Genomic DNA, 1,122,424 nt, shown 5'->3' with positions numbered 1-1,122,424 from the left:
CTGGGAGCTGGTAAAGGTACGGGGCAGCCTCAAATGCCAGCATCTCGGCCACATCCATGACCGGGACAAAGCGGGAGTCCACCAGGACGAAGGGCTCCCCTTGGGCCGCTGCAGAAGCCACCTCATCCCACTTGGAAGGATCTCTCAGGAGCAGCATGTGCAGGTGCCTGTAGCAGTAGGTGGTACTGTCCTGCAGGCCCTCCAAAGGGAGAGCATTGGAGCTACGGCTCAGTGCCTGCAGCTGCTCAAGGACTGTAGCTGCTGGTACCTGCCGGTCCAGCCCCAAGAAGGATGCAACCTCCTTGGGGAGGCTGAAGTTTTCTCCCAGCATTTTAGGAGCAAATATAGGGTGGATAAGTCCCACTAGTGGGGCATGGAGGTGGTGGTAGAGCTGGGCAGCTGGCAACAGCACGTTTTCGCCAGTGGGCAGTGTACCAGGGAGGAAGGGCACAGTCTGGAAAGCTGCCTGCATGGTGTTGTTCACCCTCTCCTCCACAGCATCCCGAAGCAGCTCAAGGATGCAGGCAGCCCTCTGGCAGCCCTGGGCACGGTCCTCTGTCCAGATAAGCTGCACTGTCTTTGCCCGCTCCAGCAGCTCTGGCAGGGTCATTCTGTCCTTGACCATGCCCAGCCTCTCTAGTTGGCTTAGTACTTCTGGGGAAAGGAAGACATCCCTGGTGGGGAAGCGCCCGTCCTTAGGGTCATACAAAGAGGCAGTGCGGCTTCTAGGATGCACCAGGCAACTGATGAACTGCAGGTGGCCGTGAGGGGTGGCAGGAATGCAGGGCACTGTCTTCAGCACTTTGTCCACATCCTCATGGGACATATCCAGGGCATGGAGAAGCAGCGGGTCCCGGTCAACAACAGAGAGGTCTTCCAAGTTGGGAAGCACAAGCTCACAGTAAAAGCGGGGCCAGTCATAGGTGCCAGCATCCACTGCGTTCCCAAGGCCTCTCTGCACATGCTCCGGCAAGGCCACAGCTAACAGGGGGCGGGGCAGGGTGGTGGCAAAGACATGCTCTGCCACCACACCCAGCTGGGGGTGTCTGACCACAGCCTGGTGCAGGAAGCGGGCGTCCTGCAGTGAGCACCATGAGCAGCCATCAGAAAAGAGCTTGGGGCCATTCCTGGCTGCCACAGCCTGGTAGAAACCAGTCACAGCCTCCGTAAAGGGGTAATGGGCAGTGTTAGTGTCCGGCCAGAAGACATGATAGTCATAGTTCTTCAACTCACCTGTCTCATGCATGGTGCGGAGGTGCTCCAGTGCCCGGAGCCAGGCAACCGGCACAGCATTGTGAAGCAGCACCCGGTTCCACTCACCCCGCTCCGCGGTGTCCCACAGCCCCTTGCGGTTTGAGAGGATGCTGAAGGCCCCGTGCACGTGGATTGGAAGCCCTGAGGTGACTGGCATGGGAAGGTGGCAGAAGACTTGCCCCTCCTCAGCATCCAAACGTGGCACCCACTTGCCATCTGCTGTAAGGGCAAGGGGAAGGGCCACACCAGCCACCGGAGGCAGAGGATGGAGCCCTGCCTGTGTATGCCAGTGACACAGTTCCAGACACTCCCCGTTGCCCTGGCACACCAAAACTAGGTAGTGCCATGTGGTCTTGCATGCCTCCTCCCAGGCCGTGAGCTGCTCGATGGCTGCCCAGCTTGGGGGGTCCCCAGGGGTCCCCAAGTCTCGGATCTCCTTTCGCCGCAGCGTGGCCAGACGCATGGTATCCTCTGCAGAGGTGGCCATGTCTGGCAGCATCTCCAGGGATATCTCCCTCACTCTCTGCAGGAAGAGCAGCAGGAGCCGGTTAGAGCCAAGGAAGCTGGTGCCAAGGGACTGGATGCGCTCTGTGCCAAAGGCCTCCGAGCAAATTTGTGATTTCACAGCTTCCTCTTCAGTGCGAAAAGGCAGGCGGAAAAGGCTCCCTGGAAAGGATCCTGGCTCAGGCAGGTGGCACCCAAAGATACCATGGTAGGGCCAGAACTGCTCAGCAAAGGCACGGAGGATGCGTGGTCGGCTGGAGAAGTTCAGGCGGATGCCAGCGGAGCCAGCCTTGGGGATGTACTTGCCCAGATGGGTGCCATTGGGGTCAAAGATGAGCAGTGTGTCCCCACTCAGCACTGCCGGCACGTCTGTGACACGGTAGACAGAGCAGAAGCCCAGTCCAAAGCGCCCGATCTGGCCTGCTTTGCCCTCCTTTGTAGCAGCCCCAACCCGCGTGATGTTGCAGAAGTCATCCTCTGTGAACAGGGCATTGTTGTAGGTCCAGAGGGCTGGGCCATGGCAGGCAGCCATGCTGGGGTCTAGCAGCCCGGAGGTGGCCTTTCTGCAAGGCCGGAGGTCCAGGAGGAAGCGGCATACAGTAGCTCCAGCATCCTCTGCATTCTGGACGATCTCTGCGAATAGGTCACCCTCCTCACTGTACTCCCGCAGGATGTTGCGAAGCCGTAAGGTGATGGGCTCCAAATGGCCGCAGGCTGCAAATGGCTCCGGCCCCAGCACCCGTGTACTGAGCAGCTCCGTGCCAAAGAATGCGGCTGTGCTGGATGGCACTGCCTCGTGCACCACCTCCTGAACATCTTCCTCTGCCTCCAGCTCCATGTCCAGGTACACGGTAGAGGCAGCCGGGCGGAGGACAAAGCCTGACCCGTCCAGGATCCTCACAGGAACCGGCACCGTGCCTTTACCACAGTGCCCCCGGCTTTTTAGCCACTCCAGGACAGCTGCAGTCACCTGTAACTCTGCTGCAGTGCCAGCTCCGGAGTTGCGTGCGTCTATGTCCCGCCCCAGGCGCTGCAGGGCTGCAACCACCCTCTCCTCGCTCACCCTCGCCTCCACCCCCCAAGCCCTGAAGAGGCAGCTGTAGGGTAGGAACTCAGGGGGCACTCGGGGCAGCAGCATCCCCAGCTCCAGCTCCAGCTCCTCGGGAGAACCCAGCACGGCATCACATGGCGGGACAAACCCGGCCCCAGTCCACACCACAGCATCATCCGGGGCAGCCTGAAAAGTCTTCAGGTTTTCCTGCATGTGCCGGTAGACAGGCTGGAGTGCAGGACCTACCTCACCCGTGGCCCTGCTCCCTGCCAGCTGTTTCAGCTGCTCCCACACTTTCTCTGGCGGTGGCGCCTGGCTCAGTCCCAGCTTCTTCTCTGCCTCTGGCACAAAGGCATCGGTCAGGTGCATGGCAAGCCCCACCAGGGACTGGTACTGGGTGGACCGCAGCTCCCTGGGGGGCAGGAAGGGCTGTCCAGGCTTTCCAGTGCACTTGGAACGAGGTACCCATGGCAAGGTCTGGAGCTGCCTGAGATTTGCCGCGCTGAAGCCATCCAGTGCCTTTGGGGAGTTGCAGACCTTGATCAGTGCTTGAGCCCTGTCCAAAGCCGCTGCATCACCCTGACTCACATTTGCTGCAGCCTCGAGGATGTCCAAAGGCACCAGGCACCCCTCACCGTGCCGCAAGCCCAGGGCCCTCAAGGCACGGAGGACGGACGGACTGCAGAAGGCAGCAGGAGGAAAGCACTCCGGGCCCAGCAGTGCCTGCAAGGTGCTCTCGCAGGGATCGTAGAGGTCTCGCGGGCACTTGGGGCCGTTGGGGGTCTCCAGGAAGGCCAGCCTGCTGCAGGCCTTCTGGAGCGGGGGGCTCTGTGCAAAGAGGACGTCTCCATGCTGCAGCACCCAGAGCAGCAGAGCCCGTGCCTCAGCCACTCGCCCTGCATAGGCACCCCCAGCCACTGCTCTGATGGCCTCCAGCGCCACTTGGGCTGCACTGACAAGGGACCGCCGGAGCCTCCCCAGGAGCCGCCGGTCAGCTTCATCGCGACATCGCAACGCGGCCTCCGGCAGCACCACGTCTCTGGGCAGCTCCAGCTCTGGCTCCAGCGCTGGGGTGGTGCTGGCAGGTACCAGCTCCGTGGGCTGCGGGGTGGCCAGGCAGGGCAGCGGGCTGAAGAGGGGCAGTGCAGCCAGTGTGGCCATGTCACGCTCTGTCAGGGATGGGATGTCTGCCAAATAGAGCCGGAGGGTGACCACGTCCGCAGCAGGCAGCGAGACCAGGCGGGAGGCCACAACTGCAGCCCCTTGCCTGCCCAGGGCCCGCAGGGCATTGAGAGGGGATGGAGGCAGGACATAGAGGGACAGGGAGCGGTGCCAAATGCCTGGTGGCACCACTGGGCAACCTAGGACCTCCAGGACAGAGGCCACAGCAGGTGGCAGGCACTGGTCCTCCCACGCCTGGAAGATAAGACTGGACTGGGGTATCAGCGGAGCCAGATGTATGCTGGGGGCACCCAGTGGGGACAGGGGGATGAGAGGGAGCCCCTCCAGAGGGCCCAAGTCTTCCACGTGTTGGGCCAGGAATTGCCACAGGTTTGGGAGCCAGGAGGCTGGGGGCTGGGGTGGGCCTTGGGCTGGGCACCAGGTCACTGGGGTTGAAGGCTGGGATGTCCAGGTGGGTGGCAGAGCCAAGCGTAGGGTCTGGACCATCACGGCTGGGTCCAGCAGAACCAGGTTGGGGAAGAGACCTGTGTGCGAGAGGCAGAGGCTGGACAAGGAGCACATGGGTCCTGAGACCTGGCAGGGGAACCCAGGATGTGGGGGAAAGAACCTGAGGTCTGCAGGGCAAGGGGGCCCCCCATACTGGGAATGGGGGGACCTGGGCTCTGGAGGGACCGTGGATACCCTGAGTAGAAGGAACAGGGGAACCCCAGACTGGTGGAGGTAGAGGAGATGTGAGAGGGAAAGAGATTTTAGGGGGACTGGGTGGACAGAGGTCCTCAGATGGGGAACACAGGGAGACCCAGGATGTGTGGGAGCACAGAGGGGATGGGGGAATGTGGGAAGAACTGCAAGGATGGGAGGGTCCCCAGAGACACAGGGCGATGTGGGATAGGAGAGGTGCCCTGGACTCAGATAACGCACCCTGAACCGGAGAGACAGTGGGGATCTATGGCGCTGTTGAATGGATGGGGCAGGCCTGGAGAGGGGCCTGGGTGTGCGCAGGGAGCATCAGCACGGGACAGGGGGCTATTGGGGATGCAAGGTTGTACAAGGGTGTACAAGGGTGCCTAGGGGTGTTGGGGTTTCGAGGGAAATCAGGGGACCCAAAGGTGGCCCAGAAACCCCCCGTCTCTTACCCGCCTTGGCAAGGCCCTGCAGGAGGCTGGCCAAGCCTGGCTCCAGGTCCGAGGGCAGGAAGGACCCGGCCAGGCCCGGTAGGAGCTGCCTGTGGGGACAAATCCAGGTGCTTGGGGGAGTAGAGGGGTAACGGGGGGCAGGCAGCTTCCTGCACACCTGGCTCAGCTCCCACTCAGTGAGACTGGGGCACAGGAAGAGGGTGGTGAGGCACCCAAAAGTCCCTGGCCCCGCTTTCAGCTCAAGAGTGGGAGCTGGGCAATCGGCTGGCCTGCCCGCTCTGGAGGGAATGGGCTGCCCGGGGCCGCGGACTCACCTGGGGCAGTCGGCTGTGTCCGCGTAGACAATGGCTGATGCAGTTCCAAAGGCCACGAAGGTCCTGTCGGTGCGAGGCAGGAGGGGGAGACCCCGCAGCTCAGCGTGGCGCCCGTCCCCGGCCACGTAGCGCAGCAGGGAGAGCCGGGCGGCAGCTGGGAGCCCTGCGACCCCGTGGCGCCGCAGTACCTCCCGCACGTGGCCCGCTGTGGCCTCCCGCACGCCCTCTGCCATCCCCAAAGCCAGCGCCCTCCGGACATGGGCTGGGACCTCAGCCACCGGCTCCCTGGCTGCCACCAGCAAGGCCTGGACCGCCTGCCGTGCGGCCGCGTCCCCTGCAGCCTCTGGCAGCAGCACAGCCTCCGAGGCCCGCAGCCGCTCTGTGGCCGCCTCTGTGGCTGGCATCAGGGTGCGGGCAGCTGCCAGCTCCTGGCAGACACGGGTCACCAAACTGTGGATGCGGCCACAGCTCGGCGTGCGCTTGGGGTCCGGCCAGATGCTGTAGGCGTCTACGCCAGGCAGAGCCATGGCCACGGCAGCCATATGGCTGTAGACCCGCGGCAGGAGGCCAAGGAGCAGCAGGGCGTTCCAGCAGGCGTCTTCCTTGCCCTCCTCACCCTCCTCGGGCCAGCGGAGGTGGCGGCGGTCGTCGGAGAGGAGGAAGGAGGCGCTGGCGTGGACTGGCAGTCCTGTGACCGTCTCGTCTGTGGCTGGTAGGGGTAGGAAGCAGCACAACCGCCCTCGGCAGGGCCCACGGAGGGGGTGCGCCAGGCTCAGCTCAGGGCAGCACCCTAGCCCTGCGCCCAGCGCCACGGCCGGCCCCTCTGTGGCCCTGCCCGTGGCCACCAGCCACTCGCTCCCATCACCCACCCCATCTCCATGCAGGGCCACCAGGCACCATGCCAGACTCAGCCCCTCGTCCTCTGATGGCCCTGGGACAGGGAGAGGCTGAGGAGAGGCCTCAAGGGTCCCCATGAGGCTCTGGACCCCATCAGGCGCCACGTGGTGCAGAACCACGCGGCGGACATGGCGGAGGAAGAGGAGGGCAAGAGGGGCCTCGGTGAGGAAGGCCTGGAGGAGGCTACGGAGGCGCTCAGTATCAGAGACCCCTGCAGCGATTCGCGAGGGCTGGCGACGGAGGGGGAAGCGGAAGAGGGTGCCCTGGGCAGAGCCACGATGCTGTCCCACAGCTTCCAGTCCAGCCCAGAAGGGCTCGAAAAGGCCAGGAAGGTCCTTGGCTGCAGAGACGTCCCAGCGGGCGCCGGCATCTGGCAGCACCCGGCATTCGGGGTCCAGTACCCCCAAGGATGGGGGGCTCAGCACACCTGGCAGGTCTGGGGACATGGGAACCATGAGGCCACAGGGATGGCATGGACACCACTGCCTCCCCAGTTCATCCCAACCCATGCGTGCCCCAAGCGCCCACCCACTGCCCAAGCACCCAGTACCCTCAAGTTCAACCCCACAGTGCCCCCCGTGATCCCAGTTCATCAGCCCTGCAGTTTGCCACTGCAGCCCTGCCCTCTGTTGCCCCCCAGCCTCCCCCCAAGCCTCCTGGTGCTCCAGATTTCTCACTTCAGACACAGCCCTCCATTTTGCACCCCCTCAGTGCCCCCCAGTATGCCCCAGCACCTATAGTTCAGTGCCTCCAGTACAACCCATGTGCCCAGTTCAGTTCCAGCTGAGGCCCCCAGTGCCGCTCACCCGTCAGGTGGTAGACCGAGGAGAAGCCCAGGCCAAAGCGCCCCACAGTGCTGGGGTCCTCTCGCTTGTGCGACACCCCTGGGCGCAGGAGCCCTGTCCAGTCCCGGGGGGACATCACGGCGTCATTGTAGGCCAGGAGGGCTGGGCCTGGGGGAGTCAGGACCAGGGGTTAGGGGAGACTTGGGCCATGGAGGGGGGAATGCCACCCACACTCAGTGTCCCCACTCCAGTCCCACAAAATCCCCCTCAGTGCCCCCAGTACCACTGAGCCCTCCCAGTCCCCTCAGTGCCCCCAGAATACCTCACTGGTTCCAGTTTCCCTAGTCCGCCCCAATCCCTCTTCAGTTCTTCACCAGAATCCCCCAGTCCCTCCCAGTATGTCCCAGTGCCACCCCTGCACTTGGTCCAGTCTCTCCTAGTGCTCGTAGCACCTCTTACCCTGGGCTCCCTCCAGTCCCCCTCCAGCGACGTCAAACTCCCGCTCATCAGACACAAACACGACCTCGTTAGCGCCGGCATCATCCGCATTCTGCACCAGCTCCTGGGTTTGGGGATCAGTGCTGGGACACCTGGGCCTCCCTGGTCTCCGCAGTACAGCACCCACTCACTCTCCCAGCTGGCCAGCAAGGTCTGGGGACCGGTGCTGGGCGAGGACCACCCCCACCCCAGCTGCCAGCGGTCTGCCTGCCCAGCTGAGCCGCATGGTTGGGTGTCCGGGGTCCCACCTTGAGGATCTGCCCCCCGTCGGGGTACTTCCGCAGGATGCTCTGCAGGTAGTCGAGGAAGAGGGGTGCGCGCTGGCAGAAGGCCTCCCTGCAAGGCAGAGCGAAGGGGCAGGGGCGGGGGGTGGGGGCCTGGCCTCCGTGGGGAACCAAGGCTCCCATTTTCTCCTCAGATGCCCCAGGATATCCCCCTCCTGGGGGCCAAGGCCCTGCCTCCTCTCAGGACCCACTGAACCAACGGCCGCCAAGGACGCCCCCACCCCAAGGCCCTCATCTCCTCCTGGGATCCTCCAGCAATCCTGAAACTCCCCCATATGCCCCCTGCAAGCCCTGAGCCCCCCACAGTCCCCACCCCCTTCAGTAACCCTTCAGGTCTCCCTACTAATCCCTGAGACCCCAGTCGCACCAGTAGGCCCCAGTGTCACCTGGAACCCTCCAGCCATCCCCCCCTAAAACCTCAATAACACCCCAGTGCCCCCCTCCAGCCCCACTCACATGTCCAGCTGCCGGAGGGCCATGATGGACACTGCAGGGGGACACACGGGTCGCTGCCATGGGGCTGCCCGTGCCGCTGCTCCTGGACGAGATGCCAGAGATCCCCCAGTGCGGAGGCCTTGGCCCTGGCCCCGCCCCTCCGCCCAGCAGTTTCGTTTCCCTGCAGCACACGCCTCTCTGCTCTTTTTTAATAGAAAAATTGCAACAGAGGAGTAGGGAGGCAAGTGGCCAGGAGGACACAGCGATGGATCACGCGTGGGGCCGTGGCGATGGGGCAGGGACATGGGGATATGGCTATGGGGCAGATGGCTGTGGGGCCCTGGCAATGGGGTGGGAGCCACGGGTGTACAGCTGTGGGGTGATGGAGGTACGTGGGACATAGCTATGGGGTGGGATTGCTGGGAGTAGGCACACATCCCTGTGGCATTGTGGGACATGGCGACAGAGCTGTGGGGTGGAGCTGCTATGGGTCAGGGAGCCACGGGGGGCATGGCTGTATGGTGGGGCAGTGCAGTGGGGAGAACAGGGAGACACGGAAATGGGGCTGGGAGGATGTGCAACTTGTATACGGGTGACGCGGGGGGGGTGACACGCGGGACATAGCTGTGGGGTAAGGGGGGACTTTGGGACAGGTCTGTGGGATGGGGTTGCTGGGAGGTGGGGGGGACATGGGGACACGGCCATGGGCTGAAGGGCTGTGGTGGGACTGGTGAGAGGGAAGGCTTAGCAGGTCTCTTCCAACTTCCCATGCCCCTGGTGAAAAGGAGACTCTGGGTGACCACGAGCCTACCTGACTCCCTCAGAACGGTCACCTCTTAGAGGGGCGTCCCTGGACCTGGTAGATCCCATGCGGCTTGTCCCCACGGAAAGGCGGCCAAGGGCATCGCCTATTCACAAGAACTGTGTGGGGACAGAGAGGCTGGGAGGATACTGGGACCTGGAGGACACTGAGAAAGGCGGCTCCAGGGACACGGGCACTGGGGAACAAAGGACATGGGCTGCCCCTGTCCTGCAGAGTCCCTCAGCCCAGGGCCAGTCAGGGACAGAGGGCCTGGTGAGGTGTGGGACCAGCAAGGATCCATGTTGTAGACTCCACTGGGCACAGAGCTGGACCTATGGCCATCCACAGGGGTTTCTGGGGTGAGGTAGGACCAGGACATGTGTCCATGTGGGGAATGTGGGACAATACATGTGTTAAGGGTAGGGAGGGACCAAGATGTATCTGGGGGCAACACACGGGAGCCAGACATGCGTGTGGGATGTGGGATATGCGTTTATGGAGGGCACCTCTCCGTGCTGGTTCACACTCTCCCAAGCTCCCTGTGAGCCTCAGAGCTGTGGTGGGACTGGGGACAGCCATGACCATCTGCTACATGTGCCAGTGTTGGGATGTGATGTTCCTCCTCTGCAGGGACGGAGATGGGCCCCCCAGCAGTGCCAGGACCCACTGGCCACCTGGGCCACGTGCCTGCTGCTGCACCAGAAAGATGGAGCCAGCTGTCCCGCTGGAGGCCAGTGGCCCTTGAACTGGCGATCGTTACACTATGTGATAAAAAGCCAGCGCACGGAGCATAAACGAACCATGGCAGGTGGAGGTGTGACCGCTCAGCAATGGTAGTTTGTGACCAGGGCATCGTCTGGTGTGGAAGGTGAGGCTGCCCAGCTGCAGAAAGGGTTCAACTGGCCGGGAGCAGGAGTGCCAGGGACATTGACTCCTGTTGGGAGCGAAACTTCCCTTGCTGCTGAGGGAAGACGTGCAGCTTTGTCTTGTGGCCATCACGGGGCCGCCTTTGGCCAGTGGAGCTGGTGCTGGGGGCTGAACCCACGCTCACAGGATTGGTGCTTCGGCGCTGGTGCAGGCGTGTAGAAGGAGCGGGCTCATGCTGCATCTTTTTGGACTCCTCGTAGAACCGCTTATGGTGGAAGGACTGTGCCCAACGCCTTGGTCATTAAAGCTTTTTGTATTTCAGCTCAAATTCACCTAAGAGGGTACAGTAAGAGGTACATCCTGATCAGCCAGCGAGGAGAGCAGGACGCCATTGGTGCTGTTCGTTTGTGTGAGCGCTCTGCCTGTGTCGCTCTGTGTGTCTGGTCGTATGTACATGTGCACACGCGTGTTGTACGGGTGTGCCTGTATGTCTGCCTGCAGGAACTACGCCAGCGGCTCCACAACTGGTTGGACTGGGGGTGCAGAGCTGTGGCAGCCTCGCCTCCCTCAGGCTGTTGGATGCAGCAGGCCCTGACAGTGGTGACGGAGGGCGAAGCTCTTTCCGTGGTCCCATGCCGTGGACTCTCACCCAGCGGTAGGTCTCCAGCCAGGGGATGTGAGAAACGGCTCTGCGGTGAGGGTCCGGCAGTCCAGTGTGCCCATGGATGGGCCCTGTGGCGATGCCACCGGCTCTCTCCAGGGCTGTGAGAGCCGGGATGGGGGGGGGAGGTTCTCCGGTGGGCACTGGTGAGGCCAGAGCAGTTTTGGTGTCCCTCAGTCCCTCAGTCCAGCGTAGTCAGTGGAGGCTATTGAGATGAATGGGCCTGAAGGGAAGTTGTCCAAGGAGATGCCAAAAATTGGCCTTGGGGAAGGCAAAGATGGGGGGAAGTCAAACAGGACACGTGGCCAGAGGAGGTGCCCCAGAACAAGAGAAGGCCATACAGTACCCTGCTGCAAAACTTCTACCCCATGATATCTCCAAGGGAGCGCAAAGGGGCTGAAGGGGGAAGAAAGGGTCGGGAGGGTCGAGGGGGCCCACATCGGGCAGCCCTGGAGGAGCCCTGTGGCCATTTCGCCTTTCCCCGCTACATTACAGCCACATGAACACCATCGGCATCGCCCCGAGCCCGACCGGCTGAGGAGGCTAGAGCCGGGCTCCGGAGCGGTGGAAGTGAACGGTTATTTGGAGTGAGGAATTTGCCGTTGCTCCAGCGTTGGACTGGGGAGGCCTGGATGGCAGGGCATGGGGCTGCCCTGCGGGGTGGATCCAGACCTGCAGGCAGGAGGCAGCGCTGTCCCTCCGCCGATGAAAGACGCCGTAGGGCAGGCAGGATGGAGCAGCCCCTGAGGAGGCCGGTAGGGAAGCCCAGTTACTTCCCTCCTGTTCCGCTCTGCGGAGCCACCCAACCTGCCCCGGCGCCGTGGAGAAGCGCACGGCAGGACAGGGCACGTGGCTGGAGCCAGTGTCCTTTCCCCCGTGCCACCCGGCCCGCACTGCGGCGGGGGGCGCCCTGCGGGGTTTCTGCGCATGGCGAGGGGGCACGACGTGGTGCAGAGGTCTTCCCGCACACTGGTGAGGAAGGCCTGACAACAGATGGAGTAATGAAATATCTGTTTCAATGGCACAGAGTGAAAAAAAAGGGAAATATACTTAACAAGTAAATCTTGCGCCCCTTCGGATGCTGGGCACACCTCCACAGCTGGGAGTTGGGCAGCACGCCCCTGCCATGGGAAAAGTGTCCGGGGTCCCGCAATGCTGCAGGCAGGTGGGGTGCCCTGCCTCCGAAGGGATGTGCGATTTACTTGCTATCTCTAGATCGCTTTTTATTCTGTCTTATTAAAACAGCTGTTTTATGATGCCACTTGTTCTTGGAATTTTCTTACCAAGATTGAAAAGAAGACTCTTGCGCTATTTCTTCCTCCCACCCTGGTTGCAGAACCCTATTTCGCAAGGGCTGAGAGGAAGCCATTTCCCCACCAAGTGACCACAGCCAAGAAAGAGAAACAAAAAGCCGATAGCTTCTGTCCTAAAGTACACAGGATCATAAGACCAGCTTGTCACGGGTGCCCAGCCCTGGGCAAGTGACTGGGACATTCTGGTTCCAGTTCAACCCTTCAATCGTGTCTGCAGAAACCCAAGCCGTGGGACAGAAGGTGGCTTGCGGCAACGCGGGCGTACCAGGACCCACAAATAGCCACCCGGCTGCTCAGCGCCTCCTGCCAACGCCTTCCTCTGAAGAAGTCCTGCTTGAGCCGAGGACAGAGCGAGCCAAGAGGGACGTGATGCTGCCCGTGACCCTCGTGCTGGCCTTCGGTGAGTGCCAGGGGCTGTGTGGGCTCCGGAGGGGAACACGAGGCATTTGAAGAGGCCACAGAGATGTTACGGAGCTGTTTCTCTTGCAGGTGCTTGGCTGGTGGCACAGAGCAAGGCTACACCAGGTTAGTATCACAAGGAGGCAGACGGGGAGTTTGGACACATCTCTGGGCCCTCGCCCATCTCCCAGGGCTCTTCCCCAGCCACACAGAACAAAACTCGCCCTTGCGTGGAGGTGGGGCCCAGAGCCGGCTCCAGGCTGAGCGCAGGGCAGCTGGGCACGGGGGCTTCCTGTCTGTCTGGCAGCATCTCTTGCCTTGTGCAGGTGGCCCCAGAATCTCCATCTCCCGGAAGCCGCCCGGAGTGATCGCACTGGGAGGCTCCATCACCATCTACTGCAGTTGCCAGTGTGCCAATGGCACTTTTTGGCTGTACAGGAACGGCAAAAACAGCACCCTGAAGCAGCACGGCAGCATGGTCGAGTTCTTCTTGAATGTCACCGAAAATGACACACATGGCTACAACTGCCACTATGTGAAAGGCCGCACTGTGGTTCACAGTGAAAGCCTGGATGTCATGGTGCAAGGTGAGGGACGTGCTGTCACCCTTCCGCGCGGGGTCAGACGCCGCACCAGCAGACTGGCATGCACATAGCCGCTTGGCTTCCCCGGCCACGTGATGGGGTTTTTCTCTTCATTCCTGGCTTTGAGCGGTGGAGACCATCTTCACCTCTGCCTGAGCCAGGCGGTGGAGTCGCGGAGGTCCCGGTGGCTCCTGGCACCGTATCAAAGCCCTGCACCCCTTCTCTCGCCCTCTCCCCACAGAGCTCCGTCTCCCCGCACCTGTCCTCTCTGTCATGCCTGGGCAGGAGGTGGCTGCGGGAGCTTACGTGACGTTCCGCTGTACCACGGCGTATGCCAGCACCAGCTGTTACCTGTACGTGGAGGGCCGAGTCGAAACCTACCTCAAAGGACAAGACGATTTCACGCTCTCCCATGTGCATAAAGGCAACGAGGGCCGCTACAGCTGCCAGTGCTTCATCAAGAACATTTCATTTGAATGGTCTGCTGCCAGCAAGAGCCTGGATTTGGTGGTGAGAGGTGAGACATCCCCCTAGTCACATCCTACCCTTTTTTCCTCCCCAGCATCTGCCCCATCCTGGGGGAACTAGGAAAGAGGATGTGGGGGAAGGAAGCAGCTGCAGTAGGTGTCCAAGCAGAGGGTTAGAGCTTCCGTCAGAGGATTAGAGCTTCTGCTCCGTTTTGAGCCTTGCCAGCTCCTCAGAGACCCTACAGATGACCTGTAGACACGGGATTGCTGGTTGGGCGGGGAGGGGCCGGAGGACCCCTACGCCTGCACCCACCAGCCCCAGGGACACTCATGGGTCTCATTGCAGCCCAGTGGCACCGTCTGGCTCGCAGTGGCGGGTGAGGGCCAGCTCCGTGTTCCTGTCCTCCTCCCCATCTCTGGTGACACTGGCCGGGGTGACAGGCCAGAGACTGTGGGCAGGGGGTGTCCCGGGGGCACAGATGCGAGAGGCAGAGCTGACAGGAGCCCCTTGGGCTCCCATCGTTCCCTGGGACCTTCCCTTCTCCCCTTTTCAGCCCAGGAGCTCTCCAGCCTGGCCCCTTGTCCCCACGTGCCTGTTCCTGTTGCCCCCACAGGAGTCCGCTGGTCTGGGAGCCCGGTGGGGGCTCCTCCCAGGGGCCCCCAGTGACCTTCCCTCCCCTTCCCCTGCAGATTACACCTGGGGCAACGCGGTGCGCCTGGCGCTGGGCGCCGGGGTGCTGGTCCTGCTGGGACTGATCGTGGCCGAGGCCACGTGCAGCCACGGGCACAGGCTGAGGCCCCGCTAGGCCGGGGCGCAGCGAGGGCCCAGCGCACGGGGAGCTCCCAGCGAGTGGGACGGGACGTGGGGCTTCCCCTCAGCGCCTGGCAGCCAGACAGAAACCACCACCGAGAACACAAATAAATGAACCGTCCACCCCAACCCGGCTGCTCCGGGAGTCACTGCAGGGCGTGCAGCGCTGGGGGCCACGGGGATCCCCGGGGTGGGGTGTGGCCCTACGGAACGGGTGGGGCTCTGGAGGGGGTGGAGTCTCTGGAGGGGGCGGGGCTCCAGGAGGGGGCATGGTCCTATAGAAAGGGTGGGGCTCTGACAGGGGGCGGAGCTCCAGGAGGGGTCAGGGCCCTACAGAAGGGGCGGGGCTACGGGAGGGGGTGGGGTCTCAGAAGGGGGCGGGACTCAATAGAAAGGGCGGGGCCTCTGGAGGGGGCAGGGCTCCAGGCCGGGGGCGTGGCCGTACAAAGGGGCATGGCCCCGGGTGGGGGCGGGGCGCTGGGCAGGAGCAGGGCCCTGGGGCCCAGCAGCACCCCCCTGTCTGTGTGTCCGTCTGCATCCCGCTGTCCCCCGCAGGACAAGCGCCAGTCCCCGGGGCGGGCTCCAGCGGCACCCACTGCCATTGCTCACGTCCGTTTATTATTTTCAAACACCGACGACACACATCACACCATGACCTATATATATAAACTTTCACAGCTCTAAATTTATATATATAGGGCCTTAAACCTGCGTACACGCAGGACACAGCTCCAGAACAGCGTCACTGGCTACAACAAAAGTATTTCTGTTATGGAAACACAAAGAGGAGGTGCCAATATCAAAAACGCAGAAAAAAAGAAATCAAAAACAAGTGCAAAATGAATGAAAGTGCAAAAAAGCTTTTTGTTATCAAAATCACGCTCCTTCCAAAACAGCCCACCCACCCCGCCACCACCCTCCGTGGAGGAGCGAGCCCCAGGCCCCGGGTGGGCAGACTGGAGGAAGGGAGCAAGGCTGCAGCCCCTGGGTCTCTCCCTCTCCTCCACTCCGCGGGGTCCCCTCCTGCAGGTTACGGAGTGAAGAATGGGTGTACGGGTGCAGCCAGGTCACATCCCTCCCACGGCCCCCTCCTCTTCTCCAGCGCCCCTCGTTGCACTCACGGCCCCAGATTTGCCTGTGCAGGCGGCAGCTGCACCAAACCCTCAACCCTCCCCGACACTTTCCCTTTCCCTGAGGAAGGAGAAACACCTCCCCGAGGGGCTCCAATTGCTCCCGTGCACGCGGAGGCACCTGCAGACCAGTTGCCCCAGAAGACACTCCTTGCCCAAGGCTGGAGCACGTGGTGGGACATCTCCCACAGCTTCAGCTATGCCCGGCCAATGCCATCCGCAGCCGCAAGGGCAGGAACAACAGGCACACAGGCTGGGGGGCCTCCACTCCAAACATTTGACTTGAAAAATTCTTCACGGACTTAGAAATTTTGGCTGCAGTCACATCCCTCAGAAAGACCCCACAGAGGAACCTATGGGCCAGACTCAGCCCCAGCTTCTCAGTGACACAGCAGCAGACATCCCTGTGAGGAGCCTGGTCAGGCAACAGGGGAAGGATGAAAAACTTTGGTGCTTCTGCCTCAGTCACAGCTGCCCCTGACGTTCCCTGGGCAGGGGGACTCCCAGTCAATGCTCTGTGGAGAAGGAGGACCTGCCGAGGCCAGGGGTGCAGCAAACCTTCCTTCTCCTGGCTGCCCTGCTGGGACCAGAGACGACTTCTGCTCGAGGACACAACGCCCGAGACCCTAGGACCAGAGCCTGCTGCCTCCACAGTCACAGAGACCACCACATCAAAACAGCGACACACCAATGGCAGAGGAAACGGTGTTGTGGTACTGCCACAAACAGCCATCTTCACCGACACACACACAGCGCTTTGGGTTTGGTTTGGTTTGAAAGGAAATGAGAAGATTCAAAGTTTTAACAGGAAATAGCCCTTGACTGCCTCCAAACCCTGTAACTCTCACCCAGGTGAACCCAGAAGCTTTGTACCCAAAGGGCTTGACTGCGCCCAACGGTGGAGCCAGAGCTGGCGGTGCTGGGTGCACCCAGCCTGCGGCTTTGCTCGCAGCTCCTCTTCCCCTTCAGCAGGGACCTTCTGAGCTCACCACCGCCTTTGCTCCCCGGGGCAGCCCTGGGACACAAGGCTCCCCGCCCTGCACGCTGGTTTCAGATCTGAAACCTGGGTAGCAGCTCCTCTCCCAGCACCCAGGGACTGCTTAGTCCCCTCCCCAGTGCGGCAAATGACTTCGCACGAGGGAATGGAGCAGAGGAGAACAGGACGCTTTCAGAAGATGTTTCCCTAAAAGCTCAATAACCACATCCTGCGCAAGGCTATCGAGAGCCGAAGAGGAGCCATTCCATTCCACATGACACTGGGGAGGTCTCAGCACCAGTCACACAGAGTCTCATAGCTGAAGGTCTCGGGTCTCCTCCTCTTCTCCTCCAGCACACGGTGGCCCAGAGACTCCCCATCAACTGGAGAAACCAACTTCAGGACCATTTACTGCAGATCAAGGGTGACCTGGGGAGTGATTGTGGGACCCGGGGCAGGGCTGTTCCTTCCCCCTGCCCCTCTCTCCACAGCTGGCCACACTGCAGCGCTTACAGAGACGGAAGAAAATAAAAAAGGAAAAGAGAGGGAGAGCTGCCTAAATCAAACCCAAGCACTGACAGAACAAATACACAGACTAGTTGCAAGTCCTGCACGAAGAGCAAGCAGCAGACATTTCAGAGCAGGTCAAATGTGACCCCAAATACTCAACCACAAAGAGTCAAAATGCTACATTTCCATGGGAAGCCTAGAACAGATTGACCCTGGTGTGACAGCGGCTCCCAGGGCAGCACTGCTCCCAGCCACGCTGCTGGTGCACTTGCTAAGATCCTTCATCCCTGTCTTTGGGCACGGGGAAAGGGGGAAAATTGTTCTGCTACTGAGACGTCATCCTTGGGTGACAGGAAAGAAAGCGGACATGGGGCTAGGATCACACCACTGCAGACCACGGAGAGCCCTCGGGGCAGGCGCCGCCCTCCAGCGCAGCACTGCCACGCGGCTGCTCTGACAGCGCCCGCAGCGGATGACAGACCATGGTGAGGGCAGCGTGGGGGCTGCCAGGAGACATGGAGACCACCAGAAGCTGCCCGGGACTCTGCCAGGACCCCCCAGGTTTGTTGGCTGTCCTGGCTCCAGTGTCCTAGCCCTCTCCTCCGTTACAAGGGACAGCGTTACACCGGCATTCCCAAAGTGCCCGCACCCTTGTGGAAAACGTGCTACGTTACCCGAAGGACAGAAAAAGCCCAGTTCACTGCTGAGTTTCCTTTAGCTCTGCAGGTAAGGAATCCAGGGACAGCAGGAGATCCTGCACTTCAGAGAGCAAAACCTGGGGGCCTCGCGAGGGCAGAGAAGGGGGAGAAGGCAGCTTGGCAGGATCAAGTCGGCCAGCTCAGGAACGTCTTCCAAAGCAAGCCACGGATCTGCCTACGGAGGAATGGATGCTCCTTGGCCCTGGGAGCCGTCTCTGCTCTAGGAAGGGCTGTGCTCCTAACACATAGGTGGCCCGGCTCTCCTTCGCAGAGGATTTTTGGATCGCTGCAAGGGGAACAAGTTAACCAAGCATGCTTTCCCCAGACACGTGCTGGCCAAGCCTGCCTGAAGGGGAAGAGGAAATAGAGCTTGTTCTGCTCCCACCCAGCCCTGGCCCCACGGGGCCGTGGGGCTGCTGCCTTACAGTAAAAAGGAATAAAGCACAGATGCCGCTCACGGGCAGAGCAGCAGCCGCATTGCTCCTCAGGCAAGAGGTGGGCCACTGGTTCCCAGTGCGGTGAAGGAGCAAAGCGAAGTCATCCTCCGGCCTTAAAAGGGGAAGTCAAAAGAATTCAGAGAAAAAGGCAAAGTAAGCAGAAGCTACTTGAGAGCTTCTTGGAAATGATGTTAACACAAGCCCCCGCAGAGGAACACATTGAGGGGAAAAGAAAAAAAAAAACAAGTCTCTCTCATGTGCTGAGCAGAGCCAAGACCAGCCTTCAAATGGGTGCAAGCACATACGTGGGCAGTCAGTAGCCTCCCTCATCTGGGCGTCTTCAGCAGTGGTGTCAGCCCCCCACTGCAACACCTGTCCCTCAACACCCCCCCGCCCCGAACCGGTGCAGTCACAGCAGGACACGGGGGGCAGCTGCCACGCTAAGACAGGCTACTCCCACGTCCACCCTCCGTGCCTGCAGCCGCCCCCGAGGCCTGGGGTCAGCCTGTACCCAGCGCTGGAGGAAAAGGGCAGTGTGGAGTGGAGGGGGGAGGATGGGATATGGACTGGTGGGAGAGAGGAGATGCAGCATCTGAGAGGACATGAGAGGACATGACAAGCTGAGATCAGTCAGGGGGAATTTCTGTCCTGACCAGACAGTTTGGCAGCACCAGTGCTGAGGGATGGTCCCAATCGGGCCAAGAAAAGTCACTTTAAAGTGTCATCAGCATTCTTGAACATGAGGATAGCATTGTAGATCTTAAGTGCAGGGCCCAGTTTGACACTCATAATCTTGACGATGTCAGCCTGCGTCAGCAAGAGGAACGCCTCGCCATCGATCATCTGGAGAGGAGAGCAGGGACAAAGGCACTCATCGAAAACCCAGGCTGCGTCTTCCTAGGGACAGTCAGCACAGGCGTGACCTGGGGACATGTGGCCATGCTCACCCTCAGCCAGGGGCCACAGATGGAGCAGCACTCCCACGCTGCCAGAGCTGGGGGCTCAAGTGCCCACGAACAGAGCAGACGGGGAAAGGCCCTTCCAGGGGCCACCCCAGGAGCCCACAGTGCAGCCAGCCCAGGCTTCTGTGCCAGAGCACACAGCACAGAGCCAGCAGGCAACCTGCTCTGGGCAAACACCCGTCCATTCCCTGCTCCTGGCCCTGCGTGGAGGCTGCCCCCAGCTCAGCGTTGTGTGCCTGAGCACTCTTAAAGCACAGGGGCCATTTATGAACAGGCTGGACACTTGCTGTACCCAGAGTCCCGTGGATCAGCCTGCCCTGGATGCACTGCCTGTACAAGAAAGCAGCCCCTCTGCGTGAGAGGCCGCAGGCGGGGAAGGATGGATAGGTGAGGAGTAAGCAGCTTCCTTCAGGAGGTAATGGTGCTATTAAGCCTGCAGCAGCAGCAGCATCCTCCTCCTGCTCCCCCATCCTGGACTCCTCAGAGGGGCCCTCACATTGGGAGAACAGGACAAGGACAGATCCTTGGGAGTCAGCATCTCCCTCCTGCCACCGTATCTGTGCAGGCAGACAGCTGCACACCAGAACGCAGTGGGGCTGCGGGATCACTGGGATCACTGCCAGGTGCTGGGCGCACTCTCAGCATTCAGCAACAATCCGTTGCAGGAAGGCCGCTGGACAATTCCTCCCTGCCCTGTTGGCAAACAGCTGTCCTTGGCCACCTGCACTCATCCCCCAGCCCTTCTCACCTCATCCTTGAAGAGCTTTGCTTGGTCCTCGCAACCCGTCAGAGTCTGAACAAAACTGAAGACCTTGGAAAAAATGGAGAAAAATGTCAAGACAGGAGCAATGTTTCTGGCAGGAGACCCCCCATGAGCCCACATCCTCACCTCCACAGAGGCATTTTGCACCCTGTAAGGTAACATGTGGCTGTCAGGGCACAGGCTGCAGCTGCAGCGCCCTCCCACGTCCAGAAATCACCCTTGGACCGGGGTGCAGGTGCTGTCCTCGTCCGGCCCCAGCGTAGCAATGCTACAGCAGCCTCATCGCCAACAAGCTACCTCCAGCACAGCGAGGTGATTCCCTCTGAGTGGCAGGGGCAGGAGAGGGGCACGCCGGAGGGTAACGGGGAAATCAGGCAGGGCTGGCTGCTGGGGCCGGTACCAGAGCTCCAGCTACCCAGGCTTTCAGAGGGGCCATCGCAGATGCCCAAGAAAGTGAATGAAGGTAACAATGAAGAATCTGAGGTAAAGATTTCTTTTTCAGAGAAACAGGGAAGTGACTTCTTATCTGCAGAGTCTATGGTTTATTTTTTTTAACTTGGCAAAGATGAAACAGATTTCTTTGGAAAACTGTAACCTGCTAAATGAAGAGACTGCTGCCTGCCTTCACCTGCCTGCTCTGGGCTAGCGTCACATTCAAGCCAAGCGAGAACCTGGCGCTCTGCTTCCCAGAAGATGCCATCAGGGCTCCCATCTGGCAGCTGTCCACACAGCAGCCCACAAGCATGCCCAGCAGCTCGTGTCTTCGGTAGCCCAGGAAAGGGGCCACTGAAACACCTCCGTGCCTAGTGCACGTACTGTGCTGCTGCACAGCCAGACGGAGTGCTCCCAGCCACGCCAGTGGGCTAGGAGCCAGCACCCCATCTACAGAACCATCTTACCTCATCAATGGTCCACTTGGCCACCGTCGTTGCTGTGATGCCAGCCACCCCCGGCAGGAGTTTGCAGTGCTGCTCCCAGCAGAGCGACAGGGAGCGGTCAGGGTGGGCAGACAGGGCAGACATGAAGAGCGACTGGTGCATATTGTCTGAAGAGATAGCTGGCAATAAAAATGCAAGATGTGATACAAGGTAGAAGGATGAGAACATCCCATCCCACCCTATTGTACAAGCCTTGGGGAGGGCCTGGTGCAGGGGAGGGCCCGCAGCTGGCAGCAGATGGTCCCATGGATCCAGGTATCAGGAGCTAGTGGCTGTCCCTTGAATTAATAGGATATCTGTGTGTCCAAGCATTCAGCTTGGTGGAACTGGGGATGGTGGAGGAAGAAGTTTAGAGACAAGTTTGGCTCTGCCTTGTTCTCACCACCCTCCATCATTCACTGTCTGTACTGAACTAGATTGCAATGTCAAATTTCACACCAGAATGCAACCCCATATCCTCCAGTCCATTTCACTTTTTTAAGAAAGCTTTTCCCTTGCGCTCTGCTCCACGGAGTCAAGGATGGCTCCCAAGAGGAGATCCTCCTCATTCACTCCCAGCGCTGGGGTAGGCAGCAGGGCAGCCCACGGATAAAACGGATACTGGCTGGAATAAATGTCAGTCATCGTCTCATGTCAGTCATCAGAACTAAACGCCAAGCACACTGCTCAGCATCAGTTTCTGCGCTGCAGCAATAATTTGGCACTTCACAACCTCATTGATGTTTGGGGTACAGCAGCGACAGGATGAAGGCACAGCATCCCTGTCCGAAGAGGACAAAGCGCCGGGGAAAATGTACTGCCACAGAGAGAGGATCCTAATTCCCTGCCATAAAACACTCAGAGATCCATAGACATAACCAAGAGACACGAGGAGCGACCTAGCAGAGCTCTGCTAAGAGGCAGGGACCTCCTTGTCAGATGGTCAGCTGTCGACCAGAAGCTCCTCACTGGTGCTCACCTGTGTGAGGTCTAAGTAAGCCAAGGCAGACCTGCCTCCAACAGCCACCACCCCAGCTCCTCCAGCCCTACCCCCGCAACGACACCGAGACACTTACTCTGGAAGTCTTCCTGCTGGATCTTCCGGTACTTTGGAGGTCGCCCTCTAAAGAGACAGAAGACTGATTTCCAACTGGGTTAGGACTGGCCCGAGGGCCCTCCTCCACACCACGCAGAGCAACGCCTTGGCAGTGGGAGCAAGGATTACCTCTCGGATCCTGACCCAAAGGGCTGACAGCTAAAGATACAAAACATGGGAAGAAAACCCAAGAGAGGTGCCCAACAGAGCTGGAAGGACAAACGCCAGCTGCCAGCAACTGTGCTCCCCTGCGGTCAAGCAGCCTCTCCAGCCTGGCCATCCCTCCCAGGGAGGGCAGTCGCGGCCCTGCACGGCTGCATGGGGCTCACCGGGCTTGCCCCTACCTCCCATGGTGCCGAGATTTCTTTCGCTGAGTGAAGCCAATCAGGTTCCTCTTGCGAGTCGAGGCCTCGGTGTCAGACAAGTCTGCCTTAAGCCTGCCCTGGTTCTTCTCTGCCAGCGGGCACCCTGAGAGGCAGTAATGGGCTGTGAACCTCCCAGTCACGTGTCCTGACCCATCACAACCCGGCGTGGGGCACTTCCTAGAGAACAGAGGGGAGGCAAGCGTTGGATCTGGCTCACAGCAGCATGAGGAGCAAGCCAGCAGGGCTGTCCCTCCATCCCCAAGCACAGGAAGCCACAGCCCTGGCCACGGAAAGCCCAGTAAAGATGTGCTGAACAAATTCCAGGGGTGAGGGTGCTGGGTACATGGGCAGGGCACACCCACTCCCTCCAGGTACAAACACCCGTCCCACTTTCTCCGCTGTGACACAGCGACCCTGAGCAAGTCAGCACAGTGCTGAACAAGCAGGTCACTGGGGTTCACAGAGTCTCCGTCTTCCCTTCCTTGCCCCCACACACATCCAAACCAGCCTCAGTGAGGAAGAAGCCAGTGTCACGAGTATGGCCAGTAGAGAAACCCCTGGGAGCCAGATTTGCCTTCCCCATCCACCCAGATGCTCCACCATACTCGCTCCTCTCGATGCTGGGCTGGGGTCGGCACTACACCCTGCCTTGTTTCCCCTGGAAAAGGTCAGGCAGGTGGCTGAGTGTGCTGGGGCAGATGCACTGCTCCTTCTCTGGACTTCCCAGCTCACAACCTCACAGGGAAGGGCATCCAAGAGGCGTGGGAGGAACATTGTCCTCGAAGCTGGTGTCAGAGAACAGCATCTCAGAGGCACTGTCCCCTACGTAGCCCATACATCCCCACAGGTAGATGGGCACACGTAGGGCACCCTCAGGGGCTCTGGGTGCCACAGGACAGGCGCAGAGTAGGAGCTCGCAGGAGTTACGCTAGCCGCGGGCTCCAGGGTGCCTTGGGGCCTGGCCTGGGGAGAGCAAGGGCCCCTAAGCAGTGGGCAGAGTCAGCAGTGGGGTGCAGTGAGGTGCAGGGAAGGGCTGGTGGGGGTGATGGGTGCGGAGGAGTGAAGGATGGGCCAGCACAGCCAGCAGGGAAGCTGTGCCCCTCTGAGCTGCACTGGGGAGCTCACCTGTGGTGAAAGCTGTACTTGGAGCTCTTGCTGTGAGGGAGGCTCTTGCAGCCCAGAGTTGGGCAGCCGCCGTGGGCAGAGGAGGCTGGTTCCTTCGGCCCTAGACCACAGGAAGAAACAGGAGAGACACTGTCACGGCTGCAGCCCCAGGCAGAGTCAGGGGTCTGGGCTCCCTGCCTGCGCCAAACAGGGGGGAGTTTTCCAACTGACAACTCCATGGAAAACCCCTTGCTCCCTGCCCAGCCTCGGCCAGCACCTGCCCTCCCATTTCCGCACACGGGCAGGTGCCGTGACAGCGGGGATCTGGCACGCTTTGGCCCTGGGATAAGGGACTGACCCAGGCATCAGACTTACTGAGAGGAGGCTGCAGTGGGTGTCCAGTTTTTGAGCACCAGCCTATGGGGTGGATGTCTGGATGATCCGCATCAATCCAGAAATCATAGACGTGGCTCCAGCCATCAAAATGGATCTGGGGAGACAAGTAGAGAGGTCACCCTTCAAACCGCAGGGCACCTCCCTGAAGAGCTCTGGAGCCCTCCAAGCTGCCAGCAAGCAGCTGGCTAGAGCTGAACTGCAGCAAGAGGCTCTCCTTCACTCCTGGGACCTAGCACTGGGACCTGCTACCCTCCACATGGCATGCTTCCACAGACCTCCACACACTTTGCCACTGCAACTGGCAGTGAGTTGGGAAGGGCAGGAGCAAGCCAGCACAGTGCCTGGACACAGGCTCAGCACAGACTCCAGCACCCACCTTTATCCTGTGATCTTCCACATCCTCCACACTGGCCACTCGGATAAAGGAAGGAGTCCTCCTGTCCACTGCCTCCAGCTTCATGTTGACCAGGAAGCCATGGGGTGGGCGCTGGGGCGGGGAAGAACCCAGGTCAGTGGGAGCAGGGCCACGCTTCAGGCTCCCGCGCCCCTCAGCAGCTTTCCCAGCAGCACGCACTCCTCAAGCCCAGCTCCCAGCCCTGGCCTGTCTGGTAAGAGCCATCCCAGTTCACAGTGGAACAGGAGAAAGTGGGGACAGGTCTTTCAGATCTGAGCTCTGTTTTAACAAAATGCAAAAGCTGTGCGCAAGGGAAGAAGGTCTCCAAGAGACACATTTTGGGGACCTATATTGCAGCCACACTTGGCTGGATACAGCCGCTGCTGCTGCAGTTGGAGACAACAACTATCAAGCAAACCCAAACAACTTCTCATCATCCAGCTCCTGTCTAGCCAAGGGGATCCTCACATCTCCCATTTTCTAACTATTTGCCCAGGAGAGCCCTGACTCCCGAACCTTAAGCGTAGATCCGAAACTCCAGCCCTGTGGCAGGAGCATACTGAACATCACTCGACTTTCCATAAATGCAAAGACCTGACTGGAGAAAACCTGAATTCCTGCCCAGGCACAGGGGAGCAAATTATGTGTCACTCACCACTTTAAAGGCCCAAGCTGGGACAGCAGATGCTCCAGTTTCCTTTAAGTACTTTTCCCAGGTGAAGTTGTCCGGGTCAGGATAATCTAGAAGGGCGAAGATGCACAAGGTGAGACATGCCTGCAGGAAGACAGCAAGTACCCCAGAATGTCCTGCTGCCCTGAAGGACTAACCAAGTCTGCTAGGCACATGGGAACCTGAGAAACATCAAGAAGTGCTACTGTTTTCTCATGGACCACGAAACCCAGGGTAGAAGGAAGCAGAAACTTCTGGGCCTGTACAGACAACTTGTGCGCTCCTCGTGTCTCCACCTGGCCTGACACAACCACCATGCTGCACCTGACCACATGCACAGGAGCCTTGGCAGGAGTGTGTCGCCCACCTGGCTGTGGCCTTGCTGAAGGGAACTGCCTGGGCCTCCAGACAAGCAAGGGCCATGGGGTTTGCAGCCCCCGGCTTCCCATGCCAGCCTGGGAAGCCTGTCCCCAAGGGGATGTGCCACTGAGGGCTGTGCTCCCAGGCCACTGACTCACCTTGAGGAGGTGTGAGGGGTTTGCCGTGCTCCTGACACCATCCAACTGGGTGGATGTATGGACTGCTGGGGTCACACCTGGAAAACACACCCAAACTCTTACACAGGGCTGAGGTACCCGGCTCACCAGACACTGCGGGCTGCGGGGATCCAGGGCAGAAGATCTTGCAGAAGCTGAGGTCTTCTACAACACCCTTGTCCCTGAGTGACCCAGAGAACCATGGGCCCTGGCAAGGAAAGGGCTAGAGCAGGGGGACTCCAGCTCAGAGGGGCAAGACATGAACACGTCCCGGCTGCAAGCCCTGTCGCAGAGCTGCCCAGGGAACAGCAACTTTTTGCTGTAAGCAGGGAGACAGGCCGTGCCTCGTAGAGCTCGGAGCGGTGAGACCTAAGAATCAGCAGGGCTTGTGTCCTGGTCATGGCTCCCAGTAGGTCACAGCACACTGGGGTGCTGCTGCTTCACAGGTCTGCCCTGGGACAGAGCGGGCAGCTGCCCAGCACCAGCAAGTAAGGAGCAGCTGGGGACAGAAACCGCTGCAGCCTCACAGCTCCTCAGGGCAAGTAAGAGAAGCTCAGAGGGTCTTAGGGCAAGCCCACAGCAGGTAATCACATCTGTCTGCCCCGTGTTAACTACAGGGCCACAGCAATGTCCCAGGAGGTGACACAGAACAGGTAAAGGTTTGTCCCCCAGCACAGGTCCCTCTGCCTAACTGGACTGCTGGAGGCCTGTCTGCAGCAGCCGTCTGGGACTGTCCCATGTTTCCCGAGCACCTCATCACTCTTGCTGAAGCAGTGGCAGTGTCTCCACTGCACCGGTACCCCAGGAGGTCCTGTGCACTTACCAGTAGTCGTAAGTATCATCCCAGTTGTCAAAGTGCACCAAAAAGCGATTGTCCACCACGTCAGTCACTGTGGCAACACAGATCAGGGAAGGGTTCATGCGGTCCACGGCCTCGAGCTTCATGCCCACCTCAAAGCCTGGGGAAGCCTCGTGCTGGGAGAAGAGAGTGGCAGGTTTCATTCAGAGCTGCGGTCCCAGCGCCCTCCTCACGACCTCCCTTGCCTGCTGCAAGGGGGCATCGGCCCAAACCCTCCCAAAAGCAGATCCTTCCTGGCCTCCAGGCAGGCCCAGGACACTGAGGATCCCAGAAGGGGAGTGTCCTGCTGTGCATGCAAGACAAGAGGCAGAGGGTAAGTAACTCAGCTTAGCCACATAGAGAAAGAGGAAAATAAATCTTCAGACTCTCAGGATCTTCTATGAGCAGTAACGTCCAAGAGAAAAACACTTCCAGCTTACACTGATTCAGATCTTGTCACAAAACGCTTGCAGTCATGCTCCTCCAGCTCTAGCAGCAACCAATGCCCTAGGCTTGCCAGAAGGAGCTGGGATTGGGCCCTTCATCCTACCTTGCCTTCAGTTCTTGGATCCAAAAATCTGCCCAAAATGCTGCATCACACACACCAGTGGGACTGTTCCAGCCATGAGCAGGAGAGTTTAGACACTATAAATAACTCGGAGAGGCTGATTTATTAGTAGGTTAAGTTTCCTCTGCAGCTGACAAGAGAAACCAGCCGCATTTTGCACGCCGTCCCTCTTCCCTTACCCATGCTGCCATATGCAAAATAAAGGCAGAGTCAGAACCATTGAAGACACAAAACTGAGACAAAGGAATTATACCAATGAGACATTAACTGAGGGGGTTTGGCAAAACACTTGTTGTGACTTGTTGTCACTTCTCCTCACCAGTTCTTCTGCAACAGATTTAACTGTCCACGAGACTGACCTGGATGAAGCAGTGAACCAGACCAACCCTAATTCTGGGCACACCAAACTAGTGTCCAGCCTACAGATCCCCAGCAGCAGAGCATGCCACATCCCATTAAGCCCCCTCTGCACAGTGGGACTGAGAAGTGTGGGGCGGACAGGGAAAAGCCCTGGTGGAGGCATTCTGCTCAGCTGGAGGGGAAGAAGTCACACCTGAACCTGCAGGCTCTTCTGCAGGCAGGGAGGAGAAGCTGCTACTCACAGTGTTTCGGACCACGAAGAGGTGCTTAGGGGCTGCCTGAGCCTTTGTTATCTTCAGGTAGTTTGTCCAGCTGAATTCTTCTTCCTTATAACCTACAACCCCTCAGGAAGAGAAATGAGAGCAGCGAGTTCACAGAGAGCAACCAGGAGGTCGTGAGGCCGAGTCCAGCCATCCCCAGCCAGCCCTCACCCTGCCAGGCGTGTCCTGCTGTGGGCAGACGGGGTCTACAGCAGCCCTGGGAAACCTGAAGCCCGCGGCTTAGGCCCAAAGGCTGATTTTGAAGGGGCACTAGGAAACGTTAGCAGTAGAATGGAAATCCAGAGCTCAGCTCCTCCCCGGCATCAGTCCCACTTGCCCTGGGGGACAGCTGCTGGCTTTGCCCCAAAACGGGAGCGAGTAGAGGTCTTTGGTGTGACAGGTGCTGAAAGGTTGTCCTGCAGAACACCCCCAGCACAGCAGCATCCCTTCCTGGGCCCCATGGAGCCACTGTGTCCCCATCTCCAGCTCTGCATTTGGGGGCCCACTACTCGTCCCCCTCCTTCAGCAGGGCCCACCAACTGGGACTTGCTAACTCCTTACCTTTTGGGGGCTGGAGTTTGTGCCCCGTTTCCTCAAACCAGCCAGCGGGGTGGATGTCAGGGGAGTCAGCATTCAGCCAGAAATCGTGGCACTCGGAGTAGCCATCAAAGTGGAGGCGCATCCGGTAACCGCACACCTACCAGCAGGGAGGGCAGGAAAAGGAAAGGACCATGGAAACCTCCTGTCATCCCTAGCTGAGCGTCGCACACATGCTCAGCGTATCACTTAGGGAAGCTAAGAGTCAGTAACAGGTCAGTGCGCAAATCAGGAGGCACATGCCAGTCCCAAAAGGTGTCCATCACAGAAGAAGGTAAGCGCAAGGCCACCACAGGGCAGCCCTAAGAATGGAGGTTCAGGCTGGTGCGTGAGACGCCATGGTGGGGCACCTTGCTGGGTTCAGCAAGTGCAATTAGTCCCTTTTCTGCACCCGGAGGAGATGCTGGCACAAGGATTTTGGCTAAATGCCATGCTACTTTGGTGAAATATCTCCAGCAGCAAGAACAGCAGCCACCGTCGTAGGGCTGATCTCCCTGGCTGCCTGAGGAGCACTGTGAGGCAAGGCTGGCTCGGCTGCCACGTGCCTGAGCGGAAAGCCCCACAGACACAAGGAAGAGCAATGGGATGCCTCCACACCCTCCATCTAAAGGGCTCAGACCTGTCTGAGTGGCATCAGCTTAAAGATAAGAACCTGTCGCTATCACCACAATCTCCCCAGCCATGGCCTCTCTACCTCTGTCAGGGTGGAGACCAAATAGGCTGGGGCATGACAACTGCTCCTGCCCCTACGAACTGGAAGGAAACTCCCCGTTTGCTTGACCAAGGTGCTGGAGCACCAGCCCATCTCTCACAGCGATGTGCAGGCGAGGGCCCAAAGGCCGTCTCCTCCACGGGGCAGTGGGCAGCACCTCCCTCCCACAGAGCCTCCCGCTGCACGGGTGCAAGGAGGAACCAGGGAACGCGGGAACCGGAGGCGCCTTACCTCAGCCACTGTCAGGATGAAGTACATAGACGGGTGCTGTGGATCAATCCCCTCCAGCTTCATCCCCACTTTAAAGCTATTCTTGTGCTGGGAAGCTACTTGGTACTGGAAACAAAAAATTAAACCACAATGTAAAAAACGACACAGGTGGTTGGGTCTAGAGCCATCCCAAGAAGCAATCATCAGGCAACGGGAGCTGCTGGGACCAGGAGATTGTGGGCCACAGGCTATGTTGTCATCCAGATTTTAATTATTTTCCCATAGAAAAACACACTCTTCCACCTCCTTGTGGGTTTGTGTCTCTTGCTACTGGCAGGGCAGGGTGAACAGCCGCAGCTGAGGAGAGTGGGGAGTGGGCCTGGCTCCTCTTGCACCCTGGCAATCAGACACCTGGGAGCAGCAACGTGGCCTCAGGAGAGGCCACTCCTAGCTTTGAGGAAGGGCTGGAAAGGCCCCACCACCCTGCCAGCACCACAGGAGTGTCCTAGGTCAACGTTGGGGCACCTGGGATGGGGGACAGTACCCCACTGGGGGTGGGACTTGGGCAAATCAAAACTGGAGGCTGACTGGTCACCTCCAGGTGAAGATGGGAGCTTCCTTATCGCTCAGAGCCCCGCAAAACAGGGAAGCGAGGAAGAGAGGAAAAGGAGGAGGGGTGGGAAAAAAAAGGGAAAGAAAAGAGAAGATGAAAGAGGGAAAAAGACAGGAAAATCCCAACTCACATCCTGGAAGAGATCTAAAGGGGCAGCGACAGCTTTCTGCTCCTCCAAGTAGGACGCCCAAGACCAGCCTTCTTTCTTCTCCTCACTGGCACCTGAGCGCAGCACAAACGCACACACAAGAGGCGCTGCTGAGGGCCCGCTCCAGCCTCCATCCCTGCCTGCCTCGGGGCAGCGCGGAAGGCAGGTGAGCGCAGGGGCTGCAGCCCGCTCTCACGCACAGTCCTGCATCCCTGCCAAGCTCAGCACCATCCTACCAGCGCCCCTTCTCCAGCAAAACTGACCGGCTGTCCGAGGAGGGACAGAGCCAAGAGGGCCCCTCTCACACAGGGCCCCGTGACCCAAATGTCACCGTACGATGCTCTAGTAAGGCACCTAAGGAGCCTGCAGGACAAGCCAGCCTGTGCAAAGCATCAGGACATCTCTGCAACCAGCTCTCCTCCAGCCAGGACAACTGAAGCGGCCACAGCACTGATGGACTTGGGACAGCCAGCGGGATCCCTCCATGGGTCTGGGAATCACTCCCAGCCATGAGGGGCTCCCGGCCAGTCAAGCCAGCAGCGGGCTCACCTCCTGCCGCCGCTCCAGAGGCAGCGGCTCTGCTATCCTCTGCTCCGAGACAACCACCTGAGCCCCCCTAGCACACCAGAGCCACCCTGATGCCCTAGAGATGCATTCACCCTTACGGTATTCATGAAAAGAAGACAGCACCATCTCTTCATAGGCAGGGAGGTGATCCTTCGTGCCTTCAGTCCCTTTGGAAAGGCCACAAAGGCCTTGTCCAAGGCACACAAGGCACAACCCAAGTCTCTGGCTCTCCACTCACTTTCTGTCCCTGCTTCGTAGCGCCTGAAGAGACTCCAGGAGGGCTGTGCCTAGTCCAGCGCTGAGTAATTCACAGCCATGGGTCAGCTCTGGCAGACAGCCTTGGGTAGGGCAGGTCCCAAGTGCAGGGGGAAAACAGACCAACTCCTTCCGCCCTTGGGCTTCAGGGAAGTGGAAAAAAATAGGAACTTGCAGAAGAAATTAAAGCTGTGTGGAGCCAGAGAGTGCAGCACAGCTGTTTGACATGGACAAATTTGGGCTATGTCCTTGAACACCACTTGCTCAATAACAAAAAACAGCAACTAGAACAAGATAAGGAAATACCAAAGGCAAAAATAGTAAAGACAACCAAAAAACTATAACCAATCCAAATGAAATAAGGCGTGTGAGCAGTATATGGCTACCAACCAAATGAGATAATTAAGTGTGTGTGCTTCACGTGTAACTTAGACTATAAAAGACTAATGCTGACTAACAGTAAAGGGTCTGCAACTAGGATCATATTGATACGTCGTTGAGTCCATTGTTTCACTCCTGCAAAGCTGAGCTTCAGTGAGCAAGGTTGCTAACCTAGGTGCTTTGCTAATACTTAAGTGATGGACACCTTTACTACTCTTCAGAACACAGAAAAAAGTGGCAGGCATGTTTGGAAAATCCGTAAGTACAAGCTTTGTGCTTCTGGAGAATGACAAAAACACCTGGAGATAGAGCATACACTGACCGCTGCACTGAAGCATCCAGCTGTGTATTTTGCTTGCTGATGTACTTCTAAAATGAGAGAAAATAAAATGCTGAAGTAAGAAGGCTCAGCCCTTAAGTGCTCAGGGCTCAGACTGCAGAGAAAAGGACCTGGCAAGCGTGAGAGCCCTTTCTAACAGCGGTTCCCTCAGTGAGACATCAAGGGTTAACCTCCAGGTCCTGCTACTGTCCCTGCCTTCAGCTATGGAGAGGAGTATGAAGCTGGAACAGTTTCATTTTAAAATTACTTTGAGTGTGATCTTTCACTATTCAAAAGACAAAAGGTTTCCCATAAAGGTTTATTTTCAGTATTTTCCCAAGTTTTCCTTCCGTCTTGCCCCCCACCACACTGCAGGAATAAAAAAAACCAAAGCAGACATTGCATCCCTCAGCTTGTCTCCTTTCCCTCTGTGTCAACAGCTCTGTGTTTGAGATCTCCTCTGACACGGTCTGGGAACAGATCCCCACGAGATGAGACAACCCCAAATCACCTGGCTTCAGTGGCACTGGACCTACAGGAGCAGCTCCCAAACTTGTGAGCTCCTGATCAGGTGAGGGAAGTTCCCCGTAAGACCGTCCAAAGGAGGCGGGGGCAAAGCCAGACATGGCACGCTATTGCTCAGGACAGTGCCTCTTGGAGCAAACACGGCATCCAGGAGCAAGTAATAAATTCAGCTCCCAAGGGGAGGGACCAGAAAGCACCGTACAGTATGGCCCAGTGCCTGAAGGAGACAGAGCCATATCTGTAAGGGTGCAACCATGTTGCTACAGGACTAGGGGGAGGCAGATTTACATTAGATATTTGAAAAAAAATTTTTACGCTGAGGGTTGTGGAGCACTGGAACAGGCTGCCCAGAGAGGTGGCGGATGCCCCATCCCTGGAAACATTCCAGGCCAGGCTGGCCGGGGCTCTGAGCAACCTGATCTGGTTGGAGATGTCCCTGCTGCTTGCAGGGGGGTTGGACTGGATGGGCTTTAATGGTCCCTTCCAACCCAAACCATTCTATGATTCTATGATTCTATGATCCCATGCAGAGAAAGAGAGGAAAGGAGAGAAATGGAAAGAGACAGAAAGAGCAGGATCAAGCAAGCAGAGGAGCTTACAAGCCTTCAGGAACATGTACCAGTGCGTTGCACTGCGTGTTTGACTCTGCTGAAGCACCAAAATGCTGGCCCAGCACCGCAGTGGGACCCCAAACCCCACCACCCACTCAGCCCCTCCATACCGTGCTGGCTCCCGTTCCATGCATCAGCCTCTGGATTGCTGATGGCAGAGTCTTCCACAGAGTTTTTCCTCTCTTCCTGCTTTTCCTCCTAGACACGACAGCAGACAAAACAGAAACCCATCATGTTGGAGGGCTGCACAAAGGCTCATGCTGTGTGTTGTACCCTCACATCGGTGCCAGGAGCCATACTATGCCTCCACAACATCTATGATTTGACTGATGCTTGGCCCAGAAATGGGTGGCCAAGAGGATCTGATTGGTGCTGAATGGTGGCAATCACACCTGGAGTGGATCTGCTACAGTCAGGGCAAGCAGAGCTTCCTTGTCTTGTCCAGGTCGCCCTCCCTTCCCCAGGATACACCATGCAGACACTCTCTTACTCCAGCACTTACTTTGGTGGCCCAGACTCAAGAGAGCAGTTGAGAGCACTCGATACCGACAGCCCAATCTGGAGCGCTCGGCATGCCAAACAGCCAGCCAAGCGTCTAGAAGCCCTGATTCTCCACACATTCAAGTCTTTTTGGCATTAACAGCCAACAGCACAGCTGTTTGACACACAGCTGACAGCATTGGAAAGCACCGATGAGAACTGCACACACCCGCAGTGTGTACAGGGTGGCCCGTGGCCCACCCTTGACATTGACACGTGCGCACACATGCCCTCCCTGCCCTTTTCCTACCATTTGCTCTGATTCATATTCCTCCTCTGAAGGGCTCTGGTAGTCCTTCCTCTTTCGTTTCTTCACCGGCTTAAGGATTTCGGTGGCATTGGCACTGCTGGCAGAGTTTTCTACAATGACAGACCTGCACGGAGGAAGGGAGAGCAAACTGCTGCGGCACGGTACGTGGCAATGGCTGGGATGTCCATAAGGGAGCACCACTTTCACCCCATTTCTTATCACACAGGCTTCCATACCTCCTAACGTATGCACTCAGGGCACAAGTTGTCAAGAGGTTAGAACCAGGGTACAGACCAGAATCACCCTCATAAGCTTGGGTGCCAGAAACTTGAACCCAGGGATGGATTAGAAGTGATCTAGTTTCATAGCAGGGCTCTAAGCTGCATCACAGTCACACAGAGATGCTGGAAAGCAAGTCCTGGGAGTCAGATACAAGTAAGCAGAGGAGCTGGAAATGCCCTCGTGACCCATACTGCTCAGCCTGGAAGCACCCTCCTGCTGCAGCCCTGCTCTAGCAGATACGTGTTTATGAGGCCACAAACTGGGTAGGAGAAAAGCTGAGTCCTGTGCTCCCTGCTGTCCCCTGGGACAAGTCCTCATCCCCCCACACTGCAGTCAGGGTACTCTGCCTACAGGAAAGATGGAAACAAGTGGGGTCCCCAGTATCTGCCAGACTTGCTCCCCTTGCTAGAGCACAAAGACCAGGGGAGGGAGGGCAGACAGACGGATGGGTACGGCTCTACGTAGAGCACACTCCCCTCTCTTTACCTTTCCTTGAACTGCTGGTGACAGTGCTCGCTGCAGAAGCCCCTGCCTTCCCGGCCTCCATCCGACACGTGTCTCCGGCCGCAGGTATCACAGTGGCACATGCTTTCTGCTGTTGGCAGCTTGGTCTGCTCCGGCACATCTGAGTCAGAGGGAAGAGGAGCAGTAAGGCACAGGAGAGCAGGAGGCAGGAGACATTTGCCTCGCTCAGGGCCTACACCAGACAGCGCCTGCTGGATGATGGTACCCACCCCAGACGTGCCGCCATGGTGCCCTTACCCGGAGCCACAGAAGGATTGTCCCTGCTGGTGGGTGTCACCTCTGAGTCCCCATCTTTCTCTGTGTGATCCTCCTTTATAGCTTCCACTGGAGGCATCTTATCAGCACTCACCACCTTCAGCGTCCCGTACTCATTTATTCGAAACTATGGATCCAAAACCCAACGAAAAACAGTTAACAAGGGGGATAGAAATGTAACTCGATAGCTAGTGGGTAGGTGCGACCTCTGAGAGTGAGAGGGAGGGACGTGCTTTGCATGTGTGTCCAACAAGAAGTTAGCTCTTCCAGTGACAGAGGCAGGCACAGCACCAGTCAGCTCTCCTGCTGCCCCTCCCACGCTGGTGCTGGGCCCGCCAGTGCGAGCACGCTGCCTGCACTGGGTGAGACCAGCACGGGCTGGCAGCAGGAGGGGCAGGGTGATGGCCGGAGGATGCAGTGTCCTGAGGCTGAGTAGGAGCTGCGAACTTGGTGCATTTTGTGCAAGCTGTTTCACGTACCGAGGGGTGCACCTAAAGGCACCTGCTGTCCGATGAGCGCAAGGCCACCATTTCCAGGCTTGAGCGCAAGAGTTTGGTGAGAGCCAACTCCATGGCACAGCTTGGAAAGGAGAGAGGCCCTGCACAGCAGGGAGCATCCCTCTGCCTCCCTGTGCAGGGCAGAGCTGCTGCAGACCCCAGGCACCACGTGTGTGTTCTCCCTGCTAAGCTCACAAGGTGGGAGGGGCACAGGGACAGGGCGCAAGAAGAGCCTCAAAGAGCCGGAACAGCCGAGGGATCCTGCCAGGGGCCACGCCACATCCTGGTGGTCCCTGCCTGGCACAGGCTGGGGGACTGCCACTTTCAAGGGCAAGCAGCCGCGGGGGCAAACAGGGCGGCTCAGGGCTACACTTACCCGCAGGTTACTCCCAGGCAAAGTGGCCACCCCATCCTTCCACTCCAGCACACGAACCGTGCTGCAGGCCTGCACCCCGCTGATCTGGGGAATGACAGCAGCTGTGATGGGCTCGCTCCCTGCTGCCCTCTCCGGCCTCTCAGTCCCCGTGCTTCTCTGTGGCTCCCGGGGGAATCGCTGAATTTCTAAGGTACTGGTGGGAAGGTTGATGGTAGTGGCATTTGCTTGAGAAGGGAAGAAAGGAAACAAACAATGAGAGGCATACACAGAAAGTTAAGTGGTGCAAACATGGCTCAAAGGCAGCACAAAATGACAGAGAGGACGTAGCCTCCCAGCCGAGGGCTCAGTGCTGCGGGCTAAAGCACCCAGAAGCGAGCAGTGTGATCCAACAAGACCCACAGCCAGCAATAGCTTGTGCTGGGGGGTGGCACCAACACCATCCACATTCAGGGGTTCCTACTGCAGCCCAGCCTCAGACTGTTCCATGACCTGGATGCCCTGATGTGGCAGGAGCGTGCTGGCGAGCGCCTGGACTGCATCTGCCAGTTTAGTTTCAATCCAAAGGAATACACTGTGCAGCCCAGGGCCTCTCCGCAGCGGGAACTGAGGTACCAGGAGAAGGAAAAATCAGGAGATTTGCTTCTAAACACCCCTGAACTCATCTAACACAAATCCATGCTTTGCTTGCACACCTCCTGAAAGACCCTGGTCAGCTGGGCTGAAAATGGTCATCCCAGTTTTCAAGAAGGGTAAGAAGGACAACCCCAGTGACTAAAGGCCTGTCAGTCTCCCTTAAGTGCCTGGTAAAATTGTGGAGAAGGTTAGTCCAGGAGTTATTGAAGAACACTTGAGAGATGATGCAGTCATTGGTCATAGCCAGCATGGGTTCACCAGGGGAAAGCCCTGCTGAACTAAATTCCCTTTTATGACAAGGTCACCCATTGAGTTGGCCAAGGGCAGCCAGTAGATGTGGGTTCTCTGGATTTTAGCAAAGCTTTGGAGACTCTCTCTCACAGTCCCTTTCTGGAGATGCCCAGCACACAGTTGGACAAGTCCACAGTACAATGGGTGAATGGGTGGGGCTCTAAGAGTTCTCATAAATGGGATTACACCAGGCTGGCAGCCAGTCACCAGTGCAGTTCCCCAGGGCTCAATTTTAGGGCCAGTGCTCTTTAATGTTTTTATAAATGACCTGGATGCAGGAGTCCAATGTACATTAAGGCAGTTTGCCGATGATACTACACGAGGAGGAGCTGAGGACTCCCTCGAGGGTACAGAGGCCTTACAGAGAGATCTGGATAGACAAGAGAACGGGGCAGTCACCAAGCGTATGGCATTTAACAAGAGCAAGCGCCGGATTCGGCACCTGGGATGGTGTAATCCTGGTTATATGTGCAAACTGTGGGACAAGAGGCTGGAGAGCAGCCCCGTGGAAAGAGAAAGAGATCTGGGGGTCTGGGTTGGCGGCAGGTTGAACAGGAGTCAGCAGCGTGCCCTGGCAGCCCAAAGGGCCGACCGTGGCCTGGGGGGCATCGAGCACAGCACAGCGAACCGGTCGAGGGTGGCGAGTGCCCCACTCCACGCCACACTGCTGCGGCCCCACCTCCAGCACTGTGCGCAGTTTTGGGCGCCTCAGTAGAAGGAGGACATCAAACTGCTGGAGTGTGTCCAGAGGAGGGCGGCCAAGATGGTGAAGGGTCTCGAGGAGAAGACTTAGGAGGAGCGGCTGAGGTCTCTTGGCTCATTCAGCTTGGAGAAGAGAAGGCTGAGGGGTGAGCCCATCGCAGCCTGCACCTTCCTCGGGGGGGAGGTGCTGATCTCCTCTCTCTGGTGACCAGCGACAGGACACGAGGAAATGGAATGCAGCTGCGTCAGGGGAAGTTCAGATTGAACGTTGGGAAAAGGTTCTTCACCGAGAGGATGGTGGCTCCCTGGAACAGGCTCCCCAGGGAGGTGGTCACGGCAGCAAGCCTGTCAGAGGTCAAGGAACATCTGGACGATGCTCTTGTCATGTGGTTTAGTTTTAGGTAGCCCTGTGAGGAGCAGAGAGTTGGACTTGATGATCCATAGAGGTCCCTGCCAATTTGGGATGTTCTGTGATTCTATGACAATGCAGCAACCCTGGAGCCCACGGGGCTGAGCAGGCACCCAGCACACTGTGCCGCACTGGCACAGGGCCCCAGACATCAGGGCTTTGGTTTAAAACTCAAGAGGTTTTGATCGGCCACAAATCGTCCAAGTGATGTGGGATACCCACAGAGAGTGCTGCAACAGCAGCACAGCTTTGCCTCCCAAGGCTTGGGAGGAGCACAGATACACAAGAAGAGTCAGGTACCAATGTGGGGGAGAGGTCTGGGGAGGCACCAGTCAGAGAGGACGGTCCTGTGTACCTGGTATGATGAAGGCAGTTGTTGGCAGGTGGGTGCTCTGCACAGTGCTCTCGGTGGTGACCACATGGACGCTGACCTCCCCAGCAGCATTCCCCTTCGCGCTCCTCACAACTTCCATCTCTGCTCTGCCATCCATCACCTTGCCTGGACACAGAGCGAGACACTGGAAGACAGAAAGAAAGAAATTGAGTTGGGTACAAGCACAAACACCACAAATGAGTGAGAAAAAACTGTAGAGGATGGTCCCTCCCTTTCCACCATCTCCTAGCAGAACCCCCTGTAAGATTATATTAAAGCCCACTGAACCCAACAGCGAACAGCATGAAGGTCACAGCCGGTGCTAACATGACCCAGTAAAGCCCCTGTTGCAGCTCAGAGCCTGCAAACGCCGAGGGTTTTTTCTTACCTGGCACCACCATAAGATGGTAGGAGCACAGCAGGTCCACCTCAAGCTATGGCTGCTCCTGGCTCCCACTGGGGCCTACACCACTCGGACTGTGACTGAGGGTTGGCGAGTCCTACCCTGGCGAAGTCCCTGAAGCTCCCCTTCCAGTTCTCCCGTTGGGCAGTCACCCTCGATCTTCTAACTGGCTGTAAGAGAGAATTTCACAAGTGACAGGAGTTAACTGAGGAGAGCGAGGGGTGATGGGTAACACGAAGTCCCCTGCATGCAGCTGAGTTTCTCACAGGACCGATGATGTTCAATCCATTTAGCCATGAATTTTAAGGAGTAGGCAAAGTGTCAGGGCACTACTGGGACTTACTGGCCCTGACCAGCCTCTGCTGGGATCCCCCTCCATGGGGGCCACCCTGAGGCTGTCCATGCCACGTTGCAGCAGAGCTGGTCCCCAGCCGCTGTCTGGCAGCACTGGGTCCTGACCTGCAGGCTGGCGTCCTGGCCTGATCTAGATGGATCTGGCCACGGTGGCCCTGCCAGCTGCCCTCCTTGCTTTCCTGTCCCTAGGGCAGCAGTTGGCCCCTGCCATGCCCCAGGAGGCAGGATCTGACACTGTCCTGCATGACATCCTTCCCTCTAAACTGGAGATACACGGATTTGACGGATGAACCATTTGGTGGATAAAGAACTGGCTGGATGGACACACTCAAAGAGTTGCGGTCAATGGCTCAATGTCCAAGTGGAGACCGGTCACAAGTGGCGTCCCACAGGGGTCCATGTTGGGCCCGGCCCCGTTCAACATCTCTGTCAGCGACATGGACAGTGGAATAGAGTGCACCCTCAGCAAGTTCACCAGCGACACCAAGCTGTGTGGTGCCGTCAACACGCTGGAGGGGAGGGATGCTATCCAGAGGGACCTGGACAGGCTGGAGAGGTGGGCCCGTGCCAACCTCAGGAAGTTCAACCAGGCCAAGTGCAAGGTCCTGCACCTGGGTCGGGGCAATCCCAGGCACAAATCCAGGCTGGGCGGGGAATGCATTGAGAGCAGCCCTGAGGAGAAGGACTTGGGAGTGCTGGTGGACGAGAAGCTCAACACGAGCCGGCAATGCGCCCTTGCAGCCCAGAAAGCCAACCTCATCCTGGGCTGCATCCCCAGCAGCGTGGGCAGCAGGTCGAGGGAGGGGATTCTGCCCCTCTGCTCCGCTCTGGTGAGACCCCATCTGCAGCACTGCGTCCAGCTCTGGAGCCCCCAGCATCAGAAGGACGTGGAGCTGGTGGAGAGGGTCCAGAGGAGGCCACGCAGATGATGAGAGGGCTGGAGCAGCTCTGCTGTGAGGCCAGGCTGAGAGAGCTGGGGCTGTTCAGCCTGGAGAAGATGAGGTTCTGGGGAGACCTGAGAGCGGCCTTCCAGTGCCTAAAGGGGGCTGCAGGAAAGATGGGGAGAGACTGTTCAGCAGGGTCTGGTGCGACAGGACGAGGGGTGATGGTTTCAAAATAAAAGGAGGTAGATCCAGACTGGACATAAGGAAGAAGTTTTTTTATGCTGAGGGTGGTTGTTTATGCCCAGGTTGCCCAGAGAGGTGGTGGATGCCCCATCCCTGGAAACGTTCCAGGCCAGGTTGGCCGGGGCTCTGAGCAACCTGATCTGGTTGGAGATGTCCCTGCTCCTTGCAGGAGGGTTGCACTGGATGGCCTTGAAAGGTCCCTTCCCACCCAAACTGTTCTGATTCTACTCCATGATTCTATGGTGCCTACACCAGGATGTCCCCAGGCCAGGGCCTGCCTGCAAGCCCGAGGAAAGAAGAGCATTGCTTCCTGGTGGCCTGGGTGCCTCAGCGAGGGAGGGCTCTGGGTGCTTCTCCTGCCCTGGTGAAAACCACAATGGACACACAGAGCTAAGCAGAAAACCAGCAGGATCACCAGATGCGTCAGGGAAGGCAGATCTCTCCATGCCTACTGAAAATGATGGTGTGAGTGTCCCAGAGACGGCTGGAGCCTGAGGACACAGGGCTGGGAAAGATTTTGGACCTGCCCTGTTTCCCACACCCTCTTGAGAGCAGTTGCTGCTGGGATGGAGGCAGGGCTGCTACGGGGCTAAGTAGGGGACCACTCTCATGTCCTGGTTGCTTTTGATGCAACCCGAATTTGAAAAAGACAACAGCCACACGGAAAATGGGACGACTGTCTCAGTGAAGCACGGTTAAATAAAAATTTGGCTACAAAGGGCAAAGCCTGGATTGTAAAACCTGAGACGTGAACGTGAAGATGTTACAACCAGAGGGTAGAGTGGGGCGGTGTGCTCACGGCAGGGGAAGATCTGCTTCTTCCTCTCTCTTAAGAGTGCTGTCAGGTTTGCAATCAGAAATACTCGATGTTCAGCTGGCAGATGGTTTGGACCTTTAAGGCCCTCCAGGAGCAACGTCACAAACGCACTGTGAGGTGTCAGGAGAACCGGAGTAACCAGGCTGGACACCAGACTCCAACGGATGAACGTGGCAGCCAACCTGCCTTGGTGATTCCTAACACTGCCTAGGAAGCTCTCTGCTTTCTCAGGCACTTAAACCTGATATTTATCCTTGATGCATCACTTGGGTCAAACGTTTCAAGGACAACTCCTTGTTTTGTGTGAGCTGTTGGCTTTTTTTTTTTTTTTTTAATTTAAACACAGCTTGGGACTGGAAAGGCCTAGAAAGGAAGAGAAATGACTAGATCCAGCGCTCAAGCTGGGTGATGCTCAAACTCATCTCTGTACAGCAGTCTACGACGTGAGCACAAAAGCAAATCACTGCACAGGAAATAACCAGCAGTAATTATCACGTGTCCAACACTCTCCAAATCCTCGTGGGGCTGCCTGCCCACGCTATCGAAATTGGTCCTCCTGTGTCTTACGAGTCCAGGGTGAATAGAACGAATTTGGGTTATAGGCTGAGGGGCTGTTCCTTAAACTGGGAGAATGAAATAACTGAGGTTTAGGACTTAACCTCCAGACAATCCCTCCTCCAACAGCCTCGGGGCAGGCCTTGCACTGCAAAGGGCATGTCCCCGCACCGCACCACAGCTGGGCAGCCCAGCTCGGGGGGCCAGGAGCCCTCCAAAGAGCTTGAGGAAGGCCGAGGAGCCCATCCAGCCCACAGCGCTGCCCTGCAACAAGCTCTCACTCCTGTTCCTCTCACCTGCCCCTCAGCAGCAGCGTCTGTGCTTCCCCAGCACCTCTGGCCAGAGCAACCTCTTTCTTGTTGGGGGAAACCTCTCCCTAGCACCTTGCCCCAACTCCTGCCCTTCGAGCACACAGGGAGCACGAATTCTGCAAAAAACTCCCCCAGCACGTGTCCTGCTCCATCCCGCAAGGGAGCAGAGACTTTGAGGTCCTGGACACCACAAAACCTCGTGCTTGCAGATGTCTCAAGCCACGTTTCTCTCCTTTTAAGGTCCACAGGGAGAAACAGGCCCAAAACTACTCCAGGGCCACCCACAAGCCTCAAGAACATCGTTGGTGTGAACTTGTAAGCACAGCGTTGCCACAGCTGAAAGCCCCCTGGACTCCCCCACCTTTTGTGAAGGGCTTCCAAGGTGTGAGACAACAACATACCACCAGCACTGCTCACACCGACCATAGCACACACTGTTACACCTTTAACTCCCATGTCCGAGATAAGTCCCGCACAAACAGTCCCACTGCTCTGCAATGCTCTGCAACCTTGCTGGTGGGATTGGCGTGGGGTGACACAACACCCACGCTGCAGAGCTCTATCCCCAGCACGCAGGAGCGAGAATCAGGATCGGAGATATTGTTTGCAGCTCACAGTTTTCAAAACCCTGGCATAAAAGCCCCTGGAAGCCCAACCTGCTGTGAAACATCTCAGGCCAGGAGCAGTGTTTGAGGACAAGGTGGGAAGAGAACAAGCGTCTCCGCGAAGGAGCACAGCCACAGCTACGACCTGCCCCAGCAGGAAAAAGGTGCCGGCACACATCCCTTTGGAGAGCCCTGCTCCCTGAGTGCAGGACCCCTGACAGACATCAGGGAGAGGATGCCCGTGGCTGAGACAAGTCTGCTTGCTTTAGCGCACGGAGCCTGAGCCCGGGCAGGTACCACCACCCCAGAGATCACTTCAAGGGGTCTCCTGCAAGCCCTGGTATGACCCGTTAAGGATCGCAGGATAATTCAGGCTGGAAGGAACCTCAGGAGGTCTCCAGTCCAACCCACTGCTCAGAGCAGGGTCAACTATGGGATCAGGAGAGGAGGAATTTCTCAAGGCAACTTTCATCCAGAAGCGCTCTCCTTCAGCAGCTCAGCTCACCCAAAGCAGTTCTTGCAGTCGCGGTCCCCATGTACGAGTTACGTACGAGCACGTGGCCGCCTGCCTGCAGTCAGACCCCACCAGCCCGACTCAGCAAGATTAGACGTCTCCGTGAGAGCGGTCTCCACCAGAGTAAAACCTTCAAGTCTGGGAAACCAAGCCCCTGCAGAGGATGGGATCTCTGCATTGCCCCTCACCTTGCTGGGGAGGGTGTCAGCGCGGGGCATGGGCTGAACCTCCTGAGCGCCAGAGAGCAGCTGGGGACAGCTGATCTGGGCACACATCTTCACATTGCAGAGGAAACCGGCCGCAAAATACATGTTTTAAGGCAACCAGGCTTCACTGGTTCTGTTCTGCGGCTCACAAAGTTTCTAGCTCATCAAACAAGAAACACCAGGTGTTGGTCAACTGTCGCTCCAGATCAGTGACACAGGTTTGGAAAGCAAGCATTTCTGCGGTTGTTGTAGTCACGAGCCTCCAACTCACACTCGCCCTCTCCAAAACCACGGCAAAGCCAGGGAACGCTCCACTGTTTGAAAAGCTACGCTGCGTGCAACAGGCCGCCAAGGAGCACAGAGAAAAGCAGCTTCCAGCATGGCGGCTCTGTACAGCCCCATCAGCACTTTATAAAGCACAGTCTGGTCAAAACAGGTGTTTCTTCTCATCACTAAATTGGCTTAAAACAATTGTATTTCAAACAATATTAACAAGTTTATTGGCTTTGTGGCTTCTCAGATTTTTAAATATTCCCGAACTCTGCACTGGAGTACACTGGTACACAAGAGCACTGCAGAGACACGGTGGGCTGGGAGCTGCTCCCCTGGATCTTCCCCTGTCTTCTGGCATTGCCCAGGGCAGGTGTTTCCGAGATCAGCGAGTATTTGCTCCGTACACATGCAGCAGTGCACTCAGCAGCACCCTTTGCACAGGCAGGCGGCCCAGCGGAGAACGGCAAACACACGCACACCTCTTCCCTTCCAACTCTGACTGCTGCTTCAAACCCAGGAGGCAATGCCTCGTCTGGAATAAACCAGGGGCCACAAAGTCCTCCCAGGTTCTGCTGCAGCATGGGGTGAGGTTTGCAATGGACCGTGGTATTTATCAACATCTCAAAACAGGATGGAATGACCTTCCGTGCAGTAAGAGGCTGTTCGTGTTGCACATTTCAAAACAGCGAATAGATTCTGTGAAGACAGAGACTGGAGGGAGAAGGGCAAGACAGCAGCAAACTGCCCTCACCTTTAGGTTCAGACACAGCTATCAAAGCAGAGACACTTGGCCTGGTGTCACCTGCTGTCCCCAGGAGTGTCACTGCCCCCAGGACTAGCTCTCGGGCTTGCGGATCTGCTCAGACCCGCAGGTGCGGAGAAGGAGCAGCCACCAGTGATCTCCTGTGCCGGGCTCAAAGTGACACTGGCCAGAAGGCAGCCTGAAGCTGGGGCAGCTCCGACTGGGCGCAGATCCCCAGCCACCCTCGAGAGAGGCACAAAGGGGACACTCACATCCCGCCTTCCGCTCTGCTGCCTTAAGCCACCGCCAGCTGGTAGTGCCAGCCCCACCGCAGCATCCAGCCCTGCACGGAGTTAGGGCATAACACAGGATATGTTTCCGTAAGTACAAGTTACACTTAGAAGCAGGAAGAAACATCCAAAGAGGATTGATACACAATCCCAAAATAGTTCAAAACGTCCAGTTTCTTAGTAAAGAAACACAACCAGAACCTATCCTAGACGATGCAGAGCATGCTCTCTGTAGCCTAGGCTGTTTCTTCTGGGTCCATCTAGGTGACACTAACACCCTCCACGCTGCAGGACCCGTCCAAGGATGCAGCGGCGTCGGCTCCAGCACAGCAAGCACTCGTGCGGTGTTTGAGAAACACCAGGAGCATGGTCAGGAGTCCAGCCTGCGAGGGGCCCCCGGCCTGTGTGCATCCCAGAGGGGATCCCTTGGGAAAGCGAGGGATGAACAGCCCACTCCCTGTCTGTGCTGGACGCCGGGTCACACCCGGGCTGCGCCCCGCACCATATGTGCCCAGCTGGGACCAGTCAGCCCAGTGGGACCGGCGGCCACACCAGTACAGAACTTGTCTGAAGGAAATAGGCACCTGCACGTCCTTTTCAATTTTATTTTTTTTTTGTTAAGATATCCCCACTGCTGGGCGCCGTGGCTTGTCTTCAAAAAAAAAACCACTTTCCCGCACATAAATGTCACAGCCCGAAGGGACCCACGCGGGTCCGCCACCCCGTGGAGCACAGGGCAGGGTGGGCCCGGCAGCCCCGGGCCCGCTCCGCTCCCCGGCCCCCCCCGGGCCTGGGCCGCCCCGCCCGGGCCGGCTTTCGCTACAGGGCGGCAGTGGCGGAGCGGCCCTCCCCCGCCGGCCCGGGGCTGCCCCGGCTGCGGGGGGTGGAGCAGAGCGGGCCCGGGCCCGGGCTCGGGCCCGGCCCCGCCGTCCCAGCCCGAGCCCCAGTCCCGGCCCCGGCCTCGCCTGCGGGGAAAAGCAAAGGGGGCGGCTCCCGGCCCCGGCAGCGCCCGGCCGCGCTCCTTACCTCCACGGCGGGGCCCGGGCCCGGCTCTCGGGGCCGCGGTACGGCTGGGCCTGGGCGGCCGCCGACCCGCCCGCAGGGCCCGGCCCGGCCCGGGGCTGGCGGGGCTGCGAGTGGGGCCGCACCGGGCGGGGGGGTTCCGGCGGCGGGAGGGGCGCTGGGCCGGGCCGGGCCGGGCCGCGCGTGAGCGGCAGCGCGCGGGGGGCGGGGGCGGTAATTGGGCTGGGTGAAAATGCGCTTAATGAGCGCCGTCGCCATGGCAACCCGTGGGTGCCTCCCCGCCGCGGGATTTCGGGGAGCTGCCCCGCGGGGAGGGCAGGGTCGCCATGGCAACGGCCGGGGTCCCGCAGCCCCCCCGCAACCCCTGGCCCGGGACGGCGCCCCCAGCCCCCCCCCCTCCCCGCGTTCCATCGCCGCTTCCCGCGGCGGGGCCGGGGGCGCCGGGGCCTGCAGCGCCGAGGGGCCCGAGCCTGGCGCCGGTCAGCCCCAGGCCGGCGTTGGGGCTGCGAGGTTCCCCTCTTCTCTGGGGGTCCCATGGGGCCCGGAGCTGCCTTTCCTCTGACCTTTGACCCACCGCCCCGGAGAGCAGCAGGCCGCCTCAGTGATGGAAGCGCATCCCCCTCTCCCGTGGGTTCCAAGGGGCCCACAGCCCAAACCCCTTCCCCAGGCCTTGGCTGAGCAGCGAGGCACGGGGAGCCTCCCCCCCAGCACCCCTGCACCGGTGAACCACGTTAACGCGAAATCCCCGAGGTCGCTGGGAAGCAAACGGATCGCACCGGTTCTCTGGAGGAAATGCAGGACTGGGGGTTGGATAGATGGCCTGCAAAGATCCCATCCACCCCACCCTGTCCCATGGCTCTGTGACTCGTGCACAGTGCTGAGCAGCGCATCCTGAGGGCTCTGGTCAAAAACCAGGGCGGCTTACCTGCCCAGCCCTTGGCATTTTGTGGCCACACAAGACGGGTCCCTTTTAGGCGCTGACACAATGTCCCACTTCTCCGCAGAAGGTGGGGAGTGGAAGGAACCAAGACTGGGAGCACAAGGACCAAAATGCACAAAAAGCTGCTGAGAACGGTGCTCGCCATGGTTGGGCCGGCCAGGAGAGGCAGCTGCCTGCTCGCCTGTGGGCCGAACCTGGGGCAAGGACCGTCCTAATCGCTTTGTGGAGCGCAGGAACGAGCTCCTTGTTTCTAGTGTAAGCATTTGCCAGTTTTTTATCACCTTGTGTTTTGTACTCCAAAATTTTTAGTACATTACAGAAGATGAAGCCAAAGACTCCGATGAAGCAATTAGATCCTGAAAATCAGGAAGTAACTACCAGGTGTTTCCTTTGCTGCCACTGCCGTCTTCCCCCTTTTCAAATGAACCTTCAGCGGCACAGTATAGGAAAAGGTCTTCCCACGTAAACGCTTTTGTGCTGCTGCGGGAGGTTCAAACAGACTGGAAACAGGAGCAGGGTGAAACTCAGTCACCTGAAAAGCAACCCAGCATTCACCTTCTCCCAGTGGTTCCCTGTTCCTGGCTATGCTTGCCATAAAAAAGTTGTGAATTCAGAACAGTGAATTCCTGGGAAACGGCTACTTTAGGCAAAAAAGAGGCAGCATTCCCGGCTTCCCAGTGAGCTCTCTGGGTGATGTTGTACCAGACCATTGCTCCCTCCTCTGCCTCCCTCCATTTCCATGACCTCTGTTGTAAGGCATCTGAACTTACATGTAAAAACTGTGGGACGAGAGGCTGGAGAGGAGCCCGGCAGAAAGAGATCTGGGGGTCTGGATTGGCGGCCGGGGCCTGGAGGGCATCAAGCACAGCACAGCGAACCGGTCGAGGGTGGCGAGTGCCCCACTCCACGCCACACTGCTGCGGCCCCACCTCCAGCACTGTGCGCAGTTTTGGGCGCCTCAGTAGAAGGAGAACATCAAACTGCTGGAGTGTGTCCAGAGGAGGGCGGCCAAGATGGTGAAGGGTCTCGAGGAGAAGACTTAGGAGGAGCGGCTGAGGTCTCTTGGCTCATTCAGCTTGGAGAAGAGAAGGCTGAGGGGTGAGCCCATCGCAGCCTGCACCTTCCTCGGGGGGGAGGTGCTGATCTCCTCTCTCTGGAGACCAGCGACAGGACACGAGGAAATGGAATGCAGCTGCGTCAGGGGAAGTTCAGATTGAACGTTGGGAAAAGGTTCTTCACCGAGAGGATGGTGGCTCCCTGGAACAGGCTCCCCAGGGAGGTGGTCACGGCAGCAAGCCTGTCAGAGGTCAAGGAACATCTGGACGATGCTCTTGTCATGTGGTTTAGTTTTAGGTAGCCCTGTGAGGAGCAGAGAGTTGGACTTGATGATCGATAGGGGTCCCTGCCAATTTGGGGTGTTCTGTGATTCTACAAACTTTCATTCGTTTAAACTTTGCTCTTAGAATAAATTAAATAATAAAAGCATTACCTACATGGCTTATCAAACTCTGCTACGCCATTAACGCCACCAGACCTAACAAGTCCAGACTGCAGCAGGGCTGTGCAGCCCCGGCTGCATCTTCCAGTCACCTCCGACTCTGGTGTTACCTGCAGAGCTTTCCCTCCACTGTTTTCAGTATTTTGGGCTGAAGTCGCTGCCTCAGTTCTCGCTCAAAGGCAAAACATCGGAGCAAAACTTAACCACAACACAAAACACGGGGGAAAAGGGTGGATCACCATATTAACAGATAAAGTTATGATCCCAAGAACAGAGTTAAAATTCTTGACCTGTTAATAGCTGCTGCTACGCAAATCAGTATTTCTATTAGCTTTGCTTCTCACCCTGTGAAGTGCCACGTTCGTAGTCGTGTTAAACAGACATTACAAAGTGCACAAGCAGCACAGCAAAGATCTGCTAATTGCGTTGCAGAGCTTTGCCTCCATTTGAACCACAACATTTGAACGAAGTGTATCTCAAATCATCACAGTATTTTGCATCATCTCTCTCGGTCTTCATACCGAATGTCAGCTCAGCTAAATTTTTGGGATTTCCAGGCTCGTGAGCCCAATTCCTGCCTTCCCAGCTTTTGCTCTTTGACTTATGTAATTGCTTTGTGGATGTTACAGTGCCAGCCTGAACTGGGTTCACGTAGGAACTGGAAACAGTTCAAGTGATTCCATGCGCGAACAATAAATCCAGCAATCATGGTTTCAATGCCCCTCCCTATCGCTCATGCAGATGGTTACAGTCTTGTTTGGGAGAGGGGAATCTGCCCATTGTACATGGGCTCTCAAATCACAAAATGTAGAGGCAGAAATGTTAGGATAGGAAAAAGGAGCGTCACCTATTCTAGCCACTGCCAAGCACAGTGACATTGCTAGCTAAGATACTGAATTTGATGGACATCAAGCACAAAAGCTGTGCTCTCCCCTACAGCAAGCCAACACACCGTACCTGTTTTCTCCCAGCGATGTAATGTAAATGGCCATTTCAAATGGGGTGTTTGGTGACAGCACGGTCTAAAATCCTCTTGTTCATAGTCCGTTCTCCCGCTCTTTTTCATCTAGATCAGCAATAATCACATTTTGGAGCTTGCTTCCTCACCGGACCAGGTGCATTAGGGATTTGTTCTCTTCTCCATCAGAGCACTGAGCTAGAAGGCAAAGCTTGGAAGCACCTTTTTGAGCTGGGAAAAAGGATTCTCTTTCGTGACCTCCTGACACAGGCAGTGAAGGAGACGAAGTTCAAAGCACACAAATGACAAGTCACCCAGGGACTCTGCGCAAGAATGGATTTTAATTCCAGATTTCCCCGTTTGTGCGTGACAGCCAGCGTCACTGCTCTCCAAGGAAGATTCCACTTCACTTCCAAGGCTACAGGCGGCTGTGTGGAGCCCTCTGACTCACTGCCTACATGAAGCAGAAACACCGAAAAGGCTAGGAACAGCCTGATTCTAAGTTTCACTTTTTTTTTTTAATGGTAGAGTGTTGATTTCTCCTTCACAATTTGCTATAGGACACTAACATTTTAAGTCAATTCTGCACTCCATATTTGATGAGAAGGCTTTTCAAGAACAAATTTATATGGATTATACCAAACGCAGAAAAAGTGAGTCAGGATGCCCAATACTAAAGCACATCCCTGAAAAGATGGCTCCAGTTAGGTTAAAAACTGAGACAGGAGCAACGCCAGATGGGTTTGCCATTGCCTACTGCTACTACTGCAGGCCAATGCAAAGCACACGCTACAGCTGCAAAACGCAGCAAGCATGCAAGTCCGCTGCGGCCTTTTACTCTTCTGTGAAGTGTAAGACGTTGATCCAAACCACGCTCTGGTAACACCTACGGGAGCGCTCAGAAATAATCACACTTGTGATCTCAAACACACACCGGACTGAGCCCTCACTCCTACAAAAACTGGCGGTGCCAGAGCTAGAGGGATTACAGCGTTTGGGTGGTGTTGGTGGGTTCGTTTGTTATCACAAGCCTTGCACTTAACTGTATTGGCTCAGTATCCAGCACTGCTGAAATCCCATTAGTTTTCCAGAGGAAACAAATCCAGAAGGATGCAAGCCATGCCAAGGTATTCCTGCCTCGTTTGCGCAGTAAAGAGCTGTTTCTCTTTCACACAGCAGCCAAGGGAGACATCGCATGTGGCACCAGGAACAGAAAAAGAAATCTTTGATATTTAAAGGAGTTTCAGGCAAGCTGGTTAAATCCAATCTAGGCTCTCCGAGTAATTAATGAAGAAAGATGTCTTCGACGTAGCCATTGTCATAACAACCTCATTTCAGACAGCTAAGAACATAGCTGGTAAAAGATGCCCTTACGCATCGTTAACCAAGACTGCGGTGCTGATGGCCACTGCAAGGCCAAGACAGTCTCATGCTGGCACTGGAAATCGGTTTTAGAAACAAGCAGTTACGAGTATCTACAAGCATGTGCAAAAAAGTAATTGTTAACATCTTGTTTTATTACTGCAAGGACATAGAGACACTGAAAATATGTATATGCACCTTTTCACCTAGTGAATGCCCAGCACAACTCTTGTTTGAGGAACGCACGTAATTTCACTGCAGCCCCCGAGGCTAATCGGAGCTCTCCATGCAGTCTGACCCACTCCATGACCTGCATAAATAAAATCAGGGGGGCATAACGCTTCTGCAGCAACAAGTTTATGGGAGGAAAAGATTTCTGCAAGTGTAGGTTAGGGCTGTAAACCCACATGGAACTGTTCTTGTGCAGCCTGACATCTGTAGAAAGTCCCCAGAACCCTCCCACATTTGAAACCCAATGCAGAGGTCTTCCCTGCAGGGATCAGAACTACAGCACATCGTTTTTCTGGTTATTTTGCTAAAATGCACCTTAACTAAAACAGCTTCAATTTAAAAAACAAAACAACAAACTTATCACAAATTAACTGAACACAGAACTCACCTCATTCCAGGCGCAGAGAATAAAACTGCGGTACGAAATGCACTCTGCAGAAGCGCAGTCAGTCCTGCCAGAAACACCGGTCAGACTCCATGGTCACACAAAGCAGCACGGGGAAGCACACCTTGCCAGCTCAGATACAGCTGCTTTCCCATGCTTGGGCTGATAACAGCATGGGAAAGCGTTCAGTATGAAAGGAACAGGAACCCCATCTTCTGGCAACACAGCCACACCATCACTTCCCTTCGGGTTCCATGAGGAACGTGAGCTTATCAGGCAAAACGACCTTTGCTCATCCCGGGACCCCTTGTGCTAGCATGGCTACTCATACACAACTAAGGCTCAAGCCTTCTAGATACGATCAGGAAATGCTAAGGAGCTGAGCATTCATTTTCAAGAGAACAGCCTAGAGCATAGAGCAATTCCAGAAAAGCAAAGCGGGCCTCAAGTCGCACTTGAACACGTGCTCAACGGACTCCTCACGCCCAATCCCGTTCATCTGAACAGATGGGTAAAGTTCTGAGCGGTCAGAGGTGCTGCAAGCCAGAAGAGAAGACAATGCGCTGGGACAAACAGGGCCCAGTTCGCTAAGCTGGTCTCAAGCACAACCCAAGCGTGCTTTGAGAGCTGCCAAGCCTTTACTAAACCAAAGAAGTTCTTCCAGCAAAAGGTAAGCAGGATAAACTGTCATTTCCCCAGCACGAGAGGCAGAAGGAGAATCCCATTCCAGCGCAAGAAACACAAGAGTTTGAGTCACCAATTTAATTTTATACAAGTCAAACTACACGTTGTATAAAGAGTACAAGGCAGTTCTAACGTTTGCTATTGCATGTTACAAAAATCAATTTAGCTATAAAGGGGAATTTTTGGGATGAGTCCTATTCCACAATTTAAGTGAATTGGCAACTGTGGTTTAGCAAAGCCTTTGTTAAGACTAGAACTCTAGCTCAAAGAGATTACATTTCCAATAAAGTTCGGACTTACACACAACAGGATTATAGTTCTCCTAGTCTGAAGCAGAATGTTAGCATAAATGAGTCAAAAGGGAGGGAAGACAGTTTTTTTTACCCAGTTTTCATACCCCGTAGGTATTCAGAGGCTGACAAACCATACAACGTACTAGGGATGTGGACCACATCTAAGACACGTTCGTGTCTGACAAGTGAGTGACACTTGATATTCAAGCAAAAAAGGGTCAGAAAGCTTTCATTCCTTCAAGTTTGAAACATGGGATTTTCAGCAATACTGTAGGACACAGGCTCCAGAGTACCTTTATTACCTTTAACGCAGTCACAGCTGGGGGGAATGTTCTTTTGGCAAGTTAAGATACAACAGAAATGCTCCAACTCGAGTTTATTGCTGGTCTAAAATCTTCCCAGTATTGTTACAGGTTCATACAGTTTGCAGCCTGTTTCCACAACTTAAGATAAACCAGAGTTATCTGATCTGCCCAGCACGGCAATCCTGCCTTTGGTAGCAAGCTGTAACCTATTAAGTTAATGATACCCAAAGTTCTAAAACCATGACAAAAAAAGGAAAAAAATGATACTTTCAAAAAAGCCCAGATTGAAGCCTGTTTATGTTCAGTTTATTTTTAATATAAAAACCATTTTGCACTTGAGTAAAGTTACTCCTGCAGAAATGCTATAAAATCAAACTTTTAGCGAATTTCTACAAAAGGGGGACTTTTCCTGCTTTGTACCACCAGCCGATCTCGTATTTTCAAACTCGGGATACAAATTAAACCTTTATGCCTCATTACTTAGGTCTTAGGCCATTCACTCCTGCAAGAGAAAAAACCAACTTCTGAAGTACTAACATAACACTAATGGCCTGACAAGTAGGAAAATGTTCCATAATAGTGTGCAATGTACGAGGAGAGTTCTAGTCTTAATCTCTTGAACTGGATCTTGATCGTGAGCGAGATTTCGAACGAGATCTGGAGCGGGACCTTGACACAGCTCTTTTGGGTGGCGACTCTGAGCGAGCCTTGGCAGACGGCTGCTGCTGCGGAGAATTGGAACGAGACCTACTCCTTGACCTAGACTTAGACTTAGCATCTCCTTTACCATTTTCTTTGGGAGACCGGGACCTGGACCTGGATCGGGACCGAGACTTCTCGGACTTCTCCTTGGATCTGCTGTGAGAGCGTGAACCCCTGTCAGACTTGGGTTTTGATTTGCTCTTTGATCGAGACTTCCTGCTTTTGGATCTGGATCGTGAGCGGTCCTTGCTTCGTGACCTGGATTTAGAGCTTTCAAAACAAGACAGAGTTTAATCTGCTTGAATGGAATATTCACCAATCGATAAGTAGCAATTCCCTTACCAACAGAAAACAAAACACTACCACTTACCGTGAGCGGCTTTTGGAGACGCTACGGGACCTGCTGCGGCTGCTCCTACTTCTGCGACTTCTGCTTCTAGACCGCCTTCTAGATCGTGACCTAGGAACATTTAAAAAGTAATTTGGCACTTATTCGTTGTCTGGTGTGCCCTGCCATACCATCTAACAGAGAGAAGCTGCTAAAGAACTCCTCAAAACCAAGCACGGCCACATCAAGACGTCCTATTAATCCACCTAGATTCGATGTGCTGTCAATGAATGACACCTGATATTTCACATGCAAAAAACTCCCAAATCTGGCTTTGCTGTATTACATAAAATGATGCCTTCCGCATTCTCAGCCATTATCCTGTTCCTAAAATATCAATCGAAGGCAACTACTGCAGGTAGGGCTTGATGCCCATCCTTGATGCAGAGACTGACATATCCCACAAGTTACCTTGACCTGCTGCCAGAGTAAGATCGCCTATGGCTCGACCGTGGCTTGTCTTCCACCAGCCTGATCTTCCTTCCATTGATCTCCGTGCCATCCAGCTTGTCCAGGGCACGCTTCATGTCTGAGTAAGATCGGAACTCAATCACTCCTTCATTTGTACGTTCTTTGTGAGCATCTGCATAGGTCACCTCACCAGCTTGCCTCATGAAATCCTGTAGGGAGTAGACAAAGAATTACATAACCATCCCACACGCTTTCGCTCCACAAGTACACAAGCTTAAGACAAGTCTCAGCAAATGCAAGAAGCATTAATTGCATGTAAACATTCACGCACAAATCCTTCTCAATTACTTCCACCTAAATCAAAACGAACACCGATACTGAAGGAAGTTTTCGCTTCCCGCTGGTCACAACAGGCTCCATGACAGAGCATTCGTACTTACTTTCAAATCCTGCCAACTACAGCGACTGGAAAGGTTTTCAACAATCAGTCTGTACTCTGTACGAACAGGCGGTCCGTATTTATCTCTTCCAGATTGTCTCCGACTGCTATATCCGCCACCACCCCCACCTTTATTATACAAAGAAATGAAGTTAGATTGTCTCCTAGCACAAAAAAAACTAAATGTTCTGAAAAAGTTAGTTAAAACAGTTATATTTACTGGAGTAGGACTTTATTTCTCTAAGCCTCCAATAAACTTTGCAATTTTGCCATAATCTATATCAATGGCAAATCAAACAGACTAAAATCCTACAAGTCTGCGCTCCTAAGATCTGTTAGAGAGTGACTGCTCCTTATTAGATTCACCTTGCTAAGTTTTATTTTACAGAACATTGTAAAATATAAAACTTAACTGATTACATGCATTTCTACATTTTACAAAAACGTTTACTAGTTACACTAAGTACTTACATCACAGTATGAGGTTTTTGGTGGTGGTTTGGCCACAAAACACGCAAGGTAACAGTCACCTAGTTCAGTTTAACCAGTTTTGTCTAACCCTTGGAATCCTCACCATCACCCTGCGTCTAATGGCAAAAGGCTGCTGTCGTCATGGCTTCCGGTAAGGTCAGCCAAAGGGTCATAGGGCAAGGGTCACACAATGTATGGAAAAGCCATGGCCAATCAGGAAAGGCAGTCATCTTAGCCTCAGTGGACACAGCCTCAGCCCCACTGGTCACTTTTAAATTGAAACATCAAGGACTTGTTAAAAAGTTTGAATTGAACATGCAACAATTTTAAAACAACATACATTTGATTCTTTTTAAAAAGACAAGAAACCCACCCCCCCAAACACCATGCCTCTAGAGACTACCGAAAGATGAACCTTAGTACTTTTAATTACAGTACTAGGCCACTTAAGTTCTATAAAGCCCAGCTCAAGAAGCTACATAAGTCAGCCGAGCACAGAAATATTTACAATATCCCCCACAACAGATCCCTGCTTGAAAACCTCCCCCCACCCCTTCTCCATATTCCGCTGAAACATTCAAAGTTCACAGCTGAGTACTTCCACCCCAATTATGCAACGGTATTTATATATTAATACTGGGGACGCAACATCAGCGTTTCATCTACACGCTCCCAAGAAGGCTGGAGCCCTTAAATTAGCAGAGCGTACTGCTTCTGATTAACAAGAAACCCTCTCTAGAAGGCCCCAATTTTGCAGCCAGCTCCGCGTATCTGCCCTCCTAGGTCTCTCAGGGGATAGCCGAGCGCAACGCGGGTGCCAGCAAAGGCGCCCGCAGCGCAGGGCCAGCGGAGCGCGCTCCCCGCGATGCGCCCGGCATCCCCCCCGCTACTGGACAGCGACCCCCGCCCCCCAGGGCTCGGCCCCCTCCACTCCGCTCCGCTCCCCGGCTCCGCCGAGCCGCCCCACCCCGGCCCCCAGCAGCCCTAGAACCGCGCAGGATGGCGGGCCCCTACTCACTGCGACTACTGTAGCTGTACCCATCCCTGTCGCGGCGCGGGCCGCGGGCGTGCTCCACGATCACCCGTTCCCCGCACAGATCCTTGCCGTTCAGCTCGTAAACGGCATCGTCGGCGTCGCGGGAGTCCTCGAACTCCACGAAGCCGTAACTGGCAGCAGAAGAAGGGGCCCGCTCAGCTGCCAGCCCGGCCCCGCCCGGGCCCAGCCGGGACAATGAGCGCCCGCCCCGCCGCAGCGCCCCCGCTCCCCCCCGCGCCGCCGCCATCTTGAGCCGGGCGCCACGCGGCAGTGCGGGCGGGAGCGGCCGGCGGCGGGGAGGGGGGGGCGGCGGGGGGAGGGGGGCGGCGGGGGAAAGGAGGAGGGAAGGCGGCGCGGGGGCTGCGGGGCGGAGGGGGGGGGGGGGGGGGCCGCGGGGCCTCGGCCGAGCGGGGCAGTGCCGGGCCCCGGGGCCGCGGGCCGGCACTCACCCGTTTTTGAGGTCGACCTCGAGCAGGCGGCCGTAGCCGCTGAAGAAGCGCTGGATGTCCTTCTCCCGGACGTGGTAGCTCAGGCGGCCGATGTAGACGCGCGGCATCTCCGCGGCGGAGGGGGGGGGAGAGGGACAGGAGAGAGAGAAAGGGAGGGAGAGGGGGGAGAGAGGAGAGAGAGAGAAAGAGAGGGAGGAGAAGCGGCGAGAGGGGCGCGGGGAGCGGCGCTAGGAAGCCCGCACACTGCACAACCGCGACCCGCTCCGCAGCACAATGGCGCCCGCCGCCCGCCGCCGCTTTTATAGTGGGGGGCGGGGCCCGCTGTGAACGTCACAGCGCGGCCGGGAGGGGAAGGGGGACGCTGCGCGGACGTCATCACACTCTCGCGAGTGGGCGGTGGCGAGGCGGGCGCGGCGGCCGCGCGCATGCGCAGAGCTGCGTGCGTGCGCGCGCTCGCGGGGCGGGAGCCGGCGCTGCGCACGCGCTTGAGCGCCGGCGGGTTCTGGCGAACGGGGCGGGCTGCGCGGCCTTGCGCATGCGCAGGGGCGCCTGCCGTGGGCTGGGGACTACCCCGCGCCCTGAGGCCTGCGGGGCCGGGCGGCCGCACCGCAGGGGTGTGGTGCCCCCTTCATCGCCGCCCCCCATCCCCGCCCCCGCGGCTGCGGGCCAGACCGCGGTCCGGCTCCGTCAGTCGGCTCCGGCCGGACCCACCCGGCCTCCGTCTTGCCTGGCAGGCCCCTCGCAGGCCGGGAGGCCCCGCGGCCCGTGCCTGGAGTTGGTTTCTAAACACGGTTCCACGGGAGCAGTCCCCAGTGCCAGCGAGGAGTTACCCCTGCTGTGTCCTGCTGTCTCTTTAATTAAAAAATCATTCCCATATCTCAATAAAACCACTGTTTCAGTCTGCTGGGCTTTACATTGTAACACTATCATACTGTATAGGATGGTTTGTATACTTGATACAAACTATACATGGATATTATATTCTAATACAACATTTTTGTATTGTATACTATACAGTCTAAATATTTAAGGCGAAAAGGCCACATTTACTCCCAGATTTTTCCCAGCTGCCTGAAAAGCAGCTCGTGCTCTCCCTGTGCCTCAATACTGTGCGCATGGCTGCCAGAACACAGCCCACCAAAGGCACCGTGATTGCCTTCAGATTTCAGGATTTCGCTGTGTTAATCTGTAACAAAGCAACTGCTGAGTTAGAGTTAAAGAAGAGGAGGAAATCTCTCAAGTCTCATTTCTTTCTCGTTTAATAAAAGCTTGATTCCTACACAGACAATGAGTGACCTCTCTTTCGTTATAGTGGCCGGTGCTTGGAAGAATTCATGTGTTCATTGAGCGTTTTCTGTCTGCTTAGAAAGACTTACGCAGATAATTCATTATTACAGGCCTGCTGTGGTTATTTCATACAATATCGCCAGGAGGTACTTTGACTTGTGGGCAAATTTAACCATTAGCCAGGCTGTAGTGTTCATCAGCGCCGTGTAGAGAATTCAAAAGGCTTTTTTTCAGTCCTGAATAGCCCAGCACAGAGGGGAGCAGCCCAAGGTATGCTGTACCTTGCCCTGAGCCTGCTGAAATAAAAGCTCTCCTGGAAGAGCTGGGGTGTAGCTCACACTTATGGTCTTCAGCTTTCAGCTGTTCTATTGAGAGAACAAGCTCTGATGCACCAGCGCTTTCTCAGAAACAGGTAAGTGGGAAAGATATTATAACTATTTGTTGCAAAAATATAATAGTATCTCTGAACCTCTCCAATAAACAGCAATACCATTGCATTGAGTGTTGCATGCACAGAGCTAAGGAATGGCTTCTCCCACCCAAAATGTACAATACAAAAAAAAAATCCATTTGTCTAAGTCATTTGTGTCTTCTTTGAGATAACTGCAGGTTATAATGTCTGATCATAAAGGTGCTCTCCCCACAACAGCTGTATTCTGTTATTTTCCTCTCCTGTTCTCATAAGAGGATAATGATTCACTGGCCTAAATTTTAAAAACCTTAGATAGGAGTGTTTATCTGAAACGCTGCAGCAGGTGTAACCCTGGAGAGACTGCAGCTCACATCTGGTCTGTGCCAGCACCTATGGAGCAGGAGAGCTGCATGCAAAGACTCACTGGAAACAACCCAATTAGATAGTCCTGGTTAAAACATCCTGTGCTTGGTTAAAGATAGCGTGTAAGCCTGTACTGAAGTTCAAGGATCAGAAGGAAAGCTAAGCCTGTTCTTAAGCGCTTCCCTGCAAGTGGGTGCTCTTCAGGATCAGAGCCTTAAATAACTGCGTTTCCTGAAAGATCTGCACTTCTCTACTTCCCTCATGGCCCAGAAAAGCTGCTCTCTTGTAGGTGATGACACTCATTTCAACAACTCTGTCTCTTAGTATAAGGAATTTCTTTCCCCCTTCTGACAGGGAAAAATAAATTCTTCATGACAAATGCCCTGTCCGTGCATCCTCTGAGCTCTGAGACCTCAGCTGATGTTTATATCACTGCCTTTCCTTGGGAGAATATCCCCACGCAATGCCCTAGAAATGGATGAAAAATGGTCTGCTCAGCTAAGGGCTGTGTGGAGCATGAATGAGCACAGGCAGTCCCTGCGGTTTCTGCCCTGTTTTTATGCACGCAAAGAACTGAGCTTGGGAGCTGCCCATCCCGAGCGCTGGGATGTCAAGCAGTAGCGAACAAAAGCAAACGAGTGAGTCTCATCCCCTCGTGGGGTGAGACGATCAGACAAACCCACTCCTAAAAGCAACATCAAGTTGGAAAAAATCCCCAAACGAGTAAGCGACAAAGCAGCGCAGGAGAGCGAGGTGTCGGGAAAGGGCCAGACAGCACTAGGCATGCATTTGCTGGGTCAAGGGAGTGTCTAGAGAGGGAAAGGAGAGACAGTTGGCCGATTCCACCTCTGCTTGGTATGGCTCTTTACTACAACACGTCCCGCAGGTGAGGTCAGCAGGGCCCGCTGAGGCACCGGGGCCCTCCCCAGTTCTGGACCAGTAAAGCACACATGCAGAGCAGCTCTCCATCGTACATGTGCTGAGCACATCCAGTGACGGAGGAGCTGTGCAGGAATCTCCACGTGCACGGTGCCCCTTTCTCCAAAGAAGTATCGGTGCCTGCACCCTGTGTGCTTTCTAGAAGTGTACAGAAGATGTGACCATGTAGGATGTGAAGTCCCATGTTCCATGGGTTACTGATACACCAGCGCTGGCTGCTGTGTCTGTCAGGCTTCTGAAGGCCCCCGTTATATGATGGCCCTCTCTGGGAGGACACCTCAAAGCTCTTGGCAGGTGGCACCAGAGAGAGATTTCCTGAGGCCGCAGGGAAAGTGAGGGAGCATTCACGGTAGGGTCTTGCAGCCTTGTTTAGTTTTTCTGTTCCTATACTTGAGGAGGGATAAAGGGTTTCGAGGTGCCTTCTTACTGGGTGCCATGCTCCATGTCCCCCTCCAATGCCCCCTCAAGCCACTTTCAAATCGTTGATTCCACACCCCTGCTCTTTTTTTCGCTTGGTCCTCCATTACCAGTTATCTACTTTTCACATTGTTTCCTCTGGCCTTCTCCCACCTTGCGGGGGTTGATGGCTGGGTTAGGACCAGCCTGGTGCCTAGAAGGAGAGTGACAAAAGCTCCCTCTGTTCCAAGGCCATTTAGGAACCTGTCTGACCAGCCTGGGCTGTAATTAGAATGGCCTCAGCCCTGTGCTGTCTTATGCCTTCTCTTATGGTCTGTTGGACCCTGGAAGGCAGGAAGTGGCTGTAAAACAGTGACGTACTGACCAGAGTTGAATCTCACCTCTTGCACGGTCCAGGCAGGCTGGGTGCTCAAAGGAGATGCAGACAAGATCCAATTATCTTCTGCATCCTTCTGGATCTGTGGATTCCAGAACTGGAATTGCGACTCTGTAGTTCAAATCTTTGGTGCTTTTTCCTGGGCACCTAAGACAAAGAGAGAAATGGGGAAAGGTAAGTATTGTGGTCTTTTCCAACCACTTCCACAGTGGGAGGTGGGAGGAGCCTCCTAAGAAGAAATTACAATTCATCTTTTTTCCTTCTAAGGGCAAAAGGCTCTAATCTTTCCGTGCGAAAGCTTGAAGTCTGTAATTAATCATAATTGTGAAATACGAAGCAGAGCTCTGGTAACCTTTTACAGGTCTTTTATTGTTAGTCCAATAAAAAGTCTCACATGTCATTTGTCTGTCTTGTTGAAGGCTAATGTTTGGCTAGTGATTATTTCTTACAGTTTGTTGGCAGAGGAGCCCTCGGTGTGAAATTCCTGTTCCTTCTCCAGTCTTTCCAGCAGCGGGTGTGGCCATATGCGAGTGTCTCATGAAAACAGCATCAGATATGCATATCATGAATTTATTATGCACCAGCTGTTTGCTGCACGACTGGCATCTCAGGGTGCTGCTGTCGAGTGTCTGACCGTTTCTGTGACACTTCCCTCTCCCGTCACCTTGTCCTCGTCACATCTGTCTGATGGAGCACCCAGTTCTGAACCTGGGCGCGGCTCAAGAGGTGAAATGGGCAGACTGGCTGGTCTTCTCATGTTTTCCCGTGGCTCCTTTGGGTGGATCCCATCGGTGCTGACACTGCAGGAGAAATCTGGGTTCACGGATTTGCAAAACGTGGGCAAATTCAGCTCAGGTCTTTGGCAGGTCTATCTGGGTACTGTGATCACTGGCTATTTCGCTGCTGTGGTCATACCCATCGTCACTGGGGGTTTTTCTCTGGACGCACCTCCATTTTCATTTTGTTGGTGGGGAACGGAGGCTTAGGGAGACCAGAGGGCGCGAGGTCTCCCTGTGGCTGGCTGGTAGGCCCTGCCTACAAGGGTCTCTTCTTCTCTGCTGTGCCTTGGCAGCTCCTTCGCAGCCGCCATGCGAGGCCAGCCCAGCGCTGACTTATGAGCGTCAGTCCGGGCTTTGCAGAAGATGGGCCCTCCTGACACATGTGTGAGAACTGCTGGACTGGCTGTGACTGCTTCTGTGCACTAGTGGCGAGGATGTGACTTTTTTCTACTGTTTTTTTTGCAATATGGGAGTGAATGTCCCTGTATGCCTTGTGGGTCCCCTCTGGGCACGGTCTTTGAAGCGCCCAGTTCAGGGCAGCAGCCAAGGACAGATGCATGTGGGCTTTGGTGGCTTTCAGTCTCTTTTGTCTCTCTTCTGCAAATGGGTTTTGTTCCCTCATGGACCCTCCATCTGAGCAGGGACACCCAGCGTGGGTCTGAGTAGGTGTTTATACAGCTAGGACTTACGCATACAGGGAGAAATGGATATCTTTGGGCTGTGACAGCGTTTGTTCTCCTCCCAGTAGCACTGGCTGATGTTTTGTGGACTATTGGTTTTCCTAGATGGTCATGGACTCCTGCCAGTGTTCCCTCTCTGCTCCAGGTGGAGGTCCTGCCCGTCCCTGAGGAGGGTCACAGCAGGAATGCCATCCATTCTGGGCCCAGACAAAGCACTAGTTACACTCTGAACCCAAATTTCTTGTATTATTCAATTTTGGGGCTGTATATAAAGGGCTATCACTTCAGCTCATCTGATGTATATTTATGTAAAATCGAGTGAGCTGTCCGTGTGAAGTGCCTAGGTATAGCTGGCACACTGCTGGGTCAATAACGTGCTGGGTTTGGCTGGGAGAGAGCTAATTGTCTTCGCAGCAGTGATGGCGTTTGTCTGCCCAAGTAACCGTTACCCACGATGGAGCCCTGCTTTCCTGAGATGGCTGAACACCTGCCTGCCGTGGGAAGCAGGGAATGAATTCCTTGTTTTCCTTTGCTTGCACACAGCTTTTGCTTTACTTATTACACTGTCTTTATCTCAGCCCGTGAGTTTCCTCACTTTTACCCTTCCCATTCTCTCACCCATCCCAGTGAGGGGGAGTGAGCGAGCGGCTGTGTGGTGTTTAGTTCCCAGCTGGAGTTGAACCACGACAATCCTTTTTGGTGCCCAACATGGGGCCTGAAGGGTTCGAGAGAACAACAGATTTGATTGGAATGTGCTAGATCAAATTTATGGCTGTTATTGCTGCTAATTATTTGACAGGCTCCTGTGCTTGCCATGGGGTGTGCTTGCCTGACTGTATCTTAGAGCCTAGTGCTCATTAGCAGCTGCTTTTTGCTTTTGCCGCTTGCTGCACTGCTGTACTGCTTATCGTGTGACTCCGCTGCGCCTGGGAACATTCTGATAAGAGCCACGGCCGAGCGCTGCGCTGGCAGGTGGCCAGAGCATCGCTGCTGCTCCTGTGCTGCTGCGCTGGATGGGCTGGAACTCCAGTGTGAACTCGAGTGGAAGGGACTGTGACTTGTCCCTTGGATGAGTCCATGCAGGAGCAGGACACCCTGAAGAGTCTGTGGCCATGAATAAGTCCACACCAGAGCAGGTATAACTCGAAGTGTCTGTGGCCGTGGTTGTGTCTGTGCTGCAGCAGGTACAGCTCTGAAGGGATGGTGGCCCAAGGAGAAGTCCATGCCTTAAGGTACACCTCAAAGCATCTGTGGCTGTGGGATGCGTCCATGCTGCAGCAGGTACACCGTGAGGCACCAGCAGCTGTGCATGAGGCCGTGCTGGAGCACCTTGAAGCGTGTGGCTGTGAATAAGGCCACGACAGAGCAGGCCCACCCCCGGAGGGACTGCAGCTGTGGGTAAGGCCACGCTGGAGCAGGTCTGTCTCTGAGGGAATTGTGGCCATGGAGGAGGCCACGCTGGAACAGGAGCACTTCAAAGCGACCGTGGCTGTGGATGAGTCTACGCTGCAGCAGGTGTAACCCTGGAGAGACTGCAGCTCACAGATAAGGCTCCGCTCAGAGCAGGTACGCCCCTCAGGGACTGCAGGCTCTGGATAAGTCCAAGCCGGAGCAGGGTCAAGGGGAGGAGTTCATAGCAATGTTAAACCCTTTGGTCTGGTCCTGAGGGACCAGGGGTGGAGAATGTGATGGAAATACTTTTAAACTGCTGTAACCCATGATTTGAGTTGCGTTGTAGGAATTACTGTGGCAGGAACCGCCCGAGCCAGGGGAGCACAGCCCTCACAGGAAGCAGTGCCAGTGCAGCAGTGACCCCGGCTGAGCTGGCTTTGGCACCCAGGAACTCCAGGCAACACACCATCTCTCCTGCCAAAAGAGGTGGAGACCAAAGTCACAGATGAAATGGACTCCATGGACATTTTGTGGGCATTTCTGGACATTTATGGACTTTTTAGAGGGGAGGGGATCAATAGACTAAGGGAATGATATCTGTGTTGTATCAAAGGATGGGAAGGGGGGTGGTGGCTAATGAGGATATATTGGATAGGGTGGGACTTCAGCGTGGCGTAAATGGTATGGAATAAGGGGTGGAGAAGGTGCTGGTTTTGGCTTGGATAGAGTTGATTTTCTTCACAGTAGCTGGTGTGGGGCTATGGTTTGGGTTTGTGCTGGAGACAGTGTTGATAACACAGGGCTGCTCCAGGCACAGCTGAGCAGCACTGACACAGAGTCAAGGCCTCTTCTGCCTCTTACCCCCACCCCACCGGCGAGTCGCTGGGGGTGCACAAGAAGCTGGGACAGCTGACCCCAACCACCCAAAGGGACATTCCATTCCAGACCGTGTGGCATCGTGCTCAGCAGATAGAGCTGGGGGAAGGGGGGACATGCAGAGTGATGGCATTTGTCTGCCCATTAACCGTTACCCACGATGGAGCCCTGCTTTCCTGAGACGGCTGAACACCTGCCTGCCGTGGGAAGCAGGGAATGAATTCCTTGTTTTGCTTTGCTTGCGCACGCAGCTTTTGGCTTTGCTTATTACACTGTCTTTATCTCAGCCCGTGAGTTTTCTCCCTTTTATCCTTCCCATTCTCTCGCCCATCCCACCGAGGGGGAGTGAGCGAGCGGCTGTGTGGGGCTCAGCTGCCGGCTGGGGTCAAGCCACGACACAGGTGTCACAGAATGCATGTGAAACCTTTGGCTGAGCTTAGACTAAGAAAACCTCTGATCTGGAATATCTGCAAGCCTGAATCTCCAACCTGAGCTGCTTTATGAGAATAAAAAGGATGACTGAGGGTTTTTTCCTATACCTCCTATCCTGCTCTTCTATATATCCGGATGGTGAGAAGAGCAGGGGAAGGATTCCCAGCTTGTTTTTCTTTCAGTGATTCTCCTGATGAAAATCTCCGATTTGATCCTGTCCCCCACAGGCAGAACAGGGCCGGGGGATGTTAGCATGGACTCCAGTTTGGTTGGCAGTATTGCTGGTGGAGATCTTCCACACTGGGAAACTCTTGATGAAGTTATTTTCCTTTCACTAGCATTTTCATTTAAAAAACAAACTCAGGGTTTTTTTTCTTTCCTGCCAGCCCTCGTTCCCACCCGCTGCTGCAATTCTCTGCCGTGTTATTTAGCAATTGTACTGACTGCCCAGCAGAGGAGTGTAGAAACCAATATACAGCTAGCAAACTCGCTCCCGTTTCCCTCATTTTCCCATCCTGCTTCCTGGCAGGCAGCTCCTGCCCTCATTTCAGCCTCAGGGCTGAGGACCGCGAAGTCGCAGGAGCCTGAGGAGCTCCCGGAGGAACTCATTCCCCGAGCTGCAGTGCTGGAATCATCCCTGCTGTCCCCAGGCAGCTGTGGGGCCAGGAAAGAGGGAAATCAGGGACAGGGGGGTGATGGAGGAGAGGAGAAGACACCTGCCAAGCCACCCACGAGCTGGTGGTGCTGTGGCCCGGTACCACTGACCTGCTCCGGGGACGTGCCTTGCCCATCGCTCCCGTGCCGTGGGCAGCACGTGGACGAGACACCGGCCTGGCAGCTGTCTGCCAGCACGGGGGTTTCTGACAGAGAGCATGAGGTGAAGGAAACCCCCTGTTTCAGGAGCTGACAGAGGTCCCAGCTCGTTATTTGCTTGGAGTGGTGTGGACTGGATGCCTTCAGGAGCTGAGAGAAGCTGCCAGCTGTCTGTCAGGCCAGCAAGCTCGAGGCAATGTGCGTGGTATCTTTTGGGAGCCCCGGGTGTCCTTCGACCCTGCTGTGACTGGAGCAGGTTGTGCCATGCTGATGAAAGTCGCGGTGCTCTGCATCCTCTCCTTTCCACCTTAACACTCCCGGCTGGCTGCAGGCTGCTCTGCCGCACAGGCAGCTGCCGGTGATGTGTGTTTTCCTAACGAGACACTTCGGGACCTTCAAATTATGTCCAAATTTCCTTTTCTCCATCTGCTTTCCAGCCTCTTGTCTATCTGCTCTTCGTTTGCATCAGACTTGGCTGGGATTTGTCACCGCAGGATAGCTCTTTGGAGGGGCCCGCTGGGACGCCCCTCGCCGTCCCGTCCCCGACGTGGCCGGTGCCGCCTGCCAGATCCGTGGCCAGGATGGCTGTCACTGCCCGGCCACCACTACCCACACCAGCCCTACCTGTCCCCCTGGCCGTCCCTGCATCCCTGTCCTTGAGACGTGGGCTGCACCGCATCCCATGGGAAGGCCGCTCGTGCCCGGCTCTCCCAGCCCTCCTCGTGCGCAGCAGAGATAAGGGTGCCAGCCACCGGCGTGGAGGGGTCTCAGGGCCGGAAGGGGCTGGTGCAGCCATCGGTTTGCGGGTGGTGGGGATGGGGCTCCAAAACCTCAAGTCTGGTGTGAGGACGGTGACTTGCTGAGTCCCTTCACATGCCATCCTGGGGGGCTTTTGTCCCCTCCTCCAGCCATTCCCCTTCCCCCTGGGGTTCAGCACTCTTTTTTTTTCTGAATAAAAAGCAGAAATTCGCTGGGGTCCAGGAGCTGACTGAGTGGAGGGCCTTTGCAGCACTGTGGCAGAAGTGTTGACTCATTAAACTGACGTCACAGAAAATTCTCTTTGCATTAAGAAGATTAATCACAGCTTTAAAAAAAAAAAAAAACAAAAAACTAAACCTCTTTAACTTCTGTGAATCCTCCTCTGTGCTGCCCATGATACTCGGCCTCCTTGGCTCAGGCTGGAACTTACTCCCAACAGTATTAATGAAACCTAAACCCCGATGGGCCGGAAGTTCAAAGAGATGATTTCCCTAAGAGAAGCAAGCTGCCGGAGTTCCTTCCCAACTGCGGGGAAGGAGCAGGGTTTGCAGCAGCGGGGAGCATGAACAAAAATGTTTCTGGAAGGAAGCGGAGGGTTAAGGCTGGGCAGCAAAGCGCCTGGAACTGGTGGCAGGTGGAGGGTTGGCACATGCCCTTCGGTCTGCCTGCCGGGCAGGAGGCCCTCCTTGGGCAGGGGTTTCAGCCGGAGCACCATGACGAAATAGAGCGGGATCCTGCTGTTGGAGGCTCTGGAGAAGTATGGGGGAGCCCCAGCTCCAGGAGATCTGGGGAGCAGAGCCAGAGGTGCTGGGGAGGAGCAGGCAGGAAGGGTGATGGCGATGGGTGAGGCGATGCCAGCCCTCGGGGACAGGGCTGGTGGGCAAGCGGAGGCATCCTGACACACGGCAGTGGGGCTGGCCTGGGCAGCGGCTTTGAGGCAATGGAGGGGAAAAGTAATTCATCCACTCTGGTAGGACCTCAGAGCGCTTCTGTCACGTCGAGAGGCCAGCAGCCAGCGCTCATCCACTTATCCTGAAAGCCAAACATCTAATGAATGATATAAGACTTTCACATATGTTGCAAGGATAAACATTATCAACTAATTTATTCTCAGATCTTTATATGTGAGCAGAGATAGAGACTTATTCTCAGCAGCACAAACTGCTTTCCATGAAGGTTGTATCTTTGGGCTTTGAATTAAGATGTCTTGAGTTTATTTTTCTCTGCCACAGCTTTACGTGACCAGACTTCAGAATTAACCTGGTAAATCCAGCAAAACATCTCTGGGCTATGCCATGTGAGAGAGAGAGAGATTTAATGCCACACATAGCCACACATAACTAAGGGGAAGAAGGACGCTGGAGCTGGTAACCGCTCGCTCAGTTGGACAGTCTTGTGTGTGCTCACAGAGCACGGGGTGGAAGGTGCTGCTGAAATGAGAACATTTTTGTACCTCTTAAGTGGCTCGGGGTAGGAGATCAGTGTGTCTGTGGATTTTTCAAGAAAGAGCAACCTCTGTAAGAATAGCTTATTAATTTGCCTCTCCCTGGTTTTTATTGAGCTGATGTTTTTTTAGTTCCTTCCATTTTGAAGGCACTGTAGATTTTCATATGAAAAAAAAGATTTTCATTCATGGCTTAATTTTACCCTTTTCCCACAAATTGCTGGCTTGCTGACAAGCCTATTTATAGGAATGGTTTAGTTTTCACTGAGAACAAACCTAGTTAGAAGATCATTTGAGAGTCATTTAATAAGCTAATTTTTTTTTATTTTTCAGTAAAACCTGAAACGCATCCATTGTTCCAGAAAAATAAGAACTGGGTTATCAACCCTGCCTGGGCACTACAGTGACCTCACTACTGTCATATCTGTGGTGGCATGGGTGATGTGCAGGGATTTTCCCGCTGCCTCCAGCATCCGATCCTGCTCCAAGGGGGAGCTGTTATGAGCTGGGCTGGACCCCGGAGCCAGGCATCCCGCATTGCACTGGGGATTGCCACGAGAGCCCCAGGAAAGGCCTGATGACCAGGGGCAGAGACACAACCATTTTGAAGTCGTCGGTATCTTTATCAGGGAAGCGATCCACCAACCACTTTTGAAAGCTTCTTAGATGGCTTGCTTTCCACCTCTGCGTGGTGGTCCTTGGGGAGGCAGCCTTGAGCAGCTAATAAGAGATTTAGGTGCAACTTGGCCAGGTGAATCTGGGCCTTCCAGTCCTTGCAGCAAGTCCGACCTGCCAGGATGCCCTTAAAGTGGCCCTAGGCCAGGCCTTAGTGCAGCCCTGGCTCAGAGCCCCTGTATGGAACATGCTGCGCGGGCGGGTGCAGCCTGGCAGCTGCAGGGACGCACGGGGAAGAGGAGAGCGCGCAGGGTGAGAAGTGATGGCATTGGAGCTGAAGACACATTGTGCTGTCTGCAGGGCCTGTGGGGAAGGAAAGCTGATTTTGCTGAGGTGGTACAGGTGCTGGGGTGGAGCGGCTGCATTTCAGCCCCATGCTCCTGCGCCCGGCCAGGGAGAGCTGCGGGAAGGCAGCGGCCTGGACCCCACGCGTTGTGTGCCCGCGCCGAGGTAAGATATGGCTGAGATGTACGTAAGGGGCAGAGTTCAGCCCAGAAGGTGACACTTCACAAGCAGAATGCCTCACTGGGCGACATGGAAAAGCAATCAGCCTGTCTCGCATGTGATTACCAGTGACCTTCCCTTGCAGCTCCTCTGCTCTTCTTTATCAATCTGGAGACATCAGCACCTTCTAATAATGCTGGAGTTGCTGGGAGGGGGCAGAAAATAGATTGTTTGACCTGATGCTGCCCCATTTGCACACATTTAGTGTCCTCCACCGAGTCCTCCCACAGGCGCGAGGCAGCTGGGCCAGCAACAACTGAAATCCGTGCAGCTCCTGGCGCCGTGGGCTTCCCCCGCCTTGCAGGACAGGACCACTTTGAGACAGGCACTGGTGCAAAGGAATTCACGCTTGCAGACCTTGTCCACGCTCCCTCTGGGCTCCCTGGATGCCGACAGCACGCTGGAAGGGCAGCCGTGGGCTGGGACTTTGTAGTCCACAGGGCTGTACGACCACAGAACAAAAGGTGTTTGCTGTGCGAGTGAGGTAGGGGAAGCCCGACAGTCAGCTGGCGAACACGAGCTCTCTCCTCCCAGGGATAATATAAGGGCTTTCTTCAAATCCCTTCACCACCAAAAGATTTTAAGGTCTGGGCCTTTCCCAAAACTCCTTATTTGGAGTTTTGCTGTCCAAATAACTGTTGGCTGCTGGATCGGCCTCTGCTTTAACCAGCTGACATGGGTTTTGCTCTTTCCATCCTCACTGCTGTCTCTTGCCATGGGCTTAGAGCAGCAGCCACCACGTTACCTCTGAAGCAATTTGCATGTCTTAGGTTCTCCAAGAGCATCACCCCAGGGGCTCAGTTTGCTGATGGTGAGCAGCATTGATTTCCCCAGGTGACTGAAAAAAGCAGCAAGACCGGAGCAGTTCCAGCGCTTACATCCTCAGTACCAAGCAGATGGGACCTGTTAGAGGAGCCTGTGGTCCCTCCAGCCGCAGACTGGCTGGTGCTGACCCCAGAACATCTCCAATTCTTTGAAGAGGGAGCAGCACATGCTGGAGAAGCACGTTGCCACAGGTATATGAAAGCAAGATGGGGTAAGAGCCAGAAGAGATGAGGGTCTAGGAGTTCTGTTCAGGATTCATGGATTACCAGACTTGTGACCTCCTGAGCATCTTTCCTACATCTTTGCCTCCTGAGGTGTGTGCTGAGGAGGAGATGTCAGAGAGTCCACTGGTGAGCACGATGGGCATGGAAGGCCACCACTGTACAGAGCCTCCTGTGGGACTGGGGGAACTGTAGCATCCCAAAACCGTGCCAGGCTGGAGCTCCAGCAAGGAGCAGGGCTGAGCACCAGGCACAAATACAAAGGGCACAAAGGAGAGATTTGCCTTTTTCACAAACCAGGCAGGAGAATGAGAACCAGCAAAATAAATACTTGCCCCTCTTCCAGGAAAAGAGATAAAACTTGATGTGTTTCTGCCTGCCATGTGCTTTAGGAACCTTTGATGGCACGTCTTCTGCCTCCATGTGCTCTTGTGTGAGTGCAGAGAGCAGGTCCAGGACCCGTTCTTGTCCTGGATGTGTCCATGGGCATCCTCAGGGTGAGATTTAAGGGCTGGTCAGAGAGCAGGTGTGGGGTGTGCTGAGCCGGGTAGGGCTCTGATACCCTGTCCTGAGCTGCTGGTCAGCCGTTGCTGGGGCACTGCAGTCACCACTCTTCTCCTTCGAGTTGCCCAGAACTTCCAGCTGTTCCCAGCAGGGCTCAGGGGACTGGTTCGGGAGCAGTTTCCCTGCGGTGGGGGAGGAAGCTGTCCTCCTCTCCCAAGTGGCTCCATCCCCAGCAGACGAAACGAAGCCTGTGGTGTGCTCCTGACATGCTTGCCTGTGCCAGCTGGCTACTAGAGGTCTCTGCATGCAGGAGAAACAAGCAGGCTCACAGGCCATCCAGGGATGGAGATAAGCCCAGTACACCCCATATGCTCCCAGGGGATGCAGAGTGTTTCCAGTTCCCCGGCAAGGCTGCATCCCAGTCCTGCCTGAGCTGTGACTTGCTCCCTGGACCGGTCACAAGCCTGAGTGCCCACGGCTGAATGCAGCCCCTCTCTGACTGCAATGGCTCAGTAAAGCTCTTTGCTCAGGGATGAGCACCCACAGAACACCTCACAAGCTGCCCCTGCTGCCACCCGTGGGAGATGGAGGTGCCCGAGTGCAGCGCTGGGCAGCAGGCAGCTCCCCACCGTCCCACCGTCCCACCACGGGTGAGAGAAAGGGAAGGGAAATCCCCGTGGCGGCAGCCCAGGGTCCTGCGCTGGCTGCTGCCTTTGCAGCCGAGCTGGTGGGCCAAGGAGAGAGCAGTGCTGGGGCAGGAGATGCTCTCAGGGCAGGGGAAGGACATAGCTCTGCTCCTCACCTTCAGAAACGTCGGCGTCAATTCCCTGCTGCAGTGACTACCAAATGGAGAAAGCAGGGAGGATTAATTGCTGTGTTGTTATTTGAGCTGCAGTAAATTTTCCCTGTGTAGAGACAAAGAGAAGGAATAAACCAGCAGCTCAGTCTGCTCCATCCCGTTGGCACGTTCAGCCCTGGCTGGCCTGCAGACCCAGTCTCTCAATGGCTGATCACATCCCAAAGAGCTTCCCCAGGTTTATTCCTGTGGATGGATCACTGGAGACGTCAACTTCCTTGGGAGTGATGTGGGATCAGGTGAGTTTTTCCAGTCTGCTTACTGCCTGTTCCTTTCCACACCAAAGAGTTTGTCTGGTTCTAATATTAGCCTGGCTCTGTGTAATCAGCTCTCACCAGAGACCCAGAAGTGCTCATCTGATGTCTCGCACTTGTGGAGACAGCGGGGCTGTCATCTGGGAGCACCCTCAGACGAGCCACCTCTCACCAGGCAGAGGACAGGCCCTGCTCAGACTTTTTGCCCCTCGCCCTGGATCCGTCTGAACCTGCTTCCACAACTCTGGCTAGGATGGATTCAAAGCACTGCTTCCACTGAGCTTGCTGTGGCCAAGGGCAGGTCAGCCGTTCCAGACATCGGGCCTGCAGCCCTATGCGAGGTGTGGGGGAAGCCAGTAGCAGCCGGGCGGCACTCAGTGTGCTCCACGTGGCTCAGCTGCCGTCCCGGCACCGCAGGGCCGGCCACCGGCTTGCCACCAGGCATCCTGTGAGGGCCTGACTTGGAAGTTCAATCATCTCTCATTAATGTAAAACCTCGGATAATCTGTCGTATATTGCGAACAGTGGTTAGTTTTTGGAAGACCAGCTGCCCAGGGGTTGCCGAGGCATGAGACACGTCTGACATGGGCTATGGCGGAGTCTGGCCCGGCAGAGCCAGAGCTGCCGTGGCTGCAGACAGTAACTGCTGGCTGTGATTCCCAGCAGAGAGATGCTCGTGGGGCCCTGGCTACACACTTCTTGTTCTCTCATCACGTGAGGACACGTTATTCTAGCACGCAGCAAGAAGTGAGGTTTTCACTCCCTGCTGACACAGAAGAGCAGGGTTTCCATCTTGCTGAGTGCTGGAGCGCATGGCGCAGGTGGGTTCCCAAGCAAGGTGTACCCCACGGAGTCCCCACGCCGCACCCTCCCGGCCCTGGTGCAATGACTTTGTCAGCTCCATAACGCTGGGGCTCTGCTGGGCCTTTCTGCTCTCCTCAGCAGTCCAGGCAGTGATGCTGGGAGTTGCTGGGTGCTGCCCACGTGCAGCTGATGTCCTCTGGTCCTCCTACGCGCAGGGACCGGATGGTTGTTAGCGCTCCAGCATCTGCCTCTTGGCTTTCTCTCATTCATGCCGAGTGAGCGCTAAATGATCAAAGCAGCCGGTCAAAACTCTTTATTTTGCCCTACTGATTTTTTGGTGGCAGAGATTTCGATGATTTCCAAGGGAAGAGCTAATTAGCAACTAACTGAATTAAGTGGAAGGTGCAGCACGTGAGCTGACTTTTTGCTGCTTTTGTGGCTGTCGTGAAGATTACTCATGGCAATGAAATAATTGTTTCCATAGCAACTAATGTACTTCGGAGGGGAAGAATTGGAGACACAAATAACAAAGACAAAGGCCAAATCTATAATGCTGAGAGGCATCTGCAAACAGAGTAAAGCACAGCGCAGCACGTCATGGTGGCTTCGGCGTGCTCCGCCTCTGACACCGCACGGGATGGTGTAAGGGGGATTCCACCAGCAGAGGAGGGCGGGGAAGAAACTGGGCAGGGTGAGGGGCTGCGTGGCCGTAACCTCTTCCAGTGAGCTCAGGTGGAGGTCACTGCAGGATTTCTTGCTCAGCAACTGCCACAGCTCCCCTTAAAAGCATGGTGAGCTTAAAGCTGGCTCAGTATGTGCAGAAACAGCAGGGCATTTGGAAGATAAGCAGGAATTAAATCTTCCCCTCACCTCTGCTGTGGGAACATACCTGACTTTATCGAGGTGAGTGATCCACCAGTCTTTTGTCTTATTCTGGCTGCGAGTCCTGTTTTTAGAGCCCTGAAATTCAGTGATGCCATATGCCAGAGTGCCCAGGAGCAGCCTGGCTGCAGCCTGCAGCGCCCAGCTCCTACCCCTTGGCCGTCACTGCAGGTTCAGAACAGCTTTTATGTCTCAGCCTGCCAAAGGGCCTTGTGGAGTCCATCAGCTTGGGTCATCAGGGTCTGAAGAACAGGTTGAACGAGCAGCTGGGAGGGCTGGCCTAGATATATTTATCTTTTGTTGGCGCAAGGGGGAGGATGCTCTGATTTCTAAGATGTCCTCCTGTAAAAACCTACTTTGCAGCTAGTACTTGAGGAGAAGTCCTTCTTATTTTCTGCACTACATTTCTGCCTTTATCTTTGTTCCGAGAGCAGAGTAAATCTGGCCAGGGAAGAGGATTTACCTGTGCAGTAATGCAGCACAAGGTCCAATTTAGTTGCCAACTTTAGCTTGAAATGCACAAACACAAGGTCCTAGCTGAGCCAGAGCCTGGTTTGCTGCCATGACTTGGTCCCAGCACCAGAGCATCGTCATGGACGGAGACAAAGCAAACGAGAACTAGGCAGGCATCTTTGCAACCCCTTGGTACAAATGTGGAACCAGGCACAGAAGGATTGCAGGTCCAGTTTCCAAAGCTCCCAGCATTGCTCAACATCTCCCTGGTAAGAGTCTCAGGCCAGCTTGGTGCCTAAGTGTCTGGGGTTCCTGCTGTTTTGGCTGGAATAAGGTCCAGCCAAGAGGCCTACACACATGAAACTGAGACTGATCCAGGTGTCCTAGGCACTGGAACCCGTAACATCCTGTAACCCATATAACAAGTCCTAGAACCACAAAATACTCCTGCTCCACCACCCCCAGATCTGAAACCCTGGGATGTAGCTAGAGGTTCTTCCAGGCTTTCTGTACCAGAGTCAACTGAAACATGGCAAAGGTTTTCTACTAGTTCTTTAATAAACCAGACAGGTGAGACAGCTGTTCTCCTGAAGTCCCACAGCTAGAGCTGCACGTGCCTTTATGGACAGCACAAGTGCTGCAGGGTTCTTCTTACTGGGAAGGTGCCTCTAACCCAGCAGCCAAGGAGCGCGGGGGAAGTTTGGTGGCAGGGATGGCTTAAGGAACGGATCACAGAATCATAGAGTAGAATCATAGAATGGTTTGGGTTGAAGTGACCTTCAAAGGTCATCTGGTCCAACCCCCCTGCAAGGAGCAGGGACATCTCCAACCAGATCAGGTTGCTCAGAGCCCTGTCCAACCTGGCCTGGAATGTTTCAAGGGATAGGGCATCCACCGCCTCTCTGGGCAACCTGGGCCAGTGGTCCACCATGAGGATGAGGAAGGAGACGCTGTGCTGAATCAAAATAAGCAAACAAGGAGAACTCGTACTGGCGATTCCCTTTTAGCTCTGGACCTGAACCACTGCGAGTGGTGGACAAAAGGTCCTGTCAGGTATCGGACAGGCCCGGAGGTTTCAGGGCTGTGACAGCCCTCTGTGCTCTCGTTTGCAGGCTCTCCCCTTTCAGAGGCAATCTGTTCAAGTACAAGCTGGCAATGCCATGCCTTGTTCTTTGGCCTTTTCTCTGGGGAAAAGGACCCAGAAGTGCCAGCACCGCTCTGGGACTGCTCGCTCTGTCTTTGCATCAGCTCCCTCCTTGCATCCCCCGCCTGCCCGCACGAGCGTATGCTGGGTTACAAAACACACCTCCTCTGCATCCTCAGATGCTTTTGCCTGTTGCAAATATCCCTCAGGTCTCTTACGTAAGTGAGTGCTGGTTTGCTGAGGCAGAACATTTGCAAGAAACAGGAGAAACACCATTGCTCCTTCCCGAGGTAAACCCAAACCCCAGCTTTTCAGGCAGGAGGAAGAAGGAGGAGCAGGTTAGGACTGATGAGCCTGCCCTGCCAGAGCCCCGGCCCAGAGCTCCATCTCCCAGTCCATACCTACCTGCTCCCCTGGCCCCCCGAACTCTCCCTGCGGTCCTGCTCCCGACTTCCCTTGCGAGTCTGCCTCTCCTGGGTCCTGAAGCCTTCTGCCCAGGAGACAGGACTGCGGCTGCCCACCACTGGGTCAGGTCGATGCTCCTCAGCCTCCCGCCGCACGTGTGCGGGCCGTGCTGGGGCTTGTGCGGGAGGAGCTGGTGCCAAGCTGGCTGAGGTCTCACCGGAGCAAGAAGCCTGCGCAGCTCCCTGGCTGTCAGCTCTTGTTGAAGAGCATCTCAGCAGAGATGCCATGCCCGAGCAGCAAGGAAGGTGATGCCTTTCCATCGGCTGTCTCCCATGTCTGAGTGCTGCAGCTAACAGCGATCTGCCACACAAGGTGCTGAGCTGTATCCGGAGTGATGGCCACAGCTGACTGGTTGCTGTTGTCCTCACTTCTCTTTTTTTTAAAACTGGATATGTTCCTTTGGTCTATAGAAAAAGCCTCATCAAGAGAAAAATGTGTACTCCTACCCTCCAGTACCTTTCACTCAATACAACTGCAGCATGTGATTCTCCTGTCTTCAGGGTGCACATCAAGCCTGAGAGGCAAGGGGGACATGTGAGCTGGAGCTCAATTACTTCATGTGCTTGGTCATCCTGCTCCAGGCCATTGTGCAGAGCATCTGCCTTCTGCTGAGGACTGAGGCCCAACACAGCACAGCACGTGATTTTGGGGAAGACAGATGGTTCGGACATGATTCCTCTCAAATCTCACTACCTTTGGCCACCTCCGAGGTATCTGGGCACAGGAAAGGAGTTGGTTCTCTGTGGAGTCTCGGGAAAGCAGCACCCTCCTACAGAAGGTCAGAGTAATTTTGTGTTTACAAATGACACGGGTGATCATCACGGCACAGTGGGCCGGTGGTGATGGCTGTAACATGCGCAAAGGAGTTTATAGCTTATGGGACTGGCTAACTGGGCAATTACAGGTCAGGATTTATTGAAGTTCAAAACTTGATAGACTCTCCTGCGGGAGCCGAACATGCCTGCTGAGGGGACAGGCTCGATGGCTGGGCCCTCCAGCCATGGCCCTGGATGGGACTTTGTGCCCTGCCACAGAGTGACCGACCACACGAGACTGGGGAGTGGCAGTGGGCATGGGGGCCTCCCCAGCCACCTGATGGACACAGCAGCCGTGGAAGAGCATCCACTGGTGCACACCGGCTGGGTTTGCCAGTGTGTTGCAAAGCAGAGACTTCAAGGTTGGGTAACGCCATCATCCCAGATCTCGTGATACTGCTTTTATCACTGAAAAGTCTTTAATCACAGGCTAGCAATTTCCCCCTCGCTGTTTCTGGGGACTGGGACACATTCAAGCAATCACTTTCTCTTAGAAGCCTGTGGGGATTTGTCTGTGAAAGGTGCAATCGTTACTGCTAGGAACAGGCCTGCCCTGGAGAGAAGTGCACTGTGGCAGCACCGCGGCCACAGCTCTGGGCTCTCTGTGGGGCTTTCGAGCTGGAGCTATGGAATGGGTAGGGTACGGTACGGCATGGCGTGGCATGGGTATGGCTGTGGTGTGTACTGTCCTGCACCAGGACACATCTCTGCCAGGCACCGAGAGCAACGCCATGGTCCCAGGAGGTCAGTATCCGGGCGGTTTAGCCCCCAGCCCTGTGCCAAACCGGAGATCCCATCCCCTTGGTCAACTGGAACACAAAGCTGAGCTTACAAAACCTGGTGACAAAAGGCTTTTGGTTTTCACATCTCCCAGCACCTCTGAATGTGATGGTGATATGCTCTCCCTCGGCGCTCTTCATGAAGCGTGAAGAGTGAACGACCTCCAGCTGGTACCGCGGGGCTCACTCAGACACCAGCCTGCTGCCCTGTCATTTCCATTTTCTTTGATTTCCTCATGTTGATGATCTCTGCCTCCCCAATCCCCTCTGATGAGAAAAAGAAATGAACTATTGATTCAGATGCGGCACTCGGCGTTTCAGAGGGAGAGCGCTCTCCTCTCCTTTACTGCAAGTGAGAATAATGAGGCTTAAACCTTGTGGCTGATGCTGGCTCTGGGGCTGGTTTGGACCGGAGTGGGGGATTTAGCCCAAACTGCAGGTTCCCAGTAGCACAGCTCGTGGCTATACAGCACCGTGAGCTCTTCCTGCACCCAGCTCCTGGAGCAGGCTCTGCCTGCCCCTCTGGGGCGGCAGGAGCCGCATCCACGGGTGCGACAAAGAGGTGGCTGAGCCAGAGCAGCTTGTGCAAAGGCTCGCGCCTGCCCATGCCATGGGCTGAGTCACGGCCCTGTGCTCTGACCACCAGAAAGCACTACCTCTCGCCCAAGTGGGACCACAGCGAGTCTTCTGTTCGGTGGGGTCGGGGCAGGTCTTGGACCACAGCTGGGTGAGGAGGCACCCATTATTGCCATGCGCTGTGCCCCTTTCTGATGGCCTTGTACTTGATGCAAGGACCTCCTGGCACAGGGAGCTCTGCAGGTTAGCTGTCCTCTGGGTAAGGAAGCATTAATTTGACTGTTTCCATCTTTCCTGACTGTCATCTCCACGCAGCACTCAGGAGCATGGGACTAGCTCTTCCAATGCGGACCCTGATATTTTCAACGTAGCCTACTTTCCTCCTCCTGTTTCCCCACCTCCTTTTCCCCCCACTGATTATTCTAGGAACAAAATTATTTTTTCCCCCTTCCCCACTGCCTAGCTCAGAGCCAAGCTGCTCAGCTCACTTTGCTGGGGCCACCATGTAGCCCTGGGCTTGGGATGAGGCAGGCTGCGGGGCTCAGGTTCTCATCTGGGTTCTCCATCCCTGGGGACCCTTTGCCCAGACCAGAACCTGCCCTTTGCCCACCCTGCAGCACCCACCCATGGGGATGCTCTGCTCGCAGGATGCCTTGCATGGTCTCTCGCCCTACAGACCGTGCCAGCTGTGGTTCAGACAGAGAGAGGAGGTGGGAGAAGTGTGTTTTGCCCTGAGTGGGGGTTGCACTCGAGGGTTGCTAGCCTCGGTGGGCGAGTGACTCTTTCTGCTGCTTGGCGATGCCTTTCCTGCGCCGGCCAGAGGCAGCCCATGATTTTGACCTGTAGGACGTCTCTGGAGTACTGTGGAGCTTCCCTTCACCAGGATGCACAGCGCTTGGAGTGCTGGAGGAGGAAGGTACTCCAGGAGCAGCCAATTAGCTCAATATAATGATTCTTAAATACTTTCCTTGTCATCCCCCTCTTACAGCTGTTGCCTGCGCTTTCGTGCTCAGGCAGGCGTTCAGGTTTCTGTAGGCATCCACTCCCATTTCTCTGCTTGTGCAATTACTTATAATTCCTGTTTAAATTCTTCTCATTTTCACAGTGTAATTAGGCAGAGGAGCGGCTTTTGTTCTGCAGTCAAAAAGCAATTAGCCGTGCTTTTTCCTTCATGGTTGTTTTTTAATTAGGACTTTGTTGATGGCTTTTGTCCTCAGCAGAAAGTAAGGGCTGAGGCGTTTATGGACTCCAGCTGCTGCCCAGGGCGAGAGGGGCTGCTCTGCCCTCCCCTGCCCTCCCTACTCGAGGTGCAGGACCTGTGGAGGTGGCCCAGAGATGCTACAGCGACCTCCCAGTGCCTAAAAGGGGCTACAGGAAAGATGGGGAGAGACTCTTCAGCAGGGCCTCTTGTGACAGGACGAGGGGTGATGGTTTTAAAATAGAAGGAAGCAGATTCAGACTGGATATGAAGAAGAAATTCTTTTACGCTGAGAGTGGAGGAACACTGGCCCAGGTTGCCCAGAGGTGGTGGATGCCCCATCCCTGGAAACATTCCAGGCCAGGTTGGCCGGGGCTGTGAGCAACCTGATCTGGTTGGAGATGTCCCTGCTCCTTGCAGGGGGGTTGGGCTGGGTGGGCTTTAACGGTCCCTTCCCACCCAAACCATTCTGTGATTCTAGGATTCTATGCTCCCTTTGGTCCCCACCACTTTCCTGTCCTCTGCCCACCGTAACTCAGGGCCTTTCACCTGCCCTTGGTGTTGGGGCAGCTTGCAAAAGTTTTACGCATGGTGGGGGTTTGCCTACCCTTCCTTCTTTAGGACACCAGTCTTTGGCTGTAAGCATTCCCTGGCACCTTCCTGTGGGGCTGGGTCGTCCGCACTGTCAGCAGCCAGCTCTTCTCTCTGAAGTTCCCAGGAGGGGACGGATGCAGAGAAGTGGGACATGTCTCCAGCTGGCTGCTTGGACGCACCTCCCTGGAACTGCAGCCTGGGTGTCTTGAAGTCGTTGATGTGGCTTGGCTGAACCTTGCACGGCCTCCTGGCCATCTCTCACTTGAAGTCTGCTGAGCAGAAATATTCCGCAGGAGAGCTCGGGAGTTTTCCAGCCTTAAAGCTTCTGTGTCCTGCCGGCACATTAACTGTGCTTCTGTGTTTGCTGCTGAGCAGCTCCTGGAGCTGGCCTCGGCTGGCCTGGGGGCCGGGCTCTGCTCCCTGCCGGTAAAAATCACAGGTTTTTGCATGCAGGTTCAAGCCATTCTTGATCTATGCAGAGGAGATCAACATCCCCTCTTCTCCTTCCACAGCTCTCATTTCTACTCTGTGACCTGCATCTCCTGCCCATAGTTTCCATCCTTTATCCTCTGCGATCAGTTTAATCCCAGCTTCTCCAGGCCTTCATCATCCTGGAGGCAGGACCTCTGCTCTGTGTTTGGGCGAGTCCTTCCATCTGGTCGAAGTTTGAGTAGCCCGGAGATCAGAGAAGTGTGTTACAGCTGGGCTGGCAGCAGGCCATCCCGGCTGGTGGTCGGTCCCCAGGGCACCAGCGCCCAGTTTGCCTCCGCCACCCTCCCCACACCTAGATGGAGCCTGGGCTGCCTCAGGGCACCCAGCCGCGGTGCAGGGTATTGGCAGCAGAGGTGTGTGCACCTCTGTGCTGTTTCACAGCTGTATCTCAAAGTGTTTGGTGAAAAATACCAGAGGGTGCCCAGCACCTCCATGGGAAGTGCGGCAGGTGCCGGCGGTGTGTGCTCGGTGAGCATCTCCAACCTTGGCCCTGGCACACTCCTCGGGCAGCCACTCTCGCTTCATCGCCAGCGTGGCTGACCGTGACGGCCAGTTTTGGCTTTTCACGAGGCCACTGGATGATGGGAGCTGCTTCACCCACCAACACCAGTACCACCCTGCTGCTCAACCTGCCCTCCCCAGGGGGCTGCTGGGATTTACTGAGCATTTCCCTGTAGGGAGCACCGCCAGTGCTCTTAGGCAGGACAAAAAACCACGAGATGTCATGCCTGCGCTGAATTGTTTACTGCGTGCTGAATGCTAAGTCAGGTGGTTTTGGGGCTGATTCTGTTGGAAGTTGGGAGATAATTCCGTGTTTGAAACCTTTCGGGGAGCTCGGCTCGAGGCAGCTGTCGTGGCAGCAGGACAGATGGCCCCAGCAGGCCTGGCTTCCCGCTGAAGGGCGCGGACGGGCGCCGATACCACACCAGGCCTAGGCACTGGCCATTGCTCTTGCGGCTGGGCTCCAGGGTCCCGGTCAACGCATGGGCAGCACCTCAGCGGGGACGCTTCCATAACAAACCATCCTCCTGCCCTATGGCCTTTTTTTTTCCCCCTCCCCTTCTTTTTAAGGTTTTTCAGATAATGGATGCAATTGTTAGTTGAATGTTAGATTTCATGTTACAAGCGGCAGGTACTTTCGGATGAAGTGTATTTGCATGTAATAACACAAAGATCCGTCTGCAGACCGGCTCTCCTGCAGAATAATGACACCCTTTGCTGTGCAGGGAGCCGGGACAAAGCCCACTCCCTGCTTGTAATCCCCTGGAAGCCACTGAACAGCACTTGAGCAGGGTGTAAGTGGGGCGGGCTGCGCGCCAGCCCTCTCCCCACAGCCGAGGACGTTATCCCAGATGCATTATTCAACAAAAGGTGTCAGTCCAGCTTTTTGCACTAGCTGAAAGCAAAATCACAGCCATTTCAAGCAGGCTTTTTGGAAACTAAAATTATCTTCCCATCATATTTCTTCTCCGGTAATGCCAGCATTAAATTTTCTCAAATTCTGAGTCAGACACTGGGAAAAGGAGTAAAAATGTAATTGGCTCAACTATCATGAAATCCAGAAAAGGATCACAGTGTCAGGCCGTTTGTCTCCTTTCTGCTGTCTCTAAGCCTTTAAGACACTCTGGTGCTGTGGTTTTCTGTGTGGGTTTGCAAGGAGCTGTGGAAATTTCCTGTTCCTTTACATTTTAAAAGGCCGGTGCTAACCTGCTTTGGCACCTATGGCATCGTCTGGCCACAGAGCGCTCCCTGACCCTGCCCCGCAGCCAGGCCCGGGCCGCACGCCTGGACCCCTTCGTTCCCCATTTCGTAATGTTTCTCCTCACTGTGAGCGCCGCGAGCCTGTAGCACTATAACTGAGTGTCTGCCTTCCAAAATGGTGCTCTGCTTGAGGGCCTAATCCAACCTCCGCCAAAATCCGCGGGGATGCTGCCCAGCAGAGCCAGTGCGCTTTGGACCGCCGTCCTTCCCTGTGTTTCCGTGGTTTCCGGTCCCACGCTGCTGCCTCACCCGGTGTCATGGACACTTAGAGAGGTGCTGAGCACCTTTCTCCTCAGGCACGGCAGTTACGGGGCTGCGCTGCGCGGGCTGCCCTCAGGCCAGGCGTATATCTGTGTCCAGCACATCCATAAACCAGATTTCCAAAAAAATGGGTCTGGGAGGGATTTTGAGATGTTGAGTCCTCGTCTGTTCACCAAAGTGAGAAAAGCACAGGCACCTTTTTGTCACCTCGATTTGGGAGTGGGAGCTGGAAGAGCTGCCCCACCGCAGGTCTCCTGCACCGCAGCGGCTGCACCTATGGGGCCGCGTTTCCCCCCGGTTGTGCTGGGGAAATGCAGCAAAGTCTATCATTCATCCAAAATCTGTGCTGCCAGGGCCCTGCCTGCGACCTGTGCCTCAGAGCAGAACCCAGGACCCGGTCCCATGCCAGCCTGCAGCTGCTGGCCCCACGATGCTGCGAAAAAAAGTGAGTTTGCTTTGCCATCAGCCACAGCTGGGCGCTCAAAAACACTCAGATCTGCTGCTGAAAGACACGGCAGAAATTATAACGTCACTGTCTTTTTCCAGAGCTAGTTCACTGAATGTGCCACCAGCTTTGGGAGCATAGGGCAATCTCTCAACCCGTGTGGGCTGCAGTAGCGATGCAAGTGTTCGTAAGACATGATGCCATTTGATCAGCTCCAGTTGTGGATGAAACCCTGTCTGGCTCAACTTGCAAATGATAAGTCATGTTGGGGTGGTTTTGGGTTTTGGTTTTTTTTTTTCTGTTAAAAATGAAAAGGAAGATGATGCAATTGGAAATGTCAGCTCTGTGTGGCGTGGGCGGGATGCCTGTAATTTAGAATCATAGAATCATAGAATAGTTAGAGTTGGAAGGGACCTTCAGCGGTCATCTAGTCCAACCCCCCTGCAAGAAGCAGGGACATCCCTGACTAGATCAGGTTGCTCAGAGCCTCATCCAGCCTGGCCTTGAACGATTCCAGGGATGGGGCATCCACCACCTCTCTGGGCAACCTGTTCCAGTGCTCTACAACTCTCATTGTAAAAATTTTTTTTCTAATATCTAATCTAAACCTACCTCCTTCTAATTTAAACCCATTACCCCTTGTTCTATCACAACAGGCCCTACTGAACAGCTTCTCCCCATCTTTCCTGTAGGCCCCCTTGAGGTATTGGAAGACCGCTATCAGGTCTCCCTGGAGCCTCCTCTTCTCCAGGCTGAACAGCCCCAACTCTCTCAGCCTGTCCTCATAGGAGAGGTGCTCCAGCCCTCTGATCATCTTTGTGGCCCTCCTCTGGACCCTTTCCAACTGGTCCATGTCCTTCTTGTGTTGGGGACTCCAGAACTGGACGCAGTACTCCAGGTGGGGTCTCACCAGGGCAGAGCAGAGGGGCAGAATCACCTCCCTCGACCTGCTGGCCATGCTCCTCTTGATGCAGCCCAGGATGCAGTTGGCCTTCTGGGCCGCAAGGGCGCATTGCTCACTCATGTTGAACCTCTCGTCTACCAACACTCCCAGGTCTTTCTCCTCAGGGCTGCTCTCGATCCAATCCCCGCCCAGCCTGTATTTGTGCTTGGGATTGCCACGACCCAGATGCAGGACCTTGCACTTGGCCTGGTTGAACTTCATCAGGTTGGCACGGGCCCACCTCTCCAGCCTGTCCAGGTCCCTCTGGATGGCATCCCTCCCTCCCAGCGAGTCGACGGCACCACACAGCTTGGTGTCATCGGTGAACTTGCTGAGGGTGCACTCTATCCCACTGTCCATGTCGCCGACAAAGATGTTGAACAGGGCCGGGCCCAACACGGACCCCTGAGGGACGCCACTGGTGACCGGTCTCCACTTGGACATTGAGCCATTGACCACCACTCTCTGAGTGCGGCCATCCAGCCAACTCCTTATCCACCGAGTGGTCCATCCATCGAACCCATGCCTCTCTAGTTTAGAGAGAAGGATGTCGTGCGGGACAGTGTCAAATGCCTTGCACAAGTCCAGGTAGATGATATCCGTTGCCCGTCCCTTGTCCACCGATGCTGTTACTCCGTCATAAAAGGCCACCAAATTGGTCAGGCACGATCTGCCCTTGGTGAAGCCATGTTGGCTGTCACCAACCACCTCCTTGCTCACCATGTGCCTTAGCATGGTTTCCAGGAGAATCTGCTCCATGACCTTGCCAGGCACGGAGGTGAGGCTGACCGGCCTGTAGTTGCCCGGGTCTTCCTTACTCCCCTTTTTAAAAATGGGGGTTATGTTTCCTCTCTTCCAGTCATCGGGGACCTCACCAGACCGCCACGACTTCTCAAATATGATGGCCAGTGGCTTGGCAACTTCATCCGCCAGTTCCCTCAGGACGCGCGGATGGATCTCATCAGGCCCCATGGACTTGTGCACCTTCAAGTTCCTTAAATGATCTCGAACCTGCTCTTCGAGCACTGTGGGCGGTTCTTCATCCTTGCAGTCCCTGCCTGTGCCTTCCACAGCTTGGGTGGGGAGACAAGAGTTCTTATCAGTGAAGACTGAGGCAAAAAAGTCATTGAGTACCTCAGCCTTCTCCACATCCTGGGTAACCACGACACCCGTTACCTTCCGGAGGGGGCCTACATTCTCCTTGGATTTTCTTTTGTCCCCTACATACCTGTAAAAGCTTTTCTTGTTACTTTTTATATCCCTGGCCAGATTCGATTCCATCAGGGCTTTAGCCTTCCTCACCCTATCCCTGGCCACTCGCACAGTCACTCGGTAGTCCTCCCAGGCTACCTGTCCCAGCTTCCACCCTCTATAGGCTTTCCTCTTCACTTTCAGTTGGTCCAGGAGCTCCTTGCTCATCCACGGGCCTTTTTGCCCGACTTTTTCTTCATCGGGATGCACCTCTGCTGAGCTTGGAGGAGGTGCTCCTTAAATATGGACCAACTTTCCTGGGCCCCACTTCCCTCCAGGGCCGCCTCCCATGGCACTTTGCCCATGAGGTTCCTGAAGAGGCCGAAGTCCGCCTTCCTGAAATCTAGGGCAGAGAGCTTACTGTGCAGTTTCCTTGCCGCCCCGTGGATCTTGAACTCCACCGCGTCATGGTCACTGCAGCCAAGGCTGTCCATCAGTTTCACGTCCCCCACCAGCCCCTCCCTGTTGGTGAGCACAAGGTCCAGCATGGCACCCCTCCTTGTTGGCTCCTCTATCGCCTGCAGGAGGAAGTTGTCGTCCACGCATTCCAGGAACCTCCTGGACTGCCTGTGCCCTGCCGTGTTGTCTCTCCAACAGATGTCAGGGTGGTTGAAGTCCCCCATGAGGACCAGGGCTCGTGACCGCTGTGAGGCTGCTCCTATCTGGCTATAGAGCGCTTCGTCTGCTCTGTCTTCCTGGCCAGGCGGCCTGTAACAGACCCCCACCGTAACATCCCCTGTCTGTCCCTGTCCTCTGATCTTAACCCATAAGCTCTCTGTCAGCTCCTCCCCCATCCCCAGGCAGAGCTCCACGCACTCCAGCCGGTTGCTGACATAGAGAGCGACACCCCCTCCTCGTCTTCCCTGCCTGTCTTTTCTAAAAAGCCTGTACCCCTCCATGTTGACGCTCCAGTTGTAAGAGTCGTCCCACCACGTCTCCGTGATGCCAACAAGGTCGTAGCCCTGCTCGCGTGCACGCATCTCCAGTTCTTCCTGTTTATTTCCCATGCTGCGTGCGTTGGCATAGAAACACTTCAGCAGGGCCCCCGATAAAACCGACTTGCTGGCTGGAGTGACAGGTGTTCTTTTGTATCGCAGATTAGGTTTATTTGCACCTACCTGCGATCCTTCCCTGACTTCTGGGCGCTTGGTGCTGGCACTGGCGCCATGCCGATAGCCGTGGGCTGAACTGTGCTCCCCCTCCCCCAGCAACACTAGTTTAAAGCCCTCCGGACAAGTCTGGCAAGCCTACGTCCAAGCACACTCTTCCCATTCTTGTTTAGGTGTACGCCATCCGGCCCTAGCAGCCCGGGCTTCTCAAAGCACGCCCCAGAGTAAAACTGTGTTATTGAGAAGCTCTGTAAAGGCAGACAAGCTGAAAACATGGATTTTTAAACAACACACAGGAGGTTTACAAGCTGTCATACGCGTCTAATTGGCTTGTATTGTATGTGCATGCTGATAGCCTCCAAATGTGTGCCCAGCCATTTGTCCCCTGTCACTGTGCCTCACGCGTCACCTCCTGTGGCCACCGCCGCCGCCACCTGGCCTGCGAGCTGTCCCCCAGCCGCCTCTTCCCATCGCTCCCCTTCGGCACGGAGACCCTTTCTGCTGGCCTTTAGCATATTGCAGTGAGACGGAATGGCCCCTCGTGTGCCGCGCAGAGAGAGGAACGGTTGTTTCTGGAAGAACGCTGATACAGGACTAGGTGTAATGGTTTCAGGATAGAGGGAGGTAGATTTGGATTGGATATTAGGAAAAAATTTTTTACAATGAGGTTGGTGGAGCACTTGGCCCAGGTTGCTCAGAGAGGCGGTGGATGCCCCATCCCTGGAAACATTCCAGGCCAGGTTGGACGGGGCTCTGAGCAACCTGATCCAGTTGGAGATGTCCCTGCTCCTTGCAGGGGGGTTGGACTGGGTGGGCTTTGAAGGTCCCTTCAACCCAAACCATTCTATGATTCTATGATTAGGAGAAATTAACGAACAGTCAGAGAAGCGATGTGAAGTCATCAGCTGCTGATGGTTGGGTATGCCACCAAGGGAAGGATCATTTGCCCAGGAGACCCCCGCCAGCCATGAGAGCACACAAGAGCTGGGTGGGTATTTTCCTCCAGGACATTTTTCTGAAAGCTGTTTCACTGAAATCAGACTTTCTGTATGAATTGTTGATGTCAGTGACTTCTGGTTTTTAAAATAGTTCTTAAAAAATGCTTTAAAGCACCTTTTTATTCCAAGAGCACATTTTATATTGCAAATTATATTATAATGCAACATTTTAAAGTATCAGAAGGAAATGTATCAACTTGGTTGAAATATAACACTTCCAAAATGAGTTTTGGCACGAAAACATGAATGGGACTTTTTTTCTTTTACCTGTCCACCTTAGGAGGAATTTTAAATGTCAGAATTTCCTGAAAAACGCTGATCCTGCTTCCCTCTCTCCTCTGGCTTCACATGGGAGATCCCCGAGCTTCTCCTTGTGCGGGCTCTCCAGGGGTGGAAGGCAGCTGCCGCGCTCAGAGCCGATGTCGGGCTCCTGTGCACTGGCCGGGTGTCATCGCGTTTGTCCTTTGGGGCTGACGTAAGGCCACTGCCATGGGGGACAATCTGCCTCCTCCAGGTATCTCAGCAAGAGCCTTGGTGGGTGCTCGCTGCAGCTCGCGGGCGTCTTGCACCAAGTGTCCTCTCCGATGTCCGTCCTTTCTGAAGGCAGCAGACGTGGGGACAGAGGCGGTGAGGGCTGAAGGAGGGCTTTGCCCATCAGTCACTGCTTCTGCCCTGAAGCTGAAGAGGGAACCAGGAGGTACAATACTGGTTTTCCAGCCCTTCCTGTCCCTGTCTGGTTTTCCTCAGCTGCTTTGACTCTGTGTTTGGTCTCTCATAAGCACTGATTATCATATCAAAGGGAGCCCTAGCTCCCTCTGCTCTCCTGGGGATGAGAGGTGAGTAACTCCTGCTCTTCCTCCCTCACTGGACATGGCAATTAGATCTTTCATTAGCTACCTTCCATCCTCCAGGACAAAGAGTGTTTCTCCTTTGATGAGACATCTGAACTTGGACATGAAGAACTGTGTTTCAATATCATAATCCCTGCTCACCTTGGCAAGTGAAGTTCATGAAGCTCAAGCAGGCCAAGTGCAAGGTCCTGCACCTGGGTCATGGCAATCCCAGGCACAAATCCAGGCTGGGCAGAGAATGGATGGAGAGCAGCCCTGAGGAGAAGGACTTGGGAGTGCTGATGGATGAGAAGCTCAACATGAGCTGGCAATGTGCCCTTGCAGCCCAGAAAGCTAACGGCATCCTGGGCTGCATCCTCAGCAGCTTGGCCAGCAGGTCGAGGGAGGGGATTCTGCCCCTCTGCTCCACTCTGGTGAGACCCCATCTGCAGCACTGCGTCCAGCTCTGGAGCCCCCAGCATCAGAAGGATGTGGAGCTGTTGGAGAGGATCCAGAGGAGGCCACGCAGATGCTGAGAGGGCTGGAGCAGCTCTGCTGTGAGGCCAGGCTGGGAGAGCTGGGGCTGTTCAGCCTGGAGAAGAGGAGGCTCCAGGGAGACCTTAGAGCAGCCTCCCAGTGCCTAAAGGGGGCTGCAGGAAAGATGGGGAGAGACTCTTCAGCAGGGCCTGGTGTGACAGGATGAGGGGTGATGGGTTTAAAATAGAGGGAGGCAGATTCACACTGGACATAAGGAAGAAAGTTTTTATGCTGAGGGTGGTGGAGCACTGGCCCAGATTGCCCAGAGAGGCAGTGGATGCCCCATGCCTGGAAACATTCCAGGCCAGGTTGGCCGGGGCTCTGAGCAACCTGATCTGGTTGGAGATGTCCCTGCTTCTTGCAGGGGCGTTGGACTGGGTGGGCTTTAGAAGGTCCCTTCCCACCCAAACCCTTCTGTGATTCTATGGCAAGAGTCTAGAACAAAGAGGGGAAGGGGATCTGTGCTGCTCTTTGGAGGGAGGTCACCATCCACCTACCAACCCGAAAAGGCATTGTAAACCCTGGGAGCATCTCACCTACAGCACCAGCTCCTGCATAAAAGTCCCTCTGACGAGCAGAGGTCACAGGTTCCCTTCGCACGCTGCTTTGTGCTTAGTGCTGCAGACGTGCAGTGTAAACCTTGATCCAGGTTCCTAAATCAGAGTTACTCACCTTGTTTTCAGGTGAAATTCAGCTTTTCCTGCCTGGGCAGGGAAGGAATGCCCCCATCCTACAAGCCCTTGCTGCTGCAGGCATTCAGTCCAGGTGGGTACAGTCAGCTGTGACTGACTGTCCCGTCCCGTATAACCTCCTTTCAGCATGCGTGAAGTGCCAACACGCTGTCTTGTTTTCAGACAAGCTGATCAGGAGTGGAGCAAGTGTGCACGGCCGTGCAAGCTGGCGCTGCACAGAGGTGGCAGATGAGGCAAGCCATCCATGCCTGCCTTCCCCACCGAGACTGGCTTTTAAAATTACAACCTATTGATTTCTTGCCTGCCTGAACTCTCTCCTCAGCCCTCAGCATTTAGTGTGGCCCTTTGATTCGCAGGGATCACATTTGCAAAGGCATTTTGGTGCCTGGAGGAGCTGCTTGGGGCCCGGCGGCGCTGAAGTCTTCCTCAGCATCTGCCTCCATCCCAGCTGGTGGTCCGGGCACATTGCTGCATCCGCAGACAGCCCAATGAAAGTCTCCCCTGGGAGTTTCAGTTCAAGTACTCACATCTAGAGGCATCCACAGTCTCTGTCTTACTTAAAACACGGGCCTGTGGCTTCTGCTTTGTAAAACGGGGCCAATGAGCCTTGCCTTCATTTGCAGCCAAGGCGCAGGTCAGTGAGAGCAGGGAAATCGCTGGAAGCTGGTGGAGAAGCCCCAGGGATGCAGGCAGAGCCTGCCCAGGTGCCATGCTCCGGCTGCTCCGAGGGGGCCAGCTGTTGCTTGTGTGGATATTGTCTTCACTGGAAATCCTATACAGCTGCCTGGGGCTGTGGGACGCTAGGAAGGATGGGTGCTGTTACACCACAAAGGAAACCTGTGCATGAGGCTGGCTTTGCTCCTGGCAGCCTTCGGCTCTGAGGGTGGGCAGAGACAGCCCAAAAGAGGCTCAGAAAACTTGGACTAGCGCTTGATTTCCTGGGGAAGCATTTGGATGGCTCCACAGCTGAGAGCAAGGGTCGCTGGCGTTGCTTTGGTATTGGCTAGCTGGTGGAGCACAGCACATCGACCATGATGCTCCTGCTCCACAAAGCAGTGCTGGTAAGATAAAGAAACAGAAAAGGAGCCTTTGGTCCCCTATTCTGACAAATTTAACCTAAATAAAGAAGTCCCAGCAGTCCTCTGTTTCTCTGTGCACGAAGACATCACGGCCTGGCCTCCTGGTTTGGGGCCGTTGTGCTGAGGCAGCCTCACTGGTCTGGCAGAGTGGGGCTGAGGTGGAGATGTCACTCGCGGGTCCCCTCTCTGCTCCCGTGTGCCCAGGTCTCATCCCAGCAACAGTCTCACCACGATCACCCCGATCCCTGCGGCACCCCCAGCCCCAGTGCTGCCCAGAGCTTGGCCCTCTGTGGCGAGCGGCTGTGGCCCAACTGGGTGGCTGTGGAGCCTTGCACCAGTCCCTGAGCCCCTCCAGCTCCTGGTCTCTGCCAGAGCTCCACATCCCGGAGCCTGGTGAAGAGCTTGGCTTTCACCAAGAGCAAAACCTTTCCCCTGCTTGCCGTGGCAGAGGCAGGCTAGAAATGCTGATGGGAGCCCAGAGAGCCAAGGGCAGCCTCCCTGGGAAAAGAGCCTCCTTTGTTAGCTGAGAATAAGTTTTCCATGTTCAGAGAGTCCAAACAGTGCATTCTCAGGGCTCAGGGTTGCGTTTTGCTCCATCCCCACATGTGTGCCCCCAGGAGAGCACGGCTGCCCTGAGCCATCCCTCCCGCAGGCGCGTGGCCGTGCACGCCGCAAGCCGGGGTGTCCTGGGCAGGGAGCACGCGGTGAAAGCCTTCGAGGAGCCATATAAACATCAACCTGCTGCCCACGCTCCGGGGTGAGATGGGGACATGGCTGTCGGGGCCCGGCAGCGTTGCTGATGGAAAGCCATTCTTCGTGCAAGAAAAGCTTCCAGAGCAGCTTCCTCTCTGAATTGCCTCTTCTTTTTTTTTCAGAGGGTGCTGCAGAGCGATGCCCATGCTTTCAGAAATTGTCTCGGCTGGAAGCTAACCCGAGGCCAGGCTGAGGAAGGCTGCGGGAAGTGCTTGGCAGCTCTCTTATCTGGCTGCTAATCCCTCCAGATTGAGAGAGAAGGAAAGTGAAGCTAACCTCATAATGAGCCGGATTTGCTTATCATGCTTCCTTCTTTCCAGGGCTCCCACTGATTTCTTTTCCCCTCACCTGCCAGGGAAGGCAGCGCTAAGGCAGTGCCGGAGTGGGCAGAGCAGCACTTGCCTGCACTGCCGGCTTTGCTGCAGCTGGAGCATGGCTGATGCTTAGAGTCAGACAGCGTGCTTTAGGGGAGCTATGCCAGAGAGGAGAGAAAAAATGATCAGGTGGGCAAAACCTGATGTGAGGCTCAAGGCATCTCCTACCTCCTGTCTCACTTTGGGCAAGTCGCTTCACTTCTGCCTCAGTTTCCCCTATGGAGTGAATTCACATCAGGTGCTTTCCACCTGCCCTTCAAACTGGGGGCTGGAGAGGTTGAACTGGAGGCAGGAGAGGTTGAACTGGAGGCAGGAGAGGTCGAACTGGGGGCTGGAGAGTTCAAACTGGAGGCTGGAGAGGTTGAACTGGGGCTGGAGAAGTTGAATTCGGGGCTGGAGAGGTTGAAACAGGGCTGGAGAACTTCTTCATCTGCGTGGAGCGGCGCTGGGATGATGAGGGCTGACCCTGGCGCACAGAGCAAGCCCTGTGCCCCTGTACCCGTCACACCCCTCCTGGGCAGGGGGGAAGGCTGCTGGATGCCTCTTGGTTTTCCCGAGGCGATTTTTCCCTGTGCGGCGCTGGCGAGGCTGTGCAGTGCTAGCAGCTCTCGGCCTGGTCATGCATCTGTGATGAAAATGGCCTGCCAGACGCCCAGGCAGGTGGCAGGGAAATGTGCTGGAGCACAGCTGGGGACGTGAACATGCAGTGTTGTTTTAACCCTGCTGCCTTCTGCAGAAAGCCCTGCTCAAAGGGGAATGCCAGCCCCCCCGTGCTGGCGTCCATCCATCTCAGCAAACCCCCTTCTCCCCAGGGCGGTGAGGGGTGCTGGCACCAGCCGGAGCTGGGGAGGGAGACGCTGCCCGCGCCACGCAGCCAGCGGCGATGTGCGCTGGGACCAGACTGCCGCGGGGCTTGCTGCGAGGAAGAGCGCTGGTGAAGTTCCCCAAAACGTCCCAGCACAAATTTGGTTGCTGGCTCTGGAGAGCCCAGTGACGTGGTGCAGGTGCTGGCCGTCATGGGGTGCTCCGGGGGAAGCTGTGGGCACCCCAAATCAGCTGACGGGGAAAATCTGCACCCAGCCTTAGGTCTCCTCTTGAGCTATGAGCACCACGGGGATCAGTTACCAGAGGACAAGCGCAAACACGATTGCAAATGGCAGCCCCACTGCCAGGGAAAGCAGGACTAAGCACAACACTGAACTTTTAAGAGCAATTAATACTTTCAAACACTTTAACGAACACGACCTTGTTAAGCCAACCCTCTCAACAAGCAGTTATGTTCACAGTGATTTGCGCACTGCCTTCAACAGTGCAAAATTTACTCAATTTCACTGCAAAATGAACATCCCGATCTCCCAGTGTTTCACTCTGCTTCTGATTGAGGATAGGATTCAACCCAAAAAGGCAAAACAAATTTGGCCCTTCCTTTCTCATCATCATCCTGCTTAGAGCAGATGGCGTTAGCAGCACCAGCGCTGAGCATGTCTCCCAAAACAGAGCGTGGGTGGACTTGCCAGAGCATCGCCACCCTGTGCCACCCTGTCGCTGCCCCCCGTGTGGGACCACCGGCCTCCCCTGACAGCACACGCAGCCCCTGGGGGCTGTGTGCTGCCCTGGTGTTAGGATAAAAGTTTCCCTGCCCATGGATCAGCTTTCTTAGCACATCCTGAATTGTCCAGCCCAGGGCTCTTTGTAGCCCCGGCTTGGCTCCTGGTGGCCTTGCGCAGGAGAGGTGGTTGGTCACCGCGCCACCTCTCAGAAGCGGGGCTGGGTGAGGTGGCCTCTGCTGTGAACGCAGGCGGAACTCCAGGCAAGCGAGAAGTGAGGGCCGCGTTCCCAGCTGATGATCCCTGTTGCTTTTCCCAGGATTGTGTTGCTGGAATGCAGAACACAACTTCACCTCGAGGTTTTTCCTTAGAAAAAGCCACTCCAGTGCTTGTAGTCTTGAACTTCCAAGGTGATTGAAAGATGCAGGCTTAGAAATGAGAAGAGGAATAAAAAAAGGCCCCAAAGTGCTCCGTTCAAAATAACTCACGTTTCTGAGGGTCCGGGCCCTGACTTGGGAACCCCTGAAAGCAGGCTCGTCCGGCTGTAAGAGTGGGTGGTTTTGCCAGAACCGTCTGGAGGCTCAACCTGAGCCCAGGTGAACGGAAACGCGCTCCCCTCGGGGTGCTGGGAGAGCGTCCTCGCCTTTAGCTCAGCCAGCCCGGATGGGTGGCCGTTGCTGGGACCAGCCTGGCCAGCTGACGCAGGACTTTGCTCAGGATGTCACTGAAAGCTGCCTGGGACTGGGCTGTGCCATAAATTCTGAAATGTCACCCGGGGCCACAACGCCGGAAACTTGAGGATGCTGTTGGCCCTGGGTGCTGCCATAAATATTTCACAGAATCACAGAACGGTTTGGGTTGAAGGGACCTTTTCAACCCAGTCCAACCCCCCTGCAAGAAGCAGGGACATCTCCAACCGGATCAGGTTGCTCAGAGCTCCGGCCAACCTGGCCTGGAATGTTTCCAGGGATGGCGTTAAGGCCTTGCCATGTGCATCCTCCGGGCTGTGCCAGCCCAAAGCCGCGCAGCTGCCTCTGGTGAGAGGCGGCTGGAAGAGCATCACCCCAGTAAACTGCAAGGATGCTGTGCCTAAACTTCCCTGTGTGTACACTAGTGGCTGGATTGCTGCCCTGTTGTTGGTACACGCTGCCGTTGTGCTCGGGGGGATGGGTAAGCAGATCCCACTTACATGTAATGTTTAAAACTCCTGCATTAGCAGAAATGAGATCAAAAGAGGCCGAAGTTCCCTGGGCTTCTCATCAGTATTCCGGCTAACAGCTGCAGTTAACCCCCTTTGCCCCGATGTCCTATTATAGGCCTTAATTACCTACACATTTCCTCTTCTCCCAGCCCAGAGGTCTGGCACATCTGAGCAGGACTCTGTAGTTTTTCTTCCCTTCCATCCACGCTGTCTTTGCTGGGCCAGCCGGAGCGTCAGCCAGCATCGCTCCCCGAGCCGCTGCTGCAGCCAGGCAGTCCCTGCACTTCAGGCACCTGAGCCCCCTTCCCTCCCTGCCCCGGCTTCTCGGCTGACCCGTCGTTCTGAGAACAATCCCTTCTCCCTTCCGCATGCCCAGCTGTGCTCGTGATTCCGTTCAACACTTTAATTTAATTTAATTTAATGATGATTTAATTAAGACAAGTTGCTCAGACAGCATATTTGAGATGGGGTCCCTCCACACCCCTTGAACCTTACTGGAGTGTTTTGGGGATATTTTCAATCCAGACAAAGGGTTCCCGGAGCAGGAAGAGAAAAAGAAAACGGCAGCCTAAAACCCTGTAAGGAGCCTTTAGAAAGGCTGCTGCCGCTTGCACACGTGCCGAGAAGCAGTTGGAGCAGCGCGTCGTGTCGACAGGGAGGCTCCTCTGCAGCAGGAGGAGCCGCTGTTCTGGACAGACCCAATCTCCTGCCCGCGTTCCCAGCATGGCTGAGCTGCGGCTGTGCTGGCCGCAGGACCTGCGCGCATCTCTGCGGGGGAGGCTGACAGTGGGATGCTGCCGAAGGAATGGGGCCTGCAGCTGAAGACACCGCCAGAAGAGTATGGTCCTTTCCCGTCTCGCAGAGGATCTGTCAGCCCTTTCTTTGCACACCTGGTGATGTTACACAAGTTACTTGACCCAACAAAGATCCACGGAATTGCTGAGGCTGGAAGGCAATGCTGGCAGTGTCTCGTGATGGGGCTCTGAACAACCTGATCCGGTTGGAGATGTCCCTGCTCCTTGCAGGGGGGTTGGACTGGATGGGCTTTGAAGGTCCCTTCAGCCCAAACCATTCTGTGATTCAACGCCCTGCTCAAAGCACGGTCAAGGGTAGCAGGTTGGTCAGGGCCACTCCACTCTAGGTGGACTTTGGCTTTCCTGACCCCATCCCAGCATACCCAGACAGTGTCTTTGTGTTCCCCCTGCACCATGCTCCCTTCTGCCACCTCTTACACACTCCTCTTCACGCCTGGGTTTTGTTGGGAGTGCCTCATTCAAGGCTCCTGTTGCCTTTGCTTGATTCCCTGCTTGTCAGGGTGGACTGGAGGAGCTGATCCTTGAAAAGGAATCATGTTTCCTGGACACCTTTTCTCTCCAGGACTGCATCCCGTGGGACTCTTCCAAGCAGATCCCTCAAGAGGCCAAAGTCTCCTCTCTGGCATCCAGGTTTGTGATCCCGCTTTTTGCTCTGCTCCCTTCTCTCAGGACCCTGAACTCTGTCATGTCACGCTCTCTGCAGCCAAGGCTGCCCTCAGCCTTCGCGTCCCTGACCAGTTCTTCCGTGTTTATAGGCGTCAGATCCACCAGAGTCTTCCCCATCCATGGAATAAGACAGGGATTTATGGAAAAAAAAGTCATGAGTATCAGTAAAAATGGGGCAAGGTGCTGAGGGAACGAAAGGACACAGCATGGCAGTTCCCAGCTCCGGCGCTGGGCCTTGCTACCGTACTAACCATCTCCGTTCGGCATGCCATCGCGTCTCACATTGCAAAGGAACCAACCTGACAGCGGGCGTCTGGCTCTCCCTTCCTCTCGCATCTCCCTCTGTTTTCTCTATTTCTCTCATGTCTTATATTTAATTCTTCCCTTGTTTTCTGACAGGTTTGATAGCTGCTCAAGTATGGCCGTATTCCCAATGTCGTGCCTGCATTTTCCTGCCAGGCTTTGCCTTCTCTCAGTAGGACGCAGCTTTGTGCGAGGGTGCTGCACTGCTCTGCTTCCTGTGCCACAGCCGGGGTGCGGCCGTCGCGCAGGCTGGCCTTCTCCGGGCACGCAGCGCCGGCTCGGGGTAACCGCCCTGCGAAGGGAAAGGGCTGTAAGACAACGATCTTCACGCAGCCAGACTCGTCAGCGTGGCTGGGGATCTAAGAACAGATGTAATAAATGTGGTGCTGGGACAGCTGCTCCCAATTGGAGAATGTTCCTCCCTCACCCACCCAAGGCACCGCTGGCGCAGGGCCCTGCACCTCCCGCTCCGCTCAGCAATCCCATGGGCTCTGCTCCGTATCAGCTCCCCACGGCCAGATTGTGTGGTGTGCTGTTTTCCTCATGCCATCTACGCGGCTCTCTCCTCCCTCGCTGTAAATCTGGCATGCGCTGCGGGGAAGAAGCCATGGCCGGGAGGCTCAGGGCAGGCTCCCGGATTTTCCAGAAAGGAAGGAGGGACAGTTGGGTACGCAGGGCCCAGGGCTCCCATACATTTCTCTACACTGTGGGCAGAAATGCGGTCCTCGGGGCACGGTGGGTTTGCTTATGTCTTGGCAGCAAACGGAGGGGAGAAGGAGTCAGGCCGAGGTACCCGGGGCTGCACGGTGGAGTTCAGAAAGGCGCCCAGGCAGGTACTGCTGTCACATCTGGGACAGAGGAGCTGCTGAATCCTCCCCGCGTGCTGCAGGGGTTCTAGGAGATGCACACGTATTTCTTTGCCAAAGGTTCCGCAGCCCTGTGGGCGTTTATAAACTTACCAACCTGAGCAGGGCAGGGAGTAATGCCCACTCCTGATGCTCCGCGTGGCCGCATGAGCTGGGGCTTCTCGCCTGGGCTTTTGGAAGGGCTGGAAGGCGGCAGCCAAGCTCCTGAAGTTGTAAATGCGATATGGTTCAAAGGTCCCAGACTAAGTCACACCTTGAAGTGCCCTGCAGAGCAGCAGGCACATGGGATACACGAGGCACAGTCGCACAGCTCAGATGCTCGGTGCGGAGCTCGGGAGCCAGGACCTGTCCCTGCCTGTGCGAGGTGACCCTGTTGGGGATCCCTCTGCCAGGTCCCAGCCGTGAGGTCATGACCACGCGCTGCTCCGACCTGCAGGATCTGATGGCCTACAGGCGAGAAATAACGACCACAGGCTGCTGTTTCTGCGAGAGATTACAAGCTCTCACTCTACTGCCGGTGAGCAGGGGTGGCCCGGGGCTGCAGCCCCTCTCCATCCTTGCTGTTAGCCAGGGGCACTGGGCACTGCGGGGTGTGGAAAGTTTCTTGATGGAGCTGAGAGCTTTGGGTGAGGAACTCAGCCCTGGAAATACAACCAGAATCTCCTTCTGCCGTGGGCTGCGAAGCAGAAAATTGGAACCAGGCTCAAGGCAGGGAGTGAGCCATGCTGAGGCCAGCCCGGGCCCCCGGAGCTGCACGATGGGCTGTCCCTCGTGACAGAGGTCACCCGCTGTCAAACCGAGGGACGGTGGCCACCTTCATCCTATTAACGAGTATCCTCCAGGGACAAGGGGCTTTTCAAGATGATGCATCTACCAGTGCCGTGCTGCTGCAGCGCGCCAGGGAGTGCGGATCGGAGCCTCGCCACGCTGTGCCGTCCACTCAGCCCGGGCTCCTGTGGGCTGCCCCACTCATTGTGTCACCCTTGCCTCGCTCCCTGTCTCGGCATAGCTCCCTGGCTCACAGGAGATGGCTACAGCTTAATGAGCGCTAACAAGGTGCTTTGCTGTGCCTGGGTGGCACTTGCTCTCCTTGTGGGGCAGGTGGCCCAGACTGGGCACCACCAATCCACTGCGGAAACTGGGGTGCCCACAGCCTGCAACTCCCATCGCAGGGCGAAGGCGCTGTGGGACACTGCCTGGGGCTTCGGATGGCCTCTCTTCAGGCCCCCTTCCCCTGCCTGCCCTCGGCACCGGTGGGTAATAGAGCAGCGTGGTGGCTGGGCTGCCGGGTTTCCACACGAGCTGTGGTTTCCCTTTGCCCCACAGAGGTGTCCCACGGCCTCAGCTGCTGTCTTTCTCCTGGCTCAGCCCGGTGCTGAGGGTCCATCCGAGGCACAGCAGAGCGAGGTCCAGCCCAAAGGGAGAGAGAACTGCCTTTCCCGTGAAATCTGACAGGGGATGTTGTGAGGAGCTGGTTTTGGGTGTTCCTCATCCCAGTACTTACTCACTCTTTCTTACTGGTCAGGGTATCTCAAGCAAGTTCTTGAGCATGCCAGAGCCATCACACCATGCAGAACCTGCTCGGCCCCCACAGCTGAGATTCCCAGGCCCTGGGGTCTTCCCTGGCTGAAGCAGTGGGAGCAGGAGCCAGCGGCACGCGGGGGGAGCTCGGTGGCCGTGGTTCCGGGACACCAGGAGCTGGCACTCCCTGGGTGTATTGCAGCGAGGAGGAAGGATCCAGATTTCTAGGGAAATTGCCTTTGTTTGCTCTTGGACTTTTAGAAAAACACACTTTGAGTCAAGAACAAGGCTGATATTTACTTTTTTTTTTCCCCCTCTGCCCTCAGCTGTCAGCTCAGGCCAAAACTGGTGATAAGAAAACCAGAAAACCAGGGAGGAGAGGGATGAGCAGGAGACTGGGGCAGGAACAAGAGAACAGGCAATGAGGAGAGAGATGCTGGGGGATGGTAAAGAAGGAAAGCATGGAGGCCTCCAGCCAAGTCACCTCCTCTCACCTCTCTTTCATATATCATAGCATTTTGGTTTCTCTAAACATCGACAATTCTCACATGAAGAGTTTTTTATCTAATCACCAAGACTGCTAGGTGCAACCCAAACCAGGAGACGTGATGTAAGAACAAATACTTAAACATTAAACCCACAGAAATCACAAGCAAATGCTGCATTTGTGATTTCTACATCAGCCCCAGGAGCTCCGGTGATGATTGGAGGCAGCAGTGGGAGAGGAACCAGCAGAAATCAAGCAGAACCTGGCTAACTTGGGAGGAAGCCAGGAAGGAGAGCGTGGCGTGGGGACAGAACTCGCGGGGAAAGCAGACTCGGGTTCATGTGAGCAGCATCCTACATCAGCAGAGAAACAGGGACTTGCCAGCATTCACACAGCCTGAATTCTGACTCCATTCCATTTGCAGGCTTCATTTCAACCTAGGAACAGTTTTCTGTTTTTTCTAGCCTTGAAAGTTTGGTCATTTGTTGAATGCTGAGTAGAACCCCCAGTATTTACTGCTCTACTCCACCGCAAGCTCTGCATTTCGTCATGAACTGCGTTTAGATCCGTGCAAAATCTGGTTCTGTGCCGTGGATTTATTTTGCCAAGCTGGGAAGCGCTGCTATGTGAAGGATAGCTGGGCACCTGCCGTCCTGAGGGCTAGAAACCTGTCTGGGAGGGAGAGGCACTGGCTCCCGGGCTGGGCTTTGCCGGGGCCGTGAGCTGCCACTGGCTTTACAGTCTCAGCCTGGAGAACCTGGTTGCAGAGGCGCTGAGCCCTTGGCCATGACCGTTTAGAGAGTTTGACCCCAAGTGTCTCAACCTGAGCATTTGAACTTCGCGGCAGACAACCTTTTGGCCAGATTCTGCCACCTCTACCCATTTTCGTAACAGCTCTCAGCCCAGTAGCTGGCGCAGCTCCTTGGCAAGGCTGTGCTGCGGCACGTCTCCGTTCCAGACCCCTCTGAGCCAGCTGTGATGGCAGCAGACGGTGTGTCACCAGCCTGACCAGGCAGCCGCCTCTGCCCACGGGAGATCTCCGGGCGAGGAGAGGGCTGCAGTGTCAGCGTGGTGACACAGCCGCTGCATTCCCGGGAGCTGGCGGCGAAGGGCAGAGGTGAAGGATGAGGGGTGACAGTGAAGGGGTAAGCTGGGGAGGTCTGATGTGCCTCCTACGAGCTGTCATCCCGGCCATACCTGCATTGCCACCTCCCTCCAGCCATCCCTGCTCCCCGCGCCCTGGATGTCACAGCTGCCTGCGGTGGATCTAGAGAGGAGCCTGCAGAAGGAATGACTCACCCGACATCCCGCCGCAGAGCTAATTGCTTCCTCTCCTGACTCACTCACCCGGGGAGCAGGCTGGAGCTTCGCAGCTCAGGTTCACGCCCGGCCTTGAGCATCCCCAAAACTCAAGAGGACGTGCAGCCCAGGCTGGACCAGCCAGCTGCTTTCGGGCATCGCTAGCCTGGCGCGGCCTTCCTGAGGCTGACAGGGTCAGTGCCCTTCCCCTCTTCCCAGGGGAGACCTTCCCTGTGCCCCATGCCCAGAGCTATCAGCCATCCTTGGTAGCCGGCAAGGCTCAGCCCTGCACGGAGCAGCTAGGGGTGGGACTCTCTTTTCGCAGCCTGCAGGAGCCCAGCTGATGAGTGATGCCGTGGAAATGGGTTTGCTGCTGCCCCGTGTCCCTCTCCATTCATGTACCGGGGAGCAGCAAGCACATCCCACTCCGTTTGGGCAGCATCCCCTGCTGCGCCCAGCTGCCAGAAGGTTTGGCGGTGGGAGACCAGTCCTCAGCTCCGTGTTGCTGGGCCGGTGCCACCAGCCGAGCAGCCTTTGCTCGCCTGCCCTGGGGCCTCACAGCCGCCTTTTTCCCAGTTGCCAGCCCTTGTGTGCACTGGTGTGCATCGGCCATGTGGCCCAGCATGGGCAGTTGCTGCAGGGACGGGGCGCTGCAGGGTGGGCGCTGGCAGGCAGAGCGTGGCACTTTCGGGGATTCCTCCCGAGCCTTCTGCTCATCTGCGTGCAGCCCAAACCCATCTGCAGTGAGGGGGTGGAGAGCCTCAAGCGCAAGCAGGAAGCACTGTCAGAAAAAGCCTCCTCAGTGTTGTTATGCCGGTGCAATCATGTCACAAAAACAAAAAGCCATCACCACCTTCAAAAGAGCAGGCGCCAGCTCTGACAGCCTTGGCACTCCCACCCGCATCGCCAGCCCTCCAGGAGACGGGCATGGAGCTCATTCCTCAGGTCCTCGCACTCCGTGCTGCCTGATCTCCAGCCCTTTGGATGCCCCTTCAGCTGACCAAGCCGCTCGGGGTCTCCTCGGCTCACCCATCCCGCAGCCCTGCTCAGAGCCGCCAGCGCAGCCCGCGGTCCTGTCCCATCCCTTGGCCTCAGCACGGACCCATTCCCAGTGCTGCCAGAGACACAGCCGGGGAGATGGGCCTCCTGCTCCACCGGCTGAGCCACGGCAGGGCCAGGCACGGACTCGGGCTCAAGTCCTTTCCCGTGAGCCCTCCTTGTAACTTCCGACCAGGCGGAGACGAGTGCTGTAGCCCAGGGGCAGGGTTTCTGGATGCGCCAACCACATCTGAAGAACATCGCTGCTTGATGCTGCTTGCTGTCCGTGTGCTTCTCCGTACAAGCTCCTGCTGATGCCATGGGGAAATGAAGGGCCATGCTGAGCAGTCCCGCGCCAGTGCCAAGGGGAGGGCTTGCCCGAGCCCTGGATGGTCTGGAGGAAGGCAAATTTGCTCCCTGATGCTGCCTTTTTCCCTAGTCCTGCCCTGGGACCTAGGCAGCGTGTTGGCATATGGGGGCTCCAGGATGAGATCCTGGAACGATAATCAGTGCTTCCTCATTCCGCTGGCAAAGCACTGCCTACCAGTCTGAGCCACTGCCCAGCCACCCGTACCCTCAGCATGGCGGGGGGGTCTCCCAGCAACACCCACAGCCCGGGGATCCCGGGGCACACGGGAAGTACAATGGGCCGCGCATCTTCCTCTCGGCAAACTGGATTTCAAAGCATTCATATGATGTCACTTCAAACCCAGCCTGACAGCAACCAGAGCGACATGTGCTCCATGCACAAATCCAAAGGGATCACAGTCCCAGAGGATGAGCACAGCCCTGACGACAGCTGGCACAGCCTGCAGGAGCAATTCCTGCCAAACCGCTTACCTCCCCAGAGAGGATTCTCACTGGTGCGTTCCGGCATCCCTCACCTTGGTGTTACTGACCAAGGGCTGGTGAGCTGCCTGTGGAGCTGCATACTCACCTCTCTGCTCTGCCACAGCAGCTGTTGGCCCATTCCTGACGGCTGCAGCTAAGCTCTCGGCCTGGCATCCTTGCCGTGTCCCCCCTGCACCACCCAGCAGCCCAGGAGATCCAGTCCAGTAGACGGCTTCAGGAGTGCGCTGAGGATGCCTGGCTCCTGAACCCCAGCACCACGGGGAAAGAGAAGTGGCACCTTGAACCGGCCCATATTATGTGTTTTGGATCTGCTCATCAAACTACGATTCTTTCCACATTGGTAATACTTGCTGACTACACATCAAAACCCCCCCCTGCCTGCGTTCCTTTTCCAGAAGTGACACTTTTGGTTTGTTCCTTGCAGTGTTCCACTTCATGAAAAAATCTGAGATTTCTTTCCCTTTTTGAAATCTGGATAAACTAGGTCTAGGGAGTTTTGCTCTCCAGGGAGCTGAACATCACAGGGACTTGGTGGCACCACACAGGCCAGTACCTCGGTGTAGAAGGCGGAACCTGGGAAAAGGGAACAGTGCAGCACTGCCATACATCAAGGCTGTATGTATAGGTGACTATAGATGAAAACACAAATACAGAGAGACAAAATCAAGCAGACTATGGCAGCAAATGAGTTCTGCCTAGGTGTATTAGCCTAGGGAATAAAAAAAAATCTCTCTGTCCAGGAAAGTCTGGATCAACCAAATGGAACAGAAAGCAAATACCAGATGATACGTGAGATGGCTGAATTGTTTGATATCTTTTATGCTTTCAATATTTGCAGAAGGGTTAACTGTGACGAGAGTACCACTAGTGACAAGAGGCTGGGAACAGGAACAGAATGACACGGTTGAAGAATATAGCGTGGGAATATTCAAATTGTCAAAGTCTGATAAAATTTACCCTGGAGTAGGTAAGGAACCAGGCACAGTAATCTCTGACCCCGTTAGCAATTATGTCCGAAAACACGGAGCACGGATGAGGTCTGTGTGGACTGGAGCAGGACAAAACAGGGTGTGTAGCACAAAGAAGGGAGAAAAGGAAATGTACTGGTCAGGCTAATTTTGATGCCTGAAAAGATACAGAATTAAATTATTACACAATCACACATTAAGCATCTCGAGGATAATACGTGATAAGGAGCAGACAACAAGGATTTGCCAATAATACAACATGTTGAAGCACTCTAACTGCCATCACCGATGGGGCAGCAGCCCAGCTGGTAGCGGTAAGCAGCAGATCTGGTAGGTCTTGTCTTTCACGGGGTTTTGGTGCTGTCCCACGCGACACGCTCTTCAGGAAACATAGGCGATGGAGGACAAGGGAAACATCGCTGAGGACAAAAACCAGTGAGAACCAGGGCTGCTCGGATGCTATTGGTCTGGGAAGTCATGTTGAGTGCGAGGTCTGTCCTGTGTCAGGTCCCGGTCAATATTTTCATTAGCCACCAGGTTGGTGAAATAGTGATTGTGCTGATAAAATGCTGAAATAATAAGAGATAGCAAAGGGCTGTGACTGTTTTGAAGGACATCGTCAGAATTTAAAACAAAATGCAATCCCTTAGAAATGCCTTGCAGTTGATAAAATGCAGTTCATGAGCAGCAGGAAGAGGAAAAGCAAACCAAATCTGTCTAGGTCTGGTGGGGGGAAGCCTGAGCAGGAATGAGAGCAGCTTTCAAAAATGCTGAAAATCACAAGGAAGAGATTTGTGACCATTTACTCTCAGGTCTACCAGGAATATCTTCTGCAGTAATTGGCTTTATTTGCATCTAGAGAGATTTAGGGTAGGTATTAGGATTGCAAGGAGATTCTTCTCCCCTTTCTCGTCTGTCTCTGCCACACCACCCTCTCCTCTCCCGTCTCTCTGTGCCTCTGTTTTGCATCTCCTCCACCATCTTTCTCCTGCTGTGCTCTCCTGCTCTCCACCTTCCCCATCCCTCCAGCTGCGCTACTCCTCCTCTTCCAGTCTCTCCCTCTTTATTCTCCTTCCTTCTCACACCAGCTTTTCAACTCAGCAGCACATTTCTGTTTGAAAGGCTTTCCTGACTCCATCCAGGCCCGGAGCCCAGCCAGGGTGCCGCATCACCAGCCCCGCGTTCACCAGTGTCACGTGGAGGGTGCCGGCTGTCACCAGTGAGCCCATTCTGCACGCGTGGCAGCCGCTCCTGTGCCCTCCGCTCTGGGGCGGCTGTCAGACCGTCTTTCTGGCAAGCGCCAGCCTTGCTGGGAGCGAAGGTCTGGTCTCGCTGGGATGGTGCCAGCTCGGGTACCTGCCGCAAGGCTGGAGGGGTGCTGGGCTCAGCCCGGCCCCTCTGAAGCGCCCGCAGTGCAGGGACGGCCCCAGCTCCATGCAGACCCTGGGAGCAGCTGCTGGGACCTGGCAAATGCTCATGTGGGGGCTGAGGGCTGTAGGGCTGTATTTTGGGGCAAACTGGCCCTTTTCTGCATTTTCTCAAGGCCCTGTGAGCATGATGCTGTGGTCTGCGCAGCGTGCCTGAATTTTTCGTTTTTCACAGCTGTTGCCTTGTCCAGGCTGAAGCGGACTGTCTGTGCGTGGTCCCCAAGGGGCACGTCACCAAGCGCCCTGCTCCCAGAGCCGCCCTCTGCCTGCCCGTCCCCCATCGCAGCGGCTGTTCTCCTACCAGCAGCACCAGTTCAGCACAAGGGCTTTGGTAGGGCCATCCCCGCTGAAACGCCTGCCCCGGCTGTCCTCACGGCAGCCACGCGGCTGGGGGTGCTCAGCCTCATTGGGCCCCTGCCAAGGCAGAGGACAACCGTACCTTGTCTCCCCAAGGCTCTTAGGCTGAGAGGTGCCCCCCGGGCTCTCAGCTCTCCGCGGGCGTGTACCCCCAAACGCCTGCTCACACACACACGTGAGTTCACTACTTGCACATCAGCACACGTGAACATCCATTGGGGACCAGAGCACATCGTGCGGGGGCCGTTGAACCAGGCCTGGACCCACCATGGCAGCTCTTTGGCTTCCCCTGGCCCCTCTGGGGCAGCTGGCTGAGGTTCCCCAGTTCCCTGACCATGAGGATGGAGAGCCAGGAAATCCTGTCCCATGGATAGGAGAGGCCCTGCTGTGAAAGGGCAGGACACGGCGCTGTCCCCAGGTGCACGTCCCCTGGGGTGCCTTGGTCTGGAGGGTCGGGGTGGAGGCCCACCCTCCCCACCTCCTCCTCTCTTCTCCTGAGGCTCATTTGGGTGCTCAGCCTTGCAGAGCTCTACCTCTCTCCCTCATAACCTTGCAGTCTGCCCAGGCTAAATGAGATTTATTATCTCCCCAGCACCAGGCGGACGCACAGGCAAATACCTTCCAGCCTCACAGGGTGTTTCTTTCCTTCTCTATTGGGTGCCAGTTAATGGTTAACTTTCAGGAGTTTTCCTCCTGGCAAACACGAAGCCTTCCAACATTTTCTTTCACCTCTTGGTTAAAGAAAAACCAAGAGCCAGTTGGTATCTGGTGAACTTCTCTCCATGCCAGGTGGAACTGGTGCCCACTTTGTGGACGCCTCCACAAGCGTGCGACCGCCTAAGGGCAGCGGCACGGTACAGGAGAGGGGCCGGGGAGGGCTCGGCTCCTCCGTTTCTCTTAGAGGGCGTAGAAGCTTGGTCTGATGGAGCTGAGGACACGATGGGACCTGGCCACCAGGAAAAGGGCTACGGTCCCTGCTGGGTTGTACATCAAAATTCTGCCTGTCTCCTTCTCCGGGGGCGGAGGGGGTGGGAATAGGATTGGTGCTCTGAGGTACCCAGGGGACCCTCATGTACGTATGAGCCAGGGCAGGCTCATCTATGCCACTGGGTGTCCATTCTCTCTGCCATGGTGAAGAAGCAAACGGGCGAAGAGGTTTTGTGCTTGGGTTGTTGAATTTTCATGGCAATTTAGCAAGGCTGGTTGAGAGTCATTTTCCAGCTAATTTCAGTTCCTCTGCGCTGCTCCTGGGCTGCAGGCCTGGCTGCAAATGTGACAGCAGGGAGCTGTGTGCTTGCCGCTCAGAGTCTTGTCATGGAGAAAAGCTGACCTGGGAAACGCTGTTATCTGCATTTGATAAGAGATGGTAATGCTAATTTTGGTCCTAAAATCTTTCCTTAATAGAACTGATCAGCTCATATTTATCCCAGCAATTACAGCCGCAAAGAGCTCAGGCAGTTAGAGAATATCCATCTTCTGCAGCCAAGAGGGGAGAGGCTTACATGGAGCAGGAGAACTCATGTCCCCGTCAGGACAGGCAGCCTGGGAGGATCACAGAGAGGTTATCCGAGTAGCCAGGGATCAGGTAAGGCAGGCTAAAGCCCTGATGGACTTGAATCTGGATAGGGATGTCAAGGGCAACAAGAAAAACTTCTATAGGTACGTCAGGAACAAAGGGAAGTCCAGGAAAAACGTAGGCCCCCTCCGGAAGGAAACGGGTGACCTGGTTACCCAGGACATGGAGAAGGCTGAGGTGCTCAATGCCTTTTTTGCCTCAGTCTCCACCAATAAGGGCTCTTGTTGTGCCATCCAAGTTGCAGAAGGCAAAAGCAGGGACTGGGAGAATGAAGAACTGCCCACCATAGCAGAAGAGCAGGTTTGGGAACATCTGAGAAACCAGAAGGTGCACAAGTCCATGGGACCCGATGAGATGCATCTGTGGGTCCTGAAGGAACTGGCGAATGAAGTTGCCAAACCGCTGGCCATCGTATCTGAGAAGTCATGGCGGTCTGGTGAGGTCCCCAATGACTGGAAGGGGGGGAACATAACCCCCATTTCTAAAAAGGGGAAGAAGGAAGACCCAGGGAAATACAGGCCAGTCAGCCTCACCTCTCTGCCTGGCAAGGTCATGGAGCAGATTCTCCTGGAAACCATGCTAAGGCACATGGAGAGCAAGGAGGTGGTTGGTGACAGCCAACATGACAGGGATGCCATCCAGAGGGATCTTGACAGGCTGGAGAGGTGGGCCCGTCCAAATCTCATGGAGTTCAACCAGGCCAAGTGCAAGGTCCTGCACATGAGTCAGGGCAATCCCAGGCACAAATCCAGGCTGGGCGGGGAATGGATGGAGAGCAGCCCTGAGGAGAAGGACTTGGGAGTGCTGGTGGACGAGAAGCTCAACACGAGCCGGCAATGTGCCCTTGAGGCTCAGAAGGCCAACCGCATCCTGGGCTGCATCCCCAGCAGCGTGGCCAGCAGGTCGAGGGAGGGGATTCTGCCCCTCTGCTCTGCCCTGGTGAGACCGCCCGCCCTGCAGCACTGCGTCCAGCTCTGGAGCCCCCAGCATCAGAAGGACGTGGAGCTGTTGGAGAGGGTCCAGAGGAGGCCACGCAGATGATGAGAGGGCCGGAGCACCTCTGATCTGAGGGTGGTGGAGCACTGTCCCAGGTTGCCCAGAGAGGCGGTGGATGCCCCATCCCTGGAACCATTCCAGGCCAGGTTGGCTGGGGCTCTGAGCAACCTGATCTGGTTGGAGATGTCCCTGCTCCTTGCAGGGGGATTGCACTGGGTGGGCTTTAGTGGTCCCTTCCAACCCAAACCGTTCTGTGATTCTATGCTAACGAGGCTTTTTGAAGGGAGTTCTCCCCTTGGAGGATAAATCAGCACCCAGTTGTTAGAAGTGGGGCTCTGTTCTCCCATCTGTCCCACATCTGCCTGATGGACGGGTGTCATGCCAGTCCCACTGACGCATCTCTGATGCTTCTGTCCTTGCAGGAAGCGAGAGGCAGGAGCTGGCTCTGCTGCAGCACCCAGCACGGGCTTCTGCTTGAGGTCTGGGTGGCATATTTCAGGATGCCTGCAAGGGGCTTGTGGCAGAAAATGTCCCTGCTGGGGCCTCAGGTCTAGGCGGGCACATGCATCCCAGCCTATGCTCGGCCCCTGCACCCTTCTGAAGTGCAGCTCTGTGGTGAGGCCGAGGCGTCACCGTACCCGTGCCGGGGCACGATGGCTGCTCGCAGATGCTGGCAGCCCACATTTGGCCTGAAGGCTCCGCAGAACGCAAGGCAGAGCACGTATGGGGATGCATTGCAGGGACGCGGGCAGACCTGCAGAGCCTCTGCAGGGTGTATTCTTCAGTTTTGCAGCAACAAGGAATTTTCCAGCCTGCTCCAGCCCTTGCAGCGTTGCAAAGCGCGGTCCTTGCCTCAGCACAGCTCACTGACTGCTTTCCACAGCACCAGCCGTGAACCTTTCTCCTCGGCCCAGATAAATCAATGTGTCCGCAGGGCACTGGGAGCTGGTGAGCGGTGTCAGCCGGCGCTGGTGGGAGGACCGGGAATGCGAGGAGCCAGAGAGGTGCTGTGGAGGAGCGCATCAGCCTGGCTTGTCAGGGTCTCATCTGCCCGCCAGGCGATTTGCCAGCGGGAGGATCAGCGCAGGCACCGAGCTGGTGCGGCCACCCACAGAGGTGCCCCCAGACGCAGCCATGTGCACGGGCAGGGCTGGCACGGGTGCTTCTGCCACGCAGGTGCACAAAACGGCAGGGCTGAAAATGTGTTGTGTGTGCAAAGTACCGAAGCCGAGGGGGCAGGATGAATTCCCCAGTGCTCCCACAAGCTGGTCCAACCGGTGCGAAAAGGGGATCACTGTCATGCCTGTGCTGGTGCTTAGGTCTGGTCCGGGTCTCACACATAACAGCCTCAATTTTGGCACACCAGGACCTTCAGAAATCAGACTCTGGCTGACTCCAGCCGTCCGGGCTTGTCCACATGGACACCTCCAGCGCACAGCCTGCCAGCGCTGCCCACTCGCAGAGCCCGTTAACCATCACCCTCCGTACCTGGTCCTGAAGAAAGGGAGCTGGCATGTGCACTGGTCCCCTCCAGGGTGGGGAAAGGACAGCGCATACACGTGTCACGGATGACGGGCCCTAAGTGGGAACCCTGCTCGGCTGAGCTACTTGCAGGGCAGGTCCCAAGAAAGGAGACGCAGAGCAGGGGCTTTGCAGGGGAGACAGGCAGGAGGTGGAGCAGGTCCCCCTGGACCAGCTGACCATTGGTGCTGGGGATGCCCAGCCCTTCTTATGAAAGGCAAGAGCGCGTCCCCAGAAGCACCCAGCTGCCAGCATCAGCTGGTTGTCCCCGTGCCACCTGGGTGGGCTCCTCACCAGGCTCCAGCACCTCAGAACAGCGATCAGTGAGGGCCTGATCTGGACAAGGGCCGAATAACCACATCTGTCCCTCAAACCGGCTAACTGGAGCATCCCATGGAGCTCTCTGTGGCCACGGCCAGCACTGGGGTCCCCAGCCCTTCTCCTGGGCATTTGGGGCAGGACCAGGGATGAGGAGAGGTTCCTCCGGCACCTCCTCGTCTTGCCCAGCGCCACTTGGGCCATGTGGCCCCTTTGCTGCTGCCAGCAGTTTGGAGGGGGACCAGCCGGTGGTGTGAGGCCTCCATGGCTCCGGTCCTCCCCTGGCAGCCTCCTGCTTTCCTCCCTGAGCCTGTGCTCAGCCCCCATCCCATCAGGCTGGGGGAGCCTTGGACAAGCCCCACCACCATCTGTGAGGAGTCAAGTGGAACCACAGCAACCACAGGAGCCCCAGCCAGGGAGCAGAGCTGGCACCAGGGCAAGCTGCCCTCACAAGCCCCGTCCCTCCTTCTCATTTCTGGTCCCATTAACCAGAATCGGCTGATGCTGGCAGAGGGCCGGAGGTCTCAGCAATGCAAATAAATACCCTGAAAAGAGGACCACAGATCTTTACTTTCCAAATATTATTGGTGACCCTGGATGCGATGAGCAATAACAAGGCTGGGATCTCACTGTGTGCTGCTGCCAGGGCGCCCGGGCCAGGGCAATCAACTGTGGAGGCGTTCGCAGTGCTTCCGCAGCGTGTGGGGGGCTGAGCCCTGGCAGCCCCCTGGCCGCAGCGGGGAGGCTGCTCGCTGCTCTCTGTGCCCTTGGCTGTGGGGTCGGAGGTGGCTCGTGCTGGAAGCTGCAGTGGAGGTTGCTTGGAGTCCAGGGAGGCATGAATTTGGGACAAACCAGGGTTTGTTTCCCCAGCCATGACTTGTCTCATCAGCTCAGCTGTGGGCCTGTGTTCCCACGTCTCAGCGGGGTGGCATCCCCGAGGAGGATGCTCCTCTGGTCCCACGGCATTTGTAGGGCGGAGGCTAAAGGTCCCGTGTCCTCACTGGAGCCTCGCTGAGGACCTGACAACCCCCTTTTCTTGTGCAGTTTGTGGGACTGGGCCCTGTGGGGTGAGCTACCCCTGGCCAGGGCTGCAGAGGAAGAGAGCGCAGCAAGACCCCGGGGCACTGATCGCATCCTGCACGGGGCTTGAGGGGACAGAGCAGGGAGAGGGTGAGCCGGTGCCTTTTGGGGGTTGACACTGCTGAGGGGCCAGGCTCAGGGGTGGCCAGGGTGGGTGCAACAGTGGGGAGGCAATGGCACAGTGCGATACCACCCCCATGCATCTGGGACCCTGCGACTCGGGGGCCCCGGGAGGGTGCAGAGCCCCCGGGACACCCGCAGGCCGTGCCAGGGTCCTGGCTGCGGGCTGTTGGACCGAGGCTGCGAGGAGGGAGTGAGGCGCAGCCTCCCTTGCGCTGATGGATGGAGAGGAGAGCTGATCCCCGGGTTTTGGCAGGGGTTTGGCCCCAGCTGGGACTGGGCTCTGGTCCGGTCCCCGCGCTGCCCTCTTGCCTGCGGGCACAGCCACCAGCGTAGTGCTGGGGATTTGGCCGCTAACCCTCTCTGGAAGAGACAGCTGTAATCCAGCGATATTGGCTCAGGCTTTTCTTATTAACTTCTCCCAGGCTGCCAGATGCTTCTGGCCAGCAGGTCCAGCGTGAGGGACTGCCCTCTCCACACCTTCCCGGGCATTTGGAGTGGGGAAGTGGGGAAAACCGCACAGCACCGGCTGGGTGCCAGGTTAGGGGGGTTCACAGAACCCCCCCATCAGGGGGTTAGACCATTTGGGAGTGAGCCCTGTGCTCCAGGGCAGGACAAATATGAGACAGAGCTGCTTGGAGAGGGCAGCAAGGAGGCAGATGCTTCCCTGGTTGGGAGGCTGGAGAGGGCCATGGCTTCTTTCCCTAACGCCACCGCCTCAAGCAGTGACACCAGCCCAGCTTTTGCCCTGGGTCTCTGTGGAAATTTGCCACCTGGTTGGAGGCCCCAATGCCCGGACATGCTGCAATGGGCCAGGGGTGTCGGGCTGCCCATGGGCACCGGTGGCAGGTGGGACAGGTGGGCAAGTGGGCATGGGGAGCGCTGTCGGAAGAGGAACCAGCGCTGGCTGGGAGCTCGCAAGTGAAGGAGGCTCCAGCTGCAGCAGATGTCTCTCCCTCACAAGCAGATGGGAGAGCAGGCTCGGGTGCTGAGCCGGGCTGCTGCTCCTGCCTGATGGAAACTGCCCCAAGCGCTTGATTTGGAAAGGATGCTGCCTAGGGCTGGGCAACCGACTCCATCCTGGTCGCTCCCTGGCTGTGAGACAGGCAGTGGACCAGTGGCCCTGCTCTCCTGGAGGGTGGCCATGCGGGGTCTCTCATCACAGAAGCCCAGAGATGCCAGCTCTTCCCTGTTCCCCATGCACATCTGCTCCTGCCCAGCTTCCCACTGGCCACGGCCAGGACCTGGCAGCGTCCACCCTGCCCGCTCTGCACTCCCGGTTCAGGATGAGGAAGTTTGTAAGACACTGCTGGAGCAGTCGAGACAGGGGAAGATCAATTTGAAATGAGCCCCCTCTTTCTTCCCAAAAGCAACTTGGGCTCTCGCTGCCCTAATCCCACCAACGTAATCTTGCCGTGCCATGCCAGCCCCCGCAGCATGGGGGCTGTAAGCAGTTTAGTGCCTCTCCTGGAAAAGAAGATGAGTCTCGGGGCTTCTCCATAGGGATCAAGTAAGCAGCAATGCCAAGAGCCCCAGGAAAGCACTTAGTGGTGAGGGGTCTCCTATGCCAACAGGCTGCCAATGCCAACCGCACCACTGCTCTGCTCAGAGAACTCCTCCCAGGCACCCTGCATGGGCTTCCCTGCGGCCTGCTGCCCCGCGGATGGGCAGCAGCGCGATTGTGGCTGTTGGGAAAATGGGGGAGACCGATTTCTTTTCATCAGGGAAGGCTGGAACACCCTGCAGCTACCCTCGGAGCACTGGGACCTGCTTCCAATCAGTGCGATGCCGCCAGGCGAATTTCTGGCACGCGCTCCGGGATCTTTGGCGGGAGATGAGAAGCGTGTGAATCCTGCATCCAAAGCTGCAAGTACCTTGCCAGCATCCAGACCTCAGTCCAGAGTGTTTAGGACCAAATGTGGCTTTAGCAGAGGTTTTGCAAGCTGTTCGGCCCTCCCCACATGCTGATCCCAGGACTAGAGTCCATTGTCATTGTCCCTGGCAGATCCATGCAGCGCAGCCCTCGCAATCCTGTCCCTCAGCCCGCGTGGGTTTATGTCCTTGTGTCCGAGGGAAAAGCTTTCATGGATTCCCTTCGTTCAGAAGGCATCCCAGGGAGACACTGTCAGTAACCATGGGCTGCACTAACTGCTTTGAAGATACCGGAGGGAAGCCTCTGCTCCGTGGGACCCACATCCCTACAACTTCCCCGTCTCTGCATCAGCAGGAAAAGGGGCCATGCCCACCTCTTGGCTGACATCAGCCCGGGTGTGGAGCATAGGACCCTTGGTAAAGAGAGCGTCGCTCTTCCTACCCTGTCCCGGCCCCATCCTCTAGGAAACTGAGTCTCAGATGTGTCTTCAACCCACAAGCATCCACTGGCATCATGTGTGAAGCTGCAAGATTTCCAGCCAGGGTGGGAAGAACCCACCTGGCAGCAGCAGACCGAAGAACTTCAGCTCCTTGGGTGTCTCCAGGGGAATGCCCGGAGGCGCGTGTGGGAGCCACAGGCATTGGGCTTGTGCATGGCGGAGCCCTCTGCACCCAGACACGTGCCGCAAGACCCAGGACTGGCAATCCTGGGTTACGTCTTAGATGCTGCTCGTACAGCAGGGGTCATTAACCTCTTAACCTCCGCAGGACTGCGGTCGGTTCACCCTCACTCCTCGCTGGCTGTCCCTCCCACGAACGAGAGCCCGCTCCACCACCAGTCCCGGCCCCGTGGGAGGCTGTGGGGCCAGTTCCCAGGCTTTGCTCTGCAAGGCACGAGGATGGATGATTGTAGTAGTCCCGCATGGCTTGGTGCCTTTTCCTCCTAAACAGATCCTTAGGTCATTCTTGACCCTCTCTTGGCATGTCTTCTGCCATTCCAGCCTTTAGATTTCACATTTTCCTGCCTTTGCTGTACCCAGAAAAGTTAGAAGCAGAGATTTTTCACACAGTCCCCTGACTCCATGAGCTGGGACACTGGGGGTTGTGACTTGTAATCTGAAAACCAGAACAGATGGCTTTTTTCTTTTTTTTTTTTATTTTATTTTGAGTTTTCCCTTCATGCCTGTGATTCTTAATAGAAAAATCCATAGTCTCAAAGCATTTGCACTGAGAAGTAATAGCTCAGGCAGCACGAGAGATTACACAGCACAAAGGCAGGTTCTTGGGCAGAAATACCATTTTCTGCTGGTGCCGTCCCTCGGGACAGCGGTCCTGCTGTGAGGCTGTAATGAATGTTGCACCTTCCTCTGCGGCTCCCTGGAGCAGAGCGGTTTAGGGCAGGCAGCGCTAAGGAGCATCCTTCCGAAGGATGGAGGGGTACAGGAGCCATGAGAGAGGAGGAGACACTTCCTTGGGGTGTGCTGCGGCACCAACCTAATTTTTCCTGTCTCCGAGCAGTGACATTAGCAGAACAGGTTAAAGGAGCCAATGTGACCGCATCCACTCCCTGCTCTGCACCTCGTTCTTTATCTTTCCCCGCTTTCTCTCTCCTTGGTGCCACAGGTTTATGACGGGGCTCCTAGCTCTTCTCAGCGGGGCAGGCTGGTGTCAGACTCATCCTTGTTCAACCCCTGCCATCTTCAAGCTGGCAGTTAAGGAAGCGGTCGGAGCCTTCCCTTTAATCAGAGCACGTCAGAGCCGTGCCAGGGGCTCCCCTCAGGAGCACTGTGCTTTCCTGGCAGCGCCAGCATGGAAGGACACAGGATATCCCATCGCTCTGCCTGTCTTGCCGTGTTCCAAAGACGGATGGGATTGATGCTCTCCGGGGACTCACAGCCCAGGATTGCGTCCGGCCAGTCCGTGCAGAAAGCCCAGCCAAGGAAGGAGCGGCTCCCACGGGGCTCTCACCTGCAGGGGGCTGGAGGTGCACAGAGGGGCGCCCGGCCCTTCTTCCTGCCCCTTGCAGCTCCCAGGGCAGGAGCCAGCCCTTGTCAGTATCATCGCTATCGTCGCTCTCTTTGCTGGTGGCTCCCAGCCCCATCGCTGACCCGCTGGGGACCGCGTCTGCCCCCGGCTCTGCTGAGATGGCCATAGCACAAGCACTTTCCATGGTTACCTCGTGCACCTCATGACAGCTCTGTTGGCTGGCACCAGGCAACTCACATCTGCCTCAGGTCTTGGGTTCCCTGCCTGTAAACGGGCAAATATTCCTTCCTCCCTGTCTCCTGGGATGCCGCAGTTCTTTCCAATGCAATCCTCCTATCCCTGCGCGGTGTCAGGGTGGGATGGGTCATCACTGTTACACGGGTCATTCATCTCTTTGAGATAAATTTAAAAAAAAATGCATTTCCTGCCCCTTTATACCTGGCTCTCCACCATGTGCAGAACTCTCTGAAGTTGTGCCCAATCACCTGAAGGTCAGCAGGCATTGACGGCATTTGGGTACCTGGTCCTGTTCCCTGGGAAGCAGAGGATGAAGGTGGTGGGAGGCCTGCTCGTCTCCCAAGACTTCAGAGCTCCGGACATGGAGGGATAAGAAGAGCTTGGTCTGACGCCTCCGATGACATCTCAGTGCTGGGGACTTCTTTGAGCTTTGCATCCACTCAAACAGCCTGGAGGAAGATGGCACCAAAAGCTGGAAATGTTTTCTTTGCATGGAATCGTTTGCCCGGAGCTCCTGGAGGTGAAGCAGCTGGAGCTCACAACCCTGTTCCCACCATCCAAAACGCGCGAAGGGCAGTGAGCACCCAGGAGCCCGAGGCGAGGGGCCGTGCTTTCTGTGAGCCCACCCCGGGCCTCCCTGCGGGCAGGGGGATGGAGCCGAGGAGCACACGGGGAGCAGCTCGTAATCCCAGCTGGCAGCCAGCTCCCTGAGCTGCACAAAGGGCCTTTTCATGCCCTGCACAAACAAGCGAGAGGCACGAATGGTTGTTATCGCAGAGCATCAGCGCTAGCAGCAGCTCGGGCGGGGATTCCCAAAATAACCTCCTCTCGAAGCCACACAGACGCGCTCACCCCTTTTTCCTGTGGAACAAAGGTTTTGGGTGCACCCAGCTCCTCTGCGGGACCCTGTAGCCTGGGAGCGGGCCCACAGTCAGGGCTTGACCCCAGGTCTGCCAGCGCCCACAGCCGGGAAAGGCAGAGCCAGTGACGCACCAGCACGCACAAGTGTGTGTGCGTGCGTGCACACGTGTGTGCATTCACCTGTGTTAGAAGGGAGGGAGAACACAGCCAGACTTCAGCTTTCCCTGCACTCCTGGGTTTCTGCACCCCTACCTCGTCTTCTCCATGAAGAGTGGGTTTCTAGGTAGAAATCAAGGGTCACTGCGGGAGGATGCGCCGATCCTCTTCGCTTTCTATCCCAAAAAGCCAGGCCAGAGTTGCTGCAGAGTTAAATTGCCAGGGGAAAACGTGCTGGAAGGAGAGAGCCTGGAGGCTCTCAAGGAGATCTGGCAGCAGCCTGGTGAATGACCTTGTCCTGGCATGGAACCAGGGGACATCTGCAAGCCTTTGCAGTTTATGCCAGTCCTCGTTTATTTGTCTGGGCATTTGTGTTCTCTTACGTTGTTGTTCCAGGCTGATCCTGCTGGACAACGGGAATCTGCCCAGGAGATCCTCACCTGGGCTGCAAAAACGCCCGGACTCCCCAGAGAGGGTTTCCCACGGAGCCGGTGGCCAGCGGTGAGCAGGGCTGGTTGGCTCCTCTGTTGGCATCGCTCAAAGGTTTCCCTCCCGCGCTGCTGGGCAAGAGAGGTCTCCAGTGCCCGCGGGGCAGGCGGCAGCTCCACCCAGCCACGCAACGCTGCTTAAAACTCGCTTTTCTGGACATATCTTTGATTTATCTGAAAAAATAACTGAAGAAATTTTCTTTTAGAGTATGACGGAACCTGACCCTTTGGGCAGAAATGGCTCTTTTTCCTCTGAATGACCTGGAAGATGAAAACCAACAGTAGCAATCCTCACGATGCTGCATGGAGCTACAACTGCAATTATTTTTTGCAACAGTACGGCGCAACTCTTCTCCTGCACACGTTCCCCACAAAGCCAGCACGGCACGATGTGGGAATGATGTCACCTCGCCCCGTGAGGATGCACAGCGGTGGAGGGCCGGCGGTGAAAGCCATGCCTGCGAGGGGAACGCTGGCAGCCGGTTGGAATGTCTTTTACTTGTGAGCAAATGCCCTCCCTCGAGCTTGGCTCCCATGCCATAGGTTAGGATTTTTTTGTTTTTTTTTTTTTCCAATAAGTTTTTGCTATTTACCCAACTTTCCAGCTGGGTTCCCCAGGCACAAAGAGGCAGGACCTGCCCGAGTTTGTGCAGCGAGCCCACAGCTCAGCTGGGGATTACAGCCCACAGTCCCGCTGGCATCGCTGCCTTGGCTGGCGGCACTGGGCTGCATGGCCTCCATTTGTTCCCGGGCCTCTCCGCCACTGCGCGGTTTGTTGGGAAAACAGCCTCAGCACGGCTAGTAAAGGAGGCAATTTATAAAGTAAGAAAATAAAACCCGCTTCGTCCCAGTCGCAGCGGGGTGGGGGTCAAGGTCCCCATGTGAGTGGGGACGGCAGCTCTCCCCACGCACGCGGGACCCCGGTGCCCGCGTACTGCCAGGTGGCGAGGAGCCGTCGCAGGCCAGCCCCGGCCTGCCGAGGGCAAGCAGAGGCAGCCAGGCCGAGTGTTCCCGGGCAGGAAGAGTCCGCGGCCTCCCGCTCGCTGCTGGTGCCCTGCCCTTCCCAGCGTCCCGCACCCGCGAGGCAAAGAGGGCCAGGTGCGCGGCGCACCTCCGGGCTCATCCCGGAGCTCACTAGCACTGATCAGACTTCCCCAAAGGATTCACCTATTGCTGTAGCGGCCACCGCAGCCGTGCTGCGCATCCAGGGCATCCCTGCACCCGGCGCACCCATGCAGCCAGTGCAACCATGCTGTGCATCCAATGTATCCATGCAACCCATGCATCCCTGCACCCAGGGCAGCCCAGCAGCCAGTGTGTCCACGCTGTGCATCCAGTGCATCCATGCACCCAATGCATCTCTACACCTGGTGCATCCATGTTGTGCATGCAGTGCATCCCTGCGTCCAGTGCATGCATGCTGTGCATCCAATGCATGCATGTACCCAGCGCATCCATGCACCCAAAGCATCCCTGCACCTGGTGCATCACTGCAGCCAGTATGTCCATGCTGTGCATCCGTGAACCTCGTGCGTTTCTGCACCTGGTGCATCCATGCTGTGTATCCACTGCATCCATGCATCCATGTACCCAACGCACCTCTGCACCCGGTGCATGCACACAGCCAGTGCATCCCTGCAGCCAGAGCATCTATGCTGTGCATGCACTGCATCCATGCAGCTGGTGCATCCATGCAGACAGTGCATCCCTGGCACCCAGCGCATCCCTGCCGTGGGTGCACGCGCGTGTGTGGAGCAGCTGCCCCCTGCTCCACCTGCACTCCCGCAGGGGGCCGCTGGCCCTGACGCTCCCGATGCACCGGTCGGGTCACCGGAAGGCGCGGATCTCTCGGGGCCGCCTCACGGGTGACACCCCGCACGCCGCGCCCTGGGGCCGCGCGTGGGCAGCCCGGGACCCCCCCGCGAAGGCCCGGTCGCCCCTTGGCGCTGCGGCCCCGGCCCGGCGCCCCGCAGGGGGGGCCGCGGCGGCTCCAGGGGCCGGGCAGGCGCGGGGCTCCCGCAGCCCGCGGCGCGGCCCCCGTGGGCGCCTCCAACGCAGGCGCGGGGCGGGGCGCTGCGGAGGGGGAGCGGCCGCTTCCCGCCCCCCGCCGCGCCCTCGCCGCACGGCGGGCAGGGCGAGGCGCGGGCACGGGCGCGGGAACGGGCGCAGGCAGGGGCGGGCGGCGGCGCGGGGCCGCGCCCGGAGACCTCGGCGGAGCGGAGCGGAGCGGGGGAGCCGAGGTGAGCGCCGGGGAGAGCGGGGGGGATCCGGGGGGTTGCGGGGGGGGGGGTGGTCGGGCGGCCCCAGGTGCGCGGCTGCGGGGCACTGGGCAGGGTTCTCCAGACCGGGCCCCGCGGCGCAGAGGTGGGGGCAGCGCATCCCGCACACGGTGCGGGGCGGGATGCGGAGGGCGCGGCTCCCTGCGGGGCCCAGCCCGGGGAGTGGGGGGCGGGGGACACACACGGGACGGGGCAGACCAGGCTCCCCGCCCGCGAAGGAGCGGAACGCGGGGAGGCAGCAGGCGGGTGGGATCCCCGCAGCGACCCCGAGTTGCGGGTTGCCGTGACGGCGTTGAGGCGCGGGGCTGGGCTTGCAGGGAGACCGGTCGCACTGGAGGGAGGAGGCGCAGGGAGCCCGCAGCGGCTTGGAGCGGCTCCCCGCATTTTTCTGCGGCTGGTTTTGGAGTGGCGTCATCTGGCAGGCGGGGGGCTCCGCGTATCCCGGAGCTCAGCGGTTTCTCCCCGGACCGGTTACCCGGGAGATGGGACCGGGGGGACCTGCGGGGCCCCCTTCTCTGCCCCATTTCTGCACAAACCACGCTTTTCCCTCGCAGCTTCCGCAGCGGCATTGTTTCCCTCCAGCTTTCGGGATGCTGCGGTGGGGACCCTTCTGCGGGCGAACAATGGCCCGGGCGCGCGGCGGAGCGTTCCCGCCGGCTGCGGCCCTCGCCGGTGTGCGGGGACGCCCGACCACCCTGGCTGCGCTGCCGCGGGCGAGGTGCGGCCTCTCCAGCATCCCTGGAGAAACCAGCGCGCGCAGCCGGCTCCTTCCCGCGCTTCGCTGCCGCTGTCCCTCCAGCTTTCTCGTGCTGGGCTTGTCCACAACGATTTTTTTCCTTCCCGACCACCGGAGATGTGGAAGGCGCGCTGTTACCGAGATCTGCTCCTCGGGCCTGCCTGGCAGATCTCCGCGTCCTTTGTGGCCTGCGGAAGGACTCTGCATGCGTCCCATCCTTTGGCCGTGGCTGTGCGGGCCGGAGAGCCGTCCTGGTGGCCTTCGATTCCTGCCCTTGTTGCTGTCGAGCAAGTTTGGAGCTGAGGGAAGGCTGGCTTTGGGCTGTCACCCTCGCAAGAAGGGAATGACTTTTTAACTGTATTTCGGGTAGGCGTGGGGCCTGCCTGCGGAGGCCTCCCCGGTGCTCAGAGCCCTGCTCTCCATGAGGACCCCGCTCTTTGCTGCGTGCAGAGGTGCAGAGTGCGTTCTGGAAGCTGTGGCAGACCCTGGCTGTCGTAGCGTATGGTGGGTCCACAACCACCCTCTTCCTCCCAGAGTGTCCCCTCCTTACGCAGGGGTAACCTCCGTGTTAGATGTCAAAGGACCACGACGTCCCCATCCCTTTGGGGGGGTGCAAGCCGCCTCCCTGCCCGCAGCCCCAGCATTTACCTCCCCTCTCCTTCCTGCGCTGGCCTTGTGCTGCGTTGGGTGCTTTAGCCGCAGCTTCCGACGGTGAGGCAGTCCTTACGCCAGGCAGGAGCGCGGGCAGCAGGGCCCCGGGCGAGGGTGCGGGGCATCCCAGCGGGCGCAACGCAGCTCCGGGTCAGCTGCAGAGCCCATGCGTTTGTGCTGACGGCGGTCTGGCTTTGCCCGCAGCTGGCGTGTTCTTCCTCTGCTGCTTTGGTTGCCTGTTGATGTTGGAGCCAGAACTGTCCAGAATTTGTATTTTTACTGATTTTTGAGAAATCAGCGCTTTTCCAAAACTCTGAGGGGATATGCTTTGTTTTGGAGGAAGCTTCTATAAAAGGTTTTTGAAGTCCAATGCATTTCTGGTCAAAGAACGTGAGTGTAGAAGAGAGTCTCTGTACCTGGCATGCTGAGGGTGAAGGTTTTGGTGCCTTTCCTGCCCGGTGCAGGCATGGGGCTTGCTGGGCCCCCTTTCCTGGGCTGCTGCTGTGGTTGCCACCACCACAGCAACCTTCCAGGGTCAGTGTCTTCTGGCACGTGGTTTATGGGTGGCCAGGAGAGGTGGCTTGGTCAGCTGAAGAAGCCACTGCGGTGTAGAACAGGGAAAATCTTAAAAATCAATTTTCTTCCCCCAGGCAGTTGAGCTCCCAGTGAAGCTCTGGGTGATGACCTTGGTCCTGGTGAGGAGCTGGATCTCTCACTGGTTTACAGAATAACCCTTCACGGTTCCCGCTGGCAGCACCGAGTCCTCGTCCCGTGCGTAACTCCGGTGTCACTCTGTGTTGCCCACGTTCCTCCTCGCTCTAGCTCTGCTCATCTCAAGCATTGCTAGAGGAGGTTTTCAGAGACAGACAGACAGACCAGTCAGGTGCCTGATTAATTTTGTCCCTAAAAAAGAAATCTTTCCTGTAGCTAATTAGGGCTTCTAAATTGGGAAGTCGCAGAGAGTGACCAGTCGGTTAAAGGGCAGGGGGTGGGCTTGGCTGTTCCCGGGCTTGCTCTGAGTTTCCTGCCCAGTCTCCCAGACATCACTTGAGTGTCCTTTGCCTCAATTTTCTTTGGCTATGGACTGGGGATGTTTCCCGGCCGCCTTGGGCGCAGGGCTGCAGCGCCTGAGTGACAGCTGGGGTACCGGCGGGGAAGCGAGCGTGTGCGAGGAGAGGGGCTGAGTACGGGCTTCAGCTTCGCGGCAGATCAGCGTGGGCGTCTGTAAGGCCTGCGTTTGGCTCTGTAGTAGACTTTCGTGCGGTGCCTGTCACTTGGAGGTCTGAGCTGAGTCTGAAGCTCTGTTTTAAGCGTAGATGCAAAAGAAGGAACACGAATCGGCGGAGGTTCCTGAGTCCCCAGTTTCTGGCAGCTCCTGTGCAGGAAGGCTTGTGCAGCCACAGATACGCGGCTCTCATACGGCATCTGAAAATGTGCTCGCGCTGAGCTGTGACAGTGATGGCTGCGTGGCTTATTGTTCTCATTAGAGCAGTCGGGTGGCTCTGAGTCAGCAGGTTTGGATTTGTCACAGCCGGGGCAACTGCGCCGGGGAGCCCTGTGAGGTTCTGCGGTGCCGAGCGGAGGGCTGGTCCTGGCTGTCTCCTCCGGCGTGGGGACATTGGGGTTGGACCCTGGGCTCACGCTTGCTGTCGGCTCGAGCCTGGAAGGAGCTGTAGGTATCTGTGGGAGCTGGAGGCCTGTCTCCTTTGGGAACTCCTTCCCAGCACCTGCTCTGTGCTGTTTGGGTCTGTAATGCTCAGCGTCACTGCCGCCGGTGAGGCAGCTTTCGAGCGGACTAGCCTTTCTCACGCATGTCACCTCATCTGGATTACAGGAGATGGGAAGCGTGGTGGGAGGAGACCATCTTCGATGGGGACATGTTGCAGTATTTCCTTGTGGCTGCAGATCCATCTTTCCTCTTCTCCCAGCCCTTGGGTGGAAGTGTCTGGGTTGTCCAGGACCTAAGTGCGCCTTAAAGGGAAGGGGAGGAGATTTGGGCAGCCATGGAAGCAGTGGCTGCCTCTGCAGCAGCCCTCCCGTCCGCAGAGCGTGCCCCTGGTGCAGAGCGGGACGTTGGGCCCAGGCCCCGTGGGTGTCCCTTGGTTTGGATGACAGTTGCTCCAGGGAGACGCATAGTGCATGGACACACACGTACGGAGAGCTGCTGGGCCGAGCTTTGGCAGGGTTTGCTCTCCTTGCGCTGGACGGGGAGCTGTGGGGCTGTGTGGGAGGGGGGGCCAGCTCACAGCCCGAGGTGGGTGGTTTGGTATGGATACTTCACGTCTGCTTGTCCCCGTGCGCAGCTGAGGGTGCTCGGAAGTGAAGCTGGGGATTAGTCAGTGCCCTGCCTACTGTGCGTGCACGCTCCTCTGCATGCTCGTGCACGCTCCCAGCTTTACCCTCGCTAGCAGACAGAGCCTTAAAATCTGGATCATAGCACTCTGCGAGAGGAATTTCCTTCCATCCTCTGCTGATGGTCCATCCCTTGCCCCCCGAAAGGCAACACTAGCTCCCCTGGGGCTTAGCAGTGCCCCGGCCGGGCCTGCCCCGTGCGGAGCTGCTGCGGCTGCCAGTGGCTGGGGCTGGGTGAGCAGCATCCCGGGTTGGGTGCGATCACAGCGCAGAGCCCGGGCTGACCCTGTCGTGCTCCAAACACGAGACAAGCAAGGCTGAAGCTGCAGATCTGTGGTTGCCAGCAGTTTTACTGGGGCACCTGGGCCTCTTTGTGGAGATGAACTGTGGGAGCAGCTCGGCACCTGCCCCAGCGCCCTTTCGGAAACCAGCCCTCTGCCTGCCGGCTGTGACAGGACCCCGTGGCCCACTCCCCGGGCTCTGCTGTCCCTGCCCCTGCTGTCCCATCGGTCCCCAAGCTTGGTGCTCCTTTGGGAGATATCGGCGCTGAGGTGGAAGCCAGGACCAGGTGCAGACCCCATCCTGCCTTTGGGGTGACCCTGAGGGAAGGATTCGGAGCGCCGCCGGGTTCCAGCCGCTGGCTCACCCACTGCCGGGGCCCCGCTCGCCGCCTGGCAGTGGAGCAGGGATGTGTGCCAGTGTCCTTCCCCGAGTATCAGATGGAGAGGAAAACACAGGGTGGAGTCATCTTGCACACAAAGGAAATGTTGAGGTATCGGTTCTGCCTCCCGTGGATTTTTTAGGTGGCTAGAGAAGGATTAAACAGGGTCCTAACACATTCACAGCCCCCTTCCCACCTCATTTTCCTGTGAATCCGTTGCTGTTGTGGTATCTTTCAGAAGATATTTTTAGCTTTGCCTTTTTTTTTTTTTTTTCCCCCTCTCCTTGTATCAGGCTTTTTGAAGGGACCCACGTTTCTATGGGAGAACAGAACGAGCCATTTCACGAGACATTTTGTTACGGGCAGAAGGGCCGGGAAATCTGATTGTGCGTTTTACGTGACGCGTTCCCCTTTGTGAGCCGCTAATCACGCTCGCTGGGGCGAGCACCAGCAGAAAGCCGTCCTGGCCGGGCCAGAGGCAGGTGGGTACCCGGGCAGGCTGCGGGGTGGAGCGGGGGATGAGCCCCTGGCGTCCTCCTGCTGCCCGTCCTCACCGGAGGGGCTGCAGTGCAGGGAGGGGGCCTGCAGGTTTTTCTCCTTCGTGGTGCTCTGGGGGAAGCAGGACCCCTGTGCGTGAGAGAAGCAATGAAATGTTCCAGTGTGCAGTGTTGATGGGGCTGCAGGAGCTCCTGCTGAGCATAGGATGGCACGGCACCTGACAAAGCTTTGGGTCTCGGCTTTGCTGGCGATGAGAGGGACGTGGCAAAGGTCTCAAAGTGGGAGAGGGGTACTGCGTTGAGGCCTAAGCGGGGGTCATGCAGCTGGGGCTGCTGCTCGCTATGGGAAAGCGCAATTCTTGGCAAAGATACAAACTCAACATTGATGGTGAACTTTTGGGTGGGAAAATTCTAGATTGAATTCTCAGCAGTGTTGCTTTTTAGGAGACTGACTGCGAGTCCTGATGGATGAAGGTCCTGCAGAGTCAGCTGGCTAGAGCAAGAGAATCCTCCCTTGAGGTCTGCTCTGACTCTGGGTACATGCATGCCTACGTGAGTCAGGGGCAGGGCGACCTGGAAGGCCCGTGGTGGTGTGGTCCATGGCCATCTCCTGCTGAGCACTGGCTGGGCTGTTCCTGCTCCCTTCTGGTGAGACCCCTTCTGCAGCACTGCATCCAGCTCTGGAGCCCCCAACATCAGAAGGATGTGGAGCTGTTGGAGAGGGTCCAGAGGAGGCCACGCAGATGATGAGAGGGCTGGAGCAGCTCTGCTGTGAGGCCAGGCTGAGAGAGCTGGGGCTGTTGAGCCTGGAGAAGAGGAGGCTCCGGGGAGACCTTATAGTGGCTCCCAGTGCTGCAGGGAAGATGGGGAGAGACTGTTCAGCAGGGCCTGGTGTGACAGGATGAGGGGTGATGGGTTTAAAATAGAGGGAGGCAGATTCACACTGGACATAAGGAAAAAATGACACTGAGGGTGGTGGAACCCTGGCCCAGGTTGCCCAGAGAGGCGGTGGATGCCCCATCCCTGGAACCATTCCAGGCCAGGTTGGCTGGGGCTCTGAGCAACCTGATCTGGTTGGAGATGTCCCTGCTTCTGGCAGGGGGTTGGAGTGGGTGGGCTTTGAAGGTCCCTTCCAACCCAAACCCCTCTGTGATTCTACGATTCTGGGCTCGCAGGAGCTGATGTGTCCCAGCGCAGGGTGGAGCTGTGCACAGCTGCACCTCTGGGTCAGGCTTTGTGCCCTGGGGCCACTGCGCTGCCCTGCCCTGTTTATGTCCCTGCTGTGGTGGACGTGAGAAGAGGACAGCATGAATCCTTGTCCCCTTCCTTGCCCTTCGTTGGACCCGTCAGAATTTCTGCAATGCGCCAGCCTAGACTGGTGGGATCTGAGCTTGGCGTGTGGCTCCCTCCTCACCGCAGCCGGCCACGCTGGCTAGGACCTGCCCTTGCATGGCCCAAAGCCTTCGTCTGGCTGCTGCTGGTGTCTCGGCGCCTGCTTCTATGGCCAGCGCTTGCGCTCACCCCGTCAGCGCCAGGCCGGATGGTTGTGGTGACGATGCTGTGACAATGTGGGTCACTGGGCTGTCTCCAGCCCGGGGCACTGTCTGCGGCTGCGGTGGTGTAGGCACCGGCCTGGCGCCGGGGAGAGCTGCGTGGCAGGAGGTTGCCATGTGCTCTAGGATGGGTTTTGCCAGCAGGAGCTTCTGGGGAGCCGCGTGTTTGCAGGCAGAAGTGACAGGGTTAGGGGAGGGTCTTGCTCCTGCTGCCTGTGTTCTCAGAGCACTTCATTAGTATGATACTAATTGATGCAGTAGCTCAGATCCCAAAACGTCTATCGCTCGGGGTCTGCTGCGGTGCAGCCAGCCCCCGTGAATGCTGCTTCCCGTAGCAGAAGAGGAGAAGCGGGGATGGTTGGTGGCTGACAGAGAGCACAGGGGCTTTGTTTGGCAGCGTTAATGCAGGAGATTGGGGAGTGTTGCATGCCGCTGCCTTGCCTTTGGTGGCTGCATCCTCCCTCGGAGAAGGACCGCGGTGAGCTCCAGCCTGGTGAGCCCCAGGTCCCGGGGCTGCTGGTGCGATGCCCCTTCTTCTGTCGAAAGCTGGCTGCTCTCGTGCCTGGCTCTACGTATGTGTGCCTGTCTCCGCTGTGTGTCTGTTGACTCACCCTTCAGCTGGGACAGGAGAAAGCTGAGCATACGGGGCCCCTACAGAAATCGCTGGGCTTGGCAGAACAGGAGCAGGGCCACAGGGGCTGCGCCTAAGAAGGGACAGAGCCCCATGGATCCCCGCGGCTTTGTGCGACCGTCTGTGGGTGGGAGCAGGAGCTGCTGGTGTTGGAGTCCGTTCCCCAGATCAGCTCGGGTGGTTGGGGCACCTGTGTGTCCTGCCGCTGGGAGAGGGCAGAGCCCTTCTCCTGGTGGGGCCCTTTCTCTCCCTTGGCTCGTGAGCCTCTGGGCAGCAACATCTGCACAGGAGGACGGGGCAGGTGAAGGAGGGGGAGATGTTGTGGGATGGAGAGGTGTGGGCACATAATTAATGGCATGGGACAGCAGCCTCCATGTGCCAGTGGCATCCCTTGGCCCGTGTTGCATCCCCGCCCTGCTCCGCACACAGTGAGGCAGCTGAGCGGTAAAGCCAGTCTACATGGTGGCTGCAAAGGAAAATGTCCTTGGTGGGAAGGGGTGTACGAGAGTGTGCCCTGCACCAGTGTGCGATGACATCCTGCTTGTGCCTCCCCTCATAGAACCATTGTTCGGTTGGAAAAGACCTCCAAGATGATCAAGTCCAACCATCAACCCAACACCACCATGTCCACTAAACCGTGTCCTGAAGTGCCACCTCTACATGTTCTTTGAACACCTCCAGGAATGGTGACTCCACCACTTCCCTGGGCAGGCTGGTCCAGTGCCTGACCACTCTCTCAGTGAAGAAGTGTTTCCTGATATCCAATCTAAACCTCCCCTGCCACAACTTGAGGCCATTTCCTCTCATCCTGTCACAAATTACTTGGGAGAAGAGACCAACACCCACCTCCCTACACCCTCCTGTCAGGCAGTTGTAGAGAGCAATGGGGTCTCCCCTCAGCTTCCTCTGCTCCAGACGGAACAATCCCAGTTCCCTCAGCTGCTCCCCATCAGACTGGTGCTCCAGACCCCTCACCAGCTTCATTGCCCTTCTCTGGATGCACTCCAGCAACTCAATGTTTTTCTCATAGTGAGGGCCCCAAAACTCAGCACAATTTTATGTTCAGCCCTGTCATGTGACAGCAGCAGCGGGCTGGGACAGGGCCGCGCACGCTGTAACTCCCTCCTCTTTCCGTATCTCTCATGCAAATCATCTGGGGGTGCAGTTTCTCCCTGCTCAACGGTGATTTTGTTTCCTTGGAGGTGCCGAAGCTCCCGACCTTATTGCAAAAGGTTTTCTGCCTGGGGGACAGCGGGGGTCCTGTCCTTGTCCGGAGGGAACGGCCAGAGTCCCACACGGTAGCTGCCCGGCCGTGGATCAGTCGCTGATCAGTCGGGGCCTCCGTCCAAACGCAAAGTGGAGCAGCTTTTGTGCCCCGAGCAAGCTCTTGGGAATGCTGCTGTGGGTCGGTGTAGCGCAGGGCGAGCCGTGTCGGGCTACGCGCGGCTGGTGTTTGCTTGCAGAGAGTGAAAGGCTTTTGCTGAGGCTGTGGGAGAGTTGGGCGCTTTGTGTAGGTGGGTCACCCTGCCTGCTTTGCTTCCGTGCTGGTGGCAGGGTGGCCCTTGCCTGGCGAAGGTGTGTTTGAAAATTAACCCTTGGGAAAGCAGAAGGTGAGGCTGTGCTTCCTCCTCCGTGTCACTGTAGTGTCTGTGGGGCAGGTGTTCCTCCGTTAGATGCGGTTGTCATCTAAAAAGTAGCCCTGAAAACGCCGTTGCAGGATTTGGGCTTTTCCTGTTAAACCTGGTGATTTTACTCCTGGTGTGCCAGCGCTGCCGGTCACCCTGGGACGAGGGAGTGGGGCTGGCTCCCATGGGCCCTGCACCGCCGACCCGTGTCCTCGTCCGGGTACGAGACCTGCTGAGCAGATGTTGCCCTTGGCGTTGCCGCAGGGCCCGCACCGGGGGGCAGAGGGACGGTGACAAGGGGGTGGCACAGATGGCCCTGAAAAGAGAACTTGGGCAGTGGCCGGCCGCGCCAGCCGGGAGGGTATCTGTTTCGCTTCTCGGAGGTGTGTTGGTTCTGCGGCACTGCCTGTAGTAAATATTTGCTTTTATCACTCAAACGAGCAGAGCTGGCTCGCAGCGCGCGCAGCGGGCAGCCTGGCTGCCTGAGAAGGTGCTGGTTTTCACATCAGTCTCTCTGAGAGTAAAACGTCTAACGTAATGTGGAGCTGGCATTCTCAGCGAGCCGATTTGTGTGGAGTTCAAATGCAGCACTCGAGCCGTGTGGGCACCATCTTGTGATGAAGTGCCTGGCTAGCGTCCTTCCGTGTGCTCGCCACCGTCTCTGGGAAGGTTTTTTTTTTTCTTTCCTTTTTAACCAAATCTGATTTCTTCTTTGCAGGTTGTGCACTGTGCCCGAGCAGAGAGCCGAGAGCAGCCCCTGGAAGCAGCGTGAGTTTATCCTGAAGGCTTTTATTCTCCTTCCCAGATCCCACATGAGGCTGAGTGGGTTTTGTAGCGTAGAAGGGGTTGCTCAGCCCGGGGCCGGTGCTGCAGGGAGGCTCGTCTGCCAGAAACCCCCAGCAGGACTGGGAATGTGGCTGCCACCACCACAGCACAAAACTGCGGGGCTTGGGCTTGTTCTGGCTTTCCTTAGGTGTTGGGATTTTTTCCCAGTTTAGTTAGGAGGTGGGTAACAGCTGTTGTGCCAATGGAAAAGCTCCTACCGGCTGCCCCAGTCTTGGCCCGCTGACGGAGCGATGCTGGGGCGTCACGCTCGGTGCTGAGTTTCCGTGTCCTCTTTTGTGCAGAGGATTTGAGGAGGGCGGCCTGTTTGCAAACCGGCCGTTGGGTTTTGTTGGGTGTGGATCGGAGCCTGGGTGTTGGGCAGGGCTGGCCCGAGGCGTGTCCCAGGGAGCCTGGGAGCGAAGGACGGGAGAGGACAGCAATAGGTCTGAGCTGCAGAATTAAATTGCTGGGATGCCTGAAAGAGTCAAGGGCTTGTGGTCCAGGCCTTCTCAGAGACCCTGGGGTCCCTCCGTCTCGATGGGCTGCTCTGCTGCGGGGAGGTGAGGCTGGCTCTGAACGGGGCAGCTCGTTACTTCTTATGAGTGATTTCTCTCCAGTGATGCTATAGGACCGTCCCTCCAGAAGGGCTCTTTGCGGGTCCAGCAAGATGCCAGCTCTGCTCGTGTCCGGGAGCACGTGTCTGTAGGGAAAGCAAGGACAATGACAGAGTTTCTTGTCCCATCTCTGTATGCTGAAGAGTTTGGGTGCTGGAAGACCACTTTTGGAATTGATGGGGGCAGAGGTGCAGGCCCCACTTCAGCGGTGGGTTGCATGTGACCCTGCGTCACTGTGTGCCTCGGTTTCCCTCCAGCGTGGGGCAGGGTGTCTGTGTGGTTCAGCGCTGGGGCTCTGCGCGAGGATGGCTACCTGGGCAGTCAGGTACTGGCCACCACCGGCGCGGAGCGTTTGGCTCCTGGGCGCTGCCTGGCAGGAAGCGTGGGGGTCGGTGGCCCGGATTGGGGTGTCTCTGGATTCACATTTCCTGCTTTTGGTTGCATCTCGTGAGCCAGCACTGGGGGCTTGGAGAGGCACTTGCGCAGCAGCACTGGGTTGTGGCTGTGCGCTCCAGCCAGGCTTGCCAAGCCGTGTGCCGGTCGCCTGCGGGTCCCGGCTTCCTGGCCAGTCTGAGCAAGCAAAGCCTTGCCAGCACAGCCTGGGCCAGCTGCCACTTTGTCCCAAGGGAGGTGTCCCCCCACCTCCGGAAGGTTCGGTGACACTCCCGTCACAGCGCAGTGGTGCTGGCGGTGAGCTGCTCATTTCTCTGTATTTCTACAGCTCCCTCGCAGCTGATGCAATATCCTCCCTCCTGGATGTCGTGAGGGTGTGCTGCTGGGGATTGGTAGGGAGGGTGAAGGGAGAGGACTGGGAGCTTGCTTGGAGGAGATCGTCATCTGTCAGTTGGACTGGATCGTTGTAGGTCCCTTCCAACTGAACTACTCAGTCCTCCTCGGAAGTGGTGCACAAGACATGACCATTACCTTGGGGCAAATGGCAAGTGGTAGCCACTGCGTTAGACCCTAAACAGGGCTCTTCTGGGGCTGCGGGTGAGAGGACGATGGCTGTTGGCGGAGAGCTTGGGCCTTCCTTTGCGACAAAGGAGAAGATGGAAGAAGGCAGAGCTGAGCCTGTGCCTGAGCTGGGCTCCCTTCGGTGGCTCCCCAGCTGTGGGTGCTCCCTGGTGATGGGTGGTCCCCACGGCTTGCAGCACCCCTGCCTGCTTCTGGTGTGTGTCTGAGGTGCCTCGCTGGTGCTGCGCAGCGGTCGGCCGCGGGGCATATCTGCAGCTGGGGGAACTGGGTTCAAAGGGTGCTGGTTGTTACCGTAACAGCCTTTGGCTCAGCCTCCCTCCCTTGGCTGCACCAGAACGGCTGTGGGCTCCACGCCGACGCCATCCCTGCGTGATGGCTGGAGTAGGAGGGGAGGGATGGCTGCAGCTCTGGGGTCCCAGTGTCTCCCTGGAGACCCCGGACCCCGCCTGGGCTGGTTGCTTCATTTGGCCATGGCACCTCTTGGGCAGCCCCTTCCGCATCTGGAAATGCGCGCAGGGGCCAGCAGGGCACGGCCAGCCCCGGCTCCCAGGCAGAGCCCCCTGCGCTGTGTGCACCGAGATGGTTTTGCCCCCGAACTCTGCTCTAATGCTGCAGAGCGCAGAGCAGCACAGAGCGGCTGCTGAGGTCCTTCCCCAGCACCCGGGGCAGGATTAGCAATTTGTTACAGGAACGGGCCCAGGACCCTGCCCCTTTCCCCTGAGAAGCGCCCTTGGACTGGTTTTTGGTTAGGAGGGTGACAGTGTTCTTTCCTCCCTGCCCTTCATGTGCTGCAGCGGTGGGGCCCTGGCTGGGTGGGCAGCGCTGGCGGCACTGCTGCGGGGCGGGCGTTCGAGCGGCGGGTGTCCCAGGCAGTGCCGTGCCTGCTGCCCCCGCCCTGGCTCGGGGCGGCTGGTGCACTTTCCTCTTGATTTGGGGCCCATCCTCGCTGCGAGACGTGCCTTGGTCAGTGAAGCGTGCTCCCTGCCGTCCCAGCTGCTGTGGCCTGGGCAGGTTTTCGCTGTGTGGCAACGCGCGCCCTGAAGGCTGGTGGAGCTGCCAGCTCCCGCAAACTCAGCTTGGGACAGGGCTGGCTTCTGGCCCAACACCCTGCTTGCTTTGGCTGGTGCTTTTAACCTCTTCGGCATCACGGCGGGTAGGAGCTGGGCCATCCTACAGCCCTGGGGAGCGGGGATGCGCACCTGTCCCTGAACCCCTCTGCCTGGCCATTGCCCAAGAGCCGTGCTGGGGCTGGGACCTTGCCCCACCTTTGATGTGCGCCGTCTACGTGGGCGGCAGGAGATGGAGCTTTCCCTGGAAGATGCAGCTTCGCTGCTCCGATGGCCGTGCGCTCGCCTGGGTCCTTGGCAGGTCTCAGCGGGGCAGGGGGCTCTGTTCCCGTGTGAGGTACCACCCTCACCACTGGTTTTGGCCAAGGGTGTGAAGGGTTGGGATGAGCTCCTGCCTTGCTGAAGTGGTGATCCCACCGGGGCTGGGTGGGAAGGAAGAGCTGTCTGTTCTCAGATCCCTGTGGAGGAGGACTGGCCGCCTGGGACTGGCGTTTCAGCAGCTTTCGTGGGACAGCAGGGCCCAAGGGATGCGAAGCCACAGGCAGCGTCTGAGCAGGTGCAGCGTGGCCTGGGGATCTGCGGGACTTGCTGCTCCCAGGGGTGGGTGCGGAGCTGGACCGTGTGCAGGAGAGCACCGGGACCTGGCGTGGATATGCTCCGGGGCATCGTGTTCCCACAGATGGGAGCTGGTGGTGGCACCTCTCTGAGCTTCTTCCAGCCCAGCTCCTCCACAGCCCTTGCTGCTCTCCTTTATTCTGGGACAGAGGCTTTTGATTTTCCTTTCTTGGCTTTCCTCCTTGGTGCTGAAGGGGTTAAATATGTTCTGGGTTCTGGGCCACTTCCCATCCTCAGCAGCTACAAGAGCAGGTGCTGAGAGCTGCAGGTGCTGGGCTCGCCTGTGCCCCAGGCCATGTTCCTTCTGTGGGGCTGGGTGTTGGGTGCGTGCCATGTCTGCGTGCAGCGTCTCAGCCTGCTGAGAGGGTCCTCAGCGTGGCTGGTGTTTTTTCTGCTGTGACATTGCTCAGGGACTTCTGGAAAGGGCCAGTTCTTCATCAAACCGTAGCTGTCCTGCAACTCAGGTCTTGGCTTGCGTCCTTCCCCACCCACAAAGAAGGCAGGACGCTTGGTAGGGCAATGGGGGAGCTGGTGAGGCACTGGAGGGAGCTTTGCAGTGTGGTGAGGAGGTTTCAGAGCCTCTAAGGCCACCAGACGTGCTGGATGGAGCGTGAGATTGGGTCTCCTCGCCACTGGTGTCACCTGGAGGATGCTCATCCTGCTCCCATGCGCACGTCATGACTCAGGCCGTTCAAGGCAGCCGGCATTGAGGCAGCATCCGACATTCCACATGCAGCTGCTGCACAGGTCCAGCTTTCCTCCAGCCGAAAGCCCGGTGACACCCAGTAAACCCCATGGCAGGGGTGGCCAGGGGCTGAGAGGGAGCGCTGCCTCGTGACCCCGTGATGCTTCTTGTTCCTCAGCACAAGGTTACGTTTGAAGGATGAGTTTTGAATGGAAGGGGCAGGAGGGCGAGGGAAGGAGAGGGCTGCCATAACCCTGCTCTGGCTGTTGCTGCACGAGACCGTGCAGCTGCAAGTAAGACGGTGCTGGTACCCAGGTTGCCGGGGAGACACAGAGGTTCGGACGGACGGATGCTGTGGCCCTGCTGGGCACATTGCTGTCCCACCCCTTCGCTGCCACCAGTGACAGCCCCAGTGTCCATCCCTGGTGCTGCTGTGGGGAACGCGGTACTGTGCTGCCTTGTCCAGAGGGGCTCTGGTGATGGAGCCCCACGCCAGTGGCTCCTGGTGGCTGCGGCTGCACCGGCGCCCTGGATGGATGATCTGAAGTCAGGGCGGCTCGGGAGAGACGGACGCCCATGCTCCAGGCCATCTCTGAGTGGGTCCCTTGTGCCGGCCTGGGTGCAGTAATGCTGGTCGGGGGTGAGAAGCTGTCTGGGGTGACAGGTGGCCTTGCTGCTGCTCGGCTCATCCACCCGGTGACCTCCTGGACGCCAGTTTCTCCCTTGGGTTGTGCCATGGTGGGGCCAGCTCGGCTGCAGCGATGGGGTTCCTGCTCCCTGCGCTCAGGCTGGCTGCAGCACCCTCCTGTGCCGGGAGCAGGCTTCTGTGCCTCTGGTGCCTGGATTGGGACCTTCCTGTCTGAGCATGGAGCAGGAGGCACTGGAGATTCCCACGGGCTCTGGCCACCTTGGGGCTCTGCCCTTGGGTGCAGTGGGGAGAAGAGGCTTCATTCAGGTTTGCTTTTTTATTCCCCTTTATTTATTTTATTCCCCCCCCACCAACCTCCTCCAGCCCTTCCTTCTGTTGTCATTTAATTGTCCAAGTTCCCTGAATACCCGTCACCTGCCTGGGGGTGGAATTTAAGACACATCAAAGCTAGATGAGCTTCTGCAGACGCTAAGCGCACATCCTCTGGGAGCTGGAGAGATTAAACAGGAGAGAAAAACAACTGCTCAGGATTGTCCAGGAGGTAAAATGGAAGGGCTGGGGGAGAGTAGGGAAAACCAGCAATCTTTGCTTACTGGGAAATGTCTGCCTGGCATGGAGGGTCCGTCTCTGGGGTGAGGGCTGGAGGGCGCTGGGTGGGGGAGCTCCAGGCTGGAGCGTTCTGCGGAGGGTGCTGGGGGTCTCCGTGCAGCTCTCCCAGTTTTGACCCCGACATGGGTTGGTACAGCCGTTCGTCGGGATTGTATCTGTGCATCGTGGAAATGACACTGATTCCTGCCAGCCCCCCGGCAGGGCTGGCATCTGGGCACGTGGAGGTGGAGGAGCGGTGCCAGGGCTGGAAAGGGTTAAAATTGAGGGGCAAACTTGGTGTCATCCCTGGTCTGGATTCCTGTGTGTGGTCTGCGGGGTCTGCAGGCACAGGGTGGGCAGAGGTGAGTCCAGGCAGCGCGAGTGGGCCTGCCCCCCCCAGCTCTCTGAGCCGTGTTAAACCTGCGTTCAGTGAAGAATGGAGGTTTTTTGTTTGTTTGTTTTAAAAACCTGTAGTAGTAGTCATTTTGTTGCATGAGGTATCTCCTTCCTGTACCTTAAAAAAAACCCAGCCCACCTAGGATATTCTACTCCCCTTCAGAGTAAAACCTTTGTTGTGGATGCTGCCGGGGAGCGAGCTGGGCGTGGGATGCCAGGCCACGCCAACCAGCAGCATCTCCCAGTGCCATCCAGCATGGCCCTGGGTGGGGCTGCCGGGGAAGGTGGGGACCTTTGGAGAGCAGCCTCTGGAGACCCTGCTGCAGGTACCTTGGGCTACTTCAGCGGACAGGGCCTCTGCCCGCTGCGGGGCTGGCACCCGGCGCCGAGCTGCACGGAGGCTGTTCCTGCAGGGCTGAGAGCTCATGGAAGGCTCTCGGCTTTTTTAACGAGACTTTGGGGCAGTGCGTTTGCAGTCGCATCGATTTCTTGCAGCGCTGATGATTAATGAGATTTTCAGGTGCCAAGTCGAGGGGAAAAGCGTGGTTTGCTCTCTAGCTCCGACCCATGAGAGGCTGGACCTCTGCTGGAGACACCAGTGCTGAGGATAGCCTTAGGAAGCCCAGAAGGTCTGTTTCCCAGCCTTGATTTTCCAGGGTTAATACAGCAATGTCCTGCTCCTCTCTCCAGCCAGCTAACCTGTCTTCACTCAGAAGTGAGACGAACAGCACAAATTGCAGGCGGTGTCCAGGAAGACGTTTGCGAGAACATTTCCCTTCCTTGAGCTCCAGCTCCTGCCTGTTTCACTTACTGGTCAGCTGCTTTGCTTCCTGTGAACTGGAAGCATTTTCTTCCTTGCAAAAGGATTTTGGGATGTTTGGAGGGATTTCCCCCAAGTACGTTGGCCTCTGTCAGCTGGGAAGCAACAGCGATGCTGAGGCTTGTGATTTGCCCTTTGCAGCTTGGGGACTTGCTAGGAGGGAGCCAGGCTGTGGAGGATGACGCTGAGCAGAGCACGGGGAGGGGGCTCGGACGCGTCGGTGTCCTGGGGAGATGCTGAGGGTCGGTGCTGAGGGAGATGCTCGTTCCCAGTCAGCCGGGCTGGCTGTTTGAGGTGGGCTCGGAGGGCATGAAGTGGTTTCCTTTTCTCCTTTTCCTTCCCCTCTCTAGCATTTAGCGGCTTCTGGAGGCAGCAGCTGGAGAGGGAGTGGGAGGTCTGTCTCACCTCAAAGCGCTGCTCCCTCTCCTGCAGGGCTCAGGTCCGGGGCAAGGCTGGGGGCTGGAACATGGGGGCCCGAAGGGGTGCAGGGACAGATTGCAGCGGAGCACGTCCCGGCACAGCCAGGCTGCGGGGCTTCAGTGGGAAGGGGGAAGCAGGCGGGTACCGAATGGATGTTTCTGGTCTCACCTCTGCTGCTGGAGCCGTTGCAGCAGAGCTGGTGCTGCTGGCAGGGAGGAGCGGGTGAGGTGGCTCCTGCGGGATGCTGGTCGCTAAGCAACGACAGAGGTGGAGCTTTCTGGGTACCATCCCCAGCGCTGTCTGCTCTCCTCTCCAGCAGCGCAGCAGGAAGTCCTGCCGGCTGCACCACGCTGTCCTGGGGCAGAAGGGCACCCCAGGGCGTCTCTGGGCATCACTGAACCCTGATTTCGGGTTCCTCTGCCCGAATCACTGACACCCTCACCCTAGGGAAGGAAGTGCCTCGTTCGGTGGTGGCTGTGTGGGGACAGGGGCGGTCGGGGCAGTACAGGAAGGCTGGGTGGTGCAGAAGGGTTTGGGGAGGTGTCAGTGGCTGCACTGCTCGGGTGTCCGTACTCACGGTGGCCACAAGCCTGCCTGGGTAAGTGGTGGCCTTGGGTTCCTTTTCTTTACCTTGCCAAGGGTGGGGTTTTGTAAGGCACGTGGAGAGTCTTTGGATGAAGTGATATCCTGCAGCGTGGGAGGGAGCTGTGGCAGTGACTTGGGGGCTGGATGATGGGGAGGTCGCTCTAGGTGGTGGCTTAAACCCTTCGATGCACCCACAGGGCTGGTTTGCCACGCGCCGTCGTGTCGGAGGGTGCTGGGTGCTGAATGTTGAGCAACCCACTTTCTCCGCTGCCCTGTCTGTAGTGCTCCTGCCCCCAGCCGTGCTTCATGCCGGACCTTTGCTGGAAGGGCTTAATGCCCTGGGTGCGCTGTCGTATCGTAAATCTGCTGGCTCCCCGCTGCTGGTGCGCTCTGAGCTCTGCTGACGGTGCACGCCTGCCTTTTAGAAGGTATGCATTTGCCTGGAAGAGGCACATTCTGGGCTTTACAGGGCTGCCTGACGCGGCAGAGGGACAAGCCGAGCAGCCTTTGGTTTAGCGAAAAGCCTTAATGAACCTCCTGCGGCTCTTTCCTGGAGCAGCGGGCGGGATGCGGGTGGGATGCGGGCGGGATGTGGGCGGGATGCGGGTGGGATGTGGGCGGGATGCGGGTGGGATGCGGGCAGCCAGCCGAGGGCGATGCTGGTGGCCGTAGGGTTTCTGGCCCAGGGGCACCTGGTTTGTCGCTGGATCTTGGTGTGAGGATCTGTCCTCGCTGTGCCCTTTGCTCGCAGCATCTGAGCTGCCAGGCGCTCCATCCTGCGCTCCTGGGCCTCAGGGAGCAGGCAGAGCAAACCCGGGGACGAGGGGTGGCTGGGGCGCCGTCTGCACGAGCTCTTTCCTCTCACTGATGGATAGCGTCTGGGCTGCGCTTTCATCTGGAGGAACACAGGGTGTTTGTGCAAGGGCTGAGTCACCGCTCTGCTGACCCACCGGTGAGAGATCTTCGTTTGCATGTTAATGACGGTACATGGAAGTTGGCCTCCTAAGCTGTCTGCTGCAAGAGTCACAGCAATTTTTTGCTGAACTTATTTATTCAGCTGGGAGGTGTCACTCGGAGGGGTAGGAGTGAACCCTTGTTTAGAATGGCCCGAAATTGCTCAGGATTTGCAAAAGGGCCGTGTGCCGCCGCGTGCGGTGGGAGCAGGGCAGCAGGGAGGAGGATGAGCTATGAGCTACTTTTGTCTCCTGGCAGCCTTGGAGGAGGAGGCGCCTCAGCTCTGTCCCTCTCCCCGGAACGCAGCAGGGGTCATGCTCCTCTTCCCTGATTTTTCCTGGTGCCAAAAGGGCTGGGGCCGGAGCATGGAGGGAGCAAGCTGGACGGAGGGTTTGGTCTCTGGGAGCAGACTCTGCCCCGGCTGCGAGACACGATGGGTTGCATCGCTGCCTAACTCAAGGCTGGCTTGGGGGACAGCTGTGCCCTCTGACTGTGAACTCGGTGGCTTCTTAACTTTGCTTATTTTTTTTCCCCTAACTTTCTCATGATTCATTTTTTACCCATGGCACGATGCCTTTGGAGCCACAGGGGAGCTGAGCCCAGCTTCCAGAGTGAAATAAGCCCAGGCTGTGTTATTAACCCTGGTGCCAGGGTGGGCAGCAGATCGCTGCCCGCTTCCCGAAGGCCATGCCGGTGGGGGACCGTGCGCTCCGTGGTGGGGGAGGCACTGTGCTGCCTGTCAGCTGTGTTTGCAGAAGCCCAGCGTCCTGCTCTGGGGTCAGATGTCTCTGCGTTGCCTGGCTCCCGCATGATGAGCGAGCAGATGTCCGGGCTCTTGGCAACTGCTGACATCATATAAATACATAATTGCCCAGACACAGGTTCAACACATGTCAATTAAGTCAGAGCTTGCTGCAGGAGAGCGCCTTTGCCAGCCCCGCTCAGAGAGGCGGGAGAGCCCCATGCCGTGGGTGGATCCACGCGGTGGATCCCAAAGCGTGTGGAGGTGTTAGACGGGGTCACTGCCCTCACATGGGCGTGTTGCCATAGGATCATCTCGTCCTTGCTGCCTTTACTCTCATATTCTTCCCCACTTGACCCGCTTCATCCCTTGGCAGCTCCAGCCTGGCTGTCGTGCGCCCTGTCGATGAAGAGCCACCCTCCGCTTCTCATTGTGGTATTCGGCAGCTGCTTCAGCCCTGGGTTTGACTCCGCTTCCTCAGCTCAGCATCCCTCAGAAGCTCCAGGTTGGGTCAGCGGTTGCAGAGCACCCCGACTCAACAGCCCAGGCTGCCATGCTTCCTTGACTCTAAAGCAACCACCTCTCCTGACAAAAGCGTCTGTACTGGCCGTCACAGCCCTACATTGATTTACGGCCCGTTGATAGGGCAGACTTGGGCCTGTCTTCAGGAGGGGACTGGTCCAGACAGCCTTGGTGAGACCTTCCTGCCCTCCGTCGCCAGGCAGGCTCTGGTCTGGACCTGCCGGACCAGCTGGAGGGGCAGGAGCCGACGTGTCCCCGCGGTGTGACTGGGAGCAGCCTCTTCTGGTTCGCTGGTGGGGATAGATCTCCTCCTCCAGCAACCTCAGACCTTGTTGCTTTTCCCTCCCTGAGCGCAGGGGCGGCGGCAGGGCCGTGTCCTCCTGGTGCGGTGCTGTTGTCTGGTGGGCCAGCCTTGGTCTGGTTAGCAGGGCAAGGCAGCAGAACTCAGCTGGGCCGGGGCGAGGTCTGCTCACAGGCTGGTCAGAAAGGCATCTGAGGGGAAGGGGGAACGCTCACGCCATCCTTCATGTTCCTCGTGCGACCTGCTTGAGCTCGCACTGTCCTGCTGGGCAGGAGAACATCGTGCTGTGCTGGTCTGGCATCTTCTTCCCAAATGCTCCTGGCAAGTGGGTGGGAGGGAGCAGGCTTGGAGGTGATGGGAAAAGGGTGAGTTATGGGCAACGTGGCCGTGAGACACGTGTGTCCAGCGACGTGGGTGGACGCGTGGTGCAAGGCTCGGGGGCGGACGGAGAGACCGTGCCTGCAAACACCTCGTGGTTGCAGGGCGGACTGGACGATGGACATGGCAGTGGCAGGGGATGGGTGAGCAATAAAGCTTCTCCCTGCGCCCCGCTGCCCTGCCGCTTCTGCAGCGACTGAGCCCTGCGCGCGGGGTGCCTGGGGCACGGTGCCCGCACTCCTGTGCTTTGGCCCCTGCCCGTTGTCTGCCTGCCAGGCAGAGGAGCCGGATTGTGCAAACTAGGGGATGCCTTTAGTGTGAGGCGAAGGGGAAACTGCTTTGTGGTAGATGGAGAACATCAGAAGAGGTTCTGATTGCCTGGGAAAAGACTCGGATGCTGAAACATCCGTCTGTGTGACCGATCACAGAAAGAGAGAGAAAATAGCGGGACATGAGGAGGGAACGTGGAGAGGGGGCTTGAGACAAGTGAGCAAGCATGAGGGGTCTTAGAAAGCTGTGGTTACGCACCAGATGGCAAACCTCAGTGCTGCGAGCGCAAAGCCTCGCTGTCCTGGCTAACAGGGATCTGCAGGAGACCAGAGGTGAACCCCGACGTCCATCCAGCCACTGTCAGCAAGAGCATGTGGACCCTCACGGCACAGCCCAGACACTGATGGCAGGAGGAGGAACCGAAGTGGTTCTGGTTTGGACCTGGCAGCACTCGGTGCCGTTGCCCGTGCCTCTGCCAGCTGTTTTCTGCTCTTTCAGGCTCGAGCAGAGCGGAGCCCTGGGGCTGGTCCTGCAGGGACCTCCCTGGCTTTGCCGTGGCTCCACGGCTCTGTGGACTGCTGCTCTCTGAGGGCCTGTGGATCGTCTCTGTGAGGGACCGAGGCAGACCTGAGGATGCCCTTTCCCATCGAGGTGGCCGCAGGTCCTGCTGGTTGAGTGGTGGCCGCAGGGCCTTGCTGTCCCTGGGCTGAGTGAGCTGCCACGAGCGTTGCCTTCTCCGTGCAGGGCCGAGCTGCCACCGACACCGGCTGTCTGCGGGGCTGCTCCCATGGAGGGGTCACGGTGGCCTGGGGGTGGTGGGGAGCTGCAGAGCTTGAAAGAGCGGAAGGGCAGAAGGAGCTCTGCCCTGGCTCCTTGGGACAGGGACAACCACAGCCCAAAACGACAGGGATGCCAGAGGACACCTCTCTGATAGGATGAGGATAAAGCCCTGGCACAGGGAGAGGAGTTTCCACCACAGGAGACCATTAAAGGCTTGTTGGGCCAGTATGGACGGAGCTGCTCCCCGTGTTGAGCCGAGTGGGGTTAAATTAACTCTTGAAGCATCCTCTCCCCGTTGCGGCAGGGGGCTGCTGCAGCCCCTGGGGCTCGCAGAGGTGGTGTGGGCGCCTGAAGCAGGGCGGTCGGCTATCGGGGGCGAGCTCGCAGGAGGCTGCGGGGACCAGGGCTCCCGCGTCAGCCGCATCTGGAGCCTCACCTCTGTGAGTCAGCGTTTCACTGCCGATGATTCACAGCGGCACTGCAAGACAGCCACGGGCTGGCGCAGGGCTGAAATTAATTGTCTGGAAGGAGGGCAGCGCGAGAGCAGGGAGAGAAGATGTTTTCGCTCATCTTATCAGCGTTTCCCAAGCCTGGCTGCGAGGTACGCCAGCACCGAGCTGGAGCTGTGCGCTGCCTGCAAAGGGAGCTCCACCTTTCCCTCCCTTCCCTGGCAGCAGCCGGGGTGCGGGGTTTGGTGCCCTGGCACCTTGGCGAGGTGGTGGCTGCATCCAGCTGTCCTTGTCCCAACCCCGGAGCATGGTCCCCTGCTCGGCTGCGCCTCCTGACCTGCTGCTTCAGGCGCAGGCAGCCCCTGCCCTCCCGCCACCTCCCTCCTCTCCGTGCCCGCACGGGGAGCATCTCCGGTCCCTGCAGACCCGCTGCAGGGCTCCTTGCTGAGCAGGTGTTGCTGTAATTTGGATTAAAAGTGGGGGTCACCTGCCTCCCTTTTCCTGGTGAGCCCCAGCACATCTGGCAGGGCTGTAAATCCATTGCGCTATTCTGAACCAGCTCAAGGATGATGGAGGAGTACCGTTGTTATGCTTCAAAAATATTATTTGGGCATCTTTCCGTGTCCTGTCTGGGCTCGGATACCCTCAGCCGGAGATGTGAACTGTGGGAGCTGCCTGTGGGCTCAGCCCCCTCGTTGGTGCTGCAGCTCACCGCGGGGTCGGAGGCTGACGTGCACGCGTGTCCGAGTCAGTGCTTCCCGGCCTCTGATCTTCTTCTGGAGGATTTGCAGACCTGTCACCCTGCAGCAAGCTGAAGCCTGATGACAGTGGGGTTGGTTTTTTTTTCGGTTGCATTTTGCAAGTCATTGAGGAGTTTTCCGTTTTTCCCCGGTTTGGGTGTCTGTCATGCCCAGGCACTTGGATGCCAAAGGACAAATTCTGCCCAGCTCCATGCTGCTGCTTGCAAATCCCTACTGAAGTGAGACCAGTGAAGTATTTTCTCAGCAAAGTGGAGTCGGAGCTGGGTAAGAAAGGTTGTTCAAGGCCGTGAACCTCTTGCCATCCGTCCCCACTGAGGCGGCCATTTGAAGGCTGTTTTCTGCGGTGGGGCAGCTTGACAGGGGGTGTCCGGCCGTCTGCGCCGCCATCCTTCCCAGCGCCTCTGACCCAGGCTCCTGGTTGCTATTTCTGGCTCCTGCGCAGCCCTGTGACTTGTTTGAGCTCCTTTGACACCTTGTTGGTCCTTTCACATATCTGTGAAACACTTCACAGCATGGAAATTTCCAAGGTACGGTTTTCACCGCAGCAGCTGGAATCCAGCTATGCCGCGCGTGTATTTTAGGACGCGGGTGCAGGAGCAGGCACTGCAGTGCCAGTTGCTGCGGGTATGGCTGGGGACCGTCACGGTGGCTTTGGGACTCGGACCTTCTGAAGTGGTGGTGCACGGCGATGGTGCTGCGTTGATGTATGCAATACATACATTATTTATACATCCTGAATATAAAACAGGCAGGGAAAGCAGCCCAGGCGGAGCAAATTGTGGCTGAAAGACAAGCAGGGGATGGATAAAGGGTGTCAAGCAGGAGGGAATCAGAGTGAATCTGATCCTGGGAACTGGTGGTCTGACGCGTGGGCAAAGCCGAGGCCGGGCTGGGAGGAGATGGCGTCCCAGCTCCTGGGAGATGTGACCTGGTGGGGACCTGATGGGAGAGGAGAGGGGAGCTGGGAGCACGTGGAGCACGATCTGGGTGTGGTGCTCCCCGCAATGGGTGCCTACCCAAGACCCGGATCTAACCAGCACATCTCCTGGTGAGCTTTGCATTAGATCTGGGGGTACCCAGGGGGGTCTTCAGGGACCCTGGGCACTGGGACACTGCCCCAGACAAGCTGGAAACCATGAGGATGGGCAGGAGTGAGCCTCCCAGTGCGGGAGGCCCACCCAATGAGCAGGGCACTGCACTGTCCCACAGGACACGGGGACATGGCGCAGCGTGTCCTGCCCTCCAGGGTGGCGGGAGGCAGGAGGTGGCAGGAGAGGGGTCTGAGTTGAGTTGGGGTGCACCCTGTAGTGCAGTTGCAGTCCTGGGGCAGGACCGAGGTGCCCTCTCCTCAGCACCATTTTTTTTCTGGGCAGTAGCCCCAGATCTGCCCACGTGGCCTGAGCTCCCTGTGTCCCCCAGTGTCCCGTGGTGTCATCTGTGTGGAAGGTCCAAGATGATGAAGGAACCTTGTGTGCTGCTCCCCACCCCACCCTCTGTTGTCCTTCTTCCATCCCTTCTGGCCTTTAAAACATTTATCTCTTGTCTTTGATAATTGCCTGTGAGGCTTGAACATCTCCGTGGCCTCAGAGCTGCCCTTGCCTTGGAAAAAGCTAAAATTCTATTTTCTGCTCGGCCTGGGCACCCACAGAGGGCACACATCGGTCTCTGCAGCAGCCTGGGAAGCCACTGCACCATGGGGACTCAGGGGATATTTTGTGCATAGGACAGGGTTCCTGCTCTCCTCCCCTCCCACTCCTCGGAGCTGCAGGTCTTCACCAGCAGACAGCCTGCTCTCCACTTTGCTCCTGGCCCGGCAGCTCACGCGGGCGGCCCTGGCAGAGCTGGCCTCAGCCATGGGCCTGTGCCCTGACCCAGCTCGTTACAGGGATGGAACAGGTTGTCCAGAGAGGTGGTGGATGCCCCATCCCTGGAAACATTCCAGGCCAGGTTGGCCGGGGCTCTGAGCAACCTGATCTGGTTGGAGATGTCCCTGCTCCTTGCAGGGGGGTTGGAGTGGGTGGGCTTTGAAGGTCCCTTCCCACCCAAACCCTTCTGTGATTCTGTGTTGAACCCCGAGATGGGCAGGGGGCCGTGCTGCGCGTGCTCTTGTTATTGACTCTTGTTCAGTGGTGCTCTGGGGTTTCTTAGGGCCCTGATCCTGCTTCCGTCTGGTGTCATGGGAGGGGTTGTGGTTCATGGCTGCGCAGCCACAGGGACACACATTCTGGACACACATTCCTCGTGGCTGGGAGAGGATGGGATGGGGAGCAACCAGAGTGAAGCCTGCGGTGGTGGCTTTAGGAAGCATGAGCCAGGCATCCCGAAAGCAGGGGAACGGGGGGTGGCAGGCCCGAGTAAGCTCCTGGGTGCAGGCTCTGGGCAGGAGGATGGTTGTAGGATGAGACCCCTCCCAAAGGCCCACGTCTCCTGCTGGGGTGGGAGGCGGGGAGGGAGCAGTGCAGTGGCCGCCACCTGACCAGGCCCCGTGTGCCACGGTTTCCCTGCAAGGAGCCTTGTGCGAGGTGCTGGCTGCACGAAGCCCAGCAGTGAGGCAGTGGCACAGCTCTGCTGCCCTCCCCTCCTTGCCTGAGCTTCCTGGTGTGACGGGCGCCACGTTGCCCGGCTCCCCGTGTCAGGGCTCGGGGCAGAGGGGGCCCGGGGCCCAGCACCGCGCTCCCGCTGTGGACAGCCCTTTGCACCAGCCCTTCTCAACCCTGGGGCTGCGAGGTGTTGGGGCAGCCCCTTGCCGGGCAGGCTGGTGGTGCAGCGCCTTCGGGACACCTTGGCCGCACCCCCGCGCTCCCCTCCATCCCACGTGTATGCCAGAACGTGGGGAGGGTCGTCCTTTGTGAGCCTTCCTTATGGGAGGGATGTGCCCAGTGCTAGTGACCATCAAACGTACATTTTTTTAAATACAGGTTTGGGTGGAGTTTTTCAATGGATTTTCCAGCATTTGCAGGGCAGAGATAGGCTTTGCCAGCCCTTCCCCCCTCACCCCAGGTTTAATTTCTCCCAAAGCAGTCAGAAACATTTTGATGCTCGGAGTCAGAGCTCTGTCTGGGACTGAAAGAAACCTTCAGTCCGTGTGTGGATAGAGCTGCTCCGTGAGGCAGCCGCCTCCCTGTCTTCCTCCGGGTTTGCAAATGCCTCTAGAGCGATTGCCAGGCTTGGGGCAAGGGGATAAGACCATGCCCCTCCAACCCACTTACTGTGATGCTGGACTAAAACCTAAGCCCAGCTTAGCCCTCACCTCTTAGAAGAGTTGAGCTGTGTCCCACCATGGTCAGAGGGACTGGCTCCGCTCCGGTGCCCGAGTCACCGAATCGTGCTTTGGGTGGCAGCGGGTAGTGCAAACGGTCACCTCCTGTGCCGAGCGGGACCGCAGGGACGCCAGGAAACTGTGCTGTGGGGTCAGCAGGGGCGGTGGGAGCGAGGGGGGACGCTGCAGCAACCGCCGTCTTTGCTGGAGCTTGGCTCATGGCGTGGCTCGGGGCTTGCTTGCGGGGCACCTCTGGGGTGGGTGGGTCCCCAAGCTTCTCCCTGCCCCGGGAGGGATCTCGGTGTGGTTTTTTGGTGGGTGAGGAGGAGATATGACTCAGGGCACTACAGCCGGCTTCTTGCTGAGCCTGGCACCACGGTGTTAGGGGAGTTCTGCTGTGGGGTGAGATGGCGGCTGACATCTTTCTGCTGGCCTAAACCCTGCGCTGAAGCGCGCATGGAGGTCTCAGGCTTTGCCGGGACTCTGCTGTCCCCTCCCTTTTAAAGGGACAAATGTGCTACGCGAGGTGGCCTGTGCCTCTCCTTAGGGTGAAAAGTTGGGGAGCTCGTCCATGGGGCAGCTTCCCCCTGCTCCCAGCAGCACGTGCTGTCCTCAGCCGCGGCTTCCTGCCAAGAGAACGGAGCCAGGCTCTTCAGTGGTGCCCAGGGACAGGACCCGAGGCCACGGGCTCAAACTGACACACAGGATCCCTCCAAATGTCACATTTTCACTGCAGGGCTGACCAAGCGCTGGCACAGGTTGCCCAGTGAGGTTGTGGAGTCTCCGCCCGTGGAGATCCTCGAAAGCTGCCTGGTCATGGTCCTGGGCCGCTGGCTCTGGGTGGCCCTGATGGAGCAGAGGGTTGGATGGTGACCTCCAGAGGTCCCTCCAACCTCAACCAGCCTCACATCTGTGATTCAGTCCTCGAGCACAATGTGGCGGCCTCTAGCAGGGTGCAAGGGGTTCAGCAGAGGGGGGACTCTTTGATGGGCCGCAGGGAGCCACAGGGACCAAGGCACCAGCACGGCCCTGTTTGAAACCCCTTGCTGTTCAGGTCTTCCTTGCGCACCCCATGGGTCTCACCAGTGGCAGATTTTGGAGGGAGGCAGAAGGACGTTTCCACAAGCATCTCCATCCCTGTTAGTGGGTAGCGGGCACAGTGGGTCCCTTCCAGCCCAGCACCCCGGGGCCTGAGCACACCTGGCTGGGTGCCTCATTGCTTCTCGCCAGGGATGGAGGGAAGACCCCTTCCACTGTTGTTAGCCCTGGGCTGCCTTGCGGAGTCAGCACAGGGATGTTTCGTGGGGCTCAGCGCTGATCAGAGGAGGGCACAGCCCATGGTCACGGCCTGCTCCCCCTGCCCCCCAGGCTGGCTTGCTCCCCAGGCAGCACTGCCCAGGGCCGAGGAGCTTGGGTCTTTCCCATCCTGTGTGAGGTCCGACCTGAGACATGGCTCTGCTCTCGGGGTCTTTGTCTGCCGCCGTCACTCCCTTTGTCCCCCCTTTTCCTGTCTGCGTTTCGTCTCTCAGCTCTGGGCTGACCCTTCCCTCCACTTTCTCTGTCTCCTCCGTGTTCACGCGAAGGCTCCGGACAAGGAGATTTTACAGTTGTGGGTGCTCGGAGATGGGTGATGCCAGCCCTGCCCGCAGTGGGAGGGGTACAGAGCTGCGAGGGGCGGCGAGGCTGCCCCCGGGCTGGCGGCCGTGGTCCCTGAGCACCCCAGCCCGCGGGTACCCTCTGGAGAGCTCCAGCTGGTGACTACGGCACTTTGTGCTGCTGCGTTACAGGGGGGAGAGGCTCCTCTGTGGCGCGGTACCAAGCCCCAGTGTTGGCTCTGTGGTGGTGTCCCTCCCAGGGGACAAGGCGGGGGACAGGGATCTCTGTGGGCAGGGATGTGCTGGGTGTCACGCTCCATGCTTCGCTGTGGGCAGCGGCGATGAAAGAGCTTCTGTTCAGCGCTGGCTGCTGGTACATCTCCAAGCTGACGAGGGCAAGTGGGGTGCTTGGGGACGCGTTTTGGAGGCAGCGCCGCGTTTGCTGCCCTAGGACCCGTGGAGGAGATGGGGGGGTGAAGTGCCAGGTTCACTTGGGATGGTGATGTACAGTGGGTCCCGCTGCCTGCTGAGCTCTCCTCTGCTGCCGGTGTGTGTACCGGATCCTGGCAGGATCGCAGCCCGCGCCGGTGCCTGGCCCGCGATGAGTCAGGTGTTTGCAGGCAAAGGGGGCGGATGGGGCTGGCACCAGCCTCCACGTGGGACCCTCCCGCCGTGCCAAGGGGCTGCGGTGTGGGCACGGAGCGCCTGGCGAGGGGGGAGCCCGCCGGCGGGATGGGAAGGCAGCCCAGTTCCCAGCTGGGCTGCGGCTGCGGTATGCATCAATCACTGCGCGGGGGTGTTGGGGCTCAGGAAGAGGCGGCTCTGCGGAAAGCGCTGCCTCGGACGCGGCGACAGCCTGGCAGCGACGTGCTGTGCTGGAGGGATGGGGAGCTGGCACCGAGGTAGGGCCGGCCGCGGAGAAGGCCACTGCGCGGGGTGCTGCGCGGTGCTGCGGGCTGCCCACGGGACGTGCTGGGCTTCAGCCAGCACCGGTGCACCAGCTTGGGTGGGATGCACGTCGTGGAGCCCGGGTTGGGGGACGAGGCACTTTTCCAGGGCTGTGCCCCTGCCAGTCCCACATGAGGAAGAGTGGTGCGCAGTCTCCAGGAGCTGGGGGCACCCTGTGGTTCTGACCCCCCCCCACTCCCTTCACCACAGACAGGGTAGCTCACATGATGTTTTGGCCTTGCTGCAGGGCAGCGCAGGAGAGCTCTGGGCTGCCCACCGCGCTGTGGAGCGGTTGGGGATTTGCACGTCACCCCGTGCCGGGGGGCGAGGGCTGAGTGGCAGCGGGGCTCAGGGGTGCTGTGTGTTGCCGGGGCTTCGGGGACCCCTGTCCTTGTTCCGGTGGATACCCAAGGGCTCCTTTCATGTTTCCAGGACGACTGCAAGGCGCTGCCTGTGCTTTCACCCTGCCTGTCCTCGGCCAGCTCGGGCTCAGCCTCTGCCCCTGCATGCTGGGTGCCGTGGCCCCGGCGAGCTCCTCCGTTGCTCTTGGGGGCTGGCAGGTGCCTGGAGCCCCTGCCCGGTGTCACGCAGCCACCGCCACCCCCGCGGGGTGCTCCCTGCACCCAGCTTGCTCCCTGTCTCTGGCTGGCTCCGCGGTCTGTCCCGCAGCGTGGCGGGGGGCTTGCTGCCCCACAGGGCACTTGGCTGCTGCTGAACACAATGGCAGCCAATGCTTGGCTGTCACCCCAGTTGCACCGGAGCCCGTGGAGACCTGGTGGGGCTTTGCGCCGTGTCCGTGACGCTGCAGAAGTGAAGTGTCGTGGTCGGGCAGCATCCTTAGGAGGGAGCGAGGTGGGGAGAGCAGAGCCCAGGAGCGAAGGGGGATGCTCAGCCTGGAAAAGCAGCCCAGCAGCAGGGGGGGAATGGGCAGGGGGAAGGGGAAAGCAGGCTCGGGCAGAGCCCCGTTTGGAGGTGGCAGGGAAGGAAAGGCTCTGGGAGGGCAGCACTGCGGAGGCTGGAGCTGGGATACGCTGGGGAAGTGCGGGGGCAGAGCGTCTGGGAAAGCCGTGAATCCACACTCCAGCTTGAAGGGGAGGAAGAGGAAAACACCAAGGGAAGGAGGAGCAGGCAGGGAGATGATGGGAGGAGATTAGAGGCATGACAAGCAGGTCTACCCCTGATCCTGCTAAGGCTTTCTTTGCGGTCACCATTCTCGTGCCTGGTTTGGTAGCCTGCAGCTCCAGCCAGCTCCAGCTGTTTCACCTGAGGACGATATCCCCCAGCCCATCTGGGGTCCAGCTGCAGGGGCAGCGAGCCAGCCCGTGCTGAACACTGGAGCTGAGCTTGGCACGTGGCGCTGGGGACCGTGGGTGCGGAGTCCTTCAGCCAGCGCCCTGCCCAGAGAAAGGGTCTGGGGAGACGGCGCCTGCTGCCTCCTGCCGCTGCCAGCTTCCGTGCGGGACCTGCTCCAGCTTCGCTCCCGAGGGAACGTGCATCAGCAAGGTTCGGGGCTGGGAAGGGCTGGGAAGGGCTGGTTCCTGCAGAACTGCACCCTGCTCCTGCTGTGGGTGTCACCTAGAAACAAATCAAGTGATTTGGGACAGCATTTCCACTGCTCTCACTCAAGTTTGCTGCAGTCGTGCTCTAAACCTCTTCTAAAGGTTTGTGGTGGCAAATAGATCAGTTTGGCAGCATGCTGGGACCCGTGTCTTTTCTCAACCCATGGCCGCCACGTCAGGGTCTGTTGGGGGCTGTCCTGCGAGGCAGGGCAGCAGGACCTGAGTTTTGCATCTGGAAAAGCGCTGGGTGATGGCAAGCGCTTCGCACGACCGGCTCCTCGCCATCTGAAAGTGTGAAAGTGTGCTTTGAGATCACTGCTGGCCCGAGCCCCGGGGCTGGGTGCCGCTGGCCCCCGGGCTGGGTGCTGCCAGGTGAGGCTGACCCACCAGCCCCGCGCCCCGCAGCGCTGGGGGCAGCCCCGGCTGCACGCTCCCAGCCCCTCTGCTCAGCTCCACCGTGGGCAGCAGCGTGGCCCACGCGGGCACGGCACCAGCGCCGCGCCGGCTCCTGAATGCGGCCGTTGTGGCTGTGCCCGGGAGCATGGCGGTGCCAGCCTGGCCTGCGCTGTGGGCGCCGGGACTGCGCGCATCTGCAGGGCCCAGCTGCGGTGGTGCTGTGCCTCTGCACCGCCGGCTTCCCTGCCGCCCCGTCTCCCTCGGGGCGTCTCCTGGGCCCTCGTACCCGCTGTGCAAGGGACTAGAGCCTTCCCAGCACAGCTGTGAGGTGGGGGAGCATGGAGGGGCTCGTTCCTCCCTCCGTGTTCCATGCTGCTGGTGCAGGAGCGATGCCGCAGAGGTGGGCTCAATGGGCCCACGGGTGGGATAGGGCCCATGGGTGCTTGGGTTTTCTCTGCGCCCGTGCTGAGCCTCGTCTCCCTGCTGAGGCATGGGGACGGGTGGTGCCGGGGAGCCTGCTGGCACCCACAGCACGTGGGGCACCTGCTTCAGCTGAAAGGTGGGGTCCCTGGCTCAGGCTCCTTGTCCGTCATCAGAAGGTTTGAACTGGAGCTCAACAGGCAGAAGGAGGGCTGGGCTGGTTGGAGAGGTGGGATGAGTTCCCAGCCTGCTACCCTTAAACAACCCTCATCATTTCCTCAGGGATCAGTGCTTCCCACTGCAGGGAAAATGTAGTTTGGAAGAAAATTCAAAACCTCAAGTGAAAAACTCAGCATGTTTTTGGCCCGAAGTGATGGTTGTCACTGTAAAGATTTCATCTTGATTGAAAAATTCACACGCTGAGATCCAAACGGAAGCAGTTGGGTAGGATTCAGGGGCTGGAGCTAGGAGAGTGCAGCAACTTGAATTTGCAGTGAAAAACCAGCAGCCCTGTTTCCTCTGTGGGAAAAATAAACCACTGGTGACCTTTGGGATCTTCTCGTGCCCTCGGCCGAGCGCTGGGGTCTGTTAGGAGAAGCTGCAGTGTGTTTCTCAGGGGTTGGTGGCAGGTGGTCCTGCCTGTTCTGGCCAGGGGAGCGTGGCCCTGGGGCAGGGGGGAGAAATCCTGGCTCTTTTGGGTGAACCAAGTCCGTCTGCGGTCACCGCACAGTGCTTGCACGGCCAATGAAGCCGGCAACTGTATTACTGCCCACCAGGCTGAGCCCCGCTGCCGGAGGCCCAAGCTGGCTCGCCATGTCCTCTGCTCGTCCCTGTCCTTGCCTCCTGGCTGTTCCCTCCTGCTCTCGGGACCTGTTTTAGCATTTTTTTTCTGGGTAAGGTTTCACATCTCCCTGTTGTGCTAAGGACACCTGAAAGGCAGAGGTGGGACACGAGCTGTGGTGTGAGATGTGAGGTTTTCTTTGTAAAAGTCAGCAAGTGTGTGGGCGGCACCAAGCTGCGTGGTGCGGTCGATTTGCTGGAGGGGAGGGACGCCATCCAGAGGGACCCTGACAGGATGTCCCATCACTGGAAGTGTTCAAGGCCAGGTTGGACTGGGTTTTGAGTGACTGTTCTGGTTGGAGATGTCCCTGCTCCTGGCAGGAGGGTTGGACTGGATGGGCTTTAACGGTCCCTCCCACCCAAACCATTCTGCAGTTTTACAAGTGCTCTTTCCCTGCCTGCCTTCGGTTGTGGTCCTGACCCGGCTCTTGCTCTCCCAGACCCGCTAGAACAGCATTTTGGTGGTTGGGGCTGCCAGGAGGTGATGGTGGTGGGATGTCCTGTCACCAAGCAACTCCTCCAGCCCCAGAGCAGCCAAGTTCATGGCCTGGAGCTGGAATGGGACCTCATTCCTGCGTTAGTGCTGCTGGGGCTGCGGCAAAGCCTGGGGACTGGCAGCTCAGGGAGAAGCCAGCTCCCTGCCCACGCCACGTGGGCTGTCATTCCAGAAACAGCGATCGGAAATATCTGATGTCAGCTTCGACCCTCCAAAAAAGTGCAGTTTTTCTGGTGTTGCAGGCTTACTGGTGTCTGCTCGTGTGGCTGCTCTGTGGGCAAGGTGGGTGATGTGACCGTGGGCAGATGCTGCCAATGGAGCCAACTCGTCTGGCCGCGGCCTCGTCACTCTGGTGGCAGTGGTCCCAGCTGGTCCCTGCGCGGTGGGACATAGCCAGGGAGCCCCGCGATGGGGAGCTGGTGGGGCCTGAGCAGCCCGAGTGGCGGATGGGTGACGGTCACCAAGGGGATGAAGGGTTTGTGTGTGCACGGGCTGTCCCCGGAGCCCTCGCCAGCCCCACGCAGTGTTTCCATGAAGGTTTCAAAAACATAAAGGTTGCAAAATAGCACCTCAGCACAGAAGGTGCCTTCCCCTCCCCTGTTCCCGGCCCCAGGTTTGTTTTCGCATCTTGCACGCGACAGGCAGCCGGAGCTGGAGGTAGGTTTTGTCCTGCTGCCGCGCAGGCTCCAGCCGCGCCGGCCGTGGGAACCCAGCTTGCTGCCGCTGCTGGGAAGTCCAGAGGGGAAAAACCGCGGCCATCCCGGATGTGTTATGTGGAGTTGTCCGTGTTTGCCATTTCCTGTCAGCGCAGCCCTTAGCCTGACTCGCAGCCCGGTTTTCCCTCCCAGAAGAAAGCCTCCCTGTCGTTAGAAATACTGGTGAAGGTACGGACGGCCCCGGGGCTGGGGGAGCAGGGGGTTCTGGCCGGCCCCGCTCCCTGCTGTGAGCCCTGTGTCCCCACTACAGTGGGTCCCTGTGGCCGGCGGCCCTCTGCACACCGCTGGCTTGTCTCCCCGGGCTCAGCGGAGTACGAAATCCTGACGCCCTGCGCTGCTGCCGCCGGCTCGGCCATGGAGCTGAGTGTCTGGCCGCGGATCTGTGCATGGGAGCAGTGGGGAAGAGACGGGCAGATCCCACGCGGCCAGGGTGTCCCGGGCTGCTGGCTGCCCGGCCGGTGTCTCCGTCCTGGGTGACACCTCCTGTCTTTCTTTTCGGGTGGCAGGGCGGGGTGACCAGCGGCCATGACGACGGAGACGGGCCCCAGTTCAGAGGTGAAGAACGCGCAGGAGGAGGCTTCGCAGCAGCAGCTGGAGGCGACCGCGCACGGCCCTACCGCCGCAGCTGCCAGCCCCGCCGGCCGGGACGCTGAGGTCAATGAGAAGCCTGGGGCACAGTCTGATGCCCGAAATACAGAGCCGGTGAGTGGATGGCGGCCGGTGTGAGGCGTGGCAGAGACAAAGGCACAGCAGAGGAAGGGGACGTGCCCCCGCTCGCCGCTGCCCATCGCTGTGTCCTTGCTGCAGCAGGCCCAGTGCTGCCCGGGCCCTGCCCGCTGCTCCAGGCTGTTGGGCAGGGAGGTTCTGGGTGCTGAACCGACCCCGGGCACACGGGCGTCCGTTTTCCAGGAACCTGGGTTGTGCTGGTGGTGTGGGGGAACTGGGCTTGGCTGTGGAGGCCCAAGGGGTTGTCAGCCTCCCCGCACATCAGCTGCCCTCTTCTGCCTGCTGTCGGAGGGCTTTCCCCATCCATCTGTCCATCCGTCCTGGCAGCGGTGCTGGTAACCCTCTGCATCTCCCTGCTCTAGGGTACTGAGATGGAGGAGAAGGACTACAGTGAGACGGACGGGCTCTCTGACAAAACAACCCCCAGCAAGACCCAGAAGTCACCCCAGAAAACCTCCAAGAAAATGAAGAGTGCCCTCTGCAGAGTGACCCTGCTCGATGCCTCTGAGTACGAATGCGAGGTGGAGGTGAGTCCCAGCTTCAGGGGCTGCGCTGGTGCCGGGGAGGGGACACGCCTCAGCCCGGGGACCCTGCCCAGCCCCATGAGCCCCCGACGCCAGGGGATGTCCAAGGACAGCTTCGTAGTACCTCTCTCCTAGGGAAAAGGATCCACAGAAACAGCCATTTACGTTGAAATTTCAAAATAAGGAAAAAATCTGGAAAGACAGACCCTGGCAGGGAATTTCAGCCTAGTGAATCTAAATTTGGCAGCTACTCACAGTAGAAAACAGCATCTAAAAAGCAGAAGCTTAATAGATGGGGGCTAGAGCTCTGCCTGACAATATGTGCACGACGCATCCACACGCCAGCCTGTCTGCCGACGCCTCAGGAGCGCAGCGTGTTGGCTGTCCCGCCTGCCGAGGCGATGGACGTGCGTGCGCGTGTTGGTGCACGGAGGCTGGCACGCAGGTTGGGGCAGGCAGTGCTGCTCTGCCTGTGGCATCGTCCCGGTGGTAGGGACACTTTTAAGGACTGGTGACTTTGCTTGAAAATGCAGCAGCTGAGGTTGTTCTGGAGCAGAAGTCCCGGAGCCTCTGCCAGGGACCTTTGCACTTGCTGCTGGCGAGGGGGCAGCCGGGTTTTTGTTGGCAGCAGCTCGGGGTTGGCTGCGCAGAGCCAGCCTGCATCTGTATGCGGGTCCTGCCTGCCCCACGTCCCGGCTGTGCAGGGCTGATGATGCTGAGGAGCGTGGCTGCTGGCCGGCTGCGGCTGCCTGGGCCGAGCGAGCCCCTGAGGCAGCCGGCGGTGGGGGGGCCTGGCCCCCTGCCCATGGCACAGGCAGCAGGGCCTTTGATCTCTGCGCTCCAGCAGCCCCGGCTGTCGCTTTAGCGGTAAAATTTGTCACGAAGCTGTGGAGAGATGGGTCGCTGGGAAGATGAAAGCCCTCCTGAAGAAGAAAAGGAGCAGAGACCCCGGCTTGCGCAAGCCCCGGCGGGGTCTTCCTTCCCCTGGCTCCCCCCGGCGTGCCAGCAGAAACCTGGGCTGCGGGCCCGCTGGCAGCTGCCTGCGCACAGCAAACGTCCCTTGCCGGGCAGGGGCACAGAGGATGCGGAGGACGAGGTCGACGTTCAGAGAGCTGCTGCTCTCTAAAGAAGCCGCCTGGGGCACAGGGTTCAGCATAGAAAGGCTGGTGCTGCATTTCTTCTTTCTCTCTCGCAGACCCTGTGGGGATAGTTGTGCCTTGCTCGCGTGCTTAATTAAGACTCAGCTCAGTAAAAGTCAAAAAGAGGAGTCGAACCGTTCAGTGTGACACCCTGGCACGAGCCGCGGGTGAGCCGCTGCCTTCAGAACCCGGGTTGGCAGCAGGGAGGAGAGCCGGGAAGGGCGACCGCGGCTGCTGGAGCAGCTTTGCTGGGCAGCAGGAACCCAGGGTTGCGGCTGGGAGCAGCAAGCCGCCGTGGCCGTGCCGCTTGGCGCCCTGGGCTGGCGTCCCTGGGCGCATGGTGAAGGTGCTCCGGTAAATGGACGCCTTGGAGAGGGGAGATGGGAGCTGCCAGGCTGGAAGCTGTAAACAGGGGAGAAATGCACATGGGAGGGGTTGTTATTCCATCTCCATGAGCAAGCCTGGGCCTCGCTGCCACCGGTGATGAAGGATAAATCTGGGGAACTCAAGGGACCAGCTAACGAGAGTCCCCTCTGTCCCTGAGAGCGGCTCAGGCCCTTTGTGGCTGCCGTTGGTCGTGCTGGGCGTTGGCACCCAGCCGCGCAGCCACGAGGCGGGTGCTGGGAAGGAGCTTGTCCCACCAGCAGCTGCCAGCTCTGGGGCGCGTTTGTCCCAGCTTGCCGGTCCGGAGCGGAGGTGCCTGGGCTGGCTGGCCCCCTCGCTGGTTTGGCATCACTCTGGTGGTGTGATGGGGGGTGAGCCGGGTGCGCACCAGGTCCCCCTGGCCCGTGGGACCCGCTGCCTGCACCGCACCGCCTGGGCTCAGCCGTGCCCTGTCCCTGCAGCCCCGGGCCCACCTGGGGTCCCCAGAGCTGTGCTGCTGGGTGGGAGCACCTTTGGGTGGTCACCTGGAGGGACAGTTCTGCCCTGACCCTCCCGGCGCCCCCTGCCCACACCCTGCGGGTGCTGCCTGCGTCTGCTGGGCCTCCAGCAGCACAAGGGAGCCAGGTCACCATCAGCCTCTCCCTGTCTCCAACAGAAGCACGCTCGAGGCCAGGTCCTCTTCGACATGGTGTGCGAGCACCTCAACCTCCTGGAGAAGGACTACTTCGGCCTCACCTTCTGCGACTCAGACAGCCAGAAGGTGAGCACGGGGGGTCCCTCTAGGGCCGCCCCCTCCGTGGTGGGGCTCCCCTGACCTGCTGTCTCCTCCTTGCAGAACTGGCTGGACCCCTCCAAGGAGATCAAGAAGCAGATCCGCAGTAAGTGCTTGGGAAGGGTCCATCCTCCCTGGCCTGGGGCGTCCCGCGGGGCTACCGGATGGCTCTGCTGTGACTGTCCTCTGGCGGGTCCCGTGCCCACCTGCCCCAGAGGGGACCTTTGGCAGCTGGCCTGGGGATAGGGGTGCTGTTGCTTGTTTGGCTGCCTGTTACCCACCTCTCCTCCTACTTATGACAGGTGTGGGGGGCAAAGGACCCCATCCGTGCCACCAGAGAGCTGACTGAGACCTGGTCCCTCTCTGGGCACCATCCCACCTGCCCTGGGCAGGGGGGACAGGGGTGGGGGGAGGAGTTGGGGCTTGCTGGGACAGGTCCTGGGTGCCTTTGCCCACGGTGTTGCTTTGCTGGGGCAGCAGAAGGGCTTCTGGGACCTGTGAGGCCTTTGCTGTGACATTGGTAGTCACGCTGAGCTGATGGGTCCTGACGTTGTGACACCTTTCTCTCCCCAGCTGTTTGGGGAGGATTAACCGAGTAGTGCTGGTGTCCTGGTGGCTGGTCTCCCAGCAGCTTCTGGACCCCTTTGTGTCTGCCCCATGCCAGGCTTGGGGGGAGCTGTGGGACCCTTAGTGGATGCCTGGCTGCTCCTGCACGCCTGCGTGCAGCCAGCGTGGGTGCTGCCCTTACGGCTCTCTCCCCTCCCTAGGCGGGCCCTGGAACTTTGCCTTCACCGTGAAGTTTTACCCTCCAGACCCTGCCCAGCTCACAGAGGACATCACAAGGTGAGGACCACTGCTCCGTGGGCACAGCTGCCGGGGCAGCTCCCAGGGGACCGGCTGGGAGTGTGCGGAGGGGCAGGGCTCGGGTGGGATATGGGCGGCGGGGGGATGTCTGGGGGCTCGTTGCCCTCTCACTGCGTGTGCTATGTCTACATCATGCCGAGCAGGGCCAGGAAGGTGGCATGGGAGGTGGCAGTCCCCGTGGAGAGCAGGGCAAGCTGCCGTGCATGCTGCCGCTTCCCAGGCAGCCGCAGCCTTCTCCGGAGGGCACGCACCCCCACCCCGCTCTCACCCTCTGCCCCCTCCTGCAGATACTACCTGTGCCTGCAGCTCCGCGCGGACATCATCACGGGGCGCCTGCCCTGCTCCTTTGTCACGCATGCCCTGCTGGGCTCCTACGCCGTGCAGGCCGAGCTGGGTGACTACGATGCCGAGGAGCACGTGGGCAACTACGTCAGCGATCTCCGCTTCGCCCCCAACCAGACACGAGAGCTGGAGGAGCGCATCATGGAGTTGCACAAGACCTACCGGTGAGCCCCAGGAGAGGACGGGCTGGTGGCGAGGAGGGCACCAGACAGCTGGCCCCCGTCTAGTGGGGCGCCCGGCCACGTGTCCCCCTCTCTGTCTCCCTGCAGGGGAATGACCCCCGGGGAAGCGGAGATCCACTTCCTGGAGAACGCCAAGAAGCTCTCCATGTACGGGGTGGACCTGCACCACGCCAAGGTACGGGGCCACGGGGCTGCAAGAGTAATGGCCAGTGCCACCCCATCCTGCCCTGCTGCCTGCACACCGTCCCCCCCCAGCCCCTTCCTCCCACCACGAAAGTTCAACAAGGACGTGGTCCCGGGCAGCCGGCTCTGGGTGGCCCTGCATTGGAGCAGAGGACCTCCAGAGATCCAACCTTCACCAGCCTGTGACTCAGTGACCTCCCTGTCAGCGCGGAGATTCGGTGATCTCTCCATCAGCTGGTCCCCTGTAGCAGAGCACCGAGCAGGACGGAACGTGGCACTGTTGGCCCAACTGGTTCTTACTGGGCAGCTGAGCAATTCCCTTCTGTCCCTCTTGCCTCCTCCAGGACTCAGAGGGCATCGACATCATGCTGGGTGTCTGCGCCAACGGCCTCCTCATCTACAGGGACCGGCTGAGGATCAACCGCTTCGCCTGGCCCAAGATCCTCAAGATTTCCTACAAGAGGAGCAACTTCTACATCAAGATCCGCCCGGGTGAGGTAGGTGCCGTGCGCCGGTGCAGCAGGCTAGGCGGGGGCACAGCAGGATGCCTGCTCGGCGGGGAGGTCCTTGCCTGGCTCCAGCCTCTGCCCTGAGGATGCCAAGTTAATGGTGAGGCTGACCGAGAGAGCACATCTCCTGTGGTGTTTGGAGGCTTTCAGCAAGTACCTCCTTGTTTGCGCTCTCATTTTCTCGCTGGCAAAGTGACTGCGGCAGGCTAGGGGCATGCCACGCTCCTTTCCCCACCAGCCAGACGCCGTGACCCCCTGGTGTAGGGAGGTCCCCCAGGAAGGGGGGTTGAGGGCCACTTTTGATGTCTTCCGTGCTTCACAAAAAAGCATCACGAGGCTTTTTCGTTTGTTTTCTGACTTTATTGTCACTTTTTTCACTGTTATGTGCACTGATGGGAGAATGCACTTCCACCCACGTTTTCCAGGAGGCAGGAGGGCAAGGACGGTGCATCTAAAAGGGAGAGCGGTGCTCTTTCACCAAAACGAGCTGTAAAAGGTTTTTGTTTCTTGAGGGAATTCATCTTGCACTGAAAAGCCGTTTATGGTTGAGGAAAGTGCTTGTGCCAAAGGTGTGGGGGCATGATCCCACCACCCAGTGGGGCTGGGCATGGACTTTTCCAGCCCTGCTTTGAAGAAGATTTTTTTTTGGCATGGTCATGGCTCCTGAGGGTCTTGGCGAGGCAGGTCCCCTCCCATCATGTCCCCTAGGCCAGGATCTGCCTGTAACGGCATGTCTCTGTCTCCCCCAAGTACGAACAGTTTGAGAGCACCATTGGCTTCAAGCTGCCCAACCACCGCTCTGCCAAGCGTCTCTGGAAGGTCTGCATAGAGCATCACACCTTCTTCAGGTGAGGAGACCTTCTCCAGACCTTCTCCAGACCTTCTCCAGGCCTGCTGTCTCAGAGGCAGACGTGCTCCTGCCTCTGCTGCAGTGGGTGCACGTGGAGGGCAGCGCCAGGGGCACAGCTGGGGCTCGCTGACCGCACCCCGCCTCTGTCACCCCTAGGCTGGTGTCCCCAGAGCCGCCCCCCAAGGGCTTCCTGGTGATGGGCTCCAAGTTTCGCTACAGTGGGCGGACGCAGGCACAGACACGGCAGGCCAGCGCCCTCATCGACCGCCCAGCTCCCTTCTTTGAGCGCTCCTCCAGCAAACGGTACACCATGTCTCGCAGCCTTGACGGAGGTATGCCCCAAACTGGGGACGGGGAGGGAGATCGGTCTGCTGGTGGGGGCGAGGGGGATGGTGTTTGTCTCTGCGTGCGGCTCGTTCGGCAGGGTTACAGAAGGCTTCCTTCTGGAGGCTGCCCCCAGCCGCATCCCCATGGCAGAGGGTCTGTCCCCACCCCAAGCGATAGCACAGGCTGCACATGAGCAGGGGGACGTGGGGCAGCTTGGGGACAGGGCTCCCCCCAGCTTCCTGTGCCCTGGGACCCCTCGGGCTGCCAGGGAGCCCTGCGACCCCTGGGACCAGCTGTCCCTGCTGCAGGGCATTCAGGGCTCCTCGGCCCCCAGGTCTGAGCTGGCAGGATGGGGGGCAGGGGCTGGGGGGCTGGGGTGGAGATTGGGGGCGGCAGGGCTGGGGTGACCCGGGCTTTCACCCACGGGCAGAGTTCTCGCGCCCAGCCTCTGTCAGCGAGAACCATGACGCCGGGATGGAGGGTGAGAAGCAGGATGAGGACGGTGAGTTTGGCAGCAGGAGACGGTCCGAGACAGAGGACGAGGAGGTGACCACCCCAACGAAGATCAAGGAGCTGAAGGTACAGGCAAGGCGCAGGAGGGCGGAGGTGGAGGGGGGGCTGGTTCATACCTGGACAGGGCAGGGAGGGGACTGGGCACCAGCAGCAGGGCTGGGCTGCAGGCAGGGTCACCTCGGGGCATGGTCCCCTTTCTCTGCCCGCTGTTCCCCAGGCTGGTGGGAGCCCTGGGACATGGCTCTTGGCCTCACTGGTGCAAATAGGGCTGTCGCAGGGGCTCGGCTCAGCTCTGATTCTCCAGCACCCTCCAAGTCTCAAGGCTCATCCCCAGGCAGGGCTGGACCTGCGAGCAGCTCCACACTGGGACAGGGGTGGGGATGAGGACAGGCCAGGCACACCAGTGCCCACTCGTGCTCACCACTGCCCAGGCACAGCCCATCCGCTCCCTGCCCTGGCCCTGGGCTGGCCCAGGGACCCCCAGCCCATTTCAGCCCCACACTGCGAGGGGAGGGGGGTCCGGTCCTTCTGCACCCTACCAGCCCCTCAGCTTAACTGTGATGTTTGTGACAAGTTCCCTGGACTGACCCTGCTGGTTACTTTTAACCCTCTCTTTGCTGCCAGCCGGAGCACGAAACAACCCCCAGGCACAAGCAGGAGGTATTCTCTCTCTGGAGTATCGTAGTCCTCATCGGTGCATCGTATTGTCCATCCTTCCCAGAGCAACACTGTGTGTCACCCTATTTACTGGAATACAAGATGCACCGGGGCGGGGGGTTGGACGCTAGAGGAGCCCGAGGAGCAGGCAGCTGGGTTCTGCCCCAGCACGCACACGGCATCTTCTATCCCACTAAGTAAGGTGGTCCTGGTCGTATGTGTGAGCAGGAGCCCTCCCAAGGCACAACGGCCAGGCCCCGCGCCCAGTCCTTGGCCCGTTGGGAAGACCAGGCTTCTGCTCGTGTTACCTCCTCCGCCATGTCCTCGCCTCGTGTCTCCTCTCCGTCCGGCCCTGTGGCCCGAGCTGTCCCATGGAGGCTGGTCCCCTCGCTCCCGCTGGTGCCGCGACCCACGCTCTGCTTTTGCCTGACCCAAACTGTCTCTGTCACCTGGCCTGCCCGGCGGCTCTGCTCCCCCACAGCCCCCTGCTCCCGCAGCGTGGCTCCCCTCTGTGGAGAGCCCCTCACCGCGCAAGGCTGCCATCCCGCCTCGCTGCGGGCAGATGAGTCTCCAAGCCCCCTTCAGCGCCCGCTCAGCTGCCTGTGGGTGCAGGCACGGGCACCCACCCCTGTGCCGGAGGGCACCTGCCTGCATCAGCCCGGCCGGAGAGTGGGCTGTCACAGCGAAGAGGGAGGCTGTGCCCTCCCCTGCACAAACTCACGTGGCCGCAATGGCTCCTCATCAGGAATGATTCATCCCAGCCTAAAATCCATGGCTGCTCCACGGGGGTTTCCCCTCCGCTTGCAGCGAGGTGTAGATCCTCGCTGGAGCTGTCAACAGGGGCAAACGCGAGCAGGCGATGGGGTTTGCCCCACAGCCCTCACCGCCCCGCTCCACACCGCAGGGCAGGCCCTGCCAGGACGGTGGGCACCGCTCCCGGTCCCTCCCCTGCCCGCCTCATTGCTTCCCCCGCTGCATGTGCATGTGCTGCTCCCCGGGCGCACCCCGAGCCCAGAGGTGGGCAAACCGTGAAGCATTTCTCCACGGCTCAGACACGCGAGTCCACGGGAGGAATTTTTCCATGAGCTGAGCTGAGCCTTCAGGATCTGGAAAATTCGGTAGGGTTTTTTCATGGGACTCTCTTGGGTCTGTGGGCTGTTGCTGAGGAGAAACACCGGGGAGGTATTTTAGGTGACTCCTTTCGAACCTCAGAAGAGGTTTGAGTCTGAGTTGGAAGCAGAAGCCAAGGTTCTTGCTCTCGCTGGTTCTTGCCCCGAGCGTTTGCCCACCTCTGCGGCAGGACGCGAGAGCCGCCCTGGTGCCTGTACCGTCACAAAGTGATGCTCTGACGCCTCGGCCCCGCCTTGCCCTTGGGCGCTCTGAGCTGTCCTCTCTCCACAGCAGGCCAGACCCCAGCCTGCCCCCGGCTGCCGTTGGGCTGGGCCGTGGTGGGCCAGGCTTGGACCCATGCTGGACGTCTCTGACCAGCCCGTGCCCTCCTGCCCTTTGGCAGAAGCCCGCTCCGAAGGAGCTCCGTTGGAAATGCCATATTCCTGCCCAGCTGGGATGGAGGCTCGGCTCCCTTTGTGCCAGGCACAAGAGAGCAGCAGCAGATGCTGCTGGTATTTCCCATAGGGCCAAATCCCTTCCTGATCCTGAGGGAAACCCACTCTCTTCCCCGGGCAGCTTAGTTTGTCCTCGACAGGCCGTGCTGGAGGTGCCGGAGGGGCGTGCTGTGCACTTCATGGAGGGAAGCCTGCCGCAGACGTTCAGCCGTGTGCCATGTGCTGCCATTTTCCTGCTCCCTGCAACAGTCTGAGCGAGAACTGCAGACCAGGGTGCTCTGACACGCTGTCCCTTTGGCTCGAGACCCTGAATTCAAGCCAGGCGTGAAGCAAACCCTCCCAGCGCCCCTGGTCGTCTCTTTTGCCTCGGCTGGTGCTTTACTCTTAGTTCTCTTCCTCTCTCCTTCCCGCAGTTTTTAGACAAGCCGGAAGATGTTTTGCTGAAGCATCAGGCCAGCATCAATGAGCTGAAACGGACCCTGAAGGAGCCCAACAGCAAGCTGGTTCACAGGGACCGTGACAGGAGGCTGCCTTCCTCACCAGCCTCTTCCTCACCCAAACACGAGGAGGAAACACCAAAGGGAACCCCAGAAAAGGCCAGCAAGGTTTGTTCTGCTGCTTCTCTTACAGAGGGGATCAGGTTGTTCGCGGGGAGGTGTTCCTCAGCTGTTGGGCTCTGGGCCTCTGCCTCCTGTGCTGCGGCGGTGGGGATACGGGGCGGAGGGAGAGGGCCGCTGGCCAGGCCGCTGTCCCTGGGTTTTGTAACGCTGTGACTATTTTCACCACACTGCTGGTAGGGATCTCTCCTTGTGCCCGCACACTGCGTGGGGCTGAGCGTCTCAGCCTTCTCCAGAGGGCTGTGTTCTGGGGGTACCTGAGAGTTGGGCTGTGCCTTCGCTGGCCCCCAAGATGGGGCTTTCCTCACCCCTCGTACCAGCAGCGCTGCCACGTGGCAGCGCCCGGTGCGGCTCTGGCCCGAGGAGCATCCTCGGCAGAGCAGGGCCAGGCGCCCGCGCAACGCTGCCCCGAGGTGCTCCTGCCAGTTGGGACCCGGACGGGGGGAGTGGGCAGAGGGTGAGCCGTGCCGCGCTGCCAGCCTGCGCGCGCGTCCTTCCTTCCTGGCGTTTTGCCTGCTGGCTTTGCGGTGGGGCTGCGAGTGTGAAGGGGAGGCACCCAGGGAGCCGGAACTGGGGGTGCCAGGACAGGCAGAGCCCCCAGTACTGCGTGAGTGGCGCAGACATGGCACAGCTGGGTGCTCTGCGGGCCGGATTCCTGGCTGGCTCGGTGCAGGCAGCATGTGGCGGGGGCTGCCAGCCTGGGTGCACTCTGCCTGCCAGGGACCCTCCGCTCGCGCTGTCCTGGCTCTGGGGCCAGTCCTGTGCCCACACCAGCGGGTGCGGTTCCATGCTGTGCGCGGCGCCCGCTTTGCCCCAGCTCCCTCCCGGGAGAGTCTTGCAGAGCAAGGATGTGGGGCTGGGTGGCAGGGAGGGCGCGGGGGTGGCTGGGCTGGGGGCTCTCTGCGGGGGATTTGCGGTACGCGCATGCGCCTGCTGGTCCGCAGCGCTGACCGGAGCCACAGGGCTACAGGGTGGCCCAGCCAGAGGTGGGCGCACAGCCCCTCGTCAAGGCCCTGGGCTGGGAAGAGGAAGGGGAACTCCACGCCACGTCTCTTCCGCAAGGAAATGGGAAGTGCAGGGATGTAAATGGAGCATCCAGAGCTGGCACAGCTGTGACCTCTGTCCACCCACCCACCCATCACCCGCCCACCTCTCACCCTTTGCTCCTTCATTCCTTCTCATGCTCTCTCTCTCTCTGTGTCTCTCTGTCTGTCTGTCTCTCTCTCTTTCCTCGGGGTGCTGGGGTTTCCGTGCTGGCACAGACGATGGAAGAGGACACGCTAGACGGTTTTGCATCTGAGCGCAGAGCTTCCCTAAGCATGGAGTCTTTCACGCAGAAAAGCCTTGTCTCCTCTCCTGAGGTTCTCACCACCTTCCTTCTCTCCCCACCCCTCGCTCCCACGGGTTGCCGCGCCGTGGGGCCCCCCGGCCTGCTGAGGTGTCCTGCCCTCTGAGTGGAGCTGGAGCCGTTTGCGGGCCCCCTCGGCTGGGTCCCCTCCCCAGCCACGGGCAGGATCCCTTGCCAGGACAGGACTGTGGGTGAAATCTGCTCCCCTGATGGTTTCTTCTGGGCTGAGAGACGGGGTCCTGGGGGAGACCTTCCGGTGGAGCACCCCCGGGGCTGGCTGCATGGGTGAGGGGCTGGAGGGCAGAGCTGGGGGCCCTGCGGCAGTGCTGCCCCACGGCACTGGAGCTCTGCGGGTGTCCGCTCTGGGTGCGTGCAGGCCGGCAGCTACACACCGCCTTTGGCCATGCCTTGTGCTTTCCTCTTGCTTTGGCCACAGTTACAGCTCCCCGGCCCCGGGCATCTGGAGATAGGGCATCTCTGGAGGTGTCAGGGACACTGGACTTGGGCCTGTGCAGAGCGGGGTCACGCTGCTGTCGGTGTCCTTGCACAGCACCCATGGGTGAGGAACGTGGGCCCTCAGCGCTGCTCACCCGCAGGGTTTGTCTCACGCGATGGCTGTTGTTTCCCCAAACAGCCAAGAGAAGATCCCGCTGAGCAGAAGAAAACCGGTCTTTGAGAGTTGGTTGTGGTGTGGTTGGACCCAGTATGGGTGCGAGCAAGGGCTTGGGCACAGCCTTGGGCTTCAGCAAGGGCGCAGGCGCCTTCAGTGGAGCTTGGGCTCTGCAGCAGCATCTCCTGGTCCACGCTGGGACCCTCGGCGTGCCAGTGAGTAGGAGCTAGTGGACAGAAACAGCGAAGGGAGGTGTGTACACATCTCTTGGTTCAGACAGTCTTCCCCTCCGCCCTCTGGAGACCCTCGGGGTGCCAGGGCTGCGCCAGGGTGCAGGTGCCGAGGTGGCCTCACTGGTGATCTCTCTCCAGGTGTTAGTGGCCAAGACTCAGCTGCTGATATGTGGGAAATTGTCTTCTCCTGGCCTGTGGTTGTCATGAGGAGTTTGTGGCCCCGAGAGGGTGATGATCCTGAGGACAGCACATCTGCAGAGCTTGGCGCTGTCATCATGCTCAGACAGAAAGTCCCTGGGTGCCCCTGGGCGTCAGACCCACTGAGGCTGGGTCACCTGCCACCCCTAGCGACAGGCATCTCCACCCTCCCCTCCATCCCTCAGTCCTCTGTCCAGCTGGAGGACCAGAATGCTGGGCTTGGAGGTGCCGGGAGTCTCTTCAGCTTTGGGTGACAAAGCAACGCAGTGTCTCAGCATCTCAGACTCACTCATTCCCTCCTTGTCGTGAGGCTCATGCTGTCCTCTCAGGTGAGCTGGGTCTCCCTGAGGAGCAAAGAAAGATGGCAGGGATATTGAAGGATGCCTCCTGCCTGCCCTGGGCCCTGCTGAGGTTATGTGCTTTCTCGGCTGGGGCAGAAGGATGTCTCTGCTCCGTGCCATTGTTTTTTTCCTTTCTAGCAGCTTACTCTCTCTTGTGATGCGTAGGCCATGGTGAGAATGGCCTTCCCAAATGCTCCTGTTCCAGGAGCAGATGTGTTGGGCAGGGGGGAAAGTGTGAAAGTAAATTGTCCCTTGGGAAGTCGAGGTTGCTCTATGGACAGACCCTTCCCAGCATCATCACTTCCTAGACTCAGCTCCTGCCTTGGCACACACTCTGTCGTGCCAGCCTATTGGCCTCCAAAGCTCCAGAAGTTCTCTTCTTTCGTGGAGAACATATCCAAGTATCCAGATATTTGCTCCACACATCCCCAAGAGTCCTCAAGCTCTGGAGACACAAGGGCTGCCATGAGCTGTGGAACCAGAGCTGTAACAGAACTGGTGTTGAGCCCTCCAGAGCAGAGCTCAGATCGCACCCCAGAGTAGTTGGATGTTCCCTTGGAGTGGGCTGTGTTCATCCCAACAAAGTTTGAGGAGAAAGAAGCTGGTTTGGAAATAAATCTGGAGCTTTAGGGTTTTCCTTACTGGTTAAGAGGTGCTGCCGTGGATGAACACATTGTTCCAAGCTTCAGAAGACTTGTCCTAAGGCTTTTTGATCTACAACATGTATCTCAAGACTTAACTCGGAAAAGGAGCCTGAAGAAACTCATCATCTTTGTCCAGGGAAGGTCTCCTCCAAAGGATTCTGGTTTGCAGCCAGAGAAGTGGGACGAGAAGGCTTCACCGAAGAGATTTGTACATCTCACAACCCATCTGTCCTTGCCTTGGCTGCAGAGGGGGTTCAGCAATGAGACCGCAGTGCAGGAGCCAAAGAGAAGCTGCTGCACCCTCAGGAAAGTAAGCAGTCTTCTGGTGGAATCGCCCCAAGCATCACCACTGAGCGGGAGGGCTGGTGTTGAGGGGGTGCCAGAGACCAGCCTGGGCTTCCCGGCAGGCCCAGCGCACCTGCCAAGCTGGTGGGAATGTTGTGTCGAGGGTCAGACCCTGCTGTGAAAGCTGGGTGCAACATGGAGCTCCCGGCAGGCCCCAGCTGCCTCTGCTGCAATTTCCACAGGCTGGGGAGAAATCCAACCTGCGCTGGAGGCAGGAGCGCAGCAGGGACTGGAGAGGAGATGGTGCTGGGGAGTGCAGGGAAGGGCTGCCGGAGCAGCTTGCGTGAGCCGAGCTGTGGTGGGACAGGCCTGCTGAAGGGCTGACTCCTCCAGCACGGGCGTGCAAGGCTGCGACAGGCACGGTGCCATGGTAGAGCGCCCGGCAAGGATCTGTCCTCCGTCTGCCCCATGCGTGGCACGGCGCACGGTGCAGGCGTGCCGTCCCGGCGGCTGTCCTGGCAGCGCGAAGAGCCTGCGTGCTCCAGGCGAGGCCTGGGCACGGTGCCTGGGGAGCTCTGCTCTCCTTGGCGCCTGGTGAGGAGGGCAGGAGCGGGGAGGTGGCATTTTTCTGCCAGAGGCTTTACCAGTTTCTGATTCCTCTCCTTGTGGAGCCCTCCCGCTAGTAATTTGTTTTCTCCTTTCTCTCTCTCCTCTGATTTCATCTTTTTTATCCTCCCCTCTCGCTCTGCTTCCCTCTGTCCCTGTCCCCCCTTATTCAGTAGCAGCTGTCAGGTTTCCCTTGCGGGTGTAGCTGCTCCAAACGTTCACCCTGGCGTGGGCACAGCTCACGTTTTCCCTGGTTGGAGCGGGGAGCGGGCATCCAGCCCCCTGCTCGCGGGGCCAGAGGCGTGCTGGTGCCACGGAGGGTCGGTCTGCTCAGCCTGCTGCAGCGACGCTGGCCCTGTGCCACAGGCAGAGCCAGCCCCGCGGCAAACTCCACATGGCCGTGCCCGCAGCATCGCCTTCACGCGTGTGCTGCCGGTGGTAGGATGGCTGGGGAGGCTGCGGGGCTCCCTCATCGGTGCAAACGGTCTCCTGCTGCTGTCTTCTTGTGGGTTATTTTCTACCTTTTGTTCCAGAAGCGGATCAATTTCAGCAGTGCTTTTTCCTGGCGCTTCGGAAGTCTTTAGCTGTCCTGCAGGACAGAGCCGTGACTGTGCAAAGCGTGTGCGGTGGCAGTAACCTGGCAGCTCCCCCATGCAGCAGCGCGGGTACGCTGTGCTGTGTGTCGCGTCCCCACCGTGTCCTCACTGCAGGATGTTCCACAGCCTTTGCTTCGTCCTTGCTGCAGTACCTGTAGCTGTCCCCGCTGCCCAGCCTGTGGTCTTTTCGGTTTCTCAGATGACCTTTTACAGGTGACACTTTCTGAACCGCTTGGTTTCAGCATTGCTAGAAACCTCCGCTAAATGATTGCTTCTGATGGAACTTCCATCAGAAAAATTTTCCATCCTGGAAAAGAAGGATGGCCTTTGGAGTGAGTCTGAGCTGCAGCGTCTGGTAGGAAGGGGAAGGGCCCTTTCTGATGCCTGCAGGTGATTTCTGTTCTTGCTCGTGCTCCTGGCAGGCTGATGTAGTCATAGGGTGTGTGGGGGAAGCTGAGCGAGGCTGCTCGAAGCACAGACCGGTGCCTATGATGAAATCTCACCCTTTGCGCGTGGAGCTTGCCAGAGCCGGCTGAACACAGAGGCCTGCCAGTTGGGAGCTGCGTGCCCCTGCCTCCTGCCATTCCCCGATGGCTGTCCACGTCTCTGCTGGGAGCACGGCTCCCACTGCCGCACTGCCAGCCACGCTGCAGGTCCTGCGGGTCCGTCGGTCAGCCACCGCCCAGGGCCAGACGTGGTCCCTGGAGAGGAGAGGAGGCTCAGTCCCGCTCACGACGGCAGCCCCCGTATGTTCCGTCCCTTCTCTCCATCAGCGAGTTGCCAGGCTCTTTGTGTAGACCCTGCCTCCACTCTTGCATGAGCAATGCTGACAGTCCAGCCCTGTCCGAGGCAGAGCAGCCCTCCGTGATGCGCAGCAAGTCGCCGGCAGTCGGGTGAGGGGTGTGTGATGCTAACTCTTCTTGCTCCAATTGCAATGCAGGGCTCGGAGCACTGGGTATTTATAGAGAGAGAAACTCCTAGGCTGGAAGCGGTAGCCCTAAAGAAAGCTCTGGGAGTCAAGAAAGAAGCAGCACATGCAGGTACCTCAGAGGTGAGAAGGAGTACAAGCGCGTCAGAATTGGAGATGGCAGTAGGGGAAGCCAAGGAAGCGGCAGGCCAGGAAGAGCCGGCAGACACAGCCCCGGATTCCCGGACAAGAGCGAAAATGATCGCTAGTCCGGAGGATTTTGAGTCTGTCTGGGAGGATGAGATCTGTGAGAAGGAAACTGGGGGAGAGCCCAACCGGGAGGCAGAGCACCTGCCAGCCAAGAGCGCAGAGGAGGAGCCCCAAGAGCGGGGCGAGGAAGCAACTGCTGGTGAGCCAGGTCTGCCCAAGCCTTGCCAGCAGCCTGAAGAGAGGCAAAGGGCCAAGATTTGGGGGCCAGAGCCTCCCCAGGGAGAAAGCGAGGTGGTCTCCAAGGAGCATGCTTCTGCAGCCTCCGGGAAGCAGGAGGCCAGAGTGCCAGCCGCAGCCACAGAGCTCATTAAAATTAAAGTGAAGCCTAGTGATGACAGCTCGGAGACTTCTGCGACCCAGAGGATCATCTACTTGGGAGACCCGGAGGGGGAGGAGAAGGAGAGTAAAACGGCCCTGCTCTCGGAGCCTGGTGGACAGCTTGGCCGGGAGGAGAGACCAGAAGCCACTGTGAAGACATCCAGGGAGGGATGCGGGCACACAGCACCAGCAGCAGAAGGGTTCCAACCCATTTCCCCAGCAAGTCAGCAACACAGGCCAGTGTCTGGAAAACCTGCAGAGGCACCGGAGCCGCCCGGGACAGGCTGTGATGGGACCAGCTTGGCGGGACGTCCCAGCTCAGGGCGGGAGGACGAGCTGCCCCTACAGCAAGAGAATGCTGGGCTGAGAGGCAGCAAAGCACCCGAGGGAGGTGAAGCCCTCCCGTATTCCCACGAAGTGGGACCGGAGGAGATGGATCTGCAAAGCCTGGAGAGGGGCTTGAAGCCGCGTGGCCTGCCGGGGGATGGCCGCGGAGCTGAGGAGCGCAGAGGGAGCCCGGTGCAGAGCCCGGACATCCGCATGGCAGCCGAGGGGCTCTCAGGAAGGCTTGGAGCAGAGGGTGACAAGGAGGAAAGTGCCAGGGTGGTTCTTCAGATGGAAGAGATAGAGACCAAGTCGCCTCCATCAGCTGTGGCTCAGCAGGGCCACTCTCATACCACCGCGGGGTCGGACGGGGATAAACCCGTCACTCCTGCCCCCACGGCCTTTCCCCCGCAACCCAGCCTTGTCCTGACGGAGCCAGCCCCCGGCACGGAGCCTGAGGCCAGAGACCTGTCCCAGGGCACGAGCCCTGAAAGAGGCGTGGGCATACCCGAGGATGTGAACCCCTCGGCAGAGGCAGCATGCAAGGAGACAAGCTCTGTAGCAGTCCAAGGAGCACCCAAGGATGTGAGCGGCGTAGCAGAGGCGGTGACACCCAAGGACACCAGTCCTGAATCAGGAGAACAATACCAAGATACAGGCTTTGCCGCATGGAAATCACACCAAGATGCAGCAGGACCACCCCAAAACACAGACGCCCCAGCAGAGCCAATCCAGGTCAGAGACCCGGCCACAGGGGAGGTGGCCCAGGCCATGGCCCCTGTCACAGCGAGGGCAACCCAGAGCAAAGGCCCTGCCACAGAAGAGCCGCTCCAGGAGGAGAAGCCCATGATGAAAGAGCTCTCCCAGGACACAGGGCCCCCATCAGGGAAGCTGACCAGAGATGACGGCTGTGAGATGGAGGACTTGTCCCATGACAAAAGCCCTCGCATGGAAGAGCTGCCTCCCAAGGCAGAAGAACCAGAACAGCAGACTGAGGCCATAGTAAGAGACCTGCCCCGTGAGGGTCCCATGACTGGAGGGCTTCTCTGCACTGCAGACCCCAAAGCACAAGAGTCGCCCTGGGACTTGGAGTTTAATGTGGGACAAGATCTGCAGGGCAGGGGTCCTCCAGTAGGAGAAACCATCAGAGACAGTGACCTTGCTCCAAGTCAGCCACCGCAGGATAAGTCTCCTCCCAAAGAAGCTGCTGATGTCTCCAACTCCCACTCCTCTGTAGCAGGATTGTGTCAGGGAAGCAAGATGTACCAGCTCTCTACCTTGATCTGTGAAGGTGGGGAAGAGCTACAAGCGAGCAGTGGGACACATCAAATAGAGTCTGGGTCATTGACGTGCATGGCTGGGAGGACAGGAGCTGTGTCACGGGAGCATGGAGATATCACTGTGACCACCGGGAGCTGGCAGGACAGTGACAGCTACAGGAAAACCTCCGTGGCCTCTAAGATTAAGATGTTCGAGCAAAGCAAAGAGGAGCGAAGGGCAGCCCAGGAGGGACAAGAGCATGTGGCTGAAGCTGAGACATCAGCAAAAACGAAGGGGAAGACGGGTATGGCACAGGACACGCTTTTGAACACAGGCCTCGCCTCGCTGCCAGCGGTGCCAGTCACTCCGGTGGGACCTGCATCCGGTGTGGGCTCCTTGGCCCTCGGGCCAGGGACTGGTTCAGGAGACACCTCCCAGCCTCCCGCTCTGAAGGAAGATGTTTATGTTGACCTGGAGCGCGAAGGAGAAGACAGTGCTGACCTGGTCTCCCCTGACTCCGGCTGTGAACTCACGCTGGCAGAAGCCGTGGTAACTCTTCCGATGAACTGTCCAGACGGAAAGTTCATGCGCATGTTGTGTGGCTCTGTGGCCGTGTTCCGTGGCTCCTCACACATCCATTGACCGACGGCAACCGCTTTGCATCCCTGTCCTTTATGTGTGTGTGTGTGGGCAGGCTTATTTGCTGAATGCAGACACGCTGGCCAGCTGGTTCATCAGCTTTTGTTTTGTGACCCCTCCGACATTTGGGCTCCCTGGAGAATGCCACTCGCTGCACCCGAGAGCGGGCACCCGAGCTTCGTGGCCAGGAGCAAGACCGGGAGACGGGGGGTGGCTGAAGGAGCTGCGACTCCGTCACCAACACGCGTGCGCGCCTAGCAGCAGCGTGTTCACGCTTCCAGCTTCACCCTTGCATTTCTTACATTGATGTCCCTTCTTGCTTAGCTCGCCGACCTCACCCGCCCTCCCCTGTCTTCGCCAAGCTGGTGGCTGGGTGATGAACTGGCTTTCTCCTCTCTTGTAAGCATTCGATCAGCTCCTGTAGCCTTCGTTTCTGTACAACTAACCATTTTCTCTAATCCAGAGCAAATCTCAGGAACCAGGCGGGGAAGAGAAGGATTTATCTGACCTGTCAGTAAAATCCAGCCCGAAGGAAAAGCGTTTAAAGACTGCTGTTCCAGTGGTCTTCCAGGTCTCCGTGCTGTTTTATCACTGCTTCTCACCATAGTACGAGAGCTGACCGTAACAGCTACGGGCTGCGTGCTTCCAGCTCCTCCGCATTGCAGAGCTGTGATGTGTATATCTATACGCACACAGACCCGGTGGGGCGCGTTCCTGCTGAGTTCCTTTGGCACCCTGTGTCTCATACCTCTCAACCTCCCAGCAGCGCCAGGGGAAGGCTGTGCCGGCACAGCCTGGCCCGTTGAGGGATGGCTCTGGCTGCGAACGCTTGGGCCAGGGTCCGGGACAGGGGGTTTCCTCTGGCATCCGTGGGCTTGGAGCTGTTCCTGAGGGAGAGCTGCCTGGAGCAAGACGCAAAGTCCAGCAGTGGGTCTAGATTTCCCAAAATCGAGCAATGGGTCTAGATTTCCCAAAAATCCAACAATGGGTCTAGCTTTCCCAAAGTCCATCAGTGGTTCTAGATTTCCCGAAATCCAGCAATGGGTCTAGATTTCCCAAAGTCCATCAGTGGTTCTAGATTTCTCAAAGTCCATCAGTGGGTCTAGATTTCCCAAAGTCCATCAGTGGGTCTAGATTTCCCAAAATCCAGCAATGGGTCTAGATTTCCCATGGCTTCATGGCAAAGCACGGCAAGGGGAAACGTGCCCTCTGATGGCAGAGTTGAGAGGTATGTCCATGTCTGGAGAGCTAAGGAGGGAGGGCATCCCTTGGCTCTCGTCGTGCTGTCCATTACACTGACCAAACGCTCAAACAGGCCGTCCCTAAGACGCCCCTGGCCGCGGGAGGCTGCTGGAGGGGGAGCCTGGTGTTGGTGGGGCAGATTCACCCCCGCGCAGGTGGCCGCCCGGGCTGGGCTGGTCCTGCTGCCCCTGGGTCCGCGGGGCCCGGGCGGATGCTCAGTGGAATTGGCACGCTCTCTTGCTTCTCCTTCACCCTGCCTGGCTGATGGGGCCCTTTCTTTCAAACTCTTCTCTCTTTCCCTTTGTTTGTTTTTTTTTGAGTGCCCAACCTTACTGACATTCGATAGCGCTGGCGTCTGAGCTGTTTCTGAATGTCTCCTAACCGGCCTGTTCTCCACACATCTGCTGCCACCGGGTGCACTGAGGTGGCTCCAGGCTGGCCAAGCTTTCCTGTGTGACTGACCCTTTCTGGAGATGGTTAATTACCAGTAGGCTTTTGGCAAAATCCGATTGAATAACCCTTCTCCCCCAACCCCAACCCTGCAAAGTCGCTGCTGTCAGAAAGGTTTCAGTCTCGGTGCTTGAGTTGTGTTTGACTCTACTCTGTGATGTTTGCTGCAGCCTTCTTTCTCCTCCTCCTCCTCCTTCTTCCCTCTCCCCGCCGGCACTGCCGGTGCTGCTGCGCCACGCGGCGCTCACCATCTCCGTCTCTCTCCGCCATTGTGTCTCATTCAGAGAGCGGGCTTGAGGGAGGGCGCTGAGGAGAAAGCTAAGCCACCTCGGCACAGGGCTCCCGAGAGCGACACCGGCGATGAGGAGCAGGACCAGGAGAAGGACTCGGTCTTTCTGAAGGACAACCACCTGGCCATAGAGCGCAAGTGCTCCAGCATCACAGTCAGTTCCACCTCCAGCCTGGAAGCAGAGGTGGACTTCACAGTGATGGGCGACTTCCACGGCACAGCCTTTGAGGACATCTCCCGGAGCCTGCCCGAGCTGGACAAGGACAAGAGTGAAACGGAAGATGAAGGCCTGGTTTCCTTCCAGCACACTGACAAAGTAGTTCCTGGATTGGAAGAGGATGCCAAAGGCGGGGAGAAAGTCTCCCAGCCCAGCCCAGATATCTCCCAGCCAGAGGTACACAGGGATGCCATCCACTGAGGCTGTCTCAGCACCATCACGCTCCGTGTTGTGGTTCCCAGTATTGCCTCGCGGGTCTGCGCTCCCACACTGGTTTGGAAGAGCATGCTAGCTTTCAAACCTCCCCCGGCTCCGGGCCGGCATAGGTGTTTTCCCCCGATGCACGCTGCTGTCTGTGTTGCATGGCTCTGTCGTGTGTTTTGTGCCTCTGCTAACCAGGAGAAGTCACCGTCATCTCGTCATCCCTTCTTCCTCCGGCCACTGCAGCATGCCAGCGGCTGGCAGGGGCACGCGTCACTAACCAGCGCCTCTGTCCTTGTGTTTTGCATGAAGTTGGTGACCGGTTTGCATAGCGAAGAGAAACATGTTGCCAGCTAACCTCTCTGGTCGTGCCAGGGCTGGGAGGGGTTTGCCGGGAGGGCTGTGGGAGCCGCTCCGAAGCTCGTGGAGCGTCACTCCCGTGCCAGGAATGATTGTAACAGGGCAAAGAAAAATGCATGCGGCATGTGTATGGAAGTTGGGTGTACGCCACGGGGAGAGAACGGTAGAGCCAGCCCCAGCTCAGATGAAACGTAGCCTTGCCTCTGCGCCAGGCCAGGGCCGGGCCACCTCCTGCGCGGCCAGCGCCGGGCCAGCCCTCCGGCCCTGGCAGGTAAGTCCCCACGCTGCCTGGAGCTGCCAGGCGAGTCCAGACCTGGAGCCAGGAGGAGGCTGCAGAGTGAGAGGGAGCTTTCCCTGAGCCTGCCTGGAAACCCTTGTGCGGAGCATCCGTGGGCTCCGGGATCGCAGCAGGGCCACGGCTGTGGGTGATCAGCTCCACGGTGCCAGGGGAGGCTCGGGAATACTGAGCCCTGGCCGAGTGTTCCCTGTGCAGGAGCCCTTGGCAGCTCCAGTTTCCTGGAGCGGGGGAGCGCTGGAAACCTGTCTCCGTTCCCCCGAGGTTCTGACACCCCGAGTGTAACCACAGCTGCCAGGAGCTGGTGCAGCTCAAAGCTGCTGCGGGGCACTCGGTGGGTCTCGCTCACCTGTTGAAGACCAGTTTGACCTAACCCATGGTGTCTATAAATCTAGCCAAAAAATCCCTGAAAACCCCAGGGGCAGAGCGTCACGGGGTACGTTGGACGCACCGTCACTTTCCGTGGTGACCGTCTGCCCCAGGCAACAGCCTGGCCTCTGGTCCTCGACCAGGCAGGGCTGGCTGTGACGCATGTGGGACATCGTGCGCTTGCGGAGGCGTGGGGCGGTGATGCTCTGCTCAGAGGAGCTGGTGCACAGGGAGCACTCAGGGCTGTTGGCGTCATGCGCTGGTGCCTCACTGACTGTGTTTCTTCTGCAGCCATCAGCCTCAAAAACAGACGCTGTGACCGGCGGCCTGGGGCTGGGCGGGAAGAAGCCCGAAGCAGACGGCACCGCTCCCCACCAGGTCGGCAGCACAGACGCAGCCCAGGTGACGTGGTGGCTCTGTCCCCCTGTGTCCCAGCTCCTCAGTGGCTCTGCCGAGCCTCAGTCCAGCAAAATCTGTCCCCAGACAGCAGCGCTGGGGGGGTGGGTGGCTGAGTGGGGCGGTCGGGGGCCTCTGCTCACCCTTGTCTTGCTGGGGTCCCCAAAACATCAAACCAAAGCCACCCAAGGGATATTCTTTGTGCGTCCCTGGCCCCGTCTGCCGTGCAGCGTGGGGACATCTCCAGAGGGTGACAGCTACCACACATGCTGCACCACGTGTGTCCGTGGCCTCATGGCTTTCCCCAGCTTCCCCTGGCAGCAAGGACGGGGGAAGCAGCAGCACTGTCCCCACGAGTGTCACCGGCTCCCTGGCACCTCCCGGCTCACCAGGGTTCCTTTGCTCGGCAGGCAGAAGGAGGCACCCCGGGCAGCAGAGACGCCACAGCCGCTGCTCATGCTGGCACCGCGGAGACGACGCTGGTGACCTCAGTAAGCGGGGCTGGCCCCTCGAGAGGTGGGGGAGCCGCTGTCCCCTGCGGTCCCTCTGCTCCGGCGAGGGCAACTGGGGCCGGCTGTGCTGGGAGGGACCCTGCCCCACCAGGGATGTCTGCGGAGGGTGACCTGCTGCGTTTGCCCCGCGTTGCCTCCCAGGCAACGCGCCCATCTGCTCTTCTTGCAGGATCACAGCACCAAGGCTGGGAAAGGGGCCGTTCCCGCGACAGACCTTCGCTCCCTCTCACCGGTGAGGGGGGGACGTGGACCCACCAGCCAGGCCAAGTGGTAGGGAGGGAGGGAGGCAGCCCTGTGGGGTTGGGGTGGCCTGGGGTTGGTCCCACAGGGCCCCCTCCCGTGTTCCCAGCACTGGCACCCTCGGCTGCTGTGTCGGTACTGGGAAGAGCAGAAGGATGCTCAGAAGGTTGGGGAGAAAGGTGGCAGGGGACCCCCTGGCCGTGGCCTTTCTCCTGTGCCAGATGTGCACCCTGAACATCTGCTGGAGGAGGATAATTCCTAAAAAACAGCTCAGTCCCTGGTGAAGCCTCATAGCAGGCTGAGATACCCAGGTGTCCTGCCTGGCCGCCCAAGGCCACATGCCATCTCCTGGCTCCCAGTGGAGTGACAGCCGTCACCACTGCCGGCAGCAGGCCTTCCTGAGTGAAGAGTTTTCCGACTCGATTGCCTCATTTCGATGGAGTCAGGCCTGGCCGAACGCCACAGGCCGCCCCTAGGCTCGTCACTTTGTGCAGCAGGGAGAGTGTACCCCACGCTGCGTGGCTGGGGCACCAGCACAGCTTTCCTAGCGCTCGCCACGCAGAGTGGGATGGACAGAGCTCCAGATGGCCTGAGAGTGGCCCTGAGGATGGATGGGGAGGAGCAGAACGCAGCCGTGAAATCATCTCTCGCTGCAGAGGTCCTTTCCTGCAGCTCTGGGCTTGGGGTAGCTGTGGAAACCTCTCCCTGGTCTGGTTGGAAGCACAGGGCAGTGTCTGGTTTTCCCGTTGCTGCTCCCTCCCCTCCTGTGCTTGGCTGAGGAGGTGCATCCCAGTGGAAAGGTCCCAGCTCTTCGGGAGCCAGCACCGGGGGGGCTCCCCTGTGGCGGCCCCACTGATGCCGCTGCTCTCTGTCCCGCAGATCACCAGCAGCTCCGCCGGGAAGGAAGTGCTCACCAGCATATTCAGTGCCACCGCGGAAACCCTCTCCACTTCCACCACAACCCACGTTACCAAGGTAGGGCAGCTCCAGCGGGGGTGGCCGGGGGTTCCTGATGCAAGCTGCTGGAATTTGGGGATGGGAGGGTTTGTACTGTGGTTAGAACAGCGGGAAATGCACCTCTGCTCCTCACAAGCTGAAGAAGTGTCTGCTGTCTCGTGGGGGGTGGCAAGCCAGCACAGCGGCCCCGTGCCCGGTTCAGCCCTGTCCCATCCAGCCCAGTGTGACAGCGGGGAGCTGCAGGCACGGACAGCGGGTGTTGGGTGCTCATCGCCCCCACGGACTGCGGACACGTGATGTGCCCGCCTCGACTTCTTGGTGGTGTGGGAGGGCAGGGAGTCGTCGGGGCGAGAAGGAAGAGCAGCGCGGTGTGACGGCCCTCCTGAAGCCAGCTGCAGGGCAGAAGGGACTCTGAATTAGGCTGCCAGCAGCGTGCGTGCGAGTGTCTACCCGTACCAGTGAGTGTTCCCAGATGTACCCTGACCCCAGGTCCCCCTGGCCCAAGAAGGCCACGGCAGCAGTGCTGGAGCATCTCGCCTTGTGTCAGCTGTGGGATCAACGGTAGCGTGGGGCGATGGCGTTTTTTAGAGATGGAGTGGCACAGGCAAGAGGGAATGATGGCAGGAAATGAAGGAGAGGAGGCTGCAGCAGAGGACCTCACCCATGGCCATTTCATTCCCAGATTAAGTGCACGTAAATGAAAATAGAAGCAGGTGAGGGGCCTGAGCAGGAAGGAGAGGTGCTCGTACCTGCCACTTGGCCCATTTCCTTTCCTCCTCGTCTATGGCCAGCCGTGTCTTCCCCGTTCTAAACCACGCACCGAGTCAAGGGGAGTGGGGGAGAGGCGGAATTACAGAGGGAGTTCCTAAGGTGATGCTGGCACTGTCCCGGCTCCCGTGGGCAGAGCTACATCTGCCACGAGCTGGCTTGCAGAGATCCATGGGTGAGTGCTTTCCTTCTTCTCGTGCAGACTGTGAAAGGAGGGTTTTCCGAGACCCGAATAGAGAAGCGCATCATTATCACAGGAGATGAAGACGTGGACCAGGACCAGGTAGGAGCAGGATGCCCAAGCTTTGCTTGGCTCTGGCTGCCCCTAGCTGCAGCACCACATGCTTCTGGGTCTGGCTTGCACCTCTTTACTCCTTCTCTCCAAAAAACTGACCCCAAACCTACTAGCTCTGCCCAGCAGTGCAGGTCCCCATGGGGTGCTGCGACACCCCTGTGAAGCCGCAGCCCAGCTCCCATCAGCGCCCGCTGCAGCAGTGGAGCAGCAGTGAAGGTTACATACCAGCACTGAGCCCAGTGATGGGGTCGCCTTTTTATTGTCATAAAACAAGTTTCCAGTTGTCCTTTGTTGAAATGCCCCAAAGTGACTCAGGTTCTCCCTTCTTTCCAGTACAATCTCACTGCAGGTTGACTTCAAGTGGTGGTGTTTTGCGTCTGCCTCTGTGGCAGAGGGAGAAAAAGAGAAACTTATGACGAAATGACAGAGACTGACACAAATCTCTAGGGCTGCAGGGTCATTTTCCTGTGGCCTAACCCTTAGGGATTTGTTGCTTAAGAAGAAAAATTCAACAGCTAAAGTATTTAAAAGGCTCTAACATAATTTTTAGGGTTTTTTAGAATAATTTTAATTAGATTGTTATTGTAGGTTTTTCTAGGGTTTTGCTGCAGAGAGAATTGCTGCTGTTCCTTTGTGTGGGTTCAGCAGGGAGCCTGGGACGCAGCGCATCTCTGCAGAAAACGCCAGCAAGAGAGAGGCAGTGCATGAGGCACGGCACTGGTGTGCCAGTCCCCCGTTACAGGTGGGCTCCAGCCTCTTCTGCCAGGCTGCTGTGGGTTCAGCTTTGAACCTCTGCATCCCCGTCCTCCTGGAATCCCACTCAGCTCCAGCTGCTTTCTGTCCGCTGGTCCTGTCTGGCCGAGAGCAACGTACCGGATTGCAGGGAAGCGGTGATAAGCGCTTTCATCCTTCTGCTTTCCAGGCACTGGCTTTAGCAATCAAAGAGGCAAAACTGCAGCATCCCGACATGCTGGTAACCAAAGCTGTGGTGTACAGAGAAACAGAACCTTCTCCAGAGGAACGGGACAAGAAACCTCAGGTGGGTGGCGAGGTTGCCAGCTGTGGTGCGTCCCTGCTGCCTGGGGCTGGCTGTAGCTAGGCAAGCGTCCCTGGCCCCCACCAGTGGCAGGCGTGGGCTGGCGTGGCTGCCCCTCGGCACCAAGGGTGGCAGCTCTCAGCCACCAGTCCCAGTGTGGTGGGGGCTCTGGGCCCACCTGATTGTGGTTAGAAAGCCAGTGCTGTGCCACCAAAAGCAATTCTGCAAGATGTCACCGTGCTGTCCTGCTCAGCAGAGGGGTCAGGGTCGTTTGCAGGTAAAGGAGGAAGGACCTGCCTGTCTGCTGGGGCGAGGAGGGGAAGGGGTGATACCAGGTTTGTGGATGGGCTGAGGAACTGGGAGACAGGTTCTGCAAAGGCAGTCCAAAGTATCAGACCAGTGTTTGCAAAAATAAAAAGGGGGATTTCTCCAGTCCCACTTGGGTTCCCCAGGTTGTCTTTTTCTACATGTGCAGGTGCAGGCAGCAGCACACAAGGTCTGCACCTCCCCACAAACACCCCAAAGCAGTCCCAGCCCCAGACATTTTTCTTCAGGGCAAAGCTGGCCTGAGGAGTCCTGCCCCACTCCTAAGCCCCACTGCGGCCCTGTGCTCCCCCATCAGCTGGGTTGCCACAGCTCTTTGGTGGTGGCACAGCCCAAGAGAGCTCGGTGCCAGGGCAGCTGAGGGGCAGGGGAGCATGAGGGAAAGGAGAGGGGAAGCTTCAGGAGGCAGCTTCACGGCTGAAAAATGTATGAGGGGCTCTGTCAGCAGCCAGGCTGCAGGTGCACTTCAAGAGGCCTCTCTGGAAATGTGATTTTGTGTTTCTTTATCGTAAGGAGATTTTGATTGGCAGCTTTTAAGCTTGGAAAAGCGACCAGCTCTGTTGCAGCTTGGAAGGGCAGAAGAGGCTCTTAGAATCATAGCATCTTAGAATGGTTAAGGTTGGAAGGGACCTTCAAAGCCCACCCAGTCCAACCCCCCTGCAAGGAGCCGGGACATCTGCAACCAGAGCAGGTTGCTCACAGCCCCGGCCAACCTGGCCTGGAATGTTTCCAGGGATGGGGCATCCACCGCCTCTCTGGGCAACCTGGGCCAGTGCTCCACCACCCTCTTGCTTCTGCCTAATCTTCCCTCCTGTCGCACAGTACAAACAAGCAAGCCCAGACACTTCTGCCTCGCTTAGGGAGCCACCCAATTTTGATTGAACGGCTTAAAGCAGGGGAGCAGTGACTCACCGTTACCTCCCCCATACGCCAAGACCAGCCCAGGGAGCCCAGAGTTCCTGCTCGTTACCATGGGTCCTGGTAATTAAGTGCGATCTGTGGCCCCAGGTGTTTGTAGAGTTACTGTTCAGTGCCCTCGTAGGCAGAGGAGCCCGTCCATAGCCGAGAAAACCAGCCCCCCGTGACTGGTCGTTTCCATCTGCCTCGTACAGGAATCTTGACCAACATGTTCATGGAAGTCGGCATCTGTGTTCAAACCTGGAGAACAGTGGAGAAGGAGCCTTCGTGCTGGATTTGTCAGCAAGACGTAGACATCCTGGCTGCAATGTTCATGGCGAGAGACAAATTTTTTTTAAAAAGGAATAGCAAATATATTATATATATATATACATACATACATATATATATATATATATATATATAAACAGAAACAAAACGCATCCTTGCACTGCTGCTATATGCTGGAAATGAATAGCAAACATCACCAACAAACAAAGCCAACCCTCTGCAGATAAATTGAAGAATTTACCGGATTGGTGATAAAATGAGATTTAAAAAACCGTGATAATAACAATAACATTGTTAACGATACAGTAAGCCACCATCTTGCATGTTACATTAAAGGATACACAATCATCAGCTCATTGTTGCACACTGAATGGAAAGGAAAACTGCTTTGCAACAAAGCAAGAAATAAGCAAACTGAAATAAAAAAAACCCACAAGCAGAAGCAAAACCATTCCCCACCTCTGGAAAGAAGAGAGAAAAACATTGAGTTTCTTACCTGAGAGTTATTTTCCGATTCGCAAGCGTCATTTCGCCCTCCTCGCCCCGTGCTGGTTCTCTGGCGTGTCTCGGGGTTCTGTTGGCTCTTCCCCTTCCGTCCCCTGTCCTCTCTGTGCACTTGTCCAGCCTCTTGTTCTCTGAAGGTATTTAAGAACGGGTTTCATTTCAGACAAAACCAACGGTATGTATATGGTTTCTCATTTATACAAAGCAGCCTGTAGGGGTTTCATATGGATGTGCATTTCAGTTATGTATATTATTATATATAACGAAGGGGGAAGGGGGGGAACAATACTGAAATAATTCAACAGTGCTGGTAAACATGATGACAACGTTAAATTATTAACTCTTTGATTGACTGTGGTTGGTGTATTTTGAGACTTAGATCATACGTGGAACTCTCGGTCCTGCAAGAAGAGAACGGGGAGGGTTTCGGCTGGTGCTGTTTAGGGGGGAAGGGGAGAGGGCGAGATGGGAGATGTCCCGCCCACTGATCTGCAGTGTATGGCAGTCGGATTCGGAGGGGCCGGGGTGACTTGGAGGGGCAGGGAAGGAGGTTGAGGCTGCGGCTCTGGCAGCTGTCGGCAGGATCCTCTCCCCAGTCCCCACCCCGAGCCTTGCTGGGAACGAGGTGGCAGCCGCAGGACTGTGTTCGCCGCTCCTCTCCAGCCCACTGAGCCGTGCCGGTGGTTGAGGTGGTTTTGCTTTGTTTCTGGATCCCGGTAATGAAGTCACTTGAGCTTTGTAGTAGGGCCAAAGGCAGAGGGGTTGTTTCTGCCCTGCCTCCCCTGCCGCCCGGGTTGTGGTGGCAGGGGTTGCCCGAGGCGCTGTGGGCTGGTGGCAGCAGTGTTGGGGCGATGGCAGTCCTTCCCCAGCCTGCCGAGGGATGGGCAGACCCTGCTGTCACCGTCACTGCAGAGCGTGCCCAGCGTCCCAGGCCGGACGAGGTAGCCCAGGCCCTCTGCATAAGAACACGCGTGTCAAGGTGTCAGCGGAGCTGCCTTCTCCCAGCTCGGCCTTTAGCCACAGGCTTCCTCTGCGGCTGCCTTCGGAAGGGGATCATGGGCCACGCCCGGGGCCTCGCACACTGTGAACCAGGCAGTTAGGGTAGACTTGGAACCAAATCAGAAGGGAAAGGAAATAAGCAAGTTTCCTTCTTGGAATCATCTCTAGCTCCTGCGGAAACAGAAGAGCCCACGATTCTGCACCATTTTGCCTTCAGTCTCCCACCCCTCACACAGACCGTGCCCAGAAATGGGGGCATTTGGCCGGGTCCTGCAACGGCTCGGGGGAGCACCCGCGCCGCCAGGATGTTTTGGGCAGACCCCGCTCACCGCCTTTGCTGTGCTAGCAGAGAGCGTACTCCCTGGCAGCCGCGGTTCACCGTGTGCTGGTATGGTACGTCCCCGGGAAGTCTGTTCTCCCGGCGGAGAGGTTTCTCCTGCAAGCATGAGAGGCACGAGCACAGGCTGCCTGGGGAGCGGGCAGAGCGCCGCCGGGTCGGGAGGGTCTCCCCAGCTTCCATGCAGCTACCCTTAGAGAGCAGGCTCCCAACCAAAAAAGAGTTAAGGCAGTTGCAGAGGCTACTTTTCTCTCTTTTTTACAATACACCCAAGCCAGCTGTAACCAGCAGTAGCACTTACAGAGAGAGGTGGGCTGGTGGAGGTCTTGTGGTCCGCACACGGCACTGGCGTTCATCAGCGTCCGCAGGGGCGCCCGGCTGGCTTGGACACCTTGACCACCACCAGAGGCTACGCCAGACGAGATACTTGCTTTTGACATTGCGTAACAGTGTTAAAATCCGAGGTTACTGTTAAAATTAGTGGCCTTACAGAGTTAGACTTGATGTGTGCTTGGACTGAACTGAGTTACGTGTGGAGTGAGCAGACCCAGTCCCTGGCTTCCGCAGCGTGTTTAATGGGTGGCAGTGTTTAAAAAAAAAAAAAAAAATTTAAAAAAGGAAAGAAAAAAGCTCACTGCTTGTTCGCCTGGTGAGGTGTGGGTTTCTGCTGCTCAGCAACAGCTGAGGCCCCCGCGGGCTCAGCGCCGCCATCCCGCCCGTCGCCTTGCTCCGTTTCAGATAGCTGACCACTGCTTGTTTTCTTCCAGGGGCCTTTCTGTGGAAAGGGGTGGGAGACACGAGTGCCTGTTTTTACCTGACCCCACAAATTCACTCCAAACCTGGCCTGTGATTGCATGAGTAATAATAACAGTAACAATAACAATAATATTTATTTTTATTTGAGAAGCACCTTACCAACCAACTGCAACGCTCTGTCGTTCCTTCACTAACTCTCCTTTTCTCTTCCCTTGTTCTCCCTCTCCCCCCTTCGGTCACACTCCTTTTCAGTGCTCGGTGGTGTATGTGTGTGTGCTCACTGTTCTTGTATTCAATAAAAGTGAAATAAATGTGTTTGATGCTAAACCAGCTTGGGGCCTCAGCGGACTCTTTCCTAGGGAGAGGATGGAGGAGTGAAGGGGGGATCTTGCAGCCGGGGTCTGCTCGTGGAAATACCGGGCTCCGTCCGAAGCGGAGACGGTGCCAGGTTGGGTTTGTGGCTGCTGGAGCTGGCAGCAGCTTCGGGTGCTGGCTGCCGACCCTCGGACGGCGGTGGGGAGGACCCTCCGAACGCAGAGAGAAGCGGCGGCAGCTGCCCCCGGCAGGGTGGGCGTGGTGCTGCGAGGGCGTGGGTCCCGCTGCGGGGCTCTCAGTCCCGGCTGGGAGCGCTGGGGCCGGGGGAACGGCTGCCAGCGGGGGGTCTGGGGGGAGAGAGGGGGGTCTGGGGGAGCGGGAGGGCGAAGGGGAACAAACGGCCGGGTTTGGGGTCTTGGGAGCCGAGGGGAGCAGGGGAGCCCAGCCCGCTGGGGCTGTGGGCACGGCCGCCCGCAGCGAGGGCCCGGGGGTCCCCGCTCGGGCCTGGGCCGGGCAGTGCCGGCGGCGCCCGGAACTGCCGCGTCCGGAACGGCTGCGCCGCCCGAGCGCTTTTCGGGAAGGACCGGACGGGCACGGCGGCGGTTCCGGGCGGTGAGGAGAGGGTCGGGGGTGCCGGTAGCGGTAGCGGCCTGCCCTGCCCGGGCCGTGGCCATGGCGGGCCCACGGCTGGAGCCCGAGCTGGCCAGGCAGCTCTTCTTCGAGGGCGCGGCGGTCGTAGTGCTGGGCGTGCCCGAGGGCACCGAGTTCGGCATCGACTACAGCAGCTGGGCCGTGGGCCCCAGGTTCCGCGGCGTCAAGATGGTCCCGCCGGGCCTCCACTTCCTGCACTGCAGCGCGGGGCGGGCGGGCGGCGGCCGGGAGACGGGCCCGCGCACCGGCTTCTTCCTCAGCCTGCGGCCGCGGGAGGTGCGGGTGCTGCGCTGGGACCCCGCCAGCGAGGCGCTGGGGCCGGCGGCCGCGGGCGCGGAGGAGGCCGAGGCCTTCAGGGAGAACCTGCGGGAGATGGACCGCTTCCTCGGGCCCTACCCCTACGAGACCCTGAAGAAGTGGGTCTCCCTCACCAGCTTCATCAGCGAAGCGGCCATGAAGAAGCTGCAGCCAGAGAGCGGGCGGATCTGCGCCTTCTCGGAGGTGCTGCCGGTGGCGGCCGGGAGGCACAGCAGGGACCGGGCGGAGCAGCGCCTGCCGCCCTTCGACGCCGCGTGCCGCAGCTACGCCGAAGGCATGGCGCGCCTGCCCCAGATGAGGCCGAAGGCCGGCACCGAGATCCGGTTCACGGAGCTGCCGAAGCAGATGTATCCCGACGGCGCCACGCCGGAGGAGATAACCAGGCACAGCATGGACCTCAGCTATGCGCTGGAGAAGGTGATCAGCCAGCGGTACGCCAGCCAGCCTCTGGACCTGCTCGGTGAGTGCCGCGTGCCGCCCGGCAGAGTGCTCGGGTGCTTGGGGAGAATAAAGTGATTTCTCTGCGAAACGAGGGCCGCGGGATGAAACCTGCCCCTGTTCCCTGGCACCCTGAGGCACCTCTCTTAATTGCGTGACTCGGCAGGACAGCAGTTTGTGGAGATTTAGCGGCTGTGGGCCCCATTCCAGTTGCACTGGGGTGAGGGTGTGGCGCTCAGTGTCTGGAGCGGCCAGCCTGCCACATTTGCCTCTCTCGCTCCTGGGCGCTGCGCTTGGAGCCCTGATTCCCTCAAATTGGGTCAAAAGCAGGGATCGCGGGTCAGACTGAGCCAAAAGCTGCGCCTCACGCAAAGGGGGCCTGGCACCTGACACCAGCCTGGCATCTGCCTGTTCAGTGAACCTCTGAGGACGGAGCTTACGGGGTGCTGGGAGCACTGGATGGGGCTGAACGTCATCGTTTTCAGATTCGTGTTCCCATGCCGGCGGTGAGGTGCTGCGGTTCCCAGGGCAGCAGGCGCCCTCCTCCCTGGCGGGAGCGCTGGCAGCTCAGCGTGTGCTGCTGGCGACTCTCCCTGGCAGCAGCTGGGCTTTGCCAGCCCTGCTGCGGGAGACATCCACAGCGAGGGCCGTGCCTCCTGTCACAGGGCCTTAATTACTTGCCAGCCTTTTTTGGTAACTTGTGATGTGGATAAAGATCTGGGGAGGCCCTGAGGTGTGGTTTTCTTTCGTGACAGGATGGAGGGAGGGCTTGGGAACCCGGCCGAGCTGGTGCTGGGCTGCTGACGTTTAGAATAAGCCTTTGTTTTTTCCTTCTTCCATTTTTTTCTGTATTAATGTTTTACAATTTATTCTGTAGCAAAATTATCAAAGACAACTCTAGGATATACAAAGAACGAGTTACCTTAGGAAATGGTAATGCCATTGTTCTGGCAAAACAGCTGATGCTAAGCGTCCGCTGAGATGAGCCCTGGCTCTTAGTTCAATGAGGAAAAAAGAACCTCTTAATGTACTGCTCACCTCTCCCAGTGTTCACAGTGTTCCCACAGCCCTTGCGTTCAAGGGCAGTAGCGTTTGCACTCCCAGGTGACTCTGGAAGCGCGGGCACGGGCAGAGTGAACGCTGGCAGGTGACAGCAGTCGGTGTCTGACTTCTGATTCGGGGCTCGCTGAGCACAGGATGAGGCTGGCAGTCCTCCGGTGGCCGCGTGCTCTGGTTGCCGGCGAGGTCGCTCTCCAGGGATGATGGCTGCAGTTCCAGGTGCACCTGCCCCGTTACGCTTTGCTTTTTCTCCAGCTGAAGGGCAGAGCATTAGGAAGTAGTCGGTGTTTGGAGTGTTGATTGCTATCAGCAGAATCGCAGAAGGGCGGAATGCAGAAGGCAAATCCAGAGTTTTATGCGGTCGTTTCTAGAGTTTTGGAAAGGACACGTACCTTGGATATGTTTGTAGTCTTATGTGTGTTTTGTTTTGCTTTCCTTTGCTGAATACGCGCAGCTGAGTTGCAGTTTGCTTTCGTCTGCTTCCTGATCGGGAACGTGTATGATGCGTTCGAGCACTGGAAAAGGCTCCTGAACATCCTGTGCCGCTCTGAAGATGCCGTAGGGAAGTACCCAGGCCTTTACATCAATCTCATTTCTGTGCTGTATCACCAGCTCGGCGAAATCCCAGCTGACTTTTTTGTGGACATTATCTCCCAGGACAACTTTTTAACCAGCACCTTACAGGTACGTTTGCGGCTGTCTCTCGGAAAGTGGCAGGGGGAGGAGAGGGCGCACAGGACATCAGAGTGAGCTCAGGGAGAAGCTGCAAAAGGAATGAAGCCGCTGCTGAGCTGCAGGGGAGGCGGTGAGCCTGTCTAAGCACACGCGTATTTACAAAGAAGCATCATTTGCTCTGTGCCTAGAAGCGTCCAGGGCAGTGTGACGCTGAGTTAGGCCGTGTGCAACGGGCCAGCAAAGGGAGGTGGCGAGAGGAAGGGCTGATGAAGATGGCTGCGGCAGAGGGTGGGGGCTGTGCCTTTTTTGTTGGGTTTTCCTCCCAAGCAGTGCTGAAGGTAGCCTGCTGCACTGGCTTGGGCTTGGGGTTCTGGAGCGGTGCATTCGGTGCGGCTGGGCTGTACCAGCAAACTGCTTCTAAACATTTTAAAGGCCTTCGACTACGCTGAGCTGAACAGCTATGAGAGAGGCTCAGCAAGTGCAAGATGATGGCGTTTAATTTTTTCCCAAATGCTATTCGTTCTTTAAAAATAAACAAAACGCCAAACTTTGACATAAAAACCTGATGATGCTGATTTTTGGTCAGTGTGAATGGCGTGCTTAGTGTGCAGAGCCGGTGCAGTGAAACCTGGCTGAGCTTAGGCCATGGATAGTGTTTGAGAAGCTTTTCCGTTCCTGTTAGCTTTAACAAAGCTGATTTTTTTTTTTTTTTTATTTTTGCTGGTGTATTTTTCCATCCCATTACAGGAGTGGAAAAGCTAGCTCGACGCACCGCACGCTCGCAGAGCAACACTTTGCACTGTCAGTTTACAGTACAAAGAATGTGTCAGCCATTCTTTCCATCTGATGGGAATTTTGGAAGCACCCTGTCTTGCTGGTTGTCTTTCCTTGTTGAATACCTGAGTCTTGTATCCCCTTGGATTCCGTCAGTCTGTTTTTTACGTAAGCAGTACAATCTGATGCCTGCGCTGGCTTCAGCGGTCGCTGTTAAGCCCTAGCAGGAACCACCACGTTCCGAGTAACAAAGAAGAAATTCGCCTTATGGCTGAAGTGAGCCTCTCCTTGTGAAAGTTCTCCGCTCCTCTGCTCCTGGGGGATTTCCCTGGGGCGCCGACAGCTCCAGGGAACCTCTGGGATTTGCCTGACCCAGACACTTTACCTGCACAGCGCTGACAGTCTTAACTGGGTGTGGGCAGGTGGAAGGGAAGCGCAGAGCGGTGCGTGTGGGGGAGTGTATCATCTGTGGTGGCTTTTGCTCAGCTTTGAGTACAGCAACTTTATTTTTGGAGTTTGATCTCAGGAGAGGAGAGTACAGCATAACCTCCGCTGAACGTGCAGCCCCGACGGTGTTGATGAAATCACTGATTTAATGTGCCGTTCATTGAGGAGGAGTGGGAAGTATAATCTTTTAATCTTTTTTTTTTTTTTTAATAGCAGCCTTGCTGCGTAAGGGAGTTCTGTTATAAAGAGGTAGTTTTACAGCAGAATGAACAAGGGAAAGGCAAATGATCACAAACAAAGCAATGAACTCTGCTGCTCATTGTCAGTGTTTTACCCGGCTGTCAGTAGGTTTCTCCCGAACAACAGCCTGCGTTTTCCCCATCATGCAGTGGTTTGTTGTTTTTTTTTCCTTTGGCTTTGAAATACAAGTTTCTTCTCTGGAAGTGGATTCTGGACCACGAGTTCAGTAGAGGAGCAGAAGCAGGCTGGCGAGAGACGGGCTCTGCGGCTGAGTGCTCAGTTTAACCGTGCGCAGGTGCTTTAACTCCCAAAGTGCTAACAGAAGCCGTGGATTTGTGAGGAGCTGATACATCTGTGTGTGTGCATGGTGGAGGGGAGCCACCCTTTGAGGTCAGTCCAGATCTCAGTGCCCTGTGCTCAAGGGAGTGGCTGTGCTGGCGATAACTGGACTTATTCCAGAAGGCTCCCATTCCTCTCGTACTGTCGAGGTCGTTTGATTGAGTTTCATTGAGGTGTTGCTGATGCCATATTACAAACATACTCCATCCAGCCATGACAAAGAGGGGTATAATTAATTACCTGTTGGCCTTTTTGACACATGCTGTAAAACTGGCTATGTGGCAAATAAAAACTGATAGTCCTCTTTTTTTCCTTCTGCTCAGACATTTTTCTTTGCTCACACTTCGAGTATTTCAGAACTGCATAGTACATTTCTGATTAATTACATACATACTCCTGCTTGAAACAAGCTGTGACCTTGGGGCAGATATTTCCAACGCTGACTCAGTGGAGTGAAGGCAGGATGACTGGCTGCGGGATGAGAGGAGAAGTGTGGGCTTTGTTTGGGGAGACCCAGAGCTGCAGTGGTTTCCAAGGTGGTAGATCCCTTTGCCAGTGGCCTAACCTGAAACTTTTCCTGGTGCGCCGTGTTGATGATGTCTCTGTAGGACAATGATGTACATCTTGTGCCACGGCTGAGTTCTTACTGACCTCTACTCTGTTCTTTCAGGTGTTTTTTTCCTGCACGTGCAGCGCTGCTGTTGATGGGACTCTAAGGAAAAAGGCTGAAAAATTCAAGGCTCACCTAACAAAGAAATTTAAATGGGACTTTGAGGCAGAGCCTGATGACTGCGCTCCTGTAGTGGTGGAACTTCCTGAGGGCCTGCAGGTGGACTAAGCAAAATGGTCGCTTAGAAGCAAACAGCTTTTTAAAATAACTCTTTCTCCACATCTTCTCCAAGCTTCCTGTCTGTTTCTGACCCTGACTCCTCTTTCTGCTGTAGAAGCAGGTGTGGAAAACCCAGGAGGCTTCCTAACTTCACGAGGAGACCAGAACTATTGGAGGAGTTTGACTATTGTCACGTGGCTACTTTGGACACTTTGTTTTTCTGCCTGGCTCCTCTGCAGCATCTTCTCACTCTGTACTCAGCTGGGCTCTAGGTCCTGCTCCCTTCCATCCTCCTGGGCTGGAGGTGACGTCCTGGCTGGAGAGCGCCTGTGTTGACACCTGAAGCCTTTGCTGCTCTGATCCGACACCTCCCGAGTGCGGAGTGAGCCCCCGTGACTGGTCCCTGCAGATTGGAGAGCCGGAAGCCAGGCGAAGCTGGGAAGTTCTGCTCTCCCTGGGCTTGCGTTACAGGGATGTAACCACACCTGCTCCAGAGCTGTGCTGGGGGCTCCTGCTGCTGGCTGTGATTTATTGCGATGATCTGCTGTGGAAGAGGCCTCAGCCACAGCAAAATTCCTCCTGTTTTGTACCCCTGGTGCTGAGGTGTCTCACTCATCCCGTTCTGTTAAAGCCTTTTGTGTTTACTGCTGGCACGCTGTTTAGCCTGATGTCAAAGCAAGTGAAGTTCGGTAACCGGAAACAGAGTTACTGGCCAGTGGTCACCCAGGTCTGGAAGAAGATAGCCAGCGTGAGATAAAAGGTCAGGCTGCCACGTGAACTGGATCCTCTGGCTTGTTATAGTTGAAAATCTTACGTGTTTTCAGTGGTGACAATCTCCTCTTTCTCTCCATTTCCCACAAGTAGGCTGTGAGAGAACTTGTGCTTATCCAGAGCTGGGTGGGGACGTAGTCCTGCCACGTGCTTGGTACTGTCTCAGCCGTTAGACTCCTCCAGGAATTTGTGCGTGTCTAACAAGATAACACTGTTAGTCTTTTACCGTTCAAAATAAATCTCGAGAGACCTTGCCTACAAAAAACCTTTGTATGAATAGTTTTTAAATTGGTCAGCCAAGGTGTGACACTGCCCTCTCTTCCTTACGGTGATGTCCGGTGTCCCCAGAAGTAACATCACAGTGGTGTTTGTGACATCCAAGGACAACTCTGGGGCTCCGAGGAGACCTCAGAGCGGCCTTCCAGTGCCTAAAGGGGGCTACAGGGAAGATGGGGAGAGACTGTTCAGCAGGGCCTGTTGTGACAGGATGAGGGGTGATGGTTTCAAAATAGAGGGAGATAGATGCAGATTGGACGTAAGGAAGAAATTTTTCACACTGAGGGTGGTGGAGCACTGTCCCAGGTTGCCCAGAGAGGCGGTGGATGCCCCATCCCTGGAAACATTCCAGGCCAGGTTGGCCGGGGCTCTGAGCAACCTGATCTGGTTGGAGATGTCCCTGCTCCTGGCAGGGGGGTTGGGCTGGGTGGGCTTTGAAGGTCCCTTCCCACCCAAACTGTTCTGTGGTTCTATGATTCTAACTCATGCTAGAATGGTGCATGACATGGCACAAAGCGCTGCTGCTCTGGGAAGAAGCTCTGTGATGAGATGTTTCCAGATAATCAGGAGCTTACCGCAGGAATTGGCTCTCTTGTCTACTGCTCAGTGCTGTTTCCTCCCGTTCCTCACGGCCTCTGCTCTCCCTGGCTCTGGTGTCTCGGTTTGTCCGTTGTAACTGCGCTCCGTACTGACCACCGTTACCCCGATTTGGCAGGTGTTCTGTTCTTAAAGCTTTCTTTCCATGCTTCCTTTTCCTTCACGCCCGTGGGGTATTCTGTGCAGTACTTTCACTGTGCTCTCCTCTTGCTCTTTGTATCCGCGGGCAGCACGGTCTTTGCCGGTGCCAACCAGACAAATCATTTGTAACGAGCATTCCCAGCTTTGACGAAGGAGGCCTTTTTTGCTTTGTTGGCTCTTTGCGCCGACCTGATGGCCGGTTCTGTTGCTTTGGAGCAGAGCGCCGGTCACTGGTGGCAGCAGTAGGCAGCGCCGGCAGCGTGGGGCCTGGGGACCCACCGGATGAGCTCTGCTTTCAGCAACTGATGAAAGATAATGTAGTTGTACTCCCATTGTGCATCTTTTCACAAGGTCGCAATAGGGAGAGGTAATGTCTCTTATCAGGCTGACGAAATAGGTGGAGAAGAAACATGCCTGTGGGGACACAGTCCCTGTTAGATGCGAAACAAGCGGCAAACCCTCAGCTAAATACAGGTTGAGGTGTTCAGAATTCAAGTCCATTGTATGAATCAGTTGCAGCCTTTGAGGGAAAAGGGAAGCTGGCACAAATGAAGCAATGTATGCTGGATGTTTGCAAGGCAGGGTTGTAAATTTTGGGAGGGAAAGGGGTGCAGTTATTCTTGTTGAAGTCAGCAGGAAGGAGGGTATGGAAGGAAAGCGGTAACATGTAACAGGAAGAATATTGTCTTGCCCTTGTGTAGCCTCAGGCCAGCTGTGGCTGTGACAGCACTTCCCCTTCTTCCAGCTGAGATGAATATCGTGATCTGAAAGCAAAGTGTGTGTGTGTGGGGGGGGGTGTAAATGTGCATTACTGCGAGCTAATGAAGTGTGAGATGTGATGTGTTTGCAGCGTTGATTCAGCCGTGAATTGGGGGCAGGACAAGCAGCTTTGGGTGCGTTGTGAAGCGGCCCTGAAGCGTGGGGTACGGCGGCCTCCTGCTCCCGTGGAGAGCTGCCAGCGTTGTGCAGTGAGGCAAACTGGCACCGTTCCTGTCCTCTGGCGTGCGCTCGCTGCGGGTTGTGTCGGAGCACCGGCTGGCCCAGCCCTGGAGCAGGCTGATCACGGGTGGGTCGGCAGTGGCCTGGGCTGGCCGCTGGGTACCCCGGAGGTGCACAGCACACTGCATTTGCTGTGCAAAGCCCACTGTGAGCGTATTCAGCCCTGAGAGCTGCTCCTCCTCTTTTCCACTTTCCCCATACGCTCGCCGGTGTTAGCCAAACCGGAGTTCTGAGACTCTGTGGTGTTTATCCTTCATGGGGCCTTCGTGTTCTCTGGCACCACGCCAGCGAGAGCTGGTTCTTGTTCCATCGACCCTGCAAACGCAGAGATGTGGAATGTGCCGCCTGAGGCTCTAGAAGCCGCCTTCCTGTCTTGGCACTGTAGTACGTCCTTTGCTTTTTGGGGAGGGAAATGGCACAGCTTGCTCTGCCAGTTCATGTGACTTCCTTTCCTTCCACCGCCTCCTCCCCACCTGCCCCAAAAGCAGACAGAGTGCTTCTCTCCTTTTTCAGGTGGACTGCTGCCGGTAACATCACGGTGTCACTGCTGAGCATCCGCGGTGTGGCTTTGCAGTTCAAAGTGGTTTTGTGCGGCAGCTGTCTCGGCAGTACCTCACGTCCCGCGACAGCACCGCTTGCAGACCCTGAACGGCACTGGGTTTGTACAGCGTCGATGGCACCCAGACGTGTGGGTGTTCTTCTTGTCCTCTCAACGCACACTGAAGCTGAAGGGGAGCAGGTGAGGAAGCTGTAGAAAGCGCTCAGTGACCCTGTGTAGCTTGTAGTGCTGTGGTTTTAAATCTGAAGTGAGCGCGGAGTTAGTTATTATTTAAACCAGCAGCTCTTCCTTGGTGATCTCACCTTTACTGCTGAACGGTAAGGTGAATTTTCGATTGTTTGCTCCATGTTTTCTTGTGGTAACCTTGGCCCAATGTGCGTCTTGTTTCGGTTCAAGTCTTTTTCTATTTTTGAGGCTTTTCTAGTGTTTCTCAGTATTGTACCCTTATTTTTCTAATCCAGAAATGACAAATGATAGATATCCATTTGCTATTTGTGTCTCTGACAACTAACAGGAGTGAGAGATTTTTCAGGGTCTCTTAGACACGCACCACCTTTGTTTGGAGCAACGTTTATTTCTGCTGCTGCTTTGGCACCTGGACATAGGCTACGCCAGCCGCTGCAGATGGAGCGGCTGGCACTGAGCTCCTGGAATATGGAAAAAGATGAACTGGAACATCTTGATCCCATTCTCTGAAAAAGGAAATAATTTTCCCCTGGTAGTGCTGTTGGTTGTCCAAGGAAGCTACGCCAGTGGCTTCTCCTGCAGCGCTGTTGCTGTAAAAGGGATGTGCTGTGAGTGGCCGTTCCTTCCCCATGTGCTCAGCTCCCGCTGCGGGACCGCGCGCCTCCTGTCCCGCTGCTGGCCGGCCCAGCGTGGGCACCGGGCAGCGCAGGAGCCTGTCCCACGGAGGAGCTGAGTGTGGGCGGGAGGGTGCTCCGTTAGCATGGGCTGGGCCAGGGCCTGTAATTAATGCGCAGGCAGCGTGGACTCTGCAGGGGCCTCATTAAGAGAGCATAAATGAGCTGCAAGGCTGCCTTAGTGCAGATAAACAAACTCCAAATGGGTTGATCAATAGGAGGAAAAATCCATATACAGACCCCGTCAGAGCCGCTGTGTTGGCCCAGCTGGCGGCCACTGCCTCGATGGGCTGTGTCGGCTCGCTCCGAGGGCTTTGTGCTGTCGTGAGGAAGGAGCTGCTGCTGGGGCGCAGCAGAGATGGTCGCGCAGCTGCAGCCTGGCAGGGAGGTGCCAGCTTTGCACCTTCCCGCTTCCAGCTGAGCCGGTGCTCCAGCGGCGCTCGTCTGCTTCGGCTCGAGGGGCTCCACGGCTTTCCAACAAAAAGGCCGTGCTCGTGCTCGTGGTGGCGTGGCTGCAAGCCGAGGCAGCCCCTGCAGGTCTCGACGCTGGGCAGGCAGGAAGCGAGAGGGAGAAGGAAACGATGAGAGCGCTAACGTCTCGTCCCACGCGGGCTGTGTCGGTGGCCTGGCCAGCTGGCAGCGAGTAACTCCCGTGTCCTGTGTGGGATCAGATGGGATGCTGAGCTGTTCGGATCCCTGAAGCCGTAACACTTGAACGTTTTCCCCTCAGCGAGGAATTTTGCAGCTCAGTCGCTATCTTAGAGAGGCCGTGCAAGGAGACCTGGTAAGAGCAAGGTGCCAGCAACCAGGAGCGCTCCTGCAGTGTCCCTTCGCAGCTACTCACTGTCTCTGCCTGAAAAATGGTGTCTCTTCCCAGCACAGTAATTAAACAGTTCAGGAAATCAACTGGTATTTGTGAAGGAAAAGTGAAAAATGCTGGCGTTGCGTGGTGAGCAGCCGGGCCGGTGTTTGCCTGGGGTGTGCGCAGGACTCACCAGGAGCAGAGTTCGTTTTATCCTGTGCTGCAGGTTTCAGCATTATGTTTTTCCCCCAAAGGCAGGTTTAGCCACACTGGATTTGTTTCAGAAGCAGCTGATTTTTCAAAAGCAGAAGTTGCTTCTCCTCCCCAGCTGTGATCACTGTGCCGGAGTTCATTAGGATGAGAGGGCAGCGTAAAGGTAACGACTGTGACTTGTATACATCACCGTAAATGTAAACCCTGACAGGGAGAGCAAGCTTCAAATTTAAAAGTACTTCTTAAAAAAAAAAAATTAGAGGAGATAGTCCTTGTTTTGTATTCAAAAGTCCCCTCCGCCGGGGAGCCGCTGGATGTGTGAGGAGGAGTGGGCGCCATCCAGGGGGGCTCAGCCCAAGCTGCTGAGGTTTGGAGTGGGGGCCATCTGGGACGGTGTTGCTGAAAAGGCTCAGTTTGGGACAGACATTGCTTCCCAGGACTGAACACATCATGTGTTTTAAGACAAACTTAATCATTAAAATTTGTTTGGCTGGAGAAAGCTGCTGACTGCGGAGAAGGGGATTTCAGTGGAGGAGAAGGACCTCTGGGTGGCTCCATCTTCACAGGTTTGGCATTGGCTATTGTAACTGCTGCCTGTGTGCTACCTGAACAGCTTTGTTTTCCTCGACCATCCCTGTGTCTTCAGTACTCAGCACAGGGAATATTCGTGCCTGGCTAACGCAGGTAGCTGGAGACAGTCCTACTCCAGTCAGACCAAGGAACCATCTGTAGCAGGCAGTTGTCACTGGGAGTGCTGCTTGATCTCTGAGCCCTGGTGACATGTCCCGAGTCAGTACTGGGAGTCCCAGCTGGGAAGGTGATGTTTCATGCACATACTGAGGCCGTGCAGTCACGCATCGGTCTGGAAAGTTCAACATCTTTGTTGGTGACATGGACAATGGGACAGAGCACACACTCAGCAAGTTCACCAGCGACACCAAGCTGTGTGGTGCCGTCGACATGCTGGAAGGGAGGGATGCCATCCAGAGGGACCCTGACAGGCTGGAGAGGTGGGCCCGTGCCAACCTCATGAAGTCCAACCAGGCCAAGTGCAAGGTCCTGCACCTGGGTCATGGCAATCCCAGGCACAAATCCAGGCTGGGCGGAGAATGGATGGACAGCAGCCCTGAGGAGAAGGACTTGGGAGTGCTGGTGGACGAGAAGCTCAACACGAGCCAGCAATGTGCGCTGGCAGCCCAGAAAGCCAACCGCATCCTGGGCTGCATCCCCAGCAGCGTGGCCAGCAGGTCGAGGGAGGGGATTCTGCCCCTCTGCTCCGCTCTGGTGAGACCCCATCTGCAGCACTGCGTCCAGCTCTGGAGCCCCCAACATCAGAAGGACGTGGAGCTGTTGGAGAGGGTCCAGAGGAGGCCACACAGATGATGAGAGGGCTGGAGCAGCTCTGCTGTGAGGCCAGGCTGAGAGAGCTGGGGCTGTTCAGCCTGGAGAAGAGGAGGCTCCGGGGAGACCTTAGAGCGGCCTCCCAGTGCCCAAAGGGGGCTGCAGGAAAGATGGGGAGAGACTCTTCAGCAGGGCCTGGTGTGACAGGACGAGGGGTGATGGTTTAAAATAGAGGGAGGCAGATTCAGACTGGATATAAGGAAGAAATTTTTTACGCTGAGGGTGGTGAAGCACTGGCCCAGGTTGCCCAGAGAGGCGGTGGATGCCCCATCCCTGGAAACATTCCAGGCCAGGTTGGCCGGGGCTCTGAGCAACCTGGTCTGGTTGGAGATGTCCCTGCTCCTTGCAGGGGGCTTGGACTGGGTGGGCTTTGAAGGTCCCTTCCAACCCAAACCATTCTGTGACTCTGTGAGTCCAAAGGGGCTGGCTGCTCCAGCACATGGTGTTGCCTGCGCCATGGAGCAGCAGAACAGGCTTTGCACCAGGTAGTTCAGCAATAACCTGCATTTCGAGGGTGGCTGTTCTCTCCAAGCAGAGGTTGACCATTCAGGAAGGCAAATTGTTCTTTTACTGATGTTTGCTGGAGGATTTTATCCAGCTCCATGAATAAGTATTCACTCAATGCTGCTTGTTCCTTCGCTGTGTGAGCTCTGCTGCCCTTCACACTGCGGTGCACTGCCTAAAGAGGTTAAACTGCTGTGACCCAAATGCGTGTGCGCCGAGGGGACGCTGAGCTGGGCCATGGTGCCCGCTTTGCTGATGGAATGGCTCTCCTGCAGTTAGCGCGTCCGCAGCACAGCAACGGTGGGTACAGCCCGGCTCCTGCTGCGGCACCGCGTGTGCCTCACCGCACCTGTGAGACTCGCAGATCTCGCTGAAGTGAGTTCCTGGCGTCTGGGTGGGAGGAGACGGGGCAGGGATGATCTGGCAGGCCTGGCACCAGCCGGGGAGCGGAGACGATCTGACCCGGGCAGGAGCGCTGGGTGGCCTTGCACGCTCACTGCTGCCGTTTGTGCAGCGCGCAGCCTCTCGTCTGGTGGTGGTTTTGTTTTGTTTTTCAAACAGCCACTTGAGGATTTAAAAAGCATCACTTGAGAGTCTGCTGATCGCTGCCGTGAGCTTTACCGACTTCCGAGAGGCCTTCCGTGTGCCGTCCCACGGGGACCTGTTAACGATGCCGCCCATCTGTGGGCTGCGGTCACTCGGGGCTGCTAACGGCTTCGTTTCGTTAGCGGGGCACTGGGGAGGGCTGCGCGTGCTTCTTGTTGCAGGAAGTTCTCACTGCCCAAGGGTGTTCAGTTAACGGACTGATCTTCTTACCAAGACCGATAACCGGTGCGATCTCTGTTCCTTCTGGGGCTCGTGCTCACTTCATTCCTCAGCGGGAGCAGGAGGTCAGGAGCTCCCCTGCATTGGCAAGATGTTCCACCTTCCTTGTTATCCACCCTTCCCTGCAAAGATCCTTTCAAACTCCCAAAGAAAATGTTACCTTTGATTTACTTTTCTTTTTCTCCCTCTTCTTTTGCTTCTTCAGTGACAAAACATTTATTGCTGCTTCAAAAAACCAGACAACTTCTCTTGTCGTGTCGGGGGTCCTGGTCCAATGCTGATGTGACTTTGCCTCCATCAGCCGTTCCCGTGCTTCAGTTCTGAAAGGAACCAGCAGGTTTTGTCTTTGCCAGCAGTAAACTGATTTTTTTTTTTTTTTTTTTCCACGTTCCACTCAGGTCACCACTTGGTAAAAGTATTTTTTGGCTGGCTTTACCGGTGACCCCAGGTGGGGTCCCCAGAGCTGGCTGACCACGTCACACACACCAAGTCGTAGGTGTGCAGCTGCAAGCGAAGCTGAGCTGCCAGCACGTGCGTCGTGCTCCTGGGCGGGCCTGCGGCCTCGAGTAACGGCGCTGCTGCTTCCCCTGGCTCCTGCCAGTGCCCCCCAAAACGCGTGGTGGGTGTCCGGAGGGCTCAGGCCTGTGTTGTTCCTGCCTGGCAGCGTGGGACGGGAGGTGCTGGAGAGAGGCACGTCCGCAGCTGGCCCTCAGTGCTCTGGGTGCAACGCCGAACGTGCTGCGTGCGTGCCGGTGCGAGGCGGGCATGAGGTGTGCGTGGAGTACAGAGCACGTGGGCCTGGGTGTCCTGAGGGTGACTTGGGTAGTCAAAGCGCTGTTGCAAGGCAGCGAAGTCGATTTGTTTGGAACGCGAGCAGAGGGTTGGTGCATCCAGCTTGGCGGCTGCAACAGGACCCGTATGGCCTGGACCGCGGCGCTTGCGTCTGTGAAGTTAAGCCAGCAGCCTCTGTGCTTGTTCCGCAGTTAGCGGAGGTGAGGGAAGAGCCGAGGAGCAGGATCTCCTCCTGCTGAGCTGCTGCTCTTCACCAGTAGTCCTCTGGCTGTGCTCTGGGTTTCAAAGCTGCTTCTCCTCCCCACCTCACTAATTTTCCCCTTTGCTGCTTCTCCTGGCCTCTCCTGATTCTGCCCTGGGGGAATGCAGCGGAGGAGAGGTCTGCGTGTCTTTCCTACCTGTTGCCTCCCAAAGGGAACGTGAATGAGTGGCTGGATGAGTGCCCAAGGCACCAGCCTCCGACCACAGGCTGTCCAGGCCTGTAACGCGAGATTTGGCCCGAGCCCAGCCTGCGTGACTGTGCGTCGGATGCGTAAGCGGAGTGTGCGGGACGGTGGGGTTGGTCGTACGGGGGAAGAGCTCTTTGCCCTGAGGACCCAGCAGCGCCCAAAGCAGGAATGGAGGCTGTGCCTGAGCTGGTTCACTAGTGGTGAGGGCACCGGTTAGATCTGACAAGACATGGCTCGTTGCAGGTCTGATGAAGGTGTGGAGATGCTGAGGTGCTGAGCAGGCTGCTGGTCAGGTGAGGACTGGAGGGGCCACGGACTGGGCTGAGACAGCTCCCAGCTTTGGAGTCCCTCTGTGGCACCAGCAGCCCTGCTGGGTCCAGTGCGTTCTGGTGGCGGGCTCTCCATGAGAGCACTGTGTTGGTTGGACCCCTGCAGATTTAGGGAGGAGAGCAGCGGTTTGCTCTGAAGACCTTCCCCTCTGTGGTGGTGGCCTGTGTCATCAGGAGATGAAGCAGTAGTGGGTTTTCAGAGATGGAAATGTGAATGCTTGCTTGGATTTGGCAGGAAGACACTAGGAATGCGGTTTTGGGAGATGTTTGCATAAGGTGAGGGATGCTGCAGGTGGGATGGGTGATAGGTGACCATGGGATAGGGAGGCAGTGAGACAGGTTGTGTCTGGTATGAAGAAGGGCAGCAAAATCTGACAGAGCTGGAGGGCTGGGGAGGTGGGGCAGAGGAAGATGACCTTTGTGCCCTCCTGCAGCTCTTCCTCGCTGTGATGCGCTGGGCCAGGTGTCCCAGCTCACGCCCAGTGCTGCGACTGCTCCTCGGCAGCTCGGCCCATGTGTGGCCGTGCAGGCAGGCTGCCGGCTGCTCGCCGTGGAGGAGGGCAGGCAGACGGCAGCACGCCCTTCTGACGGGCACCGTCCCGGGAGCTGGGGGCTGCCAGCAGCGCTGGCGCCTGTACCCCTGGCAGGGTCCTGGCAGTAGGACTTCCCTGGGGGGACCTCAGCAGGGGCCAGATCTGGGGTATGACCTCTACAGCTCACAGCAGGGACGGAGCCGTGTGGGTGCCCATGGGAGTCATACAGCAAGTGACCCAGGTGGCATCTAGCGTCACTCCTTGGAGTGGCTTCCCTTTGGGTCGGAAGTGTGCTGGTAGGAGGATGACTCTGCACAGCAGGATTCCCCGCCCAGAGCTGGGGCAGAGCTGCAGGGACATCCCTCTGCGCGCCGCTGCAGCGCAGTGCACTCCCGGGCTGCCTGCCTGGAGAGCAGCTCCTGTGCGAGGAGCGACCTGCCCGGGGGGCCTGCGGTGTCCTGAACTGCGCCGTGTGCTGCGGAGCAGACAGATGCGAAAGCACGGGCTTTCCGTCTGTCCCGCAGGCTGATGGCGGTGCTGGGTCTCAGATGGCTACAAGGGCTCTACAAGAAAGATGGGGAGAGGCTGTTCAGCAGGGCCTGTTGCGATAGGACAAGGAGTAATGGTTTTAAAATAGAGGGGGGTACATTTAGATTGGAAATTAGGAAAAAATTTTTTACAATGCGAGTTGTAGAACACTGTCCCAGGTTGCTCAGAGAGGTGGTGGATGCCCCATCCCTGGAAACGTTCAAGGCCAGGCTGGATGAGACTCTGAGCAACCTGATCTGGTTGGAGATGTCCCTGCTCCTTGCAGGGGGGTTGGACTAGATGACCTTTGAAGGTCCCTTCCAACCCTAACCATTCTATGATTCTATGATTCTATGTGTGGTCTTCCCTGGGCTCGGCACCTCCTGTCAGCACGCAGCGGGCGTCGCGCCTCCCTACGCCTTCTGTCAGTCGAGTCGCCCTTTTGCCGGTAGCAAAAGGCAGCGCTCTGCCTGTCAGTTCCCTGTGCAGGTGACGTGTGCTGTGCAGGCTTCGGGAAATAGCCTTTCTCCTGGTGTCCTTGCAAGTGAGGAGAGCTCGTGTGGAGGGCAACAGGAGGAGCTTTTCCTTGAGGTTGCCTTTCCTGGAACGGTTCTGCTTTCCTTCTGATCCTGCCTGGGCAACATCTGTCAGATTGTCTGTTCTCTCTTCAGGCCTTAGCAGAAACGGGGCCTGAAGAAGGTGCTCGCTGGAGGAGAGCTGCGCTCCCTTGTCATGAAGCTGAGGGAAGGCAGCTCTGATGTTTTAGTGCGGCATAGGGCACGGCTTGAGTTGGTTGCCGTCCTCAGCCTGGTCCCCTTCCCAAAGGACAGCACAGCCTGCGAGCAGCGCCGCTTCCGACAGCCCTGTCAGCAAGTGCCTTCGCAACGCACTCCCTTGTTTATCCATCCCGAAGGCTGGTCCCAGGGAAGGCAGCACCCAGCACGCGGAGGCCTGGCAGAGCTGGAAGGAGAGGGCGGACATCTCTGTGTGGGCAGGACTGGGTCCTGCAGAGCCTGGCGAGGGCTGCTCCGCTTCCCGGGCCACGGGCAGATCCAGTGAGCTGGCACCGGCCGCCATGTGCTGTCAGGGGATGGAGTTCGCAGCTGTCCCTGAAAGTGTGTCGAAGTGGCCCAAGCGCTACAGCTACTGTTTGCCAAAGAGCTGGCAAAGAGTCGTGCTTGCATTTCGCCTGGGGAAACGGGGTGACATGACTTCAGCTTGCACAGCGCAAGTGCGACAGAGCCGGGAGGAGACCCAAGGCTTCTCCAAACATCATCTCAGCTTCTCCTGCTCCTCTGCCACCAGACACCCCAGCCAAGGCTCCGTCTCACTGTGACACCGGTACCCAGCTGTCCCGCAGCCGCTGCGGTGGCTGATAGCGCCGGGACGGGCAGCACAGGCGTGGCGAGAGCGCCCGCGGGCACTCGGGACTACAGTGGCAGCAGGGGTGCAGGTGGGAGCAGCTTGTGGCCAAGCGCCGAGGCTGGGTGGTCCAGCCCTGACCCCTCCGTGTCACGTGGGTCCTGGGAGGAGCTCCCGACCCCGGCTGCGTGGTGTGCCACCGTCCACGCCTACCCGCCTGGCACAGCGAGAGCTCCCTTCCCACGGGTAGCGGCCCCAGGTGCAGAGGAGTTGAGGAGCAGCTCATTGCTGTGCTCTGTAAGAAGGAATAAATAAAAAGGACTTCTGCAAAGAATATCATCTCCTGGGGAAGAAATTGCTGCTCTGCTCCACCCACACCATGCACGAGTGGCCTTCGCGTGCTGACTCATCCCCTCCTTTCCAGTGACCACAGGCAGGGCTGTCTGTGCCCGCTGCTGCGGCTGCTCCGCCGGCCTTGCGCCGTGGGTCAGGACCCTCCCTGCCCCTCTCAGCCCTGTGCTGAGCTGCTGTCCTCCACGGGGATTTCAAGGGACCTGGAGGATTTCAGCTCTGAGTGACTGTGGTTCTCCGGGAGCTCTTGTGACTGCACCTGGCCATGCGAGCCCCGTGGCCCTGCCAGTGCCTCCCCTCGCACTGCGCTGCCGGTGTCCCCCGCTCAGCCGGCGCATCCTGATCCCAGGGTGACAACTGGTGTCGGTGTCCACGCACCCTCTCTGCCGCGACGGGGCTGGGGGTGTGACAGGATGGCAGTGGGGGTGTGCCTGAGTCTCCGTCTCTGGTACGACAGCCACTGCTGAACACCCTCTCTGAGAAACCAGAGGTGTGTGGAGGAGAGGTGGGGTGTGGAACAGCTTCCACGGAGCTGCTGGGAAGCACCGGATGGCCTTGAGAGCGTCCTTCCACCCAGCACCTGATTTGCTGGTGAGGTGCTTCCTGGAGGCTGTTGCAAAGACCAGAACTGTGAGAAGATATTGGAAAGAGAATTGGGAAGTATCTGCAGCCCCTGGCTGGGGAAACACCCAAATGCAGCGTAACATCCGTCTTATTCCCATGCTGTGGGCGCTGGAGAGCAGTCTGTGGGGTTTGCAGGTGACAGGGATGGGTCCTTGTCCTCCCTGAGCCCACGGGAGCTGGTGGGACAGGAGGGCTGTTTCTCTGGAAACACGGCGCTGAGGTTGGAGGCTGACCTGTGGCTCGTCAGTGCCTTTGGCACTGACTGGGGTTTGGGGTGAGCGGTGGAGGACAAGCTGTGGCTCTGGCAGCGGTCCCTCCCCGCTCCGTGCTGACACAGTCCGTGAGAGCCTGCTCTTCGCTGGGAAGTTCTTTCTGTCTGTGCCTCCACCCTCCTTGCAGGTCAAGCCAGGAGGGAGCTCCAGGGCCCGGAGGTGGTCGGGGGGCCAACGGGTGGTTCCCTCTCCATCTGGGGTGTCCTGGTTCTGGTCCCTCGCAGGTGCCCCTCAGGGACACAATCGCAGCGATGATGGGAAGGGGAAGGGGTGGAGTTCCCTTTGCTGCTCCCAGTTCCTCAGCCAGCTCGGCAGCAGAGCCCTGGTCGCTCGGGATGGGGCTTCGCCGCGGAGCGTGGGACACGTGATGGAGGAGCAGCGCCCAGTGGCTCACCCAGAGCTGCAGTTGGTTCTACGTCGGTGTTTGTGGCCTGAGAGCGACGGCTCGAAGCGGCCGGTGCAGATGCTCGCCCGCATGTGCGCATGTGCTGCGCAGGGGGGTGGAAGGCACGTGGCGCGTGACGGACGCGCTAGCGCTGCGCTGCTCATCGCAGCACAATTGCTCTGGCTCGCGCTGAATGAGGCGCCGAGCTGGAGGAGCAGCGGTGAGAACACAGCGTACCAGAAATCAGGTGCAGGGTTCGGTGATGACGTGATGATACAATCGGGGCTCGTACAAGCAGGAACAAGAGACAGGAGCAGAATTCAAGGAGCCAAGCATCTCGTGAGAAAAGAACTGGAGCGCGACGTGGGGAGGACACAGGGAAGGCTGGATGCAGGCTGCGATAGGATCGCTGGCCCCAGCGTAGGGCCGCGGCTCTGGCCCGGGGAGGACGGGTGGGCAGGGGTGGCCCTGTCTGCTGGTAGTGGGACCCCACCCTTGGCTGCTCCGTCACGCACGCAGGAAGGTGCTGGTGTTGCCCCTCTCCTCTGATGTCTGCTCCGGGTTGGCAGGAAGGGGCCGGCTCCCCCCGCCAGGCTGTTTGCATTTTTGGCTTGAGTTTTCTTCTCTTGATAGAATAAAACATTTTGCCGTGCAGCCACCGGTTCAGCGAGCAGGCTGCTGGTGTTTGGGGGAGGCTGGCTAAGCAGGCGGGAAGCAGCACTGGGGAATGCTTCATACGAATGCGTAATATGCATCATTCACCAGGCCATTAACGTAAATCGTTGGCCCAGCCTAACCCCACGTGAAAACCATCAGCCACAAAACCGCGCCTGCAGCTACCTGGAGGTCCCGCTTTCCACCGGAAGCAGCAGGGCTTCCTTCCTGCTGCTGCCTGGCGCCGGCGGGGGTCCCAGCTCGACCTGCAGCACCGGGCGAGGCTGGGAAAGGCAGTTCTAAGAGCTCCCTGCGGTTCTGCAGGGCCACGCAGGAGTTTGTCCTGCGCCTCTGGAGCTCGGCACAGCCTCAGGACTCCTGGCCCTACCGTTCCTTCCAGACACAGGGTACGCTTTCACAGAAGCGGCTTTGTGACTAAATTTCTTTTTTTTTTTGTGCCCTCCATCTTGGGCCCAGCTTATCCTGAAGCCTCTTGCCCCTGCTGCAGCTGTGCAGCAGCCGTACATGACATTATGGTCACCGTTTAAATGGTCTCAGCTGGCACAATGTGGCGTACGAGGCAAGGCTGTGGCACTACGAGTAGGGTGATGTCTCCTGTAACCAACCTCCACTTCTGTGTTCAGCTCCGTTCAGCCCCTCATGCGTTACTGCCCTGCGCCCATCCCACAGGAGCTGGCTCCAAGGGAGTGGAGCCCAGGTCCGACCCCAGAGCCGGTGGCTGTGCCACCGAGGGGACAATACCCCTCTGGAAATTGCTTCAAGCTGTGGCCACTTCTGGAGGCAAACGCATCTGAGAACTTCTCTGAAAGCATCTCCAGGGAGCCTTGTCCACTGAATGCCCCCAGCTTTGGGGGCCGACATCCCTGCCTGTGCCTGTTGAGCAGCACCCCAGCATTTCGGAAACATTCCCCCAGTTCTGGCTCCCTCACCTCCAGTGATGTGGGGTCCCAGCAGCTGTGGAGAAGATGCCTCACGTTGTGGCACCATCAGAGTGGAAGGAGGTGGACGGGAGGGAGGGATTGAGGGAAGGCTAACGCACCGGCTTCTCTCCAGCCTGCCCTCACACCAAGGCAGGAGGCCGGCCCAGGGTGATGCTCTTCCAGCCTGTTTACCTGCACGTCAGCTGCTCAGGAGACACGGGGCGGGCTCTGCAGCATGATAGCGGGTCCCTGTGCGCAGAGCGACGTTTCACCTCTGTCAGCGGGATTAAAGGTGAAGTAGCCACGTCCCCTCAGCACTCTTGCTCTGCCCTTCCCTGGCCCTTCCTCTCTGCGGACACCTTGGCCTTTTCTTCTAGAAACTCTTGAGTTGTCCAAACCTGCAAAAGCCTTCCAGCTCTGCGGTGGAATGCAGGAACTGCCACCTTCCTTGATGGCCGCGCTTGAGCAATCTTTCCTCCCGGAAAATGGGAGACTGAATGGAGAGCATCGACCCATAGTGCAGCCTTCCTTTCTTCTGCTCCTGCCAACCAAGTGACGCAATATCATTAGGGCTCTGAAGCAGCAAAATGCTTAAAAAGATCTTTGAAGTGCTTTCCAGGGCCTGGAGTGAGCTCTCACAGCTGCAGCGCAAGGCTGAGCCCCACCAGATGCTCAGAGGAGCCCTCCTTCCCAGCTCCATGCCAGCAGATGGGACAACCGGGATGCCGCCTCTCCAGGCCCCGTGCAGCTGCGGCCAAAGTCCAGCCTCTTCCCTGGGGCTCACACTGCTCACAGGGACAGGAGGTGTCCCCTGAGGACCCTTGGGAAGTGATTGGGGGTGACTGCATGTTGCAGTCAGGTTTGTGTTTCCCTGGAAAAGCTGACCATGCACTTGAGTTTCTCCATTTCACAGAATCACAGAATGGTTTGGGTGGGAAGGGACCGTTAAAGTCCACCCAGTCCAACCTCCCTGCAAGCAGCAGGGACATCTCCAACCAGATCAGGTTGCTCAGAGCCCCATCCAACCTGGCCTGGAATGTTTCCAGGGATGGGGCATCCACCGCCTCTCTGGGCAACCTGGGACACTGCTCCACCATCCTCAGCGTAAAAAAAACTTCTTCCATAAGGAAGAATCTGAATCTGCCTCCCTCTATTTTAAAGCCATTACCCATCGTCCTGTCAGAACAGGCCCTGCTGAAGAGGTTTTCCCTGTTTTTTGGGATGTCTCATGATGTTTTGAAGCAGGGTGGGGAAGCGTTTGGACTGGGATGCTCCAACCTGGTGATTGCAGAGGATTCACACCTTTCGTTCAGGAAATCAGGACTGGCACATGCGGGAGGTGTACGGGACGCGCTGGGTCCCGGCTCACATTCTGGTGGTGGCTGAAACTCCCTCGGTGTGCGAGATGCGGTGCAGGGCGGGCAGACTGGCACAGGACCAGGGTGTGCTGGGCTGCGGGGAGCTGCGCCGATCCCTGGATGAAAGAGCTCGGGGACCCTGACTCAGAGCCCTGGGTCCATGCTCAACCCCCTCACTCTGCCCCTCTCCCTGCGTCCCACGGCTCCTGTTCCCCGCACACGGCCTTGCTTCACGGAGGAGGGCAGGAGGGGGAGCAGAGACGGGGTCTGCGGGGCACCCCCTTTCCAAGCACCCACTGTGCCAGCGAAGGGGGAGAACGCTGCCGGGCCTGCAGACATCACCTCTGCCTCGCGGCCGCGTTGCATTGCTCATCTCTCGTCCTCCCTGCTGCTGTCCTCATTTGGCTGCTGTTTGTAGATGAAAAGTGGCCTTTAAAATATAGGACAAGGTCACCCTTCCTCCCCGCGCGGCAATCGCCGCCCCGCGCAGCTCTGCCGTGGTGACAGTAGCTCTGCAGAGGCGCTGCCTGCAGTGTGGGCTGTCCCACGGGATGCAGCGCCTGCCCTGACAGCTGTGCCCCTTGCCTGGGCTGGGTGAGGACAAAGGTGCAAGCTGGTGCCCAGGCAGGGTGGCACAGGGCTGGTGGCCAGCGGGCTGGAGCTGGCATCCGGCTGTGCCATCGCTGCACTGTCGCAGGCTTCTCTGCATCACACGTCTCCCACACCCGCTCCTTCAGCCGTACCACTGGCTGTCCCCCGTGACCTACTGAGATCACAGAATCACAGAACAGTTTGGGTGGGAAGGGACCTTCAAAGCCCACCCAGTCCAACCCCCTGCCAGGAGCAGGGACATCTCCAACCAGATCAGGTTGCTCACAGCCCCGTCCAACCTGGCCTGGAATGTTTCCAGGGATGGGGCATCCACCGCCTCTCTGGGCAACCTGGGACAGTGCTCCACCACCCTCAGTGTGAAAAATTTCTTCCTTATATCCAGTCTGAATCTGCCTCCCTCTATTTTAAACCATTTCCCCTTGTCCTGTCACACCAGGCCCTGCTGAAGAGTCTCTCCCCACCTTTCCTGCAGCCCCCTTTAGGCACTGGGAGGCTGCTCTGAGGTCTCCCCGGAGCCTCCTCTTCTCCAGGCTGAACAGCCCCAGCTCTCCCAGCCTGGCCTCACAGCAGAGGGGCTCCAGCCCTCTCAGCATCTGCGTGGCCTCCTCTGGACCCTCTCCAACAGCTCCACATCCTTCTGGCGTTGGGGGCTCCAGAGCTGGACGCAGTGCTGCAGGTGGGGTCTCACCAGAGCGGAGCAGAGGGGCAGAATCCCCTCCCTCGACCTGCTGCCCACATTCCTGTTGATGCAGCCCAGGATGCGGCTGGTTTCTGGGCTGAAGGGCGCATTGCCAGCCCATTTTGAGCTTCTCGTCCACCAGCACCCCAAGTCCTTCTCCTCATGGCTGCTCTCCATCCATTCTCCATTCAGCCTGGATCTGTGCCTGGGATTGCCACGCCCCACATGCAGGACCTTGCACTTGGCCTGGTTGAACTTCATGAGGTTGGCACAAGCCCAGCTCTCCAGCCTGTCCAGGTCCCTCTGGATGGGGGACCTCTCACTTTGCAGGAGAGATGTGCAGTCCTGCCTGGGTGTCTCCAGAGCAGTCCCAGCGATGGGACTCAGGTGGTTGGGTTTGCACTCGCTTTCAGCCCAACGTGAGCTGCTGCAGGTGGAAGTTTGTTTCCACATGAGCAAGAAATGTTCCTCTTGCTCCCCACCTGGCTTGCTTGCTCCTCCTGGCCTTTCCACGCTGCTGACAGCTTTACTCCTCTGTGGTGTGAGTTGGTGGGGGAACCAGCACGCCAGCAGCCTCATGAGTGTTTGTTGACGGCTCGCAGACCAGTGTTGGGTGGGGATGCTCAAGCGTTCTTGCAAGGTTCCAGAGTGGGACCCGCGAGTGCTGTCTGGAAGGGGTCATCAGCATCAGGATGGCCTGAGTCCATTTTATTGCACCTTTCTGCTCCTTTTGTTGCCACTAGACATTGTCCTCTCAGTGCCTGAGCCCTCTGCGCTCCCGCCTGTCACCACACCAGCCTGGCCGAGCCACGGCGCAGCGTGCAAACCAGCTTCCTCAGGAGCCGGCCAAGCCCGAGAGCCCGCTGCGCTCCCCGCAAGCATAAATACATCGAATATAAACCGGCTCGTTCTCCCGGGGGGCAACAGGGACTAAGGAAAATGCCAAGCAGCAGCCGCCCTCCCTGATGAGACGTCTCCTCGTGCCTGTTCCTGACAGCTGGCCAGGTGGGTGCCAGCGCTCCCATAGTGCTTTCAGTCAATGGAGAAAGACAGTCCTGGTGTCCTGGCCGGCGCTGTGCCTGTGCAGCTCCCAGGGCTGTCCAAGCTGCTGACGGCTGTTCTGTTTCCTTGCACTACTGCGTGCTGCCAGGATCTGGCTCCCTGGCTGGTGTTCCCGGTGCCCCCCAGAAGAGGACAAGCTGCTGCCCCAGGCGCAGGGACCATCCTGTTCTCAGGGGTGCCGCAGCTTGCCGGTGGGGCTGAGCCAGGGGTGGAGGGGCAGGAGGCCAAGGGCACCCAGCGCACTTCTGCGCCGAGAAGTGTTGGCTGGGTGCCTCCTGCCTGCAGCCCTTCCGTTGCCATCTCCTGGCAGAGATGCCCTCACTGGAGGGAGGAGGCAGGTGGCCAACCCAAAATAACCAGATGGTGCTGTGCCTCGGAATGTAGGGCAGGGTGGACCAGTAGCTCCCAGTGCTCTTGAACAGTGTCCGAAGGCCTCCCTTCGGATCGCTGAGTAGAAGTGCGAGGCTCGGGTTGATGCTGGCAGCTCCTGCCCCAGGGGAGGATCCAGAGGACCACAGGAGCCACGCGGATCCATGGTGGCGGCTGTGGGTGCCGTGCTGGTGCTGCCACAGGGGTGAACTTGGCCCCCTGGAGCCAAGGAGCAATTCCTGTCACAGCAGCACAGCAGATGATGGTTTTACTGTCTGAGCCGAGATTCTTTCCAACCTGATGGCTGAGAGACAGAGTTGCTGGCGTAGCAGCCCCAGGCACAGTGCCTGCACACCCCAGCACTCGGCGGGGACGAGGGGTGGGCTTCAGCCCTGCTGCTGGAGGAGCAGCCTGTGTGTGCTGATCCACCTGAATTTGAAAATAATAAGCTCAGTGTCATACGAGAGCCCTGGGTGGTGTTCGTCATCCCAGTGGCTTCCAATCTCCTGGACGTGCAAGGCCTGAGACCCTATTTCGCTCTCACATCTCAGAGTTGTGGTGCCCAGACAGGCTTGTATCCTTAGACCCTGTCCAAGTGGGAGTCTTCCATGCCTTAGTCAAAAGGGCAGACCAGCCCTTCAGACTGGGCTTGGGGTAGTTCCAAAAGCTGGGAACCACCTTTGAGTGCTTATGGCGCGTTACAGGTGGGCAGTCCAGCGCTCGGCACAGCGTTGATGTGAGCTGGCTCTCGCAAAGGCTCAGGCCCCTCTGGGAGGCTGATGCAGCGTGCTGATGCACGGGGCTCCAGGCCGGGCTAGGTGGGCTGACAGCATGGATCTGCCGGCAAGGTTCAGACTGGGCTCCTGCCGCCGCTGTGCTGGGAGCTCTGCTCAGGCAGTCCCGAGGGTGCTCCTGCTGGGTTTGGCTGGGAGAGAGTTAATTGTCTTCGCAGTAGTGATGGCGTTTGTCTTCCCAAGTAACCGCTACCCACGATGGAGCCCTGCTTTCCTGAGACGGCTGAACACCTGCCTGCCGTGGGAAGCAGGGAATGAATTCCTTGTTTTGCTTTGCTTGCGCACGCAGCTTTTGGCTTTGCTTATTATGCTGTCTTTATCTCAGCCCGTGAGTTTTCTCCCTTTTACCCTTCCCATTCTCTCGTCCATCCCACCGAGGGGGAGCGAGCAAGCGGCTGTGTGGGGCTCAGCTGCCGGCTGGGGTTAAAACTGAACTCTCTAACCCAGACTATCTAAGTTCAGAATAAAACCCAACAGTAGTTGGTTTTCATACCTAGAGAGTACATTTTGACCATGCTGACCCATTTACACAACGTGCCCACAACTGCACGATGTTGTCTCTGCTGTCTCGTAAGCAGAAGCGCCACGTGGCTCACAACAGCTTGTTCCTCCTGCTGACAAGCCAAGCGAAGAGACACAGCGGGGCCGAGCTCTTCTGCACTCCCTCCACCAGGGAGTCTGCCGAAGAGCGCCGCTGTGAAGTTCGGCACCATCAGCCTTTATTAAACATCACGACGCTTGTCCCAGCGGATCGACAATATGAAACTTTGATGTGGCTTTTAGTAAGGCAGGGCGGAGCTTTTTAAACATCTTCGTCTTGGGAAAGGCGCAGGAAGATCTGTGCCAGGCTAGGCAGTCAGGAAGCAGTATGCTGAAATGACACCGGCGTAATTTCAGGGTGGGTGGTGGCCTGTCGTGGCCCTCCAATCACTGTGCCAAAACCATGCTCAGTTTTCAAGCATCTGCCTGATTTTGGGGCGGGGGTTATAGGAAGTAGCTGCTCGTTGCAGAAGATCCTAGGAACTCTGACCCAAGATGATGCTTTTATTCCTGAACCGGTGAGGGCAGGGGATGAATGACGAGTTTTTAGGAGATGATGTCCCAGTCCCACTGCTGCTCACAGCAACGGCTGGAAACCGGAACCAGCCCATGGCAGACTGCTGCAATTCCGTCACTGCGGGCAGCAGTGAAGAAACTGGTCCCTCTGCATCAGCCTGGCAGTAACTGTCAGCTCGGTGCGACTGGAAAGACCAAAGCTTGTGGCAGAACAGAGCTTTTGTTGCACAGGCCAGCCACGCTGTAAGGCTCGCTCTGTAAGAGCTGAGAGGGTGCAGGATTTGTCCAAACTCCACTTCTGGTTTCACAGCACCCACCGGCACTGCCAGCCCTACACTTTTTTTTTTAAAAAGAGAGAAAAGCTGCCATTCCTCAAAACCATTAGCCTCGTGCACGGTACCTGGACACAGGGGTGTTCTCAGTACTGCTCGGGTAGGAAGGGTTTGCATCCAGAGAGCTCGGCCGGCAGCCAGCGATGCGACGCTGCATGGTGACAGGGACATCGTGGTATGAGTGGGAACTCTCACCACCGCCTCCCGCTCTCCGATGCCTCCCTGATTTTGGGAGGGCGAGCTGGGTTGGTATTTGCTGTGGTGGTTCTGGTGCTGAGCCCCCGGCGGGTCTGTGGGGTGGGTTCCCCCACTCTGTTCACACTGTGCTTTGTGGCCTTATTTCCCATCAGAGCTGTGTCGCGCTGGGCTCCCCCAAGACTTGGCGGGGGCAGAAGCACCTGGAAAGGAGAAGCTGTCTGCCTCCCAGTGGCCTGTGTCAAATGGTCCCGGTGTGGGGTACCCCCAGGTAGGGGCTCTGCTTTGCACTGGCAGTGCCAGACCCACGGCTGGGGACGGTGCCCACATGTTCCCCGCTGAATGCGACAGGATTTGGAAAGTTCCCAGATGTGAGAGCCAACTCAAGTGCGAGTTTTGCCAAGTGACAGACCTGGAGGTTGAGCTGCAACCCGGCAATAATTAATGTAGCACTTATTTTAATGACTGTGGCTAATTGCAGAAGCACCCATGTGTCACCAGCCCTGCAGGGAATCCATGGCTCCTCAGTTTGAGGAGGGAGGAGGGGGATGGGATGCCTGGTTTTTCCTGCTCCCGAGGCCACACGGGGTCACGCTCCGCTCTAACAGTGAGAGTTTACACAAGGCAGCCCGGTGGCAATCTCTCCAAGCCCATCCAACCTCTGGACTCTAGGAACTCGCAGCGTCCCTCTCCCACAGCCAGCCTGGCCCTGACACCGTTTTAAGGCTCCCACCTCACTGGGCTGCCCCCCGGCGTGGGGCACCGGGCCAAAATCCTGGGCTGTGAGACAAACACTCTCACGTGGCGAGGACTCGGAGAGAGATTTAGCGTCTCAGGTGCAGAGACAAGCTCTCCTTTAGGGCATACGAAACAAAGGGTGGGACCTCCTGGGCGTGTATTTGTTGGGGGTCTCGGCTGCTGCTTTGTGTAAAACCAGCCAATTCTTACTGGGGCGCATGGGCTCGGAGGGGACACCAGTGCAGCGAGTGTGATGCAGGTGGGCGTTCCTGCCAGACCCTGCTGCTGTCCCTGCTCTCGGGGACTGAACCCAGCCCCACGCAGCAGAACAAAGGGGGCTGCAGCCCTGGGAGTCCAAATCACGCTTTCTCCTAGGGCTCAAACTGGACGTTGCCATAAGCTGGCGTGTGCCTGACCAAGACCTCAGTCTGCTTTGTGCAGCCCATCCCTCAGCGATCCTTCAGCAAAGCTGTTCCTCTCTCGCTGGCGCTGATGTGACGGGCAGCGTTGTCTCCGGGAGGTTGGTGGAGATCCCTGGGGTAACCTGGTGGTGGGCTCAGCACCCCTCACTGAACCGCAGGCTAGCAATTTGGTTCCTTGGGGTTTCTCAAAATCCTGGCTTGAATGCACTGGCCTTTGCCTGTGCCCAGGGCTGGGATCCCCCTGGGGTGGCTCACACCAGCTCCAGCACTGGTGGCTTTTTCATGTTATAGGGCAAGATGTCGCAAGAATCATAGAAGGGTTTGGGCTGGAAGGGACATTTAAAGGCCATCCAGTCCAGCACCCAATAATTAACACCCTCTTGGGTGGACGCAGGAAGAGGACAGTGAGGGAATCATGTTGCCCATGGTCTTCAAGCTCCTCATCCAAGAGTAGAAAGGGTGGAAGAGGAAAGCTGTTCCCCGAGTCCTTCTGCTGCAGCTGGTCGAGGTCTGAGCGCCGGCTCCGCAGATGAGGCTCCCGCTCCCCTCCACAGCCGGGACCACCTCCTCCTCTGCTGCTGGTGCAGCAGTGCTGGGCACAGGTTACCCCTTGGCGGGCCCACGCTCCACTCCTGGTCCGCGAGCCGCCCCATGCGGCAGCCCACCGCCCACCCCAGCCCCAGGGACAAGCACCGGGTTGCTGAGCCATTAGAGACTTTGCCAAAGCATGGCTGGGGGCGTGCGTGGGGGATTTATTTATAACCTCCCCGGTTTCACCTGTCGGCTCAGTCATAACAGCCCCAGACACGCTGCCTTCCTCCCCCGGTTTCCATATGCTAATACTTCCTCTCACCTGCCATGGGCTGCTGATAGACTGTTCTCAGTCTGACAGCCCTTTCGTTCGCTGGGAGGCTGCAGGAGAAGGCCGCCCGCCTGGTGAGACATGGCGGTCCGGCGGGTTTGCGGGCCGCTGGGGTCCCTGGTGGGTGGTTGGATCCGAGCTCCAGGCAGTTTGGGACAAGCGGCCCGGTCTGGTGGCCAGGGACAGACCACAGCGAGGTCCTTCACCTCCCCGGCACGCTGCTCCCCACGGGATCTCTTCCCCTCCTGGTGCCAGCCTGGCAGAGGGGCTGGGCCCATCCCCAAAGAGCCACCACTCGCCCCAAAGGGCCGCCACTCACCTGGGAGCAGAGCGCTGCCTGCTTGCCCAGCACGCACACGGCGAGACATGAGGATGGGGGAATAGGTCACTTGGGATGGGGTGCGGCAAGGCCCCTTGGAGGTGACAGCAGTGCCTGATGTAGCCTCCATGAAGGGCGGTGGACGCCCTGCACAAGCCCCAGAGCCCGGTGCCCAGCGGGGATGATGGTGCCTGCTCTCTGGCACGTTGCCCTCGGGCACGTTGCTCTGCCAGCTCCTACCTCAGTGTCCCCAGGGCAGGGCCACAGCCCCGTTTTGCCTCAGTGCCTTCCTTTCTGCTCATCTCGAAGCCAAGGCAGCTGTGCTGTCCCTGGCCTTGCTTTAGGTGCCCACAGTAACCTGGATCTTCCCAAAACCAGGCACAGACATGGCGCGAGCCTCCATTCCTTGCCTCTGTCTCCTGACAGCTCTCCACGTTCCCATGGCAAACCCAAATGCTTCCCACTCCTCACCCTTGTCCCAGCTGTCGAAACAGCCCAGCGCCCTGACTCGGACCTGCAGCGAGCTGGAGACATGTGGGCATCCACGCCACGCGGTGCTGGGGCCGGTGCTGCGCAGCTCCGCACCGCCGTTCCCGGCAGGAGGTTGTTTTTTTCTCACCAGACATTACTCTTGTTGAGCGCCTCCCACTATTCCTGGACCTTTTGAGCATCATTTGTTTCCCAGGCGTTCTCCCCCCACCCTTTTATTTTTAAATTAAAGAGAAAAAAAGAGATGTTTCCATAGGAACTTGGTGAGAGGCTGATCCCGACCACGTTATTTGCTCAGTGAAAGGAACTTTATTTTCGTCTGTTTGTGTACATTGTCAGATTTTGGCTAAACCTGCTTTCCTGGCTTTGTACAGTGCGTTCTTTTAATCTTCATTTCAAATGCATCCATCCCCTGGCTTAATTTATCCCGTATTGTGATCAAATTTAGCTGAAAGCGATCTGCTTTGCCAATTCTGAATATTCATCAGCCGCCTCATTCATTCCCCGCAGCCAGTGCGTGCGGAGCTGGTGCCGCTTGCGGGGCGTGCGGCCTTGCTCTTGCCCCCGCGCGGCAGAGGTGCAGCCCGCCATCCGCGCCCGCTGCCGGGGAGCCCTGGGTGCTCCGGGCACTGCCAGCAGCCCCGCGCCGCACGCCCGACTCAGCAGCCGCAGCCAGGCCTGGCAGCCGGCGCGTGTGGGCTCTCCGGCACCGCTATCTTTGGACTCGTCTGAGGAGAGAGGAGGCTGCCGTGCCCACGGAGAATCACAAGGCCTCTTTGCCAGGTTCACCCAGGGGACATGGAGGTGGCTGACGACCTGGACAGGCTGGAGAGGTGGGCCCGTGCCAACCTCATGAACTCCAACCAGGCCAAGTGCAAGGTCCTGCACCTGGGTCATGGCAATCCCAGGCACAAATCCAGGCTGGGTGGAGAATGGATGGAGAGCAGCCATGAGGAGAAGGGCTTGGGGGTGCTGGTGGACGAGAAGCTCAACACGAGCCGGCAATGTGTCCTTGTGGCCCAGAAAGCCAACCTCATCCTGGGCTACATCAAGAGAAGCGTGGGGAGCAGGTCGAGGGAAAGGATTCTGACCCTCTACTCTGCCCTGGTGAGACCCCATCTGCAGCACTGCGTCCAGCTCTGGAGCCCCCAACATCAGAAGGACGTGGAGCTGTTGGAGAGGGTCCAGAGGAGGCCACGCAGATGCTGAGAGGGCTGGAGCAGCTCTGCTGTGAGGCCAGGCTGGGAGAGCTGGGGCTGTTCAGCCTGGAGAAGAGGAGGCTCCGGGGAGACCTCAGAGCGGCCTCCCAGTGCCTAAGGGGGGCTGCAGGAAAGATGGGGAGAGACTCTTCAGCAGGGCCTGGTGTGACAGGACGAGGGGAAATGGTTTAAAATAGAGGGAGGCAGATTCAGACTGGATATAAGAAAGATATTTTTCACACTGAGGGTGGTGGAGCACTGTCCCAGGTTGCCCAGAGAGGTGGTGGATGCCCCATCCCTGGAAACGTTCCAGGCCAGGTTGGACGGGGCTCTGAGCACCCTGATGCGGTTGGAGATGTCCCTGCTCCTGGCAGGGGGTTGGACTGGGTGGGCTTTGAAGGTCCCTTCCCACCCAAACCTTTCTGTGATTCTATGAATCTTTGAGGACACCTCCACCTCCCTGCCCTCCCTACCTGTCTGGGACTCATGCACAGACAGGAACTTTCTGACCTCTCCTGGTGACCCACTTGGCCCCTTCTTTACCCAGAACTGGCTCATTTCGGCCTCCATCCTCCTGGGAGTGTGTGAGTGCAATGATGGGAACAGGAGGAGAAACATTCACACCCCAGAGCCCAGAGGAAAATTCACAAGACCTCTGGAGACACACGGCCAGCTCAGGGTATGGTCTGTGTTTCCCAGTAGTCCCCAGCTGTCACTGGAGCACAAACTGGGAAGGTGCTGTCACCATTGCTCCCTGTCTTGCTTTTGATTCAATGGCTGCACAAAGTGCTGATCAAGGCTGCGCTGGCTGTTTCTTTTTCAAACAAAAACCTGTTCTTTTTCTCCATCCAGCGCGGTAATGTGTTCCGTTTAGGGAGACGTGGCACCCATTTCCACAAACCCCATGCAGCAAGCACGGCTGCAAGAGGCCGTGCCGGGATGGGCAAGCCCTTCTGCGGCTTCGGGGGGCTCAGGGCCCGCGCTGCGCACAGCGGGGAGCACGGGGATCCTGCAGGATCCACTACCCGAGTTGCTGTTCAGTGAGAAGGGGTTTTTTTTCACCTTTATTGTCAGTCTGCAAGTAAATGTGACAAAGCGGAAAGAAAAATGGCTTGACTTTGGTGCTGATGTTGAGGCTTTCAAAGGAGTTTTGGTACAGATGGAGTTGAAAAGCTGTGGGATTATCCCATTCCCCGCTTCGCCTTTGTCTCTACGAATTAGCAGGCCTTCAGTCTATATTTCTTCATCCGTATGAGGCAAAGTCTAACAGGATTTGGATAAAAACTGGTCCTCTTGGTATATTCAGCTGGAAAATGGGGGTACCTGAGGTGTCTCGAAAGGTCAGGGACCAGTCTGAGTGCGGGATGGTGAGCTTCTGTAAGGCAGCGCTCAGTGCCTTCCGTCAGACAGGGCAGTGCTCGCTGTGTCCTGTTCTCCTCCTGGGAGAAATGAAATTAGTTAATTTATAAATAGATGAGGTCTGAGAAGTGCTTCCTGAGAGAGATCGGAAGCTGCAGGAGGCCTGTGGCTGAAGAGCCAGCTGGGTGAGGGACACACCCGTTGAGGTTGCTTTTCAGATTTTCGCAGCACATTTGGGCTGAGTTTGCTCTGTTGGCTTGGGAAGGGGGTGAGTGGGTAGGTTTGCAAGGTCTCAGGAATCTGCCTCAGGGCTCTCACTGGTGCCCCTCATCCCCTTGCTGCGTGGAGCGGGAACCCCTTGGCTGCAGAGCTGGGTCAGGGTGCGGTGTCGGGGATGTGAACAGCCCCCAGCAAAGGCCACAGCCGGAGGGGCGCAGCAAAGTTGGAGGCGGAAGGGACTGAGCGTGTGGTGCATCGCCTCTCTCTGCAGAAGGGCTGGGGTGAGCTGCCCGGAGTGAGACAAAGCAGAAATCCGTGCATAATGCTGCCTCCAGATCTCCCGTTTCATCCATCTCTCTGTATTAACGTCACTTTACAGCTCCCGCGCTCGCGCTGCACTGCCCCTGGGAGACTGGAGAGATTGCTGGGCCGGACGCACGCCAGTGCTTTGTCACTGCTCCCGCAGCCCCGTGCCGCCGTACGCCGGCTGAGCATCTGCCCCTAATCTGGTTCAGCTGCGCAGCTCAACAAAACCTCTAAGTGGATTGTCTTATCTCTCCTCCGCTAACCCAATCTGCCCATGCGATCTGGCTGGTTTTTGCGTGCTGTACAAGTCTGTCACCGGATCGCTCAGGAAATCCGTGCAGATGGGCTGACTGGGAGGCTCCGCGCCGTCCCGAGCTGCCTGGCTCCAGCCGCTCGATGCCATCTACTGCCTCACTGTCGGGAGCTCGCCGTGGTGCGCCGCGGCCCTGGCACTCTTGGGCTGCCCGGCACAGTGAGACGCACCCTGCCCCGGCCCCTCCGTGTCCTTCACAGACCCACATCTCCTCCTGTCTCCCTTGAGTTGTCGCAGCGAGGGCAGCAGCAGGATGGGTCCCTGATGGACTCACTCCCTCCTCTGCAGCCTTGCTCAGTCCGACCAGACTTTGACGGCAGGAGCTGGCAGTGCTGCAGGGGCAACGGTCCCTGTGCCCCCGGTACGTGTAACGCAGCTCATGTGGCCGTCCTGCGTTTGCCTTCGGTGGGACGGCTCCTGCCTCTCAAACCCTGCGGGCCACTGGGCTGGCAGCGCAGCACAACCACCAGTGCTCCCAGCCCGCGTGCAGCACTCGCGCCAGAAGCAGTGGCTACCAGCCGTGCCAGGACGCCACGGTGCTCGGCTGCCTCTCCTGCGTCAGGACAGCTGGGGTGAAAGGCAGGAGGGCAAGGGCTCCATTTGGGCTGGAGATCTCCGGCTGAGCCCCCTTGAGAGGTAGCCCAGCGTGGTGTGGTGCGATGCCCCCAAAAACCAGAAGCTCACATCTGCGGGGAGCGGCAGTGCGAGCACTGAGCAGCCCTGCCGCCACAGCTCCAGGCGCAGGGCAGGAGCAGCACTGTCCCGAAGCCCAGACTGAGACCAAATGTCCTGGACAGAAGCCCTCTGTTTATGTAAAAAGTAAGCACAACCCCAAGCACTGCCCCTCCCAAGGAAAGGGGCATGGAAGCCGGCCTAGCCCCTGGAGGCCCATCTCACCCCATGGGTGGTCGGGGAACGAGAGGGAGCCTCCACAGAATGGAGCAGATGAACGTTCTGCCTGCTGCTTGCTGAGGACCGGCTGCGTCAGGAGCAGCAGCTCTGCAAGCCACCCAGTCCCTGCAGCGGCCGCGTTACACCGGAGACGCGCCTGGCCTCCTGCTACAGCTTTTCGGCTCCCTGGCCTTTCTGGTCACTGGGCTGGTTCCTGTCTATTCCTGTCTGCAGCTGGTGCTGGCTTTTTAATTTCCTGAGCTGCTTGCTAGGAAAGAGCAAACTGCCTGCCGGAATCGAGTGAAGTGGGATGTGTGTTCTGCCGCGGCAGCCACTTTCTTCAGGTTTTCTAAAAGGAAGAGAAAACCCCCAAAGCTTTCAGGGACAGGTTACAGGTTGTTCCACTCCTCCAATTTAGGTCAGGACCAGCTTTTTCTTACTGCGAAAGTAAAAGTCGGAAGGGGAATAAGCTCTGGCCATGCCCTGAGAGCTCTTCTCCACCCAGGTGTGCGTCTAACACAGCTGCAAGCGCAGCACCGCATGCTCGGCTGCCCCTCAGCATCAGTTGCAGAAAGGGATGCGGCAGAGGTGAGCGTTAGATTTGCTTTTTTTTCCCAGACATTGCGACACTAAAACACTGAGAGAGAGTGGCGGCTCTGAGGGTTTGAGCTGGGCATTCCGGCCTAACGCTGCTCCCTCTCTGGAGACCACCGCTCCCTTCTGCCCCACCTGTGAGGCGGTGCTGCTCCGTCTGCCAGCGGTGCTCCCGTCTCTCTCCAGTGAAGCCTGAAAACGGGACTGACAGAACTGGGACCCGCGATTCTCTTCTTTAGCGAACGAGGTACGGAAAAGCAGCACAGCTCCCAAACCCCCGGCCACCTGAGACCTTTACCCCTCGTACAGGGCTCTGCGCGTTCCCCTTGTCTCTCACTTCCTTCGCGTGGACGCAGGCGCGGTACCCGGTGTGGCAGGCTCTGCTCTCGCGCCCCGTCCCAGCACGCCAGCGTTCGGTGCCAACAACAGCTGATCACTGGGCTGACTTGATTTTTAACAGCAGAATGAGGCAAGTGCCGTGCCTCGGCAGGATCTCCCCTTCCTTCCTCAGCGGTGCTGAGGGCAGGAGGAGGCAGCAGAGGAGGAGGAGGAGAAGGTGGAGGAGGAGGAGTGCTCCAGGCTGTGCATCACCCCTTGCTTTTCTGGGGTCAAGGAAGAGTGGAAGGGAGCTTGTGGCACGCTTGGGCATTTCGTGCATGGTGGGACAACCACTCACAACAATTCACAATATTTAGTGAATTTTAGTGATTTTTGTGACCTTGCACAAGCAAAAGGTGGGGCGTGCCTCTTGCTACAAATTGGGAGGGGTTGGGACCCTGCATGAACAGTCCACGGGGGAGCGTTGCCAGGTTCAGCCTCACCATTGGTACCTTGGAATTGGTGTCAGCTCTCATGCAGTGATAGAATCACAGAATCTCAGCATGGTTTGGGTGGGAAGGGACCTTCAAAGCCCATCCAGTCCAACCCCCCTGCCAGGAGCAGGGGCATCTCCAACCAGATCAGGTTGCTCAGAGCCCCAGCCAACCTGGCCTGGAATGTTTCCAGGGATGGAGCATCACGATGCCCTCGCTATGGGGAGGACAGGGGCAGCCAGTGCTAGGCCAGGCTGACGGTGTGCAGTGGCCACAGCAGCGGTGGCTCTGGGTGCTCCTTCACCCGTCTACAGCTGGTCACAGCACAACGGCTGCCATGTGCCCTGCCCACCCCGGCACCAGGCGAGGATGTGGGATGGTGATGCATCTCCTCAGAGGTCACCTCCTCCAGTCCCACATTGTGCAATGGCTCTGGACTGCTCTCTGCCTCAGCTGGCTCTGAGGGGACCAGCATCTCAAAGTCTCCCAGCCCTGGGCTGGTCGAGGATGAAGGCTTTGAGACAGGCTCCATCAACCCCAGGAGCAAGGTGGTCACCTCAACACCTCAGTAATTTGTTATGGGGCTCTTGTGTCCTTAGTCTGTCCACAGTGTGGGTACCCTGATCCTCAGAGCCCCCATGGCCACACAAGCTGAGGTGACTGGCTGTACTGAGGGAGCTGGGTGATGGAGGAGGTTGGATGTGGTGCTCAGAGGAGCCCCTGACTTAAGGCTGCAGGTGATGGTCCCAGCCGTGCTGCTGTTTACACCTGGTGACAAAGACTTTGCTGGTCCGTGCCCCCCATCCTGTGGGGCTGGACCCTGGCTGGCAAGAAGGGATTCAGGTTTGGGGTGTGGGCTTTCTGGAGAGGCATCTTTCTGGTACATCATGCCCCAGGGTGCCTTCCCTCAGCCCATCCTAAACCCTGCAGTGGACCAAAGCAGAGTGGGGTGACACCATCTCTAGGCAGAGGCTGCAGCATCCCTTCCCCTCTGCTGAGCAGAATGAAGGCTGCAGGGGGCTGTGCAGGAGACAGGCCGCCATGTTGTGGCCAAGCGGTGCTGGGAGGTGGATCGCGGGTAACCGCAGCTGAAGGCGCGCACGGAGGTGCTCAAAGCCCTGTGCAGGACACGGCTTCTTGGGAAGGGGGCAGAGTGGGAGGGGTGGCTTAAATGGTGCTGTCCCACTTCTCTGCAAGTAGCGGATGAACTGGAGATGGAAGACTGTGAGATGGCAGCTCTGGAGCACGTGATGTTTTTAATGCTTTCGGTTAAGTCAGGCAGAGGAAGCTAACCATCACAGGGCACCACGGAAAACTGAGGAGTTCCGCACCCCGCACAAAACTCGAGCAGCTGGGCGGTGCCTCTGGACGAAGCACAGAAATCAACGGCAGGCAGAGAAGAGTTTATGGCTCTCGTAAATCTGAAGAGGCAACATTGCCAGGGCTAATGGATCCCTGATACGAGAGGAGATCTTTTAGCATTTCAGAGATGGAGGAAGAGCTCAGAAAGCCACTAGAAGGACATGGAATTAACCACAAACAAATTAGGAGTCGCTCGCCAAAGGAAGACATGCAAATGGGCTCGTGGAGCATGAGTTGCCCTGATGCTCGTGACCTAGTGGGGGATCTGGCGCTAGAGGAGAGGACACTAGCTCAGAGCTGACCCACAGCAGCGCCCAGGTCTGCAGGCACTCGAGTCAAAGTGATGGATGGGGAATGGCTGTGAAGGGCAACAGGTGGTCTCCCTCTGCCAGGAGTTGCCCAGGGTGGGGATGAAGGAGCTGGTTCAGCCTTCACTTGCGGGAGGAGCGCTCTGGAGGGACAACATGCCCCACGGCAGCAGCGAGGAAGCGTGAGGAGCATTTCTGCAAACAGGGATGAGATAAAGCCAGTCTCCCTTCCCTGGTCACTGCTGAGGTCAAGGAGAGCTGAAGGAATGTCGTAATTTTGTCTGCAAGAAAACACGTTCTGCTGCCTCTGCCAGCTCCCACACCACAAATCAGCTCCTGCCCTGCTGTATCTGCAGCACCTGGGAGATGCTCTCAGGGAAAGCCAGCATATGTTTTTGAGGATCCAGAATCTCCAACAAGAGGTGGTTTCTTCGGTGTCTACTGGCATTGTCTTCAGCTCTGAGGTGCTTCACAGAAAACGGTCCATTTTCTGTGGTGGCAGGGCCCAGGTTCTCCATTGATGAGCTTTTGATCTAAGAGAAACTATCAAATGCCACAACCAGCCTCTAAAGAAATTTTGTGAAGAGTCAGGACTGATGAGCTAAAGTAACAAAAAGGCCGTCCTTGGTAAATAACGTGTCTGGGACAGTGAGGGACATGGTGAGGTCCATGCTTGGCTCTGAGCAATCACTGGAAAGAGCCGGTTTGACCAGTGTGGGGGAGACCTGGCCCAATTAGCAGCTGCTGAAGTGGTTTCAGATGAAGTATGTGTCAGCTTCCAAGGCCGCCTGGCAGCAGGGTGGCCATGTGCTCTGCCAGAAGCTGCTACTATCAGAAAGGGGAGAATGGGAAATGTAACTGCCTTAAAAATGCAGCAGCCCCGTCCTCCCCTCCCAGGCTGGAGAGGGTTTCTGCTCACCCCCTCCAGCTCGTCCCCCTCTGCCCAGAACAGGCCTGGACCCAGCACTGCTCCTGACACCCTCGTGCAGGATCCTACTGCCCTGTACGTGCCTTCTCCAGTGCTGGCGTCCTCAGATGTCCCAGGTAAGGTCTGTGGTCTCCAGTTCATTTCATCTGGGTCTCTCTGTCCTTTGTCTCCAGACTTTGGTCTCCCAGAGGCACAAATACTACCAGCACAGCTTGACATTGTTTCCTGAAAACTTCACAGGAAGATAAACCCACCAGTTCTGCTTCTTCTCATGCTCTGAGGAAGACCAGGGTCCTATCCTGCAAGCGTCAGGGAGTCCTCAGAGGCGTGCATGGCGTACTTGTAACACAGACGTGAGAATCAGCCCGTGGGTGGCAAGGGCACCCTACCCCATGGGACAGCGTTGGATGGGCTTTGAGGGCTGGGTCCTACCCCGAGCTCAACCCAGCTCTGGCATCTGGGAGACGAGCTGCAGCTCGCAGTGCAGCCAACCTGGCCCGGCCGCCTCCCACTCTGCTGCGAGTGCTCCTGCCATGCGCATTCCGCCAGTATTGCTTTTGTCACCAACGCAATACCTGGGCAACAGGTCTTTGGAAGCAAAATGACTATCAGCTAACAAACACTGGGACAATGTTTGTGTGCCATGGGAGTGAAACAAGCCGACGCGCCTCATCCTTGGGTTGCTGCTGGCTGCTGAGCCCGGGTGGGCTGCAGGGTCCCATCCCTGCCTGGGGAGAGTCCAAAAGAGCCTTGAACTGGCAGGCTGGGGGTGAGAAAGGGGCGTCCCCCTGCCATTTCCTGCTCCCTGGCTCCCCAGACGGGTCCTTGTTAGGTGTCAGCTGCTGGGAGTCACCTGTGGGGACCAGAGTGACGCTTCCTGGTGTCTCACACAAGGACAAGGCTCTTCAGAGGAGTAGTTCTTGATTTGTGTACCTGAGTTGACACACGGAGGGTAAGCAGCTTCACCCCGTCGCACCGAGGCTGCCAAAAGGAGTTGGCTGACCCCTAAGCAGAGGGACACTGCTTTTCCGGTGCTTGTCACGCGCAGCTGAAAGTGCCAGTGCCACCTTCTCTGCCAGGCTTGTGAGTCATGTTCTGCCATCCCGGCATCCCCACAGATGGGTCCTGAGAGCATCCCCCCACACGGAGGCATGGCTGGCAAGACGCATGGCCAGTCGAGGGTGGCCTCTGTTTTTTGGGGCCCTTGGATGGTGCAGTCCTTTCGAGTGCTGCAGGGGGTTCAGCCAGGGCTGACCCCCTGCCCAACACAGCCCTGAACCCTGACCGGAGGGCTGACTTTCTGGCTCAAGCCCTGACTTGCTTCACTGCCATGGGTCTGCCGGGTGGTCCCTCTGCTGTGTCTGACCCCAGCTGCCATCACCACCTGGTCCTACCCTGGCTCGCTGAGTCGCCTTCCCGGCTTTGCCTTGGACCTGTCTCATCTCCAGCCACTGGCCTGATGTTGATGCCTGATGATGATAGGACGTGGGGTGATGGGTTTAAAATAGAGGGAGGCAGATTCAGACTGGATATTAGGAAGAAATTTTTTACGCTGAGGGTCGTGGAGCACTGGCCCAGGTTGCCCAGAGAGATGGTGGATGCCCCATCCCTGGAAACGTTCCAGGCCAGGTTGGCCGGGGCTCTGAGCAACCTGATCCGGTTGGAGACGTCCCTGCTCCTTGCAGGGGGGTTGGACTGGATGGGCTTTAATGATCCCTTCCCACCCAAACCATTCCGTGATTCTGTGATTCTGTGTTCATGACTCTCGGCTGAGCCTGGCTGCCACGCCTGCCCTGCTCCCTTGCTCGGGCACCCGGGACAGACCCAGGCTGGTGAAGCCCCTGCCCCACCAGCGACGTTACCCTGCCCTCGCTGCACCCTGGCAGGCATTGCCATAGAGTGCAACACTGAAAGGATTATTTTCCTTTGACCTGTGATGCAAAATGAATATGGAAATGAGCCAAAACCTTGCTTTACAGACATACCTGGTAAATAAAATATGCCTCCCTGCATCTGGCTAGGAATTCCTGCTCTGCTTCTGGCTGTGTTCTGCAGCCGGGGGAAGGCGTGATTGGGCAAGCACGCCTTTCCCTTGCAGCTCACTATCGAAGGTCAGGGATAGGAAGTCACACGGTGACCTCTTGCCCGCACTGCACGATACCCACTGCCTTCCCAGACTGCAGGCTACGCGCCGTGCACCTGCTGTGGAAAGAGCAGGGACCATTCTGAAGAGTGGAGGTAGGAATACCTCTGTTAGAGGGTTAGAGGTATTGAGGAAAGGAACATAAAAGCTCAAGGCTTTGCTGCTGGAAGAGTCTCACATATTGGACTGATCCCATCTTGATGAGAAGCTCAACATGAGCTGGCAATGTGCGCTTGCAGCCCAGAAACCAACCGCATCCTGGGCTGCATCCCCAGCAGCGTGGGCAGCAGGTCGAGGGAGGGGATTCTGCACCTCTGCTCTGCTTTGGTGAGACCCCCCTGCAGCACTGCGTCCAGCTCTGGAGCCCCCAGCATCAGAAGGACGTGGAGCTGTTGGAGAGGGTCCAGAGGAGGCCACGCAGATGCTGAGAGGGCTGGAGCAGCTCTGCTGTGAGGCCAGGCTGAGAGAGCTGGGGCTGTTCAGCCTGGAGAAGAGGAGGCTCCGGGGAGACCTGAGAGCGGCCTCCCAGTGCCTAAAGGGGGCTGCAGAAAAGATGGGGAGAGACTGTTCAGCAGGGCCTGGTGTGACAGGACGAGGGGTGATGGGTTTAAACTGGAGGAGGATAGATTTAGATTAGACATAAGGAAGACATTTTTTACAGTGAGGGCGGTGAGGCACTGGCCCAGGTTGCCCAGAGAGGTGCCAGTGTTCAAGGCCAGGTTGGACAGGGCTCTGAGTGACCTGGTCTGATTGGAAGTGTCCCTGCCCAGGGCAGGGGCATTGGAACTGGGTGGTCTTTAAGGTCCCTTCCAGCCCAAACCACTCTATGATTCTGTGAATCCCTTTATTCTCCTTGCCAGCACGATGCCCTATCAAGGAGGATCACAATTCCCTTGCACATTTGTACGGGCAGATCCTTCGCTTTGCACGCTTTAAACCTTCTGGGTGGCAGCTCCTTTGCTAGCCTAGCTCTGGCGCTGCGAGACAGTGAGTACTACTGCTGACTTGTGTTCCTGTCCTTCTCGTCTCCCCATCTGTGCCCCAAGGACACTGCAGGAGCAGGTCCCAGCCACCGGACAGCGTTTGACTTTTCTGATGGGACTGTTCCCTTCAATTTTTTTTTTTTCCTAGAAGAAAGCCTTTCGTACGGCTGAATCTGTGAAGACAAACAAGAAGCGCAGGACAGTCTATGAACCGGTTAACGCTCACACCAGGCGGGCAGCATGACGGCTTCCCAGGGAAGGTGCCGATGCCAGGAGGTGCCCTGCCCTCCCCTGCCCACCCTCCCCATGCTGGCCGACCCCTTCTCTCCCAGTCTGCTCCCACTTCGGCTCCAGGAGGTCCAGCCCTGGGCTGTAGGGCAGCTGGCTGGACAAAACCCTTCCGAACCAGTGGAATTAAGCAAGCTGTGTGCAAGACAAGGAGCCCGGACTGAGCGCAAAGCAGCTCCGTCCCTCCACAGCAGCTCCTTTCTAGGCTGTCAGAGCCAGTTACAGATGTCCGCTGCCGCAGCCTTCTTGTCCTGCAACACGGTAGTAGCCCAAAAAAAATGATGAATAATAGAATTGGTGTTGTCCATTAACTCAGTCTCTCAGGCACATGCTTGTAGAGAATGTTCCTCGCTTGGTGAGGGGCTGCGGCGCCGGCAAATCTCCGGGCGAGCTGGCGGGAGGTGAATCACCAGCCGGATGGATTCAGACAGGCAACTGGCAGGCGAGCACACGGCTGGATACAGAGAGGTGCGGCGCAGAGCTGTGGGTGGAAAAGCGTTAGAGAGCCTTTCACGGCTCATCTGTGGTGCAATAAATAAGAGTCACTGAGAGTGGAGAGCGCAGCTCAGCGTGTGCAGGACTGTGAGCAACGGCCTTTGGCACCATCTGTATGGAGGGACAGTGCGGTCCCTGAGTAATAAAGCCGAAGACGTTTCTCTCCTGTGCTCCTGAAGCGGGTCGTGCTGAGCTGTGAGCTGAGACGTGTGGAACCACGGAGGATCCCAGCTTTGCAGAGCCAAAATTTCTGGTAGACTGGTTTTTCACCTCTGAGATTTTTGTTCTTAAAATTGAGCCTTTCTCTGAGATTCACAAAATGGATCTTCCCATGCTAAGAACAATCCAAATCACGCTTACAACTTTAAATATTTTTTAATCCTTTCCCCAGTGATTAGAGAAACAGGCCATTTTTAATGAAAATATTTGCAGCATTTTGCAAATCTGTTGTAAAAACAGGATGATCCTTGCTTTCAGAGCGAGGAGTGAGGAGACTGGCAGAGAGCATCTCCTGTGTCATCGCGTGTGTCAGTCACGCTGAGCGCAAAAAAAAGAGACGTACAGAGGTGTAAAGGCGAGTGGAGAAATATATACAGGAAAATTAGTGAAGGGACAGATGAGGGTCAGAAAAGGGGAGAAACAGGGAGGCATTTGGGCAAAGCGTACGTAAAAGCAGCGGCAAGTGAGAACACGGTCCACCTGCAGCGCCCAGCTGCCCCAGCGCAGGGGCAAGGCTCTGATTCCAGTTTTGCGTCCCTGGCATCATTATTTTGATGCAGTGGTCCAGCGTACACCGCACCAAAAGACACATCATGGTGCACACAACCACCGCTGACATAGCCTAATAGAGTTGTTTCGCAGTGAAATGTTTTGACACTCTGAACGAGATAGGAAGAAAAGCACGCAGCGTACTAATTAGAGGACCAGCAGTTTTCAATACATTAAATAATTATTTTAAACTAACACAAAGCTATTGTGTCAAAGTATTTCATTAAAACACAAAGAAGCACTTTGATCTGGAAAATAAGATGTTCCAGTGGATTCTAAGTAAAAGCTGCTCGGAATGATGTAAACCAAACACAGGAATGTGAACAAAATAACGGAAGACTGGGATGCCCTGCCGCAGCGCGCACCTGCCGCCTGTTACGCAGAGCTGCGGCTGACACGGCGACTGGCAGAAATGGGAAGAAATACAGTTTGCATCCCTGGGAAAACCAAGAGGTGAAAATTTTCTTTTACATTTTACTTGTGTATTTTGTTTTAAAACACAATTGGCACTTTTGTTTTCTGAACTGTATTTGTTCTGGAATTGCTCATTTTGTAGTTTTTTCCCTGAGCTGGGATTAACACGAGTTTCGAGATGTGACGGTTTCCTATCAAGCGCCGTTTCCGAGTTGCAGCCACGGGCAGGTATGGCTCGTCACCACCCCTCTCGCTGTCCCCTGCCTGCCCATGGCTGGTCAAGGCCTGGAGACCTTCCCGCCCGCAGCGGCGCAACGCCGTGCCCTGGGCCCCCGGCACAGCGCGTCCCCTTTGTGCTCTGAGCCCGGCGACTGTGCCTGGGCTGCGACCGCCTCGCCCTCAGCTCTTGCAGAGCAGCTGAAAACCGGTGCCACTTCCTCCTCCCTTGGGGCTGATGCTCTTCGCGAGGGCGGCAGGCACACGGGGCCAGGGCGGGTGCTGCTGGCTCCTCTCCCAGTGTGGGAACGGGCTCCTGCAGCCGGAGTCTGCTGGGAGCACTGGGATTCTCCATGGACTGATGATGCCATTAGAGAAAACAGCGTCTAAGGGAGTCACAATCAGCCTCTGACATTACCCTTGGGCCCCAGTTTTGTTCCTCGTTCCGGCCCAGCGCCTTTGGGAGGCTGGGTGTTATCCCGGGCGCACCCTGAGCTCTGCAGTCAGTCAGAGGACACGTTTCCCACCCCACGCGCTGTGGAGGAGCAGAGGGCAGCCTGTGGCGAGCAGCCTGGCATTCATTTGTCCTGGCTCCTGAAGATCCAGAGAGCTTCCTTCCCGGGCTGCAGCGTCGCAGGAGACCAACCCTGTGGAGATGTCAGACCGGAGCAACCCGGCCTCCAGAGCCCACCGGCATGAGACCAGGAGCTCCCAAAGAGGCAGACGCGTGCGGCGGTGCGAAGCCTCAGCAGGGCTCACAGCGGCAGGGATGCTCCGCACAGCAGCTTCCCATCACTGTGTTTGAAATGACGCTAAAATAATGAACTGACTGTTCTCCATCCTGGCAGGAATTTCTGCGAGATCCACTCTCACGGTGCACGGATGCTGGGCCCTGTGAGGGGCAGGAGCAATTTCTGTGCCTGTGAAGCAATGCCCGTGGGATCATTTCCGACTCCGCACAGAAGGGCTGTGGCAGCCAGCTCCAGCCACTTTGCCCAGCTAGAGACCTGCATCCCAGCCTGGGGGGCTCAGCTCCGGGGAAGCCCCACGTGGTCACCCCGGTGCCCTCGGAGGCTGTGCCAGGGATGGTGCCTGCTGGGTGCCCCAGTGCACAGTGCTATTGGGCTCAGCCGGTGTCCCTCCCAAAACAGCACCTCTGCCAGCTTGCACGGGCTTCGGACCAGGCGCCGCTTCTCCGTCGGAGACTCAGGAAGGGGCAGTGGGCTCTGCCACCTTTAGTGCACCCAGTCCCACACAGGTAGCAAGATAAAGGAAAAAAAATGGCTGTCAGCGAAGAAAATGTGTATGTCACTAAACACGGCACCACCATTGAGAAAAATCGGCTTTGCTTCCTTCGGCTTTAGCCTTTAGTCGGTGTCCATGCCTTGAACGCAGGATGTGGATTTAAGGGCTTCTGCGTGATTTGAAGATTCAGAAGGATGGATTTGGTACGAAGGGGAGCACAGCACGTAGGGCACACCTGCACCGCTCCATCCCTGCGCGGCTCTGTCCCGCGTGTCCCTGGGCACAGGCAGGGCTCCACCTCTGCACTGCAGGACGAGGTGATGGCCCTGCACCACACTGGTGATAGCCCCAGCTGCTCCCACGCCACCACTCGCTGCCGACCGTGCAGGTCCCTGCCTGCCTCGGGTACCTGGCATGCGGAGAAGCCCCAGCTTCTCCCCAAATTGCTCCCAGGCATCGGCTGTTGGGCTCATGGTTCAGTGTTTTCAGCTGAGGGATTTTGCAAGACATATCTGCTTTCTAGATATTTAATAACCTGCCTGTGGATTTCATTTGTGTTCATCTATTTATTGTTCATACTCGCTATTGCTGAACCCTCATTAATTTCTCTTTCAGGCAGTTTCCTGGTCTCCGTCTGCTCCTGTCCACCTTCAGCGCCTGCGGCATCTCGCGGCTCGGTCTCCGCTCCACTGCAGCGCTTCGGGTTGGCATGAACCTCGCCATCGGCTTTGTTTGGAGTAAGACACCATAAGCTCTCTCCAGGGCGGGTTCCCGTGCGCGCTGAGGGGCAGCGGCACCGCAGTCGGTGTTCACGGCGGCTCTGCCATCTCCTCTCTTCCATGGGTGTTGCGTGCCCAGGCCGAGTGTCGTCTGAGGGGGCTTGGAGGCCTTCAGCTCCTGAGACATCACCGCCTTCCCCGCATTTCACAATGGCCTTTCTATTTCATCTCTAAAATGGGCCTTGTGTGCTGTCTGTGTCTGAAAAATAAAAAAAAGCCAAGAAAGTGGTGTCTCCACACTGCAGGGAGATCATTAAGACTAATAATGATGCATGTTGTAAGTGATTTTAAAAACAAAGCACAGCTATTTCTATTTCTATCAGGCTTTTATAAAGCTTTTATAGGCTTTTATGACGCTTACAGCTGACTTTTGTAGACAATTAACCGTAGCCTACGGGCTGCTGATGCTGCACCTCCAAACCAGCCGCGCACTCCCACCCCGCGCCAGGCACCTCCAGCCAGGGGCACCTCTCCATCCGTTTCACAGAATGCCTCGTAACATTTCTAGATTCTCCTCCACGCTGATATTAAGCTAATTGCTCTGTGACAGCTCAGTGATCCCACATGTTGCATGTTGTGTTTGCTAGAAATCCTTCTTTTCTTGGGGGAACTCAACCTGACGCTTACCCGGAAGCTGCATTTCCCATCTCTCCAGCTGAAAGCCTTTCTCTTGCCCCGGCTCTGCTTTCCCAGAAAAGAAACCCGCGAAAGGGGAAGCAAAGCTTGATTTTTGTTGTCTTTGCTTTGGCCAGGAGCGTGTCTGGAGATGGGAATTGGAGATTTTAGAAAGGCCGGAAGATACTGGAGGATGAGAGCGGAGCAAACGCAGGACACAGCCCCACGAGCGTCCCAGGCCGGAGGCACCCCAGCTCTGCGCTCTGCCTGCCACCGTGCCCAGCGCGGCGCGATGCTCACCACCACCCGCTGTGCCCTCGCCTCTTGGGCCACCACGTGCTGATGGGATGGAGCCAGCGAAGGGAATTTCTGCTGATAGTGCATTAGATAGGTCATTTGTACAGCAGTTGTGTATTTGAACCAGGAAAATGGGGTTTAATTATTCTGTAGTAACGAATTAAAATTTTCTGTTGTGTGCATGATGGTCAAAAGGGTCCCACTGTTAAATCATTGAACATTTTCACCTCACAGTGAGAGGGTGATGTTACAGCATACATGACATAAGACTCTCCATCCCCCCAGAAAAACAAAACTGTGTTGTTCTCGGTGTCATCTATGAGAGGAAACATCTCGCACTGCCCCCTGTCTCAGGGTTGCTTACTCCACCTGAGGAGAATAAGGCATCAAAGTCCTTTTTATAAGAATGTCTTTTACAAGGTAACCAGAAAAGTTAAAAGAAAATGTGTTAGATACGGCCCGTCAGTCAAACATCTTCGGAGACCAGCTGAATACAGCATGAAGGGAGGCAGGCACCGTGATGGAGAAGTCTAGCCCAGCGCCGAGGCTACTCGCCATGGTAAAACATCCCCAAAACAGCCAGAGCCCCTGCCCCAGGGCGTGTGCCGAGCCTGGCATCCAGGGCAAGTGGAGAGGGGTGGCCAGCAGTCCGGTTCCGAAACGGTTCTCTGGTCCGAGCTGGGCGAGCACAACTCCACGGCCATGAGCGCCTGCCCACCTCTGCTTGGCTCCGCAGATGGCGGTTTCGTCATTTCTGAGCGTTTTGGTTTGAATTCAGTCAGGTTGCAAAAATATTCATTTTATCCCTAGCTCAGATGTTGAAACTGAATGTCAGTTAGAAGCAGAAACCCAGAATTATTCTGTGAGAAAATGCTAAAAAGAGGTTCTGCAAACTTTTGTCCGAAAATAAAACACATTTTCCAGGGAGGCAGCTTGCTCCGAGCAGCCCTGCTCTCCGCAGCCTGGCAGCAGGGCCGGCTCTGCCCACGGCGGGGTCCAGTGCCACTGCCCACCCCACAGCACGGCTGCTCGGGACCTTGCCGGGCATTTTGCAGCAGCTGGAAATATTGGTAACGTCCCGCAACCCGACCGCCCGGAGCCGCACTGCTGGGAAGCCTCAGCGCCTGTCCGCTCTCCGTGCCCTGGGCATGATCCCCATGTAGCAAGAGCTTAGCAATACAAATTCTAAAGGTTCGTATACAGGAAAGCAAATACAGCTGCCAACAATTATTGTTTTTATCTTCTCCAAATCTGTAATCCAATGACATGGATTTAAGAAAATAGTAATTTATCTTATTGTACTTTTCAGCGAGGCTGATTTTTTTTCATGCTTAGACTTCACCGTGGGGTTATCTCCTGCTTCTGCCAGGGGACCAGTGCCACAGGGGTCTGGGTTTGCTGCGTCCCCTGCCCGGGCAGAACCAGGAACCCATCAGCGCACCCTTAGACCCAGCTTCCAGGTGTTGCAAACCCCAGTTCCTGGAAGGAAATCCCATCTTCAGCAAGCGTTGACCAGCCATCAGCACAGGGTCCTGGCCCTGTGAGACGACACGGGTACCCCAGGAACGGGGATGCTGCTGGCTGGTGCTGGGCGTGGGCTCTGTCCTGGCAAAGCCAGGCTACCAGCCCCTCCCTGCAGCCTGTCCCCGGTCCGGACCCTGGCAGTTACACCTCATATGGGAAAGCGACCTTACACTGCTGTTGTTTTTGCGGTTAGCACGCTGGCTTTGCTGCGCCCTCCCTGTGAAGCCTTCCTCATTTCTGTTTCTGGGTCACATCCTCAAATCTCCCTTCTTATCAGGTTGCCTCTATTTTTTTTTTAATTGAATGCACTTCTGCTTAGCCAGTGCATATCTCTCACCTGCATCCTCCCTGGCAAAAGCTCAGCTCGTTCCTGGGTGTTCGCAAGCTGAGAGTTATTACCGTGCCCACTGCAGCTGAGAGCAGGGTATAAAAATACCAGGTTTTGGGGAGGGTGTGTAGATTTTGGGTGCATGGTTTTAATTAGAAATTGACATTTCTAAGCCTTTGGCTGCCAAGCAACAAGCATCTAGAGAATGATCTCGGTTGTGAGATGTAGGTACCCAGCGTCCAGCCTCACTGCCGTATTTGAAGCCTCAGAAAGGGCCACCTCACTGCTCCCCGCGCAGGCACTCGATGGTGGCAAAGTTCGCAGTTCAGCTCGGTGGGAACCAAGGCAGAGCAGCTGACCTGGGACCCCAGCACTGCCGGAGTAGCGGAGACTGAAGGTACAATGATGCGGGAATGAGATTTGGTATCGGCGCCGGTAGGATGCTCTGAAACTGCAGTCTGCTCCCCGGCTGAACGGAGCCCCGGCTGCTCTCCGTGGGTCAAGCTCAGGACATCCCGCAGCTTGAGGACCCGGCCCCTCGTTCAGTGGGCAAAGGGGAGCGCACAGCCGCAGCCTGTGGGAACAAAATGCAGCCGGAGGCAGGGAGCACGGAGACGCTTGTGCAGCTCTGCCGTACAGCCTCCCTGGCCTCATCCTCACAAAGCAAGCAGCTTCCTTCTTTATCTTCCCCTTCTGGAAGAGATTCTTGCCTTGAATTCGCTGGCTGACTCACCACACTCTTCGCCAAGCAGCGTTTTGTCCGTTCTTCGCCAAGCAGCACCTCCCCTCGAGCCCTTCAGCCGGGCTGGCGCAGAGGAGAGCAGCAAGTGCCAGCTCTCCGGGAGCAAAGCCCCGGGCCACACCGCGGGCCAGATGCACCGATGGACACAGCACACTCCCCACTGTACAGCCCTCCAACCTCTGGGCTTTCCTGCCCGGGCCTGGCAGGAGGGGCTGTGGCCGCCGCCACTCCCCGGCGCCCATCGGCTGCGAGACGAGCTCCCGGGTGACGGAAGGAAGGCTGAGGCTGCCCTGTTCATCTCCCTCTGCCTTTCCTGGCACAGGCTCCCTTCTCACAGAACATTGCCCAACGCTTTGCAGGTACTAAACACACCGGTATCTCCCAGGGAACAGCTGGACAGCGTCGTGAACCGTGTCCCAGTGCCCAAGCCGTGGTTTCCTGCAGTAAAAACAGTCACCACGGAGCACACCAATGGCCTGCGTGGTCCAAAGATGTATATTTGCTCATGGCAAACACTCCCAAGGAAATAATCATATGCTCTTAACATGCTTAACCATGCAGTCCTGCCCCGGGGGGGCTGGATCCCAGCCAGCCAGAAGCTCTTGGTCTGCAACAGGAGGTCTGCTGGCCCTCATCTGCTTCCCTCCCGGGCCTAAAGTGGCTGCAGATGCTCTTCTTCTCCCTAAGTGCCTAAGCTTCTTTCTGAACCTTGCTGAGCTCTTTCCCTCAGTTTTATCCCATTACTCCTCAGCCTTCCTCCCTGGCATCCCCTCAGACAACCAGGTATGGGCTCACACTCTTGGCCCTCATTGTGTACTGAACTGAATTTGGTGCACAGCAAACATGAGAGAGGTCTGATTGAGTTCAGCCCACTTATTTCACCCTTCCAGGTATTCAGTTCTTGGTGTGCCCTCTCTGAGGTAGGGCACAGGATATTTTTTATTCCAAGATATCATCAACTTCAGGTGATGCACCTTGTCTACATGGAATGTCTCTCTCCTCAGATGTGCTGACGGTCTCCAGCTCATTTGGGCAGGGTAAGAGACCCTTAACCTGCCTGTAGGTGCCCAGGAAATAACCACCCCGTCTGTCCCCAGGGAGAATGTGGACTGCAAGCCTCCGGCGTGGCCACATGGCCTGGAACGAGCCATTCCCTGGTTAGGAGGAATGTCGTGATAAAGAGGCTGAGAGGCCGTTCCTCCTTGGTGAAACAGGCTTTGTAAGAACTGCCGCCGAGCCCACGGCAGGGGCAGAGGACATTTTCTGTGAGCAGGACGCAGAGAGCACGGGAAGAGCGGGGCTGAGGTTTTGGGCTGTGGCTGACTTAGCAGGCTGTTACCCACCAGCGTTTGATTTCTGCTGGAGCAGAGAGGAGAAGAGTTGACTCCCAAGTGATTCACTGACAGCAGATCCAAGCAAACCGGGCCGGCTCTCTGCCGAGCTGGGAGGTGCAGGAGCGATGCACCGTGCCGCGCACGCACCTCTGATGTTTTACAGCCCCCTGCAGATTTCCTGGCCTTTCCCCCCTCAGTGGTCTCCAGAGGAACCTGCAGCACCCTGAATGCGCGGGGGGTTGTAGGATCTCGCTGGAAGAGCCCCATCGGCTCAGAGCTTCATGAGCCCAGGGAATGCCAATCCATCCCGTGCTCAGCACGTCTCCCCTTTTCTGTCCCTCCATGTGTCCGAGAGCACTGGGGCTGGGCCCCCGCCCACAACCGGCTGCTCCCCTGCAATGCCTCCACCTGGCTTCACCATGTCTCTTCCCTGCTCCCAGCACCTAAGTCAGTCATGGTGGCTTGTCTCAGGGTCCTGTGGACCCAACAGCCCCCGTGCTGCTTTGTGCACTGCAGCCGTCACTGCACACCACCACCTCCTCTGGCCTCCCTTGCCATGGGTCGTCCTCCAGCCCCTCCTCAGCTCTGCTCGCTTCCCACGCAGAGCCTGGCTGGGTCCTTTCTCCTGTTGGCAGTGAACGTTGGGTCTGGTGTGACCGAAACCTTCAGTGGCATCTACGACAACAGCAGAGAGTTGCACGCTACATTCAGAGGCTGTCCTGTGGGCTGCAGAGCCACTCACCAGCTAAACTTCCAGGAGGGGAAACCTGAAAGAGAAGGGCCGCTGCGTGCCCTGGGTGGCTTCTCTTCTCACACGCTCCAAGTGCGTGTCACTCACACAGTGCCATAGTGCAAGTCCCAGACTCAAACCAACTCTTCAACTGTCATGGTTCAGCCCCACTCAGCAGCTAAAATACCACACAACCGCTCGCTCACTCCCCCCTCACCACCCCCCAGTGGGATGGGGGGGAGAATCAGGAAAGAAAAGGAGGCAGAACTCCTGGGTTGAGATAAAAACAGTTTAAGAGAACAACACAGGAAAACAAAACAGAGATGGAAATAAAAACCAGTAACAGAATATACTCAAGCACATCATTTCCAGTACCGGAGCTCACAGGGGATCCTGGTGCCAGGCCCCCTCCTGAGCACCAGCACCCTCCCCCCAGCACCCTCCCCACTGGATACCCTGAGCAGACGGCCCATGGGATGGAGCAGCCCTTGGGCCAGTTTGGGTAACCTGGCCCAGCTGTGGGCTCATTTGTGACCTACCCCAGCTGCGTCCCCAGCCACAGGGGCCACCAGCTCCAGCTCCTCTCCCAGCTCTGGTGAGAACTAACTCTGTCCCAGCCAGAACCAGGACATGGACTCAAAACAGCTCCGTTCAGATTTGGTTCTGCCTTCTCCTCCCTGAATGACTCTGTTCCTCTCAGCGAATTGACCTCCCACACAGCATCCTGCCGCTGTCTTCCTAAGGGATGTAGGAGATCCTCACTTGTCCTCTCCTGCTGCTCTGTGGAGGCAGATCTCCCATGCCACCTCAACAGGACTCTCCTGGATCCCTCTGTTTCTCCTGGCAGCCCCATCCCCACCTCCCATGGGGACAGCCCCCTCGCACCCTCCCTCTTCCCTGCTCTGCTCTCTCCCTGAGCTGTGCTAGGGCCCCTCAGGCAAGAGCATCTCTCAGCCTGGAGAAATCCCCTCAGGTTGCTGCCCGCGCTCCCCAGGCCTTCTCCTCCTCCACCTCTACGCTCACGCTATCCCACTCCCTCAGAGCAGAGCCTTGCATCCAGGTTTCTCACGATGGCTTCAAAGCTACACTCAGCATTTGTCTTCGATCTTTCTCCTGGTCTCCACACACCCAGCCACACCAGCTAAGAAAACTGGTCCTTCTGAGCTTCCGCAATCTCCTTCCCTGGTTTTCTGCCTGCCTTTCTCATCTCTGCTTCTCTGCCTTTTCTTTACACCGCCTCCCTCTTCTGCTGGATGCCCACAGCATCCTGTCCTTCAGCCCTTTCCCTTCTCCTTTCCCACGTTATCGCTGGGTAATCTCCACCACCCACGAACTCCAACTGCTATCTCTATGGCGACTCTCAGATCTACCGCACTGTGCCAGACTCGTCTCTTTCTTTCCAAAAAAAAAAAAGAAAAGAAAAATCAGCCAGCCTGGCCGATGTTTCCTGGCAGAGGTCTAGCCCCTCAGCCCCACTCCAGCATTCGTCACCCTCGCCAGAGCCTTCCCTCATCTCTCCTCAGCAGACAAGGCCTCCGTGCTGCGCTGCTCTGCACCGCCTTAGTTCCCTCATCCCAGCGACGCCCGAGTCCCACGCGTTCTCTCCGTGCGCTGCTTCCAGAGAAAGCCTTCCATATTAATGCCTCCAGCTAAAATATTTGTCTGGGCTCAAGTACATCGCCGGTTGGTTACTGCTACGCGTGTTTCCCTGGCCTGACAACAGCAGCCATGTTAATGAATACTCATCGCGCCGGTTCCTGGAGAGATTTTCCCTTTTGACACATTCCCCTTGGACACGTCACCCCATGGCGTCCCCTCCCTTTGCACCAGGAGTGGGAGCCGTTTGTCTTCGCTTGGAAAAGCCTCTGGGGCTGCCTGTGGCTTTCCCGCCTGCGTCCCCATCCCCTCTCGACTCCTGTTCGCCTGAGGGGCGAGGGCCGGGGCTGTTGCGCAGACAGACCTCCCCGCTTGCCCTCCATCCCTGATATCGCGCCTTATCCCACCATCTCATTCCTCCGCATGGGCTTTGCTGGGTGCTCGCTAAAAACACAACGGGGGAGCATGCCGGCCTGCGCAGGCTGCTCTCCGTCCCTGCTGTAGGCTTCCTGGGGCAGCAAGTGGCGTTTCTGAGGAGCACACGTCCACTGCTGGTGAAATCAGCAACAAACAGCATCATCCATACCTTCCTCTTCGCTTCCTCCCGGCAGCTGGGGCCGACGTACGGCTTGGGAGAGCAGGACAACAGAGAAGATGTTGCCCCTCAAAGCCAACAGATTCATGACCGACCTGTCCTGCCGCTGGGATGCAGAAGCCTTCTTGCCCTTGGCAGACACAAAATGCGCTTGGGCCTCCACGGCGGCACAGGGCCTTTTGAGGTAAGCCGCCCGCTCAGCTCCCGCTGTTTTTTGTCCCCACGCCTCTGGGTCCCAGTCTCAGTCACCAACGAACAACTGACCTCATTTCAATTTGGGAAGAAAAATCATTTGGAAGCTGAGAGGCATTTCAAGAGGGGTTTTGAAAGCCCGTGGGTCGCCTCCATTGCCCTGCGAAGGGAACCAGGCACCCTTGGAACTCGGGAGAGGAAAACACCTGGGCTGAGACAGACTTTGGAGGGTGCGGAGAGCACTGTGGGGCTCGTTGTTCCTCTCCGCCCGGTCATTTCCCCTTAGGGATGAACTGAATGGTCAATTCTGTATTCAGGGCTGTGAAGGCAGCTGCACTTTTGCTGAATCTGCTACAGGAAGGAAAACAAAAATCTGTATATTTCCATTTTCCTTAGAGAATGAAGCCTCTCCCCCAGAACATCAAGCTCTCCATTTGCAAAAGCGCCGGGGCAGAGCGATGAGCAAACCATACCGACAGCTGCGCTCCTCCCTCAGGCCTGACCCCAACGCTCGTGGTGGGGAGCTGGAGGCGCACGGAGGCCGCTGCACTAGATTTTGGAAACGGCCGCCGCTCGGCTCCCGAACTCTTGGGCGGCCCTGCTCGTCAGCGAGGTTGGTGAACTGGGGGTCAAGCCTCTCAAACCACGGATACCTGAATGTCCCGGGTGCGAGGCAGCGTCGGAAGGTCAGCACGAGCGCGAGGAACGAGGCCGCTTGCCTGCAGCCCAGTGCTGGCCGCTGGGCCCAGCAAGGTCACCCCCAGCCCACCGCAAGCTGGTGCCTAGGAAGAGGCGCACGCCACACAGTGACCGAAAGCCGTGGGCAAAAGAGGGGCAGCGAGTGGACGGTCAGCCTAATTTGTGCAAGGCTGTAAATTAAAATCACCGTGGCAGATGGCCAGTGGATTAATTTCCAGAGGGCTGAGCAAGACCCAGATTAGGAAAAGCTGAGAAACTTCGATGTGGCATGCAGGACGGTGTCCTGGGGGTAAGGGCACACGGGCCCCAGTGCCTTCTGAGGGGGTCCTGGCTGTGCGGGGGGGCAGAGGACCCCCTCTGAGGATGGCGAGGCTGGGAGGCTGAGAGGGCAAGTGCGGGCTGGAGAGTGCAGGCTCTGCGCTCTGGGTTGGCAACAGGGGCGAAAGGTGCCCCCCGAGCTGCACCGGCCTCTAAAGCCAAGCTCCCGACCCGGGGTGGCTGGTGAACCCTGGCTGGTGCCAGCCCTGGCTCGAGGGGGGACATTTCGGTTTTGCAGGGGGGCCCTGGCACTGCTGCGGCGCTGCAGGGGCTGTGCCCACTGCCTGCGTCCCCCAGGCCTTCACTCGCCCTCCCCACATCCCTGGGTGCTGCACTGGGGTGCCGTACCGGGCTGGGTGCGGGGTGCCATGCTGGGCTGGGTGGGGGGTCCTGGCTGGGTGAGGGGTCCTGTGCCGTGCTGGATGTGGCATGCCATGCCAGGGTGAGTGAGGGGTCATAGGCTGGATGGGGGGTTCTGCATTGGTCTGGGTGCGGGTTGGCATGCCAGGCTAGGTGCGGGGTCCTGGGTGCGGGGTGCTGTGCCAGGCTGGGTACAGGGTGCCGTGCCAGGCAGGGTCGGGGGTCCTGTGCCACGCTGGGTGCGGAGTATGGGGTGCCAGGCTGAGTGAGGGGTCCTGGGTTGGGTGGGGGGTCCTGTGCAGGTCTGGGTGCGGGGTGGCATGCCAGGCTAGGTGCGGGGTCCTGGGCTGGGTGCAGGGTGCTGTGCCGGGCTGGTTGCGGGGTGCCGTGCCAGCCCCGCTCCGCTCCCTGCCCTGCTTTCCTTCTGGAAATCCCCGAATCTCCTGCAGATCCAGCTCTGGTTTTGGGGGCAGCCACCTCCCTCTCCCTCTCTCCTCTTCCCTCCTTCTGCTCTCCTTCCTCCTCCTCCTCCTCCTCCTCCCCTCCTCTCCCCTCCCCTCCGCGCTGTGCTCTCCGGGGGCTCGGGTACCGCCGCAGCACCGCCGGCCGCTCCAGCCCGGAGGCCGGGAGGCGCGGGGAGGGCGGGTTGCGGGGGGGGACAAGCTGAATGAATGGGCATCGCCTGGGTGCCGCCGGAGCCTCCGCATAGGGGCGAGGCGGCCGCACCGCACCGCGGGCACGGGGCAGCGGCGACCGGAGAGCGGCCGGGGCCGGGCCGGGCCCCCCCGCCGCGGAGCGAGGTGAGCGGGGCGCGGGGGGGATGCAGGGTGCGGGGCGTGGAGATGGGGGTGCGGGGAAGGGGCTGGAGGATGCGGAGCTGGGCCGGGTGGTGCTGGGGCCGGGCAGCAAGGAGTTAAGTGGCTGCGGTGGGGCTCGACGCGCGTGTGTGTGTGCGTGTGTGTGTGACAGCACCCACTCGGGGGGGGCGTGGCCCGTCACAGCCCACGGGTGTTTGTGCGCGGGGCGAGCACGGGGCAGCGGGAGGCCCGGGTGGGCAGGTGCGGGTGGGCAGGTGCGGGGCTGCGGCGTGGCCGAGCCCCGCGGCGGAGCCACGCGGAGCCTGCTGACCCTCGCGTCTGGGGGCCACATCGTGCTTACACGCGTGTGCAAGAACCCCGGGCTGAGTGCGTGTGCGTGGGGAGGGGGGCGGACACCCACTGCGGAGCCGCCTTGCGCGGTTGTGCCCGCGAGCGAGACCCGCAGCTGCGCGGGGCGCGGGGCTCAGCGCGGCCCCGTTTCCGCCCGCGGCCCAACCGCGCTGAGCCGCGTGCGGGAGCCAGCCCGGCCCACCTGCGTGTGCGCGCCCGGGACACGCGTGTGTGCGGCGCGGGCACGCGTGTCTATCGGTGGGGGCCGCGTGCCTGCGCGCTGCGGGCTCTGCGCGCTGGGGGCTGCGGGTGTGCGGGATGGAGGGCGCGGACACGCGTGGGGGGGGGGGGCAGTGAGCACCCATGTGCCAGGGCTTGTGGCAGGGCTGCCCCCTCGGCGCGCAGGGGACCTTGCCTGGCCCCAGGCTGGCTCCTGGCACCCACGAGTGTCTGTCCCTGCTCCCGGCCGCGTGCGCCCCGCCTGACCCTCGTCCCCACTCGTGTCAGGGTGCTGCTGCGCTCCCGCAGAGCCGGGGGGGGGCTGTCCCCCCGTGGAAGCGGCGGGAGCGAGGGCTCCCTGTGCCCGTCCGGCTGTAGCAATGGCGTGGAGCAGTGCCGGGGTCATGACACTCGCCGCTGTAGACTTTCGGAGGGGCAGATGAGTGTCCCCCCCACGTGCTGGTCCCCTTCCAGGAGTGAGATGCCACGGAACAAACTCCCACGAGCCCTCGCCGTGACGCAGTTAGGAAGTCCTGGCCCAGGATGAGGCCCAGGCAGGAGCAGGATCCAGAGCCTTGTTGCCATCATTTCCACTGGAGTTTGGCACCAACCACCCCTTTGAGGACCTGAGCCTTTGTCACCTTCCCGACACGGTGCGCCCATCCCGGCGCAGGGCCGGCACCTGCAGCACTGCGAGCAGACGGGTGCGTCCGGATGCGTGGGGGCTGGCAGCCCACAGGACCTGGGCATCTTGGAAGGCTTCCTGCAAAATGGACTCTGGGAGCCTCGCGAATCCGCCTCCAACAGCTTCTCCTCTCAAGAAGCGTAAAGCTGGGCCAGCCCAGAGGCTTGCTACAAGAAGCCAACACCTGGTCGGAGCCACCTCTCCTTGCTCCTGAGATGGGGCCGCTTCTTAACGCCGGCAGGAAAATGGGGGCTTTTCCAAATCCAGGCTCGGCAGCTGGTGTGTGCGAGCCCAGGTCTGATCTCTGCAGCAGCTCGGCTGCCTCGCTCCTCACGGTGTACATGACGTACCGGTACGGTTTGAAGCACAGCTGCAAGCGCTGGAGGAACGGAGCGGCTCCGGGGAAACGTGCCGCTCTGCAGCAGGAGACTTTTGCACCTTCTTCCTGCCCTTGCGCCAGTCCGGTGGTGCTGGGCTGAATTTCACCCTTGGAGCATAAACGTCTGGCAAGCCAGAAAAAAAATGTAAATCAAATAAACATCAGTAGTAATTGGAGACCTGGTTTGAAATTGGTTTGGTACCTGCATGCCTCCCAGGCAAGCTTTTCTCGTGTTAACCATTGTGCATCTTTGCATGAAAAATGAGGCTTTATTTTCAGGCTGGGTAATAGCAGCGCAGCACGGACGGCAATGAACACGCTGTGTCCCCTCTAATCTGTCCACAATCAGGCTTCTCCCAAGCGCTGAGCCGCTGCCGCCCTCAGAGATGAACAGTCCTGGATCCAGATGGCAGGCTGCCTTCCCCGCTGCCCGCATCGTCCCCTCGCCGTCCGCAGAGGAGGGGAGCAGCCTGCCAGAAAGCGTCCCTGGGCGGACCCCCCGTACCGCGGCAGCCGCCTGCATCCCTGCTTTTCCTGCCCATGGCTGAGGCCGAAGTCGTCAGCCTGCGCTCAGCGGCGTCAGCCACAGGCGAGGCAGCGCCCGGTTGCCAGAAGGTGCGCTGAGTTCCCATTTGCCTTTGGACGGGGTTCAAGGTGCTGGTTTGGAGCTTGGCATGGTTTTTCTTCCAGCCCAGATCCAGCACACCCGGGGCTGAAGCTGCAGCTGGGCGGGGGCTCTGGCCAGCCATACCTGGGGCTGGAGGCTGCGGGCAGCCCCTTGCTGGGGCTCTGCGGGCCTGGGCAGCCTCTGTGGCCCCCAGACCATGGTGGGGCGGGTGAGTCGTCCTGGGTCAGTCTGAGGCGTCGCCATCCTCCCCATGGGGAGGCTGCGTTTGAGGACTGGGCTCCGGTCTGTACAGACGGAAAGCAAAGGAGCTGCAGGCAGAGCAGGGACCGTAGCTGGGATGATCAGAGGGGGTTGTTTTGAGCAGGGAGTCTGCTTGTTTATTCTTCATTTGGGGGGGGGGGGTGGTGTTTTTAGGTTTCTGCAGAATAAATGGCCATGAAGGTTCAGCTCCTGTACTTGGGGGGTGAGGGAAGCCCTTGGCACCAGCTGCTGTTCGAGACGATGCGTCCTGCCGAAAGCTGGCTGCGTGACAGCAAGGCTGTGTCGAAACCACGCTCCTTGAGATTCACACCGACCTCGCGCGGCTTGGACTTGGTGTGTCCTGCTGTCCGTGGCATAAAAATGACGATGCTTGGCGGAAGGCAGCTGTATTTCACACTTTGTATCTGCTTGTGTCTCTTGTTTGGGAGCTTACCTGCGTTCCTCTCCGGGTAGCGTCTTTGGCTACGAGAATTGTGCAGTTGTTCGCAGAGTTTCCAGCGGACTCCTTGTGTGACCTCGCGTTACAGTTTTGTGTCTGCAATGGAAAGGGAGTCCTGAGCCCCTTGCCTGCAGAGATGTTGCGCAGGGAGGGCTCCTGCGAGGCTGAGCCCTAAAGTGCCAGCTCAGGTTTTGCTCCGGCAGGCTCTTGCGGGCGTCAGCCCTTCCCAGCTCGAATGGCTGGCTGGTGGGTTTGGACCACGGGCTGTCAGGAAAATTACCTTTCCTGAGAGCTTTTCCTGAATGAGGCCTGGCTCACTGCAGCTCTTGGCAGAGCTTTCCAGCTGCTTGACGGAAGCGTTGTGCAACTTGCGGAGCTGTCGTGGTTTTACGCCCGCTGGGAATGGGGAGGGGGTGTGACAAGCAGCCACAAACCTGCGCTGCTGCCTCCAGGATCCTTTAGATGTCCCCTGGCTGTGGCTCCGGCATTTCCCAGGGGACACAGACCCTTCTGCACGTGTGTGCATAAAATACGTACGAGGCAGGAGTATTAAAGCTGCTCAGCACTGGCTTAACTCTGTGCTCAGGGGGAGCAGCATGAGACCCACAACGAGTGTCACGGAAGTCCCCTTACATCAAGTATTTAATATCCAAATCCCTCAGCCATTTGTCTCAATGTGTCTTGGCAGGACAGCGGCCACCCACACGATTTCCCATGCGAGATGACGAATGCATGACAGCGCGGCGGCTCCAGCCGTCCCCCTTGCTGCACAGCGCTGCGATGGTGGCTGGCAGGCACGGCTGGGGTGCCCGCACCCTGTCCCCACCTCCTCCCCTCTGTTTGCCGCCCTCTCGGATGTGGCGGGGCATTTTCTCCATCCACATTGTCTCAGGGCCCTGGTGGAAGATCTGGCATGGGAGGCGGGTCATTGATTTCCCACGTTCTGTACCCAGGATGGCCCAGCTGATGGCCAGGGCTTTGCAGGGAACGGCTTCCCCCCGTGCCGTGTGGGCTGGGAAGAACATGCAGTGAATGTCCCCGGGGTGTTTCAGGGCTCATTTCTTCTGAGAAGCCTCAGTTGCCACCATCTTCTCCCCTCCATCCTCCCCTGGCTCAGCTCCGTCCCCTCTGGTGTCTCCAGGGCTTACAGAGCTCTTGCCTCATTCCCATGGACCGCAGTTCTCTCCCAGCCCGTAGCTCTGCTCTGGGGCTGCCCTGGGACAGCTCTGCCGTAACGTGTCCTTCTGTCCTTCACCCTCTGGTGAAGGAGGCTCCAGTGGTGGTGATGGCCCCAGGAGGCTGCTGGGGTGGGCAAGGGCCGCGTCCTCCTGCTCTGTGAGCAGAGCAGCACCCCACGAGATATTTATAGGCTCAGTAATGTTATTCCCCTGCCAAACTATTACTGAAATAGGCTCGGTGTGTGTCATAGGAGAGAGGATTTTTAATGGCACAGTTTCTCCGCTGCGGGAATGAAGTTGACGCTCCCTTGCTGTTTCCCTCGTCCGATTAATCATTCCCATGGTGGCGAGGCGCAAGGGGATGGCTGCTCCGGCAGTGCGAGTGGGGCTTCGCAGACCTGGGCATGTCCTGGGGATGGGCACCTCAGCTCCTGATGGGACCCTGGGGGGTGTCCAGCCTGGTGGGAACAGCTCGGACCCCAGGGACCCCGCTCCTGGGGCAGATCTGCCGAGGCAGCCGGGCCCTGGGGCTGGTGTCAGCACCGAGCAGAGCCAAGGTCCCTTTTCCGGCAATTTTCATGTTCTGAACAGTAAGGCAATTTTCCGAATGAGCAGAAAGGGTCAGTTTGGCATTTTCTAAATACCCCCCCCCCCCCCATTTTGTCTCAGCTGGATACTGCTGCTGGTCTGGGAAGAGGGCGAAGTCCAGTGAATGTTTTCAGCAGTGCCTTGAGGAAGGGTTCTGTGACTCCTCAGCCTGTCAGTCCATGAGCACTGGTGTGGTTCCCCGTCCAGTCCCCGCTTGCCATGGGTAGGAGTCTCTGGGGTGGGGAAACCGTTTCCCTGCCAGGTGAGGGCCTGGGTTGTGCTTTCCAGGCAGCGTGCGGGATGTCCTGGCGGTGCACAGACCAGTGCCTCCAGCGCTGCCCACCTGCCATGCAGACACCGCGCTCCTGGGGCCTGCATGCCTTCTGCCCAGGGTGAGCTGGTCAGGGGCCAGTGGCCAGGGGCCGGCGGCCGGGAGGAGCCCAGTGCCCACTCCCCCCAGTGCCCCCGCAGCACTGCCCACAAGCGCAGCAGCCAGGCTCCTGCAGAGACAGCTTGGAAACTGGGAACCGACATGCTAAAGAAAAATGTTCTTCCCACACAGCCCAGCCTGTCCTCCTCCCTCCGCCAGCGCTGCTGCAGGCTCACCGCTGCGCCAGGAGCCGGCAGGTGAGGGTACCCCGCGGGATGGAGAGGGCTGGGTGTGCGCCCCAAGGCAGGGGGTGCAGACGGAGCGGGTAACCTTGGTGGGGGCTTCTCCCGTGACGCCATTGGTGTCTCCTCGGAGCCAGCCCTCCTGCCCGTGGCTCTGCAGGCCTCCCTTCGCCTCCCGCCAGCTCGGCGAGCCGCCTTTCGCCGGAGGTTGCTGTGGATGGGGAACTGGTTGGCGGCTGCGTGGCACGGGGGGCGGCGTCCCTGCCCTGCTCTCCTCTGCCCACACCTCCTTGGCTTCCATCGTCGCCGGCGGTCCCCGCCACGCAGGCTGCCCGGCAAGCTGGACCCCTCGGCCTCTCCACCCCCAGTTATTTTCCGGAAGGTCGTTGCTCTCCCTGTGATGGCTGCGTATCCGGAGATCAATTCCGAGCGCTCTCCTCCTCCTCCTTGCTGTGCTGTCCCTTAGGACAGACCATTCAGCTTGCTCCTCCTCCTCCTTTTCCACTTCATTAATGAATCTCTTTGCACTAAGAAGTCGTGATAGCTGCCGGGGGACCTGGGAGGACTGTGAGGAGCAGCGGGGAGGCCACCAGCACAGCTCCTGGGGTTTGGGACGCTGAGGTGCTGGGGTTGGGATGCTGGGGCGCTGGGGTTGGGATGCTGGGCGCTGGGGTTGGGATGCTGGGATTTTGGATGCTGCTATGGTTGCCTCGGTGCTGGCTGAGCCCCTGGGGTGTGTGGCGCACGGGGTGTGTGGGGCACAGCGTGTGCGGGGCGGGAGGGACGTGCAGTGTCTCGCACATGCTCCCCTGCAGTCGCAGGAGGCGGAGGAGTCAGTTTGGGGCAGCTCCCAGCTGCTCTGCTGTGGTTTTGCCCCATTTCTGCTGCGTGTCGCTCTCCTTATCCGGCTGCACGACTTCTCCTTCGGGGGGCTCTTGTGGGCAGGGGGTGGCAGCCCCCAGGGCGGCCACCCAGCTCCATCCCCGCAGCAAAGCTCTGTGTTGGCCACTGAAGCTCCCGCCAAGGCCCCCGCGTCCTGCAGGAGATTTCTGCTGGCCCTGGTGGGCTCCTGGTCCTGGGGGCTGTGTGTGGGCGGGGGGTGTGGGTCCCGGGCAGCCCCCAGCCCCTCACCCAGCAGCTGGTCCTCCCCGGCTCAGCGCGTGCCAGGTGGCAGCAGAGGGGTGCGTGCGGCAGTGAGGCCTGGGTCAGAGTCGTGCTAACGAAAACTGGACTTCCCAAACACATTTTGTGGGCATTGCTTTAATTTCCTGGTGTCTCAACGCTCTCCCAAAGCTGAGAAACTGAGATGGTTTCTTCTCGGTGGGGAGGGAGACTCCTGTTGTCGCTCTCGCACATATGCACACGCTCACATGCAGAGGCTCTTCTGTCTCTTCCTTCCCACTTTCCTCCACCAAAAGACTTCAAACACTTTATGAAAATGTTATTTTTCTCCCAAACTGTTGCCTTCCTGCCTTGCTCTCCCCAAGCAGCCCACCGGCTTTCCCTACGCTCCCGAAGCGCAGGGCCACGGCGAGCCCAACGTTAGCGACATCCCCGCGGCGACTGCAGCCCAGCCTGCAGAAGGGGAAAGGTGCTCGGGGGGGTGCTGGGGGTGCTGGGCTGACTGGGGGCTAACAGCAGACCGCCCTTCGCTTCTGCTGGGGCTCCTCTGGTCCCTCAAAGTCGCCCCAGATGCGATAATTAAAGCCCTCCTGCGAGGTGGTGCAGCAAGGATGCAGCCGCCCGGCTGTACTCTCCAGGATGCCCTGGAGGTCCCGGTCACCAAGCACCTGATGGGAGATGCCCCCAGCCCCATGGCAGCCTCTGGCAGCTGCTCTGCTCGGGGGTGCTGGCTGCGACGCTGGGCAGGAGCCCTGCTTCCCCTGCGCAGCGGCTGGCGCTGCCGTCTGAGCGTCCTGCGGGCCCGGACGGAGCGGGGACAGGCTGGAGGTGGGCTGGAGTTGAAGAACCCTTTGTTGTCTTGTAGGAAGGGGACTGACTCACTGCTCTCCCGTGCTGTCATAAGCAGATGGATGATTTAATCACCTAGCAACCAAAATAACGTCAGGTGAGGAGCGCTTCCTGATCTGCTCTCGGCCCACAGCCCCTCCATCGGGTTGGTGGCAGGGGCCAGACCACCCCCAGCCCCTGGGCTTCCCAGGGATGAGGCTGGCAGGGAGCCCTCTCCCTGTGCCTCACCCCTGCTCCCGGAGCCATGGCTGAGGTGGGGAGCGCAGAGCCGTGGAGCAGAGTGCCCCGAGGCCAGCAGCTGGGAAGGTCCAAGGGGCATCTCCAAGCGTACACACTGAGGGGCCGTGTCTCTGGCGCTGTTTGGGCAGGTTGCTGACTGTCTGGAGCAGCCAGAGGTCCCACATGAGGAGAAGGGGCCTTGTGCCTGGCACCTCCAGAGCACAGAGAAGTTCCTGGGAGGTGACTTTGGATGGGATCCACCAAGCCCTTGGCACCCCCTCCCCGGCGTGTGCTGCTATGGCACCAGCTCCGAGCGCCCTTGGGTCCTGCCCGGTCCCCTTGCCTGGCACCCTGAAAGCAGGAGAATAACCCCAGAATCGGTGTGTTCATTCCTGTTCTTATAGAATCATAGAATCATAGAATGGTTAGGGTTGGAAGGGACCTTCAAAGCCCACCCAGTCCAACCCCCCTGCAAGGAGCAGGGACATCCCCAACTAGATCAGGTTGCTCAGAGCCTCATCCAGCCTGGCCTTGAACGTTTCTTCTCCCATCGTGGGCGGGAAGGTGTTTGCCGGCCCTGCCCATGCTCATGGTGTAGCCCTGATGGTGTCAATCCTGTGCTATGTGAGACGGCAGTTACCTCCTGATGGCTCCAGCCACCCCAGAGGCTCTTGGCACGGGGCTCCTACAGCCCTGCGGGTGGTGAGGCCTCTGGGACAGGGTCTGAGCTGAGAAGGAGAGAAGGAAAGCAAGTGCTGGCCAGGGAGAGGGCTGCCCCAGCCTGGCCTGGTGGACACGGGTGTGTGAGGACACCATCAGCCTTGGGGTGTTTGTGCCACCCATTTGGAGGGAGCTGGAGTTCCTTTGCTGCAGACCCCTTCTTGGCTCCTGGCATGGGTGCACACGCAAGGTGGTGTGGTGAGGACACATCTGCCCAGGCCACAGACTCCAGCAGCCTTGCGGGATTGCACTGCTGGGCTGCCTAGGGTGGGCTGCTTCCCCCGGAGTGCCTGGCCTGATGCTCAGACCTCAGTGGCAGCCCGACATTGCTCGCGGCCTTCGCGAACAGCCCAGTCTTAGCCACTTCAAGGGCTGGGAGGGAGAGAGGCCACTGGTCCATCAGATGCTGACCCAGACCCAATTGTTCCCCCTGCTCCTAGAAGCAAACATCCACCCAGCGAGCAGTTGTGCCAGGCAAACCTCACTGGATGTGAAGGTGGGGCAGTGGGGAGCTGCTGCTGCCCTCCTCCAGCCGATGAGGCTGAGGGACACGGGGCCATCGCAGTACCTGGGCGAGGGGTGGGCTGGCGCCGCTGCTGCGGCTGCCAGGGACCGGAGGAGGGCTGTGTAAATAGGGCGCCCCATCTCCCAGCTCCGCTTTGTGGGACAGAGCTGATATAATTAGATGATACGCCCTGTTCTGTGCAGCGCACCGAGAAAGTCTCTGTGCCGCCACGGCCCCGGGGAGCCCGGCAGCCCTACTTTGGTGGCACCGCCTGTCCCAGCGAAGGTGAGCCACTTCCAGGTGATGAGCCCTGCCTGGTTTGCTCCCTCCTTCCCTGTGCTGCTCCAAGAAGCATTCCCTGGTCTCCTTGCTAGATGACCTGGTCTCCTTGGCCGTTGCAGGCAAACCGGGGGATGGAGGGGTCCCTCTGAGTCAGGCTCTGAACCTCATTAGTGGACACCCTAAACTGCATCTGCACTGCCCCTGGAGAGCCTTGTCCCTCAAAACACCCATGAAGCTATCGTGGGGTAGCTCCAGAAGTGCAGAGGCTCCTGGTAGCATGCATGTCCATAGTGCTGCTAACGTGCTGGTAGTGCGCCGTTCTGGGGGAGAAGAAAACCCAGGGCCTGCTCTGGCTTGGCTGGGTTCGCTTCTGCTCAGTGCCGCAGCTCTTCACTCAGCACCCTGTTGTGTTCTCGTGTTGGCTGATTAATGACCACAACCTAGGCACTAAGAGGCCAGCTATTGATTTCCACCCCAGAGCATACTGCACGTCCCCGTGTTGATGGGTGGACCCTCCTGGACTGGTCCTGCCAAGGAAAATGAGCTGTAGCTACTTGGGAACTCTTGCTTTGTGTTTCTGGCGTCAAAGCCATCAAATCCAGCTGGTTTTGCCCCTGTCAGCAGCCAGGACTGTGTTTGGCACCCCAACTCCTCCAGCCACTTCCAGTTCCTCCAAAGGGATGGGCTCAGATCAAGCTCCGTCAACGTCCCTCTGCCAAGCCCCCGTCCAGGTCTGGGGTGGCTCCCTGCAGAGTTTGTTGTGGGAGCAAACTCTGGTGGCCATGAGCCGGCAATGTGCGCTGGCAGCCCAGAAACCAACCGCATCCTGGGCTGCATCCCCAGCAGCGTGGCCAGCAGGTCGAGGGAGGGGATTCTGCCCCTCTGCTCTGCTTTGGTGAGACCCCATCTGCAGCACTGCGTCCAGCTCTGGAGCCCCCAGCATCAGAAGGACGTGGAGCTGTTGGAGAGGGTCCAGAGGAGGCCACGCAGATGCTGAGAGGGCTGGAGCAGCTCTGCTGTGAGGCCAGGCTGAGAGAGCTGGGGCTGTTCAGCCTGGAGAAGAGGAGGCTCCGGGGAGACCTTAGAGCAGCCTCCCAGTGCCTAAAGGGGGCTGCAGGAAAGATGGGGAGAGACTCTTCAGCAGGGCCTGGTGTGACAGAATGAGGGGAAGCAGTTTTAAAATAGAGGGAGGCAGATTCAGACTGGACATAAGGAAGAATTTTTTTACGCTGAGGGTGGTGGAGCACTGTCTCAGGTTGCTCAGAGAGGTGGTGGATGCCCCATCCCTGGAAACGTTCCAGGCCAGATTGGCCGGGGCTCTGAGCACCCTGATCTGGTTGGAGATGTCCCTGCTTCTTGCAGGGAGGTTGGACTGGGTGGGCTTTGAAGGTCCCTTCCCACCCAAACTGTTCTGTGATTCTACAGGAGCATCCCCTCATGGTGAATGCCATGGTCTGCTGTGGAAAGAACTGAGGTCTCTATGAACCAAGGTAAATTTCAGAGAAAGAGCAAATGAATTAATTCCAGAAATGCCTGTTTACACTGATCTACTGGTTTACACTGGAGAGGTGAAGCTGCTTTACCCTCCCTTTCTCAGGGGGGTGTAAAGAGATGTTTATGTACCTCCGGCTCAGCACTCTGGCCTTCAGGCTGCCCTCCCTGGGGTCAGGGCTGCTCTCCCGGCTGGGGACAGGCTGATGAACTCACCGGCTCAGCAGCGGCCGCTCAGCCATGTCGCACGCCGCTGCCCGCTCCTCCAGCCAGAGTGCCCACAGCTCCTGGCTCGCTCCAGCCAGAGCCCGTGCAAGCCCCAGCCCTTTGCCTCTCCAGGCGTGCTAGACATGACGTGCCTGTGCCTGCCCCGGGCCCCGGCCCCCTCTCACTGGAGGACCCAGCCCAGGCACCCCATAAGGGGGTCCCCACTGCTCCACAGCGCCTGGCCGGTTGCCATGTGAAGGCCAGGGAGAGCCCCAGGTCGGCCCTCCCCTGCTGCTCCGCGCTGCTCAGAGCTGCTGACTCAGCACAAAAGCCCTCAGAGACCCTGCCTGCCTCACCTGGGCAGAAAGGACTGTCGTTTTCCTTGGCCCATTATAATTTCCAGTGCCATTCCTGCTCTTTCCTCGCTCTGCAGATGTAATGGGATGGCTTTCTGGTCAGCTTGACATTCTTGTGTAGAGTGGCTGCGTTTGCCCACTCCCCCGGGCCAGGAGGGCCAGCCTGGGCTCGGCTCTGCTCTGCTGTCCCCGGCACCTGGATCTCAGCTGGCGTTGCTCAGACAGGGGAATTGCACGGGATTCAGAGGGAGGAGGGAGGAGAAAGTGTATCTGAGAAGGCTCTCCCAGGTCTGAAGCAGGCTCTGACTCTCCTGTTTTCCGAAGGAAAAGGCCAAGTCTGGGAATGAGCCAGGCCACCCGCACCCTGCTCCAAGGGTAACAGGAGGCACCAGAAAGATGAACTCTGCCTGGCCAGGCAGACAGGGGCCCGCTGGAGGCTGGAGACCGGCCCCAGCACCAGTCCTGCAGGAGCCCCTCCGGACGGGAACGGGGGGAGGAGAGGGGGAGCCACAGGCCGAGGTGCTCTGCTGCGCTGGGGCTCGCCGCCATTTCCGTGAGCACTGTGTTCCGCGTGCGCCGTCTCCTCCCCAGCAGAGAAAATACAATGTCTGTTTTTCCATTGAAATTCATAGGTTTTCTGTCTTTTATCATATTGGGAACATGAAATCTTGCCTCCTCATACAGTTCGAGCAAGAGGTTGCTCCACGTCCAACCGGCGCGGTGCAGGAAGCTGCAGTTTGGGCGGTAGGCGCTTTTCTCCCAGCTGTTGTGCTGGCATGGCTGTTAAATCTGCAAAAAACACGCTCAAATGTCATAAAATTGTGGCTGAAAGTCCTGTCCTCTCTCAGATCATATGTTTATGGGCATAAAGAGCTTTTATAGGCAGATTAACTTAATTAAAATTGAAAACACTCATTGATACCACTGTAACTCAGTCTAACACTGCCGTGAGCTGGCCAGGCTCGTCTCCGTGATGAAGCTGCTCCTCTGTCGGTCCCTGACCCTGTCGCGGGGGCTCCCTGTCCCCTCCCTCTGCCTTCACGCCGTGTCCGCCTTCCTGCGCTGGGTGATGCCGGATCAGGGTTGTGCAAGAGGGTCGGTGGGGATCACCCCGGGGCCGCGCAGGGTGGGAGACCGTCCAGGGTGGGTCTTGCCGACGTCGAGTCCCAGCAGGGTCATACTGGGGTGGAGGGCAGGGGCATCTCTGCCCTTGTCCTTGAGGATGCAGCTCACGCTTGTGAGCTCTGGCCCTCTGCTCTCTCGCCCGTGGAAAGACGCGGGCGAGAGAGCACAGAGAATTTCTGGGGGTGGATGAGCTGCTTGGGTTTGTGCCTGTCCGTGGGTCAGGTTTTAGAAGGGGTGTGATGCTGGGGAATTGGGGTCAGCAGTAGGATGACTTTTAGGAAGGCCAAAGCTGTAGAGCAGTTCCAGAGATGGTCCTAGACCCACCTGGTCTCCTGTTTGATCTGGAGCACGTTTCTCACCCAGGAGAGAGGAGCCCAGTCCTGAAAGGAGCTCCGTGGGAAACAGGGGCCCTGCTAGAGACAGCAGGGATTCGGAAGGGGCTGAGGGCAGCTCTGCTCCCCCTCCTTGCCTGGAAGCAGTGTCTTGTCTCCAGGCACTGTTGGGAGAAGGTGTTCAGAGCAATCTCCACACATTTGTTGTGGGCATCACCCAAACCATGCAGGCACAGGGCTGCTTCTGCCAGAGGCCGTGGGGCTGGGGTGGTCCTCTGAGAGGTACGGCCATGCCTATCTGCACGCACAAGGATCCTCATGGATCCCATCACAGCGCGGAGGTGCCAGTCGGGGCTTTCCTCTTGGAGTCCTTCCCCAGATAGCTCCCTGCCATCAGCAGCCCCTCGGGAAGAAGACAAGGGGGGGAACCCCAGGAAGTGGCGTGAGCGGTCTGGGGCGCTCGCTGTGCTCGCCTGCGTGACTTGCTGGTGCACGAGCGGGAAGGAGGGTCCGTGTTCTCCTGAGACAGCACAGGTGGCCTACAGCCCGGCGCCAGGCTGCCCTTCTCTGGCAGCGGCACGAAGATCCGATTTGTCTCCCCTGCCTTCAGTTGGCCCCACTAAGCAGGTTTTAATTTTGTTAAATAAATATGAAGTAATGGCAGCGGGGCTGGGAGCCAAATGGCCTGGGGACATCCTTGAGAGGCAGACGAGCTTTGCAGAAGGGCACAGCTCGCCGCAGGAGCTGCGCTAGCTGGGGATGGCGTTGGGCAGAGCCTTCCGGGGCGAGAGGGAGCTGCCGGCGGCAGGGTGGGCCTGGGCTTGCTGGCGTGGAGCAGATGCGGCCCCACGCTGCGGTGCGCTCTCAGCACCTCGCTGCCTTCAGAGCAATTTCTAAATGGCTGCTAAACATCACTGTCAGAAGCACACTCATCTTCCCTTCCTAATTAGTGGATCAGACAGTAATTTGTAATCCTTTTGAACAGGAAGATCTTAGTGTCTAGCCCTGGAGCTGGGGCAGGACGCAGGATCGGCAGCACGGAGCGGAGCTTGCCCCGTCCGGCGAGGCGTCCAGGCACGGACAATGCAGGAGGGCTTTCTGCAGGCTCCTCTCGGTCTGTGCAGAATTGCTGTCCCTGTCTCTTTGGTCCAGCGCACTTTCCTCTTCCTTCTCCAGAGTTTTGGCATTTTCATTTCTCTTTGTGATACCAAGTGTAAAATAATCAGCATGGCAGCCCCAGCAGCAGGCTGGCTCACAAGTCAGCTCCTGCTTGTCTCCAAGGTGGTGGAAGTGGCAGGGTGGCGTAGCCGCTGGGAGCCGGAACCTTTTGGAGTGCTGGCGAGCCAACGGGGCACAGTCACCCTGGAGCTGGGATGGGCTGGGCTCCGGGAAGCTCCTCAGAGCAAACCTGTTCCAGCGTGGGTCTGGTCTTAGCTGTGCTGGTAAGCGTTTGCATTTTCAAGGCTGAGAATGAAATGAGACCTGGAAGCAGAAGGGGAATAAAAATGCCAACAAGCTGGAAAAAAAAGATGCAAAGGAAGAGGGAATGGGGGCAGGAGGCACAGAGGGCAGGACCGTGAGCAGAGCAAGACCCGGGATAGGTGGACTGGAGGAGGAGGCCAGCATGGAGATGGGCTGGACTGGTGGCCAGCAAGAGCAGCACGTGAAGGATAAGCCTGGTGTGACGGCCACAGCCTATCCCAAGTGTCAGCGTCTCCGTCTGGTCCTCGAACAGACCTAGCCATGCTGCAGGGAGCAAGGCACGGTTGGGGATGGAGGTGGGTGCTCACAGAGGGGTCACAGGAGCTTCCCTGCGCATGCAAGAGCAGCAGAGGGAGAGTGGTTGGTGGTGGGGAGCTGAGCCAGGAGAAGGGCAGCAGGCAGACCTGCAGGCACAGGGTGAGGACGGGCGTTGAGGCTCCTAAGAAACAGCGGTGACAGGCAGGCGTGGTGCGTTGGGCAGACTGAGGGGACCGCGGAGTAGCAGCATGCTGGGAGAGGGTCACGCGGCCCTCATCGCGTTACGGATGTCACCAAGCAACTCCTTGTGCTGGTGTCTTTAGCATCAATTAATCTGGGAAAAGCATCTCTGTCCTGCATGCATTAACCTTTATAAATGGCTTAACACGAGGTGCAGCCGCCGGGCACAGGAAGGGTCATGGGAGTGGTGCAGACGCAGCTCCCGTTGTCACCCCAGCCATGCAGAGTGCCCGGGGCAGGGGGGCACAGCTCTGGGGGGCAGGTGCCGTGGGCAGGCCGGGGGCACGGAGCCGTCCCAGGTCGCAGAGCAGAGACTGTAGTGGAAGGAAGCAGCTACAGCCAGCGACTTCAAGGACCACCACTCTCCTACTGCGTCTGTGCAGGCTTTAGAAGCCGGGGTTTATAATAGCACCGGTGACTCACTGCGCGCGCCTTGCTCCCCGGTTAATGGCTGAGCAGGATTCCAGGGCTCCGGGCGGCTCTGGCTTAGGTAAACTCAGCCTTTCTCCCAGAGGCCCGTTAATAGGGGAGAGCGGTCTGGGGCATCCAGAGAGGGCAGGGGAGCAGCACAGACAAGGAGGGCGTCCTCTTACCCCATCACAGCCCCCACAGCTTCCCTGATGCTGAGGGCCTGCATCAGAGCCAGAGGGAAAAGGAGAAAGCAAGCGATTTCCTAGGAAATGGCACAGGAACAGGGCCACCGTGCAGCACAGGACCTTTCTGCACCGTCAGGGCCCGGATCTGGGGAGACAAGGCTCTGGCTTTCTGGGAGTGAATGTGTCCCACCAGCGTGCCCAGGCTGGCTGCCCTGGTCACGCCCCGGGTGAAACATGGCATTCGGGGCGTGCTAGTCACAGCCTGGCCGCAGCCGGGGCTGCTGCCCCCGGGTCGGCACCGTGCTCGGGAGCCGTCGCGAGTCCTGGCCCTCTTGCTGCACGTGAGCTTCCCCCAGCTCTCACCTGGCCCACTGCGCTGCGCGAGCAGGGAATCATGACGCCGGGGTGAGCAAGTGCTTGCAGGTAGTCACAGGAAGCCTGTCATCACTCTCATGGGCTTCACCCTCCACCTGCCAGGCCTGGGAGGTTTTGGTTCGCCCCAAGCAGTCGCTGGCTGGTTTAGGCAAACCAGAGGCCGATGCTCCGCAGGTCCTCCCCTCCCGGAGAGGCTCTGGATCAAGCCACTCTGCGTGAAGTGGGAGCGTTGACACCAGTGTTGGCACTGGATTAGATGAATGGCAGGATCAGCGGGATCAAAACTCGCTCCCTTCGTGTGCCCCATCATCACACCGGGCTGCGAGGTGTCGCCTCCTCTGAGCGCAGCGACCTGCCAGGGTCAGCCCCAGTGCCTGGCGGGGCAGGGGGGATGTGCAGGACCCCTGGTATCAGCAGGGCCCCGTTCGTCCCTGGCTCAGCCCTGGCCCTGGACATTTGGGGGTCCCAGGTCCCCGGGGAGAGCAGGCTGCCTGGAGGCAGCTCAGTGTGCCTGTGATGGACAGGGAGACCACCCCAAACCTTGGCACTGGGAAGAGAACAAACAGAAATATTTATAGCAGAAATAAGTGGATTGAAGACTTCATTTTAAGATTATTTTTTTTTCCTAGCTTTTCGTTTTTCTCCCTAAATTACCAAATCTGGGCCAGAGAGCTGGCTGTTTGCATTTGCCACACATACACACACTGTTACGTCTATACATTATCTTGACATCAAAGGGAAAGTGTGACGATCCTCTGGCTGTGCAGGCGAGAAAGGACACTGCCTGCTTTTGGGGGCAATTATCAAAGGGTTACAGGCAGCTCCTGGAGAGGAGAATGAGAAATAAGGACTGGGAGCGACGGTGAGGCGCTGCACAAGCAAATCTTCTCCTGGTCTTTTCATCTTCCCTCTTTATTAAAGCAGGGCAAGAGCGAGCCTCTCACGGCATGAACTTAGTTATTATTTTAAGGAAAAAGGATCCGCGAATGTGATAGCTGGATGGAGCTGGGGGATTTTGTTCAGGGAGGAGACTGAAGGAAACCTATCTGCGTACGAAGCTTGACTGCAGCGAGGCTCAAGGTTAAGCCAACACAGGCGCCTTACCCAGCCAGGCGGGCGCTGGGCTCCGCGGGCTGGGGACACTGGTGCTACCGTCTCAGCTCCCCGAGAAGCTCAGCACATTGCGCTTGTGGAGCCCAAGCACCCGAGCGCTCGGAGGGGACATTTCCCAAAGTGCCACGTGAGCCTGGGAGCTGCCGAGCCTTCGGCACCCAGGTGAAAACAAGGCTGGGCCGAGGGAGGGTGTCAGAGGCAGCGTGTGGAAACTAGCCTGGCCGGTTCGGGAACCACGGGCAGCCCCAAGGAAACCCCCGACCCCCGGAGTTCTTCAGCCTCTCCAGCCCGCTGTCCCTCAGCCCTGTGTCCTGCCCGTCCCTGGTGAGCAGGCGGGGGCCTTCCCCGCATCCCCTCCTCTGCCCACGGCAGTGGATAACCAGCTCGTCCCTGTGCACGTCCCCACAGTGCCCGCGACTGGCAGCTGAGCCCTCTCCTTGCGCAGGGTTGTCCTCGCTGGGGCCAGCTGGGCGGCCCGGCCGAGCCAACGGAGCTGCTGCCAGGCAGCTGGGGAGCCAGGAGGAGCCGTCCCTGCCTCCAGCCGCCCAGCTGCTGCCCGCGCAGCCCCCGCGTTTCGCCAGATGCCAGCTCGCCTTCCGCCCCGGGGGTCCCCCAGCCGCAGGGCTGCCGGGGCTTTCCGTCAGTGCAAGGTCAGAGGCTCCCCAGGGCTGTCCCTGCTGTGGGGAGCTGCAGCGTCTTCTGCTGAGTGACCTCCTTTCTGCTCCATCTCTCTCCTCGCACCAGGGAGGAAGCACAGTGGGATAGTGGCAGCCGTGCCGCCCGGCCAGATTGTTTCCTAAAAGACCCCACATCCAGCCCTTGCTCTCCCCCGAAGCTCCTCACACCGAAGCAGCATGGCCGAGCTCCTGTCTCCATGGCACGTACACCATGGGAATGCAAACAAACCCATCTCAGGGCTTTACTGCATAGAACTGGGTATGAAAAACTGGGGAAAAAAGCTGCCAAGCCTCAGGCTGGTGGTGAATCCTGCCCGGGAGTTTCTGCAGGGGGTCCCTGCGGAGGTGACCCGTCCCAGTGTGGGGAGCCGCAGGCCCGGAGCCTCCGGCCACGCACCGGAGCTAGCAGAGCCGGTGCAGACGAGCTCGCAGCAAACCGCAGGGGCTGGATGTGCATGTTGTCCCTCCCGCTGGAAGGCTTCTTGTCTGTCTCAGGGGAAGCCTGGAAGGCAAAAAGGCTCCCGCTGTCCTCTGAGCGGCCAAGGTCATTTCTGGGAGCTGGTACAGATGCCGGCTGCCACGTGGCTCGTGCCCGCGGCACCGTGGGGTAATTAGCTGGAAAGATGATCAGGCAGCATGGGAAATGGGCAAGGAAAGGAAGGAAATTGCAGAGCCGTGTCCAGATCGGGGCCTGAGGAGAACACGCTTCTCTCCAGAGGTGCCTCTCCATGGCCTCCAGCCCCTGGAGCTGTGGGAGACTTGCGCGGGCACCTGTGGGGCCAGGGGTGGGGGCTCTGGCTGCGCCGGCTTCCAAAGCTGCCTTGGTTCTGCATTGGGGTTCTGCGGGCTCCCCACGGTGCCTTCGCAGTGCCCCCAGCCATCCTCCGCGGACAGATTGTGTTTGTTTCAGCTCAGCGCGCTCATTAGATTAAAGTGGAAGAGTCGATCTGATCAAACTTGGAAACACAGAAATAAACGTGCTGGGTTCAGCAGATGGAGGGAACAGCCTGGCAAGTCGGGCGGCTGAGAGCCGTGCCCCACAGCAAGCGCGCGCAGCAGCTGCTTCACAGCAGCCCTTGGCCACACCTTAGCCACACCATGGCACGTGGGGCCTCTGCCCCGCTGCCCAGCACGGCGGGGATGCCGGCCGCGGCCTCGGGACGGGGCTACGGGTGATGGGGTGTGCGCTGGGGGCCGGATCCGTGCCTGGTGCAGCCGTGCCTGGGCCAGCACTCCCGGCGCGTGGGGCTGCAGCTCAGGCCTGGGTTTTCTCCCTTTTGCGTTCCCCAAACCTCCCTGTCTATGAGCCCGGGAACTGGTCCCGCTGCCTCCAGGCAGCCTGGGATGGGGGGTCCTGAAACCCCCCGCACTCTCACTGGTGTTTACTGGGGTTCTGGGTGCTTCTGCCATAGACCTCAGCAGTGTGAAGGGTTATTCCTCATCTCGAAGGACGCTGGGAACAGAGGTGAATGAGCCTGTGCACGGCAGGACAGCTGCCAGGTGAAGGTTTTCTGGGGCATTTACTTTGCTGGGATGCTGAAGTGCCTCTGGAGTGCGAGCACTGCTGAAATACATCTCCCCTGTCCTTTCCAGCTCATTAATGTCCAAATCCAGCCTGGCCCATCCCTGCTTCCAGCCTGAAGCAGCAGTGCCTCTCCTCTGGGGACCTCACGCCCTCTGCGCTAGCAGAGAAGGTCCACCCCAGCTTTCTTGGGAGAGCCTTGTCCCCGGGCCCTGCCCTCCTCCTCCTTCCCTGTGTCCTCCAGGCGAGTGGCATCGAGACCCCTCCTCAAAGTTTCCTAACCACCGTCCATCCTCTCCAGCACTGAGGGAGGGACTCTGCAGTTGAGGTTCCGCCAGCGGAAGCGGAGCTGCTCATCCCCCTGGAGACGCCTCCGATCTGGCTCTGCCAGGGGATGCCCATACATTGTTGTCTGCCCCTCCAATGCTGGAGTCATTTTGGCCCTTAGGTTTGGAGCCGCCTGACCCCTGGGGCTCCTCCTGGCCCAGCGAGGACTGGTTGTGCCTTGAACTTTCTCCTTAGTTCAATTTCTAATGGGTTTTAGTGGGTCCCTGGTCTGGGGTCTCCCGCTGCTCTGGGACTGGGGGCAATGGTTGTATTTCCTGCTGAGCTCCATGGGAGATCTGCCCAGGAGGGATGGCGCTGGTTGCTCAGACCCCAGCACCAGTGTCCCCGAGCACAGGTCCTGCTGTATTTGTGTGCTTGGGGACTGGACTCCACCACTAATATTCCAGGATGCATTTTAAGTCCTCGGTGGGTGGTTTCAGTGATCCTGGCCATAGTGGTCCCAGGAGCTCTCCTCAATGGCTGGGTCATGGCCTAGTGGTTCTCTGTCGTGTGCCTCTTGCTGCGCAGAGCGTGCTGATGATGAACCAGAGAGTTTATTCAAGGAATGACGTTGCACAGGCCGAGTGCCGTCTCACCCAGAGTCCCCATCCCTCTGAGATGGGTGTTCTTGGGGCTGCTCTGGCTCCTGGTCTGCTTGTGTGCTGGATGAGGAGGTCAAGAGTCTGGGCTTTGGGAGATACAAGCTCCATCCCTGGGTCATCCCTGTGACCTCTTTGGCAAGTCATGACCCCTCGGTGCCTCCTGATACCTGGTCACAGGACAGATGTAGGGCTCATCTGGGGAAGGTGTCGTGCAGGGGTAGGATCTGCAGCACGGTGGAGCGTTTACAGCAGGGGCAATAAAATCCCTCTCTGTAGGGTGTGGGGACAGCCCCGGGCCAGCCTCATGCCACTGGGAAATGATGGGGCTGGGACAAATCTTTCTGCTTGCGCTTCTCTGGGAAACCTCCTCCTCCTGGCAAATGCTTCTGGGTTGGCTTCACGGCCTTGCGAATACATGGGATTGTCCAGGACACTGAATCAAACTGGTTTTTGAAGAAAACCAAGTAAGGCTTTGCTTTGTAGCAGGTGACCTGCTTGGGGTCGGGCAGTCACGTCTGCTCTCGCAGTCCCAGCTGGGTTTTAGGGCCAGCAGAGAACGACTTGGGAGGCAGCTGGGACGGGAAGGCTCTGGTTGGTGTTTGGGACTGAGGGAAGAAGAATTGAAACCAGCTGGAGTTCGCCTTGGCCCTGAAGGAAAAGGAAGGGAAACAAGGGGAGACCGGTCGCTGGGCCGTGCCGGGAGGGTGCGGAGGTGGCGCAGGGAAGGCGGTGTGGCAGTCTGCGCTTCCTGATGGGCCTGGGGTGAAATAACCGCAGTGCAGTGCACGGATGCAGAAAGTCACAGGGGAGGGATGCTGGGGGTGACAGGGTGGTGACCTCCCCGGTCTGTCCTTACTGTGGTCGGCAGAGGAGGCTGCACCAGGGGTGACAAGTCTGCCCACATCCCCGTTGCGTTCACTGTGGCTCCTCCGCTCTCCCCGCGCCGTGGCGGAACATAGGCTGCCTGGCGTCACAGCCCCTGCCTTTGCACGGTGGCCTGTGTCTGCTTGGCATCTGGTGCAGAGAGAGGAGTTTTGAACTCTTCTGCCTCATGAACTCTTTTTTGTCATTTTCACCCAAATGTCTTCCCCCCCGTGCCAAGAAAGCTGTCTGATCAGCAGCAATTAGCAAAGCAAACTGCAGGGATGACCTTTACGGCGTGTGCTGTGCGGTCTTTCCGAATGCCCTCCAGAAGATTGCGCCAGATGTTTCGGAATTTTGGCTCTGTGGAGGGAGGGCCAGGACGAGACAAATGCGGTGGGAGATGCACAGGAGGGGCTGCGCTGGGCAGGCAGCAACGCTTGCTCTGCAGAGCTTCACCTGGGGCAGGCCTCGCGTGCACAGCCTGCGCAGGCAGCGATCCCAGCGCTGGGCGGCCACCCAGGCGTGGGCGGCGGGACTGGCACCGGGGTCTCCCACCAGGGCTGGGAATCCTGGAGCTCGGCAGCTGGCTGGGCCTCTTCAACTGCGATGGGTCCTGCAGGCCCCCCGGCTGCCCAGGCTCTCCCGACGGTTTGATCTCAGCTCTTCTTGTCTCGCTGCACATCAGCACATCCAGGAGAACGCTGCACTCAGGCACTGCTTCCCCATCCATCATCAGTGATTCTCGTTTCATTTACTTTTTGGGCTTCACCTTTTTAATCCAGCTGTCTTCTGCCTTACAAATGTTCTTTCCTCAGTGACTTACACCAAGCTGCGGGGCTGGCTCCATTTATCGTGGGAGCGCAGTGAAGCTGTGCGCTCAGACAGGGCCTCGCCAGCGAGAACCTGCACCCTGAGCAGCCCCCCTAATTACACCAAACTGGGTGCACTGGCATGAGTGGTTCCAACCTGCGCGTCCACCACTGGCCACATCCCAGGTGGCTTCTGCCCGTCTGACACCCAGGTCCTCCAGGTGCAAACCGTGCGCGGGAGCGGATTGCTCTACTCAGCCTTCACCAGAAGATGCGGCTTGGTGCTTCTCGTTCCCTCCCTCTCCCTGGTACTGGTGTGGGGATTGTCTCTCCAGGGACGTGAAGAGGAAAATGTGCCTGGCTGTCTCAGAGCAAGCTGGAGAGCAAGCAGCTTGTGTCCGCTTCGCTGCAGCAGCTGTGGAGCTCCTGTCCCCTCCACAGGGCATGGGTTGAGGTTGGAGATCACCCAGGCAAGGATGGCTCTTGGTGAACGCCTCTGAAGGAGGAGCAGAGCTCTGCAGAGTGCACGTTGCCTCTGGCCCCGTGTTCAGGAGGCAGAAGAACATCCCAGAGGGAATCCAGTGCCAGCTTTGAGCTGAAGCGCCGTCAGAGCCGGGAAGGAGGGGCGATGGGGACCTGCTCTAGGGTCTCCTGATGAGGATGGTGCTGTCCTTGTTCCCACCTGGGATTTCAGGCTCCTGCTATGAAATACGGGCTTTTGGAGCAACCCTCTGTGTCCTGTGCCCAGGCCATGTGTGAAGGGAGGTGCTGAGCTGCTCGCAGGCGCCAGGCCACGCCGCAGCCTGGGGACCAGCTCAGACCTTTCCCGCTTTATCCCCACTTCTTAATGCTCTTAACTTGAAGGCTCCCCCCAGATTGAAGCCCAGGCAGACAGTTCCCTCCCTGGATTTATTGCAACGCAGTTTTCTTCCTCTAATCTGCTCAGAGCCTAAGCTGCTCTTTTCGAAGTGCACAGGGAGGCCAGATGTGCATGTCGCTGGTGCGGCGAGCCAGGCTGACTGAGAGCAGCGGAAGGATGCCCCGTTTCTTAGCTTGGTGGCACACTTGGCTGTTTTCGTGGCTTGAACCCCATTTCTCCTCCGAGCCTCTGAGAGCAGCTGTGTGATGTCCCAAGTACTCCAAGAGTCACAAGGTGGAAGGTTTGCTTTGGAGCAGGGTGAGCTGGTCACCGTGCTGGAGTCTATTGACCTTCCTGGAGACCCTCGTCAAGCTGAAGCCCAGTCTTTGGTCTCTGACTGCCGTGGAGACCCTGGGGTTAGGGGAATGGTGCTGTCCATTCCGACAGGACCCCAGTTCAGGTGATACCTGAGGATTTGACCTCAGCAGTGTGACTACCACCCATTCGTGGTGGGTTCCTGATGAGCTTGTGAGTCCACGGCCATGCTGGGACCAGGGCTGGAGAAGCCAGGGATGGACTTGCATCCCTGCCGAGTTCCTTCCTTGCCTCTGCCTCTCGCTCTGCTGAAGGGCTGGGGAGCTGAGACCACTCCTCTCTGCATGGCTGGCTCCCTGTGAGGCTCTCCCGATCCTTCTGACGGGTGCCCTGTGGGTCAGCCCCACTCAGAGTGCTCCCAGGGAAGGTAGGGGCAGATGGGGAGCTGGGGAGGGCTGTTGGAGAGCAGGGCCTGTGGGAGGTGCTGGGTACGGGTGCGCTCTGAACCTGGCAGGGGGGATGCATCTGGGGTCTGAGCGCTTTGGAGCAGGAGCATCTCTGGTGGATCCCTCCCTCTGGGTGGGCCTGAAGGGACCTGGGGGGGAGGAAGACTGGAGGAGGACAACTTTATTGTGATGGGGACTGGGGTTAATCCATGCCTCCTTGGACTCACGCTTGTCCTTGCCCTCCTCAGCCCAAGGAGCCTGGTGAGCACGGTCACAGAGCTGTTGCCTGGCTCTGCCCACCCCGCAGCCAGCGCATGGACCACCAACGTCCTCTGGCTCGCGAATGACGGCAGCGTCCAGAAGAGTCACGGCGGAGAGCAGCGTCTGGACTGTGAGTGCTCTGGGCACCGCGGGCAGGGCAGGGGCTGCGGCAGGACCCGACGGGGTCACAGTCCTGCTCCATGGGGTTTCCTTGGGGTGATGGGGGTGTTGGAGAGCTCTGGGCTTCTCTCTCAGGATGCTGTTGTCCTGCGAGGTGAAAAGCGAGCCTGAGCTCTGAGTGGCAGCAAAGGAGGAGAGGTACTGCTGGCATGGTGGGGGAGATGGGGGCTGTCTGGGGTGCGCGGGCGAGGTGATGGAGGTGCTGGCGTGGCCCCAGGTGCCCAGGGTGGCAGGAGGACTCTGTTACGAGTGTGTCTGGGTCTGTGATGGTGTCTGCTCCAGGTGGTGCCAGCAATGTGGGGCAGTGGCTGGAGCGATGCCAGAGCGCGGGAGTGTCCAGGCTCCTGCTGTGACTGCACGGCAGAGCCCATGGAGGTCAGGCCAGCCACCAGCCAAGTGGCAAGCAGAGCCAGGAGGCACCTACACCCCGCAGGCGTAGGTGCAGTGGGGTCTGTGGGCTGCTCCTCACCACGGTTTGCTCTCTGCTGTTAGCCTGTGGCCATGTGTTCAGCTACACGCGGGGTGGTCCCCCAGGTCCCTGCCTCGCTGCGGGCTAGGGTGCAAGAGGAGGATGCAGACACTTGACCCTCTCCAGCGAACCAGGGAAGGAGACTCCTGCAGGCCTCTCAGGCACACGGAAAGCTGTATTCGTCCCCCAGGGAGAGAGGGGAGCTTGTGCCAAGGGCAGGGCTCAGGATGCCATGCGTGTTGTTGCAGCTGCTACGGTCCGTTGGGAAGGGACTTGTTCTGAGAGCGGCAGACACTTGAGAGGCGGTGACCAGGCAGGGTAAACCAAGGGAGGAATCAATCACATGCCTTCCCCGTGTCAGGAACAATCTCCTGCCGTGTCCCAGGATGTGACACCAGCTCCATCAGCAGCTCAGCCAAACCCAAACATTCAAAAGGTCTTGATTCAGCCTCCCAAAAGGAGAAGGTGCTCATAAAATCCAATAAGCATCAAGAGCGTGACGGAGGATTTTCCCCCACAGCCCTGGAGCCTTGGTCAATGGCAAGCAGCGGTGGGATCCCCGGGGTGGGGGGCAGTGCAGGGGCTGCTGTGGGGGCCTGTCCTGGCCCTGACACCACTTAGAAGCAAATTACGGCTTCCCCAAAGAGCACGGGCTGTGGGGAGCTCAGGACCCTCCCAGCACGTGGCTTTCTCTGTGCAGCAGCTGCTACACCCCTTCTTTGAAGTGTGGTCCCAGAAAAATCCGTGGTGTGTTTAACCAAGTTGATCTGTTGGGTCACCCTCTGGGCCAACTAAAGAGTGTCTTTGTAGCCTTCTGAGGTCACTCAGAAAGAAGAGGCACGTGGTTTTCTGCGGGCTGGCATACTTGGAGGTTTCTCCAAGGCGCTGCAGCGGCCTCCAGGAGATTTGGAGATGAGGATGGAGCAGGGCATACATGCATGGAGCATGGCTGTGCACCTGGGATGGCGACTGCGTTGGCTTGAGGACTGAGGTCATGCACAACCGCAGCTCCATCCCCTCCGCCCTGCAGAACAGACCAGACCTTCTTCAGGCTTCCTCCTGAACAGCCCATGCACAAACAGCAAACCCTACCAACGCAAACCGAGCACGTGGTTTGGTGATGACGGAGACACAGCAACGCTCCAGGCAGCTCCCACACACTGTAGTGCCAAGGACAGGGAACGGACCAGGAGGAAATTAAATCAGAAGCGCTTGGTATTTCCTGGGTGCTGCATCCAGGGGGATGGGTGAGACAAAGCTTGGTGTCTGCTTTGGGAAGGGAGATCTGAGAGCAAACGGTCCCAGTCCCCGTGGTTGCACAGAGGGCCTTAGGGTAGGAGAAACCACTGGGAACAGCCCTGGGCACTGAGAGGCCTCCACACCGGTGGAACTGCCCTTCGGACCTGCGTGGCACAGCGAGAGCGGCAGCCCGGTCCCCTGGCGCGAGGGCGCAGGGCAGCAGGAGCAGGGCTCTCGCTGGCCGGCCTTCCCCGCCTCCCCACGCCCCGGCAACCACCCGTCTGGCTCTTTCCCTTAATTGCAGCTGCTTGATTTCTCTCTGGCTTCTGGTTTTTATGTAGGTGACACATGTTTGGTTCGAAGGACTTAATTACCTCTTGGGATGCATTTCATTTATTCATTAAGATAGAAATTGGAGTTGTTGGGTTTGCTTTATTTTGCTTTTTTTCCCCCTTCTTTTCTCCCTCCTCTATTTTGTAAGGAAAGGGTGAGGAAAAAAAAAAGCACACATCCCTCCAGCATGTGTGTGCTCAGCCTCTCTCCTTTGTGCCGCCCAGCCTCTCCGGAGCTCCTGAGCGGGGATGGGCATGGGGATGGGGATGGGGATGGGGATGGGGATGGGGATGGGGACGGGGAGGAGTGGTCCCCCCAGCAGGCTGTTGGCACACCGTAGCTCCTCAGGAACTGGAAGGCGAATCACGGTGTCGGTGCCAAGCCCGGCTCCCACACTGCTGCCGCAGGAGCTGCTGGGAGGCGAGCGCCACGTGCCAGGTCCTCTGGCACAGGGCAGGAGTGGCTGGGATGGGGGGCTTGTAGCCTGACCCCCTGTGCGCAGGCACCCACGGTCCCGCCTGCAGCAGGCTACTGAGCAGGCTGGGGGGACAAGCCAGGCTGCTCGGTGCCCTCGGCCGCTGCTGGCACGCTGGGGAAGCTGTGTCATGGTGGCAGAGACAGGCCTGCTTCTTCCTCTCTGACCTGGGTGCGAGAGGAGAAAAGCCCTGGAGATGTCTGTGCTCATGTTCCTGTGAGGCTTGAGGGTCAGGGCCGAGGACGTGCTCCTGTGGTGGAAGATACCCTGGCGTGGTGGTGGACTCCACGGTGGCATGGGGGGACGCTGCAGCTGCACCGGGTGTTGGTCTGCGGGCAGGGGTACCAGCACTTAGCAGGTGACGTCCCAGGAGGCGGGTGGCAGAGCTTAGGGCAGCCAGGCTGTGGGGCTGGATGGGCTTCCTGCATCCTTTGCAGCGTGGCCAGGCAGTGGGCTGGCACCCAGGGTGATGGTCCAGCGGTGCTCAGGAGGGAGGAGCAGTGGGCATCTCCCTGCCCTTCCTGCTGTGGAGGACACACGGCGGGAGCAGAGCACAGTGGTGGGATGCATGGTGCCTCTCTGGTAAAAGCCACCACTGGGTGCCTCTGCGCTCCCATGTTGTGGGGCAGGCTGGAGATGAAGGGCCAGCACCCAGGCCCTGCCCCTCTTCCCGGCCCCTTCCTCACCAGGCCTGGCTGGCAGCCTTGGCTGGGTTTTGCAGTAGGTTCTTTTCCCCAGACTCGGAGAGGACACTTGTGCACGGCCAGGCCTGGTGCATGCCCACTCCCAGCCCAGCTCCCCGTGAGCAAGCCTTGGCACAACAGCCGTGCAGGTGGGGATGGAGGCCCCGAGTGGGACCCGGGGCTGCTCTCCTCCATCTGCTCACCCTGTGCCAAGGAGCCCAGACCCCTCCTGGCACCCGTTTAGATATTAGGAAAAAAATTTTTACAATGAGGGTTGTAGAACACTGGCCCAGGTTTCCCAGAGAGGTGGGAAAACATTCCAGGCCAGGTTGGCTGGGGCTCTGAGCAACCTGATCTGGTTGGAGATGTCCCTGCTCCTTGCAGGGGGGTTGGACTGGATGGGCTTTGAAGGTCCCTTCCAACCCTAACCATTCTGTGATTCTATGATTCTATGATCTGAGAGCGGCTGGATGCTTCAGCACCTTCAAGACACAAGATGTTGCTCATGGCTGTCTTAAGCAGGAACCTTCTTGCAGTGTCTGCACGGGTTGCTCGGTGAAACCTGTCTTCAGAAAGGGGACCCAGGCCCTCAGCACTAGTCTGCTTTCAGGACCCTTCTTGAAAGTCCCAGAAAATGCGGGCGTGACGGCCTGTCTCTTGCCTTACATCTCGTCAGGATCTAGTCTCACTCTGCGTTTGTGTGCACCAGCAAACCTGGGGTTTGGTGGATTCCCAAAAGATCTTCATAGCCCAGTAGTGCTGAGTGTCTGGCAAGAGAACTCGCTGTTGGGTGTGTGAATTCCAGGGAATTTGGAACCAAAACAGCCCCTTTCACCAGTGGCTGGTAATCCTACCGCTGCCTGTCACTGGTGAGAAGCCAGTAACTCAGATTAGTTGAAGGAGGCAGGAGAAAAGGAGCCCGGGCCGGGCGGAGGAGCAGGGCTGTGTTTTCCGTGTGGCTGGAGGGAGCTGCCGGCCTGCAGGAGAGTGACGGCAGAGCCTTGTGCCTTGAGGGAGAGAATCTGGGATGGAAAACTGAGGGGGGAGACTGGTTAAAGATGGCAGGGCTCTGAGAAGAGGCAGCTGAGGACTCGTCACTCCTAATGGCCACCCTTGGTGTGTTGAGGAGAAGTTAATCTAAGGCTCCAGTGTTGCTTGTTGACACGTGCTGTGGGCAGAGCCGGCACGTGGGAGTGGGTTTACCCCAGCTTGGCTCAAAGTTGGGGTCCATCTGGGAGGGACTGAGGGCCCTGCTCCCCTACAGAGGCTCGCTCCCTCGAGCACAGAAGGAGGTGGTGGAAGAGGAGGGGATGGCACATCTTGGCCCTGTCCAGCCCACAGCCGGCCCGTGGCTCCTGCGAGAGCAGTGGATGCCCTCAGCATGTCTGTAACGAAGCGTAGCTGAGGACCCATCCTTCCCAAAGTGCTGCTTCCGCAGGGTTGAGGGATGGCTGGGGGCCATGCTCCGAGCCTGGAGAAGCCCAGGACAACACGAATAACGTGGAGCCATGAGGCCTAGCACCTGACTTGCAGGCTCTAGCCCTTCTTTCAAAGGGAAGAGGCCTGGCCTGCTCGTGGAGTCAGTGTCCACATTTGTACATGATGAGCTGGTGGGATTGTTTTGGTTTCTGCAGGCTGAAGGCCACTGCTGGAGACACCTGTACTCCTGGAAGCGTGCTTGCTTAGAGAGTGGGTAAAAGCAAAGGACAGACTTCAAGGCTTGGTGTCTGTGACCCCAGGCCACATGTTTTCAAAGCAGTGTCAGTGCTCAGACCTCTGCAGATCCGTCTCCTGGCTGGCACAGAAGTAGAATAGACCTTCTTCCCTGCAGAGAAACCCACAGACACGGGCTGAAGCCAATAAACGGAGATCCTGGATAGCAGTGGCAAACATTGAGTAAGGTGGCTCCCAAAAACTTTGCAATGGGAGACCTTGTGCATGAGCAAACATGGGGGTTGTCGTGCTGTGGGTTCCCAAAAGATCTTCGTCAGTGTGGCTGGCGAGAGAAGTTGCTGTTGGGTGTGTGAGGCGGGTGCTGGGTGCTGGAGGTGTGCACGTGTGGAGATGCATCTATGGGTTGGGATCATGAGTAACCTGAACAGCTCGTAGGATGCAATCCCTCCTCCAGGAGAGGGGCAGCCACATTCCTGGGGGCTCAGCGCACAGCCCCCTGTAATGACCAGGCGGAAATCAGTAGTTTGCCCAATAGCACACGCCAAAAAAAGGAACAAATCCCCCCAGTGCGGTGCTCTTCCAGCCCGGGTCCTCTGACTGGCGTGGCAGAGGGGCTGCACAGAAGGCACAGGGCACGCTGCGGCACGCGGCTGTGCACCTGCTCAGCTCCAACGCCCTCCCCGACTCGCTCTGGGCCGCACCGCTGTGGGGCCGCAGCCACGCTCTGGGAGCACGCTGCTCCCACCGCTTCTCACGGCTCTCGTTCTGCTGCCAGCCAGCCTCCACAGACCTGGAAACATTCTTCCCTCTGCCTTCTCCTCCTCTCCGCCCGCTTCCCAGACTGGAAAAGAGAGCTCAGCTGGGGCTGTCTGTGCCAGAGAGAAGCACAGGAAAATGGGAACGGACGGTTCCTGCTCCCGGCCAGGCTGTCTGCTGGGGAGGCTTTAGCGTTACCTACAGAGCCAGGCTGTCCCGGGGCCAGTCCCAGGGCCTGCCCTGGGCAGGAGAAGGTGCCCTTGTGGTTCTGGAGCCCTTTGCTCTCTCTCCAGCATGGTTGTTTTCCACCCGAGCAGCACTGCAGCACTCGAATGAGAAGGGATTTGCAATGCAGAGAAAAAACCTCCCACCCGCCACTCAGCAGTGTGTGGGCTGGGAGCAGAGCTGGGAGCAGCTGCGCCGCTTTGCTTTAACTGCCTGGGCCCGACAGTGCCCCGGCTCGTGCCCTCCGGGCTCAGGGCCTCACGGCGTGTCCTGGGTCAGTCCCAGCTCTACGACCCTGAGCCAGACTCACCGCCCTCCTCCTGGCACCTCTGAAGCAGTGAGCCCCAGCACAGGGAGAGCTGCCCCAGGACCGTGGGGAAGGTGATGCTCAGCTCTCGGCTGACTCCTTGCTCTGTTTTCCCAGCTTGCTGAGCAGGGACAGGGCTGCTGGCTTCTCTTGGTGCCTTCCTTGGAGCCCTGGGCATGGAAAGCACCACCGAGGGTCTGGAAGCAGACATAAGAGTGAGATTTTTGTGTCTGTGGTCCAGCAGGTCGGTGTGTTAGCAGAGAAAGTGGGTGGATGGTTTGACAATGAGGCGTCAGAGAGAGGGCCTGGGGGACTCAGGGGTGTGGCAGGCTGGTCCCGCACCGGAGTGGAGGACACCACTCCTGCTCCCCTCAGCTCTGGGTAGACTTTGCTTTCCTGCTGGGAAAATGAGGATGGCTGGTGGAGGCTGGTTTGAAAGGGACGGTGTGTGCTCGGTCTTGGCTGTCCGCCCCGCTGGGCTGGCAGAAATACAAGCAGGGTAGGTAGGAAGGGGCACCATCCTCAGATTTGGAAACCAGTGCTGACCACATGTCCTCTCCTGGGAAGGCCACCGCGTTCTGCACTCCCTGGGGAAGCTTTCGCGTTACCCGCAGAGAGAAGGAAACCCCCTGCCAGGCACAGAGCAGCTATTTGTGCCCTCCTCAGTCTCGGTGCGGCAGGAAAGATTTGGGAATCCCTCATTTGTGATGAGGGACACCACAGTGCTGCTGCTGTGCACTTTGGGCTGCTGACCCTGCCTCCAGCCTGGAAAAAGCGGGCTGTGGGGGCTTACATTGCTTCCCACAAACTGAGGGTGAACCTGGGATGGTCTGCAGGGACAGGGCTGTACATGCGTGGCTCCAGCTGCCCCTGGGCCCGGGTGGGACAGGCATCGCTCCCGCGGCGCTGACTAACGCGCCCGTCCCTGTCTGTCCTCCCCGAACCCAGCCGAACGCAAGGCCTGAATCCCACCTCTGGGCAGCGGGAGCAGAGAGCACGCTTCTCTTTCCCGAGCTGTCATGCCGCGCTGTCGCCTTGAAGAGTCAGAGCCTGGCCTGCGAGGGACCCACTGCCAGCAACTGGGAGCACTGGAGTCCCAGCTGCTGGAGCCACTGAAGGAAGCAAGCCATGGCAAGAAAGCCCAGGAAGTGATGAACCAGGGGGCTTTCACTGCTCCCCTCTTGGTTTGCAAACGGCTGCTGGGTTGCTTTTGCCCCTCTGTACTGGGGTGTGCTGGGTTTTGGAGTGAGCTGGGTTTCTGGGTGAGCTGGGAAGAAGGCGGCTGTGGATGTGGTGGCTCAGCGTGGCGGGGTCTGCATGGCTGCGATTCGGGGTTGGCGCCCAGCCGCTGGCGGGGAGGTGGCTCCTGGAGAGGCTCTGCCCTGCACTGGCCCGTGCTGCACTGGAGGCCAGCGAGGAGAGGGCATGGTCTGAGATGATCGCTTTTTGCCACTGCAAAAGGGAGGAGGAATTGCTGCCCGTCCCCGGGGCAGGGTCGCAGGACGGAGCAGTTGCTCTGGCTTGCAAGGGGAGGCAGGAGACCCCCGGCCTCCTGAGAGCTGACACCGCCAGGAACCTGACTGGAGGAATGTGTTTTCTTGCTTAGAGCACAACTGTCAATGGAAAAGGTTCAGCACAGCCTTCCGTGCTCGGAAACACTGTGGGCTGGGACATTCTGGGGAAGATTTTTAGCTGCAGCAAAGAAATTTGGCAGCTTGGAAGCAATCTAATCATCCTCCTCCCATATGCTTGGTTCTATTTAAAAGGGAGCATGTACCCGATTCCTTCCGACCAGCACGGTGACATTTCCAGAGTGCGTTTGGAAATAAATTTGGCATCCGCTGTCAAAATCTCAGATTGAGCCCAGTGCGGCTAATTTGGGCTCTAAATGCTGTTGCCTCTGCAGAACACCTTTCCCCGCTGGCAGACCCCAAAGGCAGGGCTTGCTCCCTGGCACAGGCACTGGCTGGGCTTTGAGAGCTGAAGGACACAAGTGATTTGGTCGCTGGCTCAAGCCCCTTTCCAACAACCACTGGAGCTGGAGGCCATTCCCGGCTGGGTCGCTCTGTGCCCAGCTCTCCCAAGCCGCTCTCTTCCCAGCACGGAGGCAGAAGGAGCTGAGGATGCTTGGGCTGGTCCTGTCAGCCTCCTGGCAGAGACAGGGCAATCTCCCTCCCCCTGCTCACTAATGGAACACCCCTCCTGCTCCAAGTTCTCTGCTCTCCAGAAATCTCTCGAAAACAGTCCTGCCTCCTCCCATCCAGCACCCTGCCCACTGCGGGGCTGTGGAGGGGCATTTCTGGTCTTCCTCACCTTCCCTCTCCCACCGGTACTGTCAGGTACGCGAGCAGGCTGGCAGGCACGTCTCCATCCAGCGGACGCGTCTCTGCTGTCCCTGGGGTAGATGGTGGTGGCTCTTTATGTCCTGGTCTTTGCCCTCTGCCTGCAGCCGCCCCTCACTCCCCCGGCTTGAGGCCGCGGGCGAGCTGGAGCCCGGCTGGTGGTCCCGAGGGGAGCGTGGGGCTCTGGGGCTGCGCAGCGCCCCGGTGAATGGCCCTGATGGTGACAGCAAGGGGCAGTGCCGGGTGGCTGGGGGGGTGTTTGGAGGGGAGCGTTTCTGGGGCGCTGCACACGCAGGAGGGCGGGTGTCCTGCAGCCTGTGCAGCATGTCAGGCCGGGGCAGAGGGGCTGTATCTAGAGACCACGTGCCACATCGCTGACCGGGAGCAATTCCCTCCCCTCACCCTGATCCAGGTTCCCATTTGGTCGGGGCCCCACCGGGCTCAGACCCGAACCGCTGCGGGTGCACAGAGGCACAAGCGCACGGGGCCACCCGTCCAAGGGGACAAACCTCCTCCCTTCCTCTTTCCTCCCGCGGGTTTCGGTCTCCCCCAGTGCCACAAAAGGGCTTTGGGGTAAGGGCGGAAGGGTGAAGTGGGTCAAACACATACGGTCAGATTAGTGCTTTGTCTCTGCCTCCCAGCCCTACACGTGTTCCTCCTCTGCCTGTGTCATGGGCTTCGTTAGCGCTGTGGAGCGGGGGGTTAAATACGGTGAGCTGTGCAGTGAGCCTTGTTGCAGGAGTCAGTTTTAAGGATTATGGTGAATTATGTAGATCAGAATCAGACAGCAGCCCAGGCATGGCATGGTGTCTCGAGGGGGTGATGGGGCTGGGGCTTGGCCGTTCGGGAGGTTCGCTGTGATCTGATGAGGTGTTCGAACCGACCCTCCTGGCCATAGCTCCGCAAACGCCTGGCCGCATTTACGGCTCCCTTCCCCGCGCTCAGCTTTGCTCAGTCTCTGCGAACAGCAAGGTCTGGGCAAGGTGGGGACAGAAAGGGACAGGACGTGTTGAGATCAGCACCCAGTAGTGGTACTGGCAGTAAAAGCCCAGAAGTGGCCCGAGTCCCAGCAGTGCCCAGACCGAAGCCCATGGCCCTGGCACAGGGCTCACCGGTGGCTGGCACCCTCTCACCAGCACCCTGGGCGTTCCCAGTGCGGAGGAGCTGGGGAGGTGGGCTGAGAGGCTTTGCCCAGGGCTGGGGCTGCAGCACGCAACCAGCACGGCCAAGCCGAACGGCAGGGTGGGCTGGAAGGGGGAGGGTTGGGATCCTGGCCACTTTTGAGTTTCCCTGGCTGAGGTGAGCATCGTGGTGGCCTCCTGGCAGGCACACCAAGGGGCTTCTGCCTGTGCCTCAGGACAGACTTGAGGGCTTGGGATCAGGTTAAAGCATTCTTCATCCAGGAGGCATCTGGGCAGGACATCATCCTGCTGCTCCAGGCTGATGTCTGCCCTGGAGAAGGGATAATGTCTGAGCCTTTGCCCCCCCTGGAAGGGCTCCTCTGGCTGCCTTGGCCCTTCCTTCAGTCTCACACCTTCCTTCTGCAGCATTTCTGTCTCCACTGTAGTAAGGTGGAACACCTCCAAGCACCCCACCAACGTGGTTCTGCCTGCCCACTGCTGCCCCTGCCCACCCAGCTCCTGACTGTTGGGAATTTTTGACACTGAGGGTGGTGGAGCACTGGCCCAGATTGCCCAGAGAGATGGTGGATGCCCCATCCCTGGAAACATTCCAGGCCAGGTTGGCCGGGGCTCTGAGCAACCTGATCTGGTTGGAGATGTCCCTGCTCCTTGCAGGGGGGTTGGACTGGGTGGGCTTTAGCGGTCCCTTCCCACCCAAACCATTCTGTGATTCTATGAATGTGCCTGTTCCACTGCATGGCCCTGACCTCCCCATGGCCTGCAAACACCCACGGCCCCTCGGATCAGCTCCTGCACCCTCCAGGACAGCAGAAGGACGTGCAGGTCACCTGTGATCACTAGCTCCCCTCTCTTTTTTTAGTGTCACTGAAGGAGCTAAAATGAAAGTGTGGGAGAAGTAATAAAGGAAAGTAACGTGGCTCTGGAGAGTGAGGTGGCAAAGCCTTCCTGGGCTACCAAGAAAAACGCTGTAGGTCCAGTTTTTGGTTCAGGCACGGATGATGCCCATGTGTGGATCAGGCTCCAGACAGAACGGTACCTCGGCTTCCCACGCCAGCTTACACCTTGCGCAGCAGCCTCTGCAAAGCCTGTGAGCAGACTGAGGGTTGTTTTAAAGAAAGAGCCCTCGGAGAAATGTGCGGAAAGGGTCCGGTTTGGTTTTGGCAGTGGGCTGTGAGCCCGTGCACTGGCTGGTGCTTCTGCCCGTGGCTCAGTCCCCAGCAGAGCCGGGCTCAGGCTGGCGCGCGAGGACAGCACGGGGAGGCAGGTCTGCGTCACGGACCCGAGGGCACCTGAGCACGGTCCGGGGAAATGTGCGCCTGTCCGCAGCCTGTTCTGGCTTTGCCAGAACAGAACCATCCGGGCCAAATGAAGAGTGATGCTTGCCGTCGTATCTCTTTTTTGTCACTGTTGTTCTTTTTAGCATCAGGCTGTAAATTGCCTGCCTCGCCCAGGTGCTGAAATGCTCCCCCCTTCCCTGGCTGCTGGAAACAGCCTCAGCCTCAGGCTGTTTGGGGGTACACAGAGCACAGCAGCTCAGCAGCCGCTCCGGCCGCGGGGTTGCAAAGGCCGCCCAGGGATCAGCAGCGTGAGCGTGACAGTCCTCCTGCCAGCCAGTTCAGCGGGGCGAGAGGGAAACTGAGGCACGCTGAGAAAAGTGTGGGTGGCTGAGGGTCACCCAGCAAGTGGCAACCACCCGTGGGAAGGGCACTGCCCCGGCTGGACACCAGGCTTCCTCTGCCTCCCCGGGTTGCTGCACTTGGGAGATGCCACGAATTTCACCTCTGTCTTCCCTCGTGAGAGGTGTGTGCGTGCGGGTGGACAACCCCGCCAGCCTCCCAGACCTGCTCTCCTCTGCGGCTGTGACGGCCCCGCTTGTGCCCCAGTGCTCTATGAGCGGCCGGATGCTCAGAGCCAGGGAGGCCAAACGCCCTCCTGTGCCGCCCTTCCCCTGGCTCCTGTCCCAACGGGGAGGCCAGGGCAGCCGGGAGCCCAAGCGAGTCCTGTAACTCGGTGCCAGGAAATGAGGAAGGCGAATTCTGCGAGGCAGGTCCGTAGCGGTGAACAGAGCGTTTCCTGACTTGCTGGAGCCACCGGAGCTGAGCATCCCTTCAGCTCCCTCACCTCGGGGAGGATCCTGCCAAATCACAGAATCACAGAGTGGTTTGGGTGGGAAGGGACCTTTCAAGGACATCCCGTCCAACTCCCCTGCGAGGAGCGGGGACATGTCTGCACGGCGGATGTGGCCCGGAAGAGAAGGAGCTGGTGGTTCATAGCCACGGAGCTCTAGGCAGAAGACGTAGGGACCATCCATACGGAGACCATTGCCTAAAGTCTCTGCTGGGGAAGGGATTCGTCTAGCCCAGAATGACTTTGGTTTCAGCTGCAGCAGTGCTGGGCATGGGTCTGTTCCTGAGGAGTGGTGGAAATCCAGAGATAAGAATCAGGATGACTTCAGCATGGGCCATCTCTGCTCCTGGGCCAACAGCCGCTTCCACTTCAAGCCCAGCAGGGCTGAGGTACCTTCCAGGCACAACACGCCCTGCGTCCCCTCCAGCCCTGGGTCAGGAGGGAGGAGGGTTGGCTGGGAGAGACACCGCTGGGAATCACCCACCTTCCCAGCGCAGAAGGAGAGAAGCGAGAGCAAAATCTGGGAGGGGCGCACAGCAGAAGAGGAAAGGTCTGTCTGGCCTGGGTTATTTAAAAGGCCTGTGAACAAATGGGTGACAGATGTGGTCTCCATGGCAACCCACAGCTGGCTGGGCAGGAATTAAAGGGCATCGTGCTTCAACGGCGTGTCAGCATCTCAGATTCACCTACTGCTAGTAACTCGGGTAATTAGAGATGCACTTGAAAATGTGCAGATCCAAACATGGTCTTGTTTTACGTCCTTTGGAGATAAGCAAACACAAGGAGAATCACCCAAAAGCCTTCTCTTCCACCAGAGTCCCGTCTCCCAGCGGCGTGCCTCCGCGGTCCGTCCCCGGGCACCGAGGGTGGTGGATGTGACTGGCGAGACCTCCTCTGTTTGTTTTCTTGGCAGCTTGCCGGAGGAGGAGAGCCACCGCTGCCAGCACACACGGCTTCTGTGTTTTGCGCCATGGTGTTTGGTAGACTGGTGGCTCATGAAGAACACCCGGGTGCAAGCCACGCAAATTAGCTGCAATGGGTAGCGAGCGATCAACGGCAGGTGTAACTGCGCACCATCGTGCATGGGCTCTGCCCCGTGGCCTGGGCTTCCCTCACGGAAAGGACCCAGATCTGAGGGATTCCTTCCGCCGGGGAGGTTCGTTACCGACGGCTGCTCCGCTCTGAACGAAGGCAGCTGGAAGCAGAATGTGTCCCATTTAAACGGACAAAGAGACTTCATCAATGTAAGGAGGAAACAAATGGAGGCCGGCCTCTCCTCTGAAAAAATCTTTTGCCTGTTATTACTATAATAAGTCTCCAAGTCATGTGTCTGAAAGGGCTGAAGTGAAAAATCTATTTTTCTCCCCGTTTTTTTAGGCTGCTGCCTGTGTGACAGTCGCTCTGCAGTCGCTGTGCTGGCTTCTGCGTAGAGGTAGCCAGTTTTTCCTGTTGCTTGTGTGGGTTTTTCACATGGCAACAGCAGAGAGAAAATCTTTTTTTTTAAGAAGAAGCAGCGAAAGTGATTGTAAAAAGCAACTCAGATTTGCAAGGAAGAGAAGGGAAAGGGGCAGGAGCGCAGCCATCAAGGTACCTCAGTCTTCTCTCCATCTGGGGAGCCACTGCCGCGGTTGTGCTCTCTCAAGCAGCCGCACCTGGGGATGTCGCTGTCACCATCTCCCAAAAAGAGACCCCAGCCTGGGGCTGCCTGGGTGGGTTCCTGATGGCCAAGGCAGAAGCAGGGAAGCCTGAGGCTAAAATTTTGCAGGGAGGCTCTGGAGTTTGGGTGCCTCGGTCCCCAGGCATCCCTCGGAAAGCTGGGATAGCAAAGGGAACCGGGGGGTCTGGCTCTGCCTGGGCCCCGGGCGCAGTGCAGCCCTGCTCGGCCCACGAGGGCCGTGAACGCCCTCGCTGTGCTCCCTCCCCAGTGCCCCCGCTCCGGCCCTGGCCGCAGCAGGAGGCCGCGCGCAGGCTGCAGGCCGCCCTCCTCCCTTCCCAGCAGGCTGTAAGAGCTCGCCGCGCTCCATCACATCGCTCCCATAGCTGAGCCATGTGTCACTTTTTTTCCCCTTCTTCACACAACTGCCCTTTAGATGTTTATATAGTGTTATAGTGTTCCCCCTCAGGTATCGCCTTCCCAGGCTATACAAATTAAAATCCTTTAGTCTCTGCCCATAAGTCGTTCTCTGCAGCCCTTGGATCAATTTGGCTGCTGGGCGCAGGATGGTTTTTCCCTTTCTGTGCGTGGTGTCTCTCTCCCTGTAAAAGCCACACTGGGTATTGCACGTTTACTACCACGGCGTAAAAACAGGATTAGGAGCCGTTTGTCCAGTGAAGGATCGTTCTGGGCTCACACTTGCAAATAAGCCGCCTTTCGGTGGGGTGGCAGCTCACTGCCACGTCCCCACCCGCGTGCTGTGAAAACTCTGGTCCATGACTGCTCTGCAGCCAACCCTGTGCTCGCTTCTCCCTTGCTCTGCGCCCACTGGGGAATCCTGCCTGGATCTCCCGGGATGCCCTCTTGGCTCGGGGTGACCACCCGGAGCTCCTCGGCCTGTGGCTTGTGTTAGCCCCGCATCCGAGCCCTCACCCGGCACACAGCGGGGCACTGCCCTGGGGACGTCCTGTGTCAGGCACAGTGGAGGCTTCTCCAGCTTGGTGACGGGGGGCAGCGCTCGGAGCCGTTATGTTCTGCGGACACTTGGCTGTGGCAGAAGAACGGACAGGGAGGAAAACACGTTAACCTCGCCTGTCCTCTGCGGTGTGACAGAGGCCACACCGGAGCAGTAACAAGGGCCTGACAGAGGGTAAACTCATTCACACAGCAGCTATGTTCTCTTTTATTCACATTTTCCCCTGTAAAATTAGATTTCGTCTCCGGCTGTTTCTACTTTTTTACGTTCAGTGTAAAGCTAACCGCTCACCGTGTGCTGGTGGGTGCCCCAAAGCCATGGGGCAGGGGTCGCAGAGCCTGGCTCCCACCACCCCTCCCAGTCTGCTGTGGTGCCCACGTGTGGTGGCAGAGCGACCTCGTGGGAGAAACTGCTGTAAATTTGGGAGTTAAGAGTTTCTTAGTTCCTGCCACCGTGTTTGGGGGTTTGTCCTTGTATTTTGTCAGGCTGTATGTTCACCCAGAGCTGCTCCTAGGGGGCAGCCGGCGTGCTGGGGTGCAGCGAGCTGTGTCTGGGCTCAGGGCGCTGTTACGGAGAGAAGACAGACAAGTTGTGCCGTGCATCCAGTGGGTGGGTTTGCAGCTGCCAGGTTGCAATCCTTCCTCCTGAAGGATTTTGTTCTTCTCCCTTGATCTCTCCCTTGTTCTTCTCCTGACCTCTCCTCCTGTATGCCAGCTTGGACGTCTCTCTTGGTCATTGCCTACAGTTTGACTTCTGGGGCAGTGGTTTCCGAGATCTGCGTAAGGATTGGGGAGGATCGCTCCGTCCTTGAGTATCCCGCATGCCTCCCTTCACCCGCGTTGCCTACTGGTGATCGTAACCTCCCCGCCGAGGGCTGGCGGGGAGTTGGTGCAGCCTCAAGCGCCTCTGGCTGTGCCCGGCTCTGCGAGCTGCAGTCACTGCCGGAGCGGCGAGGCAGGAGGAGGTTGCGTGGCTTCAGCGGTGTCGTGGGTGTCTGAAAAGCAGGGGTCTCAGCGTGACACGGTGGTTGGGAGGATCCCACAGCTCCCGCAAGGTGGGGAGGCCTCCTCAGCATCCCCGTGGAAGGGGCTAGTTCCCGCACCCTGCGAGGCGCTGGGCTCTCACAGCCGTCCCTCCCCGTGGCGCCGTGGCCCTCCTGGCCCTTGCCAGCCACGGGTGATGGCAGGCATTCGGCGAGTCACTTGAAATGGCGCCATGTTACCATCTCCCTTTCATCCCAGGCATTTCCATATGTTTCATCTTGGAAGGGCTGACATTAGAAAGCATCTCACGAGACGTGATGAGAGGATTGTGGAGGTCGAGTTAATGATGCATTTCCCTTTGCAGCTTCCCTTTAAGCAAAATCTGGCTGGGGTGAGCTGCCTGAACAGGCGGGGACCCGTGAGTGACAACGCACAGACCAACTTGTATGGCTTGTAGAGTTTTTCGCAGCATTACAGTTAATTAAGTACTAATTAACTGAAACACTCTGAAGTACCCTGACATAGCAACCTTGTCTATCGGAGCCTGCCTGATTTATGTTCACGTAAGTTCACATGTTACAGTGAGGCAGTCTGCTTTACGGATTCACTGCAGCTTCATGTGCATGCCCAGCCTGCCTGCAGGCTGGTGGCTCAGGTGGCTCGGGTGGCCCCGATTTGGGAAGGGAATCAAGTGTGTTTATAACCAGAGAGTTGTGCTGAGCCGAGTGGAAATGAAGCATGTGCATGGAAGCCCACCATGGCCAGTAAAGCATGCGTAGGGTGCCAGGGACCTGCCCCTGGCCGCCTCGGCTCTCCTCTGAGACACCAAGCACATCGCATCTCCTGTCCGTGTGTCCCACGTCAGCCAGCGCGGACCCCTGGGACCTGCTGGGGTTCGGCGGAGGAGTGAGTCCCCGCGCCTCAGGTGGGAAACGCGCAGCAGCCACGGCGTGGGCAGCGGGTGCCCGTGGGCCGCGCAGCCCTGCCTTGCTCCTGCGTGTTCGGGACTGCTTGGATCCGGGTGCTTTCATCCTCTTTTCCCTTGAAGGGGAAAATCTCTATGGGATTTGTCCTCTCTTAAATCTACCGCAGCAGCAGCCAGTCTTTGCTCTGCCTTGGTGCTTCTCTGACTTCCCCTCGCTGTCTGGTCACATTGAGTTTGAAGGGTTCTTTTGATGTCTCTGTTTTAATTCAGTCAGGTGATGCCAGAGAAGCTTTCCGCCTGCCGGAAAGCGAAGAGTTACCCCTTTAATGTCTGTGCGAGCCTTTGGGAAGAGTGGAGTTGGGGAGGTTAATTGTGAAATGAAAAAGCCACTCTTTGCATTGGCAAGGTTGGTGAAAAAGGGAAACCATTAAATCAGGGGAAAGGCAGCCACTCTGGGGCAGGAAGAGAACTGGGGGAGCATGTGTAGGTTTGGAAACCTAAGAGCTGCTGCGGAGGACAGCGAGGAGCAGTGATGGTCTGTTTCAGAGCTCCTTGGATTGACTCTGACCGCAGCGGCAGGAGTTTCTCCCGGAGGTAGGGCTGGCAGGTTGTTCCTGCCACGCCAGACCTGAATCCAGCTCTCTGGATTTCAGGGTTGCGGTTCAGCCTCTCTAGATTTCTTTCTGGGCACTGGTGAGTTTCTTCTCCAGGGATACGAGCAACATGAAATCTTTTTTTCCCAAGCTCTTGCAAAGCTGTCGGCATCAACAGGAGAGGCGCAGCATAGGAGCAAGGAGCAGGAGCCCGGATAGCTCAGATCCCGCCTGCGCCGAGTGCCCAAGCATCCAGGCAGGGCAGAGCGAGCCCAGGCATCTGCAGAGCACTGCTCACAAACACAGCATCGCCAAAATGCTGCCCGAAGGGAGAATCCCCGAGAGGGACGATTGGTCTCCATCCCTTTGAACAGCGCAATTTAACCGTTCTCTGTGTTTATTCAGACATAAAGCATCACTTTACAAAGCGGGAGAGCAAGAGTGCATATTACTATGCATGCATGAGGGAGAATAGATTTTCTGCAAGACTGGCAAAGGATAATTCTCAGTTTAGCTGTTATAAGTGATACGTGGCCATCCCAGCTTCTCCCCTGGTGCACGCAGCGGCCGTGGGTGCGCCTGGCCGTGGTCTCCTCGCTGTGTAGGCACATGCTGTGGCCCAGTGCACTTTGTTTTCCAGGTGCCTAGAGGAGCTTTGTCTGTCCCAGGGTGTGCATTGTCTCGGACACCTCCTTCGGGAAGGACACTGCCAAGGGGCCCAGCCAGGCTCGGACCTGGGGAAGGAATGAATTTCCGTAAATACCGGGGACTAGGAGGGGACGGTTACTGGCCAGTACAAAATGGAGGCTGCAAAGGCTGCATCAGTGCAACAAACTCAGGGAAGTCAGAGACGTCGACCGGGATTGGGCTCCCTCCACGGCGCATGTGAGCAGCTGCGAGCATCTGCCGTCTCACTCCGGTGGTGGGATCTGAACCCCCACCCTGCTGACGCCGGGCATGGCCCCTCAGTGCCAACCAGCTCCACTGCTGCCGAGCAGACCAGCCCCCGCCGCTGCCCATCTGCACTGTGGCTGCCACGTTCTCCGCGGACACAGCACAAGGGCTGCGGGATCTGAGGGGGCTGGCGCTGTCAGAGCCTTGGCGGCACAGGGCCACCAGCCCGGGTCGGGCCCTGGGCGGCATGGAGGGTGCTGGAAAGGGCGGCTCTCCACGGGTCAGAAAAGCCCGTTTAGTTTTAGAGACAGAAACTGTCCGGCACTAATGCCAATTAAATTTTACAGGCATCTAAAAATTTAATCTGAGCTTAATCTCCTTTGCCAAAGCCACGAGCCTCTGATAAATATTTTATTTTCCTCTGCGTAAAGAGGCTTTGGAACAATTAAAGCGAACGATGAGCCCTCTTCTCCATCACGCCCCAGCAGCGGCACAGCCGCAGCAGGTCCCCGGCTCGCATGCTCCCCAGCCCACTGGGCCACACAGCAGCCAAGCACGGGCCAGTCGCTCACTGCGCTCTGTGTGCCTTCTTGAGCAACCCGCGAAAGCGGCCTCCATAGAGAATGAGAGCTGTGCTGGCTGTAGCAGCATCTGAAGGAGGAGGGGAGGCAGGCGTGTGAGAAGGTCACTGCTCTCTCTTCCGAGGGTGCATTTTTCCCTTGATGAAGGAATTTGCTGCTTTCCTGGTCATTTGGAGACTGTGCTTGCAGCACAACAGCGTGCTGTGTTCAACACGCTTTGTCGACACTTTCTGCCCTCCTCCGAGTGGGAAATTTTAGCGAGGAGTTTTTTCAAAAGTCATTACAGTTTATGGGAAATGCAGCAGCAATTAGAGATGCCATAGGTGGGACGTCAGACAGGGAGAGCTCTTCCCACCTTGCTAAGGCAGGGAAGAGCTTTCTGTGGACTCGCGGCCACAGCTCCCTACCTGACAACTGAGCAGCAGCGGCTGCAGGAAGATGAACGTGAGGGAAGCAGGCTTTCCCAGGAGGGCGAGCGCCGCCCATGGCACCTGGGCCTGGTGGAGCCTGGCCGAGTTACAATGGCTTTGTCATGGAGCAGAGAAATGATCCTGCCACGAAATCTCCGTAGAGGGAGTCCATGAAAGTCCACTCAGTGCACAGGGATGGAAAAGCACGTCAGCTCGCACAAATCTGTTCACCAGCGAGGACAGCGGGAGGGCTGGCAGCATTTGCATTGGCAGAGAGCGAGGCAGGAGGGGTCTGGAGGAAACAAACTGGGACCTGAGCCCTTCTGCTGCGGAGTCATTCAGCTGGCCTGTGCTTCCCAGGCCCTGGGAGCCTTCTAAGAGCCAGCCCCATGTTGTGGTTTTGTTTAGTGAGGGGGGGCCTAAGGTGGCAGCTTCTGTAGGAAACTGCTAGAAGTCGCTCCCCTTTGTCCAGTGGACTCGGCTGGGCCTAGGGCGGATCTGCTGCTGGCCAAGGCCGAGCCAATTGGTAGCAGAATGTCCCGTGATAACGCCTCTGTGATAATGTATTTAAGAAGGGGAAAACAAGAAAAAAAAAAAGAAGAGAAGATGTGAAGAAGCTGATTGGGGGCAGAGGCACAGAGGGGGAGGCACGAGCCTTGTGGGCCTTGCACCCCTCACCCTCTGGCCTCCCGCCGGGCGGTGACTGGGCCCAACTTGGCCCGGCCTGGCTGCAAGGAGTGGAGAGGAGATGAGATGGATGATGTGAAGAGATTTTGAGAGGCGTCTGCCAGCCTGTTGTGAAGAACTTTTCTTGTGAGAGGAATGGCTGCAGACACCAAGGTCAGTAATGCGGCTCCTGGCCAAGATTCCTCTGCAGCCTGTGGTGACAACCATGGTGGAGCAGGTTGTCCCCCTGCAGCCCGGGGAGGCCCACGGAGGAGCAGAGATCCACCTGCAGCCCGTGGAGGACCCCACGCCAGAGCAGGCGGGTGCCTGAAGGAGGCTGTGGCCCGTGGAGGCCCCGCTGGGACAGCTGTTCTGGAGGGACTGCACCCCGTGGAAGAGATGACCCACGCTGGAGCAGTTTCACGAAGGACTGTGGCGTAGGGGTGGGACCCCACAAAGGAGCAGGGGAGGCATGCGAGGAGTTCTTCCCCCAGCTATGAAGCAGCGGCGTAAAACAACACGTGATGAACTGACCGCAATCCCCATTCCCTCTTTCCCCCTGTGCCGCTCAGGAGGGAAGGTGGCAGTGATACTGTTAAGCTCAGGAAGAGGGAGGGGTGGGGGAGGTTATCTTGTTCCCTGTCTCATTCTCCTGCTGTTTTTAGCAATAAATGAACAGTTTTCCCCAGGTCGAGTCTGTTTTGCCCATAACAGTAACTTTAAGTATTTTCTCCCTGTCCTTATCTCAAACCTTGAGCCATTTTTCTTACATTATCTATTCTCTCGGAGAGTGGGAGGAGTGAGAGAGAGACTGCATAGTCTGGTCCCAATTGGGGCTGAACTACGACACCCCATCACCCCTCCACGGCAGAAGCCACCTCCACCAACACGCTCTGTGGCCAGACAGAGTGGGATGCGGCTCCTGGCGCGGTGCGTGGGGCACGTCAGGGGAAATCAAGTGTCTTCCGCTCGCCCCATCACCAGGCTGCTTGTCAGAGGAGGCTGTGACGGATGGGTGGGTGGCCCCCCACGGTCACCGCCCCCACACGTCGGCCAAACTCAATGGTGTGGAGAGTGAGCAAGGCGGCCGGGTTGGGAGCCTGCAGGCAAACCAGCAACCCTGCCCGCAGTCCCGCGTTCCGCTGTGACGTTCCTCTCTCCCCACTTGCCGCCTCTCAGTCTCCACCAGCAATGCCCCCAGAGCCGTCACAGCTCTCAGCCTGGTGACAGACCCCTGGCACACACGGGCGAGCCAGGCAGGTCGCGAGGCTGAGCTGTCACCCCGGTCCATCGGCTGGGTTACCCGCGGCCGCCCCTCCATCAGCACCAAGGCAGGTGTTGTGCCGTGCTCCCCTCAGCCTTGCCCTGCTGGGAGGAAAATCACTGGGTGCGTTAAGCTGCGTGCTGTTAAGGCTTTTTTTTTTTCTTGCAACTCTTTATTTTTTTGGCTCTCCAGAATAGTGCTTGTAAAAACAGCCATAAAGAAGTTAAAAAGCAATGTGCTGGCTCAGAGGAGTCGTTCTGTGTCCTTATTAAGGATCCGCAGCACTGGAGCCATAACAGTGCTTGGCGCTCAGAGGGCACCTTTCATCCCACGAGTTCAAGTCACTTTACAAGCGCTAATGAATTAAGCTTCATAACAGCCTCGCAAGCAGAGCCTCGCAAACGAATTATTCATCTGTTCTCACAATATAGGCATTAAATAATAATAATAAGCTGGTTAATTCTGTCTCTCCTCTGGTCTGGGGGTTGTCTCTGGGCTGGTATCAGTTCCTTCCCATTTATCCAGCGCTACTGCTCAATATTTCTAACGTGCAGGGCTGGGTGAGCAGGGGTTTGCCAGTGTGTTTGACAGTCAGCCCACGTTAGGGTCAGAGCAAATGTATGGCGGGGCTTCTCCTCTCAGCTCCTCTCGGCTCCAGCCCAGCACTGAGCCGCAGGTCCTGCTGAGGGCCGAGCGCTCACCCTGCCCTGGGTGAGCTCTCAGCCACCGCCTTTCCTTCTGTACGTGAGCAGCCCAGCCAACATCCAGGGAAACGCACCTTCCAGCAAACTCAGTATCTTCTCTGAGGTTTTCCTGGCTGCAGGTTGAGTCACCTGGTGCTTCAGGGGATGAATCCTGGAGCAGGCGGCAGGCGCTGTGCTCACGAAGAAGTGCAGGAGCACTGAATTTGTTCAAACACTTGAGTTAAGCACATTTGGAAGGATCCTGATCCATCAGGCTGGATGAACAGTCCGTTCAGGCGTTGCCCTCAGAAAGTTGAGGCTGTGTGCGGGATTTCCTGGGGCAGTCCTGAGAGGCGGAGAGGGAGTTAGAATCACAGAATCCTAGAATAATTCGGGTGGTTGGTTAGGGTTGGTTCGGACCAAAACAGAAAAAGTGACATTTCCCAACCAAGTAAAACCAAAAATGCCATTCTGAAGAGTGGAAACTGAAGACCCTCAGGCTCCTGGGCACTATCTGATCCTCTTGCTCATGCTCATTTTCTTTTAATTTGTGAGGCTTCAATGTTAAAGCCCAAAACCTTGCCGTTTCAAAATGGCTCACATAATGTTGAAAAGAAAAAGAGCAGCTGTTCCAGCACACCTGCCACAAAAGTACTCATTTAAAAACAATAAAATGCTTTGCAAATTGAGCCTCCCCTCCCCCATTTTTGGCCAAAGCTCTTCACCTGGTATTTGATAGAAGCAACGAGGTTTCGGCTCACAACACCAGATCTCTCCCTCGGTCAGGGCACACTATAGAAAGATGTGGCCTTGCCTTTACCTTCCTGGAGGGACTTGCAGAAATATTGGGGGGCTGAGAGAGAGGGAGGCAGCCATGGGTCAGGCAGAAGGTCCTTGGCCTAATTCCTGAGCTCCAGGAGGGCTGTGTTGGCTGTGGGAGGAGGGAGCTGGATGCAGGGCGGGACATGACTGGGCATCTCTTCCAAGGAAATCTCTCCATCTCTTGCAGAGAAATAACAAATTGTCTTAACTCACTTCTCAGGACTGAGTCACTGGTACAGGTGAGGGTGACACCACCACTGCCCCAGAAATCCCGAAGCGAGGTGCCCCCTGCCCCGTGTCCATGCCAAGCCAGCGGGGAGCCTGGCGCTGATGGCACCACGCACCGAGGCTGTGGCACGTTGGTGGCCAGAGCCACCTGCAAAGTGACCTAGAGCCGCGGCAGACCTCTTGCACCCCCAGCGAGGCTCAGGCTGTCTCCCCACGGCATTTTGCGCGGTCCCCGGGCTGTAAAGATGGATACGCAGGTGTACATCTGTGTGCTGCCTGCCGCGTGCTGCCCATGGGGACGTGATGCTGAGGTGTCCCTGCTCCATCCCTTGGGGCAGCGCATCCATGGGGATGGGGGTTACCCCAAAAGCAGTCATGGCAACTGTGGGGGGTGCTTGCCGTCTCCCAGGAGGGTGGACAGACCGTGCTGACAGCGCTGTGCCACGGCCAGCCCTCTGCGGCAATGGGACGGCGCCCAACAGCCACCAGACCCACATGGTCCTCCCCTCTGAGGGCACTGGATGTGGTCCCTCCCATCCCTACCGGGGTGTCCTCCCATCTCCTGGCACCCATGGCACGTATTTGGGTGGTGATTATAAGGATGCTGGTGATGAACTCATTGCTATATTCATTTGTCTGAGTGCTGAGGTCACCATCTTCACACTGACAATAATTATAGCAATGAACACAGAATAAAATAAATCTCCAGCTGAAGCCTAAGTGTAGAGAGAAAAAATCCCAGAAGCTGTCTCTTTTGCAAGGATGTGAGATAAAGAAACGCTTGCTACCAGGGATCTGCCATTTTCTCCCTGTGATCTGGAGAACACAAGTGTGGAATGTGCTCTGCACAGTGTCTGGAGGGAGCGGCACGCCAGGGTTTGAATTCACATGGGGCTCGCGCTGCTAGGCCCGGGTGGCAGCAGATCACGGAGGCGGGATGGCCCCTGCCCTGGCGCTGGGCGTCGGAGACAGCAGCCCTGCCGATACCAAAGCCTTGGCTGCGCCCGGGCGCTGCGGGATTGCTGACTCAGAAAAATACCAGCACTGAGGAGTCAGGGCGGAGCGGCAGGCAGCTATGCCAGAGGGGTTAGCCATTGCTTCCCGCCTCCAGCTTCTTGCTGGGAATCCCAGCTCCCAGTAGCTGCGGCAACGTTTTTGCTTCCCACATGACCTTGGACAAGTAATCTTTCCTCTGGGGCCCACTGCATCCAGGACAAGGATGCTCCCCTCGTTTTTCATCCTCATCAGGACCCGGCGTTGGAGGCACGCAGGGGTTCTCCCCTGCAGATGCGCTGGGGCTGAGCCACCCGCTCCGTGGGGCAGCTGTGGCGGGAAGCAGACGTGGGGCCGCACGCGCGGATATCGGCTGGGGCGTGTGTCGCACCGCGGTCGTAGTGCTGCCAGCTGGGGCTGGGCACCGCTGCTCTGCCCCGCGGGAGCACAGGGCAGCGTTCCGGGAGCGCTGGGGAGCAGAGCCCGTCCCTCACGGCGTGACCTTCCGTGCTCATTTCTGTGCCACTGACCAGAAATTAAAATTATTTCTATGCCATTCTGAGCATAAAAAAAAAGGCATTGGGAACCAGGAGCAGTGTGTCAGCAGAGGGATAAATGTGTGTGGAGATAGCCTAAGATTAATTACAGGAGCAACAGCTACAATGGTTAATAAATCAGCTCCCGTTAGCAGAGTACCCGTGCTCCTGTAACTATCCACCGTTCTCAAGCTGGGATGAATGAACTGGCTAATTGTTTGCAGTGCTGCAAAGCAATCTTCAGGGAGCAGTGCATTGCATTAAATGAGTCAGCCCCGTGCTGGCAGGACTGTGATCAAATATTGTAATATTTAGCTGGCCAATTCCTACCCAAGCTCGGTGTCAACGGGAAGGGTCTTGCTTTCGTCAATGTAGAAAGGCAGACAGGCATCAGATACTGTTTGTTTCCTGATGAGCGGAGGTCTGGCAAAAAATGGGATCATTTCACTTGTCAGTGCACTTTTGAAATGAGTCATGTGTGTCTCAGCGCTGCTTCCAGAAACTTAACTGAAAGTCTTGGTGTCTGTTGTTGTAAGGGGAGAACCATATGCTGTCGAAAGACATGCCTTGTTTTTTATAGTCCAGGAAGTTTATAAGAGCACTGAATCCCAACTGCTGTGGCAGTGCATTCAGAGAGCGGGAATAAATCTGGGAGCTTCTGCTGTAAGGAGATCAAAAACTTGACGATGACAACAACAAAAAAGGAGAGACCGTTTATGAAAACACGGCTTCGTTGTGCTGTTTGATGGTGTAGGTAATCACTGCCGACTGCTCTGCTTCAGGGGAAACGGCTGTGGGACTGGCTGCCTGTCCGGCCGAGGGGAGGACGCTGTGATGGGACGCAGTCAGTCATTTGCAAGGTGCTTGTGCTCTGGCAACCCAGGCTGCTGGCCCCTCTTTGAAAATCCTGGTTAATCATCCCATGCCATCCCATTCATCCTTTCTTCTTATTATTTGCAAAGCTCTCTTGGCTGGAAAACAGTCAGTGAATAACACGCTGGGAAACAAACAAGCCTTGTGATGCCAGTGTCCGGCAGCGTCAGCAGCTGAGCCGAGAATCCACGGGGCGTGGTGGTGAGAACAGGGCTCCCGGGATCCTTGTTTGAAAGGGACTCCCTCCGCGGCCGTGTCATCAAAGACCGTGTGCGATGGCATGGCGGAGGCTTGCTCAGGCAGCCTCTGCGAAATGATTAAGCGACAGCAAAAACCCTGGCAGGTTTTTTTTTTCCACGCTGCTGGTGGAAGCTGCGTTGTCTGAGGGGAGCCAAGGGGAGGCCGAGGGCGTTTGTGTGGCGTCAGCCCGCAGGGCCCAGGACCTCGTTCATCTGCTGGAGATGTCCACAGGGACAAGTGTCACAAGTCAGAAGTAGCTCTGACGTTGCAGAGCATTAGCAGTTGGCTTACTGAGGTTCGCTCTTTGGCCTTCGGTGGGATTTCTCTTTGGACAGACTGCTAACAGCCCTGTCACTTGCGTGGGGACGCCAGCACAGCCCCACACCTCTCCTGTGCCTCCTCTGCCCCCGGCTTCACATTTAGTCCCTTGCTTCTGCAGCAAAGCACTTAAGTGCCGAGTGTTAAGCATCTGCTTAAACCCCAGCACGACAGCACCCATTTAAAGCAAATACCCGCCTGGAATTTTGGAATGGAAGGGGCAGTTTCCCAAGCAAGGGAGCGTGCGCTGGACTGCCACATCCCTGACCGGCTGGAGCGGGGAGGGCTCTGAGCCTGCGGCAGGACGCTGTGAACAAGGGGGTCCTGGCACGGACCCGCCATGGGTGGGACTGCGGCAGACGCAGCAGTGAAATAGGAACAGCCCCGTCAGAAGGGGGAACCTGCAGGAGCTCAGCCCTCCCCCAGTTCCGCATGGCCCTCTGATACATGTGCCACGTGCTACGGCAGCGTATGTCAGACGACCAGTTGCCTGTGGCAGAATGATACGATACGTGTAACTAGAACACGGGCTTCCTATTTTGGTACATTTCTTCCTTCTTTTATTTCTTTCTCTTTCTTTTCCTCCTTTTGCATGTTTATCAGTTCAGAAAACCTCATTTTGCCACAAAGATGGCCAAGACACCTGCAGCGCTATTCACTGAAAATTGTCCAAGGGTCTGCGAAAATGACTACAATTAACGGCTGAAATGGGGGAAACTTGGCCAAAGTACTGTAACTTCAAAACGTGATAAAATTGAGTGCAAGGTGCTCCTTTCAGTGGGCACAGGTGGGATGTTAACCCCAAACGGACGCTCAGCACTTGGAGGATGTTTTGGAGGGCCCGTCAGAGTCGGTGCCTGAAGCAAGGGTGCTGAGGTCATTGTGGGTACAGTCGGCCTCTCGCCCTGAAGGGTTCCTGGGAGATCTTATGGGAACAAAAAGGCTGCTGTGTTCCTGGGCTGTAATGGGAGACCCAACCAGTAGGGAAAAAATGTTGGATTTTTTTCTGCATTTTTTTTTTTGTGTGAGGCAGAGGAGTAAAATTTCACCTCTGAAAGAGCGATCCTGCAAGAACCCTGTTCTCTGTGAAGGTCGTGGGGCGTCCCAGAGCATGCTTTGCAGACTGAGTGGTGACCGAGCAGAGGAAAGGGTCACAAAAGGCTGGCCTGACCCACGGGGCACAGCGCTGTGATCTGCGGGCTGCTCTCGAGGCCATGGAAGGTCAGCTGTCTATTAAACACACAAATAAAGCGGCTGCTTTGGAAGCCATTCGCTCGCGCCACAGACAAAACGTGGGTATGTCCCGGACACAGATCAGAGCATCAGAGCACTTCGTCCTGGAGCGGCATCGAGCTGCAGAATTTGTTTCCAAGTTCTGCAGTGGGCTCCTCGGCAGCGCGAAAGGCAGGGCAGGGCAGGACAGGGGTCAGGCTGCCGCCTTGCCGGATCCCCGCTGCAGGGCTGTGTCCTGGCAGGGGACAGAGGTCCCATTCTGTCCCAGAGCCAGCGGTGGCAGAGGGCGAGGCAGCAGGCGGAAGGTGCCCGGGCTGCATTTGGGCAGGGGCCTCCATAGCCTCCCCTTCATCTCAGCCAAGTCCTTGGCAAAGCCACCCCTGGAAGGCCCTGGGTACCATGCTGGCCCCCGGGCTATCAGGTTTTCACAAATCTATCGTTCTTTGTGGAAATCACGCTCTTTCTCCTCCAGAGCTGGCAAAGCAGGTCTGGGAGAACACTTCTGCTCCCCGCCGCACACATGAGAGCAGCAGGCTCACCCGCAAGCTCGGGGCCATGCAGGAAAAGCATGTTTTTAATGCTTTGATGGGTCTTTGATTCCAAATTTATGTATATAAATATATATAGCATCATGAGTCATGACAGTGCTCTGGGAGCACCGGAGGACGGTCAAAAGCATGTCTGACCACTGGCTAATTTGAAGATCTCCCCCTGTGCCAGATGCTTGCCAGTGCTGACTCGGTGGCTCACAGGGATTTGGGGGCTCAGCCGCTGTCAGCAGCCAGCCTGCTCCCTCCCTCACATCAAACAGCAGCCCGACAAGGGCCCCAGACGGCTCAGCCTGCCCTGTTGCCTTTCCTTGTAAAGCACCACACTGGTTTTAAGCTGCAGAAAGGACATTTCTGAAATGACCAAGCATCCGCTCCGTCCGTCTTTTCTCTGCAGAGGGAAGTGTCCACCTCAGCTCGCACAAGGGCCGTCCCCCTCTCAGCTCGTGTTCGCCCCTCTGTGTGGTAGCTTTTGGCAAAACCACAATGGCCGTGGTGACCCATACTGAGGGCGCACCAGTTGACGTTCCTCCTGCCCCAGCAGCTTGAAAGCCCAGTGCAGGAGCAGCTGTGCTCCTGCAGAGGTGAGTTACAGCGATGCTGAGGCACGCGGGGGGGAGGAAGGCATGCCAGTCTGTTCCGCTGGCACCACGCAGAGAAGGAGGGCCCCGTCAGGGGCTGCAGGTGCTGAGTTAAATTCCCAGGGACTAGGACAAGCAAGCAGATCATGGGAGGCGCGTTTTAGAGATCCATCTTGTATCTGGAAGCAAAGCCAATTGCAAAAATTGCAAACGGCAAAATGGCAATGGCAAATAAGGTAATTTCTGCCTTTGGTCAGGCAGGCATACAGCTGCAGTGAGGTGGTGGGGGAGGCGGTGGCCTTAAACCCAAGCTTGGGCTGTGGCCCCTTTGCCTGCCAGATTTCGGCCCATGTCTGGCTGCTCTGGCGAGCCCAAAAGCTGCGAGGCCCCGCACGGCAGGCAGGCAGCTCTGTATGGCAGAGCAGTCGGTGCCGTTCTGCATGCCTCCCGTGTCTCCTTGTCTCCGCCAGCAGCTGCGAAAGCTCTGCGGAGACCTGCAGCAGAGCATGTCTTGCGGTGAGGGGGGTCATTCTCACCCCTAATGAAGACGTGGGGGCTGCCCTGGGGCACTGGTGCCTCTGGGAGCACCCAGTAAGGAGCTTTGCTTCCGTTCAAGGGCAAATCAGTGAAGTGGCCAAGCGCAGCTGCTCACAAGCTGCTGCCAGGCAATGCTCGGCGTGCTTGGACAAACCAGATGGACGAAGTTGGTAGAGAAGAGTCATTTGCCCATGTCGCCAGGTCTCTTTCTCTCACTTGTCAGTTAGTGCCGACATTTTATGGTGCCCAAAAAACCTCCAGTCTGTCAAGAAGCTGCTGAAGGAAAGGTCTTGTGAAGGTCATAGCTGCTTGTTTTCTTTGCTGTTTGCTAGTGGTGTATCTCCCCAAGAGCTTCCAGATGACATTCTTGGCCTTCACTATCTTTTGGGGTGAAACACTGCAAAAAAAGCACAGGCTACGATGGCTCCTTTCTCCTTATTAATTGTTTCCCTTGCTGCAGCTGACGTATACACAGCTCAGGGTAAAGGTTTAGTGGGCCATTTGCTGAAGGATCTCCAGGTCCTGCTGACATGATTGCTACGTGGATTTGTGTAGGAGACCTGCGGAGGCAAAGTCTCTAGGAGAAACCACCTGGAATGAAATTCCTGCTCCATAGAGAGCAAGACAAAAATAGTGTATTTTCTGGGTTATTGCAGTGGGAGCTGATTAGCTGTGTAATGTGTAGTGATCTACAACAACGGCACACCCCGTTTATTCTAACATGGCAGAGTCTTTTCCTAATGGCAAACCCAATACATACAGCGCACACTGTCCGCACCACCGTCAGCGGGCTGTGCAGACCACAGAGACGCTGTGCCGTGACACCCAAGCCGTCTGCGCCCAGCCCTCAGCCACCCAGAGAGCTGGGGACTGAGCGTGGCTGGGAGCCGGTGCCATGGGATGAGCTGGCTCCCGGGGACAACCGGCCCCCACTGCTGGCATCAGGCAAGGCCTGACAAATGGCACTCCTACCTGATGGCTTTCCGTGGCACATCTTGGGGTTGTTATTGCAAGGAGCCCAAGGACAAGAAACTCTTCAGCAGGGCCTGTTGTGATATGACGTGGGGTGATGGTTTTAAAATAGAGGGAGGCAGATTCAGACTGGACATAAGGAAGAAATTTTTTACAGTGAGGGTGGTGGAACACTGGCCCAGGTTGCCCAGAGAGGCGGTGGATGCCCCATCCCTGGAAACATTCCAGGCCAGGTTGGCCGGGGCTCTGAGCAACCTGATCTGGTTGGAGATGTCCCTGCTCCTGGCAGGGGGGTTGGACTGGGTGGCCTTTAACAGTCCCTTACCACCATCCTATGACTCTAAGTGCCATCAGCTGGGGTTCTTAAGAGGAAAGTCAAGCCAGAGCCTGAGCAAAGCTCCGGCGTCTGTTACCCCCGAGGCCAAGCAGGACGGGTGGCCATGATTGACCAGAGGAGGCTGATGGGGCCTGGGTGTACCTGGGTGCCTTCCTAGCTCTTGGCATGAGCGTTACCAAATCTTGAACAGCAGCAGCTTGTGCAGTTTGAACCTTGTAGGGGCAGCTCCACGGCATTTCTTTGCAAACAAGATAACACAGGGCTTCAGCGAGAGTGTCCAGGCTCGGCTTTGTGATCTTCATCACTGGGTGTTTACACCTGTTTGTCGTCTCCTCTTCACAGTCGCTTTGATTGTGTGAGCAATTAGCAGGTCTGGCGCTAGGAAAAGGTGCCATGGTGTGCCGAGCCGGACAGGAGCAGGAGTTATTTTTAGGTCTGTAGCGTTGCTATTGCAGCAGCCCTGTGCTGCAGCGACCCAGCACCGCTGAGCCAGCCTGCGCTTGGCGCACGCCTGCGTGGTGCCGCGCAGCCGATACCCGCTACCACGCTGAAACCGGCAGGGAGGGTGGCTCTGAATGAAGCTGGGGTACGTTTTGGGCCAGCCAGGTAGGCCACTGCAAAAAGGCACGTTCATGGCCAAGGAGCAAGTCAGTTGGTTGGTCACCACTGTCAATGCAGAAAGACTACAGTTAAATGAGGGGTTTTTTTCTTCTCATTTGTAAAAATAAATAGAAGTCTGAGCTCCCTGCTGCAAACTGTGCAAATTGAGACCTCGTGCGTCTGAGCCGTGGTTCTGAATGTCAGCAGCTGTCCCTCGAGCTGCTCCTGGTGCAGGATCAGAGGCTGGCAAGCCTTCAGTACCTCTCGCCCCAGCTCAGTCGGGTCTGGGCTCGTCGCAGGAAGGTGACTCTGGACACGCTTTGAGCTGGCAGGAGTAATGTGCTGTCCTGGGGGTGGCTCAGCGGACAGGACCCGCAGGCATGAAGCTGGACACAGTCCCAGCTGCAGCCAAGCTGGAGGTGACAGCCGTCTGCAGGCGCAGCAGCCCCTTGGCCGTCCAGGGAGCTGTCGTCATCCCTCTGGCTTCGGGAGATCCCACGCTGCTGGAGCGATGCGCCGGTGGTGCCCTGGGCGCCCCCCTGGCTGCCGCGTAGGCAGTGGGTGCGGTGCGAGCCAGCCTTGCCCCGAGTGCTGAGACTCAGGAATAAAAAAACCAAACCATCTGGAGAGCGCTGGAGGCCAAGGGCCGCAGTGGCTGCAGGCATGGTGTGAAGCCTCGCCCAGTTCCAGAGGCACAGAGGGGCCCAGCTGGGAGCTGGGCCTGCCCCACACTGCTGACAGCATGGGCTGCCTCGCCTGTCAGGGCATCACGGCGGGAGAGATACAGGTCACAACCAGTATTTATTAGATCCCCTTGTGTTAACGAAGCTTTTCTTGGTGGAATCAGCTGTCAGTAACAGAGCAGCGCTGCTGACTCACGCAGCAGAGCCCAGGCTGGACCCCAGCAGGCTGGCTGGCCCCGGATGGTCGCGGTGATGCGCTGGTGGCTTTTAGGTTCAGAAAGTCCCTCACGGGTCCCTGCTTTCATCAGATGTGTGCATAGCCTTGGGATGCAGCAGCGCGCGCCGGGGCGGGCACGTCCTGCCAGCCACCCGGCACTCGCGCTCAGAGAGAGCGGCTGTTCCCGGCCCCACAGAGCCGGAGGCCCTGCCAGCCCCTGCGCCGTGCCTGCTCCTCGTAGCAAAGCAAGCGTGTTGCTGTCTTCTGCAGTTGGAGATGTCCCTGCTCCTTGCAGGGGGGTTGGACTGGATGGGCTTTAACAGTCCCTTCCAACCCAAACTATTCTACGATTGTATAAGAAGTCTAGGAAAACCATGCACCTCTTTGAGCCTGACAGCTTGATTTTCTGAGGCTGAAGGTCAAAGAATAATTCCAGCTTCCAGGAGGTTGGAGACATTTGGTAAAGTAGCCAGAGGTAAGCAGGAATAATCAGGAGAAGGAGTGAAGAATGTAATGGAGATCTGGGTATTAAAGGTCCTGAAGTGAGCCCTTGTTTCTGGTCCACAAAAGGCAGGCCCAACAGAGCTCCACAGGGAGCTCGGCACCCTTGATTTGGATCTGTTGTGCCCAGTGATGAAGCAAACCACAGGTTATGAGGAGAGAGTGGTCTCAGCGCCAGCTAAGTCGGACTTTGAAAAAATCATCAACTCTAGGAATATTCGTGCTGGTGGCCGAATCCCTGCTGATCACACCGCCAGCCTCAGCAGGGTGTTGCACCTGAGGTGGCTGGCGGGGCTGTTCCCATTTGTCTGATCCATCCATGCCATGCTAAGGTGGTCCAGCGCGTACCACCCCTCAGGAGGCTGGCAATACCGCGGCAACCGGGTCAGGGTTAGGATTCCTGCAGTCTGTGGTGGCATAGCAGCAGCAGCGATGTTCATCACCCCAATGTTAGCGCTGAGCTGACGGTATGGCGTGCAGCCACTCACCCCAGAGAGCGGGGCCAGGCTGAGCGCTGCCTCAGGGGAGAGCAGAAGCAGGGATGGCACCCCTGCATTGGCTGGATGGCAGGTCCTGCAAATCCCAGGAGGTCCCAGCCCATGCAAGGTGGAGGGGCAGCAGGGATCGGGGTCCCAGCTGCAGGACTGCGACACAGCAGGGTGTCATTGGTTATCGCACCCACGCATTCAGGAATGATTGCTGAGAGGGGCTGAATGAAGGCTGTGTGCTCCAGGGAGCTCTGCCCCTCTTCTCTCCCTTGCCAAGCAGGCAGAAGACGCACTGTGCCACGCGCTGTGCCACCACATCACCGACTGCTGTGCCTCCGAGTCCCTCCTCCCCTGCACTCCCTCCCCGAGCCGTAGATGAAATGATGGCGAAGGGAGGAAATACCACTTCACCGCGGCAACGCAGCTCAGCCAGAGATCTGTCACCTGTGGCCAGACTTGCGCCCAGCCACCCCGGTCTGGAGAGCTGCTGGGAGCTTCCCCGGCCGCGTTAGCTCAGCCTGGCGCCAGGCTCCGGTGTGCGCTGCTCCCTGCCAGCGGCCGGGCACTTTAACAGGGACCCAGTGACATTTGCTGCTAGAAAAGTATTTTCTACTAGAAGAGGCTTTTTAAAGCAAAGTAAGAGTGAGGGCTTACTTAGCACTGGCAACGCCACAAACTTGCTCTGTGCGTTTCTGGATGAAAATCACACAGACAACCCCAGGAGGCTGCACGGAGCTCAGTCTGTGCCTTTCCACCTTCCCCACCTCGCCACACCAGCCGGCCTGCTGCCAGCCCGCTCCTCCTCCCAGTTCCCCAGCAGACAGAGGGATCCCGTGCTGTGACGGTAGAAGCAGACTCTGCTCCCACCCCCTCCTGCTACCTGTACTCTTTGGGATGCTGGTCCCTCCTTTCTCAAAGGGACCACCCGCATCGCCCACCTGCAGCTGGCCCAGTCCACGCCAGCGGTGGGACCCCAGGAGCAGAACAAGCCCTAGCCTTTCTTCACAGGCCCTGTGCCACCGGCTCTGTTCAGACTGGGCTCACTCAGCCCACAGTGAGTGGCCGGGGACATCCTGAATGTCCCTAGGCTCAACAGGGAGAAGGTGATGCAGGGGCACCGGGATGAGGGCCATCACTGGCACTGGGGAGGGTGTCGTGGCCCCTCTCAGCCAGGCTCCCTGCCCACAGAAGTGGCCTGGAGGTGCCAGGCTTTGTCTGCAGGGAAGCGAAATGCCCTGCCTGCTCTGTGCTGCCTGTGCTGGAGAGGCTGGTGGGGGCTGGGGACTGATGGAGGGACTGGGGCTGATGGCAGGGCCAGGGATGATGGCAGGACTAGAGCAGTGACAGGGACAAGGCTGATGGCAGTGACCGCAGAGACTGTCTTTCCGTGGTCCATGCGCCCTTCTAGGGGAGCAAGGGACTCTGCGAGTGCCAGCGAGCGCGGCTTTGTGAAGGGGCGCAGTGCCGGTGCTGCACCAGGTCACTGGGGAGACGGCCGGGAGTGCGCGTGCTTCTCTGATGAAGATAAATGAGCACATTTATGTCAGCTCCAGAAAAGTAACATCTGCATGGGGCCTTAATGAAAAGCCAGGTACCTGGTAATATAATTACCGTCTGGATTGTCAACAGCAAATTAAGCCCTGTTTAGGCTGGGGGCTGTCTTTCCTTTGGGGTTATTTTCCGCAGGTAGGAAATCAGCAGAGCTCTTGGGGCGGCTTTGTTGTTATTTGGAGGGCATGTTTACAATCACAAACCCACATTTCTCCCATCCCTGGAGCATTCAGCCTCCTGTCTCTTCTGACGCGGCACAGGCACGAGAGGCGGCTTCGCCCTCCGTGCCTGGTCCTGCAGAGAGATGCTGTCGTGCCTCCACCTTCAAGGGGCCAGGTTTGCAGATTCAAAGCCTGTTCCCAGTCTGGGCAGTTGGTCAACTGCAGGAGAGGCCTCAAGGCACATCCCAAGGGACGCTGAGCACCTTCGGCTCCCCAGGAAGGCAGAGGCGTGGTAGGCACCAGAGCTCGGAGTTTACACAGGGAGTGACTGCTCTGCCATCTCGCTGCTGTGCCCTGCAGAGACCTCAAAGCAAAGGAAGGTTTGATGGATTAACTGGGGCTCCAGAAGCTCCTGGGTTATGGTGACACCAAGCCCAGAGCCAGCGAAGTTCACCCAGGTCCCAGCTTGCTAAGTTAAAGCTGGCACCAGCGTGTCTCTGGAGCAGGGCCAGACAGGCTCCCAGGCAGCGCTGAGCCCGTGGCAGGACCACCCCAGCGTCGTGGAGCTGGGCGCACGGAGGGGTTCAGTGTTCCCTGTCCAGGAAAGATGCTCATGGGCTTCCGCTGGGCTCAGCCTCCCTCGGCCCTGTCACTTCACTGTCTCCGCTTCCAACATCAGCATCTTCAAAAAACCCTTCAGCTGATGGGGGATCTCAGGGGCCTCCTCACAGCCAGGGGGGCTTGCTGCGGCTGCGCTGTGCGGGGAGGTGGGAGAAGGTGAGCAGGCAGCGAGTGACAGTGCGCCTTTGCCCCTTGCACTCTTCCACACTGCTTGTGCTTCCAGCTTTCTTTTCTTCGCCATGCATGACATCATTAACAGCTGTTCTTAGACAATCACAGATGGACGGGAAGCCAAGGCAGCTGGCAGCACAAACATCCCGTCTCTGCCCAGCACTTTTCCTTCCCCTGCCTGCTTCTGCTCTCCGTCCCTCTCTGAGGTGGAGACCTGGGAGCTCTGATGAGCGCGTGGCCTCCCTGCCAAAAAACTATTTTATCCCCTTGATGGCAGAAAAAAATGCTTCCAAATATGCCTTCTGAAGAGTCAAGCAAAGTTTTTAGTGCGGGATGCAGTCACGGGGTGAAGGAGGAGGGCAGGGCACTGGGGATGCAGCGTGTGTGTCCCCTGTGTCCCCAGGGGTATGCATGGGGTGGCTCTGGTGACACTCATCATGCAGAGTGTGTTTGTTCTCTGTGTTTTCACTGGCCGATCGCTGCTGACCGCGTTTCCCTGGAGGAGCTACATTAACAAGTGTCACAGCCTTTGTCCATGTCTCCCACCAGCCCTGGTCCCCAAGTGCAGCCTGAGAGTTTTTAGCCCGGGAAATGCAGGGATCCAGGCATGAATGTGACCTCCCAAGTCCACCGCATGCTTCTCATAGAATCTTGAATGAGCCAGTCACTGCAAAACCTGTGTGAAGCCAGGGTGGAGTATCCCTGCCCCACAGAAGAGCTGAGAAAGAAAAATCCTCGCTGCTCGAATGCGGTAGGACGGCCATGTCAGCTCCGACAGGGACAGCGCTGTGTGCAGAGGTGCAAGTGGGAGATGGTCGGAAGCCATTTTAGGCTGGTGCTCCACGACATCCTGGTGTTGCCTTTCTCTGGAGGTGTTTCTGACGATAAGTCAGCTCATCCTGCCAGGCAGTACATCACACCAGCCAGCCAGCAGCACAAGATGCCCTGATGATAGATAGTTTCAGAGGCAGGAGCAGGTAGGGCTCAATATATTACCATAATACTATTAACTCGCAGCGTCAGGTGCCAAAAAGCAGCTTTCCTGGCACACTTTCAGGGCTGATGTGCCAGACTTGCATCCCAGCTGCAGCTTTGACAATGCTGCTCTCGAGCTGCGCGTGTTCAGGTGCAGCATACAAACCAACCACAGAGCAACCGGGCAATTAACAGGACTCAGCCTGTCCTGCTGCAGGTGGTATTGCTAAGCCTGTCCTTGGCCGGGACCCTTCAGGGCAGTTCAGCCCTGTGGGCTGAAGGGTGCAGGGATCTGGTTGCGATAACAATCTGCTTCCCACCACCGTTGCCAGGTCCTGCCAGCAGCAAGGCTGAGGCGGATCCCCACTGGGCGCACGTCCTGCAGGCCCAAGTAGCCCAGCGCAGAGAGGGCAATGCCCATGCGGGGGACATGAAGAGCCCCATCCTGCTCCTGAGGCTCACAGCTCGGGGAAAAAACCCTTCATGGGTCTCCTCGGTGTCCACCTCCCGGACCCTCGGTCTCTGCGGATCTGACTCCAGTGCTCACTGCCTACCCTGGCTTGAATTTCAGTAGCGGCTTGGGATCATACACACACCCAAGGATGCACCACATGGGAAAATCAGGCAGCAGGACAGACTGCATGCCTGTCCCTCCCTGTTCCACCCGGATCCCTCGCCCTCCCCACTTTTGACCCCTCCCTGAACCATCCTATAGCAAGTACTGTGCAATCCCCAGTTCCCTGGCCCAATCCCCAGACATCCCCAGGAAACCCTGCGCACTGTGTGCAGCAGCCCCGTTAGCGTGCACACCTCTCGGGGTGTTTCTGCCGCTGAATCCCCACGGTGGGGTTGCCACAGCCGGAGAAGTGTGAATGCTCAGCCGCGATGGTTTAGGTGTCTGAGGGTTCGCTGAGGTCGGCACCGCCTCGTTTCCTCCAGCCGCTCTCTATTTTTCTCATCCTTACACAGCCACCCTTAAAGGACAGGCACAGGGACACAGCAGGGAAAGTGCAAAAGAGGGATGCTCATCACAGCCTTAGGTGAGCATGGCTCTCATTTGAGGTGTTGCGCTTCTGTACCGCGTAAATATGTGTGAGCACACAAGCACCATAGCAGCCCTGTGTTTGAAGGGCATTTGTGACCCGTCCCGACCCCTCAGCAAAGAGTCTGCTGTCAAATAACAGCGCAAGATAAAGTGGTGTCTGTGAATGCCTGAGCTGAGACCACCACGCTCATTACACAGAAGTGCAATTTGGAATGGCAGCCTTGGGAGCCTGTGTTGTGTCGTCCCTGCTAAACTCGCGTCTCTGAGCACAGCGTCACACTTCTCCTCGCTAGACACAGCGCAAGTGATCACATTAGCCCCTGACGAGCCCAGGGCCCCGCCGCGCGAGCCAGACACAAATTCATATTCCGAGCCATTTCCAGTCTCAAATGGCTTATGAGCTATCCGGGTAAGGCAGGCAGAGGAAATATCGTAAGCCTTCCTTTATGGATGGGGAATTGAGGCACCGAAAGGTTTACGTGACTTAGTGGGGATTCGGAGAGTGGTATCTCCAGACTGCGAGTGTAGAAGCGTTCCTGGAAGAAGGCCCGACCTTTCAGTGTCCACCTCATCAAAAACACCGGCTGGCACAGAACGCGAGGTACCAGCAGCTACGGATGAGCGTTCAGGCTGCCAGCCCAGCTCCCGCGTGCCCCCAGCTCCTCCTCGCTGCATCAGGAGAGCTCTGGAGAGGGAGAGGGCGTTGGAAGATCCCAGGGAGCTCGTCCTTCACAGGCTCTGGGATCCCGTCTGTCCCCAGCCTTCCACTGTCACCTGGGCTCCCCCGGGGTCTTCTCAGTGGATTTGTCTCCTCTTCTTTGCTCCTCCTTCTCTTGGGGACCTTTCGTGGCTCCAGCTTCTTGTGTCACGGTCTGGGGAACTGCATCAGCACCTGCCCATGTGCACCTGCACACGTATGTGTGAGTGCTGGCATGCGTGTGCAGGCATGTGCGTGCTTGGAAGGGGCGAGGCAATCCTGGCACGCAGGCAGCCTTGCTGGCCCTGGCTTCCCCCATCCTCGATGACGCAGCTCAGGCCCTGACCCCAGGCTTCCTGTGCTCCAGCAGATTTCGGGAGGAGGTCTGCAGAGAGGTACCGAGGGGGTTTTAGAAACAACCTGTGTCACCAGACGTGGGAGACCAGGACAATCAGTGTTGGATGCTCAGATGTCACGTCTGGCTTTCTGGAAAGCCGGAGGTTGAAGATCTTGAAAACACCACATGCTGAGATTTATTTGGTTCTTTCTGATTTTTCGAGCTCTTTGGCTCTTTGGCCGTCACACTGCTGCAATCAGAGGGACAGAGCTCTGCTGCTTGAAATACAGGAAAGCAGGCTGGGTTCTCATGCAAGCCCATGGCTCCCGGAGCCACAGCGCGCAGAGCCCACACCGAATTCTGCAAGCTGAGAAGTTCGCAGGAGTTGGCCAGGCGCCATCTATTTGCGAATGAATAAATTGGCTACTGGGGGAAAACCTTCGGGAATTGCCCATGGAAGTGCAAAGTGGCCCTGCGGCATGTCCAGCCTCAGCCGGCCGGAGGGTCAGCGGGGAGCTGTGCCCACAGAGACCCAGAGGGCTCGGGGGGGATTGCTGTGCGCCAAACTGGCCCCCCTCCGGCCTCACCCCCTGCTCGCGTGGGATGGGACCCTGCCCAGGTGGACGTGGCCTCCAGGCCCGGGGCCGGGGCCGTCGCCCCGTCACCCCGGCGGCAGCAGCAGGCTTGGCTTTGCAAACCAGTGCTTGCAAGCAAAAAAGGAATTTACTGCTGGGTTTTCTCTTCTCTTTTTTTCCAAAGGACAGATGTAACGTGCTTTAGAAAGAGTGGTGGAAGGAGGGCTCGAGGAATTGCTCACGAGAGCAGGTGCGTGGCCGTGTCAGTTATAGCTGTGAATCCTGGTTCTGCAGGCAGTGTGGGGGAATTTGAGACACATCTGCTGCAAATTTGTCGTAAAAGGACTTTGATGGTTTGTAATCTCCTCCTGTGAGGAGTTCATGTCTCAGATTTGTCTCAGCAAATGTGTGCTGTCCCTGTCCTGTTCACGGTGAGCCCAGGACTGCTTCCGATAATCCCTTTCTCTCTTGTTCTCTGCGTTTCTTTGGGGCCTAGCGAGTGTTTGTCTCTGCGCTCTCCATTAATATTACACACTGCACGCTTCTGAGGCTGTTCTGTGCTTTGGCTGAGGGCCTCGCCTAATACCTGGCTGATCTCCTGGCTCAGAAAGATCATCGCCAGGTTTGCAGGCATGCGGGTCACGCTAGAGTCGTGCTCAGGAGCAGATGTCCTGCGTTCAAGGAACGGGATGTCCAAAGTGCTCTGCAGTGGAAGCCCCCAGACACCAAGGACAGATTTGCCTGATGGAATGATGGTTCCACGAAGGGCTTCTGCGGCCTCGGGGCCCTGGGAGCTCGGGATGGGCGCAGGATGCTGAAAGCCAGATGTGGCAAAGCAGCGCTGCCAGGGAGCCCTTCTGCCACGACCTCGAGAGGAGGAACCTGAACAAGAGCTGCTGTGCCAAGGCTGTGCCCGAGCACCCGAAGAGGAAGCACCTCACCAACCCCTGAGACAGGCTGGGTAGGAGGGGTTATAGAATCATAGAATCATAGAATAGTTAGAGTTGGAAGGGACCTTCAACGGTCATCTAGTCCAACCCCCCTGCAAGAAGCAGGGACATCCCTGACTAGATCAGGTTGCTCAGAGCCTCATCCAGCCTGGCCTTGAACGATTCCAGGGATGGGGCATCCACCACCTCTCTGGGCAACCTGTTCCAGTGCTCTACAACTCTCATTGTAAAAAATTTTTTTCTCATATCTAATCTAAACCTACCTCCTTCTAATTTAAACCCATTACCCCTTGTTCTATCACAACAGGCCCTACTGAACAGCTTCTCCCCATCTTTCCTGTAGGCCCCCTTGAGGTATTGGAAGACCGCTATCAGGTCTCCCCGGAGCCTCCTCTTCTCCAGGCTGAACAGCCCCAACTCTCTCAGCCTGTCCTCATAAGAGAGGTGCTCCAGCCCTCTGATCATCTTTGTGGCCCTCCTCTGGACCCTTTCCAACTGGTCCATGTCTTTCTTGTGTTGGGGACTCCAGAACTGGACGCAGTACTCCAGGTGGGGTCTCACCAGGGCAGAGTAGAGGGGCAGAATCACCTCCCTCGACCTGCTGGCCACGCTCCTCTTGATGCAGCCCAGGATGCGGTTGGCCTTCTGGGCCGCAAGGGCGCATTGCCCACTCATGTTGAACCTCTCGTCTACCAACACTCCCAGGTCTTTCTCCTCAGGGCTGCTCTCGATCCAATCCCCGCCCAGCCTGTATTTGTGCTTGGGATTGCCACGACCCAGATGCAGGACCTTGCACTTGGCCTGGTTGAACTTCATCAGGTTGGCACGGGCCCACCTCTCCAGCCTGTCCAGGTCCCTCTGGATGGCATCCCTCCCTCCCAGCGAGTCGACGACACCACACAGCTTGGTGTCATCGGTGAACTTGCTGAGGGTGCACTCTATCCCACTGTCCATGTCGCCGACAAAGATGTTGAACAGGGCCGGGCCCAACACGGACCCCTGAGGGACGCCACTGGTGACCGGTCTCCACTTGGACATTGAGCCATTGACCACCACTCTCTGAGTGCGGCCATCCAGCCAACTCCTTATCCACCGAGTGGTCCATCCATCGAACCCATGCCTCTCTAGTTTAGAGAGAAGGATGTCGTGCGGGACAGTGTCAAATGCCTTGCACAAGTCCAGGTAGATGATATCCGTTGCTTGTCCCTTGTCCACCGATGCTGTAATCCCGTCATAGAAGGCCACCAAATTGGTCAGGCACGATCTGCCCTTGGTGAAGCCATGTTGGCTGTCACCAACCACCTCCTTGCTCACCATGTGCCTTAGCATGGTTTCCAGGAGAATCTGCTCCATGACCTTGCCAGGCACGGAGGTGAGGCTGACCGGCCTGTAGTTGCCCGGGTCTTCCTTGTTCCCCTTTTTAAAAATGGGGGTTATGTTCCCTCTCTTCCAGTCATCGGGGACCTCACCAGACCGCCACGACTTCTCAAATATGATGGCCAGTGGCTTGGCAACTTCATCCGCCAGTTCCCTCAGGACACGCGGATGGATCTCATCAGGCCCCATGGACTTGTGCACCTTCAAGTTCCTTAAATGATCTCGAACCTGCTCTTCGAGCACTGTGGGCGGTTCTTCATCCTTGCAGTCCCTGCCTGTGCCTTCCACAGCTTGGGTGGGGAGACAAGAGTTCTTATCAGTGAAGACTGAGGCAAAAAAGTCATTGAGTACCTCAGCCTTCTCCACATCCCGGGTAACCACGACACCCGTTACCTTCCGGAGGGGGCCTACATTCTCCTTGGATTTTCTTTTGTCCCCTACATACCTGTAAAAGCTTTTCTTGTTACTTTTTATATCCCTGGCCAGATTCGATTCCATCAGGGCTTTAGCCTTCCTCACCCTATCCCTGGCCGCTCACACAGTCACTCGGTAGTCCTCCCAGGCTACCTGTCCCAGCTTCCACCCTCTATAGGCTTTCCTCTTCACTTTCAGTTGGTCCAGGAGCTCCTTGCTCATCCACGCTGGCCACCTGGCCTTTTTGCCCGACTTTTTCTTCATCGGGATGCACCTCTGCTGAGCTTGGAGGAGGTGCTCCTTAAATATGGTTACGGCTATTCCCTGTGATTTACACAGCAAACGTTTCCTTGCTCTGAGCTGCAGCAAGGAGTTGTTCCCAGGACCGCAGACACGCAGACATCAGTGCTGCAGGGTTTGGAGAGGGCCTATCCCGCAGGGAGTGGCATGCATAGTGGGACAGCCGCCGTCCCTCCTGCGTCCCACGCCCCTGCTCTCCCAGCTTCGGCTCAGCCAGGTCTCCTTCAGCCACTGGAGAAAGAAAGTCCTTGTGAGCTGCTTCCAGGTGGCAGGAAGGCCGGGGCCGTGGGGTCAGCCTGCCCCCAGCTCCCCACCGACCTGTGGGCTCTGGCAGGGCAATGACCCCGGAGCCGGGACATGGAGATGTGATGTTCACGCAGGGAGTCAGCTGGTGGTGGCTGCGCTGGCCCTGTTCGTGGATGTCTGCGGGGCACACAAGCCCGGCACAGCTGCCCGCTTGTCCTGTCCGGTTTTATGTCTCAGAAAGAAGGAAATAAATGACCCAGACTGATATTTTTAAAGCTGAAGGACAACTATGTCAGATGTGGTCCTTTTTGAGGCATTCGTCACATCTGCAGCCCAGAGTGACGGCTTTCCCGCGGGAGCTGCTCCAGCTGTGCCCGGTGGGTGACTGCACCCCCATTTCCAAACTGGAGCAGCGTGCCAGCGGCCTGGGGCCACCTGGGCATCCCACAGCTGGAAAGCGTGGGGCTGCAATGCCGGGGCTGGGGACCACTGCTCATCCCGGGGTGTGCTGTTCCCGAAGCACAAAGGGCTCCACGGTCTGCTGATGCCCCCTCTCTAGGCTGCTCTCCTGCTGTAGGTAGCCCTGAGATCCTTTTCTGTTGCAGAACCCTGGGCTCTCCCCAGCCTCCCAAACTGGCTCTCATCACCACTCCACCGTGAGCTGCAGACACGCGCGGCTCTCCAGGGCCTGCTGGGGACCAACAAGGGTCACAGACCCCATACTGGTGGACCCCACAGTTGCATGTTAGGATCAGCATTCTGGCAGACTTGTTTTTTCCCGTTCCTTGCCGTACGACAGACTAAAGAGGAGATTTCTGTCTTCCTGGAGGGGCAGGGAGAGAGCTGGGAAGTCGGACATCTAGGTGCAGCCCTGCAAAGCACGTCTGGGTGTGCTGCTGGGCCTCGGTTTACCCGTGTGTGAAGAGGGGATGGTTGTTCTTGGCTGTTTGCGTGAGGCAGCGCTGCCAGACAGGCACCTAGGGCAGGGTGCTGAGCTGAGCAGCGTAAATGGGTGACTTCAGCCACCCAAAGTGATGGGGAGCTCTGAACCACAGGCCACGCTGGGAAAGGCTCTCGTTGTCCTGTGTCCCCTTCCAGATGGGACACAGCTGGCATGAGAGCAGAGGGAGAGAGCAGACCCCCTCACGTGGCACTGCCTTGCACCAGGGGACACAGTGAGGTTGCGTGGGCCTGGCTGGCGGTGGGGAGCGCGGCTGCAGCACGCCCTACTCACCGCTGACGATCGGTGTGCTTCCTGTTCAGAAATGACAAGAAGGGGATCAAGCTGCTAAAAAGTGGCCTGTTAGAGAGAGAGGGAAGCCCACAGCTCCCTCAAATGGGCCCCAGGTGCCTGGAGCCTGTTTGCCTGCAGTCAGTGGGTTTCTGTTTGGATTTTTCTTTGGAAACAGGATTTCAGGTTTCTGCTTTGCCGAGGAACTTCTCAGGCTGCCGGAAGATGAGGGCGCAGCGTTTCTCACAGGGCAGCTAGATGCCCATGGAGAGCGCTGTCCTGCCCCCTCTGCTCATTTTTACCCTTCTCTTTCCCCTCCTTGTACCTGCTGGGGCACTCCTGTGCCGCGCCAGACCAGGGAGTTAAGGTCTAACCTGATGGGGGAAAACCAGCACCTTCTGGTAATCTGGGTCCCAAACCAGCTCCCTGGGGGACCAAACAGGATCAGGTTTTCTTCCCTCTCCTTGGGCTCCCCCAGTACATGTACTGGGGTTCTTCCCAGGGCTGTCCAACAAGGGCAAAACGTCAGGATAGCCCCATCTCCAAGCGAGCAGCACCAGGACCCAGCAGTGGCACCTGCACGGTGAAGAGGGGCTGCACGGCAGCTCCGGATCACTGAGCTGAGCCAGGGGCTGGCAGGACAGGGGACGCCTGCCTTTGTGAAACACAGCCTTGCACGGCTGCTGTGAGACCTGGTCTGGTTTTGGCAGGGCTGCATCATGCGGCTGCTTGTGTGACCATTGCCGAGCTGGCCGGAGCGTTTACTGAGCGCCAGGGAACGACGCCACGGCGGTGGCGAGCCATGGGCAGGTTGCTCCCATCTCCATCTCCCTCTGGGCGTTGTCAATACATGTTCACACGCTCCACGCGGGGCGGCACTCGCTGCTGCCAGCTCCTGCCGGAGCAGCCGCTGCCGCTGCGCTTGCCTAATGCCTGTGAGCCGGTTGCCGCCGGGGCAGCACGAGGGTGGCTGCCAGCCCTGTCCCTGCTGCCGCTGGCCGGTGTGGCTGGGCGCGATGCCCGCCGCGGGGATCCAGCGGATCCAGCGCCTCATCTCCTGGCAACGGTCCTTCCGTCCTTCCGTAGCAACCGCCGAGCCGCCGAGGGGAGTGGGAGCAGGAGGCCTCGGCGAACCCCCAGGTACGTGTGGCTCTGGCCGGGCAGTGTCTGTTGCTGGATGCTGACGGGCCCGGCCGGCCCCAGGGGTGCCGGGGCAGCATGGGGCCAAGTGTGGCTGCTGGGCTGGGTGGCAGCTCACCCTGCTGGCACGTGGGGCAGCCAGGAGTGGGGAACGGCCTGTGCAGGGGCTGCTGGCTCCCGGCCATCACTCAGGCAGGGGAGGGTGGGTGGTGGGGCCGGCAGGGGCTCCAGCTGGTGGCCCCCAGGTGTGCCCGTGGCCTGGCCAGCCTACCCAGCGGAGCAGGCATGGTAGAGCTTCCTGCGAGGACATCCTTCCCTCGTCCTTCCCTCAGCTCTGCCGAGGCCGAACTGCCCGCTGTACTGACTGGTGGCATCAGCACCTGGGCCCAGTGGGGTCTTCACCAGCCGCCCTCGGTGAGGAAAGCCAGCATCCGCAGACCAGCTCTCCCAGTCAAGCCCGAGCCCCAGTGCATGGCAGCTCCTGGCCTGCTGCTCGCCAAGGCAGGGTCCTCCTCAGCCCTTGGCCCATCTTGGTGTTTTGGCTGCGTGTGAGGCAGAGTGAACGCCTCCATGCCTTGCCTCTGCCCTGCTGTACCTTGTTTTACTGCCAGCCTGTTTTAAGCTGCTCTGCTTTGCACCGCGGTTGCCGCCGCTTTGTCTCAGCAGTGCCTGCACCTGTGGAATGCTGGCTGGTGCACCCCGCCGCTGTCGTTTAAGCTCAGCCTTTTGGTGTCCCCCCCACCTCTCCAAAACCCTCCCCTCCACACCAAGCCCACGGGCGGGCACGTCTCTTGAGCTGAGGCTGTTCCCCTCCCCGGGAGCGGGGTGCTGGCACTAGTGCCTGACTGAGCGTCAGGGCTGGGCTGCAGCACCGGGATGGTGGGGACGTGGCCAGGAGCACCACGGGGAGATCTGTGCCCCTCTGCTGAGCACAGGGCTTACACACGGGACAGAGACGCTTGCTGCTGCTTGTGCTTGGCCGTGCTCTGGCCCTGGAGCAGCCCCCCAGAGAGCTGCTATAAGAGGTGCCTTTTTGTCTGATCTGCGGTTCCCAGCCTTTCTCCGTCCCAGAGAGCACTGCCGTGCCTGCGGGTGCAGGGCCGCTCCCCACGGCGCTGGGGGCTCGGGCCGCCCCACCTCGTGCCACAACTGGCTGAATGCACACAGAGCGCTGGAGCGAGAGCTGCGGCTTGCACCTCTCTGAGAGCGCGCAGGCCCGGGCAGTAGTCATCATGGCCAGAAATGATGCTTTTTTTTTTTTTCCCCGTAACAACAAACAGCATTCATGAGTACAGCGCGCAAAGCAGGCACCTGGAGAGCCAAGGCCAGAGAGAGCAGATGCTGGAGGACGCAGGGAGAGAGCCTGGCCAGGGCGGCCCATTGCAGGCGGGTGGGCGGTGGGGACGCGGCAGGGTCCTGCAGGCACGAGGCGGCTGTGGGATCCAGGGGGAGCGCAGGGCTGAGTCAGCCCACCCCCCTTTCTCCCACCCCTCAGCCTTCTCCTCCGTGCAAGGAAAGCCCCGTGGAGCCAGGGTGGGCCAATGGAGGGGCGAAGGGTGTGGAGAGGTGGTCAGCAAGGTCCAGCCATCACGCAGTGCTGCTCTGGGGCTGTGGCGTGTCTGGCCAGCATTTCTACCAGGACGGCCCCCACGCTGACTGTCGGTGCTTTGTCCTGCTGTCTGGGGACCATGGGCCTCCCCTTTCCCTGGGCCCTGCAGGTGCTCAGATTGGGACATTCATCCGACACAGCAAGCCCCCGGAGACCCAGAACCTGAGCCCAGACACCCTGGCCATGGGGAGTTTCTTGTCAGGGGTTCTGGTGTCATCCCCAAATGGCATGTTTGGTCCAACTCTCCAATGCAGAGTTCCCCAGCTGGAGATTTCCAGTCCCAGAAGTGACTTCCAGCAGCCCTCAGATTTCTTCAAGCTCCCTGCCCATCCCAGGTGAACGGAGTCACTTTGGCTCTTGAGCTTTGGGTCAGCTCCACCGGAGCAGGGCAAGCAGTCAGCTCAGCTTGCAGAATGCAGTCTACCCCATAAACTTGGCAGCTTCCCTCTCTTTCTCACCCTCTGGCCTCTCAGAGTGGCAAAGGAGCTAACCGTTGCCACCAGCTCAGCAGAGGCAAAGGCAAGACGGGGCGTGGAGGGCCTGCGCCCACGTGTCTCCTCTCCATAGCCGAATGTTTGCCCAGTCCCCTGACGGGTCGGAGAGACTCTCTGCGGGTGGGGAGAGCTGGAGGCAGGCAGAGCTGGGGCTGTTGTAGGAAGGACAGCAGAAGACATAGGGAGGTGTCTCTGGTGAGTGGCAGCTGACCTGAAACTTTCAATTAGTGCTTGGTTGATGCAGGGCCCCTTCATAGAACAGGAACTAATTGTACCGGACTTTCTCTCTCAGAGGGACCAGAAAAAAAAACATATTCTTCTACCAAGTGCATCTGTGTTAGTAGGAGATGGGCCCAGCTCTACCCAAAAAGCACGGCCTGCTCTGTGGCAGGTTTTCTTCAGCCTCCCAGAACTGGACGCAGCCGTCTCCAGAAAAGCTCTGTGAAGAGACTGGAAGATCTTGTGCAGATGGACTGTGCCTTTCCAGACCTGCGTGCAGACAAGTGGGAAGAGCCTCTGATATGTTCTTGGCCTTTGTACGCTGCTGTGTTTAAAAATTTAGCAGCTATAATTTCAGACACAGCGGGCAAGTCTCTCCAGGATGCAACTGGACTGATCCAACTGAATTCAACTTCCGAGAAAACAGCAGGACCTTGGCTTGACTTTGGAGATCCCAGACCCCTTGGGATCCAGAATGGTTAGACTGGAGATGCCCAGGAGGCCAGACGCAGAGAACAGGGTGCAACACCGGCCATCGGCAGGTGGCCTGGTCCCCCGCCAGTCTCAGTGGCAACCACGGCGCGGTGCCACAGATGGATCTGCATCGCTTGGCACAGAGGTTTCATTGCAGCCAATGTCCTTTCTAACAGCCGGCTGCACGGAGCGTGGAATGCAGGTCACACCTCACAGGAGCAAGGCGTGGGATCCTGGCATGCAGTGACCTCGAAAAGGATTTAGGGTTGAAGGCAGAGGAAGCATTAAACGCAAGATCCCCATGTGGCCAGTCCTCAGGGGGTCAGGAGTCAACCTGCAAACCTGGAGGATTGTTTGGGCTGTTGAAAGAAAGGGGATGCGACAGCTCTCTATTGGTGCATTATTAGGTAAACACCGGAGCAGAGCAGAGAAGAGTTCAGCTAAAGGACACAAGAAATAGTGCAACGTTTGGAGACGTCCAGACAAAGCAGTCAGCATTGTGGGGAGGTGCTGCGGGGAGAACAGAGCAATCACACCGGGGGCTCCTACATCTCCCCCTGCAATCTGACAGGAATGGGAAGATGGCTCCCTGCCCGCACCAGGCCCCTCAGAATCCCTGCCTGCCTTTCTGGGCTCCGTCTCAGAGGGGATACTGAGAAATCCAGACAGAAGTTGCCTTCCAGAGCGAGAATTAAGGTGCTTGATGTACTGATTGTGTTCCAGGCAGGATAAAGGCTGTCATGGTCAGATGTTACTAGAACCAGCACACAGACGAGATATTTGGTCCCCGTGGCTCGGGAGCACTGCAGAGGGCTGCCAGCGGATGGGGGTCAGGAGGCGAGGCTGAACATGGCCATAGCTAGCGGTGTGATGACTGCATCATGTGACATCCTGGCCCAGCCTGACTGTGGGCTCACTGCAGGTGCGCATGGGTAGCATCCTCCAGCCCAGGTCCCACGGGACCAGGAGTGGTCCCTCTGCTCCCACTAGATCTTCAGAGCTTGGACACGGAGGCCGTGTTGTGTCACTGCTTCAAGAATTCATAGTGCCAGGATGATCATGCTCCAGCAGTAATAAATTGCAGCAATAAGGAGAGATAATTGCAGTTACAACTACTGTGCTGTAGTTAGGATGTTTGATACAAAATAGGTTGCCCAGAGACGTGATGGATGCCCCAAGCCTGGAATCATTCCAGGCCAGGTTGGCCGGGGCTCTGAGCAACCTGATCTGGTTGGAGATGTCCCTGCTCCTGGCAGGGGGGTTGCACTGGGTGGCCTTGAAAGGTCCCTTCCCACCCAAACCCTTCTGTGATTCTATGAAAATGGCAGAAGAGACAATGCTAACGGCAGGGGTACGTTCACTCTTGAAGCCACATGTGATGGAAGGGACTAGAAGGACCAGGAGGTTCCCCTTAGCATCCATCAGCCATGGAGAGGGACTTGGCAGGTTCTCCAAGATGTGCCAAACACCAATCTGCTGTAGATGCTGGAGCAGCCTGGCCCATGCTCCCCTGTCCCATGACCCACTGGTGACTGTCCCCTCTCCCAGCCCTCGCTGCTGGCCTCGGGGAGCAATGCCACATCTCTTCGCCTGAGCCCCAAGACCCAACAGCAGCCTGTCTGCCCACCAGGCCTGTGGAGCAGTGACCAGCTGGACCAGCCAGCAGCTTCGAAGGCAGCAGCAGCTCCTGCAGTGTTTTCTGTGCTGTGCGGCGTGGCAGGAGCTGGCTGCCTGTCCAGCAGCGCACGCGGGCAGCGGAGCACGGGAAGGGCTCCCCTTGCCTTGACTGGGCACCAGCCTGGGCAGAGTGCAGCCAGCTGCCGAGCTCCTCTAAGCCATCACCCGTCCTTCGCCCCTCATCCAATGCCCCTCAGGCCCCTGCGGGCAGCGCCAGCCGGAGGGGTCTCACCCCCCCAGTGCCGCAGCAGGCAGGAGGGCTGTGAGAAGTGGAATTTTTCAGCCAAAATCTTTTTAAGGGGGGGACGGACTGGGTGATCTTTAAAGGTCCCTGCCAACCCTAATGATTCTATGATTCTGTGATTTAAGTGGGGAAAACATTCCACCTTCTGATATTTTAGGTCTTCTGGGGAACTCACCTGCCACGCTAGGCATGTCAAAATCCATTTTTTTAAGTCAACATGCTTTATCTCAATACTTTCCTCCAGGATGCCTCAGCAGCAGTGTCAGAGTTTCCTTCCAGTTTAGTCTAATTTTATTATACTTCTAAAATTTCATCTGGAATTGAAAGCTTTTGCTTGGGCCCAAATAAAATTGTTTTGACTTTCCAGGTTGCTTTAAAAAAATGTCAAATTTAGTGCTGCTCAGCTCAAAATTATTTTCTCCTGTTTTCTGGCTGCACGCGTGCCCCCAAGGCCTCTCCCCGCTGCAGGCAGAGCTGCCGGGGTCTCAGACACCCCTGGGGCGCTCCCCGGGCGAGGGGGTCTTCCCAGTGAACGGCCGCAGGAGCCCCTGCGCTGGCCGCTGCGCAACGTGTCCTGGGGTGCTTCGGCAAACCTCACGTCTGCTGGCTTTGGCAGCGCATTTTGCCGGGGAGGGGAGCCGCTGGAGACGGTGACGCCAAAGGTCAGGCAGTGCCGACTGAGGAGGGAGGGTCTTTTGGTGAGAACACATCGGCCTTGGCTTACCGCCGTCCCCTGGGCCGTAAGGGTCCCCCTTGCGTCTGCATCTCCCAGGGGAGCTGCTCCGCTCCCACCCCGCAGCCTCTGCCTTTACGGCAGCCTGGCCGTGCAGATGACAGGACTCCTCTTCCTCCCGCTCTGCTCTAGTTTTGTTCTCTCTCATGTGTTTCTGCAACACTGCTCTACCTCCTCCGCGTCTGTCCACCCTCCACCGCGCACGCGGCTGGTTGCCCGGGCCGCTGACTCACAAGCCCGGCAGGATTCAGCAGGAAGAGCAGCATGACGGGCGTGACCTGCCCCTTCTGCCCGGCTCCTGGCCCATCTCTCCTCTCTGTATCAGGCGTCTGAAATAAGTCGTGTTAGTGCGTCTCTTAATTAGTTCGTGTTTGCACAGTGCTTTGAAGAAAAGTGCCAAGTGGGATGATGACAGGAGGAGAAATGGATTCTTTCATCCCGTCTCCTTCCTTTTTCCACATGGGCTAATGCCAACAGCCGACGTGCTTTTCCTTTGCCCGGTGGAGCCAGCGTCATCTCCCATTGCAAACCAGGGCGAGGAGATGGCATGTGAGCAGAAATCACCAATGGGCAGGAAATAAAAAAGCAGAGAGAAGGTGGCCAGCTGAGGAAAGAAGCAGGGCTCAGCTCCGGTGGGGTCTGGCACGCAGATGCGTGACGTAGCCCTTCAGAGGTTGCCGCCGGCTCACTGGGTGTGAACTGCACTGGGATGTGTCTGCCTTGAGCGGGGAGGGGGATCGCAGCCCTGCCCCGTGGTACGGCGCCTGGCTCAGTGACCGCCGGCAAATCTGCTACCAGCCAGCTCGCGGAGACATCTGCCCTTGGGGTATAGGAGAGGCAACGCCCTGGCTGTCCCAGGCCCACAGGCCGTTTGGCATTGCTCAGGCAGGCAAGGGGCCGGTGTCTTACTGCAGCCAGACTGGTGCAAGGCCGCGCCTGGCTCTAATTCTCCCAAAACTGAGGGAACCTCCCGCTGTCACTCCCATCAGGGAACAGGCCATTCTCCTCCCAGCGTGAATGTCCCACCTGGGATGTCTCTCTGTCATTGTGGGTCTCACCACCAGCCAGGGTGGGATTCCGCGTCCCAGCCTCCCCGCTCTACTGGTCAGTCTGGTCTCCCAGCTCCTTTCTTTGGCTCTCTGGCTCAGGAGGCTTGGTTTGGCTCTGAGCCTACCTTTCCCATAAAATCCACGTAGCAAAGATGAGAAGAAGGGGCGGAGTGGGAGACGTGACCCCGCACATTTTGATCGGGCAGTGGGGCTTTGGTGGCTGGGACTTGGTGGCTGGGTCTTGTTAAAGCTGCTTTTGGACACGGTGGCCGTGGTCCATGACAGTTTCAGGACGCTTGTTGTTTTTACCAGAATCTCTCTCTGGAATGGCCAATGCTCTTCACTTACCAAAACCACGTTTTTATGGAAAACTGAGCATGACTTTCTCATGGAAAGGATGAGATGTTCTTGTGCGGAGTGGTAATGCAGGAAAGTGTTTCACCCACAGGGCCCTCTTTTCTTCTTTATTCCAAACTATGCAAAAGAGAAACAAGCTCCAGTTGTTTCACCACATTTCTTTCAGTTGCCCGTGCCCGCTGCCCCCGAAAGAAGGCAGCTCAGGGGGAGATGGCAGCAGCTGTCCCCTTCCCGCAGCCACGCTGAGGCAGAGCTCCCTGCCTGAGCAGGACACGGCCAGGGCCAAAGTTTCAGGCTGGAGAATTCCCACCAGCCATGTCCTGGCCCTGGCTCCGTCTCCTTGTACATCAGTAGCAGAGGAGCGCCGGCTTTGTCTGGGCTGGGGAATACGTGTTGTAGCTAGTGATGTTAATTAAGCGGTAACGAGCCTGATGGAGATTTATTTTTCAGGCTGCCTGCTAGAAACTGGTTATACGCATCTGGGAAATGGAAAATTGACCTCCTGCTCATTTCCTGTCTTCTCCAAAGCAACAGTTAATTATTGCGGTAGCCTGCAGAAGCTGTGGGTAGGCTGCTCCGCACAGCTCCCACGGGGCTGCCTGGCCAGGCCTGGCAGAAAGCATCTCTTCAGCCTGGCTCTGGAGCCTGGTCCTCATCTCCCTCCATCCCAGGTCCTGATCCAGGCCATCAGCCCTGAGGCTGGCTGGGGGTGGCCTGGGGTGGTCGCCCAATGCCCCTTCCTTGCCTTCCTCCCACCCCCAGCCTGCGCAGCCCCAGGGAGGAGGAGGCTGCTCAGGGGTGTGGAGATCTTTACGCCTGGAAAGGGGGATGTAGTCAGCACGGGAGGCCAAGCAGGCAGCTGTGGGCTCAGCTCAGCACTCCGGGCACGCAGCACCGCGTCCCTGGGAGCTCTTTCCACAGTGGGGAGCACAGGTGCTGGCCCTGGGCAGAGTTCAGGAGGCTGGAGGTCTCTCCCTGTCTCCGGGACTGACCTTCCCTATCCTATGCCTCAGTTTCCCCTGAGTGATGGTGATGGTCTGGCTGCAGGTGATGGGTTTTGCACCTAGCAGGGCTCAACCTTTAGCTGCAGAAGAGGCCAGCAGCACTCTCTCCAGAACCAGTGGCTCCATCTGGTACAGGATGCTCTGCTTCTCCACACCTGTGCAACAGGAACTGCTCCTCGTGTGTGTTCCTCCATCTGCCTTTGCACGCAGCCTGACTCCCGGACTCACTACCCTTTGCTTTGCTTTCGGGTTCTCTTAACCCTTGAGCTTCAGGTGACTGGCAAACAAAGCCCAGAGCCCACACACAGCCTCCTGGCTAGCGCCAAAAACCAGCACAGCAGTCGCCCATGAGGCTTTTATAATCTGCTTTCTTTAAAATGACTGTTCCCACATACAGGGAGGGGGAGGCGTGATTAATTTTCATTAGCCTGGTAAATAATAAGCTTGTTTCCGCTAGTCTTGCCCTGTAATTAGGGCTCCGGTTCCAGGGCCCCGCAGAAGGAAGCTGAGATTTGCTGGTGACTCACGGGAAGCTGGGCCAGCCTGGGCATCCCACCCTGGGCCAGGAAAAGGAAAGCGGCTGGGGCCCCCTTGGAGAGCCAGAGCTTCCGGAAGGGAGCGAGGGCCAGCCACCCTCCGAGGGGAGAGGGGCAAGCCCGCCCGAAGGAAGCATGGACTGAGGTTTGCACATCTTCATTGCTCGAGTGACAGTGAAAGCGAAACATCTGGTGGGGGCCAGCAGGTCTGCCCCTGCAGCTGGGTGCTGCCTGCGGGTATGGGTTGGTCTCAGGAGGAGTTCAGTGACATAGAGATAAGGTGGGGAAGGAGGACCTGGATATTTGCATTGAACCTGGGGCCAAATGACCCACCGCCAGTGTCCAAGCACGCAGCTTGTGTGGAAAGCACTGCAGAAACACCCGCTCTTGAACCATGGGGCCAACAAGCCTCTGCAGCCACGGGCAGCTGGGTGAGAGGGACCGCACAGCGGTGATGTGTGATCCTTTGGGCACTGAGGTTTGTGTCTGGTTGGGCCACATCACACCGCTTGTGCAGGATCATGGCAGAGCTCGGGGAAATGGCCTTATCCAGAGCAACTTTCTCTTCTGCTGCCTGATCCAGGCCCCTACCCCAGGCACTCAGGGCATGGCAAAGGAGCGTGGCCTGGGACACAGCATCCTTCATCACCCTGCCCCCAGCTCAGCACCTTCTTTCTGCTGTTGAGTTGGCCCTACCCAACCGTAAACCCCATGCCAAGCAGTGGTACCACGCACTCTTCTGTTCTACCCCCCCGGGATCATATATCTCACTGCCACTCAGTTTTATTTTTCCGTAGTCTTACCCAGGTTGTGCTGTACCCTGCCTTGCTGTAGGCTGGATCCTACACCTCTGTTTGACCCTAAATGCCTACTCGCCAAGAGGTCGCTGGACACAGGGGTTTAGCTTAGCCTGAGATGGAGGTGGCAAGTGAACGGCTCTCTCGCGGTATTTGGGAGTGCGTGATTCGTTCCCTTCATCCAACGAGCTGATGTTGCTTGGAACCAGACCTGTCTGAGCATCACGGTTCCCAGTTCCGTCGCTCCCCAGAGCGTTGCGGGTATTAGGCCAGAGCAGAGGTGACACAGCCGCCTTAACAGATGTGCGCGGGGAACTGTAGGTGGAGAATTCAGTGACTTCTAGGAGAGCAGCACTGGCTTTATTCAAGGGGCTGATGGACGATCCCTTCCCACCACGCAGCAGCATTCAGAGACTTGTAGGTGGCAGAGGGGTATCAGTGCTCGAGGCAGGAGTGCCTTCACCCACTCCTGTCCCACAGCATGGGACAACGCTCGGTCCGTCTTGCCCAGGGCAGGAGGCTCATGGCTGAGCACCAGCACTTCATCCCGGCCCAAAAAATTCACATAGGAAGAAATAAAGAGGGACTCATGGGGCTGAGATCTGGGAAACAAAGCACGCCCCAAAGCAGGGAGCTCTCCTCCCTAACACAAGGATGAAGCATCACGGGAAGTGGTCGAGGTGAGATCCTTTTTCCACAAGCAAAATTCTCCTGTGGAACTCATTGTGATGAGATATCAGAAGCACAAAGCTAAGGAAGTTTAAAAAGAGAAAATAAAGGCTGGAAGGGATGTGGATAAGGAGAATGTCTCTGCCTACAGAAAGGGAAAGCCAGTCTTTGGGTCCTCTGGAAAATGCCGTGTCCAGGACACCGCCAGCATGGGGCACCTCCAGGAATGTCTCCATCCTGGCAGCAATCACTCCTGGAATTGCAAAGCCAGGCAGGAGCCACCCATGAAGGGCATGTCTTCTCCAATTCCAGTGTGCAAGAAGATGCACAGCTTCAGCAAGGCAGCAGTCAGTGGTGGCTAAACACCACAGGAGTCAGGAAAATAGTCATCCTGGGTTGGCGTGACCACCTATGTTACAGCCACCCAAAAATCTGAGAGCAGGAAGTGGCTTCTCTGCTGGGTTCTCATCCCTGGCGTGGGCTAGGGACGAGCAGGACCTGTGCCGTGCTCCGCGCACGAGCCCAGTCCTACGGCCTCCACGGCAGGAGCCTCCTGCCAAAGAACTGTGACACAGCCCCTTCTGGGAACAGCACTTTCCCAACCTAGCAGATGCGGCAAAAACCTTTCTTGAAAGAGCTGTTAGCTAAGGAGAAACAATTGGTGCGCTAATTAAAAAGTGACTGATTAAAGGACTGAAAGGGAATTACTCATCTTACTAAAGGCAGGCGCCTGCAGAGCTCTGCTTGCTGTCAGCGTCCTCCACACCACGGAGGGGACACCGCTGCTCGGCAGTGGTGGGCGCGTGAAGCAGCCCTGCTCAGCATGGCGTGTCCTCGCAGCCGGCACAAACCCGCAGCCACCAGCCCAGGCGGGCAGCGCAGCGCAGCACGGCATGGCACAGCATGGCACGGAGCAGCCAGTGCCGTGGGCCAGGCTCGCCAAACACAGCCTGACCCACTGCCAGGCACGCTGCCCGAGCAGCACCAGTGCAGGGGGTGTACGTGCCCACCTTTGCCCCCTCTCTGGGCTGGCTGTTCCCATCTGGCACCAGCGTGGTCTGCCCGTACTTGGGTTTGCCACAGCTGGCTTCTCATCTTTTCCATCCCTTGTGAAGACGCAGCGGTGGCCGAGCAGGGCTCGGGCGAGGAGCGCAGAGACCTGCCCCAGGAAGGTCCAGGTGTTTCTGGCACCCAGTTAGGTGACGCAGGCTGTCCCAGATGTCGCGCCTGGAGCTTTGCCGAAGCACTCAGTAGCACAGGGTGTGGCCAGAGCTGGTGAAGGGACAACGCTAAAGGCTTCTCAGCAGGAGCTATGCCAGTGTGGGGCTTCCTGATGTGAGTGGTTGTGTGGCAGACCTGGAAGCCCCTTCAGACCCCACCCAGGAACAGGCTTCTGGGTTCCCTGGGCGAGGAGAGGAGCCAGAACAGGCGCTGCAGAGCCGCAGGCTGGGAATAGGCTGGGCAGCAGGGGCTCCAAGCCAGATCCTCTGGCCTTCTCTTTACTCTGTGCCCACATTTCAGCTCTGGCTGGCTGTCCCACCTGTGCAATCAAACCCCATGTCCTCTGGCTTTGCACGATCAGCCCAAGGTTAAAGTAAGAGCCAGCAGAGACAGCGAGCCTGTGCCAATCCATGGCTGAACGTAAGTGCAGCTATAGGCACAGGGCAATCTGCTCTTCTTTGGCTTTGGCTCAGTGAGCCTCCACCCTTTTCCACAGTCATGTGTAACTTTCTTGGAAAACCTCTTCCAGTTGCACAGCCACCACTGCAGCGTGTGTCCTGCTTAGGCTTGGGCTGCAGCCAACAAGACTGCGATGCCCTACAGCTGCTCTGCCACTCCCGGAGGGGCTTCACCTCATCCCCTCTCTCCTGGCTCAAGCCTGGTCCTGCCGCAACAAGCGGTGTTCCCCAGGGCTCAGTGCTGGGACCAGTTCTGTTCAATATCTTTATCAACGGTCTGGATGAGGGGATTGAGTGCCCCCTCAGTCAGTGTGCAGATGACACCAAACTGGGCGGGAGTGTCGATGTGCTGGAGGGGAGGAAGGCTCTGCAGAGGGATCTGGGCAGGCTGGGCCGATGGGCCGAGGTGAACTGCGTGAGGTTCAACAAGGCCGAGTGCCGGGTCCTGCCTTGGGTCACAACAACCCCACGCAACGCTGCAGGCTTGGGGAAGAGTGGCTGGAAAGCCGCTCAGCGGAAAGGGACCTGGAGGTGCTGGCCAACAGCCGGCTGAACATGAGCCAGCAGTGTGCCCAGGTGGCCAAGAAGGCCAACAGCATCCTGGCTTGTGTCAGGAGCAGTGTGGCCAGGAGTAGGGCAGTGACCGTGCCCCTGTGCTCGGCACTGGTGAGGCCCCACCTCAAATGCTGTGTGCAGTTTTGGGCCCCTCAGCACAAGAAGGACGTTGAGGTGCTGGAGCGTGTCCAGAGAAGGGCAATGAAGCTGGTGAGGGGTCTGGAGCACCAGTCTGATGGGGAGCAGCTGAGGGAACTGGGATTGTTCCGTCTGGAGCAGAGGAAGCTGAGGGGAGACCCCATTGCTCTCTACAACTGCCTGACAGGAGGGTGTAGGGAGGTGGGTGTTGGTCTCTTCTCCCAAGTAATTTGTGACAGGATGAGAGGAAATGGCCTCAAGTTGTGGCAGGGGAGGTTTAGATTGGATATTAGGAAAAATTTCTTCAATGAGAGAGTGGTCAGGCCAGGTTGCCCAGGGCAGTGGTGGAGTCACCATCCCTGGAGGTGTTCAAAGAACATGCAGACGTGGCACTTCAGGACACGGTTTAGTGGACATGGTGGTGTTAGGTTGATGGTTGGACTTGATGATCTTGCAGGTCTTTTCCAGTCTTAAAGATTCTGTGATTCTATGGGAAAGCATCCACCACTTGAGAAAGGCTGGGAGCCTGCCCTGGCATGGAGGTGCTGTCTGTAGGATGGGCAGGTCTGCAGGGCTCACCTGGGGCAGTGGTGACTTGTCCATCTGATGCTGTTCTGTGTTTGTGGTACTCCCAAATGCTATTTTTAAGAAAGAAGAAAGCCATAAATCTGGTGTCTCCTGGAAGATGTAAGCGTGAAATCAGAGGCCCTGAACTTGTGTTATCACAGTGCCCCAAACCAAAAGTACAGTCACTTTTGGAAAGCAACCAAGGAGGAAATCCCTGAATTTGTTTATCCTTCAGGTGTCAGAACTGCATTTGAGCTGAACATCTTGGGAGAAACCTCCCAGGTAACTTGAGCTTTTGCCCATGGTGGAGAATGCACTGCTATGCTCAGCCAAGCGTAGTCCTTTTTATGGCCAATTGCTCTTGTTCATTAAAAATGAAATCTTTCTTTGCGTGTGGCCTACACTGGACCATCTCCAACTGCCTTCCCCGTGCACATGGGGTCCTGGCTGCAGTGCTCCGTTGTCAGCTTTCAGGGACTGGTGGGCTGCTGTTAGGTTGCTTGTGTTCCTGGTGTGTCCCAGTGTGAGTCGCATCGTGCAGCCATTGCGGCTCTTCTCTAAACCATCTCCAGTTTGTCAATGTCCTCCCAGATACCAAGCTGCCCAAAAAGGACTCTCTTTTTTAGTAAGATGCTGTCCATGCCACACAGGCCCTGCTTCTACTGCAGCATCCTTCACTGATTGAAGCAGAGTCCCATTTTAACCATCATTTTCTACAGATGTCTTGTGTCCAGCTGTTTAGCAACCATGGCCCTCAAGTCCATCTTGGAGTCCTACTAGGATACAGTTCTCAGCACAAGTCTCTCCAGTTGAGTTCCACGTCACAAGGCAACCTCTTCTCCATGCATGTCGCAAAGATGCGTGCAGAGTGGGCTGTTGGGCTCACCAGGATGGGCTGATGGGAAGGCCCCATACATTCTCCATCTTCTACTTCCTCTGCTAGGACACAGATCTGTAAGTTTTGCAGGAGGATCCCTCAAAGAGCTGACCTTGCCCGCCATGATATTCCATATCCCTCTTTGTCCCTCGTTCCTCCCTAAAGGTGTTAATTTTAACATTGGCTGATTTTAACACTCAAATCGTGTGACGCTCCTAGCCAGATTTCAGGAGCACAACTAGGTCGAATTCCTGTCCATACATGAGCAGAGTGTATTATCTAGGCGCCCTGGCATTGGTGTGAAGGCAATTAAAGAACTTCTTCTCTTTGAGTCCCTTGCTGTCTGGGTCAATTTTCTTCTCAACATCATGATGTCACACTAATGAAGGCTCCTCAGTCCCTCCTACCTGCCCTTCTCCTTCATTGTTTCACATTCTACTGGGTCTGTCCTGCACCCCCTGTCCCAGCCTCATGGACACCCATGCATCTGGGCACTGGGGAGGGACAGTGGGACCCCTCAGTGAGAGCACTCATCTTCCCTGTGAGGTGTCCCTGTTGGGCATGATTCTCTCACCACAGGGACTGGAGAGGCTCAGTCCTGCTCCACCCAGCTCCATCTCCCATTCCTCCACTGGGAACCTCAGAGCTGTTGTCTGCTGTTGATGCTGGTAACCTCCACCCACAGGGAACTGTGTCCCCTCCTCTACTCTCTGGTGCTGCTGGCCTGCCCAAGCTTCAACCTCTGGTCAGGCAGAGCAGACCTTAGTTGTCTGCGTGTTTACTGAGGAAATTAATGAAACTAAATTTAATACAAGATCTTATCGGAAGGGAGGGTGGTATTTCTTTCAAATGAAACAGACTTCAGCCAAAAGGTTTATGTCCTGGAGACCTTGCCAGGTTTATCTGTGTACAAACTTGAAGAAGACGAGCATTGCTGTTGAGTCCCCGCTGTGTCTCTGAGGTTCCTCTTGGCTGACAACGAAGTGGGATTTGGAGTCCTTTACACCTCTAGGAGTCAATGGGCATGATGGGTGGATCTTTTGCCTCAGCCTTTTGCTTACGTCAGCCTCCATACATCCTAGGCGAGATTGCTGCGCACTGTGTTTGTGACCGGGATACCTTCCTGTCGGGAGAGCAGGAAGAGGACCAGCACGTGCAATGTGCGGGGACCTTGTTTCCCTCCTCCCACAGCCTGAACACAGCTCTTCTGCTGACACGTTGTCTGTGCTGGAACCTTTTCAGAGCACCAGCCTTCTGGGCTCAGAGGGAAGAACAGGTTCCTGGTGGTTCAGCAGGACTTTGCCACTCTTCCCACCTTTGCCCTGGTTCTTTCACACACGTATTTTTCCATTCATGCCTCCTTCAGAAGAATCTTAATACTGGCTGCAAATCTCTTCCGAACAGCCGTATCTCATCTGTGTACCCCGCTCTCTGCCGCATACTTTTTTCCTTTCGTGAGTGTGAGGCAGTGATAGCTCTCAAATCAAGCCCCAAGCATACTTCATACAAAATTTAATTCTTTCTGGGAGACCCGAAGGAGCTCGGTGTGTTTGTTTTATCCAGAGAAGTGGTTATGAGATTAGAGGCACAAGCACACACACGTATTTGTGTGTGCTGGGGCTGGATTTGCAGAGAATGACAAATGGGCTGTGTCCCGTTTCGTACAGGAGAGCAGGGCAGAGGTTTGTAGTGACTACACCTGGACTTACGGTCTGTAAAGCTATGTGTTAGAAGGAACTCGAGTTCGGAATGATAGCAGGGGAGGGGATCGTCGCATTCATCGCACTTGCCATCACTGGGCCCCTGCATGCCTGGCTCTGCTCCTCACCCGTTTCTTACTGCCCTGTGCAGGACCTGCTCGTCCCCTCCATCCCTGGGTCATCCCTGCTATGCTCGCAAGAGCTTCACTGGGGCTTGCAGCCTTTCTCCCGTACCACAGCTCTGGATCCGGCATGGGGCCAGAGAGGCCCAGGCAGGTCACTTTGCTGGTTCACCGGCACGAGGACTGCGTTCCTTCCCAGGTTTAACAAGAAGCAGACATGGGCAGTTCACTGAGGCTCTTTCAAGTTTGGAAGAGAAGCACAAAGTCCCTGCAGTGGGAGGTGAAGGACTGGCCAGGGAGGGACCTCCCTTTCTCACACAGTCCCAGCCCAAAATGCTACTTTTTGAGCCTAGAACATTTCATGGTGTTTTCACTAAAATTAAATCCCAGCACCTTCCAAGCAATGCCTACCATGAGTGCTCTGCTCAGGTTGTGGCCACAGCAGCATGGCCCCAGGAGTGGCTGACTGGAACGGAAAGACCATCCCACCCTTCGTGTTGTGCTGCCATGCGAGCGGGCTGTGCTTTCCACTGCCAGCTGTGACCAAAACCCTCCTCAGCTTCATCTGGAGACCCCAGCAGGCAAGGGGATCCTTTACTCAGAGTTGGCTCTTTCTGTCACTTAGCTGCAGTCTTGGAGGTCGCAATTCCAGGGACCATGATCCGTCTCTTCAAGGTCTTCTCCAGACACACTTTAGGGGTAACAGAACCATGTGGGCTGCAGAAGGGCAGGCTGTGGCCCTCCTCTCCTGGAGGCTCCTGGCTTGGAGGCTCAATAATCCTGAGCTGATTCAGACCACCCTGGAGGGACCCTTGGCAGCTTCCTCCAGCACCCTGCACCTTCCTTGCCTGGAAGCTCGGGGACCCCAGCTTGCTCCCTGCTCCCCGCTCCCCACTGTTCCCGTCAGTCTGCACCCCGCTTCCCTGAGGTCGCAGCACCTCTCGTAGCAGTGCGTGTCCTTCCGCATGTTGTCTTCAATCTCGTCCCCTCCACACAACAGCCATGACGTGAGCGAGCTGCTCCTGAGAATGGAGAAAGAGGGGAATGGTGGAGGTGGAACACTGGTAGTTAACATAACGTAATTGTGCTGGTGGTACAATTGTTCATTTGCATTTCCTTGGGGCGTTGATGCTGATATTAATTAAAGGCAATTATAGCACTGTTTTCTCAGTGCCACAGTAGCATGCAAAGACAAAAATGTTTCTTCCTCCAGAGCTTTGATGGCATCTTTTATTTTGAGAAATCTGTTGGGTGAGTGGAGGCCTGGAGCCCAGGCACTGCTCCTCCCACCCATCAGTCGCTCTGTGCCGAGGGACCCGAGGGTGGGCACCGTGGTAGTGCTGAAGAGATGCTTCCAGCACAAGTAACTACTGGTGATACAGGGTGCTGGGTGCTAGTGGTGGATGCTCGTGCACCCAGGAGGGATGCTGAGAGCGTTGCTGGCAGGTGCTGATGACTTTCACAATGGCTCTGGTGACACAGGTGTTACCCTTCACAGCAGTACTGGTGCCCTTGGAGCAGGAGAGCAATAGCCGTGCTGCTGGACACTGGCCAATGGATGCTGGCGCTGTTGATGGCTGTAGACAGCCCTAGCACAGATCTGGGCGTGCGACTGGCCACTGCAGGCTCTGCATGTTTGGGTTACGGCTCAGACTGAATTCACCAGGAGCTGGAATTCACTTTTCATGTGGAGAGGGCTGCAAAAGGGTTGGATGGTGTCAACGCAGTTACTGCTGCATGGCCATCTGCAGCACCCAGGCTCATCACACCTGGTCCTGACACGTTTGCACAGTGCTACGCTTAGCACTGGGAGCAGGGGTCTGTTGGCAGCAACCTGCAACCCCATTGACATCTCGGCTTTCGGGAATGCCTGAGTTTGGGATGTGGAATTGGCCCTTGTCTTCCAGGGCTGATGCCTCCTTGGTTGAGGAGGCATGTTTGCTGTGCCTCCAGGATGGAGCATCTGTCTCTGGTTTTCAGAGCTGAGTACCTGTCAGCAGCAAGAAACTCAGAAAACAAGTGTTTTGGTGTAGAAGACAGGTGAGCTCTGGGGACACGAGTGACTGCCCTGTCTGAACAACAGCCGTCTCCTGCTTGGCTTTCCTGGGGCGTGTGCCTTTCCTCTGACCATCTCCTCTGCACCATTGGGCTTCAAGTGGTACAGAGCTAGTGGGAAGGTGAAGAGGGGTTGTACCAGATTTAGGAGAGCAGTCTTCTGATCTTTCCAGGCTTTCCATTCGTCTGTCTATTGGAATGTCCACCATGAGAGTCTCTGAATGCCTTTGAACGCAAAGTCCTCCTGTCTCTGCGTGCACTGTCCCTCCATCTAGTCTCTGCTTCCTGGGGACAGCTTATAAGGAGGGCCGTTGAGCACGTCCGGAAGGAAACATGGTGCCTCTCGCAACCCAGGCACACATTGTACCTGGGACGTCTGTAAGGGCCACCTCAGGCATGAGTTAACCTGGGGAGAAAACCCCTCTTGCTGGCTGGTGGCAGGGTGAGAGAGCAGGATCTCGTGGGCATGGCAGTGCCCACCTCTCCTTTCTGGGGACCAAGAGCTGCTGTCTTATCGCTGGCACTGGGGCACCAATTTGGTCTTCCTCTGCTTCACCAGAGAGGGAGTCAAACCCACCACTCATACACAGCCATACACACAAGCCTACCTTGGAAATTAATTGATGTAAACCCCAAATAATATCTAATCTCACTGATGAAACAGTTCAGGCTGTGTTCTCTGTGGTGATGCGTAGGTTTCTGAGGGCATCAAGAAACACTGGGGGTTTGGGGGGTTTTTTCCCCATCTGTCGTGGTTTTGTTAGTAAGGGGGGGCCTAAGGTGGCAGCTTCTGTAGGAAACTGCTAGAAGTCGCTCCCCTTTGTTCAGTGGACTCGGCCGGGCCTAGGGCGGACCTGCTGCTGGCCAAGGCCAAGCCGATTGGTAGCAGAATGTCCCGTGATAACGCCTCTGCGATAACGTATTTAAGAAGGGGAAAACAGAAAAAAAAGAGGAGAGAAGAGAAGATGTGAAGAAGCTGAGCGGGGGCAGAGGCGCAGAGGGGGAGGCGCAGGCCTCATGGGCCTTGCAGGCCTCACCCTCTGGCCTCTTGCCAGGCAGCCGATTGGGCCCGATTCCGTCCAGCCCGGCTGCAAGAAGTGGAAAGGAGATGAGAAGAAGTGAATAAGATGTAAAAAAAGATCCTGAGAGACATCTGCCAGCCTGTTGTGAGGAACGGCTGCAGATGCCAAGGTCAGTTCAGAAGGAGGGGGAGGAGTAATGTGGCTCCTGGCCAAGATTCCCCTGCAGCCTGTGGTGACGACCATGGTGGAGCAGGTTGTCCCCCTGCAGCCCATGGAGGTCCACGGAGGAGCAGAGATCCACTTGGAGCCCGTGAAGGACCCCGTACCGGGGGAGGTGGATGCCTGAAGGCAGCTGTGGCCCGTGGAGGGCCCGCTGGGACAGCTGTTCTGGAGGGACTGCACCTGTGGAAGAGATGACCCACGCCGGAGCAGTTCCACGAAGGACTGTGGCCCGTGGGAGGGACCCCACACTGGAGCAGGGGAGGAATGTGAGGAGTTCTTCCCCCGACCATAAAGCAGCGGCGTAAAACAACATATGATGAACTGACTGCAACCCCCATTCCCTCTTTCCCCCTGTGCCGCTCGGGGGGGGGGGAAGGTAGTAGAGATAATGTTAAGCTTGGGAAGAGGGAGGGGTGGGGGGAGGTTATCTTGTTCTCTGTCTCATTATCCTGCTGTTTGTAGTAATAAATGAATAGTTTTCCCCAAGTTTAGTCTGTTTTGCCCGTGACGGTAACTTTAAGGATTTCTCCCTGTCCTTATCTCAAACCTCGAGCCGTTTTTCCCTATATTTTCTCTCCCTGTTCTCTCGGAAGGTATGGGGAGTGAGAGAGAGACTGTGTAGTCTGGTCCGATCGGGGCTGAACTACGACACCATCTTTATTTACTTTACATTTCACACAGGGAGCATTTTTCAGCTGTTTACGGTGTAACTGCTGGTGAGTGCCAATGAAGACAAGGTTCTGCTGCGAGACAGTAGCACCTCGTGAGCAGACAGGAGAGATGTACCGTGTGAGCTGCTCAAGCAAAAGGTTAACGAGCAGCATTGGTTGGTGCGAGAAAGACGCAGATTTTGGCAGGTGCGTAGCTAGGCCACACCAAAGGCTGCCAGCGGCCAGCCTGGTTGGGGGGTTTATCCCCAGGATTGTCCCAGGGCTGAGAGCAAAGGCAGCAGCCCAGAAGATGAGGCATAGACAGTGTCCTGGTTCTGGCTGGGACAGAGTTAACTTGAGCTGGGAGAGGAGCTGGAGCTGGTGGCCCCTGTGGCTGGGGACGCAGCTGGGGTAGGTCACAAATGAGCCCACAGCTGGGCCAGGTTACCCAAACTGGCCCAAGGGCTGCTCCATCCCATGGGCCGTCTGCTCAGGGTATCCAGTGGGGAGGGTGCTGGGGGGAGGGTGCTGATGCTCAGGAGGGGGACGGGCACCAGGATCCCCTGTGAGCTATGGTACTGGAAATGACATGCTTGAGTGTATTCTGTTGCTGGTTTTGGCTTCCATCTCTGTTTTGTTTTCCTGTGTTGTTCTCTTAAACTGTTTTTATCTCAACCCAGGAGTTCTGCCTCCTTTTCTTTCCTGATTCTCCCCCTCCCCCGCAGGAGGAGTGAGTGAGTGGTGGTGTGGTATTTTAGGTGCTGAGTGGGGCTGAACCATGACAGAGGGTTGCAGAACCACCCTTGCTCAGGACAGTGAGCTCCTGGCACGGCCGAGAAACAGACAGCTATGGGGAGCGAGGGCATTCCGTGAGGGATTATTTCCTGACAAAGAAACAAGGGAAGGGAAGTGGAAGAGCACTTTCCCACAAAGGTGCTCACCCCAGCCCTGTGCCCTGGGCAAAGAGCCCGGGCATTTTCAGTGTTCTCCTCCCCACCCAGCTGATTTCCAGTCCAGCTTTTTGATCCACGTGCAACGCAGAGGGACATGGGACCCACTTCTGCATCTTCCCCCTCTCCCATGGGGATTGCCTCTGCCTCTTCTCACAGGACGCTTTCTTGCCTTTGCCTTTGCTAGGATTTAACAAAGACAACCTGGGTGTCGGTCAGAGTTGTGTCGGTTGTGGGCTGGGACATTTGGCAGGAAGACACCACTCTGCTCTGTGTGACCTGAGGACGTTTTCCCTCTCCTCTGCCTGGCAGGTCTTCATGACGGACAGCTCTGGAGCCCAGAGGGTCGCAAGGCACGCAGAATGCTGAACCTGGCCTAGTCCCCACACCCAGCAAGCTGTGAGAGGTACAGTATGGCCCAGGGATGACATTGGGGCTCCTCAGAAACAGCCGAGGCGGGGGGATGTGAGCTGTGTGCTCGTGGTACGAGGGGCAGCAGAGCCGGAGGGAGAGGGAGGCTGGGGAAGGGAAGCTGGAGAGGGTGTTTCGATGGCAGCCCTTCCTCCATCCAGTAGTGAGTCCCACAACACGCCCGTCACCAAAATGAAGTGATGGAATCTAATACTGATCGCTATAGTAACGTCAGGCCTCCACGCTGACCCAGTTTGAGACAAGGGAAGTGCTCCCCCAGCTTTGGGCACACAGGCGGCTGCAAGCGCGTCGCAGTCTGTTCTCCAGAAAGAATGGCAGAGGGAGCTGCCGGCTTTTCCGTGCTTGCCTCCCCTCGCCCCAGGACCCTCAGGCAGCATGAGCTGCTTTGCCTCAGGCTCTGAGCAACTCCACTGCTGGAGAGTATCTCCATCCCGCGTCCCGCCGGCGGGCAGGGCCCCACCTAGCTTCATCTGGGCGTTCAGGCAACAGGAGCTGGAGCAAAGCAAAGCCACTGAGACGCGGCGGCACAGCAGCAACAGCCATCGCCACTCGCAGCACCCAGTTACTGCTGCACCACAAACACCCAGGGTAAGGAGCCTGTCCCTGCCCTCCCAGCCATCCTCGCCACCTCTGCCAAGTCCTCGGTACCCCTGGTCCTGGGGATGCTGTGGTGGCACAGTGGGATGGGAGGACCAGCTGGCATTTTGCGGCAGGGTGGTAGCACAGGAGGTGAAGCGGAGTGGCCTGTCGTCTTCTGCATCGCAAGTTTTCAATGCAAGTGTGGACAACCTCCATTTCTGGAAGTCAGAGCATAAAGAAGGTCGAGGGCAGCTGTGTTGACTGCTCTTCATCCTCTGCTTGCTCCATGGAGGGCTTTGCAAACACGCACGCCCTCCTTCAGGCCTCCTGAAAAGCACTGACCCAAACAAATCAGGTTTGGTCCCAAATGATCTCATTAGCTGCTCTTCCAGACCAGCTGGAACAAGCACTGTGTTGTCACCAGCGCGTGCCCCGAGTGCCCTGTAAAAGAGCAGAGACGGCAGGTTGGTTTCCAGAGCCAGTGACCCTGGTCCTGCCCTGGTCCTTCCACTCCATCTCATCAGCTCTCCTGCTCGCTTCCTGAAAAGTCTCCTTTTCTTATCTTGCCTTCGTTTGTCTCATTTGAGCTACTTAAGGCTTTGCATTTCCTTCTTCAGAGCAGATGCCGTCTTCTGGAGAACTTGAGAAACTTCTCTTTAGGGACAGACAAACAGGTGGTAAAGTTTCTGGGGTTTTGCTCCCTTGAGAGTTGATTATATTACCAGTGATACTGGCAAGAAAATAAGTTCTGTTTCTCCAAAGAGTTCATCTGCTCCCCTAGCTTAGTCAACACCTGAAGTCAAAACTCTTTGTCGTATTGCAGACATTGTTTTTCACAGCATTTGGTTGTGCTGCTACCAAAAAAAAGAGTGGTATCTTGAACAGATAAGGAAGAAAAATTATTCTTTGTCTGCTTTGGGATGGCTCCTGTCAGATTTCCCATTAAAAAGGCACAAATCACTTATTCACATGTGAAGTGAGATGTGAGGAGGTCCTTCCACCAGTGACATGGGACTCAGTAGCATTGAGAAATCAGTGCTGGACACTTTCTTGAGCTCCTACGCCAGTGTAGCCTGTGCTGGGATTTGTTTTATCTAGTGTTAGCTGCCTGGAGTTGGATTTGCCATCCAGAGGGACCTGGACAGGCTGGAGAGGTGGGCCCATGCCAATCACATGAAGTTCAACCAGGCCAAGTGCAAGGTCCTGCATCTGGGTCGTGGCAATCCCAGGCACAAATGCAGGCTGGGCAGAGAATGGATGGAGAACAGCCCTGAGGAGAGGGACTTGGGGGTGCTGGTGGACAAGAAGCTCAACACGAGCTGGCAATGTGCGCTGGCAGCCCAGAAAGCCAACCGCATCCTGGGCTGCATCCCCAGCAGCGTGGGCAGAAGGTTGAGGGAGGGGATTCTGCCCCTCTACTCTGCCCTGGTGAGACCCCATCTGCAGCACTGCGTCCAGCTCTGGAGCCCCCAACATCAGAAGGACGTGGAGCTGTTGGAGAGGGTCCGGAGGAGGCCACGCAGATGCTGAGAGGGCTGGAGCAGCTCTGCTGTGAGGCCAGGCTGGGAGAGCTGGGGCTGTTCAGCCTGGAGAAGAGGAGGCTCCGGGGAGACCTGAGAGCGGCCTTCCAGTGCCTAAAGGGGGCTGCAGGAAAGATGGGGAGAGACTGTTCAGCAGGGCCTGGAGTGACAGGACAAGGAGAAATGGTTTTAAAATAGAGGGAGGCAGATTCAGACTGGATATTAGGAAGAAATTTTTTACACTGAGGGTGGTGGAGCCCTGGCCCAGGTTGCCCAGAGAGGTGGTGGATGCCCCATCCCTGGAAACATTCCAGGCCAGGTTGGCCGGGGCTCTGAGCAACCTGATCTGGTTGGAGATGTCCCTGCTCCTTGCAGGGGGGGTGGACTGGGTGGGCTTTAGTGGTCCCTTCCCACCCAAACCCTTCTGTGATTCTATGATTTGTAGATGGGATGGGCAAGACTGTTGGCTCACCTTCAGGCAGACTGGCCCTTGTAAAGCAACTCACCCTCACCTAAGGAGGGGGTTCAGGTAGACAAGACACACAACTCACTGGAAGCCCCTGTCTGCCCTCCCTTGCTGTGTGGAGAGAGAGGAGGAAAGGGCCGATGTGCCTTGGTTCTCCCAGCGATGCTGTCACACGTCTCAGTGGAAAGTCCAGGTGATGTGAACCCAACAGCAGCTCCTCGGGAGACCCTGGCTTCAGCCCCTCTCAGCAGCCCAGGACAGGCAGCTCAGCCCTCCACACCCGCTCCACCCCGGCATGAAGCTGCCCGACAGCACCAGCCGACTTCCCGGGGAGACGTGAGCGGCAGGAGATGGCTGGAGGAAGGTTTGTTGTGTAAGGAATCATTCTAAGTGGAAGCTGGCTATTTTTATCCCCCGCGATTAGATTCTGAGCTCCTTGAATCATCATTAATGCAACGCCCTGGGAGCCGGCGGCCCCCCTCGCTGAGTGCCACACGAAGTGTTCCTGCTAATTCGGGGAACATCTGAACTCACGCGTGTAGGCAGACCGACGTCACCTACAGCACAGCATACAGATTTTTAAGCTGCTTGCGGCAGGATGAGGGGAGTCACTTTTCCTCTGCAGGCTGCGAGTCGTTTATTCCTTACCTAGCTGGTTATTAGCGCCCTGCTAAGTTTCTATATATAAAAGCCACCCATGTGTTTGCACCCGGTTGGGATGGCTGGGCTGAGCTTTATGTGGGAACTGTGGTACGTGGAGCACCGGAAGAGCTGATCAGCAGAGGGCAGGGCTGCGTGTCCCTACAGGGTGCCTGCAGCCCTGTCAGGATGGGGGTTTCTTCCTTCTGGAGCGCTCTCATTTTATGGATTGCTGTATCTGATGCTTCCACCTGCCTCTCCCAAGCAGCCCCTGAGCGGCCTCCTGGCCTTTGGTGGCCAGCCCTGCCTCCGTCCTGGCCCTCCCCAGCCAGCCCTGTCCAGGCCATCCCTGCTTCGAAGGTGGTGATCCCAAGGGATGCCTTCCGACCTAAACAAGTCTGTGGGAGAGTGGCTGGCATCGCCTGGACCAGGGGCTGGCTGCGTGGCTGGTGCCTGGTGTCTTGCAGAGGTGCTGTGGTTTTGTGGTGCGTTGTCGTCTTTAGACGGGACGTGACGGGACGGAGGGTAGGGTGAGAGCGCCGAGCTGTCCCGGGAGGTGCCGCTGCCTCTGCTGCATGTCGGGCTTGTGAGCACCAGCTGACTGCAGAGCCAAATGTCAGGTCCCCTCTAAAGAAAATAATGCATCACATAAGGTAAGACGGGGAGAAACCCTTCAGCAGGGCCTGGTGTGACAGGACGAGGGGAAATGGTTTTAAAATAGAGGGAGGCAGATTCAGACTGGACATAAGGAAGAATTTCTTTACTCTGAGGGTGGTGGGACATTGGCGCAGGTTGCCCAGAGAGGCGGTGGATGCCCCATCCCTGGAACCATTCCAGGCCAGGTTGGCCGGGGCTCTGAGCAACCTGATCTGGTTGGAGATGTCCCTGCTCCTTGCAGGGGGGTTGGAGTGGGTGGGCTTTAGCAGACCCTTCCCACCCAAACTGTTCTGTCATCCTATGAAAGCCAACAGTCCCTAATGTGGTTGGCTCACAGGAGGTGCTCTGCACAGGTGCCTCCCAGGCTTCGTTGTTTTGTGTCTTGGGGCTCAGGTCTGTGCGGAATAGCCAAGGAGCAGCGCCTGTGGATCAGTGGTCCTCTGGCCACTGCCCTCACCGCAGCAACGGGGGAGGAATTACTGTGGGGAGATGGGGCCGGACCCGTGGCCAGCATCCCCTGGGCAGCCGTCCTCCCGAGGGCACAGCTCATAGCCTGGTGGAGCCCCTCTGAGGGGACATGGAGCTAGTTTCCAAGGGTGGAAAGGATGAAGGAGACGTTCTCCATGCGCAGGGTGGACAGGACAGAGCATCACAGGCTGGAGCTGCCACCAGGGAGATCCCAGGTGGATTGTACAACCTTTGGAGCTCTGTAGGAGCAAAGACAGATAGGCGTCTCCAGGCCGGCTCACGGGAGTTCTGCCCTGCGTGACACTTTGACAGGCTTCTCGCTCACGCTTTCTGCCAGGAGTTACAAACTGTAATTTCAGGGACTTACTGAACACTGGCTGGAGGGACAGCCGGAAGCGGGGCCGGCACCTGAGAGTGAGGACAGGACAGACAGCGAGGAAATCGTGGCTTTGCTGGTATCTACGCTGTATTGCACTGTCTCCTCCATCCTGTTCCTTTTGGTTGTCTGCTGCTCTGCCCAGAGTTCAGGCCAGCCTCATCTCTTTGCTGGTGAAAAGAGACAGAAACAAATATTTGCAGTCACTGAAGTATCACTGACAACAATGGAGGCGTCTCAGCTCACAGTGAAGATATGATTCAGTCTTCCTGAAGTGGCGTGAACCGTCTCCCACCAGCTTCGGCAGCCCCTGGACCAGCCCCGTCTCCCACTCACAGTAGATGAGCGCAGCAGTTGTGGGTCCTACAGGAGCTTCCAGGAGGAAGCTGACTCCAGCTGGGGTTCAGAGCGGTTTGGGACGCACAAAACTGCCGTAATTCAGGTCAGGTCATCCACTGCCTCTCAGAGACCTCAGCATCAGCAAAGCCACTGGGAAGAGGAAGGGCAACCTTGAAAAAACACAAGCTGGGAGGAAGGAAGGTGATGGGGCTGTGCAGCAAAACCAGCCCCTTCCCCAGCGCAGGGGTGGCTCCTCTCCAAGCCCTGGCAGCCCCTGCTGTGACCATTTGCGAAGCAGGGTCTTCTCCTGCCGACCGCTCCGGGTGCCGTCCCCGAGGTCAGGGGCCATCCACCTCCTTGCCGTGGTGCCTGACGCGGGGCGGGAGGACACGGCGGGGGCACTGGGCAGCTGTCCTGGGAGACAGCCCTTGCCCAGTTTGCGAGCTGCAGGATCCTGGATTTAGGAGATTTAATCTGGAGCTTTTTCATCCTTCCAAATTAAAAAGATGGCAGGAAAGAGGCTTGCTGGGTTTTTCCCTTCCCTGACCCCATGTCTCAAGGAAGTGCCAAGGACTGCAGAAGAGTAATTGAAATGTAATGAGAACAGTTTAATCCATCTTAGTGGGACACTGGCAGGCAGGGGATGCAGCCAGCACAGCACGGTGGGCACGGGGGGCCGGGGGAGTCCCCGCTGCCCCGCCAGCCCTGGCCCATGGCACGCCCGGCAGCAGGCCGGCACCCCGCCCAGGGGAGAGCTGCTCGGGATGGGCAGGAGGATGGGGACCTGTCGGCAGCCCGGCAAGAGCCCACGGGAGGAAAAGGGAGCAATAAACTCTCGGCCACATTGAAGCGAGTGTTGGCAGGAGCACGCTAGCCTGGGCGGGACGGAGCGCCCTGCCTTCCCGTGCCTTCTGCCCCTCCGCCCCCCACAAACCTCATGTTTCCTCCCTCCCGCTTGTCCCCACAGCCCTCAGCCGCTCCTCCCTGCCGCTCTGCATCGTGAGCCAGGCCGGCCCCCAGCCCCACTCGTCCCTTGCAGGCCAGGCTCTCATCGCATTTCATTTATTTTCATTTTATTTGTTTAATTCCATTTCATTTCCCTATTTATTTTGAGTCCTAAGGCAGTTTCACTTTATTCTCACAAAAAGCAGTGACGCTGATGTGCTTTATGGCGAAGCGGTCACAGGCTTGAAGTCTCTCTTAGGACCGCCTGGGAGATTTCTGCCTGAAATATTGGTTGCCCTTTGTGGGAAAAGCCGTATTTACTGTCAGCACCCAGAGCCATCCCATCCTCACCGAATCAGCGCTGCGGTGTCTCCTTAGGGACTGCCTGACCCCTGTAGCGTAACGTGCCAGGAGAAGCACAGCGTCTGAGCCCGAGCGAAGGACCTTGCTGGGAACCCAGAGCTGGGGCGTGGAAGGAAGGGAGGAGGAGGCCACGGTGGGCAGAGCTGATCCTGGGTGGATTCATGCCCTGGTAACAGCTGTGTTCTCATCCCCAAAATGCATGGGCAACGGTCCGTGTGGTGGAGAGGCTGGAGGGCAAAACCGTCTCTCCTGCACCACCAAAGCCGGGCCGCGTGGCCAGGTACTGGGCTGTGGGCGACGGCAGCTGGCCCGACCCTGGTCAGCCACGGTTCGGGAGGACCCAGCCCGCGGGGCCGTGCAGCTTCCCCAGGTGGGACGGAACGGAGCAGGCCTTGCATGGGGCCACAGGGTCCCCTGGGGACAGGCTCCCGTAAGCGCTGGGGGGCAGCTGGCAACGCCTCGGCCCGGCGAGGTCCCACTGGGGCGGCTGGCAGGACCCCCGGGAGCAGATCCAGAGCAGGGGGTGTCTGTGTCGGAGCGGGATGGGAGCCTGGGCTGCTGCAAACCACTGCTTTGAGAGGACCGGCTTTGCTTTGCCCACCCGCTGGGAGCAAGAGAGTTGGAGAGTTTTTAAAACCCATCAAGCTATGGAATATATTGGACTTCTTTTTTGTTGCGCTTCCAAACAATTATTTAAAGCCCCAGCTGCTTTTCATTATGAAAGCGTTTTTCCCTGCGTGAGGAAGGAAAACAAGTCTGTCCGTTCCTGTCATCCTTCGGTGAGGGCTGACTCCGCTCCCCGCACCATTCGCTCCTTGCGGCCGTTGCTGACCTGCGTGCAGGATCTTCGTGCTGCTGCAGAATGGCTCTTCTGCACCGAACCCTGTCGTCCCTGCTCCCAGTCCCTCCATCTGACCAAGGGGCAGCCCTTCAGCTACGTGTACGTGTTTTGGGGCCCTGGATTTGGCAAAGGTAGTCTAGTATCCCAGTTCTCCAGATTTTTACACCCACAGGATGCTACAGTGTTTGCTGTTTGCCTTCCAGCTGCACTCAAACTGAACCAAAAAGGAAATAAGAAACTAGAGTAAAAGGTGACGGGAAATAAGAATTCATTTATACACCACATGATTTCAAATAGGTTTCAAGTATGGAAAGTTAACACATTGATCGATGAGCTTAACTCACCTGTATGTTCATTGATTTTCTCCAGTGTAACCTGGTGCAGACGAGGATCCCCCCGAGCCGGGCAGGACGGGGTAGGTGCACCGGAGAAACCTCCAGGGAGGAGCTCCCCTGCCCTACAGGGACCCTCCGTGTCCAGCTGCCCCCCTCCACCGCCCCACGGGGACCCCACGCCTGCTGAGGGGGCTCGGGTGAGCAGCCCCAGCCCTTGCCGTGGCTGAGGAGGACCGCGGCGAGGGCCGGCCGGGCTCCCCCGGGAGCCATGCAGCACAGCAGGAATGATCGAGTGAGCAGCAAACAGCTGCTCAGGTTGGGCTCTGAGTGCTCAGAAACCCCTCTGCTCTCATCGTAGCTACTGAAACAATTTCCTCCGGGGTAAAACATGCCAGAAACCAAGGTGCTCGTTGGAGAGGAGACGTTTGACATCAGATCGCATTAGCGCCACTGCACACAACACAGAGCAGGGCTGCCAGCCCTTTCCAAGATCCCATAGCCACAGAAACACAGAGTGTCGTGCAGAAGATGACGCTCGGCTCCAGACGTCCCCGGGCTGCAGCAGGGCCCGCACGCAGTGTCTGACAGCAGGGTTTCCTCTGGCCCCCTGACCCAGCGGGACAGAAGCGGTGATTTGCGGGCAGGGCCCTGCCAGCCTTTGTGATGCTGGCTGGGGACGAGACTCTGTTGAATAAACGTGTGCGGAGACCAGAAAAAGAGCAGCAGCATTATTTAAGCAGCTGAGACACACAAGCACTTTCTTAAACTGCAGCAAGGAAGAATGAATCCTTCCCCTCCTCCTCTCCTGTTCTCTCCTACCCCGTCCTCCCCAGCCCCTGGACTCACGCCCCCGCTCCTCCCCTCCTGCCATGCCATCCCTCTCCCATCTTGCTTCTCTCCTTCATGCCTTAACCTTGGTGGCATTTGCTTTTGGAGCTGGGACGGCCCCGGGGAGGAGAGGGCTGCCAGCGAGATTCTGGGCAGGCTCTGAGCATCTCTCCTCTTCCTCTAGGTGCGGGGAAGGCTGCGGGCAGCGGGGTCGGCGCTCCTGCGAGGGCTCTGCCGCGCCATCCCCGAGCGATGATTTAGGAAACACCGGGACCATGAAGGGCTTAGGAGATAACAGAAGCCGCCACCTCTCCGATAACCTGGACTCCCCTCAAGACTCTCTTTATACTCCCCAGGACAGGAACCCTTATCTCCTCAGCCCCACCGACTCCTTCACCATGGACCCCCGATTCCCGGCCCAGAATACCCTCCACGGAGACTGTCTCCTTCCACTCAACAACCAGATCTCCAACAGCAGCACTTTCCCCCGCATCCATTACAACTCCCACTTCGAGGTCCCAGATGACAACCCTTTTCCGAGCCACGCCCAAGCCACTAAAATCAACCGCCTGCCTGCAAACCTCCTTGACCAGTTTGAGAAGCAGCTGCCCATCCACAGAGACGGCTTCAGCACCCTCCAGTTTCAGAGGAGCGATGCGAAGCACCGGAGCGAGAGCCCTGGACGTATCCGGCACCTCGTCCACTCTGTCCAGAAGCTGTTCGCCAAGTCCCAGTCTCTGGAGGGCCCCACCAAAGGCAACGTGAATGGCAAGAAGGGGGCTGATGACCCCAAGCAAAACCGGAGGAGCAAAAGCAAAGACCGAGCAAAGACCTCCGAGCCGAAGCGCAGGACCAGATCCAACATATCAGGCTGGTGGAGCTCCGATGACAACTTAGACAGTGACACCTGCAGCTACCGCAACCCAATGGGCCTCATGACACTGGGCCGGCAGCCGGACCACAGCCAGCCAAAGTACTTCATGCACGCTTACAACACCATCAGCGAGCACATGCTGAAATCCTCCAAGAGCAATAACGACCTCAAGGTCACCCCTTGCACCAATATCCCCATTAACAATGACTCCAACTACATTAAGAGGGGCTCCTGGTCCACGCTGACCCTCAGCCATGCCCGGGAAGTGTGCCAGAAGGCCTCCGCCACCATCGACAAAGCCTTGCTGAAGTCCAAGTCCTGCCATCAAGACTTGGCCTACCACTACCTGCAGGTGGGTGCAGCAGGGGGGTTGTGGCTTGGTCCGCGCAGGGAGAGCGCAGGAGGACAGGGGACAACCCTCTCGGTAGGCGCCCTGTTGCCCAGTAGAACTTATCAAACACCTCCAGATGGTTCAGCTACCACCCCAAGTCACACGGCCAGGAGAGAGGTGGGGGGGTTACAGGCACCAAGGCCCCAGGGACAGACTACCACACCTCCTGTGAGGACACTGGAGCTGATGCCCAGCTCCCCAGCGGCAGTGGGTGCCCCCAGCCCCCGTGCTGGACTGTGGCAGCGTGGGGAGGAGGTGACGTGCCCTCCTTGCAGCCCCGGCACCCTCTGCTGCGATCCCCATTTTCTGCAGGAACCCAGCGCACCCTCACAGCCCACCCAGACCCCGCAGGTGCTGTGGTGGGTTGCGCTCCTGGGCTCTTGGCATGGAGCTGCCCACGTCTAGCTGTCTGCTCTCGGTGCCCAGGCAGCTGGGCATGCCGAGGGCCGCAGCTCGTATCCTCCCCGGACATGGCTCCCCGGCCTCGGCCAAGCACTGCCACCATCCCACGTCTGAAGGTCACCAGTGATAACTGACGCTCTACCCCTTATATCCACGCATCGCAAGGATGAGCCAGCGTGCCCAGTAAGCCCCGCTCTGCAGAGCTTCCCCGGAGCACTGGTAGGACCCGCAGCTCGGCGGGGCACAGCTGCCTTTGCCACTCTCCCAGCCGCGGGGCAGGGCTGCGGGGCCGGGAGGGCAGTGCCAGCTGCCCCGCTTGCATGGCAGAAGCCTGCATGGCTAACGCTGGGTTGAAATCCCGTCACCAAGCGCGCCAGGCCACGCAGGCGGTTTCAAAAAGGGCGCCTGAGGAACGCGAACCTGGTTGTGCCCTAGAGAGGAATGGAGATAAATAACCAGGCTGGGTGGGGGAGGAGGGGACTGGTCTGTGTAAATCTCCTGCATCCTTTTTAATGCAGAGGTGGCGTGGGCTGCCCCGGCTGCGGCCAGCAGGCCTGGAGGCCATAAAGAGCAGTGAATTACTGAAGTGCACTCTGCTGCCAATACCTTGCTGGCCACGGCTGCAAATCCAGTTTCAGAGGGACTTACTGCATCGGGAACGCCATCAGAAAAACGTTCTCGGCCTGGTTTCTTTTTCTTTGCCCCCTCCTTTCAGTTAGGTGTTAGGAGGGTAAAGAGCCGCAGGCGAAATATCCGCTGCCGCTGCTCCCCCTTTGGGTGTGGCGGCAGAGCCCGGTGCAGGCAGCCCCGGGACCCCCACAGCCCCTCAGCTCCCGGGGTTTGGCCACAGCCGGGGGTTTGAGGCTGCCCTGCTCGTTATTGCCCACCCCTGTAATGAGCCTCCGTTTCTCGACAGCCTGACGGAGGGCTGTGGGCACAACTGGGTGGCGTGAGCCCGGCCAGCAGCTGGGCACCCCAACCGCTCGGCTGGGAGGACACGGGTGCCGTCCCACTGCAGCCGAGTGAGCCCCCGCGGCGGTGGGACCAGCCCCTCAGCCCTGGGCCGACCGACGCAGGCAGCGGCCAGGTAGGGATCTTGTTTTGAGGGGAAGCTTTTACCCAGCTCCCTCCCTGCCCTGACCCTCCTGGGACCATCGACGGGGTCGGCAGCCTGCACCAGCAGACTCGGAGCGGGAGCAGCCTGGGTCGGAAGCGGCCTGGGTCTGGAGCTGCTGGCAGCTGGAGGGGCACTGGGGGACGCCAGGGTGTGACTGGCATCCCGAGCGCCTGGGGCAGCCCCCATGGCCAGCAGTAAAGCCAAGACCCCGGGCACCTCGTCCAGAAAACACGACGTTTGGTGCCTCGCAAGCCGACAGGTCACGGATGCTTGGGCTGACTTGCCCCCAGGTGCCCGGTGTGAGCCCCCGAGGGCAGGGCACAGGGCTCAGGGGCCTCGGGCACGGGAAGGGGACTAAGCCGGCAATGCAGAAGTCAGCTCTGGAGCCCCGTGTGTGGGAAACGTCCTTGCGCGAGGCCACATGTCCCCAGCCACCTGCTCCTCCCTGGAGCAGGACGAGCCCACTCCCCGCGTGTGCCGTGACGAGGGACCAGGTCCTCAGCAGCTGCTGGGGGAGCACGAGGCCCCTGCCCCACTGCAGATGAGGCTGCTGGGAGGCAGTAGTGCCCGGTGGGTCCCCGAGGTGGCGAAGTGCCCCTCCCTGACATGAGGGAGGGCAGGAGGAGTGGGATGGGGACAAACAGGACCCCCCAGGCTCCAAGCCCCCCAGCCTGCTCACCTCCCCTGCCCCATTTCCAGACTCTGGGTAGTGTTGGGGCTCATCGGGGACTATTGGGGGTCCATGTGATGTTTCCAGGCCCATCCCCAGACCCAGGCATTGGAGCTGAGAGTGAGTGATCACCCAGCTCCAGGTCCAGCCCCGTCCCAGCAGGGTGGGGGGTTTTTTGGGAGCAGTCCCCCAGGTGACACAGGACTGTCCTTAGAGCACAGTCCCCACGGAGGGACACTGTGCTCCCCATCCCCGTTCTCCCCTCCCCGTGAGCCCCACGTGCGGCTGGCAGTGCAGGGGAAGAGGCTGAGGGGTCAGGATCCCCATGGCCAAGAAGCTCCTTGGAGCAGAGAGGCCCCAGGCGGGGGGTAAGCAGGAGCGGGCAGGGCTGAGCAGTGTTCCTGCCCCAGCCGCAGGCTCAGACCCGTGTCCCTGGACACCGAGCCCACAGGGAAGGGCTGGGAGTGTCGAGGCTCCCAGGGGACAGAGTCACCCACAGGCACCACGAGCCTGATACATCATCCAGATCAGCCTCCCCAGCCCTGCTTACAGTCAGACCGCACCAAAGCTTGCTTAACCCCCAGGAGCCCCAAAAATAAATTCCTCATCCCAAGTGGGTGGCCCGTTCAGCACCAGCCACTCCGCAGATGCTGGCTTCCCTTACACCAGCCCCACAGAGCTCCCACGGGGCAGGTCCATCCCAGGGGGTACCCTGACATGCTGGAGAGCACACGTATCCCTCAGGACCCCACGAGGGGTCCGGCCCCAGAGGGAGTGGCGGTGTACGTGCATTGGGCGCGGTCTCTGTGTGCTGGAGCCTGGCTGCATGGCACGTGCATCCCCGCGCTGCGTCCAGCCCGCGGGCGACTCGGTGCGTGCATTCATGCGTGGTGCATGTCTGTGTGTGCCGGGGCTGGGCTGCATGTCAGGGCTGGCACACATGCGAATGGAAACCCGATTGCTCTAAAGTGTCCCTTCCCCCAGACCTCACGGAAGCGATGGGAGCAGCGCAGCTCTCTTGCCCCTGCCTAGACCCCGGGGCTTGGAGTTTTCCCCTTCCCTCCTCTCCCCGCTGTTAATGCTCCAGGTGACGGGGGAAAGCCCCAGGCAGAATTAAGGCTGGGGGAAGGCTCTGGGTGGCCCCTGCTTTCCTCTTCCACGCTCAGCTCAGGACACAGAGAGCGGAAGAGCCAGGAGGCTCTGCTTCCTCACAGCACGCAGCGTTGTGGCAGGACGGTGGCAGTGGAGCCCGGCTCCCAGGGACAGACGTGTGCGTGTGCTGGCTCCCACATGCCTGCACCACGGGGCACCACACGGACCAAGACTGAGCAGAACGGAGGATCTGCATCCTGAAGCCTGGCAGAGCATGTCTGCCGTCCATTGCTCCCCTCCCATGCAGCCCCCAGGCAGGGTGGATCCCCGAGCCCGTGCGCCAGCAGCCACCTGCAAGGGCTCTCCACCTGGGCACCCTCTTGCTCCCACCCCTTTCACACCCACCAAACCGTCATGGGCAGAGCCAAGAGCAGCATGGAGGGCAGCAAGGCTCCCACAGCCTGTGAGGAGCCGCCTTCTCTGCTCCAGGCACAAGCCAGCCCCCGTTCGTATTTTGTCCTGTCTGTAACACACGGGCTGCAACCAGAGCGCTGGGCCTCAGCTGCCAGCAAGGTGTTTCCATTGATGTGCTGTGCTGGCCACCATCCAGGCCCATCCCTGGACAACAGGGGATGCTCTGGGCTCTCCACCCCCATTGCAGAGCTTTGGAGACACTGGGACAGGCTCCTCACAGATCCCAAAGGGCACCTGCGTGTCTTGTCAGGTGTGGCCCTTTTGAAGCACTCATCCTGTGCTCTTGTCCCATGGGAGCCAGAGCTGTACAGCTCCTGTGGACTCTGCGCGCAGACTGAGGCAGGACACCACCCAAACCAGGGCACCACAGGGTCCGTGCGGGGCAGGCAGTGGGGTGCTTGGCTCACGCTGCTGTAGAGAAGCTGTACCAGCAGAGACATCCTGAAAACATTGTCCTTGTGTTGCTTTGCCTCGAATGGGGTGCCCAGGCCGATGCACAAGCCCGGGCAGAGCCGAGCAACCCGCAGACCCTGCCCTCAAGCAGCAGCATCAGAGCAGCCACGAGAGCCCGGGGCCTTAATGTCCCTGCTGAGCCCAGCACCCCTCCTGCCCCACGAAATACAGCCTTGCCTCCGCACAGGGGTGGCTGTGTTGTCCCCCAGCCCGCCTGCCCCCTCGCCCCTGCTCTCACTTTGCTGGAACCCACCAGATAACAGCCAGCCACTCCTGGGCTGGGCAGCCTTGCACCAGCCAGCCCAGGCCCAGGCCCAGGCCCAGGATCAGGATCAGGATCAGGCTCAGGCTCTCTGCACCGCGTCCCCCAGCGATACAGGTCCTGGCTCACGGGCGCACGTCACGGCAGGAGCCCCATCACCACAGCGGTCCCACAGGCTGTTTGGGTTCTGCTCCACACAGTGCCAGGGTCACCCCTTGCCTTCTACCGAATGCACAGCGCAAGCAGAAGGCTGGCAGGACACGCGCTGAGCCCCTGGCGCCTTCGGGCAGAAGAAAGCCCTGGGAGTGAGCTAAGCTGTTGAGCCTGGACTGAGCCTGTATCTGGCATGGCCCAAGCTCTCTCGGGAGAACGAGAAGCCACTACCTGCAGATCTGAAGCTCATCTGAAGATGCTGCACCCCAGCAGCAGATGGCACACTCAAGCGGCTCTGGCTCCCACACAACAGCTGGCTGTGAACAAGGAGGGGAGCAGGAACCAGGCCGCGCTTAACGGCTCTGGCTTCTCACAGCGAGCTGCAACACGGCTCTCTGCATCCCCAAAGCGCTGTATAAACACTGGCCGATTAATCCCACAGCCTCCGGGGAGCTGGACAAATCCAACAGCTCCATCCAGCAGAATCAACGCGGATGCGCTCGGCAGCACGAGCTGCGCTTGGTGCGAGAGCCTTGGCTGCTCCCCGTGGTGCTCCCCGACCAGCCTGCTTCCCACAGTGGAGTGGGAGGCCTCAGGCTGTCCCCATGTCTGCACGGTTTGCACATTGCTATGTTCCTCACACCTTCCCTTGCCTCTCCTTGACCACATCTCCTCAGCTCAAGGGCACGTCAGAGCCCAGCTACAAACCAAGTTAGCCACGAAGCCGAGGAAACATCAGCTGGCCCGTCTCTAGCGATGGAACAAGAGACCACGTCTGCCTTAAATTAATGTCAGAGTCGTCATCTCAGTGAGGTCAGAAGTGCTTTTCTTGCACAAGGTTCTGCTCATTTCTGTGCAGAGAGGCCAGCACAAGGTCTGTGTGCCCTAGCTGCTCCAGAGCGACCTGTGAGGGCCTGGCCTGGCTTCAGAAGTGAATCTCAACCACCATCACATCCAACTCCGAAACCTGAAAGGGTGCTGGACCTAGTTAAGGTCTGGGCTCTGATCCACGGGTCCTGGTCTACATCAGGAGCCTTGGCGTGAACAGTATGTGCACTTTGCGTTAAGGGAACATGGGCCGTGCGTTGAGCGAGCGTGTACCACTCCTGTCCCAATGCCGAGCACCAGCCTGGTGAGACCCTTCACTCCCCGTTTCATCTGGCATCGTGCAGCTTGTGTCAGCTGTGTGAGCATGGTGCGGTGCGGAGGTGGTCTGCAGTGGTGGCGGGTGGACGGCTGCAGGGAGATGTGCTAAAGCAGAGGCAAGCAAACGCAAGGCTGCTGGCATGAACTGGTAAGGGAGGGTCGGAACGGAACCGCATTGCCCATCCCCACTGCGCTCCAGCTGGGGGTCCAACAGTTGTCCTCTCCACCAGTCCTCCCAGATCCCCATGGTGCCACTGGCCCCAGAGGTGCCATCCCTCACATCTGCTCATGCTCCCCTTGCTCTTGCAGGTGCCTCAGGGGGAGTGGAACAACACGCTGTCTCGGGACAAAGACAGCGAGATCCCGTGCCGGCGCATGCGGAGCGGGAGTTACATCAAAGCCATGGGGGATGACGACAGCGAAGACTCAGAAACCAGCCCCAAACCATCCCCAAAAACTGCAGCTCGGAGGCAGAGTTACCTCAAGGCCACCCAACAGTCCCTGAGTGAGCAGAGCACCACCCAAAGGTACGCTGGAGCTCCTCCAGGAGCTCTGCACAGGTCCCAGGGACCACCCCCGCAGCCGTCCGTGGGGTCTGGCCAGTGCACCTGCATGGAGACCCCGGGGGGGATCAGAGCCCGGCAGGGCTCCTGCACAGTGGCTCAGACAGAGACGAGCAGGAGAGGAGAAGGTGTGGCAGAGGAATGGAGAGAGCTTTCCATTCTGGTGTGAGGAGCCTGCTTTGGTGGAGCTGCATGGATATTCTCTCTGAGCGCCTGCTCCTCTGCGCTCCGCAGGGATCCCCGCCCTGGGATGCTGTGTAGACGTGGTGGCTGCTCAGCCTGCGTGACTGAGGACACCTGGCACAGCCCACCACCTGCTGGGACTCTGCCCTCTGCTTTGCTCCACAGGCATCCCTGGGACTCTGGGAGCGGGCAGAAAGTGCCCCATTGTCACACCAGGGTGGGTGACACCCTGAGGCCAGGAGGGATGAGCAGAGAGGCCTGGGACCAGCTACGGAGGGAGGGAGACCCGCAGTGGCTTCAGCCAGATAGAGAGCAGAGCAAGGGGAATGCAGCGAAGCTTGTTGGGCGAGAGGCTGCTGGGGCCTGTGGACCGCCTGACCAGGGGGTGATGCCGTGCAGTGTCCCCACCAGCTGCTCCGCTTCCCGGGACAAGGCACCCAGGGGCTGTCAGCACTTCAGATGTTGCGGCTCGGGAGGATGCGAGCAGCACAGAGGGGCAGGAGGCAGGAGCCACCGCAGCTTGGCTGACGTTTGGCAGGCAGAGCCAGACTGAGGGTGCAGCCGGCAGTGTGGAGACCCCTCATGGTGGCTTCAGGCTGCAGACCAGGTGCTGCTTTCTGCTGAGAGACAGCGATAAAATTAACTGCAGGGAGCCCTGGCAATCCATGCTCTGAATCCGCCCTGTTCCCTGCCTTCACATCCACTTTAGGGTGAGCAGAGTTGGGTCCAGGGGTCTCTGATGCCAAATACCCAAGTTGAGAGACTGGGGTTCCTCCTGCCCTGGGCCCATTGTCCGTTCAGTTCATGCCATCGGCATATGACCTCACCCGGGCTGCGGGGTCTGGCCGGCGCCCATGGACAGGCAGCTTTGAGGAGGCGGCTAGGGCAGGGCAGGCTGTTCGAGCAGGAGCAGCAGAGCCAGCCAGGCGTGGATGCAGCGAGGTGGGAGAGGAGGGTCCGGGCCGGACTGGGCTGGCTGCGGCCATTGCTGCAAGCGCAGGAGGTTTGCTGGAGGGAAGGATCCTGCCTGGGCAGGAGAGGGGTCCACAGCTCTGGGCGCTGCGCTCTAGCAAGGGGCATCGCACCCGGGCCTACCCGTCCCCTCGGCCACGGGCTGGTGAGGGTTTGTGCCAGGCGCAGGGCAGGCCAGAGCAGAGCTCAACCACCCCCTCGCCTCCCTCCACACTGAGGAGTTTTCAGGTGGCCTCCCTGGGGTGCTCTGCCAGCCTGGCACACCCTTGAGACAGCAGCGGGGCACCGTGCCCTGGCACAGCCCCACGCCAGCCCTCGCCAGGATCCCCAGTCTCCTCTGCCGGAGCTGCTGGGGCCATCTCTGGGCCCCACCAGCCGAGGGGCACCGGCCCTGAGGTGTGGGACAGGAGGGAGAAGGGCAGCTGCAGCCTTGGGCAGGACGAGGCACAGAGCGGTGAGACACGATCCGTCCCTGCGAGAGGGCCTCTGCCCTTCCCAAGTCTGCTGCCTGCACTGTGACTCGGTTTCCCCGCAGGCAGGCTGCCAGGGTGCATCAGGGTGCAGCCCAGTGGGACGGGCACAGGGAGGCTGGTGGGGACACAAGTCATTTCTCAGTCCACCTCTCACCGCCCTCCCTGACCCCCGGCCGCGGTGTCAGCCTGGTCTATCACCAGGGCTGTGACTGGGGCTGGCACGGATCCCGTGTGCTCCCTGGTTTGGCTGGACTGACCTGGCATCTGCAGTGCATCCCCAGGGGCAGTGGGACCCGAGGTCCTGTCCCCTCTCCTTCCCCTGCACCCCACAACCTTCACCGCCTGCCAGACCCGACAGCTGAAGCCAGGGGCCGGCCAAGTGAGAACGGGCTTCCTCTGCTCCAGGAGCTGGAACAGGGGCCGAGTGCTGGACTCGGTGCCCGGCATCATCTTCGTGCCAGGCGTGCCTGTCCCTGGCAGAGGTGCCGCAGGCAGGGGTGGTCCGGCTCTCGTGGTGGGGCAGCAGCTCCGGCACGGCCCCAGCGCTGCCCTCGCCGTGGGGACACCACTCACACCCTCTCTCTCCGCTGGCAGGAGCCTGGACCGCCTGGACTCTGTCGAGATCCTCCTACCTCCAAAGTTCCCAACCTGGGAGGAAGAATACAACCAGATCTCTGACAGCGCCAACGAGTCCAGTTGCATCAACCAGGTGAGATGGCGGAGTGCTGGGCCCCACTGCACCGGCACGCCCCGGGGAGGAAGGAGCCAGCTGAGGGGAGAGAGGCACATCTCTCCCCCCCTTCAAAACAAGGAGCTGGCAGTGCTCTTCCCTGGCAGCGCTCTTCCCTGGCAGCCTTCCCAAAGTATCAAGGCCAGCTCCTTCCTTCTGGGCGCTAACGGACCCCCCTTCCTCTGGCTTTGCCTGCTCTCAGCACTGCTGGCGCAGCTGAAGTCCCTCTGCCAGGGCCGCAGGTATGGTAGCCCGGAGCGATGCTTCACTGCGATGGGTGAAGCTCAGGGCTGCTCTGAGCACAGGGTCCCACGGTGTCACCACCCAGAAGCCACCCACAAGGCCACTGGCCCCTGCTGCGGGCTCCTTACACCAACTGGGCCAACCTCACCTGTGCAAACGGTGGTGGCCAGCCTGGACCCTGCCGCAGGTCAGCGGGACAGTAACCTGCTGGCTCTGAGGAGCTCCTCCCTCATGCAGCAGGCTGGGCCCAGGAACAAGGTGCCCGTAATTCCAGACTGGCCTGGGGATGTCCCATGGGTATTCCTGGTCCCCACGGGAAGGGCAAAGCCAAGCCTGCCGGTGGGCGGCAAGCCCCTTGCCTCGGGGTGGGCTCACACCCTGACCCCAGCCTCTGGGCTGCAGTGGGCGCACTCTGGGCTGAACTCCCTGTCCCACGCTGCTTCCCCTCGGGATTCCTCTGGAGCAGCTCGGGGCCTGGGTGGCTGTAGGCCAGCTGCCTCAGGCCAGGAAACAGCCCAGCCGGGATGGGGCCTTCGCAGCGGCCCCGTGTGCTCTTCTCAGCCCTGGGACAGTGTGCAGGTGGAGCAACGGCTCAGCAAGCTTCACCCAGCCGTTTCACTGTTGCCCTGGGCCTCTGTCACGTCCCGTCTCTGTTCACACGTGTCTGCATGGGAGCACACGCACACGTGTGGCCCCGCTGTGCTGCTCCGCTCTGTCTGTGCGCAATGATCCAGGGCGGCAGCGCAAGGCAGGGATGGGCATCACGAACCAGAGCATGGAGGAGGGTGAGAGGTGTTCCTCTCCAGGTGCGTGGGGTGCTGAGCCCTCCTCCGCTCCAGCCCAGCCTCTCCTGCCCAATGGCTGGTTTCTCCTGCTGTCATGGAGTGGTTGGAGCCCTCGGTGGAGCGCTCTGGGGAAGGGCGCGGGGTGTTGCTCGCGGGCATACGTGTTCCTTGTGGTCAGTCTCGTTCCTTGTGCATCAACAGCAATGTGCTGGGTGTCTCTGCACAGAGGAGGGGTCCGGACCCTCGCACTCCTGTCCTTTGCGTGTAAGTCCATGTCTGAAGCGAGGTGTCTGTGTGAAGATAATGAGTAGGCCGAGTCTGTGCTCTCTCCCTGCCTAAGGCTGCCATTTAGCACCTGAGCGCAGCACCCCCATGAAGGCCTCACAAGGGTCTTGGAGCTGGAGGGTCTGAGCAGCCCACAGCCACCAGTGTGTGCCGGTCAGGTCCTCTGGCAGGCCTGGCCTGCTCTTTCGTTCAGTGCCCGAGGCTGCTCCCCCGCTGCCCTCACTTTTGTGTGACCTCCAACACCCTCCTTGTGTGTCCAGCAAGACCCTAGTGTCCTCCAGACTCAGCCCCAGAGCCAAGCCTCTTTCCTCGGGTACATTGTGAACCTGGATCAATCCCAGGATGGGTCATCTTGGGCAGCTCGCGCAGGGCAGAGCTCAGAGGGTGGATGTGCTCTGCAGACCGGGACTGGAGAGCAGGAGAAGGCAGCGCAGTGTCTGTCGGATGTCTGTCCTTACGCCGAGCTTGTGCCGTGGCTTTGCTATGGAGAGAAGGCATCGTCGCTTCCGTGTGGCTTCTTCCTGGCGCGGGGACAAAGGAGATAGCAGCGAGGTGGCCAGCCTGGCCCCACTGGGGTGAAGGACGGTTTCCCCGATGTGGAGCGCTCAGACTGCCCACCCGCCGCGGCTCTGCAGGCCGCAGAGGCCCAGCGCTGCTCCTGGCCGCCTCGCAAGGTGCTGGCCAGTGCTGGGGGCTTCAGAGAGTGCCGACTGGGAGCCCCACCAGCCCTCGGCCAGCAGCCACGGGCAACTCGAGTGTGGCACAGCGTGTTCGGCATTGTGTCCCAGCGTGCCTTGTGTATTTACGGACATTTGGCGTGTACAACGGGCCGAATGCACCAGCAGCTTCTCTCGTCTGGAAGGCGTCCCGTGGAGCTTTGCCGTGCCATGTTTGTGCCGCTGTTTGAGGCGCCTGTGCGGCACCTTGCTTGGCATCTTACGAGCTCTGAAGTTTGTACCGAAGTGTCAGCAGTAGTGCCCCGGGGGACGGGCCGCCCGCTCCCCTCGTCCTCAGTCCCTGTGCAGTGGCTGTCTGTGTGAGGGGTTCCCGGTTCTTGGCCTTTAACCTTCTCCAACTCTTTCTTCCAGATCTTTGGACCCCCCTCACTTATCCCTCAGATATTTACCCATGGAGAGCAGGTACCGTCCCGCTGGTGTTTCCCTCTTCCTTCCTCACGGAGCTTTCTCGGGTCAGGCTGGACGCACACGGCAGGGTGCGAGGCAGGCTGTCGGATCAGCCCACGCCCGGGGCCAGCAGCAGGAGGAGGAGGAGGAGGAGGAAGCAGTGCTCCCAACTGCACTGCAGGGCAGCTGGAGAGCTTGGTTCCCCTGGCCCCGTCAGGGGGTTAGGGACCATCAGTTTTAGGAGGAAAATAAATGAACTCTTTCAGCCAAATGTCGTGGAGCTCAGATGCCAGTGCTGGGCAGAAATACTGTCCTCAAGGCCAAAGAAAGGGCCAGGAGAGACGATAGTGGGCAACGGGGCCCAGCCTCAGCACCTCTCATCTGTATTTTGGAACGTTCTGCTTTAGGCTGGCTCTTGTTTAACCTGGGTGAGCCTCTCCTGAGTCTGAGTTTGCCCAGTCGCTGCTATTGGAGAGCAGGGCAGGGCCGGGGGCAAGGGTGGGCGGGAGGTGGGGGCAGCAGGAGAAGCAGGGAGCGAAGCTGCCCCTGCTCGGCTCACACCTCGCGTGGCCTGCCGCGTGGCTTGCCGCCACCTGCCCACCACGGACGGGGCTGGGATGGGTTCCCGATGGTGCCACCCAGACCCAGCCCAGGCAGCCTGTCCCTGGTCCAGCATGGAGGCCCACGCCTCCCGACTTTCTCTCTCCGCGCCGCACCCCGCTGTAGGGCCAGGCCATCTCCCCACGGCCGAGCACAGCAGGGTGTCACGGCCAAGGCCGGGGTCTCCCAGCTGTGCTGTGGGGCAGGGGGACCTGTCAGAGCCTGGACAGGGATTTTGGCCTCACCTGCTCTCAGCCACTCCGTCAGAGGCTGGGGGATGTTTGCAGGCACTGCAGCAGCAAGTCTCTCCTGCTCCACTAACAGGGACCCTCTGGCCTCCAGGGAGGGTCCCTCTCTCTCGGCAGGGAGCCCAGGCATCCTGCACCCCACCAGCACTGACCACCGCACCTCCCGGTCTCGTCTGCCATGAGCGGGACCACGCAGGAGCGGCGGCAGGGAGAGGAGCAGGAGGGGAAGGGAAAGGGCTGCCTGAGGGCAGGGGGTGACTGGCTCTGCCCCTCTTCCCACGCAGGCACCAGAGCCAGAGCTGGGCGAGCAGTACGAGGCGACCTGCGACTCTACCTACAGCGAGGCCGAGTCGGCCGCCGCGGAGGTGCTGGACCTGCCTCTGCCCAGCTACTTCCGCTCCCGGAGCCACAGCTACCTCCGAGCCATCCAGGCGGGCTGCTCCCAGGAAGAGGACACGGGCTCCGTCCGCTCCATCTCCCCTCCACCGGCGGGCAGCCTCAGCGGCAGCAGGACCCTCCCCACCAACAGCAGTGAGTGCCAGCGGCGTGCGGCGGGCAGGCGGAGGGGAAGGGGTGCGAGGCCGTGGGGACGTAGAACACGGCTGCCAATGGCCTGGGAGGTGTCGAGCGTGTGAGGAGCTGGGCTCAGACACCAGTATCTCCAGCCACCGGTGTCCAAGACTTTTGTGGCCTTTCAGGGGCTCGCTTTGTGCCAGGGAGGGAGGCCAGCAGCCAGGCGTGCCGCTAGGATGGCTGGGGCTCGGTCTCCGGATGCGCGCGCTGAAATGGCAGACAGGCTCTGGTTGCTGGGATCTGGTCGGCACGGCTGATGAGGCCTGCAGAGTTCTGGAAGAACTCGAAGTCCTCACTCACTGCGGCTGGCAGCACCCCGCGGGACACCCGCCTTGCCCAGGGTCACCGGCTGCCCTCGCTGCCTGAAGTCCTGTGGGACAAGCAGCCCTGCTGCCCTGCACTGTCAACAGCTTCCGTCTTCCTCCTCCTCTTCTCCACTACACATCTCTTATTATCCCAATCCAGGCTGCTGTTGACAGGTTTGACCTCGCTCTGAAACAAAAAACATCTGTCAGGGACTCTGTCGTTTTCCCGAGGGTCTGCGCGTATCCTGATCTCTGCAGCCCCTCCAGCCAGAGGCAGAAGTCGGGGCTGATGGGAAGAGGAAGGGCAGAAGGCGTCTGCCTCTGTCACTGAATGATGGAGGTGTGACAAGGCCTTGGGGCTCACCATGAACTTCTTTGCAGGTTCCCGCACAGGGCAGGACTGCTGGAAACAGGTCTGGTGGACTGGGTCTGGGGGAAAAGGCGAATGGTGCCAATTTACCCTTCCTGGCCCATAGGGTTTGTGATTTTACAGAGACGGGGGCCTGCGCCGCAGCCAGTGAGGGCAGGACCCCGCCAGCCCAGACCTCGGCAGCGCAGCCCAGGCAGCGGAGTGTCGGACGCGGGGCTGGCCAGCGTGGCTCCTGTGCCATCCAGAGGACAGCCCAGCTCCGTGCACCTCGCTCCCCTTACGGGCAGGGCAGAAGAGGTAACAGGCAGACAGCGTCCCCCTGGTGCACCCAGCCCTCGGCTGCTGCCTAGAGATGAGTCTCTCAAAATCTCCTGCCAGGGAGGTGCCGGGAGCTCACCCTTGGGCTGGATGGCTCCAGCTGCGTTCTCTCCCAGAGACAGAACTGCAGCAGCCACATAGGTGTCTAACGCTTCGAGTCCCCATCTGCCCCCTCCGTCAGGTGCACACAGAGTGGAGACCCCAGTGTCCTCGGTGTGGGGTAAAAACAGGTCTTGCTCTGAGTTTTCAGGCACTAACGAGCCTTCCCGAGCCCCAGAGCCCGGCCCCCTGCAGCCTCGGCGCACTGGGCGATGGGCAGCATTATACTCGGCTCCGGACGCCCCATCTGCCTCTGCTGGCGCTGGGTGTGGGTGTCATTCTTTCCAGGCCCTTCTTCTCTCATTAGTGATTACTGCATGGGACAAGAGCCTGGCTTCTCCTTCCGGTGTGGGTCAGGATTGACTCCATCCCCCAGAGAGGGGTGAGGCTGCGGGCAGCCCCGTTCAGCTGGTGTTTCTCACCAGCTGGGCCATCTCTCCCGAAGGCAGCTCCCAGCATCATGGCAGAAGGGGTCTCTCCGTAAAAGGTCTGGCGGGACCTGGCTGTCCCGCGTGCCAAGCCCTCCCTTCCCCAATGGCTGGAGCAGCCGGCAGCTCTGGGACGAGTCGGGGCTGCCCACGCTCCCGGCAGGTCCGCCGTGCCTGCCTGCAGTGCTGCCAGAGGAGGCTCCTGCGAATGCCCCATGCATTCGGCACCCGGGTGGGAAGTGAGGAGGGTGAGTGCTTTGCCCCAGGATGTAATTTTGCCAGGATGCTGGGGTCACTGGCTCAACACAGCAAGGAACGGCGAGGGCTGCTCAGACCTCGCAGTGCTGGGAAAGCCCAGGAGGAAAGAACTGGTTTTCTGTCTCGTCCAAAAATGAGCCAGTGCTGGTTCCCCGCTGCAGAAACCAGCACCACCCCAGCCTGGAGACGCGTTTTGTGCAGGCCGGCTCCACCAGTGCTGTTCCCAAAGCACGATCCACAGCAGCAGCCTCACTCCCCAGTGGTCCGCACTGCTCCTGGAAAACGCGTGCAAGGGCTGAGGGCGGCAGGGGGGAGCACTGCTCTGGAGACCCTGCTTCTGCAAACGGCTCCTGAAGGCCTGAGCAGAGCCGAGAGGGTCAGGTGTGCGAAGCTGCAGCGTGGGGAGCAGCTCTGCTCTCGCTGCAGCATTTCGGCTGGTGCCAGGCCCTCCCCGGGCGCCGGGGCCGGGGAGCAGGCTCCAGAGAGATGCTCAAGGAAGTTGGCAGGCCCTTGCCAGAAGAGAACCCTGTTACCTTTCTGTGATGCTTCAGGTCACTTGTTCTACATCACTTTTGCATCATTTTCTTCAAGGCAGCCTGTGTCCTTCTTGGCTGCTGGCCAGGCTCGGTGCTCTGGGTGAGGCTTGGCCGTAACACAGAGCACAAGGAGCTGAGGGGTCCCATCCTGGGAACAGTTTTGGGAACCAGTTTAGCAAAGGTGATTCCTTGGTGCTCCCGGAGATGGCGATGCCTGGACATCGTGCCAGGCAAACACCAGAGCAGGCAGGAGGAGTCAGGCATCTCAGCAGGGTTGTACAGTGCTACTGGCAGCATGGAGGCACCCACAGGGACGCCGGGGTCAGGTCCAGCGGGGCAGGCTGCTCTTGGCACGGGCTCTGGTCCCGAACCACAGAGCTGTGGCGGGGTTTCAGAGCTGCCTCAGCGTATCTGCCGCGGGCAAAGCTGCTGGAGCGTGGGAGCAGGCTGTTGGTGGGAGCCAGGTCAGAGCCCCCTCTCGGCAGTGGGCAGAGCGGGGAGCAGGAAGGGGAGCACCTTCGTGCCCGGCTGCCGGCCTTCCCACCCAGACACATGCCTGTGCTTCACGTCTCCCCTTCAGTGGTCCGCGCTCTGGGGTCATCCCAGCCAAAGTCCACAGGATGAGATCCCCTGGGAGGGACGGGCTGCTTGCTCAGCCCCATCCCCCACTTCCTACCACCCTCTCTGCTCTGCTTCTGCCCCACGCGCTTCCCACCCTGGCTCATCCCACTCCCCGCGAGCCCACCCCTGCTCCTTGCTGGCAGAACGGCCGGTGCTGAGCTCAGCCCTGCTGCCAATCCAGGCTAAGACCAGGAAGGAACAGCAGGTGTAGCGCAGAAAGGGGGCTTTCAAAATGACTAGTTGCCACCTCTCTCTGATGTGACCCGGCAGAGATCCGCTGATTTCAGAACATCCTCCAGCCCTTTGTGTTGGCTGCTGGGGCTTGAGGAGGGACACATTTTTGATGGAGGGGGCAGGGAGTGGAGAGGAGCATCTGTGTTTGTGCGTGTGCAGGATGGGGAAGGCAGGAGGCATGGCTGGATGGCAGTCACACCTTTAATCAGCCACCCGGGCTCAGTTCCCCGTGCGAATGCCACTGAGGCTGTAATTGGTTGGTGCTGTACAAGCGGGGCCTCTTGAGCGGCAGACTGGTACCTCGCAGCCTGGCGCCATCAGCCTGGGCCAACAGAGAGAAGCGGGCGCAGCATCGTCCACAGGCCTGATGGTCACTCACGGCCTCTGCTCCACGCAGGGCTCTGGGGTGAAACATCCGAGAGCACTTGCCCGTTCCCTTCCCACGGACACCCTCCGGCACCGGCACCCGTGCGCCAAGCCAGAGCAACAGTTCCCATCGCATACCCGGTCCCTGAGAGGGGGACTGGATTTCTCCTCTGTGGGGACACATCCTGCAGAGGCACCAGAATCAGCGCTGTGGCTGACACTGGCTTCTCGCTCTTTGAGGACAGCGTGGGGCTGAGGACAGCGTGGGGCGTCGAATTGCAAAGCCAGGGATCTGGCCACCAGCCGAGGGCACGAGGAGGTGCAGCGAGCTCTGTTTCCCAGAGGGCCGCCAGTCTGGGGGTCTGTGTGGGGAGCAGGGGGTCTGTGTGGGGAGCGCGGCGGGGTGGGAGAGCCTTGGCAGCCGTCACACCTCTGACAAGCCAGCGCCTCCCACAAACGCCTGTATCACTCGCGCATTACGAGGCAATTAGCTCCCATCTGACAGCCAGCGAGACAGATGACGAGCTGCCCTTGATCAGCCTTAAACAAAGCGTTGTGCCTTGCGAAGCCGGGGACTCAAAAGCCCCAGTGAAACCCATTCATCTAATTGCCAGGCACTCAGCCGACAGCCGCGCCGCTCCCGAGCACCACAAAGGGCTCCCCAGCCCCGACTCCTTCTTATTAGAGGCAGCTCTGGGAATTGCTTGCTTAATAGACTGCTGAGCTGAATATTTGATGTCCAGGGGAAGCAGGAAAGCAGAGGTGAGCGAAGCGCAGCAAAAGGAGGGGAGAATGCCCAGTGGGGAGACCCCAGCCTCCACCCTACGCACCAGTGACAGCCGGGAAAGCTCACACCAAGCCAGTTTCTGCTTGAGCTCTTCCCAGTCCTCCCTGTGACACCCAGTAACGTCACCCTTGCACAGAGCATCCTGCCCAGGGATTCGGCAGCCTGCTCCCAGAAAGCCCAGGTGCCTGGTTCCTCATCCTGTGCCTAAATCTTTGCCGAGCCCAGGCTGGGTGTGAGGGCACTACCTGGGGAAGGTGCTCCCCAAAGTCACGACAGCATAGCCGCGTTCTGCCTCCAGCCTGCCTTCTGTCTTCTTTGTACTGCTTGGTTTTCTTTTCATCATTAAATTAGAGAGATGGCTTCCCAGGGGCCCTGCCCTGCCCTGGGAGAGGGCAGATCCCGGCCCGGTCCCTGGCACCGTCGCTCTCGCAGGGTTGTGCTTAGCAGAGGAAGACAAAGCGCTGGCACACCTCCGCGCGGTGTCACAGCACAGAGCAGCGTCGTGCTGACCCAGTCCCCAGGGGCTGATTCACCGTGGGACGAGTTTCCACGGCTCCTGGGAAAGTCACGCAGCGCTGGCTTGTGAGGGCTGGGTACAAACAGCCTTCCTCCTCCTCTCTGCACGGTGATTACATGGTCTCTGGGTGGGAAGGCAAGTTCTGCTCCTCTCCTCTCTCAGCTGTCCCGGCCTTGTCTTCTTTGCAGGGAAAAAGTAGTGGTGTGAAGGCAAAAAACCCAGGCCAGGCCAGGACACGTTGTTCAGCCCGTGCGCGAGTGGCCGCAGCGGAGGAGTAAACAGCACTGCGGCCCCTTTGCTAATCGTATCAGGCAGAGCTGACCCCAAACGGCCTTTGAGGGGAGAGACTGTTATCGTTCCCTTCAGATTTTCTCCTTCTTTTTGACCTAGATTTCACGTTCCAGAAATAGCTTTCTCTGACATACCAGCAGGAAAGGGATTAGAGAGGGAGCGAGAGTGTGTGTGTGTGCGCGTGCCAGGGAAAGATTTCTGTTGCGTGCTCCGTCGGTGTTTGTAAGGGGAAAAAAGGGTACGTACACATGTTCCATGATCTCTTGGTATGTCTGTAGGACACAAAGAAATTCATGACAAAGTTTCTCCCCACGCTTACCCGTTCACTTTTCACCTCTAATCTTTTCCTTGTTATTATGGAAACTCCCCTACCCAGCCCCGTGCCCCGACAGCACTCCCTTTTTCCCAGGAAGCCTGTGCTGTAGCTTTCCAGCGCCGCCAAAACCAAAATCTCTCTGCCCTTCTGCCCCAGCAAAGCCACTGCCGGGTTGCAGCTCTACTGCAGGCAGCACCCTGCGCAGCAAGCGCTCTGCCTGCTGCCTGCGCGTGTCGCGCCGGCATGCCGGAACGGCCCCGGTGGGTTTGAGCCCCACGGACACATCCTTTGCCCAGACCCCCAGGAAGCAGGGTTGCTTTTCCTCTCCTTCGTGCCCTTCCGTTACTTTTTCCACCTACTGAGCCATGACACGGGTATTCCTGAGGATTCAGGAAGAGCTCGGCTCAGAGCTCCGCAGAGCCACTCGCAGCCCGTGAGCTGCTCGCCACTCCCACGCCTGGAAGCAGTTGATTTGAAAACAAGTTTTCTTGTTTTCCTTGGAAGGCAGCAGCGGGGAGAGGCCCTGGGCTGCAGGTCCCAAGTCTCAGGGCTGCCCCTCTGGTGGGATCCTCCTTCGGCCCCACTTTGCTGCTCTGTTTCCGAGAGCAGAAGCAGCACATTCACAGCGATCCCATCGCCAAGCGCTGCCAGCGGCGGCAGCTCAGGCCTTCCTGCCAGAGTCGGCAGTGCATGAGCTCGGTGCGGTGTTTCCCCAAGGCGCTTTGATCTCCAGCGAGTCATAAATAACCCAGAGCATCCAAGGACCGATGGGAGCAGCGAGGAGTCGGGGTGGCACACGTGCTCCCAGCGGGACCAACACCGCTAGCTGGGAAGCCCCGGGCCCTGCCCGAGGACGAGCGCTCTGCCCGCAGCACTGTTTGGCAGCATCCACACCACGCAGGGCTTGTGGCACCCGCCGCCCCGTCTCCATCAGGCTGCCGCACGCCGAGGCTTCGGCCCCAGAGGTGTCCCCGGCCCCACGGCCTGGGCAAGCCTCGCACTCGGCTCCCCGTGTCGTGGCATGGGGCTGGGGGGACGGAACCGGGTGCAGGTCCAGCACCCAGCACAGCTGTGCCGGGGCGCCAAGCTCAGCGCAGCCCTGCCTGAGCAGGCTCTCCCCGCGGCCGCAGGCCGTGCCGGCCTTGGTCCCCTCCTGGCGCCATCACTGCCTCTCGGGCAGCCTGGCAGGGCGGCACAAACGCGGGTACCAGCACAATGCCCGCTGCGGGGAGACTCCATTCCCTCTCCCTGTGCCTGTCGGGACGGAGTGCAGCCGGCGGGACTGTGATGGGTGGGAAACGCCCGCTCAGGGAAACAGCCCCGTCCCCACTTTCGCATTTATTCGGCTCTGCAATGGAGGTTTTCCTCCGCTGACGGGAGCGATGCCGCAGCGGGGGGTGCCCTAGGCCAAGGTCCTGTGGGAGCACTGCCCACAGCCCTCGCACCCCAGCTCCCAGCTCAGGGTCCCACCCACGCGTGGGGTCAGGGCACGAGCGTGGGGTCTTTCAGCCCAACCCAGGTTTGCATGTGGGTGAAAAACGGGGCCGCGCTGGGGAAAATGTCCCCGCGGCCGTGACCAGGAGGCAGAGCTCCCCCGTGGGGGTGGGAGCGGCGCCCGCTTTGTTCAGCAGCGTTCGGCGCTCCCGGTGCGGGAACGGCACGGCCGCCTCCGCACGGCGGGGCCGCGGCCACCGCTCCGGGCGCGCCCTGCTCCGCCGAGGGACCCAGGCCGGCGGGCAGCGCCGGGGGTAGCAGGGCCGCGCCTGTGGGAGGGCCGCGCGTGCGCGGGGCGGGGCGGTGACGCGCGGGGCGGGGCGGAGGTTTAAGGCGCGGCCCCGCCCGCGGCGCGCAGCCGGAGCGGCGGGCGGGCGCGGTGAGTGCGGCGGTGGCGGCGGCGGATCCGGCTCCGCGCGTCTCCTCCCTCCTCCGGCCGGCGCGGCCCCGGCCCGCGGCCCGCCCTCCCCGCACCGGGCCCGGCCCGTCCGCCCCGCGCGGGGCCCAGCGCCCGCGGCCCTCCCCGTGTGTCTGCGGCCCCCTCCGCCCCTCCTTTGTGTCCCCCATGGCTTTGTGTCTGGAGCTCCTCAAGCGATGTGAGTGAGTGCCCGGGCGGGCGGGCGGGCGGGGGGCCGGGCCCTGCATGGCTCCGCGGCGGGGCTGCCGCGCCCTGCCCTGCCTGTGCTGCCGCTGCCGCCGCCGCTTGCCGGGCCCGCCGCCCCGCCGCGATCGCAGGTGCCGCTGCCGCTTTCCACGCGCGTCCCGCCCCTCCGCGGGGCCGCGCGTGGCCGCGGCGGGAGGGCTGCTGCTGCCCCCGCGCCCGTCCCCGCCTGGGGGGGGGGGGGGTGCCCTGTCCGCCCACGCGTGCCGCCTGCGCTGCGGGGGTTCCGCGGGGGTGGGGGAGGCCGTCCGCGTCCCCCCGCAGGGAAGCGGGGCCGGGCGGGTCGGGCCGGCTCTGAAGGAGCCCCGAGGGGCCGGCGGAGGTGCAGCGAGTGTGCGCTCCCCCGGGGACAGCGGCCCCTTTCCCGAGGGCGCGCCTGGCCCCTTCCTCCGCCCGAGCAGAGGGCATTGTCTGGGCGAGGCACCCGCGGCGGTTGCTGCTGTGGGCTGATGTTCAGCGGCGTGGCGAGCCGGCACCTCCTGGCCGGAGCAGGCTTTGGAAAATCTCTTTTATCTTTATTTATTTATTTAAAGTCCCGGCTGAGGCTGCGTGGTGCTGGAGCCCCCTGCCCTGTCCAGGGGGTCGGGCCGGATTTAACTGCAGGCACGGCTCAGGTGTGGGACTGCTGTGCCGGAGCGTGGGGGTGTTAGGGTGGGTTTTGAGCAGTAGATGAATAGCTCTCAATTTCTACCCCAGTCTTTGTTAAGAGGTCCAGGAAGGAGGATTCTGCCCAGGATGCTGTTGGTAGCACTGACGTTACCTGTTCTGCAAAGGTACAGACCTTGTCCACAGGTCGTGCGGGAAATGTGTTTGAGACAGGAATGGAATTAGGCTCTCTGACTCCCAGGCTGTAACTTGCCACTTGAGGGAGGATAAAAAGAAAAAGGGGGGAAAAAAAAAAAAGCCCACAGCATGTGGTATTGGATCCTAAAATAAATTCCAATCATGTGGGATGATAACAAGCCAGATTGCCAACTCGTGTAAGTTGGCAGACTCGACTCTGGAGGGTCCAAATTATTTAGCTGGTAATTGCTCTTCCAACAGGAATTTGGTGCTGTGAAGTTACACATTCTTGAGCGTGTGGAGAAAAGTGAGCCTAACTAGTGATCAAATCCAGCCTGCTGGTCTGCCAGATTAAGGTAACAGGTGTGCGCACTCTGCAGTGGTACCCAGGTATTCGGAAGAGGGTTCCTGCAGAATTTGTCTGACACGTTGCAGTCATGGGAAACCTAAAGATAACTCTTTAAGGTGCAGGTGCTAAGCTGCTCTGTGCTATTTTTGCATCTGTAGCTCACTGCTTCTGTTCCACTTCTGTCGCGGCAGTGTGAGTATTCCTAGTGTAGCTGAAGGCCCTGGGCTCTGAGAGTTGGCCCCTGCCGTGCTGAGCTGCAGCCACTGTGCAGTGTGCGGTTTTGAAAGGACAAGATGACCCTGTGCAGCCCCCGCCAGACCCTCGTCAGCAGAGGTGGTAATGGAAGAACTTGATTTCAGTTGTGTGCGGATTGACTGGAGAATACGATGGGATTTGGTGAGCCAGGGAGCGCGCCGAGGCCAGCAGGTACCTCATTGGATCTGGATCGGCCGTAGCTGGTGTCCCGGCCCTCTTCGCCGAAGGGCCAGGCATTGTCAGCTGCTGGGGCGAGCTTGCATTGCGCTTCGCAGCTATGTGTGTCAGCAGCTGGGTACTCAGTTGCTTACTCGGTGCATGCAGTTCAGATTTTGGACACCCCTGACTACTTAGCTCAAGGGGGCTGTGCTGCTGCACCAGCCCGATGTGCAGCGCGTGGGAGCCCTGCTGTTCCGTGAGCTCGCTCTTAGCTGTGCATGCTGCCAGAGCAATGTAATTTCAAACGCTTTTAATGGATAACTAATAACTGCCGGGCACCTACAAATAACTGTCTGTCAGTTCTTGTCTCCTGCATAGATTTTCCTGTTGTTTGTGCCCAGCCTCACGTAGTTTGGGGTGAGCTATTCGCCGGACCCTGTAAAAGTTGCTCTGTGACTGAATTTTCCTGATAACGCGCTACACGCCTGCCTGCAGAAGTACGGCTGCGAAGCCACACTGCAGCAGGGCTTGCTTTTGTCTCCTCAGCTGATAGTTTTGCTCTGTGCAACCTGCGCAACAGCCTCAAATATTTTTTAATGGATTGAGGAGGCATAATTGGATTCAGTGCAGTGCAAGTTACGGTAACATATGTGAGCGGGAAGGATTAAGGCTGTGCAGGTGGGTGGCCTTGTTCAAGAAAAATCCACTTTAATTTCTGCAGTGAAAAGTTGTCAGTGTGTTTCCTATCGGGGCAGATTTACAAAGGGAGGGGAGGAATACTAAGTATGATTGCTATTTGCTTTGAAAGGCGATTAGAGTCCAGGCTGCCGGATGAAGTTCTGTGAAGGCTGTAGCTGGGCTTTGGGGATGAGAACGGTGAACTCAGGTCCCTCTGGAAGAGCTCGTCAAAGAACTGAGTTTCTCCGGTCTCTGTGCCAGCCTGTCACCTGGAGAGAGGGAGAGGCGGGGGACAGAGTGACAGCAGGGTTTTCTGCCTAAGCTACCTTTAAACAAGTGGAAGTTAAATTTTGTGCAGATGGGCTAGTTAATGAGGAGAGTGGAAATTCTGTCCGCTTCAATTTGTCTTGCAAAATTAATGAATTGCCAGCCCTCTGGTGAAGATCAGTGCGCTAAGTCATCCTTCTGTCCCCCGGAGCAGCAGTGGGTGCGGGGAACAACAGCCTGATGTCCTGACTGGGCTTTAGCCCTGTGCTTCACGTCTCTGCTCTGCCAGAGCCTGGCTTCTAAATCCAAAAGGCACCATTTCAAACGCATCTGCCATTTCCAGTGACAACAGTGAGGTAGCTGCTCGGGCGCATCTGCCTGTGTGAGTCTGGTCTCTGATTTTATGGGCAGCGTAAGGGAGGGCAGCGCCAGCATCTGCGTGCTGCAGCGTGGGCTGCTGGCCTGCTCCCGAGGACAGGTGACCAGCAGTCCTGGGGGAAGTAATGGTCCCCCAGGATCAGAGATTCTGTTCCACTTCTGTAGAGGACAAGACTGTGGGTTATGCACTGCCAGGCCTCTTGCCAAATTTCCTTGCAGCATTTAAATATTGTGAAGGATGACAGCTGAGTTCCAGTTTCCTCCTGCTCCCCCTGGGGTTCTTGGTGATGGGCTTGGTCTTGCCCTGTGAAATGGCCGGTAAAGGCACGGAGGGGGATACAAGGAGGGTGTGCGATACCCGCGCGAGTTCTGCAGCCTGCCCGCTGCTGCTTCGTCTTAGCAGACACCGCGCACAGGAACTTGGTTACCCGCGCTGCTGGGCAGGGTCTGTGGGGCTCAGTTTGTCAGCTCTTCTGGCAACACCAAGAAAATGAAAACGGCGTTTCTCGTAGGGACTCACCTGAGCCAGGCTGTAGCTTGCTGTATCAGCCAGCAGTGCTCAAAGGGGAGCAGGGTGAGGATGCGTACACTTTAAGCATTAGCACTCGTATTGACAGCAAGGACAGGCTGACTGTCAGTCTTGGGTATCTTATTTAGTACTCCTCGTTAAGACATCCCGGTTTCACTGCAATGATCTTTTCTTCTGAACCCAGTTCTAGGAGATCAAAGCTTAAGCTACCGTCTTGTCTCTCCGGTTTGAAGCTGGCCAAGAAACTGGAGCGGTGAATGTTTCAAAGGTAAATTCTTGCTTGTGGTGCGAGTCTGTCAGAGGTGGCATTAAAGCGAAGATGAGAAGTTGCATATGCCTTTCCACCGTTGCGCTGTCGTGGTGCAGGGTGATGCTTGATGAACCTGAAAGGTATTTAAGAGTTGATAAAAGGGAATTTTTATTGCAAGTTGTTGTCATCAGATTAGTCAAACTTGTAAGAATTATTTGTCTTGTTTTTGATATTCCGGGAGTGGTGGAGGAGCTCACTGAACAGAGCCCCAGCAGGGCGTTTGCTGTGCTCAGGAGGGATCTCCAGGCCGAAGGCTTCCACCCGTGGTGGGCGTGTCTACAGCTGCATTAAATCGAAAGTTAAACTTGGGAAGCTAAAGCATGGACATTACATCCCTCTTAGCCCTTTCACGTAGACAGCTCTCTGTGCCTGAAGCTAGAGAAGGTGTCCCAAAAGCTGCCGTGGAGTTGTCCTGCAGGGGCATCCTGGAAGCTCCTGTTAGGAGCTGTGCTGCTGCCAGAGCAGTCAGTGCCGCTCTTGTGGAGAGCAGCCTGCGTCAGGGCAGCTCGTGAGCCAGCACGCTGTTGTAGAGCTGCTCTCCCTTGCCTCTTGTAAGGTCACTTGAGTAACTTTGTTGGGAAGCTTTCCTTGTTTGAACCCTGAGACTTTTCCCAGCCTCTCAGCTTGGCTCAAACCGGTGTCCTGAGTCATGACGTTTCTGTCCAGGAACTCTTCCAGGCTTTGGTGCGCTCTATTGAACAGCTACCAGCGCTTTCTTGTCTGACCCGCCACTCCAGCAGCACTCCCGGGCTGGGAATTCTGGCCTCTTAGTGCTGCTACACTGAGCAAAGCAAGCTTCCTGGCAGTGGGGAGCTGATGTAATGCCCAGCGTGGACTGGGACTTTCCAGAGAAGAGGTGGATTTGGGGAGATGGGTACTTGTAGAGCAGAGCTGGAGAGCTTTTCCCAGTGCCTGGACAGCTGCTTATTCTGATCCCTTGGAAGGAAAAGGGTGGTGGACAGTGCTTGCACCTCCTGAGCTCCAGTCCTGGACAAAGTAGCTACTTGGATTCAAAAGCACAGAGTTTGTGACCCTCAAGTCTGCAGTGTGCGGAGAGCAAGGCCTGGAGCAGGGGAATCCCAGGGGCAGAGGTCTGCTCACCAGCAGCCTGGTGCCTTGGTGCTGCTGTTGGCCTTTGCACTTGGCACCAGGCTCCAACGTCTGCATCTCACTGTCACCCTGCAATCTTCTCGGGCGTTCCGGAGGCTGCCGCCGCTAATAGTGGTGTTGCGCCGTGCATTAGCTTTTATCGCTGCTCTGTTAACGTGCTGACTGGAGATGAGTGCTGCAAAATGCTCCGGGTTGCGAAGAGGAGGCTGCCAAAGCAGGCTCTCGGGGCGCTGCTCTCACGGCAGTCGTTGGTGCTCAGGTCGAATACCGAACCGGGCTGCTCGGGGGAAATCAGCCCTTTGGGGGAAGGGAAACACAAAAAGCTTGTGTGGGTGTCTGTGTAACTGCTGGTGCAAACGCTGTCCCTGTCAGCTGCGCAAACTGCGCAGTTGTGGGTGCGCTTGTCTGTGACAGGCCTGCGCTTCACCTGGCCCCCATGGTCACCGCGCGGGCGCCGGCTGGGAGGTGCCCCCAATTTTGGGCTGCTCATCCCTGCGATGCTTTAACTCCTTTTTTTTTTTGCGCTTCAGGGGGACAGCGTGAGCGTGGCACCCCGAGCGCAGCGATCTGCACCTTCAGAGAGAAAAGGGAGGCCGCGCGTTTGGAGCAGGCGGGGGCCATGGGCGGCCCCGCGCAGGAGCCCCCCGTCCCCGCAGCCGCGGGCTGAAGCTGCCCCGAAAGGCCTCCCCGGGGGTTCTTCCGAGCCGGCTGCTCCCGCGGCCTCGGCCGAAGCGCTGGGGATGGCTCGGGGGCGGGGCGGCGCTGCGGGGCTCCGGCGCGGTGCGGAGGGCGCGGGCCCGGCCGCGGGGCCTCCTCCGGAGCAGGCCCGGACCCCCGGCTCCCGCGCGCCGCCCGCGCTTTCCGGCCGCCGCTCTTTGCAGCAGGCCGTAGGGCGAGGTAAGCGGCTGGGCGGGGAGCCGGGGCCGGGGCCTGCTCCGGTGGGGCCGGGCCGGGGCCGCCTCCCCGGGCGGCGGGCAGCGCTGACCCAGAGCCGCCCCGGCCTCGGCCCTTGCCGGTTTTTCCGGTTACTGAAGCTCAGGGCGCTTGCGCCGACCTCCGCAGCCCCTCTGGGCTGGAGCCCGGTCCGCGCTCCCCTGAGTTCCGCTGGCGTCAGGCGTGGGCAGGGCGTGTGCCGGGCCTCGCCTCTCCTCACCCGGCCCTCTGGGGAGGGGCTGAGCCGGGAAGGCAGCGGGCTGTCGAGCCTGCCGAGGAACCTCTCCCTAGGCTGTCATCTGGGATGTTAAATCACAGCGAGCTTTAAAAAGCAAGGATGAAAGTCCGTGTCTGTCTCTGTCCCCCGTTAAGGTGCTGTGCAGACTGACAGCCGTCCTGCTGCAGGCCCCGGGTACGGAGCAGCACTTGCGATTTACCCCACACACGTGTGGCCTGGCTCCAGTGAGCTGGTGGGGTTCCTGCGCGCTTGCTGTGGGAGAGCAAAGCAGAGCGCAGACTAATGAGGCCTGCTCAAGTCAAAGGACAGAACTGGGCCACTCACTTAGGCTGCTGGTGTTGTGACAGCAGTAAACTTTGAAGCACTGTCTGCTTTCTTCTGGCACTGCTATTTGTGCACTTACTTTGATTTATTTTTTTCAACGGCTCTGAATATCTTGGGTGCTGGAGGAGACAGCTCTAAAAATAACTTCAGAGGCTGGTTATTTCTGAAGCCATCATTTCTGCTTCTCTCAGGTTTCTTTCCCCTCTGTAGCTGGTGTCTTTTTCTACTGCTGCGAGGCCTGGTTCATTCCTAATCTCATGTGCTCTGCTGCCTTCTAGTTCTTGCTGGGTGAGCAAACATGCTGTGGCTGCGGGTGGTGGTGTGTGTTCAGACAGCGGGTGGGTGGGATTGCAGTTCTGGGTGAACAGTCTGCATCCTGGGAACACTGGGGCTGGGATGAACTCAAACCTTTTTGAAGGGTGGAACTTCAGCTTGTGAAAACCAGGGCTGCTCGGGTGCTGCCCTGCGGGTGGAAGTGTGCAGGAATGTGCGCTTCCAGCTGTGGTCACAGGTGACAGTGGCTGGAGGAAGTCCCGTTTCTCAGCAGCGTGCCCCCGGATGGCTCGCCGTTACTGGCTGGGTGAATCCTGGCGCTGCTGATGCCTTCGCTCCAATCCTGCTGCTGCGTGCGAAACAACCCTACCAGAATGACGTGGGAGCTAGCAAGTGTTGTGTACAAAGACTCCCACTCGGATGGATTATGAGAACTGCTTCTGCCGCAGTTGTTGTTGAGGGTACCTGTTAAATCCTTTGTATGCTAACTCTTGTGGTGTGATGCTTTTCAGCAGCGCTTTCTAAAGCTGGCTCAGTTTAGTTTTAGCCAGCTGTGCCCCTTACCACCAAACAGCTGCTAACCCAATTACTGCCCAGCCTCTGCGTGCCACGGGCTTGTCAGTACTAGGGACTGCGCTCTCTTTCCTGTGCCAAGAGGAACTGTTCCTCTCCTCTCAGTTGCAGGAGAGGAATGGAACAGGTCTGCTCGCCACGGCTCTGGGAAGCAGCGTTACCCTTGGAGGTTTCACCACCGGTCATGAGCGTGTTGGGTGTCGCTGAGCTCAAGCCGCGGTGCTGGGTGCAGCTCTCCTCGCTCCAGGTGACCTGACTTTGTGCTGTACACCTCCAAGCTTGCTTTCTTGGAAAGCGTACCCTAAGTTTATTCATGGACTGCCGCAGCATTTAGGCTTGCTCAAGAAAAGAAAAACACTGTAAAGATACTTCTGAATGTAGCTAGCATGCAGCGGGCTGAATCTGCAGACAGCGCAGAGGTGCCTGAGGCTTACAGCCTGGTTGTGATGCGCTCCAAACAGCTGCTCTGCTCTGGGGACTTCCTGCCAGCTTCGTGTTGCTCCCGGCCACTCCGGAGCAGTGCAGCGGTGGCCGCATCTCTGGGACTGCAGCAAGCGCTTCCTGAGGAGCCTGTGCTGCAGGACGGAGACCGGTCAGGGAGGGAGGGCTGGCTTAGCTGCCCCCAGCAGCACCTAGGCTAGCAGAAATTGCTCCTGCGTCTTACTGGTCTGGAGGCTGAAAACAGCACGATGCAGATACCGGGAGGGCCCAGGTCTTGTTCACATCATCAATTTCAAATCCTGAGCGTGCTCCGTCCCTGAAGGCGCAGTCTTAGCTGGTGCGAGTCACCGTGGCTTGGCAGCCTTGGGTTGGTTTCTTTTGCACGCTCCCCCACATGCCCGCGTGCACGCTAATGGTGGCAAGAGGAAAAGCACGCGGGAGGCTTCGCTTGAGCGTGATGGCTGCGAAGCCTCCTGAGCGTGTGGGCAGGCTACAGTGGAAAGGAGAGCCTGATGTGAAGGGAGAGGAAAAATGATCTGTCTGATCCCGGCTGAGCTCGGTGTTCTTTCGAGCTGGGAAAGAAGCTAATGAGATTGTGGGTTTTCCAGTCTAGGAGGGGTTTTGTGCTTAGCCATGATTTGGGGGTTTGGGGCTCACCTGGCAAACTACAAGCAAGGCTTTTATTGTCGGAATGATATTCCCTCTGTAACAGCTCCTCTCATTTCTGTCAATTACTGTAATTCCCACCACAAAAGAGCTTTCTTGTTCTAATTGGCCTCCTCCTGTTCGGATTCAGTTGTGTTGCTATGTTGCCATGGAGACAATTGTGATGTCACAAGCTAGGGCATCACGGAAAAGTGGCTGGGAGGCAGTGGTTAATGTCCCCCTCAGCCCATCCCGGGAATCGATACCTGGGAGGAGAAAGCAGAACAGCTCAGCAGGTTTTGGGGAGGATGCAGGGCTGTGAAACGAGCCTGACTCACAGCTGTGATTTTAAGGCTGGTTTTGGGAATTTGGATTTTAAGGCTGGTTTTGATGGCGGTGGGGGAAGAGGTGTAACATAATCGCTTTCTCCAAACTGTCTTCAGTGCCGTGTCTGCTGTTGAGTTCACTTACTTTAAATAAGTAAATACATGTTCGCAGGCCCAAAATCTCTAGCTATTGCTGCACCGCGTCACTTGAGCCCTGTTAAACATTTGTGACACCAAAAACCCAAGTACCCGGTGGGCTGGGTTCCAGTCGCAGCGTGGTGGGCTTGGTGCTGCTTCTGGCTGGGGAAGAGGTGTACTGAGCTCGTCTGGCTGGCTCTGACACCAGTCCGAAAGGCTGTTGTATCACCAGGGTGGCAGTCTGAGGAACTTTTGGGGTCTCTTGTCTTTCCAACACTTCTGAGACGGCCGTGTCCACTGTGGGAGTACTTAAGTACGTAATGGGATAGCTGGGCTGCTGCGAGCTGTGTGATGAGATCATGAAAGCCAACAGGATTTGACTCGTGTGCCCTCGCGTATGAGCTCAGTGGAGATCTAACGTAGCAGAGAACTGGGCTCCTGTCATGGCTGAATTCTGTTCTTTGCCAGAGTGCTGGGAACCTTCTTGTTATTTCCTGAAGTGCCGTGACTTGTCACTGCAGAGACCGTGTGTGAGGACGTGTTCTGCTCTGTACGATCTCTTCCATGCATTTGTCCTCAGCTTTATCCGTTTTCTTGTCAGGGGTTTGGTTGAGAGCGTGGCACAGGGTACTTTGATTCTGTGTCTCGAGCTGTAGCGGCCTACTCAAATATTAACTAATCTCCTCCTAATTAATGGGAGGCAGGGCGATCTTCAGTGTGTGACCTGGCAAGCAGGTAGCTAATGCTTTCCAATTATTTGTCATTTTTGACAAAGGGGCTTTGTCGTGGCTATCACAGAAGCGTGCTATCTGTAACTCTTCTGTCTGCATTGCTCTGTCGTTAGGGAGGGAGCATGCAGGTCGTCCCTGTGCACGGAGTGTATCCGGAGCTCCGGGGCGAGGCTGGGGTGCTCCCCTACTGCTGGGCACTGGCCCCCGCTGCTCAGCAGGGACCCCGTGCGCTGCACCCGCGCAGTTTGGCGCGGGCTGCTCTGGGCTGTAATCTGCCGGGGCTGGTACTGGCTTGGCGAGCGCGGTAGTACATCTTCTCCCTTGTGCTTTGCTTGTTGTGAGCAGCCTCGTGTTCAGGCAAAAGGGATAACATTTCCTGTAATGTGGAAGCTGAAACAAGTTGACTTTTTCAGTGTGAGAAATTTCTGGCTGTTTTCTTGAAAGGATCAAAACTGTTTTCCAGCAGTTTTGCTGACAGACTCCTTTTTCTAATTTATTTTCTTGATTGCTGGGATTTTTAAGACGAAAGGGTAGAGCAGCTCGTAGCATGAAAACAAAGTGTTTTCCACCCTGTCTGTTCCCTTGGAACCCTTGGTAATTGTCCTGTTTAGGCGGAAAATGTGACAGGAAGCCCAGTTGCATTTGAATCATGTTAATTTGTAGCGCTGTTGATCTTAAAATAGCTAGCTGTCTGGCCAAAGATGCTCAAAACCTGCTTTTTAACTAACATTGGTTAAAAACTATAGAGGGCAGGAAATGTTTTAAGTCTTTCCTGACATGGTCAACTCTGTCCTGGCTGCAGCGAGGGCTCTGGAGCAGCCCACGCGAGGCTGCTTGACTCTGACGCCCAGCGCTGTAGTTGCTGTGGAGGAGGAAGTGAGTGCATAAAGGTCTAAGATTGCGGTTGTTTAGGACTACAGTTTGCAGACAGATGTTGTTCAGGAAAAGAGTTACAAGCTCATCAGCAAATTATGCATGGTGTGTAAGTTTAGCTGCGTCTTTAGTATCCCTCGGTTTTCAGTGTGAAGACTACCTCATCCATGGGAAGGGTAATGTGAAGTTTCCCTTAATACAGCAAAACAGCTAATTCCTAAGTATTTGGAGATTTCCATTAAAGGCCATGAATAGATTGCTTTCTAGAAGGAACCTAGTCCTTCTGTCTAAACTCATGGGCTTGTCTAAACACAGTTAACCCGACAGATTCCTTTACTACAGGAACAAGTTGCTGTGAAACGGCTTATTCTTTCAGAGTAAGACTCTGGTGGAGTTCCTTGTCCCTCAAACTTGTTTGTGCCCTAAGGGTTTAACTGGGGGTAATTCTGTGGGTGAGTCCAAGATCTGATACACTCAGTTGCTCTGTTCTTACGCCAGCGATGGCTTTTGGTAGATGTGAGTGCCAGTCATAGAGCAGACAATCTGACCCCCATGTAGGCTCCACTGCTGGGTTCTGAGTAAGCCGTTACACAGAGTTTGTTAGAACATGCTGTGTAGGCTGCTTTTGTACCTTTGTCTTTCACAAACATGAAGAACCTGACTGAATTAAAGTTCTCCGGGGGGGACCCTGGAAGCTCTTCTCCTTTTCCTGTTCCTTCTAGCAGCTGACTCTTACTGGTGAGGAACGGGGTCATCCAGCTCTGGAATGGGCCAAACGGGAGCGGCTCTCGTGAGCGAACAGTCTCTGGGCGTTGCTTGGTTCTTCCATGGCTGCAGTTACAAAGCCAAAGGAAAAGTGGGTCAGTGTTGTGCTGCTTTGGGGAGCAAGGGGGCAGCAGGAGGGGCAGAGACCCCCTCCTCTGGCAGTGCTGCGCAAATGCCAGTGCACCGGGTTTCCTTGCTCCTGGCCTGCAGCCTCTGACCTGCTTCCACTGCAGGTCTGCACTGACTGCCTCAGACATCACTGCAGGCGCTTTACCCCCGCAGGTGTGATATCCTCCTCCCCCGTGCCAAACCCCTTCCCTCAGTACTTGCAGGTTTCTTGAGTCCCTCAGGCTGGCTTGGCTGGCATCTGTAACACCTAATGCGCTCGCAGAAGGAAAAACTGAGGTGCTAGCCGAGGTAAGCTGAGTACCTGAAGATGAGAACACAAACATGAAACCTAATATCCTGCAAATTCATGTGGTGTTCTGCTGAGTTCTCTGAAATTCAGACATATGGGGACATACCTGTCATTCAGACAAGTTTTAAAGGATACCTTTGTAGAAGATGGTCAGCTACAGGATGGTAAGCAGTACCAAACTTAAAAGGGAAGAGTGAGTGGGCCCTGACAACTTCTGCAGAATAACTCTGCAAAATATATCTGAGATTAAGGGAAATGGCATTCCTGCCTGAAAGATAAGGTAGTGAAAATCGCAACAAGTTTGTCTGGGCGTCTTTCCAGCACTGTGAAGTTTCAGGCATTCTTTCAGCAGCAGTTGGCGAAGGGTTGTGATACCAAGTGCTTGTTCAGATCGTAAGTCAACAGATTGCATGCTGCAAGCCAGAACCTGGAGAGGAAAATCAAGTTGTCTTGTGTGATCTCTGATAAAGGCTTCGAAACCAGAGCTGCCTGATCCTGTAGCAGCAGTGGCCATGTACACTTGTTCAGAGGTAAACAGAGCTCCTGCAAGCATCACCCAGTGATGGAGCCTAACAAGTACGGATTTGTGCTCAAACTGTTGCAGAGAAGAATAGATGATGCAGAGCTGTCGGGTGCTCATAAGTAGATGACTAAAAGTGAGTTACCAAGGAACAGCTGGCAGCTTCAGGTTCCCATCTAGCTAAGCTGCCGTCCTTCAGGGTGATAGAGTAGGACTTCTTTTTCTTGCTGTGTCTTCAGCTCTTAGTAACTGCTAGTCAGTGAGTGGCAAGAGGTAAGAGTCCTTCCCTTTGCTTTAAAAAAAAAAAAAAATGCTCTAAGTTGTGTACATTCTTTTCTAACCCCTCAGAAGCGGGGTTAGGACCAGTATCCATGCTTGCCTGGGCTCTTTCCAGTCACGCTGAGCACTGCTTACTGACGTGGTGTTGAGTGGAGGGCAAACACAAAGTAGACAAGGGTGGCACTTGGCTGCTTTCTCCTTGTCCAGCCAGTAGTGACACACTGCAAGGATGTGAATCACTCCTGTGTCAGTGGTATTTGCATATTTTTGGCAGGCTCACTGCACTGTGGTTTGTGCAACGCTCAGAAGCTTTAAAGATAGAAGGGAAGCATAGCTGGGTAATACTGTCAGATGCAGTTCTTGGTCTGAGCTCCCAGTGCTGGAAGCTGAGCTGTCCGTTAACTTCCACAGTGTTACGACGGGCTGGTGCTTAGTCCTGCTTCCAGGACTGCCAGAAGCTTGCAACAGCCAGTAAGTTTGAAAACCTGCACCCCTGGCCACAGAGGCCGCATACCCTCCGCAGTGAGTGTCCCCCTCGTGTTTAAGCCCTTGCCCGGGTTTTCCAGAGCCTTTGTTTTCATGGAGAGTGAATGCACACAGGAGGGAGCTGGTCTGTGCTGACGTGGGAAATACCTGTGCCCACTGTGCTGTGACATGGGCAGACCTGCGGTCATACAGTGTCTGCTCTCTCCGCGCGGTCAGCTTCAAGCTGCTACCAGCCATTCTTGTTTGAAGGGGCAGTGGATGCTGTTCAGTTGGCTTCTTGTGCTGAGGTTCTCCGAGCCTGTTCACCCGTACTGCAGCTGATTCACGCCAAGCTCGGCGCTGCTATTGATTGAGTGTGGCCGCTTATGGCTGCGTGGACTTGGAGTTCGCCTTGTGTAACGCGTTGAGGTGCAGTGAGCAGGGCTGGTGGCCTGCCAGTGGAGAGTCTCTTGCTGGGAGCGCTGACTGCAGTTCTCAGCTCCGTGGGCTGGTCCTTTGCTTGCTGTTTTCCTGCGTCTCTAAGCGGTGAGGATCAGAGCTGGGGTTTTCACACAGCTACAATCTTAAATGTAGGAAGGAAATAGTCCAGCAGTGTCTGCTGAGGGGAGAACTTTGCATATTCTGCAGTGGAACTTGTGTAGATGGGAACTCTGGTCTCTGCGCAGTTTCTGCGTGTTCCGGTATCTAAAAACTAAAGATAGGGTTCCTTTTTCCTCGTATGGGTAATTTATGAATAACTTTCTTAGCTGGCTTTATGGTGAAGTCTCATTGATAAACAAGTGCGTGAATTTCCTTAGTACAGAGTTGCTGAATAGGAGGTCTCATTTTTCTGATGCTGGGAAATACTTCCAGAAAGCAGGATGCTTAATAACACATCTGAGTTGGAACTTGCTAGCCTGCTGGGTACCAGGACTTGAAGAGCTGGCCATTGTTCTCAAAGATGCTGGAGATCAAGTGCTGTGATTCCAGCTCTGCGCATGCTCCTCAGAGTGCAGTTACGTAACTGTTTGTGTGCGGGGCTGTGGTTGTGTTTCTTACCTTCAGAGGCAGCGAGGGCTTGTTGCTCGCTGTGTCAGGCTGCACAGCCGTCTGCAGCGCTTGCTGGCAGGAAGTGGAATGGGGATGGAAAGGGGGACAGCTGGGTCATTGTAATGTAGGGAACTTGCGCTTAGTTGTGGTTTGGGATGTTCTGAAGTGTCATCTCGCTCCAGAGTTTCGAGTTGTGCCTTCTGTCTTGCTCTTGGGTTCAGCTTGCTGTCTCGTTCCCTGGTACGTGCAGGCTGACAGAGCCTCCCTCTGTTAAGGGGCTGAACAGTCAAAATGACAGCAGTACGTCGCAGGACAGAGACTGGCTTACCACCCCCCACAACCAGACTGTTGGTTCTGAAACTTCAGAAGCAATTATTTTTCCATGCCATTGCTGTTTGCACTCTATTGCTCTCACACGAAGATACCTAATAGAAATCAGTGACCGTTCTGATCCTAATGCACAGAGGATATGCAATGTATGTATGAAATCTAAGGGAAGTGTCAACTTTGTGGTTTAACCCTAGTCGGCAATTAAGTACCACGCAGCCACTCACTCACACACACACTTCCCCCCCCCGAGAGGTATGGAGGAGAGAATTGGAAAGACAGGAAAACTTGTGGATTGAGATAAAACCAGTTTACTAGGACAGCAAAGGAAAATATAATAGTATCTATAATGGTGATGCTAATAAAATATAGCGATAATGAAATATACAAAATGGACGATGCACAGTTTCTCACTGCCTGACAAGCAATACAGCCTGTCCTGAGCAGTGATCACGGAGTGGAACCCAGAGTGATCTTGAGCTATTCCAAGCAGAGACAGCAAGAGTGGGAGATGTGACCACTGGCCAACCCCCTGATATACTGAGGGTGACATTTGTGGCGTGGAACGCTCTTTGGGCAGTTTGGGTCAGCTGTTCTGGCTGTACCCTCCCAGCTTCCTGCACCTGCACACGAGTGACACCTGGGAAGCTGAGAAAGTCCTTCATCTCTTGGTGACAACTTGTAGTGTGTTAGCAACATTCTTCACATACCAAATCCCATACTAAATCCAAACACAGCAGCTACTGGGAAGAAAATCAGCTCCATCCCAGCCAAAACCAGGACAAACTTAAAACTTGAATGTTTTGGAGCTTCTTGCATCTAATGTGCAAGAACCAAAGCTGAAGGCAGATTTGTTTGTTCTGGAGGCGGTGCTGAATTAAACCATAAAGAATTTCTCTGGTTAGTCAGGTTCCTGAGAGCATTCTCTGGTGACATCCTGGACTTGGGAACTGCAAGATCACTTGCTTACCAGGACCCACCTCTGGCATGAAGTGCTGCTGTGCTGCTCTGTGTTCAGAGTGCTGCGTGGAGCAGCGAGGAGGGCTGCTCCTGCCATCTGGCTGGACAGGCAAGGACAGAACCTCCGAGAATGCAACTTCCATTGGAAACAGTAGCAATCCCGTAGAGCCAGGCTTCCAGTGACCGTGTGAACTCATACTGTGTGAAAATTTCCCTTAAACCGTGTTCGTACTTCAAGGTTGCTGCAGAAGCAAGCAGAGAGAAAGGTCTTTAAGACAATGAACTGAAGGACTGTTTTGTTTGGCTGGTGGTGCTCAGCTTCCCAGTGCGTTCTGGCCTACTCCCTGAGCCGGTGTGTGCATCCACACCGGAGCGTCCGCAGAGCTCGGGTGTGGCAATGCTGTTGTGCTGAATTCACCGGCTCATTCAGAACACCTGGAATTGCTGTGTCTAGGCATTTCCTTCTGCGCTGCTGGAGCATATGAACTCTCCTCCTTAATTTTGGACAGGGAGCACTTCTAAAACTGTCACTCGGACTGGGGGAGAGAGTGCACTGTCCCGGACACACGTGTCCTGTCGGACAGCAGTTTGAGGGTGCGCTGTATTTCAGCTGGGTACGATCCTGGCTCTCAGGAAAGGTGGTACTTAATTTAACAGAATACTCATAGTTGTACTGCAGACTGCCACCTGCTTGGTTTCCTGTCCTAGAGAAACCGTAAATTATGTCTCTGCTTTTGGTGCCTGAGCAGGCTGGATGCAGCTTTTTGAAGCCCTCAGAGTAAAGACTCCCTGGTGTGAAGCCTGAAATCAGTAGGCTGGCCTGCTGTAAGTTACGTCAAAGTGGTGGCCTGCTGCATGTGTAAGGTGACTCCTTTCTGTTGTTACACCCTTTCCCCAAGGACAAGGCATCCCTGCTACGGGGAGCAGGAGGCCCAGCTTGCACCAGGCTCTCCAGCAGTTGAGTCAGATCTCTTGTCAATTAATGTAATTAACAGTTAGCTGTAGAAATACCTCCTCTAACGATCCTCCTGGTTGTGTCTGTGTTAGCGGCAAGAGTAGGAGGGTATAGTCCTGTGGTACCCAAGGGAGATGGCACTTCGCAAGTTGTTCCAAGTGTCTTGCAGCACAGGCTGCTGACGTTGCAGGCTCGTGGAAACGTACTGATGGCGATGATGCAAGCTGCTCCACGCTTGCAGTTAAATAATGCTGCGCGTGCTCTGCTGCTCCCGCTCCGAGCCTACCCGTACGAACGTTCCCACGGTTAGATAACTGGCCACGCGTCTGTTTACAAAACAGTATCCAAAATAAGTTGTTACTGTTTTGTTTCCTCAGCTGTACTGTACGTCCTGGTTACAGCCAGAAAAATAAGAACTGACTCTGTTGCTGAAAGGGAGTTGGACTTTTTTTCTTACCACTGCTTCAATGCAAAGTTGTTTTCACCATCTCAGGACTTTGGCTTGTTGGTATGAAGCTTGGCTGCTGTCACCTCATAGGCATCCTGTGTCTTCTGGATGTCTGGGCCAGTGGTGGAAACAGAGCAGCTTCACATCCCTGTGAAAGATTGGATTCATTCTCGGTCTGCTGATTGTGCTGAAGACGCTAGTCGTAGTGTGTGGGGAACGGTCGCTTGCATAGGAAGGGCTGTCCTGGCCGCTCTTTGCTTTCTCCCTGGGAGTCAGCAAGAGGACAGTCCTTGTGCAGCGGGGTGCCCAGGTGGGGACAGGCGGAGAGGCAGCCCCGCGGGCAGCGTGGTGGGGAGAGGCAGCCCCGCGGGGAGCAGAGGCCCTGAGGCAGCCCCGGGGGCAGTGTGGCAGGGAGTGGGCCCTGAGGCAGCCCCGCGGGCAGCGTGGCAGGGAGCAGGCCCTGAGGCAGCCCCCACGGGCAGCGTGGCGGGGAGCTGCAGCCCCACGGGCAGCATGGTGGGGAGCGGGCCCTGAGGCAGCCCCACGTGTGGGTTGGTGCAAGGCAGCAGCCGTTTGGGCCCCCCTGGTTTCTGGGGGTTAACCCATAGTCGGAGCTGGAGCAAGCAGGAGAGCTTCTGGCTCTTCACCAGGTTTGTATGATTGGAAGACAATAGAAAGCAGACACTTGAAAATTAAAGGCACTTCTTTGGTGTTGCCCACCTCTTCACTGGCCACAGGAGCATTAATTTATCTCCAAAAGCACTTCTGGTTCTTTTTGGCCTTTGAAAGGCTGTTAGGGGATAAAGGAGACTTTTCTCTTGCTGTTGTACCGTGACAGAGCTGAGAACATGGCCGTTTCCTTAGGTGTATTGAAGAGGAAAGTTGCAGTGTGTACTCTGGGTCTCCGTTAACTGGTGCTGTAACGAGAGCAGTTTTGGCACTCCCCTTTTTCAGCTTCTTGACAGCACTTCTCCCTGCTGTTATCGTTCCCTTGCTGACAGCAGGTTCAGTGTTTCTCCTTCCTGGCTGCCGGAAGCCATACAGGGACCACCTCTGGCAGAGTCATCCCGTGCCACTGACCTTCATCTCAACCCTGGCTGAGGCTTGAGAGCAGCTTTCTTCTCCGGAGGCATGGACCTCTGGGTGTTTAGTTGCCTGTTATGAAGTGCCCTCAGCTGGTATCTAGCACGTCAGTCTTAACTCTGCTGGCATGGCCTGGATCCAGGAAACTTGACTGGGTGTCTCTTCCTCTGAAAGTGTGGCTCTGGTACGTAAATAACCCGAATGTTTTCTTGAAAGTACATTCTAGGAAAATGTGGAAGGGATCGGGTTGGTTTGTTTCCCAGTCTGCTATCCCAAACAGCAGGAGTGACCCTGAGCCACTCGAGCAGGCTGCCCCGTTCCAGGCGATGGGGACCACTGCAGCACGTGTGCCGAGGGTCTGTGCTCAGGTGTGGGTCTGAGGCTCAGACTGAAGTGACGAGGGCAGAGCTCTCTCCCTCCCGGCTGTGTCCCTCTCTTGGAGGCACTGTTTCCTGGTGTATCATGCCATACTCTTCTCTAACAGCCGGAGGGTCCTTCTGGCAAATGAACCCCTGGAGCAGAGAGCAGACCTGCTGCTGCGTGAGCTCTCCTTGCCCCCAAGCTCACTGTGCCCCACAAATTCAGTGCTTCTCTAGGTTTGTGTCTACGTGATCACACTTTGGTTATTGTTGTCTGGTGGTTCTTGTTTTGAAAGGCCACTTCAGGTGAAAGCACTTGCTGGACTAACCCCGAGAAGCTGACACAGGGTGAATCTGTACTGGGCAGCCAGCGTAGCTACGCTCTCAGCCATCCCTTTGAGCTAAGCACGGCAGAGGCTGAGTTGGTGACTGCCCTGGAGAGCACGGCATCGAGAGGGTGGCATTTCGTTTGGAAGGGTAAGCTGCGGATTTCATCCTGTAGCCGGTCTTGATGTTGGACAACTGGCATGACGAGGAGTGGCTGCTTGGATGCAGTAATTCATTCCAAGCCCAAAGTTGTGCCCTGGCCAAGTGTGGGGAGATGGCCAAGTGGAGAAATAACTCCAGCCTTGGGCAATCTTCAAAGTGTCTGGCTTGGCTGGGATTTTCAGAGAAGCATAGAGAAGCACAGAGGTGGGATTTGTCACTCAGAGCTGGTGGAAGCATGCTCCCCTTGGTATGTGCGTGGGAGCGAGGTCAGGCCGCCTCTGAACCATGCTGTGGGGTCGGCTCCTTATTGCCAGGAGCTATCTGGAAAGTCTGAATGGGTTCTCTCCAAAACAGTTTCATCCCTGGTTGTGCGAGGAGGTCTCTGCAAGAAGCAGTTTGTTTAGCTTGTTTGCTTCATCCTGCCCTTGCAGGAAGAGCTTCTTGGCCTGAATGCTGGAGAGTTGTCTATAGCTCCATGCTGTAACAGCTGCCCGAACGCTCGGGCTTTGGGCAGGGGGGGCGGAAAGGGAGGAGGTGGGCAGGGACGTGGTTAGCAACAGCTCCAGCACCTGCCTCCTGAAACCCCGGATCCTGTCCTGCGAAGGACTGGTAGCGCAGCTGTTGGGTAGGACTGCGACTCTGAAGACCTCTAGCAACAAGCCCCGTAATTTCCTTTCCAGAGCTTTAGACCTGGTAAGCTCCTGACACAAGAAGCGGGGCTGTTCCCGCTGTAGCTGTTACATTACTTCTGGTACTCAACTGATGGTTTCTGTCAAACTCAGACTCTGGCAGGTCCTGCATTCTTCCGTGGCATCACCTCAGTTACTGTTTAGGTTTACTCTCTTACTGGCGAAAGGCTTCCATGCTTGTTTGGAGCAGGGTCTTTGCAATCAAAAAACCGCGCTGATCTTTGTACTGCCTGCTGTGAGCGCGGATGCCTGGGACAGCCCTGTCAAACTGCTGTACGTGCTAGGAGGGGAAGCTGAAGAGGAACAGGAAAGGCTTTTCAAGGCCATTCTCCGCTGCTAAACAAGCCACCACGGAAAGCCTGCTCGTGACTCATGTTTACAACTCTGTGGACTAAAGACTAGCTGTGTCTGTGCCTAAAGGTGCTGTGCCTGCAGCAGCCTCTCCTGGAGCCTCATCCAGCTCTGGGAGATCAAGTGGGCACACTTTTTCAGGAACATCAGATAGCTCTGATTCGGTAAGGAGTGACTTCTTCTGAAAACACCTCTGGTAAACTGTCTCTTGCTGGAATAACTTCAAACAGTCTGATTCAAGATCATTGTCCTCCTCTTCCTCAAGCCACTGGAAACCAGTGGTGGTTACCTCCTTCCCACGCTGTCAGACTATCCTCTTCCCTTTAGTGTCATGCAACAGGCCAGGAAAGCAAAAGTGCTAGTGCTGAAAGCTCTGCCTCACCTGCGTGTTGGTGTTCAGTGTTTACAGGTGGAGTCCTGGGAGGAGGCTTCCTGGAACGTCCTGCAGAACAAACGTAGCATTTCTGAGTTTGATTTGGATGGCATTTGTTTTGTAGCTGGAGCTATACAACTGCTGAGTTGAAAGGAGTGGAGGGAGAAGAGATCACTGATTTGGAAACAGGAATAAATATAAGCAAGGTGGGAAATGAAGCCAAGAAGTCTTCTGGCTCATAGCTTTCAAGGCAGGAAAATAAAGTTGTCTGTTCTGCAGTTGAGCAGGTTCCTGAAAGCAGCAGAGGATGCTCATTAATACTTTTTTTACATTTAATACATTTAATACTTTTGCTGGAGACTGGATTTTAATGTTAACCCTCCTTGAAAGTCATCCTGTCAAATACTGAATTCAAGACAGCAGGACAGGCAGGAGCAGGTCCTGAGAGTGCCATCGCAGACATAAACGGCATGAGAACAGTGTAACTAAGACAGTACCTCTAGTTTTGTTGCCTAGAAACTGAATCTGTTAAGTTGATGTGGGAGGGATCTTCACTAGCGTCTCCCTCGTGTCCCTTTTCCCGTTAATAGTCTTAGGTCTTCAAAGTACCTCTGTGGCAGGCTCTGCGAGCTGGAGGGCCAGCTGAACGTGAGTGTGGGCGAACAGGTCCTGCACACGTGAACCTGGACCTTCTGCTACGTATCCGTGGCTGAAAAGCAGTGGTCTGGGCTCTCAGTCTGGAGGATTACGGGGACTCTTCAGGACTGTGAACCAAGACCTTGGTGTTTTGGAGTGTCTGGTAAAAGCAAACTGAGCTGTAAAGATGAAAGCTGTCTGATGGCTTGAAGCTATTTAGGTCACAGATGCTAGATCCTCAGATGTGCTTGGAGAAGACTCTGAGTTCACGCGTGTGATTTGTTGTGCTCTTTCATTTCAGAGCTGGAGCCTGCACAGAGGCTCCTTTGTCAAATGGCCCGCTCGATTCCCAAAATGAAGTATTCCAGAAAGTGCTGGCTTTACTCTGGATGTCCCCTCCCTCGGGAGGATGGGAGAAGGGACCATTGTTCTGGAAGTGCTTGTGATATTTGAAATTCTTAAGAAATCAAAGCTGGGGACTCTGGGCCCTGGGAGGGCGGTGTGAGCAGTGTCTCTGGGACGTGTGCTGCTGTGTCTGCGTACCTCTCCGTGCCGAGCTCGCGAGAAAGAAGAAAGCCAGCTCAGCTCTGCTGTCGGCGCAGGTTTGCTCATGTGGGAGCATTTGGAAATCCAAGCAGTGGGAACAGCTGTGCTTTGGAAAGCTTTCTAGTACCCTGCCCAGAAGGATTAGAAGGTTGGGATATTTGCTTAATTGCCTGTTCCGGCTCGAAGGACTTACCTTGCCTCTTCAGATCAGACGGGGTTTGCGGCGTTGCCTGCTCCGGTTGGTGCAGCAGCTCACCACTGTCAGATCTAATGCTAACGAAGAGAGGGAGCAGCCTGCCACGGCCTTTCCTCTGGGTGCTCATGTGATATTTTTAATCTTCTAGCTAATGCCATGGTAAATTGTGAATTAGAATATGGAATAGCTTTCTCTAGCATGCAAAGCTTGTCCTGTGCCTTGGCGAGCAGAAGTTTCCCAGCAATTTTGACTTTGATTTTTCAGTATTAGCATAATGTTGCCACATCTTGGTTTGTACGTACTTAAGGGAGGAAATAGCTGCAACTGAATCCAACTACTGAAACCTCTTGATGATTGTAGCTTTGAAGATGTAAATCTTGGGTGCTGGCTGCCTGACAGCAAATGCCCAAGCAGAAAGACATTCTTGACTAAGGGTTAGATTTTCCTGTAGGCTGGGTAAGCGCAGACGTCTGTTCAGCCTGATGCTTTCCCATCTCCCTTGCGCAGAGGCTGTGTTGCATTGTTGTCTCCTCATCTGCTGACACATGTGCTTTCTCTGGCCCTGTGGGTGCAGGGTGTGGTTTGTTTTTAGTTTACAAAGAATCTCTAGTCATCTGGGTGTGGGGAGGGCTTTTCATAATGTTCTGGCAAAGTCACCTCTGCTGCTCCTGGTGGCATTGCCGAATGCTTGCCCTTGCCTAAAACAGCTGGAACCTCGTCCTGCGTGCGACTGACAACAGCAGACACCAGCAATTGCCTCTCTGAATCGGGTAAAAATCAGGATACAGTAACTGAAAACTGTGATGAAAATCTTGATGCTGAATAAAGCGATGGAGAAATTAATTCTCCTCTTACCTTGAGGTTTTTCGGCAGCAATGGTGGCAATTTTTAGATCTTCTAGGTAGCCTAGAGAATTGCTGGCTGCTTCTGTTCTTGGGGATGAAGCAATCCCCTAGGAGCCTCGTTTATACTAGGGGACCTCAGCTATTGCCGACACCAGCGCAGCCCTGTTCCGTTATCACCGTCTGTGTTGACAAGCTGCTGGCTGCCGTCAGCGTTCTCAGCACCCTCTTGGCCACCTCTTCTGTGAACAGCGTTTAAATGGCGCACTTAAAACAACAGAAACCCATCTACACTGCTTCCTCGGCTGTCTGCTGGTGGGGCCAGACCAGTGCGGCCTCGGTAGCTGTGCACCTTCTGCAAAACCTTCCTGCTTCAGGTGTGATTCCGCTGTACGGGAGGTGGTCATATTCCTGCAGCTGCAAAAAGGTCCTGGACAAAAAGTGAGATGGGTTAGTGGTGGGCTTAGAGGGTGGTCGCGGAGCTGATGAGGAGGTATGCGGGGATGTACTGCGGAATAACTGAGCTGTGTGTACCGTGCTGGATGGGCAAATTCCCCTTTGAGAGGGCAGCAGTTGGGTTGTTTTACTTATTTTGTGCTCCAGATGCAGCTTGAGCCTGTCAATTGGAAGCTTGCAATGTGTCTCCTTTGACACGTGAGGAAATGCTTGGGAATGACTTGGTCTTGTGCTTTAGTGGTCAGCGGGTCCTAAAACAGGACATTTGAGGGGCTGAGCTTTAACACAGGCAGGAACAGACCTGGTTTTCTGAGGAGCTGCGTGATTTCTAGCCATATGGTTTTGAGCGGGTGCAGCTCTGAGGAGGCGTTAAGGTTCCCTGGGCTGCTGCGGCAGCAGAGACGCAAGTTAGCAGCCTCTGCACGTGCCGTCCTCCGAAGGACATGGCATTGCATGAAGTGATGGTGAATGCAAAGGATATTTCCTGCAGCACATAGTGAGCTGGGGGAACTTACTTCTGCAGGATATTCCAAAAACTGCTGGCTTGGAGAGAAACTAATAAGCCTGCCTAATTAAACGGGCTTTCCTAACCACATTGAAGATTAACGCTGGTACCCTCCGTGCACTCAGAAGTGGCTATAGCAGTGCATAAACGGCAGATTCTGCCGTTCCTGTGTTAGTGTCTCCTCCAAATGCCGAACCCTGGTCTGTGCACCTCACCCCTTTGCAGAGCCCCGGCGGTGTAACGTCCCCTGGTAGGGAAAGGCGAGCAGCCTGTGACCTAGTGGCACTGGCTGATTCATGTCTGGTTCACATTAAAGCCCTAAACTCATGTGTGCGCTGCCACAATCCTAAGCAAAACGTGCAGAAAGAGCGGCACTGAACAGGGAGAGGAGTGTGGAGACTGGTCACTGCTGTGCGACAGTGATCCTGTAGCAGCCAGTTCAGACCAGCTCCCTTCGCTGCCTCTCTGCATGTTATCCGTGGCCTTGGATGTCCTGCGTGGTTCTGTCTCCTCACAAGGCCTTTCTGATACAGACGCTCGGGGCTGCGGAGCCAAAACCGGCCTGGACGAAAAGCTTCAGTGTGCAGCCGCAGTAACAGCTGCCCCAGCCCCTCAGCGAAGGGATTGTTATTTCCAGGCTGCTGCTGTATTTAAGAGCAAGGAGGAGTGGGGCCTGCAGTAAGCGCTGTTCCTGAAGAATACTCCTTGGAATGCACATCTCTAGATACCTTCAGTTGCTTTTTCTCTCTCCCGTTCTCTTAGCGGGTCAGTCTTGTCTCTGATTTCCTGGCCCTGAGCGCCGCGTGCTTGTGCTGCACTGCCAGCCAGTGCGTGCTCACAGTCCAACTCAGTCCCTGTGCTGGGGCGGCTGCCGGGGGGGCTCTGTCTGCCACTCCTGGGTGAGACCGCTGCAGGCACGGCTCTCTGGGTCCAAGAGATGCAGCGGGTGATGCTTCGGTGCATCACAGAAAGGGTTGTTGCTCTCCTATTGTGGCAGCATCTTTCAGGGCAGCTTATTCGTTGTTTGAGGAGCTTTTGCCTGATACGTGGTCGTTAAGCTGTGGTCCGTATGCTGCCAAAGTGGTCCTCGTCTCCTGGAGCCCTGCAAGCAGTGATGTGCTGAGCTGCAGAGCAGCTCTGCCGCCCCGGCTGCGCTGGAGGGAGAGGATGTAGCCTGGGTGGGCTCTGCGAGGTGGCGGGTGCTCCAGGCTGAGTCCCGCTTTCTCTTACCAGATGTGAGGTCTGGCCCTGGCTGCAGGGAAGTCCATGTGGCCTTCCTGATGGCGGGGTCTGATGGAGTGTCTGCTGTCTAGAAATCCTCTGCCTCTGTGGCACGGATGGGTCAGAGCTCAGCCCCTTCCTGACGACCCTCTGGAGAGGGCCAGCTGCTGTGTGGGCCAGAACCATAGGCAGGGTGTCACCAGGGCTTCCCTGCCTTCTCCAGGGACAAGCAGCAGCATCGGTTCCCCACAACTGTTGCTGCGTGCACAGAAAGGCTTGCAGCCACCCGCTCCCAGGGATCCTCGCTCTGCCACAGCCAGGGACTCGCCTCCTCCCCATGCCCACCATGACTCACGCCTGGGCCCGCGCCAGAGATGCTGTGTGAATGGGAAGGGTTCTGAGGGGGCGCAGGGGGAGCTCGCTGTGCAGCCGTGTAGGAAACAGGCCGCTGGGTGATGCAAGGCCTGCACAGTATGGGGGCTCCTGGCACTGCTGATGCCCACTCTGGGGTCTGCTCCCCTGCTCTTTCTGCACCCCCTGGCAAAGACGAACAGGAAGAAATGGCGTGTCGCAGTGCGGCTCTGAAGCCAAGCTGGGCTCCTGTCACTGAGAGCCTTCCTGCTTGTAAAACCTGCCGTGGGCTCGGATTATGCTGGCACTTCTCTGATCGCTGTTCTGTGACGCAGGGGTGCTGCGTGGCTGTGACTCCAGCTGGGAGTGCTTGTGCCTGGTCGTGAGGAGGCAGCTGTCTCCAGGCAGGCCTGTGTAGGCTCAGGGAAGCAGACCTGGCAACTCTGCAGCCCTGGCTGTGCTGGTATAGCCGTGTCAGCAGGGGCTGCTGGGGCCGAGGCGAGATCCAGCAGCAGGAGGAATTGGTTGGTGTCTCCATTGCTGCCCAACCCGTGTAAGACAGGGTGGCAGGGCAGGTGCTGGTAGTCCGTGTGCTGCTGCGCTGGGGCAGCTGGGGGCTCTGCTGCTGTGATGGCCAGGGCCATGGCCTCCGAGCGTGGTCTTGGTGGAGACTGCAGGAGCGTGGATGATGAGCAGAGGTCCCGGGGCTCTGTGGATCTGGGTTCCATTTAGCTGTGCTGCTTCACATCTATTGGTGTATAAAGCTCATTAAGTGTTAGCCCTCATTAGGGAGGGTGTCGAGGGATTAAGCATAACCTGACGCAGTACTGAGCAAAGGCACACTGGATCATTCCCTTCACTTCATGCCCTTAGTGGAAAAATGTATGTGCCACCATGTTGTGGTTTAACCCCAGTCAGCAACGAAGTGCTATGCAGCCGCTCACTCACCCTCCTCCTCACTGGGATGATGGGAGAGAGAATTGGAAAGACAGGAGAACTCATGGGTTGAGATAAAACCAGTTTACTAGGATAGCAAAGGAAGAGATAATACTATATACAATTATTATAATAATAACAACAATGGAACATACAAAACTGACAATGCACAATTTCCCCCCACCTGATGACCTGGTGACTGGTACAGCCTGTCCCGCGCAGCAGTCACAGACCAGAACTGAGAGCTATCTCGGAGCAATCCTGAGAGAGAAAGAGAGCGCGTTGCCCACCAGCCAGCCCCCCCTTATACACTGAGCATGACTTCTATGCCATGGAACGCTCTCTTTGGCCAGCTTGGGTCAGCTGTACTGGCTGTACCCCCCCAGGGTTTTGCATCCACAAAGTAATGAAACCTGGGAAGCTGAGAAAGTCCTTCATCTCTTGGCAACAACTCGTAACACCAGTGTATTAGCAACATTTTTCAGATACCAAATCCCATACTAAATCCAAACACAGCAGCTACTGGGAAGAAAATCGGCTCCATCCCAGCTGAAAGCAGGAGACACCACTGAATGGGCAGTAACGGGCCAGCGGGTGAGAGGCGAGGAGCCATGTCCGTGGGGACCCGGCACCCCCACTGTGTCAGAGCTGTGGTTCCACTGCTCCTGGGACCCTGGCTTTTCTCCTCCCAGTGACTTCTTGAGGCAGGGCGGTTGGTTTGGGGGATCTTGGCTCTTGTTAATGAATTAACGTTTGGGCAGGGAGAGGAAGGGAATGCTGCGTGCTAGCCAGACTGGAGACCCGCCCGAGTCCCGCAGGACAGACGGACAGCTTGCTGGATGTGTGTCCACGGAGCGAAGTGGAGTTACCTGTTGCTGCTCCAGCTTGCTTTACAATCCGGGCTGGAAATGACTTCGGGGAGGGTGGGGGGAAACGGCAATGTTTCTTCTAACACAGGTAGAAGCCTGGTAGAGTTGCTGCAGACGGGTTTGGAGCGGCTGTGGCTGGCGTTCGGCAGCACATGTTGCCGTGCAGTAAGCGCTCTGCTGCAGCAGCCTGCTGAAAGGGGGATGGCCAAATCAGTCGGAAGGCCCGCGGTGCAAGAGACAGTATTTGAAACCCCGGCATTCCTGGGTGGTGTCATCTGCTGCCTTGTGCCTCTTTTACATTTGTGCCCTTCTACAAGTGGCTTTTTTTAAAAACAAAAAAAAAGCAAGCTGCCTCGCCTGCCCAGTGTAATAGTTTTCAGTGTGTAAGTGCTCATTATCATTGCTCTGCTCAAACATTGCTGACAGTTCCAAATCAGAGCATCTCCAAGAAGCTCAAACCTCTGTACATTAAAAAAATCTGAAGTCCCTTGTGTAAAGAGATCGCAACCCCCATCGCCTTTCCTCCGCTGGTTAAAGGTTTCTGCTCCCCCACAGCACAGGGTTTTGGGCTCTCATCAGGAGCGGCCGCTACGTTCTGTGCAGCCCCAACCAGGGAGTGCTGCCACCCTTGCCTGTGCTGTGCGGTCCCCAGGCCACCCAGTAGTCATTCCATGCTGTTACCTGATGTCACCATTCGTCTTAAAGGCGTCCGTTGTGGGTGACCAGGGAACACAGGTGGTGGTACGGGGTATTTTGTGGGGTATTTCTGGAGGAAGGCTGTACTGTTGGTCTGAAAACACACAGCTGATATTCAAGGGGAGTGCTTTGCTTCTGTAGTTGCACTGGGGGGGCTCTTTGACGGTAATGTTTGAGAAGCTCCCTTGGGTTTGAGGGCTTTTTCCTGCAGGTATGTCCAGCTCTTTTGTGTCAGTGATATGCAGGAGCTCACCGTACTTGGCAGTTGTCAGGCAAGGGCAGGGCAATCCCTTGTTTTAGTAACAGGTAGCAGATGAATCCATGGGTGATAAATACTGTCCTGCCAGTGTAGCTGAGACCTGCAAGGGTGCTGTGACCAAGGTGGGTACTGAACCGGAACGGGAGCAACTGGTGACAAGCCTTTAACAGCTCTGTGCTTGCCTGACCAGCGCTTGCAAGAGGTTTCCCAGCTGGGAAGCGACGACGTGTTTGCACAGATAGAATGCTGAAGCCCTTGCTCAGCGGTGAGGAGGTGGCAACTGTGTTAGCTTCTCTGGCTGGATTGTGGTGGGGCTTTAGTGAAGCAGGTCTTCCTTAAAGTTATTTCTTTTCCTCTCTCTGCAGTGAAATGCCAGATAGCTGAAACGCAGTCTGCAAACCGGGAGCTGGAGTACGGGTCGAGCATGTGTGTGGGTTGGATGGTGGGTGCTCCCAGAGGAAGCCGGTGTGCCTGTGTGGGAAGAACGGTACTTGTGTGTAAGGGCATCTCCCTGCTGCGTGCTTATCTCACGGGTGTGATGCTGGGCACTTCAGGTGGAAATAGCCATGTCCCATAGCTGTTTGGGTCAGGAGAACTGACTTGAGTACAGTTCCAAGTGAGGTCTGGTCATCTTCCGTAGCTGCTGGTAGGAACAGCTGCAGCTTGCTGGGGTTTCAGGGTACGACCCCAAGCTACTCAGTGGGAGAGATGAGCCTGCAGCCCCTCATCTCTCCTTGGGCTCTGCTGCAGGCCCACCTTTCCTCAGGCATGCTCCCTGATGTGGCTGCAGTGCTCTTGCTGCTGGCTGGGAGGCTGGGGGGCTGGTGTGGGGGGGTGCCCCACTGCTGTGGAGTGGGATGGGGGCAGAGAGCCCCAGGCCTTGTTGTCTGTCCTGGAAACACGCGTCTGTCTTCAGCGGGCTGGGCAGTGGGAGAAGCAACAGCCCGCAGGCAGTGGTCCCCAGTGTCACTCCGGCCGTGCCCAAGCAGGCAGGGCTTGCTGCTCCACCACCGAGCTGTACTGGGGCCAAAAGCTGAGCACGGGCAGGGCAGTAACAAGGGGAATGCAAGGCTGAATTCTCCACCGGCCTCCTTCAGAAGTACTTGAGGTGACTCCGATGTCGGGAGCAGGAGCCAGGCTGGAGGTGGTAGGGCTTTTCCCTGGTGCTGCTGCTTGGGAGGAGCACCTGGAGCAGGCTCTGACCTCTGATTTACGAGCACAGCCTGGCCTGTGCATCGGCTGGGTGACGATAAGCAAACAGCAGGCACGGTAAGCAAAGCGGAGGGCTCTGGGAGCTGGTGAAGTGCTAACAGGGTTCCTCTCGATTATCCGAGAGCTTTGGAAGGGCTTTGCTGGGCTGGTCGTTCTGCGGGTCTCTAAGCGCGCTCAGCCTCCATGGCGGCACGCGGGTTGGACTGTAAGGCAGGCGAGCTGCAGGCTGCAGCGTGGTGGAGTCCGGGGCCCGTCCCTGCCTCCCAGCCTGGCCGCGGCCAGCAATGCATTTCCCTGCGGGTGCCTGTTTTCCTCTGGGTAGTACCAGGGTGAGACTTTTCTCAAAGATCAGTACTACTATGGTTTACAAAGGGAGAACACTGACAAAGCAGGTATTTATAGCGTTTCAATAAATAATCTCTTTGAACTAAGGCAGTCACTTAACTGTGCTTTCCAGCAGTGTGGTTTTGTTTAACCAGTGCAAGACTCTTACAATTTCTGCAGCACGCTGAAGACAGTCATTCTTTCAGAATGAGAGCATCCTTGCATAGCTTCCCTGCCTTGTCTAGATGGAAAGATTTTCCTGGTGATGAATAAAATTTGGGTAGGTTTGTCATCTGTGCCTCTAAACGATGCAGGAATCTTGACCTCCAGTCTGCAGAATACTCAGTCAGGCCAGATGCAGATCTGAGGCCTGCGTGCTGCGGCCGTGCTAGAGGCTAGCAGAAGAATAAGGTCTGAAGTGATTGCTTGAGCCATAAATCAATAACAACCTGTGGTGTCTTCAGCAGCAGTTGTGACTGCGGATCGCTTTCACTTGGACTCTACAAATAAAACATCCTGGAGTTCATTAGAGTTTCAACCTTGAAGTGTTCTTCGAGCTGATGAAAATCCGAGGTCAGGCCGCTTGGAATGCGGCTGTTCCAGTTCCTGTTGCTATCGAAAACTGCTTCTGTGTGCAGCTCCTTCCATCTGGGAGACCCTGTGGCAAACACAAGCCCGAAGTCTCTGAGGGGATAGCGCAGCTGATGGCAGTTCTCATTTGCTGCAAGATTAGTGGGTTGCTTCGTTTAAAAGACAAATGAGCTTGGCTTTTAGTGGGAGAGATTATTTCAGAGCGTGCTGTTTTATGCACGAGGAAATGAGGTCATTTCTCCACGTCTTCCCGTGGAGCAAGGGGGATGCGTGGAGCAGGAAAGTGGTAGCAGCCTGAGCCCTGCTCGTGCGGTTGAGGACAGCCTCACCTGCCGCCACAGCTGACTGGCTCGGAGCCTTTGAGGTAATTCAATCAAAACGACGATGACTTGAACAGCTCCTTGAAGCCACCAGAATGATTAGAAATATCACCGGGCTGTATTGAGTCAGCAGTAGCAACAGAATAACCGGGCACTTCATACTAGGTGCGTACCTGAGGGCAGTTACGATATTTCAATCTTGAACCAAACACCTTGGCCGTGATCCTGGCGGGGCTGCCGGGTACTGAGCGGGGGAGCACGGCCTGGTAGCATCTGAACCTCTTACAGCAGCGCTGCATTTCATATTCTCTTGTGACTCTACGTTTAGTCTTTCAAGCAGCAGGCGCCTGGTTCTCTGGAAGGATCAGCCTGCCCAGCTGGTCTGGGGTCAGCAGGGCTCCACAGGCTCGGACTCTGGAGATGCGGCTCTTCTGCCCGCGGCTGCCGCAGCACGTGCTGCCCAAGCCCCTGCGAGCAGCAGGTAATGTCATGTGGAAGATGCTAATTTGGAAACATGCTGCTTTCTAAAAATAATTATACAAGGAAGACTATAAACAGATATCCCTCCTCCCAAAAATCAATCATCCACAGCACAGTTGTGAATTCTAACAGCTTCCTTAAATAAGCCTTAGAAGCTCCAGGGAGCAGGAGGAGTCTAAGTGCTGCAAAGCTTCAGCAAAACTGCCATGTCTTCTTGTTCTTCTGCACCTTTTTGGAGTGTGGCTGATGTTCACACAGAAACTTAGCTGATGGTGCTGCGGAATAAGGTGTGTGCTCCAGTGCCCACGTGGATTTTGCAGGTCCACATCGTAGCACAAGCTGATTTTAAAATGAAATGGGCTACGACCTGCAGCAGCTCACCAGCAGATTCACACCTTGTTGAGCTGTAGCCCTTCGGAGGGGCTAAGTCAGCAACTGGAACACTCCAAACTGGTGGGACTGACCTCTGAGCCATGAGGGCATGCTGCCTGCTCAGTTGGTCCAATAAAATATGTCTCCTAGAGAAATACCGGGGTGCTCTTGGCTCCCTCAGTACCTTGTCTCTTCCTGCAGATGCAGGAAACACTGTTACTTAGTTCAGAGCTGTGTTGAGGGAGAAGGGCAAACTTCTAGATGGGCTTGCTCCAACTTTTGCTTTTGAAACCCATTTTAGGTGAGGTGTGGCTGCTGGGTTTGCTGCACAGGCAGAAGTCCCTGGTTTCTGGTTGCAGAGGGCTTCAGTGGGGTTCATTTGCAGTGGCACTAATCAAAGCATCTCCAGTTCTTCGGGGCTCCTGATCTTTTTGTGTTTCTTTCAACTGCGGTGTTTCTTAAAGCTTGTTTTCTTGTTTTTATAGCTCACATAGTTGATGCTTTGACTACGTGTACATTAACAGGGGCATTTTTTTGTTGTTGGTACCATGTGATTCCCTTCCAGCAACATCTGTGAGGCTCTTCAGCTGAGGCAGGTGGCATGAAGGGATCCCCAGGAAGGAGACAGGGGAACACGGCAATTTCCCCAGGGATACAGAGCAGCACAAACAGTGTTCATACTGGCTCTTGGCAGGTGGAAGGATGAGTTTGAATCTAGCTTACTGACCCTGAACACCACTGATCTTCCCCAGGAAACTACTGCTTTTCTGTCTGGTGTGCTGCCCTCCTGTTGTTGTGCCTGGCTGTGGTGTTCGATATCAGATGGCAACTGATTGACTTTCCCCAATTACATTACAGCCCTGTGGGTGTAAACAGCAGCTGGGAAATTTGAGCTGTGCTGCTGGTAAACATGCCAGCCAACCACCACACCCCTCCCGTGGTTCAGCTCCGAGCGGGACGGCGTCACGGAGGCTCCCTGTCAGGTGGCAGGGGACCCCGGGCAGCTGGGGCTGGGGGCTCTCCCTGGGGAGGAGCAGGGGCCGCGTGGCGTGGGCAGATGTGGTGTTTAGTTGGAGGGCCAGACGGACAGGCTCTCTGCACCGCCGGCAGCCCAAGGCAGCATGAGCATCCCGTGTTTTGGTGGTGAAGCCACAGCTCGTCCTGCGAGCAATCCTGAGACTGCTCTGCCCAGGCTGCTTCTGCGCTGCGCTGGTGGGGTGGGCTGTGCCAGACTGGGCAAAGACGTGGCCTGGGAGTTGCTGTAGCTGTTTAAGATGGTGCTCCCTGGTCAGCCAGCCCTGGCAGAGTGACTGCGGGGGACTCCTCATCCACGGGGTGCTCAGTGGCTTCCTCCTCTGCGGCTGGCAGGGCTCTGGCCGCCTGCGCCTCCAGCAGCGTCTGCCTGCGCGACTTCGCTCTGGAGGGCAGCGCCGAGGGCCTGAGCAGCCGAAGACATTGGCTGCTCTTGTCTCTAGTGCGTGTCTAGGGTTGAACTCTCCCTCCATCTTCAGAGGCGGTGTCCTGCACGAGCAGGTGTTGGTGGCAGATGACTACTTCCGTAGCGCCCAAGAAGGCCGCTCAGCTGTTCAGCCGGGGAGCGTTCTGCGATGGGGCAAGGCTCTCATCACTGCGCTCGCATGAGGAGCGCTTCACCTGTGTAGCACGCTGTGCTCTGTCAGGTAGGTGCAGTCAAGATTTCTGCTGTAAGGGCAGAGCAGGTCTGTGACAAGGCAGGCTTTAACCTGATCAGACCTGCAGTACAGCTAAGGAAGCTTCTGGGGATGTCCAGCAGAGAACACGGGAAAGGAGGGAGCGATGGGGCAGCGACTGCTGTTCTAGCACCTCCGTGCCTCCTGCCATGCTGGCAGAGTGTGCGTTTCCACGATGAACCAGATCCTGTACAGCAACACCCGTGGGCAAAGGTCAGGCTGGGTGGTGCGGTTCAGGCTGCGCTTGCACGAGTGGTGCCGTCTCACCTGGTACCTCTGAGAGGGGCGTCCCACTGGCAAGCTGCACCTCCCGGAGGTGCTGAGCGCTTCTGAGCCGGTGCTGCTCGAGCATCTGCAGCAGGTCCTGCTGCTGCCCTGCATGGGAAGGGTGCTGAGGTGGAATTGCAGGGTGGGAAGTGAACGCCAGGGCCCTTGCAGTCACCCGTTAGCAATGAGCTTGCAGGGGAGCTGCACGCTGTTTCCATGACCGAATGAGTCCTGGCTAAAGGAGGTGTGTAGCTGTGTAAATTTGACAAGTTGAAGCACTTGCATCTGACCTTTTAGGAAATTATTGTAGGTGATTTTTAAGTACGTAATAAATTCCTGTCCTGGCTGGAGATGCAGCAGCTGTGGCTTAGGCTGCCCTGAGTGCTTTACGTGGTGTGTGCCAGCGCCAGGGGCTGATCAAGCTGAGAAAGAACCCAGTCCCCAGGCTCAGTAGCCTGTCTCGGTTACCTTTCAGCTCTGTGGCTCCCTACTGAAAGTCCCTCCTGCAGCCACGTGGGCCATGTGGCAGGAGGTGGTGTAAGGGCTGGAGTGTGCTGTCAGGATAGGTCCCGCTCTTGCGGCCTTCAGGACACTGCTAAATTTATGCTGGGCTTGGTGCCCTGGGGAGCACTGGTACAAGCTTTGTGCCTTCCTGAGCTCCTGTCCGGGTTCACGCTGAACGGCAGCTTGGTTGGCAGCCCTCGTGTAGGATCCTTGGTTCTGCTGTTGCAGGAGCACCGTGACCATGCTCCTTGGCATCTTGGGACATAGAAATGCTTTAGGAAACGTGGATCTGCTCCTCCTCTGGATCCCCTCCGTTAGCTCCTTCTCTGAAGTGGCACTTCAACTGTTGGTACGGCAGACACTGGGATGTGCAAATACAGGCACGTGTAAGTTCTGTCAGTAAGGCATAGGGTGTAGCTGGGCGATTGCCCCGCTACAGGGGGTATGGCTGGGCTCCCCAGGACACTCAGGACCAGTTTTGGCCCCGCTGCAGGCTGTGAGGCAACTGGAACTCGCAGCGTGGTCAGCCTCCGCTGCAGGCACAGGGGCCTGCTGGGGAGGAGAAGGAGCTGCCGGAAGGCTCGTGTCACCTGAAACACCGCTTCCCACGCCTGCAATCGATTCAAATCAGGCTCATTTGGTACTTCTCAGTTAATTGGGCTAAAATTACGCAGGGAACAGAAGGCACCCTGTGGTGGCCTGAGCCAGAAGTGGTTGTGTCCGATTGCCCCGGAAGATCAAACGGTCTGTCAGGTGCCCGGTGTGAGCTCCCGGGGCCCCCAGGCAGTGCGGTTTGGGGTGGAAGGTAGCACTGGGAGCAGCGGGTGCCTCTGCCTGCCCTCGTGGGCCCCAGGCAAAAGATTCCTGAGAGGAGCGGTCTCTACCCTGGCACTAAATTTGTTAATATGCTGGTGGCTACTTTGGGGCTGGAAATGGTACAGTTAACATCTGTCTCTGTGTGATGAAAATGGTCTGTATCTGTATCTGTCACTGTGTCGGCAGGTTTTGGGGAGGCTTATGGGACTGGGCAGTGGAGTGGGAGGCAGGAGCTTGCAATCTGAGGTGCAAAACTTTACTGAGATCAGGGAATATGGGTTGGAGCAGGGAACCCAAGGGAACGACAGCCCCTGCAGCCATCAGAGCTCTACTAGGAAAGCACTTAGAAACTGGGTTTGGGTCTGTATAGCCCATCTGCGGTGTTGGTTGGGTGACCCAGAGGTGTATGTGCTGGTGTTTGTCAACATAGGCATGTCAAGCACCGGGGACAGGTGTGCGTGGAACAGGGTGGCGCATGGGGTTTCGGTTTGACGGGCAGAACCCCTTTTCTGCAGACCAAGGGCAATGGGCTGGAGCAGGGAACCAAGCATAGCGACAGCCCTGCCACTGCCGAGCTTCCCGCGCCACTGTGCTGCAGAGATTACACAGGGACGCACGGTTTGTTACTGATGATGTGGGGAGGGGGCTGCCCTGTAAACACGCCTCAGTAACGCGCTAACTCACCGTGTCCGGGAGCAGGGACCCGTTTCCTTTTAATACGTGAAGTGTGATTTGGGTAGGCTGACCTGGCCCTGCGTCATCTGGGGTGGTGACGGAGCTGAACTGCTCACAGCCTGCAGCAGCAAAGCTTCCCCCAGCCCGCGGGACCAGAGCACAGCACCGGGACCCAGGGCGCTGCCCGGGCAGCACAGGGTTACCCTGCTCCTGCAGCTCCTGCCCGGGGTGGTGGGACTGTGGGGCTCAGCATGCTGCAGCCCCAGACCTAGGAGCCCCTCGGAGGAGCGTGGCAGCAGCACTGGAGCGTGGCTCTCCAGGAGGTGAAATGCGCGGCCGGGCAGCGCTGTGCACGGAGAGAGAGTGGTGTGAGCCTCTCTAGCTGTGCCTCCGAACGGGGCAGTGTTACAAAGCTCCTCTGCGCACCCGTGAGGGGGCTCAGACATGAGAGCGGGAGGGGGAGTCCAAATCATACCCTGCTGGGCTGCTCCCTGCTCCGACACAGGCCCATCCGCGCAGGCCCAGAGCGGGGATAAGCAGGGACACCCAGTGGCAGGTGGGCCCCTAACCAAGGACCCCTGAGCACTGAGCGCCCCGTCCAGACCCCTCCCGGGGATGTCCCAGCACAGCCTCAGCCCCGGTGTCCAGGCGTGACGCCCATCGCCGTGACCGTGGCGGGCACCTTCCAGACCACCTTCTGGCCTTGCTGCCAACGGCTGGGACTCGTTACGGGGTGCAGGGGAAAAACAACTGGGGATTGCACTGGACTTAATGGGATATTGAGCAGGAAAACCAAAGGTGGGACAAGAAAGGAGTTTTGGTGACTGGGAGAGGAACAAGAGTGGGGAAATAAGGAGTCAGGGGATAAAAGGGGTCAGTTGTGCGTAGGCAGCTGGCTGGTCCGTGCACCTGTCTGGCCATGCCCTGCCCAATACAGTCTGTCCTGTCCGGATAGGAGGTGGGGTAGGACTTCGGCCTCGGGGGTTTCTGTGTCCAGGAACCAGGCGGACCAAGTGCCGGGGCACAGCTGCTGCGGGATCCACCTCGTATGTGTGTTTTCCCTCGTGGACTTCTATCCTGCCAAGCAGAGACAGGAGCGGGATGGGGCCATTGCTGCTGGCTGTGTTCGTGTGGGTGCTCTCCTGTGACCTGTGTGGCCAGCCACGTGTCTCTACATACATGTAGTGGGCGTGTGCTCTGTGTGCCTGCTGGGAACACATCTTCAGCCTGGCTGCTGGCTGGATCTGGGGACATGGAGCAGCAGCAGCAGCAGCCTCACCACTCTTGGGCTGTTGCACCCAGATGATGTATTCTCCTCTAATGCGCAGCAGCTAGGTTTTTAAGGTACTTCACAAATGTTCGTTCCTACCACCAGCCTCTAACAAACTTTGTGGCTTCTTTCCGTTTTTATAGGAAAAAACAGCACCCTGGTCCAGACACTGAACCTTGTCAACTGACGGACACAGAGCTGAGACACGTGGCTGTACTAGGACACTAAAACATAGGGTTTAGCCAAAGAAAATTCCCCATTGTGGAGGCTTACACCTGCCAAACCCTGTAGCATTCTTGGGAGGCTTTTCTATACCTGTTCTCCATTTCCAGCCTTTCACACATCATGGTGTTCCTTTTGATTTCTTTTGCAAGCTAGCTCTGGCTCTGCCTTCCACTTCCCCTTACGCTTTGGTTGGGGTTACCCAGTGTGAGCTGCTGGCTGTAGGCTATTTCTGCATTTCTGCCTCCAGCTTCTACCTGGAGGCTCCTCTTGGATGTTGTGACTGACCTGCTTTTTCTTTCTCTTCTACTGTATCTCTCTCTCCCCAATCTGTCTTTTGCACTCCGTTCTTTGCACCTCCGTCACTGCAGGTTCATCATGCCTAGTGGCGTATAAAAAGACTCCACCTCCTGTCCCACCTCGGACCACATCAAAGCCGTTCATCTCTGTCACTGTGCAGAGCAGCACTGAGTCGGCGCAGGACACCTACCTGGACAGCCAGGACCACAAGAGCGAGGTGACCAGCCAGTCGGGACTCAGCAATTCTTCGGACAGCTTGGACAGCACCCGGACGCCCAGTGTGACGAGGGGAAGCGTCGTGACTCCAGCCAGAGAGACTCCAGAGATACCCCAGAAAAATGCAACTTTGAAAAGTGACAAAGGGACTCTGACTAGCGAAGAGCCGAAAGTGGAGAATATCCCCAAAAGAAAGCTGTCATCTATAGGAATACAAGTACGGAATAGTTTGCTCTCCTTTGTCGCGAGGGAATGTCCTTAACCCACCCATTTAGCGTGAGCGTTCTGTGTGACGCGGCGTGCATCTGAACTCCCTTAGCACAGCCAGGGAAGCTAGCTGCCTTGTCACTAACTTCCCGTGTTCCCGGGGTGAGGTACAGCAGCAGCGTTCCATAGCAGACCAGAAAGGACTCAGTTCCTTTAGTACGTTTCGTAAAGCAGTGGGACCCCGTTAACTGGGGGGGGGGTCCCTCTGGAGAGGCTTTTGCTGCGGGTGTGCCTGTGCTGAGCCTGCGCTCTGTACTGTGTGTTGCTTAACATCCGTCTGCTCCTTCTCCGTCACAGTTCGAAGGACAATTTTTTTCTGAGAGGTGGGCTCTTCTACTTGACATCAATTAGTACGGGCTGCTGCAGTGCCAAATGGTCCCAGGGCTGTAGGCAGGAGGGAGGCATTCCGTGCTGGCCACCATTCCCAGCAGGTTGCTGCTTCTCTTGCTGGAGGCATGTAACTGAAATCGATGGAGATGAGCTGTTGATTATGTAGGCAAATGAGAGCCCAGTGAGTGGCATAAACCCCTGCTTTACTCAGCAGAACTTGCTGTCTGCACTTGTACACTCTTCTGTGGACAAATTTCCCAGTTACGGCTGGCTGGCTGCTGCCAGCACTTGTTCTGCCCCAGAGTGCTGGTTCGGTGCTGCGGGCTGTTACCCACAGAGAGGAACTTGAGCGCTTGGGCAGGTCCAAATGCAGGGTCTGGGCTTTGAGCCACCACGTGCATGCGCTGAGTGAGTTCTCTGTCAGCTTTACAGGAAGGCTAGCTGGCCAGTTAGGTGCGTGTGATAGTGAGGGCTTTTCTGCAGGGCTGGCTGACAGGGCAGCGAGGCAAGAGAACTCACGTTGGAGAGGCTGACTGCCTTCCTCTCCTCTTCCTTTTCTGAGCCGGTTCCCAAGCCACCTGCCCCGCCACCTGGATTTCCTTCCTAAAACCTTCTAACCCTCTTACCCAGAGCTATGGAAGGTGTCAGTCCCCGGGAGAGAGAAAGCTGGGCTCTGCTGTCAGGCTTAGTCAGATCGCTGCCCTCTCGTGAATCTCTTGGCCTTTGCCTGTGTCCGGTGCCACACGTGCAGCTGCTCCCTCGGGGACACGCAGCCCTTCCCCAGCGCGCCACAGCCACGCGAACGGCGGTGGATAGCGGAGCCGAGCGCTCTTAGAGCAGGTGCCTGGCAGCAGCGTGGCAGGATACGCTCCTGATGCTCAGGTGGAGGCAGGGTCAGCGATAGCCTTGCCCCTCTCCTAAGACCACCCTCCAGCTGGCATGTGCTGTCAGCGTGCTGTGTGTGTGTGTGCAGCACTCCTGCTCTATTAACGTGAATTCCAGCAGCAAGTTCTTGTGTCTGTTTTTGTCTGTATTTTTTTTGTTTAATAAGGTTGACTGCCTTCAGCCAGTGGCAAAAGAGGAGCCTCCTCCACCAGTCACCAAATTCCAGTCCATCGGGGTACAGGTAGAGGACGAGTGGCGGTAAGTGAAAGACGCAAGCTTTTGTAGTTTCCTTTCTTTTAAATTGCGCTTCCCCCGCTTTTGCTTAGACCACCTCCCCTTCTCCGTTCCAATGTCAGTGGTGTTGAATGGAGGCCCATGGAGAGCCCTTCCTCCACAGCACACACCCGCTGCAAAAAGCACTTGTTCTGTAAACAACCAAATCAATGGGAGTTTGAAATTAAAAAAAAAAGTACAAGACGTAATTACAGATGTGCGTCAGTCCTCTCAGCTGAGCGACCTATTGCAGTAAGCAGGCAACCTTGTAATTTTGTGTGTCTGAACGTGTGGTGTGTGTGTGTGTGAGGAGGGGCAGGGCGGGCAGGGTGAGGCTCAGCTGCAGGCATAAACAAACGCGTTTCACTGGCAGTGCGTGAGGCCAGCCAGGCTGAGTTCTGCTGTTCAGTATTTGCTTTTGATCTCTCTAGAAACAGCCACTCTCGCAGCATGTCCTCCAAACAGGACACAGACTCTGACACACAGGAACCTAATAACTCTAGCTGTAAATCATCTGAGAGAAGCCTCGCTGAGTGCCCCCAGCACAACAACTCTGTTGGTGTTGATGCCACTACCAGGCAACCAGCGAAGCCCTCACAGATTAAGAGAAACCTCTCCTATGGAGACAGCAATGACCCAGCCCTGGAGCCTTCCTCTCTCCCTCCTCCTGACCCCTGGCTCGAGACGTCCTCCACCTCGCCGTCAGAACCCACGCAGCCAGGAGCCTGCCGGCGGGATGGGTACTGGTTTCTGAAGCTGCTGCAGGCAGAAACGGAGCGGTTAGAAGGCTGGTGCCGCCAGATGGACCAGGAGACCAAAGAGAACAATCTCTCTGAAGAAGGTAGGTGTTGTCAGCCTCTGGACGCCGGACTGAAAGGGTTGTAATTGAGCGTTGGATCAGCTTTCTGCAGTTAAATCACGGATAGCCCACAGAGTACGGGTAGAACGTGGAGGGGAGGATGGGACAAGGAACACTTTTTCTCTGGAAAGGATAAGGCAACTTCCTCTAGCAGATGGGCTAAGAAACAATACTGTGATGCAGCACAGAAGCCTTTCAGGGGATGGTGCAGCTTCTGACCTTTCAAAACTACTGAGAGCTTAAATGGATTGCTTTCAGGGAGGCTGTAGGATCTTCCTCCCTGCTAACCCATTGTACTCGAGCAGGCAGGTGAACGTTTAGCTGGCAGGGGGCAGAATGGACATTGCTTCTGAGCTCGTTTGAGCTGGTCGATTGGTGGACTTGTCTTCAGCAAAGAGGAGGTTTCTTCATATGGGAAAGCTTCACTGAATTTGTGCTAAGTACACCAAAAGCACATGCACGGGGAGCACAAGGCCAATGATTTCGTTGGGTTCAGTCCCAATCGGGCTTGTTTCATTATTTTCAAATGAGTTGACAAAACCTGTGCTTCTTGTGGTGAGAAGGATACCTACCTGTAGTGCATACAGAGTGACGGAAGCGAATGAGCCAGCTGCCGAGGGCAGGATTTTTGTTTTGAGTCTGGCGGGATAGGCTGCGAAAGGTGAAATAGTGGTGAGGCTCAGTTATAGCTCGCTGTCACTGCTAGGGCTCGCGGGAGCTAATCTCTAATCCCATTGCGCTAAGCTGCTGCGCAGGCTGCCAGGCTGGCGGGCAGTGCCAGGGCTCCCTGCCTCAGGGAATGCCCTTCGTTTGCCTGTGGCAAGAAAAGGCACCAAGACCAGTGTGGCATTATAGCTGTGACCTTAGAGTAATCTCCTGGTAGATTCTGTAACGGGGAATTTGGTGAGTACAGAGCGAGCCCAGCTGACACGCGTCCCAGCGAGATCTATGAACATTCCGAACTGGTTCACCGCAGCAGCAGAGCAGGGAGGAGGGGGAATCGGCTCATCCCTGTTCGTGGTGCGGTGGCGCGCACTGTGGGTCTCTCAACCCTGCCTTTGGAAGGGGAAAGCCCATACAGTGTTTCTCCATTAATGAGCAGAGGAACGTTGCCATTCCCAGAGGCTTCTTGGAAAACCCGCTGGGAGCAGCCTGAGGTCCTGGCTGTTAAAAGCCCTAGCCTGCCGCTCTTTTCATCCCTTCTGGTAAATGGAGGCTGGAGACAGTTCTGCCCCTTGCCACCTTCACACCGCGTGCATGAGTGGTGAGCAGGCTGTGATCTGCAAGCAGGTGCCAGTAGATCTGCTCACTGAGACTGCTGGTGGCTTCTCTGATGGGCTGAAGGCACTTTCTGCAAACACTGATGTTCTCAGTCTGGCCTGCTTTTGACCTGCTCTAGAAGCAGCAATAATGGCAAAGACAGATGTGTAGTTTCAGTACTTCTTCCCTGAGAGCAGTTACTTCTCTGCAGGTCTCTGAACCTCCTTTCCTAATGAATCAAGAGTGTTTCTTTCCTCCAGAGCTCCTTGCTGCATTTAACAGTCTATTCAACTGAAGTCTTTTTCTTTTTTTCTTTCTCCCCCATAGTCTTAGGAAAAGTCCTGAGTGCAGTGGGCAGTGCACAGTTACTAATGTCACAGAAGTTCCAGCAATTCCATGGCCTCTGTGAACAAAACTTGGTGAGTCTGGGTCTGTTTCTCCTGGGTTTTGGGAGGGGGTTGTATCTGTTTCAACAGCACTACAGGAACATGGTCAGGTATCGCCAGGCTGCTGTGGCTCACAGCAAAGCCAAGGCAGTGCAGCCCGACCACCATGCCGCGACGGATGGACGCTGAGGTAAAACAGCAGCTGAGCAGTGGGAGGCTGGTTGTCTCAGCGTCTCTTCTGGATAGGCAGTTGTTGGCCTGTGCTGCGCTCAGGCATGAGTGTTTGCAATTCCTCTTGGTGCCTACGTGAGCACCGGGGAATTTTCTTGAACTGCTGATCAGAGCATGCTGAACACACGGAGACTCTGTGGGTCTGACCTGTCAGCCAGCCACTCTGCTCTGTGTCCCGGAAACTGCCTCTCTCCGGTTGCTTCCAAAGGGCTTTCTGAGGTGAACCGCTGAGGTTTTGCCAGACAGGGGGGAATGTTTGAAAAGTCTGTTGTTCTTTTCCAAACACGCTTGCTTTGCATGTAGATTGTGTGGATGGTAAAACTGTCCCAACAGAATTGTCTCTCACTGGTCACCAAGCGCTGTTTGAGTCGGATCTCTTCACCTGGGTTGCGAACAGAGAATCGCAGGCACTAAGTACGCTGGTGTATTTGTAATTAGGGACATGGTTTAGTGATGGACTTGGCAGTCCACAGTTTATGGTTGGACTCTATGATCTTAAAGGCCTTTTCCAACCTAAATGATTCTCTGAATGCAAATGTAATGCAAGGGCTTGGCTTTGAGAGCTGAACAGGGTGGGAATCTGTTTTGGTTTTTTTGTTTTGGTTTTCCCCTCAAGCGTTTATGATGGTATGGATCTCGCAGGCTTCCTCAGAGGTGAATTCCCCTTTACTTGTGAAAAAAAACTTTAGGGAAATGCATAGTAGCTAGGTTTTTAAGATACTTCACAAATGTTTGTTCCTTCCATCAGCATCTAAGACACTTGTAAAAAAAACACTTTAGGGAAACTCGGGAAGGAGGAGGAGGAGAAGTGCTGCGCATCTGCTCCCTGATCTCCGGCTGAGCACCCGCTGCCGGGCTTTCAACAGCTTTGCGCTGAGGTCTGCCTTCGGCGCTTTGTGCGGAGCTGCTCAGCTCTCACCCCATTCTTTCCTGAGGCAGTCCAGGCTGTGGTGGCAGTTCAGATGTCTCAGAGCTGGGAAAATTCTGGTCTTGGGAGAAACTTAAGCTACTTAAAAATTTTCAACCTAGCCTGAGAAGTACTGATACTTTCAGGTTGTTCTGTGGGGGATGTAGCAGTCATTCTCCCTGAATGTGAAAGCTATATTGGCTTCTTTGGATTGCATACTGGCACGCAAGTTCTCCAGCCACCAGAGCTGTGCTTTGCATCGTGTTGTGTCCATTTCCGTTATTGCTCACCCTGAAATCAGGGTCTCTGTGTCAGAAACCAGTGTTCTAGCCCTGAACCCTGCGCTGGTGACCCTCAGCGGGAGGTTACCACTGTGGGATTAGCCCTGGCTGGGCAAGTTTTGGGGAGAATGGGAGCTATCGCTTTCTGCTACGGAGAGTGTCTTCTCCAGGATTCTTCTTCAGGCTCTGGTAGGGGAAACACGGTCGGGATCTCTGCTTCCTGATCTTTGCAGAAATACTTGTGACTATAAATGATGTCATTGTGGCTCTGCATATTTAGGGTTAGTGTCTCCTGTGGGTTCTTAACGTTTCAGTTGTCAGGCAGGTCGACTTACAAGGGGTGAATATGTAAGCTCTGCAGACTGCTCTGCTTGTCAGAAGGGTGTATTCTTTCTGAAAGAACTTTTTCTTAATGCTTTCCCCCCTAGAACCCTAATGCCAATCCCAGACCCACAGCCCAGGACCTAGCTGGGTTTTGGGATCTCCTGCAGCTGTCCATTGAAGACATCAGCATGAAGTTTGATGAGCTGTACCACCTGAAAGCTAATAGCTGGCAATTGGCAGAGACACCGGAGAAAAAGGTGAGTGTGGGGCAGCTAAGAGCAGCCGGAGCACCTCGCAGATGTTTTGGGTATCTGAGGTCTGTTTCTGTCTGCAAACAGATGATCTCTGGGGCTTTCACCACCTTGCACTTGCGCAGGGTAATCTCACAGCCTTGCAATGCACGGAGACCGTTCCTCTCAATTAACAGTGCAAACAGTTTTGGACAAGGGGAAGCGGTGCCACGATGGAGGGAAGCCAGAGCCGTGAGCGGTGTATGCCTAAAGCGGTGATGCAGGGGCCTCTAGCGTTACAGGCACTGCATGAATGGGTTTAAAACACTCCTGTGTCAGCGTCCTGTAAAAAAACCTGCTGGAACGCTGTGAAAATGCAGCGTGGGCTGTGTCCCTGGGCCCGGCCACCCAACCCGACGTGAGGGGAGGAAGGAGGGCTGTGGCTGCGCGTATTAAAACGTTGCAGTTCCAGATCCAGCTGGGTCTTCGTGCATCTGTGGTGTGCTGACCCATGGCTGGGCCAGACACAGTCGGCAAACTCTGCTCCACTTGAGAGGCCTCTGCACCACAAAATGCACAGTGGCACATTTCTGGAAAGCTGGGGAAGCTGATCTGGATGAGTGTCTTGCTCGGGACCTGCTCCTGCTTCTTTCACCTAACGCTCAATCCCATTGCTTAGTCCCTCGTGCTGTATCAGAGAGGAAGCTTCTGTATGTGCATTTTTATTTTATGTTTGGAATTTTCCTTACTGTCTCCCTAAAGGAAGAGAAGAAACCACCCCCTCCAGTGCCAAAGAAGCCAGCCAAGTCCAAATCCCAGCTGAACCGGGACAAAGCCTCTGATTCAGACAAGCAGCGCCAGGAAGCTCGCAAGCGTCTCATGGCAGCCAAGCGGGCGGCCTCTGTCCGGCAGAACTCAGCCACGGAGAGCGCGGACAGCATCGAGATCTACGTACCCGAGGCACAGACCCGCCTTTGAGCAAAGGGGCAGCGAAAGGAACCGCGTGGTTTTTATAAGTCATTAAAAGGAAAAAAGGTGTTCTCTAAACTAGTGTGATTTATTCAGTCTAGAGACAATGAGCCATCCTTGAAAAGGGCTCCTGAGTTGGCTTTTTTTCTCTCAGCTTTAAGTAATGAAGATTTTAAAAAAAGCAAACAAAAAAAAAAAAAAGAAAGAAAAAAATACCCCTTGTTTTCTCACTGGCTGTGGTGTTGCTGAATGGACTGAACAGACTCTGGAAACTCCAGCCCCTCGACTTGGACCTTCAGTCTTTTTACTACTTCTATCTAACGAGAATTACTAGCTTGTTTACAAGAAGAGGACAAGAAAACATGAAGCCTTGAGCACTTGCCATGCTGTGTTCTTCCTCCTCCTCAGTTCTGTTCTTCCTCCTCATCCTTTATTTTTCCCTCCTGCTCCCTTTATCCCACCCTCTGCATGGCTTCGTTTCCCGTGTTAGAAATAACCTCTCTTCCCCAGAGCTCCCAAAGAGAACACCCATTCAGTGTGTACTGCCGTTGCACTCTGCTAGCAAGCAGCCTTTCTCGGGGTTTTCTTTTTTGTTCTCCTTTTGACGGGGGCGGGGTGGGGAGGAGGGGTGGGCAGGGGCAGGGTAGCGGGTCTGTATTCCTCTGTTCTGCTGGAGGGAGAGGATGGCAGGGTCTGTGGAATGTAACGCAGAGGGGTCGGAACGCAGTCCAGAAGCAATGTGCAATAAGCTGGCGAAGGGGGACGGGACGGGACGGTGCTTGGCTGGCTGATCCCGGGAGAGCAGTGCCTTCCTCCAGGCATGGCCGGGCAGCGGGGGAGCACAGAGCAACCACGGGCGCGAGCCACACATTCTTCACTTTGATTTTTCTCCTCTTCCCGTTACAAAATTATTTCCCTTGAATTGCCTGTTGAGAAAGAAGCTGCTACACGGGGGGACCTGTTTCGGAGTGGGCTGGGGAAGGGGAGGGTGAGGGGTGTCAGGGTGTTTTGGGTGGAGGCCCGGATTTTGTACAGAGGAAGGCGCGGGCGGTGGCGGGAGGCTGCCTGCCGGGATGTGTACATATGCACATATACACTTAGCAGTTCCTGTACATTGAGCTCGTACGCGTCTGCGTGCCCGCGCGCACGGCGCACTGACCGCCCCGGGTGAGGATGGGCACATGTACAGCATATATTTTTACATGTACTATATCTAGATGTGTGTAAAAGTGTGTGTAAAAATATATACCCTGTGTGTAACCAGATGACTATTTTTCCTTATCTCCCTGCTCTCTGGGTAGAGGAAGGATTGCTAAATATTTTTTAGCCCATTTTCCCCTTTGTAGGTCTCCTTTTCAGTCTGACTTCCTGAAGCCAGCACTGCCACCGCCGGATTCTTTGCCACCCCCTAAAATAAGCGTTTGGCCCCGTTCTGAGTGAGCTGGCTGGGGATTTTTTTTTTTTCTTCATTCGCCTGAATGAGTTGGGAGATTGTGTGCTACGTTCATGGGGGTGAGGGTGGAATCCCAAAGAAGTTTCAGCTCGGGTGTTGGTGATCCAGAAGGCAAAAAAAATCAATAAAAGTGAAATCCTGAATGACATCTGCATGACTGTTGTCTGCTGTCCGGTGCTGTCCACGTACAGTGCGCTGAGCTTCCTGCTCCCTGCCATAAACCCTCCAATGGGGACCCAGGATCCTGTCACCACTTGGCCTTGTTCTTCTCCGGGCCTGGGAGTCTGTGGGCAGCAGCCTGTCCAGCGGAGCTGGCAAATGATCATCAGTCCCTGGGTGCAGATCGCTCTGCACCCTCGCTCAGTCGCGCGCGCCCTCGTGCTGTGCCCGCAGAGCCGGGGCCAGTGCAGATGGAGGGGGCGCTGGCGCCACCCGTTCCGTGGGCGCGGGTCTCTGGGCAAGGCCGGGGAGCGGGGGGGGAGCGTGTGTGCCTGCCTGACTCCCCATTTTATTTCCTGCCACCTCAGAGAAGAACTTGCAGCAGCAAGGGCAGCTGGCTGGCTTACTGTAAAAAATAATAAACACACACATGCAGTCTGAGTTCACGGCTGCCCGCAGCCTCTCCTGCCTCGCTCTCAGCGGTGTGGTACCCATGACTGGTTTGTACTGGGGCCACACGCACAGTGGGGCTGTGGGGCGGCATTGGCCCCCAGCCGCTGGCGCCCCGAGCAAGATGGCCACCACACTGGAGAGCAGGCAGGGCAGTGACTGATGCCTCTGGTGGATGTCCCACCCCCTCCTGCAGTCCATAGGCTGCTTGCCAGAGAGTCCTGCCCTCCTCTGATCACGTGGTCTGTGGTGATTGGCTGGCAGGGGTACCGCCTCCCCGGCTCACCTGGAAGTACATCCGGTGGGGGAGGGTCCCTTTCCCGGTGTGTGTTGGCGGCGGTGGGGGCGCGGCCCTGGCTGCGTTCCGGCTCCGCAGCTCTGTGCACGTGCGCTGCGAAACAGCGGCACACGAGCAAAGATGGAAGCAGGGATCTGAAAAATCAGTGTGTACCCACTTACACGCCTTTCACAGTAACTGTAGATACGTACACTGTCGAGAAGTGGATGTATTTTTATATCTGAGCACTCCTGGACCCGGTGGAAGGGGGCAGACAGTCACAGGGCTGCCTGAGCACCGCGTGGGTGCGGAGGTGTGAAGCGGCAGCTGCCAGCCAATCACAGAGCTGTATGACGTTTGACGAAATGCCTGCCCCTGCCCTAAAATGGTGGCTGAAACAAAATGGCTGCCCCCTGTGTAGCTGTGGGGTGGGCCTCTGTGTCAGATGTACTTCCGGGTAAACCAGTAGGCGAGGTGGCTGGTCCTGCCAGCCAATCACAACAGACCATGTGACTGCTGGGACCAATGGCTGCTGAGGTTGCTGGGAGGGGGCGGAACTTCTGGCAGAAGCAGGGGTGGGGCACTGCCAGCCCCGCCCCCGCAGCCCTGGGCGTGAGGGGGGTGGCGTGAGGGCGTGGCGGCAGGGTGACCCTGGCGGGCAGGGGCTGGGGCAGGGCGGGGTGGCCAGGGGCACCGCCAGGCCCGGGGTAAGCGCTGCGCAGGACGAGCAGCTCCTCAGCGCCAGCCCATTCTGGAAGGGACGGCAGCGCCCGTGCGCCCGGCCCCGTTCTCCTCAAGCGGCCGCAGCCGGGCAGCCCCCAGCTGGGCAGAAAGCCGCTGGTGCCCGCACTGGGCCTCTGCACGCGGTTTGGGCAGCTTTGGGACCAGCCACCCACTCTGCGGTGCTGTTTTCCCATGAATACTGCGTGCCACAGCTGCGGGAATCCTGTGCCACCAGCTCAGGGTCCGGCAGCGCTGGACCCGGGGTGCAGCCGTGGCACTGGGCTGGTGCTGCCTCACGGAGCTGTGCCAGGGCAGTGGCTCCCTGCGTTACCTGGGTTGGCGGGGCTGGTGCAGCAGGACGCGTGGTCTGCGCCGCGGCTGGCCAGCACGTCCCAGGGGGCTCAGAGACCCCTGTGACACATAACGTTACCTTCCGGGTGTGCTGTTTTGGGGCACAGTGTGATGCCCTGTGCTGCCGCCTTGCCCCACGCAGCTGCTGGGGGGGGGTGTCTCCCAAAGCCTTACCCCCAGGCAAGTATTTTTCGGGCGAGAGAAGTGTGCCAGCGTCGAGTGGACAAGGCTTCTCTGCGCTCAGTGCAACGTCTGGGTGTGCGCAGCACAGGGCATGGGGTGGAGGGGGAGCTGCAGGGCTGGGCCAGGGCTACTGGTGGTCAGCGGGCAGGATGCCTCCAGTCCCAGCTGGGGGGTGCATAAGCAGCTGGGAGGGGATGCAGCTGGGACAGCTGACCCCCAGCCACCCAAAGGGCCGGGCCAGACCACACGTTTGTCGTCCCACGTAACCGTTACCCTGATGGAGCCCTGCTTTCCTGGGGATGGCTGAGCACCCGCCTGCCCACTGTCTTTGGCTCAACCCAGGCATTTTCCTCCCATTTTTTACTCTGCTGATGCTCCCCCATCCCACTTAGGGGAGTGAGTGAGCGGCTGCGTGGGGCTCAGTTGCCGGCTGGGGTTAAACTGCACCATTCTGTCACCGGAGCGGCCCAGCGGCTTCCCTGGAACTGCAGGAGTGAGGCCTGGCTGGCCTCCGGGTGCCTCCATCCTTCCACAGCCCCAGCCCAGTGCCCGGGGTGGGGTGGGGCAGAGTCCCTGGGGTCACCCCACGCCGCAGGAAGGCAGGGGTGAGAGGGCTGCAAGGGAGCCAGGGCACCGAGGCGGCACAGGGACTGCAGCCCCGCCCTGGTGCGCGTGGGACACCGGCGGATGTGCTCTCAGCCTGCACATCCCCACGTGTGTGCATGAGCCCAGCCTTGCTGCGGTGCCCGTACGTCCCGCACGCGCGCTGGCCGTGCAGCCCTTCGGGCCCAGCATGGTGGAGCGGGGCTGGCTGGGGCCGCTGCTCCAGGAGCAGCGCTGCAGGCCCCTGCCCCTCCCCCCGGGCTCTCGCCAGAGATCACGTTTTTCGGCTGCCAAGGGGCCAGCAGCGCTGCCGGCTCACTTCTCCAGCGCTGGCCTGGAGGAGGGGAGACACAACCGCATCCGCCCTCTGCTGCTGCCAGGTGCTCTCTGGCTCCTGGCCACCGGGATCCCACGCTGCGGGACGCGAGTGCGCACCGGCTGTCAGACAGGATGATGGGGGTGCAGGCACAGGCCGGTGCAGGCATCGACCCCCTTTTTTCCCCACCCAGCAACGCTCCTTCACCCCCTTACACCGTTTCGGCCAAGTGTCGGGAGCTGGGGGCCGGGCGTGAGGGAGGAGCGAGCCACCCACCCGTGACATAGCCCTGTCTCACACACAGATCCTATTTAAAAAAAAAAAAAAAAACACAAAACTAAAAAACCTTTTATTTGACACCAGAAGAACAAATGAAAGGATATTTACAGTAGATTTTTGCTCCATACATTTTGTTGCAATGCTCCCTCCCCACTCATCCTGGTCCAGCCCCAGGGCAGCAGCGTGGGGCCGTGGTGCGGGCACTCCTGCCCCGCGGGGGGACCACTTTGGTTTGGCTGGGGCAAAATACGGGGAGGGGACGGAAAAGCCTCTCCCTCCCCTGGGGGAGAAAACAGAACCGCAGGGTGTGACGGGGAAGGGCTACCTAGAAATAAAGGAGGGAGTCCCCTGTTCAGGGCTTTCCCCACAAAGCAGGCAGAGAGCCAAGCTGGGCACAGCCGGAGCTGGGGGAGAGCAGGGGATGCTCGCGGCCGCAGGACCAGCATCCGCCCGGAGCCCTGCCCTCTGCCCAGTGCCAGAGCACCCGGCCAACGCCGCACGCTGTTGGCAAACAGTCCCGCAGCCCTGCTAGCTGGGGAGCTCCTCTCCCCGTCACCTTCCCCCTGCAGAAACAGGCGGGGGAACACCAGCCCCCCAGTCAGTGCTTTTTCCCTTCCAGGCCCCGCCATCCCGCAGCGTGCTGCTCCCCCAGCGCCGCCGGCTCGGGCCCCTGCGGAGCACCAGCTCCTGCGGGCGTTACCATCTCTACTCATGCAGCGTACGCATCCGACTCATTCCCAGGATTGGTGCTTCCCAGCGCAGGGAGCAGAGGTGCGCACATATCGCTGCGTAACTCCGGTCTACAGCGGAACAGCAATGTCACCGGCCCAGGCCCAGCGCAGAGCCAGGCTCCCGCTCAGCGACAGCCAGCGATGCCCGGCCAGGACCTGCCCCCCAGAGAGGGCTCAGGGTCCCAGCCGGCTCCCAGCAGACACCAGTTTGTCCCTAGAGGTCACCAGCAGCACAGAGCCAGGCCCGGCCCCGCAGGGAGGGGATGGGGAGCCGTGGGGCTGGATCCCCCCCTTCCACCAGCGCCTGGCCGAGGAGACAGCTCTGCATTCCAGGAATGGCTGGCTGTGTGCCCGTGCCCACAACACACCTCTTCCCAAATGTTTTAAAAAAATAGAAATAGAAAATAAAGAAGCTGGATACAAAATTTCACAGTCTGGGCTTTGCGTGCCCCCCAGCAGCAGCCTGCGGCCCGCACTGCGCAGGCTCTGCCACGCGCTCCCTGCTCCAGGACACCACGTGCACGTGTTCAGCAGGAACTCGAAACACAGGGAAGGTGTGGAAATGCTTATAGAAGGAAAAAAAAAATCATATAATAAATCACAATTAAAGGGGAAAACGTTTCAACAAAAAATTGCTAAACAGCACCATAGAGATTTCTACTGGCAGCATCCGTAACGCCCTAAGGCAGAAGAGGAGGGTCCCACGTTTTCCGTGTGAAAAACGCCACGGACTTCAGGTTTCCAGTTCCTTGGGCAAGGCAGGGCTCCTGGCCAGCTCAAGGTACCAGAAAAGCCCTCCACAAACAATGGGGAAAGGGAAAAATAAAGGAGTGGGCGAGGGGAGAGATCAGAGATTTGGGAGAAAAAGTTTTCATCCGTAGTCCTTACAACAGACACCAACGGTAAAAAAAAAAATAAATTCTCTCTTTCTCTCCCTGAAGAAACGGCGTTGGCTGGCCCCTTGTTTCCAGGAGGGAGAAAAAGAAGTCAGCAGGTTTTCCACGGGGAGCTCCACCGTATCCGTCAGCGGTGGCAGGGAGAGGCCGGTAGAGCTGCAGAGGTCTCACCCCGGGCAGGCTGCAGCAGCCGCGTCCCGGGCACCGTCCTGGCGCCAAGGGCACCTCCCCAGCAAGGGGGCGGCGGGACGGAACAGTCCTTCCTCTCCCCCCGGGCCGACGGTGAGACCGGAGCCCCCGAAGGCAGGGATCCGCTTCCAAGACGGGCTGGTCGGGGGATGCGGGCAGACGGGTGGCACAAGGAGGGTCGGGCGCCCCCACGGAAGGGCACCCTGCGGGACCCGCCCAGGGTGTTATTTGGAGACGGAGGCTGCTGGGGGCTCAGTCTGGGGCAAGAGGGGCAGCTGCCCACCCTGCCGCTGCGACTCCAGCTCGGCCGCCCTCTGCAAGGCCACCTCCACCAGCAGCTGGAAGCTGCTGAAGTCATCGCCGAAGAGCTCGGGGGGCGTGGGGGGCGGCGTGTTGAAGAGTCCGCTGGTGGGGCTGGCCGCCTCGGCCCGGGCCAGCAAGGTCACGGTGCTGCCGGTGGCAACCAGCGGTGCTTTGGGGACATGGTCCGGCTCGGCTCGCTGCGGGCCAGGGGGCTTCTCCCACTCGGGGCCGTGGGCGCCCAGCACCGCCAGGTTGCTGCCCAGCGCCTGGGCAGGGTGGCACAGTACCTGCGGGCACACCGACACAGAGAGCACCTTGGAGGCCCCCGCCGCCGTGGCCGGAGGTACCACCAGCACCCCGGGGCCGGCCGCAGCCCCCCGCGGCAGGGCCACGTCACCGGCTTTGCCCCCTCGGCGGGAGATGGTGAACTGGTTGGGGTCCTTCCCATCCTTGCGCAGCATGTCGGGGAGCAGCCGCCTCCGGGCGTTGATGAACCAGTTGCAGATCTGGGAGGAGAGAGGGGCGCAGCGCCGTCAGCCCAGGGCTGCCAGGCACGCGCAGCGCCGGCCGGGGACCGGTAGCCCAAAGCCAAGCCAGCAGAAGCTCCCCCGGGCCCAGCAAGCAGCTCCCACGCACCCCAGCTCCCACGGGTCTCTGCCCCGGCCCCACACCTCCTTCCCGCGGGGCTCCGGGGTGGCAGAGCTGCTCCTGGCAGGGATCGCCCAGCCACCCACGGAAACCCCAACGCTGGCTGCTTCCTGCCCGGGGCAGCCCCTTCCTCCCCATGCCCCGTCCCGGCTGCCTGCGGGGCAACGCTCAGCCCTGCCAGCCCGTGCTGGCGGGGACCCCCCGTGGGTGCCAGCCCCCACAGGACGGCCGGCACCTGCTCACCACATGAATGAACAGAGCCCGGGCTTTGGGGCCAAGCCGCCCCGCGAGCCAGAGCGGAGCCACCAGAGCTGCAGTGGCCCTGGAGCGGAGCTGCCCGCTGCCCGGGGAAGGACAGGCTCAGCGCTGAGCCCCCACGCCGCCCCAGAGCCCCCGCCACTGACTGTGCCCGGCCGCACACCGGCAAAGCGGTGCGCAGCTCCCAGCACCCCCCTCACGGGGCGGCAGGGATTCGGGCAGCACGCCGGCCCCTTCCCACGCCGCCGGCCGAGGAGGGAGGTTACAGCTGGCTTGAGAGGCCCTTCCAAACTTCTGCACGCCAAGGAGGCCGAGCTCTGCGGCTACACCTTCGGAAATGCAGCGGCCATGTGCTCAGTCTCAGCCATGCATTGTTTCAGCATCTTTATATGAAATGTTGCATTAAAATAACTGCCTTCCTCCTCAAAAACCATTACAAGAGAATAAATCAGGGGAAAAAAATTACAGATCCTTCCTAAATCAACAGCTACGTAAAATATTTCCCCCAGGGAGAGAGAACTCACCACAGCGTAGATCCCAGCAAGATCTCAGCTGTCCCTTTTTTGTCTTTCAGACCATATCTGGCATTTAACACCCCCAGACACACCAGGCTTGCTCCCTTTTCCCTTCCAAACACCCTCCTTAGCCGGGTCCCCGTGACGCGATCTTGCGATCCCACGGCTGTCCATGGCTGTAATCCCCAACCCGAGGGCTGGACTCTGACAAAAAGCCCAACAATGCCGAGAAGCCCCTCAAAATCCTGCCGGCCACCCCCGCTATGCTCCTTCCAGCATTCAGCTCCCTCCAGAGAATGGCACAGAGACGGGCACACGCAACCACGGGTGACACTGCACCGCGTCACCCGCCTGGGAGCTGCGATATGCCTCTGCTTTGAGACAAGCAGCTTTTTTTTTTAAAAAAAAAAAACAAACATGGCCATCCCTTGGCCCCGTCACCAGTGCACACTGGACCATCACTTTGGGCAGCGCCTGTTCCCCACCACCGCTGTGAGAGCAGCGTCCCCTCCACAGGGAGGAAAAGCCCATCCCCACAGGAGGGCACGGGCTTGGAAACCTGCTTTTGTCCGGGAAGCCTCGCCAGCAGAAGGCATGGCTTTCCTCCCTCCCGACTTTCTGCAGGGAGACACGCGGCTTCCCGGTCTCCCTGGAGACCCGGGTCTGCCGCACTCCGACCCCTGGCCGGGGGTGCACAAATAAACAACCGGGGGGCGTTCAGCCGGATGGGACCCCGCAGCCGCTCCAGCTTTGCCGTTGGGTGTCCCACACCTCCGCCCCAAAAGCCTTCCCCTCCTCGGATGGAGCAGCCCCACGGCACCCTGGTGCGTCACCTCAGGCTGACAAATCCCAGCGACAGCCCTCAGCTGGCCCTGGGAAGCACCACCCTGCCCGGACCCTGCCGGGGGGGTGCAGGGGCAGCCTCCTCACCCGGCACACGCTGCAAGCCCAGACTCCCCCAGCCCCAAACCCATCGCTGCTCCCCCCACCACGCCAACTCAAGCCCTCCCAGGACCACCAGCCTCTCCCAGACCAGCTGCTCGGACACAAAAACCTGTTGCACAGCCAGCTTTTAAAGAAATACATTAAAACGCAATAGAAAGTTTGGCTGGCCGGCCAGGAAGAGGGAAAGCAGCCAGCCACTGCCCACACACCGGCGGCTGGGCCGCAGCCGGGGCGGCCAGGACCACGCGGAGCCGCAGGGACAGGAGCTGGAAGTCCAGGGGAAGCCCCAAGGAGAGGCACTCAGCTGCAACCCCACTGGCACTCACCCTGCACGCAAGAGCTGTTTCCCGTCCCGCTGAGCCCCAGAACCAGAGAGCAGAGCGAAGCCCCTGTTCGTCCCCCACCCTGCCAGGGGATGGGGTGCTGGGCGCACGGGAGCCCCCCCGCCTGGAGGCTGCTGGCCTTGGCACGGAGCAGGGGGGCAGGCAGCGCAGGGGGGCTCCCCCTGCCACCCCAACAGCACGTGGGGAAAAAGCCAAAGCTGGGAGGAAAAGCCCGGCTCACCCCACTGCACCCATCAGAGCCCCCAGCAGAACATCAGCCACTGCTGGGAGTGGGGCTGGGGGACTGGACTGGGCTCCCCTTAATGCAACTGGTGCAACTGGGGCCAGGTGGGTGAGAGTGCTCAGTGCAGCTTATGGCCCACCCGGGTTAAAGCCCAGCCCAGCCCGGCCCGTCTCTCCTGGGATGGCTGCCCCCTGCCCAGCTCTGTGTGCAGGGGCTGGTGGCCCTGTCCCCTTTGGAGGGGGCTGCCCAGGGGAAGAGGATAAAGCAGCACCCCCAGAAATGCTCCCAGCCGTGGCAGCTTTTACTAACACAGGGGTCTTGCTTAGTTACCCCCACCCCAGTCCCTCCGTCTGTAAAACCAGTCCCCGGGGCTCAGACCTCTCCAAAAGAGAGGCTGCCCAACGCGGGGGGCTTTGCTCCCCGCCGTCCCCTGCGTTGCCTCCTCCTCCAGAGGCGAGCGGTTCCGGCACGCAGAGCCCTTCGGGGTCTCCGGTGGGGTTCTCCCAGTCGCGCCCAAGCGCCGTGGCAGGGCCCGCGGGGTGCGGGGGGCCGGCTCCTACCTGCAGCACCGAGAGGCTGGTCTGCCCCGAGAGGCTGAGCTTCTCCTGCTCGGAGGGGTAGGCGTTGAAGCGGTGCTCGTACAGCCAGTCCCGCAGGATCTTCACCGACTCCTTGGGGAGGTTGCCCCTTCTCTTCCTCTTGCTGGCCTGCGAGGGGTCGGGGGACGTGGCGCCGTCGTCCTCCCCGCCGTCGCTCTCCGACATGGCGGGGCCGCCCGCCTGGCCCTCCTGGAGGAAACCTGGCGAGGGGAGCCCGGCGGGCGGGCGTCAGGGGGTCCCGGGCAGGGCAGCGCGGGGGGACGCGCCCACGGACCCACACGGCCGCGGAGGGGGAGGGCGGCCCACCCCCTCCTCGCCGGGCTGGGGGGGGGACCCGGAGTCGGAGCCCCCGGGGGGGGGCAGAGTGGCGCGTGTGTCCCCCCGCACTTGGGAGCCCCGGGGGTCTGCAGGGCCCCGCGCACCGCGTGAGATCCGGGGGGGCACTGGCGGCGGGCAAGGAAAAACCCAAAATTGGGGGGGGGGGGGGGTGTTGAAAAGAAAAATAGAAAAATAGAGAAAATCTCAGCAGGAGAAAAAGGCGGGGGCCGCACGTCGGAGGAGCTGCGGGGAGAGGGAACCACGCGGGGTCATTGTGCGGCGGGGGGAGCTCCCCGCGCGGCTGTCACGGCCCGGGGCTCGGCAGGGCGGGGGGGCCGGACCCAGCCCCCCCCCCCTCCCCCGCCCAGACGAGCTCCGCCGCCCCCCCCGCCCGCAACAGGTAGCGCGCGCGCCGGGCCCCCTCCCGCCGCGGACACAAAGGCGGGGGAGCGTGTGTGCCCCCCCCCCCCAGCCCGGGGGGAGCGAAAGAGAAAGAAAGGGAGGGGGGAGCCCCCCGACGGCCCGGACCCCGCCAGCGGCACCGGCCGGCCCGAAAGTGGCCGCGGCTCCCGCACATCGGCCGAGTTGGGAGCGGCGCGGGAAGGAGGCGACCCCCCCGCCCCCCACACCCCCACCCGCGGCTCCCACAAACTTTCCAGGGCGGGGGCGGCTCCCGGCCCGCACAAAGGCGGCGGGGCCGCGCTGCCCCGCTCCCCGGCCCGGCCTCCATGTTTGCCGCCCGCCCCGGCTGCGCTCTTACCCCCGGGCCGCCGCCGCCGCCGCCTCGGCCCTCGCATGGGCCGCGCCGCCGCCGGAGCCGGTGCCGGGGGTGGGGGGGGGACACGGGGACGTGGGGGGGGGGGGGGGGGGGACACACGGGACCCTCCCGCGGCGGCGGGGCGGGCGGCCGAGGCGCGGCGAAAAGTTTTGGGTGGGCGGCGGTGACAGATGCCGAGACAGAGTTCCCTTTGTTCCCGAGGAGGCAGGAACTCGGCCGGGCCCCCCGCCCCCGGCCCCGGCCCCGGCCCGCCCGCCCCCGGCTGTCACCGCCGCGGCACCGGGCACCCGCGCCCCCTCCCCGCCGGGCCCCCGGCCGGTTCCTGGCGGCGGGGAGGGGAGGGGGCTCTGCCCCCGCTGCCGGACACGGGGCTCGGCGGGAGGGGCCCCGCGGGCTGCAGAAACGCCGGGGTGACCCCCCCTCCCTGTTTGGAGCTGCACCCTGCACCCGCCCAGGGCACCCACCTGAGGCACCCAAACAGAGGCACCCACGCAGGGGCACCTGTGCAGGGACACTTGCACAGGGATGCCCACCCGGGGCACCCACTTGGGGACATCCACACAAGAACATCCATCTGGGGCATCCACCCAGAGGCACCCACTCAGGGCATCCGCCCGGGGCACCCAAACAGGGACACCCACCCAGGGACATTCACACAGGGACATCTGCACGGGGCACCCACCCAGGGCACTCAGACAGGGACATTTTCACAGGGACACCTGCACAGGGACACTCACACACGGCACCCAAACAGAGGCACCCACCCAGGGGCACCCATGCAGGGACACTTGCAAAGAGGCACGCACTCAGAGACACCCATACAGGGGCACCCAAATGGTGACACTCAAACAGGGGCACCCAAACAAGGGCACCCGCACAGTAACACCCACATAGGGACACTCACCCGTTGCACCCACCCAGGGCACCCACACAGGGACATCTGAAGAGGGTCAGCCCAACAGGGACACCTGCACAGGGACACCCACCCAGCATCAGCCGTACAGGGGCACGCACCTGGGGCACTCACCCAGAGGCACCCACTCGGGGGGGGCACCCACATGGAGGCACCTGAACAGGGACACCTGCATAGGGACACCCACCCGGGGACATCCACCTATGGCACCCACTCAGGGCACCCAAGCAAGAGCATCTGCACAAGGGCACCTACCTGGGGCACCCGGACAGGGACATCTGCACAGGGGCACCCAAACAGGGACACCCACCCAGGGACACCCGGATAGGGATACCAACCCAGGACACTTGCACAGGGACACCCAAACAAGGGCATCTGCACACAGACACCCTCCTGGGACACCCACACAGGGGCACCTGAACAGAGGCACCCACCCACGGGCACCCTTGCAGGGACACTTGCAGAGGGACACCCACCCAGGGACACCCCCGCAGGGCACCCCACAAGCCCCTTCCGCCCAGCTGGATCCTGGCTGAGCTCCGAGGGGTTGCTGGTGCCTGCGGGCAGGGAACAGGCAGGCAGAGGTCGCAGTGCCAGGCCTGGGGACAGGAGCTGCTGGGGCTGGTGTGGGTAACAGCCCCAGGGACCTCAGACCACCCAGAGGCACCACCCGTGCTTCGTTTGGTGGCTTTTCACCTTACTAAATGGGAAACCAGAAGCCTCGCACATCACCGCTCCCAGGAAAGCAGAAGGTGTTTCCAAGCAAGGGTGGTGCCGGGGGAGGCACCGGGCGGGACCTTTGCCGTGCCCGTTGCCAACAGGCCGAGGAGCTCTTTGGAGGCCTCCCTGGGCTGCCACGGCCCCCCTGCGCCTCTCCACTGCAATTGCAGAGCCCAAGGTGGCCAACGAGACCACATCGCTCTGTTTACGTGCAAGCAGGCTGCTGGTCCAGGACGTGGCTCCCGCAGGATTTCCCTGTGCCCATATGTGATGCAGCGCTGGGTCACACCTTCACCCTCTGCCAGACGCTCGGGACAGGCAGGTGAGCAGCGCCGAGTCCATCATGTCCACCCCAGGCCCCCTTCATCGGTTGGGAACCAAAGAGGGAGGAGCGGCGCCGAGCAGCGGTGCCGCATTGCGCGGGTCAGGCTGCGTGGACAATGCGCTGAGAAACGCAGGCTGATCCCTTCCAGCTCCTGCGGCGGAGAAGGTGCTGCCACAGGAAGCCAGGATGACCCTGCCCAGCCGCCAGCCCGAGACCCCCCTCTTGGGGATGTCTTCTTTGGGATGCCCACCCCCTCCTGGGGATGTCCACGCGCAGCCTCGCCAAGCCAAGCGCGGCACGTGTGTGTCCCCCCTGGGGACCTGTGTGCTCGTGGGGCACAGCAGCCCCAGGTCACCACGTCCTGCTCTGTCTTTTTCCAGGCAGCGCTGGTTTGCAGCAGGTGTTTGGTGGGATCCTGGTGCAGGAGCAGCTCTCCCTCCTGGGCTGCAGCATCTTTGCAGGCTGTGCTGCAGCCCCCCGCCCTCCCCTCTTTGCAGGCAGAACGATGGGTATCCTTTTGGGCGCTGAGAAAGGCTTCCAAAAACCTTATTTTCTGGTAGGTTTTTGGTTCATGCAAAGGGGATTGCGTGGTGCAATAAAGGACTGAACAGCAAAAAAAGGAGAATTCCTTAGAGCGTTTGTTTAGTTGCTGCTAAACCATCAGTGCCATGAGTGAAAACGTGCCCCCAAACTGCTATTGCTGCGTTGATGCGAACACAGCACGGGCTGGTGAGGCATGGGGCCAGCCCCAGGTGCAAACCCCAGCTGCTGCGGGTTTGCGGCAGAGCCCGGCGTCCCCCCAGCCAGCCCCTTGCCTGGGCTCGCTTCCACCAGCCCGGGCGTCACTGCTGGCTGCGCCCATCCCACCAGCTCTGCTCCCGCCCGTTCCTGGTGGGTGACACCGCAGAGCCCCCAGCCACCCCTGGGCCGTGCCCAGGCAGGACCAGCCCTGCCACCAGCCTGCTTTTGCCCCCAGCCCCTCAAAAAGCCTCACACACCGGTCTGCGACAACCGAGCGATGGTTCCCGGGCTGGGCCCAGAGACCTCCCGCCCTCCCTGGGCCGCAGACACGGGCAGCGCGGGAGCAGCTCTGGAAAAACCCCACCGGCTGCCTGAGTGCGGCATCCGGGAGCCCAAATCCCCGCGCAAGCCCAGCTGATGGGGAGTTGTAGGGCGAGGGGCCAGGGCAGGGGCTGTGGGGCATCTCCCTGCCCGCTGGCCTGCACAGTCCGGGCCCATTGATGCGATAATACTATTAAATTTCAGCAATTTGAAAAACAATCAGCCAGCAGGAGTCCGAAGGGGGCTGCTGGGAACCCGCCAGGGCTGGCCTGTCCCCTCCCTCCCCCCTTCGCCCACCCTCTGGTATTTAGCTGGATTTTTGGCAAGGAAAATTGGGTTGTTGGCTACAGCCCTGCCCTTGGGCCCAGCTCTGGCTCTGCGGCAGCCAGGGTCCTGCTCCCCACTCAGGGCTGCCCGGCTCCCCGCAGGCTGGGATCCCATGGGACTGGTGCGGAAGCGGAGTTCACGGGACTTTCTCTGGCGCACAGCCTGCCCTTGCTCTGCGACAGCCAGGGCTCCATGGCCATGGGCTGGAGGGAAGCGGTGGCTGGGCCCGTCCTTCCCCTGTCCAGCGATGGACGGGCGCCTCGGGCCACTGCGCTGCTTCCCCCAGCTCCGGCAGAGCTTTCAGGGCAGGTTTAAAGGCTGAAAAGCCATCGCTGCCTGCTTGGCGAGGAGACCGGCCATCACATTAGGGTACCAGCAAGGGCTGGCGCGTGCTGACCAGGCGCCGACGGGGAACGTCCCGGTGCCTGGCCGTTGGTGCCACAGCCCCGCGGTGCCGGGCTCGGCCCAAGTCAGCTGCAGCACCCGCTGCTTCACCCCTCCAGCACGTGCAAAGTCCTGGCCCCAGGGAGGAACAACCCCTGCACCAGGATCTGCCGGCACTGCCCAGCTGGGAAGGTAAAGCTTGACAGAAAAGGACTTGCGGTCCCGATGGTCACCACACTGACCGTGAGCAACGGGCCCTCGCAGCGGTGGCGAGCAGTGTCCTGGGCTGCGTTAGGAGGGGCATCACAGTGGTGGAGGGAGGGGGTCCTGCCCCCCTGCCCAGCACTGCTGAGGCCACCCCTGGGGCGCTGGGTGCGGTGCTGGGCTCCCCAGTGAGGGTCTCGTCGGTGCACAGGAATCCCCAGAGGGAGCGTGCGGAGGGACACAGCTCTTCAGTGGTGCCTGGGGACAGGACCGAAGGCCATGGGCGCAAACTGGCACATGGGATCCTTCCAAACCTCAGGAAACACTTTCCCCCTGTGAGTAGCTCTTTCGGATTGTCCCAAAAGGACAGTTATTTTCTTAACTTGGTGCGCCCCTGCCTCAAGCAAACACTTCTGAAAGGAAATGTCTCGTTGTGTTTTGGTGCTGGGTGATACCTTTGAAATGGCTGGGTCGGGTCAGGCCGACCTACTGGCCGCGGTTCTTGTGATGCTGCCCAGGACACGGTCGGCTTTCTGGGCTGCGAGCGCACGTCGGCTCACATCCAGTTTGTGACCACCAGTATCCCCAGGTGCTTCTCCGCAGGGCTGCTCTCAACCCATCCACCCCCAGTCTGTGCTGGTACTGCGGATTGCCCGACCCACGTGCAGGACCTTGGGCTTGGCCTGGTTGAACTTCACGAGGTTCACATGGGCCCAAATAGTTTGGGGGTTTCCTGATGTTTCTTTCTCCCTCTTTGGAAGAAGTGGTTGACCAAAGGGGATGAGGTGGTTTTGGGGAACGCACCGTTGCCAGCGTAGGAGAACAGCTCCATCTGCGCGTGTTGGTGGCACCAGGGGCCTCCCAAGAGCATCAGCTGATGGACGATGTGAGCCGATGTGATCGGGAAGGCTGCCCTCCAGCCTCTGCACCGCAGGAAAAGCCAGGAAGCCAACAGCTGAGCAAAACCAGGGGAAGGGGCTCAGTTAGTCCCACTGCTGAGAAAGAAAGCAAAGCGTAGAAAAGGCTCTGAGCAGTGCTGGACTCACTGGCCTGTCTCCCGGGGCCCGTCTCCCACTGTGGGTAGGAGCAGGTGCTGGAAGGGGGTGGGAACAGAGCCTGTGGGACAGACGCTCCTGGCCACAGGCTCCCCGAGCCAGATGCGGCTCCTGCGTGTTCGGTGACGCCCAAGAACTGCCCGAGGAGGGGTAGGAAACGGCACCGTCCCCACACTGCCGCCCTGCTGCCGTGTCTCCTTGCTGGGCCAGAGAGTCCAGCCTGCCTGGGGCCTCCTGGGGCGGGGGCTGCTCCATGCTGCCAAACCCCCACTTGCCCTTCTCAGGACACTTCCATTCTGGCTCTGGCTCTTTTTTGTATCCACGGCGTGGGCAATAAAAGGACCTAGGCAGTGGCCAAACAGTGGTCTCTTTTTTAATCTCACTTCTTCTCCTAGTAATTCCTAGCATGTGATTTCCTTTCTCCTTTTTTTCTTGATTTTGAGAGCTGCTGAGCTCTGACCTCTCCTTGGGGCTGTCTCGGGGCACTTGGAGCCTGTTGCCTCTCCCACGAAGTCACAGTTGATCTTCCTATCTGCTTCACTTTCCATCAACCCACCTACCACTGCACCTGCATTTCGGCACTTTTCGCCCAGCCTCTGAAGTCCTCCAAGACTTTTGTTACCCAAATAACGTCTTGACCTACCTGCAAGGAGCTCCAGGAGCGAGGGAGGCAAGGCTCCCTTTTGCAAGGGCCAGCTTTACTCTTCCCATCCGCACCCCAGTGTCCACTGACAAAGTTCCTCTACTCTGCTGCCCTCGGTTTATCTCCAGCATCAGCCCTTATGCCCCAAAGTGATGTCTGTAAGACGTTCACTTCAGTGTGCGTCCCGGCGAAGGGGGCTTTTTGAAAAGCATCCTGCCCTCCAGCAGCCCTCAGGCCTGGGCCTTTGCTCTGGAAGTGGGAGAGCTGTGGGTTTTCCCAGGTGGTTTGGGGCAGGTGCTGCTGAGTGCGAGCCGTGACCCTGGGAGAGCACATGTTCAGCCTTTCACGTCTCTGTCCCTGACAATTTAGTTCTTCTTTCATTGTGTTGCCGGTGCCTGGGAAATAGAAGCACCAAGAACCAAGGAGAAGCTTTTCAGCAGTGGGTCGTGTCCCAGGTGGGAGCATCTCCGTCATGCAGGTACCCTCCCCAGGTTCTGTGGGTTTGTCATCACATTTTCCCCCATTTTAAATAAAGACGTGCAGGAACCTCATCCTTCCAGGGCAGGGAGATGGGCTGACTTCCAGCAGCGCTTAAGGCCGTAGCTTTGCAAGGCGGGAGCCTCCTGCGCTTCCACACCCTTGGTGGGATGGTGACAAATAAGCAAGCCAAGGGGACACCCCCCTCCTCATTTCTTACCCTCCTTGTCCCTTATCCCAACCCCTGCCCACTCAGGGTAATGCAAAAGGGTGGCCGAGCCCCTGGGACCCCGACCCAGCTAATGGGGAGCGTGGCCGGCACCTTGCCGAGGATATTACAGCCCACCCGGCATGGGGGCTGTGCAGAACGACCCTCGCCCCATCAGCGAAGGTGGAAAATTATGCTTGACCTGATTTCACACGGGTTGGGAGCCATCTGGCTTCGAAAGCAGGCTGCTGGAAGGGGACATGGCTGGCACGGGGAGGTGTGGTGCACAAACCCACCAGGCAGGTGGGCAGCGTGGCACAGCACGGCACGGCATGGTACAGCACAGCGCTAGCCCACGAGGGAGCCACGCACAGCTCGTCTCCGTATCACACCCGTCAGGTTTTATACATCGTCTCGGCTTCCCAACTCTCAGATCTCAGGCTCTAAAGCCATAAAACAGCCAGGGAGGAGGAAACAAAGTGGGCTTTCTTTCGCGGAGGAAGGGAGTGCGGGAGGAGAGGGGAGAGATGCTTTCTCTCCGTGCTACAGCCCCGAGATGGGGGTCGCTCAGGCTCGAGCCGGCCAAAATCCCCACAGGCAAGTGCTCGCCTGGAATGCTCGCCCCGGCCGCAGGGACCAGCGGCGCGGTGGCTTCGAGGGGGTCCCAGCCAGGCTGGGGGTCCCAGCAGGGTGAGCCTGCGGGTGGGGAGGTCTGGGGCTGACGGACAGGCACGCAGCGGTACAGCGATGGGAGTGTGACCCAATGTGGGGTGCTGGTCCCGGGAGGTATTTCCCACGGGGGGAGCCTGCTGTGGGGCAGCAAGGGGGGTCAAAGGGGCAGGGGGTGTGTGCAGGAGGCAGAGGCGGTGAGCGGCCCCGGACTCTAATCGTCCTTGTCCTTGGCCCCGTGCTTCAGGATGCGGGTGAACTCCACGTAGTTGAAGTTGCCCTTCTTGTCGATGGGCGCCTCGCGGTACATCTCGTCCACCTCCTCGTCGGTGAACCTGTCTCCCATGGTGGTCAGCAGCTCACGCAGATGGTCCTCATGAATGAAGCCTGCGGGGACGTCGAGGGGGTGGCGTTAGCGGGGGACACTGTGGGAGGGCTGCGCGTCTCTGCCAAAGATGCCCCTGCCCAGCTCTCCCGCTCTGGAGCTGCCCGGGGACTGTCCCCAAGGATTTGGCCCCAGCCCTCGTCCTGGCCGCGTGCCCAACGGGCGCGGCGCCTGCACAGGCAGCGCCCCTACCTGACGCCTCCTCGTCGAAGCAGGCGAAGGCGTTGCGGATGACATCCTCCGGGTCGGTGCCGTTCAGCTTCTCCCCAAACATGGTGAGGAACATGGTGAAGTTGATGGGCCCCGGCGCCTCGCTCATCATGCCCTCCAGGTACTCGTCAGTGGGGTTCTTCCCTGCGGGACACAGGCGGGGGTGTGGGTGCAGGTCCCTGTCCCCCCGCGCACCCACTCCAGTGCCCCGGCACCCAGCCGGCTGGCTTTTTTTCCATTTGCTGGCACGTGCCCACCCACCCCAGGAACAGGGGAAGGGGGTTTCCAGTGCTGCCCCCTCAGCATCTCTCCCCATGCTTTAATCCCTGCCGGGGACCGCCTGGAGCCACGCTCTGCCAGGCTCGGCCTTGAGGGAGATGCAGGAATTCACCTGAGGGTTACCGGGAACCATACACAGGGCTTCTCCCCGTTCCCCTGGCAGCTGACGCCCAGCACAACCCGAGGTGGGGCAGCAGTGTCCCTCGTGCTGCCACAGCCCCAGCGCTGCTCCCACCGTGGACGCACCGGCATGGTTTAACCTCCTCTGCTGAGGTTGGGGTGCCCCCAGCGCCCGGCCCCTCTCTGCTCCCAGAGCTCGTGGGGAGGAGGGAAGTCCCCCCAGAACAGGTTTGGCTGCCGGGTCAATCATTGACAGACCTCCCAAAGCGCCTCAGAGGCACCGCCGGGAGTGGGAGCCCGGAGCTGCGGCCCGCAGCAAAGGAGAACTGGGCTCGGGGCAGGGAGCGTGGCCAGACCTGCGAGTCTCAACCAGCCAAGGCCTTGTGCCCATACAGGGACTGACCTCATCTGTCACCCAAGACTGAGAGCAACCAGAGGGCTTTGTCCCACAGGGGCGGCCCCAGGCGATGTTCCTGGGTGAGACTGCTCAAACACTCAACGGCTGTGGCTGGTGGTTGCTCCTAGGGCAGAGCTTCTCCAGCCCCAAGGGTCTCTTCCCTTCTGCGGAGCACGGCTGTCAGAGCAACACACCAAGCTGTGGCCCCTGGTGCCTCCGCCAGTGCACCTACGGGGAACTGCCGCCAGCAGAGAAATTCCACCCCCTGCCCCGAGACTGGCTGGCCCGAAGCAGGAGGACGTTGCCTCAATGGCATCCCACCAAAGCCGGTCTCCAGCGCTGGGTGTGAGGCACGAGGCCGCCCAGCAGCTCTCGCCACTCGCCGATGAGGCGTTCAGGGCCGAGGGGCTGAGGAACACTTGGAGGCGGGCGGGAAGGATCTGCTCACCGAGGGAAGCCAGCATGTCGTGCAGATCCTCCTTGTCAATGAAGCCGTCGCGGTTCTGGTCGATCATGTTGAAGGCTTCCTTGAACTCCTGGATCTGCGACTGGTCGAACATGGCGAAGACATTGGAGGTGGCGCGCTGGGGGCGCTTCTTGGTGGTCTTGGATTTGGCACGTTTGCTGGACATCTTGGCGGCTGGGGTGGTACCTGGGGGCAGGGCAGGGGGCAGGAGCGTCAGGAGGGCTGGGGACAGAGGCAGGGACACACAACCCCTGGCGCCTCCAGTCCCATGCCTCAGCTTCCCTGGCTGTCACACTGTTTGTCAACAGTGAGATAAGGCGGCCGCAGGGTCGGACATGGGGACAGGCGAGGCTCGGGCTCTAACAGGTCCCCTGGGAAGCCACAAGAGCAGGCAGCGCTCACTGGCACCCCGTCCCCAGGGCTGTCCCCACGGGCTGCAGGCAGGGCTCCCACGGTCCCCAAACCCCCAACCCGTTTGTCACCTGTCCCCTTTGCACCCCACGCAGGGAGGGAGATGCCAAGCCCAGCACCCAGCATCCCCCACTGCCGTCAATCCCAGGGGGCCATGGGGATGGGGGCCTCAGCATTTTGGGCAGAGCTTAGCTGTGCCCCCCCTGAACGCCCCCTCCTCTGGCAGGGCTCTCCCCAGCTCCGCTCCCGGGCCGTGGGTCTCCCCGGCGCCCTCTGCGTCGCTGTGCAGAAGCAGCCCTCAGCCGCGTCCCGGGAGGTGGGCTCGGCACAGCACCCAGCACCCAGCGGGACGGGGTTATCTGCTCGGGGCACATTCCTCACATACCTCCGCCTCCCTTCCCCCTTTGTCCCGGCCCCATCCATCCCACCTCCCGGGTCTGGCCAGGCCAAAGGCCACTCACTGCCACGGAGTGTGGGTGCGCCCCACGCTCTGCCCGGGAAGCCCATGGGAAGGGCCCCAAAATGGAGGGGAGAGGGTCAGTGCACCTCTGGGTGCAAGCAACGACAGGACCACGGGGCGCTGAGGACTGGTGCTGTTGTTACAGGTAATGAATGCCAGGAGAGGGGAACAGCTCGGAGGGGCAAAGAGGGGGATGGACAGACCTCTGGGGACACGGCCAGGGCAACGCGTGTCCTCTGGGGGATGGCAAAGGGACCACCTAGAGCAGAGGCACCACCGAGGCAGGAGCACGGCAGGAAACCTGGTCCTGACGCGCGCCCCGCAGAGCCGGCTGGGCAGAGAGCCCGATCCCACCCCGGAGGGTACCCAGGCCCCTCCACAGCCTCCAGGCAGGGGCTTGGAGATATCCACCCTCGCTGCCAGGCGAGGAGCACAGCTGGTGTTTAAGATGCCCCACGCCGTGGGTGCTCGGGACCCAAACAGGATCCGTATGGAGCACTCGGCACCCTCAGCGACCACCAACGCTGTCTGACGGGGGATGCTCAGCCCTCTCCCAGTCAAACCCTGCCAAGCGTAATGCAGCAAGGTGCTGGCGAAGACCAGCGTGGCAGAGGGACGGTGCTGGCTGCCAGCTCAGCATGGCCTCGCAAGAAACCCTGGGCCGAGGTCAGCCCAAGGGGGAGAGATGCTGCTCAGAGCCCTCACGCTTCTGCCGCAGCCATTTCTCCCTCACACACAGCCCCGTGCCTCAGTTTCCCCACCTGGGTCAGCATCTGGCATGGGCGAAATCCCAGTTGGGTGCCAGTGCTGGCGGGGCTGCCCGGCACCGCGGTGCCCAGCCAAGCTCAGAGGGGGCTGGGGACTCTCCCCCGACCCCGACACCCGCTCCCGTCCCACCGTGGGTGGAGAGCCCAGCTGTGCCCAAGGCTAGGTGGGCAGGAGCTGGCACCCAGCGCCGCTGCGCTGCAAAGCTGGTTGGAACGGGGCAGGCCCGCCTGCGCGCCCCACCAGGTGCCGTGGCGCTGCTGGCCCCGAACCAGCCCCAGGCAGCGGCAGGGAGAAGCTCCGCCGAACGCCACGGCTCGGCTGTGCCAGACCAGAGCCAGCAGTAAAAGCTCTGCCGCTGCCCGCGGCGCTGGGCTCGGCTTCCAAAAGTCGCCGCATTATTAGCAGAATTCTTAGCAGACAACTAGAGAAATAAGCAGGAGTTTTGTTCTCACCACATGGATTAATAGTATCCAAATATTTACCCTGCCCCGGCTGTGACCGGCAGCAGGAGCGCGGCTTGGCACCCTCTCCAGAGAGGCGGCTCTCGTTAGGGAGATCAGGGCGATTTTGACAGCACGGGGTTTTGCTGTTTGATCCAAAATACGCCCTGGACGGATGCTTGGTCCCAAGGCCCAGCTCAGCCTGGTCAGCCCCCAATCGTCCTGCCTGCTCTTAGCAGGCCTCCTCGGGCTGGCTGGGACATGGGAGGAGACTTTTGGGTCAGCACGGGGAAAGGTGCCTCTCCTGCGAGACAGAAGTGATTTGCAGCAAGGCCTGATTCAGCAGGGGCGATCCATCCTCGGCATGAGGGCTCGATGGCTGCGCTCCTTTCTGGGATTCCCAAAAGCCGATGCCCAGGCCATTCCAGGGAACGCCCGGCCGCGATGGCCTGCGTGCCGGGCTGGGCTCGGCTGAGCCAACTGGTGCAGCCACCAAACCCCATGAGAAGGGAAGCCATGGAGACTCCTGCACCCACCTCGAAAGCCCCATCGCAGCGCTGCTCCAGCCCCGGGCTGTGGATCTCAGGCAGCAGAGCCACGGTGAGTGCTGGGGCGAGGCCCCCCAGCCTGTCTTCGGGCCCAGGAGTGTTCCCATGTGTTCAGAACCTACGATCCCCCGGGCTCTGCCACCAAGGGTTTCCCAGGGTGGCTCCCCCACAGCTGGCCAGGCAGCCGCAGGAGCCACCTCTGAAAACACCAACGGGGCACCGCGTAGGGCCCAGCAGCCTCCAGCACGGCCAGAGAGGGACATCACCTCCTGCTCGGTCACGAGATCCCGGCAGCAAGACGTGCTGGGTGCTGGGTGCTTCTGGTCGGGGTAGGGAAAGAGCGATCCAAATGGCCTGGGCTGGCCCAGAGGTCACCGCCGCAGGGGGAATGGCGGCCCCCTGGGGGCACTGGGGCTAAATCTCTGCCCAATGGCTCCCCAGGATGCGTTGCTGGTACCAGTGAGCCACAACACAGCTGCCTTTACTAAGAAGGGCAAGCACTGGCCCTCCACGCAGCCAGCCACACCTTGACACATCACAGCACCGCGGCAGGGTAATCGGCGCCGGCACGGCCCCCATCCCCTCTCCCAGGGACAGGAACATCCCCCCGGCAGCATTCCGCGCTGGCACAGGCAGGGCAGTGCTGCGGCCGGGCCATCCTTTCGCCCGTAAAGCTTCTGCTGTCCGCCAGGCACCTCTCCCAGCGCCCAACTGCCCAGCAGCGGCCATCCTGCCTCTGGAGCCAGCGGGACGCGTGGACCAGGGAGTGAGCAGGGCACAGCTCGTCCTCCCTGCCTACTTCACTGTTAAACCATCCCTTTCCTCCAGCACAGCCCTGCTCGGGATGCCCCTGGGATGTGGCGTTGCCCAGCTCTGGCCCTGCTGCCGAGGGGTGTCAGTGCCGGGGACGAGCCACCGTCCTGCTCGGCACGGCAGGAACAGAGGTGGTTGCCATTTGGCTCCTGATTTGGCCTTTTTAGAGACGGATATGGGAAAGGGGGTTTGGAGGCGAGGGGAAAGCAGAACCCAAGCCCCGGGCTGCGTCCCAAGACCGGCCACAGAGTGAAACCAGCAAGCAGGTTTCACGCACGGACAGGAAGCAGCAGCAGGGAGCCAGGGGTAAGGGCGCAATGACCCCCGGGAGGGAGAGCTTGTCCCAGCTCCGCCGCACACCGGCTGTAAGCACGGCAGACGCTTTCTGGGCCAGCTCCTTCCCACGGGAAGACCATGCACAGACATCATCACCACGGAAAAGACCCAGCACCCAGCACTCAGCACCCAGCACCTTTCTGATGCCAGGGAGGCTGGGAAACGGGACCGTGGGGCAGGTCTTCATGGCCTTGGGCCACCAGCATAACACACCCTGGGCTGGGTTTGAGATTTTCTGAGGAGAATTAAGGGGCTCACCTCAGCAGGGGGATCTGGCCGCAGCGCCTCAGCGGGGGAAGTGACTGCAAACTCCTCCTACAGCCACACAGAGCCTGCCAGCAACGAGAGGAAAAAAAACTCAAGCGACTGAAGAAACCCAACCATCTTTGGTCAGCGGCGGGGCTTGTTGACACTTGGGGATGTTCCGCTCCAAAGAATGCTGCTTCGGCTGCCGCCTTCTCCGACACATCCATGTTTTAGAGCCTCCCTGGCTTTTCTCACATCATGACACTTTGTACCAACAGGGCATGCGGGGAGGGGAGCCAAGAGGACCCCGGGTTTGCATGGGCAAGGCTAAACAAAGCACAGCGTTACTCTGGGTTTAAGACTGAGGGAAATGAGCTAAATAAAGCTTTTCCGCCTCAGGACAGTTTGTTGCCTGGAGCTGCTCACGGGTTACTGGGGAGATCTCTGCAGCATCACGCATGCATCTGGATCTCGGCTCTGGCCGTCAGCAAGGAGCTTTGGGGGGAAAGCAGACGTTCCCAGCAGGAGCAGCTCCTGCAAGCCGGGAAGCGGGAGAAGCCGGGGCGGCAGGGTCTGCGCCGGCAGCGCTGCGGTCCCGGGAAGCTGGGATGCCCCAGCTCCAGGTCCTGGCAGAGCTTTGCTCGAGGCCCGTCCCCGCCGGGCCCCGCCGAGAGGCTCCGCGCCCGCCCGGGCAGAGGGTGCCTGGCAGAGCCCCCACGCAGGGCTGAGCCCAGCTCCAGCTCCGCACCCGCGGTGGGGCGGCCGGGGGCGGCTCCCTCCTGCTCTCCCCGGAGCAGCTGCCCCGTCCCGTCCCGCCGCTTCCCCTCCGAGTTGCCCCGGGCTCCATCCCGCCCCGTCAGCGCTGCCCTGGCTCCATCCATCCCACCCCACCGCGGCTGCCCCCGGCCCCATCCCGCCCGCTCCCTCCTGCCCCGTCGGGGCTGCCCCAGCGCCGTCACACCCGGTCCGTCGGGGCTGCCTGCGGCCCCGTCCCACTCGCCCCATCGGGGCTGCCCCGTCTCTGTCCCTCCCGCCACGTCAGGGCTGCCCCAGCTCCGTTCTACCCGGTCTTTCCCTTCTTTTCGGGGCTGCCCCGACTCCATCCTGCCCACCCCACCGGGGCTGCCCCAGCCCCATCCCTCCCGGTCCCTTCCCCCAAACCGGGGCTGCCCCCGCTCCCTCGGCTCACCTGCAGCGGCGCGGGGGAGCTGCGGAGCGGCGGGCGCGGCTCTGCGAGGCCCGGCCGGCGGCGCGGCCCCGGGGGCGGGGGGGCCCGGGGCGGTGCGGCCCGGCCCGGCCCATACAAGGCAGAAGAATGCGGCGGGGCAGGGGCGGCGGGACGGCGCTCCCGGCCTTATATAGACGAAAGGGCGGCGGGAGCGGCCCACGCGTGTCCGCTGCCTCGCAAGGGCGGGGGCTCCGCGGCTCGCAGCGGCCCCCGGGGGGCCTGGGAAATAGGGGCGTCCCGGCGTCCCCGTGGGCGTCCCTGCGGCTCCGGGCCTGGTGACACGGGGGATGGGCGCCCACGGGTGACACCGGCCAGAGGCCCACGGGTGATACTTCACCCGTGGCTTCCTGGGGCTGCGGCAGCGCGGCCGGACAGCGCCCTGCCAGCAGGTGCGGGGTGCCCGCGGGTAGCTGGTGAAAGCCCCCTCGATGGCCCAGCGCGGCCACGGTGGTCAGGAGCAGCCAGCAGCCAGCCCAGCCTCTGCCCGGGGCTGCGAGCCCCCGAAGGAGCCGGTCAAACAGCCCCGCTGAGGAGCGGCCTGGCCTGGAGAGCGGGGGGGACTGCCCCATGCCTGAGGCGTGGCCCAGAGTCTGGGGGTGCAGGGACAGGGACCCCCTGCCTGCGTCCCCCCCAAAAGGCCAGCCTGTGCTGGGGAGGTGGCCAAATGCGGAGACGGGGCTGGAAATGCCACCGAGCGCTGTGCCGGGGAAGAGGCGAGGCAGGGAGAGCCCAGAGCCTGTGCCATGCCCATGGTCAGGCCAGGGGCTCCCAGGAACGTTTGCCTTTTTAATAAAAATAAGAGGAAAGAGAAAAAAAGAAAGAAAAAGAGCACAGAACCCAGGAGTCAGCCAGCCCCAGCTGCCACCCCGTGCCTGGTGCCAGGTTTTTCAGTGCTGGAGGAAAAGCCCGGGCTCAGCCGTGCCCCAGTGGTCCCCAGGAGCCTGGCAGGAGGCAGGACCCGCCTCTAGCCCCGCTGCGCCAGCCACTGCCCCTCATCCAGCTCCGGTTCCTCGCCGCTGGGCAGGCGTCAGGCAGGGTTTGAGGTGGGGGGACTGGTGAAGCGGGACACTATGGATGTGGCAGCTCCCCGCGCGCTTCGCGGCCTCCGAGGCTGCGTGCACAGAAGGGGGTGCAGCTGGGCCCCTTGGGCCCTCCCGTGAGCCCCATCCAGCCCTTCCCTGCCTGTGCCCGGCGCTCCCCAGGTCACCCTTCTCCCCCACTTCCATGTGCCTGCCTGCGCGCATCCCTCACACGGGGGTCTGTCCGTACCCCGTGACATCCTCTGCCACTTCTCCTGCCTCCTCCTCCTTCTTCCAAGGCTAAGTTTAATTTGCTTTTCTCCACAGGCAGTGGATCAGGCAACAGAGATGGAGTAAAACAAGCCAGGTTTTGGGGTTTTTTTTTAGCATGTGAATTTTAGACTGGTGTCTGACCACTGCTTCCGCCCCTGCAAAGCAGCCAGGGGCAGAAGCGCGGAGCTGGGGACAGTGAGACCCCCTCACCCGCCCGGGGCACGGCCTGAACTCCTGGAAGAGATCAGCCCCGGGGTCGCGCGGCTGCCGCCTCCCCCTGCACTCGGTGACCACGTCCGTCACAGGGTTGGAGCAGAGGGGAGGGCTGCCGTGCCCCGGGCACCGAGCAGCGCCCTGGAAAGTGCTGGAAAAGGAGCAGCTGGGCTGCCGAGACGCTCAGCACATCGTGCGGTGGTGAGTTTGTGCGACAGGAAGGAACGCAGGACACTGGGCCTGGGCTTTGTTGGTGGGGAAATGAAACCGTGAGCCTCATCCCGTGCCAGCGGGGACGCGCACGGCCAAGCGGGGAAGGAACAGCTCCGTGTGAGGTGTCCCGGCCGGGGTCAGGCCTCACCCCTGCCAGCAAGACTCCTGGCAGGACCGAGGCCTTCCGGAGGTATCCAGCCCACGCAGATAGAGGAGATTCCACCATTTTGTGTCACCGGCCCAGGCCCTGCTCCCACCCAAGCGCACCTGAAGAGGATCACGGTGAATCGATTCCAGCCAAACACCCTGCCCACCCCAGGCTCAACACGTTTGTCTGTCATGAGGGATGCAACTGTTCGAACACCATTGCTCTTGTAAGGCAAGAACGTAAAAAACCAGACAAATCTCTAGGTCCCCACATGCCATTGTTCTATTTGCACACACTTCCAAGAGCACGTTTCTGCAGACGGCAGATATTTGGCCGCCGTAAAATCTGCTCGAATGAGCCGAGATACCAAGCTGTAGCGCCCTGGGGAGCCGGCTTTATTTTAAAGCCGTTGTGCTCCCAGCACTGCCAGTCCTGCAGCCTGTTCCCGGGAAGGAGCCACCGAGAGTCCCAAATGCACGGCTGCGGGGCTGGCGCAGCCGGAGCAGCGCGATGGAAACACGCAGTCCAAGCATCCAGCAAGGCGGGTAGGCTGTCCCAGGGAATCCCTGGATATTGGGCCAATCTTGGACAATCCCTGTATCCCAGGCTGTCCCAGGGAACCCCTGGATCTCGGGCTGACCCTGGGCAATCCCTGGATTTCAGGCTGTCCCAGGGAACCCCTGGATCTCGGGCTGATCCCAGGGAACCCCTGGATCTCAGGCTGTCCCCAGGGAATCCCTCTATCCCAGGCTGTCCTCTCGCCTGCCCACCGCTCAAGGCCTACACGAGGGCTGCTGTCCCGCCATTTCGCTGAGGAGCGGCCCTGCCAGGCCGAAGCTTCCCCTTCCCCGGCGCGGTGCCTTCGGGGCGCGGTGCCCGAGGCGGCCCCCGGTGCGGGACGAGGCCGCGCCCCACCGCGCACCGAGCCCCTCCCGCCAGCAGAGCGGGCCCGGGGAACCCCGCCCCTCCCTCACCGCGCCGCCTGGCCCCTCTCCCTCGCCGTAGGGGGGCGGTGCTCACCTGTGTCACGTGTGACGGGAGACGTCGCCGTGATTGGCGGAGCGGGGGCGCGGGCGGGTGACGGGGTGCGGCGGCCGCTTCCGGGCCGGCGGCGGGGCCGGGGCGGAGGAGGAGGATGAGCGGCGCGCGGCGCCGGGAGGAGCCGCCGTACGCGCAGCAGCACGCGGTGGCCAACGGCGGCGCGGGCGGGCGCGGCTCCGTGTGGGGCAAGGCCCTGCGCAGCGACTCGGCCTGGCACGACAAGGTGGGGCCGCGGGGGGCGGGGCGGGGCCGGGCCGGGCCGGGCGGGCGGCTCTGGGCTGTGCCGGAGTCCCGTCGGCGGGGAGCGCCGTGCCGCCCGCCGGGAGGGCCCGGGGCCGGGCCCCTCAGCCCCGGGGCTCGGCTGGGCCCCGCGGCCGCGCCGGTGAACGCCGCGCTCCTGCCAGCCCCCGCCGGCCCCGGGGGCAGCGTCCTCACTTCGCCTCCGCTCCCGGGGCGCGGAGCCAGGGAACACGCGGGCTGCGTTTGCAGGCAGACACCGCAGTTGGACTTGGCTTCTGCACTAGGCTCTGCTAGGATTGACTGAAAACGTGCCTTTGTGTAATTAAAGAAAACTAGAACTATCATCTACTTCCAGAAGCTGGGGGAAAAATGTACTTGCAGAGCGTCCTGTCAGGCCTGCGGGGAAAGGGCAGCAGCGGGAGCGGGCTCGCGGGAGTTTCTCTGTTACGGTGTCGCGGCGCCGGGCTCTCACTGAAGGGTCACGTCGTGGCGGCCGCTCAGCTGGCTGCTCTGCTGTTCCTCGCCTCACCGGCCCACGTGCAAGACGAGATTTGGTTTCTACAAAGCGTCTGCAAATGTGTGTGCTCAGCTTGCGTGTTTTGCTCGTGTTTGTCAGCAGGCCTGCAAGCGCAAGTGAAAACCTGGCAGCCACAGACCTCCCAGGTTTTTTAGCCCTAGTGAAGCCTTTTTTTCCTCTGCATGTCTCCTGGGCGCTGTCGCACTCCCAGTCAGTGCCTCTCACTGCTGTGGCCCCCCAGCAGCACACCCACAAGGTTCTCAAAGCTCCTGCAGCACCCCCTGTCCTGCCCTACCCCTCGCAGAGCCTGGGCACCCGGCTGCCTGGATGGAGAGGAACGGCTGCTCCACCTTTGCGTTCAGCACGGAGAAGGTGTGGGCTCTGCCTCGCTCTTCGCTGGGGGACAGACATGGAATCTATGTTGCTTTTGTTCTTATCAGTTGCTGTTTGTCACAGAACTGGTGGGGCTCTCCGGTACCGGACCTCATCCCCCTCTGACAAACTGGGCAGGAACTGTGGAGTTGGCAAGGGGACCCACGCCGGGCTGTGCCAGCGTGGTGACTGAGGAACGGCTGTATGGATTCTGGTCTTCCGTGTGGGACCAAACAGCTTTGCGTGTCCTGCAGTAAAGTCACGAAGGCCGTTGGTGTTTGAGGGGACACGGGGGCAATCCCGTCCTCGGGGAGGCTAGGCAAAAAGAGGCGAGCGCAAGGGAGCTTTGTTTAAAGCGTGGGTTGGCATTGCCCAGCTGCAATGCCTTCAGCTGCATCGGCCCCGTGGACAGTGGGGAGCGGCCACGGCCGCTCTGGAAGAGCGCAGCTGCACTGGCAGCGTGTGCCAGATGGACTTTGCAGCTTGGAGTCGGCGCGAGCACAACTGGTAGCACCTGTTTCTGGGTAGGGGAGGGCCTGGGCACTGGGAGTCGCTGTAACAGTCGTAAAGCATAAACAGGCCTTTAAACTTATTTTTCCAGTGAATTTTTATGGAATTGAATCTTTAGTAAACAAGGAGACTAGATACTTGTTCGCCTCTGCAGTTAGCCTGTTGAAGGACAAAGCCGTGCATCTAATCTGGACGCGGAGAAGCCCAGGGTGCACGATGCCGTGAGCTGCTTCCATGTGCTCCGAGTACAGTATCTTAGGCTCTGAACGGAAAACAACGTGTTCGGTGTGTTAAATTTTCACCTCTTAATTGTGTGATGCTTTACAAAAAGGAAACGTAGTAAATGCCAAAATCTTTCTTGTGCTTTGTCTCCTCAGGACGAGTTTTTAGATGTGATCTACTGGTTCCGGCAGATCATTGCAGTTATTTTGGGAGTCATCTGGGGAGTAGTTCCACTGAAGGGATTCGTGGGAATAGCAGTGTAAGGTTTATTTCCTTTTCTGTCTCGTGTACTTTCCCACATTTGGACTTGACTTGGTGTCTGGTTTAAAGCTGTGCTGTCGCGGTGGGCTGGCCAAACGCAGTCTCTCTGCCACGTTAAAGCCAGCGTTGCATTCCAGTTATTTGTCACGAAATTCATACAAACCATAGCGAGTCTTCATCAGCCTCTTTCTCTCTCTTCAGCCTGATTATTGCTTTTAAAGATGGTTATAATTTTATTATTATTAAAGTGGGCAGGGGTGGAAGGGAAGGAGGGGTTCAGCTGATGGGTGAAGGGGCCCGTTCCTGCACGTGTGAACAGGGGCTAGGAGTCCCAGTGTGGCCACCTGAGATGTAAGGCCCCCGGTGCGGAAGTGCGGTGGTCCTTCTCTTTGCGTCGGGAGCCCTCTGCAGAAAGGAGGCTCTGTTAGTTTCAAAGAGGGGCAGCTTCTCTTTGAAAAAGAAGAAGTTTCTTTGAAACACCAAAGATCATAGGTGACAGGCAGGCAAGGTGGCACCATTGCACTGCTCCTGCAGCGTTCCTGGCTTTCGGCCGTGGTGCGGGGGGAAGGCAGCGCCCAGAAGGGTTCGTAGGCATCGGATCCCGACCGAGACATGGGATTCGGGCCGCTCCCCAGCAGGCATCCGAAGGCTGCAGTGAGCCCTCTGAGTTATGAAAATTTGTTTGGCCCTGGCATGTGCCTGAAAGCCTCTGAGGGACACCAGAGGTGGGAAACACAGCCCTGCTCTCTGAACAGCGGGAGTGGGAAGATGCTGTGTCTGCTCTGGGGAGTCTCCGTTTGCAAACATCTGCCTAGCCAGGGTCTCCTAATAAAGCTCACAGCCTCACAGCTTTTCTGAGGCAAAACCGACCTGTCATCTTGTCCCTCCTCCTGAGCGTCCTGGCTGTGGCAAGGCAGTGGAGGGAGTAGCAGTGAGCACATCTAAGAAAAAACCAAAAAACCCCAAAGTTTGACATTGAGGGAAAAGGGACTGTAAAGCAGTGATGCTCCGAGAGGAACTCGCCAGCTGCATGCAAACAGTTAAATCTGACGAGCTCCCAGGAAAAGGTGTGGAGTAGCTGAAAGCATTGTTCTTGCTTAGTCACCCACTCATTCACAAGGCACTTCAGGCTCCTAAGCCAATTCCTGTGCCTAATGGTCATGAGAAATCAAAGTGATTTGGCGTACAGTGGAAAAACTGAAAGTTTCTAGAACGGTGTGCGTGGTTTCTTTGCGGTGTGCAGTGGCACAGCTGCTCACAGCTTGCTGCCGCTCACTGAACTTGTGTGTCTGTCTTCCTGTACTGCCCTGCCTACGCAGCCTTCCTTCCAGGAAGGGTCCCTGTCGCTTCCCAGGTTGCCCCAGCCCTGATTGGGCTGCTCTAAAGCCAAATGTGTCTAAAGCCAAGCAGGAGGTCACGTTTCTTCTCTCCATTGCAGCGTAACTGCTGGCACAGACTACCAGTGAGTGCCAAGAGTTGAACCCCACTGCTATGGCTCTGAGGGCGCTATCGAGTCTGCTCTGGCTCACTAAGTCACTGCGTTTGGTCGTGGCGTGTGCCACAGGAATCAAAAGCTGAGCGTAGAGCCTGTCAGTCTTCCCTCTTAGCAGCCTCAAAGTCAGGTAGCACACACAGGGAAACTGGATTCTGCGTGGGAGCAGGACTGCTGCTGATCTGCAGGACAGGAAAACGCGTAGGGTTTGCAGATCTGCTGGTACTTCCAGCTCTTGACTGCTGTCCGTGGAGCCTTCCGAGGAGTAGGTCGTGCCTCGTGAGGTGAGCTCCATCCGCACCCAACGTGTGTGGCAGGCTGACCGGGGGCTGCTCTTTCGAGGAAGCGACTGAGCTGCCTGGGAAGCGCTGCAGGAACAGTGTTCCTCTTTGCTTCCTCTCTGCTGCGGATGAAAGACGTTCCACTGCTGTGTTGCTGTACGGCGTGTTGGATGCCTGCGCCCCGTATCACCAAAGTGACGGCTTCTCATCTCTTTGTTCCAGATTCTGCCTGATCAATGCTGGTGTTCTGTACCTCTACTTCAGTAGCTTCCAGCAGATAGACGAGGAGGAGTATGGCGGGACGTGGGAGCTAACGAAAGAAGGATTCATGACATCGTTTGCACTGTTTCTGGTAATGCCTCTTGCTTTCTTTAAGTTGATTAGTGAATTGTGTTGGTACACTTTCTGAGGGAAAAGACCTGGAAGAAAGGCAGGTGAGGTGGTGTGGAGATAGGAGGGAGATGCGTTAACATCATCTAGTAAGTGGATCGATTGGGAAAGAAAATCCCCCAATCTGGTGGCTCCTGGCTGAGAAATACAGCGTTAATGCCTGGGATTCCTCTGTAGGATAGGATGTAGGAACAGGCAGCTGTACTTCTGCAGCTACCACTTAACTGCTGTGCCTTCCCGTGCTCTGTCCCAGATATCCTGCTGGAGTTTCACCTGGAGCTAGTTACACCCGAATGGGTGGTTTGGGTGTCTTTGTTTTTCCCTTACCCTCCTCCCTCAAGTCTCTGCGTACGTTCAGCACGTGATTCGGCGGTGGTTTAAATCACTGGAGGGACTGTGGGGGGATTTTAATCTGGAGAGGCTCGTCACCCCAGCAGGCAAGGAGGCTAAATACCACCATTTGTGGCACAGGGTGATCCCAGTATCTCTCCGAGACCATCTCAGAGCTGGATTTCAGTCCCCAGTCCTCCATGAGAGCAGGGTGTGAGGCTCTGTGTCTGAACGCTCTCCAGAGGCATCAGAATAACCTTCGCTTCCTCTCCTCTCCACAGGTTGTTTGGATAATCTTCTATACTGCCATCCACTATGATTGACACAGTCTGCAGCTTTTGCCTGTTAAATCAGTCGTCAGTAAATCGAGAAGGTTTTAATAAATCCTAGTCCTTAGTGGACTGGTGGGAAGGTGGGGAAGTCAGATCAACTCCCTTCTGTACCAGCGGTCTGATTAGCCTGGAAGAGCCCCAACTCTTCTGCTGGAGAAGCCCGTCTCCGTTTTATATATCCGTTAATTATTGGAACTATTAAAAAGCCATTGGAATTTCTGGAAGTGATCAAGACTGTTCAAATTTGGAACTTTCTGTGACTCTAGCCAGTAACTGTGTGCTGAAGGTTGAATCTGTTAATTTAATGCGTGTATGCCCTTCTGTTTGAAATCTGTCATTAAATCCTGACTTGTCTTCCACTGTCGTCCTGTAGACAAACGGTTTTTAAAAAGCAGATGTAGGGTACGTGGGAGGAAGGCACTGCAGCATGCGGGATCTGAGCTGAGTGGCTGTCCTTAGCCTGTTTTTGTAGTAATCGGATCCGATTTGATTAAACAGACTGTGTTGTTACCATTTCTAATATTTTTTGTTTTATTTGCCAATCAGTTGTCAACCAGAATTTTTAAATGGTCTTTGCCCAAGACAAATTTTTAAGCAATTTTCCTAGAAAGAATTGTGATTAATTTGGTTAATGAAGGTGTATTCAGGAGGCTTAGAAACTCCGCTGCATTCTGCTAGCCTGACTACGAAGTTGCCATCGCGTACCTCAGAGCGTAGTAGTCTTGAAGGACAGTCATTCTGGAGATTCCCTTTTAAATGTTGTTTAAATTCTGTTTTGTTTGGGGTTTTTTTAAGCTCTTGAGTTCAACTGGTCCTTGTTAATAAATGCAGGAGACTAAGACACAATCAAGGCAGCTATTCTCTTAAATACAGAATTACTAACTTGCAGATCAGGCAAAGTACATGGCCTCTGGTTTGTGAGGTGCTTTTTATGAGCTGATCACTTCATAGCTCAGTTCCACCCTAGCTGTGCCCTTTTTGCGCATCAGTGGGGGAGTCTCTGCTTTAAGGCATTTTTAAAGATGTGTCTTTCAGAAATAGCTCTTGGGAAACACGCACAGTCCTTGTCATTGTCAGAGGACCTTGTAGTCTTGTGGCCATGCGGTCCTTGCTTCTCTAAACAACAGCTCAGGCACCCAAAAAGAGTCCTGACCTAAAGCTGCCTTATAGTGAGGAGCTGACAGTTTGTGTGCTCTCGCTGAACGCCTGCGTTGCTTCTGCACTGAGGGAAGCCAACAGCCTGGTTCTCACATGTGAGTAGGCACAGCCAGGGATCTGCATCTCTCCAGTGCTGAGCAAGGGCTTCAGATTCGCCCATCTGGGCAGGCTCCTTTCTTACCAGGGAAAATGCTGTCTGTTCTTGGTGGAAAAGCCACTCCTGGCTATTTTAGGTCCTTGGGGTGCCAAGGGAAGAGTGCAATAGCAGACAGCTTCTGCTGCTTGTGAGTTGCCAATTTAAGCGATCGATCTCAGATAAAAACTTCCCTGTTTTCTCCTTCCCGTCCCAAAAGTTGCGTGGTCTTTTAGTCTGATACTTTATTTCCCTCTCCTTTCAGCTGAAAGCATTAATTTCCCACAAGAATTGCATAGCCTGCTAGTTCTAGGTCACCCTTTCCTACTGGCATCTGTTTGCATCTTAGCTGCTCACAGCCATCAGTAAAATCAATGTATACTTGAAATGCTCTAATAAATGTCGCCTGGGTAATCCACTGTGCAGCTTCTGTATCCTCTGGTCTTTGAAGTTTTGTAAAATGGTGGCAGTGTGGGATTCCTTTAAGAGTTTGGGTTTTGGTAAATATTTAAGCCAGCAGCTCTTTGGGATTCTCACGGCTCTTGTGCTGCAGGCTTGAGTCCTGCGCTGCTAGAAGGGGCCAGAAGCGTTTGTAGTGGAAGTGGTAACTAGTGTGTAGGTCTGTGCTTTGCTGGGTGATTAAGCAGGCTAAGCCAAGCGTTACCTCTCCGTAAGATGTTCTGCCCCTTCGGCACCTGTCCCTGCCCCATGACACGCAGTCACGGCAGAGCCACCGCTGCGTTGCAGAGTGCCCAGTCAGGTCCAGAGCAGGACTTCAGGCACTGCTGTGAAGTGTGCGGAGTCAGAGAGTGCAGAGCTAGAGACTTGCTTACTTGCCCCTTTGCTTTGTTCCTTGCTTGCCTGCAGTCCCACTGGCCAATTTTCTTGTCTGTGCTGTTCTCCGCAGTTCTAGTGGCTGGAAGCTGAGGCAGGACCTGAGCTGAGGAGGATCCTCTGTTGAGGAGGATCATGACCAAGCGGAAGAGACATCGGTCTCAGGATTTCCTCAGGGCTCCTGGTAAATAAGTTAGCGATTGCAGTTGCTCAGCTCCAAACTTTTAATCCCGTAAGGTTTCTGTTCCGTGGGGTGCCTCGGTGGCTAGAAGCAGGTATCCCCAGTGCTGCTCACCAAGAGAACTAAAGCTGTGGCATCTGCCCCTGAAGAAATGAGGTTAATTTTAAGAAGCTTGAGAGGATGTGGCAGCCCCTAGAATGGAGCTGAGCATCTTCCTAAGATGAGCACTGTGAAAACAAGGGGGTTTTGCAGAGACTTGAGAGATTGACGCAGGGATGGTCTAGCAGAGAGCAGGAAGCTGGAGGAGAGAAGAGCAGCAGCTGACAGGAGCAGGCGTGGCAGCGGGGGGAAGAGGGGCTTGGGCAGCACCTCTCTCCCCGGCAGTTTTGGTGTTGGCACAATGAGCACACTTGCTCTGCGCTCTCCTCGAAGGGCAAGGGCCAAAACCAATGGCTGGTGGGAGGTCTGGGCTACCATGGAGCAGTGACTTGGAGAGAAAAAGGTCCTTCCTGCGCCGGAGAGCTGAGCTGTGGAGCCACAGCTGTCGGGATACAGTTCTGCCTGCAGGCCGCGTCCTTATGGGGTCTACGCGATGGCGCAGAGAAGCGGCTGTAGTGCCTGCGGGCCCTCTTGAAGCTCACCGCTAGCTGCAGACCTGGAGAACATCGCTCTGGCTTTCAGCAAAAAGAGGCCAGTCCCTGGCAGGAAGGAGAATGAGAGATCCCCTGGCCTAACCCCGTTGTGAGGAGAGGAGCAAGTGTGTTCTGGTGTAGAACAGGCAGAGAAATTTCTTGTGGTCTTTCTTGGGCTTCAAGCAAGAAAATCTGCCGAAACTTTAATGCAAGTCCTTTTTGGTGTTAAAGGAAAAAATGTTGTGGGTGCAAAGATGCGCTAACAGGTGCTGAGAGGTGGCTGGCATCTTGTGTCTTGGCAACATCAGTTGTCAGACCACAGCCAAAACAGCTGCTGCCCGCTGCAGGGTAGCTCTCAGCGGCCACGGCTGAGCACGCAGCACCAGGTAAATTTGTTGCCTGTGGCTTTGGTCCAGCAAGGGAACGTTGCTGATGTCACTTGTCTTGAACAGTGCTTAGGATCTCCCTAAAGCAAGTGGTGCCTGCTGGGGCTGGGAGCGTGGCACTGAGGAGCCTCTGTCTGCTCCGCGGAGGTGTTGTCATCTCCACATTTCCCCAGTTCAGTTTTCAGGCTCGCAAAGGCTGTGCACAGAGTTGCTGGGCTTGAGCTTCCCGCAGATGACAGAGCTGGTTGGTTTGGGTTTGTCAGAAACACAAGAGCAGGAGAGGCTGGGGTTGGTCTGGAGCAAGCAGGGTCTCAAAAACCCGAGAAGCAGGAGGTAGAGCTTTGTCTTCAAGCACTGTTAAGTCACGTATATCTGACAACTGGGGACAGTGTTTGCTGAGACCTTCTGGGACAGCAGTGTCCCTGCCCATGCTTCCTAGGGTGTCTGTTAGTGCTGCGCCAGGCAAACGTGGGCAGGAGGACGCGGTGTGCACAAAGCCCCCAGCCTTGGAGGAGCCGCTCTGGTGGGGAAGGGAGCACCTCCAGCTGCTGGGGATGGGAAGGTTGGAGAGATGTCTGAAAACGGAGCAGGCTGAGACTGGCTTTCAAAAGCCAAACTATCCTCCCATGAGAATTTAGTGAGTAACTGGCAGTGCCCATTATGCCCTCAAGCTGCTGCAGGGCACTAGCGAAACCTTGCTGCTGCCACAGCAAAGGCTGGTTTACACCTCCCCGTGTTCGGGAATGAGCTAGTGGAGCTGCGCATGCAGGGAAGAGCAGGGGGCATCAGCTGCCCGTTGGAGGATGAGAAAGTAGGACACATACCTCTCGAGTGACTTCCCCAGAGCCAAATAGCCCAGCACTCAACACACTCTGACTCCCAAAACAGCAGATGTCCAGGATAGATCCGGGCAGAGGATGGATTTTTCAGATCTGGCAGACAAACAGCCAAGCACGTGTGCCAAGCTGAAAGGGAGAGGCTGGTGTGGCTGCTGCGGGAAGGAATTTGCACAAACCTGAAGAATTTTGTTCAGCCCAGAACGAAACCACCTCTTCCATATTCCAGTTATTTTACACCTATTTTTCAGTCAACCTCTGAAAGAAGTGTAGGGGCAAAACATGAAATGTTTCAGCCACTTTGATTTCAGAATCGTCCCTGCACACCAGGCCTGCCCTGCCGTATGTATTTCAATCAAAACTCTCTGCCAAAGGGGAGCTGTTGGTAACCACAGCTCAGGTTTGCCCCAGGCACAGCTGGTTCTGTGGCCCTAGTTCGGGCTCTGCCTGCACCAGTCCGACTCCGTTCTGGCCGACCGCGTTGCCTGGCAGCCCCAGCCCGTCCTGACGCGCTGCTGGTGCTGCCGGGGCCAGGGCTGAGCCCGGCCAGCCTCACTGCAAATGCTGCCCGGAACCTGTTGTGCGGCGGGAGGACCACAGTCTCCATCCCTCACCTCCAGACGGTCGCGCGCGGCAGGCCCGCGCTGGGACGCCAAGCTGGCTGGCAGAGAGAACGCCCAGGCTGCTCTGTGGCCACGCCATGCTGTCTCTCACTGATGGTGTCCCGCTGGGTGCTGGACCCCCCTTCTGCCACGGTAATGGGTAAAATGGTGGCATGTCCTGGTCTGAGGGGGCCAGGGCTGATTGTCCCCCTGGTCTGAGGGGGCCAGGGCTGATCCGCACCCTGGTCTGAGGGGGCCAAGGGATTCCCCCCTGGTCTGAACGGGGCCAGGGCAGATCCCCCGCGGTCTCCGGGGGCCAGGGCTGATCCCCCTGCCCCGGCCTCCCCACCGGCTCTGACCCACCGCCTGGGGCAGGGGGCGAGGAGGAGCTCAGACTCGCACGGCCGGGCCCTTCTCCTCCGCCCCGAGCCAGGCTGCGCCTGAACCCCCGGCCCTCCAGGGGGACGCGCCCGCACCCGGGCCTGGGCCCGCCGGGCAGCGCGGCGGAGCGAGCCCAGGGCTGCGCAGCCGCTTCCAGCCCCCTGCCCGAGCAGGCTCCCCCTGCGGCCCCGGCCTCAGGCGCCAGCGCCGGCCGCTCCGCCTCCGAGCCCCGCCGCGGGGAGGAGCCGCGAGGCCGCCCCAGCCCGGCCCGCCCCCTTCCGGCAGCGGCGGCGGCGGCGATGGCGGTGCCGGTGGAGGCGGGGGGCGGCCGGCAGCGGGCCCTGGCCGCCGGCTCGCCCGTGGACTACATGAGCATCACCAGCTTCCCGCGGCTGCCCGAGGAGGAGGCGGGCGGCGCGGCCGAGGGCGGCCTCCGCGCCCGGAAGGAGGAGGACGCGTTCCTGGGCGAGCAGGAGACCGGTGAGGGGCGGCGGCCCAGCCCGCCCGCGGCCCCCGGGTCCCCCCCCCGTCCCTCCCGCGGCCCCATGGCCAGGCCCGGGGGTCCCCTCCAGCCCCCGCTCGCCCCCCGCGCCGCTGTCGGAGACCCCCGGGATTCGGTCCCCGCCGCCGGCTGCAATAAAGCCAGGTGCCCCCTCGGTCCTGGAGAGAGCCCTCCGCCTGTTTGCCGTTGCTTGCTGCCTTCTCGGTGGTCCGGAGAAATCGCTCGCTCTCTCCCACGCCGTTTCCCCAAGCGACGCTGCCCGTCCCCCCCGGCGCGCACGGGCTGGCCTCTGCCCCATCGCCCCCAAACCACAGGCCCGTCTTCGAGCGGGCCCCGCGCACCCCTCGGCCGCCGCCCCGTCCCGCGGAGGACCCAGCGCCGGGTGAGGTTCCCGCTGCCCGTCCCCCGCCATCCCACGCTGCTGCGTGCAGGTTTGGGGGAACAGCTCTTCCGAAAGCGCGAGGCCTCTCGTCTCACGAGTGGAGCGCAAGCGGAGTTTGGTGCGGTTTCGGCTGTGCCGGCGCCCTGCGGGGTATCGGTCTCCCCCATGGCCAGAGGAGCTGCTGCTCTCCTGCCGTGGGGGAACTCGCGCTCGTCTGACACCGGCAACAGCCGGCCGTGCCGCTCCCTGCCACGTTATCTGCCAGACCGGCAGGGACGGACCCCAGACCTTTGGTTTCCAGCGCCCAGATCTCATTAAAAGGAGGAAGCCCCCGTTGTGCTGCCGGCGCTGCGGACAGACGCCCCAGAGGACTGAATGGTCCCGCACCGCAGCGCCTGCCGGAGCCCGTGAGCGGCTCCAGTCTCTGCTGTCCCCTCTGCAGTGGCTCCAGAGCTGAGGTGGCCCTGGTTCCCCAAAGCGCTGATCCCCCGTGAAGCAACGTCTCCTTCACAGCCCCCAGGAAGCCAAGGAGGGCTGGTGGTTTCTCTTTCAAGCGTGGATGTTGGTGGTGGGACGGGCACCGGGGCGTTGCCTCACAGGCTGTTCCTTGCCCTCTGTGCTCCCGACAGACCCCTTCCAGCCACTCCTGTCCCTCAAACTGCGCCCTGCTGTCCCCGCGCAGCACCAGTGGTCGCAGAGACACAGGGACTTGCCCAAGGCCGTGCAGAATGTCTGTGGCGGAGAGTGAAGGGACTTCTGCACGGGTGGCCACGCTGGAGCACCGTGGCCTGTCTTCTCCCACAGTTGCTCCCTGGGTGTCCGTGTCCCCTTGTGCGGGGCTGGCCTGTCACCAGCACTTACAGGAGCAGAGCAGAGGGGTGGGGCAGAGGACCCAGCTCGTTCCTCACTGTTTCCCCACTGGTGGGGCTGGTGCCCTGCCGCAGGGTGCCAGGGGCTGGGTGTGACGTCTCTGCCCGACGGCGTCCCCTGCCAGGCCCAGCATGGTCCCTGCCGGAGGCGCCCCAGCCCATCACCGCCCCAGCCAGGCGTCCCCCTCTGCCTACACGCTGCAGGCCCAGCTCGCCCAGACCAGACGCGCTGGTGAGGGGCTCTGTGTGTGCTCTGAGGCGCAGGTGGGGAAAGCTGAGCCTTCCCCGCGGGCACTCCTAAATCACCGCAGCGTGTGTGAGATGAAATTCACCTGAAGGGGATTCCCTGGCTGCAGGGGGTTTACTTCTGGTTGCAGCATCACTGCCATCACAACTTCACTCCCTGCCTGGCCCCAGGAGAGCTGCACCCAGGAGCTCTTTTTAATGTCACGGGTTGGCAGTCCCCAGGGAGATGCTGCCTGCCAGAGCAGATGGAGAGGCACGATGGGGTGGTGGCGGGTGCGGGGTGTCCTGCTCGCACCCTTTTCCCTTACCCCAAGCCTGGGAAACGTCCCCTGTATGGAGGGACAAGCTTCTCATCTTGTCTTTTCCACTTGGTGCTCCTCTTCCTGCCACCACAGATGCGCAGGGCCCTGCAGCCCCCACTGGCTCTCGGCAGCCCCCCCAGAATTCATCCAGGAGCCCTGAACGATGCCCTGAGCCGCTCGGTCCCATTCTGTGCCCGGCCAGGATGGGGATGTCCCCACGGCTGCACCGGTGGCTCCGAGCGCCCGGCAGCGCCCGTGCACAGGCAGGGCACGCTTAGCGGCGTCCTCCCCGCTGCGAAGGCAGCAGCTGTTGCCAGCAGAGATTCCAGGTGTCTGTCAGAGCCAAACCGAGACTGTTTCATCCTGCCGAGCATCGTTTGCCGTCTGGCGGATGCCCAGCAAACCCTGCCCCGTTGCGTTTGCCATCTCGGAGCTGGGCCTTCGGCGAGTGGCTTGATTTCCCAGTGGGCCTTGTCAGCAGGAGGAAGCAAGAAATTAAAGCAGAGCCTTTCCTGCCATGGAGCGGGTGGATGGCCGAGGCGCTCCGGTTTGCAGGTTTGCTCCCTCCACCCTCGCTTTGCCGTGCTTCTGTAGAGGAATCTCCTGTGCCCAGGCCACGCATTCTGCTTCGCCTCTGGTTCGCTCACGTGCTTTAGCTCAAGCATAGCTCCAGATAAAGCTGCTGGATTTTATTTTTTTTAATGTCTTAATTTCCTCTTCTTCAGTCCCGCTGCATTTCAGAGACCTGTTTGCAAGGCAGTGCTGTGTTAAGGACCCCTCCAAACAGAGCAGTAACTGTGGGCCCATCACTGAAGACCGATGAATGGACTGGAATGGAGCAAAATTCAGGGGGTTTTGCCCCTCTTAATCTGCAGGGAAGTCAGTTTGGAGTAACTAGAGCTAAAGGAAGGGATCAGTAGCAGCACCTAAAGCAGCATCTGAGCCAGGAAGTTTCTTGAGAGCTGGGATCAATGGGGGAGGTAACAGCCTGGCTGGAAGGGGCACGGTGTCATGTTCGCGCTGGGTAAACACTGCAATAGGAGCCCATGTTGCTCAATAACTGACACTTGTTTTCTCCCTGCTGCCCACAAAGACCCAGACTCCTTCCTGAAGTCTGCGCGTCTCCAGCGCCTGCCCTCCTCCTCATCGGAGATGGGAAGCCAGGACGTGTCCCCCCTCCAGGAGACCAGCAAGGACCCTTTCTCTGGAGACTGCAGCTGCCGGCAGGATGGGCTGACCGTCATCATCACTGCCTGCCTGACCTTCGCCACGGGGGTCACAGTGGCCCTGATCATGCAGATCTATTTTGGGGATCCTCAGGTAAGAGAAACAGTGGCTTTTGCAGTGGCACGAAGCTCCCCAGCTTTCCTCCTTGCCAGCAGTTTAGCGGGGCGAATGCTGATGGGCCCCACCTCAGTGGGACCCTGAGTGCTGCGTCTGTGATTCCACCCCAGATTGTCTCAGGAGATTTTTCCTGTGGCTGGGGGTTGTGCTCGGAGAGGTGAGCTGGGCTCTTGGTGCCTGCCCTGCGGCAGGGCGTGGGTGGCTGCGCCTGGCAGGTTTGGGGGTGCTGCCGGGGGAATCGGGCTGTGTCTCCAGCTGTGGTTTGAGCCAGATGTGAGTGCCTTCAGAAAGCAGTCCTTAGTTAAGCAGTCGGCATCTTTCGTACATCCCCACTTGGAGAGAGCTTTAAGGATCTGTATGCCCAGGCTCACCTCTGGAAGGATCCGTCCAGGACCAGGCAGGGGAGCAGCTGAAGACGGAGCTGAGCTTCTGCTGATCTGTCGCACAGAGCAGTGCTGAGTTGCAGAGCAATGGCAGCATGGCCACGGGGTCGGACCTTCCCGCAGAACATCTGCCAAGTACTGCAGCCTGAGAAGGGCCGGGGGCAACCAGCAGTCACCATTGTCTTCTCCACGTGCCACCCAGCAGGGCAGAGCTGCCTGCAAGGCCACGTGAAAGAGATTTGCTTTTTTTTTAATGTATTGCTCTCTCACTGGCATGCAGAATGCAGCCATGGGAGTGGAGTGGCTTGGCCCCGCGGCTGGCTGGGGTGCAGCGCCGGAGGGAGGCTGCGCAACGCCGGTCCTGCCCGCCAGCCTGCCGTGCCCCCTCCGTCTTCACGCTTCCCAGGGCTGCTCTGGCTCGTGCTGAGGTGCTGCAATTTGTACCGAAGGGTTGGCGTGAACCTTTTAAAACCTCCCGTGACTGCATTAGCGCTGGTGCCAGGGAAGGACAAGAGCAAGCCATGGCGCTGGGGGGGATGCTGCATTCTTTGCAGCTGTATTCCCATTTCCAGTGGCCGCATCGCTGCAGCACAGTGACAGCACACATCGCACATTGCTCTCGAGGATTTGTCCCACCCTGCCCTGGGGCTGTGGAGGGCGGGCGAGACGTGGCCCATCCACTCAGCGTGTGTGCTGTTGAAAGCCAGCTGAGCTGGTGGCCACGGTCACGGCTACAGGCAGAGTGGCTGCTGCTGCCCTGGTGCAGGGACGTGCCAAGGGACGTATTACTCCCACCGGCATTCGGAGGCACCCGAAAATGCAGATCAGCCACAGCCTTGGTGCTGGCCTCTGGCTTCGGGTCCCACAGAGCTGGCGGAAGATCTGGGCAGCCCCAGCACCCCTCCTCACGCGCAACCACTGTCCTCTTCCGGCAGATCTTCCACCGCGGCGCCGTGGTCACGGATGCTGCCCGCTGCACGGCGCTGGGCATAGAGGTGCTCAACAAGCAGGGCTCCTCGGTAGATGCGGCCATCGCCTCGGCCCTCTGCGCGGGAGTCGTCAACCCCCACACGTCGGGCATCGGCGGGTGAGTTGATTGCTCACCCCCATGCTGTCGTCTGCAGTTGTCCCCAAGCAGGTGGTTTCCCCGCCAGCTGAGATGTGCCTCCATGGTACCTCGAGTCCCAGCGCGTGGTACCAGCTCTCTGACATCAGGCGGTGGACACGTGCACATCTGCACAGGGATGGGGACTGTTTGTGCACCGAGTGGACAGCTGGGACAGAGACCCTCAGGAAGGGAGAAGCTGTGGCTGCCATCGTGGCTGCCAGGGACGTCCAAGCTTCAGGCTTGAGAGGGTTGAAAAAGTGACCGCAGGCAGCCGAGCCCCTCCGCGAGTGTGCCAGGAGCTCGCAGCACCCTGGGCTCAGTCCCAGTGCTTTCAGAGATCGAGTGCTTCCCTCCGTAAGATCTGCGGCTGCAGCAGCCGGGGAGGCACGGCGGCGAGGGGGGCCTCATCCTCAGGGTGGCATCGTGTGAGCCTGCTGCTCTCGGTGCTGCAGGAGGCCTCGGGAGCGTTGCGTAAAACACCGCCACCTGATAGCTTCTCCAGGCTGTGCCACGCATTGCTGCTGTAAGCAAAAACCTTGTTTTGTTGCAAAACTGCTCGGATTAGAAAGAAAATCTCAGGTAGTCCCAGCCTGGCAGTGGAACAGAGCCAGTGGCCCTCTGGCCCCGCTGGCAGGGACCGATCCGGCCTTGCTGCGGGCTCAGCACAGGGGCTGCCTGTGTCCCATGCCAGAGCGGCCCTGGCTCCGTTGTCCTGAGCCGCTCTCTGGGGAAGGGCAGCAGCGCCGCAGCGCCGGCCCGCCCTGGGTCACTGCTGAGGCTGGGGACCTGCTACGCTGGCCCCGTCATGCTGGGACTGGCCCCAGCCCCAGTGGCACCCAGGCTCTTTGTTTTGGCTTTACGGCAGTGGCTGTTGCAGGGACAGCCAGTGCCATGCCATGACCCCTGTCTTGCTGCAGGGGTGGGGTGATGCTGGTCCACGACATCCGGAAGAACAGGAGCTGGGTGATCGACTTCCGCGAGGTGGCTCCCCTGGGTGTCCCAGCGGAGGGGGACCTGCAGAAGGACACCAAGGTGAGGACCAGCATCCCAGTGTCTCCAGCCCTCCTCTCCCCACAACTCTTGGGCTGAGGGGGAGATGCCTGGGGAAGCGAGAGGAGGCCTCTCCCACCATGGAAGATCCCAGGTCCTACAGACGTGGGGAGTCCAGGGAAAACACTTCTTTGGCAGCCCCAAAACGCGTGGAGTCTGCAGGGCTTGGGGAGTACAGCGGCAGGGGCGGGCAGGGGAATAAGAGTCCCGGGAAGGAGCACAATCCTGTGTCGCTCTGCTGAGTTATTTCTCCTGACCAAACTGGGTTGAGACCAGGATGGAATTTGCCTCTTTCATTCCAAAAACTTTTATTCCCTAATTTAGTGTGTTGCTGCAGTCCTCTTCTCCTCTCCTAAAGACCATGTGGACACTTCCCACGTGAACACAGCTTGCATCTCCTTGACTGCGGCTGGGGACCGTGTCCTCCTGGGAAGGAGACTACTCTTCCTTTTTGTGCTTCCTCTTTTGCAGGCAGGTCTGCTGGTGGGGGTGCCGGGCACAGTACAGGGGATGCTCCAGGCGCACCAGCTACACGGGAGGTAAGGTTGCACAGGCGGGCCATCCTCGTGCTGCACAGCTGTGCCCTGGGGTGCCCGCAGGGACGCTGGGAGCACACGAGTCCTTGCCATCAGGCATGTTCTCAGCTACCAGTCAGAACCATTAGCTAAGGGGTGCTTGGAGGGTTATATTGAAAAAGATGTTTATTTTTTTGGTACTTCATTTTACAAAAGAAAGAATTCAACTTCATCACATTTTCTGCAAAGTGAAATTTTGGCTAACAAGACGGACAACAAATGTTCTCTTAGAAACAGGCGCAGGACATTTCCATGCATGTCTGTGTATTTGCGTTCTCTCTGTAGCTGGACCCTAGAAGTGTGGCTGTCCTTGATACCCTGTTGGGACAGGGAGGGGAGGGATCTGAATGACTTGCTCAGGGATGGGCCTGACTTGAGATTTTGCTGCAGAGATGCCCCTTCCCCTGCCCTTGTGCTGACACTCGTCTCTGGTGCACATCGTGGCGTGCTGAGATGATCCTGCTAAAAAGAAATAGCCCACTGAAAGCTCGCTGCTCATTTTGTCCACCGCTGGCCCCACAGCCTGGGCTTTCAGGAACCGCGTGACTGCAGAGCCATGCCCTGCGCTTGCTCCCCAGCACCCTGCCCTGCTGCGCCCCTCCAAGGCACGTTTCTCCTTGTCCTTTCTCCTTTGGCAGGCTTCCGTGGTCCGAGCTGATGGGTCTCGTGGCCAGTGTGGCCCAGGATGGCTTTAATGTCACACACGATTTAGGTGAGTACCTGGTGGGTGGCCGCTCAGCACAGAGGAGCACGCTGGCCACTGTGCTCAGCTGCGAGGCAGCTGGGGCTGTAGGTGGTTTTTCAGGGCACATTAGGGCTCTCTGGGCCTGGAGGAGGGTGATGTTGGGAGCTGAGCAAGGTGTGAGGGGAGAGCCTGGTGGCAGCAAAACTGGAGCCCTTTCCAGGGCTGCCCAGGGACAGGGCAGAGCAGCGCAGGGCCAGCCAAGGGTGCTGGGGTTTCTTTGGGTATCCTTCCCAGCTGTAATGGATGCGTGATCCAGGCTCCTTCTAGTTTTGAAACGGGGCAAGAGGCAGCAGCAGGTCTCCAGCATCCCCATCAGGTGCGCAGTGACCACAGGTCCCCTGCGCGTTCCTGCACCCTGGCTTTTCTGGATGCCCTTCCCCTTCTCACCCGCAGCCAAAGCCCTGAGTGAACTGAAGGACCAGAACTACTCTGACAAATTTCGGGAGATCTTCCTGCCAGACGGCCAGCCCTTGCTGCCCGGCATGTTCGTTAGGCGCCCGGACCTTGCCGCTGTGCTGGAGCTGCTGGGGGCAGAAGGCGCGTCAGCTTTCTACAGCGGAAACCTGACCCAGGAGATAATCTCCGAGGTGAGCCACGTCTGTCCCCGTCTCTGCCCCGGCCCACGCGGCACAGCTGGGGCTGGGGGTGCCACCTGCCATCTCATCTGCTTACGGTGACAATGTGGAGATAAGCAGTAGCCAGGTGTCAACGCAATGATGGGGACAAAGGTGTGGAGCCTCCTTTTGCTGCCCTGTCCCTGTCACCGCAGTGGTGTCAGTGACACACAGGTCGCTCCCTCGGCCCGCACAATCTCCATTTCCTCTGTAACCAGGACAGACAGTGTATTTGAAGGTTAAAAAAAAAACCTCTCAGTTTCAAGCCCTGCTCTGGGCTGTGTGGGTGTCCGTGACAGCCCCTTTTCCCTGTAACAAGAGGTGCCCCACTGCTGAGAAGCAGATTGTTGTGTTAGTGGGACTGCAAGATACAGACTGCAGGAAGATGGCTGAAAACTAAAGCTGTGAGTGTTGTGAGCGGAGGATCAGGCAGGCGTGGTCCCGCTGCGGGTTGCAGTAGTTTAACTCCTGTTAGAGGTGGTCTGGAAAATATAGGAACAACAAACAAAGTAATTATTCTGGTAAAAAAAAATCCAAACAAAACAACTCTTATCCCTGTGTAGCTGCAGGCAGGGTGCCTGGTGGCACCATTTTTCCCCACCACCGTGGTTCAAGTGATGCACTTTCAGTAGGTTGTCAGTGATCTGCAATGCGTTCATTTAGCTCAAGCCTAAGACATTTGTGAGCTCTGTGTTGGGAAATCTCCTACGGTTCACCTGGACCACAGCAGGGGTGGAGAACAAGGAACAGGAAAAGTCCCAAGCTTGTGGTGCATCTCCACAGCCAAACCCTGCTGTATCACCGGTGGATCTATGATCACCCCCTTCCCCTGACCTGAGGGCTGCAGCAGGGAAGCACAAACTCTCTGTGGAGGAGCAAGGCCCTGGCAAAGGGCCCCCACCAAAAGACCCTGGCAAGCTCTGGGATCAGGCACGCGATTCCAGCTTTGGTTGCAGAGCAGAGCGAAGTGCTGGCTCCCTACAGCGTTTATTGTTCTGGCAAAGGGAGGCCATCAATGTGGTGAAATCAAGTAAAGCTCCAAAACACCCTACCCTTTGTTTCTGTCCCATGGCGGGAAGGCACAGCTGCCAAAAATTGCTCTCTGGGGAACTTGAGATGGTGTCTGCAGTGTGGCTGACCAGGGCTTCTCCCGTTTCTGTGCCATCAGGCTCCTGCCCCGCTTCTCGCTGCTTCGCCTGGGCCTTCCGCTGGCCGAGCCCCAGGGAGCCAGCTCCTGGCGCGGGCACCTGCCTGCTCACCTCAGCCCGTGGGTTCAGCCTGGCCTGTTCTCTGCAACTGGTTTGGGAAGGGGGCAGGGACTGCACGTAGAGGACACATCTTTTGCAGCTTTGGGGTGGTTCCCCATGCTGCCCCCTATAAGGTGCACTGCATTAGCTTTCCTGCTCTGATGATTCATCCGTTTCTGCCAGAGAAGGAGTTCTCTTGCCAAGTTAGCTGGCTAGTTTTAGAAATTGGAGCATGCACAGGTTATTTCTTCTTGCCCATTTTTGGATGGAAATCCAGAGGACTCATAGCAGCAACTGACCCCAGCAGAACCTCTCACCAGGTTGTATGGCTTCTCCGGGTGGAAGGAAGGAGTTGGCGCATGTGCACAGTGGGAGCTGTACACTGACTGAGAGTATTGCCTACTTCAGGGGATTTTGAGATCGGCAGAGTGCAGTTGTGATGGTCCCACCTCATCTCCATCATGACTCAACCACAGAAGACCCACAGTGGAGGGAATCTCCTGTCTGCACTGTGTTCATGAAAATTATCAAGCCCAGTAAATTTTATCTCTACGAGAGTCTTATAGAAAGACCAAGGGTACAGCAGATCCTCTATCATCTGAAATAATTAGAAATAGGGTGGGGATTGCATGCTAAAGATCCCTAGTGATGGTGACCTGCTGCACCCAGGTTCCTTCTCTCCTGGAGCCACGTATGTCTTTTATCCTGGCGGTATTCAAATGCTCCGTAACCTCTAACAGACTCATGCTTACCACCCAGGGGAGAGCAGGCTGTGAGGCAGCACCGGTCCCCATCCTCACGGGCAGGCAGAATGTCTTCAGAGCATCCGTGGGGTGGGTGAGCTTTTGGAGGTGAGCTGTGGTGCCTTCCAGCAGCGGTGAGTGGTAAGCCCAGCCACCAAGGCCATAGAAGCACTGACTTTCAGGGTGTCCTGAGGAACCTGGTGCTTGGCTCGGGAATCTCAATGGTATTTGTTTGACAGCGTGGTGTGTGTTCACCTGGGCCAGCCCGAGGAACGCAGAAAGCCTTGCCTCGGCTTTCTCAGTGCACACTGCTTTGCTCTCCTGCACAGGTCCACAGCTATGGAGGAGTCTTGGCGGAGGAAGACTTCAGCAATTACAGTGCTACAGTGGAGAGTCCCATCCACACAGTCTATCGAGGTAACCATCTGACCCGTGGCTGTGCAGCCCCACTTAAAAGTTTGCTTCCCCTGGCAAGAGGTGGCGACAGTATTTCACAAGAGCTGACATCAAAGCTGCGCTGAGGTCCTTGCAGAAAAGCCCTCCAGGGAGTTTCCTGCTGTTGCCTGCTGGCGCGGTGCCTCACAGGCAGTTCAGGAGGTTCTGGCGCTTTGAGGTGGGCCTGGTTTCCCTGGAGAGTGGCCGATGGTATTTTGATCGTGTTAGTGCGTAAAGGTGCAACATGATCGCGTACCGAGGCAGTGTCTAGAGAGAAGCTGGACTGTAGGCTAGTGCCTACGTCTGAAGACAGTTCCCAAAGTTGATCTACAAGAGAGAAAAACTTACTTTATGCAAAAAGTTTCTAAAATGTCATTGTTTTCTAGAAATCCCTGTATTTGCTCTCCTTATAGCTGTAATGTTGCAAATCCATCTTCTCTATCGCCATTCTTCCATCCTGCAGTCCAGAAACCAACCAATCAACCAACAAGAACTGAATTTCAGATGTAAAAAAAGCATCCCTATTTGGCCGTCCTGCATGCATCATAAAGAAACAAAGTTACGGCAGGAATGTTTTGGGAAATCCGTTTCAAATCGTGTTGCTTTCTGTTACTTCCCCTCAAATCTGGAAGGGTTTCCCTGTCCCCAAGGACGTGGCTTATGGGAAGGCATTATAACTGGACAGTGCCTGACAAAAGCAGCTTCGTTCCTCTCTCCTTCCCTTCACAGGTCATCTCGTTTTCAGTCCCCCACCGCCACACGCAGGTCCTGCACTGGTCACAGCGCTGAACATCCTTGAGGGCTTCAACATCACAAGTCAAGCATCCAGAGGGAATATCTTGCACTGGATGGCAGAGGTAAGAGGAGGTTCAACATTTGGCTGAATTTCTTGTGCTGCTAGAGAATAATTTATTTATTCTTTGGTTGCACAAAAATGTTTGTAGGTAATTGCCAGAGAAGAACGAGCAAATAGACTGCTCAGGTGTAGGTCTGAGCTGTGCTGCTGCCTCAGGTAGGTGCAGATGCTGGAGCCTTCTGCTCAGCTGAGCTCTTTCTTGCTTAGGCAGAGCTTTTTCAGAAGAACAAACTGTGGCTTTTGCCCATTTCTTGTATGCGATCATCTCTTCAGAATGACCCCAGGGCAGCTGAGCGTGGTCCCATCTATCTCCACCTCTTGTGCTCCAGTGGCCCTGCCCATACCAGAGCCCTGCTAGGGCACTGCAAGGAGCGTCAGCAACGCGATGCTGCCAGCAAAAACCCATGCGTGGTGATGACGAGGAAAACTGACCTAACAGTTTATATTTAAAAAAAAATCTTTATCTTTTAATGTGCCTCATGATCTCAGTGGTCCAGATAATGATTTTTCCAGTATTTAGAGCTGTCAACCATACTGAAACATTGCAGCTTCCCGGGAAGTCAAGCAAGTCTCCGTTTCCTGTTCTGTAAGCAGAGTTATGTTCTTAGATGCGTAACAGATCCACAGCTGGGTTTTATGTGTTGGGAATTTTAAGTGAGGATGTAACCACATCCTTGTAGCAGACAGGACAGTGGGTGCTTGGAAGTTATTGCCTCTTGGCAAAAATGCAGCAACTGGAGGGGTTACATGCTGCTAGGCCTGTGCAGAGGCAGAGAAGGTTGACTCACCTAAGTTATTTTTGAGCTCTTTTCAGGAAGCTTTGGAGGAATCTATTTGCTCTGCTTTTGCACCAGGCTGAGAGTTTCACCCATTGGTTATTATGTCCCAGCTGAGGAACAGCAACCTCCAGATAAAGGGCAGTCACTTCAGATGATGTGTCACCCTGATTCCTTGGGATCACTTGGCCAAACACATGGCTGAGATTCAGTGCTAGGTCAGCACCAGACACTCCATCCCTGGGACAGCTACGACCAAGATGTCCTGAACCTGTGCCTGTGCGGTGGACATGGTCTGCGCGTTTCAGCGGAGCTCTTCCTTGGCCACTAAGCCTCCTGTACATCCTTCATGTGTTACAGTGGTCAGGAGACTGTTGCACAGAAACATGAAACGTTCTCCAGATGTTAATCATGTTCTACACTGTACGTCAGAAGATAAATTATGACTCTTCAGAAGAAGTTGTTGATGTGCAGCACATTTCAAAACAGAAGTCACATCTAGCTGTCTACCTGCAGGGTAATGTCCTGTCTGGAATCTTGACTGAAAATGGCCTGAGCTGCCAGCTGAAAGTAGTGCCCTTCTGCTAGGCACAAGCTGGCTTGTGAAGAACACATTTCTCCTCGTGGCTGTCCTCTGGCTACACACTGTAAAACCGGGGCTGGATAATCTGTCTCTTTGAAATTGCACCTTCCCATTTTCAATGGGCTGACTTAGGCAGGATTCTGCATGTGTGAGCAACCAGATCCCTTCCTCTTTTTACACCATCGTTCCCTTAATTGTGCTGGGACTCACGTTTTCTGCTCAGACACTGTGGGTGACTTACAACTAGAACACAGGCAGCAGCGGGGGAGCAGAGTAGCTCACTTCTCCCTGACAGTGGCGCTGTGCCAGTGCAGCTGCTGGCCAGAGGCAGCGGTGAGCCCAGGACCCAGTGTCCCACTGGGATTCAGTGCGATCTCTGCTGCTGTGGTGACCACTCAGGAATGGAAATGGAAAGTGAGTGGCATCCTGGTGACCCTGTCTGCCAGCTGGCAGTGCAGGTGAACCACCTAGCCGGGCTGAGCCAGCGGGTCAGCTCCTGCCAGGCGTGTTCCACCTTGGACAAACACTGCTGGATACGCGCCGCTCCCCCAGCAGTTTGCCATGCCACACTGATGCCCTTTGGTCCCCGTACCCGTGTGTGGCAGCCCTTTGCACTGAGGTGTTCCCAGGACCAGGCTTTTAGACATTTTTCTTCATAGGCTTTAGCCAACATGCCGGGAGACCAGATACCTCTCCCTGTTTGGAGTATCAAAAATTGTATTTCCAGGACCACCTAAATGTTTTTTCCTTCTTTCTTTCTTTGTGTGTTCAATTTAGACATTAAAAATAGCCCTGAGTCTAGCTAGCAACCTGGGAGACCCATCTGATGATGTGTCCGTCACTCACGCTGCAGAAGGCATGGTGAGGTAGGTGGCAGGCACGGTGACAGTAGCAAGGTGTGTGGTTTGGACATTATTCCTGGATTTGCTCTTTTCAGTGCACAGGGAAACCTGAGGTCCTCCTACCTCCCTTCTACCGAGGAAAGGTCAGTCCCTGAGTGTCCTCCTAGGGCTCACTCTTCCACAAGGATCACAGCCGATATCACAGGTCTCTGGGGATGGGTCATGGGACGTCCTGGCACAGAGGTTTCCTGGAGCCAGCTTGATCTTGAGGGTTCCTCCCACTTTCTCACCCCTCTAAATATTCCTTCTCAGCAGGTCAGACAAACAGCCACCTGCATGGTCATGACCACACATGCAGTTTCTGGCTGTCCCTTCCCCGCCATGCCTTTGTGGTACACCCAGACATGCAGGGAGGCCCGGCGTGGGGTTTCAGCCCAGCCTCCCACCTCAGAGCCAGGTTTAGCCACAGCTGGTGGCCAGAGCTGGGCCTGACTTGCCCTCCTCCTGCAGGACTGGCATGCAGCCAGGTGGTGGCACCCCTTGTCATTGGGGGTGTTTACCACAGCAGGCAGAGCCTGGGTGGTCCACAGCCACAGCACTGCCGCTCTGTGCAGACTGAGCATGTTGTCTCCTTCCATCGTGTGAACCGAAGGAGCTCCCTGTCCTCAGTGCCAGCCCCCTCGCCGGCAGCTGTGTAGATGTACTCCCGCAGAGAGACCAAGAGATGTTCAGCTTCCTCGGCTCATGCCTTGCTTTCCTCTTTCCCTCTCTCATTGCTGAAGTAAATCAGAAGCTAATTCCCTGCGCCAGCTGATTAATGACTCACAGTCCTTCTCGTCTGATCTCCGCATGCCTCACTTCTCCGTGGAGAGCGGACCCGCCGCTAGCCAGGTCCTTGTCATGGGACCCGATGACTTCATTGTTGCGGTTGTAAGGTAAAGGGTTTCCTTCTTCTCTCCATAATGTACTCAGAGGGTGGGAGCAGGGAGAAGCAAGCAGGTTCAGCAGGGCAGGATGGGACCGGCCCTGGAGCAGCTGGGCTGCTCTGTCCCAGTTAGTCCTGCCACAGGAGAAACGGGAAAGATGGAGTGGAGATGTGTGCGCTGGTGCTGCTCTGCCCTGTGCAATCCTGCAGCCCTCTGACAGTGAAACGTGTTTGGATTGGCCTGAATCTGCTTCCTGGAGAGGAGGCGACGGCCAAATTTGAGGACCGATGGGGCAATGGAGATGGATCCATCACCTAGAGGGGAATCCTTAAACATGGGGAGGGACAGAGCTGCTATTGCCCACGTGGTTCCTGCTTCTAGGTACATGGAAACTTTCACATCTAACCAGCCATGAAGAACTACTAAAGAGTCTCTGTCACACCAAGATGGGACAGAAAATTGGAGCCCTGAGAGCCCTGAGCTGTACAAACCTCTATGGGAGGATTTTTAATGAGATTTCTTCGTGTTTCTTTTCAGTTCTTTGAATCGTCCCTTTGGCAGTGGAATAATAACACCCACTGGAGTCCTCCTGAACAGCCAGATGTTGGACTTCTCCTGGCAAAATAAAACAATGAACCACTCTGTTCCCAGGCCGGTAATGAACAACATGACAAAGTCTTTATTTGAGCTGTCTGTTCCATTTTTTTCCAGTTTTGTTCTCATCTCCACAACAAGGAGGCTATTTAATGCCTTATTAATAACAGAGAGACAACAATCTGTAGAAAGCTCCTATTTTTCCATTGTATGAGCCACTGAAACAGAGGAAATGGAAGGCTTCATGTGTATCAGTTATCATTACAATGCCATTTTAACGAACGACACTCAGCTACCTATTTTCCCTGCAGTCTAGATGCACTTTGAAGCAACTGGCCTTTTCTGGGGACTTGAATTATGGACTCTTTTTATGCATTTTGTCTTTTCTTCAAATGCAGCAAAATCTCATCCAGCCTCGGAAACGGCCTCTGTCTTTCCTGTTGCCCACCATCGTGAGACCGTCCGAGGGGATGTGCGGGACGTACCTGTCTCTGGGAGCTAACAACGGGGACAAAGCCTTGAGCAGCATCGTTCAGGTCAGTGCTGCGTTCGGGCACCCGCCCTCTCAGAGCAGCTGTTGAGCTCAGTGCAGAGAACGGTCCCCTCCTGCAGTACCGGCTTTCCCTTCCGCATGTCCCAGGCTGTGTTGAAACCGGTGGTCACAGGATCACCAGTTCAGTTGATGTCACCTGTTCCGCACATCTGGTTTTTCAAATCTCTAAGAGCTTCTGATTTACTTCTCTTGCGCCTTTCCTGGTGGCACTGCTCAAAATTGTAGAGGAAAAGCATCTCTGCAAAATCTCTAATGGTTTTGTGTAATTGTGATACTTGTTCAAAGCTCATCTTAGGGATCACTAGGGAAAAAAAAAAGAGCACTTTTTATTCAGAGGATTGCAGGAGAGTGGCAGCCCTTTAGCCCTTTTCCCTATGAAAAGCTCCTTCTAGTGCGTTCCCAACGGAATTCCTCCTTGCTCAGCACTAGCTATAGGTTGGGCAGCTCCTCCTAATTTATGATTTGTAATGAGGTGAAGCCCTTGCCAGTGGCTTGACTGCACGCACAACAGCAATGGATTGCTAAAAAGAAAGGCACAACAAGAATGGCTCCTGTTTTCCTTACCTTTTGAGAGGCATTGTTCAGAGCAGGACTAAAGCCAACCATTGCTTCCTGATGCTTTGTTTGGAGAAGTCATGTGCTGAGCTTTGGCTGTAACAAACACCTATTTAGAGATTACGTCACGTTCCAGACACATGACTCTCCTAATGTAGCAGAAACTATGCAGCAAAAAGCCCCTGCAGTCCTGAAAAGGTGCTGCTTCTCCACAACAACATACAGGCCACATTTCAAGGGCCTCTTTGTATGTGCAAAACCCTGCTTTAGTCCGTGCACTTCGGTAAACGGCTCAAAATCTCCTTTGCCTGCTGCATCTGCAGATGTGGGAGCCACCAATTAGGGGGATGCTCAGGAAGCTGGCTTCTCCTATTCTCATCGCTTTTTTTTTTATTACTGAGGATCTTTTATTCTCTTGCAGGTTTTGGTGAATGTTTTGACATTTAACAAGAATCTGAGTGAAAGTTTGTCACTTGGTCGACTTCACCCACAGCTTCAGTCCAACATCTTGCAGGTTGACAGTGAGTATGGACACTGGGTGCGGCCAGCCTGCAAACCTAGCGTGGTTAGAAAAGGAGCAGGGTTTTCTTAGCACACTGCTGTGGAAGTGCGACAGCCCAGCGTGCAGTTCACCGTGTTTTAGGGTCCCCAGTGGGACCCTAGACCAGCTGAGGGTTTTGGGGAAGACTGAAACAAAAAAAAAAAAAAACAAGACAAAAAGCAGCAACCTAGCTTCTGGAAAGCTTGGAGCCCTTGCTGAGCCATGCCCTCTCCCTCTCGTCTTGGGAATGCTCCCTGGCCCCTCCAGATCTGATGGCGTTGAGGATTCCAGATAAACAAGATTGCAACCACAGCTTCACCCAGACAGGTCCTGAGAGCTAGCAGATCTTCCTGTGCTTTATGACCACTGCCATAAATGATATTATTTCACTTTCCAGCCCCTGTCCCTTAACTCCACCAGCTGGGGAGAAAACAAGGCTTATGGCAAGGCTTGTAGCTTGGCAGTGCTGGAAATGCAACGTCAACGCTGACACTCTGGAGGCTGCAATGCCAGCTCTTGGCCTTGTTACTGCACCTCTGGGTCTGTTTGGTGTTTTCCACAAAGCCCCATACCTTACCAGAGTGAACCATAAGTGAAATTTGTTTCTGATTTCACACAAAATAGCCAAAGTTTCTAGGTGTTCCCATTTCAGAGGAAAATCTAAAAATGTCTGTCGAGTGTGACCTGCAGACTTGGAAACTAGCATGTAATTAAAACAAATTCAGAACTTCAAAAGGCCCTAATTTGTGGGATTGGACACTCAACATCAACAAGATGCATGCTAAGACACATCTGCAATGCATACAGCTTAAATAGCTGTGGGGTTTCTGTGTGCCTGCTGGGTCTGTCCAGCTGCAGCCCCAGCTTCCCATCCTCAGACACTTCTATTCATACAGAAATTGCAAAACATCAGATAAACAAAATAAAAGCAGAAGAGCAAGCAACCTAAGGTAGATGGCTAGAAGATTAAGAAGTACCTGAAGGGGAAGTTGAAAGGCTTATCACAAAGTTTGTCATTTGGCAGCTTGGTTTACTATTGTTTGTTTTGAGCTGCCTTGCATCTAATTTTGACAAACTATTACTACCATTGTTTGTAACTCAGCTCTAAAGAGCGGGGACTGCCTCGTGTCCTGTAAGAAGAATAACTACAGGAGGTGCCAACAATGTATTTTCCCCTTTTTCCACAGAGAAGGCTCTTCCACATCTTTAAATGGTCTTCTGGACCCTCCTGTTTCCCACACCACACAGAGCCTGCCCAGCTCTGAGCAGCCTTTGCTGCTGAGAGCTGACAGACCGCTCCTCGGGGCGGTGGGTGCTGGTCCTCCTCGGCCACCTGGCTCGCCCTCGCTGGGATGCCATCCGAAGGGGCTGCAGGCAGATTCCTTCACACTGCAGGTCCCAACAGGGTTAGAACATCAAAGGCAATAGTGGTTTCAGTTACAAACTCCTTTTCTAAAATCCCTACAGGTGAGTTTCCTGAAGAAGATATTGAATTTCTGGTAGCCAAGGGCCATCAAGTGGATAAAGTCAAAGTGGTCTCCCTGGTTCATGGGGCCAGGAGAACTAACAGTTTCATCATCGGCCTGAAGGACCCCAGGAGCGAGGATGCTGCTGGAGCCACCATACTGTAGCACCTCCCGGGTGATGTGTTCACCAAACCAGGCTTAGACAAATCCGCTCAAGTGACGTGCATGTTCTGAAATAGCCCCTTCTCCATCCCCTGGGCGGGAGCCCCGCGTACGCACTGCTGAGTAGACTCTGTGTGCCCCACCCGGGACAACACCAGAGGGGTTAGCAGCACTGACATACAGCGCTCTGATTTTTTTTTTTTTCATTTTAAACGATTTGAGTTGCAAGTAGCCCAGTCTTTGTCACAGGAATGCAGGGAGCACACTTTTCTTTTGGTAGTCTTGCTAATAAGTCTTGCTAAAAGACTTCAGTCTTTTCAAAAGCCCAGTTCTAGCCAGCATCTTAATTTTAGTGAGCAGGAACATTAGCAAAGGAGAAACCAGCTGGTGATGATACTGTCATCTTCATCTCCCTGTCTTTCCCAGGTTCATCCTTTGCCTCTTGCGTAAGCCAGTCATTAATACAGCTAACGCAGCGTTGGTAGGTTCTGGAGCTGGAATATCAAGCAGTCCTTTAAGACTCCGTATGGGCCAGCTGATTTTACCAGCGTGCAGCCTCCTGTGTTAGTTCCTTTTCTCACATCGCCACATACCTTGAATTTCAGGAGTAAATATTTTGAATCAAGTCATTGCACAGACTCACTGGCAGTCTGATTTTGTAAGCGGACCAGTGGTTTTCAACTAACAGCCTGTGAACCCCGCAGCAGTTTTCTTACTGATGTTCAGCCTCTTCCATGGTGAATTTAAGCTTAGTGGTAATGGGCTTGATTTTCTGAGATACTTTTGGGAGATATCTTAGCAGTATTCCACAGACCTGTAAAAATCCACAGACCATGGCCTGAAAACCACATGGAGAGCGTCTGGGTAGGTTCAGGGCTTTCCTTATGCTGCCCTATCTCAGGCTGCTCTGAAAGCCCGAATCGTGTAATCCCCACAGAGAGGCTTGGGATTTTCTGCGTACTGAATTCAGGCCTGTACTTCAGCTCTGTGTTTGATACTGGTGGCTCTGTTGGAAAAACTGAAGAGAGAAAAGGTGCAAAACAAACCAAACACTACTGAGATAATTTTCTGTCCGCAGCATATAGTGCAAAATGTAAGAATACTTCTGCATTTCCTGTCTGAAATAGACTAAAGAAATAATACCGCATCGACAGCTGCGCCACTTCATTCAGCCCACATCTGGACACTTCCTTCTCTTTTTGCTAGCTAGACAGACAGAGGCACCTGACACTAAAAAATCCTGGAATTTTATCATTTTCTGCAGTCTAAAACTTGATTATTTCCTTCATGGTGGAAGTGCATCTGTGGCCACTGTACATATTACATATGTGTGTCTGCTTATGGTTGTCTTGGTTCGTTTGATGATTACGCCAGTCACCCCCAACCCTCCTCCTGCGGGATGCAGGCACACCCATCTGTTTGTAACGCACCTTCTAACACTCGGTGCCGTTTGACACGGGGAGCGCATGGCTCGTTTTGAGGCAGTCAGGACGCTACGGCAACTAATCGGACTAATTGTTCCTGCCAGCTGAGGATCCCAGAGCATCTTACGTGAAGCCTTGCACGTTGCGCCGAGGAAGGACAGAGATGCTGTTATGCTCCGCTGAAGCGCAGCCACCTATGAGAAGAGCAGGGCAGCTACCTAGCAGATGGGAACGTCAGTGGTATTTTCTGTTACAAACGCCTCAGTGGCCTCAGCTGAGAGACGGGGAAGTACAACGTTGTCTTTGAGAATTGTCTGCTGTGCCACCACGCTGCCTGCAGGGCAAGAAGAGACTTCCTTCACCATAGGGCCATCAAATCTCTTATTTAGTCCTCTGTCATCAGGACTAGAGCTGGTCACTGCCCAAAGTCGGAGCACTCGTAAAACTGTCCGTGTCTTGGAGCAGACCTTTTCAGTTTCAGGGGAAAACGCAGTTTTGTGCGTTGAATCTCACTGAAGGAAATTTGGGGTTTTCTGGTACAGTTCAGCAGTGATCTGTCCGTCAGGCATGGAGGTTTACCGTGCACAGCTGCAAAATACATGGTCACGTCATCGTCACTATGGCACTTTGCATGGAATATCACAAGCCACTTTGAAAGATGAAATTCCTCCTTATTAACTGAATTCACCAACTCACTTCTGACGCTGGAAACGGTGTATTCATTTGGGAGTTAGAGACTCTGGTCTTGATTCAGAAGGGCACTTACACCCCGAGGTACAATTTGACAGCAATTATTCAGAATCTTAAAATAAAGCGTGTTCCCAAGTGCTGCGCTAGATCATGGCCTATGTTGCAAAAAAGAGAAAATTTAAAAGAATTGGAGGATGGGACTTAGACCCCTAGGTCATGGCTAAGAGAAGTAAAGATATTTTGAATTATTCCCCATTTTCTCTATCTAAAAATGGCGTCAGTATAGCACAGATGTATTCGATAGGGAAACCTTTAATCTGATAATTGGCCCAGTGTCTCTGATACTTTGAGTCCATCTGTTGCTATGAGATCTGATGAATTTAATGTGAGGTACTGAGAAATACCCAATGTTTCCTTCTGTACAGACGTGAGATGATAGACATTGTGAAATAAAGGGCCGTGTTCTGGAGACTTGTACGTGCAGAGTAACTGCATTGATTTCAACCTGGGGCTGTTGCAGACGTCTAACAGCTCTGAAGCAGAATTTGTGCTGAAACTTTTACATGAAAGCGTCAGGGAGGAGCTCAGAACACAAGATATAAAGTGGCTGAGAAAAACAATAAAGAAAATTTTTACAAGAAAAAAATAAACCCAAACAAAATAAAGAAAAAAAAAGCCTTTGCCAAATGTGACTATTAAGATGTGGAATGCAATCAGGTGGATTAAGATGTGGAACGCAATCTGCCCATGTTTGCATTGCTCCCCATCGATGTATACTGGTGTTTATTTTGGGGTAAGCTGGAGACAGGCTCTTCGTTAAGTGTTACCTCAGTTTATCAGTATTTCTCACAAAGGCTCGATGCCGTTCATGAGCACAGATAACAAGCAGTGCACGTCGAGCACTGATCGCTGTGTGTAAAGGGGGGATAGGGCAGAAGTCAGCGCCGCTGTCCTGCAGCTGCGGGGATGAGGATGCTCTGGCGCCTTGGCTGTGCTATTTTGTTCCCATCGCTGTCCCGTTCAGTGCCCGGCCCCTGAGAGGGGCTGGATGGGGGCAGGTGCTGATGGGTGGGCCTGGGCACACCGTGTGTTCCTGCGCTCCAGCGAGCGGCTCCGGCAGCATGCCTCTCTCTGTGCCTCGGGGAGCCAGGGCTGCCGGGGACAGGGAGGGCAGAGAGCAGCTGCCATAGCCAGGGCAGCAGGTCCGGGTCCCCAGTCTCTAGGGATGGTGACCCGTGTCCTGCCAGCGTCTCTCTGAGGGGGCCCTCAGCGGGGGCGGCGAGTCCGACAGTGCCTGTTCAGCCTCATGCGGTGACTGGGGGTCCCTCTGGCTGCACCACCTCAGAGCCTCCTTCCACCCGCTCCACAGCTTGACAAGCTTCCACGGCCTGACCCCAACACGGCCTTGCTGGAGAGAAAGGGGAGTCAGGCCTCGGTGCACACCATGAGATGAAACCTGCATCTCCTTCATGAATGCATCAAAAACACTGAAGATGTAAGGTCTTGCAAAGAATCCGGTGGGGCAGGAAGAGCTCCTGTAGCACCCAGGTATTTTCCTCACAGCAGTTTTGGAAAGATCTTCCATCCTTCAGTGATGGACATCTGCATGCTAGCAGGGAAAGGAGAGTTCTCCAGGGCTCCCCACCCGCCGGCTCTCACCTCTCCATCTCCTTGGAGCCAAGGAGGAGAGGATGGCTCCTCTGTCCCCCAACCCTGTCTGTCCCATCTGTAGCCAGTTGCCCAGCTCTCCCTTTCTCGCGGCGCTCGCAGTTTAACAAAAGCCCAGGTCAGAGGTCATTGTGACTGCAGTGCAACAGGTCCCCCTTCCTTCTCTCTGAGTGAGCACCACAGTGGTGTCAGAGGAGAAATTATTTTGTTCAAGTCATTGTATAGTATTTAAGTTTGGAAACATCTACACCTGGTCATGAGCCTCCCTACTTTTTCTGTAAAATACCTTTCCTTTGAAAATACTGTTGTATGAAAATGCACATAAATATAACCACGATTTTGGTTGTTGTGATCTCAAATGCATTTCTCTGTTCTGTGCGCAGAACATGCAGTGGCTCAAACAGCCGTCCCTGCGTGCTGTACGTAGCCCTCCCTCTCTGCAGGTGACGGTCTCTCTGTATCATTTGTTTTGCAGCAAAGCTTCAGGATCCAAACCAAAATGAGGGTCTGCTCACAGAGGGGCTCCACAAACACAGAATGACAGTACGGATCTAGCCCCCCAAAAATCTCCTGTCTTGGTTATGGTGTACAGAGGCCAGGCAAGACCTAGAAACGTTTAAGCTGCGTACGCGGCTCCAGGCTGTGCAACAACCCCAGCTCTGGCCGCAGAGACGCGTTGGCGAAGATAGAGTGGTGGTGCCGGAGCCAGCCCGTATGGCTTCCCCCTCGCACTTCATGCTGTTCCCTTCTCACCGCTGCCAGGTGCCCATCGGTCTCCTGCCACATGCCTTTCGCTAGCTGCAAGACACAGGATGGCAAACCCACTTTGGGTTCCTCCAGCTGCCAGGCTTAGGTGGAGATGCCTCAGAAGGGTCCTCGGTCGTGTCCTACCACCCCGGTGTCCCTTCAGCTCTCCCTTCCCTTTACTTCCTTACGCTTGTGGCAGAGCTATTTTGAGAGAAGGGGGATTAATTTTAATCATGCAGCGTTTGTGCCAGTTCTGGTCTTTCCAAACAGCAAGCAGAAGCATAAGGGAAAAGCCATCATCAGCAGCATGCTACCAAGTGCTAGGTGGATGTGTGAGGCTCCAGGCTGCCGACAAAGAACGGACACGGTGTTTGCAGATCCGTGTGCAATTAGGCACAGGGCAGTTATCTGCGTGGGACCTCTCAACCCGGATCAGAAAGTCACAGCACTTCGAGGGCTCGAGCAGACCTTGGTGAGATACCCCAACTGTGCTTCAGGAAAAGCGGGTTCTGGAGAGTAGCGTTCTACTTGTTGGCTATGGTATATGAGATGATCCTGGTATTAATGTGGAGAATACATACAGAACCAAGCAAACAAAAAAAACTCTGAAGGACAATCTTGTTAAGACAAGCACAGCAGCATCGGTGCGAAACACGGGGAGTTTTTGGAAGCAGGATTTTTGGATCTAATTGCACCAGAGTGGGCAACGCATGAGCCTTTGGGGAAGATCAGACTGGAGGAGGAAGACGTTAAATGCAGCTGGGTTAAGAAGTGTCTCCTGAAACAGAGGAAGGCATGAAGATAAGTGGGGAAGAGAGGTCATTCTCAGGTGCTGAAGACGTCTTCTCTCGGCTTCCTCATATTTCCAGCCTGGCTCAAAAGGCAGGAGCAGAGTAAGGCAAAGCACGGGAACATCCACGCCGATGCAGAAACTCCCCAACAGACATGGTGAACATCCCTTGTTACCCCGGCTCCTCTCCTGACACCTCTGAGGGACGCGGGGGCTCGGGGAAGGGCTGTTCACCTGGCCGGAGCGCACCAGAGAGGTGCCGGAGGTGGGGGCCCTGGCCCAGAAGCTGGAGAAGACATGAACAGAAAAAGGCTTGAACAGCACAATCCTTAGTGCTTGTCTGCCGGCAGGGAGCTTCAGAGCTGCAAATGCGAAGGAGACAGGCAATCTGCTCACCGCTCTCCACACACCTGCAATATTTAGGTAAGCCGTATACTAGCCACAATATTAATTATTTTGTTTGGGTTTTTTTTTCATGGAATGCAGTTATACATCAATTTAAAAAAAGAGATTCTTTTTCTGTGTTGCGAGCTATAGTGACAAATGAGGTGTGGGAATACTGTATGTAAAAGGTTTTGCAAAATAAAGAGCCCGTTTTCCTCTTTTCGGGTCATTTCTCCTGCAGCCATCTGCGCGCAGCTGAGGTTGAGGGGTTTGTGAGGGCTGGCTCCAGCGCCGCAGCGCCCGGCCTGCACCGCCCCGCCTGATGCCAGCCGAGCCTGCTCCAGTCCCTGACGTTAATCTGAGGTATTTCTGCAGGACTAAAGTCTCTGTTTTTCCCACAGAGGACTTTCGATTATTGTACTAGCCTGAAACAGTAATTGCCACGTGTTTTGTTCCTTTACCACGAGCAGGTGAGAGCTTTCTGCTGAAAGCAACGCCTGGTGGGAAGGCAGCCAGGCATTTCTGCAGTGCCACGGCCTTTTATCGTTAATTTATCATTTCTGCCGTTGATAACGGTTCGTAGAAAGAGACAAACTGCAGGGTTCCGTGTCCCGTGGGGATGGGCTCTGCTCGACAAGAGCATCGCGCGCCGGGGTCTGCAGTGGCTCCTCAGCCGCATGAACAGGCTCTGGGTTGGAACTGGGCACCGCGGCCTTTGCTGGCTCCCTGTCAGGCCGCTCTCTGGCTGCTTTCCCATTTCCCAGGGGTAAAAACGAGATAAAAGTGTGATTCATTGATATTTATACAGTTGAGACCTTCCGATGAAGATCGAATGAATTAATCACTTAAAGTTCCTCTGAATTTAAAGCCTTGCCTCCCCCGAGTTTCCTGTGCAGGCCTTCATTGCTATTTCCCTAACTCCAGCCAGGAAGCGCGTTTGTCCCTTCGCAGAGGCGGGAGCCGGCGCCCCCGGCCCGGGCGCGGTGAGCGGCTCCCAGCCGGGGGGCGCGGGGCCCCGGCCGCTCCCCGCCGGGGCCGGGCAGGGGGACGCCGCCTTTTTCGGGGTGTCGTGTCCGCCCCCCCCCCGCCCCGCACCGACCGACGCGGGTCACGGCCCCGAGCCCCCCCCGCCCCCCCCCAAGGGGGCGCCGCTCCCCGGCCCCGCGCGCTCGGACGCAGGCGCGCACGGGCGGGGCGGGGCGGGCGGTCACGTGCCGGCGGCGGCGGAGGGAGGCGGCGGCGGCGGCGGCGCGGCCCGGCCTGCGCTGGGTGTCCCGGGCGTCCCCGCGCCGAGCGCGACCCCCTCCCCCTCCCCGCCCCGCGCCCGCCCCGCTCGCCCGGGCGGCTCCCGCCCTTCTGCGCGCTCTCGCGGCGCGGGCGCGGCGGCAGCAGCAGCGGCAGGTGAGGGCGGCCCGGGCCGGGCCGGGCTCGCGACGGGGCCTCTCCGCCGCCCGTGGGGACCGGGCGTGACAGAGGCGGCGGGGCGGAAGCAGCGCCCGGCAGTGTCGGGGAGCGGGCCGGGCCCGTGGCGCGGCGGGAAGGGTCCGCGGGGCCTGGCGGGGCGCGGAGCGGAGCGTGGGCCCGGGCCGCGGCCGGCGGGGGCCGCCCAGGCCGCGGGGAGCCAGGGGTGCCGGGCCCCGCGGGGCGCCGGGGCAGGAGCCTGTCAGCGGGCGGCGGCGGCCGCGGCCCGGGGCACCGGCGCCGGGTGAGCCCGCTCGGCCGCGGCCTGCAGGCGGGCCCGTCTGTCGCGGCGCGCAGATCGCAGCCCTTCGCCGCAGCCGGTTAAAGCTCGCGTCAGCTCCGGGCCGTCGGTGGCCGGGCTCTGCCGGGCCGTGGCCGGGGCTGCCGTTCCTTTCCCGGGGAGGAAGGCGTCTGCGGCCCCGCCGTGGAGCGCGGCGCGGTGCTGTCAGCCACGGGAACCTCTTCTCTCGGGGCGCTGGGTCTGATTTTGGTTCCTCAGCCTTGACCTCGTGCGGGCGTTGACGTCGACCTAAGGTGTCAGAGAGGATGCGTTGACGTTTCTTTGAACCCAAGCTTTTGTTTGAATTGGCGACTTTAAAATAGTCAGAGAAAGGCTTTGTAACTCCTTGGTTTGATTCCTGCGTGTCTCTAAATTTCGCCTGCTTTTAGAACTTCTCAGAAATCTCAGGGTTCTGATTCCTTCTGACTTATTTGGGTAGTGGCAAGCAGAGAGCTCTTCTGTCGCTCCCCTTGGCGTGGTTGTGAAAGCTGGGGGCAAATCGCAGCGTAATGAGCTTTATCTCTTCATAAGCCCTCAGCTTCCAGACACGCACATTTGTGCTCGTTCCCCTGTGTGAAAACTGTAGTAAAGCCTTTCTTGGGTGAATTTTGTTAGAGGAAAGACTGTGCCTCTTGTTGGTATTTATAATTATTGTGCATTGTCTTTCTTGCTGGTTCTGTAGCTAAAGCATCTTTCAGCGTTTCCCGTATGAGAAAACGACCGCAGAGAACAAGTGAGCATTTTCAAAAATGGTCACCATGTCTAATAACCACAACTTTTGGGTTTAGCAGCTCTTTTCTGTTATAGCAAATATTTGCAGCTTTTCTCTGCACATTGTGGAGAGAGAAACAACGGTCTCAAGGCACGTATCCAAAAAGGCCAGGTCTGCTAGCCTCTGCTCTGAATGTGCTACCTACAGCAAGACGTCAGGGTGACTGCTAGAAATTGATACGCTCTTCAGATATTCTGAGCTGTGTGGCTTCCTTTGAAAATTAACTGGCTTTACCGGGAAATTTTTCACAGTAATACTGTATCCCTACTCTCCTATGAGAAAAAATACAATCAGAATGGGAGAGGCTGCACGCAGACCTGACCTTCTGTTGAGAAATGACGTTTCTTAATCTTTTAAACCTACAGAAGGGTATTCCGTTAGGCTCCGGATTTTGGCTGGAAAAACTGCCAGCGGCGCTCTCCAGCCGTTCTCTCTGGAAAGCCTGTTCTCCTCTAAGACTTGGAGGGAGGAGTTCTTTGCAACAGGCTTTGAACAGATGCAGTAGTTTTACACTATTCTAGTGAAAAAAATAGGTGCTTCCTTAAAATAAAAACCAGTTGTATAGGAGGAAACCTGAGAAATCCAGGCTGCCTGGTGCATCTGTAAACCAAGTGTTAGGCTTTTCATTTTTCAGTGGCTTCAATACTTGGAAAATACAGGGATGTAGAAGTAAATTCTGCTGAACAGTTGTAATGCCACTCTCTGTCCATTTAAATATGACAGTGTCAAAGATTGCATGCCTTTGTAGTAGATGTTAAATATTTCAAACTGATAACTGTTAAACATATTTTCAGTGTATTTTTATTTTCTGATACCAGATTGATTGCTTTAGAGTGGAAGCTGGAATTACAACTGAGTTACACAGACATACTAAATTTGGCGCATTTGTGGTGGCAAAGGGTTTGCTGCTGAAGATACCGAAGAGTTAACGTGCCTGTAGCAGTTTGGTTGCGTTGGGAATAGGGATATTTTATCGGTCGCTAGTGTTTCCCTGAAGGGCAGAAGGCGCGGTGGTGGTGTCTGTTTCAAAATCGTGAGGTCTCTGTTGAGAAATCCAAAGTCTGTGGCGTAGGGAGGGACTACGAGCAAGCAGAACGCCTGTTAGCGTGTAGGCCACTGAACAGCAAGACTTAACCCTGTGCGTCGCAAAAACTGTGTTCCTGTGTAAACTTGTTCCTTAATGCTGGGCTAGAGCAGAAATAAGGGGAGAGAATGCACAGGGTGGGAAAAGTTAAGGGGCGGAAGTGGAAGGAGAAATAATCCTGGATGGCACAGACTTGAGGCAGGGAGGATGTGTCGTCAAACTCCAGGTGAGATATTTTCTGTCTGCTGGCCGGATGACCAGCTCACCTTTGCTTTACTGATGCCGGGGACATTTTGAGTTTTGTCTCTGTGCTGTTACGAACTCTGGTGTCCCATCCAGAGCAGATCCCTGATGTTCTGCAGGAGGAACTACCTGTTACAGATAACCAAGCACTTCAGCCATGTAGTCAGTGTGTTCCTTAGTTTGTACGCATTGAGAGCTGAAGGTTTGGCTCAAGATGGTGCATGAAACTCAGGTTGTCTAGTGTCCTGGCTCAGGGGTTTGGATCAGATTTGTATGAAAACTGAGAAGTACGGGAGACAAATGATGCCTTGTCAGACAGAATTCATTTGTCTTCAAGTGGACCGATAATTTGAGACAGGGAGTTGCTGAGACTGAGTTGCATACGGGGGCGGCTGAGCATTAGGTTTGGTATATGAAAGAGAATGATCTAGTTATTCCCACCAAAAGACGCGTGCTATTAAGTTCTCCAAGTCCTATGGATAACATTGTAATTTTATAATTCTTTGGAAAATCAAATGGCCTACCAAGACTGTGCAGATGGTACGAGGCCGCGTTTCTTGTCATGGTTTCTGGGCAGCGCTGGCAGGGACTGCTTTAGATGTAAGCCTCTGTGTTCTGCGTACACATGCGCAGGCACACGCTCGCATCCTTGCTGGATGATACAAGGAAAATGTGAGTTGTTTCTGCTTTGCTTCCTGATTGGAAGTTTTGACATCTGTAATAACATTGGTTTTCCCGGCAGTGGGTGGAGAGCACGTGAGAGGTGAGATACAAGGCTCGTACTGGCCGTTCTGCTGGGTCTCTCTCCCAGAGCAGTGGAGGAATTAGCAGTGGCAGTCTTGGCGCTGTAGCGGTAGGAGCCAACCTCCCAAGGCAAAACCATTACTAGTTTTTTTTTTTTTGTGCAGCTCAATTAAGAATAATGGTGAACAAGAAATAGTGCCTCATCTTTTGGTGGCAGCATGGGCAGGTGTTCCTTCTGAGGGTTTTCTGGAGTGCTCTTCCCATCCTTGCAGGAATGCATTGCTCTCTAGTTCTCCGCATCCTAGTTTTACCAGAAGGTGCAAAGTTGGCCTGTGATTACGTGGATCTTAATAGCAGTAGTGACAATAAGTAACACTTTTGAAATGTGCTTCTTCAGAAAGCCCAGACAAGCACAAAATAAGCGGCAAATTTTTGTACCATCAGGAAACTCTCAGAACGATCTTGATTTTAGCAAAAGCTATACCTTCTTCTGTTTTATTAAGTTGTTTTGTTTGGGGTTTTTTTTGGTTAGGGAAAACAGTCATCTCATTATTGAGTGCATCATAGCGAAGTAATTACTTTTAAGCTGTTTGTTTTAGCTTACATCTTCTCTTCATACTTTATAACACTACAGAATTTGAAAAATGTAGTGAGATTTCCCAGACTTCCACTCCATGTAAGAAGAACATTGTGATAAACAAGAGGTGCAGTTTTCAGGCAAACCTTAATTCAGGACTGGTAATCACAAGCATACCTGGACTGGTTATGTTGGCATTTATGAAGCTCAGTGAGAATTTGATGATAAAAGAGTACCTGTGGGGCATGTCATCCCGGAAGGATTTGCTAGCAGTTAAATTCAAGTTTAGATAAAAGCTTGTCCCAGCACAAACAATGACTAGATTGCTGCTTCAGTTTTCTTGTAGCCTTTGGAAGGCAAGATTAAATACAGTTTCCTGTCGAGATGCATCTGATTTTAAATAGTATCTCATGTTTGCTCTTTGCGTTGGGGGACCTTTGTGAAAAGTTACATACTGCAAAGCTCTCCCTCCTGACTAACAGGGCCTTGACTGTAATGTTTGTCACCGAACAAAACCGCGACATAGTGTTCATCTGTTACAAGCTGTGGTGGATTTCTTCCAAACGGAAATGTCCTTAACATGTGAAATTAATAACTGAGCTGATGGGATTTGATTGATCAAATATTACACTGTGTTGTCTATAGCTTCCAAGAAAATTGCTGATTCCGAGTTAACTTGTGACTTGGGAAGAAGACTGGCAGCTGCCTTGTGTTGGTATCTCGGCTGCCGAAAGTGGGATTTCAACATTTCTACCCTAGCTGCAGTTGAAACTCATTCCAGAGCTATCATCTCGTTTTTAAAGCAACCCTGATGACTCGTCAGTCAAATCCTGTTGAAATAAAAATGAGTGGCTCAGTTGAGACATGTCCATTGCAGCTTCGCCTGAGTTGTGGGGTTTGGACACTTTATGAAACTTTAACAAACCAATGTTCCACTAAACCTGCTGCCAAAAATACATCAAGATATCACTGCAGAAGGTCGTAGGCATTATAACAACCTGTAATTTTCTTCTTGTCGGAAACACTTGGGTTTAGGTCTTTTATGCTTGAGGGCTCCAGGGCTGCAGCAGAACGGTATGAAGAGTGGCGAGTGGTTCTGTGTCGGAATGAGTGGATGAGGCCTGGCTTCCTGTAGACTTACCTGTCTTGTTTTCTTGACGTTTGGGAAAGCATAAGCTCTAAACAAAACTCTTTCCCTAGCTGGAATGCTTCACAGAGTGGTTTTATGGATTCCTTGGTGTCTGCTAAGGTATGTGTTCAGTCTCTAGGCGTTTCCAAGGTCTCTATCAGATAACTTATTGTAATGAAAGTTGGAGTTAATGAACCAGTGTTGATTAGTTATTTTCTGTAACCAAATTTGGTATTGTCTCGTGTGCAACAGGAATGCAGACAGCAGCAGCTAATTGTTCTCCTTCCCATCACCCGGGCTGACCATCCTTGGATTCTTACTGGAGCTTGCTAGGGCAGCCTGTCTTCCCCAGTCCTCTCTTCTGTGGAGCAGCTGGGTGTCCACAGAATGTCGCATACCCTCCACCCACAGTGAGGGAGGGTCGCCCTTCCCCTTGGAAGGGAGAATTGGAGAACAAAAAGCCCCGTGGCTTTTTATAAAAAAAATAGAACGGGGATGCTTTTTTTTTTGTTTTGGCTTACACTTAATAAATGACTTTAAAATTCCGTATTTCCGATTTAGGTTTTGCTTGTCAGCTCGGTGTCCAGTCGCGGTGTTTAGGCAGGCTTGCATATGGCTGGAAGCAGCAAAGTTGCTGCTTGTGACTTAACCGTGCAGGTCGTCTGCCTGGTACTGCACTGCTTCCTGAATGACAGTGCTTACTTAGAAACAGCAGCAGACACCAGAGGTTGAAAAGTGTGAGATGACTATTAAAAGAGCTACCAAGCACATGTGAGCTCATTTATTGTGAATACGCTTTCCTTCCCTTCCAGTTGCTGGGCTGGCAGAGGTGCAAAGGCTATGGCACAGTACCAAGGCTTTTAAAGCCATTTTACTCTGCCATCTGGAGAGAAGACAGCAAATTTCTGCTTTGTGTTTCTGAGTCTTCTTCCCTCTTCTGCTTCCCCGGTTTGTTTTTGGGTAGTCCCCTTCCTCGCTGGTGAGCAGGCTGGCATGTAAGCAGAAAATCTGCGTCGCAAACAGCACTGGGATGTTAATAAAAATCGTCTTGATTTGAGGGGCAGTGTTCTGTTTTCACTGAAGCCATTAGCTTTACTGCTGTGTTTTCATTACCCTGAGAGGTTTGACTTAATTTGATGAGACCATGGACAGGAGCAGGTTCTGGGCTTGGATTCACCTGGCTTTGTTGGCCGCCTGCAATAACAATACCTGTCTGAGGTGGCTGTGTGGGCTCGTAACGCCTTTCTGGAACGAGCTTAAACCTGGGCCAGTTTAGACGCTTGCTCAGGATGAGCTGAAGTGCATCCTGGCTGTGCCAGTGTCTCCTTTCTGAAGGAGAACTTAATCTAGAAGAGTTTATCTTAGGACTTAAATAAACACATTATTGTAGATAAAACTTGTCCTGTTTAGAAGAGTAAAATGTTATTTCCAGCCACAGGAAGTACTCAGTTTTTTGCCTATAATGAAGGGCTGATTTTTCCAGATTCTCAGGTTTTGCTGTTAATGATTGAATATAGTAAGACGTGCTTTTTCCATTACTATAGAGAGAGTTGGATTTGGTGCAAAATTGCATATTGAAAATCAAGGTATTCACTGTTATGTTCAGTATTTTTGTTATTTTGCCTCGTTGTCTGATGAAACGTGATGGTTTTCTTTCAGGATTACATTTTTGGGAGTTACTTTTTGACCATGCTTGATGGTCTGGAATTACCTGAAGACCTGTTGCATGCCACAAAATACTGAAGTTTTGGAATTTCTTTCGGTAGGTAAAATAAGCATGTGATGCATTTGAATATCTCCTCTTCTTATGTATTCTCCCCCTAACTAACAGGGCCTTGCCTGTGATGTCTGTGTGTGTTTGAAGGGCTGGGCTGTCTCCAGAGCTGACTTTTCAGGCTGCCCTAGAGGGGTCCGGGCGTTTGCCGGCAGGTTTGTAGCTGCTCTCAGACCTTCCTCCCAGAGAGGACAGCTGAGATGGTTTCGTGGTGGTGTCTGTCTCTAACGCCAAAGTTCGAAGTTCTGAATTACCAGAACTGCCCTGGCTAAGTTGTTTCAGAGGAAATTTTACTGCATGTTTAAGTTTATTTTTAGGTGTTCTTTCATATTATAACAGTGATTCTCAGCCTTATTTCGTCTCCTTGTGTAACAGTGTGACACTTGTGTGTTTTGTATATTTTTGCCAAGAACAATTATGACATTTTAATCTCTGTATCATACAATGGTCATTTGTGTATAGGTGTATTTATTGGTGGGGCTTAACGAGCTCCAAGGTCACTATGCTAGGCCACGAAACAGTTGAAACAATTGTAGGAGGATAATAGACTGTTAACAAATTTGCAATAAAACCAGTGTTATGATCAGTCTTTCTGGGTTTTATGGGTGGTAGACTTTAAAAGTATGCCTTTGTGGGTGCATGCGTGTATGTGTTACATATTAAGAGAAAACCGTCTTCTCAACAATATTCTGGCAGTGCTAAACCTTCTCTGTCCCCATTCTGAAAAACTTAATAGACCTTTATGTATTTTCTCACCAGCACCTAAAACAAAGGAAACAAGAAAACTTTTGAGTGACATGCTGCTTTTTTTTTTCTTTTTTTTCTGTATTAAGTTGCTTGAAAATAATTTTTCAATGAAGGCAGAAGCAAGGAAGGTTTTGTATCCTTTGGAAATTATGTTGCTACTGCTATCAAAGGCTTTTTCTCCTCACTCTCAGTTCTGGATTCCCCAAGGGACTTGATTGTAGTCTTGTTTCTGGACAGATTTTTCTTCCTCTTCCCTCTTGCAGATTTGAGTAGTGGTCAGTGTGAGGTGCTTCTCAGTGCTAACTTCTGCCATCTGCCAGTGAAGAACATCGGTCCATCCTTCCTTCTACTCTCGCCCTTTCCAGTGTTTTCTGTAATTTGGAAGAGTACTTTTTCAGGCATAGAGCAAGATTTTAGTGCTTTTTATTTAATTGGCCTCCCTGCATATTTGTTTTGAGAGAGTGCATGTTCTGGTGTGACATCAGTTGTGACAGTGTTTATTCTGAGTTGCCCGAAATGTACAAACAACTTGTAGACTGTGTCACAGAAAACCTCAGACAAGTTGCTGGACAAAGCCTTGTTGTGCTTTACGCGCTTGTTGTAGTGCAATGCTAAGAAGAAAGCAAGGTTTCAAGTTCTGTGCTCGACAAATCGACATAACCCTAAGTTTGGATCAGTTGAGTGGGTCCTGGGATGAGGATACCAAGATATTAGTTGGGTTTTTTTCCTTCCTTTGCTTTTTTTTAACCCAGAGATCAGCCTTTCCATCTGGCGATGCGGGCGCTCCAGAGCCTGCTGGCTTTCTCGTGTTCAGCTGCTCCCCAGTTAGCGACAACTGGCTGTTTCAGGTTTTGCTCTAATCCCGTCTCTCCCAGGGGCTGGATGAGTTTTTCTAAGCATTGCCCAGTCATGGGTGGCTCGGTTTGTCGTGAGGCTACTGTCAGGGCTGTTGGTGGGGGCCAACACCTGGCAGGACAAACTGCCTTTCAGTTCCCGTGGCGTGTGGTGGGACCCAGCTGTCCCCAGGCCCAGATCTAGGCTGTGGTGTCGCTGTGTCCTGCATGAATTCCTCCTCTGGAGAGGCTCCCTCTCGCACGTGTTAGTCGGTCAGTTGTTTTATCCAGATGCTAAGTGTGCCCAGAGCTCCAGCCTCCAGCAGCCCGGGGTGTGCCCTGTACCCTTCCGGTCTTTGTGGGCTGTGCCCTGCCACCCCCTACCCCCTGGGGTACTGCAGGTGCATTTTGGTTACTAGTCTGTTATCTGGCTACTTATCCTCACCTCTCTTACTTCAGTTGCATATTTTTAATAACTAGACTGTACTGAAAAAGACAACTTTGTACTAAAGAGGCGTAACGCTTTTTGTGCTGCTGTAGCCTGTCCCAGGACAGGCTCATGGGTAGATGGTTGCCACGTGGTAGCACTGGACTTGCTCCGAGTTTCCAGAAACAGTTGTGTAATGGGAAATATTAAATTGGAAACTCTGAAACAACAGGGTGCAGGGGCAGGAAGGAGGCCATGCGTGTCCTTTGAACGGAGGATGATATTCGGAGACCTTTTTGTGCTGCCACGTGAGCATGAACGCTCAGGTCCATGAAACGTGGTGTGGCAGTGCAGATGCGTTCAGGTGTGGCTCTCTCTCGTCAGAGATGCTCTGTAGCCCGCTGGGGGTCCAGCTAGTTTACAGGCATTGCTGGATGACCAGAGTTTTACCTGTGTGTGCTTATGCTGGAGGCTTTTGTGTTTATGTGGAAGAGTGTTGAGCGAAGGTACACACTAATTATGGTCATGTGCTGGCTTGTGATTTATGGAAGTCAACCCTATAACCAGGAGATTACAGAATTTGTTAGGACAAGGGGTGCAGCTGGGATTCATTTGCTTTGAGACGGGCGGCTTGCTGAGCTCTCTCTGAAGAGGAAGATTTTGCGAATCATTACTTCCTGCTGTCATACTTGAGATAAATTACACCTGAATGCTGGAACGGACTAAACTGCGTGTGTTTGAGAGGGAGAGAGGGCAGATGGGTGTAGCAGAGATCCTCGAGGAGTGTGATGTGAAAAAAAAAAACAAAACTGCGAAGGAACCTGTAGCTACATGTTCTTATCCAGAAAGTGAAATTAAAAGCTCAGTCTTGTTTTTTTTTCTTAACTCAAGCAATCCTGTGATTTTCTGAGTTAAACGAAACAAGGCCTGTGGTCCTTCGGGATTTAGCAAGCTATGCTGTAATAGTGTTCATGAAGGGCCATCATTTCAACAAATCCTGTCAGATATAGGCACGTTGGGGCGAGGTTGGTGGAATCTGGTCTAAGCTGCAGCATTTTCATAGAGTCGTTAAAACCACCCTTTAAGCAATCTTCCGCTCTTCCACAGAGAAGATGGATGCTTCCAACACTTTGATTAAAAAAAAAAGATTTGAAGTTTTTGTGTTCTTATAGAGAAATTCTGATTTCTTTGGTGTCAGGGATTGTCAGAAGTACTCGTGTTTCTTGCTGCAGGTGGAACACCTCATCCTCTCCAAGTACTTTTACTTTTTCAACATGTAAGAGCCTCTATATTGAGCTGAGATTTCTCTCCCTGATAAACTTACTCAAGATTTTCAGATAAATAATTTTCTATGTAATGTTTTTCAAAGTGTGCTGCTTATATTTCATGGGATGCTTGCCTCATTCAGTGCACAGAATGACTGTGCTTGGTCCTTAAAAAGATTATTTGTGTAGGACTCCCAGCTCCTTTCTCTCTAAAGCCAGTGTATGTATAAGGAATGAAGTAGGAATGTCGAAGGAGAAGGAATTCTCTCCTGGTTGGTGTAAAGCCAGCTCTGGTAAGGAAGTTCACTATCCAAGAAATTATGTGTGAAAATTGATTAAAACAGCTTTTCACAGAGGCTTATTAATTGTGATTCTCATTTTCTGGGCAACTGACGTGAAGCCAAGTAGTTTACCTTAATGGAGGTGCCAAACACTCAGACCTGTAATTTAAATACAGAGCTGGACAGCAAGGAGTCTTGTGGGGAAGAAAGCAGATTGAATTCTCTCCATGTTCACTTGGTAATGACTTTTTTTATATTTCTGTCTCTACTCCCCATCTTTAAAATTTCCATGGTAACAGTAAGTAACTTATGAACGCACTCTGGAAATAGGTCAGTGACTGTGAAACATTTTTACTTACTTTTCTGTCCCAGGACTGCTGAAGAGTTTGTGAGACAAAATTAGCTTTGTTTTTAATCCGAGATTGGAGTAGTGTTTGAGAACGAAGGCCTGGTGCCGCAGTATGAGGAGAGTAACTGTATGTAAAATAGGTGATTAATCTGTAATGCCATTTAGCCTGCCTTGTGTGGTGTAGGCTTGCAAGGGAGAAAAGAGAATATATTTCATAAAATTGCAGTAAGTGTGTGCGTAGAGACCTGACCCAGAGCTGAGGGTACCTTGTGACTTCTGAGTCCTTGTTTTTCTGTTTGTGATGTTGTCCCTTCAGCAACATGATGCGACTGTGCAAACAACGTGAACCTGACTCTGAGCTTGTCTAACGTAGCTGTATTTTTTTAATTTAAAAAGGCTGTTTTCTGGCCAGGATCAGCAGCTCACCTTTAGTCTCAGAGTTGTGGTTTTAATTTGTGTTGGGAACTTGAACCTCTGCCAAAAACCCAGTGTGTCTATTCAAGGGTATGTCATCCCGAACGGAACGTTTTGGGTGGGTTGTGCTGAGTACCGACAGCTTTGGAGTTACGGGGTCTCGACAATCCTGGCTGTTGAATCGATTTGGTTTTGGCAGCGGCGGTCAGGAACAGGTCCCTTTTTTGGTTTTGACATCAGCTTTGGCTGTTGGTATAGATGGTTTTAAACTTTTTAGCGATACTTGCAAAGCATTGAGGGTGGGAACGGAGGTCTCGTCTGGAGGAGTTAGTGCCGTGGCCCTTGTAACGGCTTGTGTTGGAGTGGAAAAATGTGTGTCTCACCTAAACATCGGTATTGTTCACCATACAGGTGGAGATAACTTACTGTAGGTGGTACTTCTGTACACGTAACAGCTTCGATTACTGTCATCATGTCAAGTGAATTTTATTGCAAAGTCTAGACATTTTATAAAGTGAAAAACAGTGACGTGATTTACTGAATTTGTTCTTGTCCAAGCTCAACAGGGGCATGGGGGGTGTTGTGGGCTAGCAGAGGGGGAGCAAATTTCAGGTTGTAACATGCCTAAGCAGCCAAAAACACAAACAAACAAATTTTTAGGAAGAAAGCATAGTGTGCCTGAGAGTTCCCTGAATGTGAGTGCAATGTTTGCCAAATGCTAAATTTCTCCTGGTAAAAATGTGCTAAGGCTTTCTTACTGCTTTGCTGGACAAAGGAGTGACTGTTGCATCTGCAGTTCCTAAAACTAAATTTGGTGGGTTTTCCTGTCTTTCTGTAAGTAAAGTGTTGCTGTGAGTCTTAGAATTCCCTGATAGTGAGGCACCGCAGAATTGGTACTGGGTGCATGCTTGTCTCCTGTATGATACGGAGATGAGTGTAATTGATTTTCTTACTATTTTTTTTTTTCTCCTTTCTGCCTGACTGTCATTTAGGTCAACTGGAACACTTCTCAAGTCACATACAGCAGGATGCTGTGAGGAAACCACTTCTGTTTGTTCTAGTGGACGAACAGCTTGGGTACTGCAATGGCCACCGTTTTCAAAGTCGCAGAGTTTGTCTCGCAAACCCTAGCACTGGGTCACCCGGTAGGTTTTTCTGTCAGTGATCTTACGTGCCGTTGAAAGCAGTTGTTAATGTCTTTACACACTTATTATTATACTCATTATAATTATTTTTTTTTTTCCCTTCCAAGCATCCTCTTAACATCTGACAGGCTCCCATTGTTGGAAACAATGGTTTTGGATGGCCTGCCAAACTTAAAAGATACATATGCCTCCTTGTACTCCTCAGCTATGGAAGACTTAGAGGTGGATTTTGATTCAGGACTGGAGGAAGATGAACTGAAACAGGAGGCTGCTCCTGAGGATTCCACGATCTTTGTAGCTTTTAAAGGAAATATAGGTGACAGAGACTTTGAGCAGAAACTGGATATCATATTGGAGAATGTGCCTGGCCTTTTACACATGGGTAAAGTACTTTCTTGCCTTTTTTAACCGTCCTTAAAAATATTTATTTACGTAGTCAGAGTGCTTGTACAAAGAAATAGATTATATTGTTTTCGAGTTAGTTTGTAGTAAGATTTGCTGTAGTTTTTCATAGTGAATCTGGGAGCTGTTCTTCTCAGAGATGTGGAGTACGGGTTTCTGTAGTTGTTTTATTCTTTAAAACTGATTTAATTAGTGAGTTCATTTCCCATTCAGTTCCCATGTTTTACTTGTTTTTTCCCCTCTTTCATTTCCCTCCATTACACATTGCTGTATACATGACAGTGAAACCAGGCTTGTCCACGCAGGAGATGTTTTTTACTAGCAAAACCATCCAATTTAAACCACTGCAGTTTGTCTGAGGATAGGTTCACTCTCTGTCAGTTCAAGACATAACTGCCCCTTTGCTGCTACACTGACCTACGCTACCCAATTTCTTTATTTTTTCTGATGAGGGACGTGGAGTGCTCTCGTGTTCCCCTGTATGCCCACCGAGGCCTGGGGACAACTGTCTAGCTAGTGAGTGATAATGGGCTTTGGGGACAATAACGTCTTTTACCAGCACATCGAGATCTGGAAAAAGACACCTGTCGACTGTCTGAGCATCTTTGCAAAGGGCCTTACAATGATTATGTGTAGCTGCTCGGTTCTGTAGCCTGGCTTGTTACAAGTAGAATCTTTCTTAAGAGAAGCTCTCCCTTGGTAGGAGTGCAGTGTTGTGATGGTTTGGGTCAGCGTCCTTGGATCAGTGATGTGCTCCCTCCCCACCACCAGTTTCCCCAGCAGTGCCCCTCAATCTGATGTTATTGAACGGTCAGGTTAACGGCTTAGTGTGTTGCCGTGAGTGTAGTTTGCTATAGGAAGAGGTGAAGCCAGGCGGGTTGTCTTAAGAGCAGTGGCAGGAGCGTGTAACCAGAAGAGCCTTGGAGACTGGGACCACAGCCGCACTGATCTGAGTTGGCGTGATGTCGTGGATCTGCAGTGTAAAAGCCATGTAATTGCCTACGCGCTCGCTCTCTCCCTCTTTCTGCTGTTTGGGAACCAAGCTGTTCCTGGTAACTGTAGGTTGCCGTCCCAGCATGCTGCTCTTCTGTTGAAATAACACCACCGTACAATGAAGAATCCACCTTTCTTCTTCCGACAGGCAGTCTTTGTGTTCAAACAAAACTAATTTTCTAGATTAGGTTTTAAAATGTTAATTGAATTGCTTGTTTTTTCAATAATGTAAAATACCTTTTCAGAAAAATAGCCTATGACTTCTGAATGACCAGACTGATTTTCTCTGACACTGTATTCTTTTGTTCCCTTTTTGTCCAGTCGTAGTCAGCGGCTCTGGGGTCAGTTGTCAGGGTCCTTGCCATTGTCTCTCAGGGAGATAAAAAAGCTGGGATAAGACAAAAATACTGTGAAGAAATACCACTGTTGGGAGCTGTATCTTATAAACAATTGGAAGTAGACATAAAACGGACAGATAGCTGCTGGTGTGAAAGGATATGCGTGGTACTGTAGATGAATTGTGTAGTTTTTGATTGGAAACCAGTTAGCTCTGTAGCTGTACGGAGTGGCCTTTGTTGTACGGAGGCGGCTGCATGCCGGGTTTGTTATAAATATTAATGGCAGGATTAAGAGACGTGATTCAGACCTCAGCTGAGAGAGCAGATTTTCAAAATCAATATCAAATTAATTTGCAAATTATCCATCTGACAAGTTAATTAAACCGATTGGAAGCAAAACAGGATATTCAGAATGTCAAGTTAGGAAATAACATCGGTTTAGGCTGAGCAGATGTAGTGTTTGAAAAACAAGAAACACAGATGCTAATATCTAGAATGCTGAAAGTGATAATGCAATTTTTATATGTAAGATATTGGAACATTAATAACAGTAAATATAGGACTGTTCAAACCTCCGCAAAAGGAGGTTTTAAAACTACTCCTGTCATGTTTCCAGCCAAAAACATGTTTGTAGGTAGAAAGAGGATCGACTTAATAATACCATTGCTGTAGCAACAGAAGAGACGTGGTGAGTTAGTTAAGGACAAGAGATTCCTCAGTAAGAATGAGTGGTCATTCTTTAATGACATATTCTTCAGAATCAAAAAGTTAGCAAACTTTAGTACATCAGATGTTAGGGTGGAAGAACTGGCTGATTAAAATTTGGGCCAATTTTTTCTCTTTCCAGAGGGACTTTTTCAGAAAGCTAGAAACTGAAAGGTTATAAATCTGTATTAGAAATTTTTTTTAAATTATCCTTAAATGCATTTTGTAGCAATAATTTAGGTAGGTCCCACTTCAGACAAGTATATCCAACATGACTGCCCACCTAGTTACTAGTTCCCACCTCTTACTTTTAAAACGTCTGACCTATATAGAAACACTCGTGTAGAATAAGTTTTCAGAAAACCTGTAATTAAATGTTTGGCACGACTTTAATTTGCACTTTTTTTTTCAGTGGATTGAACATACCTGTTCAGAAAAACTGAATAATATGTTAGTCTGCTAAAATTGACACTGGCCTTCTAAAAAATAGATGGTTTCACAAGCATTTGTAAAGCAAGTATTTCAGGAACCAGGGTTTTGCTCTTGCAGTCAGTTTTTTCACACATCCATCTGGTTCACTAACAGATTTACTTAATCTCTTTTATTAGGTATTTTCATCTCTTTCCGAAGTAGTTTATCCACAGAATATTTCCATTTTTGAGTGGTATTATCAGGTGATTGTGCTGGCTGTTGCACTGGTTATTGATTGAGTGGGTTTTATATTACTAACTTTTGGAAAGTACCTGAAATGCTTTGGCAGTATCGGTACGCCTGTGCTGGAGAAATCTCCTGTGTCTGAGACTGACCCCTGATCATTTTCAAAGCCAAATAATTGTTTCAGTTTTTTCAGCTGTGCTTTTCTACCAAGTTATTTCATCATACATGTTAGAAAACTGCCTTTGCACTGACTCCGACCATTTTTCTTTTAAGAATCCAACAAGTTAAAACTGCAGAAGATAGAGCCTTGGAACAGTGTCCGTGTTACCTTCAATATACCCCGGGAAGCTGCTGAGCGGCTGCGCATTCTGGCTCAGAATAACAACCAACAGCTTCGTGACCTGGGGATTCTCTCAGTTCAAATTGAAGGTATTTCATGCCTATTTTGCTTCCAAAGGCGTTAAGCTAACATTTAAGTATACTCAACAAGCGATTTTGTGTACTTGGTTAATACTGCAAAACTTCCAATTTAGTAATTTGGAAGATGACTGTAGTGAGAAGATAGATCAAGACTTTCCTATTCTTTCAAGAACAGGTTTAATAATAAAAATGATAGCTGAAAATCCTAGACAGATAGGAGCAGCCTCACAATCACAAGCCCTGGTCCTCATGGGGGACTTCAGCCACCTCAGTGTCTGTTGGAAGGACAACACAGCAGGGCACAGGCAATCCAGGAGGTTCCTGGAATGTGTGGATGATAACTTCCTTCTCCAAGTGACAGAGGAGCCAACGAGGAGAGGTGCTACGCTGGACCTTGTTCTTACCAACAAGGAGGGGCTGGTGGGGAACGTGGAGCTCAAGGGCAGCCTTGGCTGCAGTGACCCGGAGATGGTGGAGTTTGAGATCCTTGGGGCAGCAAGGAGGGCACACAGCAAGCTCTCTGCCCTGGACTTCACGAGAGCAGACTTTGGCCTCTTCAGAGATCTGCTGGGTAAAATGCCATGGGATGCGTCCCTGGAGGGAAGAGGGGCCCAAGAAAGTTGGTTGATATTCAAGGATCACTTCCTCCAAGCTCAGGAGCGATGCATCCCAATGAAGAGGAAGTGAGGCAAAAATGCCAGGAGGCCTGCATGGATGAACAAGGAACTCCTGGACCAACTCAAAACCAAGAAGGAAGCCTACAGAGGGTGGAAGCAAGGACAGGTAGCCTGACAGAGAGATTGTCTGAGTGACAGGGATCAAGTAAGGAAGGCAAAAGCCCTGATAGAATTAAATCTGGCCATGGATGTCAAGGGCAACAAGAAAAGCTTCTTTAGGTATGTCAGGGATAAAAGGAAGACCAGGGGGAGAATGTGGGCCCTCTCTGGAAAGAAACGGGAGACCTGGTTACCCGGGACATGGAGAAGGCTGAGGTACTCAATGACTTTTTTGCCTCACTCTTCACTGCCAAGGGCTCTAGCCATGTCACCCGAGTCGCAGAAGGCAAAAGCTGGGACTGGGAGAATGAAGAACCACCCACTGTAGGAGAAGAGATGTTTGGGACCGTCTGAGGAACCTGAAGGTGCACAAGTCCATGGTACCTGATGAGATCCATCCGTGGGTCCTGAGGGAGCTGGCAGATGAAGCTGTTAAGCCACTGGCCATTGTATCTGAGAAGTTCTGGCGGTCTGGTGAGGTTCCCACTGACTGGAAAAGGGGGAACATAACCCGCATTTTTAAAAAGGGAAACAAGGAAGACTCGGGGAACTCCAGGCCGGTCAGCCTCACCTCTGTGGCTGGCAAGGTCATGGAGCAGATTCTCCTGGAAACCATGCTAAGGCACATGGAGAGCAAGGAGGTGGTTGGTGACAGCCAACATGGCTTCACCAAGGGCAAATCATCCCTGACCAATTTGGTGGCCTTCTGTGACGGGGTGACGGCATCGGTGGACAAGGGACAAGCAACAGACATCATCTACCTGGACTTGTGCAAGGCATTTGACACTGTCCCGCACGACATCCTTCTCTCTAAACTAGAGAGACATGGGTTTGATGGACGGACCACTCGGTGGATAAGGAGTTGGCCGGATGGCCGCACTCAGAGAGTGGTGGTCAACAGCTCAATGTCCAAGTGGAGACCGGTGACGAGTGGCGTTCCTCAGGGGTCTGTGTTGGGCCCGGCCCCGTTCAACATCTTTATCAGCGACATGGACAGTGGGATAGAGTGCACCCTCAGCAAGTTCGCCGATGACACCGAGCTGTGTGGTGCCATCAACACGCTGGAGGGGAGGGATGCCATCCAGAGGGACCTGGACAGGCTGGAGAGGTGGGCCCGTGCCAACCTCATGAAGTTCAACCAGGCCAAGTGCAAGGTCCTGCATCTGGGTCATGGCAATCCCAGGCACCGATCCAGGCTGGGCGGGGAACAGATTGAGAGCAGCCCTGAGGAGAAGGACTTGGGGGTGCTGGTGGACGAGAAGCTCAACAGGAGCCGGCAGTGTGCGCTGGCAGCCCAGAAAGCCAACCGCATCCTGGGCTGCATCCCCAGCAGCGTGGCCAGCAGGTCGAGGGAGGGGATTCTGCCCCTCTGCTCTGCTCTGGTGAGACCCCATCTGCAGCACTGCGTCCAGCTCTGGAGCCCCCAGCATCAGAAGGACATGGAGCTGTTGGAGAGGGTCCAGAGGAGGCCACGCAGATGCTGAGAGGGCTGGAGCAGCTCTGCTGTGAGGCCAGGCTGAGAGAGCTGGGGCTGTTGAGCCTGGAGAAGAGGAGGCCCTGGGGAGACCTTAGAGCGGCCTCCCAGTGCCTAAAGGGGGCTGCAGGAAAGATGGGGAGAGGCTGTTCAGCAGGGTCTGGTGTGACAGGACAAAGGGTGATGGTTTTAAAACAGAGGGAGGCAGATTCAGACTGGACATAAGGAAGAATTTTTTTACGCTGAGGGTGGTTGGACACTGTCCCAGGTTGCCCAGAGAGGCAGTGGATGCCCCATCCCTGGAAACATTCCAGGCCAGGTTGGACGGGGCTCTGAGCAACCTGATCTGGTTGGAGATGTCCCTGCTCCTGGCAGGGGGGTTGGACTATAGGTGGGCTTTGAAGGTCCCTTCCCACCCAGACCATTCTGTGATTGTGTAAAATCCTCTTAGCATCAGAAAACCTCATGAAAAATATTTTCTGAGTGTTAGCTAGCAAAATGTGCTCTGATTTTTTTTTTCCCCTAATTGTTTTGTATGAGGCTTTCTTTAAAACAAGTTTTCAGTGGATTTCACAAGTAAAATATCTGTTCTGGAGAACTGTCCAAGAGCACACTCAGGATGGAACCAAGGGCATTTAATGCTTGTTGTGATGTTTGTTTTTCTTAAAATTGAAATCCAGAAGGTGAAGGTGTTACGATGCATAACCTTGTCGTTCTAAGGTGCGTGTTATAGTTAGTTTGTTCTTCCTTCCTTGACATCTTTCAAATGTCCGTTTGAAAACAGCTGTGTTCTGCCTTTCTGAATGTCGCTCAGCTCACCCAGTGTGCGTTACCTCTAGGGGAAGGTGCTATCAATCTGGCTTTAGCTCAGAGCCGGAGCCAGGATGTGCGGATCAACGGGCCCCTGGGAGCAGGCAGCGCCGTGCGGATGGAAACGGGCTTTCCCATGCAGGGGGGACAAGGTAAATTCCTTTGGTTTTCATTTGTTTGCCTTTATACACTTCAACGTTTGTACTGAGCTGATCATAAAATTTCACTGATTATAGCAACTATTGTTTGCAGAATTTTAATTGCCGTTTTAATTAAGGTGTGTTCTTGTTTCTGTGCTGTCAAGCCACATCCCACATGATGTAAACTGCATAGCTGGCTGCATCCTGTCCCACAGACGTTGGAGTGATTCGGGTGGGGCAGATTGCTTTGATTTGGTGTTTTTGAGGGTTTAGTGTTCAGGGTTTTGTTTTGATTTTGGTTTTTTTTACACAAAGACTATTAGAGCAGATGTGTCTAGTACATTCACTTTGAAATGTGCACAAATACCACCGTTCTCTGTTTGGCCAGCTTTGTGAAAATGAGCATAAACCTTTATTTAGTGTATTTTCTATTGAATCCATTGTAATTATGGGAAGGACAGGACACTGTCATTGTTAGTCTCTTTATTTTCTGATAAACTTTTGAGATCTGATCGTAGACCATTAACTTTTTTTTTTGTGGAGACCTGTAGTTTTATTGAACTCTACATTTTGGAGCATTGTATGTGCATGATGAGTAATTTTAACTACAAAAGTCAGATTTTTATGAAGAGTTAAAAGAAAGCTACTATGTAATTTATTTTAATAGCTGAATCATAAGGCAAAATAAACTAATTACTATGTTAGTAAATAGGATTTAAAGCAATTAAATGGGGAGTGGTTTTTGTCAGAGTTAATGTAAGATGCATGTGTGGCTGTTGATGAGAAGGAATAGAAAGAAATTGCACCTCTATAGAAACCTGATTAAACAGTAATTAAATCATTATGCTTAACGAGGAACGTAAAGCATGTGAGGGAAGGTTTGCTGTGAAGGCAGCTGCTCGGATCTTCCCTGTGGCAGTCGTGGGCTTCGCTCCAGGTCACACAATGTTGCAACCTCAGTACCGTTGTGACTTGCATACAGTCGTGCCACTCTGTGGCCTTTAGCGGCCAGCCGAGCTCCAATCGTTCCGTAGCCCGCGGCGTTTCCCTCTGCAGCCTTTTTAAAGGGTTGGTGCTGAAGGAAAGGCTTCAGCCTGCCCGTCTTTGTTTCGTACCAGGGGATCTGAGCTTTCAGACAGATACCTGTCCTCAGTTTATTCCCGACAAAAAAGTTCTTGAAGTCCAAAGAAATGCTCTATTAACTAATATAATCGTTTTTCGTATTAAAAAAAAAAAAATCTAAAATTCTTTTCTGTGTAAAACCTGCAAAGCATGATCATTTTTATTTTTATTTTTTAAGGTTTAATAAGAATGAGCAATGCAGCTGTCATGATGTCCCAGAGTGGAAATGTGCCCTCCTCCATGGTGGCAAGTGGTGCTAGTTCTGAGCTGCAGCCGAGAACACCCCGGCCTTCCTCACAGCCAGGTGGTAAAATTTAGTCACAGTACTGACCTGAAAACGGTCTTGAATTTTTATTTCTCAGCACACAGGCTTGAGCATGTACTCATAAGAGTATTCCAGAATTGTCCTGGAGTATTTCCCCTGCCCTCTCTGGGAGTTACTCTTTCTGTGGAACCCTCCCTGCCCCGGTTAGTTTGGTAAAACTTCTCAAATAATTGGGCTGCCTAGTAAGTCGCCAGCTTGCTTGGTATTTTCTTCAAATGCGTTGAGCAGCGGCAGTGGTGTTTTTGCAGTAGAATTGTTGTGACTGAGCTTTATGTTTAGCTAAAGGTGAGAGAAGGATTGCTTGGGTGAGGCAGAAGTCTCCAGCAGGAAGCAAATGCAGCAGGCTGAGCACGAGTGCTTTTCAGGAGGGGTAGGTAGACTGGAAGTTTCAGGACTGGGGATCTGGGGAGTGTCAATGTTTAGCGTTTATTCTTCACAGTTCTGTCAGTAAATTACATGCATTTTGGGACTACACAAAGAGAGGAGGTTATTACTTGTCCCTCCGTAAGACAGTGGCAGTACTTGCCAACTTCTGTAGGACTGTATTCAGTATTTATTCTTACAGATAGCATTTTTCACAAATGTTTTAAATATTCCAGGAATATTAGTTTATGGTACTACCTTAATTCCTCGTTATGCCACTTTTTTTTAACTTCTAGGGATGATAGCCCCGGCAAGTGTGTTATACATACAAATTGGGGGACGAGGGGCTGGAGAGCAGCCCCGCGGAAAGAGAAAGAGATCTGGGGGTCTGGGTTGGCGGCAGGTTGAACAGGAGTCAGCAGCGTGCCCTGGCAGCCCAAAGGGCCGACCGTGGCCTGGGGGGCATCGAGCACAGCACAGCGAGCCGGTCGAGGGCGGCGAGTGCCCCACTCCACGCCACACTGCTGCAGCCCCACCTCCAGCACTGTGCGCAGTTTTGGGCGCCTCAGTAGAAGGAGAACATCAAACTGCTGGAGTGTGTCCAGAGGAGGGCGGCCAAGATGGTGAAGGGTCTCGAGGAGAAGACTTAGGAGGAGCGGCTGAGGTCTCTTGGCTCATTCAGCTTGGAGAAGAGAAGGCTGAGGGGTGAGCCCATCGCAGCCTGCACCTTCCTCGGGGGTGAGGTGCTGATCTCCTCTCTCTGGTGACCAGCGACAGGACACGAGGAAATGGAATGCAGCTGCGTCAGGGGAAGTTCAGATTGAACGTTGGGAAAAGGTTCTTCACCGAGAGGATGGTGGCTCCCTGGAACAGGCTCCCCAGGGAGGTGGTCACGGCAGCAAGCCTGTCAGAGGTCAAGGAACATCTGGACGATGCTCTTGTCATGTGGTTTAGTTTTAGGTAGCTCTGTGAGGAGCAGGGAATTGGACTTGATGATCCCCATGGGTCCCTTCCAGTTTGGGATGTTCTGTGATTCTGTGATTCCAGGTGTGTTGAAGGCTTAGATTAGTCTGTAGCAACAACCACTGTGGAGCTATCATGCTTTATTGTAGAGGTTATAAATTGATAAGACCAGGCTTCTCAGCATTCCCAAACATTTTGAAAACTTTTAGAGCATTGCCTGTTCTGTCTGTAACACTAGAGTGTGGATTTTTATGCAGAGTAAGCAAATGCAAGCAAGCAATTTACCGTTTCTTGTTTTGGGGTAGGTTTTGTCTACAGTAGGTTATTTTTTTTTACTTTTCTTTGCTATTTTAATAGATGCAATGGACCCACTCTTATCTGGGCTAAATATTCAGCAGCAAAATCATCCATCTGGATCTTTAGCTCCCCAGCTTCATTCAATGCAGTCAGTTCCTGTAAACAGGCAGATGAACTCAGCCAACTTTCAGCAGCTACAGCAGCAGACGCAGTTGCAGACACGTCCTCCCCAGCCACATCAGCAGCCACAGCAGGGTATTCGACCTTCATTTACTTCACCAGCACAGGTTCCAGTTCCCCCTGGCTGGAACCAGCTTCCTTCTGGAGCACTTCAGCCTCCTCCAACCCAGGGAGCACTGGGCACATTGACAGTAAACCAGGGTTGGAAAAAGGCCCCGTTGCCTGGACAAATGCAGCAGCAACTTCAAGCAAGACCATCTCTAGCAACAGTACAAACTCCTACTCATCCTCCACCTCCATATCCTTTTGGAAGCCAGCAAGCTTCCCAGGCTCATTCAAACTTTCCCCAAATGAGCAATCCTGGCCAGTTTACTGCTCCTCAAATGAAAAGCCTTCAGGGAGGGCCCTCACGGGTTCCTACGCCACTACAACAACCCCACCTGACCAACAAGTCTCCTGCTTCCTCTCCCTCCTCCTTCCAGCAGGGATCTCCTGCATCATCTCCAACAGTTAACCAGCCGCAGCAGCAGATGGGACCAAGGCCTCCCCAGAGTAGCACGCTTCCCCAGGGATTTCAGCAGCCTGTCAGTTCTCCTAGTCGTAATCCTATGGTGCAACAGGGGAATGTACCCCCCAACTTCATGGTGATGCAGCAGCAAAACCAAGGTCCACAAGGTTTACACCCTGGTTTAGGAGGTAAGAAGTACTGAGACCTTCTTTTATTTTAAAAAGAAAAGAAACATAAAATGGCTAGAACTAATGTTGCTGTTAGTTTTGAAAAGATCCTTTAAAAGACAGAATAAAGGCATAGGTGCAGTATAAAGTGGGTATGGGTGAGTTAGCTTCAGCATCACTTGGTTTCTCCTACCTGTCTCTGTCCTGCAGTGTCACAGCGATAACCTGAGAGGAGACTCTGGGCCACTGCAGAAGGAAATGGCTGTATGCAGTTGCTGGTTATAACCGCCAGTCACCTTCTTGACAATTCTTCTGTTGCCTTTAAGCAAGTTCAGCATATTCAGAGATGGTGTGGGGTTTTGTTTTGCTTTGGAGTTGTTCTTTGGGGGTAATTTTTTTTTTTTTATAAAGAGAGAGAGTGAGTGTAATAAGAACAAATTATAATTTTCTTTCTCTCTTCAGCTTCTCTGTCAGCATTTACATTTTCTACTGCAGAAGTGAGACATTATTTTGCATCTTCCTGTCTAAGTTGTGGATGTCTCTTCTTGACCCTGCCTTTATTTGTCATCAGTTTCTTCCCATATAAAAGAGGAAAGAGCTATTATTGCCATGTTGTTGTACTCCCTGTTCTAAAATTAAGAGGTCCAATTTCCTCTTTGACTGTGTTGTCGTTAGCTTTCTCCTCAGACTTCTGCACTCACGTCTTTTACTGCTCCCACAATTCTTCTCTAACAGTGAAGGAGTTTCATTTGTCAATCCCAAGATCTCTTTTGTGTCCTTAGTGTACTTTTCCCCTTGAGCCTTTTGTAGTTCTCTGCCATACTTGTAGCCCTTCTCTCTGCTCACTCATTGTTTGTCCTTCTCTTGAATGGCTGCTCTCAAATACCCATACACAAACTCCTACTTAAGCCTTTGAAATATTTTCTTTCTCTACTTATAAAATATGAGCCATATTCCTTGTCCACCTACACGTACACACACATATATATATTCTAGGTTCTTACATTCTCGCATTGTACGTCTGAAGTCTGTCCAAAAAGCTGTAAGGAATACCTGTTTCTTAGTCTCCTGATCTGGACAAGCTTGTTTTTTCACTGTTTGTACTGTGGGCCTCATTGGAATTCTGATGAATTTGATTCAGATGCATTGCCTCAGTTTCAAGGTTCTCTTCTTCCAGGCTGTTCTTAAGATCTGCCAGTTCTCTGTACTTGGTATATCCTGTCTTGTCTCCATCTGGAAGCAGTTATTTATTACGTATTAGTCACGTTTCCCTACTGTTTTGCCTCACCAGCCGTATGTTCCCATCAGGAATGATTTCTGGTAGGTAGTATAGCCGTGACCTCCAAGTTATCCTCTGTATTCTCCTTCCTTTCTAAGTAAACCTACTACAAACAAAACCCTACTTTTTAAAGTTAAAAATGACACCCCAGAAAAAGGATCAGAATGGAATCACTGTGGACGTTATTGCTAAAATCAGTGATCCTGCTCTGAGCCATATCCTCGGCTGATACAGAAAGGCAAGATTCCGCTGGTTTCAGCAAAGCTATGTTGCTTCCACTTGCTGAGATTTTTGCCTGGCTTCTGTGCATGCTCATTCCTTACTGCAGTGTGTGTGTTAATTAAGTTGTCATTATGGATCTCACAATTTTTAAGCCATCTTGCGTTATGTTAACTAAGTTGTAATTACAGATTTTTCAATTTTTAAACCGTCTTGCATTTAAAGGTTTGGTGTAAATGAATACATTCAAAGGTTTTCCATTTCACCTAGGTAATTTAACAAATCAGAATTTATATTATGTTTGGAATAGGCCAAGTTAACACTTTTTTTTTTTTCTCAGTTCAAGCATTCCTACATGCAAAAATTTCCTAAAAGCTTTGCAGAACTAAAACTAGAGTCCGATGATGTGATGTTTCAAGAAGTATATGTTCCATATTTGCAGATGTGTCTCATTGTTTGACCTGTAAAGTTGATTATCTTGAAGTATTAATTACAAACCGAAGACCAGATAAGCAATACAATTAAGTGTGCAAAAAAGCTGTAACTGCAGAAGGAACCAAAGTCATTCTGGCTGTGTATCGTGGGTCAGGAAAATAAGGGAGGATGGGGTTGCTTCTGGGCCTGTGGCATCGTCGGTTGGCAGTGAGTTATAAAGAAGCGGGTTCTGCTAAATCCATTTGCGCTGCCGCTCATGACAGCGGGGAGAGGGAAGGTTTTGCTCTCTGTCCCGGGGCAGCGATGGTGTTTGGATATGTCACAGTACGGGTGCTGTGCTGGATATGCGCCTGGTAGAATTACTTGCTCTGGCAGTAGGAGTAGCAGGGTTGCTTCAATGGGCACCCGCTCTGTGCTCTGGATGTGCTGCCCCGTGGGGTTACTCAGCCCGCTCTGCGTTGGGAAGTTATTTGGAGTGTGTACGCACACCGCAGCAGGGTGTACCTGCGAAGGAGGGTGTGCTGGTGTGTTACGGTGAGAGCTGCTGAGAGGAGCACGTCACCACAACAACAATGCAAGTTCCTTGTGTTTGCGTACGTGGCGTGAGTTAAGGGCCTGACTGGAGCTGAGATGCAGTAGAGAAGAAAACAGCAAACTATGTTACTTTGATTTTTAGTTTCTAAAAAGTCAAGCGTGGACTTTTTGCCTTCTCTGTGGGGTAAGTTTTGTACTTAAATTACAGTTTGAACTGAGTGATAGTAGTTTGTCAGGCCAGAGTATTGCACAGATAAGAACTGTAGATGTCTCCAGTGGGTTTCATGTATTGGCAGAGAATACTTTCTGCCTAAGCCTGTGATGTGAGAGTACAAACTCAAAAGTATTCTTCCTGTCATACTCCAGTTATGGATTTTCTCTTTTGTTCTTCCTGTTTTCCGTATTTACTAATAAGAAAATTCTTGTGTTCAGGAATGGCCAAGCGCCTCCCGGCAGGGTTCCCTGCGGGCCAGGCTAACCAGAACTTCATGCAAGGTCAGGTGCCTTCCACAGCTCCGGGAACATCGGTGAACAGCGGAGCGCCGCAGCTGCAAACTAGCCAAAACGTGCAGCACACAGGTCTGTTTGCACTGTGGTGTTCCTCAGGGTTTTTTTTTTCTTTTTTTTTTTCTTTGTAGAAAATGACACCTTTACTTCTGTAGCACTGACACTTGGAGGCTAGGTTTAGTAATGATACAACACAGAGAACTTGTTCAGAAAAAAATGTGTTATTATCTTAGAAGCAGACAACAAAATAATCTTGCTCTGCTTTGAAAAGATTATTTGCTAGTTCCTTTGAAAGCTTTGGAAGTCTACTTACAGTCAGTCCTGTGAAAGTTAAATCTTTAGTTCACAAATGTTTAACAATTCAGTTATTAGTTTTCTGTCTGAATTATGGATACCTTGATAATGTCATTTCATCAGTATGCTATGTGTGTTTATGTTTTAACCCGTGATAAAATAACCTCAAGGTTTGAAGTTTATTTTGGTTAGGAATTAGATGGTGTTATAGAAGATTGTCAAACTTACCTACAGATAGCAACTGAAATTAAATTTCTGTTATGTCTTCTGCAGTGGGGTGCACAGGAAGTACCAGTCTAAGTGTTTATTTTGAGAAGTACGATGTTCTGTGTTAACAACTAACCTGTGTCTGTAGCATCAAACACTGCATCACAGGACTGCAGATATGTCAGATTTTCCAGTTCATTGGAGAAGGGAGGAAAACAATTTTGGAGTACCAACTCAACATCAAAAGTTGTGAAAACTCTTATACCACTCCAATCAGTTTCTTACTGGCAATTTTTTTTTTTTTTTTTTTTTTTTTTTTTAAGGTGGCCAAGGATCTGGACCTCCTCAAAATCAGATGCAAGCACCACATGGCCCACCAAATATGATGCAGACCAATCTAATGGGACTTCATGGAAATATGAACAACCAGCAGGCTGGTGCTAGTGGGGTGCCACAAGTGAACATGGGCAACATACAGGGACAGCCTCAGCAAGGACCACAGTCTCAGCTTATGGGAATGCATCAGCAAATTGTGTCCTCTCAAGGACAGATGGTAAACATTCAGGCTCAGGGATCGCTGAACCCTCAAAACCAGATAATACTTTCTCGAACTCAGCTCATGCCGCAAGGCCAAATGATGGTGACACCACAAAACCAAAATCTTGGTCCTTCTCCCCAAAGGATGACCCCACCCAAACAGATGATTCCCCAGCAGGGACAACAGATGATGTCTACACACAATCAGATGATGGGACCTCAGGGCCAGGTCTTGTTACAGCAAAACTCGATGATGGAACAGATGATGACCACTCAGATGCAAGGAAACAAACAGCCTTTTAGTACTCAAAACCAGTCCAATGTTATGACGGGGCCAGCTCAACTGATGAGAGGACCAACCCCAAACATGCAAGGAAACATGGTGCAGTTCACTGGGCAGATGATGCCACAGCAAGGCCCTGTGAATGGTAATCCTTCTCAGGTTATGGGAATTCAAGGGCAAGTTTTAAGACCCACTGGACCTGGTCCTCACATGTCTCAGCAGCTTGGGGATACTACTACTACAACAAGTAATGATGTGAACTTGACACAGATGTTACCTGATGTTCCTGTGCAGCAGCCAAACATGGTGCCTTCTCATATGCAGGGAATGCAAGGAAACAACAATGCTTCAGGGAGTCACTTCTCGGGCCATGGGCTGCCTTTCAATGCGGGGTTTAGTGGAACGCCAAATGGGAATCAGATTACCTGTGGGCAGAATCCTGTTTTTCCTGTCAATAAAGATGTTACACTCACAAGTCCACTCTTGGTTAACCTTCTACAAAGCGATATATCAGCAGGACACTTCGGTGTGAACAACAAACAAAATAACCAGAATGCCAACAAGCCGAAGAAGAAGAAGCCTCCAAGGAAGAAGAAAAATAATCAACAACTAGAACAAACAACGTAGGTTTAATATTACATTGTTTTTATAAGCGGCATGGGGAAGCTCCACAGGCACCTTGTCAATATTTTTTCAGCAAGTATGGGGTGATAAAGGACCTGTATTGTTTCATATTCTAGCAATTTCCCTCAAGAGTTAAGTGATAACCCACTGGCAAGTCTGCCACTGGAAGCTTTGTTCAAGATTAAAAAAAAAAAAACCAAACATGCAAGGTTATAAACCCAGTTATAACAGCACTATTCCTTTCGTTTCCCGGGTAAAGGAAGGGTAGAATGTGGCACGTGGTGTCGCAGCCCATGGAAGAGGAGGCTGCCTCTCTTAAACAGTGTGACAGCCGTGATCAAACGTTGGAAAGTACTTTCAGAAGCACTGGGAGCCTCCATATGACATGTGCAGTAGAGATTTTCAGGGAGTTGTTTCCTGACTTATTTGTGTATCTTGACATGTTTCTGCCTGGAATTGAGCTGGACTTCGCTCTTAGTTGAAGCTGCAGCTGGAATGTAGAGGGGGGGAATCTGGTACGCTCTGGGTGTGAGGATAACAAGCCCAAGCAGCGCTGGTCTTACTGGCCTAGGAGAGATTAGGAAGGAAAAAAGCCACAACTCCTGAGACGGAGGAGGCAAATGGATAATATCGAGAGATAATGAAAGAGTGTGCCTGTTCAGTGCAGATCGGAGATTGCTGAATCTCTTCATTCCTCTTTGGCCCGCGTATTCTGCGTTGGCCAGCTGTCCTGTAACCTGTTGCTGTTGACAGGCTACTGATACCAGCACAGAGTGGTAGAGTACTGCTGCTGTGCCGTTACTCAGCTAAAACGGTAAAGGCAGATATGCTATATCTAATTATTCTAATTAACGCTGCAGGTGAGCCACAGGGGCATTGACAGGAATCCGCCTGATGGAACTTCTGGGGATTGTTTCCAGTTTGCTTTAGAAAAAAATGGAAAAACTTTGCACAGAAAACTATAACACAGGAATATCCAAATTTCAAAGTTAAATTCTTCAAACAAAAAGGTAGCAGTGGCACAGTAAGCTACTGGTGTGGCTCTGGTTCTGCCAGTCTGTCCCACTCCTTTGAATAATCATTGTAAGTCTTTAACCTGAAGTTTATGCTGCCTTTTCCAGAGACAGGTGTCCAGCTCAGTGCCCAGAGTGAATAGCGTTCAGGTACTAAGCAGCTGTTCAATATTTTGGTTTTTCCCTTGGTTATTAAGTGCATAGCCCCAACCTGCATTTCCTGCACAGTGTCGAGATTCCTTTGTGAAGATGTAATGAATTTTCTCATGGACATTTTAGTTCTGGGCTGAAACAACTCACATCATCTATACCAAATGATCTTTTGTGACAATCATTAATTGGCTTAACTAGTAGTAAAATAAAATGCAGGAGCCGTTACGTGCATTTTACAGGTGCAAGGTTGCACAGCAAAGGTAAAGCAAAGCATGCTGATTTAATAGGGTTTGAAAAAAGTATTTCAAGTATTTGCTGTATAATTATCTACATTATAATCTATAATGTATAATATATAATATATTATGTATATAATATATAAGTACATTCCCCTCCCGCAGGGAGCAGGGCAGGCCTGTAGGGAAGGCCACAGGTGACCACGTGCCAAGCTTCCTAGCTTTGATAGTCTTTGGCTGCGTGGGAGGCGTCCTCATTTTGCCATTCCAGAAATTTGAAGTGCGAGTCATTTGGCAAGAGTGGGTTGTGAGAATCCCTTGCACAAGGCAGTGTCGTGTGGCCCAGTTGCAAAGAACAGCAGCCTCACGTGCGTCTTCCTGCTTTTCGTACGTTCCATCCTGCAGTCTCAAATAAATAGCGAGCAGATATTTTCCTGGGTTTTGTTCACATGACATTCAAAGCTATCCAGATGTCTTTCAAACAGTAACAATGTCTTATTTTCCTTTGTATCAAAAATCCTCCTGTTGCATAGCCACCACCCTTTGTGGTTTGTACAGTGCCGCTGGGCACTGCGCAGAGTCCGCAGCGAAGGAAAAGGTGCAAGTCTCATGTCACTGTTAGTCATCTGCATGTTTCATGGAAAAGTGTTCTGGTTGGTATTTTGCCCCAAATCAAAGACAAAAATAGCCTCATATTTCTAGGTAGGAATGATCTGGTGCTATGTGTAAAAATTAAAGTGCTTCAGTCCTACATAGATTCCAATAAAATAATAATGACCGCTGCTGTAGCGAGCTGTCTTGCCGTGGAAATGCCAAAGGACTCAGAGGGAGCAGACAAGTTGGCACTCTCTTCTGAAGAGAAAATCTGCTACTCGTTAAAGAAAAGCCTTGTTAGGGTTTTGTTTTCGCTGCTGTTGCTGATGATCGCCCAGTTTCAGCGTGGCCTGGGAACATCACTAAACCTGTGTATAAAGCTCTCCTCTGAGTTGCAAAGCCCTGCAAGAATATTTGCTTGTTCAAAAGTTTTCACAATAAAAGAAGCCTAAATTCCAACTTTTGTATTGAGCTATGACAATTCAAAAGAATTCCTAGCCCTTAAATAAGGCTTTTAATCAGATTTCGGTGCACTTAAAGGAAATACCACTTTGTACTCATTCTGTCACTTCAGTTTTCAGTGAAGGTTCTCTTGCTGTCACTACCTGCAGGATGCTGGTTTGGCAGCTGGTACGGATTAGCGTTTTGGTTCTTAATGGACTCTGTGTTAATCACTTGATCCTTGCAGGAGCATTAAGAAGGGAGTGATCCTTATAAGTGTTTTTGAGATTATTCTCCAGCAAAATGAGGACAACTGCAATGAAAGCTGGCTGTAATACTTTCCTGCCTTGTTCGCTCTCGGCTTCCCTAGCATCGTTAGGCAAGCTCATCACTTTCCTGTCTTGCAATTGCTGCTTCTTTTAACTGTGATTTGGATCACTGTCTTTTGTGTCAGGGTGCTTTTCATCTTGGCTTCTTCCCTGTCATTCTTTCTCAGAAATTTTAGAACTCAAAGCAGCAAACCTTGTGTGGAAATGCAGCTAATTTGATAAACGTGCTAAAAATTATTGGTTTTTTTCTTAAGAATAATTTCTGCAATGTAATAATATAGTAACAAAAGTACCATTAGTAATATGGTTTGTAGGCTGAGCCGTACTGGAATGGAAATAGGGAAAGGGAGCTATTGAAAGAGTTTATTCAGCTGAGTCTGAAATAGTTCTAAGGGTTTGCTTAGTTGAGCAACTCAGTGTTGGAATGAAAACCGAGACATTTTGGAAAAGTAGGTTGTTTAAAAGTGATCGCATCAGATTTCTGAACCTGAAGACCTTAGGTAGTGGGATGTAAGCTGAGGAAGAAGATGCTGGATGAAACGTGATTGTAGATAAAGCGTGTTGGTGAGCTGTTTGTGCGTGTATTCAGGAGAATTAACATTCCTCTGTGCACAGACCAGAAACATCGTGTGTGCTGGTAGAACAGAAATACTACACTTGGTAAAATCGCTGCTGGCATTCAGATTTGCAGTGTGATGTGCGATGGTGAACAGCACTGCAGGACAAAGCAGTTTGTCTCAACCAGATGCAGTGAGCTTTTAACCGTGGGCCTGGAGGTGACATCCCCCTGTACACCTGGGAAGGGGAACTCATTTACCATCAGAGGACAAAAGCCTTTCTGTACAAGCAAAAGTTGTTGCAGAGCATTGTCCCGTGTCAGCAGGGCTGGTTCTGCTTGCATCTGTATTGTAATTTTGTTTTTGCACACCTTATTTCAGCATCTGCGGCCCGCTTTGGTTTTTTGGGCTTTTTTATTTTTGTCTTCTGAAGTTCTTTCTCCCCTCTGACGAGGGATTTTGTATCTGAAGGCTGTGCTGAGAATGCAGCTGCTGGAGCAGAGGGTTCACTGGTGACAATCCATACTGTACCTAATGGGCAGCTGGGTTTTTTTTTATATCCAGAGCAATAGGAAAGAAGAACAAATATAAGTATTTGTCCCTTTCACACAAACTTCTAACCCTGCTTGTTATTTGTATGCAGAATTTGAATTTTTTTGGTGAGTGGCAGTTGCTAAATACATTAAAAATTCAAGTTATGTTTAAATTTTTGCTAGTAAACAAAACCCACGTCTGTTTAGCAGGGTTTGTCCAGCTTGCCCGGTTAGACCCATCTATCAGGAGATGTTTTCTAAGAACTGATTTTGCACCACGGTTGTTTTCTAGGTTAAACTTCTTTGTGCAGTGATGCTCTGCATCAGCTTTTTATCTAATCTTTAACTGTAGCATTTTTAATCTCCCACCATTACAAAGAAATAATAAAAGTGGCAAAATTACAAATTTAAGTTTATTCACAATTTTAAGCAGTTATTCCAGTTCACGTTGCTGGCACGGTGCCCGGCTGCTCGGGGTGACTTTGCTGTCAGAATTTTTGTTCATTTGTAATGAACTAATACAATGCCTCTGGGGCATGTGCGTGTGTTTTGCCAGTTTTAATGAAACGTACTGGTGGAAGCATGTAAACCTCCAACAACTGCATCACAAAAACTGGCGGCGTGCTGGATTAGACAAGAGGGCCTGCAGGAGAGACAGGGAGAGACTGTTCAGCAGGGCCTGGTGTGACAGGACGAGGGGTGATGGTTTCAAAATAGAGGAAGGGATATTCAGACTGGACATCAGGAAAAAATTTTTTACGCTGAGGGTGGTTGGACACTGTCCCAGGTTGCCCAGAGAGGCAGTGGATGCCCCATCCCTGGAAACATTCCAGGCCAGGTTGGCCGGGGCTCTGAGCAACCTGATCCGGTTGGAGATGTCCCTGCTCCTGGCAGGGGGTTGAACTGGGTGGCCTTGAAAGGTCCCTCCCAACCCAAACTGTTCTGTGATTCTATGATTCTATGAAAAGGTTTAACTCCAAATATGCTTCCTGGCAATACTTGCCTGTGCAGCAGTGCTGCTTGGAACAATTCTATTTGCCTCATTTCTTCCCTTTCTTCTCTTTTGGTTTCATTTCTACCCAGTTCTGACTTGCGAAAGTTCAGGGAATTTTCAAGTCACACTCTACTCTTTGAACATTGGTGAGGTTGTGAACATTAAGGCAGGCCTGGGTCTCTCCCAGTCAGCTGTACAGATGCCAGAAACTGTTACTCTCAAGTAAAATTAAATAAGGTAGATCCTCCCACCTTTATATACTGCAAATTCTCATTTTGCTGAAAATTTATTTTATCCTTCACATTTCTGCATCATTCTGCTGGTGTTTGTTGGCTGTGGGCTTATTTTGATCTCTGTAGTTTTAACACAGAGCTTTTGTTATGTAGATCTTCTGACAGCCTTCAGATATATTCAAGAAGCCACTAAGCAGTTAAGGTCTGTTACTCTTCATCCCTCTTTATGTTACGTCCTCTGACCACGTATATTGATAGCTGTAGAACCTTGGGGTTTTTTCCTACGTCTGCAAAAGCTGTATTGATTCAGTGGAAGTATTGGGCATCACATCTGAACAATTTTAAATTGTCCTAGAGAGTCTCCTAGAGCATCAGGTACCCCTGGAGAAGGACTGGCAGTGCTGGTGGACGAGAAGCTCAACACGAGCTGGCAATGTGCGCTGGCAGCCCAGAAAGCCAACCGCATCCTGGGCTGCATCCCCAGCAGCGTGGCCAGCAGGTCAAGGGAGGGGATTCTGCCCCTCTGCTCTGCTCTGGTGAGACCCCATCTGCAGCACTGCATCCAGCTCTGGAGCCCCCAGCATCAGAAGGACGTGGAGCTGGTGGAGAGGGTCCAGAGGAGGCCACGCAGATGCTGAGAGGGCTGGAGCAGCTCTGCTGTGAGGCCAGGCTGAGAGAGCTGGGGCTGTTCAGCCTGGAGAAGAGGAGGCTCTGGGGAGACCTGAGAGCGGCCTTCCAGTCCCTAAAGCAGGCTGCAGGAAAGATTGGGAGGGACTTTTGACGAGGGGCAGATAGTGACAGAATGAGGAGTAGTGGCTTCAAACTGGCAGAGGGTAGGTTTAGATTGATATAAGGAAGAAATTCTTCATAGTGAGGCACTGGCCCAGGTTGCCCAGAGAGGTGGTGGATGCCCCATCCCTGGAAGTGTTCAGGGCCAGGCTGGACGGGGCTCTGAGCAATCTGGTCAGGTGGAAGGTGTCCCTGCTCCTTCCAGGAGGGTTTCAGCTGGATTGTCTTTAAGGTCCCTTCCAACCTAAACCAGTCTGTGATTCTGTGATCACTTACAGAGCCTCAGGACCTGACAGAGGTCTGTGCTCTCGTGGGTGACTTACAATCTCTGATACGTCTGCATTTTTGCTGGGATGTTAACAGAGATCTCCGATACCCTGAGCTAGTCACTTCTGGGTGTGATACTGGAAGAAATGGTGCTACCATTATAATACATTTCTATGACCCATGATACTTATCTATAGAGATGTCACAGCAGTGTTAGAGGAAAGCTTATTTAGTTTAAATGTATGTTGTGGTTTGCCCCTGGTCACCACACCGTTTCTCACTCACCCTCCCCCTCCCCAGCGGGATGGGGAAGAGAATCGGGAAGAAAGGAAAACTCATGGGTTGAGATGAGGACAGCTTACTAGAATAGCAAAGGAGAATGACAATAATAACAAAATATAGGGATACTAAAATATACAAAATGAGCAACGTACAATTTCTTACCACCCAACGTCCCAAGGACCAATACAGCCTGTCCATCCTGAGCAGTGATCACAGAAATGAAACCGAGCAGCAAGCAAAGGAGCGAGAGAGCGCTCCCCCCCCCAGCCAACCTCCCCTTATCTACGGAGCGTGACGTCTATGGCATGGAACACTCTCTTTGGCCAGTTTGGGTCAACTGTTCTGCCTACACCTCTCCAGCTTCCTGCACATGCACATCAGCAAAACCTGGGAAGCTGGGCAGTGACCTTGGGCTCGTTAGCAACAACTCATAACATCAGTGTGTTTATCAGCATTCTTCACATACCAGATCCCCTATGAAATCCAAAACACGGTGGTGACTGAGAGGAAAATCAGCTTCATCCCAGCTGAAACCAGGGCAATATATGTATCTATATAATTTGGAATGTCCATTGGCATTCTCTTAGTTATAAAACTCAGATTCAAGGTCGAAACAAAGAAAAGAAACATTTAAGATCAATAGAGCACCAGGCAACTTGTTTCCTTTTCGGCAGTTTTTAAGGTACAGGAGTGAGTGCCAGCAGACCCGGGCTCTGTGTCCACGTTTGTCCTGTGACACCGAGGTAGCAGCGCGTTCCAGTGAGTTACTTGCACATCTGTGAAAAGTGCTAGGAATTAATTACTTGAGTATCTAATCGTGGAAGCAAAGTCGAACAGTGATGTGAGTGCTGGAATTTAATTGCAATTATTTTTCTTTCAGTTCTTCAGAACCACGTCCAGCTGGCCTGGAGGAAAGTGATCAGTCGTCGATGTCTGGAGAACAAGGAATTAATTTAGATAATTCAGGCTCTAAACTTTCAGATTTTGCAAGCAGGCCACCAGGTAGTATGACTTTTCTGTGGATTATCTGAATGTAGTAACTACGGGAGAGCTTTTAACTGGTCTTTGTGACAGTTCTGTTTTATTTGTGTTATCACAAAAGTCTAAAGCTTTTTTTCCTCCTAGTAACTAATTTGCACCATTGTTTAAGTGTTTTCTTTGAATTAGCTCAAAACGAAGACGTGGCCATGTTCTCGTGTATCATCGTGCAGGTACATGGAATACTGTAGAGTTATTCAGCAATAACTGAAAAAAATTGCATTTCTAGCTGTAGCACAGATATATGCCTTAAAAATTTAGTATTAACCAATAGCTGATTTTTCAGAATTAAGAAATAGAGGTTGCAGTTGGAATTATCCTTTGCACATAGGGAGGGTTAAATCCAAAGTCTGCAAAGGAACTTATATTATAAGCCGAAGGGGTGGTTCTCAGCATCATTTTTGGCCAAGTAATACATGGCAGGTTCTACATGCACACTAAAAAATGTCAGATCTCTAGCAGGTGTGCTAGTCCGCATCCCACGGGGCCTGTCAAACTCTGAGGTTTGTTTTAAGGAGTATCAGTTAGCGAAAGCCCAACTCAGCATTCGTAAGTGAAAGCAAGCCCATGGACAGTTGCAGAGACTTTTCAGGTGGCATGCATCGGGAGTGATAGCAAGTAGCTGATACAGTACACCAAGGGATCCCCCATTAAATGTCATGCAAGTCATTCATACATTAAGTAAAAATATTTTTAAGAATTGAGTAAAATCTTTGTCCTTATTTGTAAAGCCTGTTTCGTTACTGTGGCTCTCACATGAGATAAACAGGCTCCTGGCTGTACTTTCTGTCCAGTCCTGTTTGTTACAGAAATTCTGCTTCTCTGGCCTTTGTTTGGTTGTAATTAATGTGTTAACTTGTCATCGTAGGTTATCCAACTCAGCCAGTGGAGCAAAGACCGCTTCAGCAGATGCCACCTCAACTGATGCCACATGCACAGCAGCCGCAGCAGCAGCCACAGCCAGCACCACAGCAAGGCCAGGCACCGCCACAGACCCAGCAGCAGCAGCAGATGATGATGATGCTTATGATGCAGCAGGATCCCAAATCAGTTAGGCTTCCTGTACCACAAGGAGTCCACCCACCTAGAGGGCCGCTGAACCCAGACGCTCAGCGAATGCCCGTGCAGCAGAGTGGTAACATGCCGGTGATGGTTAACCTGCAAGGTCCTGGATCAGTGCCTCCATCTCCTGATAAACAACGAATGTCCTTGCCAGGCAATCCTCCGCTGGGAAATAATGCAAGAAAAATGGTTTATCAAGACAATGTACAGAATCCTTCCAGCTCACCCCTTGGAGAGGTTTCATCAGTATCCTCCCTTCCAGAAGGAGGTGGAGCTGAAGGCCCCCCAGCATCTGGAGCTCAGAATAATTTGACGTCTCATTTAGTGGTCTCACAGAACCAATTAATGATGACGGGTCCCAAACCTGGACCATCCCCACTTTCAGCTGCCCAAGGTGCAAGTCCCCAGCAGCAGTCTAATTCTCTGCCTAGCACTCTTACACACCATTTTCCAAATGTTGCCACCCCATCACAAACTTCAAGACCTAAAACCCCGAACAGAGCAAGCCCAAGGCCATATTATCCTCAGACTCCGAATAACCGCCCACCTAGCACAGAACCGTCAGAAATTAGCTTGTCTCCAGAGAGACTCAATGCTTCTATAGCGGGTCTGTTCCCTCCCCAGATTAATATTCCCTTGCCTCCCAGGCCTAATCTCAACAGAGGATTTGATCAGCAGGGTCTCAATCCCACTACTTTGAAGGCCATTGGACAAGCCCCATCAAATCTGACCATTAACAATCAGTCTAGTTTTGCTGCTCCGCAGTCACACAAGTTGGAAAGCGTGGTCATTAATTCAGGAAAACAAACCAACGCTGGAGGAACAAAGAGAGCAAGTCCAAGCAATAGTCGAAGGTCCAGCCCTGGATCCAGTAGGAAAACTACACCAAGCCCTGGCAGGCAGAATTCAAAAGCAGCTAAATTATCATTGACAGCTCAGCAGAATCCATCTCTCTTGCAGAACATAGAATTGCAAAGAAATGTGATGGCAGGTCCTTCTTCTTTGCCAACACCTGTGACTACAAGTTTTCAAAATAATAACATGCTGAGTAATCAGAATCCTGCGGTTTCTGCACCTGCTGTGAGTGGCGTTCCTGAAGACAATAAAGAGAGCCTTAGCGTGCCTCAGGATAATGAGTGTCAAAGTGCACAAGGTCTCCAAGGTAACAAGGACCAGCCCAGTATTGAACTAAAAGGCATCCCTACTCCAGAAATGAAAATGGTGGTCCCAGAAGAACAGGCAAAAAAAGATGGGCAAGCCTTAGACACCAGTAAGCTCCCTGTCTTGGACGAAAGTAAAACCATAGTATCTCCAGCTATGAGGGAGGCACCAACTTCTTTAAGTCAACTTCTTGATAATTCTGGAGCTCCTAACGTAACCGTTAAGCCCCCTGGGCTGACTGGTCTTGAAATGGCACCAATAGTCACCACTGGTGAGGAGCTAAAGAAAATAGCTGTCGTTCCTCCACTGCAAGATTCACCCTCGAGCAAAGAGCCATCGAATTCACATAGCTTGCCTCAAAATAACGAGCCCTGTTCAAATCCAGGGCACCAGGAACTGGGAGAAATAAACTCAAAAGCTGCACAGAGTGGTCTTCCAGTAGTGCAAAGGCCTGCCAGCTCTTCTATTTCAGGTTCTTTACCCCCCAACCAGATAACAGTTTTTGTGACTTCGAACCCCATTACATCTTCTGCTAATACATCAGCACCCTTGTCATCTCACTTGCAACCTGCGTTAGTGTCGACCGTTGTCACAATGCCCAGCGTAGGAAACAAAGTTGTGGTTTCTGAGGGACAGTCAGCAGTTCAGCCGAACACCCGGCCGCAGTTTATTACACCTGTTTTTATAAACTCATCATCAATAATTCAGGTTATGAAGGGCTCTCAGTCAAGTACGATTCCAGCGGCCCCGATGACTTCTAACTCTAGTCTAATGCCTCAGTCGGTCGCGGTCGTTGGTCCTTTGCATATACCACAGAATATAAAGTTCTCCTCCGGGCCCACCCCTCCCAGCACGTCGTCCAGCAGTCCTGTTTCAAGTATTCCCACCAGCAGGCCGCTGGTTCTTAATCCCTTGGCACCTCCTGCTCCGTTGCCTTCTCCCGCTACAACTTCCTCCAGTGTTCCTTCCCATCTTCCTGCTCAGCAAGTCAAAGACGTCAGCCCAGAGGAGACTTCTCAAAGCGGCGGGTCAAGCGACCAGTGCTCTGTCACAGCAGCGCAGTCTGGCCCTGTTGTGTCACCTCTTCTTACGAGTAGCCCAGGCTCTGGGAACAGACGCAGTCCTGTTTCCTCGAGTAAGGGAAAGGGAAAAGTAGACAAGATTGGCCAACTCTTGCTGACTAAAGCGTGCAAGAAAGTCACTGGCTCCCTTGAGAAGGAGGAAGAGCAGTATGCTTTGGATGGCGAAGCAGAAGGTCAGGCACTAGAAACGTCAGTCCCAAATAGTTTGGGAACAGAGCAATCACCAGCAGAACCAGATAATAAAACTGTGACACCTCCAGCACCCAGTCTTACAAAACAGAGCACTTGTGGGCCTGGCAATCCGAGTGTCGGCACGGCGGCTGCTGCTCCTGCCTCCGCGTCTCCCGGCGTATCGACAAGCACTCTTCCGACGAGCGTACTGTCGGGTGCAGGCACTGCCGCAGTCCCGGAGCTCACACCCGCAGCACTAAGCACTAATGGCAGCAACCACAGCGGCTTACCAGCTGAGCAAACTGGGGCTGCCGTGGCGGAGGAGAAAGCAGGGGCGCACCAGGAACTGCTGCAGAGCGCAGGTAGGTCCAGTGCTGCCGCGTAATGGAAGAAATGAGATGGCTTTTGTAAACTTCCTAGGTGCTTTTTTCCAGGAACATAATAAAATGTAGACACTGCAGCCAAGGCTGATGGCTGCCTTTTTGTTTTTAATGTCTAGGTGATACGCAGGCTTCTGTTTCACTGAGAGTCATGTTTCAGATGTTTTATTTCCACTCCATGTACAGCCTAAACGGGGTATTTGTCACATACGATGCAGTAACAGAGGAGTGACTTCACCTGACCGTTAGAAGTGAGGAGAAAAGGCGCATGTATCACTAATGACAAAAGTGCCTTTTATACTGGTAGATATACTGGTATACTGGTTCAGGCTTGCTGGAGAGTGTTTATTTTTGTAACTTATTTCAATTTATTGACTTAATTATTAATGTTAATCCTAGTAATACTGCTTCCCTCTTTGAATAACCTTAACCCTCTAGGGAAACAGCTGAATAACCTCCAGAAGAAAAAAAAAATAAAATCAAAACCCCTTATGTGTAGGGAGAAATTCCAATGCTCATTTCAGAGAAATACCTGAAAAAGTGATTATAAGTGAATTGCACCCAATTCAAAAACATGAAGTACCTTCACACCTGAACTGTTTTCTCCTTTGCTGTTTTAACTGGGGCATCTGACAGGCTTTATTTGTGCTATTGCTGCTTTGTCCTGATGCCGTTTTGAATATCTTGAAAATGGTGTGAAAATAAATCATCACTCTTGAAGTAAGCTGTTGAATATCCGTTGTGTTTTACATCATGAATTTAGCCACAGAAGATAAAATCATGGAAGATAAAATCCACAGAAGTCGGTGGAACTGAGAGCTTCAGCTTGATTGTGACTTGCCCCGTGGCTATTAGATGTGTGTCATGTTCCACAGGAAAATGGCAATGTTTGCTTTGTGCTTCGCAGGAGGAATTCTGGTTTGTTGGGAGAAAAATGGAAGTGGATGTTCTTAATTTAAACAGTAATGTTTAACTTTCTGTCTTCGTGTTGTTCTTCGTAAGTTCGTTGTCACACACAAGAGAAGACTAGAAAGCAGTAGCCCAGCAAGAATTCTTTTTCCATCTTATTTTTTCACTTGGCAACCTGAGACATGTAAAGTCACATTATCTTATTGCCAGAGGACTTCAAGGGAGCCTCTGGAGAATATTTTGCACTCTTGCAGTTTAATTGAAAGAGTGAGGGCATTGATTCATTAACAAAGATGCTGTTTTTCCCCAGAACTTCTGTTGAAATGAGCATGAAAATGAGAGACACTACACTCTTTAATTTCTAGGACTTACTTTAATTTCTCTGTCTGGTGAAAAACCGTTCCCTTTAAAAATGTGGTTTACAGCACTCAGTTTCCTCACTCATTCTAGTTCAAGAAAACTTGCTTGGGATAGTTTTGCCAAAGTCTTTTTTTTTAAAGTGGGGAGGGGTGCGTGGTGGGGGGAAGGCAGAGGGCAGGTTAAAAATATTGCGTTTGTTAGTGAAAGAATGCAGTAAGCTGGAAGATGCAGCATCCCATAAAAGCAGCCCGATTGCACAACAGAAAATTCCAGTGACTCCCTCTGAAAATAACACTTTTTCCTTCCGCTTTTATTCCAGCATCCTCTCAACACTTAACACAGAAAAAAAGTTCAGTTGCAACATCAGAAAGTACTGTTCAAAGAACAGGTAAATCTTACTTTGGAAAAGCAGAATAGAGGTGAAGTAAACTGTTTGTGTTGGAAACTGAAAATGCGTTTGTATGTACATGCATATGTAATGGTCACTAGCATGCTGGGTGGTTTGAGGGTTGGGTCTTTTTTTTTAATTATTTGGAATTGCTTCTCTTTGTTAGATACATTGTGCTTTAGAAGTCTCCCAAGCCTTGTTGGAGATTCAGTATGGGATCAAATAAAACAAAAGAAAAAGGGCAGTTTTTAGATACCCAGTCATAAGCTGGAGGGACTGGATTTGTAATGGTATACTGTGTTTGGGTTTTGAAGTTTTGGTAAGAGCAGATAGGAGTTTTTCTTTTATATGGGATACCTCTGAAAATATTTTCAAAAGCCATGCTGGGAATGTAAGTTTTAGAGTCATAATCCTTTTTTTTCTGTTCAGCTTTTAATGAACCCTCAGCAGTGTTCCAGGGATGGAGCCCTGGCAGATGACTTGCTGTTGCCATCTCTTGCCATGGTGTTTCACCATCCATTCTGTGGTGTTTTAAAAAAGTAATTTCCAAGATGAGTAGGGAAAATGGATAGATGTGTTCTTGTGCATGGGAAGTGCCACTCCCCATCAGTTTGTCATTTCTAATAATGATGAGAAGTGGAGTTTCAGAAAGTAGAAATTGTATTAAATTCTTTCTTTGAACTTCTGCTTACACAAAGGTGTTCGTGCACCCCGTGGACTTAGATCCGGCTCATTGCCCAGTGCTGATGTGGCTGTGTTAGGGAGTTCTGCTGGGGGAAGCACTGACGTTACCAATTTTTACTATTGGATATTCTCCCTGTTCAAATTTTGGGGAGGAAGAACAGTAACTCTTTCCTTACACAGCTTAACCTATTTTTCTTTCCTTACCAAGACATCTGTTTTTTCCACTTATGCTGAAGTATCTGATGTTCCAACAATACAAATTGTAAGCAGTGCTTACAATAAGGGGACAGATATTTTCTGTTCTCTTACTTTTTTTACACCTTTATTCCTTGTGCACAGTCTGGCAAACTTTGGGTACTAAATTGATCTTAGAGGCAAATCCCCAGTTTTGGGCACCGCTGTCCCAAAGGTGGTAGGGTGCCCAAAGGTGAGGTGGAGCACACTGCAGGCACCGTGGCAAATTACTACATCCCGTTGTGATGGCAATCCCTGAGCCGGCACAGTTCCTCAGGCAGTCCCTGAGCCGGCACGGTTCCTCAGGCAGTCCCTGAGCCGCACGGTTCCTCAGGAGAGGTGCTGTGTTGAGGCACAGATACTCCCTCTCAGCAAAGGATCTGGTGAACGTGGGGAGAATTAAAAGATGGACAGTAAAAAGATTAGAAATCTCCTCTGGTGAGAAGAAGAGCTGTTTATTGTGGTAAAGACTTCAAAGGGAACCTGATCTGTACCTATAAAACCACTGTGAGAGAGGGAGGGAGAAAGAAGGTAGGTCAGACTTTCTTTACATCTTGTCCTGAGAGGTTTTTTCCAATTCAGTGGAAGTATAACTGGGCTTCAGAAGATTGTTTTTGCATTAGAAGCTATTGCCATGACGGGTGGTTGCTTAAGGCCAAATTTTACACGCATAGTAGATCCAGATTAGTATTTTTAAGGTTTGAAACGAATAAAACCTAGAAGTTTTAGAAGTAATAAACTGTCTAAAATGGAAGTTAAAAATGGGAGAGGACTGTAGCCCTTGTCAAGAAGTTTCTCTGCGGTTTTATTCAGCAGGGCTCCTTTTAACTTCTCTGTCTTGGCTGGTGCAGCCGTAACCAAAGAGCACTCGGCTGATGCGGCCCTTGGTTTGGTGTATTAGCTGTCTTGCTTTGCGAGAAACGATAGATGAGAGCCGTTTGTTCTTCAGACCTAACACGTAGTGAGAAAATGTGAGGTAGCCATGCCTTGTCAGCAGGTATGTACTTCTACAGCAGACTTTAAAATTATCTTTTTCTCTTGTAGAACTTGAAACAAATGCTCCAGTAGTTGCTGGTCAAAGGTAAGGAGACAGTTTGTGTAGATTCAGAATAGATACAGCTTTCATGGGAAGAAGTCCCTTTCTCTTTCCTTCAATTGCACGACTCCTGCTACTGCTTTTCATTTTCTTGTCCATATCCTTTCTGTCCTGCTAAGAAACTGGGCTAGTTGAATGTTTAAAAACATTGCTGAAATGCAGAATGCAAGATAACTTTTTCCTGAGTCTGTCTTTGTGCTTTGTGCAGTTTCCTCTAACCCCTTCAGAGCTCCACGTTTCACATCCTGGAAGGGTCTTGATGGTTCCACTGTTCGATATTTTCTGAAAACAAATCAAAACTAAAACCCCAAAGCCTGCAGCTTAGCTGTCATGTGAATTTGTGTTTTCTGATAGTAAGCCTTTCTAAAGTTTGTTCTTGTGCCCTCACGACTGTTTTCTCCAGATTTCCTCTGGTTTTGCTTGTTGACACTTCACTGAAACCTGATAGGAAAGTCAGGTAGAGAGTTTGTCTTGTCTCAAGACATTTAAAAGATCAAATTTCAAATGGTTGTGTTCTATCAGAAGAAAAGATGGTTTCCAAGATCTGTTTTTTTTAGATTCCAAACCCACCAGGCTCTTAAACCCAGTCTAGGCAGCTGCAATGGCAGATCTTCGTCAGGTTTTTGGATAATGGCACTGGCACAACTGGCCAGGTTTTTGATGCTGCCCTCGTTGGTGGAGTGATCCCCTCAGCCAGGGCAAGAGGAGCAGCTCAGGACATAGGGCAGTGTCTTTCGTAAGGGAGGTAACGCAGTGCACTTCCTCAGATCAGGAATGACTCTGGAGTGAATATTTAACTCTAGTTACCCTCACATGGGTTGAGATCTTTCTGCTTGTATCAAAGATAAACTGAAATTTCATGGCAAGGTTTTTTTAGGCTAGAACGTTTCTAAAAAGCTCAAGGGGTGACACTTGGCAGATGAGCAGATTCTCCAAGTGAAGTGTCCTTGTGTGACTACTCTCCAAACTCATTCAGCACATCAAATGACCACAAGTGCATTTCTGTTCGGGTTTTTCTGGACTGGTGCTTTTCTGAGCAAGACTGGGAAAGAAGGAAAGTTTTCAGGCACGCTGCGGATCTGGCAATGGCTGATACTCACAGCGGTCACTCTGAGCTCCTGGCGTTAAACGCCATACGGTGCAGACCTTAGAGGCACCTTGCAACCTACAAAGCACTCGAAATATTTTTACTTGGGCCAACTTGATTTCCTCCTGTAACAGCAGAGAAGTGGTGTCTGGTTCCTATGAGACAGCCCAAGCTATGGATTAGTCACTAAGATCTGTACAAATTGCCTGTAATAACCGAAGTCAGCTGACGACGCCTGCTTGCTTACCTCCCGGTGTCCCCTGAAGTGGGTGCTGCTGTTTCGGCTGCCCAGGTTACTGACGGCGAAGCAGAGTTCAGTATTGATTTTGTATCTGGGATCATGCACCTGCTGCCCTGTTCTCCTCTGCTGTGTGTTTCCTTGCTTGGGAATGTTTGTCTTTCCTTTCATTGACAAACTGGTTTATTTCAGATGTCTGTTATTTAAAACTACGAGTGTTTGTAGTGGTTTTTCCTGTCAAAGCAGGACTTCCTCTGAAACGGTGACGCCGTACTGGGACCAGTTGAACGCACAGCCTGCTCTGTGTGTTTCCGTCAGTTCTCTGGTTAAGGCAGCCTTTCTTGAAATTTTGCGAGGCTCACCCAGAGGGCATGAAATGAGTTTTCCTTCTCCTTTGCCATTGTCAGCAGAATAATTTATTTGATTAATTACTTTCCTCAGAACTCACAGGAGTTAAGTTTAGCTTAATCTTCAGAAACCACCTAGTCATCAGAAATTGTCTGGCATTAAGGAGAAAACACCCAAACCTCAGAACAAGTTTGCAGGGTTAAGAGTGACACAATAGAAGAGGAGTTTAATTACAAAACAAAGCACTCTGTTTATTGTCTCAATGAGAAGAAATACGGATTTCCACGCTACCGAAAATTGTTTTTTTAATATCAGAAAAAGCTTTCTGTTATTAAAAAAAGAAAAAAAAAAAAGATTTTAACTTCAAGCTTTAAAGCTTGAAGAAAGTTTTAAATAAGCCTTAAGCTTTTGTGAAGAAATCACTTGGATCAGGGGAGCGAGTCTTTTCAGTAAGAGCAGAAGCTGGCACACTCACTGGAGAGTTTGGAATCCCTCCCTGTGCTCACCTGCAGTTTCAACTCTGCATCCCGTATCGCAGCCGTCTCTAATGTACCTTGTTTGCTTTTCCTAGACCTCAGTAATGGTGGCGCCTGTGGAAAACAGAGCAGACAATTTATAATGCATCTAATTTCTTGGTCTTCTAATGTTGAAAATATTCTCTTTGAGGACTTCTCAATTCTGTATCCTCTGGTAATTTTTGATAGAAATGGACTATACTCTGGCTTACTCAGGTCATTCTTCACCTGATTAAACCTCTGGTATCTCTAGCATTTCGTATCTTCAGTGCTGATAGTCCGGAACTGGTACCTGTGTCGCTCCATCCTCCAGCTTGTCTGAGTTGCATAGAAAAACGTAATTCTTCTTACACTTCATCAGAAATATTTTGTCCCACTTTATTAGTCATGAGACAAAAGAGAATTGTGAAAAGTCTAAAACTCCAAATAGAAGAAATTCAAGAACAGAGGATTCTGCCGCTTCACAGGAAACTGTAGAGAACGGACAGCGCAAGAGATCCTCCAGGCCAGCGTCTGCATCCGGCACTGCAAAAGGTAAAATGCACAGGCCGTCACTTCTCTGGAGAGGGCAGGAGGTGACGCACTTCCCCGTAATAACCCTGTCAGTAACTGGCTCGTAGCAGTGGCTTACGGCTTGTAAATGCTGTGTGCTTTTAACTCTCGTTTCAATGGTCTAGACACAGGTTGGTGGTGACGTGTTTACCCACATCTGCGCTGGCAGAGAATCTTGTATGAATTTCCCACTGTTAAATTTGTGGAACTTCTTTTCTGCAGTACTCATCAACGTAGCGTTCAGCGAGCTTGCCTAGTTGAAGTCCAGTTCTCTTGGCAGAAACGTGTTGCCATTAAAAGGACTGTACTCAAGTTAAAAAGTGACTTTTTTTTTTCCCTGGAGCCTGAAAGACACAAGACAAATGGTTAAGTCTTCCCAAGTGCACGCTCAGCTCCTGCGAAGCCAGGTCCCGTGGCTGGGGCACGCTCAGAACGCTGCCTGGGCGGCAGCCGGGAGCACCCGGGAGCACTGTGTCTAGCGCAGAGCCCAGCTGTTCTTTCCCAGAACCTGGGAAAGAACTGTTCTTTCCCCATCCTGGCGCTGCAGATGCTGACCCGTGGCGTTAGCAGTGGCTGACCTGCCTTGTTTCTGCGCAGGTTACAGTCGTTAAGCAAGCGTGCAGCGCTGCTGTGGCACACGCGGTCATTACCAGAATGCACGGGCCACGGTGCCATTCTGCGTTTCTGAAGCTGCGTCAGCTCCTGCTGTTCAAGGGTCAGAGAAACTCTGATGAAAGTTGTGCGAGAGGGTAGAGACTGTCAAGAGGCAACATTCCACCAGTGTTTGAAAGATAACATACAGAACAAAGAGGTATTAATATAAATCATTATAAAAGGAAGTCAAGTTGAATTCAGCAACCATTTTCCATACTGAAGACACTAAAGTCTGATGGTAAGAATATTTGCATTTTAAGAGTGCCAGAGAAGCCTTCCAGCTGTACATAGTTGTGCAGTGACTCTCAAAGGTCACCCGGAGGGACCTGTATGTTCTGCACTTTTGTGGCTGCTGAATTTAATTAAATATACTTCTTGTGGCAGAGTTGTGCGGAAGCATCTAAGTCTGTGTTGTAAAAATCAATTCTCTTTCATGATTGTGAAGAAAAGTTTGAAAAATGTGAAGCCAATGTAAAATCGATGTGGTGATACGCTCCTGAGTTTGGGGGGATCTGAAACGTACGGCCGGCCCCACCTACTGTAATGAACAAACCTAAAGATGACAACCAGTGGCACGTCAAACTCTGAAAATGTGGGAACATGCAAGTACATCCAATTTGAAGAATGCCAGAACTCACCGAGGAGTTTTGTACTGACTGTTACTATCCGTTTACCTCTGTAACTAAAATGGCTGTTTTTAAAACGTGCTGCAGTGTCTAAGGGTTCTTCCTGGGAACAGGGGTCCAGCTTACGGCACGGTGCCTGGGCTCTGACGCCCTTGTCTCCGTTCGAGCAGCTGCCTTCTGCCTGGCGGCAGAGAAAGAGCAAAAGGAGACTGGTGGAGGAGGACAGGCTGGGGGCTTGGTGAGGGGGCCGAGGAACGTAAGGAGGTTTGCCACCTGTGCCTACTGTCCCACGTACTGATCAGTGAATCCCAGCTGAAGAAAGCACCGTTGTTCTTTGTGCTCCTGGCCTCCTGCTGCACATCCGCGGTTACGTTACCTGTGTCCGGAGAGCTCGCTGCTCCGTATTACAGAGAGCGCGGGGCTGGGAGAAGTTACCTCTGAGACAGAGGCTGATTAAGGTCGTTGTAACAGTGGCAATTAGGAAAAACTTCAACATAGCAGGGAGAGAGAAGCAGACTTTGACCAGTTCGTGTAGGACTTCCTTGCTAAGCGTCAGGAAGAAGGAGACAGAAGGGTCCCTGTAAGAGCAGTGGAGACAGAGTCGGCCCCTCCCTGCGCATACATGGCACGCGTCGGCGCGCAGGTTCTGGGTAGAAGCAGGTGAGGGAGATGCTGGTGATGCTCCCTGGGGCCTGGGACAGGTACAGAGCGCTGCTGGCCGCTGGCCCCTTCGTTCTGCCACACGCGGAGACTCCTGCGGCAGCGGGGACGGCTGCAGCTAACGCTGCTGCTGACCAGGCTGCTGAGAAGCCACGTTGCTGCTCGGAGGGAGCTCCGGGGGCTGGAAGCACAAACCGCCGGTCGTGCCTGTTAGGGCGTTTCACTTCTGCAAACCAGTACTGTACTGGCGTTCTCGCTGTTTGGAGTACCTTTTCAGCAAGGGCTGCCTCAGCATTTACCGTAGCTTCGAGTTTGCTATATCTTGAATTGTTGATTTTTTTAACACAACTTTTACCGGCCATGGAGTTGTGCCGTTGCTTTTCTAGTGTCAGATGTCTTGGAAATTTTTTTCCCTTTTGACTCTTAAAATACACACAGCTCTAATAGTTTTTGGCAATTATTGTCAAGAGCCAAAGATGCATTGTCAACATTTAAAATCGCATTTAAAAAAAAATCTAAAGATGCAAATACCCTTGGTCCTTACTCTTTTCTTTTTTTGTTTTGAAATGGAAACTTAGTGCCTTGGTAAGTGTGCTGGAAGTGTCATCCACTTCCACTGCAGCTTCTGCAGGTGTCCTGGTTGTCCTGCCGCGGGGCTGTGCGGTATTTTGTGTCTTTCTGCACGAGCTGTTTCTCTGTGAATCGTAACGTACGCTGGAGAGATGGGTTTGTAATGACCTGCCTTCCCAGGGGCTCAGACAGCGAGGTTCTTAACTTGCGTGGCAGGCTCCAGAGCATCTTCCTCGGTTTTGGTAGCACCATCTCCGTGTGCCTGGGTGTGCTGGACGCGGTTGGTGCCCGCTGCGGTTTCACACATGCCTCCCGCTGTGGGCCGGCTGTGCCAGCTGCGGCGCGAGGAGCCAAAGCGACACAGCAGTTAAACATACGCGACTCTTTTTAGGGTGGCTGTGTTAGGAGTTCATCCATGCTAAACTCGCGGCATTGTGCTGTGTCGCTGCTGGCGCCGGGGAAAGGGTCCCCGGGGGTTCCTCTTGGGAAGGGTCGGTCCCGGTTCTGTGCAGGTTTCCCCTCCGGTGTCGTTTTGGAAAGATAAAGGGCAATCTGTGCACCTCTGGTGAATGGCTTACCGACGTCGTATCCATGCTTTTTCTCTTCTCTTGATTTCAGAAACGAGTGCCAGTGCAATGCAGTCAAAAAGAAGAAAATCCAAGTAAATTACTGCATGGAAACATGAAACATGTAAATGAGTGTGAATTTACCAGTAGCAATTTTGAGCTGTGATTTTTTCTTTTTTTAAATAAAATTCTGTACAGTAAGTCATTTTAATATTATACTGTTCCCAGTAAATGATTTTTTTTTTCTAAAAAACAGATAAATAGATATAAAAACTGGGTTCTTCTGAAACCCCCTGGCTTTACAAAGTCAAGTCCAGGGCTAGCACATTAGGTTAATGTGTTTTTATGAAATGGAAGGGGAGGGGAAGACAACTGTAAATTTATTTGTTTCCACTTTTCATAAACAAATTAGAATACAGGGTTGTCATTTTTAGGTATTGAAATAATGTATTGTGCTGTTGTTTAAGTACTGTATGTGAATAGCAGTAAGAGGGTTTATAAACAAACCTGACCTTGTTTGGAAGTGTAAATAATTTTATTATATAGTAGAGCTGATGTATTTGTTGTAGAAATGGACCAGTGAAACAAAAAAAAAGGAATTTAAGGGTTTGTATAATGTGGAATCCCTCATGCTCTAAATAAATGTTATTGTCCTGTAATTTGGGTTGTGTTATTATCAGCAGAGACGCAGCACCGTTCCAAGCAGGAAGGCTGAAGGGATTATTTAGAGCTCTGGGCCCACCAGCTCGCTGTATGGAGTTTTGGGCAGGAACCGGCGTAACCACAGACGCGTTGAGCCCTGCAGCCGCTCCGGCAACGCCAGGCAAACATGCAGAGGCCCCTCCCGCCCGTGGGACGCGTGTGATGAATGCAGTGGGGAGACTGCACGCCACGCAAATAAAGCTGCTCAGCAGGAAAACATGGCAGAGAAAAGCGCCGGATGACGCGGTTTGGAGACTTCCCGAGAGGCAGCAGCTGGCAGCGCGTGTACGCGGAGAGCCACTGCTGTCGGCGGTAACTGGTCTGTGTGCGCTGTGCAGAAAGTAGGGCAGCCTCGCTGTTCCGGGGAGCTCTCGTGGGGAGAAGCTGTTCTCTGCAGCTTGCCTGTTGCTTTGTGCACAAATAGATCCTTCTACCTTTGTACTTTTCTTAGGGAATTCAAAAAATGCAGCTGTGAAAGGACTGATGAAATGCAACTTGTCATTAAGTATAAATTGTCACCTTTTATAACGATGGCAGTGACCTATTTGTGCACAAGGTAGCAGACCCTGCGTGAGGCTGTCTCCAGTCCTCGCTGCCGGAGCTAGGATGCTCTGTGTCTCTTGCAGATGTTACCAGATGTTGGTCCAGGAATGCTGCCTCCCCCCTGCGCCCCAAGAGCCCCTGTGCTCTGCAGCCCCAGCTCTGCCCCAGGCGCTCACGTTTCTCATGCTCTGCGGGGGGAGTGTGAAGTTGGTTCCCACAAAAAGCATCTGCTCCTTCAGGATTATGGCTCCATCCTTGCACGCTGATGCACTCACGTGTGTATTTGCGTGTGCACTCACGCAGGAGCTAGGAAGCGGTCTCTGGAATGGCCAGTTTTTATTACGTCCATCCTCCACATTGCGTTTCTTAACCCTCGCCTTTAGTTGCCCAGTTTGCAAAACTGCTTTTATTCCACATGTCGGTGCGTGCCAGGAACGAGGCAGGATGGCCCCACGCCTGTCAGAAGGCTTTGGGGGGGTGGGAGAGGCCCTGTGGTGGTGGTGCTGTTCCACATCCTAGCCCGCTTCTGCCCGAAACCAAGGGGTAACCTGGCGGGCGCCCTGGCCGCGCCGCCGCTGTTCCTGGTCAGGTCAGCTGGGAAGTTCTGGAGAATGAGGAGCCAGACAAAGTCCACAAAACTGAAAGGTCATCTTCACAGCAAGGTCCCCGTAGCAGTAAACTAAGGGAAGAGAGGGGATGCGCTCAGGTTTGTGGAAAACACCACACTGAGGGAGGCAGACAAGCTTGAGGGCAGGATCACCGTTTACAGGGACACGGACCTTGGAAAAGGACAAACGTGAGATCCTGCCCCTGCAAAGGAGCCTTGGAAGGAGCCAAGGGCAGGTGCACTGGTGCGCACTGGTGTGGTGCCTGGCTGGGCAGCAGCTCTGCAGTCAAAGCCCTCAAGGAGAGCGAGCTGGGCCTGGCTCTGCAGCACGGAGGCTGCTGCACCAGGCTGTGTGAGCAGCGGTGCGGCCCATGGGTGAGGGAAGTGGCCGTTCCCCTTTTCGTGGCACTTGTTAGCGCACGTCTGGAATCTCATCGCCTGGTTTGCACCACTGCACCCTCCACACACACACGCGCAAGAAAGATGTTGCTAACACAGAGGGGATGCAATAGAGGGGCACCGGGATGGCCAGGGGCTGGGAACTCCTGGCTGAAGAGGAGAGGCTGAGGAAGTTGTGCTTCATCACCCGATCAGGTGCTGGAGAAGATGGAGCCAGGCTCTTACGGAGGTGGATGCTGGGAGGAGGGGATGCCACTGGAGTCAATGGGAAGAGAGGAGGTTCTGGCTGGGTAGAGCAAAATGTTCTCCCTGGGGACAGCTGGGCAGTGGAGCAGGGCTCAGAGACACGGCAGGATCCCTGGAGATTCTCAAGAATTGGCTGGACAAAGGTGGTCCAAGGTGGCCTGAATTCGGTATTTAGCCTGCTGTGAGCAGGGCATTGGCCTGAAGACCTCCCGGGGCCCATCCCAGTCCAAATGGCCCTGTGCTCTGTCTCCTGTTGCCAGCGTTGGTTTTCCCGTGAGAAGGTTTAGCAAAGCTTGCTCTTGCCTGCTTTTTCATTCCTGATATCTGACCTAACAGTTCCTTGGAGCGCATCTCCCAGCAGCTGGGGGCTGGCGGGCGTAACGCCCGGAGCAGCCTCGGCTTTGCTCTGCTGCGGGAGCCGGCGCAGCCGCTGGGCACAGACAGCCCCATCCCACCCCTGCCCAGAGCAGGCTGCTCCTGGCCGTGTCCGCTCTCTTTTGGCTGTCTCCAAGGATGGAGACAACCTCACCGGGCAACCTGCTCCTGTGGCCACCACCCTTGCAGTAAAAAAGTGGTTTTGTTATGTTTAAATGGAATTTCTCTTTACTTTTTTTGCACCTCTCATCCTGTCTCTGGGCTGAGAAGACTCCGGCTCTGTCTTCCGCACTCCCCTGTCAGGTGTCCGCACACATGCGTGGGGTCCCCCGAGCCTTCTGCCGGCTGCCCGCCTCTCCTCACCCGAGCTGCTCCGGGCCCTCAGCAGCCCCTCTCTGCCCCTGGGTCACAGGGTGCTGAGAACGCGCCGGGCCGTGGCGCCTGTGCTCGCAGAAACAGCCGACGCTGGAGAGGCTGGCTGGCACGGGACTCCGCTCTCTCAGGGCTTCAGCGTCTGCTTCAGCCCCTGCACACAAACTCATCTGCAGAGTGTCAGGGTTTGGTAATGGGGAGAGAAAAAAAAAGTCCCCTCAAAGGCCTCAGCCTGTGCCGTCCCCTCCCTGTGCACCCCTGTGTCAAGGGGAAGGTTTTCTCTTTTTTGTGGTAGTTACGGCATTTACTTTTAAAAGCTTATTTTAAAAAAGCTTTTTGCAAAAAGATTTAGCTGCAGGCTTTAGAGGAACACACATAAAATAGGTTTTAAATATTTTTTTTTTATTTCTTGTGGTTTTTCTTTATATTAGATTTTTTTTTCAGTCAAAAGACAGCATTACAACCTAACAACCAAAACCAGGTTACATACACACAGGCACACCACGTCACGTGTTCCAGGCAGGCTTGTCTGTCGGGCTGGTGACACATGGCAAACGTTTAAACGCTGTCCTACGAGAAGCAGACACCCGCTCTCTATCAACCTTGTTGACACCGATTTAATACATAGCACACAGAAAGGACGCATTTTGTTAGCTTCGAGCTTCAGACGAGGTTTCAGTCCTACAGCATAGGTGATGTAGAAAAACGTGGGGCTTTTTTATTTTTTCTTCCCCTCTTCTCAAGATCCCGGTGTGGGAGTCGTCCCCTGTTGTGAGGCGTTCAGCAGAGCACGGCTGGCGGAGCGGCTGCGTGGGCACCTGCCGCGGACGCAGTCCTGCACGCCCGGCCCGGCCAGGCGGGCGGCTGCTCTGTGCGGGGCGGCGGGCGCGGGGCTGGCGGCCGGCAACGGTGATGTTCTCCGATGCATGTACGGAAGGCTTAAGGCAACCTTTTCCGACTGAACAGCACTTTGTCCCCCTTTCTCTTGAAAAGAAATGTCGGCTACCGACCGTGCCGTCTGTCCTGGCGAAGCGCCGCTGCTCGCTCTGCCACTACTGCTCGCTCTCCACACACAAACCAGTGAGGAACTGGGGTTTAGGCTGAGCTTTTCAAAGCTGCCAAGAGATTTAGTGTACAAAATCCTGAATGCTTTTTAGCTTTAGAAAAAAAAAAAAAAAGCAGCTAAATGCTTTTTAGGGAATTAATTCTGTTAGGCTTCTCTGAAAATCCCAGTGTCTACTTTTAAAACAACATAGAAACACAGAAATGCTGAAAACTGACCCCCCAGTCGTCTCTTGCATAGGACTTTTAACTGTAGTTCACTTATTTATTCAAGTTCTGCAGTTCTGTTAAAAAAAAAGATGACAAACCATGACAAAGGGTGGAAGGCACATGTGCAGTCAGCCCAGCATGGAGGTGGACAGTGCGCAAGGGTGCGTTTCACAAGCAGAGCACCTGGGCTCGATACACACCCGCGCTCGGTGGCTCCGTGCGCTTCGATTCATGATACAAGAGAAAACATTACTATTTCGCTGTTATGCCTTGTGCTGTTCCCTCGTCCCTCGTTTTGCCGAAGCATTATTGTGTCGATACAAAGCTGAGGATAAGATTTCAGGGCGACTTGGGCATGGCTGCTCCCGGCTTCCCCGACGTGGATACGTGAGGTGAATGGGAGAGAGTGGAGAAACTTTGGGCTCCCCCGCGCAACCCATTTTTAAGCGACATCTACAATTTACTGCGCTGGTTTCTCTTCCGTTTGCAAGGAATAAAATCATGTAATCCCCCCCCCCGATGATAAAATACAATCCCAGTGGAAGGTAGCGGGATTTTTGTGGTTGGCTGTGACAGAGCCAAAGCTTTGCGGTGGTGTTCTCATGCACCGGGGATCGTGGTAGCATCCCTCTAACAGAGCTTTGCACTGCTCTGGATGTGGGGCTGGAAAAGCAAGAAAGGACTGCAGGTAAGAGCCATCTCTGTATTAAACGGAGCTGCTCATCTTCACCATCCTCATCCTTCAAAGGAAAGAGTTGTGGGTTTAGTTGACGACACAGATCTTTCTTAAGAAGCAAAAAGAAAGGCTGGCTGATGGCGCATCGATGGGCGGCGTGAAACGGGAGGCCGCGGGGAGACCTTCGGCCCAGGCCGTGCCTGCCTGTCCAGAGCCCGCGGCTGACGAGCGCTCCCACCTCTGGCAGAGCGGAGGAGAAAGTGGCGTCTCCAGCGGGTCTGAGGACACCTCTCACGGGAAGAGGGACTTGCCACCCATGCAGAGCCTCTCCATCCAGCTTCCGCAGCCAGTTTCATACGGCCAGTGACAGCCGCTCCAGTCACGTTAACGGGAGGAGGGCTGAGCCCTTGAGACACTGGGAAATTATTCATGACTTCAACATGGTATTGAGCAGAGCTGACAGAACGAGTGGAGATGGAAAGCTCCACCTTGAAGAAGACAAGCCCTGAGGTGATCCCCTGCAATGTCGGCGGCTGGTCCAAGCGTGGGAGCCCCCGGAACAGAGAGGCTGCGAGGGCGGTGGGCATCGTCCGCGGGCTGTGGTCCCTGCCAGCAGCGGTGCTGAGGGGGTCACCAGACACAGTGCTGTGGTGGAGAAGGACTTGGGGGAGCTGCGAGGACTGGGGAGGGACACTGGGGTGCTGGCACGTCCCCCCCCGCCACCAGCAGCAGTTCTGACTGCAAACAGCAAAGGAGGTGCAACAGGCAGATGCTGAGAACCATTTTTCATGACTTGAGGTGTCCTATCACCTTTTACTGGCTGTTTTTTAATTATTATATGGTTTAATCTTTGGGGACTCACTTGTTTTTAAATAAATTCCCCTGAATTTTAATTTCTGCTTTATGCAGGGCACTGGAACTTATATTTATTCTCCACAAGAGCGATTGCAAAGCTGTATCATTCAAGTCTAGAACCTTGCTGGAGTATTTTTTTGATCTTTTTTGTGTTCTGACTGCTATGACAAGACGTCCTGGCGTTTTTTTTTTTTCCCGCAGTGGGGCTGGATGGAAGTGGAAAAGGTACCAGTAAGATGTAAATGTAAATTATCTATTGACTCGACACACGCCTAAAGGAAGAGTGAAGGTTCCCGCAGTGGTGATCTTTGGGATGAGCCATGCTTTATGTCGTCCATGACGAAAAGGAAATGCTGACTCCCATGGTAAGAATTGTCTTCCTTCCAGCTTCCCTGGGAAGCTTTTACAGCAGAGATTTTTTTGGATCCCCTGCACTCCAGGACCAGTGCAGCCCCAGCCTGCCCGTGGTGTCCCCAGCCTGCCCGTCCGTGCCTGCTCCTGACTGCCATCCCAACGCGGGGCTGGGACGCTGCTGTGGCACGGCCACGCTGCCCAGGCAACGCTGGCGTTTACCGAACAGAGGTTTGCCCAGGTCTCTCCACTGGGGAATTTTTCCTCTTTTTGTTATGCTTTCATTGCAACAAATATACAAAAAATTTCCTCCCACAAACCTGCCTGCCACCTGCACCAGCATTTCTCCACGCGATCGCTCCGATGGCTTCCCCCGTCCCGGTCGCCTTCTGGTCCCAGGGCCGTGCTGGGTGCCAGGCCAGCTGCGGTTGAGGCAGAAAGCACAGCTCCGCTTCACTTCCCAAATCCCTGGGGGCTCCTCGCTCAAAATCCGTAGCTGGCTGTTCACAAACAAGCCCGGGGAGGGACCAGCTGCACTCCGCAGTTGGAACATCAGACGCGCAGCTCTTCCACAGCGCAGCGGCCTCTCACGCCAGGTCCCGCCAAGGGCTTTGGCCGCATCCCTGCAGCATCCTTTGGGACTGCGCAACCAAAGGCCTCACAGACAGAAACAAACCCCACAGCTGAACAAAGAAGCCCAGAAAAACCCCACATTTTTAAGGACCCCAGCATATCTGTTTGTCCCTGAGTCCGTGCTGTAGTTCACCCCTACACAAGGAAAGAGAAGAAAGCGCAACTCGTCCTAGCCGGTCAAGGACACCAACCCGAGGGCCTCCCTGCAGCCAGCGCTGTGTTTGCTTCACCTTCCCATCAGAGCATCGCACAGCTTGACACAAACTGAAAATACTGGGTGAAAAAAAACCACCAACAACCCAACAACCCCTAAAAACCTAAAACCCACGCCCCAAAACACCCACGCCGTGTTGTGAAGTACCTACACATGCACACATGTGCACACACAGGAGAAGTTCTCAGTTTTTAAGCACCTTTCATTTGTTTTAAGATCCGAGGAGACTCGTGACCTCAGTGTAAGGGGTTTTCTTGCTCTGGCAGCACTGGGTAGATTTGGTACCAGGCCAGGCCTCGCACTCGCCATCGGCAGGCGCGGAGCACTGCAGGGCCTCTGCAAAACGCATGTTGAGCACGCCTTTGCCGCAGCACAGGAAGGGTTGGTCAGGCTGGTGGAACGGTGGTGGCTTTGCAGGGGTGAACGGGTGATTATTGATTATTAGATGTTAATACAGGAGCAACAACGGGGAGGGGTCGCAGGAGCCCAGATACGCTCTGGTAAGCATGCTCCGTTGACCGGCGGGATGCTAGGACTCTGGATTAGCCTCTTCATGAAAACATTATTAATAATTTATTAATTCTTTATAAACATACCCTTGATATAAAGTGTGATAATAGTTCTGCTTCATGTCCTGTGCTGGCTGGGCACAGCGTGATGAAGGAGGTCTCAGACTGGCACGGGAAGAAGAAAGGAAAAGAAAACAGTTGGAATTCGCTTCCGAAAACCAGGACGGAATAACAGCATCAGCCGCTTGAAATGGGTGCTGGGAGCCGGCAGTCGACAGCCACGGTGCGCTGAGCCCCCCGGGAGCGCAGCCAAGGGCTTCTGGCTCACGAAGGATGGGTGGGATGCGGAGGAGGATTTTGATGAGGGGTTTCTCCAGCTGGGGTACCGTTTGCAACCAGACTGGTGGGCACGGGAAGGCCTGGTAGATGAGACACAGCAGGACCAGCCCCGGGGACGCCGCTCCCTCCCAGCCCTGCTGCCCTCCAGCCCTCTTCCCCGGGAGCTGCAGAGGAGGTGATGTCACAGCCAGCCTCTGATTTCGGGAGCGCTCAGGAGGAACTGGTGGCATCTCGAATGCGCAGGAGGAGAATTTGCAATGGGAAAGGGGCTGGGAGGCAGGACATCGCTTGGCTTGTCCACTTCTTGATGCACATTGGGGCTAGAGAGAAAATGCTTGCTCTAACGCTGTTGCCCGGTGGCCACAGAGAGTGTCACCCAGCGACACGGGAAAGAGCGGCACGGGGAAGGCAGCACCTCATCGATGTCCATCGGGCAGCCAAGAGCCCGGGCTCCGCCCCTGCTTGGCTTCACAAGCCCCTGCGTCAGCGTCCCCACAAACACCATGCTCCCGGTTCACACCAGCCATCACTTCGGGGGGAAAAAAAAAAAAGGCATTTGGTGTAAAGCCCGGGAAGCCAAAGGATGTAAACGTTGCCCCGGAGTCAAGGAGCTGTCAGCCTCTTCACCAAAAAGACACCAGAGATGAAGCGGGGTGATCTCCAGCACAGTCTTAGATTCGGCAGCAAAGGACGGCGATTGCGGCGAGTGGGCGACGCCAAGGGCTGGGAGGCAACGCCGGGTTCCCCAGCCCACTCCTTCTCCGCTGATAAACCACTGGCTGTGAAAATCAGCTCCGCTTACCAGGAAGGCTGAAAAAGCAGCAGGATGCAGCATGGCAAGTGTAGAACACGGCTCGGCATCTCTGCCGGCACCGCACCACTCATGAAGAGGGCGCCAGGTCTCAGGGGGACTTGAAACAAGAAACTGCCCTGCAAGAGTTGAAAGGGAAAGGCCAAAAAGAAATATTTGAAATTGTTTTTTCATTCTTTCTGTGCTTTTGGGAACGCCGTGTCATCCGAGCAAAAGAAAAACGCCGCAGGTGAGCACCATCAGCCGGCTGCCCCGCAGTCCAGGCTCCCAGGCACAGAGCTGATGCTGGTGCTTGCAAGAGGGTTTGTTTTGATTTTAATCTCATTTAAAAAAAAAATTAATAAATACCACTGTCTGAGGTGGGGCTTACCACGATTCCTTCAACCCAGGTCCCAAGCTGATATTAAGGGATGAAACATGGGGAGTGGAAGAAACTCTTGTGAAATCAGCATTTTTTGGGGGGTGGAGGTACTTCTTGTCTCAGAGGGTGGGAATCCAGGCTGTGAGCTGGCCACGAGTGGGACGCAATGGCCAGACCTTCCCCCAGGGGACGGGGTGCAAAACCAGTTCTTAAAGGGAGGAGCTGGGGGGGATCAGCAAATTTCGGCTGGGATTGGAGCCATCTCAGCTGGTGCTGGAGCCACTGAAAGGTATGGACCACATCCTTCGAAAGGCAGAACGAGTCCGTCCTGGGGAGGGGAGGGATTTGCGTTAAAAATCAGCATTGTCTACAACGGAATTGGGCCCTTTGCAGGAAAGGACGCCGTTTTCAGTGGGGGAAGACGGCATTCCCCTTACAGCCCTGCTGCAGTGACCCCGTGCCTGGGCTTGCCCCATCCTGTCCCTTGGCAGCCGCTCCCAGATCCATCTCTGCCCTTACTCCAGCCTCTTCCCGCCGGTCTCCTCTTCGGCATCCCTTCACCACCAGCTTCGACATGCTTTTGTCACCTTGGGGTCCCGCCTCCGCTCCCCTCCCAGGGTGAATGCTGGGCAGCCAACGCTCCGGGGCTCACACGGTGCCTCTTCTGAAGGTGTAGGATACAGGCACGCACACGTCTATATGATATCTGCACATATACAGGTGCGGCCTGGGCAGACCAGTGGCTCCAGGAGGAGGGGGCTTGCTTGGCCAAGGTGGCCACTGGCCACGGTGAAGATACCGCTGGCCCCGGGCTGGCCACCCAGCTCAGCGCAGCAGCTGAGGGCTCCAGCGAGGCGCTGGGACGGTGCTTTGTTTCCTGAGATTGCTTTTGAGGTTGTCTTTGAAAAAAAAACACCAGGAGTGACCCTGCCATGAAGGTTCCACCAACTCCTCCCAGGACGAGCCCTTTCAGGACAGCAGCGAGGTTCTGTCTTATGCGCGGTAAAAACATAATTAAGAAATAGAGGGGGGAGGCGGGTATTTGCTGGTTTTGGGGGGAGGAAGCATCACGTAGTGTCACGGAAGAGACTTTCCTAACAATCCCAGGTGTTGCTTCATTGCTCCTTTCGCTTCCGCTCGGTGTCTCTGCGTGTGACATCCCAGCAGGGCTGTACGTGGAGTCATGACGTCGTGAAGAAAGGCACTGATGTCACAGGCTCCTCAGGACAAACGGGCTTCACTGTGGATTTCAGAAACGGGTGATGTCACCAGGAATACCAATTTCCGCGTGAAGGCTGGCGTGGCTGCCAGGGTGGAGGGGGTGGCACAGCCCCCCATGCCGGCAGCTCTGGGGCCTGCCGGCCTGGCCGGCATGGGGGGGGAAGGGCGAGGGGAGGAAGACAAGGAGTGGGAGACCAGGCGTGTAGGGGCGTGGGGGATGTGGAGTGAAACCGCAGCCTGGCGTTGCTGGTGCTCCCCGGGCCAGCTGGTGTTGGGGTGGCGGGTGAAGCCCCTCTGCGCCGGGGAAGGCGGCGGCGCGGGCGTCCTGGCGAGGTCAGTAGTTGCAGTGGCGCTGGCAGGGCTGGTGGACAAAGGTCCCAGGGTGCTGCTTGGCCCGGCGCAGTGGGCGCTGGCGGGCCCGGTTCTGCCGCTGCAGCGCCTTCTGGCTGAGCCGGTGCTTCTCGGCCAGCTGCCGGGCCCGCTGCACACGCCGTGCCTGCCCGACCTTCTCCAAGATGGCGGCCTTCACCGAGAGCAACCGGCCGTGGTGCGGCATGTGCCGCTCCAGCTGGGGCTCTGGCACCTCCCTGCAGAGAAAGGGGCTGTCAGTGGCTGCAGGCACCCGGCCCTCACCCACCCCAGCAAGAAGGGAACCAGCTCACCCCTCCCCATCACACTGGCCCCCGGCATGGACCTGGCCCCCTCCTGCCCCAGCAGCTTGCCGAGGAGCAGGGAGGCTCCAGCACAGGGGGGCTCTGGACACCTGGGGTCAATTCAGGCCCCAGGAACGGGGCCGTCCCCGCAGTGCTTAGTCCCTGGAGCCCTGGGGAGGGAAGCCAAGCCAAGCCCCGTTTCCATCCCCCCTGTGACCCCTTTGGTCTCCTGGACGATTTCCAGCCCCCTTGAGACCCCTTTGGTCTCCTGGCCCATTTCCAGCCCCCTTTCCGCACCCTCCAGCCTTGAGGTTCCTCTGAAGCTCTTGCGACCAAGCTGTGGCCCTCAGGGAAACTTTGAAAAGAGAGAAGTCCCGGAGGAACAGGGCACCTTAGCCCAGGTGGAGGTTCACACCAAACTCTTGTGCCATGGGTAAATAACTGTGCTGCGGCAAAGGGAAGGCTGGGGCGGGGGTCAGTGGGCACAGGGGGGCCCGGCCGGCAGCCTGCTGCCACAGGGAGAGGACTAAGCTGGGCTTTGGGGCAGGGAGAAACGTTTGCATCTGTGGTGGTGGCATCCTGCTCCCCTGCGGCCAGTACAGAGCCAGGAGAGTCTTGGGGGCACCGCTGTGCCCAAAGGCCACCTTGTCCTGCTGGGTTTGCTTTGCTTGTGCCATGCCTGTGCAAACCCCCATGTTCAAGCCCAGCCTGGCAACCCCCCCCCCGATGGGCAGCGGGGTGACAGGCTGCATCAGCACGGGTGGCCGCGCCAGGAGACTGGGCTCGGGGAAGGGGAGGGGATGTAGCCCTCTCTCGCCACAGCCCAGCGGCGCGCTCAGGGTCCTGCACTCATGGCCGTCTCAACATCGCACTGAGATCTCCTTAGCAGAGTGTTTCGGGACACGGAGCTGCTGTCCTTGCACAGTGTCAGCCAGGGCGACCTGCCAGGAGCCAGGGTGCTCCCTGAAGTGGGATGCGGGGACACTGAGGGCTCCCACAGCCCCGCTCCACCCATGGGCAGCATGGGCGAAATGCTCCCGGGCGTAGGCGGTGATTTGGGACGCTGGGCCTGACCATCCACCCTGGCCCCCCAGCGGGTGCTGCGGCTGGCAGCCCCCACCGCCAGCACCCCCAAGCCATACTCACTCAGCAGCATCATCCTCAGGGCCCTCCCCGTCCACCTCGAGGGTGCTGGTGACATAGACGGACATGCTGGGGTGCTCGATGAGCAGGTCCTCCATGGGGCTGCTCCCCACGCCGCCAGGGCCGGGCCCCTCTGCAGTAAAACAGGGGGGAGGGGTGACAAACCAACTCTCGTCCATCAAGCAGGGACCGGCCGGAGCCGGGGAAGCAGCCGGCAGCAGTGGCGGACCGAGGGGCGCTGGGTGGGAGCGTGCCGAGTGCCCCGTACCACCGACACCCGCTCGTCGGGCTGTGCCGGGGCGGGCACGGCTGCCTGGGGTGGCGGGGGTGCAGAGCCATGCGGGGCGCAGCGGGGAGACACACACACACCATGTACAGTGGGGAGGGGAGGGGGAGAGAAAGGGGCATCGTTAGTGCGAGAGACACCCCACCACCACCGCCGCCACCACCACCGCCACCACCACCAGAGACGGGCACGGCATCGACCGGGCCTCACGGGGAGGGAGGCGCCAGCAGTGCCCGCACTGCACCCCAACCAGCACCCTCCACAGCGGGGTGGCTGTTGGCGCCGAGGGGTCCGGCTTTGCTAAGCAGCGAGCGATGGACGTGGTTCTGGTTAGGCAGTTTAACCAAAAAGTGAGGGAAACCAGCAGGGTTTACCACAGCAATTTTTTTTCTCCTCCTCAAAACGAAGGAAGGAATTCAGCTGGAGAGAAACGCTGCTGTTGCCTGTTCTCACAGCGCCTGAGCCGTGCGTGCTGCTCTGGAGGACATCGGCCCACCTGCGCTTGTAAACACCGCCCGGCGCTTTGCAAACATTGAAACCAAGCACACACAGAGGAAAAACCCCAATTCACACCTTTTTTCTGAAAGAAACCAGGCGAATAAATTCTTCAGCGGTTTTCTCTGCGCCTTCAGCTTCAGTCCGTTAGAGGCCGAGTGTTGGGCCTCTCCAACACCCCAGCCTTCCTCACATCCCCGTCCCCACCTCCACCTGGCAAAAGCACCTGGGCCAGTGCTTTATCTGCCGGTGCCCAAAATTGCTGGTTGTGTCAGGGGAAAGGAGCCCGCGCCTAACACTGGGCTCAGCGGGACACCCAGAGCCGCTCCCGGCCTCATCAGGGGCGCTGGAGGGAGCCGGTCTCGAGGCGGGGGATGTGGTGCGGTGTCTGTACGGACACCTGTGTCTCCGCTGCTGGCTGAGGGCACAGGAGAAATCAGAAGTGAACATGCTCTTGTGGGGGAGGAATTCAGCACAGGAAGCACGGAGCTGGCATTTGCCACCCGGCGCGTCCCCTGCTTCTCCCGCAGCCGGAGCCCCTGCTGAGGGCAGGCCACCATTAGCCTTGTGAACACCAGAGCGTCTGTCTTCAGGTCAGTGGACACCAAGCTACTAATAGTTGTTGCCGTGCCAGGCTGGAGATGATTTGCCAACCTGGAGACAGCCACCAAGGCCAGCTGGAGCCTTCCCTCTCTGGCAGCGCTCCCACAACAGGTGGGCCATGGGCACGGGGAGCAGGGGACCCAGCGTGGCTGAACCCCGCCCCAGCCGTCCACAGTACCTGTCCCCATCCTTCGCCAAGGCAGGGGTTAACGTCACAACGAACATTTTGGGGTCCCACATCCCTGGTGACTTGCAGCCATAAGGACTAAGCACCAGGGAGTGCTCTTTGCTCCCTCGCTGGGTGCTGAGAAGAGCCATTCGGCTGCATTTTGCAACACGTGGGCCAAAGACCTGGCGGGGAGGGAATGAATCCGGAGGCTCGTTAGGCTGCCCCGCTGCTGGGAGCGAGCCAGGCGGTGAGGTGCGTGCTGGCCACTGCGGCTCCAGGGCGACGGACGGGGGCTGGAGCCAGCGGGTTTAGTTTCCAAAGTGTTTTGCATAACTGCAGCCTCAGAAACAGGGCTGCAATAAATCGGTCCTCGCTGGCCAGGGAAGAGGCAGCGGCCATGCTGACAGGGATTAGCAGTGGGGTGGCAGGTCCCAGGCTGACAGCCAGCTCTGCACCGAGAGCCTGCCCGCTTGAAAAAAAAAGGGAGCCTTTTGTACCAAAGTCACCAGGGTCCCCGCTGAGCTGGCTGCAGTTTTGGACCCAGGAGGTCAGGGCACAGTCTGACGTTTCTCTGTCCAGGGAAGCTCCAGGCATGCTTTGGGCATGCTGCAGCCGTCGCCAGCTGGCCGCGGCACGTGGCAGCTGCATGCCCGTTGCCCCAGGGACCTCCTTGCAACCGGCCCCCTCCCCTGTCCCTGCTGTGACCCCCCCGCACAGTCACCAGAGAGCCCAGAGGACAGGGAATCCTCCACGGCCGCCCACGACACCCCTCCACCTCCACCAGCTCTCCGTAGTGCTCCCACCAGGCACGGGGCTGTCCCTGTCCCCCCATCCCAGGCTTGTCTGTGCTCCAGTCCCCCCCCCCAGCCCCCGCTCACTGTGCGGGGGAAAAACCTAGCAAACGACTCGCATCATGAAAACGAGCTCTGCTCAGTGCACGGGGGACAGGCAGGGAGCATCTGCTCCGAGAACGGATGCCTGCAAGAGGGTGGACAAAGCCCTCCTAAACCTGCAGGACACATCGCCGTCCCCTGGGCTGGGCACCACAACTGACCAGAGGCTGCAAGAGCAGATCACAGACACCGAGCAGCTTCTGCGCAGGCAGGCTTGTTTGTCTAAGTCTGCTGCTCAATTTGCAAGCAAAAGGTCACAAAATTATCATTGCAACCGGTTGAGTCATCGACCCTACAACAGACACGGCAAGGTCTTAACGACACACAACGGATTTGACCTGCATGGCTGGTGTCAAACGGGGCTCCAGCTGGTTGTCACCGTCCCTGGGACCAGGGAACTCTCGAGGGACATCCAGGTACGGGGACCTTGCGCCACACACCCCTGGTCTACGTGCCGCTGGCATGGGCACAGGGAGTGATTTGGGAAGATATGCCCTGTGGAGTTGGGATTTGCTCCCCTGATGGACTCAAAAGACCCAAACATGGCCAGATCACCAGTGGCACATCCCCAGCTGGGGCAGGCAGGCACCACCACTCCTGCCCTCGCTTGGGGAAAACCCCGGGCCCCCACGAGCACCCGGCGACTGGGGTTTCCCCCAGGGGAACAGGCTCCCAGTTTGCTTTAGGCAGGGGCATTGTGGGTAGCGGCCAAGCCCAGCTCCCCCAGGCAAAGTGCTGCCCGTGGCACAGCTCAGCCGAGGCCGTGGCACTGCCGCAGCATGCAGGCAGACAGCCCACGCGGGCTGCCATCCCCCGCCAAGCCCCCAGTGGGCAGGAATCGCACCGAAACCCTGGGTGACCTCATTGGGCTGGTGCTGTGCCAGGGTCCCATCCTGGCATGCAGGCACCTGGAAGCTCCAGGGCAGCAGCCCCGGCCGGGAACGCTGCTGCTCCCATGGTGGTGGAAAGTCAGGAGAGGAAAGGGAAAAAGGAGGAGCAGGGCAGGGGCTGCTGTGGTGACCACAGGGCTGGGCGCCACAGGCGGGGCGGGGGGACAGGGGAGGAGGGATGAAGGGCTGAGCTGATCACGCACAGTGATCTCAAGTTTGCCCAGCTCTGGAGAGAGAAGGTGCAGTAGAGACTGTGGGAAGCCAGTTCCCCCTGTTTTTCTCACCTGCAAGATCAATGATGAGCCAGCCATCCTCCTCCTTCTCCTCCTCCTCGACAAAGGGTTTGGGCTCCTCTAGGCCTTCGGGCGTGTTGCTGTTGCTGAAGAAGAGGCTGGTGAGACGCTGAAACATGGTGGGGAGCGGTCCAGGGGGATGGAAGGTGTGTTAGAGCTGCTGCTGAGCACCGGCTTCCAGGCACAGAGATGGGAGCGATGGGCAAGGAGGGGGAAAAACAGCGCTCGAGGTTTCAGTGGTGGCGGAGGTGCTTTGCCGCTAGCGAAATCGTAGCTGAGTTAAATGGCCTGTACTGCAATTCTGAGGTTCTTCACTTGGCTTCCGTGCAAAGGCCTGTGAAAGGGAAAGGAAAAGGAATAACTCATCTGTACCGGTGGGCAGCGTGGCCCTCCTGTGGCCCAGGTGCTCAGATGGGCTGGAGGGGATGGCAAAAAGGTGGCTGCTGCACTGATCTGTGCCGTGGGCTGTCCCAGCTGCTGGCATCCCCAAGGGCACCACGCACCAAGTCTGAAAGCAGCCATGGGCTGGGTGCCTGTGCCCTGCAGCCCCCGCCTGCCCTGAGCCCCACGCCGTGTCCCCTTCCTCACGGGCGCTGTGTACCCGGGGGCTCGTCTCAGAGCCAAACACCGTCCCAGAGCCAGGCTGGGACCTGTCTCCCCTCCACTGAACCGGCACTGGGTGCAGCTGGCTGCGCTCAGCTTCGCTGGAAGGGCAGGACAAAGGGTGCCATGCTGCTGTCCCAGCTAAGGATCGATGGCACAAGCCATCCCCAAAACCCACCGACAGCCACGCCAGCGTGGCTGCCCTCCCCTCCTGGAGTGGGGTCCCAAGAAGCCCTCGCTGGCATTTTGCTTGAGCCCTGCCTGTGCTGATACCTGCTTGAGGTTGGTTTAATTTCGAAAGTCATTACTCTAATTGTCACTCTGTGCGTGTGTGTATATCTGCAGGGATGCTCACCCGACGCAGCTGTGTTCATCGACACCCCCAGCCCCAAAAGATGACACTGTCACCTGTGTCATCACCACTCCTTTACAGGGACCTTACACAGAGCTATGGGACAAAGTGCTTGGCTATAGGTCTTGTCTCGGCCCCGAGTGCTCAGGCATCAGCGTGCAGGAGCGAGCGGCAGCGAGGGTGCCAGCCCCCTCACAGCGGGGCAGGGCGAGGACAGCGTTACCCCAGCCCAGGGCGAGTCTGCTCCAGCTATGCTCAGCACTGTTTTACCCCCGGGGAAACACATTCCCCCCGCTCAGAGGGAGGTGAGGACTCACTAATCTTATTAACGACTGCAAATCTCTCACAGAGGCCCCAACAGATGGCAGCCACAAGGTGCAGAGTGATATTCATGTGAGAAAATGCTTTTTGGGCCAGAGACACTGAAGGGCATTAAAGTGCTGCCACAAGCTAGATGTGGGGAGAGGGGACAGCTGTGTGCGGCCTCGCTTGGCACACGGCTGTGGGTGCCTTCAGAGGACCAACCCTCAGCTCACGGCCCTGCCGACCAGCGCGGCATACAGCCTGCTCCAGTCCTGGACCCTGAGAAGCCCCATCTGCTCTGGGCAACATGGACTGGGAAGGGTCCGATGCCTTGGTCCCTCCACGTGCCAGTTCTGCAGCAGCTCACGTTCTAGCTCAGATCCTCCCACGGACGAAGCGGACTCTCCAGCCCCAGCGTTACTGGGACGGGCGGCTAGCCCGGGCGCTTGCTGCAGTTCTGGGGCTCAGGTACGCTGGTATTTATCTGTTGTGGGACCACTGTGCCTTTTGCCTTCTCCCAGGTGCCTCAGAGGTACAAGATCTGCTCCACGAGGCAGAAAATGAAAAACGAAGGAGGGCCTTTCCCCTTGGGTGGGATCCCCTGGGCTTCAGAGGCTCATCCTGATCTCTGCCGGGAGCTCTGGGGCTTGAACCAGCCCTGCAACACCCAGCTCTCCCTCCCTGGCACGGCCGGGGCAGCAGCGTGACACCTCCCGTCCCCTCGAGCAGGTCCAAGCCCCAGGTGACTTCAGTTGCCCCAGAGGCACAGGGCAGGCACACTTGGCCGAAACTCGAGCAGCCTCTCGCCATGACGAATCCAAGGTCGGCGAGGATTCCCTGCTCTGCGTCCTAACAGGGCTCCTAGCTTCCCCCGGCTGCACCAAGCGGAGCGTTTGGGGGCGTGGGGACATGACAGAGTCATTTCCTCCGACTGCAGCGAGAGCTGCAGACTCAGCTAAGGGAGCTCTCACCTCCCAGGCCCCCGTCACTGCCACGACTGTAGCAAAACCACAGCCTTTCTGCCATCCTCTGGCGTGCTCAGGATTAAATTATCCAGACACCTCCCTTCCCTGGAGCATTAAAGCATAATACCAGAAGTTAGGGAAACAACACGAAGAGGGGCTGTCATCCAGCTGGGCATGAATGGAAGCTGGCCCACAGGGCTCTCTCATGTGCTCCGTGCTGCGCACAGCGAGGGACCCTCCCACGGGACCCACACGCCCATCCATCCTCCCCGGGCCAGGCTGGCAAAGGGCACCCAGGGCAGCCCTGAAAGCCAGGGTACACAGCCACAGCTTCATTACGCGCCAGATAGAGCCGAGTGACACAATGGTTTGGGCTGAAGGGACCTTCAAAGCCCACCCAGTCCAACCCCCCTGCCAGGAGCAGGGACATCTCCAACCAGATCAGGTTGCTCAGAGCCCCGGCCAACCTGGCCTGGAATGTTTCCAGGGATGGGGCATCCACCTCCTCTCTGGGAAACCTGTTCCATTCTCTGCCCAGCCTGGGTTTGTGCTGGGATTGCCCCGACCCAGGTGCAGGACCTTGCACTTGGCCTGGTTGAACTTCCTGAGGTTGGCACGGGCCCACCCCTCCAGCCTGTCCAGGTCCCTCTGGATGGCATCCCTCCCTTCCAGTGTGTCGATGGCACCACACAGCAGAAACCCTCCCAGGTACCCACTGGTGATGTCTCAGGGCTTCCAGCTGTTTGCTGCTCCACAGGTCCTCAGGCAGGAGGGAGAGGGGCAGGAGGCACCCAGCAGTCCATGGCGGGCATGGGGGGCTTCGGTCCCCTGCGGCCACCATGGCCCTGGCACAGTGCAAGGCCAGGAGCGGGTTCAAGGCCAAGGCTGATCTCAGCATCACCATGCAGCTTCTCATGGTGACACAGGGCTGATGGGGGCTGGGGACAGCAGAGTCCCTTGCGCTGCACCCCGAGCCCACTTTGCTGGGGAGGATACGGGAAACATTCCTGGCCTGCCTTGGCCAGTGGCCTACGTGCAAATTTCGGTCTTTTTCCCCCATGTAACACAACAGCAGAGAGCTGGGGACAAGGGCTAGCACATGGGGGACAGGAGGAGGCCGGTGGCCCAGCCCTGCTGCAGGGGAAGGTCACCCAGAAAAGCACCCAGGCAGCTGCCACAGCACAGGCAGAGATCTTCCCCGCTGCCTCAGCAAAGCCATCTGAGAGTGGGCTGGCTGCTGGCTGCGGGCGGCTCGGCATGCGCAGCCCTGCGAGCCGCTCGCCGGGGCGGCACCGGCACGCTGCCCTCCGCTCTGTGGGCCTGGCCTGGGGAGCCCCCAGCAAGGGGCTCATCCTCGAGTGAGTTCAAAGCCAAACAGTAAGTCACACAGTCAAAACAGAGAGCAGAAAACCTCTTCTTTTTATTTTGTTAAAACTTGACAGCAGCTTTCACCAGATAGTAGCCAAAGCAGTCTCCCCTCCACCCTCCGGGAGCAGCGCCTGCTTAGAGCCTAGTCCCCAAAAAACCGCAGGGGGCATCGAGAGGGAAGTCAGGAGCTGGACGCCACAGATGCCCACTCTAACCCGACAATAACTTTCCGTTCCTGAAGACACAAGACCCAGCAGACACTGCCCGCTCTCCCAAATGTAACTTAATTTTCCTTCTCTCTATAACTAAAGGCCCTGGATGACGACGCTCCCGCCGCGCACAGCCAGCCCCGTGACACCGTGCTGTCAGGAGCCGTCCTGCTCCGGAGCAAACCCCCGGTGCACCGGGAAGGTGGGGAGCTCACGGGGCGGGGGGGCTCGCAGGCAGCGCCAGGGGCTCACAGGCAGCAGGAAACCTCCCCCAGGAGCAAAAGTTGAGAGGGATCATTTTAAAGGATCATTCCCCAGAGAATTTAAATAAGTCACTAGCTATCCTCTCTCTGTGCCGCGGAGCAGGGTGGCTGGTGCGAGGGCTCCGTGCTGAACCCAGGCGGGCTGCGCAGGCAGGGCAGAGCTTGCAGGATCAGCCCCTCGGGTAAAGCAAGCTCACCTTGCCCCACAAGCTCCCGCTGCCTGGGGACACCCGTCCTAAACAGGAGAATGGGGAGGTCAGTTTGTGGTAAAACCTGCGAGAACAAGGGCGGCAGTGCGGGCAGCGCGGGCAAAGCGTGGGTGCTGTGCCATGCCGCGACTCTCGGCGAAGGGCTGCCCAGGGCTGCTCGGCCAGGCTCTGCCTCGGCTGCCCATCCCAGCCGGAGCAGGAGCTGGGCAGAGGGACAGGCCGCGTGGGAAGGGAGCGAAGGCATCCCGAGAGCCAGAGCAGCCCTGCCAGGGCCGCCGCGGCAGCGGGCGCTCAGGGAGCCATGGAGGAGATCCTGCCAGCGCAGCTGGGAAAGCCTTCAGCACCAAACCCGCGGGGTGAAGGCAGGAGCCAGACCCTGGCACGCAAGGACCAAAAGAAGCTTTAATCCTCACTTTATCCTGTCTGCTCTGAAATCCTCAGCAGTGCTGGGTTAAAGAGGCAGGACCAGGCTCTTTGTCTCCATGATGCACCCTCAGCAAGCGTGCGGACGACACCAAGCTGTGTGGCCAGCTTGATTTGCCAGAGGGAAGGGATGCCATCCAGAGGGACCCTGACAGGCTGGAGGAGCAGGCCCATGTGAACCTCATGAAGTTCAACCAGTGCAAGGTCCTGCACGTGGGTCGGGGCAATCCCAGGCACCAGCACAAACTGGGGGTGGATGGGTTGAGAGCAGCCCTGAGGAGGAAGGGCCTGGGGATGCTGATGGGTGACAAATAGAACGTGAACCAGCAATGATGTGTGCTCGCAGCCCAGAAGGCCAACCGCATCCTGGGCTGCATCCCCAGCAGCGTGGCCAGCAGATCGAGGGAGAGGATTCTGCCCCTCTGCTCCGCTCTGGTGAGACCCCATCTGCAGCACTGCGTCCAGCTCTGGAGCCCCCAACATCAGAAGGACGTGGAGCTGTTGGAGAGGGTCCAGAGGAGGCCACGCAGATGATGAGAGGGCTGGAGCAGCTCTGCTGTGAGGCCAGGCTGAGAGAGCTGGGACGTTCAGCCTGGAGCAGAGGAGGCTCCGGGGAGACCTTAGAGCGGCCTTCCAGTGCCTAAAGGGGGCTGCAGGAAAGGTGAGGAGGGTCTCTTTTATCAGGGAGTGTAGGACAAGGGTTAACGGGTTTAAACTGGAAGAGGGTAGATTTAGATTGATATAAGGACGAAATTCCTTACTGTGAGGGTGGTGAGACAGTGGACCAATTTGCCCAGCGAAGCTGTGGATGCCCCATCCCTGGAAGTGTCCAAGGCCAGGTTGGATGGGGCTTTGAGCAATCTGGTCTGGTGGAAGATGTCTCTGCCCACAGCAGCGGGGCTGGACTGGATGGTCTTTAGGGTCCCTTACAGCCCAAACCATCGAGTGAGTCTGTGAGTCAATGATTTTCTCTCCACCTTCAGAGGGAGCAGCCCCTGGACAAATCACCAAGAACATCAGCTCCTCAGTGTCACCATCACAGAGGGCTGGGGGTGACTCTCTTGGACCTTCCCGAGGCAAAAGGCTCCTTGGCCAGCTGCTACCAACAGCACCCAGACAGCGTGGTGGCCACACGCCACCTCCGTCCCTGCGGTTTCCCCCAAGCCCTTCTCTGGTGGGGACAGCCCACAGCCATTGGCACATCAACCTGCAAAGTTCCTCCAGGTTTTTGGAAAGCCTCCACTTTCCCCGTGGGAAACGTTTGCCCCATTTACAGCAGGGGAAGTGAGTCCAGCAGCCTCATGGGAACCACAGCGCAGGAGGGACCTGAATGCGTCCTTGCCAGGGGACTGAAGCCACTGCTGCCCATGTAGCACCCTGCCACCAGGAGAGACAGTGCCCACAAAGCAGTTTGGACCAGGAGGTGGCTTCTCTGCTCCTCTGGCAGCCAGGGCTGGCCATGGCTCTGGTGCCATCTTCCAGCCCACCCGTATCTGCCAGTTTACCAGAATCCTTCCACAAAGTCCAACAGCCTTCCAAAGCCAGCCGGAGGGCACCAAACGCTAAAAGCTAAAGTAGGAGTAAGGAAACCATAATGCACCGAGTTATTTTTTCCCCCCTTCAGAAACCTCGACACGATAATTAGTTTTCTGAGTCACCACCGCTGCAAATAACCCCGGGAGCTAAGAATAGGCAAAAGGATCGGCAGCAGAGCCCTGGGATGCGCCAGGAGCTCGCCGGGGCGGGAGCCGCGGCTTCGCAGGGCTGGCAGCTCCCAAAGCTCCCAAAAGTCACAGGCTGCAAGAACAACAGCAGCTCCGCTTGGAAATGGCAACAGGCTCCCTGAAACTTTCCATAAATACTCGGCAGTGGCAGGGATGCTGCTGACAAGTGGCAGAATTGGTCCTGCCTCGGCAGAGCTAAGAATACCCCGTGCAGTCACCACGGCAGGCGTTGGAGGTATAAATCAGGTGCCTTCCTCCAGCCCACTTGGGAAATGTTATTTTCAACTTGTTTTACCTAAATTAGACAAGCGGTTCACAGGCTGCTCTCACCACGCTCTATGTACCAAAATCCTGAACCTGGCACGGAAACACAAAGCAAAGGAGAAGGGGGTCCATCAGCCGGGCAGCTCGGGGAGGGCCCTGCTCATCACCCCAAAAGGAGCCGTGAGGCACCCCTGCGCTGCCCTTCGTCCCTCCTGGGGACCAGAGCCAGCAAGGGCTTGTTCGGGGCAGTTTGGCCGGATGAACGCATTTGGTCGCTCAAGAACCGCGCTCCAGCTCCCGCTGGCAGCCTTGCTTACGGTTCTTCCGCGCAGGCAGAGCTGGACCCAGGGGCCAGGGCTGCCACCGCTGGAGTGACCCCAGCAAACCAGAGGCTGCTTTACAGCCTCTCCCACTGTGGAGCAGGGGGAAGAAGGCAGAGAGGAGTTAGAAAAATCCCTCCAAAAACTCTTTCTCACGAGACTTTTGTTAGTGGCAGAGCAAGTCAGCACCTGGAGGCACTTTCCTCGGCCAGCGCGGGAGCTCAGCACAGCCCGGGGTCCCACGCGCCCTTCAGGTCCCACCTCGGGGCGGCAGAAAGCAGGATGCTTTTCCTGGAGCCACTGTCCCCGGCTGCACTCACTCCCTTGCGTAACTGCTGCAGGAAGGTCCTTGCCCCAAGGACAAACCCAGCCTCCTGCTATTTGATGTCATCGCACAGAGCTCTGGAAAATCCGTCAGCGGCCCGCAGGATCTGAGCAAGCAGGAAATGTTTAGGTTTGCCATGAGCTGTGAAAATTTTAGAGGTTTCCTCTCTGGGATACACCAGGTGAGGCATCCCTGGAAGCGCGCGCGCGTCACGACGGGAGCAGCTCCAATGTTCCCCCAACCCCGTAAGTGGCAGGAGGCAAATCCTTCCTGCCGAGCTGGGCTTTGACACCACGGGAGCCCCCAGCTCCCCACCGGCCCCATCCAAGCCCGCCCGGGCCACGCATGCACGCCCGCCCACGTAACTCGCACTGAAAACTCTTAGATAAGAGTTCACCTCTCAGGTTTTTCCAGTGTTGCACCGAGGAGGTGACAGCAGTTCCTTCTCCAGGGGAAAAGTTTATATTATTTTTCTCCTTTTGTGTTCAGTCAGATAAGCACGGATCTGATGCAGCGGGTTCCTAATGGTGACAGTGAGCTACAGCTGCTTTGTGCTACAGCTTTGTCTTTTTTTTTTAGGGGGGGGGAATATAAAAGGAGAGGAAAGATTCACTTTAGAGGAAAAAAAAAATTGTTCTTGGCACTTTGTAGACTCAGCTGGTGGGAAAGAAGGCAGAGCTCAGCCCAACGCCTACTCCTGGGATGGTTTCCTACCCCAGCAAAGTCTCAGCCAGACCAGCACCGGCGCCTGGCACCCACCCCACACTGACATGCTGCAGGCAGCGGGTGCTGCGGGTCCCAGTGGAGGCAGCTGAGGGCGGCCGCTTGGGACCCCAGGGCAATGGTGCCTCGGCTCCAAGGAGGGCAGAGCTCCCCTGCACGCAAGCCATGCGTGTACAAACACACGCATTAAAAACGCCAAAAGCAGCCGTGCCCTTTTAAACACGTTTCTGCAGTGACACTGCGCAGGGCCCAGGTTTTCCAGCTGACGAGGGCAGGTTTAGCACCCAGGGCCGAGCTCCTGAGGCAAGAGGCCCGAAACCAGTAGGAAAGGCGACCTGTTCGGACTGGAACAGTTTTGAGCAGTCCCAAAGCAGGCGCACTCAGCGGAACAACAGAAGCAGCCGCTATGCGTGGTACCCGATGTACAGGCGGGCTCAGCGTCCTGCGACACAGCGCTGCAGCAGCGGTGGCACCGCAGGACAGTCTGGCACTGCCAGCACCCATCACCCGTCTCCCCACACCACCTTCCTGGGCACCACATTTAAACTCAACAAGAGCACAGAAGCGCGTGCACCCAAATCTCATTAAAACCAGCAGGATTTACAAAGTCAATCGAGATCTGAGGAGGGAGCACACAAAAGCATCGAGTATTTGCTGGTAAGCTGTGAGTTAAACAGAAAATACAGGTGTAGCTCTTTCTGTATCACATATATTTCTGTATTAGATTTATTTCTAGATCACATCTATTTCTGTCACACATATTTTTGTGTCACACACTTCTGTGTCACCGTTCTGTGTCACGCACCTTTCTGTGTCACACAGATTTCTCTGTTATCCCATTTCTGTGTCACGCACCGTTCTGTGTCACGCGCACTTCTCGAACATCACTGATTTTCACTCCTTTTCCAAAAAGCCACGTTTTCTACCCAAACTGCCCTCCGTTTTCCACCCCCCCGCACCCCAACCCCCCACGGCGGCCGGGTCACGCCAGGACAGCACGCCCGGATGGGGGGAGGGGGGCAGCTTTGTGACGTCTCAATGTCATACGCAAATGAGGCAGACGTCACCACAGCGGAGCCAATGGGAGCGGGGACCAACCTCGAATCTTAATCCGGTGATGAAGAAACAAACAACAGGCGCGGGGGGGGGGGGGGGGCGGCGGAGGGGGCCCTTCGCCCCCCCCCCCCCCCGCGGAAGGAGAGCGGAGCGGTAGCGCGCGCGCGCGCGCTGGGCCCGATCCCACCCCCCCACCCCCCACGCGCGGGAACTCACCGTGCCCGGACGGACGGCGCCGGGGTGGGGAGGGGGCGGCGGGGCGGAGGGGTGCGGTGCCGGTAGCGGCGGCGGCGGCGGCGATCGCGCGGTTCTGCGAGAGCCCGCCGCTCCCCCCCGGCACAAATCGGCACCCTTCCGACAGCTGATCGTGACGTCACAAAGCGGCCCGCCCGCCCCGCGGAGAAGCGGCCAATAGGAGGCGGAGCCGTGAGGAGGTGGGGGGACACCGCCCACGTGAGCGCGGGGTCCCGCGTGGGGACGGCGAGGCCGAGGGTTCCCCGGGAGGAGGGGGGGCCGTTCCACTCGCGATCAGGAGTTCAACCCCACTTCAGTCCCCGCCGCGGCGGGATCTCGCGGGAGGGTGTGGGAGCCCCGCCGTGCCGGGACGGAGCACAACCCCCCGAAGCCCGAAACACTTCTAAGCAGAAAATCCCCTGCTCCGGGAGGCGCAGCCCGGCGTGGGGCGTGCGCAGGAGACCCCCAGAGACGCGTCCCAGCTTGGGCCCGGCCTGGACGCAGCCTCCCTCCGGCAGCGGGAACAGACAGCGCGGGGAGCGCACGGGGCAGGGTTACGGCAGCGCCGGGTGCGCTGTCCCACCGCGCGTCCCCGATTTAGCGGGCTGACCCTCCCCCCAGTGCGATGGGAAACGCTTCGCCCTCTGCGCCGCACCCCGCCCGGCTCTTTTTCCCATAAAAAGAAGGGAGGCAGCCCCCCGACTTGGGTCTCGCCAGCGCAGGGAGCTGTGGTCCCCCAGCCCTCGCGGGCCTGCGGGCCTGCGGTGACCGCGCTGGGCTCGGCGTTGTCCTGCAAGGCTGGCAAGGAGAACCTGCGGGTGCGGGAGCGGCCGCGGCGCCCAGGGACTGGGCATCAGTCTGGTGGCATCAGCCGAGGGAAAAAAAAACAGAGTGACTTCCCTGTGGCACCCTGGGGTGGGACGAGGGGACGCCCACCCTAGCAGAGGGGATGACCTGGCGTTGGGTGCCCACAGCCCTGGCCATTGGGTCGCTGGGTAAGCTACACCGCGGTGAGTTGACCTGTGAGTCCTGAGATGATCAGGCGGCTGCCTGCCTGCACATCACCCACCTCCACATCACCTGCCTGCGCATCACCTGCCTGCAGGTGACGGGACGCCAGCTGCAGCCAGCTGTGTCACAGCATGACTCTGCTGCTCAGATGCATAACCTGCAGCAGCGCTTCATGTGTTTGGGAGACTGCTGAAAATAGGATGGCGATTGCGTTGGCTTCTGCTTCACCCGAGAGGTTTTGGGAAGCAGTGGTAATAGCTCCGGGCAAGGTGCAGGGCCGGCGTGTGATGCACATGCTTCATTTCACTCAACAAATGACATGCAAATCAGTCAGGGTTCTCATTATTTACCTGCTCTTTATTAAGAGGAAAAAAAAAAATAAGATGCTGGGTCCAGCTTCCCAAAACTTCTACAAAAATAAGACCTCAGGAAACAGTAGTGTGACTTCGCAAAGTCTCCGAGGATGTTTGCAAAGCCCTCCACCCTCCAACGACACGGCTCCAGCATTCATCCCGAATGCAAGGATGTCGCGGGGGGTCCCTGCAGCCCCCACTCTCTGTTCTGCCTGCCCTGCAGGTCCCTGGTGTCACCTCGTTGCGTCTCGAGCAGATGCTGGTCTGGGCATCCCTGGTGTGAGCTTTTCCCCAAGCCCAGGGAGCACTGCCCCAGCCATTTCTCCTTCTTCCCCAGAAGGACGCCCCATCCCAGCCACCTCCATTCCACTGCGAGCCCTCAGAGTGCCGAGTCCAGGGGCCTGGCGTGTGCCCAGAAACCCTGACACCCATCCAGCCCCGGTGAGGCAACCTGGGAGGTGCCACCAGTAACCCACATCTCCAGTGTCCAGGTGCCTGCCGTGCTTCAGCTTCTCGGGCTGCCAGCCCCAGGGGATGGATTCGCCTGGGAGCTCCTGCCTGAAGTGGGTTTTCGGTGCCCTAGATCAAGAAAAGGCAGCATGGGCTGGTTTAGGTAATTAAAAATCCTCACTGCTCTCCTTGTGAGCAACTCTGGCTCCTTGGGCAGTGGCACCGGCAACAGGAGGCGTTCCTGTGGGGGCCAGCTCTGCCTCTACTCTGTCATCTCAAAATTCACTTAAACCAGGCAAAAGAACCAGGCCCCATCAGAGCCGTGCTGGGGTTTAGTGGCCAAAAGATCTGCCAGTAAGGGGCCCAGCACAGTCTGTCCTACCACCCTGCTCCCCCTAAGATGCCCAAGACCGGGCTGGCCCAGGTGGGCTCTATCCCAGCCCCACAGGGCTCCACAGCAGCATCTCCTCCCTCTTCCCTTCTCATCTCCACTGGCATCAAAGGGACGCCAGCAGGGAAACAGTTCCATGCTTGGCCAGACACGCACGGAGGTGAAGGGTTTGATTCGGTTCCCACCAGAGCCAGGACTGTGTGGATGTGGTGTGGCTGAGGTGCTCATCACATTGGAGTCCTTACAGCCTTCAGTCACTCATGGTGCTGCCCCGTCCTGCCCCTGCACCACTGCCAACATCAGCTCCCAGCCCACGCTGGAGAAGCTGTGGGGCTCCTCGGGCTCTGTGAGGAGCTGGCCACTCAGCCTGAGCGAAGTGTGGAGGGGATGGGTGCTGGTCATACCTACAGGGCAGCCACAGCCCTCCAGCCCCAAGAAACGTCCTCGTGCCACCCACTGATGCCCGCAGCCCGTGTGGCCCTCGAGGGGGCCTGGCTCACCAGCCTTCCCCATCGGCTCTGCCCGAGGAGCGGGCAGCAGGCATGCTTCATGCCGCACTCTCGTCACCCGTCACCTGAGATTGGGATGCTCCATCACGTGAAGATCCACAGCCCTGGGCCTGGGATTTCCCAGAGGCTCTGAGCGTGGATTTCCAGCGGCGAAGGAGCACAGAGGAGTTTACCTAGAGCAACTAACCGTGAGAGCACCCCAAGAATGACCACAGCCAGGCGGTGACCTCACTTGAAAGAAATCTGGGTGTTCTATTTACCCTTCTCTGACAAAAAGATCTATTTCCCAAAGATCAACGTGGTACGGACACTATGCATTCGTTACAAAAAAAATGGACTTGCTTCCATATTTACAGTTTGGGTCACCAGCAGCTTTCTGCCAGGAGACACCAAAGCACCTTTTGAAACGAGGGCTGTGAACTGGCTTTTGGCCCAGCAGCAGTGTCCCGCTGGGAAGGATGCCCAGGGAGGCAGATACTTTGGGGCATCATCAGGGGAGGAGTTGGCCGCCTTCCGCAGCAGCACCCGGCCAGGGTGGGGTGTCTCGTGGACACTGCAGAGAGCCCACTGCCACGCGCAGCCCTGCATGTCCCCAGCCCGGGAGCTCTCTGACTCACTCTGCCCTTTGACTGCCAGTTCTTGTTTTGTACAAGCTTCTCGCTTGGCTTCAGGACAGAAGGAAATAGCAGCCGGTGAGATGATCCCAGTCATTTAACCTGGGGTGATTTTGGGGTGCGTGGCTCAGCAGAGTAACCTTGCCAGCCTGGGTGCAGGCAGCCGGGGTCACCGCCCACACAGTGAGGGGCTGGCGCAGGACCGTCCACGGCAGCGCTGCGTCCCCCCCTGCCACTGCCGCCTCCCCGGCAGCCCCGGCACCTCTGCCAGGCCAGCCGGAGCGAGCAGGCGGCTCCCACTGGCAAGGAGAGCTGCTGCCCCGTTAACAGCCACTGGCCATGTGTCATCTTGTCCTTAGTGGCATCTCGGTGATGGTCCCCTCAAATGGCGGTGATACCCAGCTTCCCCCCTTATCACGGTGCTGAGCGAAGGAGCCTGCATGCTGGGAGTGGCACCAGGGTGGGGTGTTCTCCGTAGGGGCGTGCTCTACAGGGATGTCCTTCATAGGGGGTGGATGCTCCACAGGGTGAGGGTGGTGCCCCAGAGGGCACATGGTGGTGCGGAGGTGAGGAACGGACCCCAGCTCAAGGCTTGCTCTTCCTGCGGTCCGGCCGACTCCACCCAGGCTGGGCAGGGCCCCTGGAGGCCCTTGGTGCCTTGGACTGTGGAGTGCCCCCAGACCTCTGCGTGGCTGCAGCCACGCCACAGGCGTGCAGCTTTTATAAGTCAGGGCAGTTTGATTTTCCTGGGGTTGGATCACGCATGTCTCTGGCTCTGCTGCCTACTCCCAGGCTGGAAGCGGCCCCCTCCAGATAGGTGTCATGAGATGGCCAGTGTTCTGCCCGGTGATGCTTTACTCAAGGGTGCTCCTGGGTTGCCCTCAAGTCCCAAAAGCAGGATGAGCATTTGAATCAGCGTTCAGGGCCTCTTCAAGGTTAAACCCTGCCTATGCTGACCGTGGGCCAGTGGAAGCTCAAGCCTGACAGTGCCTCGCTCTCCGGCGGTGCTGCAGCTCACTGGGTCAGGGCAGGTGACGCCGGGATGCCGCTGGGACCCCTTGTGTGTTCAGGCTGGGTGAATCTAGGAACCTGCAAGCTGTCAGCTCTCACACAAGAGGGTTTCTGGCTCGTTTGGCTCCTGCCACATATTTGTCTTCTGCAAGATGAGGCCGTGGCTGCCAGTCCTGCTGGAGAATGGCCATCCAGGCAGCGGGGCTCAGCCCTCCCACAGCAAGGGTGAAAAATAATGCTGGGCTGCAGCCGAATAAAAGAGCAACCCCTTGATCGCCCGGCCGGGCTGCCCACGGTTCAGTGTGGATTTGTTTTTTACTCACCCGTTGGAGCCGGAGCCCCGGGAGCACACGCTCTCAGCTGCAAACCCCGGCTGGGCTGAGGCACGCAGCAGCGGTGGTGCTGGCGGACGGGGCATGGCAGCAGCACCCTCGCACGCTTGCAGCCCACAGTGGGCACCGGCAACACTCTGGCCTTTACTCCGGATCAGCTTCGTCTGCTCCTGGTCCCATTTATTTGCAGAGATTTATTTTAAACCACTCCCTAGGACAAGAGGCAAGAACTTCCTACACTCCAATTCAAACCAGGACAATTATGAGCAAATAAAATGAAGCCTGAGTCTTCCACTTCAGGAGATGGGAAAATGACAGGGGAGAATATAACTTCTGTGGGTGCTCAGCCCTGCTTGCTCGGCTAAGGTTTTTTGGAGAGCAGTCAGGGCGGTATGTCCCAGGTGGACCAATTCTCTTGCACTTTGCTGGTGCCATCCAGACATCCCTCTTCCCCTTCCCTGCAGACTGGCTGCCTGCAGTTTTCCCAGGTGCTGCTCACGCGCTGGTCCACGATGCCAGGCGGGTTCCTGCCTGCCCTGGGATCCCCCTGCCCCTTCCAACCTTCAGCTCAGAGCCTCTCTCTGGAGAGTCCCTTGCTCTCGGGACCCAGTTGAGCAGCTTTTTGTCCCCTTCTTGAAGCAAGATTGTAAAGCAAGGTGTGAAAACTGGAGAGGAGGGATCTGGGGAGCTGATGGAGAGCCTGGAGCAAGATCACCAATTTGCACGTGGCATTGTTACGCTGAGGGTGGTGGGACACTGGCCCAGGTTGCCCAGAGTTGGTGGATGCCTCATCCCTGGAAACATTCCAGGTCAGGTTGGACGGAGCTCTGAGCAACCTGATCTGGTTGGAGATGTCCCTGCTCCTGGCAGGGGGGTTGCACTGGGTGGCCTTTAGTGGTTCCTTCCCACCCAGACCGTTCTGTGACTCTATGGTCTCTCCAAAGGAGGGATTTTCCTGCTTGTCGAGCTCCTCTGGCTGCGGTATCTGGCTACGATAGCGCCGAGCAAAGTCTTTGGAGCCTTAGGGCACAGATCCCAACAGAAGCACTGTGATACCAGGCCAAGAGATCTCCCCTGCCTGTGCTCGCAGAGAAATGGGGCGGCTGCGAGGAGCATGCAGTAGGTGCTGCAGGTGCCCAGCACAACGCCGGCTTTGGGCCCACAGGGACGCGGGGGGCTGTGCAGCATGAGGACTCTGCAAGGCAGGAAGGCTCTGCAGCCCCCTCGCAGCCCCCTCGCAGCCGCAGAGCACGCTGCAGGTATCACCCCGGGGAAAGACCCAAGAGAGCTCCCAATACGGGAGGGCAGCTATAAATGTCCTGCCCCATGCAGGGGACGAAGGGAACACTAAAGTCTTCTCTTAATCCCCAGTCTGGTTTTGTGCTGAGACGATAGGAACAGATCCCCTGTGACTGTACCCGGGCTGCCTCCCCCAAGCGCTAATGTCGGTGCAGACGCCCGTGTGCGAGCACCTGCACATGCCATGCCCCAGCACACCCCCACCCCGTCCTCCCCACCACCCACCCCAATGACCTGAAAAACCAGACACCGCCGGGGTTAAAATTAGCTTCAGGCTATTTTCAGCCAGGCCAGCAACACGGCTGAGCGGCCACACCAGCGGCGTGGCCGGCTGAGCCCCGCTCGAGGCCCCGGCCTGGAGAAGGAGCACAGCTACCACATGGGAGCGGTGCGAAATCTGGGACCAGGCTCCAGACACCGGGCGTGGGTGCCCGGGCTGGGCACCTGGAGAGAGGGGCTGTGAACGCGGCTGCAAAGCTCCAGGCTCCATGTTGTGTGCTCTTGGGAACGCTCAGAGCCCTGGTTGGTCCCTTGGGCTGAGGTGTGGCCACGTGCATAGGGCCAGGGCAGGCAGCACCATCATGCAGAGCCATGTCGGGGCCGTCACAGAGAAACTTCCCACCCCATTGCTGTGCATCTGGTGCCTGAGACCAGACGAGTCGACAGGTGTTGGGCTGTGGTGCCTATAGGTCCCAGATGAACGGGGACAAGTGAAGGGCATGCAGGGATGAGTCCTGGTCTCATCCTGACTCTGCTTCTCCTCCTGCTGCACCTCTCCCATGGTCGGGCTGTGCCTGGGCACCAAACTACCCCCACTTCACCCTTCTGCATGGCCAGGAGAGAGCCCCTCCGCACGGGGCTGTGCCTCACGACCAGCAGACCCCTAACAGCCTGAGGACAGGCCGCCTCTGCCTGCTTGCCGCCATGGATGGGCAGTGTTAATGGGCACGGCTTGCTCCAGGTGCTGCCAAGCATCCGGTGCTGCTGGCAGGGCACCCTCCAGCAGCCTGGCTCAGGAGCCGGGAGATGGGTCCTGCTGCGGTTGGGCGCCGGGTGAGCTGGGCTCTGCCGGTGCTGGTGGGACCGAGGTCACCCCCAAGCCAAGCGCGAGAGCGGCTCTGCCCTTCCACGAGCCCTGGACTGACCTCGGCTGCGCACAGCTGGTCTCACTGCGCATGAGCTGGGCTGGCAATAGATGCCGCAGAGCTTGAGGACAGAGGACCTAAAGCCTTCAAGGACTCTGTAGCATTTCAAAAATCCCAGACGACCAATGCAAGGCAGAGTCTCACCGCCTGTGCCTTGGCACCTTGCTGAAGGACCGTGTCCCCCTCCCTGGGAGCTGGGAGAGGAGGCAGGAGTGCAGCAACACTGGAGATGGGACTCCAAATTTGAGGAGAGGAGACAAGGCAAAAGTTTTTCCTGTGCTCTTTGGGCACCATCCCAAGACCTTTGACACACAGAGAGGTTTTAAAATACACACAGTCCCCGGTCACCCCGGGCCTGCGGGTTGCACTGTCTGGGTCCTGGTTGCAGATCAAGCAGAGAATGGTGGAAGACACAGGGAGAGCGCAGCAAGCTCTCACAGGGGTGAAGCTCTCCTGGCGCTGGGGCCAGCCCGCTGCTCTGTCCGGTCACAGGAGCAGGCAAGGGGCCCGTCGCACCGGCACGGGCTGCTGGGGACATGTGTGCCTGTCACTTCACTCCTCGGACGGCAGCCTGCCCAAGCACAGCACTTTCCAAGGAGCTGACCTTAAAAAGAGCAAAACACAGGCTGCTTTGGAGGTTCTGTTCCACTGGTCTTGGCAGGTGCCCGGGTCCTCCCGGCCAAGCTCTCCTGCCAGGATTGTGGCTCTCACCGGGCCCAGCCACAGCAGCTCTATACGGACCCACTGCTGAAACTTCTCTCAGACCCCTCCGCTCTCTCTGTGATGCACATGGAGATGAAACTTCAAAACCCACCCAAGGCAGAAGATGCCCCCGGCACCTTCTCCCCTTCTCTCACACGTGAAGCCCAGGTTTCTGTTCCTCTGAAGGTCTCACTGGAAGGAGGGAGAGGTGGCAAAGGCCTTTCGCGGTTTCCAGGATTAGCTGCTCCATCAAAACGCTTAAAAATATTTTTTTCTCACCTTCTTTTGAATATTAATAAAGAAGTCAAAAAGTCCAATTGCCTGTCTTCTCCCAAACCTCCTTCTAAATATCTGAGGATCCCAAAAATGGAAAGGCTTTGAACCTGCAATACAACTGAGCACAAGAGCAAAAAGAGGCCCTAAGTCAGCACATGGCCCAAAAATAGAACAGGAATGAGAGGGTTATCTGAAAAATGCACTAAATATAGATAAAAAAGTTTTGTCCCCCAGCCACAGCGCTGGCCAGCCTGGTGTGCAGCTATGTGTCACTTGCAGAGAGACCGACCACGTCCGTCCCAGCCGATGTGCTCGGAGCAGGGTCACGTCCTGCCTCAGTCGGACTCAGCCCCACGTCGCTCCGCCACGGCTCTCAGGGCACCCACGGGGCAGCTGACCGAGATCGGCAGCCCTACAGCTGCTACTGGGGTCAGCATTGCACCTGCGGAGAGAGGCAGCTAGCCCGGGGCCACCCAGGAACGCCTCCCCTGTGTGAGAGATTTCTCTCAGCAGATTTTGGCGCTGGCTTTCGAAAGGCGTGGTGCAAGGTGACCCTGCTGGGAGCGATACCAGCCGGCCTGTGCTGTATGACAGTGGTTTGCACAAGAACCATCTCCCTGGCCACCAGATCGCCCAGACCAGCCTGAACTTCAGAACTGGCTTTGCTGTTGGTTTAACTGAGGGAAAGGCGCAGGCAGGGGCTCCTTTCACCTGGGGCAGCTCCCTCAGCTCCCTTTCCCACACAGCGTGGGAAGCCTGACAGTTTTTGGCACTTTACGGCCCTGTAAAGGCCTAGCCTGGCCCTCTGCCCTGCGCGGCATGAACACAACCTGCTGCCGGAGCTTCCCCATCCCCTGGCCCACTGAGGTGCAGGAGTGACCGAGCCATTCAGGAGCTAAGGTTGCCAAGGAGGACAAGGCCAGGGGAGGAAGGGGATTTCACCCATGCAGGCGACCTGAGACACCGGAGGACCACTCGCCTGGGAGATATCCAAAGCTCTGGGCTGGCACCAAAGCAGATTCACACCTCTGAGTGTTTCTGAGATTCAGTGATTTTTGGTCACCAGCTGCCAGGATTAAAAAAAGACCCTCCCCTGAGCATGAGGACTGAGACAAAGGCAGAAGGAAGCTCATAAAATGTGTCTGATAGGGCCAAGCCTTGCTATCTTTTTGAAATGATTTAGGAGAGTCTCCTTGAAAAAGGTCCGAGGTCCTTTGAAGTCCTTACGGCTCATTGACCGTGGCCTGAGCGGGCCCTGGCTGAGGCGCCAAGAAACAGCCGCACCTGCGGGTCTTGTTGGGGAGCAGCGTCACGCCTGGGCCACGAGGCTGCCTTCCTCAGCTGACGCTTGCAGAAGCACTTTATTTGTGGATTTTTAGATAAATACACACTTCGCCAGGCACGTCTGATGCCGCTGGCTCAGCGCGTGGGGCAAGGGACGAGGCCTCGCTCCCTGCGGCGTTGCCCTCAGGAGCTGAGGCCTTTCCCAGTATTTCTGCTCCCACCACATGCCGGCCTTTTCTGACCGGGCAGCAGCCTGGTTTCGGCCACCAAGGAAGCTGCTTTCGCAACACCAGAAACTCAAACACGCCTCCATGATCTGTGACCAGACCTTCCCCGACGCCCCGCACCTTCTTCATAACTTCTTTCATAAAAACTGTGTCACAGTACAGATAAGCTCTCACGAACCGCGTCAGGCGCTCCCAGCCCCACCTGTCCCTCACGGGACTGTGACGCCCCGTCATTACCACTGAGACCAGGAAGGGGCTGGAGAGGCGAGGTTAGCGCACGGAATCACCCCGCGGGCACGCAAGGCTGGTTGCTGACTGGTGGCTGAGGAGAACCCACAACAGGGAGGTAACCCCAGGGGGCTCGTGTCCCCTGCCAGCCCTCTCCCGTCCTCCCCCGGGCACGGGGTCAGCCACTGCTGGATGTGTGGCTGGTGGGGGCCAAGGGGAAACGGCGCTTTGTGGGATCCAGGGAGCAGAGCCAGCACGGGCGGCACTGCAAGCCGCGACCTGGGCAGGCAGAGGGACCGGGGACCAGAGCTCTGCCTCCTCCTCCTTGAGCTGTCCACTTCTCAACGATGTGGGGCTCGGTTCTGCCCTCCTGAAGGCACCGCGGCCCTCATTCAGCACAGCACTTGCATGGCTGGTGTTCGCAGCCAGAGGTTAACCCTGGGCAAACGCTCCCCTGACAGACACCAGCGAGGCTGTTGGGGGCTGATCCACAATGAGCAGGCCCAAAGCACGGGAAAAATCACTCCCATATCCTTCATCCCAGCACCAACCACCAATGGGGTCCCTGCGTCATCCCTGTGACATCCCTAGGCAGCTCCGCAGCATCCCGTCCCAGGCCAGCCGTAGCCAGGGATTTTATGTCCATCAGCTCTCTCCCTGGTCTCACCCCAATAAAAGCAGTGACAGCCAGGCAGCAGCAGCAAGGGCATGGTCAGGAGCGCTCCTGCTCTTCTGGCTGCAAACCTCCTCACCGCTGGACCATCACACCCTTGGACAAAAGGCTCCTAAGGAACCACTTCTCCTGCAAACCCCATTTTACCCCAGTTGGATAATCTGTGTGTGTGTATAACTCGGGTCGTTAAAAAAACCTCCCTTTTTACTTCCTGCTCCTCTGCAACTGAAGGTCGTTGGTGAGGTGATGCAACAGTCGGCTGCGATTGCAGCCGGGGCAGGCACAGGCACCGGTGCCGGCTCCGCTTTCCGGATACCAGGGTGAAGGTGAAGCTGGAGACAGAGCCAACGGCCAGGCCTGACCTCCTCTGTGGCATGGGGACGGGGTAGAAATGAAACAGAGCGGACAGCAACCACGCTTTTGGTTGCAATGAAGTATGTTACACCTGCCCGGTTCAGCACCCCAAACCCGGTAATTGGGATGGAGCTGGAATATTGTGCCTCCACCGCTGGGGCTGGCATCAGCAGGGCTGGTCCGAGGGGTTGCCATTGTCGGGGAGCACTCATGGGCGTGCTCCTCATTAGGAAGACACTTCTGAAGTCAGCGGGACTCCACCTGCTCCTGTGCCCTACAACCGGGAAGGTAAAGGTGGTGTGTTCATCACTGCCTCTTCCCATCAGCAATCTGAAGAAATAAAACTGGAGTGGAACAAAGACAGATTAATCTGACCAACACCCTGAGCAGTCCGGACGGGCAAGTAGAGCCAGGGGTGGCGAGACAGGTTTGGGAGAGGGACGTCAGCTCCCCAGAGCTTCCTCCAAACACCCCAGGCAGCCTGAGCCGGTCCTTCTGTGGCTACATTGCCTGGCTGCGCCATCGCCCATCGTGGCCACCAAACCCACCGGTGGCCTGCGACTGCCCGAAGGAGCGGCAAAGCAGGAGGTGCAGTGGCGAGGAGAGGAGCTGGGGACCCGCAGAGTCTGTCTGTCTGTCCTCGCTGCCATGTCACCCAGCACAGCCCCGACCTGCGGCAAGCAGCAGAGGGGCAGAGTGTCGCCGTGCGGGTGGGAGGACACAGGGGTGCAGGGCTGGCGATGGGACAGGGTCAGTGTGTCTCAGTGGGACAGGATGCACCCCGGTGCCCTCATCCTTCACCAAGCAGGACACAGGGTGGGGGGCTTGAGGGGGTGCAAGGCTGGGCTGGGGCATGGCAGCTCTGGGTGCAGGGATGCTCCAACGTGTTGGCAATGGGAAAGACACAGTTTTCCAAATGTTGGCCAGAAACACTCCATTGCTTGCCCAGAGCTCATAGCTCAGGGGTGGGGAGTGCCCAACGCAGTCAAAGACCCCCAACACTCCCTTTACCCAGCGCGTGCTGGCAGGGACTCGCCCTCAGGGTCATCAGCCTCCTCTTGAGAGGCAGCAGCAAAACCTTCTGCCTTGCCCAGCACTCCGGGTCCTGCACCCACCACCCGGCCACGGGATGGGGAGAGCACAGGGCTGTGGTCGGCAGCTCAGGCAATGCGTGATGTGCACAAGGGAAGGGTCCCCGGGGCAGCAGGCAGCTGAGTCACAACTGCAGGACAGGCTGGGTGTGGACTTCAAAGGGCCAGGTCCCACAGGACAAAACAGCCGGCGCGTGACTCCTCTCAAGGAGCCAGTCACAATGCTGAGCACCCCGCAGCCATGCTGAGCATCCGGAGCAGCGACAGAGTCATGGCCAGGCAAGTTACACATCACGAAGGCTTCACATGTGACTGCGACTGGCCCCAGGTTCAGGCCTGGGGAGGCAGGAGGACCAGAGGTCACTGGCTGAGTCACCGGCAGGTCGCAGCTCCTCAGCACCAGCTGCCAGCTTCTCTCCAGCCCTGCTCCCAAAAGCGTTGCCCAGTGCGGGCTGCTGGCACCGTCCCACCTTGCCAAAACTTCTGCCCTCTCCCTGTTCCCCTCCTTTCCATCCCGACACCCCCATCTGTGACAGGAGGCTCCATCCCCACCGTGCTGGTGCCATCGGGAGATCCCCAGGAGCGTGCAGGGTTGGGGTGACCTATGCCTGGGCAGGAGCCCCCTTAGCCCTGCGAGGAGCCAGCCCTTGGTGCTGGCCTGGCAGCAGGAGAGGGAGCTGGGAGTCCCCTGCTCAGAGCACCCATCTCACCCACACTGCTGCCCACCCGAGTCCCAGCCTGGCAGGGCTGGCACGAGACATGGTGGTGGTGGCACCTCCAGCCCCAGCTCAGCCAGCGGCACCAGCTGTGCTGGGACAAGCAATCCCAGGTGGTTCCCTGAGCTGGTTAGCTCCTGAACACCACCGCACTAGGGCTGGAGGAAGGAAGATATCTTTTTTTTTTTTTTTAACCCAAAAATCCTGGGAGCATCTGGACGAGGGCTTGTGGTGAGGCAGGAACATCCTCAGCGGGGTCCAGTGGGTTTGTCACACGAGATGGATGTTTGCCACTCCGGAGGCTGTGCAGTCAGCCGGGGGAGCCCAGCTAATGCAACACAGAGCAGCTCTTCGCAGCCCAGGAGCACCCCATGGCCATGGTCCCAGCCTCCCCGGGATCACCCATCACCAGGAGGAGCTGGGGCCACGAGGGGCTCTGACATGTCAGGGTGGCGTGGGCAGAGGGAGGGACCATCCCAGCCATATCCAGACCTGAAAACTTTTCTAATGAAAAAATTCAGAACATTTTCAAGCTGGGGGCAGCTCCTTCTCCAGGAGGAAGAAGGCAGCATGGACCAGCAAAAAGTCTCCAGTGAAGGAGACTTCCACTTTATGTGGAAGTGTGGTTTTGGGGAGATTCCTTTGCTCCTCACCCCAGGGAGGACAGAAACGGGACAGAGGGTGGTGGTAGCTGCAGCTGTGGGCAGCAGCACTTTTATGCAGGTTTGCTGCGGGATGGCCACGCCTGGGGGAGCCTCAAAGAGCTGGGGTCCATGGGTCCATGTGGTGCCCCAGGTGACAGTCCCAGTAAGATGCTGGACATCCTGCACCCACCTGGGGTCAGCAAGAGAGCCCACGCTGCGGGTCAGGCAGCCGCAGCCCCAGCTCGACTCCCTGCGAGCTCCAGCTGTAGTGACAAGCGGAACAAATGGAATCCAACGTCAAGCAAACGTTCAGCCTGCAGCTGGGCAGCGGCAAAGCAGCACCCACAAGAAGGTGGCACCATGGGGGAGGGAGCTCCTGCCCCAGCCGGGGGGACGAGCCCGGGCCCGGCCCCTCCTCAGCACCCTTGGCAGCATGATGCATCCTGCGCAGAAAGCACTGCTGTCCTTCAGGGCACGAGAGCTCAAGAAGAATGCCCTGGTTTAGCCTGGCTCTTGTCCCCCAGAGCCGTCTCAGAAGGCATGGAGTCGAGAGCCGACCAGACGGGGGGCTCCCAAATCCCTCACACCTGGCAGGGTTTGCTGTCACCAGGCTTTTCACAGTAACAGGTTCACAATTAAAAATCAATTAGTGATTCGAAAGGTCTGACCTAAAATGTTTGCTAGTAGGGATACGGGTGTACTTGGGCTGCAGAAGGAACATACAGAACACAGAGAATGGATAACTTCAGTGTATGGGAGAGACAAAAAGCCCGTCTTAGCCCACAGAATAAGATGTACTAAGTGTTGTGACAGGCACGTAACCAGTGGGAATTTTGACAAATCTATATGGAAGCAGGAGGGCTGGGGTTTGTAGAGGTAATGCCCTTACTGAAATGTAAAAAAACCCAGGCTTTGGGCACTCTCAATCTTCCTCAAGTCTGACAAAAAGAGGCACGCCTCTTTAAAGCTAAATAAATCCGTAAATCAGAAGGTTGAGTGTGGAAAACACGCTGTTTGATGGTTAGGCAGAGATGTAACTCTTTGTGAGAGATAACCGACACCTCTTCCTGATCTGGTTTCTCGTGTGGCAGAGTGACATCTGCCAGGATGGAGAACTGCCCAGGATGGGGTTTGCTATAAACCTCCCGCGAGGAAGCAGGTGGAAACAGCACGGCTTTGCAGGGCAAATGCAGGGGTTTCCCCAGCGTAACCTCAGTGCCTGTGGCTGCTCCAAAGGAGGGACACGACCCAAAAAAAGGTGCTGGGGCAGGCGGTCGCAGCCCAGGAGTGTCTGTCCTCACCGCCTGCCAGCTGACAGATGGAAATTGAGCTTCTGTAACCCCGGTTATAATTTTGGAAACCACCCCTTGAGGGCCGCGTGCCCACAGCGGCCCGTCGCAGACAAACCCTCGCAGCATCCTGAGTCAGTGGGGCTGGGCAGCCGGCGGGATCGGCGCCTTGGGCGCTGATAAATGTTCTTTATTTGGTGTAGCGGTGGATACGCTCATGGTCCATATAAGTGGGATGTCTTTTTCGCGCAGGGCTCAAGATACCCTTCGCTCTGGGCACATCCTTCTGCCTCTCAAGAGGAGGCAAAGCCATGCTGCGAGGAGCCGCCACGGCTGAAACCCTGGGTGCACGGAGAGGGTGGCACCATGCAGGGAGGACATTTGCTGTTCACGCAGTCCACATATTTCTCTCTCTTTTCTCCAACTCAGGCTCCCCTGCAGCATAGAGGCTGCTCTGTGCTGGGTGCACCACGAGCTGCTGGCAGGGCTCAGGGCTCTCCTTTTCCAGTAATGGGCATGACTCAGTCACCCTGCTTTGGCTTGGTGGCCTCTCCTTTTCCGTGACAATCTTCCTCTCATCTCTCCAGCCTCCCAGAAAATGGCCCTTGTTTTGAATTACCAGGTCCCAAGCAGAAGGAACCAGAGGGTTGGGGCTGTGGAGCTGGGCTCAGGGTCTGAAGATTCACTCCCAGCTGATTTGGGGCAAGTGGCTTCATCCCTCTCTACTTTCCTTTGCCATCTGGGAAAGAAAAACAGACCCTTCCTCTTGCCTGTTTCAACAGGGAGCGCGTGAGTGCAACCCCTAATAGTGCTAAAAATTACTATATTCGTAACATAACACAAACCGAGCAAAACGCTGGCCCAGACCCTGTAGCGCCCACCGAGGGGGGAGGACATTAGTAGGACATTTGGGTTAAATTCAGTTGTAAGATTTGGCTAGGAAAGGCATGTCATTCCCCAGTGGCTCCTTCCAGAAAGAATCACAGACTCACAGAGCGGTTTGGGTGGAAGAGACTGTTAAAGCCCACCCAGTCCAACCCCCCTGCAAGGACCAGGGACATCTCCAACCTTGCTCAGAGCCCCGGCCAACCTGGCCTGGAATGTTTCCAGGGATGAGGTATCCACCACCTCTCTGGGCAACCTGTGCCAGCACCTCACCACCCTCAGGACAACAAAATAATTTTTGCAACAAGAGAAGTCCCTTCCCTGCAGGCTTCTCTTTGCGTGCGTGAAGTGACCTCTCCAGTGCGGAGCTGACAGGAGCAGAGCGCAGGTGGACGTCGCAGCCCTTCCTGCCCTGTGCAGTGCAGGCGAGAGTGGCACAGAGGCACATGGACCCTTCCCATCCCGCCTGTGCCTGTCCCACCTCCAGCTCACAGATGATCAGTCCCCAGTGTCCTGCCACATACATCCCGCTGCCCCCTCTGCCACAGCCTCGTAGCCCCTCCAACAGTTCAACCCAATGTGGACATGGAAATACAACTGCAGAGTGAGCCAGGCTTTCATTTTCGTTTAATCTGGTTTTACACATTGCCCTCTGTTCCTCATGCTGGACTCAATCCCTGCGATTGCAGCTGAAACCCCAGGTGGCAAGGTGACGCTTTTCAGCAATCAGCCCTTAAATTGACTTTCTGTGGGGAACCAAGAGTGGTTCTTCAACACAAATGAATATCCACAGAGTCAACGGAGTGGGAAGAGGAGTGCTCCTAGATGTCATCCACGGTTGCTCAGTGAGGGAAGTGACAAGCCTGTGCTGCCTGGGGCTGGTGTTGGGTTTGGTTGGTTTGGGCCAGGATCTAGCTGTCAAAAGTCTGGCTGATGATGTTTTGTGGAGGAGGGTGCAAATCACCTGACTTTACGTCTTTTACGCCATCATTTATCCTGTTCCCTACCATCCCTTCTGAGGATAAGCTGCAAAAATATCGATCCAGACTCTGACCTGGTTTCAGCTTTCCAAGTGAGGGCTGCTCCCTGCTGAGGACAGCGCTGCTGTCCTCTGCTACACAGCAGGGATGGTCAGAAAACCTGTCACAGGATGAATTTGCAATTCCACGACTTCAAACCAAGAAATATATTCACTGGAACTAAACCTGCACACAATGAGATTGATTCTGTATTCCTCCTGCCTTTATTTCCAGGGAATACAGAATCAAAATTCATACTTCAGAGGTTTAAAACAACATTGAGCTTCTACAATGCAAACAGATTGGCAAGGCCTGACACGAGTGCCTGCAGGCTCTGCTGCTCTACTCCCCGGGGCCCTGCAGCCACTCCCACCGTCTGCAGCAGCCCTGTGGCATCTATAGCGTGTAGCACTATAAAACACCACGTGCCCTTTTTCCATATTCCGGGTGAAAGATGAGGGGAAAGACAGGACAAACCCTCAGACACCTCCGCTGCGGTGCCCCGGGGCTGGATTGGGAGTGAGAGGCTGATGCCAGGAGAGGACAGGTCTGCAGGTGGACCTGACGCTCCAGGAAAGCTCAGCAGCTGGGAAGGGCTGCTTGGGTGCTCTGTAGGACCAGTACCCATCCCTCGGCACAAAACCCTCCTGAGGCCGAGGTCCCAGCTGGCTGCGGGGGTTACAGGTTGGTTTTTCACCCCTCCACTGGAAACTCTGGTGTGCAAGCTGCTCCCTGAGCCTGGAGGAAGTTTAGTCCAGGAATAGCGCGTGAGGGGTGAAGGGGGTGCAAGGGTGGGAATGTGTTGCTCAGGGATGGGGTGGAAATGGGTTCCCAGCACCTGGGTCACAGCAGGGCTGCTCACAGGGCTTCTTTGCTTTTGGTTTTTGCCTGAAAATACACATTTGCCTTGCAAACAAATAAATCTAATGAAATGGCTGAGAAAAACACGCTCTGCTCTAGCAGCAGACAAAGGCATGGTACAGTTCAGCAGCTGCCAGTCAAAAATCCACTTTGTTTTCTTAGAAGGCACTAACGTGTGGTCACACTATGTGACCACAGAAGGAGAGGGGAGCATCCATCACACAAACCGACTCTGCCATGCTGGCAGCAAAGGCTGAAGCCAAAGGAACAAGCCGCGTGTGTCAAAGCAACAGTGTGAGCTGCCACCGTCGCTGCCTGTCAGCAAGGACTGTGCAAGGGCAGGCGAGGGGTGCAGGAGATGCCTGGGGAAAGCACAGTGCAGAGCAGCAGCATCTCCCGTAACCACAGCCCTGCTCCCAGAGGCAGAGGGTCACCGGCAGTTCCCGGGTGGCTGGAAGGAGCCCAGCCGAAGAAGCGTGTGCTTTGTTTTTTTCTGCTTTCCTTGTCCTGCTCCCACCAGCGGCTCCTCCTCGGCTGGGACAGCGCTGAGCTGGGTAATGTGCCCGCTCACTGCTCTTTGCAGAGGCAGGCGAGGCAGACCCAAGCTGAACTCCCATTTTCCTTCAAGACCATGTTGTCCCACTGGCCTCCCATAAAGGAAAACATGGGCAATGAAAGAGAGTGTGCTGTACAGAGCTGCTTTTCATAACCCACTTTGCCTTTCCAGTCGCTCCTTGCTCCAGCAGTTACAGACCTGCCTGGTTTTCTTTTCCTTGAAAAGGAGGAAGGAAACAGGGCTGCCAGCTGTGAATGCTCAGCCTGTGTCCTCAGGATCCTGGATCTGACCCAGCCTTTTGATACAAAGGACTTGAAAGCCAATATTTTATTATATCAGAACAAACTCCACGTGTTTGATATAAATGAGTGAATCTAGAAGATCCACAAGCATACTCAGTTGCAACTATTGTCTAGAACACTGCAGATCTGGCTGTAAATCTGCTGCCACATTAAAATTGCTATTAGACTCTTTGATGTATTAAAATCACGGAGATATGCAGAAGTCAAAGTGCCGAATGCACTTAGCAGAGCAAAGACAACGTGATCGCCCTCAGCAAGGAGAGGGGAGGGAATCGATAGAAACATGGTTCATTACTGTTTCATTAGCCAGGTGAAACTGCCACCAGGATGCAACTGATGTCCTGTCCGAACCTGATTCCATTGTCCAGGAAAGCATTAACAGCTTCAGGGCTTACCTAAATCCAACATTAGAGCAGCAACCTAAAAAAACTGTTAAAGGGACAGTTAATCAAGAAATTTGTGAACCGCAGAGAGCTCTTGAAAGGCCACTTTCTAATCAAGATCAGCTCAGGCAGTGCAGTGCTGCTGAGAGCGAGGGACCTCCGGCGATGGCAAAGGGGCAGGGACTGCACCGCCCTCCCCGCTGTGCTAAAAGCATTTCCAGCCGCCTCACTGCTGGCCCCCAGTCACCCATATCCACAGCAGTCACACTCCTTTTGTTCCTTTTTAAATCTTTGGTTTGCTTCTTTTTTTTTTTTTAAACTACAATAAGATATTGCGTATCTTCAGGCAGTCAGCTCCTCACTCCTCTCTGAATGCGCAGTTCTGGACAAAATTTGTCTTAAATCTTGAAAGAAAGGGTTTGAGCTGTCCTTGGCTAGCTTCTCTCTGCATTTGGGGCTCCTGATGACGTGTGGCGGTTGTGTTGGCTCTAATCCCTCTACACCGAGTGCTTCAGCTGGTCTCAGCTCCAGGCTGTTATTACGGCAATGACATATTAACCAAGCCTTGTTCCGAACACAGCTTTGTCGAGACTGGATCACTAAATCTAAGATGCTTTTATTATTGGCTGCACTCTGAGAATCTGGGAGTCTGAGCCTCTTCAGTTTGGTTTCTGTCAACAGTGAGTCTTTGAAGGAGTAATCAGTGAAGGTGGTTGTGTGGTTCTGATCTGTTGACCAGCGATTAGATGACGTGGACTTAGTCAGTAACTGGTGGGTGGCTGGAAGTGGAAAAGCTTCATATCATCTTGACGCCTTAGTCACTGTGTCCCTGCAATGGGGGGGAGACAGAAATAATTCCATTTCACAGACGGGTTTCTCAGTCCTAACCACACTCCCCCAGCCTGGACAGTGTGAACGTCCTGGTACTGTGACATCTTGGCCCACTGAAATTCCCCACTACAGAAGTATACATTTTTTTTTCCTGAACCGCAAGGTTGAAAGGGGAATGCTCAGTATCCCCCTTGCTGTTTCAGCAGCCCTGGTCTGCCCCTGTTAACTTCACCTAGACTTCAAGATTGAGGCAGAGCTTAAATGAAGGATTTGAGAGGTGCTATGTAAAATGGGCCCCTGCATAGCAAGATCTTTGTTAGCTAGGGAGACAAAAGAGGTGAGGTTTGTGGGGTCAGGACTTTTACACTGGTTGTTTAGAAGAAAATCTTTAGTTCCTGAGATTTCTATGCAAATGTAATTGTTTGAATGCCTCCACTTCACCGTCACACATCTCTGGAGCAGCAGTCACACAGACTGTATCTAGACCAGCGCAGCCCAGTGCATTACCTACTGCTCAAGCCCTTGGATACCTCTGCACAAAACAGAGGATGTGACACTGCTCCAGACACAGCCCGGGAGCAGAGAGCCAGCTGCTCTGGACTCACTCCAACGCACTGCTTTCTGTAAGGGCTGACGTGTTGTCCCCTGCCTCTGTGGCAGGTCACTGCTGCAGTACATGGCTCTCAGGCAGCTTTCCACGAAAACACCTCTCAGGGAAGGCAGAGCTCCAGTGTTCCTGGCGAGAGCTGCCAGCCTCATCGGTTGATGTTGCAGACAACCCACTGCAGCTAACAGCCAAATTTTAAACACTTGCATTCTCTTTTCCAACACTTAACAATTTCCTTCTGGCTGAACTGTTCCCAAAGCTGAAAAGAGACAAAACAACTACCAAGAATTCATCCAAACCTTGCTGACAGCAGCAAACACCCTGCCTGTGATTCCCCATTGCAGTGGGGATGTTTGTGCTCCAGCATATTCCCCCAGTTGGAAAAGGTGAACTAGGTGCCATGGCACAGGTCTGGCAGGGGAACAGACACTGCTCCTGCAACTGGCAACGCACCCTGGGAATGATCAGGTGAGAACAGAAGGGAAATAGAGGACAGTGGAGGGCGGTGACGTGGGCAAGGGCTGGTTTGCAAAGAGTCTTGGCAACGCACAGACAGATCCCTTTTCACTTCTTTCCCATCTGACCGTATGGCAGATCCCAGATAGAGGTAGATCTAACCCAGCTAGGCTGGAAAAAGCTAACAAGGTTCCAGGTGCACAGCACATTCTCTGAGTTCCCATTCCTCAGGTCAAGTGAACAAGGCAAAGGAAAAAGAACATCTAGTTTTAACAATTGCTTCTCCATCCATCACACTCTGTTGGCTTCAATTCTTTCACTGAGTTCCTCACAAATGAAGAAAATCATATTGATTTGGAAATCCGTATCATCAACTTGACAGTGCACACATCCAGATGTTTCCTCCTCTCCTCCTTTCTGCTTCTCTTTTCTTTAGCCCAGCTGGTGGACGCACTCCCACGACAGCAGGGTCTCTGCACAGGGGTCTGTGGCCTTGGTGAGCGCAGTGCGTGTCAGGGATCATTTAGCTGCTCTGCCAGGGGGTGCTGCAGACCGTTCCCAAACCCTCCAAATGAGCAGTACTGTGGAAAAGTAAAGCACTGCTGAAATGCTGGTACAGAAGTACTTTGAACTGTTCAACCAGTGACCTATGAACTTATTATACCTGAAGTGCTTCTCATCGTATTAAAAAAGACCTAAAACACCTACTGGTCTGCAAGACCATATTAACCTCTGGTCTCTCCTCAGACTTGCCAAGAAAGGTGCAAAGCAGATGACTATGTCAGGCAGCTACTAGAGTGAGAAGGGAAACCAACCACCAAATCCATAAATCTTCACAAGTCTGATACAAACAATCATCACTACAATCCAGCACGGGATTTTAACCAGGGACTTTCCCAGAACAAGGGTGCCAGGTCCACCACAAAGTGATTTTTGGGAGCTGATCACATGCCCAGGTGATGCAGCCCTGAGCAGGCTGCATCAAGTCAATGCCAGTTGACAAGACAGCCCATTTTTTAGGATGCTGCTGTCAAGGTGAGTAGTTTGTAATGCTCTGTTTAAAGAAAGCCCAAAAGCTGAACAGTGCTGTTTGTTAGACCCTTTAGAGTCATTGTGTCTAACTTCAGCTGTCCAGAGTTTCGGCGTTCAGTTCACGTAATCAGCTTGGCCCTTCCCCAGCTAGGAGAGATTTTTAGCTCTCTGGACAAGCCCACTTCTCCCTTGTGTAGATGACGAGCTTCCACTAGATGATTAGTTGTCTTAAGTTACCTGGCAGGAATTACAGCTTTCCTTTTTGAATATTTTTATTTTTTTAATGTTGCCATTTAAAACTCACTCTGGAAAATGTTCAGTGCAGCACCAGAAATATAATCTTTCTCAGGGCTGAGAAAAGCGGATTTCCTTTCTCACAAAGAGATCTGTCTTTCCTGTAAAGGAAGTTCCTGGCATACAAAGCCACTCAGAGAAATACGAAGTGCAATTTATTCACCCCTCTCTCTGAAGCCAAAGAAGCTGATCACTCAGGCTCCACTTCTGACACACACCGCTGCTAACCTCCATAAAAGACCATAAAGCTCATGCTGTCTTCTGCCAATCAGCAGTGGAAAGACTGGAGGATACCCACAGTACTGCTATTTCAGCCTGCTAGGAAAATCCGTTCTTTTCCAAGCTAGAAAAAAAAAAGAGAAGCACCTTTCTCCCAGTGATTTATAAAACCAGCAATACCCTTCAATTCTACAGCAGTTTTTACCCATGAATCCTGAAGAAAAGTAATGAGAACTCACGTACCCACACAAATTAAATGCATATGAACTGGGAGGTGGGCATTTTCTCATTGGCAAAACCAAAAGCTGGCGGGTGTTCTAGCCAATAAACTCCAACAGGAGACAACTTGGAAAAGAAAAGGCAAAAGCAACTGAAGTGTTTCATCAATTGGTATGTAAGACAGTATGTAAAAGTGGACTTCATGGGAAGATGAAAACCACTGAGGAACAGTAATGACTATGTTGCAAGCATTGCTATGTCAGGTCTGTGGTAGGAATGGCAGAAGAGGAGGACATGGTGCAGCACCAAAGTGGTTGACTGTAAGGAAATAAAACATGACAACTTGGCCAAAATAAATGGTGGGTGAAAATTATCCACCCACACGGGGATGGGGTGGAATAGATCCCACAGGAAGAGGAAGCATCTCCAAACAATGAACACCATTGCACAGGGCCCTGATGAGATCTCAGTTAGAATAACACATATCATTGTGGTCTCCCAAGTGCAGAAAAACTGGAAGAGCTGCCACGAAGGGCTGTAGGGTTCCTAGGCAATCAGAACACCTATTTTATACAGTGAAGTTAGAAAGGGAGTGGCTTGTTTACCAAGAAATATGTCACCATTGTGTAACTCCAACAGGGCACACAAAAAGTGCCCAAACCAGCATCTGTTTGCAGGAACAAAGATGAATCATCCCTGAATTGGCTCAGTCTCAAACAGAGTGTTTTATGAAAGTCCTGTGATGCAACATCACCAGGTTCTATTCATCACCTAAATTATCAGCGTGGGTGCCCCATGTAGGCAATGTAATGAAGTGAAGAAGCTTCCAACAGCTGCTCTCATTTGCCTTTCTGGCTCCATCCAGGTCTGCGCTTTTTTGCTAGGAAACAAAAGCTGGAGGTTCCAGGGTAGGCACTGAAAGCAATTCCCCTTCAGAGCGGCCCTGGCTGCTACCTGTGCGGACTGACAAGGACTTCTCCGTCCCCCTGCAGTACTACTTGGTGGCATCACAGCAGGAGATACGGCAACTTCAGATGGTTAAACAGCTCCCACGCTTCAGTACAGCAAGCCCTCTGCATGGTAGTACCAGCTCACTTGCACAGCAAGGAATTTCAGGAAGAAAGGATAGCACATAAAACGCCCGATGCTGCAAAAACTACCGTCAGTTTGGGGTAAACACCAAGAGACAGGAGATCAGGTTTATGCCTCTGCTGAAAAAAAAAAAATTGTTGCATGAACCAAACAAGCCTTTATTTCTCAGAGTTTTCTGGTTTGTATCCTTACAGCTCTTTGCTGCAAGTCTCAGCTCAGCTCTCACTATCAATGTCCGATAGCCCTTGAGACCTCTTCTCTATTGCTTCCGCTGTCGTCCCTCCCTGCCTCTTCACTGCGGCCTGGGAAAGCGGCCGTCTGCACAGTGCTGGCTTTGAACTCCACAACACTGCTTGACTGCACAGCACACGCTGCCAGGCGATCCCAGACTATCCTCCTTCCCAAACCCGCACCAGTTTGGGTCTGTGTAACCTCTTCTGGATTTTCACAAAGCCTGTAGGAACCCTGAGGTTTTTAGAGGTTTGCTCCTGTGGCTCATTTGGCTGAAAGTGGGTACAAAAGTTACTGGCAGACACAAGTAAGCACCACACAGTGTGTGTGTGCTTATCGCAACTCCTTACAGACCCAGGAGTAACCCCCCAAATTAGTGTCAGTCTGTAGACAGAGAGCAAGACTCGAGCACATAACCCACTCATCTCTTTGATACGTCAAGGGGGCTGAACACGTCAGCTTATGAACTTGACTCTGTTGCTAGCCCCAGGATCCCCTACTAGGGAAACATTTAAACAAACCTATGCTCCTGGAATAATTGCTGCATTTTTCATTAATTTTTCTTTTGACATTTCTTTATAGCTGGCTTTTGCACTCCAATTAAACATAGAACAACTGTAGTGGCATGATTTCACATCTGATTCCTGCTGCCCTCGGAGGTTATCTGAATTTCCCCAGGGCTTCCATTTCCCTGCGCTGCATCAAATGGTGCTGGAAAGCACATGGCACAGCTCAGACTGGCACATCAGCATCAGGGAGCAGTGCAGCTTCAACCACACAACGGTATCCCAATTATGCAGCAAAGTAGCACTCTCAGGCAACTGCTGTCAATTACACTGGATCAGCACTTGGAGAGCAATCAGTGCTGGGAAAAAAAAAAAGCATTTCTGATCAGAAAACTCAAGAGAGCATTGTTAACAGCTGCAAAGAAGAAGAATCAGCATTTCTGGCTTCTTATTTACAGATGTCTACACAAATAAACTAACTTGAAGAAATCCACTCTGATGAATCAGGAAATGTGTCAAGCAGTCACCAATCCCACGGCCAGCTAGTGCCCATGCTGACAGGAAATCAGGTTTACCAGCACAACCAGTGCCTTCAGGCCAGCAGCCTGCGGGCAGAAGAGTTACCACATGACAAACTGAACGCTGGTGCTCCCCTCATTGCTTCAGGATCAGATCTGTTGTCCTGTGGCAGTGGACAGGAATACAGCAATTGTAATGTGGCAGCTGAACAGATGTGCTGCCTCCCCCTGGCAAGGGGGGAGCACAGTAGGAAATGCCCCTTGGACATGCTGACGTTTGTTTTGTAGTGCGAAGGCGTCAACACTGTTCTAAGTAGCTCTGGTCTTGGTCCAGAAAGTGCATATGATTTACCAGCTAAATCCACCTGTCCACTCCACGCTCTGCCACCTGGGCCTTCAGGGCCCACGTCCCAGAGGCATTCAGCCTTTCTCCACTCCTGCAGCTGGGTGCAAGCCTACACTATGGCTCTGAAGCTGCATCCAATGTCAATGTTGTGACTTGGACATGAGCCATCTCTTTAAAGGGCAGCCCCAGTACTGTCAGCAAATCCTTCTTACATGAAAGTACGTGTTGTCTTCACATACCGTGATATGAAGCGTGTGTTTTCAGTCTGTCCCTCAATTTTTTAAGAGGCTGCTGGGCCTGCTTCCTTTCCACTCTAGAGGAAGTGTTGCAAATAGAGGCTGCTTTCGTGAGAGTTTGTGTGAATGGGCTGTGTAGGTACTGACAGTTGTGGATAGAGAAACTGTTATCAGAAAACAGCAGGAAAGCACATGCTGGGAAGGTACTGGGAGAAATACTCCCAAGAACTTGTGAGCTCTGGAGACTGATGGTCTTGTTGAAATCACATGCACTGACAATCTCACTTTGCCAAGAACCTGCTGAAACCGTGTACGGCCACCCGCACTCCCTGCCATCAACAGCAGCCGTGTAACTCTGCCCATAGTCAAAAGGCCTGTGGCAGCTATCTGCAGCCAGAGACTACAGGGGCATATACAGCTGGTGAAATAAAGCATAGCCTGAGGGACTTTCCAAACACCTGCCCAGAAGCCACTGATCTTCCACTTCTGACCGTACAGCAGGGCCCAGCCTGCCAGCCTCTGCGCCAGCTGGCAACCGAGGGAGTGAAGATGTGAAGGCAATGTGTACGTAGCTGACACATGGCAGTAAAGCTGCAACCCAGGAGCACCTCCGCAGGCTGGAGTGGTGTGCCAAGACGAGCCTGACAACATTCGAGGACACACGCAGTGTCCTGCAGCTGGGGAGGAGGAACCCCTTGCAGCAGTCCTGCCCGAGTTCAGCACAGGGCCGCCTGCCACCATGGTCAGGTGTGTGAGCACCAGCTTCATGAGAGGCCGAGGCAGCGGGGCCTGTGAAGTGCAGGACGTGAGGCGGCTTTGTGGGCAGCACAGCGACCCATGGGAAGGCCAGCGGGGAGCCGGGGCTGGGCCAAGGGGCGGGAGGCCGAGGGGCGAGGGCAGAAGCGGGAGGCAGAAGGGCCTGGCCAGACCCATGGAGAGGCCTGGCCCGCGAGGCGCTGGGACAGGCCCATGCCCGCGCTCTGCGGGACTCATGTCCCAGGCGGCACCGGCTGCCAAGGAGAACAAAGCTGCCCGGAAAGGGGCAGCTCGGCACGGGGAAAGCGGGAACCTGCCGCGGGCCCGCCCGCCCCGCAGGCCCCAGCAGGGCCCGACCGCTCCCGCCCTCACCAGGCGGGCCAGGGGGCACAGCACAACGCCTCCGCGCTCCGCCTAAGTTGGCCCCACGGTGCTCGCCGTAGCTCTCAGGCGGTGTCGGGAAGCAGCGGGCGGGCGGCGCGGTACCTCCTGGGACATGTAGTCCTCCCGGCCGAGCCGCTGCATTGGCGCCGCGTTCTCCGGCGCCACCCGGGAACTACCGGGGGCCGCAGCCGGCGTCAGCCCGTGAGGATGGCGGCTCCCTTGGTGCTGGTTGTCCTGGTGGCCGTGACGATCCGGGCCGCACTCTACCGCTCCAGCCTCGCCGCTTTCATCTCCGAGCGGGTGGAGGTGTCGTCCCCGTTGAACGCCTGGAAGCGAGGTGAGGCTCGGCCCGGGGCACCGCTCCTCGGCGCGGCTGCATGGGCCGAGGCCCGTGGGGGTGGCGGTGAGGGGGCCGGGGTCGGCGGCCGACCGGGGCTGGGGACCCCGGGGCCGGGAGCGCAGCTGCAGGCGGGCGGGGGCCCGGGCCCGGCTCAGCGCAGGGCCCTGCAGGGAGAGGCCGGGCTGCAGCGCCGGGGCTGGGGACGGGCCCCTCCTCTCCCGGGCCCGGCCGAAGGCTGCGGGAGCGGGTCCGTGGCGGTCGTCCCCGTGGGAAGAGCGAGCGTTCGGCAGCTGCGAGGGGACGGGAGGGACACGGGACTGAAGGCAGGAGAACGGGGGTTTAGCCATTGCTGGCTTGGTTGCACTTGCAAACCGACCGTGTCACAGATTTATGTAAAATGGAAGAATGGCAAAATCTGGTGCTGAATGTGTAGTTTCAGCAGCCTTGATTGAGTCGTTCCCGTTGTGCTTTAACTGCACAAGCACTGCCTCGTGGCATGAACATGACTGTGGGGTTCCCAGTCCATGCAGAGCCCTTTGCTGTTTCATTTTCCATGTTCAGTTTGTGGTCCCACACATTGTTACCAATGTGATTGAAATTATCGTCTGAAGACTGAGCTACAGTTTAATTAAGGCTTTTTGGTGGTATTCGTCTCTATAGCATCTGAGCCTGTTAGGAACCTTAATTTATTTTAAAGACAGCCCTTTGGAAAATAATACCCAGTTAGTGTGCAGATAAAATGATTTGCAGTTTTGGGGTGGAAAACAGTGGCACAGAGTCATAAAGGTCAAAAGCATGAATGAATCTGATGACCTAAGGCCTCTGCTCCGTAGTGTGTAGCACTTCACGCTTTGTAGTTGCAAAATACAGCTGCCAAAAATTCTCTTGCAGCAATGGATACTTTCTAAACCTTACCTTAGAGCGCCAAGGCAGGTGTCTAGGGAGTGAGGAGCACAATTAGGATTGCCCTGAAAGCTCTGGGCTGTCGTCATACGTGAACTTTGTGGCAGAGACAGAATCTACTTCTCCAGCATATTGCTGAATGGAGAACCTCTTGTTGCTTCCTGCAGTCTCCTGCCTTGTTTCCCTCTGAACTCATGGACCTGTTTCCCATCGTTCCCTTCCCTGCAGAGGCTGCTCGGTCTCCCGGGAGCCTTTGTGCTCAGTAAGGTGGACATCCTGTGGAAGAGCGCCTGCATGCACTGCGGTGCAGGCTGTAAATACAGGATTGCAAAGGGTCTGAATTAAGGCTGAAAAATGTCAGCGAGTTTCAAAAACTGATAAAGCTTTTATCCAGTAATATGTATTAATTTCTCCTCTTTTACTGTGACTTTGGATGTTTCAGGTCTCTCTACATCTAATTAGGCAAAATACTTTAAATAGTATATTATGTCGTGATTTGTCCTCTTAGAATTAAGTATCTCTCCTGCGTAGGTACCGTGTATCACATAATAGGTGACTTAAAACCAGTAAATATTATACGTGTGATTTATATATAGTTAAGTGCAAGGTGTTTCAACCAGAAAATTTTTAGCTGAACCAGATGAATAGGTTACAATTGACCGTTCAATTACTAAAAATGTCCGTGGCAGAAGTAAGAAAACAATCAATTCTAGCTGGTTGTTGGCTTTGTGAGATTTTGTCGCCCATTCAGATGGCAATTCAATGTGAGATTCTTGTGAGTGTGGGTGTTTTAAAAACTATTGTTTTACCATCATGGGATTTTTGTCTTCCTTGTCCATTAGGATTCTAATGCAGACGTTTTGTATGTTTCAGTGGTCGAAGGATTAGCTCTGCTGGATTTAGGGGTCTCGCCATATTCTGGAGCTATTTTTCATGAGGTCAGTATGCATGCTTTGTTTTAAAACGTGGTACTCAGCTGGCACATTTCTTTGTCTTACTGCTTGTGGACTGGCAAAGGCTGGGGACCTGTCTTGTCCTAGAGACTTCAGAGAACTTGGAGTCATGTAGCTCTCTGCCACAGTTGTATGTGTCGTGAACTAGCCCAATGAGGAAGTGCAGTTTGTCACCGAATAAGCCATTGCTGTGCAGGTGATAGATGTTGTAATATTTATCACTGCATAAGCAGAGTCTGAAATCGGGGAAATCTGTAATAAGGAAAATGTTCTGTTCACATCCAGATATTTCTGTCAGCAGAGGCTGAAGCAGGGAGAGACGGTGTCAATGGGAGTCTGAACACAGTTTTACTGGATAGCAGCATCTTGAGTTTCTGCATTTGCAGAAATACTAACGTTAGCACAAGCGTGCAGTACATTTATTCCTCATCTTGAAAACACCTCGTTCCTCCAAACACTTAAGCACCTGTGCCCTTGAGTGGCCTTACTGATAGGAAGGTACACTCATACACAGTGTTACCTACAGATGACACAGATACTTTGTTTGCCTCTGAAAACTTGTTTCTCTTCAATAAACTCTCCTTCTTTAAACACAACTTTCTCCCACACTGTGAAATATTTTCCCATGCTTATTTATACCATCACATTATTTTATACATATTTCAAAAGAAATTTATTTTCTCGCAGTGAAGACTGAATTTACACCATGTAGAATCATAGAATCTTTACGATTGGAAAAGACCTGCAAGATCATCAAGTCCAACCATCAACCCAACACCACCATGTCCACTAAACCGTGTCCTGAAGTGCCACGTCTGCATGTTCTTTGAACACCTCCAGGAATGGTGACTCCACCACTTCCCTGGGCAGGCTGGTCCAGTGCCTGACCACTCTCTCAGTGAAGAAGTGTTTCCTGATATCCAATCTAAACCTCCCCTGCCACAACTTGAGGCCATTTCCTCTCATCCTGTCACAAGTTACTTGGGAGAAGAGACCAACACCCACCTCCCTACACCCTCCTGTCAGGCAGTTGTAGAGAGCAATGGGGTCTCCCCTCAGCTTCCTCTGCTCCAGACGGAACAATCCCAGTTCCCTCAGCTGCTCCCCATCAGACTGGTGCTCCAGACCCCTCACCAGCTTCATTGCCCTTCTCTGGACACGCTCCAGCACCTCAACGTCCTTCTTGTGCTGAGGGGCCCAAAACTGCACACAGCATTTGAGGTGCGGCCTCACCAGTGCCGAGCACAGGGGCACGGTCACTGCCCTACTCCTGGCCACACTGCTCCTGACACAAGCCAGGATGCTGTTGGCCTTCTTGGCCACCTGGGCACACTGCTGGCTCATGTTCAGCCGGCTGTTGGCCAGCACCTCCAGGTCCCTTTCCGCTGAGCGGCTTTCCAGCCACTCTTCCCCAAGCCTGCAGCGTTGCGTGGGGTTGTTGTGACCCAAGGCAGGACCCGGCACTCGGCCTTGTTGAACCTCACGCAGTTCACCTCGGCCCATCGGCCCAGCCTGCCCAGATCCCTCTGCAGAGCCTTCCTCCCCTCCAGCACATCGACACTCCCGCCCAGTTTGGTGTCATCTGCACACTGACTGAGGGGGCACTCAATGTAAATGTAGTGCTTTCAGATTAAGCTTTTCTGTCAAAGAAATAATTCAGAAATGTCCTCTTCCTCTTACCTAGAAGGGAAAAGCTGTGGGAGTAAAAGGATGATAGTCCTACTGCTTTATGTTTTTAACATGCTTTCTTCTTTTTGCTTTGTAAAAGATTCATCTAAACAACCAGCTAAACAATGAAACCAGCTATGTAGGAAATACTTTCAAAAGTACCTGCAAAGAACCTGGAAAAAAATAGATTCTCTAGAAAAAATGTTTTCTAAAGCTTTTCTTCATAAGCTTTTTGTTGTAACTCTACCACTATACTTGTAGAATTAAAAAGTTGGAATAGAATGTGATTTTCAAAGTTGGTGGTGTCTTTTGTAAAGTGTATTGAGGCCTTTGCGAGGAAAAAGACCAGCACGTGTGCTTTGTTTAGGTGCTTTACTATGAAGTAACAGCATTGTAGAAAAGGCTAAGGAAAATTGCCTTTCACAGTCTGTCCTAGCACCACTCCCTTTTTCTCATCAAATCATCAGTTGTTTTATTTGGACAGTTTTTGACATGGGTTTCCCTTCTGCTCTCTTTCAGACCCCGCTGATAATATATCTCTTCCACTTCCTGATTGAATATGCTGAATTGGTGTTCATGGTAAGCGCTCCTGGAAAGCTCCCCTTGAAAGGTGCTATTCTGTGAAAACCTGAGTGTGACTTTCCTTTTCCTCCTGCAAGAGGAGGCCTTCAGCCTGCCTGTAGTTCAGATTCCTGCTGAGCTCACGGTTCAATTAGAAGAGCAGCTTTCCCTGTACAAACCCACGTTCGGGCTTTTCCCTTGTTCCACATGTTCCTTCTTTTTTGTCAGTTCTCGGTTAGGTAAGTTTCCCTGCAGAGGGACAGGAACTTGGCATTTGGTTTCAAATTTCAAAAATTGCCTCTTAAAGATCAGGATCTTTTGTGTCCCCCAGCCTAATCCCTACACTGCAATGTTTCTCACTAAAACCCACTGCCAAACCCCAGGCCTGCAGGGAGAGCACAAACAGATTAGTCCTCCACATGTCTCTTGTAAACTATTCTGTGAGTCCTGCGTAATTCAGGAGAACAGAAATCATATAGCTGGCTGCACATGCCACCTGGTGCAGCCTCTCTCCCCGGATCCCTGCTGGGCAGTCTCCTGCAGCGCCAGCCGTCTGCGTTGCGCCTCTGCTGGGTGTTCAGATGAGTTCAGGTGACTGTGCTGCTGCCCAGTGAGTTCGGGGCAGCTCTAGGTGCTGTCACACGCAGTTAATGGACAGGTGGGTTTAGCGGGCTGGGCACTGCCCCAGTGTTGACTGTGCTCTCGTTAGAGCGGCGATTCTCTTGCCCTCACATACTACCTTCCCCTTGATTCCCCATTCTCTTGTTTTGTACTAGTATCTTTGATACAGCTCATGGCTTCAAGGTTGAGTGGTGCTGTGTGAGCACAGTGTACAAATCAGCAATCTAGTGTTTTAAACCTTATTTTTTCTTCTTGTGAAGAGTCAGATCACAGTCTTTATTCAGCATTGTGGTACTGGCCAACATATTTTTCTCCATTTGTTTATTTTCCTTACAGCCAGTGTGTCTGTGCCTTGCTTTTTTAGATAACTGATGTGCTAACTGCTGTTGCCCTTTACTTGGCCATTCAGGACTTCAACAAAGTTGTGGTAAGCTGACTTGCCAGTGCTGCTGACCCTCTTCTCCCAGCAAGTATATATATAAATATCATGTACCAAAGAAAACACATGCAAGAGCATGCAGTATCAACCAGTCCTTGTTGCGGTAAATCTGATCATATCTGGATGATCCATAAACATGGGGACTGAATGTGGCAAACGGTGGAGGTATTTTAAGTTTCGTTGTGGCCCTATTACAGTATGAAACAAATCCATGTCTGTATCTACCACGCTGCACTTGAGTGATGATCACAGCAGTGTAGGTTCTTTAGTCCAAAAGGAATATAAAGATTTGGAGGAATCTGTGAGAATGCAATAGCCGATGAAATGCAGATGAGTCTATGGTCAGGGTGCACAAGATGGGATGTGAGATTTTAGAACATGTACTGAAAACCCACCGTCAGTTGTTATGGCAGTTTGCAGTATGCAGAATTTAATTACTGGACTATGGATTTGGCATGGCAAGACTTTTGGCAAGACTTGAGCACTTGCTTTTCTCACCTCTGCTCCTGCTACAATCTTCTGTATGCTTTGTAGCTAGAGCCTGGAATGTTTTACCCTCAACGTGGTTTGTGTTTACACACAGCATGAGTTAATACACAGACTGGAAATGTGTAAAGGAAGGAATAAACCTTCCAAGGATGCTGAGGTGACATAAATCGTTCTACTGAGCAAGGTGAGAGTCTTAACACCAAATACTACTTGTTCCCTTCAAATTATCTGTATTTCAAGGTGAGTAATTCCTCCCAGCATTCTCTCATAATTAGCTCGAAGGACGTTTTGTGTAAGCAGTGCTGTGCTCTCTGCGATCCTAGAGGGGCAGTGATTCAGTATCAACATGAGCAGGGAGGCTGCATTTTCTACAGCATCTGTGTGGTCTCCCATATAGCTACATATTTGCTCCTTGTCCTCTGACTTTGAGATTGAAGAAATAACTCATCATAGAACTGCAGCCCTGTAAAAATCTTGCGTGTGAGTTACTCTGCTTGTTGAGAATTTATTGCCAGTATCTCTCGTTCTGTCTACCATGGCATGGTCCAGTAGGTTCATAATTCAGATTTCTCTTTTGTCTCCATAGAGAGCGTCATAGAACGAGATAGATTAAAGACAGAGATCTCTCCCTAAAGGAGATTTGACATAGAGGTATCTATCTTCAAAGTACCAAAGACCACGTACTTCTGTGACTTGGTTTCTTAAGGGCTTGTGTGTTGAACAGTGAATTTATAAAGTCAGCTTTTCATTGGAGATCCAGACAAGCTTTAGGAAGATTGAAAGTATTAAACTCTAGTGTGCTGAGTTCACCGTCAGCTGTGTCAAGAGTTAGACACATGTAATTAATTGACACTGTCCCGCAGGACATCCTTCTCTCTAAACTGGAGAGGCATGGCTTTGATGGACGGAGCACTCGGTGGATAAGGAGTTGGCTGGATGGCCGCACTCAGAGAGTGGTGGTCAACGGCTCAATGTCCATCTGGAGACCAGTCACAAGTGGTGTCCCTCAGGGGTCCATGTTGTGCCCAGCCCTGTTCAACATCTTTGTCGGCGACATGGACAGTGGGATAGAGTGCACCCTCAGCAAGTTCACCGATGACACCAAGTTGTGTGGTGCCATTGACACGCTGGAAGGGAGGGATGCCATCCAGAGGGACCTTGACAGGCTGGAGAGGTGGGCCCGTGCCAACCTCATGAAGTTCAACCAGGCCAAGTGCAAGGTCCTGCACCTGGGGCGTGGCAATCCCAGGCACAAATCCAGGCTGGGTGGAGAATGGATGGAGAGCAGCCCTGAGGAGAAGGACTTGGGAGTGCTGGTGGGCGAGAAGCTCAACATGAGTGGGCAATGTGCCCTTGCGCCCCAGAAGGCCAACCGCATCCTGGGCTGCATCAAGAGAAGTGTGTCCAGCAGGTCGAGGGAGGTGATTCTCCCCCTCTGCTCCACTCTGGTGAGACCCCACCTGGAGTACTGTGTCCAGTTCTGGAGCCCCCAACATCAGAAGGACATGGACCAGCTGGAGAAGGTCCGGAGGAGGCCACGAAGATGCTGAGAGGGCTGGAGCACCTCTCCTGTGAGGACAGGCTGAGAGAGTTGGGGCTGTTCAGCCTGGAGAAGAGGAGGCTCTGGGATGACCTTAGAGCGGCCTTCCAGTGCCTAAAGGGGGCTGCAGGAAACATGGAGAGAGGCTGTTCAGCAGGGCCTGTTGGAATAGGACAAGGAGTAATGGTTTTAAAATAGAGGGGGGTAGATTTAGATTAGGTATTAGGAAAAAATTTTTTACAATGCGAGTTGTAGAACACTGGAACAGGTTGCCCAGAAAGGTGGTGGATGCCCCATCCCTGGAAACATTCAAGGCCAGGCTGGATGAGGCTCTGAGCAACCTGATCTGGTTGGGGATGTCCCTGCTCCTTGCAGGGGGGTTGGACTAGATGACCTTTGAAGGTCCCTTCCAACTCTAACCATTCTGTGATTCTAAGGAAGTTCAAATAAGTAGAGATTATCTACTTTCTCGTGACTGCCACTTCAGTTGTTAAGAATTTGGGAAAAGAGAGGGGTTGTTTGTTCTGTTTGTACACCACCTCACATAACGTGAGTTTTGGCTCACGCCTGGGACTCATGTATGTTGTTCCACAGTAATGGAAATGCTGAATAATAAGAAATAATTACTTTCTTCATCTGACAGTCTTTGATCATTCTCCCTTGTTCAGTTCAAAAAGCAAAAGCTCCTGATAGAACTGGATAAATACGCACCGGATGTGGCTGAACTCATCCGGACGCCCATGGAGATGCACTACATCCCCCTCAAGGTAGCACTGTTGTAAGTATCACTTCTTGGAGGCTGCACAGTAGCCTGCTGTGGTTCCTCAGCTCCCTTTGGGTTTTATTTGTCTCATTTGGGGCTTCAACATTTGTTGAAGATTTTTTTTTTTTTTTTGCCAGAAGTTCTGGATTTCCTGTTACACATAAAAATCCCCCCAGCTCAAAATACTCTGTTTGAAAGTGAAAAGCTGATGCTTTTCCAAATGTTTGTTGCCAACAAGTAAATTCACTCAGACCCTCTAAGACAGGCCCATCAGCATAAGGTCATTAATGTGGTAGCAAGAATGTTGTGTCTGCACAGATCACATTCCCATTTATTTTACCTGTATGCTAATGTCATCAAAACTGATTTTATGCCTCCCAAATGTCTCAGGCATCTTTTCATAAAAGTTAGGAGAATTTTTGAACAGTTGAACAAAATGCTTGCTGAATATCACAACTTGAATATCGCAGAATTCAAAGATATTTTAAGGTTGTGATCTTAATAATATCATCTCATGGTGTTCCTCTATGTACTAAATATTTTTTTCTATTTCAGAAGTCTTCAACTAAAATAAATAATATACAAGCAAGGTACTTAATGTCAAAGAATTATTTTTTAACTGGCATTTTTATGCAAATAAATTATTATCTGACTTATTCTGTGTCAGAGAGAGCTTTCCATTAGATAATTTGTTATTTTTTTTTCTTATTTTCGTATGAATTTTGTAAAATGATAGATTCCCAAGGATGAGAAAGGTAAAGTCTGTAAATTGCAGGCTGTTTTGTATTTAATCTTGTTGCACATTACCACAGCAAAGTTGGCATTAAGTTGTACCTATCCTGCTGGAGGCTGTCTCTCTGGAAATGCAGAAAAAAGCCAGACTGGGACTTGGAGAAGTGTTGAAAATATTTATGTAAAGAGATAATTAGGAAATCGTCAGCCATATGTACTCACTCTGATGACTGATTTCATTTTTAGCAAGGCTGATTGATACATTGTCTTGCTTATTGTAATCCTTCCAAACGTTTTTCAGGATTTTGGGGTTATGGTAATTCTAATTTCCAAAAGGAGCTGGCAGCCTTACTAGCTAAAGTGTTGCTGCATTCTGCAAGGTAAAAGTGTTCAGAGTTTGCTTTCTTTCCATAATTCCAATTAAAATATGGTTTTCGTAGCTGGCAGATTTTTTGCTCAGATGATGTGGTGGTGAAGATAAGTGATTGTTGTGCCATAGCATGACTGTGCAGCTGCAGTTGAGTTGCGGGAAACTCTGCTAATGCCTCAGGATTTGTTTCCATCTTGCTATCGTCTTATTTTTGTTACTCCCTCAGAGTCAGTAGGTGTGAGTAACAGGAAGAGTTTACTTTGGACCCCAGTATTCTAGGTCTGCCTGAATGAACGCACAACGTTTCTGCAAAGCAAGGAACATTTTTTGTAATAGTTTTCTAGGATAGAAATTGCATTTTAGACGCCTTCCCAACCGTCTCCTTTCCTCCAGTGTGCTCCCTGTAGCCGCTGTGTCCAAGGCTACAATCCAAGGATCTGGTTTTTGCTGCAGACTAAAGAACCTGTCCAGCTGAATTAATGTAATGATAAGAGAATCCCATCAAATGTAAATAAACAAAAAGAAATGGCAAATTGCATCTGTTTTTCCTTTGAACATCTCTTTAGTTAGATAGTATTTCCTTTGAATGGCATGAGCGTAACTCAAGCTTTGCTCTTTTCCAGCTACCTGTTAAACCCCTACACTGTGATGTCTTGTGTGGCAAAATCCACCTGTGCCATCAACAATACTGTCATTGCATTCTTCATTTTGGCTACAATAAAAGGTAACGCAATGAAGAAAAAATGGTTCGTTATGTCTTTCTGTAAAGATTAGAAAATTAGCAGAAATTAAATCAAGGTGGAACTTTACAAATGTGATTGCTACAAAGATCTCAGTGAAACACGTCAGAAATGGGGACTGGAGCAAGGTCAGAGTTCTGCCTGAAATCACAAGAGATCAAGAGACTTTATAGTCAAGGCAAAACTTCCTTTCATCTCAGTGTACCTAGGAGTTTAATCTCTAAAAACTGACTCCTTCTCCTGGATGACTTTGAATAGTTTTCTATTTATGAAGAAAAGCGCATTTGTGTGTAGGAGGATGTAATGCTCTGCTGCTCTTTCTTTTGTACACGAATATGCACTTAAAATGTTGTATACCATTTATTTTTCAAAGTGTACCTTTTAACGTTTATTCAAAAGCAAGCAGTTGCCTGCAGCTGTTATTTGGCTTTCACTCACAGTTGTAACCTTGGTTTGAAATTAGCTAATGCAGCTTTGGGGAAACAGAAACAGTAACCAAAGACTCTGTTTCACTCATTTTGTGCATAATGCCAGGTTTCTGTTTCTTTTTGACTCCCCAGTGCTAAAGTCTTTCAGCATATGTGATTTGTGCTAGTCATGTAAGTTTTAGGAGTCCTGTGCTGGAACAGAGGGAAGGTCAGTCTGGTCTCTTGTCTCTGGCGGTGCCCAGACCCAGATATTGCGTGGAAGGTGGATATAGATTGCTTTTACTAGTATTTCCAAAAGAAAGTTTTAGTCCAATTTTAGTAATTGAGGCAGGAGGGGTTTTGATTTAAAAGCATTTGCAAAAGCAAATGGGGGTCCGTTTAGTTGAACTGATTTTTAACTGTTCACTGATACCATGAGACTAATAGTTCAGTCATAAACCAAACTGTAGTGGCTCTCCCCTGGTTTTCTCCCTGATTGGGAGTGTGGCAGCCTCCAGGTTTTAAAGTGGACAAAGAGAGGATATAAGATTATGGCTATGATTTCTGCGTACCGATTCTTCAGATCTGTGCGGAATTGAACAATCGATAAAATAGAGGATAGGGAAGTTACTGTCTAGGAGAGTATAGCTGCAGAGTGGAGACGGCTCCTCACCAGGTAACCCTGTGTATTCTCCTTAAAAAGGTGGGAGCAGAGAGAAGCTTACCAGGTGTTGGATGTCAGTAGGCTGACAGTTAGTCCAGTGCGCTGAGTCAGGATTCTTGCTGTCTAAGCTGTGTTTTTACAGATTGCTTCCATCCAGTGATGTAAGACTGAAAGCTGTAAGCAGGCTACTGCACTGGGTGCTTGTATTTTTATTGCTTAACCTGGGATCTTTTGGACTCGATTTCTGGTGCTGATAGTTGAGCAGTGTGAGTACTCGGCACTTAGCTCAACCAGAGACACCTCAAATAACACTTCCTCAGTAAAGGTATTCATATTTTTAAGACCACCTGGAAAAGCTCTGCTAATCCTTTCTGTGCCTCAGTTTTGGTATCTGATGATAGAACTTAGAATAGAACTCAATAGAACTCAGATAGAACTGATGCCCTTTCGTTCCTTCAGCTGCAGATTTCCACTTGCTCTCTTTCACAGAGCTTTGCAGAGGGCCCTGACACGTTCTGGTGTCGAGGTTATCCAGCATGCCCAGGATGGGTATAACAGCTGTTTCATGCGGATATGACTTAAGTGAATGTATCCCCGTGCATAAACAGCAGCCAGCATGGTGATTGTATGAACCCCTGTATGTGAGTCAGAGGAGATAGAAACCAGTCAGTGGTTCTTTCTGTTGGGAGAATCACCTTGGTATGAGTCATTCTCTATTCAAAATGTAATTAAGAAAAGGATACTCTCCAGGCCACGTTCTGCTAAAAATGCCTTTAAGTGATGTTCTGATATTTGTAACATCCCTGCAGAGGGTTATGCATTTCTTCTGATTTGGATTTCCTGTATGTAAGGCTGTTTATATGAAATGTGCCTTACAAATTAACTTTTTTTTTTTCCTTTGCAGGTAGTGCCTTCCTCAGTGCTGTGTTCCTGGCCTTAGCAACATACCAGTCACTATACCCTCTCACGTTGTTTGCTCCAGCACTCCTTTACCTTCTGCAGGTAGATGATTTCTAACTGTTGGTACCTGTCCTCATGCAGCTGTGCAGGGACAGACCATGGCCAGTGAGAGGGGAGTCGGGCAGGTCCTGAGTTTCAGAAAAAGTGACTCTCCTCACGCCATGGTGAGGAAGTCTGAAGCCTTAGTGGGGATGCTTGTGCATGGAGAAAAGGGAGCAGAAAGTCATCTACAGAACTAGCTGGTGTTTAGCTTGCCTGAAATAAGTGCTGTTCCTTGTGTCGTGTGAATAGCAATTAGGATTTTAGACCTGGAGAGGAGGGATGGGGAGCTGTATGTTTCAGTTGCTCAAACTTGGAAATGCTGATTTGGAGTTTAATGGCAAAGACATGTGCTTGTGAAAGTGGCTGGTTGCCCTTGTCCTTTCTCCCTCCCCGTTCACAGGATCCCTGAGTTCCAGCAGGGCTGACCTTAATCGTTCCTGGGTGCACAGTGCCTGGACAGACAGACACTGCTCCAGGCCAAACCAGCCCAGCAGTAGGCAGGGGGCGGGGTTCAAAGCTGAGGCAGCTCTTTGCTGGTGAGTGGATTCATCACCAGTTTGCCTGCATGATTCCAGCTGGTCTCTCTCTTAGCTCTTGTGCTGATACTGTAGACAATGACTTAACCGAGAATCCAAATTATAACACACTTAATGAAAACTGATCATTTGCTAGTCTTATTCTGATATGGGGGCAGGGTGAGGCTGTGACTGCTAGCAGAGGAGTTGTCCCAGTTCACAGGTTGCTTGGTGATAAGTTTTATTATTTTTGCCATTCTGGAAGCCCTGGTGTTGAGTGTTTCACCAGCCTTTCTTGATTGCGTCTGTCATGTCTCCCTGATGATTTTTATAGCTAATCTTAACTACAGGTTACTTACAGCCTATTTTCAAATCTGTGAGCTTCAAGAGAATGGAGAGGCAGTTCTAGTCCATTTTCTTTCCCTAGCTATCTGACATGAATGTCTCTTACTTTTTTTTCAGAAATGTTATTATTACTCTTTACTAGACAAAAACTGCTGCAGAGTCAGTGTTGCTTTTTCAGTTTGATAATTTTTAGGATCATCTACTTTACATATTTCATATTTGAATCTCATTTGTTCTCTTTTAACTTTAGTCAAAGTAAAGTGGCTGTGAAGTACAAGCATTGTGTTCAGAAGCAACAACAAGTGCTTTGATACATGAATGCCTAATTTGCAACTTTTATAGAGGATCATGCTAGTGTGTGTTCTTTTATCCAGATTTGTAAATGAACTGTCCTGCACTCTTTTTGCAGAATTAAATAGCTTTTCTCCAGCACTTTCCAATCTGTCCTGCCACAAATACTTGGTAAACTTGCTTGCATTGTTCCAGCAAGTGGCGTTAAACACACTGTGGCTGAGAACACAGCATGTTTTACACAGAGCCACATCAGTTAGAGCTGTGCCTCTCCTGGCAGTGTAAAGCCTAGCACCAAATGGGAAAGCCACATCACTGGCTTGGAGCTGCAGAACTCTGAGCAATTCCCAAAGGCGTTTGCCCCTGTATTTGTCTTTACAGATGCAGTCAGGGGGCCTCTTGGAGTGAGATACCGATATGTTACGTGAGAAGGGCTTGTGGTTGACCTGTCAGGACACGTGGCAGTGGCAGGACTGCAGCAGTTGTCTTTGTCTGAGGAGGCAACCTTTGTGCTTAGGAACCTGCTGCATGTCCTCTTTCCCTGATTTCAGCAGAGCATGAGTGCCAGTCTGTGTGGTGGAGACCTGGCGTCGCAGGGTGGTAGGTTGTGGAGCAGGGCCCTTGGTCACCCCGTTGATGTGGGTTCTGCAGTAGAAGGCAGGCAGCAGTACGGTGTTGCAAACATCTGAGATGTAAGTGTAGCTGTGAGGACGTGTGTGTAAATCTTACATTGAGTGTGTGAGACGACTCACTGCACTGCAAGCAGAAATGACCAGCTTAGCTGTATTTTCAAGCGCAGTTCTGGAAACGTGTGCAATGTGTGTGACTTAATTGGCCAGAGTGAAGAACGTCAAGCAAATTGTGCCTGAGAGCTGCTCCTTCCAGTGCCATAGTGCCAGTGTTTGATGCTTTCTTTCATCAATTTAAAGATACTCTGAACACTCAGGCTTTCTTGTGGTTTTCCACCTGATGAGGAGTATCTGCCTGCTTGTATTTGATTTTCAGCGTCAGTTCATACCAATAAAATTGAAAAGTAAAAGCTTCTGGCTCTACACCGTGCAGTATGCGGCCCTCTACCTGTGCAGCCTGTTGGTGATCATCTGCCTCTCCTTCTTCCTTCTCAACTCCTGGGATTTTATCCCATCTGTTTACGGGTTTATGTAAGTATGAGGATTTTTACTGTTTTATTTCTGTCTAGCCCCCGCTATGCTGTTTCTTGTGCGTCACATGCAGGTGCCCGACTCCCTGTCCTAAAGAGCGTGTGATCTGTGGTTTTACTGGCAATGCAGGAAAAGAAAGAGTGTGTGGAGGAGAGCAGGCATTAGCCCACTTCTGTTAATTAAGTAGCAGCAAGAATTAGAGAAGACAGGAGATATTTTCCACTGAGGTGTTTGGAAATGGATTTGATTGTTGAGCTACCATGGCTGTGAAATTTTAATGTCTGCTTGGGAATGGTTTAAGTCCTTCTGGGGCACGGGGAAGGGTTAGTCCCTTTTCTCTCCACGTTTTCACCCCTTTGGTTTCTCTTCCACAGATTTTAAAATATAGGTCCTCCATCCAGTAGCACACAATGATTAATTAATGTAACAGAACCAGGACAGTGAGAAACGACCATTTTAAAATGTTATCTTGACTTTTCTTTTCAAATTTCAGCCTTTCTGTTCCAGATCTGACACCCAATATTGGCCTTTTCTGGTACTTCTTTGCAGAGATGTTTGAACACTTTAGTCTTTTCTTCGTATGCGTGTTTCAAATCAATGTGTTCTTCTACACCATTCCCTTGGCAATAAAGCTAAAGTAAGTATGTTTCTCTGCTGGTTTTTTACTTTCAGTTGTCCTGTGGAAGCTTATAAGGCTGGCATCAGATGTCTGGCTCTACAAGCCTGAAAAGGGCCTATCCTCCTCATTTCCCAAAGTTTCAATATTCATTCCTCTTTAATCAAGTGAGTTGGTCTCTGCTATGCAATAGATGTGTTGCAGGCATGAAAAGAGAGAGCAAAAATTTAGGCTATAGAGGTGCCTGCTTCCTGCTGGCATAAGCCAGTGTAGTCAGAAAGCAAGAGCTCTTGGCTGGAGCTTCAAGTTCTTTGTTATCAGAAAAAAAAAGTGAAAACTTGGGGACATTCCTAGCAGACTGTGCTGGCAACGTTACCCTTCTTTCTGATAAAAGCACCCGTTAACACTCCCGGATTCTCAGTGAGCTTATTCAGTTGCCTTGGAATGGATACAGACATCGTCACATGCCAGAGGGATAACTACGGGCTTCTCCACATAACCTTCAGAGAGGAGGTGCTGATTGCTTCTCGGTGAATGAGGCAGAGCTGGGGAAGAGCAACCCAGGTGACCAACTCTGTACATGTGTGTTGAGTGGAGGTATGCCGTTTCTGTGTGAAGGCAGCGAGCAGATGTGCATACCCTTACGCTGCTTCTCTGCAGAGCGGCTCAGTCTACCCCACCCAGCACTCAGAGGCTTGTTTGGGAAGAGCAGGGGCACGAGAGCCTCTCTGAGCCTATCCCACAGTACATTCATGCCCTTGCTGATATTTATTTCCAGATTCCAGAGACCCTACTGCATCCTCTTACTCTTTGTGTCTTATGCCTTCTAGGGAACATCCTGTGTTCTTCATGTTTGTCCAGATTGCCATCATTTCTATCTTCAAGTCCTATCCCACCGTGGGAGACGTTGCACTGTACATGGCCTTCCTTCCAGTCTGGAACCACCTTTACAGATGTAAGTCCTGTGTGTTTCATTGTTCCTTATCTGGAACAGGAAAGGACCTGTCCAATAATTGTCACCACTAAACCAAAGCTGCCTCTTGTGGCCTCCTTGGGGATCTGGAAGGAGGCTTCGTTTTTCTGGTGATACAGTCTGTAATGTGTCTTTAGGACGAGGATTGAAATTGATTGAGGAGGGAATTTTCACTTGTACCTTATCTTCCCCTTTTCTCCAAGTTGTTCTGAAGATTAGCTTTTTTCTAAGAACCTTTTACATCCACAAGGGATGTGGCTTATTTAAACCTTTAAGGCTGTGTAATTTGAACAAGGCTCTGGCAATTTGTGAGTCCCACAGCCTTAAAATCCTGCACCTTGCAGCGGTTCTTTGTTTTGCGTCTACTTGTTTACTTAGAGTGAAAGTAACTGAATTACTCTAAGCAGTTGTCCAGTTTTTCTTAAATGCTTCATAATGAACCTCTTTAGCTCTTTAAATCACCAGAGAGCTTCCAGATATTTTCAGACGCAGACTCTAGAACCTGCTACACGGGGGAGATTTGGAAGCGCTGTGTTTTTCCTGGTATTTCTTGTTTAAACCAACTGCTTTGACCAATCCTGCCAGGTTGTCTAGGCCTTTTACTGCTGTCTTCTCTAACCTGGGCCAAGTGTGTTTATGGACAGCTAGCCTGCCTGATCCAGGAGACATAATCAGGAGTCAAGAGACCTGGAGACCATCTGCTCTGTTAGTTTCAGACTGAGGAAAGCTAAGGCCAGCTGTGACAAACAGGGCAGGAAGCCACAGGCTAGCCTTGTTGCAGCCATAGCAGGTGATGTACTTCTGAGAAATCCTGATTCAGTGTAGGTCAGTTGCACGTTCCAAGCATGCAGATAAGGGGACTGTGACCAGGGAGAGGGACAGTCATCTGTCACGTGCTCCCACCCCACAGCGAGGGAACAGACCTCCTGAACAAGACGTTTAAAAAGACAGGTGTGAACAGGTTGGGATGTGGCAATGCTCTTAGGATGCCAGATAGCTCCCGTCGGCTGCATGATGAGTGAGAGCCTTGCAGTTACCTTCAGGGACATTGGCTGAGCTGTAGCCACGCACAGTGACACAAGTGCCGGGATGAATTATAGGCGTAGATAGTTCACAGAAAACAAAATCTCTTCTGGCTTAGTCGTTCATAGCTTTTTTAGACAAGCTTGTGCTTGGGTTCTGTCCATGTAACGCCCATGCAGACTGATGGATTTTGGCCACACTTGCACCTCCTGAGGTCATGTGTTTGTCAACACATTTGGCCTGTATGAGTTTCCTCCTTTTATGGTGCTTTCATTTTCTTACCACCTCCTGAGAAAGTATATCTTTTCCTATTGCCTGCAGGTTCATTTTTTTCCTTTGTCATCAGCTTGACGAGGCTAGGGGATGGTGTGCTTTGCTCTCTGAATCGTGCTGGTGGAAAGGCCCTTCTCAAAACTGCTGGTTACTGTAGTGTAGGCACCAAAAATCCTGAAGAGGAAGAGTGTTTGGAAGCACTACCTAGAAGGGAAGAGCTACAAATGAGGATTTCACACTCAGGCAAAGGCAGAAGTATTTATTTTAAAGGGAAATGTAGGAGATTTCTTATAAAAGCTACCTAGGAAATTATTAAAGCAAACTGTGAAATATTATTGGAGAGAAGTATGTGTTGGCAAGTGCCTCTCCCCCACTGCACATACCCTGAATACCATTGCTGGTTGTGTGAGCATGGCTGCTCAGTAATGCATCTTTTTAACAGCTTGGTTTTCTTTTGCAGTCCTCCGGAACATCTTCATCCTGTCATGTGTGCTCATTGTCTGCTCCTTCCTGTTCCCCGTTCTGTGGCATCTGTGGATTTATGCAGGAAGTGCCAACTCCAATTTTTATTATGCCATCACATTGACTTTCAACATAGGGCAGGTTAGTAGAGCGAGGTAAACAAGGCTGCACTTTGGGTGGAGTGTCCAGCAACAGTGGGTTCTGCAGGATGCGTCTGGCTCTTTGCATCCTCTGTAGTCCTGCGTAGCAGCTTCTTGCCTCTCCTTGCTCCAGCTGAAATCTGCCTTGTCCTCACCTTCTGGCACACTAATGGGGAAGACTTCTTGTAGTATTTGAGCTATAGCTTAAGAATCCAACGAGGCTGTACTGCAAGTTACGTGGTCTGTTGCTTGATAGCAGAGGAAAAGCATCTTGGTATGGCAGGACTAAGAGCATGTGTGAATGAAGAAGATGAGCTGAGAGGGGAGATGGAAAAAAAAACGTGGGGCAGCAGCAGTGGGGCCAGCCAACAGGCAAAGAGAACTGCCCGTGCATGGGGATGTGGCACCAATTTTTCTGAGCATTATACCTCACTGAAATGTATTTTTGTGGGCATGGGCAGGGTCTGAGTCATGCCAGGGCTTGCTCTCCGTGCTTCTCTCAAGGCTGTTCTAGATACATGGCTTTTCCTAGCCTTAGGGAAAACAGAGCCTAGCACCCCTGGAGAGTGGGGTTTGATGTACACAGCTCTACAACCTTTTCCAAGTCCTTCCTCTCTGCGATTGCCTATGTCCCTACGTCCTGGGACAGTTTCATATGTGAGTAAGCAGAATGTTCATTTCATGTTAAAGTTGCCTTTATTTTGAACGTGCCTCAGCCACTTGCATTTGTCTGCTTCTCCTAAAACTAGAGGAGAAGTTTTGCCAGGCTCTGAAAATCACCTGCGTATACATACCCTTGATAAATGGGGACAAACACCCATTCCGTAAAAGCAAAGAGACTCCATGCAGTGAGTGGGGTGAGAGGGAGTTTAGAGATACTGCTAAGAAGCACTTACAGGAAACTGGGAATGGTTCGTAGCTCTCTAACTATGTGTCTTGCTATGGAATAAAAGGAATAGTAAAACTTCAATTACAGATGGCAGGTGTTGATATTCTAAGAGGATTTTATTTCCTACCTGAGAAAGTCACAGCAGGTCCTGCAAGGTCTTGTGCTCTGTGTAAATGCAGACAAAGCAAAAATCTGCAAAAATCAATTATTTCCTTGTGAGAAAGAACTAGCCCTCATCCCCACTAACCTCAGCTCTTTCTTTTTCCCATTAAGACGTCTGCAGAGAAGTTCAGTTAAAAGTAAAACCAACTGTATTGGTACAGCCTGTCAGTAGTCAGCCATGGTGTTCAGCAAAACCAGTGGCCAGTGTCCTGGCTGTTTTCACCCTCCCGGGGCACCTCTGTCCTTCGCTGTCTGTTCTCCTTCGCACTTTCTCCTCTGACCTCAGCAGGCTGCAGCCCTGTTTCTCTTTCCCTCAGTCTCCACCTGGTCCTCTGCATCCTCCCGTCCTGCCACTGAGCCTTCTCCGCAGCAGCTGTGTTTAGCAGCAAGCCCAGCAGGCTCCAGCTGGCAGCCTGGCTTCCCTCCCCCGTCCCCTAGCACTGCAGCATACTTCAGGGGGGGCTCTCCTGCGGTGAACTCCCCGGGGAAACGGATGAACACGTTCTGCCAAGGTGGTGCATTAAGTGGCTTCTGGCCATTAGGACAATAACTGCCAGCTTGGTCTGGGGCTGAAACGGTTTTCCCCTCTGGTTATGCGATGCTGTTTCCAGGTGGAGCAGGTCAGCGTTCCTGGGAAAGGGTCGTGCTACAAGAGGCCAAGTGACGCTGCTGGGCCGGCCGGTCACTGCCTGTGCACGGGAGCCCAGCCTGCCCTGCAGAGGCAGCTGGCCCGAGGCGGCTGCTTTAGAAAAACCGCTGAGACCACTCTGCCGTTCTCAGTGCTTTTAGGCAAGGGAGCAGTCACGCTGTGGTGCCTCAGTACAACCAAAGGGGGGCTGAGGAAGGCGGGGCCTTGTGATTCCCATGTCCAGTTTCTGTGTTCACAGTGGTTCTCTGCAAGGCACTTCAGCTGTGATTTCACACTGCAGCACGGCCTGAGGTGTGCCCACCTCCCGAGCAACACGGGATGGTGCCAGCATCCCTGTGTGTGGCAGCGTGTTCCAGCCTGGATCAGGAAAAAATGGGGGACAGCCAGCTCTGTTCCCCACTTACAGGGAGTGTGCAAACCTGTACACAGGCTTGGCTGCCTCGTGGAGAGGCACAACAGCACGGGGGCAGGAAGGAGATGCAGAGGTGATGGGGGTGGAAGAACTGCTTTTATCTGGTGTTATTCCTGGACGTTGTACTCTGAAGCCACAGCCTTGACATTTCAGCTCTTCTCTTCACCCTTTAGCCTGGTCAGTATTCTTCTGTTAAACTGCTAAAGCTTCTGTTTGCTAAGGCTAACCTGGAGAGCTGTGGTGTTCCTGCTGCCGCCTGCAAGCTTCTTACTCGTCAGAGTAGAAATGGCAGTTGGCAAAACAGTCACAATTGGAAAGTGCTTAATGGCAGTCAGCAGCGTGGTGACCAGCCTAAGAACTTCTTAAACTCTTTCAGGGTCCATCACAAACACATGTTGCTTTTATTCCTTGTTCTGAAGCATCATTGATGTGTCTGAACCTTGCTTCTGCAGATCCTGCTCGTCTCGGATTATTTCTATGCCTTCCTTCGGCGGGAGTACTACCTCACTCACGGACTCCATTTGACAAGGCAAGATGGGACAGAAGCCATGCTTGTTTTGAAATAAGGATTGTGCCCACCATTCCCTGGGACATGGACCTCTCTGAGGAGCGTGCAAAGCTTGGGCTGTGTGGGGTGGGTGGGGAAGGTTCCCTGAATGAGGCCTGACTTTGGGAGTGATACTTACTGAAAGAAAGGGCTGAGGTTCTGGGAATACCCTCCTGAGCTGCGGGCTCAGTGCAGAGACTGGAAGAGCTACAAGTAGGAGCCAAGTGCCTCCGTTGGAGCATCTCCCTTCTTCCCACAGCTGTGCTTTTCACTGCGACCTCAGCCATCAACTCTGGGCAGGAACTGGAGAAAATGTCTGAGCTAAAACCAGGGCTGAATCTCTGGCCTAGAAAGAGCTCAGACCATGAACTGTTTACTGTCACTGCTTCTTGGAGATGTTTACTTCTCCTGGAAATTTCCCCTTCTCTGCTTTGAGCAGTAATGCTCCTGCTTGGCACAAGGCAATCTCTGGGTACCTGGTGCCTGAGCCCTGGCTGCAAATGCCATTTCTTGGTTCTGCTGTTGTGGAAAAATCACATGTGCTCAGGCACAGCGGGTGCTTGTGAAATAAATGGGTGACCAGGGAGGAATGATATGTTAGAAGGAGGACAGCTGAAGCTGCTGCCACCGGCAATAATCGCAGAGCTAAACACTAGTAAGGACTGGAACTGGGGTGAAAGCGGGAGCAGGGTGGGTACCGGGTAACTGCTGTATCCTGTTGGAGCAACACGGACACTTCCACATCAGGAGCCGCACAGAGACATTGCAGGGTCTTGGTAGAAGGAACGCTGCTGTGGATGCAGACTTCCACTGTTCCTTGTTTCTGTAGGATAACAAACCTTGGCAGCGCGAGGCTCGCACTATACCGCAGTGATGGCTTGGGGCAGGAGCCTGGACATGGAACAAGCAAGCTGCTGGCCTGGGCTAGGGACCAGGAGGTGCCAGAAACTGCGCTTTGAGGCCCCAGGCCAAGTCCAGAGGAGCCTCAGCCACCGCTGTTGTGGAGTTGGCTCCAGGTGTTCCACAGCCGCGTAATGCTGCAGGACGGGCACTTCCCCTGCTCCTTGCTTCCCCCTGGCTCCCCCAGACCTGCGCACCCCAGAGCTGCCACCGCTGCTGACCCAAGGAGCGTGACGGGCTGGGGCGAATCCGCTGGGCTGGCGGCTTGCTCTGCTGCTTGATTGCGCGGTGGCACTGGGAAGCAGCAGCTGTGATGTGAAAGCCACCTCGGTGGTGTCAGGGCAGCCAGCTCTCTCACTGAGCCAAAAAGGAAAATCCCAAGGGCTGGGAATGTGACGGTGTCAGAACCAAACTGCGCCTGGTACAGAGCAGCTGGGAGCCCAGCATGCCCAGCAGTTGTGTAAACAGCTCTTCTTCCTTTCTGGACATTTAAAACTTTTGCCTTACTGCACTGCTATTCGCGCTTTGGTGGGGGTTGTTAATCGGAGCCCAGCTCAGCCCTGTGCGGCATGCTGGCCAGCAGCCCTGTGCGTCCGGCCGCGGCCAGGACTGCTCTGGGCTGTGCGGCATGTCGCAGGGCGTAATAAACTGTGCGAGTTTTAAACACTTCAGTTGTGCTCTGTGTTTGGAGTGGGGTGAGGATGGGGGAGTGAGAGGGCAAGAGAGGGCTCTGGGAGGCTCAAGGAGGGCTCCTGAGGGGACTTGGAAACAAACACGGGGTCAGGAGGGAGAACAAGTGGCCCTGGGACACACTGAAGGCTGGGGCACGCTGGCACCCACTCTGGTTTTAGGAAATACCAGCTGTGCGCAGTTCAACCTGACAGCGCTGTAAAAGAGAACTTAGGAAGTGAGTGGCTGGGGGCCATCTGAATTTCTGCCAAGTGAAAACGATTCACCCGTAGGAGGGAGGCGATGCTCACGGGAGCAGCAGGACTGAGCCGAGGGGTGGCAAGCAGCAGCTCCGTCCTCTGTCTCCAGCAGCTGGATTTGTTCCTGCGCCCAGGGCCGTGCTCCCGGCTGCCCTTGGCCCCAGGGCTGGCTCCGTCTGGGCCTCCCGGGGGAGCAGGTCCCAAAGCTGGACTCAAAAGTGGGCCCACAAGGTGGTAATGCGGTGAGCACTGGGGCAGGGGGCACGGGGTATGGAAAGGATGGGGACAGCACGAGCTGGGCAGCTAAAGGGCAGGGATGGGGCAGAAGCAAATGCAGGGACAGGGTCGAGGGAAAGGGCCAGGACTGGGCCGGGACAGGGAGAGGGGCTGCATGCCCATCCTGGCTCCTGAGCAGGGCGTGGGTCCCAGGGGAGGCTTTAGGGGCTGATGGGGCCTCCTGGCACACACAGGGCCCTGCCAGTGGCCAAGTGCCTGCTGTGCCGAGCACCAGGAACCCACTGCCATCCTGGGCCACCACCGCTGCCACAGAAGCCTGGGGACGGCGGGTGGGAGGAAGTGGATTGGGGACCCACACACCTGGAACCATTGCGATGGGCCCTGCTGTAGCGAAGCAGAGCAACCCCAAAAATGCCTGCAGTGGGACCAGGCCATTAGGCCATTATGGCTGGTGTGACACTGTGCAGGGCACGCAGGAACTCCTGTACTGGTATAACTGGGAGATTGGTATGGTTGGGCTCACAGACTCATGGCCATGCTGGCTGGTTCTTGGGAAGGGGATGCTCCAGGGCACCACAACCCCTCCCTGGTTTGCAGAAGCTTCTCCAGCAGTGCCTGAGCCAGGGGATACCTCAGACAGGGGTTCGCTCCTCCTGCAGCCACCGAGCCCTGGCTCTCCCGGGGCCCTGACTCACCCGACTGTGGGACATCAGCCCAGGCTGTCTGTCCCAGTGCGAGGGGCCTGTGCTACCATGTCCACTGGGCAGGTGTTGGCAGTTGCTGCAGCCATTGCAGCAGTCATGCTGCAAAGAGCAACACAGGCAGGACCTGCCTGTTGATCCCAAAACAATGCTTCTTCCCGCTGCCCCCACTTCCTCCAGCATCAGGGCTCCCCGCTTGGAGACCCAGAGCCTGATCCAGGTGGGTGGCTGGGGTGTGATGGAGGTGATGGCCACCAACGACCCAGCGCCTGGCTGGAGGGGGACACCTGCCTCAGCCCCACGCAGGACCTGGCTCTGCAGCGGGACCCAACCTGGACCCCCATGAGCTGCTGCCATCCCCACCCACCCACGTCACTTGCCAGGTGGCCAGGGAGCAGCCAGCACAGGTGCACATTAACCCAGGGCGGTGTCGAGGGCTCCTCGGCAGCGCGACTCCCAGCACCCATGTAGCCGTGATGAGGGGGGCTCCAGCGTGGCGGGGTCCCATGTGGGTGTGGGGAACGAGTCCCGGGGCAGCACCGGGAGGCATCAACTGGGCTGGACACACGGCCAACCGGACAGACTGGGGTGAGAGAGGGGCTGGGGGGTGCGGAGGGTGATGGGTGCTCTTGGGACTTGGCCCTTCAGCCCCACTGCCCCTCAGGCACCCTGAGGGCAGGAGATCTCCTGTTGCCTGGGGGCTGCCCTCCCTCGTCGCTCTCATCCCCTTGGGGTGTTTTCTGCCCCACCACTGCCCACCCGGGCAGGGCCTGCACCCACAGCCACCAAGACAGCGACACTTGTCACCAGCTGCCACTGGGACCAAGGCACAGCCCACACCCCCGACTCCCGGGCCGTGCTGGCACGGGCACAGAGAGCAGCGGCCGGGCTTTGCCCCTTGCACGGGGGCTGAGGTTGGCCTGAGGCTGTGGAAGCCTCCGCTGACTCTTCCTCCTCCTCCTCGGGCGGCCCCACGTGCTTGACCCTCCTTGCGCAGCGATGGCGCGGCCCGCAAAGCACCGCGGCACGGCAGGGCTGCGGGGAGCAGCGGGCAGCCGGGAGCGGGGCTGGCGGCTTGGCCAAGTGCCCATCCCCGCGGCCTTTGGGCCGCTCGCCAATATCCGTGGGGATCCTCACTCCCACCGGCCACCAGCCCGACCAGGACGAGGAACCGCCCGTGGGATGTGGGGAGCCGGCTGGAGAGGGGCAGCTGGGCCGGGAGGGAGCCCCGGCCCCGGAGGAGCCGCGCAGGCCGGTGCTGAGCGCGCCGGGCAGCGCCCTGCGGGACCAGGAGATCCGGGAGGGGAGGGACACTCCCGCCGGCACCGGGACCCTGCCGCTCACCTCCCCCTCGCCGCGCTGCCGCGGCCACTGTCCTGTCAGGAACCGGTCCAGCGTGAGGCTTGATGGGTGACACCCCTCTGTCCCCGGGGACGGCCACCTCAGCAGTGACTCCTAGTAGGGGGGAGGCTCGGGGAGACAGCTCAGAAGGGATCTCAGGGTGAGAATACCCGGGGGGGAGGGGGAGAGCATCCTGGGAGGTTGCAGGGTGGGCTGGGAGCTTGAGGAAGCACCTTGGGACATTCTTAGGGGAGGCTGCTCGGGGACACCTCTTGGGAGGATGCTCGGTGGTGGAGGGTGCTTGGGGAGACATCTCGGGAAGATGCTTGGAGGGAGGATGTTTGGGGAGATGCCTTGGGAGGATGCTTGGAAGCAGCCTGCCAGCCCCAGCTGAGCCTGCTCTGCCCCAGCTGGGCCCCCACTTGCCCCCCAGCTGACATAGCAGCCCTGGCACCTGCTTTACTGCACCGGGCAGGACAGCTTCAGCCTGCGCACCCTGTACCAGTTTTGGAGCCAGCCAGGCTCCCCCGCCCTGCTGCTCATCAGGGACACAGAGGTGACACATGGATCAAACTCTACAACTCGGAGAGAGTTCTAAAGCAGGCATGTTAATTCAGCACCAGGTGCATGGGAGATCGCTCCTCTGAAAGCACGCACAACAACAGCACATTTTACCAAAAATGTATCCGGTGCAGGTACACACATTCCTAGGATTGCACAATACTGACATACATGTGCATGAGTGAGGCGGGGTTATTAAAAACCACTTGTGTTAGCGTTTCAGATCTGTCTCTGGTGGTCGTTTACTTCTTCAGGGGTCCGATCTCCCTCTAGATGAACTTCAGTCATTCACCCATGCTCTCCTTTCACTTGGGGATTTCAGCAGTTTCTGAACGACTTCTGACCGAATTTGCGGTGGAACTAACATTCTATTCTTTGCTAGACGTATTAGTCCTTGACAAATACCAGTGTCTTGACAAATCCCAGTCCCTGATAAACCTAAGTGAGTTTCAAGGCAAACAGAATTGTTAGGCATTCTCTAGCAGACAGTTGGTCTCCTAAATCAAGCAAAATCTAGCAGACCATTAATTCCCTGTATCAATTCCCCCCTTTTCTTTCCCCTAAGCAAATTCTTCTGCTGTTAAAAGTGGTTCATTATATTTCATTACCATTTTTAAGGCCCATATTTGTTCAGCAAGCTTCTTCAGTTTATACCAAAAGATAAGATTTACTGCCCTTCATGTTGCCGTGACTGTCAGTAGTGTCAATATCGGGTGGGTCAGGGTGTTTAAGATCTTGGCAGCAGCTGGGGAATAACCCATGAACACGTCCCACCAGCAGTGCTCTCCGTCTGACTTCACTCGTTCCGTTATTTGGTGTGTTCTTTCTGCATCATGTTGGACAGTAATTAAAGTCTTTTGGCCACTTTCGTGGACTTGCTTTATCAACCTCTTTAAATTCTCATGGTGCAGAAGTTCCCTCACCAGAGCCAGAGTCATTCCAATAGGGATGGGCTGCCAATCTTGAATCAATTCATGACTAGGTCATATCAACTGATAGGTGATGACAGGAGCAGTATCATTAAAGTCACATCCTGTGAGACTAACAAATTACAGATGCAAATATTTGAGTGGTTACTTGTGTCCACTATTAGGTCATCAACTTGTACAGAATCACACAGATTTCTCAAGCAAACACATCCTATACCCCTCTAAGTCACAGTGGTTTCTGGGGTCTCGTTGGGGTGTATCTCAAAGTGACAAACATTTTGTTCCATATCCAGACAAATATCCTGCGCTTTTATGGTATTACCTTCACAAATAAATCCCTGCTGGTCTCGCACAGCACAGGCCTCGACATCAATAACATCAATAATCCACCATTTTTCCCCCCTTATCATAGCCCATACCCTATGTTCTATGGGATAAAGTACAGTTTCATGGTGATTTAATCCTAAGGCAACAATCATAGAATCATAGAATGGTTTGGGTTGGAAGGGACCTTCAAAGGCCACCCAGTCCAACCCCCCTGCAAGGAGACCAGCAACCAGATCAGGTTGCTCAGAGCCTCATCCAGCCTGGCCTTGAACGTTTCCAGGGATGGGGCATCCACCACCTCTCTGGGCAACCTGGGCCAGTGTTCTACAACTCGCATTGTAAAAAATTGTTTCTTAATATCCAATCTAAATGTACCCCCCTCTATTTTAAAACCATTACTCCTTGTCCTATCACAACAGACTCTACTGAACAGCCTCTCCCCATCTTTCTTGTAGGCCCCGTTTAGGCACTGGAAGGCCGCTCTCAGGTCTCCCGGAGCCTCCTCTTCTCCAGGCTGAACAGCCCCAACTCTCTCAGCCTGTCCTCATAAGAGAGGTGCTCCAGCCCTTTTATCATCTTCGTGGCCTCCTCTGGACCTTCTCCAGCTGGTCCATGTCCTTCTTGTGTTTGGGGCTCCAGAACTGGACGCAGTACTCCAGGTGGGGTCTCACCAGGGAAGGGTAGAGGGGGAGAATCCCCTCCCTCGACCTGCTGGCCATGCTCCTCTTGATGCAGCCCAGGATGCAGTTGGCCTTCTGGGCCGCAAGCATGCATTGCCAGCTCATGTTGAGCTTCTCGCCCACCAGCACTCCCAAGTCCTTCTCCTCAGGGCTGCTCTCCATCCATTCCCCGCCCAGCCTGTATTTGTGCCTGGGATTGCCCTGACCCATGTGCAGGACCTTGCACTTGGCCTGGTTGAACTTCCTGAGGTTGGCATGGGCCCACCTCTCCAGCCTGTCCAGGTCCCTCTGGATGGCATCCCTCCCTTCCAGCGTGTCAATGGCACCACACAACTTGGTGTCATTGGTGAACTTGCTGAGGGTACGCTCTATCCCACTGTCCATGTTGCCGACAAAGATGTTGAACAGGGGCAGGCCCAACACGGACCCCTGAGGGATGCCACTCGTGACCAGTCTCCACTTGGATATAATCGTATATATATTGTACACCAAGGCTTTCGATACAGTTAGTACAAAGGCTGTGGCTGTGTTGCTAGTAGGGTCAAAGGTAAAATTAACTCAGTGCCACCACAATTGGAATTGCCTTTCAAATTCAGTTGCATTATCCCAAATTACCTTTCGGATTTCTCTTGGCAGGATTCCGTCCTCTCCTTCCCTGATGATTGCAGCTGCTATTGATTGTATCCAGAATTGGGCCTGGATACAACTGAGTGCTTTAGAAACATTAGTAATGCATCTACAATTAATTCATTATAACAATTGTTACAATAAAATGTGGTCCCCTGTCTGAGGAGATTGTTGCAGGAATCCCGAATCTCGGTACCATTTCTTCTAGTAACACTTTAGTTTTATTGGTTCGGCAAGGAAATGCTTCTGGCCAGCCTGAAAAGGTGTCCGTCAGAACTAACAGATACCGGATTCCGGCCCCGCCCTTTTCTTGGGAGTTCTGAGAAATCGATTTGCCATTGCTGCCCTGGAGAGTTTCCTTTCCCTATTTGTCCGAGTTGGGCTTTAGGGCTTGTCTTGGGATTGTTCTGCAAACAGGGTTCACACTGCTGTGTCACTTGTGTAACGGTAGTGCAGAGGTTCCGGGCAGCCGTACGCTGACTCAAGTATTTATACAATGCTTCAGCTCCCCGATGGGATTTTCTGTGCTCTGCCAGAACCACGGCCCACAATAATGCAAATGGAATTATTATTCTGCCTCGCGGAGTCTTTGCCCACCCACCTTTCTCTGTTCCTCCACCTAAATCTTCAACTGACTTTTGATACTCTTTGGAATACCTGGGTTCACAATTTGTATTTTACCGTCTGGGACCAAAGACCACGCCTCTAATTCGCCCCCTCAGCCGCTCTTTTGGCTTCCGATCCATAGCATTGTCCTGTTCCTGAGCGGTATTTCCTTTCTGATGAGCCTGGCAATGCATGATAGCCACTTTTTCGGGTAGCTGCACTGCTGCCAGGAGCCTGAGAATTTCTCCAGCATGTTTTATATGTTTCCCTTGGGTGGACAGGAGTCCCCTTTCTTTCCATATCACCCCATGGGCATGGACTACCCCAAAAGTGTCTTTGGAGTCCGTCCAGATGTTAATCTTCTTGTCTTTACCTAGTTCCAACGCTCAGGTTAAAGCTATTATTTCTGCCTTTTGTGCCGAGGTATTTGGGGCAAGGGCTGCAGATTCTGTTACCTGATCCATAGCGGTTACCGCATGCCCTGCTTTGCGGATGCCTTGTTGAACAAAGCTGCTTCCATCTGTGTACCAAGAGTCTTCAGCATCTTCCAGCGGCTCCTCTTTCAGTTCCAGTTGGCTGGAATAGACTGCTTCAATCGTTTCCAGGCAGTCATGCGACAGCGGTTCTCCTGTGGTTCCGCTGAGGAAAGACGCTGGGTTGACAATGTTTGTAACCACTATTTCCACACCAACCTGCTCCACCAGAACGGCCTGGTACTTAAGGAACCTTTATGGTGAGAGCCAGTGCCCCCCTTTTATCTCTACTCCTGTGGATACAGTATGAGATATCAACACTGTCATCTTTTGGCCTAATGCCAATTTACATGCTTCTTGGATATTTCGCATCAATGCTGCTATGGCCCTTAGGCAGCTGGGCCAGCCTTTACTTACTTCATCAGGTTGTTTGGAGAAGTATGCCACTCCCTTCTCTATGGCCCCAAGTTTTGGGCTAGGATTCCTAGGGCTATTCCCTGCTTCTCGTGAGAGAACAGCCAGAGTGGATTAGTAGTATCTGGTAACCCCAAGGCAGGGGCAGCCATTAGCTTCCTCTTCAGTTGCTGGAATGCTTTTTCTGCCTCTCCGTTCCAGGTGAGGTCCTTTGGATTAGATTTCAACAGTTCACAGAGTGGCCTTACCAAGAGTCCATAGTTACATACCCATAGGCGAGGAGCTGTCTGTGGTCGAGGAGTCGGACAGATGGCCTCCTTTCTTGCTGTTCCTAGGGGCCTTTGGCCAGCAGTTATCTCGTATCCGAGGTGAGTCACCTGCCGCTGAGCCACCTGCGCTTTCTGTGGAGAGACTCGATAGCCATGAAGTCCAAGGGAATTTAGCAGACTGCCTGTCCATATTACACACAGTTCTTTCGTTTCAGTGGCTATCAATAGATCATCTGCATACTGTAATATTATTCCATTTCCATGTGGTTGCTCCCACTGTTCCAAGTCTCTGGCTAATTGCTTTCCGAAAAGAGTGGGGCTGTTCTTAAACCCCTGTGGTAACACAGTCCATGTCAGTTGTGTCTTTCTTCCAGAATTGTGGTTTTCCCATTCAAATGCAAACAGCAACTGGCTCTCTGGGCTCAAGGGCAGGCAAAAGAAGGCGTCTCTCAGGTCCAGTACGGTAAACCAGGCCAATTCCAGTGCCAGCTGAGTTAATAATGTGTATGGGTTTCCCACGACAGGATACAGATCTTCAACGATTTTATTAATAGCTCTGAGATCTTGTACTATTCTGTAACTACCATCTGACCTTTTGACTGGTAGAATGGGAGTGTTATGCTCCGACTCTGTTAACAGCCCATGTTTGATAAACCGGCTCATTATGGGTCGGATTCCTTCCCTATCCTCTGTCCTGAGGGGGTATTGCCTGATTCTTACAGGCCATGCCCCTGGTTTGAGTCTGACTACTACTGGGGAAATGTTTTTCGCTTTTCCTGGTATTTCTGAGGCCCACACCCCCGGATATACTTGGTTCTGGACTTCCTCAGGTATTCCTGAGTTAACAGGAGTATCCGTATCCATGAGGGCCAGACTCAAAAGTTCAATTAGCTGGTCATCTCCCACTCAGAGTTCCACTTTTCCTTTTTCAAATTTTATTTCCGCCTTTAGCTGTTCCAATAGGTCTCGCCCTAATAGGGGTTTTGGCGAGTTAGGCATATATAAAAATTTGTGTATTCCCAATTGTTTTCCCAATTTAAATTTAAGAGGTTTCAAAAAGTACGCCTTCTCACTTTGGCCAGTAGCTCCCCTTACCATTACAAAGTCGTCATCCGTAGGTGTTAAACCTTGGTTTAAAACCGAAAATGTTGCCCTGGTATCAACTAGAAATTCTATATTCTGATGTTGTTTCCCTATCTTCATTATAACCGGTGGATCTGCTAGGGTAGATTCCCCAGGTCCCCGTCAATCTTCTTTGACGTGGGCCTGCATCCTTCCTCTCCCTTTTCTCTTTGGACATTCACTTTTCCAATGTCCCCTTTGTTTGCACCACTGGTCCTTTTCCAAAGGTCTCCCGGGTCCCACACCTCTAGATCCCCAACTCTCTTGTAGCGCCGCTACCAGCATCTGTTTATCCTTCCTCCAATCCTCCTCTTCTCTATTGCTAAACACCCTCCAAGCTTCATCTAACAGAGTCTCCCAGTTTCTGCTCTCTGTCGGTCTTAATTTCTGCAGCTTCCTCCGAATATCACTTGCTGACTGTCCTACAAACAGAGACACTGACTGCTGTACTCCTGTTCCCACCCTGGGTGCAGAGGAGTGTGTCGCCTCCCTCTGACCCCACCCCTCCCTGAGGGGCGCCTGTATCACTATTTGTTCTTTCTTACTGCGGGTGCGAGAAGATACTGGACTGTCTGGAGGGTTTTCTGAATCGGAACCTTAATTTCCTCCTTGTTGTGCTCCTGCCGGTGGTTTATAATGCTCCGGCAGGTCTCCCATCCTGGGACCCCTTATTTTCCCCAACTCTGTACATCTCTGCCCTGTGCTGCGTGCCGAGCAACGCCTCTTTCCTTTTCTTCTCCAAAGCCATCACCACTGGGTCCTGTGGGGGCGCTGATCCACAGTCCATTTTCAATCCCGATATTCGGGATGATTTCAGAGGGTGAAAAAAACATGTCCACATACGAGACCTCATCCCATTTCCCTTCTTTCCTCAAAAACGACATCAATTGCCACAAAGTATATTATTCCGTTAAAGGGCCATTTCTCCTCATTATCTAATTTATACAAAGGCCACCATTAATTGCAACACTTTATTAAAGTCTTTTTGTTTACGCTTCCCCCTGCAGCTCTCCTATCTCCTTCCAGTGAGCTAAATGCAGCCCAGAGGGCTCCTTTTCACTATTTCGCCGCTTTGTTTGCCTCCCATAACACCCTGCTGATTCTTCAGCCAAAGAATACAGCCTGATTAAACTGACAACAATAACACCGTAGCCAAGGCCAAAGATGCAAGGGTGTACTTGCCCCACAGCAAATGCACCTCAATTCAAGACAATTACCGAAATTCTCTCCAAGACAATTACTGAGATTCCTGTTTAAAAACAATGTACTTATGACACTTCAAACACTTAGTGTGAACAATCAAGCAACACCGATGGCACACTGATGGCACTCGTGGGTGCTCCACACCAAATAAACCTGACACTACTCCGCTCTACACCAGTGATATTCTTACTGATTCCTCACACCTTTTAAGTTCCCACCAAGCTCATCTGAACACGTGATCCTATCCCAGTCAGACCAGTTCCCTTGACATTTATCACACAAAAATCATCCCCAAAGAGTACCTCAATGTTCTGTTTACAACCAAAGCATTCAAAAACATAGACTGGATTGCATGACAAATCCTGATGCACACGTAGAGGACAATAAAGTGTTAACAATCGGTTCGACTAACACGGTCTCAAAGTCTCTCATAGGCTTCATCCCTCTCAGGCCGCTCTCCTCACAGAGAACACGGAACCGTGGATCAGGACTCCACACTGCTCCGCAGTCAGACTGCGTCTCACTCACCCAAGCACTCACCCAGCTTACTTCAGACAGCAACATAAAACATCAACAATACACTAAAACACTCATCCCACAACCCGCAGTACCGGACACACAAAACTTCTTAAGCATACAGCCTGTAACGACCATCATAAATCAATTACAGCCACAATGATATCAATTCCAGTTCCCATGGGTTACAACAGATGGACGATCGCTATCCCACAGGGCTCCCACTATTCCAGTGAGAAGCACTCCCATCACTACAGGGACCCACGTACTGCCCTTAGGGATTCCGGCAAAGTTGTCCCCCCACCCCGGGTCCGGACTACACAGGGGTGAGCAACAGCTTCTTTCCCTCGCGTAGGATGTCTCCTCACGACTTACAGGTATTCCCTCTCCGACATCCCTGGTCCGCTGATGGTCCTTGTCTACTCCTGCACATATCGGGTGAGGGAGGGAGTTCTTCCAAGGAGGGCTCAGGGCGTGCCAAAGACGCCCCTCTCTCAGCCAGTCCTGCAGTCGAGCAGAGAGGGTCCCTCTGGCACCTGGGTCGCCAAATTGACGTGCGGATCAAACTCTACAACTCGGAGAGAGTTACAAGCAGGCATGTTTATTCGGTGCCGGGTGCGTGGGGGATCGCTCCTCCAAAGGCACGCACAACAACAGCACATTTTACCAAAAATGTATCCGGTGCAGGTATACATATCCATAGGATTGCACAATACAGACATACATGTGCATAAGCGAGGCGGGGTTATTAAAAACCACTTGTGTTAGCGTTTCAGATCTGTCTCTGGTGGTCGTTTACTTCTTCAGGGGTCTGATCTTCCTCTAGATGAGTTTTAGTCATTCACCCGTGCTCTCCTTTCACTTGGGGATTTCAGCAGTTTCTTAACGACTTCTGACCGAATTTGCAGTGGAACTAACATTCTGTCCTTTGCTAGACATATCAGTCCTTGACAAATCCCAGTCCCTGATAAGCCTAAGTGAGTTTCAAGGCAAACAGGATTGTTAGGCATTCTCTAGCAGACAGTCTCCTACATCAAGCAATATTTAGCAGACCGTTAGTTCCCTGTATCAGAGGCGCAGGGACGGCCGAGCCATCCCCAGCCCGGCTGCCCTGTGGACTGGGGACACGGAATCTGGTGTCACCTGGGGCCTGGCCACATCCTCGCTGCTTAGCAGGATCGGGATGTGTCCTGGCACTGGGGAGCCCCACAGCATCTCTCTCACCCCCAGCCCTTTGGTGCCTTCTTTGCCACCACCATTCGCTGCAGCAATGGCTTCTACAGAATGGGAGAGACCTTCCTCTTCTCCCCGGAGCTGAAGGTGGGGGTCACAGGCTGCCAGCTGCAGGGTGTCCTGAGTGGTGGGGGGGCTGGGGGTGCCCCTGGGACCTGCACCAGGATGGTGCCCACAGGCTCAGCCAGATCTTCCTCTGGAGGAGCAGGAGATGGCAGGGACAGGCAGAGCCAGTGCTGCTCAGCGGCCCCCAGCTGCCCCTCGCAGGGCAGCGACTGGGATGGGGTCAGGGATGATGTGCCCCAGCCCACGGCCCTGGCCAACGGCCGCCCCCACACAGGTGTTCAGGTGGACAGGCAGGAAAACTTCTTCGTGAAAGGGGATGTGGACTTGCTGATGGTCGGTGGGGACAGGTAGGAGCCGTGCCGGCAGCTCGGCAGCCCCCCAGGGTCCCCAGCCCCAGCAGCTGTTGGGGCCGCTGCAGGGCCAGGTCCAGACACGCGCTGGTGGTTGGAAGCCAAAACCAGTGGTGGAGGTTGTCCAGCAGCACTGGGCATTTCCTCCCCCCAGCCCTGCCTGTCCCAGGGGTGGCTGCTTGTCCTGTCCTGTCCCTGTGCGCCCCTCCCTTGTGCCTGGCATCCTCAGCAGGAGGGCACCTGGCCGTGCAGATGGGAAGGTGGCTGGGGACATCTCCAGGCTTGGAGGGGGCAGGAGAGGGGGACCCTCAGCCGACCGAGCCCTTGGCACCTTGCCAGTGGCAGATTCGGGCTGGGGCTGGACGGAGACCTGCACCACAGGGGCAGCCACCCCTGCGAGACCTTCAACAACGAGACCCTCTCGCCCCAGGAGTTGTTCTGCGTCCAGGACCTGGAAGTGTGGGGCCTGGCCTGACCCTGCCACCCACACCTGGGGACAAAGGTGGCAACCTGCCACCCTCCACCCTGTCCCCACCAATGTCCCCATTTCGTGTGCCAACAGCCTGTGGGGACAGCGTTGACAGGGCCACGCTGTGCATCTCACCCAAACCTGCTCCTAATGGGGAGGGGACAACGAGAGCCCTTCCTGGGCCCCTTCCCACACCCCGCCCCACAGCCTGCAGCCTCTGGCGCAGCTGACACAGCAGCCTGGCCCCTCGTTCCTCGACACTGGGCCCGCTCTCCTCCTCTGCCATCTCACTGTCTGTCCAAGCAGCATGGCTGGGATTCAAGACAGGGGCAGCCCAGGGACCTCCATAGGAGAACAAGGGCCTGCCTGGTTTGGCCACAATTGATCGATCTATTTTGGGAGTGTGGCTGGGCACTGAGCTGAAGCTTAACCCCACAACCTTGCCTGATGCCAGCTCCTGCCCTAAACCTGTAATTCTGTGAAGCCTGGACTCCAGGAGCAGCAGGCTGCGTTACCTTACGCACACCCTCCCTCCCCTACACGTACCTGCATCAAACCTTGGCAGCCATTTCCCCAGTTTCCATTTCCTGTGGCCGCTCTGAGACGCTCCATGGCCAGCTCCTCTCTCCTCATGCTGTGGATTCCTCCCCTTTCTGTTATTTACTGCGCTGCAGCACCGGCAATGACCCTCCATTACGAGAGCCGACCCCGTCCTCCCGGGGGAAAGTGTTCCCTGGTATTTGGGGGGACCCTCCCATGCGCCAGTTTGTGCCTGTGGGCTCTGGTCATGTCCTCAGGCACCACTGAAGAGCCTGGCTCTGCTCCTCCGCACACTCCCTCCGGGTATTCCTGCGCACTGGCGAGACCCTCACTGGGGAGCCCAGCACCGCACCCAGCACCCCAGGGGTGGCCTCAGCGGTGCTGGGCAGCGGGGCAGGACCCCCTCCCTCCACCACTGTGACGCAGCCCGGGGCAGCTCTGTCCTGTGAGCCACCCTTCCTGCCCCCAGCCCGCGGTCCGTCCAGCTGAGCTGGCTCCAGCCCAGTTACCAGTCACACCGCACTGTGTTTCAAGCGGGAAGATCTGCGCTTCCACAGAGCAGCGCCTGTCCTTCAGAAACACGCTGGGCTGCTTGTAACTGTGCAACGAGGCCGTTTTTAATAAAGTTCTCACACTGCAAGCCCTTAAAAGAATAGTAAAATAATAGTTTATAAATTTATTCTTAGTTCAGAAAGGCTCAGATTAACACGTTTGAAAAAAGAAATGTTCTCAGAATTTAACATTAAGTATGAATTTTTGCTTAAACATAAGCAAAACATATCTTCCAAGTATAAAGTGCACCTTTTATAATAGATTCAAAACAAACCAAAGCAACAATAACAAATCTAATTATTCTGAACAATACTTGATTTTATGCAGATAAAGGAGATAAATGCCTTCACTCTTCCTTGAAGATGTTCTTCCCTAAAGCAAGAGAAGTTCTTAAAAGCTGTTTGAGAGGTCACACCCTTCTAATAGTTACCTGGTACATCTGCAGATCTGAAACACCGGTAGAGACATGAACAGCAGAGGCTGCACCACGTCACCTCCAGACACACGAGCACAGGGACGTAAGAAAGCAGCAGAGTGCAAAACAACTTCTGGTTATTTCAACAAATGCAATCTGAGTAAGTACGTGAGTACTCCCCCTCCCTCCCTCTGCCTAACAGCTACCGGTTCCCGTGACAAAAAGGGCAGAGGAAACATAATCAGACATGGAGCAAGTCCGGCAGTTCTCTTGCAGTGACGTCCCGTCACGTCAGTTTTCAGAAACTAACCTGGTTACCTGCGCTTGGCTGTCAAAACTGAATGCTGACCTTTTCTTTCCCCTTTTCAGACATGAAAATCCAAAGCTCGTTCCAATTTCTGAGCATTACTGAATTTTTGCTTTGCATTTTTAGTTTTGAGGGTGGGCTTTTTCAAGCTTTTAGGTTTTCTTTAATGAAAGCAGCCTTCCTCTAAGACCTGAGTAAAAGATAGAGGAAAAACATCTTCCTCGTTCTCTTTTTCAACTGGACAGACATTTAGCAACACTCACACGAGTACTGCCAGTAAGGGAAAACTGTAAGAACCCTTGTAGTTCTACAAGGGAGAGAACTCACACAGCAACAGCAGAGGTCCAGGAGAAACAGGGGAGGGATACAAGAATGGAAGAATTCCTGAAGAGCCTGTCTACCCAGTACAGTGTAACGCAGAAACACGGCGCACCCAGTGCCAGGGAGAGCGGAGCCAGGGCCGCACCCCGCTGGCACTCACTGGCCACACGTCCACCTGCCCCGACAAACATTCAAGGAGCTCTGCCTTCCTGCAAGCACTCAAACAATGGACGTTTTGAGCAGTTTTTGCAATTCAGTGTAAAAATATAACATTCAATGTATCAAAAATACACTATAAAACAATAAAAGGCTGCATGTCACTGCAATGCATTGTTACTTCAGTAAAAACGGTGGTCACACTTACAGCAAGAGGTCTGCATCTTCACCAGCTTTCTGAATACCAGAAAAGTAATATTTGGTTATCAAAAAGATTCCCCTCTTCTCTCCTTTTATTTTTTTTTTTAATGAAATTAATTTTGCTATTACTGCAGATGCCATCATGGTTATTTTCAAGTTCTATTATCTTGCTCTACTTTCAGAAGCATACTTACTCCTCTCTTCCTCAGGTACTGAAAAAAAAAACCAAAACCAAACCAAAAAACCCAATAAAATCCACAAAACCCAAAAACCTGAGCTGGAAGTTTTTCTGCTACCTCATGCAATATCACAATCATCTTAAGGAGGGATCAGGACTAGAAGGAACTGTATCATGTCCTCAGCACTTTTTGTAATAATGATGAATTGCAATTTTTAAAGTTACTCTTGCTATACAGTGCAAATACATTCAAAAATAAATGAGAATTGAGTTTGCTCTGCTGTAATAGGTTGTTAATTTTTTAAAAGTCCATTTGGAATATGCACTTTAAGTACCTACGTTAAAACATACTGTATTGTAAAATGCATTTCTGCATTGCTCTATGAATTTTTACAGTCCATCCAACTGGCTTTTAAAAGAGCTGCTGCTTAGGTTTACTCATCTTCCGAAGAAGTAGACTGAATAGTGCAAGAGGAAAAGTGTTACTTATCAAAAGGAAGCCTTTGTTTGCAACTGAGTTTGGAAGGTGTCCTGTGTTTATCATCTCTTCTTTTATTCCAGCTTTCCTTCATTGGAGTTAGATGAGGGGCAACCACATCACCATCCTATCATCAAAAGTCAGAAAATGTTAATGGTAGTACATTCACTTTTGCTTTCAATCCCAATGCAAGAGAAAAGATGCTCAGTACCAGACTTAACAGAAAAAAAAAAATCCAAGCTCCTAGAAGCATTGTAAATCAACAAACATTGAAGACTGCACACCCCAGAGACAGGAACTGCTGTAGTCAGTGGTAGCATCTGGTGGGGAAGAAAAAAAAAAAAAAAAAAATCCCCCACATACCTGAGAAGTCCTCAGCACTGGCAGTTCACCTCTTCCTAAATTATTACCAGCAAATCTAGGAAGATCGGCAGGCTTGTGTTTCAGCCACCAGTATATGAACGAGAAACACTATTATAAGTGTTTCCTCTACCTTGCCACAGTATCTCACTTAAAGCTGTTGCAATCTACCAGCGGTAGATGCTCGGATGTGCCTTCCACTGTCCTGAAGTTTGTAACATCGGTACAGTACCCGGCACGGTCTCCAGCAGCGGTGCTCAGCCCTGCCAGACGCAGATGTTAATCCAGTGCTCAGGCACCACAAACCCAGATGAGAGCAGAGAGCTCTCGGAACTCAGGAACAAGCTGGTGAGACACGTGTTGGTACGTTCTGCAGCGTGCCAGGGCCCACAACATGGATCTGCCTGAACTAGAAGAACGTGCTTGTAGGATACAACCATGCTCTACAAGCAGAGAAAGCCTGTCGCTTGATCCACGTGTAAGAAGCCCTTCTGAACTTAGCTGCTCTCAAAAGACGGATGCCAGAAGCACGACCCAAGAACGAGCCTTAGAACAAGTTTTTTGTGCCTACAGCTGCAGCTCCAGCACATACGCACGCTCATCTGCTGCGTGCTCTTTCATTTCAGAGGATGTAGCTCTTTCCCCAGATTAGACTTGCAGGTGTCTCTAGCAAGTAAGACACAAAGTCAGGGATATTAATGTCCCTGATGAAAAGGAAAAAAGAACATGGTTCACAGAACAAACTGTTCATGCTGCATTTCTTAAGCAACTGGGAGATTTTAATATAAGCATTTCTTTTATTTTGCAGCTTGATCCCAAGTAGTGGAAAATACCCAAAAAAGTGCAAGGAACTAAAGAAAGCTATTTCCTTCCCTGGTATGACTATCAGACAACCAAAAGTGAAAGCCAACCATTAAGGGAGAAACGTAACAGCAAGTTTGCCAGCACACCTATCAAACCTACCGACGCTTCCAGAGTAGAAACTCCTCAGCTCGTGCACGAGGCGGAGCGGCTGCATCAGCATTTTGCACTGAGAAAAACTTACTTGACACAACCGTAACTGCTTCCCTACAATGACGGATATAGTAGAAGTACCAGCACACAGCAAGTTTTTCAGATGAAGGCGCCCACCTTCCTGCAAGGGGGATGTTTATCGCACATCAGCAGTTTACAGCCATGATTGTCACAGGCTTCTCCACCGCCCTTGGCAGGAGGATCACAAAGCAAGATGTATGGACTCAGGTTCTGCTTTAGAGTCTGCTCTGACACTGTTCCCAACACAAAACAAGACATCAGATGAGCTGTAACATACCCTCTTCCTTCCTCACAGCTGGAAACGTTTATGTTCTGAGCGCTGACGGAAACACAGAACAGAAAAGGCCTTCCAAGCACTCCGACGAGGGACTAGATGCCCAGATACTTTCCACTCTAACTCACAGCAAACAAACTGACCATGAATCTCCTGAAGGAGGAGTGAGTTTAATAGTTGATGAACAAGAAAAGAAACGACGGAAAGCAACAGAAGAACTGATCTGACCTCTTCCCCAGAACTTTTAATCTCTCAGTGCTGTTTTAAGCCTTTGAATGAGGCAGCCTGCATGCACGAACTAGTGAGTCCCTGTGTAGATAGTAACTGCCATAAAAACATGACTTTCCAAATGACGTGAGTTATATCAATGCAAATTCTTCACTCTTTCAGTGAAACCAAAGCATGCCAGATATGAGCCACAATAAAACCAGAAGCTAGGTTACTGAGGAGTGGCCCTGTCACAAAGACAAGGGCTACTGCCACGTTTTTAATGAAAGAGCAAGTTTATGGACAAAGGTGAAGAGCTCCAAGAACAAGAAAAACAACACGTGAATTTGTTACCTGTGGTTTGGTGAAATCATTCTCTATACACCACTGAATAAAATACTGTTTTGCAGCTGAAACAATATCTGGATCCTGACTTTTGTAATAAACCCGGATAACCTGCTCTGCAAACGTCACGGGTAAAAGATTTGAAACCTTTGGAATAAAAAAAAGAGATAAGCTTTAGTATTTCTTGGAATTCAGAGTCCAACAAACTTCAGGTTTTTTTAATCTGAATAGAAACGGAGAGCTGTAAAACACACCCCACTACAATCCATGAGCTTCATCCAAATCCATTTTGTTTTTCTAAGACTCACAGTGTATTCGAGTTAAATATTGTTCATATGTAAAGGCTGTCAGGACTCCAGATTGCCATAGTACAACACACACTGAACACCTGCAACAACATGGATTTTCCACAACCTCTCCCCAACTCCTACACAGGTCCATGAACCGTCGCAAGCTATGAAGAAGGCAGATGAGGAAAATAAAAGACTACCTGTTCTTTACTGATCTTGACTGCTTTGGAAGGATCAGCCTTGCAATAGAAGAGAACTTTATCAATGGGATTCTCTTCTTTCATTCCATAATCCATATTGATAACCTTGCATGCAAAACAAAAAAAAAAAAAAGGTATTTGTTAATGTTTGTCTTTAGTTTTCTAAATACCAAAGGATACACGCTATACTTCTGTAAATGACACTAATCAAATAGAACATTAATTAACAGATGATTACTTAACAAAACAATCTGGTATTCACATTTCCTATCTCTTCTTCGACCACCACTCGCTGAAGCTGCCAGGTGGATATTCACACTTACACCAAGAAGCTCCCAGCCGTGCTCTGAAACACTCCAGTTTCAACAGCGGAAGCATGCTGGTCCCCTGCCAGTCTGTGCTTCCCTGAAACACGTAGCCTCCGGAGGAGGCAGTACAGCTTAGGATTTTAAACACGAGGTTTAGACAACATTATTTACATCTGCTTGGTACACCAACAGTTTTGTGGTCAGCAGGCAGAAGCCCACTTCGCCATGACTTCAATTTGTGGGACAAGGAAAGTGCAGTCACCTATTTAAAAGCTAAGTAAACTGCTACAATTTTATCCAGCCTGAAGTGATTCTTCAGTGCAAGGGAGCCTTAGAAGTGCTTTGTGATGCACTCTGTGGAAAGTCAGTCATTAGCTCTTCCCAGAATTAACAAGGAACAGGGATTAAGCTACTTGATACTTGCAGACTGCTCAAGCTCTCTCCTCTGTCTCAGGCTCTCTCCCCACCTGTGCCGGCTGGAGACTGAGCTGTGGCAGCAAGGTGCTGCACGCAGAAGACAATACCCAGGAGTGACTGCCAGGCACCAGGCGTGCAACGCCAGAAGCCTGGAAGTCACTGTGCCTGTTACCCTCTCTCTGGGGCCCGCAGTTTGCTTGCCTTCATAGCCGCAGCAGTGGTTCCAAGACTGCTGGCTTTACCACCCATATGCTAAACCCCAAAGGTTTTCCTACTGCTTCTTTTCAGAGGGCACTCATGGGGGAACTCATTCGTCACGAGGAGCAGAAGTATCCAAACAGTCCAGCGAAGCTGCCTGATGCCTCTGCTCCCAGGCGCTCCCAGCTGCAGCAAACCTCCCACGGGGGACGCTCGCTGCTCTCAGAGCCTTGAGCGGAACAGCTAGGACAGCACTTAGGAGGCAACCCCAGGGTTTTGTTTCTTTGCTCTGCAAATGTACTGAAGCTCATCTCCCATTTCCACTACAGTACCAAGGCCCCAGTGATTCAGAAGTGTTTACTCTGAACCCACTCAGAGATATTTACATCAATTATGAAATCTTCAGCCTTTAGCTCCACATCTGGAGGATCCTTTTCCGGCTTGGAATTAGCAATGCCTTCTGCCAGGCTATTATTCTGAAAAAAGACAGGAACTCAAATTACATTTATGCACTGTCAGGTCTAGAGCAAGGCAACAAAATAATGACAGAACGCGTCACTAAAATAAAGCTTTTATTTCTGCATAGTTTGACACTCTTCTTGCAGCAATCTGTTTGCTTGAATCCTTGCATACCTTAGCCATAAGTTTTCTACCAATCTTTAAAAACAAAACACACGTATACCATGGAGAAGACCCCAATCCTGCCAGCCTGTGGGGGAAGCGTCTTACACCTGATGCCAGGAATGCTGTGGGGTGGGCGGAGGAAGTCCACCCAGGATGTTGAAGTCTCCATGACAGCAGAAAATAAGTACCTTCAAGCTATTGTTTTACTAACACAAATGTGTCACAATGAAGTTCCCCAAAGCTGAATACTGAATGTTTTTACTGAACATTTTTTTTAATGAAGGGCTGCGGGATCTCACCCTCTAATAAAGCTTGTATACCTATACATTGAAACACACCTTAAAAACCCAAGAGACGGACAAGAGCAGTAATGTCATTGATTGCCATAAAGAAAAACAGAAGCAGCAAGCTCCTAGGCAAACTTGGGAGCGGATGGTGACCTGTTTCAAAAGCCGAATGCTGAAACCCACAAGCGGCCTTTGTCTGGTTTTGGACCTGAGAGAATATTCCCTGCTGACAGCTAGGCTAAAGCCAAGCAGACGAGTCTGGTGTGATGGAGAGTGGTTGTTCACAGGAACGTGAAAGTTGTCTTTAAAAGGCTATGGCTGGGCAGGAGAGAGAAGGTTGCCTTTGTCCAGGGCTGCTATGTTCTGGGGAAGACGCAAGATGTCCTGGGAGCGACCGAGACTCATGGAAGAAAAGCTTTGAGTGCTGCACAGAGGCAGCCAGGAGACAGGCCCAGATGGGAAGAAATTCAAATAGCAGGTTTTTTTGTTTGTTTGGTTGGTTTTTTTGCTTCTGTTTTGTCCATTGCAAAGACAGGGAGACTGCTAAGGAGAGGGAATCACACACATTGCCAAGTTGAGGCACATGTGTGATTTGTTGTGACTCAAGAAGCCAAGGAAAGGTTTAGACTGAGAGCAAACCCAGAGGAAAGAACTGCCAGGAGGCAGCCTGTTTATAAGCTATTCTACTTCTATTCTGGATCAGAATGTTTCTCATTTTTTGTTGATTTTTTTTTTTTAAGTTACTTCTTCCAGTTTGCATTAACTGGAAACTTGTCTTTGAATTTAAGAACTCCACAGCTATTTGGGATGTTCTCCTGGCTCTAGTCAGCTTGAGGATCACAAAACTGGATGAGGCTCTGAGCAACCTGATCTGGTTTAAGATGCGTCCCTGCTTCTTGCAGATGGATTGGACTAGATGACCTTTAAAAGTCCCTTCCAACCCAAATTATTCAGTGATTTTAAACACAATGGCATTACAGTCTCTTAAGGAGCAGAACAGACAGCTGTGTCTTGTCCAGCCACTGCTCACCTCCAGCCCTTCAGAAGAAGCTGAGCCTCCAGCATTCCTGCAACAGGCAACTCCAGCACCAGGGGATGAAAAATTCTTCCCCAGTCCCTCAGCTGAGTATCAGAAGCTGCAAAGCATTGTCAAGATTATATTCAGCCACCAACAATGATCCAGTCTCCCTTCAAAACAACACACTGGATATGCCGAGACTCAACGCCTCCAGATAGATTTTCAAAGTGAGACTCTTTTCATGAAGTGAGCTTCTGAAGGGAACTTCTTAAAGGTGGAACTCAAACAATTCACTCTCCTGTCCATCTCCTTATTTGTTAGGCTATCTATTCTGAACTCCTCAGAAGGGCAGAAACTTGACAATCAATGTACAACCTTTCCATGTTATGCTGACCTTTGTCTGAAGATGTTTTCCTCCCTCCTATTTTCTCCTGCTTTTTAAATTCAGAATCTCTTAACACTACTTTTTCTTAGACAAATAACACAGGCAAATCTTCTCTTCAAAAAACGAGATTAACAGAGCAGCAAGACATCTAGTAGTCCTTCTCTAAAGTTTTTCATTAAAAGAGCTGAATTATTTTTCTTAAAGCTTTAGAGATACAGTCAGCCACTTCTGGAAATTTGGCATGGAAAATTTTAAGCATCATGGCTGAAGTTGAGAGATAATTAACTGATGACTTGAAAACATGGTATAGTGCAAGAAAAGCTGAGCTACCTGAAGTAATGTCAGCTCTAATATAGCATTATTTTGAAATAAGACAACAGCAGTTAAATCTATGTCTGATGAGTGCTTTGAAAAGTAAACACTGGAAAAAAACCACACGCATGCTCATGCTGAGTATAGAATTGAATACCAAGAAATTTAGAAGTTACTATTCAGCTTGACATTTGTTCTCAAAGTCAAGCACACAAATTACGATTCAAAGGAAAAGCGTTCCTTATTATTTTTTAAATGCTAATGAACACAAGATGATAGTGATAACGTTCTGAATCACTGGACTATAACAGCTTTTTATACAATTTTTTATTTTTCAGAAAACATTTTTTCTGAAACTATTTCTGCAACAATCAACTTCTGAATTTCTACCTCTTGCTATTCTTCTGGCTTTCTGTAGATAAAACTCTTCCCAGTTTCCTATGACATGTTTCATGGCTCAGCTATATAGAGACAGGAGGAAAACTTTTGATGCTATTTTTTGGAGTAGCAGTTAAGAAAAAGAAAAAAAAAAGCCAAACCAAACAAACAAAAACCACACAGAGACAGAGGATAAAAAAAGACAGTCGGCAACTTAGAGAACATTTTTACAGGACAGAATTCAGAATCTTCCACTAAGGGACATTACCTTTACAACTTCCCTCATTATTTCAGGTTTAGTCTCTCCTAAAAACTTGTATAATTCACGTCGTTCAATTTTATGCAAGATTTCTTGTGCCTCCTTCAGTTCTGGAGAACTTGAGTGCAGAATTTCCAGGTAGATATTATCTGCCAAAGTTGCATTGATTTTTGTTAAGTATGTCAAAATCCAGTGTCACAGCAAAACGCACGTACACGACAAAGGTTAAAGCAACAAGAATAACTGCTAATTCAGGAAAGACACTCACTTTCAGAGAATGACCGAACAGACTCAGTCTGACCACTGAGAAGTCACTTACAATACCATCCCGATTATCATCACATCTGCAGCTGCTGTTGACGGAAGAATTAGCTCAATTCTCAGCCGTGCAACAAGTTTTACCATTTCACTGGAAGTTGCTTAGTCTTGTTCAGCAGAATATCCTAAACGCCAGCAGTGGCTCAGATACAAGCGCACTGCATCTGGTACAAGAACCAAGTCCTTTTGTTAAACTTCTGAATTTGTCAGACTTTGGATGCTAGCAGCAAAGTGCCCCCTCCTGTCCCCACAGGACAGTGAAGTACGCAGCGTGTTTCCCACCATCAATATGAGCAGCGAGACAGGTTTCTTTTGACATGGCTTCGGAGTAAAAAGGTTATTTTTGGCTATCCTAAAGAAACTGCTGCTGTCAGGGTGCTGCCTGCCTGTCACAATCAACACAGCCGCACTCCACATCTACTTGCACCCCCAGTCAGAAATACCTAGGCAGCTTTGACCAGTGCTGCAAGCATAGCTCTGCAAAGCCCCGCCTAGGACTGCAATTGGCTTAAGCAGCTCCCAACACACTCCAGAAGCCAGCTACGAGCCACGTACCAAAACATCTTTAACTGAGGGCTGTTTTTATGGACAGAGTTATCAAAGTCAGGTACTTCTCCACAAAGAACAACAGACTAGGTCTCTTCAGACTGAAAGAAAAGATAATGCAGGGGAAATAAGAAGCCTGTGAATGCATTCATTGTGCAAAAGCAGCAACGAAAAGGAATGGTTTGTTGTCTCATTCATTACTAAAACTAGGACTTGCTGTCAAATCAGGAGGCAACAAGTTAAAAACTAATGGTGGTGCTTCACCCATCATGGAAGAAAGCTAGGGAACTTCCTGCTGTAGAACCTCACAGAGGTTTATAATTTGCAAAGATCCAGGAGGCAACTGGACAGTTTCACAGAAGTACCACTCATCATGGACCACTGAAAACAAGCCTATTGTCCTCTCAGAAGCCCCCAGGTTGCAACCACTGGATGAATGTAAGGAAGGATCTTGAGCTGAGAGGAAGAACACATAGTTGTCCTCCGTGGGCCACAGCTACATCTGCATACTCCCTACATTGCTCTCCTTGTGGAACAGGACAGCCCCAGCGAGCACCTCCTTGCTGTGGCAGACTGTAAGAGGCAGGGGACAGTCCTCGTCCCCGAGCTGTGCTCCTCACAGGGTACTGCAGTCAGCAGGCCGTTACAATAGGACCCTGGTGCTAACTTGCTAGCATGGCTGATCTTTCAGATCAGAGAGCCCCGAGGGAACAGATCCTGGCCCACAAAGAACTTAATCTCAGTTCTTGCCTTTCTGTCCAGCCTTCCAGGGCCCAACACTACAATTCCTGCTCTCCAATTGCTACTGACACTCAAAGCCAACCCCTTCTCCTCCTCTGGGGCAGAGGCATGCAGTCAGAGGGCCAGGCAGCTCCTCATCAGGACTCCATGCAGCCCCTTCACCTGCTCAATGCAGCAGCAGGTCTGGGGTCAGGCTAGATGTGCCCGTGACAGAGGAAGGATTGCCAGCAGAAGGCCTTTACCACGAGACAGGTTAAGGCACACAGGATCCTCTGCAGCAGTGCCCTCAGCCTCTGCCATCTTGTCCATGGACCAAAGACAGAAACTTGAGTCTCTTGGCTGACCAGCCAAGGCTTGGTGACGGATACTCAGGGAAGTTGTCTTGCCACTCAGGAAAGATGGCTTGGGAGTCCTTGTGAGCTGTAGCTCACAGGTGCTGCGAGAACTGCCAGTACTTGGCAGCACTCTTCAGCAGGGTCTGCAGCATCCTCTGCCCTACAGCTATCCAACCACAAACTCCTCGGTGCAGCAGGGTCTGCCTCGCTCTCGTTGGCCTCCCTTCCCCATGCCGCACAAAGCTGGTCAGGGTGTGCCACGGCACCAAACACCAGCCAGAGGAATGAATGCTGGTGTGCCTCACAGGGAGGACCAGGAGAGGCAGATAAAACCAAGACATCACGGTGGTGGGAAGCCATGGAACTACATAACAGAGGACACAACACAACTCAAGACAGTTTCCGTGAATTCAGTAATTTCTCTCTTTCCTCTTCACAGCACTGAGCCAGACCTTGAGAACTTGGAAAACATCACAAGTCTCAGCTCTTGTTCCTTCACTCTGTGATCAAGCTGGCATTCCCCTGCACATCTTCAAGCAGATTGCTGCTCCGTGTACTTATCTTACAAGAACCATTCACACAAGCTCTTATCCAAGCAATTAGAAACTTTCAGCAATAAACTAAGTTATTCATGTATTCTGTTTTCTTCTGCTATATTTGCAAGCACACTAGCAATGTCTCAAGCAAATCAAATCAGACCCTAAAGCCCTTTGAAACCTGCCTTGGGGTCAGCTTCACACTACACACACATACAGTACTCCTCCACCTGATGTAGCTAGATGTAGTATCACTCAGAGCTGACTTACATCCCACTTGTCACAAGTACAACAAAGTCAGAGCACAGGCAGGACCTCCTGACAGCACTGCCTGCAATAATGTGAATTTGAATGTGTGCAGAATACAAGAAGCTGGTGCTTCTCTCTCTCTCTCTCAACATAAAAGTAATTTGAACTAGAAGCTCTTCTCTCCCAGTAAGATATGGAAGCACAGAGATGGGACAGTTCAGGTCTGCTCCACCATCTGTGCACAAAAGCAGTATTTGAGAGTCTTAGGCATGGGCAAGGAGCTCACTGTAAAAACAGCATCCTAACAGACACTCATGTTCTTTTACTTAAGAAAAAAATCTGAGAGCTCATACCAGTTAGCTTAGTGTAGGCTTCCATGTCCTCCATAGCTGTAGAAATGTGGTACACTTTTCCTCCAGAGCCTTCTATTTTTAAGAATTTGTCTGCTTTTTGAAAGGCTTCTGTAATCCTAGTTTGAGACAAAATTAAGAGTTAAGAAAAGCATCATTTTGAAACATCTTACTGCTTCAGAGTCAAGAAGAAATGCATCAGTATGTTATAAATAAAGACCACAGAAGAAGCTGCATCCTGAGCACACAGCAGACCCTGATCGCAGATGTTGCCCATCTCAGAGTCTTTCCATTTCCGGAACACAGGCTCAGATCAGACCGTGACCTTCTTCCAATGAATAAGCAAGGCCACTTTGTTCTGCTTCACACTACAAGCTTAACACTGCTCAGAGGACTGCAGAACCTGAGAGACCATGGCCACTGAGCCGCGAGGAGGCTGCCCCACAGATGACAACATCCTCTCATAGACCACTTGCTCCAGGGGTTAACTGAGAGAACACAAAGAGTTGTAAAGGTAAAGTATTGTGAACACGTGGTATTTTCAGGTGGGAAAAACTGATGTTCTAAAGATCAAGTTCTTCCAGAGTTTCCTGTACCTTGCTGTCATTTTCAGCTTGTACGCTCATTTGGAAAGGCTGCTATAATTAAAGTAAGCCAATAACTAAATTTCTTGGCTTTTTCACTCTTCACACGTAGGTACTGTCAAACCCCTAGCATTTTCAGTCTGAGCTGCAGAGGATCACTAAGCCAGGAGCTGAAGTACAGGAAATGAATCACTCCTGCACTGTGTAATCCTCCGCGTTCCTTTTTTCCAAACTCAGTAGGTAGTTACTTGGCAGCCAAGATCCTAATGGAAGAACATTTGTCGATACTAGTATTTCTGCTTTTCAAGAAAAATAAAGAGAATAATGCTATAGGGAAACTTCTACAGACGTCAACAAGAGAGGTACAAATGCAGGTAGCCAGGTGAGCCGGTCCTGAGCTGTTCCTGCTGTGGCATTACAGAAACACAGTCAGGACTCAGCTGACCCACAGGAAGCTTGCTTGTGACTTTACTCTGTTAGTAATCTTCTCTATCAACCAGCCACTTTGAGCTAAGAGGTCTCTGACCTGTAGCTAAAGATTTGACTTCAGCTGTCAGCAGTTAAAACAGCATAAGCACACTCTGGTCCTGTGCTGCTTCAGGGCTTTAGGAATTTTCCTCTAATTGAATTTCACACAGAAGGATGTTGTTGTTGTTCTCATCTCTCTTTGTTAATCACAGCCTCTGTGATACTCTATGCACTGAGCCTCGCCACAAGAACTGGGCTACATAGTCCAGTGGCTTTTATTGTATGTCACGTCTTATTAGAGAATCACAGAAGGGTTTGGGTGGGAAGAGACCGTTTAAAGGCCACCCAGTTCAACCCCCTGCAAGGAGCAGGGACATCTCCGACCAGATCAGGTTGCTCAGAGCCCCGGCCAACCTGGCCTGGAACGTTTCCAGGGATGGGCCATCCACTGCCTCTCTGGGCAACCTGGGCCAGAGCTCCACCACCCTCAGCATAAAAAACTTCTTCCTTATGTCCAGTCTGAATCTTGCTCCCTCTATTTTAAAACCATTACTCCTCATCCTGTCACACCAGGCCCTGCTGAACAGTCTCTCCCCACCTTTCCTGCAGCCCCCTTTAGGCACTGGGAGGCCGCTCTCAGGTCTCCCCGGAGCCTCCTCTTCTCCAGGCTCAACAGCCCCAGCTCTCTCAGCCTGGCCTCACAGCAGAGCTGCTCCAGCCCTCTCAGCATCTGCGTGGCCTCCTCTGGACCCTCTCCAACAGCTCCATGTCCTTCTGATGTTGGGGGCTCCAGCACCGGCTGCAGTACTGCAGGTAGGGTCTCAACAGAGCAGAGGGGCAGAATCCCCTCTACTGGCCACGCTGCTGGGGATGCAGCGCAGGATGTGGTCAGCTTTCTGGGCTGCAAGCGCACATTGCTGGCTCATGTTGAGCTTCTCGTCCACCAGCACTCCCAAGTCCTTCTCCTCAGGGCTGCTCTCCATCCATTCTCCGCCCAGCCTGTATTTGTGCCTGGGATTGCCACGACCCAGGTGCAGGACCTTGTGCTGGTTGAACTTCATGAGGTTTGCATGGGCCCACCTCTCCAGCCTGCCAAGGTCCCTCTGGATGGCATCCCTCCCCTCCAGCGTGTTGATGGCACCACACAGCTTGGTATCGTCAGTGAACTTGCTGAGGGTGCACTCTATCCCACTGTCCATGACACCGGCAAAGATGTTGAACAGGGACAGGCCCAATACTGATCCCTGGGGAACACCACTCATCACTGGTCTCCACTTGGACCTTGAGCCATGTGACTCTCTGACTGCAGCCATCCAGCCAATTCCTTATCCACCGAGTGGATACTGATTATCTGAATATTCCAAATGGATATACAGTTTCAAGAATTTAAAAATAAGTAGTATGTAAGAACAGGAAAATATAATACTTGCATTATTTCAATGATGTTGCCAATCTTATGCTGGTATGCTCGCCGGTGCAGGCAATTCCGCGTGTGGAACATATCATACAAATTTCCAGCTTCCTGAATAAAAAAAACAAACATAATCATAATTTACTTTTGACATGTCTCGATTGGAAAAATAAAACAATCAAGGAATCAAATGAGTTGTCTCCTTCCATTTGCAGCATAGAGCAAAATGGTTATTTTTCACAGTTTACAAATTTTGAAACAGACTCAGGCTACTGCGGGAGAGCAGAGACCTGACAGTGACCCCAGGCAGCCTGGGCAGAGAAGAGGACCTCTTGCTCCTTTAGCAGCCCCTCACCAAAGCCACATTCACCTTCTGCTCAGAAGACACAGAGCAGGATCATGCACAGCTGATGGTTTTGTAGAGCCTCCCCTGGAAGGACCTGCCACAAGCCCTTTCAAACAGAGGCTTGCTCTGTCCCTCTCCTCCATAAACCAGTTGCTTCTGAGAACAGTCTTCAGAGCAGCAACTACTTCTTCCTCTCTTGGGCTAAAAAAGCGTCTGGCAGGCAAGCCCACCATCCCCCTGCAATCCAGAGTGCAGCGGCACCACGCTGCTCAAGGCAGGCCATGCCATGCCACTTTGCGCACGTTCTCGGTGTGCTGCTGTACCTCGCGTGCATTTTGCTGCGGAGTGTCCGCTCGGTTCACACACACTGCTTACCTTGTCACGGGTACAGATATGCTTCTGGTTTTCTACTTCACAGACCCGAGAGAATTTAAGTAATCGCTTATAATCAAAATTGTTCTGGATTCCTAGGTGATGGCAGTCCCTAAAAACATTCCACAGGCAGTGTTTAACAATGTACTTGTACATATAGTAGCATTAATACTTGTACATATAGTAGCATTTCAGTAGGAATTCATAATAAAAACAAAAACCGTAAGATTTGTACCTTGCAAAATAATCCCACTTGTCAACGTCAATGCCATTCTTTTTGTTAGCTACTATCTCATATAGGAAACTCTTCTCCTTTGGTCGACCACGGTAGGGCCACTAACAACAGGGGAGTTAAGAAGAAAAAAAAAATCAGAAACAATAAGAAATTAAAGTGTGCAAACAATGTGTGAACAGTGTTTTAAAGACAATGGGAAGACACTTTGATTTTGCCTGTGTTAAACATCAGACACTGAGGTAGCAAAGGACACAAAGACAACAAAAGAGCTTTCAGAAGCTGTCGGGCATTAGAAATCCAGAACTAGGGCTTAAGCAGCTGACTTCCCAGAATATCAGAAAGAATAAAAACCATGTACACAAGTTATTTAATTTCCCATTCTATTAAAGCAAAGCCTGCAGCTTTGAAACACCAGAAAAACTGCATAGCAACAAAGAGGGGAAAAGGTTGGAATCAAATCATTTAATCCTCAGAGAATTATTCAAACCCACCAACATGTCACTGTCTTGCACTCTTCTGCAATCAGATATACAGCTTTATAGAACAGAGTTTTAAAACAATTATTTAGATGTTCTAAACAAAAACTGTTTACACAGCCAGCTACTTAAACTCCTAACCCACAAGGGACAACTCAGCCATGAGCAAACAAGAAATCAACACCAAAATAATAAGATACAAGTTGAACATAAACATTATTTTCTTGAAAATGTAATGATTCTTCAGCTAAACAAAAAAAAAATGTAATGAAGTGGCCTTGAAATCCTGAAGGTGGAAAGCATTGTATACAAACAGATAAATGGCTTTCATGTTACCTGCGTTACAGAAATACTAAAATTGATATGAATAAGAACGGAAAACATGTAAGCAGCAGGAAGAAAGCACATCATCGATAAAAATACCCTGTGCTGACCACAAAGAGCTCTGCTACTGGCACAAAGTTCAGGACACTGTTGATGTTCAACACACAAACAACCCACTGTTCACATCAGGACCAGAGTGCCCACAACGCACTAACGTCCCAGCACAGATGCCTGTAGGCTGGTGAGACCACCAGAGTACAAACGACTGCCAGTGGAAGACCCTGCAGCCTCACACCAGGAGGGTGGCAAGAATGCTGCCATGTATCACATTTTTTTTCCCATTATCCTGCTGGAAAACGGGCACAGAATCCAAACAAGGGAAAAACAGATTTTGGGTAAGAATCTAGCAAAGATCAATGGAGGTGGCAGGCAGTAAGATTTGTCTGCAAATGAGTGTGAGTGGGTAAAAATTAACCTGCAGACTTTGTACGTGAACACCCTCCTCCTGTAAGATCTCAGACTGGATTTTATTACACTAAGTTCCTGTGTGTCATTAGTGTTGCAGTACACGTGGCAGAACTACACACTACTCCAGCAGAAAATAACGGGTGAGTGCAAACATTTGTGGGTGATTTGTCTGGGACAACACACAAATTCTGATTAGGACCAGACTGTCATGACAGATCTCCCACTGACGGATTCTTAACTCTGGTAGCAACTGAATGGGTGTCCTTGAAGAGATGACAAGAGCTGTAAAGTGTGAACTGTGGAGGAAGGATTTAATTCTTTCACAGAGCTGCAAGGATTAATAATCACGATCTCTTCTTCCTTGCCTCTTGAGGCAACACATTTCTCCAAGCCTTATCGCTGCCTCTATGTTTGTTACTGCAATAAATCCAAGAATTTTGCCGCTGTCATCAAAACTAATGCAGCTCTGGCACTTGGGCCATGCTTTGCCTTGCTCATCATTTCATCTCTGTCAGTTCTCAGTTTTGTTATCCATTATCAGCTTGTTACCCTAAACTATTATGAGGCTTTCCTCATAAACCCACCTGGAAACATGACCTCTGATCACCACAACCTTCAGGCATCCAGTAAACTGGCTGTTATCCTAACCCGGTCATTTAAGGTTTCCATTAAAAATGCTGTATCGGTTAAAAATGTTCTACCAGTTCTACCAACGCAGTTACAGTGAATTAGGTTCACTAAATACAAATAATATTCTTAAGTTTCTCTATAATCTGAAGACTTTGAGGTAAGAACTTCTCAGGAAGATGTGAGCACATAACATAGTGAAGCTACCACCTCCTGCCAGCACTGTAAGAAATAAACACTACACTTCTGTAGCACCTCTTGTGCCAGGATTGTCAGAATTTCATGGGGCTAAAAATAAATAATAAAACATAACAGAAGCAAAAATTATCTACTGTTTCAGTAAAATTAAAGATATTTATTGGGATAAGACTCACCGATTTCTCACAAGTGGTTTCATCTATAGGCCCTCCTATTTGTTCCTTGATGAAGTTCATATCTTCTTCCAGGACAAGACCATAGGACTTCATGACTTCTTCTAGTTTATTGGAAGTGATCAAGTGATCAAACATTTCAACAGAAGCAGTTTCATGCTGTGAAAAACACACCTAAATGTCGCATTACAAAGTTTAAACATCTTTCTTGCAGTGTCACAGCTTTCTCCTAAACCAGCAGCACTGCCTGGCAGGGCACCTGGGCACGGCAGTGGCAAAGGGCAGCACTCCCCTGAGCTTCTATTCATTTTGTATCTGACCAAACAGGACATCACCCGGTCCACGGAATCCAGAAACACACTCTTCAGCAGAGAGGAGTTAATTTTGTGTTTTAACAAACAGCAGTAAGACAGTTACAATGCTAAAAGACAAAATAACCAGTTCTGTTGTGCAGAAGATGAACAAGTTAACTCAGCTGATTTCGCTTACTAATTACAAGCAGAGAGAGGCCTGAAAGGACTGCATTACATTTCATTCACAACAATCAACCCTTGAAACTTTGTTCAAAGTTTCTGAAAGTTTGAATTCCAAACACTGTATTAAATATCCTGGTCTTGACTAAAAATCTTAACCTGGAAAGGAAGCTCCCAGGTGGTATTTTGCACCTGTAAAATATACTCTGAAGAAAGCTTGTAATATGCATTTTAAGGCACAATGCTGGCTTAAAATGATCAGTGCAGTCCTAAGGAATTCTGCCTCTTCAGAGTCACACTACAGGCATTGACAAGACCAAGACATTTAATTTCTCCTCTGTGTCACCCAGCATGACATCTGCAGGAAGTGGACATGCGTACACAGAGATCTCATGAAAGTCCACAGGAGTTTAAGAGCATTTGCACTTTCAGGGAAGAGATGCTGATGACAAACATCTGCCCTCACTTACTTCCCACATCTCTTCCTGCTTTGCTAGTAAAGCCGCATCTGCTCATGGCCATGTTGGTCTTTAATTATGCCATCAAAACAATGCCATAAGAAAAGGCTAGATGATCACAGAGTGGAATAAATCTTCCATCAAACATGTGTGAAAAGGGCCCATGACCTTAAAAATAAAGGTTACACAGGTTTAATCTGAGACATAGTTGTCAGTAAAAATATTCTGAGCAAGCTAAGGATCTGGATCACTATATTCTCACAAGCACTGGCAGTCTCTAAAGATGAATTATTCTCCCTTTAAAATTTTCGGTTTTCTATTTTTACTTTAATAGTGAAAAGCCTACCTTCCACTTCAAATCTGGACGAGTGAGTGGAATAAATCTTCCATCAAACATGTGTGAAAAGGGCCCATGACCTTAAAAATAAAGGTTACGCAGGTTTAATCTGAGACACGGTTGTCAGTAAAAATATTCTGAGCAAGTAAGGATCTGGATTCTCTTGTACTTGATTTGATTGACATCATCATGAGGAAGAGTCAGTTCTAGGGAATACACCTTCCTAAGACACCTTAAGTACTACTGCACAGGTGTTGCTTACCCAAATCATGACAAAGCCCAGCAATTTCTACACAGAGGATATCTCGCTGGGTTATATCCAGTTCTGGTTGCCTCTCCATCAGTGCACGAACCAGACATCCTGCTAAGTAGCCCACTCTGTTGCGGGGTGGGGGGTGCGGGGGGGAGGGAAAAAAAAAAAGTGAATATACAGCCCTTGTCTGAGAGGCAGCACACAAAAAATACTAAAACCTTGACCTGCAACAGAATCACAGACAAACTATTTCCTGTAGTTGAGTTGTAGTCATTAGTAACACACTTGAAAGCAAAAAAGCATGAGATACCACACGCAAAACAAGGAGAAAACAGCATCCTGCACTACTTCATAATGCACAACCACGGAGTAACGGTGTGAGCGAACGGCAGTGCGTTACTGACAGCGTGCATCCTGAAGCACCACAGCTTACACAACGTTCTTTGACTTCCAGTCAGTGCAACCGCAAAGGCCCACAGCACAGCATTTTTTTCTTCTCCCAAATTGCTATTTTAATAATAGCTTATGACAATTACTTCTCTTCTTTTTGTTCATTTTAGATTTTACATTTAATGCCAGTGGATGGGACTCTCTGTGCTCATAATATGAAAACAGCAGGAACGAACATACAGCACCTACTCCTATAAACTGTTCAGAACTCTACACCAACTTCCTTCTCCACTTGCCTCAATGGTCCCCCTTGCAGAACATCCTAAAGCAAGCCAAAGTTTTATATGACTAGGTATTATCTTTCATTAGACCAAATTTTACTGTTTGGTGGTTTTTTACTAGACCAATAAGCACACAAATCTCACTTCTCATTTAACACTGCAGAAATCTTCAAAATTATAGAAAAGTTAAGAATAACCTGCCCTAAGTTTAACTACATAGATTAACTGACCTGTTCAAAAGAAAAGGTTGTTGATACCACTGGAGTTTTCAGACTCGTGTTGCAAAAGCTTTTTTTACATCCCTCACATTTTTGTCTCTTCAGGTTTAGCAGATGCAATCAATCCAGCTTGCCTCACTGATTTGACCCTTTTGCATCTTGCTAGTGTCACAGAGGTGGGGGGCAGAAGACAGACTTAACTCCACAATATTTCAGCACTAAGAAAAGCAATTTTAGTCTGCCCGGATCACCTGAATAAACATCATTGACTAGGTTAACCTCTCTGCACCTTGGCATATACCTTTAAAACAAGCTTAAATTTCTCATTAATCAGCTTCTCTGTGGAGTGTGAACAACCTAGCAACAGTCCGGGAATCCTTGTGTCCATCATCTGTTTCTGTTTAACTTATATTACAGCTAACAGCCTGACAATGTGCTATCGACTGCATAAAGCACACAACTGCAAATGCAAACATTACAGGTAAGATGTGTCTTGGCAGTGCTGGACAATATAAGGGGGCTACAAGTGTCTGGCAAGTCACTTATAACAGCCCTCGTACCCTGCCCAGGTTCCTGCTTTAAAATTCAAATTTTGACATAAAGCACTCGCAGTTTTTAACTAACATTATTCTTAGAAGAAGAGGGGGTGGGGGAGGAAATCTAACATCGACCCATCTTATAGGTTTCTTTATCTGTCTTTATTAGATGAACTTAAAGGGAACAGCCCATAACCCCACAGGATATCCAGGAATATCTGTGAGACCACAAATGCCCCCACAGCAGTTGTCACCAGCCCTCAAAGACAGCAATGCCCCTTGGCTGCCACTGCACTAACTCAGGGAAATCCAAACAGAAGAGGTGTGCATGCAAGACATCACCACCTTACCCTATAGAGTGTTCAAAGCGGTTGTGAGAGGCTCCTGGAAAAACAAAGTAAGTGCCACCCAGCTGCTTAATGTATCGGAGGCGCTGAAACTGAGGCGTGTCGATAATACGAACAAGAAGGGGATGTATTTCAATGTGCCCATGAATCGGATCGTTAAAAACCTGCAAAAGCCAAACAACAGTGTAATCAACATTTAAAATTTTACTTCGAAAAGAAACAGGCACTAAGGTAAAGGACACCTAGAACGGTCAGGTATTTGGTGGGAGAGGGCGATTGTTTTGTTTTCTCCTGTAAAACAGCCATATCCTGTCTACCCTATATCAAGATTTATCTTGGAGAACTACTTAAGCATTACATCAAAAAAGACAAAGTTGCGTATTTCAGAGGGCAAGGGAATTAAAGTAAAAATCTCTAAAAACGTTATCTGCATCTGTGTAATTCCAAAACTTAACACTTGAGAAAAGCACTGTCTTTATTAATTTGCTATCCAGGTAAAGCACAATGCTGCAATACATGTCTGAGATATCTAAGAATGTTTGGTTTGACATTGCTCATGTTTTTTAAAATCAAGTGAACTTTTGCAGAGTAGAAATTATGATTCTTACCTCTTCCACAAAACAAAACGCAAAACTCAAGATAACTGAAATATATAGGAAACACTCCCTGATCATCCCTAAGCACAGGTTTTAAGAGACATCTGAGTAACCACATTGACTTATTAGAGAAGATAAAAGACATATTTAATCCTTGCCTCAAAACCACAGACAAAACCATTTCATCACACACATATCTTGGTCAAATACTGAGGCAAATAAGGTTTTCCTGTGTTCTCTCTGCTCTCCATCACTGAGCTGACAGGGCTCTAGCAGATGTGCGGACCACTAAGGAACACCTGCAGCCTTGGCCTGAGTTAAACCAACACACACCGCTGTGAGAAACTGTTGGACACGGCAAACAGCGGAAGTGAGGAAGAGTCTGTCAAACCAGGCCTGGGGCTAAACTAATTAAAAAAAACAAGGGGAGGCTCTGCACAGAAAGAGATGTGAAAGGGAATCTTCTCAACACATTTCAAACAGCTCATCGGCTCATTCAGTCTCTCACAACCACCAGCAGCCCACAACAAGCTCTTAGCTGATGATTTTCACAATTTTTCTGGTTACTGTGGTTTTTCAAAGATCACCTGCTACCAAGGAGAAGGGCTCAGAATTTGCTGCTCTGCAAAGGAAAGGCACCACTGCACCAAAAGGAGGGGAGGCAGAGGGACAGGGAGAGACATGGGGCTGCAAAGCACCAGCAAGGGCCTGGCAGCAGCATCCTCCCGACGCGGTGCTGGGGCTACCTTCATCATGTCCATGTGCTGCTGTCTCAGCTCGTTCAGGCAGGCCAGCACTTTCAGTCTCTCGGCTGGGAGGCTAAAAAGGAAAAAAAGACATTGAGAGCAAAGTCTGCAATGCGTTTCCCTTCACTATTTGCAGTACACATGGAATTACTTGTGCAAGTTCATATTACTCTGATATTTGTCGACTCTTTTAGGGAAACAGGTATTTCTGCAGCTTTTTCAGAAAAACACTCAAAGCATTCATCCTTCTAAAGTCAAGTATAGAAGAAAGAAAACAAACAGCTACAGAAGTTGTCTGTAAAGCAGCATAAGTGTTTCTCCCACTTACACAGAATCAAGAAATAGGAACCCCAGGAAATACACAATATTTTAATTAATTTCTTTTAAGGAAAGTCACATTTGCAGATAAGTCCTTTGAATTTATGGAAAGATAACAGGTAGTGCCTGAATAAGTGATATTTTTTAAGGTTGAAAAATTCCTTAAACTAAAATGTCAAAGTCCCAATAAATGATTTTTACAAAAATTTCTTTCAGTTAGTCAACTCTGTAATAAAAGAAGTTCAATTTTGCCAAATTAACTTTAATTTTACATTTAATTCTTCTATTTCTAAAGATATTTTGCTGTCATTTTTAATGAATTATTCAAGGTCCCCTTCACAACATACACATAAACTTTCAGTGCAGGTACTCTGTACCCACAGCAGCCTAAGAGCACAAGCAGCAGGAGCCCGGAGAGATAACACACCCTGTCACAACCATCTTCACTAACTCTCTCTGCAAGCCTTGTCCTTGACAAAATGGTTTCAGGCTCTGTATGACAGCAAACATCACACCACGAGAAAGTCTGATTTGCCGTCTTCTACGCTCTTCAGCAGCTAACCACGCTGAGATCAGTTTTACATCAGTCTTTCAATGTACTATAAAATGTCAACTATTAGCAAAAAGTACTGCTTGATGCACTATGTATTTTCCTCTGAATCATTTAATAATTCACAATCCACAAAATATTAAATGCATATGATGTCTGAGCTGCCGGCGAGCAGTTTTTGCCTTACCCACTTAGTATCCCTTTCCCTAAGAGGGAGCTCTTGGGCTGTCGCCTCTGCTGCTCAGACTGTCACAAGTCTTTAGCTGCCCCCACTTGCAAGCAAGATGAAAAGCACCAGTGGTGATGCTCACACCAGCATGTTCCTTCATGTCCTAAGCAGCTCTGTCTGTAGGAGCAGCCACAAACCCCCAGATACTCACAAGGGAGTTGCTGAAAGAGCCCACAATTTACAGGGCAACAGAAAGCAGCTAACACTGAGGACAAGAGGAGGACCACCTGCACCCTTCCTGCTCTCTGCTAAGAAGAGAAGATGAACTTTGACATGGCAGAAGAGCCAAGGAACCCTTCCACAGCCAGCAAACCTGGCTTGTACACACCTATCCTTACACTCCCAGGAAAAGCAACTGCAACTGCTTTTTGAGGTCTGTCCTGAAAACGGGACCAAGAATAATCCGCTACTGCTTACAAGAAACATGTAACCATTCCAGCCACAGGTACGGCTAACTCAGGCAGGACTAGTGCTTGGGCCAGTAACTGAGCACCTCCATCGCCACCCTCAAAAACTGTTCAGGGACAGCAAAGTCAGAAGTTACCTGCTTCCAGCCACCTACAGCCATTTCACTTGTGTGGAGAAGTTCTCTCTCAAGACACTTAGCCAACACGCTGAACCACATCTGGACTTGAGCATCTGCTCCAGCAGACTTGAAAAATTAACACCCAGACATGATGTACAGAGGTGACCCCTACGTTCCTGATTGCAACCGAGTTCTTCAGTGGATATGACTTCAAAGCATGCTAATAATGGAGACCAAACATCACAAGCGTGTTTTCGAATGAGCTGTAACGCCGCAAGAGGCACAGTAGCACCACCACACAGTCATCAATAGACCTCAGGTAACATTGCCCAAATCACCACTCCAGGTCACGCAAAGTACACGAGGCAGGACTTCATGACATTTTTGAGAAGGTGAGGCAGCGCAAAGCACTACCCAGCGTTAAGCAAGGAACAGCACTGCTCAGTACAGGGCACAGTCTGTTGGTATGAAGCACTTTTAAATGCCACAAAAGTTCCAGAGCGAGGAGAAAATTACCTGGAAAATAGCCAGGTACATAAGGAGGAAGGCACGTGGGTGCCTAGCATCTTGAGAAATGACAATGACTGCAACTACAGGAACAGCAGAGAAAGAACAGCTCTGTCCTACAGACAGCATAGTTTATTACACAACTACCTACACAAACAGTGTCCACAAAGCGCACAGCCTAACGTGCTGCTTAACTCCAGAAGTTCACTGTCAGCAGGGCTGAACTAAACACAGCTCTCTGCGCTGTATCCTACCGGAGTCACTCCCAGGACGGGCTGGTGCTGCACACAGGTGACAGAGCAGCCAAAGGAAAAGACCCGACCAGCGAGGCCGGGAAGTCCCTGCCTGACTGTGAGATGGCACAGGCAGGATGCAGGAGCAACCACAAAATCACGGCAATCCTCTGCTGTGAGGCCAGGCTGGGAGAGCTGGGGCTGTTCAGCCTGGAGCAGAGGAGGCTCCGGGGAGACCTGAGAGCGGCTCCCAGTGCCCAAAGGGGGCTGCAGGAAAGATGGGGAGAGACTCTTCAGCAGGGCCTGGTGTGACACGACGAGGGGTAACGGTTTTAAAATAGAGGGAGAGAGATTTAGAGTAGACATTAGGAAAAAATTTTTGACACTGAGGGCGGTGGAGCAGTGTCCCAGGTTGCCCAGAGAGGCGGTGGGTGCCCCATCCCTGGAAACGTTCCAGGCCAGGTTGGCCGGGGCTCTGAGCAACCTGATCTGGTTGGAGATGTCCCTGCTCCTGGCAGGGGGGTTGGACTGGGTGGGCTTAAATGGTCCCTTCCCACCCAAACCCTTCTGTGATTCTATGATTCTATCGATGAAACAGCAAAGAGTACATTTATTTCCATGACCTTGCCAAGCAGAGGATCCCCGAAGCAGCCCCCAGGCAGAGGCCCACAAGCAGGGATGCAGGCACCACGGAGGCGGGTCCATGCTACAGGACTGCCAAACCGGCTCCTTTCACCTGCCTATCAGGGATACAGGCAGGTGTGGTTTACCACTGCACTCTGATCTTTCCCACAGCAGAACAGGAATCTCATGCATGTTCGATAGGGTGCCTCCAAGTCTGTCACTGGCCTACGTTATCTAAACACAGATGTTCTACTTGTTCAGCACACAAAGTTAAACAACAATTAGTATGATATGTGTTTTTCAACACCTCAGCTGCAAGTCACGCATTTGTAATTCTCCTCATCAAACTTCCGTTATTTTCCCCACACTGACATACCACGGCAGTGGCCCACACGCCTTCTCCTCGTGCCCTGCCTCCAGGAACACCAACCCTTGGTTTAGGTTTGGCCTCCAGACGACAAAGCATCCTGTCAGTACAGTCCTGGCACAACTGAATGTGCCACCACCAAGAGCTCTCTCTCCTTCAGAGAGAAAACAACAGCACCTGCTGTCTAAACAATCAGGCCACCTCAACCAAGAGATCATACCCAAATCACCTGTTAGTACTGCGGTTTTCCAGGGCTCTGCAGGCACAGTTCCTCCAACAGCCAAAGCAATAATACTGCTGGCTGTCTTTGAAAGGCTGAGAACTGACATGTTCCCATCCACTCCCCTCCACACCTCTCTGCTCTGCCTGCACCCTCCATCACGCCACAGGTGACATGGATGAGAAAACCCCTTTCCTGCACCCATGAGGGACTTTACTACTCTGGAGAGGTCAGCCCGGCAGCCCTGCTCATCATCCTTATTTAACACGTAGCATGCCACACAACATCCGCTTCCAGGAATGTGAGAAGGCACGGGAAACCCACAGCACCACCTCCAGGGCCCCGTCCTGAGCTCTCCCCACCAGACGGCCAGGAACGCAGGGAACTCAACATACGCATTCACCACCGGCCCGTCACAGGGAAGTGATGGAAGCTACTGTAGGACACAGCATGCAGTAGAAAGATGCGTGCAAAGGGATCGTTCCTTAGCGTAAAGCTGAGATGTTTTTATAAAGCAGAAGGCTCTATCAACTTCCCATCCAACTCACAACATTTTCAGCTTAACAGAAACAAGATGTCAGATCTCACTGAAGGGAACACCTTATAAAAGAAAACCCACAAGCCCACCCTCCTGGCACCATCCACTCCCCATATCAGCTGAGCTCCTCACAGCCGTTTGACTCCACGCCTGTCCCACAAGCTTAGAGGCATTTCCTCGCTGCCCCATCCTGTCTGCCTGCATTCAGCAATAACTTGCCTCACCTGCAGCCGCCCGGCGTGCCTCTGCACGGGCACTCGATGCTCTGACAGCCAGCGAGGTACTAAAAGCAACCAGCCTCCTGGTAGTCTCTAGACAGAAAATATACATCCACCTGTTATTTGAACTAGACAATTACCTTACTTCAGAAACAAACGAAGCCTTCAGCTGCCTCCCTCATAACACCTCACCATTTCTATCTGCACACTTCAAACCGCCACAGTTAAAACCCTGCTTCCCAAAAAAACCAAAAATACCTCAATTACTCCTGCCAACGTCTTACCTCCTCCAAAGCGCAACCCTTCTGCCTGGTCATCCCGAGTCACATCAGCTCTTATTTCTCTACGGATGGCCACTCCCAGACACCCACTCTTTCAGTTCACCCTTTGCAAGTTGTGAGCGCAGCCAGGATGTCTCAACAGAACAGAGATGGGGCTCTTCATCCTCAGCACGGGGTTAGCTCTGACAAGCTTTCAGCTGAGAAGCCAACCTGCACACCTAGGTACTCAAAACTCCCAGCAGACAAGCTCAGCTCTGCACTCGCGTATGCCTTCCAGATAACCACACTCCACACTGCCTTAGGTCCAGTAATGACCTTGTCTGGTTTTATTTAGTAAGGGGGGCTATGGGGGCAGCTTCTGTAAGAAGCTGCTGGAAGTTGCTCACCTTTGCTCAGTGGACTCAGCTGGACCTGCTGCTGGCCAAGGCCGAGCCGATTGGTAACAGAATGTTCCGTGATAACACCTCTGCGATAACGTATTTAAGAAGGGGAAAACAGAAAAAAAAAAAAAAAAGAGAGAAGATGTGAAGAAGCTGAGTGGGGGCAGAGAGGGGGAGGCGCAGGCCTCATGGGCCTTGCACCCCTCACCCACTGGCCTCCTGCTGGGCAGCTGACCGGGCCCGACTCGGCCCGACTCGGCCCGGCCCGGCTGCAAGAAATGGAGAGGAGATGAGAAGTGAATGAGATGTAAAAAGGATCCTGAGAGGCGTCTGCCAGCCTGTTGTGAAGAACTTTTCTTGTGAGAGGAACGGCTGCAGACGCCCAGGGCAGTGAAGAAGGAGGCGGAGGAGTAATGCGGCTCCTGGCCAAGATTCCCCTGCAGCCCGTGGTGACGACCGTGGTGGAGCAGGTTGTCCCCCTGCAGCCCGGGGAGGCCCACGGAGGAGCAGAGATCCCCCTACAGCCCAGGGAGGCCCACGGAGGAGCAGAGATCCCCCGGCAGCCCGCGGAGGCCCACGGAGGAGCAGAGACCCCCCCTGCAGCCCGTGGAGGACGCCACGCCGGGGCAGGTGGAGGCCTGAAGGAGGCTGTGGCCTGTGGAGGGCCTGCTGGGGCAGCTGTTCTAAAGGGACTGCACCCCGTGGAAGAGATGACCCACGCCAGAGCAGTTTCACGAAGGACTGCAGCCCATGGGAGGGACTCCATGGTGGAGCAGGGGAGGAATGCGAGGAGTTCTTCCCCCGAGGAGGAAGGAGCAGCGTAAAACAACACGTGATGAACTGACCACAGGCCCCATTCCCTCTTCCCCCCTGTGCCGCTCAGCAGGGAAAGTGGTAGAGATAATGTTAAGCCCGGGAAGAGGGAGGGGTGGGGGAGGTTATCTTGTTCCCTGTCTCATTATCCTGCTGTTTTCAGCAATAAGTGAACAGTTTTCCCCAGGTCGAGTCTGTTTTGCCTGTAACGGTAACTTTAAGGATTTATCCTGTTCTTATCTCAAACCTTGAGCTTTTTTTCTTATATTATCTCTCCCTGTTCTCTCGGAAGGTGGGGGGAGTGAGAGAGAGAGACTGCATAGTCTGGTCCCGATCAGGGCTGAACTATGACACCACAACATTAGCAAATAACTTGAGTGGAACAGTTTGGTTTTGAGTGAGATTTGGAGGAACCAGCGTAGACAAGGTTAGCAAAGGAGTAAAGAAAACATTCAAAGATTAAAAAGTGCCAGGAAGTATGTCGTGAACAAGCAGGCTCACATCTCAGGAGAAGTGAGCAAAACTAAACCCAGTGGGAAAGAGAAGGGCCACCAGGGGCCCTTGGGACACATAGGATGACAGGATTTGTTTATACTTTCTTCTGCTGCAGAAGAGCAAGAAAGTATATTAACCACCAGAAAAATTACAAGGTTTTTGCGACCACCAGTCATTTCCCTCACTGCTGGAAAAAAAAACCTTTATGCACTCTAAGACAGCTCTCAGTTTCCCTGTATACATGGCAGCCACCTGCTACCAAGCGGGGAGTAAGGCTTTGCCAGACTACCCGCTCCCCACGGCAGCCACTGAACTCAGGCACTTGCCCACAGGCCTGTATTCCTTTAGGACACACAACAGAATCTTTTTCTGTATCTGCTCTATTGTAGCAGGCACAACAAAGAGTAAAGTCCCAGCAACTGTTGCAACCCCTGGGATTTGTCTCGGGGAAATGGGGGAAACCCAGCCTCCACTATTTTAAAAATTGTTACTAGGATTGGAGCAGCATTAACTTCAGGCCAAGAAGAACGTTCTCATCAAAACCGCTGGAGTTTACACTGGTGCTCCTATTAACACCTGAACGGTTATTGTGCTACCAGGGGTATTTTCATTAAAGTTTTTTAAATGGCTTTTTTTTGCTTCTAGTGGTCCCTGGGCAAGAGTGGGCGAGACCTCCGGAGGCCGAGATCAGCCAGCGAGAGCCGGCGCCACCCCCCACCCGCTCCCGCTGCCCGGCTCCCGGGCTGCAGACGGGGCAGAGCCGCCCCGCCGGGCCGGGCAGCCTCCTCCGGCAGCCGGCCGGGGCCTGGCGAGGTGGGGACGCGCCCGCAGCGGCTCCCGTGACCCGGGCAGCCCGCGGGGACCCGAGGGCCGCGCAGCCCCTCGCCGAACGCCCTCCGCCTCTGCCAAAGCAGCCGCCGTCCCCGAGGGCCGCTCGCAGCCCGGCCAGCGCCGCGGGCTCACCCGGATAGGGCGTGGGCCGGGGCCGCCTTCCACCGCCCTCCCGCCGCGGGCCGGCTCTCACCAGACGCGGGTGACCTCGAGGGCGCAGGCCGGCAGGTCCAGCAGCATCCTCCCGGTGACTCCGCTCTCTGCGGGGGAAAGCACAGCGTCAGCGGCGGGGCCCGGCCGCCCCGAGGGGCAGCCCGGCCCCGGCCCGCCGTTACCTCGGAAGCGGCGCAGCAGGCTGGGGTCACCCACGCCGCAGCGCGAGAGGTGCTGGCAGAGCCGCTCCGTGTCCCACAGTCGCGGGTCGCAGCGGTCTCTCTCGGCTGCGGGGCCGGGGGGGCCCTCGAGGGGGCCCCCGCGCCGCGCCCGCTTGGCGGGAGCCGCGCCCCAGCCGCCCGCCGCCGCCGGGCTCCCCATCCCGCGCCGCGCAGGCGCAGCGCCCACTCCGCTCGGCGCGGGGGGACCGGCGCCGCCGTGACGTCAGCACCCCGCGCTGCCCCCAGCACTGCCCTGCGCCGGCGGGCGGGAGCCCCCGTGCGGACTGGCCCCGCCCCTCAGCGCAGCCCCCCTGCGCGCCGCAGAGGGCGGGGCCGGGTCGGGGGTCCCTGGGCGACAGAGGACACGGACGGTTCCCCGGGAGCCCCACACCCTCCTAACGGCTCCCCGGGCCACCGAGCCAGGCCCGCCCCCCGCTCCCCGCAGCCCCCTCCCTCCCCGTGCCCCGTCCCCCCAGCAGCCCCTTCTCCGGTACAGGATCTAACGAGAGGCACCCGCAAACCGCCGGCCGTTACCGCGAAGCCCCATCTCTCTCGCATCCCATGGAGGAGGCTGTTTTCTCAAACGAGCCGTTTTTCGCACAAAAGCGCAGGTCGTGCCAGTGGAGCACGGAGCGGCCGCGCTCCCCACAACGGCGGAGGTCTGCGAGGGGTTCAGCCGGAAACACCGGGACACCAGCGCCGGCGAGGTTCGCCATCCCGCATCCCCGCTCAGCCGCAGGCATCAGCCTCCGCAAACACGCTCCATCCCTGGAAACATTCCAGGCCGGGGTAGATGGGGCTCTGAGCAACCTGATCCGGTTGGAGATGTCCCTGCTCACTGCAGGGCGGTTGGACTGGGTGGGCTTTAACAGACCCTTGTCACCCAAACCCCTCTGTGATTGTGTCACAGCGCTATCACCCTCACATCGTGTCTACAAACAACGTTGCTGAAGACACCCAAACCCAACTTTTTTCAAGATCTCACTCCCATCTCACCATCAGCAATGAGACCAGACGCACCCCAGCTGCCAGACTTGCAGCTGCTCACAGCTGTGACAGCTGGACCCCACGGCCAGCAGTGACACACGTGCTGGTTTCCAGATCCTGTCCACAAGTAATGTCCTAACAGGCACGAAACCAGCTCTGCTGTGAAAGCGAGGAGGGGGGAGAAAAAAAACAAACCAACATCATCTTAATAAAAAGCCCTTCTGGGCTTTACTTGAGGTCTCTGTGTGGAGCAGAGTTTGTGTTCTACTGTCATGCTACAGTAATGTGCTTTTGTAAGCAAATATTCTGCTTTCTCACTTCTCAGCTCTTGTTGGGAAAGTGCACTTAATGCTCACTGCCTGATTTTCATTTAGATGAGAGTCTCTGTCCCCTCTGGGGCTTTTAGAGATCAGCCTTGTACCCTCACCATCAGAAATGAAACTGGCTGACAGCTGTCCCACCCATTTGTTGCAAATCTGTTACGAATACCAGCTTGCTGCTAGGAAACCCCCTACCCTTTCCATCTCGATCTGGGTATTGAGGACTTTAATCAGTGGAATTATAATCAATGATAATACCAATGATTGATAATAGGAAAATACTTAATCAATATGATTCTGGAATATAAATATAGGGTGATTCTTGTTAACCATAGAACTATAGGGTTAAATTTTATATGAAATATCCTTACCTTAGAAATATAAAACATCCTTATCTTAGAAATGTGACATATCCTTATCTTAGAAATTAGCCTAGCGTGCCGGGGGGTAGTTTGGGAAGTGGTAGAACGAGGCACCAGCTATGCAGCTTGGGCTCTGAGCCATCACTTTCAAGCCAAAAGATTCAAGGGCAAGATGACCTTGTTCTCAGGACCATATGTGGAGATTTCAAGGAGGGGTTCGACCAGCGAATTTGAGGAGGGGGTGTCCTGACGACCCCTGAGACCACCAGAAGACCCTCGACTCAAATGACTGAGCATGCACGAATGGGTGGAGACGTATTATAACGACTTCTCGGAAAGTTGATGTTTATGCATGACATTTCTCGTAAATCTAGTGAATATGTACATCAAATGTGTATTTAACTGTGCTGTTGGACCAGACAGGTGCGCACGCTGGGTGGAGCGATCCCCCGTGCGCCCAGCGCTGCAATAAAGGAGTGCCTGCTTCTTAACTTCACATTGCTGTTAAGGAGTTTTATTCCGGATTTCGGTAACACATTTAGAGGAAACACTCCTCTTCTTGGAAGGAACCTTAGGAGACAAGAATAGGCAATACCTCTTAAGGAACACAGCCTTATAAAATAGCCTCACACCTTCTCCCTTTCCCTCCTCCCAAACTGAAGTGACACCCAAATGTCACTGGTGCCTGTCCTTTTAAGGAATAATTCATCACCTGTCCATTCCGTACCTCTAGCAGTGCCAAAACCCAAGGGGAAGGAGTTGAAGAAGGACATCCTATACATAGGCCTAACACACCTGGAGTGCTCATGAAAAAAAAAAAACAAAACAAAAAAAAACCCCAGAAAACCCAGATAGATCTCATTGCATTTGTGGGCTAAAAACAGCAAGGGAGGAATACCCCGAAATGGCAGGACATCCTTTGTGAATCAAAGCAAAAACTGCTGATATTGCAAGAGCAGACGGACATATGGTGTAGCAGTAGGATGGAGAGTTTCACCCTCACTGGTAGGAAGAAAAAGAAATACTGTGCTAGGCAGGGCATTGTTCTGATCCCCACAACGTCCCCAGTAACCAAACAAAGCACGTGGAAAAGAAGGAAGGAAAAAGCGGTGTTTAGCTTTCCACTTTTTTGCATGCACCAGAGGCAGCCAGAACGCCCTCACAGTCCCTCTCGCCGCCGCAGCACAGGAAACCCTGCTTTAGCTTTAGATGTGCAGCTTGGAGCAGAAATCCAAAGTGAATCCAGCGGGCCTCCCTGTGACAGAGGCACAAAAAACAAGGCACATGTTAAAAACTGAGATGAAGAAGGATTATTCCTGTGTAGGATCTCCTTTTATTTAACTTTCCGTCTTTCTAGTAGCACTTTCCTGGTTTTGCTGAGCTCCATGAAGCAGCACTACAAACTCTCTGCCATAAGGTATCGCTGCCCAGGAACTGAAAAGTTTACCGCAAAGCCCTCCGTGACTTGGCACCAGTTCCTTCCACAACCTCATCTGGTTAAGCCCTGTAGTCACTCGTTAACTAGCTGAAATTCTGGTGACTAAATCCTTGAGAAGCTGTTTTTCCATTACGGGGAACCATGGTGGATTGCATGCAAGGGATGGATTACAGGCATTGGGGATGCTTGCAGTGAAGCTGCTGCACCTTAGGCTCACTGTGCCTCAGCTGAGAGGCAGCACCCAATCTGGGGAACACTGCCGTGGAGAGTAAACCGCGCTCCCGTAACCCGGCAGTTCCCATTAACGTGGGCGAAGCGACCTGCAGAGCCCCGTACCCATCAGCTCTGCCCAGCGCCGACGGAGCGGGGCAGCGCGAGCCCTGACAAGCGTAATCCACCTGATTCACCTGCTGCCTGACGCACCACTGCTGGTCGCTCGAAGAAGTTGAAAAGTTTTACGAGCTGGGCATCATTTTATCTGACACCTGTTTTTCACGAATTGCTACTTGGATGATGAGTTATATGCTTATTGTAAACTTTGGAGATTGATTTGCCTTGAGACAGATTTAGGCACATTCAGGTTCCTTCATCTGAGATCCCAGCACTTCTGAGTCACAGGGAACTGAGAAGAGCATTTTCTAGCAGGAAACTAAATAGACACATCAGTTTCAATTCCCCATACTGCTTAATTGCACTCTAACCACAAATTTTCTTGAGGCTACATCTTACTACAATTAGGATGTGGCAACCTAATAGTAACACACTGCTTATGTGTAAAGTGCTAGCAGATTTATGGTGCTCCTGGTGGTGTTAAAGGAAAGGTTACTAAACCCTTCTTCCTCTGACTTGCTGGAAAACTGACCTGCAGTAAACATGGAAGCCCTGAAACCACTTCAAGCAACTCTAAGGAGGTGGTTTTTCAGTTGCGCAAAGTCCATCTGGCTGGGGAAAACCACTGTCCTAGCAGCTAGCGTGCAGTTTGCAAGACTTGGATACAATCACCTGATTTCTCACTTCACGCTGCCTGGGATGCTTTCCCCCCCACTGTCAGTCTTACCTGCAAAAGGAAGTTTACAAATAAAACCCAGCCACATTTTCACAGCTATGTGTTTGGATTGGTAACTGCAGTTTAACACTCTTTAAAAAAAAAAAAAAAAAAAAAAAAAAAAAAAAAAAAAAAAGCCCTAGTGCCAAAAAGTCATTACAACTGAATCTGCACAAATTGGCCTTTCCCCACCCCCCCGATAGAGCAGATGCACAAGAGCTATTTAAGAAGCTCCGAGTCAATGCCAGCTTTATGCTTATCTGGAGCAACAAAACCAGCATGAAGCCAGCTGGTGCAAGTCTGAACCCGTTCAAAGTTGGTTTTGAACACACTTGCACATCTGGGAGGAAGGCAGCCAGCACGAGGAGCCATCTAACAGCTCACCTGCTTGCCTGTGCCGGAGTCACCCCTCCCTCTCTAGGCACGTCACCTGTCACTGCAGGATTTTCTCCTTTTCACAGTTTTTTTCGTTACTTCAGGTCATGTATTACTCACCTTCCCCTCCAGAAACCACATGAAGCGGAAACAGTAGATAAATTTCAGCAGGAAACTTCAGACAGATCCCATGAAAGATGATGAATTTAAACTGAAAAAATCCCAAAGAAATATGAAGGAGCATAAAGATGATTAAGGTCTTTGCTGTTACAGAAAATGCAGACAGAAGTCATTGTTTAATGAATAACCACAGAAAGACCACAGGAAACAGCAACAGAGGTTAAAATACTTTTTGTTTATTATAAAATACATATTTACACGCGAAGGCACTTCGAAACCGTTAAAATTTCAAATAAGCTATTGTTTTAGCTGTTCAACAAGTCCAGAAATATTTTTTCTATCATCTACAGAGGTGAAAAAAATCTGAACCACATCCAGCTGTAGTAGATTCATTTTTTTCTGATGAAAAAGCACTACATCTAATGACAACTAATAAGGATTTTAGCACCATCAGTTTTGTACAGTTTCAGAGAATACAGTAACTGTGGTGAGCAGATATGCGCGGAGAGATCTGCACAGGATGTTGAGTTAGAACCAAATCAACTGAACTCTTGTCATACGATACTGCTGTCCAGCCCGGCTTCCCACCCAGAAAGGCTGCAATCCTCCACGCACATCAAGCCGACTGTTGAACGCTAAATCAAGATTCCCTATTTCCCCCACAACACAGGAGGCTTTTAGGGACCGGAGTATACACATCGAACGGTTATAACTGTAATCGCACTGATGAGCAGATCGAGACAGAAAGGTTGTTGGTCTTTACTTTTTATCTCAAGATGTGAAGACAAATACTAAAAATTGAATAAAGTTAAAGGAACTGAGCAGAAGAATCTACATGAAACCTAGTCCTCTGCATGGCCATTTCCTCATACTGCAGCTCTCTACATTCAAACCTTTCAGAAACACACACCAGCACCTTTTTTTGAAAGTAACAACAACAAAAAAAATATCAAATATTTAAGTAGTTAGTAATTCAAAAACAAATTATGGAGTTTGTAAACTTTCTACTCACTGCTGAGTAGGGTCCCTGCACACATACACTTTTACATTTTTCCTTCATCGTTGCTGGCCAGATGCATTAGCTGAGACTGCCTGAAATCATCACAGTGTTTCTCCCTGGAACTGCGGTACACCAGATCTTGCAGCAAAAACCAAACAATGAAGTTAACAGAGCTCCTTAAACAAGTCCTATGTAATTGTTCAATTTCTTTTTTTTTTTTTTTTTCAGCTCAATATATGCACGAACTGAAAAATACAGTGCTGAGAAGTTTCTCTATGGCTCTAATCTTAAATGAAATTATGAAATGAGATCAAGCTACTGATTTACAGTAAGGAACAAACCTTGACTTTTCTCCACTTTGGTAAAATAAACCCTACCAAATCCCTCAGCGTTAAAAACTTACTTACAAGAACTGGATGCTGGAATTTACACATTTCCAGTGAATCCAAGTCTCTCCTAGCTATAACCCCCCATCTATACAAACATGCCTTATCCGATGGGCTTACATTCAGTGTAGATACTACACAAGAGGCTAAGATCTTCAGGAAAAAATAAAACAAAGAGATAGAATTTGTTAAGTGAATTTGTGCATTTGAACAGCTGTAAGGTGGCCAAAGCCCCAGCTGTTTTTCAACTGTAACCACCTCGTACTTCTTCACGGGCGAGCTCCAATTCGCATGAGCAGATGCTACGGCAGGGCTGCTATCAGGCTTCAACGGGAAAGGAGCCGCTCCCAGGACAGCATTCACTGCCTGGAGAGAAAGGTATCCAGACTCACTGAACCGTATCTCAGTGCTTTACCAGATGTCAGTGTCCAATTTAAGTCACTGCTATTTGTACTTTTTGATTATTGCCTTTGTTATTGCAAAAGCTGTCTGATCCACGTCATAACGTACCCTTTACTGAAGCTCTCACAGGAGACGGAGCACAGTTCAAAACCGCTCAGCTCTTCCTGAGGCTGAATGATCAATCTATTCTCCACTCCAGTTACTCCACAGTAAAATAATGCATAAAATTCCACATTCTTTTAAAATAAGGCACTTCTAAAGTTTCTTCCCCAAACACCAAAAGATTGAGGAAACATAACCGACTCCACTAATTTCCTTAGAATTCTTATCACAAAAATAAAACCAGTGTTGCCAGAAGCTGAGTTACACTCCGAACTCACGATACTCTAAATCAGGCTTGAGAACATCCAGTATGCCTTTCTACAGCTCACACTCTTGCTAAACCAGCTCCAACAGTGTCTTAGAGCACAGCGTTACCTCCCGTCCTCTGCCATTCACTACTTAACCCTTGCTTTTTGCATCCTGTGGCAGTCTGTTAAATGTTCAAGGAACTTGGCAGTTGTCTGTAAACAAAAGCAAGAAGTAAATAGTGCAACAGCTGTATCCAACTCCATCGCTTTTAGATTCCACAGAAAACCAGCAGTTTTAATGATTTGCTCTTTCACTCACAACATCCTGGAGACGTTTAAGTAGAACGTCATCGTTTTCCTGGCGGAGTCGTTTCGCAGGGGATTCAGTGTCACTATCAATTGTTATTGCTCGTTTTTTACTCCTGTGTTCACCTTGTTTTATCATATTGTTGATGTCCTTCAAACTCTGCAATCAAGACAAAAAAAATAGTGAGTTACTACGACTCTATTTCAAACTTGCTCTAGTTTTTCAATTATCTGAGGAAAAAAGTTATTCTAAAGCTCTTTGCTCAGTGACTGATGGATTCTACATAAAGAATCCTACCCTTCACCTTGAACTGAGAGATAGTTCAATGAAACATCATTGCATTAGAACACATCCTAATTAGGAGATTAGTTAACCCTCTCTCAAACTGACCCCCTTTCAGCCTTTTCGTTTTCTACCTTGGAAGGGCTCCCATTAAATTTATACAGCAGTGCAGTTCGAGGTGTCAAGCAGGCGCTGTTCTTGTGAGGTGAGATGTAAACGGAGTGCTGTTGAGAGATCCGCCGAGGAGACACTGGCTGTTGCTTTATGTTGGGGAATGGAGACAAGGGAGGGGCTTCCATCTGCAAGACAGGATAAACTCAGATAGGAGCTGAATCGGAAGATATTTAAGAGCAGTGACTTCACAGACAGAAAGATTAATACATTTCCAGGTCTTCTTTAGAAGATTTTATCCCATAGCAGTTAAAAAACAGATCAACTACCAACAAACAACAGAACAAATTTATTTTCCAGATATGTTACACTGATGGTCCACATAAGCATTTGAGCAAATGGGGTGTTTGTTGTGGTTTAAGCCCAGCTGGCAACCAAGTACCATGTAGTTACTCGCTCACCTTCCCCTCTACCAGGTGGAATGGGGGAGAAAATTGAGAAGAAAGGAAAACTTGTGGATTGAGATAAAGACAATTTACTAGGAGAGTGTTCTGGTTTTAGTGAGGGGGGCGGCTATGGTGGTAGCTTCTGTAAGAAGCTGCTAGAAGTTGTTTCCCGAGCCCAGCTCAGTGGACTTGGCTGGGCCAAGGGTGGACCTGCTGCTGGCCAAGGCCAAGCCAATTGGTAGCATAATGTTCCCTGATAACGCCTCTGCGATAACGTATTTAAGAAGAGGAAAACAGGAAAAAAAGAAGAGAAGATGTGAAGAAGCTGAGTGGAGGCAGAGAGGGGGAGGCGCGAGCCTTGTTGGCCCTGCAGCCCTCACCCTCTGGCCTCCCTCTGGATGGCGGTCTGGGCCCGACTCGGCCCAACCCGGCTGCAAGAAGTGGAGAGGAGATGAGATGTGAAGAGATCCTGAGAGGCGTCTGCCAGCCTGTTGTGAAGAATTTCTTATGAGAGGAACGGCTGCAGACGCCAAGGTCAGTTCAGAAGGAGGGGGAGCAGTAATGCGGCTCCTGGCCAAGATTCCCCTGCAGCCTGTGGTGAGGCTGGCTGTGCCCCTCCAGCACATGGAAAAGCAGAGATCCCCCTGCAGCCCGTGGAGGCCCACGGAGGAGCAGAGATCCCCCGGCAGCCCACAGAGGACCCCACACTGGGGCAGGTGGGTGCCTGAAGGAGGCTGTGGCCTGTGGAGGGCCCGCTGGGACAGCCGTTCTGGAGGGACTGCACCCCGTGGAAGAGATGACCCATGCCGGAGCAGTTTCACGAAGGACTGTGGCCTGTGGGTGGGACTCCACGGTGGAGCAGGGGAGGAATGCGAGGAGTTCTTCCCCCAACTATGAAGCAGCGGCATAAAACAACGTGTGATGAACTGACCGCGACCCCCATTCCCTCTTCCCCCCGTGCCGCTCGGCGGGGAAGGTGGTAGAGATAATGTTAAGCCCGGGAAGAGGGAGGGGTGGGGGAGGTTATCTTGTTCCCTGTCTCATTATCCTGCTGTTTTTAGCAATAAATGAACAATTTTCCCCAGGTCGAGTCTGTTTTGCCTGTAACGGTAACTTTAAGGATTTATCCTGTTCTTATCTCAGACCTTGGGCCTTTTTTCTTATATTATCTCTCCCTGTTCTCTCGGAGGGTGGGGGGAGTGAGAGAGAGAGACTGCGTAGTCTGGTCCCGATCAGGGCTGAACTATGATAGAGAGCAAAGGAAAAATATAACAACAACAACAACAATACATATAATGATTATAATAATATAGGATAATAAAATACACAAAACCAACAATGCACAATTTCTCACTGTCCAGCGACCTGATGATTGATACAGCCCATCCCAATCCACGATCATGGAATGGAAGTGAGAGCAATTTCTGAACAATCGAAAAAGCGAGAGCTGCCCACCAGTCAACTCCCCCTCATATACTGAGCGTGATGTCTGTGGCGCGGAACACTCTCTTTGGGCAGTTTGGGTCAGCTGTTCTGGCTGTACCCTCCCAGCTTCCTGCACCTGCACACGAGTGACACCTGGGAAGCTGAGAAAGTCCTTCATCTCTTGGTGACAACTTGTAGTGTGTTAGCAACATTCTTCACATACCAAATCCCATACTAAATCAAAACACAGCAGCTACTGGGGAAAAAAAAAAAAATTAGCTCCATCCCAGCCAAAACCAGGACAGTGTTGCATCAATATAAAGAAGCTGAAGCCGGGGTTGTAAGGTGAACTGCATCTGCATTTGTCCTCCTGAAAGGCTGTTAAGGCAAGTCTTCATACCATTACCTACAACCATTTGACTTCTGTAACCACACTAGATGAGCAACAGAACAAGATTATCAACAGGTTCATCTGACAGGAAAAATGACTGTGTTCTGACTATTAGATAGAGCAAAATTCCAAAATACTTTACTTACCACATGATCTTGGTTCGCGACATCATACTTCAGTGCAAATGATTTTACTCTTCCTATGTAGACTGCATTGTAAAATTTAATAAGATCTCCTCTCTCCTCTGTTCCTGACTCACTGGAGTTCTCTGCTCCAAACCGTCCTGAGGAGCTGCCCGATTTCAGAGAGGAGTCTAGCAATAAGAGAGAGCTTCAGATTTCAGAAACAGTATCAGCAAACGGGGTGCTTCAGATTAAAACTTACAATATCCAGCTGGCAAGAACATGTCCATAAATTGACCGGTTAATGAGATGAATGAAAGCAATGTGCTTCAGACAGGAGCAGAGTGTGCTGTAGGTGGTTATGAACGTTAGGAGGAGCTACAAGTCGCTGCTAGCAGGCTAGGATTATGGCTAGACAGGCCAAGGCTTTATTCCAAACTTGGAAACAGCTACAGCCAAAAATTACAGCACAACGGACCCCTTTTCCCATGCTTATTTTGGGGAGTGGTAGAAAGCAATTTGTTGCTATTAAAACTAAGTTTTAAGCAGTCTGACAACTCCCAGATTTAGCTCCTGTGAAAGTTTCTAGTGATCAGCTGGCAAAGAATAACTCCCCTCAGACCGCTGCAAGGAAGCCGTGACACTGTTTGCTGAGGCATGTTAGGAAACAGCTGTTCAGTGGAAAAAGCTGCAGCCACACAGCAAGTATGTTAATGTTCTCTATCCCCTAACTAAGCTGGATTTCTACTGAAACCTTCTATGTTTCATCCTCTGTACTGTTTACTGCCAAGCAACACCGAATAAAGCCTCTTGCAACCATTGCACTACGAGGCAAACATCAAAACCTGCAGCTGATACCTGTAAGTGTAACTCCTTGGGGTGTCTGCCTTGTGCCGTAACAGGAGCACACATTCCTGGAAGCTGCTGTCAAAAGACCAGGAGCAAATACCGGATAAAGGAGACACGAGCCCATTAACTGAAGAAAGAGTCCGGCAGGAAAAGCAACTGAAGAACTTTGTAACCAAGTATGTTTGTTTGACAAAGTACCACAGCCCAGTGCCACTTCAGACACCCTACCATGTCCAAGCATTGTGGAGCTGCTAGACAGGATGCCGAACCTACAGGAGATCAGCACTTTCCTGAACCCCGGTGGAACCCTCAAAGGCATTTAAAAATGGTTCCAATACTCGTTCAAGCAGTTGAATCCCACCTACAGTGGGAACTGACCGTACAGAATGGTCTTCTAAATTTCCGTGTGGGCCCTGGCTGCGGATCAGCTCTGCTTGTGGGTTCATACATGGGCTTGTGACCTCCAGGTTTCTTGACATGTCAACATGTCACTAAAAACAGGCATGGCACAATTTCCACGATTTTCTCAAATACTACTGTTATCCCTTTTCTTCTCTAGCTCACAGGAAAGAAAATATCAACTATTTAAAATAAATCTGAACATAAGAAAATGGTGGTCTTAAGAGAGTCACCGTTTTTATTTTCTGAAACAAGTTCTCCTTATTTAAGCCTTGAGGACAAGTGATATTAGGAAAAAAAGCCTGTCATAACATTCCAGGTGCCATCAATCTTTCTTTGTTAATCGGTGTTGCTGTATAAGAACAACTACAGTATCACTGACACACTTGACCTCAAGCAATCAAATTTAAGGAAACAAAACTAAACAGTTTTCCAAATGAAAAGTGTATTTTCCATATGTAGCACACAGGAGCGCTACTGACAAGATGGTTTCTTTTTCAACAATATATTTATTTTTCTTTAATATGTTTAAAACTGTACAGCTTTCTTCACTTCTCCTTATCAACTGATAGTTTGGTTCTTTAAAAGCCCGTAAATACATTTTTAAAAACACCAGATTACTTTGCTGTACCTACCTTCTGCCATCTCCACGTCTTGGTTTGTATTTTGGTCCAACAGGACATCATCAGAAATATTTCTCAACAAGACGCTCCTATAAACCTACATGACACCGGGGAAAAAACACTCTTGTCAAGGCCAGCAAGGAAGTCGGAAGACTAGATGAAATCCCTCTGAGTAAGAATGAACGTAACACTGAAGAACGTTTGACTTTTCCCTTTCGACATTAACATTTGCAAACCCACCTCTGTCTGAGATTTATAAAAAGGAGAGGCAATACTATTTACTCACATGGCTGTTTGCTTGTGGCTGATTTCTGTAACTTTTCATTATGTCCTGAAAAGTTCTTTCCTCTTTGGTTATCTGGAAAAGAAAAAGCTATTGAAGACCAAGTGCCAGCAGCAAGGTTGGGCGGCTCAGGTCCAGTCTATTCAGTCAGCTTCGCTTTGTACAGCTTTTTTTTTTTTTTGAGTATTACAAGGAATACATAGTTTTAAAACCTAGTTCTGGTGATCAGAATATGAAAAACCAAGCATTTTTCTTATTCAGAATTCCTTGTTTCTTGGCTACTAAAGCCTTTTGTTGCTTATGATGCTTAAGAATTATTCTTTTTCCAACTTTTCTTCTAGTGACACTAAAAATTAAAGAAGGGAAATATTATTAAGTAAAAAAAAAATGTATTTGTAAATTTGAAAACTGGACCCCTTAACTCTTCTAAACATAGGAGGAAATATTGAACAAAACACTAGGCAGGTACATACACGCATGCCATTTCAGCTCTCCTGTACTTCAAAATAGCTCATTTGTTAAAGGACTTTGTTTTTCAGCCATGCATCTGTAATTTTAATAGCTGAGGAGCAATAATTTTTGTAGCAGGAGCCAGGAGAGAATGTATCAGCCTGCTAAATTGTCAGGTCTCACACTGCACTGGAGAGAGCACTCAGGAGACCGTATTTAAAACAAACCAACCAACCTACTGAAACTACGTGTTAAAATACAGAGCACTGACTATTCAATGGTTTTGCTTTTCTACAGCTATTGGTATTGATGTCATCGAGCCTAAGCTATGCTGCTGTTATTAAAAGCACAGGTAGTCACAATTTGAGCACCAGTTTCCCTCCATAGATAGTGCTCCTCTTCATCGTCTTCCTCAAGAAGAAAAGGTAATCCATCCTCAATGTTTTAGAGGAGCTTGACTTAGTTTTACTCTCCTGAATTTGTTTCTGAATCAGACCTGATGGCTGTTGTAACCATCAGCTCTCAAGTCTGAGTCAAACCAATATTTCAATTTCATGATGCAACTTAATAACACCTTAAATGAATGCTGGCAAATTGAGTAAGAAACGAAGACATACGAGTAACAGGCAACCAGCTTAACTCCTCAACCTGAATCTCCAAAAGCTAAGAGGATTTTTGTGGAATAGAAACTTTCCCTCCACACACAAGGTTGTGAGCTCCTGCAGATTCTTGCACCTGCACAATTCTGTAACTGCAGTGGGGTTTTTAGTTCAGATTACGTAGATCATGAAGACAACAAACAGGACAGAAAACACAAATATGGGGAAGTGAAGCCACACACTGCTTTGTCTATGCTGACCGGTATTCATTGTGATTGTGCCCAGGAAGAGAAGAAAAATCCTCCCTTAACCAGCTGGCTGGTTGATGGGAACTTTTAAGATTACGCAAAACAAGGGAAAAATATATACTGGGACTTCATCCATACCTTGGAAGGACTTTCCCATTCCCTCCAGTAATGACATGAATAAAGCAATCAAACTGTAAACTGTGAACAGAATTTATATTTTCAATTTACATTAAATTTCTTGAATTTCTTAAAACGTTACCTTTGCCATGATATAAAAGGCACAGAGGAGGAGCTGGTCCAAATGCCTGTCCTTCATTAGATCAGCACAATGAACCAATGTAAATTCAAAGCATGTCCATATCTTCCTGCGCAAGTCATTGGAAACATCCAGTTTTAAGCACAGATCACGCAAGCGCACACTTGCCAGATGATAAACCTGGAATAAAGAGACACACAGTGAAGAGTCGAGCCAAACAGGCCTAACCTAATCTGCAAAAAAATCAAAGTCCTCAAAAGTAGAGCTGTTCTACATTTGAATAGTTCGTTTCCGCGAAACTTCCCCCCTCTGCCCAAAACAATGGCTTCAAAGACTAAGTTGTCAACACTGTTCAGGTGTTAGATCTCTAATGTTTATAGGAAATCCACTTTAAAACAGCATGACTATTGCTTCTATAAAGTACCACTCACTCCTGTAATGGAACACTTCCAACAAGCACAAAGAAGGGACATACTTTAATTACAATCAAGTATCACCTTATATTAGTTAGCTGACGGATCTTTTAATTTTATTTTTTATTACCAAAAATCTGTTTCCAAACCTGAAATAACTATCAAGTGCAACATCAGCCTTCTTTCATTTATTTTAGAAGTTCTCGCTTCACGCGTAGTAATAAGGCACACATTTTATGCTGGAAAGCAGAAAGAGTTCATTTCATTTTCACTTGCTCTACTGGACAGAAAGAAGAAAGGAAAGTAGGGAAACTCTATAATTTTGAGTATGATGACCACTGTAAATAGAAGGACAAAATTTATAAACATATTTAAGTGAAGATTTTAGTTCTCCTTCATAACTAAGAGGAATATGTTGCCTCCCACATGGTTTGTCAAATACATGGCTACAGCTGAAGTACTCCCCAACTGACAGTAAAGCTTCCAAAACGCAGTTCACGCCTGGCAGCTGGCCAATCAATTCTGAATCCATCCTCAGGGAGAGAGACAGATTGTCACTATCAAAACTAAAAAACCAATAGTCCAGACACAGGATGTGGCTTACAAGTGTTTCCAGGAATTAGTTTCTGTACTAAGATTTACCTTAAAGACTGCTCAATGTAGAATTCTGTAGGTTTACAATACAGACACCTTGAAAGGGGAAAATCTCTGAAAATAACTTCTCTAGTAAGAAAATAATAGCCAAACCTCCCTTCTGATCTTTTTTAGAGATTAATTTAAGCATGTATTCTTTGCAAGCATTTAGGCAACTTATCTCTGCCTTCTCCAAAGACCCCTCACACAGTCCACCACAACAGAAATGAAAGCAACTAGAAACAGGTAATCTGAAGTTTCTCAGAAGCACACTCAGTTCTTAATTTAGCCCTTAAATTGTTCATTATTTCAAGGAGTTCCTTCCTTCTAGAAACTTTCAGATAGCATGTTATTCATCACTGCTGTTTGAGGCCCTACACCAGCAAGATCCGCACTACTGGGCAGACCTCAGAAAACTGCAAGTGAGAACCTCCAGATGCAGGATCCAAAACAGTGCAGTTTTGAATGAGCAAGGCACAGGAGAATAATCTGATTTCTGGTATATCTAACCCTTGCAAATGTGGGAGGCAGTAAAAATAGAGAAGAGAAGTAAAAACTACTGATATTTCCTAGGTAGAAACATCTCATGGCAAGGCGAAGAGGGAAAATTGGATTCTCTGCAACACTTGACATCTTTTCCCTTCTCCTCCCAGGTAGGTCAGAACTGCTCAGCCCAAAGGAAAGGTACATGAAGAGTGAAAGGTAATGAAAACTGCACAAGGAGGCAAGTTTCAGCATGGCCTCAAACAGCTGTAAAGCACAACTTCCTAATAAAGACACTTACCTTTCTGTAAAACAGTGCCAAGGAACCCGTTTTCTTCGGTTTGCTCCCTGCTGACAGATGCACTTCTTGTGCCTGATTCACTTGAAGGTGGCAGGGAGCCTGAGCCTCCATTTTACACGGCTGACCTAAAGTCATCGAAACGGGTATCAGTGTGATCCCACCCATCTCATTTGCAATACCTGGAGACGATACACACATTCAGAAATAAACCGTTTGGTCTCCTCATGCTGCAGAGTTCAGGTGAGAATCATAAATTCATTCACAAACACTTGACACTAAAAACATCTCATCCTTCTGTACTGGGTGCCAAAAAGAGTCTTTGTTACTCAGAGTCTTCAAAAATGATTAAAAATTACATTTCTGGTAATGCTTAAAGGAAGAATATAAGTGTGAACAATCATTTCTAAAGCTATCTGAAAGTACAAAATTTACAAAAAATCACAGTTTCTGTAATCACTGTTCAACTCTATTGGGAGAGGTGGGTATTCCCTTTGGTATTATTCTGCAAACCTGACAGCACATCGTATACAGTCCTCATTAGTTTCCTTTGTAGTCAAATTCTCTTGCTGAAAATCTCCTTAAACACGAGAACTGGGGATTTTTTTTTCTTTTCATTTTTATCTATAGACCCAGTTATTAAATTAAAAGAGGCCATAAAACTTGTTTATTATGTATCATTTTCAGAAATATTCAGGCATCACCCAGGTTCAACAAAACAAAAATCCCCCACTATTTTGCTAACACTTATATGTAGCCCTTATCCAGACATTCCAGAGCCTTTTGAGAGTATAACAGACCAAAGTCTATTTACCACAAACAGTAGTAAATTACTATTGGAGCCAAGGACCAAAACATTGCTTTATCTGCGTTGAGGTGTAACTGGAAGAAGCAAGAACTCCACAACTTTGTCTGCAAGGAAGAATCCTCAGGATGCTTGTCAGGTATCAGATGTCTCCATAGAAGGAGACATCAGTATAAACTTAAGCCTTCCTGCCCCCCCCCCCACCCCCCGCCTTGATAAAGTGATACATGTTCTTTTTTAAAAGAAAAAGTGATACACATTCAAGATGCATGGTCAGTCTAAACAGATCTTAAGAGCAAGCAAAACATCTAGCAAAGAAAAATCAGAAGAATTTGTACCGTGCAGTGGGATAGAAACCTTCTGTCCCGTTTTTCCTGATACTGTAGCTGTTGTCATGGTCAGTACTGTTTGGCCAGGAGAAACTGACACTTTTTCAGCAGCAATGCTTGACGCTGGAGCAATTGTCAACTTAGTTCCTTCAGTTAAAATTTTTTCCATCTGCATCTCCTTGGGGCTGTCATCTCCAAAGAGCCTTCTCTTCGCACTTCCAGCTGTAGGAGAACTGTAGCGCTCATGAACAGAGATCGGTGACAATGGCTGCATGTCTGGTATGCAAAAGAGAAAAAAAAAACAAACCAACCACCTTAAGAGGAGCAGATGAATAGGAATACTTCTCTGCAGGAGGGGAAAAGGCTAGCCTTCAAACTACAAAACCGGAGTATAAGAAATCGCCTCCAGTTAAGAACAAATCTCACAGTTCACTGTTCCTAGGCGATATGAACAAGACCTGTTAGTCCTTTTAACTGTCTCCTCTGTCATCCCAGACAGCTGGGTTTCACAGTCAGGTACCAACATGGAAGACAAGAGTAACCAAGCTAATTTGCAGAGACGGAGGAACGCGCAGGATTACAGATACTTACTCCAGTCTGCTTAGCAGATGGGTAACGTTAGCAAATGTTATTGCTCTGAACACATCCCTCTGCAGGAGCCCTGACCACGTTACGTTCCCCGTCTTCTGTATGTTCTGGCTTTTAAAACCCCAGTCAGAAGCCTCCACCTTCATCCACCTCTGGTTTCCCTCACGCTTTTCTGTTGCTTTTGAAGATTTGCTCCAGTAGTGAGGCTGAAGTACGCAATGCTCATTTACAGGCTTCTATTCCTCTGGCTTTTTGCATTTCTGCTGAAGTCCACTAGTCACTTCTGGGGATACCAGTGACAGCAGTTTCCCATTTCCCAGAAAGCAGAAACCTTCTGGGTAACTGGCCCAGTAAAACTGATTGGAGACCTTACTTCTACTCTGCCAGGATGGTTTTCCTAGCACCACAGGCAAATAAAAATTTCCAGTCCCCACTATTTTCCAGTTGAAGTTAGGAGGTTTGGTACCAGATTCTCATATACAAGATGTCTCACACAGCCCTACCCATATACAAGACACCATCTCCAAGTTGCTTTCCCTTCCATCAAACAACTCTCCACAACATCTACAGGAACTGCTTATACATCTCTTTCTTAATGAGTATTTTTGAGTATTAAAAAAAAAAACCACCACCACCAGTCTTGTAATGCAGTTTGCCAGACAAACACAAAGGGAGACAACATCACGCCACCAGCCCGTAATGCACCAGCAAGGCCCGATGGACTACTGTCCGGGATGCAACGAAAGCAGCAATTCCTGACTAGGGAAGTACAAAAAAGCAACAGCAGTGCTGCCACAGCCTCTTCACCCTCACCGTCAAGACACAGTTCTGGGTGACACCCAGGAATCTGCAAAGAGCAAGGCAGCTCTTCAGATGAAAGAATAATGCAGACAAAGTATTGTCCTTGCCTCCTGCAAAAAAAGTTTTGTAGGAAGGAGGAATGCATGCCGGTCTGTCACTGCATAATGCAGTGGTGGCAGTGGCAACCATCACTGGACTTAGCAGGGAAAAAAAGCAGTGACAGGGAGACTGGTGTCTGAAGGAAAAAAGAAAATGCGAATGCAACAGTAGTAAGAGCTACCAAAAATGCTGGAAATTGCAAAGAGGGGGTTATACTTTAAAAAAAAGTCACTTAAAATCCAGTCAAACTCACTCAGATCAAAAAAAACAAGCCTGAAAAAAATATGAACAGCCATTGGATGACAACCTACCCAAGAGCAAAGGGAACTCCCGCACCAAAACAGCGGCAAAACCTGCTCCAGTTCAGAAGTGGAGCACTGGCGCCAATATCTGCTGCCACAGCAATGGTTTGACCAGATGCATCTGGACTTTCCCGTGATCAAATAGCAGGCTTCGCAATTCTGAATGCTTAATTCTGATTCAAGATTGCTCATTACAATTATAAAGAAGTCTAAAGTGCCACCCCCCCATCCCCAAAATTCACACATTCGAATCATAAGAGAAACCTTGAACATACCCCGTCTTAAAATCCCACCAAGATCTGTCCGAACCTCTTTGACTCGAGGATGAATTATAGGAGATAGCGGCATCATAGGCAAATGCCCAAGCCCACTTCCTCCATTGCTTGCTTCAAAATTACTGGGAAATATTACCTGAGAAATAAGAAATGTCAACATAAGATAACAAATAAACTTCCCTGCTTTGTGGCAATCTATTAATAGAAGGTGTTTTGCACCAATTGTCTCATTTGAATGGTTTTCTGTATAGAACAACAATAAGAAAAAGAACATTAATTTCCTAAGAGAAGGAAAACAGGTAACATACTTCTTCACAGGTTGGGACCTTGTTTTCTGAGGCCTGGAGGGCGCTCCAGAGTGCAGAGTCCCGAGTCCAGGCTAGACTCTCGAGAATTTGTTCCTCAATGCTGTTGAGGTGCTTCACCATGTCTCTGGAAAGTCCTTCCTCAGACCGAATCAGTACTTCAATTACCTAACAGTAACAAAAGCAATGCAAGACCCACTTTATGTTATTTCTGACAGAGGAACATTCAGCCCATTTGTCTAGAGCTCTAGAGATGGAAAGGCTATAAAACTTCCCCGGAGGCCTTCTCCATGTGTTTACCTATTTATATGACAGAAACCAAGCACCTGAAGTTACAAACGGCACAAGTGGAATAATAAATATTGGTGCTCTCGTGTGAAGTCTTTGTGATGGCAATTTCTTTCAAGACCAAGTGCTGCAAGAATGTACACTGAACAGCAAGAAAATGCAAATCTGAAGTAAATCTGTTCCACAAAGTTGGATCTGCACCAGCACATCTGGTACTGATGCAGGCTACCAACAGCCACAGCAATATTAACAGATTTGTTTCCATTTCACCACTGCCCCGTATCTGAGAATTGAAGAAGGGAGAAGAGCATATAAAACAGCTTTCCCCAAGGGTTCAATTTTTTTGCTTGCTATTGTCTAAACAGAACTACTGCTGATTTATTTGGGACTAGCTGCGGTAAGCTGTTAGGTATCTAGTGAAAACAGGAGGCATGTGGATAGATGTTGAAAGGATCAGACAAGTCAGAGAACAGAAATGACACTGGAGGCAGGGGGGAATGAGGTTAAAAAAAGAGCAGAAATAGAGAACACCTGGAAAAAGAGATTTTATGTTATGTTATATCATAACAAAACAGAGAAGAAAACAGAGCAAGCCTGTGGTAAGTAGTAGTAGCCAAAGGCAACAAGGAATATTATTGCTATTTTATCACTAATAAGTAGAACTATAGTATAGCATGCAGTCAATAAATATGAATATCATCAAAACATATGCCTGAATGCTTTAGTCTGCCAGAATTGTATTATATTAAGAACTAAAAGTTGATCAACAGCACATTACAGTTAAGAACCATTTACAAAATGGTTTTCTTGCTTTAAATTCCAAGCTTCAACTCCAGCATTACACATTCCAGGTAATATATTTAAAGACAGTCAGAATTTAGAATAGGCAGGTTACACATTAACATCAGTCCTTCTCCTACTTGATTACCTAGGAAGGAAGAGCATCATCCTCTAGGACTGCTGACGCAGTAACATGCTGTTTTTAACACTGATCCGGTCCTAAGGCATTATTTATTTACCTTATAGAAATAGAATGGCCTTAGGTCAAGCACTTCAATGATCCAGGGAAAGGTACGAGCTGAGCTATACGCAAAAAGCACGATCTCCAAGCAGCATGCCATGAGAGAGCGGTGAAAGACATCTTGTTCCAAGAGAGCCTGAAGAGATTACAGAAAATGGCCATGATCTGAGGTCTGGGAAACAGAAGTTTGAATTTTGTGGCACTAACACCACATAGCTTACTGCTGGAGAGAAGAGCTACTGCTTTCTTCTGCCTTCCATAATCTCCTCTTTTTACAGGGAAGTTTAGAATGGTAAAGACCAGAAGCAGACTAACAGCACCAAAACCATGACATTTTTCATACTATGGCCAAGTGAATTGGCCTCCTTACTGTGAATCACAAAATAAAGGAAATGCATTGCTCTCTAACATGAAGTATTGATATTGTTAATTGGATAAAGAAGAGAATAAAAATTATCTGTCCATAAAATTGTGATTCTAGAAGGCAACACAAATTAAGATGATTAGTTATGCCAGAACTATACAGTTTTTAATAGCACTAAAAACTACATTTAGGCACCTGCCACATACTTCCCCTTTTTTAATATTAACAATATACACCACTGTTTCACTGCAGACTGCTCTGTTCGGGAACTGTCTGGAGATAACTCCCTAGAGAAGGTCACAAAAAGCATGCTACTCTTTTGCCAGTTCTTTACTTACAGTTAGATCCTTCCCATGTAGTCTTCGTGTTTCTTGCACCATTATGGTCTCCAAGATTTTATAGTACAAGATCTCTGCCAGTTTTAATCTGTTTGCAGCAAAGTCTGAAATTTAAAATCAACAGATATGAAGCCCAATGCCGTTTGCATAAATGGTCTTAAGACTATATGACCAGTACTTGTCCTTCTCTAAGACAATAGTGCATGTGTATACATATACACTTCACAAATCAAACAAGTATCTTCAGAAATGCACTAGTCACAAGAACAGCACAGAATTCTAGGAAAGTTTTAGAGGATTATTTATTTTAGTATTTCTAGTGACGTAATTTTGCAGACAGTTGCAAGAATAATTTTCCTATTTGTATTCCGTTTCCTTTAAATTTTAAATTTAAGAAGAATGCAAGCTTACAGTTTTTGTTAAGAGCTGCTATAGTTTCAATGCTCTCTTGGTTTCCCCATTTTGGACTGCAACCTTGGTTTTATTCTAATGAAACTGTATTCTTTACGGCGTTCTGTTTGACAGCCAACAGTTTTCTGTTTGGGTATGTTCTGGGTTAAAACCAGCTCCACTGTACTAAATACTTAGAGGGTAGTAAACGTACGTATTTAATTTGCCCTGGTTTAGTACTTTGAAACATTCCATGCATTTCAATCCATACCTATATGAGATCCTGGCTGTTCATCTGTTGACTGAGTGTAGCTGTGACAGAATGTCTCACCCATTTCTTTCACTCTGCTGATAATGCTCTCCATCGGGCTGCGTGCACAAGATCTGAAACAGAACGCAAAAAGAAAGCCTTGTTTGTATAAATAAATATCCAGTTTCAAAAAGCTCTCAAAAAACAACCAAAAACACCCCCTACCCAAATAAAAAGAAAATAAGCTAGTTACACTAAGCTTTCCTCATCAGGCCATAACCTGTACAGCCATAGAGAAGAGAGGAAAACACCAAAAATACAGAAGCATTCTTCCCTTTTTTCCTTTCCTAACAGAGTTAAGAGGCTATGTAGATTTTGGAACAGATGCAGGAGAAAGCAAGAACTACAGTAGCACAGGCAGGAGAAAAACATATCTGCTAGGAGCAAGGTAGCAGGAAGGATGCTACAACAGGCAGACAACCAAACGCACCCACGAGACCACACAAACCAGGCACGGTTTGAGGGAGTACAAGAAAGCTTTCCCAGTGAAAAGTCAGCATCTTTCTAAAAATACCTTATTTACTAGCAAGGCAGAGGGGAACTCATGAGAAAGAGCCAGAGAATCTCTCTGTCTGGAGATGCTCTTTCTGAACGCTTCCAGATTTTCCAGCAATTCTGTATTAGAGGACAGTGGCTTGTGACGAGTGTCACAAATTAAAACATGAAACTACTTTGAAAAGCTAGTATTGAAATAAACCAAAGTTTCATTGAACAAAGCCTCCTGATTAAATTCAAAGTTGTATTTCCAATAAATTTTAACTTAAAAGAGAAAATACTCAAAGCATAGAACATTACACATAGCCTGAGGCACAGCTTTCTGTTTCTCCTAATCAGGCAGCACATATCTCAGTGCTCGCTGAACTCGCATCCAAGATGAGCAAAGTGCTCAACATATTTCTCAGCGAATTACTCAATTCTTTTCCCCGTTTTAATATTTACATCTCTCTTGACAGACTGGGTTGTTACTTGAATACATTTTTCATTAGAGACTGCAGACACATTGTTTTAATTGTGTAATATAAATAATATCAAATAGTCCTTGAAAAAAACAATCAAATAAACATTCAAAATAGAAATGCATCTTGCTGAGCAGTTGTAAACTTCTACGAAAAAGTGTTAGGAAAACTTTCAAAATATACATAACTCCAAAGATGAGAACTAAAAGTAATAACTTTCATCTAGTTATGAAGGTTGCTTTAAAACAAAATAAAACAAAAACACTTTAGCACTTCAACAATTAAGCACTAATATGAAATATCCATCCTGATTAACAAAAAAAGATCTGGAGACCTTACACCGTAATACAGCAAGGCCTTAACCTGCATGGATGTTTGGCAAACACCCAACAGCTTTACAGGCATTTACTATTAAATTATCGCTTTTTATGAGCTATGAAGCAACACTCCTCTAACTTTTACTCAGAAACATTTTCACGTGCATTTCACTTCAGCCAGCATGCAGTCACACATCCAGGAGCCAAAAACACAGGCTGATTTATATAACGGAGACTCTGTCCCAGAAATGGTGAACATGGAAGACTGGGGTTGTGCTCAGTAGTCACTTATTACGATTTCCCTGTATCGTGCAGCAGCTAAAAAGCTTAAGCGAGAGGATCTTGACTAGGGATGCCCCGACTCCTGCCGGGAGGCCTGTCCTAGAACAGAGATGATGGCTCAGGGAGGAAACCGGTAAGCTGAAGCACACTCCGGGAGCAGGCACCAACACAACTAGAGAAGTGGGAAACATGGCTGCTGCTATACAAGAGATCAACATCAACTATAATTACGGTCGCTGCTAGGCTTAGACATACTCTATAGATTTAGATTAAGGTCTCCTGAAGCCATACGAAGGAGAAATGGGGAGCCTTTAGGCTGCTTCTAGTCTTATCTTCCCAAATCTTTACGGTAAAGATTACAGTTTGTTGACTCAAACATCTCCCTCCTCCACAAAAACTGCCAATATAGTTTCAACCATGCTTGTTTGTTTATTTATTTTTTTAAAAACATTTGGCTTCCAAGCAGACAGAAACAGTTCAATTAACAAATCAGCAGAAACTGAAACTCTATTAACAGAACGGTGGTGACAAGTTGGAGGGAGGGGTATGTGTGTTCAACTATCCTTCTCCAGGAGAGATCATCTAGAGAACAGATGATCTTTCAACTGGAAATAATACAGAAACACAGACAAAAACATTCTGTGCCAAACAAAGAAGTCAAATTTGAGCAAGAAAGCAGTCACAAGCATGAAAAGATGAGTTTCCGTTTGTGTGAGAGCAGCTGCAGTGGACGTACTTACTCAAAAATAGTTATAAGTTGTTCGCTCGGTGCATTTTTCAATCCAGCCACAATATTCTGCAACCGGCTCACGCTTTGTGTTGCTGAAGCAACAGGAGTGATGACAGCTTCCTTTTCTCGTAGGTATCTTCTTCCAGTCAGCGGAGTTGAAGGTGCAAATGACCTTTTCTGTCAGACAGATAAAAATAATACATAAAACCAATTAACAGAACTGTTTCAAAAACCTTTTGGATAAGCATCTCCTGCCACATCACTCTAAAATGACACCACTCGTACACTACCTGAAGGCTGCCATTAAACCTGTAAACTCAGAAGTCACTAAAAAGTAATGAAAGTTTTCTCAGGGCTCCATAAATACAAAATATAACAAATCTTCAGGTAGATTAAAATCAACTCCAAGGTTTTAATAAAACCTAGGAAAATGAGACTAAGTTTTAAAGTCTGTAAGTTTTTAAGCTCACTGGAATATTGAAAAATAGAGAGTAAAAAAGAGAAAGCATATGCTCCCATTCAGAGCCCTGGGCTGCGTTAGCTGGGTGGGCAAGGAGCACGTGGCAAAGCTGCCTTGGAGAGGGTGACAGGAAAACATTCTCTGGGAAACGCTGTCCTGGTGCACCTAGAGCCTCCCCTCACCCCACAAATGAGGCAGCACTAGGCAGATGGAGCTGTCGACTGCACTTATCTGTTTCTATGCTGCTTTCTGGAAGTGATGCAGTGAAGTATTTGGTTTTGAATTAACAGAATCGATTACATTCTGAAGATACAAGGCAAATAAGGAGGAAAGGTAATGCTTGCAGTCAGTACGTATAAAAAGCAATAAGTTCACTATTATACTACAGAAACCGAAGTCCAAAATCGATAAACTCATTCCAAACCTCTGTCTTTTTCCCGTTTCCCAAGTTTAAAAAGTAATTAAGTGTTTTCCAACATGCCAACTTCACTAAATACATTTTACATTTTTAAACATAGTGAAGCATTAACTCTGTTTATAGGCTACTTTCTGTAATCAAGAGTTAGACTTTGGCGGGGTTTATGTCTTGAATGTTATTTTCCATAGATTATTACACAAGTTTACTTTTCCTGTCCTAAAAAAGGAAATATCAGGAAAACAAATAAATTAATCCAGTGTAAAGTTTTCACAGTATTCTTAATTTATACCCTGTAAGTTTGAATAAAACCATAATACCTATAAATTTAGGTCTTAACTACTTCTTGATTTTTCTTGCACAAAACCAGACGACATCACAGATGAAGGTGCTCTCATCCCGTTTAACAGTTATTTACTAAATTCCACAGGAAAGACGACATCACCCTTTCTCCTTAGCAAGACAGCATCTGCTAACACCTGCAAATAGTATTAACCTTCCTTCTCTCGGGAAGAAATCCATAGTTGCCTCAGCGATTCAAACAGCGTACCAGGATGGGAAAACCCGAGGAAGTACTTCAAGCGAGAACACCGTGTTAAAGGAATCACCTTTTCAAAATGCTGCTGAAGATGACACTCCACATGAGCTCTTGCTGCTGATTTCCCAACGGGCACGTCTGCAATAAATTTCTGAGGAGTGCCGATTTCTTCTTCAGCATCAGCTCCTAGGAAAACTCTCTCATCGAAATCACCCACTGTCAGAACGTACTCTTCATACTCTTTATTCAGTGCTTTGCTGAAAAAGAACCCAGGTTTTACATCAAAGGTTAAACTGCTGAAGGAACAAAGAAGGTGTCAGTGGAGCTAAGGTAGAAAACCGAAACCAACATGCATTCAGAGCGTTCAGAGCTTTCAGTAGCAGTGCCGCTTGAAGCAAAACTGCACTACACCAAACAACCTGCCTGCGGTCACTTCCGCCTTCCTTCCTACTTAAAACCTCTTCCCTCCACGACTGGCTGCAGGGACCACTCTTCCTCTGACATTACTGCCAACATTTGGCTCCCAGTAAGAAGAGGAAAAAACAACTTTGCTTCCATTCCAGTTGCGAATAAACCAGTTTGGAAGTACTCAGCCGATCAGTTAAATCTTTGTACACATGGAGCACATTAACGGTCGTTGCATTAAACTGGCTACATTTGATTTCTACTTTTGCCACTTCGTAGCCCATAATTTTCATAACGGTACAGAGGAAGGGAAATGTAACAGCTAGGCCCCTGGATTCAATTTCTAAAATCATCACTGACATACAATGCCAAACAAATATTTTGTTTTCTTTATTCCAGCTAACCCAGCTGTAGAACAGGAACGTTAAATCTCACAAATGTTGCAAAGCTTTAAGCTTACACTTGGGAATCAGAAGGAAACTTTTGGATAAAAATCAGAAACAGCCCGCATCAGTAAATCCTACCTGCAGGTTTTCATGATACACCAATCTGTACGAAATACAACCTGCCAAGAGTCTTAGCGATTCAAGCTACCACTTAAGCACATATATTAATGGAACATAACAACGCGTTCATGATGCGAGTGATTCTGTGATCCCACAGGAAACATGCCTGTACCACAGGTTCACCTTCCCCATATCTTTTGGAAAAAGTAAAGGTCCATGACAAGCTTGGACAAAGAAACTGAGAGGCTTCCACATGTCCTTTAGATATCAAGCTACTTACAAAAGAACAGGGACTACTGTACATACCAACAATTGCATCTTTGCTCAAAATTCTCAAAGCAAACCAACAAATTAAAACCTCACCTTGCAAAACCAAATTAGTAGGTATTTTTGGAAACAGGAAGAAAAACCACCTTTAAGGGATCAAGAACAAAGCAGCTGTGGTTCATACTTTGCATTTAAATTGGCTTTCAGAAGTGAATGTTAAACGTTTCTGAAACAACTACGCTTGCCTCCCACAGAAACGCTCTACCTCTTTTTTGTGGTTTTGCAATTGTTGCTTCTTTTCCTTTTGAGTGCTTCTGTTGCATTCACAGATTTATACACTCAACTGGAGACTGATAAATGAATCGAAAGACTTTCCGACTCTGGTATAATATTTGAGGTGTGCATAGAAACACACCTGTGAACTTCAGAGTCCAGGTTTTGATTTGCATTTGATAACTCAAAGCTTACAGTTGCCCGAAAATAAGGGCAAGCACCACCAAACCTGACATTAAGGAAGAAACTCTGCAGCTGACCCCCGACATTTGACACAGCTCAGATCCGGAAAGCATTTCAGCCAAATAGCAGCTTTGACTGTCAAATATTAAAAGCCATTAGTTATGGTAATGTCGTAGTTCAGCCCCGATCGGACCAGACTACGCAGTCTCTCTCTCACTCCCCTCTACTACCTTCCCTCCCCGAGCGGCACAGGAAAACCTGAGATTTAGCATTCAAAGGCCTGTATTTTAGAAATTAAACCAAGCCCCATGATTAGGAACATAACCCGTAACTTACTTATTTTCTGTAAAATTGCACAGATCCAACAGACATTCTCCTTTTAAGATCTAAGAATAAAAAGCAGAAATATCTTATACAACAAAATCAAAACTCTCCCAACCCTAACAGTGTGAGGGCATGATGGTTTTAGCCAAAAAGGAAATAAGATTCAGGAGCATATCTGGACTTTTTTTTTGCCTAGACCAAAGGACTATGATGCTATTAGCAAGGAAAACTGATGAGGACAAAGTCCAATTCTATCCAAGCTCTAGAAAAGCTCCCTCTTCAGAAACAGCACTGCTATTTAACATCTCTTCCACGGGCGGGCTAGGGGCTGACCTGACGAAGGACTACCCAGAAACTTCCACAGAGCCTGGAAAAAGATTTCTAGGATCAAAACCAGACAGAACAATTTGTACACCTGCAACCTCAACCTCTTCCTTCCAAAGTATTTAGCTTACTCCAAGAGAAGCAGTAGGACCCCTGCTATCGTGACAGTTACCCCATAAAATTATTTCACAAGGAGAAATTTTTTTTCCCCCCAAAGAAAACATTATCATCCACGACTCAGTTTCACACTGCCCAGAAAGGAATGCAAAGATTCTCCACTGACATAAAAAGCCAAAACACAGGGGCTTACAGCACACATCATTAAAAGTGAGAGTAAATTCTGCTCCTGCTAAATTACATACAAAGAACACCTGAACCAGCCCCAGCTCACTTGCCTGTTAGTACACTTCCCTGCAGAACCTGCTGGATTTAAATGGTCTCAAGATCAAGATCTCTGAGCACTACCATGCATTCTTAAAACTAGTAAGATGTACCTTCCTATCAAATAGTTTTGAAATGTATGGTTTAAAGTAGTGTTCCTTTATTCCTTTTGCTTCTACTAAAAGCCCGTCATGCAGCTCACATAGTGTGGCAATGATGCAAGGAGGATCTTCAGAGGCTTTGATCTCTGTTGTGTAGAAGTCCACTGGTAAGCCTAAGAACAAGAAGGAGGAGGGACAAAAAAAAAAAAAAAAAAAACCCACAAAAAAAATCAACCTTCAACTTAATTGAAAAAGACAAGAGAACAAAGCATATTTGATTTTAAGTAATCTGTCCCCACCATACCTTTAAATGATGGATTTAGCAAATCTCTTCTATTTGGACACAAAAGGGCGTTTGCAAAAATCAGGTCCAAGCAGCACAGAAGCAAATGATAGGAATTTACTAAATCATCTCCAATCATACGGAAATTACCTTTAAGAGACAGCACATCACATCAAGCAACACAAAAGCAGTTCGTAACTCAGAACATACACAAACCATGCAGCTAAAAAAGGCAAGCCTACCCTTGGTGTACACAAAGAGAGTCCAGCAGAAGTTGAAGAGATCTTTAACCCCACATGGCAGCCGTCTATCAATAAGGAAAAAGGGGGAAAAGTCAGTCTTCACGTCCAGGAAGCCAAAGCTTGTTTTATGGTAAGAATTTCATTCCATTTCTTTGCTCAAAGTAACGGTCAGAGCCGTTGTCTATCTTCATGTCAGACTAAGGTACAATCTAAGCTACATGTTCTTAATTCAGCTTTCACTAACGGGTCTCCCACCTTGCTCCGCCCCTCTGACCCTTTTCTGAGCGAAGGGCTGCCTTTGGCCTGTGACCCTGGCCACGCTATTCTGCTGGTGTCACATCTGTAACAGCACCCTCCTGCAGCTGTGGGCAGCGAGGTGCCAAGGGCTACATAAATTCCAGTGATGGTTTTCCCTGAATATTTTACTATCAGTATCAGTCATTCCTTCAAAATACGCAACTACAGCTTGTATTACAGCTCATCTGCCGAATCGTGTTTGGAGCAGGGTTTTATCCAAAACCACAGAGATGGAAAACATCATTCAAGACAGCCCACAGAGACGCTAAAGCTGCAGTTACACTAACAAACGCTGCTCCAGTGAAGGCACAGTTACAGAGCATACTGACAAAATTTCTCCCAAAACGCAGTGATGCCCACAAAGCCACCTGCCACACGTGAAGAGCCGCAGCAGAAGTGACATGGAGATATGCTGGAGCATTTTACCAGCACAGCTATCCCCCCTCACATCCAGAGGACAGAGGTGAGCCGGCAAAAACACCTCGCGCAGACCCAGCTCGGCTCCCTCATCGTTACGGTTACACTCCCGCTGTAAAGCGGTCACAGGGCCAGCCGTACATGGAATACGGACAAACTGCTTCCATGAAGGCAGAAGTTCTGTGTGCTTCTGGGAGACGGCACCAGCGGTTACTACGTTTGTCATCAAAAGGAGCACATCGGCTGTAACTTTCTCCCATTTGCACATTACCACTCGTTTGGCACCATGTTAAAAATCCAGTCATGTAGCAGTCGCTGTGGATGTAACGCCGCTTTGCACAGAGGGATTATGTCACGATACCAACGACCTCAGCCAGCATTTTGCCAAGACAAAACATCCCTGTGCTACTCAAGTTATTTCTGCTAAAAGTTTTAAGCGACAGCCTTGCTGGGTCTCAGGTTAATCCATGTCACTGTGCCTCTCCCCACCATGGGCCAGTTTCTGCACCTTACAGTGAACTGCATAAACAGCCACCGGACGCAGAGCTCTGCTGATACAAGCCGTACCCCACCACGACGAGGGACGTTTCTGTGCTCACTGCATTTCAGAATCACAGCCACAAAGAGGCCCTATTACTTTGGAACTCTGTGTAACTTTTTAGAGCACAAATAATTATCTTAATTTTCACAAATCTATATTTGGTATAGATTAGGTATACCCCTTCCTGGGGAAAAGTCTCATTAAATCTCAAGAATACCTCTGTTTCCTGCTACGCTGTGGTTTAGGAGTTTCATCATAAGGGTTTTGAAATATATCCAAAAATATCGGTTCAAACTTTTTGAAAATCACAGTCGACACTTCAAAATTTCTCTCCAGCCTCTCCACTCGCTCTCGGAATTCCTGTGGTAGATTTGACATGTCCATCCACTTCTTCATTTTGCTAAAAAACTGAATTAGACTTAAAAAGAAAAAAAAAATGAACAGTCCACTTTATTTTGAGCTTTAACTAACTTCCTTTAATTTGAATCTTTTAAAAAGCCAAAACGCAACATATCGACTCCTTGATGACTAATACAGACTCACAGGATGGTTTGGGTGGGAAGGGACCGTTACAGCCCACCCAGCCCAACCCCCCTGCCAGGAGCAGGGACATCTCCAACCGGATCAGGTTGCTCAGAGCCCCGGCCAACCTGGCCTGGAATGTTTCTGGGGATGGGGCCCCTAAATATGTAGGTTTACCATTTATTTTGATGGACTCTCAAACTGGATATATTGTGAGCTTTCTGCCTTTTGGTTTCTCTCCCTCTTGAGGGCACAGGCACGGGAACACTGACTTTGTTTCAGGGCCACCAGCGCAGCTGTGCCTGCCCTGGAGCGGTAGGAAGGAGAGAGCCGCACAGCTCTGCCGGGAACGGGCCTTCGCGGGGAACGAGAGGCACCCCGAGCTCGGCCGCCTCGGGGACGGAGAGGACGGCGTCGCTCCGGCGCCGCGGGGCTGACCTGAGTCCGGCGGAGCGCAGGATCCGGGTGAGGGACACGCCGTTCCCCTCCATCGGGCCGCTCCCCACCGTGGGCACCCGGCTGCGGCGGCAGGCGACGTAGAGCGCGCAGGCCAGCCAGGGCAGCGCCTCGCCCTGCGGGGACGGGAAGCGGCGGCGGCTGCGGGGGCGGCCGGAGAGGCGTCTTTCCCCGCCCCCGCCCGCCCCGGGAGCGCGGCCCGGCCGCACCGCGGCGGACAGGGCCCGGCCCCCCCCCCCTCACCTCCAGGCTGTAGGTGCCCCGCAGCGCCGTGAAGTCCCGCAGCGCCTCGGCGGCGCTGGCCGCGTCCAGGTTGAGCTCCCGACAGAGCTGCTCGATGGTGGCGCCGGGCTCGGCGGGGGGCGGCGGCGCCGGGGGGGACATAGCGGGGCCGCCCCGGCCCAGCGCGACCGCTCCACGCGCGCCAAAACGCCCGGGCCGGAAGGGAGCGGCGCCTTCCGCCGCGCGCGGGGCGAGGGGCGGGGCGCGCGCGATACCTCCCCGCGTGGGCGCGGCGCCGCAGGGTCACGCCCAGTGACTCCGCGCGTGTGGAGGGCTGGCACGCACGCGCGGGGGGGGAACGGGCGGGGCAGGCGCGGGCGGCGGGGCTGCGCTGTGGGCTGGGGGTTTGGCGGGCGCCTTCCCACGCGCGGCCCCGGCCCGCCACGGGGAGCGGCGTCTGCTCCCCCGCCATCCGCACCCCCGAGCGACACGCGTGGGCAGAGCCTCTCCTCGGCTGCCTCTGGCCGTGGGTCGGCAGGGCGCTGGCAGTCAGGGTCACGCCCCCCCGTCACCCGTGGGACAGGCCCACGCCGCCAGAGATGGCCGTGGCCGCGTCACACGGTGGCCGACGCGGCTGGATGAGGCTCGGGCCTGCTGCCCTGGGCAGTGTCCGCCGGCAGCCGTGTGGGAGCCGGCAGCAGCAGGAAGGGTTCGCGTGACCCGGGGTCGGTAGCGTGAGCGGGGGGGGCGGTTTCAGCCCCCCGCATCCCGGAGGGTGCTGCAGTCACCGCCCCGGGCTCCCCGCGAGTCAGCCGCTGCCGCCGCAGGCGCTCGGCCTCGTCTCAGCTGCCGGAAGGTTCCTGGGCAGAGGGAACGCGGAGCCAGCCCAGAGCGAGCCCAGCTCCGCAGCTGGGGGCTGAACCCCCGCCCCGCTCGCGGTACCCGGGGCGAGGTGATGCTCCGGGGCGAGTTCCCGAGGAACCCAGCCCCGGGGACCCCACTCACGCAGCAGCTTCTGGCCCGCTTGCACTTACGGTCCTGCGCATACATGCTGAGCTTCCTTTCTTTTAAAACGTCCTTTTGCAAAGCCCAGGGACCATTTAGCCTTTCTGCATGGCACTGGCTATTCCTTCAAAATGCCAAGCGCTCAGAAGAAGCAAAAGAGGTGAACAGACATGCTGCGGAGCATCTGCTGTGACTCCTGCGACAGGGCGCTGCTGTTCCTTGAACCCCCCTGGGGCTGGTGCTGGTCTTGCACGAACTGATGCTTTCAGCCAGCCTGGGGCCGTATTCCAGGCTCAACCAGTGACCTCGTGTCCCCATCTGGACAGCTGGCACGCAGGAGTCAGGTAACAGCAAACAGCCGCTCCTCTTGTTAAAATCAGACTGGAGGGCTAACGAGCCGAGACAGGAACTGGTGAAATCTGAGTTCTCCAGGAACTGGTGCTGCCTTGGCACCACGCCGGTGGCTTCGAGCCATCCCTAGGCGCATGGTGAAACTGTGAACATCCCAAAAGCCACAGCTGGAGGCTGAGAATGGTGCTCCCAGGACAGCTACACATGCTGGAAAGAGCATGTTAGGCGGAGAGCTGGGAAGAGAAATGAGAGAGAAGCTGGAATTCTCTTACCTCTGATTTTCCAGAGCCGCTGCTCTGCCGGCTGCTGGGCCAGCTCCTTTTCTGGCCGCGCTGCCCGGCGCCTGTGGCTGAGCACCCTGCCGTCCCAGCCGGCCGGTGACCGTGGGCTGCTGTGCACTGGCACACGTGGTGCAAAGCACTCGGGGACCACGAACGGCACTTTCACCTGTTTGGTAAAGCACTCGATGGTTCCTTAAAGTTGTAAAAAGTGGTGAGAATTAGTGGTCTCTGTGACTTGGCCTGTGCTGCAGAGCCCTGGTGCTGAAGTGGCTCCTGAAGAGCTGGAAAATACAAATGTACTGAAAAGCTCAGGTTTTATTTGATACAAACCAAATGTCATTACAGAAATTGCCCTTTGCTCACTGCCAGCTGAGATTTCAGACTCAAAATCCTTGTCTGTAGCTTTCTCAAGATCTCCCTTCCTACCAGAGGTGAATACCACACCTCACCTGGCAGCACAGAGCGTGATGCCTTTACAGCGGAAATGCCAGCATGAATGCTTCTCCACGTACCAAAGGGCTGCCTGGCTTCTGCAGATCCCACCAGCAAATATTCTGCGTTAAGGGCGCCGGGCTGGAAGGCTGCAGTGTGTGGAGCCAGAATTTAAAGGGAGACTCGGGAACTGGAAATTCACTCGTTGTCTTGCCTCCTCTGCCCCTGCCCAAGTGATAGCTGATGCTTCTCTTGCCTGTTACTTTTCCGCTTCTTCCCTCAAATAAACGCAGGAACAAAATGCCAAGACAAGGTGTTTATGCAAGGGCAGAGGGAGAAAGCAAAAACTCTTCGTTTACTCTGTGCCTGTTTTCCTGGACCTTAAAGAAATTAGCTTTTCCTGTGCATGTTTATTCAACTGAAAAAGTGAATTAATACCTGCTTTTCTGAAGCATGAGATCCTTAGGGACAGATTTACAACAAGCATTTATTTGGCGCCTATTAGCGTGTTACAAGACGTAGATGGAGGCGCTCAGTATCTCAGTGAGGGGAACTGAACACCCTGTCTGCTGGGAGGTGCGCGTAAGTGCCAAGGACTGTAACAGGGGCGGGGGACCTCACGGCTGTCACTGAGCTGCCACCCATCCTCCGGATGAATCGGGTCGGCAGAGAGTCCCTGGCACCGGCTGTGGTGCTTGGGCTGCCCCAGTGTCCTTGCAACCCGCACCAGACAGCGAGTTAACCCACACAAGGCGCGTTAACCCAACAGCGCGTTAACCCACACAGCACAGTGAGTTAACCCACGTGGCGCGGCAAGTGAACCCGCACAGCACGGTGAGTTAACCCACACAGCACGGCAAGTTAACCCACACATGCCGAGTTAACCCACGCGGTGCTGGATGAAATTGCTGCTGGCCGCAGTGGCGTTTAGCCCAGGAACCTCCTTCCATGGCAGGAAAAGCTGAGCCAGCTGCAAGCAGCCCTTCCCCAGAGTAACACGCATCTTGTGGTGCACAAAGAGCAACCCTAAAGAAGGGAGAAGTCCGCTGGGTTCGAGAGCTTCTCAATGGATTCGTGCCGAGAAAAAGGCAAGTAACGTTTATCAGTGAGTCAGGTGAATTAAACATTCACATGTATTTGCTGAAAAAAATTATATACATCTGTAGCAAGGCTCTGCCAAGTTTGAAAGATAAGCATCATCTAGTCACTAAATTAAAAAAATAAAAATCTGACTTTTAAATCTTTTCTTTTTATCCACGTTCAAGAGCACAGACAGTTTATTTTGTTAGCACATTTGGTGAAGAATGTATGTTTGTGTGAGTAGCCATGAAAACCAGTGAAAATTTGGCATTTGTTTTGGATATGATGGAAAATAAGAAGTCACTTACGCCTTACAGTCTAAATAATCCACAGAGGATATCGGGTTGCAAGAGGGTCACAAAGCAGCAGTCAGAGAGAAGCCTGAACACCCAGAGACGCAGCATACATGTCTGACAAGGAAGAACAAGGTACAGAGCATGCTGGCTAATGAAATAAATGTCACTTTGAACCCTGTTCCTTAGGCTGGAACCCTGGACAAACCTTCCCAAAACGAGACGCGGGCTCTGGAGAGATTTCAGTACCCATTCACAGTAAGGCTTTCAAGCTGCATGAAGTTTTATAGCATTTGTATTTTAAGGATTTAGGGCAAGTACATGTTCTCCTACTGAATAAAAAGAAAGTTAGTACTTAAAAGGTTCAAAAATATATCAATCGTGATTTTTTTTTTTTTACATAAATAAATTATATTGATTTTGGATTTAACAGCTGAAAAAACCCTTTCTGCTTCCACTGGAGGCAAAACTGAACAAAATGTTAGTTAAATAGAGATAGCAGCATTTCTAAGAAATCTGTCGATAGTGATACAGTATCTATGCTACAAGGGTGTTATTAAATAGAACACATTTAATTATCGGGGGAGGGTTGCATTACGATTGGTTACATACTTTAAAAAAAAAAATAAATCATCCAATCCAGTAAACTGGGAATAAATTCCGTGAAAATATAAACCAAATGCTTTTTAGACCATGGGTAACAGACTTCTTTGAGATGCTAATTTTAACATGTACATAATTTATAATCCCAAATGTATAAAAGACAATGACAAAAAGCATCATAAATAAATAATGCAAACTGAAATAGTTATGTCAAAACATTTGGACCATCTGATAAATTAGCAAAACTGTAACAGAAAATAAGTAAAAAATACAGTAAATTGTGACAACCAAATGTGAAACCGATTACTAGCACGCTCCCAACTCCCTCACCAGCCTGCCTTGTATCTCGCTGCTGCACCACCGAGGGTTTATTTCAAGTCTCAAACCATGAGCTGCAAATAAGAACAAGCCCAGGTGAAAGGAAAATTAACGAGGAGGGGAAGGAGGAATACGAAGAGTTGCCTGCAGAGGAGTCTCAGTACCCAGAGCTGCGGGGGCTGGCGGCATTAAAACCTGTCCATTTAAAATGCAGATGTGGAAATCATTGCCAATGGGGTGGGGGGGGCTCGGAAATACTGTTCAACAGCAAACGGAATGGAAAGAAGTAGCCAAGGTCATCTCTTCACAGTCTAACGCTAGAAAAGAAGAAACTCGAGCTCTGAAGGTCTCAACAGTCCTTCTCGGAAGGCTCCCCAAAGACGAAAGCTGGCCTCCAGCCTTTTCCTTGTTTGCTGGAAGGACGTTGCTTCCAGGTGAAGAAGTGGAAAACAGAAAAACTCAAAAAGCCTCAGTGTTCATGAGCAGCATGAAAATAAATGTGGCCTGTTCACGGCTGGGAGAAAATACCTTGATAGCACTTCTAACGCCATAGCTGAGAACTAACGCCATAGAGAACTGAAAACTCGCAGAATGAGGAAGAAACTGGTAGCTACAGCTACAGTAATCCCAAAAAAGTCATGCAAGATGTGCAAAACCTTTCCAGCTCAAGCTGAAAAGTTCCGGTAACTTTTGAGGAAAGGGCAACTAAACTCAGCGTAAAACCAAACTTTGGTTTTAAAAAACACAAAAGAACGTCTACGTTGTATTTTCACTCGCTGCGGTTTGTCTCCAAACCTTTGAGGTGGGGGTGATAAAGAAATCATATCACTACCAGTTATGCTTTTTCCTTTCAAAGAAATGAATATATGCATTTTCAATCATTAGTTATATACTTCTGTCTATCCTACTATTCTAGTAACCATGATAAAATAGGGAAATACTTGAAATAAAAAATACACATTAGCACTTACTATAGCTGTGCTTTTTACCCCCAGTACAGGTTTTTTCCTTCAGTGTTGCTGTCGACAGAAACACCCTTGTCTGACTGCAGACCAGGAGGTAAAGACTTTTCTTTTGCTCTTGGTTTGTTTTTTTTTTTTTTGCTGCTTTTTCTTCCCAAAGGAGTGAGCAATCTGGGGGGGTGACCGAGTACTGGATTTGCTATCGTCGGCTGGGATGAATGACTGGAAAAACAGAACGAGAATTCAGTGCCTCCCATACTAGCTAGACAACACTGTTTATCTAATAAAGTGGCAAGACCCTGCAACTATTAACATGGAGTATGTCACCAGAGTTTTCTTCTGACAGGGAATTAGGTAGATAATATCTCATGGAAACACAGGTTTATGAAGGCGGAGCGGGGCGGGAGGGTAAGTAACAAAGAGTTTATGGGATAAGAAACTCACAAGCCACAATCTTTTTGTGTTATTTTTTTTCAACGAAACAGAAGTTCTAATGGGTATCGCGAGCCGCTTCGCGCTCCTCCTCTGCTGCTCCATCCTGCTCATTTTCTGCTGACACAGGCGGTGTTTGCTCGGCACAGTTTTGACTGTTTGCAGCTTCTCCTTCTGGCAGCGTGACAGTTTCTGGCTCTGGGTTTGCTGATTCCCCTTTCGCTTTCTTCCTCTTCCGCTTCTGGCTTTCCAGGGTCGCTGCCTCCGAGTGTCTGGTTTGCTGTATGCCGGGCAGCGCCATGCCGATGCCAGGGGAAAGAAACATGGAGGGATAGATCAGTCCAGGAGACATCCCTGGGATAAGGAACGGGTTAAAAGCTACAGGACTACTGGTAGTTATTGCAGATTCTGTCTGATTAGAAAACGAACTAGGACCAGGCTTATCTTCAGAGAGAGTTTCTTTTTTCACATCCTGGCTACTCTGTTTATCCTCAATAGCTTTCTCCGTGTGGGCTGTACCACATTTCGTTGTGCTTGTTAACGAAGTTGGAGCAGTCGCAGTACAAGTAGTCGTCATGGGGGGGTTGAGAAGTCCTCCCACGCCAAACATCTGTGGGACGGTAGCCATGCTGGGCAGCATCATGGGCAACATACTCAGGGTGCTTTTCACATCCTCGCCGGCGGGCACGGCTGCAAATCCAGCAGGAAACCCAACCAGCCCGGTCAGAGGGATCCCTTGCATGTTTCTCATGTTCTGAAGTCCTACTAGATCCATCCCAGCAATCAGTCCGTTCATGAACAGTGGTCCCATTCCAGAAGAAGAATCTGCTACGACGCCAGGGCCTTTAATGAGGTCACTTCGGGGCCTTCTCCCCCTCCGGCGAGGCCCGGCGTCTCGGAGCACAGGCTCAGTTAGGACGCGATTGAATTTGCTTTCTGGTAAGTAGCCCTGAAAACGAAACACAGAAAACAGAAGACACCTGACAGTTATTACTGCACCAAAGGAAATCTGGCCTTTCTGCGCTCACATCTACATCCCAGATGGTGTCAGCACAGAAGTATTTGCCTACATGATATGGAATTTGAGAGGTACGCACAACTTTTCCCCAAGGGATGCTGCCGAATACAGAGGACCCTCGCTCTGCCCTGGCGTGATACTGCAGCGTCAAAGTGCACAGGGAGGAAAGGTAGAAGCACATTTTTACCCCACATTTTCACCCGAGCCCTCAGCATCAGCTGTTCACAATGCAAGAAGCACCGGGGCAGCTCTGTGTCAGGCGCCAACTTAGCGCCCTTCCCAGCTTTAATCGTAGCTTCAGCAACAGGTGGAAAACCCTGTCTTTTAGCTGTGAGGGGCCAAATTTTCAGTGCTCTGCAGGACGGCAAAGCTGCATGGGATGACACACAGCGAGTGGACAGGCTGTCTGAGTTGCTCCCCACTAAAGCTTCACTGAGACACCAGGTGGGTTCTTCTGCGCCCTCAGATACGGGACCAAAACCCAGCGGCCACAACTGGGTGAGACTGTGCGGCTGCACAGGGTGATGTGGGGGGATCCATAGCGCAGTTTAAAATGCCAGTTTTCAGCATCCTCATCACAGACATTTAACCATGTCCCTTTGTGGGTCACTTGAGTTTCAATATCGCTGCTCTCTGAACCGTTTCCAGAAACAGATTTAGGTTGGAAAAGTATCACCTGTTGACAGTTGTGGTGCAGACACTTGAATCGCATGACCCTGGCAGTCTGCACAGCACAGCTGCTGCCCAAGGTGGGAGAATCAGCTGCTCTCCTCCCGCCGGCACAGGGAATACCTGCATGGCACCATGACAGGGCAGCTGACCCCACGCTCCTGCCTGCCCGCACGTCCCTCTGCATGCACGTGCCAGGATGGATGTGCCCTTACTAAAAGCAAAGTGTTGATGGGGCTTGGGGGTGCAAATGCTAACGGGCATGCGGCCACCGAACCCGGGCGCGTGAGCGGGTGGCCAGGCACAGAGAGCGTCCCCTGAAATGACGGTAAGGAAGAGCTGCCAGCTCACGTGAGTGCTGGCCACCCAGATGGGGCGCAGGGGCCAACCTGGACATCGGGCTGTTTCCTGGGGAGTGGGACAGACCATGCCAAGTCTCCAGTGCTAATTAAAAGCAAATTTGAGAGCAGCACAAACCTCTAAGCCAACTGGTTCCCTCTCCAGCCCCCTGCAAGGGTGTCACACAAACCACCACAGCCACAAAACCAGGGAGCAGGCGAGAGGGACTGTAGGGAGAAGCCTGGATAAGCCTGGCCCACAGGGCAGGGAAGGGCGATCCAGCAGGGCCGGCATGGCGTGGGGCGGAGCAGGGGGCACAGCGCTCCTCCGTTAGCTCTGCCATGCACCGGGGCACGGACTGGTGTGAGCAACAGGGTGAATGAACGTGGTGGGGCTTGGCTCCCTCCTGCCCCTCTCCCTGCCTGTGTCTGAGCCTTCAGGCTTGGTGACCTGCGGGGCATTTAGCGGGCCCAGAGTGGCAGAGGCAGAGTTTGCAGGAGCTGATGAAAAGCCTTGGCCAAGGGTATTTATGAAAATCTGACCTGTGAGAATGCACTTTGTCCACTCCCTGCCATCCAGCGCCTGAGGTGGATCACTGCTCCTAGGGGATTTCTCTTGCCTCTGCTATTTCTAAGCATCCCAAGGCTTTCTGGACAGTCACCCTGAGCTGCTGAGCCCCGTTCCCAGGGCACTGACCCCCTTCTCTCCTTTCTCTGGCCGCGCCGTGGAGCTGTGGCATGTGCCCGACCTCCCTCTGCCACGCGAGCGCTCCCAGTGCTGCCAGCCCTGCAGCCATCCCCTCCCGCCTGTGCAGCTGAGGTCCTGCCTCGCAGCTCCCAGATCCTCACTGGAGAAAGGTTGTGGGGATGGGGAGGGGAAAGAAAAGATGACATGATACAGATTTCTCCAAAAGCTCTAACTTACTGAAAGCTTAACAATGTCAGCCCAGTCAGCTGCAACAGCATACTCCAAGTTTGCATCAAGCCACCTTGGCAATTCCTTCAATGCTGGTGCCGTGGCTCCCCCTAACTATAAAACACAGCAGAAGGATGACCTCTATTGCAGAAAGAGTTATGTCAAATAACACAAGAAATACGATTACACTTCCTCCAGCTCCTTGCTTTGGGCTGCAATTTGGCTGGGGCACAGTCTCTGCCCTTGCCACACATCTCTGCAGGACTCAGTATGTGCCCGCTGCCTGCAGACACGCAGCTCAGGGAGAAAAGGCAAGTTCAGCCTCTGGCCCGTCCCATTACCCTCCCTGGGAACAAGTGATGGGGACAGGGCTTCTGTAAAAGCCATGCTCAGAACTGGACAAACCCACCAGTCCACCCAGGTCTCCAACCGCCATCGTGGGCGTCATGGAGGGAAACAAACATGGCTGAAGCTCTGCCTCACTGTTTAGTTTTGGGCTTAGATGAGATTAATGTCACATCACCTCCTGATCTAGTGCAATCCTGGGTGTGTTTAAGGACGGAATTTGGGTGGAAAGTATCCCTGAACATCCCTTCTCATTCAGAGAGGTGAATGGGAGATTAAACTGCAGACCATGCAGTAAATCCATGCTCCTTGCTCAGTAAGCAAGGAAAAGCCCTTCAAACCCCCCACTGCCCAGCACTTGGACGGGTATTGCGATGCTCTGCCTGAGCCTCCTAAGGAGGATCAAAACAAAGACATTTGCATGGCAATATTACAAATTGTGGCATATTGCAGTGGATTCAAGGGGAGCAATCAAGTCCAGAACAGGAAGCACCAGCCAGGGCTCTGCTGATGGCGGCTTTAAAGCCCCTTTGCCATTGTGGGGTCTGTGTACCCTGGCAAGGGCGAACACTCAGACTTCCCCTCCTTCATGGAGAAAATCCTGTGTTTTGCAGGCCTGTGTCCCCTCGGGCACACACGCGTCACAGGGCAGTGTAGATTAGTGAGGTGTTCCAGACTTTTGTCCCATCCACAGGCTTCTCTAGGCCAAGTCTCCCCCCAGGCGAGCTCGGGGTCTGCATCTCTCGACACCAAGGGCAGAGCACAAAACAGGCCTTCGCTTACCCGCCGTCCGGTACCCTTATGTACCACAGGCACCCGCTCCTCTCCCGTGAGTGAGTTAATGTCCAATTTGCTGGGGTCCTTGCAGCGTTGCCTCCTCTGCTTGGGCTTGTCTGAAAAATTCTGGAGTGCAAACAAGACAACGTTAATGAGACCAGATGGCTTAATGAGCCTGGATGGCTACAAGCCCTGCAGGAGAGCGGCACAGACAAGCTCCCGAGGGACGGAGGGTCCCTGCAGACTTGGGCATGAAAGCACAAGTGGCACAAGCTGGTTTCTGCCACAGGGCCAGCTCTCAAATGAGTGCGACTGATTTCAGTGTACCCCACTTAGACTGCTCCAGCCCTTTCTAATTCCCCTCTAATCCTAAAACTGTAACCTGCTGCCCATTCATACACGTGCATCCACAAACAGGGCGCTAACTACGACAAAGAAAGAAAGAGAACAGGTCTGTGTGTGCCACCTCACGTTCGTCTGACACAGTTACCCGCTTCTTGCCAGCTCATCTGTCCTTCATTTCGCCCCTTTTCAGCTGCCCCAGCACAGAGCTGCTGCACCGCGTTTCCTTGGGATCAGAGCCCTTCAGGACCACAACCTACAGAGTTACAGCTGAGTTGCTGCACTGAGTCCCGTGCCAGTGTGCCTGCAGGGATGTAGCATTATAAGAAAACACTGCAGGTGCCAATTCCTGAGAGTCAAAGAGAAGACCCTGAGCTTGGTCTGTCCTTGAAGTGCCCCAGAGCAGCTTTCAGTCCATCCCGCCCCAGAGAGAGGACACCTGTCCTGACAGGGCAGATGCTGCAGGGCTGGCCCAGGGCACTGGGGGCTTGCTGGGAGCAAGAGGTTCACCAGCGGCACAGCCAGACAGGGCAAGCTCCAGCAAGCCCCCACAGAAGGCAAGGGCAATGGAAAGGAGTGGGGAGGCACCTCCATGCCTGCTCCACCTTGTGCCTGCTTCTTGCAATGCCCCTGGGAGTCTGGCCTCGGGCACGGAGCTGGATTTTGAAAAGCAAGGGCCTCCTACCCGAGCAATGCTGGGCTCCTCATTTCTCATCTCTACTGAGCTCCAAAACACAAACAGCCTGCCTGTACTCCAAGCTCAGGGAATCCCTGCCTCAGGCACACAATCCTCCAGGACCAAGATGCACAGTCTTTTACGTATTGACCACCATCTTTCTTCCTACTCTGTTTCTCAGCCTGTTAACTGTGCCTACCACACGGTCTAATGGGCTAACTAAGCTGAAACCTGGAGCAAACCAACGTGTGAAACCAAGAGGTGGATGCTTATGAGACAGCAAGAAGAATCAGACAGATTCTGTACTCCTGCCACACTGGTAGCGCCCATGGCCACACCTGCAACACAGCCGCTTTGGTCCAGCTTTTAAAGTGAGGAAGTTTCCTCTTGTTTGAGAACCTCGTTTAATGCAACAGCAAGACCTAAAATGACCCCAGTTGAAAGGGAGCAACACGGACAGACCTTGAGCATCCCAAATCCCTTTTCCCATTTCTCTTCCTGGCACTTCTGGCAGACATCGGACTAACTGTACACTGGGCAGATGGATGCACTGGAGCTGCACACAAGCGCCTTTCACTCTGTACAGGGAACTGTGCCCGCCTTCTGTGACTTCTGTGCCTTCTGCTGAACCTCCCAAGCAGCCCTGAGGTACACCACAAGCCACGGTATCGGGCAAAAGGCTGCATTTTGAGACATTTTGTGGAAGCCCTGAACTCAAGAGAAACTGCAGAAAATCTAACACAAAGGGCCACCAACGGCCACCCTTACTGTGCCAAAGCCAGGAACGTCGAGTGTGTAGTCGGACTGCTGACGGAGCCAGTCGAGGAGACTCTTATTCGGGACAGCCTTCTCTGCTTGGCTGCCTGCAGCTGGGACTGGCTCTGGAGCTGAGGTAGCAGCAGCCAGCCCATCGGGAAGGGGACTGGTCTGGGGGGGCTGCGGCTGGTCTTCCTGAACATCCTGACAAGGAGGGAAGAGGAGGGACAGCCCATCAGCAGCACGTGGTGATGCATGTGCACCCAGATAAGCAGAGCTCCCAAAGCAGGTCATCTGCTCCCATCACACAGATTGGCTTCTTAATCCACCCATTCCAAGTGCCTGCTCCTCGAATCACCACCCACCACCATGCTACACTTCCACTTAGTCCCCAAGCTCTGCTGGCACGGAGGGCAGGAGATGCTTCTGAACTCACCTGGAAACACTTGGATCACCAGCAGGACCAACTTCCCCCCAGATCACTCCTAAAATTGGTCTAGAGGAACTAGACTTGCTCCCAGAGCCCCACTCTTCTTCGAGTGGATCCCAGGGAAGAGGGAGATAGGGGGCAGCAGGCTCTTGGCCACAGCTCAAATGCAGTCAAGGACCTTTCCTTGTGTTCTCTAACCCCCTGAGGTGGGACAGCTGCTTTTGATAATGCTTAGCAGGACTCAAGAACTCCAGGCAGAGTGCTGCAAGTCAGAGGGAAAAGCTCCCTTCCTCCCTGGAGCAGTAACTGCTCCCGCCTGTGCCAGCACAAGCCAAGCTGGCCTGGAGGAGGTCCCACACTGCCACGGGCAGCAGGGCTTGTAGGAGAGAGTTGGACCAAGAGACAAATCATGCTGTCTCCACTGGGGCCATGCGAAAGGGAGGAGCATTAACCCACCTGCAGCCTGGTTGGAAGAGGCCTGTCCTTCAAGAAGATGAGATCCATCCCTTCTACATTTTTTCTCCTGCCTCGTCTCCTCCTCATGGCAGTATCGTCTCTTCGGAGGCTGCCGTTTACAATTTGTCCCGTGACAGGATGGATTAACCCTGCCTGGAGGATGCCAGACAAGTCCATGCCCAGGGAGCCCTGGAGGGTGCTCATGGTCCCCAGCTTCGGCATGTTTGTGTTCAGGGGGAAGGGAGAGGAGCTCCCTGGGGACCCATCCGAGGCTCTGGACAAGTCCACCGCTGCATCGCGCCAGCCATTCAGCAGAATGGGTGGGTGAACATGGGTCGCGGCTAGCTGCTCCAAGCTCCTCTGCTTGGCTTCTCTCTCCATCTCGAATTCATAGGGCCTCTTGTGCTTCCGCTCGTCCTTTGCAAAAGCAGGGGTCAGGAAACCTTCCTGTGTGTATCAAAGCCACAGAGAAGGTTACGGCTGCTCCCGCACTGCCCAGGGACCTCAGCTCTTCAAACCAGCACCAAGCTAACCGCCAGGCTCCTCTGCCTCTCCGCAGGAGCCCCAAAGGAGGTCTTTTCTCTGGGCATACCATGCCTCTTTCCCGGTGTGGGGATGGTGCAGGAGCACCCTCACACACATTTTGATCTCCCAAGGTGCTGTAGCCCTGGGTGCTCCGCCAGCTGCTGGGCAGCTGGGCTGGGGTCCCAGGCCAGCAGCTTCTGTCTGCTCTCTGTCTGACAGCAGGAGATGAGAGCGAGCTGGGGACTGACAGGGCAGTGCCCTCTCCGGCACCCTTCCCTTCGGGACACCAGGGCAGTGTCCTCTTTTTCCCCGACCACGCTGGCTGCTCCAGTGCTGACTCTGGAAGCACCTCTACAGCCGCAGGAGCTGTGGAGCTGCTGCAGAACAGCCGCATTCCCAGGAGGGGAGCAGGGCTGGTGGGGGGCTTGAGAGCACAGGGAGCTCACCAGGAGCCCTCAGTGGCGGGGACCAAGTGGCTTAAGCCACGTGTTATACCCAACAAGTGGCACCAAGAGGCAGTGAAAACCTGCTTGGGAAGCTCCTGAGCACTTCTGGGCAATGCTTCACCGCAGAGCCCCAAGCCTGTCCCTGCTGAGGGCTCCCTCACCTTTTGTACCTGGGAGATTAACACTCCATTGTTGAAGTTGGGATTGGGGGCTTCTGATTCAGCAAAGCTGCTCCTGCTGCCAGCATTGCTGGCTACCGCTGGAGCCGTCAGCACGCTGTGTGTCTCAAACTGCTGGCTGGAGGAAGGCCACTTGCCCTTCAGGATGGCGTGGCAGATGTTGTCAATGCGGTTGATGATCACACGGTCCTGCAAACGGAATAGGACAGTGGCAGGCTGGGACGGGAATGACTGACTCTGGTACATCATCTCAGGATTAAAGATAAACCCAGCCCTTGGCGACCTCAGCTTGGCAGGGAACTGCTTTGAGACAGACCACGGCACAGGTGCTTGGGAAGAGCTCCCCAGTTAGAGGATCTGTGGGCAACCGTGTGTGGAGGACCAGGAGGCAGAGCTGGGGCTGTGGGAGTCACTGCTGGTCAGGACTACGCCGTAACACTTGCAATACAAACCCTGTTAATTTTAAACTCACCTTAGGCCACTCAGAGAAGGAGTAAAGCGTCTTCTCCTGCAGCAGCTGGGCTATGGTTGGCGCCCGAGCATCCTGAAGGTCATCAGTCTCCCCAGGCAGGACAGAAGCAGAACTCTTGCTCTCTTCTTCCAAGTATTTCTCTGGACCACCTGAGAAAGCGACAGAGAACAAAGCCCATTACCGCCCTGCCTGTCACTCTCTTGAGGTGGGCGCAACTCCTCACACCTCCCCAGTTCAGTGCCCAGCTGGCTCCAGAAGGGTCCCATTTTCCAACCAGCCACTAAGAAATGCAGCAGCCCTGGGTCATGGCATGCTGCTCCCCTGGGCTGTCTGGGGGCTTGTATTGCAGTGGCCCCAGTCCCTGACCAGTCCTTTGCACACACCTTTCCAGAAGGAACTGCTCCCCAGGCAGTGCCCTGTGCTAGGAAGGGAAGGGCATCCTGCATTCCACGGGACGCTGGTGGCAGAGGGCTGCTGCAGCTCAGGGAGGGGGTTTCCGGCTGGCCCTGCAGCCACTAACCCTTTGTTCCTCAATTACACCAGCTGAGAGATCCCAACTCCTGCAGAGGGGAGGCTGCGCCAGGGAGCGGGCAGCCCCCAGGCTCTGGCTCTGCAGGGAGGACAGCAGGTTCCTCCCACGCACTCGCAGATCACTGTCAACCAGAGGGAGCTCTCAGGACTGTACCTTGACTCTGGCTGCTGCTGGCTTTCTCCCCTTCATCTCTGTTCTCACACTCTTCTTGCTTCACGCCATGGGGCTCAGGGTGCAGGGCCTCTCTGCAACTCTCCTGTCCCTCAGCTCCTCGTCCCCAGGCCTCTCCTGCGGCACGGGGGGGCTCTGCCCCTGGGGCCCCCAGCGGAGACGTTGGCAGGCGGCAAGCCTGGCTCTGAGCCTGGCCCCATGAGTGCTGCAAGGTGCTCTCCTCATCCAGGCCATGGCTCTCCCTGCCCTCTGTCCCAGGCTCCCCCAGCCCTCCAGGTGTCCTCAGCCCCAGGGACTCTCTCTCGCCATTCACGTCTTCTGGGCAAGTGCCCTCAGGTGTGGGGAGGCCAGAGCTCTGCTCCTCGCCCCCCAGATCGTTAGGCTCGGGATCACAACTGGCCCTGGTCCTGGGACCACTCAAGTCTTCCACAACATCTGCTGTTGCCTCAGAGTTATCATCATCCTCTTCTTCCTCCTCATCTTCCTCGCTGTGGCTCTGACTTGGCCCTGACTTTGCCTCGATTCCTTTCTCCTGCAGCAGACTGATGAACCTTTGCTCAGGAGGAACCTTTATTTCATAGTTATGAAGACTGGGACCGTAGAGCCCCATGCTTAAGACTCCTTCCATGGCACCACGCTCGGGCAGCACAGGCACAGGGCTGGTGAGGTCTCCCTTGTGCTGCAAGGTTTCGCAGAGCTCTGCTGGGACGCTCCGTGAAGGGTCACCTTTGGGGGTAGAAGGTGAAGGCTCAGCTTCCTCGTTCTGACTGTCCATTCGGTCACAGCCCACCTGCAAACCCTCCAGGAAGGGAGTCTCTCTCATGGCCTCTGCATCGCAGCTGGAAGGATCTTCATCCCCCTCCAGCTTGCCCTCGGAGAGTTTAGCAACGCTGCTTCCAACATCTGTGCAGCTTGGGCTGTCTCGGGCAAGGGAGCTCTGCTCGCTGTTACAGGCCTTCTCGTCGTACATCATGCACACCAGCGACTCTGGCAGAGAGCTCTCATCATAGTTACTGGAAATGATGTCCTGGACTTTAGACATGAATGTTTCACAGTGTGCATCCGGCGGACTGCCGCCAGCCTGGGACATAGTGTTGTCTACGGCTTCTAGCTTGATCTGACTCTCAGCTTCGTTCTCCAGAGATTCACAAGACCGGCCCACCTGGCTGTACAGAGGAGAACTGTAGAGTTTGGAGTTAGTCTGGTAAAGGCAGCAAAGGGTTTCTGGGCCTGGGATCCCTGTTCTTTTATGCTGGGCATAGTTCCTGTACGCATCTAAAAAAGACAGCTGGGGGTCATTCATGATGTAGTAGTCAGTGCGATTCAGGCCGTGCTTGGCGGTGCCGATGAGCAGGTCCCGGTCATGTTTGCCACACTCCCACCACACCGGCAGGTAGAGGCTTGGCCGGCACAGCTTGAGCCGCTCGTGGAGCTGCGGACACTTGAGGACCTGCTCGCGCACTTTTCGCAGAAGCTCAATACGGTAGAGAGTTCTGGCAGCACGTTCCTCCGTGATGGGCTCCACGTAGATGTCAGGGTCTGGGGGACCTACAGCAGGGACAGAAAAGCCAAGGCCCCGTTACACAGACTGACGAGAGTTACTCAGAGGCAGTGAGGAGCAAGGCGAGTTTTAACTCTCGCTCAGACTGCAGTGAGGTGAGGGGGAGTGTTCGTGAGGTGGGGGGAGTGCTTGTCGCCGTTGCTGAGGCTTCATTTCCCAGTCTCACCACCTTCCATTCATTTGCCACCAAATGGACACACAGGAGTAAACTCCCTCAACTTTAGCAGCTTGACCAAGAGAGGCACTCGGCTGCAGAGGACTTCAGAGTCTTGTCTGAGCTCTATTCCATCAGTGCCAGCAGTGCTGGAGCTCTGCGGACCAGGTGGCAGAGCGGCTCCCTGGGGCCTGAGCTTCTGGTAGCCCTTCAGCAGGTTCCCAGGGAAGGGAGTCCCTCAACTTGTGCAGCTCTTTTGATGAGGAACCCCCCACCTAAGGCATTAACACTCATCTCCAAAGAACTGCGCCTGGGAACAGACCTCCTGAGGGGTCTGAGACATAATCCTTTCTGCTGCTGTTAGAAGCAAATCGTTTTGTGCTTAAATAGCCCCCAGGCAGCTTGTCATCTGCCATGTCCTGCACGGTGCCAATGCACTGGGCCTCTGCAGGGCACTCTGAGAAAACCTGAGTGTTGGCCAGGCTGCCCAAGCCTCCTGCGCTGGGTTCAGACTCCTCTTACCCTCTAGCAGAGCTCCCACAGCACAGGCACGGTGCAGACTCCGTCCAGCACCAGCAGAGAGATGTTTGGAAAGAAAGCAGCAATGCAGTTCGGCCAAACAACCTCCAGCTCCAGCGTGGAGGAGATGTGAACTATGGCTTTTCTCCTTCTCCTCCCTCACATGGAGAGGTTGCTGTCTTGGATAAAATTGGTTGTGATTTCACAGGAGAGCTCCCATGAGACCTGTGAGAGCAGGGGCTGGAGCCCTCAGGGCTGCCCTACCTTCCCGTTGTGCTGGGGAGGCGGTACATGGTGGTGACAAGGCAGCCAGAAATGCACATGGCTTCTGCAAGCCCACAGCCTGGCTGGTGTCTCGTGCCTCCAACTGTCCCTGACACTCCTCCCTTGCTCTCCTGTTTCACAAGAGCAGTGGGACCGTTTCTGACCCGATGCTACCTGGACCTACCCTTACCCACCAAAGGCCATGCGATTTCCACTCACCATCCTCTTTCCACAGTGGGAGACCGCAGACATTCTTGCACATGGCTACAAAGCTGTAGAAGTACTTCTCTAGGCTCTCATCTGTCTTCTTCTCCAGTCGAGAGATGGCTCGGAACTGGGTCCAGTCAAAGACCTTTTTCTCCTGGTCATAGATGACCCCAAAGGAGGAGACAGTGCGGTAGAAATCTGCCTGCTCCCTCCTGGTCCACCTGTGGGGCAGGGAGGAGACACAAACACCAATGAGACATGTTCTGGTCCCAGCATGGGCAAGGGACCAGGCAGAGAGGGTCAGAGAGGACTAACTCGTTACTGCCCACCAGTTTTGGGGGAGCTGCCAGGAGGAGCGCACCAAGGAGGGCACCACAACCCACGATCCCCTGCCTTATGGCGCACAGTGAGGAGGAGCGAAGGCCACAGGCCTGCTGGCTCTTGGTTCACTGTTGAAAAAGCACTTGGCTGTTTGAAAAAACATTAAGCGCAGTGCCTGGCTGTGCTGCCGATAGGGCACAGGCTCCAGCAGCTTCTGCAGAGGCAGAAACCTATCCCAGCTACTTGCTTTTTGCCACATCGAGCTGTCTCATCATCCCCACAGAAAGGCAAACTCTCTGTACCAGAAATTAAAAGGAAGGTGCTGCAGACACAGCTCTCATCCAGCCTCTTCTAGAGGGAAACTGGCACTGGAGTTCATTGCTCTAAGGCTCCCAGTAACAAACACCATCGACCCTGCTGACTCCTGTGAACTCCTGGGTGCCAGGGGTGGGTGTCACCCCCTCCCCACTAAAGGAAAGCAGCCGTGGGGGTGGCAGGGTTCAGTTACAGCACTGTTAGAGGACAACTTTCACTCTGGTTCGGACCCTCTGAGCTTTCATCCTGTAGAGATCACTCAAAGGAACGACCCAGAACAGAGATGGTGAAGAGGGTCCCGGGCAAATACAGCCCCGGGCCAACAGAGCGTGGAGAAACAGGTCCCAGAGAACAGACGTGGGTACAAACCGGCAGGGCAAGCGCAGGAGCAGTCATGGCAGAGAAAGGTGAGTGCTGTAGGCCGAAGAAAGCTGAAAGTCAAATCTCAGCTCCTTTGAATTGCAGCTCCAAGCCAGCACCAGCTGGGACATGTCAAGGGAAAGCAGCCAGGGTGACAGCACCTGCAGCACTCCCCAGCTGACCCAAGTACACCTTGACCAGCATTTCCACCCCTGCTCCCAGGGGCCGTGAGCCCTCTGCAGTGATATTTCATTCCAAAAAGGAGAGTAACACAAAGAAAGTTAATTAAAAAATCAATGATGCAAACCAAGGAGCCTAACCGGGAGTTTGTTGAAAGGCCTCAAATTAAAGGCTGGTAGGAAACTGCCTAGGACACCTGTGTAAGGACACCTAAAGGAAAAAAGCCCACAGGATTAAAGAGCAGGAAATACCAGGCTGCTGTGGTGTCCACAGCACAACCACTGGTGCCCCCACATCAAAGAGGGGACGCTAAACTGGGAGAGGTCCAGAGGAAGGGGAGAGGTTAGATCCGTGGGCTGGAGCGGCTTCCAGACAAAGGAGGCCACGAACGGAGAGCACAGGGCGGCACAGACACCCAGCGGTTACAAGGTTTTCTGCAATGGGGACAGGTTCACAGGAGACAAAGCCATTGAGGCCTGTTGAGCACAGAGAGCCCCCGCAGCTCAGGAGTGCCAGGGTTGCGCACTGGGGACTGGCACTGGTGGAGGCAGCACCACCCCGCCACACAGCCTCCCCGGTCTCTGCAGAGAGCCACGCAGGGTGCCAGCACCATTCCACCATCCTTCCACTTACTAGGACACAAACGAAATGGGAGCACACCACAACCAGGATACGCCACCATTGGGCTTGCAAGGCCACGAGCAGGAGACTAACGCAGCAGTGTGAGAGCCACAAGGGTCAGCAAGGCCATGTGGGCTGTGACAGCACTCAGCCGTCACCTCTTGCCCACGGTGTGCCCCAAGCAGCGCCACTCTGCTGGGGCTGGGGGGCGATCCCTGGCCCAGTGGACGCTGGATTTGACCATGAAGGGCTCTCCCCTTGCTGCCTTTCACCGTGTCACCAGTGCCTACCCACCCACTACGGTGGAGGCTGCTCCCTGGCCGGGCTGGCTGCCGGAGCTGCCAGGCTCCCTCGTGGCTGGGAGCAGCGTCCCTCTGCCCAGCAAGGACCCGTGCGCCTCCATCAAGCAGGCAGCTGGCTGTGGGGACAGCCGTGGTGACATTTCCCTGGGCAAATCCAGGGGGGCAAGGATTTCAACAGGACTAAATCAGCGTTGGAAAGGACCCTCTGCTGCGTTACCTTTTCTGCATTTCTTTGTTCACCGAGTCCATCTCAGAGGCTCTCCTGAACATCTCGTCCTGCAGCCAGTATCCATGGTTACCAGGCACCAGCATATCGGCACGGGGAGGCAGCTCTTTGCGGTTGCAGCGCTGGTAGACGGTGACGAGCCTCCGCAGTCTGGCTGTGAGGGCAGATGAGACAGGCCAGCAGGATCTGTCTGAGTCGGAGCCATCCTGGGCTTCAAACATCAGGAAGGACATTAGTATTTAATGCACACGCAAAGCCACAGGTCCCCGTGTCCCTCTGTCCGGCTCCAAGAGCTCCCTCCCGCCTTCCCCCTCCCACGGGGGACACCAGGGATCACAGCCATGAGTAGGGGGCTGCAGTGACCATCCACCAGCACTGCCCACTGCAGAGACCCTGCATGCTCATCTCATGCAGGCAACCACATGGACAAGGGCAAGCTAACGGCTTCCAGGCACCCCTGGCTGACTTTGGCTAGAAACACCCTTCCTCAGGACGCGAGCTGCCCCGCTGCAGGGCCCATCCCTGGGTCACACGTGACTCGGTCTGCACAGGAGGGCCCCTGACGGGAGGCTGCCCAGCTCAACCCACCTCACCCACGAACACAGAGCAGCGCATCCCCCTCATCCCGCAGCGTGTCCCTCCCACCTCAGCGCTCCAGCTCTGGCTGTGCCATGCCGGCCCCTGGGAAGCCACGTGCCGCGGGAGATACAGCCTCACCTGCCGCTGCCTCGTCCCGCTTCTCGCTGGCTTCGCCCACCCTGGCAGCCACGATGTCCTGCAGAAGGAAACCATCAGAGAGGGCTCTCCAGCCCCACACAGAATCCCCCGGCCCCGCAGTCCCTCCGGCCCTGGCAGGGTGCGGGGTGGCAGGCCGAGCAGAGCCACGTGTCCTGTGTCCTGGGGCTGCAGTTGCTGGCTGCCCTCAGCACACAGCATCAGAGCAGCTCGGGCAGGGGAGGTGACAGCTCAGAGAGGCAGCGCTGTCCATTTTGGGCCTGGAGGGGAGGTGCGCCGCAGTGACACAGGCTGCGGTGCCACTGCCCGGGACAGCCGCAGTGCGACAACTTCCGCTGCTCAAACGAACCCTGCACCCTCCCGTGCTGCCTCGTTCACTGCTCTTCCTCTCCCCAGAGCCACTTTTCGGACACCCCAGCTCCTTTGCCAGGGGCCCCATGTGGCTCCTGAAGCCGAGTGTGAGAACCAGCACCCTGGCCGTCCCCAGCCCTTGATTGCCCTCAGCTCCCCATGAGGCAGATGCTGCCCAGGTCTGCAGCAAACACAGAGGCAACAGCAGAAGCTGTGCTCCAGTGAGCAGAGACAACAGAGACAGCGTGGGGCAGCGCTTGGGCACGGCACGGCAAAGCTGGCACAGAGCAGGGTCACCGGCAGCGCGGGTTCCCCGGTGCTCCACAGCAGAGCTGACGGAGCCCAGCCTGCAGCGTGGGGCAGAGGGCAGGCCTGGCAGCAGCAGACACGCATCCATCACCATGAATGCCACTCACCTCCTGCTTTGACAGCCCCTCCAGCTTTTCTCCACCGCTCTCTTCCTTTTCCATGCCACCCCTGGGTAAGAAAGTACATTAGTCCCTGGTAGCGGCAGCACAGCCCCCTTGGCTGCTCCCGTTATTGGCAGGAGGGAGTAGAAAATTGGTGCTCAAGCCATCTCTCCGCCTCATACCGGGGAGCCAGCTCCCCACTGCCTTCCTCCCTGCCCGCTGTGCTCAGACACACGATCTGCTTCCTTCCTCCTCTCTGCGCGCAGCTCACCCCACAGCCCTGCCCCACTGCTAGCATGGCCCCCAGGAGTGAGCCAGGGAGTCCCCGAGAGCTCGGCTCCATCCCCTGCCCACCTTTCGGCAGCGTCCTGGGCCCCATCGCTGATGCCCTGCTCCGCGGAGAGCAGCTTCTCGTCCGGCATGCCCACCTTCTCCAGAAAGCACAGCGCTGGGTCCGCCCGCATGGCGTTGTACCTCTCATAACCTGCCGAGGGCCGCAGGCCATGAAAAAGGAGAAAGATGGCACAAAGCCAGGCCTGAGTCTGGTTCAGGCAAACGTCCTGCTCTGTGGGACACAGCTCCTCAGCCAGCTCTCACTCTGTCTCTGCTACTGTGAGAGCAATTCTCCCCCCTAGAAATTCAGAACATTTTCCCAAAAGCTGCTAATCGCTCTGCAGCCCCTGGGCAGCAGGCAAAGAGCAAGGTCAGCCCTTCCATCCCGGCAGGCAGCACAGTGCCCAGAGAGCTGTGCGCAGCCCCGCAGCTCCTGGAAGCAGCAGGGCACTTCAGGACAAGGCTGGGGATGCCAGGAGAGGCTCTGCACCTTCCTCCTTGCCCTCACGTGGCAACCACATGCTGCTCCTGGCACACCAGAGGAGTCTTCCACAACACTGGGCATGGCCACCCCAGGCACCGCGGTGCGCCTGCCCCACCACCCCAATGAGCCGGCAGCACCGCAGCTGCTGGAGCCTGGGGAGAGCTGCCGTGGCGCTGCGCAGCTGTAGCGCATGGCCAGAGCTCTGCCCCCTCGCACTGACTGACAGCCCCTCCAGGTACTGGAGCTCTGGACAGGTGCTCCACTGGGGTCCCCCTCGTGCACTAGCACGCACCAGACAAGCTGGTACGCACCGTGCTTGAAGACACCAATAAGTAGGGATTTATCGGCTTCGGCATTCCACCAATCCACGGGGATCTCCACGTAGTCAATGTCCGGAAGCAGCACGTCCAGCTCCCTGCAGCAGACAAAGTATGAATGCCCCTCTCCCAGCCTCACCAGACACTGGAGCGCACTGGGCACTGCTGGGCAGGGGCGGGGGGAGACAGGAGCCATGGCTGGCCTGGGGACAGCTAACGAACGCAAGGCTGGCCTGGGGCCTCGCCATGGCGTGGCATGCATGTCTCCCTGGGGTCAGAGAGCTGGAGCCTTGGCTCCACCACAGCCCCCTGCCTTCCCCACCCTCTTTCTCCAGAGATGAGGAGGCTGCACAGCCCCTCTCCCCTGCCACTCACCCAACACCAGGGTAGGTGAGATCCCATCTGACCTGAACAGCACCTCTTGGGAGAAACCACTTCAAACCGACCAGCCCCAAAGGAACTGCAGGTCTGGTGGGGTGGGCTGCAATGCCCTCTGCACAGACTCACGCTGATGGCGCTGTGCAGGGGAAGGCAGCAGCCTCTGCTTTAGGAAACTAAGCTCAGCATATCACACTTCTCTCCAAAGCACCGAGAGCTGAGTCTTTGCAGGCAGGTCAGGAGCTGGCAGGCTGCAGGCTCAGAGGCACTAACAGAGCCCGTCGGTCCCCTTGTCCCCAGCGCTGGGAAGGGGCTGCAGGCCACAGTGACGGGACATGCTCTGCTCCGAGGCCTGGCCCTGGGAACTGGGCACAGTCTCTGCAGGCTCCCACCTCGGATGAAAAGCCAATATGTCAGGCAGCACACGGAGATATTTTCCTGTGGGCTGCAGGGGGTCTCCAGGTGTCTTCACCATCCCCCAGGCTGGCGCTGCAGCATCAGAGCTGTCTCAACAGGGCGGCCATGGCCACAGCTCCTGCTCAGGCAGCGCTGCCACCAATGGATGAAGCTTTGCCTGAGCAAGACCTGGGGGTCTGACCACAGAGACCAAGTTGCCCATAGGCGCAGTGAGCCAAGACAAGGCAGAGCTGAACGGCTGTGGCAGGACTTGAGTGCTGCCACCACCTCCCTGAGAAGCATCGCAGGGCTCACCATAAGGTCCCTACCTGGCAGGGGTCCCCTCGAAGGCTTTGTCCGCAGCCTCCCCCAGCACTTCAGCCTTCAGGTAGTAGAGCATTCGCACCCGCAGCAGAACCCTGTGCCGGAGCAGCAAAGAGGAACGCACGCTAGCACACAGGTGCTCAGATGCCAGCCCAGGGCCTGGCCAACGGCCCTCATCAGAGCATGTGCAGGGGGATGCTCTGAGGGTCAGCAGGGCCAGGCAAACCTGCTCAACACCGTGTTCTCCCACGTGGGAGGACCACCTTTCTCAAAGCAGGACAGGCACTGGCCACGCGGCGTCACGCCACAGTGCCCAGCCCTGCAGCCAGAGGTTTGCTGCTCAGGACATGAATCCTGTCAGTTAGAGGAGCACCTGAGAACAGTCCAGCGGCCAGAGCATGACGGTCCTACATGGGCCCCTTGCAGCTCCCTGCCACCCTCCCCAAGCCAAAGGCTGAGAGCCCATGGTCTCCATGAGCTGGCCTGGGCTGCTGCACTCACTTGTTGCAGTGCTGTTTGAGGTGCTTCTTGTAGCTGTCATCGTGCAGGACGACTTCAGGGTTGCAGGTGGCAAGCCAGTCTGCGTTCTTTATTTCGGGAAGCAGCATCTGGTTCTTCGTCTTCTTCCCCTTCCTGCCTCTGGGCACTGGTGCTGACAAGCCTGTAACAGTAAGTGGCAGGCAGTGAGCACCGTGGACACTGCGGGCCAGGCCGGGCACTGCTGCGAGGCGTCTCTGGCACTGTGGTGCCCAGGCAGGGCAGCGGCGCTAGGGAGCTGGAGGAGGCCGTGCAAAGCTCCTGGCGGCAGGTTGGTGGGCCAGGGCCGGGGGAAGTACAAGGAGTAAATGTGGAGCGTGGGAGGCTCAGTCTCCGAAAAAAACTTGGGGATCGCCACAGAAACTGAACTGCAGTGAGTTCTCGGTGAGCCCAAAGGATAACACAGCCCCCTGAGGCACAAAAACGTCACACCGAAGCAGGGAAGGGACTCTGGTCCTGGGCACAGCTCTTAGAGCCTTACCTAGACACTACAGCCAGCTCTGAAGTTCACCCTATTGGGACGACAGTGATCTGGGACATGAGTCCAAACAGGAGGCTCCCAAATGATCAAAAACCAGAAGAAAATCCTGATGATCTGATCGGTAAGGGTTGTTTCCTATTCCATGCATCAGGAGGAGGGCTGCACAGGAACCAGATCACTGCAGGGGGCATTTACACTTGGCAAAGATACCGAAGAGAAAAGGAACGCAGTCCCATCTGGCTGACAAAGATAAAGTGAGATCCAGTGGCTGGAGCTGAAAATGAAACTCATTTTCAACCTTGAAATAAGATGCGAGTTCACAGCAGAAAGTGGAAACAATTCCTGGTGGGGTCACTTTTTTTTTTGAGTCTTCCGAGAGGGATGAGCTGCCTCCCTGGGCAGCTGCTCCTGAGGCAGGATCCTGCAGATGTCCTCTCCTGCCTTCGTGTGTGAAGGGGAAAGAAGCACCTCAACAGTCTCATCCCATCCATCTGGTCTTGCAGCACCAGCAAAGAAGAGAGAGTGTTGCTGTGTCCTCATCACTTGCATAAAGTTTGCAGCTCCAGGGCAGGACAAGGGCTAAATCGCAGGTGGCTACTGGAGGCCTGCAGTGGGCACCAGGGCTCCTGTCCCCAGCACTGAATTGGCCTGATGAACCTTGGGCAGATGCTGCTTCCCCAGCAGCCTAGCCTCTTCCAGGAGGAGGCTGGATCAGAGCAGAGCTGTGAGCTGGGCTGCTTGCGTGCTGCACGCATCCCTCATAGTCGCATAGAGAGGAGACTGAGAAGGAACAGCCCCAGGAAGCACTAGCAAGGGCTGGAGGTTGCTGCTGCTTTCTGCCCACCATGGAGGTCCAGAGCACATCTCACCTGGACAGCTCTCTGCAAACATGAGTGGTACCTCAGGCTCCTTGGTGAGCCACAGCAGCGCTCGCTGCACGGCTCCTCCGCGCTGCAGGGCTCTGCTCTCCTCCTGAGGTTAGGCTAGATGGTTTTGTCATTCCTCTGGCCAAGACCACACTGAGGTTTCACAGGTGGGAAAAGCCATTCTGAAGAGCTGATGGAGAAGCTCCTGGTTGCTTCCCTCTGGTAAATATCCAAATGCGTCAATTTTAACGCTGCTCTTGCAGCAAAGCATTCCTGGCCCTCCACTGAAACTGCAGCTTGTTTGTAACCTGGCACTGTCTAAACCAAGCCCATTCACATGGGCCAATCATTTCTTACTCTTGCTCTGCTCCCCACGGGGCTCTGGAGCCTGATCACAGCACCGCGCTGGAGCGGGCTGTGTGGCGAGGGCAGGAGGCAGCACTGCCAGAGCAGCTCACATTGCAGGTGACTGAAGTAACTTAAGGAAGCCACTGGAGGCCATGTGCTTAGACCTCCCACTGTGAAGCCAGCTGGACATTTCCAGACAAAAGGAAATGGTGATGTTGGGTTTTAAGCATCAAGCAACACGCAGCATGCTCTTGGGACTCAGTGACAGCACTGCTGCAGAACAGCCTTCCCTGCACTCCACCACCTCAAAACAGGAGGCCCAGGTTCAGCCTGGCTCCCTGATGCCAAAAGCAGGCTGGGGAGTCCCAGCCCCCTCATTACTCACCTTGAGCCACAGATCACACGTGCACAACAAGCAGCACAGGGCCGTGGGGCTCTGACCACCCTGAGGGAGCGCTGCAGCCTCCCCCAGCCAGCCCTCCCAGCCCAACTCACCTGTCCTGAAAGCCGCAGGATGCAGGCACTGTGCTGCTAGGTCAGCGCAGAGTCCTCTGCCACAGAACAGGCAGTGACCATGTGTCCCAGGTCACAACCCTCCAGCTGATCCAAGGAGCCAGCACTGGCTCTGTCTTCACAGCACTAAAGACAAAAGCCCCTGCGGCTGCACGATGCTGTTTCCACGGTGGGCTCTATTTGCTGTGCTGCTCCAGCCACAAGGGATGCCTACAGAGAGCAGATGCTGCACTGCAGGCAGGAGGGCGAATCTGCAGTGCCCCACTGCGCAGGCAGAGCCAGAGCCAGCGGGAGAGCGGGGCTGGGGAAGGCTCTAGGTGGCCCCCGCCTGAAGCTGAGGATAGGCTGGAAACCTCCACCCAACAGAATGCAGGCGTCATTAAAAATCGGACACGTGGCATGATAACATGGACCTCACACACTGCGCGTGAGGAAAGTCAGCGTACGAGTCCTCTGAAGAAGGAGGGCACAGCCAGACCTAAGGTAAAGGGTCATGCTAGGTGGAGTGAGAGAAGCAGCACCACTCGGGTGGGATTCTGCACTGCAGAGGTCTCGGGACACACCAACACCGCACCAGGGCTGGCACTGCAGACCAGTACACCCGGGACAAGAACTGTGATGGGCGGAGACACAAGCTGGTGACCTGGGGTCTCAGCTGTTGGTGTCAGGGCCGGTGCTGCCAATGGGCACAGCAGGGTCCCTGCACAATGATCCGCGCTGCATCCTGCCATGCCTGAGGAAGCCAGGCACGTCTACGGTCTGAGTGGAATAAGCACCCTCACACCTATCACACCCAACGTGTTCCTGTGGTCACCAGCGCCCCATGAGCTCACTGCCTGGTGTCTCCCCGTGCGGGGGAACCCTCACAGTATTCACAGGCCAGAGAAAATTTAGCAGCGCTCACTTGAGAGTAGGATGGCATCTCTGCTCCCACCACAAGGCGCCCTCTGTACCAGCCATGGCACTGGGAGCCATAAAACAGCCTCCCCCACCCAGCCAGCTCCTGCTGCTGGCTCCGAGGCTCCGTGTGGAGGTCAGTTCCATGGCAGCCACTTTCTCTGCACAGAGAGAGTTGCAGTGCTCAAGCACAACTGCTGGCTGGCTGTTTCAATAAGCTCTGCTTTGACTTGTGCAGCCTTGGTTCCGCAGGCTGGCACAGTGGCGACGGGTACAGGTGCAATGGCAGAGAGAACACGCAATACCTGAGTGATTCTGCAGAGCCTGGTTCTGGCCGTCCTTCGTTGGCGTGATGAGATCCCAGATAAAACTCTTAATCTTCTCATCCCCCTTGTAGTGTTTGACGCAATAGACCAGCAAGGCCCGACAAATCATCTCCATGTCCTTCTCGTTCAGGTGCCACTTGAAGCGCCCGTGGGTCAGGATATCTTTCCAGCGTCCCCAGCTGGAACAGCAGGAATACAGACAGAGTAAATGCTCCTGTGCAACTGGAGGCCTCACTGGCACGTCTCTCCAGGAGCTTGCTTAGGGGCACGGCCCTGCCAGCTCCCCTGGAGAGGGGTGTTCCACCCCCACATTACAGGAGCAGAGATGACAAGAGGTTTGCCCAGGACTGAACAGGACAGAGGCAGGAGCAGACTCTGGAAGCGCCAACTTCCAGCTCATGCTTTTTCCCCTTAACCCTCCGTCCATCCCAAGTGTTCACTTGGGACCCAGGTCTCTCCAGGGAGGTCGCTTCTGGAAGGAGTGGACACTGCAAGCAGGACAGACAGAAAGTGGCTGGGGCAGCCAGTGGCCCGTGCATGCAGGCTCTGGGACAGCTGGAAGCTGTGCTCTCTGAGAAGGGGTGAGACTCACCCGAATATGAGCAGGTTCTTCTCCACGCGGAAGCACTCAGCACGCAGGTATCGCCGTGTCTTCTCATTGAAGCGCCGCGAGCGTGTGGGTCGCTCATCCGAGTCACTGTCTAGCTCAGAGAACTCCATCAGTTCGTCCTCTTCAAAGGAGTTGTAGTGTTTGGTTTGTTTCCGCACCCGGGGTCTGTCGATGACCAGGCTCTCCTACGAGAGACAGAGAGGAGAATGCGCTCAGGTACAGGCATGATGCCTTCCATCAGGGCACAGTGCGTCCTCTTCTCCACACTGCCGTGCTGCTCTGCTCATGGCCCTGGTTCCCGGCTCACCAGCCCCTCAGCTAGCCATCATCTTCCCACTGGGATACCTGCTCCAAATCACCTGTGTGCAGTTCTGCCTGCACACACAAGACAACTCCTGGCCAGCACAGAATTCGGCCTGAATGACGACAGCTGAAAATCAGGCCCTCTGGGTTCAAGCTGCTGACAACAAGCAGCTGACTCAGCTCTGAATCATACTCCTGCCCGCCCCAGCACCGCCTGTGCCGAGCGCTGCACTGGAGGCAGTGGAATTTTGGTGTCAGGGGGAGATAGGTGGGCCAGAAGAGGAAAAGCAGCTTTCAAGAAAGTGCAGGAGGGAGCAACAAATAGCATGTACCTGCCTCCTCTCCTCTTCCCCACCCTGTTGAATGAATCCATGTCATGGAAATCTGCCTGGGGTTTAAGCACGTGGGACACCCCCCCCACCCCACCACCCCCTCTCCCATTCTCCCTGCTAGAGCGGTGAGCTCTGCAGAGCTGCGGGGCCTCCCTCTTGCTGCTAACACTGTCTTTGGCGTTGCTGCCTTAGCTGGAATTTTGTTAGGCCCCAGCTGCTGCTCCCAGCTCCGTCTCAGTGCTCAGCTAGAGAGCTCCTTTAGTGGGCAGAGCAGGCAGGAGCCAAGAACAGGGATGTTACCCCCAGGAGACGCTCCCCGGCGGGGCATGGGGAACGATCGGCAGCTCTGCTACCAGACCAGAGGAAGACAAGCACCAAGTCACAGAAGAGACTGTGAGAGCATCGGTTTACAGTCTGCAGCTCCCTCGCCCGGATATGGTGATGGGCCTGCCAGCTCCACTCAGCTTTACCACTCATTCCCATCCCCAAAGGCAGGACAGCAGGGCTGCAAACGCTGATGGAGGAAGGGGTGGCACAATCCCAACCTGCCCCGACTTGCCCCGTCAGGCCAGGAAAAGCCCTGGGCAGCTCCCTTCAGCCCTATTCAAGTTCAGCTTTCAGAGAGGTTTGTTTCTAAAGCAATGCCTGGATACTGAGCCTGACCCACAGGGTCTTTGAACAGCCCCCCAGGCTCAGCGAACGTGGCTAGTGTTCAGCTGGACACAGAAAATATCCACCAGGCAGCACAAGGGCGCATTTGGCTCTCTAAGAGCAGGGGGAAGCACCGGAGGAGTTGCCCAAGCCAGAGCTCCTCTCGCGACGCCTCCTGTGCTGTCAGGGCCAAACCCAGCTGCCCCAGAGGACCTCGTATGCACCTTGCTCAGAGAAGATGAAAAGCTGAGCAAGGGCGAGTCCTTGCAGACACCATCCAGGGCTGTGTCCATCCCCTGAGGCACCAAGCCCCTGGCAGCCCCTTCCCTAGCCTGCTCTGCCCTAGGACAGAGCTCTGAGACCTGAACCAAACTAAGCATCCACACACAGTGATGCTCTGATAAACCCAGCGCCGCAGCCACAATATTCAGCCTTCCTGCAACGGCCCTTTCTTGTAAGCGCAACCGAGGCAGGGAAGCAGCACGGCACCTCACGGCCCTCACAGCACTGGCATCTTCACCAGAAAGAGACGCTTCTTCTGCAAAGAGGTGTTGCCTTCCAGCCAACACCCACTGCCTGCTCCAGCGCAGCCAATACACTGCTCCCACTACAGCATCACAGCCCAGCGCTTGCTCAGCAAGGGCCCCCAGTTCCAGGGCTGCCCTCACATTCACAAAGCCAGTAAAAGACCAGTACCTGAGGGTGCCAGTACACAACCCTCTTGACCAGCAACGTCCGAGCACTACCATGCCACTGCAGCTCCTCAAAATCCTCCCTTGCTGGAACTCACACATCACACGTTACGAATAAATCACAGCAGTGTGGTTATTACCTCGGCATTAAACAGGACCACGTGACACACAGCCAATTCCAGGGACCCGCCTGCTCTGCTGCCACCTGCTCCCCAGCAGCCTCAGCTAATGTCAAGTCCACTTTGCTAGGTGACTAAATGGCTGGACTTGCTGCTGGGCTGAAGGCTCCCTGACCAGGCCCAGGGGTGCTGTGGCCCCGCAAAGGCCCTGGAGGGCTGGCTGGGGAGAGGAAAGGGAGCCCAGGCCAGTGGGCACAGTGGCACGCAGCATGGCTTCTTCTCTGCATGCCGTCAGGAGAGCCGGGGCACTCTGCTGAGCTTCACGACAAACAGCACCCTCTCAGCCAGCGTGATCTGGCGTCTGTAGTGACACAAATGTGCCCAACACTGCAAGCTCCAGGGCTCGAACAACTGGAGTGTACAAACTCATGTCAGCTTGCGAGGCCTCCTCCAGAGCTGCCAGGCCAAACACTCCCCTCCGCCCAGGGTGCCAGGGCTCACCCGGACTTGGGTTTGGGCTGGGAAATGGTTATGCAGCTTCCCCGGGCGCGGGAAGAGCCTTTCTCACCCCAGCAATCCACAGACACAGCAAGAGCTGGCACTTGGCACGCAGCAGCTTGGGCCCGGCGTGCCTCAAGCTGATGAAGGTCTCTGGGCTTAGTGAGACAGCCAGGGAGCTGGGAGACCAGAGCCGGCACCCAGACGGAAGCACAGCACCGTCCTGGTATTGCTCCACGCCAGGTCCCCAGCCCCAGTGCCCAGGCTGCCAGCACCCAACCCGGCCGGCAGCGGGAGGCACTCATGCCTGCCTGTGCTGTGGGGAACTCCAGCACAGCTCCAGCTCACACACTGGTGTCATGCCAGTCTGCTGGGTTTGCAGGCACGCCATTGTGCTGGCTGTCCCATCCCCTCCTCCCCTCACACGCTGCCAGCCCCAACTGTCGCCCCTTAACCAGGCCTGGGAGTAACTGGGAGCCCAGGCTGGGCTCCCTGAAGCACCAGGAAGCCACAGCCCAACATGTGGCTAAAGCAATCGAGGCCTTAGCCAGCACTCACGGGTCAGTCCTCCCTCGCAGAGATTTCCAGTCCCTCACTAACACAAATCCCTTCACGAGCCCAGCGGAAGCACACAGCTCCAGCCTGGAGACCACATCATGCAGCGGCAGAGCAGCTGGGGGGCACACGAGCCACAAGCTGGATCCTACCTTTTCATTCTTGGCGTCTGTATCGAGCTCTGCTATCTTGGCCCACTTTTGCCAGAAGTTGGGGTCGTCCAAGGAAATGTCAGTTCTGTTTCCTGATGCTACGAAGCTGGCCTGGGAGCGAAAGAGGAGGAGTGAACAGGGCGCAACCCACCATCCAGATGTGCCTTCCTCCATATAGAGACCCCCAACATATCTGCCTGCAGTGCACAGTCTCACTGCCACAGGGTATCACACCCCATGCTGATACATGCCAGAGGGCCTTTATTTGCCGAACTCTTCTTTTCTGCAGTTGTGCCTGACCCATTGGAAATGGAGCCTGGGCTGTGCCACCCGCGACAGGAGGAGGGACAGATGGCCCTTGGTGCCCCCAGCAGACACCAGCCACAAGTGTGGCACAGAGCTGGCTGCTTGGGCTCTCTCCTGTGGGGCTGTCAGGGCCCCATGGTGCACAGCGTCCCACGACACAGCAGCACCAGCTTCAGGCACCATGCAGGCCAGCAGCTGGGTGCCGTCACCAGCCTGGGGGTCTCCCTGCAGAGCCAGGTCCCACGGCAGCAGAAGAGCGAGGCTGGAGACAGACTCGGGCTGTGCTGCGGGAGGGCTGTGCTGATGGCAGCACAGCTCCTTCCCACACCACCGGCAGCCCAGGCCTCCACCCACATTTCTGCTCGGAAAAGCACCACACCGAGGCAGCACTGGTGTTCAGAAGGGCAGTGGAGGTGACAGACGCCGGATCAAATAAGCTCAGCCCAAGAGCAGAAGATCAGCCCATCTCAGGCTGGGAAGGCTCCAGCTCCGGGCATGGCCTGCTGCCACGGCAAGGAGCCCTCAGCCCAGAAGAGCAGACATGTCTCAACACACAAGTAAGAGGCCAGCCCACCACGGGTGCCCTGCGCATCCCCCTCTACCTGGGCAGGACTCCCCCTTCCCTCCCGATGGAGCACAGCTCACCTTGGCAAAGGTGGAGCCCTTCCCCTCGGACTGGATCGTGATGGTCTGTGTCCTGCGCTGGAGGATCTGATCAATGTCTTCCTCGCAGAACTTTGATCCTTCATCCTCCTCGTCCATGAGAGCACCGTATGCACCCTTCCGCAGCAGGTCCTCCACTTCCATCTTGGAGAGCTGCTGAACCTGCCCAAAACACAGGGGCATTACCAACCTGGCCAGACACCCCGGGCACTGCACAGCAGGAGAGGGCTCTTTCCTCTGCCCCAGGAGGGAGGGCCAAGATGCCTCAAGCCAACCCAGACCTCCCACTGCTGCAGCAAAAAGGTCACTTCAAAATGCTGCCTGAGGGTTTGTCAGGAATTGCAGTGTCCCCCACACGTGTCCCCCAACCCTGTGGCAGTGCAGGGACAGCCTGCCCGGCCAAACAGCAGCAATGTGAGTGTGTGGGACAAGGCTCTCCCTCCCCAGAAGCTTGCCCAGGTCGCTGTTCCAATCTGGCAGTGACTTGCAGGGAAGGAGGAGAGCCCTCCCGCATTGCCTGCCACCCAGCCCCACTGACAGCCAACCTACCCCGTTGGTGCTGCCCTTGCGGTTGATGTCCTGCAGCACAGCCTTATCCAGGCCCAGCTTCAGGCTGGCCTTGTCAAACATCTCCCGCTCATAGGAGTTCCTGGTGATGAGGCGATAGACTTTCACCGCCTTGCTCTGCCCAATCCGGTGGCAGCGAGCTTGAGCCTGGGAGCGCAGAGGGCACAGCGTCAACCACAGCAAGCCCAGCAAGACGAGGACCGTATGGTTTGTGGCACACTGCATCAGCACCTACTACTCCCCCACCTGAGCCACAGTTGGCTCCCAGCCGCCAGTGCACCCTGACCTGCGGCTGTCCTGGCAGGGCTCTGCCAGCAGGTGCTGGTTAGCGCGAGGCCTGCGCAGCTGTGGAGCAGGAACTGGAGACCCCTGCACGCCCAGGCAAGGACATGGGGCTCAGGCTGGAGCCCTGGCTCTCTGCAAACAGGAGGCACTCAACACTTCACCCCTCCAACACCAGGGATGGAAAAACTGCTGCCCGGTCTGTGGCCCACCCATGCTTTTGGAGCCACACTGTGTTCTCCCCGGTGACACGTCCCCTCTCCCAGCACAGCACCCCACGCCCAGTATGCTCAGGTGCTGCTGCCCTTCCCTCCCCAGCCGGCATGAGCGACAGGAGCCATGCTGCAGGAGCCATGTCCCAGCCCGGCCCATTACCTGGAGGTCGTTCTGCGGGTTCCAGTCTGAATCAAAGATGATGCAGGTGTCAGCAGCGGTCAGGTTGATGCCCAGCCCGCCCGCCCGCGTGCACAGGAGAAAGACGAAGCGATCCGAGTCGGGCTTGCAGAAGCGATCGATGGCAGCTTGGCGCAGGTTCCCGCGCACCCGCCCGTCAATGCGCTCATAGGTGTACCTGCTCAGGGACGGGAAGAGGCGAGAGCAGGGTCACAGCAGGGCCTGAGCTGGCTGCAGCTACAAACCCCTTCTTGCTCCTTCTCCTGGGCTGAGTGTGGGCACGCAGGCAGCTGGGACTTACTGGCGAGCCCTGTGCACAGGTGCAGGCTCAGGCCCCCTCAGTCTGCGTGCACTGTGCTTGTTCTTAAAAGTCGTTCCTCTTACAATAGCAAAATCATCACAACCCCACGCACAGTGCTGGGATACAGGGCTCATGGGAACCAGGACCAGGGGAAGGGCTTGTCTCCATTCAATCACTCGTAGGCCTGGGCAACACAGAACGGACAGGCCAGAGCTGCCCAGATTTGGAATCTCTGCACCCACCGGCAGCAGCTTGTAACTGGGACCCTCTGGTACGCAGGCACAGAATGGCCACATCCCCACCCCAGGCTGTTTTCACTCTCTACCTATGGTGCAGGATGGAGGTGATGTGGGGGAGCTGTGGCGCATGCCGAAGCCTGTACTAACCGCCTCTGAATGAGATAGTCTTCCAGGATGTCGAGGCAGCGCACCATCTGGGAGAAGATGAGCACCTTGTGCCCACCAGCAATCAGCTTGGGAAGCAACTTATCAATGAGCACCAGCTTGCCAGCCGCCTGGATCATCGCCTGCAGCTGGAAGTCTGGTGCCTCCGGGCTGTGTGTTTTACGGAAGTCTTCCAGGATCTTCTCCTCTGCCCCTGCCAGGTGAGAAGGGATGTGAGCTCTTGGTGAGGCTAGCAGTGCAGCTGCCCCTAGCCTCCTGTCCAAGGCAACAGCAAGCCACCACGCGAGGAACAGAACCCACACAGTCGATCAGATCTCAGGAGGCTGGCTAGAGACCTCCAGAAGCCCCTCCACTCTGGTGACTATACTCCTTCAGGGCTTGCACCAGCTCTTGGCAGAACAAGCCAGGCTGGGACATTGGAAAGGGTCTGGCACCAGAACACCACAAACACAGAGAGCCTAGCAAGACTCCGAGGTGCCCACCAGCAAGCAGCACTTGTGGGGAGCTGGGCTGCCTGTGAGGGCAACAAGGCAGATGGCTGCATCCTGTGCTGGGTCTGGATACACACCCACAACAGCGGCAGATGGCATGAGGGCCTGAGCGGGCTGCCAAGCTGGGTGAGCTCTGCAGGGAACGACCAGTAAATGTGGCAGTGACATCTGTGTCCCCCCTCCTCACCGTTGATGAGATATGGGTGATTGCAGCACTTCCGCAGCTCCATCATGGTGTTGATGAGGTTGGGCATATTGTGCTGGTTGGCACCCTTAGAGAGGAAGGAGAAGTTCTTCTCCAGGATGGCCCGGTAGTATTTCTTCTGGATATTGGTCAGCTCCACCTCAATAATGGTCTCCTGCTTGGGTGCCAGATTCTTCTCTACATCATCCTTCAGCCGTCGCAGCATCATGGGCTTCAGGATGGACTGCAGCTTCTTCACCTGCCAGACCAAGCGCAGAGATTCACTGCCCGCCCTGCACGGCAAGCACACAGTGCCAACAGCAGCGGGGCCTGCAATGCTGGAGCCTCCCCAGGTGGGAAAGCCACTACAAATGACCCTGAAGCAGCCGCTCTGCTGACAGCCAGGACAACTTCAGGGTCTGGCTTCCTTGGGGGAGGTGTGTGAGTGACCAGCCCTGTGTCATGAACTCCACAGGCTTCTGCTGCCGGCAGCCTTGGGCAAATGTATTTGCTGCAGGAGGAGAGTCGGGAGCTCTGACAGCAGCTGAGATGATGGCTGCTCCCCCTGCCTGTGCCTGCTCCCTCAGAATGACGATCTTTGTGCAATCTTCACTTATGCCGGACAGTCAAACGGCAGCAAGACAGGCCAGGGGACTGACCTGCTTTCCATGACCCGTGCTCAAGGGGAACTCTGGAGGACGGCTCTCCAGAGGAACCTTACAAGGGCAACTGACAGATGGACTTACTGATCTCCTCACTCCCCCTGCACTCCTGTCAGCCTCGGAGGCAGGCCAGGTGGGAAAGCTGGTGAGCCGTGCTGCCTAGGCACGCAGGGGCAGCAGGGAGCTGGGCAGGGAGCAGGCCACTGCCTTGGCACAGGCCAGGCTGGTCTCTCTCCAAAGCCACGCTGGGGGCTCTGTCACAACTTTGCTGAGCCCAGGGCCTGCATACAGCACCACACCTTGCAAATGCAGAACTTTAAGCAACGGGGAGTCATATTCACTTCCATGAAGCACATGTCTGAATGTGGCCTGTGCTAACAGTCCTAGCGTCACTCTTCTAGGTACCTGCTCCTCTGTCTTCAGGTCTCCAAACTCCTCCAGGAAGGCTGTCTCTGAGGGGAACTGCTGTGGCTCCAGGAAATTTAGGAGGCTGAAGAGCTCCTCCACTGAGTTCTGCAGGGGCGTCCCCGTCAGCAGCACCTTGTGCTCCTGGGTACACACAGAAAACAGGTTGAGGGCTCAGACCCACCCGCTGGGTCCAAGCAGCCCCAAGAGCGCAACGCTCCCTGGCTCGCAGCCTCAGGAGCACTTTGGGTGGCCTGGCTCCCTGAAAGGCCCCCCTGGCCATGGTGCCAGCCCTCACCCAGCCACTGCCATGCAACAGTCTTGTGGCTGCCAGGACACTCCCCTGGACGTGTCCCAGTCCAGCTCTGTGCAGCAACAACAGCCAAAACCAACTGCCCCCAGGCTTCAGTCCTGCCCTGGCACAAGACCCTCAGGCAGGGCTGTGCACCCGAGGGCAGGACGCCCCTCTCCAGGGCTTGGGCAGAACGAGAGGGAACACAGCACAGAGCCATGTGATACAAGGGGTTGCAGGGACCTGCTGCTAGGTCCAGCGTGAGCAGGGTGCCCCAAAATCAGCAGGGGCACATATGACTGTGCAGAGCGTGCACTGGGAACAAGGAGGAGCTTTCATTAGAGGTTCACCATGTAGGTACATGCACAATAAAAGGAGACAGGGGTCCAGACAACCCCCCAAGACCTGGAGGTGTGAGAAGCGGATGACCCCTCAAGGAGAACACACTCCCTTCCATGTGTGGTCACCATGGGCCACCATGGGCACCACGGGCACCACTGGGTGCTGCTTCCCGGGGTGCACCAGCCACTCTGTCCCAGCAGAGCCAGAGACTCGGGCACTCGCTAACTGCTCAGGCTTATCAACCCTCCTGCCCAGCCTGACGCAGGGAATGTCCCCAAGAGCCACCAGCTAAGAAAGAAGAGCAAACATAAGGTGGGAGGCTCCCACAGGATTTGTACCAAGGAAGATGATGGTTATGAAGGGGGGCCAAGCAGCAATCCTGCTTTGCCCCAGGCTGCTCACAACCCAGCAGGGGCCTGCACAAGATACAAGGTCACGGGGAAACAGCAGAGTCTTTGGGAACTGGAGACGTAAGATTAATAATTTTCAGAGGCCTGGTCCAGCTACAGGTGAGTGTGATGGAAACTGGGCAGGTCTGGGAGACCCAATAGCCCTGATGGCTCTCAGGCCTGCAAACAGCAGTGCTGCCTTTCCTGGGGCTGGAAAGGAGCTGAACATCCAAATTCATTCCTCAGAGCAGCTCATTAATCCCTTTTTCACACTGATGGGAAGGCATGGGGGAACTTGGCCTGCTGTGGGTCAATATTCCACTTCAGCAAAAAGGAGTTTGTGATGGCTGCAGGGCACCAGCGCCCCATCTATCAAAGGGCCCCCCACCACCGGCATCGCGTCAGTGCCCTGATGGGTCCCAGATGGTTTTCCCTCTGACAGGAAGCTCTCAGCCCTGGCACTGGGCCAGAGTAGCCGGCAGTGGTACCCAACTGCTTGGCATGGCCATATCTGGCCCACCCTGCTCTCATGCAAACGTGGGCAGGACATGCTCACCAGGGCCATGAGCTTCAGCCCCTCCAGGAGTTTGCAGTTCCTGTTCTTCAGGCGATGTGCCTCGTCAATGACCACACAGCGCCACTGGATCTTCTTCAGCTCCGGGCAGTCGGCAAGGATCATCTCAAAGGTGGTGATAACCACCTGGAACTTGAAGATCCCAGGGAGAGGGTTACCCTAGGGAGACATAAACCACAGGCAGCGCTTGACTCCTGCAGGGCAGCAGGACACTGTCAGACATCCTGTCAACATATCAGTGTCAGCATCTGGCTCCTAGCTGGGATTTCCCCAGATTCATCTCAAGCGGCGGCAGGTTCCTGCAAGCCTCCTTGCTGGCTGCAGGCTGGGTCTCTCCAAACCAGACACTGCTTCAGGGCAGACAAACAGGCCGGGACAAGAACCATGACTGGAGCTCTGCTGCATTTTCCCCTTTCTGCATGAGTCAGGCCTGTTCTTCACTCCTACACAGTGCACCCTGAGCCTGTGCCAGTAAAGGGGTCTCAAAAGGCCACCTTTCCCTCTCCAGATGAGCCACAAGCTCCACATGCAGCTCGGTGCTTCCCAAGTAAAGGCAGCCAGGGCCGGGGAATGCATCCTGAGAGTGATGTGTGTGTCAGTCACCTGCGCATCCCTGTACACCATCTCGTACTGCTGGATCATCTGCCGGCTGATCTGGCTGCCGTGGTACACGATGGCATTCATCTCTGTCCAGGTGCGGAACTCCCTCTCCCAATTGGTGATGGTGGAAAGAGGTGCGATGATGAGGAAGGGGCCATGGATGCCCATCAGGAATATTTCTGAGAGGAAGGTGATTGACTGGATTGTCTTCCCCAGCCCCATCTCGTCAGCCAGGATGCAGTTCTTCCTGCAGAGATGGACAGGGGCAGGTGAACGTGGCTTTCAGGGGCAGGAACCACCCTGTCACCAACTCCTCGATGGGATGTGGCTGCAGCTGGGAACATGCGTATTCCTGCACTCTTGCCATAGGACTGGGTCACCAACAGCTTGGCCAATAACAAAAATCAGGTGTACCTCACACCCATAGCTAAGCCATGCTATCTCCAAGACTCATCAGCATTTATCAGGGAGAAATATTCCTAAAGACTCAGTTGCAAAGCTAAAACAAACGCAATTTTCCAGACAGCAGCTGGCCGGCTCCAGCACTGGAAGGTCTCAGCGGCTGCTCTGTCAGGCCCCTGTTTGTCAGCTCTGCTTCCCCAGCGCTGCTGCTCCCATGACTGCACACGCTGGGGCCCCACTGCCAGTGGACTCCTTGTGGGAGCACAGGGCTTCAGCCCCTCCTCACCTGTTATACCAGTTAAAGAGCAGCCAGTTCATTCCCTCCAGCTGATACTCCCGCAGCCGGTTGCTGTTCTTATACTCCCGGGACTTCTCCAGTTTCTGCCAGGACTCAGATGCCGGGCGCTCCTAGGAGGAGAGAGCAGGAGCAAGGTCCACAGAGAGGAAGAGGCCAGAGGGCTCAGCAAGGCCAGACACCACTTCTGGGGCTGTGCATCAGGACACTTCAGAACAGTCACTGACAGCTGATTTACAGCAAGGTCTGGGCCTCTGGATCCCACACTCAGATCCCGCTAACTATCCGAGGGGAGGATATGGGGCTTGTGCTGCAGCGGCAGGGACAAGAAGGTGAGCGCTGCTGGACTTTGGCAAGAAACAGACAGTTCCCAGCTGCCCAGGGCACTAAGCTCACAGTCAGGTACGTTACCTCTGGGTACGTTACCGTGTGCTTGATTTCTGGAGGGATTTGGAGGGCTTCAAACTCTTTAATCTTCCCTGGGTCGACATCCTCCTCCAGCTCCCAGGTGCTCTCCTCATAGGGCAGCGAGCACCACTTCACCAGGTAGTGAGTCACCTCCTGCGGCGCGGAGAGACAGGCTCACACACAGCACAGGGCCGACGGCTGCCAGCCCCAGCAAGAGAGCGAGCCCCAGGGATGGCCAACAGCCCTCCATTTACCCCCGTGCCATGGTGCCCCCGTGGACAGGGCAAGGCTGAGCAAGGCTAGGGAAGCCTCACGGTGGACACACAAGGCATGTCGTGGGTCTGGGCCTCCTGCCACGCCTCCCTCCCTCACTCCACGGGGCAAGCAAGCAATGCAGCCACTCACCTCCCCGGTGTCAGGGTCCTTCGTGTGAGCCACCTCCAGAATTCGATCTACTTCCACATAGTCTGGGTTGAACAAATCTTCATCAGGCTGCGACAGCAAAAAGGCAAAAGAGAGGTAAGTTCAAGGTGATTCCAGGGTTAAACAGATGGCGGGCACAAGAAAACAGCTGTGGGACATCTGTCCCCAGGATGCTGCTAGCTGTGCGCAGCACACCAAGTGCCCTGGATGCAGGCACGCGACATCTGTCTCTGGGCAGGGAGGACACCAGAGCCCTGCAGAAGGCAAAGCCCTTGCTTTAGAGCAGCCGTGGGCTTCATGCTGCCCTTGCTGGGAGGCAGGAACATCCTCTAGAGCCCACCTGGCCCCAGGGTACAGAGCCCTGAGCTGTGTGCCTCAGCTTCCGTGCAGCATCCAGAGCTGTGACTGCCACAGCACAGAGCCACACATAGCATCCAATGAACTCCACTCCTCTGCAAGGGATGAATCTCTGGGCCTCTTCCTCTCAGAGGAAGTCAGTCACCAGCAGCAAGCGCTCATGAGGCAAGGGCTCGTCCCTGTGCCAGGAGCACCTGGTGAGGAGTGGGCTTTAGACCAGCAGTGATCCTCGGAGGGACACATTGTCTCGGGCTTGGGAAGGAGAAAAAACAGGCTTCTACGCTCACAGCTCTCCAAGCCTCAGTCAGTCACAGAAAAGAGTGTTTGCTCCTTGCTAAACTCTCAGCGGTACAGCAAGTTCCAACACATGCCTTTTCTTTGCATCCTGGGAAAGACCCCAAACAGACTCCGGAGTCAGAAATTTGACACACACCCCCGGCTTTCCAACTACATCCACAGAGAAATTTTCATAGCCTACCGGCCTGATTTACACTCGCAAGGGGCAGTTTGAAGAGATCCAACAACTATCTGTGGAGCAGCAAGACAAATTGTACGACACCTTTCATAATAAACAAGATTAATTTGCTTAGAGAGCAAAGCAGGCAGGAGCTGCCTTAAGCTGAAGTACTTACAACTCCCTTTCTTCCACAGCATCCCTGCTCCACCACGAAAGCACCTCCAGCACTGCAGGCAGCCCTCCCTCCCACTCAGCAATGCTTTTGGGGTCGGCAGTGCCAGCAAGTGACATTTGTCACCCTGCCCACCCCCCTGCCGGTGACACCACGGGTGTTCAGGGCACTGTCGTGGCCCCCCGGCCCCAGCGTTCCCACCTGCTCACCCTCTGGTCCTGTGCCCTGGTTCAAATAAACCTGGAAGCTCAAGCTGCTGTGCTGCTGCCTGGGCATTGTCACGCTGTCACCGAGGGGGCTCTGGGTAGCACCCTGGGATCACTGAGCTACGGCAGAGCTCAGGCTGGGCAGCCACAGCTGCATGGTGAGCCCTGCCTGCCCACTCCCAGCCCTGAATTTTGGCCCTGGAGCTGGTCTTGCCTGGGCAGGGAGGTGCCAGAGGCAGCGCTGGACTTTTGGCCTGCTCAGCCACCGCACCAGGCCCAGGTGTGCCGGCGTCGGGCACAGCTGCTTGCTGCGCGCAACTCTCACCTCTGTAAAAATATGCTTCATCTGAGCCTGCTTGTTCCGGAAGCGCTTTATCTTCTGGGAGATCCTGGGGTCTTTCTCCAGCTCTTCCAGAGTGGCCCACTTACAATGGAGGTATGAGCTGCACAGGAATGAAAAAAGAAATCAAAAAACATGACCAAAGAGGCCTTTGGGCCCAATCCCATCCCCCACGCAGACCAGCAGGGATCTCCCCGTGAACCAGAGAGCACCCAGCCTATGCCTTGCCCTGTGAAACCCCAAACTGGAGGAAGCCATGGCCCAGGTCCAGGTCAAGACTGCACACCCTAGCCGTAGCAGCTTTCCCACTTCCCACAGCCAGGGCTGGCTCAGGAGGACAGGGGCAGCAAGACAGGGATGCTGGGGCTGCAGCTGGGGATGGGATGGAGGTGGGAGCACACAGACTTCACTCTTGCATGCCCAGGGCCCATTGCCACGGCACGGAGCACAACAACGCCACACGTACAAGTTCCTGTACTTAACGTAGAACTCCTCCATCTCATATGTCAGGCCTCCAGGATGAGCCTGGAACCAAGGAAAGGAGAGTTAGCGACAGTCAGCGCCTGGGCAGAAAGTGAGGGGCAGCCGCTGTGGCTGGGCACAGCCAGGCATCCCCTGCCTGGTCGCAGGCTCCAAGAAGGCCAAGCCCCATGGACAGCAAGGATGGCCAGGCACCTAGCATTCCGCCTGCTCCGGAGGCTCAGCGGCCCTGGGGAACGTGGTGTGAGACCACCCTTGAGCACAGGGGACTCAAACACCTCCTGGGCATCAGCCCAGGCCTGATTCCTCTCCTGAGGCTTTCTGGTGCCCAGGGGGCAGGAAAGGCACCACACTGATCCCCAGCCCAGAAAGATGCCAGTCTGAGCACCACCCAGCAGCATCCTGTGAAGAGCAAGTGCAAGGAATGGCACGGCAGCACCAACTGCTGCTACACCTCACGTCCCTGCTGCACAAGGCAGTCAGGTCCCATCTCTCCTCTGCCCATGGACCTCCAACCCCACTGACATCTTTGCCACTCACCTCCTTCTGCACCATCCTAGAGGCAAGGATCTTCTCAATGATATTGGCATCATCCTCAGGAGGCTCCTGGGGACAGAGGAGCAGAGTGTTGTTTTCCCAGCTCATGGTGTGGCTTGGCCTCTGGCACCCTCCCAGCACAGAGCGTCTACTCACTCCTCTCCCAGCCCACCAGCTGGGCAGGCAGAGCCAGCACAACGGGAGCTGGGAGGGGAACCCCTTCTGGGTGTGAGGGTGCAGACGTTGCCGGCCCAGCTACGCTCACTCTCTGCTTGTGCTCCCCGGGCCAGCAAGGCCACCACACTGTCACGTTCAGCTGTGCAGATCCTTCCAGCTAGACCAGGGCAGCCAGAGAGGGTGGCAGTCTCCCAGAAAAGAAGAGGGAGCTTGGGTGCTTCTGCCCCAAGACTCAAGGAAGGAAATGTGCACATCTTGTGCTCCCAGGCACTCTCCATGCCAGATCTCTGACTTGCCTTGGCATTTACACAACCCTATAGTGCTGGATGGCCCCAAGGGCCGCAGCAGAGCAGGGAGCAGGGCTGTCAGGCCACAGGCATCCTCTGTCGCTGCTGCCTGCCCATGGCCACAGGACATGGACAACAGCACCTCAGCCCCACCGCTGTCCATGCAGCTCTTCCTGGCCGGCTGAAAGTGCCGCCTCCTTCCCTCTGCAGGCTTCGACTTTGTCGTGAGGAAATCACCCCACGAGGCTGCAGACCTTCCACCGGCCACCCAAAGGCTCCCATCCCACTCCCTCAGGCTGAGCACACGGGCTTTGCTGGAGGTGGCTCTCACTGTCCTGCTTCCAGCTCTGAGACAGCCCACACAGGGCAAGTGGGGAAGTTGAAGCTCTCCTGGCCATGTGGTGTGGCACGACCAGCCCCACCAAACGCCAAGGGACAAGAGAGCAGGGCTTGTGCCTGTCTGTGGCGCAGCAGGAGAGGCATGGAAACATTAACGGGAGACGACAGACAGTAAAAATGTGGAGCTTGCTTCAGTACTAGAAATAACAGTTCTGCCCCGGTTCGGAGATGGTATGGTAGCAGGAGGAAGAGAAAGTACAGAGCTGAAAGGAGGAGGACTCTGTTCACCTCCTTCAGATGGAGCCAGAGTCTGGCCCAAGGCAAGGCAGCCCTGAGATGTCCCTTTGCAGACTAGAAAGATCCCTCCAGGAAAGGCATGGGGCAGCCTGGGGAGGGACAGACAGCTAGGGCACCCCACCCCACTCACCCAAAAGGGTCTGGGAAAGCCAAGGAAGTGCCCAGGGCTAAAGCAGCCCCTCCAGGGCCCAGCCCTCGGCCAACCTGCTGCTTCGGTACCTGCTCGCAGCGTGGGGCAGAATGCCGGACCCAGCACCACAACAGTGAGCAGATTAACAGCAGCTCTGTCCGGGCCCCTCAGCTGCAGTCCTGTGGCCCAGAGCGGGATTTCTGCCCAATTTGGGGAGCTCTGCCCCACACAAGGGTAACATGGCCAAGGGGAGCACGCAGGCATCCTCCACTGCCACCACTGTGTACCTGTATCCTCCCACTGCCACCACTGTGTAGTGCCTCCCAGTACCTCAATGGGCCTTCAAGAAAACTGGGGAGGGACTTTTGACAGAGGCATGTAGTGAAATGACAAGGGGTAAGGGCTTTAAACTGGAAGGTAGGTTTAGATTAGATATAAGAAATTCTTTACGGTGGGGGTTGGTGAGGGACCGGGAACAGGCTGCCCAGAGAAGCTGTGGGTGCCCCATCCCTGGAAGTGTTCCAGGCCAGGTTGGACTTTGAGTGACCTGATCTGGTGAAAGGTGTCCCTGCCCAGGGCAGGGGGGCTGGAACGAGAGGATCTTTAAGGTCTCTTCTAACTCAGACCATTCTGTGATTCTGTGATACGCAGGTCCATGGCTCATCAATCGCATTGCCTTGGAGAGTTGCTGAGGAATGTGGCCAGGATCCAGGAGGGGAAAGCTGCAAGCCCAAGCCATGGGGAGAGCAGCCCTGAGGCCCTGGCACTCCCATCTTGCCCTGCCAGGTCAGTCCTGACCCTGGCAGCACCCACAGCCAAGCCTGCTGTCAGGAGCCCAGAGCAGCCCCTCAGCAGAGAGCCGTGCTGCTGTCAGACACCAGCCTTAACTCACCGGGAGCAGGACAAATCGAGGCGGAAGTACGGGACTAAGAGGAGAGCAGGGTGGCAGCATGGACACATGCCAAAGGCAACCCATTCCCACCTGCTGTTTTGAAGATCTCACTTGGAGAGATCACTGCCACAAGCCCAGCTGGGGCACGGCTCCGGGCAGCAGCTGAAGCAGCACCGGCAGCACCTCCTGTGGGTGCGCGGCAGCCCTACATGCAAGGCGGGGAGCATCAGGCCAGGTCTTATTTACTGGCTTAACAACAGAGCTGATAGGAGCTACAGGGACAGGAGTCAAAGGGGAGCATGGGCACTGGGTGTGTCATGCCTGCAGGGACACGCCATGTTCCAGAGGCCTTCATCTCCAAGCAGAAGGAAGGCAGTTGGACCAGCACACCTCTTGCCCACTCCTCTGCGCACTCACAGTCCCTGGAAAGCCAGCCCGCACCCTCCCAGACAGGCACGCTCCCGTCCCATCCTTGTGCTGGGATCCTCCATTTCTTTGAACCTCGGCACTGACATCCTGGGGACACCCTGCGGGAAGCAGGAGGCCCCGTCACCCCAGTCCCACATCCAGCCCTACCTCTGCCTGCCATGCCAGAGTAGAGGCGGAGAGTGCGGAGGTTCGCCCAGCTCCCAGCACGGCTATTGTTTCACCGTCATCATCCACCACCTTGAAATCCAGGTCCTCGTTGTACTTCCTCCTTTTCACTTGCCGTCCTGAGCGGCGTTTCTATGTATGGGATGAAAAAGGCAGTCAAGGGGTAGACGGGCCACCCAAGTACCTCCTCCTTGCTTGAGCGGAGGAGAGAAAGCCCCAAGGCCGCTTGATCTCCAGCACACCCCCGGCCCCGGTGGGACAGACGTGGTGGGAAGAACAGGGAGCCCTCAGAGGTAAACCCATCGCCATGGTGCCGAGGTCTCCATCAATGCCAGACCCACCCAGCCCCATCAGCTGCTGAGACCAGAAGCAGAGGAGCCCTGCGAAGACATCGAGAGCTCCCCAGCCCCCGGGGGCTGACCTGCCTCCCCATGCTGTGCCAGGAAAGGGGAGCTGCCAGGAGCCATGGAGGAGAGGGAAACTCAAGGCTGGCAGACGTGCAGCTCCCTGGGCAGCAGCGTGCACCCAACCCAGGGCCACCAGTTGACTTTAAGTAGCATGGCTGGTAGACCTTGGCCCCAGGGTCTATCAGCCACACTGCTGGAAGAGTTCTCTGATGGCTGTGCCGCAGGGCCCAGCTCTTCTCCCACTCAGAGGCAGCCAGGATTTCACCTGCTGGCAGCCAGCTGAGGGCTTTGGGCATACCTGGCTGTCAGCCGACTCCGCAGACTCCTCTGGGCTCTGCACGGAGGGGCTCAGGAGATCCTCATCCAAGCCCAAACTGTCCACTGGTATCTCATTTTTCCTCTTTCCTTTCTTCTTCTTCTCTACAGGAGTGTCCTTGCTGCCAAGAGAGACTGACAGTTAGCTCTTGTCCTAGGGATCCTGAGGGAGAGCCAGCAGGCCCCCACACAGGGCTCTGCTCCCACTGGATAGCACAGAGGCGGCTCACAGCTCCTGGGGCCTCCCTCAGCATTGGGGATTCCCAGTGACGCTCATTAACCAACATCAAGTGTTTCTCCATCTGGTTCCAGTACACTAGGATGAAAGGGTCCACCTGCCCTGGCCTGGTGTGGGGCAGAAAGGGGCTGGGGGGTCCCAGGGGTTCAGCTCACGGCCAACCCTCACTGCTCCTTCGGCATGAGAAGCCTTGGTGCATAAAGTCAGGATGCTCTGGAGAGTGGCTCAGGCATGGTAATGAGCCAGGAGGAAGCAGGGCTGCCTCTCCCCTGCAGGCAGGGTGACCCCTTCCTGGACCACAAAGTCTCAGCAGCGAAGGCAGGTCCTGCACCAGAGCTGGGAGATTGAGACAGGGACGTACGTCCAGTACAGCCGCAAGGCGGCTCTTCCCACCACCAACACCAGCAGGCCAGGGCAACGAGGAGCCTGCTCCGAGCAGAGCGCTCACAAACACATCCTGTGCCGATGAAACTCAGGAATACAGTTCAGCAGTTCCAGAGGCAACCCATGTCCTGGCAGCCCAGAGACAAACCTTCTAGCCCAGTCTGAGAAGCACTGTCCATTCTGCTGGCCACCTCCCGTGGGTGCTGCAGAGCCCTGCCAGACCCAGCTAAACCTTCACACCAGCGCTGAGGCAGAAGCTGCTCCACCTCGTGGTTTGTGAGCCACAGCACTGAGTCCCTTCCCCAGAGGGCAGCTGAGCAGATGCTGGCCTGTGCCCCCAGCCAGAGGGAGTTAAGCCCCGTGGTCACCACGAACACAGGGAGGAGGCAGGCCCCAGACTCCCACCGGTGCAATGGCCCACCACAGTGGTCACCGCTGCCTCCAAGGGCTGGTCGGGAGGCTCTGTCCCACCAGCCAACTGTCCTCCATCCTCAAGTCATGGAGGGGACTTGGGCCCTGCTCCCAGTGAATCCCATCACCTTCCTGCAAACACAAAATGTACAAAGACACAGCCCACCCTTGTAGTACACTCTTGGGGTCAGGGCCACCCGAACCCCCATGCCACCCAGCGCTCATCACAACCTGTCTGTGCAAGAGAACGTGCCCAGGGTAAGAAACAACTGCTCCTAGCATGCCCCTCCATCCTTACCCTATGCAAGGAACTCTGTTAAAGGGAGGGATTTCAAAGAGCTGATGCCTGTCCCTGGGCTGAGCAATGTCCCCTTCCCCACTCACAGCCCACCATCCGCCGCACTCCACACTCCAGACCTGCGCAGCGGCAGAGGAATGGTTAGCTTCAAAGCTGTGTCGAAGTTTTACACCCATTTTGTGAGAAAAAGCACTGCTTCGCCTGGGACCAATAAAAACCAAGCAGTTAAAAATCTGCTGTTCAGGTCAAAACTGCCATGGGCACGCACCCACATTTCAGTTAGAGGCCCTGAAAATGCCCTGCGAGCACTGCTTCCTCCTGAGCAGTAACTCCCCAGATATGGATTTGTAAGTCACAGTTAACAACTGCTTCATTCATGAACCAGTAGTTGGCTATGATTAGAAATAATTTAGAAGAAATTACGCCACCCTTACCTGCCACTTAGAGGACTCCCAGCAATCCCTTCCTCTGCACAGAGCACTTACCCTGCCTGCCGCTCACCTCTCCCCGCCTGCGCTCCAGCCTCGCTCCCCAGCTCTGTCCCGGGCACGGAGGGACACACAGCCCTGCTCCCTGCAGAGCTTCCACTTGACACCCACGAGTGCCCCGACTCAGCGGCTGCTCCTCCCGTGGGTGGGTCTGCTGGCGGCTGACCCAGAGGCCAGGGCCACCGCTGGAGAAGAGGCTCAAAGAGGGGCTGTGGAGGAGGGGAAGCTGCAAGGAGGGCCCACGGGCTGGACCTTCCAAGCAGCACGGGTGGACCTAGGGCCTCCTGGAAGGTGCACGTGAGTGGAAGGGAGCACCATGGGCTAAGGCTCCGTGACAACAGGGCGCTGGGAAAGCACAGAGCTCTGTGGCACTCCCAGACTCCCATACACAGTTTCTTCTGGCTGCAGAATTACGGGGTTAGATTAATTGGTCCTTTCTGCATGAAGTGACCTCTTCACCAGGGCTCTGCACGCTGGCACCCAGCACAGCAGGTGAATCCACCTTCAGCCCCGCTCCTGGTACCCCAGACCCTGCCGCGCCTTTGCAGGAGGGATCAGGGTCTCCAGCTCTGCAGCCGGGGTCACCCCACCGCAATCCCCACATTTAGCAGAGTGACTTGCCCACCCGCCACTCACGGCAGGTCGCACTGTCACTGGCTGTGAGGGCACCGCTGGCAGCCGGGGACCTGCCAGTGCGGCAGTACACTCCGGGACAAGAGCTAGGAGTGCGTCCAGGAGCCCAGGCCTCCAGGGTCTGCTCTTCCTCAGATCTCCCCTGCTTTGGCCTGGTCCCAAAGGTTCCACTGCAGGAGTGAACTTCTGTGAACTGCCCAGATGGTAGTTTCTTACTGGTGGAGCAGAAGTGTCACTAGGAAAAGCTGCTGGCTGCATCCCTCATCCCAGGATCCTCCTCAGTGCCCAATGCTGGCTTTACATGGGCTTCATCCTTGCCTTCCCTGCCAGCAGCCCCTCTCCTTCCCTCTCCACCTCAAGTCCCCCCGCTGCAGCCCTCCTCGGGGCCTTGAGGAGCCCTTCCCGCACCCTCCTGGCACCATCCACTCGATCTGCTCTGGCTCACCGGCCAGGCTCCCTCCTGTGACAGCGCGGCACAGCTCAGGGACCCGCCGGGAGGGGACGCGGAGCCCAGCTCTCGCCCCGCTGAGCTCCCCACCAGCCTGGCATGGGAGCCTTGCTGCCCCACACCTTCTTCTGTTCACCACCAGCCCACGCCGACGGTACTAACCACCGCACTGGTGTCAGCTCCGCAGCCCTGGCCTCTCCAGGGTCCGGCTGCCAGCAAGCCCTGAAGGAGCACGGCTGTGGGAGACCTGGGGCTTGGTCCTCACCCTGCACACGTGTCCTGTGGGCAGCCGCGGCAGGAGGGAGGTGGGCAGATCCCACAGACCCTGGGACATCCATTCTGGTGACCATTTCCAGGAAAGTGCCCTCAAGAAGCTCTACCAAACTGGTGTTTTCTAACAAAGAAAGGCTTTGCTGAAGAACTCCAGCTGGCTCCTGTACCAATGCTGTTTACAGTCGAAATACATTCATTCCACGGATTATTTACAGGACACAAGGACGGCCCAGCTCCAATCGACAGGCTTGCTTTGTACAAGACTCTCCAAAAACACTTATTCTCCCCAGTCCACGACAGTAAACCAAACGACACTGGTGATGTTGAGAACTGCTCCTCTATCTGCACACATTCCCAATTAAGAAGAAATCAGAGCTAAGAAATTAGAGCTTCTGGCCAATCAGCCTGTTAATTAAAAGGATAAGGAATCACTGGAGGTGGTGGCGGGGGCCGTGCAGCACAAGGGAGTCCTCAGGCCTCCCCCCCGCTGCCTTGGCTGCCAGTACAGCTCGGCAGCTGCAAGGGAGGGACAGGTCCTGCCGCCCAGAGCGGGAGAGGAGACAGTATGCGCTCCACCGTCGTCCTGAACCTGAGCCGCGGGGAGGCAGGCTGCCGGCCCTGGTGTGCAGGGACCCTCACTTGCACAGACAGCCCAGGGTCAGGTTTGTCTCACTTGCATACCCTCTGCCAAAACAGGTGTGACAAGCCCTCTGCCAAACAGCACCTTGCTGTCCTGGTGAGACACCCTCCTACCGTCCCAAGGACACTCAGCACAAAAGCCAGGCCAGAGAGGCCAAGACTGGTCCTCTTCTAGATCTGGGGTCTCACAGGGCCTCATCCTCAAAAGGGCACCTGCCTGTCCTGTCTCTGCATGGCCAGAGAGTTCATGCGCCTCCTAAGTGGCACATCCAGCCTTCAGCATGAGAAACCCAGGCACCCTGCAAGATGGTGGGCCACAGCGGCTCTCTTAGCCAAAGCTCCTGCGAGCCCACAGCCCTGTCCACACCAGGCACAGAGAAAAGGTAACACCACAACCCACCTGCTCTTCTTGGTTCTTGTTCTGGAGACAGGCTCAGAGCCACTCTTCTTGTCTTTAGCTTCCTTGGGGGCTTTGGGTTCCCGAGGTTTCCGGGGCTTCTTGGCCACCTCTCTCTGCTTGGGCTCCCTTGGTTTCTTGGACTCCTTAGCCTTTTTAGGCTCTTTTGGTTCTTTAGGTTCTCTCCTCCTCTTTGGTTTCACCTCCACAGCTGCTTTTTCTCCCCCTTCCTGCTCTCCCAGATCCTTTTTCTTCCGTTTCTTCTTTACCCCCGTGCCCCCACCTCCACTGTCCTGCATCCCGTTCTGGGTGCTCATCCGCTTCTGGGGAGCCCCATCAGGCTCCTCCTCCGGGCATAGGCACTGGCCGCCCGTGTCCATGGCCGTCACCGTCACCTCGTGGGGCACCTCGTCCTGCTCCTCGCTGCTGGCAAAGGGGTCCTGCACCTTGCACTCCCAGGCATCCGACATTGGGGAGTGGCTCAGCGCTTTTGAGCTTGGCGGCTGCAGAGAGAACAGAAAGGCAGCACATAAAGCAAATGCCACACATGGAAACAGCAGGCGCCCTAGGGGGAACTGCAGCCCCAGTAAGGCTCTCATCGCCCCCGTGCAGCGCGAGCAACGTCCCTCAACATATGGGGGACTGTGGCTAGCGGCCACCACAGGCAGGCGCAGCTCAAACAGGAGGACTCCCCTGCCCTGCCCCGTGGAAGCTGATGGGTTAGAGAGGCCTCTCGGTTCCCCACCAGCCCAGGCAGGTCCAGAGCGGAGGTGGCTGCGCCTCTGCTGTGCCCCCAAGCACAGTCCTGCCTTTGATCGCACACTCCACACCTCATGTGCCCAGGTCACCTCCCGCCCGTTGCCCAGACCCAGGGATTGTCCTGACAGCGTAGGGAGAGGGAGCTGAGGATGCCTTGCAGCCTCCGGCAAGAAGCAGACCCCCGGGTCCATCTGGGGCAGAGCTCAGGGCAGAAGAGAGTGGTTAGACCGGCACCTTTCCTGGGAGCTGCTGGGCACCGGGGCTCCCTCCAGCCCAGGAGAGCAAAGCTGCTCTTCCTGCTCCAGCTCTTCCTTCACTTCCTGCAAACTTTCCAGCAATGAATACTGAAAGGAATTCAGCTGCCTCCCCTGCGCGCTCTGCCACAGCAGGTCCAACCAGAAATCAGCATAAAAAGGCCCAGCTCTGCTCAAGCAGCAGCAGGAATGTCTGCGACAGGGAGCCCAGGCTCGTGAGCAGTGACCCCAGCTCCTCCAGAGCAGCCCGGGACAGTGGGACAGTCCAAGGAAGGGAGCTGCAGGTGACAATTTGCAACGGGGACCAGAAACATCCCTTGCAGCAGCTGCCAGAAGGGCAGAGAGCAAGGGATGCACAAAGGGCCGGGCAGAAGCACAGCTGCGTGCAGCAGGGACAGGGAAAGTAACGCATCAGGCTCTGCTGCAGCTGCTCTGCGTGAGTTCCCATCCCCAGCACAGGCAATGCCCGGCCCTGCCTGCGCACTCGGCCAGCCCACCACACTCTCTCCTCTCTGCCTGTCATCAGGGGCCACCGGAGAGCGGCTGGGGCCACGGCCAGCACCGATCCCTTGTGGTACTGCTGAGAGCCCACTGCCGCCGGGTCCATGCAGGTCTTTGCCTGCCGCCCCGGCAGAGAAGGCAGCCTGAGCTGCTCCTCCGGCCCCGCAGTGGGAAAGAAAACCCCACAGCCTTCGCAAGAGATGCCAAACTTCTCACCCACCACCACCTGGATTAACTCCTCCTCTAAATGCACGGCTCAGCCATGGCCAGAGGGAAGCTGCGCCCACCCCCGGCCCAGCTCTCCGTCATGGGGCTGGCAGACCAGAGACCAAGCCCAGCAGCGTGACCGGGGCTGGCAAGCTGGTCCTGCAGACTGATGTTTGGTGGCCATCCCATGAGACAAGGTGCAGGGCTGAGCCCTGCCAGGGCTCGTCCCATCAGCCTGGTGAGTGGCCCGGGAGGTGCTGGGCAGCGGCACGCCCGCGGGGATGGTGGCAGTGCTCCCCCAGCACCCTGTGCCCACAGCTGCCCCGGAGCAGGGGTGCTGGCTCCTTCACAAGCCACCTTCTTAGTGCTGAGGTGCCAGTGCCTCCAGCAGCAATGCCCTGGCCCCACGGACCCCCAGTGCCACCCGGCTCTTCAGATACCCCAGAGCTCTGGGACAGAATGTAAACATTTACATTCCATGGGCTGAGTGCTGGAGCCCACGCAGGGTGGTCTGGGCACAGGGCACCCTCTATGCTTGCATTTCTGATTCGGATTAGATGGAAGCATTACAGGAAACAGACTGCAAAGCGTAAACGACCCCTGATACCCGCGAGCGGGGCTGCCAGCAAATCTGGCACCAGCGGGGCACGCTGCACCAGCACCTCTGCCCGCGTGGCCACCCCCAGCGCTCTGCCCTGGCCCCTGCTGCCGGCCTGCCCCATGAGCTGGGACAGGGGACAGCAGCCGTCCCTGTGACAAGCCATCAAAGCGCACCCAAGCAACTAAGGGGAACCTATTCTGGGCCGGGAGAAAATCAGCACTACAGATGCTGCCTCTGAGCCCGCAGGCCGAGCAACAGGATCAATCCCAGCCTTTGCATTCCTCAGATCTTGCAGGCTGAGGATCAGCTGGAACAATTTACCAGATTAACAACAAAGCTCACAGACCCCCAAGAGCCTGGATCTCCCTTTGCTTCCGCACTGAACAGCAGCCAAGTGCAGATACCAGACAGAAAGCAAATCTTCAGCATTCTTGCACAGCAGGAGGGTGAACTCCTCCGTCCCAGCCACAGCTGGTAGCCCTCAGTCTCACAAGGGGCTGCCCGCTTCCAGGCAAACCACCCGACCAGCAACGGTCCGGACACCGCCGTTCTGCTGCATCCCAGGGCAGACGCCGCCACCCGCCCTGCCAGAGGGGGGCTCCCTGGCCCACCCAGGACTGGACCGGGACAGGGCTGGGAGCGGTGTGAGCACCTGGAGCAGGTCCATCCCCGACAGCTCCATCTGTCTCCTGGGGGAGCTGAGCCACAACGGCCAGGTCTGAGGACGTGGGTCCCTCTCGTTGCGTGCATCAGCGATTCCCAGCAAACCAGCATGGAGCAGGTTGTTCCGAAACTAGCTCCTTACTTCCACAGCCACCCACCAGTTAGGTACCCAAAGCTCTCCCCTACCCCATCTGCCGACTGCATCTACAGTTCCAACCGCGGCCACGGAGCCCAGGCGGGCCCCACTCCCACTGGCACGCCCGCTGCCCAGCAGGAGCCCCAGGCCCCACCATGTGCGATGGGCTGGCAGACCCTCAGGAGAGCAGCCCTCAAAGCGTGACCTACTTTGGGGGATGTGCCTCGTGTTTCCGTTGTGCTGCCTAGGCAAGTTGGAGACGGCGTATCAGTGATCGCTGGTGATGAACTCCCAGCCTGCCACAAGCCCTGCTGAAGCAACCACGAGCTATTAGAATGCTTGTGAAAATGCAAGCAAGCCTTCCGTTCCTCCTGTATCTCAGAAACACAGAATGATAGAATCAGAACCTTAGGACAATAGAATCAGAACCACAGCATGATAGAATCATAGAATGGTTCTTTAATGGCCATCCAGTTCAACCCCCTGCCAGAAGCAGGGACATCTCCAACCAGACCAGGTTGCTCAGAGCCCCGGCCAACCTGGCCTGGAATGTTTCCAGGGATGGGGCATCCACCGCCTCTCTGGGCAACCTGGGCCAGTGTCCAACCACCCTCAGCGTAAAAATCTTCTTCCTTATGTCCAGTGTGAATCTGCCTCCCTCTATTTTGAAACCGTTACCCCTGTCACACCAGGCCCTGCTGAAGAGTCTCTCCCCATCTTTCCTGCAGCCCCCTTTGGGCACTGGAAGGCCGCTATAAGGTCTCCCCAGAGCCTCCTCTTCTCCAGGCTGAACAGCCCCAGCTCTCCCAGCCTGGCCTCACAGCAAAGGTGCTCCAGCCCTCTCAGCATCTGCGTAGCCTCCTCTGGACCTTCTCCAACTGGTCCATGTCCCTCTGATGTTGGGGGCTCCAGAGCTGGAGATGGGGGTCTCACCAGAGTGGCGCAGAGGGGCAGAATCCCCTCCCTCAACCTGCTGCCCACGCTGCTGGGGATGCAGCCCAGCGCATGTTGAGCTGCAAGGGTGCATTGCCGGCTCACGTTGAGCTTCTCATCCACCAGCACTCCCAAGTCCTTCTCCTCAGGGCTGCTCTCCATCCATTTTCCACCCAGCCTGGATCGGTGCCTGGGATTGCCATGACCCAGGTGCAGGACCTTGCACTTGTCCTGGTTGAACTTCATGAGGTTGGCACGGGCCCACCTCTCCAGCCTGTCAAGGTCCCTCTGGATGGCATCCCTCCCTTCCAGCGTGTCGACAGCACCACACAGCTTGGTGTCACTGGCGAACTTGCTGAGGGTGCACTCTATCCCACTGTCCATGTCACCAACAAAGATGCTGAACAGGGCCGAGCCCAACACGGTCCCCTGAGGAACGCCACTCGTCACCGGTCTCCACATGGACACTGAGCTGTTGACCACCACTCTCTGAGTGCTGCCATCCAGCCAAATCCTTACCCACCGAGTGGTCCGTCCATCAAACCCATGCCTCTCTAGTTTAGAGAGAATGACGTTGTGCGGGACAGCATCAAATGCCTTGCACAAGTCCAGGTAGATGATGTCTGTTGCTTGTCCCTTGTCCACCGATGCCGTCACCCCGTCATAGAAGGCCACCAAATTGGTCAGGGACGATCTGCCCTTGGTGAAGCTGTGTTGGCTGTCACCAACCACCTCCTTGCTCTCCATGTGCCTTAGCATGGTTTCCAGGAGAATCTGCTCCATGACCTTGCCAGGCACAGAGGTGAGGCTGACCGGCCTGGAGTTGCCTGGGTCCTCCCTGTTTCCCTTTTTAGAAACGGGGGTTATGTTCCCCCTCTTGCAGTCATCAGGGACCTCACCAGACCACCACAACTTCTCAGATACGATGGCCAGTGGCTTTGCAACTTCATCCACCAGTTCCCTGAGGACCTGAGGATGGATCTCATCAGATCCCATGGACTTGTGCACCTTCAGGTTCCTCAGATGTTCCCAAAACTGCTCTTCCAGTACAGTGGGTGGTTCTTCATTCTCCCAGTCCCAGCTTTTGCCTTCTGCGACTCGGGTGACATGGCTAGAGCCCTTGGCAGTGAAGAGTGAGGCAAAAAAGTCATTGAGTACCTCAGCCTTCTCCATGTCCCGGGTAACCAGGTCTCCTATTTCCTTCCAGAGAGGGCTCACATTTTCCTGGTCTCTTGGCTGCCAATGGCCCCTCCAGTCTCTTGCAAGCCCATCACGGTGGGAGCAGAGACAGCTCCACCCCAGCACACCTCCCAGGCTGCACTGCAGGTCCCCAGGCCCAGTAGTGGTGCTGGCACTGGTTAGCAGCACTTGCCTCCAGCTGGAGAGCCAGAAGCTTCCGGTGCAGGCCCTGCCATGAAAGGGCCATTGAACAGCAGCCTGCGGACCAAGCAGCCTACGGCCAGGGCTCACACAGGCAGCAGAAGTACAGAGGGGCAGGGAAACCAAGCTCCTCCACGCCAACTGTGGGCAAGGTACTGCCAGCCCCAGAAACCCTGCTGCACCCAAGACAGCTTGGTTTGTCTTGAGGGGAAGAGGCTCCAGGTCATGCTCCTACAAGTCCACGGCAAGCTCCTGCCATCTACGTAGGACCATGCTGCCCAGTACAAACCCACAATCAGAGCTTGGCACACTCCTAGGAGCCAGGGAATGGGTTTTCTGACCTCCCCTTGATGAGGTTCAGGTTATCCTGGCTTCCTGTCAACCGGAAAAGCCTGAGAAAGCCGTGCCAGCATTATCTGTGCTCCTGCGTGGCTTCAACGCACGCTCGCAGCTTGCCTGTGGCAGCTGAGCCGGTCCTTTTCTGGAGGCGGGAGCGCAATGCTCCTGTGCAGCCAGCGCTGGAGCGTCTGCTGCTGCCCCTGTGCCGCAGGGAACCGCCACCTCTGCTTCCACACGGTGAGGTGGCACAGCGACGGGGAGGCTGCACTGCAGGGAGCTCTGCTGCAGCAGCCTCCCGGCCGCGTGGCCTCACACACACGTCCTCACGAGCCATCAGGCTGCCCACGGCTTTGCCTGGGCCACTGGCCACCGCGTCCACAGCAACAGCCAGCAGTGACACACTACCGCGTTCAGACTCCCGTCACAGGGGAGAAACACATTCAGCTTCAGGAGCCAAAACCTGGCAAATGGTAGCCCCAGGATGCCTGCTGCAGCACGCGGGCAAGGCAGGCTCCCTCTGGCTGCTGTGCCAGAGCTCTGACCCCACGTGGGGCAGGGCAGGCAGCGTGCTCTGCCTCCCCGCCTGACTGCAGCTCGGGAGCGCCAGCGGCAGGAGCGCATCCAGGCCACAGCATCTAACCGTTGCACGAACCCCGCCGTACCCACGGGCACCAACGCCCCCGCTGGCATCCAGTACCACAGACTGGTAAGGTACGGGAAAAACCCACTAGTTTTGTTTCAGGTGTGCTGCCTTCCTAAGCGGCTTTTAGTCCTCAAGGTGTGAGAGCACAACAGAGGATTCCTTGTCACCCATTCCGTCCTGTTCCCTGTTTTGCCCTCTCCTTGCGGTGGGCTGGGCCGGCTCTCAGACCATCTGCCTTTCCCTTCTCTGCACCTTTTCTAACCCCATATTGTGGTTTGGCCCTGGTCACCACACTGTTTCTTTGGGAAGAAAGGAAAACTCCTGGGTTGAGATGAACAGAGTTTACTGGAATAGCAAAGGAAAACTACAACAATAACAGAATATAATATACAAAATGAACAATGTACGATTTCTCACCACCCGATGTCCCAATGACCGAGAGAGAGGTGGAAGAAGATGCCCCCACCGTGGGCAACTCCCACTTACACACTGAGCATGACGTTTATGGCATGTAATATTCTCTTTGGCCAGTTTGGGTCAATTATTCTGCCTGCCTTTCTCCCAGCTTCCCGCATCTGCAGGTTAATGAGACCTGGAAAGCCAGACAGTGTCCTTGGTCTCATTAACAACTCCTATCACCGGTGTGTCTATCAACATTCTTCACACAAAAAATCCAAAACACACCGGCTACTGGGAGGAAAATTAACTCCATCCCTGCCGAAACCAGGACATCCCATCAGCTTTGGGGCGGCAGTAGAAAAGCACGCAGTATCAAAGAAGTACCACACAGCAGCGGGAGGGTTTCTGCTCTGCTCCTTCTCCCTCTCCGAACCGCTGAACCTCTGGGACAACATCTGGCAGACGCCAAACTCACTGCCAGCGTTCCACAGTCTCCTCCCGCAGCGGGGACAGCCCCGAGTGAAGATCTGCCTGTGGCTTGTTCCACCTCATGCATTACTTGGCACAGATTAAGACTTTTCTTCAACCCTTCTGACTCCCTTTCTGTTTCAGCTTCTCAGATGATTGCAGGAATCAGCTGTGTCTTCTCCCCTGCTCTGCGTCGTGAAAGCTGGGACATTTTTCCTGCACTTTGCTTCCTGTTCTTTAACCAGTCACTAATTCACAGGAAGACCTCTTATCAGGACAACGCTTAACTTCTTCAAAAGCATTCCGTGAGGAACTTTCTCAGCCGTAGTTTGGGAGCACTGAGCATGGTACCAGCCCAGCCCAGTCACACCTCCATGACCTCTGAAATCCCTGGCAGACTGGAAGGACTAACTTTGCTTTACCAAAGCCATGTTGACTACTCTGCAGTGTAGTATTTTCATAGATAAAGCGTTTATTATAGATAAATCATTGTATCCTAACGATTTAGCCAATACCCAGGTAAACCCATTGGCCTTTAATTTCACATTTGCTACACCTTCCGTGGAGCTGGCCCTGACTGGTGACAATCCCTAACACTGTTTATTAGCGATTCCCAACACGTCATCAGGCTCCTTTACAATTCTAGCGTAAATACCATCAAAGCCTGGTGGCTTGCCTTACTCAAAAGGGTCTTGATCAACGCCTTTGATTTAACCCCGGTGTGTCTGGCAGCAGGGATGCCTCTGGGCTGGCAGCCTTCCTGACCGAGCTGTTCTGCCAACGCCCCGTTTCCACGAGCACTCACTGGACACCTCAATTGCTTATTTACCCTGTGACTCCTCTTAAAGGCTTTTTAGTGCTAAGACATTTGGAAAAAATTATTATTAGACTCCATGTCTTTAGCAAGCAGCTCCTAATAATCTTTTTAGTCCTGCCTTGTTGGAGGTTTACTTTTAAATTCCCAGTTTTCTTACGATAACTTTTTTAACTAAAGAAAAACATCATTTTACATTGACAAACTACTTCTACATGTCTTCTTACATGCCTAAGTATGCAGGCTTGCCGATTCTGGGGTATTCTGGGGCGGGGTGGGGGGGCAACTAAAGATGACAGCTTCCAGGTTTTGGTAGATGATGCCCATCTCTGAACACCCAGTACCGCAGCCAAGCAGCCTCCACATGCCCAGCACGCTTTTCATCCTTGGAGCTGTGCCTTTGCACTGCCTCTCAACTGGTATTTTCTTGGTGACGATTGTAACAATTTTACATTTTCAGAACACACTTTTATATAAGATTTGTACATTTTTTTTATTCCTAGAGGAATCCTCTATAAATTACATTTCATACAGGAAAGTAAATCCCTCAGCAGCAGCTGGAGCACGAAGTCTTGTCTCATTCGTCTACTGTCAAAGAGAAGGTCAGGGGAAAAAAAATGTTTAAAACCTCCCCAGAGAGCCGTGAAGGCTAACAGAGAGCACTTATAATTGCACGACCCCATTAGAGGGCAAAGCCAAGGTTAGGGTGGGCCTTAATGGTGCGTTTCCTTAACTGAAAATTGTTTCATTTCACTGGCCCAGGTTGCCCAGAGAGGGGGTGGGTGCCCCATCCCTGGAAACATTCCAGGCCAGGTTGGCCGGGGCTCTGAGCAACCTGGTCTGGTTGGAGATGTCCCTGCTCCTTGCAGGGGGGTTGGACAGGGTGGGCTTTAACGGTTCCTTCCCACCCAAACCGTTCTGTGATTCTATGATTTATAGTCCCAATTTGACTCAGCTTCCTAGTCTTTATCCAGGACTTGGGGGAAAACACCACCAGGAGATGGGAGGCAGAACAGCTCCTGGCCCTGGTCCTCAAATGGCTCCCTCCCCTCTCCCAAACTGTTGAGCCATGAGATGCACCAGCTGCCCCGACCCGCGAGGGGCACGCAGCACCCTGACCCCCTCCAAGCCCTCCAGCAAAGAGCGGAGCTGGGCCCACAGGCACCTGAAGAAACAATTTAAAAACTCCACTTGGCCCGTGTGCAGGGAACTTTGGACCAGTGAGGTTCAGTGCCATTTTCCCCACGACTGCTGAGAGCATGGGCAAGCCCAGGGCCAGCCGGATTGCCTGTGGTCTGAGCCAGGTCTAAAACCCCCACCCTCGCCCCGCCTGTGCCAGGGAACAGCGCAGAAGAGGAACGAGGGGGAACAGCAACGGCAAAGGCAAGAAGAAGAGGGGAAGAGGGAGGGAACGGGGGACAGGGAAAGGGCAGCTAGGATATGGGGCCAGGATGGCACTAGGACATTGTGGGATGAGAGTCCTAAGGAGCAAGTGACAATGGAGAACAGCAGGCAGCTTTGGGTGAAGACATGAGAAAATGGCGCCCAAGCTCCTGCGACAGGTATAGCAGAAGGGGTCGGGCTTGGCTGGATGGGGCAGAAGATCCTGCACCCTGGGCCCAGCCAGGAGGGAACCACCGCACACCCAGAGCCCCACGCCCTCCACATCACCTTCCCCACCTGCAGCACTCCCAGGCTCCCACCCCATGGCTGGGCAGCCCAGCACCATCTTCTGCCCCATAAAGGTGGCACCGATTACGCAGCTTACACATTTGCCATGCAATACATGGAAAAGTAGGAGCAGAGAGAGGCTCCCCTGGACCCAAGCGTCAGAAGTGACAGGCCAGCACCGCTGGGAGGTGTGACGGGGAGGAAGCGGAAGTTGCATCGGCACTGCTGGGTGTCGGAGCCTCCTCACCAGCCAGCATCACTCCTGATCCATACCCCAACCCTGCAGTACCACACGAGTTTGGGGGTGGAAGGGGAAAGGAGCAATAGCCTGATGTCTACCCCGCTGCCCATCCTGCACCTCAGGGCCCTGCTCTGAGCCGTGCAGGCTCTCCCCTGCAAGAGCACAGTTCCCAGCAGGGCAAAGCTCTGCCACAGCCTCCAGGTCTGACCTGTAGCTCCATCCTGCAAGGAGGCCACGGCTGAGCCCTTCTCATGGTCATCACCACGAGCAAAGCCAGCTCCCCTGGCTACCAGGCTCAGGGGAGCCACACAACACACTTTGCTGGGCAGCGTGACCAGAGCCCGCAGCAGTGGCCATGCCACATGCTTTCTTGCACGCAAGTGCCAGGACCATTCAAGCCCCATTCGCTGCAGGCTGGGCCAGGCTTTCCTGCAGCCCCCCAGAAGTAGGACACTTCCGCAGAAGCCCTGCATTTGGGTCTAGGGCACAGCTCAGACCCCACAGAGATCTCTCCCGTATGCAGCGTCCATGGGGACTGCAGGGGTTATCAAAGGTTTCCACACTCTTTAGACAGAGGCTGACGTCCAGGGGCTGCCCCGCACCCCAGCGGCTTGGCTTCCCCCCACGGCACAGACCGAAGCCAGCAGCCCCAGACCAGTACCACCACACAGCTCTGCTGACCCGAAGTGGTCACGCTGGCAGCCACCGGCCCAGTCTATCTGCGCTGCCAGTTGCAGAGCCCCATGATGGGAGTGGAAAAGGCAGGTTCTTGCACACACAGCATTTTAGCAGGCTGTTGAGCCTCCCTCTCTGGCAGCTGCAACCCCCACCAGTGGCGTGCACATCATGGGCTGTTGTGTTCTACTCACTGGGTGTCCACACCCCTCATTTCCAGCTCTTAATGCAATGCAGCAGAAGCTAAAAATACACAAGTGCCACCCTCTGTCATGCCTCCAAGCAGGCTCTGCACTCGCCATGGGATGTGTGTGACGGAGGTGGGGCCTGGCTCCATTCCCAGACGCAGCCCTCCACAGCTACAGCCAGGAAGCTCCGTCCCGTGAGCGAGACAGCCCTGGCAGCGGGCTCGCGTGTCCCCACCGCCCTGGTGCAGGGCACAGAAGAGGCAGAGGGCAATGCAGCTGCCCTGGGCTGGCCAGGCTGTCCTCCCCACTTAGTCCTCTCTGGCAGGCCAGGAAGGAAGGCAGGGAACGAGCATGGGAAGAGGAGGGCCTGTGCAGCAGCGTGCTGCCGCAAGCGAGAGCAGGGCAAGGAGCCCTCAGGGCCACGGGGGAGGACCAGGACCAATGCTCCTGGCTGTGGGTGGAGAAGCAGGGCACCCTGTCAGCACACCGCTCCCCCGGCCCTTCATCCTCACCAGGGCGGGTGCCCACATGCTGCTTGGCAGAGCAAAACTCTTTCGTGCACCTCCGTGATGAGACTGTCGGGGTGCAATGACCCTTGGTGCTGGCACCAAGGTTCATTGCACCCAACAGTCTCATCATTACAATAAAAGCCCAAGATGGGCCAGCAGCCTGGGACAAAGCCACAAGTGACCTCAGGCTGGTGAGCCCCCGCTACCCTGCACCAGCTCCCACTGCTCTCAGGACTCTGCTCCAGGCCCAGGGAGCTCTCAACAGCCCTTGGCAGCGTTTGCAGTAGGTGAGACATCAAAGTTCATGTTTCAGTTAGACCCATAAAATTCAGGAAAAACCTTCTTTTTATGCAGTGAGTGCTTGAAGCAAAGGCAAGCAGAGCTCCCACTCCACACTGCTGGCCACACACCGCTGGGCATCGGGCAATTCCTGCCACCTCCAAGCCTAGGCTGAAGAGTCAGAAGAGCCTTCCAGGACAAGGCAGGAGCTAAGGGGTCACAGGGCTTCCCATCCACTCCTGCTCCGGCAGGCAAGCAATGCTGCTCTGCTTTTACAGTCTGTGTGGGACAGGAGCACTTCCATGGCTGTAGATTTACAGGCACTGTTGGATAATTGCATTTATTTTAGTTCTGTACTTCTCAGGTTATTCAACAAGTCAGAAATAAGCAGGAGTAGAAGACCCTTCAGTGTCCAGGGAGAAGCAAGACACAGATGGGAGAGGCAACCCAAGGAATGATGGTGCCGCTTGTCATTGCTCCCGGGGGTAGCTAGGCACCCCGTCCCACCTCCGCCAGCAGACAAGGCGCCCTGGCATGAAGCCTCATAAGTCAAGAGGGAAGTAACAGGTTTCACGAGTTAGTCACAGCTTGGTGACAAACCCACCAGATTTTCATGCATTACTAAGGAAGAAGAGTCATGCAAACACAGACCCTGCCTGCGCTAACAGCAGTCCCTCATCTGGTGCACCAGTCGGCAGTGCCCTGCATGCCGAGCTATCCCAATCCGTGCAGGAAGGGTAGCACTGCTGCGGCGGGCACCAGTGGGGCACAGAAAGGAGCTCCTCCCAGGACAGCCTGCTGCGAGACCCCCGCTCTCCAGCCCACGCTTCATAATCCACTGGCAGTACAAGGGACTTGCTCAGGGCAGCCACAGACTTGGGACAGGAGAGGACACATCCATCACCCATTCCCAAAGGAACCTGACAGCTCTCCTGCCATCCCTCACCATTAGGAAGGGTGCCAGCATTTTGCCAGCCTTCGTACCCACGGGCCTGAACCTACACCTACATGACAATCAAGACGGCGCTTCTGCAGGTGCTGGGAGACACGCACAGAAACGCATGACCCTTGAGAGCCCTGGGAACCACATGAGCATCTCATTTTCTCCAGAGAGAATGCTCAATGGACTTTTGAAGGCAACAGCCCTCCTCGGTGCCACGAGAAGTCTGTTTACAATGTGTGGGAACTCCTGGGCTCAGGCGTCCAGCGAGACATGGAATGGCACCTCTTGCTAGTTTTGCCTCCAGCAGGCTCTGCAGAGCACGGCAGGGAGCCACCCACCGCGGGGAGCGGCCACCCCCTTCACTACAGCAGTCGGGAACCCCCAGGAGTCCTGCTGGGCCAGGCTTTCTTCCAAACACTGAACTCACAGCAGCATTTCTGACTGCTGCCCAGACCCCTCCAGGAACACCCCCGCACAGCCCCTGCAGAGCTGGTGACCCCAGGAATGCTGCAGCCCACTCCGTGACACGCTGCAAGGATCATCCTACGCTGCTGCCGCTTCAGAGAGCTCAGGAGATGAGCTGCTCAGCCCTACCGCTCCTTGCTCACAACGGCATGCCTTCATCTCCCTCCCAGACTTTATCTGCAGGGGCAGCTACACAAGACACTTTGGCAGCTGAGCCCTCTAAAATTTCCAAAGGCTCAGGGAGGACGGTTTTGCAGTGCTTAAAACCCACATCATTTCAGCAACCCCACTCCTACAGCTGCCAAACCTGCTGTATTGGTCCGATGGAGTGGTGGGAATTTCTTACCTGGGCTTTGCTACCAGAGGAGAGAGATCACTCACGTGTGCCCCAAAGCGCCCTGCTCCCCTCCAGGCCTCTCCCCTGCCCCGGGAGGAGTGATCCAGCAGCGCTGGAATGCAAGACTGCGCTCCCTTCCTCCTCAGCTTGAGGCTGGCTCTGCTTCTTCACAGCATTTTTAGGACACACTGATGAACTCTCTACTTCCTACAATACCAGTGTTCTGTACACAGACCTTCCTATATCCGCAGCGTTTGGCTTGCTGCAAGCTTGTAACAGCAGACTCGTCTTTCCCAAACCCTTCCCTCCCTTCCTCCTCCCCATTAACCCGCCATGACAACACAATCTGCAGCTGCCCTGAGCAGCACAAAGACGCTGCTTCAGAGCTGGCTAGAAATGGCACCAGCTCGTGCTCTCCAACAGATTTATCCCTCGGCTCAGTGCTCAATTTAATGGTTTCCCATTAAAAGCAGCACAGACACAAATCAGCTCCGGGTGGACTGCTTTGTTTTATACCTCCAGCCATATTTCACCTCGGGCAGAGCAAGTCTTCATGCACGTAACAGGTTCTCTCCCCCTATCCGAGCACCGGCGGTCAGGTTCTTTCCCTGCACACAGTTAATACAAAGTCCGCTGGCTCATAAATCTCCCCCAGGAGCAGCAGGTAGTTATGATCCAATGCGTCAATTCAGAAATGGCAGCTTGGTGGGATGGGATTATTTCTGAGCAAGGGAAGATTCCCCAGCCAAGCTCACTCAGCCTCACAGACATGATCCCCCCCAGCCTCCCTGCGGGTGTTAGTCCTGGAGCACCGTGTTATCAGCAGTAACCACAGCAAATGCGCAGTTCTGTAATACATATGTGATTGGATTCAAACAAGAACCAGTACCCAGGACTTTGAGGGAAAAGAAGCGTTGCTCCTCCACAGGGAACAGAACCCAATCAAGAGCATTTCCACTACTGAAGATAAACCCCGCTTTGTTCAATTGTCCACATCAGACTCACCCACTCCAGGCTGCAGCCCAGGCCAAACCTCGACGTGCTGAGCTGCAGCCCTGTCTGGAAATGCAAGCCCCCCGCCCGCTGTCCCTGGGCCCCCTTCCCACCATACATCAACTGCAACAATTCACACACAGGACATGGTTCCCAGGCCCTGTCAGCTGAGTTGGGAGAAGGAGAGAGGGTCACAAACCTGCTTTTCTTTTTTCTGTATTTTCATTATCATCAAATCTGGGATGAATGTTATTTCTGCAAGACACAACACAAAAAAAAATTCACAATAAAGAGACTGGTGAATCTGAGGTACTCCATCCTTCCACACCACCCCTCCAAGAGGCCGAGCCAACCCCCATGCTGCTCGGAGCAACAACGCTGCAGGAGTTAAATGCTCCCAGGGACAAGCCTGGGGACATCTGCTCTGCTGAGCCACGGCATGGAGCCGACCACACCTCCCCGCTGCTCGGCGCTACCCGAACCCCACTAGGCAAGACCAACCTCACAGTCGCAGTCCCTGCATGAAGTGGCACAGCCGGGGCTAGTGGAGACACAATCCACCTCCCCAGAGCCCCAAACCCACCTCAGGCACCCCCCAGGGATGCGTCGGATGCTGCCAACCCTGCAGCAGCAAAGGTAAGCAGTAAACAAACCAGCCTCTGCCAAGTAGCGATGACAGCAGTCAGAGACGTGGAGAGGACACAGGAGCGTGAGGTGGGCTGCGAGCCCTGCTGCCAAGGAAGAGCTGCTAGGAGGATGAGGATGGTGCAAACAAGGAGGGGTAAGAGCCACGCTGGCAGACGTCACCTCCCCAGAGAGCCAGAGCAGCGCTGGGGCAGGTCTCGCGGGCCGGCTGCCGCCTCCAGCCTGTGCCCCCGCAGCGTAGGAGGATGCTGCATGCGCGAGCTGCATCCCCCCTCATAGGCTGCAGGAGATGGCAGGGCTGCAAGGAGAGGTGATTCCCAAGCAACACCCCACCCCAGGCCTGGCTGGAGGGGCTGCAGTTCCAAGTCCAGCTTTTCGCAGCACTGTAGTGCCAAAGGCAGAACTGTCTGTGCGACCAGGTCCCCACTCTATCCCTCACTGGAGGAGGGGACCAACGAGGGATCTGTGGCGATGCAGCACCCCAGCAGGTCTCTGAGGCAAAGACTGTTCCCCCAGGCTCCCTGCACCACGGCTCAGCTCCCTGCACCTGGCTGCTGTGGTCCAGCTCGGCCAGCAGCACCTTTTAGCTGGTCTTTCCCCAACGATCACAGCTCCCTGCAGGCACTGCCTGAGCAGCTGTGCCCAAATGCAGGCATGCAACACCCAGCACACCTCCATGGGCTGCCACGCGCAGGCAGGATGGGACCGGCTGGCAAGCAGACACGCGCTGCCCAGGCCCGGTATCCCTGGGGATCTGGCGTAGGTTGGATACCGCCAGACGCAGCAGAAAGCCAGGCTCGCTGCTTCCCTCCCGCCGATGCTGTGTCTGTAGAATGGCCAGGAGCGGTCCCACCACATGTGGGTCAGCACGGGACACGGCACCAATCCTGGGTGGACAGGGCATCGCCGCAGCTCCCCAGGATGAACACGCTCACCAGCTGTGACAGTCAAGGGCACGCGGTGAGGTTATAGCCCCATGCCCTCCCCACAGCAGCCCCCACCACGGTACACTCGACAGGCTTGTCAGGGTTTGCCGAGAGCCCCCTCCTCCAGGCAGTAAATGCTTTTTGGGGAACCAACTCTCAGCAGTTGTCTGCTCCGACAGTGCCAGCAACAGGTGCCAAAGAGCCCAGAAGTATTTGACAAGTGTTTTAGACACAAATCCCACTAACACCTGCCTGTCATTTCCCTCCAGTGCCATGCAAACCCCACTCCACGAGCCACGGCGATGGGAGAGCCTCCCTTGCCGCTGCAGCTGTCAGACTCGCCTGGCACAGGGGTGCAGCTCGCACCGCTGCCAGGCTGCAGGCGAGGCCCAGCCACCCCCATCACAGCTCCCCTCCCCAGCAGGAGCACCCTGCCAGGCCCAGGCCGTACCGAAACCCAGAGCCAGTTCTCCCCTGCCTCAGCGCCTCTCTTCCCAAAGCGGGGAGCCCACCGGGTCCTGCAAGTGGGCAGCGCTCGAGCCAGCGCAAAAAGGGACCAATTCTGCTTGGCGACACTGGTCCATGGCTCACGCCCACCACACCAAGGAGAGGAAGAGGCTTCTAACTCTGACCACGGCCAGGCCAGCACATCCCTCATGTAAGTCAAGCTCAGTGGCAGTAAGGCAAGGCACCCCGTGCCACCAGCAGGGGAGTTTGATGGCATCTGGGGACAGGATGACACAGGACTTCATTCTCACAACTAAGCCTGCCAGCTCCTCCGGCACGCCTCCCAACGTGCCCCAGAAGTGCCTGGAAGACAAGGGGCCAAGCCAGGCTGGAACACGCGTGCTCTCCAGGAAGAACCAGGTGGAAATTTCAGTGGAAATTTCAGACTAAGCGGCCGCTGCAGCTCAGAACAGTCCTGCCAGGCTCCAGCAGAGAGCAGCCCCATCCCAAGGGTTTGCTTGGAGCCAGAAGCGTTGGATATCTGGGTTCGGTTCAGCTATCACAGAGGCCTCTGGGCTGCAGGAGACTCCAAGGCGCTCAGCTCATCAGCAGCACGCGAGCACGCTGGCCTTCACCAGCCAGCCCCAGCCCGTGCCCAGCAGGTCCTGCCAGGGCCCATGCAGGCCCGCTCGGCTCCCAGAGCAGCAGATGCTCTTGCCCTGGCTCTGCTTGCGTGACTTTCACTCACGGATTTCCTTCTGGAGTAACCCAGAAGATGGATCCGGCCCTCCAGCCCTTGCGGGCACCAGCACTCTCTTCCTGCTCTCCGTTCTCCTTCCATCATCAAAAGGCTGTGAGCTCCTTCAAGCTGCCCCTTCCCCAGAGCCCTGGCAAGCCACGGGGTCCCCTCTGCTCCCCTCAGGGAGCTCTTCCCATCACCTCCTCGCCCCAGACCAACGCCCGACACTTAACTAAGTGCGACACTTAACTGACTGCTTGTCACTTGGCAGACACCGAGGGGTTTTGTAGAATGGAGCTCACACAACGCGAACCTCTCTCAGGCCTGCAGGCTGAGCCCTGGCACCCGGCGTTACGGCGCTAAGGTGCCTGTGCACATCTCCGGCACCTTCTGCCAACATGGCCACGGGGACGGCGCCAGGACAGGATCCAGCAGCACCCTCTTCTCCTGCAGGAGAGCAAGATGCTGGCAGCTTCCATGCGCACTCCTTCAGGATCCACTGCATCCCACCAGCGCAGCTCCAGCCACCTCCAGAGCCCAGGGCAGGGCCAAAGCTGGCCCAGAAAGACTAAGAGGGGGTCTGCAGTCCCCTGATCCCACCTCAGCAGAGCCAGGGCCCCACAGTGGAGCACACGGGTGGTTTCACCGAGATCCAAGAGGTGTCAGGGAAGTAGAAGGGCTCGGATGTTGTCTGCAAGGCAGTAATTCAGCACCACTTCTGGTGCTGAATTAGCAAAAGCCAAGCTAAATACCTTGCTACAGTGCCTCAGCACAGGGCTAGCCCAGGCTGGACGTCTCTTATCGTGTGGTCTACAAGAGTTTGCTCCTATCACTCAGCTCTGGGTTTTCAGGGCTTTATTTTTATTAAAATAAAACAAATATCACAAATTGTGGATCACACATACGTAGTGGCCTAGGTCCCAGCACGCTCACCACCTTCTGTACGGTGATAACACCAGCAGCTGCCAGCAGCTGAACAAGAGGCCCGAAGGATGCCAGGAAGCTTGGCCACTACAGCGAGCAAGCGGCCCAAACCTGCTGCCTCCCCGGAGCCCAGGTACGGGCTGCTGGATCCTGCTGCCATCAGCCTTGGTGGCTCAGTCCCACAGCCCTGGGCTGTGCTCCCATCAGCTGCTGTTTTGGCACCAAACACTCGGCTAGGGTAGGGTTCAGAGCATGCGACGCTGCGCCAGCAGCATGACGCCCGCAGGCAGGGGAGGGCAGCCAGTGCTCCGAGCAAGCCGCACGAGGGAATGAGCTTTAGACCAGCCATGCCTTGCTTCACGAGCCTCTTCTCCAGCAGCAGGATGCCAGATGCAGGCTCTTCACTGGGGCAGCGAGCAGGCAGCTGGTGTATGCCACAGGTCCGGTGCTCCCAGGAGTGGCTGTACAGAGGTGGGGTGTTCCTGGGATCCCCGGCAGAAAGCAGAGCCAGGATCCTGCTGCCAAAGCAGCCCTCTGTCTGCAGCCTGCTGTTCTCTTTCCCGGGGCACCTCTGGACCAGGCCGGGGCAGGGCAGGCTGCCCATTCCTAATATCCGTTTTTCCCAGGGAGCGCACAAGGACCCACCTGCACACACACAGCTCACGGACAACTTTTACCAGGCTAAAGTTAGGACCAGGGAAGGACTTCCACAGCTCCCTGAGCAGGCTGCAGACCACCCCTGGCTTCAGGAGCTTCCAAGCGACACGGCAGAAGCCCAGAAGCTGAGCTAGCCAAGCCACGGTCGGCAGCACTGGCACACAGCAATGGAGAAGGAACTCCTGGCCAGTCCTCTGGCATGGTCTGAAGGAGCACCGCAGCAAGAGGGGACAAGGGCACAAGTTCAAGAAAGGACACGGGAGAGCAGAGCACAGGAGGAGGTTTCTCCATGGCCAAAGTAGAGCAGTCACTTCTCAGCACACACCTTTGTTTCTACTTTGATTCACACCCACAGGTGAACCGTGGGAGACCACAGCTGAACCCGGGGAGGTGCCCTGCACTGTGCTTGCTCTGTTAAGAGCAGCTAACGGGCTGCACCCCGCTCCTCTAGGCAGCAAGGGCCGCCCACAGCTGCAAACCAGCCGCTCTGGCTCTCGGCAGGGAAAATGCCCAGGTGTCCTCACCGCAGGCCGCAGCCCAGGACAGACAGTGCCCCAAAAGCACTCGGCACAGGCTACAGCCGGCAAAGGACAGGCAGGAACAGAGCGGACAGACTCTCCTCTCAGCCAGCTCCGTCCCAAGGAGCCAGGAGGAAACATCTCCAGGTCTTCCTTCTTCCGTCTATCCCCACTTACCGCAGTGTGAATGTGCCAAGCTCTGTGAGGGCATCACCAGCTATGCTCACGTCCCATTGTTGGCAGAGCCCAGCTGCTTGGCACAGCAAGCAGTGCCAGGGCCAGGCCAGCCCAGGGCAGGGCAGTGCCACACTCAGCAGCGGTCCCAAACCACCAGCAGACAAGTCTTCTCTACGCTCCGTCCCCTTGTCCAGCTGACAACAAGCACACAGTAGTACTGCCTCCACCATACACCCATGTATTTCCGTAGCACTGACGCCAGTGTATGCATGTCTTGATAAAATGAGGCTAGAACACCAGTTAGACGCAGAGGAGACAGTTTAACAGAGATACCTACTTGGACCACGTGCAAAGTCATGCAAGTGCAAGAAGAGCCCCAGCAAAGTCATTGCAGGTGTCAGTCAGAGCCCTTGGTCTTCTGTCCGCAGTGAGAGGCCGCCCTGTGAGGATGGCAGCAGCCGAAGTCCTCGCGGGGCCCTGCTGCAGCTCCCGGAGTGCCGTGCCATCCTGTTTGTGGAAGGTCGCGTTAAACTCTGTGCTGGCCAGGGACCAGAGTCACTGTGGCCACACGTGGATCCAGGCACCAGGGAACCTGGGGCACATAAGACATCGTATCGTTCACAATCCTGTGCAGCAAGGATGTCCTGCCATCACCTTTCAGGGGACAAGCTGGAGAGGAGGAAAGGGATACGTTCATGTCCCAAGCTGTGGAAGGCAAAAGCTGGGACTGGGAGAATGAAGAACCACCCACTGTACTGGAAGAGCAGTTTTGGGAACATCTGAGGAACCTGAAGGTGCACAAGTCCATGGGATCTGATAAGATCCATCCGCAGGTCCTCAGAGAACTGGCGGATGAAGTTGCCAAACCGCTGGCCATCATATTTGAGAAGTTGTGGTGGTCTGGTGAGGTCCCTGATGACTGCAAGAGGGGGAACATAACCCGCATTTTTAAAAAGGGAAACAGGGAGGACCCGGGCAACTCCAGGCCGGTCAGCCTCACCTCTGTGCCTGGCAAGGTCATGGAGCAGATTCTCCTGGAAACCATGCTAAGGCACATGGAGAGCAAGGAGGTGGTTGGTGACAACCAACACAGCTTCACCAAGGGCAAATCGTCCCTGACCAATTTGGTGGCCTTCTATGACGGGGTGACGGCATCGGCGGACAAGGGACAAGCAACTGACGTCATCTACCTGGACTTGTGCAAGGCATTTGATGCTGTCCCGCACAACATCCTTCTCTCTAAACCAGAGACATGGCTTTGATGGACGGACCACTCGGTGGATAAGGATTTGGCTGGATGGCAGCACTCAGAGAGTGGTGGTCAATGGCTCAATGTCCATGTGGAGACCGGTCACGAGTGGCGTTCCTCAGGGGTCCGTGTTGGGCGCAGCCCTGTTCAGCATCTTTGTTGGTGACATGGACAGTGGGATAGAGTGCACCCTCAGCAAGTTCGCCGATGACACCAAGCTGTGTGGTGCTGTCGACACGCTGGAAGGGAGGGATGCCATCCAGAGGGACCTGGAGAGGTGGGCCCATGCAAACCTCATGAAGTTCAACGAGGCCAAGTGCAAGGTCCTGCATCTGGGTCAGGGCAATCTCCGAGACACAGATCCAGGCTGGGTGGAGAATGGATGGAGAGCAGCCCTGAGGAGAAGGACTTGGGGGTGCTGGTGGACGAGAAGCTCAACATGAGCCGGCAATGCGCCCTTGCAGCGCAGAAGGCCAACTGCATCCTGGGCTGCATCCCCAGCAGCGTGGCCAGCAGGTCGAGGGAGGGGATTCTGCCCCTCTGCTCTGCCCTGGTGAGACCGCCCCCCCTGCAGCACTGCGTCCAGCTCTGGAGCCCCCAGCATCAGAAGGACGTGGAGCTGTTGGAGAGGGTCCAGAGGAGGCCACGCAGATGATGAGAGGGCTGGGGCAGCTCTGCTGTGAGGCCAGGCTGAGAGAGCTGGGGCTGTTCAGCCTGGAGAAGAGGAGGCTCCGGGGAGACCTTAGAGCAGCCTCCCAGTGCCTAAAGGGGGCTGCAGGAAAGATGGGGAGAGACTCTTCAGCAGGGCCTGGTGTGACAGGACGAGGGGTAACAGTTTCAAAATAGAGGGAGGTAGATGTAGATTAGATATTGGGAAATTTTTTTTTTTTACACTGAGGGTGGTGGGACACTGTCCCAGGTTGCCCAGAGAGGCGGTGGATGCCCCATCCCTGGAAACATTCCAGGCCAGGTTGGCCGGGGCTCTGAGCAATCTGATTCGGTTGGAGATGTCCCTGCTCCTTGCAGGGGGGTTGGACTGGGTGAGCTTTGAAGGTCTCTTCCAACCCAAACCATTCTACAATTCTATGATTCTACGTCTGCATGGTGCTGTGGTCTACTTTTGCTATTGCATGCAGAGCATCTCACCTGGCCAAAGAGTCAGGAACTTGCCCAGCATCCTGAAGGGAAACAGGCCACCTGCCAAGGAGCACCACCACCCTGGCATGCGGATATGTATATTGAGAATCCCATTTAACTAGCCATTTCCATGCTAATTACGTATTTGCAGATTAAAGAGAAACTCTAATCTCAAATGAGACAGCCTAATTTTCTAAATGAGCTTATAGTTTTCGTATGGAGATCAACATGTTCTCGCTAGCACATCATGCAAGCGCTCCAGGCTGCTAGACTCAGCTTTGTTGCCACTGTCACAAACAGGGAGTTTTTACTCTCCGTGCTCAAGTTTTTATGCCTTTTTAACCCAAGATAATTGATGCATGTCCCACACCAGCGCTGCCAGCCTGCAACACTCCCAGCACCAGCCAGTCATCAGTGCCACAGCCAAAGGCAAGTCCTCCTTCATGAGGTCGCGGTACCACCTCCTCAGAAACCCTGCGGGTGCCGGCATTGCACGCGAACAGGGCACACCGTACTGGCAGGCTGACCGCGCACTCGGGAGCTGTCTTGTTGCATTTCCAGAGACAGGCACAGCAGTGCTGAAAGCCGTGTTGTGTCCCTCTGCACGAGCAGACCAACTCGCTGTGGCACGGCCTCTACAAAGCATCTGCTGCTAGCAATGACGCTTTCAGTTACACAATTTGGGGCACATCAGGTTACTATCCTCCTCCTTTGGATTTATTTTTATTGCTCCGAAAGACATCCCTACACCAGACCAAGTCCACGTCATGCCAGTATTTCCCGTCGCTCCTGCCTGGGCTCCTCCACCAGTTGCAGGATCTGTACACAAACCAAAAACATGATCAGAAATTCCACATCTGAGCCAACACCAACCCAAAACCAAGCAGTGACCATGGCTCTTCCCCTTCTACCAGCCTTCCCACAAGAGGGGCCAAGCTCTCCTCTGCAGGTAGAGGATTGGTTTTCCCAGCCCAGAGCCCGTGCCTCGTGCTCCCAGAATCCTGCAGAACCACAGAGTACTCCTGCCACGCAGCCCTGAACACCAGGCCTGCACGCACAAACACGTGCAAGCGCTCTGTGAAAGCAAGCACAGCTCATCGCAGGGAGCGACCATCTATCTCATTTGTACACACAGCCCCATCAGAGCACATCCCTGTGGAGTGGTTCACCTCTGTTTTCCCTCAGAAATGGGAGATCTTCCCAAGATGATCTTCAGGTGGAGGAGAAAAAGGGGCATTGAAAAGGAGCTGAGAGCAAAGGCAAGGAGCAGCCGCAGTGGCCCAGACCAGTCAACCTGTGAAGAGACAGATCTTCTCCAGGGCTAGAGGAGAACTTCTAACACGCTGTCGTGGTTTTGTTAGTGAGGGGGAGCCTAAGGTGGCAGCTTCTGTAGGAAACTGCTAGAAGTCGCTCCCCTTTGTCCAGTGGACTCGGCCGGGCCTAGGGCGGACCTGCTGCTGGCCAAGGCCGAGCCGATTGGTAGCAGAACGTCCCGTGATAACGCCTCTGCGATAACGTATTTAAATAGGGGAAAACAGAAAAAAAAAAAAAGAGAGAGGAGAGAAGATGTGAAGAAGCTGAGCGGGGGCAGAGGCGCAGAGGGGGAGGCGCAGGCCTCATGGGCCTTGCAGGCCTCACCCTCTGGCCTCTCGCCAGGCAGCCGACTGGGCCCGATTCGGTCCAGCCCGGCTGCAAGAAGTGGAAAGGAGATGAGAAGTGACTTATTCACATATAAGATGTAAAAAAAGATCCTGAGGGACATCTACCAGCCTGTTGTGAGGAACGGCTGCAGACGCCAAGGGCAGTTCAGAAGGAAGGGGAGGAGTAATGCAGCTCCTGGCCAAGATTCCCCTGCAGCCTGTGGTGACGACCATGGTGGAGCAGGTTGTCCCCCTGCAGCCCATGAAGGTCCATGGAGGAGCAGAGATCCACTTGGAGCCTGTGAAGGACTCCACACCGGAGCAGGTGGATGCCTGAAGGCAGCTGTGGCCCATGGAGGGCCAGCTGGGACAGCTGTTCTAGAGGGACTGCACCTGTAGAAGAGATGACCCACGCCGGAGCAGTTCCACGAAGGACTGTGGCCCGTGGGAGGGACCCCACGCTGGAGCAGGGGAGGAATGTGAGGAGTTCTTCCCCCGACCATGAAGCAGCAGCGTAAAACAACGCGTGATGAACTGACCACGACCCCCATTCCCTCTTCCCCCCTGTGCCGCTCAGGAGGGGAAGGTAGTAGAGATAATGTTAAGCTTGGGAAGAGGGAGGGGTGGAGGGAGGTTATCTTGTTCTCTGTCTCATTATCCTGCTGTTTGTAGTAATAAATGAATAGTTTTCCCCAAGTCGAGTCTGTTTTGCCCGTGACGGTAACTTAAGGATTTCTCCCCGTCCTTATCTCAAACCTCGAGCCGTTTTTCCTTATATTATCTCTCCCTGTTCTCTCAGAGGGTGGGGGGGGGAGTGAGAGAGAGACTGCGTAGTCTGGTCCTGATTGGGGCTGAACTACGACACATGCATTTCAGAAACACACTAGCCAAGTTTGGGGGAGGAGGTCAATGTATGAAGGAAAACAAACAAAGTTCCACAGCAGTAAGGGGGATATACGTAAAGGCATGTCTGAGCTCGTCTGTCTTGGCCTGGATGAGCCACAGCACTTGCAGGGCAGCCGAGCTGGAGCCCATGAAGTGCAGAGCCTTGGGCGCAGTGCACCACTCAGTACCCACGTAGCACGCTAACTCACTCTTATTAGCAGAGACAAAGGAAAACAACATTTTGAGACCGCAGCACCCGGGAGAGGCTGCGTGCTAGGCCAGCACTATCAGACAGCCCTGAGCACCCCAGGAATTGCCTAGGACAAAGCCATCACAAATGCAGCACCACTGAGGATGCTTTTCAAGAATGTACCTGGTGGAACTACATACTGCCTTGCCTGTGTCCTGTTGCATGTCAGAAGGACATGTCCTGGCATAAAAGCCAAAGCACCTTTCCAAACTTTCCACCATACAACATATCTCAGGCGCTCAGACAATGCCTCGACAGGATCAAACCACCTCAGAGAGGCAAGCTCACACGGGCTGCAGCTCTCCCCGCACCTTCCTCCAGTGTTTTAAACCATCACGTTCCCTTGAATCTCACTGCCCAGCTGACGCTCCAGCTTGGGTGCGTGTCCCGTCTCCCCAGACATCTTCCAAGAGCCAAGCTATGGCACCCTTCAAAATCAAAGCTCCTGTCAGGGCCATCCATATGTCACACAGCATGTCCCTGCTCCTCCATGCTTTGGAGCGCCTCCTCTCACAGCTTTCCCTCGCACTCCCGTGAGGGCCAACACTGGGACGTGAAGCTTGGCTTTCTGCACCTATCTTGCTTTTCTCTTCCTATTATTTTATATTATATTTATATCCTGTGTAAGGTGCTAAAAAGAGCAGGCAGGCAGCACCACACTGCAAAACCAGAAGAACACCGCACGCTGCTGGACCCCAGCTCTCTGCCGCTGCTCTGCATGCCTGAGGCTGTGCTTTGAGGACAGCCAGCCTCAAGTCAGAGAGGACTGAAGCTGAAAATAACACACCACTCACCCTTTCTGCACTCAACCGCAGGAAAATCCAAGACAAAACTCTGCTTGGGGTGATCAGCGATTCCACGGCACATCCAATGCTTTCAAGAGCTGCCATGACCAAGAGCAAACGGGGCAAATTCAGGAGGCTGGGGAAGGCTTGGAGAAGTCTGTGCCAGACAGTGGGCAAGGAAGAGCTCCTCTCCAAATCTGTCTGTCCAGCACAGGGGACGCTGGCACCCTGCCTAGCGTGCTACCGCACCTCACATCCAGCCAGGCCCCAGCAGCCAGCCCCACCAAGAACAGCTTTCAGCCTTTTTCTTCCAACTGTGCTGAGCCATTCCCCAGCGAGACAGTACTCCTGGCTGTTTGCTAGGCCTCCAGAAGCACATCCTGAGCCACACTGCCCGCCCAGAGCAGGGGCCAGCCCAGGAGAACATTGCACAGCCTCTCTGCAAGTCTGACCTACCCGGAGGAGTTACTGCAAGGTCAGGCTGACCTGGCAGACCTTGTTCTCAGGCCCACATTCACCCCAAGAGCTGAACGTGTCCCAGTTATCACTGTTACCATCCAATCTGAGAAGTCCTGGGGGCAGCAGCAGAGCTGGGTGACAGGCATGTGGCAGAACCTTCCCAGTGTGCTGCAGTGTCCCTATGGCCACCCGCTTGCAGCGTCTCCCACACGGCCATTGCGATGACACAGGAGGCCCATAGAGAAACCCTGCAACACCGCTGCGGCAGCATGGCTGTAAGAAATGTTGCAAGTCACAGTGCTGGAAGCAGGAACTCCAGAAGATAAACTGCCACAACACCCCAAAGAATTCCTAGTATGTGGTTTGCAAAAATAGTTACAATGCTAGCTTGCCTGCAACTGGTAAATAGCGCTAAAACAGGCAGCTCTTCAGGGTCCCCCTTCACTCACCAAACAGATCTCAAACGAGCTCAGACATCCCATGGCAGTCTCAAAGTCACGACCCAAGGAAGTCCCCCAGTTAATGGGACAAGCACATTTTTGGCCAGGTTTTGAAACTTGAAAGATAACAGTGTCTCAAACAATGCTCTCTAATATTAATTTAATTTACATACTGCATAGTTAGTGGTCTGTAACCACAGCAAGCAGCATTGTTCTGCTGCTTCAGTCTGTCTGGGAAGATGCTTGCTGCAACACACACCTCCGAGACGTCAGGCTGAGAGCAGCCAGGAGGGAAATCCTGATGCAGCGGCTAGCGGTGCACAAAGCTCCAGACAGACACTACCCACGGGCCAGCCCCCATAACCTTCCTTCCAAAACTAACAGCGTTTCATATTACCACAGAAGAATAAATAATTTATAATACTCATCACCCTGTGTGATGGCAATGGCGAGCTCTGTGTGAAGTTCACTCATACGTTCAGCTCATTTTGGGAACTGCAGGTCTCCAGGCAGCACAGACAAGCCCGCCCCCCTGGGAATGCGCACCGCAGGAGCGGACCCCACTAGGGAAGCCTAGCACCGAGGGTGCTAACGGGGCACTGCTGGAGAGGGCAGCTCGCCAGGGACAGCCCACACTCTGGGCTACCCTGTGTCCTTCCAGAACCCAGCTCTGTTTTCATGAGTGTGCAGCCCCCAACCTGGTACCCTGCCCCGGCCAGCTGTTAGCTCTGAGAATAGCTCAGATTAGCTGCAGAAGATCAAATAATTGTCTCTGGGATGGGAAGCACTAACCATTTGCAGCCTTCTGGCAGCATTGCTGGGCTAAGGCAGAGCAACCGCGGGGGAAGCAGTGCTAGCCACCCAGCCTGGCAGGAGGAAGAGCCTGCAGCTTGTTATGCCCTTTCAAGGTCTCGCTTTCCCCAAAAAAAGGAAAGGGCTTCAAAGCAGGTTTAAACCTCAGACTTGTTTTTTTGAAGCAATTTTCCAGACTCAGCTGCTGCAGTTTCACATCAGGAAAATATAAAATGTGCAGATATTCCACCAGAGGCATCATCCTGACATCTCCTACCCACCTTCCCAGAGCAGTGGAGAGCGGCTCCTGCCCAGGCTGCTGCACACCAGCCCCGGCACGAGGGGCACGCAGCACTGCTGACCAAGCTCTGAGGGGGCTGCCTGGGTCAGAGCTGGCCTCAGTGTTCGTCCTCCTCATCGCAGGCACTCAGCAACCTGCCGCTGGCTTCTTTTCCATGAAATCCTCGCAGGTCACATTTAAAAGCCACATGAGAGCTCCAAAACTACTCTACAGGCTGCAAAAGTAGTTGTGCCCAAAAAGACGTTCTTTACGGCTGTGTGCGATGCCAGTACCAGAGCACTACTGCTTCGTCTGGGCAGCAGCAGGAGCATCGACTCCCCAGCCCACAGACCAGCACCTCTCCCCATCTCTCCAGGAGCCTGGAGTCTGGGGTGCTCATGGGTCTTGGCTGCATTTCAACCACACCACCGCACATCGTAAGAGGATATTTAAAGGACACCAACGGAGGCACTCAAAAGTCTGAAAATGCTAACAATGAAGGTTCCACAAGCACTATTAAACTTCTGTAGGCAGCTGTTCCATGGGAAAAGCCTTGCTTACCAATGCTGCGTGCTAGCAGCAACGCCAGAATCCAAATTCAAAGCTTGGATCCAAAACTGTGCAGGAGCAGCCTGTCTGTGCCAGCATCCACATCCCTCATCAGCCCTGCAGAGAGCAGAAGGGACAGCTGCTCTGCCGTACCCTGAGAGCGAACGAGAAGGAAGGGGAAAAAGGGAAGCGAGTTAATGTTGCACAATTCCTGTCCAACCATTCAACTTTGAAATAGCAGTTTTCTGACTCAAAATAAATTTCAGAAATCTGCACACAAAATTTTAATGTACCAGGAAAGGAACCCCAGCCATCCTCCACCCTGCTCCACGCTACCAGCAAGCCTGGGGAACAACCTCGGGGCACACAGGCCAGCCACGGGGAGTGGGGCTGTAAAAGCATGCCAAAGCAAAGAGGGAGCTGCCAAAACACCTGGCCTGGGAGAAGACTCATCTGGCAGCCCTTGTCTGGGGTTCAGATGTAAAATTAATGTTGGGGCCGAGAGAAAGACAAAAGCCGCAGTTCGAGAGGGGCTGGAGAAGGCTCACTGGAAAAAAGCAGGGGCTGCTGAAAGACCTGGGCATGCAGAAACTTTCCACAAGGATGACCTTGTCCCTTGTTCAGCCCTAAGGTTAGGATAATGCTGAGACAAAGTCCAGGGCTGCAGCTGGAGTTGAGCTGGAAAGGGGCTGCAAAAGTACCTGGCAGCTGCCAAGAGACCTTGGGCTGGGAGAAATCACTGCTCCAGGTAACCCGCAGGAGACTTCTCTACAGCTTCCCAAGAAAGTCAGGGTTACGGCTAAGAAAAAGAAAACCCAGAGGTGCAGCAGCAATGGAGCAACAGAGATCTTGCCCCAGCAAAGCCGGGGCTGCGAGAGGCCTCACCTGGGAGAAAGCCTTCACCGGGGAAATGGCTGGCGGGCTTGGCTAAGGCTCAGCTGGAAAACTAGGGTTAGCGTTCACAGAAAGTCCAGAGCTCGCGCAAGGCTGGAAAGGGACTGTCAAAAGGAAGAGGGGCTGCCAAGAGGTCTGGGCTGGGAAATGGTTCAGAGGCCCTCCCTACAGCTCAGCTGGAAAACAGTTCCCAGGGTCGGGGTCTGGACCGCAAGGAAAGGTTACACTCGCAGCTGGGGTGGGGCTAGGAGGGGGCTGCCAAGAGACCCAGGGCGGGAGACACCTTTCGCTGGGAAGTGGCTGGCGACCCTTCCTTACGGGCCAGCGGGCAAAGACGGGTTCGGGTTAAGAAGCAGAAAGCCTGGTGTTATCGCTGGAGCGAAGCCGGAAGGGTGCTGTCAAAGGTAAGCCAGGGCTGTCAGGAGTCCTGGGCTGAGAGAAAGCTGTGGTGTGAGCAATGGGTGAGGGGTCTTTCCCACAGTGCTTCACAAAAAAGTAAGAGTTAGGGTTGAGTGAAAGAGGGAGCTTACAGCTGAGCCTGGGCTGGTGCTTCAGCAGCCAAGCAGGGGCTACCAAAAGAGCTGGGCCGGGTCAGTGCTTCCCTCTGGGCAACAGCTGTGGGCCCTTTTCTATTGTTTTGCAGGAAAATGGGAGTTAGAGCCAGAGTTAGGGTTAGGGCTGAGACAGAAAGCCTACAGCAGCAGTTGGACTGCGGCTAGAAAGGGGCTGCCAAAGCCAAGTTGGGGCTGCCAAGAGACCCAGGCTGGGAAAACTCTTTTATCTGGGTTTCCATGTCTAAGCCTCAGATGGAAAGCGAGAGCTAGGGTTAAGGCCGACAGAAAGCGAAAGCCTAGGGCTGCAGCTGGAGCAGGGTTAGAAATGGGCTGCCAAAAATTATTTTAGGTGGCCAAGAGACCTTGGCTGGGAATCACTTTTTGTACAGTGGGTCTTGTCAAAAGGTTCAGCTATAAAATTAGGGCTAGAGTAATGATGATGGAAAGTGAAAGCCTAGAGATGCAATGGGAGCAGGGATGGAAATGGGCTGCCAAAGCAAAGCGGGGGCCTGCAAAGAGACCAGGGCATAGAGAAACCTTTGCTCTGGAAAAGGGTTCAGCAGCCTTCTCTACAGCCTCCCTTGCAAAGGGAGAGTTAGGGCTGAGAGAAAGCCTGGAGCTGCAGAGACCAGGGCCGGACAGGGGCTGTCAAAAGGAAATGGTCAGGAGACCTGCGCTAGAAGTCCTCTCTGGTCTGCAACACGGCTCCAGGGCCCTGTCTACCCGTTCCCAAGAAAATGAAGGCTAGGGATAGGACTGAAGGATGAGAGCTGCTGTTGGAGTGGGGCTGGAAGGTGGCTGCCAAGACACTTGGGATGGGAGAAATTTTTACCCATGTGATGCCTGGGGGTCCTTGCCTAAGGCTCAGCAGGAGAACGAGGATTAGGTTTGAGAGAAAGACAACTTCTCCATTCAAGGTAACACAAAGATGGTTGCGGTAACAGGCTTCTGCCCTCCTTCGTTCAGGTGCAAAGGGAACAGACCATAGTGACAAACAGCATTTTTTTAAATCAAATGTTTGTTTTCAGAGGCTGGTGCTTTGCTGAGGCTGGTTGAATTTTTACAAGGACATGTAAAAGATCAAGTTTTGCCTTTTTCTGAAACCTCTTCCTCAAAAAAATGCATCTGTTCTTGTTAAAACCTTATAAAAAAGCCAGCCTGAGGCACTGCAAGGATTTGCACTGCAAAACAGTGAGAGCCAGAGAAGGATTACTCTGACTGTGCAGAGGAGCTCCATCACAGAGAGCACCAACACCACTTAAGACTGAATTACATTAAAACATATCTTCCGGGAATGAGCTGTAATTAGACTGGCCCACAAGTCTGATGGTCTCCACAGCCAATGAGCTGAAAACGTAGCACGTGTTAACAAGCAGAAGAGGACTGTGCCCACAGGTTACGTATTCCAAGAGCAGGCAACGCAATGAGTCTGCACCATCCCAGTTGCTGTCCATTGACATCGTACTTGTCTGTTAGGAGACTCTTCTGGCAGGCTCTCACATCTGAAACTCCAGCTGATTTTGCAGTACACCCCCCCAAAAAGGCTGGGCTAATGTAAGCTCATTGACCACCAAGGCACTTGGCAAACAGGTGTCCTCCATGTGATATAACACATACACAGGTGAGGATCAGCCGAGCAGGGCCAGGCCTCAGAGTCCCAACAGGACAAGCACTTTGCTGGTACAGTGCAGGGGGATGAAGCTTTGCTTCAGTATTGGGCCACTCACTACAAGAAAGATACCAAGGTGCTGAAGCGCATACAAAGAAGAGCAATGAAGCTGGGGAAGGGTCTAGAGACCACGTCCTGTGAGCAGTGGCTGAGGGAACCGGGGTTGTTCAGCCTGCAGAAAAGGAGGCTGAGGGGAGACCTTATCACTCCACAGCTACCTAGAAGAACACTGTACTGAGGTGGGTGTTGGTCTCTTCTCCCATGTAACAAGTGATATGACAAAAGGAAATGGTCTCAAGTTGCACCAGAAGAGGTTTAGATTGGATATTAGCAAAAACTTCTTCACCAGAAGGGTTATCAAGCATTGGAACAGGCTGCCTAGGGAAGCGGTTGGTTCATCATCTCTGGGGGTATTTAGAAGACGTGTAGGCTGTGGTGCTTACGGATGTGGTTTAGTGGTTGACTTGGAAGTGTTGGGTTTATGGCTGGACTCAATGATCTTGAAGGTCTCTTCCAACATGGTATGATTCTATGGTTCACAAAAAGTGGGAACAGTTCCCAAAACCAGTAAGGTACATGGCACGGTGAGGGGGTGCCCCTGTCTTTTCCTTGGGGACATATCCAGCCTTGCCTCAGCTCTTCCCTCTCCCCAGCTCCTGCACATGCTCCCAAGACACACACACAACTACCACCAAGGATGGGCCCCACAGATTACTTCAGATTTACAAAGTTAAATCTCAGAGTGCAGGTTGGCATTCCCCCATTGCAGACTTGCAGCAATATCCCTTCAAGCGTTCTGTGTCCCAACAGGAACAGATGCTCCAACAGCCCCTCAGGCCACACCGAAGCACTTCAGAAAGAAAGTTTTATTCATAGCCTTTATCCAAAGAGCAACTTTCATTTCCTGCAGGGAAATGACATCTGCAGTGTGGCGAGGAAGGTGGGAGTCAGCTCTGAACGCAGTCCTGCTTTTGCTTTGCCTTCCCAGCTCCGTTCCCCTGGTCACTATCTTCAAGCCCTGCCCTCCTCTCTCTTCTCTGAGGCGTGGTGCACCCGTGTCCCTGGCCGTTGCACAGCTGTACCTGCCCGAGGGGCACCAGCTCAGCCCCAGACCGCAAGCAGCAGCGAGGCATTGGAGCTGCCCTGAGGCAGGTGTGAGCCCCGCCTTTTCCTCCCAGGTCATGTCGGCAGGCTTGTCACCAACAGCAGAAAGGGCTACAAACGCAAACAAGCAGAGGCCTCAGCATCTGCAGAAACTGATGGCATTTGCCCAAGAAAGCTCCTTATTCAGCACAGCAGCATGGATGAGAATTTTTTTACTTTATTAGAGCACATCCCTGCAGTACAGTGCCATGTTCAGCTGTCTGCAAGAGGCAGGTGGCTTCCTTCTTCAAAGGGGAAAAAGAACAGATTTTATCTGTAGAAATAAGCTGCAGCCAGGAAACAATGTGTGCAGTTAAAACAAAAATCAACACCCAGCCATCAAGTCCTTAGAGACTATCATCTTCAGAAGGATGAACAAAAGGGGCATGTGGCTTTCTCCAAGGGAAGAACGAAGCACCACAGAAGCTGGGATTCAAAGAGTAAGCAGTGCTCAGAAGCCACCTCTTGTAGGACAAGGGGAACCCACAGGTGCATGTGGGCATGTCCACCTATGTGCCAGAAGTACTAGTGATAATAAAAATGAAAACCTGCACTCTTTCTTTTCACCTTCTAAGCAGGAACTGTGCACCACAGCCCCTCCAAAGCTGCTGCAGCAAGGACCACAACCAGGCCCCATGAACTGTCACTTGTAAGTTGACATGTGCCCCAACACAATACATTTCCATTCTGATTTTTAGACCACAGCTGTGGCAAATGTTCACCGACACAAGCAAGCCACTCAGCACCCCGCACACGCATGCCACATCTCAATGAAGTGATCAAAATCCAGCAAAGAGACTGCATTTACTTCTCAGCAGGTCTCTGGGATGCTTGGGTCCCAGGCCAGGAGTGAGAGCCTCCGACACCAGCTCTTGAAGCAAAGTAAAGCGAGCTGGGTCCGGCGGGAGCACAGTCTGCCTTGCACCATGGCTGAGGTGATGAGCCATGACCATGGACTTTTGGTCCAAGGTAACGGCATGCTGCCAGGTGGGAGCACACAATGACGCTGCAGGCTCACAACGCTATCTTAAATCACTCTGAAAACATGAGTTGGGGTCCATGCCTCAGCTGCCCACCCTCACCGGGAGCTAGCATTTAGAGATCAGCAGTTTTCCCAGCCTTTTTTTCTACATGGCAGACTGGAAGATGAACTCATTCTGTGGTTCATCACAGACATTCAAGGGCAATAGGAGCACCACACTTCAGGCTGGAGGCCCCTCTGCTTATTACAAATGAGGGAAGTGCTCTAGAACAGCAAACCCAGCTCCACACATTCTCACTCCTCCCCCAAACTAGCTGGCACTGGCCCTAGTGAGACGCACTCTCCCTGGGCTGACCCTGTCTGCCAGCCATGCTCCCCGCAGCCCGAGGGTCCCCTTGCCAGGCACAGGGAGCAGCATGAGGCACAGCACAGCAGGCTCAGGCTCCGGGGAGGTGCCAGGGACAAGGTCTCACTGCAAGCAGCCCCTTTGAGACAGAGGCATCAAGAAGTGTTCAACCTCCCTCTGTCTGCAGACTTCTGGTGACGCTTCCTTCCAGATGAAGGCCGCAAGCCTCGCTCACCTCCTCAATATCATGTGGCCTTTCTCTCTCCTCCCTCCTATAGTCTTGATGACAGAAAAGATCCCTTGAAAATATAAATCCAAAACAGGCACAGCACCTTGCATGCAGCCCCAAAGGACAAGCAGGAAGGCAGGGAGACAAAAACAGAGGAGAATTGCACAGCCATGCCATGAAATTACCAATTTTCAGACAAGCAGGTCTACTCTGCTGAAGCCCCTCAGGAAGCACTGCGTCTCCTCAGTGTTTGGGCACAGCTTGAAGGAAAAGAGATTAGCCAGGGGTGCTGGGTCCAAATCTGCTGCCCAGGCCTGCAGACCAGCAGCAAGCCAGGCTCACAGCCTGCAGTTAGCCCAGGTGGACTGCAGCTAGCCCATGTGGAGCCAGGGAGGCTTAGCACACCCTGGCTGCTCTGGTACCAGAAGATGTGCCAACCTGCCCTGAGAAAAGCTGGCAGAGGTCAAAGTACAGACTGACGAGCAGATTCCGACCTCTCTAGAGCAGGAGCCAGCGCTCCCAGCAGCACAGAGCTGCAGACAGCTCCCACAGCCACAGTGCAAGGGCCCTGCTCAGCCCTTCCAAACACGAGGCAGCAACAAAGGGCATCAGGCAATGGGGCAACCAAGAGCTTTAAGAAGACCGTCTCACAAGGAAAGGGTCCAGGTCTTTCTTTCACCCTACACCCTATGCCAGTGTCAGCAGCTGTTCTTGTGGGTGCACACCATTTTGGAGCGGCAGGGACATCCCCATTGCCTCAGACAAGCTGCAGAAGCAGCCCTTTGAGGGAAAGAGGTGCTGCTCCAGCCCCAGCAGCCTGAGAGCTGCTCTGCTCCCCACTGCCTGCTGTCACTGTGGCAGCAGCCCTCGGCTCAGACATGGAGAAGCAGTGTCTCACGCCTGACAACAAACCTTACAGCCGTGAGGAAAGGGGAGAGCAGTCAGTAGCCGTTCCCCACCATGCAGGGATGACACTGAGCCACGTCATTTTTATTGATACAAAATACAGGGTCAAGCATGTCATGAAACTTTTCAGGCTTCTGCAGAGCTGAGGCATTAATACTGCTGCTCCAGCAGGAACTCCCAGAGTCCTGGTACTCGGCACTGGCCAGAAGCACAGGAGCAGCATCGGCATCTCATGGCGTGCCCCATCCCACAGCCTGGAGAGCCTCCTGCATCAGCACACTGACCAGAAGCGTGTTGGGCCAAGCTCGATCACTGTGCTGGGGGCAAGGGACCAGCCTCGGCAAGCAAACACAAATCATCCCCAAAGGAGCATGGGTGCCTGCATCTGCCTGAAGACAGCCAGTGAAAATAAGTACGGGCCATCGCTTGCCAAGAGGTTTGCTGCATTGCCCTGCTACTCCTGCCTTAATCCCTAGGAGCACTACAGAGTAGCAGATAACAGGCCAGGACTGACGGGCTCCACAGGCTCTCCCAGGCAAGCTGGAGCAGAGGTCCCCAGGGCCTGGCAGCAGCCACCCATCAGAGGGGCCTCCAAAGCACTCTCCACCCTCAGTAGCTCTGCTGTTGGCAATGCAGACAGCAAGCCCAAGGACATCCAAGCACGGCCCAGGCATCAGCCACCCTCCCTACCTGACGCATCCAACACAGCAGGTGAGCAGCAGGAGAGGACCCACGGGTCTGGCTGGGACAGGCGGAGAGCAGAACTGAGAGCCTGCACTGTCCTTGGCTCAACCAACACCCTTCTCCAAGGCACCAAACAGCAGAGAGAGAGACATCTGCAATCCCCTGGTGCTGTTTGGTTCTTACTACCTTATCCATTCCTGTTTCCAGGCAGGGCTGCACAGACACATCTCAGCCGGCAGAGCTACCAGAGCTTGAAGCCTGAGTATCTGTGGTGCAATCCAGAGGGACTCGGGCAACGGGGCTGCACGGAGAAGGGGCTCTGCAGAGACATCACCCTGCCACCAGATTTAGAGAGGTGCTCCTGCTCACCTGGGGAGATCCAGGCAGAGGAGATGAGCACTGACAAGACAACTGCCTGCGAAACACTGAAGGGGCAGAGCTAGGGGAGGGGGAAAGAGAAACATGGTGCAAGAGTGACACTTCTCTCCCTGGCTCCTCCCAGCCAGCTCTCAGCAAGCTGAATTAGGGAGGGCTGCCTGGCCCAGTAAAGCCTCCTCCACTGGACAAAACAGCAACCTAGCCGGCTGCTCCTCTGCAACGTGCTCAATCACCAGAGAGCTTCTCTGTGGGATACTCTTTGAAGGAGGTAGCCAGCCCCCTCAGAAGCCACCCGTCTGCAGGCTGTCACGCAAGCAGCCTGGCAGCCCAGAGCCTGGCTCTCTCCTCACAGCCTGCTGCAGCAGGATTTGTTTATGTATCTGCAGCTGCTCCGTGCATTCGTCATGGGAATCCAGGCTGAAACTCCAGCCGCGTCAAGTGGAGAAGCTGCCTCCCGGCCTCCCCTCTGCACAGCCTCACCGCTCGGCGAGCACGCGGAGGCCGGCAGCAGAGCGCTCAGGGGGCACAAGCCCCTGGAAAGCAGCCTGGGCCTGCCTGAGCAGGGAGCCGCATTCCCAGCCCTCCGCAGGCCTCCCCCACATCCTGCCTCCAGCCCTCCGCTGGGGGTAGAGAATGCAAATCTCGGGTTGTAATTTTTCCAAGTTAAAAATAACCCAGTAGTTTAGTAGGAGAGAAGCAGCAGCAAGGAGGCAGGGAGCTGGGAGGCCTGTGAGCTCACTGCAAGGCAGCTACAGCACACGTTTTTCCTTCCCAAGCAGAGGCTACGGAGAGATAGCCTCCCAGCTCTACGCACACAGCTATGGAAAGCAAGACCCCTTCAGCATTCCAACTGCTGAAGCTTCACTGAGTGAAGCAGGCACAGGCCCGCCTCCCCTAAGCAGGACACACAGCAGGACGAAGGAAGCATGGGGAGAAAGGAGCATACAAAGAGGCCCGAAAAATCCAAAGTCAGGGAGCAAACACCCCTCAGGTGGGTGCAGTTGCCAGGCAGAGCATCACACCAACAGCCAGCCCCAGGGGAGTCACACCTGTGCTCCAAGTAATTTTCTGTTCTTAAAATAGTTAATTCCTCCTCTTCTTTTTTTAAAAGATTAAAATGTGTTCTCTGTGGGGCCAGGGGAGCCGAGAGATCTGCTGATAGGGACACCCAGTGCACGTGGCAATCCTGCCAGCCAAGCCATGCAGCGCCTTCCCAGGACACCCAGCTCCACTACCCCACAGGGGAACAGGCAACAAGACTTGGACGGGCAGGCAAGAAATAGCCACAACCTCCTTGCCACTTGCTCCATGGGACAAGGAATACAGTGATGCTGCACAGTGTTCCACCTCCAAAAAGCCTGCTCAGCACCAACATTTCTGCTCCCAGGCGAGCTCTCAGCCCTAAAGCGACAGCCATGTCAGAGACCCCGGGGAGACACTTGGGACAGTGCTGCTGCCTGTGCACAGAGGATGCTCTGTTGGCACCCAGCAAGGAAGGGAGCACATGCAGGCTGGATGCAGCCCCTGGTAATGCAGCTTCAGTAAGCTGTGCTTCATGACTCTCATGACAAGCTCACGTGGCAAAAAACGGCAATAGCTCCTTCTTGAAGGGTTTTCAAATGCAGCTCCTAACCCAAGACCGTAACCACAGTGACCTTCAGTAGTTATTTCAAAGCTGCACAGTGCCACAGGGCTGAGAACCGAGGGCTCGCTTTGACTCCAGTGAGCACAGCAGCAAGCAGGGATCAACAGCACAAGGGGAGAGAAAGCTGCACAACGGCTGGAAACACCTCCGGTTTTGGTTCAGTGAAGGCACATCATGAAACAGAAAGCCATGCCTGGCCAGCCAGCATGGGCACGAAGACACAGCACTCCAGCGTGCTGCTAAAGAGAGGGGACCCAGGTCTGAGCTCACCCTAAAATGCATTTCTCTCATCACCTCCATGGACAGCTCAAAACGAGGGGATGCATCGCTCCCAAGTGGCAATGGGACTTGAGAGGTGGCCATTCACAGAGTGGGGACGCACCCAGCGTTAGCTGCAGCCCCGTCCCCTCCATGCAGACGCACCCAGCGTTAGCTGCACGCCCTTTCCCACCACATGGATACACCCAGCGTTAGCTGCACACCCTTTCCCACACCATTGCCCTGCTGCCCTGGTATGCGGGAGCTGCCAGGAGCAAGACAGGTTTCTCAAGCCTACGTCGGTTGTCTTATGATCAGCAGGCCAAGAGCCTCACTCCAAACAGTTGAGCATAAACCCCAGGCAAGGATTTTAATCCTCAACACCAGCAAGGCAAAAACCAGAGGAAAAATAAACCAAACCTCTATGGCTCAGTACCTATGCAGAGAAGGAAGAGAGGAGGGAGGTAGGCCAAGCCTGCCTGACCTTGTGGTTGGCACCCAGCAGGCCAAGCTCCCGCAGGTGGCAGGCCCACGACCACCCTGAGCAGTGCTGAGGGCCAGGATTTCACTGGCGAAACACGTGCAGCACTCCTGTGCAGGCAGGGGGGGCCCACAGCAGCTTCCTGCAGGGCAGCACCCCACCAGCACAATTCGCATGCCCTGTCCATAGCATCACCAGCTCAAGCTCCAGCCACATCAAAGCCCTCTGCACTGATGTGGCATTTTCCAGGCCTTTCCTCTGCTCCCCATTAAAAACAAACATGGTCCCATGTGGCATTCAACCCAGGCTACCACACAGGCCAAATTAACTGCCCTGTCTGCCAAATCAAGCCATTTCTCCATCAGGAGTGCCAAGTTTTCCTTCCACTTATTCACCAGCCCCAAGCATGTTCACCAGCAAGCCAACAAGGAAGGACATGAATGGGATGTCCAGGAAACTGACCATGCCAGCAGCCATAAAGCCTTCCCACTTCTCCCATCACACTCCCAGCACTTAATTTCCAACTTTAAAACAAGGGAAAAGGCAGTATCTGTATGCGTGTGCTGCAGGAGAGTCCTGCATTGTGCGGCCGATGAAGCCTACGGCAGACTGCCACTTCCACAGCTTCCCGCACAGCTCTCCTACCCCTGTGGTACCCCACTGTGGGCAGTAGGCAGACAGCTCGCAGCCTCTCTCCTTGCCTGCCAGGAGCCAGAAGCACATTCCTCATATCAGCAGTTCAACACAGCTGCAGGACCAGCTTACTGGCAACCAAAAAGACGCCCGGTGGGCAACTGCTCTTCCTTAGCCTGGGACTGTACCTCGGATCTGCTCCTCCGCAAGGCAGGGAGCCTTACGCACCAAGGGGAGCATGCACTAAGGCTGCCAAGCAGACAGCGCAAAGCCTCGGGTCAGAGTGACAACGCAACCCTAGCTACGTTTTCAGATAGAAACGGACAAAGTAGCTCTGAGGACACACTCTTGGTGCTGGAAGCAGGCTCTCTAAAGTGCCTGGCCATTACCCCTGGGCAGAGATGGGATTGTGGGCTCAGCTCCTACTGGCTTCCTGGACCAGCGGTCATGAGGAGTCAGACTTCCCAGGAGCATAAGGAAAGCCTCTTCTGAACTGCTGGGCCCGTGGGAGCACAGGGGTTATTGCCAGCCACTTCAGAGACTTCTTGCAATAGGGAAAACCACCCAGCTGCTCTCCAGCTATCAGGAGGGAGACAGAGGTTTCAGCAGAAACCAGCACCCTGCGCACTCCACATACCTTCCTGCTGCGTTTTATTCCTCACACACAAGCAGTCAGAACTTCATTTAACTGCCCAAGTCCATCTTCAAGGTCACTGGCCCTGTAAAGATGCCACCAGATACATAACTTAGCCTACAGCACCTTTATTAGTATGAAAGGTGTACACAAATCAGCTCAACCAGTAGACCTTGACAGCTAGCTAGTTCCAAGAACCTTTTATAAGGTTACTGCTGGAGAGCTACACACCGAAGAGCACCAGACTCAAGTTATCCAAATGCAGACGGCCAAAAATTGAGATGGCGTTCCCCTCTGGCCGTTGTTAATCTCCTGCCCAGCAAACTCAAGCTGCCAGAAAACAGCTTTGCCACACTGCAGACAGCTCCTCAAAGGCAATCAGAGCCCTTTGTGCCTCTATTTTCCAACTCTAGAATGGGGATAAAAATCAGCCTCCGCAGCAGGGCTACTGAGGGGATGAACAAGCACTTGCAACGCACCTCAAGACTTGGCTGCAGACACATATGAAGAGCACATCTGACTCCCAGAGCAGATTTCCTGCTGGGATGGCACAGCTCCAAATGGTGATGGAGACTCCACTGCAGAGTCCAATCCTGCTGAAAATCATTCCTTCAGTATTCTCCAGTTGAAATTCGCTGCCGTAGACCTCCACGGTGGATCACCTTTACTCCTGACAGGCATCCAGCTGGTGTCCCCACATCTCTGTTTGCTGCTGTTACGTGCCGGCTTTAAGTTATTCCCTATTGCTCTCTTGCTCTAACCACAGTAAAGTAAAAGGATGAACCAGGCTGTGCACCCTCCTGCCAACCTGCCCCTGCTCCATCTAGTGAACAGCCCATGAGAACGTGCCCTAAGAAACACAGCCAAGCCAGGAGCTGAATGAAATGAGGCCAAGTCACCAGCAGCTGGGCCACAAAAGCACCGTCAGCGTTTTAAGCATTTCCAGGGCTTCGAAAGCAGGATGGACACCACTGCTTTGCCAAGTGCCTTGTTTGTGTACGGACAGCGGAGCGGGAGGGATGTACGGTGCATGAAGCGAGTACAGGGCCAGCCTTGCTTTGCCCACCATGGCCACACCTCATGCCACAGTTCTGGAGGGCAGGCATGAAGGCTGATCTCAAGCTACATCTTAGCGTGTGATGAGCAAGCAGCTCTCCTTCGGGCTAGGCAGCACTGCCATCCTGGTCCTAGGGGTCTCAAAACCCAGGTGACAAAGGAAGCTCAGCTCAGTCTGTGCTCTCTCACACAAAGTGAACGCTGGAGGGGGAGCAGAAGGGATCTCCAGGAGGAAAAGGACATTTTGGTACACCGCTCCCTCCCCGAGTACAGGAGATCTCCACCACCTGCTTGATGCTGCCCTGTTGGAGAGGAGCTCCTCCACACACAAAGGCTGCACCTGCCCCATCAGCACTGCAAACCCAGGCCACTCAACCCCAAGAGAGGGCAGAAAAGTTGACTGGCAATACTCCTACCTGTGGCAGTGCCAGGCGCTGGGCGAGCCAAGCTGTTTCTCAGCACTCAAGAAGGCAACATCTCAAACAAGCACAGCCTGAGAGTTTATTGTGTGCGGTGGTAAGGTCCCACAGCTCATGGCATCTTTTCTGTCTGTACATCCTAAGAGAAAGTAGCAAACCTCAGCTCAAAACAGCAACAGACAGCAATCTGCTGGTTACCAGGCCAGAGAACTTCCATACTGAAGCACCAGACCTGTTTCCCAAGCATCTAAAGAACAGGCACCGAAAGCAAAATGTAGCAAACTCTCCTCATACAACACAGTGCAAGAGCACCCTTCACAAGCAATGCTGCTACCCCATAGTCCTGAGGCCCACGTCCTTACCTGCACCTCCACTTCAACTGCTCTGCCCTGCAACAACTGTAACGCCCTGACATTTACCTCCAAGGACTTCCAGTTTACTTTAAATGTAACTCTCTGAGATACAAGTTCTCCACAACCTCAGATGAAGCTACTTTGAAGAATGGTCTCCAGAGTTTAGACGCTACCTGTCAGGAGACATTCCTCTCTATCATCTCAACACTTCCTTGTTTTTGTGTCTTTTACATCACCCCAAGAAACACTTCAGCATGTGAGGGAGAGAGAAATGCCAAAAAGAAATTCACCGATTCCTCACGTGCAAATGCTTGGAGTTCAGCAATGCCAGGCTTGGCTCCCTCCTGAGCTATGGGCAATTCTTCAATGCACTTAGGTAGCCTTTTTAAACAGCGAGCACTCGAAGTCCTGCCCAGACACACTGCAAATAAAATGCTACAGAAAGTAGGTATGGAGAGATAGCCCCTTCCTGTCCCAGCTCATAAAGCCAGAGGCCAGCTCAGAGAGCAGCAGAGAGAGCATCAGCCTCATCAGGCTGGAGGTCCACACTTGCACAGGGAGCGAGCGTGCCCCTCCCGTCAAAGCACGCCCAAGCTGCAATCACTGATGCTACCTGCAGAGCACCATCTTTGCAGAGTCCCTTTTTGTAAGCAAAGCTGGAACCTCGGAGCATGCCAAGCCTCTTCAAACAACATAAACAGAGCTGCTACGAGTCTCTCCTGGAGTCAAGGTGTGTTCATTCAGGGCACAGATGCAGAAGATACCCACCATGTCCAGGACCAGCACCATCTTCAACCAGCACCATCTCCAGGGGATCAGCTAGCCTGGAAGCAGGCACGTGGCATCAGCTGCACCAAAATACCAGGAGAGTCTGGTCCCTGCTTGCCTGGCAGGCCTCCAGACATCAGTCTCCTTTGATATGCAGCAACATAAAGGCCAGGCAAGCAAACTCTGGGCACAACAGCAGAGCATGAGTCCCACAGACCCAAATCCTAGCCCACTCTTACTGCACATACCTGTCAGAAGTCCATGCCAACGTGGTTTCCACATCTCCTCTCCCCGTGTACCCGGATGAGCCACTCATTTTTTGATCCCTTCCTTCAACAGATGTCTCTGGAGGAAGTAGCAACACAACAAGGTCCAGAAATCCATTTCTGCTCTGTGTCAGACATCTCCCTCTCTCAGCTCAGGGTGGCAGAAAGGCAGAAGGCAGATCTGGATCCAGGAAAGGTCTAGGAGCACTGTCCATAACTCCTCAGCCCTAATGTCACACTCTGCTCAGCAGAGCGGCCAGCGGAGAGCCTGTCTAGAAACCCGAGAGCAGTATCTGCAGATAACCACATCTCCACACACGGTGCACTATGCCCTGTCAGATGTGGGCACAGCTGTGCCTATTCAAACACACACGGCCGGCGGAGTCACACCTCTCACTGAAATTACAACTACTAAAGCTTCAAAGAGCCTGTGCCCATAGTGACCCACTCCTTCCTCTGCCTTCCAGATTCAAGACCCTGCTCCTCACTCTCAAAGCACAATGTGGGACTGGCCCAACTCCAAAACAGCAATGTTATTCTCACACAGAAATTCTCACCCTCCAGAGCAAGGAGGTGGAGCAGTCACCGTATGTGGCCCACAAATCTGTAACCACTCCTCTGAAGAAATCAGTGTAACCACAAACCTCAGCACCTCCACAGTAAGCGCAAGCCTTGCTTCAGTCAGCCTCCTCACAACATCACTCCACAGCAAACAAACAGAGCACAGTCTCTGCTGTCTGCGGTGGAGGAGAGAAACCTGCCTTTATGCATGCATAAAAGTGCATGCTGGGAAAAGCTCAGATACCCTGGTGAGGGGCACCCTACGGGGACTGAGAAAGATCACTGAGACACGGGGCTTTGCTTGCCCTAAAGCAACAAGCAGAGAAGCATACAAATAAGAGCACTAGGCTGTGCGTTCCCACACCCTGCTGCTCTCCTTCCCAGGCCAAGCGAGCACAGGGTACACGCAGCAAGGATGCACCATGCACATATATAGAAGTGATCAAGAGAGAATGGCACGCTCTTCTCTGATCCTCAATTAACAGACACCTAACATGTAATCTTCATTTTATCTTAAGTACGTTTTAAGTTCAACCAAAGTGGATGAAACATTTAGGGTTCAAGGTGCTCTGTGCACAAGACCTAGACAACTCAAGGCAGCAGCTCACACAAAAATAGCAGCTTTCACAGCACATCTATAGCGAAGCACTAATGTTTATTCTTGTATCTAGGTCTAACTTTAATTCTGCCTCGATGAACATATATAACAAGGCATTAATGTTTCTTAAAGAACCAATACTTCACCTACCTATACGTCCAAAAAGTGACAGTCCCCCTTGCTCCTGCGTGTGGCACGCTAGCACATTGCTGACGCTGGAATTCACCTTCAAAGGTAGCCATTGAGCAAAAGTTAAACACTACATGAAAACCAGAAAGTACATAAAGCAACTCAGTTATCTACCTACCCTCATAACTTATGAAAGAGGTTTAACAACTGGAAGGTTTTTGAAGGAAACTCAACTATGTCCCCTCTGCTCTGCTCTGGTGAGACCCCATCTGCAGCACTGCGTCCTGTTCTGGAGCCCCCAACATCAGAAGGACGTGGAGCTGTTGGAGAGGGTCCAGAGGAGGCCACAAAGATGACAAGGGCTGAAGCAGCTCTCCTGTGAGGCCAGGCTGAGAGAGCTGGGGCTGTTCAGCCTGGAGAAGAGGAGGCTCCGGGGAGACCTGAGAGCGGCCTCCCAGTGCCTAAAGGGGGCTGCAGGAAAGATGGGGAGAGACTCTTCAGCAGGGCCTGGTGTGACAGGACGAGGGGTAACAGTTTCAAAATAGAGGGAGGTAGATGTAGATTAGATATTGGGAAAATTTTTTTTTACGCTGAGGGTGGTGGGACACTGTCCCAGGTTGCCCAGAGAGGTGGTGGATGCCCCATCCCTGGAAACATTCCAGGCCAGGCTGGCCGGGGCTCTGAGCAACCTGATCCGGTTGGAGATGTCCCTGCTCCTGGCAGGGGGGTTGGACTGGGTGGGCTGTGAAGGCCCCTTCCAACCCAAACCATTCTATGATTCCATGTCCACACAACAAATGTCTATTTCTAGCGCAATATGGAGGGACCAAAACTCTAAGGAGTGGCTGCTAAGGTGAAGTCCTGCTTCTACCTTCAAACAAATGCAAACGAGAAAGCTCCTGGGGGAAGGGGTGGGGGTCTTTAGCAGCCCTCAGGGCAGTGGGCACGGGGGTTCCCTCTCCTAGGCACAATGCTGCAGGCCAGCCAGGGGACACCGGGCTGTGCTTGCCCCACCAGGCCTGCGCACAGGCTTTTGGCCTGGGGTCCCTCACAGCATGCTTATGCCCTTCCCACTGTGTCCCTGCGCAAGAGTTCCCAGGCTGCAATTTAAACACATGCTTTAGGACCACGAGATACCGAACGAGACGATCGCGCCCCTCCACTGCCTACCTGTCCCTCCCTTGCAATAACACGCACATTAATAGGGATACACAGCCAGCTCACGGGGCTGTGTTGGCACCAGCCTGACCCCACATATTGCCTCCTTTTACTCTAATGCAAAGCAGTGCTCCACAGACCCCACGCTCTTATGGAAACATTTAGGAAACACAAATACTCTGCAAATCGACACTGACACGTAACTTTCCTCTGCTTTTGGCACAGTCACTCCACAAAGAAGCAATGAGTTACTTGCATTTTAACCCAGATTTCCCACAACAACCGAGCCAAAGAAGCATCAGAAAGTTTCACCAGAAGAGATCTAAACTTCATCTCACCAGTTAAAACCAGGCAACAGTACTTACACTAGTGCAACATTAGGGCTGCAAAAAGTTAGGGCACAGGCAGGACTGCAGGCAACAGGCTGTATCACCTAGGACAGACGTTAATACTGTCACTGCCAGACTGCTACTGAGCAGCAACCCTCACCGGGAAACCAGGGCTGGAAAACGTGATGGGCACCCCGCGGCCAAGCCAACATCTCGTCGTCATGATGACACCCGCACACCTTGATCCATACCCAACGCACCTCTGCAAGCACATTCCCAGCGCCCACATGAAAAACAAAGAGAGACTGGGACTCAGTTCCCACACTTCTCACTTTCTTTTCTGGACTAAAAAGAGCTATTTGCTCCTGTTAGATCAGGATTTATACTCACTACAGGCTAGGAATTCCCTAGAGGCAACCAGCTGCAGAACAGAAACAGCGTGCACCCTGTAGCCTCATGGCAGCATTTCCTCTGCAGGGAGAAGATCCTTGCACAAAGGATGGGCCAGGTGCTCTGCTGCCCTCAACGGTGCTAACACAACCAAGGCCCCCAGCTCCTCTCTGAGCACGAGGGCCCGAGGGCAGCTTAGGGTAGGACCCTACACCCAGGCACCAAACTCTCCCAGCTTTTAGCTGACTTCCCAAGGAGTGGAGTGTTCTCAGGCATCCCCCAGCACACTGCCACAACCCTCCTCCAGATACATCAGAGACCTGCCTCAAACACTAAGGCCTGGCCACAGCGTCCCAGGTATTTCCTACTTCTTGGGCTGACTGGACACATCCAGCATAACAATGCTAAAAATTAATAGCCACATATTGGCAGATTGCTAGGCTGCACACCAGATTTTCCCATATAAGGGAAAGTTGAAAGCATTGTCCTATCACACGGAAAACATATTTGCACCAGCCCGAGACATTAGAAAGCAAAATCAGAGTCTCCTCATGTCACAAGCTGACACCCACAGCACCACATTTTTCCCCTTTTGCTGACAGTTCGCTCAGCTTTTCCCAGCTCTGTTATTTCCACCAAGAGCTCATGCCCGAGGATCACTGGAGGCTGGCTAGGACAGGCACTGCCCAGCACAGCGTCTGCAGCACGCTGCTCCACAGGGGCCCGCTCTTTCTTAGAGGATTTTGGTCCCACCACCACCACGCTGGCAATGCAAGCACTGACATTGCCACCATTCCCAGGGTGAAGTGTAACTCTGCTTTCATGGGTTTTAAGAGCGCTGAGAACTCACCAGGCAAACCCTGTGTGCTGTCACCAACACTGCCCGCAGCAAACATTCCTACTCGACTACATACACACCATCCACCCTGACCATCTTCTCTTCCCTTTCCACAGCCCGTTGGCCCCCAGCAACAGCTCCGCCTCTGCTTTCACAGACCAGGGCGAACTCACCAACAGCAGAGGTTGGCTCCACTGTCCCAAGCAGGAAACTGGGGATGAGAGAGGAGAAACGCTTCCACTGCTACTTACAGGAGCAATGAAAACAAGCCCCTCATCTCCCCTGAAGCCGAGCAAGACATCCAACCGCTGCCCTTGCCAGTATCTCTTTAAGATAATTTCGGAGAAGCCTCCCTACGCATGCCTGCCTTCCAGACCCAACACACGGAATCCACATTCCTGCACCAAAGGCTCACTCGCCGTGCAAGGCTGATCAACCCTCTCCCCTCCTTTGTAAGGGCAAGCTTCTTCTGCAGGCTGATGTGCATGATACTAGCTCTTATCTCTGCAAACCTGAGACAGGCCAGGACACCGCAGCTTCATGCAAAAAACAAAGGCCTGCTCTGGCGGCCAAGCTCTCAGCCTTGCCATCTCACAAAAACAAGTTCACTCGCTTGTGCAAACCCCTCTTGAAATAACACAAACCATTAAAGTGAAAACCTGTAAAAGTTTGTGTCTTTGAAGAAGCTCTTGAGAAAATATTAAAGATCTCTCAAGGAAGATTAAATCTTAAAAATTAATGAGATTACACTTTGGGGCAGGCAGAGGCAGGGGAGGAAGGCAGGGATTTGCCTCCTGTTAAAGAAATACGGAAAAAAAAGGTCCAGGAAAATGAGACATTCCTCAGAGAGCCTCCTCCACCAAGCCACTAGAAATCAACAGATCCCAAAAATACCCGCAGCACTGACCATTGGAGCTAACACTGATCTACCCAGGGCCAGCCGCTCAAAGACCAGCAGCTTAGACAGAACCACTCTCCCCTAACACCAACATACAGGACAACAGAGGGAGAGGTAAACTCAAGCCATTCAAAAGACATACTCTACCAAACCAGACAGCAGCGCTCAGAACTGGGTAACGAGAGACCCTGACAGCACCTTCTGCAAGAGATGCGTGTTACTCACGCTGCAAGCACTGAGAAACAGCACAAGAGCTGCTTTAGTTTCACAGGTTCACACAGGTTAGTTTTTAACACATCCATACTAGCCCACAGCAAGGGGCTGCAACTGCCTTCTCAGCAACAGGGCAATCAATGCTTCTGCTCGGAGGAATGAGACAATAGGCAGAAATAAACAGCCACCACTGCGAGACGGGCTTCATACTTCACGAAAGTGAAAACGAACTGAGATCAGTCCCTCTCTAAGTCCTCTCATTGACTCTGGCTTTTATGTGAAGAACAATAATACACACTTCCAGTTCTGCTGCACAAGGTACACGCAGACATTTTGATAGGATGTAACTCTGCTAGTTATCATGCTTTACAGCTTGAAGCACTCGAGGGGCAACATTCAATCAGCTTCACCTCACCACTGCTGCGTGCTTCCCATCTTTGCAGTGAAGGAAACTCAGCAGTACGTCCAAGGCTCCTGAAGGACTTGCAAGTTTAGGCAGCTGTACCATTCGGAGACGACGAGCAGAATTAGCTTTCCAAAAGCAAACAGACAAAAACATTAAGCTTTGTAGTGGAAGAGGAATCGATTTTCCACTAAACAAGCAGGAGAGGAACCCAGTAGCAGCCCTGAACAAAATCAGCCCAGCTAGAGGCCAGAAGCCTCAAGAGAAACAACCTATTTACTCCAGGAAGAATCTACTCCTGGAGCAAAAATATGCTGCTATTGCTTCATACTTTCACAGCTGGACCAAAACAACAATTTCTCTGCAAGGCAGCACAGCAGAGCTCCTGCATGAATGAGGTAAACAAAAGGGTGAGGAGAGGTAAGGCAGCACCTATTCCTCTGCCATCACCCAGCCAGGGCCCAACAGCAACAGTTTATGGTGGGGAAAATACTTGCAGAGCTCAGTGTTCCCTCTCCTCTGGCAACACCCTAATCCAACCGACCCCACACCAGTTAAAGAGATACAGGCAGCGCCAGCTGCCAGATACCTGTAGCCCTGCAAGTGAAGGGGGCGGGGTAGACATCTAACAACAGCCACCACATCTGTCTGCCAGGGGTGCCGGAGACTCCGGCTGCCGGAGACTCCCAGGGCAGTTCACACAACCGCAGCAGACCATCTCCACTCCTCTCCCCTCACTCCCAATGGCATTTGCTACATTTCCCAAGCAGGAGGTAAACAAGGAAAAAGCTTGAGCTTTTGGCCAAAAGCATCCCAACCCAATGAAGAAATAAATCAAACGCTTTTCATAGCAAAATTACTGGAGAGCTCCATCACATCAAAGGCCGGCAGCAGACCAAGTGGGACCACGTGCCAAGGCAGCCTGCCTGGCCTCCACGGTCCCCGACTTCACTGTGAGTTTAGCGTAGTTGTCAGGAAGGCAAATCGATAAACAGAGAAAACGTTAGTTTCTCCAAGACGGGTGTGCAGACTAGGCAGCAATACTGGCAGATGACTTCTCCTCATCTTTCCACATTCTGTCTGCGTGTTTCTGTCGCAGCGCTTACCCTACAAGCCTCAAGGCTCAAATCCACCTCAACCGCCAGTAAAAGTCACTGGGTAGGAATAGGGAGAGTCCCGCAACACGGCCGCCGCGGCAAGAGCGGCTGCAGCGCGGAGCAGAGGCGACCCCAGCGCGACTGCCGTGCCTCTGGGCTGTGACATGGCCGCAATGTCACGGCACATCCACGCCGGCCCCGCGCGCGGCGGGACGGATCGGCAGGGACGCGCCCGCCGCCCGGAGCGGGACAACTGCCCTCGGGCCCGACCTCGGTTCCCAACGGGAAACCCGCGCTGCGGGGCCCGAGCCCGCAATGGGCCCCGCTTCGCCCCCGCCCGCGAAGTTTAAAGGCTCCGTTATCGATTCGCTGGCGCGCTGCGGCCGGGATGACGGCGGAAAGCTGCGCCCCGCGGGCAGACTCCGCCGCCGCATCCCCCCCCGCCGCCCCGCAACTCGGCGCGCGGCCGGGCTCGCTCCCCCCCTCCCCGGCCGGGAGGAGCCTCCGCGCAGCCCCGGGGGGACGGGGGGGGTCCGCCCCGCCCCCGACTCCCTGCACGCCCCGGGGGCGCCGGGCCCCGAGCTGCCGGCCGGGCCCGGGGCGGACAGGGCCGGCGAGAGGAGCCGCGGGCCCAACGGCGGGGAAGGGCCGCGAGGAGAACCCCGGGGGGCGCCGGCGCTGCTGCCGCTGCCGCCGCCGCCGCCCCCCCCCCCGCCCCCCGCCGCCGCCGCCGCCGCCGCCGCCGCCGGCGGAGCCATGACAGGGCCGGCGGCCGCCCCGGCCCCGCCGCGCGGCCCGCGCCGCCGCCGCCGAGTTCATTCATAGCACCGCCCCGGCGCGGCCCCGCCGCCGCCCCCCGCCCCGCCGCCGCCCCCGGCCGCGCCGGGCGGGCGAACCCAAAAGTTCGGGGCAGAACTTACCTAAAATGGCTCCTCGGCCGCCCAAATACAAACAGCTATTATTTGGTGAAGTTTAGCCCAGCACCCTGCAAGGACATCCTAACCTCGCCCGGGCACGCCCCCGCCCCGCGCCCATTGGCTGCCCGCCGCCGCGCGCCGGCGCCCATTGGCAGGCCGGCCCGTCAGCCGCGCGGCGCCCGCGCCAAGCTTGGCTGCAGCGCGCCCGCCGCTCGCTCCATTGTGCTCCTGTTTGCAGCGATGAGAGCGCGGCGGCGATTGGCCGCGCCGCCGCCCCCGCGCGCCGCCGCCCCGCCCGCGCCCTCCACGTCCGCGCCCGCCGCTCATTCCCCGGATGTGAACCGGCCCTGGGCTTCGGGCGCGGCGAGGCCTGCAGCGCTGAGCGCCTGGCGGAGGGGCCCCGCGCGTCCCCGGCCTCGCGCCTCGCTCCCCTCAGGCGCTGGCGCCCAGGGTCGCCTGAGGCCTCGCGAGGTGCGAAGGCGCCCGGGCGCAGCCCCGCTCAGGAAGGGCCGGGAAAGAGCGAGGGCAGCTTGTGGAGGCCGCCGGCCCAAGGGGAGCAAGTGCGGCTCCCGGGGAAGCTCCGGGAGCCCCCTGGGGCGGGCTCAGGACACGGGCCGTGTCCCGAGAGAGCCTGGGGCCGGAGCAGCCTGGCAAGGCCAGGGTCCAGCACGGCTAGCGATGAGACGGGCCTGCTGGCGTGGCCCTTCTGTCGGGGTTCCTCACCCACAGGCCTCCCCGGGCTGCCTGTGCCTGGTCACACAGCACTTGGGGGGCTTTGCTCGCAGCCATGGCCCGTCCTCTGGCTCAGCATCCCGGCAGCCAGACCGGCACCTGCCTTTTCTGCTTGCTCCTGGCAGTGTGGAGTCACTCTGTCCTCCTAGCTGATGCAGAGATGCTCTGAGCAAGTTAGCTCCAGCACCAAAAGGGACCTCTGCGAGCGCCAATTAGTTTTGCTGAGACTCAGGGTGATTTGCCGAGCCCCAGGGGATGCCAGCGCAGCCCTGTGCTGCACCCTCTGAAGTCCAGGTTTGTCCTGCAGCGGCTGGTGCTGATGTCCTGTGCTGTCCAGCTGGCACATTCCCTTTATACCACTGTGCTCTTCCCAACGAGGCAGGACTTCCTTCTCTGCAGCGTTCCCCTTTATCCCTTCTCACTTGCCACAAACCCATGTCTTCACTCTCCACCCTTTTTCCTCCCTCAGCCTGGCTCCTTGCCTATGGATGGCACTGGTGGACACTGCTGAGATCTCATGTCTGTGTTTTGTCTCTCCTATCCCCCAGGTTCACATTCTTTTTCTGTTTATAGCAGTTCAACATGTGTGAAGTATTCCTCTCCAGAGCCTTCCCCTTTCCCTAGTCCTGCCTGCTTCTCTTCTCTAGCCACCACTCATGCCTGTGCCTGATCTTTTCATTTTCATCCTGCACTGGTCAATATTTGGCCAACCAACACCATCCTTTGCTGTATCCTTCCTCTGTCTCCAGACCAGTGCCTTGGCCTCTGTTTAAAGAATGCCTGTAAAGGTGGAGAAAATTGCTACTTTATGGCCAGAAAACCAAAGCAGCGTATTTTCAGATTAACCACTTTTTGGTCAGTTGGTCTCAAAAGAATGCCTAAGGGTGGTTAGGCAAACCATAGCGGTACGTGCAGAATAGGTAGGCCAGTTGTTAGGAAACGGTAAAGCAAGACACTAACAAATCCCCTCCCGGATGAGAATTCATCTAGCAAATATCATTTGGAAAGACATTTTAACACTTTTGTTACGGAATTGCAGAAGCGGTGGTGGAGAGGGACCACAGGAGGTTCTGTTAGAGATTTCCAGAGGTCCCTTCCAGCACCACGTTGGTGACCAACGCAAGATGAGATCAGCTGTGGCCTCCATGGCCAGAGGTTCCCCCGGCTTTCTGCTGACCTGTGCCAAGGCTGCACTGTTCTCCCAAGGAAAGGGTTTCCCAAACATCCCACATGAACCGTTCAGGACTCACTTTGTGATTGTTGCTCCTTAATGCAACCAGGCACTGCCAAGAAGGATTTGACTCCATCATCCTTGTATCTGCCCTTCTAGTACTTGCAGACTGCTGTTAGGCTCAGCTCCGAGGCACTCTTCAGCAGAAGAAAGCAGCCCAGCTCCTCCACCTGTATTCAAGGGCTCCTGTGCCTGTCTTGGTCATCTGTCACTGACACCTCTCTGGCTTCTCGATTTTGTAGGCCCCCAAACTGGACACAGTAAAGATAGAATGTATGATTTCGTAATGGAAACTCACCTATCAATCCAGTCTTAAGCCAGACCACGTCAGTTTTGTTATTTACAGAGTGGGATTGCTGTCTTTCGAACAAGGTGATTTAGAGAACTGTCCCAGTGTCGGTATTTCACTGTGCTAGCAACACCCAGACAGGACTGAGCAGTGCACCCAAACTGGGACCATTCCCACCTGGTCCCCTCATAAGGCCAGCGTGAGCTCTATTGTCACGTGGGCCCAGCACCCTTTGACACCAGTACTAGAACACCCCCTTGGCCTCTCTGGAAAGCAGGATTCAGTCCTCAGCTCGGATATTCCCAAATCCTCCTGAGTGCAGGATGTGACCCCTGTGAGTGCAGGGTGCTCAGCTGAACAGGGCTGGGGTCAAGCAGCACAACCTTGCTGCCAGCAACTATCGTGCATAATCTTTGGGATCACCACCTTCCGATCTGATTTGAAAGAATAATAATAATAGTAGGAGTAGTAGTAATAATAGTAATAATAATAATAATAATAATAATAATAATAATAATAATAATAATAATAATAATAAAGTTTTCTCCTCTATAAAGGGGGATTGTGATAGTTTCCCCAGGCAAACTCCTCTGGGCTCAGGAGACCCCACTACCTCACTGCCCGCGGGGGACCTGCCTTCTCCCGGGGAGCGCAGCCAGCTCTGTGCCCGGGTGCCTGGAGGGGCCTTTGTTACCTGCGATCTGCCGGGTGGAGGCTCCTGCGCTGTCCACTGCATGCACAGATGTCTGCCAATTTAGAGATGTGCCCCACCCCCAAGGAGAAACGTGTTACTACAGTACTTACTTTGAAACCAACATTAACTGGAATTAGGAAAAGCAAAATGCAAATGAAGATGGTTACAGCATCTCAGCCAGGCAAGAGCAAGAAATGCAAAAGAAAACATGAAGGAAATATTATTAAGGAAATAATACCCTTCATTGACTTTCACAGAATATCAGTGGGAAAAGCAAAGGCTGATCTGCAGCCAACTCTCCTTCCAGGACATCGGCCCTTTGGGCGCCTGTGCCTTTCTCCTGGCTGGTGTCTCTGACATGGGAGAAGCAGCACCATCTGGGGCCTGGTGGTACCCAGGATGTGCTCCTGCTTACAGAGAGGTCCTGAGGACTCCCAGGGTCTGCAGGGAGCTGGGCACAGGCTCCTGGGCTGTGTCCCAAGGTTGGTGGTTGTGACCTGAATCATGTCCCCTGTGCAGCTGGGGCAGTGTCTTTGCTCTAGCAGCTGCTGCACACCAGCACCCACCGCCGCACGCTGGCCTGCAGGCCACTGCGTGCAGCTCTACAGCTGGCTGCATGAAGAGCAGCGAGATCTGAGCTTGCCACCAAGGGCAGAGACCATCAGTGTCACATGCCACTCCTGCGAATGTCACTGATTTATCCAAGACGCAGATTTTGCAGCAGAAGGTGCAGCCTTCCCACCCAGGAGTGCCCAGGCTTAGCGGCAGAGCCGTGCCGTGCATGCCTGCAGGCTGGTGCCAACCACGCTGCTTCTCCTGGACAGGAGCCCTGGAGACTTCCAACACCTGCTTAATATTCTGCGGCAGTACGGCTTACCCAGGCACCGCTCAGTGCTGCAACGCGTTCGGCTGGCCGGGTGCATGTGCCTGGGCCAACACACCGCAGGTCTGTGCAGCCCTCGGGCAGCCACCCGCACCACACCGGGCACGCTGCCACCGCGGGACAGGCACCGGGTGCCCAGGGACAGCTTTGGCAGCAGGAGGGAAAGAGTCCCTCAAGGCTGGAGAAATACCAAGTATTCCCAGGCTGAACTTCTCTTGCAGAGAGGGATGCTCTGGTGCTGCCTGCAGGAAATGTGCCTGCCTGGGCGCTGCTGAGCCCGGGGTGCTGGGTTTCTGCCTGTCTCGCGGGCAAGGGCAGGCAAGGTGAGTGTGGTTTCCCTCTAGATGATGTGCCACTACACTGCACAAGCCCAGGGAGATAAAAAAGTTTTTCCGTGGTGGCAGCCCTCACCCAGGAACAGGGCAGCCACTCCACAGGTTTTGGAAGCAGTCTCAAGTGCTCATTAAAGGAGCAATTAACTGCTCTTAGCCATGGGTTTTTTTTTCCGGTACAGGGACGCAGGGCTTCGTCCACCTCAGTAAATCAGTCTCAACTGCTGATGTAGCAGCCCTTTGCTTGTTGTAGCCATCTGTATGTTTGCACAGCTTAGAGGATCCTTCACTTGCCTGGTTCTGGAGAGGCTGGTGTGTCTCCGAAGGTTCCCTGTGACCTCCTGACAAGCCAGTGGGTTTGCTGGGGCTCTGAAGCTTTTACATACAGAATGGTCTTCCCAGGCTGTCGTGGGCGTTCGTACCAGCACAAGGTGAGTGAAGGATCTCTCAGCTCCTTTCTATCGTGCATCCTCCCACACCAAGGACTTGGCCACACAGCGCCAGGCCCTGCCTGGAGGGACAGCTAGCTCTCATCACCACCAAGTTTCTCTGTCCAGCCCCCGTCCAGGCTCTCCAAATGGAGGTTGGCAGGAACTGAGGACCAGGAGCCTCGGTTCCCCCATCCCTCTTTGATGATCCATTTGTGAAGCAAGGCAGAGGGTACATTTGTCTAGAAGCTGTCCAGAAGCTGTCCTGCAGATTTTATACAGAACACACAAGATTGTTTCAAGTCTGGACCTTAGACTCTGGGATACACAAACCCCTGTCAGATGCACATTGGCAGACAGTTCTGGTTTTACTGCTTTCTTTTTCTCTAGAAGCAAATTTCAAGACAGATGGCTCATGCTGATACAAACCTGGGCAAAACCACCGTGGCTATTGCACAGGAGTCGTGAGTGTGAAGGGCCCGTGTTCTGGCCGTAGTGAGGGATCATGACCAGCTCCGGCGTGCTGCACCTGGCAGTCAGGACAGCTCGAGCATCCGCAAGCCTCTTCTGCCCATACACAGCACAAGCACAACCAGAGAGTGCCAATCTGTCACTTCAGACTGGAGTTTGCATGTGACAGGGCTGTTGGGCTGCTCAGTCTCTTCTCTTCTTCTACCTCCAATGGCTCAGACTTTGACAGAAGGCTTAGTGCGAGCCGTGGGGATTGTACACGGCAGTGCGCGAGACCTGCGTCTGTGAACCAGATGCTGTGCAGAACCATCTTTGGGGGCTGGAGACTCACTTGGACTCTGGCCTGGGGTTCGGTGGGGAGTTTGAGGAGCAATTGCCAGAGGTCATGCATAATCACATCTTTCAGCACAAAACCAAATATGCCCATCTCTTCCCTAGAACAAACTCCCTTAAATTGATTCAGGAAGTGATTCTGAGTTTGCAAAGATTTGCGCTGCCTGAAGCAAAGATCAATTGCTTTGGGAAATGCTTTGGCTAAACCCATCTCTGCCTGGGTCAACCATCTCATGCCCTAGAAGGGGATATTCTCTGATGTGGAGCATCCAAAGGCTGGAGCTGCGCGAAGAGTGCTCCAAAGTTGTGCTCTGGCACCAGAGACAGCGGGGGTGACATCTGTGGGACCACAGCCCAGTGTCAGACACAGGGAGAACCACCCGGCGAGACCTGACCAGGGCTCTGCAGACAGGCCGCAGGAAGATTTACCAGCCCTCCTTGCCAATGCTGTTAAATCCCCAGAGCAGATGAATACTTGCTGGCTGTGCTGGTGGCCCTCCCAGTGCTCAAGTCCGTCGGCTGCAGCCACAGGTCCCTTTCAGCAGCAGGGGCTGTGTCAGAGACAGGGGCTGGGAAGCGGAGATGGAGGCTGTAGAGTCACACTGGCGGTAAAAGCATCGGCTGTGTTTACAAAGGTCTGTGGGAGGATTTTGCTTGGGAGCACTTGATGAGCGCAGTGACACCCATGCAGCCTGGGCGAGGGGGACATGCAGGTGCAGGTGCCAGGCCCTGCCTCAGTTGCACCCGCAGGACGAGCAGAGCTCACGCGAGGGAGGTGGTGGGTGCGCAGGGAGCTGGCTGATGAGGAGCAGCATGTGAAGAACCTTTCACTCTGTTAGCTGGAGGAGCAACCAGAAGCACTCGTGAGCTGGCAGCTCTGAAGCAACGGGAGCCACAAAACTTGAGCAGAAAGTAAGTCATGGGGATTTCACCGCTGCCCACAGGATGGCCCCAGGGTTGGGTTTGACCGGGTGAAGATGACAGCTCCTGCCACCATCGCTTGCCGCGGCAGTGCTGTGTGGGGCCTGCGTGGCGAGGGTCGCGGGTGCCGGTGCAGGCTCGGCACAGAAGGATGCAGCACACCACAGCTGCCCACTCAGTCCTCTTCTTCCCTGCCTGGGACTGCAGCCGCAGAAGAGCAGCAGTAAAAGAAGATTAAGGCCAAGTTCTCTGTAGACATGAAGTTCGGTGTGTAATTCATGCACTGAACACGTCTGCAGGACAAGGTGGGCTGTGATACTGCATCCCAGGGACAGCTTCGTGGGACAGCCTCCCTCGGGGTGCGTGGGGGCCCTGTGGGGAAGGAGGCTCCCAGGTCCGCGCCACCTGCTCCACCACAAGCTTACACCCACTCCATAAGCAGGGTGTAGTGTTGGACAGTCCCCGGGTTGACAGCAATGACAAAGCAGAGGGCTCACCGCAGGGCCAGGGCGAGCGATGGCCCCATGCACAGCAGCTCAGCACCAGGGAATGACGATGGTGTGGGGACCGGCCAGGAAACTCACGGTTCCTGGGAGCCCTCCATCTCCTCTGCCATCAATCATCTGCAGCAGCAAACCCCAGGAAACAGCTAAATAATCCCCAAAAATCGCACAGGATAGTTTACAACAGCAGTCATGTAATTTATCTGATAGACCCTCCTGAGGGCAGGGGAATTTTCTCAAATAACCACATCCAAGGAAAACCTCCATCCTAGAATGGGGAGTTTCCAGCTGAAGCCTGGCTTACAGACTCCCCAGACCAAGACTGAGGAAACACTGGTCTGTGCGACTCCGGGGTCTCTGCATAGGCTGGCAGTCAACGGCTCATGCCGCAGCCGGGCAGCGGGGAGGGCAGGCATGGCAACTGCAGGCAACAAGCAAAGCCAGGGCCGAGGGGCATCTGGGCAGGCGTGTCTCCAATCCCAAGCATGGTTCAGCCACCGCTTCAGCTGCCCATGTGTGTTAGTTTTGTTTAGTGAGGGGGGGGCTGCAGTTGGCAGCTTCTGTAGGAAACTGCTAGAAGTTGCTCCCCTTTGCTCAGTGAGCGCCTAGGTGGACCCACTGCTGGCCCGGGCAGAGCCAGTTGGTAGCAGAATGTTCCCTGATAATGCCTCTGCGATAATGTATTTAAGAAGGAAAAAAAAAAAAAGAGGTGAAGAAGTGAAGATGCTGGAGCAGGGGCAGAGAAGGGGAGGCGCGAGTCTTGTGGCCCTCACCCTCTGGCGTCCCGCCAGATGGGCTGGGCAGCAAGAAGTGGAGAGGAGATGAGATGTGAAGAGATCCTGAGAGGCGTCTGCCAGCCTGTTGTGAAGAATTTTTCTTGTGAGAGGAACGGCTGCAGACGCCAAGGTCAGTGCAGAAGGAGGGGGAGGAGTAATGTGGCTCCTGGCCAAGATTCCCCTGCAGCCTGTGGTGACGACCATGGTGGAGCAGGTTGTCCCCCTGCAGCCCGGGGAGGCCCACGGAGGAGCAGAGATCCCCCTGCAGCCCGTGGAGGACCCCACGCCGGAGCAGGTGGAGGCCTGAAGGCAGCTGTGGCCCATGGAGGGCCCGCTGGGGCAGCCGTTCTGGAGGGACTGCACCCGTGGAAGAGATGACCCACACCGGGGCAGTTTCACGAAGGATTGCAGCCCATGGGAGGGACTCCACGGTGGAACAGGGGAGGAATGTGAGGAGTTCTTCCCCCGAGGAGGAAGGAGCGGCATAAAGTGACAAGTGATGAACTGACCGCGATCCCCATTCCCTCTTTCCCCCTGTGCTGCTTGCGGGGGGGAAGGTGGCAGAGATAATGTTAAGCCTGGAAAGAGGGAGGGGTAGGGGGAGGTTATCTTGTTCTCTGTCACATTATCCTGCTGTTTTTAGCAATAAATGAACAATTTTCCCCAAGTCAAGTCTGTTTTGCCCATAACAGTAACTTTAAGAATCTCTCCCTATCCTGATCTCAAACCTCGAGCCTTTTTCCTTTTATTATCTCTCCCTACTCCCTTGGAGGGTGGGGGAAGTGAGAGAGAGACTGCGTAGTCTGTTCCCAAGCAGGGCTAAAGCACAGCAGAGTCCGCCAGCTCCTCGCTGTCAGCTCCAGCAAGGGTGCCTGACACATGGGAGTTTCAACAAGGGCCAACCCCAGGTGACTCCCAGGGTCAGGGGGTCCTGTGGTGCCCACAGGCCTGAGAAGAGGTGTCAAGCATCTCACCTGGGTTTAGAGCCACTCTTCAGACCTTGGACTGGGAAGTCAGCCTGCTTTAACCCGACCCGCCACATTTGGTCTTTAAGATGCTGAATTTTGCCTTGATGCTAACAGTGGTTAATTACTCACGCACACTTGCAGGTTGTGCAGGGCCTTTAAAAGTCTGTTCCTTCCCCCTCCGGCTGCCTGCGGGCGCTGTGTTTCACAGGGACATAGGTGAGCTCCAACAACCGGGAAGGGAAGGACGTGTGCTGCTGTATCAGTTACTCCCTCTCTTTCCTGCTGTGCTGGGTCCAGCTGGGGCCTGACCATGGCTGCGGTCAGCGGAAAGGGGGTTCCCGGCCACGCAGCTGGCAGCTCGCCAGGGCAGCTCCAGCCCTTTTCTGTGACTGCCCCTGGATGGAGACCACATAAATAATTTCACAAATCCAAATTACACAGCCTTCAGCTCTTTAAACACTGTTTCTCTCCCAGCACATTTTTCTCTTGCCACCTCCAATTGATTTTGCTTCCAGGCAGGTTTCCTCTCTAGGCTCCTGTTTCCCCAGGCTCCTGTGGAGCACCCAGCATGACGTGGGGTCTGCCACCTGTATGAGCTTCACCTGCTTTGCTTTACCCCGATGGTTCATTCCTGTGACCTCTCCAGCCCTGTCAGTTCCCTGGGGGAAGCTAGTTTGATATCCAACCCCCAGCATCTCCCTGTGTGGCTCTGAGGGTGGTGCTGGTGTTGCACCCGTGGTCCCTACAGACCCTTCCAGATCTCTAGGGGTTATGCGCAGGGCTCGTCCAGTTGTTCTGCCTTTCCTTCTTCACAGGCTGTGGAGCCAGGCAGGTGCGTGCTTTAAGGATTTTCCATATGCTTGTACCCAGAAATGGTAAAAATCCTAGAAATGAAGGAACATTCGGGGCCAGCTAATGCCAATGCCAGCTAATGCCACGCTGCATGAGACCCGGCTGCCAGGCCTGCCCTGCCCGCACTGCGTGGTCTCGCCACACTCCCCGGCCCTGTTTCTGGCAGAGCCATTGCCCTTTCACTGGTGCTGATTGCGCACCCCGGCTGATCCGGGCAGATGCACAGGCCGTGCATGCCCCTGGCACTGCAGAGAACCCGTCGAGGGCTTCCCCTTCCTGCTCTACAGCACCAGCCTGTCCCCTTCCTCCCATGCACTCTCACTGCCTCGCTGATGGAATCCTCTTTCTTTTCCCTTTGGCCTTCTTGATTTTGCATTCTAAGCTGACACTTGGACATTCAAACCTGCCCGCCTGCTTCCCAGCCAGTCCCCAGCTGCCTCTCCAAAGCTCGTGGTGTGGAGAGAGCACAGGATGCTCTCTGTCCCACCGTGGGCCTTGATGTGGCCTTTGCCACTCCCCCCCCCCACCCCCCCCCGGCCCCGCAGCCTCCTTGCAGAAATGGCCGATAACAGGGGGTAGGAGAGGGCTGGAGTGTGCGGAGCAGAGGGGCAAGACGAGACCCGGCGGGCTCAGCTCAGAGAACTCGATAGAAGGACAAGACTATCCCTGTGAGGGTGGTCAGCCCTGGCCAGGGGGGTTGAGCTCTCCATTTTTTCTGTTTTCCATTTTTTTGCAAGATATTTGAACCGTACCTGAACAAAGCCCCAAGCACCCTGATGTAACTGGCCCTGCTCAGAGCAGTGTGTTGGAGCAGGCACCCTGCAGGTCCCTTTTCTGGCTCTTTCTCTCCACAAGACAAGGAGCTCCCTCATGTCTTGGCCACATTCATCCCATTTATTTCCCTCTGGTCTCTGCATCCATGCCCTGGAGGTCAGAAGCAAAGCCAGAGCCTTTATCTTCCTGAAAAAAAAATAACTTTTAATCCCTTAGCAGTGTTTGCTGGACAGTCTGTCCCTGCTGTCCTGATTCCACACCGGCTGCTTGGGCAGGGACGTGGTGTCACGGACTTTAGGTGAGCCTGACCATTGCTCACCGAAAGCTCTCGATGTGCAGTGCAGGATGGCAGCCAAGTTCTCCTCAGGTTGCAACCCAAATCTCTCCAGCCTCAGTATACAAAACACCACATTCCTCCTTCATTCCCTACCTGTCTTTATAGAACAAGCTGCATCCTTCCGTATTAACATTCCAGTCATGTGGCTGAGCCCACCAAGCCTTTGTTATGCCAAATAAATAATAATCTTGATCACGCATTAAGACTTCCAGCTCCTTTCGTTTATCCCTCCTGAGCGCCCCAAGGAGGCAGGCGTGCTGCGGGCTGACCCCTTGCCCTCCTCCATGCCCGAGAGCTGTGCTGGAAGTGCTACCTCCTGGGTCACCTGCAGCTCCTTCCAGCTGTGGATGTGGGGCGGCAAACCCATCTGTGTACCAGAGCCGGTGCTGGGGAGCCAGGCAGCGCCCGGGGCTGGTGAGGCCGGCACCCCTTCTCCTTCCATCACTGGTGCCGGGAGGTGGAGTGAGTGTGGCCGGGGAGGAGAGCAGGAGGAGGGTGAGCAGCGAGCACCTAGGCTCTGAACATCACCCAGCTCCTTGAAGCGGCCCCCAGCGCTGCTGGAGGGGTGACACTGCCTGGGGACTCCCTGGCCCCACGCAGGCGTTGCGGCAAGGGGCAGCGGCGGGGACGAGACCCACCCAGGCCCCTTTGTGCTGGCTGCAGGGTCAGTAAGGGTGCAGGAAGGGGCTCTGTGTGCATGTGGGTACACATGTGCATGACAGGAGCATCCCTCGCAGTCTGCGGCAGGTGCCCAGCACAGCAGCGGCGCTGGGAAAAGCCAGCTTCAGGTGGTTGCAGCTGCAAGGCAATACTTGGGCATTTTAAGTACTGGTGTAGATCCAGGCTCTGGACTCACTTCCCCAAGGTGTGAGCTTCATGCTTTGCCGTCAACACTGCCTTGGAAAAACGAGCCCCCCAGCCCTGTCCAGAGCAGCCCCGAGCAGTGGGACGCTTGCTGCCCGTGCCAGTGTGCCCATCCTGTGCATTTGAGGCAGGGCCCCGCTCAGAGTGGACAAGTCCTCCTCACCCAGAGGCAAGCCATCTCGCAGCAGCACCCGGGGAAATCAATAGCATGAAGGAAAATTAGCTCATTAAACAGCCATCAATGCAAATGCAAGGAGCACTCATGTCCTCCCGCTGCATCCCTGTGATTTTTAGCTGGATCCGGCCAGAGACAAAGCCAGCTGCGGAGACTCCTTTACTGGGCTCCCCATGTGCCCTGTGACTTTCCAGGGAGCTTTTTCCCTCCTGGGGTCCCAAGCCAGTTGTGAGCCAGGGGGGTGACCTGGCCGCAGGGGACCAACGGCACCCAGGGCGGCAGGAGCGGAGCCAGAGCTGGGCTCTTCCCTGCGCGGTGGGGGCCAAGGGAGAACGGGCGTGTGCTGGGACGAGGGGGGCTCGGGCTGGGGCTGGAGACCCTCAGAGGCCCAGTGAGTCACCCCGCAATACTCGGAGCCAGGGCCTTTGCTGAAGAAGAAGAGGGAAGAAAAACAATAAGGGAATTTTTTAGGGTCTCATATTTTAGGGCAGCAATGCTGTGCTGGAGCCGAATGCCGTGCAATGGGGAGGTTTCCTCTCTGAAAGTAAAACCCATTTTCATTTACCTTGACTCAATTAAATAATTTACTCCTTTTGGACACTTCATAGCAATTCTTAGGGAATTAAAGCAATTTGATTCCTTATCGTTTTCTGACAAACCCTGTTGAACCAGCACAATTATTTAGCGGAAATTAATGGCCATGAACGTTTCCAGTTCTCCACGTGGGCAGAGGGCTGAGCTGTAAGGCCCTTGCCGTGCGTCCCTCCCTTGTCTAAATGCTGCCTCTCAAGCAGCTGCCTGGCCCACTGCCGGGCAAGGGGCTGGTTTGGTGCCTGCGGTCACCGATGCCTGGCCCGGTGCAGGACCTCGCAGGTCCTGGTGCAGGCAGCACCCTGGAATGGGACCCCGAGACCCCTGGGGCACCCCCTGACTCCCCAGCACCCTGCGGCCCTGGCAGGTGTGGGGCATGGCCCTGGGATGTCAGCTGTGTGTTACTGGTGGGGACACTGAGTCAGGGAGTGGCTAGGCATCACCTCCTGCCCAACGCGCCTGTCGAAGCGCTGAGGCTGCCAGCAGCATGCCCCTGCCCCTACCAGGCAGGAGTTGGCAGTGAGAGACTTGGGAAAACAAGATCCATCCTGATGCTCTGTGCTGGGAGCACGCGGGCACGGCCACGCCGAGGGCTCACTGAGGAACAAGCCACTGAAGAGAACAAAACCCAGCGCCACGAGGGCATCAGTTAGCACCGGTTCAGCACTGAGCCTGGTGCTGGCAGAGGTAGGGCCTCACTCACCCCGTTTTGTCCCTATTGAGGGGATTTCTCAAGGGAGGACAGTGATGTGGTGCCATCACTGGCAGCACCATCCCAGAACAGGGAGGTGAGGAAGACAGGATTTTTTTGGGCCCAAAGCAGGTAAGTTGTGAGGGAGGAGGAGAACAGGGACAAGACAAGGCAAAAGCAAACAAGAAAAACTTCAGAAGCATATTTTTGGGACAAAAGTGCGGGTTTCCAGCAGGACCAGTCAGGTAGGTGGGAAGGACTAGAGGCGTGAGGGACACCTCCAGCAAGTTCCCAACAAAGGCAAACTCCAGGGGAGTGGGAAGGGGGTGGGGATGTCTTTCAGGCTGCAGGTCCCTGAAGGAGGACCCAAACCTCAGCCTGAGGTGACACCGTGCGACACCGTGCTGGGAGGGGCCCGCGCTCCCCTGCGTCTCCGCAGTGTCCCCAGCCATCACCCTGCCCCGCCACTCACCAGGGGTGACCCTGAGTTCCCTGTCCCCTGATCCTGGGTGACCCTGGCTCCTGGGGCTCTGAAGGAGAGGCTGGTCCACGACATCCACTGAGCTGAAATTAGCTCGTCGGCTGCTCCCCCCCAAACACTGATGGCTTCTGTACCAGTGCCTGGCCGTGGGCTGGGGCTCGCACTGCCACGAGAGCAGTCGTGCTGCTTCATCTCAGCAGGTTGAAGTCACAGCTCCCCTGCACCATCCCAGCGTGCACCATCCCTGTTTGCACCATCCCAGTGTGCACCATCCTCTGCGGGCACCATCCTTGTGTGGTCACAGTTGATGGCGACCCCGTGCCGTGGTGGTTTTATTGCCCTCCGAGCTGCCACGAGGAGCCTGGTGCCAGGGGAGGCGCGTGGCTGGACTGGCACCTCTGCTCTCAGCCCCGGGGCTCCGGGAAGCCCTCGGTTTTTACCATGGGGGGCCAGGCTGGGCTATTGACGCCCCGGTCTCCTCGCCACCCAGGATCTCTGGCTGTCTCCCTGGAGGTGAGATATTCAGAAAGCCCAGAGTCAGAAGTGGAGCTGTCTGAGTCAGGCAGCGAGTCGATCTTTGCTCAGCCTCTGCCTGACCCCTGGGTTTTGCTCCAGTTGAAAAGTGACAGGGAGACCCAGCACCCACTGGTCATCATCCCCAGGTTCTGGGGCAGCTGGAGCCAGCCACATCCTCACGTCCCCACATCCCCACCACTGTCCCCACTGCAGGAGAGTCCCCAGCGCGGTGGCATGGTGGCGTGGCAGTGCTGTGCTCCGGCCTCCCCCCCTCACAGCAATCAGTGGCCATAAATATTGCTGAGCATCAGAATGGCTACGCAACTGCTGAGGAAGTGAGTTACTACCTAATTACACAAAATTACCAAGAAATTTATTTTCAGAGCAATAATGGGTCTGGTCTGACGTGAATTCCCCACAACAGGAGTTGATTCTCCCTGGCAAAGGGAGCTGCTGCCGTGTGGGGGTTTGTGCTGGGACACACTGGCACAGCTTTGCTGCAACAGGTTTCTGCAGAATAAAGACGGGGCTGTGGGCTGCAAATAGCCATGCCAGGGTGTCCCATGTCCCTGTGTCCCGAGCCTTACCAGGAACACGCAGGGGACAGATGCGTATGATGGCTCTGGACCAAATAACTGATCCCATCCCCAGGGCAAACCAGCCTGTAATTATCGTCAGTGTTTTAGAAATAGCAACACAGCTATCGCTGCGATGGATGTGAAATTTAAGGCAGAAAAGCTCTAGTACCCCCCAAGAGAAAAAGGCTGCTGGTGGGCAATGTGCACTCGCAGCACAGAAGGCCAACCGCATCCTGGGCTGCATCCCCAGCAGCGTGGGCAGCAGGTCGAGGGAGAGGATTCTGCCCCTCTGCTCCGCTCTGGTGAGACCCCATCTGCAGCACTGCGTCCAGCTCTGGAGCCCCCAGCATCAAAAGGATGTGGAGCTGTTGGAGAGGGTCCAGAGGAGGCCACGCAGATGCTGAGAGGGCTGGAGCAGCTCTGCTGTGAGGCCAGGCTGAGAGAGCTGGGGCTGTTCAGCCTGGAGAAGAGGAGGCTCCGGGGAGACCTCAGAGCAGCCTCCCAGTGCCTAAAGGGGGCTGCAGGAAAGGTGGGGAGAGACTCTTCAGCAGGGTCTGGTGTGACAGGATGGGGGGTGATGGTTTTAAAATAGAAAGAAACAGATTCAAACCAGACATCAGGAAGAAATTTTTTTACGCTGAAGGTGGTGGCCCAGGTTGCCCAGAGAGGCGGTGGATGCCCCATCCCTGGAAACATTCCAGGCCAGGTTGGCCGGGGCCCTGAGCAACCTGATCTGGTTGGAGATGTCCCTGCTCACTGCAGGGGGGTTGGGCTGGGTGGCCTTGAAAGGTGCCTCCCAACCCAGACCATTCTGTCACTAATTCATTAAGCCCGGTCAGTAGGCAGGGATGGGGCAGGAGCTGTGTGGGAAAGGGATGAGTCCTCCCTGCCCCACCTGGAGAATGAAGCCAAGGGACAGATCCCAGCCTCTCCTGCCTGGGCCCTGCAGCCCTGCGCTCCCAATGGCCACTTCCAAACCATCGGGAGAAAACTCTGCTCCGTGTCTCTGATTTACCCCTCCAGCTTTGCCCAGTGGGTTTTTTTGGTTATGCCTCCCTTGCCACTATTCCAGCTCATTCCTGTTGCTCTCTGTCCCAGGAAAGTGTCCCATGGCAGCGGGACCAGGCAGAGTCTGTCTCCACCTGGGCAGCTCAGCAGCTGGGGGGCCCTGCAAAGCTGGAGGGACACACATGGGGCTGGGCCGACCCCGCTCGGATGCGCTCAGCTCTGGTGCGGAGACTCCAGGCCTGGGGCGGGCCAGGAGCTGGAGAAGCACCCAGCCCCCCTCCAAGCCTTCAGACAGGACAGTTTTCAAGCTGTGCATAGAAGTGAAGGTGCGGCGGGTGACGGCAGAGGCCGGGGTGCGGCGGTGGCGGCGGGGGCTGCAGTGCCTTCATGCCCGCCAGGCTCAGGACGCAGCAGGCGCGCCACAGGGGTTTTCTGAGGGGAGTGGCTGGTGGCTGGCACTGCCACTGGCTCACCTGGTGCTCTGCTCCTGCTCACTTGGGCACAGCTGTCCCCAGGAACACCTGGGCAGGGGGGTGAGTGGCTGCTGGGGGCACCTCTGGCCCCCAGCCCCTCCTGCTGTCACATCAATCACGGCACTGGCTCAGGGCGGATGCTGGGGCACCTGGGCAGGTGCCATGCCTTGATGGCGCAGGGCTCTGCGGGCCTCAGGGGATCAGGCTGCTGGGGTAGCGAGGTCCCTCAGGCTGGATGGAGCCTCAAGAGATGTTTAGTCCCAGCTCCTGCCCAAGGCAAGGTCACTCGTGGGGCCAGAGCCAGCTGTATGTCTCCCAGGATGGAGCCTGTGCCACTGTGGGAGTGTCCTCAGTGGGACAAATATTTGGACTGGAGGTTTTGGAGTAGCTCTGCCTGGGAGCATGGAGCTCCTGGGCCTGGAACAGGCCACAAGTGACACCACGATGCTGCCCTCACCGCCTTTCCGGCATGAACCCCGTTTGGAGTGGCAAGCCAGAAGGAAGCATCCTTACAACCATTCCTAAAATCCTCTTCATCCCTCTGGGATGTTACAGGGATGGGAAAAGCCACCTACCCAGGGAGCTGTTTTCCCCACTGGTGTAAGTTGCAGCTGTTACAAGCAAAAGGCTGGAGGGAGAAAAAATGCTCCCAAATCCCATCCTGCCTGGGCTAAGAAAGAGACTTGGGTGCCGAAGCCAAAGCCAGGAGCAGCAAACCCCCAACAGCCGCTGCCTGAGCGCCAGCGCTGAGCTGGGCACACGCCCCAGGCACCGTCAGCAGGCGTGCGGCCGCGTCCCGGGCTCCCCAAATGCAGTGGCTCCTGCCCCACCTGCTCAGGGCAAGGCTGGCAGCATCACGGGTGCCAGCCCCGGGTGAGCTCTGGGGTGGCCACACCGGAGCTCGGGATGGCGAGGCACCTCCTGAGCAAGGAGGGGCCTGGGGAAGAGGGGTCTGGAGGGGCAGCAGCCCTGCCCCATCCTCTCCCCCTGCCCAGGAGCCCCCTGACCCTTTGGCCGGAGCCCTGGATTCTCCCGGCTCCCCCGCCATCTCCGGCACCCTCCCGCTGGCTGGCCGCTGCCGGCCTTAAGATAAATCGACAAAAATAAACCTAATTTGGACCATAACTGTATTTACTTAATCTGAAAGGAAGAGTCCTGCAGTCAATGAGCAGCGGAGTCCCCAGGGCTCTCGTTGCCGAGGAGGAATTGAGCCATCACTATGCTAACAAGTGTATTAGCTAATGAAAACAGTATTTAAAATAATCACAATATTTCTTTATTTGCATGTAAAGATGACATAAGAAAAGATAATTAGCAGCATGTGAAGCAGTTCTACTCAATTTTCTCAGTTTAGCTAATTAATTATCTAGTAAAATGCATCATTATGGCTAATTTTAGAAAATCTAGCAGCTGCAAGGTCATAGTGGGAACAATTTCAATTTGTAATTGGAAGAAACATGAAAGTGAGTCAGATAATCTTTTATTAGATAATAATAATAATGAGTCACACGGGCACATATATTAAATACTTTAAGAGGCAGAAAATGCACTGAATCATTTAATAATGTCATCAAATGTGGTGCCGCCGTGGGCTGCTGGGGGAGCGTGGGAGCCGTGTCCCAGCGCCTCTTGGGGAAGCCTCCGTCTGGATGCAGGGGCTGCGGCGCAGCAGAGGGGCTGCTCTGAGCCCCCCGGCCCCCACTGTGCCCGCCACGCCCCGGGAGGCGTGGGAGGGGGCACAGCAGACTACTCTCCAAGGGGGGCTGCTCCTGCGCCCCTCTGCCTGGCTGGTGGGCACGCGGGGGCCGGGGCAGTGGGGCTGCAGGACGCCCCGGCACGGCGGGAGGACGAGCACGTGCTGAGGGATAACGGCTCCCGGCGGGGATGCTGCTGGGGATGCTGGTGGTGGGCACGGCGGCAGGGGGCGGCCTGTGCTGGGGGAGCCAGAGCCCAGTATGGGGCCAGAGCCAAGCAGCACGGGACCCCTGCGCCAGTGCCCGTCAGACCCATGTGCTGGCCCCACACCCCCGCCCCCTCTGGGTCACCCCTGCAGCAGGAGCAGTTTTACCACCCCAAAGCAGCTGATCCCCTGGAGCCGGCCCAGGCCGTGGTGCCAATGCACCGCAGCTCTCCCAGTCCCACCAGCACCAGCTGCAGGGCAGCCCAGTGAGACTTTCCCTCTGCTGCCAGGGTGAATTGGCTCATCTCTTTCTTTCCCAGTAAAACCTTTGTGAGAAAACCTGGCGTGAGCTCCAGAGCTGTGGTGCCTCACCTCTTCCCATCACATCCCCGTTTGAAGGCAGGGCTGGGCCCCTGTGTGCGGGGCAGGGGGTTTTGGCACAGTGCGTATAATAAAGCAGAAAATACTGCTGCTCTCGCGGGACGCAGAAAGCAAGTTTAAACCTCATGTGGGGCCAGGTGAGCATCCACCCACCTCCTCTCAACCACTGCCAGGCCCGGGTGCCGCCCGCAGCCTCTGGAGCAGCACTGGGAATGGGGGGTTTCTGCAAAGCAGTATGCAAAGCCAGAGCTGAGACCCCCAGGATGCTCCTGGTTGCCATGGCAACACGCTGTCCTCCTCCATGATGCTGGGAAGGGGCCTGTTGTCACAGTGATGACCCAGTGGCCCCCACAGCCCTGGGATGCTCTGCCAGTGTGGCCCGTGGCCACCCCAGCAGCACCGACGCGGCCCAGGGACATCCCAATAGCACCAACATGGCCCAGGGATGCTCTGCAGCCCCAGCACAGCCCAGGGACACCCCATCAGCATCCGCCTGGCCTGGGGACACCCCATCAGCACCCACAGCCCAGGGACACCCGCAGCACTCGCACTGCCTGGGGGACACCCACCACCAAAGTGGGTGCGCTGGGGAACGCCCGCGGCCACAGCTTGTCCCAGCTCCGCCTTTAGCCTCTTACCCCTCCCCAACAGACGCATGTTCACTGCCAGCAGCCAAATAATATTTTCTCAGCCTAAAGCAGTAACTAAATTACCTTTCACCCTGGAAAATTATTTGTAATACAGTTTGGCTCCATTTGTGGTCAGGATTAGCCACACTGCAGGGAAAAAAATGGGTCTGTTGGGCATCAGCATGCTTCTGCTCAGCGAGTTTGTAGGAATCAAGCAGATGACCAGGATGGTGGAGGGCGCTGGGGACGAGGTGTCTCTTCTGCTTCCCCCATGGCAAAGCTGCCGGGCCCCTCCACTTGCCCGGGCTGGACAGGACACGGGGTGCTGCCGGCTGCTGCACTCCCCATGGAGCAGCTCCCATCAATTAACAGCAAATTAGAAATTAATTCTAATTTCTGGCCATGGCGGAGGGCGAGACTGACTGTCCCTGGGCTGTTCCACACTGTGGCCACTCCTGCCTCCCTCCCTGGATTGGTTACTCCTGCGTTTGCAGCAATCACCTGCGCGGTGTCTCCAAAATGACACCCTGGCACGCTACAGCAGTTTCATTACTCTGGTTACTGTGTCAGCATCCAAGATTTCCAGTCTCCCAAAACAGCTCAGCAGTGGCCAACCCTCCCCAACGCTGCTCCTCCGAAGGGCCCTGGGCTGGGACGGTGCCCTCAGCCCCTGACCAGCCCCTGCTCCTGCTGGGAGCTCCCCTGGGTGCCCCGAGCTAGCCCATGTGGCTGCCGTGCAGGATGGGGCCAAGAAACTGGGGCTGCCATCCCGCTCCTGCCAGCAGCACCAGAGCCCGGCTGACCCGCAGGAGCGTTCGTAGGCTGCTGGGACTTGGGGTGGAGTTCATAGGCCGCAGGCGTCCCTGCGCTTGCTGGCCGAGCTCAGGGTGGGGAGCTGCGTCTGATGCCCAGCCCAAGGCTATCAGCAGAGTTATCAACAAAACTGGGGAAAAAAGAGGGGGCCTGGCAGCAGCTCGGGGCATTGGTGCAGGATGAGTCCGTGGCACCGCCAGTGCAGCGTGTGGCAGGAGGGGCTGGGGCTGTCAGGTGACCTGCACTTCAGCACAGCCAAGCACAGTTCATTTATTCAGGGACAAAGACCTTGTCCATTTGGGGCTGAAAACCTGAGTTACGAGAGCCGCAGCAGAGCAAAGGATTTTTGAGGAGAAGCAGACAGCGGCTGAAGAGCAGCTCCCTGCATGGCTGAAGCATGGGCAGAAACTGCGCTCTGCAAAATGAAAATTGGGGAAAAGGCAGCAGGAAAGCAACCAAAAGAAGCCTGCAGTGAGCGAGAAGCCCACAGCAGCGGGCAGGACGCACGGCAAGGACAGCCGAGGTTTCCCAGCCCCTTGAGAGAGGGACAGACTTTTGCTTCCTTCATAGGGAAGAAAAAAGCATCAGACCTCCAAAACCAAACCCAGAACGTGCACTCTGCTACTGGCCTGATGATCTGGGACTACAGAGAAAGGTATTTAATGATTTATCACTCATTTCTGTGATTCTTCAGAGATCAGTGTGGGACCTGCACTGACCCTCCCTTTGGAAGCAACGCGGCCAGGAGCTTGGGCTGAAGTTACCAAAGGGGGAGCTGGCAGGAAAACCAACATCCGCCTTGCTCCGAGTCTTTGGGAACAGCTGGTTCAGCGGTTTCATTCCAGCCCTCAGGTGAGTCAGCATGCGGCCAGCTCACAGAAGGCTGGAGTCAGGCAGGCAGCATCTCACATTAGGAGCTGCTCTGAAGGTGGAGCGCCACAGAGAAGGCAGGGAAGCCACGACCCCGTGAAGGAAGCGCCAAGACACAGACAGGTCCTGCCAGGCAGAACACTGCAGCCCTGACCCAGGGAACCCACAGCAGGAGTTTATGATCTCCCTGGGTGGCTTGGCTCATCGCTCCCACGCTGGAGGGGCCCTGACCAACCTCACCCTCTACCACAGGTTTCCCAAAGCTTCCCTAATTCCCCAGAGCTCAGCAGGTGCATCACCTTCACAGGACACGCGGCTCTCCTGAACCACTGCCCAGGTCTTCTAATCCAAACAACCGAGAAGTCAAATTCTTTATCCTCAGGCTGCACAGAAATAAGAGCTGTCTGTGCTGCATTTTAACCGCACAGCTTCCTCGCAGCAGCTTCCCCAGCCCACGGGCAGCAGAGCCGGCTGCACAGAGGGGATCCATGCCCGAGAGAAGCAGCAGCGCATGGAGAACATTTGCATTGCAGGAGCATCTGGTCTCCCTTTAAAAGCTGTGTTTCCATGTTTTCACTCTCCACACCACTGAGATGCAACAAGATTTCTTTCAATGTACGCTGGTGCACTGTTACCAAAGCTGCTGCGTAGCAGAGCCTGCACAATTTTACTGCATCCATCTGCCGCTTCCCTGGGAAACGGCTCCACTGGCTGCTAATTTCAAACAAAGGCATTGGAAAATATTAAAAATTGACAACTGCAAAGTTACTAGATAAGAATCTTTAAAATTTATTGGACTAATTGTGTTACATTCAATATTTGATGTGTTTCTCCTGGACAAAGAATTGGCATAAATACAAACAAGCCTTTGTGTGCCTTCCCTAAACAAATAAGAGGTAAAGTACTAGAGACAAGGGAACATAGTTCACATCTTCATATTTACATTTTGCCTTTACTTTACAACTTAGCGCCAGGAATATTTACAGAAAAATACAATAAGAACAAAAAGATCATGTCTTGGCAACATACAGAAATTCATATCAATTGTATACGATTTGAAGCACATGATATCTGGCATTCTCATTTCTGATCTCTCCTGCTAAAATCCATGTGGAAAAGGTCTGTGTTTGCCTTCAAAGACATCACTCGATCACGCAATCATTAAATCACATCAAATTTCTCTGTTAGATTGAAATTTAGTTCTCATCTTTCCAGGCATGCAGGACCTCACAGGAAACGCAGCCGCCTACGGAGCAGCCAGCACTTGGAGCCAGCGGAGCAGCAAGGGGCTGCTCTTCCCTACGGCCTCGTGCACACGTTGCCATCCGCAGACACCTCAGTTTCCACAGCCACAGTCCTTCCCATCTCCTGTCTGCTGTAAGGTTGCAATGCCTTTTTAAAAAGTACGTTCAAGAAAAATGCTTCTCTTTAAAAGAGAGTCTTTATTAAGGTCCTAAAATTTCTGCGAGCTCAACACTGTGTTTGACAAGGTCACAATGGTCCCCCCCCTTGCTGCACTGTTAAAAGGATGCCATAATTTAAAGCAGAACTACAAACTCAAACAGAAAGGTCTGACAAAACCAGAAAGTCTCAGTTTAGTCACTCCACAACATTTGCAACTCAGCTCCTGCAGCACTATGCACCCGGGGAGCCCAGACCAGCGTCACGCTAGGCACAAAACAAGCGCTCAGTACTCGCCAGCTCCGACAACAGGAACACAAACCCGGCCATGCAAGCTGTCAGGCTGGAAACGCGATACAGCAGTTTGAGATGGAGAAGAGTCTGGGTCCTTGACTAACATGTTCTTGCAATCAGAACTTAAATAAATCTCATTTGTTCTGACCCTTTTGGGGAAAAAAGCTCAAGGTTGTACCCTGAATTAGCTGAACCCATCAGAGTTTGCCACTGACTTTGACAGGACAAGGATTTCATTCCCAATTTGGTGTTTTACATTTTATTACGAAGTCAGAGGCCTCTCCATGCACGGGGGAAGGAGGTATGCCCCTTGCAGACACCTTCCACCAGCACAGGTCTGCCAGGGGCACTCGCTGCTGCGACCAGCACCCAGCCCAAGCGGGATGGCAATGCATTTCTGTAACCACTACATCGTTAAACTAAACTGCAACTTTCTTGAAGGTTCACCTTTCCAGACAGCAAAACCCAACACTTACGGCCAGGTCACAACATCAGTGTGCAATGCATTAGAGCTGGTTTTACAAATCAAATCAAGCACGTTATAAATGCGAACTTCCCCAGCAGCGGGATCAGCAGCAATGTGTGCAAAAGTTTTCTTTCAAGACCTTCATGGTTGTTACTGTTCAAGTGGGTGCCATACCCACGTTTTAGACAAACGCGGACAAAGACCCGAGACTGCTCTTCCGGCAGGGACAGGCCTCTCTCGGAAGCACGTTTTCAGGCAGCCCATCCAGCTGTCTCGGGCTGTGCGGCACATCCCCAGGGTTTCCCCAAATGCACGTCTTTACCTTACGATTGTACTCAATGCCTGAAAGAAGTGTCTTTTGCAGCTCATTACAATACAAACCAAGGCCTTTGCAGGTGACACACACTTGGCTCTGGTACATGGTTTGCTGTTACCTGAGTGAAGATGTGTGGACAGATTGCTCAGTATGTTTATTCGTTACGTGTGCATTGCTCATGCCTTTTAAATCAGTGGACTACAGTGTGTTTGGCCATTAATTAGATCGATAGGTACAAACAAAAGGTGGGTAAATTTAGTGTCCATGCATTAAATTGATATTGGCAAGAGTTTGGCAGAAGAATGAAGTTGCCCAAGTTCCCCCTCACAGCTTTGCCAATACATCCAAGTGCTGCCCTGCAACCTGGGCACCACGCAAGCGCAGGCCAGCCATTCTGCTTACTCCTACAGTGGTTTTATTTGTGTGGTTTCATCTTCCCACTTGCGATTCATCTGGATCAAAATCCAGAGCTCCTGACATGAGAGGCTAGTGTGCGTGTCCCCTGCGACAAGCGCATGTCACCCAAACCCCCTTTAGCTGACATCTTGAAAGTCCTTACACATGTATTTTTAGGGGCCTATGTTTCCATTAACTCTTTGGGAAAAAGTCCATGGAAAGACAGGAGCAGGGCATGTCCTTGGCAGTAAGTTGTAACGGAACAAGTTAAGACTGTTTCAGGTCAGAACTGTTGCAAAAAGTCACTCTGACATTATCAAAATCAAATGACTGACAGGTATTACTGCAATGCGTATTAAAAAGCTAATTAAAACACTTTTGGAATAACATGAGGAGCTCCCCAAATTTCTGCTCACGCTCTTACATCACCTACTTACTGGAAGGAAAAGGACACGTGCTGCTGCCAGCGATCACAAACACCTACCCGGGAGTGCCAGCGATGATTCATTACTGCAACACAAGTTAAGATTGCGCCGGGAGCCTGAAAGCGCTCCCAAGGCTGCCAGCGCCCACTGCAGCTTTTATATTCTCAATATTAAATTTGTAATCATAAACAGCTTTTCCCAGCACATCCTCCAAGTCCTGAAGACGTGAAAGCCACAGTCTGAAAAGGAAAACTTCTGACCTAGGTGAAAGGGAACCACCGCACAGTGGATGCAAAACAATTTTAAGCTAGAACAACAAAGGGGCTTTCATGGAAAGGCAAGGTAATGGGAAATAGAATAATTCTTGAATTTTCTGAGTTATTTTAGCCTGTTTAACAGGAGCTTCTGAAAAGTGTTGTAGAAGCTGCGAAAATCGCTTATGCTATAAAAATCAGACAGAAGGCAGCCCCGGAACCCCAGATTTCAATCCAATGGAAGGAAAGAAAGTGATGTTTACACTTTTTATGGAAGTGGTGAGTAGGCGATACTCAAAATAAATTAAGGAGTTGCATAAAAAGAAAATTAAAAATCAAGCTACTAAAATTAAATGTGACCTTTTGAAACAGACCTGAAAGTCATAACCTTGTTTTTATATACCTAAGAGCTCTCTTATCTAGTAACAACCTACGCTGGAAAGTCAGGTAATTTCAGGTGTTTGCTATCAGCATGACAGGAATCTCGTATGCCGATGGACTCACTCCCAGCCACAGAGGGAGCTGTAAAATACAACATCTTGGCTACGAATTTAATGACCTGATGTTTCCAAGCAATCTTCCTCCTCTTGCTTTTGGTACACAAATTGGTCACAGGCAGTGCAGGATCTTGCGCTGAGCTCTGAAGTGGGGCAGGAACGTCCTTTATGTCCTCACAGGGACAGTTAATGCTCTGAACAGGCTCTCTCCTCAGAGGAGAGGTCCTCCTCCCTTCTCCTTTATCATGCGGCTGTAGCAAGATGTCTGAAGGCAGGTTTGTTTGTATTTCGTTTTCCATCCTTATATGCAGACATGGTTTCGTCTTGATTGTTTTCCTCTCACAGAATGAGACACTTAACAGTTCCTAATTAGTCTAGAATAGATGATTAGGTGAAGAGATTATGTTGCTAGCATCCAGGAAGACTGGAAGTAAGTAATATTTTGAGGGTAGGTGAATTAAGTCTGTATCCCAACTGCAATGTTTTGGATTCATTTCTCATTCCTCCCACATGGTATCTGCTGACTTGTGCTAGAATACGATTTCCTGAATTCCAGAGGGCTGAGGAAATTTGTTGTTGGAATTTAACTGTTTTCATTATTGTAGCCACCAAGCTCTGATCTAATTGTCCTGGAAGGATAATGACCTAGGGGTTGCAGTTCTTGAGCCCAACCTCCTGGAAAAGCGAGGTATAAAATTCTGGCTCCAGCTGCCTGTTCCGGTATTTATTGACAATGTCTGCTATTTTCTGTTTTCGGCGGACATGTGGGGGGTTATATGAATCACTTTCCAGCCTCTTTCTCCGACAAATATTTATTACCGTCTGCCTCACTAAAAAACCTGAAAAAGAAAAAACATTTGAATCAAATTTAAACAAATTCAAGTCTGCGCCCCTCTGCTGGTTTTGCAGCTAAAGACAACATTGGGTTCTGTCCCATCTGGAAACCCAGGGGAGATGCTCGGCACCATCAAGTCAGGAACTTTTCTCAACAGGTAGCTGATAACAGACAAGCATGGTCCCCAGATATGTTACTGTGAAAAATTAATTAATTAATTAATAAGAAAAGGAATGAAGTCCCTAAACTGGCTGGAGGAGGAGGAAGGTTTCTCTGCTTTGCCAGAGCCAAGCAACTGTCTGCAACAGCACCCTCAGGACCAAGAGGTGAAAGAATCCAGGGCAGCTAATAGAAGAATGGTAGTGCTACAGCCCCTGGCCACGCCGCAGGAGGACAGGCAGAGCTGGGGCGGGCCCCGAGGGCGCAGTGGGTAGTGCCAGGGGAGCCTTCAGGACAAAAAAAAGTACCATTGGCACTTTTTGCCAGTAGGAATAGTAGAGCCTTCCCCTTGGAACAGGGAATGAGGAAAGATGTGATGGGCTGTGGCTGGAACCAGGTTTCTGTTTCCCTTGCTGCTTTGCCACTGCTGTTCCCTCTCTGTAACTCTGTATACAGCAGGGAGGAGAGGGCTGGGGACCAACGCAGTAACATTTGGTCAAAGCTGGCAGTGGACATCATCCTATTCTATTCTGAAATGAAATTCATATGCCTCTAGTGAGGTAAATGTCCATTAACCCCATCGCTGTTTCACAAGCACTTCCTTACAAGCAGAAACAAACAGGGTCTTCCTTATTTAGAGGACTTGATTCCTGAGGGCACACAAATCACATCTGCTGAACTTTGAGAAGAGACAAATTTTGTTATATTTTACTTGTGATGCAGCTGAAAAACTATCCCAACTCTAGGAAAACACACCTGATTATTTTCATTATAAGTCACTGCTGACAGCTGAATTCACAAATGTTATCTGAAGGCCCAGTCTGGCTTTGATTGCCCCATCGCTGAACTAAGCATGCAAAAACCAGAACCTGAAAGTCACCCTGGACAGACCGTTACAATATTAGTTTTATGGTTATGTACAAGTATCCTAATGTTAGTTTATTTGTTTTGCTCTGCCTTGTGAATTGCTTTCACTGGAGGAAGATTTCGGGTTACTGAAGCTATGGCAGTACAGATACCAAGACAGATCCATTAATCCACCCAGGAACACAGGAAAAGCCTGAGAGCACAGACAGTCCCCTGTTAACACAGGCCTGCATAGTAGGTTAAGTATTTTTATTGAATACATTAGAAAATCCTCAATTACTGTGGCTTTTAATTGCTATCTGGCTTCTAAATCAGAAGGAATGCATACAGCATGCCATCACAATCTAAAAACTCGGCAGTACCCTCTGGCAGCCACGTACCAGCACCTTAGCTCTCAGTGACGAACGTTAAGGTCACATTTCTGATCTCTCTTACCTAAACACCACGGGTTTACCAGTTCCAACACTTCGCTTCTCTCCTACTAGAATTGCAGTGCAGCCCTGCTGTCAGCTAAGTGCTGACCACCTGCTCCCTCTGCTGTTCCTGTTCCCACCGTTGCTGAAAAAAACGTGGTTTTATTTTGTTCTACCATGCGCAATGCTTCTTCCAATAAAAGATTCCAGACCATGTATTTTGCAGATATATTATTAAAAAAAAATCAAAACATGAGCTTCCTAAAAGTCTTTAGCTTACCAAGAGCTCTCCTACTGACTATCATTCCATCCACCAACGGGATAACCATATTGAATTTCCCAGTTGCTCCTTGTAGTTTTATCCTGAATAAGCCAGTGTTTAAAGGATGGATGAAGATCACAGGAACTTCCTTCTCAGGAATGGTAGATCTTAGGGGAAAAACCACAACTGTTAAATCAGTCTTATAGCACTGTTTCAATTAATCTGTAGACGAAAAATGTCCAAGTTAAGTGTTAAAAGAATGTTAAAAAATGTCTTGTGGCTAAACCAGTGGGACTTCTGTGTGCATCCTCTGGACTTTACAGGGGTTTTACCAATGGTACTGTTCCCATCATCTTCTGTCACTACAGAATGAGAGTCCTGCAGACAGGGCTTTAAGCCTCACCATACATATGCAGCATTAACCACCTCACAAGGGTGTAAATCAGGAGGGAGGCTAATCACAGACTCAACACAAAATTTACACATTTTCTGTTCTGTAATTTATGTTTAAAGTGCAGTGATATGAAAAGCTCCATTTTTTCAACAACAACAAAAAAATCCACTCTGGAAACTCATCTTTTTTTTTTTTAACATAGCTGCCTAGAGTTTTCAGGGTTGCCTGTAAAAGCTGAAGAACACAATCTCAGTCATGACTTCTTCTAAAGTGCAGCCTAAACTGTTCTCCACAAAAATCAAGAAAAATGACAAGAATAGCAGTCTTACCTTAGTGAAGTGCTACTATTGGCTGTAGTTTCCACACCAGTGCTAGTCTCGGACACCAAATCAGGGAGGGGGAAGTTTTCTGTAAGAAGAGGATGCACTGAATAAAGTTTAACTCCCCTAGTTTTGGGAGTTTGTTTTGTTTTCATACAAAGAAAGATTATTTATCATCAGTCAAAACCACGCAGTTCTCAAGCAGTTATACCACGGGTGCTCTTGCACTGCTAGTGATGCAAAGTCTGTGTTTGTTTTTAAGCGTAAGTGTTCATGGAGCGTATAGACACACCTCAGCCATCCTGTGCTCAACAGACTGGGTAACGCTGTCCCAGACCCTCAATTCTCTCAATCCCAAAGGTCAAAATCTCCAGAGGAACAGTGAAAGCAGGAAGGAGGTGAAGTACCTCAGTTACAAAAAGAGCTTTCAAGTTATTATTCAACAGCATCTTCACCTATCCACAAGTAATCAGCCTCAAGAACAGTGCTGGGAATTTCAAACCATACTACCACTCACATCTACAGTTCCCTTGAGCCCTGCCCCAGCAAACAGTATTGTTCCTCAAATCCAAGCTCTGCAGGTCCTCACCGTAACCTGCAACTCTGCTGCTATGCACTTGCTAACAAGTGATGGGATAATGAAGGTGCAGGAGGAAGAAGTAAGAACTCAGATCCCTCATTTAGGAGCAGGAACCAAGAGAGACGCCAAGAATCGCTCACAAAAGCACAGTTCAGAGATCAGGATAGTGCTGACGCCTCTTCCAGCAGAAAGAATATAAGGCCTGAAAACACCTTGTGCCATCTGAGCTGGGATGCTATGAGTACACAAAAGCTGGGGCAAGCAGAGGGAGTGCACGGAGGGCCACAGATGTACTTTGAGATGGAGGAAGAGGGAGGGCAGGCAGTTGACACAGAGGCAATAGCCTAGACTACAAAGTGACAGCTTTTCCACTCTCCAGATTCAAAGACTTACCAGAAACATAAGGCAAAAGCCAAGAACATAAGGAGCATAAAGTAAAGCCTCAGGGCTAGGAGCCACTTTTAAGAGCTCTCCTGCCTCCCAAATCCAACTGCCATGATTACTGAGGCTCACAAACTCATGTCTTCAGCTTCAGGCCCAGAGCTTTGGGAGACTCCTATGGCTGCTGAAAGAAGCAGCCAAGCAGAAACATGCATGTGTAGCACAGTTCACAGTTGCTGCCTCCACAGTGAGCTGGCTTTAGCAGCCATCCAAGAAAGAAGTGGGTCAGGAACACCAGTTCGGGAACTGAAGCAGCTGAGGGACTCCTGGAGCTAAGGGAATATTCCCTGGGCCAATGTCTGGGTAAGGAAATGATGCTGCAGAACTTCATGTCTGCCTCCTGATCCCAGTAAAGTTCTGTGGGATGTGACAAGGTGGCAGTCTTGAGAATTTATGCCTACACTTTACATGAAGCTTCCTCTTGATCACTCACATTCTCTTAGCTGCTTTCCTCTAGGAGAAGCTAAGGGCTTAACTAAGGCCCACCCTTACTGCCAGACTGAGAACCACAACTAGAAATCAAAGATAGAATAAAGTATCAGTTACTGGCCAGTGTTACAACTCTGATGGGTAGGCCAGTACAGAGAAGCTCTCATGTAGCGCTAAAGCCAGACCATGGTTTAAAACCAGCACACAAAAAGTTACTGGGGAGAAAGGACTCCTCAACCCGAGTAAACAGCTGCTCACCATCGTCCAGGCCATGGCTGTAACAGGATGGGCAAAGCTGGGTCTCTCCCAGGTCAGTCAGTACCAGTCAGAGAGGAAACACCAAAGCAAGAGACATTAAGTTGCATGAGGAGCAGGACCCTGCCTGAACAAAGGTGCAGAAAGGAAGCAGGTGGAGAGCATGAAACAGGCACCCCAAGCACAGAATAAATGATCCCTCCTACAAGAGAGAACAAAACAGTTTCAAAGGTACCATCAAACCAAGAAGGATGATGATCCCTTCAACACAGAAGCAGCAGGTGTCAGAAGTCATCTTTTTTAAAGGAAGAGCAGGTCCTCTCTGAGGAGACAGCAGCTGAGGGGAACTCAAACACAGGGGTGCATGCTTGCCTTGTGCATTAAGCTTAAGAAGGTGCATGAAGGCATTTCACACGTACTGTCAGAGCTAAAATAATCTCCAGACCTACATGCCACTGATTCACGTACACCCGACGGACCACCACTCAAATATCAAAGAACAGTGTCTGTTACAGATGTTAATAAGGATTCAGCATTTTATAGAGGAATGGAACAGAGTTTTTCTTCTGGTTCCTGCCCTGTTGTTACTTCAGTGAACAATAAAAACTTCTACGCACCTATATCATCATAACGTTCCACCCAGACCACATACACTTTGGTTTCAGGTCCCATTGGTGGAATGGTCCGGCCCTGAGGCACCCTCTTGGATCTGGAAGTAGGACTGAGCTGTTTTGAACACAAGAGAGTAGCATTTGCAAACATCATGAGTTCAGTAATGCAGCCAACTAGCGTTTCCACAGTTGCTCCTTCGTCTTTCAGATCTCAGACAGGTACAGCCCTTGCCAACTATTGAGATCGGGCAGCTGCAGGGGAACAGCCCACTGAGAAACAGTAATCTGGGTCTCCACAATACTTGTGCTCAGCATAGAATCACAGAACGGTCGCCCCTCTCTGGGCAACCTGGGCCAGTGCTCCACCACCCTCAGCATAAAATTTTTCTTCCTTATACCTAGTCTAAATCTACCCTTGTTTAGTTTAAAACCATTACTCCTTGTCCTATCGCTACAGGCCCTGGTAAAGAGTTTGTCCCCATCTTTCTTAATATATTGGCTCTTCAAAAACTGGTTCAAGTTTTTCTTAATGTTCTCAAAGATCTTAAACCACTAACTAAATACACATTTGGAAGTGTATTCTATATAAGGAATAACTGTTGTAAATCCTTTGCTAACTGTTACAGCAGTTCATGGTTTTCTGCTTTTCTACCATACAACAGCATCTTAATCTTTGATACTTCAGATACAACTGACATTTACTATTTTAAACTGGGTAGGTATGAAAGTGTCCATGTCTATCCACTCTAAATTTCCAAGCACACATTAGAGTCTGAATTACTTTGTAAATACTGTATATACTTTTTCCTGCATGTGTTTCAAGATTTCAGTATGCAGGCTACTACTACTTCTAAGTTTTATATTTAATTAATGTAATCTTGCAATCTCTACTGCAGGTGCAAATTCTGGCAGGACCAAAACAGATGTTAAAGACTAATGGCTAGGAATGAGTAGCTCCTAATGCCAGGAAACCAAATCATATGCTATCAAAAAAATTCTGTAGCATTGCGAGTGTGCTTCTTGCAAAAAACTGTGTATACATATATATAAATGCCATTTTTCAATGCAAGTTTTGCCTTACTCGCTGGGAGGGATTAAGATTGTCTGTATGATTGGGGAAGAGTTCAAGTGTCAGTGACTGCTGCTTCAGTATTCCTGGCAGTAGATCCATGTTGGAGTCGCTTTCTTGGTCAGAGACATTGCTTTCCAGTGAATCAGCTGTAAGCCAGAAGAAGAAAGGTGGGTTTTGTCATTTCTTCTGCCAAGAAGGTTAAGTTGTCATCATATGGAAGGTTTGGAAACTAAGAAAGGTTGTAATATTTTTGAAACTAAAAAGACAGATTTGCAGTCAGGTCAATATAGCATTCAAACACAGGAAGATAATTCAGCATGGACAACTGCCAGTTCTTCCAGAAACAGACTGCAATTAAAGCAATCCCTAAGGATTTACAGGTGTCACATCCATTTCCGATGGAATACAGTCTCCTCCTTCCTGTGCCTATCACTTCCTCACAGGAAATTTCCTCCTCTTATTTCAGGGAACTTTGGCACACTGGTTTAGTTGTGCATATGGTGAACCATATGTCCTACGTAACGCATCTGCGGTAACAGCAATACTGGAGTGCAAACCAGTGCATATTGAGGCTTAGCCTGAGAAAAAGGGGCGCACAACAGATAGCGCTTTAGGAAGGAGGCGAAGGATTAGGATGTTGTCATTTAGACATCAATAGCTTTCTGACAAGGATCTTGCTAGACACACTATTAGTTGGCTTATTTAGGTTCTGCTTCTGAAAAAGCTCTCTAACAAAAAAATGTTGTTTTGTTCTTTGTAAACAGCATGTACAAAGTGATCTTACTTAGGGACTCCACTGGTGATGGGACAACAAAAGCTATTTCTGTCAGGGCATCCGCATAATACAGCACCTTCTTCTGCCCATTGAAGATACTTGCCCCAACATCTTCTGAAATAATTAGATCATCTGAAATGGACATAAAAGGAAAATTTAGTCAAAAGGAAGCTCCACCTGTTTATACAGTGCCTCAGGAGAAGGCCTTCAAATACAAGGTGCAATAAATAAGAAGAAATCATGCAAATCTAATTTTAAAATGAGATGATTTCACAGTCAAATCTCATGGCTAACAACCATCCTCAGCTAAACTTTTTTTTGTTATCTTGAAGGAAATGGCATTTTGGGTTGGGAGAGGATTTATTTTGAACATACTTCCATTGTACTGCACACCCTATTCAGTAGTCTAGTAAGCCTGCCTGCCACAAGAATTCATCTAGCAGCTATTTCTAACTACTGCCTCTGAGAGACATCATTCAGTTGGTCATTAAATTTCCAAAGGATTCTAACATTTATAACTTCAGTCTGATACTATTCTAGAATTCAGGCCAGTTTCTACAGACTCTCCCCTATGTCTTTTCTTCTGCCAAGGAGAGTTAGAAAGGCTCTCTGGAGTCAAACACAATGCAAGAAAGCTCCTTGCTCTCAGCCCCCACTTACTCCCTCATCACAGTTTGACGGGACATCAGGCCTTCACAGTACAGAGCGAAGACATTTCTTTGGTGGAGCCACGCTGTAAGTACATTACAACACCAACGCCTCCCTTTCCTTCTCCCTGCCGCCTCCAGAAAGACTAGCAAGGGCTTTACGCTGAATTATTTCTCTGATCCAGTTTACTGAAGAGTTCCTGGAATAGCTGCCTCAGCAAAACCAACGAAGCAGTGAAATTCAGCACGCTGACAGAGAGGTGGCCAGAGGCATGCAGGAGCCTGAGCTGTGCTTCACCAGCGGGGAAGCGTTCCTGCATCCCCAGTCCGCAGCTCTCGGGGAGCAGCACCGCAACCCAAACCCGGTTGTTTAAGAACTTCTTTGCTTTTAGGGGTGTGCAGGGAAACAAAACCAAAGTATGTCTGTGAATTTATTTTAATCACGTCTCACTGGAAGCTATTCTAGACTCCTGAATGGGTTTTTAATCATCAGAGCTATTGACAAAGAGAAAATACACTTAACAAAATAAATACCTTTAGTCATAGCAAAGACTGGAGGAGAAAACAAAGCAATCAATCTTCACAAGTTGGTCCCAGTTTACTTTAAATCTACCACTTCAGTTTTCTAGCTGTTGCTTGGTAAAGGTACAACTCCACTCATGGATTTTTCCAACAGCAAAACCAGATCAGAAATAGCCTGCCCTCCTTCCCTCCCTTGATTGCTTCTTCTGTTCCTTCTACCTCCAATTTGTTTAATTAATTCAATTGTTTTGTGGTCTGTGATCTAATCCAAACGGCTGAAAAAAATCCAAGTTAAAAAGCCCACATCAAAAGAGGTTACCTCACTAATTCAGACCACTGTCTTCTGCGCAGCCCTACTCACACAGCCAGCCACAGAGGGAAGGGAGAGGGCTCTGCTCCTGACTAAAGCAGTCTGACCCTGTCCACAAAGGAGAATCAAGCTAAGACCTGGCTATTTTGTAATCCCTCCTGACTTGTTCAGAGAAAGACATGCTTCTGTTCTCTTAACTTCTCCCCAACATTTCAAGCCTTCTATCATTTGAGTTTTATTCTACAAATAGAGAAGCCTCTAGTTGGCCACATTTAGAGCTTAAGAGCATTTCTAAGGCACAGTGAAGGAAAAGCAGAGCAAGAGCACTGCTTAAGCATCTACAGTAGTAACGGTGCTGCGCCTGATGCAAGTGCCAGATCAAAGACGTTGATGAGGCCGGACCAGCCTGTTCAATGCCTTTGTGTGACCCATAGTAGAAGGCTGAGGCTCTGAAGATCACCAAGAAAAGATCTGGCCCTTGGAGTAGTCCATCAACTGCAGTGAAACCAACCCAGACACTATCAGAACCCCAGGTAACGGAATTACATTGTTCTTCAAGGCAGAAACAAACCTGACCCCCAGTTTCCCACCCTGGGATAGCAATTCACTACCCTGAGGATCATTTTGGTTGACAGAATGGGGAGAGAGAGGGTGGTACATGACAAGCCCAGAGGAGTTGCTGTAGGGAAAAGAGCAGAGTAAATTAAGCAGGAGAGGAGACGAGACCTGTGTGGGTTCCAACCACCATGATCCACAAACAGCAGCTTATTTTCATTACTTCCTACCAAGCATGATTACAAAGCTAACTTATTACTCAATGTCTCATTTTAATTTACTTAAAGAACACTAAAAATTGCACAGTATTTCGAGTCTATATGCCAATATTGCAACACAATCATATCTGATTTAATCTGAATACTGGTTTTGGATAATATATTAGACACTCAAGTCTGCTAAAAACATAGCACAGAGGTATTTCTTGCTGAGGCTGCTTCTCCCTAACAGCACAGAGATCAGTTTTGGTCACTTTGACTTGAAGCTTAATCTAATATTTACACGCTCCTTTCTAGGAAACGTCGGCATTTATCTGAAAAAAAATATGCAAGTGCTCAGATAGGTATCCAAGAGTGAGAAATTTTAAATTAGTTGTCTCCTAAAGGAGCCCAAACATTTTACTTTAATATGCCAACATTTACTATGTATTACCTTGTTCAGGTTCCTCTTCATCACTGCAGCTATTAATTGACCAGCTTGTTGAGACATGGCCAGTCCACCCAGGGTGCTTCCCTACGTCAACAGGCCAGCCAAGAGACAGCAAGAACTCCAGGAAGTGTGGCTGAACAATTCTGGAAGACTCCATGTTCTTCAGGATCTGAAACAACCAGCAGCACCATAGTAGGCACAGTAGACTCCAGGAAGCAGCTCTCTTCCTCCTCGCTTTTTAAATTAAAATTTTGTGTCATCAACGTGGTTTTGCCCAAATATAGCTATTCAGCAAGCCTGGAACCCCAGACTTCCTACATGGATGTTACTCCCTGCTGCCCAGCATCCTCCCATCCTGCTTGGCAATGTTCTATTCGATCAGCCTGTCTTTCTGCCGTCACTGCCAAAGCCTGTGAAATAGTTCATATCGAGATTTATCCACTCATCGGGGATAAACCACAGAACTGTTCAGCACAATCCGCATTAGCGCCAAATGTAACACAAGAATTTTCTGGACAATTTTCACTACTAAACTGAGGTGAAATTTTAGGAGAAAGGTATTTTATCACTACGCACTTGTACATGACTTACAGTGATTTAGAAGGCAGGCCTCACCGCATATTAAATTATGAAACAGATTTTGCAAAACCATTTTCAGGAGGACTGAGCATGCACTTTAAATCAAATGTCACACAGTTCTGTTCACTTTAAACCTTAATCCTCCTTCTTACAAAGATCTGGGATATTTCCACATCCAAAGGTAATTTTTATCCCATTGTGACCAAGTGAAAGTTGAGACCTTCACCAAACAGCACGCGTGGAGACACGGATGATTTGCAATTTGTTCTACCAGAACCACTGGGATCTGTGGAACAGACAACGCTGTGCAACACACCCATCATTTCTGGCCCACACGAGAACTTGTTTTGCAGCAGAAGTGTCTGATTTCGGTTTGTACGGCAACAGTACACTGGGATGCAGGCTCCAGCAGAGCAGAAAGTGCAGGGACAGGGACAGGCGCTGGAAGGAAAGCTTCCAGATAGGAGGCTCCTTGTATCTGCACGGTCCTGGCACCCCATCCTAATGCCTTGTACAGTATTCAGCAGTCACGAGACACGCTGCATTGAAATATTACTATCATTTTCATTACTGAGCACACTGAAGTCATAGCTACCCTTCAGAATGAACAGAGATAAGTGCAGTTTAGAAAACAATTTCAGAAAACAGGCAAGCTCAGGCTTTATACAACTATATGGTTTTCTATCCCATTCAAAAAAAGAATTTACAGTAAAGCAAAGACAAGGGGGTATTTTCAAAGGACATTTAATGATGTGAAGTATAATGACAAAGTGTGTGGGCAATTTCATTACCCTGTATAAATAAATGCCAGGAGACCCTTCTCAACTGCAAAAGCCTACCACCACAGAAAAATATTTGGGCCTAATGCAATAACTAGCAGGCTAGATGCCACTATTCTGGGCTGTGCAGCATCAAATAAAACACAGCTGACACGACTCCCTCTGCAAGGAGAGCGCGTCACCTCTCAGAACGGAATGATGTCCTGAGCTGAAGTGGCATGAACCCACACACACAGAGATGGCGGAGTCAGACCAGGCAGCCAGCCCTGCTCCAAGCAGAAACCGTGTCACAACTCTGCTTTGATCTCCTCCTCTCTTGATTGTTATTATTGAAAATGAAACAGGACAGAAAAAAGTCCCAGGTCTTTTCACAGACAGGAGCAGTATCAGTATCTCACTCAGTTCAGGTCCACAGAGACAACTCTGTTGTTAACTTGGCCACCACTGTGACTCTGCACAACCTGAAAAGCATAGGAATCACAGCAAGATGTCCAGGGATCTTGAAGCAGGAGTGGCATCTATATACCACATCTAAAGACATCCAGAATCTCCCAGATATAGGATTTTCTTAACTCTACATGGCAAAACCCATGCTAATAGAGTTTCCAAAGGCCAGCAAGTTCTGCAGGACTAAGTAATCTCATCCGTCTGAATCCATAAGAGTATATAAGCATCCAATGGAAAAAAAGCATTCTGCTAGCTCAGCAAGAGCAATTTCAGGTGGAAGGCAAACCTGTGTATCTTGCTTCGTAGCCGACTTTGGAGATAGAAAGACTGTTTACTAGCTACTCTGAATTCCATCTTGAAAACTCACAAACAGCATGATCCTGGTTTCAAGAATCAGCATGTTCCACACAGAAGTGGAAGGTGCTACAGTGTTCTGTCAGCTCTACATTCACAGTGGCACGAGGAGACAGCACAATAATTTATTATGGAAGTTACACTTCTGCTTTTTACTACGAGAATTATGAATGGAAGGAGAAGGTACTATAGAAACACCTCTTTCTAATGAGCCCATAAGCTGTCTTAGTGAGTTTCTAGGTCAGTCTGAAGAAGTCACAATTTAGATTTGCACAAATTAACCTGATTAACCTAATCACATTTGAATATAGATAGTATAATGTAAATATACAATATAAATATACAATATAAATATACAAAAGCAATAATACTTTCTTACTCGCAGAAAGCTTTTCATTCCTTTAACATGAGTTTAACATTAGAATCAAATCAAACTACTTGGACATTGCACATTGCTGGAACAAACGGCAACCTTCCCTACAAGCCGAGACAACAAATCTGAAACGCATTTCTGATCTGAATCTTTGAACTCTACAAATAAGGACAATAAGGACAGAACAGATAACAAAAATACTATTAATATTTTAATATATATTTAATATACGTATTTTATACGTATATTAAAATATATAAATAAGATGTTACAACAATCCTAAATGTGAGTAATGTACTTCAACCTACAGATTAAAAGAGTATGCAGTGACTCGTTACAGCTCTCCCTGAAAAAAAAAAAAAAAAAAAAAATACAAAGCCCAGAAGCCCTGGTTCTGATGCTCCACTCTAGCCATTAGCAGTGATGCTTTATTCACTTGAGGATTACTAGAAACAAGAGAGTATGGGCTAGTTGGCACTCCACACTTTCACTTACCTCCTGGCTTGTTTTCTGGCCTGCCTTCATGTAGAAAATGAAAACAGTATCAAAAGGACGACACGGTAGTAAATCCAAGTAGCCAAGGTCATCAAAGAACCCAGGAAGAGCAGAGTCAAGTGCAATCAGGTGAGGAGGTAGACGACTGTTAGCAGGTTCCTATCCAACACACAGTTCAACAGCTTAAAAACCACATCTTTCCTTACTGAAACACTCTTTATGGCTTCACTAACAATCCGTTAAATACAAAAAGACAATTTCCCTTTTGCACCTATGAGCAAAGCCATACACAAATTTCTGACACAATACAATCCTGTTACTGTAAATGAGCAGCAGCAAGCGTAACAGTTTGACAACTCATTGCATTCTACTCTCCTTATTAAACAGAAATGGTATTTTGCCAGCGAAATGGACATAACATTTTGCTGAAAACCAGTGTTAGCTGCCACAACAAAAGTAGCAGATACTTTCAAAATACCACGACTATGCACAGTCACATGTATAGTTTCATATTTATTAACTTATATACCAATAACAGATAAAATACTAAGCACTTTTAGACAACATTTTAGCAAAAGCTCCATCATCTACTTTCGACTGTTTTCTGAAAGGAAATGTAAAAAGGAGAATCCACAGGTCAGAGGCAGAATTTCAAACTAAGAACAGGGATCATCTCTATTAACTGTTGTTATTTCAACTTTAAAAAGAAAGCAGTCCAAGCTATATGTACTCCCAAGTGTTTATGCACAATTAAAACATTTCAGCACAATCACCTCTGAGGCAGAACTTCTAAGGCAGCCATATTTCAGAAACTCTTTCAGTACCACCCCAAAACCTAATTCAAGCTGAGGGAACAATTTCAAGTATGAACAGGTGGATGTGCCAGCTCACGTGCCCACTGCAAAAACAAAGATACCGGCAGAGCTGTATCAGAGCTGTGTTCAGAACACGTTCAACTTGAAAGTGTGGCCTTTCACAACCCTGCTCTCAATCCTGGAAGACAGGAATCCACCATTACATTTGATTAGTCTATAGCATAACAGTAGCTGGAATTACACAGGAGCAGTCCAGGAGGTTCCTGGAATGTGTGGATGATAACTTCCTTCTCCAAGTGACAGAGGAGCCAACAAAGAGAGGTGCTACGCTGGACCTTGTTCTCACCAACAAGGAGGGGCTGGTGGGGAATGCAGAGCTCAAGGGCAGCCTTGGCTGCAGTGACCCGGAGATGGTGGAGTTTGAGATCCTTGGGGCAGTGAGGAGGGTGTGCAGCAAGCTCTCTACTCTAGACTTCAGGAGAGCAGAATTTGGTCTCCTCAGGTATCTGCTGGGTAAAGTGCCACAGGATAAAGCCCTGGAGGGAAAAGGGGCCCAAGAAAGCTGGTTGATATTCAAGGATTACCTCCTCCAAGCTAAGAAACCATGCATCCCAACAAAGAGCACGTCAGGCAAAAATGCAAGGAGGTGATCAAAGCAAATCTACAGAGGGTTGAAGCAAGGACAGGTAGCCTGGGAGGACTACAGAGAGATTGTCCAAGCAGACAGGGATCACGTAAGGAAGATTAAAGCCCTGACAGAATTAAATCTGGCCATTAAGGGCAACAAGAAAAGGTTCTTTAGGTATGCTGGGGATAAAAGGAAGACCAGGAAGAATGTGGGCCCTTCTCCAGAAGGAACCAGGAGACCTGGTTACCCAGGACATGGAGAAGGCTGAGGTACTCAACGACTTTTTTTGCCTGTTTTCACCACCAAGGGCTCTAGCCACATCACATGAGCAGTGTGATAGAGCGCACCCTCAGCAAGTTCGCTGACAACCCCAAGCTGTGTGGTGCCATTGACTCACTGGAAGGGAGGGATGCCATCCAGGGGGACCTTGACAGGCTGGAGAGGTGGGCCTGTGCAAACCTCAGGAAGTTCAACCAGGCCAAGTGCAAGGTCCTGCACGTGGGCCACGGCAATCCCAGGCACAAATACAGGCTGGGCGGGGAATGGATGGAGAGCAGCCCTGAGGAGAAGGACTCGGGGGTGCTGGTGGATGAGAAGCTTAACATGAGCAGGCAATGCGCCCTTGCGGCCCAGAAGGCCAACCGCATCCTGGGCTGCATCAAGAGGAGCGTGGCCAGCAGGTCGAGGGAGGGGATTCTCCCCCTCTACCCTTCCCTGGTGAGACCCCACCTGCAGCACTGTGTCCAGTTCTGGAGCCCCCAACACAAGAAGGACATGGACCAGTTGGAGAAGGTCCAGAGGAGGGCCACGAAGATGATAAAAGGGCTGGAGCACCTCTCTTATGAGGACAGGCTGAGAGAGTTGGGGCTGTTCAGCCTGGAAAAGAGGAGGCTCCGGGGAGACCTGATAGTGGTCTTCCAATACCTCAAGGGGGCCTACAAGAAAGATGGGGAGAGGCTGTTTAGTAGGGCTTGTGGTGATAGGACAAGGAGTAATGGTTTTAAAATAGTGGGGGGTAGATTTAGATTGGAAATTAGGAAAAAATTTCTTACAATGCGAGTTATAGAACACTGGAACAGGTTGCCCAGAAAGGTGGTAGAAGCCCCATCACTGGAAACGTTCAAGGCCAGGCTGGATGAGGCTCTGAGCAACCTGACCTAGTCAGGGATGTCCCTGCTCCTTGCAGGGGGGTTGGACTAGATGACCTTTGAAGGTCCCTTCCAACCCTAACCATTCTATGATTCTATGTGTCCTTGCAGCCCAGAAAGCCAACCGCATTCTGGCCCAGCGTGGCCAGCAAGTCAAGGGAGGGGATTCTGCCCCAATGCTCTGTTCTGGTGAGACCCCACCTGCAGCACTGCGTCCAGCTCTGGAGCTATTGGAGAGGGTCCAGAGGAGGCCACGCAGATGATAAAAGGGCTGGGGCAGCTCTGCTGTGAGGCCAGGCTGAGAGAGCTGGGGCTGTTCAGCCTGGAGAAGAGGAGGCTCGGGGGAGACCTGAGAGCAGCCTCCCAGTGCCTAAAGGGGGCTGCAGGAAAGATGGGGAGAGACTCTTCAGCAGGGCCTGGTGTGACAGGATGAGGGGTGATGGGTTTAAAATAGAGGGAGGCAGATTCAGACTGGACATAAGGATAAGTTTTTCACACTGAGGGTGGTGGGACACTGGCCAAGGTTGCCCAGAGAGGCGGTGGATGCCCCATCCCTGGAAACATTCCAGGCCAGGTTGGCCGGGGCCCTGAGCAACCTGATCTGGTTGGAGATGTCCCTGCTCCTTGCAGGGGGTTGAACTGGATGGCCTTTGAAGGTCCCTTTGCACCAAAACTATTCTGTGATTGTATTATTTTATCTTCCACTAACACATGTTTGTTTTCTTCTTTTGCCAAGCAAGACCATATGGGTACTGAGGGCATTTGCACAACACTAAGAAGTATCAGGTCACCTTCAATGCCTCTAGCGAGAGGAACCCGAAGTGAGAGAGGAACAGGCGTGCTGTCTGGAACTCCTGTGCCGGTGGTGGGGGCTTACACTCCGTGATCGGATCAGGAAAGCTCTTCTTCCGCCACTCCTCTTCACTTTTCTGATCTATGGAAGTCTCAAAAATTATCTGCTGGGCCATACCATTCCTCAGCTTCTCGTGTCGCTCTTCAAGCTGAAAAACATTGCATCAAATGCTGATTCCATCAAGATAACTTAAGATCCAGTAAGAAAACAGCTCCATCGTTTAGGAAAGCTGTAAGTGACATAGAGCAGCAGCTGCAGCTCCACCATCAGGATGTTTACCATGAACCAGACCTTACAATGTTACAATGTCTAAATACCCTATTTACACGGCAGAGCTGTTACAAATTTGTGTATCCAGCATCAGCTATGTTTCTCCTTTTTAAGTGAAGGGACCCTAAAACACATTTGTCACTGTGAAACTTTAAAGTATTTTTGAGACACACCCCTTTCCTCCCCCAGGAGGTCTCAAAAAAAGCCTCTTCAATTTCCCCAGAAGAAGAAACAAAATGCAAGTCATTGCTTCTTGGCAATACCAGGATATCAGGATCTGTAATAAAACATGTTCAGCAGTGCCTCCCAATAACATATCCAAGATGTTGTTATCTTCCTGGAGAAGCGAACAGATTTCATTAGTTTGCAGAAGTTATTATTAGATTAATATGAAATTAGTCAAGCCAAAGAGTAAAACTATTTACAGGAAGACATTAGAGTAGGATTCACAAACAGACAAAAAACCCAAGAACAAAATTAAGGCAGAGACTAAGAGTTACTCACTTCTTCATTCACAATTTCATGTAAATCAGGAATGCTCAAGTCAGCTTTCACAAATGGGATCTTGTCCACTTCTTCAGGAAAAGGGCGGTGCTTCACACTGTATTTCAGTCCAACATCATTTTTAGGAGCTGGTCGAGGTTCTGGTACAAAAGTCTGACAAAAAAGTGGATAGTTTTTACATTCAAGGCATCGTACCACCTGACAGTACCTTATTACAACAGATGGAAAATGTTCCCTCCCCCCTCACCACCAGAATCAAACTAATCCGGTTAGTGAGAGGTATCATGAAAAAGCATTAAGTAATGATTTAAACTAACAGACTTGCATCAAAAATGTGCCTGTAAATTTTGAGAGATACAGTGCTGCCTATTTTGGTGGCTGCACTCCTGGAACTTATGTACCCTGCTTATCATCCAAGCTCTAAGCAGCTGCAAATCCCAGTAAAAATGGCAAGCTTACATGGCATTTTCAGCCTATTCTAACTATATTGAGCAAAAGCTACCAACTGCTTGAGAAGCCTCCATTTTAAACCTACTGACCGTGACAATCACAGCAAGCCAAGCGGAGAAGGCCTGGAAGAGAACAGCACAAACGCTGTGGGTCAGGAGCGGGACACGCTGCCGGAATACCGAAAGGGCTCGCGTAAGATATCCTTATGCAGTCATGACACTGTTACTACGTTACTACAGTTATGTTCTAAACTGTTAGTATGTAATTCAAAACTTGATGTTACCAATGAAAGCAACAAGAGATCTAGGTGCAGGTTTGCAGGTGGTTAAGGTCCAAGCTAGCAAGAACATGTCATTACATACCGAGTGCTGCTTTATACATTTTTTTTTTACTACCAATTACACTTCGAAAGGGCAAAACTGTTAACATTAAAGTTACAGAATGTCTTTAAGTTGGAGAAGTTCCCTTAAAACTGGTAAGGAGGCCAGCAGCCAGGGCACGGCTGCTTTGGTGCGGGAGGCAACGCAGGCCCCGACACTATTAAGCAAAACAGCCCAGCTCCAGGGGCACGCGCAGAGGGTCTGCCCGAAGGCTGCTCTGCAGAGACCAGATTAACCTAAACAGGAACACCACAGCCAAGGCCCTCATTTCAGCTACATTGTTTTCCTTTGCCAAGGGGCATGCAAAGAGTTCAAAGGTTTGGAGAAGTTCACGGACAAATTTTGATAACAGAAGGACATGTTCCACTAGACAACTACAGTAAGAGATTTTACTGTAAAATGAGATTGGGGTATTTCTTCTCCACTATTCTTCTCCAGAGTTGTTTCAGAGTTCATCTAGATAATTTCTTTCTACAGGAGGTTTACAGTTATCTTTGCAACACTGGGCTTCGTAGCTTGAATAGCTGTTCTCTCCGCAGCATCTCATTCTGCACCTCAAAACTTCCCTTCCTCTGCTGCAAAGGCTCTGCGTGACATCCTAAAATCAGCACCAACACTCACGTCTACACACTAATACACTGTCCATCGCCCCATCACCTCAGAAGATGCCTTCATACAAAAAAAAAAAAAAAAAAAAAAGGAGAATGCCCCCTCCCCTTAAACAAGTCTAGAAGGCAACAGCACTTTCACAGCCTGTATTTAATACAATCACAAGTCGTAAAGAGTCACCAGAGATGTGTCACATTACCTACAGCTAAAGGCCCCGTGGCTCAGCCTTAATGTATAATCACCAGCTCTGTGGGGCTGTCTCACATTAGTGGAATTTCTGCTGAACATCTCTAAGTTAAAGATTTCTTTACAGGCTTTGATAGAGACCTTTTGATTTGCTTTAGCTCCTCTTGGTAAAAGACAGAGTTGCTGGGCCCATGCAAATCTTCCAGATGTCCCACGGATCAGAACCGTGACAGAGGGAAAAGAGTCATCTGCAAAGCACATGGGTTAAGAGAATAATACATCATCACAAAAGGCAAATGGTTCACTGTGCAATAATTTAACTGGAAAGAAATGCAGGCACGATGACAGAGGTTTTGTTTTCAAGGTTAACTCTTCCCTGACCCTGAAGACAATTCCTGGTGAGGAGCAAGCAATCCTGCTCTCTGCAGCAGGGAAGTACTAGTCTACTTTGTGGTCTGTCTGTTCAGTAGTTGCCAACTCAGTTTCATAATGAAAAAGTAACTTTCATCCAAATTCATGCAGATCACTGCTTCCCTCCAAATTACCTCCAGCCACTGCCTGTTTAGGTAAGACAGATGACCATACAGAGACACAGTTTCCATGATACTTCCATGACCTTCTGTAAAGGTCCCACACATAGCAGCAATAAGAACAGTGGAAGGACAAGAGATAACGGTCAGACTAAGACAGGGGAAGATTCTGACTTCACATTGCAGAAAATTTTTCACCACAAGGAATAGAGACACAGAGAAGTTTTCAAGACCTACCTGGACAATACCAGGTTGCATTGCCCTGGTCTGAATTCAGTATTGACTTTGTTTAGAGTAGGACATTCATCTGCCGATTCCTGAGGTGCCTTTCAACTTGCACAATGATGGTTTTAACATTGCAGGGACTTCAGTCTTCCTTCGAGACTTACAGGCCTCTGATATTAGCCACCTTAGAAGAGGCATCATCGTACCTCTGCAGCTTTTCTTTTTAGAATTATTTATATTTATCCTTTGTGCACATAAACCACAACTTGACACCACCAGATAACCCACAGATATGTATTCCTTCCACAGTATTTCATGGGAAGTACAGGGTGCAGCATAGCTACGTAAGCACACAGAGACGAACAGCACCAGCTCCCCAGAGTCATCCACTTCAGCGATTTGCCTCAAAAGTCATCTGACGTACTTGTGCATTACTGCAATTAATCTTGTAATTCAAAGGGGATTTGTAAGGAAGTTATGCACAGCAAGAAAAGATAATCTAATCTGAGATTCTAATAGCTTTACAGGATTCCTCAGTAATGCATTTAGCAGCGGCAGAGTAAGGATGACAATTGCTCAGCTGTTCTAGTGTGCTCTAATCCATTCCAGTCAGGAACACACTTGCTCAAACACAGACTGGGTGGGCAGGTGGCAATGGCTCCTGGCATCAGCGCTTTCTGCAAGATCCATTTATGATTCTCAATGAGGTTGAGCACTATGGATCACAGCTCAAAATAACAACTTCTCTTAGCCAGTTCATGAACTTCTGTGCAATCTCTATTTTCAAGGCTAGTATCTAGACTCCACCCTGCACACAGATGAGGAAAATACATCTGTGGCAGATCAGCAGATTTCACACATGTTAGTCTTAAACTGAGGCAGCATCTATTCTGTTAGGTAATGCCATGATACATGAAGACTCACAGGGGGATCAGTTATTCAGTTCCAAGCATTGTGTAATTTAATACCAGAATTTTTTAATAGAAATTCTTGTTGGTCAAAGCATACGAAGCTGAAATGAGTTAAGATTCAGCTGTGAAAGCCAACACCCTGTAACAGATCTCCTTTACAGTAGGTGTCACTGATAGAACAGGATGGTACACTGGAAAGTTATAACAGCTCCTAAGCAACTAAACCCACCTGAGCTGAAAGCACCCACAAAAACATTCAGTAACAGGAGATCTAAAGCAAACAGAAGCAACTGTGCAAGCATAAAGGTCTCACATCAACCATTTGTTGAGCACTTATCCCTATCAAGCCTCCTATATTCTTTGTATTTTCATTCTTTCATGAACAAGGAAGTTTTCAAGATGTAATGCTATTGCTTTTGTCCATCAGCAACAATTTAGATGGCAGTCAGCAGCAAGTATCTGATTGGAGTGAAAGACAGACAACTGCATGAAATACTTGGATGGGCTTGTACATGTTTGACTACCAGTAGCATTAAAGTTACTCCCACTGCTTCATCCCAGAACAACACTCTGCTCACTTGCACACCCACAGAACAGGTAAGCCCCTGAAATATGAGAGATACTTGACAAAGTGCTTTTGAGAAGGAAGAAAATGGGAAGTATGAACTTACTCTGCTCATTCCCTAGAGGCTGCTCCAACATCGCCAGGATGACACTATTATCCAAAACAAAGTAACGGAAGCTATGCTTGTTTATGGTAGGTAGACAAGAATATTTAATTAACGTGGTTTCATTCACCAAGCTGCAAGGAGAAGCAGGGCCACTGGGAGAAGGAAATGCTCCAAGTAACTGCATAATACTGCAAATGAGTAAAAAAGTTAAGAGTTATGACAGATTAAGACTATGAACTGTTCCAGCCAAGCACAGATCTTCACTCACATCCTTTATTTGTATCTTGACATAGCAGTTACCCTACCAGGGCAAGCCTGCCCTCTCCCCTCAGCTTGTTTTAAAACAGAACCAGTAACTTCAGAAAAACATACAGGGAAACATAAAAAGGGTACTCTGTCTACAGAATTAGTTTCTTTATAACTTAGGTTATAAAGACATTAAGATATGCTTTAAAGCACAAAAACCTGTACCCTTCCACAGCTTTTTAAATGTTCATTCTTATAATCATCCATATTTAGTCCACTCTTAACATCAACAAGCAAGGCAGACGTGGTAGATGCAGTAGTTATGATTGCCTTTGCTTTCTTCAAGTACAGATTACATTAACTTAAAACACTTTAAGGATCACAGGACCCAGGATCACACAAGCATGACTACCTCTGTGGTATGGCAACCTTCCCTGGGAGAAAGCCTCCAGGTGTGGTCCAACAGCACCTCCCTCCTGGGAGCCACAGCCTTGGGAGGCTTCTAGGAGTACTGATTTAAACGACCTGAAGTTGTATATAATCTAATACTGTTAGAAATAGAAAATTCCTATAGCAGGAACCAATAATGAGAGTTGCCCAGTGTCACACAGGAGACCATATGTAAGTTTATTGAAGTCCTCCCTACACATTTTTCCACTTTACTCTGATAACAGACAGTTTCACCTCTCTAAATTAAGAGAGGCACTCCTAGGCCATAGTAAAAGTTCATCCACAAGTTCCACCTTGGAAATTACAGTTGTTTTTACTAACAGTGAAGTTTCTAACTGTATTGCAGAGTAGCGCAGAAAAGAAAGCATCTATTGCTTTTTGCAAAACATATTTATCCTACCCATCCTCAGTCTGTCCTGTCTACCGTCATGCTGTTCATCCAGTAAATCAGTGCTTTTCAACTTCTCTGGAGCAAATCTAAACTTTCCTCCCCGCGCCTCCCCCCGACCCAAACCACACATTATCTGTTACTGCATTTCCAGCAGAACCTCTCCAATATATTAAGCAAGCCCAACGCTGTGGCCTGGAGGACATGCCATCCTGCACCAGCTTACATCTGCTGCATGTGCCGTTCCTGCTGCATTACACGAAACAGTGTCTATCAGTTTCCCAGTCAGTGAGACGTGGCGTATCTTATCAGGCTGACAATAAGGAGAAGGGGGAATGGAAAGACAGTATCACTAGGTCAAGCGGGAGATGGAGGGAACTGCTGTCTGCGAAGAGGACTGGCTGAGAGCAGAACACCAGGGGCTGCAGCAGGGCTTGGGTTTTGCTCTCAAGGAAAAGAACAGGCAGGAAGGAAAGACAGCAATCACAGGGATTTTTTTTCTGTTGAACACTTGTAATGGGGGAGAAAGATAGCTGAGGCAGAGCACAGGACAACTCTGCCCAAAGGACGAAACAGTGGGAACTTCTGGCTGACTTTCCAAATGCTCTTACTACATTAGAGAGATCTCACAGCTGGGAATTCCTAATTAAAACACCCAGACAAGGCAATGCTAAACACTAAACATGCTCTGACAAATTACTTACCATGTTAGCGTAGCTTCGGCAGCATCCTTCACTCTCATAGATGCAGGATTTGGCTCCTTATCTCCTTTGTACTTGACCTCTTGTTCACTGTTTTTGGATTTACTTCCTGAAATGCCCAGCTCCACAATTTCCAGTACCTCTTTTAAACAATCCTAAATCACAAGAGGAAGCACCTTTAAAGCAGAAACACTCTGATAACTGTCTCCAAGACCTCAGTGAAGCAGTCATATACCATCAATTAAAATAAAGCTCAGAAATACAGGCAGAAGATTATTCTAACAGACAGTTTTGGAATAAGATCACATTTGCTATAGGCATGATATTTTCGCCATCTATAGATGTCTAGTTATGTTCGGATTCTAATGGCAGAAAGTGCTCTGAATGAAGATACACACACAATATATTTGATTGTACATGTACAAAATTGCCAAGAGGTCTACCAAGAGTGCACTTGAAACGTGAACATATTTAAAGAGATAATAAATGCATTTCTGAGACTCTCTGCAGAGTTTTTAATTAAGTTCTAACATTAAGAACAAATTCATCTGGAAAATTGCAAGAAATCCTTTTCCAAATCTTCCAGTTGCTAACAGCCTTCATAAGTAAAATATATCCTGCTATCTAATTCATCAAGAGAACAATAACAACGTCCCAGAAGTACACAGCAAAGCTTCGACGAATCTGTCACAGGAGAGGCCAACACTCAGTTGACACACAGGTATGACTCCAGTTTTGTCAATTACAAAATTATTTGCTAAAAATATTTGGATTGCTACAACAAAAGTTCAAGTCTCATGGCTTGACCTGCAGAATAACAAGGAAAGCGTTCTCATGAATAAATAACTGGCTAAAGTCTGAACACAAGTAAGCGGTCGCTTTAACTCCAGAGGCCAGGCAAGGTTCTATGCCCTGGCCTGTGTCCTTCCTTATACTCATAACTGACGTAGAGAAAGATGTGAAGAAGATTCAAGCTTTCTGATAGAGCAAAATTGATCAGTGTCGAGATGCAAAGACCAGACATGAAGAATTACAGAAGGAGTTATACAGTAGTGGCGAGTAAAACAGCAGGTGAAATTCAAAGTGAATATGAGGTGAGGCACCTGGAAAATTGCAATTCCAACACTTGTAAACACAATGAAGGGTTCCCATCTGACCATCCCAACTCAGTAATGAGCTGTGTGTGTGTCCAGAATACTACTACACACTGTATGTAGCACTACCTCAATATGCAGTGACAAAATTAAAAAAAGAACCTAACGAAAGGAAATAAAGCATTATGCAACTGAATGAACCCATGCTGTGCCACATCCAGGGAAACCGTCCTGTCCTAGTCACCTACTGCCATGGTGGTATCCCAAAGTCCAAGCAGAAAGCATCTTTATTTAAAGTTCTGCTCACGGGGTTTCAATTTTCACTTTTTAATATGTGTATTTCTATATATACTACGGTATATATAAACAAAATATAAAGATATATAAAACATATGTTCTATATAAAACTAGATTAAAATATAATACATATTAAGACACATACATATTAATATACATTATATATAAATAATAATATAATAAAATATAATAAAAATATGTACTCATTTTTTTAAATTTTAATTTTTTTTTTTTTTTTTTAAACAGTGGGACAGAATGCTGTTGGAAATATGCATCTTTCATTTCCTGCTCTTTTCAAGTTTCCCAAGCAAATTCCATCTTGGATTGAGCCATGCTCTGTTTCTAGAAAACTGGTTTCTTGGTGAAACAAACTATGATTATCAAAATATTAGCAAAGGAATTCCATTAAGTCTAGAAGACGCTTTAGTCAGTAAGCACTGAGAAATTAGAAGAGACATGGCTTTTAGTGCAGTTTATCTGCAGCAGGCAGCTATGCTATATATACACCACAAATTCCCATATTTCTCTTTTCAGTTTCTGGGTTTTTTTCAGGTTTTCTTTTCTTTTTACAGTTTCAGAAAGCAAGAAGAAAGATCAAGACATTCTTAGAAACATGAAAGGTGCTTTTAAAGCCAAAAGTATTCTAGGTGAATAAAGAGTAGAAATCAAAATTCAAAATTATTTTGCACAGAAGCTAATTTTGAAATTCCTAGTATGCTTTTGAAAACTAAGAAAAGCACATTATTTCAAAGTATCAAGAACAGACAGGTCGGGCATGAAAGGCATTACAATTTAGAGTGTGCAAAACACATACACCAGAGATGTCTACCTTCTCATCCAGCATGTCAGGGTGCTCAGTGAGCCAGACGCAGAGGCACTGGAAAGCTGCGACTATCATGGAGTGAAGGTCGCGGGAGTGCAGCGGGGCCGGGCGGCTGCACTGGTACACTATGTAGCTGCACACTGAACTGATAGCTCTCTTCCGATCAGAGGAATCGACTGCCACTTTCACCTGTGTCAAGCAAGCAAGAGAGGATGAGAACTCCTCTGTAAAAATCTTTTGGAGAAGAAACAGTTTTTAAAAGCATTTTTAAACGCAGTTTTAAGAAATAGGAATAAACTGTTGAGCTCTTTTATGGTTACAGCTTAAAAGCTGTGGGTAAAAATATTTAACAGTGACAGATATTAAAACTTAAAGGAAAGAAATGCTGCACTGAGGTGCCACACCACATTGCATAGCTTGGTTTCCAAGATCAAGAGTGGTACCAACATGGTTTGATAAGAAACTAATTGCAAGTTGAGTAAATTAACATTTGAAACTTATTTTCAGCAAATATATTTTCAGCTACAGCAACCCATTCTGTACCGCTGAGAATCCACTCACTGCCAAGTATCCCTTCCACAGGGCTCCATTCTGCTCATAGAACCTTCCACTAGGCATATTTTGTCAGCACAGTAGCTTTCACCAGTGAAAAAGTGACAGAAAACCCACCCTCAGAGAAGCAGATTGGCAAAAAACCCATAACTTCTCTCCCAAAACTCACAGCAAAAACCCCTCAGCTTCTCTCCCAGCTCAGGGCTTCAGGGAGCAAGGCTCCAGAGCAGAGGTTAGTGAAGAGGCACGTAGACCAAGTACACACCACGACCTACACTGTTAGAACTGAAGAACTTAATTTTCTCTTTTCTCCCCAGCCTGTAATTTGGCACTTTTCTACTCTGTAGCATTTGACCATGCCATATAAAGCTTTACTCATTAAGGTGCACCCATAGCCAAGCAGGAAGATGGATGGTCTTGCTGGTAACACCACTGTAGCCAGACAGCTGTGCTCCACACAGCAGCAGGTGACAATTCAGAGCCCTCGGATGAAGGCAGCATTTCTTTCAGAAGCACAAGATCTATCTCTAACAGAGTTGTCTCAAGAGGGGTTATAAAAAGCAGGCTGGGTTATAAAAGCAGGGTTATAAAAAGCTTCTCCACCCACCTGAGCTGGGTGGAAAACTGAAGCTGGTAGCCCCTGTGGCTGGGATAGTTAACTAATTAGCTAACAGCTGGGGTTCATTTACCCAAATTAGCCAAAGGGCTATTCCATCCCATCTGACATCATGCTCAGTATATAAGTGAGGAGGGTGCTGAGGGGAGCCTCCTGCTACTTGGAAGAAACTGGCTGTGGATGTTTGTTGTAAGCCATTATACTATATTTGTATTCCATCACTGTTTTGTTTTCTTCTGTCATTACTGTTAAATTTACTTTTTGTTCAATCTCAACCCATGTGGGTTTTTTTCCTGGTTTTCTTTTGTTTACCAATTCTCCCCCTGTTCTCTCGGAGGGTGGTGGGGAGTGAGAGAGAGACTGCGTAGTCTGGTCCCCATCGGGGCTGAACTACAACAACATGCAAGATACCCTAGAGGAAAAAACTATTTCAGTTGCATGAGAATTATAAAAATATTACAATATTTAATATTAACCTGGGTAGGCATCTGAAAAGATAATATATTTTCACATTCCCATATCATTGCAAGTCATGAAAAAAATAAAAACACCAAAACTACCTTAATCACACAAGCTGCAGGAACCCCTGATCTTGTATGATGCTCTATAAGGCCCAATAACCATATATTAATTAATTGCAGAACACCTCCAAATGCATCCTTCAGCTCATGCTACTGCAGTAATAAAATAAGCACCCAGTCCAACAGGGCTCAGTGCTGACTCTATGCACTAAAAAATGCCTGACACACTTATTTCAAAAGAGATCTGCCGAGTTCCCGGGGGAATGTGACAAGAAGTGCTGAACTGTCATGCCAGGACATCATGGCTGCTGTAAATACACGGGACTATTGCTTAATCAGTATCCAGAAGTCCAGCCTGGGGACAAGAGCCCTCAAGCAGAAAAGGGCATTTTACTTCTCAACTAAAAAGCTCCCTCCTCAGCAGCTTGCATTCAGTTATTTGCTGTTGAATCAAGGAACTGTGTGCAGATAAAGCTCTGAAGAAGGCAATACCTTCATATTAGAAATACACTATCATTTTCTAAGCTCAGAAAACTGTTTCCAAGATGACACAGAAGGGGAAAAGCAGGTACAACAGTTACAAAAAGGGCAATTAAGTTGTTTAATATCCTGACATATTTGCAGTCTGCCAACTTACAGAAACAACACCTCTTATTTCTAAGTCTGGTTACACAGTGAACAGACAGACCAGCCACCCAGCCAAGCAAAGCCATGATAAAGTTCTCAGCAGGGCTGAAAACTAATGGTCCAGGCCCCTACATTGCCACAGGAAGCTCAGCGGCAAGTTTTTCCTCAACCGTGCAACTTAATATAGCAGATACATCCCCTGTAGTGCAAAAACCAAACACCACAATCAAAGCCAGACACACATGGGAATCCATGAGAAAGGTTAGGAGCCACACAGCTAGCTCAACAAAACCAGCCAGAACCGTACAGCAGAAACACGCGCAGCTGAACAAGCCACCCTGAGCTTCACTTTCAGCCAACAGGCTTACAGAGCACTCATCGTCTGGGCTGCAGAGTATTTACATTAGGAGAAGATGAAGTACAAAAGGAGTGCTTTTTTCCTTGTGTCCAAAGAGAACATCTACTGATGAACTCAGACACAGACAGCTGTTTGGTGGCATGACTTTCAGCTAGGCAGGACTGTAATTGCCCTTTGAGAAGAGGCCAGAGCACACAAAACTTCACCTCTCACCTTTGCCAGTCCAGATAGCAGCTCCAGAGCAGCCAGAGAGATACTCATGTCCTGCCTCCACTGTGAGTTGAGTCTTTGGGTTACCAGGTGAATGCTGCGTATCAGTAGTCCAGCAGCTGTATCTGTATGAAGAGCTAGGATATAACCCCAATACCACACACCACAGGGAGGGAAAATAACTAAGCATTAGTGACAATAAGCAAAGCACAGGTACAAGCCAAAGCAGGCACAATACACACAAAAATAAAATTATATACAACCCAGAATCTAGAAATTGGGTTGGTCACTTTTGCATAGGCTAACTCCCTTATGTACACCAACAGACATTATACAAATACATTCAGTACATTCAGACTGGCTTATCTTTTTTTTTTTTTTTAACAAGACATTTTGGATAACTCTAGTAAAAATAGACCATATTGTTTTCAGTTTTCCCTTGTTTGAAGCATCCAGCTTCAAAATCTTTTCATAGATTTCATACACCTTTGCCTTCTGTGCACAGGAAATTTAAAAAAAATAAAATAAAATGAATATATTACAAAAATATCTTCCTGGTTATGTCACAGACTCAATAAGTCAAATATTTATAAGATTTTTTTTAACCTTAGAAAGGGATATTTTTACATGGACTTGTCAATGAAAACCTATATAAGTTAAACACACAATTCAAATGGTGTGCTGAAAATTAGCACTTCAATAATTCCAAACAAACAAATCCTGTAGGGAAAGCACCAACATGTTTATATGAATCCCTGGAATATACTAAAGTCTTTCCTGCTGATCTCCCTCCTCTCCTTCGTTATAGAACTAGAGGAGAAAAATATTTTTGGTTAGCAAGAACAGAGTTATCAACCTAGGCCACAAGACAATAAAGATGATCTGTTCTCACATTTATTTGGTCAACATCAGTTACATTAGAGAAGACCAAAGGAGCAAGTTAAGCTGACTGAATGTTGAGATCCTAGAATTTATCACATACAAAGTTAGTAGAACATGGATTTTATTACAAAGATTCAAAAACACATGGTACAAGACAGCAAACTAGTGTTAATTAAGAAATTCTCATTAGAACAAATGACACATCACAAGCATTCTGCTGACTTGCTCTACAAAAACAGGAGTCCCCCAAATGCTCTTTAGTTTTGGAAAAGGTGCTGCAAAAGTCAGGTAAACATTTGGAATGCTACCAAAATTAATTAAGCAATTAATTTACACTTGGTGTATATTTACCCCATTATTGTTTATGAAAACTAAGTGTCTTGAAAACATATGCTGAAGCAAAAGAGTTTGCAAACACCTCTTTTTTCACAAGCTTTTACATTCTTATTTTTAAACTGTTCACAGAATCCCTCAGCAGGATTAAAATCCAACCAACTAAAGGGCACATATGAGCACAGACTGGCAATAAACAAAGGGGCTGTCCACCCTGGGTTCAAAACACTCATGCACATGAATGTATTAGCCAGAATTGGGAAGAGGAAAAAAACTGCAAAACACATCACCCTAGCATACAATGTCAGAGTTTTGTTGCCCCAAGAGAACTATCCCTACCGTAATCCCTCAGAAGGGCTTGTGCTGGTCTCTCACTGTCTGGTGTCGTGGGCTCCGTACTGCCTCCGCTCGCCGTGCTAATGCCACTGTTAGTACGACTGTGGCTTTTGAAGAGGTTATTTTCACCACCATTCTGCAAATTGAAAGTCAGTTTTGAGCGATGAGAAGATTTTTCTGAGTAGAGCTCCCTATACCAGAGGATACTCTCAGACACAACAGAGAAAAAAAAAGATGATCAAACCTCATGATGCTAACTGAGCATCTTACAATGGCAGATAAACTGAGTAATGCATTCTTTCTGAAGTGGTAACTTCATAAACAGAAAATACTTACTGTTTCCATTTGACAGCCAATGGCTTCTAACAGCGCTGAATCTTGAACAATATTTAACATTGCACCTGAAAAATCAGATACAAGAAGGTAACTAAAGACTGCATTAGAATATTCACTGCTAAAAGTCACAAAGAAGCACTGAAAGTAACATACAGGATGGCCATTCTGTTTTACAAAAACTCTTACGAAGACTTTTATAAAACTCAGGATTTGCTTCAGGCTTAACCATTCAAAGCAGGTGAGAGTTGAGACGGAGTGCTTTCAGCTATTTTAAAAATGCTTTGATCTTAAGTTTTTCAAATTCCTCAGTTCAGAAGGATTTTGGTTTCACAGAAGGGCTGGAATCATTCCTTGTCTCCCATCAGATTGTGCTCATTTGAAAACTCAGGTTACGTTTAAGGATATCTACTGATTCTGTGAATAAAAGAGCAATATTTGTTGGATAATCGAGAGCGCTAAGATGAACTGTGTAGTCCAAAGCCACCTCAAGGGTTAGATCGTGCCGGCCTTGGCTACATTCTTGCCTGGCACAAGAGGCTCCCTTCCCCAGTTCAGCCCTTAGGAACCAAAAGGCAGCTGGTAACTGGCAAATGCATTTTCAAGTCTTAATGAACTAGCAACCTGCCGGAAGATAAAGTGAATAATGTCTGGTCCATTCAGTAACTCTTAAGACACCAGCATGAAGGACGACACTTATTCTCATACTGATCAGTGACCAGTGAAGTGAACTCCCAAACCACAAGGAGTTTTATTTGCATAAAGACATTTCTGCTCCATTTAAAAAAAAAAAAAAAAAAAAAATCAAGCCTACTATTTGCATCATTGATAATTTGATAATTTGTGAGTCTGTAGAACAAACTAAAAATTGCTATCATTTCAAGTTGGCTAAAATATAAACCCAATTTCCTAAATCAAGAGGCCAGTGCATAATCCACTGGCGGGATCCCATAGGTGGGATCCACTCAAGTTCTTGCTACCCGGAAGTCATCCCCAGCCTCTCACTTTCTGTGCTTTGTTTTCCATCTGTGTCCAGAACACTGTATTGAAAAAGCTGAACCTCTAAGTGCAGGGGTACCAACCCTACTGCATTCAAACCAGCCAGCAGGCAGTCCCCTCATCCATCCTGGGAGAGGCAACTACACACGCGAGTAACACACTGTTAAATTAAAACTGCCGATGCATTCAGGGTGTCTTAGGTCACCTAGCACAAACAGCCTGTATCTGCTTGGCAGCATCATCCCCAGGCGACGAGGAAAGCAGCAGTAAGAATGCAGACCTGTAACAGGCTGACACTGTGACATCAGTTTTAATTTTCTGTGCCCCCAGCAACGAGTGTTTATGAAAACACCACTTGCTACACAAAGGGAAGTGCACCACTCACTGTCAAAAATTTAGTGAGCAGCTGGAAACAAACACTGATCTTGTTGAGAAGCTGGTGGCACACGTGAGAATCTCTGGCTAAACTGGAGACTCATGAACCCTCTGCAATCAAAGCCAGCAGAAAATAACTTCACATAAGGAAAGGGGAGTTTAACAGGAACACAGGGGAGATGGACTAGTATGGAAACAGCCATGGTGAAAATCATTTGAGGCAGAGCATCTGCCCAGCTGGATGCAAACACAACTCACAGCAGAGGCACACAGGAAGGATTTAACAGAGCATCACCCCGCAGTTCCTGAGGTGGTGCAACCTCCTGTGCACCCACGCTCTGTGGGTCTCACTTGGAATAAACAGGAGGAGTTAGACATCGTCTGCAGGGCTATGGTCTTACTGGCATGAGTAAGATGTGGTGGGATGGCTCCTATGACTGGAGTGTTGGGATGGAGGGATACAGGCTCTTTAGGAAGGGGAGACAAGGAAGGGGTGTCACCCTCTATGTCAACAAGGACCTGGAGTCCACAGAGCTCTGCCTGGGGATGGATGAGGAGCTGACAGAGAGCTGATGGGTCAGGATTAAAGGGAGAGCAGGGACAGGTGACGTTGTAGTGGGAGTCTGCTACAGGCCACCCATCCCAGACAAAGCATGTGAGGCACTCTGTAGATAGATAGGAGCAGCCTCACAATCACAAGCCCTGGTCCTCATGGGGGACTTCACCCAACTCAGTATCTGTTGGAAGGACAACACAGCAGGGCACAGACAATCCAGGAGGATCCTGGAATGTGTGGATGATAGCACCTCTCCTCATTGGCTCCTCTGTCACTTGGAGAAGGAAGTTAGGCTGGACCTTGTTTTCACCAACAAGGAGGGGCTGGTGGGGAATGTGGAGCTCAAGGGCAGCCTTGGCTGCAGTGACCAGGAGATGGTGGAGTTTGAGATCCTTGGGGCAGTGAGGAGGGCACACAGCAAGCTCTCTGCCCTGGGCTTCGGAAGAGCAGACTTTGGCCTCTTCAGAGTTCTGCTTGGAAGAGTACCATGGGATAAAGCCCTGGAGGGAAAAGGGGCCCAAGAAAGCTGGTTGATATTCAAGGATCGCCTCCTCCAAACTCAGGAATGATACTACCACCTTAGGCCCCCCCCCCCACTAAATAAAACCAGAACACCAACAAAGAGGAAGTCGGGCAAAAACACCAGGAGGCCTGCATGGATGAACAAGGAGCTCCTGAACCAACTCAAAAAAAACAAAAAGGAAGCCTACAAAGGGTAGAAGCAAGGACAGGTAGCCTGGGAGGACTACAGAGAGATTGTCCAGGCAGACAGGGATCACGTAAGGAAGATTAAAGCCCTGACAGAATTAAATCTGGCCATTAAGGGCAACAAGAAAAGGTTCTTTAGGTATGCTGGGGATAAAAGGAAGACCAGGAAGAATGTGGGCCCTTCTCCAGAAGGAACCAGGAGACCTGGTTACCCAGGACATGGAGAAGGCTGAAGTACTCAACCACTTTTTTGCCTGTTTTCACCACCAAGGGCTCTAGCCACATCACCAAAGTTGCAGAAGGCAAAAGCAAGGACTGGGAGAACAAAGAACTGCCCACCGTAGCAGAGAGCAGTATTTGCAGACTGGATTTGTTTCCCTTCACATCATGGCATTTTCTGTTCCTCCCCTATTAATCAGGTAGGCTGTCTGTCTTCCTGAGCAAGGCAGACACTTCCCACTGCAGTGCAAGTCTGCTTCCTTTTTAAACAGACAAAAGGAAAGTGGTATTGTAATTACAGAAGGATAAGAGCACTATGATGTGGAACTTCTAAATAAGAGAGAAAAATAAAGCGAGGAGTGAGAATAAAAGGCAAGTACATTTTTTAAGGGTCTGATAATATATTTAACTCAACACTATCCAAGTTTTTGGCTTCTACGTCCTTTCTGAGTATTCAGGAAAAGGCTAATACACTCATTACCTCAAAGAACAGTTTGTTGCCAAACTACGATGCATCTCCAGACTCTATTGCAAAGCCTTTCGCTGAGGATTTACACAGGACTAAGCAAGTGTCATCTGTATTCTGCCAGTACTGGACCATTGGCCACCTAGTATTTCAATTTGTTTCTAGGCCTAATCATGCCAAAAACTAAAGTGTTCTCTGTAACCCATTAGTCAAGAAACCTTCCCAATATTAAATCAACATTTTTTCCCAATTCCTTTCCAAGTTATGACTGACTTTTTCTGACGGAATTTGCTTTATTTCCACCTCCACTTTTCAAGTACTACTCCATGTTTGCAAAAAGAGAGACTACTTTAACAAAAGTTTGAGGCTTTTCAAGATGTTTCCATGGTATGAGGGAGATTATACAGATGACAACTTGCCAGGGTTGTAATTTTTTTTTTTTTTTCAAAGTAACACATGACTAACAAACCATATTATTCCATGACAGATTAAGACAGACATTTCTATAACACAGTTAATAAATAAAAAAGTTGAAATAACCTAGTATCATTTGAGTGTTGTTGGGATCTGTTTCTGTTTGCAGAGCTCCTATAAGTATATTCACAAGCCTCAGCTTCAAGGAAAGGAAGGTTACTGGCTTATCATAAGTTGAGCCGTCATCATTGCTGAATTTCCCTTCCAGGACAACCTGAAGGAAAAATACATACATTTCAGTATCAATTAGAGATCACACTAGCATGGTATTGGTTTCAAAAGTCAATAACCTCAGCACACATTGCTACTGACAACTTTTAATACAGTCTTAACATTACACACTTGCTCTAAGAGTTTCAGTGCTAAATAGATCACCAAACAAAAGCCACAAGTCACCCAAATCCCACTCCAAAACAACCAGGAAAACAAAAATGCAAATGTAAAACAAAGTGGTATATTTACTACCTCAGACTTTATGGTTCCAAAGTGATGAGGGAGAGGCAACAGAGAGAGCAAGATATTAATTGAAGCTCTTCTTAGCTCTGTGGGGTTTACATAGATTTTAAACTTTGAGAGTTCTCTGCAAATCAAAGCATCACACAGTTAATCAACTTTTCACAGGAATTGGGAGCCAAACTTAATTAAGTTAAAATTAAATATACCAAGTGGTCTTAAATAATTTGCAATATACAATGCAGCTGTTCCTTTCTAGGCTCAAGATTCTCATTTTTTTAAACAGCAGCAATAACAATGAATTCATGCAGGAACCATCACTTGCTAAGGATTCTGTACCCAACATGAACGCAGTGAGCTGATAAAAGTATTATTCACATACTGCAGCTTCAAAGCAGGACATTTCAGTCATGAGCCTCTACTGGCTGATCACAACCCAAACCCAGCCAGGATTATCAGAGAGCTGCAGAATATGCTCGTGCACATACTGCAGGAAGCACGAGCTGCTTAGCGAATAGATCAACTTTTCTCAGTAGCCACCAGCAAATTCTTCTACTTGTAAGACCTGTCCAAAAGGAGGAGTGGCTCAAATTTAAGCCCAGAAGATAAGTAATATGTTATGCATAACTTCCAAATTAAATGCAGTACCAAAACATAAAACATATCTTGAAGAAGGCACGCACAGAACAGCATCAAGTGCATGGAAATTACTTGGCAAAAGGTCCAGAAATCTATAACACTCTGACAAGTGTGGTTACATCTTCTGGTTTAAGAGCCTACTCCAACTTCCCATGCCTATCTAAATTATTTTCTACTTAATGATTTGTAAGATTACTCTTAATGAATGCACTGCAGCAAGAGCCACTAATATCCTATGAAATTTTATTTAAAAATCAGTAGGCTTTCAATACATTTGAGCCAAATCATTTGTTTTCCCTGTTCTTACAGATACTGCTTCCTGTCAGTGAATATGTAGATAACACAATTCACATATTTAATTTAAAATAAGCACTAAGCTTTAAAGAAAATCGCATTAAATAAAATTAAAAATTAGAGCTTCTGAAGTGCTGCTATTACCACTATCAAACACATACAAGGTATAGGGCGCACATTAGAAAATTCCTTCAGTGAAAACTACTCAGGAATGACAGAAACCCCAGAAGATAAACATTTCCCCACATTTCTGATGATACTTATATGGAAATAACAATTTACCTGTCAGGTAAAATGGTCTCAAGAGCCGAAATGAAATAAGGAACCACAACATCAATCCCTTTCAGGTCACAGCAGAACAAAGGAGGGGAGTTTAAAATAACACTGGCAAGAACGGGGTGGCAAACGAAATCTGCTATCTGCAAACCCTGAATTAAAAGCATGTAAAATCTGACAAAGAAAGATAAAATTAAATTATTTGCACATAAAAAGCACTAGCATCCCACATGAACAAGAAAATGCAGCCACTATCTGACCTTTCCTGTATAAAATAGAGTAAGTTTCAAGATCAGACTAGGAAACATTCACATGAGCATTCCCCTCAAGTTACTTCAGCACAGGCAAACGCACCTAACCAGCTTGACAAAAGAGCCCTCACTAATCACATGTATTTCACGTGGAAAGCCAGTGCAGCACAGTTTTATCGAAACCTCTGACTTGCTGCAGCACACAGACCCGGAGCCGTGCAAATACAGCCCGGGGGTTACTAACAGGGCTAGGATTGTGTGCTCTCCCACTACTCCCTTCCCCATGTAAGAAGGGGAGCGAGGCCTTGATCTTCACTCCCCAACACAAGAAAAATAGTGACAAATCTTTCGGGAGGGAACAGGACAGGACACAATGATCAGCGATTTGGGAAATGAGACCCAACATATTCAGCATAACCAGTTCAACTAACTGACAAGCAGCAGGGGCAGGAACCCAGTCAGCCATCATCCTAAAGCAGCCAGCTTCTTTTGCAGTTTCTTGCTAAAGAACACTTACATTCCCTCTATTTTATTTTCAAAAGGCTTGCAAACAGAGGAATCTTGCTGTCTGGGTAGGAGAAACGTGAGCTATTTACACACAAAACACAACATGCAAGAAATAAAATAGTTCAGTGTTCCAGGGATTTTTTAATGCCATCTGGGACAAATGTACTTGAAGAGTTAGAGAGTCATGATTTAAAGTTGATTCTCTGCCTCTTGCCTGTGCTATTTCACTTTTTAACAAAAATCTGGAAAAACTGTACACTATGATAGGCAAGATTGCCTTGTTTTATTAGAAACAAAACTGTAAACAGAGGTAGTTTAGAAGACAACTGTTTGAAATAAGGGAATATTAGTGCATTTCCACATTTAAGGAGGGAAAAAAAAAAGACAACCCACAAACAGTGGTGTTTGACAATGTCAGACCCTTCATGGTTTAATAAAATGTACAAAGTCTCATGTCTGCACACTTACTTTTTCCCTCTGAACAATATTCAGTGACAAACTTAGAAAACTAAGAATATAAGAGGCAAGAAAATACGAAAAAGACAGTGTTCCTTCCAGCTGCAAAGCACTTCAAGGTACTTCCCTTCAGCTGGAACTTAGAGAAAACCCAATGAAAAATCAGCATCATGACTAGAGAAAAGGAAATCACTACTCAGTTTAGCCAGGGATCCCCACCTACAGCACCTGAAGGCTAATTGGGTTTTTTTAATTGGCAACATGGGATTCAGACTGTAACTGAATGCTATTCACTGTGAACGCATTTGCACCATAAAGTTACCAATAAAGCAACTGGAAGATAGGTTAGTACCGGGATAAGTAAGCTGGTAATATTTCCTCCCCGGTCTTCTTGCTACAAAATATCCTACACAGTGTCCCGCATGCCTCTGCCCTTCCTGCTGCATAGTTGTCTGGGAATTCACTCGCATCAAACACGGGGTTGGAAGCCATTGTGTCTGTGGACATTTGTGATCCTTTCCGGCGAAACTCCACACTAGCTTGAGTTGCTATAGCTGGGAAGAGAAAAAAAAATACAGCATTTCACTGCTTCTGTTAACATATATAATAGGCTCATGGGATCCTGGACACAAAGATCAAGTTAAATTTAGTAGTTATCATGAAGCTGTTAGTTCACTATATTTAAGTCAGTGCCCCTCTGTTTAGGAAGTATTTGTGGGTGTAACTAACTTTTCTTTTCTTTATAAGCGTGACAGCAACTGACCTTCATATTCTAGAGCCTGTTCCAGCTTTTTTCTGGGAAGAGTACACTTATATCCAATATTCGCTTCCTACCCTCTCTGGAAGACAAGGATCTTCCCTCACCTCGTTCTCATCTCCAGAAAAATGAAATACCACCTTGTCTTGCTGCCTTAAAATAGCAAAAACCATGTAGACGGTGCCATTACTGGGACCCCTAAGTAAAAGCTTAATTTTCAAGTGGCCGACTAATCCCTCCCACTGCTCTGAACACCAGGCTGCCTGGATCCAATTTTGCTGTATAAACTTACTTTAAAAAAAAAATTCTAAAAGGACCCACATTAGAAAGAGAAATTTGCTGAAACCCACTCTTCTGATTCGCTCCCTCTCTCCTCACATGACTACTGAAATTGCCAAATAAATTTGAGGTTAGACAGCCCCCAGACAGCAGCTTCCAGGAAGGCCCTCTCCTACCCCCTATCCCACAATTTCCTCCACAAAAGTCTCTCAGGAGCCCACTGCTACCTAAACAGGATGTGATTTTGCAAACCTTTGTGCTCCCTCCCCGCAGGACAGTTCTGCCAGTCCAAGCCAGTTGAACTCATGTCTTTCTAGAGAGATTTCTTTCACACATCAGCATCATGTGCACACCGTGCAGGAGGCTACACACTTTGCTGGCTTCATCCTTTCTTCCAGGATGGCAACCAAAAAAAATGAAAATGTATTGCTTGCACCGATTTTTTTTTTTTTTTTAATTTTTGTTTTTACCCTGGAAAACTTCACTCTTGGATTACTAATGGCAGAAAGAGCACATTCCTCCTTATTTTTAGCTAAAGCTATATTGATTTTCAAAACTTCTATAAGCTACAAAACCAAGCAACAGATAATGCGTGCTCCTAACAGAATCACGCCAGTGTAGTTCCACCAGCACTAGCGAACTTCCTCTATCTCAAGCCTGGGACCCAGGGGAACATCAGGTTCACCAGCAGTCTTGCAAACAAAGGCCCGTTAACACTTTGACAGCAGAATACTTGAATACTTGTTAATTTACCAGTGGAGGGTGTTGGTTTTGTTTGTTTGGTTGGTTTGGTTTCAGTTGTTTGGTTTTTTTTTTTTTTAAAGGAAATATCCTAATGACAAATGTCTCCTCTTAATTTTTTCATCTTTAAGTTTGTGGTTTAACCTACTGTTACCTTACAAATTTTCGTGACATAAGTAGCAAATAAGCACAAATCTTTATGCATCTTCCCATGAGCCATTTTTTTTGTCCTAAATAAGCTATCCAGCAATATATTGTAGTTGGAAAAAACACTACATGCACAATGCATACAAATCAAACACTAAGTCTGTAAAATAAGCTTTAAGTAAAAAAAAAAAAAAAAAAAACCACATGGTTAGTGCAAAGTCCTGAAACTCATGACATGATCACAGACTAAAGTACAGAAAAGATGGGACTGATTCAGGCAGATTAATTTGCTTTTGCCAACAATCCTCCCCATTCAAAAACACACACAAAAAAATTACTTGTCTTTTTCAAGAAAAAGTGCAAAAGATACAAGAGACAATGAGAATGAATTTACAAATAAAATATGGGATTATGGAAAAAGAAAAGCATGACCGCAATTAAGGAAAAGCTACTGGTTCCTACTTACAAGATTTATAAGAAAGAAGAATTTGGATAAAAGATGCTGCAAGATAATAGAAATAAAATGGAAACAAATCAAAGGACAGCAGTAGTTATAAAATACTTTTAAGATGGTGAAATTGTAATATAAGTTAAGAAGCTTTTAGCTTTTTAAAAAATAGATTAAAAGCTTTATGATACAGCAAGCTCATTAAACACATAGGAAATTGGCATTCGGGTCCAAAATTATGGTTTTGAAAGTACCATGCAAAACAATGAACAAAAAGTTACAAAATACTAGTAAGATCTAGAGCTGTTCACATCAATGTACATCAGTTCTTTAGAGGGACGCATTAACCCTTCCCAGCTCACGCCCGTTCCCCTGCGTTGCACTGTGTGTGGAACACACGCTAGGCTGTCCTAAGGCTTCTTGTAGGGGGAAGGTTACTTACCTGTGGAGGCTCCTCACAGGAACACTCCTGCTTCCAAATCATAAGTTGCTGACTGTATCACAGCTCCATCCTCCCTAACCCAAGTGGCTAACAACCCTTAACAGCAGCCCACGTACCCGGGCATGCCTCCCCTGACCACCAGCTCAATCAACAATCTTGCAAAGCAGAAATAAGAGGCAGAACACTACTGGAAATAACAACATCTCAAAAACAACTGCCAGAGAAAGAAGAAAGACTCCACTAGTGAGGTACGAGGAGAGAATGCCACCACCTCCTAAAAGCTGTTGCTTTGAATGCACAGGCTCAGACCAAGACCTGTGACCAAGCCCCTCAGCAACACTCAGGATGTCTCTAATAGAGGTTTCTTACAGCTTGCTCCTAGACCCCCAGAACCACTCTTTGGGACATTAATATTAACGACAGTAGAGCCAGAAGAGATGAGGGTAAAACTATACCCCAAGAGTGCCAACAGTACCTGGGTGCAATCCTCCTAGGTAAGAGTCCTTCAGCTGCTATAAACACACAGCTGGCAAGCTTGTCACTGGCTTCTTCGGGTACAAGGGTTAAGAACGAGCCCAGACTGGAAGACTCAGTTGCTGAAATGCTGGCACAAGGTATTCACGAGTCTTTCCCAAAACTCACAAGTTGCTTAAGACAGTAACTAGCAGCAGCACACACCATTGGCCAAGCTTGTCTAACACACACATCCTGCCAACGAAATTGCACTCAGCACATGTACACACACCGCAGAGCTGTCATATCCAGGGTTCACTTTATAAAGGCTTTGTAGCAAATATCTTATGAAAGAGTTCTCAAGTACCCATCGTAAGGAGCTATTTATGCCACACTTACAGCTAAATAAATACCATGCAGCCATCTAATTCTAAAGACCACAGCAGCAGGATCCAGCTCCTTTCAAACCAACTATGCGTTTTCAAACAGACCATTTTCCCCTCTTTCCACAATACAGAGTAATGTTCATTAGTTGTCCTCTATAAAGCCATAAAGCTTCACCACCAAGGTCTCAGTGCACAAATTGAAATCTGATACAAGACACTCGAGGCACAAAAGCATTATACAAACAATGGCAAGATCACTGTTTTGCTTCAGAATACAAACACCACCACAAGACTATCTTGAAGGACAGGACGCAAAGAGCAAATAGCAAGACCACTTTCCAGGTGACAAACTCCACCAGTACTCAGCCGTACACAGATGACCTCTAGCTAATCTGGGGGGAGAGAACAATTCTCTCTTTTCCCAAAGAGAGACAGACAAAACCACAGCAACCATAAACAAGAAATACATACAATTATCCTGAATTGTGCGACAGTTGGTACACAAAGTCTACCAATGAAGATGACAGAACAACAGTGGTGCAGCAGTTATATTCAGAGAAGAGCTGAGGCTGGAGGGGGGCCTCTGGAGATAGTCAGCAACCACTCCCAAACAAAGTAAGGTCAAGTAGAGCAAGCTAAGTTACCCTTCCACCCACCCAGATATTTTTTCAGCTCAGAACCTAAAAAGAAGTTACACATTTTTTCCACCACAATAATTTTTCTTGACTTCCTTTCTGGAGGTTAAAGACTTCAAGAAGTAAGATATGTGAGGCTCCAAGATAGGGAGAAAAGCAAAGGTAGGCAGGTACTCCTTCACATCAGCCTTGATCAACGGCTCAACATGCAGATTATTACCGATGGGCCCTACTTGTGTGATGGAGGGGGACCACACTACACAGCCCTCCTCGCCCACCTCACCAGTCCAGCACAGCACCTCCTGCCTTACACTGTTCAAGGAGGAAAATACTTCACCTGGAGGCATCAGGCTTCACAGATTAGACCCCTGGAACAGAAGCTTTTCAATCTGGACTCCAATCTGATTTAAAAGGCACTGATGCTTGAAGTCAACAGAAACTGCAGGAGCCTCGCCCTTTACGAGTCTTGCTACATTTTCCCACCTAAAGCAGAGGCTGAGCAAAAGAATTTATCCAAAAGGATAAATCAGGCAATCTGACTTTGGTGCCTCTCTACAAAGTTGCAGCAGTATAGGTCCATCTTCAGTTTGCCGCCCTTCTCTCCTTCCCACAGCCTGTCATGGCATTGCTGTGACCAGTACTTCACACATCAGTAACAACACTCACGGCATCCTGGAAGGGCAGCAAACACTTAACTAAATTCCCTATAGTTAATTCTGTCTTCCAAATTGCTAGAAGAGCAGGATGTAACACAGTCAGTTTTCTGGGTCCCCACCAATGTAATTCGCTCAGATCCACTGCTGCTAATAAGTGGCAGAACATGGAAAGACTGGTCTCACTATGGACAGCTCTGAAGAACATAGAGGAACAGAACCAAGCAATTTCCAAGTAGTTGTTTCTACTTTTCAGGAAGCTTGTAAGTCCCTCTGTAAGGCTAGCAATACAATCATTTTCTGACTGCTGCTAGGCAACTTAAGATATTGCATATATGAACAGAAGGCCCGGAATCCCTTGAAGGAAGTCAATCATTTTAATTCTGGATGACTGTGTACTTCTGCTAGAATCACACCACCTCTGTTTACAGGTGACACTGTTGCATAAGCAGCATCTCAGCTGACACCCTTTTCAGCTTCAGCACTTCATTAAAATTGCTCAAGATAGAGGTTATGTCAAAATTAAAATGAGCAAATTAATCTGAAAAGCATTAGATACAGAAATACATTAGCTGCATATGCAACAACACACCCCAAAGTTATGCCTTACTCCTTCCTAAGCTCAGGAATTTCTCTAGTAATGTGTCATGGGCCTTTCACAGAGAGACCAGAACCTCCTACCACAGAAATCCACGACCGAACACTTTCAAAAGCCATGTGCTGCATACCTAAAAATACCTTTAAGGGATCCCAAATCCTAAACCATCGCTTCCACAGAGGGCTTTGTGACACAACAAACAAGAAAGATCATAAGTCCCACTATAAACCCAACCTGCTACAACAAACCTCTTCCTCTTCTTTTCCTTACTTAGGCCAGTGAGCTCCTGATAGATTGATATCTTGGAAGAGTTTAGCAGATATTCAAAATACTACATGAAGAACAGGAAAAATGCAAGAAGAAAGAAAGTTTATTCTTTTCTGAATATTTATCGCCAAAAGGAAGAAGAGTGCTAAAAAGCCTCTCTGAGCAGAGCACTAATTCTGCTACCATGTCGCAAAACACCTAACCTCTAAAGCTGAGCAAAGCCCAGGAGACAAAATAAATCCAGCAGTTCAGGACTGAAGCCAACTAAGGTATCAATCCATATATGGAAACACATAGCAACCGTCGCTGAAAGGCAGCAACTTCACTTGCTATTTTAAGGACTTCTGTTTTCATAACACCCTCCAACAACAAGGAGAGGTACCACTTTGTGCAGTATCTGGAGGGATGTTTGACAATTTTTCAAATGGTAAAGAGTCACTATAAAAAGTTGCTATTACTCAGCGAGATACTCAAGCAGATTTAAAATGAGGAAGTGCACTCTTTTATCACATTATTTCCTTCACTTAACAAAATTTTCTCCATTAGCATAATTGGGACTACCATGCTTGTTAGAGCAAGGGAGTGTTTAACAGTAAAAAGCTATTTTCTTTTTTAAAGTTTTAAAGCCCCCAAACACCTGCTCAGCTAATAACAGGTGCTGGATCAGCTGGGAGGGGTTAACCACAATACAGCACTCGGGCTTTTTTTTTTTTTTTTAATTATGCCTATGTTAATCTTGCAGGTAGGAAATGTCAATAAAACAAGGAAAAAAGTGCATATATATTTTTCAGTAATATTTACCAGTCATGCTGCTGTCTCTGTTTATTCCATTGTGAAGTTTACAGTGAACAAATGCTGCATCAAATAACCACGATCCAAAGAGGTTCAGGATGCTGTTAACCTTTGGCCTGCGAGGAGCTGGTAGTGGCCGTGGCTCAGAACTTGTCTGGTTTGGGCTAGATAGTGGAGAAGTAGAGGAGGGTTGGTGCTGCACTTTTGAAGTATGTGCAGTAGTTACCTATTTGAATAGAAGAACAGATCAGCTCCCAGAAGCAAGGAAATTAGTTTCCTCAGTTAGAGGAAGTATCAAAAGGGTCAGCTACTTAAATGGAGAACACGAAATCTTACAGTGCTGGTTTTCATCGTTGCTTTATTCACAGTCACTGCCCGATGTCTTCGGTTATGGGGTGGAGTGGTGTTGATAGCAGTGTTCTGCGGCATGCTCAGCCTATTTACCGGTGTGGGTGGTGCGCTATCTGACCGGGGTCGTGAAATGCCTGTAGATCAAGAAGAAAAGCAAGCTTTCAGCAAGAATTCCATAGGTTCATACACAGCAGCCCACTTAGTAAGCATCTAGGCCTCCTGTAAGTAGACTAGCTTTCCCCCCAACCCCCAGAACAGCAGTAGTAAGAAAAACATCTTCCTCCTTTTACTATCAGTAGCAATAAATGCACAAGCAAAAGAAAACCCTGCTTGCATTAGATAAGTAAATTATTAAAAAACACTAAAGAACTCCACACCTTAAGAATACGGGAAGTGGCATACAAGAGGACCAGCTCTGAAGCAGGCATAGGGAAAGGGGCAAGGCTCATTTGCCAAAGTCAATTTAACAGCTCACTCCTGCCAAAATTCAAACACCCCTCACCACTGCCTTTCTTTCCCATCCACATCTCCTACATTCCGAGACATCTCTAAGATGTCTGACCCTTCAAAGCCAACTTAGCTCACTGAATTAAGACAAAACTCATCCACCGCACAGTTTTGTGAGCTGAATCAGCTTGCTGAACAGCCAAATGCTAACTCAGTACAAGAGACAGGGTAAGAAAGCAGAGGAAGCTATAATTTATTTTTGGCAGCAGCAGGACATTAAATCAGTCTTTATCCAGCTTCAAGGAAATACTCACAGTGTATAAAGCTACACTTCTCAGTCACAATCAGAAGCAACTAGCCCTCTGCCAAAACCTGAAGTGACAAATGCCACTTCTTCCCATTTTAATGAATACCACCACCCTCACACCCCAATTGAAAAATTAAGTGTGAAATTGCATTGTGTTTGAAGATGTGACACAGATTTTTTTTAACCCTGTTAATTAAAGCACCCAAGTACTTTTATATCATTACAGGACAACTAGCACCTGCTAAACCATTAGTGTTACACCTCATGCAGAAGGCAGTGTACGCACTGCGAAATGTATTGGTTTGGTACACCTTTTTGGAAAAGAGGATTTGATTGCAGTATTTTGCCAAATGCACAAATTATGTAGGTACCTATCACGGAGGGTGAGATAAAAACAATGTGCTTTGGCACTTGGCATAGAAGGCAATGAGATCTCCCATCAGCCTTAGCTGACGCGATCCACAGCACACCTCTAAAGCCTGCCTGAACACACTCTCGCGTCCACACCTACAGCTTGATTTTAATCTCACCAAGAGCTCTCACAGCCTGCAGTCTTCATCTGTAAACTCCAGGTGAGCCATCATCACCCTAGGTGTTTCATCTTGCTACATGAGATCTTCAGAAGTCGGAAGTCTCTTGTTCAACATCCTATCCAAAGCTCGTGTAGACAGCAAAGTTCCTGGCACGCTTGCAGGAGAGTCGGGGCTGCCGAGGCCCAGAGAAGCTCTCCACAGCTGGGTAGTGTGGAACACCTCAACCCCAGATACCATCACACATCCCCACAAAGAGCCGTGTGTGTGCTCACTGTCGTCCCAGTGGGAATGGAGTCTCAGGCAGCCACACGCAGCGCACAAGAAGGACTACCACACCAGTGGGTTAAGAGTCTCAGATAAGACCCCCAGACTATTTTTAAGGTCCGAGAGGAATTCACTACCACAGCAACTACAGCAGAGGTGCATGCACTGTGCAAAGCAACAGCTGCTCAGCTTCTTCCTCCGTCTCCACTGCAAGACGCCTCCCTCACAAGTATTACATTACAAACTATTTTCTTCACCGAAACTGAATTACTAAGTACACTTTCACAAAAACTTGGATATGGTACATTTTTCTGCAATACATGCTATATGTAACAGCTTTTAAAAAATTAAATTTGGCTTACACAGCCAGCAAAAGACACTTCAGAGGAATGTGTTCTACCAACACTCAGTTGGACTTTAAAAATTGCTGTTTCAGTGCAGACTGCCAAATCCTATTATCATAGGCAGGAAGATAGAGTTTGACAGAGTAACACAAGAAGGTTGTTTTCCTAAGGTTAGGCCATGTACTGCCATACATACAATCCTCCTTTAACAAAGCGTTACATTATTTGACAGACTACCTAATATTTTAAATCTCACAACTGGTATTAGTAAAAAGTAATCATTAAAATTCCTTAAAATTGGTGGCAAAACATCCGGAAGAATACAGTGGACACAACAGGTCTCAATTTTCAATACTACAGCTTAAGAAAAGTGACCATTTGCTCTTTTATGTCACTTACTAACTTTTTAAACAAAGCTATTTCTACAAAAGTGAAGTCCATAGTGACAACAACTTGCTTGCAGCGGGAAATACAGTATTGATAAATCTTTTCCTTGCAATAGTTTTACAGAAACACAAGACGTATTTCTCTTATAATTCAGTGAGAGAGGATGATCTTAAGGTGCTTTGCTTACAGGGACTAAACCATTCAGTTTTTTCCTAAAGACAAACAACATATAAAAGCTGACAGTCTGATTCCACAGCCAATTTTTTTTTCTGAACACAGTTTACATATCTGCTCTAGTCTTCTACAGTCTCGCATCAGAGCACACTTCTGGAAGATGACGACATTTGTTTGCATACATTTAAGCAAAAGAGCAGCAGGAGACAGGCAGCTGTCCATAGTTCACAATAGCATGTTTTCTTTGAAGAATTTTTAATAAGCCTGAAGCATACTAAGAACAATGCTTTAGATTTCAGGGGCTATACAGTGCTACTTAAAACTTCCCAGCCAGTGCTTAGATCTACTTTACCTTCCAGTCAAATTTGAGGCATTCAGCTACCAGCAGACACAAAAAAAACATAGCTTTTCTTCTCAGCAGTACTAGTCACCCACTAATCAAACTAAGTGAAACTGGCACTCGTAGTATATCAATCTGAAGATAACAGTCAAACTTCAGTACTTCATTACAAGCACTGCCCACAGCTGTTGCCATAAAGTTTATAAACAAAGCAGTCAGCGCTCACAACATGCCAAAAGCTTAACACTTGCATTGCTGACTACACAAAAAGAGAAAGGAGCCTTGCTGGGGAAGAGAGAGTTATAGAATTATTTGGGTGGGAAGGGACCATATGGGTCTGGCTGGGCAAAAGAAGAAAACAAAGTTTTGTTAGTGTAAGACAGAGTCACAGAATGGTTTGGGTTGGAAAGGACCATTAAAGGCCACCCAGTCCAACCCCCCTGCCAGGAGCAGGGACATCTCCAACCAGATCAGGTTGCTCAGAGCCCCGGCCAACCTGGCCTGGAATGTTTCCAGGGATGGGGCATCCACCGCCTCTCTGGGCAACCTTGGCCAGTGTCCCACCACCCTCAGTGTAAAAAATTTCTTCCTTATGTCCAGTCTGAATCTACCTCCTTCTATTATTAAAACCATCACCCCTCGTCCTGTCACACCAGGCCCTGCTGAACAGTCTCTCCCCATCTTTCCTGCAGCCCCCTTTAGGCACTGGAAGGCCACTCTCAGGTCTCCCTGGAGCCTACTCTGCTCCAGGCTGAACAGCCCCAGCTCTCTCAGCCTGGCCTCACAGCAGAGCTGCTCCAGCCCTCTCATCATCTGCGTGGCCTCCTCTTGGCCCAGGTGGCTGGGTCAATTTCGGACTTCATATTTATTTATTTGTTTTGCATTTGAAACTGAGGCCATCTACAGCTTCATGCATTCAAATATGATCGTGTACACAGACGGTCACTTAAGAGTGACCTGAGGCCCCTTCCCTATCAATTCCAGGATATACTTGCAAACGATAAATTAATATGGCTGTATGTATGGAGAAGATAGATTTAAAAACAATAAAATAATTATTAAGTAACTATTCCTAGCTATACACAGCTAAGACAAAAGCATTACCTAGGAATGCATCCACTAAACAGCTGATCCCACGCATGGCACGAAAGAATATTTGAGGCAGATGTTTAAGGCAGGGATACTGATTCAATTCTTGAGTCATCCCACTCACATTCAGAAACTGCTCCTGAAATTTGGGGGTAGAGCTAATAATGGCTGGGTTACTCAAATCCACAGGATTGCTGCACACAAAAAGAGCAAAACATATTTTAGTCAGTTTAAGAATAGCTGTTAGGATTTTTAAAATACTTAAAGATGCAATAGTCTAAGGCACTTAACTAACAACACAAAACAGCATCCAATATAAATATAATTTTAGGTGTTACTCCATCACAGGAAGTCAATTTTCACTTCCTGGGTTGGCAGCACTTAACTGTCTTCATTTTAAACACTACCTAAATACAATGAATAATTTTATTAAGATAAAATGAAGTAGAGCATAGACTTGGTAGAATATTCCAACCATTGCAGTAATATTAGTTACTTATGAGGTCTTTTGAACTCCGTTTAAGAGGTCCTTACATTGTTAAAATTATTCTCAAAAGGTAAGCAACAAATGAAATATTGGCAGCAACCACTGACAAGAAAGGCAGTTGGTTATAAAAAGTTTCAGGTTTTTTTTCCTGTCTTATACAAATCCTGTAACAGGAATTCCAGATTTAAAGTGTACAGTACTTGTGACATTACTATCATAAATGAAGAAAAAAAAATGGGGTTTTTTTTTTTAGTTAATTAAGTAGATTTTAAACAGTCTAATGTTTATCTAGCTTTAATTAGTAAACAATGTTTTATATAAAATGTTTAATATTCTGGCCATTCAGAACATCAATAGAATGTCACTCCCAATAATCTTTAAAAACAAGCATGTCACTCAATTCTGCTGTGTATTTAAGGAAGAGTAAATTAATGTTAAAATTAACTGTATAGCTTTCTTCATAAAAACAGAGATACACCCATTTTAAAAATAATCCTTTGTAGGTTAAATTTAACACCCTGGAGAATAAATGGAAGCAGTATACATTTCTTGGAGCTATTGTTCTGCTTTTCCTGTTTGCTATCTCAGAGAAACAAAATCGTCTTGAAGTCTTGTTTTCAGATCCTCCAAAATGCCAAATAGCTAAAAACTTTTAAATCAAATGAACCAGTTTACATTCTGAAAGAGTCAAAGAGATCAGTGTCGAACAACCCACTCACAACCTTGCCCTGAACAGCAGCAGGGCACTGTTAGAACAAGTCTCTTGCACTTTGCTAAGATTAAGCCCCTAAATAGAGTAGAGTAATCTCCAGAGAGATTGCTAAGATTTTGCCATGCAAATTTATAGAAATGATGCAAGAATATAAGCAATGGATGGCTGGATTACAATACCTCAGCATATGTAAAAAGCGAAACCACGTTTGTGCAATGCACTCATTATCCATTTCAGGAGGAATCAGACCAGCATCTTCATCGGGAATTTTAAATGGAGGAAATGAAGGTCCATACGTAAAACGCAGCAATCTACAAAGCAAGTCAGACAGATCTGTCATTCAGTTAATACTCCTCTAAATTTTAAAAAGAGTGCATTTGAGCCTCAGAGGAATCAGCAGTCCACAGGTAAGCCTACAAGCAACAACACAACATCCCAAGTTTTCCTAGAGATCCCCCATTTGATACAATCATTTAGCCCTCTCGAAGCTGTGAGGAGTAAATGCCTGGGAGCCTGCCCAAAGGTCCAACCACATCAAAGAGCTGTTACGGCTGAACACCCTACAGCAGCTCTCCCCTCTGCTTAGCCAGGGGCACCAGTTCACATGGGCACACACATCATTGACAGAATGTTACATAAGAAGGGAGGCGGGGCGGGGGGTGGAAGAAGAATGAATTTAAGCCCTTACCCTCAAGGCTCTTTAGCTAAAAAGTCCGATGACATTAGCAAGTCACATTAAGTTACAAGTCTAACTTCCAAGTTACTGATGACTTACGAATTACACTAGCACACTGAGCAACACTTGATGCCATCCTACAAGCACCATGGGATTTGCAATCCACAGAGTAGTGAGTTCTTCAAAAGAGATGCACTAAGTTTCACAGAAGCTGGAAGTTGCAGAACAGTGAAGAGCAAACCCACAGAGCGCTTCACAGCAATGTGATATCATGAGGATAACAGCTTAGATGAACAAAGATCTTTCTTTAGGAGTGCCATAACTACCTGACCAGCCACCAATAAGCTTCACTGAGCCATTGCTGTCTGATTTGACCTCTGTTTCATCCCCAGCTCTGCAGACTTACAGATCAATTTCCCCAATCAACATCATCTTGATGTTCTCTAGAAGGATGGAAGAGATTACAGCTGCACCTCCTCAATATCCTAGCACTCCCAGAAATCAGTTTTTGTCTTTCCCTAAACTCACTTTAGCACCATTTCCTGCTCCAGTTACCACACCCTTATTTCAAAGCTAAGAGTTGCTTGTAATGGACAAGAAGTATCCCATTCATCATTGCCCACTTACAAAGCCATATAGTTTTACAGAGATAAAGGGGAGGAGAAGGGGAGGGAGAGCAGAAGTCTACAGCTGACTCCTAAACCAAGAGTTAAGTAAGCTGAATTACCATCTTGCACTTCCCTCCGCACTGGGCACTACAGTAACTTGCAGCCGACTAATGCAAAATACACTCAAAGTGTGTTTGGAGTCACAGCCTATCACAGCAACTGGCTTGGACAGAAAAGCAAGCGGGCTTAAGACATGAGGCCCTCAGTCTGAACCAGACATATGCATACCTGTACCACGCAGTAACTGCTTTCTGGTATGCCACACAGATGCCCCAGCACCCATTTGCATTTAGTGCCCCAGAGGCACCACCCCATAGTAAGTTATTGCTCAGGAATTACCTAGCTCTGACAAACCCAGAAGAGTCTGGGCACACCCCATGAAAAGTCACGCACCACATCTCCATTCTGCAGTAGACTGCACTACTTCACAGATCTTCCCTTATGAGCAGGAAGAAACCAGTCTTTCAAGGAGCACGGCCAAAACTTCACTGAAGTTCGGGACCTTTTCAACAATGACTGAAAACGGAAAAATCGCAATCCACACATCCAAGACAGTTAAAATAGATTTAAAGCACCCTAGATGAGTAAAAGGAGTATCTATTGGTATGGCAACACAAGTAAGATCCTAGTTTCGTCCTGCTATGAAGTCACAGTGATGCATATAGATTAACACTGCATATGTGTACAAATTTCCAAATGTAAATTTCAGTAGTTTTAAGTTGAGATGTTTACTCCCAGCTTATTGCCAAAAAGCCAACTCAGAAAAACATTTACTAAAACAACACTTTACTAAACAACACAAACTGCTTGAAGCTGGAGCTTCATTAAAATATTAAAAGTACAGCTTAAAATAGCACTGAACTTAAAGTTAGGATCAGAGGAGTTCAGCTTTCTATTAGGCAGAAACCAACATTACTAAACAGCAGACTAAAACATTACAGAAAACCTGCAGGTTACTACGCATCAACAGAACGAAGACTGTTAGTCAATAGCGGAAGATAAAGTGTGGGCAGAGTGCATGGAGCAGAACACCAACGCACGTTTTGAGATAGAGCTGTTCTTTGCACATCAGTAAATCATAAAATGTTTTCTGTTATGCAACACTACATCTAATGAGCTAAAAATAGCTAAAGAAATAGTGTGGGAAATACACAGAACTTGAATTTATTTCCCACAGGTTTAACAAGTAGCTGCACAACCTGGGGAAGAAAAAAATAAATAAATAAAAATAAATCTATCCACACTTGGAATTTTGACAGGTAATTCAAAAAGCTAGTTTTCAGAATTAAAATGAACCCTTGCAGTAAAGTACACCATTGAATTTTTTACCGGCAATTTGAATACATCTTTGAACTCTCATAGAAATGGTCATTGACATCGCAAGAGAGCTGGGAGGGGGAGACTCAGACCCTTGCTCCTCACCAATGAATCCTCTTTCCTCCAAGAGGCTGAGATTCGTCCCACAAAGACTTCATAACACAAGGACCCTGGTATTAAGGGTACTGAGAGACCCCACACTGTTCGGTGCCCTCTGCTGCCTCCTAACCTCTCCCCCAGCCCACAGACTCTCACTGTTCTCATGCCCAGCAAGGCCTGGGACAGCTCTCCTCCAATAACCTCTGGACAAGAGTGCCACTGCTCCGAGGACAGCCGGCAGCCTGCCTCTGGCCCCTCGCATCCCTACTGCCAGGGCAGAAATGCCAGGCAGCTACAGCATGGCTCCAGCTCCACAGGGCAGGAGCAGCCGAGCCGCAAGGTCACCTCAAACGCAGCACCTAATGATTTTTGCAAACAAGCATCTAATAATTCTGGTGGTGACTGCCATTAAACATACAGGCTATAATGCTACATTACTATTCATGACTCATTCTTCACGGGACATCAGAGGGAGAGTCACAGTGATGGAGACTAATACGCACACCCTGTAAAGTGCTAAATATCAGAGAGATGCTGAGAGTACACAATAACAAAGACAATCCAATTCAGACCCTCACTTGCAGAATAAAGACACACACACAAACAGTAAGAGTCAAGGATCCTAGCAAGATCTCTCACTTTGTTTTGCTTGTTCACTTTTGGACTGCTGTCCATACCACAAATAAGCAACTCCAGACAAAACCATGTATAACCACAACCATTCCTGTACACGTATTTATTTCCATGGGATTTCTCCTACCTGGAAGTAAGGGCACAGATGACCTTGCTCCACTGCTCAACTACTGCAGGGTGATGTCGCCAGTTGGCCACCATCTCTTTGGCAGTTTTCCAGTACGGTGGTGTTGGAAAGCACCGTGTACAAGCTAGCAACCACACCTCAAACAGCACGCCAATTAATTTTTCGGCCAGATTCTCAGCAATGCCACCTTATAACAGAAACAAAGCATGCCTTTGGTGAGTATTCAATCTAAGTAACTTCAAATATCTCCCCAAGGAGATTTCAGTTTAAGTGCATAAAGATTCATAAGTTCATCTTTTCATCATTTTTCATTTCAGAGTGATTCCTGATTGTTTCCTACAGCCAATTAGCCTTTTTACAAGACCAAACATAATAGATAAAGCCCAGCCACACATGTGTGTCACTAAGGAACACTGAGAATTCACTGATCTTAGACTGTCTTCTACTGCACTCTATCTATATTGATGCCTCTCTTTTAAAGAAACAGGTATAAACTGACAATATTTTCCAGTAGGCAGGCCAAACAGCAAGACACACAGGGGTTTCAGTGAAACAAATAGGGAACAACACTGTCTGAAACCTTTCACCATGAACTGTTCCTGTACAGACACTGTTCTGCAAAAATGTTTAGGAGAACTCAGCTCCAAACCATTCAGTCTTTTCTGACAATGCTTTATTTCACAGTAGTGCAGTGCAATTAGAAGCGAGCTATTGTGCTTTGGTGGCCACTAAGAGCTCTTAATAGGTTCCTCCCCACCCCCCTGGCAGCTCAACATCAAGCAGAGCCAAAGGCTTTTCCAGTAATTGAACCAAATGGAAGTTGAACGTGAACCTTGCACAGTCGGAGCGGCTAGAAGAGTGTCATTGATCTGAAGAAGAAACAACAACAAAACCTCCCAGGTTTCTCTTGCCATAATTGTCGATTCGCGAGCCAGTTTCTGGACGGCTTTCAAAACCTGCAAGCACAATCTAATCTGACTAGATCCTGGGTCTGGCCTGCAAGAGAAGAAAACAATACTTCAGTCTCTAAACAAGAACTATAATGTGAAGCGTACAATAATCTGAACTTTGAGCAATTACAAGAAACATCAATATTATTGAATGAGAGCTAAGAACATGAGCTAACATGCTTCTGTGCAGCCTAACTCTAAGCATCCTAACTCTGCCTTATTGAGTACAGGATGTACCGTAACATTCTTCTCTATACGACATAGAACTCACCACCATAGAGCGAACGCTAACTGGAGCATGCACAACCCATTATCCCAAAGGAATTTATCTTAGACCAAACATGAGAATGGAGTTGAGACATCACTAATTATTACAAACGTAATTCAGAGGGAGAGTGGCAAAATTAGGAGAAAATATTGTTAGCAACCTAATTTAAATTCTTCCTAGGTTTCCTCTTGCTTCTAAATGTAGCTCCAACTCTTACCTTCAGTTCCTTGGGTTTAGGAAAAAAAAAAAAAAACATCTAGAACAGGGTCATTAAATAGGAAAATCAGACTAAAGGAAGAAGCAAGGAAGAAAGGGAACAGGTTGATATTATCAAGGTTTTCCCTATAGTAACAACCAGTTACACACTGTCACTGCTGAGTCACTCAACATGAAGTGCTGCAGAAGCAGTACAAAGCAGCACGTTCTCTTCTCATCAGTTCCTTTGGTCAAGGCAGAACAGGTAGAAGATAGTGATATGAAATGTTATGGACAGCATCTGAGGACACCAGTAAACAAAGCTGAGGAAGCCTATAAGATTTAAAGTGTGAAAGAGGAGATTATAAATTAGAGCGTGCAATATATGCAAGCTGTATTTCAACTTGAATGCCGTTTCCTCATCTCTCCTACTTACTGAATGGATGACAAAAGAAAAAAAATCATAAAAATATTACCTTCTACTGGACTACTAAGTAGTATTACCAGATTCCTACTGAACACTTTCGGTGTGGTATAATCCACAAGTCATGTTGTGTGGGAAGCATCTCAAACATGCTGATTCTCTAGCCGGAGATACGCTTTTCCTAGAGAATAGTAGCTCGCACTGAGATCACTTATTGACAGATATGCTTTAAAAATACTATCAGCTCTTATCTTGATACAACAAACGTTGTATTACAGTACGGGAAACAGGATTACAAAGAGACATGATAATATCTAATGCAAAATTGCAGACTACTAGTCATAGTAGATTCTAGAGCTAAATCGTAACAGATAGTCTTTGTAGAACAATGAAGCTTGGGATATCAAGCCCTGCCTTGCTTATAGCATTATATTTCCCTGAGCAACAACAGAGCAGATTTTTTTTTTTTTTTAATTAAAGTATATCCTTAATCTTGATAGGCTTGAAATTTCAAAGCCCGTTTCAAGACTTGCTTCCCTAATAGTTTAGGAAATCTATGAAGAGGGGGCTTACACGTAGGAGCTCCATATGCAAGATGACTAACAGGATACTTCTAAGCTGATCTGGTAAAGGCAACTCGAAAGTCCTCATCCATCTATCAATTCCTCTTGTCCACAAAGTCAACTGAACGGCAAACTTTGGTTTTAGTATTTTGCAGACTCATGTCTAGATTTCTACAGAACCTAGCCTTTTGGTACCCACACTCCTTTGCAACGAGAATTGTTCTCATGATTTCATGAGAAGCAGAAGTTATTACAAAAAGGTGTCCATTACACCTCTAGAGTCACACGTTCCATGGTCTCTCAAGCAATTCCAGATGTTTTAGCTGCATAGAAGACCCCGGTATCTACACCTCAATCTCCTGGGAAGGCAGGTGGAGATAGTTCTTGTACTTTCTGTGCTTCCAACAAGAGTTTGCAGCACTGAAACGTTACCTGACAGCAGCAGATACTGGTGCTTAAGTGACCTGCAAGGCTTCCTGAATACCGTAGGGCTGCAAGAGATGGAAAGCCTAGGGGCTGCCTGGGGACTGCTCAAATATGTCAAGGAAACGAGTGTTCATTTCATTGAGGTGGACAGAAGATCAGTGCTGGAGGGAAGGATGCAAGCATCCTCTCTCTAGTCAGTCCAGTAGACACAGGAAAAGCAATTTGATGCATCCATCTTTCACTGGTCGTATTTTTCAGTTCCACATTATTTCAAGGACTGTGCACATAAACATTTGATTCAGCTGAGCGCTCAAACTAGAATGATTTCTACACAGCTGCTCTGTATTTGGTGTATACATGTTCCCAAGATGCTATTTAAGTTGAACTGCTCACTTAAGATGCTGCATTTCACACCACAACTATACATCTCCTCAGGGCCTGAAACCCTCACCACAATTCTGGGCCACCACTTTTAAGACAGCCAAACCAACAGCTACATCATTTCCAGGAAACCAGGATGAGGAAGGAAACTATTTTAACCACAACCCTCCACAGGACACAGGCTTATAATAAAGGCTTAGTATTTTCAACACAAGAATAGGAGATTTTTTCCAAGAGATAGTTCAATCCAAGTTGCTACAAGGTAAGTATTCTACAGGAGCCCATCAGCACCAGGAACCTGCATCAACTGGATAAAACCAGAAATTATTCTCCTCTTCCCATCTACAGGCACATAAGAATAGGAGCCTTTGCTTTCACTCAAACAAGGTGTGCACAACTCAGTTCTGCATTTAATTTCCATTACAGAATGTCTCCCTGCTGCTGGAGTGAATTCTGAAGACAGCTCCCTAGAGAACAAAACTTAGAGTTCAAGTTCTTTTTCTTGAAAACAGAGTAAGGATTCGAACATCAAGTGTTGACAGCAGCAGCCATGAAAAAACAGTGTTTTTCTTTCAAAAGTAGCCTGTGCAGAAGTCTAATTCAGAAGCATGCTTCTGAATTTCACAGGCAGTAAGATGCAGGCATAAAGCAGCCACTTACTGCAAGATCCTCCAGCACATCAGAAACGTGGTCAAGTCTTGAGCAAACAAAGCATGAGATTGCCTCTTTGTTATCTCAGTTCTACACAATACCAAGCACGTGGTCACACAGTGATGCTATTTAAGCTCTCCCCTGCCTTCCAGTCATCTAGTAGAGATGGGTCTTGAAGTTCTTAGAACAGTAAACATTCAAGTCTATGAATATCTGTAATTCTAATTACCTAAACACAGCTGCAACAACTCAATTTGCTACTGAAAACTACAAAACAGGTTTCAAGAGACGCCTGCCTCTTAACTTTGCAATGACAGCAGTCTTCTTGGAACTAAGAGCCTCCATGTCTCCTCAGGCCTCCTTGACAGTCTGCCTGCTGACTACAGCTTCAAATCCCTGAGTCCCTGAGTGTTCCAGCCCTAACACTCACCTCGGTACAAAGAGATTTTGGAGATGTTTGAGAATGCTCTGAACATAAAGGTTTGGTTCCTTAATAACTGGTAAAGGAATGGAGTCCTTCGGTAACACAAGCGCCATAATCCAATCGGTATATACGTCGACACAGTATTTCACAGTATCGCCATCCAGAGGGAGGGTCAGCCCATAACAAACCACCTCCATAGTCCATTTTACCTAACAAAAAACAAAGCAAAAGTTATTAAAAATTAATATTAGTAAATAAACAATGATCAGAGCACATTGGTTCTAACTGAACAAAACAACAGCAGGTGTGCACTACAGGCAAATCTATTTAACATAAACTGCATGAAAAAGGTCAAGTCATTCATTTCTATATCGTGATACTATGAAGATTATGAATAAATGGCAAATCTTGAATCTCTTTAGCCTAACCTACAGAGAGAACTCTTCAGAACACACAAGAGCTGTTGTAACAGGAGATTTTTCAAATTCAAGTAAATACTTGTAGTATACAAAGACTTCTTTTTTTTAAATATACAACATACTGTTGCTTCAAAAACAAAGGCAATTAAAAAGGCTTTATGTGTTAACTGCTACATTCCTTGGTTGTTTTTTTTCCTGTATTGGTTTTTGGTTGGGTTTTTTTTGTTTTGTTTTTTCTTCACTTTAGCCTGAACTTCCTGGTACAGAGCTCAGATAAATACTACGAGGTCATGAAGTACACTGTTGCTATGATCTAGCTGTTAAAAGAAGCTTTATGTAGATCGCTAACCTAAAAATACAGCACACTTCATAAAACTTGGACTCTTAAAGAGAACAAAATAGAAAAGGCTGTAGAAAATGATTAAGTTGCCACTCTAGAATGAAGAAAACTAGTCTCTAAGGAAATGCACTTACTTCTTTGTCTGTTTTTAGTAAACTCTCACTTCCAACAGATGATGCAATTAAAGCTTGTCCAAGAGGACGCACCACTGCGTTTGCCACTTCTCTCCCCACATTTTCAGGATAGCTGTGAAGCACACTGGTATTACCCTGATCATTTTGAATGACAAGATGCAAGGATCTCCACTCTGAGTACATAGTGCCTCTATGCTACAATGCAAATGACACCTGGGGAGCGAGGAGAAAAAAAAAAGAACATAATTAGTAGAAATGTCTATGACATGAGTTACCAAAACTGAGGCTATTTGCCATGATGCAGACCCTTGTAAATTCGAGATGCACATGTCCATGTCATACACTTGAAGACCTGGAAGATATTTTAACAGCTGTTTTTCTACTTTAATATGTTTTTATTTTAATATAGCTGTGAGGTTGGTTTGTTGTGTTGGTTTTTTGTTTGTTGTTCTTTTTTTTTTATTACTATAGTATGTTTCAGGTAGCAACTAGCAGCCCCTCTGAGACACAAACTTGAGAAGTGACTTCACCTCACACCACTTCTGCTTGCACCACTCTTGCAGGAAAGATGCTCTTACTTACATGACATACTTAGAATCACAGAATGGTTTGGGCTGAAGGGATCATTAAAGCCCCTCCAGCGCAACCCCCCTGCAAGGAGCAGGGACATCTCCAACCAGATCAGGTTGCTCAGAGCCCCGGCCAACCTGGCCTGGAATGTTTCCAGGGATGGGGCATCCACCGCCTCTCTGGGCAACCTGGGCCAGGGTTCCACCAGCCTCAGTGTAAAAAATTTCTTCCTTATGTCCAGTCTGAATCTGCCTCCTTCTATTTTAAACCCATCACCCCTCATCCTGTCACACCAGGCCCTGCTGAAGAGTCTCTCCCCATCTTTCCTGCAGCCCCCTTTAGGCACTGGGAGGCCACTCTCAGGTCTCCCTGGAGCCTCCTCTTCTCCAGGCTGAACAGCCCCAGCTCTCCCAGCCTGGCCTCACAGCAGAGCTGCTCCAGCCCTCTCAGCATCTGCCTGGACTCCTCTGGACCCTCTCCAACTGGTCCATGTCCCTCTGATGTTGGGGGCTCCAGAGCTGGATGCAGTGCTGCAGATGGGGTCTCACCAGAGCGGAGCAGAGGGGCAGAATCCCCTCCCTCGACCTGCTGGCCACGCTGCTGGGGATGCAGCCCAGGATGCGGTTGGCTTTCTGGGCTGCCAGCGCACATTGCCGGCTCATGTTGAGCTTCTCGTCCGCCAGCACCCCCGAGTCCTTCTCCTCAGGGCTGCTCTCCATCCATTCTCCACCCAGCCTGCATTTGTGCCTGGGATTGCCATGACCCAGGTGCAGGACCTTGCACTTGGCCTGGCTGAACTTCATGAGGTTGGCACAGGCCCACCTCTCCAGCCTGTCAAGGTCCCTCTGGATGGCATCCCTCCCCTCCAACGTGTTGACTGCACCACACAGCTTGGTGTCGTCGATGAACTTGCTGAGGGTGCACTCTATCCCACTGTCCATGCAACCAACAAAGATGCTGAACAAGTGTTCTGGTTTTATTTAGTGAGGGGGGGCTGTGGTGCTGTGGTGGCAGCTTCTGTAAGAAGCTGCTGGAATTTCCCCTTTGTTCAGTGGACTCGGCCAGGCCTAGGGCAGACCCGCTGCTGGCCAAGGCCAAGCCGATTGGTAGCACAATGTTCCCTGATAACACCTCTGCAATAACATATTTAAGAAAGGGAAAACAGGGAAAAAAAGGGAGAAGATGTGAAGAAGCTGAACAAGGACTCTGTCTCATTATCCTGCTGTTTTTAGGAATAAATGAACAGTTTTCCCCAGGTCGAGTCTGTTTTGCCTGTAACGGTAACTTTAAGGATTTCTCCCTGTCCTTATCTCAAACCTTGAGCCTTTTTCTTATATGATCTCTTCCTGTTCTCTCGGAGGGTGGGGGGAGCGAGAGAGAGACTGCGTAGTCTGGTCCCGAGTGGGGCTGAACTACGACACAGGGCTGGGCCCCACACGGTCCCCTGAGGAACGCCACTCGTCACCGGTCTCCATCTGGACATTGAGCCGTCGACCACCACTCTGAGTGCGGCCATCCAGCCAACTCCTTATCCACTCAGTGCTCCGTCCGTCAAACCATTGTCTCTCCCATTTAGAGAGGAGGATGTCATGCGGGACAGTGACAAATGCCTTGCACAAGTGCAAGGTCCTTGCCAAGTGCAAGGTCCTGCACATGGGTCAGGGCAATCCCAGGCACAAATTGAGGCTGGGTGGAGAATGGATGGAGAGCAGCCCTGAGGAGAAGGACTTGGGGTGCTGGTGGATTAAAAGCAAGGAGTGTTCAACAGGCACAGCTTAGACCAGCTCAAGCTGTCATGAACAGTGCCCTGACGACCATTTGCCAACTACACTTAACTGGCACATTTTGCAAGCCAGTTAGTTACACAGGGAATGTTTTAAATGCCTCCCTCAGACATTCCTTGGCCCAAAATCAAACAAGAGACCAGGCCTGGAAACACACCTTTCTAGGGACAAGCTACCACTTCAACAGGTCTGCCTATTTAGCTGACTCCCTGACTGCTTATTCACACCCAAAAACAATGTTAGAAGTCTGATGATTCCCTTCAAGGGAGGAGGGAAGGTGAGGCAGTAAGATCTTGGTTTTCCAAACTTCCTGGTTTGAGGCAGCAATCACATGTGCTTATCTGACAGCAGATTAATCAGAGCAGCCACAGCCTGCAGGAAGCAGATCCTCTCCATCCTCCAGGCGTTTTCTCTGGGAACTGTGGCAGGGGGAATGCACATGCCACTGTGATCAGAACCGTTAAGCTTAGAGGACAACAACAACTCCAATACACAAGCTCTTGGGATACAGAGAAGTCACAAAAAAACCCAAACCAAAACAAAAAAAAAACCCAAACAGAACACCACTAAGGAGTGTGGGTCATCCCTTCAGTCACAGCTTAACTTATTACATAGGTTTCCCTACTGCTATCTTTTCCCCTCCTACACCCACTGGGCCTCTTCATCTTCTCCTTCCTGTCCCACCTGAACACTGCCCTAGTGTCCCCCTTGTGTCTGGAGTGGAAGAAGGAACAGAAGTGACATATCATCCACTCTGCAAGATTTCCCCTTCCTCTCTCAGACCCACAGCACTGCCTCCACCCACAGAGCAGTGTGTCCCTTCCCCCTGCCCCCCCGGCTCGCTGCTCACTGCAAAGGAAGGCGAAAGCACTCTCATCCCTCCCATTTGACACTCGAGTTCGTTACAGAAGCACGTAACACTTGAGGAGCACTGGTCTAAATAAACTGATTTCAACAGATACAGCGGCATGTCCTTCCCATCGCCACACTCCAGCTGAAGGACCGGCAGTCAACTGCTCACGGCAGGAACTTATCAGCGTGCTGACAACTGCACGCACACGCACTGCGCCTGCCCTTGTACCAGAACACGGTGCTCAGAAGCGTGGAAGTGCTGCACAGCACAAGCACACTGTAGGCACTGCCTACATAGGAGCTTTCTTGTCTAGAAGACAGAAGTCAGAGAGGACAAGGATTCCCAAATCCTGCTGCATTCTGAAAAACCCTCATCACACCAGGGCAAGGCAATGGGAGGACACAACCACCGGCCCTCATGCAGCTCCCTGCCATGCTGAAGCAGGGATGCAAAGCTCTTTTGGGTGATGCTTCCCAGCTTCTGAGGGGAGCAGCGCTTGTAATAGATACAGGATAAATACAACTCGTCATGTTTAAGAGAGGTTTAGCAACAGGACGGGATGGCCAAAACCCCTGGTGCCACGTACACCCAGCCTGCTTCCTGACCTTCATACATAAATTTAACAATCAAACCTGTATCTTATTACTTCCAATACTTTCTTTGGTCTTGACATAAAATAAGTTTTCTGATAGTCTTATCAATATATGAGGAATACTGAAACAAGTAACTGTTTCAGATGTAAAACCTTTTGAGGTGTGATTTCCCAGGGAGTTGATTCATTCACTCCCCATATTTAGCACTAAGAGGTTCTTATTTGCAAGGACTACAAGTTACTTTTCATTTAAGGCTCCACTTCAACTGTCATTTGACTTGGAAATTGCTGCCATCTGTTAGGATTGGGAAGAGCTAAACCCAGCTACTATGTAGCTTCTTATAACTGCACATAAGTTTAAGAAGGTTACTAAGTCTTTCTTAACAGATACAATACATAATTGTATCTGTTCTGTTTCAACAGATTCAACTGACAGTTCCATAGCTTGCTTTAAACAAAGGGTACCTAATGCTTTGTAGAAGCAGGGCCCACTCGCTCACAACAGGCTGTATTTATCACAAATTAAACAGAAACAGTAAATTGGAAAAAAAAACAAAAAAAAAAAGCAAGTCACTCCAGACAAACGGCATATCCTGATTTTTACTTGTTTTTGCAATGCTCCTGCATGTCAGGTTCAAAAAAGCACTCTGACTGGCCCAAATAACATCTGCTAAGTTTCATGCAGATTAATATTCCTATTTCACATAAATATATGTCTTATTGAGGTTCAAATCACTAAAGACTCTCAGAATGACAGGCAACCTAATTAAGAAGAGAGATGGGAAGAAGAATAAACAAACTTTTACTTGGTAAAGCAGGGTTTTACTTAAACTTTACTGAGCAGTTTTACACAGTCTCAAGTTTGGAAAGGGGTCATGTTTCTGTTCCTGGAGGCTACACTAAATAAAACATACTCAGATTCTCACAGAGCTGGAAATAAATTGTCAGTACTAACACTGGCAGAAAAACAGAGAGATGTGAAGTTAAAATATTTACTATCTACTAGGAAACTCAGCATAATTCCAATATTCCTTAGTGTGGTAAACAATTTGGGTTTCAATCTATTCCCTCCAGATCCATTTCAGCTTAGAAATGTTAGTATCTCGTATAAACCACTGAAAATCGACGTTTTAGCATTTAAGACCAAAGATTCTCAGTTCATAAACACTGTAGAAGTTTGTGAGCAGGAAAGAACTTACTAATGAGCCTATAAAACTCCAAAAATACAGATATCCAAGTTCTATTCCCAGTCCCCGAAGACTTAACATGAACAGCTGCAGTCAAAATATTTAAACTCCTGTTTCAGTAACATTAGAGAGTGAGAATTGCCCAACTAAACAACAGACTCGCATTCTGCTGTCACTTGGAAGGAATATAGAGGAGCCTAAAGTAGAGGTGGGGGTTTTGCAGTGTGTGCAGGGGAGAGGTCAGGGAACCAGTCCTGGTGTACTAAGCAGTTCCTCAAAGCGTCTGCCGAGCAAGGGAGTGCTGGGGACAAACGTGAACATTTAGCCCTTCATGCTGAGCAATTTCATACATACAATGAAGTGTTTGCCTATAATGTAAAAGGATTGGAAGCACAAACTGTCCCAAAAATGGATGCTTCTTAGGTTTTCTCAGAACCAAAAATCAAAGCAGAAGCAATTGTTACTAATACAGTAGATGCAAAGACCATCAGCAGAGAGATGTCCAAGGTAGGCTGAAGACCTCACAGAGCCTAAACCACAGAAGCATCAACATAAAGGGTCTCCACCATAAAGTTCTGGGATATTAGATATACTTTACACAAAACAAGTAATCCCTCGCTCTAACAAAACCCCTACTACACCAATAGTACTGACATCTGCTCTCTGGACATGAAAGTTATGCCAGAAAGCCATCTTGCCACAGCTCATCTTCCCTGTATCACACACCAAAGAGGTTTGTGAGCAATTTTTCAAGCCAGCTGAGGCCTACGGCATCCTGAGCACAGACAACTGCCACATGCCCCACCCTGATGCTGCCGCCCCTCTGCCCTCCAAATTTATGTTGGAGAGAACAACTTAGATCTTGCCAAAACTAACTCAGCATCTTTCATATTAAGCCCATCAGGACTGAAGAAGCACAGACCCCTCCAGGCAGCTCAACTCTGGAGCTCATCCAACAGGGAGGCTCTGCCCTAGGCATACACCGTGTGGAAAGGACAACAGGCAGAGCAGATCGCAGGCAAAAAATAGAAGAGGCAAGAGCCAAACAGAAGAGTCCTCTGAGAGAAACACTAGCAGAAAGTTGGTGTTTTGACAAGTCAGTATTTTGTTGAAGAATAAACGGAGATGTATGTCAGGATTACTATTAAACAAACAAACAAAAAAGCCTGAATTCAAGGCAGGAAGAGATCAGGCACAGAAGAAAAACAGGAAATCATGTCATCATTTCCCAGGCCATTCAGCCACAGTACTGAGTAGAAGAGAAGAGAATCACAGCTCCCCTTGCCCAGGGAAGACAAATTTCCTTGATTTTATCACTGAACTGTAGCAGAAGTTAATACACGAATCCAACACAGGGAGTGCTGGGTCTCAAACACAACATGCCACTTAAGCTACAGGGCTCAGCCCTCCCTGCTCACCGGCTCCAGAGACCTTGTCGCCATCCTGGCTGCCCAGAGCGCCACGGGACACCAGAGCAGGAAGCAGTGCACCTGCCACAGAGAAAGCGGCTGCCTAAAAAATCGCATACTGTGATATATGAAAATTAACAGAGCCGTAAGAAAACAAAAACGTTGGTCAATTTTGTAAGGTTTGGCTACTACTCTACTTTCAAGCTTCATTATTCAGACATCAGTACTATTTTGTCTCTATCATTCTCATATTTAAAAGCAGGGTTGAGAAAACCATCTTCCAGGCAGGTAATATGATAATTTAAGGAATTTTACATCCCTCATTCATGCCAAAAACCATGTAACAAACTCCACTGCAAAACAGTGCATTTCCCTGACCCAGACGGAGAACAATTTTTACTCAATGGTTCATACACACACTCTTCTTCCTCAGCCCCATTCCTTGTGGGACTCCACAAACTGCACAACCAGGAAGGGATCTCCTGACACCAATGCGCCCCTTAGCCTCAGGAGCAAGCCTCGCTGTACCTTTGCTGCTGTTCACCCTTTCCAAAAGAAATCTGACCGACTGCCTGCAGGCCCTGAAAATCACAGAGAGATGAAAAATAGCAATAGAAAACAGAACCACGGCAACCCCCGGGAGGCCTGCAGCCAGGAAGGCAAGGCACCACCAGATTATCTGTAAGAAAGTCTGCAGGGAAACAGCGACAAAAACTTTTTTCCCCTCATCGCCGCGCCCCTGCTTGCAGGAGCTGGTCCACGGGGGCCGGCAGCTCACGGACCGCGGGTGACACTGCACGCTCGTTGCGGGGACCCAAAAAGCGGCTCAAAGCCAGTCCCCGAGGCCGGGCACAGGCCGCGAAGGGGCCCAAGGCCGGTGCGTGGGCTCCCCTGGGGCCCGCTAGCTCCCGCCCGCCCTGCGGCGGCCCTGGCCGGGCCCCCGGCAGCTGCCCGAGGCGACGGCGGACACCCCCAGGAGCCGGTGCGCCCCCCGCCCGCCTCGGCCCGGCCTGGCCCCGCGGCGGCGGCTCCCGGGCGGTGCCCGCCGCCACAGGCCCCGCGGTGGCAAGAAGAGCGGGCCGAGCATGGGCAGCGCAGCCGCGGGAGGGCCCGGGCCGCCTCACCTGCGCCGAAGGGCCCGGCGGGCATGTCGGGGCTGGGCCGGCCGCTCCGCCCTCAGGCCGCCGGCTCCATGGTGCCGCGGCGGCCGAAGCGACACAGGGGAGACGCCGCTCCGTGCTGCCCCGCTCCGCTCGGCCCCGCTCCCCGCGGCCACTTCCGGCAGCGCCACAAAGCGCACAGCAGACCGGCCGGGCCCCACGGCAGCCCGCGCACGCGCGTGGCCGCACTGCAGCATGGCCCAGCACGCGAGTACGCGGCCCCCTCCGCCGGCGGCGCCGAATAAGTCGCGGGCGATGGCTGCGCGCATGCGCGAAGCGGCCGCGCACGCGCCTGTCTCCGCCGCCGCGCTCATCATCTTAAAGGGGCCGCGCGCACCTCGCCCGCTCCGTCTAGCCCTGCCCGCGGGCCGCAGCCCCCAGCGCCCCGGGCCGCCCCGCGGCTCCTCGCTGCCCGCAGCCCCAGGGAGGCCGTCGTCTTTCCCCCTTCCCTTCTCTGAGCGTGGCTGCCTGGGCTCGGGGCAGAGCACCCCACGGGCTAACCGTGACCCCATGCAGGGCCTGCGGCAGCCGCCGGGGCTTGGAGCCTTCGGAGCCCTGCCAAACGAGTCGGGCCTCACCTCGAGCCCGCTGCGCAGGGGCCGGGGGTGGCCGCGTCCCCTCCTGCCATGGCCGAGGCTCCGGGGAAGCTGAGTGCCTCTGTGTGCTGGTGCCCGGCTCACCTTCACCCGACCTCGGGCACCACTGGCACTGGGCGGCTGCTGCTAAGGCCCCACCGCAGCCCAGGGAGCCAACAGCCAGCGGCATCGGCTCCGTGCCCCTGTTCTGCAGGCCACGGGCCCTGCCTCTCCCTCCCAGCTTGCTTTATTGCTGTGCTGCTCTCTGTGACTGTCTCCCCTGTCCCGTGGGATCGGTTCACGGTCTCTGAAGGCGCAAAGGTACCGCACCGTAGCGTGAGGGGTCACCGGCCCACCAACGCCGCTGGCAGGAAGGGCAGCGCGGAGCACTCGTCAGAGTGTCCCCGCGCCCTGCAGCCAGGAGTCCTGTCCCATGACACGGCAACCCAGGCTCTTGAGGGAGGGTGCGAGGGTGCGGGCACCACCCGCTCACTATCCCTCACCGGGGCACACCGCCTTCACCTCATCTGCAACATTCTCTGGGCTCTGCCAACTGCCTTGGTGGGTGCGTTGCTGTGGAGGTTGGCCCAGTCCTGCAGATCCCTTTCGGCTGCTCCACAGGGGCTGGGTCCCCAGGCCCCTTTTGTAGCATCCACCTGCGCTGCTCGTTGTTCACTCAGCAGGAAAATTTCAGCCCAGCCAAACAGCAGCAAACAGAATTTTAACCTCTTCTGTTGCCATCCATTGAGGGAACACCATGTCTCACTGTGCAAACTGTACTGCTGTCCTGCAGCAAGACCTCTGTCCTGCAGCAAGACCCCTGTCCTATGCGCCCTGTGCATGGGAGGCTGCTGACGGCGAGGAGTGAGAGTTTTACGGTAGAGGTTTGCTCAGTGCTTTTACTGTAAATGTGTTATGCCTGTTCGTTCTGCCCCCGAGGGGAGAGAGGGCCCCTTGCAGGACACAACCTTTCACAGTACCACGAATCTCTGGTGCCTAATGAAAAAAAAAAGAAGTGTTCTGGAGAGGTCAGTGAGGCTGTATGTGCAGCCAGGACTGAGAAGGCTGAGTGGACAGGGAGTTCGATGCACAAGCAGAGGCTCAGAGAGCCAACGACCACACATGCAGAGAGGCAATGCAACTAAAACCACGCAGAGCTGGCTCACGGATCCCCCGTCCCCTGAACCACAGGCCTCTTGCTGAGCCCATCTTCCTCTCAGTGCCTCGCCTACTATGTCAGAGGTGCAAACACTCCTTCCAGTCTACACCAAGCTTGACACTGTCAGAGGAAGGGAACTAGGGGCTTATCTGCTGCAGCCCGCAGGGAGCTGCCTTCCTGCTCTTTTCCTTTGTGCTCACTACCTGTCATTTTCAAAACCACGGAGAGCAGCCTCAGTGCTGCTTGCACCCTGATTTGCGCACCACCTCCCTGTCTCCCTGCAGTTTGCCCTGCTTGGATTCTCGGTGTCTTGTCGCAGCATTCATGCACCTTACCATCATCATGTATTTATGTATACATGTATTTATGTACAAAACCAGTTAAGATTGCTGTCTCTTCCTCCCCTGTCCATGCAGGGTTCCCTCTCCAAAGCCAAGCCACAGTGGGACTGCTCCTGGAACACGCTGGAAGTTCCCCATCCCCAGCATCTGCATTGATCCTGGTGGGAGACTGCTGGGCATTGTGGGGCCGGTGACCCAGGCAAACGCCGACCCGCAGGGCACAGGCCTGGCTGGGCTGCCTGTGCTGCGGTGGGAGCCTGTGCCGGGCTGCACCCACTGCCCGGCTGTGGCATTGGCCTGTAGGCAGCTCCCACTCGGCACCTGGCAATGACACTGCCGGCCTGTCCTCATCTTGTATGGTGAATCGAAGCAGCGTGTTTTCATTAAACAGCCTTTTGCTCAACTGCAGAAAGGATGAAAGGAGTTGTTTATTTTGGGGAAAGCCCTACAAAAAACCTAGAGACCACAATGGCAGAGGCATAAGGCTGTCTCTGCTGTCCTCTTTTTCCTTCTCGTGTTCCCTCCAGTAAAGGGTATTTAGTCGATTCCAGCTTTCTTCCCAGGGCAGTGAGCACAAGCCCAGGGCAGATGGCAGAGGATGACGGTCGTGCAGGCTACAGCATGGCAGGCTCCATCATGACAGTTACACGACCTGCTATCTATAGAAATATTTATATGTACAAACCTATCTCTACATATGCAAAGCTGTACAAATACATATAAAGATATTATACAGATACAGATGCACTTTTATATATTTTTTTGTTTGCAGAACCTAAACACATATAGAAGTGTATCCATGAAAAGATTGTTTAACAAGGGGTGAACTTCATAATTAAAGTTTAAATCCTTACAGAAAGAAAATGAAACAAGAAGAAAAAGCAAGCTCAGGAACTACGTTTTGTAGGTCTGCTAGTCTGTCTCAACCCCGTGGGGTGTGAACAACTGGCACGCGGTTGTTCACCGGCACGCCCGACCCCAGCCCTGCAAAGGGGAGATCAAGCCTGCATCTGGCTGCGAGGCTCCCACGGATGGCTCCAGGCCAGCGTGGTGGCCGGCCACTGATACCGGGGCAGCCTTTGGGGCGGCGATTCCAGGAAAAGTCATGGGGTGCTGGGAGAAGAGAGGGTTGGGCCGGGGGATTAGAAACAGAAGACCGGGGTTGGTATCAGGCAGAGGTTCCCTTTGCCCACAGCTGTTAGTTGAGCTAAAACCGCTTGTAATCACCGTTTTGCAGTACCAGCTTGTGAGGTTTTCCTATCCTTTGGCCAATGAGGATTTTATGGTGTGCTTTCAAAACACCAGCTTGGCTGACCAGGTAGAAGACAGCAGTGCTCAGCAAACAGTCTTCATCGCGTTTGGAGCCACAGCTCTCAAAGAAAGGACAACATCAGGGAAAGGCCACTGGGCTGCGTCTGATCCTGGTTGTCCTCACCAGACCTGACCCCAGCCTGCAGATTTACTTGAGCCTGTCTTATCACCATGAACATGCTGATGATCTGGACTCTTGACTGAACCTGGCTACCATCTTTAGGTCTGCTCTGCTCAACTCGCTTGGGTGTGGTGGGATGATGCCCTGGCTGGCAAGGCCCCTGCCCTTGTGGAGCAGCCAGCCCTTGCTGTTCTCTGGTAGATACATGCTCACCTGTTTTCTTGTTGCAGTTCCTTTAGAAGAAGGAGAAGGTCTCTGGGTTGAACTAGGAAATTTGTGGGGGAGATGGTCCCCACAGCCCCCTGAATTTCAGTATGCAGCCCTGACAAAGCCAGGTGATGGTGCACTGTAAGTGAACAGTGCGCTGGGAGCATCATACCAACCTCGGCTGGCAAAGCAGAGCGCTGCTTGCCTCCAGGCTTGAGTGAGTGTGTCCCACCGCCCAACTCTGTGGGGCTGAACTGAACCCGGCTCTTAGGAAGCAGGTTTGATTCGGCATTCAATGCCGTGACCTACAATGAAGTGGACCGTTGAGGTAGATCACCCAGATCTGCAGTGTGATCTCCAAAGACCTGAGAGTTGGGCAAGAAATGGGTTCACTCCAGCACCAAGAGCCCGAGAGACAACCGATGTACTCCGCCTTGCTACCACCACCTGGGAAGCATGCAGCTAACAAGGCCAAAAAGCTGGATTTGTCTGCCTGCTTAGTGGGGTGTTATTTACTCCAAATGCCTCCCTGTGTGTTCCCTGTATTGCCCTCACTGTGTCTTGGTGGTGGGAGGTCAGACTGCAGCTACTGCAACTGCAGGAGTGGAGGTTTCCCCAGTAGGGCAGCTTCTTCTGATACCAGCTCAAAGGAGGGGGCTGCTGGCAAGTGAGAAAGCCCTGGCCTGATGTTAAGCTAGCTGGGCAAGGTGGGTGGAACTCCTGACAAATTGCTAGGGATAACAGGTAAGAGGGAAAAGGGGGCGAAGTAGCAGCTGGTGCTGAGAGAGGCAGCAGGATTTCGGGGGCAGTTCATAGGGGGGTGATGCAAGAGAGGGCTGAGGCTCAGAGGTGAGGAGAGGGGAGCACTGGGCACCTAGCGATGCTGTGTAGGGCTGGGAAGACCCCAGCGTGGTCCAGTGCTCTGCTTTCTTTCCCACCGGGAACACACTCAGGAATGGTTTACTTGCATACTGCCTCAGCTCTGCCTCCCCTCCTCCACTGCTGTTCCGGAACAGTCTTTTAATTATTTAACACCCGAGTTAGACACAGTGTGCAGGGCCACTGGGTGGCACCAGAAACCAGAACATGGACTAAGTTTGGGCAATACCTCGTTTTTAAATGTTCGGGGCCCTACCAAGGGTAAGGTGAAGGCGCTGAGGATGCCATGCTCTCCTTGGAACCAGCTATTTTCACCTTGAGACGCTGTTGAAGAGGGGAAAGGAGGCAGCAGGACGGGGAGGATGGCACACGCAGGCCTTAGGGGTGCAGCTGGAAGTGCTGCAGAGCTTGGTGGGTTTGGGACAGCTGCCCGCACGGGAGGAGCACGGCCCGCAGCCGGATAGCGGGTACAGGGACGGAGGGGTAACGGTGACCTCGGGGAAGGGGGGGGACACCTCCCAACAGTCCCACTCACGCACTGCCAGAAACTCCAGTAGGAGATGGAACTTGCTTGGCCTACCAAGAACTGAGTCTTACCTCTGGTGGAAAAAAAAATAAACCAACAAACTCCAACCACCCAAAGCCAGCACAGGCGGTGTTTCGGGCTGGGAGCGGCCCCAAGATCTGCGACAGGCCCGCTCCCTCAGCCGCCGTTCGCCCGCCTCTGGCCCGAGCCCCCGCGCCCCGGAGTGGGTCGCTGCCCCGACCTCGCTGACGACTGGGGCGTGCGGGAAGCTTTTGGTCTGGGCGCCAGTGGACTGGCAGCGCGCCGAGCCCACCGGGGAGCCTCCTGCCGCTCCGAGGAGGAACCGAACGCGGACGAGCCGCGCACCGCAGCCATGCGGCGAACGCTCCGCTGAGGCCAGGTGGCCGCGAGGAGCGGCACCGCCTCCCGCCCGGGCGGGCCCCTGCAGCGGCGGAGGGGGCCCGAGGGGCACCACCCCCAAGATGGCGCCCACCTCACCGCCCGGCCGCCATCTTGTTTGTAGTTCCGCACCCCCCAGCGGCCCCCGCGCGTGCGCGGTCCCGCGGCGCAGCGCGCAGGCGCAGAACGCCCCGCATGCCGCGGCGGTCGGAGCTGCGGAGGTACCTGGCGCCCAGGTGAGCCCCGCCGGCGGCTTCGCGCGCCTCCCTCGCGGCACCGCGACACCGAGGCGCGGGGCTGCCCCTTGGCGGGAACCGGTGCAGTGGCGGGCGGGCTGGGGTCAGCGCCAGCGCCTTGGGCCGCCGCGGGCGCTGTCTGTTCCGCTGAGCCCTGCGCCGCCGCTCCCCGCCCCGGGGCCGCGGGTGCACGGCCGGGCCGGGAGGGTTACCTGGGCGGGGGCGGGCCCCGCGCCGTGCCTGTGCCGCCCCGAGACGCCGGAGCGGGGTGCGGGGGAGAGCCGCCGTCTTCCCGGGGGAGACGGAGAGGGGCGCCTCGGAGCTGCCCCCGGTTGCACTGCGGAGACGATTTTTTTCATGCAAATAACGGACTGGAGTGCTCGGGGCTTCCTGCTTGCTCTCATCTGTAGGTTTTATTTCCGATATTCAGCTCGCAGAATTCTCGTTTGCATTATTTCCTTTGGACAACGAAAACAGGGTGTTTTTCTTTAATTCGGTACAGTCTTGTCAGTATGTGAATGGGAAAGGAATAGCTTGTAAAATTTTTTTTGTTGACTTGCATCATCACTCAATGATGGGGGGTCAATGCCCCTTTTTTTTTCTATTTAACTTAAGTCACAGGGAGTAATTCAAAACACTGTAACGAAGTCAGATGCTTCTACTACCTTGAAAATTATCATTATAAAGTCTGGTGCAGAAAATGCGGTGTTACAAAACAAACTATTCTGTGTGCCATCAGTTGGCTCAGCGGCCGTGCCCTGGGGTGTTGCATTCCTGTTGAGATCCTGGTGTCTGATCCGTTTTTGATTCCTCTCAAGTCCAAGGAGTCTGGAAGTGGTGTGTGATCAAGTCGTGATATGACGCCGTCACAGCATGCGAATCATGGTCAAAGTTTGTAGCAGAACTTGGGCGACTCGCTCACGTGCGTGTTTGCCCTGCAGAATAGGAAAGGTCTGGTACGTGGCAGCAGGTTGCATCTGGGAAGTGCAGAAGAGTTTCTGTGTCCGAATACTGAGGTGATGAGATGATGGGGGTTACAAGCAGCGAAGAATCCACTGTTGCTTCCTGTGTCAGGCACGGTCACGAGTCTCCCATATTGCGACAGGAGGGCTTGGGAGCTCATTGCTGTAGCTTTTGCCTTTCTTTTTCTGTAGAAACAAGAGGACAACAGTCTTCCATATCTTGGAGCCTGTCAAAAGCTGTTCAGCACCAGTGTATCAGTCTATGGTGAAAAATAAAAAAGGTAATGTAAAGTCTGAGAGCTGAGTTTAGAATGAGTGTGGAGTTTTTCTAGCACAATTATTTACTTGGACTAGGGGAGCAGAACTTACCAAATGTGTCTGTCTCACTGAATTGGGAGCAAGCTCCTGAAGAAGCAAGGCAATCACTAGGATTCATTTGGGTTATTGGCCATTGGACTGGGATTGTGGAGAGCACTCAGGACTATCAATGACTGTTCCAATTTCATTTATTTGTTTGGTATTTTGAAACTTAGTTTATGTGTGGTACATGAGGCACTAAAGCTTGTCTTGAGGGCAGAAGCTTAGTGCAAGCTGTACTTGGCATGTATTGAAATGTTTGCAAATGTAGAAGCTGGTGATGTTACAAAATGAAAATTAAATAGCTGCTGGAAGCAGCATTAGTGGAGGCTTTAATTATATTCCTAGCTACTCATTTTGTATCTAAGGTTAAAAAGTAATTGAAATGAACAAGCCTGTTTAATTTACATTTTCCTAGTCTCGTATCACCTTCAGAAATCCTCCAGTGCTGCTGTTTGCATTTCGTATTTCACATTGGTTGTGCATGGCATGGTCTTTACTGTTTTTCATTGGAAGGCATAAGTGCAGTAGTACATCTAGATTTCAGAGGCTTTGTTACATACAACGTATATTTTGGTTCCTTAAAGATATACTAGAGAATTTTCTTTAAGATGCTTCTAGGACAGTTTTCTTAAACGTTCTTCTGTTGCATGCTCAAGGTAAACGTTATAGCAAAATAGCAATATATAGGTATTGTATTTCCAGTAAAAAGCTCAAAAAATTATGGTCAAAATATAGTCTAAGCACAAAAAAAAAAAAAAAAAAAGGAAAAAGCATATCAGCTTTAAAAAATTTGGACATTTGGAGGGTTCAGTTTTCAAGTGTAACAGAATAGGGATTTTAATTTTTAATTATTTAATTGTTGTTGTCACAAATAATAGCTCAGCTGGATTGCCGCCACTGTTGCTTTCTGGAAAAAGGTGAAGCCAAGCACTCAGTGAGTTCTATTTCTGTAGGCAGTGCTGACCCCATAACCCTCCATTATCAGGGTTTATCTTGGCTCATCAGCTGTTTCTTGGATATCAGTAACTATGCTTCTGCTGCCTTAAGCCTCTGTTGGACAGTTGCGCAGTACTGGGTAAGGCTATTTGTGTCCCTAATCATGGCAGCCTGGTGTAATCCACCAGTTAAAGGAGACCAGAGGACTGTTTTGCTATTGTTTCTCTGTGTAATGTCGAAGAAAATGTTCCTGATATATGTCTTGATGCATCTCAGTGGTCTCATTTTCATATGAATGTGGTTTGGGAGGAATAATAAAATTCTGTATTGCTTTTCCTCGGGAATGCTCAGTATTCTGGCCAGATCAGATCAGTTATTAAGCAAGGCAGTTGTAATTTGGCCCTGACACGGGAAGAACTGGGTGACTGTGCCTTCTACTGTGCAAATCGAAGTTGATGAGAGGTTTTAATAATCTCACTTGGTCTTCAGTTCTGTTCTTGTAAATTTTGAATTGTAAATGGGCCTTGCAGGATTTTCAATAATATATTCTTATTCATAATTAACCTTTTTCTATCTGGTCATATCCCCTTAGCTTCTGTGACTGATGCAGCACCTTTTAATGCAGTGATCATATTGATGCTGTGGGAAGCACAGGAAGGAATAATTTTGTTTTCATTTGGCTCTCGTCCTTACCAGACTTGGATGCGATTCCATATTTACAGTGGGGTTTAGTTCAATGAAGGGGTGTTCCTAGCTTTACATAGTGTAAACACAGAGAAGTTTTAAATGTGATGTTTAATTTTAAAGTAACCTTTACTGTTCAGTTGTGTATAAAACAGACTCTCTTTGTAATTACCAGACAGATTAAAAATGTGAAACTGGTCCTTTTTTCTTTCCTGCAAGAGCTGGAATTGTGGCTTTTCTCTGTGTATTCAAACAGAGGATATAGGCAGTCTGCTGCTTCCTTTTCATCTTTATTTTGGTGATAAAGCTGCTTGTTACGTCGTAAACTGATCTAATGACTGGTTGGCATGCAAAAGGGCTGGTCCTATTCTTGCTCTGTCTTGTACCACCTCCAGCATTCACTGGATGTTTTCCTGAACCAGTTCAGTTTGCTAAATAACCAAGGCACTAATCCAGCCCCTCTGTGTCCCCGTCTCTCCAGAAGATCAGCTTTTGCCAGGTGAGCACATTGAGTGAGTTCAAAGAAGGGCTGAGGAATACCACAGATGTAATTGATTTTTGTGATGTAAGAACAACCACAGAATCACGTGGAACTATCTAGTCTGCTATTCTTTCCTAACAGTGACCAAAAAGCGAAGAAGGATAGAGTCAGGGCGGATTACAAACCTTTGTCCAGTAGCCCTCTTGTCTCTCAACAGCTGTAGGATGTCAAGAGGTAGATCTTGTTTGCATTTATTTTGTTAGTAATGCTTTTCTTCTACCTCCAGTCCATTAAAATGTATAGCACTGTTGCATCCCAGGGGAGACCTTCCAGAGCACAAAATCATGTTGTAGGTGCTAACTCTCTCTGCTTGTTTTCTTTTGAACTTGGCAGCTGCTAGCTTCATTTCATATCTCTTAGCTTTTGTATTGTTTGGCAAGAATGAAAAACTGATCTCTATTTACTTTCTCCATTAAACTGATGATTTTATAGGCTTCTGTCATATGTCACTGCAGTAATCTGTTTCCAGGCAGAACGCTAGCCTAAATGATTATTCCTCATTATTCATTCAAACCTTGTTTCCTTTTTAAAAATACTTTCAATTTCTATTTTGTCCTCTTGAAATGAAGGGACAGGTGCTGCATCCAGGATTGAAGTTGCAGACATTCTATAGCTTTATATGGTGTTCGAATTGCTAATAATTTCCTAAAGATAGATTTATTTTTTTATATGTTGAATGACTGTGAGCTGATGCTGTTATCAGTCTGTCATGACTCCAGCAAGACTTCTCTGAACGTTAATGATCAATTTGGAGCACCTCACTCTAGATGTGAAATTCGGGTCATTTTTTTTTCATTCTGATACTTTATTTGCACCAAATTTCATCTGTTATTTAATTTCCTGGTTATTCAGTCTCACGGGGTTTTTCTGCAGGTCTTCAGTCAGCCCTTCTCTTTATTATCAGAATAGCTTATATCCACAGGAGACTTTCACTCCACTCCGTGCCCCTTTTTCCAGATTGTTTGTGAATACAGTGTGTAGCAGAGCGCTGCAAAAGGCTCCTGGCAGTCTCCCTCCCTGCGAAAACTGACCATTTACACATACCCTCTGTCGTCGGTTTTCAGCTAGTTATTAGTCTAGGCAAGGACTTTCCCGTTTATCCTTTCTCCGCAGAGCTGCTGAAGTTCAGTAGCTGTCTGTTACCTTTTATTGCGGTTTTGTCACTGCTATAAATGCGCGCCTGTGGACACCCCTGCAAAGGGCGAGGTTCTGCCTGTCCTCACAGCCCTGTCTTATGCTCCCCTCCGGCACTCCTGCTGCCGCGCCGCGCAGTGAATCCGGCCTGGAAACGCATCTGGCTGGAAGTGAACCCAACAAATTATAAAGTAATGCTGATTTAGTGCTGCTGGACTGATAGTATACAAATGTGTGGATTTAATTAGAATCAATTCAGTTAGGTAAGTGCATATTTCTATGCTTGCTCCTGATTGAAATTGTGACCTTTCAGGCTCAACTGTAGTCTAGACTGAAGGCAGGGTAAGCATCTGTGCACAGTCTTGTGCTTTTTATATCAAATTGGCATGAATTTGGTGCTGTAGTTAGATTAGTATGACTTCGTGTATGAATTGCACCTAGGTACTAGTTTGATCAGTTTTGTGACTGTTTCTTGGATGTTTTCACTGTGCTGAGGCAGAAAAACAGTCTGACCATGGATTGATATCTGGAATTCCTTAAACAAAGACAGTGAATAAGGAGGACTTTTTAGTGCATTTATGTAAATTAATAGGGATCTGCTATTGCTTTTTATCCTATGTATGGACTTTATTCTAATTTATTAGGAACAATTGCATCATAAATACTTCAAAAATATGTAACTGGAAATTCACAACTTTAGCTACTGATGCCCTTGTAGTATTTTATAGATGCTGGAATGATTTGAGATTTGTGTACGTTTGTGTCCTAAATACAAAGGGTACAGATTTTTAATGAAATTTCTCTTCACTACATAAGCTTTTCAGGTGTGTTCTTGAAAATTCGTATCCAGATTCACCAGTTCTGTTGTCATACATAGTAACAGTTTTCTGCTGAGGGGTTTTTTGGGTTTATCTTTGTGTGAAGAACTGAAGTTGGATGCTTCTGGTTTTAACAATTTCTTTTGGCTATGGTAGATTTGAAATGTATTGCTTAGCCAGTAAGGTCTGGGGTTTTTTTTTCCAGTTTGTGCAGCTGTTTCTACCATTGCATAAGAAAAAAGAAAAAAATTATTTGCGTAAACATATGGTTATATGATTTGGATTGTTGTATTTCCTTCCAGAAAAGGAGGGCTGTATGTGGTTTTGTGCTTTATTTTCCAGATGGTAGAAGATAGGGGCTTGGGGAGTGGTTGAAGTCTGCTTTTCTTTACTGCCAGTTCAGGTGCTGCATGGTTTGTCTCTACCATGCCTGGAGAATTAATAGAACAGTGTTGGGAACGTCAAGCAAGTGCACACACATCAGTTGATGAAGAGGCGTTTTTAATCGTATAGTACTCTGCTTGCTATTTTGCTCATGTAGTTCATTCTGATATGATTTTCATCAAATAAATGGTCCTTGTTAGAAATTCAACTTCTGTTTTCTTTCAGCTGGGATTAAAAGGCTGCCAAATATGTTTCTGATGGTCCTCAGGAAAGCCAGGGAAGAACTTTTTTCCCCCATTTTAGAGTGCAATTGAGCTTTATCCAGGGGCTGACAGAGAGAAAGGCACAGAGCTTGGTGAAAATCTGCACAGGGATTAGCTCAGCCACAGAACAAAATTATACTTTTCATTTTTAAGAGAAATAGTTAATTGGGAACATTATTTTAAAAAAAAAAAGTCAACAAGAGAGCTCATATGACGTAAGTGTTTTTTGTTACTTCTCGTAGTAAAATCTAGCAATTCATGTTTGACTAATAAATAAAATAATTTGACAAATCATGTGGCAGTGAGTGGCCTCTCAGTTCCATCCCCGCAAAGGTGAGCGTGGTCATGCTGCTGTGAGATCTTGGTGCATGGGGAGACTGGGAATACCTTGGAGCTGGAAGCTGAACTGTGAGACCACAGGTCTGCTGGCTTTTGGTTTGCAGCAAGGACGTTGCTTTAAAAGGTTATATTATATATATATATATATAATATAATACATATATTTTATATTATTCTTCAGCATTTTACGCAGTATAATACCCATATAAAGCAAATGCTATAGGTGCTGTTACGGTGTTAGAGGAATCGAAAGGAAGGAGGAGTTCTTAAGAAGATTGTCCATCAAGATGTCTGCATGGTGAGACCTTGCGCTCGCCTGTGTCAGTCTATAAATGCCAGGCTGTAGTGCTGTCTCCCTGACTGTGACCACTGCATTTGTCACTGTGGTACCACACTCGCTCGTACTGCTGTGTAGTGTAGTTGAATAATTATCACTGAGGAGTCAGCACAGAGTCATCTAGGACTGTCAACTGCAATTTTTTGGTTACTGGCCCATCATCATGAAGACTTCAACACAGATGTCTAAATTGGAAAAAGGGCTGGAATTTTCCGGCAGAGTGAATACAAAAGCACAGAGGAGGTTGTAGCTTTGTCTCTGCAAAAGAGTTAATGAAGAAGTTCAGATCGTCTCTGCCTCCCAGAAAAAGCTAAAGCAATTTTGGGTTTTGGAGAGCTAAGTATCTTTCCCACTCCCACCTCTCCCACAGTGGCATATTAAAAAAAAAAAAAACAACAACAAAAAAAAAAAACCAAGTGGGGCCTCCATCCACAGGGATGAGTGGAGATACAGTCTGTGTGCTGTAGTGACTCAGTTGTACCCCAGCCTTCGGGACTTTGCAGTACATGGGGTCTTACCATAAGAGAGGGAAGGTTTAAAAAATTCTTTTGACCACACTGAGCAGAACCACCGCACCAGCTGGGCAGTACCCAGATGTTTGTTGCCTTTCAGACACTTAATTTGTGCATTTGTAGCTGGTTTTAAATGGTCTCGCAGCTCACGGCTGTTCTGCTCCAGGACTCGGTCGTGGGGCTGACCACCTGAAGCAGGAGCTGAGGCAAGTTGTATACAAACTGTTGGTGTTTCTTCTGGTTTCTACACTCAAAAGAGTTATTTATGTACAATTTTGCTGACTGTGACGCTTGCAACTGGAGAGCATTCTTTAAAAAAAGGAGCTAATGGGGCTTAAAGCCAGGTTGATTTTCTTGTCCTTTAGCTCAGGCTGTTCATTGTATTTGAATATGTGGTTGTCTGCATGTATTGCATGTGGTAAGAGGATATGTGTCCAGACTGCTTTGTGTGAGTAATTGCTGATGAATTTTTCTGTGGACATACTCTAACGGAGGGAGCCGTCTCAGATGTGATTCTTGCTCAGAGGTGTTACTTGCCCGAAGAGTGATTGACCTGTCTGCAGCACTCTCTCTCACTCAGTCAGTGTTCCAAACCCGCAAGGAAGTTGGAGGCCTTTGCTGAGGCGATTTCCTTGGGGAGTATCCTGGTTCTTCTGAACTTCTGTGGTGGCATGCTGGAAAGCATAGGTGTTGGAGCTGTGGGGACAAGAAACACGATTCCCTCCAGAAAATAATTCTTACTTTCTAGCATAACTATATTTTGGGTGGTGAATGGAAGACTTTTAATTTTTTTTTTTTTTCTTTTTTAAATAAAGATGACCTGACTGGCTAGGGATACGTGCAACCTTTCAGGCCTGAGACAGTCATACCAAGACAGCGATTGAGACTTCTTGCACCCTTCTTACCAAATGCGTTTCACTGTTTTGTTTTTTGGTTTTTTTTGTTTCCTGTTCATACATGTTGAATATTAATTGATACATTTTGTGTGATGTGTACACTCATGTTGTCTTCATAAATTCTCTGCAAGTGTATAGGAATTGTGCCAGTGATTCCGAAATTCTGGGTAGCCTGGGAGTTGCTGTTATAGAGGATTATTGGCCCCATAACTCCTGTGTCCGGGTATTTCAGCAGTCCTTTGAAATCCGTGAAGCAGTGGCTGCAGTGCCAGGGCTGACTGGTCACCTGCGTACTACGGAAGCTTCACCAGTATAATGAGACCATCAAGCCCTTCTGATAGTGATTCAGCTGACGCTGTGAGAAATGGCTTTTATTGTTATGCCTGGTAGTAATTGCTTAAATGAAATGTTTTCAAGGGTAATTCTAGGCCACTATAATTATATGTATGCTGCCACTCTCACCAGTATAAAAATGCCTTTAAAACAATTTGCAGAGCTCGCCAATTGGTTACTCGGTAGGACGGTCCTGGGCCTGTTCCACAATGAATGCATTCCATTTTTGGTGGTGGTTTTAGGTGTTAGAAAATGGTATTTCCTCACTGGTCATGGTTTTTCTTGGCAGTGCTATGACTTCTTAGAAGTCTGTCATCCTGCTTTTTTTTTTTATTAACCATGATATCCCAAAAGGAGCAGAATTCCTGGAGGGCACTTAAACCTTGATATTGAAGAACAAATGGATATCTGTAACGCTGTGAGGCGGAGCAGAAGAAGCCTTTGAAAGGGACAGTAAGCTGTGTGCTCGTGTTGCTTGCAGCTGAGCTGCAAACAGCATCCGTGGCTCCACTGCCAGGCAGTGAGTGCCTTTCTGCCGCGCTCCCCGCAGAAGCGCTGTGTGCAGTGATGCTGCAGCACGGAGGCTGAGCCACTCATCTCGTCTATCCTGAAAAGCTGTTTTGGTCTGGAATAAAAAGTGTTCTTTTTTTTTTTTTTTTTCCCTTGTTTAAAAAATCTTTTATTGAGGTTGCAAAACAAGCATTTAAAGTTGTGTTGCACAGGATTTGTCAGACAGAAGAAGGAGACATTCACTGAGCATTAAGGGTTTTTTGTCAGTAGTACAATAGGGGAGGTTTTTTCCTTTGACCTTTCACAAGATATCTGCCTTTTCCCCCCCCTTGAGTTTAATTGCTTTGTTCTTCTTTAATAAAGACAACATTTTATTAACAATGAAAGCAATAAAACAGCCAGAGAAGCTTGTGCTCTCTTAAAAAAAAAAAAAGAAAAAAGGAAAAATTAAGAAAGATAATATAGTTAATTGTGTGGTATAGTAACCTTTTAAGAAATGCATACTAGAATAGGAATATGTATTTAAGACTTTACATAAAGGCAGAAGAAACATTGTCAGTACCTCATTTTCATAAAATAAGAACTGTTTAGGCAGAAATATTATTCAGCCTTTTACGGAGGTCCCCAGAATATAAATCTCTATTTTCTCTGCTTGGTAGGTACTAGTTGTTTGATCTCTGTAGTTTGATTTCTTTGATGTAGTGTATTCATGTTTTCTCAGATCTCTAGCCTTCAAACGTCATTCTGGGCTGTGGATTGATTGTAAACATGGCACTTATGCTGCTATTTTTATCATGTCTCCACATTAAAATGAACTGCTTATGTAGAAGTCAATAAGTCATTAGTCACTTTGTTGGCCTAAAAATGGTTCAAGTGAATACAGTCTTAGCATTGTCAAAGCTTTCAATAAGGAAAGACTCCAAGAGTTTAAATCCTGATCTTGAAACATTTCCTTTAGTGGTCTGAAGTATTTTTATCCTCTCATGAATCACTAGACTCAAATTTTCTTCTGCATTTTTAAGAGAACCCTGGGTCTTCCCAGCAGCAGTGACACCAAATTGCTTTTCGTAGTCTGGGGCCTTAGCTTTCAAGACTGGCGCTCACCTTTCTGTAAATCAAGGGACTTATCCGCTCTCGTGGCCTCTGCATCCCTGCAGCACAGTTCAAGCATCTGTGTGAATAGAAGGCACAGGGAGAGGCAGGGTGTGGGGAGCAGAGGTGGTGTGCTGCTGGGGACTGGTTGGGAGCTCTGGTCCCTCTGCGCTCCTGAGTGCAGTTGCAGCAGGAGGGGGTCTCTTTCTCTTATCTGGCCAGACAGACAAGGACTGCAGTGATTTTGGTACAACTATTAGAAAGTTCCATCCTTTTTTTTACTGACATACCTGTATATTCATCATTTTTAAGGGATGAGTAGTCACATCTCAAAAATGACAGCTCCTGCCTCTTTGTCTGAGCACCTGCCTTAACACAATTTAGTGACCGCCATCACCACTGCCCTAGTGAGGAGCTTGGTTGAGCAATGCTGTGCTGTCTTTCTCTCTCGTGCAGTGGCTAGGTGAAGAGCGATGAGTTTTATTACTGGTGATTGGGTAATAAAAGGTATAAAATGGATTTCAATCTATCTGCATGGCAGCGGTGGGGAGGGGAGGGTCCCTGTTTTATTCCAGACTGGCTGCAGAGTCATTGCAGAGGAGGTGGCCTTGGGGCTCTCACCTCTTTCCCTGTTTCTCCCTTGATTACAGCTTCATTTGAAGGAAAACCAAAACATCTGAACTCTACCTGAGGTGAATATTTAACAGGAGGAGTGTATCGGGTGCCAGTGTATCGAGCTGCAATGGAAAGCGTTGGTCCCTTCATTAAATGGGAAGTAATTCAGTGCTGACTGAAAAGATCCCAAAAGAAGCGGCATCGCTCAATTCCAGCATACGTGGCTTGGTGAAGGAATTGTATAGAGAAATTTGTTATCCTGCGCTAGGCGGGAGGGTCAGGCAGATGGATGAAACTGATCTATTCTGACTTTCCTGTGTTGAACAGTATCAACATAAGAAGCGTTACCTGAAGGGTCCAAGAAAACCAAGAGTACAGCCTACAAATAGATTAGGATGAACTACTGAAACTAAATCAGATCAAAAGGCTGTTTTGAAAAGAAATTAACACCTGAGCCTGTAATGATTCCCACTGCGTCCTTCTTTGACTGAAGCTCTTAAACGAGTAGAGGAGTATAGGACTTCACTGCTGCAGTGGATGGACACTTTTCTCTTTGTTTGCAGCTACCAGGCACTAACCTATTGTAGCTCATATATAAATGCCAAAAATGTACATGAAAGAGCTAATTTTAAAAATTGAGGGCAACTTGTGGTCAAGGGGGAAGAATATGAGCAGTTCTCGGAGTGGTGAGGGAAGAAGGTTGCCTGTGTAGAAGGTTGCCTGCACATTTATGGATGTATGTGGCGATATTAAGGCACGTTTCTGAAGAGAAACTCTGATACATCTCCCTGAGGTAGCGTGAAAAATGGTCCTATAAAGCAATAAAATCTTAAACATAATCTACACTGGAGCTTGTTATCAGCATAATTATGCTGGCAAATTCTTTGAGTACGAGAGAACTAGAAAAGAGAGAGAAAGGTGACAAGAGAGAGAGCAAAGGTGTGGAACAGGAGGAAAGAGGAGATGTTTAGCAGTTTAGGACTTTGTGCCTTGCAAAGGAGCCACTTGGAGGACAAAAGAAAGTAAAGCTTTATGAAAGCATGACTGGCACAGAAGGTGAGTAAAGAATAACCAGCATTTCTGAGAGAATGAGGACTGTTAGGACGTCTAATAAAAATTGACCAGTAAATCAGACAGAATGAAGATTTGGTTTTTACAGTGTTTTCACAAAGTTAGCCATTGCCAGAGGACAATGCAGAGGCCAAAAGCACAGCGAAGTCAAAATTAGAAAATAAATGGAAGAGACGTGACAATGTTTGTTTGTTGATGGAAAATAAATTTATGATAGTGAATAGAAGACTTACCTTTGAGGAAACATGGAAAAATTCTATGGCACTGAGTGATAAAATAGCATCTTAAATGCGGTGTGGTGAAGTAACACAGCTGGAGAACAGCCCCCACTGTATGTATACAGTGATGAGCTCTGAATTGGCTTTCCAGTCTTAGGTGAAACTTGGGGATTATAATAGGCAGTTCTATCAAAATACTATCTCAGTGCTTGGAAAAGCAAATTTAAGGTTAGATACTTGTGGAAAAATAATAGTGATCAAACTAGGAAACATACTGCAAAGTAAAGCCATGGTGCACCTGGGTTATGAGTGCTGCATGAGTTCTGGTCTCATTGTTTTTAAAGACCTTGTGAAACTGGGAGAGATCCTGGAAAGATTGACAAGGATGGTGAAAGGTGTGAAAGCAGTTCCTTGTAAAGAGTGGTGAATAGATGAAAACTCGTCACTCTCTAAAAGATATCTTTGAAGAGGATGCGATGGAAGCGTATAAAGTCTTAGTAGCACGGAGCGTATGTGAACTCATTCTTCACTGTCTCTTCCAATAAAACGACTATGATGACCAAACGAAAGAAGCAGGTGGCAGGCTGAAAACCAAGTGAGATATTTATAAAGTGGGAGCAGGACCTCCTGCTTTCTCTCTGACTTGAGGTTTTAATCTGTTGGAACAATTCCCTGGATTTAGGCTGATTTATTCTGCAGTTAACACTTCATCAGAATGCTGTTCACAGGGCTTTGAAAGCTTAGCTCTAGAGCTCTTTTACAAGAGAAATCCTTTCGAATGTTGGGGTAGGGATGTGAAACCTGTCAGGCTAAAACAGTTGGACAAAATCAGTGCAATTTCTCAACAAAGTGTTTCGGTGGAAATAACCAGTAAAGTCAAATACAGTGCATACAGATCGCAACATATACAGATGACAACACACAACCTAGCCTGGAGCTGGTGTTTTGAGGTTGTTATTAGAATCATAGAATCATAGACTGTTAAAGGCCACCCAGTCCAACCCCCCCTGCCAGGAGCAGGGACATCTCCAACCAGATCAGGTTGCTCAGAGCCCCGGCCAACCTGGCCTGGAATGTTTCCAGGGATGGGGCATCCACCACCTCTCTGGGCAACCTGGGCCAGTGCTCAATCACCCTCAGTGTAAAAAATTTCTTCCTTATGTCCAGTGTGAATCTGCCTCCCTCTGTTTTAAAACCATTGCCCCTGTCCACAACAGGCCCTACTGAAGAGTTTCTCCCCCCTTTAGGCACTGGAAGGCCACTCTAAGGTCTCCCCCGAGCCTCCTCTTCTCCAGGCTGAACAGCCCCAGCTCTCCCAGCCTGGCCTCACAGCAGAGCTGCTCCAGCCCTCTCATCATCTGCGTGGCCTCCTCTGGACCCTCTCCAACTGGTCCACGTCATTCTGCTGTTGGGGGCTCCAGCACTGGACACAGCGCTGCAGATGGGGTCTCACCAGAGCGGAGAAGAGGGGGAGAATCCCCTCCCTTGACCTGCTGGCCATGCTGCTGGGGATGCAGCCCAGGATGTGTTTGGCTTTCTAGGCTGCAAGGGCGCATTGCCGGCTCATGTTGAGCTTCTCGTCCACCAGCACCCCAAGTCCTTCTCCTCAGGGCTGCTCTTCATCCATTCTCTGCCCAGCCTGGATCTGTGCCTGGGATTGCCCCGACCCAGGTGCAGGACCTTGCACTTGGCCTGGTTGAACTTCACGAGGTTGGCACGGGCCCACCTCTCCAGCCTGCCAAGGTCCCTCTGGATGGCATCCCTCCCTTCCAGCGTGTCGACGGCACCACACAACTTGGTGTTGTCAGCAAACTTGCCAAGGGTGCACTCTATCCCACTGTCCATGTCGCCAACAAAGATGTTGAACAGGGCCGGGCCCAACACGGACCTCTGAGGGACGCCACTCATCACCAGTCTCCACTTGGACGTTGGTTGACCACCACTCTCTGAGTGCGGCCATCCAGCCAACTCCTTATCCACCGAGTGCTCCGTCCATCAAACCCATGTCTCTCTAGTTTAGAGAGAAGGATGTCATGCGGGACAGTGTCAGAAGCTTTGCACAAGTCCAGGTAGATGATGTCAGTTGCTCGTCCCTTGTCCACCAATGCCGTCACCCCGTCATAGAAGGCCACCAAATTGGTCAGGGACGATCTGCCCTTGGTGAAGGCATGTTGGCTGTCACCAACCACCTCCTTGCTCTCCATGTGCCTTAGCATGGTTTCCAGGAGAATCTGCTCCATGACCTTGCCAGCCACAGAGGTGAGGCTGACCGGCCTGGAGTTGCCCGGGTCTTCCTTATTCCCCTTTTTAAAAACTGGGGTTATGTTCCCTCTCTTCCAGTCATCAGGGACCTCACCAGACCGCCACAACTTCTCAAATGCAATGGCCAGCGGTTTGGCAACTTCATCCGCCAGTTCCCTGAGGACCCACGGATGGATCCCATCAGGTCCCATGGACTTGTGCACCTTCAGGTTCCTCAGATGTTCCCAAAACTGCTCTTCCAGTACAGTGGGTGGTTCTTCATTCTCCCAGTCCCTTCTTGTGCCTTCCACAGCTTGGGTGGCACAACAAGAGCCTTTATCGGTGAAGACTGAGGCAAAAAAGTCATTGAGCACCTCAGCCTTCTCCATGTCCCAGGTAACCAGGTCACCCGTTTCCTTCCAGAGAGGCCCACATTCTCCTTGGACCTCCTTTTGTCCCCGCCATACCTATAGAGGCCTTTCTTGTTGCCCTTGACATCCCTGGCCAGATTCAATTCTGTCAGGGCTTTAGCCTTCCTCACCTGATCCCTGGCCACTCGCACAGCCTCTCTGTGGTCCTCCCAGGCTACCTGTCCCCGCTTCCACCCTCTGTAGGCTCCCTTCTTTGCTATCAGTTGGTAATTGGTTGTTGTTGGAGAACTGAAACTTAAGGGGATGGCAAGAGCTAATGTATCCTCTGTCTGAGGAGGGATGGTGGCGTATTCTTACAGTTCTGGTAGGTAGTTCCAGCTTCAGCTACTCCAGAAATAATAATAAAATACCAACCAGTGGCAGAACTGTTATTTTGAGGTTGCTCCATAGGACTTAGAAAAGGACGGACCGTAGAAGAAGATTTTGGATTCATGGAAACTGGAGATGGTTCCAATGTACAAGTGTGGTTTATTACCCGTGGTTTGTTGTGTTCAGGTATTCATTGACAAAATTAATTTCTTGCCATTTTAGGCCAATTCAGAGCACCTTGCTAAATGTTTCCTTACTTAATTTTAAAGAGAGATACCGCTTACTTAAACTCATAGGCTGCTCAGGTAAATTGTGCTTTGAGTTTTGTTTCAGTTTAACATCTGCTTCTGATCTGGAGAAGGGCTTCTGTCACAAAAGCTTGTCATTATTTCTAGCTAGTTAAATAAAAGATCTTACTTCAATCTGCAAATCTTTGAGCTATGCGGAGGTTGAAAGAGTAGGGAGAGGAGCGGTGGGGTCTGTTGGATGAGCCCTCTGTTGTAACCGCTGTACGATGTGCGGAGCTGCGGTATGAGCATGCGGCCTGGGGGACCTCACTCCCCGGAAGAGGCTGGTGTCTGCCTGGGACACCTCACTTCTGAGCAGGGTACGGCTGTGCACCAGACAGAATCGGGCTCTTGAGGTGGTGAGGGAACGTTCTGTGGTAAGGTGGGTCATTACCATTTTACTTTTAAAGTATTATGTGTGATCCAGCGTAATTGGATTACTGGGGCTTAGATAACTAATTGTGTTATGCTACAGGGTGCTCTTAGGCCTCTCCGTCAATCAACTAAAACCCGTTAGCTTAAATTGCTATGGAGGAGGTTCAGAAGAGCATCTACACTTTGGTTCCGTGATGGTGGATTAAACTAGTATGATATTTTTTACAATTGGGTTTGCCACCTGTTAGTTCCACAATTCACCTGAATAAGACTGTCTTAATGACATTGTATGGTACGACTGCCCTTCCTGAGAACATTTTGTATCTCTTTTGAGGGTTTCTTTAGAATTCATGACTGTAACATTGCAATACTGGACATGGGATAGGTAAATATATCCATTTTCCAAAAGGATAAGGCAATGCACCTTGGAGAGGGACAGGGAAAAAAGTTATATTGGAGTGAATAAAATCAATCCAGAACTAACTAGGGCTCTCGTTTTATTTCTGAGATGAATGCATCAGCAGTGTTTTTAACTAAATTCTGCTTAAAGGTTAATATGGGAGAAATGGGCATATAATGGTACAGGAAGGAAGTACTAAACCTGGGTAAAAATATTTGGTCATTTCTTTCAAGGGGAGTGTTGGCAAGCTAGCCTGTCTTTAGACATGGTGTTATCAACAGGCTTTTGTAGGGTCAGGGCTGGTGTTCCAACGCTTGCCGTTTGTGAAGGGCCTTGCATTGGCAAGGTTCGTGTCTGGACAACATATGCTGACTTCTAAAAAGTTGTAGCTGCTCAGAGCCGTTAAAATGGGCTGTCGAAAGAGTTAGTCTTCCGTTTAGCCTCCAAAGTGTGTTACTTTTTATTGCCCATTTTTTTTTTATTTTTTCATGTTGAGATGAAAGAGTATTCTGTGTAAAACAGGCAAAGATGTTCATGATTTTTGTGGCTCTCAGGGAAGGAGAGAGGCGCCAAACTAGATTTCATGGGTAAGGCTGCCTTACCAGTTTTTCTGCAGCACAAGCCTGAGAATAAATAACCTCTGTGTTTGGAAAAACAACAGCTTTTCAGTGCGCTGGGGAAGAAGCTTCTGCAGGACCCGAGAGGGACTGTCGCTTGTCTGAAGTGTGCGTGGATGTAGGAGCGAAGAGGCAGTATCCATCACTAGGTACTGTTCTTTTGCTGTTTCCTGGGCATTTGCTCTTGAGCTGTATCAGACCAGCTCTTACACTACACAGATCTGTGCAGTACTTCATGTGTTCTTATTCTGGAAAGTATTGAGTATTTTTCAAGGGTAGGGATGAATTTAATATTAAACCTGTTATTTTGACATGTTAACATCTGTCCTGAAAAATCTACCAGGAGATGAGTTTCTGCTCCATCGACGCCTTTAATGTGAAGTATCTGATTTGATTCGTTATTCATTGTTAAACAGTTTTAGAAAGGGAATTTTTAAATAGTACTGATGTATGGCTGTAACAGTCACTACTTTTGGATTTTAATTTTTCTTTTTTTATTCTGGTCTGTGATATTTTCAGGTTTAAAATCTAATTGTTTATACATCTGTCTTCCACTTGCAGCAAGAGAAATTCCCGTTGGCTAAAAGGAAACCATTTTTGTTATGAGTGTTGTGTAATGGGCCCTGTGCAACTGGATCGAGCTTTGAAATTACTCCTGCTTGGAGTAGGAAGTTGTGCTAGATGACCTCCAGAGAGCCCTTCCAGCCTATGTTGTTCTGTGATTGCATTCAGATCCTGTAAATGGAAACCTTGTCTCTGCCATGCCATCTTCACCTGCAGAAGAGGCTGCGAACAGACTTCTGAGAAACTTCCTCTTACTGCTTCTTACTTGAGGAGTTAGTTTTAGACTTTGGTGTAGTCAACTTTATCCTTTATCGTTCACTATCACCTTGGTGTGTGGTATGTTCTTCTTGTCTCATACTGGTTTCTAGGGAATGCAATCAGGAATTAATCTGTTGTAACCAAGTCTTTCTGAACATGGAGAGGTTAAACGTGAAACCCATGTGATGGTTCAGCTTCATTCGGAACTAAAGTATTGAAACTAGATCATTTGTATTGAGATCTTCACCTGCTTTTGAAAGAAGTAAAATCTTTGTTTTTAACATCTTCAGGGCTATGTTTACGATAACTACACCTCCTAGTCAGAGTGCCTGTGGTGTCATGGATTTCCACTCTTAGATACGTGATGTGAAGCTCTCTTAAGCTTGTGAATGTTTTTGCTGTATCCTAAGTGTACAAAAGGTGATTCCTATGCAGTGAAATTCAGTTAACTTGCACTATTGTTTCTTAATGGAAGCTAAACTCTGAGTTGGTCTACACCATGGGCTTTGCTTTGGAGAAGTTTGGGTGAGGGGAAAAAAAGAAAAGATTTTTACCTGAGAGATATTGCAGCAAACACTATGCAGACTCAATCTACTGTTCTTTTCTTGGTATAAGTTGTTTACCCAGTCCAGTTCACTCACTAGATAGATCCAGCTTCTAACTTTGACCTCACAAACTTCAATAATTTAATGAATCAGTGTGGAGGTGGATAAGGAAAGGCAGGGAAAGAAGGATGGAGAAAAAGGGAAGCAGAAGTTCTTACCTACCTAAAATGCCAACGGGGCTTGGATTTGGAGGGACAAGATCTCACCAGGGCAGGAAGCACCTTCAAGAGGATGTGTCTGTCAGATGTCGGCGGATCTCAGGCACTAATGGCCAGTGCATTAGAAAGAAGACCTAAACTTGCAAGCGTCCAGAGCCAAGAACAGCTGCTGGAGTCTGTGGAAAGCAAGGTGGGTTTAAGTGCACATGGCTACTGGTAATTAGGTCAGAGGTTCCTCATTAGGCCTTATCTGACAAACTTAAAATTTGGGAAGGCATACTTGGTACAGAGTGCCATCCTCCTTTGACCTCCAGCTACTTTCAGAAAGGCATTCCTAATTTGCCAGAAAACATCGCTTTTCTTCTGAAGATATTTTAGGTGCCTACTTTATATGTAGTGTTATAATTGACTTCAAACAGAAGTCATTCTTGTGAATGGTGATTTGATATCAGTTACTGGTGGCAAGAAATCAGACCCTAGAGATTTCTGCAAGGCTCTGCTGAGATTGTTAAAAACTGCCCCATGGACCTGTCAAGGGTGACTCAAGCAGCCATGAGTGGCAACAATCAACAGAGCTCAGGCCTATCATCAGAAAGAGCTCCTTTTTTTTAATTTTGGGTAAAATGCGACTTGGCACTTCTGAAACAGCAGTGGTTGGCTCCCCTGTGCCCCCTCCTGTGCTCCTCTGGGACCCGGGCTGCTGGGAGCTGTGCAGCCACGTCAAGCAGGGACATCTGAGGTAGACTCTAAGCCTATTGTGCTGAAGCATCAGGAGCAACTGATCTTGTTCCTGAAATAGTTAATGGATTTTGCAGGAAAATATTTTTTCTTTCTTTGTTCTTTCTTGTCTGATAGTCTGACCGACACCCACACAAATGCATTATTTCTAGGCAGCTGCCACCCAGATTCAGGCATCCTGTTTATCATCAAACTTGCAGAATTTAGCCAAATGTCAGTGTACCTGGTGATAGCCCAGGCCTGGTATAGCACGATTCTGCTCCTGGGCAGAGGATTTAAATAATTGGTGTCACTGATGGGTGGGTTTTACTGACCAGGGAGGGCAAGCATCTGTCTTGGGGCTCTTGGCCTCCTTTCGATACAGCTGATGGTGAAATACATCTCTCTCACCTCTTCATTTTACCGCGAGGTGACAATCCGGTGACAGGGAGGGACTCGGCTGTCCAAAAGCTGCCATCTTAGTGTGTATGGTTAGGGAGTTACGAGGCGATGGCTCCCTGCTCAGGTAAACTATTTCACAGTTGAAGAGTAACTGACCAAATCCAGGCCCAGTCAAAACCAATTTGGTGATGTTGGGTGGATAATTCTGTAGTTTCCTCGCAGGCTGAGTGCCCTGAGCTATGCCGAGGAGCTTCTCTGCTACTTGCTTGTTTCAGCACGTAGAGAAATGCGTGGTAAGGGCTTCATGTAAAATGTGTTAGATAAAGATGGGCATAAGAGGGACACTGTTTGGCCTGCTCAGCAGCGCATCTCGTCACCCAGTTCTCCAACAGTGGCAGTGGGGGAAGCTGTTTAGGGAGAGGCTGTGAGCTGGGCACCTGAAAAGCAGCTCTGCTACTTTTCCCCATTGCTCTCCCAGAGTCCACAAAGGTTGGGCTATGGATGCTGGAGGAGATAGCCATTTCATTATTTTTTCCCCATCTGGTCTCTGTTTATGGACCTGTTCTCCTAAATGTATCAAACCTTTTTTTTAATCTTCTGAAATTATTTACCTGCAAAACCTTGACTGTTTGAGCTCTATTAATAGTTCTCCTGAGCGGTGGGTTGTATCCCCCTCTCCTTTCTCCTCACTTCCACCATTGCACTTGTTCCATTGCTCCTGTGGTCGCAGGGTGAGCTGCTTCAACTCACTAAAGCAGCGGAAAGCAAACCTATGCCTTAGGAAAAACATCCCCTTCCCTTGAATTTTACAAATACAGCAAGAATAAAAATAGGGTTTTAAATTAAACTCTTCAATGAGTTTTAACTTTTAAACATTTTCACAAGTACTGAACCACCGGATGTTTCTATGGATACTCTAACTCCTGTGCTCTGTCTGCACCACGAAGCATGCTGGTATGGGATTGCCCTGGCAGCTTTGGAAGCGATGACTGATGCCAAGGATTCGCTGGGTGCCTGGCTCTGCCGCTCTGCAGTGCCCCTTGTACGTCGTGGTGGTCGGGCGATCTCATCCACTCTGAAGCTGGCTTCCTGGTTGTGAAGTGCTTGAGTAAGACAGTTAGCAAGAAAACACGTAACACAAACTATCTGAGCATCCTTTGCCAAGGGACCATTCACATTCTTTATTTCTTGTAGTCCTCTTAGTTTCCCATTTGCATTTGGTTTGCCGGGCCTTGTAGGATTTTCTGTTTTGCTCATGTGGACGAAGTTCTCACTTTTAAATTCCAGCTGTTCCAGGATAGCCTCCTTAAACTTCCTGTTGAGTCCTGCGGGGTTTGTATATGAGGCAGCTCTGTCTTTATGCGTGGTGGAACACAGATTATCTGGACTTCCCGTACAGCATTTTTAACAGTGTCTAGGCTCCTTGTGGGATTCTGTCTTCTTGTTGCTTTTTCCTGTTTGTTTTTCTTTCTTAATTTTGTTTTGGCAATTTTCCTCGGTTTTTTTATATAATTTTCTTGAAATTGAGTGTCTATGAACCAGATTTGATGGCTTTCTGTCACACTACAGCATTTAGCCTAATTGTATTGCGTTTTCTGTTGAGAAGCAAATCTTCCACTGATATCCTTCAAAGGATTGTTCCAGTGTAACCTATTCTGCAGGATAATGCTTCCTAAAAGGGCAACTGTAACAGGCCCTGCTTCAGTTGGCTTCTGAGAACCAGGTCACTTGGCGCCCTTGTGTGCCCAGTGTCATTTGAGGACCAGGGTTTGACACAAGTATGTCCCAGTGAACTCTGTGGAGTTAACGTCTCAGTACCTGGGCAGACAGACCTTGCGGGCAGCTGGCAGCCGCGGGCATGCTGAGCAGTCTTGATTTACTGCTGAGGCAGTTGGCCTTTTCCATCCTATGTTTCTGCTGTATTCATGCAAGCATTTACAAACGACTCCCGTAACTCCTGAGGAAGGATGCTCTCAATGGCTGGAAGAAGACGTGGTCAGTTGCTGCATCCCATATCTGTTTCCACCCTCTCTGAAATAAGACATTATTACCTGTTTTATCAAAGGCTTCTATCCATTTCAGAAACTTATAACATGAATGCCCATACTGCTGTATACTAGATGTTAATTTGTAGGCCTGGTTATTTGTGTTGAGGGAGGATCATGAAGATTGTAGTGAGTCAACTACTTTATTTGTATATTTGCCTACTCTATATGTGGTACCTGATCCTCAACTTAAACTGCAGCATTTGGAGGTGACTCCAGAGCTCATTACATGCCCGGTCCTCGTTATGTGAGCCGTTCTCAATGTTCATGTGATTGTCTGGTAGGCTCATTCAGCTCACTAAAACAGCAGGAAGCTAGCCTGGCAAAAAGTCAGCATTAAATCTGCTCACGTTGCAGTCAAGCATTCCAGACACTGCCGAAGGCAGGGTTTGGGTCATGGCTGCAAGGGGACGGAGGAGCAGAGAAGAGAGCTGGATGGTCTGATATTCCTTTTCAGAGGCTGTGAGGTGAAACTTTAGTTCCTCTGTATCCTGAAGTAATACCCTACAAGAAGACAACTCAGATTAGCTAACTGAGTTCTGTCTTATACTCTGTATATGCTTCATCTAAATCAGTAAGATTTAGCATATGTTGAACCTGCGTGTAGGCCCCTGCGTATCGTCTGGCAGCATCATCAGCACGTACTTAATCCACTCTGTGGTTCAACTAGCTAACACTGCCAAAAAACCTGGTTTCTTACAGTCAAATCTCAAAGCAAGGTTTTTATACTTGACAGGGTTAGAAAAAAGGTGGTACACAAGGAGCTGAAGGAGCCTTTTCAGCAGTCAGTTTACTGATCCAAGTGAAAACTAGTCCTGGAAGAAACGACTGAGGAGGCAGTAAGCAGATCTGACTTGCCACATTACTGTGTAATCATTGACCTGGTGCAAGAGAAGGAGAGGAAGGAATTTCTAGCTGGCGTAGGGAGGGAGGACAGGAGCATCCCTTTTGGCAGCAACCCACAGTTATATTAAATTAATAATGAATTTACATCCTGAATTGATTCTCAGTTGCCCTATATCCGTTACTGGTTTTATCTGTGTAAATTTGTGTTAGCTGTCCTGCACTGGCCAGCTGCCTGAGAAGCAGCCTGACATGCGCAAGGATGCATTCTGCTCAGAAGTTAATTCACAGACTGGAAATGATGGAGAGACAACACGGCAGGGCACAGGCAGTCCAGGAGGTTCCTGGAATGCGTGGACGACAACTTCCTCCTGCAGGCGATAGAGGAGCTGACAAGGAGGGGTGCCATGCTCGACCTTGTGCTCACCAACAGGGAGGGGCTGGTGGGGGATGTGAAACTAAAGGACAGCCTTGGCTGCAGCGACCGTGACATGGTGGAGTTCAAGATCCACGGGGCAGCAAGGAAACTACATGGCAAGCTCTCTGCCCTAGACTTCAGGAAGGCGGACTTCGGCCTCTTCAGGGACCTGATGGGCCAAGTGCCATGGGAGGCGGCCCTGGAGGGAAGAGGGGCCCAGGAAAGTTGGTCTATATTCAAGGAGCACCTCCTCCAAGCTCAGCAGAGGTGCATCCCGGTGAAAAACAAGTCGGGGAAAAAGGCCAGGAGGCCAGCGTGGATGAGCAAGGAGCTCCTGGACCAACTGAAAGTGAAAAAGGAAGCCTATAGAGGGTGGAAGTGGGGACAGGTAGCCTGGGAGGACTACAAAGAGGCTGCGCGAGTGGCCAGGGATAAGGTAAGGAAGGCCAAAGCCCTGGCAGAACTGAATCTGGCCAGGGATATAAAATGCAACAAGAAGAGCTTTTATAGGTACGTAGGGGACAAAAGAAAGTCCAGGGAAAATGTAGGCCCCCTCCAGAAGGGAACTGGTGTCCTGGTTACCCAGGACATGGAGAAGGCTGAGGTTCTCAATGAGTTTTTTGCCTGAGTCTTCACCGACAAGAGTTCCTGTCCCACCGCCCAAGCTGTAGAAGGTGCAAGCAGGGACTGCGAGGATGAAGAACTGCCCATTGTACTCGAAGAGCAGGTTCGGGATCATCTGAGGAACTTAAAGGTGCACAAGTCCATGGGTCCTGATGAGATCCATCCGCGGGTCCTGAGGGAAGTGGCGGATGAAGTTGCCAAGCCACTGGCTGTCGTATTCTCAAATATGATAGCCAGTGGCTTGGCAATTTCATCCGCCAGTTCCCTCAGGACCCGTGGATGGATCTCATCTCATCAGATGTGTATATGTCTATATCGTATATATGTATATACCTATATACACAATGAAAGGGGGTTAGTTGCCTGAATCAGCTGATACCAGAAGCAGTTGTATTGTCTCAGCTGCTGAGCAACATAATATATTTGTTCTTCCTGAGCTTTCCAGAGGTCTGTGGTGATTTCTGTACCCACATCAGGCTAGGTTTATCCAGGCTGCACGAAAGTACACTGTGCATGCCAAGAGATGTCACCAAAACGAGTCGGTGCAATTCCTTCACTGTTGAATATGTGTTACTACATCAGGTTTAGGTGCTAAAATTTATATATATGGGTGAACACCAGAAGTTTAAGGTAGTTTTATTTTAGAAATAAAAGTGACTCTACAAAGTCGTCTTATGCATTTGATCTGATTATTTTTCTTCCATCCCAATAATGCTTCACACAAATAAGTTAAAAAAGATCAATCACAATTGCATTACGAAATGCGAAATGGCATGACTAAATGTTTGTTTAGCTATACCATAACTGTAATGGTGGTTCCTCCCACACAGCAAGGAGGCTCAGCTGGCTGTAAAGGGTCTATTTGTCAGTGCAATTTAATGTTTGGTAGCTAGTGAAAGTTCAGCTTTTTCAGTCTGAGAAATAAAATGCAAAATCAGGGTTAAATTTTAGTAAATTGAAGTGTACTGCTTGATGATAAAAATCATAGTTAAACTTTTGTTTAAACAGACTTCCAATCCATCTTGCTCTGGGATGCTTTATTTTGCTCAGTGGGATACATGCTCACATTTGATTACTTTTTTCACTTAAAATGTAGAAATGCACAGTCAGTTAGTAGGAAGCATAGGTGAAACAAAGCAGAAACAAGCTTGAAAATAAAACTGCAGAGGGAACCGAAGGATCTGGTGGAAAGCAGTCGGATTTAATCATAAGCTGCTTAAGAGTATGTTGCTGCCAAAGAGCCCGATTTCTCACTCGCCCTGTGTTCGACTGGAGGATGTGTGCTTGCAGAGCAGTTGAGTTCAGCTACCCCTGTTGCGTCTTTGTGGCTCAGAGCTGGAAGGTCTTTTCACAGGATGGATGGAGGAGATGGCATGGGCAGAAGCTGCGGTGAGCACAGTGATGGTTGACGGTGCTGATGAAGAGCTACAAAGCAGATGGCTCAGTAGAGGGGAAGCATCTTTGAACAGAGCCATTTGAGTATGGCCTTCACCATAAAACTGGTATAAATGTCTCTGCGGTGTAGTTGGAGGTGTGCTGACGCTGGGTAATGCAAGTATTGTTTTAGAGTGGTGCCACTGGACACAAACGGGACATGGAAAAAACGTGTGAACAGCATGATTGATGATAATAGCCACTGCTTACTTCATTTGCAGTGGGGAGAAATTAAGGGAAGTGCTGCAGAGCTATTTGAAAGAGATACCATGACCAGAAAAGGCTCTTTCAGAGATGATAATTTACATCATTTTCACAAGAAAAATTTCTTTTTCCCATTTATATCCTGTGTATCCCCATTCTAAAACTTCTCGGACTGTACTGTCCAGGGGAGCTCAGCGTGGTTCAGGGTTTTTTCCTGGGCACTGATGCAGGTAACCCAAAGCAATTTGAAGACAGAAGTAGTTTTTCTTGCATTCTTGCTTAATCAGCCCTGTAGTTGATGCCTGTTAATTCATATGGTGAGTAAGGATGACCTCCTGCTAGCTGAGCTCAGTTACACACGTGGCAGTGTGACGCTTCTAGAGCTGGACTCCTTCTCCAAAATTAATGGAAAGCTGAGCACCGACCTTTTCCTTGCAAAACCATTGTTAAATGTAGGTCTTGCTTAAACTCCTTAGAAAGTATATTTAGCAGCTGGCATTGCTGTCCTGGGTGTAGCCCAGATTTAAGGGAGGTAAAAGCGTGCTGTGTTACGAAGCTGCTGTCACTCATGTGCTGGCACTGTGCTGGTTAAGCAGAACGTAATTTCTGTCTGCAGGCTCGCACTTTGTCTTGGAGGTGGAGCGCAATGTGGTGCATTCCCAAAAATATATGAGCTGGAACACAAAGCGAGTAACCTAGGAAAATGCTTTGAAAGTGAATTTGGACCCTTTGCCTGTTTTGCTGGAAGTTTACTGTGTCAGACAGCATTTCAGTGTAGAAAACAGAGTAGCCTACACAGGTGATTCGGAAGCACGTTGCTGTTAAGAGGCTTGCAGAGGACTGAGGAGCAACATAACAGGAATGCCCGAGGGTCTCAAAGGCCGTAAGTGAAACCTGGTTTACTTATGATCTCTGTGCCAAGGCTGCGATCTGCCCGACCAGCCTGAGGAGCCTCGTCAGGCAGCTTGTCTGCCAGAGTGTATGAGAGAGAGAAGCAAGGGGGGCACAGGAAGCGAGAATCCCCTTCCACAGAAAGGAAGAAGCTGTAGGGAAAAGCTACGCAACACACACGGCTGAAAAAAGCCAGAGCTGCTAACCTGAGGGACGTGGGTAGTGTACTTTAGTTATTGCACTGGCTGCAAATTCTGGGTTGGTTCCTATCTTCCTTTGCACACCTGGGAGCAGCATTTCTTCTTTTCATCTTTTAAAAAGCCGGTAGCTGTGTCAGAGGTTAGTTCTTGGAAAGCTGGCCCAGATTGTCACGACTGTAATTGTAGTCAGTCCCCCACCAGGCTGCCAGACAAGGGAGCGTGTATTAGGTACAGTTAATGCCATGTTTTGTAGCGTAGCTTGATAACTGTCTTGTGTAATTTTGCCTCAGTGCAGTTAACATACAAAGCAGGAGTGTAACAGGGTATAGATTTAACAAATTAGAAGCTGTAGTCAACTTGAGATGAGTGAACAAGAATTTTCAGCCTCTGAATACAAGATTTTGTTGCACTGAGTTCCTAAACGGTGTTGAGAGATTGCATCTCCATAGTAAAGCAGAATATTCACAGAGATGCCCAGAGAATTGGATTCAAGATCCAATTTTTGCAGCTTGCAACCTTGTGGGGAGCGATACTGCTGGAACTTCACTGATGAGAACCCGGCGCCTAGGTACCCGCTGCTGGCCCTGTGGGTGCAGGTCTGTAGTACCCATGCTCTTGGCTTCCTGAACTTGCTTTAACACCACTTTTTTTTGTATATTGAAGTGATGTAACTTGAGAGCAGCCTTATGTTGGAGTAAGCATATTACAGATCTTATTTATAGGTAGATGGTTTCTTTCCAAGGCTCACCTGCCTTGGTTTTTTGCAGCCTTCTGTGTCCTACCCTGATTTCCAGTCTATGCACTGATGATTCACCAAATGTCTTTCCTCGATTCTTCTCACTGGTTTTCAGAGAGCATAGAGTATACTCCAGCCTTCGGGAAGCCTTTGGAAAGCAGTGGATGGTTTTAACTAAGGTATTTAAGTGTATTTATAGTCATAGATAAATGGAGGCAAGAGGATTACTTGCAAAGCAGGTGGTACTTGAAGAGCAGGTTCGGGAACATCTGAGGAACCTGAAGGTGCACAAGTCCATGGGACCTGATGGGATCCATCCGTGGGTCCTCAGGGAACTGGCGGATGAATTTGCCAAACCGCTGGCCACTGCATTTGAGAAGTTGTGGCGGTCTGATGAGGTCCCTGATGACTGGAAGAGAGGGAACATAACGCCCATTTCTAAAAAGGGAAACAAGGAGGACCCGGGCAACTACAGGCCGGTCAGCCTCACCTCTGTGGCTGGCAAGGTCATGGAGCAGATTCTCCTGGAAACCATGCTAAGGCACATGGAGAGCAAGGAGGTGGTTGGTGACAGCCAACATGCCTTCACCAAGGGCAGATCGTCCCTGACCAATTTGGTGGCCTTCTATGACGGGGTGACGGCATCGGTGGACAAGGGACGAGCAACTGACGTCATCTACCTGGACTTGTGCAAGGCATTTGACACTGTCCCACACGACATCCTTCTCTCTAAACTAGAGAGACATGGGTTTGATGGACGGAGCACTCGGTGGATAAGGAGTTGGCTGGATGGCCACACTCAGAGAGTGGTGGTCAACCAACGTCCAAGTGGAGACTGGTGATGAGTGGCGTTCCCCAGGGGTCCGTGTTGGGCCCAGCCCTGTTCAATATATTTGTCGGCGACATGGGCAGAGTGGGATAGAGTGCACCCTTGGCAAGTTTGCTGACAACACCAAGCTGTGTGGTGCCGTCGACACGCTGGAAGGGAGGGATGCCATCCAGAGGGACCTGGACAGGCTGGAGAGGTGGGCCCGTGCCAACCTCGTGAAGTTCAGCGAGGCCAAGTGCAAGGTCCTGCACCTGGGTCGGGGCAATCCCAGGCACAGATCCAGGCTGGGCGGAGAATGGATGGAGAGCAGCCCTGAGGAGAAGGACTTGGGAGTGCTGGTGGAGGAGAAGCTCAACACAAGCCGGCAATGCGCCCTTGCAGCCCAGAAGGCCAACCGCATCCTGGGCTGCATCCCCAGCAGCGTGGCCAGCAGGTCGAGGGAGGGGATTCTCCCCCTCTTCTCTGCTCTGTTGAGACCCCATCTGCAGCACTGCGTCCAGCTCTGGAGCCCCCAGCATCAGAAGGACGTGGAGCTGTTGGAGAGGGCCCAGAGGAGGCCACGCAGATGCTGAGAGGGCTGGAGCAGCTCTGCTGTGAGGCCAGGCTGAGAGAGCTGGGGCTGTTCAGCCTGGAGAAGAGGAGGCTCTGGGGAGACCTGAGAGCAGCCTCCCAGTGCCTAAAGGGGGCTGCAGGAAAGATGGGGAGAGACTGTTCAGCAGGGCCTGGTGTGATAGGACGAGGGGTGATGGTTTTAAAATAGAGGGAGAGTGATTTAGATTAGATATTAGGAAGAAGTTTTTCACACTGAGAGTTGTAGAACACTGGCCCAGGTTGCCCAGAGAGATGGTGGAAGACCCATCCATGGAAATGTTCCAGGCCAGGTTGGCCGGGGCTCCGAGCAACCTGATCTGGTTGGGGATGTCCCTGCTCCTTGCAGAGGGGTTGAACTGGATTACCTTTGAAGGTCCCTTCCAACCCAAACCATTCTATGATTCTATCATTTATAGAAAAATGTATGATTTCTACACAGAGCATTCCAGGCAAACCTTTTGCTTTGCCTGTAGCCTGTCTTCTGCAGAGCTGTGTGCTATCAATATTTATGCTGCTTTGTTGTGGCATTTTAAACTTGCTTTCAGCTTATGAAATGACATGTTTGTTTCTTTAAATAACAGGAGGAGTGGAGAGAGAGAATTGATTGTTCCCTGGGCAGACATGTCTGCAGATCTTTTACAAGGAGTCTTTAACATGGTTGGAGCAGGGGATAGGCCAGGTCCCCAATACCCCGCCGTTTGCTTTGCCTCTGCGTTTGGAGATGTGCTTTACCAGGTCTCCCTGCTACGAAGCATTGTCTTTTGAGAAATTTTTATGGCCTTTTTGGACAAGTGTGCCCAAAGCCATGTTGCTGTTAGCATGGCAGGATGCTCAGGTGCAGTTGTGGTGGATAATCAGGTCAGATCTCAGTGCTGTAATAACAAGTTACCCAGATGTGGTCCAGGGCAATCACATTCAGATTGGGAAGAGAAAAGTGCATGCATCTGCCTATAGAACATCTTCTGAAGAGATTCAAATGAAGTCCTGAGGCTGTGACATCTGATTTCTGGAGAGTTCACAAGTGAGTGGATTGAAAAGAGCTGGTTCAGCAATCTAAAGAAAGCTTCTTGCAAGTGGTGATGAGGACTCCCTACACCTTTTCGTTTGAAAAACCTTCAAAAAGCTTTGAGTTTCTAGGAAAGCAGAAAAAACTCAGATTTGCTGAATGATCAGACTGGAATCCAAAGATTTAGAACAAAAATCCACCATTTGTGGATGTGCAGGTTTAATCTTTCTGTCTGATTTTGCTCTCAATTCAGCAATTTTCAGTGGCTTCCTGGCTCACCTCGGCACATGGTCCCCTCTGGCCCCTTTGGAGGTCCTGCTTTTGCTCCGGCAGCCTGGGTGAGGGTGTGCTCAAGGCAAAGCGTTTCCCAGGCTGACTGTGCTACAGACTCATTGCAGAGCCTATCTCCTACTTCTTCTGCATGCCCCTCTACAGAAGTTTTTCCAGGTACATGAGCTCAGTTGGTGTTAAGGAAGGTGATCTCTTATCTCTCAAGGAAGTTTCACCTAATTCTGAGCCCAGCATCCAAACCAGAAGCCTTTCTTGTTGCTGCCCATCTTGTTTTAGCAAAGGAGCAACATGCAGTGCAGGTGTAACGCAGTGGTTTGTTGCCTTAGCCCCCGGAGACCCCCATGTCCCCTGAAACAGTGTTTGGAGCAGTAGTGGACTGGGAAGACAAGCATCAGATTAATTTCAGAGTGATGTTGTTTATTGTGTGCACTGTAGTTGCATCTAGAGACCAAGTGTGAAATCAAGGTTGGTGGGGTAAAAGCATTTGATAACCCTTGCTTTGAACACCTACTTATTTTTTATTTTTCTCATATAACAAATTATTAACAACATACTGCATGGGATTCACATAATGTGTCTTCTTCCTCTCTCTAGGCTTCACACACTTCATGGACTGGCATGCTTGTATGAGCAGCAAATTATGTCCCTGGGCAGGTTTATGCAGGAAGCCCCCCAGGGCGCTCTGGCAGTTGTTGCTCTCTGTATAGCTCAGGGGCAACTAGGAGGAATATCTGCAAAGCTTTGGAAGAAGTATCTTTGAGCAATCTAACCCAGAGCCATTGGGGCTCTTAGTTGTTCTGTGGTCAGTCAAAGCTCGGTAGCGAGTGATAGTTGAATGCCCTGCATCACTGTAAGCTCTGGTGTAGGCAAAGATGCTTGGTCTGAGCCTATGACTCATTGGCTTATACCTCTTGTCTATAAAAACCCACAGAGAAAGGAGGCTGATGCGTGCACAGTTTTTTTATCCCTTTGAGTACAGTGGATGATTTCTTGGTCTCTCGGGTGACTGCAAGAATGAGCATCACCTTCCTGCCAGCCATCAAGTCCAGTGGGTGTCTCTTCAAAGGAGCATGAGAGAGGAATAAGCTCTCCAGATAATAAGGCGCTTGTTCTACTACTGTCTGTCACCTGCTGCAGGAGAGCTTTGTGAGGCTTGTTTGAAACTCCTTTGGTGTTTGTAACCTTGTGGGATACTGTTTTGGAGAGAACCTGGTAGATGTTGAGCTCTTAATCAGTCCCAGTGTGTATGGAAGTTGTAATTCCTTAGTAGGAAATAGTTTTTGGTCTCCATGACGCCTTGTCAGAAATACAGTAACTAGCTCTCCCTCTGGGGCTTACAGTGCGTTGTATAGTGACTCTTACTGCTCTTCTGAATAAAAATTCATTGTGGGGTAAGGGGAATGTTGCCTGTAAATTAACTGGTTTCTTGGAACTCTCACAACTGATGTGTTTTACAGAAAAAAAAAAAATCTGAAAAATAAGAATAATTTCAAGTTTCCCAGAGCAAAAGAGCTAAAAGAGAGGGGAGTTGCTATGGCTGATTTTCAGAGGGAAGAGTCATTATGATTTGTTTGGTGCCAGACTGGCTTTGGCCACACCAGTGTTAGTCCTGGCATAAAGCAGGATGATGAGAATGTGCAGCTTTGCACAGCATTTAGGGTGAGGAGAACCCCTGCTTCCGGGGGCATTGCACGTACGTGTGGAATTGAGGTGGCTGGAGAAGCACAGTTGCAGTACTTCCCCCCTCCCCCCTTTTTTTTTTTTTCGGTGGTTAGCAGCAGAGTGTTCTCTTGGACAAAGAATTTTATTTGAGAGTCTTTTTCTAGCACTCATCTAACGCCCAGGGAGCCCACCACATGCCTATTCCTGTTCCTGCTTATGTCTGTGACTTCTTGTCGTAGTTCAGCCCCGATTGGGACCAGACTACGCAGTCTCTCTCTCTCACTCCCCCCACCCTCTGAGAGGAGATGATATAAGAAAAACGGCTCAAGGTTTGAGATAAGGTCCGTGAGAAATCCTTAAAATTACCGTTACGGGCAAAACAGACTCGACTTGGGGAAAACTATTCATTTATTTCTAAAATTAGCAGGAGAATGAGACAGGGAACAAGATAACCTCCCCCCACCCCTCCCTCTTCCCGGGCTTAACACTATCTCTACTACCTCCCCTCCCGAGCGGCACGGGGTGGGGAATGGGGGTCGCGGTCAGTTCATCACGCGTTGTTTTACGCCGCTGTATCATCGTCAGGGGAAGAACTCCTCGCATTCCTCCTCTGCTCCAGCGTGGGGTCCCTCCCACGTCCACAGTCCTCCGTGAAACTGCTCCGGCGTGGGTCATCTCTTCCACGGGTGCAGTCCCTCTAGAACAGCTGTCCCAGCGGGCCCTCCACAGGCCACAGCCTCCTTCAGGCACCCACCTGCTCTGGCGTGGGGTCCTCCATGGGCTGCAGGTGGATCTCTGCCCCTCCGTGGACCTCCATGGGCTGCAGGGGGACAACCTGCTCCACCATGGTCGTCACCACGAGTTGCAGAGGAATCTTGGCCAGGAGCCGCGTTACTCCTCCCCCTCCTTCTGAACTGCCCTTGGCGTCTGCAGCCGTTCCTCACAACAGGCTGGCAGACGCCTCTCAGGATCCTTTTTACATCTTATTCACTTCTCATCTCCTCTCCACTTCTTGCAGCCAGGCCGGGCCGAGTTGGGCCCAGTCGGCTGCCTGGCGGGAGGCCAGAGGGTGAGGGGTGCAAGGCCCATGAGGCCCGCGCCTCCCCCTCTCTGCCCCCTGCTCAGCTGCTTCACATCTCTTCTCCTGTTTTTTTCTGTTTTCCCCTATTTAAATACGTTATCGCAGAGGCGTTATCACGGGACATTCTGCTACCAATTGGCTCGGCCTTGGCCAGCAGCGGGTCCGCCCTAGGCCCGGCCGAGTCCACTAAACAAAGGGGAGCGACTTCTAGCAGTTTCCTACAGAAGCTGCCACCTTAGCCCCCTCCCCCCCACCCCCAACAAAACCAGAACACTTCTTTTATTTCATCTACAGTAATGTGTATCGTTTTCCTAACAACCAAATAATCTGCACATCAGGCATGGTCATCTCCTATTGCCAGAGCCCTCTTTATATTGCTGCAACTACCTGCTCTAGAAATCTCATATCTAGAAACACAGGTAGAGCCTCTAAAATAAAAATTAAATCCCTGGTAAACTCTGCCACATTTTTCCTACGTTCGCATTATTGTACTTATACTAGAAGATTTCTTCCCTGCCTCTGTGGCAGCAGTGATTTCCAGTAGACATATGGTAACCTCACATACTGTTGATTACATTTTTTTTCTTTCCTTTGATGACTCTGCACCCTGATGAAAAATTATTGTTTGGGCTGCGCAATTAACAGTGTTACCCTGAGCACATTCAACTGGACCAGGATGAACCTCGGGCTGTTTTTGTATCCCGCCTTATAAAACGAGGGCTACCTTGGGTTCTGGGCTGTCTCACGTTCTGCCGACAATGCACTTGAGTCTCCACGCCTCTGTCTCCCGTGTGCGAATGCCGTATTGGCTGCGTGTCGTGGGTTACAGGCACAGCCCTGTCTTTAGTGGCTGGATGCTGTGGTTAAGGTGTGTCGGGGGTGGCAGTGCGATATCCGTATTCCCGCATATTGAACGCAGTTGTTCCCTGTGCTGATCCAGTAATTTCCAGTTCCATTTCCAGGCAGACTTCAGCTGAAGTACCAGCAATCCCTGAAAGTGGATCCAGACTTTCTGAGTGGAAAGGCCTGAGCTTTCAGGGACAGCTTTCAATGGGCAGGGCAGTGTGCAGGGTGAGGGGTAACATAACACGCAGTACAAGATGGCTTTTTGCCTTCTACCGGTACAGGTGCTTTGTGTTGCACCAAGAACCAGCTTGTTTCAGACTTTCAGGCTTCAGTTTGAGCATATACAACTCTAATAAAAGATCTTAAAGCTTTCTTTGGCTAGCATCACTTGTTATACTGTTCCTAACAATATGCCTTTGTTTCAGAATCACCTATTTGCTGCTCTGAGGGTTAATTGGCTCCGCGTACAGCACCATGGACGAACTGCAGGATGTTCAGTTGACAGAGATAAAACCACTCCTGAATGATAAGGTAATGCTAGCTGCTCCTTTGCTCTCACTGCTGTACTCTGTCTGACTTTGTCTGGCAAAGAGTGCCGATTGCCAGAGTCTGTTTACGGCTTGAAGTACCTTAAGTACTGAAAAGCCATAAATGCTTCCCCACTCTGGGAAGCATACTCTTCCAAAGTCTCAGGAAAAGACAGACCCAACAGTTCAGGTGAGTTTGGAGTCCTGGCCAAACAGTATGTCATGCCTGTTGTGAGGATTTGCAAAGGCAGGGCAGAAATTGGAAAGGTGATACCATTCCTGGCCTGGGGGAGCTGCAGAACCTCTAATAAATTCATGCTTCTTAGAGGAAGTTGGATGGTGTCTCATTTTCCTTTTTTTCCTTTTTTGTTTAAAATCTTTTGTCTTAAATTATCCTTTTTTTTTCTGACTCCCAAAACAACCCTGTCACCCTGGATAGTAATGGAGAGCCATTTCCCTTTATTATCTGCAGAGCCTAGCTAGAGCAGTCTAGGTTCATGCAGTACTGAAACTCTGGAAAATCATTGTATTGCAGCAGCTGTTTAAGGCTGTCACCCTCTCTTGTGTGGGCTTTAGGAAAGCCCTAGCCTCACTGGATTCTGCCACAAACTGTTTCTCTGAGTGCCGAAGTCATTATGGGCCATCCCAACAAGATCTGTAATCTTGCACCTGCAAGTTGTGATCATGAGCAATGCAGTTTGGTCACTTCCCATACCTAACAGCCAAGCTGGATGGTGTGTGAAGCAGTTCCCAATGCTTTGCTGTTTAATGGCTGACATCAGGAACTAGCTTCTGCTGCCAAAGGGATATGGTACTTTGCTCACTGTGTGCTTGCAGAAAACCGCACTGTTTAGTGCAGACTCCCACCCAAAATGGGTGAAATCTCTGAAATTCTGCTATATTTCAGTCTGTGCTACTTAGTTTTTGCTCACTTCTGCAGTGTGCTAGCGTATCTGTTTAGTATCTGTAAAATCTAAAAATTCAGCTGAAATCTGCAGTCACACAGATTTCATTCTTACAGTCTAGTGCTGACTGCTAGGCTTCCAGCATAGCTTAAACGTAACTTTTTTGAATGTTTCCAGGGAGAGTGAACCTTGGAAGAAGAATATCAGTGTAGGCCAGCAGATAAAAATACAGAAAGGCCTTGAAAACAGTTTATGACTTCAAAATGAGAGAAGAATGTTTACAGAAGACAAGCTTCCTAAATGCAGTGCCCCAGCTCTTGCTCATGATTCTCCTAGGATTTTCCATGTTTGAGTTCAAGAGGGTAGATTTCCCTTGCTTCAGGGAGCTGACCGAAGTAGGAGGTATTGAAGCATGCCAAAACAAAGTGTTTTTGTAAGTCTTCAGTCTCTCTGTCAAGTATTGCCTGATCAGTCCCATCAGGTCCCTGCCTTGGTGTCATCTGCACAGCCTCTTAGCTAATAACTGGGACAGTTCTGGTTTAAATGCAGAGTGCTTACCTGAACAGCCCAGTGGTGTTAACCAACGTACAGAAGGGCACATACAAGGTGATACTTGGTTTCCTTGACTCGCTTTTGAAGTTACGGGAAGTATCTACTACCTCAGTAGGAAAAAATAAGAGTGGTTCCAGAACCGTTATCAGTAGCTCATGGGAAGAGAAGTGTGCTGTGTCTCTCCTTTTTACACTTTGTTTCAACAAAAGAAATGCCTCAGGGAGCTACTGTTTTGGAGGTCTGGCCCTTATTAATGCTTTCAAGCTTGAAATAATACACGTGCTTTTTAGACATAGTTTGTTGAGCATGTGGGTGTGGTGCTGTAGAGTTCTGTTCTGTACAACGTATCAGAGTCCAAGAAGTATGGAGCTGGCAGTTCACTAAAATTTTTACTGGCCAACCCACTTTAGATGTAGGAGTTTCAGCCAGCATGGATTAATGGCCAGAAATAGTACAGTAAAACTCTTCTAAGATGCTAATGGGTGAGTGCTCATGAACTCTTTAGATACGAAGGCTGCTGCACAGAGGAAAGGAGCTCTGGTGTCTTAATATTCAAACTCTAAAACCAGTACAATTGCCTGGGAAATCGAAATGTTCACTTATCTAAACTGTAGGAAATGCCACTGGGAACCACTGAGTCCTGGTTTTGTTTTGTCTCAAATCTAAGTCAGTAGAATACAAGCCTGACTTTTAAAGAATACAAACACTGCTGTGTTTGTGTGTAACTTAAGCCTCATAGCAAGCGCAAGGAAGTGGAATACGTTCGCTTATGTATGTTCATCTCATTCGGGCTCACTAAAAGGCAGTGACTTCATACTGGGAAAGAAAATCAACTTCAGATGTTCCCATTTAGTTGAAAGAGAGAGAAATGTAGAGTACTGCTTGTAACCTGATCAGAAAACTTATCCCAATGACACTTTATTATTCTGGCTGGTCCGTATTCTGGCACCTTTGACTCTTGCCTCTGTGAAAGGATGCTGAAATGCAACAGCTTAGTTTGGGAGATTGAACGGACAGCCCTTAGGCTGGGTTGGGTCATTCCAGCGAACTCTCTGCCTTTGAGGTGCAGCTGTCACCCTGGAGAGGACTGGAAAACGTGCCTTAGTCTTAGACTTTCTCAAGTTAAGGCAATTAATAGATTAATGATTTAAAGTCAGATTTCAGTGTGTTAAAATCGAGTATCCAGGAGTCAGGACATTTCAGCACTAATGCTACTTGTGCATCATGGTATACCCTGACAGCAAGCAATGCAGTTTCAGACCTTCATTCTTTGCTTTGTGTCGTTTCCTCTCTGCTCCCTGTCCCGGGAAATCTTGTTTTTCTCAGCACAAATTCAGATCAGCCTTTTCTTTACTTAGCATGCACCATCCAAGTCCAGTGCTGGGTACAGAAGTTTCTCATTTCTTCCTAGGCTTTTTTACAGTCCTTAATCACTGTGGATGACTGAATTTAACACTGGGGAGATTCTTAAAACAGATTTGCAGATATCTCAGACTGAAGAATGTAGGGAGCAACCTGTGTTCTTGCTAATGTGGCAAAGCTTTAGAGGGAGGAAAACAGGGCTATTTGTTTCCATGTGGAGAGAAGTCAGGGTGCTCATCCAGAATAAATGTTTGGGGTGTTTCTCTTGTGCATATATATGGTCCTAGTTGTAATTTTAACACTATGCTCCTATGCCTAGAACACATAAGCTAGAACGCTATCACAAATGATTTGCTCAGCCCGTTGCAGCATTTGACAGCACTCGCTAGTGTAACCTACTCTGTGGTCAAAGCCAGACCCTTACGAAGCATGGGGGCATATGGGCAAGTTACTGCAGACCTTCAAACCTGCTGTACGCCAGATGTGTGCTGTACTTGTTCTTGCCTGCATGCGTGGTGTTCACCCCTGTGTGAATTGCTGAGCCCAGTTCTCACGTGCTCTGCTTTCAGTAGCTTACAGGTCACTACAATTGCTGCAGCGTGATACCGCGCACGCAGCAGTTACTGCGGACTACCTGACTGCACAGCTCATTTTCTTGTGCTCATTGCATGAGATCATAGTGGTAGTCCTTTCAAGAGTTCTGCATTCAAATTGATAATGGGCACCAGTACCAGGCAAGTCGGCCTCATAACCAGCCTGAGTTTGGTCAGGGTCCTTTCTATGTGAATCTGTCCCTGCTTGAATGCTCTCAACTCTCAGCTGTGTCCACAGGTACTCTCCTTAGCTGACAGCCTTGGGACAGCCCCCAGCAAACTTGCTGTACAGTAACAGGCCGAACTTGCATGGAATTTTCCAGCATGGGTCTCACGTTTCACTGCTGTCCTGACTGCAGTCAGGCTAGACTGTGCTGAAGCAGAGGTCTCTGAGGGGAACTTTGATGATGTTGTTGAGGGTGTTCTCGTGCACTATGCTGAACTCTTTTTTTTCCCTTTTTTTTTTTCCCTTCTGTTTTTTCTTAACAGAACACGGCTCGCAACTTCCAGGACTTCGACTGTCAGGTAAGTTGCACAGACAAGAATCTGTGAGCAGACTGCCCATGGCCCATCAATAATGCTCAGAGAGAGATTAAAAAGCTCTGTATCTTAATTCTAACTCCTGTTAAGGTTTAATCATAAAAACTTGAATATGTCCAGTTGGCAGAAATTGCCCTTCACCCTTTCATGCAGAGCACATTGTTCTGAGCTCTGAGGCGCAGACCTGGACTGCTCTGCCGAGGCTCTACAACATCTCACAGGATGGCTGGTCTCCTGAAAAGCAGTTTCTTTGAGACATGCAATATGCTGAAGAGCTGCAGTTCTGTCACATCCCATCTGGTCCACTGGCAAGGAAAGGAGGAGCCTGTGTGCTCTGTCTGTTTGTGTGGAGAGGAGGTGGAAGTCACCAAACTGCCCTGGATACAGCTTTGCTGGGCCTGGGTTGTGGCAAAGCTGTGGTCATTTTCTGGAAGATTTTCCACCTGACAGAGTAGCACAGAGATGAGCCCGGTCACTCTGGTTGCTATAGGAATAATCTTTTTAGAGGAGCAGTTGCACCACAAGCATCCAACACAGAGGATGCACTCTTTGTTAGGCGGAGCACAGCAGTGAGATTACATGGTGCATTTTGGAGAGTGCAGGCTCATTTACCATGACGGATTACCTTGCTGACTTCCTGCTCAACATGCTGATAGGCAGCCAGCAGCTTTTCTTTCTCTTCAGCTGCAGGAGGCTTCTGTGTCTGTAGCGTTCTGCTTAGCACAGGACAGGCTCTCCTGCTGTATTACACCAGTGGTGCGGCTAGGGGGTAGATCTGTCAACGTCACCTCATAGCTTGTAATAAAAGTCTGTTGATGGAGATGATTGCAGAAAACCTTCTGCAAGCCTGTTGAGAACAGGAATGTAATAAATACAGTCCTAAGAAGATAGTTTGGTTTTTTTCCATCTCTTGATAATAGACACTTGAAAGTACAGCCCATCTGGGTAGGCACGTGTCACTGTACTGCGTCAACTTGATTCATTGTGAGTTTTAGTGTTATCTTAAAGCCTGTAAGTATAAAAATTACTAATCTTAGCCTGTAGTAACTTTAGTTCCTAGTCTTAGAAGCAGCAACAGTGTTAGACAATTATTTTTCTGTTTTAATAAAGGTAGATAATGTGTTTAAAACACTTCCCTGTACTGTCTTGTCTCTGTCTTTCTGTATTTCTCCATGTCTGCCAGACGTCCAGCATACTCCTATGTTGGATGGGGAATAGGTGAAAATACATGCAACGCTTTTGTGTCAGAGCATTAGGGAATACAAGCACTGCCTGTTGGGGCCTATCTGCCATGACTGGAAAGAATATAAATATGGTGCCTGAGCATCTGAGTGCATTAGCCTTCACTGCAAGTTCTCTAATGACCCAACAGAGCTCTGGGTTTGCCTGTGCCCTGCCTGTCTGCGAGCAGGTATGGTCTTCGGAACTGGAATGGAGCGGGCAGTCCTTGTAACAGAGCTGTGCATCACTGCTGCCTGTTCGCTTTACGCTTTCCCTCTACAAGCAAAGCCTCTTTGCACCCTTCTTTAAAGAACACCCTGAATCTGAAGCTGCATGGGCCCCAAAGAAATACGGCACTGCAACCACCGACTTGTGTGCACTCGCCATGTCCCACTGCCGTTGTCTCAGCTCCCTGTTCACCTCGGGGCTGAGCTGCAGGAAGAGCTGCGAAGCAGCCCCTGCAGCCAGGGAGAGGGGCTCTCAGGAGTGCTGGGCCGGGGAAGGACGTGCTTGTTGCTTCTCTGTGCTTTGATTTAGATCAGCAGTGAGCTAGTGACCATGGCAACAGTTGGGCAGGAGACAAGATGTTCCTTCCAGGAGCCCTCGTGGTAATTCATTTAGAATAGTTTTTTTAGCAAGAAGTTAACACAGTGTCTCTTGTGACTATAAGTGTTGTCCCAGCCTCACCTTCCTCCAGCATCTCTCCCTACAAGGTGTGGTTTCAGGGCATGCCTGGCTTGGCCCCCATCCTGCCTGGAAAGCACCCCCAAGGACTGGATTAAGTCTCTATTTGAAATCTGTTGGAGAGGATAGATGGTGTGTGGGGCCTTGGATTTTCTGCCTCGGTTGCTAATACCAAGAACAGTACTTAAACTTGGAAGTTGAGCTCTTCTGTTGTTTTGTGAAAAATTACTGCTGCTTTTTAATTTGCAAAGCATATCCTGCTGCCACATTCAGGCCTCTGTGAAATTGGTGTGTCTTCACTTACCGGTGTTTGAGAAGGGAGAATTCAAAGTGAATCATAGAATCATAGAATGGTTAGGGTGGGAAGGGACCTTCAAAGCCCACCCAGTCCAACCCCCCTGCAAGGAGCAGGGACATCCCCAACTAGATCAGGTTGCTCAGAGCCTCATCCAGCCTGGCCTGGAATGTTTCCAGGGATGGGGCTTCCACCACCTTTCTGGGCAACCTGTTCCAGTGTTCTATAACTCGCATTGTAAAAAATTTTTTCCTAATTTCCAATCTAAATCTACCCCCCACTATTTTAAAACCATTACTCCTTGTCCTATCGCAACAGGCCCTACTAAACAGCCTCTCCCCATCTTTCTTGTAGGCCCCCTTGAGGTACTGGAAGACCGCTATCAGGTCTCCCCGGATCCTCCTCTTCTCCAGGCTGAACAGCCCCAACTCTCTCAGCCTGTCCTCATAAGAGAGGTGCTCCAGCCCTTTTATCATCTTCGTGGCCCTCCTCTGGACCTTCTCCAGCTGGTCCATGTCCTTCTTGTGTTGGGGGCTCCAGAACTGGACGCAGTGCTGCAGGTGGGGTCTCACCAGGGCAGAGTAGAGGGGGAGAATCACCTCCCTCAAGTGAAGAAGTTTGCTAGGGCTTTCAGAGGAAGGGAGATCCTGTTGTGTAAAGAGAGACTTAAAAGCACTTAGGCTGAGGGTTAATTTGTCCAGAATTTCACAGGGAGCGATATCCTCAGGGAAGATCTCTGTTTTACAAGAACAGGCACAAACTGGCCACAAATTCCTGAAGGCTGGTAACTGGAAGATGGTTTCCAGTTGCAGTGGAGTGACATTCTTTATCAGCTTGCTAGAGCGGTAACATCTGTAAGTGACCTGGTGGGTTTTAAGACAAAATTTAGGGGGGTTGTGGGATGAATTATGTTATCTTATGCAGTGTAGTGCTGGCAGTGTGAGAGCATGGCTTCAGTGTTGCAGGACTTGCGTTATTTTTCTAATAGTCAAAAAAAAGCTGCTTTAAAAGGAGATAAAGCTGTGGCTTTGCGTGGGGCTAACCACATCCTGGTGGGCCGCGCTCGCACAGCTGCAGCCAGCCAGGCGAAGGAAGGGTGCCCTCTGTTAGCACTGCTGGCAGCGCTGTGGACAGTGCACGTCCAGTTTGAGCTCCCCAGTACGAGACATTGATGTATTGGAGTCAGTCCTGTGTTGTTCCAGCCTGTGTTATCCTGTGCCCTTGACCATGAGGTGATTTGTTGTAAGTCCATCCCAGCTCCTTTCAGGACTGCCGGATGCCCCTGCAGAGCTTTGCCTTGGTCGCAGCCGGAGCAGTAACACAGCTGGCCTCAGTGCTTGTTCATTCTCTGGTGCCTCTAGAACTCCTTCTGGCTGGAAGCTGGAGTTTCAAAATGTTTTCTGCAGTTGATCCATGATCATGACTGGGAGAAGTGTTTCGTTGAATCCTAGCTCATGAGCATGTCGTTAGCGCTGTCGCTGACTCCAAGTTGTGTTGTGCTAGGCACACAGGTTAGGCACGTTCTGTAAGGCTTTGGCCTGTGTTTCTTTTCCAGGTAATGTGTGTATTTAATGTTTGCAAGGCCTTTCCTTCCTTTGGGGAAAATGGGTGATGCCATTGTAAATTTCTATTAAATTCCAAGTGTGTTTGGTTTTAGTTTTGAGTAACTTGCTAGAGTTGGATCTGGGCAAAGTCAACAGAGCAAGCACCCTCTTTCTTCTGAAATTTGTTGCTCGGGGTTAATGTGGTGTGAGGAAGCTTTTAGCTTTTCTGATACAGCTGACGTTCAGATACAGGCACCCTGGCTTTCTTAAACTGTTCATCTGCAAGCAACCACAATTAACCCTGACAAATAACAGATTGCCTGGGCATCATTTGAAACAACCCCCATCATAATCTGATAAACGTTTGCAATGGAGATAAAAGGGAGAGCTGGCATGGTGGCTTAGGGGTCTTTATCAGTATGAATCTAGGTTGTTCTCAAAAATAAAATGTATTAACCTAAATCTGAGACCTACATCTTACTTGAAAGCTATATGAACCTATGAACCCTAATGAAATCTGGGCTTGGCTTCTTCTAATGTTTGCAGGCAGATGGTGGATTAAATGGTCCAGGCTGCTGATGGACAGATGGTGTGGTGACCTACACAGTTCATAGAGCTGAGCTTGTGCTTTTATTATTATCTGCAGACCCTCTTCAGCTGCTTTGAGAAGTAGGTGTTCTGTGTTAGCCTAAATCTCTCCCCTTTTTCCAAGTGATTTGCTTTAAATACCGACGAATGAATATGCTGATGTATTTGTAAAACTATCCAAATAAATCTGCATTGTGTTTCAGTCGACATAAGCTAGCATTTGTTCTGATCTCTAGCTAGTGCTTCCCTTCTGCTGCCTCCCAGCCACATGAAGGGAGAGAAGTGTTTTGCTCTCCAGCACACACTGCAGCAGAGGACCTGGGTTGTGGAGATGGGTCTGGGATTTGGCAGAGTATTTGCAGAAAGCTCACAAGGTGTGGAGGAGGTGGGAATAAGTAAGCCCAGGGCATACAGCCTTCAGCTGAAACAGAAAAGACAAGACATGCGTAAGCCCATGGAGGAAAGAAATTAAACTTTCCCTGTACGACAGCTTGCTATGCATTGCTGGAATGAATTGAAAATGTAGAGTTACTCAGTGTTGCCTGTGTCCAGAGTAGAACACAGCAAAATGTTTGAAGAGTTAACAACAGATCTCAATGAGGAAATTTTTGCCACTTTTTTCTACTGAAAGTAACTTTTCAATAAGCCAGTATTTTTAGTGGTTCAGTCTTGGAGAACTTCTTCCACAGGTACCTTTGTTTGAAGCTTTTTAATCTGCATTTTTTAAAGTTTGGTTATCCTTGTCCAGTCTCTTTGCTTTATTTTTGCTTGCGGTGCAGTAGGAGATGGTATTCTGCTATTGAGAGGTTATTGAAATACCCCATCATGTGCATTTGCTGATGTCATAGATGTTGAATCGAAACTGTGCTCATTTTTTAATCATTAAAGCCAGGTTGTGATTGCTACACAGTGGTGTTGAATACAAGATGTTTTAAAGCATCTTCTATTTATTGTAAAGTAATAACATGAAATGTTAGTGATTTGAGGAAGGGTTTGCTTTCTCTGTATGAATAACAGAGGAGCTGTTCTCACCAGCATTGAAACGTTTTGTCTAGGGCACTGAGGACCATTGTTCTGATTTGTACAATGAGTTCTTTTTTCTTTTGTTCAAAGTGCTAGAGTGAATTTAATGACAACACAGAAGATGTTTTGACCTTGAAAGCAAGTTGTTTTAATGCCTACTAAATTAGGAGCTGTCTCTAATCTTATTAAAACTAGTGTCACCACTAAAGTACTGGTTTTGACTTCTGCTGACATCACAGCAACAAATACTGTGAAGCTAAAAATTATTTACATATAATTTTATTTTGGAAATTTTTTTCATTATTCTTATTTCTTGGGAAACTCTTCCTCTGATTCCTCCTATCATTGGTTTTCCATCTAATAATTCTGTTTCTATAAAACTGCAGTGTTGAGTTCTAAAGGTTTTTGCTAGTTGGGCTTGGACTGAAACATGGGGGTTTTTTATTTTTAAACATAAGAGCACAATCCGCCCATGGGGTTTACTTAAACCTTACTTTTGCTTTCTGTATGCTTGTGACAACAGTGTGCTAAAGAGACTGATGATGCAGCTGAGGTATTTGAAATTCCTGTGCTTTTTTTGTTCTCGTCAGTGAGTTCTTACAGCAAGGCAAATGCATGCACTTTAGGTTGAGAAAGGGATTTGCTTCCTTCCTGCCTTCAGAAAAATGAATGGTGCCTTTCCACTAACAGTGACTGATCTGTTTCCATCTGTTACACAACACCCGTGAATGGTGTTAGTCTCTGAGCAGCTAATGAGTAATTGCAATACTAGTTATAACTCAGTTCAGTTAGACTCAGTTCTACTTCCCAGTGACATTGAAGGTTTGGAGACACAGAACATCGCCCTGCTTTCTCTTCTTCAGGAGATTTTAAGATGTTCATGGTCTTCAGCAAGACGCCAAAATGTAGTTCTGCACATCATGTCAGCAGGTGGACTGTCCTTGGCTGGAATCGTGGCCCCGACCTATCTTCCAGGCCTTTAGGGGTTAAGATGATCTGGGGTCTAGCAGTCACACAAAATGTTTTCAGACTTGCCTGTGTATTAGCACACTCCGTGTGTAGGATTCAGGTTTGGAGAGGCTGTGTGTCTGCAGGTTGTGACACCTTGAGTCCGGTGTCGAGGGGATCATAGAATCATAGAATGGTTAGAGTTGGAAGGGACCTTCAAAGGTCATCTAGTCCAACCCCCCTGCAAGGAGCAGGGACATCCCCAACCAGATCAGGTTGCTCAGAGCCTCATCCAGCCTGGCCTGGAATGTTTCCAGGGATGGGGCTTCCACCACCTTTCTGGGCAACCTGGGCCAGTGTTCTATAACTCGCATTGTAAAAAATTTTTTCCTAATTTCCAATCTAAATCTACCCCCCACTATTTTAAAACCATTACTCCTTGTCCTATCGCAACAGGCCCTACTAAACAGCCTCTCCCCATCTTTCTTGTAGGCCCCCTTGAGGTACTGGAAGACCGCTATCAGGTCTCCCCGGATCCTCCTCTTCTCCAGGCTGAACAGCCCCAACTCTCTCAGCCTGTCCTCATAAGAGAGGTGCTCCAGCCCTTTTATCATCTTCGTGGCCCTCCTCTGGACCTTCTCCAGCTGGTCCATGTCCTTCTTGTGTTGGGGGCTCCAGAACTGGACACAGTACTCCAGGTGGGGTCTCACCAGGGCAGAGTAGAGGGGGAGAATCACCTCCCTCGACCTGCTGGCCACGCTTCTCTTGATGCAGCCCAGGATGCGGTTGGCCTTCTGGGCCGCAAGGGCACATTGCCAGCTCATGTTGAGCTGCTCATCCACCAGCACTCCCAAGTCCTTCTCCTCAGGGCTGCTCTCCATCCGTTCTCCGCCCAGCCTGGATTTGTGCCTGGGATTGCCACGACCCAGGTGCAGGACCTCGCATTTGGCCTGGTTGAACTTCACGAGGTTGGCACGGGCCCACCTCTCCAGCCTGTCCAGGTCCCTCTGGATGGCATCCCTCCCTTCCAGCGAGTCGACGGCACCACACAACTTGGTGTCATCGGCGAACTTGCTGAGGGTGCACTCTATGGAAGAGTAGGAAGGGATGGAAGAGCTCTGGAGGGATCGGCCTGTTCTCTTTGCAGCCCTTGGGGAAGGCTGCAACCTGATTCTCTCCTGACTCAAAATAGTGGTGCAGAGTGCTGGGAAAAACCTGCCCGCTCCCAGCCTTGTGCAGATCAGAGCTGGTCTGCAAGTGTTTGAATTCTCCCTGAGCTTTTGTAGATCTCCAGTTTCCTGCATCAGCCGGGAAAGGGAAGGTTTACCCTCAGAGCAGGAGCAAGAAGCACCACGTATTCCTGAGTCAGTACTGGGTGCCTTGCTCATGACATTGGAGACTTGACTGGAGTGCCAGAAAGTTGTGGCTTTAACTGCTTCTTGTAGCGCATGGGCAGGACAGGAGACGAAGTACATCTTGCTCCATCGCCGAGATGTAGGTGTTGTCTCGATACTGTGTAGTTGTTGGAGTTTGTGACCTCTAATTTGGCAGCACAGACCCAACCTGTCAGCTGTAGGCCTCTTGCAGGTTGCTCGTTTGGCTGCAGAGCTAGTACCTGTTCTCTAGCAGAATCTGTATTTTCGAGGTGACTTGCTGTTTCTCTGTGGCTGACACAGAGCATTAGGGAGGGTTACAGATGTGCACTAGGTCTGTCCTTCAGTATCAGGTGGAACAGGACACGCAAACACGTGTTTGTGTATACAGCAGCAGGCTGGGGATAGCCCCACAGCGCCTTTCTCTGCTGGTGCTTTTGTGTCTGTGTAACTGGATTACACACCCCATGCTTCTGCTGCGCTTGATTCTCACCTAGCATTTCTCTAATTTAAGGTGTAATCCAATTACACAAAGTACTAGAAACCGTTACCTACTTGCATAGCTCATATTGTGTTTTCTGTTAATAAATTTCTTCTCTGTATGGAAGTGGATCATTTAGTTCAAGATGTTGCTTTAAATCTGATTTAAAATTTGCGCAAATCTGCACTTACCTACCAACTGCTTTAAGGTCTGTGGTACTGTAATGGTAAGTGTTACCGGATGGTGATGTTTTACAGTCCTACAATATTTTTTTCCTTAGTTTATAGGCATATTGGTGGTGTTCTAGTAACGTGTGGAAATTTGAGGGCAGCTGTCGCAAAGAGCAAGACAATGGAATCTCAACTTTAATCTCTCCATGGTTGGTAGCTGTGATACGTTGTTCAAGGAGCATGCTGCAATTGTTTTCCACCTTTGCCAAGACTGGCAAAGGTGACATAAAGTAAATAATAACCGGAGCTATAGTATCACTGAAAAAGGGGAAAACCTGACCTGAGTAATCTGCGTCTTCTCCACCTCACTGCAAAGCAGCAGTGGCAGGTTTCTTTGCCTTAGGTGAACCAGGACTCGAGTGTCCTTAAGCTGAATGGTTTTTGGGGGTATTTCTAGCCCTCTACTACTACAGACGTTCAACAAGCTGGAGCAGAATGTGAGCAACACACACCTTTCTGCTCTGTGTTCTGCCAGTTTTGATTTTTTTTTAAAGTAAATTGAAGGGATTTCACATTATTGTTGGTCTCCAAATTAAATCAGTTCTCAGTTTTTCCAGGGAAATTTTGAAGTTTAGGCAGCTTTACATTGGGAATAAAACTAGCCTGTTAATGACAAAAAAGAAGCTTAATAAATTTGGTGTGAAAAGCACTGGTAATATTAATTCTCATCATTAATCATTTCCACTGTGAAATAAATAGTTTACTTCAGACTTTAATAATTTTTAAAACTTAAGCTCTGGATCACACTCTGACCTGGAGCCGAGGGAGTGTGGCTGGAATTCGGACACTGCAGTACGGCACCCAGGTACCTCTCTTTGCTGCCTGGGAGTCTCTGGGGCTCGAGGCATTCGCATCTCTGGAACTGCTGTTGGATGCCTCATTCCCTCCGAAATATTTTCTCTTAATATCGGAAGTTTTCTGTGGCATTTGTTAGTGGCACCGTCATTGCTTCCTTTTCTGGCCAAAGACAGAGGGTGGCAGTCAGAGATGGTTCCCCCATTTGAACCTGTTGCTACCTGGGCATGCACCCACTTCGTCCCATAATCAGTCCCCCAGTAAATTCAGACTTCGGCAATCATAGATGTGTGCACGTTTTCCTCCTTGGTTTAAGAACCATTCAAAGATGTTGAGGCCAAATAGGATAATGTCCCAGACTGTTCTGAGCTTTTGCAAATCCTCAGCAAGGAAAACCTCCCAGCAGGTCCTGCTTGTGTTTAGTCTCAAATGTTTTAAAGCTGCTACTGGGTTGTGTCTTATTGCCTTCCAGTGTCTGAGCCTTTATGGTTCACACACATCTAATTATCTAAAGTGCAGGGCTCTGACTAAAAGCAGTGATTCTCAGGAGCTGGGACCTTAAGGCATATAGCAAAAATCGCAGGGCTTTCAGAGATGGTCAGTAGCACTGGTGGCCTTTCTCTGGCTACAATCTGTTCTTCTGCCCAGCCCCTGCCTGAGAGTATGTCTTAACAGGATAGCTACAGCAAGTCAGCGCCTCTGCTGCCGTGTGTGCACTTGCAGTGCTTACCTTCCATCCGAATGCAAGGTCCTATTGCTGCAGGGTCACTTTGGTTTCCCCATGCAGTGGGACAGCGAACCCAGCCCTGCACTGGGGCGGGGCAGAGGCACGAGAGAAGCACTTCATCATCAAGTCAGTCAGTCTGTAACAAGAAGTTACACCCAAAATCTCAGTTTTGTTTTGGTTCTGCCAGTGGTTATTGTAGGCTTGTCTGAGGTCACAGAAGAGAGTTGAGGTCCCTTTTGGTGGACACTGACAGTGGAGCACTGATGCCTGGAAACAGCGAACAGGAAGGAGAGGGGAGATGCGGGTGGTGGTAGAGGATGCAGGTGCATGCTAAAGGAAGCTTGTTGATCTGATTTGGCTCTGACTTATGTCAGTAAATAACTTAGATTCCCCTTAGACTGAAATCCCAGGCCTAAATAAGAAATGTATTTCTTTTCTGTAATTGTGTAAGTGCCAAAGATGGTGATCAGAGAAGCTATGAGGCTAGGAGGCAGGAGAACGGTAGAAAGCTTTGGGTGCCCTGTGTCAGTGACAGATGTGGCTGTGGGACATGGCACCAATACTCTATTTTAGCCACAGACTTCTACAGAGCAACAAGTTAGGGAGCCCCAGGGAGGAGACGCCATCATTGACGTGATTCTGAGAAGGGCAGAGAAACATGTTCAAAACTGTCTTCACAGAGCTGCTCTGTGGCGGGAACCGTAATATGCTCCAGATCAACATCCTTGGGAAAAAGAAAAAAAAACCCAGAACATAGAAAACTTCACTCATTTTGCACTCTAAGTTCAAAACAAGAAGTGCACAGAAATGGAGAAGCTTATTGAAAATAAGCTAAGCAGAGAGCAAATGCCCACCATCTATCACAGCAGACATGAGAAATGGTGCGGGGAAGCCAGCATGACTAAACAGAAGGGCATGGAGGCTATTGAAAACAAAAAAGCTTTTTTCAAAAAGCTGGAGAAAATGGAAAAGGTTATAGACTCTAGCAGATTAGATATATGAAGAGAGCAAAGCAAGCAAAAGATTTTGAGAGATGACTTGCAAAGGGGGGAAAAAAGAATAGTCCTGTTTCAAACCTACTAGAAATGGAACCATGGGAGAGCGTTTGGAGAGTGCTAAAGCTGCTCAGGCTCTGAAAGGAGGACTCAGGGAAGATCTAGCCATAGCAGAAAAACGAAATTTGATTTTTTATGCATGCAAGCTTGCCATGGAGCAGCTCACACAAGTTAATGTGGATGCTCTTTGTAGGGAGTCAGCAGAGACCCTGCTTTAAACTGCAGTGCCTCTTGCAGAGGCTGTAAAAAAGCTAAAATACATGCTTTTGTAGCAAGTTGCCAAGACTGGATGTATCAATGCAGGAATTTTAAATGAGTTTAAGGATTAAATAGTTGAGTTAAGTGAGAGGTTATGCTCCTCTGTTGAAGCTGCTGTGATGCCCAAGGCCAGCAGTGCTCCACCTGTAGCACAATTTTAAAACAGATCCTGGAGGAATCCTGGGAATTCACTGACCTGCTGTACCAGACAGACTGATAAAACTAGCAAAGAGTATAGTGGATGAATTACACAGATAAATATTGGGAAAGGGTCAGTGTGGCTTTTGCAAAGGGAAGACGTCCTGCTCTGCAGAGCTGTTAGAATTCTTTGAAGAAGTCAGTTCAGTAACCATTCAAACAAAGGTGATTGAGTTGATGCAGCCTACCTGGATTTCCAAAAGACAAGACCCCTTACCAAAAGGGGTCCTAAGATGTATGTCTGAAGGGACATAGGTGGCCATGCAATCAGAGGAGAGGTCCTTTCAAGGACAAAATACTGATGAAAAAAAAGAAAAAAAAACCCTCAGCAATTGTTTTCACAGTTGTCTGAGATCCCTAGAGATCACCTTAGAGATCTGTACTGGGACTTGTGCTGCTTAAATCTGCTCTTAAATGATCTGGAAAAAGCGATGGAAGGTGCAATGGCGAATTTTATCTGCCTTTGGGTGAACGTAAAGTGTCATGCACATTGAGTAAACCATTCTACAACAGAATATAAAAGGGCAAGCTCAGAGCTGGTGATAACCCAGAGGCATAAGGCCTTAACATTGCGAGAGATGAGTGAAAATGTCACCTCTGGGCTTATGGCTTTCAGCAAAGCAAATCAGTTCTTGTTTATCAGGAACAGAGAACAAAGTGACCTCATTGTGCTACCATGTAAATCCACAGCACACCCACATGTGTTTGACGTATTACCAGCCCCTTTGTCTCAGAAAGAACAGAACATGACGGGGCAGGTTTGGAGAACAGCAGTATGGTGAGAAAATGCTGCTGGACCAGGATTTGGCCAGGTGGTCCAGAGCACATCAGCTCAGAAAGGGCCATGTGAAGGGGAATTGCAACAAGCTGTTAGGTCGTCAGCACTGTGGTTGTGGAAATGGGATCAGTTGTTCTCCATCTTCTAAACCAAGGTCTGGGGGATTGCATGCAAAAGCAGCAGATACAAGGTGGGGAACGATGCGGTTCTTCACCCTGCATGTTTTTAAGCTTTGGCTTTTCTGGTCACAGGATGAGGCATAGGTAGCAGGGGGTGACTGCCAGTTCTCAGAAGAGAAAGTCAAAGTGACGACCACACCTCCAGTTCAGGAAATCTCTTGTGACTTACAAATTGTTGGAGGCTGGGAAAATTAAGGGAAACTGTTACAAAATGCGAGTGCTTGAGAAGTATCACTTCAGGCTTGCTCTATTTTATTTTTCCACAAGCACATGCTCTTAAAGTCAGACTAGGAGGCTGGCTGGACTTTTGGTCTGACCAGCTGCAGCTGGAATCCATACCTCCTGATCCTTCTTCATCACTGCTGTTCTCATCCGTGCCCTGAGGGAACTGCTGGTGATGGTTCCCAGCTCATTGGAGTTGATCAGTAGTAGCTGATTGCACAGGACTCGTGTCTCTGCTCTTTCTCCCCAGCAGCATGCTGCTGTTTGGCATGTGTGCATCAAGCTTTGCGCCTATGGCCAGCGAGAGCAGGCTGCCACGAGCGAGGCTGCCTCTGCTGTTGAGTTCCCATTTACAGCAGGTTGTCTGCAGCTGCTGATTATTTTTTACATCCTGTATGAATAAGGGCAGAAGATAAAATCTCTTCAGAGAAACTTCTGATGAAGTTTCCACTCCTTAATTGAAAGTTAAGTTTTGTCAGGCTTTTCAAAACACAACTGCAGATCAGCATCTTCTCTCGCATTCACCTCCCTTATTTTGCAGACTGCACGTACAAATCTGGCTGTGTCCTGACCGCATCTTTTCCACCCGCCTTCTCCTATTACTGGTTCCCTGGACCAGCTCAGTGTTTAGACCATAGCTGGAGTTAGACAGCTGCAAGGTGACAGTCCTTGAATCTCCATTCAAGCTGCACTGCTGCAGCGTGTCAAAGCTGACCTGAACAGAGACCAGAAACAAAGCATGCCAGTGTCTGAGAAGTAAGGGTGACAAGTGTCTGATGCTTTCCAACGCTACATTTCTACGTGAGCAATGGGTGAATACCAGGAGAGAATATGCAGCGTTGTGGGTGGGCAGCGGTTATGGAGGCAGTGCAACGTGGGCAGGAACGTCTTGCGGGATGGCTGCCAGGGAAGGCGCACCTACAGGAAGGATGGGGAGAAAGCATATTTGACAAGGGCAGAGGGTGCAGCCTGCAAGGCTGCTGTTCTCTCACTGAATACTCTGGTACCCATTGTAACTGGGTTATTCCGCTCCATGTCTGGAGAGTTATAAACTGGTAATGATATAATGAAATAATAAGTTTTTTGGACCATTTCAAGATAGCAGTTGTATCTTACAGGTGTAGAGACTGTTGTTGCTGTCCGAAGCATGATACATAAGCTCTGTATTAAGCATCTGCCTCATGCTGTCCTTTGGCTTTGATATGTGGGAGAGCTGTTTTGGAGAAAAGCAGGTGACAGGGAAGTTGTGTGCTGTAATTGTGTGACATCTGCAAGTGTTTTTGTCTTTTGCAATCATAGGTCAAGATAAAAGCCCTAAAGCTACAGGGCAAAGTTTCAGAGAAAATAAAGTTCACTGGGAAAATGGATATAGAAGTACCTGCAGAGAAGCTAGGGGTAAAACTCAGTCTTATCTCTCTGGGTGATCCTGAAAAGGAGATCAGCACGATGTTGCAATGTATAGCTAAAAAAGTGAATGTAGAAACCCTTGTCTTGAATGTAGTGCCTACTACTAGCTTTGTAGAGCTTGGAAAAAGCCTTTAAAAAGTAAAAAGCTTTAACTAGAGGAAGCAGAGGAGGGAAGCTGTTTCCCAGGAGAAGGATTTCCGCCTGGGAATGAGCAAGAAAAAAAAAAAGGGATAAAGCTTTAAGCTCTCCCAGTCTAAGGCTTTGTCACTGTACAGGGCAGAGTAAGAAGTTTGCAGATTCAGCATCTTAAATTTTTTGAAGTGCTGTTCGCTAAGATTTGTTAAAGATGGAATTTCTCAAGTTGCTTCCATCTTCAGTGGACATTCCCTGCATTTGAATCGTTAGTGTGGTTGAAGGCAAGGTGAGTGCCCTTCACATTGAGCTGGTGCCTGGTGGTGACATGAAAAACCTTTTCTTGCAAACTATCTCATTTCCCCAAGTCGCATTTTACACAGCCTGAGGAGTCAAAGTAAATGGGGGAGCAAGGATTGATTTTTAGCTCAAGGAAACTATTCCTTCCCTGCTAGGGAGCTAAGGCCCAAGCTCAACTTCACAAAACAAAAAGGCAGGGTGGTGCAATATAAGGCACGTTGAGGTGCTTGAACAAAAGCTCTGAAGAGAAGTAGGTGTTTCTGTTTCCAGTACCTTGTCCAGTATTCTACCTAGTGGAAGCACATACGACCTTAGCAGTAAGTTTGAATGTAATTCCAGAAAAGACACTGTGTTGCTGACATCTTTCTCATCAGCTCTTTTGTTAATTTCTGTGCTTTTCTCACTGTTGGCCCAGTTTGGGTTTTGTGCTTCTGTTTGCTGCTGCCTGTAAAACCCTCCCTACTCCTCTGGAGGTGCAGTTTCATGAGACATGAGTCAGTTTAACCAGCCTCCTGCTCAGGGCAGGGTTATTTCTTCTGCCACCCAATGCATCCCCCTCGGGCATCCAGAACCAGCATTTGCCAGACCTCTGAGCTTCTTAACTCATTGCCCTGGCAGAATTCTAACAAAGTGCAATTAAAAAAAACATAAAAGGCAGCTGGATAGTTTCCTGCCAGGTCAGTGAGTTAAAGCTGCCTATAAAACAGAGCAACAACTGCCAGAGCTGGCAGAGAGACCCACTTTTAATGGCAGCCCGCCACTTGGTTAGCTGGGATGCGTAGGGGAGCGCAGCCATGGGTTGCAAGCTCTGGCTGCTTCGGCGCTCGCAGGACTCTGCCATGAGTTTGCTGTGCTTTGCATTTCAGCCACATACAGTGCCAGTCGCCACCCTCCACCTTGTCCAAAAACTACCAGTTTTGTTAATGGGCTCGTCAACAGCTGTGAACTTGGAGAACACTAAAATGAGGACCACTGCTGTGGCTGCATAACATGTCCCACTGGAGTACAAAACAGGACTTTGCCCGGCTTAGCAGAGCGGTCCAGAGAGCCGAGAAGATAGGCAGGAGGCAGAGCCTGGTGGTTTCCAGAGGCTCAGGAGACAGAGACCATGCCCTCGGCTTCCTTGTGCACGCTTGCCGCAGGGGCTGGCAGTCGTGCTGCATGGGCCCAGGCTCGCTCTGCACGTGTGGACTGGTCATTTCCTACCTGCGCAGGATGCCTTGGCCCACAGCCCCCTCCTAAGGTGGGCTGCTGAGGGAGCCAGGTGAGCATCAGGCTGGAGAACCTCACCTGCCTTATGCTCTTGCCTGCACCTACTGCACGTCGCTGCTGCTTTGTAGCTGCTCCAGCTTCTCCACGTCCACAATGCAACAGCTGCGTGCAAGTAAAACCCAAGTGCTTTCCGGGGATGAGGGCAGTCAGCGGTGACTTTTTCTCTTTCAAAGCCAAGCTGGAGAAGGTGTGAAGCTACCTTGGGTGATTTGTCTGTGGCAGCTTGCTCTTGTTGCCGTGCTTCTGGAAGAAGGGGAGAGGCTTTGAGGCCCCCAAAGAGAAGTACAGCTAGGGGAAGGAGGATCTTTCACTGCAAGAACTGGTCCACAGCCAGCCCTTGGGAGTGCCTAGAAAAGAAGGCGAGATGAATTTCAGATGTGCTGCAAGCAGAGTACTCTTACCTGTCCTGTATTGGGTCTGATCACTTTCAGGGTGTTGGAAATTACTGATTTGAAAAAAAAATCACATACTTTGTGTAAACTAGTACAAAATATTTTTGAGGTTGTAATGTCTTCTCTTCAGGCTGAGCCATGAGGGTATTCCCTAAGCAGATGATTTTTCAACATCAAGAAAATAATTGATGCTTTTTACAATGTCTGTAAGTCAGAGTATATCTCTCCTTTGATATCTGTAGATGAGAGAAGGAACTTTCAGATGACATTGTGTACCCAGCCATACTGCCGTCTCCACAGCTTTTCCAAAGTCCATATTTATCCCAGACCAGTGTTTGTCTAGATGCATTTGCAGCTGTTTTAGTTAAACTCAGACAACTTTGTAGGCACTTCTGTGTTTGTCATTGTGAGGTTGTGGCTTCTTTTTCTGTGCTGGATAGGTGTTGGAGAGGTACGCAGAGGCCTGGTGGTCCTCTTGCTCTCTTATGCGAGGCACAGTGCAAAAAGCCCTCAATAATTTGCTTGGGAAAAGGCACATAGTTTTGCTAGCAAATAATCATTAAACAGGCCATGAAACTGCGCCGCTGACACCCAGCTGGAAACCAGCATAACCTCCTGTATCTGTGCCAGCTGCTGGAGGAGCCTGAGGGTGTTTTACCATTACCAAACCTGGTAGCAAAGAAAAAAAGTGTTTGGTTAAGGCACAGTCCTCAGCCTTCCCTGGGGTGACAGGTCAGGGCTTGTGGGCCAAGCTGCGGTGAACATCAATGCAGCAATGTGGTCAAGATCTGCTGGACTCTTGGCCAAATGGCCAAGGTGGGTCTGCAGTGAACAGGCAGCCCAGGAGAGCAGGTACCTGTATCTTTCATTTTTAATGCTGTTGAAGAAGAAAGCTTGCTGCCCGCTCCTCTGTGGATGGGTACAGCCTCCAAGGCAGCCAGTGACTTGATCTGCAGAGCTTGGGTCTCTTTGGTGTCCCATCCATCGGCCTGCTCTATGTTGTAACGCTGTTTACAAAATGCTCTCGTGAATGGTCCCTAGGGGCTGGGGCTGCTGCCAGCCTCTCGGACATCACTATGTCCCCTCACATCAGCTTGCCTACGGACAGGACGATCCCAGGGGTGTGGGCTGGAGGCCCATTGAAGAAGAGGCCTGTGGACTGGTGGGTTGGAGGGAGAGGGATGCCAACTGGGGAGCAAGGGTTTGGTTGTGGGAATGGAGCTGCATTCGTGATGCCAAGAGCCCCTAGAGACAGATGGACACATGACACTGTGGTGCAGCAGCGTCACTAAAGGCCGTTGAAATGAGATCTTGGTCGCAGGAAGACAGAGCCCCAAAGCCTTCACACTTCTGTACAAAAGCAACCTGCTTTTGGCAGTGCTTGGAGAGAGAGATTTGGCAGGGTTGCAGATTGGGAAGAGCTGTTCCGAGCCACCAGCTGCGGATAGGAGAGCAGTGCTAAAGTGTGGATGAGGCCTTTGCTGCTGGCCCTCAGTGAGGGTTTCCTGTGGCACAGGCAGCAGACATAATGCTGAGGCTCTTTCTCCTCTCTCTGCAGGAACATGACATTGAGACAGCTTTTGGAATGGTCCATGTCACCATGCGGGGCACACCCAAGGGGAATAGACCTGTCATCCTCACGTACCATGACATTGGCCTCAACCGTAAGCCCTTCCATTGCCAGGACCTTGAAAAAGTGGTTGTTCGTGGTATTTGCTTTTGAGTATGGGGACCAGTGGGACTGGCCTGGAGCTGAGATGGTACAGGTCATTCCAGGTTAAAAAGTTAAAGGTCTGCAGGAGAGAGAGCATGTGGCATGCCCATGTCCATTGCAAAGGTAGGGCCAAGGTGGAAAGGTGGAAATGGGTCCCCCCATCACACAATAGTGCTCTAGCTGACTTGTTGCACTGCTGTGGTGGAGTGATAGAGCTGCCACAAGGCATCTGTTCCCTGGATGCTGGACAGGTGACCAAGTCTCTTCTGCAAGGCTGCAGAAGTAGTGTAAATATTTGTACGGGATCAGTAGCTCCTTCCACGTGTCTTCTCACCCAGCATGCACTGTGATGTTCACACAGGTGCTCCTCAGCCCTGCCAGGCCCTGTTTTCATGGGCATGCATGCTGGGGTGTCATTTGTCTGCCTGCCCTCCAGTTATGGCAGTTACTTTGCTGGGACTCTCTGCTGCATTGCAGTCAGGGGGGCACAGCAGCATGCATCACCCACCATCCACTGCCCCGCAGGCTCAGCACAGGGGATGGGCTCATGCAGGTGCATGCCATGGTGTTTGGAGGGTGGATCGCAATAAAACTTCAGCAAACAACTCATTTCTTTTTTGTTGTTGTTCTAGACAAATCCTGTTTTAACGCGTTCTTTAACTTTGAAGACATGCAAGAGATCACTCAGCATTTTGCCGTGTGCCACGTGGATGCACCAGGCCAGCAGGAAGGAGCCCCCCCATTCCCATCTGGGTAGGAGCCCTGCAGAGACCCTTGTTGTTCCAGATGTGGTCTGGACTGCAGTCTGGACTGAGGCAGCACCCAGTTTAAGCCAGTTGGGACTGCCGGGCTGAGTGTAGTGGGAGGCAGCGTTCAGGAGCAGAATAATTGGGGAAATTAGGAGTCTTCCCAAGGGGCATTCAGGGAACTGTCCTGTTACCGAGGCATGGGTAAAGCCCTCACTAGTGGTGAGCGCTGGTACCAGCTTTCTGACTTGACCATGAGCCCAGCACACTGCCGTCTAGCTGGTGTTCCTTGCTCCATCTGTCCATCCTCCCACAGAAGTCTGAGTCCCGAGAAAACCACAGCTCTTAGTTGGTCTTGCTCTGAGGGATGAAATCCGCTCAGTTGGCTAGAATATACAGTGTTGCTGGAAAATAATCACCTATGCACATACCTGTCAGATGTTCTTTGTCTCTCCTACCTTGGGTAGAACTGGAAGGTAACCTCTGTCGAGCTGTATTTGGAGGTGCTTTGATTTCAGTCTCTCTTGGTTTTCAGGTACCAGTATCCCAGTATGGATGAACTGGCTGAAATGCTGCCTGCTGTTCTGACGCACCTGAAGTAAGTCTCTGAAAGGAAACGGGGTGAGCCAGCTGGATACAACCATTCCAGCACCTGCCTCTGCCTCTGGTTGCAACATCTGATGTGCTCACTGAGTTGTCCCAAGAGGCCTGAGCATCTCCTAACCTGTGTAACCCTGTCTGATTCTTGTGCTGGGAACATTGTGTGCCACTTTAGATAATTTATAGCTGCTACATTATTGCCAGATCATTTTTAAAATGAACCTTAAGTGAACACCAGAGGGAGGAGAGGCTTCGTCTGTAGGGATGCTTCAGCTCTGAGCTTCAGTTAGCCTTGCTGATTGCAAAATGCCTGTATTTCAGCCTGAAAAGCTTCATTGGGATTGGACTGGGAGCTGGCGCTTATATCCTCAGCAGATGTGCAGTAAGTATCTCTTCATTTCCTTGTGTCTTATATGAGCTGTGGTCTTCCACTGATCAAACAGACCGTTTGTGGGACGTGGGCAAAGTAGCAGTAATTACAGTAGGCCTGCAGGGAGCCATGTGAGGGCTGCTTGCATCCAGATGGTTCAACTGGAGAAGCCAAGGTTACTCTGAAGCTATGCCAGACATGGAAAGATGGTAATGTGATGTCTTTGAGTCAGCAGAGCCCATCCTGGCTGCTAGGAATATCCAGCCTCGTGTCTTCACAAAGACTGGCTGCATTACTGTGTGCTGTTTCCAGTGTTTGTGGCACCAAACAATTGATTTGGTGATGTGCTGCGAACCAACAGTGATGAAGAATGTGCTTTTTCACTGGAAGGGTGTGGATTTTGTACCTTACCCTTTGACAAGAGTGTGCTAGCTTTATCTTGGTACTTACTTCTACGTTTCTCTCTAGTGGAGTGTTTATAAGCACATGAAATCAGTGAACATAGTTTAGCAGCCCAGGAATTTGCCTGAGTCTTTCAGAGGTAGAGTTAAAAAAAAAACCAACCAAACCAGAAATCTGAGTTTCTCAGTAAAGTTTGCTTCAAGTTGTTGAGTGCAGAGAGTTGCCATTGTTGCTTTTTAAAGCCACTTCACCGTGCAGCTGCCCCTCCTACAAAAAGTTCTCTGCTTCCCATTTCCTCTAGTCAAGGTTGAGCCTGGGGCAGCGTGAGGCAATGGTGTCTGCTCCGTTCCTTGCATTTTCTACCTTGTATAGTGTTTGGTCTTGCTAAAGAGAAGATCACGCAAAGAAGCCTTTATTGTCAGCTCAGTGAAATGCCGGAAAGGCCTTGCCATGCCACCTGGATTGGAGTTTCCTGCTGAGGACGAAGTTGTTTCCTTCTGCTTAACCAGTGCTAGTCTATACAACGGAGCACAAGAGCTGCCATAAAATTTCAGCCTTGGAGTGAGCATAGAGCTCCGCTTGTGTTAGATTGCTGGGTTTGTGTTTGCAGGTGGTTCTCAAAGTATTTTGTACCCATGCTCCCCACACACACCCCCCAAGGTAAACTGCAGGACACTGGGGATGTCAGACCGGAGCAGGGGATGGGGTGTCTGCGGGCTGGGGGGCAACGGAGCTTCCCAGACTTCTGCTTAGGCCGCAGGTGCTTGTGGGGCCTCCGCACCAACACCGGTGCCATTTGCCAAATCTTGCAATTTTGCCACATCTCCCCTGGGAGAAGACTGCCTGTTCCTTGAGGAGTGGGAGGAGGTGCTCTCTGGGCACAGGGCTTTCTCCAGGTCCTGCGCGGAGGTGGCAGATCAGAGCTGCTCACAGCCCTGTCAGACACGGGAGCCTGAGCAGAACCTGCGGTGGCACTAGATGCACGAGTCACCAGAAGACACTGCTGAGGCCTGCTCGGGCTGCAGGTGCTGTGTGAGCAGTCGGTCCCTCGTGCCAACAACCAAATTGAGTAAGGTCTGGCTGGGAGCCAGCTTTGGGCCAGGCTCTGAAAAGGCCACTGGCTGCCCGATGCAGAAGGAGCTCCCCACTTAATCTTCATTTTACTCTGTCTTCTATTTTACAAGAAGCTTTCCAGCTGCTGTGCCTGCTGTAGACCAAGGTGTGGGGCGAATCATCCTTCTGAGTGTGCCTGTGTTCTCTCCCCACAGCTCAGCCACCCTGACCTGGTGGAGGGACTTGTTCTTGTTAATGTTGATCCATGTGCGAAGGGCTGGATTGACTGGGCAGCATCCAAGGTGAGATTCTCCTTCCCCTGCACATCTGTCCACAGTCCTTAATAAACAGTGTGTAGAGTAAGAAGAAAAAGAACAGAGTACAAGAATTTGTCGGTTTATGTCAAAAATTGTACAATCTCATTTCTGTCTCTGCTGCGTTCTCAGTCTGGGTGTAGTATGGCCTCCACCATAGGAGCAGGGGTGGGTGTGATCATATGTGAATGAGAAATCCTCATAAACTGCTTGGAGATGAGTGGCTGAGTGGCCATTTGAAGTTATTCAGAGTTCCAGGTTTCTGGAGAGCTGTATTTTGTGTGTTCAGAGACTTATTTGGAGCTTTGCATGCCCATTCCAAGCTTCAGGCATTTGTTTCTCATATAATTTGAATAGTTTCTTTGTTATTTTCTTTACTCCGAGGAGCTACCTTGAAATTTGTAATGAAACTGCATTTTCGAGTTACTCTCCCTCCTCCTCATTCATGGTCACTCTTCAGTTTTCAGGCTGGACAAGCAACATAGTGGACATTGTCTTGGCACATCATTTTGGCCATGTAAGTACCCAGCAGATGTTAATGTTGTCTTTGCAACTGTACATGGAGCTGTACATGGTGCAGAAATAGCTCTGATCCGTCAAATAAGGGTTGCCACAGATAGCACTTTCTTCTCTGTGTCGAGCTCGCATCAGGGTTTTGCATGCTGCAGGGGGCATGCACGTCCTCGTGCTTGCCCTAACTGTCTCCAGAGGTGTTAAGAAGTAGTGTCGCACACTAGTGCTGGAACTCCTGTCTGTGTGGCAACTGTCTGCAGAAACCAGTGGCAGCTAGTTCTCTGTAGCCAGCGAGGAAGCATTTGGGCTGTGAGTAGAGCACGGGGCAGCTGGGAGCTGACAGTGGGATATTGTATGTGTGCAGATGTTGAACTGCTGTGTTCTGCTCTTTGTCTTCCCCCTTCAGTTTCAGCAGAGGCAAACCAGCACCTTCTGAAAACTGGATACAGCAATAACTTCTCTTTGGGATTTGGTGGCTCCCAACCAGCTGCTGGGCAGCTGAAAGGGTCTGTGCCTCATGCACACTGTGTATGACATGGAGCAGATCAGTCCCAGACCTGAAGCCCTCCTGCAGCAATACACATCAGCACGGAAGGAGTTGCACAACTTCCTCCTGCTTAGAGTGCATGCTGTTCTCTCCCCGCTTCCAGGCCCCTTCATTATATGTAGTGCTTCCTTGCATTCCCTTTTCTCTCTGTCTCTCTCTAGCTCTCACTGGAATGCAATTTCTCCATAGAACTGGGTGTTGGGCTTAAATTTTCCTTTGGTCTCAGTCTTGGGGCTTCCCTATAAAGCTTTGCTTCTTTAGCATTAAGCATAAGCGGAAGACCTTCCTAAAACAGAGTGATTTGTATCTGTGTAAGCATTACTGAGGCTCAGGAGCTAACTTATCCCATCTCAAGAGACCTTTGTACTCCTGCAGCACTGCCATTTGTAAAAGTGTAGTCACGTTAACAAAGTACGGCACGCATCCGTCATGTCGCAGAAACACTTCATGTAGCCTGGGTACTAACGCAGTCTGGAGTTGCTGCCCTCTGTGTTGCTCTTCACAGGGGAACGATTTGCATGGAGGCAGTTTAATGCTGAAGTATTTTTATGAGTATTGTTTGTTTACTTGTGAAGAGACCATGTCCCTGTCTTTCAATTCTTCTGGTTTTGTACAGGAGGAACTGCAGGCAAATCTAGATTTGATCCAAACATACAGGCTTCATATCGCACAGGACATTAACCAAGATAACCTTCAGCTGTTCCTCACCTCATACAACAGGTACAGGATAGCTTTTTGCCTGCTAGATTGCTCCCGCAGCTTCCCTCCTTGGTAGATTTGCTGCCATATGTATTAGTCTGTTGGATATTACATCATATGAACCTCCATCCTCAGCCTAGTCTTCAGCCGTTATCCTGAGCCGAGCTCAGCCCTCATGCGTGTATGACCCTTTCACACCTCAGTAGGTCATCTTGCGCAAGTTTGCCATGAGAGCATGGGTCATGTTTTCTGACGGTGACTGCTGAGGCTCCTGCTCACAGCATGGCACAGGGAGTGATAACCTGTTGCCTGGGTCCTGGAGCCAGCACTTCTGGCTGGATTTTTTGTGCTCCCACTATAACCAGTTTCCTCTGCCGATTTGATGGAGAATTGTTCTGTTTTGTCTTTCAGTCGTAGAGACCTGGAAATTGAGAGACCAGTTCTTGGCATCAATGAAAATACTGCAAAAACACTCAAGTAAGTTGCTCTGAGTCAGGCTGTCTCAGTTACTTACTGCACAGCCCCTTCAGCGGAAAAGCTGGTGCTGCTTCTCAGCAAGAACCCCACAAGCCCAAGCACTGGGAAGGCTGTTCAGACAGTCCCAGGCTGTGAGGCTCTGTCAGCTAGAATGGGGCAGAGCAGTGTCCGGAAGCCCTTTCATTAAAAACACACTGAGATTCTCCAGAAGGCAGGGTCAGAGGAGTAAGTGTATCCACACAGCAGTCACTGTGCTTACTGAGCTGTTAGTTTGGTTATCTTGCATGAAAAATTTGGGAGGCAGATTGTTGTTTGTTGCTACTCACTGCTTTCTCCCACCTCGCTGAAAAAAATTACCTGCACAGTTCTCCCAGAGATGGCAGTGGGTTCTGAATGCAGAGAATACAGTGGTGTTGTCCCACTTTGGCAGGAACTCTTTCGTCTGGGAGGGGATAGTCTGTGCAGGGTACAGCCAAGAAGGGACAGACACTGGAGGACTAGTGATAATCAGTGCAGGAGAAGTGTAAGTAAATTTTCAGATTCCAAGCAAGAAAGCAAAAGGGACAAATTATCTCCAATGTACAGAGCACATGAAGATTGCAAACTGCAGTGCTGAGGCAGGTTCCCTGGGCTAGGGTAGCGCCTGCTGTCCAGGCACTGCTCTTCGCTCCTTGGAAATTGCATGGACCTCTGCTCCTGCCAGTCCCAGGGATGTTTTAGGCATCCACAGCCAAACCCTCTAGGTCTTGGCTAACCTGAAAGAGGTGGATTTCCCTGCTTAGTCTCCAGGCAGAGCCAGTCGTGCTGCTCTCTGTCATGCAGGCAGGTAAGCCACAGAGCACCGTCTGTCCATTCAAGTGACTCACAGGGGTCTGCAGGCCCTTGAAATATTTCTTGTGGAAGTGTGGGTATCTGTGCCAGTAGACTTGCATGTAGATCCTTTGTCTCCTTAGAGGTGGTACTCCACTGGCTCTGAGGTCTGCGGCACACGCTCTCTCTAGTCTAGCTTTTGTCATCTAGTCAACACACAACAGTCGGGCCTCTAGCCACCCCTTTCTAACCTTGATCTGTAAATGAATGGTGTAAATTTGCAGCCACTTGCTCAGTGACCTCCTGTATATTTTACACATTGAATGCTAATTGTTCTTCTAGAATTACAATGCATATAAAAATGGACATGAAGACCCAGATTTGCCAACAGAGGCTTTGAGATTGTGACATTTTTCAATCTATTCCCCAACATCTTTTGTATTTCTTTCTAAAATCCAAACCAAAATACAGTGCTGAGCAGTAGCTAGCCTCAGAAGCATTAAGCTCTGTTGGATGTGGTTATTCTTAAATTCCTAACAGACATTCATTTCAGAGAGCGTGCTCCCTTTTGCAGCCTGGGGTGGTGTTTCTCCAAGCCCTAGGCACATCTTTTAACATGTGTGCAGCAGTGGCAGTACTTTGGTGGTGGTGGCGTTTTGGTGCAACAAAGTGCCACGACGTGGTGGCAGGTAGGGATTTTGCTGAGCATTGTTTAACTTTTCATGAGGCTGTTGGTTCACAGAGCTCAGCCTTCTCAGAAACCCCTTAGCTACACTGTGAGTAACATCTCTCTGTTCTGGGTTTTGACCAGGTGCCCTGCCTTGCTAGTGGTTGGTGACAACTCACCTGCCGTGGAAGCAGTGGTACGTATATGTGAACTCTTTCTTTTCATGACATTAGCCCCACAAATCACTTAGCAAACCTGCCTCACCCTCCAGTGCTTTCACCTTGCCCAGAACTGGTCACAAAAGTGGCTCTTTGTCCCACGCTCTTGTCCAGTCCCCCAGCTACTGAGAACTGTCAGCCACTAGTGGGAGAGCTGAGGCTCGGGAGGCTTAATGGCCCTGCAGGGCAGCTCTGAGGTGATCTGAATAAGGACCTGAGTAAGAATCCTTGTTCCCAAGAATCTTGCTCAACAGGCGATGCAGAGAACCCCTCCCAGGAGCTTGCATCTTTCCCCAGCTCTGCTAGCTTGCTGCCTGGAGTTCAGTTCAAGTCATGAATTACTGATCTCTTGCTGTTCTACTGAGGCTACCTGGGGTTTAAAAATAAGCAATGTGACTCCAGTTCCTGTGGTGGGGGATCATACAGAGCTCTGCAAAAGCACCGTGTAGTAGGGAAGGCAAGACTTAGAAGCATCTCCTTCCTGTTGTTCTCTGTGGACACCTATAAACCACTTCCCTCCCAGCACAGTTATAAACAGGACACAGTGCAGCATGATTGCGGTGAATGTTGCTCCTCCTCTTCAGCTGGAGATCGTGGGGAGACCAGGGCTTTGTGAACAAAAGAAGTCTTAAGAAACTGTGGAAGAGTGTAGGAGTCTCCTAAAGCAGTAGCTTGGAGCTAAGAGCTGTGCATGGGGAACTGCTGCAGGGCTTTTCATGGTCATGGCCTGTTGCCTTTTCATCAGTCTGTTTGGTCGGGAAGTCTGAGACATTCTTCAAGTTTTGACTTTGCTAGGATAATATTCCTGAGGATTCTCATTGCTTCCCAGCCACAGCTAGGGTATGGGATAGAGTCTTTTAGATCTTGTTTTGCCTGTCTGGTTGCCCAGGTTCCCAGCTCATAATAATCTCCCCTGCTGGGGCTACTTTTTCTATAGGACTCCACCTATTCTCTTTTTGCAGCATCCTTATAGAGAACGGGTGACTGTGGCTCCTTGTCTGGCCAGGAGATTGAGTGATCTCCCTCCGCACTGCACTGCACAGACGTCTCCTTTCCTCCCTGCCCAGTCAGAGCCTAGAAGGTGCTCCGGGGTTTCATGGTGCATCTCCAAACCAGGGGATGATTTCCTTTGAAGCCACAGCCCCATCTCTCAGAACAGTGACATTCTGTCACCACAAGGTCCCCTTGGATGGGAACACCCGCGTTTCCTCTCTGCGTCTTTCATTCATGGTTCTCTTCCTGCATGCTCTCTGCTTTCTTGCTCAGTCCTTCTTGGCCCCAGAGAAGCTCCCGTTGCTGAAGACAGCCACTGCCTCTGGTGCAGCTGCCTTCCATTTTACATCTGACTCTTCAAGTTTTCTGTGTGATACCATGTCCCTCTTTCCTCCTTTTATTTTAGGTTGAATGCAATTCACGTCTCGACCCAACCAAAACGACCCTTCTGAAGGTGAGTGCCACTGCAGAATCATTCCAGTCTGCATGGGCTGAAGCGTGGCCAGCAGGTCGAGGGAGGGGATTCTGACCCGCTACTCCACTCTGGTGAGACCTCACCTGCAGTACTGTGTCCAGCTCTGGAGACCCCAACGTCAGAAGGACATGGACCAGTTGGAGAGGGTCCAGAGGAGGCCATGAAGATGACCGGAGGGCTGGAGCACCTCTGCTGTGAGGCCAGGCTGAGAGAGCTGGGGCTATTCAGCCTGGAGAAGAGGAGGTTCTGGGGAGACCTTATAGCGGCCTTCCAGTGCCTAAAGGGGGCTACAAGTAAGCTGGAGAGGGACATTTGACAGAGGCATGGAGTGATAGGACAAGGGGTGATAGCTTCAAACTGGAAGAGGGTAGGTTTAGATTAGATATTAGGAAGAAATTCTTTACTGTGAGGGCGGTGAGGCACTGGCCCAGGTTTCCCAGAAAGGTGGTGGATGCCCCATCCCTGGAAGTGTTCAAGGCCAGGTTGGCCGGGGCTCTGAGCAACCTGATCTGGTTGGAGATGTCTCTGCTCCTTGCAGGGGGGTTGGACTGGGTGACCTTTGAAGGTCCCTTCCAACCCAAACCATTCTATGATTCTATCATTATTTTTGCTGAGGCCAGCTCCACTTAAGTTTTCGCCTTCTGTACATTTAGCTTTAAGAACTTTGTGGACAGTCATTCAGGGCTGTATTTTCTCCTGAATGGAGCCAGACTTAGGAGAGAAGAATTTGTCAGGGGGTCCCTGAATCCCTGCTTTATGGCTGCTCACTGGTATCTGCAACCAATGGGGAAGACCTGCTGAGAGTTAGCAGAGGTGCCCTGCCTCCACCCTGCTCTCTGCCAGCAACATCACTTTTTCTAGCTTTACACCAGTCCTTCCCATCCCAACTATGGCTCAACAGCGTGCCAGACAGCTGCTGTATAGAAGTGTGAAGGGACAGCTTTGGGAAGAGTGGCAGGAGGAGCCAGGACGGTGGAGGGTTACTCCTGGGCTTCTAGAGAGTGGCCTGAGCTCACTTGGTAATGTGGCCTCCGAGATGCTGGATTCCGTCAGCAAAAGACTCCCAGAAGATGTGTCACCAGGCCTTGCTTCGACTTTAGAGGCAAGATGGTAGAAGTGTGCCTGGTGCAGCAGCGCAGCCCCGGTGGGGTGGGTGGTGCTGGCATGGCCCAGGGGTTGTCCTCCCAGGGTGGGCAGGATGGTTCAACCTCCCTTTTGTTTCCCATTGCAGATGGCCGACTGCGGGGGCCTGCCCCAGGTGGTTCAGGTGAGAATCGCCTCTGACTGTCCCACAGCGTTTGGGTGGGACAGAGCCTCTTGCTCTGCTCACACTAAAGCCGCACTTTCTGTTCCCACAGCCCGGCAAGCTGACTGAAGCCTTCAAGTACTTTGTGCAGGGAATGGGCTACAGTAAGTGGCAAACAGAATTTTGTCTTTTGAAGCAGGGTCGTTGTGAAGGGAGGTCAGCTTTTCTGGTCCGTCTGAGCCCGTTGGCATCTGTGTCCCCACCTGTGAGTTAGTGTGGTTGCAAAGAGAGCCATCCACGCTGGAAAATCAGCTAGTGTGCTAACGAGCCTTAGCAAACCAGTGTTGTTCCCTGACCTGTGTTTAATCTGCACTGCAGCTGGAGTGGTGACCCCTTTTTGGTTGCTGGTGTTGGTAAAACCTTATAGGTCTGTCTTTGTGCCAGTCCAGAAGAGCGTGTTCCCAAGAATGGTAAACCTGCTGAAATCTCCTGCACATACCTTCTCCGGAGGGGAAGGAGTTAGCAGTACAGCCTCGTGGTTGCAATGGGTACATGAGAGCTCTTTCCTCTCTCCTCAGACATACCTGTTTCTTTCAGACTCTGGCCAGGGGTAAGTGGTACCTCAGGATGAAACCCTCTAATGGCAGAACAGAGAGCTGGGTGCCTTCTGAGACACCCAGCGAGCCCGGAGGGAGCTGTGTTTGATCCAGTGCACGCCCTCCCCTGTGGCTTCCTCCTTGTGCTTGGAGGCAGAAGACGTGTCCTGGGCGCTGGCAGCTGTTCAGCTCCCCTGCCCTCGGTACTCCAGAGGCTGGGGGACTTCAGGAGAAGGGCTTCTCCGAGCACTAACGCAATGCCCTCTCCACTGCAGGCACCTTGACGCAGCTCTGTCTTGCCTGCCAGGGGCCAGGGCTAGGAGTTTGCTTCTGTGGATGATGAACTTCAAAAGCTGGAATTATGGGAGGGGTTGGTTCACATGACTGGTTAACCACCAGTACAGCCAGTGTGGCAGCTGTGACACTGACAATAGTCTCTACATGGCCAGAAGTTCTTCACCAACACATGGGCGTCAGGGCTCAGTAGCAGCTGTCCTTTTCCTTAGAGCTGTGTGTAGTTGGCGTGATCGTAGTAGGACAATCCTGTTCTCCAAGGCCAGAAGAGCCTGGTCCTGCAGAGGAGGGTGCCAGCCTCACAGCCTGAGAGCATTTCAGCATTCGTGTCTCTTTATATTCCTGGTGTTTGCAAAGTCAGCAGGTGCTGTCAGCAGGGGTGACGGCAAATTACCCTTCTGACACTGCTGCTGACTGCAGCAGCACTTTGGGGTCACATCTCTTGCAAATAGGGTGCATGGCACTCAGGAAGGACAGGGGATGATTTTCTACTTCCAGAATTAGTAGCTAGTCCCAAAATGGTTTTCCCAGCTTTGGTGGGCAAGACTGCGTTGGCACTGCTGGGCTTGGCCAGCAAGGCCACCTCTCTCAGGGAGATCAAGAGAAGCAAATCAGCAGCTTGTCATTTCTAGAGGAAGGCAGGCCTGTTCCTCAGCGGCTGTTCTGGTTCTGCCTGCGCATTGACTCGAACAGTTGGACCTGTCTGTGCCGACACTGCAGGTGGAAGGTTGTGCCTTGCAGGAGGCTGTAGTAGAAATCTGATGCTGTCAACTCAAGCAAAGACGTGGGTTTCTGTTCAGTATCTGGAGTTGCAGAGCATGCCCCAGTTTTTCTACCATAGGAAAACGACATCTCCGTTTCCCAGTTGTGGTATGTACGGTGGGGGGCTAGGGTCACCAGGAACGGTGCAATTTCCAGCAAAGGCATTTAAGAGATCTGGCCCTGGTGGATTTTTGAGCCAGCTTGGCATGTCCCCAAGATGCTCATTAACAGCTCTTTTCATAAATACTGGGAGCTCTCAGCTCAATGTGTGAGCTGGGAGTGGAAGGCTGGGGATCCCAGGAGCAGCGTAGCTGCTGGTCACACACTGCAACTAATTGGCTCTTTCCTGTATTCGTCCCTTGCCTTGTCTCATGGTGTTTCCAGTCCCTTATGTGCAGCTCAGCCACCTAAGCACTGAAGGTACCTGCGACTCTGCATCCTCCTCGGCCCCGCTCTGCGTGCTGAGTTGAATGATTCGGGTGCATTGCTCTGCCTTGGCATGTCCTGCTGGCCTGCTGTGAGCCAGGCTGACCCATTGTACCACGTGTATGCTATGGTTTTTCACCTTTCATTTGTATTTTGTTGACTGTTGCATGACTTCAGCTCTGTGGTTTTCTGAAGTGACGAGACTGACTTTCAAAAGGTCGTCTGCACAGCAGCTGCCTTGCTTTGCACAGACACCCACATGACTGCGCTTACAGATGATGGGTTACACTTCTGACATTTGCTCACCTTGGACCTTTTGAAACTGGGCCTTAAACATCTTGCTTTAGACGTGCAAAGACTTAATTCTGGCAGCAAAGAGTGAGTTTTCTTCCTGAGGGTATAGCTCTTTTTGTGCTAACCCAGTGACTGTGATACTTGCTCTAGGAACTTCCTCCTTTTCTAAGTGCCACGCTTGTTCTTTCTTGCAGTGCCAGCAGCTAGTATGACCAGGCTGATGCGCTCCCGTACTCACTCCTCCTCTAGTGTGGGCTCTGGGGAGAGCGTCCGCAGCCGGTCTCATACCAGCAACCATGCTGAAGGAAGTGCTGGAACCCCAGAAGGAGTTGACCTCCAGGATGCACCTCAAACCATGGAAGTATCCTGTTAGGCAGGAGCCCTCTTCTGGATTCAGACAACTCCACTTGCCTCCACTCAACCCACTCAGAATCCAGCATTTCATCCAACAAGGCATTAACTGTTCTCTCTAACTTGTGCATGCCCATCTGAGCTGCCACCTCCTTGGTAGTCTGTACTTGGCATTTCTTTGGTCCTTTCTGTATGCCCTTGACATCAGAGCCTCCTTAAAACTTGTTAACATTCCGCAGTCTTAGTAAGTCACGTTACTGTACATGCTGATACCATCTCCTGTCTGTGCTGTGTATCAGTCCAGATGACAGCCGTTGTCTCCCCTCTTCATTTATATATAATTTCTGTGGCTTTGTGAGGTTTAGAATTGCTTTCTAGTTGTGCTTCTGCTAAAGGACCCTTGTGGTGCAGTTGGTGTGGCATCTGCAGGCTGTGGGAAAGCAAGACTGTGACGTGAGACTCCAGGCATGGAGCGGGCGATGCTCTTCGTCAGAGCTGTGCCTGGAGTGCAGAACCCACCGGAAGGTCTTTCTGTTCCCAAAACTCTTGGCGTGCCAGGCAGCCGTGGGGAAAACAAATGGTCGGAAATACTGTCTTGGTCTCATCTCAGTGTGTGTATGTGTTAAGAAGGAGCAGAGTGATTTCTTACCTGAGCCTCCTGAAAGGGCAAAACAATTAACAAGTAAGCTTACGCTAACTGACGTGCACTATGAACCGGGTACAAGGGATGAAACTACAGCAGCCCTGGCCTCCAGGCCGCCTCTGCCTCTCCTGCAGAAGGGCCAGATGCAGTTAACACCCAGTCCCCGCTATTCTACCCTGGCACAGGTGAATCTTTAACATCAAGTAGGTTGTGAAACAGCCAGCGGTGCCGCTTGCCAGGTGGAGATCCCGAGATCTCCTGCACTGCCAGGTCTGCTCCCCTCTGCTGCCAGCCGCAGCAGGGTGTCTGCGCCGGGTGTTAACTGAAGCCAGGAAATACCTGAGAGAGGCTGCCAGCAGACCTGTGAGTCAGGTCAGACGTGTGAGCAGCGAATGCCTCTCTGCAGGTACTATTTACTGTCTTGGCGGAATTCACAATTCTCAATTCTGCTGCCTTTCTACGTCTGGCTGGGTCACAGCGGGTGGGAGACAAATGCCTGCTGCGTGCCAGGGTCTAGCTGTTAATGGGAGAAAAGGGATGAGTGATCAGGCTACTGCAGGTCTTGAGAGATGAGAAAAACATCCTTTCTTAACTGCTGAGCAGTCCTGACTCACTGGGAGCCAGCTCCTGCGAGGGTAACACTCATGTTCTGCTCCATTTCAGGTAGGGAATGGGACCGGGAGGCTCTGCCTGAGGGGGACTTTGTACCTGTAATTAAATAAAGCTGTAACTGAGTTTCGTTGTTACCCTGTGTGCTCGTGGTGTTTGTCCTGGCACGACCTGCCAACCCTGCTGGATTTGGTGTCGCCTGCCATGCGAGGCAGACTCGTTCCGGTGGAAGGGGCAGCACTGGCCACTTCTTGCGAGCGGCATCCTCTTGGCCATGCCAGAGCACTGTGGCCACGTGCCCCCGCGTTCCCTGGAAGAAGCTGTCTGCCAGCTCTGGAGAGCTTTGTCAGAGGGGAGGTGAAATGAGAGGCACCCCGCCAAGAATTGCCTCCGCACAGAGGTGAGCACTAGGAGCCCTCTTCGCTGGTGAGCTGTTCTCTGCCGCAGAGGGTTTGACAGGCACAGCAGAAGGTTAACTGGTAAGCCCTGTGGCAGGGCAGCTGTGACACGAGAAGGCAGAGGACAGTCTGGAGGGCAGCATGAGGTCTGTTGGCCCATTTGCCTGCTGCGCCGCAGGTGCAGCAGCCGGTCATTTGAACACAACTGTTTCTTCATCTTCTGCTTTTCAGATCCATCTTTTGCTCTCAGGTTTCAGGTGTCTGTCACCTTACTTTCGCAGAAAGCTGGTTGGGGCTGAAGAGGGGTTAAACTGTTGGTCACAGGCTGGTGCGCCTCTTGCTGTCATGTGCACCTCAAGCTTCAGGATAGAGGTCATTGCAGGAAGTGAGGCAAAGTGTTTTCATGAATTGCAAACTGAATGGTGAGAAATGGGAAAAATTAGCCAGTAGTGTTAATGAGCGAGTAGTGAAGTGACAAAGAACAAAAATACCAGTTTGAGTCTGTAGGAGACAGGAGACTATCAAAGAGACCAGGCCACCAGAGCCATGGGAAGATCAGCACTGTTCAATGCAAGCGCTGGGTGCAAAGCAACGTACGCAAGAGAAGAGCTGATGTACGTGCAGCAATGTGATTTATTGCCACTTATCTACCCTGAGAAATGAGTCTTCCTCGACTTCCCTTATGAAAATACAGCAACAGACTGAGAGAAAGGCAAACACAATATTAAAATGCCAATGAAATTAGTTAGAGGAAATCACAGCCCAGCAGGGGTTGGTGCGAACTGGCAGAGTTCTGCTTGTGAGCATGTGGAGCAGGAGAGCTCAGAGCTGCAGCCTTGCCTATGGGCAAGGAACCTGGAAGAGTAAATAGGTGAGATTTTTTTTTTACCACCGTGGAACGGGGACTGATGAAGAGGAGAGGTTTGTTGCCATGGGGGTTCATAGGCATAAGTGAGGCAAGATATGTAGTGAGGGTTGTCATGTATAACTGGGAAAAGTAAACTTGTTTTCACATAAGCAAGTACTTCTCCTGCTAAAAATGAAAAAAAAAAAAAAACACCAACCAAGATGAAAAATTAGTTTATAAAGGACAAAATGTTTCTTTAGGTGGCAAGAGCAATGCCAACCAAATCCACAAGCAGGGCTTGGGCTCGGGACAGGTTTCCATGGGCTGCGATCCCAAACCGCGCTGGCACTGATCCTGATCCGATGCACGTGGGCTGAGGGTCACGGCTGCGCATTTCCACAGCTCGAGAGGCAGCGCTGGGGTCAGAGTCAGTCCCTGTGAATACCGGCGTGTTTCCTAGACCCCCTTCTGCCGGCAGGATGGGCAGGCCCAGGGAGGGGGCCTAGCTGGGGGTGGACAAGCAGATGGAGTCGGAGCTTTCCCACTCTCCCACACCCTTAGGACTGAACTTCCCATTGCTCGAAACCTTAGGACAAGTTCACTGAGAGGCACTCCCAGCCCAACGCTTGCTGTCAATAAAAGCATCCATCTGTTTTTTCTCAGCAGTGTGGGGGTGCGGGGGGAGAAAAAAAACTACAAACACCAACCCACCACTTCTCAGAGCCACAGGCTCAGGTTTCTGCCTGGCAGCTGCGCAACCACAGTGCCTCTTGTGCTGGGACCCAGGAACCCTCGCAAGAAGACAGCTTCACTCTGCTGACCCCAGCCTGGGATTTACCACCTCTGGTGGGTGGCTGCTTTTGTCAAAGCGCTTTTCTGTGCATGTTTCACACCATCACTGTAGTTTATGATTGACCAGAAACTTTCAAGGCCAGCATAAACAGCAGCAGGACATTCAGCCACAGCAGCATGGCCAGGGCAGAGGCCGCTCAGCATCCCCTGCAGCGGGGACACAGTGGAGCATGGGGGGGGCCGTGCCGTACAGGCGGCCCTGAGCTGCAGCGCAGCCGGGCCGAGCCCAGGATGGGCCGAGCAGCTTTTGCTTTGACAAGTGACATCACCTGTGTTTTGGGAACTGGTCAGCGGGCTGGCTCACAGCGGGGTGGCAGCTGCCGGCACTTGACTGGGGATTGGGATGAGGATGGGGGTGTAGGGCCTGGGATGGGCCTGGAGATGGGACAGGAATGAAGCTGTGGCTGCTCCCACACATAACCCAGCCCGGCACTGGGTTTGGCAGTGCTGAGTGCGGAGCAGCCATGTGCCAAGGAGGCACCCGTACGTGGCCGTGCACCATCCCAAGGGTGCTGGGGAGTCACCCTGGGGCGCTGGGGACTGCACTTGCCCAGCCAAGTCCTGGGGTTGGCTCTGTACCCGCTCTCCTATGCCGCCCATCCCTCCCATTTAACCCTCCCCAAATGCCGTGCAGTACCCTCAGGGTTTTTTTTTTTTTTTCTTAGGCCTTGTGGCCATACCAAGGGGCTCCCTGAGCAATCTGTGGGCTGAGTGAAAAGCAAGAAAAAAGAGGGAAGAGAAAAAAACAAAACAAAACAACATGTTTGAATGTGCACACACGTCACAGGAAACAGCGGCAGCCCGCAGCCCCGGCACCTCGCACCCCTTGCCGGCAGCACTGGCGGGAGCAGCCCTGGCTCTGGCACCTGGGAACACCCAGCCCCAGAGCAGAAAGGAGGGTGAACCAAGTGGGTCCTGCAGGGACGCAGGTGCCCTGCACGAGGGAGACCCACGGCACCAGTGGGACCCCCTGCAACCTGGGTGCCCCAGGGCCTCACCGCGCTGCAGCACCCTGCAGGGAAGAGCCTGGCCGATGCCTGCCTGGCCCTGACAGCTCCCTCACCATGGTGACAGTGGCAAGAAGCAGGTAAGTGGGGTTCACCGTGGGGCTTAGCTTGGGGGTAAGGGCAGGGTGTTGGGAAAGGATGGCCCACACACTGGGGGACACTGGGCTGGGGTGGAATGACAGTACCCAGAGGGTGAGCATGGCCAGTTGCTGCCCCCCATGGGGATGTGGATGGGGGGGGGGGGGGGGGGCGGGGGGGGGAGGCGGGGCAGCTCACCCCGCTCCTGCTGCAGGTCCCCAGGCGCCTCCTGGGGAGAGGGGTTTCCTCGAAGGGCTCCCGGGGAGCTGCCTGCCAGCCTCCACCCCAGCCCTGAGCCCTGCTGGTCTCAGTAGTCACCATGCCAGCATCCCTCCACGGCAGGGCCCTGCCCTGGTGCACAGGGTGGGTGACTGGCCCACAGGCCTGCATCCTGACATGGCTGTGCCACAAGACTCATGGCTCCGCACAGGGCTGACCCCTCTGCCCAGCGCCCATGGTGCTGCTGGCACCAGACCTGAGCCTCTCCTTCCCTCCCAGCCAGCAGCAGCCGAGGCCAGGGGCCAGGGGCGCCTGCTGACCCCCAGGGATGGGGAGCCTGCCCAGCCAGGAGAAGCCACTCAGTGTCCCGCCAGCGGTTGCTGACACCATGCAGCCCCCGCTGCCCACGCAGTCAGGTAACTTCCTGGCAGCTGCCAGCTCGGCCAGCATCACCCAGTGCGCACGGTCCTCCTGCCCCAGCTGGGGCTGGGCGATGCCAGGGGAGCTCTGAGCCCCCTCACCTTCCCCGCAGCCCCCAGCAGCTTCCTGGCTCTGGCCCTCTGCGACTTCCCCTCCGGCACAGGGGCGGCTGCTGTCCTGAGGATGGGGGAGCAGCTCCGTGTCCTCTCTGAGTAAGTCCCGTGCAACTGGGCAGGCACTCCCAGCCAGTGTGCAGCCCGTGGCACGATGATGGTGGCACCTGTCCTGGGGGACCCCTCCCTTTGCCCAACAGCCTCAGCCCCTCAGGAGGGCTCATCTCCCTTCCTCGCAGGGACGGGGAGTGGTGGCTTGTAGCATCCGAGGTGTCTGGCAAGGAGTGCCATGTCCCCAGCAGCTGTGTGGCCAAGGTCAGGCACAGGTAAATGCTGGGAAGGGTCTGTCCCAGGGTGGGCTCCAGCAAACACGGCCCCACTGCAGAGAGCCTGACCAACCCCAGGGCCAAATCCCAGCCACCGCACCACGTTTCTCTCCCTGGGCCATGGAGCAGTGCTGGGGCTTGCCTGGCATGCCAGGTGTCCCCACGACATGTGCTGCTGCACCCCAAGCTGTCCCCTCCGCCCCGGCTGGGAGGGGATGGGCCCTGGGGTGCTGGGTGTCCCTGTGCAGCCAGGAGAGGCTCTGCGAGCTCCCACTGCCTGTGCAGGTGGCTGTACGAGGGCATCAGCCGGCAGAAGGCGGAGGAGCTGCTGCTCCGACCAGGCAACCGCAGCGGGTCCTTCCTAATACGAGAGAGCCAGACCAGGCAAGGTGAGAGCTCGCAGACCCTGGCGCCGGCACCCCCTCCCAGTCGTCCCTACTGGGGTGCTGAGGGCACGAGTGGGGCTAGCCTTCATCGCTTGCACCTGGTGGCATCGGCCTGCCCCACGTGGTGGTTTCCCAGTGCCACTGCTCCCTGCTGAGCCTCTGCCTCTGCCATTGGGCTGCAAAAGGAAAAAAACAAACAAACCAACCAACCCACCATCAGCACCATCAGGCTTCCTGCAGCTGTTTTGTTAAGCTGCCTGGGCACCGAGGCGACTGTGGGGCTGGGGCTGTCCCATCCCTGCACAGCCCCCAAGAGCAGAGATGGGCACAGAGCCACAGCCCGCGATGCTGAGGACACATGGTAGACAGCTGCCCAAGGTCATTTGTGTCCCAGCTCCACCATGTTCCCATTTTGGAGGTGCTCATGGCATGGGGCTGGCAGAGGGATGCTTGCAGCCACACAGCCCCATGGGGAGAAGGGTGCTGCCATCCACCCTGTGGGGTGATAAAGCCCCCAGTGCAGGAGCGCAGAGGGCAGCAGGGCTGAGGGGGCGGCTGCCCCTTGCGCTGTGCCCCAGCAGGCTGCTACTCGCTGTCGGTGCGCCGAGGCGAGCGTGCCTCCTGGGACTCGGTGACACACTACCGCATCCAGCGCCTGGAGAACGGCTGGCTCTACATCTCACCCCGGCTCACCTTCCCCAGCCTGCACGACCTGGTGGACCACTACTCTGGTAACAACCTGCTAGTCCCCAGCACCCCCAGTCCGGGGTGGGGTGGGGAGCTGCGCTGTGCCCTGCAGAGGTAGAGGGGAAAAAGGTGGTGGCCAGGGCCCCGGGGGTTGGGGTGCAGGTTGGGGGCACCCTGCTGATGCTGCCGGCTCCCTGCCCAGAGTATGGGGAGGGGCTGTGCTGCCCCCTCGGGGAGCCCTGTTCCATGGAAGGGGCGAGGGCAGCCCCCGTCCCCGCCATGCCCGCTGTTGTGAAGAAGCCCACGCTCAACTGGGACACGATTGACAGGTAGGGGAAGGGGCTGGGGCTCCCCTCACCGCTCCTGCCAGACATGCAGGAGGCTGGGGGCTGCACTGAGCACTCTGCCCCCACCTCATGCAGCTCCCTCCTGGTCTCGGCGGCCACGTCTCAACCGGAGGAGGACTCTCCCATCAGCCTGGGCCTGCGGGAAGCCATCAGCTCCTACCTCCTCCTGACTGAGACGGCCGTCCCTGAGCAGGGCCCCACAAGGAAGGGGGCGAAGAGCAGCTGAAGGCAGGGCCCCACTTGGCCACAGCCCCACAGCGGACACCCAGCCCTGGTTACAGCGTTCGCCTGGTTTCAGCCACGATCGCCCATTGATGCTGCAGGAGCCGGGCACACGGGGGCTGTCGGCCTGGACACGGGACTGCGGAGCCCAAGGTGGGGACAGGCAGGCAGTGATGCTGGAGGAGGGGGCTGCCCAAGGGCCTCTCCTCAAAGCTGAGCACTTTGGGATGTGGTGTTCGAGCACCTCAAGCATCAGCCAGCACCTACCGGAGGAGGAGGCAGAGGCCACATGAAGGAGCCCTGCCCGCCCCACGGGGCCCCGCTGCACCCGCAGACCCACAGCGGCAGGGGAAGGGGATGCAAATGCTCAACACATCAAAGCCTGGCCCAGCCCGTGGAAGAGCACAACCCATCAGACCCCTCAAGCTCATGCACAAACTTTTCTGCGGTGGGGCATCTGTGTTGGATGGGGCCTGCGAGCAGCAGCTGTGGAGGCTGGTGCTCACACCCACCCATAACTCACCCCTCTGCTTACTGGGACCAGCAGAGCAGCAGCTGGGAGATCAGCCTCTTCCTGCATCCAAAGTAGCTGATTTTTAAACCTGCTAACACTTGGACAGTACTGGTTTAAGGTCTATAAAACAGGATCTTGCTGGACAAAGTGTAATAATTTACAATATGTCAAAATTAAAGGGCATCTCGTTCTCAGTTCAAGGTTTGTGACTAAATCGTGACGTGCCAGCTGCAGCCACAGGGCAGGTTTCCACCCACCACAGCCTGGGGGGTTTTGCCCATGGCCCTGCCACCAGCCTTCCCCAATCTGGGGCGAGCTGACAGCCGCGGGTCAGGTCTGGTGCTTGGCCAGCTCACCTGGGGCAAAGGCAGAACACAAATACTTGTGTCCAACCCCGATCCAAGCTATGCTTCTGAGCTAGAGGGGCCTTAAAAGCAGCAGACACGCCTCAGCACAGCAACGGGCCTGAGCCTTCACTTTCAACAGCCCCTTATCAGCAAAGCACGGCTTGGGGAAGCGCCTGAAGCTTCCTCTGCGGTGAGAACGGGTGCAGAAGCAATTTCGCTACCTGGCGACTGACATCCCTCCCTTCCTTTCCTTGGCACACAGAGGCTGGTGCAGCAGGACCCCCCTTATCTGCAGGCTTCCTGCCTCTGACATGCTCGAATCTCCTCTGCATTTTAATGTCTGACAAGGCTGCCTTGGCAAACCCACCTCCTCTTTCTGATTTCCTTTCACACAGCGGCCCAGAGCTTTACACACCTGCTCAGCCATCAGCCTTGAGCCCAGGTGTCTTTTTGGTCAGGGTTTACCCCTCAGACTGATGAGCCCACTGCTGGGCCCCCGACACAGCCCAGAGGGTTTTGCTTCCTTTATTTTTCCATTAACCCACACTGCTTGACCAGCTCTTGGGCCTCCTTCCTGGATCCAGGTTGTTGGATGCTTTCATAGTCATGAGGTGGCTGGTGACAGCCAACACGGCTTCACCAAGGGCAGATCGTGCCTGACCAATTTGGTGGCCTTCTGTGACGGGGTAACAGCATCGGTGGACAAGGGACGAGCAACTGACATCATCTACCTGGACTTGTGCAAGGCATTTGACACTGTCCCGCACGACATCCTTCTCTCTAAACTGGAGAGACATGGGTTTGATGGATGGACCACTCGGTGGATAAGGATTTGGCTGGATGGCAGCACTCAGAGAGTGGTGGTCAACGGCTCAATGTCCATGTGGAGACCGGTGATGAGTGGGGGTCCATGTTGGGCCCGGCCCTGTTCAACATCTTTGTCAGCGACACGGACAGTGGGATAGAGTGCACCCTCAGCAAGTTCGACGATGACACCAAGCTGTGTGGTGCTGTCGACTCGCTGGAAGGGAGGGATGCCATCCAGAAGGACCTGGACAGGCTGGAGAGGTGGGCCCATGCAAACGCCTGCTCAGCTTCTTCACGTCTCCTCTTCCTTTTTTCTTTTCCTCCCTGTTTTCCCCTTCTTAAATACGTTATCGCAGAGGTGTTATCAGGGAACATTGTGCTACCAATTGGCTCTGCCCGGGCCAGCAGCGGGTCTGCCCTAGGCTCGGCTGAGTCCAGTGAGCAAAGGTGAAACTTCCAGCAGCTTCTTACAGAAGCTGCCACCGCAGCCCCCCCTCACTAAATAAAACCAGAACAACCCACAAGACTGGGGCATCATTCAGCCTTTACTGACCAAAGACCTCGATGGCACAGATGCACCACAAGCAGAAATACCCTGCAGGCAGAGTATGATGAATTCCAGCTTTTTTTTGGTTGTCAGTTTTGCTGTCTGCATGTATGTTTTAGTATGACAAAAAAGTGCTATCTTCTCTTTTTTAACTACCTGCCTATTTGAACATGGCCTTTTTTGGTTAGCTGTGGCAGGTATTAACCAGACAGGAGCTGTACGTAGTTTTTCCCCTTCACAAGAGAGTTGCTATGCAAATACTGAAGGATTAGTACAAAGATATGAAACACTCTTCTAAACAACTGTAACAGCTTGTGGTGCTCAACAGCGCCGTTGGGGAAAACCAGACCAGGCATCAGCCACAAACACTTCTGCAGTCTGATGAAGTGCGCGTGCTGCAGCAGCAGGGATCAAACTGAGCATGAACAAGATCCACAGTCTGGAGGATGATCAACGTAGATCATGTAATCAGAAGAGATGATATTTTGTGCAAATAACAGTAGGAATATTAAAATGGTTGTGTCAGATTTCTTAGGCTGAGGAATGCCAAGATGAACCTACTCACATGAAGGCTGACAGATGACTTAGCAACCGCCTCCTGATGTGAGAGTCTGCTCCTACAAGAATCTTAAGATTAAACAAGTAAAATAGGGAGGGAGTCTGGACAATCAGAGGGAACACATTCCCAGAAACAGCTAGCCCCAGCACACATTTCAGTAAGTTACTTCAAATTCAGATGACATCTTCAGAATCTGATTTTGACATTTAAGTCATCAGCAAAACCTACATGATTTGATTGGACCATGAAAAACACACCTGGATCTGCCATCCGTGGTAGAAGTTTCTCCAGACTTCACAATCTGGGCTCTAGTAGAGTGATGCACCCTCTGGCCTATAAAATCAAGGAGTTTTATTGGAATCTCGTTTTGAGAATGAAATTAGGAAGGGCCATTTGCTAGGACAAGGGAATAAACTTGTTTTCCTCCTACTGGGGAAACTGAGAGGGGAAGAGATGGAAACAGAAATGCGTCTGAAGGCACATCAATGCCTGCCTCGCCTTCAGCACAGCCCATGCCAGGTACTTGCCTCTCCAGCACTGCCTAGCTTCTCCCCTTCCCGTGCCTATGCATTTTTTCTGTATGGATTGTTCAAATACAGCAAAAGTGCCTTCTTTTCCATTCATGCTAAAGCAGCACTCCCTCACACACTAAAGACGCTGCTTCTACACCAAGCTTGCTGCCGCTGCACAGAATGACTACAGCTTTCAGGACACAGACACAGCATCCGCTTGTTCCTTTCCAGCTCAACCCTCCCAAACCTACCTGAAACTCAACTGCTAGCCCACTGCTACATGGGCAAAACACATTTTCACCTGAAAACTGTATAGCAGTTATATATTTTTCTCTACACAGTTCACATCATGCACCTGACAGCACTTGTCCTAGTTCACCGGGTCTTAAGAACCGTCCAGGGAAGCTACGCCTTCGGTCTCCTCACTCTTGGAATGTGCATCCTAACTTCACACTTGTCTCCTGGCGCGCAAGTCTCTCACACATGCTTCCTGAGGCTACAGTACTGCACTATTCTGGTTAGGGCAGCTTCCTACCCGAAACACTCAAGCCTTCTGTGAAAATAATCAGAGGGATGAGCCAGCTGCCCCCTCTCATGGCCACTGCCAAAGGCTCAGCAGCAGCCCTGGCAGGCTAGTCATCGAAACAGAAACTAGAGTCAGATTACATATATTAGGTCCCAGTATACTACATTGTTCTGGTTTTGTTAGTAAGGGGGTGCCTAAGGTGGCAGCTTCTGTAGGAAACTGCTAGAAGTCGCTCCCCTTTGTCCAGTGGACTTGGCCAGGCTTAGGGCGGACCCACTGCTGGCCAAGGCCGAGCCGATTGGTAGCAGAATGTTCCCTGATAACGCCTCTGCGATAACGTATTTAAGAAGGGGAAAACAGAAAAAAAAGAGAGAGAAGAGAAGATGTGAAGAAGCTGAGCGGGGGCAGAGGCGCAGAGGGGGAGGCGCAGGCCTCATGGGCCTTGCAGGCCTCACCCTCTGGCCTCTCACCAGGCAGCCGACTGGGCCCGACTCAGCCCGGCCCGGCTGCAAGAAGTGGAGAGGAGATGAGAAGTGAATAAGATGTAAAAAAGATCCTGAGAGACATCTACCAGCCTGTTGTGAGGAACGGCTGCAGATGCCAAGGTCAGTTCAGAAGGAGGGGGAGGAGTAATGTGGCTCCTGGCCAAGATTCCCCTGCAGCCTGTGGTGACGACCATGGTGGAGCAGGTTGTCCCCCTGCAGCCCATGGAGGTCCACGGAGGGGCAGAGATCCACTTGGAGCCCGTGAAGGATCCCGTACTGGGGGAGGTGGATGCCTGAAGGCAGCTGTGGCCCATGGAGGGCCCGCTGGGACAGCTGTTCTGGAGAGACTGCACCCGTGGAAGAGATGACCCACGCCGGAGCAGTTCCACGAAGGACTGGGGCCCGTGGGAGGGACCCCACACTGGAGCAGGGGAGGAATGTGAGGAGTTCTTCCCCCGACCATGAAGCAGCGGCGTAAAACAACGTATGATGAACTGACCGCAACCCCCATTCCCTCTTCCCCCCTTGTGCCGCTCGCGGGGGGGGGGGAGGTGGTAGAGATAATGTGAAGCTTGGGAAGAGGGAGGGGTGGAGGATGGTTATCTTGTTCTCTGTCTCATTATCTTGCTGTTTGTAGTAATAAATGAATAGTTTTTCCCAAGTCGAGTCTGTTTTGCCCGTGATGGTAACTTTACGGATTTCTCCCTGTCCTTATCTCAAACCTCGAGCCGTTTTTCCTTACGTTATCTCCCCCTGTTCTCTCGGAGGGTGGGGGGAGTGAGAGAGAGACTGCGTCGTCTGGTCCTGATCAGGGCTGAACTACGACATATTAGGATTTGTGAGTAAAATGTAGAAGCTCCTCACTAAAACAATATCCAACATAAACCAACAGATAACAGTTATTATTTATATGAGACAGATCTAGAAAACAATAATTTCCGTACTTTAAAAACAGTTAAGATCTACATTCCTGTCAAACTACAGTACCTGCATTTCAATATCATGTGAAGAAAAAAGTCCAAAATTATTTTAGTGATAATCATTAATTGAAACAAAGACTTCACTAAGAATTAACCAACAAAAACCTATTTATTTATTCCAAACACCAAGATACAGAAGTTTTCAAGTTTTGCAAATATTGCTCCAAAGCAAAATTCTATGTACAGCGCCCTCAGTTCTAATAGTGCATAAACAAATATACTTATGTATCCACAGTGCAATGTCTGCTCATTTCATCAAGGCTTCATGTTGCATTCACTTACCAGTGATTTAAAGAAATAAAAAAGTGACCCGCCAGACCAAAACAGCTGGTCCAGACTAAGAAATAAGAATGTGGAAACTTGCAAAAACAGGGACAAAAATGAATCCAGGCAGAGCACAATAAAGAATCTTTACTGAACATGAGAAATGCTACTCTATTTTAAATAAATATTTTCAGTCTTTGTCTGCAAGGGCTTCCCTAGCTCTACTAAAGGAAAACAAGTTTCCAGTATTTATTTGATTCACCCATCAGAACTGCCTTTTCTTCCAAATCTTAAGCACTGCCCTGAGCAAAAATAAACTGCCAAGTAAAAACGTACAATGAACACACAAAAAGCCATTGCTTGGGAAGGAGAAGTTCCACTCTGGAGTGAAAAGTCTGCTCAGGAATTTAACTGCTTTTGTGCCCTCAAACTGCAAGCACAGCTGCCTTGTTAACAACACAGCTATGTTCTTCCTGAGACATATCCGGTCGGAGTGCTTGCTTTACAGGTTTCAACCAGGGAACACCTTTCTGGTCAATCTCACCTGAAAAAACAAACAAACAAACAAAAACCTTCACAGTCATCTGGGGTGCTCCTCCCGACCCCGTTCCGGTTGGCTGGTTCCTGCTGCCTGTTCTAGAGCTATACAGCATACATTAATTCAAGTGTCCTTAACAGGAATGAGACAAGGTATAAGCATTGCTCCCACCTTCAGAGAGCAAAGTGATTCTTAAATATCATGTAAGCTTTATTCCAATCATGTTACAGAAAAATACGTTTATTTTTCTGCTTTACGTATGTTGTATTCGCTCTATACCAACTAGCACTATAAAATTGTGAGAGATATTATTCCCTGAAATAAGTCTCAGCACAAAAGCCTTAGTTACTTCCTAGAGTAGCCTAATTACTTTGTTTTCTGAAGGAAATAAAATATTCGCTGTGTAGATACCATTAATTCCCACAGTAATACTGGATATTTCAAGTTTACACTATACTTTGCAGTATACAAACATTACAGATTCATATCCAAAATTAGTCATTTGTACAGTTATGGGCCTTTCAATTACAACTGTGCTTAGATTTTACCCTTTGGTGGTACCATTACACAATAAAATGAAGGTAACAAATCCAGCTTTTTAAGGACACCCTCTCACTGCAAAAACAGCTTACCATTTTCCACAGTGAACTTAACTCAGAAATGTTTGGGAAGGAAAACTAAAGTCACAGCCATTATTTATGGAGATACGACCTGCAACTGAAAGACTTTTAACCTCTCAAATACCTACAGTACATTGATGTTTCAAAAAGGTATCGTATAATGCAACTTGAACATAAGCAGCATTTTCACCTTGCTCTCACAAAGCAGTATAAACCAGAAAATCAAAACTTAAGGTATAAAAAGGGACTTTGTGAACGTACACTGTTTAAGATAATAACCCACTCACTGTCTGCGAGGATAGTACCTCATGCATAGATCTTGAGGCTTTATTTACACAAATATAAAATAAACTGATTCCCAAACCCACACATTCATAGAGTAAGTCTTTACAATTAACACGTTCAGAGTATTGAAAAAAGTCTACATTTCAAAATATAACCAGAATGGTAATTATTAACAAACGGGTAGAAAACTATGTAACGTCCATTACAGACCTTGCGGAAGTCTGAACTCCCAGCGCATCTCCAGTCTGTTCACAGCGATATTTCATACTGCCACAACAAGGGTGTCCCACGAGCACTGCTTCAGGAGGCACAGTATGGTCATATTTAAGAGCTCAAGAATGCACATAAACACAACGTCAACAGATTTCCCCAGTACCAAGTCGTGTGATAGTGACAGGATAAATATGGAAAACAACCATTTATTCTAAAAACAAGTGCAATCCGCCTGTGACCTTCTGCTACTTCAACGTAATAGAAGCGGGGTTTAGGCCACCGTTACTTGCAAACTTCCACGTAACAGTTCGTAGTTAAGAGCTGGACATTCATACTTACTAAGTCTGAAAACTGTTACAACATTTCCTAATGATTAAATATTGTGTGCTATTATGCATAAACCAGAAGGAATACAACATGACACAAGTCACTTAAACTATGCAAAGTTATTTACAATCTCTGTCAACTAAACATTTTTGGCTCTTAGAACTCTGTTCTTCAGTGGCACAATTCTCACTCAATTTAATTACAAAAAAATCTACCGTTTCAATGAGCAACTTGCAAGGAGTGAAAATTTAAGTATAATTTCTCAACCTACACCCAATCTCTGAAGACAACAGTATGACCTCTTCCACATCATTTGAATTGTCTAATAAACCCGAAATCATGATGAGATAAAATAACCTTTTTGCTGTTCTTTAAATAGTAATTCTTCACAAGTCCCTGAAGTCAACCTGCATCACATGCAACCAGCATGCTAATTTCATTTAAATATACAGAGCTGTTCACATCGGATGCTCCAACTTTGCACTCGGTAACAGTTTCCAACGTTTTCTAGGCTCACGTTGAGCAGCAAAGTGCAATCTGTTGCACTTTGCCTAGGTCCGTTATAAGCTGCTTTATACAATGTTTGAGCTGTGGGAGTCGAGCTAGTGGTTCCGGTGGTTCCAGCTCTCCTGTATAATCCAGCCAACTCTCCAAAACTGCAAAGGAAAACAAAACTGTCACTATTCTAGTTCTCAGAAGAAAGATCACCTTAAGTCACAAAACAGAAATTCTTTAAATCTTTTGTGAATCTTGAGAGCACGGTGGGCAATATCTTTAACACATGGTATTTGAGAAATCAGAAAATCAGACTCCTCAGATCAGTCTTTGCAGAAAAAAACCCTAGATGTTCCTAGGAGAAAGCATGGAAGGAAAACTTAGGGCTAGATATTGTGAAATTGGGTGCTAAACTTCCTCCGATCTGTATCAACTCCAGAGCAAGGACACCGTGGTACAGGAAGATTATACCATCAGAATACCTTTAAGGTCAGCATTAGATGGAACTACACAGTATTTTCATTGAAGATCCCAACAGGACAGGACTATGCTAATGAAAACTTTGTCGTCAATACAGAATACAATTGGCCAAGACAGAAAGAACTGGGTAACACAAAATGGGGATGAAATCCAAAAGCACAAATAGCAGACTAATGCACAAAGAAAACTAATTCCTGCTCTAAAGCTTCTCAGCGACAAACAAGAACCAGATAGACTACTGACCAAAGACAACTCAGGCAACAACGTAATACGACCACGAGAAAGGTGGTCACATTGAACTACAATGAGTTCAAGGCACAGTATCGCAGAAGGAGACTGAAACCTTGAAGACAGAACACATCTGCCAAGAGCAGCAGCAGTGGCCATTGCCACTAACTAGATTACACGCTAGTTTCACCTAAAGGCAGTACCTGCTGGAGAACTAGTGGGCATTATCCAACTATTCAACACCTTACTGAACTACAAAGAGAGGACTCTTTCTTTGGCAAAGGTCAGATTCCCAATACCGTGGCAAGAAAAGTTGCTGCTGTCACCTCTACCAATGGTCAGACTGAACATGTTAAGAAAAAGAACTATGCTGGATTGTTTAATGTAACACATAAAGGGTTTAGAAGTTATCCGTTATTAGGAAAACAAATTTCAAGAGACATTTAAGTAAAGAATTTGGAAGAGACTGGAAAAGATATAAGTCTTGTGCACCAAATCGGCCACCTAGAATAGGCTGAAACAGTCAGCAGGTTCCTGAAGAACAGGGAAGTTGCGACACACAGCACTACAGAAAATGACAAAAACCTGCAAGTGAAAAGACACGGAAGATATTCCGCTACATCATCTGATGCAAGCATTTAGACGTGATGCTAACTAGAACTTTTTCTATAAAATTCTCCTCAGTTTTAATTTTATATTTGTTTTAAAATCCGCCCCTCCCACATCAGCAGCACGTCTATTTTCTATCTGTAAACACAGTAAATGTGACAAAGCAATGCTCATCTCTGTAGGGCTGCAGAAGTAGAATTCAAGTTAACACATTTTGAACAGGTAGTTCAGTTAAATACAATTAATTTTCGAAACAGAAAAATGTTACCTACCATCTAGCTCCTTCTCGATGAAATCCATTCTGTGTATGACTTCATCTTGCAGAGATTCCACGTGAGCTAAAAGATTAAGCTGCCACTGCAGCTGCGAGTTCACAACTCCTTCTGTGTCTTTTTCCAGCAATCTCATTTCAATAGCTTCCTCTGGAGAGACTTTCTTAGAGACAGACTCTCTTACCTAGCAGAAATACACACATTAATATTTATTACAGTGAAATAGAATTGGTGAGCCAGACTGTCTGGGTCCTTACAGTTACCCAAGCTAATAGCTGATCTTAGGCAAGTGGAGGAGAAAGACACACAGAGAAGAGATCATACATAAGTATTAAGGCAGTTTGGGCAAGAGGATCGAAACACAGGCATGCTTTTATAGGTATTTTGCTGAGACCTATTCTTTGCACTTCACAAGCATGTGATTCTCAAAAGATAACATATATACAGGTAGCTAGCTCCTTGCCAACTTCCAGCTGGAAGATAATACACTTAATCTGTGTGTCCTAGGGAACATGGAAGCAAATGATTTTGCAGTGAGAAGAGATTTTTCCTGAAGGAATCTAATCTCAATTCTACTAAAACTTTCATCAAAGCATCTAGAAAAAAAAACCACATCACCACCAGTTATAAAACTTGACCACACTGTCAGCAGTGCTGATCTATTCCCCTACTTTTTTTATCATTCTGCTGAAATACGACAGGATTTAGAAAAAGGCTCCTAAGAGACTGAAGAACTGAAATACATGCCTTTCTGGGAAACATAAAGCAATTTCAATTGATTTAATAGAGAAGTTAAAAAGAACATAGATTACAGCTTACATATGCATGAAATAAAAGCTAAACAACCTTTTAATCTAAAAAAGGGAGGTCAGTATTTCCTAGAGGCTTTCTAACATTTGTCAGGCCATATTTCATATGACTTGGAACTAACTAATCGAAGTAAAATTTTTGCATTGGAGTGTAGAAAGAAACGCCTCTGAGAGACTCGACAGGGCTGAAAACGAGAAGTGAAAGTTGAAAAGATGACTAGAATGCTCCAGTAGGAAGAAGATACACACCTATTCAATGGTGATCATTCTTAAAAATCAGTGAATTTTTTTTTTTTTTTTACCCAAAATGAAATGCTGCCTGAAGAACTTGGAATCAATTTAGTCAATATAACTCTTAAAAGAAACATGGGAATAAGATGGAAATAACTAAAAGCTGGAACATCAGTGCAACTGGTAGTATTACACATGCTTGCCCTGTTGTCTCTCTATCCCATTGCTAGTGTTTATTTTTACATTTAACACACACTAAAGAAAGAAGCAATGAACTGCCAGCGGACCATTATGCATGTTCCACAGACTGTGTAAACCTTAAGGTCCAGAAGTCTTTCTCAACACAGATTTTTCTAAATTATTATTTGAAATGGAGGAGTTGATAACATCTATCATTTTCATTTGTATTGGCAACTTACGCTTTACAGTATAGGAAAAAACTCAACACAAATAAACAAACCAAATACTATTAAAAAGGGTTAAGTTTTGCACTTTGCCAGGCAAACACATCCTCTACGCAGAGAGGGTTATTTTAACACAGATACCTTAGAGTAATTGTGTTTGGATTCATTTTCCACCTTGCATATTTCTCGGTCCAGATTCCAGCCAAATCTCTCTGACAGGGCATCATCCCCGTTTTCCCTTATTCTATTTACTCCATCATCCACAGCTGAACCTCTTGTTTCCACAACCAATCTCTGCTCTATCGCAGGGTAGTAGGCCCGAGGCTTCTGGTAACAGTGTTCACTCGTAATGTAAGATTCCTCCACAGAAGGAATGGTTGAGGGTTTCTCAATTGTTCCATTCCAAGTTCTATAACTTGCCGTCTCCTCTTTGCAACAGTTCTCCTCAATGTGAATGATGTGTTTTGTATTGATTTTTTCATCCACTGTAATGTGCTTCCATGGATGGCACCAAAGCTTTAGGTCAGGATGTTCTTTATTTCTGTTCAAACATAAAAAAAGTGAAACAGCCATCAGATTTGAACTTCAGAGTGACTGAGCAAAACTATCCTACTACTTAAAGAAATAAAGTAGGTATATTTGAACTACTACATGCTTTAGTCATCATACTCAATAAAAAATATCCAAATATTCTGAAATAATATAATCTCACCGACCTCAATTGTGTATCTTCCTATAATGTTCTGTTAGGTTCAATATTTTAATTTCTCTAACATAGTATACAAGCCAAGTGTTGGCATTAAGAAAAAAATTAAGTTTCAGATACATACAACTTTTCACCAATGTTGCCCTTGAAGAAGCATTTTGGTTCAGTACTTGCAATTTACTAACAGCATAAACTCATTTCCACTGGGATATTTTTAGTAGTATTTTAAACAGGTAAGTCAAATACACTGAAGCTAAACCAAGATTTTAACAGGTTTAAAACAGCAGTAAAACAAGACAACCCCCTCAAACCACTCAGTATCAAACTTTAGCCTGTAGTTCCCCAAAATAAATTTTAAAACTCAATCCAGTGATCTTTTATAATCCTCTTATAACAACAACAACAACAACAACTGAGGACTTGGAGTGGTGCTGGTGTAGAACTTTTTTATAGTTTCCTTTAAAACTAACTTTCCTTTAAATCCCAAGATGCTGAGCAAGCTCTACTGCCTGGTACACCAACATGCCACAGCCTCTCCACTTGCTTCTTATAAAAATTCTTATTTTAATTGTTTTCAAATTGACTAATACATTATTTATTCCAGCAGCAGGGACAATTATATATATCAGATTGTTACACCGATATAACAAACAAACAAATTAGAGTGAGCATTGTAACTGATACTGGTTTTCCACATGTTTGTCAGGCATTAAAACAGCAGTAAAAAGGAGAGCAAAGCAGAATCAATCTGCTTGTCTTCAAACAGTAGGCAGCTTATCTGCTACAGGCTGCAAGAATGCAGCAGAAGCAAATCCTGACCCTAAAGCACCTTCACTCAGCTGCACAGAAAGAAGGGGGTCTGCCCCAAAACCCACTCTGTCCTTCCTTGCAAAGGTGGATGGAATTACTCCATTAAGCCGATCCAACTTTTCCAGCTGTTAGCCAAGCCACTCAACCAAGCATGACCATTTTACTTCCAAAGTAACTGCTTTCTAATCTGTTCTACAGCAGTTAAGGCTTCTCCAGCGTCTATCAGAGGCCAACTACAGTTCCTGTAACTGCCAATGACTTGCTCAGGTCACCTCATACAAGTGCCTCTGCTCCAAGGACTGCATGTCTCTGATAGCCTTGGTGAGCAATCCTGAAGTCATGCCTAGAAAAGTGAAAGCCAAGCGTTCATTTACCAAAGCTTTTTATTTCAGCTCCACTAATATTCTTTACCTAAAGGCATTTTTCTCAGCAAAGAGCAAGGGGTAACTGTACAGAAGACAAAAAATTGAAAGATGATGCACGAGCTACGTAAGGACGAAAATGTAAATGCTTAATACTTGAGTAATCTTTTAACTACTGCTTTCTGAAGGCTGGCTCTCCCTCCCATTGCACTGAAGCTGTCAATGTCACCTCTGATCCTTTGCCACCTCCTTGAAATACTGAGCAACACGCTCCTAAATATTTTAGGCAGTTGTGAAATCATCTTCTCTCTCCAAAATGGTATATCGGCATCAACAATATAATCATTCTTTTAACTCAGCAATTTAAAAAAAACCCTGATTTATGTAATGATAAAGAAAACAGCAGCCATAGCTTTTAACAAGATAGTTAAAAGTTCCTAAAAGGACCACATCTCATATTTAATTAAACCAGGTCATCACACCAACTTCAGGATGGGAGAGAAGAGGAACAGTGTCTGTAACAAGCATCACGTACTTGCCCAGCACTCCATACCTTAGTGCTATGCAAATCTCAATTTGCTCTGCAATTGGAAAGTCAGTCTAAAGACTTGCTATTTAAGAAAAGGCCAAAGGAGTGGTCTTACAATATTTATACTCCACTCTCTCCAACAGGGAGAGACATTACTTACAGAGCTGGCTAAAGGATACCGTAACGGAAAAGCAAAATCTTATGTTAAAATTGCTTCTCTTTTGCTTTAAGCATTATTCCATTGTTTAAGCATTTCAGGTACTGCCGTCAGCCCTATTGCATCACCACAGACTACATTTAAGGGGAAAAATTCCAAAGAACACTGGAAACACTAAAAGCTTTGCTTTCCAAATAGCTGCTGCTATGCAATTTATCAACTAGTAAATTATAAATATGGAATTCAATCAATTTAAAACTGCTAGATTTAAGTTAGAAAAAGATTTTTTTCGGTTATCAGAACTCAAGGATGACTTTAAACAGGAAGGGATGCAGAAAACAATTTCTACAGTGAATATAGAATATGTTGGGTTTTTTCATATATATCTGTAATAGTCTTTGCATAGAAATGAATTGCTACAGGTTGCTGAAGGTGCAAATACTCTCCCACTACAACACAACACTATGTCATAGAATCACAGAACAGTTTGGGTGGGAAGGGACCTTCAAAGCCCACCCAGTCCAACCCCCCTGCCAGGAGCAGGGACATCTCCAACCGGATCAGGTTGCTCAGAGCCCCGGCCAACCTGGCCTGGAATGATTCCAGGGATGGGGCATCCACCGCCTCTCTGGGCAACCTGGGCCAGTGCTCCACCACCCTCAGTGTAAAAACTTTTTTCCTAATATCTAATCTACATCTACCTCCCGAACAAAAAGATTTGATTTCTGCTGGAAAAGCTATGATTTAGAATTAATGGAATGGAGAAGGCAAGTGTTCTAAGAATGCTGCCATAGGTTATATGTCTGTCCTCTTCCTGCTACTTAAATCTATTTAGGTGCTTCAAGAGAAGCTGTTATTAGCTTTCTCACTCATTCCTTCATGCTTTCCCAACCCTTCTATACACAGTCACTTTTCACTCCTCAACACACATAAATAGTTTTTAAACAGTGAAGTCCTTTTCCAAGATCATGTTAGCAATTCAAACTATGTTGTTATATATCCACAAAGTAGCACAAAAAGAACTCTGATTTTCCGGTTATTTTTGTACTATTTTAAATCTAATTCACATTGAGAACATGCCAACTGATACTTAAATACTGCTTACTGTAATATGCTCATCTTCAGCTGCAGTCCATGCAGTACTTCTATCACTCTCTGTACATCGCCAAGAAGCTGGTGAGTGGCTACTATCTTCTTGGCATTCTGGTGGGAATAATTTTCTTCCAAAAATGCTAAGCCATGCATGTGACCATTACTTAACCACTCCTTCTCATACCAGTACTTTAAGCTGGATCTCTGACCTAAAGCAACAGTAATGAGCATGTTAAAATGAAGCATTAACTATGGCATGTTAACATTACTGGTAGTAATTCTGATTATCTCAAAAGTCTTGCAATAGCTTATTTTTTTATTAACAATACCAATACAGATCCTATAATAGCAGACAAAACCCTGAAGACATGAAGAACTTGTGGAGTGCGAAGTGAGATGAAATCTCAATCAAAAACCTCTGCCCAACTGTAGAAGCATTCAGACCACAAACTCCAGCAAAGGACATCCAGAATATGTAACTGCAGCTGAGGCACAGAGAAAAGAGTATTTTTAGCATGGTATCACACTGTCTAGTAACCATCGTTATAACTAAAGCTACAGTTTGAATACAGCTCTTTGCAGACAGAAAAATGTAGCAAAAGGCAGTGAATGTCCCTTCTCCATGCAGTCTTGGTTTTAAGCATCAGATGTGTATTAGTACAGCCATGCAAAAGTAAATTTTAAAGGAACCAATGATGAGGTTCTCATGGAGAACTCGCCTAAGTCTGGCTATTAATAATGTTAATTCTAGATTAAAAGTTTGAAGTATCAACAACATCTGAAATTAAATGATGTTAAATGTGATAAATGGATCAGCAAAAGTAACTCAAGCTACCAAGCAAAATGGTATTAGCAGGAAAGAGTGGAACTTGAGATGCTTGCTAAATTGCAAAAAAAACACAGACAAAAAAATCCAAGCCAAAAACCCAAGAAAAGCTCCCACACACCCTGGAAAATGTATTGTTACAACAGATGTTCTCAGAAGATAGCTCAGCACTCTGAAAAACAAATCATTCACTGGCCTATATATAGCACAGTCAGCAAACCTACAAAATTAGAGATAATATTGGAGCACAGACACAGAACAACAGTCATTAAAATATTCTCATATTCTCCAGTATAAGCAGGTTAATACTGAGTAGAAGTTTCAGCAGTTGAGAAGCTAAAAAAAAAAAAAAAAAAAAAAAAAAAGAAGAGTTACTAGGCAGCAGAGTAAGAGGGGACTGCACTACATGCGTATCAGGTAGCATCGCTGCCCTTGCTTTGGCACAATGAAGCAAAACAACTCTTTGGAAGCCATGCTGAGAAATGAGCAGAACTTAGTCACAGGTATTTATAAGCTTTTTGGATGCATAGTTATAGAATGGCAGAAAAATGCTTTCTGTATCGTGCCCTGTATCTGTAGACATAAAGGATACTTTCAAACTTAAATTTGGTATTAACGCTTTGTCTCAGTAAAAGGGTAAAGGCAAACGAGTGTGCTTGTGAGGACGCTCAGCCAGTAGACTGTACAGGACAATACTCGGTGTTTTGAGACAAGAATTCCAAAAACTCTCAAACAGAAACTAACATAGGGAAGAGTGCACTTTCAAGGCTATAACAGCTCAACTTTTCAGGCAGGTATGCTGTATCAAGCAAGATATCTTCTAGGTCTGGCCAGAACCACTTTGGAGACATTCCTGACATACTTGTATTAACTCCTACGCATTTATTTTTGTGTTAGGGAAGCTACCACCCGTGACAGAAAATGAAGTTCAGTCCACAAGAACAAAATAGTGAATTTCAGAACTCCATGGTCATCTTAACACCACTGAGATTACTAACTGAAGCCCATCCATGGCTCTGTTTACTTAGCAGTGTACTCAGAGACAAAAAACGCTCTCTTTCTAGGTGTACAAGCTCAAGAGAAAACGCAAGTCAATATTCAACAATGTATGCTCTCTATGGTTTGAATGCATCTGTCACATGTTAATGTTGATAACTTTTAAGCAAGGGTAAATGTTAACAAATCCTTTAAAAAAAAAAAAACCACACACTTGACCCCCAAAAAATTGTCCAAAATGACAGTTGTTACAGTTTTTAGGCACAACACCACTAAAGTTGCTTTTATTTCTGATAATATGAATGGTGCTGTTGCAAGTTCCAACACTAAACTGGGGAAAGCTCCTAAATACGAGGTTGCTGAATGGTCATGCCCAGTTTTAAAAGCAACTTCTTTGCAGATTTATAAAGCCTATTTAGCTCATTTCAAGCCAACAGTAGATTCACTGAAATTGAGAAGCCACTTTTGCAGTCAAAAGTTGGATGTTTTCCTTTTTCCAGGACAGAGGTAAAAACTAAGCTCAAATTAAAAAAAAAAAAAAAAAAAAAAAAAAAAAGAAAAAAGGTAAGCTTTAGGATCTTCAAAGCAATAGTTAATGAAAGTGATTAAACTAACTCAAATTGACAGAAATCCAAGCAAAATATCTTGAAAATAGAGGGTTAAAATCCTGTATGCAAGATACTGTAAAAAAAACAAAACAAGCCTTAAATGTTAAACTATTTTACTACTTAGAAAACAGAATGTAAGCATAGACTCTCTTTCTTGCTACGAATATAAACAATATTAGTACATGAATTACACAAATCAATGAGTTAAGCTACCAAAGACTGGGTAGTTTTAAATAGCCAAAAAAAGGCGGAGATCACAATCAACATATGTATAAGAACCAAAAAGGTCTTATAATTAGGCAGAGATCCCATTTTCTCATAATTTATGAACATGGACTCAAGCCCGAACCTCATCCATTTCCACGTTCAGCGAGGCTTCGTAATTCATAGAGTAGGAAGTTAGAAAACATTGACATGGTAAGTGTCATTTTACCTGCTGAATAAGATGGACTCAGACATTTTAAAATACATGGTTAGGAGTAGAGGATGTATTGCTTAATCAAGTCTGACTGCATTAGCCAACATAATTTATATTTGTATTTATACAAATGGATTGCAAGCACCTTTCTGTAGTAAGCACTAGCACATTACAGCTGCTGAGAACCAGTGAGCCTCTTGCTGACTCATTTTAAAGAACGCATAAGCCTTGTCTTGGAGCAAAGTCGTAGTCACATCCCGTAAGATGTGCCCATGGGGAGTCTTTGCTTACGTTTCCTGAGTGTTTCTAAACTCATTTTCCATAGCCAGACAGTACAATCCTTATTATTTATGTGACAAGTGATCATCACAGTTAAAACATTCATTTCTATTCCTGCCCAGCTGTAAATCCACAATATCGACTCATGTACAGGCACATAAATTAAACTTTCTGTTTCTATAACTGAACTCAATTACCTATAATGACAGACACAGCTAGGGGAATAAAAAAAAAAAGTTTAATCTTTGCAATACAGATTTAAAAACTAATAAAGTTACTACATATATAAGAAGGCTCTGTAACCTTAAGTTTCTGTACCTGGAGGATCTTGGCAAATATAGCAGGTATATTTCTCAGGTACATTATCTTCCAGTAAACCCATACAGACTCCATGCTGCCAGCACAGACACTCTTCACACTGTTTAAAGTTAAGAAGTGCACATCAACAGAAATGAAGCCTACAGGAGCTCAATAAGATTACCTCAATTAAGAGACACATAATCTACATATTTTAAGACAGAAAGATGTATTAATACCCACCCTTCTCTTCCAGCTACAAACAAATACATTAAAGAATCAGACTACAATAAAATTCGAACCCTTCCCACACTTTTTTCACACAAATTTCTGGAGAATGACAACAAGTACGAAAAGGAGAGAGAAATATGGAAAGGTGCAAGAGTGTTCCATTTGGAGACAAAAGTCTTTCACAAGATGCATGCACACAGAATCAGGACAGAAAAAAGTAAGCAATCAAGCTTTCTTTAGCAAAACATATCAAGTTTTCTGAATTAAAAGGTTCCCCCCCCAAACAGGAAAATATATTAAATTATAAAATCCAAGGGATATTTATATCACGTAAGACTAGCCAATATCAAGCTTTACGGACATTTGTATCTCTTACATTTTATCTATTTCAAAGTTTACTAACATAAAACTAAAGTGCAGATACAGTTCTTCTAGCTTTAAAAACTTCTGACATCCTTCCAAGTGTGAGTAATCATATTGACAAAGACTGAATATAATTTGGCCCTACTTTTTTAGCGCAGTTTTGCTATTTAAAATGTAATCACTGTACTTAAAGCAGGAAAAACTACATCCACATGTTCTGTTTCAGTCACTTCCCCACACACTTTAAACAAGCAGACAAAACTTCAACTGTAGCCTGAAGACTACTGAAGTGCGGGACAAAATTCCATGTAAGAATATTAAGTCAATTTTGATTTAAAACTGTAGTGTCAGTTTAGAACTACTATTTTCACAAGCAGTGAGAAAAATAGATCATAACCTTCATTTCTCAGAGCACAAGCCAAAAGCTTAATGCAGAGATCTCATCAACATTGGCAAAGGTTTTCCAAATGTGCTAAACGAAACACAAACGGCAACTGCAAGCAAACTTAGATGCTGCTCTTCACTGATCTACAAAGATGCCAACTTGATAAACATCTCATCCATGGTGAACACCACTTACACTACTTTTATTAATGCTCTTCTTATCTGCTGCCTTTCCTCAAATTAAGAGAGACAGAAAGGGACCAGCAGTTTTGAACACATCATTGTATTAAATTAGTGGTCTAGGTGTGGAGGAAAGAAGCACAGGGAACAGAGACTGTAAAAGGTTAGAGAGAAACAGGTTTCTGAAAGGGGACTAACGATGTTTTGCCTTACAAAAATGGGTAAACAGTCCTAACGCAATAAGGACATGTTTTCAAAGAAGGCTGAGAGATCATCCTCCTTCCACAAAGATTATTAGCAGGAGCCAGAAAAAGGTGTCCTAAAAGGAAGAAAACAGATTAAGAAAAACAGACAGCATGCTAAGAATAAGGAGGAAGCTCCTGGACCTAGTTACACTTGCATCCTATAAATCATGCCATAAGGCACAGAGCTATATTCAGTGATTTTTTCAAGGCAAATTTGTCCTTCATTTGTCGAAATGAAGCATCCCAACTTTTTTTTTATTTTACTCAACTAATATTTAAATATCCACCCAATCAGGGCACAGGTCCTTCCTTTTATCTACATGTTCCACTTCACAGTTTGGTTGGCCAGGCTACAGGCTATGGACACGTGCTACATAGAAGCCACCCCCTGCCCACATAGTGGTAGGGAGATACAAAGCAAGTCAAACGAGATTTTTGGAGAGGAAAACCATGCAGAGTTGTGCACTAATATCTAAATCAAAGGTCAACTGCAAAAGAAATAGCCAAATCCAATGGACATGCATTTAAAGCAGCTTTTCATCTACCAGAACAAAAATATCCCAAGTCCATTTACATCCATCACCTCCAAGGCCACTGAATCCGGTTCCAGAATTCTCTACATCACACATAAATCCACCAACATTTAGATATAAAAGCCAAGAGGAAGGGACAACGACACTTTCTCTGGACTTTTCTGGGCCCAGTCGCACCCTACAAAGGGAGTCCTGTGCCTTCAGAAGTAACACATGGCAATGCCAAGCTACTACTTCACACATGGTCCATAAATGAAATCTAGTAACCTCCTTGTAAAGTTATAGAGACAGGAATGAAACAGCATTGACCAATGATATATTATTTTTTACACTTCTTTCCAATTTTAACTTCTACTAAGCGAGGCAGGTACTTAATCAAATTAATGCAAAATCGTATTTCTGTATCCCAGTGTAATGAATGGTATTCTTTATGGACAAATTGCTTCAGATAATTAATTTAAAGCAAGTTCAATATAAAGGAAAAGTTTTTTGCAAAATCTCAAAGCTGAATTTGAGGGGGCATGGGGTGGGAGGGGTGGTAATTATTAGTTTAAAGATCTAATGGCACAAACTCTTGGTTTAACTGTGGAAAAGTTTCATTAAACCTTAATGGTCCCTGATCTTTCAGGAAAAATAAAGCTGCTGCTTGTTTTTAAAACTAACATTTTTTCATCATTACTTAATAAATTTGGCACATTCATGGAAATAAGTGCAGTTCAAAGAGAAAATGACTTAACATTCTCACTCTTTTAAGAGGGCATCATGCATGTATCCTGGGAGGAACGAACCTCCAGTTGCACGCATGGAGAAACTGCCCTGGCTCCTAATTTTGATACCAAGTCAAGGTACGTTGGCACACAGGACACACTCAAGCAAGTACCCCAAGTGTCAGTATATTTCAGATAGAATTTGTCAGACTAATAAGCAGAGGGAGAATACACACCCCAATGGAGACAAGTGCAAAGAATGACAATATTCTTCTAAAAATCCATGCAATGAACAAAATTACATATCTTCAGGAAGAGAGGGCAAGTCTATATTCAAGTTCTTTAGGGTAGACACCTCCAAATTTGAGTTTCTAAGCATCAAATCAACATGTGAGTAAGAAATAGGGACTAAATCTCTCTTCCTTATAAAGTTGACAGCTACACAAGATTCTCACTCTATAAAGTCAAAGGGAAGTGTTAATCTTGGCACATCACCTGTGAAAAGCTAAAAATAGGTTCCCATAATCATAATTCCATAGTTGTTTAATATAACATAGCATCTTTGCTTTGTATTAATGCTCTGTACCTAAAGAGCTAACTCAGGCATTTCTACACCAAGAACAGAAGACCCAAAAAAAAAACCCCACCACAAGCAGACAAAAAGGTGTAGGGAGCAAAACATCCGCCTAACCTACCCCTGTAAAATCTTGTTGCTGACTCCTTGCTCCTCAGTTCCTATTGCTTCAGTCCCTGTAACGAATGCAAGTACTCGCTATGCTGTTGATCTGTAACTCTTTTCCAGAGAGAATAATCTGCTCTCCTAGACAATTCTTTTATAATATAGCTAAGTTTTAAAAACTTTGAAATACACTGAAAAAGATCCCAAACTACTTCAGCCTAGAAAACTGATCTCAGAAGCAGCTCACGAAAAGCAAAACTTTCCATGAAAGCTATCCATAGACTATGTCCCGAGCTAGCTGATGGTTCTCTGCATTCTACATAGACTAACGTTGAGCATATATTTGCCAGAAAACTATACTGCAGACTGTATCTTTGTATTTTTCACTGAGTCATCTTCTCAGAAGGTACCCAGTCCCCTTTATTACCAACTGCCAGACTCCTTTTCCTCCTGTACGCTCTATGCTGTTTAGGTAAATAAATTTTGACCACTGCCCATCACTGCACCCTTTCCTACTAATGCACATGGTATCTTTTGTCCTGCACTGTCAGGATCCAACAATAAAACTAAGGGGTCCCTCAAAATGATCTCAGCCCTAAGAGAGAAAGTGTCATACCTTCCAGAGCAAATCTCCATAAAATAGTATGGAAGGCCAAAGAAAACTATCCAGTGAAGTTAGCAGTTAAACCCGACCACTGCAGACAAAAATCAAACTTAGCCACGTTAGCAAGCCCTACTAAAAATTTTTAAAATTAGGCTGTTGATGTTCAGAGCAAAAAAAGTGTTTCTACTGTCTTGCTGCAGAAGCCAGTAATTCTTCACAGTACAATTTAAACAGTGCACCTCCTCTTCTCTTAACAGGTTTCTGCCTCCATTCAAGCAATAGAGTCCACCAATAAATCATCAGCAGCCATGAGGCAGGTACAGATCAGCTTCTGTCTTTCTGCTCCTCCTAGTTCCAAACAGCAAAAGAGAAATGCAGTTCACAGTAACATGCCGGCAACTATCCCAGTAAGGGATGCCATGAAGTGGAATTCAAACCTCACAAAAATTAGCAACAGAATGCCAGTGAAAGTGAATTAAAAAATCTACACATGGGGGTGACCTTTGTGTGCCAGAAAAATATTTCTGAAGTCAGTGTCTAGCCACATTCTTTCACAATAAACCAACTTTCTCAAAAGAACACAATAATTATACTAAAATTTGCAATAAGCACAGCTGCCAACCTATTCTACTGTCACTTTGAACTGAGGTCTCACAGAGCAAAAAGTTATCTAGATAGGAAAGGTGGGAGCTTCCTTAAAAAAAAAAGGGGGGGGGGGGCACGGGAGAGTGGGAAGAAAAAAAAGAAAAAGAAAAAACTTAATTTCTTCAGAAGAACAACTATGAAAAGCTCTTGATCTAGGATCAAGAGCATCATACCCTGCATATGCTTCTTCTAAGACTCAGGGGGAATTACCAAAGGGGGCCAAGAATCAGTGGCAAAAACAACTAGAGCAAAAAATGCTGAAGAAGTTTTTTTTATTTCATATGTTTGACTTCAGTATTTGAAATTAATAGGAACTGGGTGGAATGGCTCAGAGCAGCTAAGTGGGGAATTGTTTCCAGATAATTTACAAACATCTCAAAAAGTAAAAGTAAACAGCCAGGGCAGTTCCAAAGAGGCTTTTATCAACAGTTTAAAGGGGAAGATATAATAGACACTGCTCTGGCTGGAAACAGTTTCTGTAAAGCTGGTTTAAACAGAGTACATATATGGAGAATGGACAGATGGCCTTAGGCAGATTAGGAACTCTGAATTTACAAACTACAGAAGAAGCTGCAAAATGGACGCATGCAGCTCTGCTCCAAAACAAAAAAAACCCCTCAAGTCACGATTATTTTGTTCGTTTGTTTGTTTGTTTGTTCATGCTACCTAAAGGATTGTATGTTTAAGTCAAGCTTCTGGTCAGGGCAGAGAAGTGGAAGGTTCCCACCATCTCATGGCAATGTTCTGAACATGTTCAGAATTAGAGGGAAGCAAAAAAAGCCAGATAAAAAGCCACTAATTTTAAATATGTATTGTCTAAACCTAGGAAGTGTTCTTATTTTTAGAAAAATGCAAATACACAAGTGACAGGCCAACTGTTTATAGATTGGATAGAATTGTTCCTCTTTCCCCACTTCCTCTTGTTTAAAAAAAAAAAAACCCAAAACTAACGATTTTTCACAAACTGTATCAAAAAGCAAAGTTTTCCACCTATCACAGCAGCTGCTCACCCTGACTGGTTATCTTAAAAATAATTATTATTTCAGAGGTCAACAGAAGTTTATTTCATATACAGAAGGTACCTGTGCATATTTCTACAATAGTTTTTCCACTGACACCTTCCACCATATTCACCAAAATGTGCATTCACCCTCTACTTCATACCTGAATCATGAAGTCATTTTCTTCTTTTACTTCACAAACACACCGAACAATCTCAAAATCACTTTCTTCAACTTCTTCCTCAGGGTTCGTAGTTACATCAACATCCTGACTGCAGTCATCATCACTCCAAAGCAAGCTATCCATAGACGACTCACTCAGGGTGTCATCCTCTGTACAAAAAGTAGTTAGACAAAATCCTGAGTAATTACAAAAAGGTCAAATAACTCAAGATTTCACCTGAGTATGCAGACATAAATTTCTAAAAGCATGGGTTCTCCGTGTAATTTAAGGAGCGTCACAAAGTTCCTACGTTATATATATTGTAACCTTCAATAAACGCTAAATTTATTGACTATTACTACATAATAAAGTTTTATAGTCTCATTAACAGCTCCTTCAAAATATTCCAATTTAACAGGTTCTGTCATTAAAATTGTACTCTCAATATACGGTGCCTCAAACCAAAGGCACAAAGTCTCTTTAGACAACTAAGTATAATAAACAGAACTAGATTTATAAACTCAAATAGGATACATACTAGTTTCTGCAATTCGTACAAAACTGTGACTTGGTACTTTAAGTGTAGACAAAAGAGAGATAAGAGGGTTCTGTCTCACACACCACTGGATCTCACAAAGTAACATCTCCATTACAGAAACATTCAAGAGTCCAACACAATTTAATCCTGCTTCAGAAATTATGATTCTTATTTAGACTCCTGTTGAGGACACATTTATCTGTTCAGGGGCAGTGCACTGCCCCAGGTATTCTTTAAGAATGCTCCCACGCTACTTAGAGCATTAATGCATCTCTGTGGATTGAATAAAACTGCCAAGAAAATCTTTATTGAATAACATGCTAAATTGAGATGCTTACCTCGATAATATTAATGCAACGTCTACACCTTCCTTGGGGATAGAATGGGAGGGTCAGGGGGAGAAGATAAGGATTTTAATTGCTTGGGAAATACTCTAATGAGCTGGAGGAGAATGGAAGGTAAAAATTTAGTCACTCAACCAGATGGTGGTGTCTCACCTATATTGGGTAGAACTATTTTGATCGCTTAGACCCTAAAACAAGACTGCAGAAATAGAAGAATCCGTTCTTTTGCAGAAACATCGTTTCATTCCGCCTCTGAGATACAACACTCTTTCCTGAAGTACTCTGGAAGCAACAGGTTAAGCACACGGCACTTTCATTCTACACAAGAGTTTTACTATTACTTACAACAGATTTCATATAGGCACTGCTTTTATTGTTAGTTCAAGTTCTGCAGATACAAAAAGGAGCAAAGCTATTGAGAAAAGGATTAAATAAAACTATCTCCAATACTTTTCACCTCTTTCAATGTCTATGAACTCATCAAGAGAAGTCTGAGCAACTAATGGCCAAGATACTGATCTGTGAGTATGTTCTATGGTTGATACGCTCCAAAAACGCAGCTGATAAGACTTGCAGAACATGTTTTAGGACATTATCGCTATCTACGCTTCAGTAGTTTTTAATGTTTCCTCTTTTCCCTATATACTGGAATTAACTAAAGTTAATGTTTATATTTTGTCCAATACTGAACAATAGAACCATTGTGTAAACAAAAAAACAACCAACCAACCAAAAAAAAAAATCAAATGGTCACCAACAGTGTATCTGTACAAGAAGGAATTTAAGGCTCCAAGCTGTCATACATTTCCCCCTTCCTTCAAATTTGAGAGCTTTAAGAATAACAGAAAGAACAAAATGTTTGGCTTCCTTTATTGTACCAGCCTGTGACAGCACATTGCAAGATAGACCAAGATATTACAAGTTATGAAAGCTGGAACACAGCAGCCATCCTTTTTATAAGCTCTGTTTATGAAGTCACTAGTAAATAGTCACTCAAGAGCTTCTCCTCATTATGAAGCTCAGGTGGTCATTATAATCATGTATCATACTGTATCTATGCAACTACACATAATATCACATCCAGTGGTCTTTCAAACACAGCATACATACTGTATAAAACCTGCACAGCACCTATTTTTAACTCTGAATTAATTATTACTTTGAGGACATCTTAGGAAATATGAAAAATTTAATTAGTGAAGTCTGAATATTGTTATTATAGAGTTAATAAGGTGCTGCAAAGAGGTGCAAAATGAGTTTGAGTTCTGAAGTAAGGGCAACAGCCTTAAAGCTTCTGAGAAGGTAAAGTCAAAGCAAAAAGTAGTATCAAGCTCTGGCAAACAAACTGGGTTCAATCTCTTCAGGCAGGTGAATGGAAACACAAAGTTCTGCGTAAGAATAGCGAAGTTTATATCATGAGTATCAGCTTTCAGACACATTAGTGCAGCTCACACATTTACTAGTAATGAAAGACAGAACCAGCAAACCGCAGATGAGAGTCATCTTACCATTTGTTTTTGATTTTCCTCTGTGCTGTTGTCGTAGTTCAGAATTAGTTCCAGAATTAGAGCAGTGTAGCAGTGTGCTTGGGTGGGCAGACGATTTATTTGAAGAAATGCATTTTGTGACAACTGATTTTTCAGGAGAAAGCTCCTGCAAAATATCTGTGTTTTCTTCACTGACAGAGTATTCTGTAAAATTGTAATAAGTGTTATTATTAGAAATCTGTGGTCAAGAAAAGTTGACAGAAAAAAAAGCAGCACCTTGCATGCCCATAAGGAGCCCTGAGAGCCCATAACTCACTGAGTGTTTCCACTTCAACATGCCAGGGCTCTAGGATTTCACTACGCTGCTGAAAGATTTGCAAGCTTTCTAGATGCAAGAAAGTTATTGTCTGAACCAGAAAAATCTTATGCAGCTCAGTCATCCTTCACTGCAGATGAAAGCGAGAAAGGCTGAAAAGACTGCTTTACTTAAACCTAGCTATTCCTCAGGGTGAGTATGTCTACAAATGCTTCTGTGTTACAGGTACTTCCACACAAGCTGGAGACCTTTCCCTCACATCCCACTATTATTCACATGGGCTACATACATTCCCTGATCTCACAGACTACAAAATGGACAAAAAACACCTCGTATTTTCCTAGTGCATGTGTGGAACAGGATGCAAAGGTGGAAGAGAAAAACTTCCATTAGGAACGTATGGAGAAAACAGCTAGAACGGTTCCTCTGTGAGGTACCCATTCGTCACGTCCTGGACTGTACATAAATCGGGGCTGTCTGGACTAATAAGCCGTATTCCCCAAACAGTTATCTGGGGAAAACCTTCAAAGTTCCTGGAGTGAAGAACCGCAAGGGCAACATAAAAAAAAAGGCAAGCAACATTTTAAAACCCAAGGGTAGATGGACAAGCAGTTCACAGGTACTATTTGTGCAGCTATTGCATGTTTACAAATTATACTTTGCATATTTTCATTATATACAAGGGCATCATATAACAAGAAACTTGCTGAAATGATTTTTTTCAGTACAACTCTGAGTCAGTCTGCCTGTGGTTCTTTCTTTCTCTCTATTCTCTCATGACAGCTATTTCTTCACAGCAGCAAATAAAAAGACAAGGCATTTTCTTTCCCCTCTCAGAAACTCCTCCATAAGGAGCTCTAATTTAACAAATTATGCACGCCAGATTGGAATGTGCTGCATTAAAATCCTAAACATCTCCATCAATGGCAGAGAAAGTTGCCACGCTTGACCTGTAAACATTTTATTAGAGAAATCTTTCAGAACCAAATGTGATTTTCAGAAGTGAAGAATCCAATCCCCAGTAACTCCTGGGCCTATATATGAAGTTCAAGGTGTAAAGTGGCCCAAGGAAAGCGTTCCAAAGCCTCTGTAGATTAAATCGACAGAAGGCGTGTTCCTACTACAAGTCTACTAAGATAGGCGGAACATCATGTTACAAGACACGATAGAAGGACACAGCGTGAGTACAGACTTTAAATCAGGGTTTTACTTCATCTCTCCAGGAGATATTTATCCTTTAGGAAAAAAAAATTAGGATGCAACAGGTTTAACAGAGCTCATTGTCACAACCTCTGAAATCCCACACTAAGTGAAGATGTAAGAAATAACAACTTTAATTGCAGAAAAAGAGGGCCCGTCAACACTTCCCAACTCCAGCATTCACACAAGAGCCCCAAAACTAACTCATATAACTGAGAACATCCGGTACATGGGATACTTGGTAACAAATCACGGGAATCCGCACGCTCTTTATCTGGGTAAAACTTGCATATGAGTATGCTTGCTAATGAAAAGCCATACTTAAAGACTAGCATATCCATTTTGGAGTTAAGATTTATTCCGTGCCATTACAAGTACTCTTATAAGCTGTCACCCAGCATTAACGATGCACCTCAACCAGGACATAAATTATCTTGCCAATGACATTTTAATATTAACCACTTAATAAAACCAGAACTAACAGATCAATGAAGAAAGCAGTCTTATCTGCAATGCCTCCTCTTAAGAGCAAGGAACTGCGTAACAGGCAAAACAAAATAATGAAGCCATTTTCCTCTACAGAAGAAAAGAAAAGATCTTTACCACTCTTAGTTCTCTTTTTCTTTTTTTTCTTTTTCTTTGACTTGGACCTTCCATAGTCTTTGGATTTTTTTTCTTTGTTCTTCTCATGTTCTTTAACAGCTGAAATTAGACAACATTCCAATTTAACTTTTAAGATATATACACACATCTATTCTACTTATTTTCTTAAAAGACCTCCACAGTTTCTTTGGACAATGGAGGCCACCTCATGGCAAAAAAAACCAAAACACGAGAACTTATTTGTAATCATTCCCAGCTCTCATAATTGGAATGGTGTGTTTTAAGTTCTAATTCATTTGTCCCACAACAAAATTACAATAGCCATGTGGGAGAAATCAACTGTACACCAATGTCCATTTACTACTTATGCGATTCAGAGATATTAAAAAAAATAGCAGGGGATTTGCTATATCAATTTTTTAAATTAGTATGGCTGAACATTTCAGTAGCATTGTGACAGAAGTCTGACAAGAACAAAACCACAACCCCTCCAAACTCAAGACAAATTTTTTTTTCATTGAAAATGGAGTAATAATTGGCTCAGCTGGCTTTAGCTGCTGTTCTCTCAACAACTATTCTCCATCCTTATTTTTATGGGAATAAAAAAACTACCATAATTTTTTAATGATTGGGTGGTATCTTTCAATCAAGTCCATCCTCAAAGCATGCTTCCAGAGCACTTGCCATGAAGTATAACCCTGCTGCAAGGCAATGCACACAAATGCTTGCTTGCTTTCCATACCCTAGCATTTGTTGACAATTCCTGTCTTTCATATTTAGGTCTCTGCAGCAGAATTTCTAGATACTTACACAGTTCGTTAAGTAATGACTAAGTTCGATTCAGCTATGACTATACATACAACCATAAAAATCTATTATGGAACGATGCCTTGCATCTCAAAATGGATTTGCTCTCAGAGTGCTTAGCAGATTAAGCCATTCACCATGCCATTTACAAACCTACTTCAATTTCTGATTATGGGTATCAGAATAATCACCTAAAGACACTCTGTACTGTAAGAAATTTTCTCCTACACAAAACATTTAAGAACCCTACCTGGTGAACCACTCATGAAGCAAACCAGCAATACCAGTGTATTATGTTAACCTCTTTCCTACAGCCTAATAGCAAACTCCCTAATTCACAATCTAAGGCTACATATTTACGGTAGAAACAGCTCACTCTGAGAAAACTGAAATCTCTCATGTTTTACCAGTTGTGATGAGCATACTGGAGACATACTCATTAGCTCCTCCTCATGAGAGTCTTCAGCTCTGTATCTCCTCATTCACTTAATCCTTAAACATCTCCTGCTACTTTGCCACTTACGTTCCACTTTTGGCACGTCATTAGTGATGGCTGCTAAAATTATGCATTGCCAGCATTCACATTAACTGCAGACAACGATGGCAGTCTGATATACCAATTACACCTCCTTCAAAGGGAATATGGCCGGCAGCACAAAAGACAAAATTCATCTCCCCTCCATTACTATTTGTTCAGTGGGTAAAAAAAGGAAGGAAAGAGAGGTTCACATTTAAGTCTCAGCACAGAGTTTCCAACTCCCTTCTTACTTTCCTTTGCCCTCATCTCCTAGCCTTCCAGCAGTCAGGATCCTCTGTGCACACCACTTCCCTCTCCCTGCTCATACACAGGGATGCAAGTAAGTTCTGCCATTTTATTCTTCCATAAGAGCAAAGAGAATAACTGAGGTCAATATAGGTGGGAAAATTCTACATCTTTGCACTTGGGAATTGAAATTTGCATGGTCAGATCATCTGATGTGTTTTAAAGACATTCGAGAGCACAGACTAGTCACAGATAGTGACTACTTCAGTCACTATCAACATAACTGTGATAAACATGACAAAAAATTGTCACTTTGTTCCACATGTTTTCCCCTTGAGCTTGACAGTATTTTAAAAACCTGAAAAAATCCAAGTATTTGCAAGTTTCTATGTACAGCTATCTTCTGAATTGCACAACGCAAATCTGCAAAGAATGAGTATTATAAAAGGGACCTTCCAAAAAACCTATACTGAAGAATCTTTTTGTCTCAAGTTGTGTCTTGTAAGCACTCTGAAGTCTCAGGAATTCGCACCGGAAAAAGACCAGCTACGGAGGCTACCTAGATTAGGAGCATCCTCCCAGATGCACATGATCAAAGAAAAGGTAAATTGCCTTATATAATGCAAAAAATTTATCACATAACAACTACATGTTTAAAGAGCATTTTTTGGCAAAAACATAAAACGACCTAAGGCCTCTCAATTTTCTTGAACAGCAGAGACACTCGTTAGGACCAGGATGCGTACTCAGTTACACCTTCCACCACCACCACTGTGAAAGTCTATTCTAATCTCTAGATGCCATACTTTCAAATAAGACATGTCCCCAACAAAGAGACACTAATGATCTCATTCAGACCTTCCTACAAGGGAAGGCAGCAAAGGATGTCCAAGAATAAACAGAGGTTGCAAGTACTGACCACGACCAACGGAACAATACAGTCACAGGCAAGTAAGGTGATCTTCTCAAGACCACCTCCCACACAAAATAGTCTAAATGTGGATTTTTTGGCGTTTTCATCATCACAGACTCAAATTCTCACCACATATCTGAATGAAAGTGGTGATGCAGTAAATCTAAAAATACACTGGAAATAATTTATATATTATCTATGTATGTATAAAAATATATTTAAATATATATGTGTGTAAGTATAAACACACATCTTGCCCCCTGTATGGCTGCTACCCACCTAAATTATCCCAGTATAAACGAGGTTTATATTACACTGCTGAACAGGTGAAGTCATAGAATCATAGAATGGTTTGGGTTGGAAGGGACCTTCAAAGCCCACCCAGTCCAACCCCCTGCCAGGAGCAGGGACATCTCCAACCGGATCAGGTTGCTCGGAGCCCCGGCCAACCTGGCCTGGAATGTTTCCAGGGATGGGGCATCCACCACCTCTCTGGGCAATCTGGGCCAGTGTTCTACACCCCTCAGCGTAAAAATTTTTTTCCTAATATCTAATCTACATCTACCTCCCTCTATTTTGAAACCGTTACCCCTCGTCCTGTCACACCAGGCCCTGCTGAAGAGTCTCTCCCCATCTTTCCTGCAGCCCCCTTTAGGCACTGGAAGGCCACTCTAAGGTCTCCCCGGAGCCTCCTCTTCTCCAGGCTGAACAGCCCCAGCTCTCTCAGCCTGGCCTCACAGGAGACGTGCTCCAGCCCTCTTATCTTCATGGCCCTCCTCTGGACCCTCTCCACCTGGTCGATGTCCTTCTTAAGTCGTGAAGTAAAGTTGTTCAGAGATGTTTAGTAGGAAGGAATGCTGACTACCAGAAGTAGCCAAATGCTATTAAAAAAACTACAAACTGCTTGCCCCTCCTCCTTCCTTTTTTTTTTTCTTTGTTAAGTTTAGTTATCTCAACAAGTTCAGGATTAATTAAAATATATATTGCTTTGGACAACCAAAAGTTTTAACAGAATTAAGACACACGTATCAAACAAGCAAAAACTAAGCAAGTATCTTTTCATGCCCTTAAATACTTCAGTACTTTTTACATCTTAAAAATACCACACACTGACTAGGAAGATTAAACCTCAATGAGTGTAGCGAAAAAACTCAAAATTCTCTATATTGATCCATCATTTGAAACTACTGCAAAGAAACAGTGAAAAAAACACTGCTTACATTTTATACTGTCCATTCATAAAAAATTAAACTCTCTAAAAGAAGGTACATAGAGTACTTTCTGTCCGTATTATCAGTTCCTTACAATATTATCAGTTCCTTACAGTGCTTTAACCTTTTCCAAGACTCTCCCAAGTTTAACTTTTTCTTGTTAAACTAAAAAAGCATACCATTTTCAATTCTTTCTTTTTCTTGAGGCTTTCGCAGCGATCTTGCTATGTGGTTCTTGGTTTGTTCTCTAACAGAATGTCGGTGACTATTTAATGCACTTACAGGAGTTGAAGTTCTTCTCTTTCCTACTTTTTCATCTCTATATGGGGTATTCCTTAGGGCTATGTGGAGAGGAGCATCTACAAAGAGAATAAAGATGAAGTCCAAGCTTTAAATACTTCCAAAATGTAAGTCTACTTCACTAGAAGCAGCTCTGGTAGTCCACGTAGAACATTTGTGATGAGACACACTGCTCAACTCGCAATCCTAGCAACTAGACCATGAAAAAGCTTTTAAACAGAAGTTTGTTTAAAGATTTAAATCTGTAATGCTTTTGGTGGCTTGTTTTTTTTCCAGAAAGAAACACTGGATTCAAATGCATTCCCCAAAGTTCCATTCTTCCAGAAATACTGTGGCTTTGAAGAAAGATGGAAAGAAAAACAGTTGACTTTGGCAAAGACATGGGTCAGGTATTTTTTATTATTGGTTTCTTTAAGAGAAAAGAAAACGGGCCCTGTTCATTTAAATAGAGGAACCACAGCCTGTTCTCAAAAGCATGCTTTGTAATGAGGCAGACAGAAATCGCATAGAGAAGCTCTGCACATCTAAGGAAGTGCAGTTTCTAAATCCATATCACTGAAACAGGAGCGTTTCAATTGAGAGCAAGATGCAAGAATTCAGGATCACTACCTAATATCCACAAAAATTACAAGATATAGACACGGCTTCATCAGAGATTCCATTTATTATTTAAGTCAAGTCAAATAGTTCTCATCTTCCTAACTATAGCCAGCAACTTCTACTGAAAGACTCCTGAACATGGAAGAAGAGAAGTGAAGCTGATAAAAGCCAAGGCTGCATGGCATGCAGGACAGCCTGATTAAACATTTTGAACTACGACATCAAGTATCTTGGTCAAGCAGACCCAGCAGTCAAGGTGACGGCTTGCTGACTTTCATGAAGAATTTTCAATTCTATCATCATAAGCATCTCAGAAGTTCAGTGGATACAAAAGGCAACCTCCTCCTTGTCTGAAGACTTACAAGTCAGATAGATTTTCACCTGGACACCTCTAAGTAATTGTGAACAGTACCTGAAAATGACTGAAAACAGAAGGAAGTGAGTCCAAGAGAGCATACTTGGGAGAAGAAATGGTATCAAGCACTCTGCCCTGATCAACATTTCAAGTTGAAGCCATAACACGGCACATTAAGACGTCATTATGGAGCTTTCAGAATCAAGTAGATCTCTTCAAAGAAAAGAAACTCCAAGATCCAGAAATGTGAAGGCCTTCAGATGACTTCTTCATTGGTCCTCTCACTCTGAAGTTGCATTAGAATTTGAAGGGAAAAAAAAGATCTGTTCATAATTATTTCTGTAACTAAATAATCACCTTCTACTTATCCGTAGTGCTTTAGAGCAGCCACAACAGAAGACAGAAATTAGACTGAACCCCAAGTTTCCGCACAAGGCTGTCCATATAGGTACCTTTTGTCTGGTCAGGCAGCTCACTTGCTTTGACCTTAAGAGCTGCAAGACTGGAGAAAGTAGCATGTTCTGTCCACAAAGAATTATGAAAACCAGAAGACATTCCTTGTTAAGATACTACAGTATGCCAAAGTACGAAAATGAGAAAATACTCCTTGATAAGATACTGCAGTATGTGTATGGCCTTTCATTTTCAACAGGACTAACTTCTCTTGCAGGAATAAGTGTAAAGAATGGGGTTTTTGTTGGCTGGTTTGGGAGTTGGTTTTTTTTTAACCGGAGGTCTATTTTTGTAGGACTTCTTGCTAACAGAATTCGCTCATCTGAGGACTGCCATGATTAGTGGGTTGAACAAGACACCACTAGTTCAGATAAACAAAACTTTTTCCATGGTACATGGTAGCTGAAAAATAAGGTTAAGGTACTTCATAACCTGTTTGGTAACACCAGTGTCCTAACAAACTTTCTGACATGCAAACTGTTTGCAGCAGTACAGGGTGAGAAGTCATGGAAACAAGCCTTTCTTGAGCTTTCCCAACTGTTTATCATTCTGCATTACATTCCAAAAATATTTACAGAACACCATCTCAGGAACCCCAAAATTGCAACAGAAAAAAAACTATACAAACCAGACAACCTTCATTTAGGCCTCCTAGCTTTCCCCTCTCCCAACAGCTCAACTCCATTTCATGAATTAATATTTGAAGAACTCTGTGGTCACCTTGATCCCAGAAGTCTTTCAAAGAGCACAACAGCATCTGGGCTTCCTGTGGCCCGAGATCTGTGCACACAGTCACTTGGAGTTCTTTAGCTTTGTGAGACCAAAGTTTAAGGAGATTTTTGCCAAGAATATGTTGTATCTTTTATGACACAAAGGTTAATACATTTCTGTAAGTTTTCAGCCACCAGTAACACTATCCTGGAGGAGTTCAATGGTACTCTATCATACACCAGACTAAATCTGAGGAGATTAAAAAACTGGAAAGTTATCCTAAACTTTTGGGTTAAAGTAGATATTAAAACTTGTGCTGTGAAGACCCAAGCTTGTAAGCCTTCCACATTTAATGTCCTGTTTCCTCTCAATACAACATTATCAAGTATAATTCAGACCCATCAATTTATTAAATTACCTCCAAAAGAACAAAGAGCAATTATTTACCCTAACAACCACAACCAAGAACCTGTACTTAAGTATACGCCTTTAAAACTTGAACATTCCCCAAGCTCAGATCTTCTGTGTTAGCACCACTTGCAGAGTGTGCCATGTACTTTCATCCTCCTGAGTCCCTGAGCCAACCTTCACTTGCCAGAAGGTCTCCTACTCCTCTGCCTCCTACCAATCACAGGAATTTGCAGTTTCAGGAAAGGTCAACATAGAGTGCACTGTATTGACAACACCTTCAACTTTCGTTAGTGCTATATCCAACTTATCTTACAAGTCACTTCTCCTTGTAAGCACTCTACTTAGACTACCAGGCAACAAGACAACTGTATGGTGAGTCTGTAGTGAACAGAGGACTGTGCTCATAGAGATTCCTATTACAAAGCACATAGGAGACTCCTATACATTTCCTAATGCTGTCTATGCAAGTCCCATGAAGACACTTGCGCTTGTCTTAGGGATATCCTGAAGTGGGACACACGTGGCATCTAAGCTACAGCTTCCACACATTCCTGATGATGCTCAACTCAAACAAAAATCAAAACAGGTATTAGTACCCTTTAATAGCTCTATGATCCAGAATATCATTAACCATCATTAGAATCATACAGTTCTCTATAAATGGACCACAAAAAATCCTCCTGACATCCAGGGCAGTGAACACTTTCACTGTTCTTGAACACTGTTCTGAAAATCCCTAAGCCACATGCCAGAGGTTCACATGTTAACAGCCATCAGTTGACAACTGGATGCCTTACATGTTTAAGCTGTCAAAGCAAGTTTGCCAACCTGTTCCCTCCGCATGCAGTTAGAATCTCATCACTAACACCAGTAAAGACAAGACCTCTTTTTTCTTCACATGTATTCCTGGCATTAAGACACTTGTGCGTTAACATGACATACTGTAACTGAGTAGGCAGAAATTTCTAACAATGAGGTCACACACAGAAATTTAAACCTATGCACAAAATGCATGGGTTTTTTTTTTTATTTTCTTGAAGTACATTTCATGGACTCCTTATTAGGGACAGATTTTCTACAGTCTCTGAACTACAAATTGCAGGTCCATTGCTTTCTTTTCTTCCTCATGGCAAGGAGAAAAGCACAGTCAAGACTGGCAGCAACTTTCTAGACTGAGGCTGCCATTATATAACCACACACTGAAACTGCAGCCTAATACTGGATGGAGTTTTTAAAGTCTCAAAACCAGGTTTAACTTCCATTAGAGCAAGAATCCTCAGGGGAACCAAACCATGCCCTGGGAGTGTAAGGGTATCAACTGACAAAGTCCCTGCCAGTATGACAGTTGTGCTGAGAGCAGTGTCAAGTCTGTCAGCACTACTAAGTTATTAAGAGCATTAAGAGGACACTAGCCACCTTAGTGAAGGTTTTGATGGCATTTCCTTGCACAGTCATATCAACTTCCCTACTTGTTCACATCTAATAAGGTTAGAATTTCCTGACAAATCTTCAGTACTTGTCAAGTACAGCGCCTCTCCAAGGTCTGAGGTGAGGTGCAGCAGCTGTGAGGTGTATCAGCACTGAAGTCTGGCACAAGTTGACTTTCAGACTTCAGAAAAACTGTTCAACACAAGGGCATGAACTAAATTTTGTTGAACCTCCAAATGAAACTATTTTACTAAAAAAAAAAAAAAAAGTCCCCATTGCAGAAAGACTTAAGAGACACACATGCTTTAGGAGTTCAAATTATGAGCTGCACGTACAAAAAAATGAAATAAAGCTATTCCATGCCTTGTGCCCTTGGAGTAGTCTTTTGCAGGCACTTGACATCAAGTAACAGGGACAGAGAGACGTATCTGAAAGAGAAAACTGGCACCTTTGGAGGAAACATTAAGCATTTGTAGGGCACAAGTCACAGTATGGGATTACAGCCTTCAACAGTAAACTAACTGATTGTGCAGAGAAAGAGAAATGACCACAAAGAAAAAAGCTTATCTTAAGGTTAATGCATACGAACGTGGAATGTGGTTCTACTCCTTTTTTATTACAGCAATCAGTAAGTAACAAGCTGCCAACAGATTGTTAATACAACACATTCAATTTCCAAGTGATAAGTTTGATAGAACATCTCATTTGAACTGTCAAAAACTTAAGTAACTCTTCCCTGCAAGACAAACTTTGAGAAGCCATTTATAACGTACCTGCAGGGATGCAACTTAAGAGCTGAGGGCAGAAATGCCTTAATCTCCTATATTCCAGAGGACACAAAATCAACTGCCTTAGAGACAACTCTTTCAGTAAAGATCTAACAGCAGTAACACTCATGGACGTAAGTATTATAGAGTCATAGAACAGTTAGGGTGGGAAGGGACCTTTAAAGGCCACCCAGTCCAACCCCCCTGCCAGGAGCAGGGACATCCCCAACCAGATCAGGTTGCTCAGAGCCCCGGCCAACCTGGCCTGGAATGTTTCCAGGGATGGGGCATCCACCGCCTCTCTGGGCAACCTGGGACAGTGCTCCACCACCCTCAGTGTAAGAAACTTCTTCCTTATATCTATTACAACAAGGGGCTAGGGGAAGAGTTGTTTCATCATAATGATCTCATAATATTTTGTGCAAAATTAAAGAGGTATTGCCTGAATGCATCCAGTAGCCATTTAAGTCGGCGTCACTCTGTTCAGAGCAGTAAGGCATATCTAAAATACAAGCTAGGCAACAGTAGTTCCATCCTCTCTGTTCAACAAAGAGCCACTACAGAATATAGAGAAACATCTGTCAAATTTGCCACTGCAAAGGTAAGATACTTCTTAGAGAAAAGGGAGAGACAGGACAGATCAGTTCCACATTAAGCTTTCCAGCTCACTTAAGTTTTGAAACCAATGCCCACTTAAGTTTTGAAGCCAATGCCAAGTAGCAAAATTTACATTTCAGGCATTGAAATTTCAGAGTCTCCACTTCAGTGCAAAGCAATTATATTTAAATTCTTCCTTCCTGTGTCCCACAACATGGTAACTGATGACCACTTACATTCATCTTCTTTTCTATGTGCTGAAATTCCAAATTTCAATCACTACAAGGAAAAGGTTTTCCTAAAACTCTGGATACTGCATGATTTCCTAGAACTTTAGGAACAATAACTATTTTCACTTTAAATCTAGCCAACAGTCCACCCCACCATTTATTTATTTATAATTTAATGTGTAAGGAGTCCCAGAACTGCAAAATAAAACTTCTGAAATAAGAACTTAAGTGCGATACGCTTCTAAAGCAGGACTATCTCCAAGCTTATGGAATAGCAAGATGCATGACTTCTGAAGTCTTATCTGCTCGAAATTGCTACCTTGCTTAAGCACTAAAACCTAGAAAAGGACATTTGTACCAAAAGGTAAAATGATTTAAATATATTCACTCTGAACATGAGAATTTTTGCTCACATAAAGACTGTAAAGATGAAAAATAAACCCATCATGCACCATACTTAATTATGCATTCAAAAGCCTTCACTCTTACTAAGCAGTACATTCTGAAAAGCATTTTATAAAGGTGACACAAAAGTGTTCAGTAGACACAGAGAAAGTCTTGCTTAGCAGGCTGTCTTCCTAGACATGCCATTAAGAACAGAAGAGATGCTTGCAAAAAGACAGAAGAACAGAACATAAAATCCAACAGTACGAGCTCATAAGCTCCACTAACTCTACTTTAGAATGTGTGGTACCCCTACAACAAAAATTAAAACAATTAAGAACACATTGAGTTAAAAACCAAATGGCACTTACTATCAGACATATGATCTATCAATTACATTACTTTTCTTCATCAACAAAAACCTTACTGTAGCTCCACAATAGCAGGCTTTGACAGTGAAGGTGACTTGAAAGCCTTCCAATATGCTTTCCACCCTGATGCACTGTTCAACAGCTGTCAGCACAACCCATGGGCTATTTCCAGGGATATGCCACAAAGCACACCATTGAGTAAATCCAGGTTAAAAGTAGTCATCCACAAATGGGGAATGAAAGGGATGGGAGCTTAAAATAAGTAAATACAGTTACAACCATAAAGGATTACCTGCCATTGCAGCCAAGATGATGACACCAAACCAACAGTGTGCACTTGGGGGAAAGGATAAATGAAACGGTCTGGGGTCACTAGTCAGTTAATTCAAGACAATCACAGGAAAACAACTTCTCAAATCAAAATAATTATGCAGTTACAAAAAGCAGAATAGAAGTTATGGAAAAGTGCGTGACATGCAAGAAGTCTATTTTGATCACTGTGTATTTGTTAGCACCTATTCTTCATGAAGCGCTCACCTCTTTTTCAAGGCAGTACTTCGGTGTCATTTAAACTGCATGCAAAGCACAACACATGCAAGCTGGCACAACCTAATGCATTTAAAGAAAAATTTTCCTCCACTTAACCCACTGTTAGGCCTTTGCATTAAGTTACAGAAGTATCTGGGGTACAGAAGTTCACACGTAATAGTGGTATGTTAAGTTACACTTATCTTCTTAGGAACAGGCAGTAGCAAGTCAAAAGAAAAAGTGTTTGCTGGACACATTAGGAAAAGCAGACACGAAGCAAATGAAGGCTAGATATATTCTGCTGTAGTGAGCTGTAGCTCAGTGAACAACTTGCATGACTTTGAAATTCTTAATTAAACAGAATATTAATGAAAGATCTAACGCAAAGACAAAAACATTAGGGAATTCAGCAAAGAGAAGGGTGGATTTTATATAACAGATTCAATCAGAAGGCAAGAGATGACAATTTTTACAGACCTGCAGTACAAACAGAAGTCAATCCACAAGAACAAAGTTTGAATAGGTTCTCAACACCACTGCAGATCACAACTAGACCCAGACTGCCACTCTGATGTTATGTAAGATGCTAGGAAGAAAGTGCTTCAGATAATGAGATGCTGAAGCAGAAGTTAACGTGATTCTGAAGACTGCAAAGCAGTTATAACTTAAGAATTTATTTTCTTCCTAATCATTAAGTTTTTCTCCCTTTTCCTTACCCACGAGTTATCTGAGGACCATTTTCAAGTACAGTTGTAGCAATTGCATTTGTTAAATGCTAGGACTTTTTTTCCCCACAGGTCCAGCAATGAGAACTTTAAGTACTGCAGAAACTGCTACTGGATTTCTAGCTAAGTATACTCTTGAAGTCAGACCACAAAATGCAAAGACTAAGTAAGAAACAAGGAGAGAATTGGAGTTACCTAGACTGTTCTCTTAATACAGAACAGGACAAAAGTCTTCAAATATTACTATTTAGATATCTGTCAAGCCAGGGGGAGGTAGGGGGAAAAGATCAGAAACTCAGGGAATTGCAGTTTTGAAAAAATAATAGAGGTTTAATACTCAAGTGAGTTATTACTAAAGAATAAGAGAAGTTACGTAGTCGGTTCATTACAGAACATAACATATTTCTAGATGAGGGAATTTCTTCAGTTTTATCTTCTCTAAAACACAGTGTTTACAAATATTATGCTGTTTCTTCAGAGAAATATGCTAATACTTCTTCACAAAGAAATATGCTAAGATGGAGCCCTAAGGAGACTCCTTCAGCCTGAAAGAAAATTGATTTCTGCTCCCTCCTGCTTGTCGCTGTTTAAAAAAAGGGAAGAGATCAGTGATATACTTACACAATGAACCAGCTCTGATCCGTCTTCTTTTTGACCTTTCTTGTTTAGCTTTTTCAGAAGTCAAAGAAGCTCTGGTATGAATATTTCTTTTTACAGGGTTCTGCTGTGATTCTGCAGCCTTCTCCACTCCATGAAAGTATTTCATGTGATAATGCAACAACCTGGCTTTGCGGAAGGATTTTGAACAGTCCAAGAACTTGCATCTAAACTTGTGATCTTGATCAACAGTTGCAGCTTTTTTTGATGCAAGAAAATCTGCTCTCCTACAAGGTTTTGTTACTGTAAGAACAAAACAGATAAATTCGCCCATGCATTTGCTATATTTATCAAATGGTTTCCTAAACTTAAAAACAACAAAAAAGCTAAGAAATGGGCATGCATTCAAACATGTTAGCTATGAAATTCTAAAAATAAAACATCAATGCTCTGCCGTTAAGATCTAGAGCTTTTAAGGGAAAACTCTGCCCTACTGTAGTCTTAAAAATTGATTTTCATGACGGCAGTGTTTTTATGAATGAGTTACTGTCAGAAAACAACATTTTGCTCCCATGAGTTCCTTGCCCAATAGCTAATACCACTGTGTATAGTGCTACTATGGATACAAGACTGAATTACACAGAGACTGCGTATTTTAGTCAAAACACTGAAGATTACATTCTATCAAGTATTTATTTAATTGTAACTGCTCACATCTTTGGTGAAAGCACTTTCCAAGGAAAACAGTTCTGCTTCTCTGCTTATAACTATTTTGTTACCTGTCTTTCCAATGCCTTGTCCTACCACCAAAGTCTGGTTATTTCCACAAATGGAAATAGAATGTCAGAACTACATTTTTCAAGTAAAATTGAGAATTACTTCAATTTTCAAGCAGCAATGAAAGAATGAAATAAAGCAAAAGGAAAATTGCTTGCATGTGTTAAAAAGTGTCCCCTATGAGTAACAGTTAATTAGTTAAAAAAAAAAAAAAGCAAGGGAAGTCTTCAGATTCAAACTGAAGAACGTTTTAAGGCATCTTTTTGATACAGCACTGCTGTGCAATCCAGGGCTATACCTACATTTGACCTGGTAAATTCCTATTTCTTCTTCCAGCATTTCAGAACACTTAATTCTTGGTTTTTTGCTAAGAAATATACAGAAGAAACATTTTTAGCTAAGAGTAAATCAGACTATTGTCACCGGTATCTGTACCCAGTACAACAGAGGAAAGGTAGAAATTCAGAAACACACAGATAAAGAGATCCAGGCAATTATCCATCACTAATATGCAACACAGCATCAAAAATTCCCTCACCAACACCCTAGAAAGGAGGTGTCAATTCTAGAAACAGCTTCCAAATATAATTTTCCCATTGTTTTGCCAGTACTAAAATACAACTCCCATATTTACAAGTATTTTCAAGCTTGCAGGATTAAGCAAGAAGAAATGTTTAAAGCTAAGACCCAGACCTCGCAGCACTGATGGTCTGCAGCACATGAATGAAAGTAAAGACATTATATTAGAAGTAGTTGAAAATAAGGAACACAAAAGGATCCAGAAACATTACAAACAGTAAATGCAGAAAGAATAAGATTTTCCACAAGTGCACATATGCAGGAATGCATAGAATGGGAGTGTTAAAGGCAGCGTCAACATAATCTTGGTGTAAGAAAATAGGACCGCTTGTTCAGAAATTTTTAGCACGTAGTGACAAAAATCCTGAGTGTTGCAGAGCTGTACACTTAAAGGTTATGTCATAGTGAAGAAAAGTATCCTAGATAGCTGTATCTGAAGCATATTCAGTTTTTCAGTACTGTGTTATGACAAAGATACAAAACTTGAAGTCATTCACAGAGAAAAAACATGTAATGGTACTATGGAAGCTGATGTACAGGGAAGGATTAAGAAGTCATAATGTGCATCAGATTAGTTAAAAGAAAGAATATTCAGTTAATTTTGAGAAGAAAATAGTGAAAATGAAGACACTGCTTTTGGGTCTTTCACAAAGATAATGACAAGGAGACAGAGAAAGAATTTTGGCACAGTCATATTAAGAACATCCTGACGGGGATGCTGCTTCAAGCAGTTATGGTAATTAAGACTGCAACAAAGCCAGACAATTGGATCACACTTGCAGAATACAAGGTTTGCCAATACCAAAATTGAAATACATTGTACTCTATCAAAACCTCTGTTCATAAAGAATGAAAAATATTTCAGGAACGGTCTGTGAAATAGCCTGTGGGTTTAGTGAACGTAAGTGCGAAAAGGTTCTCTTGCCTACAAAGGTAAAAAATAGCATTCAGGACAAAGCGAGAGAACTTGTTTCTATTTAATAACTAACATGAAGATGTGAAAACATAACTTCAGCAGAAAGGGATAGTGGGGTCTGAAGACTTAGGCAAAACATATTACAAAGATGACAAGGGAAACTATTATACCATCACACAGCTGTCACAAGGAGGCACTGTATCCAAGCTCAAAGCACTACTCCATTGAGACGGACAAATTATTGAGACGATACAGAGAATTGCTTCTTATCAGCTACAAGTTAGAAGAGCAGCACAGGATCCAGTTAGGTGAAATTTAGAAGCAGAGGTAACAAAGACTGAAGGCAATGGGAAGTAAAGAAGACAAAAGCTTACTGCAAGGTGCAAAAGGAATCTATTCAGAGTAACAAAAAACCCAGACAATGTCACACAGTGTCCTGGTGTCGTAGTTCAGCCCCAATCAGGACCAGACTACGCAGTCTCTCTCTCACTCCCCCCCCCACCCTCTGAGAGAACAGGGAGAGAAAATATAAGGAAAAACGGCTCGAGGTTGGAGAAAAGGACAGGGAGAAATCCTTAAAGTTACCGTCACGGGCAAAACAGACTCAACTTGGGGAAAACTATTCATTTATTACTACAAACAGCAGGATAATGAGACAGAGAACAAGATAACCTCCTCCCCCCACCCCTCCCTCTTCCCAAACTTATCATTAGCTCTATCACCTTCCCCTCCTGAGCGGCACAGGGGGGAAGAGGGAATGGGGGCTGCAGTCAGTTCATCACACGTTGTTTCATGCCGCTGCTTCATGGTCGGGGGAAGAACTCCTCACATTCCTCCCCTGCTCCAGTGTGAGGTCCCACCCATGGCCCACAGTCCTTCGTGGAACTGCTCTGGTGTGGGTCATCTCTTCCACAGAGTACAGTCCCTCTAGAACAGCTGTCCCAGCGGGCCCTCCACGGGGCACAGCCTCCTTCAGGCATCCACCTCCCCCGGTACGGGGTCCTTCACGGGCTCCAAGTGGATCTCTGCTCCTCCGTGGACCTCCATGGGCTGCAGGGGGACAACCTGCTCCACCATGGTCGTCACCACATGCTGCAGGGGAATCTTGGCCAGGAGCCGCATTACTGCTCCCCCTCCTCCTTCACTGACCTTGGTGTCTGCAGCCGTTCCTCACAACAGGCTGGTAGATGTCTCTCTCAGGATCTTTTTTTACATCTTATTCACTTCTCATCTCCTCTCCACTTCTTGCAGCCAGGCTGGACCGAGTCGGGCCCAGTCAGCTGCCTGGCGGGCGGCCAGAGGGTGAGGCCTGCAAGGCCCATGAGGCCTGCGCCTCCCCCTCTGCGCCTCTGCCCCCGCTCAGCTTCTTCACATCTTCTCTTCTCTCTCTTTTTTTCCTGTTTTCCCCTTCTTAAATACGTTATTGCAGAGGTGTTATCACGGAATGTTCTGCTACCAATTGGCTCGGCCTTGGCCAGCAGCATATCCGCCCTAGGCCCGGCCGAGTCCACTGAACAAAGGGGAGCGACTTCTAGCAGTTTCCTACAGAAGCTGCCACCTTAGGCCCCCCTCACTAAACAAAACCACGACACCTGGTTTCAGCAGGGATGGAATTAATTTTCCTCTCAGTAACCTGTGTGGTTATCCTTGAATGTGAAATACGTGCTACAGTCAAGCAAGCCAAGCGGTTAAAGCCTCTGTGGTATGGAGGACGATGGCTGAAGTATAAATATGGAGAGGCCTGGCAAATTGATTACATTACACTCCCACAAACCCGTCAAGGCAAGCGCTATGTGCTTACAACGGTGGAAGCAACCACTGGATGGCTGGAAACATATCCTGTATCCCATGCCACTGCCCGAAACACCATCCTGGGCCTTGAGAAGCAAGTTCTCTGGCGACATGGCACTCCAGACGGAATAGAGTCAGACAATGGAACTTCATTTCCGAAACAACCTCACAGACCCCTGGGCCAAAGAGCACGGCATCGAGTGGGTATACCACATCCCCTATCATGCACCAGCATCTGGAAAGATTGAACGGCACAATGGACTGCTGAAAGCTACACTGAAAGCAATGGGTGGTGGGACCCTCAAAAACTGGAACAAACATTTAGCAAAAGCCACTTGGCTAGTCAACACTCGGGGATCCATGAATCGAGCTGGCCCTGCCCAGTCTGAACTTTTACATACTGTAGATGGCGATAAAGTTCCTGTGGTGCATGTAAAGAATATGTTGGGGAAAACAGTCTGGGTTATTCCTCCTCTGGGCAAAGGCAAACCCATCCGTGGGATTGCTTTCGCTCAAGGACCTGGATGTACTTGGTGGGTGATGCGGAAGGATCGGGAAGTCTGATGTGTACCTCAAGGAGATTTGATTCTAGGTGAAAATAGCCAATGATTTGAACTGTATATAATTATCTCTGTAGTTCTTTTATGTTCTATCAAAGGTACTGCAGCAAGAATCACCCTCATCAGTGAAGAATGAACTTTGATGAAACTGAGCGACGTGCAGCAGTGATGGAACCGGAACTGGCACCCAACAATTTCCTTGAGATCATCATCTTCAACTTGCAGACCACGGACGTGATACACCAGCCGCGCCAGAGATACCAGCTACGAGTTCCAGATGCAGTATGTAACAACCCCACACTACATTCCATCTGTCCTGCCCTGACAGACTGCTATGACAGATGGGGCCCAAAGTCATGGACTAAATCAACTCAGACTTTGCAGGGATAGCTCATAGATTGAGATGATGATATCTGTGTGTATAAGTATGACGTAAATGGTATGGAATAAGGGGTGGATACTGTCCTGGTTTTGGCAGGGGTGGAGTTAATTTTCCTCTCAGTAGCCAGTGTGTTTTGGATTTTGTGTGCGAAGAATGTTGATAAAAACACTCTGATGATAGGAGTTCTTGTTAATGAGACCAAGGACACTGTCTGGCTTTCCAAGTCTCATTAACGTCTTGTTAACGTGCAGATGGGGGAAGCTGGGTGAAAGACAGACAGAATAATTGATCCAAACTGGCCAAAGAGAGTATTCCATGCCATAAACGTCATGCTCAGTATAGAAGTGGGGGGTGCCCACGGGAGGGGGCATCCATTCCATTCCTTTCTGGCATTCCATTCCATTCCGGCACCCATTCGGGCACCCTTGGTATCCTTTTCTTCTTTCTTGCTTGCTGGCATCGTTCCCTCTACCTTGCTAGCTTGCTCTCCCCCCTTCGCTTGCTGCTCGGTGTCATTTCCATGATTGCTGCTTGGGATGGGCTCCGTCGGTCATTCGGACATCGGGTGGAGAGAAATCATACATTGTTCATTTTGTATATTTTGTATATATTAATATCCTTATATTCTGTTATCTTTGTAGTTTTTAGTATTTCAGTAAACTATTTTTATCTCAACCCACAAGTTTTCCTTTCTTTCCAATTTCTCTCCCCTGTCCTGCTGGGTAGGGGGAGGGTGAGTGAGAAACCATGTAGTGATCCAGGCTAAACCAGCACAAACAGTTTGAAACAAATTTTAAATTATTACCACCACCACGACATTTAGGGGCGTTTTCTTCCTTTACAAGTAAGGCAATAGAACACTCTGCTGCCAGGAGACAGCAGGAAGCCAATGCCCAACTCCCCAGTGAGGAGAGCCTCTGGAGAGCCCGTGCTCCTAGGAGAACGCTGCGGAGCTGACTCATTACATCAACATCTAAATGGAGGTACTTACATCATTACACATATATAAAATTTTCACTCACAACGCATGGTACTAAAACTGGTTTCTCTGGAGAGAAAGTTCTGCTGTATTAGCTTCAGATTCTCAGGCACTTGACTTTTCAGAGGAGTCTGGTGGGTGTTCTCTCTTGAGTACAGAGGACAGTTAATGATAGACCTACTACCTGCTATTTCTTCCATGTTTATAACCAAAATTAAAACTTTTCACTTGGCATTCAATTAGCTATTACAATATTAAACACAGAGATTCAAGGTCAAACAACAGTGTCTCTTTTAACTTTCACTGCAGAGAAAAAAAAAAAAAAAAAACGTTAAAGTCAGCAACCTCTCTCACTTTTCCTTGTGCTGTATTATCCAAGGCTCAAGCTGAGAACACATTCAGCAGTAAATTCACAGTAAAATGTCACCATGTGATGCTTCTGAGTCCACAAGAGATTATTCCCTGTCCCCCTCCTGCTTCCATTCTTGTTTGGAGTTGACTCCTGCTGGAACAGGAACATTTAGCAGCAACACAGTATCTTGACTGAAGGTCTGCCATCCTGAGGCATTTGCTGCAACGCACTGGTAAGCTATCCCTGAAAGCCAACAGTGCACATAACACTTTGCATTTTCCCCAAAATAAAGATGGCCTTGGTGCAGTTTCTGTTCATTAGATCTTCACATACAATTGTCTATTAAACTGATGAGACTTACAGTCTCTATTTTCTGTTCTCTACAAAAATACTAAGCAAAGATCAAATTATTCCTTCACCTGCTGTGAACACATCAAGTCTCTCTAGAATATATGTCTTCTGGTCCTTCCATCTGTATTATTTTCAAGATTGTTTTGTTTGTTACCATTACCTTTCTTGAACTGCAGACATAAATTTTACGTATCCTGGGAGTAACTGCACAGGTGATGCTCGACAGCAGTGACAAAACCTCTACTCTCACATTTCCATCTACTCACACAAACATGAAGTTGACCTGTGGGGTCTATGTTATTAGCACAGCACAGTCAGTTTCAAAATTCTAAGAACCATTTTGGAGCTGGTGCTTTCTTGGGAATACATCTTCTCTCATAACAGTCCACATTTTAAATACAGCCTTCTACTAAGCGCAGCTGACACTTCGCTTTGGATCACTTCACAGTATTGGGCTAGCTTCCTCACGAATTACCTACTTCCTTGGTTCTATTTCTTCTGAAACCTTGTGTTGTTTTTTTTTTTTGAGCTCACCAAAAGCGTACCTGTTCATCATTTTAGCACCCAAACTATGTTTTTCCCTTTATTTTAAAAAACTTCTGTCTTTCAAGATCTCAATTTTGAAATCAAGAACATCTTGCCTAGTTGCTCTTCTCAAACTACTTTAGGTAAGCACAGCATCCAAGCATTTCTGGTGTGTTCAGAATCCACCCAACTACATAAAGTAGATGCCTGGTGTAATAAATAGATACAGCATCAATAATCACAGACCATTACCTGTTTGCAAAGTTGTGATTTTTGAGTCTGAAACATTACTTGACACTACAAGAACTACTCAAGACTCCACTCACCATTTTCTCCCTGTGCTGGCACTAAATTTGTAACAATAAAACCAGGGAGGTCTATTCTATGCTGCACAAAAAGCTTTTAAGTATGCAGTGCACTATTGTGCAAACCTTGACATACCTTTAGAGGGGGGTAAAGGCTTTACCTGCACTTTGAGGTGTAACTGAAACAGTGTTGAGATCATGGTGTCTAGCTGTAAGAACATTAAGTGAACAGGGCAGGATGGACTTCTTTATACACTATATTGTTAGGCCTGAAAGGACAACTTTTACGCTTTGATTCCTTGAGGGAATCAAAGCCTACTTAGGTAAGCTGCAGGATACACAGCTGCTCTCTCAAACTGCATGCAAAGACAGTATGCTTCTCCTTAACTGAAACCCAAAGCCAAAAGCAACAAAACTAGAAAAACACGTCGTAAGTATAAGGCAAGTGGAATCCCTGATGCATGTCTATGCAAATAAAAAAGTAGTCTTAAAGTTCTGGGAAACACAACTACAAACACGATAGCAGACCTGTCCAAAGCAAAGGCTGCTCACCTTTAAAGTCAAATCAGTTTGTAAGAGTAAAGCCACATGAGCAGCTGTAGAGTGCTTCTAAGCCTGTTTTCACATATATGAAACTGAGCTTTAACTGGCTGTAAAAGTTTTTCCACAGACTGTCACTCAGTTTTTTGAAAGAGACCTTGATTTAGCTAAACCCTAATCACCAATTCTGGTCCCTAAATATTATAGAAGCCAAAACCCAGCAAATTAGGATTTTCACCCTCTAGTACATGTAATTAATCAGAATTTTGCTGAAAATTTTAAAAAAGGAACTTACGTTTCAGCAAGCAATGCTATGTTGCCCTTTCAGAACACATAACAGACATACACATTCTAAAACATAACAAGCATATGAACACTCCAAATTGTATTTGCTTTTACAAATGTGTGCACCTACTATAAATCTGAATCATCTACCAACCAGTGATTCCAAAAACACTCTTTAAAAGGAGCTTTTGTCCTTAAACATTACTGATATTCAAATATTATAAAAATCATGTTCCTCCTATACATAATGCAAATTAAAACTAGGTCCACCAGGGCACATCGCTCTTCTATGCCAAATAACACTAACACAACACACTGAAGAAAATGAAAGTTAGTAACTTTATTATGTTTTGTAGTACTTTCCTACAGGAAGAGAATGAATTCCCATCAAGTGACTAGAAATAAAGCCTACAGACAAAAAGGTTGGAGTAAGTGCAACATTTTAACCCAGTACTAAGTATGAAGTTATCTTTAACCTTAACTTCCATGCTTTATTTTGCGGGAATCTTATACAGAAGAAATACCTCACCCACATCACCCACTCTGATAATATACTTCTCCTCTTTCTAAACCCCAAATCTCTTTAATACAGTGGCAGTCTGAGAACAAAACTGCTTGACATACAGTTATTAGTATTTGGAGAGATGTCTTGTTCCCTTGATAATTACCCATGAATTATGCTAACTCAGCTTTCAGCCTCCAACACCAGTTATTTTTAGGACAGCATGCTCAGACTTTCACAGGCTCCCCCAAAAGCAGGAAGCTACCGGCGATTTTCCAAGACCTTTTTAGATCCCACATCAAGGGGCCTCTGTCGTGCTGCTCTGCACAGATGCTACTACGAGGTGAAAGCCCAAGTGTTACTGTTCCCCCATCAGGCAGCTCATCAGCACTGGAGTACAGACATGATCCCATGAGTAAGATAAACACGTACAGGAAAAGATAAATCGACTTTTCACTAGAAGATTTATCCATTATAGGATCTATGGACTTTAAAACTCTTGTATCAACAAATCACTTGTTAATATCATTTTTAGCATTGGTTAAGTATGGAAATGTAGATTTTGGTACTCGGATTTCAGGTGACAGTATTTAAAGACTCTGTTCGGTTCTTATTCCCCATCATTAAGAGTTTTCTCCAGTACAAACACCCGCTTGCCACAGCTGGATGTCCACCAGGTGCGTGTCTGGCATTTCTAATGTTAAGTGACATGGCTTTAATTAAACAAAACTAAATCGAAGCTAAGAAGTGTGCATTTTCAGACACCACAACGCTGCTGAACTTCAGGTCGGAATTCAATATGAGTGCATATTCCTAAATTAACTTCAATCCAGCTCACTCAAATACTGACAGACGTGCCAGTGTCAAGAGTACACGAGCTATACCAGAGGCTTTGGGCAGGTAAGTGAACCAAGTCATGTTCCCACAGCTTTCCATCTTGTATCCAATTAAGCAAGCTCACGAGAAGTCCACATCCCGCACATCACCCCAGTATGACTGACACCACACACACAGGTATTACACACTCGCCTGCAATTCTTCCCAGTTTAAGCCCAAATTACAAATGCTCAGCAATACGTATGTTAGGAAGTCAGTGGGAAGTGGTAATAATGGCAAAAGATACCCAAAGGGATCACAGTTTTTTGAACTCCCGATGGTTCAGTCACAATCCAGCATTATACTGGTGTCCTGCCCCATCTACCTGCTGCCAAAATCATGCTCCCCAAATGCTGAAAAAGCAGAATTAAGAAATACTACTTTATAAAATTTCAAATGTGCAAGTGAATTCCTCTCCCTACTTCCTCCCTGACAATACACAGCATCTCCCATACCCAACACGTATAACACAAGTTCAAGGGGATAAAACAAAGCAATTGTAAACTGCAACTGTAATCTCAAGCAGAATGTAAGTATGCAAATAGACAAAAAATCTGCTGGCATTTTAGTTTAACTTAGATGTGTCAATCACTCCCTAAAGTTTTTTATGGAAGGAGAAAAGACCTTCACATCAGTAACAAATGCAGAGAAGTATCATTTTTACACAACCAAGTCTGTTTCGTCTATTTGTTCTTTCATAGTCACTAGAAGTTATTTGTTTGCTGTAACCTCTCACACATACTGCTGAGTATGTACTAGCTCTCACCACACTATAGCTCTGAACTCAGATCCCCAAACTTTTCCTTTTTCAAAAAGAAGCCTTCTCTGAAGATTACCATACAGTTCACGTACACCAGTAAAAATTTTTAAGACATCTTTGATTTCATAGTGGCTTGAAACTAATACACTGTGAAACACCCTGAAAAGCTTTGCATCCTACACAAGTACTTAAGTTAGAAAACAGATGTCCTTGCAGGAGGCATTTTTTAATAGTATTTGACCACTAACCCCAAAGCTTTGTGATTATACACGTTACAGTATTAAGTAAAAATCTTTCTTATTTTTGAGAATATTCCACAACTACTTCTGGGTTATTTTGCAAAGGCAATGGCAACAGATGCCTTTTAAATACTGCATTAACTGTTTGGAAGAACATCTGTAGCCATTAACACAGGTTTTCCATACTGTTGATACACCGTCTTCTTTCAAATACAGCTCCTTCACTGCTACAGCAGACAGCCCCTCCTGCCATCTGCAAAAGCTACCCCAGGGTGAAAACTTGCAAGAGAGACATGGCTGTCTATCTATTTTAACAAATTACATTCAAGGATGCCTGTTCAAGGGTACCTTGGAGGAGAGGAACTTCAAATTCCAAAGGAAAGAGCTGCAAAGCACAGCACTAGCTGCTAACATTGCTGGTGCTGAAAACTTCTAATAGAAGGGGTACCAGTTTAGCTAACCCAGACGGCAGACTATTGCAGCAGTACCCAAGAAACACTTACAAGGACCTTTGCCAGGTGCCAGCACATGAACTTAAGGAAATCAGTGACGTTACACTGCAATTACTCAGAGGAAGTATTCAACTTAAAGTTTAAAGTGTACATTAAATTGGTTCTGCTCGCTACAAGAGTTGGAGGAACAAGTTCTTAGCCACTGGAAGGGGCAACACTTATGTCCTTCCTTTGCTCTGGAGGTTTGCAGGCAGGCTGTCAATAGCTCGTACTCAGAGAGCAATGGCATTTCCTCTGTATCAGAGAGATTAATGTTCTGTTCAGGTACAACAGCCAAACAGTGGTTTTGTCTTCCTGAGCCAAAACAAGCTACAACCAAAACCATTAAACTCAGAAGTACTTTACAGACTAAAAAGCACAAAGCAGCCTGACTGTCAAAAAGATTCTGCAGCTGCTCTGTATCTTCTGAACTCACTGCCATACCATAATTACAATATACGTGGATATATAATCAGGCTGGTTTAGGAAGCAGAGCCAGATCAAAACAGCTCTAATTTTTTAGTAAAAGATCATTTACACACCAAACCTGAGCAAAGGAGAACGGGTAAATTCCTTCCTGCACTGCAGGTGTGCATCAGCATTAAAGAGAGAGAATATTTCATTCGTACAGCTACGCAAGAGTGGGTGAAAGAGGACACATGCAAGCACGATGGTAAATTTGGAATAACCAAAGAGGATGAAAGCTAGCACATACAGATTATTTTAGCAATGCTGAGCAACTGTAAATCCTTCTAAATCCTCTGTTCCACTTAAAATTAAGCTTCTTGATAGAGCAATTTGTAGTTCAGGTTTCCTAGTTAGCTACAGGTATGAGTATTAAAGTTATGAGAAATAATCACAGCACAGCCCTATCCTTTGGCATAGTCTAATATCTGTGTAGGAAATTTTAATTTGAAAAAGCAAAGTAAGCACACTCTCCAGCTAAGAGAAAACAGAACACATATGCTATTAAGACAGCCACTGAAATGTCTGAACTATTTCATAGATTTTCACCAAAATCTCTAAATTGTCTAGGGCTTAAGTATAATAGAAGCAAAAACATAAGGATGTAGAAATGCACACCCAGGATTCCCAAACACCAATGCTACCACATACCTGCAGCACAGAAATGACAAGAGAACCTGGTATTTTAAGATATTAGTCCAACTTAATCCAGAATTACAAACATTCAATTATAACCTGAAAACAAGCCTTTGTTAACTTCACCATTCACATGCTAAAAATATCACACCCAGTCATTTAAAAATTATGATTTCTACTTTTTGGAAGATTGTTGTCAGTCTACAAAGCATAATATCAAAACTAAGCCCATAAGGAATAAAAATATGCATTTTCCCCTGTGGTAAACATTGCAAGAACACACAATTTTTGCTAGTGACACTCGTACAGGCACAAAACACCTAGCATCAGTTGCCTTAAGAAATGCATCGATATTGAGTATGAAAACAAAATCTGAACCTGTAGCAGCAGAAGTTTCTTGAGTTCTGACAGTAACAGAGGAAGAATCAGTGTCTTCAATTTTTTCTTCCTGTAAACTGCCATCCGAACGGAGTATTGTGCTATGTGATGTGTTTCCAGGAGATTCTTGTTCACTGAAACTTTGGTCAGATTCAACAGGAATTTCTAACCGGACTATAATGGAGGAAAAAAAATTAAAACGAGTAAAACGGACACAAAAGCATATTCCAGAACACTGATGTACATGTTCATCTCATTACAGTGAAAATGAACATCCATCCAGCTCAGACTGCTTGTTGCTGTATTAACACAAAATTACACTTCTATAACACAGCTACTTGTAGCAACCCTCTAAATTTAGAGCTGCTTAGAAACACACAGGCTGCTAACTCTTCATAGCCTAAAGTGGGACAGGTGTCCTCAAACCATGTGGTGCCATCGACACGCTGGAAGGGGAGGGATGCCATCCAGAGGGACCTGGACAGGCTGGAGAGGTGGGCCCGTGCCAACCTCAGGAAGTTCAACCAGGCCAAATGCACCTGGGTCGTGGCAATCCCGGGCACAAATCCAGGCTGGGTGGAGAATGGATGGAGAGCAGCCCTGAGGAGAACAACTTGGGGGTGCTGGTGGATGAGAAGCTCAACAGGAGCCGGCAATGCGCCCTTGCGGCCCAGAAAGCCGACCGCACCCTGGGCTGCATCCCCAGCAGCGTGGCCAGCAGGTCGAGGGAGGGGATTCTGCCCCTCTGCTCTGCCCTGGTGAGACCGCCCCCCCTGCAGCACTGCGTCCAGCTCTGGAGCCCCCAGCATCAGAAGGACGTGGAGCTGTTGGAGAGGGTCCAGAGGAGGCCACAAAGATGACGAGGGCTGGAGCACCTCTCCTGTACGGCCAGGCTGAGAGAGTTGCGGCTGTTCAGTCTGGAGGAGGCTCTGGGCAACCTTAGAGCGGCCTTCCAGTGCATAAAGGGGGCCTACAGGCTTCAGCAGGGCCTGTTATGATAGGACGAGAGGTAATGGTTTAAAAATAGAGGGAGGTAGATTTAGATTAGGTATTAGGAAAAATTTTTTTACACTGAGGGTGGTGGAACACTGGAACAGGTTGCCCAGAGAGGCGGTGGATGCCCTGTCCCTGGAAATGTTCCAGGCCAGGTTGGACAGGGCTCTGAGCAACCTGATCTGGTTGGAGATGGCCCTGTTCCTTGTGGGGAAGTTGGATCAGATGACCTTTGAAGGTCCCTTCCATCCCTGAAAGGGAAAGGCAGTGAAGCAGGGCGGGGAAGACACGGACACCTGGACAACACACAGAGCATTATCTCCCTGTAGTTTAATAATAAAAGCATCCTGTTTGGTATTTTTAGTGCTCAATAAGAGGATTAAACTGTTAAGTATTTCGGTTACTTCTTCAAACTATAAGTGGTAAAACATTTTAATTATCTCACTTTCACAAGCATAACCCGCATCACTAAAAAAAAAAAAAAAAAAAAAAAAAGAAAAAAAAAGAAGAAAAAAGAAAAAACCCAACTACTACATTGCCTTTAAGTTATTTTAAAAGGACCTCTCCCTTTTGCAAGGCCAGTTATCCCTCTCCTGGAAAAGCTCCCACCGTGGAAAGGAAACACTAGGCTTACTGACGGAGAGGGAATCAAAAGCAAAAGGCAATCAGGGCACCAGAGAGATATAAACTTTCCTTCTGTTTTCTCTGCACTGCTGATGACATTGCAGATAGATAGCCTGCAGATTATGCAACTGAAAACACAGTGCTTGAAACAACTAGACAACTGCCATGTCACCACAAACCCACAGTATACCAGGAAGCTGCTTACCAGTACGAGATTCCTTTTGGTTAAATAATGCATCTTTCAAAGGTTGAATTGCTGTTGAAGTTGTCACATGATCTGTATTTAAAATCTCATGGCTAATATTAGATGAAAGTCTTGAAGATCGTCTCCTGATCCGGTCTCTTTCAGGGTTATCTGAAGAGTTCTTCAATTTTTCCTGAGCTGGAACAAATTTAATGGTACCATGCATTTACAGGATTACTAAACGGCTCACAAGCAAACTTTAAGGATCTCCCCTCCCAATGACAGTTTGAAAGTGTGGTTTTTTTTTAAAGACTGAAGTTAACAGCAAAAGCTAAACAGCCCTGGTACTAGACTTCTCTGCAATAGCTACAGTCATATTATCTGTTATAAATAAGCATAAAAATAGAGTAAAAGCCTATCTTATAGGGGCCTCAACTTTTTCTTTTAGTAACAGGTTTGAAGTAAGAATATAGATCAGTATCTGTCCTGGCTTCAGCTAGGATGGCGGTAATTTTCCTCTCAGTAGCGAGTATGTTTTGGATTTAATATGTGAAGAATGTTGATAGACACACTGATGTTGTTAGCGCTTGCTAAAGAGACCAGCATCACTGTCTGTCTTCCCAGGTTTCACTAATGTGCAGGTGCAGGAAGCTGGGAGGGCTACAGCCAGAATAGCTGACCCAAACTGCCCAAAGAGAGTGTTTCATGCCATAAATGTCACACTCAGTACTTAAGTGAGTGTGGGACGGTGGGCTGGCTCTCTCTCTCTCATCATCTGGAATCATTCCAGGACTGTTTACAGTTTGTTTTTTCTTTATTCAGTGACTGCTGCTCAGGATGGGCTGTATCAGTTATAAGGTCGTAAGGTGGTAAGAAATTGTGCATCATTTGTTGTTTTTTAAATTATTATTATTCCTATTGTTTTCCCTATTATTATTACCATATTACTCTTACATATATTTTTAATATATATTTATATTTACCTTTTCCTTTGCTATCCTAGTAAATTGTCTTCATCTCAACTCACAAGTTTCTTCTCGATTCTCTGCCCTGACCCCTGGGGAAGGGGAGGGTGATTGAGCAGTGTGTGGTACTCGATCTCTGACTGAAGTTAAACCATGACAGTATCTTACTGGTAAATCATTGCTTTAAACAGCAACCGTCCCACAGACATAAGTAACACCAGATGTTAGATGAGACAATTCAGACACACAAAGAACTTTGACTCTGAGCTGGATAACATATGCACACTGAGGTTTTAAGACTTTATGGTCCTAAGGAAGGGAAAGACAGACTTCTTCAGGTCTTCATCTCTTTGTTCATGATACTACTATAGAGAATGGCCAAGTGGAGACTGGCAACAAGTGGTGACCCTTAGGGGTCCATGTTGGGCCTGATCCTGTTCAACATCTTTGTTGGTGACATGGACAGTGGGATAGAGTGCACCCTCAGTAAGTTTGCCGATGACACCAAGCTGTGTGGTGCCGTCGACACGCTGGAAGGGAGGGATGCCATCCAGAGGGACCTGGACAGGCTGGAGAGGTGGGCCCGTGCAAACCTCGTGAAGTTCAACCAGGCCAAGTGCAAGGTCCTGCACCTGGGTCAGGGCAATCCCAGGCACAGGCTGGGCGGAGAATGGATGGAGAGCAGCCCTGAGGAGAAGGACTTGGGAGTGCTGGTGGAGGAGAAGCTCAACATGAGCTGGCACATGCGGTCCATGCGGCCAACTGCATCCTAGGCTGCATCAAGAGAAGCATGGCGAGCAAGTCAAGGGAGGGGATTCTGCCCCTCTACTCTGCTCTGGTGAGACCCCACCTGCAGCACTGCGTCCAGCTCTGGAGCCCCGAAGAACAGAAGGACGTGGACCTGTTGGAGCGAGTCCAGAGGAGGCCACAAAGATGACAAGAGGGCTGGAGCACCTCTCCTGTGAGGACAGGCTGAGAGAGTTGGGGCTGTTCAGCCTGGAGAAGAGGAGGCTCCAGGGAGACCTGAGAGCGGCCTCCCAGTGCCTAAAGGGGGCTGCAGGAAAGATGGGGAGAGACTCTTCAGCAGGGCCTGGTGTGACAGGACTAGAGGTAATGGTTTAAAAAGAGGGAGGTAGATTTCGATTAGATATTAGGAAAAATGAGGGTGGTAGAGCACTGGAACAAGTTGCCCAGAGAGGTGGTGGGTGCCCCATCCCTGGAAACGTTCAAGGCCAGGTTGGACGGGGCTCTGAGCAACCTGATCTGGTTGGAGATGTCCCTGCTCCTGGCAGGGGGGTTGGACCAGATGACCTTTGAAGGTCCCTTCTAACCCTAACCATTCTATGATTCTAATAGAATTTTCATTCCTCATCAACACACTTCAACATCAAGTTCTTCAACATCACTACACAGCATACTGATACAAAGTCGAACCTATTAGATTGCAGTGATATGAATATTTATCTAATACTAAAGTTTCTGTCCTAAGTAATGTGGTAGATCCTCTAGTAACTAGTTTCTATGACTAGAAAAAAAAAAGCTTTTATAACCTTCTATGTACAGAGACAGTATTGGAGACAACATAATCACTGTCTCCCTTATGTCTATGAACTTCTGCATCAAGATTCACAGCAGCTTGTTGCTCCTTTATCCAAATCTAACTTCCAAGATTTAGGAGGGAATGCGAGCATGATGATGCTACGTACGAACAGCCAATTTCAGAAAGAGAGGCACTGCATTTTGGCCATTTCATGTATCACAGTTCAAAGTTAATACTACAGTCTTTTTCACACCCTCCACTTAAGCTTGAAGAACTTTCACAGTATTTGTACATGTGAGTTGAATACCAAAAAATACTCACACAAGTGTTTCTCAATCCTGGGACGTTTTGATGGAACTTCACCTCCTTTAGGTATTTTCCGACGTCTTAACTCCAAAGTTATGGGCTGCAGCGTCTGAGAACTTGGCTCTAAGTATTTAGATGGAGAACAAAAATTGACTCAGTTTGAAGCTGCAAAGTTCTTTAAAACATAAATTCCCAAGCCTCACAGCTAAAAACACTTGACTTGCATAAATACAGTTTCACTCTATTTTCACATTTAATCCCACCTCAGACATGCTTTATAATATATGAAGATTATTTGCCTAAATCTAATCTTTGACCAAACCACTGAAGCTCCAAACCTGACTAACAAGAATGCTCTCAGCTGTCCTAACCAAGTCTGAACGAAGGTAAGTTAAATTTTTTTTTTAATGTTTTTAAGGTTTCTAGAGACTCAGACAGTGAAAGAGCAAGATACTTTTCATTCCTTAGTTAAGTTTTAGAAGGGTTCCGATAGATGGCCTAAACATTTAAGTCTAGCTACATACCCGTTGGAGGTGTTATCGGCGGTCTTCCGCGCTTCCGTTTAGTTTCTTTTGCGTTTTCCTGTGGACTCTTTACATTGTCACTCTCAGGCTTCTTCTCAATTTGTGTATCTACTGAATATTCCATATCATTCTCTGATATATTTTCCTTATCTTCTTTTCCATTCTTAGATATGTTCTTTTCTGAGACCTTGCCTTTTTCTGAGATGACTATCAATTTTCCTTCTTTATCAGGTTGTTTAACTCTTTTCTCAGTCTTTAATGTCTTTTCATCCTTGTTTTTCTTTGCATTACCTGTTGCTTTCCTCTGTTCTTTAAATTTCTCCTGCTTTTCAGGAGATGACGGAATTTCATTACCTCTTTCCTTAGGCTTAGCATTACCCACAATATTCTAGAATAAAGAGAATGACATATGAAAATTAACTTATTGCAATCTGAAATTCCTCTCCCACCTTTGTATTTAGTAGACTTGCGTCTTTGTCCGATTTTTCAAAGGATAAAAGCATATACTCTATTGCAACTCACAAATTAAAACTTAGACACTTGAACTGTTGAAACTTCAACACTTAAGCTGTTCAAGGACCCATGCAGCTTCAATAGGACAGTGCAACAGATTCACTCTTCTCACAATTCAATGGCAAAATACTCACTGTCTCTTTATTCTTATGTGCAGGTTAGGTCCACACGAGCTTGCGCAGTGGAAATGGGAGTCAAGAGCACAGAAAATGGCAAGCAGCTCAATCACTTGGATGCAAAAACTATCTTCCTTTCACAAACATATCTCATTCAAAACAGATCAGTATTCAGCTTGTAATCACCACTGCTACTGAAACGTACCAAGTAGAGTCATGTAAAGCAACCGTGATCACCAACTTCATCAGGAACCACATGATGCCCTGCTCCTTGCAGGGGGGTTGGACTAGATGACCCCTGAAGGTCCCTTCCAACCCTAACCATTCTATGATTCTATGCCAGAATTTACACATTTAAATTTAAAATTAAAAAAACTTCAAAATTTGTCTTTCTGTAATTTGTGTTCAGCATGAGAGGACATGAAAAATCCTTAATAGTCCCTAGACAGTAAGCTACTGATACAACATTCAACTGTAATCTTATTTCCCCATAGTTCTTATACAATAACACCAAACCAGGAAGAACACACCTACATCAACTGGTCATTGCTACTCAGTGTCCCTTCTGTTTTGTGATCAGGTTTCATATTAACACCACCTGGGGGGGATGCTGATTTTGGTTTATTCCCCTTCCAATAATCCTGCTACAGCCTATCTCAGAACTTCTCTGCTCTGATGAACAGAAACCTAACTTTGTGCCTGGATTAATAATTTATGTTCAGTTGTGTATCAACACTGCCTTTAGCTGAACTTCCCTCTTCCTGTTGCATAATAACCTGCAGTGTTAAAGAGCAACCATACCCCTTTCCAGACATAGTTCTGCAAGGCATAAGCTTAAAATTTGAGCAAGGATCAGAGAACGAGAAAGGCTTAATAGCTCGATACCTCTTTGGGGAAAGAAAGCAGAACAGCTCGAGTTATACAAAATTCTGAGAATACACTTAAGACTCGTTGTCTCCTTGTACTACACTACATCTTGCCTTTTCCCATCCCAATCTTCCTATCTACGTGCGGCTTACATGAAGTGACACCTTTCAAGAAAGCCATTTTCAAATTACAGTCCAAAGAAATAATTTTGATGTAATAAAATTATGAAAATGCAATCTGCTCCACCTTCTATATTATTTCAACCATACTTGGCACAAAGTGACCAAAAAAAAAAACTTTTTGAAAATGTGAGATCAAATTGCTGTATATTTCATGAAAACAGCTAGGCAGAGAGGAAGGTGTCTGAGCACCACTTTTACCAGACATCATAAAAATCTATCTTCTGTAAACTCCTTAAATGACACAGCTATAAGAGAAACTTCAGTGCAAATGCAAACATTATTAAAAAAATCCTCAAAAAAAAACAACTCTCAGACATTAGGTTTTATCAGTCATGCTGCTCATAGAACCATCTGATTTGAATCAAGCACGTGGTACTAGAACACACAGGAACCATCTTAAAATTATTCTCAAGAAACTGAACCATAAATATAGTATGTCTGCATTACCTCTTGATGTTACTGAACTCTTAAAAGCTGTGTGTCCTTGCATAAGTACATTCACACTGTGCGGGTCATTAGCATTTTACCATTGCTGTTCAATATAGCACGTTATACCTTCTACATAGGGACAGAGTAACACTGTCATTAAAGAAAAGATGACCAGCTTATGTTGCTCCCTTCAGAAATCACATGATTTGGGGGTTGCTTTTTTTTTTCCCCCAGGAACAGCTAAGATAAGAGCCACGTGTGTCCTAATAGCTACAGTCTCTCCTACTGATAAACAGGCACAAGACACTTTCCTTCCACTACCAGCATGCTGCTACATTAGTGCTGTACCTGAACTCACACCTTAAGTAACTTACATTCACAAAAGAATCTTGAGTTCTCCAGTGGCTCAAGTATTATTTTTAAACTTTACTTCTGATTGTGTAAACAGGGCTCACTAGGAAATTCTCCCTCTATGCTCTTCTATACTAAAGGACAGAATAAAATGTTCTAGCATAACTCATCTCTTGGGTTAAGAGAGATCTTCCTGGCTAGTGGCTAAATGAGGAAGAAAACTTAAACTTCTTAAAATCTACTGAAAGCTACGTAGAAACATTAAACTCCCTAAAGGAGACACAAAATATTTCACCTTTCTTATGCAGAATATTTCTTAAGATTGTTCAACTTCATGTATTTAAGATTAAATATGGTAGAAATATTTCTTGTAGCAATGAAGATTCTTCAGGTAGTTCCCTTGTGAGTATTAGTCAACCCTCAACCAGGCAAAATTACCACCATTTGAAAGCTATTAAGAGCACTTTGTGGCAAATCTGAAATAGTTTTCCCTCCCAGCCTGGGAGACACACAAATGTGAAAACCTCCAAGGAATGGCATGCCTCTTTCACAACAGTGAGAGATTCAAATTGTATCCATTAATATTCATTATTGAAATCTGATTTTTTAGACTTGTGTTCAAGGGATGGATTCAATTTCTCTGCTCAAGCTTCAAGTTCCAGAAAACTAAAAGCAGACGGCATGACTGAAAACACAGGCTACAGCTACCAGACAGGAATGCGTGGCAAGACCTCAAACTTAAAGCCATTCCCTTAACAGAAATTATTCTGAAGTAGGTACTCAGGAAATTTTAACCAAGTTATATAGGACTTGAACTTGTCAGCCTTTTCTACAGAGTGCCCACACATGAAAACTGAAGTACAAAGCAGCACTTCTTCCTTCTTATCATGAGGACAAAAAAAAAAAAAAATTAAAAAAAAAACAAAAACACCAAAAAACAAACAAAACCCAACAGAAAAAAAAAAAAAAAGGCTCAGTACTACTCTCCATCACAAGCTGAACGTTGAACCCACAGCACTGAGCAGGGGAAGGGCTGATCAAACTATGGAAGCAGAATAGTAGTAGAAAAGCTTATCTTCTCAAAGCTGTGCGATGAAAGATTACTAGACATCTTCCTTACAAGCCTGAAGTCAATCAAGTAGTTACTTTGAGAAAGAATAGTTTCAGTTCACTCCATAGTTTCCATCCCTTAATTTTTAAGATGTATGTATTAAAACTCAAACATGTGAAACAACCAAAGTGTTTTTAATAACCTATCACTAACTTTAGTATGTACATTCTCAATCTTCCAGTGATTTTTAGAAAATTGTTTTATTTATACGCCTGACTTCTTTAGTTCAGGAGGTGCATTCATGAGAACATGAACCTGAGAGCTTTGCAAATCATACCACAAAGATTTGCATAACCTTTTCAATTTAACAGATTTAATTTCAGATGTATCGTACTTTAGCAGACACATTTCATTCATTTAATATCTTACAATTCGTCAAATCTAGCCACCTGAACTGTCAGTTTTAGAATATAATAGTAACACAATACTTACCTGATCTTTGGAAAAAGCTTTGACATGAATGTTTTTGACAGTCTGAACTACACCATCGTAAAATTTCACAGTGTACGTACCTAAAATTTGGAAATAAAGCATAAGAGTTTAAAGATCAGAAGTTAGTTAACAGAGCATTTCCTAACAGCTCCAATATTCTAGCTGCATATTTAGCTCTAGGTAAAAGCTGCCTTATCTGTGTTGTTAGAAACTTCAACAGCAAAGGTCTTATCACAGGCCAGGTAAGGGAGAAACAGTGAAGTTACCAAAAATAATTACAGTAAGCAAAAAGGTGCATGTCAAAGCTTAGAGTTGCTCCTTAGATATGCTTTCCTTATTGAACACCAAAATATTTTTGGTGGAATACTCCAATAGATAATTACACAGAATTTTTCTCCTTGATCTTATAACACATAGTCAATGTAAAAAAAGTACAGAACAAAAACAAGTTCTACACAGTTCCTTACTGATACTAAAAAACAAGAAGCATAGCTGTGCTGCTTTTTTTGTCTCCTATTTGTAAAGGGGTTTTGCAGCTCTGACACTAGTTTTACTATGGTTACATGCATCTCTTAACAATAAACTTCAGAAGAAACAACTTTCCTCAAGTATATACTTAAAGCTATTACTGACTGGATATTCCAGTAGCAAGTAATTTCACCTCAGGAAAAGGACAAGAGATTAAGTTAAAAAAGTTGACGGCAGACTAAAACATATAATTGAAAAATAAAAGCTTTCACAGTTGACTTCCATCTGCTGCACTATCTCTCCACCTAAGTAAAAAGGTTAGAACACAACTAGAAATCCATTACTAACAAGCATGATAACACCAGAAGTGACTCCTTACCATCTTTGTTAACAGAAGTAACTTTGGCTGGATAGAAGCGACAATCAGACCAGCATGCCAATACCTGATCATTTATATGAAATCCCTACAAGACAGCAGTTAAAAGTGTTTTCATCTGAGAATTACTGAAATACAGCTTCATTAAAACATAAAAATTATTCATTTTCCAATATTTAAAATAAAAATAAAAAACTTATACAGCAAGCATTTTAATCTTCTTAATTCATACAACTGCACATTAAACTGTTACATACTCAAATGTCCTCCATTTTCTACTTACTGCACAACCTTCTTCCTCATGTAATCCTTCTTTTCTTAACTGTATTTTCTCTAAGGGACGCAAATAAGGACTATCCCAACAAAACCATTCATCATATCTATGGTTCCAGCGTTTGAAATGGATAAGTACTTTTCCTTCTTCATAATCAATTTCTTCAATGTGAGCTGGATACCTGGTCAAAAGGTAGATTAAAATATTTCAATTAAGATAAGGTAAGCTGTGTCAGACACAATGATAGTATAAAACATTACACAAATGGAGCCTTCTGCATGATCAAATACAAAATACCTGAAGATCTGCTTGATCAGGTGTGACGGGGAGTCAAGTAACTAGACCTAACAATCTTTAGTTTTTACAATCTTAATATTATTTGATGTACCATCTTGTATAAGCAATAAAGATGCTACAAAATTACTAAGAGCTCAGCACAGGATGAATCTCAAAACTGAACAAAAGCAAACATTAGCTGCAGGAAGAGGAGACAACTAAGAACTAAGAGTTCTTAGTCTGGGGTGGAAAAAAATGTAATTAGAGATCAAAAAGTCAGAAAAACCTTCTGTACACCTAGAAATCTTACATATTCACAAAACTGATAGCTTTAGCTTCCCCTTATCAAGAGTAACACTTGGAGGGCAATACACCCACTTCTCTGAGATAGCCATCAACAGGCATCATGAATCACCCTCCCAGTGTAAGACTAAGAGTTCAGCATGCACACTAAACCTAATTTAACTTTCAGATTCTCAAAGTTAAATTTCATCTGCAAAGTCCTGGAACTTTTAAATAAAAACCTCTCAGTATATTAGAAGAACACGATTCTGAGATGAGTCAAATTTAGTTGTTTCTAATCAGGAAGACCTTGTAAAATATGCATTTCTTTAATTGCATTGGTAATTTGTAACTTCACTAAGTATTTCAGAATCACAGCATATTTCACCATCCCAACTGAAGATAATACTCCAAGCATTGATGTTTTCCCCTCCACAATAATATTGTCAGTGTTTTCAGTTATTTGTGGAAGAAAGGCAAGGCCTCACCATACTCTTTAACAAAGGGATAAAGAAAAAAAAAAAAGCCCAAATTCAAAAGTGTTCTTTACCTGATAAATCACAGTTTAAAAGATAGAATAAGTGCTAGAAAGAAATGGCATCTCAAAAGAATCAAGCCTGATGCTAAAAATAAAATCCAGACATGGCGGAACTAAGACTTAAATGCAACACAGACCATTCTATGATCATACACAGATGAAAAGAAAAGCTACCTACAACTGAAATTCTTCAGCAGACCAGTGACACGTCCAGTCATTACTTGTTCCAAAAGAACTACGAAAAAGACATGCTACAGACTTACACTACAAACACAGACTAAGGCCCTGACTAACACCTGATGCCACACGCCTCAAGCTATGCCATTAGTTCATCCCAATATATTACCAAAACTCATGCACAGCAAAGGCTGTGGAGGAGAGGAAGACAAATGGGTACTGACAGCAGGCACATCTCTAACTGGTTACCAGCTTCCTAGGAAGGCAGTAACTTCCTTCATATGACAGTCAACATAATTCATATTTAGGTAACCCCAAACACTGCCCTGCACAGGTTCACGAGGGGGCAATATTCAGCGTCTTTCCAATAACACAGTTCTATTAAACATAGTTTATTCTTAGTTATCTTGGCAACTGCCTACCACTAAATACAGTTAGTGACAAAAATCAATATCCAGTTCCCTAGCGAGTGCAGCATAAACAGCCACAGGAATTCCCAGGTCCTCTCAACAAGAGACTAGCCAGAAAAATGCTTTTGCCATTAGGACTGCAATGGGCCCAGGGCTTTTCCAGATTCTCAAAGATCAAGAGGGAAGCTGATAAAATAACTAAAAAGACAGAGTACTGACTCATCATTAGGCTAACAACCCAGTCCCTGCAGATAACCACCTCTGGTAAACACAGTCAATCCACTAACTCTCCCACTGGGGAGAGACAAGCCCAAGTGACAAGAGTCAATTAACTATGATACAAAACTGTTTCCTGCTTCATAGCCAGTAAAAGGAGGAGCCTTCTGCACCCAGAGACTCATCATCCCATAACCGTGCACCAGTATCATCTCCACCTATCCTACCTCACCTTCTAAAGACTCCCTGATGGGGGAGAGACACCGATTTATCAAGTACAGCAAAAACATATCTGACAATGAGACCAATTTCAGCCTGGTTGAGTCAGGGTGGGAGAACTGGAGCTCTCAGCCAGCTCCTGGATAACATGCTTCAAAGGCTGAACAAATCTCCTCTTTCTGAAACAGCCAACATCAGCAAACCTACGTTCAGTGCTCTTGACTGGAACAGTAAAGCAATGAGAAGCTGTTCTAGGTCTATCCGCAAACTTTGACAGCCCCCTCCCTGATACCACCTTCCTTGCAGACACAAAACACAGCCCTGGCACCTTCAAAACAAAGAAAGGTTCATAGGTTCTCAACAGCTCTGAGCATCGCGCATTGACAGTGCAAGCTTCCTTCCTCCAGTATTTGTATCCTAGCCTTCAAACTGCTGAGCAAGCATGCCACATCAGGAGGCACAAATCCTCAGATATCTACACAGAAGAGGAGTAATACGGCATATCCATACACATGCACCAAAAAGCCTGTAAATATGCCAAGAGATGCAGGTAACTTAAAAGAAATTCAGACTTGTTTATCGAGAAAATATACTATGGGACGATAAGCAAAAGTAAAAGAGACCAACAGCTGAAGCCTGGCTAAGGCCTTAAAAAAAAGTACAACCACCATGTGTCCAGGGATGGTCCAATGCATCCTCCCTCAAACCACAAATGAAGCATTTAGCTGACTCCACGGGTTTTCAAGACAGTTAACTGATCTTGGGTAAGAAATCTCCAACGGGTACTGATTTGAATATCTACCTAACATGCTGTGAAAAACCAGCTGAAACTTGACACAAGTTCTTGCAATATATTGGGAGGCCAAAACAAGTAGTTTTCCAGCTCAATTCAAAAGGAATTATGATCCTGTACCTTTCAAGGCCTTAAGCACTGGTTAAACAGTAAGGGAAAACCTGCAAGATGCCCAAACTGCTGGCATTAGTTTTGATAAGAACCTATGCGAGAATCAAAAGCTCAAACAACGTAACTCTCAGAAATGACTGGCAACTTCAGACTACTGCTGCCAGACCACAGCAAACAATTTGAAAATTAGTTTCTTGTAGATGCAAGTGTAAAACCATCCAACTCTAGGAAGAGATCAATATCTGGAAATTCAGAATCAGAGTGCTAATTGAAGGAGCTCCTATCTCTCAGTCCAGGACTAGTTTGTCTCCCTTCTCCTTTCCTATATACCAAAATGGAATTGCTGTAAACCCCCTCTGTCTTGGAGCTAGGGAGGGACAAGCTTACTGCAGCCAAAGTAATGTTGAGAGCAAATGAAGCATCTAGGAGAATCAGTACTATGAAGGACAACAGCTGTGGAGTTTCATCTTTTTGGTACTGAAACAAAAGTCCTGACAGCATGAGAAACTGAACTCATGGGACTGTCAATCTAAACCTTAACAAGGTAGTGCAATACTCTAACAATACTAATCTTGGTTTCAATACTCAAGAGCCTCAACCAGAATCTAAAGTCTTCATACTCATTTTACTCACGTAATAGACAAAAGAACTTGAAGAGCTGTCATTACAATAAGACAACACAAGAGGTGTCATTATCTGCCTACTGCGGGTATCCAGTGTAGACTCATCCTCTTTTCCATAACAGAGGATGTCTACAGCTAGCCAGCACTGAAGAGTTTAAATGATCCAACGCAAAAGTTTCAAGAACTCAATTTAGGCAGGACAGTGTGTGTGTGTGTGTGTGTGTGTGTGTGTACATGGTTTCAGCTAGCCTCTCTGGGATGTCTCCATTTAGGGTTGCACTACTGGAAAATCCCACTGCTCCATCCTCTGAACTCCAGCACTGTGTACCAAGAGACCTTTCAGCATGCACAGAGGCACTGCCTTATGACCAGAGCTTTCCCTGTTTAGTGCCCTAAGGTCAACAGACACTGTCACAAGCCTTTCGTGACAGCTTTGATGCAGCAGCCAAGCCCTAAGAATCAAGCCAAGCATCACAATTACTCACTGTACTCCCTGTAGTCTGAGTCTAGGAGGTGACAGACAACTGTGTCAGAAACTGAAGTGCATTTCCAATACATTATGATTCCAGATACAATAAAGCAACCTTCAGTAAGAGCTCTAAAGATGCAAAATTCACTTTGCATTTTGGCAAGGCACAGACTCCGCACTGACTACTCTACTGCCATGCACAAGTTTTTCTTCCTCTGCAGTAGGGCTGGCATCACATCCAAAGACCCTGAAAGTCCTGAACTAGCATTTCAGGGCACATGCCATGAAAGGCAGGTAAACATGGCTCCGAGATGAAATACTTTCCAAAGCACTACTGCCATTTGAGAAGCAATACTGGCCCATGAATGGACTGGTGTGTTTGGTACCAAGCACAGAAATCAAGGCCAGCCCTCCGATCAAACAAGAGACTGCTGCCTATGTTTAAACACCAACATAGCAACAAAAGTACGCACAAGAACAGCTTGGACCTCTGAAGATCCAGCACAGTGAAAAGCAAGTATCAACAAATGGAAAGTTTTGTGTCCACACAAAAGAAGTGCATTGTAAAACACACCATGGAGTGGTCCTGTTCACACATCAGCAGGGGAAAAAAGTAGTCTGCTGTCCTCTACACATTCACACTGGAGGAGGCGTGTTAGCCTGTCACCACTGACACTGCTAAGAGAAAGTAAGCCCTCAGCTCTTACAAGTTTTGGCTGACAAACTCTGAAAAGCGGAACCACACTTGGATCACCAGTCAAGGAAATACACACTTTCTGACCCATGTTTCAAAAGCTTAGCAAGTAACTGAAAAGTTTCAGAACTTGACAGTTAATAAGTTGTGAGATCAAAGTGTTGCAAAACACTGTGTAACATAGGTCAACTAAGATAAAGTGTTTCTAAAAACCAGACAACATGGTTTGATTTTGGACATGCAGCATATCCAAAATTCAAATTTAAGTCAAGGGATATGTGGAAAGCATAGTAGGTGTTGAATTCATTCCCCCAAAGTTTTCCCACATAAGAACTGTGTACAGCCACACTTTGAGATACTGTTGTTGTCCAAACATGTCAGAAGGATAATAGTATTGGACATGAGTTATTAGCTTCAAATGCAATCTATATTGAACTGCATCTGTAATACGCCTACATTACGGGCAGGCTAAGAAATCTGATTTCTGTAGGCGTTACTGTTTTGGTTTTTTTTTTTACGGTATAAACAAAGGTCAAGAATACGAAAGAAACAAGCAGATTCAGATCTAAGCCCTATCTACACAACTCTGGGCTACGCAGGAAAGCCAACGTAACATGCAAGTACAATTTAATGTTCATACTTCATGTTCTTTCCATAGACAGCTATGTTTACCCATTTTCACAATTCAAATTCCCTTGCACCTCAAAAGTAGAGAAATGCTCTGTATGTAACCAAGATGTTCTGGAATAAGTCTCCTGTGTCTAAGGAAGTGTTCCATCCTTCTGGGACATCCAGATGGTTTCCAACACCAACTTCTACAGGCTTAACCTGCCAGCAGGTTCCAGAGCCTGAAGTACCATCATATCTAATCCACACAGATGCTTAAATAAAAGTCAATATAGCTGATTTGGGGGGGGGTGGGGGGGGGTGGGGAAGGTATCTTAAGGAGCTAACAAAATGACATTAATTCCTGTATTTAAGAAGTCTGACTCCAGCAGTTTTCATTGTATGCCTCATTCACTGAGCATTATTAAATGCTAATTTTTGAGCTGACTTCCTAAAGTGAACAGTTAGAAGGCTCAAAGTTAACCCAGGAAACTTCGGCCCTTTTCCCCCTTCCTACTAGTGATTAGTCAAGAAAACTGTTCTTTCTCACAACTCAAGTTGGCAAGACAGGCTCCAGCACAGACTTATTTGTTTCCCCACCCTGTTCTTTAATTCTAAAGCTGACCATCCTCAAATGAGTGCAGGCCATAACAATTTCAATCACGCTTTAAAGCCTATGAATTCACAACAGCAATGGAAAAGGAAGTAGCGAGGAACTACCTTGGATATTCTGTACTGCAAAGGATTTATCTACATAATGTCTGCTCTGCAATCTGTGTATAGCACAGAACTTCAAGTATTAATTCAGGAGTCTGAAGCCCCACTAGATTTATGACTAGTCCTATTCCCAGACAGAGATTGCACTGGTACACTTCTTTTTAAGGGCTAGCACAACACAGCAGCATCTATTGCCCTCTTCAACCACTGGTATATAAACTTTCATAAGTTAACTACTTTCCTACAAACCAATGACCAAGGCTCTACATATTGTACCAATACAAAATGTTTAAGATATTAAAGACTTAAAGTTAATATAATATGAATGGTTTTAAAAAAAATACCAGTTTTTTAATCTGTCACGGGCTTCCAACTGGGCTCCCACCTCAAAGTTGATCCCTCTTCTATTCGGAGGATGTTTTGTCATTTTGTAATATCAACACTGCTGATTTTATTCCCCTGAAAAATGCAATTAAATATCAATCACTAATCAAGACATACACAAAATAAGCTTATGCACCATAATCCCCAAAAGCTACACGTTAAGGGACCTCTGTATTTTTGGTTTGCAGAAAGTTATATCTTATATCTTAAACAAGGATTTCCAAGTGACAGTGTGCAGGATCATTCAAAAAATGTGTTCAAAATGGTAGCTACTGGACCATGAAAGATTGAAGCTCAACCTTTGCCCATTGGTCCAAGTTCCAGGTCAACTGAGAACTCTGCAATCCAATGTTTATTCACAACTGAGATAGAAGTTTCATGACACTCTCCCCCCTCCCAGTTACGATGAAAACAAGGAATCCAGTAAACAGGAAGTAGGCAAAACCAAACACAGTAACAATCTTTCAAGAGCTACCATGTTAGTAAAACATTCAAGAACACTATGGTGACACTATGTCACCTCCTTGCTACAAATGCAATAGAGTTCAAAGATGTTAGACATACATAGTTTCTTTAACCAATTTTAGAAGACTGTCTATACTGCCTGCATATTTGCATTACTTTCCTCCCACTTTTCCACCTTTTTGACCAGAAAATAAAAATAGTCTTCATTAAGACATGCTTCCAACAGATAACACAAAGGTTTAAGAAATCTTGCCAAAGTAGTTTCTCTCAAGATACATTTAGTGGAAAGCCTGATCAGGAGCTATTTTTCCCAAATTTCTGTCAGTCATTTCCCACAATTGCAAGATACAAACGATCCATTCCTGTAGTCTTCAAGCTCACAAGATCCAAAAATATAAGTAAGCTTTATTCAATATTGTCCTCCTTACAGTAGGGCTATGCCTTGAAGATTCAATTAAAGATGTATAAAATGGAAGCAAGTTAAATTAAAAAAAAAATCTTCTAGTCTTACACTACAAGAATAAGGAAACACATACTGGCAACACAAATAAGCAGCAGCATTTTGGTTCACGCAATGCTTAAACAGCAATGACGTCAACTGAGCTGCATCTATAAAATTATTAACATTATTTTATAAAGAACTACTCTAAGCTCAAGTTTGGTTCAGAAATCAAAGATCTTCAGGGAAGTCATAAAGTTTCTATTGCAGGGAAAAAGCTACTCCATTGACACACTTTTTAAATGAGGCCATTTGCCAAGGGCTGGCCATGGAGGCGTACCCACCACTTTGAGCATCATAACCACACTGCAAAATACTTCTCTACCAGAAGATGATCTGCTGTCCTCCTCTAAAGCACTGCTTTTAGGCTTATCTTCACTACTGTTAAAGCAGCCTGCAACAGTATGGAGGGAAAAAAAATGCTGTTGTCTGTACGCTAAATTCACAACACAGTGACTCACACCAAAAGTAAAAAATATTTCAGCAACTTAGGAACTGAGAAACATTGCAATTTACTTTTCTAGACTATCTGATAACAAACTGTGAGTGTGCCCAGCATGGATCTGAGTCAATCCTAGAATGACTGACTTCTAATATGGCTAGATGTTGGGGCGGTAGGGGGGATTTACCTACCACCTCCACAACTTTTAATTGAGAAAGGAGTGGGGGAAGGGAACTAAGGAAAAGTTAGGATGGTTGGGGTTTTGCACTCTGATGAAAAACAAACAGTTAAGAATTTAAAAAAAAAAAAAAAAATCCAGGAATCCAAGCAGCAAATGCAAAGCTACATTTTGTTTTTTAAACAGTTTATCCATCCACATCTCAAGCACTCACTATTTTCTCTGCAGATTTACATCATTAAAATACCACTTTCTCACACTACCAATAGAATTTCACGTCTCCAAATGTGGAACAGACACATATTTTACTTAACACTTGTAGGAGAAGTTACAGCTGCAAGATGGTGCTTGTCCTAGTAAACTTACTTTTCCTTTTCACCAAGTAGGGACACACAAAGACAGTACTCCTAAAAGTACTGGAAGTACACTACTGAACTTCTCTGCAGTGGCCTCCTTCAGTAACAGCCTATACATCTGAAGGACTGAGTAATTTCAACTCACCTACACGAGGCTGAAGAGGAACATACACATCTCCTGACTTCCGTAACAAGATCTCATACAATAGGGCTTCTATAAATAAAACACCAGTTTCGGTGAGGAAGGCCTTACTATAGTCAAATATTAAAAAAACCTACAAGTATTACAACTAAAGGGAAACTTGAAAAAAGAGCATAAGTCATTTAACAATATCTACAGAGGCTGCAGATTCTGAGAAAAAAAAAATCTGAACTCTGTCCACTTTACAGCTAGAGCCAGCTTAACATCAACATTTGTCAGAGCACACAAGTACTGCACCTCACTAACTCAGCCAGGCTTGTTAAAAGGCAGCTGATCAGAAAGTTGAAAGAGAGGAGAAATTCTATGGGCAAAAATCTCGTATCACTGCCCCATCTCCCAAAGGCCTCCTTGCTCTCCCCCTCCCAAGTTATGAAACTTGGGCTGCTCTGGGTTCTCTCTCACATCCTGCGACTCAACTTAACCTGATCCAGCAGTCGCTATACTCAGCATGCCTTGCAAAGCAGGCTGTCATCTTCATTTGCAGCTAACTTCAGGAACAGCTTCCTCAGGCATATATGTACTTGGTAGAACATTACATGAGACAAATTACTCAGAGGATCTCAACAACTTTACCCAGAAACATACAGCCTTAGAGCATCCATATGACGTGACCTTCATTGGGAGCCATCACATAGCTCTTCACAAACAAGGCCAACAGGCAACACTAAAGCCCATCCATGTTTCACTAGCATGACCCTGACCATACGGAGAACTTCATTTCTCAGAAAGCAAGCGCTGAACACAGGGGCTTGCCTCTGCTTCAAAAGTTTATGTTTCACCCTCTGTCATCTTCTTCTCCAAGGGCTACTTGAAAACCTTGAACTACATCAAAACAGATTGTTAACAAACACCCTAGACTAATCACACACAGTAAGGGCTACAACTTGGAAATAAGAACACTTCACCAGAACACCTCTTCTAAAATTTTCTTCAGTAGAAAATGAATTTGTACTAACTTAGTAACTAAACAGAGACACAAGCAGCCTCTTCACTTCTGTAACTCCGAGCATTCATTTTTCTCAAGTGCTCAAGACCATGATTAAAACAAGGTGTAGCTACTAGGCCTACCCCCATCACAGCTGTACAGCTTTCTCCATAACTTTTTCCACTAGGAGGATTACATCTGTTTCAGGAACAGATACTCCAGGATTTAGACAAATCACTACTTCCAACAGCATACATTTCTAAATCCACGTGACTAAAAGTACACATTTCTGTTGCTGAGAGTCTTTTCTTCCCCATGAAAGTCACCATGAGGTAATTTCACTTTTAAAGACAATTCAACTATTCAGATACTCAGAGGTACCAGCCAGGAAGGCACATTTCTTTCTGGGCAATGCAGAGGAGAATATGCTTACATTAATACTGATCCCTTCAAGGATCATGAATTGTCTTTTAAAATAAGCTTTCTGCTCTGCTAACAGTGCAGGTCCTTACACCTGCACCAGTAGCCGTTCTTACTTTCTTCAGTTTTAAGCTCTGTCAGTGCTGAACCACAAACCTGGCACATCACTAAGTTCCAACAGAAGTGGGTTCCTTTGCAAACTGGAGAAATATTTGATATTATCATACAGAGCAAAAGCAAGCATTTGTGGCAAACTCTCTTTCAATAATAACAGCTTCTATTGTTTTCTCTCTGGAAACTGCAGAAGCCCTGTAGTCTTTTTCAAAACCTTACCTATCTTTGCAAACACTTGTTTTCCAAATCACTGGTAAGTATCATTAAACCACTCCTTACTATCACACCAAAACCCCTGCCTTTAAATCAGTATCACTTCCAAACTTAGTCCTGTCTCAGTTCTGTACATCTCAATTCAGTACTTCACTAGCAGCTCAGAAGAAAGGCAATTCACTCCTACAGTTCAGTCTCTTATCTCTTCATTCTTTAGTCTATCTGTGCCAAACTCACAGATTTCCCTCCCCACTCCCTATCAGAGCACAATAGACGAGAAAATAAAAAAAAAAAAAAGAGGAACTCTATGAAAAAATCATAGTTCTCTGGCTTGATAAAGGAGCACAGTGAACTTCGACAGTTTGCATAAACTTGAATTTTCAGTGCAAAGTAGTATTTAGTTTTATTTTGGATTGTAAGCTTGCTGTCCAGTTCCTATGAGGCCTTCTACATCACTGGCGATGCAGCAGGACTACATAGCAGGGCAGGTAGTGGGTTTATAAAAAGCACTGGTAAAGTCAGGAGTAAAAGCAACTAGTAAAAGATTGCCCTGTGCCCACTGGACATGCAGGACAGGTATAACTGAAGTGGAATACTGAATGCAGTCGCAAGATTTGAATTGGACTTCCTATACAAGTGACAAGACACAAGCTTCTTTTGGTTCCTTCATATATAACAATATAAGCAGTTTCTACACCAAAACAGGTTTACAGTTGATTCCACAAAGCCTAAGCTGACTCTGTCATTCACTCCAGGACTAGACAGTGTTCCAAAACTGCCACCATACCTATGTGCCCATTGTGAAACTGCCAAGGGCTAAGTCGAATCACATTTTGCTCATAAGGTTTTTTTATTGCTCTTCAATAGTTAGGTTTGACCTTTTACTTATACCATCTGCATATATGATACCAAGCTTCGCATCTTCATCAGTGGTAAAATCATGAACGCCTCACCCAGTTCACCCCCTACAATATGCACACCCCCATCAGGAATGGTCAATCCAGAGAAGTCCATGGTCCCCACCAAAATCAGAAGACCTTGCAACTGGATAACTACAGCCATGCTGTGCTGAAACCACACACCTGCAGATGAGAAAAGGTAATGGCTATATCAGACTGCAAAACAGGATTTACAGACACCATTCATATTATACAATCCTAATGGCATCTAATGAACACTAATACAAGTCTCACAAATATTTAAATACTTCTTCTAAAAAATTGTTTTGGGAAACTGATTACAACAGACTTTTACTGCCTGCAGACAAAAAAAAAAAAACCCTCTGTCTACCAGGTTTTGCCTACAGCAGCATTGCTACTGTGATGTATGCTTCACTGTATTTTACCCTACATACAAAAACAGAAATAAACCCCCACACCTGTTAAAAGTATTAACTCAGAAATAGTTTCTGTACTAGCTATTCCTCTAAGCTGTACTAGCTATTCACCTAAGGATCCCTATGCTCCTGCCTCATGTTCTGTTTATGTATACCATTTCATAGCAAGATAAGTAAATTTTAGGACACAATCATAAGTTTCAGAAGCTAGTATTTCAAAACACAGTGCCTTAGATCTTGAGTCAAGTTTTTTTTTTTAAATGCAAAAGGAGAAGAAACAGGGAGGATTCAAACTGGACATGAAGACCATTAGACATCACAACAAACTCCAAGGAATACTGTACCACCTCCCTTTTTCTATCCAAGAGACACATTTCAAACAAGACACATGGCAGTTCCTATTTGCACCATGTAGGATCCTCAACTAGATCTTCACCAGCTCTTGCTTCTTGCTTTAAAAAGTTTCCCAGATTTAATCTACAACTACATAGGCAAACTCTTTGACCAAGCAACACAACACTAGAATTAGAACCTGAACTGATACTTACAGTTTCTGTAACAAGAATACTGTTCAGCTAATTCCTCAACACTGAAACATTCCTTCGAAGCATAAGACTTAGCATTTTATTGCATACTCCTCTTTTTCCTCTAGTTTATGAAAGTTGACTAACAAAACTGACACCAGCAAAAAATCTACATTTGCTCTCCTCTTCAGGCAGAAATCAAGACACACTCAAAGCACTTGTTGACAAAGTTAGGTGTCAGCAAACATAAGTTATCCTCCCCAGATAAAGATCCTCACGCTGTCCCCAAGATTACAGGACATCAAGAACATCCCATGTAACTGTGCTGTCAATTCAAATTGGTGGGGAGACTGGGACAGATCAACATGGAAGCAGAAATTATGAACATGAGCAATTCAATAGAACATAATAAATATTTCTCTGTAACAAAACCTATTTGAATTACCAAGTGCAATTAAAGAAATAAATACTCATTACTGAAAAAGAATTCTTTTCAATCATTTGATCACGTCTCATTTAGCCCTTCTGGTTTCCTCTTTTTTTTTTAAACACACTAAAGGTAAAACACACACACTCTTAAACACTGAACAAGCAAAAAGATTTGGGAAAAGAGTCTAAGTCACATGAAATAAAGCAGATTTTTCCTAGATAAAATAACATTCAAGAAAATCCACTTTAATGAAACTGCCATTTTTTCCTCCAACTGAAAATCTGCAGCCTTTGTTTTAAGAACATAAGGATTTAAAGAAACGTTACCCACAGTGTCTCTGCAAGAATTAAGAAAAACCTGAATTTTGAAGCCAAACTTCAAAAGCTTAAAGAACAGCTACAATTAACAAAACCAAGTATCCATGCTTATACTCACCAAGAAGAAACTTCTTGTTTATATAGCTGCAAACATTCCAAATACTGTTGTACAACTATAGGGAAGGAAAAACATAAGTCATGTAAATTCTGAGACCAAAAGTAGTTTAGGGTTCAAAAAAGCATTTTCTCTACAGTAAACAATATCCCAATCATACAATAACACTTCTAGAACATCAATTTAATCTGAAAATATTTCAATACAGAGGGGCTGCAGGCTGCTGTGATCCAAATTAGAGAGAAACTCAAAAGATCCCTACAGACATTCCATCTGCACATCCACATCAAATTGCTCCATCATTTATTTATCCTTTGCCAAACAGAAGCCACCAGTAACTTTATCATTACTCCTACTTTGGTGCACCAGATATTTCAGAATAAGCCCATTAACTACACAAGTGGACAGGGTAACTACAAAACCTTGTATATGTAAGTAACTCAAAATTCAAGGTACCATCTGCAGACATTTAAAGAATAGATAATTGACATGCTAAATCCACCATATGGATCAAGTTGCACTTAAATAAAATTACAGCCTACAGTCAGTTTTATCTTGTACATTGAGAACGTATGCTTGTCGGTGAAATGACAGGCTAAGGATCCAGCACAGATGATCATAAGGTGTTCACCATCTCTTCCAATGGATTGCTAAATACGAAAACTGTTCAGTGTCCCTGTTCCCCTTTATCTCATTTGTTTGCTTCTTCCCCACCCCTCCCCTTCTTTCCCCTTTTTTCCTTTGTTACGCCAAGTTGCACAAATTCCTAATTGCTCTCTCCACTCTTCTGTCTAACCACTACTTGGCAGATAAGATTTTTAAGCAAATGTATCCAAAACATTCAAAGATACTTAAATGCAACCAATGTGCCCCAAATCTAACACCCTCCTCTCCTCCCAAGAGTTTAATGAGAGCTATTACCAAGAAACTCCCATAAATACAACTGACTCAATTATACTCATAGCACGCAAACAGTCTTTAACTCTGAGGACAGTAGCTAAAAGAGAAAGCTTCAATTCTGAAATACTAAGTATGAGAAGCAGTCCATAAATAAAACCAAAACCACCAAATCTGAGCCAAAGGGTCAAAATGCCCGAGTGTTCTAGATTTGGAAGTACATCAAAATTCCTTTGCAAAACAATTACAGCAGATTAGGATTCGCACAACTGAAGGCATCACTTCTGATGTAACATACAATTCCTACTCATACTGGTGGATTTCTGCTGCAATACCATGGTGGTTAACAAACTTTAACAAATCATCCTTCAGTATAGGTTATTTTAAAAAAACAACCAAAACCCTCAGTCAGATACAAGCCTTCAATAAGCTCAAATTACAGATACACTGTTGTTATTTAACAAGCATAGCTTTTGAAGATAAATTATGGTAAGACTGATACTTTCTGAATATTTAAAAATATCTTTTAAACTATTCAAAGAGACAGAGAAAAAAAAAACCAAAACTTTTTGCATTTAGAAATAATTTCAACTGCCCTGAAAAAAAGTAGCCTAACAAATCAGGAAAAAAAAAAATTACATGAAACACTTCTTTCACTGGAAAAGCTTCTACCAACTTCAGACTCTAAACATCTCTATGGTTTTAGATCTTCCTAGCTAAGAAAGAAGAAAGTGAGTGTGAAGGGTATTTTAAGGTGCAAATTAATGTATCGGACAGCAAGAATACTCTCAAGGAAATGAAGAATTAAAATGTTTAACAACTAGAAGACCTGCAGACAACTCAAGCAAGCTGTATTGTTTCTTATGGAAGCACAGCCTCCAAGTCATGCGAGTTCACTATGTCAATCCATGCATGTCTAGCCATGTGAACAAACATGAGTCAATATGACCAAAAGCAGCCCTCTCCTGTCAACCAAGATATTCTCAGTTGGACAAACAACATTCATCACATGGCAGAGGGATCTGCATTTTGGTCATACAAGAAAAATCAAAGGAGTTTCTCCAGAAGAGTTTCTTCATCGATAAATTCAATCCATGCAAGGCTTCTCCAGACTGCAGGAAGAGTGGCAGAAACAAGTTCCAACCACTTGAATTCTTCCAAGAAGCCTAACTTAGTCCACAGATTTAGTACTACAATGTCATTTCTCCTGTTTTTCCACCTGAACTGAAGCTGTATAAAACCACTTCATGATGCTGAATGCACTGAGCGTAACTGTCCTCAAAAAGACGCTTTTGCCTTGCCTAATGGGTACTTACGGGCTCCCAGTGCCTTTGTCAAATAGAAACAAAATCAGGAAAAGGAAAAACAGGGACCGATACTCACTGCCATTCTATATTCCCTCAGAAGCAAAAACAACAAAAAACCCACAGAACTCTTTCAACAAACTTATTTACAGTGGAACTCTATGTAAATATCTGGTTTAGGGTGGTGTTGCAGCAGCTTAAGTTTGAACCTACTGAACAACTCTGGACAACATACTAACTGTTGGAGAGTGACCTTGCATGACAGATGAGGAAAGGAACCACATATATGGGCTCAAAACTTCATATTACATTTTCACAATTTTGCAAAAACAAGTTTCTTCTTAAAAGACCATACCTTTAAGAAATGGGCAGGGTCCAAGAACACGACGTCCATTGCCTGTAGCCAAGCGTATAGTCTGCTTGGCTACACCACCTGGATTACAGAGTCTAATACCATTTTGCACTTGATGTCAATGTTTTAAAGTCAGTACAAACACTTAAGTATTAAGTGGCTCTGAAGTGTTACCATCTACATCCCTTCTGAAAGCAATACCTTGGTGTTCTACAGAAGTCCACATTTGAGCTAGAAATTTAACACTTAAGGTTATGGGCTGGTTAGTTAAGCTGACCAAGAATGTCACTCCACTGCAACTGGAAACCACCTTCCAGTTACCAGCCTTCAGGAATTTGTGGCCAGTTTGCGCCTGTTCTTGTAAAACAGAGATCTTCCCCGAGGATATCGCTCCCTGTGAAATTCTGGACAAATTAACCCTCAGCCTAAGTGCTTTTAAGTCTCTCTTTACACAACAGGATCTCCCTTCCTCTGAAAGCCCTAGCAAACTTCCTCACTTGAGGGAGGTGATTCTCCCCCTCTACTCTGCCCTGGTGAGACCCCACCTGCAGCACTGCGTCCAGCTCTGGAGCCCCCAACATCAAAAGGACATGGACCAGCTGGAGAAGGTCCAGAGGAGGGCCACGAAGATGATAAAAGGGCTGGAGCACCTCTCTTATGAGGACAGGCTGAGAGAGTTGGGGCTGTTCAGCCTGGAGAAGAGAGGCTCCAGGGAGACCTTAGAGCGGTCTTCCAGTACCTCAAGGGGGCCTACAAGAAAGATGGGGAGAGGCTGTTTAGTAGGGCCTGTTGCGATAGGACAAGGAGTAATGGTTTTAAAATAGTTTTAAATTAGGAAAAAATTTTTTACAATGCGAGTTATAGAACACTGGAACAGGTTACCCAGAAAGGTGGTAGAAGCCCCATCCCTGGAAACGTTCCAGGCCAGGCTGGATGAGGCTCTGAGCAACCTGATCTGGTTGGGGATGTCCCTGCTTCTTGCAGGGGGGTTGGACTAGATGACCTTTGAAGGTCCCTTCCAACTCTAACCATTCTATGATGACTTTAGTCTGGTGCTTGTATTCACAAATAAAAATAAAAAAAAACCTGAAACAACACTGGTTCCAAAAGGTTTTTTGAAACATATAGACCATGTAGTTATTGGCATTTTGACAGCAAGGACAAACCAAGAGCTCCAAGTTACCATTTCTTACCTGGAAAAAGTCTTCCTACAGGAAGCACAAGAGGTCAAAATAAACCTGTAGGCAAGCAAGGAACAGAAGTATGAAGACGACAAGGAATAAACTGAAGAAAAAAAAAGTTGACTTGTTCAACTGTTGAATGAACAAGCACTTCACAAGACCTCTCAATTTAATACACCAAAGTACATGCAACTTTCTTCTTTAATTTAAAAAAAAAAACCACTGCACTGCACCCACGCAATCGGGCAACCATCAAGAACGCAGTTTAAATACTGATGACAACCACTTGCAGGGCTGAACAACAAATCCTTCACCCCAGCCTATGTACATTCTTTAGCTCAGCTCACATCAGCGCAGGACAGTGCCATATGGGCAGAAGTGAGGAGACAAGCAGCACAACAGCCTTCCTACAGCAACACAGTCAGCTCCTGTCAAGGCCTGACAAATTACAGCTACAGACAATACCTAGCTTCCAGAGATGCTGTTATAAATAAAATATGCAGTTACAGAGAATTTATCATTCCCTACAATTAAATCAGGGATTGCACCCTCCTTTCCTCACCAAGAGGGAGAATTTAGGTCAATATCATTGCTTAGGCTACCCAGGAACTACAAGAGCAAAAGAAAGCACTTCAGAGAACTTATCCAATTAAAGGTAAGAATTGATTACATGCTGCCTGCATTTCAGTCACGGCAGCAGAGTTATGAGCAATTACTATCCTAGCCTCATTGTCAACTTGACCTTAATTAATTACTCTGGATTAGAGGCAAGCAGCTTTTACTCTCAGATTACTCCAGTAAAATTTTACTTCCGTTCCGGAGACATCAACAAAGTTATCTGCAAGAACATAAACTGAACTCTTCCACAAGCTGACTTTGGTCAAATAATGAGTATTCATCTAAGCCACCTTCGATTCCAGAACTACTTAAGAAGTCACACAAAGGTTAATGAGAAATTATACTATGAATGATCTCATTGAAAGTCTTCACAGTTTGGGTTTTTTTTGAAACTGGTCCTGTGGAAGGATCCTTGCTCGTTATAGAAAATTAAATTAACCCAGGTCAAAAGCATTTCTGTTACAGAGATGCTCAGTTACAAGCTTCTGTACAGATACCCACAAAAGGTTACTTCAAGTCATTAGCATTGTAACATTTGGGTTTATTGTTCTACTGCATACAATACCAAGTTCTGTACATAGAAAGAAGACATCTATTTTATCCAGCTTGGACTCACCGACATTCAAATATCCCTCCGAACCTATTTTCAAGTGTTTAGGCTAGAAACAATAGCCTGGGATCCCAGAAACATCTCTGGAATCAGGAAGATTTTCAATAAGTAAAGCAGATAAAACTGCTTTCCAAAGTTGTACTGAGAACATGCTTTGATTAACCAAGTCCTGCTATGGCTACAGTGCGCACGTCCATGCCAAGCCAACTGGTACAATCATCCATCTCGGTGGCAAAAAGCCATCTCTGAACCCAGGCCTGCCAGGAAAAATACGGTGCTTCCCAACTCTATGCGTTAAACAGGTATGACATGAAGCAGCTTTCAGGTTAGTGCAAGGATCAACTGTTATTTCTGTTCCTTGAAGACATTCTGAAGGGACAAAACACCGCGGGATGGAGATGCGCTTGGAACTTCACCGAACACGAAAGGCCAGAAGCCTCCAACTGACGGCACCGCCTACGGAACCCAGCCCCAGCCGTAGCGAACGCCTGGCGGGCAGTGACCTGCCCCACGTGAGCTTCCTCCTCGCTTCGTCCCCCGGGGCCGGGCGAAGAGCCCCTTGGGACAAGCCCCGCCGGCACCGGCGCCGCTTCCTCCCGCGCCCGAGGGCCGAGCCGCCCGCAACGGGACCACAACGCCCACGGCCCTGCCACTCCCGGCCTGCGCGAGCCCGAGCGCCGCGGCGTCGCCCGCGCCCGCCCAGCCCCGCCCGCCGCAGGCAGAGCCCCCGCGGGCCGGGCCGGGCCGGGCCGGGCCGAGCGGGCCCCGCCGCCGCCGCAAGGTCACTCGCCGCCGGGCCCACGGCGCCTGCGCTCGGCCCGCACATACTCACCTGCCCGCGCCGGCCGCGCAGCTCCGCGGGCCGCCAGGCGCGGGCGCGGCGACAGGGAGGGAGGGAGGGAGGGAGCGGGAGAGGGCGAGGGCGGGCGCCGGCCCAGGCCCAGGCCCAGGCCCAGGCCCCCTGGCCTCAGCGCGCCAGGCCGCGGCGAGGCGGAAGAGGCGCCCGCTCGGCGCCCCGGGCCCGCAGCACGGAAGCCACCGCCCGGCCCTTTGTGCGCGGGGATGCGTGCCCGCCACGGCCGGCCGGCCGGCCAGCCTCCCTCCCCTCCCCTCCCCTCCCCTCCTCGCCACGCCGCGGAGGCAGGGCAGGGCAAGGCAGGAGGCCCGCCCCGCCCGGGCGCCGCCACGCTCTTACCAAGGGATCCGCACGGGGGAAAAAGGGTGAGAACACAGCCGAACCGCCCCAGGCCCGACTCCGCGCCCAGCCCCGCGTAACCAGCCGCGCCGCGCCACAAAATGGCCGCCTCGCTGCGGCGCCGCCAGGGAGGGGGCGGGGACCCGCGGGAGGGGCGGGGCCGGGGATCCTCGCCTAGTCGCCGCGGTGGGACGCACGCTCCTCGCGTGGCGGCGGCGGTCGCGCGCGCTAGGGGCGCGGGGCGGGGCCGGGCAGGGCGGGGCCGGGCGTTGGAGGCGGTGGCGGCGGGAGGGCGCTGCCCCCCGCTCCTCCCCGGGCCGGGGGCGCTGAGGGGGCGCGGGCGGAGGGGGCGGGGACTGGAGCAGGCCGTTAATCGCGCGGGCGTGGCCCCGTGCGGTGGGGCCTGTCGCGCCTCCTGCGGCCCCTGAGCGGGGGACCCCGCACCCGTCCTGCAGCCGCGTCTTCTCAGGCCGGGCCCCACGCAGCTCTCGGGAAGCGCCCCGTAGGCGCTCGGTGCTGCGCGCCCGCGGAGAGGCCGCTGCCCAAAGCCGAGCAACGCGCCCGGACAGAATCCACTGGGCAGCCTCGGGTGGAGCACTGCGGACAGCAGCGTGAGGCGCCTCGGGGCGGTGGGGTCCCTGCGCGGGTGAAACACAGACGAAAAGAGCCCTCCGACCCCTTCGCCCACACACCGGCCCTCGGAGCCCCTCGGCAGCCGGGCTGGGCGCCCTGCGCTGCTCCCCCTGGTCCCGGGGAGCCTGGCCCTGGGCGCAGCGCTGCGGGTGAGGCCTTGCCAGTGCCCTGGTCCCTCGGGTTAACGCCTCTCCACCCACCGGCTGCCCTTCAGGGCTGCCAGAGAACTGCGCGTTCCTCTGTTAGATACAGAATCGGGCAAACAATTATTTTTTTTTAATTTTAGTTTTATGCTAGGTTAAAGCCAAAACCAGACTGACACAGAAGAGCAAAAATCTTTGCAGGCGGAAGTTCTTAATGTGAAATATTACAGTGTTTGTCACTGTGGGTGGATAAACTTCTGGTTCAGGTGATTTTCCTGGGACAATCCGTAATTTTCTGCCAGGAGGCTGCAGACAAGCAGATGGTCGTTGCCTGCCGAGTTTCAGGATGGAAGGAGCAGCTGCTGTGGCCAAGATGTCTGCAAAAGCAGGGCTAGGGCTGCGGGCACAGCCAGGCTCCGAGGAGCGTCCTGTGCCCCCCGAGGCCCAGGGCCTTTCTCTCCCGGCTTCTTCCTCCCGAAGAGCCGCAGGAGCCGCTGTTGCTGCACAAACCTGGCTGCCCCTGCGAGCAGCACAGGACCTGGCCAGCACCAAGCGCGGTGCAAAGCAGAGTGGTCCCTGTTGCTGTACAGCAGCTTGTGTGTTAATGCCTCTCTGACAGAGCCTGTGGGCTGTGTGCTGAGAACCTGTGGAAGCAGAGAGCTGTGCTAAAAATACCACAGCAGGGAAAAAATGTGGCAGAAAATGTAGTTATCAGTTTGGGTTTATTTTTTAACCTGAAAATCTCACATGGGGTTTTAACATTGCAGGTTTCTAGAAGCAAGAGAAAAAAATGTGGAAAGAATTGAAAGCAGCTAAAAAAAAAAATAACTCTGAAGTTTTGAGGGAAATAGATTGATTTTTTTTTTTCAAAAATGTCAGCATAGTGTTTGCATATTGTTTGTTTTTGAGAGCACTGTATTTCATTTAGGACTTTTCATGATTAAAAAAAAAAAAAAACACCACGGAATAACACATGCCATGAGAACAGGCATGTCAGAAACCACTTCCTTCTCCTTCCGGATCCTACTGGTTTTGAGATGTGGGGAAAAAAACCTTGGTTCTGCTGTTCCCACCGAGAGACACGGCTCTTCGGCGGCCCAGGGATGTGTCTGTGCCCATGTGTGAGGGTTCTCCCCGCGCACTGTCCAGGACCCCATCAGCATCCGACCGCAGCGGTGAACGCCACCAGGCGCCGTTGTCCCGGCCGGTTTTGCCGCCCGCGGGGCCGCGCTGCCCCCCCGTCCCAGCGCTCGTCCTCGCGCGGGCCGCGCGGGGTCACTGCAGCCCGCGCGGCCGTGGCAGGCGGCGGGGTGCGGCGGGCCAGGCACGAGCCGGCCGCTTCCCGCGCTCCCAGCCCTTTCCCGCCCCGCTCGCGGCGGCTCCGGGCAGAGCGCTGCCGCAGGGCCCGCCCCGCGGGCCCGCTCCCGGGGCGCGCACGCGGGTGGGAGAGGAGGGGCTCGCCAGGCCAGCGTGCCTTCCTCACAGCAGAGCTCCGCATCTGAGGGGTTTCTGCCTCGGGACCGTTCCTCGCCTCTCCTTCACTGGCCAGAGCATCCAGAGAGGCTGGGGACCGCTTGTGGATCTCCAGGGAAGGACGCCCACCGCAGCCTGTGCCCTCGTTCGGGGCAGGCGCAGCCCCCTCCGTGGAGCAGCGTGGGAGAGGCATGCCACAAGCGGGCACTTCTGCACCAATGCATCCAGACACTACCTTGCTGATTCAACGGGGGCTAGGAGGGAGGCTGTGGCCCCCTTCATCTCCTTGTCATCTTTTGGGCTATCTGCTTGCAGGCGATAGAGACCCTGCTCTGTCACCCCCTCTGCAGTCCCTGGGGTTAAGGGGTCTGGCTGTCCCGTGCTCTTCCAAATGGTTATCCCGCCCTGAGAGCGGGGAGGCAGCACACACCGCAGGGGCACCCCAGCCCAGTATTTGGGTACCGTTTGCAATTGCAGCCCTTTCATCTTCCCCAGCAGGCACCAAGGCCAGGCTGTTCCAGGGAAGCTGTACCTTGCAGCTGGAACAATCCAATAGCTCACTGCCTTCAAAAGAGAGGGCCCTGCTCCCCCTCCCTCCCCCTGCCCTCCATATGGAATCACAGAACGGTTTGGGTTGAAGGGATCTGGGTTGAAGGGATCGTTAAAGCCCCTCCAGCCCAACCCCCCTCCCAGGAGCAGGGACATCTCCAACCAGATCAGGTTGCTCAGGGCCCCGGCCAACCTGGCCTGGAATGTTTCCAGGGATGGGACATCCACCGCCTCTCTGGGCAACCCGTGCCAGCGCCTCACCACCCTCAGTGTAAAAATCCGCCACCACCCCCCCCCGCCCCCTACCCACCTGGTCTCCCCTGTTACTGTGAAGCATCACACCTGGCATGGGTGGGCTGGAGGAAACAGGGCTGCAAGCAGAGAAGAGCTGACATAAGCCACCAGTTCTCCTTTGGGAGAACTAAGAACAGCCTTGGTCTTGGGCTGCTGAACACCTGAATCCCCACCAGCACCCAACCCCAACAGCTGAGGTCGCACAGTCCTCAAGTCCTCAGTCTTCAGACACAACCTCCCTTTATGGCACCAGTAAACACCAAGCACAAAGTGGGATAGCTTTGATGGTGAAAAAGAGGAAGCTCCACGCAGAGGCTGGGGCAGGAGAAGCCCCTGGGAGATGCAGGTTCAAACCTTCATGGGCTGGGCAGAGTCTTCAGCTGGTGAAGGAAAAGTCCAGGTGAAGAGTCGCTCAATGTGTCCCAGAAGCACTCTGGAAGCACAGCCACCTGGAAACACTCAACTCCGGCAGGGTCCATATGTGGTCCCCCTCGCTCTCAGTGCCTTGGGGGTACTGTCCCCTTGTCATGCCTGAGATGCTTCCCCACCTGCCTGCACCCACACCTGCTTCTCTCCACCATTAACCATGGCTGACAAATGCTACAGGACAACAGGAGCTCTAAAAGCAGCAAAGCTCAGCAGCTAAACCAGCTTTCTCCATCTTATCACTGATGGTTGTCCCACAGACAGCTTGTGGGTGTCCCAGTGCCTGAGCTCTGCTCTGCAGAGCCTCAGCTCAGTGCCACGTCCACTAGCCGGTTCTGCCGAATCCAACAGCTCTTTGCTGTGCCCACATCAAACCCGCATCGAGGCAGTGTCAGGAAAGGGACCCTCCCGTCTCTGCCTCCCTCTGGTGCTGCAGGGCTCCTGACGCAGGCTTGCTGGTTCCTCTGGTCTTTGTCCTCCCACAAGGCTAAGTTAGTGCCAAGTCTGACGTGGGGATTAGGCTAAAAACCTACATGAGGATTAGGCTGAAAACTGGCCTCCCATTGCCCTGGATTTCTGGTGAGGTGGCACAACCTCTGGGCACCTCTGGTTTGAGGGAGAAATGGAGTCTCTCTGGTGGGCCAGGAGAAGGGAGAGCCCTCATATTTGCAATGGGAGGAAAGACTGCAGGAAGCTTCTCTACCAGGATGGGTGGCCTTGTGGTTACCGCATCCTGTAAAACACCAGGCAGCTGCCAAAGCCAAGCCCTACCATCCTCCATCTCAAGCCGAACCTATAGAGAGGTCCAAGACCCACCCACGATCCCCCAGCAGCTGCCCAGCCGCTTCAGGAGCTGGGGTGGAGCGTGGACAGCAGACTTCAGGGCACACGGTGTCTGTCAGCTGCCATCAGTAGCTGGGAGAATTGCTTTTACCATTTTTGTTTGCAGTTTCCCAGGACACAGTTGCAGAGACAGCAAAAGGTTCACACCACACTCTGTGAAAAGGAAACTTAAACCAGCCAGACATTCAGCAGCACCAGCCAGAGCACCCCAGCACCACAAGGGCGCTGGCCCTGTTGGGACACGCTGTCCTTCCATGACCGGTGGGAAGTCTCAGACAAGCTACAGGTACCTCCTGTATATAAGGAGCCAAAGACAAGTGAGCTGTGTCCCAAACCACAGGGTCTCACTGTGCTGCTGTGGAAGCTGAGAACAAACCACAAGCCCATTGTGAGCCCAGCTGCTACTCCAGCCATTGATTTTTTAAGCAATCCAGGTATCAGGCAAAGGTGACTGCAAAACCCAAGTCTCTGAGCCTGACTTGAAGCACTTGATTTGTGGATGTTTTTGATTTGGCCAAAATCAGCTCATTTCACAGTAAAGCCTTGGGGAACACTTAAAACATCAGGCTGCAGACATCCACCTAGGAAAGGGCTGCATGAGATTACGATGCTATTGGTCTCCCTTCTGCTCTCACTTGTCACTGCCCATCTCCTGAAGGGCCCCTACCACCCTCCTGCCAGCAAGGCTGGTGTGAAGGCCCACTGATTTGGCCAGCACAGGTGATCTTAAAGTGCTAGAGGAACCAAGCAGCCCTTACTGGCTTTGCCTGAAGTGCACCATCTTTTCCCACAGCTGCCAGGATAGTGTCCACCTATAGAGCATCAGCAGCACTGGCCAGACCCAAGACTTGTCACTGCGCGGCTGAAGCAGCACAGCTGGCACTTGCGCTGCAGGCCCACCGCAGTGTGCAACCAGCACCAGTGTGGAGCACCAACACAGACCGCTCCCAGCTGCTCCTTGGAGCAGGGGTGGAGGAAAGATCAGACAATCCTCCAGTCTGAACATAATAATGTCCCAGGCAGGTCAGCTCGACAGCCTGTCTAACCACATCTCCAACAGAGACTGCGCAGGGGAAGCACATGTGCATGCACGCTTCCTGCAGCCCACCAGCAGCACCCGCAGCACCCACAGCTGCTGGATGAGGGGTATGAGCAGCACATCCCCCTCATCCTCTGACTGCCCATTTGTGGAGCTATTGCCCACAAACTTCTCTAATCCCTTTTTGACCCTGAGAGGCTCCAGAAGATCCTGTATAAAGAAGTACTGTCCTTTATCTGTTTTAACCCCTTCTCTTCCAAGCTTCCTCGAGCATCCCTTAGTAGCTGCCTGAGAGTGAAGAACAACAGAACCACCCCATAGCTTGGTTTCCAAGTGCTTACGTTATGCTGATTCCCAAATATTATTTGTGAACGCTGACATCCAGGCTGACATCTGCAGCTCCAGGCAGACGTGATCATGCTTCAGAAATTCACAAAAAAGACAAGAGACAACCATGGAGATTGTACTTATAACAGAGGAGAGGCTGCTTTACTGATTCGTATTTACAAATCTCTTGGCAAAGAAAATAATATCCAGTGTCATTTATTAGCCTATTTTACAGCCTATGGTTTGATTGACTGCTACAGCTAAGTGCAAGGAATAACATGGATCACATATGTGGTGGCTTACGGCAGGCAAAAGCTGACACAGGCGTGTGCAGCCCAAAGAGGGCAGGCACCGCACAGCTGCTCCAGCCCTTGGGGGGCAGGACGTGGCACCCCAAGCCTGTTCAGCGATTCAAATTTCAGTACAATATGGCAGAGCTGGTAACCCCCGCCTGTCACTACAGTTCTGGGAAAACAGTCCCACATCTGAAGTTGTTCAGTGCTTCAGAAGGCCAAACTGAGGTGAATGGATTTGAAGCACTGGGACGGGACAGGACGGGACGGGACGGGACGGGACGGGACGGGATGGGATGGGATGAATGTGTGCAATAGATCCTGGCACATTTTGGGGGGCGTGTTTGACAGAGCTAATCCTGACAGGGGAGCAAGATTTCCTGGCCCACTGGACTACAGAAGCCCCTGGTACAAGGAGAGGCACCTCGACCCTTGTTCAGCTGAGCACAAACTGAACTCCTGCTGTGGAGTTCATCTGAGCAAATGCGTGTCTTGGAAAATTGGAAAATCCGTCCACGCACATCAGGACATCCAAGCAGCCAGCAGGCTCAGGGCCACTCTCTGCATGTTGCACCTTATGCCCAAACTTTCGGTACAGATTCAGACATCAGCTTTAAACCTCACTGCTGGCAGGGCTCGGCCCCCCACTGCGAAGAGAGGATGATCCCAGGTCCCCACTTGAAAGGAGGGGGATGTAGAAATGCAAATGCAATCTCAGATGCTACTTTAGACTTAGCATTGCATGAGTAATCCCAACACGCAGCTTTTTTGCAGTAAACCTGCCTCTGGCAGGGAAAACACTTCAAAGGAAAATAAATGTAACAGCAGGATGCCACAGAACTAGAAACTGCTGCTTGCTAAGGAACATGCAACAGTATCTGGAGGCTGCTAAGGAACATGCAACAGTATCTGGAGGCTGTGGGGAAGTCCATGTGCTGCCTCTGAAAGACACTGTCCTTGCTGTACCTCACTTCTGGTGGCACACAGAAAGCTGCAGGGAGAACACTGAGCCTGCCTGACACCGCCCCTATGCAGGCTCCACCACACCACACCTCAGCTGCTCAGACCTGCCTCTGCCCTTCTCTTCCCTTCCCTCCCCTTCCCAACCCCTCTGCAACTCCAATTGGAATTTGGTGGGAAGAGCATAGGTGCTACAGCAGACTCCAGGCAGTATCAGCATTTCACCATCACACAGCAATGCTGCCACTCTGCCTGGAAGGGCACATCCAAACACAGGAGCACTTCTTACTGCTGGGGGCCTTCCCACCTTGCTTTAGACCTGGACTGAACCAGGAGGGCAGGCAAAACTGCTATTGAATCCCCAGCAGAGAAGTCTGGGAAGGACCTGCTACCAGGAAAGAGGGTGCCAAAGCCATGGAGCACGGTCTCAGACGCTCTTCAGGAAAGCTGGTGTCAGCTCACGCTGCCTGCAGCACAAAGGAGCCATGAGGCCACTGGGGTTACCACTCCAGAAGATACGGGCCTCGTTAGGTGGATGCCAAAGAGATTGTCTACCTCTTAATTGTTGGGTGCACGGCCTTCTGAGGCTGCCTAAAGAAGGTGAGGTGGATGATGAGCGGATGCGGCCTGCCACGGCTCCCAGCTGCGGGGTGTCTGCCTATCCAGCCACCAGCAGCAGAGGCTCAGATACCTCCTCTCCCTGGGCTGCAATGTGCTTCCACTGACCAGGGCAGCCCAAGGGACCCCTCTGCCCCAACAAACCCCCCGCACCTTTGCACCAACAGCACTATGGGGTGTCAGAACAGCGCTCATGCCTCCAACAGTCTGTAGAGGTGAACCAGGCTGGCTCCACAGCAGTAGGATTATCCCCAGTGAAGCACCATCACCCCCAGGACCAGCTTGTGCCACACACAGGAGCGATGTCCTCCCACCTGAAGCCAACTCTGCCTCCAGAGTTGGGAACAAACTACTGCCCCAGGTAGCGGTTTCTCACAGATGTCATAGCCCTTTCAATGAGCAACCAGTCCTGCTGCTCGAAGGAGGAAGGCTGCCCCTCTCTGACACACACTGCAAGTCCAGGAACCACTGAATCTGGCCTGGCATGTCCAAGGACTTCCTGGTGCTGAACAGCCCAAACCTTCCAGGAGTGTCTAGTCCTTGTTCTTGAAGTCATGTGCTGGGAGATGCTCAGGGGCTAACCCAGGGTGTGACAACAGCAAGGACAACGGAAGAAATCTAAGCAGAAGGGAAAAGACTTTGAGCACCCAGCGACTCCCCGGAGCAATGTTTTGGACCCCAGGGCCAGCGGCTCAAACCAGCCCTTTGATGAAGCTCGTGTCCAAGTGCACAATCAGCATGCGAAGAAACGACATTTCCTTGCGCGTGTTCTCAAAGATAACGCGAGGGTCATCAGACTGGCAGCGCAAGCAGTTGGGGGCCATCACCATGGCCAGGTTATTCACATCCATCTTCGTTCTGCCCACATTTGACGGCTGAGCAAAGACCTGCAGATAGTAAGAAGACATTCAGCTGCAGCAGTGGAAGAGAGCAAGAGACTCCAAACACACGGCCTAAGAAGAGATGCAAGGAGAGCAGAGATGTGGCCTCCCTGAAGGACAATGCCTCAACAGCCATGTATTTAGAGGGGAAGACCACTATGCTCTCACATAGCCAACAGTGTGGGAGTCTCATCAGACAGGGAACATCTTGCAGATCTCAACCTTTGGGACCAGCCCCATGCTCCACAAGATCAGAACACTGCTTATTGCTCCCATAAGGGACAAGGCCAGCAGACCCCCTTCCTTCAATCCCACCTTAAATACAGGGGAGAGGTCCTCAAACCCGGCCGATGGCCCACCATAGCTGTCCCACTAACCATGCCCCGTGTGCTCCAGGCTCCTGGCTGGTAGCAGGGGCACTGGTCTGCGGAGGCTGCCTACCTGCAGGAAGTGTATGAGGTAACACAGCACCAGTCTGTTGAGCTCTGGCAAAAGCTGCACCACGGCCACGGCAGCATCAGGGTTCTCGTAGTTGCTGATGCACTCTTTGTAGAACTGCTGGGGGATCACGGGCTCCTCCAGCTCCCGATACCAGAGCTTGAGAAGAGAGGCTGGGAAGAAAGCAGGGTGCATGAGAACAGCTCTGGTTACCTCCCCACCACCTCCAGAGGCCAGCTTGGCAGCAGGACTCCATGCCTTGGCAAAGGGAGGGCAGAAAAGGGATTCTGCACTTGTGCTGTTTCACCTTATTTCAGTCTTGGCTCTGAAATCCTCTGGCAGCCAGACTGGCCAGTTAGAGGGAAACAATGGCTCTTATCTACCTGCTCCTCCAGGAAGTAGTTCTGGGGCCACCTAAAGGAGAGGCCAATGAGACCTCGGAGCTAGAGCACTGCTCCGGAACGACCCCCAGCTGCTCTGCACGCTGCCCACCTTGCACAGCCTGACTGCGCCAGAGCCAGCTGGAGGCAGAGGTTCCCCCACCGCCCCCAGTGTTTTTTTTAAGGGCAATATTTGGGAAGGCAGTGGTAAGGCATAGAATGAAAACCCCGTTGGTGAAGATAACCTGTGTACATGTCCCCAGGCAGCAGCACACCTCCTCGGCTGCTCCTGTACTACCTTCCCCTCCACACTGTACCACAGCTGAGGCTGCAGCACACGCCTGCCGCGTTTCCGTACCTGGGACATTGGGGTCACTGAGGCTGCTTGGGATCCTCCACTGATCCACCTGCAACTTTAATGCATTGACTTCATCTATGTCACCAGGTATCCTGCAGCAGAAACACAGCAACGGTGCTTTAGAGAGTGAGCAGGGCAGTGTGCCTGGTATGGCACCTGGCTGGCAAACCGTGGCTCCACAGCTGCTCCCAGGGCCCCAGGCGGAAGGGAGCACATACCAGAGGCACCTACACCACCTCCTCAGAGAGAATGGGTTGCTTGTTTTCAGACACAGCTTTAAAGTAGGGGTAGAAGAAACACTTGTCTCCTTCCCACTAGCTCAGACATCAACTATTGTTCTGTCCTCAGGAGTGATGACTTTCTCTGACTGGGCCTCTCCGCAACATGTGCAGTCCAAAGATAAGCATTATCTCCATCTAAATACACCAAGATATTAGAAACTCTTACAAGGCAAAGTTGAGTCTTTTGCTAGCTACCTTACATCAAGTTTAGCTACCTGTGAAAAACTAACACAAATAAAACAAAAAGACCCCAAACCAAAAAACAAACCCAAGCCAGAAACCACTCTGTTCACCATACAGAATCTTTGTCTCTCCTGACTCCTCAGGTCTTGTGCATCACTAAGGCGGCTGCGCTGCGCCTGGTGAACTGCTCTGCCAGGGACCCAAGAGCTCGTCCCTTCCCTGCCCTGGCCAACTACTACTGTTGAAGTTGGAGAAAGTTCAGTGCCTTGCCTGGGTATGTGCTAAGTCACATCTATGCTGTCCCCTCTGTGCTAATGCACACAAATGGACTAATGCTACTTTAAGAGCTGATTCCTGAACTTGGAAAAGATTGGATTTTGTCCAATCCACAGCAGAGTGCTATTTTCAGGGAAGAGGAAGCACATGGAAGTCAGCCTTGACTCCTCAGCTTTGAAGACTGACATGTGAGTGGCTCAAACTTAACACAGTGCCCCAAAAACTCACCTGAAAATCCCCTCTGTCTGTTCTCCTCCCAGAGCCAGGACCTGCTGTGATAGCTGCGTCTGCACCCAGGGCAGCTTGTTGCTTGGGTACATGTCCTGCTGCCGCAGCATGATTTCCTCCAGAGAGCTGCCGAAGAGTGATGGCGTCAGGATGGCATTCCTTGCATGCGTTATCTCTTCCACTGTTGGTTTACGGAGGCCCTGAGAACAGAGAGGAGCTCAGTGCGGCCGTGGCACAGCCACAGAGAAACAGTGACCTGGGGACTGGGGCCGGCAGTGGCGAGAAGCCAGGATGGAGAGGACTGCCCATGCACATGGGCACCTCGCTGGCCTCCTGGCAGCATGGTTCTCACTCTGCAGCCTCCACCTCCTAAAATCAGGGGGGGTTCAACTCATCAGGCCCAAGAGGAGCAGAGAAGCTGCTGCCTGTTGGCAGGAGACCACTTGGAGAGTTGGGGCTGTTTTTGCAGGGATTCTGTTGCCATGTTTTGCACATCGGCAGGACTCCTCCAGCTGTAGCTCTACCTGCTGGCACAGCAGGAGGAAGGATGGAGCCCAGACCATCCCTGGCTGCAGTGAGGTCAGCAGAGGGCACGTGTACACTGGCCTGTGCTGGGCAAGCGCTTGGCCATAGGGCAGCTGAGAAACAGCTCTTTGGAGAAGGGAATTCCAGAGAAAGCTTTGCTCTCAGAGGTGCTAAAGCTCTCTGAAAAGCGGGCACCGGGACCTGTTGCTTCTGAAAGACACTGACACTTGAAAGGGCCTTTGACTCTCCCCTGGCAGAGACTCAGAGGGATGCAGAGCGCTGTCACAGGGGTGACAGGCTGCCCAGCACGGCGGCCATTCAGCAGCGAACCCATGGCCAAGCGGGAGGTGCAATGAGAGGAAACCTTCTGCCGACCCTCGGAGGACAGCAGCTGCCGGGGCTGCAGTTGTGTGCAATGCGTGTCCAGACATTTCCTGTCCTGCCCCCACGGGGATGCCGGGAGCCTTCACCCCTCCCAAGTTATTTCAGCTATTTGCTCGCTGTACACAGAGTCCAGATGGTAGGGAGGCCCCAGAGGGATTTGTAGAAATAAAAGACGACTGGATCTGGCTTGGAGACCTAGGACAGACAGGCCGAGGCCACCTGCCAGCCTTCACAGCCCCGTGCAGAACTGTGTGGAGGAAAGGGAGGAGGGGGATTTCCAGATAACGCAGAGCACCTCTGCGCCAGCCATCTCCACTGCATGATTTTTTGCATCAGGAATGAACAACTCTGCAGTAAACCTGCTGCAAGACCCGGCCCATGCAAGTTCTCAGTGGCAAAGGGAGACTCCTCCCCACTTGGAAAAACCAAATGATGGGCATCCCCTGCACAGACTCTTACCCTGGAGACAGGTAAACATCAGGTTTGTCCTCTGCATCCCTAAGGCCAGGGAGCACCCAGCCGTGCGGCTCCCAGCATGGCAGGCGCTGCTCTCTGCCAGGAGGTTGGGGGACCTAGGCAGCAGCCTTCTCCCACACGTTCACGGGGAGACAAGTCCTGAGCAAGCCTGCTGTGCTCGCTCTATCTCCATTTCTCATCACTGAATCAGCGGCGACCTCTGAGAGTCCAGGACTGACTGCTCTGGGACCTGGGAAGCAGAGTGCTGCGCAGGCAGCCTATGGGCCTCGGAGCCAGGGCAGCTGCTCACCTTTTTGCCTCCAGTGACGGCTACTTTTTGGAGTTTCCGGTAGCAGTATTTGGCGTAGGTACTGATGGGCAGACCTGATGGGAAGGAGAAACAAGCAGTCAGCCCACAGCATTGTGTACCTTCCACACCAGAGCCCTTCAGAGAGCACGGGTGCAGCTCACACTGGCACAAAGAGCCACCCCTCTTCTGTGTGCAGGGCAAAGAGACTGCCGAAACCTCACACCCAGCGCCCTGAAGCCTCCCAGCCCTGCAGCCTCGTGGCAGGCGGTGTCAGTGCAAGTCAGTGCTTGGGCTTGGAGGGATTCGTCTCCTGAGTCAAGTCTCATATCTCTGCACCTCCCACCGCGCTCCTGCAGACCTCTCACACAGGCAGTCCATTTCGCATTCATAGGCCGGGCAGGAAAACCAGTCCTCACTCAGCAGCATAGCTGGAGTGACGTGGCTCACAGACACAGGTATTTATGTATTGCTGGGTCTCAGCCAAAGAGCATGCAGAGCCAGCCTGCTGCCAGGAAAGATTTCGAAGCGATTCAAACAAATCGTTTATGATTCAAGAACTGCAGTCCTGGGCTAGTGAAAGAAGCTGCAGCAGAGAAAGGTGTGCGGGGCCAGAGAGGCAGCCCAGCACCAGGAGCGAGCTCAGGATGCAAGGAGAGGCACGAGAAGGCAGCAAAGCCTCTCTCATCTTCCCAAAGCCCTGCAGAAAGCTTCCTCACTCTCCCACCTGCAGTCTCCTCCAACTCAACCTTGTACTGCAACGCAGGGGTGTGCTCTGCAATACAAGGAAAATCAGACACACTGGAGCTTGGGAGCTTCACCAAAAAAGCTGCACCACTCCACAAGAACGGCTGCTCCAGTTGCACTTGGTTCAGCGAACTCTGAGGGTGAGCAGAGCCAGGATTCACAGAGCTAACCCCCCGTGACACCAAGAGAAATGTTTGCACTGATTGCTGGGAGTTTTTCCAAAACTGTTGGCCTTTTGTTCTTTTTCGAGTCAAAGCCAAATTGCTTGCTGAAAGCAGTGAATAGATCTGCCCTATTTGATCCCCTGCCAGGCTCAAAGCTTGCAACAGAGTTCAAAATGCTTGTGGCTTTTAAAATCTACATTCTGGTCAGATGCTGCGTGTTTCGGATCAGCCTTTCACACTCCCTAAAGCTTAGGTAAGCTGGTCAGGAGCATGGAGTTCCTCAAATCCTCTCCATGCAAAGGGAGGACAAGCTCTTCCCAAGCAGAACAACAATTCAGAAAGGTGAGATGCACTTTCCCACGTTCTCCTCTCAGACAAACCACAGTCCTCGGCTCCCCACGCCGAAGCAAGAACCCCCTGCCTCAATCAATCCACTTGACTGTGGAGCCCCTCCGTAACGCCAGAGCAATGCCAAAGGAGGCAGAATAACATCCCTCTCTCTCGCAGGCAATGGGAAGGAAAGTAAGTTTTAAGACTTTCTCTTGGGAACATCTAAAGCAAAATATTCCCTTATGCAAAAATCCTGCTAATCCTAGGCATGATTTATACCGGAAATGTCCACAGATTAAAGAAAACAAAACCAATGAGCTGCTTTGTGACGCTTCACTATTTCAGGTTACAGCATCTGTTGTTAAAATGTACAGACACACCCCGATGCAAAGTGTCGTCGGCTTCATGAAGGAGGGAATGGGAAAAGGCTTGGATTGTGTCTCTGCATCACAACAATTAAGCAGGAGGCAGCACATTCAAAACTACTAATAGGGAATGTTTTTTCACACTGTAATTAGCCCATTAAACCCATAATCACCCGAAGAGTTTAACAAGGTTTGTGAAGGAACTGCTTGCCTTGAAGAGCCTGCACGGCTGATGTGTGGGCAGCAGCCAGACATGTTTGCTTGAAGCTTGTTTTGTACTTTCCCAGAAAGCTCCCTGATCTTGGGAAAAGCCTAAAACCTACATCCTGCATTTTCTGCAGCGAGGCATCCTGCTCCCAACGACAACCAAGCTGCAGCCTCTGACCCAGAGGGACTACATGTGGAGTCATCCAAATTTCAAGTAAATAAACCAAAAACTAAACTTGCCCCATGCACAAGAAACTGGACTTGTTACTGCCCACAGACCTGAATCACCAAAAAAAGCAGAGGGAGCCCTGATGAATGGGGTGATTGGTGCTCTATTGCAGCAGATGCAGCACAAACGCCTCCCGCAGGGGCTCACACCTTAAATGCACAGCATGCAGCCTCCCTGCTACATAGCAGAAGTCATCCACCTCAACACCAGCGCTCCCGGCTCCCGGGGCACGTGCAGAGGGGGATGGGCAAAGAAGATCTGGAGAGGCCAGGAGGCAGTGAGCTGGAGAAAGAAATACAAGGGAGAGGAGCAGAATTTACCTTCAGCCTCTGCTTTTCCAAACCAGCAACCTCACTTGACCATCTGTCTGCTTTTAAAATGCTCAGCTAGAGGCCAACTTCTGGCATTTAGCTCATCGCCCATGGACAGTTCTCCTTACAAGCGGGCCAGGTACTCCCTCCATTCCCCTAGCTCACATCCCTCAGCGCGGGACAGGCAGCTTTGCTTGCACAGGCTGGAAAGCACTAATACTGATGGCAATTCCACTTCCCTGAGCACATCACGAATCTGTGAAATCCAAGTTGATCTCTTATTTCCTGTGGTACCACAGTAGCCCTAGGAGCTTGGGAACAGAAGACTACTAACAACCCCCACAGTGCAAAATAGTTTGCAAAGGAAAATATTTTTCCATGTGGTGGCCTAGAAACACATGCGAAGAACTTCTTAAAGAACCGCTCCTTTTATAACAACTTAAAATCCAGGCAGGGCACAGGCAGACTTGAACGCTCTCCTGCCAAAAAATGTCTTAAGAAATGCAGCAAACAATGTGGATTCAGAACCTGGCCATGGGACACGTATTTTAGCACAGACAAACTGTTGTCTCAGTATTTCTTTGATCTATCATGGCCTCTCACAGACCTCAGCCTGGCACCGGCAGAGCAGGCTCTCAGATCGGGGCTCCATCTCGCTGTGCTCTTCAGCGCAGGGGTAGGTGCCTCCTCAAGAGCTCAGCTGGGCTTTGCACCAGTGCCGCTCTCCCAGATGAGATCTGCCCAGGCACCCGCATTTTACGGCAGTGTTTTAGTCCCTCTTCCTTGCACCACCAGTGCATCCTTCTGCATCCCAGCAATGCTGCTCCATCACCACTCCCTACATGGGAATGCTGTGCTTCATAAGCCCAAAGGGCCGTACGAGTCAGCAGCCTGCATCTGCCACCAGGAGGATAAGAAACAGATCCAGGATGTCTGAAAAATGAGTATTGCCCTGTGAAAATCTCCCAGTTAACAGCAGGTGGGAGATACCCTCAGTCAGTGTGGCACCTGGGCCATTAACCATCAACTGATAAACCTCTCTTCTTTGAATTTGTCTCATTTCTTCCTAAACCTGTTTATGTTCCTAACCTGCGCAAGACCCTGCTTTGCTGACTCTTAATGATTTAATTTTGTACTTCAAGACAGAGCACTCCTAAGCCTGCTGCCCAACAACAAAACCAGGTAGTTTCCAATTCTTCTGTTACGACAAATGACCAAATTTTCTCTCGCTTTCCCCAGGTGACCTGCAGTTTCTTCCAGCCCACTGACCTCCTCTCTTCCCTCCTCCAGGTCCAGCTCCTGTGTGGCTTCCCCTGCCGCACTCACCAGCCCCAGAGGGACCCCAGGCTGGACATGCAGGGTAGGCACAGCATGACTACAGCCGAGGGCTGGTTTGCTCTCTGTCCCTTTTCCTGATCCTCTGGCTTCTGACTGCTTCCCAGCACCCTGTATATGTTTCTGGAAATTCATATACAGGCTGGAAAATGTCTTTCCCTCCTTGAAACAGCTACGTAGGAGCCTGCTGCTGCACGTGCAGTTAGGGACGTCTCCCCCATGTACAATACTTTGCTTTGGTTGACACAATTTTCTCTGCTGCTTGATCGCTCAGTTACTCACCCTTGCAAGATGCCTCTCCATGTTCAGTTTTTACAACCCTGAATAATTTTGCACCAACACCGAGCTGCCAGCTTATTATTTGCTTCCTTGTCTAGACCCAAAGCCCAGCTTACATTCCTGCAGGATCAGCAGATAATCTGCCTTCTGAAAACACATAATTTATTTCTATCTGGTTTTCTTCTGCCTTTCAACAAAAGAATCTCACACCACCCTCGTATTTAATTTACTCACAGAGAATTATGCCAGAAGACAAAGATTGCAGAGGTGAGCGTGGGAAACTTCAAAATCACTTCCTTGGGTGCATGTCAGACGATAAATGTTCACTCATTCAAGCATTTACTTACACTGAAGAAAGTGTGTGCATGTGTGTGTTTGTAAAATCACTGCTTTAACTCCATTTTTCACTGAAAGACTTACATACATGCCTACATATCTACTATTCAGTTCTGTTTGAAGACTGTAGATTTCCTCATGGATTTATCTGCTAAATTGCTGCTACAGCATCCATAAGCACCTAAGTATTTCAGAGTTACTAATGAACTTCTCACAATCGTCTTGCAACTTCAGGATGCTGTGTCCTACCCACGCCCTACATGTCTGGCAAGCGTGGCCAGTGGAGCAGACATAGGCATCCCAAGGAAAAGCTTGACCTTTCCAGCCAGCAGCAGATAGAACTTGGTGTGTTTCTGCAGGATCTCCCCATACCTCAGGTGCAGCTCTGAGGTCAGACTCCAGAAAATAATCTTCAGCTTTACCAGTCATTTCTGAAAAAGGTGGTTTGAGTGACCTGCCATCCCTCCTGCCTCCTCTGCTGTGCCCCTCACCACCTGCACAGAAGCTGGCAGAAGCCTGCAGACTACCTCATTTATTCTAAAGCCCCAGTTCCCCAGCAGTGCATATCTTCTGTGTGTCAGAAAGCACAGGGTCCAGTGAAGGCAACAGCGTGTGACCTGTCACCAGAGCCTCAGCTGAGGCCACACACGCACTTCCGACTTTCAAGTGCTTCATTCTGGAAACTTTCTAAAGCTACCCTGGCACAACTTTTTCATAAGATTTCATATATACATATATATGTGTGTGTATATATAAAATAGATTTAAACAATTTTTTTTTTTTAGGTAAAAACTACCTCTGTCTTCCTAAGCACAACTCCAGAACACGCACAGAAGCACTTGCTCAGCCCACGGACAGAGCACGCCCTGTGCAGAGCAATCTCTAGGGAGTTGCCCCATAAAGATATCAAAGTCTCTCCGAGCACAAGCAAAATGACTTTTCAAAGGTTCAGCCCATTGGCTGAACTCTTCTGGGCCTGAACAGGAAAGGAAAAAGACACATCCCTACCAGAAACACAATCCCTCTGTCTAATCTGAGGTCTCCACTCCAAATCGCACCGGAGCCAGAGAAGCAATAGATGCTCTTCTGCAGGGGCTGTGACCAAGGGGCCTCCTCAGCGGATTCCAAGGCTTGCAGCAGCCTTGGGGAGCAGTGCCACTGGGAAGCCACCGCAGAGATCGCAGCTGCGGTGTCCACAGTTCACCAGCCTGCCTGCTGGCATCAGGTAGGGCTCAGCAATGCAGGAAGCTAGACTTCAGCTCTCCCAGATTAAAAATACTGAGGCCACATGATATAAACTGCTGCCTGGTATGAATTCATCAGGTTGGCTCAAGTTTCGTGAAAGTAATATATTAAAAAAAAATTGAATGGACTTTGTCTAGCAAGACTTTAGCCAGATAAAGTATTATCCTGTAACCAGCAGTTAAAACCTGAGGCTGGAGGAACATGTGAACTCTTGTTTATTCGGCAGAGATGCTATTGCAAGCCCTGGACTGCAGAGTGGAGGAAGTGTGGACAAGGGGAAGCGAACACTGGAGAGAAAAGGGCAGTTCTCTTTGCTAGGTATAAGTATCCTCCCTGAAGGTCCTCAGGCTGGGTGGTGGTTTACAAAATCCATTACTACAATTAAGACAGGTTCTTTTCAACACACCGGCTCACATGGCTTTTAGCACTGGAATGTGCTATAGGAAACTCTGTGGCATAAACACCCCAACTGAATTACAGACCCACATCTGCATCGAAATTAACATCCCTTTTCTCACACAACTGCGAGTGAAAGGGGTCCCCCCCGCCACCACACTGCTACCCATCCTGGCAGCATGCTGCCCAGCTGCCACCACACTGCTGATCTGTGCTCTGGCCAAACCTCTCACACCGGCCACCTACAGTAAAGTTTCCCAAATCTAAGTCTATGCACTTAAATAAATGGTCTGATTTTCAGCGGAGCTCAGCATCCCCGTCTGTCTGAGGTCAGTGCAGTCCTCCCTCTCGGCTCCCTGCATGCTGCGCCTCCCTTTACCTTCATCCTCGGTGTTTTGTTTCCTCTTTTTCCTGGATTTTGAGTTCTTCTTGTTTTTCAGATCCACAAGCTCCTTGATGCGCTGGGCAACTGAAAATTCAAAAGAGGCTCTGGATTAATAATGTGGAATGATAAAACAGCAAAGCCCAGAACTGCCCTGAGACATGGTAGCCAGACTGACTCCAGCCTGAGGAGGTCTGCTCAGGGGAATGCCCTGTCCCACAGCCAGCTCCAAATGCACCCAAGTGAGGGGCCCAGAACATCACTCAACTTCACTAAATGGCCAAATAGTTGAGAAGCAGCTCCAGCTGCTTGTACCTAAATAAACTTACTGCCTAAATACTAGCAGAAGGAACAATCCACTCAAGCAGTTCAGATTACTTCTCCTTGCTGCCTGGACCCTGGTGCTGGCAGGGTGATTTTTCGCTCCTTGGCCAAGCATAGCTGCAGAGAATGGCTTTGGGGAGAAGTGACCAGGGTTTAGGATCCTCATGAAAACCCAAAGCAGTGCTGCACATCCAGCAGTTCAGTGAAGGAACCGCACGTTAAGGCTACAAGCATGAAACCAGAAGGCAAAGGGCCCTGCCCCTAGGACCCACCCCCACTGCTGCGCTCAGCAGGGCAGGCAGGCGCTGGGGCAGAACCCTGCACCTGCCTGGGAGATCTCTGTGGGCTCTAACCTGCACTTGATGCCCCAAGGGGAAATAAGTGCTCTGGTTTCTCACCTGAGACTGGGCAAGACACAGTGAGCACTGGTGAAATAGTGACAAACCAGCCTTATTGGCACTTGGCTTTTTGGTTTTTATTCCACACAGGATGCTATAGCAATTTAAAATTGGGATAATAACTGAATATATGCTGGGCTGGTACCCCAGGCTTCTACAAGACATATAAATTGCATCTATTCACAACACAAGCCAGCATCATGTTTGCAATGGCTCCCTTAAAAAACTCCATATTAACATTCATCTTTTTTTTTTGTCTGCTTTAAGGAACTTTGAAGTAAATCATGTGTTTGGAGAACCCAAAGAAACTCTGCCCTTGGTGGGTTCCAATCAGCTCTTTTCAGTGCTGATCTTGCCATGCTGATTGCTCCAATAAGCACAGTCTAGGGCTGGAAATCCTTTGCCAGACGCAAGTGAGAACTGCAGGGAGCTGAGCTGGTGGCAGCTTCATCTCACCAAGGAAGGATGAATTCACCCAGCACATGGTGCTTTCACTGGTGGAAACCACAGCACTGGTTGCTGACTGCCTGTATTTTTAAAAACCAGACAACCCCGAATAAGTGGCACAACCCACCAGAATGCTGCTGGGAACAGCGCAGGTGTGCATGAGGCACTTACTGTTTTCATCACTGTCAAGGTGGCGATAAATGTAACCTTCCAGATAAGACTGAAATTTGGGTGATGGGGAGAAAAAGGCCAGACTGATGGCCATCAGTTCCCAGCCCCATGCCAGACTTCGGTAGCATGAATTATCTGTTGTCTGACGGATCAGTTGTATGTAGAGCTCATCCCGTAAACCTTGCGTGCTCCAGCACTTGGTGACAGTGACCAACGCCACATGATTCCGGTCCATGCGAGTCTGACGATCTCCCATGTAGCTCTGCACTAGTTTGAACATCTCACACGCCTCTTTTTTAATGGTGCGGTTGTTAGTGATGAGCATTGGCTTTTTGATAGAGCCACCATTCCAGGACAGCATGTTGGACACAGAGATCCTTCGGCGGAAGATGCCCTGCGTGTGCATGTTCAGGTTTTTAGAAGCCCAGTCTGCCATGCTGCTCTGAGAGATAGGCTTCCGTAGAGTATTGTAAGGGAAATTATATCCAACGCAGCTGCCAGGCTGGCTGCTGCTCTCCTGCTTGGGGTCCAACTCTATTGTCCTGGGCTGCAAGAGAGAACAGATGTGTTAAAAGCATCTTTGATGACTCCTTACCCTCCTAGGAAAATTATCAACAGGGAATCATGAAGCTACCAGCAACTGTCAAGTGGTGAATCTGTACAAAACATGATTTTCTGCAGAATCGGTGGCTGACATCTGTAGTTCTGGCACAGCTGCATACTGATGCTGTCCCCAAGGGAAGCACTGGGACATGGAATAGCAGGGCTGATTGTTTAAGTCGTCCCAGAGCTCCCGAGGACAGGCGCAGCAGGAGCTGGGCTGACTCCCAGAGCAGCAGCACAGCTCTGTGGCACCAGGCACATACCAGGAGCCAGGTTTCTCCCCGCCCTTCACCTCTCAGTTCCTGTGGAGCCACAGGAGCCCAGGACGTGAGTGGAGAACACCAGGAGGTGGCAGTGACTAGACAGCCACAGCACTGTGAGCACTGTTTCCTTCTCACCTTTACCCTTTGTGGCCCCTGCAATCCCATAGCTGTTTCCCTCCTTTACTATTTTTCCAAGTTCTAGCAAAAAAAAACCCAACCAACCAACCAACCAAAAAAACCCACAAAACCAAATCAACACAGCTAGCGACCATCCAGAGCTGCTGAGATTTGGGCAGCCTGTGCTCGGACAGCCTCTGCACTGAGGCATTCAAAACACATACCTCATTGCACCTTAGCCTTCCTAAGGGGAATACTGGCCAGGCACACACACGGGACAGGAGAAGCTATGAGAGGCACAGCGGAGCACGGGCACAGCTATTTTGATGGCAAGGCTGTCACCCACGTACAGTAAATCGTGTTTGAGTTGGTGAAGTGAAGGAGATCAGATATCTGTGTCAGTCAGCTTCCACCACCACCAGAGCGGTCTCTCGCTGCACCCCACAGAGGGCCTGTCTCCTCCCAGACGGGCCCTGCTCCTCAGCATCCGCGGGGAAGACAAAGGCTGCAGCCACACACCCACGTGCTTCTGCAAGCACTGCTGCACAGGACTCAGGGACACCTCTGCGATGGGCACCTCTACCATGTTTTCCTATCCAGAACAGGCACAACCTTTCCCAAATTACATCAGAATTGTTCACAAATACTGGGTTGTTTTTTCCTCTCAGAGAAGGAGGGACAGCTGCTCCGCACCTGCAATCAGCAGTGATCAAACTCGTTTGCTCCGGGGACAAGTTCACTGATCACAAGTTTACAGAGATAAGCAGCAGAGACAAAGACCTCCCTTCCTGCCAGACCTCGCGTGCAGTTTTCACATGTAGCTCTGTTCATCCTTCTTGCCCAGCAATCACTACAGATAACTACATAATTAGAGCTTTGGTAGTACTGATTCCAAGAAAATGATGCGTAATAACTACTTGTGAGAATAAGACACTTATTTTCCCCATCCAGAATTCTCTGTTTTAGATGGAAGTGGCAGTCTGGGACACGCTGAACTCAAACACCCAACAAGTTGTTTTAGGAAATAGACTTTTTTGTTAGAATTGAAATTCCCACATAAGGTAACTAAGAGCTAAACAGCCCACGCTTTGCTCTGCATTCTCCAAGGAGATCTCCACCAAGCAGGAAAAAGCCAAACAAGATAATCTTGAGGTTTTTTGTTTTTAAAGGAAGACAAAAAAAACCCAGAAATCCTGTAAATTTTGTGTTTGCAGGGGGAAAAGTGAAATAAAACATGCATTTTTTCCTCTTTGCAAATCACCTTTAACTTGCATGCCACACTGTTCCGGTCCTGCCCTATGGTCAATCCCAAAACACACGCTAGTTCTTAAACCTTTAGAGCAAGCCAGTGTTTTCTTCTCAGTAAGGAGGAGCTGCTGAACTCACGACAGAGACTTGTGCAGTCCAACCCTTCTCTATCTTACACCCAACGTGTACCTACATGTGCATGACAGGATTAGCACACATCACACTCCACCTCTCATTGCCAGCCTGGGGCACAATCATTTATCCTGCTTTCATACTTTGTTTTGGTTTTTTATCCCTTGAATTACCCCTCTATCTCCTGACCCTCTCTGAATTCACTCAACATGCTGCATAAAAATCTCTGCCTGCAGTTCTTCTCTGCCATTTCCATCCTTGGTCTCCTTCAATCCACCTTCCATGGCCGGGATTGGTTTTCCGCCTACTGCCCTTAAATTGCTCCTTCAGCATGTCACTTCTGAGGATCCACCTCCTCAAACTCCCCAGAGGTTCAACAGGCTCTTGGTTCTCTCCTCTTCTCTCTCTAGAGTTTATCTCTCAAATCTTGTTCACATAACTACCCAGCTATTATCTTCGTGCTGACAGTACACATCCACCTCTGCTCAGCCTGTCCAAGAACTTCTGCCCACCCTCCTCGGATAACGAATTCCCTTGTCTCCAGTTCTCTTCCCCATCACGCAGGCCAAGCCTATGACATGACTGGTGTCTCAAGCCACACACTGCCATTTTCAGGCAAGGCAACGATTTCGCTTACATATTCTCTGCAACCTCCTCCCCTCTTTACTTGGACTCTTACATCTCAGAGCACTTCTGCAAATAGAGCATTGACTTATGGACCGTTGCCTTTCCCATAACATCCATCTCCTTACATCTTCCACCTTATTCTCCTATGCCCAGCACATATAAATTGTTTTCCTTCATTTTCAAGGCCATTCACAGCATATCTCCAACCCACCATCTCTTGTGCATAATCAAGACATCAAGTCTCAGCTCTCCCTGTCAATACAATGAGGTGTGACACATCCTGAAGATCAGACAGCTGTCTTCCAACAAGTCTAAAGAGGCTGTGAAATGAAATTGCTGAACTATTAACTGTTAACATGTGAATCGCGTAAATTCAAACTGGCCCTGTGCCTGAAAAATGGAAAATGCAGGAACACGACATCAGTCTTAAAAAGGGTTTCAGGTGGAAGTAAGGCACTATTGATCAGAAATTACAATAAAGCAGAGAACACACACACACACAAATCTGACACAGTGAGGAGATGTCAGCCTGGCTTTTAGAGAAAAGTTCCACCTCACAGGTCTACTGGAGCAAAGGAGCTTTGCCAAGCTTCTTCATGAAAGGTCATAGACAGGAGAAAAGACAGAAAAAAGGGTTAAAATAAATAGTTACTTTTCACGCTGGAGGATTGTTACCAGCTGTGCCTTACAGAAGAGATGCAGAGACTTGGGCTGTTCAGCAGGAGTGGAATAAATGAAAGAGTGAGCAAAGAGAAAAAGGACAAAACCTTCACAGGATATCAAATTACCTATGTAGAACCTAAATTTGAACTAAAACCACAAAGCAGGAGGCTCCTTCAAAGCCAAATAGGAGAAAAGATGGCAAACTAAATTCTGCAGAAGTGCTGTGCTACAGAGGAAACCACTCCAGTTGTGCAGGTACACTAAAGTGCTTTAAAGCAGCTATTTCCAACACGAAGACTGTCACTGGTTTTCTGAATTTTTCCATTCAATGCTCAGGAACTATCGGAAGGGAGGAAAGAGAAGAGAGAGAATAAAAAAGAAAACACTGCCATGCAAATCCTGATGCCTGCATCCTGTAGCCCATCAATTCTGACCATCCCAGTGCAGAAAGGACATGTGAGGGCAAGGGCTACCAAAGCAGACACGAGCACCAGTAAAATGACCAGGCAGTAGATGTACCCAGATAGCACAGCAGAGGTACCCGCAGCGCTGAGGGCTTACTCGACACGAGTCCCTCCACAATTCCCCCTCCTCTCACACTACTGGCCTGAAATGGGGGCTCCACCTGGAAAGATGGGAAGCTTTGTGACCTGGTTGTTATTCTGCAGGCACAAACATGTTCTGTCTGCAGCATGTCCACTAAACCCACCCGGGAGCAGACCACGTACCCAGCTCTGCACCGACAGTGCAGCAGAGGCATGCAATTTAAGCCGGCATAGATGGAGGGTACCTGGGAGGAGCGGTGCATAGCATCTGATGAAGCCAAACTTGCCTGGCTGGTCACATTCTTTTCTAAAGAATCTATTTTCTCAAAAGTCCTCTTCTGCCTCACTGTGTCCTGTGGAGCAGCAACATCACTGGGAAAGCTGCCTCTGCTCTCCAGGCCCTGTCTATACAGAGACCTATTACTAGCCGAGACGTCGTCCCTTGAGTTCCAGCTGATGCATTTTTTCAAGTGGTCAGACTGAAATCTGACTTTGCTGCTCTCTACTGGGATGCCGCTCTCCAGACTTTCCGCATTAAGGCTGGCTTTGCTTCCCCTGCAAGCTGCTGACCTGCCCACCACAGCACGCATCTCGGCAATCAGCTTATCATTCAAAGCTGTGAGCTCGCTGCTGCTGCCCACAGAGCCAGGTCTTCCTTGACCTGTCCCTGGCCTCCTTCCTTTCCTTCTTCTCAAGCTTGGAGAAGGGCCAGTTGAATAACCAGAATCCTGATGGCTTATACCAGTTGGGTACTCTTGCGTTTGCAGGCTGTTCTGCCGACTGTGGTGGGCTTCCATGTTCTTGAGGATGTTGGCTTCCAAGATCCTCCAAGACTGTTTGAAGCTGTCCTTTGAAGTAAGCTGACCAGGTAGTTTAGTAGAGGAATCAGCTGTTGCAGCAGAAGAGTGGGAGAGTTTGAAAGACTGGTCAACATTGACCATGTGTTTGATATATTCTCTGCCAGCCGGGCTGTACTCAGTGGAAGAAGGATTTCTTGCTTGCTTCTTTGCAGCTTGCTGCTGTTGCATGCTTGGATGCTGTAATAATTTGGTTGGTTGCAGCTGCTTTTTTAAGCTATTGCTGGGTGATCTTGATGGAGACATCCCACTCATACTGACGCTTTCAGTGTCCATATCTACTGGTGGCTCATCATAAATTGGAGACTCTAAAGACGGCTCATCGTATATAGGTGCAGGGGAGGCATACTTGGGGGATGCAGGCTGGGGGGTTCCTGTCTGGCTCCTAGGAGGCGTTTGAGAAGTTGGACCATTCATCAGCACTAGGCAAAACCCACCATTCTCCGTCTTTTTGATCTGCATGGACTGCTTTATTTCTCCTGTAGGGATTTGCTTTGTAGCTCCAGGGCTCTGGGATGTGGATTGAGGCTGAGCATATATGGCTGGTTTTGGGAGAGATTTTTGGCTGTTGGCCTCCGGAGCACTTTGCAGCTGAAGCGAACTGTTTGAAGAGCTCTGTGTCTGCCTCAGACTGTTCACTTTGACCAACATTGCTGCTTTCGTGCCTGGCAGAGGCTGCCAGTGGGTAGGAGTCTCCCTAAAGGAAGAAAGATACAAATACAGGGAATTATTTAAGAATTCTATTAACTGAAGAATCCTCTACTTCTACCCAAATACCAGATTGCTAGTCTCAAAGCACCTGGTGATTCCCCAACCAGTTATATCAGTTCCTCATTGTTTTTTTTCCTGGAGATCCTCCTTCCCAAAACAGAAACACATCATTGTTACACACATGATACATTTCTGAGTCATGAACAGCAGAACAACATGATGAAACAAGTTCATCATACTATAACCTGTCTGGTATCAGCAGCACTGAGATAGGAAACAACCTACGCTTCCCAAGGCTCATTAGCTAGGACAGCAGCACCAAGCCAGTAAGCTATTCCGGAGCACTCAAGCAGTGAGTTGGAAAATAATCCCAAGTGTTTGCCTTCAGATTGTCAAACTATGATGACAATCCTTCCAGACCACGTTATCTTTTCAATCTAAGTTTCCAAATGCATGTTCACTTTGCAGAAAAATCAATGAAGTCTATAGAAGGTCTATAGTCTATAGACGTCCCCAGCTAAAAGGACATGTGTCACACTCCCACACAACCCACCAAGCCTCTGTGTAGAGCATCCTCCCAGTCTGGTCCAGGTGCCCTCAGACCTGGTTCCCTTGGCCAAACCTACTGGATCTGCTCAGCTCTCATGGCTGTGAAACCCTTCTCTGCTAGGAGTATCCTCTGACCTGTGCTGGTACTCAGGACCCACCACAACTCAATGTGTCCCAGTCCCAAAGGCACATTCTGCAGTGCAGTAATGACCTGCTGTCAGGCTGGTCTGTATTTGTGAGCTCTGAGGAAAAGGGAATGGAAGGGCTGTTAAACCAGCCTGAGCTTCCAGGTCTCCAAAGGCACCACTGCGCCCAGGAAGGTCCCCTTGAACCCGACCCCATTTTGTGCTCTCCCTCCACATATTCACTACCAGCTATCACTGAGTAAGACCTGAGGGCGCACTGCTCATGCTTGGTCTGTGACAGATGTTCCCGTAACACCTTCCAGCCATTTTGCTCCATTTGAACCTTAACATTTGTTCCCCATCCTGCGCTGCTGACCTGTCCTGCACAGCCGCTACGCTGGCAGACAGACCCACCTCCACCGTGTGCCCGGAGCTGCCTTTCAGTGATGCTACCCCTGCTTACGCCTTCCCTGCCAAGCCCCAAGATATCCCGACATCCCAGCCTCTTCTGCTCTGCTCCTGCTCTCCAGAGACCTTCCACCTGCTGGGTCCCAACACCCTCCCTTGGCACAGTGTCCCTGGGTGTGCTCTGCCTGTCCTCCCTCTGTGGCTCTCCCCCGGGCAGGGTACATCTGCACACAGCCTGCTCTCCCCACACCAACGGGACAGATCTGCCCCACAGCAGCAGCCCCACATCACTGTGTCTGCCTCCCACTCCAGCTACCTGACCCACATCCTCTGCCCCACACCCAATATCCCATGTCAGCTCCCATTCACTCCAGTCCTAAAAGGGTGGCAGGCTCCTTCCCCATCTACAGCTTACCACATTTTTGGCAAAACATGCTCTCTGACAGCACTGTGTCATTGTGAATCCCACCTCGGCACAGTGCCACTGGAAGCACTGCCTGGCCGCAGGTGCAGCAGCTGGCTCTCAGCCAGAGTCCAAAGGTCTCCACTGCTCTCTGGCCGCCCCACGCTCCCCTGCTGCTTTTGCAGGGCCTGGCTCCTTCCCCACAACAGACAGGTGACTCTACCTCGTGTAACTATGAGGTGACCAGAGAGGGTCTGAGAAAGAGCTGCTGTCCTCTGCTTCCCACCTTGGTGTTCCCCTTGCGTCAGGGAACCTCTCCCAGCATCTCCCACCAAGGCAGAGCGAGTTTTATTTTAAGGGAGCTCCTGACACTACTTCAGGCTGGAGACGCCACCACCCTGAGGAAGGACTGCCCTTCAGCCACCATCTCCTGCTCACAGCATCGCAGCCCAGGACTGACCCGAGTCCTGTCCCAAGAGCAGCTGCTTGGGAAACATGGAGGGATTTGACCTCGCCCTCCCTCCAGCTGCCCAAGCTGCCATCAAGCACAGCCCCTGCTCTCCCTTCTCCTGTTTTGCCATCAGCAGCTTGCCCTCCGCATGGTTCTCCCAGGAGGCACGATGCCTGGAACAGGGGGGTGACCACCAGCAGCTCCAAGTGAGGACACGGATGGGGAACAGCCAGCAGGGTGGGGCTGGCATTTGTGAGGCATCCCTCCCTAGGGGCCGCTCCTCGCACGGATGCGTCCCTCCTGCCCGCAGCCAAGCCCCAGTCCTAAGCACAGGCACTGCTGAGGACCTGGTTGTTCCTCGAAGAGCTCCTGTAGTAACAGGAAGAACCAGAGCAGCAACATTTGGTAGGTTCTTAAATGAGCATATCTGACACCCTTCCACGTATCCCTCCACTCAGCTGCACCAGCAGTTTGTTTTGTGGCAGGGAAGGGAGACCGGCAAAGAGGTGTGTGAAGAACAAGCAGGACGGAGCCACTCACAGGCTCCTGGCTCACGAGCAGGCCAGGAGCGATTGGATGGGAGCGATTTAACTCAAGTGCTGTGGCCAGAGCAGCACCACATCTGGACGAGCAATATCCAGCCGTTGCGTCTTGGGAGAGAAGAGCTGCAGCCTTTAGTGCTGCAGCCCCTGAGCTGCAGGCATGTCCCCCTGCTTTGAGGGACCCTCAGCCATAGCAGAGTTGGAAAATAACCCTGCACAAACAACCCTGAGCTCTGCAGGAAGGCACTGGACCTCATGTCCCATGAGCCACCTCCCAAGGTTATTTGTCTCCCTGATCTTGCACCTCCAGCCAGCTCTGCAAGCAGCCGAACCAGCTGCTCAGTGAAGGCTTGGCAGACTCACCTCCGTCAGGCACAGCACAACCAGACTCATGCCCCTGTGCAGGTTCAGCGTACGCCAGCACCGCCCGGCATCAGCAGTCCCACCAAAGCCCACTGCTCACCAAACCCCTGCCAATCCAGAGTGGCAGGAACTCGGCCCGAAGCTCTGCCACCTGCTCGCTCAGCCCTGGGCTGCGGTGAGGAGCCTCTCCCTGCCTGCACAGGCAGCCACACCACCTCCTGCCCCATCAGTCGTATCAGCGCCTGTCCCGAGTTGCACCCACGCAGCAGCGCTGGACACACCCTGATCTGCCCCTTGAGCACGGGGCTGGGCATCTGAGCAGTACCACCAGCCCAGCCTCTGGAGACGGGCTCCTGCCCCAGTGTGACACAATGATTTTAAGGTCCTGTGGGACCTCAGCTGGCAACGACCTCCCCCCAACATCCATGAAAAAGAGCAAAGTTCAGATTTTGGTCCTCAGATGAGCAATAAGGGATTTGACCTGGAAAAGGAGGGGCTGTGCTCGCAGCCTGCCCGAGAGGACAAGCTGCCTATCTGCCATCCAGTGCCAGCCAGAGGGCAATGGGTGCCCCAAAGCACCACGGTTCCTTGCTGCCCTGAGCCACTTCACCAGGGCAGGAGGAAGGTGTTCCATGCCTCGTCCCTGCCCAGGATGGGAGGACAGGACAGCAGAACGGGTTGGACAGACAGCCATGGCAAGGTAACGAGGCAAACGGTTCTGCTGTGAGCAGAAAGCCTCCCCATAGCAGGTTTTTGGCATTTGCGGTCTGCGCCCCAATGGGCAACAGGGACCGAGAAACTCGGAGGGCTGCACTGCCTCCGCAGACTCACATTCCCTCCTTTGGGCTGAGGCGCAAAGCTTGCATAGGGACCCAGCGCACTGTGTGCCATTCCAGATGAACTGCTGCGAACCTCCAGAGCCAGCAGAGCCCAGTGGCACTCAGGCAGCTCTCAGGGGACGACAGCACCCGGACCTTTTGCATAACAGCCACACAGAGTGGGCTGCAGAGGCGCAGGGCAGAGGTGGGAGATGAGCAAGGTCGCCGTGCCACCGCTCCTCCCCGGCTGCAATTGTGACACAAGGATTGGTCCAGGTACCTAAGCATTTGCCAAGGGTTCCTCGGTACCCCACTGGTACTGGTACCTCCCCAGGGTGTCCCAGTGACCACAGGAGCTTTGCATTCAGGGCTGGCGTGGGACTCAGTCGTGTTCCTCATGCCATGGTAGTGTCCTTGCATGGCTCCACTGGGATATCCAGGGAGGTCTCACACGGCCTGAGGAGAGAGGGCAGCTGTATCACTCCAGTGTCACTCAGGGCAGAGGGAGCTAAGCTCCAGCCTGACCACAGCCACCATGCTCGCCCCGACCAGGAAGTTTGTAAGTGAAGGGGATGGAGAAGTGAAACCTCTAACCTTGTGCCCTATCGCACTTTGCCTGTCAGTCTCATAATGGACACAACGTGCTGTCTCCAGCCTCCTCGGCTGCTGGAGATCAGAGGAAAGAGGCACCACTGCAGAGAAGACAAAGCTTTTTTGAAAGGACTATTTCCACAGCCATGAATGATCTTTTGGGGCCATGTCTGGATACAGCTTCCTTCAACCCCATCCCCAGGCTACAGAAAAGAACAAGCAGAGGAGAATGGGGACTTCCTGACTTCCCAGTACGGAAAAAGGTTCAGCCTTGTCCTTCTGAGCAGTGAAAGCCCTGACAGAAGGCAAGGCTACTAGTGGAGAAATGTCCCAATGTAGCCTCTTGGCCGTGCTCTTCAGCCACCAGCCACAGAGACTCTGCTGAGTCCCCTGAGATGGTTCCTTCGAAGAATGCTTTCAAGTAGCTCCAATATAAACACCGCAACCCAGCGCTGGCTTTCCCAGCCTGCACGCAGCTCCAGCAGGCCCAGTGTATCCGGCAGCTCTTCCCAGGCTCCACAGCTCCATTGTTTGCTCTTCCCTCCCAGAAGCCTGGAGAAAAGGCCCAACACCTCAGCTCTGCCCCTTCCAGCAGTTGTTTTCCTGATGCTTTGACAGAGGGGAACAAACAGGGATGTTTGTATTTCAGTGGCACTACTGCCGCTCCCCCAGCGCCCATGCCGGAGGCAGGGATGGAGACCCCGCGGAGGCAACTCACCCAAAGCCAGGTGTGCATGACCCCAAGGAGACTCTGTGGAGATGTGCAAAGCGTGTTGTGTTTGTGTGCCCTGCCCCAAGGCCAGTGGCACATGATGGAAACAAGCCTGTATTAGGAATCCTGATGGTGTTTCTTGCTTGATTATAAAGAACTTAATATCAGCATTACTTACACTGTTGAGAGACATAAGCCTGTGATGAGGCAAACCAGACTTGGAACAGGCAGAGGTGCCCTCACAGCCACCTTCACGGGCTTCATGTCATACTCCCCTCTAACTTCCCTTCCAGCACACCTTCCTGGCACGGTAAGACCAACCCCTTCTCCCTCCCAGCCCAGGATGATGCATCACGGGGCAGGTGGGTGAGGAGGGGACAGGCAGCATAAGCTGCTGCCCACGCAGAAGGGACCCACGCCTCTCCTGTTCTGGGGGATGGGATGTTTCTAGGGACAGCGGATTTCTAACTGGAGAGCTCTGAGATGCACTGTTATAGCAAGAGGAACCTCAGAAACAAGCCACTGACCCTGGGAGAACCATGGGGAGAGGAGGAAAAGGGCCAGCGCGCACGGACAGTGGCGCTGAGGATGGCAGAGCCTGCTTGTCATCCTGACTGTGGTGTGCCCGAACGCTACAGACCAGCATGCAGACTCTGCTCCCAGCAAGACTGTCCTCTTCAGGCCCCGGACCTTTGCCATGCCCAGCTCTGTCTCATCCCTGAGGCCCGAGGAGCTCCAGCAAACCCCAGCGTGGCTGCAGCAGCTCACAAGACACTTCCAAAATGCTACCAGCCGCTTCCAGCCCTAGGCTGGTCTCACAGTCCCCAAGGGAACACATTCATCCTTTGCAGAGGTTTCCAGTGTGTGAAAGGATCATTTGGCCCTGATCTCCCCCAGACAGAGTCCATCTCCCCTCCTACTACGGTGCCAAGTGTTCAAGAGGGGTCTGGAGCTGTAAGGCCCGTGCTGCCCGCTGTCCTTGCTCCAGTAATGGAGGAGCAGAGCTGGTGCTGGGCTGGGCAGCCCTAGGAAACGCAGCTGAAAACCAACACGGGAAGGCTGCTCCGAGCCGGTGCGCTTTAGAGAGCCAGAGGAGCAGCAGTGAGCGGTGGGGCAGGGAGGGAAAGGGTGGAATCAGCATGTAGATGGAGGGAGTGGGCAGCAAGGAGCAGTGGTGCAGCGCCCGCCTGTCCAGGGAGAGTCTCCACTCTGCTTGAGGCTGTCGAGTGTGATGCACAGAGGGTTTGGCAGCACTGAGACACGGCAGCAGGCACACCAGATTTAGCAGTGCTGAGAGAGGCAGTGTGGGAAAAACCAGTCTGCTAAAAAAAAAAAAAAAAGAAAAAAAAACCAAAATCACTCAACCACAAAGTATTACTGAAAAAAGGATGAAATCCCTTTCCCCAGCTCTCTGTGGCATGCGCTTGCAAGAGGCCCCTCTTGGGGACCACACTGGTCTCTTCTGGCCTCTCCATCTACCACGAGATGACAAACGTGAAGGGAAGAAAAAAAAATTTTTATGCTACTGTTAGAGATAAAAGCGAAACCATCTTGGGTGCAGGTACCTATAAAGATGTCAGATGCAACCAACAGCACTCAACGTACTCGTCCTCTGTTTACACAGCTGTACCCCTGCTGAGGGAAGGAAGAAGACACACTTATATTTGTCTCTGGAGAACAATGCAGGCAATGGAGCTGACAAGTTTGGTGTGCTTTCGCTGTTACTAGATCGGACATCCCAGCAAGGTCATTAGATGCCACCTGGAACACTTGCTTTGGGCTCAGCTCTTTGCTCACTATTTTATGAGCTGGCAAAAGGCAAGAAATCTCTCCTTAGATGTCAGGCTTGGGTAGGGAAATCATTCTCCACATCATAACTGGACACTGCTCACAGGTAGCAGTGACAATACGTGATGGATGTGCAAGGAAACAGAACTCCGCCTCCTGCTTCCAAGAAAGCAGCTTCCACAGGGAAACGCTGCCAGCTTACTGATGTGAGGGTCTGGAAGAGCCTCACATGTCCAAGCAGCCGGTTAGCTCCCAAGCAAGCTGCCACTCACACCTTTCCTGGCACTTGCCCTTCAATGGAGTTTATTGCAGGCTGAAAGTGCCCCAAGGTTGCTGCAAAAACTTGTGCTCAGGATGACGCGAAGGAGGAGCCCTTCCCATTCTCCCTCCTTGCAGGAGAACTGGCAGTGACGCTTGCAATGCTGCTTTGCACCAGCCTGGCTGGCACAGAAAGGAAAATCAAACCAAACCCCTGCCCGTGTCGCATCGCTCCCCTTCCTCCTGTATGATGGGGCCTGCGTAGGGCCCTCCCTGCTGAGAGGGCCGGAGAGCTGAGGAATGGGTCAGAGCTAGTGTCGCTTATCCCTCGAGGCACAGCTGTTCCCTGGACTGAGGCAAAGGAGGCCACATTCCCCTTCTGAGAGTCTCAGTCAGAAATATTTTGGACCCCATGGAGCTCAGGATATTTTATGCCCTGTGCAAGGCTCTTGCACTCACTCCTCTGGAAACACGTAGTTTGTGGGTGCTCGTCCCACCTGCCCCACAGCGCTGGGCTGCAGAAGGACAAGGAGGAGAAGCCAGTTGGCTCATGGTAAATCCCACCCACCTGTGGTCACCAGTAGGGCCAGAGGAAACTGGGAACTACTGGGGTTCAGCTTAAGGCATTTCTCACTGTTTGGGTTTCTCCTGGCAGGGCAAGGATCATCCTCTGGATGGGTCTGAAGCTCAGAGGGGCTGCTCACAGAGCCAGAGGCACTGGAAGCATCACAGGCACCAGTAAAGCCCTGGGCTCTTTCTAGTGCACTTGATGTGTATCAGCGGTGACTCCCAGTCATGCAGATATAAAGTGAATACAGGAGCATCTCGCAGGGGGCAGCAGACAAGTGTTAAACCTCCGTTTAGAGCACTCTAGATCGTATATCTTCCAGAATCACCATCCTACATGGTTTTCATCATCTTAGCTTTTTTCTTCTCTCCCCATGAGCTCCCAGCACACAAAGAGGCAATTTCGATCCAAAAACCAAACCGTTAAAGAAGCCTGGCTTACTGCCCTGCCCAGAAGTGGAGACCAGGAACACTGGCATGGATGGCAGGAGAGCCAGGCTCAGCCGAGCTCTGCTCAGCCCTTGGGTGAGCCACTTCTCTTCAGCAGACTCAATTCTGCTTGCTGCTTAGCCTCCCTGGCTGTGGGTACCACACTCTCCAGAGCAGGATGATGCCAGGAAGGAGGCAGGGCAGCCCTGGGCAGTGCCCCAGGCAGAGGGGCCATCTCTGCAGGCAGAGGAGAGGATGAGGGGTGCTTTTGAGCAGCTGAAGCTGGCAAAGTTTCAGTACATACAGTGCTCCCACTCCTCCCACTTCCTCCCTTCCTCCCCCTTCCCCCCCACCCGCTGTCGTCAGACTGGTTTGAGTGTTATTGTTCTTTCACTTCAGGCTTGATGTGACCAAATAACTGTGCCCAGAAGCTCTGTCCCTGCAGCCCCACCTCCTGCCCTGGCCGAAGCTGCAAGTACAGGCAAGCAGCTGAGCGAGCCTGGAGGAAAGAGCCGGAGTAGCCGAGTTCACCTGCACCCTGCAGCAGCTGAACTCCTTGCACAGCAGCTCAGCCATCCCAGCAAACCCCACCACCAGCATCTGACAGAGCTCTCGGCACTGTGTGACACTCCTGCCCGTCCCCTCTCCTCTGGTTTAGCACAAAGGGCTCTGGAGTGACAATTGTCTTTCAGTGTGAGTTTTTATGGTGCCTCACACAGACGAGGCCCAGCCCAGACCCGGGACATTCGAGCGGTACCACAGTCATGAAAGTGGACAGCTGTACCCCAGAAGAGGCGGGCAAGCGGTGGTGATTACTGGCCTAGCAGTGCTTTGCCGCAGCGCTGCACCTTCTCAGGGCAGCACAGCTTCCCAGCCCATCGGCCAGCCAGCGCCTGCCTGGCAGCAGAAGTCACCCATTAGATACAAAGAGAAAAAGCTAAAGCTCCCCCTACCTGCCAGGATCTTTCCTCTTCTCCACGGAGCAATCCCCCTTGCCCTTCTCCATCTCCTGCACAAGGGCCACTTGGATGGGAGTGCTCCTGCCATCACTGCCGGTGCTGCCCCGCTGCTGCTGGCCCCGGCAGCTAGACTGGGAGCCGTGCTTCATGGCCTGGAGCTGCGCCAAGGGCACAATGTCGCAGCCCTGGGGCCGGTGCCACACCGTCTGCCGCGTGATGGCATTGTAGTAGTAGAAGCGGTTGTTGTTCTGGTCAAAGAGCTCCCACCACTGCTTCTGATCTGACTGGCGCACCTTCAGATTGGGAGGGGGATCCCAGCCGCACTCGCCAGTGGTCAGGTTGACGTACATCCGCTCCTGGGAGCGGGGCTCAATGATCTCCACCCAGTCTGAGCTGCAGGGACACGAAAGTGGTGTTAGTCTGGGCCAGAGGCTGGAGGCAAACAGGCTGCCCGGGAGTCCTACAGAGCTGTGCAGATGAAAGCACTGCTTGGGGCCGTTCAGCAATCTAAGGAGCTCAGGGGAAGAGGAGGAGAAGGGTTTGAGATGAGGCTGAGCCAAACCAGCATCTCCCTGGCACAGGGAAGGGGAGGTCACCCCACCAGCCAGGCTCTGACATCAGCTCACGCCACTCACCAGCCCAGGACAAGCGGCACAGGACAAGCGAGCATCGTTTACTGATGCTCTGATAACTCACATCAAGGGCTGGGGCCATCACAAGAGCGCTGGCGCCTGGCAAGATGCACAGGGGAACTCGCTCTCGAGAGCAGGGAGGATCTGCAAAACAGGATCTCCTCCTTCTGGGAGCTGCACCCTGTAATTAATGCCACCTTGAGAGACCAAACCCCTGGCTCCGAACAACGCAGGCAGCCTGCCCATGCCAGTGCCTGCCTGCAGGGCCCACACACTGTGGGGCTGGAGGGGACCTCTTGGACACTCATTCCCTGCTTGAAGCCCATGCTAGCCCAAAAGATAAATGCAGGGAGTGGCTGGTGGATGAGACCACCTCCACTGCAAGCTTTTCCCCTCCTCCCTTGGCTGATGGGACAAAGCCCTCAGTGGCCCTTTGGGTGTAAGGTGACCCAAAGGACAGGCACGGCCTGCCACCGATCCATAACCCCTCTGCTGCCCCTCCAGCCCCAGGGTCCCTCGCCAGCACCCACAGTGGCCCAGCCTAGGGCTCAGTGAGAGCGCAGCGCATGCAGCGCTGCAGGGCTGGTTTTCAGGCAGATCAGCATGATGGTTTTGTGGCAACAGAGGTGTTAGGCTGTGCAGTCCTTGTACGTGGCACGTCAGCCTTTAACACTGACCCACCTACCTGCAAAAGCTGGCCCAGGGGAGAGCAGAAGAGCTCAGCAAAGTCAATGCCTCCATGATGCTATAGCCAAAATAATTTTGGTTGGCCCAGGTAAACAGAAGGACGTGCAAACCCCAGCAAGGTCTCCTCCCACGGGGAAGAGATGCTGCCACTAAAGCGATCCTGCCTCTGGCAGCACATGCAAGCGTGCAGCTAAAAACAGAGCTAAACCCCAGCTCCCCTGCACCCCCCAAGTCCTGGCCCTCCACCCTCCTCCTCCTCTGACCTGTGTCGGTGCAGGCTGCAGGAAGGAAGCCCTGTTTAGCCTGAGTTATTTTTGTTATTAATAAAAGCCATATGAAAAGGATGGGTACAGGGCCACCCTTGAAACCTGCTCCTGCCCGCTGCCATGGGGGCTTTCCCCGGAAGAACCTCTGGCTCCACCCCGGCAGGGGCACAACAGCAGGAGCCCTTCCCAGAGGAGCAGCAGGAGAAGGGAGATCCCGTTGCATCCCTCTTGCACCCTCTCTGCTCCCAGCCTGCAGTTCCTCAGAGGAGTCTGGGTGGATGGTGGCAGCCCTGCAGTGTCCGAAATGGCAGCCCTGCTGGCACAATCATGGGAGAGGTGGTGTTTGGTGGCAGGGCAGCACAGCCCTCCACTCTGCCCTGGCTTTCTGGGGAAGGTCAGTGTGTCTCCTTCCACTGGACAAATCTGGGAGGGCATTTAATTCCACATCACACCTCCCCGACAGGAAAACTGCAGGTGTATTCAAGGCTGAGCAGCCTGGCACGCACCCCTAAAAAGCAGGCTGCTCTTTGACTCTTTGAGGATGCAAAATTGATAGGTACTATGTCAGTTCAACTAAAAATAAACCTGAACTGCTTCTGAAAAGGTGCAATTCTTCCCACCACCACATCTACCATGCAGTGCTGACCCTCATGCAGCTTCACGAAGGGCTGATGTTCAGGTTACCACTGACAGGCTGGCTGGGGAAGCTGATCTGGGTGAAAGCTGCTTTTTTGTGTAGCACAGGTCCATTTGCAGCCAGATCAGCTCACCTGGCCCAAGCTATCATCACCATGACCGTTAGCACTGGCCCAGCTGGCAGCAGAGCATACCACCTTTGCCCATGGCACTGACTCCTGCTGCACTCCCACCATTGCCAGAGCAGCTGGGTGCTGCCAAGAGTGTGTTTGCAAGCGGATGCCCCTTGGAAAGCCCTGTGTCCAGAAAATGTTGCTGCTCGGGTTTTTTTGGTCAAAACTACATCAGTTCTCCTATTTGATTTGAGGTGCAACACAAACAGCCATACCAGCACCACATGCCATGGCTCAGGGTGGGAATCACAGAGCCAGCCCAATTATTGCCACGCAGGTGCAATGTCAAACCAGAGGCACAGGAACAAAGCAGCAAGTCACTGCTGTTATCAACTGCAAAGAGGTGCCATCCATAACAAGAGCATCAAAGGGGAAAACAAGGGCAGCAGCAGAGCCCAGCAGTGCTCCGAAGAGAGTGAGAGGCGTGCCCATGGAGACAGCAGCAAAGAAGTGCAGGCAGGACAAGGAACTGGCAAAGAGGGGCTGAGGGGACCTCAGAGGAACACAAGAGGAGCAGTGACCTCTGAGAGCACCATGACTCTTCAGGAGGAGGACAGGCAGTCAACAGGAAAAGGGGCACAGGGGACTGAAAAGGGGACTTCGACCCTGGCACACACTGGGTCGAGGAGGCTGCCATCAGTGCTGGGAGACAGGGGGCTTCACCCAAAGGTAGGGAGCATGGCACACTGCCCTTGGGAGGGGAAGGGCAGGGGAGGAGGAGAGGGTGTTGGAAGGGCTGGAAGAGGAAAGTAGAGGTGCTGGGGACCCCTCGCAAAAGCAACACATGTGACAAGCTTGGGAGAGAGACAGGAGGTAGCAATGGAGTATTTGCTTGGCAAGGCAAAAAAAAATCCTGCCGGACTCAGCTGAGTGACCAAGACGCAGTTGAGTGATCAACCTTTTTAATGTTCAAGAGCACGCTGGTTTTGATCTGGTTCGCCAACAACTAGATTAGCAAAGCTCTGAAACCGCTCTACCAGGGCCGTTGCTCCTCAGGAGAGGAGAGGTCAGCTATTTTCAGTTAAGTGCAACCTATTGAAAATAACAAATTCTTCTCATGGCACTTGGCCACGACTGAGTGTATGTTGCTAACTATAGTCTTCCATTTTAACAAGCTTACATTTATCTTCGCATGCAAGGACCTGTAAATGGATGACTTGGGTTGGTGACCTCTTTGCTCCCCTTAAAACTGAGGGGCTGAGGATGACTCAGGTGGTGTTCAACCAGGGCTTGGTACAATCACATTCATACGTAAAGAAAGAAAAGGAAAAGCAAGGAGCACATTCCTGGAGCAGGGCCAGCCCCAGGCTGCCACACAAGCCTCAAACATAAGATCAGGAACTCTGGAAAGACGTGATAAACCCAGGATTGCAGAGAGATAAGGCCATAACTTGGACATAGAGAAAAAATAATTCCAACTACCCTTCATGAGGTTAAAGAAGTTGTTTCCTGGGAATGGTTTGAATAACGCTTTTCCCTTCCTCTCAGCTCCAAGCGCTGAGTGACGGCAGCAGCCTTGGAGCACGCACCCCCTCCCGCTGGCACAGCAGTGCCCGGTCACGGCCACACCGGCGGGATCAGTGATTTCAGTTTGTCTCATCTCTTGCCTCAATGCACCCATGCACAGGACCTCCCTGCAGGCTCAGTTTGCAAACCCAGACTGAAACCCCACTGCAAGCTGAGCGTGGAGACACACAGACCATTGGCATCGCAGAACTAACCCAGTCACCAGAGCCTGCAACACAAGGAAATTTCAAAAAAATTCCCCACTTGCTTTGAAAACCAAACCCATGTTCCCAGTGTGCCTCCTCCAAAATTGTCAGAGAGACTTCAGAAGTTTCTTCTGTGTCCTGATGTTGTGGTTTTGTTAGCGAGGGGGGGGCCTAAGGTGGCAGCTTCTGTAGGAAACTGCTAGAAGTCGCTCCCCTTTGTTTAGTGGACTCGGCCGGGCCTAGGGCGGATATGCTGCTGGCCAAGGCCGAGCTGATTGGTAGCAGAATGTCCCGTGATAACGCCTCTGCGATAACGTATTTAAGAAGGGGAAAACAGAAAAAAAAAAAGAAAGAAAAGAAGATGTGAAGAAGCTGAGCGGGGGCAGAGGCGCAGAGGGGGAGGCGCAGGCCTCATGGGCCTTGCAGGCCTCACCCTCTGGCCTCTCACCAGGCAGCCGACTGGGCCCGACTCAGCCCGGCCCGGCTGCAAGAAGTGGAGAGGAGATGAGATGGATGATGTGAAGAGATCCTGAGAGGCATCTGCCAGCCTGTTGTGAAGAACTTTTCTTGTGAGAGGAATGGCTGCAGATGCCAAGGTCAGTTCAGAAGGAGGGGGAGCAGTAATGTGGCTCCTGGCCAAGATTCCCCTGCAGCCTGTGGTGACGACCATGGTGGAGCAGGTTGTCCCCCTGCAGCCCGGGGGAGGTCCACGGAGGAGCAGAGATCCACTTGGAGCCCATGAAGGAGGGTGGATGCCTGAAGGAGGCTGTGGCCCATGGAGGGCCCGCTGGGACAGCTGTTCTGGAGAGACTGCACTCCGTGGAAGAGATGACCCACGCCAGAGCAGTTTCACGAAGGACTCTGGTGTATGGGTGGGACCCCACAACAGAGCAGGGGAGGAATGTGAGGAGTTCTTCCCCCAACCATGAAGCAGCGGCATAAAACAACACGTGATGAACTGACCGCAACCCCCATTCCCTCTTCCCCCCTGTGCCGCTCAGGAGGGGAAGGTAGTAGAGATAACGTTAAGCTTGGGAAGAGGGAGGGGTGGGGGGAGGTTATCTTGTTCTCTGTCTCATTCTCCTGCTGTTTGTAGAAATAAATGAATAGTTTTCCCCAAGTCGAGTCTGTTTTGCCCGTAACGGTAACTTTACGGATTTTCTCCCTCTCCTTATCTCCAACCTCGAGCCGTTTTTCTTATATCATCTCCTTCTATTCTCTCGGAGGGCGGCGGGGGGGGGGAGTGAGAGAGAGACTGCATAGTCTGGTCCCGATCAGGGCTGAACTACAACAAATATACAAATACTTTCCACACCTCGTAGCTTGTAAACAGGCCACAGCTCCAGCTGCTCACCCCGAGCAGCCTGAACTCCACCTGATGGCAAAGGCACTTGCCTCGGGCGTGCTGATTTTTTGGAGGGGTGGCAGGGCCATGAGGGGAGCTCAGTCCCTAAGCAGCAAGGTGCTGTGCAGGGGGATGGTGCATCAAGCACGCAAAAAGCAGAAGGAAGCATAGGGCTTTTTGTACACAATCGCATCTCACGTGAGCAGATGGGTTCACTCCCACCTGAAGGTGCAGCCCTTGCAGGCCAGCAGCTTGGTTTTTTACAAAGCGTTGTACAGGCAGAACCAGGTAAGAGGCCAAACTGCTGCACTCTGTTGTGCCAGCCTCAGGGACAGAGGTGATGGATATTTGCAAACTTTGCTCCTTCAAAAACAGCTTGTGTCCCTCCTGGCTGCCACTCCTGCTTGGCAAAACCTGGGAATTAAAAGCAAAAATAATATTTTTTCAAAAAAGAATATTTCAGCCTGAAAGAGCATCCTGGTAGCACCTCCTGATTAGATCTTCTCACAAAGACTACAAATGTTAGTGTAAGGTCCAGGAAATAATAAAATTGTTTTAACTAAAGAGATGGGAGCAGGACTAGAAGTGGAAGGGACGAGGTAACAGAAGAGAAGATTAATTTACAGGAAGAGCTGAGAAACCCCCAGAAGTCAAACAGCCACTGCTCCAAAGGAGAGCTGGTTCTCTTGTCACCATCACCCAAGTGACACCACAGCCTGGGTCATCCAAAGATAAGAATAGTAGAGAGACGTTTTCTCAGTTGGAGCTGTCAGCTTGAGATCAGCACGGCATGATGGCCCAGCCCTCCACATGAAGCCTTCTCTCCGCTCATTACCTGGGCATTCTGCTCAGCAGCAACTCAAGCAGCCATTCACCCTGCCAAGGGCCAGAGAGCCCCAGTGAAAGGCATGGCAACTGCTGCCTCGAGGAGCTTCACATCAGGCTGCGAGCAAACTCCTCCGCCTGGCTACAGGGAGAGCTCCTATGACTTGATCTCCCATTTCACTTCCATGTTCCATAATTTTTGGACTCCTGTGCTCCGAGTCAAGATCTCACCTCCTTCCCCAACTTCCCTTCTTCAGGATGAGCCCTGCAGAGAGCCAGAGCAGTACCAAGACCTTCTTGGCCAAACATGACTCATACCAAGTGGGATTTTTAAAGAGTAATGCCCTCAAAGGGAGCCTGCAGCATGCTCAAAGGTGGCTTCAAGGCAAAGAAAAGCAACTGGGAAATTAAGCTTTTCCTCCAGGAAACAGGACTCTGAACACAGGCAGTGTATTTAGTATCATAGAAAGATGGCTGCACTCCGAGGACAGGGGACCCTCCTGAACAGCAGGATACTGAAGAACTTGAGGGGCCATAGGCTAACGTGACCTTTATGAGTGTTGATGCTTCCCTTCACATCATCTCCACATGTTGCATGGACAAGGTGTTGCTACCACGCCCCAAGCAGGGTAGCCACCTTGCTGTGTCTTTGCACGATGAGCTGCAGTTCTTTCCCTACGGCTCCCAGTCAGGGCTGCTGAAGCCTCTGCAAAGCCCCAGGAGGTGGTGGGGCTCCAGGACTGCGCAGATCCTGTCATCAGAGGTCATCTGAGGATGTGTCAATGCCGAGACTAAGTGCCTATCAAGTGGTCTTCCTTGAGGATGAGAAATGAAGAGTTTGTCCATCAGAGACACACAGAGATTGAAGCACAACTCTCAGAGACTGGTCACACTGTGACACCAGCTGGAGGCAGGGACGTGTGTGTGGGGTCCAGGGCGCCTCACTGCAGCAAGCGTCTGAGATCACGGGGACAGGCACGTGAAGTGACCTGTCCTACACAGACAGGGAGCTCAGAGCCTCCTTCGTTTGCTGCTAATGGAGCGTAGGACAAGGGGCCCATGAGAGGGAGCTGGAGAAGCCTTATGGAGAACAAAGCCATGTTTACAACTCCAAGCGCTCCAAAGGGAGGCCCCAGCAGCAGACCACAGAAAACCAGTTAAGGAATGGGGAGCGGATACGATCCCAGAGGCACTGAAGCTGCTGGCATCGCTGCTCCTCTGCGGTTCCAGGCTCCTAGCTAGCCCAAGAGCAGACCAGGCTGTGCTCAAGCACCCCAACATCAGCACAGCTTTTTTTTCTAAGAGGACTGTGCTTATTCCTTCACTCTCTGCACAACGGTCAAAGCCACCCCAGCACACTGGGTGGCTTGTCAGACAGACTCCTCTTAGAGAAACTCTGCTCAGTGCAGACACTGAGCACTAGAGTGCAACCCCCAGTTGCTCCCGAGTCACTCATATTTGCACATCAAAGCCAGGACAAGGCTGTAAAACTCATCTGTACCCTGGAGCTGCAGAGGGCCTCTAAGAAGGTCTCTAGCACCAACTCCTTGCCGCAATGCTCCACCAGCTGACTCAGTCAATTTCAGCTTTATCCACTGCCTCCTCTCAGCCAAGTCCAGGAAAGGTGCAATTTAGATCTTAGGAAGAAGGAAGAAAAAAAAAAAGAAAAAGTACCCAAAACACCCACGCCACCACCCCCCATCTGAACTTCTTTTGGATACACATACATCCTTCTAACAAAAATTATAGAGAAACTAAAATAAATACAATGTCAGACTGTTCCTAAAACTCTCCTGCTTCCGAAAATAAGCATTATACAAACAAACCAACCTCTGCTTTGCAAGAGACAGACCAGACTGTGAAAATATAGAACAAATGGCTGCAATTGCTCAAAGCTTGAGCACGTATGCTCAGCTCCCGCCCTCTGAAAGTGGAGCCCAGCCCAGCAACACATTACAGTGAGGAGAACAGAGCACAGCACCAGCACCATGACTTGGGTGGCTTAGAGGTAGGAGAGAGTCTAGAAAAGGTCCTATCAGGCAAAGAGTCTCATTACTTTGGTGGTTTTAATTAAAAAAAAAAACAAACAAACCCCAAACAAACAAAACCAAATCAAGCAAAAGTCACAAGCCGACTGCTACATGGTATTTTCAACGACAGAGACATCAGACGAGACACTCTGTGTCCTTTTGGTTGCTCAGACTCTGCGGCTTCTTGCTTCTTCCCTAGTCATTCCCAAGCTTTCCCCCAGCCCCCAAGCCAGCACTGCTGGCTCCCATCTCGCTGCTCTGGGTCTCTTGATTCACTCTGGCGCCTGAGCAGAAGTGATGGCAACAGTGCAGCTCATCCCACGGCAGCTGGTCAGGGCAGCACCAAAATTAACAGCAGATTCCTCCAAGATCCTGTCTCAGAGAGAAAGAAGTAAGAAACAAAGACTTCTAGGACACAGCTGAGATTTCCTGGGGTCTCCACAAAAGAATCTGGGGAGCAGAGAGAAATCGTCCCCAGGAGAGGACAGACACCACGCTGAGTCGCACGATGAAGATAACTTAAAATAAAGCCCAGAACAGCCCCAAAGGCGCAAGGTCCTACAGCCTGCCATGAGCACTTGGGTGGGACGGATGCACTCTCAGAGCACTGTATTTCAGCAGGCAGAAGGGAGGGGAGCACAGAAACTCCCACCACACCAACCTCCAACCGCTCTCTATCACCCACCCTGCACTGAGCACCACCCACCAGGACTTGTGCAGCTGCACTGGCAGCACCAGGCTCGTACTGATCCGGACCCCGAAACCACCCCCAGGCAAGCTGTGGCGTCACACAGAGAGCACCCCACAGGGAGGGGACAACAGAGGGATTGAAGTGCTGCTCATCCCCACCCCATCCTTCATCTCTCCTCCACAGGACAAGGGTTCTGCGACATCGAAGAGCAAGGGGCAGGAAATGTCTCCATTTTCGTGGCTGTGGGATGGAGCGTAAAGCATCTGCTGGATGGGGACTAACAGAGTTCAGGTGCCAGAGACATGGGCACAGTCACCAGGGACTGCACAGACCAGCACTAAAGGAAATTGCACCTGAGGGGAGGAGAAGTATAATCCACTCCCAGTAAAAAAATTGTGACGATGCAGGTTGGGCACAACTCTGCCCGTGCCTGCACAGCCGGGGTGAGTGCAGGCTCCTGCCGCTGCTCCTTGTTGGAGGTGCAGAGCAGGGCTGGTGGCTGTGTCCGGGGAAAGGACCTGCTGCTACCTGGAAGACCAAGGGCCTCTCATTTCTCTACATCCCCGAGTCAGCAGCGAGGGTGAGCACGTTGGTCTGCACCGTAGCTGGAGACCAGCTGTGGCAGCTGCAGCCTGGGCAGAAGGTGAAAGATGTAAGATGGCAAAAAGCATTTGGCGTCAAAAAGGTTACAGGCGCTTCTCTCTGCTCTTTGTAACTGTCCCCAAGCTGGCCAGGGATGTGGATCTGGCTGGACAGCCTCTTATCTGTCCCAGCTGCCCCAGGGGTCTATTCAACTGGGAACAAAATTCCTCATAGAGCTTGAGCCCCAGGTCATAACAGAGCAGTAAGTGAGTTTCCTTGGGCTACAAGGACGTGCCGGACAACCCAGCCGGCCCTCGAGCTGCTGCCATGGCCAGAGATTTTGTTTTGCAAGTCAGAGCACAGCCCAAACCCCTAAACAATCTCTCTAAAGCTCAGCTTTGCCCCGGATGCAGTGGCACCTCCTAAGCTCAGTGAAGGCTTCAGCAGAGTCGTTTTTCCTTTTAAGGACTGAGCATTGGAGAAAGAGTTTCAGGGAAACGGGAAAAATAAAAAAAATAATAATAATAATAAAAAAAAAGCACTGGCAGTTTTCATACCCTCTCTCTCCTTCCAAAACACACGGCATGAATCCATAGCCCCATCCAAAACCCAGCTGCTAGAGGGGCAGCAGCTGCAGAGGCTCAGTGCCAGCTGTGGAGTCTCTGCCCAGGGGCACAGGGTACCCTGGAGGGGAGCTAAGGCCTGGTGCAGCTCGGTCCAGTCTTCCTGCCTGCACAGCTGCCGGCTGCGTGAATTCCAGGACACATGGCCAGGTCCGTCACCACTGGGACTCGGAGCAATACCAGCAGTGTCGTACTCTGATAGTGATGGCATCCCACCTCAAGGCACTCATAACCAGGCTTTCTCCCCAGTAAACAGGAGTTACATGGGAAAACCTCAATTTTAGCAATATCCTAGAGAGGAGGTACTTCACAGCTGCTTAGGTGAAGGCTTCACAGGACAACTTGTGAGTTCAGCAACAACTGACCAGCATGGCCAGGACATATCCTGCCCTCCCTCCATCCCCTGGTGCTGCCCCACCAAGGCTGCTGCCCTGGGGCTGAGCTCAGGATGCCCAGCACCCTCCCATCGCCCCGAGATGTGATGCCCCTGGTTTCAGGAGGCTTTGTACAGGCACCTACGCTGTGAGCACAGCTTGATGGCCATCACTGCGGCCATCCCACCTGTACACTGCCCCACCAAAGGGCGCAGGGGGTACTCGTGTGAGGCCACAGCCAGCTGCACCAGCTGGATCCTTTCAGGCCTGCAAACCTCCACAGTGAGGCACCCAAGGTCACACATCTGCTTTCTCCTTAAGTCTTCTTAAGTCTGACACCAAGCTAAGACAGATGCTTCTAGCTGGAGCAGAGCTGGGCTTTTTATCCACCTCCAGGGGCGTGTGCTGGCACTGAGTCACAGAGGATCTGCCCAAGATGAGACTCAAAGTACCTAAGAGCCTCCCAGCCTGAATTTAACTCTAAAATTAGGCCTGGCCTGTTCCCATTTTTATCAGAGGGGTGGACACAGGGCAAGAGGAAGCGATGGAGCTGGAACACGCACGAGTCTCCTGCCTTCCCGGTTAAGCCCCAGCACCAGGAGGCTACCCACTGATTGAAACCCTGGTCAGTGAGCAGAGGGCTGAACGTGGCTTGCTCCTGCTTCCACAGACCTCTAAATCCTCCACATCTCTCACCAGCCACCCAACAGAAAGTAAATCAAACCTAAGCATTTCCCAACCCTGACAAAGCTGCGCCTGGGGCCAAGAGCATCCTGCTGATGTGGCTGCAGGATCGAGGTGGAGAAGATGCACCCGCCAAAAGGATGACAGGCAAAAGCCCAGAGCCCTGGAGAAGCAGCACACACCAAGTGCTCTCCCTACGCCAAAGCAAGTAATATCACACAGATGATACTCCTGCTATTTCAAGGACAAGGCAGCACCCGCTGCCCTCTCTGCCATTCTAGGAATTACTGACAAAGGTCCTGATTTATCTAGCTTGCTGCCCAGCTGCTTCAGGACTGAGAAGCTTCACAGCTTCCTTAATCACTGGTACTGATTTCAGGGATTCCTCTCAGCACTGCCACAGAGCCCTTGCAGCTGCTGCCCCGGCCAGTCGATGCCAAGGAGAGCAGCCTGGGAACAGGAGGCTCTGCAGTCAGAAGCTGTTCTGGAAAAGCTGCCCCACCACATAACCCAGCAACTGCTCCACCGCCCTGACAGCAGCCCACATCACTCACACTGCGCGAGGAACGCAACCCTGCGGCCGACTGATGTCCATCGTTTCTGTGCACAAATAGATCATCCTGGGCTTAGCAAAACCACGCGAGGCGTTGCATGGCCACAAACATGCTGCAGTACTACAGGGTGTATAGCTTCCCCACACAGAAGAGGGGAAAGAGGAACAAATTTTGTATCATCTTTGAAGGGAGGAGAGAGCCTATAGCAGCCATGACAGAGCAAAGCAAACAGCCCAGTGCCAGAGGCTCATTTACACCAGGCACAGTGATGTTGCTCCGCAAACAAACAAGGAGAAAACATTTACAGAGCTTTCTGAATGATGTTGGTGAGTGAAGACCGGAAGGACAGAGACAGGCAAGAAACCTACAAAACCAGAAAAGGGAAACCCATGAGCTGGTACCTCGGGACTGAGCAAGAGCATGCAGTTTCAGGGACTGAAAGGACCTCTTGAGACACCCACCTCAGGTCTAAAATAACTCCACCACACCATAGAACACCCACTATGACTTCAGCTTTTCTAAAGGAGGTGCAGGAGCCGGCCAAGGTTGTAATTACGGGGTGGAGCACCTGCAAGGCCAGGCCGAACACAAACAGCCGACGGCAGAACATAAGGCTTTCAAGCACCAGTCCACAAAGCTACACATCCGAAGCAGCAACATTTCTAACTGCGTGGCATTACCAAAATAATGGTCCTCTGTCTCTCCTCATTTAAAGGGCTGTCAGTCATTTATGAGCTGAAACACAGAGTCCCTTGAAAATGCATGCACAACACAGATGCAGTTTGCAAGGGACCGGGTTATTTCTCAGCTAGCAGAGCCCACAAGACACTGGTGGCTAAAAGTATAAAACAAAGATAACAGTGTTTCATCACAACTTTTTTGGGCCATTTCATTCTTCGGCAAATCTCTCCAGCTGCAGCTGTCCCTGCCGACCCTGTAGAAAAAAAATGAAGCAGGAACAAATGCTGAGAACCTCTTGAAAGTATTATCTGTCCAAGTTTGTTAAGCGTGACTCAAGTTAACCGCTACAATGCCGGGATCGCAGAGGAATTTGGCAGCAAGTGAAAGGCAACAGGAAACAGAGTCCTCAAACTAACAGCTCTCCCCTGAGCCCCCATCAGGAAACTCATTTCGACGGGACTCCCTGCAGAGGAGCTGTTTCAGAGTTGTCATCTTCCCCAGCCCAAAGGACACTAAGTTTCCTCTGGCAAGGGAAGAGAGGCAGTAAATAAATAGCTGAAAACCTCATCCAGAGTTCATAAACCCTTCATAAAACAATAAGCAAAAACCTCTCTTTTCCATGAGAAATTAATTTCTTATGTTTGTTCTGCCTACAGGATTCGCTGAATGACAAGTGCTTTGGACATGACAGAGTAAGGATGCTGCAAAGCCAACAAACTGGATCGCACAGCATCAGTCCCTGCCCGCGGCCCCAGAGCTTCCCCCTCCCGCACGCTTGCCCCACAGAGCGGCTCATGGTTCCCTGCTCCACACACGGCTCAGTCTCTGAAAAGCTCACCTATCAACAACTGAATTAGCAGTCTGGGATGAAAAACAAGGCATATGTTTGATTTTTTCCATTGTTTTTAATTCTAATGTAATAAACCACGAAAAAACAACCTCGTCTGAAAGGAAAGGCAGGTTTGAGTGTTGCCCTGAACTGACATTCTTTTCCCCATTGTCTCCAAAACATTATAGTGTGGGTAGGAATCACATCCCGTGGGCTGTATTTCAACCTCTGCTTTGTGTGCTACACACTTGCAACTGTAATATGAGCAGTGACTATAGTAACACCTTCAAACTCCAAATAAACAAAAATACTAGTTATGTATAGTTCTGCTGCTTTGTCATTAACAAGATCTGGCTTGATTTAATGAGGAACAAAGACTGAGTCGCTCAACCTTGCCTTAAAACACAGTCACAGCCTTTTTAAAACTGAACATCTCTGCAATCTCACATGTTGGAACAAAGTGCCACTAGTTAAAGCCCAAAATCTGCCTCTACTATCACCATATCATAGAAACAAAGGTGGGATTAACTTTCCTGAAAGTCAGCAAGAAGCTACTTATCGGTGAATATCTGTGTCAGTCACCAAAGGCTCTTGAAAAGGGTCTCAGTTGTTTCTTGGAGATGTCCAGGAGAAAAGCCAGCTGGGCTGTGTGAGCCGGTACCATCCCAGCCAAGCCACACCACACGTGCTGCCTCCCCACGGAGCGGCAGCTGTTGGTAGCACCTCGGGTGGTACCACCTTCAATGGACTCTCCCAAGGAACAGGCACAGCAGCAATCAGAAGGAAGGATGTAGTCGCTCCCTGTGGAGACACAACTGAATTTTTTCTTGCTCTGGATCAACCTTTTGCAGGGCATACGCTCACTTCTTCAGCTTTTCCAGGGAGGTTGACAGGATAAAAGATACCGTGTTTCATGAATTCTTTTTCCCTCTCCTATGCTGGTAGGCTGTCAAGCCAGCAGGTCGGAGAGATGTGGGGAAGGGTGATGCCAAAGGCTGTGACATTGGAAGAAACCGCAAGACTTGAGAGCGCCAGAAAATAAGGAAAACCAGAGTGCTCACAGAGTATCTTCCTTTTAACTCTGAAGATCACACCAGGAAAGGGGGCAGGGAGGCTTTTCCAGTTAATAGTTACACTTCTGCAGAAGAAAAGTAAACTCCTTGTGGGAGAGAAGATTGGCCTGGCAAAGCAACTCATTCCTCTAGAGGGATGAAACTGGATGAGCGCACAGTTGTGACTTGTGTAAAAACCAGAGCTGGGGACAGACTGGTGACTCTGGTCCTCACTCATTGCAGGGCATCACAGACGCTCAGGGTGGAGAGGAACGGCTGGCACAAGCAACAGCCCAAGTCTCACCTTCTCCACAGCTCCTCAGCAGTGCCAAAAGACTTGACACGCTTCCAGCTCAAAGGAGACTTATACAGGTGTGCTAATGCAGCTGGGAGAAGGTGGATATTCACTTGGCGATTTTAAATATACTAAATTCAACTACTGCCATGAACAGTTGAACTGCAAATTTGAATACATAGGGTTTATCTTGATTAAATGACCGGGAGATAAGTAAAGAAATTGTGCAGACCAGAGCCTGGCCCAGATCATGCTTAATTGGCAGCAGGTTCTCTCCTTGACCAATTCAGTCTGAAATAAACACTTAAGCTTCTGTGCATAGCTGGCAGAGTAAATACATGTCATCTGTTTGTCCTGGTTTAAGGGGAGGAAGGAATGAAAAAATTCAGACTGGGCTTTCTTATAAATAGCACAAGACAGACAGCTCAGCTCAGGAGGCGGCTGCAGAGCTGGCAGTGCTAGACAGGATCTCCAGAACAAAAAAAAAAAAAAAAAAAAATTCAGGAAATTCCCAGTGTCACATCTCCCCACAATTGATTTAAAACGAGCTTATCCCTCACACTTGGTACATGAGGAAGAAGAAACTTCCTGGCTACGAGGGGGAGAAACACAGTTATTAATAGCACCACAATGAGCAAGTATCAGAAGTTATGTTATAGTCTTGGAAGATCTTGGCTGGATCTTGAAAATATCTGTTGCCGTGGCAGTAATTGCTATACATGGTAACAGCAAACAGTGGAGTGAGAACAATTTACTTTTTGATTTGGTGCCCAGAACAAGTCCTTTTTGTTTTCTCTCACCAAAAACCCAAGCGTTTATTAGCTTGTGTACAGTCCAAAACTGAGCTTTTCACTTTCAGCAGTGGCAAGGAAGGCAGCAAAAAAGTGGCAAATTCAGAAAGATGTCAAAGCGGGCAGTACTCTCGCTGTTCTTTCACAGCATAGCGAATGGACTGGGGCAAAGATCTGGACCACATTCAACCTCCCTTTATATTTCATGTCCAGCTAGACAGTCCTCATCTGCCTCCAGTACACAGTATTTGCCACCGATTAAAAAAAAAAAAAAAAAAGCAAAAAAAAAAAAAGCAACACTTACTCTACTTGTAGCAGTTACAAACAAGGACCTTTTTGAGATGGGATGACCCAACACTTAATAAACGTGACAGTAGATCACTGTGGCATCGTGACTTTTTCACTCTGTCCTCTGCTCCCATCTTCCCTTCCTGCAGCACTGCCAAAACCCAGTTGATACTTTTGCAGAAACACCTGTTACCCACAACCTCACTCCTGAATTTCAGTGCCCAGGACTTCTTACCTTTTTTGCTCAGAGCCCATCACTGCACACGTGGACTGCAGCACGCTCTTCCCCAGTTGTTGCTTTCATCCTCTTTTCTAGGTCACGTACAAATGCTGTGAGCAGCAGAGATCTCAGCCGGACTCCTCGAGGGACTTCCCTCCACTGTGAAGTCTGACAGTCTACTCCTCCTTTTAACCATTTATTCACTCATGCACCCCATGATGCATGGATACCCCATCAGAAGGTTCCACTAGACCACTCCACTGGACCACCCCTGCCATGCACTCACAAACACCTTCCAAGTACCGATGGAGTCATGTGGCTCAATTTCAGTCTACAAAAGCCATGCTGGCTCTTCTGCAACACATCATATCTGTTTAAGTTCCTACTTAATGTTGGTTTCTGGAAACTTTCAAGAATGCACGATATATATCTTGGGTGAAACCAACTGCCCCTCCATCCTGTCTTCAGGCAGGACAACAGGAGAGGTTTGTTAGGCAAAGCACACCAACCTGGTCATACCCTCTCTCAGAATCCATGCCTGTATGGATGCTTAAGACACATCCCAGGCTGTTCTTACCAGTATCTGTTTCAGACTGGCTACCCATAAGTTCACCCAAATGCTTTTTGAACTTGCTGATGCCTTTTGCAACCACAAGCCCCCAGGACAATTAATTCAGAAGTTCATCACACATTGTATAAAATAAAAGTACTTCCTTCTACCTGCTTTAACTCAATCTCCTACAGGTTTCCTCAAGTGCCCCTGGTTCTAGTGCCACAAGACTCAGTAGATAAAATTCAACTTAATCAGTGCCTTTATAATCTTGTATACCTTGCTCATATGTTATGCCAGTATTCTATTCCAAACTAGAGTCACAACTTTTTTTCCCTCTGTCCTCATAAGGCAGCTGCTCTGTCCCTCATTCATTTTAATTATCTTCTCTGCAGCTCCTCCAACACCACTGTCCTTCCCAAGATGCAGAAACCAGAACTGCACGTAGCCCCCAAGATATCCACCAAGGTATTACAGATGGTCAAAATGATGCCCTCTGCCTTCTTATTATCTCTCTTGCTGATGGTGACCAATTTTTTTTTTTTTTTTTACTAACATTGCACATTGTTCTGATGACTTCACAGAACTGCCAGCAACTTCAAGCACCTTCCTGGGCTGTAACCACCAATTACAGGTTCAGCAGCATATAGGTCCAGTATAGATAATTTTCCCCTATGAGTATCCCACATTTTCCTACACTGAGGTTTATCTACCACTTAGTTGTCCACTTGCTCAGCTCCGTGAGGTCCTTCTGGGTTTCCCCACCTTCAGCATGGTATCCAGCCACGTGAAGGAACTGAGGATCCTCTGCAAGCCTGGGAATTTCACTGCACCCCTCCATGCCTGAGGTCACCCATAGGATGAAAAACAGTCCCAGCACCAGTCACGGGGCCTCACTGCTGGCTCTTGCCCATCTGAAAAATGACCATTAAACCCTGCCCTTTGCGTCCCATGCTTTCACCGGCTCTCAGTCCATAACAAGATCTTTCCTCCACGCACACAGTGACCTAGTTTCTTAAAAGCCTTTGGTGGATAACCTTGGCAAAGGATGTCTGGAAACCAGATACATGACATCTGTCGGTCCTGCTACCCATGTGCTCACCAAGCTCCAGCAGGTCCCTGAGGCAGGGCTTGCCTTTACGTTAGCCCTCTTAACTCTTTTCCAAGAAGCTGAGCTTGGCCACACCTTCAGTGATCTTGCTCTTCATTGCAGAGGCCCTGGCAGAGGTCAGACCCACCAGTCTGTGGTCCACAGGATCCCCTCTACAGCCCTTCCCCAGCAGTGCCCCTGGCACAGATACTAAGCCACCTGATGTGTACCTCCCCGATTGCCCCAAGATCCTCCTCTTTTAAAAAATGCCATCGCATTTGCCCCCATCAATTTCTTTAATACCAAGGGCACTTAAGCAACAGGATACACACAAAAGTATCTCAGCAATTTCAGATTTAAGCACACTTGAGTAAACACTATCTGTTTCTTACAGTTTATCAGTTCTTCTGTTTGCTCTAAAGCTGTATCTACTGACATTCAACATGAGACAACTTCTCAGACAGCTCTTTTGTAGCCGGCTTGTAGTCTGCAAAGCAATAAAGCTCCTCCACAGGAGTCAAGACAGCTGAAAAATGGTTGAGATTTTTCTGTGGTGGCTTTATTTTCCATGCCTCTCACACCTTGCTCTCTTCTGGTGCCTGTTTCCACAAGGTTTCTGATGCATTTGAAAATTAATCATATTTGCCAAATTCATGCATCGAAAGTGTTATTCTGGCCTGCTTTATTTTGATTTTACATGTAATCTGCTGAAACAAATGCTTTTCTCTGTTTTCTTGTACAGATGCAACTTCCTCTTTTTGACCAACATCCTTCTCACTCCACTAGCCTTTCCCCTGCACATTTCCTTTTGTTTTGTGTCTTTCATTAAAAGAAAAGAAAAAAGAGAGAAGTGGAGGCATCCATTCCTTGTGAGCTGCCAATGTCATCACCAAATAACTTCCATACCACCTCTGGTCCTATCACCTACTCTAACGGAGGGACAGAGCTGTACAAGGCAGACACGAATCAGGTCTCTTACACAACTGCAATGACAGATAGCCCCCTTTTAGCAGGCTCAGGAATAAACACCAGTTCTACAGCAGTCTCATTAATTTTATTAATGCTGCCAGTCACAAAGAGCCCATGATAACCACAGGCTCGAAGTTTTCATTACTTCCTAGGTACATACCTACTGAGTTTTCACAGGTTTCACATATTCCGTTTCCTGGGAGATGCCCAGAGATGCGTTTCCAGCTGGAAACATGTTTCATGACCAAAAGCACCTCTAGAGACACCCACCAGATGAGAGGCAGAGGGGTCAGAGCTTCTCCTTCCTGGGGCGACACAGGACCACATCAAAGTGCAGCGAAGATCCCCAGAGAGCAGTGCCCTGCGCAGCATCTCCCTCTCAGGGAGGGGCCACAGCCTGGACCTTCTCCCTTGATATCAGCACTGCTGAGCATGCAGAGCTGCAGTCAAGGCTTGCACAGCTCCTGCCAAGGTCCTGCCAGAGACAAGAGGCAGGGCCCAATCGCTAACAAACAGCAAAACAGGTTTAGTCAGTAACAAGTTTAAATTTAGAAAAATAAAAAATTCGCTGATCAATTTTTGCCTGAAGCAGAAGAAAAACGAGGATTTGTATCTCCCAACTGTTCATTACTCTTCTTGATGTCTTCTGTCACATCTTCGCAGGTGTGAAATTGAAAGAGATGAAGCCCGATACTCTTCTGCATCTTGAGCAGCACGGAAGGCTCGGCCACAGCAGAGCTGCACCCTGGAAAGGCGCTGACTGAGCTTCCCCCCACCAGCACCCAATTTTCACAGACAGTCGCACTGACATTGCTCTTTGTCCACAGAATCACATACCTCCAGTCCTAATGGAAGGTTGCACATCCACAGGGCAGAGCAGTTCAAGCTCTAGTATAGACGTATCTCACCATTAAAGCTGTTCATGACCACGGATGCTATTTGCCTTTCTCAGGGGAAACAGCTGCACCCTTAGGAGGGTTTACAGCTACAGCCCAATAGGCAAAGGAGCACAACTTCCTACCACAAGTAACAGCCCCAAAAATGGTAATTTCAGAGGAATACTCTTCATTTGAAGCCACTCAAATCCTCTCTGTAGTCTACAGAAACTCTGGGTTTAACCCAAGTCCAGCTGGGACACAGAGGGCAAGAGAGCAGCACTGCAGGAAGCCCCATGAGAAATTTCTCTCCGACCATCCCCACACATTCACTTGAAGAAACAGCTACTGCTGCAAACAGTAGAAGTTCGAGCATGGTAACAGGAATGAAATACAGGTCCTCCCCTGCCCGTGCCAAGTGTGCTGTTCCAGGAGGCCGAACTCCACTTTGGGCAGGCATTGCATATGCTGCGAGGACTGAGGTAACGGAGCCACTGTGGCTAGCTGCAAGGGCTATTCTATTTCAGCCAGAAGGACAAGATGTACGTGGTATCAGGAGACACTCTCAAATAGGAAACTGTGCCCTTCCCCAAAGAGACTCCAGACGCGCCCCAAGCACAGCTCACTGCCTGCGCCACCCAGGCCAAGCAGGAAGGAGCGCATCAACCACTGGTAGTCACTCATTTTTACATTTTGAGCTGAACTCTGGGCTGTTTCACTGAGCTATTCAGTGACCACCATGCTGTCCACCCTTTTCCACTTGCAGTTGTTGCTTCATGCTCCCGACAGTAGGGCGGACTGAGAAAGTAGCCCCAGATGACGTTTTCCTCCAGCCCTGCAGCAAGCATGCCTTGCACCAAAACACAATGGGTTACCAAAAAACTTCTCCCCCACGCACAGACAGCTCTCACAGGCAAGAGCCCAAGGGCAGCATCAATCCAAGCACAAAGCTGCCCTCCAAACCCAAACACTAGTTGCTTCACACCCATTTTACTGTGCTGACTAAATGCAACTCAGCCGTATCCCAGTCAGACCATCTGTGGTACAATGATGGTATAAATGGCTAAGAAGATGTTCCTCCATATTACATCGTGCTTAGCCTTTGTCCTTAGGCACACATTAAGTGCTTCTCATGCCGGCCGCACTCCAGGCTCTGCACCTCAGCTCACAGTCCTTTCACCATCTCTCTTTGCTTTACTTCATGTTGGTTCATCACAAAGAACTGGTAAAACACGTGAAGCTTCTCCTCTCACCATAGTTTAGAGAGATGCTTGGAAGGTCTAATTGAAAAAAAAATCCCAAGCCTAATTACTGCAGCTAGGGAGCAAAGGAGAGCTAGACAGCATGGCTCATACACAGCTGCATAGTTGTAGCTGTCAAAGAACTACAATAAACACGAGGAGTAAACAGTTGTTGGACCAGAAGAGGACCAAACATGGCATTTACTGTTCTACAACAAACTGAGCATGCTGAAACTAACAACTGGACCTTGCATTACTCTTTAAATGCATGTAGGGGAGACTTGGAGCCTTGATTACAGCGTGGGACCACTCACAGCTTACCTCATGTCTGGAAACAACCCTGCATTTCCTATTTCCCACACAGCACCAAAAGCACATGGCGGGGACAAGCCCAGAGTAGACAGGGCTGCATAAGAGAGCACGACTCCATGAGCAGATTAGCAGGTGGTGAGGAGCAGGGCGTGGAGCAGCTGGGGTGGCCAGGACGAGTTGGCTGGAGCAGGTTGGGGTCCCGACAATAAAACCGAACCTGTCACCCCAAGAACCCGGCAGCCAGTGCAGAGGCACCGAAAACTGCAGCCAACATCCACCGCCTGGTCTGGCCACAGCCTCCAGAGGGGCACCTTTCCAGGCAACAGTACACAGCACTGCTCACCATCACATTCCCTCCATCTATATTTAATTATTCAGCTGTAAAGTCTCCTATGAAAACTTTTTCTCCGACTTCACTTTGTTACTGAAAACATTTTACGCCAATTCATCCTTCTCCTAAACTGAGCCCTGACTGCTGCTACACATGAAAACCCAGGCGCAAGACACTGCACTGCCTCAGAGTCGAAGGAAAACAAGACAGCTGAACTCCATGTGGTCAAAGGGGATTTGCTGAGTTTGGTCCCAACGCACCAGGCAGCACTGTACAGGGCTTTTCTTGCTATCACTGGCAATGGAGACAGTAAGCCTCTGTCATTCTTCTGGAAAATAAATAAATAAATAAATAAACACAAGCAAAACCAAGCAGAAAAAAAAACCAGATCTACAGAACAAAGAAGTTATCCCTGCTACAGTGCACCTGGCCCTGGGCCACCAGTTCGTGACATCCAAGACAACACAAAATCCCACTATACTGAGTCTTTTCTGCCTCTGTAACAGGTTTGCAGACAGAAAGCAGCAACCTTGTTTGCTCAGGTAGGAAACAGCCCCATCTGCCAAAGCCAAGTGCCTTATGGCAGCGTCCCACACCTGCCAAGTTACACACACAAACCAGCCCAGTGCAGGCTTGTTTTTTTCCCCTCCTCCTCCGCTTGGCTTGTTTGTTTTTGGTAGATCATAAACCCTGTGGCTAAGAAAAAAGTCGGTTTTGAGGGGCCCAAGACTGCTCTGCTCCAGGCTGAAACAGGAATGCGCAGCAAGGCCAGGGAGCACAGGGTGCTCGCCGACATCTTCATTTTGTCCCACATCAGAGCAGTCTCCATTGAGGAAGGCAAAGTGCAGTGAGAGCTTGGCTCAAGGAGCTGGGCACAAGCAGAATACAAGACGGCTAAGGAAGTACATCCTCTACGTAGAGCCAGCCTCCTATCTGCCTCTGACAAAGATGGCAATGAATAATTTTATTCAGATCTCTCCAGTTCAGTTCCCCAGCACTGTGGAGCAAATGCCCTCAGTGGCATTTCATGCAAGACCTTACATCCAAAAAGACAAAAGAGCCTGGGGAAAAAAAAAAAAAAACAAAAAAAACCCCACAAAAACCCACAAAACAAAAACAAAAACCATCTCAGCATCTCCAGTTCTTTGCTCTTCAGCTTGTTTTTTTCAGGGGGAATTTTCTGAAGTTGATATTGTCCAACTCGAGTCCCTTCCTTTCACCTGAAGCACGTAAGTGTGGGACGCCAGACACACCTCAACTCCTCGAGCTGCTACACAAGCCATTACCAATGCTCCCCTCGGGGACCATGGAGTCCTTTCCATCTCCCATGCTTCGCTGCAAACAAGCAATCTGGATCTTCAGCATCTTCATTACAAGCTTCCCAAACCTAGCAGCTGACAACACACAAAGAAAAAAACCTTGGGAGAGTAGCTGGAGGATGGTGGACACCAGCTACACTGGAATTTGCTGGACGATATTCAACAATTCCTTACATCAGTAACCTCAAACACCTGGAACAGTAATTAGGATGAGAGAATATATCCCAAATAATGGTATTTTTTCCCATTCTCCCACGAGACAAAGATGAAGTGCAAAAAAAATTTCTCTTGACCTACAGTGTCTTGTTCCAGATGTACGAGCCAGATGGACCTCACGTCTGCTGCTTTAGTTAATACTTTCCTGCCACTCCAAAAACTCACTGCTTTAAGAACTTGCTCACAGCAAAAGACTACTCTTCCCCATGAAGAGTATAAAAAAATCAGACAGACTTCTTGCTTCAGTAGACACTTGTGACTGAGCCACCAAAAAGCGCAATAAATTGATTCATTTAAGCCATCTTTCCTACAGGGGAACTGCCTTTCTGTGCACCTTGACAAAGGCAGGAATTAACATCAAATGTTTAAGTAATGGCAGCAGAGCTCAGAGATGCTCTATGAATTCAGCTAAAATCAAATCCCAGTGCCTGCTCTGGAATTTATATTTATTACAAATAAGAGGCACTTCATTATCTGTTCAAATCTGCCCAGGGGGCTTTTTAAAAAAACACGAGCATATACATGTCACAACAAGGCACAAATAATTGTGCTCCACCTGGGAAGTACTGATGGAGCCTAAATGGAGCACTTCAAATTCTGACATATTTATTTGCTGAAAGCTTGCAAGCACCTCCTCCTACTTGCATCATCCACTGAGAAAGCCTGAGGGTAGCACGACAGGAATGGAAACATTGGGAAAGGAGACCACAGGGAAGGCCGAAACGCTGCTTCTTTCCTTTGAACTTCTGATTAGTTTCCATCAGAAAACTCTGGTGCATCTGAAGGTGTTTCCCAAGGACCAGGCTTTATCTGCTGGACAGAGTCAACACTGCAACCGAAGGCACGGCTCCACCTCAGAAGCTAGCTCCCTGAGATGCTGAGCCTGCTGATGGGAGCGGCTTAAAAACGATACAGCAGTGATGGTGGACAAGATGACTACCTCGTCCTCCACAGCTTATCACCCCTCTTCCACCTTTGCCAGCAGAGCTACTGGAGCAAAAACACATGCCTGGTTTCACTTAAAGCCAGTTGGTCTTTCACCCTTAAGCCATTTCATCCCAAGGAAACTGCCCTGGTAAGCTCACCAATAGCTCCAGCAGCACATTCAGAGGACCAGAGATCACACCAGGAGCGTGTGGCAGAGGTTGGGCAGCCAATAACCTCTCCCACCTGCACTTATCTCCACTGATGTCAGACAGCAAGCAGAGTCCTTCACCACCCCAGCTCATTTACTGTGAAGTGAATTACCACAACACTTATCCAGGAATAGGGGCATCCAGCAGATGAGAGCGGGACAACCTGCCAGCAGCAGAAGCTTGTCCTGCGATCAGAGCTAGCTAGAGACTAGATGTTTATTCACTGCCTTATTTAAGCTAATTAAGAGGGTAAACCAGAACAGGGCACATAGACCCAGTTCAGAGGATGTGGAGGGCTCTGCGCTGGATAACAGTTCAGATGCCTTGCCAAAACCAGAAGACCCCTTTGCTACAAAGCCATGTCTGAGTTCAGACACAAGGAGGCTGTCAGCAGCTCCAGGGCAGGCTGATGAAATGTGGGCGTTTTCACTCATTCCTAAATCAAAGCTTCTGAAAAAACACAGAAACTACTATTCAGGCAAAGATTCAAGTCTTAATTAAACCAAATGAACTATATGCAACAAACTCATACTCAAGATACTGAGAGTCAATAACAAAATTAAGAGTCCTCATCATAATCAGAATATAAAGCATATGAATCCTTTATATTTTGTGTTAATCAAATTGAAGTGGCCAGCAGATTTCCCACCGAACAAATGCACTTGGTACCATCACCAGTCCTTCTACCCACCCAGCTAACAGCAATTTTAGCCGGCGTCAGAAGTACTGGGGATCGCTGAAGATCTCCCTCGGCTCATGTCCCAAGGCTTTTTAATTCAAACAGTCAAAAATATGCTGCTACAATGGCAAGCGCAAACTTAAAAGCTTTATTCTCCATAGGTAAAATGGCAACCAATAGGCATTCTTACTAATGCATTTACCTATCAAGAAATATAGATATTACACATCCTTTCATGGCTTTGAAAAAAGGGTTCATGAATATGAAAATTTATTGAACTGCATTGCCTGCCCTCATGGGCAGGCAGAAAAACCAGAATCCTACAGCAGTTTATGCTTCATTATCTTTAATCACAGAAGTGATTCCAGTAAAGCTGATTTGGATATCACAGTCCTTCCCACAGTCCCTCAACGATGCTAATAGTTCTCTCTCCATGTCTCTGGGGGGGAAACAACAACAAACAAAAAAAACCCTGTTCCCCGGTTTACAAAACTATCTGGTTGCCAGCAGGCATTTGCCCCAATCCTATGAAGCCAACCCCAAAAGAACAGCAGGACTGATTAAAAAAAATATCTCAAAGCTCAGACACAAATACACGAAATCTGCAAGATTTTCTTGCTCATTAAGCAGTTCACTACAGGACTGTCAGTCACTCCTCCTTTCATCTTTGCACCACAGTACATTTATGCGACCTCTAGAAAACTGTAATCAGTTGAATGGGAGGCATTTGCCTTTTGTGTCCCTAAAGCAGGGCAGCACTCAGTGAACCAGACTCTGCATGTCTTGCTGGCACATTAAAAGTGCAAGTCTCTCACAAGTTTTCCAGTAATGGCTAAAAGCAGCCATTTGCATCATAAGGACGACCATAAAATTCTCTTGGTTACAAAATGCACCAGGCCAGTATACTTAGATCCTGCTGTAGCTTAGGTGCTCCCAGCTAAGGCCAAGACATCTGTTTCAGCTGAGCAAACCTGTTGTGAATACAGAAGGAATATGTGAACTATCCATCCAAAAACCTGACTTCAAAATCTGCATTCCTATAATCCATTATGATCTCAGCATCACTCCAAATAGCCTCCATGCAGCCGACAGGAAAGAGCTGTCTCATCAACCCAGCAAACACCACACTCAAAAAGCACCAGAGAGATAGTCACTGGGGATACACTGGAAGAATTATGCTGAAATCCAGAGCAAGAAGCCCTGTACTCCTCTGCACTGGCTAGTGAAACGATAGCCCCAGATCTACACGGCTTTGACAGTTTGTCCCCTGAAGTGAGCAACCTGCAACGTCAATCCCCAAGCGCCGAGTGCCCTTGGCTGTTACAAGCAGGGAGGCAGAAGCAGCCGCTATGAATTGCTGCTGGCAGATCAAGAACATGTTACTGTGCTGATCGTTCTGCTCTGATGAATTCTGGTATTCTACATCCACTCCCAAGGACATTTACTACCCCTTCCCAAGACGCTCCTTCTTACAGACTACTCAAATCACATTCTGCTGGAGAAGACGCAGAAGAGACAGAAGAAAAAAAAAAAAAGACAACTTCAAACACAAGAGAAAAAAATTATTCCAAGCACCTTGCACCGTCACCGAGGTACCGGGCACAACGTCAACGTAGCCCTCCCTCCTCTCCCCCAGACAAAGAGAATGTGAGAAGCCAGTTGAAATCCGGTGCCCCTGGGGAGAGCCATACTCGCAGGAATGTTAAATCGTTCCAAGCTTTTCATCTAGGACGGAAAAAAAAAATGCTGGCAAGGCAGCGCAACAGCAACTGGCATCAGGCACGGGGAGGACAGTGCTTCTGTCAGGCTCCACACCTTCCTCCCAGCAGAGCCAAACTTAATTCAACCACTTCTGGCGAGCAAGCCGAGGCGCAGAGCAGCCAGGAGGAATTCTCCCTGAACGGAGCTATTCAGAGGAGCCGTAAAATCCACCCGCGTTTGTCGGAAGCAGGATGCAGCCTGGGAAACTGGCCTGGCTACCTGGCCCTCCATTTTCGCTGCCAACAGGTGATCCTGGCTCCCCACCCGCTTCCAGCCGCGAAGTGAACCCTCTCCTCGTCCCCGCTCTCCAGGGAGCAAAGGGCAGCTGCCATTCCTGTGCTTCTCCGGGAAAACGTCGTCGTTTTGTAACCGCGTTTGGTGTTTCAAGCGGCAGCGCTTCCCCTACGCATGCAGCCATCCCGGGCGCTGTCAGCCTGACCCCAAACGGACGCAACACCAGCGGGTACTCCCCGCGAACCGGTCCTGCGAGGGCAGCGGGCACAGCCCGGCCGCTATCGCGGCCCCGGGGGCCGACACGCCGCCGGCCGCCGCCCCGCGGACCCCCAGCGCCCGGGCAGGACGGGGAGCTCCGGGCCAGGGCGGGGCCAGCTCTGCCCCGCGACCCTCGGGGAGCCGACCCGCTGCGGGAGTTCTCCCGCCCCGCGTTCACGGCGGCAGAGGCCAGGGGCGGCCGCAGAGCGGCTGCGGGACAACGGCTCCTGGCGGGAGGGAGGCGGCCGCCCGGCTCGGCCTGACCCCGCCGCCCCTCACCTGCCCGCCGGGACGCGCGGCCCACCCGCCCCCCGGGCCGGAGCCACCTCCCGGGCCCATCCCGGTCCCCGCCGCTCCGCAACAGGTGCGCGACAGCCGCACTCACCCCTCCGCCATGAGCCGCTCAGCCGCACCGCCCGCTCTGCCCGCGAGTGGGGCAGGATGTGAAACCCGATCCCGGCCCCGCCCGGGGGGCGGTGCGGCTCGGCCCGGCGCCCGTCCCGGCCTCCGGGACCCCCGGCCGCTCCCCGGGTCCCTCTGCTGGGGGCCGCCGCGCCGGGCCGAGCCGGGCTGGTCCGGGAGGGGCGGGCCGGGGCGGGGCGGGCGGCGGCGGCGGCGGCGGGGCCGCGGGCCGAGGGCAGCCTCTGGCGGCAGCCGCTCCGGAGCCCGCAGGGCCCCAGGCGCCGCGGAGCCCCTGCCGGGCCCTACCCCACCCGGCCCTGCCCAGCTCTTGCCCCTGCTCTTGCCCCGGTCCGAGGGGTGAAAATGAGAAGTGGAGCCCTGGCTTCATTTTTGGAGAAGCTGAAGCATTATTTGAGATACGGGTCAATGGCGACGATCAGCTCTCATGACCAGGTTGGTGAGGAAAATCAGCAGCAGGAGTCACACCGTCCATCACGGGTGGTGTGGGGCCCTCGGAAGCGCGGGACAGTCGCCTGCCCCCCGGCTTTAGGGACACAAGACTACCTGGAGACTGTGGCTGGTGCAGGTCCCAGGTATAGCCTGTGCTCGCTCCTGGATCACAGCTGCCCCAGTAAATCGTGGGTCCCGGTGATGGGTGTCCCCAGGTGCCTCCCGCGGCACCCAGAGCTGGCAGGGGGGTTCCAAACAGGCAGCTGCCCCTGCGGCACATGGTACTGTAACGGCTCTGCTCTGACATCCTCCAAAAGCAGAGATGGAAAGTCGGACTTAGGCAAGTGGAACTTGAACCAGCCTGGAGCATTGTGAGAAGAAAATGTCTTTGTCTACGCTGGATGCCAGGCTGTCCCTGCAAGGTCACACAGTGGGATGATGAGCCTTGGCTCAGCCCATGGTGTTAGTCTGCCATACATCTGGGTTTGCCCAGACATGCCTTCTTTTTTGCCCCAGTAATTTTGTCTCAGCAGGTTTTGGGGACTTTCTGCATTCGTCTGTGCCCTGAGCGCATAGCAGTCTGGCCAAGGCTGTGTAGGAAGACCAGGTGTGGCTCCATGCACACACAGATCAACCATAAGCATACGAACAGCACTTCAGGCCTCGGAAAGGTAGAGCCCTGCTCCTCAACTGGAATGAGTAATCTGCATAAACAAGCTGTGAGCCCCACTAGTTCAGCATCTGTCAGCCACCAGTTTGAAGTATGTCACTTGGCACTGTGGCACAGCAAAGCCCCCGTGATCTGAGACTGCTGCAATGTGGCACTGCTCCCAGTGAATTTCATACAGGGTCTTGTTATTCCAGCATAGAAACAACCTCATGCAGAGGCAAATCCTGGGGGTGCCTCAGAGCCTTCTAACTGGGGATGCAAGACTTGGCAGCTGCTTGGTGGATTTTGCCACTAACAGAGTGATTTTTGGCCTGTGTCACAGCATGCAGCAAATTTCTCCTACAGTCACAAATGAGTCTGTTCAGCTTATTAATCACCCTGGGCCAGCCAGCAGAGAGGGTCCCTGCACAGGGCGATACCATGCTTGTGGTGCTCTCTTGCAGACAGCGTTTTGGCACTACTGAAGAACTTCAGAGTAACTTAATCTGAAGACATTAACATGAAAGTCCCACTGCACTTTTTAATAACAAATAGAGAGACAGTGAGATCATGGCCGCGGCACTCACTGGCTGGACACGCAGCTGCGTTGTGCTTACCAGGGAGGTCCACGCAGTGAGGGCTGGGCGGGAGCGGGGTCCCGGCAGGGGCTGTGAATCTGCTGGAGATGCCTGTGGTGCTGCAGGAGAGTGGGCAGAGGAGGCTGAGTTTTGTGGGGCTGCAAAGCTCAGGGACTGAGGCTAGCAGGGAAGGAAAGGAAGAGTTAAACCAGGTCTGTGTTGGAAACAAAAGTTTTCTGCTGTAGCTGTAATGTGGTTGAATTGGCAGGTTTCCTTGTGGAAATGCAGATGTTATTCGCCTTTGCCAATAAAGACTATACCCGTCCTCTGTGAGAAACAGCGGTACTGGGAAAATGCGTATAGCAGCCTGACAGTCTCTGTTCAAGGGCTCTTGTAGATACAGACTTGGTGTATAAAAGGTTTAACAGCCTGATTGACATTGCTGTGCTAGCAAGAGCCTTTGGACAGACTGAAAATAGAAGCTGGGGAGATGAGAGGTTGGAAAAGCCCCATGTTCAGGGGCCTCCCAAAATGAGTGACCCGATGCAGTACATGGGAAGTTGGCTGCAGGAGGGACCAGACAAGCATTCATTTTTTCGCAACCTTCTCATTTTATTCTGCATATTTCAGGGTTTGATGATTACATGTAGACTGTTTTCAACCTATGCCTCTGGCAAGCTTGATGGAGAACCTGTAACTTCATTGCTTAGCTGCTGCGGCTAAAACTCTTGGGATGTGATTCTGCACGTAGCATGCTAAGAGGTCCCCTCTCTCTGGCAGCCAGAGCAGGTGAGCTGGAGGCACTCAAGGACGCAGAGGACACACTGAGGTGACATCTCAGATCTGTTCTACTTATGGGCTAGCAGCCCCATGGTGTCTTGCACAAAGCCATGCAGCAGGAGGGCGTCTCTTGATGCATCTCCTTGCTCTTGCAAGGAAACCGCCATGAAGGCAGAACCTCGCCACCAGAGGATGGTGACATACCTGCTAGCACCAAGGATGCTCTCGGAAGCAGATATCCCCACTGCTGTAAGAGGAAGGCTGGGTGAAAGGGTGTTCAATTACCAGGCATGATAGATGGCTCTGAGACTGACTTGCACACAGGTGCAAAGCTGCCAGACCAGGGTCCACCTCTTTGGGAGAGCCAGGGAGCACTGGTGCACATGAACTATGTCAGCACCAGTGACTCAGGGAGGGGGAGAGGAATCCCAGAGGGGAAAAATTAAGCAGATAAGGGAAATGCTTCTTTTGTGGGACCTCTGCAGTGACTTTTTCAGAGGCTTTCACAGCTTAGGCAGTCATGGACTGAGGAAAACTTCTACTTGTGGTACCTGGTACAATAACAGAAAGATGTCCTTCTCCAGGGATACAGATGGGTCGCTCTGTGACACGTACATGGGAGATTAAGCCCACCAGTCACGATGCCTGCCATCAATATACCAAAGATGGCAGCAGGAGATGAATACAAAGTATCTGAACAGTCTTTAACAGCATGGCAAAGATATCACAGTGTCTCTGAGAACAGAGGGTTATAAACCCTGGCTCTTTTACTAATAACAGAACCACACTGCCTACAAGAAGAAATGGCCTTCATGAATTGTGAGGCTGTGAACACTAGGTCCCTGTAAGATGAATTAAGAGATGTATGATCAATGTTTCCAGGCCAAAGTATCCCCTTGCTGCTTGTTCTTGGCTGAACTGTCACTGAAGAACTGCAAAAGGAGCCAGCTCCCTGACACCATGCTCGAATAGTTTCTTCAGATGCTGCTCCCAGGTGGAAGAAACTGTCTCTGAAGTCACACACTCACCCTCCTTTCATGAAGCTGTTCAGCTGGTGGATGTTTGTGCTTGTGCACACACTCTACATCAGGAAATGGCAGGTGGAGGACCTTGCATGAGAAGTCTTCCTCATCTGTGGGTGTGGAAGAACTGATGATGATAAAGGTAAGGAAAGCTTGGTATTGCACTGCTGCTGCCCTGCCTGCATGTACCAGGCTGGGGAGATGGGGCAATACCCAGGCAGATGTGCTGCAGCTGTGAGCGCAGCCAGCACGTTGCCCTGGAGGTTTGGGCCAGCGGGCACTGCACTTGCTCTGCCTCTTTTGACAAACTGGACTCCACAGCCTGGAACCAGCCCAGTACCAGCCCCACAGCAAGTGTCTATACAGTAAGGGGGGATTAACAGCTCCAGCCAAGGGTGAACAAATCCTGTGTTGAGGAGAGACTGGTGGTACTGGGAGTAGACGTCAAAAATGCTTGGCAGGGTTTGGGTGTCTGGGCTTACGGCCAGCGCTGGCCCGGTCCAGCTGCAACCTTGGATCAGCCTTCCAGGGCACCGGCACCGGCAATGGCGGGAGGATGAGGTGGGAGATCTTTCATCAGGAGCTCCCTGCTCTTCTTGGGAGCTGCACTGAAGCTCAGGTCCTCACCCTCGGCCCCGCCTGAGCTGCGTTCCAGTGAAGCTTGTGCCAGGCCTGGCACCTTGCTGACCCCGACCCATCAACTGGGTCAGCAGTCACTCAGCTGTGGCTGACCCTGGCTACTATCACCGAACCTGCTCAAACAGTTCACCCACATGCATGATGGGATCTCCATCCTTGGAGATTTTCAAGGTTTGGCTTGCAAAGTCATGATTGACCTGATCTAGTGTGGGTGATGGTCTCACTTTGAGCAGGAGTTTGGGCTAATGCCCTCCAAAAGTCCCTTCCAATCAACATATCTGTAATTCTATGTCAAGGGGCTTGACGTTCGAGCTGGGCAGGCAGATGTGATGAACTCTTCATTATTTCAGAGCACGGACATCTTGAATCAAATGTCTCAAACACCTTATTGAATGGGACCAGGCTGACCTAGATGCAGGAGCTGCTAGCTGAGGTTCTCTGCATTGTGTGCCGTGAGAGTCCTCTCTGACAAATGATCTTAGCATATATGAGGCAAAGGAAGAACATCTCTGTTCTTAATTAACCCTGTCTGTGTTTTGAAGCAGATTGAAGATACTGGATAACCCAGGACTGTCCTTTGGAAAGAGCTACTTGGAGATATTTGGCCACTTGTAAAAATCAGCAGGTTTTTTTTTTTTATAGCGGGCATGATGTAAATTTATATAACAAGCCAGATGTTGTGCAATGGGGCTTTTTAAAAATCATCCTGACCCAATTTTTTCCATCTTACTGTCTTTAGCTCCCTTGCAAAGTAAGCAGTCATGCTATCGCATTACCAATTGGCAACAGCAGCAGCTGGCTGTAACCCAACCTTAGCAGCATGGGACATGGAAACAGATGGAGCAGCAAATGCTCTTTGTTTCCTCTCCTACTTTCTAAAACAGATTGTGACTAAAAACATACAGCAGAGGTTTCTGCCGTCTTCCCTGCTACCGTGGCTCCCTGGCTGCTGACAAAGCTACTAGATGAGCTCTAGCAGGGGTTACTGCTCCCCACAGCAAAGGAGAGCTCTGCCTTTTTAGAGAGGAGCTGCAAAGAGGGGAAGGGCATCAGATACAATCATTACAGGCCCTTAGAGGGAAAAGAAGGGTGCTAGGAACCTGAACTGGCACCATGAATGATGTGGAGGTAGGAATGTCCCTTGTGAATGAGGAGATGGACTCTGCTGTCCTGGTAGTCTTTGTCCCGAAGGTGGCCAGACACGGGAAGGGAAGTCCATGCTCCCAGGTCACTTTCTATGAGCCGAACTCTGAAGCTGCTGGCAGTGAAGGTCAGGAAAATGTCCACAGTAGAGGTTTGCCTGCTTTCAAAATTCCCATGGGACAAGAATCCCCAAAATAAGGTGCATATGTCCCTGCCACAACATCAGTACAGGTTCCCAAGGGACTTCTACTGTATCGCAGCCTGTCGCACCTCTTTGTGTCTGGTAAGTTCTCTGATGTTTTCAGGCTACGTCCTCTAAGGATTTACTGATTGGTCCAAATGCATGAGCTGGGCAATGGTGCTCGCTTCCCTGCAGGAGACGTTATACACCGGAAAACAGGAAACTGTGTGTGGGTCAGCCACATGAGTTCCACCACTAGCTGCCTTGAGCTGAGGGACAGCTGCCCAGAGCCGAGGACGCTTGCCGAGAGGTGGGTGGACAAGGCCAATGACATGAGGCTTAGCTGGCACCACCACGTGCCCCTGAACAGCAATGTGAGCAGTGGTGACACAGCTATCCCATCTCACTGTAACTCCCTGCTCCCTCTCCCACCGGGCTGCACAAGCTGCCTGACCCGTCTGGCTTTGCTGTGGCTGATGTTTGTACCAGACAATGTAATATTGTTGTAGGTACTTGCCAAGAACTGAGTTTATTTTTAAGCCACAGACAGAACCTGTAATTCCTCAAGCTAACCCTGCAGTCTGATGTTTTTTTCTTACAAGCCTTGACAAATTAATTGAATCCCCAGTTCTGTGAGAAACCGAGAAGGAAAGTCCCACAGTCAGGACTCCAGAGTTAAAGACAGACAGGGATACGTGAGGTCACCTATGTAATTTCTCAGTGCAGAGGCTCTGCTGGTGGTATTTGTTGCTGGCCTTGTTGTCTCCTGGGGCGATCATTCAGACATCCATCTGAGATCTTGTCAGGGTGTTTTGCTTTATAATCTACCTAAGTTTTTATCAGCTTCATCCCATTATTCTTGTCCTTCTTAACTATCACCAAAATTTTTGCTTCATTTTGTTGTTCATAGATGTCCCCAGCTGAAATACCTGCAGCTTGTAATTTCTTACTGTATCCTTTCAGTGCAGTGAAATAATAGTGTTAACTTTTTTAAACTTAATCCTTTTTGCCCTCAGACAGTGTCCCAAGTTCTGCCTGTACAACACCTGCTTACTAATAAATACCAATAACAAAATGTCCTGTTATGAGTGCAAGAAGTGGTTTATTACATGTTATCTTTTATCCTTACGCATACAGTAAAGGGTTTGAGGACCAGCTGTGCTCCTGCTGAAGTCAATGGGAAAGGCAGCAAGTTCTTTGTTCTACCGTGTAACTGCAGGGAAAAGTTAAGTTTCCAAACCTGTGGTTGCCAGCACTGCAATGCCCAGCATCCCTATTTGCATTTGCTGCACTGACTTTTTCAGGCAAGCTCGGTTCCTTTCAGCATCCAGGTATTCAGCTCCAGGCAAACCGCTTTGAAAGCTGTTCTTTGCAAGTTTTTTAAACATCTGGGATATCTACTAAGCAGACCAACTCAACTAACAGGTTTGTCTTTTGAGTGCTGTGCACACAGGCTGGGTGCTGACAACCTGAACACATGCATCTCTGTCCAAGTACCTCCATGCCGCCCTTTGTGAACAGCTGCTGTTAGAGAAGAGAGGAACCACTTGGGCTTAGGCCTGAGCAGTCTCAGGGGACCACCCAATGCAAACCCTGGGGTAATCCCACATGACAGCACATCTGTAGGAGGCCACAGTCAGCCCCACCATGTTGGAGTGGTCCCGTGGCACAGCCCGAAGCACAGGCTGTCGGGCAGCTCGTGGGGATGAGGCAGGTTTGACATCAACCTGGGAAGTCAGTCTGCAGGCTGGAGTCAGGATCAGGCCAGTGATGGTGACCAGGGTCAGACACAGCCCAGTGATGGCCGTGCAGTGACAAGGCAGAGCTGAGGACAGGCCAGGCAGTCAGTCTGCAGGTCGGGGACAGGGAGAGCCACAGCTGGGCATGGCCATGCACACGGGCACACTGGTCGGAGCACTGGAGACAAGCACACCTCCAGCACAGCTCAGAAGGGGACTGAGGGCCCAGGGCTGATGTGAATTGGGGCTCCTGGGCAGGGCTGGGCTGCAAGGTGAGGCCGGTCAGAGATATAAGGGCTTGTTAGCACCCTTGGGGCTCTGAGAACAGCTTCAGAGGCAGGGATGATAACAGGATGAGCACGGTCGGTCTAAATGAAGCCCAAGGTCTGCCTCCCCCAGTGTCCTGATCTCCAGGAGTGGTCAATAGGAGACAGGGACAGGGAGAGCCACAGCTGGGCATGGCCATGCACACGGGCACACTGGTCGGAGCACTGGAGACAAGCACACCTCCAGCACAGCTCAGAAGGGGACTGAGGGCCCAGGGCTGATGTGAATTGGGGCTCCTGGGCAGGGCTGGGCTGCAAGGTGAGGCCGGTCAGAGATATAAGGGCTTGTTAGCACCCTTGGGGCTCTGAGAACAGCTTCAGAGGCAGGGATGATAACAGGATGAGCACGGTCGGTCTAAATGAAGCCCAAGGTCTGCCTCCCCCAGTGTCCTGATCTCCAGGAGTGGTCAATAAAGGGAGATCTTCCCCCTTCCCTCATAGACAATTCCTGGGCAAGCAGAGGTGGAGGGGTGTAGGTGCTGGCACTGCTGCTCTTTCTATTAACAGCTCTCCAGAGCTTCTAGGAGAAGGCGCATTGTCCAGCACTGAGACTAGAAGAGAAGCTGAGGAGGGGCAGGTTGATGCATGGGAGAAGCTCAAATCTTGTAACCAGTGGTGCCAAGTCCTTGGGGAGCAAATCCTCATCTCATGGAGACAGACTATGATCATCTCCTACCCAAAAAAGCAGGGACCTCTGACTAGCAGCCGGTCCCTCCACATGTCCTTAGCACAGACCACAGCAACTTTGTGCAGGTCAGTGGGCTGTAGCTGGGATCCACATGAGGAAACAGAACCTTACGCAGTTACCATCAGATCCATTGGACACCTTGGAACCTATTCAGGATCTTTGCTGCTGGCATATGGACATGGTGTGCATTAGCTTCACATTTTTAAGAGTTTTTTAATGTTTAAATTAATATTTCAACAGCTTTCTTTACTGTGCTTTGTAGCCATACCAGCCTATTTTTAGTGTTTTTCCTTGTGGTGATATAAACTGTTCTGAGCCACTTTAGCAATCTCCATGCTTCCTATAAGCATTCTGTCCTTTTGGCTTATTCATTTTCTAATAAACTCTTTTGGGAGGAACTTCTTTGTTGCTGTTGTTCTTTTAATGATACCAAATCAAATACATTCTACTCACTCTTATACATCTTTTTTTTTTAATAGCACGGTTCTGAATGAAGCCACTCACATGTCTCAGCACTAAACCCAGTCACTTCTTTTATGTTCTCCAACCAGCTGCTCCAAAAATAAAGCCTTTGTGGTATCTAAAAATGCAGGAACTATATCATGTGCTGATGTGACATTTACTCACTGAATGTGAGGGTAATTGGAGACTCTTCACTACAGTGACATTTTCTGCCTCGGCAGCCTCTGTAATCTCCTAAATATATCACTGTCACCACCACTGTTTTTGGAGACTGTTCACTACAGGAGCCCCCTTTGCCTATTTAGGTGTGAATTGTCTTACTACAGAGGTTCAGTGTTAGAAGACTAAAATTGTTTAGGCATGTTAACTCTGAGGTTTCTTTCGCACCCAGCATCACTCCTCCACAAGCACTAGTCAGTCAGTTCTTCCTGTGTAATCTGCAGCCTGCTATTGCAATGTCCCACTGAGTATCTGTCCTGCACCAATTTCTGATAAGAAGGTCCTTCTCAAAGTTGGGTAGGCCAGTTGCTCCACCTTATTTTTTGATTGCTAGAATTTGTAGAGAAGCACATTTGTGGCTGCTACCCAGTTTCTGTACCTTCTTAGGCCAGGCTTTGTTTAGATCACATCCTTCCATTTGTAATTTCTTCTTCTTCAGCTTTGTCAACCTCCTTCACCATCTCTTAACTTCCGATAATTTTAATAAATTAGGGAAAGGTGACCCGAAATTTAGTGCAGGTTTGCACATCAGTCTTCACTTGGTGCAAATACGCCCCCGTAACCGGACGGAATGCGGCAGCCCGACTCCTCCCCTCGCAGCCCGTGTCCGCATTCCCGCGACCGGCTCCCGGCCATCTGCGCGAGCTCCCGCCAGAGAGACCCCGCTACAACCCTGATCCGGAGGGGCCACGACTTCCCTCGGGCACGGCTGCACGGGAACGCGCCTCCGACCGCCCCCAGCGCCGCCCCCGCCGCGGCTCCTCGGCGGGGCCCCGGCAGAGGCGGGAGTGAGGCCGACAGGCGGGCCCCCGAGCGGCGCAGGCGTGGGGAGGCGGCGCAGGCAGCGGGCGGTGCGGCAGAGACACTAGCCGTGCGGTCCCACATGGTCTAGCGGTTAGGATTCCTGGTTTTCACCCAGGCGGCCCGGGTTCGACTCCCGGTGTGGGAAAAAAAAGCAGTTTTTTTTCTATTCCCTTGTTGTTAATTCTGCGAGATCCCTTCTACCATCTGCTGCGCGGGATAACACGAACGACTCCCACTCCCCGCGACGTTCTGCATCTCTTCAGGGACCTCCGTTATGCGAACGCCCAGCGCTCATAGCAGCGTCAGGCCGTATGAAGAAACACCAGGGACGGCTGGTGCTCCCCCCACAGCTCTGCAGTGAGGGCCAGTCCCTTCTACAGATCAAGACGTCCCACAACCAGGAAAACTGTTGTTGAGAAATGTGTTACTGAGGGCTTCCCGCCTGCCCCTCGGTTAGCTCCAGAGGAGAATCCAGCCAAGTGTGTAGGCCCTGCACCAACAGCCCCACGGAGCTGGACAGCCATGGCCGACCAGGCAGGGCAGCACTGCAACACACCAGGGCTGGTGCTGGGCTGGACACAGAGCATATGCCGCCGCTTGCCAGCCAAGGCCCTTCATTAGCCACACATAGTACCCAGCCCTGCAAGTTTGTGGGGCTCATCCTTCCTCCCATGCCACCCTGGCATCAGTCAAGGGCAAGGGGTGTGTTAGTGGAGCAGACAAAAAAAGACAAGTCTGCGGCCTCCTTCCAGAGCCTGGCTCCAATGGGACCAAACAATGGGAGAGAAAATCCTTAGGGAAATCCACCAACATGAGCCCAAGCACATGCTTGATCACAGCTCTACCATGAGGGAACAAGGAACGGGGAGCCGGTCAGACCTGACCTGCGGGTGGCTGACTGGGAGGGGTGCTGACGAGCAGCAAGTGACAGCAGGGACACAAAGCTAGGAACAACCACGAGAAACCTCATTTTATCTATGCAAAGATCATCAATTTTGTTTGCAACCAACCCATACAAAAATGATTAGGTTGGAACAGACCTATTATAGTCATGCTTTTTTAAAAACAGCTATTTTTTCCAAAATGTCCCAAACTCAATTAAGTCACCAGTTCAGCTTAGAAAGGCTTGGAAACTCTGTGCAACAGCTTCAGTATCTTCTTAGACTATTAACATTTCAGGAACTTTGCTAGAAATTACTGTAAATGGCACAGTAGCCTGGGAGTTTAACAAAAACAGGTTTTAATTTGGAAATCTATGGGCCCAAGTTCTTATACCTCAACTGGTTTAAGTATTTCTATATGTAATAGCGAAATTATAATTTCAGGAGGCAAAGTTTGTTTAGAACTTCTCTTTACATTGTTTCAGATTTGTAGGACAAAAAAGAAAGAACCTAAAACCCCCAGCCATTATTGCTTATCTTCTGCTGACTTCAGCAGGAAACCCATTCAATGTTTTCTGCACTATGTTGAACGATTGGCCAAAACCTACTGCGTATTATTAAATTTAATTACAAATGAGACATTTTATGGGCTGGAAGGGGAAACAAAGCACTGTTAATGAGACAAGCGGGTTTTGTTTCACAAAACACTACTTACTTTCCAAGTTAAACCATCAGCTTCAAGGCTGCAGCAGGCTGTATCTGGCAATTGGGCCAAAAGCTGCACCAGAACACCAGGCCACTGACAATTTCAGTTATACTTGGGACTATAGTAGCCAAAAAGCTGTCAGACACTGGTGGTCCCCTGAGGGGGTAGTCATTTCTGGCAGGAGGGTACAGCCGTAACACCTTCAGATGCTGTCACTCTCAAACTTAATGAATCTTGTCCGAGCCCTCAGCCAAAGGGAGGAAGGAAGAGCACAGACGCTGTTAAATCATTTTGCCAGAAGAACCGATCATGAAGGAACACAAACAATTTCACACCCCTGCCCAATCTATGACAATCTACTCTGTTGCTCTCTCCTACAATAAATAACAAGCTTGAAATAACTGATCTTTAACACTGCCCCAGACTGTCATCCATTTGGCCCAACACAAGATAGAAGTATTTCAACAAAGTAAGCGCATATGACGCTTCCTCCTGTGTTCTCAGGCTCCAGCATCAGCTCAGGGACTTGCTGACCCAGACATGACTTACACACACTGTATTTGTCACAACAGATCAGTTCTTTCCACCAGGAGCTTTCCTCCTCTGGCATGAGATCCCCGGCACGATTCTTGCTTGGCACTGCCACCCAAGATGTCCTGCTTAGGCTGGAAATGTTAGCGTAAGGATCAACTGGGATGTCATGAAAAACATTAGGCTGTTTTTACTGCAAGTGTAAAGTTACTTGACGTAACAGATGCAGGCAGAAATTTGGACACAGATAGCCTGTCTAAACAGGACACACTCTTGTTATTCTACTAACAGTGTAGTGCAATAAGCATTTGAAGAGCTAAACACAGCTTTTGGAGCTAAGAGGCTGTAAAACCACTTATGGTTACATGGTGCTCAAGAAGGGGAAAAAAAAAAAACGGTTTCCAAGGAATTACACCTAACCTGGCTGAGACACCTGTGTACGGTCGGGATGGAGGCTGGGGCCTATGACAGAGTAAAACCTGAGGAGCTGCAACAAGCTTGCCAGAACATGAGAGACTGTGACAGGGCTCCCCACACACGGGGCTCAGTGCTGCAGTGCAGGAGGGACTCAGCTGTGGCTGTTCCCCAGCCGAAAATGGAAGTGAGGCCCCGAGCCCACAGGCACACCCTGCAAGGCCCGCAGCCATGCTGCCCAGTCACCGCACAGGACTGTGCTAGACTCTCGGCCACGTCGCACCTGTTGGCCCGACTCTGGCTGCGGGATGACGCCCGGGAGGCCCGGGCCGCGCCAGGGCCGGGTGAAGGCCGCAGAGACAGGGCTCGGAGGCCGGCGGCGGCGCGAGGCTGCCCAAGTGACCTTTGACCTTCCCACCGCGCCCCCAAGCGAGAGCGCGAAGGCGCGTGACGGCCTCGCCCGCCTGCCCGCGTCTCGCGAGCAGCCGAGCCGCCGACTTCTGTGCGCGATGTCTCGCGAGAGGTGGCGGGCGCGCGGGGCCTCCACTGGCCTTGTGTCTCGCGAGAGCCCCTGCGCCGGGCGCTGGGCGCCCCCGTGCCGTGCGCCGAGCCTGCGAGCGGCACGACGCGGCGGGCGCCATTTCGGGGAGCAGCCGCCCGTGCTAGAGCCGGGGCCCAGCCTGAGTCTGGGGACCGCCCGCCACGATCGCGCTGCCCCTCGCCGCCTGCCGCCGCGGGGCTGGCCGAGCGGCGCCGGCCGAGCGGTGCCGTCCGTCTGAGGTTTAGGTGCCTGCAGAGGGCTCCGGAGCCCTCGGGCCCATCCCCCACCGTCCGCGCAGCCAGCGCCGGAACCGGGAGCCGCTACTGCCGCCGCTGGACCTCGGGCGCCCGAACGAGGACAGCCCCCGCCCGCGGCGCAGGTAACTGCCGGGCGGGGGGCCGGACCCCGGCCTTGGGCGAGCCGCGGCCTGGCCCGTGGAAGCCTGCGGCCCGGGAGGCCTGCGCCGCTCCCACCGCCGTGCTCGCCTCTCTCCGGCCGGGCGGCCCGGGCTCCTTGCCCTCGGGGGCCGCCGCTGGCCTCCCCGCCACTATCCACCCTGCGCCTTTTTGGGCTCGGAGCGCCCAGCGCGCTGCCGCCGCCCTGAGTGAGCGGCTTGGCCGTGTGGGTTTGGGTCGTTACTGTCGCCACGTAGCGGGCGGGTCCGGCTGTGCCTGCCGCGGCCTTGTCCCTCCCCGATTTCCCCCACGATGGCGCTGTGCGGAGGGGCCGACCCTCGTCTGCTGCTGTGGCCGGAGCTGGTGGTGCCCGGGCGGAGCGCCGGGGGAAGGCTCTGGCGCCGCTCGCGCTGTGGGACGGGGCGGGCGGGCGGCGCTCAGGGTTCGGCAGCCGGGGCGCGCAGGGACTGGAGGCCCCTGGAGCGTGCGGGTGAGGTGCGGTGCTCGGAGTGGAGCGGATCGGTTCTGGCGCAGCCGTGTCTCGGAGAGCCGGGACTCGTTAGATGCCAGTCGCGTAGGGCGTGTGCGGGAATTGCGGGTGGATCCTGCTGAGCGGAGTTGCCTGTGCTGCTGGGAGCAGAGCTTCTCTCGCGAGGCGTCGGCGATCTCCTTAAACCTTCCTGATGCTTTTCCAGGAAGATCCTTGCAAAAGTGGAGTTGTCATTTCTTGGAACTTCGGAAGCAAATAATTTCGAGGAGGGAACCTTCTTAAACTCTTGTTATGTCGTATAACACAACAGAAAAAGGCAGAATATGCTTTCAAAATACTGGCTAGATTGGTAGCAGTCAATTTCATATCCCTTTAGGATTTCTGTAGACCCACAAAGTTTCGAGTGTAGTTCATTGTTTGTTTTGATGATTTGGTGCAGTTTTTTGTTGTTGGGCTTTTTGTTTTTGTTTGGTTTTTTTTTTCTACAAAAATGTCAGACATGGAGTTTTTTGAGCAACCTGGAAGGTTTCTATGAAAATTATTTTAAGTATCTTAAGCGTTTAATGAAAGATATTGTCATGATTTTCTACTAACTTGAAATTAACGGGGAGTCTTATTTGTGTTTTTTTTTTTAAAAGAATAATTTTATATGTAGCATTATTATCTGCATTTCATGATTTACCAAGTTGATAGTAGATCTGTGTTATGTGAACAGAAGATACTCTGATAAAACCATGGTATTGTACCAATGGAAGTGTTTTGTACAGAGTACAAAGGGCACAGATTGCACGGGGTGAGACCCAAGGTCCCTGTAGCTCAGGATCTTGTCCGTGGCAGTAGCCAGCAGTAAATGCCTGAGAAAGAATAGAAACAGGGTGATCCTACAGTGATACTTCTTTGTGTGCCAGTAGTCATCAGCTAGTTGTGGTTCAGGGTCACAAGGTGTGTCTTTGTTTAATTAAAAGCTCTTTCTGTAAACTTCTGTGCTTTTTTGTTGTGAGGTTTTTTTGAACACTTTGGTGGGTGTTTTTTTTTTCCTTTTGTTAGTGTGCACAGTGGCCTGTAATAGTGAATTCCATGGCTTAATGCTGCGTGAATAAGTACCTTTGTTTTGAACCTGCTGGATGATAGGTCATTCACTCTTGCTATTTGGGTGAATGCAATAGTAGTCATTCCCTGTTTGCTTTTTCATGCCACTCATGATTTGGCAGTCCCTGTTGTGGCCTCCATCCCCCAGCTTTGGCCGCCTCTCTTCAGGATGAAGAATCCCACCCCAGCTGTAGCTGGATATGTTAGCTAAATTGCACATATGAAAATGTAATTGCGGGTGGGAGTTGCCACTGGTGGGAATTTTCTTGTAGAATCCTGGGTTTGACATGGTGCTTTTTCATTCTGTTTAATCATACTGATGTACTTGTTCATACCAAGTACTGGTGGAACAGCAGTGAATTAAATCATGTGCATGTATGTGAATGACTTAAAAAGCTCAATGCAAATACTCTAGTAAAAAGTGAAATTAAGTCATTGCACATAAACTTAGTAGGATCATATTTGTAAGTGATAGTACAGAGGTAATAACTTGAAAATTAGGTTAGTGTGTGTTGGTTAAGTAATTGAATATGAACTTCCACTGCTCTGATATTGCTAGAAGATTACATTTTGTTCGTGGTTGTATTAATGGACAGTGGTCAGATGGGGCGGAGGTGACTTGATTCTTACATGTGGTGCAGCCCTGGTAAAACATTCTCAGTTATGAGTGAACAGTTTCAAGGATCTTGAAATGTTGGAGGGATTTCATTATGCTGGGGAAGTCTATGGACTGCCTAGTTCCTGTAAGCAAGATGCAAGAATTAACCTGTATGATTAAAAATCCGTTTTATGGCACACATGCGGGAAAATCTTCACTCTTGGGCTGTTTGACTTGGATCTGGATTTTTTTTTTTTAATTTTTTTTTTTTTTTTTTTAGATTTGAGGAAGCTCTGTGTGCTCTTAATGCGGAGTCTTGAGAGGTTCTTAATGGCATATTGCATGGGGAAAAGAAATCAAATATCAAAGGCATTCAGAGGATAATGAGCACAAAATTACATTAGGGGATTGAAGTTTAAAAATAAGAGAAATAATTTAAAAAAAAAAGTTTATAGTGACTAGTGTTACATGGCATCGTGGATCTCCTCTGACTGAAACCTGAAGTTCAGACTGGATGGATCTTGTCTATGCTTTAGCAGCTCTTAATGCTTGAATCATAATTGTTTCTTCTCTGGCCCCCATTATACAGGAGGCTGCATTCCTTAAAGGATCATAGTGTTCACTTTAAGTCTTCAGGTTGGTAAATGTGGTGGTAGTAAATGCTAGGAAGCTGTGTATAGGTTTGCCTGAACCTTTGTTCTTTGTTCTTTATATGTCTCTCTTGGGTCCTTTGGTCAAGCTCTAGTACTTCTCAAGATGGCCGCCAGACTTGTGTTTCTGTATCATAAATTATTTGTGCTCTTTGTTTTGAAAGAAATAGATGGAATACCTCTGGGGTTTCCACTGGCTAATTGTGTTCAATAGCATTTTGTTGTTTGCTCTATAATTGCTTTGTCTCACATTCTCTATCTCGCTGGGCAAAGCTTCATTTCAGTTCTTGTTGGAAATGTTTTGAGACACTGCTTTTTGACTTTGAGCTAATGCAGTGATGGCCTCTTAGGCAAAAAACCTTTTGAAGATAATGCACAGGAGTGTTTTCCATCTCAGGTGGATTTTTGCTTCTTTCAGGTGTCCTGAAAAATGGCTGATGATATTGATATTGAAGCAATGCTTGAAGCGCCTTACAAGAAGGTGAGAAAAATGTGCCAGTGCGGTCCTGTTTACCTTAATGTAGCATTATTCATGAAACTACTGCTGAACTGTAAACTAACATCCCTGGAGCCCTCATGATTTATCTTATTGGAGATGCATTACATGTAACTTACAAGTAAATATATACTGTTAATGTAATTATATTGTGCAGTAGTTTCACTTCAGCGTGATGAATAAATGCCCATCTATCTCTCTTTGTAGACTTGCCTAACGATATCTCACCTCTACTCCCATGAATTCACCTTTGATTCCAGTGTGAACTGTCAATCATAAGGTAGTAATTGAGTGACGTATCGCTGTACCGTGGTCCCCTAGGTTTAAAAAAAAAGACAAAAAAAAAAAAAAACCCCCAAAAAAACCCCAACCAACCAAAACCAAACAAAAAGCTCCACCCCAAGACAAACAAATAAAAAAAAAAAAACCAACCCACCCAAAACCCAAGAAACCAAAAACCTTTTGTAAAATTGCCAGGTCCGGTTTGGTATAGCAACGAGGTGAATGGAGTGGTTTGGGAAAACAGCAGGGTTCCAAGAATAACCTTTTTCACCAGTCCCATGGCAAGTAAATATTTGAACAGTCTACTCAGTGCAAGAAGAGTGAGACTTGCTTTTAATGCAGAAGACTGGTGTTGGTTAATCTTTTAACAGGGCAGATGGAAATCAATTGCTGAGTGAACAAATTTATGGAAATTCTTGGATCCCTGAATAGAACGTTCTTAGCAAGTAAAAGACAGTATCACAGTCTGCAGTATTGTTCTAAAATAAGCTCTTGCATTCTTCTGTCCCAGTTGTTTTATTAGGAAATGTCAATCCTTATGCCAAATTTTTATAAATTAGTGTAGTGATATCTTTTACCTAAACCAGCAGCAAATGAATACTGTCTTTTTTTTTTTTTGGTTTTCACCAAATGGTGGTGAAGTGTTAACATCATGCATGCTTTAGCACTGGTTTTGCAATAAATGTATGTTAAGTTTAAATTGCTTAGGAATTGTACTTTTGATGTAACTGATGTGATTAAATTGTAAAGCAAGTATACAAATTATATAGTCGCTATTGTTAGTCTATTCTGCAGTGTTTGTTACAACCATGTAATGATTTCGGATGAGCATTTGTAAGTTTGAAATGATATAATTAGTTTATGTAATTAGCAGTTACATTAAAATCTTGAAGAGAAATTTTTAACTTGTTATGTTAAAATTCTTGTGTCCTGGTTTAACATGGATATTTTCCATGTAAACAGGTATGGAAATAGGGAATGTTTAGGCTGGACTGGTGGATTATTGATGACTTTCTTGGGAGTCGACGTTACTAAAGCAGTGTGAATCCCTGTTTGCTTCAGGGCGAGATGTGTGACAGAGGTGACATCAAGCTCTTACAACCCTTCAACGAAAATGAGCGAAGATCTCGGGAATGGCATCGGTCACAGGAAATCCATAGTGGCTGGCTGCTAGCGTAGCCACTGGGGCTTAGGCAGAGATATAGCCTTGGTACTGATCAGAGGGGCACACAAACACAAACCTGAAACTTCCTCTTACATTTTATAGAAATAACATTTAACCACTTGAGTGCTGAATTCTACAGGATAACTTGCTCTCTAAACCATGTAAGGAAGTATCTACAATTTAATACACACTTTCGAATGATGTAAGTCTTGTGTTTTGTAATTGTATGACTTAAATTTAAGCAGCAAAGTGGTTAAAAATGCCTACTTAAATTTTCTAAAGCTTTCCACATTAAACTATAAATAAGTAATTTAGTATTAAAATTTTTGTTTTGTATTTTCTTATTCCTATTCCCATTACCCTTTGACCACTTGAAATGTTTCCACTTCGTCCTCACGATGTTCTTCTATCAACCCTGCTTAGGATGAGAACAAATTGAGCAGTGCCAATGGCCATGAAGAACGCAGCAAGAAGTAAGTGTTTTGTTGATCCTCTGCATTTGGGAGGAGGTTACTGAATTCTGTAAAGTTGCGAATGCATGTCAGTAGTGTTTGAGGAAATAAAATGGTAAAGCTTGATACTGGCAATTGCTGCAACTGCAGCAATTATGAAATTTTCTTCTGTTTACAAATGTAGTTATGCCCTTGTCACTGGTGTCATCAGAGTGGTGGAAATATGTAATGTTAGCGTCAGATAAAAATACAGAGTTTGTAGGTTCAGCATGTTTAATTTCTTGTTTGTTGCTTTAGCGTGCAGTGGATTTTGCATTTAAAAAATGCATTTAGTGTAAATTTTATGTGGTTTGGAACAATTCAGAGCATTTAAAGAAACCCGCCCTGGGTATTTGAAAAGTTCTGAATTTTTCGTTTATAGTCTAAACTCTGTAAGATTATACTATGATCTTTTTAAAGAACCAGAGTACAAGCTCACCTTCTTCAGAAAGCGTGATTCCAGGGTCTGAACACCTGCTGATGATGCAAACAGTCTGGAATCAAATAATAAATTTGCAGGAAAATGCCTTGTATAAAATACTCTAAAATACCCCAAATAAGTGGAAGGTTTTTAAGTCTGTGAAATAAATTCCTTACGTTACAAGCATCATTTGGTGATGATATAGTTGATGTAGGAAGAATTACGAATTTGATAGTTCAGTAAATAGTAATCAGTGTGTTTTTGTAATATACAGCTAATGTAAGAAGTCAGCATGTATGCTGTTGTAATCTTCTGAAACTGTACAGATGAAATGCTGAAGGGATCCTTTCTTCTCAGGTGTATAAATATTTGGGAAATGACAAGTCCAGTTCCAGCCTCAGTCTTTTATGTTGGAATCTAATAATCTGAAGTTGATTATGCCTTATATCTGTGTTCTGAACAATACTGTGAACATAACTCTCATGTTAAGTGCTGAGACCTCTAAAGCCCCATCAAAAGCAGCTGCTCCCAATATTTTTAAGTTCTGAATTTTTATTGCTTTAAAATATTTATACATGGCATGTAAAACCCTGCTTTTGTTTGGATGGCTAATCTCAAAATACAAACTGGGATCTGAAAGAAAAGCAGTCGTTTTCAGATTTTAGAATTGATTCTGACATGCATTCATGGTAGAATGGAGAGAATGTTAGAACACACTTCAGTTCATTTCCTTAGTTGCTTTAACCTGTCTAAGACTAAAGCAGTGACATTTGTTGTCTTTCTGCCCGCGGTCCCATTTTTCAGGTTGGACCCGTGTATTCTGAGTTTGTATTTCTAATTCAGAAAAACAGTAAACTTAACTTTAGAAAAAAACCTATGTTATTGTAAAATAGAAGAAAGTCAAGATGTTCTGCTACTGTTAGTTTTGCAGTGTTCTTTGTTGTGTGGAGTTTCACCTCTTTTTCTACTTTTCCTAATCGTACCCTCGTGTCTGTTTGGAAATGTTGCTCCTGTAATATCTCCTCATTTCACTTGTCTAGTTAGTAATTACTAAGAGGTTAGTTGTTCTTGTGCTGCAGTTTTCTGATAGTGTGAAGCTTTTTGTCCCAGAATTTTGATTTGATACAGATGATGTTCCTGTAAATCTCTAAAGAGCAAACTACACCATTTTGTGACTTATTACAGTGTAGTCTGTTGCTGAAGGCTAAGGTGTATGTAGGCTTCACAAGACTTCTTGCTTTGCTTAGCAATTATATTATTTGGAGTGTCAGTATCTATTAATTGACTTATGGATTTTAAAAGTTTTAAAATTTTGAAGTAAATTGTTAAAACTGTGAAGATCTGCAGTTTGCCCCAAACTGTAAGAGCCACAGATATAGAAAAGCAAGTGAGTTATGAGTGGGAGTAGCAAGTAAAACTCTTAGACAGTGTGTCAAGACTGATGGCAGGGAATGTCAAGAGAAAACAGCCTTCCTTTCCCTCAGACTTGCCTCTTCCTTTCTATTTTTGTTGTTTTGTTTTACTTTGCTGTAAAAATATAATTTCTTCTTGGCATCTTGGTGATGTATTTTGAAGTATGTTTGAAAGACATATGAAGTACTGCACTTAGTATGTACTAGATCTAATGCAGGAAATATGTTTTCAGTCCTTCTATTCTTCCTGGAAGCATTCTTTAGTGATTACAAAATTTAAAATAAAAAAGTGCTTTGGACCACTTTATGTTGCTCATGATAAATTTTAAGATGGTGACATTCTTAACCACCCATTTAACAAAAGAAACATGTATAAATACCAACAGGTCGAAACTTTTTCCTGTCAATGTCTATGACATCAGATTAGAGGAACAGTGGAATATAAGGTAACTGGTAACACTGAGCTAATGTGCGTAACCAAAGTTGTATTTTTTTATTTCTCAGGAGAAAAAAGAGCAAGAGCCGAAGTCGAAGCCACGACAGGAAGAGGAGCAGAAGTAAGGAACGCAAACGGAGCCGAGATCGGGAAAGGAAAAAGAGCAGAAGCCGGGAAAGGAAACGGAGCAGAAGCAAAGAACGCAGACGCAGCCGTTCTAGAAGTAGAGATCGCAGATTCAGAGGCCGCTATAGAAGTCCCTAGTAGGTTATTTTTGTAGAGTTGCATGTGTGCTGCCTCAGTGTATGATATGGAGGTTTAAAGTTTCACTCTCTGCTTTTTAAATATTTCACTAATCATCTCAAAAAAGAAGATGAGAGGTTGAGGTTGAAGAGCATCAATAAATATGGACTGAAAAAGATGAGGACAATAACGTATCCTGTTCCTCCTGCTAGTTTTCATTCTTAATCCGAATGCAGAAAGACACAAAAGCAGGTGAAAGAGTTTGTACAACTGATTAGAAAACAAAGTTTATAACAAAATTAAAATAACAAGCAAGTTTTCTACATCTCCTAATTATCTTCAGTGTATGAACCTGTCAGTTTAACTGTCAAAAACTTTGGTTACAGGCTCATCAAACCTTTTGCTTGTGTTACTAAAGGTTTTTACTGGGTTGTTGCTCTTACTGCCTAAACACTTCCTGTGTTTATGCATCCTAACTAGAAGTGTTTTGTCTTAGTAATGCCCATGTGTTGCATATTTGCCCTGCTTTTTCTCAAACTTGTTTAGAAGCTATGGAAGAATTCTTCACTTCCTCACAGATCTTTGGCTTGATAGAATTTCTGCTATAGGTAGTTCCTGACACTTGTAAATAATTTCTCAAAACCATTTTTTCATCACAGTATTTATACTGTGTTTCTGCAGTTCTGTGTTCCTGCCCTCCCCTTTGCTCCCCATCACCTCTTTTTTCCTTCAAAGAAGCAGAAAAACAGAACTGAAAACAATTTTCATCGATTATCTGAGGCAGCTGTTTGGGTCTGCTTTTGTCCAAGTCTCATCTCAACTCTTGTCACATCTCAAAGCAAGATTGTCACTGAAATCGGGAATCAAAACTTCGTTAACACTGATGTAGTGTTAAGAAGCAGGCATTCTTTAAAAATGTCGGAAGCATGTATTTGAAAAGGATGTATTTTTTTAATCATGGCACGTAACGTCATCCATAATGGAGAAATATCTCAAGATGTTTGAGAAGACAGTGTTTAGCTTCTCATAAATTGCAGGCTTGTATAGTTTTCTGCACGTGAATGTTTTTCTAGGTGGCTGGGTCGCAGTCCAGGGAATGCGTTCCTTTTCATGCTCTTGGAATGCAAACAAAAAATACCTTAAGTCTCAGGGTCTCATGTTGCACGAAGTCACATGGATGTTGGCATTTTAGTAATGAGAACATACTACAATTCCTGGCTCTGCTAAGACGCAGCATGGTATCCTGTGCTTCCATCAGCCCTGTGTACTGGGGATCATAGAGCCTATCAGCCCTGCTTTCACTTTGTCTCTCAAGTATCAGACCTGTCAGGGCCTCTGTAAAGCTGCTCTGGGCTTCAGCTCTGAAGATGTCAGCTGTGCACAGTTGGCATGTTTTCTACAGCTCTTTGGCAGCTGTAAGATGTAGCTGTTTGGGTTGTGCCAGTGCCACTGTTGTGGCTCCAGACTCTGTCATAAACAGAGGGCTTTGATCAAGATCTTCAGTGTTCCATGTTTGGAGCATGCCAGTCTTCTCACCTCCAATGTGGTGCTGCGTGGCAAGGATGTCCTTCATCTCATCACTTGGTTGGGAGTTGCTGCATTTTCCTAGCTATGTAAGTGGTTTCTTATGGTCACTGAGTGAGAGGGTTCTTCACCTGGAGAAATCTGGGAGTTTGTGTTCCATTCTTCCAAAATAATTTCCTCAAGTAGAGGCTGAAAGTATGAACATTACTACGATAAGCCATGCCTGTTTAATGCATCAAGACATGTTGTGCCAGGAAGGTAAATGATTGCGAGGAGTCTTTTTCATTGTTCTGATGTTCTTCCATAGCTGTTCTGGGCAATTTCTGTGGTATTGAGTGAACAAAAAGGTGAGGTAATCTATTATCGTCTGAGGATACGAGGTTATGCTTATTGGTTTGGCAGTGTTGGGTTATCTGCTTCAGTTGCTGAATTGTTGCTTTTGTTTAACTAAGGGGAATTTTAGTGTTTGAAATACTTTAGTGGAAGACTGGTATAGGGCAACTAAGTGCCCCCCAGGGGCATTGGTACTGACTGTGGCCTAGCCAGCAATTGGCTGTTGTTCAGGTGTAGGTCATGGCTGTTGAAGTGATACGCTAACATGATTCCAGAATTCTAGTTTTGGCTCAGAAGGTGCAATGGAGAAGGACTTCAGAAGATATGAGGGAGAAGAATTCTTAATTTCCTGTTCAGGACTTCAATGCAGAGACTCATCTTTAAAAACTGTGTAACAGGCGCTGGCTTTCAGGGAGACACAAGTTCTCAGGATAACACCTCCTGCATCACCACCCTCCTTTGGATCAGATACCTTTGGATCTACCAGAAATGGTGCTTCCGTATGAAGAAACTATCTCTGTAGCAGTGCCATCAGCTCAGCGTTTTTAAAGTAGCTACCAGAATGCTCTTGCTGGCTGGAGAATTTGAATCTGGAATCTCTTCTTATGGGGATGTTCAGACAGGTCCGAGTTGGTGTTACTGCAGGCTGGTTTATTTATTTTACTTTTCACTCTTCTACCTCCTTGTGGTCTTTCTCATTTGCTTTATAAAGGCCAAGCTAGTATCTATAAACTGAGATGGTTTTGCTCTCGGGGATGATGTGGAAGTGTCTCTGCACTAATGTGAACAGAAAGTCTAGTATAGGTAATTCTGAAGGAAAAGAGTGTGATGCAGAGAGTCTGGTGACCATGAATTTGTCGTCTTTAAGCATGAGGTAGTGATTAAATGTTTTATTTTTTTCAAGTTGGGTCACTAGCTTGCATTGTTTAGTGTTCACAAGGTTTAAAAATGTTATTCTTTTCGTGTATCTTGCCCCTTAAGTGTCTTATAGTTACTATTAGGTCACTCAAGAGAAACAGCTTGACCAAGTATTCTTGCTTGGATGTGTCAGACAAATCCCAACTACTACTAACACACGGTAGAAGCTGCTTATTCCGTCCTGTTGCTATTCTGGAACCAAGAATTTGGGCAAAGCTGCTGGGAAAACAATTGTTACATGAAGACGGAAAGTTCATTGTGATTCTCCTGGACTTTGTTAGCCAAAGTTTGCCTTGTCTGAGACCCTTCTGTTGGAGTCTTGGGTATGACTGAGCAGGTGAAAGCTGATATTTTACTGGCTGTCTTTTGACTTGACTATTGTTCTTGGGCCGTGTGGCATCACCTGGGTTTAGGAAAACACATACCTAGTTGTGCTTTGGCTGTACACGGGACTTTGTTTGGCTTGTGAATAAGGTAACCTTTAGACATAAATTGCTTGTGAGTTGATGCTTCCTATACCTAGTAGCAGAAGCTGGGCAACAGTAGCAAAGAGTTTTTAGGCAGTAGGAGGAACGAAGAAAATTCCCCTGGGATCTTAAGCTTTACAAGCAAGTCTCCTTAGAAAAACCCAAAGAAATGCATCGTGCAGAATACTGTTGAAAAAGGATCTTCAGAAGGTAACTTGAGCTGTCATCTTGCCCCAGGCAGCTTTCTGCTTAGTCTGTTCGAGTGGTCTGTTACGGCTTTTTAATGTCTCTCCCATGTAGTCATGGAAATAAGATGCTATTTATTTGTCAAGAGTGAAAATGGAAATAAGATTTTTTGGAGTTGTTGGGTTGTATATTTTTTTTTTTTCCTCCCTCAGAAGTTGTGCATGTATTTGAAAACTGTTACTTCTCAGGTTTTTTCATTAGGTTTAGATGAACACTTTAATATTCTTTCACTGTTTCCTTAAAAACACATGGTCTTGATTATTGGTCTTTTAGTTTGCCTGCATGTTAATATTCTGGAGTCGCTGTAATTTGTTTGTCTTACTGCATTTGAATTGAAATGGAGAGCACCATGTTCTCTATCGGGTGTGAAGATGCAAGGTAATCCCATCTCTGATAAGAAGCCAGCCTCTGAATTGGTATCAATGTTTCCAAATGCAGTTTTTGGCAGCATGTGTCATAGAGATGGGAGGACCTGAACGGACACTCTCGGCAGTCATTTATCTGAACTTGAGTAGGAAATAGGGTAGTTTATCCTAGGCAAAAAAGAAGTTTGTTTTTGATCAATAGTGATCTCATCTCTGTTTTTTTATGTCTTATTTTCTCTAAAGTAGTTATTTTCTCTTAGTAAGTAGTTTCTAAATGGTCTCTTTTCTTTATTTTTTTTTTTTTCCAGTGTTACACAGGGCCATATTTCCCTTGCTTTAACCTGGCCAGCAGTTTTGGATCTTGGCCCACTACTTCCACCTGTGTCATGACATGTTTAAAAATGGGCATCTTCCTCCTTGTTGTGGGTGCTGAGTTTAACTATAAGCATTACTGCTCCACTGAATAGCAAGAAGATGTTTATCAGACAAATTGGTTGACTAAGTGGATTTAGTGAAAGACCGCTTAATGTCTTCAGACTGCCATGTCTTTCAGGGTGTTTTCACATCAATTTATAGCCACAGTAGAATGAATCAATTCTGTGCAGATGGAAAGACAAACCCCGTAGCATTCAGTCTGTGCAGCAGTGCCTCTGCCGTTTGGTGGATATGCAGGAAGAACGTTATCAGGTGGTGTTCTTTGCCTTGTATCTACAAGATCAAGTTCAGAGAGAACGTGATAGGACAAATCTTACTATTCATGTCAGTCTGTTACTCTGTGCCACAATAACTAGCAAGAGGACTGTACTTAACATGGAAGCAATGGGCAAATTGCCATTTATTCTAAGAAGCCTGGAGGACTAAAATTAGATTCAGCCAAGAGTTTGGATTTGTTCTGTGGTGGCATGTCTATGTAAGGTTAACTGCTGGCTTAAATGGTTCTGTGTTTGGATGTCCATTAAGAGCTTTACTTAAAGGAAGCTGTATTTACATATTCATAGCACTTTAGTGGCTAGAGCTGAGAGAACATTTGTGAATGTGTCCCTTGCAGATGTCTGCAGGGAGCTACTTTGATTTCCACTTGCACCTTAAATTTCATGAAACTTGCGTTTTTAAAATGTTATACTTGAGCAAGTAGTCCTGCCAGCACCACCTTGCTCAAAACTCTGAGGCTGAGTTCCAGGCTGTTCAGGTACTGCTTTGCAGTCATCAGTAGGTAGAATATGCATGTGGACAAAAATGACACATGAAGAAGATTACAACGGTAACTGTAGGTTAGAATATTTTGCACGTACAAATGTGCCATGTCTGGCTGACTTGTGATTCAATTCTTCCTTGGAGTCCTGCATATTCTGGCGTTTTGCAATGCAGGTGAAACTGGGGAAGGATTATATGCCTTTTTGTTTGGAGTGCTGCATGTAGGTTATGGTGCATTTTCCATTAGCAGCTAATGGTGCTGCTAATGGAAAATGTTTACAAGTTCAGGTGCAAGGGTGGGTGAGCGCTTGAAATGTAATGTGAGTATGTGGAAGGATGGTTGAGCGAGAGGGGACATGTTCTCTTGAATGTGAGCAATCCAGCGCTCAATGGTAGCAGTTTGACCTTGAAGGACGAGTTCGACCTTGACAAGGAAGAATGAGGAAGCGACTTAGAGGTAAACAAGTAAGCGGAACTTGAAGCCGGAACGAGGTTGGGTTAGGCACTCGCATGGACTATGATCAGTAACCAATCCTGTAATAGCTTAAGGCGCGTGAAAAGCTGTTAAGTACCAATCATCTGCTTGCATCTGCCGCGTGCTCTCGGCTATCCTCTATATAAGACATGTAGCTACATGAAATAAAGGAGAACGATCATACTCACATTGGGACTGCGTCGTTACTCCGGGTTCGTCTCTCACTCCGACATGAGTATAGACAGGAAATCTCGAATTTGGGTACTCCGGTGACTAATGTTAGTCTTTGCTTTTGCCGTAGTTCTGGTCCAAAATTCAACAGTGCCATCAGAGGGAAGATTGGTCTGCCTCACAGCATCAAATTAAGGTTTCTGAGTTTTTTTTTCTACTTTTTATTGCATCATTAATAGAATTTGTTTAAAATCAGACTGGTATATTTGAAAGTGTTCTTATAGTATTGTTGATCTCTCTCTCTATAGTAGACGACGCTCCAGAAGCAAAAGTCCCTTCAGAAAAGACAAGAGCCCTGTTAGGTAGGAATTTTTACACGCATTGGGGTTTGGTGTTTTTTGGGTTTTTTTGGTGGTGTTTTTTTTTGTGTGGGTTTTTTTTTTTTTTTTTTTTTTTTTTTTTTGTCCAGTTGAAGTTGGAAAAGTAATGATGAAATAACGTATGACTACTTGGTCTCCAGCTTCTCTCATGAGTAATGCTGGAATTCATTCAGAAAGCCCATGAGAGGAGAGCATTGGAAAATAAGTTGCTTTCTCCACGTGTCATAAAATGTTTCTCTCGCCCCACTCATAGGATACAATTGTAAATAATGTCAGTTTGCAAAACATGTCTTACTTTGCTTTTTGTGTTTCTGTACTCTCAGTATTTTCCTCTTAATTGAGGTTTAAATTAGCTAGCTTTTCTGCTAAATCTTACTTAATAATCTTAAGTAGGGAATGGAGAAGTACTGTACAAATGCATCTTTTTCCTATTCAGTATGTATTGACGTTATTTGTAGAGAAGCTAAGTGCCTTTGAAATCCAAGAGGTGCTTATCTGTTCTTAGGCTTCTCATTTAAGGGAGTTGGATTTAGATAGCTGCTAATAAGATTATTCTCTAAATTAATGCAGGATGCAGGTAAATTTGCCCAATCGCACTTTGTTTTTTAATTATTAGGAAACTCTTACTGAGATAATTTACTTCAAGTTTATCTTGGGTGTTCTCAGTGATTTAAAAAAAATAAAGTTTATAAAAATACAAATATATTTATTACATGACTGGAAACTCAGTCCAGGATCCAGTATGCTAATTCTGTCCTGCACTTAAATGTAAGTCAGATTTTTTTAGATTTGAAGCTTTCAGCACCTTAAAAGTGGTACATCTTGTTTCAGATAGTGATCAGTATCAAAATAAAATTAATATAATGGTTCCAGTGTTGAGGATGAGAGTAATTATTCACTGTTCAAACTTTTTAATGGGTTGATAAGCTGAAACTATAAAATGAGTGGAAATTCTGTTGTATAGATGTCAGTATTATTTATGCAGTGACTGTAGTGACTGAAGTAACTGGGTAAGATTTTAATTTGCAAAGCCACAAAAAAGTGTTAATACTACTTGTCTGGGAGTTCAAACAGCTAATCTATGATAATTAATCCTGTTTTTCTCTGTTTTCCTGTCCTTTCATCTCATCTCTTTGACTGCAGGCTCCCTAGTGGTACTGTTACCTGTTCTGGACGGTTGCAAAATGGCAGCTCTGCTTAGCTGGGGCTTCTGTATTTAAAATACAATGTTCCAGTCATATTTAGTGCTCACAGTTGAAACAGGATGTTTAGTCATGTTAAATAAATAAATATATTATTATTATATTAATATTATATTAATACTAGGTGTTGCCTTCAGTTCTTAACCCTGCCTTTTTTTAATATGGCAGGTGTTCTTTTCCCCATCAGACTTTGAAGTACTTTAAAAGTTTCATACGTGGACCAAATATGAATTATCTCAATTCAGATTATTTTTTAACTGAACTTTCCTCTTTCCAGAGAACCTATTGATAATCTTACCCCTGAAGAGAGGGATGCCCGAACAGTATTCTGCATGCAACTGGCTGCAAGAATTCGACCGAGAGACCTGGAAGAGTTTTTCTCTACAGTAGGGAAGGTAATAGGGAGGTTAAAATTATTCTGAATATTTCCTCAAGGTGTCCTAGTACAGGATTAATATTCTGCAGAATTGTAAGCAAGTGGCTTTCTGGAGCTTCCTGTAAGAGTGAAAGGGGGAATGAATGACGACCAGCTGTTTCTTAGAGGCTCTGAACATGAAAACATAATTTATCAGTTCATTGTTCAGCATGTGATGTGATGCTGTTCTGGTTTTATTTAGTGAGGGGGGACTACAGTGGCAGCTTCTCTAAGAAGCTGCTAGAAGTTGTTCCCCTTTGTCTAGCGGACTCTGCCAGGCCTGTGGCAGACCTGCTGCTGGCCAAGGCTGAGCCAATTGGTGGCAAGCGTTCCCTGATAACGCCTCTGTGACAATGTATTTAAGAAGGGGAAAAACAGGAGAGAAAAAAAAGTGAAGATGTGAAAAAGCTGAGCGGGGGCAGAGAGGGGGAGGTGCGAGCCTTGTGGGCCTTGCAGGCCTCACCCTCTGGCCTCCCTCTGGAAGGCCATCTGGGCTTGACTCGGCCCAGCCCAGCTGCAAGAAGTGGAGAGGAGATGAGATGGATGATGTGAAGAGATCCTGAGAGGCATCTGCCAGCCTGTTGTGAATAATTTTTCTTGTGAGGGGAACGGCTGCAGACGCCAAGGTCAGTGCAGAAGGAGGGGGAGCAGTAATGTGGCTCCTGGCTGAGGTTCCCCTGCAGCCTGTGGTGACGACCGTGGTGGAGCAGGTTGTCCCCCTGCAGCCCGGGGAGGCCCACACAGGAGCAGGTTGTCCCCCTGCAGCCCGGGGAGGACCCCACGCCGGGGCAGGTGGAGGCCTGAAGGAGGCTGTGGCCCGTGGAGGGCCTGCTGGGACAGCTGTTCTGGAGAGACTGCACCCCATGGAAGAGATGACCCACACCGGAACAGTTTCATGAAGGACTGTGGCCCATGGGAGGGACCCCACGGTGGAGCGGGGAGGAATGTGAGGAGTTCTTCCCCCGAGGAGGAAGGAGAGGCGTAAAACAACGTGCGATGAACTGACTACAGCCCCCATTCCCTCTTCCCCCTGTGCCACTCAAGCAGGGGAAGGATGCAGAGATAACTGAGATGAATTTAAGCCCGGGAAGAGGGAGGGGTGGGGGGAAGTTACTTTGTTCTGTTCTCATTATCCTTCTTTGTTTTTTAGTAATGAATGACTAGTTTTTCCCCAAGTCAAGTCTGTAACTTTAAGGATTTCTCCCTGTTCTTATCTCAAACCTTAAGCCTTTTTCTTATATTATCTCTCCCTGTTCTCTCAGAGGGTGGAGAAAGTGAGAGAGAGACTGTGTAGTCTGGTCCCGATCAGGGCTAAACTATGACAGATGCAAAACATGGCAATGCAATTCTGATTCAAACAACTTCCCTTTTTTCAGAAGTTTCAGCCTTGCAGATAATTCTGCCAGGTGTACTGTAACAAATTAGTTTTAATTTCTGATTTTGAAAAACTTTATTTCTTCCATCAGCTCCAAGGTTCTGGCTTAAAGCATTACAGTGCTGCAAGTATTCTATTGCCCTTGTTCCTGTAGCATGCTGCATTTGTCTTTGAATGATGGCTTTTAATGTTAGCTTGCCTCTGGGATGTTTGTTAAAAATAGCTTTATACTACTTTAGATTTGCAGCATAATTAGAAAGCCATTGGCTTGGCAAATAATTGTCTGGTTATTAATACCTTTCTGAGAAATGGACTGCAGTATGTTTTTTACTTTATCTCTAACTGCATTTCTATGTTTGCCTTTCAGGTTCGTGATGTGCGAATGATTTCAGATAGAAACTCCAGGCGTTCAAAGGGAATTGCTTATGTAGAATTTGTTGATGTTAGTTCAGTGCCTCTGGCAATAGGACTGACTGGACAGAGAGTCTTGGGTGTGCCAATCATAGTACAAGCATCACAGGTAAGGAGTTGTAAACTTCATTTTTGTTCGTATTGAGTGATGCCTCTTTTATCTCACTGGAAAACTTATTTAAAAATTTGATTAACATTGACGGTTTGGAAAACCTTAACAAGAATGATTATTTAAGCTAATTATAAATGGACCTTTGTTTTCCTTAGTTGACAGGCAAATTAAAGCAGTTCAAAGTGATACAAATGCATTTTGAAAATGCATGTTAAGATATTTAGAAAGTAGTAATAATGAAACTGTAATAGAATCACAGAATGGTTAGGGTTGGAAGGGACCTTCAAAGGTCATCTAGTCCAACCCCCCTGCAAGGAGCAGGGACATCTCCAACCAGATCAGGTTGCTCAGAGCCTCATCCAGCCTGGCCTTGAACGTTTCCAGGGATGGGGCATCCACCACCTCTCTGGGCAACCTGTTCCAGTGTTCTACAACTTGCATTGTAAAAAATTTTTTCCTAATATCCAATCTAAATGTACCCCCCTCTATTTTAAAACCATTACTCCTTGTCCTATCACAACAGACCCTACTGAACAGCCTCTCCCCATCTTTCCTGCAGCCCCCTTTAGGCACTGGAAGGCCGCTCTAAGGTCTCCCTGGAGCCTCCTCTTTTCCAGGCTGAACAGCCCCAACTCTCTCAGCCTGTCCTCATAAGAGAGGTGCTCCAGCCCTTTTATCATCTTCGTGGCCTCCTCTGGACCTTCTCCAACTGGTCCATGTCCTTCTTGTGTTGGGGGCTCCAGAACTGGACACAGTACTCCAGGTGGGGTCTCACCAGGGAAGGGTAGAGGGGGAGAATCACCTCCCTCGACCTGCTGGCCACGCTTCAGCCCATGCAGCCCAGGATGCAGTTGGCCTTCTGGGCCGCAAGTGCACATTGCCGCCTCATGTTGAGCTTCTCGTTGGCCATCACTCCCAAGTCCTTCTCCTCAGGGCTGCTCTCCATCCATTCTCCGCCCGGCCTGTATTTGTGCCTGGGATTGCCACAACCCAGGTGCAGGACCTTGCACTTGGCCTGGCTGAACTTCAAGGTTTGCATGGGCCCATGGAATTGTAGTGTATATTATGTATGCTTTCCAGCACCATGTAAAAAGTAAAATGTTTAATTTACTAGATACAAGCCAGAGTTCTGCATGAAGCTGTTCCATTTGAAGGCTTTTGGAAACTATGCCTCTCTACTTGGTCGAGGTCTTGGATTTTGTAGGTTTTAAATTAGTCCAATAGATAGTGTGCAGATTATAGAACAGCTTATATTTTTTGATGAATCTGGTAGATGTATACTACTTATGTTTTTTTTATTAAATTCTTGAGAGGTGAGTGATTTTTTTTTTTTTTTTTCTCTCCTCTCCTCCCTCCCCCTTAGGCAGAGAAAAACAGAGCAGCAGCAATGGCAAATAATCTGCAGAAGGGCAGTGCTGGTCCGATGAGGCTGTATGTGGGATCATTACACTTCAACATAACCGAAGATATGCTTCGAGGAATTTTTGAGCCATTTGGCAGGGTAAATTTTGATTTGCAATGTCGTGCTATGGGAGTTTATCTGAAAAAAATAGATTAATTCTAGAGCACTCGCAGCTTCCGGAATTGATTCAACTTTATACTTACAAAACATCTTGTTTATTTTTCTTGCTTGTCTGTGCCTCTACATCCACAAGGCTTTACATAGTTAGTATTGGAAAACAAATGAGAATCTTGATTTGTGATATGATCCAGTGATTTTGAATGGCAGGTCTTATGAAAGAAAGCTGAGAATTCAGTGAGTACTTAAAATAACAAAACAAAACCCAAACAAAAAATTCCTGTACTATATCCTGCTTCTGCAACTTGTGAATATCTTCCCTGCCATGTGATTGTGAATGGGGACCCCCTTTTACAGGTTAAAGCACAAAGCACAGAATCAGAGCTGAGTTTTCTTTACTGTGAATGTAGTGGTTCCATCTGTTTTTGAGGCTTTTTGCTGAAGTTTTACCTCATGCTGCTGCTGTGAGCTAGCAGTATGTCCTGTGCAGCTCTGACACAGGCCCCTTTTCACTCCTGATCACTTGGCCCCAGTTTGTGGCATGGTAATATGTTTTTGTAGAGAGTTATGGAAGTGAGCAGATAGAATCTGAAGTTTCAGTGACGTTACAGTAAATATTAGCCCTACTGTGCTAACGAAGATAGCATGCATATATCATTATTAGATAGAGGAGAAGTAATATACTTAATGTGCTGCTTAATGGAAAAAAAAAATCAAGTCCATTGATATTTTTTCATACTATCTTTGGATATTAACCCTACATACATACTGTAACAGTGCTTTTCAGATGCTTTATTCAGATTCAGTATGTGCATCCTTTAATTCAGTTGTGCAAAAGCGTAGAAAATTGCAGCAATTTATTACATTTTAATCCACATGGCTGTTCTTGTTCTGTCTTCTCTCGAGGTCTGGCAGTAGGATTAATGTAGTTTAGGGGGCTTGCATGTGAAGCTGTGAAGGTTTTTCCTGCTCCTGATACTGTGTACTCCAGTCTTAAACTTGATTCTTCCTCTTACTTCTGTGTTGGTGTGTCCTCCAACACTATTTTGTGGCTCATGGATGACTTACAAATATGTTTTAAGTTCAGTAGCTGTGAACTTGTAGGAGTTCCCGTATACTAAATAATTATTTAAAATAGACCTTTCTTCTTAAAGCTCCTGGTCAAAGTAATGCAAACTGCTTTTCTTGTAAAATTGAGTTTCTCAGCATATAAGGTGCCATGGCTATAATGTTTTAGTTACGATTTGATGATGTCCACATGCTCATCGTCTGTTGCATCAGGACCAAGCCCCTGCCTGAGACCAGACTAATTTTAAAGAATAAATTGTACATGACCCTTGTGTTTACCTGCATTCTGTTTTAGTATTGAACTATGTATCTGGCTGCCTGTACGCTGATTTTTGACTCAAGGAAGAAATGAGGAACTGATTTTTTTTTAAAAAGTGGTTTCACAATGTATATTTAGCAAGGCTGTATTCAGATTTTGTTTTGGTATCTTGTGATTTGTTCCAAAATGTCTGATAATAAATAGTTTTATTCTTGTTTTTAGATTGAAAGCATTCAGCTGATGATGGATAGTGAAACTGGACGCTCAAAAGGATATGGATTTATTACGGTATGTCTAGAATTGCCAGACTTCTTAGACGATTTCTGAGTGTAACCTTCCCATGTAGTAGTATAGCTTACTCAGCAATCTCTGCAAAGTCTCATCTTAGAAATGTCACATTGCAGGATGTGCAGCAATGGCCTTTTTCTATGTTTCTACCAGTTCTGTCTGGGTATCGTGGTTGCACAATGCACGTGTTTAGAATGGGATAATATACTTTGTGGTCAGTGCCTGGTAAAGCAGTGCTGTCTTCTGCAGGCAAAAGACTGGCATTTCTTACAGTGCTATGCAAAGAATTGAATTTTAGCTTTTTGGGGGAAATAAAATTTTAGAGGCTAGAACTTTGAGTTGAAAACATTTTTACCCACAGATAGTCAAGAAACCCAAGTTCACAAAATTATCTGACTTGGCAATTTGTCATGGGGGAAAAAAAAAGTCTTGGTGGAACCTCTGGCACTTAGAGACAAATGAAACCAAACTAACTATATAGCTAATACTTGGTAGTTTTAACTCTGACAAAGTATTTAATTTAATGGTACCCAGCATAAAGCAGAACATCTGTTAGGAATAGCCAGTAAATGCATGCCAGTTAAAAGGTTGCAAAGGAAGTGACTGTCATTCTTGGAAAGTGTTGAAAGAGAACTACAGCCATGACTTAATGTTGGTTGCAATATCTCTAGTACTCTACCTTCAATAATAATGTATATTTATATATATTCTTACCTAAAGCAACCTGATCTAGTCAGGGATGTCCCTGTTTCTTGCAGGGGGGTGGACTAGATGACCGTTGAAGGTCCCTTCCAACTCTAACTATTCTATGATTCTATGATTCTAAATATGAGAAAGTAAATATCCAAACTTGTGTGTATCTGGTTTAAATGTAAAATAGGGATCACATTTAACTTAACTTGTAGCTATTGTTATCTTTAATTTAGTCTTTCGCATGTTTATATAACTGTGGATATTACATACACTAGAGGTGTTGCTGTATGCTGCAGGCAGTATTACTGAACTACATTTTTCCGATCTACAGTTCTCAGACTCTGAGTGTGCCAAAAAGGCCTTGGAACAACTCAATGGATTTGAGCTGGCTGGTAGGCCAATGAAAGTTGGACATGTAACTGAGCGCACTGATGCTTCCAGTGCTAGTTCATTTTTGGACAGCGATGAGTTGGAACGGACTGGAATTGACTTGGGAACAACTGGTCGCCTTCAGTTGATGGCAAGACTTGCAGAAGGTATGTGTGATGATTAATAGCAAATGTATGAATATACAGAAGTTCATGGAATTTGAGTTAATACCATTCAATGTGTTTAGCGTAATATTCTGTGGAGTGTATTTTTAAGCTTTTGACAATAGTAAGATTTGTGATACTTCTGTTACTGCATCCCTAACTGAGTGAAAAGTGCTTGCTACAAGTTATGTTCATATTCTGTTCTAGGTACTGGTTTGCAGATTCCCCCGGCTGCACAGCAGGCTCTGCAGATGAGCGGATCTTTGGCATTTGGAGCTGTGGCAGGTAAGAAATGACGACTTATTTACTTTTAAAAAATACTTTATGCTTTATAACTTTGAGACAAGTGATACTTAACTACATTTTGTGATCTTGAAAAATGAGAACGTAGGTATTGCAGATCTTTTTGCAAAATGTAAAATGTTGAAAATCCATGACCAAATAAACAGTGACAGTATATGACAGCTTTGGGCGTGGTTCAATTTGCGTTATTTTTGGCAAATCTGTTGTAGTTCACTTAATTCATCCCAAGACTTCATCTCCTTATCTTTACTATTCCCTGCGATAATGGGGACTTGCATGTTCTACTGCAGTGTGTTGACTGTTTAAAAATGGCAGGCTCATAACTGGAAGGGGATTGACTTTCTGAAAAGGCAGAGCTGTACCAGGGCCAAGAAGGTTATTAGGCCTTTATGGGGGTCACAGCAACTAAGACTAAAGTAGCGTTAGGTTTATGCAGTGTATGTCCTGGTGCGGAAGGACACTGTATACCAGGGAATTTGTGTGTTGCTTGGAATTGGCTGTAGTTTGTGCATTCTGCAACTGCGTATGTTGCAAATGTTACTGAGACTTTGTTTTGTTCAGACAGGGAATGAGGCTAAGGATATGATTGCTGCTAGATTACAGCTGGCCTAAACATCAAACTGTTTGAGGGCTTCAGAACTGGAGCAGTAAGCAACCTGCAGGAGATTAGAAATATACAGAGTGCAATTTCTTCTTATTTTTTTATTAATACAAGGACAAAAGGCATGAGACTGTCATAGCAGTAGAAAAGAACTTGAATGTCAGAAGTAACTAGATGCAGCAAGGTGTGGAAAGTGTCAGGAAATGAAGAAAGAATATGTGGTATTGTTTTATTTATCTTCCAGTGGAGTTTGTGACCGAAGTGATTCAGACTTAAGGTATACCTGAATCATGTCACTGAAGTTCAGGTGCAGTTTTGAGAAGAGCATAAACACGAAACTGTAGACAGTTGCTAAAAGGATATAATAGGGTCTTTCTATAGATACCCCCTTGGAGAGAAAAGGAACTGGTTAGTGAAAGAAAAATACATATTGAGGAATAAAGCTGTGACTCTGTTCGAGATGAAGAAGATGAAGAAGGCACAGTGGCAAGGAAGAAGAATATCTAGTCCAGAAAGAGAAGGAAAGGTAAATACCACTAAAATTAGATCACCTTTAATGTAGGTGATAGTGATGTGACAGTCTTGCTTAGAAACAAGTGTGGTCAATGAGAAATGAGAGGAATAGTTTCAAAGAACACCAGTCTTCCCGCCCCCATATTTGAAACAAACAAGCCGAAGAAATCCAAACTCCTCAAATCAGGAACATGGCCAAAAATGTCTGACACAGGTGAACTGTTAAGATAGCATGGAATTGGTATGGGACAACATGGCTGTGGAGTAATAAATGATAAGGTTGAATACAGGTTTTTGAAGAATGTGATTGTTTAGTAACTGTAGAAATGAAAGTGGTAGGAGCAGCATTGTTTATTCCACTTGTATTGTACAAAAGGAATAATGCAGACGTGCAACTTAAGTAACTTTGGAAAAAGATAAAGCTTTTTACTACTGTAGAGTCATGAGCTATCCCCAAAGTGACATTTGGTTATGGATTAAAGATATCTTTACTCTTGTTAGAGAAAATTACTACCAGGAATTATATCATTATGGGAGACTTTAACTTCCCTGATACAGATTGGAGAAGAATTGCTAGTAATAATGGTGGGGCCCAGATATTCCTGGATGTGATATCCGACAAATTTCTTCATCAAACACTCACTGACTCACGAAGAGGGGATGCTATTTTAAACTCAATTTGGTAAGTAATGAAGATGTTACAGATGAGAATGGAAATTACCATTGACTTGAGAGATCATGAATTGCTCAAGTTAAAATGGAAGGATAAACAAAATCTGTGACTTAGGTCTGTCACTAAGGCTTCTGATTTCAAAAGCAGTGATTGAAGACACAAGGCAGTAACGTCATCTGGTCTAAGGAACTTGCATGTTTGAACAGGCAGGATGTAAAGTTTTTTCGGTTCCAAATTGCTAATGCTATATTGGATCTGTATTCCACAGAAAGAAGAAACAGTCCTGTTAGAAATGGGCTCCACACCAAACTGGGTGATAAGTACCTCGGAAGAAATCAGGAATAAGCACAGAGCCTATGAAAGAAAAAGGACTGATAATAAAACAATATTTTTAGTTTAGGAAATCAATGAAATGAGAATTATCTGCCAGTAGTCATATTGAGGTAGACCTTGTAAAAGACATGAAAGCATAGATGAAGATTTACCAGCTCTTAGAGAGGAAAAAAAAGGAAGTGGGGCTGAGGTTGAATGAAAAAATATTCCCAAGATTTTTCAGAAGAATCTCATTACCTCTGTAGTGGGGACATAGGACATAGTTTGGAATTTGAGGAAGGTAAGCTAGACATAGAGACTTAAAAAAAATAAGATTATTCACAAGGTAGAAGCAAAGTAAGAGCTGAACATACTCGCTTCGGAGTAGTAAGAAAACTCCCATGAATTTAGTGAGGGAATGGGTACATGAAATATGAGGTCTGATATCTGATAGAGTCAATAAATGTATTAAGTCTGCGATACAATATATAGCTGGAACATCTAATTTGGAATTGCCTACACTTAAAAGGAAGGAAGAACATCATAATCTGGCCAGTTCCTAGTCTTCTACTCTGACTTCACTTCTCTCCTTCAAAAGTTGTACTAAAGTTGTCATACTAGAGAATATTATTAAAGTCTAGCATGCTTTTAGAGAAACTGCATTTAAAGACTAACAGTCTTTGATAAAACTGACTTTGCTAGACAGAAGCAGTAGTAGAACTCAACTCTTTGAACTTTTGACTTAAGTCATTTGGAAGTTAAACCAGAGAAGTGGATGGTACAGGGAGTACAAGATGTGTAAAGAAGCTGGTTCAAAGAAGGGATTTTTTTTTTCAGGTGAAAGCTGGGGAAGTTAGAGACTGTTATTGAAGGCAAAGTTCAAGCATTGGGCTGCTCTTGTTTAGTAGTTACATGAATAACAGTAGTCAGCAAGAGTAGGAGTGAGGTGAGTAAATACAGAGGTGCTGCCAGTAAGGGATTCCCAGGGTGTTGTACATTGTTCACCTGCTCAGGATTGAAACAAGTTCTAGTTATATAGCCTGAGAGCTGACCAGTGAAAGATGGCCAAGGAGGAGGAAAATACTTGAGTACTCCAATTTATCAGTGAGTGAATATGAACTGTCAGTGTGATACATTTCTGAAAGGGCAGCTGTGTTCCTGGAGGTACGTACTTCAGCATGTGAGATGTAACGTACACATTTGTGAACAGTTCTGGTCAACCCATATTCGAGATGGATTGAATCAAACTAGAATAGGGAAGCTAAAGAATTAGTTTTACGGGGGACTTGAGAACTTGGACATTATTCCCACGGAGAAAAATCCAGCAGGAAAAAGAATTTAAGCTAAACGGTTGTAGCTGTGTACTTTCTGTTCTCCATTAAATTCTGTCTGAAAACCTGAAACAAAATAACCATGAGGCCATAGAACATTCTTCTAATGCTTTGTGGGACAAAACAAAGCATTCCTTACTTTTGGAAAGGAACTATCAATTTATGAAAAAGATTGAGATAGTGTGCTGCAATAGAGAGATGAATAGGTGTTATCATTCAGGACCTCTATTTCATCTGCTGTTCTCTTGTAAGTAATTACTTGGAAAACTGGAGAATACTTGGCAGGCTTTTGTTTATTTAGAGCTAGCTGTGTTTTAAAATAAATGTGCAACTTCATTTTGTATTAGGACAGAAAATGCTTTGATAGCTATTTCTGTATTTCTGCTTTCTCTATACTAAATGTGTATTTTTTAGTCATGGTGAACTTCCTGCTTTTACAGGTTATATGTACAGAACATACTGAAAAAGTTACTTTGATCTTAACTTGACAGATGTATTAATTTCAGTTTCCGCATACTATTTAAACGTACGGAGAAATAAGAGTTGACAGTCAAGACTGACCATGAATTTCTAAATTTTGAGTGAACTTGGAAGTGAGAGGACCATTTTTCAATCATGAGCAACAAGAAAATTAGTGAAAGATTTGGCGGACCATGCATTATGTTTCAGAGGTGGGAGATACTACAAAACTTGCTGCAATTCTGTCAGAATTGCAGAGGGAGCAGTCCCTGTCCTCATCTAACTGGAGTGATTTGGGAGATTTGGAGGTTTATTTTTTTAATGCATTTGTTTTAAAAAAAACTGGGTAGTAATTAGTTATAGATTTGGCTAAATCCATGCAGTTTCTATAGAGAATACAGGCTAAAACAGTCTTCCCCATTATGATATTTCTCACTCTGTGACACTAAGGATTTCTTTACGTTCAGATCCAGGTGAAAAACATGCTAAATGTAGCCAATTCTTATTACAGCTCAGCCTTCAGAGCTTGCTCCTTCCATCTCTTACATTTCAATATGGTTCCCAGAATCTGTTCTTCTGTGGAAGTCACTTGGGAAGGCACTTGAGGAAGACTTGGCTTTGGGGCTCTCGCTGCCTAATACTTGGAGCAAAAAAAAAAATCCGCTCCTGTTGGTCCCCCACAGTTGTAGAGGAGGGCTTACTGGAAAGGGAAAAAGCATACTGATACCTTCAGGTATTTCCAAGTCAGCTTGGAAGCTTACTGTTGTCTAAACAAGTGAATTAATATGACTGTTAACTTGAGTCTTCTAACTCCTTGTGTTTGTGTGAATTAAATAAGAACATAAGTGAAGGGGTGTATGCTTATTTCTCTCGCATTCTGAAGTTTTCTTTTGGTTTAAAGATGTCGTGTATTGGAGTCATATACTTGGAAATGGTTAGAAAGTCTGCCTTTGTCTGTTCCCATTACTTCACATTCGGACAGCTATATGTTATTAAACAAGTAATTAGTGTTTTCTTGACAAAGTAAACGTTCTGAACACTTGAATATGTTTTGAGTTTGAAAAATAACAAAGTAACTTGTGTCATTATGACATTTATATGAAAATATAACAGGTTGAAATATCGCCTTTTTCTACTTGAAATTAAATTTGATAACTGCTTTCAGAATGTCACATCTGGGTAACTCTGTGCTTGAATGCTTTCTGTTAGTAAAGATTCCAAACTTCTAATGCTTGTAAGAATTACTGTAACTGTTTTCTCATGGAACAAAAATGCATCTTACAAAGAGTTCAAGCAAAGGCGTGATATGATATGATACAATACATTGAATTAAAGGACGTGGTCATGTCTTTCCTTTTACGGTATTATTTCTCTCTGAAATACGCTTACCTTTGTACAGAATATTCCAGCTGAGAAGCTGAAATGAGTGAAACTACTCACAACTAGAGAGGAACAGTCAGAGTGGGTTGAGGTACCTGAACAAGGTCTTAACCACAAAAATACAAACTAAACAACCTGGCTGGCAGGTAATAATACAATAATGCTAGCAAGCATACTAACTTAGTTCTGTATATTTTTCTTTAGATTTGCAAACGAGACTATCTCAGCAGAATGAAGGTAAACTAGCATTTAATATAACTTGTCACTAGTAGGTTTTGTTGCAGATATGCATAAGTTAAATGCTTGTAGTGTAGAGCTTGCCAGCAGCCTGAGAAATGGTGTTGTGTGTCTGTAGGAATGGTACTCTATATTGATTGTTGACTGAAAATAACAGAACATATGTTAAACATTTGGCTTTTTCTTTGTAACATTTCCTCAGTGTTGGTAATGTTCCCCAGCCATATGTTAGTCCTAGAAAATATGTGGGTTTGTGTTTTGTTTGTGGGTTTAGGTGCAGTTGGGTTGGGTTTTTTTCCTACTTTAGAGGTAGGGACTAGACGAGTCATTTGAGAGTCAGGAGTTTTTGGTTACTGTCCCTGAATAAGTTGTCATCTTACTCTGGCTGTGCCAGAGTATGTAGGTGGCCATTATTTCAGCTAAACTAACAGAAGCTTACAGCTATGGAAAGCGCAGCCTACGGGACAGTGCTTGTATTTAATAAGATGTGCTGTGATGATGAGCAACAATAAATAATGCATAATAATTTCATAGCTACTAGGAAAGAGTATAGATCTGTTCTACAGTTAAAATGATTATAAATTTAGTTGTCAAATCCTTCCTACATTATGTGTTTCCAAGGAACAGAAGTATGGATATACTTTTCTGAAGGATAATTCACTGTGCTTAAAATAAATTTTTGAGAATTCTCGAAGATGTCTGTCACTTCCTGTGAAGTCACGTGGGATGGTGCCACTCCGTCCTGAGCTGCTGCTTGGCTTTCATGAGGAGAAAAAATTAAAGTTTCTGCTGGCATACAGCTCAGGCAGAATTTTTAGATGCATGTGAAGATGCATGTATCTGCATTTCAGTGTTTAAATTGAAAATCTGCCAAAATCAATGTCCAGGGTTGTCTTTTAACTTTTCAGCTTCAACTGTAGTTTATCCACTATTTTCTGTATTGATCTATTTAAAATTTCTCTATCATAGGCAATGTCTAGCTAGGAATTTTTGCTTTCCTGCCTTCAGTTTTCTGTTTAGTTAGAACTGTTGCTGCAATTGCTGAATGTGTGGATTTTAAAGATCAGATATTTAAATTGGAGCTATGCATAGCAGGTTCTTAGATTTGTTGTTGGTGTTTTTCCATTACAACAGTTCTGGCTGCAGCTGCTTCTGTACAACCACTTGCAACACAGTGCTTCCAGCTTTCCAACATGTTTAATCCTCAAACGTAAGTGACTTTATCATTGTCTGTTTGGCATTTTTTGATGATGTGCTAGTTTAGCCTAGCTCCCGACCAAGCTATGCAGTTTTTCACTGACTCTCCCCACCTTCTGAGACAATGGAGGTGAGAAAATAGAATAAAAAGCTTGATGTTTGAGAGAAGCACAGGGAGAGATTATTCAGGTTACCATTAGGGGTGAAAAAGACTGAACTGGGGAAAACTACTTCAAGTTATTATTAATAAAACCAAAGCAGGATAATGTGGAAGAGAACAAAACCAACTTTCCCCCACTCCTCCCTTTTCCGGGGCTTAACTTCATTTCAGTTATCTCTGCATCCTTTCCCCACTTGAGTGGCACAGGGTGAGAAGAGGGAATGGGGGTTACGGTCATTACACGTTGCTTTATGCCGCTCCTTCCTCCTCAGGGGAAGAACTCCTCACATTCCTCCCCTGCTCCACTGTGGGGTCCCTCCCACGGGCCACAGTCCTTTGTGAAACTGTTTCGGCGTGGGTCATCTCTTCCATGGGGTCCACGGGCCACAGCCTCCTTCAGGCACCCGCCTGCCCCAGCGTGGGGTCCTCTATGAGCTGCAGGGGGATCTCTGCTCCTCCATGGGCTGCAAGGGGGATTTCTGCTCCTCTGTGGGCCTCCACAGGCTGCAGGGGCACAGCCGGCCTCACCACAGGCTGCAGGGGAATTCTGGCCAGGAGCCTCATTACTGCTCCCCCTCCTTCTGCACCGCCCTTGGCGTCTGCAGCCGTTCCTCTCACAAGAAATTCTTCACAACCGGCTGGCAGACGCCTCTCAGGATCTCTTCACATCTCATCTCCTCTCCACTTTTTGCGGCCAGGCCAGGCCGAGTCAGGCCCAGACAGCCATCCAGAGGGAGGCCAGAGGGTGAGGGCCACAAGACTCCTGCCTCTCCCTCTCCGCCTGCTTCTGCTTCTTCATGTCTTTTTTTTTTGTTTTTTTTTTTTTTCTCCTTTTAAAGTATGTTATCACAGAGGTGTTACATTATCACTGATTAGCTTGGTCCTTGCCAGTAGCAGGTCCACCCTAGAGCTGGCTGAGTCAACTGGACAAAGGGGAAACTTCTAGCAGCTTCTCGCAGAAGCTGCTGTTGTAGCCCCCTGCCCACCCCAAACGAGAACACTTTAACACCTGAGAAAGGAATCGGAATGTTGCAGAGGGTTTTTTTTTTTTTTTAATGGGTTTTGGGGCTGATTTTGTTTGATTGATAACAGTTTCATCTCTGTCCTGTTCTTCTTCTACCTCCCACAGTGAAGAAGAAGCTGGCTGGGATACAGAAATTAAAGACGATGTGATTGAGGAATGTAACAAACATGGCGGAGTTATCCACATCTATGTAGACAAAAACTCAGCTCAGGTATGTCTGGTTCTAAGGAGACACTGAGTAGGTTTTAGTTTTGTTGCTTTGTGGTGTGCAGAGGCAGCATTACAAAGACTTCTCCCCCCCCCCCCCCCCCCCCCCCCCCAACTGAGTCTAAACTTCTTGAAGTTACTTTGGAGTTTTTGCTGAATGTAACTGGTTCCCTCCTGCTGTGGGTTACTGTGTGTAAATCAAATGCAAGTATGAGAGCAGTTTTCTGGTGCTGCACTCTGCTCTGACAGATTTGCACAGCTGAAGTTACTGTGGAAATACAGACTGAATGGTAGTGACATCTTTAATTCTGGCATTTGGTGTTTCCCAAAAGCCAGGGACTTCAAGTTTCCTTTGTTTCTAGAGAATACAGGCTTTAGCACAAAGGACACTCTGCTCCAGCAGACTTGTCATCTGCAGTTGAATGTGTACCTAATCCTGTGCTTGGAAACTATTGTGTTTACTAGTAACGTTAGTCTTGTAGTGGGCAGGAGGAGTGCCTGGAGTTATAACAGGGAGGAGAAGAAAAAGGGCTACTGATGCAGACTTAATTACAGGCTTATGCCTGTTTGAGGGACTCTAAGCCTGCATCTTAAAAAGGCATTTTTCTTCTATGTTCACTTTGTTTACATGATCCCCAGGCTGGTTATCTCTTCCTGTGCAATTCGGCTCTTAGCTTATAAACTGCGGAAAGTCTGTAAAGAGATTTGGCCTTCTTGGAACCCCTTATATGTAGAATTCAGAGCACAAACTGAAGTACAGTTCTCAAACACTCTCGTAGTCAGATTAATTTCTAGCCATCAGGGGAAGAACTCCTCACGTTCCTAGCTATCAGACCCTGGAAGTGTCCTGTTCTGTTCCATTCTGTTGTGCGAGGCTGAAGCCTACACTGCTGTCCCTGTCAGTATTGCTTAGATGGGAGTGCTCTGCCCTGGTAGTGCATGTGGCACTCACAAACCTTTGTTACCATTGTGCTGCTCCTACAGATGTCGCCTGAAACCCTTTCATATGGATTACTGAGATGTTAGATTAGAGAGGAGCTGCGGTCTAGTACATAAAACAACATCCATTCTTTCCTAGCATTTTTTTACTCTTCAGGATCTCTGCTATGTTGGACTACGGGGCTGATGGGAGGTAGAAACCTTTCCCACAATATATTAATCTATTAGTGTCTTAGAGAAAACAAAGTGTCGTTCAACAGATGGGGAGTGGGGAATAAAAACAACAAAAAGACCACCCCAACACACAAACTTGCGAAAAACGCCACATCCTTCAACATACCTCATGTGGGTTCTGAGCACGTAGAGCTACAAATTAGGTTCACAATAACAAGTGGATTTAAAAGAAAAAACTACAGCTACTGTATAATGAGTTAGCTGTTTGTTAGTGAAAACCATTTTGTCACAGTAGCACAGTGAAGACCCAGATACAAAAATACCCACTGATATTTAAAAATACTGTATTTGAACATAAATTTCCACTGTGCTGTTCTGTTCTCCAGGCTTAGATTCTGGTCATGTTATCTTTTAAGTGTTTTCATCTTGCATCTATTTTGGGCTCTTTCCAGACAGCCAGTCTGCCCAGGCCAAGGGCTGTCAGTAATCAGCCATGAGGATGTGATTTGTTTGGCTGAACATACTGCAATCCCAGCTGAGCACGTGGTCTCACGTACTGCACTAGTCCACTCTGTGGTGTGTTAAGGCAAACTAAAGCTTTGTGTTGCTGTGTCTCACTGCAAGGTTTAAGCAGCTTGGATGCCTATGCAGGGAGAGGCTGAGAACAGAACTGTGTGTGTTAATTGCTTAGTGCCTTAAACGTCAGCCCCCGATCTCACCTTTCCCTCCTGAGAAGGAATGAGTTAGATCACAGTGGGAAGAGTTAATACAGGCTGACAAAGTGTGGTGGTTTAGCCTGCAGAAACCAGGACACAAAGGCTGTTAAAGGGAAGGCTGGATTCTGTTTCTTAATATATTATTTTTCTATAAAATGTGTTTCAGCTAGAATCTGATCTGGTTCAAGAATTACTGGTAGTATTCAATTTTTAAGTAGGCAGCGAGAAAAATGCATGCACATTACTGTGGGCATCTGTATGTCTTGCCGTTGTTGAATATTGCAGTACCCTAGATTAGGCTGGTTTAGTGCTTAATTTACAGATAGAAAACTTCAGGTATCTCAAGCAAAGCTGAAAGATCAGTCTGTCGTTCATGTTAGGTAACCTCTTCGGCTCTTCCTGCCCTGTTGTGATGGGTTTTTTTCCCTTTGTTTCAGTCCTAGTTTACATAGACAGACACATGCAGAGGTTCATGTAGTAGAGTTTTTGCAGTACCAGTCATCCTTGAAGTGCTGGAGATCATTCGTGCCCCAGGGAATGGGGAGCGCTTAATCCCTTTGAAAACAAGACTCTGAACTTGCAGTCTAGTTCAGCATTTGTGGTTAAAGTTGGTGATTTACAGAACTTGATAGCTAGCCTGCAGCAGAGGTTGCCAAGTTCCTTGTGTGGGATTGGTAATCAGGAGCCATTAGATACTCTTTGAAGGGTGATCATGAGCAAGTAAGCAATCCATTACTTATTGATTTCAGATCAAGCTCACATTTGGTCTGGGTTTTGCAAAATCCTGTTTAGGAAAGTTTCATGTTAAGATAACTGTTCCAGTATGGTAATGTATGTCAGTAAAAACCTGTCCATTACTCTGTTTTCTCATGCTCATTCTGCATTGTTGGTTGATAGCGGTAGAAACACAGGGAGGCAAGTTTGCCTCCGGCACAACCACGCCAAGGAGGTGTCTTGAGAACAGCTGGTGTGGGAGGTTTCTCAAGCATGTAATGGACTGTAACGCTTCTGTATTACAGGGCAATGTGTATGTCAAATGTCCTTCGATTGCTGCTGCCATTGCAGCTGTCAATGCATTGCATGGGAGGTGGTTTGCAGGTGAGTGGATTTCAAGCAGACACCTACATTTAGTCATTTATTACAGAAATGACCAAATACTGGTGGGGTTTTTTTTAACTTTTAAATTTAAAAAAATCTTTTATTAGGTAAAATGATTACAGCAGCGTATGTACCTCTTCCAACGTACCATAGCCTTTTCCCAGATTCGATGACTGCAACCCAACTACTGGTTCCTGTTCGACGATGAAGATGGATTTAGTCAGTTTTGTACATAGTTATTTTTTGGAGGAAGATTGAGTTATCTTTTATTTAGATAAAACTAAAGGAAACGATTTAATGTCATTTTGTGTACACTTCCTGCTACCTTTAAAAATAAAATGAAGTAAGCAGAAATGCAGTGTGTTCATTCTCCCTAACTAGCATTTCCACTGTATACGAAGCTGTTGACTTCTTGTTCTGCCTTGTAATTCTTGTACATTTACTAAGGTGATCTGTAGGAACTGAGAAGTAGCTCATAGAAAACAAGTTCTCTGTAAAAGGCAGATGGGACATAATGAGATTTTTAATGTTTCACAAGCCTTTCTTTTAATGCAGCAATTACATTTTACATTTCACTAAATGTAGGTGATCTGCTCAAGGTTAATATCAGAGAGAGACTTTAAGAAGGGACATATTTAGTGTTTTGTATAAATGGAAAATTCAAAAGGCTACTGAAAGCTGAGTCTGGACAGCCACTCAGCTTGCTTTGTGCTGAATTAATTGGTAAGAATAGAAGGATCGAAGGGTTTTATTTCTTGATGGTAACTTTTGATTAATGTATCTGTAAAAGTTTCTTTGTAAATACTGTGTGAGGTGTGTCTAAGTTTCCAAACAAAACTATCTCTGCATTTCCAGATAAGTTTCTATGTATGCAGTGTGGGACAGTTGAAGGATTCCAGCAGAGTCTAAAAATCAGTAGGAAATACAGAAATGTGTTTTGTTCTGGTTGCATATAATCTTTGCTCTTTTTAAGCTCTGTGAGCTCTGAAATATATTTTGGGTTACTTCAGTGTGTTTGACAAGACAGCTTGATATTTCTATCAAAGACTTTCATATTGCAACGATCTTTGTAAGAACCACTCAAATAAAATTATCTTAAAAAGGCCTTCATGAAGCTTCATTTCTCCACGTTCCTAATGTGACTTAAGCAGTGTTTGCTGCAGACTGGAGGTGAGTGATAGATGCTTTAAAATGGTAGGTGTTCGGAATACCACTCCTCTAGGAGAAAGTGCTGTTTTGAATCCTCCATGTCCTGCAGCTGTGGTTCTAAGAGCCTGTGGGTTTCTCACTGCCCAGGCAGTGGACAAGCTTTCTCATGCTTGCTCTGTATTCATTCCAGAGGTAATATCCCCCTGCCCACCTCCTGTGAATCCTGGGGGTGTGGGAGTAATTTAGAATCATGGGAGAAGGGTTAGGTTGGAAGGGACCTCCAAAGCCCACCCAGTCCAACCCCCCTGCAAGGAGCAGGGACATCTCCAACCAGATCAGGTTGCTCAGACCTGGAATGTTTCCAGGGATGGGGCACCCACCACCTCTCTGGGCAACCTGGGACAGTGCTCCAACACCCTCAGTGTAAAAAATTTCTTCCTAATATCTAATCTAAATCTATCTCCCTCTGTTTTGAAACTGTTACCCTTCGTCCTGTCGCACCAGGCCCTGATGAAGAGTCTCTCCCCACCTTTCCTGCAGCCCCCTTTAGGCACTGGGAGCTGCTCTGAGGTCTCCCCGGAGCCTCCTCTTCTCCAGGCTGAACAGCCCCAGCTCTCCCAGCCTGGCCTCACAGCAGAGCTGCTCCAGCCCTCTCAGCATCTGCGTGGCCTCCTCTGGATCCTCTCCAACAGGTCCACGTCCTTCTGATGTTGAGGGCTCCAGAGCTGGATGCAGCGCTGCAGATGGGGTCTCACCAGAGCGGAGCAGAGGGGCAGAATCCCCTCCCTCGACCTGCTGCCCACGCTGCTGGGGATGCAGCCCAGGATGTGGTTGGCTTTCTGGGCCGCAGCTCATGTTGAGCTTCTCGTCCACCAGCACTCCCAAGTCCTTCTCCTCAGGGCTGCTCTCCATCCATTCCCCGCCCAGCCTGTATTTGTGCCTGGGATTGCCCTGACCCATGTGCATTTGGCCTGGTTGAACTTCCTGAGGTTGGCACGGGCCCACCTCTCCAGCCTGTCCAGGTCCCTCTGGATGGCATCCCTCCCTTCCAGCGTGTCAACAGCACCACACAGCTTGGTGTTGGCAAACTTGCTGAGGCTCTAACTTACCTTGGCTTTCAATCTGGTTTCTGTAGGGAAGCCTGCCCAAGTGGGTTTCTCTCTTGGTACTCCTGCCATGTTTAACCACTGGCTGATACAAGCTGTGTTTGACAAGGGTGTATATGTTCCACCCAGGTGGGTGAAAATGGGCTGGGCAGTGATGCTGCCAGTGCTCTCAGCCAGCATGTGGTGGTGACCTGCTCTCCAGTGCCTTGGGCACTGCCATTCAGGGTGTGCGTGGCTGTGGCTGACCTGTAGTATGGCAAGAGACTTGTGGGGATGACACGGGACTGGGTGACTGGAGGGAGTACAGAGGCAAATGTGGGGAGGAGCCAGGAGTATACTATAGGAGGGTGTCACAGGAGTACCTGACACAGCTGAAGAAAGTCAAGCAAAGCTGCTCTCTACTTCTGCTTCACTTTATTCTTGTTGCCAGTATTAATCCACCACTGCCAGCTGGAGTAGAACTGGAGCTGTTCTAGAGCAGCTGTGTTGCTCAGACTTGGTTGTCACTGGCACTGTTTCTCTCTCAGGTTACTGAGCTGTGTGGCAGCAGAGAGCTGGCTCTTAGTAGCAGATTTGTTTCTCCCTTACAAACTGGAGAAACAGCAGTTGTACCAGTTAAAGGTTGTAGAGGTGCTGGTTCAGGTTCTGCTGCTGCTAACCTGTCCTATCCTTAGAGAGAAGTCAAGGAGGAGCAGAGATAAGCCTTGCTTCCAAAGACAAATGGGAGATTGGAACACTAAACTAATTGTTTCATAGTTCAACTGTAGGCAGTGCCGCAGTGGCTGATGAATGGCAGGGAGTAAATCCCCTGTTCTCCCTGGGAAGCACAGCACCTTGTAGACCCACTGAGGTAGACTGCAGGAAAAGACTCTGGTAGCACAGCTCCCACAGGTGAAGCCCCCTTCCATCACTAAGGCAAAGAAAAAAGTAACTGCAAGTTCCTAGCGCTGGAGGCCTGCACAGCCACTGCTTCTGTCCTCCCCTTCTCCAGCAGGGCTGTGCAGCAGAGTGCACCTCACTGCACAAAGGATGTGAGGCTGCAACCCTCAGAGCTGCAGGAGAGGCTGTGCAGTCAAGCTGTGCTCTTCTGTGCTGCTACCACAGCACAGCCTGTCCTGAGGGGAGAGCTTTCAGAAAGGCCTGATAAGGTGACATTTCCCACAGCTGGTGCTGAAGTCATCCATCTGACT

General features: G+C 52.3%; 24 protein-coding genes, 4 long non-coding RNA genes and 1 other non-coding gene across 89 annotated transcripts in view; 16 read left to right on the top strand and 13 right to left on the bottom strand.

Moving 5' to 3' along the window:
• LOC104486870 (sacsin) overlaps positions 1-8,459 on the bottom strand; it is a 14,305-nt gene extending 5,846 nt beyond the window's left edge. Inside the window, exons 1-7 of the mRNA XM_086760780.1 lie at positions 8,362-8,459; positions 7,870-7,957; positions 7,583-7,685; positions 7,145-7,291; positions 5,442-6,774; positions 5,128-5,216; positions 1-4,515 (exon numbers count right to left, since the gene is read on the bottom strand). The exon at positions 1-4,515 is cut by the window's left edge and continues 5,846 nt beyond it. Of these exons, the coding sequence (XP_086616906.1) occupies positions 1-4,515; positions 5,128-5,216; positions 5,442-6,774; positions 7,145-7,291; positions 7,583-7,685; positions 7,870-7,957; positions 8,362-8,384 (6,298 nt within the window). The 5' untranslated portion in view covers positions 8,385-8,459. The remainder of the gene's footprint in view (positions 4,516-5,127; positions 5,217-5,441; positions 6,775-7,144; positions 7,292-7,582; positions 7,686-7,869; positions 7,958-8,361) is intronic.
• A 3,474-nt stretch (positions 8,460-11,933) lies between these two features.
• On the top strand, positions 11,934-14,371 carry LOC104477457 (osteoclast-associated immunoglobulin-like receptor). Its single transcript, XM_010117567.2, has 5 exons — positions 11,934-12,383; positions 12,473-12,508; positions 12,709-12,969; positions 13,208-13,483; positions 14,124-14,371. Exons 1-5 carry the CDS (start codon positions 12,353-12,355, stop codon positions 14,237-14,239), a joined length of 720 nt encoding a protein of 239 aa, XP_010115869.2. The 5' UTR covers positions 11,934-12,352; the 3' UTR covers positions 14,240-14,371.
• Positions 14,372-14,840: 469 nt separating this feature from the next.
• L3MBTL1 (L3MBTL histone methyl-lysine binding protein 1) lies at positions 14,841-50,595 on the bottom strand. 2 transcript variants are annotated; one of them, XM_086761088.1, is made up of 24 exons: positions 49,893-50,595; positions 37,684-37,868; positions 37,278-37,440; positions 34,888-35,111; positions 33,997-34,141; positions 33,721-33,859; positions 32,953-33,076; positions 32,273-32,360; positions 29,487-29,578; positions 28,765-28,869; positions 27,786-27,921; positions 27,207-27,307; positions 26,022-26,173; positions 25,181-25,257; positions 24,648-24,733; positions 23,975-24,085; positions 23,578-23,692; positions 23,224-23,323; positions 22,078-22,275; positions 21,863-21,892; positions 21,714-21,760; positions 20,620-20,777; positions 19,706-19,768; positions 14,841-18,838 (listed from the first exon to the last, which is right to left on the bottom strand). In XM_086761088.1, exons 3-24 carry the CDS (start codon positions 37,411-37,413, stop codon positions 18,704-18,706), a joined length of 2,562 nt encoding a protein of 853 aa, XP_086617214.1. In that variant the 5' UTR covers positions 37,414-37,440; positions 37,684-37,868; positions 49,893-50,595; the 3' UTR covers positions 14,841-18,703. The 2 variants fall into 2 exon arrangements, with proteins under 2 accessions (XP_086617214.1, XP_086617212.1); XM_086761086.1 differs by lacking the exons at positions 21,863-21,892; positions 37,684-37,868; positions 49,893-50,595 and having other exon boundaries at positions 37,278-37,438.
• Positions 50,596-50,636: 41 nt separating this feature from the next.
• Positions 50,637-55,343, bottom strand: SRSF6 (serine and arginine rich splicing factor 6). The gene is made up of 6 exons (XM_086761089.1): positions 55,068-55,343; positions 54,601-54,749; positions 53,113-53,240; positions 52,673-52,881; positions 52,244-52,333; positions 50,637-52,143 (listed from the first exon to the last, which is right to left on the bottom strand). The coding sequence occupies exons 1-6, from the start codon at positions 55,172-55,174 to the stop codon at positions 51,780-51,782; spliced, it is 1,047 nt and encodes a 348-aa protein (XP_086617215.1). The 5' UTR covers positions 55,175-55,343; the 3' UTR covers positions 50,637-51,779.
• A 5,994-nt stretch (positions 55,344-61,337) lies between these two features.
• On the top strand, positions 61,338-64,258 carry LOC147598678 (uncharacterized). Its single transcript, XR_015260368.1, has 2 exons — positions 61,338-61,886; positions 62,059-64,258. It is a non-coding gene; the product is annotated as an uncharacterized LOC147598678 (long non-coding RNA).
• A 51,529-nt stretch (positions 64,259-115,787) lies between these two features.
• EPB41L1 (erythrocyte membrane protein band 4.1 like 1) lies at positions 115,788-179,076 on the top strand. Of its 6 annotated transcripts, XM_086760924.1 has the most exons (26): positions 115,788-115,908; positions 125,372-125,421; positions 148,785-148,980; positions 149,367-149,531; positions 151,707-151,811; positions 151,887-151,929; positions 152,591-152,666; positions 152,975-153,193; positions 153,299-153,386; positions 153,739-153,891; positions 154,654-154,751; positions 154,910-155,085; positions 155,511-155,659; positions 156,218-156,253; positions 158,229-158,420; positions 159,695-159,793; positions 164,234-166,921; positions 167,475-167,582; positions 168,988-169,386; positions 170,726-170,836; positions 171,241-171,321; positions 171,512-171,574; positions 172,462-172,557; positions 173,510-173,590; positions 174,525-174,641; positions 176,075-179,076. In XM_086760924.1, the coding sequence occupies exons 3-26, from the start codon at positions 148,804-148,806 to the stop codon at positions 176,081-176,083; spliced, it is 5,529 nt and encodes a 1,842-aa protein (XP_086617050.1). In that variant the 5' UTR covers positions 115,788-115,908; positions 125,372-125,421; positions 148,785-148,803; the 3' UTR covers positions 176,084-179,076. The 6 variants fall into 6 exon arrangements, with proteins under 6 accessions (XP_086617050.1, XP_086617052.1, XP_086617053.1 ...); XM_086760926.1 differs by lacking the exon at positions 156,218-156,253; XM_086760925.1 differs by lacking the exons at positions 115,788-115,908; positions 125,372-125,421 and adding an exon at positions 143,713-143,805.
• Positions 179,077-179,698: 622 nt separating this feature from the next.
• On the top strand, positions 179,699-185,867 carry AAR2 (AAR2 splicing factor). The gene is made up of 3 exons (XM_010118158.2): positions 179,699-180,490; positions 181,982-182,211; positions 184,673-185,867. The coding sequence occupies exons 1-3, from the start codon at positions 179,734-179,736 to the stop codon at positions 184,838-184,840; spliced, it is 1,155 nt and encodes a 384-aa protein (XP_010116460.2). The 5' UTR covers positions 179,699-179,733; the 3' UTR covers positions 184,841-185,867.
• A 49,064-nt stretch (positions 185,868-234,931) lies between these two features.
• Positions 234,932-398,445, top strand: DLGAP4 (DLG associated protein 4). Of its 9 annotated transcripts, XM_086760938.1 has the most exons (16): positions 234,932-235,038; positions 258,317-258,459; positions 323,120-323,213; positions 331,780-332,821; positions 333,428-333,481; positions 334,179-334,349; positions 338,939-339,156; positions 341,415-341,529; positions 343,952-344,002; positions 345,120-345,366; positions 389,500-389,861; positions 391,293-391,384; positions 391,831-392,240; positions 393,846-393,937; positions 395,752-395,904; positions 396,640-398,445. In XM_086760938.1, exons 4-16 carry the CDS (start codon positions 331,871-331,873, stop codon positions 396,853-396,855), a joined length of 3,132 nt encoding a protein of 1,043 aa, XP_086617064.1. In that variant the 5' UTR covers positions 234,932-235,038; positions 258,317-258,459; positions 323,120-323,213; positions 331,780-331,870; the 3' UTR covers positions 396,856-398,445. The 9 variants fall into 9 exon arrangements, with proteins under 9 accessions (XP_086617064.1, XP_086617066.1, XP_086617068.1 ...); XM_086760940.1 differs by lacking the exon at positions 333,428-333,481; XM_086760942.1 differs by lacking the exon at positions 334,179-334,349.
• Positions 378,888-657,855, bottom strand: RBL1 (RB transcriptional corepressor like 1). 7 transcript variants are annotated; one of them, XM_086760930.1, is made up of 22 exons: positions 657,675-657,855; positions 657,414-657,547; positions 656,671-656,871; positions 655,199-655,263; positions 654,978-655,106; positions 654,686-654,846; positions 653,880-653,929; positions 651,980-652,166; positions 650,507-650,673; positions 648,173-648,285; positions 647,512-647,615; positions 646,808-646,945; positions 645,504-645,668; positions 645,196-645,331; positions 643,140-643,406; positions 642,000-642,178; positions 640,173-640,349; positions 638,620-638,691; positions 638,346-638,430; positions 636,487-636,653; positions 634,102-634,266; positions 631,456-633,844 (listed from the first exon to the last, which is right to left on the bottom strand). In XM_086760930.1, exons 1-22 carry the CDS (start codon positions 657,813-657,815, stop codon positions 633,674-633,676), a joined length of 3,174 nt encoding a protein of 1,057 aa, XP_086617056.1. In that variant the 5' UTR covers positions 657,816-657,855; the 3' UTR covers positions 631,456-633,673. The 7 variants fall into 7 exon arrangements, with proteins under 7 accessions (XP_086617061.1, XP_086617056.1, XP_086617057.1 ...); XM_086760931.1 differs by having other exon boundaries at positions 642,000-642,124; XM_086760935.1 differs by lacking the exons at positions 631,456-633,844; positions 634,102-634,266 and adding an exon at positions 378,888-379,064.
• On the bottom strand, positions 401,696-408,440 carry TGIF2 (TGFB induced factor homeobox 2). The gene is made up of 3 exons (XM_086760726.1): positions 408,370-408,440; positions 407,253-407,491; positions 401,696-404,265 (listed from the first exon to the last, which is right to left on the bottom strand). The coding sequence occupies exons 1-3, from the start codon at positions 408,404-408,406 to the stop codon at positions 403,681-403,683; spliced, it is 861 nt and encodes a 286-aa protein (XP_086616852.1). The 5' UTR covers positions 408,407-408,440; the 3' UTR covers positions 401,696-403,680.
• MYL9 (myosin light chain 9) lies at positions 415,086-422,529 on the bottom strand. Its single transcript, XM_086760837.1, has 5 exons — positions 422,443-422,529; positions 421,266-421,339; positions 417,214-417,417; positions 415,952-416,113; positions 415,086-415,761 (listed from the first exon to the last, which is right to left on the bottom strand). The coding sequence occupies exons 3-5, from the start codon at positions 417,395-417,397 to the stop codon at positions 415,589-415,591; spliced, it is 519 nt and encodes a 172-aa protein (XP_086616963.1). The 5' UTR covers positions 417,398-417,417; positions 421,266-421,339; positions 422,443-422,529; the 3' UTR covers positions 415,086-415,588.
• On the top strand, positions 425,443-432,060 carry RAB5IF (RAB5 interacting factor). 2 transcript variants are annotated; one of them, XM_086760875.1, is made up of 4 exons: positions 425,443-425,611; positions 427,405-427,508; positions 429,506-429,635; positions 430,285-432,060. In XM_086760875.1, exons 1-4 carry the CDS (start codon positions 425,483-425,485, stop codon positions 430,324-430,326), a joined length of 405 nt encoding a protein of 134 aa, XP_086617001.1. In that variant the 5' UTR covers positions 425,443-425,482; the 3' UTR covers positions 430,327-432,060. The 2 variants fall into 2 exon arrangements, with proteins under 2 accessions (XP_086617001.1, XP_086617002.1); XM_086760876.1 differs by lacking the exon at positions 425,443-425,611 and adding an exon at positions 426,416-427,312.
• On the top strand, positions 435,764-459,800 carry GGT7 (gamma-glutamyltransferase 7). Its single transcript, XM_086760707.1, has 15 exons — positions 435,764-435,958; positions 438,873-439,099; positions 440,442-440,593; positions 441,532-441,646; positions 442,136-442,203; positions 442,878-442,951; positions 443,378-443,571; positions 445,918-446,005; positions 446,753-446,880; positions 449,016-449,104; positions 449,863-450,015; positions 450,544-450,661; positions 450,999-451,136; positions 452,130-452,229; positions 453,717-459,800. Exons 1-15 carry the CDS (start codon positions 435,778-435,780, stop codon positions 453,878-453,880), a joined length of 1,989 nt encoding a protein of 662 aa, XP_086616833.1. The 5' UTR covers positions 435,764-435,777; the 3' UTR covers positions 453,881-459,800.
• On the top strand, positions 460,831-510,125 carry NCOA6 (nuclear receptor coactivator 6). 8 transcript variants are annotated; one of them, XM_086760916.1, is made up of 15 exons: positions 460,831-460,981; positions 472,953-473,105; positions 473,213-473,487; positions 476,474-476,629; positions 479,710-479,832; positions 481,121-481,246; positions 482,951-483,766; positions 486,645-486,791; positions 487,544-488,663; positions 495,966-496,087; positions 496,992-499,961; positions 501,568-501,636; positions 503,599-503,635; positions 506,200-506,372; positions 509,519-510,125. In XM_086760916.1, the coding sequence occupies exons 3-15, from the start codon at positions 473,253-473,255 to the stop codon at positions 509,563-509,565; spliced, it is 6,141 nt and encodes a 2,046-aa protein (XP_086617042.1). In that variant the 5' UTR covers positions 460,831-460,981; positions 472,953-473,105; positions 473,213-473,252; the 3' UTR covers positions 509,566-510,125. The 8 variants fall into 8 exon arrangements, with proteins under 8 accessions (XP_086617042.1, XP_086617043.1, XP_086617041.1 ...); XM_086760917.1 differs by lacking the exon at positions 460,831-460,981 and adding an exon at positions 467,527-467,636 and having other exon boundaries at positions 506,224-506,372; XM_086760915.1 differs by lacking the exon at positions 460,831-460,981 and adding an exon at positions 467,527-467,636.
• TP53INP2 (tumor protein p53 inducible nuclear protein 2) lies at positions 517,262-525,706 on the bottom strand. 2 transcript variants are annotated; one of them, XM_086760651.1, is made up of 3 exons: positions 525,369-525,706; positions 521,752-522,061; positions 517,262-520,539 (listed from the first exon to the last, which is right to left on the bottom strand). In XM_086760651.1, exons 1-3 carry the CDS (start codon positions 525,493-525,495, stop codon positions 520,287-520,289), a joined length of 690 nt encoding a protein of 229 aa, XP_086616777.1. In that variant the 5' UTR covers positions 525,496-525,706; the 3' UTR covers positions 517,262-520,286. The 2 variants fall into 2 exon arrangements, with proteins under 2 accessions (XP_086616777.1, XP_086616778.1); XM_086760652.1 differs by having other exon boundaries at positions 521,752-521,881.
• PIGU (phosphatidylinositol glycan anchor biosynthesis class U) lies at positions 561,072-583,267 on the top strand. 2 transcript variants are annotated; one of them, XM_086760550.1, is made up of 12 exons: positions 561,072-561,387; positions 563,167-563,231; positions 565,434-565,493; positions 566,461-566,523; positions 569,233-569,342; positions 571,053-571,153; positions 573,145-573,242; positions 575,399-575,553; positions 576,047-576,190; positions 577,000-577,124; positions 578,899-579,041; positions 581,605-583,267. In XM_086760550.1, exons 1-12 carry the CDS (start codon positions 561,258-561,260, stop codon positions 581,716-581,718), a joined length of 1,308 nt encoding a protein of 435 aa, XP_086616676.1. In that variant the 5' UTR covers positions 561,072-561,257; the 3' UTR covers positions 581,719-583,267. The 2 variants fall into 2 exon arrangements, with proteins under 2 accessions (XP_086616676.1, XP_086616677.1); XM_086760551.1 differs by lacking the exon at positions 563,167-563,231 and having other exon boundaries at positions 561,269-561,387.
• Positions 593,694-595,658, top strand: TLDC2 (TBC/LysM-associated domain containing 2). The gene is given in 6 exon segments (XM_086760633.1): positions 593,694-593,799; positions 593,890-593,972; positions 594,765-594,854; positions 595,108-595,123; positions 595,126-595,180; positions 595,523-595,658. Coding segments are annotated over 6 exon segments (486 nt in total).
• SAMHD1 (SAM and HD domain containing deoxynucleoside triphosphate triphosphohydrolase 1) lies at positions 596,854-626,753 on the bottom strand. The gene is made up of 16 exons (XM_086760950.1): positions 626,555-626,753; positions 626,413-626,479; positions 619,090-619,162; positions 617,751-617,911; positions 615,985-616,100; positions 615,732-615,802; positions 614,458-614,613; positions 612,189-612,289; positions 611,957-612,065; positions 611,255-611,346; positions 608,776-608,891; positions 605,707-605,846; positions 602,821-602,910; positions 601,512-601,616; positions 601,031-601,168; positions 596,854-598,927 (listed from the first exon to the last, which is right to left on the bottom strand). Exons 1-16 carry the CDS (start codon positions 626,751-626,753, stop codon positions 598,805-598,807), a joined length of 1,857 nt encoding a protein of 618 aa, XP_086617076.1. The 3' UTR covers positions 596,854-598,804.
• A 3,517-nt stretch (positions 657,856-661,372) lies between the features above and the next one.
• On the bottom strand, positions 661,373-757,487 carry CHD6 (chromodomain helicase DNA binding protein 6). Of its 10 annotated transcripts, none has more exons than XM_086760331.1 (38): positions 757,405-757,487; positions 722,273-722,328; positions 707,679-708,178; positions 703,450-703,588; positions 702,727-702,876; positions 700,032-700,097; positions 699,478-699,536; positions 698,997-699,114; positions 697,462-697,548; positions 697,060-697,209; positions 696,640-696,761; positions 695,955-696,198; positions 695,334-695,510; positions 693,755-693,898; positions 692,691-692,946; positions 691,995-692,205; positions 691,290-691,485; positions 690,615-690,779; positions 690,048-690,227; positions 689,097-689,207; positions 685,777-685,979; positions 685,164-685,363; positions 681,718-681,877; positions 681,222-681,311; positions 680,113-680,216; positions 679,339-679,468; positions 678,991-679,051; positions 678,206-678,263; positions 677,480-677,699; positions 675,176-675,384; positions 672,441-674,006; positions 671,756-671,904; positions 671,266-671,472; positions 670,134-670,580; positions 669,260-669,451; positions 667,480-667,599; positions 666,361-666,465; positions 661,373-664,359 (listed from the first exon to the last, which is right to left on the bottom strand). In XM_086760331.1, exons 2-38 carry the CDS (start codon positions 722,303-722,305, stop codon positions 663,469-663,471), a joined length of 8,220 nt encoding a protein of 2,739 aa, XP_086616457.1. In that variant the 5' UTR covers positions 722,306-722,328; positions 757,405-757,487; the 3' UTR covers positions 661,373-663,468. The 10 variants fall into 10 exon arrangements, with proteins under 10 accessions (XP_086616457.1, XP_086616461.1, XP_086616462.1 ...); XM_086760335.1 differs by having other exon boundaries at positions 671,275-671,472; XM_086760336.1 differs by having other exon boundaries at positions 697,075-697,209.
• Positions 757,488-780,309: 22,822 nt separating this feature from the next.
• RALGAPB (Ral GTPase activating protein non-catalytic subunit beta) lies at positions 780,310-847,091 on the bottom strand. Of its 5 annotated transcripts, none has more exons than XM_086760355.1 (30): positions 846,934-847,091; positions 839,415-839,627; positions 838,528-838,730; positions 835,072-835,235; positions 834,240-834,426; positions 830,899-831,030; positions 829,536-829,714; positions 825,621-825,769; positions 825,294-825,510; positions 819,039-819,240; positions 817,479-817,646; positions 816,276-816,390; positions 815,877-816,024; positions 812,017-812,081; positions 811,684-811,816; positions 810,133-810,266; positions 807,252-807,434; positions 805,035-805,186; positions 803,247-803,434; positions 801,051-801,157; positions 799,285-799,437; positions 798,449-798,658; positions 795,067-795,225; positions 792,043-792,208; positions 789,367-789,489; positions 788,592-788,728; positions 787,517-787,625; positions 785,204-785,282; positions 784,499-784,647; positions 780,310-782,783 (listed from the first exon to the last, which is right to left on the bottom strand). In XM_086760355.1, the coding sequence occupies exons 2-30, from the start codon at positions 839,595-839,597 to the stop codon at positions 782,590-782,592; spliced, it is 4,488 nt and encodes a 1,495-aa protein (XP_086616481.1). In that variant the 5' UTR covers positions 839,598-839,627; positions 846,934-847,091; the 3' UTR covers positions 780,310-782,589. The 5 variants fall into 5 exon arrangements, with proteins under 5 accessions (XP_086616481.1, XP_086616482.1, XP_086616483.1 ...); XM_086760356.1 differs by having other exon boundaries at positions 810,133-810,254; XM_086760357.1 differs by lacking the exon at positions 817,479-817,646.
• Positions 847,092-857,322: 10,231 nt separating this feature from the next.
• On the top strand, positions 857,323-858,745 carry LOC147598674 (uncharacterized). Its single transcript, XR_015260284.1, has 2 exons — positions 857,323-857,603; positions 858,501-858,745. It is a non-coding gene; the product is annotated as an uncharacterized LOC147598674 (long non-coding RNA).
• Positions 858,746-886,218: 27,473 nt separating this feature from the next.
• NDRG3 (NDRG family member 3) lies at positions 886,219-922,330 on the top strand. Of its 2 annotated transcripts, XM_086760342.1 has the most exons (16): positions 886,219-886,324; positions 890,222-890,257; positions 907,933-908,038; positions 908,721-908,841; positions 909,370-909,432; positions 909,756-909,816; positions 911,475-911,561; positions 912,034-912,090; positions 913,250-913,353; positions 913,744-913,809; positions 915,431-915,482; positions 916,904-916,951; positions 918,204-918,239; positions 918,331-918,382; positions 920,255-920,290; positions 920,785-922,330. In XM_086760342.1, exons 1-16 carry the CDS (start codon positions 886,268-886,270, stop codon positions 920,961-920,963), a joined length of 1,161 nt encoding a protein of 386 aa, XP_086616468.1. In that variant the 5' UTR covers positions 886,219-886,267; the 3' UTR covers positions 920,964-922,330. The 2 variants fall into 2 exon arrangements, with proteins under 2 accessions (XP_086616468.1, XP_086616469.1); XM_086760343.1 differs by lacking the exon at positions 920,255-920,290.
• A 2,759-nt stretch (positions 922,331-925,089) lies between these two features.
• Positions 925,090-928,809, top strand: SLA2 (Src like adaptor 2). 2 transcript variants are annotated; one of them, XM_086760687.1, is made up of 8 exons: positions 925,090-925,377; positions 925,874-926,010; positions 926,127-926,226; positions 926,367-926,453; positions 926,739-926,842; positions 927,421-927,570; positions 927,729-927,855; positions 927,949-928,809. In XM_086760687.1, the coding sequence occupies exons 2-8, from the start codon at positions 925,923-925,925 to the stop codon at positions 928,097-928,099; spliced, it is 807 nt and encodes a 268-aa protein (XP_086616813.1). In that variant the 5' UTR covers positions 925,090-925,377; positions 925,874-925,922; the 3' UTR covers positions 928,100-928,809. The 2 variants fall into 2 exon arrangements, with proteins under 2 accessions (XP_086616813.1, XP_086616812.1); XM_086760686.1 differs by lacking the exons at positions 925,090-925,377; positions 925,874-926,010 and having other exon boundaries at positions 926,188-926,226; positions 926,367-926,842.
• Positions 928,810-933,462: 4,653 nt separating this feature from the next.
• Positions 933,463-1,010,871, bottom strand: PHF20 (PHD finger protein 20). 8 transcript variants are annotated; one of them, XM_086760984.1, is made up of 22 exons: positions 1,010,754-1,010,871; positions 1,008,343-1,008,387; positions 1,004,600-1,004,654; positions 1,002,828-1,002,956; positions 998,021-998,135; positions 991,555-991,726; positions 991,275-991,359; positions 990,428-990,507; positions 986,427-986,814; positions 985,918-986,025; positions 983,113-983,289; positions 981,291-981,464; positions 968,626-968,904; positions 960,324-960,503; positions 956,451-956,549; positions 954,353-954,535; positions 951,963-952,132; positions 946,249-946,348; positions 942,817-943,012; positions 939,289-939,688; positions 937,704-937,887; positions 933,463-936,275 (listed from the first exon to the last, which is right to left on the bottom strand). In XM_086760984.1, the coding sequence occupies exons 5-22, from the start codon at positions 998,101-998,103 to the stop codon at positions 936,133-936,135; spliced, it is 3,201 nt and encodes a 1,066-aa protein (XP_086617110.1). In that variant the 5' UTR covers positions 998,104-998,135; positions 1,002,828-1,002,956; positions 1,004,600-1,004,654; positions 1,008,343-1,008,387; positions 1,010,754-1,010,871; the 3' UTR covers positions 933,463-936,132. The 8 variants fall into 8 exon arrangements, with proteins under 8 accessions (XP_086617110.1, XP_086617116.1, XP_086617114.1 ...); XM_086760990.1 differs by having other exon boundaries at positions 1,002,898-1,002,956; XM_086760988.1 differs by lacking the exon at positions 1,002,828-1,002,956.
• A 6,965-nt stretch (positions 1,010,872-1,017,836) lies between these two features.
• Positions 1,017,837-1,072,914, bottom strand: LOC104487573 (rho GTPase-activating protein 39). The gene is made up of 10 exons (XM_086760380.1): positions 1,072,770-1,072,914; positions 1,045,438-1,045,836; positions 1,035,158-1,036,466; positions 1,030,715-1,031,261; positions 1,029,372-1,029,461; positions 1,023,052-1,023,125; positions 1,021,377-1,021,576; positions 1,020,409-1,020,500; positions 1,019,674-1,019,843; positions 1,017,837-1,019,238 (listed from the first exon to the last, which is right to left on the bottom strand). The coding sequence occupies exons 1-10, from the start codon at positions 1,072,778-1,072,780 to the stop codon at positions 1,019,044-1,019,046; spliced, it is 3,087 nt and encodes a 1,028-aa protein (XP_086616506.1). The 5' UTR covers positions 1,072,781-1,072,914; the 3' UTR covers positions 1,017,837-1,019,043.
• On the bottom strand, positions 1,053,767-1,072,211 carry LOC147598673 (uncharacterized). Its single transcript, XR_015260303.1, has 2 exons — positions 1,072,112-1,072,211; positions 1,053,767-1,054,121 (listed from the first exon to the last, which is right to left on the bottom strand). It is a non-coding gene; the product is annotated as an uncharacterized LOC147598673 (long non-coding RNA).
• Positions 1,072,915-1,073,047: 133 nt separating the features above from the next.
• On the top strand, positions 1,073,048-1,079,297 carry LOC147598672 (uncharacterized). Its single transcript, XR_015260341.1, has 3 exons — positions 1,073,048-1,073,239; positions 1,076,126-1,076,407; positions 1,078,353-1,079,297. It is a non-coding gene; the product is annotated as an uncharacterized LOC147598672 (long non-coding RNA).
• A 3,242-nt stretch (positions 1,079,298-1,082,539) lies between these two features.
• TRNAE-UUC (transfer RNA glutamic acid (anticodon UUC)) lies at positions 1,082,540-1,082,611 on the top strand. The gene has a single exon. It is a non-coding gene; the product is annotated as a tRNA-Glu (tRNA).
• Positions 1,082,612-1,085,606: 2,995 nt separating this feature from the next.
• Positions 1,085,607-1,120,084, top strand: RBM39 (RNA binding motif protein 39). Of its 9 annotated transcripts, none has more exons than XM_086760861.1 (17): positions 1,085,607-1,085,918; positions 1,089,180-1,089,242; positions 1,091,128-1,091,177; positions 1,093,533-1,093,727; positions 1,099,531-1,099,596; positions 1,099,712-1,099,762; positions 1,101,260-1,101,377; positions 1,103,140-1,103,292; positions 1,104,659-1,104,796; positions 1,106,364-1,106,429; positions 1,107,454-1,107,658; positions 1,107,863-1,107,940; positions 1,113,432-1,113,464; positions 1,114,599-1,114,674; positions 1,115,951-1,116,056; positions 1,118,901-1,118,979; positions 1,119,087-1,120,084. In XM_086760861.1, exons 2-17 carry the CDS (start codon positions 1,089,192-1,089,194, stop codon positions 1,119,185-1,119,187), a joined length of 1,566 nt encoding a protein of 521 aa, XP_086616987.1. In that variant the 5' UTR covers positions 1,085,607-1,085,918; positions 1,089,180-1,089,191; the 3' UTR covers positions 1,119,188-1,120,084. The 9 variants fall into 9 exon arrangements, 7 of the variants coding, with proteins under 7 accessions (XP_086616987.1, XP_086616986.1, XP_086616985.1 ...); XM_086760860.1 differs by having other exon boundaries at positions 1,099,709-1,099,762; XM_086760859.1 differs by having other exon boundaries at positions 1,099,513-1,099,596.
• The last annotated feature ends 2,340 nt before the right edge of the window (positions 1,120,085-1,122,424 follow it).

Source organism: Chlamydotis macqueenii, chromosome 16 (genome assembly GCF_036417535.1).
Source record: "Chlamydotis macqueenii isolate bChlMac1 chromosome 16, bChlMac1.mat, whole genome shotgun sequence".
Lineage (NCBI taxonomy): Eukaryota > Metazoa > Chordata > Aves > Otidiformes > Otididae > Chlamydotis > Chlamydotis macqueenii.
Note: the sequence above shows the minus strand (reverse complement) of the source record. Positions and strands in the feature narration are given on the sequence as shown.

What these genes read in the sequence shown, in the direction of transcription:
- LOC104477457 (XM_010117567.2), top strand. Translation starts at nt 12,353, where the DNA reads ATGCTGCCCGTGACCCTCGTGCTGGCCTTCG. An exon ending in GACCCTCGTGCTGGCCTTCG is followed by an intron (nt 12,384 to 12,472) that starts GTGAGTGCCAGG and finishes TTTCTCTTGCAG; the next exon opens with GTGCTTGGCTGGTGGCACAG. An exon ending in CCTGGATTTGGTGGTGAGAG is followed by an intron (nt 13,484 to 14,123) that starts GTGAGACATCCC and finishes CTTCCCCTGCAG; the next exon opens with ATTACACCTGGGGCAACGCG.
- L3MBTL1 (XM_086761088.1), bottom strand. Translation starts at nt 37,413, where the DNA reads ATGGATGGCAGAGCAGAGATGGAAGTTGTGAGGAGCGCGAAGGGGAAT. An exon ending in TGCCTGGGAGTAACCTGCGG is followed by an intron (nt 34,142 to 34,887) that starts GTAAGTGTAGCC and finishes TTGGATCCATAG; the next exon opens with TTTCGAATAAATGAGTACGG. An exon ending in AAGTACAGCTTTCACCACAG is followed by an intron (nt 22,276 to 23,223) that starts GTGAGCTCCCCA and finishes TCTGTTCTCTAG; the next exon opens with GAAGTGCCCCACGCCGGGTT.
- SRSF6 (XM_086761089.1), bottom strand. Translation starts at nt 55,174, where the DNA reads ATGCCGCGCGTCTACATCGGCCGCCTGAGCTACCACGTCCGGGAGAAG. An exon ending in GTACAGCTACAGTAGTCGCA is followed by an intron (nt 53,241 to 54,600) that starts GTGAGTAGGGGC and finishes TGTATAATAAAG; the next exon opens with GTGGGGGTGGTGGCGGATAT. An exon ending in GTCTCCAAAAGCCGCTCACG is followed by an intron (nt 52,144 to 52,243) that starts GTAAGTGGTAGT and finishes TTGTTTTGAAAG; the next exon opens with CTCTAAATCCAGGTCACGAA.
- EPB41L1 (XM_086760924.1), top strand. Translation starts at nt 148,804, where the DNA reads ATGACGACGGAGACGGGCCCCAGTTCAGAGGTGAAGAACGCGCAGGAG. An exon ending in CTGTTCCAGTGGTCTTCCAG is followed by an intron (nt 167,583 to 168,987) that starts GTCTCCGTGCTG and finishes TGTCTCATTCAG; the next exon opens with AGAGCGGGCTTGAGGGAGGG. An exon ending in CCACAACCCACGTTACCAAG is followed by an intron (nt 172,558 to 173,509) that starts GTAGGGCAGCTC and finishes CTTCTCGTGCAG; the next exon opens with ACTGTGAAAGGAGGGTTTTC.
- AAR2 (XM_010118158.2), top strand. Translation starts at nt 179,734, where the DNA reads ATGGCGGGCCCACGGCTGGAGCCCGAGCTGGCCAGGCAGCTCTTCTTC. An exon ending in CCAGCCTCTGGACCTGCTCG is followed by an intron (nt 180,491 to 181,981) that starts GTGAGTGCCGCG and finishes GAATACGCGCAG; the next exon opens with CTGAGTTGCAGTTTGCTTTC. An exon ending in TTTTAACCAGCACCTTACAG is followed by an intron (nt 182,212 to 184,672) that starts GTACGTTTGCGG and finishes CTGTTCTTTCAG; the next exon opens with GTGTTTTTTTCCTGCACGTG.
- DLGAP4 (XM_086760938.1), top strand. Translation starts at nt 331,871, where the DNA reads ATGAAGGGCTTAGGAGATAACAGAAGCCGCCACCTCTCCGATAACCTG. An exon ending in AGTCCAGTTGCATCAACCAG is followed by an intron (nt 341,530 to 343,951) that starts GTGAGATGGCGG and finishes TCTTTCTTCCAG; the next exon opens with ATCTTTGGACCCCCCTCACT. An exon ending in TGTCATCTATAGGAATACAA is followed by an intron (nt 389,862 to 391,292) that starts GTACGGAATAGT and finishes TTGTTTAATAAG; the next exon opens with GTTGACTGCCTTCAGCCAGT.
- TGIF2 (XM_086760726.1), bottom strand. Translation starts at nt 408,406, where the DNA reads ATGCGAGGGCCGAGGCGGCGGCGGCGGCGGCCCGGGG. An exon ending in GCGGCGGCGGCGGCCCGGGG is followed by an intron (nt 407,492 to 408,369) that starts GTAAGAGCGCAG and finishes TCCCCTCGCCAG; the next exon opens with GTTTCCTCCAGGAGGGCCAG. An exon ending in CCAGCCTCTCGGTGCTGCAG is followed by an intron (nt 404,266 to 407,252) that starts GTAGGAGCCGGC and finishes CTCTCCTCCCAG; the next exon opens with ATCTGCAACTGGTTCATCAA.
- MYL9 (XM_086760837.1), bottom strand. Translation starts at nt 417,397, where the DNA reads ATGTCCAGCAAACGTGCCAAATCCAAGACCACCAAGAAGCGCCCCCAG. An exon ending in CGACATGCTGGCTTCCCTCG is followed by an intron (nt 416,114 to 417,213) that starts GTGAGCAGATCC and finishes TGTGTCCCGCAG; the next exon opens with GGAAGAACCCCACTGACGAG. An exon ending in CTTCGACGAGGAGGCGTCAG is followed by an intron (nt 415,762 to 415,951) that starts GTAGGGGCGCTG and finishes ACGTCCCCGCAG; the next exon opens with GCTTCATTCATGAGGACCAT.
- RAB5IF (XM_086760875.1), top strand. Translation starts at nt 425,483, where the DNA reads ATGAGCGGCGCGCGGCGCCGGGAGGAGCCGCCGTACGCGCAGCAGCAC. An exon ending in ACTCGGCCTGGCACGACAAG is followed by an intron (nt 425,612 to 427,404) that starts GTGGGGCCGCGG and finishes TTGTCTCCTCAG; the next exon opens with GACGAGTTTTTAGATGTGAT. An exon ending in CATCGTTTGCACTGTTTCTG is followed by an intron (nt 429,636 to 430,284) that starts GTAATGCCTCTT and finishes TCCTCTCCACAG; the next exon opens with GTTGTTTGGATAATCTTCTA.
- GGT7 (XM_086760707.1), top strand. Translation starts at nt 435,778, where the DNA reads ATGGCGGTGCCGGTGGAGGCGGGGGGCGGCCGGCAGCGGGCCCTGGCC. An exon ending in GCGCACCAGCTACACGGGAG is followed by an intron (nt 442,204 to 442,877) that starts GTAAGGTTGCAC and finishes CTCCTTTGGCAG; the next exon opens with GCTTCCGTGGTCCGAGCTGA. An exon ending in TAATGTCACACACGATTTAG is followed by an intron (nt 442,952 to 443,377) that starts GTGAGTACCTGG and finishes TCTCACCCGCAG; the next exon opens with CCAAAGCCCTGAGTGAACTG.
- NCOA6 (XM_086760916.1), top strand. Translation starts at nt 473,253, where the DNA reads ATGGTTTTGGATGGCCTGCCAAACTTAAAAGATACATATGCCTCCTTG. An exon ending in CCGGCCTTCCTCACAGCCAG is followed by an intron (nt 481,247 to 482,950) that starts GTGGTAAAATTT and finishes CTATTTTAATAG; the next exon opens with ATGCAATGGACCCACTCTTA. An exon ending in CCAGTAGTTGCTGGTCAAAG is followed by an intron (nt 503,636 to 506,199) that starts GTAAGGAGACAG and finishes ACACTTCATCAG; the next exon opens with AAATATTTTGTCCCACTTTA.
- TP53INP2 (XM_086760651.1), bottom strand. Translation starts at nt 525,495, where the DNA reads ATGTTTCAGCGTCTCACCAGCCTCTTCTTCAGCAACAGCAACACGCCC. An exon ending in GCTCATCATTGATCTTGCAG is followed by an intron (nt 522,062 to 525,368) that starts GTGAGAAAAACA and finishes CCGCCACCCCAG; the next exon opens with GCAGCCGTGCCCGCCCCGGC. An exon ending in CCTGAGGATGATGCTGCTGA is followed by an intron (nt 520,540 to 521,751) that starts GTGAGTATGGCT and finishes CTTTCTCTGCAG; the next exon opens with GGAGGTGCCAGAGCCCCAGC.
- PIGU (XM_086760550.1), top strand. Translation starts at nt 561,258, where the DNA reads ATGGCGGCTCCCTTGGTGCTGGTTGTCCTGGTGGCCGTGACGATCCGG. An exon ending in AGGACTTCAACAAAGTTGTG is followed by an intron (nt 566,524 to 569,232) that starts GTAAGCTGACTT and finishes TCCCTTGTTCAG; the next exon opens with TTCAAAAAGCAAAAGCTCCT. An exon ending in CCCCTCAAGGTAGCACTGTT is followed by an intron (nt 569,343 to 571,052) that starts GTAAGTATCACT and finishes GCTCTTTTCCAG; the next exon opens with CTACCTGTTAAACCCCTACA.
- SAMHD1 (XM_086760950.1), bottom strand. Translation starts at nt 626,753, where the DNA reads ATGGGGAGCCCGGCGGCGGCGGGCGGCTGGGGCGCGGCTCCCGCCAAG. An exon ending in CTCGAGGTCACCCGCGTCTG is followed by an intron (nt 619,163 to 626,412) that starts GTGAGAGCCGGC and finishes TTTCCTTTTTAG; the next exon opens with CCTCCCAGCCGAGAGACTGA. An exon ending in GTCCAGATTTGAAGTGGAAG is followed by an intron (nt 614,614 to 615,731) that starts GTAGGCTTTTCA and finishes TGTTTTTCACAG; the next exon opens with CATGAAACTGCTTCTGTTGA.
- RBL1 (XM_086760930.1), bottom strand. Translation starts at nt 657,815, where the DNA reads ATGTCCCCCCCGGCGCCGCCGCCCCCCGCCGAGCCCGGCGCCACCATC. An exon ending in AGGTCCCAACCTGTGAAGAA is followed by an intron (nt 645,332 to 645,503) that starts GTATGTTACCTG and finishes CTTATTTCTCAG; the next exon opens with GTAATATTTCCCAGTAATTT. An exon ending in GGTTTCTATCCCACTGCACG is followed by an intron (nt 642,179 to 643,139) that starts GTACAAATTCTT and finishes TATCGTCTCCAG; the next exon opens with GTATTGCAAATGAGATGGGT.
- CHD6 (XM_086760331.1), bottom strand. Translation starts at nt 722,305, where the DNA reads ATGATAATGAAAATACAGAAAAAAGAAAAGCAG. An exon ending in CTCTTTAACTGGTATAACAG is followed by an intron (nt 696,199 to 696,639) that starts GTGAGGAGGGGC and finishes CCATCTCTGCAG; the next exon opens with GAAGAACTGCATCCTGGCTG. An exon ending in CCTTCTCTGAGTGGCCTAAG is followed by an intron (nt 671,473 to 671,755) that starts GTGAGTTTAAAA and finishes TTCCGTTTGCAG; the next exon opens with GACCGTGTGATCATCAACCG.
- RALGAPB (XM_086760355.1), bottom strand. Translation starts at nt 839,597, where the DNA reads ATGTACTCAGAGTGGAGATCCTTGCATCTTGTCATTCAAAATGATCAG. An exon ending in CAGAGACAGCAGCATGACTG is followed by an intron (nt 819,241 to 825,293) that starts GTAAATATTACT and finishes TTCTCTTCCCAG; the next exon opens with CTATAGCAACTCAAGCTAGT. An exon ending in TTGGCTGTCAAATGGAAACA is followed by an intron (nt 811,817 to 812,016) that starts GTAAGTATTTTC and finishes TTCAATTTGCAG; the next exon opens with AATGGTGGTGAAAATAACCT.
- NDRG3 (XM_086760342.1), top strand. Translation starts at nt 886,268, where the DNA reads ATGGACGAACTGCAGGATGTTCAGTTGACAGAGATAAAACCACTCCTG. An exon ending in CCATGACATTGGCCTCAACC is followed by an intron (nt 908,039 to 908,720) that starts GTAAGCCCTTCC and finishes TTGTTGTTCTAG; the next exon opens with ACAAATCCTGTTTTAACGCG. An exon ending in GCCTGCCCCAGGTGGTTCAG is followed by an intron (nt 918,240 to 918,330) that starts GTGAGAATCGCC and finishes CTGTTCCCACAG; the next exon opens with CCCGGCAAGCTGACTGAAGC.
- SLA2 (XM_086760686.1), top strand. Translation starts at nt 926,458, where the DNA reads ATGCTGGGAAGGGTCTGTCCCAGGGTGGGCTCCAGCAAACACGGCCCC. An exon ending in AGAGAGCCAGACCAGGCAAG is followed by an intron (nt 926,843 to 927,420) that starts GTGAGAGCTCGC and finishes GTGCCCCAGCAG; the next exon opens with GCTGCTACTCGCTGTCGGTG. An exon ending in CCTGGTGGACCACTACTCTG is followed by an intron (nt 927,571 to 927,728) that starts GTAACAACCTGC and finishes CTCCCTGCCCAG; the next exon opens with AGTATGGGGAGGGGCTGTGC.
- PHF20 (XM_086760984.1), bottom strand. Translation starts at nt 998,103, where the DNA reads ATGACAAAACATCCTCCGAATAGAAGAGGGATCAACTTTGAGGTGGGA. An exon ending in AAAATGACTTCATGATTCAG is followed by an intron (nt 946,349 to 951,962) that starts GTATGAAGTAGA and finishes AACTTTAAACAG; the next exon opens with TGTGAAGAGTGTCTGTGCTG. An exon ending in TATTTGCCAAGATCCTCCAG is followed by an intron (nt 943,013 to 946,248) that starts GTACAGAAACTT and finishes CTGTTGCTTTAG; the next exon opens with GTCAGAGATCCAGCTTAAAG.
- LOC104487573 (XM_086760380.1), bottom strand. An exon ending in CTATGCACCGCTCCTCCCAG is followed by an intron (nt 1,031,262 to 1,035,157) that starts GTACCCTCCATC and finishes TCTCTCTTGCAG; the next exon opens with CCCAGGACAATAGAGTTGGA. An exon ending in ACAAAACACCGAGGATGAAG is followed by an intron (nt 1,023,126 to 1,029,371) that starts GTAAAGGGAGGC and finishes CCTTCCCATCAG; the next exon opens with GTCTGCCCATCAGTACCTAC.
- RBM39 (XM_086760858.1), top strand. Translation starts at nt 1,089,192, where the DNA reads ATGGCTGATGATATTGATATTGAAGCAATGCTTGAAGCGCCTTACAAG. An exon ending in GGCCGCTATAGAAGTCCCTA is followed by an intron (nt 1,093,728 to 1,099,512) that starts GTAGGTTATTTT and finishes GACTAATGTTAG; the next exon opens with TCTTTGCTTTTGCCGTAGTT. An exon ending in TCATAGTACAAGCATCACAG is followed by an intron (nt 1,103,293 to 1,104,658) that starts GTAAGGAGTTGT and finishes CCTCCCCCTTAG; the next exon opens with GCAGAGAAAAACAGAGCAGC.